At 42.1% G+C, this 1,128,709-nt stretch overlaps 9 protein-coding genes and 1 pseudogene across 15 annotated transcripts; 5 read left to right on the forward strand and 5 right to left on the reverse strand.

Annotated features, from left to right (window-relative positions):
• The first annotated feature begins 19,421 nt into the window (after window positions 1-19,421).
• On the forward strand, window positions 19,422-76,201 carry il16 (interleukin 16). 4 transcript variants are annotated; one of them, XM_049602913.1, is made up of 8 exons: window positions 19,422-19,516; window positions 19,876-21,035; window positions 22,180-22,331; window positions 22,620-22,785; window positions 28,333-28,434; window positions 62,695-62,926; window positions 63,175-63,303; window positions 74,059-76,201. In XM_049602913.1, exons 2-8 carry the CDS (start codon window positions 20,088-20,090, stop codon window positions 74,223-74,225), a joined length of 1,896 nt encoding a protein of 631 aa, XP_049458870.1. In that variant the 5' UTR covers window positions 19,422-19,516; window positions 19,876-20,087; the 3' UTR covers window positions 74,226-76,201. The 4 variants fall into 4 exon arrangements, with proteins under 4 accessions (XP_049458870.1, XP_049458852.1, XP_049458862.1 ...); XM_049602895.1 differs by having other exon boundaries at window positions 19,431-19,516; window positions 19,905-21,035; XM_049602923.1 differs by having other exon boundaries at window positions 19,433-19,516; window positions 19,840-21,035.
• A 2,411-nt stretch (window positions 76,202-78,612) lies between these two features.
• stard5 (StAR-related lipid transfer (START) domain containing 5) lies at window positions 78,613-157,969 on the reverse strand. Its single transcript, XM_049603515.1, has 6 exons — window positions 157,496-157,969; window positions 126,027-126,076; window positions 112,333-112,465; window positions 92,623-92,740; window positions 89,083-89,176; window positions 78,613-88,938 (listed from the first exon to the last, which is right to left on the reverse strand). The coding sequence occupies exons 1-6, from the start codon at window positions 157,583-157,585 to the stop codon at window positions 88,788-88,790; spliced, it is 636 nt and encodes a 211-aa protein (XP_049459472.1). The 5' UTR covers window positions 157,586-157,969; the 3' UTR covers window positions 78,613-88,787.
• A 10,980-nt stretch (window positions 157,970-168,949) lies between these two features.
• LOC125905423 (uncharacterized) lies at window positions 168,950-175,515 on the forward strand. The gene is made up of 5 exons (XM_049603376.1): window positions 168,950-169,049; window positions 171,341-171,388; window positions 171,591-171,680; window positions 173,014-173,238; window positions 173,486-175,515. The coding sequence occupies exon 5, from the start codon at window positions 173,955-173,957 to the stop codon at window positions 174,918-174,920; it is 966 nt and encodes a 321-aa protein (XP_049459333.1). The 5' UTR covers window positions 168,950-169,049; window positions 171,341-171,388; window positions 171,591-171,680; window positions 173,014-173,238; window positions 173,486-173,954; the 3' UTR covers window positions 174,921-175,515.
• A 33,975-nt stretch (window positions 175,516-209,490) lies between these two features.
• On the reverse strand, window positions 209,491-709,316 carry adamts17 (ADAM metallopeptidase with thrombospondin type 1 motif, 17). Its single transcript, XM_049602805.1, has 23 exons — window positions 709,107-709,316; window positions 708,367-708,725; window positions 644,030-644,201; window positions 608,044-608,216; window positions 600,333-600,416; window positions 597,286-597,440; window positions 561,166-561,209; window positions 556,599-556,704; window positions 470,216-470,356; window positions 468,035-468,185; window positions 456,500-456,601; window positions 441,686-441,831; window positions 399,771-399,940; window positions 399,009-399,136; window positions 368,177-368,297; window positions 322,899-322,979; window positions 322,212-322,369; window positions 298,494-298,653; window positions 292,957-293,092; window positions 284,110-284,314; window positions 270,113-270,265; window positions 255,187-255,364; window positions 209,491-213,318 (listed from the first exon to the last, which is right to left on the reverse strand). Exons 1-23 carry the CDS (start codon window positions 709,162-709,164, stop codon window positions 213,167-213,169), a joined length of 3,333 nt encoding a protein of 1,110 aa, XP_049458762.1. The 5' UTR covers window positions 709,165-709,316; the 3' UTR covers window positions 209,491-213,166.
• On the forward strand, window positions 664,920-667,179 carry LOC125905490 (uncharacterized). 3 transcript variants are annotated; one of them, XM_049603463.1, is made up of 7 exons: window positions 664,928-665,088; window positions 665,471-665,573; window positions 665,691-665,853; window positions 665,995-666,098; window positions 666,199-666,343; window positions 666,459-666,590; window positions 667,050-667,179. In XM_049603463.1, the coding sequence occupies exons 2-7, from the start codon at window positions 665,473-665,475 to the stop codon at window positions 667,092-667,094; spliced, it is 690 nt and encodes a 229-aa protein (XP_049459420.1). In that variant the 5' UTR covers window positions 664,928-665,088; window positions 665,471-665,472; the 3' UTR covers window positions 667,095-667,179. The 3 variants fall into 3 exon arrangements, with proteins under 3 accessions (XP_049459429.1, XP_049459420.1, XP_049459411.1); XM_049603454.1 differs by lacking the exon at window positions 664,928-665,088 and having other exon boundaries at window positions 665,336-665,573; XM_049603472.1 differs by lacking the exons at window positions 665,471-665,573; window positions 665,691-665,853 and having other exon boundaries at window positions 664,920-665,131.
• LOC125905239 (uncharacterized) lies at window positions 667,737-670,581 on the reverse strand. Its single transcript, XM_049603142.1, has 6 exons — window positions 669,786-670,581; window positions 669,660-669,705; window positions 669,110-669,201; window positions 668,886-668,996; window positions 668,486-668,756; window positions 667,737-667,967 (listed from the first exon to the last, which is right to left on the reverse strand). The coding sequence occupies exons 1-6, from the start codon at window positions 670,493-670,495 to the stop codon at window positions 667,737-667,739; spliced, it is 1,461 nt and encodes a 486-aa protein (XP_049459099.1). The 5' UTR covers window positions 670,496-670,581.
• Window positions 709,317-728,436: 19,120 nt separating the features above from the next.
• cers3a (ceramide synthase 3a) lies at window positions 728,437-854,898 on the reverse strand. The gene is given in 12 exon segments (XM_049603287.1): window positions 728,437-729,186; window positions 729,189-729,318; window positions 788,935-789,088; window positions 790,065-790,171; window positions 792,058-792,186; window positions 792,455-792,547; window positions 797,056-797,106; window positions 797,327-797,384; window positions 797,478-797,596; window positions 801,066-801,183; window positions 811,631-811,812; window positions 854,756-854,898. Coding segments are annotated over 11 exon segments (1,182 nt in total). The 5' UTR covers window positions 811,804-811,812; window positions 854,756-854,898; the 3' UTR covers window positions 728,437-729,136.
• LOC125905065 (uncharacterized) lies at window positions 764,575-772,629 on the reverse strand. The gene is made up of 5 exons (XM_049602883.1): window positions 768,807-772,629; window positions 767,314-768,064; window positions 766,655-766,722; window positions 765,035-765,201; window positions 764,575-764,848 (listed from the first exon to the last, which is right to left on the reverse strand). Exon 1 carries the CDS (start codon window positions 772,468-772,470, stop codon window positions 770,311-770,313), a length of 2,160 nt encoding a protein of 719 aa, XP_049458840.1. The 5' UTR covers window positions 772,471-772,629; the 3' UTR covers window positions 764,575-764,848; window positions 765,035-765,201; window positions 766,655-766,722; window positions 767,314-768,064; window positions 768,807-770,310.
• A 22,082-nt stretch (window positions 854,899-876,980) lies between the features above and the next one.
• On the forward strand, window positions 876,981-881,110 carry LOC125879049 (uncharacterized; annotated as a pseudogene).
• Window positions 881,111-900,400: 19,290 nt separating this feature from the next.
• On the forward strand, window positions 900,401-1,123,676 carry LOC125905023 (transmembrane channel-like protein 3). Of its 2 annotated transcripts, none has more exons than XM_049602785.1 (22): window positions 900,401-900,632; window positions 904,102-904,248; window positions 956,055-956,130; window positions 975,136-975,217; window positions 976,540-976,646; window positions 1,007,709-1,007,807; window positions 1,009,048-1,009,190; window positions 1,010,777-1,010,924; window positions 1,011,132-1,011,175; window positions 1,014,407-1,014,554; window positions 1,022,436-1,022,545; window positions 1,022,642-1,022,720; window positions 1,043,824-1,044,087; window positions 1,052,040-1,052,168; window positions 1,060,459-1,060,526; window positions 1,060,903-1,061,031; window positions 1,067,564-1,067,674; window positions 1,070,693-1,070,818; window positions 1,070,927-1,071,005; window positions 1,078,885-1,078,927; window positions 1,079,023-1,079,296; window positions 1,122,482-1,123,676. In XM_049602785.1, the coding sequence occupies exons 1-22, from the start codon at window positions 900,511-900,513 to the stop codon at window positions 1,123,473-1,123,475; spliced, it is 3,522 nt and encodes a 1,173-aa protein (XP_049458742.1). In that variant the 5' UTR covers window positions 900,401-900,510; the 3' UTR covers window positions 1,123,476-1,123,676. The 2 variants fall into 2 exon arrangements, with proteins under 2 accessions (XP_049458742.1, XP_049458748.1); XM_049602791.1 differs by having other exon boundaries at window positions 1,122,599-1,123,676.
• Window positions 1,123,677-1,128,709: the final 5,033 nt, after the last annotated feature.

Below are 1,128,709 nucleotides of genomic sequence, written 5' to 3' on the forward strand. Positions count from 1 at the left end.
TGATTCAGAGGACGAAGCAGAAGCCCTGCCAGCTGAAAATGATTCCTTTCAGGTGGTCACTGAATGGTAAGTTTCAAAATGTTTTGTGATTCATATTAATGTTACTTCGTAGAATAGTTAGCATAACTTTTACATGCAATGTTACGGCTGGGCTCCACCGGCTGCAAACGTACAGCGTAGCGTCGCGGCATATCGCGTACGGAAGCGACACGTAGAGAAGCCAGCGGGGTTGTTTACTGTTTGCTGAGCCGAGAGGCTGCACGTAGGCTACATGAAATGTTAAAGCATTTTGCACCTAAGTTATTACATATATTTGAGTTATCTACAAGTTTACTATACTGTTTGTCATCTACTCACTTTCAAATGTCCGCCACGGACATTTACGCAATGTCACGGATAAACATGGGTAAATGCATGAAAAAAATCATCGCATATCACCTCTGATAATGGTTTATTCATTTAAAAACGCATTGTGCTTGTTTAGCACACTATTTCATGTAGTTTTTATCTGCTGGAGGGTCGCCTAGGGGAGCGTAGCGCGACAAAAATAGAAGAGCAGCTTAAATAGAGAGTTGTCGCGCTGCTCCCATTGCCGGTGGAGCCGCTGTAATTGATTAACAGGTGGGCAAGCTGCTACGGGACTCGCGCTGCAGACGTGTCGCGGTGCCTGGTGGAGCCCCACCATTAGCTGAGATGAATGACAACAGAAGGCTAGCGTTTTGCCTTTCTTCACTGAGATACGTTTTCATTGAAAACATAAATCTGCTCCATTTTTCTGATAATAGCCTTTTTCATTCAAACACATCCAGTCTTAATAGATTAAATATGTCTTTACTCTGACACACACACCGACCCTCAAAGCGGGAGAGACCGGTGCCGGCCGGCCATCTCTCTGGCGTTGTGTAGAAGTATTTGCCCACCTCGAATAATGTTCCCCTCTGGCTAAAATTGTGTTGTTTCCCGCAGCATCACCTCCGCGATTGGGGATATGTTTATGCGTAGCAAAGCTAACTGCTTGGGGTTGGGGTTAGGGGTGAGGAAGGGTGCACATTACTGTGGTGTTATTGTATGTTGATTCATAGTATGGTTTATTGCTATGGGAGTTCTTGAGTCATGTTACCATGTGGGGGGCGCTGTGGCGTCAGACTGTATTGTATTGTCGGGGTGACTGCCGAGCAAGAAAAGAATAAACAGGTTGCGTACTGCACAGTGGCCAGACGAACTTATTACTTTTCTTAAATATTGCTTTAAGAACACGACATGGTGTCAGAAGTGCTGTGAAACTGTAACCCGAACGGGAAAAGGTCCATCTGGGAGGAAAAAGAGGAGTTTTGGTGAGCAAGACAAATGAGTGACAGAGAAGACGAGCACAGTGGGGAAGGAGCTAGCAGGATGGCTAACACACCCAGTGCTACATTTAGCATTCAGCCACCGGAGCCCTTCGACTTTTCCAAGCCGCACGAGTGGACAAAATGGATAAGAAGATTTGAAAGATTTCGTCAAGCAAGCAACTTATCAGCAAGCTCTGAAGAAAACCAGGTGAATACCTTGATTTACTGCATGGGAGACGAAGCGGATGATGTTTTGAGAGGCTTGAAGCTCAGTGATGCAGACCAGTGCCAGTACACTAAAGTAAGAGATGGCTTCCAGTCATTCTTCATAGTGAAAAAGAACATTGTGTATGAACGTGCACGCTTTAATATGCGCAAACAGGAGCCAAATGAGACTGTCGATGCATTCGTCACTGCTCTGTATACATTAGCAGAGCACTGCAATTATGGGATATTGCATGATGAGCTAATCAGGGACAGGATAGTTGTTGGACTGGCTGACACACGACTCTCAGAACGCATGCAGATGGAAAAAGACTTAGACTTGGAAAAAGCCATTAATATTGCAAGGCAATCGGAGGAAATCAAAAAGCAGCAAAACACACTGAGGAGCGAAGCCAGTGGCGTAAAACAGATGGATGTATGCTCTGTGGATAGAGTATTTAAAGGCAAACAGCAAAAGGAAAAGCCAAAATTCAACAAGTTCAAAAGTAACGGAGCAAAGCCACGCAGCAGTCAGAGCAAAAACCAAAAAGGCTCCCAGTGCTACAAATGTGGTGGCACACCTCACCCAAAACATGAGTGCCCTGCTAATGATGCCAAGTGCCATTCCTGTGGGAAAAAGGGTCACTACCAGCGTGTGTGCCGTGCTGGAAAAGCTGTGCATGGTATAGAGGAAGAGGAGGAAAGTTTCTTTCTGGGCTCTGTGACATCAGATGTCAGTACGTGGACTGCTGATATAGACATAATGGACAAAAATATCACCTTCAAACTCGACACTGGGGCAGATGTCACCGCTGTGTCACAGACAGAGTTTAACAACATCTTTTTCAACACACAGCAGCCGGTTCTCCGAAGGCCAGAAAAACCATTGTTTGGCCCAGGACGGATTCCTCTGGAGGTGTCGGGGTTCATCAGACTGGTGCTAAGGAAAGGGGCCAAGCAGACCATGGAGAAAGTCTATGTGGTCAAAAACCTGAGTATGCCTTTGCTTGGGTTGCCAGCCATTAAAGCTCTCGGCTTGCTCATCCGTGTCGATAGCATAGACATGGAGACCCTCAAGACAAGTTACCCTAAGCTGTGCAGCGGGCTAGGCATGCTACAGCAACCTTACACCATCAAGCTCAAGCCTGGTGCTGTGCCATATTCTGTCAAAACCCCCAGGAGGATTCCACTACCTCTGGTGGGCGAAGTAAAAAAAGAGCTCCAGCGCATGGAAGCTCTGGGCGTTATCAGCCGGGTGGAGGAGCCGACAGACTGGTGTGCCGGCATGGTGGTCGTGCCTAAAAAGGACAGGAAAAAGGTGCGGCTGTGTATGGATCTGACCGGCTTGAACGAGTATGTGTGCCGTGAAAAATACATTCTGCCGTCAGTGGATCAGAGCCTGGGAACGCTTACTGGAGCAAAAGTGTTCAGCAAGTTGGATGCCAACATGGGGTTCTGGCAGATTCCACTAACAGAGGAATCAGCCAAGTACACTACATTCATAACACCCTTCGGGCGGTTCCACTTTAACCGTCTTCCGTTTGGCATCGCCTCTGCGCGAACATTTTCAGTGCAGGATGGCGGAGATCACAGAGGGGCTCGAAGGTGTGGTCTGCCACATCGATGATCTGTTGGTGTGGGCGGGACCAGGAAGAGCATGACGCTCGACTTCATGCTGTGCTTCAAAGACTGGAGAAAGCAGGCATCACACTGAATGTGGACAAGTGTGAACTCTCCAGGAGTGAGGTAGCCTTCCTGGGCCATATCATCACAACTGCAGGCGTCCGCCCTGACCCAAGAAAGACAGAGGCTATCACAGACATGACAGAGCCCACAAATGTGAGTGAGTTAAGGAGTTTTCTCGGTATGGTCAACCAGCTGGGAAAGTTTATTCCCCAGCTAGCGGAAAAAGATAAACCGCTCCGTGACCTTCTCTCGAAGAAAAACTGCTGGGTCTGGGATGTGGACCAGGCAGCAGCGTTTGCAGCGCTAAAGAAAGCTCTATCCTCTCCTCCTGTGCTCGCCATGTACGACCCAGGCAGAGACACCAAAGTATCTGCTGATGCATCATCATATGGCTTGGGGGGCGTTCTTCTCCAGAGGTGGGAGGAAGAATGGAAGCCTGTGGCTTATGCTTCCCGGTCGCTCACCCCAACCGAACAACGATACGCACAGGTAGAGAAGGAGGCCCTGGGCCTCACATGGGCCTGCGAACGGTTCCGGGATTTTCTCATAGGAAAGCATTTTTGCCTGGAGACCGACCATAAACCCTTCTCAGCCTGCTTGGAGCTCAAGCATTGGATCTTTTGCCACCAAGAATACAGCGCTTCAGGATGAGGCTGATGCGCTACTCATACTCCATCGAGCATGTACCAGGAAAGTCACTGTGGACAGCGGACACACTGTCACGCTCACCTGTGAAATCATGCATGTCCACTGATGAGCAGGAGCTGATGGAGAGCACCAACATTTACGTGGACTGTGTCATTGAAAGTCTACCTGTCAGCTCATCATACATGGAAAATCTGAAAGAGCAGCTGAAAGCCGACAGTGTCTGCTCACGCATCATGACACTGTGCACAGAAGGATGGCCCGCGTATGCAAAACAGGAACCAGTGCTGAAAAACTACTGGCCAGAGCGAGCTACACTCACAGTGAAAGACGGCTTACTGCTGAAAGACACACGGCTCGTAATACCTTCAGCAATGCGGAATGACGTTCTCACTAAACTACACGAAGGACACCTTGGTGTAGTGAAGTGTAAAGCACGTGCACGTCAGTCTGTGTGGTGGCCGGGACTCAGCCAGCAAGTGAACGAAATGGTGCTCAATTGCAGGACATGCATACAGGAGCGACACAATCCCAAAGAGCCACTTATGCCATCAGAGCGCCCTGAAAGACCATGGCAAAAGTTGGGGACAGACCTGTTTGTCCTGGGGAGTAAAACATACTTGCTTGTTGTCGATTACTTCTCCAGGTATGTTGAGATTGCACACTTATCTCACACCAGGTCCACGGACATCATTGTTCATTTGAAGTCAATCTTCGCTCGCCATGGCATCCCGGAGGTCCTGATGTCGGATAATGGGCCACAGTTTTCTGGACAAGTCTTCACTTCCTTTGCAGCTACATATGGGTTCAGGCACATCACAAGCAGCCCGGGATTTCCGCAGAGTAATGGTGAAGCAGAACGGGCAGTCCAGACTGTAAAAAACCTCCTGAAAAAGGCAGCAGACCCCTACCTGGCTCTACTCTCCTATAGGGCCACACCTCTCCAGAGTGGATACAGTCCGGCTCAGCTCCTCATGGGCCGACGTCTTCGCACTACGGTGCCGACTCTTCCCTCTCAGCTGGACCCTGCACTGCCTGACAGTGTCACGTTCACCAGGAAAGAAAAGGAGAAGGAGTTGGCAGATGCTGGGAACTACAACAGGCGTCACCGTGCCCAAGCTCTCAGTGACTTGTCACCAGGACAGCAGGTATGGGAAACCAACGCGAAGGTATTTGGAACTGTACTCCAGCACCACACCACTCCGAGGTCATACTTGGTGGGTTTACCTCAGGGGGTGGTGAGACGAAACCGTCAGCATCTAATACCTCTACACACACCTGCACAAAACAGAGGTTCGCCACCACCGCAGCAGACGCCAGAGCCATCTCCAACACAGGCATCCTGGTCACCTGCTGTGGTACCCCAAGTCTCACCTGCAGAGACTCCAGCTCCCAGAACCAGGTCTGGGAGAGCCATCGTTAAACCTGTTAGGCTTAACTTATAAACTGACATGCACCAAAGAGGACAATATGAAACCTGAAATAAGGAAATATTGAGAAAAAGAATAGAAACCCCTGTTTTATTTTATGTATGGACATTTTATGTTATTGCTATTTGGGGTAGTTTTGAGCACTTTTAAGTTAAATACTTGAGAATTTAAGAAATGGTAATTGTTTGATTACATTAGACTGAATAACCACTAAAGAGTCTATGTTTACAGTGTTCTTCTGTTCAGGATTTAGATAGGAACAGACCTTTCTTCAAAGGAGGCAGAATAATCCTCTAAGGTCTGACGAGACAAAGGTAGTCTACCCTTTGTTCTCTAGAAAGGGGAGATGTGGTGTTATTGTATGTTGATTCATAGTATGGTTTATTGCTATGGGAGTTCTTGAGTCATGTTACCATGTGGGGGGCGCTGTGGCGTCAGACTGTATTGTATTGTCGGGGTGACTGCCGAGCAAGAAAAGAATAAACAGGTTGCGTACTGCACAGTGGCCAGACGAACTTATTACTTTTCTTAAATATTGCTTTAAGAACACGACAATTACATCCCCTCCCCACAAGCTGACCCGGGGGGCAAGCCTGGCCGCTCACAAGCCGCCTCTTCCTGCAGCTCCATGAGCTGCAAAGACTTGGATTGTCCGGGCTCTGGAGCCGGTCAACCTGATTCGAGTGCTGCTGGGAGCCTGCTGGAGGCAGAGCCTCCGCTGGGTCGCAGCCGAGCGGTTCAGCCAGTTTACGATCTGTATTTTCTAAACATCAGACTAGAAACACGAGTTGGCTCAGACTCAGAGGCAGATTTAGCTGGAGCAGAAAGGTTTTGTTGCGCTGCCACTTGGGGGCGGGATGAGACAACTGATGGATGATTTATGATTGGTTTGGAATTTATTGCGTAATAAATCTCAAAGATAACCACGGCCAAATCAAACCCAATTTCAAGAATGTACAAAAACTTAAAGGATGGATATTTCGAATTTGGATGGAAACTGATTTCTAACTGTTTTTACATGTTTAATATTATGTACATGAGACCCTAAATTACATAGTTAGAAGGCTATTGGACACTTTATGGACACCACAGCTGACTGCTGTTTTGCACATACAATCACTTGCAGTAGATGTGCTCCCTTTATCCACTGCTCATTTTCATTCACTGCTGCTCATTATTATCCACTTCCTATTATTTTTATTATTATTATGATTATTATTGTTATTGTTATTTATCGCCGTCTCTTGTATTTTTGTACTTATTTGCATGCCTAGTTATTTAAGTTTTTTAAGTACAAATTTGAAATCTTTAATCTGACTCTTTCTCCTTGACTGCTGTAACACTGGAATTTCTCAATTATAGGATCAATAAAGGTGTATCTTATCTTATCTTATCTTATTGTGGATTTGGGTTTCCAGAGGCTTTAACATCGTAACATTGAAGTGTGATTGGTCTCCAGTTCTTAAGATATACTGGGTCCTTATACTGGACATTGGGTTTTTGTTTAAGAAGAAGTGAAATAAGGCCCTCTTTTTGAGAAACAGATAGATATCCAACGTTATATGTGAAATTAAAACAAGAAACTAATGGTCTTTCAATAAAATCAAAGAATTTCTGATAAACTTCTTTAGGTATTCAATCTAACCCAGGAGTTCTGCCTGCTTTAAAGGACATTGTAGCAATCTGGAGTTCTTTTTCCTGTAATGAGGCCTTCACATAACTCTTTTTGAATATTGGTTAATTTTCTTGTATAACTTTAAGGGAAAAAAGTTTTGGCAACATTCATTATCTATCTGAATAGTTTGTGGATGGAGGGAGAAAATCTTAGTAAAATATTTTTCTTCCTCCTTTAAGATATCAGACTATCTATTTAGTTTTTCCCCATTATTTGAAACAAGGTTAGTAATGTTCTTTTTCGAAAAATTTCTTTGTTGAAGTCTCAAAAACAGTTTAGTGCATTTCTTGCCTTCTTCCATCCATTCTGCCCTATTTTGATAATAGCTCTTATATGATCTATCTTCAATTAGACCATCTAATTCCTTCTGTTTATATTCTAAGTCATTTACCAGGTCAGTGGAATTTTCTATATGGGGCATTCTATCGAATGTGTGCAAAGTTAGGCTGGAAATATTTTGAAATTTTGTATGTTTTATTTCCAAAACTTTGCCCCTTTATATATTGTACCATATGTAAAGGTCACGTATCTAGTAAAATGACTGTAAATTTTTATATTGTATTTTCATACTGTTTTGGAATGTTTTTCCTCTCCTAAAATTTGTCACTACCGAAACATATAGTATTATATTATACAAAAAAAAAATATATCAACCTGTTATGCTTGTTCCTTCCCTTGTCTAAAGATTTAAATTTTTACAAATTTTGACTGAAGGTTTTCAAAATTAATTCTATAAAAATGAATATTTTAACAAATTTTTAAGTTCAAATTAAAGGGCTCTAGTTTCGCAGACCGGCCACAGCGGAGGCCAACTGGGTGTGGCCAGACGGATTTTGTAAGTTTGACACCGTGCGCCCTGGCGCAGCTACTCCTCTTTCCCACCTCCATCCCTCCTACCGGCGCAAGTCGGAAAGAGGGAGGAGAGAAGGCGTGGAGTGGGTTTTACACAGCCCATTCACATCACACCAATCAAATGAGCCCCTCTCCTCATCCTTAAACGCGCCGCGCAAAGGCATAATGAGAGTTTACTCAATTCGCCATGGCGGAAGAGAGCAGCAGCGTCAGACGGCCAAACTTCTCCCAGGAGGAAACCGATGTTTTGGTCCGGGAGGTTTAATTTATAATATAGGCTGTTTTAATATACTTTCCCACTATCGCCAAACTAAGTAAATCACACGAGTGGTACTTCTCATTTCATTCCATTTATATACTGTTAATTTTGTGTTGTGTCATATAATCATCATTTGCTATTCATTTATTCAGTGTTACCTATTTAGTTAAATAAATCTTCATTTATCGCCAAGTCATTGTCTGTGTATATATCTTGTGGACCGGAGCTGAGATCACTGTCTAGAGAATTCATAACCTAGATATTGAGATTGATTCATTATTGATAAGCGTGCTGACGAATTAATAAGTGATTTACGGATTTGATTAGTCGCTTCCCTCGTTAGGAGGGTGGTGCCCCAAAATTTATTATTACGAGTGCAAATATTCTCAAAGAGGTATTTCCCCTACATCTACTATACTCTATACTCTACTTTACTCTAGTCTACTCTATAATCTACTCTATTCTTCTCTACTCTGCTCTACTCCATATTCTATTCTGCTCTACTCTGCTCTGTTCTACTCTGCTCTACTTCGTTCTACTCTGCACTGCTCTACTCTACTATACTCTGCTCTACTCCACTTTACGCTACTCTATTCTGCTCTGTTCTACTCTGCTCTACTCTACTATACTCTGCTTTACTCTGCTCTACTTTGCTCTACTCTACTATACTCTGCTCTACTATACTCTTCTACTCTGCTCTACTCTACTATGCTCTGCTCTACTCTATTCTGCTCTGCTCTACTATGCTCTGCTCTACTCTACTATACTGTGCTCTACTCTACTGTGTTGTGTTGTGCTCTACTCTATACTCTGTTCTACTCTACTCTTTAATCTACTCTTCTCTACCCTACTCTACTCTGCTCTACTCTATTCTCTGCTCTACTCTACTTTGCTCTTCTCTGCTCTACTCTACTTTGCTCTATTCTACTATACTCTTCTCCACTATACTATGCTCTACTCTACTCTACTCTGCTCTCTCAAAAATGAAATTGTTTTATTGAGCACAAAGCATTTGTCTTTGAATTTGTAATTCCCACCATAAGGCATACATTTGAGGAAATATGATGCAACCTTAAAAACAGAATAATGGTCACTACCGAAACAGTGCAGTCACTACCAAAACACTGGGTGTTTTGTAAAAAAATAAAGTCTACTGAGTTATCAACTAAAGTATTATGATGCTAATCGGTTACATTTATGTTCTGTTTCATCAATTATTATCTCTGAAATCAATCTGATCAGCATTATGCATTTTACAAAGAAAGTCTGCATTAAGATTTTGAAGAATTCTATGGGCTCTAGTTTCCCGGTGCAGCGCAGGGTGGCGAACCCCGCGCAGAGCTAGTTTCGAGCAGCGCAACCCAAGGCGCGCACAGTTTGGTAGTTTGGCAGACCAAGGTGCGCTGAGATGGGTGTGGCGGCGCAGCAGGGGGTGGTGTCGACAGATCCAGCTTGGTGTAGTGACAGTTTCGTGCCAAAAGGCTTCGCCGAAGGTGCGCTAAAAGCTCACCAACTGAAACCACGTCCACTGTCAGCGCAGGGGGAGCACAGCCGGTGTAAGCCGAAGTTTGGCTGACTGGCAGACAATGCGCACACATCACCAAAACCTCACAGGCAGGTTTCCAGAATGTCAGGATGCAATAAATAGCCACAAAACACTATTCAATGTAACTATCTGCAATCAGCATATAAATGTATCTCTATATCGACTGTCCCATCACATCTGATGTCAGATCAAAGGGGAATGGCACCATTTGGCACACGTAATGGAAACCCAACCAGAGATATTGGATGAAGGGAGATACCAAACTGTAGGCTTATCCAATGTTAAGAAAACGGTTACTCTTCCTGTCTCCTAAGTGGGCGTGGTTAGCTCTCCCTCCAATCAGAGCCTGTTCTCCCTCAACCCCGCCCCTCCCCACCACTGTGTTGAACAGAGGCTCTGTGGATGTCTGTGTACGCGGATCGAGAAGCAGGTGGAATGAAAATACATTCTTCCTATTACTGCAGCCTATTGCACAAAGGCGGTCCATGTGCTCAAGGACATGTTGGAACAACAGATTTACTGAATTACTGAAGAGACAAGAAGCCTTAGTGCCTTCACCCAGTTGATCCTGGATTCAACAAATAAAGAAACTGATTCTCTGCTGACTGAGATTCAAGAGCTTAAGATCAGTCTGAAATACTCTCAAAAGGATATTGATGAAATGAAAGAGGATCAGTCCAGATATTCTGCTGAGGCTAAGGATCTTGCAAAACAGGTCCTAGATATCAAATCAAAGCCATCGGATCCAAAGCACAGTGAGGAGAAGTTGGATTAAATGGAGAATCTAACTCAGAGGAACAATCTAGTGATTGAAGGCCTCAAGATTGACAAACCAGATGAGACCTGGGCTGAGACTGAGACCAAGGTCCGAGAGCTGTTCACCTCAAAACTCAAACTGGATGCTGACACCGAGATAGAACGTGTACATAGGAATGGACTTCTGTGTATATAAATGAAGATTTTTCGGATCAACTGTGCAAAAAGCCTGCTGAACTGCTGCCAGCGATGAGGGAGGCGAGAGCCAGGGGAGACTATGCAGTTATTAGTTATGATCGCCTCGTTGTAAAAGCTAGAGGGGATGGAGGTAGGACTGTGGCCTAGTGATATGTACAGTTGTTTGAATGTTGTGTTTTACAATTTACCAAAGGGACTATTGAGGAATGATTTACAATGCCTCTTAATTTACCAAAAAAGGGTTTAAAAATTGCATCTCAATATATGCAGTGGGCGGCACGGTGGTGTGGTTGTTAGCACTCTCGCTGCATAGCAAGAGGGTTGCCGGTTCGATCCCGGGCGTGGGAGCCCTTCTGTGCAGAGTTTGCATGTTCTCCCCCAGCGTGGGTTCTCTCCAGGCACTCCGGCTTCCTCCCACAGTCCAAAGACATGCAGATTGGGGACTAGGTTAATTGATAACTCTAAATTGTCTGTAGGTGTGAATGTGAGAATGGTTGTTTGTCTCTATGTGTCAGCCCTGCGATAGTCTGGCGACCTGTCCAGGGTGTACCCTGCCTCTCGCCCGATGTCAGCTGGGATAGGCTCCAGCCCCCCCGCGACCCTCAAGAGGATGAAACGGTTAGAAGAAGAAGATGAATATATGCAGTCTTAAAAATAAAGTTCATGAGGTGACTTCTTTACTTAAAAATGAAAATTTACACATACTTGCCATTTCAGAAACTCATGATGATGAGTGATCTTTGATCTTTTGACCTCAGCTATCGAGCCACTATGGATTCAAATACATTTACCTCACACCAAACCATTTCTCTTGGGTTGTTGTTATACACCTCCAAGTGCAAATATTGAGTACTTAGATTAAATATGCTTTATGTTACAGAAGGCTACAGACTGTGATAGAGAAATTTATTTTCTTGGGGATCTGAACATAGACTGGCTGTCAGCAACATGTTCAATGACTAGAAAACTGAGTGATATTGCAAAAGTGTGTAACTTATCTGAAGTGATGACTGTACCTACTCGGGTGTATACAAATTGTACAGGACAAAAATCAGCCACTTGTATTGACCACATTTTCACAAATGCTTAAGAACTGTGCTCAAAGTCTCTATCAATCCCACTTGGCTTTAGTGATCTGGCAATTGTTAGGAAAACCAAAGTTCCAAAAGCTGGACCTAAAGTTGTCTTCCAGAGATCTTTTAATTTTTTTGTAAAAATAATTTTGTATCAGACAGAAATAAGGTACAATGGGATAAAGTCTGTTTAATTAATAATGTGGACAAAGCACTGGAATTATTTACTGAGAAGTCCTTAGAGGTAGCTGATAAACATGCCCCCATTAGGAAATTTACAGTTAGAAAAAGGAAAGCACCTTGGATTGATGAAGATCTGAAAGCCATGATGACTCAAAGGGATAAAATGAAAATGTCTGCTAAGTCTGGCAATACAACTGACTGGAAAGCATACCGTTCTCATATAAACCAAGTGACGAAATCAAATAGGAAAAAAAAAAAAACAAGTATTATCAAAATAAACTAAATGAATTTAAACATGATGGAAAGAAACTGTGGAAAACACAAAATGATATAATGGGTAGAGCTGGACATAATTCACCCTCCTTTCTAGAGTCAGATTTTTCTAGAGGCACATTTATTACAAAACCTCAAGAAACGCGGAGAACCCTATTGAAATCGTGCTGTTTGTTATTAGGGTCCAAGCGACGACAAAGTCGTCCGGAGAACCCTATTGAAATCGCACTGTTTATTATTAGAGCCCGAGCAGGTCTCAACCTGCGAGGTCCCTATTGTTTTTCTCCCATATACTTTGTCGCACATTCAAAAACCTTATATCCATGCATTCAGTGAATTGTGCTGAATCTCGTGGTATAGGCCATGCCCATTTCCACCTACCATTTTTTTTTTGCAAATTCGCAAAATGTCGCAAACCTACTTTTTCGAACTCCTTCCAGGCAATTTCACTGATTGGCATGAAACTCACACAGCATCTGTGGACCCTCCCGACAAAAAGTTATTAAAAGAATTTCGATAGTCCAAACAATACTCAAGTTATTAAATAGCAACTTCCTGCAGATTTCTTTCTAAACAGGAAGTGCTGTATATCTCCACATTGGTGTATCCGAATGACATGAAACTCAGGTTACCCCTTCCCCATGAGCCCCTGAGGCTCTGTGCAAAATTTCGGGTGATGACCACAAGGTGGCGCTCTTTAAATTGAAGTATTTTATATCTCAACATCCGTTGGGCAGGTTAACACGAATCTTGGTATAATTATTGTCAGTGCCCTCCTGAGGATATCTGACGAAGGACTTACCGATCCACCACTAGGTGGTGCTCTGGTGGCCGTCTAATTTAATATTTGGCACTGTGCCAACACCATAACACTCATGGAAATAAAATTGATAGGGGTGGTATAGACTGGCCCATGTAACTCACACACCAAAAATGACCAGCAGGTGGCGCTATTTTCGATGCAAAAGCGTTTTTGGCTAATAACTCCCACATAATATGTCGCACATTGTTAAACCTTCTATTTACGTGTTCTCTGAATTCAGCTGAATTGTGTGATGTAAGGCACGCCCACTTTTGCATTAAATTTCAACAATGAAAAACCTACTTTTTCAAACTCCTCCTAGGCGATTTGACTGATTTGCACCAAACTTTGCATGAAGCATCTGTGGACCCTCCTGACAAAGAGTTATTAAAAGAATTTTGATAGTCCAAAAAATGCCCAAAATATAAAACAACAAATTCCTGCACATTGTTTTCAAAACAGACAGTCTTTCATATCTTGACCAAATACAGTCGGATTACCACAACACTTTCGCTAATTGTGTGTTCCATGGACCGATGAGAGTTTGTGCAAAATTCGGTGCAAATCGGCCAATAGGTGGGGCTCTGGTGGCAGTCTAATTAGTGTGAATGGAAGTAAATTGGAAAATCTTCAAATCCTCTTCAAAACTCAACTTTCAACCTCTTCTTGTCCCTCATACTTTGAGCTAGAGACACCATGTCAACTTTTAAAGAGTCAGAAGACCTTGAACGCGTTAACTGTACATAATTATCTATCTTTATCTTTATTTCGGCCATGACCAATATTCTTTTGTTTATGAACACTGGTAGATAACTATCTTGCCACCAGGTGGTCTTTGTCTGCTCCTGACCATCATAAAAACAAGAGACTGCACATGCACAGTTGCGCACTCTCAGCTGATTGTAAACAGATAAGATGGCAACAAGACGCAACTTCAGTGTTCATTTAAAGCCAGACGTTTTGAAATATTCCAAAGAAATGTCGGGGGAATACGCCACAGGGCATATGACGCCTGGTATACAGAGGACGGCAACAAGACCTTCACAAAAGGAGGGAACATGAGAGCAGCTGACAAACGCAAGATAACGGCTTACCGTCTCCAGGTCCAGTAATTTCCTCTTTGGTTGGTGTCATGAGTGCCCAGTACCTGGACAACCGAGCCGTGGCGGCACGCAGGTATGTGGCGTGTCAGAGGAGAAACGAGCCATTAACATTTCTCTTTGTGTTAGGTAACGTTAATGGCGTTAGGCTGTGTCCAAACATCCTCTTTTGCCCGGACATGTCCACTTTTCACGTCCCATTCAGTGCGTCAGGGGTTTTTTTTATAAACTGATAATGTTTTTCCGTGTGTTTGTGTGTTAGAGTGCGGCACGGCCGCATATTTCTGTTTGAACCCGAACCGAGCCCGACATTATTTATAACCAAAGCACTGAGTTTGTGCCACACAGTTGTTACGGCTGAATTATTAATAAATGGTTGTGTGTTGACGTTCACCACGCTATCCCGCTGTGCTTTAGGTAACTTATAATTTGTGGTTTATTAGCGTTATAAGCGTTCAGCCTCTAATGTGTGTATTGCGCATCTCACTCGGTTAGCACTCGGCTAACTCCCGAGAGCATTCTCGGTGGTCGATGTTAGCCGAGACATGCCGGAGGTTGAACACTCGCTGAGCTAATGTGGACTAATGTTTGACTCCGTGGTCTGTTGTAGAGACACATTTAGGTGTACAGGGGTTGCCGTGTGTTTGTATATCCGTTATTGTTCAATAAACATGCATTTTATCTCGGGATGTCTTGAAATTTTCTTCACCCCTTCTTCGTCCTGCAATGAATGAGTGCACCAGCTTTCTACTACACCACAGCACCACTTTAGTGGTTGGGAGGTGTATTGCACATTGGTAGTAAGTGTGAAATCTGTGACTATGCGGTTAGTACATTACATGTTTGATTTGAACGTTTATGGAGACGTGAATCGGTCGAGACCGGGAACCCCCAAATGAAAAACGGGGTTCGTTTTCAAGACGTTTATGCAATGAACGTATTAGTCCAAGGCTAGTGCAGTATGTAAACACAGGCCGTGTCTTCAGATGTCCGCGCTGCCATCTCGAGACTGCTTTGCGCATGCTCCCAGAGCGCTAGGCTTTCTGGGAGATGTAGTCAATGTGGTTGCTTTGGGTCTTCTGTGTTGTGTTTGACATTGTTAAATATGTAAATAATGTGTAGGTAGATTCATGTTATATGTATGGCAACAGTCTTGTTTAGAATGATAGCTGATGGAGAAAATATTAACCAGCTTAAAGACTTATGTTCTATTTATTGTGTGGCAAGTGGAAACAGCTTGCATATGACGCCTGCTTAGGGTGTGTAACAATATTTATCTATGGAAGCCCATTTTCGCCAGTAATAGAAAAAAATAAATTGCTATTCCTAATCAAAATTGTGAGATAAAAAGTCATTATTACGAATGTAGCCTAGTTTTCAAATTAATTTGTGGCATGTTGTCTTTTAAGGTGTGTGGCATCACGGTGGCTGCAGATGGGACAGAGGATGAGATGATTCGCTGCTTCAAGGCAGGACAACTAGTACACTGTGGTGTAGTCAATAGTAAATATTGGTGATTTACAAAAACACCAAAAACTATTTTTTACTGTTAATGTAAACATTGTTACTATAAATAATACAGTACTTTCTTTGTAATACTACATAGAAAATATTCATTTTTACTGTAAAGACAAGTTTACATAAATATTTCTGCTGTTTAAATTAAAAAAATATAGTATTTGTATTTTCACATTTGGCTGTGATTTAAAAAAAAAAACATTTTTATTGAAAGCCTCCTTCAAATAGTAGCCTGCCCCTATTTGTAGCCTGGTCCCAAACTATTATTTTGTTAATAGTGGCCCCGGCTACTATTTGAGGAAATCTGTATGTATGTAACATACAGTCACTGGCCACTTTGTGTTCACCTGTGTAATCTAATGCAATCCAGTAAAATGACTATACCATGATTTTTTCCCTGAAGCTTATAAATTTTCAGTTATTGTTGACATCATCTAGAAAGTGGTGACTCTACTTTGTTTATTATTGAGGTCATAGTGAATGGTGGTGGTGTACTGAGGTGGCCTCCTAATTTTGTCTAATTGAGGAGGACAAATATTAGGAACATTTTAAATATATTGCACTCCAGTACACCAACACCACCCACTACGACCTCAACAATAAAGCAGAATAATCACCTTTCTGACAAAAGCTGAAAAAGTAAAAGCTTTGTAAACGTAGAATGTGTGGCAGAGCTGTTGAATTGTATTAGACTGCACAAGTGTACCTAATAAAGTGGCCAGTAAGCCCCACATTTACACCACCAATCCATGCCTGCTCTGGTTCTCCCCGCAGCCCCTGGTTGCTCAACAGCCTCAGCCCCTGAGACCATGCTGATCAAAAGTTATTAAAAGCTTTTCTCTAAGTCAAGGGGTGTGGCTACTATGACGTTGCCCTCGCCACCAAATATGTTTGGCTTTTTGATGGCTTCAGCGACATCATATTCACATGAAATTGATACACAGGTCAAAAATGGTGAGCTCATACATCTGATAGGGGCGTCGCCCGGGGGGGTGACAAAATGCCTCTGTAGAGCCCCTTTAAAATTTTCAACATACCCTTCCCATAGGGGGTTTTTTGGAGTAGGAAGATGAAACGTCACACCACGTCAGGGTTAACTTACTCTGAGTTTTCACATAACAGTGATGCGTGCTGCTGGCCCCCTGCGTAGACGCGGGAGAGCGAGGGCCCGGTCACAGCTGCTTGCAGCTTTAATTATTATTATTAGGACCTGAGCAACAACGAAGTCGTCCGTGAGGACCCTATTGTAATTGCGCTGTTTATTATTATTATTTATTATTATTATTATTATTATTATTGCGAACATTAAATCCCCAATTTAGCCCCTTTCCCAAATTCAAAAACTCACCAAATTTGGCACACGCGTTTGGTCTGGCGAAAAATTTTATAATTTATTGTCGTCCTGACTTTCCACCACTAGGTGGCGCTATAATCAAGGAAAGTGCGTTTTGGGTCATAACTCCCATAAACTTTGTGGCACATTCAAAAACCTTATATCCACACGTTCAGTGAATTGTGCTGAATCTCGTGATATAGGCCACGCCCATTTCCGCCTACCGTTTTTTTACGCAAATTCACAAAATGTCGCAAACCTACTTTTTCGAACTCCTCCTAGGCAATTTCACCAATTTGCACAAAACTTTGCACATCTGTGGACTCTTCTGACAAGAAGTTATTAAAAGAATTTTGATATTCCAAAGAATACTCATTAAATAGCAGCTTCCTGCAGATTTGGTACAAAACAGGAAGTGTTGCATATCTCCATATTGGTGTGTCCAAATGACACGAAACTCAGTTTACTACTTCCAGAGACCATGCTGATCAAAAGTTGTGCTCTGCATGTCTGTAGGTCAAAGGGCGTGGCTGCTATGGTGCTGCCATTTTTGATCCATCACCATGCATATTCAAGCAGCTCTCCCTCCCACATAATTCATCCAAACTGCTTCAAAATTTCTGTACATGATAAGAGCCCCGCCCTCAATGCCTCCATATGCTCGCAGGCAATCTCGCTCATGGCGCCCCCTTGTGGAAACAGGAAATGCCATATTTTACACTGACAAACACCAACCTCAAGCTCCTGACCTGATCAGCTACATTTTGTGGCCACATGACGATCAAGTTGATGAATCTCCACAGTGACACATGTGTCCTGTCATGTTGCAGACTGCCGCGGCGGCGGTGGCGACTTTTCATCCTTCGCCACGGAACATCAACTTTCCTTCATGCATTGTCCGATTTGCTCGAAAATTCACACGTGTGATGAGGGCCCACCCCTGAATGCACCTACCCACATCTGGTTACGCTCTTAGCGCCACCTGGTGGGTGAACGAAACATCGTGTTTTTTTGCTCCTGCCAGGTTTTTTCTCCCCTCTCACTTTGCTCAACAGCCCCCGCGTGCCTCAGGCCCCCGCAGTTGCATGGAGGAACGAGGGCCTGATCACAGCTGCTTGCAGCTTTAATTATTATTATTATGAACATTTAATTGTCGATTTGGCCCCGTTCCTAATTTCAAAAATTCACCAAATTTGGCACGCGTTTAGTCTGGTGAAAAATTTGATATTTTGGCAGTGTTGTATGTGGATGGGGCCAAATGGCAACATAGCGCCCCCTAGAAAATTTCGTGCCTCAAGCCCCGCCTGTGAGTTTCACTTACATGCATGAAAATTGGTGTCCTAATAGAACATTCCAAGACACACAAAAAATCCTCTTGGACCCATGCCGTAAACCCAACAGGAAGTCGGACATTTTGATTTGAATTTTTTACATGTTTGAACGAACATTTCCTAGGGATTTCATCCAATCGACTTCAAATTTGGTACAGATCATCCTGAGAAAATGCTGATCAAAAGTTATTAAAAGAATGTCAGTAGGTCAAAGGGTGTGGCTGCTAGGGCATGATAAATTTTGGCGACTTTTCATTTTCTCACCATCAAATTTTGAATGGCTCTCACACCCACATACTTGATGCTAGCAGCTTCAAACTTGCTGGACATGATGATGGCTCCGCCCTGAAATGTTAATATTCCACCTTACTCATAACCCGGTGGTAACAGGAAGTGACCAGTTTTTACTTTAACATGTTGCCACAAACTTGACCCCATCAACTTCATTCCACTTCTAATGCGTGCAGAACAAGTTGGTGAAGCTACCTTATGAACGCTGTTAAGCTACATCTGATGGCGTCTGTGTCGCAGAGTGGCGACTATCGATCCCTCACCACCAAATACGTTTGGCTTTTTGATGGCTTCAGCGACCTCATCTCCTCAAGAAAATTGATACACAGGTCAAGAATGGCGACCTCTTACATCTGATAGGGGTGTCGCCCATGGGGGGGACAAAATGCCTCTGTAGCGCCCTGCTGAAATTTTCAAAAAACCCTCCCCATAGGGGTGTTTTTGGAGTAGGAAGATGAAAATTTGTACATCTGTGTAAGTTGCCCAGATGCACAAAAAGTCTCTGCCACCAATGGTCTACTCCAAACAGGAAGTTGCCCATTTTGATTTAAACTTTTTATTTTGGCAGCGATTTTGTTATTTCCACAATTTTGTATTTTAATGAACTCCTCCTACAGATTTTGTCCAATCAACTTGAGATTTGGTACAGATCATCCTGAGACCACGCTGATGAAAAAGTCATTAAAAGTTTTTCAGTAGGTCAAGGGTTGTGGCTGCTATGTTGCCGCCATATTTGATGCAGTGCCATGCATCAAATTCCCAAACCCCTCTGCGTGGACTCACACTTGTTGCTGATTAGGTTATGGCCCTGTTACTGACTGAATCAAATGGTGTGAAAGCAGTAGCAGGCAGTGGTGTGGATAAATGTCTGAGCGGAAGCAGCATCTCTCTGTGGTTGGTGATAAAGAAGCTGTGATGACACAATACTTCCTGTTTGTGTAGCAGGGAGGAGAACGAAGAGAACAGTCAGCTAAAGAAGATTTCACTCATGCAGACACTGCAGCCTGCACAAGCAACAGACTACACACAGGTAGGAAACAAGCACAAATTATGTGTAGTGCGACTTCAGAACCACCTGATTAATCCGGCAATTGATCCTACTGTGATGGCAACAGTGCTGTTGTTCAGTGGAAAATAACTGAGGTTCCATTTCCTGTTTGAAGCAGGGTTTTTATTTGTCAGTGAGTAGAATTCAATCAGGATGATGCAGCGATGATAATGATCATCAGCTGTAGCTAGACCAAGTTTGTTGGGGCTTAAACCTTTTTTCTGCTGTGTGCTGTGGTTCACAGTGTGAACACAAATTAATATCTTTACATGAGTTTGTGACATGAACATCTTTGAAACACACAGCCAACTCTCAGACTGCCCTCTGTGTTGTGTGGACAGATGATTTATCAGCTGTGCTCTGCTCACAGCCAAAGAGAGGAGCTTTGAGGCGACAGGCTTGTATTGACCAACATAACCAAGAAAACCTCAAGGATCCGTGGGTCCCCCTTTCCAACAGCTTCCCTGAAGAGCTGCCTGAGATCAACCACCATCACCGTCACCATACTGCAGACAAAACACAGCTTACCAACATCCACAACAAGGCTGCCACCATGAATGACGACAAGAACATATCCGAGCTCAATGGCATAGCTACAGATGTGACTTCAGATCCTCCGTCCAACATGATTTCTGAAAACACATGTGAAACTCCTCCAGGAGCAAAGATGGGGCCCCCGGTGGCACCCAAGCCTGTCTGGTTTCGCCAAAGTCTGACGAAAATTCAGGATGAGCAGGATCAGAAGAGGCAAGCTAAACCCGCAGAACAGAGGCCTAGTGTGGGCTTCAACAGAGGCTTTGGAGTCAGATGTGCATCTTCTGCAACCAACCTGTCAATCAAACAAAAGATCCACTCATTTGAGACTTATTCCAGGCCAGAGGAGACAGAGATGGGATGCATCAGGAGGCCTTTGGTTCCTTCCACCTCTCCTGTTCTAATGGAGAAGGAGTCCAGGATTCGATTTGCCTCACATGGAGATTATGGGAAGGGCAAAATCCCACAAAAGATCCAGGCAAACCAGTCTGCATCCCCTAGGGGCACAGACAACAAAAATGTCTCTGCTACAAGCTCTGCTATCACCTCCTCCACTTCTGAAGCTTCCAGTCAAACAGCCAAGACCTCTGAAGATAAGCCTCTCTACATCCAATCCCCAACAGATCTCCCACTTTCTGACACCATCAGCACTTATCTGAACTCAGAGATACACGATTGCGATTCAGCTCCAATCCGTGATGAGAGGAGTGTCTTTCCATGCAAACCTGGGCTGGAAAAAATGGATCTTACCATGTCCACAGAAGACAAAGTCCTACCGCCTGCAACAGCTTTGAGATCCAATCAAGCTGCAGGGGAAAGTCATCATGAAGGGATGGAGGAATATGGAGCACAGAGCCAAGAGAAGCTGCTGAGCACACCTCAGAATGCTGCTCTGCCCACAGACAGTAACCCCCTGAGAAGCCCGGATGGAGAGAGTTTAGAGAAAATCCTTGTCTTCAGTAACCAGGTAATCTTTCATGTGAGGGACTAGGCTAATGTTTGACTTTATTTGTCATGTAAACATTATTTAAAGTGCTATTCCAACTTTATTTGACTAATTTCAGTAGTTTTGACTATAATTTCTTTATTACTGTTATTACCAAACTAATACTTGAGATGTAAGAACATGGCAACACTGCTATAACAGATTTCACTGAGTTAGGAAACACAAGTAGTCGATCACAGCTGTAAAAAAATTGTGTAAACAAATTGTGAGGGATGTTTACAGCCAACAGTTGGGGTAATAATTTAACAGTTACCTTCATGTCAATTAACTTGCCAAGTGCAGTGTTAAACTATGGTTTTGTTTAACTTGGACCTTATTTTCTCATGTTTATGTGTCTATGTGACTAATGAAAACACCATTTTTTTTTTAAATTGATCCAGTATTGAGCGAGAGTGCTGCAGCAGAGATAGACCTTTTTGTTACAGAGCAAGATCCTTTTTGTTTAACCAGAATCTGCCTCAAAATCAGTATCGCTAAACCCACCAGACTCCAGTAGTTTTATTATCGTAAAACACACTTAATTCAAAGTCCACAGAAACAACATTAAACTCACAAAAGTCGTCTTGGTTCAATATTCCACAGTTCCAACAATTACTGATTCAGGTTTGGTTGAAATAAACCCCTAATTCACCCAGTTAGATCTAAAAATATATATTTAAATGGAGTCTGATGTGACTGGCAATGGCAAGTTTGGGCTATTTCTGGTTAAACAGGAAATTACTTTTCAACAAAAAGGTCTATCTCTGTAGGGATCCTTTCCATAATGTTGTCAGACACTTAGAATAATACTCTGAGCCAGTCGGTGGCAAAGACAAGCACTTTTAGTGGACATACATTGATGATGTGCAATTGCCCCAGGTGATTATATTAAAGCCTGTTTTGCTGCTGCAGTCCTTTCACTCAGTGCTGGACAAATTTCAAAAATTGTTGTTCCCATTGATCACTTAGAAATGAACATGTGGAAAATAGGGTCAAGGTGGAAAAATACAGAAGTTACTCTTTAATATTGCTGAAAAATAATAACCAAAACTACATAAATAAGACTCAAAGTTATGATTGTCTTTGCAGTATCTTATTCTATTTTAAAATGTTGCTTTTGTTTCAGGTTTCTCAAGCGCTTATGCGCGCTCTACCCATGCATCCCTGCCATGGTAACCCTCGTTCCTCAAATCTGCAGGACAACTCTGAAGTGGATATAACAAACCCTCAGGAGTCTGAGCATGACCTGGACAGCACTGACAGAGGATTCTCTGTTAGGTAGGACTTCCACAGAGAGGTTTGAGTAAACATGGCTTGTAGTGTTTCATTAACTGAACAGGGACTTACCCCCAGATGGCTTACTGTACCTGTCCTTTATTTATAAGGAAGTGGTTCAGATGAAAAAGAACACTTCCTGTTTTACCAGAGAAGCAGTGGCAAGTTTTTAACTGTCGATGCAGATGTTAAATCCAGCACAGTTACACACTGCTAGTGTGTACAGTGCTTGTAGATGTGTATCTGACATTGCATTCTCAACTCTGTTGTGTTTCCGTCACTTTAATACAGCTTGGCCACACTGAGGGACTGCACCATTGAGCAGGGGGAGGGGGGATCTCACAACCAGGCAGACATCACTTCTGCTTGTGCTCACTCCTTCATCTCAGCCATCTCCTCACAGGAAATACAGGGGATGATCCAGGAAGTCAAAGTTCTAAACGAAGAGACACTGAAGGTGAAACACCCACCAGACCTATATTTGGTATAACTGTAAAAACTCTAAAAATGTAAATGCATCACATTACAATGCAAACATTCATGGAAAAACTTTTAACATGCTCTTTTGAACATACAACATCAACATCAAGGACACAACAAATAACTTATATTTCACCAACCCCATTAAAGTTTGACCAACCACCAAAATATTCAGTTTTAATGCTGTCTTCACTGTGTTAGGTATAAAATGTTATTTGAGGGAATACGTAAACCTTTTTAAATCTCAGATTTAAATATATTAATCCTTAGTTCTGGACTCAAATCAGACTCGACATCAATTTGATGACTCAAGACTCAACAAATCCAAAAAGACTTGAAACTTTACTGGGACTTTAACTCCAATGACTCGAGCATTGAAAATACATGACACCTTCCCACAAACCCAAAGATAAAAAAGTATGATATTAAAAAGTGTCATGAATCAATTTATTTCCGTTTGATTTCTGAATCAACTAACATTTATTCCCAGTGAGCCAACACTTTAGTTTCCAAAACAACTTTGTTTGAACCGCTCCGACAGCATTTAGTCAAGTGGCGGGCGAGAACGATGAAGAAAAAATGCAGTTAGTGATACACAAGATAGTCTTGTAAGCATAACCTACAGAAATAATACACCTCTCAACAGATCATGATGAACAAAATATTTAAGTTAAAAATCTTTAACAGTCAGTGGAAACCTTTATCAACCTTCATCAATCATCCACCCTTTGAGGGCTGGATTCAAAATCACATTAAAAGTCAGGGTATAAAAATGAAATCATAGGCTGTGCCAACTTGCGCAAATTTTATCATGGCGACTCATAATGTGACACAATAGTGTGTGTGGCCAACGCGTGCCTGTATGCACTTCGGACAATGTCTGGGCATGCTCCTGATAGGTTAGCAGATGGTGTCCAGAGGGATTTCCTCCCAGACCTGGATCAGGGCATCAGTGAGCTCCTGGACAGTCTGTGGCAATACTTGGTGGCATTGGATGCACTCATACATAGCATCCCATGGGTGCTCAATTGGATTCCAGTCAGGGGAATGAAAAGGCCAGTCAGTGGCATCAATGCCTTTGTCATCCAGGAACTGCCTACACACTCTGGCCCCATGAGGCAATGTCCTGTACTAGGAGGAACCCAGGGCCCACTGCACCAGCGTATGGTCTGACAGATGCTCTGAGGATTTTAACAGCAGTCAGGGTACCGTTAACTAAGGCTATGGCTCTCCACTGACCCACTGCCAAACAAGTCATGCATGAATATGTTACAGGCAGCATAACATTCACCACAGCGTACACCAGTATGTGCAGCAGTAGCCTGGTGAAGGTCATTTTGTTGGGCTCTGGCAGTGATCCTCCTGTTCCTCCTCGCACAATGGAGCAGATACTGGTCCTGTTGCTGGGTTGATGCTGTAGGGAACATAAATTAGGGCGTCACATGGAGGCACCAATTATGTAGGGAACGTAAATTAGGCGTCACATGGAGGCACCAGTTATGTTGGGAACAACAAGCCTCACCAAGGGGACACCAATTAATGTTATAAATTGGTTATCGGAAATAATGTTAAATAATTTTAATTTAATTTTTTAAATTTTTTATATACTTTATTAATTTTTCACTCCGTTGTCAACACCACACAGATCTGAAACACACACATGCACAAACAGGACCCTCATTACATGCACTAAATGGAAAGATGTCAGAGTGAGGGGGCTGCCCATGACAGGTGTCCCGAGCGGTTGGGGGGTTCGGTGCCTTGCTCAAGGGCACCTTGGCAGTGCCCAGGAGCTGAACTGGCACCTCTCCAGCTACCAGTCCACACTCCATATTCGGTCTGGATGGGGATTTGAACAGGCAACGCTCCGGTTCCCAACCCAAGCAGCCTCTTTGGGTGTAGCTCTGTTAAAAGCAAATTTGTAAATGAGCCTATGTGAATGTGATATGTGTTGCAAAGGGTCTGGATTAAAGTAGAGGATGTTTAGTTGCATGCAACACTCTGTCTGTGAAAAGCATCAGCAAACTAAACACTTAGCTTTGGCAAAGCCAACTAACCAATAATCTAACTGCAACAATCACAACAATAACTCAATAAACAGCATTAAGCTGTACAGCTGTGATAAAGCTATGCCCAGTTGTTACATTACCAATCCTTGAATGGGTGGAAGAAGAGTCGCTTTATAGTGTGCTGCTATTGTTAGCCGGCAGAGGAGGGCTGGAAAGAGCTGTGGTTCCAGATGCAGTCTTTGTTGTGTCCTTGTTCCAAAGGTGCAGATCCAAGGAAGCCGGTCACTCGTCCTTGCAGAGTTCAACGCTGGAGTGCATTTATGATTGTTGTAAATGTAATATATTATTAGTGTTATGTAATATATTAGTGTTGTTAAAACAGCATTATTGTTTTGTTTACTTAGCTTTTGAACAAGGAGGACAGTTTAACAGTGACTTAAGAATGTTTAGAATGTGCAACAAAAGAGTCCACAGGTCCCAGCAATATCACTAGTGAATGGGCTGGTAGCAGACAGGCAGATAATAAATCCAGACTCTAAAGAAACTCACGACAGTGAAACTCACTCAGGGCGTGGCTGGAGCAGTTGTGGATATGAATTTGAGGCACAAAAAAATCCTCAATCCGCTTTTCAGTCTCTCCTTAAAGGGATAGTTCAACATTTTGGCAAATTTGCCTATTGCCGTAATCCCTATAGTCATATGAGTAGGTACATTACCTACTACCACTTACCACTTAATTGTCAGTGCGTGCTGTTCTGAGATCGGTGGGGCAGAGCTGCCAGCTGAAATGGAGGTGAACGGTACAGGTCCCTCTCTCCCTCAAAACTAATCAAATACACCATCAAATGACTCCAAAACGTTCTAGTGAACAACACATGGCTTGCGCATTCCCCATGCTATGAAATAATAATGTATAATTAAGTAACATTATGACACATGAAGCAAATACTCGGAACTGCTTTCTTGAGTAAACCATTGGGTGGAGTGACACAGTGCGCAGCTGAGACAGTGCCGTTGTTATTGCTTGCAGCCTTGCATTTGCGGTATCGTCAGCTGGACACACCAGAAAGTTTGAGGAAAGTTTACAAGCGTTTTTGGAAATCATGGTTTACACATGCATTGTAAAAGGTTGCTGTAACAAGCCGAAGACATGGAGCAAAGTGAAGTTTCACGTAGTTCCAACCAGTAATACGGACAGGATGAAACAATGGCTATTTGTGCTGGACATCGACCCCAACATGCCTGTGGAAATGGTCCGGAAAATGTTTGTGTGCTCCTGCCATTTTTTACTGGAGGACTACAGTGAAAGGATGGAGTGCAGAAGCTCTGGAATGGTTCAAACTCCTTTCTTGAAAGATACTGTCATACCATCTGTCGGCATCACAAAACGAGCAGACGTGGTAAGTGATCGTTGTGTATTTTGCTCACCAATCCCTCTGCTGTAACGTTACCTCCATGTTGAGTAACATTAGCCTACAACCCAAGCATGGTAAATAAGGCTAAAATGCAAATGTTGTTGAGGTTATGTTATGGATAAGTGCTTGCCCAGAGCATATAGTGAAGTGACTGGCATTACTTCTCATTGTTGGGAATAAACAGACTGCTAGGGAACATTTTATGTTGTTGTTCCTTCAAGAGTTTTGGTGATTTATGAGTGTGGAGTTAGCATGTTCTCCCCGTGTTCCAGTGATTATTTTGAGGCGTACTCTATATTTATATTGCACAGGTGTACCTAATAAAGTGACCAGTAAGCCCCACATTTACACCACCGGCTCTAGGTCTCCCCTCAGCCCCTGGTTGCTCGGCAGCCTCAACCTCTCTTCTTGCTCTCTCTTTTTCCAAAACCTGTAACTCTTCCTCTGTATATTCTGGCTTCTTCTCAACAAAATTGTTGTTTTGATGACGGGAGTAACTGCACTAAACATACGCTGTTTGAAATCACTCCGCCCAGCAAGTACTGTATGTCTGGAATGTAGTTCCGGCTCTGCATTTGGCTTCGAAACAACTCTGTCTCGTAATATTACATTATTATTTCATAGCATGGTGAATGTGTAAGCTACAAGTTGTCCACAAGAGCATTTTGGAGTCATTTGATGGTGTATTTGATTAGTTTTGAGGGAGAGAGGGACCTGTACCATTCACCTCCATTTCAGCGGGCAGCTCTGCCCCACTGATCTCAGAACAGCACGCACTGACAATTAAAGGTAATGTACCTACTCATATGACTACAAGGATTACGGCAATAGGCAAATTTGCCAAAATGTCGAACTATCCCTTTAAATTGACACCATCCTTCCATGGCTAGACTATGAGAAGCACTTGCATTGTGCTGTGCCAGTTTCTCTGCCCCTTTTCTCCAGTTTCTGAACCCGGCATGGGTGAAGCTCTTTTCTGTGTGACCTGGCCGACGGCCATGGTGGAAAAAATGTCTACAGGCATAGCAAAAAGCTGCATCAACTGACAGCAAGTATTACAGCCACGAGTATTGTTTGAACCACGAGTAGTTAGACTCCTTAATGTTAGCTGGGAATGGGATCCAAATGTCCGACGCGGGTATGACTGGAGTTGAGGCTGCCTCGGTCCCTCGGTCCCTCTGCTGGGTCTTGGCTTAAATCCACAGGGCCACCAGGATTTCTGCCACCCGTGACCGCAGCTACGGCGCTAGTTGAAGCTGTCCCTTCACTCTCCGCTCCGATCTCCACTCCGTTCTCATTTTCATGTATGTTAGCATTACCACTGGTCTCCGAGTCTGTTGTTGTTGAAAACAAATTCTCCGTGGATGCCGCGACCGACGCCGCCCCCGTCTTCATCCTCCCCTTCATTCTCATTCTCTATGTTTGGCATCATCACTCTATCCTCCATGTTAGCGCTGGAAGGTGTGTGTGAATCGCCGTCATCGTCCACTCTCACTCGTTTTTTTGGAATAACAAAAGGGTTAGGGTTAGGGTTACGGTGGACATGTCCTGTGGTTTTCAGCCTGATTATATGATTATATTTACCCTTTACGGCAGGCACATCCTGACAGCTGAGAATATTACTGTCAGGTATTGTCCCCCCTCTGTTAAATATGAAAGGAGGCTGAAAATGACAGGACATGTATGTTCTGATGATACAAGTCAGCGGTCCTGAAATGTGTGTTTCTCTTCTATAATACAAATTCTACATCTCAGAGGCGACGTCTTTCCGTGGAGCTGTGCGCCAGACAAAAAAACAAGCACGCCGCGCCAAATGCACACCGCTGCAGCGTCGCTTTGGGTCTACATTGAAAGTAATGGGTTTGTGCGCGCAAAAGGCACTACATCTGAATGCACACATCGCTTTAACCAAGGCGGTGGCCAAAATCACCCAGGCAGCCTGCCTTTGTCTTAGATAGGCAGGGAAAACCCTGAATACTGTTATGTGGACATGAACACTGCATGGTGGCTCACAGTCCCCTCATATGTGATAAAACTATTTAATTTGAGCTAATCACAGAAAAAAAACCTCCAGTTGTAACTCTACCTCTTTTTCTACAGCAATTGGTTGACATCCATGTTGTGATTCTTCATAAAGAGGAGGGAGCTGGGCTAGGATTCAGCATCGCTGGAGGGTCTGACCGGGAGAGCAAAGTTCCCACAGTAAGCAGCATTCACTACAGACTCATGCTGATCATAGTAGAACAAGGGTTTGACTGACAAGGCCACGACCAGCTGTCTAAGATATTTTACACTTATCACTATGTGGAAGACTTTTCCATGTTGAGGAGAACACTTTTCATTCATATTCGATTCTAACATTAATCTAACATTATACTGTAATAATATACACATTATACTATATATGTAGCTGTAACCGCTGATGGCCACTGGGTGGCACTACAATCCAATGCATGTCTGAGAAGCCTTACGGACTTCTCAAAGTGTTGGTTCAAAACAAGAGCAAAAAACATGTCTCCTCACCTAGTGGTATCTATCCATGCAGATAGCTCTGTGATTTTTGTCAAAATTTTGAGATATCTGCTGCTGAGATTTCTGTCTCCACCCCAAAACAATGAGGTATTATAAATTTGTTGTGCTCACAACATTAAACAGTGACCCTTAAAATATGAAAATATTACCATTTTCTATAGAAAATGCATGTAAGAGCTGGAAGCTCTTTGCTGCTGCTGCTTCCAGCTCTGGCTACTGCCAGCTCCAAGCTACTGATATAACAGCAATTAAAAAAATAAATAAATAAATAAAAAATGTATAACTGCCAATTTTATGTTATTATAGCGTCCCCTGTGGGTAGAACTGTGTGAAAATTCAAACAATGAATTTGTACAACATATCCCAAAGTTGGTTGCAATGTAGCATTGTTGTGGTCCGTAAAGTTCCATCAGGCCACACTTTCAAAGGTTTGGTAACCCATTACAGACTAATGGTAAGTGATATCCAAAACAAACTCATGAGTTTTGTTTGGGGGTCATCTAAATATGGTATGCACCAGGTTTGGTGAAGATAAGATAAAATATGTACCGGTTCCGGTGACGTCATCGCCCTCAATGGCAGCCTAAGGTAGCAGCTCCTCCGAAAAATACAGTTTTTGCCCTGCTAAACGATAAAATACAGATTTGCTCAATGATATCTGAATTGATAAAAACTGAATTTGAACTGAATTGAATTTGAATTGAGTCAGCAAGTTTAGCAAAAGTTTTGGAGGAGATACGGGACTTTCGCAAAGAGAGAGCAGCTAAATGATATAAAATCTGAGCTTACCAAAGTTGACCAAAGAATAGAGCAGGCCGAGATGCGAATTGAAAAGGTGGAAGACCGTGTCCAAAACATGTAAAAAGTGCTAACTACGATGCTAAAAGTGATTAGCCAACAAGAAGATAAAATACTCGACCAAGAAGGGAGATCCCGACGGGACAATTCAAGGATATAAAATGTTCCCGAAGGAGCAAAGGGGTCATCTATGGTGGAGTTTGTGGAGAAGCTGCTACGAGACACGCTGGAGATTCCCCCGACCACGGAGATTCTCGACATTGAGAGAGCACACCGCGCGCTCGCCCCGCGTGCCCCCAGGGATGGAGAACACAAGCCACGCTCAATAATAATCAGATTTTTACGCTACAAAACCAAAAAAGAGTTACTGCGCAAGGCATGGGGAAATAAGTCAGTGGCTTGGAATGGGAGACCAATATATTTTGACCAGGACAATCCCCCAGTAGTCCTACAGAAACGCAAGGAGTATTCTGAAGCGAAGCAAGTATTGAAGCAGTGTGTGTTTTATGGGGATGGGATGCGGCTGTATCAGACGGTGGAGGAGGCGACTACAGATATGAAGGACAGAGGTCTTCCCGTCAAAGTGATCACATCGAGGGAGTGCCTAGTGGAGCAGCTGTCCCTCCCACCTTGTCTTCCCGTGGGAGGACTGAGACAGCGGGGAATGGGAGAGGAGCGGGAGAAGAGCGGGACAATAGCATCAGAGGGGATTGAGAGCATTCAGACGACAGCCCTCATCCCGTTCAGAAGAGTTATAAATTCTGATGAACTCTAGTGTTGGTAAGCTAAACGAAATTTCAAGTAGGCGGTGCTTTTTTTATTCGGGGGAATACATATGTTAATATATTTTTTTATACACTTACTTCTTTTTACCAATTTAAATGGGAATATATATAGGTGAGGAATTCATAAGAACTGTTTTATATCTGGACAGAGATTTCTGTTTGTACCCCTCAGTGTGCCACAGTGAGGGCCCTCTACCCACGGGTAGGAGAGGCTTTCCCCCACAGCTAGATGTTCCTTCTAGCTCAACTCATACACCTTTATGTGATAAGCCACGCCCTCCGCAATATTCATTGCCTTATAGAAGCTCAGTTTTAGTAAGTTTTCCAACTTGCCAAGGGGGAACTTTAGATATTGGTCCCTAGATTATGTTCACTGAGTTTCATGCAGATTGGTCAAACTTCCTAGGAAGAGATTGATTTTAAGTGTTTTTCAAAAAATTCAAAATGGTGGAAAATCTATATCACCGGAAGTTATGGGTTCTGAGGCAAATTTGTTCCCCACAAGGAGAGGCATCTCTGTGCAAAGTTTCATGTCTCTACAACATACGGGGCATGAGATATGCCAATTCAAATTGCAATTTCAATGTCATCATTCTATTTTGTTCTTCATGAAGAGTGGGTAAATCCAGAGAATTCAGGTAGGTGTCAATTTGAGTTTTATTTGCTCCTGGAACTCTGGAATACAACGTTTTATAAAACATTTCAAAAACTTCCTAAATAGGGACCCCCTTTGGCCAACTGATGTAATATTGCTTCATTCGCATCTTCCCATGACCCTCTACCCCTGTGCCAAATTTCACATGGATTGATCAAGTCAGTCAGGAGAAAAACGTGGAACAGAGACACAGACAGACACACCCACAGACAGAGTTTTCATCATTATATAGTAAGATCATGGTAACAGAAACAGAAGGTCTTTGGTTGGTCTAATTGACATATGGAGAGACCTCTTTCCTAACAGAAGAGACTACACTCACTATTCTGCCCCCCACTCTCTTTATACGAGAATACATTATTTTGTCACATTTGGAAAAGATAAAGACAAAATACACACTTGTGGAACTGGGACCATAAATTTCATTGACCATGCACCTATATATCTATCTGTTGATCTTAATCTGCGACCAAAAAATAACACATGGAAACTAAACTCAAGTCTACTAAATGAACCTAGTTTTAAAGAACAAATTAAAAAAGAAATTAGCCTCAATTTAGAGTTTAATTATAATGGAGAAGTATCACCTCCCATTATGTGTGATACTGCTGGCTGTCCTGAGAGGGAAAATCATAGCAATATCTTCATATAAGAAATAAACTAGGAATAGAAAACTACAGGAATTACAAAACAAGCTGAAGGAACTAGAAACAAAACATAAATTGAGTTTAGCCCAGGATACACTAGAGGAAATTAAAAAACTAGGAATGAAATTAATGATTTGGCCACACAAGAAATTAAGAAAAATTTATGTGTCTGAAACACAGACATTACGAAAGTGGATCTAAATCTATGAAAATAGTAGCCTGGAAACTGAAAAAGAAGTTGGCAGAAAATACAATTCATAAAATGTGGGATAAACTAAGTGAAATTTAGGAAGTTTTTGAAATGTTTTATAAAACGTTGTATTCCAAAGTTCCAGGAGCAAATAAAACTCAAATTGACACCTACCTGAATTCTCTGGATTTACCCACTCTTCATGAAGAACAAAATAGAATGATGACTGCTGATGTAACTGAGGAGGAATTAAAAGCTGCAATTAGTAGGCTTAAATTAAGTAAGTCACCTGGATCAGATGGGTATATGGCAGAGTGGTATAAGGAATTTAAAAACAAGTTAATTCCTATTCTACTCCCCACTCTGAATTGGGCTCTAAAAGAGGCACAAATACCACCTAGCTGGAAGGAGGCGATAATTTCAGCTATATTAAAAGAAGGCAAGGATAAAACGCAATGTGGGTCATATAGACCAATATCCGTCCTCAGTATAGATTACAGGTTATACTTCCATCATGGTTAAACAATTTGAAAAGTTTCTACCTACACTGATACATAATGACCAGACAGGCTTTATACAACAACGCCAAACACAAGACAACATCCGAAGGACACCACACATCATGCATCATATACAAAAAAAAAATATCAAAGCAATAGTAATGAGTGTAGATGCTGAAAAAGCTCTTGACTTGGTCAGCTGGAGTTTTCTTTAGAGTTCTACACAGATTTGGGTTACAAGACACGATTATTAAAACTATACAAAGCTTATATGATAATCCCACTGCTAGGATTAAGGTTAATGGATATTTATCAAAAAGTTTTACCCTTGAGAGAAGTTCAAGACAGGGCTGTGCATGGTCACCATTACTCTTTGCATTGTATACGGAGCCATTAGCTCAATATATCATACAAAATAGAGAAAACAGGGGAATTAGTATTCAAGGGACAGAGCATAAATTGGCCTGTTATGCGGATGATATTTTAATCTATCTAGGACGACCAACGAATACCTTACCTAAATTGATGCAGTCACTTGAACAATACGGTCGACTATCAGGATACAAGATAAACATAGGCAAAACTCAATTACTTTCATATAACGATAGCCCACCAGAGACACAAGAAATTAGGAACAGGTATCCCTTATCATGGCAAACAGTCATTCAAATACCTAGGTATCAATGTACCAAAGGATACTAGTAAGCTATCAGAATGTAACTATCTACCTATACATAAATTATCAAGGAGACATAACAAGATGGAATCTAATTCCTTTCTTCAGTCTCAGCTCAAGGATTTAATCAATCAAAATGAATATACTGCCTAGACTGTTCTATTTCAGACCCTACCATTAGAGGTTAACCAGAACCAATTCAATGAATGGGACAACATTATATCAAGATATGGAGGTAAAAGACCAAGGGTCCGTCTCAAAACTTTACAGTTGGCTAAAGAAAAGGGGGGATGGGGCATACCATCTCTTAGGGATTATTATTTTGTGGCATTGTGATATCTTGGTGGAATCCATCATATAATGCTCAATGGAAGAGCACTGAAGAGAGGACACTTCCTATTCCCATACAAGCAGTTTTAGCTGATAACAATTTACAGAGCTATATCAATAATATTGATAATCCATGGTTGAAATGAAATGAAATGAAATGATTGAAGTGTCAGCGTGGGTTCTCTCCGGGTACTCCGGCTTCCTCCCACAGTCCAAAGACATGCAGATTGGGGACTAGGTTAATTGATAACTCTAAATTGTCCATAGGTGTGAATGTGAGTGTGAATGGTTGTTTGTCTCTATGTGTCAGCCCTGCGATAGTCTGGTGACCTGTCCAGGGTGTACCCTGCCTCTCGCCCGATGTAGCTGGGATAGGCTCCAGCCCCCCCGCGACCCTCAAGAGGATGAAGCGGTTAGAAGATGAATGAATGAATGAATGGTTGAAATGAACTCTTAACATATGGAAAACTGTTGTTAAAGGGGCAAAAAGCGCTGTTGTGCACTGCCTGTAGACCAAAACAAAGTGTGTCATGAGCCACACCTCCCTCTACCTCTGCTCTCTGCATCTGTGACAAACATCAATGTATGATACGTGTGTACTGTATCTGAGAACAATGTACGGAAATGTTTGTTACATGTTACCAATAAAAAATAAATTACCCAAAAAAAAAATAAATAAATAAATAAAATAAAATATGTACCAAAAGAAGAAAAAAATGTGTATCTGAGTCATTGTGTATAGTTGACACACTGGGGACATTTTTATTTGGAAGTAGTTTCAGCAAATGAAGAATTTCATGACTGATTAAAGTTTATCAACATTGGTAAATGGTAAATGGACTGCACTTGTATGATGACTTTTTAGTTTCTGACCACTCAAAGGGCTTTTACACTACATGTCACATTCACCTATTCACACACGTTCACACACTGGTGGCCGAGCAGTGCTTAATTTGTAAAATTAGAAGTAGGGGAAGACTGTGGGCCTCTGAGAGAGCACTGTGTTCCCCCACTCCCAAAAGTGGGGGAACACTTTTTTAAGCGGTACCCGAGCCGCCTCACTGCGCAACTCCGAATGGAATGGTTGTGACATCTAGTGTTGTCACAGTACCAAAATTGGGACCCACGGTACGATACCAGTGAAAGTATCACGGTTCTGAGTAGTATCATGATACCACAGCAAAAATGAGGCAGATGTGCCTTTTGTCATTTATAAAAAGATAAATCACTTTTCTATAATACATCAATGATATTTCAATGGAATAAATTACTTACTGACTTATTCATACTTCAAAAACAGCATCAATAAGTGATTAACATAGGGGGGATTGAAATAAAATAAATAAATAAAATAAAAATCAACCAGCCACCCTCCTCCCCTGACAAGTAAAGAACAGTCCCTTCATAAGTAAAGAACAGTCCCTAAAACGCGGTGAGGTTTGTGGACCGTTACCCGCCACAAAGAGAGAAATGTGAACAGCTTGTTTCTCCTCTGACACACCACATACCTGTGTGCCGCCACGGCTCGGTTGTCCAGGTACTACTGGGCAGTTATGACACCAACGAAAGAGGAAATTAGGCTACTGGACCGGACTTCTCTGTTGCCGGTGCCGCCGTAGGCTATTTGACCGCCGTATTCCTGTCTGTGACCCCCGTTCAATCCACAACCGGCAGGATTCGCCTTTCGTTTCTGCTGCTGGTTGAAATCTGTACTCGCACAGCGTGCTGAATGATTTATTTTGCTCGCACAAAACTATTTTTAGTCGCAAATGCGAGTAAAATGCTCGAACATAGAGCTCTGTGGAAAACAAATCACTACCGACAAGTATAAAGAAATAAATAATAACTTTCACTGCTCAAAGATACTCACGTCTGGGAAACTAACCACTACAGCAGCATATTGAGTGCCAGGTGGCCAGCGTGCGCCATTTGAAATGACGGTGCGATATGTTAACTTTACAAAGACAACAGAGCGGATAAAAAGTAAATATATAAACACACAGAGGGATTAATAAATAACGGACCGTCTATAATGTAGTTTGTTTCAAATGAAGCTGGGAGCCTCTGCAGTTGAGGTGAGTAAAAGCCCCGCCGCTATTGGTTAAAGAGTAACTAAACCCTAAAACCATTTTTTTCAGCTGATAATCATTGTTTCTGGTTGTATAGTAGTGTTACTGACTGATCCTGCTCAAAATCTTGACAGTTTAGTGCGAACTGTTGAAAATCTACATTTTATTTTAAAAATGTGGTATGGAATGCCCTCCACAGGTTGAAACCTGGTTACTAGATTTGAATTTACATTACATTACATTACACTGGAGGCGAATGACTCTTTTTCGGGCGAATGACGACACTAACCATCCACGCTAAAGCCTGCCCTCCTCCCTTTACTCTTCCCCTTACTATAAAACCATTCTGTCCGCAGTTATCAAACTGATAGCGAGTAGGTTGGATCAGGCATAGTGTATTTTAGTGTAGGTTTACAGTTAGTAGTGTGTGACACAGTTACGGGCGGTTTTCCAAGCCACCATCGGCACAATGGAAATAAGTCGAAGTGTGGAAGAGAGGGACCGGATAAAGAGGCCGACCTCCGGGGAAGCCCTCTCCTCTTTCCCTGCAGCGAGGGACAATATTCACTCCGCCCCCTTCCTAAGCCGCTTGCCTGTTCCCCCGGGCTCGCCTGTTGTCATACAGTTGTCTACGGCAGCAGATCGTTCTGTGTTTCTACTGGTCAAAGTGACAGCTGTGATGGGAGAATTGGATCTCAGTGAAGGGCAAGTGGTCCATAACTTTAATTTTGGAGACAAAAAAAATGTAGGCTTAGCGCCCTGTGGTCCATTGCCCAATAGGAAATGTAGAATACTCAAAAGTACTTTAAAAGTCCTTGAGTTACTTTTCTCAGGGAGTAATGCTGGAAGTACTTTTAAAGTAATTGAGTTACTTTACTCAGGGAGCAACGCAGTAAAGTAACTGGTTACTTTTTTAAAAAGTAACGCAGTAACGTACTGATTACTTTTAAAGTAACCCTTACCCAACACTGGTTGGGAGTGAGAATGTGTTCATCAAAACAGAGAATGCAGTGGTCATTTCATCAAGATTTTACCAACAGCAGGGACACAAAATTTGCAATTTATATACAAGTTAGGATCTGGAAATCATGTAGAGTGAAAATGACTTCTGAAACTTTCATTCAAGTTAAGTTGAATACATTGAATTACTGTAAATATAGGCTAGATATGTAGCCAGGAAACTTAATGCTATTTAAATCCTACATTACTGTAATAGAAAGTAAGGCTCGTGTTTGTACTCACTACATATTTACAACCCCTGTGACTTATATTGTGGAGAGGTGAAAACAATCAATTTTGAGATTTGTGCTATTTTGTTTCTGTAACATGTCTTTCAGACTGGTGGAAAGAAAACTTCCAAAATATACAAGGGTGTTTATTTTAATTCAGAATTTTGTTTTGGAAATAACATATTTGATTATATGATTCCCCATTTGCATATTAAAACATAACATTTCAGAAAACTTGTAATACAAAGAATAATTGTCTTAATGGGATTTATCAACTGGGGAAGTTTCATGGTGATATCTATTAGTCAAGGATTTTTTTTTTTACCTTATTTATCTGCAGTGTTTGTCTGCAGTTGTTGTATGGTATATTACAACACATATCTCTAAAGGGTGGCTATATTATTTTTTGCTTGTTTGCAGTTGTTATATCAGTCTATAGCCTCCAATGTACACCCATGTGGTTAGGCAATCCTACGGACAACACTTGTCTTTAGGCTCCAGATATGATGCATGCAGTTAGACATGCTCCGTGGTACAGTCCAAAGGGCTGAGGTGATGTAGTTTTAATAATAAATTAGAGCTGCAAGCCGTGGTGATTGGGCCCTCGCTCCCCCATGCAACCGTGGGGGGCCTGAGGCACGCGGGGGCTGTGGCGCAAAGCGAGAAGGGAGAAAAAACCTGGCAGGAGCAAAAAAACGCAATGTTTTGTTCATGCACCAGGTGGCGCTACGAGCATAACCAGATGTGGGCAGGTGCGTTCAGGGGTGGACCCTCATCACACATGTAAAATTTCGAGCAAATCAGACAGTGCATGAAGGATTTATACCAAGTTGATGTTCTGTGGCGAAGGATGAAAAGTCGCCACCGCCGCCGCAGCAGCCTGCAACATCAAAGGACACGTGTGTCACTGTGGAGATTCATCAACTTGATCGTCATGTGGCCACAAAATGTAGCTGATCAGGTCAGGAGCTTGAGGTTGGTGTTTGTCAGTGTAAAAGATGGCATTTCCTGTTTCCACAAGGGGGCGCCATGAGCGAGATTGCTTACGAGCATATGGAGGCATTGAGGGCGGGGCTCTTATCAAGTACAGAAATTTTGAGGCAGTTTAGATGAATTAAGTGGGAGAGAGAGCTGCCTGAATATGCATGGCGATGGATCAAAAATGGCAGCGCCGTAGCAGCCACGCCCTTTGACCTACAGACATGCAGAGCACAACTTTTGATCAGCATGGACTCTGGATGATCTGTAAAAACTTTGAAGTCGATTGGATGAAATCCCTAGGACTAGTTCGTTAAAATACAACATGTGGAAATCACGCCAAAATGACAAGTCAAAATCAAAATAGCCGACTTCCTGTTTGGAGTAGACCATTGGTGCCAGAGACGTTTATGTGCGTCTGGACAACATACACATGTGTACCAATTTTCATCTTCCTACTCCAAAAAAAACCCCTACGGGGAAGGTTTTTTGAAAGTTTCAAGGGGGTGCTATTGAGGCATTTTGTCCCCCCACATGGGCGTCGCCCCTATCAGATGCAAGAGCTTGCCATTCTTGACCTGTGCATCAATTTTCATGAGGAAATGAGGTTGCTGAAGCCATCAAAAAGCCAAACCTATTTGGTGGCGAGGGAGACGCCATAGCGGCCACGCTCCTTGACATAGAGAAAAGCTTTTAATAACTTTTGATCAGCATGGTCTCTGGATGATCTGTAAACAATTTGAAGTCGACTGCATGAAATCCCTAGGACTAGTTTGTTGAAATACAACATGTGGAAATCACGCCAAAATGACAAGTCAATATCAACATGGCTGACTTCCTGTTTGGAGTGGACCATTGGTGCCAGAGACTTTTATGTGCATCTGGACAACATACACATGTGTACCAATTTTCATGTTCCAACTCCAAAAAAACCCCTGTGGGGAGGGTTTTTTGAAAATTTCAAGGGGGTGCTACAGAGGCATTTTGTCCCCCCCATGGGCGACGCCCCTAGCAGATGTAAGAGCTCGCCATTCTTGACCTGTGTATCAATTTTCATGAGATGAGGTCACTGAAGCCGTCAAAAAGCCAAACGTATTTCGTGGCAAGGGATCGATAGTCGCCACGCCGCCACCTGGACACCATTAAAAGTAGCTTCACAGCGTTCATAAGGTAGCTTCATTTACTTGTTCTGCATGCATTAAAAGTGGAATGAAGTTGATGCGGTCAAGTTTGTGGCATTAGTACAATGCAAAGTAAAAACTGGTCACTTCCTGTTACCACCAGGGGGCGCTATGAATAAGGTGGGATGTTAACATATCGGGGCGTTCGGGGCAGAGCCATCATCATGTCCAGCAAGTTTGAAGCTGCTGAGATCAAGTATGTGGGCAGGAGAGCCGTTCGAAATTCGATGGCAAGAAAACGAAAAGTCGCCAAAATTTGTCACGTCCTAGAGGCCACGCTCCTTGACATAGAGAAAAGCTTTTAATAACTTTTGATCAGTATGTTCTCAGGATGATCTGTAGCCAATTTGAAGTCGATCGGACGAAATCCCCAGGAGGACTTCGTTCAAATTTAAGTTATGGAAATCGCAGTGACGTAAAAATTCAAAACAAAATGGCTGACTTCCTATTGGGATTTTACCATGACGTTAAGAGACATTTTTGTGCGAATGGGTATGATACATGTGCATACCAAATTTCGTTTGCCTACGACAAACTAACCCCAATGGGGAGGGGTTTTTGAAAATTTGTAGGGGGCGCTATTTCGGTATTTCGCGTCGACCATGTGCAACCACCCAAAAATATCGAATTTTGGATGCGGCCGGACGAATGTGGACAGTTAGAAGCATTTTGAAATTTGGGAAAGGCATAAAATTGGGGCATGAAATGTCGCAAGAATAATAATACTACTAATTAAAGCTGCCAGCAGCTGTGACCAGGCCCTTACTCTCCCGCGCTATCGCGGGGGGCCAGTAGCACGCATCACTAAAGCGGGTATGTGAAAACTCAGAGTAACTTAAGCCTGACATGGTGTAACGTTTCATCTTCGTACTCCAAGAAAATCCCTATGGGGAGGGTTTTTTGAAAATTTCAAGGGGGACTATAGAGGCATTTTGTCCCCCCCATGGGCAACGGCCCTATCACATGTAAGAGCTCGCCATTCTTGGCCTGTGTATCAATTTCGTGAGGATATGAGGTCGCTGAAGCTATCAAAAAGCCAACTGATTTGGTGGCAAGGGCAGCGTCATAGCCGCCACATCCCTTGACATAGAGAAAAGCTTTTAATAACTTTTGATCAGCATGGTCTCAGGGGCTGAGGCTGCCGAGCAACCAGGGGCTGTGGGGAGACCCAGAGCAGGCATGGATTGGTGGTGTAAATGTGGGGCTTACTGGCCACTTTATTAGGTACACTTGTGCAATCTAATACAATCCAATACAACAGCTCTGCCACACATTGTACGTTTACAAAGCTTTTACTTTTTCAGCTTTTGGCAGAAAAGTGATTATTCTACTTTATTATTGAGGTCGTAGTGGGTGGTGTTGGTGTACTGGAGTGCAATATATATTAAAGTGTTCCTAATATTTGTCCCCCTCAATTAGACAAAATTAGGAGGCCACCCAGTACACCACCAACATTCACTACGACCTCAATAATAAACAAAGTAGACTTTCTAGACGATGTCAACAATAACCGAAAATGTATAAGCTTCGGGGAAAAAAATCATGGTATAGTTGTTCTACTGGATTGCATTAGATTAGCCAGGTGTACACAGAGTGGCCAGTGACTGTATGTTACATACATACAGTATTTTCTCAAATAGTAGCCGGGGCTACTATAATAATAATTTGGGACCAGGCTACAAATAGGGGCAGGCTACTGTGTGAAGGAGGCTTTTAATAAAAGAAAAAAAAAATCACAGCCAAATTTGAAAATACAAATACTGTATTTTTTTTTTTTAAAGTAAAACAGCAGAAATATTTATGTAAACTTGTCTTTACAGTAATTTTTTTTTCTAGTATTACAAATAAAGTACTGTAATATTTACAGTAACAAACTTTAACAGTAAAAATAGTTTTTGGTGTTTTTGTAAATCACCACTATTTACTATTTACTACAGCACAGTGTACTAGTTGTCCTGCCTTGAAACAGTGAATCATCTCATCCTCTGTCCCATCTGCAGCCACCGTGATGCCACACACCTTACAAGACAACATGCCACACATTAATTTGAAAACTAGGCTACATTCATAATTATGACTTTTTATTTCACATTTTTGATTAGGATTGGCAATTTTTTTCCATTATTGGTGAAAAGGGGCTTCCATAGATAAAAAGATGGTTACGGTAAAAATATCAGTGCCAGAGGCGGTCCTGACTAGTTTTACGCTCTGGGTGAACCATCCCTCGGTGCCCCCCCCAACTCCCCAACCCCCCACCTCTCCCCACACCCCACGGTACAATACCAGTGACAGTATCACGGTTCTGAGTAGTATCACGATACCACAGTAAGAATGAGGCAGATGTGCCTTTTGTCATTTATAAAAAGATAAATCACTTTTCTATAATACATCACTGATATTTCAATGGAATAAATTACTTATTGACTTATTCATACTTCAAAAACAGCATCAATAAGTGATTAACCCTATGGGCCCTAGGAGTTTTTGGGGTATTTTAACTGCCTTTACTTTTAAGCTGATGTCACAGTCATTATAAAGGCTACATACACATGCTATATCTTGTTTTTTTTCCAGGACAATGTGGCCTATCCATTTGCCATCCTTTCATGTCCTTCTATGTGCCTGTATTTTATATTAATTTTTATATCAATGAAAAAACAAATTTGTGTTACTAAATTCTTACATTTTTACATGTATCTCAGCATAGCAAGTTGGAAAATGACATATTCTGCCATATCTGAAGAGGGGAGACTCTCTGGAATCTGGCAATATAAGAACCATGATGCTGGGACATTCTGTCACTTCACAGTTGTCCAAAACATGTGGTTTGTGCCAGGTGGACATGATTGCCAGTATTTTTTCATTATTGCAAGAAATTCCATTGACTCGTTCACAAGTCAAAAATGTGTTTTATCTTAAAGAAACATGCAATATTTACATCTAAGATCATAGAAGAATAGTCAGCCAAGTGCAATGATGTCCTCCAAGATAATATTTGCCACTTTGTTTGTAGTAAACAAAAATTTGGGCATTTGGGGGGGGGGGGGGGGGGCACATGTCCCCTCAATGTATATGGTGACTACGGCCCTGTCATGCATTAGGCTGCAGTTGTCTGGGTGCGCAAAGGTGAAGTGGCTGGTCTTGTCATACAAAGTTTGATGGAGTGTCAACTGGACAATATGGAGATATCTGCATCTTGAAAGCTCGACTACAAGTGTAGATAGACAGGGAGAAACACATGCAAGCCTAAGACGTGGTAAGATACGATATTCCTCACTATATGAAGTGACCGATAACAAGATCTGTATAATGGGCTGTAAAGAAAATCGTCAGGTTTTTATTTTGTAGACAATTAATCTGTACTTACAGCATGATGGGATGACAGTGTCATGTATTGGGTTACGTAGGTCACATGGTTAGAAGTTGGGAATCACGGCAGCCCGGAGGCGTGCAATGCGGACTTGTGATGTTACTGTCAGTTTGGACAATAAAGCAAATAAAAGAAGAAGCTTCATGTCATGATTAGATTCGAAATGCCCTAATTGAGTATTAAGACGGGCACACAACAGACAGCACAATGATGTGTGATATCATTGGAAAGCTCTGCTCCTGCGCTTTCATGTGATATGCGTGGTATTTCTGTGCGATGCTGCATTCGCGAGTAATCCATCCAACAGTAATGTGTGTGCAGAGCTCTATGAAAGCTCTGTTATACATAATTGTAGTATAATTTTACCATTTTTTTCGCTGTGAAAACATTGGACTACCGTCAAGTGCTTGGTCTTGTTTGAAAGCTATGATTCCACTGTTTCACGTGATATGCGTGGCTTCTCGCTATGACGAACGTCGCGGAGAAAATCCACAGAGCAGAACAGGTGTGAATTTGGACGGACTATGCGTCGTTCGGGCCCACAGGGTTAAAGAGCCTGTAACCGTAACAACTGTGTGGCACAAACTCAGTGCTTTGGTTATAAATAATGTCAACCTCAGTTCGGGTTCGAACAGAAATATGCGGCTGTGCCGCACTCGAACACACACACACACACACACACACACACACACACACACACACACACACGGAAAACCGGACATTATCAGTTTGTAAAAAAAAAAAAAAAAAACCCGGACACCCCGGACAGGACGTGAAAAGTGGACATGTCCGGGCAAAAGAGGATGTTTGGTCAGCCTAACGCCGTTAACGTTACCTAACACAAAGAGAAATGTTGACACGCCACATCTGTGTTCCGCCACTGCTCGGTTGTCCAGGTACTGGGCAGTCATGACACCAACCAACGAGGAAATTACTGGACCTGGAGATGGTAAGCCGTTATCTTGCGTTTGTCAGCTGCTCTCATGTTCCCTCCTTTTGTGAAGGTCTTGTTGCCGTCCTGTGCATACCAGGCGTCATATGCCCCGCGGCGTATTCCACCGACATTTGTTCGGAATATTTCAAATTGTCTAGCTTTAAATGAACACTGAAGTTGCGTCTTGTCGCCATCTTATCTGTTTACAATCAGCTGAGAGTGCGCAACTGCGCATGTGCGGTCTCTTGTTTTTATGACGGTAGCTCAGGAGCAGCCAAAGACCACTTGGTAGCAAGATAGTTATCTACCAGTGTAATACTGTATATAGGACTCAAGGAGGACACGGCTTGAATCAGACTGAACTCGTGCAGCTTCAACATATACAGCACAGCACTTGTATTCTTACAGCACCACCTAGTGGTAACTCCAGCACTACAACATAATACATAACCGCCATTTCTTTAGATTTTTTTTTTCAGTTCTTCTCAATAAAACAGGCTAGAACTTAACAGAACACAGTTTCAGCTATTACTCCCGATACCTAAAGGGAACTCTTATAGGTCTACCAAAACGTGAGGTTTTTGCATGATTATCAATGCTCACTGACTCTTTTATCACTGATGACTTTGGTGTTTGTGGTGGAGACCTTGCAGGCATGTGACTTTCTTGGTAGTCACTCTGTTCCGGTTCAGTTCCTGCTGGCTGCTGTCCGCTCTCCATCAGTGGCAAAGAATCGTGACCACTTTCAACAGTCTCGTGTTGTAGGGAACTTGCAGTTTCCTTGGTTTTCAGAATGTGTTTCCTGTTCCTTCTGTAGATTTGCCCATTGTCAGTCTGTACTATGTACGACCTTGGCTGATCATGTCTCTTCAGTATGACAGCAGGTTGCCATTGGTTCTGCTGTCTGACTCTTATTCTTTCTCCTTCTCCCACCACAGGGAGTTTCCTTGTGCCACGGTCAAAGTAGCGTTTCTGCTTCTTTTGTCTGTTCATCAGTCTGCTCCGTAATGTGTGTACACTCCTGGCTTTAACAGGTTCCTTGACACAGGTAGTTTTGTCTTCAGCCTCCTTCCCATAAGCAGCTGCGCGGGTGAGTAGCCTACTCCTTCCAAAGGCGTGTTTCTGTACTCCAAAAGAGCAAGTATGGGTCTTTGGGACTTTCCTGTGCTTTTTTCAGCAGATTCTTCACTGTTTGTATAGCTTTCTCGGCTTGCCCATTTGACTGTGCATTTCTGCACTTATCAGCTGTCTCCCATTGTCAGAAAACAGTTCATCAGGTACACCATGTCTGGCAAAAACAGACTTAAGTGCCATAATGATGTGCTTGCTTGTAGTACCACTTAATTTTGAAATCTCTGGGTACTTTGAGTAGTAGTCGACACACATGATGTACTCTGCATTATTGAAATGGAAGAGATCCATTCCAACTTTTGACCATGCTCTTAAAGGAACTGGATGAGGTGTCAAGGGCTCTCTGGGATTGTTGTTTTTGTGTTTGTTGCACACTGCACATTTCTGCACAACTTCTTCAGTTTGTTTTGCCATGCCTGGCCAAAACAGGATGTCTCTTGCACGTACCTTACACTTCACAATTCCCATATGTGCCTCATGAATTTTTTCTAGCATCTCCTCTCTCATCTTTGTAGGAACAACCAATTTGGACAGTAGTCCATCAGAATATGTCAGCTCCTCTCTGAAAGTCCAGTACTTTTGGATTGACGTTGGAACTTGGCTCCGTGACTCAGGCCATCCATCCTCTACTGCTTGTCGAACCAGTCTCAGTTCCTCATCCTCTATTTTTGCATCTTTAAACTGCTGACACTTTTCTTCTGAAACAGGTTGTTTCACTGTTGGACTACGTAGCTCACATCCAACTCATCCTCCTGTCTGCCATGTGTGTGGTGTTTCAGGCTGGCTCTGCTCAATGCATCTGCAATGTGCATTTCCTTACCAGGCTTGTATGTCACCTGCAGGCTGTATTTCTGTAGCCTCATTAACATTTTCTGCAGCCTTGCTGGAGCTTTATGGAGTGACATTTTAAAAATAGTCTCCAATGGTTTGTGATCTGATTCAACGTGAACATGTCTGCCATAAAGATATTGGTGAAATCTTTCACATCCATACACAATTGCGAGCAGCTCTTTTTCTATTTGAGCATATCTTTGTTCGCATTCTGTTAGTGTCCTTGAGCCGTACGCTACAGGTTGTTGTTCTTGCAGGATCACTGCTCCCAAACCACCAGAACTGGCGTCGACTGACAGTGTGACAGGCTTCTCCACATCATAATATTTTAACACTGGAGTGTTACTCACAAGCTCTTTCAGTCGTGTGAAGCTCTTTTGTTGCTCACTCTCCCAATGCCAGGTGGTTTCTCCTTCCAGCAGCTTCCTGAGTGGCGCAGATACTTCTGAGAGATTTGGAATAAACTTGGCCAAGTACTGCACCATGCCCATGAATCTCTGTAGCTCTGTTTTGTCTTTTGGCTCAGGCATTTCTTGTATGGCTCGCACTTTGTTCATGTCAGTTTTCAGTCCATCTTCGCTAAGCACATGCCCTAGCTGATTTCACTCAGTCTGATTTTGCATTTGTCTCTGTTTAGTTTCAAGTTTATGCTCCTCAGTCGATCGAACAGCTTCCTCAGTCTGTTGTCGTGTGACTCTCTGTCTTCACCCTACACAAGAATGTCATCCATCACATTGACGACTCCATCCAGTCCTTCTAGATGCTGTGACAGGCATCTCTGGAACACCTCTGGTGCTGAAGATATTCCAAAGGGAAGTCTCTTAAACTTGTACCTTCCTGAGGGTGAGTTTAAGGTACATAGTCTGGAGCTCTCTTCATCCAACTGGATTTGCCAGTAGCCTTAGTTTGCATCCACAACTGAGAAGACCTTTGCTTTTGGCATTTCAGCCACAACTTCCTCCACAGTTTTCAGAGGATAGTGTTCTTTTTGTATTGCTTTATTTAGGTCCTGTGGGTCAAGGCATATCCTTATCTTGTTTGGTTTCACAACAGTCACCATGCTGCTGACCCATTCTGTAGGCTCAGTTTGTTTTTCGATGACACCAAGGTTTTCCATCCTTTTTAATTCCTTTTCAATGTCTTTTTTCAGGGCTACTGGGACCTTTCTAGGAGGATCAATCACTGGTGTAACAGCTGGGTTTACCTGAATATGGTGAACTCCTGGGACACAGCCCAGTCCTGTGAATAAATCTTCATATTCACTCAATATGTCTGTCTGTGTTTTTTCTTCCACTCCATATATCCTCTTCACCATACCAAAAGCAACACTGGAATCCTTTCCCAATACTGCTTTTGTATCATGCTTTATGACTTGAAAGTCCACATTTAACTCTTTGTCTTTGTATTGGCATTTAATGGTCTTCTGCCCTAGTGGCTTCTCTTTTTGCCCAAAAAAGCCCACTAACTTACAGCAAGATTTGTCCGGGTTCTTTTCAGTCAATTTCAGAGCATCCAATTCTCTTTTGGACATGACATTGCAGTTAGCACCTGTATCTATCAGTACAGTGAGTGTCTGGTTGTTTATGTTCAGCGTTGCAGTCCAGTCATCTTTATCTGTTTGCTCATCCACATTGTCTAGCTTTTTAACATGGCTCACTTCTTTTTGTTCCAGTTCAATTGTCCCTATGAACATGTCATCATCACTTGCTGTGTCACGTTCAATACCTTGTATTTTCCGTTGGATTTCTTTCCGTCCACGGCTCTTGCACATTTTTGCATAGTGATTCTTCCGGTGACAAGAATTGCAGGTTTGGCCATATGCAGGGCACTTTATTGGCTCATGTTTATACCCGCATTTACCACAGTCTGCTTGTGGTTTTTCTGCCTTTGGTTGAACTTGTGGTTTGAGTTTGGCTCACCTCGCTAGCACGGCAAATGTCCACTGCTCTCTGTAGCATTAACTCCGGCTCTCTCAGCAGTCTGCCTCGCATCTGGTCATTTGTGATTCCACATACAACTCTGTCTCTTATTAATGACTCGGTTAAGTCTCCAAACTAGCAGTCTTTTGCTTTGTTTTTTAAGTCTGTGACGTACGCATCAATAGACTCTGTATTTCCTTGCGCCCTTGTGAAAAACAAATGTCTCTGGTACGTCAGGTTTTTTCGAGGTTCACAGTAGTTTTTAAACAGATCTTTCAATATGTCCAGATCATCAACATCGTCGTCAAACTGAAACGTGTTGAATACCTTGATGGCGTCATCCCCGGCAACATGGAGAAAACTGTCACATTTTATTTTCTCCGACTTCTCTGCTATTCCACTAGCGATGAGATATATGTTAAACTTTTGAATCCAGACTCTCCAGTTTTCAGCTAGATTCCCTTCTAAGCTCAACGTTCCTGGAGGTTTTTGCAGCTCCATCTTTCATATTCTGGGTTCTTTTTTATCTTTTTAATCCCGCGTATGACACCATGTAACATATAGGACTCAAGGAGGACACGGCTTGAATCAGACTGAACAGTGTTTACTCGTGCAGCTTCAACATATACAGCACAGCACTTGTATTCTTACAGCACCACCCAGTGGTAACTCCAGTACTACAACATAATACATAACAGCCAGTGTTCATAAACAAAAGAATATTGGTCATGGCCAAGATAAAGATAGATAAATATTATGTACAGTTAATGCGTTCAAAGTCTTCTGACTCTTTAAAAGTTGACATGGTGTCTCTAGCTCAAAGTATGAGGGACAAGAAGAGGTTGAAAGTCGATGAGTTTTGAAGAGGATTTGAAGATTTTCCAATTTACTTCCATTCACACTAATTAGACTGCCACCAGAGCGCCACCTATTGGCCGATTTGCACAAAATTTTGCACAAACTCTCATCGGGCCATGGAACACAATCAGCAAAAGTAATGTGGTAATCAGACTGTATTTGGTCAAGATATGAAAGACTGTCTGTTTTGAAAACAATGTGCAGGAATTTGTTGTTTCATATTTTGGGCGTTTTTTGGACTATCAAAATTCTTTTAATAACTTTTTGTCAGGAGGGTCCACAGATGCTTCATGCAAAGTTTGGTGCAAATCAGTCAAATCGCCTAGGAGGAGTTCGAAAAAGTAGGTTTTTTTTATTTGTGGCGATTTAGCGAATGGAAAGTTACCGCGAAAGTGGGCGTGGCTTACACCACACAATTCAGCTGAATTCAGAGAACACGTAAATAGAAGGTTTAACAATGTGCGACATATTATGTGGGAGTTATTAGCCAAAAACGCTTCTGCATTGAAAATAGCACCACCTGCTGGGCATTTTTGGTGTGTGAGTTACAGGGGCCAGTCTTTACCACCCCTATCAATTTTATTTCCATAAGTGTTATGGTGTTAGCACAGTGCCAAATATTAAATTAGACGGCCACCAGAGCGCCACCTAGTGGCAGATCGGTGAGTCCTTCATCAGATATCCTCAGGAGGGCATTGACAATAATATACCAAGTTTCGTGTTAATCCGCTCAACCGATGTTGAGATATAAAATACTTCAATTTAAAGAGAGCCACCTTATGGTCATCACCCGAAACTTTGCACAGAGCCTCAGGGGCTCATGAGGAAGTAGTAAACTGAGTTTCATGTCATTCGGATGCACCTCTGTGGAGATATGCAGCACTTCCTGTTTACAACGAAATCTGCAGGAAGTTGTTATTTAATAACTTGAGTATTCTTTGGAATATCAAAATTCTTTTAATAACTTTTTGTCGGGAGGGTCCACAGATGCTGTGTGCAAAGTTTCATGCCAATCGGTGAAATTGCCTGGGAAGAGTTCGACAAAGTAGGTTTGCGACATTTTGCGAATTTGCAAAAAAAAAAGGAGGCCGAAATGGGCGTGGCCTATACCACAAGATTCAGCACAATTCACTGAACACGTGGATATAAGGTTTTTGAATGTGCGACAAAGTATATGGGAGTTATGACACAAAACGCACTGTCCTTGATTATAGCACCACCTAGTGGTGTAAATTCAGGATGACAATAGATTATAAAATTTTTCGTGAGACCTAAAGCGTGTGCCATATTTGGTGAGTTTTTGAATTTGGGAAAGGGCTCAAATTGGGGATTATATGCACATAATAATAATAATAATAATAATAATAATAATAATAATTAAAGCTGCAAGCAGCTGTGATTGGGCCCTCGCTCCCCCATGTAACTGCGGGGGCCTGAGGCACGTGGGGTCTGTGGCGCGAAGCGAGAAGGGAGAAAAAACCTGGGAGGAGCGAAAAAACGCAATGTTTCGTTCATCCACCAGGTGGCGCTACGAGCGTAACCAGACGTGGGCAGGTGCGTTCAGGGGTGGACCGTCATCACACATGTGAAGTTTCGAGCAAATCTGACAATGTGAATGTATAATAGGGCATTTCCTGTTTCCACAAGGGGGCGGCATGAGTGTAACCAGATGTGGGCAGGTGCGTTCAGGGGTGGACCGTCATCACACGTGAAGTTTCGAGCAAATCTGACAATGTGAATGTATAATAGGGCATTTCCTGTTTCCACAAGGGGGCGGCATGAGCGTAACCAGATGTGGGCAGGTGCGTTCAGGGGTGGACCCTCATCACACGTGAAATTTCGAGCAAATCGGACAATACATGAAGGATTTATATCAAGTTGATGTTCCGTGGCGAAGGATGAAAAGTCGCCACTGCCGCGGCCTGCAACATGACAGGACACGTGTGTCACTGTGGAGATTCATCAACTTGATCGTCATGTGGCCACAAAATGGAGCTGATCAGGTCAGGAGTTTGAGGTTGGCGTTTCTCAGTGTAAAAGATGGCATTTCCTGTTTCCACAAGGGAGCACCATGAGCAAGATTGCCTTCAAGCACATGGAGGCGTTGAGGGTGGGGCTCTTATCATGTACAGAAATTTTGAAGCAGTTTGGATGAATTATGTGGGAGAGAGAGCTACTTGAATATGCATGGCGATGGATCAAAAATGGCAGCACCATAGCAACCACGCCCTTTGACCTACAGACATGCAGAGCACAACTTTTGATGAGCATGGTGTCTGGATGATCTGTAAAAAAAATTTGAAGTCGATTGGATGAAATCCCTCGAACTAGTTCGTTAAAATACAACATGTGGAAATCATGCCAAAATGACAAGTCAAAAAAATCAAAATGGCCGACTTCATGTTTGGAATAGACCATTGTTGCCAAGACGTCTGGACAACATACACGTGTACCAATTTTCATGTTCCAACTCCAAAAAACCCTATGGGGAGGGCTTTTTGAAAATTTCAAGGGGGCGCTATAGAGGCATTTTGTCCCCCCCATGGGTGATGCCCCTAGCAGATGTAAGAGCTCACCATTTTTGACCTGTGTATCAATTTTCATGAGGATATGAGGTCGTTGAAGCCATCAAAAAGCCAAACGTATTTAGTGGCGAGGGATCGATAGTCGCCACGCCGCCACATGGACACCATTAGTCGTAGCTTCACAGCGTTCATAAGGTAGCTTCACCAACTTGTTCTGCATGCATTAGAAGTGGAATGAAGTTGATGCGGTCAAGTTTGTGGCATTAGTACTGGTTAAAGTAAAAACTGGACACTTCCTGTTACCACTGGGGGGGCGCTATGAGTAAGGTGGGATATTAACATATCGGGGAGTTCGGGGCAGAGCCATCATCATGTCCAGCAAGTTTGAAGCTGCTGAGATGAAGTCTGTGGGCAGGAGAGCCGTTCGAAATTCGATGGCAAGAAAACGAAAAGTCGCCAAAATTTATCACGCCCTAGCGGCCACACCCCTTGACATAGAGAAAAGTTTTTAATAACTTTTGATCAGCATGTTCTCAGGATGATCTGTAGCCAATTTGAAGTCGATCGGACAAAATCCCTAGGAGGAGTTTGTTCAAATTTAAGTTGTGGAAATCGCCATAATGAAAAAATTCAAAACAAAATGGCCGACTTCCTGTTGTTATGACAAACTAACCCCAAGGGGAGGGGTTTTTGAAAATTTGTAGGGGGCGCTATTTCGGCATTTCGCGTCAACCATGTGCAAACGCCCAAAAATATCGAATTTCAGATCCGGCCAGACGAATGTGGAAAGTTAGAAGCATTTTGAAATTTGGGAAAGGGGCGAAGTTGGGACACAAAATGTCGGAATAATAATAATAATAATAATAATAATAACGAACAGCGCGATAACAATAGGGTCCTACGGACGATTTCGTCATCGCTCGGGCCCTAATAAACAGCACGATTTAAATAGGGTCCTCGGACAACTTCGTCGTCGCTTGGGCCCTAATAATAAACAGCGCGATTACAATAGGGTCCTCACAGACGACTTCGTCGTCGCTCGGGCCCTATTAAATAATAATAATACACAGCGCGATTACAATAGGGTCCTCACAGACGACTTTGTTGTCGTTCGGGCCCTAATAATAAACAGCGCGATTACAATAGGGTCCTCACGGATGACTTTGTTGAGCGCCACCTGGTGGTCATCGCCTGAAATTTTGCACAGAGCCTCAGGGGCTCATGGGGAAGGAGTAAACTGACTTTCATGTCATTCGGATACACCAATGTGCAACACTTCCTGTTTTGTACCAAATCTGCAGGAAGTTGTTATTTAATAACTTGAGTATTCTTTGGAATATCAAAATTCTTTTAATAACTTTTTGTCAGGAGGGTCCACAGATGCTTCATGCAAAGTTTGGTGCAAATCAGTCAAATCACCTAGGAGGAGTTCAAAATGGTAGGTTTTTCATTGTTTGCGATTGAGAATGGAAATTTAATGCAAAAGTGGGCATGCCTTACATCACACAATTCAGCTGAATTCAGGGAACACTGAGATATAAGGTTTCAAAACGTGCGACATGTTATGTGGGAGTTGTGGGCCAAAAATGCTTTTGCATTGAAAATAGTGCCACCTGATGGTCATTTTTAGTGTGTGAGTTACAAGGGCCAGTCTATACCACCCCTATCAATTTCATTTCCATAAGTGTTATGGTGTTGGCACAGTGCAAAATATTAAATTAGAAACTGCCACCACAGCGCCACCTAGTGGCAAATCGGGAACTCCTTTGTCAGATATCCTCAGGAGGGCAGTGACAATAATTGTTCTAAGTTTTGTGTTAATCCCAGCAACCGATGTGGAGATATAAAATACTTCAATTTAAAGAGCGCCACCTGGTGGTCATCGCCTGAAATTTTGCACAGAGCCTCAGGGGCTCATGGGGAAGGAGTAAACTGACTTTCATGTCATTCGGATACACCAATGTGCAACACTTCCTGTTTTGTACCAAATCTGCAGGAAGTTGTTATTTAATAACTTGAGTATTCTTTGGAATATCAAAATTCTTTTAATAACTTTTTGTCAGGAGAGTCCACAGATGCTGTGTGCAAAGTTTGGTGCAAATCGGTAAAATTGCCTAGGACGAGTTCGAAAAAGTAGGTTTGCGACATTTTGCGAAAAAAAAAAAAAACAGTAGGCGGAAATGGGCATGGCTTATATAACGAGATTCAGCACAAGTTGCTGAATGCGTGGATATAAGGTTTTTGAATGTGCCACAAAGTATATGGGAGTTATGAGTGTGACTTATATTCCAAGTTTGATGAGTTTTGGGGTATGTTCAGGCAGTGAAAAATGCGATCATTTGGGACAAAGAAAAAAAAAATCATTCGAAAAACAATAGGGACCTCGCAGGTCAAGACCTGCTCGGGCCATAATAATAAACAGCACGATTTCAATAGGGTCCTCCGCGGACGACTTCATCATCGCTCGGGCCCTAATAATAAACAACGCGATTTCAATAGGGTCCTCATGGACGACTTCGTCGTCGCTCAGGCCCTAATAAACATCGCGATTACAATAGGGTCCTCACGGACGAATTCGTTGTCGCTCGGGCCCTAATAAACATCACGATTACAATAGGGTCCTCACGGAGGACTTCGCCTTCAGTCGGTGCTCAGGCCCTAATAAACATTTAATTTGATAGCAAAGTATATTTTTCTCAACAAGCCCAATAGCTTACTATAACTAGGAACAAAACACAGGGTTCTGTAAAATAATCTGATAAACTAAAAATTAGGTGCAGTCAAAAACTGTGTGTAACTATGTTAGCACTCTCCCTGGGCCTACCTGCACTCTGATGACCTGCCCTGATATAGGAGTGCTGAAGGGGAAACATAATAAACCCACATATAATATATGTTGTCACCATACAGTATTCCAAAATTAGGAATTTGGCTCCTTCACTTGGCCCTGAATTGTTTCAATGGAGAAACAAACAATTACAGATTTCAAAATACAAGGAGTCACGGTCTGTATCTTCTTTTCTTAATTTTCACCCACAATGGCACTATAGACAAAGATGCAGTCTGGGTCCCCTGGCCCCTGTTGGGGTCTCACTGTTTATTATAACCAATGCACTGGGAACCGTCTGTTCCTTAGTTTCCCTTCCTTTGCAGGTGTCAGCCTTTTTATGAATGTAGAGTATGGTAGGATGCTTAAGTGAACAAACTCTACAAATAATTTTCCATGTGCATCCCTCACTCATGTGTCCAGGTAACAAACAGCCAAAGCAAACTCCATTGCACTTAAAGAAATCCAATTTTCCTTGTGTCGTTTCTTGTCCATTTTATTGCAAGAGTTTAAATTGTGCTCTCACTGACAGAAAAGACACAGCTTGAGGACAACATTTGAGAGCTATTAATTCATCTTTTTAACAGGTGAGACACTGGTTGTTAAACCACTCTTCTTTTCCCTTGGCATAGCTGGCTGATGTAGAATCCTGAAGCTTGTCTCCCTGAATAGGTGGGTGTTTCCTTTAGGTTCCCAAACAAAAGATGTAAATGATCCTAGCTTGGTGATCAATTAAAGTAACTAGATCCATAAATCTAGCTCTCCGTCCATTTTTCTCTTGCAGGTCACATGCCAAGCCTGCCATTTCTTAAGTCAGCTCGGGTCCAGCTCATAAATCATATGGCACACACTTATTCAGGTCAGGTTATTGTTCTGTTATTCAAGTGTTCTCTGACGACAGTCCATGGGGCAACTTGGTAATTTTCATTGTCTTTCAGGATTGAAGTTGCTTTCTCCATTGACAATAAGTCTAAGAAATCCCTCAACCAATTGTATTTACTATAGCAGAGAAGACTTGAATGGCAGAGAAGACTTGAATGGTTCAAAGAAAAAAAAATGGCTATGCCTAGGAACAGCGGAGGTCTTGCTGTACCTGTACAGCCAAACCTCCCCTGTTCCTAGGCATAGCCATTTATTTTCTTTGAACCATTGCTGTGGAAACTTTAATGGTATGGCTGATACAACAAAGGATAATCTGAGTAATATGTTCATCTTTATTACTTCCACTCTGCCCCAGAGTGATAAAGGCAGGACTGCCCATCTCTTTAAATCTTCTCTAATAGTTTTTAAAATGTTAGGGCCATTTAATTCAAATATCTTATTAATTGGTGATATAATATTTATGCTGAGATATTTCATGCCTTGAGGTTTCCAAACAAAGGGTGCAGAGCCCAGGTGTGTTGCAAAGGTGTGATGGTTAAGAGGGATGGCCTCACTTTTACTGCAATTAATTTTGTATCCTGAAAATTGACCAAATTTTCCTACAAGTTTAAGCAAATGTGGTATTGATTGAAGAGGGTGAGATAATGTTAATATATATCATCGGCATAAAGACTGGCTTTAAAATCATATCCGCTCAAATTAATACCGGTTATATTTTGGTCGGCTCGAATGGCACATGCCAGCGGTTCTAATGCTAAAATGAAAATGGATGGAGAGGCTGAACAGCCCTGCCGTGTGGATCTGAAAGGGATGAGATATCATACCATTTGTTTTAACACAAGCTGTCGACATGACATGAAAGTCTCCTCATATTATTTGAGGAAAGGTGGCCTCTAATGAAGCCAACCTGGTCTAAGTGTACTAATGATGGTATTACCTTCTCCAGACGCATAGCCAGGATCTTGGCAAACAATTTATAATCGTTATTTAAAAGGCTTAATGGTCTACTCATTTGCATATGGTCCTTACCCTGTTTTGGAATAAGAGAGATAATAGCAGATCACATAGTCATTGGCATTGACTGTTTGAAAATAATGTCATTGAAAAGCAAGGTGAGAAATGGAGCTAATATGTCCTGGAAACTTTTATAAAACTCTATGCTATCCATCACTACCTGGCGTTTTCCCATTTGAGAGAGCCTTAATGGCAGATTTGACTTCTGTTTCCAGGACACATGCCTCCAGTATCTGCTTTTCATTAGTCTTTAGGGTGAGTAGTGATCTTTAAAGAAATTGTCCATGTCCTCATTACTGGCATTATATTCAGATTTATACAAATTAGAATAAATGTCCAGAAAGGCTACATTAATTTGTTTTGGTTCACAGACTAAAGACCCCTTATAGTCATATATAGCTGGAATTGAATGTTGATTTTCCATTTGTTTTAGTCTGAGTGCTAACATTTTTCCAGCCTTTTCACCTGATTCAAAGTATTATTTACGTAATTGAAACAAAGCAAAAGATGTCCCTTCATGTAAAATTGCTTGCAAATCAGATCTTTTCAATAATAATGCATTCCTCAGTCTGGATTTTTTTGGGTCAAGCATGTGTTGTGTTTCTAAAGTCTTAAGTTCAGTCTCTAAGTTTTTTTTTCTGTCTAATATTTTCTTCTTTTTTGCCATAGAATAATTTATTGTCCACCCTCTGCACTTGGCTTTAAAAGCTTCCCATACCATTTGGACTGATGGGCCAGAATTTAAATTAATGGAAATATTTTTAGATATTTTTTCTCTAGTTGTTGAAGTAAATTCTTCATCTTTCAGAAGAGAATTGTTAAATCTCCATTGTTTAGTCTTGTGTGTATTAACTATAGGAGAGAGAATAACTGATATAGGTGCATGGTCAGATATGATGATACTATGAATCTGAGAATCTAACACATTCCCCATTAAAGTTTTTGATACAAGCAAATAATCTATTTGTGAATATGAATTGTGAACCATGGAGTAAAAAATATATTCACGGGTATTGGGATTAGATATGCGCCAAATGTCAGCCAATGCTAATGTATTTTTTAATTCAGTAAAAACTGCAGAGAGAGCACCATTTGACGGGAGGGGGTGACTTGAGCGGCACTAACCATATTAAAGTCTCCTCCCATCAGAATGGGATCTTCGGCAAACTTTGTTAAAAGTACATTCAGGGAAGATAAAAATACTGCTTGATTCGAGTTGGGTGCGTAAATATTAACAAGTGTACATTTCTGATTTTGTAAGAAACCTGAAATTATGATCTATCTTCTGTCCTTATCAACTATTTGTTCTATTAATTTAAACAACATTCTTTTTGCTATCAAGATGCTGACACCCCTAGCTGCTCCACTGCCTGTTGCAGAAAATGCCTGTCCTACTCATCTGTGTTTTAGTTTGGGCATTTCACTCTCTTTGAGGTGTAAGTCTTGAAGCATTGCTACATCACATGGAACGATTTCAAATGTGAGATGATCTTATATCGTTTAACTTTATTTGAGACCCCCTTTATATTCCAAGATATCAACTTAATAGTGTTAGGACCCATTTATATTCAAGCCGTTTTTAATTGATGTAGGAACCTTGCCTAAAAGCCTAATATTTATATTCCGTACCAAGGGGTGAAAATACAGGGTAACACAAGACAAACAAACAACATACAAGATGCCAAAAGGCAAATACACACATAACAAAAATGAGACTGTGCCATACAGTGCCAGTCTTCCATCTGTGAACCAAAAAAAAAAGCGAATGGGTGCTGGCATCCTCAATATTCAGACCCCTAAAAGAAAAATATAGGTGGATCATTCAGCTCCGGCCCCTTTCTAGGCCATGAGAGCAGCATCCCACAAAACCCATGTTTTAATTTCATAAAAATAATCATTCACTGGTCTATTATTCATCCCACGAGTGCTCTCAGACTCAAAATTGTTGAGTTTAGTATGAGTGGCATCTATTAGGATCAACTAGCTAACTAAGCTACGCTCATAGATGTATTATATGAACTACATACCAGAACCCAAGCTGTCACCTATTCAGTCCAGTGACAACTTCTCACCTAGAAAGACATTTCTAGCTCCTGGGTTATGTCAAGGTCATGCTGACCACTGAATACCTGCACAAGTGTTAATCCAATCATGCCTCAGTGGTCCAGCTGGGCTATGTATACAAGTGAACTGTGCTCTGGATGATGGATACAGTGCTGCCACTGTGTTATAGCCATTTAAACCATAAAATGAATTATGCAGTGTTGTAAACTAATGATAGGCTTGGTGAACTTCAGTCATCGATATCAAAGGATGAGACACTCCTGGCACACGCATCTTACTGTGAATGACTTACAAAATTGAAATACCCTGAAGAAAACTGTTCTGGGGGTAGTTATGAAAAATTACCTACACTGTCATATCAGTGAATCCAGTCGTTAAGCACCTAACTTATATCGATTAAAACAACAACCAAGTTCGATAACAAAGGTTAAGAAGTGACTAGTAAATGCGGCACAAAACCACAAAATCTAAATATCGTGATGTGTGAAACAGCAGACTCACTTTTGTGTCATTTATTTAGTTTTGCCTTTCATTTTTGCGCATCTTTACAGTGGTTGCTTTTATTTTGCAAGCATTCTCATTCCCGAGACACAACAAGAAACATGCATACTGCCGTGTTCTCACACAACAGCGACACAAGCCCCTGGCTGTGTTGGGGTTCTCCCCGGAGAGCGAGAGGGTTGCCTCGATGCAACTGCGGGTCGCTAAGAGAAGGTCTCTTACTGTTGTTTGTGCCTGCCCTTCTCCATTGTGGAGGCAGCTGCTAGGAGCTGTGGTCAGAAGATTGTTAGTGCCTGTCGTGGGGGCAACATAAGAACCCACTGGTGGACGGGGGCCGTAAGGCTGAAGCAGGAGGCCTTTTGGGTCCCGGTACCGGTTGCCTGGAAGGGCTGCAGCTGTTGCGGTCAGTGAAGCAAAAACCCAGGTGTGGGAGGAGTTCAGGGAGGCTATGGAGAAGGACTTTCAGTTAGCCTTAAGGAAGTTCTGGCTGACTGTTAGATGAACTCGGGACATAGTTAAGCGGTGGAAGGAGCACTTTGAGGAACTCCTGAACCCGGCTGTCACATCCACCATGGAGCAGGCAGTGCCTAAAGGCTCTGGTGGAACTCTCACACATATCCCTGGCAGAAGTTGCTGAGGTAGTCAAAAAGCTCTGCAGCGGCAAGGCACCAGGTGTGGATGAAATTCACCCGAGATGCTGAAGGCTCTGGACATTGTTGGGCTGTCTTGGTTGACATGCCTTTTCAGTGTTGCATGGGGTCAGGTACGGTGCCTGCGGAGTGGCAGACCGGGGTGGTGGTTCCCATTTTCAAAAAAGGGGACCAGAGGGTGTGCTCCAACTATCAGACTATCACACTGCTCAGCCTCCTGGATAAAGTTTACTCCAGGGTGCTGGATCGGATTCAGGACGAGCAATGCAGATTTCATCCTGGCCGTGGACCAGTGGACCAGCTCTTTACCGTTGCAAAGCTGCTAGAGGGGTTGTGGGAGTTTGCCCATCCAGTCCACATGTGCTTTGTAGACTTGAAGAAGCCTTATGACCACGTCCCTCAGGGGGTCTTGTGGGGGGGTTAGGTCAGCTCTTACAATAGTCAGTAGGCTATATTAATACTGACAGGGAACTCAAAGTTTCCACTTTACACATTTTCTTTCTGAGCATAGGCTCAGGCAGTAACACACACCACATACACTTTTTATTTTATTTTTGTTCCTTAGTCTTTAGGCTTATTCAGTTTGGTGTATTTGTGCTTTTATTATCTTTTTGAATAAATACTTTTGGAACATACATGCTGTTTATTTAATACTGTACAAAAGTGAATCGTGCCAACCACTCCTATGTCAAGAACTCCAAAATCCCTCAATCTCTAGTTTTGATGACAACTTTAGTTATTGTTATTATTATTATTGTCATTATTATTATTTTAATTATCAATCAGGGTTCCAAAGTCATAGTTTAGTATATCCCTTGTCAAAAAGTCCTATAGAATTTTCATCATCTGATCTTCCACATTTGACAGCAGCCTTTACCTTTGCTAGCAATGTCTTTAAGCTTAGCTTTTTTTGGTCCCAGAGTGATGCAGGGGTGATGTTTTTTTGTAGGCCAACCTGGAAGTTAACTTTGCCATGGTTCCCTTGACAACAGCATTTTTTCATCATATTTTTGATTACTTTAAAGAGGACCTATTATGCTTTTTGGGTGTTTCCCTTGTCTTTAGTGATTTAAATAGCATTTTTATGATTCTATAAGATCTGCTAAGTAAAAAAGGCCAAAGTCCAAGCTGAAGGGAGCTCTCTCCCCACAGACACAGCTCCTCAGCTGCCTGAAATGCGTCATTTGCATTCCTGCCTTTACTTCCAGAACTTGGTTACATCATTATGTAACATTATCTATGCATACAATACCTGCCTGTGGGCCACTGACCCATGCCCCCCAACAAACCGCAAATTACCCTTGTTTAGACTGCTAAAGGAAAAAGAGACGAAGAATAAGTGTTTGGAATTTATTTTTAACACTATTCCTTAACAATAGAACCTGGACATTTTATTGTGTTCCCTCCATTTTCCTGAGGACTGTGTCACAAACTGGCTATAAATACAGCTGGATTTTCACAGCGGTTACTCCTGAAAGACGGGGCAGTTCCCACTTTGTTGGGCAAATATGAAGATTCAGGATCACAACCTATAAGTATTCTTTATGAGTTGTGAAGTTGTGAAGGCTATAAGAGCTAATGTTAGGTTGTACACCCAGTGCTTAGCTGTAGGCCGCTTACAGCCACAGAAATGGTTTGTGGAGGGTCTGTCTTGCATCTTACATCATGGAATCTGGCTGTGGTGGAGAGGTGTTGGGTACCAGAACTCTGCTATGATGTACTCTAAAAGACAGAGGAAAATTAAGTAACTTAAACTGATATTGCAACAGTCAACATCTAAAATGCTTAACAGTGTTGTCCACTGTAAAATCAGCGGACCACACATCCCTATTCAAACACATGTAGAGAGAGAAATACACACAATGTTCTTTTACTACATAAATACCTCCCCAGCTGTATAACTTGGGACCAACTACACTGTTTAGTAACAATATTGTGAACAGCCACCATGTGACAGAGCTCCAAGTAAAAAACATGTTGTACATCTACTGTAAACGTATAGTAAAAGCAGATTCCCAATTAAACTCCAAGTGTGGCCACACATTTTGACAAATAAATGCAGGTCATTCAGCGCCAGGTCTGATTGCTGTTGTGTTGTCGGCTAATTAATTAAGCTAGCGTCAGTTAGCTGCTTAGATGGGGCAATACACATATAACTGTGAAAACTATTTTCTATATGGAGATGCTCCACATCGTAAGCTCTGCCAGATTCTCCACAATTTGATCCTTATATTGGACATAATAATACCATGCCATCTGTTTTTCATGCACACACACACACACACACACACACACACACACACACACACACACACACACCCCTACCTATATACATATCATTGTAACTTTATGTTGTTTTCTGTTCTGTTCTGTTTGTACTGTGTGTCCACTGTTTGTACTTTAAATCCACTTGGTGTAATGTATTTGTCCCCTATGTCACCTTGTCTGTTGTCACGTAATTTCACCAATAAAACATAAAAAAAAAGAAAAGGAAAGGAAAAAATGTAATAAGCATAACAGGTCCATTTGAAAGCCTATTTTCACTTAAACTCTTACTGGTGCTACACATTGAAACAAATAAATGCAGGTGTTGACTCAAACCCCAGGTCTGATTGCTGTCGTGTTGTTCAGCTAATTGCTTGAGCTAGCTAGCTATAGAAACATTTTGCAGTTCTTTGCAGCACACATTTACAACTGCAGTCAGTCAATGGACATACAGTTACCATGATGTAAGGTCAGATAAGTTACAGTTATTATGTTACAACTGAAATATAAGATGGCTACAAAATAAAAACTCAACACTGTGAATTGTCCTGCCCCAGACTTAATTGCAAAGGTAGTTTGGAGTCTGCGGCTTGTGTTTCTTCACTTGAATTGATGCAGGAGAAGAGGGCCTTATTAGCTTGTTTTTGTTTTTTTGGACACCGGAGCCAGAAAAACTTCAGTTTAAGAATTGATTTTCGCCACAGCTCCTGCACTGAATTCCCCGTGAACCACAGAACTCCCATGTTGCTTTACAAGCGTACTTGGCTGATGAGTAGAATTTAAGAAACAGGCTAAATGACATGATTTTGCACACTCTTGTACAGTGGGTGGTGGTGTGCATCTTTAAATTGTTTGCAATCCGCCAACTGGGAGAAGAAGAAAAAAAAATGCTTTGCAAACTGTCATTCCGATTGAGACTGGCCAATAGGGACATGTCTTACAGCTTTCAGTTTAGGCCCTGCCCATCAGGTTCAACTTTTTACTCGCAAAACTTTTTGAAAATTATTCACAAACAAAACTTTAGGATTTGCAAACAAAACTTTTGGATTTGCATTTTTTAATCAATCACTTTTTACTTGCAATAAAACATTTTTTGATTGCAATATTGATACTTTTGCTCTCAAATCTCATAATACTGCAAAAATTAGGCCTATCCTGTCCCAAAAAGATGCAGAAAAAGTGGTTGATGCTTTTGTTACCTCTAGGCTGGATTACTGTAATTCCCTATCAGGTAGCTCTAATAAGTCTTTAAAAACTCTCCAGCTAATCCAGAATGCGGAGGCACATGTACTGACAGGAAGTAAGAAACAAGATCACATTTCTCCTGTTTTAGCTTCTCTGCACTGGCTCCCTGTAAAATCCAAAATTCAATTTAAAACCCATCTCCTAACAACAACTCTGTCATATCTTAGAGAGCTCATAGTGCCCCATTTTCCCACCAGAACACTACATTCTGAAATGCAGGGTTACTTGTGGTTCCTGAAGTCTCTAAAAGTAGAACAGGAGCGAGAGCCTTCAGCTATCGGGCTCCCCTTCTGTGGAATCATCTTCCTGTTACAGTCCGGGAGGCAGACACTGTACCCACATTTAAGGCTAGACTTAAGACTTTCCTTTTTGATAAAGCTTATAGTTAGGGCAGGCTCAGGCTTGCCTTGGACCAGCCCCTAGTTAGACTGATATAGACCTAGTCAGCTGGGGGACCTCCTATAATACACAGAGCCCCTTCTCTCGTTCTCTCGCTCTCCTTAGTTTCTGAATAGTTGGTTAAAATTCATGTCCTGTTACTGCAGCTCGCTGACTCGGCTTCTTCTCTGGAGCCTTTGTGCTCCACTGTCTGGCAGGTTGACTCGTATCGCAGCTACACCTGGATGCTGTGCCATGGTTGGGCTGCTGCTGTGGCCCTGCCTAATGCCTCCTACTGCTGCTGTTATTATTAGTGATACTTCTACTGTTATTATACACATATGATTATTATTGTTAATTATTATTATCCCCTGTGAGGGTCCAAAGGACAGAGGGATGTCGTATGCTGTAAAGCCCTCTGAGGCAAATTGTAATTTGTGATATTGGGCTTTATAAATAAAATTGATTGAACTGACTGATTGATTGTGTTCTGTCCAGGTCCACAGAGTGTTTCCCAGTGGCCTAGCAGCTCAAGAGGGCACCATTCAGAAAGGGGATGAAGTGTTGTCTATAAATGGACAAACACTGCGGGGTGTCACACATGCTGATGCCACTGCTGCTGTACGTCAGGCCCGCAGTTTGAAGCTGGCTGTGGTGGTCATCTGCAAGAGAGCAGAAGAGAAAGGACGAGAGGGAGGAGGCTGCAGGAGCGAAGAGCCCAAACCTATAGGTGAGACATATAACTCACAAGGGTGTAATCCAGACACCTCCAGTGTTTGAGCCTCTCCAACTCTCTCCAATACCTCTGTAAAAGACAATAAGTGCTGTGGCTCATGTAGGTTTCACATTTTGTATTATGAGATAAATTACACCTTTTAACATTTTAACATGATTTTTTTTTTTTTTTTTTTTTCGCTGTACAATAAAGGTATGCAGGCTACGTTTTCCTTGTTTTGTATTTTGTGTTTTGTGTTGCAGTGGAGGAACAGGAATCACCGTTGAGTGTGGAGCTGGAGAAAGGAACTGGAGGAGTTGGGTTTACTTTGGAGGGAGGAAAAGGCTCAATCCATGGAGACAGACCTTTAGTCATCAACAGGATCTTTAAAGGTACACTCATGTTGTGGACATTGAATGATTTCATTATATTACAAATGAAATTATTTCCAGTAAATTCAAAAGTAGTCACTACTAATTAACCGTCAGGTTAAAAAAAAAAGTGTTTCTGTTTATTTATTGAAATGGACAGTCAATGATTTCTGAGAGCACTGTGAATGAATATTACCACAGAGAGAATAGGCAATTCAGATTTCCATGACAGAAGACAGACTGATTCATTTCTGGGATACAGTTATTTTCAAAACTTGAAATGGAGCTTGGAGTTGCAGCTACAGATATGAGTACTAGTACTCATGTCTGTAGCAGCTACTGCAGCTACTTTATGTAAAACTGTAAACTACTGAAAATTATGCTTGGTCAGTCCTTGTCTCTGGTTTAATTGGCTTTCTGTTACATAACAAGACTAAGTCAAAACCTAGTATATGGCTGGACTGTGTATGACACACTAGAGAGCTTTCAATTTGAAAAAAGGACTTTCAGTTTGAAACAGGACATGGCGGCACTCAGTCACAGACTTTAGCCGTTACAGCACTGGCCCATTGGTACAGTCCAGCCCAAAAAGAATCATGCAAATACAGTACATGTTAATATGAAGGACAATGCACCCAGACACAGTCACACAGCAGAAGGGATCTGCTCTCTCTGGAGCCATACCCACCGATCATTTAACACAACCATCCCCTCTACAGCTTTGGTGTTGATGGAAATCCCAGCGTGACTAGTGGTGGCTGCACAGTTGTCCGATCCAAGTTCCTCCGGTTATGATAGTTTATAAAAATCATCGCTAATTACCATAAGGAGAATTTTGTCATTGTGGCGGCATGTATTCTGACATTGTCACACACATAATATTCACCAATTTCAATCAGTGTCTTATTTCCACCTCCCTTTCATATTGGTGGTACAGCCTGTACTGACATTGTAAAAATGGTTAATGGATTGCACTTGTATAGCGCCTTTCTAGTCTTCTGACCACTCAAAGTGCTTTTTATACGACACATTTCATTGGTGGCCAAGGCTACCATACAAGGTGCCACCTGCCACTGATACTTTGACATAAGAACTGGAGGAGCCGGGGACTGAACCGCCAATCTTTAGATTAGTAGACAACCTGCTCTACCTCCTGAGCCGCAGCCACCATAATAACACATAATATTCAGTGGGCCTCATTCACCAATATCTTACTATATAATGACGAAAATCGTATTATATAATGACGAAATCTCTATCAATGGGTGTGTCTGTGTGTCTGTTCCACGTTTTTCTCCTCACTGACTTGGTCAATCCATGTGAAAGTGGTAGAGGGTCATGGGAGGATGCGAATGAAGCAATATTACATCAACTGGCCAAAGGGGGGCGCTATAGCAACTGACTGAAATTGCAAACTTTGAATGGGCATATCTCATGCCCCGTATGATGTAGAGACATGAAACTTTGCACATAGATGCCTCTCCTCACAAGAAACAAATTTGCCTCAAGAACCCATAACCTCCGGTTATATAGATTTTCTGCCATTTTGAATTTTTTGAAAAACAATTATAATTGATCTCTTCCTAGGAAGTTTGACCGATCTGCATGAAACTCGGTGAACATAATCTAGGGACCAATATCTTGGCAAAAGTTGGAAAACTTACTAAAACTGAGCTTCTATAAGGCAATGAATATTGTGGAGGGCGTGGCTCATCACATAAAGGTGTATAACATCTCAAGGGTTTCACCGATCACCACGCAACTTTGTAGGCATAATCACATAATAATCTGAGGGGACCCCTCCATTATCGACCCGATCAAACAAAATGGGGGCACTAGAAAGCTAATTTCTTATATAGGCCTAATCGCCATGTTGATTTTTACTAAACTTGGTAGATATGTAGAACAGGACGCCTCAAGGTGACTGGAGAAATTTAACTCTAATTGGCAACTGGGTGGCGCTATAACAACAGAAAAATGCTTAAAAATGGCTAAAATGCGATCAATCGCTGTGGCTCCTGCTGTGGCTCCTGCTGTGGCTCCCACTATGGCCGAATGTTGTTGTTTTTTTTTTCTAATTTTTGGTATGACTAAGTCATGGTATGGTATGCTGTACATAATCATGGAAACTGTCAGTGTGTCATTCTGTCAGTCAGTCATTCTGTCTGTCCCAAGTTTTTCTACTCACTGACGTGGTCAATCTATGTGAAACTGCACATAGGCATTGAGGATTGGCATAGGTAGAAGGTGACAAAGCTACCAATGGGTATGGACTAGTTTTTTAAGTTTTAAGTTTTGTTTTAAATAAGAAGGGTCCTATGAAAAGTGTGCTTCAGATTGATGATGTGTTCATGAATGGCTAAATTGTTCACACCTGTGTTCTTATGATGATTAATCCCATTGTCCTCGTAAGCTGAACACATGTGCTAGTTGATCCTAATTGGCATAGATAGATGCCCTGCAAATTCCCATAAAAGGGCATGAAACTGTAAGGCCATGTGCATACAGAAATTAAAGGGGAAGAATGAGAGAAAAATTTGAGAGAATAAAGTCAAGAATGCCAAACAACTCCAAACATACTGTAATAAAACAAAACAAAAAAACTTCAAAAATTCTAAAGTGGTGGTAGTTCTACAGAAAGTAAATGCCAAACGAGCTGTTATGGGCCTATTCAGTATTGTCTGGAGCGAATATAAAAAAATGAGAGTGGTTGGTGAATGAGGCCCAATAACACTAAAATCATAGACTGTATAAAAATAATGGACGTAGTCACCGTGACGTCACCCATCCGTTTCTGAAGAGTGGATTTGAAACCGCTCTGGACATCACTATCTTAGCAGTGCCTGACTCCGCCCAACTCCCGGACTATCAAAAATGGGCAAAGACGCGGGCCAAAGGAAGCCTGGTTGCCAAAACATGCCCATCTTGCTCGACGCTGCTATGTTAGCTAAGGCTAACAAGCTAGGCTAACAAGCTACTAGGCTAACAAGCTACGCTACTTTGGCAAGTCCTGTGGTGTTGGCTGCTCCCGCTTGGTGCCAGCTCCTTCACGAAACTTGAGGTAAGTTGAGTTTACCTGAAACTAACATTATACAACAAATCTTGAAACAATGATTCAGCTGTTTTTGAGATTACACAATCTTAAAAAATGTTTCAACATTTTTAAATATAGAACTCTAATTATGGTAACGTGACATTGATAAAAGTCGAAGGGGACTGAAATGTATCTGTAACGTTAACGTTACTGTTATCAACAGCGCATTGCGAGATTATCATCTAGAACATGATAAAGAAATGTAGAAATTGTGAAAGAAAGGCAGTGTTACACTTGTTACAAGATGTTAATTTTTTTGAATACATCACCGGCGTTGAGGTCATGGCCACTTGTTAACGTTATGTCTCCACCACGCCTGCTACACACAGCAGAAACTCTAAGTATTTGGCTACTTGACTTCAGACAGATAATATTACATTGTCTTCCAAGGACAAAAAGAAAGCATTTAAAAGACTGTCATCTATATTTTGAGGTGTTGCGACCTTGGGAAGCACCCTCAGCATGCCGGGCGTCCGTGTCTGCTGGTTTGGCTGGAGTGGACTGCAGTAGAGAGGCCTTTTCTCCTTCTTTTTCCACTCCCTGTAAGGAAGAGCAGCACCAGATGTCCTCATCATCCAGTGTGGCGGCAATGACATGGGGAAGGTCAGCAGTGTCAAGCTGGTCAGCATGATGGAGGAGGACCTGCACCAGCTTCACCTCCAGCATCTTGGCATTAAGATAATATTTCTTCATTGGCCCAAAGGTGCAGGTGGGAGGCTGGTGGCAATGCAGCACAAATTGATAAGGCCAGGAAATTTGTTAACAGTGTTATGGCTACATTTGTTCATAGTTTAAATGGTGCCATAATTGAGCACCCTCACATCAGACACATTCATCTCACACCTAGGAGAAATGATATGTTTTTAAGTAAATTAGTTAATCGTCTTAAAGACCACCTCCAAACGTAGTGAACTGCTTACAGTTGGCAGTGTCACTGCTTTTGAATTTGGCCTTTAGGACACATTTTGTTAGACCTGAACATAGCCCAGGCTTGTCATGGCTAATGTTGAGTTTTTGATATTCATCTATAACTTGTTTAAAATTTCAATAAATTCTATTTACATTTGCATTTCCTTTTGTCTTTGTTACTGACTGAATGTTGTATTTCACAATCAAATCTGACTGTCAATTGAAAGGGCAAACAAATCATAAACTACAGATAAAACATAAAGCATTAATGTTTAACATTGTCACTGACAAAAATTAAGCAGTCCATTTCTGTGTGGGCCTGATTATTTTAAATTTGTACTTGAAGATAAGCACCTTACACCCAGCAGCAGAGCCTGAGAAGATTTTGGAGAGTAACCTTTGTTTGCTGCTCTGTTAGAAGTCTAGTTTTTTGCTTTCAATAACTGCATCAAGCCTGTGATCCACTGATCACATCACCAAACTTTTGCATTCTTCTTTTGTGATGCTTTTCCAGGCTTTCACCGCAGCCTCTTTCAGTTGTTGTTTGTTTTGGGGGGTTACTCCCTTCAGTCTCCTCTTCAGCAGGTAAAATGCAGGCTCTATTGGGTTTAAGTCTGGAGACTGACTTGGCCAGTCTAAAACCTTCCACTTCTTGCCCCTGATGAACTCCTTTGTTGTTTTGGCAGTGTGTTTTGGGTCGTTATCTTGCTGCATGATGAAGAATCTCCCATTCAGTTTGGTTGCATCTTTCTTTAAATTAGCAGACAAAATGTTTCTGTAGACTTCTGAGTTCATTTTGCTGCTGCCATCATGTGTTACATCATCAATGAAGATGAAAGAGCCCGTCCCAGAAGAAGCCATGCAAGCCCAAGCCATGACATTACCTCCACCATGTTTCACAGATGAGCTTGTATGTTTGGGATCATGAGCAGATCCTTTCTTTCTCCAAACTTTCGCCTTTCTGTCACTTTGGAAAAAGTTAATCTTTGTCTCATCAGTCCATAAAACTTTTTCCCAGAATTTTTGCGGCTCATCTCTGTACCTTTTGGCCCATTCCAGCCTGGCCTTCCTATTCTTCTTGCTAATGAGTGGTTTGCATCTTCTGGTGTAGCCTCTGTACTTTTGTTCATGAAGTCTTCTGCGATCAGTAGATTGTGATACCTTCACTCCTGCCCTCTGGAGGTTGTTGCTGATGTCACTAACAGTTGTTTTAGGGTCTTTCTTTACAGGTCTCACAATGTTTCTCTCATCAACTGCTGATGTTTTCCTTGGTCTACCTGTTCGACGTCTGTTGCTTAGTACACCAGTGGTTTCTTTCTTCTTCAGGACATTCCAAATGGTTGTACTGGCTATGGCCAATGTTTGTGCAATGGCTCTGATTGATTGTCCATCTTCTCTCAGATTCACAATTGCTTCTTTTTCACCCATAGACAGCTCTGTGGTTTTCATGTTGGTTCCACCTCTAAATGCAGTCTGCACAGGCAAAATCTATCGTACTCAATCTGAAACTGAGCTCAGACATTCAGTGCTATTTATTGTTTGAATAATCAATGTAATTGGGAGACACCTGGGCAACAAAACACACCTGTCAGTGACATGTTCCAATACTTTTGCTCTCATGAAAAATGGGTGGGTTCAAACAAAAGGTGCTATCTTCTAAGTTGTGTATCAGATCCAGATGTAAATGCCTGGAAATAAAAGCTGAAATGTTGATCTCTTGTCCCATATTCATCTTTTGATGTCAAACTCAAATATTTTCAGTCTACAACAAAAATAAAGGAATTGGCCTCACTGTTCCAATACTTTTGGAGGGCACTGTAATCAGCCAACTGTGTGTTACGTTTTTTTAGCCTCACTATATAAGCCTCAATACCGAGCAATACCCACAGAATCTTCTCATATGTCACAACGTCACAAATAAATAATACCTCATACGGGACTTAAAACTATTCAGTGTGCAGATATTTCCTTGTTTTTCACAAAAGGAGAATAGTTTCTCAGTGAAATTTCTTCATTTGTCTTAACCCTTAAATGGGCAAGCACATATAAATTTTTTTTATTTTTTCTAGGCTAAAATAACACAATTTCATGATTTTTTTCAAAATATGACCTTTATTTTTCATTTTACAGTTTGTATCTCCCAGGATACATTGCCCGTTCAGGGTATAAATTTACCAATTTCAAATTTTTCAAATATTTCATTTGTAAACTTTTAAAACATATTATAAGCAATTAATTAGTTACTTTTTTCATGTCTTGTAAACAAAGTTTAAAAAAAGTGGGGGAAAAACTGAACACAAGTCATTGGAAACAAATCTAGCTTTGAATAAACAACGAGCTACTAACATTACACATAACGTCTTATTCCTGTTCTTATGCAAACATCTCCCCTGTGGAGCTCCTACACTAGAAATAGCCTACTGGCAGTGGAAGCTGTGGAAACAGTTGCAAGGGTTTTGGCCAGTGACAATGCAAAGCCTCACTTTGCACTTCTGACACACGATGGAGGTCTGTCCATCCTGGCACATCCTGCATCGGCCTTTCACTGACACGATAGGGAAATGGTCAATCCCGTCATATCTCATATCATCCACAGGCCTGGGATCTTTTGGCTGTTTGATTACTCTTGGTGGTGTGTTGTCTTCGTTTCCTTTGGAGGGGCGACCCCTTTTTTGCTTTTCAGGGTAGATGAGTCCTTTGGCAACATCCAGCCTAAAGTCCTTCAGGCAATGTTGTGAGTGTTGTACTCAGATACAATCTTCGGGCATGGCACACTTATCTTCTTCTTTTCCTGTTTGGAGTAGCGTCTCACTTGGCCAACAGGGTTGACAGAAGCACAGGAGCTCACCAAGGTGACAGTTTTGTTGTCTGCCCATTTGACCACAGCAAACTTTGCATCGTTGTCTACATGAAAGTCAAAGCTGCCTCTTCCTCTTCGTAGGAGGTCTCGATCTTCTTCCAATGTACAACCCATCAAGCAGTTCTTTCGAATGGTACCCAAACTTCTGAGGCCCAATTCATCTTCCTCATCTTCACTGGTTCCCTCATCTTCCTCTGAATCAGATTAACCATCAGGTGGCAACACAACAGATGCCACCTCTCTCTTTCTTGTACCATAGAAAGTAATGGTAGAAATTCCCTGAAAACATATGTACACCGGTGAATTAATCAGTAATACACATTTAAGAGTAAAATGAAGTGTAATCAACATTTAACACCTTTATATTATTGATTATCTGTAGAGTATAGGCTTCAAAACATAAGTATATCTGAGAGTGATTATGCTTATTTATATACCCCTATCTGGACAACGTATCCCCCAGGATACAGACATTCAATGCCTGTTTCTCAAAGTTGTGTAAATGTAATTCATTATTTTTCAACCAGAATACATAAAATTATCCATAAAGAACAATATTTTCAAAAACAAATCCCCTCAAAACACAATTAACAAGAAAAATAACAACACTTACCTCATGGCCAGTGTCTCTATCCACGTAGGAGTGTGACATAAATGTATCAATTTAGTTTTGAATGCTGCCATAAAGTCACATGACCTGGGTACTTGATCCATCCCCCCTTAAGACTTTCTCATGATATTTAGTGCAGATACTTAATGCCCCTCCCCCCTACAGCCTGCCAAATGTCTGTATCTCCCAGGATACAGAAACCATCTAAGGGTTAAAGAAATGTTCAAACAAAACCAGCACATAACATCAGCTTTTCTTTTTTTTTTTTTTTTTACATTCTGCTAAGATAAATGCAAACTTGGGTAAATGTTAAGACATAAATGAAAACATTAAGATACCATTAATAACTATTATATTTTGTTAATGAATTAAATCACCACTATATTTCCAATCATCACAGGAAACTGATGAATGACAGCTTTCAAAAAATTTGCTTTTACTCTAAAGTAAATTTTTTCTGATCCATTTTATATAGCAAAAGTTATAACCGTTACACAAACAGTTTAACAAAATTAAGTCAAAGCTTGCATTCATGAAAACATCCATATTAAAAGGTTACAAAAAGTACATATGAAATAAATGAAACGATTTATAACAGTAATTATAAAACCTATGAATTAGGACCCAGTGTCATAATTTGCAAAATCTTAATTTCTTGTGAAACAGCCTCTTTACTGTGGAATAAATATCACATTGGCTGAGGTGTTGTAACTTTCCTCAAGTGTCCTACATGAGAGAAAGATGACAGGTTAAAAACACAGGTAGAAAACATTGACTACAGCCTGTCTTGGTTAAAAGCCCACTCACCACCAAAATGATCTTAATGTTCTGTAGATATTTGACTTTATATTTGAATGTGATTTTAAATTTAACAGTGTACTACCAAGACAAATGGAGTATGAATGTACAGTATGCAATTCATCCACATTAAAATAATTGTTGCTATCAAAAGGAAACTGAACTGTTCTCAAAGCTCACTGCCACTGTGGAATCATGCTATGTTTGGCTGTCTCATTATGAGAATATTTTATTCCATTGGTTCTTCACAGACTGTGTGTGGGGACAAAGGTAGTAATTCTCACTTTGATAAAGGGTCTTTGCATAAAAGGCACTAAAATGTTAAAGTCGGTAAATACATGTCATGTTCCTTGATTGATAAAATCTTCATTTGGCCTTTTGCATCAGGTGCACTGGTGCACTGGTGTGTCAGTAATAGTACAGAGCAAGCTGTGCCCTAATCGAGTACTTAGTAATGTATGACAACTAGTAATTTATGTAATGCATTTAAATGTATTATGGACAATAATTCATCATTTTAAACTAATAAGTTTCTTGACTCTTTGTGAGGTACTGTATGAAAAAAGGTGTCTTTATCCTGGAGTCAGTGCTGAAGTGATGACTCTCAAGTGTTCACTGCACAGACGGGAAGTCTTGTTTGGAGTCCAGTTCTGTCTCCTCGTGTTGAGTGTCCACTGGTCCAGTCTGTCTGGGTCACCTAGAGGAAAACTTTACACAGACAAACAGATATTAAAAGTAATATATGTGTTAGCTACCTACTTCACAGACACCTTTACATGCAAACAATACGCCTTAAATTACTTCAGTGTTCAACAGATCATAATTTATTTTAGCAAAACAAAAAGGTGGTGGCCATCACAGTCCTCATATTCTGTCTGTGCATTATCTATTGTTGTGTAACTACAGGTCTATATCATACACTAGTCTTCTTAATATTTTATATGTGACAGTCAAATGTCACATTAGTTTTTTTATATGTTACACACCTTATTGTAATTTCACACAGTTCGCCACTTTTTAATTTACATACACAAGTATAGCCTTAATGTTACGTTAACATTACACTGCTCATATGACAACGTTAACATTGCATCATGTTAGCTAACTAACGTGGTGGACCTTTATTTTCAAACCTCACACAGCCTCAGCCTTTTGTTCAAAATATTCTCTCCCTAAATGCCTAACGCTTCTCTGTCAGGCTCTGACTTCGACGCATCCCCGGACTTGCTCGAAGGCTAACCGTGAGCTGGCTGGTTAGCTAGTTAACGAGCTAAGCTTGTGCTGTATTGTATTGTCTGTGGCTCTGTAACTTGATGTGGATGTTGGTGCTGTGATACAGGTCATACTTGAAAATGAGACCTCCGGTATCAGCGTGATTTTACATGTATTAAATAAAGGCTTAATAATATAATAATAAGCTGACAAGCTAGGTGGTGACCACAGACACCGATACACGCTGCTGACAAGCTAGGTGGTGACTGTGTGACCATAGACACCGATACCCACTAATTAGTGCTAAAATATAAACATAAATAAAATAATACTAGAATTTCCAATTTTCACTTACCGAAAAACCTGGAGCACAGCCATCTTGGACGGTCTGTTGGTATAATTAATCGAACAGCAAGCCATATTACTCCAATATTTGCCTGAAAAAATATCCAAAAGGCACAAACACGGCTGAGAGGACAGGTTCAATGCCTTGAACATGGGCACGAATTGGCTGAGACGACGCTAAGCAGACGGCTGAGTCTGAGCTCAGCTCCACACAGCAGAGCCAGCGGCTAGTTAGCATGCTAGTTAGCTACCTGTGATGGTGCCACCTGTCACTCAAAGTGACCACGCCCTTAATTATGCGCAATTTCAAACCTTAATAAACGGAAGAGTTAGAAAAAAATTCACCCCCCCCACAGTTGTCATGAAAGGGGAAATTAACTATAGAGACCAAAACCATTTTTTTTGTACCAGGCTGTAAAGATGTTTATTTCTGCTCTAAAGTTGGGCATTTTAACATGGGGGTCTATGGGAATTGACTCACTTCCGGAGCCAACCTCAAGTGGACAGTCAGTGAACTGCAGTTTTTGGCACTTCCGCATTGGCCTCATTCATCTCCACCAGAGGTTGGGGCTTGACTAAAATAAATTCAAAGCTTGTCTCATACAGACATGGCTGTTCCTCAAAACAAACTGATGAGGTGATCCTCTCTTTCCTCTGTCCAAGACTGCCGACCTTTTATAGGTCTATTCAGAAATCTCGGGAGTGGATATAAATGAGAGTGGTTGGTGAATGAGGGTTTCAAGAGCACCTTTGTGATTGCAGCCGGTGCTCAGGCCCTACAAAAAATAATTCCTTGCATTACAATAGGGTCCTTGTACTGTTCAGTGCTCAGGGCCCTAAAAGATTAGATCCCTGTCCATACTGAAACCCAGATTAGCAGTTGTTGTTAATATTACAAGAGATACCCAGCCCAAACAGTCTTGGCCTGTGTTTTTGTGTGTGTTTCAGGTGGAGCAGCAGAGCAGAGAGGTCTGCAGCATGGAGATGAACTGCTGCAGGTCCAGGGGATTAGTCTGCAGGACATGACTCGCTTTGAGGCCTGGAACATAATCAAGGCTTTACCTACAGGACCCATCACAGCAGTCATCAGGAGGAGGCAGAAGGTGGTAGAATGACAAACACAGCTGTTGGGAGCTGCTTGCGAGGAGGCCAAAGGAAACAAAGTAAGGCTCTTAAGGCACACAGATGTTAGCCTTTAATTAAAATCAGGTGTCAGCCAGTCAAGGTGTTCCACCTTTAACATGGTGGTTCACAGGACAACTTATGAATAAATTTCTATTATTTTTCTATCACATTACTGATCAGATATGAAAGTTATTATAGGGTCAGGTTAACCCAAACCCCCTGAAACCCATGCAAGGGTTTCAGGGGGTTTTAACTACCTAATTTTACAAATTAGTTACAAAGCTGACCTCACTATTAGTGTTTTACCTTAAAAAGAAAATAGTCTCACTAAGGTGCATTTGCATGGACATAAATAACCCGTTTATGATCAGGTTTTTGTAGTATTCACTTTATGTGTTATGTGAGTATGTAAACACCATATCCCGATTTCAGAAACCTGAATAAGCCCTCATCCAGTTATGAGAAACCTGAATATACTAGTTGAAGTACTCTGAAGGAAACTTGGACACTGTTGCATGTCAGGGTTGGGGGTAATGGAATACAAGTTGCAGTGTAACATATTTAAAATACAAAATATGGATAATTTTATTCCATTACAGTTTAAATTTGTGGTATTCTGAATACAGGTAAAGTCTGTCCAGTGCTGCCGTTTTGAGCTGAAATTTTGTTAGATGGCCTGTTTGTGTTTATTTCTGTTGCTCGCTTTGAAAACTTTGTAATGGAAAAAATAAAAAATAAAAGATAAAAATATCAAAAATAAATAAAAGCAACCCTCCCAACAGCATACATCCTATCCTGCTTATTAAGTGCTGCCGACTTCTTGCGCAGGCACAGCTTCAGGCAAGTGATGTAACAGACATACAAACAATGGCAGCAGCGAAAGCTTCTCACTCATGGAGCCATGAAGAAAGTGTGTTCTCTTTCAATAATAAAAGATGCTGTGTATCTTTGTCTACTGCTTCTCTGTTCAACACAGCAATAGTGACAGTGGTAAGCTGACAACTGATTTTAGCTAATGCTACAACAGTGCTTTACTAATCAGTCCTTAAGTCTATAAAATGGCTCAGTCTGATTTAGTTTTGACATTTGCACAAATCTGAAGGAGAAAGGAAGAACTACAGTAGATCAGGGAAAATAAGAGCTAAACCTTGTATGGAACAATACAACTGCCCACTAAAAAATCCGTGATGCTATCATACTGGTTTGATTAACACAGTGTCTTTGATTCACAGACGTTCATTAGGCATTGTTTTTAATGCTCCTGTAGGTTTAATCTAAAATGGTATGAAAAAAATGAATATGCAGACACGTTATAGGAGTGAAGAATATATCAGAGTTGAACCAAACTGAAATGTTATGAAGTTGTATGTGTTTCTGAGCATGCAATGGGACATCTTGAGCACCAAAAGTATTTTGTAAAAGTTTAATCTATTTGCATATTTATTAACAAACATGAACACTGATTGTGAGCAGGAAATTTGAGGTAAATGTGCCCTTTTAACACTTTTAAATTTCATTAAGCACAGGACAGATTTCTGTGCTTAAATTAAAACTGTCTGTCTATGATAATACTATGCCTACAAAACATAATTTACATATGTTAAATCTCAAAATATCCCACTGTGCACTCAGGATTAGGACACAAATATAATACCATAGAAAGCATTTGTATGCAACCACAAAACAATGTTTTTTTTTTTATTACAATATGTTAAAAAAGATATATCAATTTACAGAACAGATGCTTATAGAGTCATTTATATCTGCTGTGGAAATTTTAAATAACTTGCATAAAACTGCTGAAACCTGAGCCTGTGTGTGTGTGTGTGTGTTTAATTGTGTGAGAAACACAGAGAAACAACAAGGTGTTTGTATTAATAATTTTAATGCTGGTGAAATACAAAAATTAACTGGGTGCAGTTTCATGGGTTTAGTCTTGACAACTCATGTAAAATGGTTAAGATTAGCGCAGTTGCTGTCAGAAAGAGGAGTAAATAACCATAACCATCTTACATGTATTATTTTACATTTATTTTGTTATACCAGTCAATAAATCATGGAAGACGGCGTGATTTTGCCAAGTAGGGCATCTTCCTGGATCAACATCCCACTTTGCATTCCTGGACTAACATCGCAATCAACCAATCACAGCCCTCTGACATCATCAGTGTTTACTTCTTTCAAAATTCCTTTGTGCCTCTTCAGAGCTAGAAGAGGTAGGCTATGCTAACAAGTAAGTTTGCCAATAGGCTACAATAATAGCTAGTTTTCTGCTGAGTAGGTTCATCAACAAAGAGTATTGATAATATAATTTTTCCATGAAAATACCTGTGATTAGCACATTTCCTTCCCTTTTTAGAGCTTCTTAAAACCCTTACTATTTATCTATCTATTAATTTATCTTCAAGATTGCAGTGCTTATTCGGGACCATCATCACCACACTGATTATGGATAATTTGTGTATGTCAACATGAACACAAAGCCATGATGGTCCTGGATCAACATGGACAAACAATCCAGGGTCAACGTGATGATAATCCCATTTCACCTTGACTGTATATATTCTGTGTATTTTCATATATATATATGTATAAGTCAAATGCCCAGCAGCGGGTACTGCAAGATCAGAATGGGGTAGGGATGAATGTATTTTAATACGGAGAGGTCCTGGGAAAAATATATAGTTCAAATAAACAGGATTATTAACAAAATAAAGTATATATATATATATATATATATATATATATATATATATATATATATATATATATATATATATATATACAGTACAGGCCAAAAGTTTGGACACACCTTCTCATTCAATGCGTTTTCTTTATTTTCATGACTATTTACATTGTAGATTCTCACTGAAGGCATCAAAACTATGAATGAACACATGTGGAGTTATGTACTTAACAAAAAAAGGTGAAATAACTGAAAACATGTTTTATATTCTAGTTTCTTCAAAATAGCCACCCTTTGCTCTGATTACTGCTTTGCACACTCTTGGCATTCTCTCGATGAGCTTCAAGAGGTAGTCACCTGAAATGGTTTCCACTTCAGAAGTGTGCCTTATCAGGGTTAATTAGTGGAATTTCTTGCTTTATCAATGGGGTTGGGACCATCAGTTGTGTTGTGCAGAAGTCAGGTTAATACACAGCCGACAGCCCTATTGGACAACTGTTAAAATTCATATTATGGCAAGAACCAATAAGCTAACTAAAGAAAAACGAGTGGCCATCATTACTTTAAGAAATGAAGGTCAGTCAGTCCGGAAAATTGCAAAAACTTTAAATGTGTCCCCAAGTGGAGTCGCAAAAACCATCAAGCGCTACAACGAAACTGGCACACATAAGGACTGACCCAGGAAAGGAAGACCAAGAGTCACCTCTGCTTCTGAGGATAAGTTCATCCGAGTCACCAGCCTCAGAAATCGCAAGTTAACAGCAGCTCAGATCAGAGACCAGATGAATGCCACACAGAGTTCTAGCAGCAGACCCATCTCTAGAACAACTGTTAAGAGGAGACTGCGCGAATCAGGCCTTCATGGTCAAATAGCTGCTAGGAAACCACTGCTAAGGAGAGGCAACAAGCAGAAGAGATTTGTTTGGGCCAAGAAACACAAGGAATGGACATTAGACCAGTGGAAATCTGTGCTTTGGTCTGATGAGTCCAAATTTGAGATCTTTGGTTCAAACCGCCGTGTCTTTGTGAGACGCAGAAAAGGTGAACGGATGGATTCCACATGCCTGGTTCCCACTGTGAAGCATGGAGGAGGAGGTGTGATGGTGTGGGGGTGTTTTGCTGGTGACACTGTTGGGGATTTATTCAAAATTGAAGGCACACTGAACCAGCATGGCTAACACAGCATCCTGCAGCGACATGCCATCCCATCCGTTTTGCGTTTAGTTGGACGATCATTTATTTTTCAACAGGACAATGACCCCAAACACACCTCCAGGCTGTGTAAGGGCTATTTGACCAAGAAGGAGAGTGATGGAGTGCTGCGGCAGATGACCTGGCCTCCACAGTCACCGGACCTGAACCCAGTCGAGGTGGTTTGGGGTGAGCTGGACCGCAGAGTGAAGGCAAAGGGGCCAACAAGTGCTAAACACCTCTGGGAATTCCTTCAAGACTGTTGGAAAACCATTTCAGGTGACTACCTCTTGAAGCTCATCGAGAGAATGCCAAGAGTGTGCAAAGCAGTAATCAGAGCAAAGGGTGGCTATTTTGAAGAAACTAGAATATAAAACATGTTTTCAGTTATTTCACCTTTTTTTGTTAAGTACATAACTCCACATGTGTTCATTCATAGTTTTGATGCCTTCAGTGAGAATCTACAATGTAAATAGTCATGAAAATAAAGAAAACGCATTGAATGAGAAGGTGTGTCCAAACTTTTGGCCTGTACTGTATATATACACTTTATTTTTTGTTAATAATCCTGTTTATTTGAACTATATATTTGTAAATACTCTTGTTAAATTTCTTATATTTTCACTTATCTTTCCACTCTTGCAAGGAGCACCTGTAACACAAATAATTTCCCCTCGGGGATCAATAAAGTATTTCTGACTCTGATTCTAATTCTGATGATGATGGCCCTAGATCAACCTAAACAAAATACACAGAAGATGATGCTGATGGTCCTGGATCACACTAGCACTGCAATTTTGCAAAAGGAAAAAAAAAATAAAAAATTTGAAGGTGCTATGGAAAAAGAGGGAAAATATGTCCATTACAGGTCTCTGCAACTACTCTTAATGTAGTGAACAATATTCTAGTCTATTGGCAAGTTTAGTCATTTGCAAAGACTACCTGATTAGCAAGCAAACTCATTAAGCTTGCAGTAATGTTTTGTTTGGATTTTGTTCAACTGTTCAAATTTAAACATACTGATGATGTCCGAAGGCTGTGACTGGTTGATTGCAATGTTGGTCCAGGAATACAGTGTGGGATGTTGATCCAGCAGCATGTCCTTCTTGGCAAAATCATGTTGTGAGATGGTGTGCACTCAAGACAACTTGTGATAATTTACAACAGAGAAAAGAAATGTCTTAACAGAATGTTGGACTACCAGTTGCCAAAACAGTGCCCAGAAGGAGACTTTGGATCTGAATTTAAATCACAGAACACAAAACTGACTGGGTATTTGATCCCATTAGTGGTCAAATAGTCCATCACAGTTACAGTCTAAAGGCCCAGACACACCAAACTGACTTCAGAGAACTAGTGCCATTACAGTTACAGTCTAAAGGCCCAGACACACCAAACCGACTAGTGACAACAAAATGTTGAAAGAATAGATCATATTTACTGTGCGGCAGCGAACAATAACACAAACCACCAGGGAACCTTTCTGCTTAAAGAGCTCAGTGGCTTAAGAAAAAAATAATATGACCTTTTGGAACAAGTTTGTTTTGGTCTCACTCCCTCTGAACTTTAGCTCTTTGTTTACTTTCCTCACCGCTGTTTCTCTTCTCCTGCGCTGAACTGAACTGACAAACAGAGGGATTTCATTCACAGACAGGCTCCACTCTCGCTAACACTGATTAAACATACTGAATCACCCAAAAGAAAGCAGATGAGGGCCATGGGTGCTCACCAACGGACTGACACTGATCAATAGCTGACTGTCGGCTTGGTGTGTCAAGACTTTAATTCTTAAAGGGATTGCATGATCACTGGTTCTGCTGTAGTTTACATGCTCTTTGGCCAGATGAATCAATCCTGAATGACATGCTGTTGCACTGAATCTGAAGCATGTTTATTGTTCACGGTTTCCATTTTCACCTTTTACAAAGAAAAAATGATTTGACTCAGCCAATTTTCAATTAAAATATATTTTCCAAATGATAAAAAGTTGTGTTTCCTGTTGTCAGAGGACTTTCAGATAAAATAAAATTAAAAACAAGTAGAATGTGATGATAAGCTGCTGGTGAGTCACAAGTTTTTGGTGGCAGTTCAGAGAGAGTTGGTGTTCCTAAAGATTCCATTTTCATTTAGTATTAACTAATTTAGTATTATCATGTTATCTGTATCTGAATATCATATTCAGATGAGGGGGAAAAAAGTTGTTGCATACAAATGCATGGAAATTGCAATGCAAGCGGAAAGCAGTTGGGGCTGCCAGACCACATCTGGAAGTGTTTCAGCGATGTGTAAAAATGACATCTGCACAGTTCGGCCATATTGATAGGAATCATGCCCTAACTAAAGATGATTGTCAAAAAGGTACAGACAAGCCCTCTTTCTAACTACAGCAGCATCGCTTCAGGAGACTTAAGGGTCACGAAATTGACAAGGATAGTTGATGTAGCATTTGTGTTATCAGGCTTCCCTACTGGCTCAGATTACATTCTTAAGGCCCAGACACACCAAACCGACTATAGAGAACTAGTGGCGACAAAAGCACCTTCAACTGACAGCCAACGAGCACATTCATGCCTGTGCGAAGGGAAATAACTCTCAACACAAGCAGAAGGTGGTAGTCTGTAATCATCATTCAAAACGGGAAATCGGAAGACCGTCTTAATGCTAGTTAGCCAGTTAGCATATTGACAACACAATCCAGAACAGTTGAAAGAACAGAGCATTTTTACTGTGCACCAGTGAACAGTAACACAAACCATCAGGAAACCTTTCTACTAAAGAGCTCAAACAAGGTGTCTTGGTCTCACTCCCTCTTGACTTTAGCTTTTTGTTTCTCTCCTCAATTCCTTCTTCTCTTCTCTTGTGCTGAGCTGAACGGACAATCAGAGTGATTTCATTCACCGATGGGTTCTGCTTTCGCTGATGCTGATTCAACATGCATAATTGGCGGAAAAAAAGCTGACTAGCGCCAACAAGGGCCAGTGGTGCAGGACACACCATGGGCCATGGACACACACTGATGGCGGACTGATAGCTTGGTGTGTCAGGGCCTTTACAGTGTAAACAATTTTTGCCTAATTAGCTCAGTGACTGAAAAGTAGCCTGTAGATGTCTTCAGCTGTCTCAGTGTGTCCATTTGCACATTCTAACTGTCCCTTGAGAGAATCATTCATCCCTTTCCTCAAACCTGCAATAACATGTTTGAGCCACTGGGGGCAGCAGAAACAAGTTGTAAATATAATTACATATTAGCATCCCTTTGAGTTGGCATTCTGAATGTGTTAGATACCAGTTGCTTATATACACATCCTGCAGTTGTGTTTCTGGACACCTGGTGGATTTAATATTCATACTCTTTTAACTCTGTTTTAATCTCTACCAGCTCCTGAGGTAGAAAACTGTCCCTTTAGCTGCTAAATGCTCCAGTAAGTTCAACAGCTGGCTCTCAGCTGTGTCTGTCACATGGTGCTGAGCAGGTAGTGTAAGAGAGCCATAAAGCTCCATAAAACCAAAGAAAGCTGCAGGTTCCATTGATTAGTAGTTTAATCAGGGCGACCGGCCCCTTTTATGGTATTACACTGTTACTTTGTCATTTGATACATAATTGTAAAACTATCAATTGTAGCAACTCTAACCTGAGATATATTGTACTTTGTTTGTTGAGAAGTCTGCCAATTCCTCCAAAAGGAATACTGAGATCTGATCCCAGTGCAGGCAAAATGGATTAACAGTGGATGTAAATGCAGAGGTCAGTCATCAGTTGTCTTTATCTCAACATACTCAGATACAGATCACATGTTAATACCTGGTAGAGATTGAGTCTAGAACACAAAAATGTGATTTATGGTTGATTTACTGTGAATGCTGCACATATGTGCTTTCCTGGTTTCCACTGACTATGTATTCCTCCTGTAACCGTATGTTTCTTCTGCTGTAGCAGCTACCTGCATGTACACAGAGATGATTTTGCATAAAATACCCTGCTGGCTCCATTTCAACATACCTCACAAACACATGACTTAGATGTTGATGTAGTTTTCTCTGAAATGTTGAAATGTAATTAAGAGGTCTTTCATTCAGATTACTGGCTACATCATGAGGTACAAAATGTTACAGGTAAAGGGCCCGAACATGTTTAAAGGAATCTTGAGATTCCTAACAAAAGACTAGCTAAAACATGTCACCCTTTATGGCTTGTCTTACACATGAAGGCTCTGGATAAAGTGGGAACGCCACTAGTGATCCTCTGATTACCGGAAAACCTGCTCAACTGGACTTTGTCTCGTTCGTCTGGAGAACATTTTCAATAGTTTCAAACTGACAAAGCCTCTTGGATGTGTGACAGAATTCCAAGCAGCAACCTCTGGGGCTGAAAAAGTGAAGCCAGCAGAGAAGTGCCAAAAACTGCAGTTACTCTAATGCAGGGGTAGGCAACCTGTGGCTCTTTAGCCCCTGTCCAGTGGCTCCTTGAGCCGTTGAGAAAAGAATTCTATGGAAATTCATTCTATGAATCCAAATGTTGCTGAAGCTCGATAGCAGTGGCTGGTTAGCTATGGATGCCAAATCCAAAAAAGTAAATTGAATAAAATAGAGAATGTAGTAGTGCGTGGACAGATTTGTTTGCTCTCACTGCCAGCTCTGCAAAATTTAAGTACCAAATAATCATAAATAGTGCCCTGCACAGTGTCCATCTTGTGGTAAAACATATTAACAAATGCTTATTTAGACCATAAGTATATGCTAATTTAGACTTAATAGGCTATTTACCTTGATTATAAGGCTCAAACATGTTTTGCGGTTCCACACAGATTTTTTCAAATTATTCTTGGTCAAAAATGGCTCTTTTAATGGCAAAGGTTGCAGACCCCTGCTCTAATGGCTACTTGAGGCTGGCTCCAGAAACCAGTCAATCCTCAGAGACCTCCATGTTAAAATGTCCAGCTTTACAGCAGAAATAACCATGTTTACAGTCTGGTACAAAAAGCAGTACTGGTCTCTATAGCTAATTTCAATATTCATGACAACTGTACAGGAGGTGAAATTTTATATAACTCCCCTGTTCACATTTTTATAAAGGCTTAAAGTTACACATAATTAAGAGCGGGCTGCAATAAGTGACAGGCTGTCTGATGATAGTGAGCTCAGCTTCTCAGTCGAATCCAACCCTCATTCCTCCACAGCGCCAGCGCGTCGCCCAAATATGGTCACTTCTGCCTCCCAGAAACAAAAAAAAAACAAAACACGATGGTAATGGCAGAAATGCAGAACTCAACGCTTCAAAACTGGAATCCACGAACCAATGGATGATGTCACAGTAGCCACGTTAATTACATTTACAGTATGAAAAACTAAGCACTTTAAGATATCCAGTGGCCAGGACAAAAAGAGGAACCTTCACAGAGATGATGCTGAATTTAATTTGGATGATTCTTATCATGTGATATAATTGCTGTATACATAATTACTCCAGTTACTTTAAATGTTAGCCGATCCAGGCAATATGCCATATTTTATCACTGGCGACTAGTATGATAAACCACGTTTTTTTGTGTTGAGAAAAGTGAATAATATTAGGTAATAATAATACTTTTTCAGAAAGGCTATTGCATTTATCACTGGTATATAAACTGTATTTCTGTCAGAGAGGCTAATGCATTTATTGCCCTTAAGGAGTAGAACCCTACTGAATTTTGCGGGTTCGTGTGAAGTCTTGCTGCAGAGTTTTGGACTAACTGTAACAGTTAGTACAAATACAAATAAATAGCATTTGAGCAGTCCAGGCAGGTGGTTGTCATCTTTGTCACTGGTGGACACAAAAAACTTCTGGTTGGATAAAAAAGAACACAACAATTTTAGTGCTACACCAGATATCTAACCCATTTTTTAGCAAATCAGTCAGAATTGTGTGATCAATTGAGTCAAAGGCCGCACAAAGGTTTGTGGCCCTCAGCAGAGCTGTTTTTTTGTTAAAAGTCTGACTGGTATTCATCAAGTATGTCATTTTTTCATTAGCCCTTTTTAAATAGGAATTGTGCAAATCTGCAGGAAAGCCCAGTCAGTCTTCTTTCAGCATTGGCAGCATAAAAACAAAATCGGGGAGTGCAGCAAAATGCTGCCTGCCTACTTTTGGGTTAGGGTTAGAGGGATCAACTTGCCAATCTGACTCTGTGTGTCTAAACGCTCGCAGCTTGCTGGCAAAATGGCCCAACATTCGCCGAAAATCTGGCAGTGTAAAAGGGGCTATTAAGTTGCAGAAGTTGCTTGCATATTATTTTATCACAAATGTTTGCTGTAAAAGAAAGCTTAGAAATAGATGTACGGTTCGTTGGTGTGCAAGGATCAAGGTGCAGTTTCTTTAGAAGGGGCTGAACTGTGGCCACTTTGAAGGAATAATGGTTGTTTGGTTGGTTCACAACAGCAAGCATTGATGGTCCGATAACTTAAATGGCATCGTTTAGTAATCTGGGAGGGACAATTTCAGGTAGCACATGGAAAAATGAGTACAGTAAACAGTATCAAAGTTGGTCAATTGTTAAAGTGGTACAGGAGAGGTGTGGCTCACTATGAGGGCTGTGGGGGACACTACAGTCAGTCTTATACCACTGATTTTTTCAAGGAGGATTACCTTTACAATCATTCACCAAAGGTGAAGTCTTACTGGCTGAATTATTTAAAAGGTAGTCAGTGGTTTTAAAAGGAAACCTAAAATTGTGCTTGTTTGTATAGATGAGATATTCAAAAAAAAGCATTACATGCATCCTTAATTTTTTGATTCAATATGATCAAGAAGTCCTTCATTTGAGTGGACAGTAAATCACAATGCAACATATAGAATTAGTACAGTTGATAAGAAATATGAGAGCCTAAAAACTGGTAAATGTTTAATCAATAATAATAATGTTTTCCCAGTAAGGAATGTGTCAGCCGTTCCGACAGAACTATACTTGATATTATCAATTGTAAGTAATAAATGTGACATCTTTGAAAACTCTCCAGCTAATCCAGAACACGGAGGCACGTGTACTGACTGAGTAGGAACTAAGAAACAAGATTACATTTCTCCTGTTTTAGCTTCTCTGCACTGGCTCCCTGTAAAATCCAGATTCAATTTAAAATCCTTCTCCTAACTTACAAAGCTCTAAATGGTCAGGCTCCATCATATCTTAGGGAGCTCATAGTGCCATATTATCCCACCAGAACACTGCGCTCTGAGAATGCAGGGTTACTTGTGGTTCCTAAAGTCTCCAAAAGTAGGACAGGAGCCAGAGCCTTCGGCTATCAAGCACCTCTTCTGTGGAATCATCTTCCTGTTTCGGACCCGGGAGGCAGACACCGTCTCCACATTTAAGGCTAGACTTAAGACTTTCCTTTTTGATATAGCTTATAGTTAGGGCTGGCTCAGGCTTGTCTTGGACCAGCCCCTAGTTAGGCTGACATAGGCCTTGTCTGCCTCCCATAATACATCGAGCACCTTCTCTCTCTCTCTCTCTCCTTTGCTAACATTCATGTCCTGTTACTGCATCTCGCTAACTGGGCTCTACTGCATGTCACTAACTCGGCTTCTTCTCCACTGTCTGGCAGGTTAACTCATGTCGCAGCTGTGCCTGGATTGTGTGATGTGGTTGTGCTGCTGCCGTGGTCCTGCCTGATGCTGCCTACTGCTGCTGTTATTATTAGTCATACTTCAACTGTTATTATACACATATGATTATTATTGTCACATACATATATTATCATATATTAATATATACTTACAACATATTGTACCACAATAGCAGCAATTATTATTATAATATTATTACTTAAATTAATGTTGCTGTAAGCTACTGTCTACTAACAGTCTACTATCTGTCCTGCATCCCTCTCTGTCTCTCTTTATAGTCCCTTTTACACTGCCAGATTTTCCGCGAATGTTGGGCCGTTTTGCCAGCAACCTGAGCGTTCCTTGCAAACGAAGAGGCCATTAACCATCAGATGACAGGGATGGTGAAGAACGGGCTGACTTACGAGAGAATCGCCGAAGGACTGACCAGCCGCGGCTTCCCTCCCACATCACTGTTTACGTCACACACTGAGCTACACGTTTTGTGACTTGCTCAAGCCCCCCATTGCCCCGAAAAAGGCGCATTCTGTATAAACAAAAGTAGGTAGGCGTCATTTTGCCGCAGTCCGCGATTCTGTTTTTATACTGTCAATGCTGAAAAAAGACTGATTGGGTTTTCCTGCAAATTTGTACAATTCCTATTTAAAAAGGGCTTATGTCTCATTTTGACATAAGGAATACTGCAAATGTATTATGTTGATCTGTTCTATATGACATCTATTACACGTCTGTCCGTCCTGGAAGAGGGATCCCTTCTCAGTTGCTCTTCCTGAGGTTTCTACCATTTTTTCCCCCGTTAAAGGTTTTTTTTGGGGGGGAGTTTTTCCTTATCCGCTGTGAGGGTCCAAAGGTCAGAGGGATGTCGTATGCTGTAAAGCCCTCTGAGACAAATTGTGATTTGTGATACTGGGCTTTATAAATAAAATTGAATTGAAATTGAATAGTCTTTCTGACAGAAAAATACTTGATATTATCAACTGCCAGTGATAAATGTGTTAGCCTTTCTTACAGAAACATACCTGATATTATTAACTGCCCGTGATAAATGTGTTAGCCTTTCTGAAAGAAATAATGGTATTTTTAACTGCCAGTGATAATGTGTTAGCCTTTCTGACAGAAATATAGTTGTTGTTATTATTAACTAACAGTGATGAATATGGTAGCCTTTCTGACAGAAATACAATCTTTTATCTAGTTTATCTTTACCAGCTGGCTAGTAGGATAAACCATATTTCAATCTCAAGAACAGCATGAAAGCACTGATAAAAGCCATCTGGTGGTCAAAGTGAGAAACACGGTTTTGTAGACTGTTACCTACTGTAATGTGGTTTGCTGCTTGGACAAGCTAACATTTAAAGTAACTGGAATACTTTGTAGGGATCAGTCATTTCACATGCTTAGAATCATCTGAATTTTGTCAGACATTATCTAATAAAAATATCATCCAGACTAAACAAAGTCCAGTTAAAGACTCCACTCATAGCATGTACAACTAGAAGGGTTCCTATGCTTTGAGACAAGGAGAGTATTCTCTTTTTTTAAGTATTACACCATGCACTAACTTTTGCAACTTTTGCTTAGTTTAAAATGTAATAATGTAATAACTTAATACAATATGCACAAAACTCTGGTTACATCTTACGCTCATGGTTTTCTCACATTATGTGCTGATTATTACATTATAAGCTTTTATTACATTTAAATTATTACATTATGCACAGATATTACATTATGATTTGTAACAATTCCGGCAGCTGTGGAATAAGTTGTATAATTTATTAATAATTTAGTAATACAATATCTATGTAAGTAAAAAGCAACTTTTAAATTAAGTTACTTAATACATGATTTTCTTTTCTTTTTAAGTTTTTTTCTTCCAAGTGCTGTGAGCTTTGATTTTAGTGTGCAGGTACAGAGGAGTAAGGCTGTTCACTCTGTCTGTCTAACCTTAAAATTAGTCTTTACATTGTAAGAAAACAAGACAACATGATAAAAATAAAATCAATGGTCAGTGTGGATGGACTTCTGCCCAGGTATTACATGTGTCTTAAAGTGTTAAGTAAGATTTAAAGACTGCCTGAATCTGGATAACAGGAAATTCTCTGATTACATACAATTGCACTCCACATTTGACAAGTACATTTCTATTCCCGTATTTCTTTCTTGCACATTTTATTAGAAGCTCGTACTTCGAGTAGAACCTATTTCAGGAAGTGAGACTGGTGTTTACATAGGACACTTTGGACCTGAATCTGACTCACAAAGGCAGTGGTGGAGGAAGTATTCCAATCCTTTACTTAAGTAAATGTACTAATACACTACCAAATACACCATTACAAGCGAAAGCCCTGCATATCAAATGTTACTTAAGTAAAATAAGTATAAGTATTTTGAATGAGGGAAGAGAAATGATTCTAAAATACATCGCAACTGTCTCTTGAAAGATTATATTATATGAAATATATTCATGGTTTACAGGTAACACACACACACACACACACACACACACACACACACACACACACACACGTGGTATGAGTGTGTACTCAGGAACAACAACCAGATACCAGCATGGGGTAAATAAGGGTCCATGCAACATGCACTGTACAAACTGAAGTATGCGCTTACATGAATTTCATCATAGTGACAAAAAGTAACAATGTTGTGTACTTTTAGCACATGAACAAATATAGATTTGACATCTATTTTCATTCTTTAGGTTGGAGAAAAAATAATTTATCCCAGAGATGGATGTACAGAAACTGGAGTTTGAAATGCAGGTTTTGTCAACTGCAAGACGTCATTCTTATTTTGGGAATTCTTAATGTGTAAACTGCTGTTAAATAAGGGGTTGACTGCTAAAGATTTACTGGAGTCCTCTGACAGTAACACAGGAATACAAATGTACAGTACATTAAAGATAAACTGTGGATTGGATCTATTTAAAATACACAACAGTTTAATGATCTCAGTGTGCTGATGGCTGTTAAGTTTGGACTGCTAATGTGGAATGAACAATTAGCCTGACCAAATAGTAGGCCTTGGGTCTTGAGGTAGATTTCTTAACTCTGGGTGTCAAAGGGGCTTGAGGGATTTAACAGCGTTAGCAAGATTGCTGTAGAACTCAGCCATGCTTGAAGGGAAGAACGAGTCAACCACAGAGCGAGGGAGGAAGCCGCCCAGGTCTGTTTGGAAGAAGCTCAACACCTGGGTTTTGTTGGGCTCTCTGGAAGAAACACACAAGAGAAAATGCAATACAAAAAAGAAAGGCAAGCACTACAATGAAGATGGACTTGAACCCTGGCCAGAATATCCTCTACAAACACACACCGTACTTGTTTAATGTGTGTTTATGTCTTAGTATACTCACCCTGAGATGGGAACACAGATGCAACCACATGGATGGTTGAATCCTCTCACATAGCCAGACTGGGGAGGACAGCAAGGATGACTCACATTGGTGGCTGTTTGATATGACACAAAAAACGTGCACATTTGTCTACATTATATTGATCATTCGAAGGGCTATATTTCTGTCTGTACAACGTTTTTTTCCCCCGTTAAAGGGTTTTTTTTGGGGAGTTTTTCCTTATCCGCTGTGAGGGTCTTAAGGACAGAGGGATGTCGTATGCTGTAAAGCCCTGTGAGGCAAATTGTGATTTGTGATATTGGGCTTTATAAATAAAATTGATTGATTGAATTGAACGTTGGCTCTTAATCATGTGAGCACAGTCACTAAAATATAGAGTTGTACAGACACATCATGATTTGTATTAGTTCATGACAAGTTCCGCAAGGTTCTGTGCTCGGACCAATCCTGTTTACTCTATATATGCTTCCGTTAGGTAACATCATTAGAAATCACTCTATAAATTTCCATTGTTATGCGGATGATACTCAGTTGTATTTATCAGTGAAGCCAGAAGAAAGCAATCAATTAACTAAACTCCATAATTGCCTTAAAGACATAAAAACTTGGATGAGCACCAATTTCCTGATGTTAAATTCAGACAAAACTGAAGTTATTGTTCTTGGCCCCAAACAACTCAGAGACTCTTTATCTGATGACATAGTTTCTCTAGATGGCATTGCTCTGGCCCCTGCCACTACCGTAAGAAACCTCGGAGTAACATTTGATCAAGATTTGTCTTTTAATTCTCATTTAAAGCAAACCTCACGGACTGCATTTTTTCATCTGCGTAATATTGCGAAAATTAGGCCTATCCTGACCCGAAAAGATGCAGAAAAATTGGTCCACACTTTTGTTACCTCAAGGCTGGATTATTGTAACTCTCTATTATCAGGTAGCTCTAGAAAGTCCTTAAAAACTCTCCAGCTAATTCAGAATGCAGCAGCACGTGTACTAACAGGAACTAAGAAACGCGATCATATCTCTCCTGTTTTAGCTTCTCTGCACTGGCTCCCTGTAAAATCCAGAATTGAATTTAAAATCCTACTGTTAACTTATAAAGCTCTAAATGGTCAAGCTCCATCATATCTTAGAGAGCTCATAGTGCCATATTATCCCACCAGAACACTGCGCTCTGAGAACGCAGGGTTACTCGTGGTCCCTAAAGTCTCCAAAAGTAGATCAGGAGCCAGAGCCTTTAGCTATCAGGCTCCTCTCCTGTGGAATCATCTTCCTGTTACGGTCCGGGAGGCAGACACCGTCTCCACATTTAAGACTAGACTTAAGACTTTCCTCTTTGATAAAGCTTATAGTTAGGGCTGGCTCAGGCTTGTCCTGTACCAGCCCTTAGTTAGGCTGACTTAGGCCTAGTCTGCCGGAGGACCCCTCTATAATACACCGGGCCCCTTCTCTCCTTCTCTCTCTCTCTCTCTCTCTCGTATCCTATTACTGCATCTAGCTAACCCGGCCATTCTGGATGTCACTAACTCGGCTTCTTCTCCGGAGCCTTTGTGCTCCACTGTCTCTCAGATTAACTCATATCACAGCGGTGCCTGGACAGCGTGACGTGTGTGGTTGTGCTGCTGCCGTGGTCCCGCCAGATGCCTCCTGCTGCTGCTGCCATCATTAGTCATTAGTCATACTTCTTCTGTTATTATACACATATGATTATTGTCACACATGTATACTGCCAGGTATTAATACATACTTTCAACATATTGTACCGCAGTAACCAGAACTATAACTATAATATTATTACTTCCATTAATGTTGTTGTAAGATACTGTCATTACCTGCATATCTCTCTCTCGCTCTCTCTCTCTCTCTCTCTCTCTCTCTCTCTCCCTGTGTCATATGGATTACTGTTAATTTATCATGTTGATCTGTTCTGTACGACATCTATTGCACGTCTGTCCGTCCTGGAAGAGGGATCCCTCCTCAGTTGCTCTTCCTGAGGTTTCTACCGTTTTTTTTCCCCCGTTAAAGGGGTTTTTTTGGGGAGTTTTTCCTTATCCGCTGTGAGGGTCTTAAGGACAGAGGGATGTCGTATGCTGTAAAGCCCTGTGAGGCAAATTGTGATTTGTGATATTGGGCTTTATAAATAAAATTGATTGAAATTGATTGATTGACAACTTCAGTTGTGGCCTATTTCTTGCTTAGCCTGCCCTTGGTGATGTGTTTTTCATTGATGGTGGCCATAGTTTTTGACCGATCTTACCTATTGATAATAGAGATGTCTATTTCTCTCCCACAAGGCTGTATACCAAATTTGGTATTGACTGACTGACTTCTCATATGAAAAGACATACACTGATACAAATATATCTGACAGGCCCATGTCTATGGTAGCCAAGGTGGTTCAAATGAACTGCATATCCAAAAAGCAATGCAAATTTGAAAAATGCAAGTGCATTAAACACAAATGCAAAAGCAACAAAACATATGCAGAAGCCACAACAAATGCAGAAGTCACAATGAAAGTATATGTCAACAGATGCTGACAAGCCCCTTTTATACTGCATCTTCAGGGTGGGAATGTTGCATCGTTAGGCTGCCTTGCTGTTCTATATAAAAAGTACTATTGCGAAATCGTGGGAGAGGGTTTTCTTGCCTTTAATCTGGCAGCAGAGGTAGTGACAGCACCAAATCAGTGTTGATGTTTTGATGACAAGTTATGTGTGTAATTCACTGCGGGAGATTTAAAAAGCAGCTTGCAGCAGTTAGCTAACTCAAAGAAGAACAACAGCAGCTGAAAATGTCTGTAAATTGGAAAAGAATGAGGTCCAGCAGCTCCTTACCCTCCCAGGAGAGGACAAAATCAGTCGCCATATAAAAGGGATGGTAAATTATAGTTATTGACATGTTATGTCATTGTTATTGTTTATAAAGCAGTACCAGCACATATGTTGTACGTCACACTAGTGACATATTTCACAGCTATGTGACACATTTTATTCGTTTAATTTTCAGATACATTATCAACACAAATATAACCACAATCATAACCACAGAACATCAAACACGGGTTTAATGCCACAATTTGTCAAAAGAATCCATGGGACCCATTCAAATGGGACTCACTACATTGAAAACTCAATACATTAAAAACCTATAAACATCACTGTGTATCTTAGGGCTTGGATTTTCTGGGAGACTACAGTTTTAACCAGGTTCCTGCAGCGGAAATGCAGATTAAATTTCTGAGTTCCTATTAATCTCTTTGATCCAATTTTTTTCAGACTTATTTGACTGAAGTCAAATCTGCACTCATCTTTTGTTGTGGGGCAGCAAACCAATCAAGCATGGAAAAAAGGAAATCTGTCATTAATGTGTGACAATTAATCTATTTAGTCTGTTCACAGCTGCAGCATAGTTCAATCTTACATCCAAATCACTGAAAAGAGTACGAACAGTCCAGGCCCTACTGTGTCACAGTGAATCTTAGAAAGTACAAAAGAAAGAAGAACATGAAGTAGGAGACAAGAATGAGTTGTTACGCACCATTTGATGAGATGGTGCCATCTTCGTATTGCTTAACTAAAATAACATCTACAAAGTCTCGTGGAGCTATGATACCCATAGCTGCTGAGGGTGTGACTGTTCGGCAGATAGAGATGTCCTGTGCAAGAATGGAAGACAAGGTCATGTACTCAAGGACTACAAGAGTTAAACAAAGCAAAAGCAAAAATGAATATCACCTTGGGTATTACATGTATGCATTTAAAGCTGCACCAGGCAAGTTATTCATTTAAAATGTGTGTGTGGATTTGTCCTTATTGATCAAATTCAGGTTTAAGAATGGTGACTGGCAAAGCAAACACAAGAAGAAACAAGTGAGGCCTATATAGTTTTTTGACAGGGCTCTAAACGAACTTTTTACATAAGTTGCACTGGTGCGCCCAACTATTTCATTTAGGTGCAGCAACACATAATACAGGTGTACCTATTTTTTATTTATTTTTTACCAAACGTTCTGGTGCTACAATAATACATCGTAAGCGTTACCTTTGTTGTTAATTCCCATATGCATTGGTAATTTCTTAATAGTGGTGTAGGGTTCACAGACATGTAGGGATTTAAATTCGGGCTTCACACGGAGCACCAAATATGTATTGATCAACATATTAGGTCTCACACGGCAGCACCAATTGTGTTGTGAACATAAATTTTAGGCTTCACATGGAGGCACCAAATACAGTACAGGCCAAAAGTTTGGACACACCTTCTCATTCAATGCGTTTTCTTTATTTTCATGACTATTTACATTGTAGATTCTCACTGAAGGCATCAAAACTATGAATGAACACATGTGGAGTTATGTACTTAACAAAAAAAGGTGAAATAACTGAAAACATGTTTTATATTCTACTTTCTTCAAAATAGCCACCCTTTGCTCTGATTACTGCTTTGCACACTCTTGGCATTCTCTCCATGAGCTTCAAGAGATAGTCACCTGAAATGGTTTTCCAACAGTCTTGAAGGAGTTCCCAGAGGTGTTTAGCACTTGTTGGCCCCTTTGCCTTCACTCTGCGGTCCAGCTCACCCCAAACCACCTCGACTGGGTTCAGGTCCGGTGACTGTGGAGGCCAGGTCATCTGCCGCAGCACTCCATCACTCTCCTTCTTGGTCAAATAGCCCTTACACAGCCTGGAGGTGTGTTTGGGGTCATTGTCCTGTTGAAAAATAAATGATCGTCCAACTAAACGCAAACCGGATGGGATGGCATGTCGCTGCAGGATGCTGTGGTAGCCATGCTGGTTCAGTGTGCCTTCAGTTTTGAATAAATCCCCAACAGTGTCACCAGCAAAACACCCCCACACCATCACACCTCCTCCTCCATGCTTCACAGTGGGAACCAGGCATGTGGAATCCATCCGTTCACCTTTTCTGCGTCTCACAAAGACACGGCGGTTTGAACCAAAGATCTCAAATTTGGACTCATCAGACCAAAGCACAGATTTCCACTGGTCTAATGTCCATTCCTTGTGTTTCTTGGCCCAAACAAATCTCTTCTGCTTGTTGCCTCTCCTTAGCAGTGGTTTCCTAGCAGCTATTTGACCATGAAGGCCTGATTCGCGCAGTCTCCTCTTAACAGTTGTTCTAGAGATGGGTCTGCTGCTAGAACTCTGTGTGGCATTCATCTGGTCTCTGATCTGAGCTGCTGTTAACTTGCGATTTCTGAGACTGGTGACTCGGATGAACTTATCCTCAGAAGCAGAGGTGACTCTTGGTCTTCCTTTCCTGGGTCAGTCCTCATGTGTGCCAGTTTCGTTGTAGCGCTTGATGGTTTTTGCGACTCCACTTGGGGACACATTTAAAGTTTTTGCAATTTTCCGGACTGACTGACCTTCATTTCTTAAAGTAATGATGGCCACTCGTTTTTCTTTAGTTAACTGATTGGTTCTTGCCATAATATGAATTTTAACAGTTGTCCAATAGGGCTGTTGGCTATGTATTAACCTGACTTCTGCACAACACAACTGATGGTCCCAACCCCATTGATAAAGCAAGAAATTCCACTAATTAACCCTGATAAGGCACACCTGTGAAGTGGAAACCATTTCAGGTGACTACCTCTTGAAGCTCATTGAGAGAATGCCAAGAGTGTGCAAAGCAGTAATCAGAGCAAAGAGTGGCTATTTTGAAGAAAGTAGAATATAAAACATGTTTTCAGTTATTTCACCTTTTTTTGTTAAGTACATAACTCCACATGTGTTCATTCATAGTTTTGATGCCTTCAGTGAGAATCTACAATGTAAATAGTCATGAAAATAAAGAAAACGCATTGAATGAGAAGGTGTGTCCAAACTTTTGGCCTGTACTGTATGTTGGGGGTCAATTGGCTATCGGAAATAATTAATAATTATTAATAATAATTAATAATTATGTTACTTAATTAACATTAAATCACCTCGTGGGGCACCATTCCCGTAAAGGGAAAATGATAGCCAGTTAAAGATATCAGTCTCATAAAATATGCTAAACTATTTTTTTTTTTTTAAGGTATTTTTTGGGGCATTTTTGGCCTTTAATGGACAGGACAGACAAGCGTGAAAGGGGGAGAGAGAGGGGGAGTGACATGTTGCAAATGGCCACAAGCTGGAGTCGAACCCAGGCCGCTGCGGCAACAGCCTTGTACATGGGGCACCTGCTCTACCACTAAGCCACCTACGTCCCATATGCTAAACTATTAATTTGGAGTTTTGATTAATAATTAAATTAATGACAATAACCAAAATTAACAGTAAAGCCTGAAGGATTTCGGAGTTCTTGACGCAGCAGAGGTTGACTATTCATTCACTCTTGTGCAACATTAAACAGACAGCAGGTATGATTCCAAAGAATTATATTTATTCACAAACTACGCAAAGCAAAACCATAACACACAAATTCTAACTAACTATATACAAGCTTCGTGTGTGTGTGTGTGTGTGTGTGTGTGTGTGTGTGTGTGTGTGTGTGTGTGCGTGCGCATGAGAGAGAGAGAGAGAGAGAGAGAGAGAGAGAGAGAGAGAGAGAGAGAGAGAGAAAGGCGGTTGTGGTGATCAAAGAGCTCAGAGAAGTACAAGATGGCCGAATCAAAGCTAGCTTCAGAGTTGGGGAGGTGTTTGTCTGACCGTGTGGTCAGGACAAAGACAAAGGAAAAGAAGCAGGAACTCTGAGATGCCTGTTTGGGTGTAGCTTTGTTGAAAACCTATTTGTTAATGAGTCTATGTGAATGTGATTTGTGCTGCAAACAGTCTGGATTAGTGCAGAGATTGTTTAGTTGTGTGCAAGAATCTGTTTGTGAACAGTTTTAGCAAACTAAACACTTGACCTAATCAATGACCTAACTGCAAACAATCACGACAAATACTCAAATAGCATTAAATCACATACAACATGTTAAACAGTCTTGCTTAGCCTGTAAAGCTGTGATAAAGCTATGCCCAGTTGTTAGGTTACCAATCCTTGAGTGGATGGAAGAGTCACTTGGTGGTGTGCTGCTTTGTTTGCCGGTGGAAGAAGGACAGAAAGAGCTGTGGTTCCAGATGCAATCTTGGTTTGTCCTTTGTTCCAAAGGTGGAACTCTGAGGAAGCTGGTCGCTCAAGGTTGCAAGGTGCAAACCTTGTGCTTGCTAGCCTAACTTCTCTGGTTCAGGGTTGCCTCAGCCTTGAGTGTGGGCAAGTCGTGGTCCAGGAAAAAGAGAGTCTCTGAGCAATTGCCCCACCTTTGATGGTTCAGAGCAAGGAGCAAGGGTCTGAGCATCTGGGCTGGTCCAGGCCCAGCCGGAAAGAGGTGTGGGCTGCTCCGCAGTTCCCGAGTAAGAGAGGGGACTGTCTGAAGGGAGCAGACCTTCTACAATGCCTGTGACATCACAGAGTCACATGTCACTGCAAAAGACTTGTGTCTCACTGAGGTGTGAGGTGAGACATCCTGGAGATGGGTGTCAAATAGCTGTCCTTGTTTGGAGAACAAAGAGCATGCAGAGAAGGAAGCCTTTAAATGTCCAGTTTAGATTTTACCAAATGAAAAATCATCTGTGGTCCTGTGAATCCCAACAGACATAACGGATCGGTTTGGTGTGAGTTTGGTAGAGCTGGGGAAAAAAAGATACATTTATTTTCATTCATTTGAACAGACAGTAGTGCAAGTGTCAAAGACAGACGGAATCCTCTTGGAGCCTGAAATAGCTACACAGCTGTGTGTTTACAGGGAGTACAGAGGTGAGTCCGACCACTCTGACCACCTGGGGTCTTCCTGTCAGAAGGTCATGGATCCACATGTACAGTGAGGTGATGAATCCTAGCTCTATGCGCTTTGGGACCAGTGAAGGGAACTATGGTTTAAAACACTGACCATAAGCTGATAATAAACAGTTTAATAAATAATAAATAAATATATTAAGCAGATGTGGAGGCTGTATTCTATGGTGTTTTCTGTAGATCAGTTGGGACGGTATGTAAACTGTGATGGCTGGTAAGGAGCATCACTTTATCACTACAGAGGTGAGAGCCACTGGGCGGTCGTCATTCAGACAAGTTGGTTTTGTTTTCTAGGGCACAGGAATGATGGTGGACCTCTTGAAGCATGTGAGTATAGAAGACTGACCCAGTGACAGGTTTAATATCTCTGTGAACACCAGCCAGTTGGCCAGTGCATAGTTTGAGGACCACATTGATATCATCTGGTCTGGATGTTTTCTTAGTGTTCACACGCTTGAAAGTCCTGACATCAGGAAGGGAAACAGGTGTGAAGGGTGCACCCACCCATCCATTAACCTCTGCATTAGCTGCTTTTGCTCACTGACTACCAATGGTTTTAAAGCGAGCACAGAAGTTGTTAAGCTCACATGCTATAGTTGTATTAGTACTTGACAAGAGAGGGGAGTTGTGTTTGAGTGGAGTTTGCATTTGCATTTTCTCCCCATGTTAGCATGGGTTTTCTCTGGCTTCCTCCCACAGTCCAAAGAGACGCAGGCTATATTAACTGGTGACTCCAAATTGCCTGTAGGTGTGAATGTGAGCATGAATGGGTGTCTGTCTTTATAGCCCAGTTTCCACCAAGCAGTATGGTAGGTGCAGTTCAGTTCAGTACTCTTTTTTTCCGTTTCCACTGCTGAAAAGTTGTGGATAGTACCGATGGAACTGTTCCTAACCGTTACCATTTTTGGTACCCCTTCTGTTGGGGTACCTAGCACACAGATCTGGTACCAAATGGTGAAGCTGTGAACACTGCAGTCTGTTGACTGGTCAGTAGCAAATGGTCATTCTGCTCAGGGCTAAGCTGTGGCTGGTTATCAGGGAGAAGCCACTGTTCATATCGTGGAGAGTTCAATTAGTAAACTGTAAACATACAATGAAAGGATGTTTTGCTGCCTCTTGCAGCAGCCGGAGTGGGAAAAAAATAACTTCATTCACTGGACCGACTGCTGAGATTTTTAAGGTGGAGCATTAACTTGTAATGTTACTAATGCACGAGCTGACGACATGACTCAATCAACACACCTCAAATATTCTATATTATAACTTTGACCATCACTTATATGACATACACTTTTAGTAATGAGTGGATCTCCAGGCATATATATAGCTAATCCTCACTTGGAGAAAAGAAAAGGGTCGCGTAGCGTCAGGCCAACACGACACTAAACCCCGAGCTTGTCTGAGAGGGACTAAATGCACAAAGCTGTTATTTCTAAATATGTCATGGAGAGAGACTCTCACTGCAGCCTGTTCTGTTTTGTTCTGAAAATGTCAGCGTGCAGCCTCAATCTGTGGACGATAAACGGGGTGTAGACCCACATAAGCCCCACATAACGGGGCTTATATGTCAGCCCTGTGATAGTCTGGCGACCTGTCCAGGGTGTACCCCTCCTCTCGACCAATGTCAGCTGGGATAGACTCTAGCCCCCAGAGTGCACCAGTGATGCTTTAGGTTTTCCTTTCACTTGAGACTATGAACACAATACATACTTACTACATATTGTACCACAATAGCCCCTTTTCCACCAACATTTCCAGGAACTTTTATTACCAGGAAAAAAGGAAAAAAGTTTAAAAGTATTTTAAGATAAGTGTCAAACTAAGTTAGTCTCCATACAGACAGCTGTCATTTGAGCTTATTAGTAACAATTCGTTATCAGCTCAACTATCGTGCTGTCCTTGTATAAGACATAACGTTAGTGACGGTGGATGAGAGACTGTGGACGGAGCATACTGAATATCACTGTCTACATGTTTACATGTTCATGCTCTCTGAACAGATGTATTGATAAAGTATTGGCTTCTTACTCGCTAAGGTTTAATGTCACTTACAGTAACGAGTGTAGCTGTGGTCAACTCGAGTCATTTTTGAGTAATCTTCACTTTGTTTCCACCGTGTCACGTCGGCGTGTGTGAGTGTGGATGTGGGGGAGATCAGTGCTGTCACAGAGCACAGAGGAGAACCGATACCGTTAGCGCTTATCAATACTACGGTCTTTGACAATTTAGCCCTGGGGCTAACTTAGGTTTTGGTACCCATCCTTAATCAAAATGCAAATGAAGTGAAGCTTGTAGAAATGAAATAAAGTCTGCAGTGGCAGACACACTGACACTGAAGTGCGGAACGCAGCGTTCTTCAGCACACAGCCCCACCCCTCAAGAGCTCAGGGTAATCTGAAAAGTCCTAACCACCTACTAAATACTTTTTTCAGGGAAAGTTTGGGGTTGAGGGAAAGTTTTTTACCTGGGTAATTTTGGTGGAAATGCGCTGAGGTTTTTCAAAATCCTGGGTAAATGAGAAAAGTTCCTGCGGTGAAAAAGGGGCAAAATTACTTAAATTAATGTTATTGTAGCTATTATCATTACTGTCTGCCATGCATCCCTCTCCAACTCTGTCTCTCTTTACGTTTCATTTTGTCATATGGATTACTGCAAATTTATTATGTTGATCTGTTCTGTACGACATCTATTGCACGTCTGTCCGTCCTGGAAGAGTGATCCCTCCTCAATTGCTCTTCCTGAGGTTTCTACCATTTATTTTCCCCGTTAAAGGGTTTTTTGGGGGGAATTTTTCCTCATGTGCTGTGAGGGTCCTAAGGACAGAGGGATGTCGCATGCTGTAAAGCCCTCAAGGCAAATTGTGAAAATATTTTTTTTTAACATGGCACCTCCCCCAGACAGTAAAACATCACTGGGTCATCTTTGACATAAGTTTATCTGTACCGATCAGTAGCACAATCACATAATCACAATGTAGTATTATCAAGGGAAAAAAGTGTCCCCTGGATGGCAAAGCACCATCAACATTGACGAGTGATAACAGCATCTGCTGTCACAGTAGAGGATGATGTAAGATAACAGAAATGTCTTCTTTTATGAACCCACAATCTAACATTATTGTCTACCAGCGGTCCGCGGAGACCTCTGTGACACCTTTACCAAGAAACGGCAGCACACTGAGCTTCAGAATGCTGGGGATGATGACGGGCAGGCAGGTGTCAGATCTGTGCAAAGCACCAAACAAAAACATAGAAACATCACAGATCATATATTAATGACATATAAAACACATATTTCTCTTTCACCGGTCTCTGTTAAATGAGAACTACTTTCACAACTACTAAATTCACATAACCCTTGTGGTGGCGAAAAGGCCTAGGAATGTGGGACAGCTAAGGTCAGATTAGAAGCAGAATATGTGGTGACGAAAAGGCTTAGGAATATGAGACAGTTAAGGTCATGTTAGAAGCAAAATATGTACTTAGACTAAACTACCTTCAATGGGGCAGGATATTAACATCAGAATGTTCCAAAACAATTCACACACAGATGTAAAGTTAGGTATAATGTCTGTCTAAGGAGGGAAGGAGTATAAGTATGCTTAGTGAAATGTTCTGGGGGGCTGTCTCATTGTTTCCGTGTGTAAAGTTGTAAGCTGCGTCTACAATAAAATAGCCGTGAAAGGCTGTGAACTGACCTTATGTCATCAAGTTGTTTTTCAACACCCCACACAGATTTGATGTTCACAGTGTAGCATGGGAGAAAAAAAATGTAAAAAATGTGTTAAAAAAAAAAAAAAAGCATTCTGCTTTTGCATCTAAAGGCTGCTTGAAAGCAAGGGGTTCGGTTCAGATTTGTTTTTTCCTCATCCTGGTATTTGGCAAATCCAGGTGACGGCATTTTATGTGCTTTAGCATGTTTGATATGTTTACATTCACATCCCCTGCAACAGTGACGCAAAACAACACACCGTTCTCATCTTATACACAACTCTCTGTGTGTTGCTTTTCTAGCAGACTGGGAACCCTCAGACGTGTCTTCCAGCTAAAGAGGTTCAAAAACATCCATGGCTCAAGAGATAGAGCGGGTCGTCCACTGATCACAATACCAATGGTTGGATCCAGTCCTCCTTCTTTCTATCTTTGGACAAGATACTGAACCACATATTGCTCTAGATGGCTGTTCCCTGTGAGTGTATGTGAATGTCAACAGGGCATAGGCTGTATATTAAGATGGACAACTCATCTCCACTTACTTACAATGAACAAAGATGAAGCTAAAATATCCCGGGTACGGCCGCTGCCATCATGCTCTGCTCTGGTGATGTCATTTAGAGCCAGAGTCTGCATAGTAGTGATATCCACCAGTATCCAGTTGCTGCCTATACACCTGTCTGACCAATCACAAGCAGCTCCGCTGATTGTGAGCACACAAAGTGGCGCACACAGCTGTCAATCATGACGTAAAATCCCTTTTTTATAGCTTCAAATAACTAATTAAAAATAAACTTACCAGAAATACAAACACTTGAACAAACATCAACATGAAAACAACTACCTAAAATGACAGAAATCATCTTTGGGAAAAATGTATTTGATGTGTACTTTGAGATTTTAGTTTGGCTCAGGTAACATTCACTAACATGAAGGGAAAGGGGTTCATTGACCTATACTGCAGCCAGCCACCAGGGGGCAATCAAGATGTTTTGGCTTTCCTTTTTAAGGAGCTATCATGTTGTCCATCTTTATATGCAGTCTATGAAACTGAGTAGCAGGTGGCACCTTGTATGGTAGCCTTGGTCACCAGTGTATAGTGTGTGTGTAAATGGGTAAATAAGAAAAGCACTTCCGAGTGTTTAGTACAGTGTAAGGCTTTCTGGGTGTAACACACACTTGTAAACTTTGTTTCCACATTTCATGTATCAAAATAATAAATGTCAGGCATACCTACGGTGGCCGACAAGGACAAATGCGATGCATATATAGAAACGCCCTGCAAATACAGAAAAACACTTCAAATAGAGAAATACGCTGCATATAAGAAAACAAACGCAAAGGGAAAATGCTGCAAATAGAGAAACGCGCTGCATATGAGAAAACAAATGCAACGGGAAATCGCTGCATATACAGAAACGTGCTGCATATACTGAAACACGCTGCAAATAAGATAACAAATGCAAAAAGAAAACGCTGCATATTCACTCAAACAACGGAAGTGCTCCAGGCCTCTAGAGGCAGTGCTGAGCTTCCACCCGAGAGACAGACAATGGACATATCAACATATGGAGCAGACGAGTGAGCGAGAAGAAGAAAGTTATGTTTGGAGGAAAGTTGGAGCCAGGACAGGCAACACAGAAAGGTACGTATTCTTTTTTATTTTTCACATGTGGCCCTCATCTTTTACTGTATAATGAAAGTGAAGCTGATTTACACAGCTGATGTTACCGTGCTAGAGACTTTGAGTTCTACACGAGTAGTGTATCCGGAATAGTAATGTTAGCTAATGTTACTGTAACTAACGTTACTTTTCGGGACACCCCAGGGATTTGATTGCATTTAATGTTAGTTTATTTTTGACCTCGTCTCCACATATGATTGGATACTTTATTGATCAGTGACGGGCTTTTGAGTAAGAGGAAGGTGGAGAGAGGTGAAAGGGAGAGCAGAGAAGGTGTGTAAAAAGAAATGTAACAGGCAGAGGTGCAGAGGGCATAAAGAAGTTAAGCAGTGAGGAGATGACAACTCGATTGCAGGTAAATAACGGTGAGAGCACAGGGAGATGACGGTAATCAGATAATAATATAGTTTAAATATTTAGGAAAACTAACTATCCACTGTCTCTGACATAACCTCGCTGACCTTGCAAACTCTCCTTTTTTTCCCCCCACAGATGTACTGTCTGTTCTGTGGATCTACCGTGACAGCTTCCCCAGGTTTTTGTTGTGTGTGGCAAAAACATTAAGTTTCTAAAAGATGTAGCAAACAACCCACCAGAGGAGATGCCCACCACCAGTGCACATTCTAATGCACAGCCAAGCACTTGTGCAGGTACATAGATCTGTAGTTGTAGTGCAGAAAAAGTAAGCAGTTAGAAGACTTGGTTTAAGAGTTCAAATTGTGTTCTTGTACTCAAATGGATCTTGGTACTATCTTGCTTGCCTAATTCAGTTGCAAGCATGTTAAATGTGTTTCAAAATGACTTGCAAAGATCAATGATGAGACCTTTAGTGAGCTTAAAGGGGAACTGCTCATTTTCCAGTTTTATCCTCAGACTCCATTAGAGCATGAATCTTAGTCTTGAAAAAAAAACTTTTTGTCTTGTACTGTACCTTTATGCAGCCCCTCAGTTCAGCCTTTTTCTGAAACTGTTTAAGCCACAAACGCTATTTAGATCCCGATGAGCCCACTCTGTCCTGCTCCTTTGCTTCTGGAGCAACGGAAACAAACTATAGAAACCAAGTGCTTGTGAGCATATGAAATATGTCAACTCACGAGATGACATCAGCTGGCATTCAGAGCAGTCTGAGGCTTGTGCTTTCTACTCCATGCAATGCAATGCATGGTAAGTCCCCTTTAAAATAGTCAATAAAGGAGTAATGAATAAATAAAAGAGTAATTAATGTCTCATTCCTGTCTTTTCTTATTTTCATTGTAACAGCAAGGTCTGGTGTAGAGTCCTTTCTTAAATTTAGGGAAATAAAAGTGAGGGAGAGAAAGACATTATTTTCAAAGACACGTCTTAAGTCTAAGAAGGAACAGAAAACAGTGAAGGTATGCTCACACACCAGTGACCATGTAGACTCTAAAGACTGTAGACTATAAAATTAAATGACAGATTATATAGATGTGTTACATTTTATTGATTTCCATTTTATTCTCTTTCTTTAGATGGAAATACTTCAGAATCAGATCGTCTTCTGTGGGGCTGTCCGATGCTGACCCTGACAAACAAAGGGAGAAAAAGATAAAGAGACAACATTTTTCAGCAAGAACAGGCTGCAACACATTATCCAGTCTGCAGAGAAGACCTTCAGCTGCAATCTGCCATCTCTTGTGGACCTGTACACATTGGGCCTCATTCTGCAAACAAATTTAGAACTTCCTCAGACCATGCGTATGCACAAATTATGACAGCCTGGTGTTGGAATATAATGATTTTAATGTGTTTGCTATTTGAACTTTAGGTAATGGCTTGATGTTAAATACTGTGATGAATTCGGCTAAACAAAATGTGCTTGCTTTGCAGAAGTGGAGAAGTACAGGAGAGGAAGAGACACGGAGACAGATGAGTGCATATCGCAATGCTTAGATAATTAGCTCCGTATACAGTAAAAAGAACAGAACTGATGTACAGATAGTAGAGTACTGCAGGTGGAGGGAGGTGTTGTTGTTCTCTTGTCTCACAAAACAGGAACCACGCCCCACCCGTCATCAGGAAGGAGTCAGATTAACACGAGGCGGGGGCGTGGCGCAGCAGAGAAGTAAATGGAACAACCAATGAGAAGAGGACGACGCCTTGCGTGCACAATGACTCATGTTACGCTTAAACATGCTGGGTCAGGGAGAAATAGTCAGTCAGACTTAGTGAACTGACACACTTGTTGCTTGTCAGGGACTGACAGAAAGACCCAGAGCTCTGTAATTTTATTCCTTTATGGCTTAATAAAACTGCATTGACTGAGACCGAATATCTTCTCCTATTGCTTCATTTAAGAACACGCAGGACTGAGCTCACACATACATGAGAGGAAAGTAGGATGAGACTCTTAGTCCAACAATTTGGTGACCCCGACGTGATGAAGACGGAGAAGTGACGGAATAAAGACAACTATTCAGCGGAGGACGACAGTATCGTGACAACACTTGGCCGGCCTGAGAAAAAGGTAAGCAGATGCCTGTTTTATCGAAGTTCTGCAATTGGAAATGCTAAAAGATTGTGTTGTCATTTTACTACAGTCTCCTAGTCTAAAATGTAAAGGAATAAAATTAAAACAAAACACAAAAGTGAAATGCCCTGGGGCAGAGGGTGAAAGGCCCTGGAGCGAATCATAAATCTGACTCCTAAATACGAAACATAGTCAACACCTCGACAGGACAGGGTGCAAGGCCCTGGAGCAAATCATAAATTTGATTCCTAAACATGAAACATAGTCGGGTGTAAGGCCCTGGAGTAAATCATAAATTTGACTCCTAAATACGAAACATAGTCGGGTGAAAAGCCCTGAGACTAGGTTTTCCATCTAGTCTCTAAAAAAGAAAAAGACAAGTGTCCTGAGGTTGATAAGCTCGGGGGGGAACCCATAAGGTTGCTCCTTGGACAGCTGAGAATATAGTCTGAAGACAGGGGTTGTCTGAGGTTGAAAGACCTTTGTGTAGATTGCTACAACACAAAAAAGAGGTTACAGAGTTCTGCGGGCAGGGGAGCATTTTCCACGTGATCCCTAACACTGAATACTATTGCTCATGTTGAGACATCTATTCAATGGTCCGCAGAACCACCCTGATATTGGGAGTGTAAATAAATAAGTCTTTTAAGCGGATATTGTTTTGTGGGTGGCTTACCGACAACCAGCTATTTTTACGGGGCGGAAGAGTTGTGCAGAGTCTATTTGAGGTGACTCGAATTCCAACTCTTTTCGTGCCTGAGCGGTGGTCACGTTCTGTGTGGAAGAAAAAGAGGAAGTTGTGTAATTTCACCTTAAGATAGAAGCCATTTGCTGCCGAGCCATAGGCACCCCGCACCCTCCTAGGAGAGCGGTGTAGAAGCTTGGGTGTGTCGGCCTGCATTTGGTGGAACTTAAGCAGCGAAATCACAACGGTAGAAAGGGGAAAATAAGTCTGCGTGGACTGCGCTGCAGAGTGGTCACGTGGCGCTGAGTATTGTGTGTATTGTTGTGATTGTGTGAAGTTTTGTAACATCGTGACAAGTAGTACCCTCTGAGTAAAATAAGTAAGGACAGAGGAGGGACAGAGAGACATCATGGACGGTGAATTTGACAGGGACTGTCGTGAGCAGGGTGGGTGTCCTCCCATCCTAGTAAAAACACAGTATGGGGAGATTAGGAAACAGTTATTATCAGGAGTAATAGATAAGCAGAGACAGGCTGTAGGAAAGGAGTTTGATGATTTATGGAAGGCATTACAGGCCCAAAATGAGCTTCCTGGTGATGAGGAGGCAGTAAATGTTACAAAGAAATTGCTGGCTGCAGAGGTAAAGGTGAGAGATGATTTGGAAGAACATACAAAAAAGGAGAATAAACCAAAACTCATAAAAAGACAATGGAAAAACCAGAAGGAGGAGAAGGAACGCAAACGCGCCTTGCTCCATCAGATGGCAGTTACTGCCATGGCTTATTGGAAACACACTGATAAGACTCACAAAAAAACAAAACAGAGACAAACAAACTCTGCCAACTCCTGCGCCAGTTCCTGCGCCGGCACCACCAGAGCCCACCCATAATAGATTGTATCCCGAGCTACATCAGACACCCCCAGCCCCATCTCCACCACCATACTTGGGGAGCAACAGGCCTTAATCGCCTTTGCTGGTGATTAAGGAGGGAGTGATCAATGCAGACGTGGTGGATGAGGAGGAGTATGAGAAAGCTAAACAGGAAGTAACTAGGGAACTAAGACAGGGGTTAGCACATGTAAAGAGACTGAGACAGGAAGTAGCAAACGTTTTGTCTAATGCACAGAGTGTGCATCAGGACCCCCTGAGGTCTTTCAATGGGGGCAAGGAACAGGAAGAGGAGGTGTGCAGCATAGATAGCAGAGGCAGCGGCAGGAGCATAAAACAGGGCCCTCTCTCCACCAGTACACCTAAAGTGGAGGCTGGAGGGGAAGAGTCAAGAGCACTAGTAGAAACAGTGTTCCAAATAACGGGGAATAGAGAAGATTCAGGGAGGAATAGCAGCAGAAGGGAGAGTGAGAATAAGACGCATGAACCAGGTCAGTATGATGCAGAAGAGGAAGCAGACGACAAGGGAGATCAGATATGGTCAGACACAGACTCAGGGGAAGAATACCAGGAGAGAGCAGTGAAGCTTATTAGATTAATGAAGTCATATACAATGCCATCAGAGAAAGGCAGAGAAGGACAGTACAGAGTCAGCACAGGTCAGCTGTTAAAACTCCAATTGGAAGATGCACGTCGTAAAACCAACAATGCAAAAAAAGTAGAGAAAAAATCAACCAATCAGATGGTTCAGCAGCCTCCGCCCTCCCCCATACACACTCCAGATCTATTTCCGACCACAGAGTGGGTTGATCCTCGCCCTCCCCATTGGAGTGGCTCAAGAGGAGGTACAGGAGGATATCAATAACGGGGGCTTCTCGAACCAGAAACCATGGAGACGCCTGGCATTGGCACTCTCTATCGGTCTTGGCAGAAAGTGTCACAGAAAGTGTGACAGGAAAAGAATCATCTCAATTGGCTGAACTCCAAGCAATGATTGCAGCATTAGAATGGTCAGAAGGGAAAAGAGTGAACATCTACACAGACTATCCATGTGGCGATCCATGTGGAAATGACACAGTGGATCAGATCTGGCTTTTTAACAGCAGCAAAGACCCCCATTAAGCATGAGAAGGACATGAGGAGACTACAGGAGGCTCTGATGAAGCCGGCACAGGTAGCAGTGATTAAGTGCAAGGGTCATGACAAAACAGGGACAGTTGTCTCCAGAGGGAATGACGCAGCAGATGTGGCAGCCACAAAAAAGGCAGGATACAGTCAGCAGTATGTAATGCTACTGAGAGAACAGTGCATGACCTCCTGCCGCCCTGTGATGTAAATATGTTAATTGCAGAACTGCAGAAAGCCTCTCCAGAGGAGCTCACAGTATGGAGAGAAAGAGGAGCAGTAAAGACAGAGGGTATGTGTAGGTCTCCAGACGGGAGACCTACACTGTCCCCAGGGCTGAGGAGATCAGTCCTTCAAGAAGCTCATGGTGTGACTCACTGTGGGAAAACGCAAATGGCGCGATATCTCACTCATTGGTGGCACCTGTTTTTGCCAGCAATGATTGAGAATCACGTCCAAGAATGTAAGATATGTACAGAACACAATGAGATTACCCCTCCCCAAACTCCCAGGTCAAGAGGTCATTATTGACTATACAGACATGCTAGAGAGAGTGGGAGGATACAGGTATCTTCTGGTGGCAGTGGATGCATACACTGGTTGGCCAGAAGCCATACCTGTCAAATCAGAGGACACAAAGACAGTAATCAAATTTCTGATCAATCAATACATTCCCACGCATGGGTTTCCCAAAAGAATCAGATCTGACAACGGAACCCATTCCAAAAACAGAGATCTACAAGAAGTAGAGAGAGCACTGGGACTAAAACATACATTTGGCACAGTCTATCATCCTCAGTCACAGGGCAGAGTGGAAAGAATGAATCAGTCTATTAAGGGAATAATAGGCAAGATTTGTGCCCAGACTAAAATGACTTGGGTGGATGCGCTACCCCTAGCTCTATTATCCATCAGGAGCTCTGTTAACTCACTGACAGGTTTTACTCCATATGAGCTGAAAACAGGGCAACAGTTCCCGGGACCGGGAGCTGGGATTCAAACTACAGAAGAGGAAGAAAGTCCTCTAAAATATAAACCGTATTATGACCAACTAACAGCATTGGTGTCAGCTTTCTCCAAACAGGTGACAGCAGCTCGGGAGGGAGCAGAAGGAAAGGGGCACCCAACATCAGAGTGGGTCCTGCTCAAGGTGATTAAAAGAAAGTGGTCGGAGCATAAGTGGACTGGCCCCTACAAAGTCGTGGAACGGACGTCCCACGCTGTCAAACTCCAGGGAAAAGGTGACACATGGTATCACTGGAGTCAGTGTGCAGTGGCAGAGACACCTGCCTGAACACTGGAAGACATAAGAGACAATAAAGATGAAAAAAAACTCTTTACTTTACTCTTAGTTCAGCATAAGTGCGGTAAAGATATCCTGTGATCAATGTGAAGGTTAGAAGCTCCTCTGAAGCAACACTTTGCCCAGAGTATGATTGAATATAGCAGGCCAGGATATACTGAAAGTTTGCTTGCCACATTTTTATATTTACAGTCCATATTTACCTTTACTTTTTACATTTACATTCATTTATGCATTACAGAGGAAATGATGAGATTGTTGGGAGTGGAGCAACGCCACTGTAAGTGGTGTTGGCTGGGAGGCTTTGTATTAACCTGTGTTATTGTTTTACCTTTTTTATATTTTGAGTCTTCCCCCAGAGACAAAGCCACAGAGCAACCACGAAACCGAACCAAAAGAAGCGCAGGAACAGGCAGACCTACTGACAGCTGCGTAGATAAGTATGGTGGCATCACATTGAACTATACTAGGGGAACAGCCATGGGATTTAAATTTGACCTGTGTTCTGTGATAAACTGTGGAGATAAAACCCTCCATTTATCCCTGCCATCTACCTGGACCGGCACGTACGCACTGGTCCAACTGGCAGTGCCTCTGGTCCTCTTAGGGCTGAGGGACTCCCAGGACGGTTCTAGCAGAAAGAAAAGAGACACGTTTGACATTGGCTCTGACTCCACTATGTATATAGATGCCATAGGCGTTCCTCGTGGGGTTCCAGATCAATATAAACTGCGGGTTTTGAAAACCTGCCCATAATATCTGCTCTGTTCTCCATCACTCCTAACAAGAATGTTGACAGAATGAATTATGTTCATTACAATGTTCTCAGATTGGCTAACAGCACCAGAGATGCAGTTGGGGGACTCTCGGAGCAGTTGGCGGCCACCTCCCTAATGACAATCCAGAACCGAATTGCCTTAGATATGCTTTTGGCGGAGAAAGGGGGTGTCTGCTCTATGTTCCAGGGTCTCTGCTGCACTTTCATCCCAAATAACACAGCTCCAGATGGGTCAGTCACTAAAGCACTGGAAGGGCTACGTATACTGTCCAAAGAGATGCATGAGCATTCAGGTATCGATAATCCCATAGGCGGAGTGTTCAAACAATGGTTTGGTAAGTGGAAGAATCTAGTGGTATTGGTATTTTTGTCTCTGGTGGGAATGCTCGGGGTGTTAGCACTGTGTGGCTGTTGTTGCATCCCATGCATCAGGTCTCTCTGTGAAAGGATCATAGTGTCAGCAGTGGAGAGAAAACATCCACAACCCCCACCGTATCAGATGACTCAAATGGAGACGGCCACCTTACTGGGGGAACCGCCGACAAATTCAGATTCAGATTCAGAAGAAGACAAAGTATGAGTGGTCTCATGGGTATGAGACCAAAAGGGGGAGTTATAACTTTTTGTTTTTGAGAAAAACAAAAAGTTATGGTAATTAAAAGACCTGAAGAAGGGGGGGGGGGGGGCTGGGTGCATTGGTGCTTAAGGGTAATGGCCTCATCTATATGAGGCCAAAAGGGGGACTGTTTGAATATAATGATTTTAATGTGTTTGCTATTTGAACTTTGGGTAATGGCTTGATGTTAAATACTGTGATGAGTTCGGCTAATGTAGGATGAGACTCTTAGTCCAACACTGGCTTTTTTACAAAATATTGAAACTTTTAACTAAATGTAAAGCATATCAAAACCATATTCATTAGAAAAAAAAACTTTAATAGAAGTCTTGGAAGTGTCTTTATGGTGGATTTAATTGATTTGATTTTCCTTGTTTATAGGATTTTAATATAAATGTCATGATAATCTGTTTCCTATGTTAAGCTCTTTTGTTTCATTTTATGAATGTATTGTGTTAGATTATTTATCATTATCACTGCTATTATTTATTATTATAATCATAATCATCGTTGGGTGAAAATCCTTGCTGGATGTAATCACTTTCACCTTCATTTTTTTATCCCACTCGTGCATATTTCCTATAATTGCAGTGTGCCTCTGATCTTGGATTATTGCAGCCCATGGAGTTTTTATTATGAGTAGCAAAAGTGTCTTTTCTGTCCTCCTCTTCGGACTCGGGCAGTGCAGCGTTGTGTCCGCGGTACAGACTGAAAGGGAGGAGGCGGTGCTCAGCGCTGACAGACAGCAGGCAAATCAGAGAAAACATTATTTCATGATTGTTTCACAGCAGTTCAGCTCTAAACACCAGATAATATTTAATTTTATAATTCAAAAACTATATACTGTATTATACATTAAAAAATGTTCAGAAAAGTAGGCCTCTGAACTGAAACCTGGGGTATCCCGGAAAGTAACGTTAGTCACAGTAACATTAGCTAACATTACCACTACGGATACACTACTCGTGTAGAACTCAAAGTCTCTAGCACGCTAACGTCAGCTGTGTAAATCAGCTTCACTTTCATTATACAGTAAAAGATGAGGGCCACATGTGAAAAACAAGAAAGAAAGAAAAATTAAAAAGAATACGTACCTTTCTGTGTTACCTGTCTGGGCTCCAAATTTCCTCCAAACATAACTTTCTTCTTCTCGCTCACTCGTCTGTCTCTCAGGTGGAAGCTCAGCACTGCCCCTTGAGGCCTGGAGCACTTCCCTTGTATGAGTGAATATGCAGCGTTTTCTTTTTGCATTTGTTTTCTTATTTGCAGCGTGTTTCAGTATATGCAGCATTTTCCCTTTGTATTTGTTTTCTTATATGCAGTGCGTTTCTGTCTTTGCATCGCGTTTGTCTTTGTCGGCCACCGTACATACCAGTACAACCAATGAACATATTAAGTTGCACTTCACAGATTTTTGGTCACATGCGCAACCACAATAGTTGCACTTTGGAGCCCTGATTTACATGCCCTCACTAGATTTCTGGGTACTGCAGGGATTTGTTGCCATTTGAAATCACCAATATAATAATGATGTAGCAATTTTATTTCATTTAATAATTATAATTCTATTCCATTTTATTTTATTTTTTTTCTCTTTTATCTTATTCTATTTAATGTCTTTTTGTTTTGTCTTGTGCTGCTGTGATACTTGAATTTCCCCTCTGGGAATTATAATGTTATAATAATAATTAATTAATTAATTTTAATTTTTAATTTAATTTTATATACTTTATTAATCCCCGAGGGGAAATTCAATTTTTCACTCTGTTGTCAATTACACACAGGTCTGAACACACACACATGCACAAACAGGACCTATACATGCACTAAGTGGAGAGATGTCAGAGTGGAGCTGCCCATGACAGGTGCTCCGAGCGGTGGGGGGGGTTCGGTGCCTTGCTCAAGGGCACCTCGGCAGTGCCCAGGAGGTGAACTGGCACCTCTCCAGCTACCAGTCCATGCTCCATATTTTGGTCCAGACGGGGACTTGAACAGGCGACCCTCCGGTTCCCAACCCAAGTCCCTATGGACTGAGCTACTGCCGCCCGTATATCTCATTATCTTATTAAGACACCTAGTGCAGCTTTAAAATGAATCAATCTTTGATGGAAATCAAACGAAATGTGACTGCGGTATGGAGTGAAAACTGGTTAACAAATGATCATGACAAAACAAGTTACACACCTCTGTGATTTGCTCCAAAAGCTCAAACTTTTTCACATTATTATCCCACTTGACTCTGAGTCCATTGGTTACTGGTTTCAGACACTCCCACACTTTCTCTGGGCAGCCACTGACAATCCCCTCCCCCTTGTAACTGCAGAGGAAGTCAGAGGATGGAGCACAGTCAGGAGAACAGATTATTAAGGCATGACTCTGCTGTAAATTAGATTCACACATTACTGGACAGGCCAAAGCACACAGATAGAGTACATTTCTTGTACTCTGAACACCATATAAACACTGAACAGAAATTTAGACACACTTCTGTTTTTGCTTCCATTTTTCACAGGTGTAAGTTAAAGATCTAAGACATTTTTGTGCACTCAATAGATATATTTCTGTCAAATTTTGGTTGCAATTTCTTAAAACCCATGTTAGTGAGCACTTCTCTTTTTCCAAGATAATACATCCACCAAAGAGGCGTGACATATCAAGATGCTGATTAAACAGCATCATTACTACACGTTTGTGTTTTGGGTTGGTCACAATAAAAGCACACTCTAAAATGTGCAGTTTGATCACACAACACAATGCCACAGATGTTGTAAGTTTTAAGGAAGCGTGCCATTGGCATGCTGACTGCAGGAGTGTCCACCAGAGCTGTTGACTGTGAACTGAATGTTCATTTCACTCTCATAAGACGTCTCCAATGTCATTTAAGTTTATTTGGCAGTACATCCAACTGGGGCTGGGCGATATATCGAATATACACGATGTATCCCGTCTTGTTCTCTTGGCGATGTAGAAAATGACTATATCATGAATATTCAAGTATACATTGTCACACAGTTGCTTTTAGCTGTGGGCATTAAACTACAGGCTTTTCTCGCTCTTTCTCGTCTGTCCTTCTCATAGAGAGACAAAACAAGCGCACCTACATACATCCCATACTCTCACGTGAGTTACATCATACACCCTTGCTCAGCAGAATGGTAGCGGCATGTGCGAATGGAAACAGAAGATGGAGGAAGACAAATTAATTCCAAAGAAAAAGAGCACAGGATCCATCGTCTGGCAGTAGTTTGGGTTCAAGAAGGAAGACGATGAATACACAACAGTGTTGTGCAAAATATGCCGCAATAGCGTTGCCACAAAAGGTAGCAGTACGACAAATTTATATCATCATTTGAAAATCCACCCACTAGAAAACTAGTGCTTGAAACTCCGCATGTCAACATCTCCGGCTGGTTCCACAACAAATAAAATGCCAAAGTAACCAGCACTGACGCAATTGAGTTTGGCGTCTCCCCTTTCCAGATCAACACCATACGACAAAAACAGTCAAAAACGGAAGGAGATAACGTTCACAGTAACCCACCTCATAGCAAAAGACATGGCCCCAGTTAGTGTGGTTGAAAAGTCCAGATTTAGAAAGCTTATCAACACACTTGACCCAGTAGATCATCTGCCTGGTCACAAATATTTTGCAGAGAAAGCTCTACCTGAGTTGTACATTAAAGTGAGAGAAGAGCTGGCTAATCACCTTACAAATGTGACCACTTCTCTACAACTGCCGATATATGGAGCAGCCGATTGTGTGAGCCATACCTCACCCCCAATTTCCACATAATTCAGAAGTGGTGCACAGCGCACTGCGTAGCAAATACACTCCCTTTCTAGTGAATAGCTGCATTTCCACAGCAAGCGGCGTGCAGCGTCTCTGGAGCGTCCCAGAAGCTGCACGCTGCTCTGCTTTGTTGGAGATACGCGCCAGGTCTATTTTTCAGCGACTGCGCGCCCATTTCATGTCAAGCCACGTAGCTCAGATGGCACCAAACCGGAAATGGAACACACAGCATCCGGTAAATTTCAAAATACATCACAATGCACGGACTACGGATTGTAAACTCTCAGTTTTTTAAAAAGAATTACGTCACATCCTGACGCGCAAGTTCTCAGTCAGTGCGAGGGTCTATGGAAAGATGGACGAGGAGAAACTAATCGTTGAAGTGGAAAATCATATTATTTTGTATGACACCACGCATCCTTTCTACAAAGACATAAACCAAAAGGAGAAGACATGGTGTGAAATTGCTTAAGTTTTGGGAGTGAATGGTAAGTTCAACCTTCAAGTTAATTATCATGTCAGGTAGGCTACTTTCTAATGAGTGTAAATTGCATGGTCAAGGACTTGTAGAAGAGCCAGGTTATTTACTTCAACAACCATTTAGAAAAGTCGTCATTATCTGGCATTACACTGAACAATAGCTGGATTTTTTTTCTCCAGTATCAAATAACTGTGATAATAACACATAATTAAATTAGTAATAAAACTGTTATGATATATTTTTTTAGCCAGGCTGTCTAATCTTAGATATTCATTAAGGTATGATTAATCATTACTAATCTATGTTTGAGATAAAAGAAAACAATCTATAAATATATATTTATTATGGATGATATGTTTCACAGCTGTTGTGTTGATGTTCTTTAACTGATGTTGTTTAATTTATTTTTATTGTTGTGGCTGGTTTGTTGTCTGAGCAGCTAACCATTCTTCAGTTTCCTCTGGGATTAATAAAGTATACCTATCTGTGGAAAAGTACAAAACATTGTTAAACTGCCACACATTTATAACAGAGGAGCCAGTGGACTTTGGGGAGTCCGCTGGAAGTGAGGGAGTGCACACATTTGAGGCCTTTGATGCAAATGTGATGGCTGGCTGCCCCACAGTGAAGTGATATTGATGTGAAGAGCAAGGCGATCTCTAGTTAGGGTCCGGGCAGCTAAGCTGCCAGGACACTATTGTAATCCTAGGTATTCTTCTTCTTTCTTCTTCCAAGGAAATCATACTTCCCATGGGTGAAAACTCACCAAACTTTGCACAAAAGTCCAGTCTCATGCCAGATATCCTCAGCTGTAAACTCAAGCCAATAGGCCTGATGGTGGCGCTACAGCAAGCATCTAAAGTTCAAAACTTTGAAAATTCATAGCAAATCAACCATACATGCTATAACTTCACAGCTTTCATCAAACTTTAGTCCCAATATGAAGATACTTTTGTACAGTTTTACAGTTTTTGAAAAAAAACCCAATCTCCTCCCACAATTTTTGTCAATTGACACCAAACTTGCTACAGAGCATCTTCAGACTGTCCTACAAAAACTACGTTTCTCAGATTTTTGATTTATCAAAAATTGAGCAAAATGTTATCAAAATGTTTGACTGTAAACAGTACTGTAAACATATACATGCAAACTCTTGCTAAATAAATCTTCAATATTCATGAAAAAAATGACATGGCATAGAGTCATGGTAGATGATGTGTGGCAAATTTCAGAATTTTATCTCAAAAACTGAATTTTTGACAGCATTTTGAATTTTGCTCTAATGTGAACAATTGGAGTCAATGTAAAAATGGCAATTTTAAACATCAGTTTTTCACTTATGGAGCGTATCAATCATTGTTACAAACAAATTACCAACATCTCCATGCTGCCCAGATACAATATGTGTATTTTCAGATTTTTGTCTTAATAACTGAATTATTTACAGTGGTTTCAAATCTGCCCTTCCATGCACGGATGGCTGCTTTGTGAATCGCTTACTGTTGCCACTGTTGAGTTGCTACTTGCCAATTAGCTCAGAGCGGTAGATTACTGTCTTAAGGCCAATTTTCACCAGATGCATGTTGGTTGCGTCCGCGTTCTGGCACGGCAGCAGAGCCGATAGGATTCCATTCTAGTCAATGTGTGTGTTTCCACCGGCTGCGGCTGTGCTGCGTTGCGTTACGGCTCCGTCTCAGCTCCGGCACTCCGGAGCCCTCCGCAACAGATACGCAGGACTTCTATTTTTGCCGGACGCCGGAGCACAACGCAACAATTCAGCACAGAGCAGATCGTGCGGGGCAGGAAGTCGTGCACAGAAACACAATAAAACATCCGGTTAATTTTCAAAATAAAGTACATAGTGTTCACGGCGGATCATATTTCCCTGCACTACACCTTAAAAACTACATAATGGACAGAGGCAGGCCTGAAGTCAACAGGTCAGAGGTTTTCAGACGTCATTTCACCCCACTGACAGAGATATTAATCATGGCAGTGCACCGAGATGTCTTCCGGCGGAGCTGCACCGCACCGCACAGCAAATGCAGCCAGTGGGTATTGACAGACGGCGGAGCACGCAGCGGATAACCAGCGCTGCCGTACCGCAACGGACATGCATCCAGTGGAAATCCGGCGATAGGTTCCAGAGGTTGCGGGTTCGAGCCTCAACTGGTGCAGAATCCACATTGTAATGTAAACATCTTAATCATCTTCCTGTGCTCCAGTTTATTGCTTAGAATTGCCTGAGCCTGACTCATTGATGTTCAGCATCTACAAGTCTTCTTCCTGCTAGAAAATCTGCCTTCTCATGCTTGAAAATAAACCAAACTTTGCACAAAGATCCAGTGTCAATACTTCAGTGTGAAACCATCTGAGGCTTCTCACGTTGCACATAGCTCAACTAGTTAAACATCAGTTTTTCACTTATGAAGCAAATCAATCATTGTTAAAATAAATTACCAACATCACCATGCTGTCTAGATGCAATATGTGTATTTCCAGATTTTTGATTCGATAACTGAATTTTTTTACAGTGGTTTGAAATCTGCTTTTCCATGCATGGACGGCTGCTAAACCTGCACGTCTGGCTTAGTCAATTTGTGAAGCTACACATGAAGTGTCACTGACTAATTAGCTCAGTGAGATAGAAACTGATCCTTAGTCTCAGAGGTTGTGAGTTCAAGCCTCAGCTGATGCAAAAGGCAGATTGTGTTGCTAAATTCCTAAATGTCTTCCAATTCTTCTGCTTGTTGCTCAGAATTGCCTAAAAATGCCTGGACCCAACCCATCACTGCGCAGCAGCTATAATTAAACTTGTTTTCCCTCTTTCTCCTTCTGAATGAGCCACTGGTTTGGTCTGGTACACTTTATCAATTGCTTTTTATCGCGTGATCTTGCAGTTCCCACGTGAGTTTGCGGTTCCGCTACACACTGCACTCCAGAAACGCATCCAGTAGGCGAGGGTACAGGCCGTCGGTCGCTCCAGATCCACAGCGCAGCGCTGCATGAGTATGTGGAAATTGGCGGGCAGGTTAACGGTCCACTACATCGGCAATTGGGAGTTGAAAAACAAGTGCCTTCAGACCAGCTTTCTTCGACCACACAGGCGAGATCATCGCACAAGGCCTGCAAGATGCTCTCATGTCATGGAACTTAAATGAAGCTCGTCAGGTGTGCATCAACACCGATAAAAGCCCTAACATCATCAAAGCTCTGAGCCTGAACCAGTGGACACATCTACAGGGTTTTGGCCATCGCCTGCATCTTGCAATTGGTTAGTGTTTCCCCCTGTGACAAAATAGTAATCATCTTCATTATCAGCAATGTTATAACAGTTTTTTTTAACTTTATAATATTTTATCTATGCAAGTTAGGCCTGTCGCGATATGCGAGAAGTCGGTTAATTGCACTGTAAATTAAAAGAGAGACGGTAACTTTTCCGGCCGCGATTAAGTGTCATATTCATGTGTGGTTTTTTTTTCCTCGTCTCTCTCCACCAAAGAGACTGGACGAGAAGAACGTTCACTGCCGTGCATTGTCTGGTAGCCAGTTGAGTTGGTTCATTAGCGTAATGAACGAAGGGAAAGCTCTTGTCATCGAGTGTCTTTGTTCCTAAACCAAATGTCACGGCCCCTGAGTGGGAGTGTTTTGAATTTAAACCAAATGACAGAGGGGAGCCCAGTAATTTGGACAAGCCAATGTGCCGGGTTTGTTCTAAAACCATCTCAACAAAAAGAGCGAATATGACCAACTTCACACCTGAGAGTGAGAGACTGACGGATATTTAAATTTTCTTTTTTGCATTCCTAAATATTCTTGTTAAATAAATGTTTATTTCTCTTTAAAAGGGTGTACTTGCATCAATATGCCTTTATTATCATTTTATAAGTTTAAAAAATGGTCTAAAAACAGCAAAATTACAACAATAAAATGGTCTTTTTTGCATTAGTGTAGGTCAGTAGAGTAGACTGCTCTTCATAGTAGGGATGTCCCGATCCAGCTTTTTCACTTCCGCTCCGATACCGATATTACAGCCTTGAGTTTTGGCCAATACCAATCCCAATCCGATCCAAGCGTGTATTATACATATTCACTTATTTTGTTGTCAGTCATGTTAGAAAAGGTTTGATCAAGCGATATTACTCTAACAAGAACAACTACTTAATCAGGTTAGTTAGAATGATCCACAACAGCTGGTATGAGAAACTGACCTGTTTATTGTTAACAAGGTTAAATAAAAAAAAGTTTAAACTTGAACATTAACATTAAATAAAAAATATAGCTGGTTTGCTTTGGCTGCTTTGGCCCCCTAATAAATGAAAAATAGATTAAAACCACAAGACATTGTTGACATTTAACAAACAATGCAGCCTTTCCTTTTCAGTTATTTTAGTAGTGTCGGTGCCACCCTGGTGCTGCTGTTTCCTGTGTGTCTGCATTCTGGCCTGGTGGATTGATAGTAAGTACTGGAGCCGATCACTGGAATGGACTGCTTGAATTGCGGAGCGCTGGGCTGGCCGGAAAACCTGGATCGGACTCTATGAAAAACTGGATCAGAGCTCTGGATCGGCATTTTTCCATGCAGTCCGATCCGAAGCACATTTTTTGCTAATATCGGCGGCTGATACCGATCCGAATATCGGATTGGGACATCCCTACTTCATAGTGCAATTTTTTTATATTTTGAAAGTTATATATATATTTTTTTCAATTCAATACAACTTTAGGCAATTCAGTTTGACAGCAAACATAGTGCTGGGATGAGAATCAGCACCTCCAAGTCTGAGGCCGTGGTCCTCAGCCGGAAAAGGGTGGATTGCACACTCCAGGACGGGGGGGAGGTCCTGCCTCAAGTGGAGGAGTTTAAGTATCTCGGGATCTTGTTCACGAGTGAGGGGAGGATGGAGCGGGAGATTGACAGGCGGATTGGGGCGGCGTCAGCAGTGATGCGGACGCTTAATCGGTCCGTTGTGGTGAAAAGGGAGCTTTGCCAGAAAGCGAAGCTCTCGATTTACCAGTCGATCTACGTTCCAACCCTCACCTATGGTCACGAGCTTTGGGTAGTGACCAAAAGAACGAGATCGCGAGTACAAGCGGCCGAAATGAGTTTCCTCCGCAGGGTGGCTGGGCTCAGTCTTAGAGATAGGGTGAGGAGCTCGGACATCCGGGAGGGACTCGGAGTAGAGCCGCTGCTCCTCCACATCGAGAGGAGCCAGTTGAGGTGGTTTGGGCATCTGGTAAGGATGCCTCCCGGACGCCTCCCTTGGGAGGTATTTCGGGCATGTCCAACCAGGAGGAGACCTTGGGGCCGCCCCAGGACACGCTGGAGGGATTACATCGTCCGGCTGGCCTGGGAACGCCTCGGGGTTCCCTCGGAAGAGCTGACGGAGGTGGCTGGGGAGAGGACTGTCTGGGCTTCTTTGCTGAGGCTGCTGCCCCCGCGACCCGGACCCGGATAAGCAGAGGACGACGAGACAAGATGAGCAAACATAGTGCATACTTTCACATGGTTACAATCAACAATCAATAATGTCAGAGACAACACCCCCAGATGCTTATGAAAGCATCTCCAATTTTGCACACTGTATAAAAATAATGGTGTTAGGCTGAGTGGATTTCTTCACAATTACTATAACATTTTAAATTGACATAACATTTTAAATGTTTGTTTTCATTCTCAGAGAGAAAAATGAAGGACCCCCGCATTGACTGTGCTGTTGCTATGTCCAAGAAGGTGGTGAGCAGCTTCTCTTTCAGCTGGAAGAGGAGGTGAGACCTGGCCACAGAGGTGAATCTCCCTGCACACCAGCTGATCAGTGAGTCTCCTACCAGGTGGGGATCCTGAGAGAAGATGATTGATTGGGTGCTGGAGCAGGAGCGGGCTATTTCTCAAGACAAGAAAACCCGGCATCTCGTTCTCACCTGGCAAGACCTGGAAGTCCTTGAGTCAGTGCACAAGGCTCTCAAACCACTCCTGGAATTCGCTGACGCTCTGCCCGGCGAGAGCTATGTCACAGTGTCCTATGTCAAGCTTGTGCTTCATCTTTTCCAGTCCAACATCTTGGCACATCAGCAGGATGACTCCACTTACCGAGTCTATCAAAGCCTCCATCCTGGATTACCTGAGGGAGAAGTATTCTGATCCTTCCACTAACGACCTGCTGGACATGGCAGACTTAGGTGGAGGTGGAGGATATCAAGAGCAGAGCCATAACCGAGATAGAGGCAATGCTGTCTGAGTCTGACCAGGGCCCAGCTGAGTTGGCTGCTTCACAGCCTCAAGATGCAACAACATTATCACAGCCAGCAGAGCTACTAAGGAAGAAAACCCTTGGAAGCTTCTTTAAAATGGCAGCAACATCCTCTGCCATACTATCACAGAGTTGTCGATCTACTTGCAGTCTGTTAGTGTTGACAGATAAGCAAATCCCCTGCAGTGGTGGAACGACCATAGGCCCGTTTCCACTGAAGAAGTTCCTAGTACTATTTGGGGGCAGGAACTACTAGAGGAACGTCCTCTCGCTCGGCCCTCTCAACCGCCGTGTTTCCACTGAGAGAGCGGAGTACGAGGAAGGTTCCTGTAAAGTTACCAGGCTCTGGATGTGATGTAATCGTTGCGCGACCATTTACCGGGGCGACATAGGGAAGACGTTAGCTGTTAGCCCTTAGTGGTGTCTGTAATAACTCACTAAATGGCCCGTGAAAAAAAAAAATTTTTTTCCAGCGGATGTCTTAGTTACAACATGATTGAGCTAACTGGAGTAGTTTCATGTCGTATCCGACAACGGGAGGCTTTTAACAGATGACGTCCTGATGTTAGCTTTGTTGCTGCTGTTAGCTGTCCCTGTCAGCGGCAGCCATTGATACTTTTTAGACATCGTCATTTCCCAAAACTGAATAAATATCACACATATCAACACAAAACTGCTTTGCTAGCTCAATTATGTTGTAACGAAGATATCTGCTGGAAAAAATATTTTTTTCACGGCCATTTAGTGAGTTTTTTTTTTTTTTTTACATGGCAGCGGAAGCTATATGAACGAGCTAACCCTCGTCTGCTGAGTTTAAAAATGCCAGCTATTTTGTTGCTTTCTGTTGACATCATATCCCTCTTTGAGTATATCTAATCAGCACCAAGTAAATCCCAAGCCCCAGCCAGGAGTCTTTCGGGGCCGTTCTGAGTACCTACTCCGAGGCAGGGATTTCTTTAGCCCCCGTAAAAGTTCCAGAACTCTGTCCTTCGGGGGTGGTTCATGCGGTGGAGACACGGCCCCCGAATTACCCCGAAGTTCCTGCGGTGGAAACGGGCCTCATGAGGAAATGTTCCCAAACCTGAAAAATGTGGCAAAAAAGTATCTGTGTGTGCCCACCACCAGTTCCCCATCAGAAAGGGTATTTAGTACCAGTGGGAATATAGTTACATGCCACTGAGCATCTCTCAAACCAGACGCCGTTGATAGGCTTGTGTTTTTGGCACAAAACCTCTGAACAACCTGGTACTCACTAGTTGTTGTTACAAAGAAACAACACAGGGCTGCACGTGCGATGGAAAAAAATGTTTGTGCGATGAATTTATTTGCCTAGTAGCACACGTGCGACAGACTGCTTGCGAGCCGCTTGTGTGTGTGTGGTCTGTTTTTTCTCGTTTTTTCACTAGACGACAAGAGCGTTCACTGCCGTGCATCGTCTGGCAGCCAGGTGAGTTGGTTAATCAGCGTAATGAACAAAGTGCGAAATGAACATTCTATTCACGGGCAACAGCTCTGGTGGACATTCCTGCAGTCAGCATGCCATTTGCACGCTCCCTCAAAACTTGCGACATCTGTGGCATTGTGCTGTGTGATAAAACTGAACATTTTAGAGTGGCCTTTTATTGTGGCTAGCCTAAGGTATACCTGTGCAATAATCATGCTGTCTAAATCAGCATCTTGATATGCCACACCTGTGAGGTGGGATGGATTATCTCGGCAAAGGAGAAGTGCTCACTAACACAGATTTAGACAGATTTGTGAACAATATTTGAGGGAAACGGTCTTTTGTGTGTACAGAAAATGTTTTAGATCTTTGAGTTCAGCTCATGAAAAATGGGAGCAAAAACAAAAGTTTTGCGTTTACATTTTTGTTCAGTGTATATATCTGCACATACACATATATATGTATATATATATATATATATATATATATATATATATATGAGGACCGTAACGGTACATGTATTTGTGTCGAACCGTTCAGTACGCAACTTTTGGTTCGGCACGACCCTGTACCGAATTATTGGGCGCAGGATATTATTTTATTTTATTTTGTTTTATTTTAATTCTGTTTTTGCGAGCCGAACCATTTAAAATATGTAGTTCCCCGACGGACATAATTGAGTGATGGACCGAGTCACTCAATTATGTCTCCGCTTTCACTTTGTGCAGAGCATTCTCGCATTTTGACAACATGGCAAGTGAGCCTGACGAACCTGAAGACCCACCCGCAAACCTTAAGTCCTCCGTTTGGGAACACTGGTGGAAATAAACAAGTGGACAAGACAAAAGCAGTGTGCTGACACTGCAGAACAGCGGTCGGGTATGTACTTGGAAACACGTCTAACGTGCTAATGCATCTAAAGCGACACCACCTGAGTTTGAACGTGAAAGGGAAATTTCGGTTTATTTCAACCCATCTCCTGTCGTCCTAAATTTGTTTCAAGTCACTAGTGACATAGAAATAATAGTTAGCATGTTAGCCAGAATACACTGACGAAGAGCTACGTGAAATTGAAGAACGGAGGAGGAGAGAGAGAGAGGCAGGTAACGTTAGAGGACAACAGAGGAGGAATGGCTGCTGGAAGGATTTAGCTCTGGAGATCGGTGGTGTAACATTACCTGTGAATGCTGGTTGCAGCCTGAGCTAAATGGTAAACAACAAACATGGCACCACATCGGTAAGGTAAAACAACACGTTTACATGTCGTTTTCTATAACGTTATGTTCTCTGACATTTATCCTAACGATATGAGGCGGTCTTTGTGGAAAAAAAGCTTGTTAGTGGACTAACTTTGCACTTAAAAGGATGCCCATTCAATTAAGTTTTAACAGGTTTGACGCTACAGCTGTATCTAGGCTAACGGCTAACATGCTGACTATTATTTCTATGTCACTAGTCACTTGAAACAAATTTAGAACGATAGGAGACGGGTTGAAATAAACCAAAATTTCTCTTTAACCGGCACGACTAGAAAAAGCAGTGTGGTGCAAACTACGATATCGTCGTCGTTTAAAAAGAAAGAGCGTTTCCCTGACCATCGTGCTAAAGAAATAATCAATGCCACTGGAGTTGAGTAAAATTGTTTAAGCTGCACTTTAGATATAAGCATGTTTTGTTTACTGCACTTTAACAAAGTGGGAAAGCAAAGTAAGTTCCTAGTAAAACTGAATCTGAGCAGGCTTTAAAGCTGACCAGCTGCACTATACTTTTTATTTTAATTGAGTAAAACTGTTAAAGCAGAAATTTATATTTATAATTTTCATTCAAAAAATGTGTTAAAAAAACAGCAGGATTTTATTTTGCACTTTTATATTTCTATTTTCATTCAAACAATGTGAAAAAGCAGGATTTTATATATATTTGTTTTATTCAAAAATTGTGTAAAAAGAGTTAACTGCTGTGGTGGTATGTTTTAATAAGGTTACCAATAAGTAAAAGATATTTAATAGTTGTCTATTTTTATTTTTTCATTACTGTACCGAAAAAAATCGAACCGTGACTTGTGTACCGAGGTACATACCGAACCGAGATTTTTGTGTACCATTACACCCCTAATATATATATATATATACATACAGTACAGGCCAAAAGTTTGGACACACCTTCTCATTCAATGCGTTTTCTTTATTTTCATGACTATTTACATTGTAGATTCTCACTGAAGGCATCAAAACTATGAATGAACACATGTGGAGTTATGTACTTAACAAAAAAAGGTGAAATAACTGAAAACATGTTTTATATTCTACTTTCTTCAAAATAGCCACCCTTTGCTCTGATTACTGCTTTGCACACACTTGGCATTCTCTCGATGAGCTTCAAGAGGTAGTCACCTGAAATGGTTTTCCAACAGTCTTGAAGGAGTTCCCAGAGGTGTTTAGCACTTGTTGGCCCCTTTGCCTTCACTCTGCGGTCCAGCTCACCCCAAACCATCTTGATTGGGTTCAGGTCCGGTGACTGTGGAGGCCAGGTCATCTGCCGCAGCACTCCATCACTCTCCTTCTTGGTCAAATAGCCCTTACACAGCCTGGAGGTGTGTTTGGGGTCATTGTCCTGTTGAAAAATAAATGATCGTCCAACTAAACGCAAACCGGATGCGATGGCATGTCGCTGCAGGATGCTGTGGTAGCCATGCTGGTTCAGTGTGCCTTCAATTTTGAATAAATCCCCAACAGTGTCACCAGCAAAACACCCCCACACCATCACACCTCCTCCTCCATGCTTCACAGTGGGAACCAGGCATGTGGAATCCATCCGTTCACCTTTTCTGCATCTCACAAAGACACGGCGGTTGGAACCAAAGATCTCAAATTTGGACTCATCAGACCAAAGCATAGATTTCCACTGGTCTAATGTCCATTCCTTGTGTTTCTTGGCCCAAACAAATCTCTTCTGCTTGTTGCCTCTCCTTAGCAGTGGTTTCCTAGCAGCTATTTGACCATGAAGGCCTGATTCGCGCAGTCTCCTCTTAACAGTTGTTCTAGAGATGGGTCTGCTGCTAGAACTCTGTGTGACATTCATCTGGTCTCTGATCTGAGCTGCTGTTAACTTGCGATTTCTGAGGCTGGTGATTCGGATGAACTTATCCTCAGAAGCAGAGGTGACTCTTGGTCTTCCTTTCCTGGGTCGGTCCTCATGTGTGCCAGTTTCGTTGTAGCGCTTGATGGTTTTTGCGACTCCACTTGGGGACACATTTAAAGTTTTTGCAATTTTTCGGACTGACTGACCTTCATTTCTTAAAGTAATGATGGTCACTCATTTTTCTTTAGTTAGCTGATTGGTTCTTGCCATAATATGAATTTTAACAGTTGTCCAATAGGGCTGTCGGCTGTGTATTAACCTGACTTCTGCACAACTCAACTGATGGTCCCAACCCCATTGATAAAGCAAGAAATTCCACTAATTAACCCTGATAAGGCACACCTGTGAAGTGGAAACCATTTCAGGTGACTACCTCTTGAAGCTCATGGAGAGAATGCCAAGAGTGTGCAAAGCAGTAATCAGAGCAAAGGGTGGCTATTTTGAAGAAACTAGAATATAAAACATGTTTTCAGTTATTTCACCTTTTTCTGTTAAGTACATAACTCCACATGTGTTCATTCATAGTTTTGATGCCTTCAGTGAGAATCTACAATGTAAATAGTCATGAAAATAAAGAAAACGCATTAAATGAGAAGGTGTGTCCAAACTTTTGGCCTGTACTGTATATATACACATACATACATATATATACACATATATATATATATATATATATATATATATATATATATAGATAGATAGATATATAGATATATAGATATATGTGTGTGTGCTTAGTTTATATATTTAAGGAAAAGAAAAGTTTCTTACACATTCCCAGGGAACTCAGATGAGGGGCGCCAAGACACAACCACGTCATTCTGCCAAAGAAAACAGTCAATTAGGGGTGTGCAACATTTGCCTTTGTGTAATGAATGGTCCTGACAGATACTGTTCCCCCTGACACACAACATATTTCAAAACAACAAATAAATCATATGGTGTGTTTTCTTCTCCTCTTGTTTGAGGAGCAAGTGTGACAGAAGAGTCATTAAATACCAAGTTGACAGTCAGCCATCACTAACCTACACTGGCTGACTATTGTACATAAAGTTTGCAGTGTGTTCAGCATCGCTGGTAATAGTCAGTAAAGGTTTTAGGGATCACGAATTTCAAGGTTTGGTCTAATACACTACAAAACAGTGGCGTCACAGTTTGGTTTGTTTTTGATAAAGCAAAAAAGTTAGAGAAATTTCCTTGATTTTTAAGATTTTAAATGTATGAAAAACGTCATGACTTGGGCTTTTGTTATTTTGTATAAAGCAGGAATTCTGACTCATTTTTGACTTAAATGTGCTCGTTGAAGTCTGGGTAAAGCAAAATCAGTCTTTCTGTCTTAACTCATTATACATGTTAGAAAACAGGTGTTGAAAACGTGAAATGACTGGGAACTGTGTAGTACTGAACTGTAGAGTTAGGCTGATAAACTGTTTTCCATCATTTCTGTTTCCAGGAGTTTTTGGGTGGGTCTAAAAGACTGCTTGACAACATACATAGTCTGTGGGTGTGTCTGTTCCAAGTTTTTCTCCTCACTGACTTGGTCAATCCATGTGAAATTTGGCACAGTGGTAGAGGGTAATGGAAAGTTGGAAAAATTACTAAAACTGAGCTTCTATAAGGCAATGAGTATTGCAGAGGCCGTGGCTCATCACATAAAGGTGTATAACATCTCAAAGGTTTCACTGATCACCACGCAACTTTGTAGGCACATGACCACACATAATCTGAGGGGACCCCCTCTATTATTGATCCGATCGAAGAAAAATGGGGGTGCTAGAGAGCTAGTTTCTTATCTAGGCCTAACCGCCATATCGATTTTTTCTTAACTTGGTAGATATGTAGAACAGCACGCCTCAAGGTGACTGGAGAAATTTAACTCTAATTGGCAACTGGGTGGTGCTATAACAACAGAAAAATGCTTAAACATGGCTAAAATGCGACTGATCACTATGGCTCCCCCTGTGGCCGAATGTTGTTTTTTTTCCCCCCAGTTTTTGGTATGACTAAGTCATGGTATGGTATGCTGTACGTAATCACGGAAACTGTCAGTGTGTCACTCAGTCATTCTGTCTGTCCCACGCTTTTCTACTCACTGACGTGGTCAATCTATGTGAAACTGCACATAGGTATTGAGGATTGGCATAGGTAGAAGGTGACAAAGCTACTTTTTCCAAAAAATTACACTATTAGTATATTCTTTTCCCATGTGAACTACCAGTGCATCCCACTTTTAAGTCAATACAACATAGAAACACTTTAACTATCTGCCTTTCAACGTGCTACCTCAACTACTAATGTACAGTTTTAGCCCACTAACTATCCCACTATTGGCAATGGTACTACTGTACTTTCAATAAAGCAATCGTACTATCAAATTCTCAAAGACTGTACGTGGGCAACTGTGCAAAGAATTCTCAGTAGGCATTCCAGCCGGTGTGCTACAGAGTGACGTTCTTTTCCCAGAGGCATTTTATATCTAGCCATTTTTTGGAGACTATGGCGGGCCCCCATAGTCTTGTCAATGTTTGGGAAACACTGCACTGTTTATGGAAAACACAGGTGTTTTGTATAGACCTTATTTATTTAGTAATCTTAAGGTTGAATTAAATTTGTCGAAGAGAGATGAAAGTTTTTTTTTCTTCCTTCTCGCTAATCTTCCTTTTGTAGTTTTTATTGTCATTCGCTCCTCCCCCTCTCCCCTCTTTTGCTTCTTCCCTTCTTCCTCGTCCTTCCTTCCTTCTTTTCCTTCTTTAATCTTTCATTGTCCCCCTTACTTTGATTTCACCTTTACTTTTTTCTTTTCTCTACTGTTTTAACCCTTTTTTTCACTTCACAAAAGTTTCCAAATAGGATAAAATTGCTGATGAAATATAATGTGTTTTTGTTAAACTTTACAGACTGATATGTAATTTTATGGCCATTGGTTACACCATGGGGTGGAGCAGGAAAACTAGCTCAATGTGGCATGTCTAGAGAGGTTAAGATGTCAGGGGTCTATGTAAGTCCTTTCTGTATATTTGTGTTTTATAGTCTGTCTGTGTGTCTGTATTAGGGATCGACCAATAATCGGCACTGCCGATAATATCGGCCGATATTCAGCATTTTTATGATAATCAGCATTGGCCGTTTTTTCCACCAATAGCCGATAAAATATGTTTATTTTAATTGAAATAACTTTATTTTAATTAAAACACGCTCCTTTGGCTCTCATGCAGCTGTCTCTCTCTGCCTATCTGCCTGAAGTCTCCACTCTGTGCTGCGTAACAAATGTCCCGCCTACAGCCCCCACTGATTGGCTACACAGCACAAGTGAATGACAACCAATCAACGCTGTGAAGGTAGATGCAGCTGCAGCGGCACAGAGAGAGAGAGGAGGGAAGAGAGGACTGCTCCGTGAAGCAGCAGTGTGATGTTTGAAGGCAAGGCAACAGAAAATGTCAAAGTTGCAATAAGAAATCCTCCATGCTAAAGTTTTAAAGACACCACTGTTGATGCTTGATAAACACGCCATCTTCATACTGCATCTCAGTGTCTGTCCCCCCCCTCACGCGGTTGCTCGCGAGTCGCAATGGACAGCCATTAGAAACAATAATGTCGTCTAAAACTACTTCACATCGGCTGCTAAAGCTAACGGACATGTAGAAGTTTACTTCTGTGCATTTCAGCTGTGTATGGTCGGTATGGCGCTTGTTTGTGTGCGTGCGTGTGTGTGTATGTGTCGCGCTGAGAAGAAACTGTTGTCTGTGTGCAGCTATGTTGACATGGACTGTGTGTGTGTGTGTGTGTGTGTGTGTGTGTGTGTTTGCGTGTGTGTCTGTGTACATGCACACTAGCTTCAGCAACTGATCTGAAGTTGTTTTGTAGGCTTCATTAGTTCATTTAGACATGCATTTAAAAAGTACAGAAGAATATCAATTAAATTTACTTGGCATTAAAGTAAAAGTACTCATTTTGCTGAAAAAATTAAATGTGACTTCAATAAAAAAATAAGTCTGGTAACCACTGAAAGTTTAATCTTTATTTATAAACTAATTATGCCATTTGATGTAAAAAGGTTCCTGTTCCTGCCACCCTCTTTATTGGTTTGCACTTAATCAGGCTGGATCAGATGTACCTGAGAGAGAACATAAGACATCATTAATTAACTGTTATTTATTTCAGTGAACTTTTATAAATGCTGCTAGAAGATCCCTGAACGTTTTGTTTTTTAGATAATTTAACTTATTGCCGAGACTCAAATTTCAGTACTGTGCAGTTCAGTTTTAACTTTGATTTTATGAAAAAATCAGGGAGCCATTTCATTTTCAGTGAATTTTAAGAGGTCTCTGCACTTTTTGTTTTTTATACAATAAAACAACCAACCATTTCAACCAAGATTTGCGTCAGAGTTTGTGTTATTCTACAAAAGTTTAAGGTCTTTTTATCACGGATTTTCAGTGTACAAAAACAAACAGTATACTGTTGTATTCAGTCTAATCCCAGGTGTGTTACTCTAAATTTTTACACCAAAATTTTAATTTTTACTGCAAATGACTATCGATTCTAAATATCGGTTATCGGTTTCCTTGACTACTAATAATCGGTATTGGCCCTAAAAAACCCATATCGGTCGATCCCTAGTCTGTATATTGGGTTACGTTCTGTGTCATGGACCTGTTTTTTTGTGTGTGGTTTTTTTTTTTTCGTTAAAGGTTTTTTGGGGGGGAGTTTTTCCTTATCCGCTGTGATTGATTGATTGATTGATTGATTGATTTCTACTGGGCTTTTCCCTGAATTTAAAGCAACCATGTGTCCTGTAACACTTAATAGCATATGGAGTAATGGTATCAAATAACAGGACAGAAACTTTTTCAAATAAATTTACCATTTGTACCTGGAATATCAATGGGTTAAAAGAAGGTGTCAAAAACATAAAGTTCTTGGTCACTTAAAAAACTGTCTTCAGACATTGTCTTTCTTCAACAGCTTAATTTCATTGATTGGAGACATCATATACCAGACCTGCAAGGACAGGTTTGGAGAAGTTAACCCCAAACAGAGGACCACCCTAAGAGAGAAGGGAAGGAGGGAGAAGGAAATCATCCAACTAGTGCAAAGACGCCAACAGCTCTGCAAGAACTGGAGGAAGGCAACACAGGCAGAGAAAGAGGCTGAAAGCCCTGTGGGAGGAGGTCAGGCAAAGGCTATCCAGGCTTCGCAGAGCTGAGCGCATCCGTAAGCGCAGCAAAGGGAAGCAAAAAGAGCGAGCCAGTTTCTTCATGAAGAAGGCAAGGTCCTTGTCAGCACCAGGCCCCAATGGAGTCCCCTTCAAGCTCTATAAGAACTGTCCCAAGGTACTAAAGCTGTTATAGTACCTAATGAGAACTGCCTGGAAAAAACAACACATCCCATCAGAGTGGCAAAGAGCAGCGGCGTTCTTCATCCCAAAGGAAACAAACTCCAAAGACACTGGCCAATTCAGAAACATGGCCCTACTGAATGTAGAAGGAAAGATCTTCTTCTCAGTACTGGCCAGAAGGATGACCACCTACCTGCTAGAGAATGGCTACATCGATACTAACTGCCAGAAGGCGGGAGTCCAAGGCTTTCCAGGGTGTGTAGAGCACTCTGTGAATTTTTGTTAAGATCCAGAAGGCCAGACGGGACAAGACAGACCTGCACATCATCTGGCTCGACCTTGCCAACACGTATGGAGCAGTCCCACACCACCTGATCAACTACGCCATGGAGTTCTTCTACATGCCCTTCTGGATCAAGAACCTGGTAGCATCTTACTTCAGTGATCTGCAGATGTACTTTGCCCTCCAGGATTTCACCACCGGGTGGCAGCAGCTAGAAGTGTGAATCGCTATTGGGTGTGCCATCTCCCTAATCCTATTTGTGGCAGTCTTTGAGATAATCCTCATAGGAGCAAGACAGATGGTTGGAGGGATCAAACTACCTTCTGGTCAGAGGCTACCCCCACTGAGAAGCTATACGGATGATATCACCAGCCTCCTTCAGACAGCAGCATGTACATCAAGACTGCTGAAAAGGATGGATGAGTTGATGTTGTGGGCAACAATGAAGATCAGGCCCTCTAAATCCCGTAGCCTGTCTCTCAGAAGAGGAGTTAGAAACGACAGCTTCATCTTTGTCGTTGGGGGAGAGAAAAATCCCGCTCCTGTCTAAGCATCCCATTAAAGGCCTGGGGAGGCAGCATACCACAGCTACCGCAACTGTCCGACAAACAGATGGGGAGAACCGTCATGAAGCAGCTCTTGGACGACCTAGCAAGAATCGATCAAAGCCAACTCCCTGAGAAGTACAAGGTCTGGTGCTACCAGTTCACGCTCTACAGGAGGGTGACGTGGCCGCTGAGCATGAGTGAGATCCCGTCATCCACTACAAGTACGATGGATGGAAAAGTCAACTCATTCATCTGAAAGTGGCTGGGGCTGCCACGGTGTCTGAAATGGGCCTCTTCGGGAAGAACACTCTGCAGCTGCCACTGCAGTCCATCAGGTTGGGCTACATGCAAGAGAAGACCAGGCTGGTTCACAAATGCCAAGGTTCCTACTGGCCAGAAGTGGAACGCTCAAACTGAGGTCGACTGTGTTGACAGTAGGCTGCAACACCATGAGATCGTTGGCAGAGTCCAGGCAGGGAGAGCAGGGCAAGGATGGGGAGAGGCGTCACAGTCCTGGTCTAAGGCCAACCGTAAAGAGAGGAAGGAGATGGTGGTGGCAGAGGTGACGAGGACGGAGGATGAGCGCTATAAGATCAAGGCTGTGTTGGAGGGCCGACAAGGAAGCTGGACAACCTGGGAGGGAGTCGTCAACCGGAACATCAGCTGGTCAGACCCGTGGAAGATTCCACAGGCAAGGCTCAGCTTCCTCATTCACTCTATCTACGACATGCTTCCCTTTCCTCTGAACCTTCACCAGTGGTTCGGGAAAGAGGAATGCTGCTCACTCTGCAACGCTCCAAATGCAAGCCTCCAGCACATCCTGTCAGGCTGTAAGACGACGCTCTCTCAGGTGCACTACAGATGGCGCCATGACCAGGTCCTGAGAAAGCTAGCCGAGGTGCTGAAGGGGCGTCGACAGGGCAGCAGAGAATCACCACCAGCAGAGGACCACATCAGCTTTGTCACGGAAGGTGGGGGAAGAAGAAACACCAGGCCAAGAGAAACACCAAGGCCCTTTTCCCCCGACCAGGAGTGGAACATGAGGGTTGACCTCAACAGGCAGCTCCGGTTCCCCACTGAGATCACCACCACATCTCTCCACCCTGACGTAGTTGTGTGGTCCAAGAAGGCAAAATCTGTGCACCTCATCAAGCTCACGGTACCGCTGGAGGAAGGGATTGAGGCTGCCTTCGAGCGCAAGTGGGCCAAGTATGAAGAGCTGGCTGCTGCAGGGGGTGACAGGGAGACGTCACTGTCACTGCTCCGCCACCAGGAGATGTTCCAGGATTAAAGGAGCGAAACGTCGGTGAATGGTGGTTCCTGGCTGATGACCATGCAGCTGACCCATGGGCACTGGAGGAGGTGCAACAGGCAGCAATGCCCAGCAGGATATTCCATCCACCTGTACATTTACCAAGCCCGGTGAAATATAGTATCTTAAGAGACAGTGGGTGGCAGAGGCATTTGACTCTACCCTCACATCCAGCAGCAGAGGAAGTGGGAGTACTTCTATCAGTAAGAATATTTCTTTTAACCTAATTTCACAACATGCTGATCCAGAGAGTAGATTCTTGATAATAAAATGTGATATATTTGGAAATAGATAAATTATTCAATATGTCCTTATGTCCTCCTTCATCTAATGTGGTATTTCTTTTTTCTTTTTTTTAAAGATATGTTTTAGGGCATTTTTTGCCTTTAATTGATAGGATAGTTAAGTGTGAAAGGGGGAGAGAGAGAGGGAGAGACATGCAGCAAAGGGCCACAGGCTGGAGTCGAACCCGGGCCGCTGCGGCAACAGCCTTGCACATGGGGCGCCTGCTCTACCACTAAGCCACCGACGCCCCCTAATGTGGTATTTCTTAATAAAATCCAGAAAATACTTGGTGAGACTCCAACGGCAAATAATTATATTAGGGGGAGACCTGACTATATTAGCATATACGATAGTTCATGTAAGAACTGGAAAGTACAGCCACCAACAAGATTATCTGAATTTCTCACAATAAATGACTTACAGGATATATGGAGGACAATGAATCCCCAAAGTATTCACCTTATTTTTCACGGAAACACGGAGGCAAAACAGAACGCAGCCAGCTTCCGTTTTTTTGTGCGACACTTCCGGTCCAGCACTCTTGACCACTGTGTAAATGGGAATCGCCTTGTTGTTTACCTTGTTGAGTTTAGCTATATTACATATATATATACAGTACAGGCCAAAAGTTTGGACACACCTTCTCATTCAATGCGTTTTCTTTATTTTCATGACTATTTACATTGTAGATTCTCACTGAAGGCATCAAAACTATGAATGAACACATGTGGAGTTATGTACTTAACAAAAAAAGGTGAAATAACTGAAAACATGTTTTATATTCTAGTTTCTTCAAAATAGCCACCCCTTGCTCTGATTACTGCTTTGCACACTCTTGGCATTCTCTCGATGAGCTTCAAGAGCTTTTGGCCTGTACTGTATATATACATATATATATATATAAATATATATATATATATATATAGACATATATACATATATACATATACATATATATATACATATATATATATATATATATATATATATATATATATATATAGACATATAGACATATATATATATATATATATATATATATATATATATATACACATATATATATATACATATATATATACAGTACAGGCCAAAAGTTTGGACACACCTTCTCATTCAATGCGTTTTCTTTATTTTCATGACTATTTACATTGTAGATTCTCACTGAAGGCATCAAAACTATGAATGAACACATGTGGAGTTATGTACTTAACAAAAAAAGGTGAAATAACTGAAAACATGTTTTATATTCTACTTTCTTCAAAATAGCCACCCTTTGCTCTGATTACTGCTTTGCATACTCTTGGCATTCTCTCGATGAGCTTCAAGAGGTAGTCACCTGAAATGGTTTTCCAACAGTCTTGAAGGAGTTCCCAGAGGTGTTTAGCACTTGTTGGCCCCTTTGCCTTCACTCTGCGGTCCAGCTCACCCCAAACCATCTCGATTGGGTTCAGGTCCGGTGACTGTGGAGGCCAGGTCATCTGCCGCAGCACTCCATCACTCTCCTTCTTGGTCAAATAGCCCTTACACAGCCTGGAGGTGTGTTTGGGGTCATTGTCCTGTTGAAAAATAAATGATTGTCCAACTAAACGCAAACCGGATGGGATGGCATGTCGCTGCAGGATGCTGTGGTAGCCATGCTGGTTCAGTGTGCCTTCAATTTTGAATAAATCCCCAACAGTGTCACCAGCAAAACACCCCCACACCATCACACCTCCTCCTCCATGCTTCACAGTGGGAACCAGGCATGTAGAATCCATCCGTTCACCTTTTCTGCGTCTCACAAAGACACGGCGGTTGGAACCAAAGATCTCAAATTTGGACTCATCAGACCAAAGCACAGATTTCCACTGGTCTAATGTTCATTCCTTGTGTTTCTTGGCCCAAACAAATCTCTTCTGCTTGTTGCCTCTCCTTAGCAGTGGTTTCCTAGCAGCTATTTGACCATGAAGGCCTGATTCGCGCAGTCTCCTCTTAACAGTTGTTCTGCTGATAGGTCTGCTGCTAGAACTCTGTGTGACATTCATCTGGTCTCTGATCTGAGCTGCTGTTAACTTGCGATTTCTGAGGCTGGTGACTCGGATGAACTTATCCTCAGAAGCAGAGGTGACTCTTGGTCTTCCTTTCCTGGGTCGGTCCTCACGTGTGCCAGTTTCGTTGTAGCGCTTGATGGTTTTTGCGACTCCACTTGGGGACACATTTAAAGTTTTTGCAATTTTCCGGACTGACTGACCTTCATTTCTTAAAGTAATGATGGCCACTCGTTTTTCTTTAGTTAGCTGATTGGTTCTTGCCATAATATGAATTTTAACAGTTGTCCGATAGGGCTGTCGGCTGTGTATTAACCTGACTTCTGCACAACACAACTGATGGTCCCAACCCCATTGATAAAGCAAGAAATTCCACTAATTAACCCTGATAAGGCACACCTGTGAAGTGGAAACCATTTCAGGTGACTACCTCTTGAAGCTCATGGAGAGAATGCCAAGAGTGTGCAAAGCAGTAATCAGAGCAAAGGGTGGCTATTTTGAAGAAACTAGAATATAAAATATGTTTTCAGTTATTTCACCTTTTTTTGTTAAGTACATAACTCCACATGTGTTCATTCATAGTTTTGATGCCTTCAGTGAGAATCTACAATGTAAATAGTCATGAAAATAAAGAAAACGCATTGAATAAGAAGGTGTGTCCAAACTTTTGGCCTGTACTGTATATGTGTGTGTGTGTGTGTGTGTGTATGACATTTGTCACGTCACTATATCACCGTTTAGACTAATCTGATGTTTGTAAAGTCTATAAACACAATGATTGAACAAACGTTACTATTTCTGTGTGCATGTTTTGTAATTATCGTAGATTAGCTGGGCTAACCGTTAGCTGTTAGCCATTAGCAGTGTCTATAATAAATCAGTAACTCAAACGACGGTCTGTGAAAAAAAAAAAAATTCCAGCGGATGTCTTAGTTACAACATGATTGAGCTAACTGGAGTAGTTTCATGTCGTATCTGACAACGGGAGGCTTTTAACGGGTGACGTCCTGATGTAGCTTGGCTGCTAGTGTTAGCTGTCCCTGTCAGCTGCAGCCACTGATGCTTTCTAGACATCCTGATTTCCCAAAACTGAATAAATACCACACATAGCAACACAAAACTGCTTTGCTAGCTCAATCATGTTGTAACGGATGGTTGATGCGTACATGCTGATTCGGGTGCTATCACAGCCGGTCCGTGCATCACTATGGCTTAATAATCAACTCAGTCAATAAAAACAACCCGTCCTGTGTTAGGAGTGTATGTCGCTGACAGAAAGAAAGAAAGAAAAGGAAAAAAAAGATAGAAAAGCAGCGTACACCTCACATATTTATTTCTCACAGTTGCACACACGTTTGACTGGAATGCAGAAGCACCGTCTGTGTGTCGAGGGTGTGAGCCGCAGTTTCAGCTGCTCAGGTAGAGAGGCTGTGTAGCGCGGTGTGATTTTTCGCTGATTCGGTTCTGCAGGTTCTCTGCTGGTTAGGGTTGGGATCCGGATCCGGTTCTTTTTTGGAACCGGGTCCAAAGTTCCACTTCCGGAACTGGTTCCATCACATCACGAGTGTGGCACGGCCGCATATTTCTGTCCAAACCCTAATCACTAAAGCACTGAGTTTGTGTCACACAGTTGTCATGGTTACAGGCTATTTAACAGGCTGGGAGTGCACCATGGGTGCTCAGCGGAGAGAGACCTCCGTGTTTGAGATGGGAGCGGGCGACAGAAGCGGGCGGCGGGAGGTCCAACGCTTCCAGCGAGGGGAGAGGGAGAAATATAACAAAATAAGATAAAATAGGAGACACTTGTCTCCCTCTTTTATTTAATTTTCAGCGTTTAATCAAGGCAGAGGCAGGCGGCAGGAGGCTCCGAGACTTCCAGCGAGGGGAGAGGTAGAAACAAACAGCCAATGTGTGTCTAATGTGTAAAGTGTGTCATCTAATTGTACTGTGCAACAGTTAGAATAAAGTTTTTGTATTTGTATGATTGCATTTGTGTTTATTATATACTTGTTTAAGTATAGCAAGTATAATGAATATAATGTAGGAATCGGTAAGAGAAATCAGTAAGGAATTGGACCGTTAAGAAGGAATCGGTAAGGAATCGGAATCGTTAAAATCCTAATGAGTCCCAACCATACTGCTGGTACACTGGAGACAGGGATCAAGCAGTTTGTCTCACTCGGGATAGATTGTGCTTTTTTGGTTCATAGTTTTTGATTGACGTGCGATTTATTCGCGTTTAGAGGGAATTACTTTTACCGACAATCACCGGATAACGGAAACGTGGGCACAGTTATCTATATAAAATACACAGACTAACTAACTGACTAACTGATTGACTAACATATACAACTGAAAATTGAAAAAAATTAGCTTGCACCTTTAGCTCCGGTAAGGGAAAGCGGCTCACCGGAAGTCACGCACAAAAACACAGAAGTTGATAACTATTTACTTCCATGTTTGAAAATAAGGTGGATAGATTAGACATATTATTCACATGCTAAAAAAACATAGAGCAGAATAGACAACATCTTTATATCTGGTATTGGACTGGGTAATGTAATATCAACTAAAATTCATGATATCATTATTTCGGATCATGCTGCAGTTACACGCGTAGTGACGCCCTCAATAAATACATTTTCTCATAAAATCTGGAGAATGATTAGGAAACACATGGTTGATACAGAATGTCTTAACTATGTTAAAAATAATATTGAGATATTTATAAGTACAAATATTGACAATACAACTTTGGCTGATTGACTTCCAAAAGATATGGGACGCGTTTAAGGCATTCATAGGAAAAATAATGATATCATTCTCAGTTAAAAAGAAAAAGGGAGTGTTTGTGAATATGTAGATTCATTTTAATTCCATTTTGCTGTTCCTTTCCCCTCTCTCTCTCTCTCTCTCTCTCTCTCTCTCTCTCTCTCTCTCTCTCCTGAATGTAGACTTGAGAATGTAAAATGTAATTCTAAGAAACAAAAGATATAAGTGCACACAAACGTTCAAGTACAATGCCAGATATACAAAACACAGACCCTCCAGATCCTCCCCAGGATGTTTGTTCTTATGTTGTTTAGTTTATTGTTTTCTCCCCCTCCTTGTTGGGTGTGTCTCTTTTCATTTGTATGATTACCTTAAATGAAAACTCAATAAAAAGTAAATGACAAAAAAAAAGGAACTAGATCAGGAGATGGACAGAGTAGAAGGATTAATAAATCATCTTCAAAATACTCATAAGAAAACTAATGCCAAGGATGATTTAGAAAGACTGAAAAAAATAAAATTAGAAGATAATCTTATACTTAAAAAAGTTCAAGATATTAGGCACAATTCAAATAAAGTATCTTTTATAACAAAACAGGAAAACAATTGAGTTCACTGGTTAAAGGAGTAATTAAAAGACACACTGTAGTTTTGAAGGACAAGGTTTTCAACAGGGCAATAATGAACAATGAAATAATTAATCAAAAGTTTGCTGCATATTATGGTAATTTCTATAAATCTGTTATTATAACAGAGAATTATGACCTAATGCCATTTTTAAACTTAGTAGAGCTTAAATGTTTATCTGCAGAACAAAAAGAAGATCTAAAAAAGGAAATAACAATCTCAGAAATTTAAAGTGCGATTGATAGTGTTGGGATTCATAGGACCACAGATCATTTGTCATTTGTTAAAATCCAAAGACAGCTATTGGACACTCATCTCCACAGGGGATCACCTCACACCTCCCAGTGAGACCAGTTGTCAAACTTGATTAGATTGATGTCGCCAGGCATCTGTAGATGGTCTGCTCCTTTCAAACAATCTTCCTCTTTGCTCTAGAGCTGCCGAGCCGCCCACACCCTTCTTTTCTGCTGGGCCTAGAACAGCCCAGATGCTTTCTTGCTTGTCAGATGCCGAGCAGCTCCCACCACCTCTGACCAACTCAGAGGCCAATGCCCCAAACCGCTAAAGGGAGGGCAATTGATCACAGACTCTCTAAGCCTGAACCAGAGAAGTTAGATTTGCAAGCACAAGGTTTGCAACTAATTTCTAGCAACAAGGAGAACCAAGTGAGTTAGCACCCAGCGTCTAACTCTGCAAAGACCCTGAGTGACCAGTTTCCTTGAGTTTAACCTTTGGAAAAAAGGACACAACAAAGATTACATCTGGAACCACAGCTCTTTCCAGCCTTCTTCTGCCAGCTATGAAAAGCAACACACCACACAGTGACTCTTTTTTCCATCCATTCAAGGATCAGTAAAGTAACAACTGGGCATAGCTTTATCACAGCTGTACAGCCTAATCAAGACTGTTTATCCTGTTGTATGTGATTTAATGCTGTATACTAAGTAATTGTTGTGATTGTTTGCAGTTCAGTTCAGTTTAGTGTTCAGTGTTTACCTTGCTAATGCTGTTCACAAACAGATTCTTGCACACAACTAAACAATCTCTGCACTAATCCAAACTTTATGCACACTCCACAGTCATCCCCATCCCAAAGAAAAGCCCCATCAACACTCTGAACGACCTCAGGCCTGTGGCCCTCACATCCCTGGTGATGAAGGCCATGGAGAGGGTCGTAAAACAACACATCCTCACAATAACCGACACCCTGATGGACCCACTACAGTATGCTTACCGCGCAGGCAGAGGTGTGGACGATGCAAAAGCATTCATCATCAACACTGTACACAAACATCTGGAGCAGCCCCACACATCAGCCAGACTCCTGTTTGCAGACTTCTCCTCTGCATTCACATCCTGGCCAACAAACTCACCTCCTACTTCCATATGGATGACCAGCTCACCCTGTGGATACTGGACTTTCTAACCGTCAGGTCACAGAGAGTCCGGGTCAACAACACCTTCTCCGACCTCCAACACACCTCGACGGGCTCCCCTCAGGGCTGTGTGCTCTCACCTCTGCTCTTCATCCTCTACATTGATGACTGCAGATCCACACAGCCTCAGTGTCACCTGGTGAAGTATGCTGACGACACAGTCCTCCTGTCCCTGCTCTCAGGCCCTTCACAGCATCATGGATCAGCTCTCAAGGAGTTTGTGGAATGGTGCGACAGCTCATGCCTTGAGCTGAACGTGAGTAAGACCAAAGAGATAGTGGTGACTTTCTCCAACAGGCAGAGAGAGCTGGCTGCAGCATCCATCACCTCAATCCACAGGAAGTCGGTGGAACTGGTGGAGGAGTAGAAATACCTGGGCACCAACTTCAACAGCCTGCTGAAATTGTCCTCCAACACAGAGGAGATTCTCAGGAAATGTCACCAGGGCAGTATCTTCTTCTTCTTCCTTTGGAGTCAGCAAAAACATCCTTCTAACTTTTTATTACTCCTTCATTGAAAGCATCACCACATTCTCCATAACTTGCTGGTTCCACTCCATCAGCCTCCAGAACAGAAACCACCTGGAGAGCACGGCCAGAGTCTGCTCTAAGATCATTGGACTTCCAACAAGAACTCTTTCCTCCATCTTTGAGCAGCAAACACTCAGGTTAGCCAACAGGATTATACAAGACCCCTCACATGCACTACACCCCGCATTTGAATGGCTCCCCTCAGGGCGTCGACTTCGCCGCCCTGGCTGCAGGACACAGAGGAGAAAAGCAACCTTTATTCCCAAGGCTGTTCACCTCCTCAACTCCTCCTAACCCACCGCCCCAAAAAACCACACACACGGACTGGCAAAGCTGTGAGCTCTAATCTGCACTCTACCCCCCACCCCACACCCCCCACCCCCCTCAAAACTGTTTACAACGTAACTACCTCGCTTTCAGATGCACCTTATAATCTGTGTTGTATTATCATCATTATTTTCATGTAACTATCTTTTCTTGCTCCATGATAATTATTTACTTGACTGCACCTTATGTCTGACTCAGTACTGGCTCACTCACAAATAGCTCTGTTGACAAATTTATTCCCAGTGGTACACTTGACTTTTTTGCACTACCAACCATTGGTCCAGTATTAGTCCACTTCATTTAGCTCTGTCTGATATTTATTCACTGCTGTAACTTCTATCCTCCATCCTTTTGCACTACTACACTTTTTACTCTGTCCATCCCAGTCAGCTCTGTTTATTTATGTATTTATTTATTTATTTATTTATCGATTTATCTCCAGTGCATTTACTTTTTTGGTGCTTATCATACTACAACCACTTGTCCTTTCTGTTCATTCAGTATTGATCCACCTCATTTAGCCCTGTTTAGATATTTATTTATATATTCATTTCCCGTTGTAATCATTGTTCTCTTGCACTATAACCACTCTGTTATTAATTTCTTATTCTAATTATACAGTCCTGTTCACATAACTATTCACTGTCATTGGTGAATATATAAAAACTGCAAATCTGAATGTATATATAGACATACACACACCACAGATAACATTTTTTAAGAGACACTTTTTTAAGAGACACTTCTCATTCTTAAACATACACTGTACATATTTTATATTTTGTAGATTTGTACATACCTGTGTCTTGTGTATATTATTCTGTCAGCTATCACTTTGTTTTTATATCTAACCTTTGTCTTTTTGTAATGCTGCTGCTCTATGTGCCTTAAATTGCCCCCTGGGGACAAGTAAAGTTCTTTGAATTGAATTGAATTGAATTGAACTGAATTGAACTGAACACATACCACATTCATATAGACTCATTAACAACTAGGCTTTCAACAGAGCTACACCCAAAGAGCCATGTCAAAGTTCCCACTTCTTTTCCTTTGTCTTTGTCTTTGTCCTGACCACATGGTCAGACAGACCTGTCCCGATCTGAAGCCCGCTTTGATTTGGACATCTTGTATTTCTCTGTTGTCAGCCATTTTGTTTTGTAGGCCAAATGGCCCTTTGATCACCACACCCGTCTCTCACTCTCTCACTCACTCACACACTCTCTCATTCATTCACACACTTGCACGCGCGCGCGCACACACACACACACACACACACACACATTTGCTTTGCTACTTTAAGAAGAAATGTAATTTTGGAATCATACCTGCTGTCTGTTTAATGTTGCACAAGGGTGAATGTATAGTCAACCTCTGCTACGTCAAGAACTCAGAAATCCTTCAGGCTTTACTGTTAGTTTTGGTTATGGTTATTATTCAATTATTAATCAAAACTAGTCCATACCCACTGGTAGCTTTGTCACCTTCTACCTCTGCCAATCCTCAATGCCTATGTGCAGTTTCACATAGACTGACCACGTTAGTGAGTAGAAAAACATGGGACAGACAATGACTGACTGACAGAATGACACACTGACAGTTTCTGTGATTATGTACAGCATACCATTCCATGACTTAGTCATACCAAAAATTAGAAAAAAAAAAAAAAAAAAAAAAAAAATTCGGCCACAGGGGGAGCCACAGCGATCGGTCGCATTTGTAAGCATTTTTCTGTTATTATAGTGCCACCCAGTTGCCAATTAGAGTTAAATTTCTCCAGTCACTTTGAGGCGTCCTGTTCTACATATCTACCAAGTTAAGTAAAAATCGATATGGCGGTTAGGCCTAGATAAGAAATTAGCTCTCTAGCGCCTGGGTCAGTAACAAATAAGGGGTGGCAAGATGAGCAATTCGGAAATATCTTCAAAAATAATTTTAAAAGCATGCATCAGATTTCTTAAAGCCTCAGTGTGTAAAATGGTGAGTAACAGTGACATCAGCGGTCAAATTCTAGATTGCAGCGCTCACTCGCTCACCCCTCCCGTCGGGTAAGTGACGGTGGCCTCGTGGGACAAAAAGCCTTGCGCAGACAGCAGAGATGTTTTTCGAGTTTTTCAGGAGTATCTAGCGACGAGGTGAATATTTATTTAGGAATCTAAACCATGTTACGATATGTTATAACTTACCACTGAGATATAGGTTATCTGTGAGATATATGTTAGTGTGGAGTGTTTTATTTCTAATTGTTTTGGTAACACGCGCAAACATTAGCACAGTAATGCTAAAATAACACATTTTATGTGATAGTCACAGCACAGTGTGGCAAATATAGGTTGGTATGATTATAATATATGCGTTTTAAGAGTTTACTTCCACAGGACACAGGTAGAGGAGGAAGAGGGAGGGGGTAGAGGCGGTGCAGGAACAGCAAGGCGAGGAGGTAACGTTAGTGTCTCGGCTACCCAGAGGGAAGAGGAGGAGGAGAGGGTGGCAGCCTTCGCAGCAGCGCGAGAGGAATCAACAGATTAGGCTGTAGGCTAGGCTAACCATTTAGCTGTAGCTCTGGGATAACGTTAGCCAAGGCTAGGATAACGTTAGCACGTAAACGTAGCCGTCACTCGAACTTAGACGAGAGGGAAAAGTAGTTGCAAACATGAAGCCAAAATGATTTTAAAATATCAGATTGAATTACCTGTCTAGCAGAAAGCAGGCAACCTCTGCATCCCTTGTGAAATCCTTCTCCTTCAGGAGTTCTTTTCACCTGGAATAAGCAACGCCAATATTCACTCGCGTTTTGTCCCGTCCTCGCTTATCTGATCTTTTTCTTTTATTTGGTGGCGTGGTTTCCCTCTTACGCAGCAAAACATATGTGTGGTCCTCCATTTAAAGTGCGACAGAATCATAAAAGCACAAAGCAGGTTCAGGCAGAAGCGCCCCAGATTGATCTTCACCTTAACCGTCTCCAGTGACGGCAAGCTCTAGGTAAACGCGAAAGGCGAAGTGTGTATATCCCTTTCAGCCACTGTATTCAAATATGGCGATGCAAGAGGGCAGCCTCCATCAGACCGCGCCCTGCCTGTGTATATATAGAGAAGTCATTCTAAGCCTTTGAGAAAGCTTCCATTTGTATGTGAATTGCATTACACTTTAGTAAATATATATTTATGAAAGCGACTTTAAAATGTACATTATGTATTTTTGTTGGTTTTATGTCATTTGAAATGACAATTGCACCATTTCTTATCAAAAGTAAGACTGAATGCTCCTGAAAATGTCAGATGGACTAACTACGAAAGAATGATAAATATTAAATATTTTATCCACCTACAGTAGATTTAAGTGTACTTATAAAAAAAAATCTTTATTTTAAAAGCATTAAATTGAAATAAGATATTTCTGGCGTATTTCTATATTTAAATTTTAATGCATTTTGGCAATATTGAGCGGGATATATCCTAAAGGCACCCCATAATGCTTGACAAAATATATAAAATTTGTTTAAAAAACAGTGTTGCACTGCAAAAGTGGATTACATTTAATCCACATGTATTTTCCTGTACATAATCATTTTTTTAATGAAAAAAATACGTTACACCAAATGAAACTGGGTTGTGTCAATTGTAACCGGTTACACAATTTATAATAATAATAATTTTATATATAAAGCACTTTTCAAGCCATGCACAAAGTGCTTTCCAAAGTAAAACAAACAAGCAAGCAACACAAAAACAAGCAAACACAAAAGACAATAAAAACCATAAAACATAATATGTGATTAACTGTAGGCCATAGTGTAGAAGTGAGTTTTGAGAAGGCTTTTGAAAGTTGTGATGGAATCTGTTGATCTTATACAGAGGAGAAGACAGTTCCATAAGCGAGGGGCCATCACAGAGAAAGCACAGTCACCCTTTGTTTTTAATCTCGAGTGAGGAACCATTAATAAATTTTGCTCCTCTGATCTCAAAGGTCTGGCTGGTGAGTACCGCATTAGAAGTTCTTTTATATATTCTGAGGCCAGACCATGAATTGCCTAATGGGTGATTAATAGAATTTTGAATATAGGAAGACTAGCTCTTAAGGCACAGCTAATGGGGATCCTTATAAATAAAAACAAAAATAAACAAAAAACAATCGCAAAAAGACAGTAACAATAGTAATAGGGAGTACCACATCCCCTACCCTAAACCCACCCACCCACAGGACCCAAAGAAGAACCAGAGATGGCTACAATAATGATTTTAAAGTGGTGATGGCATCATCCCAACATAAAATGTTGTCGGGTTTGGCCAAATGCAAATTGGCTGCCCAACATTCCATGATGGCTATACTAAGACTCAAATAGGAATATGCCAAAATCAAGCAAACAAAGCTAATAAAAAGCTAAATAACAGAAAACTTCTATTCATTAGAAAAAGCCAATAAGCCATCAGCACCACAGGCAAACAATGAAAATGTTGAAATGTTTCATAAGGACGGCTTCCAGAGAGGGCATTGTGAGGAAGTTCTCAGATACCTCGTCATCATCCTCACAGACCAGTTTTTTAAAAGTGTCTCTGGTTTTACTGTTGTTCCAACGGTCTCGTGACATTGCAGAAAGCAGAGATTTTAAGCTTTCAAATGAGCCAAGTTTGGAAGAGTTTGCAAGAATAGAAAATGAGCAAGTTTGCTTCAAACAAATTGGAGGGAGAGGAGCTGAAGTACTAGCCTGCCATCTTACTCACATGAGATCGATTTGAAGTGTTTTTCAAAAAATTCACAATGACAGAAAATCTGTATAACCAGAAGTTATGGGTTCTTGAGGCAAATTTGTTCCTCATGAGGAGAGGCATCTCTGAGCAAAGTTTCATGTCTCTACGACATGCGGGGCATGGGATATGCCCATTCAAAGTTTGCAATTTCAATTGGTTGCTATAGCGCCCCCCCTTTGGCCAATTGATGTAATACTGCTTCATTCGTATCCTCCTATGACCCTCTACCACTGTGCCAAATTTCACATGGATTGACCAAGGCCCTGTTTAGACGACAACGGTTTCTCTAAAAACGGAAAAGTCTGTCCTTTGTGTTTTAAAAAACGTCTGCGTTTATATGACAACATTATTGAAACGATCCCCGTTCACACGGAGCCACAAATTCTACTGGAAATTAGGGGTGCACAATAACTATCAGGCTGATAATTATCGGGCCAATAACAGGAATTATTACGTCATTCCAATAAGTCTGATATCATGACGAATAGCCCCAATAACATATATAATTTTGTCAGCACGGCAGTGCCCTGCTCCCACTATGAGACCTGAAAGTCCTGCAGTGAATGACGTCGGCATAATCAGAAAAACTCTGTCTGACTGGGAAAATTCAAGAATACCCCCTCATGTCGGAAAACAACTCGTTAACTCGGTCATAATTTCACACAGACGCGCACACACACACACACACACAGATGCGCACACTCTCTCTCACACTTTGCACGGTATACTGGTACCAACGGTAGACCGCGGCACTAAAACTCCACGGTACATATCAGTGTTTCCGCTACATTCATTTAGCAGGCGCCGCTAAATTATTACCGCCGCTGCTGCTCCTTCAAAACATTTTTGCAAATGCACCACCACTCTGAGACATCTATGCACTTGCACAGCACAGCAGCCAGTATAGTGAGGAGAGCAGCGGTGAGGGGAGTGGGGGAAGGCTCCTATTTAGGGGTGCACCGAATATATTCGGCCGAATATTGCAAAAAAAACCACATTCGGTATTCGGTGAAATAAGTGAAAAGCAAGGCCGAATAATAGTGGAGTGTTTTGATAACGCAATCAAACAGCGTGCGGTGACGGACAGCGTAAAATGTCAGCAGTGTGGCGATAAACAGTAACGGCGAATCCCGCCGGTTGTGGGTTGAACGGGGGTCACAGACACGGACAGGAATACATATTCCTGTCAAATACGGCAGCGCATTATAACGACTTACCGGCTCCAGGTGAATAACTTGTTGTCATGACTGCCCAAAAGTACCTGAATAGCTGAGCCATGGCGGCATGTGGCGTATCAGAGGAGAAACTTTAGGGACTGTTCATTACTTATGAAGGGACTTGTCAGGGGAGGAGGGTGGCTGGTTGATTTTTATTTCATTTATTTATTTTATTTTGATCCCCCCATGTTAATCACTTATTGATGCTGTTTTTGAAGTATGAATAAGTCAATAAGTAATTTATTCCATTGAAATACCATTGATACATTATAGAAAAGTGCTTTATCTTTTTATAAAGGACAAAAGGCACATCTGCCTCATTTTTGCTGTGGTATAGTGATACTACTCAGAACTGTGATACTGTCACTGGTATCGTAACGTGGGTCCCAATTTTGGTACCGTGACAACACTATCTCAAAACACACACAGACTCTGTGTCTCTGTCTCTGTTTCTCTCTCCTAATATGAGATAAAAGAACAACTGAACCCCATTTACCTTAGTGAAAAGGTATTCATTTGAATGGAACCATAAGCCAAAATTCTTTAAACTTATTTTTTTGTTACTATGGAATGCACTTTTTCAGTTGTTTACATAGACAAGTCTAACTTGTTCAGTGCAATCATTTTCTATATATATTTATTTTTTTGAACTTCTGGAATGAACTTTTTCAGTTTATAATCCCGATGCATGTATTTGCATCAGTTCAAGGGGCCTTTATTTTTATATCAGTAAGTAATGCACCTTATTTAAATTGATATTCATTTGAGATATCAAATAGTTTTTTGTTTGATATCTTTTCGAAAAATGTTTGAGATGCTTGCCAATAGTTTTTCATTGGAAAAAATAAATATCTCTTCATTTAAAGAGTCAAAACTGTTTTGGTTTTGTTCATAGTATTGATGTCATGATCTTAGGTATATATATAAATACATATATATATATATATATATATATATATATATACACATATATATATATATACACATATATATATATATATATACACATATATATATATATATATATATATATATATATATATATATAAATGGTGTAACCGATTACACCATTTGACATATCATTTTAAAATCAAATTTGACAGGCATTACCATGGACACCTGTGTAAGCACATGGCCTTGGTCTCAATATTTCAAACATAATTCTTTAATGTAAATATTCATTTTTATGATTCATATGAATTATTAATGTGTTTCTAGGGTCATACCATTTGACATGTACACATACCAAACCTGACCAAAACCTAAAAATGTCAATTTATGAGTAATTTTTAAGAGATTCTAACCTTGTCATACAGCAGTTGTGATCATCAGGGGTCCTTCTCCGTAATACCATTTCCTGTGACATGGCATGTTCTTTACAATATTAGCAAAATGGCCTCTTAAATGGTGGTTACACAACTTGACACTTCATGTAGTTTACTTGACTTTCATGATTCCCCAAATTAAATTTCATATTTAGAACAATTGTATTCCATTAGCTTTATTTAATATAAAAAAGTAATAATATAAGACCATGCCAAACTAGTTGATAGGGTGTTTTATTGAGAATTTTAGTGTTTTAAGCAAGTTCAATTATTTGGTGCAAAGTTTTTAGGGTTACATCACTTAGACATTTTGCCATAATCCTCTAATATATTCTCTCAAATTGGATTAAAATTTTGTACTGGATCCACACAAAAAGAAAGTTTGTAAGTTAATCATACATTTATTTTCAAATTTTAACCCTTTTGAACTTGACTAAACCATATGGACACAAAAAAAATAGCGTCACGTCATTATCTCTCTTTGATTAATGATCTGAAAACCTGTATTGATAAATGGTCGGATTTACCTATGAATTTGATAGGAAGAATACATTTGTTTAAATGATATGGTTGCCAATATTTCTTTTTATTTTTCAAACTATTTCATTTACTCCTCAAAACTTTTTTTTTTTTTTTTTTTTTACACGGCTAAACGCTTTAACTTACCTCCTTTATTTGGGCTAATAAAGCACATAGGTTGAGTAAAACAATTTTGCAAAATGCAAGAACTGAAGGAGGTCTTAAGCTTTCAAATCTAGAGTGTACTACCATGCTTCTCAGATGTTCTATATAGATCGTATAATCAATAACACAGGGGAAGAGCCCTGGATAAATACTGAAAGCCAACAGTTAAAGCCTCACAACTTCTTTACTGCTCTGTTTACAAAACACAATATAAAAGTATCTAATTTTGTAATAAATAGCACATTAAAAACATGGAAGAGAATTGGAAATATATTAGGAGTACAACTTGGTATACCTAGGAACACAGGACTTTAGAAAAATCAGTCAATAAAATTTCAAAATGTGGAGCTTAACTGGGTCTCTTGGAGGGTAGGGAAATAAATATTTATCAAATATAATCATGCATAACAAGGAACAATCATTTACTGAACTTCAAAATAAATTTACATTGACAAACTAAGAATGTTTTAGACATTTACAGCTAAAAAAGGTGAAATTACTGAAAATTTTACTTTTCACTATGATCCGGTGCCCGGACCCCTTGATGTCCTTTTGTTTAAAGAAAGAAAAAAGGAAAAAATACTTTGCAAAGTATATAATATGCTACTGGTGGAACAATCTAAACAGTATTCAATGCAAAAACTATATAATGTATGGAACAAAGATCTCCATTTTATAGAAGCTGAAACAAGATGGACAGAGTGTTTACCTCACTAACAGTATCACCACAAATGAAAATCTACTGTTAATACAATAAAAATTAATAACAAGAATATATTACACAAGAGATAAAATTCATAAGTTTTATCCAAACTTATGAAGCACAGCTGTGTATTTTTCAATATGTTGGAAACATAAGATATCCTTGGGATGGCGGATTATGTTCTCCTCCCATCTCTATAAAAAAGTCATTTTAAAACACTGGAAAAAAGCAGAAGCTCCTACTTTGCAGATCTGGGAAGATTTAATGAGATATTTAAATAGAAAAGACCTTATTTTAGGATTACAATAAAATAAAGCAATTCTGTGAGGTTTGGGAACACGTATTTTGCTTTATAAGTTAAACCAAAATGATGGATGGCAGGAAAGAGAAGGACTCTGGTGGGGATCAAGGGCAGGTGTGTGTTGAAGGGTGTGGGACGGGGGGAATGGGAATGAGAAGCGTGTGATTAGTGTTTAGAATGTAGGAATGAATGTATTGTGTCTTGTATTTCATGTCTTGTGTGTATAAATGCATGGATGGAGTGATGTTTTATGTTGCTTGACACAATGCTAGGATAGGACATGTTATGGAATACATATTATGGGTTTAAAGGAATTATTAGTTTTGTTGTTGAAAGACTGTAAGTAAAACCCCATGGTGTACAACATGACATTAATAAAGATAATTAACGTTACACAAAAAAAAGAAAGAAACCATGTTAAAATGGTATGGGTGATCAACAGACAGATATAGAGTGCCAAAGTCACGTTCCTTCCGGTGAAGCTCATGGGACCTTAGATTGGAAAAAATATGAATGGCAGTAAATGAGGAGAGAAATGTTATCTTTTGGTCCCGTTTGAGTTGTGACATGAAATCCAAGTATGTCGTTCATGAATTTAAAACATAAATTTTAAGGTTAAGAAAGTCATACTTTGTGGTAAAACTGTTGAGATACTAGCTTTTGAAAAAACGTAATTAGAAGACTACACAGGAGGCGGTCGCGTTTGTGACGTCATAGCTTTCGCTCGCTTCCAGCAGCTTGGAGTGACTGCAACCTGTAACAAAACACACAGACATCTTCAATCATAAATCAATTAATCATAAAACAGTGGAATTTCAGCGGGGAGGCCAAGCTGCAGGAAGCAAGCGAAAGCTATGACTTCACATACGCGACCTCCTCCTGTGTACTCTTGAGTCTCTCTAATTAAAAAGCTTATATCTCAACAGTTTTACCACAAAGTATGACTTTCTTGACCTTAAAATGTATGTTTTAAATTCATTAACAACATATTTAGATTTCATGTCACAACTCAAATGGGAACAAAAGATAATATTGCTCTACCCATTCACTGCCATTCATATTTTTTCCGATCTAAGGTCCCATGAGCTCTACCAGAAGGAGCGTGACTTGGGCACTCTATAAGTTCAATAATGAAAAAAAATGGTTGATGTAGTACAAATAGGGTACGTCCCAAGTCTCTTATTTTATACTGCTAACTCCTAACTCCTTACTTGAACCGGAAGTTGTTCGAGCTCCGCCATCTTTAAGGTCGTCTCATGTCTCTTATTCCTGCCAGTAAGGAGTTAGCGTTAGGCTTTAGGAGGGATCTGTTAGGTGCGATGAGTAAGGTAACACGAGAGGTTCCTAACAGGATTTATTTTTTTTTTTTTTTTTTTTAATGCTTTATTGAACATAGTGCAAATACAAGTATACACAACAATGTGTGTGTATGACAAATGTTAGTGTACACAACTTGGACAACAGACAGTTCAGTGTTATAAATACGCCAGGGGGGATAATGAGATAGAAATAAAAGGAATATCTAAGTAAATATTTTGTAAAGCTTGAAAAAATTACAGGTTTTAATTGCTTTCTTGTTCGTACAGTCAGAAATTGAAGAAATGTACTGTTTGATATATGCAGACAACTCTAAAAAATTTGGCTTCTTGTTTGAGAATTTAGACCTGTGAATATAAAATTTAGTTATAATAATAAGCAAATTAATTACATAAAATTTAGAGATAAGATTCTTGTCAAATTCAATGTATCCAAACAGTACATTCTTCCAGCATAAAGTCAAGTGGTGATAGACATGGTCAATGATGTAACGTGACAGTTTTCTCCACAGCTGTTGAGAGTGCGGGCAAGACCAGAATAAATGAACAAGGGTTTCATTAGAAAATCCACAAAAGGCACAGCTCACATCAATGTCTTTTTTGAGTCTTTGCAGATAAAGATTAGTTGGGTAAAATCTGTGAAGCATTTTGAATGTTATTTCTCCAACAACTGTTTTAGTCACATCAGGTAGTGCAGGGCAAGTGTCATTTGTTTTAAAGTCTTTAAACAGTGACATAACACTTGAAGGCACAGCATCAAATACAACAGAAAAATCCTTAGGTGTAACAGGTATACCATAATGTTGAATGAATTCAGCATAATTGTAAAGTTGCCCATGTTGATTAAACAACTGACTCAATAAAAAAAAGTTATTATCAAACCACCGTTGGAGAAAAATTGACTTGTTTTTATAAAGAACATATTTATTGTTCCAAATTAAAAATTTGTGGGGTGTAAAATTGTGTTTGTAGATTAGACACCATGCTAGTAACATCTGCTTATGGAATGAACCCAGTTTGATAGGAATTTTGTCAATACTGTAAGAACAGAGCAACAAAAAATTAAGGCCACCTACTGAGGAGAAGACATAGTGGGGAATAAAATTCCATAAGGAGGTTGGACACATGAGGTAATGTTTGATCCAGTTCATTTTGAAAGTATAATTTAAAGTGGTGAAGTCTTAAAAAATTAAGACCACCCTTACTATATTCATTCATCAAAACAGATTTTTTTAAGTAATGGGTCCGATTTTTCCACACAAAGTCAAATAAAACTTTGTCTATTGTTTTACTGACATGACTGTCTACACCTAGTGACAGCGCAGCGTATGTTAATCTAGATATTCCCTCTGCCTTTGAAAGAAGAATCCTGCCTCTTAGAGATAAGTCACGTAAAAGCCACATATTAAATTTCTTTTTTGTCTTATCAATTATTGGGTTGAAGTTATTGGCACATCTTTGGGATTCATTTTTATCGATAATGACACCTAAATAAGTAACTGAATTTTTTTATTTGAATATTGGAAATCGAATTAGTATAACAATTTTTAATAGGTAATAATTCACATTTTTTAAGATTTAATCGAAGACCGGAAGCTTTAGTAAAGTGATCTATAAGACTAATCGCTAAAGGTACTTGAGAACTGTTCTTTAGGAACAAGGTCGTGTCATCTGCCAGCTGACTTATAATGATAGTTCTGTCAGCAATGGTGATACCTTTCAAATTACTGTGTTTAATATGTTCACATAAAAGTTGAGCAGCAAGTAAAAACAAATAAGGGGAAATTGGACATCCTTGCCGAATGCCTCGTTTCACATCAAATCTAGAAGATGCACCAAATTTGAGTTTAATCGAACAATTGGCATTATTGTAAAGAGTTTTGACTGCATTACAGAAGTAGCGTCCGAAGCCGAATTTCTGTAACGCATGAAAAAGAAAAGAATGTTCAACAGTATCAAAAGCTTTAAAAAAATCTAAGAAAAGCAAAAAACTGTCATCTGAGATCAGGTGTGAATAATCAAGCAGGTCTAAGACCAGCCTTATATTATTTGTGATGTGTCTATTCGGCATAAAGCCTGATTGAGCTTCATCAATTAGAGAATCAAGAACTTTTTTAATTCTTTTAGCAAGGCATAGGGCCAAGATTTTATAGTCATTATTTAACAGACAGATTGGGCGCCAATTGTCAATGTGAAGAGGGTCTTTCCGTGGTTTAGGGATTAATGTAATCAAACCTTGAGTCATACTAGTAGGCAAAGTGCTGGATGATAGACTTTCATTGAACACTTGAAGGAGAAAAGGCGCCATCTGCTGGCTGAAAATCTTGTAGAATTCTGACGACAACCCATCTGTTCCTGGTGATTTGTTATCTTTTAATAAAGCAATACTGTTACAAATTTCTGTTTGTGATAAAGGTAGATCACAAAGATCTCTTTCCGAATCATCAAGTTGAGGAGTATGTTGTAGAGAATTTAGGCGACAGAGTGTCAGTTTCAGAGTATTCAGAAGTGTATAATTTTCTATAAAATGTGGAACAGAAATCAGATAGGATTTTTGTCATCAGTTATATTTCCATTAATTATTAATTCATCAATAGTGTTGATTTTTGCGTGATGTTTTTCCATTTTGAAGAAATAGGCAGAGTTCTGTTCTCCTTCTTCCAGCCATTTTTTCCGGGATCTAATAAAGCTCCTTCTGCCCTCCTTTTGTAAATAATATCAAGTTTCTCTTGTAAATTATACATTTTAATTTTATCCTCTTCTGTTAAATTGTCTGGTGATGTTTGAGAGAATTGGGATATACCTGCAATAACATTTTGTTCCTCTAATTTCCTGGCTTTAGCAAGTCTGCTTCCATAGGTCCTAAGGTATTTTGCTGATTCATGCTTAAAAAATTCCCAGTTTAAGCAAAATGAATTATCTACTTTTGCCTTTTTGTAAAAAAATGATATTAAGTATGAAATTCTTGATTGGACTTCTTTAGACTGAAGAAGCGAGTTGTTTAATTTCCAAAACTTTGCTTTTCTGCCTTGATCAGAGGGAGACAGTTTAATAGAAATGTAAATAGCTTTGTGATCACTTAAAGGACAGGGAATAATGTCAACAGTCACATCTTGTTCCTTAAGGTGTTTGGATACTAACCAGAAATCTATACGGGAAAACCTTGTGTTATCTTTGTTACTCCAAGTGAATGTTACTATATCTGGGAATTTGAGTCTCCATATGTCCACTAAGTCATATCTTTCCATAAAGAGTTTAATAAAAGTATTCCTGTTATCATCACGAGCAGGTGGCCATCTGTCTATCAGCGGTTCAACGTAACATTAATATCTCCTCCAACTATGATGTAGGAATTTGGAAATTTGGTTAACCAATATTTAAGTCTGCCTTCTATGTCAGCAAATGATTGAATGTTTTCTAAACTAGAGTTGTACCCATAAACATTGACTAGAATCAAGATAATCTTATTATAAGTAATAACTTGACAGACAAAATGTCCATTTGGATCAGTGTTAGTATGTAAAATGTCACTGCTGTACCTGTTTTTCATGGTTAAAGCCCCAGCTGATCTTTCTGTGCAATGAGAAAACCATAAATCATTACCCCACTGGGTTCTCCAAAAATTCTCATCACTTGAAGTTGAATGGGATTCCTGGCAAAAACAAAAATCTGTATTAAGCTGCTTGGTAAATAAAAATAAAGCTTTACGTTTTGTGATATTTCTTAACCCCCTGGCGTTTAAGGAAACTATAGACAATGAAATACTGAAATAAAGAAACCTTAAGTAATACTACGAACTGGTGGGCAAATGCTGAAACACTAAGCAATAGCTGCACCTAAAACAGTCAACTTAGTCGGTGGCAATTTTAACTTTAAAGTCAACTAACACAAATACTTTGGGATACTTTCAGTTGAGTAGTTCTTGGTGATGGACAAATATAGTTCTTAGGATAAGATGTATATCCAAAAAATGGTCTTCTTGACACAAAAATAGTCTCAGAGGAATGTAACAGAAAGAAGAAAAATGTAAAGATGGAGTGAACTCAGAACCTTGCAACGCAGTGTCCATCAGTAAGCCAGATTTAGTGAGTCAGGAGATAAAAGTTTGAATGATTCATGACTTCAACAGGACAAGCTGAATTCCAAAGTCACAATTAACTTATGTGATCTCCTTTCCGTCGATGAAGGCCCGTGCACCAACATAATAAGCAGGTTTACCTTCACTGCGCGCCTTCTTTACCATGGGCCACGTCTTCAGCCTGGCCTCCCTGACGAGCTGAGACAGATCTTCAGCAAAGCGATGTTTGCTGTCACGTTGTTTTGTGATCGTTTCCCAAGACGATGTGCAACATCAACAGCAGCCATAAGCTTGTCTTTTTCCCCTGGAAGGATGTTCTGGCAGATCTGTATGGCTTTTTCTTTCACATTTTCGGATGAGTCTTCAGCAACACCATATAGCTTCAGGTTCCACCTCCTCGAGTATGACTCCAGCTCGCAGACACGCGTTTGGAGGCTGACAACTTTGCGCTCTTGCTCTTTGAGACGGGTGTCAACATTCATCACTTTCTTCTGTGTATCTTTTATCTCATTGCATGCAAAGTCTAGCGTTTTCTTTATGCCTTCTATCTTCATGGTGTTTTCATCAATTTTCTTGGAGTTTACACTCACAAGCCTTTCAATGTTGTCGGCTCGCTCATTTATGAGTTTAGAGAGAGTAGAGATGACGGCGTTGTCTTGAGAAAGTAACTCATGTTCTCCTTCATAAAGCACTTTTTTTGCAGCAGGAGATTTACAGGGAGTCACAGGTAGCGGAGGGAAAGGTTCTTCAGCCATAACTGCTACTGGAGGTGCAGTGCTAGCATAGTCATGGCACGAGGTTATCAGCACATTACCTGGGTAGGAGTCGTGCACGAGGTTTTTGCTTTTTTGCATCCTTTTTCTCTCCCGACTTGACATTAGATTGATCTCAGTCATCAAGGAAGTTAGTATACGTCATATGAAAGTTGGTTGAAGTGTTATTTCTTCGCTTTTCACCGGTTAAAACTTTTTTTGTGCAGGAGCTCAGTGAAAACGACCTCACTCGGCAGCCATCTTGGTCGCTCCCTCAGGTTCCTAACAGAAGTCTTTTTCAGCTTGAGGCCATGACGTATAAATACCCGCCCCCTTCGTCTGTCTTATTTGAACGAGATGGCGGAGAAATAGCGCAAGTGTACCCGTTGCATTCTTTGCAATGAAACGCTGTAATTCACATGCCTACGTGACTACAAAGAGTAACGTTAATGATATTTCGTGCAAGACTGTCATGTTGTAATTAAGTTTACTTCATTCACAACCGGTTGCGGTGTTCAGCGGACTGTCTGTGATGCGTGGCTGTTAAATGTGCAGCTGCTCGAGTGACATAACACCACGCACACAAACATACACAAACACATTTGCCCATCATTAATTGTCCTGCATGTCATGTGAGTGGAATAATGTTTAATAGGCTGTAGGTAATATTAATTATTTATTAATAATTGATATTATTAATGAATAATTCATATTAGTTATTAATATTAATTATTATTATTACTTTCATTAATGTTGTTGTAAGCTACTGTCATTACCGTCTGTCCTGCATCTCTCTCTGTCTCTCTTTCTGTCTCATACGGATTACTGTTAATTTATTATGTTGATCTGTTCTGTACGACAGAGTTTTTCCTTATCCGCTGTGAGGGTCCTAAGAACAGAGGGATGTTGTATACTGTAAAGCCCTGTGAAGCAAATTGTGATTTGTGATATTGGGCTTTATAAATAAAATTGAATTGACTGAGGTAGACTGACAGGTCTGATGTCTTATTCACTCAGCAGCTGACTTGTTGAATGATGGCGAGTGGATTTACTAATAGTGATAATAATGATGATAATAATAATGATAATGATGCTCATCACAGTGACAGTGGCAGGGCTACAGACCGTTCTTTAATTGCCACAAACTTCGGCAAATGACTCAATAACAATGATAATACATGCAAAACTGTGGCTTTGATCATCGAATATAATGTGACTTGGGATGTACGGCAAACGCTGGCTCCATTATGCAGCAGATCCAGCTGTGTTGCCCATAGGTGCCGCCGTCACCAGAATAGGACGTCGCTTTACGTGACGCTTCAGAGTAAGGCCGTCTCATGTCTCTTATCAGCAATCCTCGCTCCTCACTCCTTAAATGTTTTCCTAAGTGAGAGGGACTAAACAATTAGGTAAGGTGGCTAGGTAAGGTGGTTAGCAGTAATTTTAAGGGACTTGGGACATACCCATAGTCTCTGAGTAACGTCACCTCCGTCGCTGAGCAAAGCAACACGTTTACAAAAGACGCTTTCCGGTGGTTCAGTGTAACGTTACCAGAGATCAGCATGGCTCGGGGCCAAGAGGATCAATAGCGTACAATTTCATATCAGACAATTATAGCAGCATATATTTACCGATTTCTTGCAGACTCTCCATCCAGACTCATCCCTCTTGTAGCTCAGCAAGCACTCACCCACTGCCCTCGCTTTATGCTCATAATCCATAATAGTAACGTAAACGTTGACGTTACCCTGCTAACCTAGCAGTAATGACGTTACAGCGGGCTAACGCACGATACTGTTATCCCCCCACTCAACAAAGAAATCAAAGTCACACTGTAGCTGGACACTGTAACGCAAATGCAGTAGTGTCAAGTTAACGTTAGAACCGCCTCCACAGAGCTAGCGTTAGCCTGAATGAATGAAATATGCTATGCAATGGCCTCATCGTTTGTAAAGAGCAGCTAGCACGCTTATCTGAGGTCTGTGGCAACGCTGTCGGTCTCTGTTCCCTGGAAGGCCTTTATGTCAGCCAACACCTATCTCACCAAGAACGTGAAAATCCAAAAGTATCTGAGTGAAATAAAAAAAGACTATCGTTAGCAGAGGTGTCACACTATCCAGAAAAAAACGACATCCGGTTATAGATTTCAAAACAAAACCCTCATTCACAATTTTAATAGTTAATAAAAAATGTACTAGGTGCTATAATAAAACATTAAGTATACTTTCAATAATATTAAGTGATTTAATGAGGTGCTCTTGTGTTGGTTTGTACAGAACAAAACATTTAACTGAGCGAAAAACTACATGAATCTTATTTTGAATGACGAAGCGCTCGACTCTTCTTTGCAGTCTGGGACGCCGGACGCGTTCAACGTCCAAACGCAGTGCTCCGTTTCGCTACAGTTTCCACGTTGAACGATAGGCTCGTTAGAGATGAGCTAGGCCTGTGCAGCGTCAATCACCGGCGATCACCGCACAATGCATGTTGGTTAGTTTTGTGTCCGACTTCATCACGACGTACTTTGATGTATTACAGAGCATAGACACGTAGACATATATGGGGCATTCTACCGGATGTGTGCAAAGTTAGGCTGGAAATATTTGAAATTTTCTATGTTTTATTTCCAAAACTTTGTCCCTATATATATTGTACCATATGTAAAGGTCACATATCTAGTAAAATGACTGTAAATTTTTATATTGTATTTTCAGACTGTTTTGGAATGTTTTTCCTCTTCCAAAATTTGTCACTACCGAAACATATAGTATTATATTACACAAAAAAAATATATATCAACCTGTTATGCTTGTTTCTTCCCTTGTTTAAAGATTTAAATTTTTACAAATTTTGACTAAAGGTTTTCACAGTTAAATCTATTAAATAAAATAATATTTAAACAAATTTCGAAGTTCAAATTATAGAATTCTTCAAAATCTAAATGCAATCTTTCTTTGTAAAATGCATAACGCTGATCAGATTGATTTCAGAGTTAATAATTGATGAAACAGAACATAAATGTAACCGATTAGCATCATAATACTTTAGTTGATAACTCAATATACTTTATTTTTTACAAAACACCCAGTGTTTCAGTAGTGACTGCACTGTTTCGGTAGTGACCATTATACTGTTTTTAAGGTTGCATCGTATTTCCTCAAATGTATGCCTTATGGTGGGAATTACAAATTCAAAGACAAATGTTTTGTGGTCAATAAAACAATTTAATTTTTGAGATGGCAGAGCAGAGTAGAGTAGAGTAGAGCAGAATAGAGCAAAGTAGAGTAGAGCAGAGTATAGTAGAGCAGATTAGAGCAGAACATAGTAGAGTAGAGCAGAGTAGAGCAAAGTAGAGCAGAGTAGAACAGAGCAGAGCAGAATAGAGTAGAGAAGAGTAGAGTATAGAGTAGAGCAGAGTAGGATAGAGAAGAATAGATTACAGAGTAGACCAGAGTAGAGTAGAGCAGAGTATAGAGTAGAGCACAGCACAGTAGAGCAGAGCAGAATAGAGTAGAGCAGAGTATAGTACAGTAGAGCAAAGTAGAGCAGAATAAAGCAGAGCGGAGTATATCAGAGTAGAGCAAAGTAGAGCAGAGTAGGACAGAGCAGAGTAGAGAAGAGTAGAGTATAGAGTAAAGCAGAGTAGAGTAGACCAGGGTAGAGTAGAGCAGAGCAGAGCAAGACTTTGGACCACAAAATTATGGGGTTTAACTCCTGACCATTCCATTTTGTCACTACCGAAATGATCATGTCACTACCGAAACTTTACCATAGGTTTTGGTAGTGACTGTTTTGGTAGTGACATTCCTAGCTATTTTTCAGGATAACTAAAGAATGCTAGCAGTTGCATGGCTAACAAGCACATGTTTGAAGAGTTGTTCACACAGAAAAACATAATATTTTGCATAACCCCCCCAAATTTTTACATAATTGAAGAGAACATGTGTTCGGTAGTGACAACTTTAAAAGTTACACACTGATTTTCAGACTTTGGAAGACATTTATTTAAAAAATGATGGGAGTCAGCGACTTACCATGCAGCCATCTGGGACGGGGGTGCAGTACTATCCACCTTCTCAGAAATTCAGGGGTATGGCTAAAATCCAGACTCAACCAGAGCATTAAAACTCTTGTGTTTCGGTAGTGACATGAAAACAAGGGACACTATGTTTTTAGCGTAGTTTCTTCATTTAAAAATTAATCCCACAATACATCTAAATCTTTCAACTTCTGTTTAAAATTAATCACAAAGATGTTTTAAATTAGACTTTTGAAAAAAATATGAAAAATGTTTTAAGTGTTATTTACATGAATTGAATTTTAGAGGTCAGGGTTGGGGACAGCTACTTCCCAATACAAAGTACCCTATAAATGGTGATTTTGTATATATTTAGCTTATCACTTTCTCATTTAATGTCCTGGGTTTAAATAGGCCATAACATAATCTTTGTGAATATCTATGTATAATTACTCAATTTTATTATTTTTGTTATTTTTTTGGTAAGGGACAGCACTTTGCACAAAATCGGTAGAATACCCCATATACACATATATACACCCTTTGCGTCTGACGTCACGCTCTACGCGCGTCAATAGGCTCGTCCGAGATGAACTGCGCCCGACCAGAGCGATAGATAAGAACAGAGTGGCGACAGCCTTTGATGTTGCTGCCAGAGCGGTCACGTGTTTCATGTAAGCCTCAATAGTTCCAAACACAGCCTCCGCTGTCATGTTCTTCTATGGGACAGACAGCAGTGAGCTCGCTTTTGAACAGTAAATATTAAAATAAACCGTACACAGGTACATTTACAACTCTTACTGAATTACTGTGTATACATCAATGTCAGTTACGTGTATTGAGTGGCTGGATGACAACTAAAAGTGTAATTAGACAAGTTTTTCTGTGTGTGGTTTGTTTTGGAGGGAAAGCTTTGTGTTAGCTTCATGGACTGCAGATAAATTAGCAACTAAACTGTAATCTGGTGCAATGCATCTTATATAGCTACATGAGATTAATGTAGGCTATTTGTGAATACTCCCTGACATTGGACAATGATGATAAATGATGGTTTTTAGTTAAACATTTTATGTATTTAAACGATGAATGTGACAATAAGAGCAATTGTGTGTCTGTGAGAACAAGAAAAAATTATAAGAAAATGTATGAAGGCTCTTACATTACAGAAAATGATAAATCTGGCATTAAGGAAGAACAGTTTTATTTGCAAATAATAAATGAGCTGACAGAGAATCAAATAGAGGCGTATCTGGTGTAAAAGTAAGTTGGCTTTATTACAAGGAAATTGATTTGCAGTGGGGCACGTCATTCCACACTTAAAACAACATTAACATGAACACTCCATACAGTATCTCCATTTGCACATAATGTTATGGCCAGAATGGCTGGATCCTATTTCTTGTCCATATTTAAAAAAACTGATGACTTGTGAAATAATCCATTGCAGAATGAACCGGGCAATGTCATGGATAATCTACAGGCATCTTCATCTATTGCTAAAAAAAATAAACTTTATGTACATGTTGTTCGTCCAGGAATGTGGCAGATGATTTGTTTCACATAAAGATACAGTTTTGTTTAATTGGAGTGTAGTGTACCCTTAAACAGGAGATGAAAGTAGGTGCTAATGTAAAGGCAGCATAAATGCATATTAACTGCAACAACACCTTGTTATTATTACAGAGAATGAGGGAGAAATTGAGGCAGAATCTGAAAATGATAGGGAAGTACCAGGAGGCAGTATGCAGATAGAGGATGAAGGAGAGGTCAGCGGACTTCCAGGGGCCAGTCAGTCAGGGGCTGCCACTGAAGAAGCCACTTTGACAGGGGAAGGTGATCCAGTGCTAGGGGCCAGTCATGACAGGGCGAGTGTGGAGGACCTAAGGAAGCAACTTAGGGTGGAGACACTCCTAAGAAAGAGAGCAGAGAGGGCTCTTGCACAACAAAAGAGAATAAATTTGGGATTAAGAAAGAAGTACAATTTAAAAAAAGTGACTCAGCAAAGGGTGGTCACTTTGTTGAACATGCAAAAAAAAAATTGATATCTACATAATAAAGGACCTCCGATATAATAAACACACCTAATGACTTAAAATTGGTCGATACTTCATCACCTTACCTCAGGAGTTTCTCGTCATGCTGCCATTGAAATAAACGGGGTCCGACTCCACGGGAGGAACGTTTGGAACTATAGAGGGCTCCATAACCCGGAAGTTCTGTCCGCCATGTTTTACAACGGAGTCCAATGGGAGTGTCGCCACTCTGTTCTTATCTATCGCTCTGCGCCCGACTGCGCCTCGCCTGGAAAGTAGACGAGAGCAGGCGGTCGCAGCGGGGGACGGTGACGAAAAGCTGCGGTGAAGTCGGACAGTTCCTCCAAAGAGCATGGATACCAAGAGGCGGAGCTCCGTTGAATTTTTACCAACAGTCACTAGGGGTGCTGCGGTAACGCTGCCGCCATTTTGGACTGTTGAGCTTGGACTGTTGCTCCCAGACAACATGCAAGATGTCAAGGAGAGAGGAGGAAAAAAGTAAAAGAAAACTTTAGTGTTAATGCCTGGACTTGACCACATTTATGCCCTGCCCAGTTATTTTACCCTCACCCTAACCTTCCCCCACTGGACATATAAGTTAATGTGGCAAACGTTTTTTCCTTTTAACAGATGCATCCCATACGGAATGCAAGAGAATTGAATGAACCATTTATATCAGAACTGATTACTGTTTTGAAATATATCATATTAAAATAGCCTATGTATTATTATTATTATTATTATTATTATTATTACTGTCCCCTTACTGTACAAACTGTAAATAAATCTTTATTCCTGACTATGTGACGTCGCCATTAATGTTTTTTGGGTTTTTTTGGTAGATTGGCTTATGGGGTGATTTTGAAGGAGTAATTAAGTTAAGATTCTCATAAGTGGATGTAATATGTAGAAATGCCATCTAGGCCGCTTTTCTTCGTTTTGTTTTGTTTTTTTTAAAGTCTATATTTTGCTTTACAAAAACGTGAAAAAGCAGCTGTGACCAATCTCGAGGTGATAGCATTGTAAGCATAATTAATAGCGATATACTTAAGTTTGTCTGTGTGTTTTTGTATGCAAGCAGGTCTGCTGCGGTCTGCTGACAGTCCAAAATGGCGGTGGTAGGACAAAACCATGGGCGAATCTGTTGCTATGGGGCATTCTATTGAGCTTCGTCTCTTGGTATCCATGCTCTTTGGTTCTCCGACAGTTTCCCACAGCCTTCAGTCCGTACAGGAAGTCACAGACACACTTACATCCTGTCTGGAATGATGTCAATTCATTAAAAAAGTGATCAGACCCATCCGTTTGTTCTCAGTCTCCAGTTGTTTTAATTATGATAGATTAATTTATTAAAATGCTTTACAGGTGATCTGTAGTTTATGTTCATGGTTTAACCTCCATTTGACGTGAATTATCCTGTGAATCAGCATCATATCAGTTTGACCTGTCCCCTCAACTACACAGGCTAAATAAACAGTGCTTAACTATAAGGTTCATATTTTCAGAGGAAAAAAAAATACAAGACAACAGCTTTCATTAAGGCTCAGTTAAATCCAGTCAGGGCTTCACATCTGTACAGATGTTATTTTAAGAATCCTCACATCCCACTGACCACAAGTCTCTGTGTTGCTAAATACTTAAATAATTAAAGCAGCCCAGTGTTAATATATAGTAGACTCTATAGTTTATGATGAATGTATTTCTCTGATGACTAAACTTCACTATCAGTGGTTTCTGTTCACAGAATAAACCTTCAAATCAGACAAATACAATCTTAATCTCTAAAATTCTACAAAAATGAGTAGTTTATCTTAAACATTATCTTGTTGAGTCGACCTCTAAACCAATCAGCTGTTAGATCAGGTGAGAGCCAGGCGGTGCGCGAATATGTTTTTCGTAGGCGGAATCAGAGATATTGGATAAAGGAGATACCCCACCGTAGGCTTATCCAATGTTAAGAAAACGGTTACTCTTCCTGTCTCCTAAGTGGGCGTGGTTAGCTCTCCCTCCAATCAGAGCCTGTTCTCCCTCCGACTGTTTATCAAGATCACGAGATCTCGCGAGAACTTGTTTTCTAAGACGGACAGGGCTCAAACAAAGTTAATTTTCTCTTGATCTGTGCAGATGAAAAATGCAGCTTTAGTGTCAGAATGTTGGTAAGATGTGTGGCTTGTGGAATTTGAAACTAATATTTACTTTAGTGACTACAGGGCGAAAGAATTGACCATAAATTGTGATCACGTTCATCTTCCTCATTGACGACAATACATTCAGAGCTGTCGTAAGTCTCCTACGGGGGCGTGGCGCTGATGTCACTGAATCAGGAAGTGAGCTGAGTGGGATATCTCGCTTCATCCAATTTCTCTGGCGGAATCCGGAAGAAATTTGCAAAAGTCCCGCCCTCAAGTGCTAGGATTGGACAGGCAGCCTGTCAGTCAAATTCGCACCCCAGCCAGAGCTACATCACCATGCCTTCATTCATATCTTCTCTACAGCCAGTCTGACGCTGTTACTTAGAAATGAAAATGTATGTCAACTTCACCTTCACGCACCAAACAGCTGTAACGAAATTGTGAGGCTAGATTAGAAATGTTGATTAGTTTGCCTTTGTAATCTTGGATATTTCTATAAAAGAGAAATGTTGATTCATTTGTTTGCTCTTTTGTTTGATCATTAGGCTGTGTTAATAGGCCTACATTGTAAATAGTTCATCGTTCTTCTTAATTATGCCATTACTATAATTCCATTATGTAGAATATAATATAATATAATATAATATATTTATATATTGAATAATTACTTGCATTACTATAATTTAATTATGTAGAAATTATTTATATATTGAATAATTATCCTATTGTGCTTGGCTTAGACCTAGGCTTCATTCATTCATTCACTCATTCATTCTGTGTAAGCTGACCATGCTACGAATCGTTTCTGGTGTCGTGAAGATCACCTCACCTCGTGGTCTATCTGACACACCCTGCAGTTCGAATCTACTGTAGAGTGGAAACACACTTTCATTGACTTCTCAATTGATGTACCAATTCATATATTCATATATTCATATACTCACGTGGAAATACTTTATTTTAAATTAAGCAATAAAGCAGCAGCTGTATAATCTCTAAGATAAATTATCTATTTATGTTGTTGTAGCATTAAGGCGAATTAAAGCATACATATATGACAAACACTAGGCTGTAGGCTATGTGGTATGAAAGCCCATTAACTCCTGCAAAGCGTTTCAGAGTACAGAGGTGAAGTTAGTTTGACGTTGGATATTCGATGGCTATTCGATGGCTATTCGGATATTCATTTTGGGTTCAACAGTGATTTTCACCTCCCTCTCATAGGCAGAAAATAGTGAGCAACAAAGCGAAGGGCTAATACCCCCATACCCCCATTACTGGACCCAGACACCCCACACCAATAGGCCCGTTTCCACTGAAGAAGTTCCTGGTACTATTTGGGGGGCAGGAACTACTACAGAAACGTCCCCTCGCTCTGCCCTCTCAACCGCTGTGTCTCCACTGAGAGAGCGGAGTAGGAGAAAGGTTCCTGTAAAGTTACCGGGCTCTGGATGTGATGTAATCGTTGCATGATCATTTTAACCGGGGCGACGTAGTGGCGTAGGGACGCTGTTAGCCGATAGCGGTGTCTGTAATAACTCACTAAACTCACAAAGTGGCCCGTGAAAAAAATATTTTTTCCAGTGGATGTCTTAGTTACAACATGATTGAGCTAATTGGAGTAGTTTTATGTCGTTTCCGACAATGGGAGGCTTTTAACAGATGACATCCTGATGTTAGCTTTGCTGCTGCTGTTAGCTGTCCCTGTCAGCTGCAGCCATTGATGCTTTCTAGACATCGTGATTTCCCAAAACTGAATAAATACCACACGTAGCAACACAAAACTGCTTTGCTAGCTCAATCATGTTGTAACTAAGATATCCACTGGAAAAAATATGTTTTTCACAGACCGGTTATTGAGTTTGTTTACATGGCGGTGGAAGCTATGAACGAGCTAACCCTCGTCTGCTGAGTTTTAAAAATGTCGGCTATTTTGTTGCTTTCTGTTGACGTCACATTCCACCTTGAGTATATCCAATCAGCACCAAGTAACCCCCAAGCCCCAGCCAGGAGTTTCTTGGGGCCGTTCTGAGTACCTGCTCCGAGGCAGGGACTTGTTTAGCCCCTGTAAAAGTTCCGGAACTCTGTCCTTCGTGGGTGTTTCCTACGGTGGAGACACGCACCAACGTAAAAATTACCCCGAAGTTCCTGCGGTGGAAATGGGCCTAATGTAGAATGGTTTTGCCAAGTGGGCCTAATAAGGCACACCTCTTTATAATGCTCTATTTTATCTATTATCCAACGGCAAACTAACTTCACCCGGAGTCACATGCAGTGCACCCTTGGAATCATTTGGTCTTGTCATGATCTGAGAAAGTCCCTATTTGCGTAGAATATTAACTTGACTTTTGACACTTTGACTTAGTTCTGATGTCATGTTTCCCACCAGCACAATGCTGGAAACTACAAGCACAGCCACATTAATAAAAGGTGAACATTGAATGCAAGTTTAGTTACATGAATGACAGCCAGATGAGTACATCAAATCTACTTGTGCGTCATCTCAAGGAAATATGACCTTTTGGCCAAAGGAGTTAAGTTGGTCAGTGCCACAAATGTGGTTATGTTGCAGGATCTTACATATCTGTTTCTTCACTGTACATGTTTGGTATACCATATAGCCTACCATGTGTTTTTTTCTGAACCACCCTCAAATGTATTTATTGTTATTTCTAGGTTTACATAAAAGATGTGATTTTCAATGTTGCCTATGAAGGCTACAACATGACGTTATCTTGTGTTACGTTTATGAAGTAACTGGATTTATACAGCTGCTGCTTTATTGCTTAATTTAAAATAAAGTATTTCCACGTGAGTATATGAATATTGGCTTTATTGACCTGTAGCACAACAATAAACATTAGGTTTATGAATTAAGTGGGTTTAAACCATTGCTTTTTGTATTGGAATGCAGTGATATTGTAAAATGTTGCTCAGTGCATGGACAGTGTGGTCACAAGTTGATCTGGCCGCCTCCCAATTTGAAGACATAGCAGGCTGTATGTTGTCGGATTTTTATTGTATCTGTCTTGCTTAATTGTGGCGCACCACGTTAATTGAGCGCCTATGATTTATTTTAGGGTTTCACAGGGCTGAACAGTTCTTTAATATGGCACATGTTTATTTAGGCAGGCACCAGAGACGAAACTGTGTAGGCCTATTTAGAAAATTTATTCAAGAGGAGTTAGATTTACAGGAAAAGCAACTTGGCCTCTTCCTGTTTTCAACATTCCGTCATAACATAAGTGTGATTCAAACCGCAACTGAGTGTCGGTCCGTGACTGGGTTCCTCCAACAAGAGTCCAAAGACGGATCAGGTCGTCTATGTTTTGATATTGTTATGAAAAATTAAGTAAAGAGGCCTTCGCGAGGACAGCTACATGTTCTCTTCCTGGTTGAAAACAGCTGTTGTCACTTCGGCTGAAGGTCGCCAGTTAACATAGTCATGAGTAAATCCGAAACACCGGCAAATCTCAAACTAGACGTCGTAGTTCGTTATTTTTCCTTCTCTCATGGTAGTAAATATGGTGATTTCTTGCTGTGCGGTGGGCTGTGCAAACAGGCAAGGTTATAAAGCTAATTTAGCTTTTTATCGTATACCTCTTGGTGCCGAGAGAAGACAGCGATGGGTAGCTGCGATCAATCGAAAGGACTGGCAGCCCTCAAAATACTCCTGAATTTGCAGCGAGCATTTTTTACAACGTAAGATCCACGTATTTCCCAGTTATGTTTCCTATTTATATATTATATATAATGTCAGAGTAGGACTGTCAGTAGCCTTGGACCAAGACGTTCAATGCATGAACGTCTTGAAAACGAACCCCTTTTGCATGTGGGGGTTACGGGTCTAGAGAGATTTACGTCTCCATAAACGTTAAAATGAAACATGTAATGTACTCACCTCATAGCCACAGATGTTAGGAAACTTTCTGGGGGGTTGCCGGGTGTTTGTATATTCGTTCAATAAACATGCAGTTTATCCCAGATGTCGGAAATTTTCTCCTCAATTCCTATGGGTTTCTACTGTGCTACTAGCGGTTGGGAGGTGTATTGCACACTGAAACCCATATGAATTGAGGAGAAAATTTCAGACATCTGGGATAAAATGCATGTTTATTGAACAATAACGAATACAGAAACACCCGGAAAGTTTCCTAACATCTGTGGCTATGAGATGAGTACATTTCATGTTTGATTTGAACGTTTATGGAGACGTAAATCTCTTTAGACCCATAGGCCCAGCCGGAAAAAAGGGGTTCCTTTTCAAGACGTCCATGCAATGAACGTCTTGGTCCAAGGCTAGGATGCATGTACGCGTTCATAGGCCTTTAAAAACATACGTGTTATGAAATGTAGATAACATGATGACCGATGAAAGCTTACCTTTGCCATTATGAGGTACTTTCCCCCACCGTGAGCGTAGCACCGCGTACTGGTAACCCAACCAGCAACAAAAAACTGGTAAGCATCCAGACTTTTGCACGCTTTTAGATCTGCACCTGTGTATGGGGATATGCCGTTTACAACATAGTGGTACAGATTGTGCGGATTGAAGTCGGGCAGACTCGACGACTTGGTTAGATCCGTGAATACATGGGGAGGAAGAAGGTACGGGTCGGTATATAACTCTGCTAACGCTAGTTTCTCCAAATACCACTCTTGTGAGTACTTACAAGGTGACCCACCTCAACCGACAACTGCACAACATCTTTTTGACTTGTAGTAGCCATTTATAAGGTCAAAACGGTGTTAAATGTTACAAAAAAAAGCTAATTTCAATCGAAATCACTTCTCTCTTCTGAATTTTCCCACTCGTCTGTTACGGTCTGTTTACGTCCATCATTACTTCTGCTGTCCGTCATGGCGCCGTCATGTGATCATGTGACGTATGTGCAAAGGGTGAATACGTAGACGCCGCATCAAGTGGGTTTGCCCACTGCTGCGATACATCAACATTGCCGCCATATTGGATGTGGCAAGGCTGTGCTGTAAACTAATACAAGTAAATGGACTTAATTTCATAAAGCGCCTTTCTACAAAGAAATTTACATTAATGCCTCTCGTTTATTCATTCACACGCACTAATATATTTGGGAAACAGTTAGGCACCAAAAACAATGCGCAGTATATATAGGCTACACATATCTATCTATATATATCTATATGTCTATATATCTATATATCTACAGTACAGGCCAAAAGTTTGGACACACCTTCTCATTCAATGCGTTTTCTTTATTTTCATGACTATTTACATTGTAGATTCTCACTGAAGGCATCAAAACTATGAATGAACACATGTGGAGTTATGTACTTAACAAAAAAAGGTGAAATAACTGAAAACATGTTTTATATTCTACTTTCTTCAAAATAGCCACCCTTTGCTCTGATTACTGCTTTGCACACTCTTGGCATTCTCTCCATGAGCTTCAAGAGGTAGTCACCTGAAATGGTTTCCACTTCACAGGTGTGCCTTATCAGGGTTAATTAGTGGAATTTCTTGCTTTATCAGTGGGGTTGGGACCATCAGTTGTGTTGTGCAGAAGTCAGGTTAATACACAGCCGACAGCCCTATTGGACAACTGTTAAAATTCATATTATGGCAAGAACCAATCAGTTAACTAAAGAAAAACGAGTGGCCATCATTACTTTAAGAAATGAAGGTCAGTCAGTCCGGAAAATTGCAAAAACTTTAAATGTGTCCCCAAGTGGAGTCGCAAAAACCATCAAGCGCTACAACGAAACTGGCACACATGAGGACCGACCCAGGAAAGGAAGACCAAGAGTCACCTCTGCTTCTGAGGATAAGTTCATCCGAGTCACCAGCCTCAGAAATTGCAAGTTAACAGCAGCTCAGATCAAAGACCAGATGAATGCCACACAGAGTTCTAGCAGCAGACCCATCTCTAGAACAACTGTTAAGAGGAGACTGCGCGAATCAGGCCTTCATGGTCAAATAGCTGCTAGGAAACCACTGCTAAGGGGAGGCAACAAGCAGAAGAGATTTGTTTGGGCCAAGAAACACAAGGAATGGACATTAGACAAGTGGAAATCTGTGCTTTGGTCTGATGAGTCCAAATTTGAGATCTTTGGTTCCAACCGCCGTGTCTTTGTGAGACGCAGAAAAGGTGAACGGATGGATTCCACATGCCTGGTTCCCACTGTGAAGCATGGAGGAGGAGGTGTGATGGTGTGGGGGTGTTTTGCTGGTGACACTGTTGGGGATTTATTCAAAATTGAAGGCACACTGAACCAGCATGGCTACCACAGCATCCTGCAGCGACATGCCATCCCATCCGGTTTGCGTTTAGTTGGACGATCATTTATTTTTCAACAGGACAATGACCCCAAACACACCTCCAGGCTGTGCAAGGGCTATTTGACCAAGAAGGAGAGTGATGGAGTGCTGCGGCAGATGACCTGGCCTCCACAGTCACCGGACCTGAACCCAATCGAGATGGTTTGGGGTGAGCTGGACCGCAGAGTGAAGGCAAAGGGCCAACAAGTGCTAAACACCTCTGGGAACTCCTTCAAGACTGTTGGAAAACCATTTCAGGTGACTACCTCTTGAAGCTCATGGAGAGAATGCCAAGAGTGTGCAAAGCAGTAATCAGAGCAAAGGGTGGCTATTTTGAAGAAACTAGAATATAAAACATGTTTTCAGTTATTTCACCTTTTTTTTTGTTAAGTACATAACTCCACATGTGTTCATTCATAGTTTTGATGCCTTCAGTGAGAATCTACAATGTAAATAGTCATGAAAATAAAGAAAACGCATTGAATGAGAAGGTGTGTCCAAACTTTTGGCCTGTACTGTATATATATATATATATATATATATATATATACTGTAGCATCTGCCAGGATGTGTGGAAAGGATGACGCAGTTATTCGGCAAACCACCGTTTATTACTGAACAGTACAGGTTAACTTAGAACTTAGCTGTAACTCCAACTGTGCACTCCTGGGGCCTGTATCACGAAGCAGGATTTTGTCTTAGCAAGATAACTTCAGGGTTAACCCTGTGTTTTCTGTCTCACAACACCAGTTCAGTTCTACGGAAGAGTATTAGGGCCACTCATGAGAAAAAAAAAATACTAGGAGGTAGATTTTTTTTCATCATGCACTTCGAGAAAAAAGTCAAAATTTCGAGAATAAAGTCGAAATATAATTTCGAGAAAAAAGTCAAAATTTCGAGAAAAAAATCAAAATATAATTTCGAGAAAAAAAGTCAAAATTTCGAGAATAAAGTCGAAATGTCTCCTCTGGTCCATCCCTAATACTCTGCCATAGGAGAGCGACCGAGAGCTGCACGCTGCGGCATGGAGTGTAACGTTAAGAGTAAGTTTCTGAAGTTATGCAACTGCATACTTAATTGATATGTGTTTCAAATCTTAATTATTATTAACCTTGTTGTTACCAACCTAACATCAAGCAGTCAAATGACATCCAAATGTTACCTCAGAGCAGTGTTGTTTTGTTGTAACAATTTTGTTGCTAAATGATCAAAACGAGATGTAAAGCAGCCGTTTCATTCATTTAGGGTGCCGTCTATGTGCTGGGTGTAGCAGTGGCTGAGTTGCAACGCTCTGCGACATCAACGTTATTTTTGACATTATACAGCAAACATACAGTAAGTATTAAGAAGTTGCTGCAGTTTAGACTTGTGAAGCTAAAACTTTAATGTTATTCTAGCCTACCTTTCTGTAGAAACGCGTTATGATGTCATAGCTTTTATTGTTTGTTTAAAGTCAGAGTTTAATACTGTGCTGAATGTGTTTACAATATGGACTCACCTGCTTATGTCTTCTCAACTATCACCAAGTGTCTGCTTATGCTAAAACAGTGTGTAATTAAGAAATTTGATGCTTTCAAGGAACCATTAAGGCATACTATTGCTGAAAAGAAATGACACTTATTACTTCTTCCAGCTCTGTTCTAACATCTGTTTATCAGTATCACCTACTCCTTTTTCATTATATCTACATAACTGATGATTATTAATTCAAAAGCTTGATTTTAAATTTTTGTCAATATTTTATGAAAATTGAAAAAAAAAATATGAAATTGCCAATAATCATCCCTACAATATTGTTAAAATAAAGGTGTTAATTGACTAAATCAATTATGTAATATGTGACACTTTTAAAGGACTACAATCCAACAGAACAGCGGTTCCTTGGACCTGGCCAAAATGTCAATCACCGTGATAGATTTCCTACGAGATCGGGGGGTCCCAGAGGAAGAGAACATACCCTGCTTGTACCTGTGCCTGATAGCTTGCTGAATTTCTGCTTCCCCCACACAGACAGTGTTGCAGTTGCAGAAGAGTATTGAAGAGAAAAAAAAGAGTTGTAACGAGAAAACAGTATGAGTTTTCACCTTGTTCAAAGGGAGAGAGAGAGACAGAAAGACAGACAGACAGACAGACAGACAGCTCTAAACGGCTGGAGTGTGGCTTACATGCAAGTGACACACCTTCATTCAGATTCAGGCTCACGCATACGCATTAAAAATTTCCCTCTGGGAAATTAGGGAAATATTGTCTTTTCAACACCACAGGCAAGCAAGTCACAGCAATTCACCACATACAAGCAGCCAGTATGGCCTGAGCATGAAGTATTGTGCATATGGAAAGAATTATTGACAAAATGAAAATTATTACTTTATGAATATAATATTAAATAGGGAAACATAAACAAAAAGGGCTGCCGTTTTTAGCTGATGATTCTACATGCATGAAATTAAAATGATGGCAGTTGCACTTTAACAACAAAGTCATCGTGTCATTTTACTTTCAAATTAATAAGATAGAGCTAAAACACTAAACAGTGTTTCCCTGTCCGTCTACTTGTTGAGCTCACTGTCAATTTTAGTTTTGTATTCCTCGGCAACATATTACAATGTGTGAAAGTCGTACCCATCATATTTCTTTACCCTGATCATGTTTTTCCTTTGCTCTGTAGATTGACATTGATGTAATCCGGCTTATGGACGATTCAGCTTTGGCCAACTACATTCCCTCATATGGAGATAGAATTGCACTTTTCAATTTTTGCAGGAATCAACAGCCAGTCTCAAAGCGCAAACTGGGTCTTCTTGAAAGGCTCAGGGAGAAAATGAAGATAAGAAAGGAAAGCAAAGAAAGTGGAGAGGAGCCACAAACCTCTGAACCCCATTCCAGACGAAAGGTAACTACGCGGACTATTGAGATAGGTTGGATACACCAAGAAAATAATGAAACTAAACAGGTTAGAGCCAAACAAGGAGGGGGCACCAGAAAGGTTGTTATGGACATCAATGCTGGATTTAATGAGATCCTGAAAGAGGGGAAGAGTCTTTTTTTCCCAAAAGATGTTTCAAGTAAAGGCCATGAATCAGACTTTATATTTGATGTATGGGACTTTAAACAAAACTCTTTTTCTGATGATGTTTCAGTTGGCACCATATATGAGACTGTCAAACTACCAAGGCTGAGATTCTACATTGCCACTCAGCCAAAACCACTATCAGGTGAACATGCCTATAGCACTGAACTCCAAGACAATGATTTGAGCTTGCGGGCCAGGATGAAGTTATTGAAGTTTCTGACAGCCAGTCCCTATCTCTGTCACCCAGTTACTCAGATCAAGACGAAGACCAGGCAAGCAGCCTTTATCACCCTGTTGTCACAGATCTCTCTGCTGCAAATCTTCCAGTCATCACAGATCACCCAGCAGTCTCAGAGATCAACCTTATTTTAGAAGGAGACATCACGTATGATAATTCTGACCCTGAAATTACATTTGGCCCACACACAGAGGCTGAGTTTAATCAAGATGACACACTGATTTATCAGCCTGAAACACGTGACCATGCAACTTTACCAAAAATTATTACTATACATCATGCAAATTGCTTCAGTGACATGATTGAAGCATTTTCTGACCCTCAGATTCTGACCAGACCACTGGAAATGAGACGAATACTACCAGATAACTCTGAGGAAGCTGGTAGTGGGTCAGGGCTTCTCAGAGATGTCTTTAGTGCATTTTATCAGGATTTCTATGACAGCTGCACACTTGGGACAACATTGAAAGTACCCTTCATCAGACACGATTTCAAGGCTGACACCTGGAAAGCCATTGGCAGAATTTTCTTGAGAGGATACCAAGATTGCCACTATCTTCCTATTAAGCTTGCACCCCCTCTCATTGAGGAGATGTTATTTGGAGCAGTGCACAGTCACCTGACAGAAGTCTTTCTTCAGTTCACAAGCTGCCAAGAGAGAGAGGTCCTCATGCAAGCTTTACAAGACTTCTCTTCTGTTGACCCTGATGACCTTTTGGAAGTCCTCAACAACTACGAATGCAGAAGAAGAGTCTCAGCAGACACCCTTCCAGCAATTCTGGAAGAAATTTCCCACAAAGAACTTGTGCAAAAGCCAAACTTTGTAATTGATTGTTGGAGGGACATCACAAAACCACAGATGAATCTCAATTATGAAGAACTGACAAAGATGTATGCTGACCTTAAACCAACAACTAAGAAGGTGTCGAGGCTGCTGAAGTTCCAAGCAGATATGACAGCAAAGCAAAAAGAGGTCGAACATCATCTCAGACGGTATATTAGGGAACTGGATGAAGCAAAACTGGGGAAATTTCCAAGATTCTGCACAGGATCTGATTTGATTGTGTCAGACAGTATCATTATTGAGTTCATAGTAATGTCTGATTTCACAAGACGTCCAATTGGACGAACATGTGGAATGTTCCTGGAGCTACCTGAGTGCTATGAAAATTTCCCAGACTTTCGTGCTGAATTCAGTGAAATCCTTGACAGCAATCTGGGTGATGGACATTGTGTAACACAATATGTGGCCCTTCAACCATGATTGTGGCCATACTGCTTCCTAGCTAACAGTTGTAAAATGATGCTAAGGACTTGCTCACAAAAAACTCAAGCAATAATTTTGCTTACTCTCAAAGTGTTTTATAGGCACAGTTTGTTTTCAGATGCCCCACATTCATAAATTATCTAAGGGAATAATAAATTACAAATGTCAGATGTTCTGACTTTCTGCCAAGTTAAATCTTAAATGCTATAGCACATTTAGTCAGTTGTTAGGACAATCTTTTTGTTAGACCGATTTAATTACTTTTGAGTTTCTGCCAAAATCTTTCTCAGTTGACACAAAGTGCAATTATTCTTGTCTTCAGGTGTCCTGTATTCATGAAGTAAGTAAGGGCCCTATAAATTGTTCAAATGTTAGATGTTATGATGGTTTTAGATTGGTCAATAAATGTTTTAAAATGTACCTGTACATTTTAATGTGACAGTTTCCCTTGTAAATACCTGTCCAGCGCTATATCGTATATTTCTTCATATGTTCACAGTTGTGCAATTTGCAGTTACTGCAAAAATGCTAGTTTTGTGCCTTAAAATACCTTTTGTGGTTGCAGTTCTCACATGAACATAGCCCCCTTGCAGTCATGCCATACTTTTTTAACTACAGAAGAGATCCTTAAGCTCTTGTTTAAATGCTGTGATTTTTTTTTTTCAATTTCAATTTTTTTGTGATTTTACACCAATTTCTTTCTTTCTTTTTTAATTTATCTGCAATACAGGCATGTATTGCAGGTCAACTACGTTTGTTTGACTAGACTTCAGATATTCTATGAATAAGGTGATGTATTTGTTTGCATTTTGTACCACATTATGTACAAGATGTCCTACAAAAGGTGCTGGGAATAAAAACAAATACAAGTTTACTAATGTAGCCAAGAAAAAAAAATCTGTTGTTATGTGAGGGCTCTGGGGGTTCAGTTTTTATTACAAATGAACCAAGCCATCTTCAAAATTATTACTCTAATATCATGTGTATGGTCTTTTTGAACTATTCATTAAGTCAAAGGGCAAGATTCACTAAATTGTTGCAGGCCAACACCACAACATGTCTTTACAGTATTTCCAGTGAACAGTTTTTGTTTAATAGGTTAATACTCTGTACTAGTGATTATAGCACCCAATTTATTTGGTGGGAAAAAAAGTGCACAATGTGTCATCCGCAGTACAACCTTTAATGAGACAGCATGTTTAGTCAGTAATCAGTTCTGAAAATGATACTGTTACATAACGTTTGTCACAGCAACAAAGGTGACAGCTTTGACACAAATTCAGGTTGGTAATAATTCGGACTCTGTCTCACCTGACTACAACTAAGGATTTAATGTGGTCAAAAATATTCAGAGGGCAATAGAGAGTCAGGTTGAAGGCACTGAGGTATTGAAATAACCCAGAAGTGAAATTCTATAATTGTCAACTAGTTTTATTTACAGCAGTCCCCAGCTTTTGTATTCGCTGGTCTCCTTTTGTACAAAAACTGGTTTAGGTAGCCAGAGAAAACACAGGACATATTTTCATAATGAAGTAAAATTTCTGAAACTATTTCACATATGATGATAAGTGAGGATGACATGCCATTCAAACCAAATGCATAGGTTCATCTCACATGCTGCAAGGAGGCTAAATATATTGTACCCTTAAAAGTGCACGCCTGGCTGTGTAAAACTGGTCTTGCACATCACTGTACTTAAAGGCAAAATTCACTACTTGTCATGTGCATGTCCAGTCAATGTTAATGGATGTAGTCAAATGAAGCAATAAATTATTCAGTGTGTGCTATATTGAGAAAACTGAGCTCTCTTGGCAAAATCTGTTGTTCTTTTTACATCCAATGATTTCATTGGATATATGGAAGAACTATTTGAGTTGAACTTCTAGCTTCCTCTGATTATCCAGGTTATGTACTGGATGAGTATTTTACCACCTGACACTATGTTTTGTCCAAGAAATTAGTAGCTATAGGCTAGGGATGTTATAACACACCAACATGAGCATAGGAATCTCAAGCTCACCATGCATCCTGTTACATGTAAGCACATTTGCACTGTTCTGTGTGTAGGAACAGTTAGTTTCCTTGGTTTTACCAGCACCAAGGAATGCAGTGCTTCAGTTGGTACATTTACCATCAACACTGACTGGACTTTCTTGTGGAGAGTGCTGAACCTTCCTTTTAAGTTGAGGTCTGGATCAGATGATGTAGAGGTAACCATACTTTGATTGTGTGGCCTATGTGAGTCCCAAATAGAATTAAGCTTACACTAATGTTTCTCCTTTGTGCAGAGAGAATTGTCTACCCTCAGATACTTTGCAGTATTTCAGTTCTCAATAAGGTGTACAGTTCAGCAGCGGAAAATGCATCTGTAGGAGCATCCCATCCCTTTTCCTCCATCAGAAGACAGCAGAGATCAAATACAGTTTAATCACATGGATATTGGCTTTTGGGGGTGCATTCCTCCCCACAAAGGGCCAGTTCATCCATGTCTATGGTCTTGAGATTGTCTTCTGCGCTGTACATATCTGGAAGTGTGTACATCAAAATCGGGCGACCTCCCATCACACCATCGCCTGCCTTTGCTCTTGTCTTGTGTGAATTCCAGGTTCTCACAACTTCATCAAGTTCATCCTGCATAAAAACAAAACAGTAGACACAACCTGAGGTTTAATTCATCATACATACAACATGCTATGCATATAACAATTGCTTATACATACAAGTATATGTGAAATAAATGCTGTTGTTGGAGGAATGCCAGTGTCAGTTCATTTATAGGTTATTTAGTTTGCAAATTGTTGGATAGTCTTACTGAACCTCGCCATGAACACCAGTGCACTTAAAATGCAGTGTGTGTGTGTGTGTGTATTTTAAAAGCTGTAAAAGATATAATTCGCATTATAAAACAGAAAGGTGAAATCCGGCAATCTGATTGGCTGTTAACTGTGATATAATGAGCGTATCCACCTTATTTTTCACGGAAACACGGAGGCAAAACAGGACGCAGCCAGCTTCCGTTTTTTTGTGCGACACTTCCGGTCCAGCACTCTTACCACTGTGTAAATGGGAATCGCCTTGTTGTTTACCTTGCTGAGTTTAGCTATAGGCTACATATGTATATATCACATTTTTCACGTGACTATATCGCCGTTTAGACTAATCTGATGTTTGTAAAGTCTATAAACACAATGACTGAACAAACATTAGTATTTTCTCTGTATGTAATTAATAACATGGTTATCGTAGATTAGCTGGGCTAACCGTTAGCTGTTAGCCGTGTCTGTAATAACTCACTAAACTCACAAAGTGGCCCGTGAAAAAAATATTTTCTCCAGCAGATGTCTTAGTTACAACATGATTGAGCTAACTGGAGTAGTTTCATGTCATATCCGACAACGGGAGGCTTTTAATGGATGACGATCCCGATGTTAGCTTTGTTGCTAGTGTTAACGTTAGCTGTCCCTGTCAGCTGCAGCCACTGATGCTTTCTAGACATAGTGATTTCCCAAAACTGAATAAATACCACACATAGCAACACAAAACTGCTTTGCTAGCTCAATCATGTTGTAACGGCTGGATGGTTGATGCGTACATGCTGATTCGGGTGCTATCACAGCCGATCCGCCCATCACTATGGCTTAATGATCAACTCAGTCAATAAAAACAACCCGTCCTGTGTTAGGAGTGTATGCTGACAGAAAGAAAGAAAGAAAAGGGAAAAAAAAGATAGAAAAGCAGCGTACACCTCACATATTTATTTCTCACAGTTGCGCACACGTTTTGCTGGCATGCAGAAGCACCGTCTGTGTGTCGAGGGTGCGAGCCGCAGCTTCAGCTGCTCAGGTAGAGAGGCTTAGCCCGGTGTGTTTTTTCGCTGATTCGGTTCTGCAGGTTCTTTGCTGGTACACTGGAGACGGGGATCAAGCAGTTTGTCTCACTCGGGATAGATTGTGCTTTTTTGGTTCATAGTTTATGACTGACGTGCGATTTATTCGCGTTTAGAGGGAATAAATTTCCGTTATAACGGAAACGTGGTGGCACAGTTATCTAACGTTATACAAAATACACAGACTAACTAACTAACTAACTAACTAACTGATTGACTAACATAAACAACTGGAAATTGAAAAAAAAACATAGCTTGCACCGTTAGCTCCGGTAAGGGAAAGCATGAGGGAAAGCGGCTGACCGGAAGTCACGCACAAAAAAAAACGGAAGTTGATCACTATTTACTTCCGTGTTTGAAAATAAGGTGGATACTGTAAAGTTCTTGTCTATACATTAATAAACATCATTTAGAACTTTATGCTAGCTTCAGCTAGCTGTTTATTCCTCTGCTCCCGCTGGATAACTCCCACGTAACTTCAACACTTCCTGTTACAACATTTTACTTTATATGTGGCCTCCTGATGACATACTGCCACCTACTGGTGACACCTTTGTTAGCACTTATCATTACATCCCCCTTCCAAACAGGTGAGAATAACATCAATCATGACTCTTTAAGTACTGTACTGTTATTCTGTAAATCTCAACAGTCTTAACATTCACATGTCACAAATAGCGCAACAAACTACACTTCTCAGCACTAAGCTTTTCTCTGTAACCAAACATATGAACACAGTGCAAAATAAAATATATTCTTGCTTCTAGCTTTTCTATGTATTTCAAAATTACATAAATCTCCCTGGTCAGACCAAATGAGCCTCGAACACTGCAATACTAAATAGCTCTTCACACTTTACACACCTGCAGCAGTCAATAACACATCAATAACTCACAACATATCAAATTCAGCACAAGTATTAACTCAGTTGAACAATTCATCCTTGTTCTAGGAGCCTCTCAGGAGGCTTCCTCTGTCTGGTAGACCTTCTGAGTGTGACAGTCACTGGGGGAGGTGAAGGAGGCTCACTGTGGTGCATAGCTGGTGTAACACCCTCTTGTTCAGACCCTGTATCCTCTGTCTGACTCTCAATGTCCTGAGTCTTTAACAGACTCCTCCTGTTTCTTCTTAACATTTGTCCATTCTCCGTTCTAACAACAAATGACCTGGGTCCTACTTCACTGAGGACTGTTGCTTTTCTGTCCCACAACTCAGGGCCTTCAATCCTCACAGCATCCTTTTCCTGCAGAGGTTCCAGATCCCTTGCCGTTTTGTCGTAGTTCATCTTTTGTCTGTGCTTGAGTCTCATCCTTTTGTCAGTCAGCTCGTCATTGGTTTTGTTGTCATTGTTTGTTTGAATGCATGGAAGTGTGGTGCGCAGCTTACGACACATGAGCAGCTCAGCAGGGGATGCTCCACACTCCAAAGGTGTAGCCCGGTAGCTCAGTAAAGCCAAGTAAGGGTCAGCTTTACCCTCTCTTGCCTTTTTTAACAGTCTCTTTACAATCTGGACCCCCTTTTCCGCCTGTCCATTTGCCTGTGGATACAAGGGACTGGAGGTGACATGTTTAAATCCATATTGCTTTGCAAACTCATGAAATTCACTACAGTCATACTGTGGACCATTGTCACTGACTACACACTGTGGAATTCCATGTCTGGAGAAAAACCCTTTCATGTGTGTGATGACAGACTGTGCTGATGTACTGGAAAGCTGTGCAACTTCTGGGTAGTTAGAATAATAGTCAATCACCAGAAGATAGTCCTTGCCATGCAGATGAAATAAATCAGTGCCTACTTTTTGCCATGGTGCAGTGGGTAACTCTGCAACAAGCATTGGCTCCTTTGTTATTTTGTAGTGAAGCTTGAGGCATGTTTCACATTTCTGTATCATTTCCTCTATGTCTTTGTTGATGCCTGGCCAATAAACCGTTTCTTTTGCTCTCCTTTTACATTTCTCCACTCCCAGATGTCCCTCATGGATGCGCTGAAGCATGTCTTGGCGCATGGATTGTGGGATGACAATTCTGTTTTGTCTCAGCAGCAGTCCATTAGCTGTACACAAATCTGCGCGCACAGGGTAGAACCCTGGGCAGTCTCCTCTTGACCATCCATTTTGGATATGGTGGGTCACCTTTTGCAGCAGTAGATCTTTTGCCGTCTCCTGCACAATTTGCTGCAGCACGACATCTGATGTTGGGAGAGAAGCAGTCACCATGTTTACGTGTGTTTCAGCATCATCGGACACAGGGCTGACCAGCACGTCACTGCTTGGTGCTGGTGCTCGTGACAAAGTGTCTGCCAGTACAATGTGTTTTCCTGGTGTGTAAATGAGGTCAAAGTCATAACGCTGCAACGCCATCATCATGCGCTGGATTCTGGGTGACATGTCATTGAGGTTCTTTTTTCTGATTGAGATAAGCGGTTTGTGGTCAGTCTCTGCTGTAAAGGTTGGCAGTCCGTACACATAACTGTGAAACTTTCCACACCCAAACACTAAGCCCAACGTCTCTTTTTCAATTTGAGCATAGCGTTGCTCAGTCTCTGTCACTGATCGAGACGCATATGCCACAGGCTGCCATTTATCTTCATGCATCTGGAGCAGTACGGCTCCCAAGCCATCTTTCGAGGCATCAGCGGAGATTTTTGTTGATTTTGATGGATCAAAGAATGTGAGGACTGGCTCAGTGGTTACAGTTTCCTTTAATTTTTTCCACTCTTTCTCATGTCGTGCTGTCCACTCAAACACTGTGTTGTGCTGTAGCAACTCTCTGAGGCATGCTGTCTTGGCAGTAAGATTAGGGATGAACTTGCCCAGGAAGTTGATCATTCCCATGGCTCGCAAGACACCCTTTTTGTCAGTGGGGGCAGGCATGTCCAATATGGCTTGCACTTTTGACTGGTCAGGTTCCACCCCTTCACTTGTGACCTTGTCTCCCAAGAAGGTCATCTCTGTGACACTGAAGAGACACTTGTCCCTGTTTAGTTTTAGTCCACTTTTTTTTATTCTCTGTAAGAGTTTCTCCAGTCTCTCGTCATGTTGCTGTTGTGTTGTTCCCCAAACAACCAAGTCATCTATATAGACTCTGGTGCCTTCCAGACCCTCTATTATGGACTCCATTGCTCTGTGGAAGATCTCTGGTGCTGATTTGATGCCAAATGGGAGCCTCAGGAAACAGTAACGTCCAAATGGCGTGTTAAAGGTGGTGTATTTGCTGCTTTCTGGGTCCAGCCTCAGCTGCCAGAACCCATGTGAAGCATCTAATTTGCTAAAAAACTTAGCACCTGCCATTTCACTCATTATCTCTTCTCGTTTTGGGATCTGATAATGCTCTCTTTTAATGTTTTCATTTAGATCTTTGGGATCAAGGCAGACTCTTATGGCATCTGTAGTCTTCTTCTTGACACATGTGATGGAGTTCACCCAGTCTGTGGGTTCTTCCACTCTCTCAATGACACCCATTTGAGTCATCCTTTGCAGCTCTTTTTTCAAGCCAGCTCTGAGTGGTGCTGGCACTCTCCTTGGGGCATGCACTACAGGCTTGGCATCGTCCTTGAGCTGAATTTTGTACGTGTAAGGTAATGTCCCATGTCCTTTGAAAACAGAAGGAAACTTTTCCACGATGTCTGTGGTTCCCTGGCACTGTTGGTGTTCCAGTCTTTTGTCTTGTTTGACTATTTTCATGTTGTCTGTGTTTATCTGATAAATCCTCTTTACTAGACCTAGGTCCTCAGATGCTCTGTCTCCTAAGAGTGACTCATGTCCATTAGGCACAATGGTGAACAACAGGTTATGCTGTTTGCCTTTAGCTGTCACCTTCAGTCTGCATCCACCTTTTGTTTGTATTGGCTGATTATTATAAGCCTTCAGGGGTGTGACTTTTTCTGTAAATTTTCTAGGCTTCTGTGTCAGTGCCCTGAAATCTTCCTCACTGATCAAATTAGCTTTGGCCCCTGTGTCAATCTTAAATGTTACAATAGTCCCATTAACTAACAGTGGAGCAGTCCATTTATCTCCTGTTACTGAATTAACAGCCTGGCCTGTATCATCTGCTCTTGATGACGTTGTGTTAACATCTTCATCGTGTGACACCATCTTTATGAAAAATGTTTCACTCAAATCATCACTGTCATCTGTGTCTTCCTGCACTGTGTGCACACCCTGTCCCTTCTTCTTTGAGAGACACATTTTGGCATAATGATTTTGTCCCTTACATTTTGCACACATTTTTCCATAGGCACACTCTCAGAAAGGATGTGTTAAAAAATAACACAAAAAATGTGTCGTCACATACTTAATACATTTTGTGTTGATTTCAACACAAAATGTGTAAAGGAGCCTAAAAGCTTAACACATTTAGTGTACTGGACAATTTAACACAGCTGTGTGTTATTTTACATGGCGGGATTTCAAATTTTTGATTTAAGCTTTATTTATAAATTTAATTGTGATAATCTTCTTTTTCCAACCAAGACATATTTCAGACGAACACAATACAACAGTTTGTTATAGACAGACCGACATACATTACAATAACATCTAACAAAAGAACCAAGTGGGAGCAAATAGCAAATTTAGGCTTCTTTTTCTGAGGTCCCTCCCCTTGCGCTTCTGCCCAGGTTAACTTGTGCAAGGCAGGCTTGTGCAGGAAGGGGGCCTCACTTCTTCATTGTTCTCCTTTCGCGCCACACTCGACGAAGGATGTAAAATGGAGGCTGCATCACTCGGTGTGCACCACGACCCTCTGGTAAGTAACTATTAATATATTATCTTAATGTGCTTCACCAAACTGTAAAGTGTCAGGGTAAACCCGGAACGTAAATAATCCACCAACTCAATCGATTTTTTTCCAATTGTTCAGCAGGGCTACTTGTGAGCTAACGTTAGCTAGCTAAGTTAGCTGGCAAAAGGCAGACTTCTGTTTTGGTTTTGACATTTATACCTTTAACTTAACCATATTAACGTTACCGAACACGACGTAAAATTTAATTTGTAACTTTAAATAGTCGCGGCTCGTCTAAACTCGGCACGAAACGGGTGAAATTTAATATTAATGGCAGGTAACGGTAACGTTAATTAGCACTAGTTTAGCGGTTGATGGAGGTGCACCTCAGAGTTTAGTTTGAAAAAGGAGGTCGGTGTGTTCCTTCAGTATTTTTAATGTTAATTGCTTGCTTTGTATTGAGCATTCAGGGCTGTCTGTGTGTCTGTTTACTGTCGGCCGGCTTGTTGCTCTGGTAGAGGGGGTGTGTCTGGGAGTCTCCACTAGGCCACCCGTACTCCGTGGGAAGGATCAGGGAGCACAGAGGGGAGAGGTGTGTGTGGGCAGGATGCTTTTTTTCAGATTTTTCTCAACGTCTTAATCTCTCTCAACTGATTCTCAGATCGTATACTACAGCCTGTCGGGCTAGCGGTGCTTAGTTTTAATGGTGCTTTATCTCTGGTCGTGCGTTTTTTTAATTGCTGCTGGTTAACGTTAATGTACCCAGGTTGTGGTGAGTGTTTTAACGGTGCTTTTACTGTCGTTTACCCGGTTAGTACGGTAAGTTTAACGTAGTTTTGTATTGTTGCCTGTTATCTCTCGGTCTGGCGTCAGTCTTGGCTCTCCCCGCCGTGGGAGCGCTTTTACTGCTTTTCCTCGGGGTCGTTCGGTCTCGTTCGGTCTTGAATTGCTGCTGCTTGTCCCCGACACCGTGGTCGGAAAGTCGGGCTGGCGGTGTTTGCGACACTGAGGCGGAGAGAGTTGTAGCCAGCCCTCTCCTGACACCAGGTGAGCACTTGTCTGCTCCGGTCAACAAGGGCCTCTGCTCGTTTGGCTGTGTGTGTCTATGTGGGTCTGTGTGTAGACTTGGTGTGTTCATCCCTCTGTTTAGGTATATAAACACAAATAGACCACAAATGCACACACATGCCTATCATATTTTTCAGTCATGGTATGTTATTTTGAAAATGTGCTTCTCTTTTTAAAATTAACCGGATTCTCTTGTGTTTCTTTGGGTGAAACTGTCCCAGCTTGACAAGACTGCTCGTGCAAAAAAATAGAACAGACCCCGAAACAATCACTGAACTGCGCGAGATAGCTGCAGCTGGTCTGAACGACACAATCGGTTAACAGTGGCGCCAAAAATTTTGAATGGCTACTGGTTATCTCCCTGGCATAAGCCCTGGTTTTTGGGAGAGCTACATGGGGGTGGGGGTAGTGTTTTTTTAACAGTGTTTTATTGCTTTTCTGTAGATTATGTTGATAGTTCAAATTAGCTTATTGTAGCTTTCTTTTTTTTCCAGAACACACAAGACCACCTACCCACCACCAAAGTCCTCGTCACAACATTCAAAAATGAGCAAGAGGTTTCAAAGAAAATACTGCATGTAACCGGGGCAACTGATCTTGTAGATCAAAGCCTAGCCCAGCAAACAGGCTGTGTGCTGGACCGGTTGTTAAAATACAACACAGAGTTCAAGGAGTACATTGATGTTGACGAGGGGCCCCTGGAGCATCTGGACAGGTATCAGATCTTCCTGTCAGAGGCGAAACAAAATCAGGTACACTTTGCTACTCAATTTTCTATCCTTTTTTTGTGTGCTTTTAACAGTTGATTGTCAGAATAAGAGCATACATCATCCCCAAAAACTTCTAAAATCGGGCCAGGCCCGGGCAGGGAATCTGAACTCTGAATCTGAACTCTGACTGTTTGAGTTTTAGCTGAGTTTGAGTTTGTTTGAATGAAAAGTGAAGCTTCATATGTGTTACGTTACACCAAGGATTGTAATGTTACTTTCCTAGTAGTAAGGACATAAATTCCATTCAGTTTTTAAATTGTAATCATGTGGTTAAGATTTTGCTCCTGGTCAATTAGTATCATTATTTTCTCTCTTTAAGGATCAACCACACACTGAAGATGCAGGTGGTCTAAGTGGTCAGCAGCCACACACTGAAGATGCAGGTGGTCTAAGTGGTCAGCAAGAGGTAAGTGTCTGAGAGATGCATACCAGTACATATATCTTTATTGTTTTACCGCCCAGCCCTAGTCAAATGTGTATTTATCTGTTGTGTGTTCTATTATGTATGGGGGGGGGGGCATCTATAATGCATTATGTGCTTTGTTATCTGCTTTCACAGAAATGTCAAGGACAAATTGATAGTGTACACAGATATGATGCAGCCAGTCTGGTGGTGCTAATTAAGAACAAAGCCCCAAGTGTACTTGCCGAATACGAGAAATCTGGGACGCTCTCTCTGACATCCAGAAAACTCCTTGTGAGAACAGGTGTCAGTGATCTGGTTGAGCGACGGGGATTGTGAGTTGATTCTGAGTCATCTACATCATTCAAGTACATGTCGTCCAATTTTTTTTTTTCCAGTAATTTGAAACTTTTTTTAAAAAAAGACTTTATGCAACTTTATGCAATTCTGGAGAAAATATAAATTTCCTTAGTAATCATTATAATGATTATATACAATGAATCCTCAATTGATTATTTCAATAGGTAACCAAATTATTTAAATTTAGAACACGGCTCTCTTGAATATTCGATTCTGATTGGTCAGTCACCAAAATTTTGTGGCGTTTATTTCTCGATAGACCACCGCTGCTCCGTGGAGCGGACCGTTGCTAGGGACTCCATAGCAACGGTTATACTGCTAACACAAATCTGATGTATTCTTTATTACAAGCATTGCAGTTTACTTTTTTCTAGGCTCAAAATCCTCCATTTTGCTTACAGTTACCCCTCCAGTGCTGACAAACTGACGTTGGCTAAAAGCATTATTGAAGTCTTCCCATCTCTGCAGATCAAAATTCAAGAACAGAACGAAGGATTTGTAAGTGTTGACGGATTTCTTTCAGTTTTGCTGCAAGTTATCGCGAGATTTCGGAACAAGATTTCCGGCAAAACACCTTTGTTTAAATATGTTCCAGGAGCACTTCTATGATCCAGTGTCCCACTGTGGCTTCATTGAGATAAGACTGAGAAACCTGAGGAGAAGCCTGCATGATGATCGGAGACGCTATCGAAAGCGGGGGAGATCCAGTGAGCTTTCTAGAGTAGCTATAACACTGGAAGTGATTGAAGAAGGGGAAGATGAGTCTATAGGGGATTGGATCACAGCCACCAAAAGGATGAGACCCTCTCCTGAGAACCTCGCATCAATCAAGATGGGCATGAAAAAAACTTTCAGCAACCGAAGACTCTGGATCCAAAGCCAGTCACCAACAGTGGCAGAGATTTTCCAGCAGTACCCTCGCTTCGTTGACATGCCATATTTGGTAAGTTGTCTTGTCTCATAACAAAAAGAAATTCTGCTTTTGATCCAGACACTACACTGTTGGCTATATTTTGTATACATATTGTTATGATTCCCATCGACATACTTATTTCATATTTCAGTTTTTTTTTTTTTTTATTTTAAAGTAGAACTATCACAAATACAGCCGTAATAGCATATGGCTGTATTTGTGATAGTTCTACTTTAATGATGCATTCAGCAATATGTATTACCATAGCCTTGGAAAGTTTAATCAGTATTTGTGAACATGAGCTACTATGAATTGCTTCTCTTCAGTTTGATGCAGAGTTTGCGAGGATGTTTCCTGGAAAAGAAGACCTCTTCCTTCGAAAATGGGAAGGTCATATTGTTCCAAAACTCCTGAAAGTGGCTACACTTGAAAATGACCCTCATGTTCAGTCAGCTGGTGAAGAGAGCGATGGTAAGTTCAGTTATCCTCTAGATACAATATTTATTTATTTTATTCATCTGTTTATTTTGGCATCATCATATTGCCACTAGGGCTGAATAATTACAAAAAAATATTTTGACAGAGCCTGAATTCATTGTGTTTATAATAATACATTTTATTTATATGTGCCTTTCAATACACTGAAGGTCACTGTACATTGGATAAAAACAGAGCAACAGGTTAAAAACGGTGGTTTGGTGGAGAGCTTATGTCAAAGGTAGAGGTACTAATTGTATGTCTGCCAATTTGTTTTTATGCTCTTCACAGAGTCCCGCTGCTTCAGAGCCCTAAGGTTACTGACCTGTTATCTACCACCGACTGCCACTGGGAGAAACAAAGGGTGGTCCAAATGCAGTGTAAAATCAGCCCTGTCCTACATCTTGGAGGTGAAGCCGGTAGGTAAACTGCTGACAAACAACTCTCTGCTGTACGTTACAATATTCTTTGTCTTTTTCTGCACTCTCTGCACTCTGACCTTCTTTGTCATCTTCTTATTTTACACATAATAAAAGTCACACATGAATGCAGTGTAGTGCAGCTAGCAGGAGGAGCGCTAGGTCTGGTCTGCACCTATTTTTCTCAGATTTTTTTTCCTATGGTTGCACTCGAGGACCTAAAGCTTGTAGAACGTTACTTAGAAAATGACTGGAATTTATTTATTTAAAAAGGATCCCCATTAGCTGATGCCAATGGCAAAAGCTAGTCTTCCTGCAGTCCGAATGCTTGAATAGAGTAATTAATTGTCATTATACCTCTGTAGAATGAAATTTTGAATGGATGAATTCATAAATATATACGTATCTTAATAAATAAATTACGTGAACAAATTAGTTTAAGACATATCCAGTACTAATCTTTGATGGACGTGTTAGAATAAATAACTGTTTATAATGAAATTTTTAATGGATGAATTCATGAATATGTAAGTATCTCAATAAATAAATTACTATGTACAAATTAGTTTAAGACATACCCAGTACTAATCTTTGATGGATGTGTTAGAATAAATAACTTTAAACTTACTTTAAACATTTTTGAAATAACAATTGATATTTGTATGTTCTCAGACTGGAACGAGCATCCCCAGCCTACTCCAAGGGTCCTCAGAAGCAGCAGCTGGAGCCGTAGAAGCGGAGCCCACCAGCCGAAGCTTGTGTGTTTAGGCCATCCCACTTCAACAGCACAGTACATAATTGTGGCAAAGAATGACAAAGTCGCCATTCCTCTACAAGACGAAGGGTTGACATGCGCCCTGGACAAGTTGTTCAAAATGTTGTGGGTGTGTAATGTAGCCTATCCTGTCCAACTTGACTCAGTGTATTCTTTCATTGAGCATGTTTATGACATACCGACCTCAGGAGCAAAGAGATCAAAAGTTGTGGAGTTAATTGCCAAGCTCCAGGCAATAGTATAAGTTAGCATGTACACGTGTCCCAAGTGCAAAAAGTCCATTTCAAACAGAGTAAGGGCATTAATCAGACATCTTCGGCAAATTCATGCAGTTTCAGATGGACAGGAATATACAATTGTATGTAGTCAAAACCATTGTCAGAGAACATATCATAATTTAAATTCATATGCCAGACATCTCAACAGGGAACACAAACCAGTTGCAAACCCACAACAGCTTGAACAAGTTAATCTAAGTGATGTGTTGGAGGATGTTTCTGTGCCATCTTGCTCTCGTGCTATGGACACTTCTGAAAGTAATTTGGACGCTGATTTGGACACTCCTACAGAACTTCATTTTGCAGACCACGGTGAGTGTGCAGCATCATTTATTGCTAAAATGTACTCCTCATCAAATTCCACCTTAACTGATGTTCAGAAAAGCATTACATGCACCAAAGAGCTACTGGACAAGACTTTGGACTCTTTAAAAAAGAAAACCGCATCTGTGATTAACAGCTACTCTATATCAAATGATGATGAAGCTGTGCAGTCTTTAATGCAGGATTTTGAAAATGCACGAAATATGTTTTCAGAGGTGGATACTCCCTACAAAATGTGCAAATATTTTTCTGAAAGACACTCCCTTGTCAAACCCACAGAAATTTTCTTAGGATACAGAGGTGACACAGCAAGAAAGCAGGGAAAATTTTCTCAAGTACTGGCAGCAGACACTTTCCAGTACATCTCCATTATCGATACCATAAAGTTTCTCTTTGGAAGTGAAAAGATGCAGAAACTCTATAAGCAATCGACAAAAGTGGTGATTGTAAAATGCGTGATTATTGTGATGGCACACAGTTTGCAAATCATACATTATACAGCAGGTATCCCAATGCCCTACAAATCCAAATGTATTTTGATGACCTAGAAACGACCAATCCTTTGGGGTCAAAAACTAAAGTTCACAAAATGGGAGCTGTTTACTTTTGCTTGAGAAACTTACCTGTGGAATTCAACTCCTCCCTTGCAAACATCCACCTCTGTATACTCTTTAATTCTATTGACAGGGAGGTGTATGGCTTAGAAAAAATATTAAAGCCTTTTTTGGATGACATTCAAACTCTTGAAACGGTTGGGATAAAGGTTGAAATTGAGGGTCAGATTTCTCTGCTTCATGGTACTATCTGCCTTTTGACTGCTGATAATCTCGCTTGCCATTCACTTGGTGGGTTTTTAGAGAGCTTTTCAGCCAACAGATTTTGCCACTTTTGTCTAACTGACAAACAAACGGCCCAGTGTGTGTTTGATGATGATCACCAGGAGTTTCGTAACAAAGTAAACTATGAAGAACATGTTGTGCAAAACAATCCAAGTTTAACAGGAATCAAAGAGCCTTCCTGTTTAAACACACAAAATTACTTTCATGTTACCGAAAATATTTGTGTAGATGTTATGCACGACATTTTAGAGGGTGTCGCTGTAGTTGAAGTAAAGCTAATGTTAAAACATTTCATCTATACAGAAAAGTTTTTCACCCTGGAGCAGTTTAATGACAGATTAGTAAACTGTGATTACGGTGTTGCAAATGAAAAAAACAAACCAAGTGTAATTCTTAATTTAAGAACATCAGATAATCCCATAAAACAAACAGCTAGTCAGATGTGGTGTCTCTTGCTCTTTTTACCTTTTCTGATTGGAGATTTTGTAAGTGAACATGATCAACATTGGAAATTGTTCCTTCTCCTCAGAGAAATATGTAGCATAGTATTTGCTCCCGTTGTCAGCGTTGGGCTTTCTGTCTTTTTAAAGCAGTTGGTAATAGATCACCATAATTTGTTCAAGATTCTTTATCCAGACAGACCACTCACCCCAAAACATCATTTTATGACTCATTATTGGCGCATGATGATAAAGTTTGGCCTACTTTTAAAGTTGTGGTGTATACGATTTGAGAGTAAACATGGTCCCCTGAAAAGACATGCTCATGTTGTGTGTAATTTCATAAATATTTCTAAGACTTTGGCCTACAAGATTCAAGTTCAAAGTATGTATAACTGGAAATTTAGCGATCCACTGATGAAAAAAATGACTGTCCCAAATGCCTTTCCAGTCATGGTTGGATCATTGAAAAAAAGTGATTTGTTAATTGAAAATCTGAAAACACTTGGGTATGATGTTGGCACTTGTAACACAATTCATGTGGCTCACTCTGTCTGTTGGCTTGGTCAGACATATAAAACTGGTTGTGTTCTTGCTTTAAACAGTGATGCAAGAGGGGAGCGTCTATTTGGGGAGATTGTGCACATGGTTCCGAATTGTGAAAAGGAAGAGGTGCTGTGTTTTCTAAGAATTTTAACAGTGAAATATTTTGACGAGCATCTGTTTTCCTATGTGGTGCACCGGACTGATGAGTATGAAATGGTAAATGTAAAAGATGTAGCAGACATCAGACCATTAGACCTCCTTTCACCCTTTAGTGGAAATGAACTTTTTTTAAATCCCAGATACAAATTGATTGTTTAAAGTAATTGTAAACTGCTTTGCCTTTGACATGTGTACCTGAGCCAGTCTGATAGGACATGATGGTTAATGGTGCTGCCTGTATTTTGGTCATGCATTTAATGACGGTGTAACCTGATGTCCGTGCATCGATCATTTGCAGGTTAGCCCTGGTTTTCAAATTGTTTTCTGCAGTGACATATTTTAAATAAAGGTCACTTGACTTAAATACAGTTTTTGCATGTTGTATTTATTTTTTTTATTTATTTATTTTTTTTTAGAGTTTTAGTGGATTTTAAGTATATAATTTCTATTTTAGGAAAAAGGTATTAATAACACATCTTTGTGTTATTCTTAACACATCTTTGTGTTGAAACATTTAACACAATATGTGTTAAATGTGTTTACACACTGATTGTGTTAAAAATAACACAAAATGTGTTGTCCTTAACTAGACACACAGATGTGTAAAAAAATAACACATGATGTGTTATTTTTAACACATCTGTTTTGAGAGTGCAGGACATTGTCTCGGTCCGTGTTTCTCACCGCATCTCTTGCAGTTGAACATCTCTTTATCACTAGTTTTGTTCCGATTGTCGTTGTTTTTACTTTTTCTCCGTTGTGTTGCTTTCACCGACACGGTGTTCACTGCCTCGTTTTCTTGATATGCTGCTCCTTGCGCAGGCTCTCTGAAAGTCAGTACCTGTTGCCGTGCAAGCTCACTGGCGTGACATATTTTTATAGCACTGTCCAACGTGAGGTCTGTCTCCCTCAATAGTTTCTCCCGGAGCTTTTTCTCATTAGTCCCAAAAACTATTTGATCTCTAATCATAGAGTCTCTGAGATCGCCAAAATTACAGGACTGTGCTTTAATCTTAAGGTCGGTGAGAAAATTATCAAATGACTCACCCTGGTGCTGTAAGCGTGAGCGAAAGACGTACCTCTCGTACGTTTCATTTTTCTTTGACAAGCAGTGCTCATCAAATTTCTTCACGACCTCGTCAAACTTGCCTTTGTCGTCAGGTTGAGCAAACACAAACGTGTTGAAGACTTCTATTGCTTCTGGGTCGGCGACCGTGAGCAGCATGGCTATTTTTCTTTCCTCTGCTCGTTGATCCACTCCGACTGCCGCAATATACAGCTGGAAATGCTGTTTGAAAGTCCTCCAATTTGCATCCACGTTTCCAGTCAGTTTCAACGGACCTGGCGGTTTTACTGCATCCATCTTGTTGTGTTGCTTCTCTTTCTTTACCCGACTCCTGGTACCATGTAAAGTTCTTGTCTATACATTAATAAACATCATTTAGAACTTTATGCTAGCTTCAGCTAGCTGTTTATTCCTCTGCTCCCGCTGGATAACTCCCACGTAACTTCAACACTTCCTGTTACAACATTTTACTTTATATGTGGCCTCCTGATGACATACTGCCACCTACTGGTGACACCTTTGTTAGCACTTATCATTACAGATACCACAGCTACTATTCTAAAAAGCCTTATCACAGCATATCACTCCGCTTCAGGGAAGCAACAATGTTTCCATGACAACAACCAACTGTTATAGTACGCAGCAAAAAGTAGCCGGTTTTGATGTTTATTGACGTTATTTATTGACGTCCGGAGAGGTTGACCAACTGGAGAAGGAGAGAAGCGAATGAAATGAATGAATGAATGAATGAATGACAGAATGTTGTCATTATTGTCAGCTGGGCCGTATTATTATTAGATTAGATAATAAAATCCTGCACTGTGCGTCAAATGAGTAATTAGGAGTCAAATAGCTAGCGGACCACGGACAGCTCCCGTATAATGACAGTCACAGGAGCAGCACCTTGACAGCGACTATGACACTTAGGGCTCTATAGGGTGATCTGTCACTGTCTGATTGAACAGCCTCATGGAAATGATATTTTACAATTCTTCACATAACTAACGAAATTCGTTAAGGCAAGTAATTTGGTGCTTTTAAAGTCATGATATTCAGATGCCGCTGCTGCGTCTCCAGGTGCCTGCCGCGATGTCACATAGTCGGTGATCACTCAAAGCTAAAACTATTAAAAAAAAACTCTCATTCATTGAGGTGTTGGGTGGATTCTTCCGGAACACTCACTCATAGTTAACTGCGGGGGGGCTCGCATGTTTACGTTACGGGGCTGATTGTCAGAGAAGCAACAATGTATCCATGACAACACAGTAGGTAGCAAAAAGTTGCTGCGGTGTTTTGACAACGTTAATAAATAGACTAAATTAGTTGAATTCACATGTTTAAGGTTAACTTTCACCTCCAGATAGAGTTAACAATGGTAGAGTTGATTGAGCAGTGACTTTCTCCCGAAAAAAAAGGCGAGGATTAGACGACGTGCAGAGCTAACGGAGAGCTGGGACTATTTTTTTTTCACAGCGGGGCTATTTTATTAGATAATATGTATTTCTGTTTAATTAAAAAGTAGCCTACATGAAAATTATTGTGTATTCCTCTTTCATATTGCCATTATAAAAGCAATACATCACTCCAGTCCGTGATATACGCTCATTATACCACGCTAAGGGGATTTTCGAACGCCCCTTAGCATGGTATAATGAGCGTATATCACGGCCTGTCGTGATGTATTGCTTAAATGAATTAAGGGAATCACAATGGAGTGTGGGATGTGTAGTTCCCTCACTCTTAGAAAAAAATGTTTTTATCCTTATTACTGATATTATTTTCCTGATCCGAGTGTGCTTACAGGTTCAGCACCTTGGAGAGTGTTGCAGCCCTGTCTGTAATTACCCGATGTGAGAGGCTGTCTGATGTGAGTGAACATGCTCAATAGCATCTGGCTGCGAGTACAGTATACTGAGCAGCAGTAACGGTTATTCTGGTGACAGGCTGTTTGGAGTTAACTTTGACAGGTGGCCATACATGGTGCTCATTTCTATTTATTCAGATCTTATACTGCAGTTAAAATTGTTACACCACACTTCGGAAATTACCCTCCACAAGTAAAAATAAAGCAAAATGAAAAATCCTGTTGAATCTTTCCCTAATGTGCTCTGATAAAAAGTTTACTTGCATATAATTTTGTTTAAATCGGTCCAGGTGACTGAAGGAGAGGAGGACAGGGGTACCAACATAATGAGTTTCCAAGCCTACCTGAACAAGGTTTAGGAAGCAGAATTGGATCAGGTTCCTATCCAAGAAATCACCAGAGAAGTATCCGTCATCCTGGAGAGTCTGGAAAATGTTGATCCAAAACTGTGCACTTTGTTTCCTCAGGATGCCCCACCATGATTCAATCCGCTGGTTTGCGGTGCTGCGTCCATAGATGAAACTTCGGACCCCGGCAAAATGATCTGCATGGTTGCTGCGCAAAAAGACAAGCATGTTTTCTACGTGTCCATTTTCTGTGCCTCTGTCTGCACGCAATCGCTCCGGACACCCTCCCAAGCGCGCAATGGATGTGACGAAGTAGTTTGCCATCACTTTTGGGTCGTTGTTTGTTCTGTATGCCTCCATCCACACTACATAGCGACTAAAACCATCAACACAGCCATTGATAGCAATGCCGTATGGCTTCAGTTTATCATATGAGTCCATACAGCGCGTTGGGACCTTTGTTGCGGTAATGCCTGCATCTCAAACGACGCGCCCGCCTGAGCTCCACACCTTCAGGATCAAACAGCTTGATCAAATGTCTTATTGTATCTTGTGATACAACATATCTCCTCTGAACTGCGCGCAGATGCAGCCATCGATAGCCTTGCATTTGACCATTACCCGCTATTTCAGCTTGCACGAATGAGGCCACCTCTTCCAAGCTTGTGTGGTTTATCCTTCGGAATAGTCGCAGTTTTCGGCACAGTCTCTTCAAAGTCCTAATACTGATAACTACACCGTGTTTGTGAGCTAAAACAGAAATAATTTCTTTGTTACTAAAGCCGGTTCTGAAGTAGCCTATAGTTTAACCAGTTCATCTAACTGCCTGCAAGGCATTTTGTAGAAGCAGTCACAAGCGCTGCACTACGGAAGAGTATTAGGGATGGACCAGAGGAAACATTTCGACTTTATTCTTGAAATTTTGACTTTTTTCTCGAAATTATATTTCGACTTTATTCTCGAAATTTTGACTTTTTTTTGTCGAAATTGTATTTCGACTTTATTCTCGAAATTTCGACTTTTTTCTCGAAATTATATTTCGACTTTATTCTCGAAATTTTGACTTTTATCTCGAAGTGTATGATGAAAAAAAAAATCTACCTCCTAGTATTTTTTTTTTTCTCATGAGTGGCCCTAATACTCTTCCGTACAGTTCTTATCGGGGTAGATCACCATGGTAACTTACTCTGAACGGCTATCCTGCTCCGGAGCAGGGTAAGTTCAAGGTTGAATCTGATCCTATAAAAAGCACCACCCACTGGCCAATCAGCTGTTCGGAAAAAATGACTCCGCTGACAGAAATGCAGCCCAGTCATGACGGGAAGTTTAATTAATTTGATTGATTTTGATTTGAAAGTTTATTTTGAACATTAAAAAAGAAAAGAAAGCAACAACAACAGTCAATGAAAAGATTGTTCAAAAAGGAGTGGAAAGAAGTTGAAATTTCATCCCACCCCTTCATAAGAAAGAAACTGATAATTTGCGGACACTTAATAGCACCATTATTTAGTACCAACATTTTTTTTTTTTTGTTGGAGGAAATGATCCCTGTTAAAGATAATGGGCCTAATTGACAGCTTTGTTGCTGGAAATGTGGAAAGTAGCCTATCATGTCTACACTTCATGGTGTTTGAGGGATTTTCCTTTTTGTTTTTTAAAGAGGGAGACTAGGTATATTTTTGCGCAGCTGTTAATTTCTAACACAGCTCAATATCAGGATGATTTTATTCAGACTATCAATTTGGTGTTGATGTGATTTAATTGTGGTGTCAGCTTTAAGCTTTATTGTAGCATATACTGTATAACGTTATGACAAAGAAGACCAATTTATCAGACACAATGATGTTAGACGATAATTGTAATACACGCAATTTATCTGCGCAGCATTGATTTCATGGGATTCAAGGGTGTGATCAGTGTCAGATGTACAGGTACTGTAGCTACTTGAACTAGTGATGAGTAATTTAACCAACACATAATTTTATTTACCTTGTTTTGTCTTGATTTTTCCCTCTCTCCTCCTCTCTTTCTTCTTTCCTTACCCATTTTTTTCCTTCTCTATCATGTGATTTCATTGATGTTTTGACAGGGGAATTTCTTTGATAAGCTTTTAGTGGCTTCTAACTCTGGCACTTTTCTTTTTTTAATCTTGTAAATTTTATACTGTCTGTTTTTAAAATTATGTGCAAATAAACGAATCTAAACTAAAACTAAACATTATTCATCCTGTTATGCATTGCCACGCCTGTTTCCTCCTCCTGCAGCTGCCACGGTGTTGGCCTTTTCTGTAATGTTGCTTTTCTCCTCCTCATATTTTAGTAGAATTAATCTCTGATCCTCATGAGAAATACTGTTTTGTGAGGACGCTCAGTGACGCTCAGTGACGCATTTAGAGCTTTATCAGTTAATAGTAGGATTTTAAATTCAATTCTGGATTTTACAGGGAGCCAGTGCAGAGAAGCTAAAACAGGAGAGCTGGAGAGTTTTTAAAGACTTATTATACAACAGTTAGTTCCGACCGAGTAATTCGATTGGACGAGAGGCATTCCGTGAGTGCTGATATAGAGTATAACATCACTGGGACTTGTAACAGTAAAATCACTTCGCTCACAGGTGTTATAAATATAAAAACAACCGTTAATTAACCAACTGTCACACTCGCTACATTGACGCAAACGGGCACTATAGAACAAAAAGAACAGTTCCGCAGTCTGTTGCCAGGCAACGCAACACACACACCAGGGACTCACAAGCTAGCCTACTTTGTATTTACATTGATCCGCAGCTGTGTAACTTCGTCCAGTTAGGGTGATGAAACGTTGGCAAACCTGCATGTTGGCACGGCCGGATTCAGCTTCCACTCTCTCATCGCAGCCAAGAAGATGGATACACCAAGAAGATGGATATTTTCCCCAAAATTAGATTTGAATTATATTATGAGTGGTCGTCAGGAGAGGACGAGGAAAAGGAAAGCCAGGACTCTTCTGTGCAGACCTCCAGGTGTGTTTGTGTAACATCAGCCGACCTCGACAAACTGTAGAGGAGCAAAAATTAAGCGAACACGGTCAGGAATTATCAGTGATCATCTGATGAGGTACTGATGAGGATGAGAGAGTGGAAGCTGAATCCGGCCGTGCCAACATACAGGTTTGCCAACGTTTCATCACCCTAACTGGACGAAGTTACACAGCTGCGGATCAATGTAAGGGTCATTCTTCAACTACGGTAGAATTTGTGTCCTTTGCAGGAATAATAGATACAAAACACATTTCTTGATTTTTTTTATTTTTGGCACAGTTACTTGACACCAAGAGGAACATACAAAAATTAATTTAAAGGTCAAGTGTTATTTTTACTACATAAACCATGGTTTTATATGTATGGATTGTGCTATACTTCCTTTGTCCCTGGGTCAGATTTTTGGCATTCAATCCCTCTTACTATTGAATTACATTTTGATTTAAAAACTAACTTTACAGACAAATGGTACATAAATACCTATTTTAATGAAACATACCATGTGTTGTAAGATACAGTAGTATTAAATGTCTTTTTTTATAAAAAGAAAACCTGTCCCTTGGGATCACTGTCATTTCCATCACACACCACAAAATGTAACTTTAGGGAGCTTTTTTTTAAGGTCTGTACACTTGTAACCATGGTAACAGTCAGTCACAGGAGAGCACATGGCAGGAGAGCAGAGCTAGCTCCCTGGAAGAATATGAAAGCTGAAAAAAATCAAGGTAAATATTTCCCAAACAAACAATATGTTTATTGGTTGTCATTTCCAAACAGCTCATATTTTCTTTGAATTTACAAATAATGATTAAAATAACATTTTATATTGTGTATTTTGTGTATATTTAATGCTAGCTTTAAAACAGAGATTAGCATGCTAATACAACATGAAATTTTTGAAAAAATGTGACACATTGTCATTTCCACAACAGTCATTTCCATCACTTTGTTCATTGTGATGGAAATGACAATGATGGTGTTATGAATGCTTTTTATTTGGCTTATATCAAGTTAATATAATATTAACTTAAATAATCACACAAAACACTTGATCAACTAATGCATATTGTGTACATAAACTACAAGAATAGAATAGATACTTAAATGTGACACCTGTTCTTTTAGGATGGCACGAAAGACCACAGCAGAGAGATCGAAGGCATACAGAGAAAGACTTAAATCAGATCCAGTTAAATACCATGAGTTTCTAAAAAGAGACAGAGAAAGATACTTGAAAAAAAAGAGCAAGGGGTTGTCAAATCTGTGACAGAAATGACACACAGAGAGAAAAGAAAAGTTCGAAGACAATGGAGAACTTCTCAACCAAAGAGACGCAAGAAGTTGAAAAGACTAGCTGCAGTTGAGAATTTTATGGCTCGATCAACACCCCCACAGTCACCAGAAGACATGGTTGTTCACCCAGAATATGTCTCACCTACCAACTCCAGCTCCACTGACCCACCCGAAACACCTCACCTTCCTGCACATAATAACTGTGCACAGAGAAGAGGGAGGAAAAGGGTTGCAAAGACTAGGGCAAAGGTCTACAGAGACCTTTATGCAACTACTGTGAAGCTTGATGATGCTTTGCGGAAGGTGGAGAAATACAAGAAAAGATGTGACAGACTTAAGAAGAAAATGGAAATGGCCAACTCACCAAAGCTCAAAACCAAACAACAGATGAAGCAAAGAACAACAGATTTAAGAAGAACTCTTTTGTTTCAGAACACAATTATTTCACAGATAAAAAAGAAATATCAAAATATGCACACTGCTAAAGACCGGCAAGTGATCTCTAAAGTTGTGGCTGGTAAGCTCCTGAAGAAATACCGCCTGCTCGGCTTTGCCAGAAAGGAGTTTGGGTTCTCACCTAAGCTGATGAAAACAAACAAAACAAGGGCTACCAAACTCCAGTACACCCGAAGAATTCAATGCAACAAAATCAGCAAGGAAGTGGAGAAAAAAATAATATCTTTCCTGGAACGCGATGATAACAGTAGGATAACAACAGGAAAGAAGGAGACAGTTACAAAGAGCAAGAAAAAAATGCAAAAGCGCTTCCTAGTTGAGTCCATGAGAACACTTCACCAGAAGTTTAAAATGGAGCATCCTGAAGTTGCAGTCTCTTACAGCGACAAAGTAATAAAAAGTGCAAAACTCAGTGACCTAATGGAGTCTGTGGCATGCACAAATGCAACAAAGGAGTGCATGTACAGGGAGTGCCCTGACTGCAAGGATAAAGAACTGCTGACCTCTGTTTTTGATGCAGGAGAGCAAACCTGGTGGTTTGAATGGAGAAGCAAGGTTGAAGAGAGAGAGAAGACCAAAAAAGATGGAACAAAAGAAAAGTTTAAAGTTCACCTCACAGCCAAGGAAAAAGTCTATGGGACTGTACAGACATTGCTGGAAGATTTTTCAGAACAACTTAAAAAAAAGATGGGAAAACACATCTTCAACATCAGACATCAGTATTCTGCTCTGAGGGCCCTGAAAGAAAATATAAGAGGGGATGATATTGTCTTGCAAATTGATTTTGCAGAAAACTATCTGTGTAAATATGGAAATGAGATCCAAGCAGTCCATTTTGGTGATTCCCATCAACAAGCCACTCTCCATACAGGTGTGGCCCACACCAAAACTGGGGTGATATCTCTCTGTTCTATTAGTTCATCAATGCGCCACGACCCATCAGCCATCTGGGCTCATCTCAACACCGTACTCCCATACCTTAAAACACTGAACCCAGATGTAACCACACTGCATGTTATCAGTGATGGGCCTACCACCCAGTATAGGTCCAAGAAAAACTTCTTTTTTTTTGAGCAAAATCCCCTTTCAGATGGGATTTAAAAGGACCTCGTGGAACTTCCTGGAGGCAGGACATGGCAAAGGCCCAGCTCATGGGATTGGTGCAGCTGTTAAAAGGCAGGCTGACTCACTAGTGGCAAACGGCATTGATCTTCCAAATGGAAGGGTGCTGTATGAGCAACTTTCAAAACAGCCATCTACTGTGAAACTGATGTATGTCACTGAGAAGGAGATTGAGGAAATGGATAGTCTCCTTCCTGATGCCCTGCAGACTATCCAGGGCACAATGCAGATACATCAGGTAAACCCTTTTCATCACATCCACATCATTTTTTTTTAAGAAAAGGTGTTTTTTTAATGGGTGTAAATCATTCATGTTAATTCATGTCTTGTGGTGTAATTTCAATACCATGTGCTTCTCTAGATTGTCTCTGCAAGACCAGGAGAGATATCTTGGTGTATTCTAAGCTGCTTCTGCTCAGAACCCCATCTTTGCAAATGTTTTGGTCCTCAGACAGTATACACGGAGGCTGGCGCTGAGAATCCAGCATCCACAAGCACATCTGTCACAACAGCTCAGTCCATTGCAGACATTCATGAAGGACTGATTGGAAAATGGTGTGTGGTCACTTATGATGGGGATCCTTATCCAGGCATCATACAAGATGTTGGCTCTGACAGCTGTGCTCTGGTGAAAACCATGAGTCGTGTTGGCAGAAACAGGTTTTTCTGGCCAATGAGAGAGGATGTGATCTGGTATCAACCTAAAGATGTTGTCAGACTGGTACCAGAGCCTCAGCAAGTGACAAAGAGGCACGTGATGTTGGATCCCACAGTTTGGGCAGAAATATGTTCTGCTCTTGACTATGACGGATAAAGGCAAAGTTCCATATGCAAGTCTGACAGTTTGTGAGTTAATTGGCTATATACATATGCATAACAACTGCAAAATACGTATGTTGAAAAGTTTGATTTAGCGTAGTTAAACATTCATTTAATGTTGGTATTGGAGAGAGCATTAGTTTAAAAAATGCATATGATAAAAAGTGCAAGGCAGCTAGCACACAGGTTTTACAGCAATCACATGACATTTTATGACTATGAATTTTTCTATTGTGTGCTAGAACTGTAACAAGTTTTACAGGGATGATAGGAGCTGGTAAGGCTACCAGTTTGGCATGGCCCAGCATGGACCTGCGACAGCTCAAAATGAGAGGGGAGTAAGGTCCAACAATGTGAGGACATACTGTGTACTGTAAGAGTCAGGTTGTGTTAAATGATGTGTTTGGATTAGAAAGCCTTTGTCAGTTTCAAATCGTTACCGTTTCAACATTTTTAGGATGGAAAAACCTATGGTCTGAATTTGATTGCCATGAAATGAAGTATTGTAGTTTTGTGTGTAGGTTTTAGCACATAGAGAGCAGGGAAGGAGCAATTGTCTACCATCTAAATGTGCATTAATAAAATGTTACAATGTTAAGACTGATGTTACTTTGTTTTAATAATAAAAGTGAACTTTGTTCAGCAATGTTGGTTGTCACATGTCATTTCCAACACGTGCTGTCTTTTCCACCACGCAATGTCATTTCCATCACATCACACATTTGTAAATAAAATTTATAAAAATAACACAGTCACACTAATAATATTTTGTAGTTTTGAAAATTATGCAGCTATGGTTGCAATTCATATCTGAGATTGGAAAACTCATGTTTGTGTCATGAAAGAACTTCATTGAAAGAATTCAGTACAACAGTTTAAAGGTGTTTGTCATCTTAACAATGGAAAAATATTGTCCTTACACTCCTGAAAATAAATATATTTATATATTTGGGATCATTTATGTGTGAAATTTCATGAAATGTTTTGAAAACATGAGTTCTGTAAATAATTTTGTTTGTAAAACACATTGTTTGTGGTGTGATGGAAATGATGCTTTCCTCTGAATGTTCGACTAAAATGAGAAAAAATATATATTATCTAAATAATTTCATCACAATAGCTACCAGAATGTGTTTCTACACATAATGGATAAGCAAAACATATCAAAATATTACCTAAAATATGTGTTTGATTTTCTAAAATTTTTGAGACCACATTTGACCATAGTTGAAGAATGACCCGTAAATACAAAGTAGGCTAGCTTGTGAGTCCCTGGTGTGTGTGCTGCGTTGCCTGGCAACAGACTGCGGAACTGTTCTTTTTTTCGCGGAGCTACATAACATACTTAAATAATTTATTTCATCACCTTTTGTTAACATTTCCTTACTCAGCATTGCTGTTTAAACTGTTGTTGAGCTGTAATCACAGCCGTGACGATATACAGTACAACATCACTCCCTCTTGTGTGATATTGCTTAATTAAAGCTACCTGATAATAGGGAGTTACAGTAATTGAAGAGGCAAAAATCGGTGCCTGGAATTGGGCCTGGAGGCTCCCGACCTTGTCCTCAACGTTGCTTCTCAGTTGTCCTCTGATGTCGATCTGGTACCTTGGATTCAGCTAATTAATACTCAAAGAAACACTGGAGACAGGCAGAGTCTGATGCAATCGAGTTTAATGTGTTCACAAGCTTCAACACATACAACTCATGAGTCAAGCCCCGGAGCTGGACTGAAAACTCGCTCTCAGCATGTCTGCTTTTATGCTGGTGGAGACTGGGTAGAGTCTCCACCTCCGTCTGCTAATCCATCCCACTCCAATTCAAAGCTGTTGGTGGCAACCTTTTTCTTTTTGTCCAATCATGAACAGGCCCGTTTTTAATGGTGTATCACTTTTACTTTGAGCCTGGAGTTTCCCAAATCTTCCACCCTTAGCTTTAGATTTGCTTTCACTTTATTTTTAAAAAACATGTGAATCTTAGGGACTTTCTTTATGCAGCCCCTTGTGCTCTTATGCAATATGAACCTTTAAATGTGCATCAGGTAATACAAACATTTGAATGTGTGTGTGTGTGTTATCATTATACAGAACATGATAGGTTATACGTATGCTCCTTAGTGTGGATACAATGTCAGCTCATAACTCTGTATTGTGAGCACTTTGACCTGTATAACAGTGCTTTAACACATATAGATGCTTTTCAATCGGTTTTTATAAGCCCTTATATATAAAACTTAGTCATATGATGGTTATGTGGCTTTGTTTCTTAATCAACTTATGCAGTACAAGTAACACTTTTACTTGATTAGGGATTAACTCTTTACACTACATAATCCAGTCCAGAGGTAACAAAAGCGTGGACCAATTTTTCTGCATCTTTTCGGGCCAGGATAGGCCTAATTTTTGCAATATGTTTGTTTTAAAGTTTGTTTGTTTTAAATGAGAATTAAAAGACAAATCTTGATCGAATATTACTCCGAGGTTTCTTACGGTAGTGCTAAAGGCCAGAGCAATGCCATCTAGAGAAACTATATCATCAGATACAGAGTCTTTGAGTTGTTTGGGGCCAAGAACAATAACTTCAGTTTTGTCTGAATTTAACATAAGGAAATTGGTGTTCATCCAGGTTTTTATGTCTTTAAGGCAGTTATGAAATTTAGTTAATCGATTAGTTTCTTCTGGCTTCACTGATAAATACAACTGTGTATCATCCGCATAACAATGGAAATTTAGTGATTTCTAATGATGTTACCTAATGGAAGCATATATAGAGTAAATAGGATTGGTCCAAGCACAGAACCTTGTGGAACTCCAAAACAAACTTTAGTACGTAAGGATGATTCATCATGAACATGAACAAACTGAAAACGATCAGATAAATAAGATTTAAACCAGCTTAGTGCAGAACCTTTAAGGCCAATTAAGTGTTCCAGTCTCTGTAGCAGAATTTGATGGTCAATTGTGTCAAACGCTGCACTAAGATTTAATAAAACAAGTACAGAGACGAGTCCTTTGTCTGAAGCAATGAGAAGATCAGAAGTAATTTTAACTAGTGCTGTCTCAGTGCTATGATGCACTCTAAATCCTGACTAAAATTCCTCAAATAAAATATTATCATGGAGAAAATTACACAGCTGGTCTGCAACTACTTTCTCAAGGATCTTTGAAAGAAAAGGAAGATTAGATATTGGTCTATAGTTGGCTAACACCTCTGGATCCAGGGTGGGCTTTTTTTTAGGAGAGATTTAATTACAGCTACCTTAAAAGACTGCGGTACACAACCCTAACCCTATATATTGATCATATCTAACATATGAGTGTTAACTAAAGGTAAGACTTCCTTAAGTAGCCTAGTTGGGATGGGGTCTAAGAGACACATTGATGATTTAGATGAAGAAATCACTGCAGTCAATTCTTGAAGAGAAATCGGGGAGAAGCAATCTAAATATATATTAGGTCTTACAGCTGTGTTTGAGGGCAGATTAGTGTTGTCACAATACCAAAATCTTTGTTTCGGTACCAATACCAATATGAATTTCGATACTTTTCGATACCCTTCAGTACTTTTTCTTCCTTTTGGATACAAACCTTCAGAACAATGAATAGTAGGGGTGTAACGGTACCAAAAAAATCATGGTTTGGTAAGTACCTTGGTACGGGCGTCACGGTTTGGTAACTCAAATGTCCCACCAAGTTTGTGTTGTCTCGTGTTGTCTCCCTTTGTGAGGCAGGAAGTGTTGTCATACACACCACTTGTGCAATCTGTGCTCCAATAGGAACAAGAAAGGCGTTTGTATGCATAACTGAGTAAAATAAATTAACTAAATTAATGAACTGAATCAATTTCAAAGTACCGGTATTTTCCAAATGCAGTATAGTACCGTTTGGAATACTTGAGTACCGCAGTACTATTTTAGTACCGGTATACCGTAATACGAGGGCAGATAGGTACTATCTGAGGACAGGAGGTCATGAATTTTGCCTCTAATAGCCAACATGCCAAGAGGGAGAACACAGGAGACAGTAAGCAGCCCTATTGGACTCCTGTATCTACAGTGAAGCTGTCTGTGAGATGGCAGTTGTGTATGACTGCAGAATGATTATAGGTAAAAGTGTTGTATGATGGTTATGAACTTATTTGGAGTACCATAATGTGCCACAAGTTTCCACAAAACGTTTCTGTCTAGACTGTCAAATGCTTTATGGAAGTTGAAGAATGTGAGGTTTAAAGATGTGTTCGACTCCAGGCTGTGTTCTACAATAATGCGAATTGTGGCGATGTGGTCAGTGCATGATCGATCCTGGCGGAAACCTGCCTGCTGGTCTCTGAACTTCTTGTCTAGTTCTTTTGACGGTCTTTGCAGGATTATCCTGCATAGTATTTTCCCTGACACAGATGTAAGCATGATGCCTCTTATCTTGTCCTGATTTTTGTTGCTGTGTTTGTGATTTTTCATGAGTTTTAGGCCTAGTGTTCCTATTAGGAGTTGATGATCTGTTGCTGAATCGGCTCCTCTCTTCACCCTGACGTCCTGGAGAGATCTCCTGAATTTCTTGCTGATGCATATGTGTTCAATCTGATTTTTGGTTCTGTGGTCTGGGGAAGCCCATTTGACTTTGTGTACTCTTTTGTGTGGGATGACACTTCTTCCTATGACTAAGTTATGGAATGCGCAGAAATCGGTGAATTGTTCGGCATTGTCATTCATTTCTCCCAGACCATGTCTTCCCATTACTTGTTCTTCACCTGCGTTGTCTTGACCTATCTTGGCATTGAAATCTCCTGTTAGTAAGATGATGTCGTTTTTCCTGTTTATTGATGACTTGTTGTAATATGTCGTAGAAGTTGTCTTTTGTTTGCTGTCAGGGCCGAACTGGGACAAAAATTCAGGCCGGGAGTCATACATCCACCCAGGCCACCCAATCCACACATTACATGGATGTGCACAGTCCTGTACACATGGGCTAAGTATTCACCAAAGCTCATTATTCCAGACTGACAGTTGCACAACAACTCTATTAATCACAACTATAACAGCAACCCTACTCATAGTCCTCCAGTCCAGTGCTTTTCTCTTCCCTACCCTCACCATATGTGCCCCTCAATAAACCAGGACTCCTGTATGAATGGGTATTATGCTGAACTAAACAACATGATTGTATTATTTTGTCAGCAAATCATTTTGATGTCAGCTTATTATAATCAATATGGCAACACCCATATTCAATGCAACAGTAAAACAAGTAAAAAGATAAGTCAGCAGCAACTTCAACTTATCTGATCTTATTTCAGAAACATTAGATAGATATTGAAAACTTTTGAACTTAGACAGATAAGAGCCTATCCTTAAGAGGGGTCCCCAAACTGTTTCTGCCTGCGCTCCTCTGTACAAAATGGAACCAAATGGACCCTTATGGGTTAATTTGGCTCTTATAGCTTATCATCAATCATTTATCTGGCCTCGGGTCGGTCCCCATCCTCCCTGGACCTCATGTTGAGAATAACCAGTTTTCTTACTTTTCTATGTTAACTTAGGCTACTTAGGCTGCTGCTGGGGGCTGCAAAATAGAATGACTGTCGGGTTCGGACAGAAATATGCGGCCCGTGCCACACTCTAACACAGACACACACACACACACACACACACACACACACACACACACAAGGAAAACCGGACATTATCATCAATTTATAAACAATAGCCCTTACACAGCCTGGAGGTGTGTTTGGGGTCATTGTCCTGTTGAAAAATAAATAATCGTCCAACTAAACGCAAACCGGATGGGATGGCATGTCGCTGCAGGATGCTGTGGTAGCCATGCTGGTTCAGTGTGCCTTCAATTTTGAATAAATCCCCAACAGTGTCACCAGCAAAACACCCCCACACCATCACCCCTCCTCCTCCTCCATGCTTCACAGTGGGAACCAGGCATGTGGAATCCATCCGTTCACCTTTTCTGCGTCTCACAAAGACACGGCGGTTGGAACCAAAGATCTCAAATTTGGACTCATCAGACCAAAGCACAGATTTCCACTGGTCTAATGTCCATTCCTTGTGTTTCTTGGCCCAAACAAATCTCTTCTGCTTGTTGCCTCTCCTTAGCAGTGGTTTCCTAGCAGCTATTTGACCATGAAGGCCTGATTCGCCTCCTCTTAACAGTTGTTCTAGAGATGGGTCTGCTGCTAGAACTCTGTGTGGCATTCATCTGGTCTCTGATCTGAGCTGCTGTTAACTTGCGATTTCTGAGGCTGGTGACTCGGATGAACTTATCCTCAGAAGCAGAGGTGACTCTTGGTCTTCCTTTCCTGAGTCGGTCCTCATGTGTGCCAGTTTCGTTGTAGCGCTTGATGGTTTTGCGACTCCACTTGGGGACACATTTAAAGTTTTTGCAATTTTCCGGACTGACTGACCTTCATTTCTTAAAGTAATGATGGCCACTCGTTTTTCTTTAGTTAGCTGATTGGTTCTTGCCATAATATGAATTTTAACAGTTGTCCAATAGGGCTGTCGGCTGTGTATTAACCTGACTTCTGCACAACACAACTGATGGTCCCAACCCCATTGATAAAGCAAGAAATTCCACTAATTAACCCTGATAAGGCACACCTGTGAAGTGGAAACCATTTCAGGTGACTACCTCTTGAAGCTCATGGAGAGAATGCCAAGAGTGTGCAAAGCAGTAATCAGAGCAAAGGGTGGCTATTTTGAAGAAAGTAGAATATAAAACATGTTTTCAGTTATTTCACCTTTTTTTGTTAAGTACATAACTCCACATGTGTTCATTCATAGTTTTGATGCCTTCGGTGAGAATCTACAATGTAAATAGTCATGAAAATAAAGAAAACGCATTGAATGAGAAGGTGTGTCCAAACTTTTGGCCTGTACTGTATACATATATATATATATATATATATATATATATACACATACACACGCATCATATGAGGATATGTATATATATATATATATATATATGGAATGCAATAACCAGATAACTTATTACAATATTACATTATGCTCAATAAGTTATTACTTAATCAGTTCAAAACTTTTATTACCTTATTGGAAAGTTATTACATTCATTCATTCATTATCTATAACCGCTTATCTTGTTAGGGGTCGCAGGGGGCTGGAGCCTATACCAGCTGACATTGGGAGAGAGGCGGAGTACACCCTGGACAGATCGCCAGACTATCACAAGGCTGACACATAGAGACAGACAACCATTCACAATCACATTCACACCTATGAACAGTTTAGAGTCACCAATTAACCTGCATGTCTTTGGTCTGTGGTAAAGCCAGAGCACCTGCAGGAAACCCACACTGACACAGGGAGAATGCATAAGGGCTCTCCCACCACTGGTTTGAACCAAGTACCCTCTTGCTTTCAGGCCACAATGCTAACCACTGCACCACCATACTGCCAAGTCATTAAGTTATGAACTTTTACTACATTAAAACTGGAAAAATGATGATGTCATTAGCAATTATCACATCATTGGCTGCTACAGAACCCTAGATCAAAACATCATTGAACATGAATACTTTCCAACTTTAAACTCCTGGGTCATCAACATGGAGTCCAAGACCCCTAAGGGGTCCTCAGAGTCCCTGCAGAAGGGCCGCCATATTATTGTTTGAAATTTTTTATTTATTGTTTTCTTTTCAAAAATACAAAAAGAGGTCTGAAAATACACATGAACATGAATCCATCATATTTGACTTTTGAAACAACTAGCCTTTGTGAAAGTGAAGTTTCCTCCCTCACCTACCTAAAAAGCAAATACAGGTCAACTGAAGCCTGAGGCTGACACGACCTTCTGCCTGATAATCTCCATTTGCCAAGTTTAATATGCAAGTCAATTTTATGCTATAGCTACATATTGTCTATATTATAAAGTATCTGTAAACTATTATTACACATGGACAAATCATTCACAGGGTAGTTAAAAACTGTTTAAACTGTTATTTAAAACTAATTAAGAAGTGTTGAGCTTGATGGTTCATACGAATCAAGGTCCACTTACTAGATTTCTTCCTGATCTTTCAGCTTCTTAATAAATTTTTTTAGATTGAAAGAATTTACAGATGCCTTAAAAAAGATGTATGTATAATAATAATGAATGAATAATAATATGAATATCTAAAAATGTTATCTATTTACAAAAGTGATTTGTTAGGCATTTAATTGTTTGCAATACTACAGTCTATGGCAATGTGCTGTGAGGACAGGAGGAGAAGGAAGGCAGTCGGCACTCTGATTGAATTGCAAATCCACATCTTTGTTTTCCCATGTAAAATCTCATCATTTATTACATAACGACAGAATGAGAATCAGTTTACAGTAGACTTGAAATAGAATAGAAATGCAGCAGAATGGTGTGATGAATTTTGGTCACACAGTGGATGAGAGCACAGATATAGTGTGACTACACAGAGTAACAGATAAATGGTTTAATGGCTGTATGAACAGATGATTTACTCAGTTCCAAATCAGCACCATGAAATACAAGTAGTGGCAGTTCATGTACTACACATTCTGTATGTGCAACAAAAAAAGTACAGTACAGGAATAATTATGAAAAGTTGCACTACACTGGCAAAAAAAGACTCATCAATACAAGGCCATAATATTAAATAAACCTATAACACACAAAAACAGATAACTGTTAACAATGACTGAGCTGAATTTCACAATTGTGAAACAGGTCATAGTATAGCACCATTTAATCCTTTGGGTAAGGTTTTTATTGTTATTGCATGTAAGCTCCATGACTAACTGGAAAGGGTTGCAAGGGTGATGATATGTTTGAACAGCAGCTGCTAGTGACTGTCATCATGACATGTCAGCTTCATTAAAATCATAGCTGCAAATTAAAGCAACAATAGATGTAAAAACACACAGAGACGATATGTCTGTGAGCAGTTCCCTAATTGAGTTTTCACAATTTTTTTCAATCTTTTCCTCTTTTCTAATTTCTCGTTTTATTCAATGGAAGTGATCAATGTAAGTGCACTTGTCCTTTAAACTCAATAAAAAAAAACAACTAACAAAATAAAAGACGCCTGGTACATTCATTACAGGAGTATCAGTTTGTAGAACAGTTTTGAACAGTTTTGAACAGTTAGAACAAGGGGCTGCACTGCAATGTGCAAATCACTCCTTCTCGTGGCAGCCTGCGCTTTCCCTGTCCTCGCGGCTGCAACTTGCGCTTTCTTCATCTACTACTTCATCGCCACTACTGTACACAATTTAAAAACTACAACACCCATAGTTCATGTAGGAACTGCTGCAACCAATGTGCAGCCAGCGGGAACTGCAGGACGACTCAACCACCATGATCAGTTTTTAATGTTTTATCAAGCAATAACTACTCCAGACTCTGCTCTAGTGTCATTTTCGGGACAATTAGGGCAAGATTCGGGATTTGGGACAACTGCTTGGATTTCGGGACTGTCCTGAATTTTTTGGGACGTCTGGTCACCCTACCTGACACTGTATGTAATGACTATTCCATAGATTCATTCAAAGGATCACCATGTTGATAAGATTTAGTTATTATGAATTAGTTTATGAATAGTTGTTTGCTAGCTTAACTGTTACTGTTTGAACTAAAGTGCAGAAGTTCTTCTTTTTATTCTTGTTTTTATCAGTTACCAAACAGCTTAAGCTCAGGTCCATTACCACCACACTCTGGACTGTGATTTGAAAAAGGGGACAAAATTGTGTAAAAAGCAAAGAAAGAAATAGTTTAAATAATTTACTTTTCTTTAAATTTAATTTCTACATGAACATAATTTCATTTTATGTGTACTAGCTAACAGCTCATGTCTACAGAGCAACGGTCTGTGCTCTAAAGGAAGCTGGAATGCCTGACAGCCACGGTTGGCCTGCTACCAAACAGAATCACAACAGCCCTCCCTTGAGTCCACAGTGGGAAGTGACATGTTTATGACTTGAGGGATCACAGCAATTGACAGATTTAGGCAAGCTATACCATATCTACTGTCAGGATGACAAATACTGAAATAGCCAATGAGAGGTGTTAGTTCTCACTGCTCCTACTGTATGAATTTCTGCTTATACTAATCCCCACTTATAGGACTAACAACTAGAACTGCAGAAGAAGATTTTGCATAGTTTATCTAGGTGGTGAATTTTGATAAATCTTAGAATAGACAGTAATAACAATTGGACTGCATCTGATAGAAAACAACCATGTAGGCTTGGGCGGTATTACAGTATATCAGGGTATTTATAAATCCCAACTGTATGATTTACAATACTGTCAAAAATACAGAAGCTCAGCTTTCTATTAAACTCATATGGAGAGGCTGATTTAACGTATATAATGAACATCACACACACCCAGAGGTCAGTCTCTATTGATGCATGAGGCAGCTGAGCTGAGTGCCAGCATTAGGGATAATGTGACAGGACTGTAAATAACAGGCTAAGGCAGAGAGAGACCATGGGGAAAACAGCACATTTTCACATCTAAATCACTGAATTAAGGGTTTAATTTGACCAAACCAGGACTGGTGATTGTTGGAACAGTGTACCAACTAAATAACAGTGCACTAAACAGTTAACAGGTGAGATTATCTTGCTTCTGTCAAATTGGAATTAAGTGTGTTTTATGATGAGTTTACAAGGCATTTACGCTAGTCCTGATTCTGTGAAAGAGAGAAGTCATAGACTTTAAAAATGAATTGTACGGCGGTGTCACCCATTAGTTTGTGGAGGCTGGCACTGTAGCGGAATGAAGGGTGGATCTGACTGAGAAGTTGAGGACAGTATCAGTTGCCTGCCACTCGAAGCAGCCTGCCCTTAATTATGAGTAACTTTAAGCCTTAATATAAATTTTTCATTTTTTTTCTACCAGACTGTAAACTGTTGTAAAGACTTATTTCTGTTGTAAAGTTGGACATTTTAACATGGGGGTCTGTGCGGACTGACTGGTCTCTGGAGCCGGCTTCAAGCGGCACTTCTTGGCTTCATTTTCTTTCCCCTAAAGAGATGCTGCTTGATAGAAACATGAATTCAGAAGGTGTGTTTCCTGTTTAATAAGGATAACAGGTGAAATTTAGTAAGGTATGAAAAAATACATACTGCCCAAGCCTACAACCATGCACCCATGAGTGTATGTTCATGTTTGCACCATGCTCTGCTTCATCATCTATCCATGGCTCTCAAACAGACCTGTAGATCAGTGTGTTTCCTATCATTAGCTGGGTCAATGTAATCCTACAGCATTTTACCATGGCTCCCAATCAATACTTACACATAACAGTATAGTTAATTAATACTTAAGTATCATAAATATATACTGTATATATATATATTTATATATATATATATATATATATATATATGTGTGTGTGTGTGTGTATAAACCTATTTACTAGTTATTTGACATTGCAACAATTAGCTATAATAGAACACAACAGAGTATAAGACACAATGGAGAGAATATTTGAAAAAGATAGCAAAGGGAATCGCTCTGGTTTACTCATAATCCCATCTAATCTTAAAGACCGGTCAGAATAAGTCTGCTTCAAAGTCAAGCGTTTACTGTTGATGTTTCTTTGCGATTAAGCCATCTGGATTGGCATTATAATGGCCATTTATTTGTTTGGTGTGCAGCAAAAGAAATAAAGGAAATTTTCAAGTCTTAAACAAATCTAGAAGCTCAGGAGACTATTAAAAATGTATATGTATGTGTACTTGCCATTTTCTTTTCTAAATACAAAAAGTTTTATCAGTAATATAAGTTGTTTTCTCGCCATTATTTTATCTTAACATTCAACAACATTAAAAACATACACAAAAAGGAGTGTTATGTGGAGGAAAAGTAGGTGCATTTGATCATTAGGTCTTGTGCAGTATTCTCTTGGCATAAAAGTCCCTACAGGTTTCACAGCAGCGCTGGTACCACCTCATGTCCTGGCAGAGGTTCTTCTCTCGGATCACGCGACAGTACACTGTCCACTGGTCCCCCATGCATTTGTAGGTCAGAGAAGCTGGGGGGCAGAAGAGAGGCAGCAAGTCAAGTGCCTGGCATTACAGTGTCAAAGTCCTCCAACCTAAACAATAAAATACTATACCAATACTAGTGGTTTGCCACTGTAGGACAAAGTAAGTGAGAAGACATCATTCACACCTTTCAAAGCTCTAACCATGTTTGTTAATTGTTTAATTTTTTGTTGTTGTTGTTTAGGCTAGTGTACCATCTTCTCTACTGTATGTACCACTGAAAAAACACCCCATCTATCCTAGGTTTCTTTGTGTTATTTAGTTATTTGTTGCTTTAACCTTGAGTTACTGCACTCACTATGCTTTTATATTCTTGTGGACATCATCTATGATGTCATGGCATTAACCACAGATGGGGGGAAAATGGTGTTGAGTAAAATTTATCATGCGGAATGTAATTTGTTCAATTTGTACGGTTACACAGTTTGTATATAAAATAGGTGTTTTGAAGTGTTGATTTATTTATTAAGTATTTGTTCACCAATGCTTACCAATAGCATTTGGTGTAATATCATTACATTTACAATGTCACATTATGCAGTAACCACCTGAAAAATAAACTGTTATTGTTTTTATTTTTCATTAATCCACACCGCACCACTTCCATCAGTGCACCACCAGAACAATATCCCCCCAAGTTTTTTTGTCCCATCTTATGGAAGGGTGCCCGTGATCAGCACATGTACAAGATGCTGTACTGTGCATTAGCATGTTCAGTGTGTTTCCATTCATGTACCCAACAATGTCTTAGCGTATCTCATTTTGCTTTTGTGTATGAAGGCTGCTTGAAATCTGTGGGAATAAGGACACAGGCTCCAGTTTGTTTGCTTTTTGTCCCAGTGATTGGCACATGTGGATGATGCTGTCAAATATGCATTAGCATATTGTATGTTTTTCCATTCACATCCTCCACAATGCTGGAGCAACACCAACTGTCCCCCTCTTTAACACCTCCCTCTTTGGTGCTGTTGTACCTGGTCGGCACACCCGGCACCAGAAGATGGGTCTTCCAGCTCTGGTGTGTATTAGTTTGCGCTTGTCATTGTGACTGACTTGCACGCCAATCTGCTTAAGTTGAGCTAACCTCAGCATTTGTCCATCATGTTTCATTTGATAGACCTAAAAATATTTAGCCCTGTCTCGCAAGTTACAAGACTTTGATCCTTTGTCTGCCTGTCCCTGTGTCCCTGTGTTTGATTAAAAATGAGTAGGCTATTTGTGATATATCGCCCCACTGCTGTTGAAATAAGAGGGTGATTTCAATAAACAGTGGTAGTGGTTACCATGCATGTGAATGCATGAGTGGGCCAGACCATTGCTCTATAGGGGAGCCTTCATGAATTCAATTCAATTCAATTCAATTCAAACAACTTCATTTGTCCCAAAATAGCGCAATTCAGTTTACAGTCTCCAGCTGATTATCAGATTAGGCGAAACAATACTGTCCATCACTGGATAGCAGTGGCTGGTTAGCTATGGATAGCAAATCCAAAAAAGTAAATTGAATAAAATAGAGAATGTGGTAGTGCGTGGACAGATTTGTTTGCTCTCACTGCCAGCTCTGCAAAATTTAAGTACCAAATTATCATAAATAGTGCCCTGCACAGTGTCCACCTTGTGGTAAAACATATTAACAGATGCTTATTTAGACCATAAGTATACGCTAATTTAGACTTAATAGGCTATTTACCTTGATTATAAGGCTGAAACATGTTTTGCGGCTCCACACAGATTTTTTCAAATTATTCTTGGTCAAAAATGGCTCTTTTAATGGCAAAGGTTGCAGACCCCTGGCCTAGACTGTGTCTACGGTAGTAAATAAATGCTGTAGGGCTCACTTAGGCAGTTACTGTTTGTCAGCCAAGAGACACAGGTTAGTGTAGCTATGTGCACGTGACAATAAATGAAGTTGATATTAGTTGAGTTTTCCTTCAGTTAAGTGTTGTTTATTTCATTGATACAGTGAATACCTTTACATTTAAATCAAATGATATTTTGATTTATCCGAAATATCTATTTTAATTGATTTCTGTAACATGTTTAAATTCCCAAATCATTTAAACCATGTAAAGCACTTTGTGCTACATTTTTGTATGAAAAGTGCTTTATAAATAAAGATTGATTGATTGATTGATTGACTGATTGATTTCAATTCAGGCATTATGATTCTTACTCATACTCAGGCAACAGGCCTAAACCGGTTGTAAATTTTGCTTGTGCTTTAAAGAAAATCTTAAAATTGCATCAATTCTGCCAAATTAATGACTCAGTGAAAATTCCCAACAAATTACCTTTAAAACATCCTGATAGATACAGCAAAATGATCATTTCTTAGCTTTGTTAATGTAACAAGCTGCACATTATTTCAATTTGTGTTTGGTCAACGGCCTTCAGTTAGCCTCTGAGCTCTACTCTTACATAAACTATTGTAAAAATAATGGACGTTAACTACTGTGACGTCACCCATTGGTTTTCGGACTCCTGTTTTAAACTTTGAGGTCAATATTAAGGCTGTTGCCATCTTGTTTTATTGGAGCCAGAGGTGACCAGAGGATGGGGCTACAGAGGAGCAAAGGGTGGATCTGGCTGAGGAGCCGAGGACACTATCAGCAGACAGCTTGTCTTTCAAAGAGGCCTGCTCTTAAATATGCTTAACTGTAAGCCTTAATAAAATGTTATCAGCTGAGTTATATAAAAATTCACCACAGGTACAGCTGCTGGAATGTTGAAATTAGCTATAGCGACCAAAACTCTTGTTTGTACCAGGCTGTAAACGTTTATTTCTGCTGTAAAGTTGGACATTTTATTTTATTTTATTTTATTTATTTATTTATTTTTTTAATTTTAATTGTGCAATAGGACAATACAGTGACATGGACAGACAGACAAAGTGAGAACAACAAACAACGATGTTTGTGGTTTTATGCGCGTGTGTGTGTGTGCGTGTGTGTATGCGCATGTGTGTATCACTTGAGAGTACAACTAACAGTATTAACAGTTGCATTGTTACAAAGATAATTATGATAGTTATGACAATAGTGATAGTTATAAAGCATGATAATAATAACAGTGATAATAATAATACTAACAATAATATAATAAACACTACAGTTAACAGACAGGCAAAAGGAAAAAAACAATAACAATAATAGAAATGAATAAACAAACAATCAAACAAAAATAATAATAATAATAATAATAAAATAAATAAACAGAAATGCCAACTTACAGTTTTTGCGATAATAATAATAATAATAATAACAATAATGACAACAGTAATAGTAATGAATAACAATAATAACTAGAGAAGCAATTTCTGAAGAAATTGCGGGTGTGAATGCTGTGAGCTGAAGCCACGCTGCAATGCTGCCTTGAATACAATGAAGTTTGAATGATTTGAATGTTTGAAAGTTTGTTGAAAAGCTGACTCCACACTGAATAGCTGCCTTTGATAAAATAAAGTTTGAACGATTAGAATATTTGAATGTTTTACTGAGATTTATGAAATCCAATATGGCCGCCGCCTAGTGACGCCACAATATGCAAATTAGATGAGTTAATTTACTCCCATCAGATTCATCTTCCTTTATTTTGAGGATGAGATGACAAAAACAGCACAAAACAAAAGAAATCTGCTGTGCAAATAAAATGCTGTTTTACTGAGATTCATGAAATCCAATATGGCTGCCGCCTAGTGACGCCACAATATGCAAATTAGATGAGTTAATTTACTCCCATCAGATTCATCTTCCTTTATTTAGAGGATGAGACGACAAAAACAGCACAAAACAAAAGAAATCTGTTGTGCAAATAAAATGCTGTTTTACTGAGATTCATGAAATCCAATATGGCCGCCGCCTAGTGACGCCACGATATGCAAATTAGATGAGTTAATTTACTCCCATCACAAACTTTGGGTCATGATGAATGGTTTTCTCATTTACAGTATGCCTTTATCTCTCACCAATTTCAAGCGAAAGCCTTTTGAAATGTTGAAATGAATATTTTCCTCAAATAACTCTGGCAACTAAAGGGTTAAAATGGAGATTCTGCCCCTGTCATGTCTGCATGTAAGATGTAGACACGCACACACACACACACACACACACACATCATGTTTCTGTGAGTTTGTGTGGAACAGCGGTTGCCATGGTAATAAACTAGGTGCACTTGGCAGAAGAGCAGAGAGAGACAGACAGACAGAACACAGAGAAGAGAGCTCTTTTAGAGGAGATTTAACTTCTCGAACAAATTCTTCCCATACCCAAAGCGTTGGTCCCATCATGAAAATAAAGTGATGGTGAGAGACAGCCACTTGTCGTGAACGCACGTGTCGTGTTTTATATTTCTCAAGTCCAAAATGGGGTCACCAGAGCGAGTTACAAATGTGTTGCACCTCAGCTGTTTCCAGAAATTTCTCCTCTCAGATTACATGGGAGTGAATGAGAAAAAAAACGGCGCTCCTTCGCTTTGGAGCCGCTCAGCAAAAATGTGTACGTGTGACAGATTCCATGTCAACATTTCTGTGAGCAGGACAAATTTTCCTACGTTTTGTGGTATAAATTGTGTATGTACAGTGAAAATTGTGGCCGTATGAGCGAGTTGAAGAGAAAATTCAAGTATGAGTAGAGGGCTGTGTGTGCGTGTCTGTGTCTGCAGCCGTTGCCATGGTGATTCCTGACTTGCCTGCGCTTGAGGGGCACACAGACAGCTCATGAGAGAGAGGATCAGCAAAGGCTGTTTTTAATGGATTTTCACTGCTCGAACAAATTCTTCCCATACCCAAAGCGTTGGTCCCATCATGAAAATAAAGTGATGGTGAGAGACAGCCACTTCTCATGAACGCACGTGTCATGTTTTATATTTCTCAAGTCCAAAATGGGGTCACCAGAGCGAGTTACAAATGTGTTGCACCTCAGCTGTTTCCAGAAATTTCTCCTCTCAGATTACATGGGAGTGAATGAGAAAAAAAACGGCACTCCCTTCGCTTTGGAGCCGCTCAGCAAAAATGTGTACGTGTGACAGATTCCATGTCAACATTTCTGTGAGCAGGACAAATTTTCCTACGTTTTGTGGTATAAATTGTGTATGTGCAGTGAAAATTGTGGCCGTATAAGCGAGTTGAAGAGAAAATTCAAATATGAATAGAGGGCTGTGTGTGCGTGTCTGTGTGTGCAGCCGTTGCCATGGCGATTCCTGACTTGCCTGCGCTTGAGGGGCACACTGACAGCTCATGAGAGAGCAGAGGAGCAAAGGCTGTTTTTAATGGGTTTTCACTCCTTGAACAAATTCTTCCCATACCCAAAGCGTTGGTCCCATCATGAAAATAAAGTGATGGTGAGAGACAGCCACTTGTCGTGAACGCACGTGTCAAGTTTTATATTTCTCGAGTCCAAAATGGGGTCACAGGAGCGAGTTACAAATGTGTTGCACCTCAGCTGTTTCCAGAAATTTCTCCTCTCAGATTACATGGGAGTGAATGAGAAAAAAATCGGCGCTCCCTTCGCTTTGGAGCCGCTCAGCAAAAATGTGTACGTGTGACAGATTCCATGTCAACATTTATGTGAGCAGGACAAATTTTCCTACGTTTTGTGGTATGAATTGTGTATGTACAATGAAAATTGTGGCCGTATGAGCGAGTTGAAGAGAAAATTTCTTGATTAATTTTCAGCTGCTCTTCACTCTAGTGATGACATCACTCACTCTAGCTCACGCAATACACACCCATTATAAAGTCTAGATACTGAAAATTTGAATTAGTTCCTGAAAGTCGACAACAGCGTCAACATTTGAGAGTTGGAATGGAGTTTCTACGTCAATGTATGAATTTGTGATGTGTGGGTGAAGATGAGTGAGTTTGAAGGATTTTCTCATTGACTTCCATTATAACAAAGTTTTAGAAAACGCTGAATATTTTTGAAAGCTTAAATGGTATTGGAAAGTTGAATCATATGTAAAATGTCAGCAAAATGATGAATATTTTCCATTTTGAATGGAGTTTCTAGCTGAAAGTATGAATGGGTAGTCACAGTTTGAAAAAAGGTGAAATTTTTAGATTTTTGAGGATTCCGTAATGCATTCCCAATGGGAAAAGGATTTGGGAAAAATCGTAAATATCTCGGAAAGTATGAACGTTAGGAAAAAAGTGAATACATCCGTGAATGTCCTAATTCAGCTGAACGTTTTCATGTTTGAACGGTTTTAATCGGTTGAAGTTTGTGGAACTAGTAGCGGTCCAACCGTTTTGGCTCCATCCGCTTTAATAGAAGTGGGAATTTTAACGTTGAATTCCCGGGAAAATATGAACGTTATGGAAAAATTTGAAAGTTTCCGATAATGTCCTAATGAAGCCGAATCAGAAGAAGTTTGAATGGTTTAAATCGGTTGAAGTATGTTGAAGATAATTGATGTTGAAAAATGCGGCGGAAGAATAATAATAATAATTAAAGCTGCAAGCAGCGTTTGGCGGGACCTCGCACTTGTGCCCGTTTCCGCCCCCAACTTATGTCGTCACTGTGAATTATTTAGAAATATCAAACATATTGCCACAAACATCAGAAAATCCTTACAGAGCTGAACATTTTGATGTTTGAATGCTTTCTGTAGCTGTAGGTATGTACAAGTGATGTCACATTATGCAAATTAGATGGGCGAATTTCTTCCCATCAGATTCCTCTTCCTTCATTTTGAGGAAGACATGACAAAAACAACACAAAACTAAATAAATCTACTGTGTAAATGTGTTCAAAATGTTTTTTGACTGAGATTTATGAAATCCAATATGGCTGCCTGCTGGTGATGCCACAATATGCAAATTGGATGAGTTAATTTACTCCTATCACAAACTTTGGGTCATGATGAATAGTTTTCTCATTTACAGTATGCCTTTATCTGTCACCACTTTCAAGCCACAGCCTTTTGAAAAGTTGAAATGAAAATGGAATATTTTCCTCAATTAACTCTGGCACCTAAAGGGTTAAAATGGAGATGCTCCCTCTGTCATGTCTGAATGTAAGATCTAGAAACGCACAGACATCATGTTTCTGTGAGTTTGTGTGTGACAGCGGTTGCCATGGTAATTAAGTAAGCGCACCTTTGAGAGGCACAGATCAAAAACGGTAAAAGATATGAAAAAGATGAAAACATGAGTGAATAGATGAGACCTGTGGCAACATTTGAGAGTTGGAATGGAGTCTGTAGCACAAAGTATGGAGACGCTGTAAGTGCTAGAAAAAGCCCTAAGATTGGTCTCTTTCTCCCCCCTGCTGCCATTCATTTCCTATGGGACAGCTTTGGAAGATCGTCAGGACGTTTTTCTGACATCTCACCTTATGGAGGCCATAAAATCCAAACTAAGCGAGTAATGAAAAAGTTACGAATAACTTTTGATTAGAAGGAGTTGATCTGTCATCTGTGCTAGTTTGAAGCCGATTGGATAAGCAGTGTATGAGAAGAAGATTTTTTAGGAAAGGCAGTTTTAAGGCAAAATCTTACTTTGAAAGGGCAAATATTTCACTTCCTGTTGGATTTAGGTCAGGGGTGTCAGCGCGTGATTTTTAGGTCTTGATGAGACGAACACACCACTTTTGGTTTCATGTTTCTACGACGTTCCTACAGGCCGTGGCGGCCATTTTTATGTGCCTAGGTGGCGCTAGAGAGCCCATTTTGGCACTTTAGGGGTTAATGTCATCATTTTATAAAATTTTTCACCGGTTCTGATGTGCGTGCCAATTTTGGTGAGTTTTTGAGCATGTTTAGGGGGTCAAATTCCAGTTCAAAGAGGCGGCGGAAGAAAGAAATAATAATAATTAAAGCTGCAAGCAGCGTTTGGCGGGACCTCGCACTCGCGCCCATTTCCGCCCCCAGCTTATGTCGACATATTGCCACAAACATCAGAAAATCCTTACAGAGCTGAACGTTTTGATGTTTGAATGCTTTCTGTAGCTGTAGGTATGTACAAGTGATGTCACATTATGCAAATTAGATGAGCGAATTTCTTCCCATCAGATTCCTCTTCCTTTATTTTGAGGAAGAGACGACAAAAACAACACAAAACAAAATAAATCTACTGTGTAAATGTTGGTCCAAACTGTTGGTCCAATCATGAAAATAATGTGATGATGAGAGAGATAAAGTTATACAGAAGATCTGTTTAGTAGCAGTTGAGCTGGCATGTGTGCATCTTTAAAACTGATAAAATAAACGGTGTAGGAGGAGATGTGTTTTCTTGAAACCACGTTTGAGGCGAAATCTTACTTTGAAAGGTCAAATAGCTCACTTCCTGTTGGAATCAGGTCATGGGTGTCAATGCGTGATTTGTAAGTCAAACACACCAGTTTTGGTTTGATCTTGATACGACATTCCTATGGGCTGTAGTGGCCATTTTAGTGCGTCTAGGTGGCGCTAGAGAGCCCATTTTGGCACTGTAGGGGTTAATAATGTGTATTTGCTGTTTCAAATGAAGTTTCTGCTGCTGTAATCTGTCCTTTAAAGATTGTGAGACAGACAGAGAGAGCTGTGTGGCTGTGTGTGTGTGTGTGTGTGTGTGTGCAGCCGTTGTCGTGGCGATTAATGACTTGTCAGCACCTGTGGCACACACAGACAGCTAAGGAGAGCAGCTCACCAAAGGCTGTTTATAATGGGTTTTCACTCCTCAAACAAATCCTTCCCATACCCAAACCGTTGGTCCAATCAAGAAAATAAAGTGATTTTGAGAGACAGCCTATTCTCGTGAACGCACGTGCCGCGTTTTATATTTCTCGAGTCAAAAATGTGGTCAGGGGAGCGAGTTTAAAATGTGTTGCACCTAAGCTGTTTCCAGAAATTTCTCCTCTGAGTTTACATGGGAGTGAATGAGAAAAAAATCGGCGCTCCCTTCGCTTTGGAGCCACTCAGCAAAAATGTGTACGTGTGAGAGATTCCATGTCAACATATCTGTGAGCTGGACAAATTTTCCTACGTTTTGTGGTATAAATTGTGTCTGTACAGTGAAAATTGTGGCCATGGCAGCGAGTTAAAGACAAAAGTTTTAGACGATTTTTAGAGCCCTCTCCACTCTAGCTCACAGCATTCCGTGCAATACACACCCATTGTAAACTGAGAATTTCTCCACTTTTGCTCATGGTACTTTGAGAGGCACCGATCAAAAACGATAAAAGATATGAAAAAGATGAAAACATGAGTGAATAGATGAGACCTGTGGCAACATTTGAGAGTTGGAATGGAGTCTGTAGCACAAAGGATTGGTCTCTTTCTCCCCCCTGCTGCCATTCATTTCCTATGGGACAGCTTTCGAAGATCGTCAGGACGTTTTTCTGACATCTCACCTTATGGAGGCCACAAAATCCAAACGGCGAGTAATGAAAAGTTACGCACAACTTTTGATTAGAAGGAGTTGATCTGTAATCTGTGCAAGTTTGAAGTCGATAGGATAAACGCTGTATGAGAAGATGATTTTTTTAGGAAAGGCAGTTTTAAGGCAAAATCTTACTTTGAAAGGGCAAATACGTCACTTCCTGTTGGATTTAGGTCAGGGGTGTCAGCGCGTGATTTTTAGGTCTTGATGAGACAAACACGCCACTTTTGGTTTCATGTTTCTACGACGTTCCTACAGGCCGTGGCGGCCATTTTTGTGTGCCTAGGTGGCGCTAGAGAGCCCATTTTGACACTTTAGGGGTTAATTTCACCATTTTATAAAATTTTTCACCGGTTCTGATGTGCGTGCCAATTTTGGTGAGTTTTTGAGCATGTTTAGGGGGTCAAATTCCAGTTCAAAGAGGCGGCGGAAAAAAGAATAAAGAATAAAGAATAATAATAATAATAAACACAGCAAAAACAATAGTGTCCTCGCCTTCGGCGAGGACTGGTCAGTGAGAAAAAATGCGGCAAAAACTATAGGGAGGGTCCTCGCCTTTGGCGAGGACTTCTTTGTGAGTAGTCCACTACTGTTGGGCCCGGTCACTTATAAACGCACGCAGCAAAAACAAGAGGGTCCTCGCCTTCGGCGAGGACTGCTCCTTGAGCAGTCCTCTGCCTCTATGCTCGGTCCCTAATTAAAGCTGCAAGCAGCGTTGGGAGGGACCACGGCCCCCCCCCGTCGTCCCCCAGCTCAAGTTGCAGACGTAAGCCATGTGACCTAATGAAACTTTGACATGTGCGATGATCAAACAACACACACACACAAACACACATAGGCCTGTGTCTGTCAGAGTGAAGCCATTGTTATGCTAATTAATGACCACGTACTTAGGTGACAGCACAGGCACTTCAAGTTCAGTTTGACTAATGACTAATGATAACAGAATCAGCAGGACGCATTTGACACCACAGCAGCAACACAACCACACACACCACACTATCCAGGCACCGCTGTGATAGAAGTTAACCTGCAAGACAGTGGAACACAAAGGCTCTGGAGAAGAGGCCGAGTTACTGATATGCAGTACGGCAGTTAGTGACGAGCAGAGAGGGAGAGAAGGGAGAGAGAGGAGAGAGGGGGGAGAAAGAGAGACAGAGAGAGAGAGGGGGGAGAGGGAGTGGAGTGTTTGTGTGTGTGTGTGAGTGTTATTGTGTCGCCAAAATTTGCAAATTATGAGCTGCAGGTTGCTCTAAGGTTACATTATTTTTTTTCTCCATGTCTCTCTCTCTCTCTCTCTCTCTCCATATATATATATATATATGTAAATAAAATGGCAAATAAATTGTGAAAATCCTCAAAAGGAATGAATATTTAATATGCATAATCTGAGTACAAGTTGGTTCAAAGATTTAAGCAAAAAAATGTAGAGAAATATATTAATATTTCATATTTTTTAGTTGTTCACACCGTCCCGAAGGGGACAGGTGTGATGTTTTATAAGGGGGCCCGCAGGTTTAAAAATACAGGGTTCTTATGAAGGTGGTGTGAGCGTATATTTTGAAAGTTGAAGACATAAGCCATGTGACCTAATGAAACTTTGACAGTTTGTGATAGAAGTTAACCTGCAAGACAGTGGAGCACAAACGCTCTGAAGAAAAGGCCGAGTTACTGACATGCAGTAACAGGACACGAGAGAGAGAGCGAGAGAGAGAGAGGGAGAGAGATGGGGGGACAGGGAGGGAGAGAGAGAGAGAGTTTGCTGACATATTGACATATCTCACATGTTCACATGCTTCCTGTTTGTGACAGACAAACTTACAGATTGCACGAAGTATACATAATGTTATATGCATCAAAAACACAGCATTTAATTTTTCTGTCAATTACATCAAAATAAAGTGTTTGATGAGGCTACTGTGTTGTTGAATGTAACATTTCCTCAAAGATGTATATTCTTTCCTGATGTTTGTAACAAGGTTACTGACTTGTAATTGAAATGAGGTGATTTACTGCAACCCTCCAGGTCAATCACTTGAGTTCAGAGACATAAAATTGATAAAAGAAATGGAAATACTTTAAAGGTCATTTTTAAAGTAATTTAAAACCTCATGTGTGTGTGACCACACACATACACACTTCACTCTAACACACAGACTGTCAGAGTGAAGCCTTTGTTATGCTAATTAAGGAGAGCTGCAGCTGACACACAGAGCAGAATGGCTTGAAAATTTCTCAAACAAATCCTTCCAGATCCCAAACCGTGGGTCCCATCTTCAATCTGAAAGCATCACCAGATAGATAAATTTGTTCTGAACAAAATATAAAGCTTGTATGTCTATGGACTGAAAAATGTGACCTTAATCAGAGGTTTACAGTGTGTTGGCCCTCATCTTTTCTTCCAGAGATCATCATGAGGAGTTGTGCCCTGCACCTTCTAACGCTTCTAAAATCCAAACCGTTCAAGTTATGACAAAGTCCTTCACAAGTAATGTTCAGCAGGGTAGAGCTGTAATTTGTGCAAGTTTGAAGCAGTTATGATAAACGGTGTAGGAGCAAATAATTTTTGATCAACAGAATTTGTGAAAAACGCCATCTTACATTCAAAGACCGACAGCGCATTTCCTGTTGGAGTTAGGTCAGGGGTTGCAGTGCGACATTTGTAGGTCTTTATGAGATGAACGAGGCAGTTTTGGTTTGGTCTTTCTAAGTGGTTCCTACCCGTCGCACCGGGCATTTTCGTGTGTCTAGGTGGCACAACAAATCCTCAGGAGGTTTTGGCGCACATCACCTGAAACGCGTCATAACATCCAAACCAGTCGAGGATTGAAAAAGTTACGCACAATAATTGATAAGGACACGTTGAACAATAATCTGTGCGAGTTTGAAGCCGATATGATAAACGGTGTAGGAGGAGATGTTTTTTAAAGGAATTTCTTTTTTTTAGGAAAAATGTTACTTTGAAAGGAAATAGCTCACTTCCTGTTGGATTTAGGTCAAAGGTGCGAGTGCGTGATTTGTAGGTCTTGATGAGACAAACACGGCTGTTTTGGTTTGATCTTCCTACGACGTTCCTGCTGGCTGCAGCGGCCATTTTAGTGGTCTAGACTGATAGGTGGCGCTAGAGAGCCCATTTTGGCACTTTTCAGATTAATTTTTTCATGTTATAAAATTTTTCGCCAGTCCTGACATGCGTGCCAATTTTGGTGAGTTTTGGAGCATGTTCAGGGGGTCAAATTCCAGTTTAAAGTGGCGGCGGATGAAAGAAAGAATAATTAAAGCTGCAAGCAGCGTTGGGAGGGACCTCGGCCCCCCGCCGTCGTCCCCCCACACCGTCATCCCCCAGCTCAAGTTGTGTACATAAGCCATGTGACCTAATGAAACTTTGACGTGTGTGATGATCAAACAACACATCCATATTCAATTGAAATCATGTGACCTAGTGAAAGCTTGAGTGATATGTACCGGCTGTTGAGAGGGTCTAAGTGCAGCAAACAGAAACAAATATATACTAAGACCTACAAATGTTGAATTAATATCTGATTGTATACATATGTGACACTAATCATATGTGTATTATAACAGTAGAAGTATGACACACACAGACACCGACGGCCAAGTTAACGACATGCAGAGAGGGAGAGAAGGGAGAAAGAGGACAGAGGGGGGAGAAAGAGAGACAGGGGGGGGGGGGGACAGGGAGTGGAATTTGTGTGTGTGTGTGTGTAATTGTGTCGCTAAAAATTACAAATTATGAGCTGCAGGTTGCTTTAAGGTTACATTATTATTTTTCTCCATCTCTCTCTCTCTCTCTCTCTCTCTCTCTCTCTCTCTCTCTCTCTCTCTTTATCTCTCTCTCTCCCTGTCTTTCTCTCTCATACATACACCCACAATGAATATTTGGTATGTATACTCTGACTAGGAGTTAAAAATAAAAAAAAAAAATTAATATTTTTATGGTTGTTTTTCAACAAAGATAAAAAAAATGTCCTGGAGGGGAACAGTGTGTATTTTTATTGAAAAAATAGAAACTGCCCCCAAAAATGATAATGCATCAAAATTGGTGTTGTTATTTATCATTCACATATCACAGACTGTGATAAATAAAATAAAAAAATCCATCCAACATTTATTATATAGTTAATCTTAATTCATGTTTTTTTTTTCCATTAAAGTAACAGTGACTTCATGTAAATAAAATGGCAAATATATTGTGAAAATCCTCAAAAGGAATGAATATTTGATATGCATAATCTGAGAACAAGTTGCTTAAAAGATTTAAGCAAAAAAATGTAGAGAAATATGTTAAAATTTAATATTTTTCTGTTGTTCACACCGTTCCGAAGGGGACAGGTGTGATTTTTTATAAGGGGGCCCACAGGGTTAAAAATGCAAGGTTCTTATGAAGGTGGTGTGAGCTTATACTTTGAAACTTGTAGACACAGGCCATGTGACCTAATGACACTTTGACATGTGTGATGATCAAACAACACATCCATATTCATTTGAAATCATGTGACCTAGTGAAAGCTTGAGTGAGGTCTACTGGCTGCTTTGAGGATCTAAGTGCAGCAAACAGACACAAATATAAACTAAGACCTACAAATGTTGAATTAAAATCTGATTGTATACATATGTGACACTAATAATATGAGTATAATAACACTAGCAGTATGACACACACACACAGACAGACATAGACGGCCGAGTTCTCAACATGCAGAGAGGGAGAGACGAGAGAAAGAGGACAGAGGGGAGAGAGAGAGAGAGAGAGAGAGAGAGAGAGAGAGAGAGGGGGGGGATAGGGAGTGGAGTGTGTGTGTGTGTGTGTGTGTGTGTCTCTATGTGTCTGTGTGTGTCCGTGTCTGTCTGTGTGTGCCATACTTCTCCTGTTATTACACACATATGATTATTGTCACATATGTATACTATCAGATATTAATATATACTTCCCACATGTTGTACCACAATAGCCAGAATCATAAGTCAAACTCAATTTTAAAAACTGTAAAGGGTTCTTATGAAGGTGGTGTGAGCGTATATTTTGAAAGTTATAGACATAAGCCATGTGACCTCATGAAACTTTGACATGTGTGATGATCAAATCAAACCTCTGTCGTGTTATATTTATTTGTCTTAATAACACTGTGAAAAGGGATCAGACTGTCAGTCTGTCAAAGTAGCTCCAAAATGTTTATTGCACATAATGTAGCTTACAACAACATTAATAAAAGTAATAGTATGATAATTATAATTCTGGCAACTATAGTACAATATGTTGAATTAATATCTGATTGTATACATATGTGACACTAATCATATGTGTATAATAACAGCAGATGTATGAGAAACACAGACAGACAGACATAGACGGCCGAGTTCTCAACATGCAGAGAGGGAGAGAAGGGAGAAAGAGGACAGAGGGGGAGAGAGAGAGAGAGAGAGGGAGGGGGGATAGGGACTGGTGTGTGTGTGTGTGTGTGTGTGTGTGTGTGTGTGTGTGTGTGTCCGTTTCTGTCTGTGTGTGCCATACTTCTCCTGTTATTACACACATATGATTATTGTCACATATGTATACTATCAGATATTAATATATACTTCCCACATGTTGTACCACAATAGCCAGAATCATAAGTCAAACTCAATTTTAAAAACTGTAAAGGGTTCTTATGAAGGTGGTGTGAGCGTATATTTTGCAATTTGTAGACATAAGCCATGTGACCTAATGAAACTTTGACAGTTTGTGATAGAAGTTAACCTGCAAGACAGTGGAGCACAAAGGCTCTGAAGAAGAGGCCGAGTTACTGACATGCAGTAACAGGACACGAGAGAGAGAGAGAGAGAGAGAGAGAGATGGGGGGACAGGGAGGGAGAGAGAGAGAGTTTGCTGACATATTGACATATCTCACATGTTCACATACTTCCTGTTTGTGGCAGACAAAGTTACAGATTGCACTCAGTATACATAATGTTGTATGCATCAAAAACACAGCATTTAATTTTTCTGTCAATTACATCAAAAGAAAGGTGTTTGATGAGACTACTGTGTTGTTGAATGTAACATTTCCTCAAAGATGTATATTCTTTCCTGATGTTTGTAACACTGTTACTGACTTGTACTTGAAATGAGGTGATTTACTGCAACCCTCCAGGTCAGTCTCTTGGGTTCAGAGACATAAAATTGATAAAATACATGGAAATACTTTTAAGGTCATTTTTAAAGTAATTTAAAACCTCATGTGTGTGTGACCACACATACACACTTCACTCTGACACACAGACTGTCAGAGTGAAGCCTTTGTTATGCTAATTAAGGACTGCATGCAGCTCACACACAGAGCAGAATGGCTTGAAACTTTCTCAAACAAATCCTTCCAGATGCCAAACCGTGGGTCCCATCTTCAATCTGAAAACATCACCAGATAGATAAATTTGTTCTGAACGCAAACATATAAAGCTTGTATGTCTATGGACTGAAAAATGTGACCTTAATCACAGGTTTACAGTGTGTTGGCCCTCATCTTTTCTTCCAGAGATCATCATGAGGAGTTGTGTCCTGCACCTTCTAACGCTTCTAAAATCCAAACCGTTCAAGTTATGACAAAGTCCTTCACAAGTAATGTTCAGCAGGGGTAGAGCTGTAATTTGTGCAAGTTTGAAGCAGTTATGATAAACGGTGTAGGAGCAAATAATTTTTGATCGACAGTATTTTTTAAATTCGCCATCCTACATTCAAAGACCGACAGCTCACTTCCTGTTGGAGTTAGGTCAGGGGTTACAGCACGACATTTGTAGGTCTTGATGAGACGAACGAGACAGTTTTGGTTTGGTCTTTCTAAGTGGTTCCTACCCGTCACACCGGGCATTTTAGTGTGTCTAGGTGGCACAACAAATCCTCAGGAGGGTTGGGAGCACATCACCTGAAACGCGCCATAACATCCAAACCAGTCGAGGATTGAAAAAGTTACGCACAATAATTGATAAGGACACGTTGAACAATAATGTGTGCGAGTTTGAAGCCGATACGATAAACGGTGTAGGAGGAGATGTTTTTTAAAGGAATTTCTTTTTTTTTCGGAAAAATCTTACTTTGAAAGGAAATAGCTCACTTCCTGTTGGATTTAGGTCAAAGGTGTGAGTGCGTGATTTGTAGGTCTTGATGAGACGAACACGGCTGTTTTGGTTTGATCTTCCTACGACGTTCCTACTGGCTGCAGCGGCCATTTTAGTGGTCTAGACTGATAGGTGGCGCTAGAGAGCCCATTTTGGCACTTTTCAGATTAATTTTTTCATGTTATAAAATTTTTCGCCAGTCCTGACATGCGTGCCAATTTTGGTGAGTTTTGGAGCATGTTTAGGGGGTCAAATTCCAGTTGAAAGTCGCGTACGCTGAAAGAAAGAAAGAAACAATAATAATTAAAGCTGCAAGCAGCATTTGGCGGGACCTCGCACTCGCGCCCATTTCCGCCCCCAGCCCATTTCGTCACTGTGAATTATTTAGAAATATCAAACATATTGCCACAAACATCAGAAAATCCTTACAGAGCTGAACGTTTTGATGTTTGAATGCTTTCTGTAGCTGTAGGTATGTACAAGTGATGTCACATTATGCAAATTAGATGGGCGAATTTCTTCCCATCAGATTCCTCTTCCTTCATTTTGAGGAAGACATGACAAAAACAACACAAAACAAAATAAATCTACTGTGTAAATGTTGGTCCAAACTGTTGGTCCAATCATGAAAATAATGTGATGATGAGAGAGATAAAGTTATACAGAAGATCTGTTTAGTAGCAGTTGAGGTGGCATGTGTGCATCTTTAAAACTGATAAAATAAACAGTGTAGGAGGAGATGTGTTTTCTTGAGACCACGTTTGAGGCGAAATCTTACTTTGAAAGGTCAAACAGCTCACTTCCTGTTGGAATCAGGTCCTGGGTGTCAATGCGTGATTTGTAAGTCAAACACACCAGTTTTGGTTTGATCTTGATACGACATCCCCTACGGGCTGTAGTGGCCATTTTAGTGTGTCTAGGTGGCGCTAGAGAGCCCATTTTGGCACTGTAGGGGTTAATAATGTGTATTTGCTGTTTCAAATGAAGTTTCTGCTGCTGTAATCTGTCCTTTATAGATTGTGAGACACACAGACAGAGAGAGCCGTGTGGTTATGTGTGTGTGTGTGTGTGTGTGCAGCCGTTGTCATGGCGATTAATGACTTGTCAGCACCTGTGGCGCACACAGACAGCTAAGGAGAGCAGCTCACCAAAGGCTGTTTATAATGGGTTTGAACTCCTCGAACAAATGCTTCGCATGCCCAAACCGTTGGTCCAAGCAAGAAAATAAAGTGATTTTGAGAGACAGCGACTTCTCGTGAACGCACGTGTCGCGTTTTATATTTCTCGAGTCAAAAATGTGTTCAGGGGAGCGAGTTTAAAATGTGTTGCACCTAAGCTGTTTCCAGAAATTTCTCCTCTGAGTTTACATGGGAGTGAATGAGAGAAAAATCGGCGCTCCCTTCGCTGGAGCCACTCAGCAAAAATGTGTACGTGTGAGAGATTCCATGTCAACATATCTGCGAGCAGGACAAATTTTCCTACGTTTTGTGGTATAAATTGTGTCTGTACAGTGAAAATTGTGGCCATGGCAGCGAGTTAAAGACAAAAGTTTTAGACGATTTTTAGAGCCCTCTCCACTCGAGCTCACCGCATTCCATGCAATACACACCCATTGTAAAGTGAGAAGTTCTCCACTTTTGCTCATGGTACTTTGAGAGGCACAGATCAAAAACGGTAAAAGATATGAAAAAGACGAAAACATGAGTGAATAGATGAGACCTGTGGCAACATTTGAGAGTTGGAATGGAGTCTGTAGCACAAAGTATGGAGACGCTGTAAATGATAGAAAAAGCCCGAAGATTGGTCTCTTTCTCCCCCCCGCTGCCATTCATTTCCTATGGGACAGCTTTGGAAGATCGTCAGGACGTTTTTCTGACATCTCACCTTATGGAGGCCACAAAATCCAAACGCAGCGAGTAATGAAAAAGTTACGCACAACTTTTGATTAGAAGGAGTTGATCTGTAATCTGTGCAAGTTTGAAGTCGATAGGATAAACGCTGTATGAGAAGATGATTTTTTAGGAAAGGCAGTTTTAAGGCAAAATCTTACTTTGAAAGGGCAAATATCTCACTTCCTGTTGGATTTAGGTCAGGGGTGTCGGCGCGTGATTTTTAGGTCTTGATGAGATGAACACGCCACTTTTGGTTTCATGTTTCTACGACGTTCCTACAGGCCGTGGCGGCCATTTTTGTGTGCCTAGGTGGCGCTAGAGAGCCCATTTTGGCACTTTAGGGGTTAATGTCACCATTTTATAAAATTTTTCACCGGTTCTGATGTGCGTGCCAATTTTGGTGAGTTTTTGAGCATGTTTAGGGGATCAAATTCCAGTTCAAAGAGGCGGCGGAAGAAAGAATAAAGAATAAATAATAATAATAAACACAGCAAAAACAATAGGGTCCTCGCCTTCGGCGAGGACTGCTCTGTGAGCAGTCCTCTGCCTTAGGGCTCGGTCCCTAATTAAAGCTGCAAGCAGCGTTTGGTGGGACCTCGCACTCGCGCCCGTTTCCGCCCCCAGCTTATGTCGTCACTGTGAATTATTTAGAAATATCAAACATATTGCCACAAACATCAGAAAATCCTTACAGAGCTGAACGTTTTGATGTTTGAATGCTTTCTGTCGCTGTAGGTCTGTACAAGTGATGTCACATTATGCAAATTAGATGGGCGAATTTCTTCCCATCAGATTCCTCTTCCTTCATTTTGAGGAAGACATGACAAAAACAACACAAAACAAAATAAATCTACTGTGTAAATGTTGGTCCAAACTGTTGGTCCAATCATGAAAATAATGTGATGATGAGAGAGATAAAGTTATACAGAAGATCTGTTTAGTAGCAGTTGAGGTGGCATGTGTGCATCTTTAAAACTGATAAAATAAACAGTGTAGGAGGAGATGTGTTTTCTTGAGACCACGTTTGAGGCGAAATCTTACTTTGAAAGGTCAAACAGCTCACTTCCTGTTGGAATCAGGTCCTGGGTGTCAATGCGTGATTTGTAAGTCAAACACACCAGTTTTGGTTTGATCTTGATACGACATCCCCTACGGGCTGTAGTGGCCATTTTAGTGTGTCTAGGTGGCGCTAGAGAGCCCATTTTGGCACTGTAGGGGTTAATAATGTGTATTTGCTGTTTCAAATGAAGTTTCTGCTGCTGTAATCTGTCCTTTATAGATTGTGAGACACACAGACAGAGAGAGCCGTGTGGTTATGTGTGTGTGTGTGTGTGTGTGCAGCCGTTGTCATGGCGATTAATGACTTGTCAGCACCTGTGGCGCACACAGACAGCTAAGGAGAGCAGCTCACCAAAGGCTGTTTATAATGGGTTTGAACTCCTCGAACAAATGCTTCGCATGCCCAAACCGTTGGTCCAAGCAAGAAAATAAAGTGATTTTGAGAGACAGCGACTTCTCGTGAGCAGCGTGTCGCGTTTTATATTTCTCGAGTCAAAAATGTGGTCAGGAGCGAGTTTAAAATGTGTTGCACCTAAGCTGTTTCCAGAAATTTCTCCTCTGAGTTTACATGGGAGTGAATGAGAGAAAATCGGCGCTCCTTCGCTTTGGAGCCACTCAGCAAAAATGTGTACGTGAGAGATTCCATGTCAACATATCTAGCAGGACAAATTTTCCTACGTTTGTGGTATAAATTGTGTCTGTACAGTGAAAATTGTGGCCATGGCAGCGAGTTAAAGACAAAAGTTTTAGACGATTTTTAGAGCCCTCTCCACTCTAGCTCACAGCATTCCATGCAATACACACCCATTGTAAAGTGAGAATTTCTCCACTTTTGCTCATGGTACTTTGAGAGGCACAGATCAAAAACGGTAAAAGATATGAAGAAGACGAAAACATGAGTGAATAGATGAGACCTGTGGCAACATTTGAGAGTTGGAATGGAGTCTGTAGCACAAAGTATGGAGACGCTGTAAATGATAGAAAAGCCCGAAGATTGGTCTCTTTCTCCCGCTGCCATTCATTTCCTATGGGACAGCTTTGGAAGATCGTCAGGACGTTTTCTGACATCTCACCTTATGGAGGCCACAAAATCCAAACGCAGCGAGTAATGAAAAAGTTACGCACAACTTTTGATTAGAAGGAGTTGATCTGTAATCTGTGCAAGTTTGAAGTCGATAGGATAAACGCTGTATGAGAAGATGATTTTTTAGGAAAGGCAGTTTTAAGGCAAAATCTTACTTTGAAAGGGCAAATATCTCACTTCCTGTTGGATTTAGGTCAGTGTCAGCGTGATTTTAGGTCTTGATGAGGCAGAACACGCCACTTTTGGTTTCATGTTTCTACGACGTTCCTACAGGCCGTGGCGGCCATTTTTGTGTGCCTAGGTGGCGCTAGAGAGCCCATTTTGGCACTTTAGGGTAATGTCACCATTTTATAAAATTTTTCACCGGTTCTGATGTGCGTGCCAATTTTGGTGAGTTTTTGAGCATGTTTAGGGGATCAAATTCCAGTTCAAAGAGGCGGCGGAAGAAAGAATAAAGAATAAATAATAATAATAAACACAGCAAAAACAATAGGGTCCTCGCCTTTGGCGAGGACTGCTCTGTGAGCAGTCCTCTGCCTTAGGGCTCGGTCCCTAATTAAAGCTGCAAGCAGCGTTTGGTGGGACCTCGCACTCGCGCCCGTTTCCGCCCCCAGCTTATGTCGTCACTGTGAATTATTTAGAAATATCAAACATATTGCCACAAACATCAGAAAATCCTTACAGAGCTGAACGGTTTGATGTTCGAATGTTTTCTGTAGCTGTAGGTATGCAGAAGTGATGTCACATTATGCAAATTAGATGGGCGAATTTATTCCCATCAGATTCCTCTTCCTTCATTTTTAGGAAGACATGACAAAAACAACACAAAACAAAATAAATCTACTTTGTAAATGTGTTCAAAATGTTTTTTGACTGAGATTTATGAAATCCAATATGGCTGCCTGCTGGTGATGCCACAATATGCAAATTGGATGAGTTAATTTACTCCTATCACAAACTTTGGGTCACGATGAATAGTTTTCTCATTTACAGTATGCCTTTATCTGTCACCACTTTAAAGCCACAGCCTTTTGAAATGTTGAAATGAAAATGGAATATTTTCCTCAATTAACTCTGGCACCTAAAGGGTTAAAATGGAGATGCTCCCTCTGTCATGTCTGAATGTAAGATGTAGACACACGCACAGACATCATGTTTCTGTGAGTTTGTGTGTGACAGCGGTTGCCATGGTAATTAAGTAGGCGCACCTGGCAGAAGAGCAGAGAGAGACAGACACCTCTTTTAGTGGAGATTTAACTCCTCGAACAAGTTCTTCCCATTCCCAAACTGTTGGTCCAATCATGAAAATAATGTGATGATGAGAGAGATAAAGTTATACAGAAGATCTGTTTAGTAGCAGTTGAGCTGGCATGTGTGCATCTTTAAAACTGATAAAATAAACGGTGTAGGAGGAGATGTGTTTTCTTGAAACCACGTTTGAGGCGAAATCTTACTTTGAAAGGTCAAATAGCTCACTTCCTGTTGGAATCAGGTCCTGGGTGTCAATGCGTGATTTGTAAGTCAAACACACCAGTTTTGGTTTGATCTTGATACGACATTCCTACGGGCTGTAGTGGCCATTTTAGTGTGTCTAGGTGGCGCTAGAGAGCCCATTTTGGCACTGTAGGGGTTAATAATGTGTATTTGCTGTTTCAAATGAAGTTTCTGCTGCTGTAATCTGTCCTTTAAAGAATGTGAGACACACAGACAGAGAGAGCTGTGTGTCTGTGTGTGCAGCCGTTGTCATGGCGATTAATGACTTGTCAGCACCTGTGGCACACAGACAGCTAAGGAGAGCAGCTCACCAAAGGCTGTTTATAATGGGTTTTAACTCCTCGAACAAATGCTTCGCATGCCCAAACCGTTGGTCCAAGCAAGAAAATAAAGTGATTTTGAGAGACAGCCACTTCTCGTGAACGCACGTGCCGCGTTTTATATTTCTCAAGTCAAAAATGTGGTTTACATGGGAGTGAATGAGAAAAAAATCGGCGCTCCCTTCGCTTTGGAGCCACTCAGCAAAAATGTGTACGTGTGAGAGATTCCATGTCAACATATCTGCGAGCAGGACAAATTTTCCTACATTTGTGGTATAAATTCTGTCTGTACAGTGAAAATTGTGGCCATGGCAGCGAGTTAAAGACAAAAGTTTTAGACGATTTTTAGAGCCCTCTCCACTCTAGCTCACAGCATTCCATGCAATACACACCCATTGTAAAGTGAGAATTTCTCCACTTTTGCTCATGGTACTTTGAGAGGCACCGATCAAAAACGATAAAAGATATGAAAAAGATGAAAACATGAGTGAATAGATGAGACCTGTGGCAACATTTGAGAGTTGGAATGGAGTCTGTAGCACAAAGTATGGAGACGCTGTAAATGCTAGAAAAAGCCCGAAGATTGGTCTCTTTCTCCCCCCTGCTGCCATTCATTTCCTATGGGACAGCTTTGGAAGATCGTCAGGACGTTTTTCTGACATCTCACCTTATGGAGGCCACAAAATCCAAACAAAGCGAGTAATGAAAAAGTTACGTACAACTTTTGATTAGAAGGAGTTGATCTGTAATCTGTGCAAGTTTGAAGTCGATAGGATAAACGCTGTATGAGAAGATGATTTTTTTTAGGAAAGGCAGTTTTAAGGCAAAATCTTACTTTGAAAGGGCAAATATGTCACTTCCTGTTGGATTTAGGTCAGGGGTGTCAGCGCGTGATTTTTAGGTCTTGATGAAACGAACACGCCACTTTTGGTTTCATGTTTCTACGACGTTCCTACAGGCCGTGGCGGCCATTTTTGTGTGCCTAGGTGGCGCTAGAGAGCCCATTTTGGCACTTTAGGGGTTAATGTCACCATTTTATCAAATTTTTCACCGGTTCTGATGTGCGTGCCAATTTTGGTGAGTTTTTGAGCATGTTTAGGGGGTCAAATTCCAGTTCAAAGAGGCGGCGGAAGAAAGAATAAAGAATAAAGAATAAAGAATAATAATAAACACAGCAAAAACAATAGGGTCCTCGCCTTCGGCGAGGACTGCTCTGTGAGCAGTCCTCTGCCTTAGGGCTCGGTCCCTAATTAAAGCTGCAAGCAGCGTTGGGAGGGACCTCGGTCCCCTGCCGTCGTCCCCCAGCTCAAGTTGCAGACCTAAGCCATGTGACCTAATGAAACTTTGACATGTGTGATGATCAAACAACACACACACAAACACACACACACACACACACACACACACACACACACACACACAGACTTGTGTCTGTCAGAGTGAAGCCATTGTTATGCTAATTAATGACCATGTACTTAGGTGACAACACAGGCACTTCAAGCTCAGTTTGACTAATGACTAATGTTAACAGAATCAGCAGGAGTCATTTCACACTACAGCAGCAACACAACTTCACACGTCACACTATCCAGGCATTGCTGTGATAGAAGTTAACCTGCAAGACAGTGGAACACAAAGGCTCTGGAGAAGAGGCCGAGTTACTGACATGCAGTACGGCAGTTAGTGCCAAGCAGAGAGGGAGAGAAGGGAGAGAGAGGAGAGAGGGGGGAGAAAGAGAGACAGAGAGAGAGAGGGGGGAGAGGGAGTGGAGTGTTTGTGTGTGTGTGTGAGTGCTATTGTGTCGCTAAAATTTGCAAATTATGAGCTGCAGGTTGCTCTAAGGTTACATTATTTTTTTTCTCCATGTCTCTCTCTCTCTCTGTCTCTCTCTCTCTGTCTATCTCTCTCTCCCTGTCTTTCTCTCTCATACATACACCCACAATGAATATTTGGTATGTATACTCTGACTAGGAGTTAAAAATCAAAAAATTTTTTTTTATATTTTTATGGTTGTTTTTCAACAAAGACAAAAAAAGTCCTGAAGGGGAACAGTGTGTATTTTTATTGAAAAAATAGAAACTGCCCCCAAAAATGATAATGCATCAAAATTGGTGTTGTTATTTATCATTCACATATCACAGACTGTGATAAATAAAATAAAAAAATTCCATCCAACATTTATTATATAGTTAATCTTAATTCATGTTTTTTTCATTAAAGTAACAGTGACTTCATGTAAATAAAATGGCAAATATATTGTGAAAATCCTCAAAAGGAATGAATATTAGATATGCATAATCTGAGAACAAGTTGCTTAAAAGATTTAAGCAAAAAAATGTAGAGAAATATGTTAATATTTAATATTTTTCTGTTGTTCACACCGTTCCGAAGGGGACAGGTGTGATTTTTTATAAGGGGCCCGCAGGGTTAAAAATGCAAGGTTCTTATGAAGGTGGTGTGAGCTTATAATTTGAAACTTGTAGACACAAGCCATGTGACCTAATGAAACTTTGACATGTGTGATGATCAAACAACACATCCATATTCATTTGAAATCATGTGACCTAGTGAAAGCTTGAGTGATGTGTACCGGCTGCTCTGAGGATCTAAGTGCAGCAAACAGACACAAATATATACTAAGACCTACAAATGTTGAATTAAAATCTGATTGTATACATATGTGACACTAATAATATGTGTATAATAACACTAGAAGTATGACACACACAGACAGACAGACATAGACGACCGAGTTCTCAACATGCAGAGAGGGAGAGACGAGAGAAAGAGGACAGAGGGAGGAGAGAGAGAGAGAGAGAGACAGAGAGAGGGGATAGGGAGTGGAGTGTGTGTGTGTGTGTGTGTGTGTGTGTGTGTATGTGTGTCTCTGTGTGTCTGTGTGTGCCATACTTCTACTGCTATTATAGACATATGATTATTGTCATATGTATACCATCAGATATTAATATATACTTCTCACATGTTGTACCACAATAGCCAGAATCATAAGTAAAACTCAATTTTAAAAACTGTAAAGGGTTCTTATGAAGGTGGTGTGAGCGTATATTTTGAAAGTTGAAGACATAAGCCATGTGACCTAATGAAACTTTGACATGTGTGATGATCAAACAACACATACATATTCACTTGAATTCATGTGACCTAGTGAAAGTTTGAGTGATGTGAACTGGCTGCTTTGAGGATCTAGGTGCAGCAATCACACACAAATATATACTAGTTAATGTCAGTGGAGAAAGTGAGCAGGACTACATATATTCCCATTCTTCATGAGTTAAAAGACTTTCACCAGGACATCTTGTATTTACAGGTTTTTGGTGTCAGGCATTTCAGAGTTTTAGGAATGAGTTTGGTAAATGTTATACTGTCATGTCTGTGTGACCACACACACACACACACACACACACACACACACACACACACACACACACACACACACACACACACACACACACACACTTCACTCTGGTTTGCTATGTAAACATTATACTGCAAATATAACAATGCATAACTACAAACAAAATTTTAACACAATACCAGAACATTACCATGGAAAAATCATGAATTATAAAGGACAGTGAATAACAAAAGACAATGATTTTTACAAAGACTCATCAGTTATTAAACAAAATAGCTTGTAATTTTTCATATATCATTTCCTCAAAGAAATAGATTCTTTCCTATGATTGACTTGCACTTGAAATTATGTAATTTGCTCTAACCCTCCACGTCAATCACTTGAATTAAGAGAAATCAAATTAGTGCAAATGGAAATACATTTATGGTTATTTTTACAATAATTTAAAACCTCTTCATCTGTTAAAAGCTTGGGTATACAACTAATGTATGCAATCATTGTCAAGCTCAATGTCACATGTAAAGGGTGCTTTTGAAGGTATTGTGAGCTTATATTTCGAAAATTCCTCACACATCACACTATCCAGGCACCGCTGTGATAGAAGTCAACCTGCGAGACACTGGAGCACAAAGGCTCTGGAGAAGAGGCCGAGTTACTGACATGCAATATGGCCGAGTTAGTGACATGCAGTAACAGGACACGAGACAGAGAGATGGGGGGACAGGGAGGGAGAGAGAGAGTGTTTGCTGACATTTTGACATATCTCACATGTTTACATACTTCCTGTTTTTGGCAGACAAAGTTACAGATTGCACTCAGTATACATAATGTTGTATGCATCAAAAAGACTACATTTAATTTTTCTGTCAATTACATCAAAAGAAAGGTGTTTGATGAGACTACTGTGTTGTTGAATGTAACATTTCCTCAAAGATGTATATTCTTTCCTGATCTTTGTAACACTGTTACTGACTTGTACTTGAAATGAGGTGATTTACTGCAACCCTCCAGGTCAGTCTCTTGGTTTCAGAGACATAAAATTGATAAAATACATGGAAATACTTTTAAGGTCATTTTTAAAGTAATTTAAAACCTCATGTGTGTGTGACCACACATACACACTTCACTCTGACACACAGACTGTCAGAGTGAAGCCTTTGTTATGCTAATTAAGGACTGCATGCAGCTCACACACAGAGCAGAATGGCTTGAAACTTTCTCAAACAAATCCTTCCAGATGCCAAACCGTGGGTCCCATCTTCAATCTGAAAACATCACCAGATAGATAAATTTGTTCTGAACGCAAACATATAAAGCTTGTATGTCTATGGACTGAAAAATGTGACCTTAATCACAAGTTTACAGTGTGTTGGCCCTCATCTTTCTTTCCAGAGATCATCATGAGGAGTTGTGTCCTGCACCTTCTAACGCTTCTAAAATCCAAACCGTTCAAGTTATGACAAAGTCCTTCACAAGTAATGTTCAGCAGGGGTAGAGCTGTAATTTGTGCAAGTTTGAAGCAGTTATGATAAACGGTGTAGGAGCAAATAATTTTTGTTCGACAGAATTTGTCAAAAACGTCATCTTACATTCAAATAACAACAGCGCACTTCCTGTTGGAGTTAGGTCAGGGGTTGCAGCGCGACATTTGTAGGTCTTGATGAGACGAACGAGACAGTTTTGGTTTGGTCTTTCTAAGTGGTTCCTACCCGTCACAGCGGGCATTTTCGTGTCCAGGTGGCACAACAAATCCTCAGGAGGGTTGGGAGCACATCACCTGTAACACGCCATTATATCCAAACCATTTGAGGATTGAAAAGTTACGCACAATAATTGATAAGGACACGTTGAAGAATAATGTGTGCGAGTTTTTTGTTATACTAATTAAGGACTGCAAGCAGCTCACACACAGAGCAGAATGGCTTGAAACTTTCTCAAACAAATCCTTCCAGATCCCAAACCATGGGTCCCATCTTCAATCTGAAAGCATCACCAGATAGATAAATTTGTTCTGACCGCAAAAATATAAAGCTTGTATGTCTATGGACTGAAAAATGTCACCTTAATCACAGGTTTACAGTGTGTTGGGAGGGAGAGAAGGGAGAAAGAGGACGGGTGGGGGTGGGGGGGGGGTGGGGGTGGGGGACAGGGAGTGGAGTGTGTGTCTGTCTGTGTCTGTCTGTGTGTGCCATACTTCTACTGCTATTGTAGACATATGATTATTGTCATATGTATACCATCAGATATTAATATATACTTCCCACATGTTGTACCACAATAGCCAGAATCATAAGTCAAACTCAGTTTTAAAAACTGTAAAGGGTTCTTATGAAGGTGGTGTGAGCGTATATTTTGCAATTTGTAGACATAAGCCATGTGACCTAATGAAACTTTGACATGTGTGATGATCAAATCAAACCTCTGTCGTTTTTATATTTATTTGTCTTAATAACACTGTGCACAAGGACCAGACTGTCAGTCTGTCAGATCAGCTCTGAAATGTTTAATGCTCATAATATGTAGGTCTTATTGTTTACATTTTAAAAATCTTTATGACGCTTCAAAGACGTACTATCAATGACTAATAATCTCTATCAATGATGTTATTAGTCACACTGATGGAACATAATTCCTATAGCCTAATATTGCAAATTATTTGTTAATATTTCTGAGTGAGCAATGGTGCAACATTGCAGAGTCTTTAAATTTACTACATCTGTAACTGAAATACTGTCACTGAATGCTGTTGAGTCAAGAAACAAATATCGATCAATCAATCAATCAATATCACAAATCACAATTTGCCTCACAGGGCTTTACAGCATACAACATCCCTCTATCCTCAGGACCCCATGAGACAGAAGGGGAGACAGAGAGAGATGCAGGAGAGATGATCATGACAGTAGCTTACAACAACATTAATGAAAGCAATAATATTAAAATTATAATTCTAGCAATTGTGGTACAATATGTTGAATTAATATCTGATAGTATACATATGTGACAATAATCATATGTGTATAATAACAGTAGAAGTATAACACACAGACATAGACGACCGAGTTAGACATGCAGAAAGGGAGAAAAGGGAGAAAGAGGACAGAGGGGGGAGAGAGAGAGAGACAGAGAAAGAGAGAGAGGGGGGGTGCAGGGAGTGGAGTGTGTGTACAATATGTTGAATTAATATCTGATTGTATACATATGTGACACTAATCATATGTGTATAATAAAAGGGAGTGTGTGTGTGTGTGGGTGTCTGTCTGTCTGTGTGTCTCTGTGTGTCCGTGTCTGTCTGTGTGTGCCATAATTCTACTGTTATTATACACATATGATTATTGTCACATAAGTATGACAAAGTTTTAGGAATGAGTTTGGTAAATGTTATACTGTCATGTCTGTGTGACCACACACACTTCACTCTGACAGTGTGTCAGAGTGAAGCCTTTGTTATGCTAATTAAGGACTGCATGCAGCTCAGACACAGAGCAGAATGGCTTGAAACTTTCTCAAACAAATCCTTCCAGATACCAAACCGTGGGTCCCATCTTCAATCTGAAAACATCACCAGATAGATAAATTTGTTCTGAACACAAACATATAAAGCTTGTATGTCTATGGCCTGAAAAATGTGACCTTAATCACAAGTTTACAGTGTGTTGGCCCTCATCTTTTCTTCCAGAGATCATCATGAGGAGTTGTGTCCTGCACCTTCTAACGCTTCTAAAATCCAAACCGTTCAAGTTATGACAAAGTCCTTCACAAGTAATGTTCAGCAGGGGTAGAGCTGTAATTTGTGCAAGTTTGAAGCAGTTATGATAAACGGTGTAGGAGCAAATAATTTTTGATCGACAGAATTTGTCAAAAACGCCATCTTACATTCAAAGACCGACAGCTCACTTCCTGTTGGAGTTAGGTCAGGGATTGCAGCACGACATTTGTAGGTCTTTATGAGACGAACGAGACAGTTTTGGTTTGGTCTTTCTAAGCGGTTCCTACCCGCAACACCGGCCATTTTAGTGTGTCTAGGTGGCACAACAAATCATCAGGAGGTTTTGGGAGCATCACCTGAAACGCGTCATAACATCCAAACCAGTCGAGGATTGAAAAAGTTACGCACAATAATTGATAAGGACACGTTGAAGAATAATGTGTGCGAGTTTGAAGCTAATACGATAAAGGGTGTAGGAGGAGATGTTTTTTAAAGGAATTTCTTTTTTTGAGGAAAAATCTTACTTTGAAAGGAAATAGCTCACTTCCTGTTGGATTTAGGTCATGGGTGCGAGTGCGTGATTTGTAGGTCTTGATGAGACGAACACGGCTGTTTTGGTTTGATCTTCCTACGACGTTCCTACTGGCTGCAGCGGCCATTTTAGTGGTCTAGACTGATAGGTGGCGCTAGAGAGCCCATTTTGGCACTTTTCAGATTAATTTTTTCATTTTATAAAATTTTTCGCCAGTCCTGACATGCGTGCCAATTTTGGTGAGTTTTGGAGCATGTTCAGGGGGTCAAATTCCAGTTTAAAGTCGCGGCGGATGAAAGAAAGAAAGAATAATAATAAGAATAATAATAAACCTTACAAGAACAATAGGGTCCTCGCCCTTCAGCCGAGGTCCCTAATAATAAACGCACCAAAAACAATAGGGTCCTCGCCCTTCAGCCGAGGTCCCTAATTAAAGCTGCAAGCAGCGTTTGGCGGGACCTCGCACTCGCGCCCGTTTCCGCCCCCAGCTTATGTCGTTACTGTGAATTATTTAGAAATATCAAACATATTGCCACAAACATCAGAAAATCCTTACAGAGCTGAACGTTTTGATGTTTGAATGCTTTCTGTAGCTGTAGGTATGTACAAGTGATGTCACATTATGCAAATTAGATGAGCGAATTTCTTCCCATCAGATTCCTCTTCCTTTATTTTGAGGAAGAGACGACAAAAACAACACAAAACAAAATAAATCTACTGTGTAAATGTTGGTCCAAACTGTTGGTCCAATCATGAAAATAATGTGATGATGAGAGAGATAAAGTTATACAGAAGATCTGTTTAGTAGCAGTTGAGGTGGCATGTGTGCATCTTTAAAATTGATAAAATAAACGGTGTAGGAGGAGATGTGTTTTCTTGAGACCACGTTTGAGGCGAAATCTTACTTTGAAAGGTCAAATAGCTCACTTCCTGTTGGAATCAGGTCATTCAATGCGTGATTTGTAAGTCAAACACACCAGTTTTGGTTTGATCTTGATACGACATTCCTACGGGCTGTAGTGGCCATTTTAGTGTGTCTGGCGCTAGAGAGCCCATTTTGGCACTGTAGGTTAATAACGTGTATTTGCTGTTTCAAATGAAGTTTCTGCTGCTGTAATCTGTCCTTTAAAGATTGTGAGACACAGACAGAGAGAGCCCTGTGGCTGTGTGTGTGTGTGTGCAGCCGTTGTGTCATGGCGAATTAATGACTTGTCTGCACCTGTGGCACACACAGACAGCTAAGGAGAGCAGCTCACCAAAGGCTGTTTATAATGGTTTTAACTCCTCGAACAAATGCTTGCATGCCCAAACCGTTGGTCCAAGCAAGAAAACAAAGTGATTTTGAGAGCCAGCCACACTCTTGTGACAGTGTGTCAGAGTCGAAGCCTTTATATTTCTAATTAAGAGTCAAAATGTGGTCAGGACACAGAGCAGAAATGTGTTGCACCTAAGCTGTTTCCAGAAATTTCCAGACTTTAAATGGGAGTGAATGAGAAAATAATGGGCGCTCCTTCAATCTGAGCCACTCAGCAAAAATGGGTACGTGTGAGAGATTCCATGTCAACATATCTGTGAGCTGGACAAATTTTCCTACGTTTTGTGGTATAAATTGTGTCTGTACAGTGAAAATTGTGGCCATGGCATCATGAGGAGTTAAAGACAAAAGTTTTAGACGATTTTCTAAAATCCTCCACTCTAGCTCACAGCATTCACAATACACACCATTGTAAACTGAGAATTTCTCCACTTTTGCTCATGGTACTTTGAGAGGCACCGATCAAATAATAAAAGATATGAAAAGATGAAAACATGAGTGAATAGATGAGACCTGTGGCAACATTTGAGAGTTGGAATGGAGTCTGTAGCACAAAGTATTGAGACGCTTTGTAAATGATAGAAAAGCCGAAGATTGGTCTCTTTCTCCCCTGCTGCCATTCATTTCCTATGGGACAGCTTTGGAAGATCATCAGGACGGTTTTCTGACATCTCACCTTATGGAGGCCACAAAATCCAAACGAGCGAGTAATGAAAAAGTTACGCACAACTTTTGATTAGAAGGAGTTGATCTGTAATCTGTGCAAGTTTGAAGTCGATGGATAAAGGGTGTAGGAGGAAGATGATTTTTAGGAAAGGCAGTTTTTTTTGAAGGCAAAATCTTACTTTGAAAGGGCAAATATCTCACTTCCTGTTGGATTTAGGTCAGGGTGTCAGCGTGATTTGTAGGTCTTGATGAGACGAACACGCCACTTTTTGGTTTCATCTTCCTACGACGTTCCTACAGGCTGCAGCCATTTTTGTGGTCTAGACTGATAGGTGGCGCTAGAGAGCCCATTTTGGCACTTTTCAGATTAATTTTTCACCATTTTATAAAATTTTTCACCGGTTCTGATGTGCGTGCCAATTTTGGTGAGTTTTTGAGCATGTTTAGGGGGTCAAATTCCAGTTCAAAGAGGCGGCGGAAGAAAGAATAAAGAATAAAGAATAATAATAATAATAATAATAAACACAGCAAAAACAATAGTGTCCTCGGCGAGACTATCTCTGTGAGCAGTCCTCTGCCTTAGGGCTCGGTCCTAATTAAAGCTGCAAGCAGCGTTTGGCGGGACCTCGCACTCGCGCCCATTTCCGCCCCCAGCTTATGTCGACATATTGCCACAAACATCAGAAAATCCTTACAGAGCTGAACGTTTTGATGTTTGAATGCTTTCTGTAGCTGTAGGTATGTACAAGTGATGTCACATTATGCAAATTAGATGAGCGAATTTCTTCCCATCAGATTCCTCTTCCTTTATTTTGAGGAAGAGACGACAAAAACAACACAAAACAAAATAAATCTACTGTGTAAATGTTGGTCCAAACTGTTGGTCCAATCATGAAAATAATGTGATGATGAGAGAGATAAAGTTATACAGAAGATCTGTTTAGTAGCAGTTGAGGTGGCATGTGTGCATCTTTAAAACTGATAAAATAAACGGTGTAGGAGGAGATGTGTTTTCTTGAGACCACGTTTGAGGCGAAATCTTACTTTGAAAGGTCAAATAGCTCACTTCCTGTTGGAATCAGGTCATGGGTGTCAATGCGTGATTTGTAAGTCAAACACACCAGTTTTGGTTTGATCTTGATACGACATTCCTATGGGCTGCAGTGGCCATTTTAGTGTGTCTAGGTGGCGCTAGAGAGCCCATTTTGGCACTGTAGGGGTTAATAATGTGTATTTGCTGTTTCAAATGAAGTTTCTGCTGCTGTAATCTGTCCTTTAAAGATTGTGAGACACACAGACAGAGAGAGCCGTGTGGCTGTGTGTGTGTGTGTGTGTGCAGCCGTTGTCATGGCGATTAATGACTTGTCAGCACCTGTGGCACACACAGACAGCTAAGGAGAGCAGCTCACCAAAGGCTGTTTATAATGGGTTTTAACTCCTCGAACAAATGCTTCGCATGCCCAAACCGTTGGTCCAAGCAAGAAAACAAAGTGATTTTGAGAGCCAGCCACGTCTTGTGAACGCACGTGTCGCGTTTTATATTTCTCGAGTCAAAAATGTGGTCAGGGGAGCGAGTTTAAAATGTGTTGCACCTAAGCTGTTTCCAGAAATTTCTCGTCAGACTTTAAATGGGAGTGAATGAGAAAATAATGGGCGCTCCCTTCGCTTTGAGCCACTCAGCAAAAATGTGTACGTGTGAGAGATTCCATGTCAACATATCTGTGAGCTGGACAAATTTTCCTACGTTTTGTGGTATAAATTGTGTATGTACAGTGAAAATTGTGGCCGTATAAGCGAGTTGAAGAGAAAATTCAAGTATGAGTAGAGGGCTGTGTGTGCGTGTCTGTGTGTGCAGCCGTTGCCATGGCGATTCCTGACTTGCCTGCGCTTGAGGGGCACACAGACAGCTCATGAGAGAGAGGATCAGCAAAGGCTGTTTTTAATGGATTTTCACTGCTCGAACAAATTCTTCCCATACCCAAAGCGTTGGTCCCATCATGAAAATAAAGTGATGGTGAGAGACAGCCACTTGTCGTGAACGCACGTGTCAAGTTTTATATTTCTCGAGTCCAAAATGGGGTCACCAGAGCGAGTTACAAATGTGTTGCACCTCAGCTGTTTCCAGAAATTTCTCCTCTCAGATTACATGGGAGTGAATGAGAAAAAAATCGGCGCTCCTTTCACTTTGGAGCCGCTCAGCAAAAATGTGTACATGTGACAGATTCCATGTCAACATTTCTGTGAGCAGGACAAATTTTCCTACGTTTTGTGGTATAAATTGTGTATGTACAGTGAAAATTGTGGCTGTATGAGCGAGTTGAAGAGAAAATTCAAGTATGAGTAGAGGGCTGTGTGTGCGTGTCTGTGTGTGCAGCCGTTGCCATGGCGATTCCTGACTTGCCTGCGCTTGAGGGGCACACAGACAGCTCATGAGAGAGAGGATCAGCAAAGGCTGTTTTTAATGGATTTTCACTGCTCGAACAAATTCTTCCCATACCCAAACCGTTGGTCCCATCATGAAAATAAAGTGATGGTGAGAGACAGCCACTTGTCGTGAACGCACGTGTCAAGTTTTATATTTCTCGAGTCCAAAATGGGGTCACAGGAGCGAGTTACAAATGTGTTGCACCTCAGCTGTTTCCAGAAATTTCTCCTCTCAGATTACATGGGAGTGAATGAGAAAAAAATCGGCGCTCCCTTCGCTTTGGAGCTGCTCAGCAAAAATGTGTACGTGTGACAGATTCCATGTCAACATTTATGTGAGCAGGACAAATTTTCCTATGTTTTGTGGTATGAATTGTGTATGTACAGTGAAAATTGTGGCCGTATGAGCGAGTTGAAGAGAAAATTTCCATTATAACAAAGTTTTAGAAAACGCTGAATATTTTTGAAAGTTTAAATGGTATTGAAAAGTTGAATCATATGTAAAATGTCAGCAAAATGATGAATATTTTCGGTTTTGAATGGAGTTTCTAGCTGAAAGTATGAATGGGTAGTCACAGTTTGAAAAAAGGTGAAATTTTTAGATTTTTGAGGATTCCGTAATGCATTCCCAATGGGAAAAGGATTTGGGAAAAATCGTAAATATCTCGGAAAGTATGAACGTTAGGAAAAAAGTGAATACATCCGTGAATGTCCTAATTCAGCTGAACGTTTTCATGTTTGAACGGTTTTAATCGGTTGAAGTTTGTGGAACTAGTAGCGGTCCAACCGTTTTGGCTCCATCCGCTTTAATAGAAGTGGGAATTTTAACGTTGAATTCCCGGGAAAATATGAACGTTATGGAAAAATTTGAAAGTTTCCGATAATGTCCTAATGAAGCCGAATCAGAAGAAGTTTGAATGGTTTAAATCGGTTGAAGTATGTTGAAGATAACTGATGTTGAAAAACGCGGCGGAATAAGAAGAAGAAGAAGAAGAAGAAGAAGAAGAAGAAGAAAAATAAAGAATTTTGGTAGTAGAAGAACATAGGTTGTGAATGCTTGCAGCATTCACACCCAATAATAATAAGAAAAATAAAGAATTTTGGTAGTAGAAGAACATAGGTTGTGAATGCTTGCAGCATTCACACCCAATAAGAAGAAGAAGAAGAAAAATAAAGAATTTTGGTAGTAGAAGAACATAGGTTGTGAATGCTTGCAGCATTCACACCCAATAATAATAAGAAAAATAAAGAATTTTGGTAGTAGAAGAACATATGTTGTGAATGCTTGCAGCATTCACACCCAACAATATGGAGGGCGGATGGAGGTGGAGGGGGTCAGAGGTGCAAATCTCATATGAAATTAAGATTTTTTTTTAAATTATTATTATCATTATCATTATTTTTCCCTTTCCTCTCCCCTTCCTTTTTTTCTCTTTTTTTCCCCCCTTTTCCCTCTCTTCTTTTTTACGGGATGCCTCAGGCCCCTCCCGACCCACAGGGGACCATCCTGCAGCCCCGGGCCCCCCACCCCATCCCTCTGGTGCCCCAGAGTGCAGGTAGCGCAACATCTTACCCTACTTCTATATGTATATATAATTATTTTTTTTAAAATAATTTTTTTTAAAAGGTGTGTGTGTTTTCTAATACATGTAGTACATTAAAATCAGAGTGTATGTGATGCATTAAAAAAAAAACAAGGTGGGGGAGTGTCATGAGCTGTGATTTGATTGTTTGTTTTATGCTTCCCCCTTCCTTTTCCTAAACTGGTGAGTAGTGCATTAAAAAAAGGTGATGCACCACGTGGGAACAGTCCAGGGTAGAAAATCGGGGAAGGGTAGAGGCCAGGAGGACCAAGGAGACCACAGGCTGTGGTCCAACAAGCAGGGGCCCGAGGCAGAGCCTATGTCTAACGGAAAGTGGCAACAATAATAACAATAATAATAATAATACGCATCACAATAATAATAATGACGATAATAATAATAATAATAATAATTATGGTTTTATCCGTTATCCCTCCTCCTCCGAAAACAAAACAAAACAAAACAATCATCACATTAATAATGTCGTGTCATTAATAATAATAATAATAATAATAATAATAACAATAACAATAAGGTAGTACCTATTTGTATTAATAGTAATATTATGATCTATTGTTGTGAATGGTTCCCAGGCAAAAAGAATGTTGATGAGGTACATGACTGAATTTAATTAAGATTGTAAAAAGTTTGAGTGGTGACCAGATGGAGAGTGGTACTATTGCAAGGTGGTGGGTGGGAGCGGATAAGTTTTCCAAGGATATATGATCGATAAGTAAATTTTTCCAAATGTGTGATGTTTGTGTTGGTTTTGGATTTCCAGTTTATGAGGATAGTTTTCTTGGCGATGGTTAAGGCTGCAAGGAGTAGTTTGATTTGGTCTGGTGTGTTTAGGTTTGTGACTGATGTATCGCTGAGTAAACAGAGTGAGGGGGATGAAGGGATGTGGCAGCCCATGAGAGCAGAGAGTGAGTTTGTGACCTTCTTCCAAAACTGTTGTACAGGTGTGCAGTGCCATATTGCGTGGATGTAGGTGTCAGGGTTGTTTTGAGTACAGTTAGTGCAGATTTCTGATGTGGTTTGTGATGTGATTCCCATCTTAAACATCCTCTGCCCAGTGTAGTGAATTCTGTGGAGTATCTTGTATTGTATGAGTTATAGATTTGCATTTTTTGTCATGAGATATATATTGTGGGTGATTTGGTTCCAGAATTCGGCATCAGGTGCAAATGACAGGTCATTTTCCCATTTTGTAGTGGGTATGGCTAGCCGCCCTATGGCTTATCAGATATTAAAATTGTATTGTACATTTTAGAAAGGAGTCTTTTTGATGAGCAGATATTGATTAAGTCTGAGCTTGATGACGGGAGATCGAGATTGATGGTTGTGATGTTATATGCAGCTTGAATTGATGATTTGAGTTGTAGATATTCCAAAAAGTGGTTGCTCCTGATGCCGAATTCCCGGACCAGGTGGGTGAAAGAAACCAGTTTATTGTTTTGAAAAATGTGCTGTAAATGTGTGATTCCTTTATCTGACCATGTGCGGAAGAAAGGTGGTTTTTTATTGCTAATAAAGTCGGGGTTATTCCAGATAGGAGTGAATTTAGAAGGTGTCAGAGTGAGTTAGTAACTTTGTGAAATTTCCACCAGGCTGCCAGAGCTGTTGATATTGTGAGTGATTTGAAACATGAATGGTGTTTAATGGAATGACTGAGAAATGGTAAATCTGAAATTGAGATGTTATTACAAGCTGTCTGTTCTATATCTAACCATATGCTGTCTGATTGGTGAGGGTGAATTCATTTGAATATGTATTGTAGTTGATTTGCTAAGTAGTAGTGAAAAAAATTTGGTGCTGTGAGTCCTCCTTGTGTTTTGGGTTTTTGTAGAGTTGTTAATTTAATTCGTGGTGTTTTGTTTTTCCAGTAAAATTTTGTTATGATTGAGCCTAGTGATTTGAACCAGGAGTGGGTGGGTTCGGTAGTGAAAAGGTAATTAATTCTGGGGAGTATTGTCATTTTGACTGTTGCAATTCGGCCTATTATGGAGAGTGGTAGGTTCATCCAGCGAAGACGTTTATCGGTTATTGTGTTGAGTAGTGGGGTGTAATTAAGACTGAACAGCTCTGACAGCCTAGGGGAAATGTTAATGCCCAGATATGTGATGTAGTCCGTGCATATAGGAATGGGTGGAGTGCGGGCTGCCACATCCCATCTGTGTAATGGGAGGATTGAGGATTTTTGCCAGTTTATGGAGTAATTAGAAACACTTGAGAAGTTTTCTATGAGTTTAATTGTTTGTCGTAGTGATAAGTGGGGGGTTTCTAAAAAGAGTAATACGTCATCAGCATAAAGACTAATTTTATAATGTTGGTTTGGTGTTTGGATTCCTTGAATATGGGTGTTTTGGCGAATGGCTGCAGCTAGAGGTTCAATAAATATAGTAAAAAGAGATGGAGAGAGTGGGCATCCTTGCCTAGTCCCCCTATGCAGTGTGAAAGGTTGTGAGGTCAGTCCATTAGTGATAACTGTTGCTGAAGGTGCAGTGTAAAGAATTTTTACCCAGTTAATAAATGATTCCCCAAAGCCAATTTTTTGCATTGTGGAAATGAGAAATGACCAGTTAACTCTGTCGAAATCTTTTTCTGCATCTAATGTGATTATGATAGATTTTGCTTGTTGCTGAGATGAGTAGCCCATTATATTAAAAAGTCTGCGTGTGTTGCTGTATGAGTGTCTTCCTTTGATGAAGCTGGTCTGATCAGGATGGATTATGGATGGTATAATTTTTTCAATTCTGTGTGTTAGTGTCTTGGTGATAATTTTCAGATCTACACTGAGGAGTGAGATGGGGCGGTAGCTGGCTGGGTCTTTTGAGTCTTTGTTTGGTTTTAGGAGGAGTGAAATTGTAGCTGTGTTCATGTTAGCTGGTACCCTTGAATTGGTTTTTATTTCAGTTATTACTTTTTTAAAGAATGGAGCTAGAATGGGCCAGAAGTGTTTGTAGAACTCGGCAGGGAAGCCGTCGGGTCCGGGTGATTTATTGTTTGGCATGAGTTTGAGAGAGGCAGAGAGTTCTTCATCTGTTATTGATGAGTCAAGCTTAGTTATCTGGTCAGGGCTAAGTTGTGGAAGGTGAATATAGGCAATATTTCCCCCGCTGCTTGGCCAGGGAAAACATTGCTTGTGATGTGGATGAGGTGCTGTGTCCAGACCGAAACAGAAGAGAGGATGCAGCATAGTTTTGTTTTGTTTTTTTTACTGTAACTGTATACAGTAAATTCTTCTGTTGTTTTGTATGTAGACCACTGTATGCGCAACTTTGTGTTGGTTGGAATGTACACTGTGTACATTGTTTTTGTGGGAAAAATAAAATATATTTGTTACCGTGTATTTGTGTGTTCTGAGTATAAAAACAATATTCTAAAATATTTTACAGTAATAAACTTATGTATGTACTGTACAAAAAAAGGCCTAAGTCATTATGATGAATGGAGAAGAAGTGTTTTCCATTCATCATAGTGTTTTACATTGAGCACATCAGTGTTCAACTGGTTCTTATAAATGTCTATTTGTGAGAAAGCCCTACAGGTCAAGGTCCAACAGCACCATCTACTGGCGCAAAGAGAGCTGGCAGTGAACACGTCAGGACATGTCCAGTCACACTGACAAGCAGCAGACGAGTCAGTGAGCAGACCCTGTGAAGCTACATGGACTTTCTGTGTGTGTCTGTGTAGCAGCTTATTTAGAAATGTTTATTTGATGTAACTGCTGAAAAATATGCAGAGTATTTGTTGTAATACAGTTTATTGCCTTTCTTTATTTTCAGACCACATACACACACATACGTTGTACACCAATGTTAAAGTCCAACAACCTCATTAAAAGAAGATAAATCAGATCTCTCTCTCTCCAAGTGCCTTGATTCTCTAACCGGAATCATAGTCCATAATCTGCCGCCTCAACCAGCAACCCTTTTACTGAGGCTCGCCCTCAAACACTATTCATATGATGGTTTGTGTGTGTCATTTGAAAACAAAATAACATTTTGAGAAGAAATAACATTGTTTTGAATGTAAAGTTTCATTTTGCAGGAGAATTGAGGGTTTTTGCCCATTGTGTGTGTGTTTTTTTATTTGTGTGTCGAGTTCTGAGAGTATGAGGCATGCTTTCAGAAAATGTGTGTAAACAATCGAGAAAAACTGTAATGGAGATGGAGGAGAAAAAACTATGAAAAAAGGATGGGTCGTCAGTGTTTGGGCCGTAAACGTTACCTATTGTGATTGGGCTGTTGTTGATTGATATGTTAATAATAATGAATCTTCCTTCTGGGTCTATGATGGTGGAGTTGTGAATAAATGGAATATTATTTTTAATCAAAATAGATACCCCTCTTTGTCTGGAGTTATAAAAAGTGGAAAACGTATGACTGTATTGTGATGATTTTATTTTGATATGATCTGATTCGGAAAGATGTGTTTCTTGAAGTAAACATATGTCAACTTGTAATTTTGATTAAATATTTGAGTTTTGAGTATGAGAGAGAGAGAACGAGGGAGAGAGAGAGAGAGTGAGGGAGAGAGAAGGGGAGGGGAGAGGTAGTGTGTGTGTGTGTGTGTGTGTGTGGTGTGTGTGTGTGTGTGTTTGTCGGGGTGTGTGTGTGTGTGTGTTGTATCCAATGCAAAAGAGAGAGAAGATAGAGCAGAGGAGTTTAGAAGAGCCAGGGGGTTATGGTTTGGTCTTGGAATAGCTGTCCATCAATGTAAAGTTTGTCCACTAAGAGAACTGCTTTCTTTCCTTCTGTCATCATTTTTTTCGGATGGGGTGAAGTTGTTTATGGCGTTGCATTATTTCTTTGGGATATTGATTGTTGAGTCCATAGTCCGTTCCTTTCAGCTGCCTGCCTTGACGTTGGACCTGTTGTTTCTGCTTGTAGTGCTCGAATTTGGCGACAATTGGATGGGGGCGGTTGTTGGATGAACTTTTCTGTCCCATTCGGTGAACGCGGTGAAATGTGATGGTGTTGACACTGTCGATGGGGAGTTTTAGCTGTGTAATCATGAAGTCCTTGACTGTTTTTTTCGGGTCGTCTGTGGGGTGCTCAGGAATGCCGGTGAAAACAAGATTGTCTCTCATGCTGCGAGCTTGTAAGTCCAGAATGTTTTCTTTCATTGTTTTATTATCAGCGGTGACGGCAGTGAGTTGTGTAGTAAGTGTGTTGACGGATTGTTGCAATGATTTGTTTTCCTGTGTGAGTTTTTCGATTTGGACCTGGCTGAATTCCAGACTCTGGCGGAGAGTCTGGAATTCCCTGTGCAAAACTTATATGAGTGCGATTCTGTTGACAAGTCCGGAAAGTTTGTGTTCGATGGAAATAAGGATGTCGCTTAGCTCAGTGCAGCAGGGTGGTTTTGGAGGTGAGTCTGAACTGGAAAGAGGAGATGGACGGGACCTTTTTTTGTCATTTACCGGAGTTGAGGTGGATCTGTTGTTTTCTTTATTCATTGTGCAGAGTCTATCAAAGCACTCGTCGATGTAGTCCTCAAGCTGATCCAGATTGGTAGGTGTTATAGTCCGGTTAATGTTTAACAGTAGATGGATGGCAAAAAATGATGAAAAGAAATTAAAGGAGGAAAAAAAAAGTTTAAGTCTGAGGGAGAGAAAAAGTTTGGTGTGTAGTCTAGCAGCTGGGGGCCGCCATCTTGGCTCTCGCACTGTCTCGTGGGAATTGCGCTCACTGCAGCATCAGCCTGCCTCTCCTCTCCCCCATGTTAAAGTTGGACATTTTAACATGGGGGTCTATGGGAGTTAACCAGCTTCCAAAGCTAGCCTCAAGTGGCCATCAGAGGAACTGCAGTTTTTGCACTTCTGTGTTGACTTTATGCTTTAGCCATGGAGGTTGCCACTTGGTATGAACAAAACAACCTTAACCTTTCAGCCTCACTGTGGAACACAGTTGTTGCAAGTGACTCACCTAGCCTGGGGGAGGTGATGGTGTTCACATTGATTTTCTCATTGCAGGTACCATGGTGACAGGGTTGGTAGGTCGGAGGTCTCAGCGTCACTGGGCAGTCAGTACCATGACGACCAGTCACTTTGTGCATACACTGGACCACTCGTGATTGGAGGCCTTTACCACAGGATGACGAGCACTGAAACAACAAATGGAAGGTGTCAGATCTCACTACTCATAATGTGGATCCTCTAGAAGTTGGGCGTTGTAGTCAACAGACATTGGCATATACCTGTAAATCATGTAAGTCATTGTTGCAGTTTTTTTTGTACAGGTTTAACAATTAAGATACTGCTTGTTCATGAGTGATCTTAAAAGGTGTTAGTGGGTGTACTTTATAGACTTTGGACAGAACCAGGCTGGCTGTTTTACCCTGCTTTAAGTCTTTATGCTAAGTTAGGCTACAGATCTGTACTTTGCACACAAGCATGAGACTGACATCAACCTCCACATCTCTCTAAGAAAGACTGTCAATTACCATTTTTTTTCAAAAAATGCTGAACTATTCCTGTGGGCCAGGGATAGGCAACCTGTGTCTCAGGAGTGACAGGCAGCTGTTGGGATTCACAGGACCACAGATGATTTGTCATTTGTTAAAAACTAAACTGGACATGTGAAGGCTTTTCTTCTCTGCATGCTCTTTGTTCTTCAGACAAAGAGAGCTATTTTTCACCTCAGTGAGACCAGTCGACAAACTTAATTGAACAGGACTTTTACAGTGACATGAGACTCTGATGTCACCAGGCAACTGTAGAAGGTCTGCTCCCATTCAGACAGTCTTCCTCTTGCTCCTGAGCTGCCGAGCAGCTCACACCTCCTCGTCCTGAGCTGTGGACCAACCCAGAGGTGCCCAGACAAGCCTCCTCTTTCTCCTGGGCTGCCAACAAGCTCAGACCCTTGCTCCATGCCCCGAACGAGAAAAGGGGGGGCAGTTACTGACAGACTCTTTTTCCTGGACCACAACCTGCATGCCCACAGCAGGGTCAAATCTTGGAAACCAGAGGAATTAGTATGCAAGCACAAGGTTTACAACTAACTTTCCAGCAACAAGGAGAACCAAGTTGAGTTAGCACCCCAGCGTCTAACTCTGCAAGGACCCCAGGCGACCGGCTTCCTCGGATCTGCACCTTCGGAACAAGGACACAACAAAGACTGCATCTGGAACCACAGCTCTTTCCAGCCTTCTTTTGCCGGCTGACAAAAGCAGCACACCACAAAGCGAATCTTTCTTCCATCCATTCAAGGATCGGTAATGTAACAACTGGGCATAGCTTTATCACAGCTGTACAGGCTAAGCAAGACTGTTAAACTTGTTGAATGTGATTTAATGCTGTTTACCAAGTTATTGTTGATTGTTTGCAACTAGGTCATTGGTTAGTTGCCTTCACCAAAGATAAGTGATGTTAGTTTGCTAATGCTGTTCATAGACAATGTCTTGCATGCAACTAAACATCATCTGCAGTAATCCAAACTTTATGCAACACAAATCACATTCACATAGACCCATTTCCAAACAGTCTTTCAACAGAACTACACCCCAGATGCAAATCAAAGTTTCTGCTTCTTTTCCTTTGTCTTTGTCCGGACCACATGGTCAGACAAACCCTCCCCCAATCTGAAGCCAGCTTTGATTCTCTCTTTTTCTCTCTCTCACACACACACACACACACACACACACACACACACACACACACACACACACACACACACACACACACACAGTCGTACTTGGGGAGGTGTGGTCGGTTCTCAGGTTGACAGTAGCTATCATTGACCACTTTCACTACAGGAAACCACTGTCTTCCTCTCACCTGTGTACACACACACACACACACACACACACACACACACACACACACACACACACACTGACACACACTGACATCTTTAACTGGCTATCATTTTCCCTTTTCGGGAATGGTGCCCCACAAGATGATTTAATGTAAATTAAGTCACATTATTTAACATAATTAATTATTATTATTAATAATTATTAATTATTTCCGATAGCCGATTTAATACTTTAATTGGAGATCTATTACAAGGTCAGGCCCGTGTTTAGGCTTAAGTCCCAACAAATGGTGCCGCCGTGTAAAACATAACACTGGTGCCTAGATCACAACACATAGTATCCTGTCTTTTATAGTATCACCAGTATAATTTACAACATTAATGGTGTCCCCTGCTTTGAGGCCCAGAATTGTTCCCTATATTAATGGTGCCCCTTGGTGAGGCCTAACATTGTTGTTCCCAACACAGCTCTTTAGCTCCTCTCCAGCGGCTCAAAACAATTATATGGAAATGCATAACAGTTATTTTTTAAGATTTCAATTTTCCTTTACCGTTGTTGTAGCCATAAAGTGATTCTTACATTTTCAAACTGTATAAATGTGTAGCCTATCATCCCACCAGCTATGTGCGTCATATGTCTAAGTCCTGCGCCTTTTCCTGAAATTTGCTGAATCTCATAGCGGTGGCTAAGCTTGAGTCTCCTTAGTGAGGCTAGCTATGGGTTCCAAATCCGCAAAATTAAATGTCTTGGAGGAAGAGAGAATTTCATGGTGAGTAGACAGATTTATTTGCTTTCACCAGTAACACTGCAAAGTTTAAGTACTAAATAATCATAAATAGTCCACTGTAGAGAAGCTACTTTGTTGTACAACATATTAATGAATGCTCATTTAGACCTATTAGAAATGGTTATGGGCTAATTTAGATGAAACAGACCATGTTGCTGTCAGTGTAAGGCATAAATATGTATATTTAACTTTTTTCTTTGGCCAAAAATTGCTCTCGATAGTATAGGTTGCCAACCCCTGTTTCAGGCAGTTGACAAATACAGAATCCCTTGAAGCCAAAAAAAAAAAAAAAAAATACAGACAAAGTTTCTTATGATCTATATGCAGCATTCTAGGAGATTTGAGCAATATGTTGTTGCACACTGCTGGGTTGCTTACAGACCATACACAAGGAGTTAATTTAAGGAAACAATTTGCTATTGGGTTGTCTGTCCTTTGTTGTACAAACGTGTAGGTTCTCCCGACAGTGCTCTATAACAGGGATACTCAACTTGCTGTGTCCAGGGGCCACTTTTGCAAAATTATAGGGGGCACGTAATAAACAAACAAACATTAATAATATTTATAAGTATACATAATAATTGAATTGCTGCCCTCACTCATCTTTGCTAAGACTCAAATCCAGTTGAAGCAGCCCCATGCATTTCTAGGATTTGAGAAAATATTAAGTACAAAAAAATTCCCATTGTGAATCAGTTTGTTTTTATTGTGAATGCGAAAACGGTTGGTGGGCTACCCAGCATCCCAATGCGGGCATATTTGGCCAACTGGCCATTAACTGAGTGTCAGTGCTCTATATAGCCTACTGTATGCTGAACTACATTATACAGTGGTGGAAAAAAGTTTTCGGACACCCCATGCATTTGTGAAATATTGCATTAAGAATCACTCTTAGGTCTTCAAGTGCAATTTCTTTTAGTACAGTCACAGCCAAAATACTAAATAAATCCTAAAAAAGCCACTAAAAACTTAAATTTGATTGGTTCCATAAAAATACATAAGAAATTTTGAGTATTGGGTCATTTTGGTACCAGTGATGAAGGTTGTTGTTTTTATTAAAAGACACAATTTTTGTTGCCAAGCTTAGTGTCTACATAAAGCCAGCACATTTGAAAGTTCTTCAGACACAAAAATGGCTAAAACAAGGAACCTAACTCAGGAAACACACCTGAAGATAAAGATTCTCAGCCAGGAAGGGTACAGCTGCCGCCAGATAGGCAGGAAGTGCAGATGCAGTCCTTCAGCAGTTGGATACACTCTGCAGAAATACAGACGAACCAACAGCTTGGAAAACAAACCAAGATCTGGGCGTCCAAGGGTTTCTTCAGCAAGAAATGACCGCATCCTGATCCGCATGTGCAGGCAAAACCGCCGAATGACATCACAGGAGCTTCAGCAGCAGTGGTCAAACCAAACTGGTGTCCAGTGTTCCACCCGCACTGTACGTGGCCGACGTTTAGATCATGGCTTAAGGTCCTACAAGGCTATCAAGAAGCTCCTGATCAATGAGAGACAGAGGTTCGTTGAGGTCCGGCGTCGTTGGGCCCAGGCACACAAGAACTGGACAGCCAGGACTTGGAAGAAGATTTTGTGGTCAGATGAGTCCAGTTTCCAGCTTTATCTTCCTCCTACTAATGTGAGGGTACGCAGAAGGCCAGGTGAAGAATTATCTCCAGCATGTACAGTACCTACTGTCAAGCATGGTGGAGGCAGTATCATGGTTTGGGGATGCATGAGTGCTGCTGGTGCTGGTCATCTCACTGTCTGTGATGGCACATTGAACTCTACCAAGTATTGTACCATTCTCGAAACCCACATGCTCCCTTCTGCGCGTGCACTGTTCCGTTGAGGTAAAAACTGGATGTTTCAACAAGATAATGCCCCTTGCCACACATCCAAGGCCAGTAGGACTTGGCTGCAGGAGCACAGTATCCAGGTCTTAGAGTGGCCAGCTCAATCCCCGGACATGAGCCCCATTGAAAGTCTGTGGTGGATTATCAAAAGGTCTGTTTCAAAGCATAAACCAAAGAATTTAGAATAATTAAAACCAGTAATTCAAGAAGAATGGGACAAGATTACCCCTCAACAGTGTGAAAGGCTCGTGGGGAACATGCCAGCCAGGATTAGAGCTCTACTACGTGCCAATGGCAGGACTACTAAATATTAATTTGATGATGTGATGGTTTATTTATTTTTTGTTCAGTTTTGAACACATTCTCTGTTATTTGTTGACTTTGATACCGATAATGTTGAGAACTGACATATTGAAACTGTCAAGAATTTAGTTTTGTTAGTTTTCCTTGTAAACAATAAACAAAAAAATATAATTTGTATTTGTTTGTATCTGTCTAATGCAGCCACACCTTTTGAAACACAAAAAAGATTTTTCCACAAATATTTCATGATAATATTTGAGATTGTGTAAAATGTCCGAAAACTTTTTTCCACCACTGTATAATCCAAAAAAGAGCAAGAGTGCACACTTATATATACTGTATGTGACAAAGCAACGAAGTGAATAGTGACTTGTAGTTGCCACTTCAGACAGAGAGAGAGTAGTAATGGAGGAGCCAGACGATGTTTAAATGGAACCAGCTCTATGTCACTAAATACTAAATGGTACAGTGAGCTGAGGCTCAACCTACCTGCAAACACAGAAATACAATAACACAACCCTGCACTTACCTAACAACTGATTGTGCCTTGCAAATTATTCATCCTGAATAATGACTGAAACCTAAAAAATGGGTTGGTGTTTATGAAGTTAATCATGTGCAAATGCACAGCAGCCAAAATTCCTATGGTTGGCCAGACCTAATCCAGAGGTTGTATTGTAATAAGATTGGAACCAGGTAAAAATGAGATGCATGTCTAAGAAGATCAAAATCACCAAACTTAAAAGTTTCACCTACAATATCTCTGTTTCTTCCTGCTACCCTATCAATAATCAGTCCCTTAAACTTTGCCCTGAAGGTGCAGTCAGATCAGATTTCACCTCAATTCATTGCTATGTGACGATGAGACACATTCATATCCAGCCACAGTCTCTACTTCACACTCAATTCAGTTTGATTGAACTTTGTCATGCAAAATGTTGAGGCTCTCAATGTCCTGCCAGTATAAGTGAAGGGGTGGAACTGACCTCTAATTCAGGTAATATTAGCCCCTTTTACACTGACAGATTTTTGGCAAATGTTGGGCCGTTTTGCAGGTGTGGCAGGGTGAGCACTGCGACACCTCCGCCCTTAATTGGCATCAGCTGGGCCTAATTTCCAGCTGTCGGAGCCTAATTGCGCATTGGTGGCACCTGCATTAATTGGACTTCCCCTCACGGGCACACTCACTTCTACCTCCCATTTACCTGGAGAGGGCTGTGTGGCGTGCTCCGGTTGGCGTGCTTTGTGTGTGGCGTGTAAGGAGTTGGTAACTCAACTAGCCTTCAGCCATTTTGCAGATTCAAAGCTACCTGCTGCTGAACGCTTGCCTGGCTCCAAACTTGAGCTTGAACATGTAGCTCCCCTATCAATAAGCTGCTTCAGTGCATCCTCTGTAGGTGGTTACGTGTTACTCTCTGCATTATAGTTGTCAAAATGTGCCATCTTAGCTCTGGAATGTTTCTTATTGTGAATCCTTTTGAGTAATAGGAAGCACACACAAACCGAGTCAAGTGTTTCTGTTGTTCCGCTGTTACTCAAAAATGATCTGTAAGCCTCCTCAGAGCCTCAGTGATGTCATCCTCAGTGAGGATGACATCACTGAGCACTGAGGACTGAGGGGCTGCATAGACAGGCTAAAACTAATTGACGGGCATAGACAGGCTAAAACTAATTGACGGGCTTGCTACTGCAAAATGATACAATGAGCACATTTTACCACACAATGTAGTCTCATGTACCACATACGCAGAAACCTGAGATGACCTACTAATCTGTACTCTCATGTAGCAAGCAAAGCTTTGTCACAGGACGTTCAATGACACAGGACTTTGTCTGCAGACGCACTGAACGCACAAGTCCCTTTTTATCATGAAAAGCCTCCAAGACCCTTCCTAGTGGCCAGGAGCCTCATGGCACAGTAGCATCCATTATGATCACAATATCTCCAGGCTTAAAGTTTCTCCTTTTCTGGTTCCACTTTTGCCTCTCCTGCAGCAGTGGTAGGTATTCTTCTTGATAGGTACGGACCTATGGTTTCCAGAAAAGGTCCGAGATATACTGGACTTGTCTCCATCTTCTCTCTGCGTACAGATCATGTGGCTCAAACAATCCAGGTGGAAAGGATGGCCTTCTCTTTATGAGTAGGATATGATTAGGAGTGAGCGGCTCCAAATCATTTGGATCATCCGAGAGTTTGGTGATGGGCCGATGGCTTAAGATAGCTTCAGCTTCACACATTACTGTTTGAAGTCCATCGTCATCCAGTCTCTGCTGTTGAAGCACTGAACTCAGAATCCTTCTCACCATGCGGATTACACGCTCCCAGACTCCACCATGATGTGAACCTGCTGGAGGATTGAAACTCCACTTAACTCGCTTTTCCCGCAAAGCTCCTTGAATTTGTGCATGATTCAATGATGCAAGTGCCTCCCTTAGCTCTGTCTCTGCTCCGATGAAATTGGTTGCATTGTCGGACTGAATATGAGCAACTTGACCTCTCCTGCAGATGATACGGCGAAGAGCATTGATACATGCATCTGTATCCAAAGAGTTAGCCACGTCCAAATGGACCGCTCTGCTGGCTAGACAGGTGAAAACCCCACCATAGCGCTTAACTGTGCCTCGTCCTTTGCTCACAACAATTGGTCCAAAATAGTCAATCCCAACGTTGGTAAACGGTGGATAATCAAGAAGAATCCTTTCCTTTGGCAAATCTGCCATCTTTTGCTCCACCAATCTTCCATTATACCTCCTGCAGAAACCACATTCTGTTATGACCTTTCTCACAGCTGAGTTGACGCTTGTGACCCAGTACTTCCTTCTCAGTGTGGACAGCGTGTGATTGTGACCACTATGGCCAAGCTGCTTGTGAATGTGCTTCAGGATGAGAGTGGCAACATGTTGATCCTTGGAGAAGATAAGCGGATGTTTAGTTTCCTCTGGCAGTGAGCCCCTAGTCATCCGTCCTCCAACTCTCAGAAGCCCATTATCCAAATATGGGTCCAGCCTGTAGATAACACTGTGCCTGCTCACAGTAACTTTCCCAGATGACAGCGTAGCAATCTCTTCTCCAAATCTTTGTTGCTGGCAGTACTGAATGATAGCAAGCTCGGCCTCCAAAAGATCCGTTGCTGACAGAGCCTGCCCTTTTGGTGTGTCTGACCTCAGCTCCAAGCGAGGAATAGTAACACTCTTTAAAGGTGTCACTCTAGCCTTATCCATCAGGAACGTAACATGGATGTCATTTTTATGGTTCTGCATCCTAAGATAAGTGACGGCTCCATATCCTGCTTCACTAGCATCTGAAAAATGATGTAGCTGAGCATGTATGGGATGTCCAAAGCCCTTCAGTTTAACACAACTTTCAACCTTAAACTCAGACAGCATATCCAGGTCCTCCATCCATCTTGTCCACTGATGCAGGATGTCCTGGGGTATGGTCTCATCCCATCCAAAATTTCTTTGACAAAGCTCCTGCAGCATGATTTTAGCAGGTAACACAACTGGTGCAAGAATCCCCAGAGGATAATACACAGAACTAGAGACACACAACATTCCTCGTCTGGTGCAAGTCTTTTGTTGGACCTCCATCTTGAAAATAAATAAACCACTGCAACCCAAGAGTCTTTCGACAGGCAGTTTGTCTCTATCCAGATTAAGTTCACGCAGATCTTTAGCTCTGTGTTCCTCAGGAAGAGTTTGCAACATGGTGCGATTGTTGCTAATCCATTTGGTCTGAGTGAAACCTCCTTTTTGACAGAGAGCAGTGAGATTTTTGACCACGAGGATGGCTTCCTCTTCAGAGACCACGCTCTTCAGACAGTCATCAACATGAAAGTTCTCCTTGACTGTTTGCACCACTGCAGCTGGAAAGTCAGACTGATTGTCATCTGCTGTTTTCCTCAAAGTGAAGCTGGCACAACTGGGCGAGGACACGGCACCAAACAGATGGACAGTCATACGAAACTCAGCCAGCTCCTTGGTCAGATCTCCCTCTGGCCACCACAAAAAGCGCAAGAAGTCTCTGTCCTCATCCACAACCTTGACCTGATGGAACATTGCCTGGATGTCACCCATAATCCATTGCTCACTTTTTATCCACTGCTCATTATTACTATTATTATTATTTATTGCTGATTCTTATATTTTTTGTACTTTTTTCTGCATGCCTAGTTTTTTAAGTTTTTAAGGATGCGTTGCACTGCGTGAGGCAAATGGTGGTCACACCAGATACTGACTGGTTTTCTGACCCCCCCCCCCCCAATAAAGCAAAACTGCACATTTCAGAGTGACCTTTTATTGTAGCCAGCCTAAGGCACACCTGTGCAATATTCATGCTGTCTAATCAGCATCTTGATATGCCACACCTGTGAGGTGGGATGGATTATCTCGGCAAAGGAGAAGTGCTCACTAACACAGATTTAGACAGATTTGTGAACAATATTTGTGAGGAAATGGTCTTTAGTGTGGATAGAAAATGTTTTAGATCTTTGAGTTCAGCTCATGAAAAATGGGAGCAAAAACAAAAGTGGTGCGTTTATATTTTTGTTCAGTGTAGATCCTGGATACTTATAAAGCATTGGGACTTTAATTTGTGAAAGATACAGAGGACTACTGCCATATTTTCACCACTTTTTCACCACTTTAGTACTGTGTGAGCAGGGCTGAGGCACAGTGCAAGCCTTTTGCTGTGTCTGTGACTGGAAACCTGTGATTAGGACAAGGAAAAGATGGCAAAATCTGTGAGCTGCACAGAGTGTGAGCGAGTAACCGAGACGATAAGGCAGCTTCAAATGAGGAATGAAACGCTACAACAAATTTGTGAGAGTGAGCAATTCATTGACTCTGTGGCAGCTAACATACAAGGTGCTGATGGACAGACTGGTGTATATGGAAATACAACAAATGTGGAGCATAGCATCGCTGACTTGGCTGACACAATCCCATGGATATGTCCTAACACCACTGAATCAGCTGCAGAGGCTCCCAAACTGGCCTTCCCTAATGACCCTTCCTACTGGCACAGGACTGGTGCTCGACCAAAAGCATCAACTCCAGCCAGGACCTGGTCTGATGTCACTAGACGCAAAGGCAAATCCAGCAGGAAATCAGTCAAGTGAGCCCCAACGCTTACCCCTCCACTTGAACTCTCTCTACACAACAGGTATGATGCACTGGCTCCAAATGAAATATGTGACAATACCAACTACACTGAACCCAGGCAGGCCAAGGCTATCCAAAATGCAAGCAATAGCCCCAAAACCACTGCTAGACCCAGGGCCAGAAAAAACTATGCTAACTCCACACCTGAGAAGCCAAGGGCCAGGAGAAGTATCGCTAACACCACACCTGATCAGCCAGATACCATCCTGATCAGAGACTCAATAACCAAGCATGTAAGAATGGCAAAGACTGAAAATCTAACAGTGTCTGACACGTCTGTTAGGGAGCTAACCGAGCTGTTGCCAGTGATCCTCTCTACACACCCCAGTAACATGAGGATCATCATCCATGCTGGGTCTTTTGACATTCTACGAGGAAAAACTGGCTCTGAGATCCTGAAAAAAGACTTTTCCCCGCTCCTGGAGAAACTGAGTGACTGTCAGTCACAAAATGTGTTCATTTCTGGCCCCATTCCAACCCTGGGGAAAGGAATTGAGTCTTTTACCAGACTCCTTGCCCTGAATACATGGCTGACATCGGCATGCTTCACTCATGGGATAAAGTTCATTGACAATTTTAACATCTTTTGGAACTGTAAGGATCGCTTTCAGCGTGATGGGATTCATCCGAACATCACTGGATGCAGACTACTCGGGGCCAACCTACGTCATGCTCTTGGAAGGCCATACCAAAAAAAGAATGGACAGATAAGAGCCAAGGACAAGTACGTGGCACAGTGACAGACGGCCTGCATCTCTCCCCCTTCACCTGACCCTTTGCTCCACATCACCCAAGGCATTCAGAGGATGTCCCTGTCCCAGTCAGGGATCCAACAATCCCCTCCTGCCCTTCACCACAACCACCAAGGAGCCAACGTCGACCCCCCCCCCCCCCCCCCCAGCACCAGCGCAAACACTAAGGAGCCAACGTAAACCCCCCCCCCCCCACGCTCACCAATCAAGGAGTTAGTTAAAGCTGCCACACTAAAGCTTAGTCAAATTGATGAACTCTTAAATAGTAGCCCTAGACGTCATCAGTCAGGTGCCTGTCAGAGATGAGTCAGAACCCATGCCGCTTCCTTAAACATACCGGCAATCTTAAATAGCTGGTGGCATGGTCAAACACATCTTGTAATTGAAAAGCATCAGCTAGAGTCATCTCCAAGGTCTGTCATTCCTGTTTTGACTAGCATCAGGAAAAAACAATGTGTACTCGAAGCGCACAGCTACTCTATCTAATCTGACTCCAGTTATGCGTCAGCCACAGACTGTGTCAGACAATGTTAGTACACTAAATTTAGCTTTATTAAATATCAGATCTCTGGCTGGCAAGTCACTATTAATTAATGATTTTATTATCAAGAGAAACCTTGATTTTATGTTTTTAACTGAAACTTGGTTAAATGAAAACAACAATGCAGCAGTACTTATTGAATCAGCCCCCCCAAACTTCCATTTTATCAGCTCAGTTAGAGAACTCAGGAAAGGAGGTGGAGTAGCCACTTTATTTAAGGATGTTTACCAGTGCAAATAGTTGTCATATGGGAAGTTTGAGTCTTTTGAATATGTTGCACTGCAGTTGAGATCCTCCTGTCAAGCAGTATTAGTAACCATTTACAGGCCTCCAAAATATAGTGCACACTTTGTTGATGACTTTTCTAAACTATTGTCTGTTGTCTGTATTGATTTTGACTGTGTTGTTATAGTGGGTGATTTTAATATTCATATTGATAATCCCAAAGATGGCAGCGCGAAAGAACTTTTCTACGTCCTGGACAACTTTGAACTTTCCCAGCATGTAACAGAGCCAACACACAATAAGGGACATGTTTTAGATCTAATTATCTCCAAAGGGCTCAACATTTCTGAGGTTGTGGTGACTGATGTTGCCTTTTCTGATCATTACTGTGTTTTCTTTAAAATGGCCTTCTCCGCTGACACCAGTAAAAGTACAACAGGGGTAATCAGAAAACACTATATCAACGAAAACACCTGTACACTATTCACCCAGGATTTTATACCCACACCAGCTCTGCCCTCAGTCTCTGTCAATGATCTGGTTCATAGTTTCAGCTCTAAAGCTATGAATATTATGGACAATATTGCCCCCATGAAGGTCAACGTTGTCTCTGGTAAGAAAAAACCACCATGGAGGAACACCACACAGGTAAAAGCTCAAAAAAGAGAATGCAGAAAAGCAGAACGCAGGTGGCGAAAAACCAAACTCCAGGTTCATTATGACATCTATAAGGAAAGTCTGCACATCTATAACTTGGAGCTAAAAAGGGCGCGGCAGTCCTTTTTCTCTGAGATTATCAACAAAAATAACAACAATGCACGGACTTTATTTACTGTTGCTGACAGACTGACAAACCCATCAGGGTCAGTCCCTCCTGAACTGCTATCCACCAAGGCATGCAATGACTTTGCTTCTTTTTTCACAGACAAGATTTTAAAGATAAGACAGACAGTCTGTAACTCCAACACAGTGGCTATTTCACCTGTGCCTCATAAAACTACTCCAGTTAATTTGGCACTTTTTCACCCATTAAATTATGCTACTTTGACAGACATAGTTAGAAACCTTAGGTCCACTACCTACAATATCTTTGATGCCTTTCAGTCTGGATTTCGAGCACATCACAGCACTGAGACTGCACTTGTAAAAGTTTTAAATGACATTCATCTGAGCAATGATGCATCAAAGATTTCGGTTCTGGTATTACTGGACCTCAGTGCTGCATTCAACACAGTTGACCATAACATACTGCTCGACAGACTAGAAAAGTTTGTGGGACTTTCTGGCACTGTGCTAAATTGGTTTTAATCTTATTTACAAGACAGGGAATTCTTTGTGTCACTTGGCAATTATGAATCTGTGCGAACAAAGATTACATGTGGAGTTCCTCAAAGGTCCATTCTTGGGCCTCTTCTGTTCAACATCTATATGCTCCCTCTTGCTCAGATTATGGAATATAATAACATCTCCTACCATACTTATGCAGATGACACACAACTTTACATAGCAGTGTCACCAGATGACTACAGTCCCCTATATCTACTAAATAAGGGCATTGGCGAAATCAATACGTGGATGTGCCAGAATTTTCTACAACTAAACACAGAAAAAACTGAGATAGTTGTTTTTGGCCCCAAAGAACAAAGATCAATAGTCAGTGCTCACCTTGACACCATGACACTAAAACCTACAAATCAAGCCAGAAATCTTGGTGTAGTTCTGGACTCAGACCTAAATTTCAATAGTCACATTAAGACAATTACTAAATCAGCCTACTACCACCTTAAAAACATAGCAAGAATAAAAGAATTTCTGTCTAAACAAGATACAGAAAAACTTGTTCATGCTTTCATTTTCAGCAGGCTGGACTACTGTAACGGTGTCTTCACAGGCCTGAGTAAAAAATCAATCAGACAACTGCAGCTCGTCCAGAACGCTGCTGCCAGAGTCCTCACCAACACCAAGAGAGTGGAGCACATTACACCAGTGCTTAAATCACTGCACTGGCTTCCTGTGTATCAAAGGATAGACTTTAAAATCTTGTTACTTGTCTATAGAGCACTAAATGGTCTCAGGCCTAAATACATCTCTGATATACTTGCACGTTATGAAGCATCCAGACCCCTCAGATCATCTGGAACAGGTTTACTCAGTGCTCCCAGGATCAAAACCAAACAAGGTGAAGCAGCCTTTAGTTTCTATGCTCCCCGCCTGTGGAACAAACTTCCAGAATATCTGAGGTCGGCTGAAACTGTCAACTCATTTAAATCAGGGCTTAAAACATTACTATTTACTGCAGCTTACCAGTGAACTAGATATGTAACTTACTGTTAGGATAATCTGTAGCTATTGTTTTTATATTTGTCTGCTGTTGCTTTTGCTTTATGTTTGCTTTATAAATGCATTTTCTGAACTGTTTTTCTTGCTTTTAGCTTTTGTTTTTAGTCATCTATTGTTCCTTTAATGTTTTATCTTAACGTATTTCCCTTGTAAAGCACACTGAATTGCCTTGTGTATGAATCGTGCTATATAAATAAAATTGCCTTGCCTTGCCTTGCCTTGTGAGGCAAATTGTGATTTGTGATATTGGGCTTTATAAATAAAATTTAATTGAAAATGGCATTTTCAGACTGACGAGTCACCTGGCTGAATGACGCTGTCCATCTGTGCCTATGTCTTAGCTGTCAAGCGAGTTCTCAACTGATAACTGCTAAATAACCTATTGTGTTTTACATTAGCTAGGTATGTCAACTAGTGGTTAACACTAGCCACTCAGGTTATCTTTGCTGTTGTTTTTCTGAGGCCAGCTGCTAACACTACCTAGCTACTTGCCAGTGTAGTAATAAGAGATACATTAACGAGAGATACAGCAATTATTTACCTGATAAAAAAACACATTATAGGCAGGTGCAGCATCAGATTCTATTTTTAATGTATTGGAAATGGTCCCATTTGTTTCTTTGGCTTGAAAAAAATTGTAATTAACTCCTAAACTCAGAACCAGTTTAATTTATCATTAGGGACTCACCTAAAAACAGTTTATGGGTGGTTGCCATTTTGAAAGTCCAAGATGGCCGCCACAAAGACTTTGAAAGAAATGGATACATTGGTTTTGGAGTTTGTCACATTCTAAACTTTCCAAAAATGTATAGTTTAGCATAGCATAATGTTAGCATTACTGTTCAAGCTAAGCAAGACTATTTACCTTTTGTCATTGCATATGTCACATTGTTGATTTGGTTTAAATTTGTTGTTGTGATTGCTTTATGATCAGGCTACTGGGTAATGTTAGTGGCTTCACCACTGATAAGTTGGTATTATTACTAATTATAGGAAAATATTAAATCCTTAACAAAAACTGAAATTTCTTCCACATATCAAGTCTAAACAAATTAATCGAGATTGTGACTTTTTTCCTCTTTTGAGAGGGCACATAGGGAGTTGAACCATGGGGTGTGAAGATATCCATACCTTGGACCAGTCTCCAGTCTTCCATTCGTAACATCTGGAGTGGTCCTCACAGTGCTCCTCTTGAGCAGGCTGGGACAGAGGATCACAAAGACCCTGAGGGTTTGTACATGACACCATCCGTTTGCGAACACCTTGACCACAGTCTGATGAACACTGAAGGAATAGATGGAAAAAAAGAATTGGTATAGAAGAGTGGAAAAAAGCGTATTCTTTCTGTTCCTTTACAGTAGTTGCCTGATATAGTTCTCCCATAAAAGAGCCACACCTTGGCACTGGTTTGCATATCTGTGTGGATGCTGATCCAGCATTCAGACTGTTCTCCTATTCTTCTTCTTCATTATGCTTTTTGGTTGCTAACTACTTTTCCATACTTTCAGTGACCATCCAAATACCAAAATGCTCTTTGAGGACAGGTGTGCTTTCACTTTTATTTCTACCAGTCATACTCTTTAAAGGGATAGTGCACCCAAAAATAAAAATTCACCCATTATCATTTGAATTCTGTTTTTAGCCTCATTGTAGCCTGCAGCTCTGTTGAGCTACATTAGGGTCAAAAGTTTTGTACTTGAAAAAATAAAATTTGAAACTGAAAATTCATGTGTTGATCTTGAATTTTGAAAAATACAACAATGTATTCAAAATAAAAGTAAGTGTACGAAACGTTTTTTCAGGTTAAATATAATTTTGATTCACTTTGGTAATTATTTTGAATGAATAATTTATTTTCACTTTTCACTTCCATATATATTCTAACATTTGAGGTCTTATTTTTTTCAGTTGCATGTTTTATCTTTTCAGATTCAGATCTTATTTTTTACAGTTTCAAATCTTATTTTTTCACTTTCAAATCTTTTTTTCACTTTCAGATCTTTTTTTTTTCAGTTTTAAATCTGGTTTTTTGAGTTTCAGACTTTTGACCCTGATGTGGCGTGGGGGGCGTGGCATCAACTGAGAGGGGTGTGGAATCATGAGAGACAGTGCCTTCAGGGAACGTAGGAACTAAAAAAATTCTGACTCAACATTTATATACACCATATTCATGTGACTGGCCGTGTAAAAATTGATGCCAGTGACAAACTTCCATTTAGAAATCTGTTTTAGACAGTACTGAGCACCAATTGCAGTATAAGAGCGATGAATTATGCCAGATTTTGCAGTTCAACAGTCACATTTTAAGTGCTGATATGTCCGATTTCCACATAGCACTGTGAACGCAGCGTAGTGTCTGTTTTGCTTGCGATGATGGCATCTGGGGCCTGTATCACGAAGTGAGATCAACCTTTCCTGGGTTACCCAGACCTATCCTGGGTTGACTAACCCTAACAATGGCAATCAGGATAATCGGTATCACGACGCTGGATATCAACTCGGTAACTCAACCCAGGGTTGCTTTATCAAGAGCCGTGAACGCGCAGGCAGCGTGCCAATCACAATCATTAGAGAAGCGCAGCGTCACTTAGCGTCCTCACAGAGCGCCGTATGTGAGGGAAAAAAAAAGTATTTCTCGTGAGGATCAGAGATTAATTCTACTAAAATATGAGGAGGAGAAAAGCAACATTACAGAAAAGGCCAACACCGTGGCAGCTGCAGGAGGAGGACACATGCGTGGCAACGCATAACGGGATGAATAGCTAATGTTTAGTTTTAGTTTAGATTAGTTTATTTGCACATAATCTTAAAAACAGACAGTATAAAATTTACAAGATTAAAAAAAGAAAAGTGCCGGAGAGGTTAGAAGCCACTAAAAGCTTATCAAAGAAATTCCCCTGTCAAAACAGCAATGAAATCACATAATAGAGAAGAAAAAAAACGGGTCAGGAAAGAATAAATAGAGGAGGAGAGAGGGAAAAATCAAGACAAAACAAGGTAAAAAATAAAAAGATGTGTAGGTTAAATTACTCATCACTGGTTCAAGTAACTACAGTACCTGTACCTGTACATCTGACACTGATCATACCCTTGAATCCCATGAAATCAATGCTGCGCAGATGAATTGCGTGCATTACAATTATTGTCTAACATCATTGCGTCTGATAAATTGGTCTTCTTTGTCATAACGTTAGGCCTATATATGCTACAATAAAGCTTAAAGCTGACGCCACAATTAAATCATATCAACACCAAATTGATAGTCTGAATACAATCATCCTGATATTGAGCTGTGTTAGAAATTAACAGCTGCACAAAAATATACCTAGTCTCCCTCTTTAAAAAACAAAAAGGAAAATCCCTCAAACACCATGAAGTGTAGACATGATAGGCTACTTTCCACATTTCCAGCAGCAAAGCTGTCAATTAGGCCCATTATCTTTAACAGGGATCATTTCCTCCAACAAAACAAAATGTTGGCACTAATTAATGGTGCTATTAAGTGTCCGCAAATGATCAGTTTCTTTCTTATGAAGGACTTCTTTCCACTCCTTTTTGAACAATCTTTTCATTGTCTGTTGTTGTTGCTTTCTTTTCTTTTTAAATGTTCAAAATAAACTTTCAAATCAAAATCAATCACATTAATTGAACTTCCCGTCATGACTGGGCTGCATTTCTGTCAGCGGAGTCATTTTTTTCCGAACAGCTGATTGGCCAGTGGGTGGTGCTTTTTATAGGATCAGATTCAACCCTGAACTTACCCTGCTCCGGAGCAGGATAGCCATTCAGAGTAAGTTACCATGGTGATCTACCCCGATAAGAACTGAACCGGCTTTGTGAGACCGAAAACCCAGGGTTAACCCTGAAATTACCTCGCTAAGGCATTAATCCTGCTTCGTGATACAGGCCCCTGGTCAGTTGAGTCAATCTGCTGGAGCCCATACATCCAGCACACAGGTGAGAAATGTTAACTAAGTTTTGGGAAATCATAACAAATATTAAGGTGTCGTTTTTGTGACAACATACATTTTCACAGCTCCATCGTCATGGCCCTGTTGATACTTCTACATCCAGACGTGTCCCCTGGAAGAAACCTTTTAGGATTGTTTCCTTTTCCCCAAGCTCATAGGTTTCATCCAGGGGACACGTTTATTGGATGAGGAAGCATCAACGTGGCTGTGATGATGGAGTTGTGGACAATCACACTACGGACGAGCAGTATGGAGGTATTTTGTGGTTTCAATTATGTGTTTTTGGACGTTTGAATCTGGGGTGCCGTAAGCCTCCATGAGGTGGAGTTGTGTTGCTACCCCCTCTCCCCTTGGATCTCCGCAAGTGTTGTGAGGACTCTGAAACTTCACCTGAGCCTCCATCTGCATATGGGTGAGTAGATAATGGGTGAATTTTCATTTTTGGGTGCACTACCCCTTTCAGATAATAAGCTTTTTGTCTGTGTTTTAGTGCAAATCTAGTTTATTTTGGGTATCACTTACTGTTCATCTTGATTACTAAATCTTTGAAGATGTGGCATGATGCACTTAACGGGCCATATCTCTTCAATGCTAAGTTGGATTGCAATCAAATTTGGAAATGTTGTAGACTACAGTCATAGCACAAGTGTGGGGAATGCCACATACATATTGCAATTCTGTTGACTTAGATTAAACGAAATTTGGTAACCAAGTTCTCCATTAGCTTGTGCATGACATATTTGACCACAAGAACCCCACCTTGTGACCTTTAGTAAAACACTGCCATACTAACCGGTGCTTCCTCCTCAGACTCCACTTCACTCAGCTGCCCCACAGATCCGCTGCCTCTCCCACTTTAACCTCAATAACAATCCGGAGCTAGCTGGGAGCGGCTTGCGAGGCGTTAGCCGCAGCATGACCGGAGGTAAAGCACAGCCAGTTAGCCTCCGCTAGCTTCCCAACTAGCCCCGGCTCTCTGTTTGGATCCAACTGGAGCATCGAGCCCTGGTTTGTTATTCAGGTTAATGTGGGAAGAAGCAGCGGGTTTATCAGGCAGCTGAATGAAGCTGGGTGAAGTGGAGGCTGCGGAGGAAACACCAGGATGGGTTAATGTCTGGAGCTTGAGTTATTAGCGGCTCGGTCCCAGCAATGGGTCAGGCGTTACGGTTGTGTTAAGTGAGTAAGTTAGCCTGGCAGCCCAGCTAACATTTTCAATTAGCATTGTAAAATGTAGCCTCACGGGCAGCCTGGCAGGCTTGCGGGCAGTTAATATATTTGCTGAGATGGAGGCGAGGCTCAGTGACCAGAAGAGCTGATAGAAGCGCTCCATAGCTGTAAGTTACTCCAGTAGCCGGAGGCAGCCGACTCGGCTAGAGACATCGCCGGATCCCAGCTAGTGCTAACACCGGGAGCTAACGCTAACGTTCCTCCTCTTCTCCGTGAGTGAGAGCGATGTTTTAGCCTAGCGGGCAGCCCGCAAGCCTGGCGGGCAGCCTGGCAGGCTCTAGCCGACTCGGCGTTAGCGTTAACGCGTTAGCTCCCGGTGTTAGCACTAGCAGAGTAGGCTGCCACCGGCTGCTGGAGTAACTTAACAGCTATGAAGCGCTTCTACCAGCTCCTCTAGTCCCTAAGCCTCACCTCCATCTCAGCAAATATATTACATTTATTACAGGTACCATCATCATTGAAATAGGCAGGGGAATAGCTAAACACAGCAGAGACTGAGACATCGCTAACTGCTAGACGAGGCGACTGGGGGGTGGAGAGCAGAGGTAGAGGGAGGAGTGGCTCATGACACACTTTTGGTCTACAGGCAGTGCACAACAGCAAACCTAGTGGTGAAACAATTTCGCTTTTTGCCCCTTTAAGGAAGTAAGTGGTACTAACCATTTCTTTCAGATGATGTGTCCTGCTCATGTCCCTGCTGACATTCCTGTCTCTATCTGTGCGTTCACACTGGACGCGAATTCGCAAATTCGCGCGTCAAGATTACATACAAAGTCAATGCAAAGACGCGATTAGACGCGAATTCGCGCCGGGCGGCGCGATGGACGCGTCTAGCGCGACGCGATGGACGCGATAGACGCGATAGACGCGATGGACGCGGCGCGATAGACGCGAAATTCGCGTCCAACGCCTCATCGCTCGAGTTGAAAATATTGAACTTTTGAGGCGAATTCGCGTGACTCTGTACCGCGAAAGCCAATCAGCATTGAGATTCTCCCGACGTCACTGGCGTGTGTCAACAACAATAAACTGCTACTCAACGGAGACAGATGGACAGGCGCTCCGCAGCTGAAATGGAGCGGCTGTAATTGGTGTCCTGCCCGGAGATCCTGGCGCCAACCCTCGCCAACAGGTCCTCAAACTGGGCCCCAGTCAGCCTGAAGTACCGCTGAAAGCGGCTATCATCCAGACGGAGTTCCTGGAGGAGGTGGTGAAACTCGCCGAGCTGGATGCGCTTCTGCAGGATAGGGTGAACCCAAAAACGACGGCGTTTGGCCCTCCGACGCTTCTGGGACTTCCAGAGGAGGTAAACAACAAAGCAGCGATGGTGGTTATCTTGCCATGGTCGTCAGTGACGTCTTGACGCCCCGACGTCCCGTTGTTGATGCCGAGATGAAGGAGAAACTTATCATTGCGGTGTGCGGCTACCCGGAGCTATATGATATGCAATTCGCTTCACTCGCGTCCGGTGTGAACGCACAAGAGGCTGTAGGGGATTTTTAAAGCTGGAGTGATGATACTGTTTTAACTAGAAGATCTAAGAAATCCGGTGGTACTAACCAGTCATGCAAGCTTGTTGGCTAGGGGGCTAAATAACGCTCCAAAGTAAGGCTAAATTTTGAGAAGAGAAAAACGGTATGGCCATTTCAGGGGTCCCTTGACCTCTCACCTCAAGATACCTGACTGAAAATGGCTTCTATGGGTACCCATGAGTCCTTCCTTTACATACATACCTACTTTATGCTAGTCCCATGCAGTTTTTGGGATAAACCATGCAGTTTTTTACATGCAGTATAAATGTGTTAATTTTACCTGTATTGTATTTGAATATTTCTGCATAGAGACAGAGTGCAACACGTCATAATCTGAAAGGCACGCCCCCAAAGGGGACACTAGGCCTGCTTTCCCCTCACACTTTCCCCCTCCGTTTCCATCCTGTTGATTTTTCCTTAAGTCCAAATGCCGAAAAGTTGCTGTGTGGTGGGCTGCACGGCCAGTAAAAACCCAGAGCTTAGCTTTTATCAACCTTGTAAAAGACAAAAGTGGATACAGACAATAAAACGTGAGGCTTCATCAGGGAAGAAATTGTGGGATCCTGACACTCCCTATGCCTGTGTGCAGCAAACACTTTGTCAGACCCTCCAAATGTATTTTTTAGAGTAACAGCTAACTGTATTTATGTATGTTAAGCTAAAGCATTGACAGTATGAATGCAACTTTTGTTATAATTGTGCCCAGCGCTCCGCAATTCAAGCAGTCCATTCCAGCGGTCCGCTCTAGCACTTCTATCAATCTACCAGCATGTAGAGGCATGTCTCAAAACAACAATGTGTGCCGGTAGTAGGAGCAGGCTGACAGCTGAGCATGCTGAAATGCTCATCTTCTTAAAAAAGAATCTCCACATCATGTTTTTTCCAAGACGAGCAAGGTAAGGAGAAGGGATACTGAGGTAGACCGGCAATATTAAGCTTATCAATATACCATTGCCTCTCTGGTAGGCATAGCGTGCTAAAATAATCCTTTGCCATCTTATTATTAGCTAATTATTAGCTAGCTATAGCTAATAATTTAAGCTAGCTAGCTGGCAATTCAGTTGTGGAGACTTGAAGGCACAGCTGCGGAGGCAGAATGACAGCGAACATGCGAAGAAGCGGAGGGGAAAGCGGGCCTCGTTTCCCCTTTGGGGGCGTGGCTTTCAGATTATGACGCATTGCGTTCTTTCTCTATACTGGGGTCCTTACACATTCTTGGAATTGCATAAATTGGGTAGGACCTGAAAGCTAGGGCTCTTGTGAGTTCAATTAGCCCAGTTTTATGCATGTGTAATGAAGTTAGTCCCCATACCGGCCATTTCACTGTAGAGAGACCTTGTCTTTGAAACGGACACCAGTGTATAAAATGACCTGTTGTGACCACTAGGATAATCACAGCCTCACGAAACTACAGCCAAACTAGAGACCTCAGACAGTCACAGGATGGATGGTTTTCATAGTTATATTGACAATAAGCAGATCTCACAGCAGTTTTCAGTACGTGTCGGTAGAGGTTCTCAGTCATCCAGGTCATTGTAATCTCAGTTCTCAGAATTAGAGAAGCCTCTTGGATGAGGCAAAACATCTTCAAGAATCTCAAACAAGTCCAGTTGCCTACAATATAGCACTTAGGATCAGTTTCCGGTACAGAAGTGCTTGGTGTCTACTCGCCATAAAATGCTGTTCTTACAGGAATCTCCAAACGTCAAAGGTTTTTGATACCACATAATAACATGGATTTTTCTGTGGTAGTCCCCAAGGTTTTGGTGTCTTAATGTGGTATTTTGGAGGAATCGTTGACAGTTTTTAGTAATTCTCGAGTGGTAAAAATTGCTTGAATGACTAAATAACTTACACACAGTGCTGTGCTGCATCTCGCATTAATCTTCAGGGCCCGGTATTTCAAAACTTGTAATCTGGATCAGAATAACCTGTATAATGAAATCCTTTTCTCAGTCAGGGATCAAGGTGATCCTGCTGACTTTATCTGGGTATTTCAAAACATTGGCAGGGTGGATCACTTTGATCCCAGTCTGACTGGATACGGATTTCCAAATCTCACGACTCCGCCCCTGGATCTGAAACATGGCGGACTACTTTACGAAAGGAGCAGTTGGTAGCACAGCTTTCACATCAGAATGTAGGTTTACCGATATCTAATGTGTAGCGTTTTTAAGACCATACGAAGGCCACCCACCATCTCATGTGAGCCAGCTATTTGAATTGTCACATACTTAAAACTTGGGCGTACCGATCTCTAATAGCGCCAACGTCATGCTAACGGTAGCAAACACGGCTGCATTGACTTGCATGTTAAGTAGCTAGCAGGCTAGCGAGGTAGCTGGCTTTGTTGATGTATTTTGCGGTCTATGGTTTAATTTAAAAGGGAATTCATCTGAAGTACGTCATACATGAACTCTTTAAACACCAACCTGTTCAGAGTTTAACGTTATGTTATTGCCAACCCAGCGGACTTTAAAAAAAAAAAAAATTACATGTGTGCAGAGCAGACCGTATAGGAAAAATGTACAGTAGCCTACTAGTATGAATTATGCGGTTCATTCAGAAGTGTCAGAGGATTGAGTTTGGGTATGCTACAGTAATGCTGGTGATATGCTTTTCCGTACTTCAACAATTTCTGTGACTATTGTGGATTCCTGACAGAGAGGGCGGTGAGACAAATTGAATTGGCTGACGAGCAGCTCAAGCTGACGCTGCTTCAGCAGAGAGAGACAGAATTGAAGATAAAACTTATGGAAAAGAAGCTCACCTCAGACCTGTGAGCAGTCTTTAGGGACTGTGACACTATTTTGATTTACATTTTGGTCCTAATTGCTTTTTTAATACTTTGTTTGAATTGCCATGTGTTTATTATGTTAATCCCTGTGTTGTTTCTTGCACTCTCTGTCAGAGGCGGTCCTGGCTAGTTTTACACCCTGGGCGAACCATCCCTCGCCTTCTCAGTTGCTGGTAAGCCGTTATCTTGCACCGCAGAGCACTATGAGCCTCCGCTGTATTCCTGTCTGTGACCCCCGTTCAACCCACAACCGGCAGGATTCGAGCGGTAGTCTAGAAAACTAGCAAGTTTTTTTTTTGTTTTTTTTTTTGTTTTTTTGGAGGGCCCTCACATAGATTGCACCCTGGGCGGTCGCCCACATTGCCCATAGCAAAAACCGTCCCTGTTCTCTGTAAAGAAAATAATGTGCTATACAAATAGATTTGCTTTGCATTGCATTTTCTTTCCTTGCGTTTGTCTGACCACAAACATATGTTGAATGTTTTGGTACAAACAAGCTACAATGTACAAGGCTACAAGGTGAAACTAGACGTTGAGAAATAGGTCTGTTTTTGTTACTCTCATTTACAACAGTTTCAGGAAGTATGGCCAAACAATATTTTTCTATGCTTGAAATTACTTACAACTAAAACACTATTTTAGATTAAGTGTAATGAACATCTTGAATAACAATATCTAGGAGAAGTGGAGCTGAGGCTTTGTCAAATCCACCTCTGAGGTGGGATCCAAGTAATCCTGAAATGTGGTAACAAATTGATCCAGATCTCTGCCTTAACTTTGAAATACTCAGTTTTCAGATCAGATCAGGATTTAATCCAATCCGGCCAGGATAATCCTATCAGATCACTTTGAAATGCTGGGCCCAGGTGATGTACACCACTTCTATGTGGCATATAGTGGCTATTTAAACTTGCAATGGTTTTTAAAATGTGAATTCTTTCTCTGTCTCTCATCTTTAATCTATTCCACTTTGAATTTCTATGACTTCTTCATATTTTCAGATATAGATACCATTCAAATGTCAAACTATTAAGCTCTTTAAGGACATTTCTGCTATCACTCTGCTTCTTTCCACTTTTTAAATATATTGTGCTTTTTTAATCATTTCTTGTGATGGCAGAGCATACAAAGCATTATTTTCTTTCAGCCCTTTGATTTCCAGCTTTCACAGTATTACAATTTAGCTTCCAGCTTTCAAACAATGTTTTTAATCTCTTGGCATCTTGACAAAGTGTGCGGGGATGATGTTTTCTTCATAGGCAAACCAGGAAGTTAATATCACACTGGTTCCCTCCATAAAAAGCCACTAGTTTTGTTCCATTGTATTTTGGATTATTGCATAACCTAAGTATTTTAACCTTGTGTGTACAAACATGCTGACCCTTCTTCCATCTGGACACCCCTCTATAGAGACAGAGCACAATGCGTCATAATCTGAAAGCCACGCCCCCAAAGGGGAAACGAGGCCCGCTCTCCCCTCCGCTTCTTTGCTCGTTCGCTGTCATTCTGCCTCCGCAGCCGCGCCTTCAAGTCTCCACAACTGAATTGCTAGCTAGCTAGCTAAAATTATTAGCTATAGCTAGCTAATAATTAGCTAATAATAAGATGGCAAAGGATTATTTTAGCACACTATGGCTGTGTTCGGAACCGCATACTACATACTACATACTGCCATACTACATACTGCCATACTACATACTACATACTCAATCAACAGACAGTATGCAGACCGTTTACACTGTAGCATACTACATGATAACCCACAATGCATTCCGCTCCTGCCCGGACTGAAATCAGCCGGCCTTCAGCTGATTTCACTTAAGCTCTAAACTCTGTAAATATATAACTTTAGCAACATTTGAAACATTTTTAGGCGAGAAAGTAGCCGTTTAGATCCACAACGTGTTGAAAACATGACCAAATAACAGCTAATTACAATTCTGTTCGGACGATTTCGGAGATTTCGGCGCTACTCAAGCTAGCCGCAGTGAGCAACGCACTTCCGGTTATTTTCACAAAATAAAACACCCGTTGCCCTTTCTTATACAGAAAACCATAACGATAAAATTTGTGCTTTTACTTTGAAAACGGGAGGTGAACCTACCCTTGATGTAGCTAGCTTGAAACCGCCCGTTTTGACCGATCTCGTCCGTTAACGGAATTTGACCGTACAAAATGCCTCACTGGAGAGTCCTCTCAGCTCTGAGACGAAGATCGCCCGCCGTCTCGGTACAGAATGATGCTCGCAATCGACCTGGGATTGTTCGCAGATGTAAGTTTCTTTTTTAATCAACTATAAATCTAATCATAATATACAACGCAATATAACATACCTCACAGCCTGAAAATTGGAGGGAAAATGTACATCAGTGAACAACAAAGTCGTTGTGAATTGAATGATTTCATTAAGTTTAATAAGTTATAATATATACAGTAGTAATACATATGAATAAATAAAACCAACTTCTTGTTTGTCCTGTTCGCGGCAAGGAAGTGACGATCGATGATGTCACATTACGTTGCATCTTGGGTAATTTGAGTGTGAGTAGTATTGTCATGATGTATACTCAACATTTCTGGCGAATCTAGTATGCATCCGGGAACTTCTCGCATATTCAAAATCGCATACTGCGCAGTGTAAACACACTGCATACTCAAAGAGTTAGTATGAGTAGTAGGTAAGTATGCGGTTCCGAACACAGCCTATGCCTACCAGAGAGGCAACGGTATATTGATAAGCTTAATATTGCTGGTCTACCTCAGTGTCCCTTCTCCTTACCTTGCTCGTCTTGGAAAAAACATGAGCAGAAATCAGTCAGTTAACTAAATCGACCACTACTCCCCCATCTCCACATTCTCCCCTTACAGCAGTCCGAGCATGATGTGGAGATTCTTTTTTAAGAAGATGAGCATTTTGGCCCCTTGCTAAGGGCCATCCAGTCCCTGTACCGAAGGAGCATGAGTCTGGTTCGCGTGGCTGGCAGTAAGTCGGACCTGTTCCCGGTGAGGGTTGGACTCCGCCAGGGCTGCCCTTTGTCACTGGTTCTGTTCATAACTTTTATGGACAGAATTTCTAGGCGCAGCCGAGTGGTGGAGGGTGTCAGGTTCGGTGATGGGAGAATCTCGTCCCTGCTTTTTGTGGATGACGTGGTCCTCCTAGCTCCATCGAACAGTGACCTCCAGCTCTCACTGGGGCGGTTCGCAGCCGAGTGTGAAGTGGCTGGGATGAGAATCAGCACCTCCAAGTCCGAGGCCATGGTCCTCAGCTGGAAAAGGGTGGATTGCCCACTCCAGGTCAGGGGGGAGGTCCTTCCTCAGGTGGAGGAGTTTAAGTATCTCGGGATCTTGTTCATGAGTGAGGGTAGGATGGAGCGGGAGATTGACAGGCGGATTGGGGCAGCGTCAGCAGTGATGCGGGCGCTTAACCGGTCCGTTGTGGTGAAAAGGGAGCTTAGTCAGAAAGCGAAGCTCTCGATTTACCGGTCGATCTTCGTTCCAACCCTCACCTATGGTCACGAGCTCTGGGTAGTGACCGAAAGAATGAGATCGCGAATACAAGCGGCCGAAATGAGTTTCCTCCGCAGGGTGGCTGGGCTCAGCCTTAGGGATAGGGTGAGGAGCTCAGACATTCGGGAGGGACTCGGAGTAGAGCCGCTGCTCCTCCACATCGAGAGGAGCCAGTTGAGGTGGTTCGGGCATCTGGTAAGGATGCCTTCCGGACGCCTCCCTTGGGAGGTGTTTCGGGCTTGTCCAACCGGGAGGAGACCTCGGGGCCACCCCAGGACAAGCTGGAGGGACTACATCACCCGGCTGGCCTGGGAACGCCTCGGGGTTCCCGCGGAAGAGCTGATGGAAGTGGCTGGGGAGAGGACTGTCTGGGCTTCCTTGCTGAGGCTGCTGCCCCCGCGACCCGGACCCGGATAAGCGGAGGACGATGAGTACGAGTACGAGTACGAGCATTTTGGCATGCTCAGCCGTCAGCCTGCTCCTACTATTGGCACACGTTGTTGTTTTGAGACATGCCTCTACATGCTGGTAGATTGATAGAAGTGCTAGAGTGGACCGCTGGAATGGACTGCTTGAATTGAGGAGCTGGAGCGCTGGGCACAATTATAACAGAAGTTGCATTCATACTGTCAATGCTTTAGCTTAACATACATAAATATAGTTAACTGGCCCTAGACAAGGCTAGATTTTTTAAAAATCTAGCCAAAATAAAAGCTATCAAATGGTAACAGGGATTTGTTGGGAGGGCTTAGACAAGACTGAATTTCAAAATAAAAGGTCCAATATGGTAACATTAGTTTACCAGACCACGCAAACACAGCAACATTTTCAAAATAAAAGGTCTTTGATTGCATTATAAGCAAATTTAAAGCTTTTTTTTTTTTTTTTTTTTTTTAAATTCAATACTTGCATTGAATTGAAAAATATTAAGTCTTCAATCTACTCTTTAAAATCCAACTACATTTCATGCTTTTCTCCACAGACTTCATTTAAGCTTTAAAAAGGTAGCAAAGTAATTATTCTTCTACAGTACACATTTAAGTTTAATGCCTTTCCAACAGGTCACAGTGCAATTATGCTTCTTCCATACATTTTTCAATCAACTACTGCTTCTGCATACTGTCAAATACAGAAACTTAAAAACTTAAACTTAACTTAGAAACCATGCAAATGTTAAAATGTGATGCTCTTTAAAAAGCATAAAAGTAGCAAAACACTGAATATCTTAAATGACCTTAATTGCTAAGCATTTCTTCCCTTCACCTTTTCAGTTATTTAATTTTAACTTCCACCTTTGACAGTATTTCAGTTTAGTGTCAAGCTTTTCTAGTAAATTATTTCAGCTCTTAGCCTCTTTATGTAATTCAATTCAGCTTCAGATTCTGGAAGTTAAACAGTTCAACATGCTGGTTTTTCAGCAGGACGGTACAATGCATCTGCACTTTAAGATTTGTGTATTTTGCAATTTATTGTAGCTTTCACATAATTTCACACTCTGTAGGAAATGCACCTTTTAGTTTTACAATTAATTTTATTAATTTTGACATGAGCCATATTTATACTGAAATAATTCCACATTTGCATTTTCAATCTTTGGAGTGTAGCTCATTGTTGGGCAGACATCACTCAGTATGCCAATGCATCTATACTGCTTTGCTAATTTAAAGAAGTGAGACAAACATACAACTTTTTCTGAATCCATGGCGGCAAAGGAATATGTCAAGTTGAGGAATAACTTGGCAAGAAAAGGACAGGGGAAAAAAGTACTGCATATCCAAAAAGGAATGAATTTTCAGGTTTTACTAAATATTTTATACATTTAAATGGGTTAATATTGGACAAATTTGTAAAAATGAATGTGGCTAATTCCCAAATGCTGGTCAATAATAAAAAAAAAACAAAAATCTTGAAAACTGCAATCTTGTTTTTTCTTCAACAATCATAATCATTTAATGGAGGGGGCTCTCTTTCTCTCTCTGCAAGAATTTAAGAGCATTCATGGATACACTTCTAAGATTAATTGTTAATAGGAAGCAAGGCCCAGAGCCTGCAATGGTTTCACATGACATCAGGCACAGTGTGTGTATGAAGTACCTTGGACCACTCTGAAGCCTCCCACACAGTAAGGCAGAGGCGGCCCTCACAGCCCTGCAGAAGAGGAGGTTTTCCTCCTTGGCAATACAGGTCCCTGGTGTGGATGAGTGAGCCATTCTGTAGATGGTAAACACAAACCACCTCTCTCTGCTGAAGACCTTTACCACATGTGACGGAGCAGGGTCCCCACTCTCGTGTCACCCACCTGAGAAAAGCAAGTGTATATTTGCTTTGTGTCTGAATGGGAAGATGGTTGAGTCTAAGGGTGTTTTCACATATAGTAGTATATAACAGTATATGAACCGAACTCAGTCCTCTTAAAGTGCACCAAAAAGTGCACTTTCAAATTCTAATTTGTATAAGTCAGAACAGCCTGACAATGCTTCAGCCCTTATGCATATATTTTTCTCAGATCTAAGACTATCAAAGGCTACAGAAGCTCAAAAACCACAGTTCAATTCCCCAATCACAAAAGATGAAGCATTACTGGCTTTTAAATCTATGCCATCTGGAAAGGCCCCAGGGCCAGACGCATTTGGATATGAGTTTTATAAAGAGTTCAGCAATATTCTCTTAAACACTGTGCTGGCTCTGTTCAACCATTCATTTGAAAATGGGATCCTAAATCAATCACTGAGGGAAGCTAATATCTCTCTTATCCTCAAGAAGGGAAAATGCCCTGACAAGTGCACCTCTGACAGGCCAAGGACCCTTCTCAATGCTGACCAATAATTGCTCTCCAAAACACTAGCCATGTGTCTTGAAAAAGTACTACCTCACATTATTAAGGAGGACCAGAACAGCTTTATTATAGGCCAGAACTATTGTGATAGTATGACAAGGCTTCTTAATATTATTTAGCTTTGCCAGGACTTCAAAGACCCTGCCCTTGTGCTTTCTCTGGATGCTGAGAAGGCATTTGACCAGGTTGAGTGGTCTTACTTGTGTTATGCATGGAAAGGATTTGGGCCGGGAGACACATTTGTTAGCTGGGTCAGGGTTCTTTACAATAATCCAACAGCGGCAGCTCTGACAAATGGTCTGAAATCTAATAATTTTCCCCTTGATTGCAGGAATAGACAGGGTGACCCTCTCAGCCTATTGCTCATTGATATTGCTATTGAACCACTGGCACAAGCAATAATGCAAAATGCTCTTCTATCAGGTATACTTGTTGTTGTGAGAGGGAGCATAAAATTTCATTGTACCCGGATGACGTGTTAATATTCTTATCGAGACCACAAACCTCTATTCCCTGCTTGATCCAAGTCATTTCAACATTTGGCACTTTTTCAGGGTATAAATTTGCAAAGTCTGAAGCTATGCTGCTGGGGTTGCTTACATCCATCCCAAGCCTTTAAGAGCCCTTTCCTATCATTGCTCACCCGCCGGTTTTATCTACTTGGGTGTGTACATAACACCTACATATAGGGACACTGAGGAAGGAAGGTCAGATTAGTGTACAGCACAATGCACACCATAAAACAATATACAATGATCAATATACACAATCAGTGCAATAATAAATCTCCATTATGTAGCAAAGCATTTGCATACTCCCATCTCAGCCATTAAAAAGTCTGTGACTCGAGTTTTAAAATCATTAATTGAAATGAAGCTCTGAAGCTTCAGAGTTTTTTGAAGTCCATTCCAGGCTGAGGGAGCAGAGTACATGAATGCCCTCTTCCCAAACTCAGTGCGAGCTCTGGGAACTGAGGCTGATAGACAGTCCTGGGATCGCAAGCTGTAAGATGGATTGTGTGTGAAAGTGAGGTATGTACAGAGGTATGAATGTAGTAGGACAGCCAACCTACCTTAGCATACAGAGTACAGTGATGGGTGTGTGATTTACAGCAAGTAATAAATCACCAAGATAAGTAGCATCCAGCATGAGCAGTGACGTGGAACAGGCATTCATATACAATACATCACCATAGTCTAGCAACGGCAGAAAAGTTGCAGCAACAAACTTCTTTTTAGAGATAAAAGAATAACACAGTTTATTTCGAAAATAGAAGCCCAGCCTTACCTTTAGTTTCTTATTAAAATGAACATCCTGCCTAGACTACTCTACTCTCTTCAAATGATCCCTATTATTATTATTATCAAGGTGCTTAAAGGCTGACTGAGTTCATTTATCTGGAGCAAAAGGAAGCCCCAACTTAATATGTCAAAACTCCAAATGGTCAGCTCTGATAGGGACTTAGATGTATCTAATGTGAGACTTAATCAGTTGGCAGTACACCTTCGTGTTAGCAGATTGGCTCAAATATGACCCAGCCTCAATCTGGCTCGATATTGAATCCTCTCAGTCCAGATGCCCTTTGTGGAATCTGTTGTTTCTCAACAACTTTAAGTCTGTCAAGGACCTGTACTAACCCTATCACTTTTATGTACCTTGAAGGCCTGGAGATCCATCCATATAATAGAGGGTCGTGCTCAAGTAATATCTCCGCTTACCCCTATTCTCAACAACCCAGAGTTTGTGCTTGGCTGTCAAGACCAGGGCTTTAAAACGTGGTACATGCAGGGGGCTTACTAAATTTGGGGATTTATTCAGTAGCCAGATCTCATTATCTTTTCAGCAGTTACAGTAGTGATACAGGTTATTGAATTGTGAGGTTTTTTTTTTTTTTTAGATATTTACAACTCAGACACTTTATTGCTAAAGATGCCACATTAATAATCAGTCAAGACGTTGTCTTTACAGGTATCCAGTAAACACATTATTGTATTCCATAGAGCCCCAAACCCCAACTCAGCTTTAACCTCCCAAGCTAATAAGCATGCCTGAGAAAGAGACTTGGGCATCAATATTGATGACCTGGAATGGCAGGCAGTGTGGATCCGGTAACACTTTAGATTACAGCCCGCAATTTACACTGTAACTATCGGGTAGTTACGGTGTAATCTTTTGTACTAATGGTGTACCAGTGTAGTACGTAGCAATACATATATGTAGGTACAGGGGAACAAGATGTGAAGTTATGGAATAAGGGGCTAACGATTTGTGAATTTACAGAGAATTTATATGATAGGTTTTTTTAACTATTATAACAGGGTATGTGCGACCTGCTGATCAATAATATAGACGTTTGGGGGGAATTTAGAGAGAACAGGTTTCTTTCCTGTAGCTCATTTAAGTGTTTATTGGCCTCATCTACCAACACTTCTAATTCCATAGAGTCGAATTTCACTTTGCGCTTTCTCTCCAAACTCGCCATGCTGCAAACCATAAAACACGCAAAACCATCATTTAAATAGGGTGTCTCCAACACGTCATTGACACTTCATTCAGGCCTGCAACGAGTTTTTTTTTTTCTGCCGGCTTTTTGTTTACTTTTGTGAGTGGGCCCACACAAATAATATCTGAATTATTGTGTAGATTGTGGTTATTGTTATCTCTTGTAGTTTATTCTCGCCAAAGTGTTCAAAGGGTTTTATTAAGTAATGATGTGGAGTACCCTTGCCAGTTATAGTTAAAAGGTCAGTTCGTGGAGTTTTGAGGGCATGGTCATAAGCTTTGTGATTAAAAGGGGTAATACGTGAATCAATAAGGTTTAAAGGATACTGTCCGACAAGGGCAAAGAAGACTCATCTGTGATTTCATTTTCATTGCTGTGCTAAAAAAGGACTAGTGCCTATATTTTCTTTTTGTACAAAATAATTCATGCCATAAAAGAACACTGAAACAAGGGTGATTTATTTTAATTTTTTTTTGTTGTTTTAAAACTTTTTGTTAATAAATAAGAGCATTTCATATAAAGTCAGTTCATTCCCCTCATTGGTTGTGGTAACAAATAAGCAATAAATAGAAGGGATTAAAACACAAGGGTTTACAGTAATAAATCAAAGCCTTAAAGGTACCCATTTTCATTTGAATACTCTTAGTTAGCAGAAGTCTAATACCTATTTTAATACTAAAGGGTAACCAAAGTCAAAGTAACGTGTGATTAAGTTAAAGAACCCAGGGCGCTGTATCTCTAGCTAGGTGATACAAAGAAAGTGCTACACACACAAATTGGGATCTTAGTAGATCCGGCCCAAAGTGTTTTGTTTTGGGATTTTTTTCACCCCCTTCTCCCTCTTCTAAGGAAGAAGGAGGAAGAAGGATGTTTTTCTATTAATTCAGAATTATTACAACATTGTATAATTTAAATCTGTACTGCAAATTCTGTCATTATTTATTTATTTTAATTTATTGTATAACTTACTGTACGATGTATCACTGGGTGACACACCTACACACCTTATTGATGTATGTCAAAAATGTTTTGTCATCGTTACATAGGCTATATAACATGGGTTAAATGTATGAAATGCCATGATGACAATAAAATAAAGTGACACAGATTTGGTTAAGAAAAACGATAAAAAGCAATGCCAATAAGGCATAATATGTAATAATAATGGTAATAATAATAACAATAATAACAATAATAATGATAATAATAATAATAATAATAATAATAATGACAATAAGGCAAGAGTACTCATGGATGTAGTACTATGTTGTTGTTTTTTAATTAAACTTGTGACCTATAACCTTTAACATCAGCGTCATCAAAATTCAATGCGATTTGAATGGGTACGCTTCATTAATATCAAATGACAGCAGGGGGCGACAGTGTTGTCCATCCATCCATCCATCTTTATTTGCTTATCTGAGGCCGGGTCGCGGGGGCAGACAGCCCTCTCCCTGGCAACTCTTTCCAGCTCCTCCTGGGGGACCCCAGGGCGTTCCCAGGCCAGACGAAGACGAGATGCTGTGTATAACGAAAGAGAAGAAGCTCTCCGCTCGCCCGCACTTTGGCGTACGCTGGTGAGACGAGGCAACGTACCTAATCTGTTTCCTGCTAACCAGAGAGATGTAGATGGCATTGCTGTTAACCTACTTTACAGCAAACATACGGTGGGTAATAACTTGAATATATTTACTGGCACAAAACAGTCTGGTTTGTGGCTCATGTCAAGTGTAGCGTTAACTGAACAAATGAAAGGTGTTGTTGGAGTGTTAGCTCGCTAATCATTTACGAGCTACCGGACATTCACATCCAAGCTAACACTGTGCGTCCAGCTAAAAGAGCAGAGCGTTAACGTTAAGTTTATTTACTTTATTAATCCCCCTGAGGGGAAATTCAATGTTTTCACTCTTGCTTGTCAATTACGCACAGGTCTGAAAGACACACACATGCACAAAGAGGACCTATACATGCACAAAGTGGAGAGATATCAGCGTGAGGGGGATGCCCTTGATGAGGCGCCCTGAGCGGTTGGAGGTTCGGTGCCTTGCTCAAGGGCACCTCGGCAGTGCCCAGGAGGTGAACTGGCACCTCTCCAGCCACCAGTCCACGCTCCATATTTTATGATCCCTGCAGCTTTTACAACCTGACACTTATGATTGCTCTAATAGAATTTAAAGTGTCATTACATTCAATGCAATAGAATATAATGCATGTGGGTTTGTGTCTTACAGACGCAGAAACATGTTCAGGTGATTTTATTCACACAGGAACTTTCAGTAAGCTAATCTGCTAACGTTACTGTCCTGTCGTGCACTACAGCACTGAAGTTAGCTTGCGACTCGTCGCATCTGATTCAGGATGAGAGGAAAAGTTTAGGGGAACATAAATAATGATATTTAGTGGCAGATTCTCCATTTTTGCACCACTTATACTTGTTAAAGTGTTAGTGTTATACATCGTAGCAAAGGTCTTAATGCTGTTAAACACAGTTTAAGAATTCTGAAACCTTCATTTTGCTTATGAAAAAAGGGTGATTTCACTGATAATTATGAATCAAAACCACTAACGTTAGACTTGTCAAATCTAGACTAAATTACTAAGGACACTTACTAATACTCACTAAAACACAGTTTAAAATTTATTTGTGAAACCTTTATTCTTTTGGGGAAAACTGAAAAAAGGCAATTTCACTGCTTTTTTCCCACCCAGACCACATTAAACAGATTTGACAGTGTATTCTTAAGAGATATTGTGTGATCGTATTTCAAAAAGTAAAAATATGTCTAAGTATAATAAGTATAGTGTTTTGATCTGGACCTGGTCTAATGTGGTTGATGGAGAAATAAAAGTGAAATCGCCCTTTTTCTGTTTTCATAAGCAAAATAAAGGTTTCATGATTCCGAAACTGTGTTTTAAGGCTTTTGCTATGATGCATAACACTCTTTAATAAGTGTAAGTGGTGCAAAACAGGAGAATGAACCATTAATAACGTTTGCAAGAACTTTCACTTAACTGGGAATCGGAAGCTACAAATCAGAAGCTAACTTTAGTGTTGTTACTGCGCTGGCTAAACTTTCCTCCTTTGAACTTACATACACTTATTATTGCTTTGCTGTCAATTAGCAGCATATCAAACATGTCCTATGCTGCATTTAAGTTTTTGTCAGTAAAGTAAAATAAAATAAAAGGGAAAGTCACTCATGCTTCTGGTTTCATGGCTTATTGCTAGATGACTACTGTTGTTGCAAGCTTTTTCCACACGGTAATTGGAAATTAACTGCAACTTTTCCATTATTAATGTGCTACATATTTGTAATGGTCTGTTGACAAACTAGAAATTAGGCGCTGATTTTAGTTAGCTATACAGTATTTCTTGTATAGCCTTATGTAGACCATTAATATTGTATTTATTCACATCTAGAGTGCCAGCGATGATGGCTTTGCGGCTGTGTGGCCAACAGTTTGATGGCTTCTCACCAGCTGGGAGACATCATGGCTGTCAGAAATCCAGATATCTCAGACTATATATTATGGTTAAGAGACTGAAATTGACAGTTTTTCTCTATAGGTTCAACATATGCACAAGGTGCACCAGCTTCTTTCCCCTCATCTCAACCTCAACCTTGTCATCTTCATCAGGAGTGGAAAGGAAGATGAAAAAGAAGGACAAAATGAAGCAATGCAAGAAAAACTAAGAAATAAAGAATTAAATGCTATCAGTTTACTTATTTTGAAATAAGAAGTATGTTAAGTAAAGGCTCTAAGTTAAGGATGTAATATTTAGTTTTTTTGTATGATATACAATGTACAATTTACATTTAGTATTATCGTCCACATACCCTGTACTTACCCTGTAACTAAATGTAACTATGGGGAATTATTTTAGCGCTTTAGAATACAGCCCGCATACCCTGTACTTACCCTGTAACTAAATGTAATTATGGAGAACTTTTTTATTGCTTAAGAATACAGCCCGCATACCCTGTACTTACCCTGTAACTAAATGTAACTATGGGGAACTATTTTAGCGCTTTAGAATACAGCCCGCATACCCTGTACTTACCCTGTAACTAAATGTTACTACAGGGGAACGAGTAGCACTTTAAAATACAGCCCGCATACCCTGTACTTACCCTGTAACTAAATGTTACTACGGGGGAACTATTGGTGCTTTAGAATACAGCCCGCATACCCTGTACTTACCCTGTAACTAAATGTAACTATGGGGGAACTATTGGTGCTTTAGAATACAGCCTGCATACCCTGTACTTACCCTGTAACTAAATGTAACAAAAGGAAAACTACCACTGCATATATCACTTGTTCTGTAAATACAGAGAACAATGTGAGATGTTTGTTTTGATTTTACTTGCCTCAAAACATGGAAGAACAAACTGTAAATTAACTGCACAGTAAACTGTCAGTAAAACATATCAAGCATATACGTTGTGTTTTATCTTGCTATATTTGTATTTATTTCCTGGGATGAAAGGAGAGCGTGCACAGAGCTGGAAAAAGGTGAGCTTGCATGTTGAGGAGCCGCAATGCCGGACGAACACAATTGCCAGGGAGAAGACCTTCAACATTTTAATGACTTCAAAATTGTCAACGTGTTTACACCAAAACACAAGTGAGTCACATCTAGGGTGGGTGAATTCTGTCTGCCGACAGCAAACAGAGTCATGAAGTCATAAACGAACATCCAGTAATGTACAGCTGGTGAGGTGAGTGACAGCTGAGACGGTCTTCAGATGCCAACAGTATGCATGACAACATACTGTCACCTGGATCTTTGTTCCAAAGTAAACACATAGATGTACCCTGTAGTTGTATAGGCTACCTGCTGAAAATATGAAGGAACAATGTAGATTGTTTGTTTGTAATTAGGTCATTTTGAAATAAAATCACATCTGATTTATTTCTTGCTGCAGAAGTCTTCACTCCATCTTCCCTCCGATTCCTTTTCAGTTTTATTGTCATACTGTACCCTGTTATAATAGAATAAGTACCATGTACTTAAAAATACCTACGTATACATTCTCTCTAAATTCCCCCCAAACATCCATATTATTGATCAGCAGGTCGCACATACCCTGTTATAACAGAATAGATACCCAGTAGTTAAAAATACCTATTGTATAAGTTCTCTCTAAATTCCCCCCAAACGTCCATATTATTGATCAGCAGGTCGCACATACCCTGTTATAATAGAATAGGTACCCTGTACTTAAAATACCTACCGTATACGTTCTCTCTAAATTCCCCCCAAACGTCCATATTATTGATCAGTAGGTTGCACATATCCTGTTATAATAGGTACCCAGTAGTTAAAAATACCTATAATATAAATTCTCTGTAAATTCACGAATTGTTAGCCCCTTATTCCATAACTTGACATCTTGTTCCCCTGTACCTACATATATGTATTGGTACGTACTACACTGGTACACCGTTAGTCCAACAGATTACACCGTAACTACTCGATAGTTGCAGTGTAAATTGCGGACTGTAATCTAAAGCGTTACCGTGGATCCTTGCTATGGAAATATCTATCTGCAATCGAACCAAATCTACTCAGCGGGCCTGTGTGTGTTTGTCTCACCTATACTGGCAGGGGTGAGAGTTGCAGAGTCGTACTTGGGGGTGTGGTCGGTTCTCAGGTTGACAGTAGCTATCATTGACCACTTCCATGGTTTTATTGGCTATCCTCATACAGGAAACCACTGTCTTCCTCTCACCTGCACACACACACACACACACACACACACACACACACACAGGTCAGTGCCCCTTCTGTTCTGAGGAGCAAAAACATTCCACAACAACTGCTGTGAGGGGACTGGTATGAGGCTTTCAGGAGTCAAACTTTTCCAGCACAATGTTCAGAAAATGCTTTTATCATGGCTTTGTATTTCAATAAAATTTGATGCATCAAAGAAAACAAACCACTTCAGACTATTGAGATACAATTTACATCCTGATCTCTCCTTACAATCCACCGCAGATAAAGCTATATTTATGTGTGCGGCTTATATCCCACCATCAGAATCCCCTTATTATAATAAAAATAGCTTCTCAATTCTTGAAGATGAAATCAATCACTACCAGGCCCAAGCAAACATAGTGATCTGTGGGGACCTTAACGCCAGAACAGGCATAGTTCCAGATTCTATTAACCCAAAGGAAGACAAGCATATGCCTGGCCAAATTAGCATTCCCCTCCCTTCACATCCCCGCAGGAACAACTTTGACAAAACTGTCAACAAAAGTGGGAACCAACTGTTGCAGCTTTGTAGAAGAGTCAACTGACTCAAATATTTTCTGGAAAAAAAAGGGCACTCTTTCAGTAAACCACACGAGGAAGAATTGGCTATTCAAAATGGTGGAATATGGAAAGAACATTTTGAAAATCTTATAGTACTATTACACTAAATTTGGCCAAGAATGATCTCAACAAATTACAAATTCTCCAATCAGTTGTTAAAGACAATCAGAACTCTTTTGATTATCAAATTGCTGAGGAGGAGTGAGTCCAGCTACTCTTTCATGGTCTGCACAGCGCTGTCTTTCTTCTGAAGCTCCTCAAATAGTTGGTCTGGTTGAGATCCAGACCTGGCAACCAGGGAGAGCCAGTGGCCCTGTGCATATTTCAAATAAAATGCTGAAATTTAGCAACCACAAGTTCAACACTGCTATAATAAAATTATTCAACCTTGTTATGAACATTGGATATTTTCCTGACATCTGGAGCAAAGGAATTTTCACAACAATCTTTAAAAATGGAAATAAATTTGACCCGAACAGTTACTGAAACATATGTGTCAGCAGCAATCTGGGTTATTCTGCAAGTTATTCTGCAGCATCCTCAACAGCTGCTACAGACGATATCTGTACTCTCCATACTCTCACTAACAAACATGTACACCAAAAAACACAAAACAAAACAAAACATTCTCTTGTTTCATGGATTTCAAAAATGCATTTGACTCAATTTGGTATAACAGTCCTGAAATTAATTTAAAAAGGTGTGGGGGGAAAACTTATGATATAATTAAAAAAATTGGCAATATGGAAATAGATTTCTTCTAGCAAATTAGGGGGATGAAACAGGGCTGCAGTCTCAGCCCCACCTTGTTTAACATTTATATTGATGAATTAGCAAAATCATGAGGATAGTCAGATATCCCTGGTCTCAGCCTTTCTTCCAGAAACAACCCAGGTGTCAGGGAAAACATATCAGGTTCCTCCTAGGCTCGACTGACATAGAACACACACAGCTACACATGTTTGGGACTAAAATAACCTCAACAGGAAATTTCAGTCTGGCCTTTAATGATCTTAGAGACAAGGGAAGGAGAGCTTTCTATGCTATAAAAAGTCTTTGAACATAGATATACCTGTTAGAATCTGGCTCACAATTTTCCAATCTTTAATCAAAGTGACTTTACTGTATTAGTGATGTGTCGGTCGCGAATGAAATGGCTCATAGAGCTGGCTCTTTGAAGTGAATGACGCCGCTTTGGGTTTTTTGGGGGTTTTTTTCTGTTCAAGCCCCACGTGATTGGTCAGTATGTGTGGTGTCGTCTGTGTGTCCGCGGTGAGCAGAAGGGGGAGGGCACACAGCACAGTGAGCACATGAACAGGAGGGAGGGAGACAGAGAGAGAAAGAGAGCAGGCGCTAGAGAGAGAGACAACATGCTGGAAAGGTTAAAAAAAAAAAAAAAAAAAAAAAAAGTTGAGAAAATGAATACAGCAGGAAAAGCAGTAAAATTTGGAATAATTTCAATTACAGTGACAATACAAGGGCAGAGTGTAGAGTCTGAGAAAACTACATCAACTAATGGACATCTACCACAAAAACCCAAAACAAACTTCAAAGCTATTTGGCCTTAAACAAACAGTACACAATGCTAAACTATCTGACCACAGATCAGAAACTGAAAAAGACACTAACTATGTACAGCCTCAGTGATCACAGCCTGGCCATAAAGACTGGGCGACACAGACAGACCTGGCTACCTGGAAAAGACAGGCTGTGTCAGCTCTGTCCTCAGAGACAGGTGAAGACAGAGCAACATTTCCTGCGACAATGTAGCACATATAAAGACAGCAGAACAAAGTTCTTTACAAAGATTAAATGTAAACGCCAAGATTCTGGTTCATTCTCTGACCAGAGGATTAATCTCATCAGAGTTCACAGTCTGCCTTTTATGTACTCCTTCATAAAGTGGATAAATCCGTGTACCCTTCGTTCTTTCATTTTTCCGTTTCAAAACCAAATCAGAAAAACAATCTTGTTCTTCTCTTTTTCTGATTTAAAACCAGAACAGAAAAACAAGAAAACAGAACAACAGAAATCACACGTTTTGTAGTTATTTTTTTGTTTTAAAATGAAAACAGAAGAACGTGAAAATGAAGATTTTAATTTCTTTGATTTGTTATTGTGATATTTGCATAAATTCGGGGAATGCTGGGAGATCAGTGGAGGAACTTTTGAACCTCACAGGGGACCGCTCCATTCTCAACTAGCTTAGTCATGGCCGTGAGCACAACCTTTGGAGAAGTGTTGTTTCAGACACCGAATTGGAAACGGCTGTGGTTTCTGCAATAAACAGGGTATGTACTGTATGTATGTATGTATGTGTGTGTGTATATATATATATATATATATATATATATATATATATATGTATGTATGTATGTATGTATGTGTATGTATGAATGGTTATGGTTTCCATCCTTATAATACGGGATCCTTATAATACGGGATTATCCCTTAGCTACTAAATCAATACGGGATGCGATTGGTCCCGTAGTATTTTCGTGCACTCTCTTATCAGGTAAGGCATATTTCTCCTGTTTTAGCTTCTCTGCACTGGCTCCCTGTAAAATCCAGAACTGAATTTAAAATCCTACTGTTAACTTATAAAGCTCTAAGTGGTCAGGCTCCGTCATAGCTTAGAGAGCTCACAGTGCCATATTATCCCACCAGAACATTGCGCTCTGAGAATGCAGGGTTACTCGTGGTCCCTAAAGTCTCCAAAAGTAGATCAGGAGCCAGAGCCTTCATCTTCCTGTTGCGGTCCAGGAGGCAGACACTGTCTCCACATTTAAGACTAGACTTAAGACTTTCCTCTTTGATAAAGCTTATAGTTAGGGCCGGCTCAGGCTTGCCTTGTACCAGCCCCTAGTTAGGCTGACTTAGGCCTAGTCTGCTGGGGGCCTCCTATAATGCACCGGGCACCTTCTCTCCTTCTCTCACTCTCTCTCTCTCTCTCTCTCTCTCTCTCTCCTTTGCTAACACTCATGTCCTGTTACTGCATCTCGCTAACTCGACTATACTGAATGTCACTAACTTGGCATCTTCTTCGGAGCCTTTGTGCTCCACTGTCTCGCAGGTTAACTTATATTGCAGCGGTGCCTGGATAGTGTGACGTGTATGGTTGTGCTGCTGCCGTGGTCCTGCCAGATGCCTCCTGCTGCTGCTGTTATCATTAGTCATACTTCTACTGTTATTATACACATATGATTATTGTCACATATGTATACTATCATATATTAATATATACTTTCAACATATTGTACCACAATAGCCAGAATTATAATTGTAATATTATTACTTTCATTAATGTTGTTGTAAGCTATTACCGTTACGTCTGTCCTGCATCTCTCAATGTCTCTGTCTCTCTCTCTGTCTCATTGTGTCATACGGATTAATGTTAATTTATTATTTATTACATCTATTGCATGTGTGCCGTCCTGGAAGAGGGATCCCTCCTCAGTTGCTCTTCCTGAGGTTTTTACCATTTTTTTTCCCCCGTTAAAGGTTTGTTTTGGGGGAGTTTTTCCTTATCCGCTGCGAGGGTCCTAAGGACAGAGGGATGTCGTATGCTGTAAAGCCCTGTGAGGCAAATTGTGATTTGTGATATTGGGCTTTATAAATAAAATTAAATTGAATTGAATTGAATTGAATTGAATACATACATACATACATACATACATACCCTGTTTATTGCAGAAATCACAGCCATTTCCAATTAGGCGTCTGAAACAACACTTCTCCTCCGAAGGTTGAGCTCCATGCAGAATCTCCTGACGCTCATTATGGAACACAGTGTGGCCCCTTCATGCTGCAAAATGCCGCTCTCAAAAAGTTCACAGATCAGGTCTGGATAAGGCTGGAGTGCGGCCATAACTAGGCTAAGTAGTTGAGAATGGAGCGCTCCTCTGCGAAGTTCAAAAGTTCTTCCGCAGATCTCCCAGCATTCCCCGAATTTATCCAAATATCAAAATACCAAAACAAAGAAATTAAAAACTTCATTTTCACATTCTTACGTTTTGTAGTTATTTTTTTGTTTTAAAATTAAAACAGGTGATTTCTGTAAAAAAAAGAAAAAAAACAACAACAGAAGAACGAGATTGTTTTTCTGTTTTTCTGATTTGGTTTTGAAATGGAAAAACGAAAAAATGAAGGGTACACAGATTTGGATAGATTCATGATTATTTGTAGGCATTATTAAATCAACTTGATGCTTTGAAGACAGAAATTTCATTGCCAATGGATAAACCATGCCCATTCTGCTGGAATGAAGATGACAGAGATGGATCATTTTGTTTGTTGAACAGATACCAGTACAGATACAGATAATGACGTCTCAGTACACCTCTATGAGGAAGGAAGGATTTCAAATAGTGCTGTCCACTGTGCTATACAGAGCTTATGAAAAAAATAAAAATATAAATTGCATTTAACATTCTTTAGTCTTCGCTCTCAGTACTGTTGCATCATGTTTTGTCAGATCAGATCAGATTAGAGAAAGTTTTTAAAACCCAATATCGCATACAGTGTCTAATGGTTTCTGACCCCATATAATCTCTCTTAGAAAGCAGGGATAAACTTCCCAAGCATCAATACTAATAGCCAAAACACTGGCAGAGGCAATCAAAAGAGAAAAACATTAACAAAAACCTTTTCATAATCATAATCAAGATCATAATCATAATCAACCTTACACAATTTGACTGTTGAAACAACCTGATTTCCACACAGAGAAACATGATGATTTGTGTGCAACCATGTTTAATAGATTACAAGCCAATCTTAGTGTATATGAATGAATGTGTGTGTCTGTGTGTTACCTCCTCCACATTGGACAGTACAGTCCTGCCAACTGCTGTGCGTCCAGATGTAGAGGTACTCTGGTTCCTTCTGCTCCTCACTGCTCCTGTCCTGAGTTGTGTTAAGGGACACTGTGTACTCATAGTGGATCCCATAGCTCTGATCATGAAAGAGTAACACCTGGAAACACAACAGAGAGGGGTTTAAAGACTAGGGAAACTGTGCTCAAAGGGGGAAGTGCACTGAGAATTCATGCACCTCATCTGATGCACATTAACTGGTTTTCCAATGGCATCAGATTTGAAATGCCAACACCACAGACACAGCCCTATTTTAGGAAAAGGTCACTATTTAGGGAAAGGTTTTATATGTTATGAATACCCTTGTTTCAGTTTAGTATTTCATTAATTATCATCATTTCATTTTCAAAGGTGAGCAGTGGAAGAAAGTGAGCAAACATAGCCAGTTGTGCAGTATTTGCTTTGAATTAACAGTTTTTCCATGGGCCCAGGTCAATGTTTCCACGACAACTTCACAGCAGGGAAAATCTGTGCAGCTGTGGTCCTGCTTGGTAAGTTCTTATCTTAGTTCAGGCTGTTCTCATGCACTGTTCATATGTTTTGCTATGAAATGTAGTCCACCAAAATTCAAAAACAGTACAGGCCAAAAGTTTGGACACACCTTCTCATTCAATGCGTTTTCTTTATTTTCATGACTATTTACATTGTAGATTCTCACTGAAGGCATCAAAACTATGAATGAACACGTGGAGTTATGTACTTAACAAAAAAAGGTGAAATAACTGAAAACATGTTTTATATTCTACTTTCTTCAAAATAGCCACCCTTTGCTCTGATTACTGCTTTGCACACTCTTGGCATTCTCTCCATGAGCTTCAAGAGGTAGTCACCTGAAATGGTTTCCACTTCACAGGTGTGCCTTATCAGGGTTAATTAGTGGAATTTCTTGCTTTATCAATGGGGTTGGGACCATCAGTTGTGTTGTGCAGAAGTCAGGTTAATACACAGCCGACAGCCCTATTGGACAACTGTTAAAATTCATATTATGGCAAGAACCAATCAGCTAACTAAAGAAAAACGAGTGGCCATAATTACTTTAAGAAATGAAGGTCAGTCAGTCCGGAAAATTGCAAAAACTTTAAATGTGTCCCCAAGTGGAGTCGCAAAAACCATCAAGCGCTACAACGAAACTGGCACACATGAGGACCGACCCAGGAAAGGAAGACCAAGAGTCACCTCTGCTTCTGAGGATAAGTTCATCCGAGTCACCAGCCTCAGAAATCGCAAGTTAACAGCAGCTCAGATCAGAGACCAGATGAATGCCACACAGAGTTCTAGCAGCAGAGCCATCTCTAGAACAACTGTTAAGAGGAGACTGTGCGAATCAGGCCTTCATGGTCAAATAGCTGCTAGGAAACCACTGCTAAGGAGAGGCAACAAGCAGAAGAGATTTGTTTGGGCCAAGAAACATAAGGAATGGACATTAGACCAGTGGAAATCTGTGCTTTGGTCTGATGAGTCCAAATTTGAGATCTTTGGTTCCAACCGCCGTGTCTTTGTGAGACGCAGAAAAGGTGAACGGATGGATTCCACATGCCTGGTTCCCACTGTGAAGCATGGAGGAGGAGGTGTGATGGTGTGGGGGTGTTTTGCTGGTGACACCGTTGGGGATTTATTCAAAATTGAAGGCACACTGAACCAGCATGGCTACCACAGCATCCTGCAGCGACATGCCATCCCATCCGGTTTGCGTTTAGTTGGACGATTATTTATTTTTCAACAGGACAATGACCTCAAACACACCTCCAGGCTGTGTAAGGGCTATTTGACCAAGAAGGAGAGTGATGGAGTGCTGCGGCAGATGACCTGGCCTCCACAGTCACCGGACCTGAACCCAATCGAGATGGTTTGGGGTGAGCTGGACCGCAGAGTGAAGGCAAAGGGGCCAACAAGTGCTAAACACCTCTGGGAACTCCTTCAAGACTGTTGGAAAACCATTTCAGGTGACTACCTCTTGAAGCTCATGGAGAGAATGCCAAGAGTGTGCAAAGCAGTAATCAGAGCAAAGGGTGGCTATTTTGAAGAAAGTAGAATATAAAACATGTTTTCAGTTATTTCACCTTTTTTTGTTAAGTACATAACTCCACATGTGTTCATTCATAGTTTTGATGCCTTCAGTGAGAATCTACAATGTAAATAGTCATGAAAATAAAGAAAACGCATTGAATGAGAAGGTGTGTCCAAACTTTTGGCCTGTACTGTATATCCCACATAAAGATGAGCTGGTAATTCGTACATAACCCATGTGTTTTGGAAGGCTTTGATTACAAGACTTGACGGGAGTAAATGAGCATGTGGTCCCGGGTGCTCCTTAAGGAGGCAGGCTGGGGCAATGGATGGGTCAGAAAACACAGGATTTTTCCCAGGAGACCACTGTTCAGATCTGTGTGAACTTTGAGTCATTTTAAGGTACGTCCTCAACACGTTTCTTTTCCTAACCCTAACCACAGTAACTTTACTTGCCTAAACCTAACCTCAATTCGTGGGGCACTAATTTGTAGCATATCATATGAACTGTTGTGTTTGCATTTTGGTAGGATATCATACTAACTGTTGTATGAAGATAAGATATTGATCAAATAGGAATCAAACGAGAGTACAAACATGTTGTGTCGTGTCATTTAATGATCGCACACTGTTAAATGTTATAAAACAGGCAGCAGAGTTTGTGATAAAATAATGCTGAAAACACACTAAAAAGCAGTGAAGTGTGGCCAGCAACAATTAAATTTTTTCTGCGATCAGGGAAATTACTAGTTACTAGTTACAAATTACTCTCAAAATTTAATATATTATATATTACTGGTTACCTTCATTTGAATGTTCAGAATATTACTCTCTGTGTAGAGTAATAAGTCTTATTACACTACTTTTGACTTACTTTCACCAAAATAAGCTCATCATATAAAACATAATAAACAAATGTTGAGGTTAGCACTACAAACAGAATGGCGTGTGAGTCAGTCACTATGAAAAATGTAAATTAATACACCGGAGCTGGAGGACTCACCTGCCAGTTCCCAGTGTGCCTGTCAGCTACAGCAGCACCAGAGAGAGTTATGCATAAGAACGGGAATGTGTGCCAGTTCTGCTCTGCAGTTGTAGGTGTAGCATATGATTACGCTGGATGTGTAGAATTTATTGTAAACTAGCAACAATATGTGTGTGGACTGGTGCAACCAGAAGATAGCAGATTTGGTTAAGGAGGAGAAATTATAATGATGGCAATATCAAAGGAAGACTCCGACACTGAAATGTGCTTAATAGGTACCATGTATTGAAGTGAAAAAATGAATAAATAAATAAACAAATTAAATATAAAGAGTGGCCATACAAAATCAGATTCAATAGAAAATTGTAATAAATCAAAATATACGAAATGCCAATGTAAGTAACAATAAAGTTGTCACTTCAAAGCTAGCTTAACATTATTTAAGATCTGGTGCACCGAGCAATAAGTATATTATATTATAGTATGTTTGGATCCAAGCAGATAAATGCTGTGTTCTTTCCACTAATTCAACTGATCGTTAAACCAAAAGAAAAGAAAACAACCAAAATACCCCAACTCAAAACTGTTTGAAATAGTGGACCTCTTCGCACGCCATGAGTTTCCCGTGTCCAACGCAGTCCAAACGGGGGAAAAGTCAATTAGTCCAAAAATCATTTAGTCAGTCAAGGAGGGGTTAATGTGCTGTTGCAAGGGATACCTGAGTGTGTGTGTGTGTGTGTGTGTGTGTGTGTGTGTGTGTGTGTGAAGGGGGAAAAAAAAGATGAATGGGGCTGGGCTGCAGTGTGGCCTACTGCTTTGGCAGGTGAGATGCTGGTTGCAGTAGATCGAAGTTGTTCTTGGTCCAGTTTAGGTTCGAATTAGCTCGCCATCATGCGTTCTTCATGCTCAAGTTTCTCCATAGTCAAAAAGCCTGGCCTGTATTAAGCAAAAGGCCTTTGTTTAGCTTCATGTGCTTTCATTGAAATCCCACAAAATAAATTAAACAAAACAAAACACACAACAGCGGTACGTTTGTTTAACTTATAAGACAGTGTGTAAATGACTGCTGGTGATGAATGTTAAATATCTGACGTGTTAACATGTGACATGAGTTACAAACATGCATGTCGCTAACATGCATGTAGCTAACAATAACACGTCAACTCACCAATTCACTCGTCAAGAGCCTTCATGCAACCAGAGTTCCTCAGCAGGGTTTCACACAGGGTAGCTGTCTACAAGCCATAAAGTTCAACCATTACACCTCATGTTAACCGGTTGATGTTGAAACATGCGGGTGACACACATTTCACCACTGACCTGCAGCTGCTCCACTCTCTGCGTCTCCATTCATCTGACTAAGCAGCGTACCCACTTCCTGTTAGTAGCGCTGAGGCTACTCTATTGCGGCTCTGATTGGCTACTTAACTCACGTGACATTCATTCACACAGTTTCACATAGTTTCATATAGTTTAGTTTTATTTACCCACTAGAGACCTGGGTTACATCCTCCCCCCCTAAATCCATGCACGTCCCGTTTCATGCCAAGCAGTTACACAACATGAACTTGGGAATTACAGGAGGACTGTGACACCCCATGCCCATCCAAGGCTGCAGTACAGGCTAGGGACAGCCTTTGGAAAAGAGACTGCACTACATGGATCAAGGGATTGCCTAACTGGTGGTACTGAAACCTCCGAGGGGGTTCTCTGTGTCTATGTGAGTGTCTGAAGGAACTGCCCGCTTCTGCTGGATCACTGGCAGTGTCAACTGGTTCAGCAGGTATGTCAGCCACATCAGTCTCAGGTTCCCCAGATGGCTCAACTTCAGGTAAGTGTCCATCCAGTAGGACTTCAATAGGTTGATTTTCCTCCACAGATTCTGGTAAGTTGTTTTCCTCCACAGATCCAGGTAAGTTTTCCTCCACAGTACTGGGGTCATGCATAGGATTCTCGGCCCGAGGCAGGTGATCTGCGGCTAACTGTGATGGCAGAGGGACAGGGTTTACAGAGGGCTTGGTGGGTCTCCATCTCAGCTCCAGCCGTGAGATTGCTCCCCACAGTGAATTGAACTGTCAGCTGAACGTGGCCTCCCAAGTCCCAACAACCAGATTCTTCATCCTCATAATCAACAGTGTCAGTTTCATCACTGCCTGGGTGATGCCGTGTTCGTAGCCTATGAACAGGTGACGGCTGAGGGAGTTCTGCAGCCACCATGGGAAGAAACCCACAGGGAAGAAGAAGATCCCGGTGTAAGGTGCGGTTAGGCCCACCTTTGTTCTCCGGCTGTACAGTATAGACAGGGAGATCTCCTGCACGCTTGATCACCACATAGACATCAGCTTCCCACTTGCCCATGAGTTTGTGCTTGCCTTGAATACGCACATTTCTGACCAACACCCTGTCTCCCACTTCCAGGTCTTAAGTAGTTACTTTTTGGTCAAACCAAGCTTTATTTCTCTCTCCCACTTTCAGAGCATTTCAAGAAGCAAGTTTTGAACTGATCTGCTTTCACAGGCAAGCTGAAGGCTAGATGAACAGGTAGTCAGGGAGAAAAACAAACAAACATGAGTTCATAAGGGGTGTAACCCATTATGTCATTATGTGTGCAGTTGTAGGCATGAACCAAGGGCTTGACAAATTCTCGCCACTTTGACTTTTGCTTAGTTTCCAGGGTCCCCAGCATGTTGAGCAATGTGCGGTTAAATCTTTCAACCGGATTTCCCCAGGGATGATATGGAGTTGTCCAAACTTTCTGAGTTCCAGAAACTTCACAGAGTTCTTTGATCAGACAAGATTCAAAGTCGGGGCCTTGGTCAGTGTGCAATCTCTCTGGTATGCCATAATACACAATAAAGTTGTCCCACAAAGATTTTGCCACTGTCTTTGCTGTCTGACTGGGAGTAGGGACAGCTACTGCAAACTTGGTGAAGTGGTCAGTTAGCACAAGGATGTCTTTTGTGTTGCTAGTATCAGGTTCCAGAGTGAGGAAATCCATGCATACCAACTCCAGTGGCTCGAGTGGCTTTGACGTTCACCAAGGGAGCTGCTTTCTCACACAGAGCTTTCTGGTGTATGCAGCGATCGCATGTATTGATTTTTTGTTCCACGGCTGCTGCCATTTTGGGCCAATAAAACCTTGATCGTACAAGGTCAAGTGTTCTCTCAATGCCCATATGTCCCATATCATTGTGTAAGCTCTGCAAGACAAGTGCTCGTAGTTCTTCAGGTAAAACAAGCTGGTAATAAATCTGCTCACCCTCTTGCCTGCGTCTGTACAAGATCTCGTTCTGCAGCTCTAGTTTGTTCCATTCCCTCAACAAAAGTGGAAGTTCACGGAGCTCAGTACTCACAGTTGGAGGGATCTTTTCTCCAGATTCTATTTGGAATATGACCTCCCGGGTACAGGGGTCAACTCTCTGTTTGTCTTTGAGCTCAGAATGGGACAGCGCTGGAATGACAGGATGTTCTGACCAGGCAGCTCTGACAGATAGCACTAACAACATCTGGGGGAAGAACTTCTGTGGAGCTGGCATCAGCCAGATGCTGCTGCGTGAAGCGACTTATTTGATCCTGCTCTTTCTGAGATTGGCTGTCATCCAGGGAGATCTCATGTGGTCTTCAAGAGAGAGCATCGGTGTCAACATTTTGCTTACCAGCCCGGTACTGAAGCTTGAAGTTAAAGGTAGACAGGGCAGCCAACCATCGGTAGCTGGTGGCATCTAACTTGGCAGAGGTGAGGATGTAAGTGAGGGGATTACTGACCAACTGACCACCATACAAGTAGTCATGAAATTTCTCTGTCACACTCCACTTGAGGGCAAGAAACTCCAGTTTGTGGGCTGGATATCGAGACTCGCTGTGCGACAGCACAAAAGCAATACAGCTGGCAAAAGCAATAGGCCTCAACTTTCCTTCCTGCTCTTGATAAAGGGCAGCTCCCAGTCCAGTGGTGCTGGCATCCGTGTGCAAAATGTATGGTTGCTTTGGATCCGCAAAACCAAGGACTGGAGCAGTAGTGAGGTTTCCACTGATGGTATAAAAAGCATCTTGACACTCAGAGGTCCACCGACCTTGAAAAGGCTGCTTTGGATCATGGTACTGATCCCTTGTTCCCTTAGCTTTTGCAGCTTTGCAAAGTGATGGGTAACCACGAGTGAGTTCATTCAAAGGCTTAACTATGGCAGCATAGTTTTTAATGAACTGCCGATAGTAGCCGGAAAAGCCTAAAAAGGACCTTAACTCCTTTAGGTTTCGGGGAATTGGCCAGGACTTGAGGGCATTCACTTTCTTGGGGTCAGTTTTGACTCCCTTCACCAATACCACGTGTCCCAGGTAACCGACTGAGGATTGGCAAAACTTGCATTTTTCAGGAGACAGTTTCAGCCCATACTCTTTCAATCGTGCAAGCACTCTCATCAGTCTGGTTTCATGCTTCTCCAGAGTTTGGGAGAAAATGATCAGGTCATCTAGGAACACAAGGACTTTCTTCAGATGTAATTTACCCATGCATTTTTCCATCAATCGCTGGAATGTACTGGGGGCATTTGTGATTCCCTGGGGCATGCAACTGAACTCCCAGAATCCAAGTGGGGTAACAAAGACTGTTTTGGCCTTGTCCTTCTCATCCATCTGATCGATCTGATACTAACCAGATTTCAAATCCAGCACTGTAAACCACTTGGACCCGGTCAAGGCTGAAAAGGTCTCTTCAAGCTTAGGCAGTGCGTAGGCATCCTTCACCGTTTGCAGGTTAAGTTTCCTGTAGTCTATGCAAAGCCGCACATCTCCATTGCGTTTTCGGACTACCACGATAGGTGAGGAGAATGGTGACTCACTCTCTCTTATTACACCGACTTCAAGCAGATCCTGAAGATGTTTCCAGACTGCCTCGATATCTTGAGGATGAATAGGCCGGGCACGGTGCTTAAAGGGAGTCTCATGTAACTTGATATGATGCTTCACCTTTTTGGTACATCCAAAGTCAAGATCAGAATGAGAGAAGACTTCAGGCATAGCACCAAGCTTCTTGGTAAGGTGCTCCTTCCACTCCGGTGGCAAGGGAAAATCACCAAAGTTGAAGTTCAAGCCTGAACTGGGTTCTTCCTCAGCGACAGGAGAGCTTGTGACACTGTGCTCAGAGATGACACTGTAAAAGGCTCCAAGTTCAGCAATGACATTGAGAGGGGAAATGGTAATGGTCTGCTCTGTGTCACTGGCGACTACTACCGGTACCTTGTAAGGTGCAGTAGAGGGAAGAGTGGCAAGACAACTCTTGACGGATAGCCCTCCTGGCAAAGATAACTGAGTGGGATGTTCAATGATCGCCCATTGATCAATGGAAAGGTCGCAGTGTGACCTGCGGGAATGAGAACCGGGGCCTTGCTGAGCAGCCGGACCACTCCTACTCTGCCCTCTCTATTCTGCTGGTGTCAAAGTTCAAGGGTTTTCAGTACGGCCCTATAGCCATAGGAACTCGGTTGGTGCCCTGCAATCTCACTGTTGGAATACAGCTCGTTGAGTACATCAAGGGTATTGGTTCCTATAAGAACTTGTGATGGAGTGTCAGGACGCAAGTCAGGGACCACAAGTGCTAACGTTGGCACTTCAAAGTTGGCTCTCAAAAAGTCTTTGGAAAAGGCCACAGACATTTCTACATAGCCCAGATATGGGATTGACTGCCCAGCTGCACCTTCAACCTCTAACAATTTGTTAAGGGGTTTCACTTGTTGTTGTTGTCTGATCAACAAGTGAAACCCCTTAACAATTTGTTAAGGGGTTTCACTTGTTGATCAGACAGGTTCTGGTTGTAGAAAGACATGGGGATGGTGGTGACTTGAGAACCTGTGTCTAAGAGGCAGTTACACTCCATACCAGCTATGCTAACCACAGCGGTACATTTTGACCCAACTAGTCCGTTAGGTAGTTTGACAACTGGAGGGTGTACAGTTGACTGCTTGATGTCAGCACGTTGCTTGAGCTGATGATCAGGACATTTTTGATCAGCTTCAGTCACCATTCGCCCTGTAATAGGAACTGATATTAGTTTAAAGGGTCATGGGCAGCTGAAGGATGTTTCTTTTCCCAACTTTGGCACTTTCCGTTGAATCGTCTCCTTTTCTCTGCAACTAATGCAGGATTTGGCTCATTGTCACATTGGGGTTTTGTGTGTCCGTCCTCCCCACAACGAAAACAGTACCCTGGTTTGAGCCCTAGAAGGGTCTGGTTTCTGTGATGGCTGTCTCTCAGATCGTTGTTTATCGTGCTGCCTAATAGTAGAAGGTGACTTGAATGTAGGAGCAAACTTTGGCTTGTGCTAATTGGCTGTCAGAGTTGTTGGGTAAGTGTAGTTAATGCACACTTTTCTCTTCCTTAGTATAAGCAACCTGCTGATGAGCTGTCACCTGTTTTGTTGCGCTAAAATGCTGCTTCATGCGCATGCTTTTCGCAGCATCCCGATCCTCTTCTGTACGCAGAAGCAGCAGCAAATCTGCAAATGATGGGGAATTGTTTTTTTTCTGTTTCAGCTGCAGCTCCGAGATGCAGAATTGATTCAGGAGATGCTTGTTCACCTCTCCAGTTGGTACGCCACCCCTTTTTACTGTAAGAGTCAATGCAACTTGCAGACGCTGCAAGTAAGCTGATGGCTTTTCCCCCGCATCTTAAGAAGTGTCCATGAACGTAGCATACAGCTCATCGCCATCCCGCACACAGAAGATGCTGCAAGTAGACAGTGGGACAGTGGGTGTTTGACCATGTCAACGGCAGGGGACAAAAGACTTTTGAGGAGCTTCCTGGACCGCTGAAGGTCTGACAGAGCTGGATCTCCCATCAAGAGGTCAACACTTGAACGCCAAGTATCGTAATCTGCTTCGTGAGGTGGTCTTGGTGTTTTACCTGAAAAGGCTCGGAGATTCTGGGATGAGAGCATCTGTTGGGGGTTATCTTCTGTCTTTACGATGTGCTCCACGATGTAACGCTGGACTTCAGGAGGGCTGATATCACAAGCGGCAATAAAAGGATGAACTCTGATTGGCTACTTAACTCACGTGACATTCATTCACACTGTTTCACACAGTTTCACATAGTTTAGTTTTATTTACCCACTAGAGACCTGGGATACATAGGTATTGTGAATGGAAACATTTCTCGCATATACTAACATCACCCAGATGTGTTGATCACTGTGACAAGGAAAAAACAAGCCAGAGGCCAGCTCCTTATCCCTGCTGCTTTCAGGCGGCCTTAGGACACAAAAGCAGAACAGGATATGTTTCAGGTATATGAATGGAAACACACTGGACATGACAACACACAACAACCTTGGGTTGGTATATTACTTATTGTTAAAAAAGTAATATATTTATGTAATGTGTTACCCCCAGCATTGCATAGGTCAACATGTCACAGGAGTCACAGGACTCCATTTGCTGTTTGGCTGAGGGTATTCTCTGGCTGCAATTTGTCGCCAAAATTTAAACTATCCGCAACTTGGCTGCACTTTGCCGTTTAATCAAACAACCACATCCTAGTGTCAGCTTAGTGCATTTTCTGCATTATTAGGGACCTCGGCTGAAGGGCGAGGACCCTCTTGTTTTTGGTGCGTTTATTATTATTAGGGACCTCGGCTGAAGGGCGAGGATCCTATTGTTTTTGTAGCGTTTATTATTCTTTCTTTCTTTCTTTCTTTTTCTTTCTTTTTTCTTTCTTTCTCCCACCACCTCTTTGAGCTGGAATTTGACCCTCTAAACATGCTCAAAAACTCACCAAAATTGGCATGCATGTCAGGACTGGCGAAAAATTTTATGAACTGAAAAAATGAATTCAAGAAGTGCCAAAATGGCCTCTTTAGCGCCATCTAGCAGTTTAGGCACACTAAAATGGCCACTGTGGCTTGTAGGAATGATGTAGAAATATCAAACCAAAACTGGCTTGTTCGTCTCATCGAGACCTACAAATCACGCGCTGACACCTCTTACCTAAACCCAACAGAAAGTGAGCTATTTCCCTTTTAAAGTAAGATTTCGCCTCAAAAATGCTCTTTTTAAAAATTCTTTAAAAAATCAACTCTTCCTACACCGTTCATCGTATTGGCTTCAAATTCGCACACATGACAGATCAACTCGTCCTAATCAGATATTCTTTATAAGTTTGTCATTACTCGAATGGTTTGGATTTTATGGCGTCTTCCAGGTGATGTCTTACAAAAACCTCCTGACGATTTTTGTGCCACCTACACACACTAAAATGCCCACTGCGACCAATAGGGATCCCTTAGAAAAACCAAATCAAAACTAGCTTGTTTGTCTCATCAAGACCTACAAATCATGCACTGATACCACTGACCTAAATCCAACAGGAAGTACGCTATTGCCCTTTCAAAATAAGGTGTGTGTGTGTGTGTGTGTGTGTGGTCACACACACCTGACAGGATAACATTGACAGACCAGCTCATGTGTCTCATTCCTACAGTTTCCTAAATAAATGCCTGACAGCAAAAACATGTAAATACAAGACTTCCAGGTCAAACTTTTTTGCCTCATTAAGAACTGGAATCAAATCTGCAGCTACAACTGTGCTGCAGCACCACACGATCAAATACATGTAGTCCTGCTCAGTTTCCCCACTGACATTATACAGTGGTGGAAAAAAGTTTTTGGACACCCTTAAAATTTTACACAATCTCAAATATTATCATGAAATATTTGTGGAAAAATCTTTTTTGTGTTTCAAAAGGTGTGGCTGCATTAGACAGATACAAACAAATACAAATGATATTTTTTTTGTTTATTGTTTACAAGAAAAACTAACAAAACTAAATTCTGGACAGTTTAAATATGTCAGTTCTCAACATTGTCGGTATCAAAGTCAACAAATAACAGAGAATGTGTTCAAAACTGAACAAAAAATAAATAAACCATCACATCATCAAATTAATATTTAGTAGTCCTGTCATTGGCACGTAGTAGAGCTCTAATCCTGGCTGGCATGTTCCCCACGAGTCTTTCACACTGTTGATGGGTAATCTTGTCCCATTCTTCTTGAATTACTGCTTTTAATTCTTATAAATTTTTTGGTTTATGCTTTGAAACAGACCTTTTGATAATCCACCACAGATTTTCAATGGGGCTCATGTCCGGGGATTGAGCTGGCCACTCTAAGAACTGGATACTGTGCTCCACACAGCCAAGCTCTACTGGCCTTGGATGTGTGGCAAGGGGCATTATCTTGTTGAAACATCCAGTTTTTACCTCGACGGAACAGTGCACGCGCAGAAGGGAGCATGTGGGTTGATCAGGGGCTTCTTGATAGCCTTGTAGGACCTTAAGCCATGATCTAAAAGTCGGCCACGTGCAGTGCGGGTGGAACACTGGACACCAGTTTGGTTTGACCACTGCTGCTGAAGCTCCTGTGATGTCATTCGGCGGTTTTGCCTGCACATGCGGATCAGGATGTGGTCATTTCTTGCTGAAGAAACCCTTGGACGCCCAGATCTTGGTTTATCTTCCAAGCTGTTGGTTCGTCTGTATTTTTGCAGAGTGTATCCAACTGCTGAAGGACTGCATCTGCACTTCCTGCCTATCTGGCGGCAGCTGTACCCTTCCTGACTGAGAATCTTTATCTTCAGGCGTGTTTCCTGTGTTAGGTTCCTTGTTTTAGCCATTTTTGTGTCTGAAGAACTTTCAAATGCGCTGGCTTTATGTAGACACTAAGCTTGGCAACAAAAATTGTGTCTTTTAATAAATAGAACGACCTTCATCACTGGTACCAAAATGACCCAATACTCAAAATTTCTTATGTATTTTTATGGAACCAATCAATTTTAAGTTTTTAATGGCTTTTTTAGGATTTATTTAGTATTTTGGCTGTGACTGTACTAGAAGAAATTGCACTTGAAGACGTAAGAGTGATTTTTAATGCAAATTTCACAAATGTATGGGGTGTCCGAAAACTTTTTTCCACCACTGTATATTTGTGTCTGCCTGCTGTTACTTATTATCCTCACAACAGCCAGTACACATCAATCACGCTTCCACTCAGTCACATGATTTCAAATGAATATGGATGTGTTGTTTGATCATCACACATGTCAAAATTTCATTAGGTCACATGGCTTATGTCTACAAGTTTCAAAATATAAGCTCACACCACTTTGATGAGAAGCCTTTACTTTGCCCTGCGGGCCCCCTTATAAAAAAAAAAAATCACACCTGTCCCCTTCAAGATGTTTTTCATCCTTGTTGAAAAACAACCACAGAAATATTAAATATTAATATTTTTTTCTATTTTGTTTTGCTTAAATCTTTTAACCAACTCCTGCTCAGATTATACATACCAAATATTCATTGTGGGTATATGTATGAGAGGGAAAGAGAGAGAGACAGAGAGAGAGAGAGAGAGCATGAAGATGAACATGACCTCCTGAATATTTTTGCTTTCTTGGATGTTTTAAAGTGAGATAAACTACTATTCTTCTAAGAGCTGGAAGAAAACAGAAGAGAAAACCGTTGTTTTTAAAAAAAAAAATCTACCAAGAAGGAAAAAAAAACAGCAAAAACCTCAGAAAACAGTGATAGACTGGAAAACAACGGAACCAACTGCCAAACTGACAGTTAGCCTAACTGTCCAACCAGCAACAAAAAAAAGGTCAAGCAAAGAGGAGGAAAACAGCTGAAGACGCAAGTGAGTGAAACCATCAGAAAGAAAATATAACATTTAAAAAGAGGAAACAAAAAATTGCTGAACACTAAATAAACTTAAGCTAGCATAACACAGCTAGCTGTAAACAAGACCCTTAGCAACTGTTGCCAAGGAATTTAAATAGCAGCAGTTCAACAGCAGCAGAGCCTGATGGAGTCCACCAAAGGCTGTACAGAGGCTGTTCCTCTCCTCTATCCTCCTGATGTAACCAATGAGACTGCCAGGAAGGCATTTAAACAAAAACTGCTAAAGAAAGACCAGAAACCCTGTTTTCTGATCTTTACAAGACCGGGAGGTCAGCAACCTGATCCTCTTCACAGACCAGCCGCATAAAGCATGGCACTCTGCCATCAGTGCCCACTACCCTCTGTCAAAAAAGAGGGGATCTGTAATGGCTGGAAAATAAAAATAAAAGAAGCAGAGGATTCAGATACTTTCATGATGACAGTAAACTTATACAAGAATGGGACTATCATAGTGCAGGGGAACCTCAAACTGTTTGAGATGGACTTCCTCCTTATAAAGGAAAGAGCCCAGCAGGAGAGATCTAGCTCCACTCACAGTTCCCAGGTCCCAGCTCCCAGCTGCCTAACTACTGAGCAGCCCCCTGAAGAGAAGGAGCCCACCAGCCCAGAGCAGTCCCAGGACCCCCAGCTGAACCGCACCATCACCGAACTGAAGGTGAAATTCACAGAGCTGGAGAGAGAACTTGTACAACTGAGAGAGCTGATCAGCCAACAGCCATGCCAGCCCACCACAGCTCAGCCTGATCCCTGTACCATCAGCACAGAGCTGGGCATGCTGAGGCAGGACAGGGACAGCTGCAGGAGAGAGCTGAGCCTGCTCAGGACTGAGATCAGAGAGCTGCATCAGGACAGAGAGCAGCGTCTAGCAGCACTGACAGCTCTGACAGAGGAGGTGAAGGAGCTCAGAGGAGAGAGAGAGGAGCACAGGAGAGAACTTACCTCTCTCTCAACGGAGGGGGAGGAGCTCAGAGGAGAGAGGGGAGCACAGCAGAGCACTCACCACTCTGTCAGAACAGCCTCAGGAGAGAGGTGGAGCTACACAGGACCTGGATGAAAAACTAGACCACAACCAGGACCCTGTGAGCAGCCAGGACCCACCAATCCAAGAACCTACCTCCACCCCCAGCTCCACATCCAGCCCACAGACCAGCACCTCCCCTCATTCCACCAGACCAGCACAACAGAGAGAGAAGACAGACATTGTCCACAACAGAGAGAGAAGACAGACATTGTCCTCCTCATCGACTCCAATGGAAAATTCCTTAATGAAAAGAAACTTTTCCCCACCCACAAAGTGGCTAAAATCTGGTGTCCAAACACCCACCAAGCCATAGACCTGCTGTCAGAGGAGCGGCTTGGATCTCGAGTCACATCATCATCCACACTGGCACCAATGATCTGCGGAGCCAGCAGGAGAGGGTGTCAGAGTCACTCAAGAGAGTGACAGAGAAAGCCTCCACCACCTTCCCCAACAGCAGAGTGGTCATATCCACTCTGCTCCCAAGGAAAGACTTCCACCCTGACACCATCCACAGGATCAACAGCAGCCTGTCCAGAGACTGTGCACGGAGACCCAATGTCCACCTAGCCCACCACCCCACCCTGGACATCAGCTGTCTCTCGACCACGTCCATCTGTTTAAAAGCACAGTCCCCATCTTTGCCCAAACACTGAAAAGCGTCGCTCTCAACAGAGACCAATCCACGGCCCAGAAGGAGCACATCAGCCCACAACCCCACAGAACACCAAGACATCCTCAACCAACATCCAGACCAACACAATGGAGACAAGACCACCCTCAGCCCCACCACATCATGTCCAAATCAGACCCCACAAAGGCAACCATGATCCCCTCAAGCCAGACCACAGTCTCTCCTGTCCCTAGGGCCCCACCCCAACCACAGCGACAAGAGCCACACCCTGGCCCACTGAGTTATGCCCAGGTGGTCCGGAGCAGCAGAACCAACCTTAACCACCCCACACAATGAACTGGGGACATTCAGCAGATGCTCAGCCTGCTTTGCTCTCATCTGATTGGAAAGGTAACACAATAGACACTGTATGAATTATTATTAGAGTATTTATTGTTCTCATACAGATTAAAAAAAATGACATTTACACTGTACATAAGTATTGATTATTTAATATACCAGTTATTGATTTGTTACCTTTTATAATATGTCATGTAGATACTCTTAAATTATTTTCTTTGACTTAGTAGTTTATCTCATTTTGATCACCAAATGCAGCCTTTTGAGTTTTAAATGAAATCTAAATCTTTTGTCATCTCTTGTTTGAATGTTCAGGGTCTGAGATCTTCTGCTCTTGGCCTTAAGAGCAGGACCTCAGACTTTATTAGAGACTTAGAAAATGCAGATGTGTTTATATTGCAAGAGACTTGGTGTAGAGGAGATGTCTCCACTGGTTGTCCCTCAGGCTACATAGAGATAATGTCCCCGTCCACCAAGCTAAGGGAGTAACACAAGGAAGGGATTCAGGGGGAATGCTGATCTGGTACAAGGCAAACCTTGTACAATACATTGAATTAATCAAAAAAGGAGAATTTTCAATTTGGCTCAAAATCAAAAAAGACCTTATCACCACAGATAAAGATGTATTCCTGTGTGCAGCATATATCCCCCATCACAATCCCCTTATTTTAATGAAGACAGTTTCTCCATTCTCGAAGATGAGATTAGTTACTTCCAGGCCCAGGGACGTGTACTGATCTGTGGAGACCTGAATGCCAGGACTGGTACAGAACCAGACTTTATCAGCACACAGGGAGACAAACATATACCTGGTCAAGTCAGCATCCCCCTCCCTTCACAACCCCGCAGAAACAACTTTGACAAAACTGTCAATAAAAGTGGGCAGCAACTGTTACAGCTCTGCCGAACATTGGGTCTGTACATGGTTAACAGTCGGCTTCGAGGGGACTCATTCGGTCTTTACACTCATAGCTCTCCTCTTGGCAACAGCACAGTAGACTATGGCATCACCGACCTAGACCCCTTCTACCTGAGAGCATTTACAGTCAGCCCCTTAACCCCCTTATCAGACAATAGTAAAATCACACTCTACATTAAAACGACAGCAAACGACCCTCACACAGTAGAACCCTGCAATCTGACCTACAGAAAACAACCTTATAAATGGACAAACAAAAGCAAAGACGAATACCAGACAGCAATCAAAAATCCAATCTTTCAATCCCATTTAGACTGTTTTCTTTCCACCTCGTATCCCCTCAATCAGGACGGCCTCAGACAGGCTGTACAGGACATCTACAACATATTTGACCATGTGGCAGACTTATCCAGTCTGAAAAGCGCCAGCACCACAGACCAAAAGACCCGACCAATGACGAGTGGTTTGACACAGAATGCAGACAACTGAGAAAAACTCTCAGAAATGTGTCAAATCAAAAACACAGACAACCTGACAACCCTGAGCTCCGCCTCCAGTACTGGGAAACACTGAGAGTATACAGAAAAACACTCAGAACTAAAAAAGAACAGCATGTGAGGCATCAGTTACAAATAATTGAAGAGTCCATTGACTCCAATGACTTCTGGAAGAAATGGCACTCTTTCAGCAAACCACAAAAAGAAGAATTGGCTATTCAAAATGGTGACATCTGGAAAAATCACTTTGAAAGTCTGTATACTGCTGTTCCCTGAATTCGGCCCAAAACAATCTCCTCAACAAATTACAAATTTTAGAATCAGTCATTAAAGACAACCAGAACCCCCTAGACTACCAAATTACTGAAGCAGAGCTGCTGGCTAAAATCCAGGCACTGCAGCCAAAGAAAGCCAGCGGTCCTGATGGCATTTTAAATGAAATGCTAAAATTTGATGACCATAAATTTAACATTGCCATATTAAAATTATTTAACCTTATTCTGGGTGTCGGACATTTCCCTGACCTCTGGAGTGAAGGAATCATCACACCAATCTTTAAAAGTGGAAACAAATTCAACCCAAACAATTACCGAGGCATCTGTGTCAGCAGCAACCTGGGGAAGTTGTTCTGCAGCATCCTAAACAGCCGACTGCAAGACTTCCTCAGAGAACATGATGTCCTGAGCAAGAGCCAGATAGGATTCACACCCAAACATAGAACAACAGACCATATCTACACCCTTCACACCCTCATTAATAAAGGCGTCCAGCAAAACAAGAGGAAAATCTTCTCTTGTTTTGTAGACTTCAAAAAAGCATTCGACTCAATTTGGCATGATGGACTGTTCTTAAAATTAATTGAGAAGGGTGTAGGGGGGAAGGTCTATGACATCATCAAAACCATGTACAGTCATATGAAATGTGCTGTTAAAATTAACAACATGGAAACAGATTTCTTCCCCCAGAGTAGAGGAGTAAAACAGGGCTGCAGTCTCAGTCCCACCCTCTTCAACATCTATATCGATGAATTGGCCAAATCACTAGAACTATCTGACATCCCTGGTCTCACTCTGTCTGACACACAGGTTAAATGCCTACTGTTTGCAGATGATCTCATATTGCTGGCTCCATCACATGAAGCACTACAACAGCAACTGGATCATCTGCAAACCTTCTGTCAGACCTGGGCCCTGACAGTTAATCTGGACAAAACCAAAATTATGATATTCCAGAAACGTCCCAGGGGTCAGGGAGACCAAACCAGGTTTTTCCTGGGCTCTCATGAGGTGGAGCACACACATGACTACACATACTTAGGACTACACATCACGTCCACGGGAAACTTTAACCTGGCTGTTGATGATCTCAGAGAGAAGGGAAGAAGGGCTTTCTATGCTATAAAGAAATCTTCAAACATTAATATGCCCATTAGAATCTGGCTCAAAATATTCAAATCTATAATTGAACCAATTATTCTGTATGGTAGTGAGGTGTGGGGTCCTCTTGCAAATCAAGATTTTGATAAATGGGACAAACACCCCATCGAAATCCTGCATACAGAGATTTGCAAGAGCATCCTCAGAGTGCACAGGAACACCCCCAACAACGGGTGCCGAGCTGAGCTAGGCCAATTCCTTTTAATTAGAATTCAAAAAGAGCCATCAAATTTTATAAACACCTTAAAACAAGTGACCCCAACTCCTACCACTACAAAGCTCTGCAATGCCAAGAGGAGAACATGGAGAAGAGCCCCCTCAGCCAGCTAGTCCTGAGGCTCAGCTCCTCTAACAACACAAGACCTCAGCACAGCCCTCACACAATCTGGACCCACCAAATTATAGAGAAACAAAAAGAACATTACATTAACTATTGGACATCGACCACCAAAAGCAACGCAAACTTCAGTGTTATTTGGCTCTAAATAGACAGTACACGGTGGCAGAATATCTGAGCACCGTGACTGATGAGAAACTGAGGAAGACTTTGACCATGTACAGACTCAGTGACCACAGCTTGGCCATAGAGACGGGCAGACACAGGCAGACCTGGCTGCCCAGAGAGGACAGGTTGTGTGAGCTCTGTCCACACAGACAAGTGGAGACAGAGACACACTTCCTGTTGCACTGCAGCAAGTATGAACACATCAGAGCCGACTTCCTCTCAAAAATAAAACATAAAGTCACTGACTTTGATTCTCTGCCTGATCAAACTAAAATGCAACACATCCTTGGAGAGAACAGAGTCAGCAGCTTAGCAGCAGCAACATATGTCAGGTTATGCCACAGCCTGAGGGACAACCATCACAACACCTGACACACCTGTCTATATTTACAGTCCTTGTAACTCACAATCTACATTTTTCTTTATTCATTTTTTTTCTATATTATATATTGGTGTATTGTATTGTAGATTGGTGTATTTTGTATTATATATCATATATTTAATCTTTTTTTTTTATAGTTTTGTGACTTACTTGTATTATTGTACTTTATTTGTAAATGTTAATGTCTTTGGCAATATTGTTAATCTACAGTCATGCCAATAAAGCTTATTGAATTGAATTGAGAGAGAGAGAGGAGAGAGAGAGAGAGAAAGAGAGAGAGATGGAGAAAACAGTAATGTAACCTGCAGCAACTTGCATCTCATAATTTGCAATTTTTAGCTACACAATTACACACACAGGCAAGCACACACACACACACACACACACACACACACACACACACACAATATATATATTTTTAGTAGCTATACAGCCACAGCCCCCACACATCCATATCAACACTAACATAGCATTTATTTTATTTTCTTTGCAACAATGGCTTGCAAACCTCAATAATGGAAAAGTAGGAGAAAAATACAGGTAATTTTACTGCTTATTATTTAGTGTGTGTTTGCTCTACTGGGGAAGCAGGAGAAAATAGAAATATTTCTACTGTTCTACTGTTCTCTCTCTCTCTCTCTCTCTCTCCCTCTCTCTCTCACACACACACACACACACACACACACACACACACACACACGTGTCCTGTTACTGCATGTCACTAACTCGGCCTCTTCTCCAGAGCCTTTGTGCTCCACTGTCTCGCAGGTTAACTTCTATCACAGCGGTGCCTAGTGTGACGTGTGAGGTTGTGCTGCTGCTGTGTTGTCAAATGCCTTCTGCTGCTTCTGTTATCATTAGTCATTAGTCTAACTCATCTTGAAGTGCCTGGGCTGTCACCTAACCACATGGTCATTAATTAGCATAACAATGGCTTCACTCTGACATACACAAGCCTGTGTGTGTGTGTGTGTGTGTGTGTGTGTGTGTGTGTGTCTGTCTGTCTGTCTGTGGGTGTCATACTTCTACTGTTATTATACACATATGATTATTGTCACATATGTGTACTATCAGATATTAATATATACTTTCAACATATTGTACCACAATAGCCAGAATTATAATCATAATATTATTACTTTCATTAATGTTGTTGTAAGCTATTAAAATTACCGTCTGTCCTGCATCTCTCTCTGTCCTCGGAAACCAATGAGACAGAAGGGGAGGACAGAGAGAGATGCAGGACAGACGGTAATTTTAATGTTGTATGGATGTTGTATGCTGTAAAGCCCTGTGAGGCAAATTGTGATTTGTGATATTAATTGATTGATTGATGTCCTCGTCAGTAGTTTGGTTTTCAGAAGCCATCAAAGTTCTACTCCCAAGTCATGGGTTCATCACCAAAAATGACCTTGCATTCTATTGACATTGCTTGTTTTATCGACATTTCGACTCCTACAAATAGGCTAATTCACACCATCTATGTGAGGTGGAGGCCGACAGCAAGGGTCCGAAGTCCCGCCCAACGCTGCTTGCAGCTTTAATTTCATACTGAATCTGGCTGCATATTTTAGAATGAAATGATCATCTAATTATCTTAAGATAACAAAGCTTGTTCTCTTGAGATAATAAGACAATTATTTTGTTATCTTGAGAAGACAAAAGGTTGTTTTAGTTCATTATCTTGAGAAAAGGGGCTGTGCTATCTCAAGATAACAAGTTCATTATTTCATTATCTCAAAAAAGAGCTTTGTTGTCTCAGAATAGAGTTAATTATTTTTAACGGAACAATTCATCTGCGGATCAGCCCTCCCCCCACTATAGGACATCTCTGACACCCGGGTCACAAAAAGGGTACTCAACATCATTAAGGACCACATCCACCCACAGCACACACTGTTCACACTCCTGCCATCTGGCAAACGCTACACAAGTGTGAAAGCAAAGACAACAAGACTAAAAAAAAAGCTTCTAGCCATCAGACTACTAAACCGGTGATTACCCATCTCTCTGTATATATACATATTGGACAATGTGATAATATTTTAATACTATTTGCACAACAGTATTTGCACAACAAATCTGACTGTACGTAATGTTTGCTCTATTTTTATTATTCATTTTTATTCATCTATTTAGTCAGTGACTATTTAAGTGGTATCAGGGCAACTTGCAAAGTAAGAATTTCATTGCCTGTAACTGCCTTTACATTTGCTGTGTACATGATAATAAACCTCTTGAATTATTTTGTTATCTCAAGTAAACAAAAGGTTGTGTCATTTTGTTATCTTAAGAAAACAAAGATGCTTTGTAATCTCCAGATAATAAGAAAATGACAAAATGGTTGTTTCCTCTCATTAGACTAATTATTATCATTATAAATCAGGAGTGCCATACCAGCATGCATTGATTGCGTCTTGACAACTATGGTAACTGATTGAGTGGAGATCAGTGTCAGATCAAGAAGTACTTAATATTGATGTTATTGATGGCATCAGATGATCATAGCCAGGCTCCCTTGACACACCTGTGGCTCTCTTGGGCACGAGTCTCTTTATTCATAGGGCTTTCCCCAACATCATGACACACTAACAACTTGAGAATCTCATGGAGAGCCTATCCCAGCTGACATTGGGCGGGTACACCCTGGACAGGTCGCCAGAACATCGCAGGGCTAACACATAGACAGAGACAGACAACCATTCACACTCACATTCACATGAATGGCCAATTTAGAGTCACCAATTAACTTATCCCCAACCTGCATGTCTTTGGACTGTGGGAGGAAGCCGGAGTACCCAGAGAAAACCCACACTGACACAGGGAGAACATGCAAACTCCACACAGAAGGGCTCCCCCCTGGGTTCAAACCAGGAACCCTCTTGCTGTGAGTTGACATAAAGTCACCACCAGTCCACGCTCCATATTTAGTCCGGACAGGGACTTGAACAGGCGACCCTCCGGTTCCCAAGCCAAGTCCCTATGGACTGAGCTACTGCCGTAAAGGTGTAGGAGTTCTTGACATAGCAGAGTTTCACCAAAGTTAAACTCCACTCGATGCAAAGCAGAGTCCTGCACGGGTCCAGTTTTCAAGATCCGCCCGACCCTACCCGGCGACGTACAAACCCGCACCCGAACCGCAAACCCGTGCATCAGGCCAATTAGTACTGCAACCCGGTCCGACCCGTTGAAACACGACCCACAGCCCGACCCGTAACCCGGATTTAAAGTAATCATTTTGGGTCATATTGGCTGAATATTGAACAGCATATCGCCACAGTTAAGGTGCCAGTAAGTAAACAACGACCTGAATGAAGCAGCTCTCACAATAAAAACCTGACTTCAGCTCCATCATAAACCCTCTGTGTTCTTCTGCCATACGAGTGTAAAAGCACTCGTTTGTTACGTTTAATGCTTTTAAACTTTTAATCCATGTAAAGGAACTTTACATGTGTAATAACAGACTTACTTTCTGTCCAGAGCGACGTTCAGCAGTTACGAGCCGTCACTTGTTTTTAGAATCCATCGAGGAGAGAAGTAATCCATCAGGGAAACACTTCAGAAACATTATAAAGTGATAGTTGTACGTTTTATCCACTTATTTCTCAAATACCTAAATAATTATTTACTGTTTTGGAAGCGGCGCTTGTTAGACGGTGGCAGCCATGTTGATTCTGTCGTCCAATCACAAATTGTGTTATTAGATGGTGAAACGCGTGTAAACAGCTGAACCAATGACCGTTGCGAAATAGCGGAGGCGATCCTCAGAGAGTAAATAATGACCAAGATAGTTATCTGTAGTTTACTGAACTAATGACTGATGTGTTTATCTAAAACCCGTGATCCGACCCGCATGTTATTTTTTCTACCCAGATCCGAACCCGGGAAAAAATTTTTTTTTTAAAAAAAAAAAAAAAAAAAACCCACCCACAAATCAGCTGTTTTTGCAAATAATTACCCGCGGGTACCCGACAGGACTCTGATGCAAAGATACTAATTTGCTTTGCCAATGAAAGCAATTTTTTTATTTGCCCCTCTGCTCACATTGAATGGAAGTAAAGGAAGGCAAATATTCAGCAGTGTTAATTTCGCTCATGTGTGACTGTACCCTAACACAAGCATTAGCAAGATGTTTCCATCCTGCCACTGTATACAGGGTATGTTGTGATACTGTTTAACAACTCAGAACACAGTAACATATGTGTTTACCATCAAGTGTAAGGGGGTGTTAGTGGGTCCCTTAGCAGACATCTTCTCCCATAATCCTCTTCTAACATATCGCACTGTGGTCCCAGCCACCTCAAAATCTCCTGGAAGCTCAATTTTCCAGTCGCTGTTGATGGACCTCTTACTGGAGTCTTTCAGAGCTGTGGGGAAGATGCAGGGGGATAGAAGTAACACTTTTATGAATAAACCCTGTGTTTATATATACAAATAACAAACACACAAACATGCAGTATATGCATACGTACACAAACACATATATGTGTTAATACCATTTCAGCAGTTGTATTAAAGCAGTTGGCATAGTATTAGTGTTGCACTAACAATTAAGAAACCATTGTTTGATCTGTCTGCTACATTCTCCATTAACTGCACTGTCAACAAAATGTCACAGGACAGTGAAACATGGCCTGTGTCATTTACAGGAGACCATGGGCTCATATTAATGGTATTCTATCCAACCCAAAGTCCAAAAATCCAAAGCTATTTTATTATATCATTTATTACTTTTTTATGTTTATTATCATGTATGATATGAGAAACCCTAGCGCTCAAGAAGCATGAAACCAGTTACTAAAACAGTTATTCGATTTATCTCAATAGTTGCATGGTATTGTGTTTGTGAGTATGCCTCAGGTAATTTTTCTCAAGGATCAACACATGCATCATTACCCAGAAAGCTATGTGAGGGTTTGTCCTCGACAACTTTGATCCTCCTGGCTCCTGCAGGGATAACCACAGCTTCGATGTAGCCTGACAGAGAGACAGAAACATGGTAAAATGGTAGTTTGTTAATGATATCGTTTGTCAGTGAAGATTCTCAGTCATCCAGGTCATGGTACTCATAAGTGCTATATCGTAGGCAACTGGACTTGGTTGCATTTCTTGAAGACGTTTCGCCTCTCATCCGAGAAGCTTCTTCAGTTTTTCAGGTTTAAACCCTGTGTGGGTGTTAACCCTTGCAGTTGCCTACAATTTAGCACTTATGAGTTAATAATATCAGTCTCATAAAATACACTAAACTATTAATTAGGAACTCTGATTAATATTTAAATTAATAACTACAACCAAAGATGCCTCATTAATAGTAAAGGTTAAAGGTTTAGGAGTTCCTGACATAGCAGAAGATGACCATTCATTAATTCTTGTGCAATATTAAACAGACAGCAGGTATATTCCAAATGTATTTATTCATAATGAAAGCAAGGCAACAAACACACAAATTCTATATGCACACACACACAAACTAACTATATGCAAGCATCGGTGTGTGTGTGTGTGTCTGTGTGTGTGTGTGTGTGTGTGTGTGTGTGTGTGTGTGTGTGCGCGTCTGCGCGCGCGAGAGAAAGTGAGACAGGTCAAAGTCAAGGGAAAAGAAGCAAGAACGTTGAGTTGTCTCTTTGGGTGTAGCTACTGTATATTGAAATCCAATTTGTAAGTGAGTATATGTGTATGCCATATGTGTTGCAGGAGAGTTTGGGTTAGTACAGAGGATGTTTAGTTGCATGCAAGACTCTGTCTGTGGAACGCATTAGCAAACTAACATCACTTAGCTCCAGGAGAACGAGAGCAAGAGAGTCTTAGGAGCAAGAGTTGGTCAGCAGCTCAGGGGAGAAAGTGTCAAGAATCACAGAGCAAGTGCCCCCTTCAATGGTTCAGGGGCAGGAGCCAAGAGTCTGAGCTGGTCAGTGGCTCTCGAGAAAGAGCAGCAAGAGTCTGTAGAGCAAGTGCCCCCCTAAAGGTTTAGGGGCAAGAGAAAGAGCCTAGGAGCAAGTGCTGGTCAGAGAGAGTGAAGAGAGCAGAAGTTCTCCTAAAGTTTGCTTGGTGACATCACATGTCTAAATATACTAAACTCTCAGCTGGATGTCATTCAAGCTCACAGGACATGTGTAAATTGGTCGAATCTCTTCTGGTCTTGGACACTAAAGCCAACTACTTAGAAGGACAAAGCAGGCGGAATAACATAGTGGTGGATGGCATTCCAGAGTCTCCAAATGAGAAATGGAGTGACTCTGAGGAGAAAAGCAGACAGCTGTTTCAAGATGAAAACTTGATCATAGTAAAGTCACTTTGGAGAGAGTGCATAGAACAGGGAGACCTAAGAATGGGAATTCCATCAGGCCCAGATCCATTGTGGTCAAATTTCTTAGGTACAAGGACAAGGAAGCAGAGCTTGAGAGGGCAAAATACCTTGAAGGTACAAACATTTATCTAAATGAGGACTTTCCAGAGGCTGTGCCTCAAAGAAGGAAGGAACTCCTGCCTGCAATGAGAGCTGCCAGAGAAAGGGGAGAGAGAGCATTTCTTAGGCATGACAAATTAATCACATGCCCACCGTCACAACTAAAAAATGACTCTAATGTAAAACCAAACTAAGCAAATGGAATGTAGGGTGTATCACTTCCTTTAGCGCCTTTATGTTATTTTGTTTTCTTCGCTCATTTAGTTTGCTTTGTTATTTTATAAATAAATTATGTCAGTATGAACAAAATTGCCTAGGAAAGGACTGAAACTAGCTCACATTAATATTTGCAGTCTCAGGAAGAAAACTGAAGAAGTAGCAGATGTCTTGACTACAAATAATATCCATATTTTAGCAGTGACAGAACCCCATCTGGATCATACATTTTCAGATGAAGCAGTGAATATACAGGGTTATACTGACAGAAACTCGCACGGAGGAGGGGTTGCCATATACACTCAGAGACATAATCCAACAAAGATAAGATAAGACTTCATGCCTGCCAGCGTTGAGGCCTTGTGGTTACAGGTTCACTTACCATATGTCAAACCACTACTAGTTGGGTGCTGTTACAGACCACCATGTGTGGACAACTTGTATCTGAGTGAAGTGTGTGATATGACTGAACTGAACTGAACGTTCTAAATGTAACTAATGCATGTCAACTAACACAAGTCATTAATCAACCAACAAGAATCTATATCAATAGGGGTGGTAAGAAGACATCTACTTGCATAGACCACATTTTTACAAATGCAGTGGATATGTGCTCCAAGGGCATATCTGTTGCCATTGGGTTTAGTGATCACAATGTAATAGCTATAACTGGGAAAGCAAAAGTACCTGAAGGGAAACCAAAAGTAATTTACAAAAGATCATATAAAATATTTTCTCAGGAATGTTTTTGTCTTGATGTTAATAATTTATGTTGGTCAGATGTATATAAGGAAGATTATCCTGATAACGCCATTAAGGCTTTTGATAACATATTTTGCCCTGTAGTGGAAAAACATTCAACTATTAAAAAACTTACTGTGAGAAATGTCAGGGCATCATGGATTGATAATGAGCTCCGGAGCCTTATGGTTGATAGAGATGTGGCAAAGGGTACTGCAAAGAGGACGGGGAGTAAGTCTGACTGGGAAACCTATCGTAAACTGAGAAATCAAGTAACTAAAATCAGTAGGAAAAAGAAAAAGTTGTTTTCCAAAATCAAAATAAATCAGTGTAAGTATCACGGGAAAAAACTGTGGGGTACCCTTAATGGAATAATGGGAAGAAAAATGAGCCAAACCCCATCTTGTATTGATACAGGGGACTCATTTTTAACAAAACCACAAGAAATTGCAAATTATTTAAATTATTTTTTTTGTTAATAAGGTGGACAAATTGAGAAAAGAGATGCCAGCTATGAATCTCACCCCATCACATGACTGCAGAATTAAACAACTCATGAAGAACAATTCTTCTTTGAAATTTGAGTTAAATAAAGTAAATGTAAAACAAGTAGAACAACAGTTATCAGCTATAAACACTGGGATGGATAATCTGGATGGGAATCTCTTGAAATTGGTGGCCAGCTGTTTGGCTGGACCTGTTTGCTACATCTTAAACACCAGCATAGAAAACAATGTTTTACCTTCAGTATGAAAAGTGGCAAAGGTAATTTCTCTGCAAAAAAAAAAAGTATTTTACAATGGTAATTTTTCAAATGTGAGGGAGTTGCAGTGTGGTGTACCACAGGGAAGCTTGGGACCAGTACTGTTCTCTATCTTCACCAATGATCCTCCTCTTGTCCTACATCAAGCAAGAGCAGTTAGGTATGCTGATGGTACACACTGTACTTACCAGCAGCATCTATTAAGGAACTGCCTTGTGCATTAGACAGGGAATTACAATCTGTTGCAATGTGGGCATGGAGTAATAAGTTAGTTCTTAATTTATCAAAAACAAAAAGTATAGTATTTGGATCATCTTTTGGGCTTAAACTTAAACCACAGTTAAATCTGTCAGTACAGGGAGTGTCTGTGGAACAAGTAGAGGAAATTAACCCAAATTAACTTTTTTTCCCACGATTCCATTCACACCCACATCGAAATGGTTCCTGTCATTAGATTCTGCAATTATAAAATTTTACTCAAAGAACAAAACAGCAAAAATTAGCCTAAGCACCCTTCAGAAAAACAAACTGGAAGGGGGATTGGACGCTCCTAACTTTAAACATTACTATTTAGCTAACCAGCTACAATACCTATCCAAATGGTTACATCTTAACGAAGACTACAACTCCTGGCTCGAACTAGAACAGGCAGACTGCAACAATATAAAACTCTCTGACCTCCCGTTTATCACCACTACACTCAGACGTCATAACTGTTTTAAGAACCCAATGATTGCTTCCACCTTGTCAGCCTGGTGGAAAACACTAGAAATCACAAACTCTCAGATAGAACCTTGCTTGCTCTCTCCAATTTGGCACAACCCGGATTTTGAAATTAACAAAAGACCTCTCCATTTTAGCACATGGGAGATGAAGGGAGTAACTCATCTCCACCACCTTTTCCAAGACAATATACTTATGACATACACAAACTTATTTCAAACTTTTGAAATAAGAAATGGCAATTTTCTACAGTATTTACAATTGATAAAAACAATCAAGAGGAGCATTCCAGCGCCTCAGGACACTTTGCAGCCACCAGAATTTGCCAAACATATTACAAAGCTTTCTCCGAGAAATAAGAAGAACCTTTCTAAGATTTGTAAATTACTGTCAGAGACCAGTTCTATACATTTACCAGTTTCAAAATGGGAAAAGGAGCTGGGTGTATCACCGGACCCTGACTTCTGGACTCAGATATGCAAAAATACATTCAAGATGACAAGACACACTAATATACAACTTATCCAATTTAAAGTACTCCACAGAACACACATCACTCAACAAAAGATGAATAGAATGGGCTTTAGTCAATCTGACACATGCACTCAGTGTACTCAGAACACTGCAGACACCTACTTTCATGCACTCTGGTTATGTTCACCCGTCCAGCACTTTTGGTCAACAGTCACTCAAAAACTCTCCTCCATTTTGGACTGCAGGATCCCATTATCTCCCAACCTGTGCTTAATTGGTGACCTGATGACAACTGACCTCCCAAACAGCCACTGCAATTCTCTTCTTGTAGATCTCGCCATTGCCAAGAAAACAATCCTAGTCAACTGGAAAGATAAACAGACCCTCAACATCAACCACTGGCTGAATCTCCTTGCAGAACATATTTCGCTGGAGAAAATATCTGCTGGCCACAGAAACCAATTAACATACTTTACAGAAAAATGGTCACCATTTATCCACTCACTAAACCTGTCTGTATAGTGCCACTCAGCCTGTGAGCATATGCCACCTGTACATATAAATATTACAACTCAAGAAAGACTGTTGTGTAATATGTAACGTGTTTCTGTTAATGATATAACCCCTAATCCCTCTATCTCTCTCACCACAATATACCACAGCGGTTCATCAGAATTCAAGGTCTTAAGCATGTGTTAGGTGCACCTTCTCCCCCTTGAATCCGTGCCTGCTCCCTGGCTCTGTGGGGGATTGCGGGCCCGGGCGGTTTTCCCCTGGGGGGCGGGTGCGTCTGGACTGCTTGCAATGTGTGCCTGGGGGTGGCGGGGTCTCCTCGTGCTCCCTGGGCCTGGGGCGGCGTGGCCGGTCCCCCTTGGGGGGCTGTTTCCGCCCCTAGTGGTGCGGGGTGGGTGGGCTCTTCAACGCCATCCTTATCTGTCCTCCAATTTCCACACACACCTACATCTTGGGGGACAGATGTGAACAGGTTCCAGGTGCCTTAAGGCTGCACAGGCTGCAGGACAGCAGTGTGCTGTAGCCATCAGCCTTGCCCCCACCTGTCTCCTATGTCCCTCAATTTTAATGCACCACATCACATTTATGGGCACTCACATTCACACTCACGGTGTAGGGTTAATGTTTCTCCGTCAGGGATCGGAGAATCATAGTAAGGGGGGGGGTTTAAACACACACTGTAGATACGCGTGGCATGGCTCGTGGGGCCCGGCCCTCCTGGGCTGAGGGTTTGGAGCCAGGGAGCCCATTTACATCATGGTAGGTGTCGCTGGGTTCCCGGTGTCGGGGGGTCCCGTGGCTCTGTGGTGGTGGGCCGGGTGGCGCCCTGGGGGCTCTGTGGGTTCCTGCCGGAGTTCTGCCTCCTGACCGGCTGTGGTTTTTGGGCCCTCTGCTAGGGGGTCCCGATGGGGGATTGACTGCTCGTGGTGGGCTGCTCTCTCCTGTGTGTTGGCGGGGGCCCGTCCTGGGGGGTTCGGGCGGGGGGCCCTTCGCAGTCCCCTGGATCCCAGTGCACTGGGGGCGTATGCCTTGCGGCATCGCCGCCTCCTTGCCTGCCTCATCCGCCTGGGCCTGGGTGGACTCTCACTACCGTCCGGTCCGGCGCCCACCGGCGGCTGGCGCCTGGTGCGGGCCCATCTGTTGCGGTGCTGGTCCTCTCCCCGGGGGCGGTGCCGGGCCCCCGCGCCTGGCCCCTTGGGTCGGGGGCGGTCCCCAGGTGATGGTTTTCATAAACATATTTGGAGGGTTCAAGGGGGGGGGCGGACACCAGCGCCCAGGTCAGGGCCCCCTGCCCTCGACTGTGCTGTTAAAAAGTCTGATGGCTGTTGGGACAAATGACCTCCTGTTGCGCTCCGTCCGTGAATGCAGCGTGATGAGCCGCCCGCTGCGGCTGCTGCTCTGCTCCACTAAGGTGTGGTGGAGAGGGTGGTTGACATTGTTCATGATGTCCAGCAGCTTGGTCCGCATCCTCCTCTCCGCCACAGTCCCCAGTGGGTCCAGACACCTCCCCAGCACTGACCCAGCTTTGCGGATCAGCTTGTCCAGCCTTCTGGTGTCCCTCTCTGTCGCACTGCCTCCCCAGCAGACAGCAGCATAACAAATGGCGCTTGCCACCACTGACTGATAAAACATGAGCAACATCTTCTCACAGACGTCGAAGGACCTGAGCCTCCTCAAGAAAAAGAGCCTGCTCTGGCCCTTCCTGTAAAATGCATCTGTGTTGACTGACCAGTCCATCTTGCTCTCCAGGTGTACGCCCAGGTACCTGTAGGACTGTACCACCTCGATGTCCTCGCCCCTGATGTTGACTGGCTGCAGAGGTGGTTTAGACCTGCAGAAGTCGATGACCATCTCCTTGGTCTTCCTGTTCAGGAGAAGGCCGTTCCTCTCACACCAGCTGCTGAAGGCTCCCACAAGGTCCCTGTACTCTGCCTCCTGTCCCTTCCTCACACACGCCACAATAGCCGTATCATCCGAATACTTCTGGATGTGGCAAGACTCTGAGTTGTAATTGAAGTCTGATGTGTACAAGGTGAACAGGTATGGAGCCAGCACGGTCCCCTGCGGGAGCACCAGTGCTGCTCTCTACCGTCCTGGAAACGCAGCCCCCCAACCTGACGAACTGTGGTTGTCCCGTCAGGTAGTGTGTGATCCAGGATGAGAGGGCAGGTTCAACTCCCATTTGTCTGAGCTTCTCTCTAAGCAGCAGAGGCTGGATGGTATTAAAAGCGCTTGAAAAGTCAAAGAACATAATCCTCACTTGACTCCCCGGCTTGTCTAAGTAGGAGTGGGCCCGATGTAACAAGTAGAGGACAGCGTCATCTACTCCGCACGTTCAGTCTGTGGTCTCAGGTGACGGAGGAGCAGCCTCTCCAGGGTCTTCATGATGTGTGACATGAGGGCCACCGGTCTGTAGTTGTTGAGCTCGGGCGGGTGCCAAACTTTATGTACCAGCACAAGACATGATGTTTTCCACAGGACCGGACCTTCCCTGCCTGTAGGCTCAGGTTGAACAGCCGGTGGAGGGGTTCTGCCAGTTGGTCCGCACAGACCTTGAGCAGCGTCAGACAAACATCATCTGTGCCAGCCGCCTTTCCTGGTCGCAGCCTCCTTAGCTCCATCCTCACTTTATCTACAGAGAGGAAGGGTGGGGAGCCAGGAGGAAGAGGAGTTGCCGCTGCAGTGTTGGGGCTGCAGTAGTGAGGAGAAGGTAGTGTAGGGGAGGAGGCTGCCACTGGAGAGGTGGAGGGGGGTGGTGAGGCCGCTGTGTCGAACCTGTTGTAGAACTGCTTGAACTCATTGGCCTTGTCAACATCACCCACTGTGGCCTGGCAGTTCTTCTGTTTGTAGCCGGTGATGTTCGTCATTCCCCTCACACACACCTCTCTGGTGTCATTATGCTGCAGCTTCTCCACCTTCTTCTTATAAACCAGCTTGGCCTGCTTCAGGCTCCTCTTTAGCTCCTGTTGCACCTGCTTGCGCTTCTCCCTGTCATGCTCCCTGAAGGCAGCTTTCTTCTGGTTCAGGAGCTTCTTGATGTCAGAGGTGATCCAGGGCTTATTGTTGGGAAAGCAGCACACAGCCCTCACAGGTACAATCATGTCCCTGCAGAAAGATGTGTAGCCAGTGATGCAGTCAACCTTCCTGTCGATGTCCGTGTCCTCCCTGTTTCCCTCTGTGTCCTGTAGTGCATCCCAGTCTGTACACTCATAGCAGGCTCTCAGGGACTCTCTGGCCTCTGGAGTCCACTTCCTGAATGTCCTGGTGGTTATAGGCTGCCTCAGGACACAGGGTTTATAGCAGGGCCAAAGGAACACCAAGTTGTGGTCTGATCTGCCTAGAGCTGGAAGGGCTGAGGCAGTGTATGCCTCCTTGGCATTAGCAGATCAAGCGTCTTATTTTCCCTTGTAGGACAGTCGACATACTGTACAAAGCCAGTAAGGTGGGAGGAAAGGCTGACATGGTTGAAATCTCCTGAAATCAGGATGAATGCATCAGGATGCTGGGTCTGTAACCTAGCAACAGTCTCATGGATGACGTCACATGCTACCGTCAGTGCGGCGCGTGGTGGGATGTAAACAATCATGACTGTGTGAGAGTACTCTCTCGGGACATAGTAGGCTCTGAGTCTGACTGCCAGAAGTTCCTGACAGCAGATCTTCTTCTTCACTGTGATGTGACCTGGATTACACCAGCGACTGTTAACGTACAGGATCAGACCTCCACCTTTGCTCTTACCGCTCGCTCTGACGTCCCTGTCCACATGGACTGCAGTGAAGCCGGGTATGTCCACACAGGAATCGTCCATGCTCTCAGTCAGCCAGCTCTCCGAAAAACACATCAGGCTGCACTCCCAGTAAGTTTGTTGATTTTTCACCAGTGCCTCTAACTCGTCATGTTTGTTGGTTAGAGAGTTGACGTTACCCATGACAATCGAAGGTGTAGCTGGCTTGTAGATCCATCTCCTAGCCTTTAGCTTAGCCTTAAACTTAGCTCCAGCTCTGCACCTGCAGTAAGCCTTCCACTGCTCCACTGGGATAGAGTGTTTAATCCCATGTTTGGCAGAAGATTGCTGTGCAAGCAGGGCTCGCCTTGTATAAACATCTTTGTCTGAAGTTGTGGACGTAATCGATTGACAGAACAAACAATCAAAAGACACAACGGACGAAGAGCTATGGACATGCTGCCACTCGGTGCAGCGCTCACAGTTGCTGCAAACCAGCACTGTACGGGCTTAGCACTACCAGGTCATCAGCATACATTAGGTGGTTTTTTTTAGGAGTTTTTTTTTTTTTTACTTCCTGTTTCAAAAACGAATGCAATCCAACGTACTGTAGTATTCCGAGGTATGAAGTTATGGAACAGTTTGCCATCAGACATTACACATGCAATAAGAACAGCTGTTTTTAAAAAGAGGTTAAAGAGATACCTGATAGCATAGAACACCAGCGCCTCACACATAGGGTTTGTTACATAATGCCTGACTGTATGAACCTTAATGTGAAACTCTCCTGGTCTTTAATTCTCACAATAACTCTATATGCTATTTTTAGTAGTATTGCAATTACCTTTGAGTTGTAAAATCCTCATTATTATCATTATCATGATTGTTATTATTGTTCTTATAATAATTACTATTACTATTATTATTTTCTGACAGTTTCTGACTATTTTGTGGTTAATCTCTTGATTTTGTCTGTTTATTTTCATTTTGTTTTGTTTCTAATTTTTGTTTTGTAGTTTTCTTGCTTTTTGGTTGTATTTTGTTCCTTTTGCCTTAATATCATGGGAGCATTACTATTGTGGGGGCGGTGCTGCGCAATGGGAAAAACAAAAAACAAAAAAAAACAATAAAAAACCAAAACAACAACAACAACAAAACAAAAGCAGGATGCTGATAGGGATGAGCACCTCCTCCCCTGGGCCTGGCGGTTCGCTTATTATTATTGCAGTTTCCTTCCCTCAGTCCCAACAAAACTACCAGGTCACATAACACGACCAACATTTCCAATAAAAAACACAAGAGGACGGAGGCTGGTTATCAGGGTGGACAAACCCCCTCCTAAGGGTCTGGGCGTTGTCCACCACTGGAACCAGCCTCCACTTCACCATTGGCCCCTCTTGTCACATCTATTACAACTCACACCTGTTTGTCTATTGCAGCAGCGCTGCATCCTGTGGGTGACAGGCTCCTGTGCCAGCCTGTCACCCACGCAACCCAGCTGAAAAAATAGTTCCACAATCGAGATCAATAGTGAAAACATGGATGGAAACCACAGTTTGCTACAATTTTTATGTCAAAACATCAACGAACACCACTGACCACTCGGTGAGTTTAATGGCTTTGAAAATTAATGTTTAGGGCTCTAGTTTCCAGGCGCGGCGCAGGGTGGCGAACCCTGCGCAAAGCTAGTTTCGAGCAGAGCAGCCCGAGGCATGCTCAGTTTGGTAGTTTGGCAGACCGAGGTGCACTGAGATGGGTGTGGCGGCGCAGCAGGGGGAAGTGTCGACAGATCCAGCTTGGCACAGTGACAGTTTCGTGCCAAAAGGCTTTGCCGAAGGTGTGCTAAAAGCTCGCCATCTCAAACCAGGTCTACTGTCAGCGCAGGCGGAGTGCAGCTGGTGGAAGTGGAAGTTTGGCTGACCGGCAGACAGTGTGCACACGTCACCAAAACCTCACAGGCAGGTTTCCAGAATGTCAGGCACATTAACAATGCAATAAATAGCCACAAAACCACTATTCAATGCAACTATCTGCAATCAGCACATAAATGTATCTCTATATCGACTGTCCCGTCACATCTGAAAGGGGATTGGCACCGTTTGGCACGTTTGGCACGTGTAATGGAAACCCAACCTGATTTGATTAACACAGCTGCAAATTAAAGAGTTCACATCCCTCCCACTCAACCACAAACAGCCACAGCATCAGATAGGGAGTATATATTCAGCATCTGTCATCTTAGTAAAGTCAAAAGAAAAGAAACAGAGTGAGACTGCAAGAGAGAAAGAGAGAGCATGCACATGCGCACGAGAGAAACGCAACATTGATTTATGATTGTGGTGACCTCCTCCCAGGCTACGTTTGCATCATCAGACCGTGGAGGTTTGCTCGCAGTTCCGTATATTTGGACACTGCGAGCTTGGACCTCCCGGACCAAAACATCAGTTTCCTCCTGGGAAAAGTTTGGCTGTCTGAGCCTCTTTCACACAGAGCACGATTTTCGCGGCGCCCACCACGGGGTAGGGCACAGAGCAAGGGGAGAGCAAGGCGCCCAAGACAGGATTTGGGGGAGTACAGGCTTGTTCAGGAGCTACAGCTCCATGGTGACCACTTCCAGGTCTACTTCAGGCTCTTCTCTGCTATTGGATGCGCCAAGGTGTCACCACAGCGCGTTGCGGTGAAATTAAAACATTTTTAATTCGATCGCAGGCTGGCAGCGTGCAGGCTGGCTGCGCGCAGACGCCGCGACATGCGCCTTCTCGCTCGGGCAACTGCACCTCAGCCAGAATGTGGCTGCCTAGTGAAGAACTGCTGTCTACTGATTGCACTTTTATACAGTAGATTTTTTTTCCTAACCTGGATCTGAATAAATCTTGACTGTAAAAATACAGGAAGTAAGGGTAAGTTATTCCTCAAAGCAGCAAAAAGCACGCACATTCACGAACAAAATTGTGCAGGTGCTGAGCTCAAAAATATGGAAAGCTGAGCAGGTAAAGAAAGGCTCGCACACTGCAGGGCTCCTCTTCAGTGCAATTTATTCACTGAGTGAAATGACGACATTTCTTCATCAGGTCATACAGAACAATGGGAGACGCCATCTTTAAATGGGTAAGTGGTCACATGATCAAAAACAGCTGATGCCACTTCCACAGTAATTATACAAAGTGTAGAAAACAAAAATAATATAGCGATATACACACTCGACTATATACCAACACATACACCTAGTGAGTGTAGACATAAATACCACAAAGATGCAACGTGGTACACAGTTGTAAAAATATAAACACACTTGAAACAGTCTGAGTACAAAAACATCAGGCAGGACCATCATACAGCATCAAACATGCTAAAAGAGGCGCCTCTTACAATAAATGGAAAAAAATGCACATCAATGAGCAGCAAGGGCACAGCAGTATAAGTATTAGTGTAAGTATACAACAAAAACAGAAATACATGTAGACCAGCAGAGTTAGAACAGTTTAGAGAAAGGGTCTAATGCCACGTTCTAACTAAGGTAACGATAACTAAGGTATTTTTCAACCTGGGCCCTATTTCCCCATGTGTATGTGTGCCTATGATTCATAGGGACAGCTCGTTCTAAAATAGGTTCATTACTGAGGGAGGCGGATGCAACCGGCAGCTGCGAAACGAGCTACAATGGTAACGGGGGCAAATGCGTCCCATATAAGTTTGCGCATTAAAAGTGCTTTTTTTCGCCACTGACCAGTTCAGATCGCCAGTGCTATCTCTGTAAATAGCATACTAAGCGTTTCCCTGACCCTTCACCTCCTCCCGGCTGTGACGTCATCTCGCGAGAGCTTTGCTTGTTGCTGGAAGAAAACAGAGGAGCCATGCTGAGCGCTGCTCAGAGTGGCGCTGGTTGTCCCAGAGTACAATTGAGAGTTTTACTGCATCGACTGAAAACAATGGTTTGTGTTTGTGCTTGAATTGCAAGAACAGGATGTCGCGCAACACCCCGTACAGCTTTCATAGGCTGCCTTTGTTGGACGGCGAGATTGTTAAGTTGTGGCTAGTTGTGCTACAAATGGATGCTAACACTCCTGTCCAGACACTGCGCCTTGCAGACCATCAGGTCTGCAGTGCTCACTTCTCCCAAGATGACTACTGCCAGCCGAAGAAGAGAAGACATCCAATCCCAAAACACCTCTTCCTCAAGAAAACGGCTGTCCCACGAGTAGAGAGAGCTACAGACACAGTGGAGGTAATGTTATTTAAACAATGTTCGAAACGCTTAGTATGCTATTTACAGAGATAGCACTGGCGATCTGAACCGGTCAGTGGCGAAAAAAAGGACTTTTTAATGTGCAAACCTATATGGGACGCATTTGCCCCAGTATCTACCTCACGGCTGCCGGCTGCATTCGCCTCCCTCAATACTGAACCAATTTTAAAATAAGTTGTACCTATGAATCATACGCACACATACACATGGGGGAAATAGGGCCCAGGTTAAAAAATACCGAAGTTATCCTTTAAGGCCTTTGGGTGACAAAGTGTTCAGAGTGTATATCCAAAACAGTTCACGTTTCAGAAGCAGATTGTTAATGAAGAACCTTACCAGTGTGTGGGTGGTAAAAAGTCTTTGTTTTGAGGGTGAAGTTGCACTGCTGGCAGTTGCCACATTTGTAGTTACCAGGTTCAATTGGACTCAGGACAGAGATAGATGGAGGAGGAGAAGGGCAATCAGCCCTTACAAGCATGTTCCTGAGGTTAGGGGGTCATTTGAGCACAACACGAGGTGGCTCGTCCAGCTGTCTTTTCAGGGAGGGGTCTGTGGCTATCACAAAAAATGTTTTTTAACCAGGATGGAAATGTCATGAGATAGAGGTGAGTATGGAATGGCATAGGTGAGTATTTTGTCTGCTGTTTTGCTCCTGGTGTTGTTCAAACACTGGAAAAAAGGCCACTCCAAAAATAAGTAAAAAAAAAAGTGAAAACAAGATTTTTTGGCTTGAAATAAGCAAAAAAATTTGCCAATGGAACAAGCGAAAATTCGCTTGATAAGATTTCTTGAAATAAGACATTATATTTAAGCCTTACAAGATAAGAGAGATCTTAAAATTAGCCGAGAAAACTCATTCTTAGCTATGTTGTACTAGTAATGTGAAGTTTTGTGTCTTGTAATAAGCTTGTGATGCTCAAAAATAGTATTTTTCTCCTCAAAAGTAGCATCTTTAATCCTCTGTTTCAAGTGTATTTAACTCATTTTTAGTTCTATAATTGTGACACTGTTCTAGATTTAAGTCCACCACCAACTTGAAATAAGATTAGAAACCAGAATTGAGAAAAAATGTCTTGAAGTTAGCATTCCTGACTAGTATTACGCAGTGCTCTTTTGCCATAATAAGCTGTAATTCTCCATCCCGTCATCATCTCAAGTGTATTTACCTTATTGTAAGCTCTACAACAGTAATACCGTTCTAGATTCAAGATATTCACCTACTTCTTACAAGACAGAAAAACTTAAAACTAGACTTGCATTTAAGCAACATTTATTTAGACAGCAAAAAATAGTCCCATGCAGAGGAGACAGTTTCTTTTTTTCCCCAACATTTGGGCTCACAGTATTTATGAAACTGCAATATGAAAACATAGCAGAACATGCCAAATGTGTGACATCTGACCAATGTGCCTCTCAATACACATGCAAAATCTGTGCTTTGCACAAGCACACACAAAGCATAGCCAGATACACTACTAGGCACACTAAAACTGCTCAATCTGTAACATTCATTCTCAATACAAAGTGCTTAATATTTTAACATTCAAATTAAAGGTTCTGGGCTTACATGAACAACTAGTCCCTCAATACACCAGTAACCACTACATTACATTAAACATATTCATTAAGGATGCACAATGCTGGACTTTTTTGCCAAAATCCAATATGTTGATACTGATATGCCTTAACTAGTGACTGCTTCTGCTGAACAGATTGTTGTTGAAATTCAATATTAACTGAAAACTTAAAATTAACTTAAAACTAGGCAGAACCTGCACTGACTTTTGTGCAAACACACACAAAATATAAGCAGTCTCAATGAACATGGACTGTAGTAGCCTTGGAGGGAGAGAGGAAGTGCTACACCATATCTGACCACTGGTTTTATTGGCCAATAAAAGTTTTCCACTCAGCCATGCTCTTCTTGTAAGATGATGTGAGATCTCTCTCATGGATTTTGTCTAAGAGTACCTCCGTCTGTATGACTGAAAGGAGAGTGGCTACACACTTGGGATAGGTAAGGTGTAGGCTATAGTAGTAGGCCTTAAGGTATAAAGCACTCTCGGTAAGCTGGTCTTTTGGAAAGGTGGTTACTGGCACATCTCCTACCGCTAGGAGGCAGTTGGACGGACTAACAATCAGGGCTGGACAGGAGAGAAGGCGTTTCTTCAAGTAGGCATTCATCTCTTCTTTTTTCTGTAACACATAACAGACATCCTTCTGTCAGAATAATACATTTTGGTAAATTGTAACCTATGCCAGTGGGTAGAGGGTTTTTTACAAACACATAACTTTACAAAGCAAAATTCTGACAAGTTACAGTACTGAGAAAGCTACATCTAAAAGTGCTGTATTTAACTATCACCAAAACATTTACTGTTTACATATGTCTAGCCTTCCAAAAAAACCTAAAAACCAAGGCTAGATTAGTCTTGCTTGATTTTCATTAAGGTGATAAAACCTGCTACCAAGTAATTCATCCATTTTGTACATACTGTGACATTGAGAGGCACAGACATCTTAGAACATACAGTATGTGAACAGGAAATACATTGGGAGTAGTCGGAGGCAGCACCTTGAGTTACATTTTTTTCCAATAATGCAGTCTAAATGATCCTGCAACATTTAAACAGCTCACCTCCAGGACATCACTCGTATCTCGTACCCTCTTTGGAGGAGCAGATGAAGAGGGGAACAGTGAAGGCAGCACACGTTGGATCTCAAGAGCCTGTTCAGCTGTACAGAAAAGATTCATTACATAAACACTTGGATAAAGTGCACAAGGTCAAATCTGATCAAAAAGGTATACAACAGATACAATACTTAAAACATTCAGCAAATATTGGGACAACCATTATCAGGGTGGGAATTTCATCATTCAAATTTAGTTTCTCTTCTGTGTCACTGTCATTTGTACTTTCATGTATCTGCCTTATTTTAGTGTTTAATGTCCACCCTAATCTCTAATCACACCAAAACATCATTGCTTACCTTTGTCCATTCTTATTGGGGGTTTCAGCGCCTTTTTCCATACACCAAAAAACTGCACCTTCTGGCAAAAGTCATGCCATCTTCCTTTCAGTTCATTGATGAAGTTGGTATTATCCTTATCCAAAATGCGTTGAAGCTCCTCCATCACCTGTGAAATATCAAATATACCAATACAGACATTTGAATGAATCACTTAGGAGGAAACTGGTATATTAAACATTGTGTGTGATACAATGATTTTAATCATGCACAGTCAATAATGACTTACATGTCCAATGTCCTTGAAACAAGGATATGCATCTAAAACCTTCTTGAGTCTGTCCTCCTCGCGAACAGTATTTGAATCAATGAATGCTCTTCTGGTAGCGAATTCCAAATCCAAGAGATGAGAGACATCCTGGTGGTTTGGATTTTTTCTTTTATACAAAGTTTGTAGGGTCTTGTAGTGCTTGGCCAAGGTTGCTGGACTGTAGGTGTCTGGACAGTCAACATCTGCAGGCTTGTTAGCTTTAAGACACAAAAATACATAATTAATATGCCTCAGTTTAAAAAAGTTCATCTCTTGTTGCATGACAAACAAGTGTCAAAAAACTGCTATAAAAATCATACATTAATATTAGATTAAACTTTCATGGAGTTAAATATTTTAACAAATTTCAGCCCTGACCCTAACTACCAAGTACCTCTTCATTTTTGGAATTTTAACCATTTAAATTCCATTTACATAATGCTAAAAGAAACCATCCAAAAATCAAATAATTCTCTGTATACTAAATGCATGAGAACTACTTGCTCTAAGCTCATATGGTCATACATATCACATACAACTGCATGTAGGCACACAAGTACACCCCTACAAAGATGCACACAGCCCCACTACACACACAGCCATGAGGCAGTTGGACGAACTCACTATCAGGACTGGACAGGGCAGAGGGTGCTTCTTCAAGTAGGCTTTGGGGTCCTCTTTTTCCTTAAACACATAACACAGACATACTGTTAGGATAATGTACTTTAAGGATCATTTCGGTATTTTAACCTAAGCCAAAAATTAAATTAAATTAAAAAGAGCAAAAATGCCCCTAGTGAGACACGTGTTTTAAATACATAACATTTGATATGCTGGAGAGGTTACAGAAAGTAATATTGCCCAGTAGACAGATGCTGAAAAGTACTGCTGCACTCAGCTGTTCAAAATGATAAAATACCAGCTTTTTATTAATACCGATGGCTTAATGCCAGATTTCTGTTAAAAGTTCATTTCTACAATAATTGAACAGGACAGATGTAGTGTAAATACCTATCCTCTGATGATACTTTTGTCATGTCAGGACTGTCATCTTGACCCAATAATGTGAATTTATTAGTTTATCGAAAACATAATTACTCACAAGGGCAAATATGAAAATTCAAAGTTGAAACTCACCTTCTAACTCAATTTCTTTATTGGCCGAGCCTGGGCTGCCACTTCCTTCTGTGGACCGATCCAGAATGATTGTTGAGTCGCTTGAATCGATTTAATCTGTGTCTGTTGGCAGCTCAAGACGGCGCCTCTTTGTAGAGCTGCAAAGATTAGTCAGTTAATCAATTAGTTGTCAACTACTAAATCATTCAATCCATCTGACAATATATGTATAGCACTTTTTATACCAACAAAATGCAACACAGAGTGCTTCAGACAATAAAAACCAATACCCCCCACACACATACAAACAACACACACAAAGTCACCCCGTACATTGACACGATTGATCATTTTGAGTCATTTTTCTTTTTTTTTTAGTGTCCAAATATGATTTCAGCACCTCAAATGTGAATATTTTCTAGCTTCTTTAGTCGTCTGACAGTGAAATGAATACCTTTAGGTCATGGACCAAACAAGACTTTTGAGGACTTCACCTTGGACTTTTTATTAACCAAGCAACTGATCAACTCTCTTCGACAACTCAAAGTATTGTTGTCGGACTTGCTCAAGTTCTGTGTCGATGTGCAATACATATTCTGGAAAGGATAACTTCACAACCTTTTCAGGGGTTGTGTACTTTGCAGGACTTGTGTTCACAGGAGTGGATGTCTGCCGCATGGGTGACTCATTAAAGGAGGAACTGCCTGACAATTTTGAGTGCTCTTGGCCAGATTCCTGTAAGATAAAAGATAATAAGCTACCACAAAAAGCAACATTTCTTTTCTGTGATAACAAAAACTGCAATGTAGCACTGACAGTTCTGCACAAGTATAAATAAGCAATCTGTTCCATTTTAGAGGTTAAATCGCTTCATCAAATAACTGAACACCTATCAGTTAATCTAAACTTAACTGAACACCCATGTAGACTACCATGGCTGTTCCAGAAACACTGTGCTGTTAACTCAATGTGCTGCTACCAACTTAAATAGGTGGTTAGTTTAGGCCACATCACTAAGAAACTGACTGGATTCGCCTTTTGTTTCTGCTGCTGGTTGAAATCTGTATGCTGAATGATTTCTTTTGCTCGCACAAAACTATTTTTAGTCGCAAATGCCAGTAAAATGCTCCCACAGTAGAGCTCTGTGGCAAACAAATCACTGTACCATAAACAAATCTAGCCTACAAGTAAAAATAAATAAATAATAACTTTCACTGCTTAAAGATACTCAATAGCTCAGCTAATGCCTGAAATGTCACTGGAAAACAAACCACTGCAGCAGCATATTGAGTCACCCTCTTGCAATTGGACTTTGAACTTATCCCACAGTAGTGGTACTGTGAGGTACCATAGTACTATGGTACTCCAACATTATGGTATCATATGTACCATGGTGTTTTAATACCGTGGTCTACCATTGGTACCAGTATATAGTGCAACACCAGGGCTGCCAACTCTCACGCATTGGCCGTGAGACACACGCATTTGATTGGCTTCACACGCTCTCACTCCACACCCCCGATTTCTCACGCTCAAGTGTCCGTCTGAGCCCCCCCCCCCCCCAAAAAAAGTACCTGTCTTGCGCTAATACACCTCCCAACCGCTATATTGGATGTTTGTGGCGCTGTGGCCCAATTGACACCGGGATTGCACTCATTGGGATAACGAAGAAGTGAGCATACGGCCTGCCGGAATTCTATTTGAAGAAGAAGAAGAGGCAGCAGAGAGCCGTCAATTTCCCCCGTTCTTGTCAGGTATGTACAGTACAGGCCAAAAGTTTGGACACACCTTCTCATTCAATGCGTTTTCTTTATTTTCATGACTATTTACATTGTAGATTCTCACTGAAGGCATCAAAACTATGAATGAACACATGTGGAGTTATGTACTTAACAAAAAAAGGTGAAATAACTGAAAACATGTTTTATATTCTACTTTCTTCAAAATAGCCACCCTTTGCTCTGATTACTGCTTTGCACACTCTTGGCATTCTCTTGATGAGCTTCAAGAGGTAGTCACCTGAAATGGTTTTCCAACAGTCTTGAAGGAGTTCCCAGAGGTGTTTAGCGCTTGTTGGCCCCTTTGCCTTCACTCTGCGGTCCAGCTCACCCCAAACCATCTCGATTGGGTTCAGGTCCGGTGACTGTGGAGGCCAGGTCATCTGCCGCAGCACTCCATCACTCTCCTTCTTGGTCAAATAGCCCTTACACAGCCTGGAGGTGTGTTTGGGGTCATTGTCCTGTTGAAAAATAAATGATCGTCCAACTAAATGCATAAACCGGATGGGATGGCATGTCGCTGCAGGATGCTGTGGTAGCCATGCTGGTTCAGTGTGCCTTCAATTTTGAATAAATCCCCAACAGTGTCACCAGCAAAACACCCCCACACCATCACACCTCCTCCTCCATGCTTCACAGTGGGAACCAGGCATGTGGAATCCATCCGTTCACCTTTTCTGCGTCTCACAAAGACACGGCGGTTGGAACCAAAGATCTCAAATTTGGACTCATCAGACCAAAGCACAGATTTCCACTGGTCTAATGTCCATTCCTTGTGTTTCTTGGCCCAAACAAATCTCTTCTGCTTGTTGCCTCTCCTTAGCAGTGGTTTCCTAGCAGCTATTTGACCATGAAGGCCTGATTCACGCAGTCTCCTCTTAACAGTTGTTCTGGAGATGGCTCTGCTGCTAGAACTCTGTGTGGCATTCATCTGGTCTCTGATCTGAGCTGCTGTTAACTTGCGATTTCTGAGGCTGGTGACTCGGATGAACTTATCCTCAGAAGCAGAGGTGACTCTTGGTCTTCCTTTCCTGGGTCGGTCCTCATGTGTGCCAGTTTCGTTATAGCGCTTGATGGTTTTTGCGACTCCACTTGGGGACACATTTAAAGTTTTTGCAATTTTCCGGACTGACTGACCTTCATTTCTTAAAGTAATGATGGCCACTCGTTTTTCTTTAGTTAGCTGATTGGTTCTTGCCATAATATGAATTTTAACAGTTGTCCAATAGGGCTGTCGGCTGTGTATTAACCTGACTTCTGCACAACACAACTGATGGTCCCAACCCCATTGATAAAGCAAGAAATTCCACTAATTAACCCTGATAAGGCACACCTGTGAAGTGGAAACCATTTCAGGTGACTACCTCTTGAAGCTCATGGAGAGAATGCCAAGAGTGTGCAAAGCAGTAATCAGAGCAAAGGGTGGCTATTTTGAAGAAAGTAGAATATAAAACATGTTTTCAGTTATTTCACCTTTTTTTGTTAAGTACATAACTCCACGTGTTCATTCATAGTTTTGATGCCTTCAGTGAGAATCTACAATGTAAATAGTTATGAAAATAAAGAAAACGCATTGAATGAGAAGGTGTGTCCAAACTTTTGGCCTGTACTGTATGTTAAGTGTTTATGCTCTTAAACTTTAAGTAACGTTTGCATTTTTTTTGTGTGTGTTGTGAGATAATTTAAAGGCATTTCGAGAGCTTTGTAAATATTATTTTGAGGTTTCAATGCAGCTGTAAAAGTATACTGTAGGTTGATGCCTAATTAATTTTGTCCATTTTATCTATATATAGTACAAAACCATTCCTCTATGCTGCTTTATAATTGTATATTAATTACTGTATATATTGTAGTATATACAAATTAGAATAATTTGTAATGTATGTATAAAGCATCATATCCAGTAGGTGCATGCATTTTGTTTCAGACAAAATTAATTATCAACCTTTACTCATCTTTCAAAGGAATATAACAGATTTTTTTCCACTGTGTTCTTGGTTCATTCTTCATAGGTGACAGGGTTAAGTCTGTTCATGAGGCTTGCCACCATTGCAAAGCTGGTCCCGGTGTTACCCCACTCCAATGCAGATGCAGAAAGAGTGTTTTCTGTGGTGGGACTAAACAAGACTAAAACCAGGAACAGCCTGGCTGTGGATGGAACCCTGTCATCAATAATGACAATAAAGATGGCTCGCCTGGAACCCTGCTTCATGTGGGAGCCCTCCCCAGAAATCATCAAGGCCTCAAAAAAGGCCACAAGCAAGTACAACAAAAACAAATAAAAATAACATAGCTTTTGGGGGATTTCATTTTTATTTAAATGTTTCTTGCAACATGTTTCATATCTGTTTACTATTTGATTACTTTATTTTTATGCAGAATCCCAAAGTAAACATGAACAAAATGAGCCATGCTGTGTCTTGTGTCTTACTGTTGGGTCAATTGGTTCTATTTGTACACTCTGAGTTAGGCTAATACATTGAGAACTACTGATGTATGGTAAATGGTATATTTAAAAAAATGTTTTTGCTGTATGGTAATGAAGCTGAATGGGCCAAACAAAAAACTGCAGTGTATGCGGCAAAATTTCAGTTGGCCCCACCAAATCTCACTCCAAGGTTTTTTGAAAAGTTGGCAGCTCTGCAACACTACTTCAGTTATGTGTAAACTAATTCAATTTACATGCCTCTGCATTCATATGTTCATATAATATGTTAAAGAATAATATTTCCATATATTCCATAAATAAAATTGATTGATTACCTCTTAAAGTCGACACTGCGACATCATCCAATTCTTCCATAGTGTTAGCTGACTGACTTAGCTAACTTAGCTAGTTAGCCCCGCTTACGTTAGCTCGCCTCGTGCCGCACTTGCTGCCTCTGTTTGGTGGCAACTAAACACAAACATTGAAAACACATTGAAACATCGATAATATTCAAAGGGTGTGTGATGTGAACTACAAACTGAGCAGTGGGTACAGAGTTTTAACTTACTTGAAATGAAACACGGGTTCCAGTCGGTCTGTCCGAAACCAAGTTCAAATCCAAGTCGATGTCATAACGTTAGTGTACGCCCACATTCTCATTTGCGTCAGCTAGGTGGCGGGTGTAACCATAGCAATGAGTTGTTTTACGGCAGTCTGAACTACACCACCTTGGCTACCCACGTGTGACCGTCTGTTTCCAACATGATTTGGCGTTGTTTCTTATGCTACATATTTGTGGCACTGACTCTGAAACAACTTTTGAGTCACATTAACACCATGCACAGTAGCAGCCCAGACTTTCGCGTGATGTGTGGAATTGATGGCTCTCCGAGTGAGTACAGGGTGTATAACTCCTTCTGCTATCACGTAAAGCAGACACACGCGCATCATCTTCTCCAAGTTGAAGCGGCGGAGGCGGAAGGACCGACTCGACACAGTTTACCCGGAGCAGACGACCAAAGTAATGCAAGCCCTGTGCCTGAAGCGGAGGGCTCAAGCATCGCCATCCCAACGGTAAGTCGTACACAAGTCATGACACAAGCACAAAACGGGCTGTGTCTGATCTGAGCACGTCCACTAAACGTGTTTGTTTTTGTCAATGATAGACTCTGGTTGTAATTTCAAGCGAAAGTAATAGCAGTGTTGAAAGTAATGTGTGACTGTAATTCCACTACTAACGCGTAATCAAACCAGTTTCCTCCTTTATTAGCTCATTGGAATAAATACAAGTTCAGTTCAAAGGCCTAAAGTAATGTTAATTTATTGGCAAGAGAGCAAGTGAACGGTTACTATTTAGTATGTGTGTTAATCTTAACACTCATGAAGTACAGATTTTTTCTGATACTGTCAAAGTCATTGTTTTTTTTTACAGTTTTGTTTTTATTATTTGTTGTTTTTGTTATTTTACATACTCAAAATAAAGACATCAGTAAAAATATACCCATCTTATACCTTTTTATAGGAAGAAATCTAGCTAGCTAGATTACCTGGGTAGTTACTGTCAGATTGTCTGGTGGTGCTACCCACCAATGCCAATATTTTTCCTGTTTTAATAGATATGTTTGTGGTTAACCTGTTTCAGAGTGAATTTCAAGAAGATGGAGAAGGTCGCATGAATGTCGACCTACCTAAACATGCAACTGCCTTTCTTCTTCAAGCCAGAGAAACCCATCGACTGACACAGGTAATTTATTTTCCAATTAACTGTATTTCATAGGTGGTGTGGTGGTTAGCACTCTCGCCTCACAGCAAGAGGGTTGCCGGTTCGATCCCGGGTGTGGGAGCCCTTCTGTGTGGAGTTTGCATGTTCTCCCCGTGTCAGCGTGGGTTCTCTCCGGGCACTCCAGCTTCCTCCCACAGTCCAAAGACATGCAGATTGGGGACTAGGTTAATTGATAACTCTAAATTGTCCGTAGGTGTGAATGTGAGCGTGAATGGTTGTCTGTCTCTATGTGTCAGCCCTGCGATAGTCTGGCGACCTGTCCAGGGTGTACCCCGCCTCTCGCCCGATGTCAGCTGGGATAGGCTCCAGCCCCCCTGGGACCCTCAAGAGGATGAAGCGGTTAGAAGATGAATGAATGAATGTATTTCATTTTTAGTATCAAGCTTGAAAGCAATAAGCTTAAACTGCCCATCCACTATATTTACTGAGCATGAGCTAAGAATATTGACAACATAATACATACAACACACTTTTATTTTGCACTGTCCACTTGTGACAACTGTAGACAAGGTCTTAAAGCTGCAGAAGGCAGTATTACTTCATTGCCTCCGCCAAGGAGGTTATGTTTTCGCTGGCATTGATCTTTTTGTTTGTCTGCAAAATAACTCAAAAAGTTATGAACGGATTTTGATGAAATTTCCTATAAAGGTGGATAATGGGACAAGGAACAGATGATAAAATTTTGGTGGTGATCGGTTGAAGCAAAGTTGATAAAATACTAAATAAAGTCTATGGTCTGACAGCCTCAGCAGCAATTAAGACGGTGAAAATAGCGCCATCTGGTGGCCGGAAAGCATGTCTTGTTCTACTTGCTAAATATTGCTGTAATTCTAAAGTTGAAATTAATGTTCTGTGTTGGAAAAAAGAAAGTGAAAAATACAAAAAAAAAACCATATTATATTCTGTGTTGGTACAAAATAAAAATGAAATAAATAAATATACTAACTATTACTAAATAAATATCGCTAACTATGTAACTGAAGGGTAAAGTGTTTCTGTGAGTTTGCGAGTTGACTGCATTTTTATATGAATTTTATAATGTAGTAGTTTTTTTTATTATTATTTTTTTTCTCCCCAGAGAGCTGTTAACCAAATTGTGAGTGGAGTCCAGCAGTATCAGGCCGCATTATTGGAGCACCTAAAACAGCAAATGACCAACATGATTGAGAGACATTCTGGGGACCTGGATCAACTAAAGAGTGATGCAATGGGGATATTTGACCAGTTTGTTGACCCTGTCACTCAAATTGCTTCCACCCATTTGCAGGATAACACCATCAAAGAACTGTTAGAACCAGCTGAACCAGAGATTGTTGTCGCAAAACAAACAGTATGTTACGTGAAACATGGAGACTCCAGAGTTCTTATCATTAAGGATCATTGTTTTCATTATATACCACTGGTGAAAAGTTTGGAGCAGCTGTTATCACATTAAAGAATTATTGGAATGATTGACGAGAGGCCACAGCCATGCAGGGATGGATTTTTTCATGATTTCATTGATGGAGACATTTTTAAGTCACACCCACTGTTTATGAAAGTTCCCACAGCATTGCAGTTAATTTTATATACAGATGAAACTGAGCTATGCAATCCTCTTGGATCCCGGGCAAACAAAAAAAAATTGCTATTACACCTTAAGTAACATCAGCCCTAAATACAGATCAAGACTTGCTGCCATTCGTCTGCTTGCCATGGTAAAATCAAAAGATCTTTCCCATTGTGGTATTGATGAGATATTTGAGAGGATTAACCGTGACTGCATGGAGCTGTGTGATGGTGTCCAGGTTGTCACTGCAGATGGTGAGAGGACAATTTATGGGGCACTCATATCTGTGTACGGAGACACTCTAGCTCAGCATGAAGTGGCTGGTTTTAAGATAGGAGTGGGGTTTGCCGACAGTAAATGCAGGTACTGCGAATGCAACTTTGAAGACATGCAGAAGCAATTTCGTGAAGATTTGTTTGTTAAAAGAACAATGGCAAGTCATAACAGGCAATGTAATGACATTGAAAAGGCGAACACTGACTTTCTGAAAGACAATCTAAAAATGACATATGGTATAAACAGGCGAAGCAAATTAACAGAATTTCCTCACTTTGATATAATCAATCAAACCCCACAAGACATCATGCATGCCATTCTTGAAGGTGTTGCCCCATATGAAATCAAATGTGTTTTAAAGCATCTTGTGCTTTCGGGGCATATGGACCTAGACACATTCAATAGTGCAATTATTTGTTTCCCTTATTCTCCTGTGGATGCAAGAGATAAGCCTTGCCCCATATCTGTAACTACACTGTCATCAAATGACAATAAATTGAAGCAGTCAGCTGGGCAGATGCTGGTTTTGTTAAAGATCCTGCCATTTCTCATTGACAAAATTGGAGAAAATGATTACACAAAAATGATACTTAAGTTGTTAGAGATAGTCAAAATTCTGTTTTCACCTACTATTGCTCTCTCAACTCTTTCAAGGCTGAAGCTTTTAATAGAGCAACATTTAAAACATTTCAAACAACTGTTTCCAGATGCAAATATTATACCTAAACAGCATTACTTGCTGCATCTTGGTCCTTCAGTGAGACATATGTGTATGCGCTTTGAGTCAAAGCATTGCTTTTTTAAGCAGTGGGCTTTGAAAAGTAGTTTTAAAAATATCTGCAAGTCTGTTGTGAAGCATAACCAACTTTATGGATGCAGTCAGAATGTGCACAAGAAGCATCCAATTTGTTCAAGTGAAGTTGACATGGGCCTAGCCTCTGAGGTGAAAAATGTTCACTATGTGGAAGGAAAGATTAAAGACTTCTTAGGAATAGAGCGTGTTGAACATATAGTTTCGGTACAGTGGATTATGTAACATGGAAATAAGCGTACATGTGGAAAATCTTTGGTTATTTCTAATGTCATCAGTGATACTCCAGAGTTTGCACTTATATGAATAACGTCTATGTTTTAAATTCGTCAATGTATTGTTTTGAATGCCAACCTCTTTCTACAGTTGGGTGGAATGATTATTATTTAGCTTACAAGGTAGAAGTTCCCTCCCTAGCTCAAGCCAACATTTTCGTTGATGTTCAAAAGCTTGTTGATTATACACCATACTTCTATGTAAATTTCAATAATAGCAAGTACATTCCACTGAAGTATGAGCTCACAAACATCATCAAACATCATTCTTAAGTCTGTATTGAGTGTGAGTATTTTGGCTATTTGTACTTTTTTAAGCAGTAACAAACAATTAAGTATGTATTTTTACTTCTTATTTTTGGAATAATGTGTTGCAGTCTGTCCAGAGTGTAACAAAACAGAGACGGAAATTTAATTCCAGCTTTTGCTTCTGTCTTTTTTACATATCACATGAACATGGTTTGATGGATCTGTAAGAAAAATAGCAATTTTCAATAAAGCAGATTTGTTGTCTCAATTCAAGTTAAGTGTATTTCTTGAAACAAGACGATTCATCTTTTACAAATAATACAGCAGCTTAAAAACCTTATGACATGTCAAAAAAGCTTGTTTCATCTGAGATATGACTCAAAACAAGATGTTTTCAAGACTATTTCACTTAACAAGATATTCAAGATGCACCATCTAAAAACAAGCTCCTATATCTAACTTAAACGTTACTCTTTAGGTGATTATGTCTTGTATTAAGTGTGATAAGATATTTTGACTAGAAATTAGAAAATTATACTGAGCAAAATTTTGAGTTTTTGCAGTGAAGAGTTAGCTTGTGTGGACTCAGCAAAGCGGTTGGAGGCCTGTGTTACCCACTCCTTTTTGTAGCCTCTCATGAGGAACCTGTCTTTTAAGTCTGTAGCTTTTTCTTTAAAATCCTTGTCAGAGCAGCATATACGGCAGACACGGTGGAACTGGGCTATGGGGAGACTTTTAGAGTTTCTGTCAGTGGGCTTCCTGTATAGAGAAGTACTGAGCCCATTATGATTGTTAATGACCAGTATGTCTAAAAAGTTCATTTTGTGCTGGTCATGGGACATAGTGAAGTTCAAATGTGAGTTTTGTGTGTTCATAAAGTGATGAAACTCATTAAGTTTGTCTTGAACAACATAATCTTTGTGGATTCTGGGCAAAGTATAGAAAACTGGTGTGACCGGGGAGTTCACCAACATAAAGGTACATTCATCTTTGGTGATTTCTCCTTTTTTCAGAAGTTCATTAAGACAGTCATGCACTTTGGTTTTAAAGTCTGTGATCGGATTGCCTTGGAGTTTGCAATAAAATAAACTGTTGCTGAGCTGTCTCATAGCTTCTCGGTTGTAGGCAGATCGATCTAAAATCACCAGAGCCCCCCCTTTGTCTGCACTTTGAATGACAATGACCTTGTGTGTCAACTCTTCCCTCCTACACTAAAGACTCTATGGACTTTTTAATGACTTATCATTTGGTAAAATCTAAACTGCAGATTTTCCTCTGCATGCTCTTTGTTCTCCAAACAAAGACAGCTATGTGACACCCATCTCCACAGAAGGTCTCACCTCACACAACTTGATTGGATAGGACTTTTACAGTGACATGTGACTCTGTGATGACACAGCCAAGAGTGTGCAAAGCAGTAATCAGAGCAAAGGGTGGCTATTTTGAAGAAAGTAGAATATAAAACATGTTTTCAGTTATTTCACCTTTTTTTGTTAAGTACATAACTCCACATGTGTTCATTCAAAGTTTTGATGCCTTCAGTGAGAATCTACAATGTAAATAGTCATGAAAATAAAGAAAACGCATTGAATGAGAAGGTGTGTCCAAACTTTTGGCCTGTACTGTATGTGCCACAATATTTATACAACAGAAAGAATTCTGTTAACACAGAAAATCACAAATTAAATCGTGTTTTGAATTAAAGCTAGTTTCTCTCTTATGTAACAATGACCCCTTACATTATCCTGGAATGTATTTGAATACAAGCAATAAAACAGAACAACATGTTGTATCCAAATGTCTTTCTTTGAGCAACCCCATATTTAGAGCTTGACACTCAGACTGCACACTCTGCGTGTCATTCTCTTTGGTTCAATCTCCATGAATATTTTCTGCAGCGCATCGAAAGTGTGTTTGAGCTCACCTGGATAGCTCAAGTTTAGAGCATATATGAGGCCAAATAAAAGGGCACATCCATGTGCAACTGATGGCAGCTCATTAAGCACTTCCACACCTTCAATAATGATGCCTATGTCACATGTGGCTTTAACGGATCCTCTTCCTCCCTGATGACAAACACCGCCATTGTGCACTGCTGAAGCTCTCTTTCGGCGTCATCCTTCTCAGCAACCTGACAAAAGACAAGACATTTATTGTACTCCCGAGTGTCAAGTGAATCAAAAAAAAGTAAGTACCATTTCTGTTACACTTATATTGTGTTTACTGTGTCGCATCTCGTTAAATTCCATACTTGTATTTCTTCACTGATAGATAAGAGATATTTGTTATCGTTTTATGATTACGACTGAATTGCTTGTGTGTTTGGTAAGTATGAATAGTCAGTAACTCAGGTGTTAATGGCTCCATGGGAAGCAGACATGTGCGCTGTGACAGCCCTTGTTAAATGCTGTATTTGACATGGTGGTATTGGGCCATGTAACTCAGCTTTTTGATATAATATGTGTGGATATTGGGTTGTTAACTTGGTTACTATTGCTGTATTTACACATATGAGAATTGTGTATATTTTTCTGTTCTATGATTACGTTGTCAGGATTGTAGTGTTGAATAATGTGCTTATTATTGAACCTAGAATAGGGGTGTCAAACTCAATTTCATCTTGGGCCACATCAGCATTAGGTTTGCCCTCAAAGGGCTGGTTGTAAATGTAAGACAATACAATTGTATCTATATCACATAATTGCCTCTGCATTTGATTAATATTGATTTTATAACAATTCTAATAAGCTCTAATAGCAAAAATCTTGCAAGTAGACATTCAATTGTACAATTATGTATTAAAAAATGAAACAGATTAAGTAGTGTCTGTGAACAAACTTTAAAACTGTTTAAAATATTAGTATTTTTGCAGTAAGATGATCTGCTGCTCTGTTTCATATGAAGAGTTCTGTGGTTCTGATTAGTGTGGAGGAACAGTGATGCTCCGTGCTTTCTGCTCTCACAGTCACATGACGTCTCTGTGGGTCAGACTCGTGGCTCTGTACTCTGCTGTCAGACACGTTTTACATAAATGATTTGCAGCAGAGTTTCTCATCTTTCTTATAAAACACAAACTTATTCTACACTTGGTGGTGCGACGCGGTACAATGCCACCTCTGTCGCTATTTTCATTGCGGTCTGCTCTGATGAAATGATGAGGAGACACAGGAGAGGGAGGAGGGAGCGCTTGTTTTGTGTGAGTGCAGCAGCAGGTGTCCAGTAAGAGCGGTGCGGACACAGACAGGAGGAGAGAGAAAACAGAGGAAGGTTACAGTGGCAGCTTCTTGATGCCAAAAATGAAACATATTCGCGTCCTAATGAGATGTATCGATACGCTAGTGCTGCACTGATTTGTTTCCAATTCATGTTCAGCTTTTTACCGATACAGGCCATCTGAACTGATGCACTCATATCTTACACATTAAAGTCCGATGCATCAGATACACCCATAATGATGCATCTAGCTACTAAATGACTTCAGTATGTGTGTAAAAGGGATGCATTCTCGGACATGTAGTTATTGGACACCATACTTCTGTAATGCAGTTTAGGCATGTATGATGCAAATGATATTTTTTGCAACTTCTCGCGGGCCACATAAAATGAGATGGCGGGCCGGATTTGGCCCGCAGGCCTTGAGTTTGACACGTGATCTAGAACCTCAAACATTCAGCTTTATGGCAAGTAAAATATCGGTCCAAGTATTTAAAGCTATCCTCTAAAAAGTTCTAACATCTGCTGTGACATAAAAATATTAAATAGTACAGTAGCATACATACATACTTCAGTTAAGATTCACTATAATATTATTTAAAAATGTGTTTTCTTCTTGTTTCTAACATTACATGTTTGAGCTTCACTGTGTAGAATGATGTGTGTGCAAAGTTTGTTATAGTTATAGAGATCAGGGCAGACTCATATTCCTCCAGAGCTCCTCAGAGTCTGGAAGTGAGCAGCAGCTCCTGGTCTCTGCTCCATCTAGTCCTCATTGTGAGACTGCTCGCAGTATATCTGGAGAAGTGTTTATGCTCCATCTGCTAGAGTTTACTTGCTCACTGTATGTTATGTATTGTATGTTGTGTGTGTAGTGTAGACATTTTAAATGGCATCAGCAAATGTACATGAATTTATTATCATAAATCAGTCTGAGTAGTTTTATAGGACCTGAGATCATGTAAATGAGCTTTAAAGTTTAAATACCCAATGTCCTATCTTGTCTGAAGCTGAAGTGATTAACTGCAAAATATCTTACCAGAAACTCCTTGATCAGTTTTTGTACATCTTCCCCAAGGTACAAGATGAGGCACTTCAGCAGACACTCTCTCTTTAGGCTCACATCCAGGCTCTAGGTGAGAGTGCAAAACACAAACAATGCAAAATCATGCTGTCAAATCGTGCAACTTGACTGAAGATGCAAACACGAAAATGTGTAAATGAGAATTTAGACCTACAGTAATTGCTGTATAACAAATTGTTTGGGCAAAGCAGTGAATAGCCTGTCAAACTCAGAAGATAAACATTGTCCAACATGTGATCTAACTCCACAATCAAATGTGCTGACAATATGACACATGAACATGATTGCTTTTATTTACAATTTTACTATTTACAAGGCAAGTTTTGCAGTATTGAGCAAATACACACCTGATCAAGAACTTTCATCACACCCCGTGTCTTCTCTCTGACAGCTCCTCCCTTGTTCCTGATGATCTCAATCAGCTTGCTGTGGTGCTTGTCCAAAGAAGCCAGGAATCGCGGTTGAAGTGGAACAGTAGTAATCCTCATAAATTCAGCATTGATCTATAAAAAACAAAATATCACAAGCAAATGTTATTACATTGTATATTACATATTACATTAAAACTGTGTGTTGTGTGAGATCTTTTTTGTGACTTTTTTGTGACAGGACCTAAATATGCATTCTGAATTGCTTTGGCTTAATCAATATCATTTGATTTACAGGCCACCACTGACCTATTGCTACTGAAAAAGTTACTTACCTCATCCACTGTGAACAATGCAGGCCATCTCTCTTTCACCTCTTCCACTCCTGATTCCTTTGCCACAATTTCTTGTCTTCGCAGTGAAAAGGTCTTGTCCATTTTGTTCTTTATTACTGCATGATTGTTTCGCTTCCTCACTTCATTCAAAAGTGTCACTCTGTCATCTTCCAAATTATCTGGAGTCTCTCCAGTTGGAATGTCAGGAATGTGGTTGGCTTCTCCTCTCGTGGGTCTCTTTACTTTTTTTGCTGGCAATGCATCCTCCGGAGCTTTGGACTTCAGTGAATTTGCAAGTAATTCAGCACATCCGATGCCCTTTAGCTGAGTTCGGTAGTTGCCCATTTTTGTCTTCAGCCGGCCTTTCCATCCGTAGCAACCGTTGTACAAACCAGGTTCAGAGAGGCATGGGTGCTTCTTGATTAGTGCTGCGGCTACGTCACTGAAGTCAGCATCTGTTGGGTAGGGTTTGTACTTGTAAATCTCTTCAGCTACCTTTTTCAGAATATCTGATATTGTTTTAGGACTTGGTGTCAATGGTCTCTTGTTTGACCTATACACTGAATTTCCCTTTTCTAACTGCAGTTCAGTGTCATAGGAGAATGTTGGTATCGGAAACTCTCTTGGCCACATCTGGGTTCTTGGAGAGACAGAGCTGGAGGGTGAGGACAGGAGCTCTGTGTCATCTGTTTGAGTAGATTCTACCTCATCACAGACAGGGATGGCTGGGCTATCATCAGTTACTAGGATGACCTTGATAGTTGCCAAATTTTCAAGTTCAGTAGTAGATGTCAAGTTCACTAGTGCATCTCCAAAGTTTCTGTCTTGGTACTGCAGTCTAAAATTGCCATTTAATCCACACATCTTCCTGACTTGATTGATAAGCTCTTCCACTGTCTCTGGAATTCCACCAGGCAGAATTAGTTTCCTGGTGTCATCAGGATTTAAAATCACTCGCAACTTAGCTGGCCTTTTCTCTGCCATGTCAGCCCATCCAAAAGGATCTAGTAAAGACAAGAATAAAAATACAGTATTAGGTGTAGTACAAAATTAGCCATAACTTAGAGCCATAGTCATAGTCAAAATTCTGGTGAAAAAATTCTGGTGAAAAAATAAGACATTTCACAGTAAATATGAACTGAATATGTATGAATGAATGAATGAAATAATGAATGAATGAATGAATGAATGAATGAATGAATGAAAGAGAAAGGAAATTACCAATATTTGTGAAAATCAAACTGCTAAGGCCTAATGTTACCTTCAAAAAAAATATGCCTATTTCATTAAAATTAGGTCAGGAGCTATTAGAGGAAAAGGGGACATTCTTGGCAAACTGGGTGCATTTTTTTCTGACAATTAAATAGACTAATAAAACAAAAGGAAGTGAAAAAATGAGAAAATTAATTGAGAAAACCTACACCCATTCATATACAACCTTATACATGTATCTCTTCAGAGAGATGATGCGCCGTCCGCCAACCATGTAGTGAGCCAGAGGGTAGGGATCTGTCAGTTCTTGCACCCCAACAAGCTGTAGTTCTTTAGTAGCAGATACGACTAAGTCATAGGCTCGATAATGCTCCAGGTACCAGGCATTCAGTTTTTTGACAATAAAAAATAATGTCTCTTGTAGCACAATCATCAGTTTGTGAGGATGGCTGATGAGATCTTGACAAGTGGGTCAAAAGTGCCTTCCAAGTTTTGCAGATACACGGACAGTTTAAATGGACGCATGGATAGGAATGGCGGCGTCCATAATGTCTGTGTTCAAGCTTATAATGTTTAAGAAGCTCAGATCTTCGTGACACAGAGGCACCACAGTCTTTGCATCTCAACATTCATTGGAAGACTGGGAAAGAAAAAGAAGACCCACCTTACCCAGTTGCCACTTAATACAATTTACAAAATGCAGCATGGTAGATGTACATTTGCATTTAATCTAATGAAGCAGTTGTTATCAAGTTACTTCTTCATCAGGAAAGCAACACACTTAAAAGCTGGTAAATATTAATTTCTTCCTATATTAATTCAGAGTATTTAAAAGTTGTATTGAAATGTAAATCTTTTGAATTGATCAAACGATCCTGAAAATCTGCAGATACTCTGCAATAATTTAAAAGCTGGAGTAAGAGGTCATTTTGTATGAGACACAAAAATCAGTGATTTATTTTTTGGCACAATAACTGCAATCGCACTCTAACATTTTAAATCAATTTTTAACGTTATTTAAAACTCAATGAAATTATAAAATGTAAAAAACTAATGTCACTTAAACATACATGAAAATAATTTCCACAGTTGTTCATTCATTGTTCCAATTGTGACCTTTTCAGGAGCAAATCTGTAAACAGAAATGAAAGAATTCACATTTAGTTTTTGTTGGAACAGTTAGCATTATCCATAATTGTCACTACAGACAATACCAGGACATGCTAGGCATACTGCTATACTGATACTGTACTGACAGAAAAGAGAATGGAATACAAATGGTTCTTTTTTTTCTGTGGATCCTTTGGTACTGGGTTGCACAAAATGAATAAAACATTAATTGTCTATATTTTATTTACATTTACTCTGCATGGTATTTTATTTGGGAAAAACATGGCTTCAAATATGCTTTGGCTCCAAAACTGCTTATCATACCCCATGACAATCGAGCCTGCTAAAAGTGACACACAAACAACCAATCATCTAACACATTTGCTCCCTGCCTGGCTCATTGAAACAGCCTATCATATCCCTGAACGCTCCGAGTGACAGGCAAACAGCCAATCATTTAACAGTTGTGTAGTTCGGTTGCGGCATCGCCATGTGTGTTTGTTGACATCGGAACAGCATGTAGTGAGAGCATGAGCGCTGAGGGAGAGGGAATTACAAACAAAAAAGGAGGTGTGTCATTTAGGGTACAAAGTAAAGGTAACCGGTAGACTACTATTGTGCGTCTGCCCCAATTCTGAAGCAGCGGCGGCAATAATCAAGTAACGGTGAACATAGCGGAAACCCTGCATCATAACAGTAAACTCTCTCACATTATCACACACTTTCACTGTCTCCCCTTCTCTTTCGTGTCCGCTCCACACTCCCTGTGTTCACATACCTGCATTAGGAGATGAATTCATTGACCCTCGCAAATCACAATCACTCTCATTCACCTCGGACCCCACCCCACACACACCCAGCTCTGTTTTGAAATCGGTCAGTGGTGCAAAAAATATTAATTTAGCCGACGCGTTTAATTGCCGTCGGATCGAGGAAAAGGGGTGCATGATAAAATGGCTCAAGTTACATGCTTTAACCAAGCGAGATGCTTCTGTGAAAACAGCGGCGGGTGAGAGACAAGGAAGACGAGACGTTGCGCTTGTCACCCGGTTACATTATGAGATACGTATTAAATACAAGTTTTGATAAGTTGTCCGTTTTACCCCAAATGTTCAGGCCTCTTATCGCGGAGTTTCACCGTCTTTGCCTCACTCACCTCTGCTGCAGGGACAACTCGGTGTGTGTGTGTGTGTGTGTGTGTGTGTGCGTGAAGCGCGGGCCTGCCTGCAGCAAGCCGCTCCCGCTTCTAGTATACTGCATTCAAGCTATACAGTAAAAGGGGCCTTATCACACTAAATAATAAGCGTAAGCGCTTATTCTTTCATGACATGACTGAACAATAACATTATCAACGACATTAACTTTGCACTTGTCAAAAGGAAGCATCGCCCTCTGCATGTCAAATAAATGCAAACCTGGTTTAGCTAGCGTTAGCTAGCAAAACACAAAGGCAGTCTTTAAGATAATTTTAGTTGTCTATCCTGTAACTAATCATAACTATGCCTAGCAAGCCCACATTGCCCCTAAAACATCTCAATTTTGAATTCTTACCTTGTTTTAAAGAGTTTCCACGCACGACAGACGGTCCACACCTTCAATGCGAGGGGCCAGTAATGGTGGACAGCAAACTCAAGAAGAGTGATCTGACGTGACGTCACATGGTCACGTGACAAGGAAACCTCCGGTTTGAAGTGAAAATACCATTTAAGAAGAATTGTTTCATTTCATTTTGTCCAGCGGGAGTGTCGTTTGCTTTGAAGCAAACTGGAAAAATCAGATTTAACCCAGAAACCATGATTTCTCATTAGACCAATTTAAAAATGCACTTTAAAGGAATGACACAGTCGTTTCACTTTTTTCAGTGCACAAGACAATAGTCCTGATGTTGGCACTACAGCAAGCCTCTAAACTTCAAAACTTTGAAAATGCAGAACAAATCAACCATATGTGCTACAGCTTTGGAACTGTGGCTGCATCCCAAGTCTCTTAATTGTATACTGCTAACTCCTAACTCTTGACTTGAACTGGAAGTCGTTCAAGGTCCGCCATCTTTAAGGCCGTCTCATGTCTCTTATTCCTGCCAGTAAGGAGTCAGCGTTAGATTTAGGAGGGATCTTTTAGGTGCGATGACTAAGGAAACACGAGAGGTTCCGAACAGAAAGTCTTTTTCAGCTTGAGGCTCTGACGTATAAATACCCGCCCCCTACATCTGGCTCATTTGAACAAGATGGCGGAGAAACAGCGCAAGTGTACCTGTTACATGCATTCTTTGCAATGAAACACTGTAATTCACATGCCTACGTGACTACAAAGCAGGGGCGGCTGGCTAATAGAGGGCGATAGAGTGCCGCCCCTCCTCGAGCCACAAAAGAAAAGAAAGATGATAATAAATGTATGATTATCATCATCATTATTGTCATATATACACACAATATATTAATTATTCTGATCATTTTCACTTGAAACAGCTCGTCCTGCCTCTGAATATCCAATCAGATGCAGTGTGAAATCACGTTCCGGCCCTTTGGGGCGATATCAGCCTGGCTGGAAATTGCCCTGACTCACTCTCATAGACTTCCATGTAAAATGCTTTTTTTTTTTGTTCTAAATGCAGGCACTCCAGTGCAATCTCTATGGGTTCCGGGAGGGCTTGCCCCAACGTGTTTTCGTCATACATAAACCACCAAGTATCATTCATGTGCTCCTCGGATGGTCCGATTTCCCATGTCGGGAAGTCGTTTTTACTTCACTGTGTGTTCATGATCGTTTAGGTGGTAATGTGGAGACATCATGGACATTACAAAGACGATGTGTTGTATTTTATCACTGAAAATGTTTAAAAAACACGTCGTCAACCATTTCCACTGAAATATTGCTTTACGGTCGGAAACTCATTTTTCCGATTATTCCGACATCACATGAGGCAGCGCCACTGTGCAGCGGTCACATCCAAGATCAACATGGCTAATGTTTCCAGCTGATCCAAGAGGTTTTTTAACCATATATAAAAAGGAACGACACACAGTGCGCCCAAATTCACACCTGTTCGTTCCTCTCTATGGATTTTCTCCGCGACCCTTAGCGAGAAGCCACGCATATCACGTGAAACAGCGGAACTGCAGCTTTGTCGGACACTTGTCAGTAGTCCAATGTTTTCACAGCAAAAAAAAAAAGATAAAGTTACACTAAAATTATGTATAACAGAGCTTTCATACAGCTTTGCACACACATTACTCTTGGATGGATTACTCTCGAACGCAGGGTCGCACAGAAATGCCACGCATATCACATGAAAGCGCAGGAGGAGAGCTTTCATGTGATACCACACACATCATTGTGCTGTCATCCCATAACGCTATACATACAGATCAATTGTCTACAAAATGAAAACCTGGCGAATTTCTTTACAATCCATTATACAATTCTTGTAATCAGTTACTTCATATAGTGAGGAATATCGTATCTTACCACGTCTTAGGTTTGCGTGTGTTTCTCCCTGTCTATCCACATTTGTAGTATGGCTTTCAAGATGCAAATATCTCCATATTGTCCAGTTGACACTCCATCAAACTTTGTATGACAAGACCAGCCACTTCACCTTTGCGCACCCAGACAACTGAGGCCTAATTATGCATGCATAACAGGGCAGTAGTCACCATATACCTTGAGGGGGACATGTGTCCCCCCAACGCCCAAAATGTCCCCCCAATATATAACTGAAACTGAAAAACAACAACAAAAAATGTTCAGGTCAGGTCAAAGAGCAGTGATACTATGTGATGTGCATTGTATTACATTGTAGGGTATGCCTGCATAAGAAACGAGATCATATTTCTCCTGTTTTAGCTTCTCTGCACTGGCTCCCTGTAAAATCCAGAATTGAATTTAAAATCCTACTGTTAACTTATAAAGCTCTAAATGGTCAAGCTCCATCATATCTTAGAGAGCTCATAGTGCCTTATTATCCCACCAGAACACTGCGCTCTGAGAACGCAGGGTTACTCCTGGTCCCTAAAGTCTCCAAAAGTACATCAGGAGCCAGAGCCTTTAGCTATCAGGCTCCTCTCCTGTGGAATCATCTTCCTGTTACGGTCCGGGAGGCAGACACCGTCTTCACATTTAAGACTAGACTTAAGACTTTCCTCTTTGATAAAGCTTATAGTTAGGGCTGGCTCAGGCTTGCCCTGTACCAGCCCCTAGTTAGGCTGACTTAGGCCTAGTCTGCCGGAGGACCCCCCTATAATACACCGGGCACCTTCTCTTCTTCTTCTTCTTCTCTCTCTCTCTCTCTCTCTCTCTCTCTCTCTCTCTCTCTCGTATTCTATTACTGCATCTTGCTAACTCGGCCATTCTGGATGTCACTAACTCGGCTTCTTCTCCGGAGCCTTTGTGCTCCACTGTCTCTCAGATTAACTCATATCGCAGCGGTGCCTGGACAGCGTGACGTGTGTGGTTGTGCTGCTGCCGTGGTCCTGCCAGATGCCTCCTGCTGCTGCTGCTGCCATCATTAGTCATTAGTCATACTTCTACTGTTATTATACACGACTATTGTCACACATGTATACTGCCAGATATTAATACATACTTTCAACATATTGTACCACAGTAGCCAGAACTATAACTATAATATTATTACTTTCAATAATGTTGTTGTAAGCTACTGTCATTACCTGCATCTCTCTCTCTCTCTCTCTCTCTCTCTCTCTCTCTCTCTCTCTGTGTCTCATTGTGTCATGTGGATTATTGTTAATTTGTTATGCTGATCTGTTCTGTACGACATCTATTGCACGTCTGTCCGTCCTGGAAGAGGGATCCCTCCTCAGTTGCTCTTCCTGAGGTTTCTACCGTTTTTTTTCCCCGTTAAAGGGGTTTTTTTGGGGAGTTTTTCCTTATCCGCTGCGAGGGTCATAAGGACAGAGGGATGTTGTATGCTGTAAAGCCCTGTGAGGCAAATTGTGATTTGTGATATTGGGCTGTATAAATAAAATTGATTGATTGATTGATTGATTGATTGCATTTATTTCTTTAATCAGAGCACAAAATTAATTTCCACTTTTGTTTGTTGTTTTCTGATTAAGACTGACAGTGACTCAGTGAATACCTTACTCAATTTTATTTGATTAATGGTAAAACAGGTCTCTGTTTACATTCAAAGGTATTTGTGTGGGCAAACTGATGAAAATTAGTCTGTTGATGACCACAGTGGATTGTTCAGTCATTGCAGAGCCAAATTAATTCCAATTTACCCATTGAACGGGTCACCTCAGCCATCATCACAACAATTGCCCCCCCTGAGAAATTTGGCAGGAGCTGCCACTGCTACAAAGAGTAACGTTAATGATATTTCGTGCAAGACTGTCATGCTGTAATTAAGTTTATTTCATTTGCAATCCGTTGCGTTGTTCAGCGGACTGTCGGTGATGTGTGGCCGTTAAATGTGCAGCTGCTCATGTCCAGAACCACACGTGTTGATATAACACCAGGCACACACACACACACACACACACACACACACACATTTGCCCATCATTAATTGTCCTGCATGTCATGTGAGTGGAATGTTTAATAGCTTGTAGGTAATATTAATTAGCCTATTAATATTAATATTAATTAATATTATTACTTTCATTAATGTTGTTGTAAGCTACTGTCATTACCGTCTGTCCTGCATCTCTCTCTGCACGTCTCTATTGCACGTCTGTCTCCTGCCTGGAAGAGGGATCCCTCCTCAGTTGCTCTTCCTGAGGTTTCTACCATTTTTTCCCTGTTAAAAGGTCTTTTTTGCGGAGTTTTTCCTAATCAGCTGTGAGGGTCCTAAGGACAGAGGGATGTCATATGCTGTAAAGCCCTGTGAGGCAAACTGTGATTTGTGATATTGGGCTTTATAAATAAAATTGAATTGATTGAGGTAGACTGACAGGTCTGATGTCTTATTCACTCAGCAGCTGACTTGTTGAATGATGGCGAGTGGATTTAATGATGATGATGTGAGTGATAATAATGATGATGATAATAATAATGATAATGATGCTCATCACAGTGGCAGGGCTACAGACCGTTCTATAATTGCCACAAACTTTGGCAAATGACTCAGTAACAATGGTAATACATGCAAAACTGTGTGACCAAAGTCATGACGGGGGGCAGGGGCTTTGATCAGCGAATATAATGTGACTTGGGATGTATGCCAAACGCTGGCTCCGTTATGCAGCAGATCCAGCTGTGCCGCCCATAGGTCCCGTCGTCATCAGAAAGGGACGTCGCTTTACGTGACACTTCAGAGTAAGGCCGTCTCATGTCTCAAATCAGCAATCCTCACTCCTAATTCCTGACTCCTTAAATGTTTTCCTAAGTGGGAGGGACTAAACAGGTGGCTAGATAAGGTGGTTAGCAGTAATTTTAAGAGACATGGGATGCAGCCTTTCACTTCGAAATTTGCTTTTCCATGGTATGGATGGCTACTGTCTGGCACCTTGATGCTTGGCTTAGTCAATTTGTGAAGTCACACATGAACTGTCACTTGCCAATTAGCTCAGTGAGATAGAAGACAGACCTCAGTCTCAGAAGTTGTGAGTTCAAGCCTCAGTGAAGGCAGAATGGACATTCTAATGTGAAAGTCTTATGTTCAGACATCATTCTATGTGGATTAGAGACTAGTAAGGTTAAAATAATTATGATCCAGGCAGTTTTGCGGAGAGACAAATACTCTTTATCAACACTTTTCCCTGTTATCCCTTGTCTCTTTTCCCTGTTTATTTGGCTTAGCTATCAGTCAATATGCAGAGTCTATCCAATAGCTACTTCTACATTTTAAAAAATGTTTTCATCTTTGTCACCATGGATAATGTTTAGCTTTAAGCTAGATCAGGCCAGTTTGTTAATAATAATTGCTAATAATGGTACAAGTGCTTTTTTTCTGCTTCGCCTAATTTTATTTTATTTGTGCAGTTTTGCTGCTGAAAGGTAATGTTGATTTCCTTTTAAAATGAAGCTGTAATGGTGCACTTACAATTTTACAAATAGGCCTATCTCTGCTATGAATCATTTCATTATTATATATATATATACAGTACAGGCCAAAAGTTTGGACACACCTTCTCATTCAATGCGTTTTCTTTATTTTCATGACTATTTACATTGTAGATTCTCACTGAAGGCATCAAAACTATGAATGAACACATGTGGAGTTATGTACTTAACAAAAAAAGGTGAAATAACTGAAAACATGTTTTATATTCTACTTTCTTCAAAATAGCCACCCTTTGCTCTGATTACTGCTTTGCACACTCTTGGCATTCTCTCCATGAGCTTCAAGAGGTAGTCACCTGAAATGGTTTCCACTTCACAGGTGTGCCTTATCAGGGTTAATTAGTGGAATTTCTTGCTTTATCAATGGGGTTGGGACCATCAGTTGTGTTGTGCAGAAGTCAGGTTAATACACAGCCGACAGCCCTATTGGACAACTGTTAAAATTCATATTATGGCAAGAACCAATCAGCTAACTAAAGAAAAACGAGTGGCCATCATTACTTTAAGAAATGAAGGTCAGTCAGTCCGGAAAATTGCAAAAACTTTAAATGTGTCCCCAAGTGGAGTCGCAAAAACCATCAAGCGCAACAACGAAACTGGCACACATGAGGACCGACCCAGGAAAGGAAGACCAAGAGTCACCTCTGCTTCTGAGGATAAGTTCATCCGAGTCACCAGCCTCAGAAATCGCAAGTTAACAGCAGCTCAGATCAGAGACCAGATGAATGCCACACAGAGTTCTAGCAGCAGACCCATCTCTAGAACAACTGTTAAGAGGAGACTGCGCGAATCAGGCCTTCATGGTCAAATAGCTGCTAGGAAACCACTGCTAAGGAGAGGCAACAAGCAGAAGAGATTTGTTTGGGCCAAGAAACACAAGGAATGGACATTAGACCAGTGGAAATCTGTGCTTTGGTCTGATGAGTCCAAATTTGAGATCTTTGGTTCCAACCGCCGTGTCTTTGTGAGACGCAGAAAAGGTGAATGGATGGATTCCACATGCCTGGTTCCCACTGTGAAGCATGGAGGAGGAGGTGTGATGGTGTGGGGGTGTTTTGCTGGTGACACTGTTGGGGATTTATTCAAAATTGAAGGCACACTGAACCAGCATGGCTACCACAGCATCCTGCAGCGACATGCCATCCCATCCGGTTTGCGTTTAGTTGGACGATTATTTATTTTTCAACAGGACAATGACCCCAAACACACCTCCAGGCTGTGTTAGGGCTATTTGACCAAGAAGGAGAGTGATGGAGTGCTGCGGCAGATGACCTGGCCTCCACAGTCACCGGACCTGAACTCAATCGAGATGGTTTGGGGTGAGCTGGACCGCAGAGTGAAGGCAAAGGGGCCAACAAGTGCTAAACACCTCTGGGAACTCCTTCAAGACTGTTGGAAAACCATTTCAGGTGACTACCTCTTGAAGCTCATGGAGAGAATGCCAAGAGTGTGCAAAGCAGTAATCAGAGCAAAAGGTGGCTATTTTGAAGAAAGTAGAATATAAAACATGTTTTCAGTTATTTCACCTTTTTTTGTTAAGTACATAACTCCACATGTGTTCATTCATAGTTTTGATGCCTTCAGTGAGAATCTACAATGTAAATAGTCATGAAAATAAAGAAAACGCATTGAATGAGAAGGTGTGTCCAAACTTTTGGCCTGTACTGTATCTACCAATCAAGCCAAAGGAAACTGATCAGTTAACTGACCTTCAAACACGTCTCAAGAACATGACCTGGATGAGCTGCAATTTCCTTTTATTAAAATCAGACAGAAATGAAGTAATTGTTCTAGGCCCCCAACACCTCAGAAACTCTCTATCTAAAAAAAAATAGTTGCTCTAGATGGTATTGCTCTGGCCTCCAGCACCGTCTCAAGAAATGTCTGAGTAATCTTTGATCAACATGTGTCCTGTAACTCCCATATTAAACAAACTTCAAGAACTGTTTAATAAACTAGACATATCCTGTCAAAAAGATGCAGAAAAAAAAGTCCATGCATTTGTTTGTTTATTTCTTTGTGGATTATTGCAATTCCTTATTGTCAAGTTGCTCCAACAAGTCTCTGAAGACTCTGTAGCTGATTCAGAATGCTGCAGCATGCGTACCAACCAGAACTATAAAAGAGATCCTGTTTTAGTTTCTCTGCACTGGCTCCCTGTAAAATCCAGAATTGAATTGATTTTATTTTATTTTTTTACTTACAAAGCTCTAAATGGTCAGGCTCCATCAAATCTTAGAAAGCTCATACTGTTGTAACCTATTATCTTACCAGATCACTGTACTCTGAGAATGCAGGTTTGTGGTTCCTAAAGTTTTCAAAAGTAGAACAGGAGCTAGAGCTATTAGCTATCAGGCTGCTCTTCTGTTGGATATGCACATCTTCTGCAGGACGACTTCCTATGATGCACTGAACCCTTTCTCCCCCTCTCTCTCTCTCTCTCTCTCTCTCTCTCTCTCTCTCTCTCTCTCTATTTGCTAACACACAATGTGTTACTGCATTTTACTAACTCAGCTTCTCCAAAGCCTTTGTGCTCTACTGTATTGCAGGTTCCCTCAGATTTCGGATGTGCCCGCATCATGAGTCACGGATGCGCTGCTGCCGTGGTTTTGCGTGATGCCTACTATGACTGCTATTTTTATCAGTCATACTTCTACTATTATCATACACATAATTATTATTGTCACATGCATATACTATCATATATAAATATGTATACAACATATATACCATCATTATTTAGCTAGCAAGCTAACATCTTGCTTACATTAACTAACTTAAGGTGTGACTATATGTAATGTGTCTGTGAAGATTCTAACAGTCCCCCAGCCAAATATTTTAATGATCTTCAAAATTTGGTTTTCTTTTCAATAAAGACAAGGCTAGCGCAGAGCATATTTAAGTAGGCTTTAACAGGAAAGGGGAACGTTCCAAGGCTGCTCAAATGTTATTGGAGAACAAAGCGAAAAGGGGTGGGACTTAGGAAGGGTCAGTTAGACCACACCAGTCCCTGTGCACACTTTTAGAACCAATACACAAGACTGCAATTGTAATGATAATTGAAAGTCCCAGTGGGGCAGGTGGTTGGGGTGGTGTATGGGTTCAACAAACACCGACTTTCACCCCAGAGAGCAGTGTTCGCATCCCATAAGATTCTAGAGCCAAACCCTATTCTTTTTTCCTAAACCTAACCACGTGTCTTTGTTGCCTAAACCCAACCATGTGTGTTTGTTGTTGAAGGAAAAATAAAGTCAATTTATGGTGTTGTACCAACATAGTGTGTTTATTTTGAAAGAGACTGTATGTAAATGTAAAATTTCCTGTGAAAACTGAAGTGTATCTTGAAAGAAGAGAATTTGACACGGTGTCTCAGACTGTCAGCAACCAACGCACCCAGGGTACCTGCATGTTGAATGTGGACGTGGAAAGTCCATGACCACAAACATCATTATACAACAGTTAGTTCCGGCCCTGCAATCTGATTGGTCGAGAGACAATAAAACCATGATGATATTGGAGTACAACATCACGGTTATTTCCCTGTGTATGTATCACTCCGCCTCACAGCTGATTGCAATCAGCAATCAAATCAAAACTGACGGTTAGTGTCAGTTAGGTCAGCAGTTGCGTTGTAGGCTAATTAATTCATCCACTGTCAAACAGCCAAAAATATGGATTTATTTCCTAAAATAAGTTTTGAATTGAACTATGAATGGTCATCAGAGGAAGATGAGGGAGAGGAGAAGCTGAATCCATCTGAGCACACATCCAGGTTTGTCAGTGTTTCATCAGCGGAGCTCAATGACTTGGAGAAAAGCAACATACTGTCAGATCAGAAGGCAGAGTCGGCTGTGCCTGTGAAGCAACAGTCCACCATGCAGTCACCAGAGACTTATTTCATCGGCTGCACAATTAATGGAAACGTGCAGATAAATGTGTATAAAGAGTAACAGTGGAGTCCTGAGGGAACTATTTTTGTTGGCAGAATAAAATAAAATGCTTAAATTATCTATTTTGTCCTCATTTTTCAACATTTCTTAATCAGCCTTGCTTATTTAACTGTTGAACTGTTGTATAAAAGCAATATCACACTCGAGCTCGTGATGTTGTACTGTGATATCGTCACGGCTGTGATTGTCTTTGGCACTCGGCCTATGGCTTCGTGCCTACGACCGAATCAAAGCATGAATTTGACAATTCCATTATTAAAATATTAACAGTGTCAGGGTGGAAAGTGAATTTCGACCATGACACCTAATATTATCAAAATCAGTTGATGCTTATTGAAAACAAATACAGTAATGGAAATTGCTTCAACAAAATGAAAAAAAAAACAAAACAAAAAACAGATCATATCAGCTGTAGTGAATGCAAGAATCGGATATCTGAAGTTTTACAGGAAGCGGCATTCAGCTGCACACTTAGCACATACACAAAGCTGACGAGATGGATACTAAAACCCACACACTCACCCATTCCTTTGGTGTGGTTGAAGTCTCCCCTCACTATCTTACAGGAGCGTGCATCTCCATTGCAAACACCACAGCGGTCCTCTTTAGCTGAAGAGCCGATGATGCTGTCACAGCCAATTTTCTGAAGACAACAAAACAGTGACAAAACAACAGTAAAGCAAAAGTCAAATGAGTTTCATTTGTAACGCACATTGCACGTGTGTGTGTGTGTGTGTGTGTGTGTGTGTGTGTGTGTGTGTGTGTGTCTGTGTGTGTGTCTGTCGATATGAGTGTGTCTTTTGTGTAAATCCTAATTTCCTAACGTTTAGCTTGTCCTATAGTCACCTATCAGTAGGTGGTGTTAAAACTTTTCTACCTCAACAATTCTTGACTTCCTTCAGGAAGGACTGACTTGTTGATGGACTCAGTCTTTTACAATTCAGTTTTCCTGATAATACCAAGCTATAAATGAGCCATAAATGTATCAGTGAAGAGCTGCTGAAGAGATGTTTAACTGCATGTTACAATTTCTGGCCACTGAAGCCATGAATTTTCTCAGTGCCCTTGCAGTAATCCATACTGTAAGGGCACACAGGGCATATGCCCGCAGCCCTGGAGTCACTGAGTAGCGGTTCGACCTATTTTAAAGTCAGTCTGACAGAACCCCACAAAAGACACATGCATGTAAGAAGATGAATAAACACATGAACCCTAATAAACTAAATTAAATACACAAAACCCAGATCATGAGGCACAATCAGAAATAACTCAAAAACACAGGGCAGCTCATTTTCCAAATGTATTCACATAAATTAACACAAAAAAACCCCAGTTCAGTCCATTTTATGAGTCCATTACTTGAAGAGAAAAAAAATAGTCACACAAATCTGGGTAGTCTCGTTCAGCCAGGGCTCAAAACCACTCTGGGATTTCCCGACTCCCTGCATAATAACAAGGAAATACTGAGCTGCTTGCAATACACAGTTTAAGACAGCATTTTCCAAAATCACTACCCCACTGCACGCGTCATAGTCACGTCATCTCAGACGATTTGGGCTGGATGACACAGCGAATCACTCCCCAGCACGTCGCCACCACAGGCTGAAGAACAGAGATCGGCCAGCCGAACACACCAACACCTCCATCTGGTCCTTCCTAAAGACTGTCTCCGCCATACTCCTTCCCCGGCACATTTAAAGGACACGCCAGAGAAGAAGATTCACTGGAAGCGGGTGATTCATCACCAACCCATTGGTTGCCTGGGTGTGGGAGTGTTTCCCAATAATAACCAGCTGACAGCTTGGCAACCAACTGACAGCTGGTCTGACAGATGTTTATCCCAGTGTTTGTGCCAGGGCGATCACCACAACTGGACCTCAAGGATTTTACTTTTGAAGAAATTCATACAGACACTGCAGGAATCTACGAAAGGACACCCATTAACCCGCTTCCATCAATAATAAATAAAGCTTTCGTCCTCTGATTTGGGTGTCTCTGAGGTGAAATGATCCATGTCAGAACTTGGGTTATCAGATCGCGACAGAACACACCTTCAAGCACATCATCAGAGTGACTAAAAACACTACTGGATTTGGGATTTCAGTCAGAGAGTACCACGAGAGGATACTGTGGAAGAACAAATGAAATATGTTGACAGCAAATGTTTTGGAGTTTTGGCTGACAGATCCAGCTTGGAGCACTGACAGTTTCGTGCCAAAAGGCTTCGCCGAAGGTGCACTAAAAGCTCGCCAGCTCAAACCAGGTCTACTGTCAGCGCAGGGGGAGCGCAGCCGGTGTAAGTGGAAGTTTGGCTGACTGGCGGACAGTGCACACACGTCACCAAAACCTCACAGGCAGGTTTCCAGAATGTCAGGCACATTAACGATGCAATAAATACCCACAAAAACCACTATTCAATGCAACTATCTGCAATCAGCACATAAATGTATCTCTATATCGACTGTCCCGTCACATCTGATGTCAGATCAAAGGGGATTGGCATCGTTTGGCACGTTTGGCACGCATGATGGAAACCCAACCTGATTTGATTAACACAGCTGCAAACTACTGAATTCACATCCCTCTCAGCCAACCACAAACAGCCACAGCATCAGATAGGGAGTATATATTCAGCATCTGTCATCTTAGAAAAGTCAAAAGAAAAGAAACAGAGTGAGACTGCGAGAGAGAAAGAGAGAGCGTTCGCGCACGAGATCATCATCATCATGAGAGAGCGCAGGTGCGCTGCGCCTCCGTCTCGCCTGGTCTGCGAAACTAGAGGCCCTTGACACATCCAACAGTGACTGTCAGGCAGAGGAAAGCATAGCGGTTGGGGTCAGATGCTTTGAGTGGGGGAACCGCATGTCATACGGAAAACGGAGGCCCTAGCAGAGAATACTATAGGATTTGGTAATCGACCTTAAACTGACCCCATGGAGAGACAAATAAGGAGTGAAAAGGAACAGGAATTTCCTAGGACAACAGAGAGGTGTGATCACATAGAAAAGAAAAATAATTACTCTTACAGATAGGGGGCAGTAACTGCTGACAGGTTTTAGTACAAAGCTTGGTAGCTTGCTTGCATGGAACCCTGTCCAGCTCAGTCAGACCTTCAGATACCAACCAGACAGTCTATTTTCATAACTTCACTGAATATATTCCTTTCCCCTTTTCCTGTCTGCTTCCTCTCTTTATTTTCTCTCTCTCCTTGCCAGTGTTTTCATAGCATGCCTGAGTCTCGCATGCCAGGCTTAGAAAAACACCCATGCCTCCTCCTCCCTCTGTAACCTCAGTATCTGCCTAAGTCTCTTTGTCTGCAGCTCACATCCTCCAACTCTTCTGTTTCTTCTCCCTTGAAGGTGGAAGTCAGAACCAGTGTTCAGTGTGGAATGTTTTCGCAGAGTCAAACAGACTGGGTTGGTTTGTATAAGATAAGATAAGATAAGATAAGGTAAGATAAGATACACCTTTATTGATCCCATAATTGAGAAATTCCAGTGTTACAGCAGTTAAGGAGAAAGAGTCAGATTAAAGATTTCAAAATTAAACTTAAAAAAACTTAAATAACTAGGCATGCAAATAAGTACAAAAATACAAGAGACGGCGATAAATAACAATAATAATAATAATAATAATGATAATAATGAAAATAATAGGAAGTGGATAATAATGAGCAGCAGTGAATGAGGGAGCACATCTAGTGCAAGTGATTGTATGTGCAGAACAGCAGACAGCTGTGGTGTCCATAAAGTGTCCATAGTGTCAATAAAGTGTTAATAAAGTGTCCAGGGTGCAGTCTACTGTGAGCAGTGCTGGTTATGTAGTCTGACAGCAGCAGGCAGGAAGGACCTGCGATAGCGTTCCTTCACACACTTTGGGTGAATCAGTCTATTGCTGAAGGAGCTCTCCAGAGCCTTTATCTCCTCTTGCAGAGGATGGGAGTCATTAGTCCTCAGAGATGACAGCTTGGCTGTCATCCTCCTTTCTCCCACCACCTGCACAGAGTCCGGAGAGCATCCCAGGACAGAGCTGGCCTTCTTGATCAGCTTGTCCAGTCTCTTCCTATCTGCAGCCGAGACGCTGCTGCCCCAGCAGATTACTCTGTAAAAGATGGCTGATGCAACCACAGTGTCAAAAAAGATCTTCAGGAGCGCCCCCTGCACTTCAAAAGACCTGAGCCGCCTCAGCAGGTAGAGTCTGCTTTGGCCTTTCCTGTACAGTGCTGTTATGTGGTTAGTCCAGTCCAGTTTATTGTTAAGATGAACACCCAGGTACCTATAAGATGTCACCATCTCAATGTCCTTTCCCTGAATGTTCACCGGTGTTGGGGGGAAGGAGTCTGCGCCTGCGGAAATCCACCATCAGCTCTTTGGTTTTCCCCACATTGATCTGAAGGTGGTTCCTCAGGCACCAGTCCACAAAGTCCTGGTTCAGTTCTCTGTACTCCCTGTCGTCCCCATCTGTGATGAGGCAGACGATGGCAGAGTCGTCAGAGAACTTCTGCAGATGACAGGTGGGGGTGTGGTATGAAAAGTCTGCAGTGTAGAGGGTGAAGAGGAACGGTGCCAGCACCGTCCCCTGCGGGGCTCCTGTACTGCAGACAACCAAGTCCGTTACACAATCCTGGGTCCTGACATACTGCGGTTGGTCCGTGAGATAGTCCAGGATCCAGGACGTGAGGTGATTAGCCACACCTATGTGCTCCAGTTTGTCCCTCAGAAGAGCAGGCTGTATGGTGTTGAAAGGGCTGGAGAAATCAAAGAACATGATTCTCACAGAGCTTCCAGGCTTCTCCAGGTGGGAAAGAGCTCTATGCAGGAGGAAGATGAAGGTGTCATCCACCACAATGCCAGGCTGGTAGGCAAACTGCAGCGGGTCCATTGAAGGGCCTACTGCGGGGCGGAGACGAGACAGGACCAGGCGCTCCAGAGTCTTCATGAGGTGCGATGTTAATGCCACCAGTCTGAAGCTGCTGAGGTCCTTGGGGTGCGGAGTCTTTGGCACAGGTACCACGCAGGATGTCTTCCACAGCTGTGGTACTCTCCCCAGCCTCAGGCCCATGTTGAAGATGGTTTCAGCTATCCTGCACAGTTGGTCTGCGCAGGACTTCAGGAACCTGGAGCTGATGCCATCTGGACCCGCAGCCTTCCTCGTCTTTATCCTCCTCAGCTGATCTCTCACCTGACAGGTAGTGAAGGACAAGCTGGAGCAGGGGGGCTGTGTGCTTAGGGGTGGAGGTGATGAGGTCGGGGGAGGGGTAGGGGGTGGTGAGATGTCCGGGGGAGCGGGGGTGGGGGAGGTGTCAAAGCAGTGTGCCAGGAGTGTAGGTGGGGGGGAGGTGAAGGTGAGGATGAGGGGGGTTGCAGCCGTGATGTCTGGGCCAGGGGAGGGGCAGACTGATCAAATCTATTGAAGAACAGATTCAGATCATTCACCCACTTCTGGTCGCCTCTGGCCTGGGAGTCTGGTTGTTTGTGTCCTGAGATGGTTTTCAGACCTATCCAGACTCCGCTGACGTCACTCTCCTGCAGCTGTTCCTCCATCTTCTTTTTAAATCCTTCCTTTCCCCGCCTGATGTTTCTCCATAGCTCCTTCTGCACGGCCTTCAGCTCCTTGTTTTCAGAGTTAAAAGCTCTCCGCTTCTCCTTCAGGAGAGCTTTTAACTCTGGAGTAATCCAGGGTTTGGTGTTGGAGAAGCAGCGTACAGTCCTGGTGGATACGGTGTTTTCCACACAGAAGTTTATGTAGTCCGTAATGCATGATGTCATACTGTCAATGTCCTCTCCATGGGAATCACTGAGTACCTCCCACACAGTGGCCTTGAAGCAGTCTTTCAGGGCCTCCTCGGCCTCCTCAGACCATCTTTTCACAGTGCAGGTGGTTGCTGGTTCTCTCTGCACCAGAGGTTTGTAGACAGGCAGAAGATGAACCAAGTTGTGTTCAGCTCTTCCCGGGGGGGCAGGGGGGTTGAGTGGTATGCCTCCTTGGTGTTGGCATAAAATAAATCCAGTGTTTTATTGTCTCTGGTGTGGCAGGAAACATACTGGGTGAAGGTGGGCAGGGTGGTGGATGGGCAGGCGTGGTTGCAGTCCCCAGAGATCAGAAGGAGGGCCTGAGGGTGCTGTGTTTGCAGCCTACTTGTAACAGAGTGGAGAATGTCATAAGCAGCCTCAGCCTTTGCAGACGGGGGGGACATACACTGCTACCATAATGACATGAGAAAACTCCCTGAGTAGATAATATGGTCTCATGCCAACAGCCAGCAGCTCAATGTCCCTGCAGCAATGTTGTTCCTTGATAGTGATGTGCCCAGAGTTACACCATCTATCATTCACAAACATAGCCAGCCCTTCTCCTTTCCTCTTACTGCTGTCCGCTGTCCTCTCGTACCTGATGAGCTGGAATCCGTCCAGCGCGGTGATCGTGTCCGGTACTTCCATGTTCAGCCATGTCTCGGTAAACAACAGCACGCTGCTCTGCCGGTACTCCCTCTGATGGCGAGTCAGCGCCGACAGCTCGTCCATCTTGTTGGGGAGCGATCTTACGTTCCCCATGACAACGGACGGGAGGACGGGTTTGTACTGTCTCTTCCGTTGTGGGCACTGCACTCCAGCGCGACATCCCCGTTTCCTTCTCCGCAGCTCGCCGGGAATGTCGTGCCTCTCCTCGGGCCGTACCGCGGTGTGACGCAGCGCTAACAGCTGGTCCCGGGAGTAAACAATGGAGGCACGGCTGGGCGCCGGGTCCCCGCACACGATCGTGTCCATAGCAAAATGGGAGAAAGACCGCTATAAAGAGAGTGGTCTTCGTCTCCATAACAAAGCAGAACATAAGTGTTGGCTAGCTAACTGAAAGAAAACTCAAAACAAGAAAGTTAAATGAAAAGAAATTGAAAAAAGCTCAGTGGTGAGCAGGAGCTGCTGTAACAGGCGTCCGCACTGGGGGCGCCATCTTGTCTAGTATGCAGAGTATGCAGAGCACGACACAAATGTCATCCCATTTCACAAGATACTTTACTGTCATCCATCTATATAGAATAGAATAGAATAGAATAGAACAGAATAGAATATATACATTGTTATTGCATTTGGAATTAATGATTTTTTATAGATTGTGTTTCTGGCCAGCATGACTTTGTATCTCCTGCCTGATGGGAGGAGACTGAATGAATGATGGTGGGCATGAGAGGGTTCCTCTGTAATCAGGGTGGCCTTCCTGATAACAGAGCCCTCATACAGATGGGACAGTGGAGTTTGTGGTGAACCAATTATTTTGCTAGCTTGATCTGTGATGCGAGACAGTTTTGTTTTCTGTGCAATGTAATACACTACATAGAGGAACATGTGTTTCACTGGTCCCTGCATAAAACAGAGGAACTAACAAATAAACATAAGGTGCAAACAGCAAGATACAAAAACCGATACAGAAAAAACATACAAGACAATGTACAAGCTATAGAGCAATAACAGACATGTAGTGCTGGCTGCCTGGCTGGATGGCTGGCTGGCTGGCTGGCTGGCTCGATGGATGGATGGTAGGTATAGTTGCCCCTCCTGGAAAATGTCAGGTTGGGCTGGGTGCTACTCTTGTGCTGACTTTCAAGGACACCAAGGCAGGTTACAACTGACATTGCTGAGTGACCATAACCAGCTGTACTGTATCATGGCCTGCTAAAAAATAAATCATCCAGCACACGCGATCCGAACTACGTTTACTTTTTTTTTTGTTTTTACACAGAATTAAATCTAGAAATAAATTCAAGATAAAATACCACAGAATTACTTTTGTGGGTCACCCACTGTGGGTACCCATGGGTACTGAAACCGATGCAGGGCTCTGGCAGGGGGAGGGGCTGTGGCAGTAGGCTAGGCTACATTTGCAGCATAAGATGCCTTCACATGCCATGTTTTTTGTACACTCATTCATTGCTGTCGATGTAGATGCATGGAGGGCATGCTCAAAAGTAAGAGCAATGCCATTGCAGCAGACAAGCGCTCCCAAACGCTCCAGTCTGACTTCTTTTTACAGGGCACAACAGCTGCACCCTGAGATAAACAAAGTTTAACTTTTGGAATGCAGCAGCATGCACTGCATGTCATGTGACGAGGAACAACCAATCACAGCCAGCAGATGTCTTTCCTTTCTCCCGTAAATATCAGTCCATGGAAAATATGGAAGAGAAGTTAGCTGAGGCCAATTGCTCCCTTTCAGATATACTCTAACCAGTCTCACAATGCTGCCTAACACCAGAGTAAAGCAAATTATAAGACAATGCAAAGAAACCTATTTGGAATTTTGGAAAAAGAAAGTAAAATCCACAGTAGATTAGAATGTTATCTGGCCCTAGTAAGAGATTATAAATTGACAAATTATCTCTGATCCTGACCAAGTCCAGGCTCAGTGACCTCAAACTGGCAGTTGAAAAAGTGGGCACAAAAAAATCAAGGCAACCAACAAGCTCAAATCTGTAACTTCAGATGTGAAAGGGCTTATGAGCTCTCGAAATTAAAAATACTTCTAGGAGGAGACAGGACATATCTTGTTGCCCAATATGTATAAACATGCCTCGACCTGAGAGACCGTGAATAACCAAGATACACACTTTTTTTTGTCATGTCATTACTGAACTGTATTAACCTTGATGCTGTGCTGTGTTCACCTGACATTCATGCCAATTAAGCAGATTGAAATTTAAATTTAAAAGGAAAAAAAAAGTAAGTTGAGCTTTAAGATGTGTTTTGTGAGCATGTGCGTCAGAATAATTGCATCCACATTTGACATTCTACAACAGTCTCTCTCCCTTGCTCTCTCTCTTTATCTCTCAGCCTTGGCCAGAACAAGGGAGGGTTCCCCTCAAACGTACTGGCATCCAACACAAACAACAGAGAAGACTGAGTGTAGTCAGGACCCTCGACAGGGGAGTAGGCTGTGGATCCACTGTTCCCCTGCTACATAGTAATGAATGAGGTAATCTGTTCATTCCTGTAGGAATATTACTCCACCAATACTACAGTGTCAAAATACTTTGTTCGAAATAAAAGTTATTTGACATACATACTTAACACTTTGAACTCTGTAATAGAAATGGTCTGCCAGTACCTACACTGGTATTTTTGCTTACTGTGATGTCATTTCCCATCTGTACAAACTACACTGAAAGGTTATGCAAGTTAATGCACTGCATTAAACTGCAATCATTGATAAAAGTTTAAAAAAAACAAACAAATGAATCCAAATGATTTCTTAATATAGAAACATATATACAAACAAAATATTTTTTTTTAATAACACTTTATACGCCATTTGAACTATGTACATTATTGAGTTCTGAGACATGCTCATTTTTATGAACACAGTACAAAGGCACTGTGATAGATTCATTATTCATTTCTCTGGTGCCACCACACCACCATTGCATTGCACTTAACGTAATGCAGTGATGTCATTATGAGTCTCCTCTAAGCATTATGGGGCAATACTGGCATAATTACAGCAAAATACCACATTTGCACCACACATATGGTAAGGTAACGTAAGGTCATGATGTAATTATGGGGAAGACAGAAGCCTTAGCTTTCTGCTACAAAAAGCATATTCTGCTTATTTAGATTGCTTTAAACAGGATCATGCAAACAATGATCTCCTGTGGCTGTCCGCAGGATGTCCATTTTTAAAGGTTTAAGTAAAGGTACATAAGTACTTTGTCGTAATATTACAAGATTAAACTCCTAAATTTACAAGAAAAAAACTTCAAGAAAAATTTATGCCTGAACATCAGGTGACATAGTATGACGATCAATTAAGGGATAAGTGGTTGGAATTTCCTGGTGGCTGGGGTTCAAGTCTCAGGTTAAGCAATTTTGCTTTGCTGTTTTTTGACTGAGTTGGCTTATTATTTACAGTTGTCAGCATACATAGAGCTTCCAAATGCAGACTATGTACAAAAACTTTAGCAGAATAACTTAATAAGCTGTTCATTTTAACTTCATATTTTGACATTGCCAGGACAACCAAGAAGGACGTCCAGCTAACAGCCAGGTGATGGTGGGTAAAAGATATAAATAAAAAAATCGATTCATTCTGTTTCCTTTCAGTAGATGCTAAAATCTATCAAATGCAACTGGCATAATGGGCAGGTATCAACCTGGGCATACTACGCAGATGTCAACACTTGAAAGGGAAAATAGAGAGAAACTGACAGAAAAAAAAGAGATAGAAATAGAGGGTCTTTTCCTCTACTCAACCATGGGTAAGGCAGCTACAGTTCATTAGGCCTGCAGGTGTGAGGACAGCAGTGTGCCCTCAGTTGTCTTTAGGTTCTTTATGTGCACCTCACAACACTCAACACACATGTGCACTGATTCCACTGATACTCACACTCCACCCACGTTATGTTTAGTTATGCATTTTATTGAGTAGCTTTTGTTGAATTCACTTTTGTTTTGTCACTGAAATTATGTGTCTCTCATATTTGTCATAACTAAAAGAAATAAACTAAAATAGTATCTATAAGCACATTATTGTTGTGTTTTGCCTAATAGGTTGGTAGTCCAAATAGTATAGTTAATGTCAATGTCAATGTCAATGTCAGCTTTATTTATATAGCACCTTTTAAACAGCCAATGGCCAACCAAAGTGCTTTACAGTTAAAATAAGCAAAAAAAAAAAAAAAACAACAACACACAAAAAACATTTATACAGTGAAATATAACAAAGGTAAAAGACCCAGTAGAGGTGACTGTACTCAACCAAAGGCCAAGGTGAACAAGTGAGTCTTAAGCAGTGATTTAAAAGTGGAGAGGCTCTTCGCAGTCCGCACAGTCAATGGTAATGCGTTCCACAGAGTGGGAGCTGAGGAACATCCAAGACCATCTGATTCGCTGATCTAGTGGTGAAAGAATACTAATATGACACGGCAGAAATAATCTGTTACAAGTAAAAGTCCTGCATTAGATAGGTCCAGTGGGTCGGATTTAAGGGGATATATTGGCAGAAACAGAATATAATATTAGTAATACTGAAAATAAGAATCGTGTCTTCATTTCCTGAGTCCTTTATATCTACGTAGGGAGCAGATCCTTGTCTATGGAGATCGCCATGTTGCACCACCATGTTTCTACAGTAGCCCAGAACAGACAAACCAAACAGTGGCTCTACATAGGGACATTCATGTTTTTGTGCTCTTGTTTCAGTCAGTGTAGTTAGAAACCCATCTGTGACAAGAGTATCTGAAAATCAGCTTTATTTGTAGTTCTCTTTCTTATGAGAATATCTCTCCACTGCATATAGAATATTATAGAGGTATTTTTGTGTCTTTTTGTTGCAATTATATAAAACTGTTTTGAGAGCATATTTCTTGAACTGCAATCAAAAATCAAGTTTGTAAGTAAAAACGTATGATCATTTTGCTTATAAATCAGTCCTCTTTGCTTGCAAGTTAAATAGTTTTGCTTGCAGATCAGTCCTCTTTGCGAGTTTAAAACTTTTGCTTGCAGATCAGTCCTCTTTGCTTGCGAGTTAAAAAACTTCAACTGCACCTAATGGGCGGGGCCTACTCTGATGGATGAGAGAAGAGTTTCTATTGCTGGGTTTGACGTGGCTCCATACAGAGCGGGCTACACCCACGATTCCCTCTGTCCCACTGGAAACGCTCGACAGTCGGCATTACTGCTACACCCCAGAGCATCGATGGTACTGACCGTTACGCCGTCGAATAGTTCTGCCCTGGCTAAACAAAAGCAATCTACATGCAGCAGTTCAAATAAAACATTCTTGCTATTATTAGGCCTGATCCGGGCCCGTGTACTTCTGAAACTGTGTATTATTCTATGCGATTTGGCTGTTTGGCCACAAGCATCTGCACTTTTGGGCCCCCGAAACAGCGTTTCTTTGAAACCAGAGTCCAGGGTGAAGTTTTTGGATAATCGCAGTATTTTATTACCTGTTTCCATTGTTTGATGTCAGAGCAACGGTAAATAGCTCTTTTCTAAAATTTTACTAACTACTAAAATCCCACATCCTGTGTTAAATACAATGTATCTCAAAGGATATCTTAGGTATTTTTCAACCTGGGCCCTATTTCCCCATGTGTAGGTGTGCCTATGATTCATAGGTACAACTCGTTTTAAAATTGGTTCAGTATTGAGGGAGGCGGATGCAGCCGGCAGCCGCGAGGTAGATATGGGGGCAAATGCATCCCGTATAAGTTTGTGCATTAAAAGTGCTTTTTTTCGCCACTAACAGGTTCAGATCACCAGTGCTATCTCTGTAAATAGCATATTAAGTTTTTCCCTGACCCTTCACCTCCTCCCGGCTGTGTGTGACGTCATCTCGCGAGAGCTTTGCTTGTTGCTGGGATGGGGGGTATCTGTATGGTATCTGTAAAGATACAAAATCGATATCATATGCATAAAATAATGGTAGTGTAGTTGGTCATTCAGGCGCCTTTGCTGTTGAATTAGGTCGCGCTATTTTTGTGGATCGGGTTGTTTTTATTTTCCGCACTTTCGTTAGAAGTTACATCGCCACCTACTGCTTTGGCATGTGTATTACATTGGTAGCGGGTTTTGTGGTTTCGTGTGGATATCATTTTTTATCACACCATTCGTGTGGACAAATTTTTTTGCAAACCGGAGCCCGAAAAACAGCTTCCGCACTGAATTCCCCGTGAACTACAGAACTCCCATGTTGCTTTGCAAGCGTACTAGGCTGATGAGTAGAATTTAAGAAACAGGCTAAATGACATGATGTTGCACATGTGACGGCCATGGCTGTGTTTTGTTTTCCTGTCTGGCTGGCTGTTTGCTGTCTTTTACAGATGCTGGGCTTGGGCTGGATTCACTGCTGCTTTGCAAGGCCCTCTGCTGTCTGCTATGCTGATCTCCCGTTCATTTACCTTCCTGGTTGTTGGGAAGCTCTACCTCTGCTTGTTGGGAGGCTCCACCTCTATCTGAGATTGCTGGCTGGCTACACCTGTGACGAAGTCTATAAAAGCAGGCTTCCTCAGTTCATTCCCTCTCTTACCCGGACAGCCAAGATCCTGCCAGTTTTTGTTTGGTTTGGTTATTTTGATTTGTACCACACACACACACCCACACACATGGCTTTCATTGCATCCAACATTTCCGTCTCATACTGATTATTGACTTAACATTTCATATCTTTTTATTGTTCTTGTAATAATTTGTTATAATTTCAAGTAAAATCATTGTTTTTAAACTTAAGCTTTCTGTGTGGCCCTCCCTTCTTTGTTGTGGCCTAAACAAGTGGGTCATAACACACACTCTTGTACAGTGGGTGGCGGTATGCACCTTTAAATTGTTTGCAATCCGCCAACCGAGAGAAGAAGGAAAAAAATGCTTTGCAAGCTGTCATTCCAATTGAGACTGGCCAATAGAGACATGTCTTCCAGCTTTCAGTTTTGACTTGCAAACTTTTTGACTTGCAAATGAAAAAAATTACTCGCAAACAATACTTCAGGATTTGCAAACAAAACTTTAGGATTTTCATTTTTTACTTGCAATAAAACATTTTCTGATTGCACTATTGATACTTTACTATACTCTACATCCTGGCAGTTGATGTGAATAATCATTTAAGACACACTACGCCTATTGTGGCTTCCCCTGTGCCGTCTATAAATAGACCCAGCTGCGCAGAGTACTGCTGATTCTCTGATTTTCACTGGATCAGACGACGTGAGAGCAGACGAAGTCTGTGCAATTGTTTGAGAGAAAAAAAAAGAAGGAAGAGTGGGGAGTTTGAACAGTGGCTTTGTGTGTGATCCGCTTACCTGTGGGTAGACAGCTGGTCTATCGTTAGGCTCCTCTCAGAACTGAACTTTTCTTGCTCTCTGTTTTCTTTTGTGAAGGAAAAGTGAGCTGATGGTACCACGTGCGGTATAGTTGGTCTGAGGATGCGACATAGTCGCAGGTGCAGCCAGCGTCCTCTCTCATTATAGTCCTTTTTTCCTGTGTGTAACTAAAGTAATCCATCGGGAGGGGGTACCGTGTCAGTACAGCTGGTCCAGAGAAGCGAGAAGAGAAGAGTCACGGGCACGGCTAGCGTCCTCTTCCTGGGTTGACTTTCATGTTACATTAAGCATGTTAACAAACTCCGCGAAACACAGTGTTAGCTCTGCGCTGCAGTCATAACGAAAGTTTGCTGTCCGCTGTCTCTCCCCCTCCATTCATTCATCTTTTAAAAAGTAAAGGGCTAGCACTTGGTGAGGGAGCAAGGGGTGGCAGTTGGCAAGGCCTTGTCAGGGCTTTGGTAGGCACGTCGCCATCTGTGGTTATTGCAGTCCCAGTTGCAGCCTGAAGACAAGGCATGTCTGCTCAGGCTGCCTTGTCGAGTTTGGACCGGATGCAACGGCAATGATCCAGCAGGCGCAAGAGGCTCGCCATGCTGCTAGAGAAATGTCGAACACTTTGAGGCAGAACACTGGCTGGCAGGAAGGGCGTCGGCTGCAACAACCACAGCAGCAGCAGCAGCAGCAGCAGTAGCAACAGCAACAGCAGCAGTTCAGTCAGCCCCAGCCTGATCTGAGAGTTAGGTTGGATGCGGCATCATCTTCAGTTTCTGAGCACCCCTCCTGTGACTACGGTTCCTGCATTCTCCTTCGTTGCAGTTCACCTGCACAGAGAGGTCTTGCGCTCAGAAGTGTCCACTCTTCTGGCCAAGAAGGCCATCAGAGAGGTGGGGCAGGAAGACAGGCAAGTAGGGTTTTATTCCCGTTATTTTCTCATACTGAAACTCGACGGGACACTCCGGCCAATTCTGGACCTCAGGGGCCTGAACAGGTTCCTCCGGCCCCTGAAGTACAAGATGTTGACTGTGCCGCGAGTGAAACAGGCTGTCCTTGCGAACGACTGGTTTGCAACAGTCGACCTCAAGGACGCATATTTTCAAATCCCAATTTGGGAGGGCCAAAGGACATTTCTCAGGTTTGCCTTCGACGGCCAAATCTTCAAATCCTGTGTCCTCCCCTTTGGCATCTCACTGGCTCCCCGCACCTATGGATGCAGTCTTGGGGCCTCTGCGGCTGCAGGGTCTCAGGGTGATGAATTACCCGGACAACTGGCTCATATGCGCTCAGACAGAGCAGCAGTGTCGTCGTCATGTGCAAAGGTTGTTGGCGCACATCCAGGACCTGGGGTTATGCATCAACAACAAAAAGTGCAATCTGCAGCTGGCTCAGACCACCCAGTTCCTAGGTATGTGGCTGGATGCCAGGACTGGGTTGGTGAGGTTGACACAGGACAGACAGGACTCCCTCAGCAATTGCCTCGCGCATTTTCATCTGGGGGCCAGAGTCACTTCGGCAGAGCGGTGGCCGACCTGTTTGCCTCAAGAGACAATGCTCACTGCCCACTGTTCTACTCCATGGGGAGGGACTCGCCTCTTCTGGGCATCGACGCCATGGCACACCAGTGGCCTCATCAGCTGCTCTACGCTTTCCCCCGTTTGGCCTTCTGCACAACCTGCTGCAAAGGATCAGTCAGGAGGAGGTCCGTGTGATCCTGGTGGTACCAGACTGGACCCGCGTGACATGGTTCTTGTGGGTGACACCACTCCCTTCCCTCAGGGGCTCAATCGCTGGGCCTGGCCCCTGAGACTGCCGGTCTATTAGACATGGGGCTCACAAGCTCAGTGGTTCAGACCCTGCAGAGTGCTCAAGCCCCATTGTCAAGGGCAGCATACTCTTATCGCTGGGAGCTGTTTGTGTCATGGTGCAGCACTAACCAGATCAGCGCAATGACATGTTCAGCCACAGAGGTGCTTAGATACCTACAGGAGCTCCTGGAGGCTGGGAAGTCACCATCAACCCTGAGAGGTGTGGTGGCAGCCATCAAGGCCTCCCGTGTGGGTGAGGCTAGGCTGTCTGTGGATGACTTTATCATCCACAGACCTTATCACAGTTTCTGAAGGGTGCACAGAGGCTTGTGCCGCACAGCAGGAGGCCGTCCATCCCGACATGGGACCTCGGTCAGGTTCTGTCTGCTTTGGCGGAGGAGCCCTTTGAGCCCCTGGAATCAGTGAGCCTTCAGTGGATGTCGCTCAAAGTCGCATTCCTCTTGGCACTAACATCAGCCAAGAGGGTGGGGGAACTGCAGGCTCTCTCTGTACATAAGAGTTGCTGCCGGTTTCTGCCGGACGACACGGGGGTTGTCCTGCGTCCGAATCCGGCGTTCCTACCAAAAGTGCTCACTGACTTTCACCTGAATCAGTCAGTGGAGCTGCGCTCCCTTAGGCCCTCTCAGGAGGCAGGCGAGGGTCAGGAGGAGTCAGTACTAAGCCTGGTTAGGGCGCTGAAGACCTATATTCAACGTACAGCAGCATTCAGGAAGACAGATCAGCTGTTCGTCTGTTTCAGGCCCCAGTCCTTGGGTGAGCCAGTATCTAAGGCTAGGCTATCTCACTGGGTCATGGAGGCAATTCAACAGGCATACAGAGAAGCAGGCGAGCTGGTGCTGGTGGGGGTAAAAGCGCACTCCACACGGGGTGTATCAACCTCTTGAGCCTTGTGGCGGGGCGCCACCCTATCAGAGGTGTGTGTGGCCGCTACGTGGTCGACTTCGACCACATTTACTCGGTTTTATTGTTTGAATGTGGCAGCCAGCACCTCCTTCGGGGAACATGTACTGAGGGCCACTTCACGATAGACAACAGATTCACTGTGCCCCTGTGGTGGTGGGCCTTAGGTCCGGCCAGGGGGGCATCCCACATCCTTGTCAGTGGCCTAGCAGAGTGCTGGCCATCTGAGTGGCCTCTTCCTCACACCTAGCCCTTGCGTCTTGCGGGGCTGGTTTGCTCAGTTTGCAGTGGCATGCAACGTCACTGACCCCTTTCTGTGTGGGTTGTATATTTGTATACAGTTCTTGGGTGATTTTGTACACATGATATTTTTGTTTGTTTTTGCACCTGGTGGCGGTGACGTCTCATTCGAAAAATACCAGAGGGAGTTGCTGTAGGGGCAGTGTCTGCTCTGTCTCATTGGTACCCTCACGGTGTGTCTTACAGAGTCCCATAACATATATATTTCTATATGTAGTGGAGAGATATTCTCATAAACTCAGAGAACATTGGGTTACAATGTAACCCTGGTTCTCTGAGTATAGAGAATATCTCTCCACATCGAGGCCGCTCGGGAACAGTTCAAATCAGAGAGAATCAGTGGTACTCTGTGCAGCTGGGTCTATTTATAGACGGCGCAGGGGAAGCTACAATAGGCGTGGTGTGTCTTGAATGATTATTCACGTCAACTGCAAAGATGTCAGTAATCCCATAACATATATTCTATATGTAGTGGAGAGATATTTCTGTACTCAGAGAACCAGGGTTACATTGTAACCCAACATTCTTACTGTTTTAAATCACTAGGTCCATAGAGGAGACCTCTACAGAAAAAAAGCCCTCCTGAATGTCTAGACTACAAATAAAAGGAGCACACAGTAAGTTAAAAGAGAAAATAGATGAGCACACATTAGTAGATGAACCCCCTTTATTCTGTGTTTTAAATCACCAGGGTCCTCTGCAAATAATTTAGGTCCTGGTAAAATCCCCCTGAACACTAATGGAACCGGGAGAAGTTTGATTTGGACTTCCACAAGGTTCTGTGCTCAGACCAATTCTATTCACTTTATATATGCTTCCCTTAGGTAACATCATTAGAAATCACTCTGTAAACTTCCATTGTTATATAGATGATACACAGTCATATCTGTTGATAAAGCCAGAAGAAATGGATCAATTGATTGATTGACTAAACTTAAAAAATGCCTTGAAGACATAAAAAAACATAGATGAGCTCCAATTTCCTTATATTAAATTCAGATAAAACTGAAGTTATCTGGGCCCCAAACACCTCAGAAACTTTATCTGATGATATAGTTTCTCTGGGTGGCATTGCTTCGGCCTCTAGCACTACCGTAAGAAATCTGGGAGTAACATTTGATCAAGGTTTGTCTTTTAACTTCCATATAAAACAAACTTCACAGACTGCATTCTTTCATCTGTGTAATATTGCAAAAATTAGGCCTACTGTATCCTGTCCCAAAAAGATGCAGATATATTGGTCCACGCTTTTGTTACCTTTAGGCTCTAACCGATTGAAGGATGACACGCAATTAAACATCTCAGCACTGGTCAGATTTGGGAGGGGTCCAGAGAAAACTATGGAGTCCGACATGGTTTTTGCATATGCATTGGCTGTCCCATTGTTAATGGCTGTGGCCTGGATCAGAGCACCTTGGTGTCGCCTCACTTTTTTTGCTGGAGGATGATAACTGAGTGAACCTAAGAGTACATCTAAGTAGGTAGGGTTAGCAATGGCAAAGCCTGGCTGGCTGCAGCTTTGACCCTTTTGGTCAGGAGAGCAAGCAGGCCACCAGGCCAAATAATGTCTAATTCTATTTGGTGTACCATTCTATGACATATTTTGAGGAGTATTGTGTGTGTGTTTGTGTGTGTGTGTGTGTGTGTGTGTGTGTGTGTGTGTGTGTGTGTGTGTGTGTGTGTGTGAGCCTGTATTCCTATCATTATGGGGACATCTGTCTTTTTCACAGTCACAGCATTGGGACCTCTATTGAGACCACAAATTGAAGTCCCCATAAGGGGACACAGCCCCTACAGAGCAGACTAGGAAACCCCTCCAACTCACTAAGTAGCACGTTACTGTCCCTTCATTTAATTGCCTTGATATTGTGACTTCCCCTGGTAAGCTTTTAATGTGAAATAAAAGGGGAAGTGGACTATACATTTAACCTTCACTTAACAACCCTGCGCCACTGTTATCACCAAAGAAAGTGAAACCAGCGGCATGTTTGGTTAGTATTAAGTATTTCATTGAAATATAGCATAATGCCATGACAGTTTTATGCATCTTGTGGCCATTTATTTATTTGTTTATACAGTCAGCTTTCTTGTTTTAAGAGAGCTAGCCAAAAAAGCCAGTTGTAGCATTAATTAGCATCTGTGCCAAAGTTAACAATTAATTAAAATGATTATCAAAGTTTTCGACACCAGGATAGATTTACTGGGGTAAAATAAAGGTTGTTTGTCAGTTTGTCAGAGTACATTCAGATATCAGTTTTACACATGTAGAAAGGTATGAATATAGCAGCTATAGTGACCTACTCAATCACTGGTTGTTTTTACTTTTTTTTTTTTTTTTTTTTTTTTTGAGGTACTGGTGGTTTTAGGTAATGATAACAACTTGCTAGGACGCCATGCTTTTATGGGCTATGAAAATCTTATGACACCAGCTCTCAGTAGACTGTAGGCTTGTTTGAGATTAACTGTGCCTCAGCAGGACAAGAGCAGGCAGCAGCAGAGCAGACATAAAGCTACGGTCCAGTCAGACAGTTTTCCAGCAATCGTCAGTCTGTAGGCTACAGAAAGTCACACAAACGCTCACATCCTGTGAGATTTGAGTATGATTTATTAAAATGTCTGGAAAGATCTGTTGCTTTCAAACAACATAAATAAATTGAGAACATGAAAATTCAAACATGGAGCAAAGAAATAGAGACAGTAGCTTTCATTACTGATTTTTAAGACATTTACACACTGTCAGGTCTTCTCATCAGAATCATCGCGTTCCACTGACCACAAGTTTATGTGTTGTCAAATACGTTAACAGACATTCAATAAACTATTTATTGTGTGCATTTTATAAATGTAGGCTGATTAGTCTCCACATTGGGCACACAGCATGTAATCTGCTAACAGAATAGACCTAAACCTTCAAAATCAGACAATTAAGCTCAAAATCTCTCAAATTCAGCAAAAACAAAATGTTTATATAAGACACGTTATTGTTGTATCAACATGGAAACAAATCAGCTGTTAGATCAGGTGACAGCATTGCCTTTGCAGTTGATGGAGAGCAACTACAGCACCTGGCTCCAAAAACTGCAGCTACCTGGATCATTGTAACTTGTGTGTGCATGACATCAGAGCAAGTCAGGGTCAAGTTGGACAGAAATCTAAATGGCATGGATGATGCACAGCACTGGCTAAACCCGAACAGGCCATTAGTCCTGTCCAGTTGTCTAGTCTCTGTCAATACTTGTCGGTATGTGGATCAAACTGCACAACACAATCTGGATTTTAATCATCGCACTGTGGAGCACCCCTGGAAATAGCTTGGCGTTATTGCCAGAGACCCACGGAAATGGACTCACCTACACCCAGGAAGCTCTGCTCCAACTCCAATCTTCCATGGTGAGCAACATCAAGCCATCCAGTGTCCTGCCAGTAGAAATCCGACCAAGGAAGAGAGGAAAGCGTGGAGGAGTCCGTCCTAGGCTGAGAAGGCGACCCTTCAAACCTCCGCTACCCTCCACCATCATGGCAAATGTATGGTCTCTCTGGAACAAGGTGGACACACTCCATGCAAAATCCCGGGTAGAGAGAGCCTACAGGGAAGCCTGCATCATAGCCCTGACAGAGACCTGGCTGGACGAAGAAGTGTCGGATGCCGAGGTGGATCTTGACAACTTCACCATGTTGCGAGCGGACCGGGTGAAAAAGTCAGGCAAGGCGAAGGGAGGAGGGCTATGTGTTTATGTCAACAATCGGTGGTGTACAAACATCAAGATCCACAGTAAGATCTGCACTCCGAACGTGGAGATGCTGACACTATCCCTCTGTCCCTTCTATCTCCCCTGGGAATTCCCCACTGTCATTCTGAGTTGTGTATATATCCCATCAAGTGCAAATGTCAACAATGCTGCTGAGCTAGTGGCTAATACGATGAGCGAGATGCAGGGGAAATATCCCGAAGCCCCAGTGTTCGTCACTGGTGACTTCAACAGCTGCAGACTTGACAGGGTCTTGCCTTCATTTCACCAGTATGTGGACATTCCAACCAGAAGGGTCAACACTTTGGGCTTGTGTTATGGAAACATCAAGAACGCTTACATCCCCCGAGCTCAGCCGCCGCTTGGTCTCTCAGACCACAATTTTGTCTTCCTGTTGCTGCATTACAGAGCGGAACTGAAACGGCAAAAGCCCCGGACCTACAGCGCCCACCACTGGTCAGAGGACAACATAGCGCAACTGCAGGGCTCACTGGCCTGCACATACTGGGACACTCTCTCAGGTGGCACCCTGAATGATAAAGTCGAGGTCATCACAGACTACATAAAATTCTGTATCTCCACAACAATCCCAGTTAAACACATCAAGAAATATCCAAACTCTAAAACCTGGATAACACCACACATCATACACAGCCTAAGGGAAAAACTGAAAGCTTTTCATCAGAAAGACTAGGTCTCCCTCAAAATCAAAACAAGGGAAATCAAAACTGAAATCTTCAAAGCTAAACTCAGGTAACTCCATCTCCTTTGCTGAAAATCTGAAAACCTTTTATACCCGGTTCGATACCAAGGACTATTCAGAAGACTGCAAGGTGCTCCTGGATGCTGTACCCCTCCCTGACCCAACACATCATGCCCCCTTCTCTGTGGAGAATGTATGCCAGCAGATGAGCTGGTGTAAGACGGGGAAGGCCCAAGGGCCGGATGGCATCCAGGCACGGGTGCTGAAGGAGTGTGCCATCGAGCTCTCTCCCATTATGCATTCCCTCTTCTGGGAATCCTACAGGAAAACATCCACTATCATACCAGTACACAAGAAACCCCATCCATCAGAAGCAAACCACTACCATCCTATTGCACTCACATCAATTGTCATGAAATGCCTGGAAATACTGGTTCTTAACATCATACTTCCATTTGTCAAGCCACACCTAGACCCCAACCAGTTTGCCTACAAAGCCAGGAGAGGGACTGAAGATGCAGTGGCATGTCTCCTCCACTCCCTCCTTCAGCACCTCGAATCCCCAGGTAATTTCGCCAGACTCCTCCTCATAGACTTCAGTTCAGCTTTCAATACCATCCAGCACCACCAGATGATCAGGAAACTCCACCACCTCAACGTCCCACCACTCCTCATCCACTGGTTACACAGTTTCCTCAGCAACAGACCACAATCCACCAGAGTAGGCTGCACCATCTCTTCACCCTCCACCACGAACACAGGCGCCCCTCAAGGCTGTGTCCTGAGTCCCTTTTTATTCACCCTCTACACCAATGAATGCACCAGCCCCTCACACATCACTACATTCCTCAAGTACTCAGATGACACTGCAGTACTTGCTCTACTCAGTGACAATAACTCAGTTATGGCCTATCACAACTCCATCTCTCATCTCACACAGTGGTGCACAATCATCTGCAATTAAATATCTAAGACATAAGAACTGGTATTCAACTCCCTCAAATGGTCAACTTCCAAGCCCACACACAACCCTGTCAGCATCAATGGTGAAGCAGTCGAGATGGTGGAGAGTCACAGATATCTTGGTATCACCCTGGACAATAAACTGAGCTTTGAACAACACACCGCTGACATCCATAAACGCTGCCAACAGAGACTCCGCCATCCGAAAACTCAGATCACTCTCAGTTGCCCCCCACCTCCTGCTGCTACTCTACAAAAGCATTATCCAGCCCATCCTCCTCTACTGCTCACCCTGCTTCTTCTACATGCTGTCAGCCCCCAACAAGAACAGACTCACACAGATCACACACAAAGCTGCCAAGATCATCGGCCTCCCCCCTCCCAATCTCTCAGACCTTAACAGCATAGCCACTGCATGCAGAGCTCAGACCATTGCACAGGACCCCAGTCACCCCCTCAACCCACATTCCACACTGCTTCCTTCTGGACACCGGTACAGGACACTCCCCTGGAAAAAAAATCAGATTCAACAACAGCTTCTTCCCCAAGGCCATCACAGAACTACACAAAACTCTAAAACAGCAGCGATGTGTAAATGTGTAAATGTGTCTGTGTTATACTGTATGTGTTTCAGAATCCATGTGTGTGTGGCAAATATATATTGTATCTGTGGGGTATGTGTTTATGCCAGGTTGGCACTCAAGATGTATGGAAGCGTGAAGAAAATTTTCCTAATAGGACAAATAAACTAATCTAAGTAATCTAACAGAGCATGTGCTGTGTGGCCAATGGTGATATTTGTTAGTTTCAGAGACCAAAACAGCCTACATTCATACTATAAACTGGACACATAGAATCTATCAGTGGTGTTTTCTATATTAACAATGGACTGGTTTGAAGTATTTGGTACATGATCACAAATCCTCTATGTAGCATTTTAATTGCCTCAAGATTAATAAGAATTGTAGACTGCATACAAAACAACACACATCCACAGAAGACTCCACCGCCCCCCCAAGATCAGGCTCTGTGTCTGTCTGCTGCCAGCATGAAGAGGACACTCTCCACTATCAACACCCGCAAGGCAACAGGTCCAGACAACATCCCTGGTCGTGTGCTGAAGGACTGCGCAGAGGAGCTTAAGGACATCTTTAACACTTCTCTGAGACAGGCTGCTGTTCCATCATGTTTCAAGTCCACCATCATCATACCTGTGCCAAAGAAACCTGCTCCATCCTGCTTCAGTGACTACCGCCCCGTGGCACTGACCCCCATCATCATGAAGTGCTTTGAACAGCTAGTCATGTCACACATCAAATCCATCCTCCCCCTTACCCTGGACCCCTTCCAGTTTGCATACCGGGCCAAACAGTCCACAGAGGATGCAATCTGCTATGCTCTCCACCCAGCCCTCATCCACCTGGACACAAAAGACTCATATGTGAGAATGCTGTTCATAGACTTCAGTTCATCCTTCAACACCATAATCCCACAACAACTCATCTGTAAACTTGACCAGCTGGGGCTCAACACCTCCCTTTGCAACTGGCTGCTGGACTTCCTCAGTGAGAGGCCACAAGCAGTATGAGTTGGCAACAACACCTCGAGCAGCATCACACTCAGCACAGGGGCTCCCCAAGGCTGTGTGCTCAGTCCCCTGCTCTTCATCCTGTTGACTCATGACTGCACACCAACCTACAGCACCAATCACATGGTGAAGTTTGCGGATGACACAACTCTGGTGAGTCTCATCACCAAGGACAACGAGACCCACTACAGGAAGGAAGTCAACCTTCTAACCATGTGGTGCAGAGACAACAACCTCCTGCTGAACGTCAGCAAGACCAAGGAGATTGTTGCTGACTTCCAGAGAGGCCACACCCAACACCCTCCACTGACCATCAATGGTGCTGCTGTGCAGAGAGTGAGCAGCTCCAAATTCCTGGGGGTGCACATCAGTGAGGACTTCTCCTGGACCACCAACACTGCATCACTGGCAAAGAAAGCACAGCAGCACCTCTACTTCCTCCGCAAACTCAAGCGAGCAAGAGCTCCCCCACCCATCATGTGCACATTCTACCGAGGCACCATTGAGAGCACCCTGACCAGCTGTATCGCTGTGTGGGGCGGGAGCTGCACTGACTACAACAGGAAAACCCTGCAGCACATAGTGAACACAGCTGGAAAGATCATCGGTGCTCCACTCCCCTCCCTGCAAGACATATACAACACCCGCCTCACCCGCAAAGCAACCATGATTGTGCGCAATGCCAGCCACCGTGCACACAGTCTGTTCAGCCTCCTGCCCTCAGGGAGAAGGTATCGGAGCTTCTGTGCCCCCTCCACCAGACTTACAAACAACTTCATACACCAGGCTGTCAGGATGCTGAACTCTCTCCCTGCTCTCCCACTCCCTCCTCTCTGCTCCTCCCCCCAAAAACACTCTGGACTCTGAACCCTGACCTTCAGATTGACTGTCTTTTTGCACTATTACAGTACAATATATCATACTGCTATTACTGACACTACTTAACATATACAGAAACTTCTGCTGCTATTTTTTCCACATACCATTTCCACACAGTATACTATTATATATATTTAGATTTTAGATTTCATAGATTTTATATTTTATTTTATTGTTTTTACTTTTAGTATTAGTAAATGTCTTTATCTGTTGTGCACTTTATTGTTTACTTCAGTGTTAGGAAATGTCTTGTCTTTATCTGTTGTGCTTGTGCATTTTATTCTGTCACCATGGGACAGTGAGAAACGTCTTCTTGATTCCTCTGTATGTCTGGTACAGGGGCGATTCTAGGATCAGAGGTTTAGGGGTGCTGAGCACCCAGAGAGCTGCCCGGCCAGGCAAGATAAATTTTACTGTTTTGTACATTTTAACTCAATTTCATTCCCACATTTGTGAAAGAAAAGCACAACACTTTTTGGGAAAGTCTGTGACTAAACCATCAAATCTGATGAAGGTTACTTAAATGCTAATGCAAAAGAGGAATGGATTGGAATCTTAAACAAACATATCGTAACCCTAATTTCTGGGGGAAGACAACTCATTTTGATACAGCACACATAAACAGTATGTATGTTTCCGGAGTACTGGTCATGATAGTAATGTGCTGTATTTTTGTTGTTAAAATAATACGTTTCAACCAAGTACTGTATGGTTTTGACACTTTTCTAGCTTGTTAAAAAGGGACATACTGTAAAAAAAGATAAAAAATAAAAATCTCTCAAATGTTAGGGGTGCTGGGATTCAATTTAGGGGTGCTTCAGCACCCCCCAGAATGGGCTAGAAACGCCTATGGTCTGGTACATGTGGAGAAATTGACAATAAAGCTGACTTTGACTTTTTGACTTTGACTAATACATAGGTACCATAAATCTAAAAGGATGTGTGTTTCTGTGACTTCCTGTACAGACTGAAGCCAGGTGGAAAACTGTCTCACACTACCCCAGTTTTCTGCCTATGTTCCCTGCTGCTGCCACCTGTTCTCATCTTCTTTCCAGATGAAACACAGTTCATCTTGAAAGAGCCTTATGGTGGTTGGTTGCAGTTAATAAACACTATTGCGCTTTTGCCTGTAATACTGATTAAATTCATACTGGACATGTCACTTATTCATGCCAGTGAAAATGAGATTCCGAATGGTTTATTAAAATGATATATCATAGAACAAATGAAAAAGTGAGTTATATGTTAATTGAACGGTACAGAGATTTAAACTTGAGAAAACTGCAATCCAGTGTTTACAGTTTATAGTGGACAGGGTTCATTCTACAACCATCCCCATTTTAAGTGTGTCCTGATTTATTTCACAAATTGACACATTTTATACATTTTATATCTAAGTTTAGCAGAAACAGAAATTGAGATGGCGTAGCACAGTGTAAAATACAGCACATGTATTTTTACAAGAACTCAAGCCATCACTAAGTCACTGTATTAATTTCTCAACAGTTTAAAATGCCACCAAATATCAGTCCTCTTAAAGATGCCTGTCACTATGTTGGTTTAAAGATTGAAAAAAAAGGAAACTGGAGGTTAAGTACATCAGTGGAGTAAGATGTAAGATGATGTCTTATGTCTAGATGGACATAAAAATGTTTCTTTTCAGTAGTGATACTCCTTATCATTTTTATACCCAATTTAATTATTTATCATTTTAAAAGAATACATTTAGAACCAGATTAGAATGTATTTACTTTTTATTTCAAATAGAACTTTTTGTTGTTTGTAGAGCAACAACAGTAAAGCTTACTTCAGCAACATCATTATATAAACACTCATAGATCAGTGATAAAAAATCAAATTGTCAGTAAAATAAATGATATTCCTTACATCACAGTTCTGGGTAAAGTTTAATAATAATAATAACAATAATAATAAAACATTTTATTTGTAATGCACTTTACATAAAAACAAATCTCAAAGTGCTACAGAAGGCAGTGAAGATATGCTATGCTAAGAGTTAAAAACAGACAACATGATAAAATACATTAAAAGGCTTTAGTAAAAAAACAAAAAGAGAGAATAAGAGCTGCAGACATTGGTCAGTAACGGCCATCCTATTACTAACCTGTCCACTTCTCTGCTCAGGTGATGCTCTGCCTGTATGCACCTCAGCAGCAGCTGCATGGCTAAGTTGTGTATCCAGAAAGACACCAGCACAGCTGTGATGTTTCTGTTGCCAGACATGTCTCTCTACATGGAGTCTGCCTTTGATGATTACCAATAAGAAAGACGATGTATGTGAAGTTTATATGGAGGTGCTCAGCCCCTTCTCAGAGAGCAGGGACAAAGCTGCAGAGTGATAATTAATTACAAGAAAACAATAAAAAGTACAGATGAAATAATCTTTAACTTAGAAACGTATCATCTTAGTCTTAGACAATTTAGCCCCAGGGCTTTTAGTACATGGTATTGGTGCCCATCAAAAATAATTATTCTAAACTAAAGAAGGATGGATAACACTGCAAAACTAAATTACCATACCACTAGTTGGGAACTCATCTCAATTATGCTGCCATTGAGTCAAACACAATGCTGCTGTCACTCTTTATCTGGAATGGTTAAAGTGGAGAGGGAAAACATGGTGGTACGATTTTAAGTAACACCCTATCTGCAGCATATTCTTTTAATATACTGTACTTTTGTATTTGACATACAAGCTTGCACAATCAATCACAGCCATTTAATAATGTGAATGAAATAAGTTAAATCAAATGTTGAAATATATCAAACTTAAAACAATTTCTTGTATATGACCTAGGGGAGACTTTATTTTTGTGGAAAATTGTTTTTATTTTATTTTTCTCTTGTTTTTGTCCTTTTGAAGTATTGATGCCTCCAAAGAAGATGGTTCATTTGGCCGTCTAGTGAATATTGAACACATACATTCAAACTTTAGGATGAAAAAAGTTGATGTGGAAGGAAGGCCGCACTTTTTTCTCTAAAAGACATAAAGGAAGGCGAAGAAATTACATATAGGTACAGAGGAGAAGACTGTCCATGGCGAATGGCACTATGTATCACAAATGAACAGTGTTTAAATGTGTAGATTTTAATATTGTCTCAGAATAACATACTGTAGGAGTTGAAGGTACCTATATGAGAAACTAATAACATTGATTAAATTGTATTTTCAATTAGTGCTTCAGCATAATTAAGATATTTAGGACAGATCTGAACTTATATAGATATTTTCCTATGAACAAATTATCACGGTAATCTGGGACATTCACTACGTCTCAACAGTGCACCTTTATGTTACTGTTTGATGACAACTTTGTCTTAGGTATCTGATAACCTGGAGACACACGGTACCATAAAGGATGACAACATGGTATATGAAATGTCCCCACTAAGCTTCTTCTGTCCATGATCAAAATGAGAATCAGAAATACTTTATTGTCATTCTGCTCATGAGACATGAACAAACGAAACACAAGACTCAGGTCTCGGTGTAATAATAAATAAAACTCAATAAATACTAATTAAAACCACTGCTGATTAAAATCACTACTAAAATCACATCTAGAAAAACAACTAAAATACAACTAACTATCTACAGTACAATACGATAGCAGCAGTGGAGCAGTAGCAGCATTTCAAAACAGAGTGCAGCAGTTAGGAAGTGCAATTCTAGCAGGTTGTTAATGACATGGCTGTGTGGACCAGTTCAACAGTCTGACAGCATTGGGATAAAACTGTTATTTAGTTGGGTGGTCTTTGCCTGGATGCTGCAGAGTCTTTTTCCAGAGGGCAGGGCGTCAAACAGCCCATGTGCAGGGTGGGTGGAGTCTCTTATGATGCAGACTGCCCTGTCCATGCATCTGCTGGTGTAGATGTCTGAGATGGGTGGGAAGCTGCATCCGATGGACTGTTGTGCAGACTTCACCACCCGCTGCAGCGCCTCCTTTTCTGCCACTGCGCAGCTGCAGTACCACACAGTGAGGCAGTAAGTCAGGGTGCTCTCGACCACACCTGTAGAATGAGCTGAGGACGTTGGAGTTCAGCCCTGCTCTCTTCAGTTTCCTTAAGAAGTACAGGCGTCGACGAGCCTTTTTAATGACGGTCATGGTGTTGTTTCGCCAGGTGAAAGCATTGGTCAGGTGTACCCTGAGGTATTTGTAGCTGGTGACCATCTCCACAGGTGTAGTACCAATGTGCAGAGGAGAGTGGGTTTTGCCAGTCTTCCGGAAATCCACCACCATCTCTTTGGTTCTATTGATGTTAAGGACAAGGTTGTTCTCCCTACACCACCTTCCCAGTTCATCCACCTCCTGCCTATAAGCTGCCTTGTTGCCCTTGGTGATGAGCCCCACCACCACGGTGTTGTCTGCAAATTTCACAATGAGGTTGTTTTGATAGTGTGCCTTGCAGCTGTGTGTCAGGAGTGTGTAGTGCAGGGGGCTGAGGACGCAGCCTTGGAAGGAGCTGGTGTTAAGGATGATGGATGAGGATGTGGTGCTGTTGATTCTTACAGACTGTCATGTATTGCAAAATTGGTCGGTCAGCCAATCAGTGACTGGAGTGGGTCCTTATGAGGAGTTGGGCATGAGATAGTTGAGTCACAAGCACAATGGCAGATGGACAAAGTTTGGAGACAAGGGAAAAAAGAAAATGAGCTCCTCTGTCTAATGCCAGGGACACACTGCCAATGAAGTGCTGCGAAGTGCTGCATTTCTCCACGCCGGTCGACAAGCGCTTCTGCTCCCAACTGTTGTCTCCGTCACATTTGGGGCTGTTTTTCTGTCATTGGCATCTCTCTCTGTTTGCGTGTGTGCGCCCCCACTCTGTCTCTCTCTCTTTCTAATGGATCAGTAAGTAACATGGCTAAATGTTAGCTAGACGAGAGGGGACTGTACTGTAATGGTTGCTAGTTAATTCCTAGCTGGCCAGCATCGCAAATCGCTGCAACCAGGGACAGGGTAGCAAGCGTTGGTCGGCTGACATCCTCATTGCCATTCTACGGCAGCCCTCAGACAGTGATACCCCCCTCCCTTCCTTCTGTTCTCTTCTCACGGAGGCAGCTATCGACGGACATCGCCCAGCTAAGTTACACCCGGCTAAGTGAACACTGAACTTTGTTTAACCACTCAATTTGAGCTCCAACAGGCTGCATCGTTTCCATACGTTACCGTTTATTCTAGAATTGGGACTGTTTACATGTGCATATTGGTATAATTCCACTGTGTCTACTGTTGTTTGTACTGATACTGTACATATTGGTATAATTTACTGTGAGTTGTTTGTACTGGTACTGTGCATTCTGGTATAATTATTTGCATTACTATTTGTTTTTCTTTAGATAAATCTGATAATTGTTGCTCGGTCTCTTTACTCATTTATTTAGTAAAGTGTCCACACACCTTTTCATTCTACATATACAGAGCCGGTGGCTTTACAGCCTACATTTTATTTAATTTAGAGTCTAATAGAGTCATATTATCGATTATCTCTGATCCCCACGGTCAATTTGGTCGTTGCGACAGTGCGACACAACACCACTGATGCTAGGTGGCACCAAGCTAAAAAAAACCCGAATCCTATCTGTTGCTTCTTTAAAACTAACTTGAGATTAACCCAGTCCTAACTTACATAATATCCGATCCAGCATTTTAGGCAGTACTGTAGCACTCAAATTACTCCAGACAATTTGTTCAGACAATACCACAATAAGAAAAATCAGAACAATGCATCTTGTTTAAATGTTTATGTATTTACCCTGTTTACACCTTAAAAAATAGCTATAGAGGTTTTGGAATAGGTTACATATAAGTAATGCGATTGTGGCATGGATAGTATTTATGTTGCTTACTTTAAAATGTAAAATTGTGAAGTTTGTAACAATATCAACCCTTTAGGGAATCATGTCTAGTACCCCAAATCACTGGCACAGTGTTTCCTAATCACTGAAAATATAATGTCAGGCATTTTGCATGAATGTAGGTGCTGTCACAGTACAGGTTAAATTCAGCATTATCTGGTTTCACTCCATGTTTTTAATCCCATGGCTTGCTTACTTAATGATAAACTAAAAACATAACCTGACCAGACTTAACCAAACATTACTTATGTTATTAAAATGCCAGACACAATACTACCAGGTTCTATGTCTCATATCATTGATGACATTGTGTGTTTTGGTGATTCACTAAATCATGGCTTAAAAGGTGGATGAAAAGGTCGGAGGCCAAGAGGTACTCAAAATCTATGAACATATGAGGTTTCCAAAATTTGAATTGTATCAAATGCACTACTGAATCTTTTTCTGTTTGTTACTGACTCATGTCTTGCAGATGCAGTATGTTGGATAATTTACGTCATACAAAACTATGTTATTTGCTAGAAAAAGGGGTACCCAGTAGTCACATTAGAATTTGTGTGAACAATGCAAATTATGCATAAGTTCTGAAAATGATGTCCTCAGTAAACATTTTTACTGTTTTTTAAATGATGGGAAAATCAGTACATCATCATTTTGAAGGTTTGAAGGTGTGTGTGTGTGTGTGTGTGTGTGTGTGTGTGTGTGTGTGTGCGCGCACGCGTGCATGTGTGTGTGTGTGTGTGAATATGCATGGGTACCTGACACTTTCCATTAACACAGAGGTCAGCCTCGTATGGTCCACAGGGCGTCCCATCCATCACTCTGTCTGCCATCAGGACTGGGACATCTCGACCTACTGGGCTGCAGAACAACACACAAGGCTTCTCTGCTCATACACACACACACACACACACAGACACACACACACATATTGTACTTTCATCTTATTATTACGTTTTGTTCATGGATAAAGCAATACCTCTTTTCTTTGTTCTTCATACATTTCATTCATTCATCCATCTTCTAACCGCTTCATCCTCTTGAGGGTCGCAGGGGGGCTGGAGCCTATCCCAGCTACATCGGGCGAGAGGTGGGGTACACCCTGGACAGGTCGCCAGACTATCGCAGGGCTGACACTTAGAGACAGACAACCATTCACACTCACATTCACACCTACGGACAATTTAGAGTTATCAATTAACCTAGTCCCCAATCTGCATGTCTTTGGACTGTGGGAGGAAGCTGGAGTGCCCGGAGAGAACCCACGCTGACACGGGGAGAACATGCAAACTCCACACAGAAGGGCTCCCACGCCGCCCCCATACATTTCATAATTTTTTGAAAAACAAAGTTGTTTTCATTATGTGAACAGTTTGTTCACATTTAAGGCATAGATCCTATGCATTAGCTGACTTTTTCCAGTGTGTAACCAAACAACTTTTGCCAGGGTATCTCCTGGCTGGGATCCCATAAAATAAAAACAAAAATTAATATGGAACACAAAAGCTGTTCTCTCTCACCATCATTAATAATGGCAGTCAGCATGCTACCCTTCTTCTTGCTGGAATGTCGGTCATATGACAGACACTGCAGGTCTCTGAAGCTGGGTGCCCCTTTGGGACAGGGTGGATTGTCACAGGCCTTGTGTCCCACACTGGCCTTCTGACAGTTTCGCCCCCCAGGACCAGGCCTACACACACAAAAAAAAAAAAAAAAATCAAATGAGAGAAAGGCTATCATGTGTGTGTAAGCACTGGTATCCAACAAGACCAACAAAAGAATGTTTTTGAGCAGGTATGAGTGCGACAGTGCAAACAGGTCAGGGCTACTTTCATTTAATTATTTTGTACACACTGCACTGATTTGACACATAGATTCTACTACCAATGGACACTTAAGCCCAATTAATTAAAATGCTAAAATGCGATTTCCTACATGCTTCCTTTGACACTGATTTAAATATCACATTAGTGCAGTTCATTAGTTTTAGTTGGAGGGCTTTTTTAATGAGGTGCCTCTCTGCAGCATGGCCATCAGCTGGCACTTCTGTAAAAAGGAGGAATGTCAGAACGTCAGATAAGATAAGATAAAATAAGATAAGATACACCTTTATTGATCCCACAATTGATAAATTCCAGTGCACAGCAGTCAAGGAGAAAGAGTCAAATTAAAAATTTCAAAATTTAAACTTAAAAAACTTAAAACTTAAAAACTTGGCATGCAAAATAAAGTACAAAAATACAATAAACGGCGATAACTAATAATAATAATAATAATAATAATAATAACGAGAAGTGGGTAATAATGAGCAGTGGATTAAAGCGAGCACATCTACTGCAAGTAATTGTATGTGCAAAAAAACAGCAAACAGCTGTGGTGTTTATAAGGTGCCCATAGTGTCCATAAAGTGTCCATGGTGCAGTTTATTGTGAGCAGTGCTGGTTATGTAGTCTGACAGCAGCAGGCAGGAAGGACCTGCGATAGCGTTCCTTCACACACTTTGGGTGAATCAGTCTATTGCTGAAGGAGCTCTCCAGAGCTTTTATCTCCTCCTGCAGAGGATGGGAGTCATTAGTCCTCAGAGATGACAGCTTGGCGGTCATCCTCCTTTCTCCCACCACCTGCACAGAGTCCAGAGAGCATCCCAGGACAGAGCTGGCCTTCTTGATCAGCTTGTCCAGTCTCTTCCTATCTGCAGCCGAGACGCTGCTGCCCCAGCAGACCACTGTGTAAAAATGGCTGATGCCACAGTGTCAGAGAAGATCTTCAGGAGTGCCCCCTGCACTTCAAAAGACCTGAGCCGCCTCAGCAGGTAGAGTCTGCTTTGGCCTTTCCTGTACAGTGCTGTTATGTGGTTAGTCCAGTCCAGTTTATTGTTAAGATGAACACCCAGGTACTTATAAGATATCACCATCTCAATGTCCTTTCCCTGGATGTTCACCGGTGTTGGGGGGAGGAGTCTGCGCCTGCGGAAATCCACCATCAGCTCTTTGGTTTTCCCCACATTGATCTGAAGTTGGTTCCTCAGGCACCAGTCCACAAAGTCCTGGTTCAGTTCTCTGTACTCCCTGTCGTCCCCATCTGTGATGAGGCAGACGATGGCAGAGTCGTCAGAGAACTTCTGCAGATGACAGGTGGGGGTGTGGTATGAAAAGTCTGCAGTGTAGAGGGTGAAGAGGAACGGCGCCAGCACCATCCCCTGTTGGGCCCCCGTACTGCAGACAACCAAGTCCGTTACACAATCCTGGGTCCTGACATACTGCGGCCGGTTTGTGAGGTAGTCCAGGATCCAGGATGTGAGGTGATTAGCCACACCTATGTGCTCCAGTTTGTCCCTCAGAAGTGCAGGCTGTATGGTGTTGAAAGGGCTGGAGAAGTCAAAGAACATGATTCCCACAGAGCTTCCAGGCTTCTCCAGGTGGGAAAGAGCTCTATGCAGGAGGAAGATGAAGGCGTCATCCACCACAATGCCAGGCTGGTAGGCAAACTGCAGCGGGTCCATTGAAGGGCCTACTGCGGGGCGGAGACAAGACAGGACCAGCCGCTCCAGAGTCTTCATGAGGTGTGATGTTAATGCCACCGGTCTGAAGCTGCTGAGGTCCTTGGGGTGCAGAGTCTTTGGCACAGGTACCACGCAGGATGTCTTCCACAGCTGTGGTACTCTCCCCAGCCTCAGACTCAGGCTGAAGATGGTTTCAGCTATCCCGCACAGTTGGTCTTCAGGAGCCTGGAGCTGATGCCGTCTGGACCCGCAGCCTTCCTTGTCTTTATCCTCCTCAGCTGATCTCTCACCTGATAGGTAGTGAAGGACAAGCTGGAGCAGGGGGGCTGTGTGCTGGGAAGTGGAGGGTGGGGGCTGGTGTAGTGTAAAAATGTATTTTATCCGGCCTATATAGCATAAAAAAAACAAACAGTTGTATAACCATGTTTGTGTGTAGACTATTATAAAACTAATACTGCATTTAGGTGTGATATGCAATGTAACGGCGTGAACTCTTAGTGACACCTCAGGTGCGAACTTACATTGAACTTCCTCAAAACTATTGTGAACTTGTAGCAGACTTCCTTAAATGCTGTTGTGAACTTACAGTGAACTTCCTTAAACGCACCATATATTGTGTAGGGATATAATGCATTCTCATGATGTTGTAGACTTACAATGGCACTTATGTAAGCTTATGCAAGATACCATGTACTGTATAACGAAGAGAGCACACTCACTTGATTGTATTGCCTGCTGCACCAAAGGGTTTATATTACACGGGAAGGCACACACACACTCAAATGATTGTATTACCTAGTATATGTGTAATGGGTCATATCGCACGGAAGCATGAGGGACTGTAGCATGAGAGTCTCTCAGGATCACATGTTTTTAAAAAATAGAGTGAGAACAGCTCCGGAGATACTGGTGGCAGATTACAGTTGAGCCGGAACAAGAGTGGAAAGTCTGCCACCAGTAGAAACGGGTTGAAAGGAGAAGGACTATAGAAATGGGTGGAGATCTCTTCGACCTCCACCAGCATATAAGCCAGAGTGCTGAAAGCAATTTTGCAGTCATCCTCCGGAGGCTGACTCGTGAGTTTGTCTGTGTTATTGCCTGTAAACGCAATAAACTCAATTGCACCAGATCCTGCCTATCTCCAGTGTTTTTCTAAGTACCTGCCAGCTGAACCTAAGGCACTGAATAGATAACTGAAGACGATTTGGAAGAAACACGAAGGACAGGGTCGGGTGCCGTCTGGCCCAATTCCAGGCACCGATTTTTGTCACTTCACTGGTGAGATGTCCGGGGGAGTGGGGGTGGGGGAGGTGTTGAAGCAGTGTGCCAGGAGTGTAGGTGGGGGGTTGCAGCCATGATGTCTGGGCCAGGGGAGGGGCAGACTGATCAAATCTATTGACGAACAGAGTCAGATCATTCACCCACTTCTGGTCGCCTCTGGCCTGGGAGTCTGGTTGTTTGTGTCCTGAGATGGTTTTCAGACCTCTCCAGACTCCGCTGACATCGCTCTACTGCAGCTGTTCCTCCATCTTCTTTTTAAATCCTTCCTTTCCCCGCCTGATGTTTCTCCGTAGCTCCTTCTGCACGGCCTTCAGCTCCTCCTTGGTTCTAGAGTTAAAAACTCTCTGCTTCTCCTTCAGGAGAGCTTTTATATCTGGAGTAATCCAGAGTTTGGTGTTGGAGAAGCAGCGTACAGTCCTGGTGGGTACGGTGCTTTCCACACAGAAGTTCATGTAGTCAGCACCGGCAGCTCTTCCATCTTGTTGGTGACACCCTCGTCTCCATTCTCCGCAGCTCACAAGCAAATATCGTGCCTCTCCTCGGGCCGCACTGCGGTGTGACGCAGCACTAGCAGCTGGTCCCGGGTGTAAACTGGTTGCCGGGTCTCCACACATGGTCATGTCCGTGGAAAAATAGGACAAAGACCACTATAAAGAGAGCGGTCTTCGTCTCCATACCAAAACAAAACATAAGTGCTAGCTAGCTAACTGAAAAAAACTCCAAATAAGAAAGTTAAATGAAAAAGAAATTGAAAAAAGCTCAGGCGTGAGCAAGAGCTGCTGTAACAGGCGTCTGCACTGGGGGCACCATCTTGAGAGAAATACACAGAGATCCAATTTATCGCTGTGAATATGCCCAGTTTAATTCAAAAGTAATCACACATGATTGTAAAAAGCAGTGTGTGAAAGTGTATGGGTACACTCAGAGTGAAATGTGTCTGTATATCACACTATTAAAAGCAAAAGTATATTTTAAATTGCATGAGTCGACAGTGATTCAGACGGCAGGCAATCTGCCTCCAACGTTCCAAGCTTTTACAATATAACATCCATCATACACCTACTGCAACAATATGAAAAACTGCTATATTTTGTTTTTGCTTTACAGTAATAAAGGCTACTGTGCAGACAATGACTGTGGATTCTCTGTCTAATCTGAGATTCATCAGACACACACTCTATTCAAAATGCACTTTAAATTCAGATTTAGCAGCTTGTGCTTGTTGTTTTTCCCTCTGTGTGGAACAGCATGACAGCCCACAACATTTGAGAGTTATTTCCCACAAGATGTTCTTCAGATATTGCTTCCACAAGAATGGGATGGACAGACGGATATACAATCTGAAAATATTATGCCTCTCCACTGGCGTCGAGACTTAAAAAATTATACTAAATTGATCTCATATGACACACACCCATACCTCTTCATATGGGATTTAAGTGCTTTTCTTTTTCCTGTATAAATATTTTTGTGAAAAAAGTTTCTCAATAACTTTAAGTCATATTTAATATTCATTCAATAATTTAATTAATCATTTAAATAATTTGAATAAATATTCATATATACTTTTACTTTTTACAAAATTAATCTTGAAAGTGTCAACTAACATGACCAAATTAAACACATGTACAGAATGAGCCATGCTGTGTCTCTGCTGAAAATACTAAGGTTATGGTCATTGTAAGTGCTATATCGTAGGCAACTGGACTTGCTTGCATTTCTTTCTTTTTTTTTAAAGATATTTTTTGGGCCATTATGCCTTTAATGGACAGGATAGGTACATGTGAGGGGGGAGAGAGAGAGGGGGGATGACATGCAGCAAAGAGCTGGATTCGAATCCGGGCCGCTGCGGCAACAGCCTTGTACATGGGGCGCCTGCTCTACCACTAAGCCACCGACACCCCATCGCTTGTGTTTCTTGAAGACGTTTTGCCTCTCATCCAAGAAGCTTCTTCAGTTCTCAATGACTGGTACGAAGTTGCAGGCTATAAATCCTGGGAAACCTAGCAGGGTCGTAGGGGTCACGTGAGCTTTCAGTTTCAGAGTCGTTAACGTCACAAACTCACAGACTCTGAAACTGAGAGCTCACGTAAGATCTAATAAAACTAAAAATTCCTCAAATAAATTATTATCATGGAGAAAATCACACAGCTGGTCTGCGACTACTTTCTCAAGGATCTTTGAAAGAAAGGGAAGATTAGATATTGGTCTACAGTTGGCAAACAACTCTGGATCCAGTGTGGGCTAGAAGAGGTTTAATTACAGCTACCTTAAAGGACTAGTGGTACATAGCCTGTTAGTAAAGATAAATTGATCATGTCTTATATGTGAGTGTTAACTAAAGGTAAGACCTCCTTAAGTAGCCTAGTTGGGATGGGGTTTAAGAGACACGTTGATGTTTTAGATGTAGATGTACGTTTAGATGTTTTTCTTTAAGCAGTTTGTGGAGTGAGTGGAGTTGTCAGCTCTGACAGATTCAGGCTGAGGAGGATTAGAGGAATTCAGCGACTGTATTTGAGAGTTAGAGTTAGAGCCAGAGCACACCGTGGCAGGACTTACATTGATAGAATTTAATGTAATTGTCTGAACTGAGTCTTGCCGTGGTGCACTTCAGGATAAACATGCTATAAGTTGGATGAAATTAGTGGTCAACAGCCTTGTTCCCTTTCTGTTTGGATGCACACCATCAGCTCTGTACAGGCTTGAATTCATCCAAAAGTAGTCAGAGATAAAGTCTGCCTGCAGCAGAACAAACATTTTTTAACCAGGAATGTAGATGGTAAAGTCGACTAAACCGTTCTGAGCTAGATGAGATAGTTGGAATGGGGCCTGACATCAGAAGAAATCATTGCAGTCAATTGTTGAAGAGAAATCGGGGAGAAGCTGTCTAAATATATATTAGGTCCCACAGCTGTGTTTGAAGGCAGATTGGTTCCATTTGAGGGCAGGAGGTCATGAATTTTTCCTCTAATAGTTAGAATTTTGTCATTAAAAAAGCTCATAAAATCATTACTGCTAAGGGCTAAAGGTATACAAGGCTCAATAGAGCTGTTACTCTCAGTCAGCCTGGCTACAGTGCTGAAAAGAAACCTGTGTTTGTTCTTATTTTCTTCTATTAATGCTGAGTAATAGTTTGCTCTGGCATTGCCGAGGCCCCTCTTATTCGTTTTGAGACTAAGCGAGATTCTATCAGTTTGGTTAATTGCCAATTACTTTCAGATTTTTGCGATATTTGTTTTAATTTTTGGGTTCGAGAGTTGTACCAAAGAGCGAACTTTTTTGCTTTGTTAACTTCTTTTTAAGAGATGCTACAGAGTCGAGTGTTGTTCGCAGCAAGCCTGCAGCGCTATTGACAAGATTATTAATTTGGGAGAGTTTAAAGTCGGTACGGGAAACCTCTGTTACAGAAGGACAGGGTATTAAATTCAACGTCGATGGAATCTTTGCCTTAAGTTTTGCAATAGCACTATCTGATAAACATCTAGTATAGTAACTGTTGCTGATTGGCGTGTAATCGAGTAAAAAGAATTCAAAAGTTATTAAATGATGATCTGATAGATAGGGATTCTGTGGAAAGACTGTTAGGTTATCAATTTCAGTTCCATACGTCAGAACTAGATCGAGGGTATGGTTAAAACAGTGAGTGGGTTTCCACCCTGACTGAAGCCAATGGAGTCTAATAATGAGATACACCCAATAGCCAGGGAGTCATTATCAACATCAACATGAAAGTTAAAATCACCAACAATAATAACTTTATCTGATTTAAGAACAAAACTGGATAAAAACTCTGGGAATTCAGATACAAATTCAGGCTAAGGCTAAGAACAAGGCTTTCAAATGAATTATAAACTAGTTTAGATTTAGAGCTGATTAACAGACTAGAGTTAAAAATGGCTGCAACTCCTGCTCCTCGGCCACTGCCTCGAGGAATGTGGGTATTATTATGACTGGGAGGAGTATGATTCATTTCGACTGTTGTTTACTACCACTGCTTTAGATGATAGAGACCTGATATTTCACAGTCCACATTTTGGCTTTGGTTGATGAGAGCAGGGAGAGGGAGCATGAGAGCACGAGAAGCCAGTATTGCGAGACAACGGGTGAGATCAAACATGGCAGTGCCCTGTTGCTAGGATAACCAAACAAACTATCATACTACTTTCCAAACTCTTCTGAAATATTAATCAAACAACCCTGGACCTTCCTGGATTACACCACCACAAACTCTGGAAGACCTAGAAAACTTTGTCGACAACTACTTCTACAGACTGTGCACCATGAGTCCATCACAGAAGCAACTGAGGTGAAACTGGTCTACAGAAGCCAATGACGGAGTCACCAACATTGAGGTCAGTGTACTCATATCGATCAACAACAAACTGTCAATTTTGGAAATACTGCACGCTGACATAAAAGAGCTCAAGGCGAGTCTTGAATTCAGCCAGTCACAAATTGAAATCCTACAGTTAGAAAACAAGGAACTAAAACTCACATTCAATACACTCTCCGCTCAGGTCAGCACCATCTCCAAAGAAAACAAAAACCTAAAAGAAACTGTTCTTGACATCCAGTGTCGCAGCATGTGCGACAATCTAATCTTCACAGGAATAACCGAACAAATGCAAGAAAACCCAGAAAACGCAATAAAGGAATTCATGCACTCAGCCCTGAAATTACCAACAGACACCATAAACACCATCACTTTTCACCGAGTCCACTGCAACAATATAAGACAAACCACGACCCATCATCGCTAAATTTGAACATTACAAACAGAAGGAACTTGTAAAGAGCAAAGGAAAGGAATTAAAAGGAACTGCCTACGGCATGAACGATCAGTACCTGCGGGAGATTCAGGACCGAAGAAAGAAACTGTTACCAATCATGGAACAAAACCGTGAAAAGTGAAAGAGAGTTGCACTGTCTGTAGACAAACTGTATAATGAGCTGGTGAATATTGGGAAAATAACTCCCGACAATTCAGTTCAATTCAATTAAATTTTATTTATAAAGCCCAATATCACAAATCACAATTTGCCTCACAGGGCTTTACAGCATACGACATCCCTCTGTCCTTATGACCCTCGCAGCGGATAAAGAAAAACTCCCCCAAAAAAAACCTTTAGCGGGGAAAAAAAGTGGTAGAAACCTCAGGAAGAGCAACTGAGGAGGGATCCCTCTTCCAGGACGGACAGACGTGCAATAGATGTCGTACAGAACAGATCAGCATAACAAATTAACAGTAATCCACATAACACAATGAGACAGAGAAAGAGAGAGAGAGAGAGAGAGAGATGCAGGTAATGACAGTAGCTTACAACAACATTATTGAAAGTAATAATATTATAGTTATAGTTCTGGCTACTGTGGTACAATATGTTGAAAGTATGTATTAATATCTGGCAGTATACAAGTGTGACAATAGTCATATGTGTATAATAACAGTAGAAGTATGACTAATGACTAATGATGGCAGCAGCAGGAGGCATCTGGCAGGACCACGGCAGCAGCACAACCACACGTCATGCTGTCCAGGCACCGCTGCGATATGAGTTAATCCGAGAGACAGTGGAGCACAAAAGCTCCGGAGAAAAAGCCGAGTTAGTGACATCCAGAATGGCAGAGTTAGCAAGATGCAGTAATAGAATACGAGAGCGAGAGAGAGAGAGAGAAGGTGCCCGGTCTATTATAGGGGGTCCTCCGGCAGACTAGGCCTAAGTCAGCCTAACTAGGGGCTGGTACAGGGCAAGCCTGAGCCAGCCCTAACTATAAGCTTTATCAAAGAGGAAAGTCTTAAGTCTAGTCTTAAATGTGAAGACGGTGTCTGCCTCCCGGACCGTAACAGGAAGATGATTCCACAGGAGAGGAGCCTGATAGCTAAAGGCTTTGGCTCCTGATCTACTTTTGGAGACTTTAGGGACCACGAGTAACCCTGCGTTCTCAGAGCGCAGTGTTCTGGTGGGATAATATGGCACTATGAGCTCTCTAAGATATGACGGAGCTTGAACATTTAGAGCTTTATAAGTTAACAGTAGAATTTTAAATTCAATTCTGGATTTTACAGGGAGCCAGTGCAGAGAAGCTAAAACAGGAGAAATATGATCTCGTTTCTTAGTTCCTGTTAGTACACATGCTGCTGCATTCTGAATTAGCTGGAGAGTTTTTAAGGACTTACTAGAGCTACCTGATAATAGAGAGTTACAGTAATCCAGCCTTGAGGTAACAAAAGTGTGGACCAATTTTTCTGCATCTTTTCGGGTCAGGATAGGCCTAATTTTCGCAATATTATACAGATGAAAAAATGCAGTCCGTGAGGTTTGTTTTAAATGAGAATTAAAAGACAAATCTTGATCAAATATTACTCTGAGGTTTCTTACGGTAGTGCTAGAGGCCAGAGCAATGCCATCTAGAGAAACTATGTCATCAGATAAAGAGTCTCTGAGTTGTTTGGGGCCAAGAACAATAACTTCAGTTTTGTCTGAATTTAACATAAGGAAATTGGTGTTCATCCAAGTTTTTATGTTTTTAAGGCAGTTATGGAGTTTAGTTGATTACTTTCTTCTGGCCTCATCGATAAATACAACTGAGTATCATTCGCATAACAATGGAAATTTATAGAGTGATTTCTAATGACAGGGGAATAGAACCCTGACGCTGCGTGGAGTTGTTTTCCCAGTATTCACTGGCTCATCATACATTATCCCGCTTATTACACGGCTAATTATCAGTTAAATAAATAATTTGAGACTGAATATTAGATGAATTATACAATTTTTATTGATTTGTAAATTAAATTGGGAGGAGAGAAAAAAAAACTGCCGGCAATAGCTGAATCTGTGCTACAATAATAATAACTACTGTCAGGGCAGTGTCCCTACCAACGCTGAGCTACATAGCAACGGTCATTACACAGTAATATCAGACCTCTGAATGCCGTGACTGACCAATCAGAATACAGCATTTAATAGAGCCGTGTAATAACTGGTTATAATCATCTACACTGGACCCCACCTTCACATCCATGGATTAATTAATGATTGACACTTAAATAGTAGCCTGGAAATCCAGACCCAAATCTAGAAAGATTTAGGGTCTGGCTATGAGTAATGCAAATGGCCCATTTATTTATTTGAGCCAGAATACACTGATGAAGAGCTTCATGAAACTGAAGAACGGAGGAGGAGAGAGAGAGAGGCACAACAGGTAGAGGACGACAGAGGAGGAATGGCTGCTGGAAGGCTTTAGCACTGGAGACTGGTGGTGTAACGTTACCTGTGAATGCTGTACCCCAATGCCCACAGAAGAGGAATGCCTCTGTTGCAAGGAATGGGACCGGTTGCAGCCTTAGCTAAATGGTAAACAACAAACATGGCACCACACCGATAAGGTAAGACAACACGTTTACATGTTGTTTTCTATATGTTCTCTGACATTTATCCGAATGATATGAGGCAGTCTTAGTGGAGAAAAAAGCTTGTTTAGTGGACTAACTTTGCACTTGAAAGGATGCCCGTTCAATTACGTTTTAACAGGTCTGACGCTACGGCTGTATCTAGGCTAACGGCTAACATGCTAACTATTATTTCTATCATAGACATATATTCGTAGACGCTGCATCGAGTGGGTTTGCCCGCTGCTGCGATACATCAACGTCGCCGCCATATTGGATGTGGCAAGGCTGCGCTGTAAACTAATACAAGTGAATGGACTTAATTTCATAAAGTGCCTTTCTACAAAGAAATTTACGTGAATACGTGAAAGGACCCTATTGAAATCATGCTGTTTATTAGGGCCTGAGCGATGACAAAGTTGTCTGTAGGACCCTATTGTAATCGCGCTGTTTATTATTATTATTATTATTAGGGCCCAAGCGACGACTTCGTCGTCCGAGGACCCTATTGAAATCGCACTGTTTATTATTAGGGCCCGAGCGATGACAAAGTTGTGCGTGAGGACCCTATTGTTATTGCGCTGTTTATTATTATTAGGGCCCGAGCGATGACGAAGTCATCCGAGGACCTATTGAAATCACGCTGTTGGGCGTGACAAATTTTGTCGACGTTTCAGTTTCTCACCATCGAATTTCAAACGGCTCTCATGCCCACATGCTTGATCGTAGCAGCTTCAAACTTGCTGGACATGATGATGGTTACGCCCCGAACGCCCCGATATGTTAATATCCCACCTTTCTCATAGCGCCCCCCGGTGGTAACAGGAAGTGACCAGTTTTTTCTTTAACGTGTACTGATGCCACAAACTTGACCGCATCAACTTCATTCCACTTCTAATGCATGCAGAACAAGTTGGTGAAGCTACCTTATGAAAGCTGTGAAGCTACGTCTAATGGTGTCCATGTGGCGGTGTGACGACTATCGATCCCTTGCCATTAATACGTTTGGCATTTTGATGGCTTCAGTGACCTCATTTCCTCATGAAAATTGATACACAGGTCAAGAATGGTGAGCTCTTGCATCTGATAGAGGCGTCACCCATGGGCGGGACAAAATGACTCTATAGCGCCCCCTTGAAATTTTCAAAAACCCCTCCCCATAGGATTTTTTTGGAGCTGGAACATGAAAATTGGTACACATGTGTATGTTGTCCAGACGCACATAAAAGTCTCTGGCACCAATGGTCTACTCCAAACAGGAAGTCAGCCATTTTGATTTTGACTTGTCATTTTGGCGTGATTTCCACGTTGTATTTTAATGAGCTAGTCCCAGGGGTTTCATCCAATCGACTTCAAATCTTTTACATATCATCCAGAGACCATGCTGATCAAAAGTTATTAAAAGCTTTTCTCTATGTCAAGGGGCGTGGCCGCTATGGTGCCTCCTTTCGCCACCAAATACATTTGGCATTTTGATGGCTTCAGCGACCTCATATCGTCATGAAAATTGACACACAGGTCAAGAATGGTGAGGTCTTGCATCTGATAGGGGCATTGCCCATGGGGGGGACAAAATGCCTTTATAGCGCCCCCTTGAAATTTTCAAAAACACCTCCCCATAGGGGTTTTTTTGGAGTTGGAACATGAAAATTGGTACACATGTATATGTTGTCCAGACGCACATAAAAGTCTCTGGCACCAATGGTCTACTCCAAACAGTAAGTTGGCCATTTTGATTTTGACTTGTCATTTTGGCGTGATTTCCACATGTTGTATTTTGACAAACTAGTCATAGGGATTTCATCCAATCGACTTCAATTTTTTTACAGATCATCCAGAGACCATGCTGATCAAAAGTTGTGCTCTGCATGTCTGTAGGTCAAAGGGTGTGCCTGCTATGGCGCTGCCATTTTTGATCCATCGCCATGCATATTCAAGCAGCTCTCTCTCCCACATAATTTATCCAAACTGCTTCAAAGTTTCTGTACTTGATAAGAGCCCCACCCTCAATGCCTCCATATGCTAGTAGGCAATAGGCCCTTGTGGAAACAGGAAATGCCATCTTTTACACTGACAAACACCAACCTCAAGCTTCTGACCTGATCAGCTACATTATGTTGCCACATGACGATCAAGTTGATGAATCTCCACAGTGACACGTGCCTTGTCATGTTGCAGGCTGCTGCAGCAGCGACTTTTCATCCTTCGCCACAGAACATCAACTTGGTATAAATCCTTCATGCATTGTCCGATTTGCTTGAAATTTCACGTGTGATGAGGGTCCACCCCTGAACGCACCTGGCCACATCTGGTTATGCTCGTAGCACCACCTGGTGGATGAATGAAACATTGCGTTTTTTCGCTCCTGCCAGGTTTTTCTGCACGGTTGCATGGGGGAGCGAGGGCCTGATCACAGCTGCTTGCAGCTTTAATTATAATTATTATTATTCCAACATTTCGTGGCCCAATTTCGCCCCTTTCCCAAATTTCAAAATGCTTCAAACTTTCCACATTCGATCCCCGATGGCAACAGGAAGTGACCAGTTTTTACTTTAACATATACTAATGCCACAAACTTGTCCGCATCAGCTTCATTCCACTTCTAATGCATGCAGAACAAGTTGGTGAAGCTACCTTATGAACGCTGTGAAACACACCCAGTTCACCCCAGATTTAAGTGGAGCCCCACCCACAGGCCAGGGATGTTGGAAGTGCGGAGACCCAACCAATGGTGACCCTACCAAAACAAGACAGGATGAATGCTGGGGGTGTGGACAAAGAGGCCACATCAGAAGGGACTGTCCAACATGGAGACCACGGAAGAGCCAGGCCACAAATTAGCAAAAGGGGTGCCCAGAAAAGCCTAAGGAGTAAAATGATATCCCTCTCTCCTTCTTGCAAGAGACATTTTGTGCCCATTACAAGTCAACATTATGTGCACACAGGATGGTCTCTTCGTGGATTTCCCTGATGACCCACAAACAAAAGCAGGGATGATGTCTGTAACAAGAGAATACTGAGATTGTGCAACCACTGTTATACTGGCTGCAACTGATACCACAAGAAATGACACTGAACCACCAATGGAAGACATGGGAGCGATGGGTGCAAGCCCAGGTGGAAAGTCCAACGGACCACAGCTGCCGCTACACTGCACTCTTCACAAAAGGACACCAACAAAGATAACACTGACCCCAGAGCAAGAAGCCCTGTTAAGTCAGGTGCCAAAGAAGTTCGTCAAAACACAAAACTGATGTAGGGCTTGCCAAGTCGGCAAAGATAAAACAAGGTGCTAAACTGCCCTAAAAACAACATCTACTCAAGCAGCACGTCATTGATGGAATTAAGCCCACTATGATGGCCTGGTGGAAGCCGGGGTCTTGATGAAAACCAAGAGCCCCCGTTACACTCCAATCTTTCCAATTAAAAAAAGCCACACTCATGATTACTGATTGGTGCACGATCTGAGGGCTATCTACACTATAGTGGAGGCTGAGACACCGGTCGTCCCTGACCCACACTCACACACTACTCACTAACATCCCACCAGTAACACAATGGTATACAGTGATAGATCCATTCAGCTTGCTTTAGTATGCCGCTGCGTCTGGATATGCAACATCTTTTTACGTTCCAAGGCCACTAGTATCAGCACAAAAGGTTTGCCCAGGGCTTTGTACAAAGTCACTCTATATTCAACAGGGTGCTGGCCCAAGACTTGCAAAATTTGTAGGTACCCAGTACTGTAATCCAGTATTTGGACGATCTTCTAATCCGTAGTCCCACAAAAGAACAGTGTGAAAGAGAAACTGAGAGAAACTAAGTGTTAACAGCATTAGTAATAGGAGGACACAAAGTGAGTAAAGAGAAATTCCAATTCTGCCAACAGAAGGTCAAATACCTAGGCAGACAATTGCATGGGGACAAGAGACTAATTGTCCCATTGCAAGTAGAAGCCATGGTCAAGGCTCCAAAACCACAAAACAGCAGGGCTCATGCTGACTTTCTTTTTGATGGCAGGGTACAGTCGGCCATGGATCTGTGACTATGCCCTCAAAACGGCACCATTAAGAGCCCCGACTGAAGCAGCAGGACAAACAAACAGTGCTGCCCACTTGCACTGGACAGAGGAGGCAAAAGGGTCATTCCAGGCATTAAAGGAAGATATGCAGTCCGCACCAGCACTTAGCAACCCTGACGACTCAAAGCCATTTCATTTGTTTGTCACAGAATGCTCGGGCTATGCTAATGCTGTGCTAATGCAAGACACACCAATGGGAAAACAACCATTGGCCTACAACAGCACAAAACTGGACAACATTGAAGCAGGATTGCAACCCTGCTACCAGGGACTGGCAGCAGCAGTGTCTGGTTTGTTTTGATACAAACCAGACAAATGGACTATGAAGATGTACTTTTATACTCACCATACAACGTTGCAACACTGTTAACCGTGCAACCAGGATGAGGGTACCAACAGATGGCACACATGACTGTGTTCAGAACACAGATGCATTCATGATTCAGTGATCTACACAGTCAGATCAGAAGATCACGGCGGATTTCATGCTGTTCGTAGACAGTTCATGTTTCAAAGATGCAACAGGTAAGTATCCTGGTTTCAGTATTGTACAGTTAAAGAGGCAACAGATAGCATCTTTTCCCAAATATATCTTGATGAAAATAATGTGGGTTGCACAGGGTAGTGGCCACAGTAAAATCAGACTATCAGTATTTAAATAGGTTACTCAGTGGCTTTGCAATAAGCTTCTGCCACCAGTGCTGAAATTTCACGGAAAAAATCTGCTTTACGGCAGGAAACGTATTGCAAAATTGCAAAATTGGTCGGTCAGCCAATCAGGGACTGGAGCGGGTCCTTATGAGGGGTTGGGCATGAGATAGTTGAGTCACGGGGGCAAAGACAGACAGACAAAGTTTGTAGACAAGTGAAAAACGGCCTAGCAAAAGAAAACGAGCTAAGAGCAAAAAGGAGAGTGATAAAAGAAGAGGAAAAACAAGAGTAAACCTCAGTCAGGCATTCAAGAGATGGAGGGAGCTCCGTGACCAAAGAGGCTTCAAAACCGATGTCCAACTAGCTTTCTTTCTCATGGATCAGTAAGTAACATGGCTAAATGTTAGCTAGACGAGAGAGTACTGTACTGTAATGGCTGCTAGTTAATTCCTAGCTGGCCAGCATTGCAAATCGCGGCAACCAGGGACTGGGTAGCGAGTGTTGGTCGGCTGACATCCTCATTGCCATTCTACGGCAGCCCTCGGACAGTGATACCCCCCTCCCTTCCTTCTGTTCTCTTCTCACGGAGGCAGCTATCAACGGACATCGCCCAGCTAAGTTACGCCCAGCAAAGTGAACACTGAACTTTGTTTCCCATTCAATTTGAGCTCCAACCGGCCGCATCGTTTCCATACGGTACCGTTTATTCTAGAATTGGGACTGTTTACATGTGCCTATTGGTATAATTCCACTGTGTCTACTGTTGTTTATACTGATAATGTACATATTGGTATAATTTACTGTGAGTTGTTTGTACTGGCACTGTGCATTCTGGTATAATTATTTGTATTACTATTTGTTTTTTCTTCAGACTGCTCATTTATTTAGTAGAGTGTCCACACACCTTCTCATTCTACGTATACATAGAGGTATACTGGTGGCTTTACAGTCTACATTTTATTTAATTTAGAGGGTTTAATACAGTAATATTATTGATTATCTCTGACCCCCACGGTCAATTTGGTCATTGCGACAGTGTGACGCAACACCACTGACAGTAGGTGGTGCCAAGCTAAAATAAACAAATCCTATCTGTTGCCTCTTTAAATGAGAAAGATACTTTCACGACTATCCAAACAACACACATTGCTCAGCCATGCTCTGACCAGCTTGCAGAAATCAAAGCTTTGACAGCTGCATGCCAATTAGGGACAGCAACTTAATGTATACATGGGCTCAGCCTATGCATACAGTCATGTATACGGTAACACAGGCCTGGTTCTAGGCAGGCATATATGAGGGGGCAGTCATAAATGTGAAGGGGGCATCATGCTCCAGCACATTTTTTCCATAGGTAGAGCTGACAAATAAAGGTCACTCACTCACTCACTCACTCACTCACTCACTCACAGGATATGGGGACACTGTGTGAGTGCCCTATAGAGGGTGTCAAAGCACCGTGGTCTCAAATGTGCTCGCCGCTTGTTTTGTTGTTGTTGTTGATAACAGTGTTTCTACATGGAATTGGGTTGTTGTTAGCTGTGTGTCCAACCCCCAGCCTAAAGAAATGGATTGCACTTTGTCAGGTCTCTACCCTAAGACCTGTCCAACTTGGGTGTCCCACCTGAAGACGAAGCTCCTGCTGATATAGCAGCTGGAGCATGATGCCCCCTTCACATTTATGACTGCCCCCTCATATATGCCTGCCTAGAACCAGGCCTGTGGTCACTGAGGCACGCAAACCCCCTGACCACAATAAGGTGGCAATCCCTCAGGGAGGAAAACTGAAAAATAAAATTAACATAAAATAAAATAAAAAATTAAGAAAAAATAAAATAAAAATATCCTTCATCCAGGCACAACCAACATCTTAACATTTATCTTATTGGATGGCCATGAGGCATCTAGGCATATGAAATAAATTTGAACCTAATAATTACAATAACCTCACTGTGGCCAGTATTTACCAAAGCTAGTCTTATAAAAAAAACTTCTCAAACTAACAGAACTAACAAACACAACAGGTATAGGCTAGAGCAGAACATTTTATATTTTTTTTGTTTTTTATTGTCCTTCTTTTGTTGTTGTTTTTTTTTTTTTTTTTTAGCAACTCAACAGATTTGTCTTCACTCCATTCTCCTTTGAGCTGCTGAAAGCTGCAAGAGTTAAAAGTTAATAAAAGCTTTGTAAAAATCACTGTGATTATCAAAAAACAGCATGCAAAACTAGAAGCTGGGCGGGGCTTTACGTAGGGGTCTGGCACACACAGGGCATTTGTCCTCAGTATGTGACATGCAGCAGGTGCTCATCTCTCACTGTGCTTGTGTGATTGAAGAAACGTTCACACTGACAGGCTCACACTCTATGTTCACACTGCTATATTTACTTTTGTTTTTTGTTATCTATATTAAGTATCTCACAACATGAGATGCTACAATGAGTTTAATGGAGCTTTACTTTACTGCTGCATTCTGCCTCACTGAGACTAAGAAACCTGACGCTGTGCATCTTGGCTCATTTGCATAATAAACAGTGATCGGGTGTTTACTGGGGGGAGGGTCTCTGCCGACTGCAGACAGTGGATCACACATAGCCGGCACACAGCACAGAGTAGAGTGAAGATAGATGAGAGAACTTTTCTGTTTTGTGCCATTTTTGGCGGATTTGATTTGAGGAGGCAAGACATTTGTTTAAGGGGGCATTGCCTCCTCTTGCCCTTGCGTAGACCCGGCCTCGCAGTAACATATGGAAACAAAGAGGTTTTCGTATAGCTGATGGTATGCCCATCACCCTTGGAGAAGCCACTTCTCTGTTACTAGAAGCTATGCATCAACCTGCTGTTTTAGCCATTATCAAATGTCCCGTACACCAAGAGTCAAATACTTTCGTAGCCAAGGGTAACAACCTGGCTAACAAAGCTGCAAGACAAATAGCAGTAGGTACCATGATGGGACAAATTCTAACTGAGGAGAATATAATACCATTCATAAATGTATCCTCTTATTCAATCACAAGATAGGACCAGTCTCCAAGAAAAGACAATGTGGAGGAAAAGGGAGTCATTTCAAAACACAAAAAAGGGACAAAAAGGACTGTCATGGAGTTATCAAAGACATTTTATGTTACTATCGTCACTATTGCATTTGCTATGATAAACATGCATGTGCTGAAACACATTGTGCTACAGCAAACATTTTGCAGTGTTTTTACTAATTTCCGCCTACACGCAATGTGCTTCAGCACAGTGCGTGCAGGGGGAAATTAGTAAAAACACGCAATGTGCTGAAGCACAGTGCGTGTTGGGGGAAATTAGTAAAAACATTGCAAAATGTTTGTAAAAACAGAAAAAACTTTCAACTCAAACTGCACACATCCCAGTGCTAGGTGGTCCATTCAGACATTCAGTGATAGACTACATTGACATAATTAATCAAGAGGGGAGAATAAGCTACATCTTAATAGTGGTCTGTCATTTTAGTGGGTGAGTAGAGGCAGTGCCTACAGCAGGACCAGTTGTTGGATTAGTAGCAAAGTTTGTGTAGAGAAAAGTTTCCCAGGTTTGGTACTAAGTTCAGATAGCATACGTTAAGACAGTGGGCTGTATTTTGTAGCTCAATCATTTTAGGCAGCATTGAAGATGCTTGGGATCAAGTAGATGTTTGGGTGTGTCTATTCTCCTCAGTCGCAAAGATAGCTCCAAATTACTCAGACAGAGAGGTGTGCCATGATTCACAGTCAAAATCTTAGTGATCTCGACTGATGAAGCTGACAAAGCCTTCGCTAACTGAAAAGGCTTACATCTGCACTGCCAAAACCTGACCTAATTTTACTCAGTTTGTTGACCAAAAGGACAATTACATGACATCTGATTTTGACACGGGAGGCGGCAATCGTTGGTCCATAGGGACTTGGGTTGGGAACAGGAGGGTCGTCTGTTCAAGTCCCCGTCCGGACGAAATATGGAACGTGGACTGGTAGCTGGAGAGGTTCCAGTTCACCTCCTGGGCACTCCCGAGGTGCCCTTGAGCAAGGCACCGAACAACCCCTTGGGCCACCTATCCATGGGCAGCCCCCTCACTCTGACATCTCACCACTTATTGCATGTACAGATCCTGTTTGTGCATGTGTGTATTTCGGACCTGTTTATAATTGACAATGGATTGAAAAAATTGAATTTCCCCTCAGGGGATTAATAAAGTATAGAAATTTAAAAAAAAACACAAAGGGTAAACAAAGGGCTATTTTTCTCGAATTGATTCTATCCTGTTGCAGCTCGATTCTCTGTCTTCGAGCTGTAACTGCGGCAGGAAAGGCTATGTGTCGGGCCTATTAGATACATTTGCTCCCTGCCTCCACTTCTACAGTATAGTCATACGTGATGCTCACATAAACACATTTTACCCCATTTCTACAGGATATGCTGCTGTCAATGTGGCTTTTGGCTCCTACTGTTTCTGGTTCAAAAATCACTCCCGGTTGTCTGTTACTAAATACACCACTGAAATTGATCCGTACACTAATGTGTTTTCTGTTTTCCATTAACTCTTGGTTATTGGTTTTAAGAACAGAAGTTTAGGAATTCAGTATGTGCAAGTATATTTAGGGGGAAAGCTTGTTGTTCCCCAGTAAATAGTTTGACTAATCAGAGGCCTGACATAGTGTTGTGGTCCGTGAGTCAACGGATAGTTTATTTCATTGAGCTGACAGTTCCTTGGGAAGCCTCCGTGGAAGAAGCCTATGAAAGAAAAAAGCTTTGGTATGTAGACTTAGGAGCAGAAGCTGAGCAGCGAGGGTGGAAAACTAGGATTTGTCCAGTAGAAGTGGGGTGTAGGGGATGCGTAGCAATATCAGCTGTCTCACTCCTGGGGGAACTCAGAGTGCGGGGACAGAGTTTGAGGAAGACAGTGAAGGAAATGTCAGATGAAGCAGCTAGATGTAGTCAGTGGATTTGGATGAAGAGGAATAATGTCAGTTGGGGGCCAGCAGGGGGAACTACTAGGCAGGGTATATAACTCCTTGAGATCAGGTGGAGAGATCCACCAATCAGTTCTCTCAGGAGAAAATCCAGGAAGAAGAAGGTTATTTAAGTGTGGGAGTGGCCTATTTGAATCCCTTTTGTTTGAGACCATGCTGCAAGGTGAGTGTGTTTGCTGATCCTGTGAGTTAATCTTTTCTATCTCCTTTAACTTTAACTTATATTTGAGTAATGATATGTAGCTAGGAAAGGCAGTATCGGCACGGTCACTACCTGGAGCTTGCATCAATGGAGCCTGGTTTTGTTGAAGGTCGCAGTGCTGTTTGGGCTGAGAAAGTCTGTGGGTTTACTTTCTCTATCTCCCTTAACTTTAGCTCATATTGGAGTTATGATATGTAGCATGTGAAATAGGCCCAATCCCAATTCCTATCTTAACCCTCAATCTTAATTTTCAAGCTCAACCCTCAATCTCACTAGCCCTCAGAACCAAGTGTTAAGGGCTATCTTGTGACTTTAAAATGGGACACCCCTCAAAGGCAAATATGTCTTAAGACTGTCGGGGGCAGTAATATGCCAAAACTCCATCCAGTCTGTCAATTCAAAGAAGAAGAAATATATGTCATCAGTAGTTGTCGATAAAAAGACGTGACAAGTTTATTTTATTTTTTTTATTTACTTTATTTCAATACTTGTACAAAACAAGCAGTGACAGACATGAACAGAACAAATATGCCAGGGTTAAGAGAAAAGAAAAAGAAATAAAATAAACAAATAAATAAATAAATAAAAAAGTTCAGCAGCTCAAACATTTAAATTGTTTACATATTTTCAGAGTCTTTATAGCTTTGGAGTGCTGAATGGTTTCGAAGTATTGCTGCATTTCATTCATAAAAATTTTGTACAAGGGTTTTCTGTTACAAAATTTACTCTTATGAATGTGGAATTTCGCTAAGATAATAGATAGATTAATAATATAGAATTGTTTTTGTTTTGAAATGCTGACATCATAAAATCCAAACAGCACATCTTTGTACATTAGTGAAAATAGAACATAAATGTTGCAATGAATATACTCGACAAAATCTTTCCAAAAAGTGACAGTATAGGGGCAACAAAACAAATGTACAGTTACCAAACAATAATCTTAGACAATGCCGTCTGCAGCTGTGCTGATTTCATATTGCTTGATCACTAGGGGAACGGTTGCCGTTGTGACAGAGAATTATGTTATGAATATGAACAGTTCACAAGTTACAAATTACTCACTCCCATAGTTTTTTGGAGCCTGCTTGCTTTTTGTAAACTTGTCTTCATTGGTGGCCCTGAAACGTATCAGGGCTTGTGTTTTGTCTGGTGGCCCTGAAATGGAACAGAGATAACAGCATTACTTTCTTTTATTTTTATTTTTATTTTTTTGGGCTACCTGTCAGATATTCGTTAAGTTACTAGTTTAGTTTCATGCAGTACTGCAAGTATTATCACAATGAATACTGTAGTCAACATCCAGCAGAACTGGTGAGGCTGTTTACACAGTCACACAAGTGTTATCTGGTGACTTTCATCGGGTCCATGTCATTGGTTCGACAGCCCATTGGTTCGACATCCCATTAGTCCGACTGTCCGCGGTGCTGAACGGCTTGCGGCGGGTGTATGGTGCGCCGTGACCGGCTTGAGGTGGAGCAGGCACACGGCTTATGTGTTTGTCACTTTCTTTTTCATTTTAACCCACATCATGATCTTTTCCTGACCCTAACCAAGTGGTTTTTGTGCCTAAACCTAACCAGACCTTAACCACAGGGCATCATGATGATTTCAGAATGGACTTCGGAACAATGAGTTTAATATGGTCGGAACAATGGGATGTCGGACCAATGGGCTGTCGAACCAATGGGCAGTTCCCCTTTCATCCACGTTAACGTTTCACTCTTTGGGTTTTAAGTTGATATTCAACCAAATAGCCTGTACCACAACAACGAACGTAACGTATTCAGCGGAAAGTCACCAGATAATACGATCACTAACCTTAACCTGCAGCTGTAACGTTACCAGCTGCAGACTCTACGGCTACAGGAAATGACACCGTCTGGTCATCTTACAAAAATGTCGATGCAAACATTTCACGTATATTAAAACAACTTGACAACTACATTATCACTGAGAAAAATGACTTTTTGTAACTGCGACCGCGACCGCGGCCGCGACCAAAAATATGTGTGTTACGCTACAAAGAGGTCTATAGTCCATAAAATGACGTTAAACTAAGATAATGCAATGGTTATTATAATTTTAAAACAACTATTAACGAGGAAAATACTCACATTGATAACTCTGCTTCCTTACGCTTGTCGCCGCCATCTTGCATTGACTGAATCATCTGTACTTGGCCGGGCTTGGCTGAGCTCGGCGGATGATACGCAAAGGATTCTGGGATAGCACTTATTGCCAAGGGTGGTCCTGGAAAATCTTAAAAGTGAGGGCCATAAAGCCCTTATTCTTGACCCTCAACTCAACAGTCTGAGAATCGGGACAGCAGTAGCACTTCGCGGGAGCGCGGATTTTTGAGACTGAGGGTTAAGATTGAGGGTTAACATAGGAATTGGGATTGGGCCATAGGGTATGGTGAATGTGCTAGGAAAGGTAGTATCGGCATGGTCACTACCTGGAGCTCGCATCAACTGAGCCTGGGTTTGTTGAAGGTGGCAGTGCTGTTTGGGCTGAGAAAGCCATGTGTAATGTAAGTTAAAGGAGGTTGTTGGGTTGGTGCGGGGAGCAGTGAGAGCTGTCATTAGGAGAGTGTCTCTGGGATGCCAGAGATCACTGTCTAGCCTCCTGGAGGTGTCGTGGGACCAGCTAGACAAAACACTGGTGAAAGGAGGTTCCCACCTAATGACCCCAAAGACATGTTAGTTATCACTGCTCAGTGGTCTGGATAGTTAAGCCTTACCATAATAGCTTATCATAGGGCTTAGGAGGTTATTCACTGAGCGCTGATCCTTTATTTAGAGCTCAAATTTCTTGTGTTTATTTGAACTCCTCCACAGAGATGTATTTTGTGCCAACTTGTCTGCTAGGCTGTCAGCAGAGCTTCATTGCCTGAAGCTGGGCGATTGAGTTCTCATCACGGACCACAGGAGGCGTCACTGGAAGGAAAAGCAGTGTCATAGTCCATTCCAGGTGCTGCTATCTGCTGGAAAAGCTGTAAAAGTCACAGGGATGGCTACCTGGGTCCACACCAGCCATTGCAAACTTGTTCCAGAATCGTAAAACGACACCGAGCCCTCCACTCACCTGTAGAATAAGTTGGCTAACGCCCAGGGCAAATTAAAGTCACTGCAACTGTTTGAAGATTCTTTTGGGGTGTAGGCCCCTATGGCAACCAATACAACAGACTTGGAAGAGAAGTTGAGGGTGACTGTATTGGTATACTGTCTGAAGAAAAAGCTCAAATGAGGATTCTTATTTCTCCTTGCAAGGCCAGACGTTGGGGAGCAAGAAGTTAGTGAGGTTGTCAGCCCAGAGACTAGCGAGGAAAAATTAGCAAACAGGCCAGTCTGGGAAGCCCAGGATACATTGAGATCACAGACACAGAAGAGGGTCAGAACAGGCAAGCTATCAACCCAACACGCAGTTAGAGTAGTCCAGAGTTCACAAGCCCAAGCGACTAGAGTGAGGAAGCAGACAGTCCTAGTGAGGAAACGGAGCAGTGGTAGAGACAAAGCCAGACAGGGGAGAAGAGAGTCAATGATCAATGAAATGAGAGGGGTGAAGCTAACAGTCTTATTGGGAATGGTGCTGATGTCTCCAACTGTCACTCAGAGAGACATACAATTAAGAACACAGCTCAAATGTTGGTAAAGAGAGACACAGCCATAGACCAAAAGGAAGCATTTAGTTAACTGAGAATATCCCATTGGAAATCAAGTTTGTGTTCCTAATACAATGTAGAAATGAATTATGGCCTCCAAAAATTAGTGTCATGAAATTATGTTCCACCACCAACAAAGCTAAAATCAAATGCCACCAACTAGTGAGAAATGGGGATCACATAATCTGTAACAAAAACAGCACAGCAGTCGATGATCCAACTTATGGTGAAAAAAAAAGCAACGAGAGTGATGATAGGACAGTTCCCTGTTCGGGTGGAGGACGAAGTGGAAATAGACATGGACACAATAGGGTTGGATCTGATTGATGACTGGGAACCCTATGACAATCTCACTTACAATTAATCACCTGGGAGTCTTCATCCACCTAATAAACCTTAATTAACCTTAAATCACCTCGTGGGGCACCATTCCCGTAAAGGGAAAAATGATAGCCAGTTAAAGACATCAGTCTCATAAAATACACTAAATTATTAATTTGGAGTTTTAATTAATAATTAAATTAATGACAACAACCAAAATTAACAGTAACGCCTGAAGGATTTCCGAGTTCTTGACACAGTAGAGGTTGACTATTCATTCACTCTTGTGCAACATTAAACAGACAGCAGGCGTGATTCCAAAGAATTATTTATTCACAAACTAGCAAAGCAAACCAAAACACACAAATTCTAACTAACTATATACAAGCTTGGTGTGTATATGTGTGTGTGTGTGTGTGCGTGCGTGTGCGAGAGAGAAAAGAGAAAGACAAAGGCGGGTGTGGTGATCAAAGAGCCGTTTAGCCTACAAAACAGAATGGCTGACAACAGAGAACTACCAAAATGGCCGAATCAAAGCTTGCTTCAGATCGGGGGAGGTGTTGTCTGACCGTGTGGTCAGGACAAAGACAAAGGAAAAGAAGAGGGAACTTTGAAATGCCTGTTTGGGTGTAGCTCTGTTGAAAGCGTATTTGTTAATGAGTCTATGTCAATGTGACTTGTGTTGCAAACGGTCTGGATTAGTGCAGAGATTGTTTAGTTGTGTGCAAGAATCTGTTTGTGAACAGTATTAGTAAACTAAACACTAAACAGCCAACTAATCAATGACCTAACTGCAATTATCACAACAATAACTCAATGACAGCATTAAATCACATACAACAAGTTAAACAGTCTTGCTTAGCCTGTAAAGCTGTGATAAGCTATGCCCAGTTGTTACGTTACAGATCCTTGAATGGATGGGAGAAAGAGTCACTTGGTGGTGTGCTGCTTTGTTAGCTGGCAGAAGAAGGCTGGGAAGATGGTTCCAGGTGCAGTCTTTGTTGGGTCCTTTGTTCCAAAGGTGAAACTCCGAGGAAGCTGGTTGCTCAGGGTTTAGCAGAGTTAGACGCTGGGTGCTAACTCACTTAGTTCCTTGTTGCTGGAAAGCTAGTTGCAAACCTTGTGTTTGCAAGAGAGTCTGTGATCAATTGCCCTCCCTTTAGTGGTTTGGGGCAAGGAGCAAGGGTCTGGGATCTGTGGTAGGGAGCACAGATCTACAGATGCCTGTGACATCAGAGTCACATGTCACTGTAAAGGTCTTGTCCAATCAAGTTTTGGGACTTGAGTCTCACTGAGGTGTGAGGTGAGATCTCCTGTGGAGATGGATGTCACACAGCTCTTTTTGTTTGGAGAACAAAGAGCATGCAGAGGAAAAAGCCTTTCAATCAGTGATGATTTTACCAAATGATAAATCATCTGTGGTCCTGTGAATCCCAAAACTGTTCAATGTGACTATGTGAGTCACACAGGGGGGAAATGCTGAGGTTGTTTTAAACAATAATCAAAGCTGAAAGCGGCTACTTGATCATTATGTATATATGTATATATGTATACATATATATATGTATGTGTGCATATGTGTGTGTATATATATATATAGATATAGATATCTATCTATCTATCTATCTATCTATCTGTCTATCTATATATATATATATATAGATAGATATAGATATATATAGATATAGATATATAGATATATATGTTAGGGCTGTCAGAACAAACTTCGCTATTCGAAAACAATTCGAATTATTGTAAAAATAAGCATATTCAAAGTTGGAAACTAAGGTTCGAATATTTGAGTTCCGGTATGACACAAACCAACGTTGTGCGTCCTGACATTAGGTGCGAAGTGATGTATGTTGTTTACAAAATGGCGGAAGGCAGCGCAGAGATAGAGAATATCCAAACTCCGGAAAATCTCAGGAGCACCATATGGAAACTGTTTGGATTATCTTCAAAGAACGGGAAAATAACATCCAGGGAAACCGTGATGTGCAAACATTGCAAGGCATCATTGAAATATCACTCGACTACGAGCAACCTGAACACACACCTCCGTTCACTGCATTACAACGAGTACGAAGCTATGTTAGCAGAGGACACAGAGCCCCGGAGAAAGCAGTCAAGAATGACCTCGTGTTTACCTCCCTCCTCATGTCGAGCCCTGCCAGCTGCTTGACAGGACATGATAACACACAAGCTGACACAATTCATCTGCAAAGACATGAGGCCGATCAACATCACGCAGGGGGGAGGATTTAAGGAGCTCCTCCACAAAACTGAGCCAAGGTACACTATTCCCTCTCGTGCGACCATTACCAACAAAATAGTGAAGCTCTATGATACCACTAAAGACAACATCCGTCACATTATTAGTGGACAATCAATTACCTTGACCACAGATGGATGGACATCAGTGGCCACTGACTCATATGCGACAGTCACAGCGCATTTAATTAACAAGGACTGGGAAATGAAAGATATAGTTCTCCAAACGGTAGAAGTAAAAAAAGAGCCACACTGCCGAAAATGTTGCTGAGTGCATAGACAACATACTCTGAGAGCACAACATCAGTCATGAGTCAGTTCTCGCCATCACCACAGACAACGCTGGTAATTATGTTAACGCTGTGGAGAGGCACCTCTGTGTCGTTGAGGTCCCCTGCATGGCACACTCTATCAATCTGGCTGTGAGGAAGGGGCTTGCAGTGCGAGCTATTGAAACTCCGCTCAGCAGACTAAAGGCCACAGCTCTGCATTTTAACAAGTCACCTACCGATAGCTATCTCCTAGAAACTAAACAGAAGCTGCTTGGTGTTCAACCTGCTCGGCTTATCAACGACTGCACTACTTGGTGGAACAGTACCTATGATATGGTGTGTCGGGCAGCAGAGCAACAAGCTGCGGTTGAAGCAGTTATGGAGAAGAAACTGGGTCATCTGGAGTTGAGTACAAGTGAGTGGACCCTCATGAAGCAGGTGAAAGCGGTGCTAAAGCCATTCAAAGTGGCTACTGAGGCTTTATCAACAGACAGATTTCCAACCGCATCAGCCGTGCTCCCCCTGAAGTTTGTCCTTATGTCACAAATACAGCCATCCGCTGACGATTTAGCTGCAATCCGTGAAATGAAAACTAAAATTACGGACGACTTGGGAAAGCGTTATGGACAAGGCAAAGATGCATTCATGTTGCTTAACTCTGCGAGCTACCTCGACCCGCGCTTCCATCGGTTGATTCATTTAAAACCCGACCAACAGCAAGTGTTACGAGAGAAAGGAAAAGGTGAGCTGATGGCGATTGCAGAGGAGCAAGAAGAGCGGGAGGGGCGCAACAAGGCTGTGAGCTGCCAAGAGAAAATGGCTCTCGGTGCTATGGAGGACCTCTTTGGGAACATTTACAGTCAAAACACAAGCACAAGTGATGTGGCAATACGTGATGTTCTTCAACAAGAGATGCTCCTGTATGAGAGAGAGACCCCTCTGCTCACCTACAGCAACCCACTAGCATGGTGGAATACGAAAATGTTGATCGTCTTTTTGGCCAACAACTTGAACATTTAGGATGAACTGTTGCCAACGTTGTGTCCAAGTGCTGGTTTTGGACACTTTATGTTGCTGTGACAAAAACAGTGACAAGTAGTAGTTAGTTATTTGTTTGGGACTGTGTTATGGCCAACAGTTTAATATTTCAGTACTGTAAAAGTAGCCTACAGAAAAGATAACCACTGTTGAAACATTGCTGTTTTAAATGCTGCTACCATAAGCACTTTTATTTTCATTTTTATACGATTTAACTTGTTTACTTCATCCGTGTTTGGGTCTGTGTTATGGCCAACAGTTCATAAAAATATTGCACTACTGTAAAAGTACAGAAAATGTAGCCAGTGTTGTTTTACACTTGAATGTTTTAAATGCTGCTGCTTCTTTTATTCTTTTTGATACAATTTAATTTTATTAGGGACCTCGGCTGAAGGATGAAGGCCCTCTTGTTTTTGTTGTGTTTATTATTATTATTATTATTATTATTATTATTGTTATTATTATTCTTTATTCTTTCTTCCTCCGTTTGTAACTGGAATTTGACCCCCTAAACATGCTCAAAAATTCACCAAAATTGGCACGCATGTCAAGACTGGCAAAAAAAATTTAGGAAATGAAGTAATAAATCCTCAAAGTGCCAAAATGGGCTATCTAGCGCCACCTAGACACACTAAAATGGCCGCTGTTGCCTATAGGAATGTTGTAGAGAGATCAAACCAAAACTGGCTTGTTGATCTCTTTGAGACCTACAAATCACGCGACACACTAAAATGGCTGCTGTTGCCTGTAGGAATGTCGTAGAGAGATCAAACAAAAACTGGCTTGTTCATCTCATCAAGACCTACAAATCATGCACTGTAACCACTGACCTAAATCCAACAGGAAGTGAGCTATTTGCCCTTTCAAAGTAAGATGTCATTTTTCAAAAATTCTCTAACTAAAAAAAATTTCCTCCTACAGCGTTTATTGTATCGACTTCAAACACTCACACATGGTAGACCATGCCCTGCTAAACAATTCCTCTGAATAATTTTGTCATTACTCAAACGGTTTTGATTTTCTGCCCTGTTAAAGGTGACATGTCACAAAACCTCTTGACCATTTTTGTGTCACATAGACACAGTAAAATGGCTGCTGCGGCCCGTACAAATGCTGTAGAAAGATCAAATGAAAACTGGCTTCTTCATTTCCTTAAGACCTACAAATCACTCATTTACACCACTGACCTAAATCCAATAGGAAAGGAGTTGGTGCCTCTTAAAGATGACATGTCACAAAACCTCTTGACAATTTTTGCACCACCTAGACACACTAAAATGGCTCTGGCACCCTGGAGGAATGACGTAGAAAGATCAAACCAAAGCTGGCTTCTTCATTTCCTCGAGACCTACAAGTCACTCATTTACACCACTGACCTAAATCCAATAGGAAATGAGCTAGTGCCTCTGAAAGGTGGCATGTAACAAAACCTCTTGACAATTTTTGCACCACCTAGACACACCAAAATGGCTGCTGCGGCTCGTATGAATGGTGTAGACAGATCAAATCAAAACTGGCTTCTTTGTGCTCATCAAGACCTACAAATCACTCACTGACACCAATAACCTAACTCCAACAGGAAATGAGCTAGCGCCTCTGAAGTAACATGAGCAAATGTGTCAGCTGTGAGCTAGACATCATAAACGTGCGACCAAGATTGCAACTTTTATTTTACAAATATGAAGCCTATATCTATGCGTTTAGAACAAGTGTATCTCTCTTGTGGTATGTTCAGATTGATGATTGGACCTACGGTTTGGAAATGAAAGGGAGGAGTTGAAAGCCACCTCCATCTGCCTGCTCTTCAACTTGTCTCTCTCTGTCAGTGGTGGACTTAGGATGTTTGTAGGTCATGGGTGAAAAGGGAAAAAAGGGCACCTACTGCATGACGGGGGGGGCCATTGATGTGGAAAAAAACCAGTTTACCCCCTAAACCTGCTCAAAAACTCACCAAAATTGGCATGCATGTCAGGACTGGTGAAAAATTTTAGAAATTGAAGTAATTAATCCTCAAAGTTCCAAAATGGGCTGTCTAGCGCCACCTAGACACACTAAAATTGCCGCTGCGGCTTGTAGGAATGCCGTAGAAAGATCAAACCAAAACTGTCTTGTTCATCTCATCAAGACCTACAAATAACGTGCTCGCACCCCTGACCTAACCCAACAGGAAGTGAGCTATTTGCCCTTTCAAAGTAAGATTTCGCCTCAAAAATGCTCTTTCTTCAAAATCCTTAAAAAAACAAATCCTCCTACACCGTTTATCGTATTGACTTCAAACTCGCAACCCTGACAGATCAACCCCTGGGGAACAAATCTTCTGTAAAACTTTTTCATTACTCGAACAGTTTGGATTTTATGGCCTCTCAAAGGTGACATGTTACAAAACCTCATGACGATTTTTGTGCCACACAGACACACACTAAAATGCCCGCTGCGACCAGTAGGAATCCTGTAGAAAGACCAAACCAAAACTAGCTTGTTCGTCTCATCAAGACCTACAAATCACGCACTGACACCACTGACCTAAATCCAACAGGAAGTGCGTTATTGCCCTTTCAATGTAAGTTGACATTTTTCACAAATTCTCTCTCTCAAAAAATATTTGCTCCTACACCATTTTTCATAACTGCTTCAAACTTGCGCACGACAGCTCTACCCCTGGTGAACATTACTTGTGAAGGACTTTGTCATTACTCGAACGGTTTGGATTTTATTATTGTCAAAGGTGCAGGACACAAAGACTCATGACGATCTTCAGAAGAAAAGATGAGGGCCAACATATCTAAAACCTGCGACTAAGGTCGCATTTTTGACTCCACACACATAAAAGCTATATATCTCTGCGTTCAGAACAAATTTATCTCTATGGTGATATCTTCAGATTGACGATCAGACCCACGGTTTGGGAACTGGAAGCACTAGTTCGAGAAATTTTCAACCCATTTCAACCCCTCCACTGAAATTAACTAGTGTCTGCCTGCTGTTACATCAGGAAAGTATACACATCTTTGAGGAAATGTTACACTCCAAAATTACAAGCTCCTTTGTTTAATCACCACTTTAGTCTTTGTAAAAATCGTTTTCTTTTATGATTTACTCTCCTTTATAATTCATGTTTTGTCCATGTTAACATTTGTTATCCTAGTAAAATGTATTTATATATTCATGTACTTACATCACAATGTGTTACACAACAAAGCAGGAGTACTGTCACCACAGACCTTTGTTTTTTACAGTACATGGGGAACACTTCAATTCTTAACAGTATGACAGACACCATGTTGCTGTTAACATTATATAATTACTTAATCATGACAGTGTATTTCATTTCAATGTGGATGTTTTGGACAAGACATTTTGTTTCCATAGCTGACATATCACAGGTACATTTTCGTTAATACATCGGTTGAAAATTAAAGGGAAATTTCAGTTTATTTCAACCCATCTCCTGTCGTCCTAAATTTGTTTCAAGTGACTAGTGACATAGAAATAATAGTTAGCATGTTAGCCATTAGCCTAGATACAGCCGTAGCGTCAGACCTGTTAAAACGTAAGTGAACGGGCAGCCCTTCAAGTGCAAAGTTAGTCCAGTAAAACAAGCTTTTTTCCTACAAAGACCACCTCATATCGTTAGGATAAATGTCAGAGAACATATAGAAAACGACATGTAAACGTGTTGTCTTACCTTACTGGTGTGCTGCCATGTTTGTTTACAATGTAGCTCTGCTTTCCAAAGCGCGGCCGAAATATTGCGAGAACAAGCAGCGATCTCATAGCGTGCCTGAACAAGCAGCAACAGCTGGAAGGCAGAACCGGACAGTAGTCTGAACGGAGGAGGAGGAGAGAGAGAGGCGCAACAAGTAATGTTAGAGGACGAGAGGGGAGGAATGGCTGCTGCAGGGCTGTGTAGCCCTGGAGATTGGTGGTGTACCTATGAATGCTGTGTACCTATGAGTGCCCCAGTGCCCACAGAAGAGGAATGCCTCTGTTGCAAGGAATGGGACCGGTTGCAGCCTTATTTCCAAGGTTTGGATGTGACTGAGGACGAGACACCTCCATCTGGAGTAACATTAGTATCCAGCTGGGCTTTATCTAGAGCTGATGAGATATATTTCGGCTGCGCTTTGGAAAGCAGAGCTAGAGGGATAAACAAACATGGCAGCACATGGGTAACGTTTACATGTCGTTTTCTATATGTTCTCTGACATTTATCCTAACCATATGAGGCGGTCTTTGTGGGAAAAAAGCTCGTTTAGTAGACTAACTTTGCACTTGAAGGGGGAACTGCCCATTGGTTCGACAGCCCATTGGTCCGACATCCCATTGTTCCGACCATATTAAACTCATTGTTCCTAAGTCCGTTCCGAAATCATCAAGATGCCCTGTGGTTAAGGTCTGGTTAGGTTTAGGCACAAAAACCACTTGGTTAGGGTCAGGAAAAGATCATGGTGTGGGTTAAAATGAAAAAGAAAGTGGCAAACACATAAGCCGTGAGCCTGCTCCGCCTCAAGCCGGTCGCGGCGCACCATACGCCTGCCGCGAGCCGTTCAGCACCGCGGACAGTCGGACTAATGGGATGTTGAACCAATGGGCTGTCGAACCAATGACATGGACCCCTTGAAGGGATGCCCGTTCACTTATGTTTTAACAGGTCTGACGCTACGGCTGTATCTAGGCTAATGGCTAACATGCTAACTATTATTTCTATGTCACTAGTCACTTGAAACAAATTTAGGATGATAGGAGACGGGTTGAAATAAACCGAAATTTCCCTTTAAATACATATCGTAGTGTACTGTAATATAGTTTATAGTTTATAGTTTATTTTACTTTATTAATCCCCGAGGGGAAATTCAATGTTTTTACTCTTGCTTGTCAATTACACACAGGTCCAAAAGACACACACATGCACAAACAGGACCTATACATGCACAAAGTGGAGAGATGTCAGAGTCCCTCTATTGCCAAAAATGACCTTGCGTTCTCTTGACATTGCTTGTTTTATCGACATTTTGACTCTTACGAATAATTCGCACTGTCTATGTGAGCTGGAGGCCGACAGCGAGAGCCCCAGGTCCCGTTCATGGCTGCTTGCAGCTTTAATTTAATATGTGTTTGGGTCTGTGTTTATGACCAACAGTTTACAAAATATTACACTACTGTAAACGTACAGAATGCTGCTGTTTTAAATGCTGCTACTAACATATGCACTTTTATTTTCGTTTTGATATGATTTCTTTACTTAGTGTTTGTGTTATTAATAGCAGTGAGAGAAATGTATGCTTGTCTTTCTAGACAAAGAATTGTCTTTTTGAGACTTACAGTAGCAGGGTATGTATTTGTTTGAATGAACCAACATATTTGCTTCTCCATTAAACATCATTGCTTGAATATTTCTGGCCTTATATTGTATCTATCTATCTATATATCAATATATCTGGCCTTTCTATTTCCCTTCTTGAAGTTTTAAATTGAGTTGGTAAAACTAAAGTGTTTTGCAAATGTTACACAACAGATTTGATTGGAATGCCCTCTAGTGGACGCATGATGTAATTGGCATCCTGTAGAATTCCCAAATAAGCTGGTCTATATGTGTATATAATGGGCTAAAAAAAAAAACATTAAAAATTTGATGATTTTTGGGGAAGACTGACAACCCTAATATATATATATATATATATATATATATATACACACACACACACACACATATATGTGTATGTGAAAATCATATATCATATCAAACTGAGTGAAAATGTAATCAAGAGCACCAAAATCCAAGCATAATCACTGCGTTGAGTTGAATTATCATTGTATCATCAGTATATTATCATTGTGTGAATTAAAAAGAAAAAAGCCAAGCAAGATCCAAATCTAATAGTAGAATGAAGCCCTCATTGTAAAGTTGAGCTGTTGTGTGAAGAGAGGCTAATACACACCACAGTGCATGCGCGGCCTGGGAAAATACACAAATCTGAAGGCCGGTCCAAGCACCTGCACACATACCACGGCAACCTTGTCTTTTTCCTCCTGTAAATTGACATATAATGTGCTGTAATTCACGATTTTGTAAATGATTTATTGAATTAAAGAACTTTGATATTAAAAATCAAGATCACTGTAATTGTTTGCAGGCCTCAAGTAGGTCTACATCTATTTCACTCGAAATGTAACGTTACTGTAATACACAGATGAAGCCTAATCATCAAGTGTTTTATTTTCTGTGTACTTCAGATCATAATCAATAACCTTAGTGCATATGAACAACTTTCCTCTTTTCTAGGCACAATTACAGGGGGGAAACAGATTATTTCAGACTGTTTTTCTACCTGCCAGAATCTGTATCCCCTCCTATAATGCACAGATGAAACCTAATCATCAAGCGTCTTATTTTCTGTGTACTTCAGATCATAATCAATAACCTTAGTGCATATGAACAACTTTCCTCTTTTCTAGGCACAATTACAGGGGGGAAACAGATTATTTCAGACTGTTTTCTATACCTGCCAGAATCTGTATCCCCTCCTATAATGCACAGATGAAGCCTAATCATCAAGTGTTTTATTTTCTGTGTACTAAAATAAAACACTTGATGATTAGGCTTCATCTGTGCATTATAGGAGGGGAGTGTTTTATTTTCTGTGTACTAAAATAAAACACTTGATGATTAGGCTTCATCTGTGCATTATAGGAGGGGATACAGATTCTGGCAAGAAAAAAACAAGCAAAGAAACAAATAAAAATCATTTTATACACCGGGCATTTGAAGTGCTCTCTGAAACTACACCTGGCATGGCTTGTGTCAAAAAAATGAAAAAATAAAAATTTTGTCGTAGACCTAAACCAAATACATCACTGGAAAGGTGATAGGCTCTTGCCTTCAGCCATTCACCTTTGAACCTTGACCTCAGTGCATGTTTGAGGGCTTATAACTCAGCAACGAAAGAGGGTACAGACATGGGACCAACTGTTATAGAGAGCTCTTGACCTCAACTATCATGTGAGTGTAGTCAACAACTGGGGGTGCTGTCAGATATGGGTAAAATATGGATAAAATTAATTTTCACCCATTTAGAAATTAGATATTTAAAATCTGATTACACAAGTATGTTTACCACCCCCTTAAACTCCACAGTGTACTCTCAATTCAGTATTTACAACTTCCAAATCTAGGAAAAACACTTATCTTTTTTAAAAACTACAATTCCCTGGGACCACGCCATGCAGCTTGATACATATCAGAAACATAGTTGTAGTGCTTCTGATTTGCAAAGTAGGGTTCTAAATAGGGTTGTAAAAAGATATATCTACCCAATATATCTAATATCTGGTAAAGCCGAACTAATGATGACACTGCACCTAGATGAACTATGTTAAGAAAAAGTAAAGATGTCAGCTAATTTTTGATATTTTAGCTAATACGATAGAAATGGCATTTTTTTGGGACAGTAGGTTTATTGTGGCTTGTAAAATAGAGTGGTAAAATAGGGTCGTAAAAAGATAGATCTACTGAATATATCTAATATCTAGTAAAGCTGAACTAGTAATGACACTGCACCTAGATGAACTATGTTAAGAAAAAAAAGCAAGGATGTTGGCTAATTTCAGATATTTTAGATAGTACTCTAGAAACGGCATTTTTGGGATGGTAGGTTTTTTGCGGCTTGTAAAATAGAGTCGTAAAAAGATACATCTACTGAATATATCAAATGTCTAGTAAAGCCAAACTATATTGCACCTAGATGAAATATGTCAAGAAAAAGTAAGGATGATGGTTATTTTCAGATATTTTAGCAAGTTCTCTAGAAACGGTGTTTTTGTGATTAAATATTTGAATAGGCTATAACAAATATCTAGAACAGCCGAACTATCATGTTATTATTATTATTATTATTATTATTGGTGGGGAATTATAACAGAGGAATATATTTGCCATTTTAATATCAAGAACACTTTAGTGTTTTTGTTTGTATACAGGACGTTGTTGAATCAGGGTCATTCGTGTGTCCACCACGGGAAAGGATCCTACTTGACTTTACATTGGCATTGTTTCCATGGTACCGGTATGTCATTTCAACCCATTACGTGCTGCCACCACGGAATGCGGTGTTAAGAGGTCGTGGTCATTTCACGTATTTTTGTGAGATCAGGTTGGTATGATCATAGTAAAAGAAAACTCCTGAGGTCGGCACTTTTTGGTAAAAAACAACCTACTCAACCAATCAGATGAGGTAAAAAGTGATGTTGTGATGTAAGTGAATTGAAAAAAAAACAGTAGTTCTGCACATATGATTGGTTAAAAACGAAAGAAAGCGAGCGAGAGAAAGAGAGAAAGACTGGGTGTAAAGGTCCATGCCCAAGGCGTTTGGGTTTTTGGTCCGGACCACCAACTCAAATGGCTTTATTTGGATGTCATCTCTGAACATTTACACCACAACAAATGGAGAGCCAGCCAGGAGGACGGAAATCTAAGACCTGCATGGATCACCTCAAACAGTAAGCGAGAGAAAGAGAGAATTTTTACTAGATCAACACCACCATCTGTTTGTTTGGTTCGAGGGGAGCCACTTTACACCACAACAGAAGAAAGTGGAACTGCAATTCCAAGAAGGCTATCAGAGAAGCATGTCTCAAGGTCTAAGAAGTATGACAGATTACAAGCCCACAACCCCCTGCTTTCCCTGTATACAGTGTAGCCACCTCCAATATAATCATTAAAATGCTGACGACACAGCTATGGTGGGCCTAATCACAGATGACACTTAAAAGGCCTACCTGAAAGAAGCAGAGTCAGGAAAACCACCTACTCCTTCTGGGCGCTCCCTCACATGCTGAGGAATTTCTGCTCCTGCAAGTATAAGTCTATGAGAAATTATTAAGGATCCCAACCACCTGGACTTTTTTTCTCACTGTTGAAGTTAGGAAGAAGGTATTAGTTACACCAGGCCAGCACTGAGAGGCTCAAGAAGAGCGTCCACCCTCAGGCCACAAGGATCCTAAATATGGTCACTGCAACTGCTGAAGTGGAAAGTGGAACTTCCTCTATTTTGAAGTTTGGTTTCTGTGGTCAGACAGAAGTATTGTGAAAAGTGGACTGGGATGCTGATCAGTGTAACTTATCTAATCAGAGTCTTCAAATCAGAAGAGTCAGCACTTTAAAGGGATAGTGCACCCAAAAATGAAAATTCAGCCATTATCTACTCACCCATATGCCGACGGAGGCCCTGGTGAAGTTTTAGAGTGCTCTCATCCCTCGCGGAAATCGGCGGGTGGAGCGGCTAGCATACCTAATGGCAGACAGCGCCCCAGACTAACGTCCAAGAACACAAAATTGAATCCACAAAGTACCTCCATACTGTTCATCCGTAGTGATCCAAGTGTGCTGCAGCCGCGACATAAAAAGTTGTTTCGAAAAACGTCATATGAACTCTGTTTTTAGCCTCACTGTAGCCTGTAGCTCTGAGTGCTTCTCTGTGGTCCACGTTCACGTGTGTGCACGCTCAGGGTGATCAGTGATCTCTGAAGAGCAGCAGTTTCATCAGTACTGATGTCCAGATTCTCAAGTGCAGGCATCGCCAATTCCCAGTCTGAGCAGCAAAGACTTTCCTCATCCCTTGGTATTGCATTGCATTTGAAACAACTACACCACCAGGTTTCCAGTGCTCGACTCCGGTATTCTGCGGCTGGCTGAGGGTTAGGCTCATGAGCTGCGGTGGCTGCTTCGTCCAGTAGCCTGAGTTCCGTCCATATACTCGGACTCAAACAAATATGGCTCAACAAAGAAATGCTGTTCCTCCTCAATTTCAAAGTCTTCAGACATGTTAGGCTGTCCTTTGCTAAAAGACCATAGTGCAAATTATCTTTTAGCTCTGTGGTTACGTTGTCTCTCCCTGCAGTGCACGTGTCACGTGATGTAAACACGGGTGAGCAAAGCTCATGCTTTCGCTGGTCTCGCGCAGGTGCGCACACGTGAGCGCAGAGCACAGAGAAGTAGTCAGAGCTACAGGCTACAGTGAGGCTAAAAACAGAGTTCACGTGACGTTTTTCGAAACAACTTTTTATGTCGCGGCTGCAGCACACTTGGATCACTATGAATGAGCAGTATGGAGGTATTTTGTGGATTCAATTTTGTGTTCTTGGACGTTAGTCTGGGGCGCCGTCTGCCATTAGGTATGCTAGTCGCTCCACCCACCGATCTCCGCAAGGGATGTGAGGGAGATGGTTGGAAAATGGCATCCAATACTTCTCTGGGCCACTTCGAATATTTGGTGGTGCCCTTTGGCCTAACAAATGCCCCTGCAGTTTTTCAGGCCCTTGTGAATGATGTCCTCTGTGACATACTCAACAAGTTTGTGTTTGTATACCTGGATGACATCCTCATCTTTTCCAAGACCCCCTCTGGGCATGAGCAGCATGTGCATTTGGTCCTTCAGCATCTTTTGAAGAATAAGTTGTTTGTGAAGGCTGAGAAGAGCAAATTTAATGTTCCTAAAGTGTCTTTTCTGGGCTATATTATTGCAAAGGGAGAGGTGCAGATGGATCCTGCCAAGGTTTCAGCTGTAACTGTGTTGCCAACCCCCTCCAACCACAAAAAGCTGCAGCGCATTGTGGGCTTTGCAAACTATTACTGGCAATTCATCAAGAACTACAGCTGCATTGCTGCCCCCTCACAGCCCTCATCTCCACATTTGGCCCATTCCGTTGGTCCGCTGAGGCTGATGCAGCCTTCATAGACCTCAAGCACCACTTTTCCTCTGCTCCAATCCTCACACAACCAGACCCAGCCTGACTGTTCATTGTGGAGGTGGATGCTTCGGATACTGGGGTAGCTGCAGTCCTCTCTCAGTGTGCCTCTTCTGACAAAAAACTCCACCCCTGTGCCTTTTCTCCTCTGCAGAGAGAAATTATGATGTTAGCAACCGTGAACTCCTCGCAGTGAAACTGGAGTGGCGTCACTGAATGGAGGGAGCAGATCAGTCCTTTGTGGTGTGGACAGACCACAAGAACCTTGCCTACATCCAATCTGCTAAGCGGCTGAACCCCAGACAAGCCAGGTGGGCCCTGTTCTTTGGCAGATTTAACTTCACTTTAACCGCCCAGCCTCCTGCAACATAAAGCCTGATGCCCTGTCACGCCAGTTCACCACTGAAGGGACAAGTTCTGGTCCAGAACCCATCCTGCCTCCCACCTGTGTTGTCGCTGCAGTCACCTGGGAAATTGAATCGCTGATGAAACGGGCTCAAGAACAACAGGTGGACCCAGGTAACGGCCCCCTCAATCCTTTGTTCCTGATTCTGTCCCACAACCAGCCTTTCCTCTGGATACCATCCTCAGACTCGAAGTGAGAGAGCCAATCAGGAGATGGAGGCTGTGTTCTGCTGTGTCACCTCATCCAATCCATCCTCCTGGAGTGTCCGCTGTTTCAAGACATGGAAACAACCCAGGACCGCTTTGCGCCGCTCCTTTACCAGAAGCCAAGAGCAAGCTAACCGCAGCAGCTGCCCAGCTCCCAGCTATGCCCCTGGCCAGAAGGTATGGCTCAGTTCTAGGGATTCCACTGGAACAGGAAACTGTCACCTCATTGTGTCCTTTTGAGATTAAGTCCATCATTAACCCCTGTGCTGTTCGTCTCAAGCTCCCTGCCTCACTTTGTATCCACCCCACCTTTCATGTTTCCCAAATCAAGCCAGTATCCTCTAACCCTCTGTGCCCTCCCACACCTCCCCCTCCTCCTCCCAGGATGGTGGATAACCAGCCTGTTTTCACAGTCCGGCAGATACTGGCTGTGCGTCGGCGGGCCGTGGCTTACAGTACCTGGTGGATTGGGAGGGCTATGGCCCGGAAGAACGCTGCTGGATCCCACGCCACCAGCTCCTGGACCCCTTTCTCATCCGGGACTTCCATCGGCAACATCCCGATTGCCTCAGATGCCAGGTGTTGCCCATAGGGCTGCAGCCTCCTCTCCCTCCTAGCCTGGAGCTTCCCTCCTCCCCTCTCTCTCTCTCTCCCTCTCTCATTCTAAGTATAGATTAGTGTCAGGTGCGCAGGAGTTGCCGCAGCTGCTAGTCATCATCAATCAACTTGGCTTCATATACCAGGGTCCCACTTCAGCATGCTGCCAGATCACAGACTCTGCTACTAGTCAGTCACGTTCCAACCACTTTGTTTTGATACGCTTACTAATACCTGTTTCCCTGTGCCTGCAGCATAATCCTGGTCTGACTCCAGCCTACTGCTCCACTCCTCCGCATGCGATAACCAACTGCCATCACACCACACCTCTCCTCCTGCACGGACACTCCTTCGAAACTAGAAACTACCTGGACCCCATCTGCCCCTCTTCACCTCCCCCGGTCAGGAAACCTCTTGGCCAGCTTTCCCAGCACAGCTCCCCTGCTTCTCTCGCCTACCTCGGACTTTGCCTCCCAGCACTCCTCCACTCATTTTATTATCAATAAATCCCCTATTAGATCCTGCTCCCAGTCTGTGTTTTGTCTGCTTTTGGGTTCACTTGCTTTGTCACATAACACGGGGTGCGGTTACATGATGACTTCTCATTCGGAATGAAATAAATCTGAATGAAATCATTTGGAATTAAAGTTTTTCCAGGTAGTTTACATGGGAAATATTCATTCCGAATGAGGGTTTACACGGGAGACCTTTATTTGGGTCTGTGCAAGCTTTGGGGCAGGGTAGTTATTGATTGGATAGGGGGCGGGGCAGATGTTACGTGTTTATGTTTCTGGAAGAAAACACCGTAGTCCTCGTTCCGGATAACAAGATGCTTGACGACACCGTTCGTAGTGCCTTTTTCAGGCTTGTTTTGCTTATATTCTTGAAGCAGCAGTATGACAACAACCTTGTTCTGCTAATGCTTCGTCTGTTGAGGAGGAGAAGGGAGGTAGAAAGTCAAAGAAGGGAGACAGAAGACCGTGCTTTTGGTGAATGGAAACCAGTTAGTCCAACAAGTCGCACACACTATATACGCCATCGCGCCAGAAGGGCAAGGAAACGAGCATACGCAGAAAGACCGGAATGAACTTAAAAAGGAATGAGTGTATACAAGTGCAAGAAATACTTTCATTCGGAATTAGAAACGGAATATTCCAGCTCCTTACATCAGAATGAATTTTCAATCGTATTAGCCATTTTCACTCCGAATTAGATGTTTACAAGATTGCTTTTAATGGGAATGAACTTTCATTCCGAATGAAAAGGGGATTAAACTGTCCACGTAAACGCACTCACTGTTGAGGTCAGGAAGACGGTACTGGTTACAGAAGGCCCACACTGAGAGGCTTAGGAAAAGCTTCTACCCTCAGGTTACAAGGATTCTAAATGAAGAGCCTGCCTGAGATAGCCTCACCCCCCACTCCCATGCCAATAGATGTATATTTATTATTACACTGTTTTGAAAGCACAAATTGATGGAACTGACATTTGCACTGACCTTAAATTTTATGATTTCATATGACAAATAAATTGATTGACTGATTAATTTATTGATTGATTTCATTTTCCAGCTTATTACTCAACATAATGCTGGCCAATCACGTTCTGTCTCCTGTATGTCACATAACTGTTTTGGCCAATACTGGTGCCCTCTCACACCAACAGAGTGTGAGCACAAGCAACAGGATGCTGACTGCAGTTCACTTAACGTCCACCGGTGTCTTTAATAACAAGTATTTTCTGAAAGTTATATATAAATGTATCCAGGGAAAGCATTTTTTATCACAATGTGAGAAATTTGAACACACAAACACAGATAGACAGGTGACATACGGAGGGTTGTCACACTTCCTCTGTCTGAACTGGACTCCAGTACCGCAGGTCCTACTGCACATGCTCCACTGGCTCCATGGACTCCAGTCACCGTCCACATGCTCAGGGATGGGAGTCTTACTGACACACTCACCTGCCCTGCACCACTGACACACACACACACACACACACACACACACACACACACACACACACACACACAGTAAAATTATTTCAAAAACATACATTCATCATACATTCTTCTTCATTTAGGCAGGTCAAGATCTGAGTCAATGACTGTATATAAAGATGAACGGCATGATATCTTCCCAAAAGTTTAGCCAAAACATCTTGTTTGCCCCCTGGTGGCTGCTGTGCTCGTCATAAACGCTGCCCCTCAATGTTAACAGATGGGACACAGGCCTAACTAAAAAATTGTAATTTTACCCAAAAATGATTTCTGTCATTTTAGTAGCCTAGTAGGCTGTAAGGCGAAATAAGAAAAAGTGTCTAGAAAATGATTTGAATTCCACAACCTGCGCACTACTTTTTAAATATGTTTTTTGTATTGACAACATCCTTATTAAAGGGGAAGTTCCGTTTTTTACAACCTGGACCTTATTTCTGGCATTATATATGGTTGTTTACTCACCCAGATAAGTTTGGTGTCATTTGGAGTCATTCGGAAGATATTTAGATCCGTGAGAGCCACGTACATCCATATAGTGGGAATGACTGGGGCACTGACAATGAGGCTCTAAATAACACATTACACACACACTGCCGCGAAACTTGTTCATTTCACCAATATGTTTTTATGAATCGTTAGAGTTGCTTGTTATTATCATCATCCGGGTCATTTATACTGACCTACTAACCTCTGACCTGGATGATGTCATTGCGCTGCCGCACGTCCGCAACATGGCTGTGTTTACGGCTGGAATTTGCTACTGTTAGTAGGTTTCGCGGCAGATAGTGTGTTATTTAGAGCCTCATTGTCGGTGCCCCGATCATTCCCACTGTATGGATGTACGCGGCTCTCGCGGATCTAAATATCTTCCGAATGACTCCAAATGACACCAGACTTATCTGGGTGAGTAAACAACCGTATTTAATGCCAGAAATAAGGTCCAGGTTGTAAAAAACGGAACTTCCCCTTTAACTTTGTGTTAAAAGTTTTTTGCAAAATAATCTTGCTATTTTTTTTGTCACGATCCATAAATGTAAATAAATGTGTACCTTAACACATGAAGATCTTATGCTGATGGTTTTGCTTATAACTTCATTTATATTCATCTCAGCAACAATCTCTCCCAAACTGACATTAATACATGCACCTAAACACTGGAAATTAGTATTGGGGCAGTAGTATTCTCTTGTGTGAATTTAGACCATCAAATATGGAAAATTTGTGGAAAATAAACTTCAACCCCCCCAGGGTGGGGGGTAGCCCTTCTGTGCAGAGTCTGCATGTTTTCCCTGTGTCAGGATGGGTTCTCTCTGGGTACCACTGTCCAAAGACAAGCAGGTTAGGTTAACTGGTGGCTCTAAATTGTCCGTACATGTGAATGTGAGTGTGAATGGTTATCTGTCTCTATGTGTCAGCCCTGCGATAGTCTGACAACCTGTCCAGGGTGTATCCCGCCTCTCACCCTGTAGTCAGCTGGGATAAGCTCCAGCCCCCCTACGTACCCCAAGAGGATAAGCATTTACGGAAAATGAATGAATGAATATGTTGGATTTTACAGCAGCCACGGTGTAATCACAAGTAGGAAAAAAGCACACTTTGGCCCAGTAGGGGTTGTAGCCAATTCAGTGGTCTGGCAAGGACCAGTGGTGACTACCACTAGGGGTGCTAAAGATACTGGTCGCGGTCGCGACCAGCTCTTCAGTGGACGGGACCAGCTGCTCCCTGGCACGGACCAGTGAATGCTGGTCACGACCAGCTCCTCAGTGATCTGTCCTGAGTTCCTTGTGGTCTGTGTATTGTCTGGATCAGTTAATGAGTGGTCAGTGGGGTGATTTGGGGTGATGTCAGAGACCATAATTTTTTGTCTATCAAATATACTTATTAGGCTATTATATTATTATTGTTATTATTATCATTATTATAGTTATAATTAGTAGTAGCTATTTTATTTAACTATTTAACTGTCTATAACTATGAACCAGTGGTTCAGACTGAACCAGCTGCTCAGATTAGGACCACAGTGTCGTGTTGTCCCAACCGTATACTTCCTCTGTCTTACGTATCCTTCTCCCTTCTCTCTCCTTTGGGTTTAACACTTTTGTTAGCTATTAATGCATTTTTTTTTATTAGATTAGATTTAGCCTATTCATTTACTTCCAACATGTGAAAATAACAAAAATAAGATGTTTGGGCAACAAAACAAGAAAATATAAATAACAGCAAATTTTCTGTAATCATTCAGTGTTCGAAAAGGGTGTAGGATGAAGTAAATGATGAGTAAAATGAGACTCTGCGTTGCGTTAATGTTGTTGTTGGGGTGCGAGGTGAGGGATGAGTCAGACACACGGTTAGTCAAGATCGTGGCTGAGACCGCACGGTTTAATGAGTGTTGATGCTGGCGGCGCCACCTTACAAACCATAAACAAACACTGAGTCCGTTAAGATACGACATATAAAATTGTACAGTATTCAAAATAAAGCACTATACCTTCACAGCTACAAAACCCCTGAAAACAAGGTTTCAGCTCAAAACACAGAGCACAAGATAAAACCCACAGGTAGATAAATAGCAGACAGTACCCGCGGAGCTAGCTCACATACAACTAAAAAGCTAGCCGTAATCACGGCCGACATACTCATATAAAACCAAGTTACAAACTCCTAAAACTTCATCAGATGGTAAACAAACATCTCAATAAACACATCATTTAAACAAAACAGCGAATTAACCGTTTATGGTTGAGACATTGGACTATGATGAGGAAGACTATCTATAGTGCTTACCTTACAAACCATAAACAAACTCTGAGCCAAAATGGAGGCCACGCAGAGCGAATAACTGAAAACACGGTGTCTGGTAAAGGACAAACATGCATGTGTGGGCTTGGTCATGCCAGTACACTTACACAGCTCCTTCACAACAGCACTTTCAAAATTGTGCCCCTGGTCTGCATACAATTTCGCAGGGAACCACACCGGCAGAAGAAGTTTCTCCACAGCACTCTGGCCTTTTGGTCTTTAGTGGGGTATGCCTGTGCATAGCGTGAGAAGTGTTCGGTGACGATGAGGACATTTTCTATTCTGCCCTTCGACTTCTCCAGAGTCAGAAAGTCCATACATACGAGCTCCATGGGAGCACTGCTGTGAATGCTGACCAGGGGAATCCTGACACCTGCAGTTGGGGTCTTTCTTAGGCAGCACCTCTCACACTGCTCATACCAAGCCTTTATCTCCTGGAACATCCGTGGCCAGTGAAATCTCTCCCTTATCATCTGCACAGTCCTCTCAAAACCTAAGTGCCCTGAGTCAGCATGAAGAGCCGTCTTGACCAATTCATGCAGCTTCTCTGGCAGTACTAGCTGCTCCACTACTCCCCTTTGGCAGTCTTGGATGCGGCGATACATGATATTATCTCTAATTATCAATCAATCAATCAATTTTATTTATAAAGCCCAATATCACAAATCACAATTTGCCTCACAGGGCTTTACAGCATACGACATCCCTCTCTCCTTATGACCCTCGCAGCGGATAAGGAAAAACTCCCCAAAAAACCCCTTTAACGGGGGGAAGAAAAATGGTAGAAACCTCAGGAAGAGCAACTGAGGAGGGATCCCTCTTCCAGGACGGACAGACGTGCAATAGATGTCATACAGAACAGATCAGCATAATAAATTAATAGTAATCCGTATGATACAATGAGACAGAGAGAGAGAGAGAGAGAGAGAGAGAGAGAGAGCGAGAGAGAGATATGCAGGTAATGACAGTAGCTTACAACAACATTATTGAAAGTAATAATATTATAGTTATAGTTCTGGCTACTGTGGTACAATATGTTGAAAGTATGTATTAATATCTGGCAGTATACATGTGTGACAATAGTCACATGTGTATAATAACAGTAGAAGTATGATGAATGACTAATGATGGCAGCAGCAGCAGGAGGCATCTGGCAGGACCATGGCAGCAGCACAACCACACACGTCACGCTGTCCAGGCACCGCTGCGATATGAGTTAATCTGAGAGACAGTGGAGCACAAAGGCTCCGAAGAAGAAGCCAAGTTAGTGACATCCAGAATGGCCGAGTTAGCAAGATGCAGTAATAGAATACGAGAGAGAGAGAGAGAGAAAGAGAGAGAGAGAAGGAGAGAAGGTGCCCGGTGTATTATAGGGGGGTCCTCCGGCAGACTAGGCCTAAGTCAGCCTAACTAGGGGCTGGTACAGGGCAAGCCTGAGCCAGCCCTAACTATAAGCTTTATCAAAGAGGAAAGTCTTAAGTCTAGTCTTAAATGTGGAGACGGTGTCTGCCTCCCGGACCGTAACAGGAAGATGATTCCACAGGAGAGGAGCCTGATAGCTAAAGGCTCTGGCTCCTGATCTACTTTTGGAGACTTTAGGGACCACGTGTAACCCTGCATTCTCAGAGCGCAGTGTTCTGGTGGGATAATATGGCACTATGAGCTCTCTAAGATATGATGGAGCTTGACCATTTAGAGCTTTATAAGTTAACCGTAGGATTTTAAATTCAATTCTGGATTTTACAGGGAGCCAGTGCAGCGAAGCTAAAACAGGAGAAATATGATCTCATTTCTTAGTTCCTGTTAGTACATATGCTGCTGCATTCTGAATTAGCTGGAGAGTTTTTAAGGACTTACTAGAGCTACCTGATAATAGAGAGTTACAGTAATCCAGCCTTGAGGTAACAAAAGCGTGGACCAATTTTTCTGCATCTTTTCGGGTCAGGATAGGCCTAATTTTCACAATATTACTCAGACGAAAAAATGTAGTCCGTGAGGTTTGTTTTAAATGAGAATTAAAAGACAAATCTTGATCAACTATTATTTCGAGGTTTCTTACGGTAGTGCTAGAGGCCAGAGCAATGCCATCTAGAGAAGCTATGTCATCAGATAAAGAGTCTCTGAGTTGTTTGGGGTCAAGAACAATAACTTCAGTTTTGTCTGAATTTAACATCAGGAAATTGGTGCTCATCCAAGTTTTTATGTCTTTAAGGCAGTTATGGAGTTTAGTGATTAGTTTCTTCTGGCTTCATCGATAAATACAACTGAGTATCATCCGCATAACAATGGAAATTTATAGAGTGATTTCTAATGATGTTACCTAAAGGAAGCATATATAGAGTAAATAGGATTGGTCCGAGCACAGAACCTTGCGCAACTCCAAAACAAACTTTGGTACGTAAGGACGATTCATTATGAATGTCAACAAACTGAAAACGATCAGATAAATAAGATTTAAACCAGCTCAGTGCAGAACCTTTTAGGCCAAGTAAGTGATCCAGTCTCTGCAGTAGAATCTGATGGTCAATTGTGTCAAACACCGCACTAAGATCTAATAAAACAAGTACAGAGACAAGTCCTTTGTCTGAAGCAATCAGAAGGTCATTTGTAATTTTAACTAGTGCTGTCTCAGTGCTATGATGCACTCTAAATCCTGACTGAAATTCCTCAAATAAATTATTATCATGGAGAAAATCACACAGCTGGTCTGCGACTACTTTCTCAAGGATCTTTGACATAAAGGGAAGATTAGATATTGGTCTATAGTTGGCTAACACCTCTGGATCCAGTGGGCTTTTTTAGTAGAGGTTTAATTACAGCTACCTTAAAAGACTGTGGTACATAGCCTGTTAATAAGGATATATTGATCATATCTAATATATGAGTGTTAACTAAAGGAAAGACCTCCTTAAGTAGCCTAGTTGGGATGGGGTCTAAGAGACACGTTGATGATTTAGATGAAAAAAGGATGGGGTGGTTACGCCAGTATTTGTGCGTAATACTGGTTATCTGAGAGCCAGAGTCAATGAGCGCCCTGAACTTCATTCCATTGACTTCCACCTCCTCCTCATTCCTGGGGCCCACTAAAGGGGTGCCCTCTCCTCCATTGCTGGTCCAAACCACCTGCAGTGGGGGGTCTTGCTGCTGGTCCATAGTCGCCCCGGTTACCATGGGCTCTAGCCGTTTAAAGGCTGAGCTGAGTGAGGTGTGTTCCCCTCTGCAGGAGTCATAGGCTGAGGTTTGTGAGCCCATGTCAGATTGGGATCTGGGAACACTGCTCTGCAAACCTGGGCTATATGTCCTTGCTTCCCACATTGGTAGCATGTGACGACTGAGGTCTGGGTTGCAGGCCCAGGGGGTGGCCGGACACTCGGTGGGGGGACAGAGGACGGAGAAGCAATTCTTGCTTCAAGGTGAGTCAACTTGGCCATCTGCTCGTCTTGGCAAAGAGCTAACAGAGCTTTCTTGACCAGCTCTGTTAGCTCTGACCACACTAATATATGTTTAGCCTTCTCTGTCTTCACGTTTGAGCTACACTCTGATGTAACCTGGACTTCTTGGACTTGGTTAGTGACTGGAACTTTTTTGTTTCTTTTGTCAGATCCCTGAGCTTGGCTTGCAGCTCCCAGAAGCTCAGAAGCCGGGGTTTCATTGGAGCAATCCTCATGTATACCTCCTCATCATTAAGTCCTCTTAAGAACTGCCGGGTGAGTTTGCAGTCACGGTTGGGGAAAGGCTTACCACCTCTTTGGCTTTCTTCTACAGCTCGCAATGTTGCCTCCAGTGCTATAGCATAAGAGCAGGCAGACTCCCCTGACCTCTGGCCACGCTCAAAGAAATCAGCCAGTGGGTCCAGGGAGCCCTGTGTGTCACCGTACTCTGCCCTCAGTTCCTCAAATGCCTTTTCAGGGGCTTAGTCTTGGGGAGGTAGATTCAGAACCAGCTTTCTGGCCTCACCACTCAGGTGACGCACAACAGTGGAAAAGCAGAGGTGAAGGGGGAGCTCTATTGCCTCCAGGAGATATTGTATGTCACTCAGGCTCGGGATGGCTGTGGCTCTGACTGGGGAATTTATTGGTGCATGCATGTGCTGGGTGAAGTGTGGAGGCAGGAGGGTGGGTTGGGGGACTGAATCAGGATACATGTTGACTTGGGGGGCTGAAGCAGGGGGCTGTAGATGTACTGGGGCACGGGCGTGGGGAGAAGCTGTGTAGTAAAAAGCTGCATGAGTCATATTCAGAGGACTGGGTAAAGCTGCAGTGGGGCCCCATGCACTGTTGGTAGATGAGTGCAGGGGAATCTGAGAGTGGTGGACAGCAGATTGTGACACATGCAGCTGGGGGATTTGTCCATACTCTGTGCCTTGAGGGATCTGCTCAGCTGCAGAGGGGTTATTCATAATGTTCATTGGTTGTGGTGTTTGGAAACTTGACATGGGGGCTTGGGGTGCAGGTGAGAGATCAGCAAAGCTGGTGGGGACCTTGGGGCTAGGCTGATAAACCTGCGTTGGATAAGGGAAGACAGTTGGATGGTTCATGGCGGGCTGCTGTATGATTTGTTTCTCTGGGAAGTTGGGACGTGGGAGACTTTGAGGTGGCAGGGTGGCTGTGGGCCTGTGCATGATGGTCTGGAGCAGGAGGGTAGAGGCCATGGGGGTCTGCACAGTCGGTCAGAACACTGGAGGAGTTGCACTCGGGGTTACAGAGGCTGGTAATGTGGATACTTGAGCTGGAGCAGCATGGGGAGTATAAGGTGACAGCGTTGGGGGTGATGGGGTGAGCTGTGCTCCCAGTCCTGAGTCTATGGGCTGCTGAACTGAAGTGTGGTACTGCAGCTGCTGGCTAGGGGACGTGGGGAACTGGGTGGTAAGCTTTGACCTCACAGCTGGCTGTTGGTTGCTGGTGCCAGCCGTTGCTCCTTCACTGGAGAGGTGAGTAGGTGTCCTCCTCGGCGAGTCATAGCTGTGGCTTGTTACAGGCCCAGGAGTAGGTGGGGGGCCTGATGTTGCTGCAGAGGGACCCTGCTTCAGTGGAGAGTCTGCATAGTCACTCATCGTCTCCAATGTTCTCTATCTCAGATTTAAGCAGCAGAATAAAATGTGTGTGTGTGTGTGTGTGTGTGTGTGTGAATTACTTGTTATATGCTTAGCTGTGAGTGAGTATAACTATGTTTGAATGTAATAACCAAAATAAAATGCATGGCACGATTATCACTTATTAACTCAAAAACTTACTTTTAACTTCAAGTAAAATCTAAAATCAAAACATCATTACACAAATCTATGTTTAGCACAGAGAACATAAATGAGATTATCCAGCCACACCGGAAATGTTTCACATCAATTATACTCATTTACCATTCAAGTAGCTTTAAGATCTGTCTCTCTCTCTCTCTCTTTTTTTTTTAGAGAAATAAAAAAACACAATAAAATGAGATACACTTCAACTTTAAAAGGATATGTTGGAGAGGATGAATATCCTAGCAACGCATCTTCACACTAATAACTCAGTTCGTCACATGATACACTTGGATAATAACAGTTCAATACAGCAGCGTAGTTCACTTCCTCTTCGGTCTCGAATCGCCACGATCCGGGTCACGGCACCAAAGATGTAACCAAGCCCGTGAGAGATTACGTCTCTCCACACCCGAAGACTCTGCGTTGTGTTAATGTTAATGTTGTTGTTGTTGTTGTTGGGGTGCGATGTGAGGGACGAGTCGGACACACGGTTAGTCAAGATCGTGACTGAGATCGCACGGTTGTCGATACTGGCGGCGCCACCTTACACAGCATAAACAAACACTGAGTCCGTTAAGATACGACATATAAAAGTAATTGTACAGTATTCAGAATAAAGCGCTGTACCTTCACAGCTACTGAACCCCTTAAAACAAGGTTTCAGCTCAAAACACAGAGCATAAGAGAAAACCCACAGGTAAATAAATAGCAGACAGTACCCATGGAGCTAGCACACATACAACTAAAAAGCTAGCCGTAATCACGGCTGACATATGCATATAAAACCAAGTTACAAACTCCTAAAACTTCATCAGATGGTAAACGTCTCAATAAACACATCATTTAAACAAAACAGCGTATTAACCGTTTATGGTCGAGATATCGGACTATGATGAGGAGGACTATCTATAGTGCTTACCTTACAAACCATAAACAAACACTGAGCCAAAATGGGGGCCACGCAGAGCGAATAACTGAAAACATGGTGTCCGGTAAAGGACAAACAGCAACAATCGCGTAACACCCAAGGGCATAAACAACACAACAGGGCCACCTTCTGACCTATTTAGGCAACTGCTTACATAAAGAAGCAGCCTAAGGGACGAAAATAAACACAAATAAAAGTATTATATTTCGTTTATGAATTATATTCGGTTGTCTGTGGCCTAGATTGTAATTAAAATATACTGTATTTTGAAATTAGAAGACAGACAGATTGTCTATGTGCAGTCCCCGTGGTCGCTATACTATGGAGCCCCCTAGGTTAGAAAAATAATCTGTGGGCACAGTTTATTCATTTTTCTCCCACCTGACCCTAAGGGGCCTCCATAATATACAGACCACAGGTGGCAATAACTATAGGGGGTACTGAAGCTTGTGGCCTTTGCGCTCCGATTACTTTGTATTACTTTGTATTTTTAGTCTCCATTGATATCCAAATTCTACTATTCTAACAGTATTTATGTTATATTGTTTACTTAATCACCCATAAATACAAATACATCTGTTCATTAATAGTAATATAGCTGTCAGTGTGTCATCATTCTTGTAATGGATCTATTTTTTTTTCCTAAATTGTCCTCAACTAAAATGTGTTCTTTTATGTAGGCCACAATAGACATCCTGGTGCGGTTCGAGGGCTTTCCGAGGTTCCATGCCGAAAAAGCCTTGGAAAAATTATTGATGAATGAAATTAATTCAGGTGGATGTGTTTGTTTGAATCCAATTTCTGTATTCCATTTTTCTGTTATATTCTGTAAATATTACATGTGTACATTTTTATTGTAAATTGCAAACTTTTTTCGGTTATGGTGGTTTTATTTTCCTCAACTCTGGAAGCACAATTCAAGTGCTGGAATTTGTTATTTACGTGACAACGCCTGGACGCAGCACAGGATCCGCTCCGAGGCGCCCCTGAAAATAATGGTAGGGGAAACACTGCAGTTAAATAAAATAGCCACTCATACTGTGCATAGAGAAAGAGAGGGGGAATGAGAGACTAGTTGTAACCACACAAATTGCAATATTACGGTGCAACAATAAGAACATAGGCATAATCAATAGTATATTTGATAGACAAACACATCAGCAGAAGGGAGAAGGTGTATTAAAATTATACATCACTCCACCAACCACTCATTAACTGATCCAGACAACAGACAGACCACAAGGAGCACAGGACAGATCACTGAGGAGCTGGTCGCGACCACCGGTCCGTGCCAGGGAGTAGCTGGTCCCGACCACTGAGCAGCTGGTCCAGACCACTGACCACTGGTCCATGTTAGGGACTTGACGGTCCCGACCACTGAGCAGTCACGACTAGTATCTTGGACCACTGGTTCATAGTTATAAATGGTTAAATAAAATAAAGACTCATACTGTGCAGAGAAAGAGAGGGAGAGACACGAACTGCAATATTACAGTGCAACAATAAAGAATATGCATAATATAGTATATTTGATAGACAAAAGATTGTGATTTTTTTTATTTTATGGGACAATACGTACAACATTGCCATAAAAAATGGGAAAATGGCATGCATATAAGACATCTAGTTTCAGCTAATATGCAGCTAACTCTGCCAACACCATGAGAAGGGAGAAGGTGTATTAAAAATACAAAAATCACCCCACAGACCATTCATTAACTGATCCAGACAATAGACAGACCACAAGGAACACAGGACAGATCACTGAGGAGCTGGTCACGACAACCGAGGAGCTGGTCAGGACCAGTATCTTTAGCGCTAATTTGCAGTCTTTGTCCCTGGTCAGGCTTTAAACTCTGATCTCTGACATTTATTCAGCTAACAGTGCTGCCAACACGACATTTATAGATTTGTAGATTTATTTATTTAAGAAACAAAAAGAGGGACAGTGCATATTGATCATAACGTTTACATGTAAATATGCAAGATTATAGCCAGTGGCTAATTTCCATCTTTAGTCCCTGGGGGCAGGTTGATGTTAAGATAATAAAAGTACAGTAGTCAGACAGAAAAACAATAAGCATTAAACCGTCTACTCTTGACAGAACCAGAATTTGGGGAGCCATAAAGTGCTTGAGTGCTAAAGTGTTTAGGTGCTAAAGCGCTTGAGTGCTAAAGTGCTAGGTGCTGTAGTGTCAAAACCTGCTGGTGTTATTGCATATTTTGACATATTTCTTACACACAGATAAGTGTGCAGATATTATTGCACCTGTTAAATGTACACAGATGTATTTGTGTACGCACTATTCACAGTGTTCACCTACATAATTATATGTATGTATACAAGGTCTCGAGGATTGGTTTGACACCAGCAACATCCCCAAAATTACAGCCCAACAAATAATCCCACACATTACAGCAAACACATACATACAGCACATTCAGAGGATTAAGATAGGATATGAGTACAGTATTGATTATCTGGGAACCATGTTTTTAAGTGTTTAGTGAATGAGGTAGGGGTTGGTATATCTCGTATGTCACTCGGTACTGTGTTCCATGTATGTGACGCTCGATATGAGAACGCTGACTGCCCAAAAACAGTTTTCCTAAATGGGACCAGACAGTCACCTCTGGACCCTGCTCTGGTTGACCTATTTCTGTTTTTCTTTATAAATTCACTTAACAGAGGTGGAGCCAGTCCGTGGAGGATTTTATAGACCAGGATACAATCTGAATTTTTTATTATGTTTTCCCAACTCAGGAGTTCATATTTCTTCAAGATGGCACAATGATGGTATGTGTTGGGCTTTTTATCTAGAATTTTCAGAGATTGTTTGTATGCAATTTCAACAGGCTTTAGCGTGGACTTACATGCCAGTGCCCAGGTTGTTATACAGTAGGTAATACGTGGCACTATCATCGCATTAAAGGGCCAGTGTGTAATATTTGGCATGGTTTATTGTCAAATCTGAATCTGAATCTGAATATTCTACCCATTAATATGTTTATACAAGTGTATAATCGCTATAAAATAAAATTCGTTTGGTTTTCATAGCCTTATAATTATGCTTCAGTATATATATATATATATATATAGCAAGAGCCTTGCTTTCGAGAGGTCGCCATCTTACACTGCCATGTATGTGCGGCAGCCCGAGCGGACAATCCAGGCGGCCAGAGAACGCGTTTCGCGTGTGTAAATAAACCAACGAAGAAGACAGCAGAAGTAAGGAAGAAGGAGGAGGAAACAGCAGAGAGTGTCAGTAGTTTGTCGATAGAGAGTAGTGAAAAGTTTTTTAAGTTATAAAGTTTGCGAATGGACCACACTTACCACGCAACAGGAGAGAATGAACCCGAACCGTGATATGTGAGGAAAAGAAGACGCAAAGAGGGCCAAAGAAAACGGGACAAGTGGCGGCAGAGAATTAACATTGGTGACATTTTTCAGCGACGGAAGGGGTTCATGAAGGACAAAGTGCTTCAATCCGATGCTGAAGTGGCATGTTTTCTGCTGGACAGGTAAACTACTAAAATAAATGCTACTATTTGTCAGCACGTAGTATAATAGCGTTACGTGTCAGACTTGACAAGTAGGGAGTGAGGAGGAGAGTTTGTAACGTTACATCATCTCCAGGTAGAGCAATTACTGTAAAACACTTGCGAAAATTTTAGTCTTATGTCAAAGGCATAACAGGCATAACATCCTCCCCTCCTCCTCTTCCCTCTCCGTGGCTGAGGCACGTCACCTGGCCCTGCCTGCACCTCTTCCTCGCCCTCGTCTTCCTCCTCTCCCTCTTCCTCGTCTTCCTCCTCTCCCTCTCTCTCTCCCTCCTCTCCCTGTCTCCTGTGGAAAATCACTCTGCAAACGCATATTATAATATGTAATGTTAATGGTTATCCTACCAACCTAAGGATTATTGCATGCTGTGCAATTTAGTATTACTGCGCTAATGTTTGCTCGTGTTACCAAAACAATTAGGAATAAAATACTCCTAACCTCTCACTGATAACCTATAACATATCGTAATATGGTTTAGATCTTCACCTCATTGCTTGTTGCTTCGGATATGTTACCGGCAGAGACGCTGCTCTCTGTCGCGGACGACGCCATTTTTCCAAAGTGTTTTGGTCCTCGGAGGCCACCGTAACTTTGCCGATGGGAGGGGCGAGCACAGACGAGCAAGTGAGCGCTGCAATCTAGAATCTAAACGCTACATGTCACTGTTTTCAACCCATTTTACAAACTGGCCCTTTAAGATACAGTTTGGCTGAATCGACAGTTAAGTTACTTCTAATGTATTTGTTAGAGAGATTAAATTTTATTTGATTCACAGTTCTTTTTACTTGTTGTTTGAAGCGTAGCTGTGAGTCTGTCATGATTCTCAGATATTTAAACTCCTGTACCACCTCAAGCTTTGTTCCTTGTACAAATACATCAGGAATTATATCAGCACTTGCCTTATTTGAAAAAAACATACAAATAAGGCAATTCCTGAGAAGGGAGAAGGTGTATTAAAAATACAAAAATCAATCCACGGACCACTCATTAACTGATCCAGACAGACCACAAGGAACACAGGACAGATCACTGAGGAGCTGGTCGCGACCAGTGACCACTGGTCTGTGCCAGGGAGCAGCTGGTCCAGACCACTGAGGACCTGGTCGCAACCAGTATCTTTAGCGCCCCTAGTGGTAGTGACCACTGGTCCGTGGTAGTGACCACTGGTCTGTGCCAGACCACTGAATCGGCTACAACCCCCTCTCCTTTGGCCTAAGATGGCTAAAATTAATCAAAATGCCAGCCAGCCCCTCTTCATTTTGAACAATGCCAAAAATGGACAAGTCTACAAAAGATGCATTACAGATCAAATTTAGCCCAAAATATAATATGTAATAGTGTGTTCATGTCACAGCATGTCTCACCATTGCATTCATGACAATGGTGAGACATGCTATGTCTCACCATTGTCATGAATGCAATGGTGAGACATGCTGTGACATGAACACCACTACATTGTCATGAATGCAATGGTGTTCATGTCACAGCATGTCTCACCATTGTATTCATGACAATGTAGCACCTTTAGATGAGTTGGTAGAGCATGGCACCCTTGGCATGGGTGATATGGAGAACATCAAATACCAAATATGTCAATATCGATATCATGACAATATTTTTCGGGTTGACTATTGGTGTTTTCACAACATATTTACATAATGACAATTTTGATTAACAATCATCAGTAATGTGGACATAATTGCTAAGTGGGTTAAGGCAAATCATAGAATAGCTACTGTTAATTTGCAGCATCCAAATGATTTTTGTCCATGAAATGTGGAAGTGGAGTGAAACCCAGCATCTTCAATCATGTTCAGTTGAATTCAGCTTTATTTATAAAGCTCAATATCACAAATCGCAATTTGCCTCAGAGGGCTTTACAGCATACGACCCCCCAAAAAAGACTTTAACGGGGAAATACTGCCGAACTTGAATTCTATACAATGTTTGTTTGTATTTGCAATTCTTTGACCATCACCCTGCAAGCCAAGTCACTGTTTGAGGCTATTTTTCTTTCTTTATGCACACGAGATGCATATAGCATTGTTTATAAGAGATTTTTACAAACTTTTGAAAGAGGTCTGGAAGCACAGTGTGCGTGAGTGAGACGGTCCTACCTTATCTGCTCCACACTCTGTTCCATCCAGAGGAGGATCCAGTTTGGTCTTGCAGGATGTATCACCTTCTACCAAGCACCATAGGCCAGCGCACATCAGGTGCTGAAACACACACACACACACACACACACACACACACACACACACACACACACACACACACACACACAGAGAATTCTCACATAAATGCTGGTAAAACAAATTCAGCATCAGATGAATGTATTATCAAAATCCATCAGTGCCAATGAACCATGTCATACTCACCACTGTGCTGCTCTCAGTTTTCCTTTTTAAGAAATTCATTCCGACTGCATTGTCTTTGTCACCTTTTCAATCATTAAACTCAACATTACCTGTTGATGTGTAACATATTTAAGGGGAACACCATCTAAATGAGGAATTACAAAATGTTATCTAGAAAAGTTCAATCAATATCTATGAACTTGAGCTACTCTCTCTCAAAGCCAGAGCAGTAAGTCTCAAACTTGCGATGTCATCGGGGATACAGTCTGAAACTGCTCCATAGACACTGAATGAGAGACTGATTTTGTTTGTTGTTTTTATACCCTAATGAGCTTCATTCTTTTTGAGTTTTCTCAGTTCTGAAACAGAAAATGCACCCACATACTGAGAACAGTCCCCTGGCTGCTCTCAGTGTCATCACGAACATCTTTCACCATTTCTTATCAGCTCCAAACTTTATACCCCATGACATCACAGATTTGAGTTTTAGCACTCTAGCTTTTGGATTTGGGAGAGTTTTTCATGTTAACTGATATTTTTTTTAAATAGGCATTCCCCGTTAAGTGCTGACTCTTTTTGACTTTAAGACTCTGATTAGATAAATGACACTGATCAGCCCCCTGGTCCACTTTTTTCAATGCTTCTGTCTAAACGCAGAAACAGAACTTCAAGACAGAGGAAGTTCCAGCAGTTGAAATGACCATATTTAGGATCCTTGTGGGTAGAAGCTCCTCCTGGGCCACTCAGTGCCGGCCTGGTGTAACCGGTACCCTCTTCCCAACCTCAACAGTGAGAAATGGCCATTCTCCAGTTGGTTGGAATCATTAAAGATTCTCGTAGCCAGGAGTAGAAGTTCCTCAGTATTTGAGGGAATTCCCAGAATCAGGCCCTCGGTGATGTGGACACCAAGGTACTTGTCACTGTCCACCCTTTCCACCGAGGACCTGGTGATATTAAGGGGGGATGTAGTTCCTTCCCTGTTGGCGCTCAGGATAAGTTTGCATATGTGTGTACATATGTATGTAAGTACTCCCCCTGTAAAACCAGACAGAGCAGATGACAATGAGCTGTGATCTTCTCCTTGCTCTCACTTTGAAGAAAACCTCTGCTGACAAAATAATTGCTGTCTGGAATTGCTGCAAGTAGTGGATTCTTATAAATATGAATTATATTCGCACAGAGCTTTCATTTAGAGCTGAAGTTCCATGAACTTTGTCTTATGACTTAATGCTGTGTACTAGTTGCAAACTGCCTTTACAGCACGACCTTACAAAGACCACACAGTTCAAAATGGTCGAGAGACAGACGTGGATGGTACATCCACTTGAATATATTAAGTTATCATTGTTCTGTTTGTGACTGCAAGCACTACAGGACGGCCACCTACCCGACCAGTTTGTTTACCTGAACTCTCATTACCACTTACAATATCAAAGATCAGTGGTGAGGAGCCTTCTAACAGTGCACAAAATCTTTTCAGTGAGGAGGATAGAGAGGGAGGCACAGCAGGTCCAGGGGGTACTCACGTCCAGGGGTACTCAGGACCAATGGATACAAGTAGAGGATGTTGAAATTCCCACCATTACTTCAGATCAGAGTGGACTCTGTTTAATCAAGGAGGACCACCAGAAGCATTTCAGTGGGACTCCCTTACATGGCACAACTATCAGAACATCTAACCAGAGTCAAGTCACAAGCAGTCAGCGCTTACAACAAAGGCAGGGCTCCCCCCAGCCCCACTCCCCCTCTCTCCTACCCCCACCCCAGAGGGAGAATGAAGTGGTGTATGACATCACCATGATATCACATGTAACACCTGTGGCGTACACTACATCAGTGAATTGTCATTGACCCTGAGCAAGAGACTGAATGAATAGCGGACTCGGACCAAAATTGCTCACACCATCAACTTGGAGAAAGTCAAAAGTGATTGACTAGGAATCAGACCCTCATTCTTATGAACTTGGCATATGTGATTAGATTCTTTTTAATTTTTTGGGATGTTTTTAGGATTCCTTCTCCTGTTTTGTCAGTATATGGATACATACTTCAGGATGTTCTATCTCGCATTGGCTCCACCCTCTACTGGACTCTCTGGGTTATAATCCTCCAATTATGAGAAAGCATTTGCCAACTGAGGTTTGCATAAATGTAGCCAGCCAATCAGGATATGCCTACCCAAAAACACGTGGATCCCTCAATATATAAGGAGACACACTGAAGCTGTCCGATTTCTCTTCAGGGATGGTGATTTGCCAACTGAACAGCGTCTTCCATGGATGAAGTTGCTGCTTCAAAAACCTCATCAGTGCCTCTGCACAGAGCGAGACTGCAGAGAGCAGTATTCAGCAGCCACCAGCCTTTGAGGCCTGCCTGGTGCTGACCTAGTTTAGACGCCAGCAGTGCTGGGATCACTTCAGATACTTTGACGTGAAGCTTTGCTGCTTTAAAAGTGAGCAGGAGCTTGAGGTTGATTGTGTTGAGACCCTGCTCCAACTGCCACACTTCGCCGCTGCCTCCAGTCAACCCTGCTTAGACAACATATTCATTTGTAGATGATGAAAATATCTTATCGGTTTCCTGCATATCAGCATTCTGCAGGAGTCCAGCACTGACCGTCTGCAGTCACCAGCATGGCCCCCCTCAATGGCCTGGTAGGCCACCTGCTTCCACAGTCAGTTAATTTGTCAAAGAGCAGGGAGTCCCTATTGCACCTGCTGCTGCATGACAGAGAGATGCTAGAGTACTTAGCTAGATATTTTGGCTGGGAGTACAACTAGCTGGGGCTGCTAGTGATGTGTTGGACATTTGCTGGTGTCCTCTCAGCGAAATGCCCTCTCCCTCACCATCTCGGAATGACATTTGGACCACACCATGAACATATTCATGTTCTCATTCAAGGTGTTGCTGCAGAAAGCTGTGTGATGTCTTGCCCTGTTAGGCTCCAGTCATGTGTGGCTGAGATTCACTCCCCCTATAAGGACTATGGTAATCTCGGTGAGTCACTGCTGTCATTAAAAGGCTTTTAAGAAAGAAGATGAGAAGAAGCATGGTAACTGGCAGAGAGTAGAAGAGAGAGCTCTAGCCACCCCCATTTCCCTTGCTGCCTCTTTGGAGACACTCCAACAATGCCCCCCTGGTTGCTGAGATGCAGGGCGGCAATGCTGTTATATGTCAGTGTTAATGTCCATGTCGGTGCTGCTTTATGCCTTCCCGCCCTCCATCTCATTCCTCCCCTACTGGAGAGAGTGAGTCAGGGGCAGTTGTTGGTCTTTATGGTGGCCACAGATTGCAGCCCAGCCTGAGACCATCCCCCAATTCTGGGAGGTACTATGTCAGAAGTAGGGTGCGATAGGTGCGTTGCCTGCTCTGGGCCAACCTCTCAAAGCTTGGCTCCAGAAAAGGACAACCCAGAGAGACCTATACCTCGGCCTAGAGCCAGACAAAGAGCAGCACCCCCAGATCCACAAGGGGAGGGCGAAGCCGCCCCAAGGAAAGTAGTGGGTCATCCAGAGGGGGAAGACAATGCTTCCCCGCAGGAACAGGGGACCAGAAGGTCAGCACGCTTGGCGCTCAGACGGGACCAGGGCAGAGTTCGGAGTGACAGCAGTGGGTCGCTGCCAGAGAGGGTGTCATCAGAGAGCACCACGGGGGCAGGCACCCCGTCCACAGTGGCTGGCGATGAACCTCATGAGTCATCATCTGGTGGCCGCGGGGACGGTGATGAGGGCCCAAGCACAGAAAGAACAGAGAGAGCAGAGGGAGCAGAGGCAGAGGGAGGAGAAAGAGAAGAAGGCAGCAGCTCAGAAAGTAGCAGCCCAGAAAGCAGCAGCTCAGGAACAGGCGAAGCTAGAGACACAGAGGGGTCAGACGCAGACACAGGCAACGCAGACAGAGAAGACACAGATGGAGGAGAGGGACCAGCCCCTCGGTAGACCAGGCCAGGGAAGACCTGAAGGCTCAGATAATACGGGGGGAGGAGTTAGATTAGGTATAATAGCAATAGTATTACTAACCCTATTGCACATCCTGGCAGGAGTGAAACAAAGTGAAGGAGCAGAGCAAGGTGGACAAAGCCAGGAGCAAGTGGGCGAGTGTGCAGTGGCACTAGGGACCCTAGCCGCAAAGCAGGGCAAGATACCATACAGAGAGATAGTACCTTTAATCTACTATAAATCGCATGCTTACAATGACATATTGGTGGAGGGTCCAGGAAGCATTAGGTTGCATGGCCGGTCCATAGGACCACGCTGTAGTGCAGAGGGAAAGGTGACAGCAAGAGTTATGTGTGACATAAGAGGTTGCACCAACACAGATACAAGGCGCAGCATACCTATAAAGGTAGCCCGCCAGTGGCTTCAGTTGGATCCAGTGCCCCAGAGAAAATCAAGGGATGTGAGGGCACGGAGAGAGGAGGTAATAAGAACAACCACCTGGAAGTCCAATAAGTTCTATCAATGGCTAGAATACTCCGCTAAACAAGTCACCAATAGCTCATGTATAGCATGCCACAGGAAGAGGGGCTTACCCAGAGTCAGACCTCTCCCAGATATAGAGGAATGTGTAGCAAAAGCTTTTTGTTTTGCTCAGTGCACCATGTGGATGGCAGCAGGTAGGGGGAGACACACTAATAGCACAGCAATTTGTCCTGTGACTCTTAAAGGTGCCCCTGACCCAATCAAACAGGAGTATCAAGTACCTCCAGTAGTGCATTTGGCACAAGATATCGTATTCCCGTCTTGCGTAGCACGCGGATCTAATATAGAGTACTGGATAGACAACTCCACCTCTCTCAACACTTCCCAAGAGGCGGAGGAGCTGATCCAGTGTAGGTATGTAAATGTCACAGTTAATGCGAACCAGAGGCAAGACAAGACATGTAACACTACTGAAGAGGCTAGAATTCAGTGCGAACAGGTGATCAGCGGTGCCTCAAGGAATTCATCTATTATGTCACGTAACTACACACAGAATGACCGGGTATGGATTGGTGACCTTAGTAACGGCACAGAGCTATTAGCCGACATATTTTGGATGTGTGAGAGCGATCGCCACGTACAAGCTGTACTACCAGCGAATTGGACAGCAATCTGTGCCCCAGTAATGTTAACAGGACAAATTGTGATAATAAGTCTAAGTAACAGTCTAAGTAACAGTACTTCAAATAGGTCTCGTAGATCGGCTGAGACTGAAACATATTCCTGGGAGAAGGATGCTAATATATACATTACATACGAGCAGGTACCGTACGGGATACCCGAGGGGTAACAGGCTATATCAGAGGACTGGATATCGTGGGCCAGAGGATGGGGTTCCGCGCCCTTTGGGTACATAACGAACGCCAAGTACGTAGAGAGTAATAGCTGCTGGGTAAATTATCTGTGGTATAATCAGCAGAGATTTGTAAACTGGACCATAGACGCTTTGCAAGAAGTAAGTGAGCAACGGCATGCCACATCTTTGATGACGGTGCAAAACAGGCTCATTATCGAGACAATGCTTGCTCAAGACCAAGGGGTCTGTAATGTGATAGGAGAAGACTGTTGTACTGTCATCCCCATGCACACAGGGGAGGATGGCAACTTAACCCGAGCCTTACAGAACATACGTACATTAAGAGACCAACATGTGCAGCACTCCAATTGGAACACTAGGATTTCCTCATTTTGGGATTGGCTAAGCAGACTATCCCCTGGGAAGATTTTACGAATGATTGCACTGTTGGGACTTATTGTGTTGACCCTTCTTATAGTAGCTTGTTGTGTTATTCCCTTAATGTGGTTAGTGTTCAGAAAGGCTATGGAAACCCACATGGAACAGTTTGTCATAATAGACCAAGGTCCACGGCCCACTGAAGGTACAGAGCCCTATGAAGACATGAGTGGCTTTCAGGGAAAGGTTCCTAAGGATCAAGACCAGATCATAGGGCAATATGTCAGAAACAAATATGAGATAATGCCACAAGGCATGGCAGTAGAAGCTGTCCAATATAAGCAGAAATATAACCAGTGGAGGGATAATATGAGGAGATTATGTGGAACGGAGGATGCCACGAGCCACCAGCCCCTAATACCCTTGCTGTCACCTGACCGGTACTAACACTTAACCACTAACAATTAATCCTGCTTGCATGGCTTATGTACAGAATAAGTGTTGAAGAGAGAGGTAGAAGAACCAAAAGGTGAAGTGTATTAAAGATGTCCTTTACAACCTTAAGATAGGTGCAGAACATGGCTGAGAACTGGAGAACCCCATATCCATACCAGCAGAGCCCGGGGGGCCAACCTGGGTTCCAGTGCCACCAGCAGGGGCCAAGTGTGCCGAACCAGCCTCCTCCGCCGTATCCACCCTCTCCACCTCCACCATTCCACCCAGGGTTACCCTGCCCGATGGCCAACCGCTCTGCACCAGCCTGTACCCCCAGTGGAGGCGCTCCCCAGATGATGCTGTCACAGCTCTACGTTCAACACGCTCAACCCCAGCCATCAATTCAGCTACCAACCCGACCTGCCACCAATTCCCTGCTCTGCTACATACTGCAAGAGATCCCGGACCCGGTCGAAGCCCCCAGTCAGAGTGGGACCCACCAAGAGGCGCCCAACCCAATCCCCAGTAACACTAATTCGGATGGCAGAGTCCAGGCAGGTCCCAGCCGAGAAGGAAGCCGGGGGAATATGAATCCAGACCTGCAGTGTTCCCAATACCTGATGCAGGCTGCATTAAAGGTTCAGACAACCACCGCAGCACAGGCACCATCTAAGAGGAGAAACCTTGAGGACAGTGCCCGCACTAGGTTGCTGCCATGGCACTCCCCTAACCCATCATCATTGTCAGAGGATGATATTGGACCACTGTCATCCTATTCGCCTACCAGCCCACCGCTTATAGTGCAACTCTCAGAGGAGGCCCTGGAATCCCGCAATGAGGGTCACCTGTCAGTACAGGCCCTATCACAGGAAACACGTGAGATCTTGGAGCAGGAGTATGGAGTGTGCCCAGAACAGGTGGAAAGTTTCCTCTGGAGACTACCTGATGGAGTGCCAACTACGAAAAAGCATGAAGACTTGGGAAAGGAGCTACGCACCCTGCTCCATCCTGTTCCCGCAGGCCCTTTCCGCCAACTTGTGCGCAGTTACCCCATAATACCGCGGAAAAGACTCCGCAGAGTTCGCTTTGGCTCCTACATAATCAGAAAGGCTGAGAACAAACGGCTGCAGAGGGAACAGCAACAAGAGACACTCAACCTGCGTAACCAAGTCCTGGAGCTGACCCAGGCTTGAGATGCCTTACAACAACAACTGGTCGGATATCAAGCTTTACAACAGGAGGTTGGAATGCTGAGGGACCAGGTGGCGTCCTATCGGCGACTGCGGATGGTGGGCATATCCGCCTATGTGTCTGATGGACAACAACCGGACAGTAATACTGGCTAAAGAGTGATATGTATTTTGCTAATTGTGACCTATGTATGAGGCCACTATAAATAATCATGCATGCAATGGAACGTCTAGCTTAGCTTTTGTGCTCAAAACATTATTGCATAATGTTCACACAGTATGATTACTTAGCAGAAGGCTCACTGAAGTTGGTTTATGTGTGACATTTACTGATCCTAGTTAAGTAGTATGGGACTATGAAGTCCCAAAGGGGGAATATATATATTTTTCTCTCTTTGATTCAAGCATTAGATGGGTCTATGTAGCCCCAAAGGGGGGAATGTAGTGTAAGATTTAATTTTTAATCAGGTAGAGGTGTTAAACTGCATAAGTTGATCAAGAGTGAAGTTCATATAACCATGTTTTATGTTATAAGTTCCTATAAAACTGTTTGTTATGCATCTATGTTTGATAAAACAATGTTATACAAGTTTATGTATTCATAACACAAGGTTATGTATTCATATTGAAGAGCACACATATACCACACTATGCATTGTTTAATAATAACACACACACACTCTCTAATGTTTGTATTGCATGACACACACTCAAAAGCTCCCATTGCATGAAAGCACAGGAGACTGTATAGAGAAAGTCCCCAGGTTTCATATATTTTTAAAAAATAAAGTGAAACCAGGCTCGAATCTAAAGGTGGGAGAATCTGGGGATTTCCAGGCCCAGAGGTCATGTTTGGACAAGGTCTGCCACCAGTAGATTTGGGCTTAGGTGGGAAGGATTAAAGGAAAAGGGTGGAGATTCTCTCGAATCTTCACCAGCATAAAAGGGAGAATGCAGAGAGCGAAACTTCAGTCTTGCTCCGGAGCCTGACTCAATGAGTTGTATGTGTTGAAGCCTGTGAACACATTAAACTCGATTGCACCAGATTCTATTTGACTCCTGTGTTTCTCTAAGTGTTAGCCAACTGAACCTAAGATACTAAATCAACTCAGAGGATGACCTGCAAGAGAAGTAGAAGACGAGGTCGGGAGCCATCTGGCCCAATTCAAGGCACCGATTTTCGCTTCTACAGCCTCCCCGGCCAAACTGAACATTACTTACAATCTCTGCATGCCTAAGAACTGCCTCTGCCTCCTGAACTGCCAATCTTGTGTTCCATTTCCTCCCCTTGGTTGGATTTGGAACCACACTCCACTACCACATCCTTACTCCCAGATAACAAGACCTCTGTCCTGACCTTGGTACATTTAAATTTCTCTGTTAAACTAGATACTGGCTGCTGAAGTATCCCCTTTCCATACAATGCAACACTACTTAGGCACCTAGGAGCGCCCAACCACTTCCTAATATAGGAGCTAACCGGGATTTCGATTCTCTCCACAACGAATATTGGAATTTCATAAATTGACAATGGCCACATTAACTTACGATATAGCCCAAATTGCAAACACCACAACTTCAACTTTCCTGGAAGTTCTGATTTATCTATTCTTATCCAATCCTTCAGCCACATCTTTTCTAAATTTCACCATCTGTTCCTATCATTTAACTCCACATTGTACCACCTACCTAAGCTCTTTACTGACTTCTCCCTAATTGTTGGGATTTCCTCATCATCTATGACAAACTTCCTATCGCTTAACTTCCCTCTATGTATCGAGATGCTTCTAGATTTACTAGACTTGATCTTCATGCTGGCCCACTTGAAGTTCTTATTTACCTTCTCTAGTAGCCTCTTTTGTACATGGCATTGTTGTGGTCACGAGTGTCATGTCATCCATGTAAGCCCTAACTGGTGCAACCCGTTCTGCCGTCTCTCCCCACCTACCACCCACTTAGAAGCCCTGATGATTACTTCCATCGCCATAGTAAATGCTAATGGAGAAATTGTACACCCTGCCATGATGCCTATTTCTTGCCTCTGCCAACCTGTTGTGAAACCTGCCATACTTAGACATAACCTAATATCCTGAAAATATGCTTTCACTTTGTTAACAACTACCTGTGGCACTTTGAAGTAGTCAAACGCACTCCAAATGAGGCTATGCGGTACTGAACCAAACTCATTTGCAAGATCTAAAAATATTACATGCAGGTCCCTTTTTTTTAATCTTCGCTGCCTGAATCTGGTGCCAGATCATGCTAGTATGCTCTAAATACTCTGCAAAACCTGGTATTCCTGCCTTCTGCACTATAGTATCTATTATGCTACTCCTTTCTAAGTAGCTAGCTAATCTCTGAGAAATCATCCGGAATTGGCTAAGGTCCACAAACTCCTTCTCCTTAGGAATGAGGACACCCCCTGCCCTACGCCATGCTCTTGGGATAATTTGTTTCTCCCAAATTATTCTTAGCTGTTTCCACAAAAAATTTAAGGATATCAGGTGCACTTTTATAAACCCGGTAGGGGACTCCATTAGGCCCTGGGGCCGAAGAAGCCTTTGCACGCCTGACCACCTCCTGAACTTCCTTCCACCTAGGTGGCCTGACATCCATCTCATGCTCTATTCCTCCTAATGGAGGGATATCCAGCGGGAAACCTACTATCCTATTCTTCTCTAAATCTGAATATGTATTTTCCTGGCTGAACAATCCTTTAACAAACTTAAAAGGGTCCCTGAAAAAACCTGTCCTTACATGTTCCTTCTTCCTCCTCTTTTTCAGATGCTCTGCCCTCTAAGAACTGCTAGCCTGTTTCTCAACTCCTCTTGCAACATTAATTCCCTCCCTTTCTTCTTCTGTAGCCTTTTTCCACTGCTTTCTTAACTGTCTCCTTTCCTTAACTAACTTCTCTATTTCTCCTTGCTGCCTAGACTTACCTGACTGTACCCTCTCACTCCTCTTTCTCTCATGCACCCCAAACCTCTCTGCACCATATGAGTAAATTATATCTCCCATCTTTTCTAACTTTTCTATTGCATTTCCTCTAAGCCCGCTTAAGATTACTGACAAATCTCTACTGACCTCAGTGTCACCTGCATCCTCTCTTACTACCCCCTCCTCCTCCTCCTCAGTGGCAGTGTTACTGATATCCTGCAAACTGTGGTTTTCTACCTGCCACTGGACTTCATCCGACTGACTTCTTAGCAATCTAACAGCACTATAAATTATATTTATATAGCCATAATAATGGTATCATGTATATATATATATATATATGTATATATATATATATATACATATATATATATATATATATACATATATAGTGATAATCATAAATATGCTCTGTATGGGAAGCTCTCTCAGTAATAAGAGGCGCAGTAAACTGCTTCAGCTTCCACACTCACTGCTCCTCTTGGTGGATAGACAGACCATTGCAACTGGTTTCTACAAATTAAACTTAGGGGCGTTACCAGTCGGCCCCGTATTCTCTACGTCATTGCGGGGGATCTCATTAAAGCTATGAGCCTGGCCAGGTGACGACAGGGACCTGTCACGGATCGGTCATGGCTCCACCATGGACCAAACGGAAATTTGAAGTGGCTGCATCTGTAAGTGTTTTCTTTATTTTTTTGAGCAGAGTATTTTGTGGTATCCGCACGTATTCGGGTAGGCATATCCTGATTGTCTGGCTACGTTGATGCAAATCTCAGTTGGCCAATGTGTGCTTGTGATAAGAGGAGTATAACCCAAAGAGTTCAGCAGAGGGCCCTGTCTGTGCTAGAACCAAAAACTTTGTTCCGTTTTTTGTGTTACACATAAGAAACAAACAAACACTGTATCTTCCATGCCAGGTAATATCTCTCTGTCCTTTGTTCAAATAACTCTGCTCTTACACATTGTAAACATCAGTGGATCGCCTGTCCTGGTTGGGTTAGTTATACAATAAACATGTAATGAAAAATTAATGTTGTGACATTTAATATACTAGGACAAATGAAGTATGTTGTACCTCCATGTCATTACAGAAAGAGGCATTGGTTCCAAACAGGATCTGGCACTGTTCATCCACACTGTAGTGCATGCCTGGCAGCTTGGGAGGGAGTCGGACCTGGTAACGGCTCCGGGGGTCTGTGTGCAGCAGACAGGCACTGGCTTTGGACCTGTTTGAATGACATACAAAATAACGTTTCATAACATTCTTAACAGTGAATTGTTTTCTCCTTTCATTGCCAAAACTGGATCCAAAAGAAACTTACACTAGGGAAGATTTGAACAATGGTAGTTATTTTAAAAACAGTTGCAGATGAGCATCATTGGTGTCTGTAAAAGATATACAGTATGAGTCAAAGCAAAGACTGTGTGTGAAGTGTGTTTTCTATCTGCTATTTGTGTTGTGGTGAAAAAAGTGTTAAAAACCAAATGTGGCTATGCAACCAAAGTCCTACCTAAAATGTGCTTAAAGAACTCACTGTGAAGAATAGCCCGTTCTGATGTGTTATCTATACAATAAGTGGATTATTGATGCTGCTACACCCTACCCCCTCTTTGTGTCACCTTAGCTCCCAGCAGGAGCTACAAACAAAGCTCTCTGACATGAATATGGCCTGCTCAAACAGCCACACTGAAGATACAAAGTCTGCAAGCTAACTTTTCAAGCACTAAGGAGAACAAAGTTGAGTTAGCACCAAGACTCTAACTCTGCAAGGATAATGAGTGATGGGTTTCCTTGAATCACTACCATTAAAACACTCCACAGCAGAGACTACACTAGGACTCCCTTGTCTAAGTCAGTCACATCCATAACTATTATACCACAGCATCTCCTTTTCCCCTCCATCCATGGACTGGTAAAGTAACAATTGGGTATAGCATTATTATAACAGTACAATCCAAGCAAGCATTTTCCATTTGTCAATTGTGACTTAAATGAAAATTCACCCATTATCTACTCACCCTCATGCCGATAGAGGATCAGGTGAAGTTTTAGAGTCCTCACAACACTTGTGGAGATCCAAGGGGAGAGGAGGTAGCAACAAAACTCCACCTAATTGAGGCATTTGAATCTGGAGGCGCCCCAGATTCAAATGTCCAAAAACACAGCTGGTGCAGCTTATTGTTTTCTTCTACTCAAAGCACCCAAAAAAAATTTGCATTTGCAAACATTTGCAATGAAAAAACAGCAATGTCTCCATCTAAAAATCACAATTTACTTTTCTTAAGACAATCTGTCTACCGAACTACTCCTGCCAACTGCATCATTGCGCAGCAAGAAGTGTGCATCGACTGCTAGCTCACCTAGCACCACTAAGCTACCTAATGTTACAGTTTAGCTGAAAAGGACACCATTAATGTTGCTGCTGCCATGAGCATGAGCCTCTCATCCATGAATAGATGCTCTCTTCCCACTGCGTAGTAATATGATTCATGGATGTAGTTGGTAGAAAGAAAATAGTTCCTACATGAAACTAACACTAACTTACATGAAGTAATTGGGTCATGATTTCTGGAAAGAAACATTGCTGTTGATTTTTTCAAACATTATTTTTGTTTACTGTGCTTTGAGCACCACAAGTCGAGTGCCATCTAGTTCCATTCAACAGAGGGCAGCCATTTCTACAGCAGATATCTCCAACCCTTTAGGAGAGGCGGGAATATATGACTGCCTTGATGGTGAGAGTGCAGTGACTACTGACAACACCACTGTTATAAAAACTGACATTATGAAATAAAATGCATCAATATTAAAAGGGTTAGGGTAAAATTCTGAATGTGACATGAAATTAAGGAGAGGGATTTGTCTGCAGTGAAATAAAAAAATATATTTAACAGAACTATGATAATTGAAAATAAATGATGAAATAACATTTCATAATATGGAGTTTTAATATTTTTTTTCAGGCATTTCCTAAATTGCTGGTTGAATTATTTTTTACACAATTTAGTGATATGAATATCTATTTTATGATGTCTTTATTTTATATTGAACCTTTTCAAGTTTCAAAGGAAGAACACGTTTGAATGCATGATTTGACATTATACAAGATCATTTGCACATCTGTAAACAATTCAAAAAATCTCAGAACACAAATCTTCAGCCACACAATGTCCTGATTTCACTTCCATAATAGGGACAGAAAGGTGACCAATGGTGGTTCATGTTACAACAGGGGAGCAACTAGCTGTATCTCACCTGAGAAAGTTCTCAAGGTCATCACGACTGCAGGAGGACCAGGACAGGTCACTGGGGTTTCTTCCTTTCACCCATTCACCAGACATGATGTGGGAGTATCCAGTGCAGGTGTCATGGTCATCATCATGACTCATTCCCATGCTGAGGACAAGACGTGGATACACAAACATTGCGTCAAAGAGCAGTCATGTTAATGGGTTTACAATGTAGTGAGTCCCTGTGATCCACAGATGGTCATCTCAGTGGATCCCATTTAAATTGAGACAAAAAGCTCAACCACCAGCTCAGTGGCCTAGTGGTAGAGTGTCCGCCCTGAGACTGGGAGGTCGTGGGTTCGATCCCCGGCCGGGTCATGCCAAAGACTGTAAAAATGGGACCCACTGCCTCCCTGCTTGGCACTCAGCATCAGGGGTTGGAATTGGGGGGTTAGATCACCACATGATTCCCGAGCGCGGCACCGTTGCTGCTCACCGCTCCCTCAGGGGATGGGTCAAATGCGGAGAACAAATTTCACACACTCAGGTGTGTGACAATCAGTGGAACTTTACCTAACTTTACCTAAAATTTGAGTTTTAAACTCATGTTTGCTGTTGGTTATAATTATGGTTAGATTCATATATGTTGACAATGCATCTGAAAATTAAATGAATAAAATCCCAAATCTGAAACTTTATTTACCAAACATTATGCAAATGTCCCACCTTTTTCGACATATTTTTGTGTTCATGCAGTACACTTACAAATTCATATGCCTCTCATTCAAAGTGTAGGAACAAACAGTGTCCCTTCAAAGAAGTAATGAAAAATAAATCTGAGAAAAGGAGGCCCCTATGTGACTATGGATTCATCACCTTCCTTAAATCATACCATCTCTATGGGGGCTAATCGCCAAAGACATTTTCACTGGCATTGGTCTGTTTGTCTGTTTGTCTGCAAAATAACTTGAAAAAGTAACAGATGATAAAATTTTGGTGGTGATTGGTTTAAGTGAAGTGGATAAAATAATAAAATGGTGGGAAATCTGAGCTGCTTGGCGGAGGTCTGCCCTCTCCGAATACTCTAGCTTTATTTTATTCATATGTTCACATGTTAACAAATATTCCTTTGCCATAAAAACAAGTCTCTCTTGATTGCTTTGTCAGTGATGTCAACGTCAGACACAGACACCAAAAGGCCCCTTTCGTACCAGTATGATAGGCTGCTGGGAAGCATCAGCGGCTAACGTGGCTGGACGGAACCCACTGTTATGATACCCTGCCGGTCAGCCGGGTGCCACCTATCGTTGCAGTATGATATGCAGCTGGATGACATCAGTTTGAAATGCTGCAGGTAACAGCATAAGGAGCTGAGAAGTCCTGAGAGGTGGGGTGTGCGGGGGTGGTGGATGGGTCCAACAAACTCTGGACTTTCAACTGGGACCCCATTATTACCTACCTGTATGAACACAGATCCAAGCCATGATGTTTTTCTAATCCTAACCATGTATTTTTGTTGACATCCCGGCATTGACTGTGGTGTCCCAGAATGTCAACAGCAGATGCAGGAGGATACCTAGCACGTAATATTCAATTTTTTCAGCCAAGGCAACGTAATTTCGTTCACATGCACTGCCTCTATGTGTATGCGTGAATGATAATAATGTTTTATCTTATCTTATGTAGACATAAAATTCTACTGACAAAGCGGTGATACATGACAACTTGGGAAGAGCACATGTTGCAAATACATTGTCATTGATGGTGACACAATTAGCATGTTGTCAGACACATAGTCTTGGGATGCTGCTTGGCTGTTAACTCAAAGCTTCATGCTGATACTCTGGACTGTTTATTGTTTGTTCTTTTGTCTACGGATTCTGTTGTTTTTTTGACTAAGTGACTAAGCCTCTAAACCTGTAGGCGATGGATATAAGGATAAGGATATAAAAATAATTATAATAATAATGCATCAGATTTATATAGCACTTTTCAGGACACTCAAAGAGGCTTTACAGGGCTGAAAAATAGCAATGATAAAATAAAAATGGAAAATGAAAAATGACTGTTGGAAACTAGGGAAATGCCAGTTTGAACAGATGGGTTTTTAACAGTGATTTGAAAGTCTGTAGGGAGTCTGATCTGTTCTGTTCTGTTCTGTTCTGTTCTGTTCTGTATTTGTTGGGGTTTTTGAAGGCTGGTAGAGGGAAGACCATAGAGAATGCTATTACAGTAGTCAAGTCTGGAGGTTGTAAAGGCGTGGATGAGTATTTCTGCAGTGGAGTGGGTGAGGGAGGTGCGGAGACGGGCAATGTTGCGGAGATGGAAGAATGATGTCCTGGTGATGTTGTTGATTTGGGGTTTGAAGGAGAGAGTGGGGTCAATTATGATATCAAGGTTTCGTACTGAGAGGGAGGAAGTAATATTGTGACTGTCAATGTGGAAGGAGAAGTGGGTAGGAGAGCTTCAGGTCTAGTAATGATGAGTTCTGTTTTATTGCTGTTTAGTTTCAGGAAGTCGTTGTCCATGCAGGATTTGATGTCAGTCAGGCAGTTTGTGATGGTGGAAAGAATGACTGGAGTGATGGATTTGGTGGAGATGTATAGCTGGGTGTTGTCGGCATAACAGTGGAAGTGTAGTCCATGGTGGCGTATGATATTTCCAAGGGTTAACATGTAGAGGATGAAGAGGAGGGGGCCAAGCACTGAGCCTTGAGGGACACAGTGGGTGACTGGGGTGATGTGGGACTTGCAGTTGCTGACGGATATGTAGTGTTGACGATCGTAAAAGTAGGAGGTGAACCAGGTGAGTGCCAAGCTGGTGATACCAAGAGATGACTGTAGATGGTTGATTAGGATTGAATGATCGATGGTATCGAAAGTGACACTGAGGTCGAGGAGGAGGATGTCACTGGTGACTTTCAATAAGGCTGTGTCACTGCTGTGGTGAGAGCGGAAACCAGATTGGAATGTTTCGAAGAACTGGCAGGAGTGGAGATATTGGTGGAGTTGGGTGTAGATGGAGCATTCCAGTATTTTGGAGAGCAGTGGGAGATTGGAGATGGGTCTGAAGTTGTCCAGGTTTTCTGGGGTCAGGCCAGGTTTTTTCAGGATGGGAGTGATTGTAGCAAGCTTGAGTGAGGGTGGGACAGAGCCAGTGGTGAAGGAAGAGATAATGATGTTGGTAATGAGTGACATGAGAGAGGGAAGACAGGCCTTGATGAGGGGGATGGGATGGGGTCAAGATGGCAGGTGGTGAGTTTCATAGTGGAGATGAGTTTGGAGACCTTAGGTGGAGATAGGGGAGAGAACGATGACAAACTGTAACTGGGTAGTGATTTGAGATCTGGTTCAGGAGAGGAGTGAGTAGGCAAAGAGGAGACGAGTTGTTGTTGTGTTGTTTCGATTTTTGAGAGACAGAAGGACAGGAAGTTATTGCATTTGTCAGTAGTAAAATTGGCAGTAATGTTGTCCTGAACGTAGTTGTTGAACGTAGAGAACAAGGTGCGAGGGTTTGAGGAGTTGGAGTGGATCATTTCAGAGTAAAATCTAGAGCGGGCGTTGTTAAGTTCAGTTTTGTACAGTGTGACACGGTCTTTGAGGGCTTGGTCGTGGACAGTGAGACCGGTTTTCTTGTAGAGACGTTCTAGTTGTCATCATTGCTTTCAGAGATTATATAGTTCTGGGGTGAACCATGGGGAGGAATGAGTGAAGGAGGCAGTTATTGTCTTGAGGGGGGCGAGTTTGTTGGGGCAGGTGGAGAGAGTCTGATTGTAGAAGTCAACAAGGTCAGAAGGGGCTGGATTTGTGAAGGAAGGAGGAGCTAGTGATGGGGCCAGATATGGAGGATGAGAGGGAGGTGGGACAGAGAGATTTGAGGTAAAGGGAGGTTATTGTGTGAATTTGTTTGAGGTTGGGGACGGGAACACTGACAACCATAGTGACAGCCAGGTGGTCAGAGATTGTGAGGTCGGTTAGGGAGAGATCTTGAATGGTGAGGGGGTTGAGCAAACCAGGTCTAGAGGGTGGCCACGGCTGTGGGTGGGAGAATTCACATGCTGGGTGAGGTTGAAGCAGTTTAAAATGTCCAGAAAGTCAGTTTTGAATTTGGATTTCGAGGAGTCGATATGGATGTTGAAGTCGCCGAGGAGGAGAATGGATGGTGAGATGAGACAGCTGAGTGAGGAAGTCAGTGAAGTAAGTGAGGAAGCATAAGTTGTTTTTTTTCGGGGATGGCAGCAGTGAGTGATTGTGAACCAGATAGTCTGAAAGCCAGGTGTTTGAAGAATGAAGCAGCAGGGATGGAGAGTGGGCGGAGGGTGAGGCCATCCAGTACAGCAGTGCCCTCACCCCAACCATCTGGGCAGGGATTGTCCAGGTAGGAGTAACCGGTTGGTGTGGTCTGGCTCAGAGCGTTGTAATCCATTAGTTTGTGCCATGTTTCAGTGAGACAGAGCAGGACCAGTTTGTTGTCTGTTATCAATTCGTTTAAAATTAGGCTTTTATTGCTAAGGGACGTTGTGTTGAATAACGCAGCCTTGAGAGGCTTTTGTTTTGAAGTCCATGAGGTGGAAATTTGCAGTGGCAGGATGTTAACTTGGATCATGTGACGAGTGCTCGGATGATGTATAATAATGTGGCGCAGCGTGGATGAGCATGAGCTTCGGTCAGACCAGAGTGAGGGAATACTGTTTTCACCTGTGAAGTTGTGGAAAAACCTGCGTCGAGGACCTCTGTGGATGTAGGGGTGATGCTGGCGAAGGCAGAACTGTCGAAGGATTGTGGTGATGTCCATTGAGGGAAGTGTATGGTGGTTGATGCGGAGGAGCTGTGAGGATATGTACCGTAGAGCCGTGGTTGGTTGGAAGGTAGCAGTGGAGGAGGCTATGTGATGTTGCAGCAGGAAAACCACGCTGCAACAGTCAGTGACCAGAATAGGGTACAGTCCAGAACTGAGGCAGCACCAGGAACCACCAGAAGCAAGTAAGGAAAAACTAGCAAACCAATAGTTTCCAGCAGTTTTTTGTCGGAGGGAGAAGCGGCAGTCAAACGTGCCACCGTCTTCTCCCAAACCGGAAGGCCTTCATATCAGTAATAATAATGACAGTATGGATTATCCTATGTGCCCTACTTTCCCTGTTTTCCATCAACTTTGGTTATTCAGAGAAGATCTGCTGTCTCTACAAAGACATGAAGGGAGGCATCTTAGATTTTCTACACTTGGCTGCTCTAAAATTGCATACAGGCCTAACTCTACATCAAAAAAGCCGAAGGTAAAGAAACAAGGCTCTAGAGGGAGCATTCATGCCAGGCTACAGAGGCAGGGCTCACAGTTCCCTCTCCCTCTGCAAACATTATCAAATGAACAACCCCTTAATAATAATATGGAGTAACTAATGGCCAGACTACAACATCTCCCTGAGCCAAGCCATCATACCAACATGCTTCAAGGCCACTACTGTCATACCACTACCTAAGAATCTTGGATGGACTGACAATTCGGGCCAACTGGATTCTCTTCACCATCTGCTGTCATTGACTGTGCACTGTCTACTTAAAGAAAGCTCCTCTACTTCAAGTTACTGTGGACACTGTGAAGAATTAAAATGCCTAGAAAGGTGAAGATTTTGTCACTCTATCTATGGTTCATGAGCTGCTGGAACAGCAAAAGGCTTTTTACAAGGAAGTACTTGAACAACAAGAGAAGAGCTACAAATCATGTCTACAAGTGACTGTTGACTCTGTGTTTGTCGGCATGGACAATCTTGCTAAAGATGTATTATACATGTCCAAAAACACTCAAGACCTTAAAGCCAGCTTCCAATATTCACAAGCAGACTTGGATGACCTGCAAGCCACCAAAGCATGCAGCACTGAAAAAATCCAAGTAATTGCTTACAGCCTTGTTGATTACCAAACTTCCATAGACAATATGTTTGAAAAAAATGATTATTTGGAAAATCAGTCAGGAAGAAACAACCTGCTGATAGATGGAGTGCCTGACTCAAAATCTGAATCTTGGAGTGAGACAGAGATCAAGGCAAAGAAAGTATTTTCTGATCACCTTAAAATAGACTCCAAGCTTATAGAAATTGAAAGATCTCATCAGACTGGGAAATATGGCCATGCTGGGTGCCCCAGATCCATTGTGGTGAAACTGCTTCAATACAAAGACAAAGAAGACATTTTGAAAAGAGGCAAATCCCTTAAAGGCACTAACATCTTCATCAACAAGGATTTTTCTGAGAATGGGCGCATGAAATGCAAGGAACTGCTGCCGCAACTCAGAGAGGAAGAAGGGGAACATTGTCCATCTGGGATATGATCAACTAGTTGTGCATCCTCCCAGATCCAGTTAATCTCCCCTAGCTATCACTCAGTAACTAATTTCACAGATTTTTAGAAATTATGCTATTATAGGTATTGTTGTCAAGCTGTCATGTGTGCTGTAAATGAGTCAAATTCATTTTCATTCTATTTCTATGCCATTGATCCACATTTTACTGATTTAACTGACAAGAATATGATGTACAATGAATGCTTTGATCCAGATAACTTCCTCACCTTAAGAAGGCACAAAGGGCCATGCAATTATTATAATGAAGACGAGTTTAATATGTTTACCAATAGTTTATTAGATCAAGGGCATAAAAATATTTTTTCAACTCTTCATTTAAACATACGCAGTTTACCAAAGAATTATAACCACTTACTTCAATATCTGTCAAGTTTAAATCATACATTTTCAGTACTTGCTCTATCAGAAACATGGCTCAATGATGATATTGTATCTGCCTATTCAGTATCACATTATAATGATGTGCACTCCTGCAGACAAAACAAAAGGGGTGGAGGAGTTTCAGTCTTTGTTGATAGCAATCTTCAGTTTATTGACAGACAAGAGCTTAGTAATAACTTTGATAAAATTGAAGTAGAATCCCTTTTCATAGAAATACAAACTTCCAGTAGTTTTAGTGGGAAAAATGTTTTAATTGGTTACATTTATCGTCCACCCGATACTGATGTTAGTATCCATAATGATGTTTTATCTTCTACTGTAGAGTTTATAAGTAACAAAGGAAAGGTGTGCATTCTTCTTGGAGACTTTAACATTGATATACTGAAAAGTGAGTCTAATTTATCAACTGAATTCCTAAATATTTTTTATACATCTTATTTTCATCCTCTCATCTACAAACCAACCAGGATAACAAATAAATCTGCAACTTTGATTGATAATATATTTACAAATTACTTTGATTGTACAATCAGCTCTGGATTATTGTTAAGTGAAATTTCTGATTTTCCAATATTTCGGGTTTTTTTTAACCAAAACCAATCCACAAGACAAATCTGATGTGAGAATGAAATGTCGAAAGTTCACTAAAAAGAATGAAGACTCATTTATAGCTCTGATGGAGGAAGCCTCATGGGAGGAGGTTTTCAATAATCAGGATCCTGAATTGGCTTCCTTTACTATAATATTATATATTTAAATCCATATTTGATAAATGTTTTCCACTTGCTCGAATAAACAGGAAATGTAAGCCAATTCTAAGCCCTGGATCACACCAGGTCTACAAAGATCTTCAATTAAAAACAATAAATTATATTAAAAAAATGTGTTGCTAGCCCCACCCCATTTAATATTGATGTTTATAAAAAAAAATATATAAAAATTATTTCACAACGTTACTGCAAACTGCAAAAACAAACAAACAAACAAAAAAGTACTATTCAGAAAAATTTGAACAATCACATAATGATATAAAAAACATATGGAACCTCATTAATGAATTACTGAATAAGAAAAAAGCCTCCACTACTAGCCCATCTCATCTGAATTATTCTGCTGCAGGACATAATGAAATAAAAAGAAGGTACTTTTGTCTATTGTTGATTCCCTCACCCATGTTTTAAGTTTATCCTTAAAAACAGGTGTTGTACCAGGTGAACTTAAATTAGCTAAAGTCATTCCACTATTTATTGCATATATGCATATTTAATTATTGTCCCATATCTGTCTTACCTACTTTTCCTAAAGTTTTAGAGAAACTAGTATATTCAAGAATTTAAAAAAAACATTTAGATGAGAGCAACATACTGTACAGCCATCAGTATGGTTTTTGGGGAAAAAAAATGTCAACAGAAATGGCCCTTTTGCAGCGCATTCATAAAGTCTCTACAGCTTTAGACAATAAATAAAAAAATATCTTGTATATTCTTGGACTTGTCAAAAGCCTTTGACACCGTTGATCATAATGTCCTTATTACTAAACTTCAAAAATATGGTTTTCATGATGTTGCTCTTAAATGGTTGACTGATTATTTAAAGGACAGGGAACAATATGTATCTCTAAATATGCAAAATTCAAATAGAGCTAAGCTTCTTTGTGGGGTACGTCAGGGTTCCATCCTCGGACCTCTCTTGTTTTTGATATATAAGTATGATTCACCCAGGTTCTGCAATAATGTACCGCCTCTTTTATTTGCTGATGACACGTGTCTCATTGCTTCACATGAAAATTTCAGCACACTTATTCGAGAAGCAAATAAAGAGCTATCATCAGTCTAGTTTCAGATGAACAAACTCTCTCTCAGTATAAATAAATCTAATTTTATAATATTTTGTAACAAAAATTAAATCAAATCAAAATCAAATCAACTTTATTTATATAGCACTTTTCATACGACAGTAACACAAAGTGCCTCACAGAGGTTAAAAACAACAAAGAACCAAAACAGAAAACAAAAAAGAAAAGAGAAAACCCAACCCTCCCACCCTGCATAGAGATACATAAGTATACACATATGCACATACACACACACACACACACACACACACACACACACACTAGCTATCACTAAAGAGACATGACCGAGTCAAGATGGCGGTGCTCATGGACGCAGCAGCTCTTAGCGCTTCATTTCGGTGTATAGTTTTTGTAATGGTATGGATGTTTTTGTGTGTACGAGTGTGTCTGAGTGAGATAAAACACACCTACACCCCAGCCATGCTGAGGAAGGTGGGATTCTGGTGTTGTGTTGACATTACGACGGATTACTGGCGGCTTCACAACATCCCGCTGGACATAGCGAGACCGCCGGGCACACCCTGGATTGTTGTTGGGCCGGAGAGACGCCGAAGGCGGCGCAGAGAGCGGAGGCAAAAGCGGGGCTGCAGGGGCGGCCTACTAGTACGGCTAAGGAAACAGCCCTACAAACCCCCGCTACCAAGCATCTTCCTCACAAATGCCTGACAAAACTGACAAACTGGAGTTGCTGATGGCTAACAACCGAAACATCCGTGACTGCAGTGTGCTGATCATCACGGAAACCTGGCTACATCCGCTCATCCCGGGGGGAGCTCTGTATTCATGTTCATATGGACTGGTGTACACAGGGCTGCCCCTCCCTAAACGCAGAACACGCGCTGTGCGTAGAGCCTCATCTTCCATGGGGGGGCCACATTTGCGCACACATGCGCAAGGGGACGCATTTGCGCATATGCGCAATGGATGCGCACATGCGCTACCGTGAGGCGCGCATAGAATCAGCTCGAGGAAGGAGAGAAGAGACCTGACCGCCCATGCGTCGCTGCAATGATTGACAGCACTCCACATCTGAACAACAAGAGGGGTGCGCTGGCAGGCACTTGCAGAGCTGCAGCAGGTGAAGAGTTGTCGACATGTCGTCCAACAGAGCCTCAGGAGTATGTGCGGGGCCGGGAGGCCGGGCGGGCTCCACAGAGGGGGAGACCCGAGCCTCAGGGGTATGTGCAGGGCCGGGAGGTCGGATGCTCCCAGAGAGGGGAGAGGAAGAAATATAGCTAAATAAGATGAAAATAGAAAAGAATGTCTCTGTATTTTATTTCTGTTTTCAGTGTTTAATTAAGGTGGGAGAGGCAGAGGGCTGAGGGAGATCGCACGCCTCCAGAGAGGGGATAGAGAGAAATATAACAAAATAAGATTAAATAGGAAAAACCTGTCTCCCTCTTTTATTTTATTTTCAGTGTTTAATCAAGGGTGGGGGATTGAGGTGGTGGAAGTTACTTTCTTTTGATGAGTAATTGATGGCTATTTGTGACTCAGATTTGTTTGTTTATTTATTTCAGTTTGAAGTTATTTTTATTTAATATTTATTTATTTATTTATTTCAGGTTGAATTTTTTATTTTATTTGACTCATACAACCAAACTACTGTATCTACAGTACATTTGTTATTGCAAATAAAGGTTGTCAAGTTAAATGGCAAGTTGTTGTACGGTCATTTTGTACCTATGATACATTTGGGATGGGGGCCTCCAAATAAAATTTCGCTTCGGGCCCCAATTTGGTCAGGGGCAGCCCTGGGGTGTACAAACAGCAGGGTCATACACACACGCTGCTCCCCTGACCTGGAAGTATTTACTGTACAGTGTAGACCCTTTTACATGCCCAGAGAGCTCACAACAGTGATCATAGCTGCTATGTACATCCCACCAGATGCTAATGTTAGCATAGCGCTCTCTCAGCTATAAACCAACAAATGCAGGCCCATCCAGAGGGAGCTTTTATTATTGCTGGGGACTTCAACCAAGCTTACCTTAAGACTGTGCTCCCTAACTTTGTACAATACGTACAGTGCTCCCACCAGAGGGAAGAACACATTAGACCATGTATATTCTAATCTGAAGCAAGCCTACAGAGCTGTACCCCTCCCACACCTGGGCATGTCAGACCATCTCTCACTGCTTCTGGTCCCTGCATACACCCCCCTCAGAAATAAATCCAAACCTGCCACAAAGAACATTAAAACCTGGCCCGAAGGAGCACTCTCCCAGCTTCAAGACTGCTTTGAGAGTACTGAATGGAGTATATTTGAACATCCAGATCTTCAGGAGTACACAGAGACTGTTCTGTTCCACATAAAGACCTGCACTGACAGTGTTATGGAGGACAAGCGCATTCGGATCTACCTCAATCAGAAACCATGGATGACCTTGGATGTCCGGACACTCCTGAGAACCCGGAACTCAGCCTTCAAGTCAGGTGACAGAGAACAGTACAGCGTGGCGAGTGCAGAAATGCAGAGAGGCATCAAAGCTGCTAAAGTGGCTCATAAAAGGAAAGTGGAGGACCATCTCGCAAACAACAACCCGTGGCTGGTGTGGCAGGGACTACAGAGCATCACCAACTACAAAGGCTCCACGCCCATCACTACCATCGCTGACACCTCGCTGGCAGAAGAATTGAATAATTTATTTTCCCGCTTTGAGGCAAAGTCTCCGCACACAGCAGCATGGCCACCACAGACCTCCAGTCACAGCACACTCACACTCCAGGAACACCAAGTGAGGCAGGTGCTGAGGACTGTGAACACCAGGAAAGCCACCGGACCGGATGGAGTACTCGAAAAAGTACTTCACGCCTGTGCCGACCAGCTAGTGGGAGTCCTGACCAGATTGTTCAACCTCTCACTGTCACAGGCTACCATTCCTCCGTGCCTAAAGTCAGCTACCATCATCCCTGTCCCAAAGACTGCCCCGCAGTGTCTCAATGACTACAGACCTATTGCGTTAACATCTGTAGTCATGAAATGCTTTGAGCGGCTCATCCTGAACCACATCAAGGCCTGCTTCCCCTCAAACCTGGACCCACATCAGTTTGCCTACAGAGCAAACAGATCGACGGAGGACGCCATCGCTACAGCTCTCCACACAGCACTCAGCCACCTTGAGCAGTCAGGAAGCTACGTCAGGATGCTGTTCATAGACTACAGCTCGGCATTCAACACCATCATTCCTGACATCCTGGTGGACAAGCTGGCTGACATAGCAACCCTCCACCTGTGCCTTGATCAAGGACTTCCTGACTGACCGTCCACAAACAGTTAAGGTAGGCACCACATGCTCCTCCGCCCTGACCCTCAGCACAGGCTCTCCTCAGGGCTGTGTCCTGAGCCCTCTCCTGTACTCCCTGTACACTCATGACTGCACACCCTACCACCCCTCCAATACCATCATTAAGTTTACGGATGACACCACGGTCATTGGCCTCATCAGTGGAGGGGATGAGACTGCGTACAGAGATGAGGTCAACAAGCTGGCAGGTTGGTGTTCTGCACACAACCTACTGCTCAACACCAGCAAAACAAATGAGATGGTGATAGACTTCAGGGGGGAACCAGCCCCACTGAACATCAACGGGGACTGTGTTCAGCGGGTGTCCTCCTTTAAATTCTTGGGGACACATATAGCTGAGGACCTCTCCTGGTCTGCAAACACATCTGCGGTGGTAAAAAAGGCCCGACAGCGACTCCACTTTTTAAAGATACTCAGAAGGAACCATCTGGAGTAGAAACTGTTAGTGGCCTTTTACCACAGCACCATCGAGAGCATCCTGACATACTGCATTATGGCATGGTATGCCAATTGCTCTGTGGCTCACAGGAAGAACCTGCAGAGGGTCATTAAAACCGCACAACACATCAGTGGCAACTCCCTACTCTCGCTAGAAGATATCGCCAGCATGCGGTGTCTTAGGAGAGCGAGGGCAATCACTGCTGACCCCTCACACCCAGCACAGCACCTGTTCAACCTCATGCCCTCTGGCAGAAGGTACAGGTGCCTCAAAAGCAGGACTAACAGACTAAGGAATAGTTTCTTTCCCAGAATAGATAAATTGGTTAAAATCCTGATGAAAGGATTCAAATAGATAAATAAAGAGATCCGTTAAAAGCCTGATTAAAAAGATGACTCTTGAGCCTCTTTTTAAATACATCAACAGTCTCTGCAGCCCTGATCTTTTCCGGCAGGCTGTTCCACAATCGGGGGCCATAATAACTAAATGCCGCCTCCCTGTGTGTTTTAGTCCTATCTTGTGGTATGGTTAAAAGTCCTGTGCCGGAAGACCTCAGGGTCCGCGAGGGTTGATATGGTAAAAGCAGGTCAGATAAATAAGAAGGCCCAAGACAGTTAAGACATTTAAAAACTAATAAAAGAACCTTAAAATCGATCCTGAAGTGCACGGGGAGCCAATGCAGCAATTTTAAAACTGGTGTAATGTGCTCCTGCCCTGCCGCAAAAAGTATACTAAGGAGGAAGCCAAATTATTCGTAGACAATATTAGAATTACTCAGGTTTCTCATATTAAATTTCTAGGAGCCATAGTAGACGAAAAATAATATGGAAATGCTATATTGAATTTGTCTGTAAAAAGACTATTAAGTCAGTTGGAATATTGAGTAGACTTTGTTCATTGATAAATCATTCTGTGTGGGGTGCCACATGTCCCACTTTTCTTAATACAATTTTATTGATTCAAAGGAAATTTTTGAGAATGATGAGCTTTGCTAAAAAAAAACTGATTCATCTGTAAAATACAAACTGCTATCAATTTTTAATATGAACATATACCAGACTTGTGTGTTCATGTCCAAATATGTGAACCTATCTCATCTATTGCTGAGCACTTTTTAGAATTTTTTAAAGTTTTCTTCTGACATTCATATTATTATTGTTTTTTGGACCTCACTGTAATGCATCACACCTTGTATTCATTCATTTCTGTATATCAGTTTTATATTCTGAGCCTTGTCACCTTGAAGGTTGTTCATTTTTATGTAGGGGAGGTATTCTTTATAAGCCTAAGAGGAGTGGCCAGCCCAAATGATTCTGATACGTCTTTTGGCCCGCCAGCTGATAAATGAGGCAACATGTCGGATGACACTTCTGAGGAAGACTGGAGTCACAGTTGAAACTGTCAAGCAGGTAAACGAAACATCTCCTACACTTTTTGTCTGAAGATAAGAAAATATTAAACGACTTTCAATAAAGCAATTTAATATGCCCTACAGAGACATGGCTCAAAATTACGACTGAATTTGCACTTCCTGGATAGAGCTAGACATGAAAAACACAAGTATAGTAAGTCTAGATTTGTGGGCGGATTTGTATTTTTGTTAACAAAAACAAGTGGGCAAGTAAATTACACATTCATGAGAAAGTATGGTTACCTATGAACTGCTCTTTGTTCAATTCAGGCTGTTTTATCTGCTGAGGGAATTCGGCCAGATACCCTTCATTCTGACGTTTATACCATCTGGGGCCAAACGACAAGGAAGCAACGAGCCGAATAAGTGTGAGTTTTAGTAATGCACTCTAATGTTGTGTGGACCAGCCTCTCTTCATACTTGGGAATTTTTTCTCTTGAGATCCTTCTGGTCACCTGCCAACTCTAAAATATTAAATAGACTGTCCCACATGGCACTCTTGCACTCTAAAACAGTGTTCTGAAAATGTGCCCAATGCATTCAAGGCATTGACCTTATCCTCCTTGGACGTTTCGACCAAAATGTAATTAAACTGCTGTTGAAATATAAGGCAAAGATCAAAAAGGAGCAGCCTGATGTCAGAGAAGTAGCACAATGGTCTGATGCCTGAAGGAGAGACTGAGAGACTGCTTTGAGGATACAAACTGTGGCATTTTCTTTAAAAAACTGTGCAAATCCAAATTAACTGACAGTGACAATAACTTTTATGAAAATAATGCTGTGACCAGAAAAAACATTCAAGCGTACCCCAATAACAAAGTATGGGTCTTATATGAAATGAAGAAATATCTCAGTGAGAAAGGGGTTGCCTTTGTCTGGACAAACATGGCATTATTATTTGAAGGGATCCAAAAAGATCCAGACAACATTATAAACACAACATGACGAAACAATGCATTCAGCAGTGGCAATGGCAACTGGCAATGCAAGGAAAACATGAAGCAGGCTCAATACAGTGATGGGCAGAGAGGCTACAAAACAACATTGCCTTCCCACAGTCTCCTTTGCCAATGAGCTAAACCAGGTTTACAGTAGGTTTGACAAAGACACTCATGGGGACATACTTGATAACCTTGTTTGGCATCCTATCACACTTAATGAAGAGGAGATGGCAGAAAGCCTTGCTGAGATAAGGCCACACACAGTGTACAGCCCAGATGGTCTTAGAGGAAGAGCCATTGTTGGGAGAAGATCCACATTATTCCTTCAGATCAATTAATATTACCAGTTTTTATCTAAGTAAATGGTGAATGGACCTGCACTTGTATATCGCCTTTCTAGTGAACCGGCCAGTCAAAGGGCTTTTTACACATTCACCCACTCACACAGGCTACCATACAAGGTGTCAACTGCTGTTCATTTTTAATTTTTTTTCTTTAAACACATTCACACCGATGGAACAGCCCTCGGGAGCAAATTGCTCAAGGATACATGTGGGCTGGGCGACTACTGCACATGGTGACTAAACACATCCAGCATCCCAAGGTTTATGCCAAAATTTTATATATTGATTTTAGTTCAGCTTTCAACACAATCAAGACTGACATTGTTCTGTCAGAGAGCAAGATAACTGCAGTAGTTGCAGTACAGAGCACTGTCTCTTTAAGAGACTTTGGTTGTTAATTTTGCAAAGTCCCGCAAGATCTCGCCATAGTTCAGTTCCTGGAGAACATGGCAGATCATCCCTTCATGCTGTCAGCATCCATTGTCATCTGCTGCATTTCAGCCTTTTTGGGAAGATGGTCGGTAGGTTATGTCAATGTTTGCATTTATGTCTAATGTCATTTATTGTCATTTTGGGTTTTGGCAACATTTTTTATATTTTTGGTTGTATTTTATATTGCTAATATTGAATGATGTGACTTAGCTTAACTTGATTTCATGGTTGAATGTAGGGCTGGGCGGTATGACAAAATTTTCATATCACGGTTTTAAGAAAAAATCGGTTTCATGGTATTTCACAGTATTTTGCTCAGGTTCGGCCAACTTGACATGCTGCTGTGTTGTGCTATGGGCTATTCAAGTGCCGGAATTTGTTATTTACCTGACAACGCCTGAACACAACACACGCTCCGCTCCATTCATTTGGGCTCCACTGACTGCGTACGGAAGCGACACGTAAAGAAGCCAGCGGGGTTGTTTACCGTTTACCAGAAAGTAAAAATAGTTTTGATGTGAGCCATGAAGTCCTCAGGATGGTTTACACCACACCAGTGGAAAGTGTAATTGCCTTAAACATCACATGCTAGCATGGAAATTTAGGGACTAGGAGCAAAAGCATGCTAAAAAAAACCCAAAAAAACCCCAGAAAGAACACTGCCAGCAAGATTATAGTGAACCCCAAGAGAGCTGGGGGAGCTGTACACCACACAAACCAGGAGGAAAGCAACAGGAGTAGTAGGACCCATCACAGCCTCTGTTTAATGAATTCAAAAAGCTCTCTTCAAGAGGATGATACAGGGCACCCACAGCAGCGTGAAATATCTTTAAGGTGTCTCTGTTCTCCGTCTTCTTATTAAATAAATTAATTTATTAGATTATAGTGACGACTGCATTTTTTTAAAAAACGTCTTTATAAGACATGCATTCATTGTCAGCATTTTCATCCTAACCCTATGGCCCACTTTCTTGTTCATTATTTATTATTTATTTATTGTTTCTATCTCATGTTTTCTAACCAGGGGCAGAGGACTTATTTTTAGTGTATGAATGTCTGTGAAGTTGTCAAGTGTATGCGAAGCAAAGAAAAATTTCCATGTGAGTGGGCAGTAAGGATGTCTATTCTATATTCTTGATGAACAAGTATGTAACACAGTTAATTATAATTAATTGATTATAATTACAGCAGTGTAACCCAGTTTTAAATACCTCAATGCATCACTGGGTGAACTGATAATACTTACTCATACTGCACATGTGAATTTTGTGTTAAAGCCACAAGATGGTCATGTATTCTGTTGTACTGAGAGAAAATGGAGAATAGATGAGGACTTTAAAAGTAACTGAATGACGAATATGAATCAACATAGTGTAAGGACACAGCTACAGTGGACACACTTACAACACCATGAAACACCTGTACAGTGCAGAGAAGTCCCCTCAACCGGCAGCAAATATTGTAGCAACACGCTTGTGACATATTGATGGAGCAGAGTCAGAGCCCCAGACAAGTTTTTTTTATTTTTTTATTTTTTTACCCAAAGAGCATCTCTGCATGTGTGTATGTCTGTGTGAGAAATGTTAATAGAAAGCATCAGTGGAGGGATTGTGTTTTGAAACAGGGAGGGCTACACTTGGGCATAGTTACTATGCATGGGCGTGTGTGTGTGTGTGTGTGTGTGTGTGTGTGTGTGTGTGTGTTTGTGTTTCCACCCAAAGCAATGACCTACATTTGCAAATTAAAAACAACAAACTAGTCTGCACTCCAGGCACAGACTCAGAAAAGAAAAAAAATACAAGTGCAGAATCTTTCCCCTTGTTGAAATGAAAGCAATATGCAAGCAGCGATGAACAAGCCTTCGCACCTTTGCACATAATTATACACCATGTTGCTGTGTATTATATGTAGACCATACTATGTAAATTATATATAAATCAGATGATCTTTTTCAGATAAGGCTGAGTTCCTGTTGGTGGTGCTGTGACTATGACTCAATGTGGGCCTGTAGATGTCTACAGGCCTGGACTCCAGCATCCAGTATCCAGCATATGAACTCTGAAGCAGACTGGACTGTCAAATCAAGTTACATCAGCTTCCTGTGTCATTTCAAAACATCACACATTGCTGTGCTCTCTGGCAATGCTGATCAGATCTTTACAATAAAGCATGATCTACGGCTTTAGGTGTGATGGACATCAAAGTATAAAGTATGTTAGTTCCTGTTGCCAGTAGATGGTGCTATGACTATGATTCAAAATTGGCATGCAGATGTCTTCAGGCTGGGACTTTCATCAAATGTATGAAATTTGAAAAAGATCTGACCATGTGGATTGAAGTTGTTTTGGTTTTTTTTCATGTTGACACATCAAAATATGTCCCACCACCATGGCAACACCATTTGACAAAATGTCACAATCTTTACAATATGGCTTCGTCGAGGTCTCAAGGCTTTTGTGCCTAAATTTGAGTAGGATCTGCTCGACTTGCAAGGAGAAGTACATCAAACTGTAAAACGAGTTATTTCCTGTTGCCATTAGGCAGATGATGTTCAACCATGATCACACTTCTTACTTCTGCGTAAACTGAGTAGCGATCCCCATTAAGATGACACCACCAGCGAGACCAAGTCTCTCAGAGAGTCAGTGCATAGTAAACCCATCTATACCAACTGACAATTAAGCTGTGCATATTGTAAGTACTGTGTTGCTTTGTTAGTGTCCTTGATAAACCAAACGTATCAGCACAGAACCCAAGCAATGTACCTGCATGGATGAGGACCACTTACCTACCTTAAAAACAAACAACAAAAAAGACTATCACTTTAAGTGTATATATTTGGGATACATATTCCTCTTAAGCTAACACACTAATCAATCAAAGCAGCAGTAAACCAGCAATTCATGTGTTCCTCAAGGTAAAATTATTGTTTTTATCAATTAAATCTGATGGCTTTGAGATATCAGCTTTAGTTCCCTATCAGAAAGAGGTGTGTGACAGAAAGGTAAAGCAGTGAAAATATTAAAATTACAGTGTACACTTCAACAAGATTTTTTTTTTAAGTAGGCCATATTTTAAGGTGGCTAAAGCTTATCCAACTGAGTGTTAGCTTAGCACATTTTTATATACATGTGACATGTGGGTTTTCTACCTGGAAGTTATTGAAAAAAAGATACAGTGATTGGGTCTTTTACCAGCATTTATGGTATACAAGGTGAAGTTGCAGTCCAGAGTAAGACTGTAGCAACGTGGCTGTCTTGACGTCATTTTCATTCACAAATTCAGCCGTTGACGCCCATATCCATTCATCCAATGCCAACAACCCCGCGAAGATATACAAAAACCACTCATAACGCTATAATAGCATACTGAGGAGAATCACAGACCGACACTGTCAGCCAGACAGCTCTTACCTGCCATAGAAATGTGTGTTAAATCCACCTGTAAATTGCCTCACGGTAAGAGCAAGCAACTTTAGCGTTCACAAGCTTTCAATTGCCTGTTACCCTGCGTTAAACATCTGACTTGGTAAATCCAGAGTAACGAGCTCCAAGACTGCCTTGTCACCCCAGACTGACCCAGACTCTACTGATGGGAGGTACAGCGTCTCAATAATAATTTCTTAATGTATTTCTCCATATGTTGTACACATTAGACTGTACTACTGTCTTCCTGGTTGTCTGTAGGGTGGGATCCATGGTAAAACCCGGAATGGTTTTTATTTCAGTGATGGTGGCGACGTGCATGGAATGGAATGGATGAACAGAATGCACTGGATTAGATGGAATGGACTTAATGAACTGTGAAATATATGAAATAGTCCAATCATTATATGAGAATAAGGGGGTCAACCTTACACAAATTGCAACAGAAAATCTGACATCAAAGAAAAATCACTCAATAGCAAAATTAATTATTTAGTAATGCATATAAATGTGATTATTGATTTTTATTAACAAATTTAAAACAAATGAATTCGAATGTCAATTTTCAAATTCAAAAGTCAAACTGAACAGTTTACAGCTCTCAGCTGTGGACCCTCCATTCCTCTCTGGAGGCTGAAGTCTGAGGTCCATGTGCCAAGAGGAGTGAAGACCATAACCCTGGTTAACTTTCTGTGGAGGCTGGCTGGGTCAAACTGACTCCATCTGTTTTGACTGTTCCTTCTTCCTTCCCTCCTTCTCTCTTTCCTCCCTCTTTCCTTCCTCCCCCTTTCTTCCCTCCTTCCTTCCTTCCTGCCTTCCCTCCTTCTTTCCTTCCTCCCTCCCTTCTTCCCCTCCACCCCTCTTTCCTCCTTCCTTTGTCCCTCCCTCCTCTCTTTTCTTCCTTCCTCATTTCATTCTGGCTTTCTTTCTTTCCTTCCTCCCTCCATCCTTCCTTCCTCTTTTCTTTTCTTTCTCCCTCCCTCCTTCCTTCCTCCCTTCTTTCCTCTGTCCTTTCCTTTCTTCCTCCCTCCTTCTTTCCTTCCTCCATCTTCCCTCCTTCCTCCCTCCCTTCTTCCCTTCCACCCCCTTTCCTCCTTCCTTCCTCTCTCCATCCTCTCTTTCCTTCCTTCCTTCTTTCATTCTGCTTTCTTTCTTTCCCTCCTCCCTCCAACCTTATTTCCTCTTTTCCTTTCTTTCTCCCTCCCTCCCTCCTTCCTCCCTTCCTCCTTCCTTTCCTTTCTTCATCCCTCCTTCCTTCCTTACTCCCTTCTTCCCTTCCACCCCTCTTTCCTCCTTCCTTTCTTCCCCCCTCCTTCATTCCTTCCTTCCTTCCTCCCTTCTTCCCCTCCATCCCTCTTTCCTCCTTCCTCCCTTCTTTCTTTCCTTCTTCCTTCCTCTTTTCCTTTCTCCCTCCTTCTTTCCTTCCTCCCTCCTTCCTTCCCCTTTTCCTTTCTCTCCCCTCCTTCCTTCCGCCTTTCCTTCCTTCCTCCCTTCTCCCTCCTTCCTTCCCCCTTTCCTTCCTTCTTCCTTCCTCTTTTCCTTTCTTCCTCCTTCTTTCCTTCCTTCCTCCTTCCCCTTATCCTTTCTCCCTCCCTCCTTCCTTCTCTCCCCTTATCCTTCCTCCCTCCCTCCTTCCTCCCTTCCTTCTTTCCTCTGTCTTTCTTTTATTCCTTCCTCCCTCCTTTCTTCCTTCCTTTCTTCCCACCTCATTCATTCCTTCCATTTTTCCTTTCTCTCTTAGTCCTTTCCTTCTTTCCTCCTTCCTTCCTCCCTCCTCTTTCTTTCTTTCTTTCTTTCCTTCTTTCTTTCTTTCCTTCTTTCTTTCTTTCTTTCTGTCTTTTCTTCTTCCTTCCCCTTTTCCTTCCTCCCTCCTTCTTTCCTGCCTCCCTCCTTCCTTCTTTCCCCTTTACTTTTCTCCCTCCCTCCTCCCCTCCTCCCTTCTTTCCTCTGTCTTTCTTTCCTCCCTCCTTCCTCCTTTCCTTACCCTTTTCCTCCCTCCCTCCTTCCTCCTTTCTTGACTCCCTTTCTTCCTTACTCCTTTCCTTCCTTTCCTCTTCCCCTCCATCCCTCTTCCCTCCTTCCTTCCTTTCTTTCCCCCTCATTCCTTCCTTCCTTCCTTACTCCCTTCTTGCCCTCCATCCCTCTTTCCTCCTTCCTTTCTTTCCTTCTCCCTCCTTCTTTCCTTCCTTCCCCTTTTTCCTTTCTCCCCTCCTCCCTACCGCTTTTCCTTCCTCCCTCCCTCCTTCCTTCCCTCTTTCTCCTTTCCTTCCTTCCTTACTCCCTTCTTCCCTTCCATCCCTCTTTCCTCCTTCCTCCCTCCTTTCTTTCCTTCCTCCTTCCTTCCTTCCTTCCCCTTTCTCCCCCTCCTCCCTTCCGCTTTTTGTTTCTCTCCCTCCCTCTTTCCCCCTTTCTCCTTTCCTTCCTTCCTTACTCCCTTCTTCCCTTCCATCTCTCTTTCCTCCGTCCTCCCTCCTTTCTTTCTTTCCTTCCTTCCTCCTTCACCTTTTCCTTTCTCCCTCCCTCCTTCCTTCTTTCCCTTATCCTTCCTCCCTCCCTCCTTCGTTCCTCCCTTCTTTCTTTCCTCTGTCTTTCTTTTCCTTCCTTCCTTCCTTCCTCCCTTTTTCCTGTCTTTCTTTCCTTCCTCCCTTCCTTCTTTCCTTTCTTTCTTTCTTTCTTTCTTTCTTTCCTTTCTCCCTCCTTCCTTCCTTCCTTCCTCCCTTCCTTGATTCCTCTGTCCTCCTTTCCTTTCTTCCTCCCTCCCTTCTTCTCTCTGTCCTTTCTTCCTCCCTCCCTCCTTCTTTCCTTTATTCCTTCTCTTTCCTTCCTTCCTTTCTTTCCTCCCTCCTCCATTCCTTCCCTCTTTTCCTTTCTCCCTCCCTCCCTACTTCCTTCCTTCCTTCTTTCCTCTGTCCTTCTTTCCTTTTTTGTAATGTCAGATTTTGTCTTGCAATTTGTATGAGATTCACCCCCTTTTTCCTGTCACAAATGCCCATAATATTGAGGAATAATAATGATGAGAATATTAATTAATCAAAAAAGTAATATGCACTATGTATATACACTGTGCTGCATCCCATAGAATTTCTGGTTGATTGTGGACAGTACTGAACCTTTTATGTGGAAATCAGACAAGAAAACATGCATAAATCAAATTTTTAATATAGGCGAAAAAGAGAGATTGTGGCAACACCTGTCTTAGCATTTTTCAATACTTTCCACCACTGGGATTTCTTAGGACTTTTGATATGTTATAACTAACATAATTATGAGTCTAAAACAGTCAAAAGAGTTTCTGTTGCAATTTGTGGGAGGTCATGTCATACAACGATTGGACTAAAAGAAAACTGAAACTTGTGCTGTGAATGTTTAATTGTGGGATATGTTTTGAGTTGCTCATTCAAACAAAAGTGTTTTGTGTGGGTCTCTATTTGCATTTCAGTTAAGAAAATGTTTATTAGACTGGCACCCCTCTAATTCCAGCCCGTTACAAAAATGGCACCCCAGATTTGAAAAATAAAGAGCTCTACAACCTTGGTGGTTAAAAAAACCCCAAAAAGCTCCTTCCATTATTTCAAACACAAGCTTGCCCCCGAATGGCCCGGAGGCTCAGCTGCAAGCTTCAACTTCAGTAACAGCACACAGACCACTGGGGGTCCCCCTGGTGGAGCAACGTGGTACTGGGACACACAGAAAATATGATGGAATAAGTCAGTCATTGCAGGACATTTGTGTGCTGATTCAGAAAATGACCTGGACGTGGGATGGCCTCCGGATCAGGATCAAACTGAGACACGAAGTGGTATTGCAATCAGTAATATGGAGGACAAAATTCAAACACTTATGAATGCTCAAACACATCACAAGGAGGAACTATTGAGTGCCTTAAAGACTTTATTGAAGGATATCAATGATTGAATAGATCAACACTTTCGAAAAATGGAGGACACCATGGTGAAACACACTGTTTACACGAGGAATCAGATGGCTTCAAACTTAAACTCATCATCATACGGAGCTGTTGGGAAACATTAGAGAATTTATGACCCCTGTGGAGACGACTGTAGATAACCTTGAAAATAAATTGGGTGCCTTGACACAGAATATGGACTCGATATCTCAGGAAATCACAACAATATGACAAACCTTGAGAATGTCTGCGCTTGGCACTGCCCCTGTCCAGGCAGCTCCAGCTCCAACCCCTGCTACTGGACAGTGGTGGGAGGCCTAGAGGGGCCGCCTCCAATCCACGGCATTGCCTGAGGCGAGGAACGGCCAGTTGGAATCTCCTGACAGTTTTCCTGTTTGCCCAGAGGTCAAGGGACCTGTAAAAATGCAATTTCCCACCTTTGGAAAGACTGGAGATGAGACAGATCCACTGATATATCTGGAAAAATGCGATGACTTTCTAGCTTCAAATGTGGCTCGTTTAAACATCCATACCTGGTCGGACTTTCAGGAGAAGTTTCGTGCAGCTTTTCTCTCTGAGGACTATGACGATGAACTGGAAGAGCGAGTGAGAACAAGGGTGCAGCTTGAGGGAGAAGGCATCCGTGACTTTGCTTACATGTATCGGTCCTTTTGCCAGCGGTGGAAACCAGATATTCAGGGGGATACGGTACTCAAAATGATATTCAGGAATCTCAATCCTCAGATGGCAAGCCAGCTCCGAGGCAGAGTCACCACTGTTGACAAACTGGTGCGGTTGGGTCAACAACTAGAAAAGGACAAGGTCAGTCAGCTGCAATATGAACGGAAAAAACAAAATTGGAAATCACTCGGAAAGAGAAAGCGGATTCGCCCCCTGCCAACCCCTCTGCGGATTCTCTGCCACAGACAAGCAACACCCTTACAGTGATTTACTGTTGGAGATGCAAGGGCAGTCATGTGCCTCGTTCTTGTCCTAATTATAATCAGTACAGTAATAGTGGGGCAGATAAGCTCATATATGGAAGGTATTGTGCATTTTATGACTAAAGCATGAAACTTTCTACAGTGTTTCTATATACCATGGAGTTTGTTTTTAGATGTGGACCCACTTTTGAATTGACCTCTGGAACTTGTCAGAGGCTGTACATTTCGGGCTGTCAAAAACATGTTTTTTTTCCACTTTTTTTACAGGCACAAAGGCAGTATATCAAAAAGAAGAGTTGTGGAAGTCACTAGTCATCCTAAAATTGCTTGAATAGGTGAAATCAGACTTATATTCTGTCAGCTGTATAGGATAAATGAATTGAGTTTTGTTTTTTTATTACAAACCCACCCCACACAAACACAAAGACAAAAAAAAGGACTTTCAACAATTCGTGTTAAATTTAATTGAACAGTCATCTTGACATTTCTTAATCTACCCTAGTAGTAGTTAAGTATTACATGGCATTATTAGTGAGGTTTAACAGTCTCCTGAGCAGGAGCAAAGGGCAGTACACCTGAGGGCAGCCTTTTTGCACTTGCAGTGAGTTGTACACCCTTTCTTGCAGCCACAATGGATTAGTTCATAGCAGCACTGTGAGGCTTCTGGAAGGGTGGTCCACAATGGCTGCCACCCCACTCCTTCTTTCACCCATCCCCAATCAGAAGGGCTTGGCAGCTGAAGGCCAGGTTCCAAGGCTTTGCACCAAACATTGGCCTGATAGGAATGAATGAATTCAAATTTGTTTATTTTTGGTCATCAATAGTAAACACATAAAAAAACTTGAAAAAAAAAACACCTCATAGGTGGCCCGCTTAATGTGTTGCTCTAGTGCAGCCTTCGTTGGTGGCATGCTCTCCAGAGCTCTGGATTTCTGAGTGAAGAGCTGTTTTCTAGCTTCATTCACCTCTGTGATTTCACTTGTCCTGTCATACATTAGTACAACAAAGCACTCCAACCGTGACTTGGACAGCTCACTCACATCACCCTGCATCTGCAGGAGCTCATTGAAAGCCTCAGTCACTTCAGGGAAAGCCTTCCAAGACTCCCATGCTTTTTTCTTTCCTCGTCCAGCAAATGCTGAGACTGTGTCACACCCCGTGAGTGCGTGAAACAATGGGAGAGCAGCACAGGTACTTGGATCCAGCTTCTTGGCTACTTCATGAACACCAATATATCTGAGGCTGGTTCCACTACCAAGAGCAATCCACATTTCCTCTGGCTTGATCTTCCTAAATATGGCTATAACCAAGACAACATCGGTATCTACGAATAGTCACCTTCTTGCAACCCTTCTGAACAGCATCTGACATATGCAGAAGTAAGCGTGTGTCTGCTTCCTCGTGAGAACATGGGGTGAGATTTGTCACGTCACACTGGGCAGGAGAGCAGAGCACCATTTTGCCATGAGTTGTGTAAACTTCTTTTCTCTCATCTACTGGGATGCAATTGACTTGCTGAGAGAGGAATCCAAACAATTCTGTTTTGTTCTCATCAACACGCAGGAAGTCTTTCCATTGCTTTGGCAGAGCAGTAGTAGGCATCACCCGTCTCCTGATTCCCTTCCCCCTCTTCTGTCGGGTGGTTCCTTTCAGACTGTCTGGTATATAGACATCCCAGATAATATCAAGACATCTTGTTGTCTCAAGCTGGGATTTTGCATATGGCACAAAGACACTGTCTGCATAGTCTTGGAAGGTCTTTGTTGTACCAGGATTCAGCATCTGGACCACAGCTGCACCATCAAGGAACACAGCATCAATCACAGGAGCACGTTTTGAGTCAGTGTAATCTGTTATCATGCAGTGCAAGAGGTCTGCTTTTGTACCAAGCCGGATCTTCCCTCCTTGAGACAAAGATGGTGGTGCTTCCTGGTTTTCATGGCTGAAGAACTGATCCAGATTGCCATCCCATGTTTGGCAAGACACATACAGCCGTGAGAAGAGATTGCAATCACACTTCAGTGCTTCAAGTTGTATCTTGTGCTCTGACTGTGTTTTCACTGCTGAGTGGCTGAAGAGAGGCATTTTGTTCTTGGGCAGGGTATCTGTGACTGGCTTTGTTTGCTACTCCAGGCGCTCTTCCACAAAGGTCTTGTACTGTTGTGCACCAAGGGACTCCACTTTCCTTACTGTGTCTGCAACTGCTGAACTCATTTTTTTTTTTTTTTTTAACCTTTATTTTACCAGGAAATAGTCCCACTGAGATTCAGAATCTCTTTTGCAAGGGAGTCCTGGCCAAGACAGCAGAATAATAGTTGCACTAAAAAACACAATAGGTTAAAACAGACAACATGAAACAAACAGTTACAAAACAGTTGGCAATTCACTTCAAGACAGTAATCACCAGCAGCGCTCAGTAACAGGACATGTGCATTCAGTACTCAAATAGTCCTTAATCCTACTTTTAAAATGGTCCATACTTGGCAGGTAATCCATTTTAAAATGTCTCTGTAACTCACACCAGGATGAGGGTGCGAATACTTTAAAGGCACTTTCACCAAAGACAGTTCGTGTTCGAGGAACGACATACATAATTTGTCCATCTGAAGATTACAGCTCCTGGCGACTTTAGGAATCAAAAGAGAACATAAATAAGAAGGCAAATCATGCAATATGGCCTTACAAAGAAAAATGTACCAATGTTCTAATCTACGATTGTGCAAAGAAGAATCTACGAATGCTGCATGATAAACTGAATCCAGCATTTTCAGAGAAGATAAGTTTGCATGCATATATAAAATGTCACCGTAGTCAAGTATTGATAGAAATGTTGCTTGTATAAGTCTTTTTCTCGCACTAAAGGAGAAATAACATTTGTTTCTGAAATAGAAACCCAACTTAACCCTGAGTTTTTTCGTAAGACACTCAATGTGATGTTTAAAAGACAAATTTTCTTCTAAGAAAAATCCCAGATATTTGTAGACTGATACTCGTTCAATCACTTTGTCATATAGTGTAACAATCTGACAAACATCATCATCTGTATTCTTTGACTTCGAAAAGCAATAATTTTAGTTTTGTCAGAATTGAGTACGAGTCTCAATTTATAAAGATTTTTCTGAACGATATTAAAGGCAGATTGCAGATGTTCTATGGCACTTGCTAATGATGAAGCAGAACTATACAAAATGGTGTCATCCGCATAAAAATGAAACTTTGCGTCTGTTACATTTTGACACAAGATATTTATATAAATAGTAAATAAAATGGGACCCAATATGGACCCCTGGGAGATGCCATTTTGAATAATCAAGGAGTTGGAGGATACACCATCAACCTGAACATTTTGTGTTCTCCCACTCAAATAGTTTCCAAACCATTTGACAGATTTTGAAGACATTCCAATATCCACCAATCTCTGAGACAGGACAGAGTGGTCAACTGTGTCAAAAGCCTTTGACAGATCTAAAACCAATGCAGCACAATATTCTTTAGAATCAATAGCACTTATGAAGTCATGTAACACTTTCATAGTGGCAGTGACAGTGCTGTGTTTTTTTTACGAAAACCAGACTGAAATTAATTTAAAATGTTTTTTGTTGTTAAAAAATCTTTAAACTTGTCACTTATGAGCCCTTCTAACACCTTGGCTAAAACAGATAGTTTAGATATTGTCCTATAATTATTGGGATTTGATGGGTCACCACCTTTTAATAAAGGAGTGACATATGCTGTCTTCCATACATTAGGTATTATTCCAGTTTCTATAGTCAGGTTGAAAATATGTGTCAAAGGTTCTGCAATATGTTCAGCCGCAATTTTTAAAAAGTAAGGATCCAACCCATCAGGGCCAGAGGATTTCTTGGCGTTTAACCTTATAAGAGCAGCATAAACCTCCTCTATAGTAGTAGGAACAAGATCAAAATCAAAAGGTACATTTTCCTTGGGCAAAGAGTAATCCTCTTGACACATCTCTTGTTGTGTTTCACGCTCCAACAACAAACCAGAAGATATAAAGTGCTGATTCAAGGAATCTAACATACTTTTTTTGTCTGTAATAATTTCATCATTCAGCTTTAATGCATTTGGCAGCACAGTGTCCCTGGAGCCTGAAGATAATGATTTAATAACTTTCCAGAATTTAGAAGGGTTGTTTGTACTGTCACACATTTCTTTAACATAAAAATCTGATTTAGCTTTACGTATTTGAGAGACATATTTGTTCCTCAGGTGCCTAAAATGTTGCCAGTCTAAATTATTTTTAGATTTTCTTGCAGTTGCCCAAGCAAGATCTCGCTCATGAATTATATCAGACAGTTGCTCTGAGAACCACGGATTATCACGTCCTTTAATCTTATATTTTCTAAGAGGAGCGTGCTTGTTTATAATGTCCAAAAATAATGATTTAAAATATTGCAATGCCATCTCGGGCTCTGGGATCAAATTTACCTTGGTCCAATCACAAAGATAAAGGTCATTTATCACAGAACAACTTAAAATTTCTCTTAATTATGATACGTGGTTTACATTTTGATAACCTTGCAAATGATATCTTGGAGTCAAGCACCAGGAGATCCTGACTCTCTTCAAGAAATGGGTTCCCCATCTCTTCGATCACTGCTGTGAGAGACCTAACATGCTTCATGAAGGCTTCTTGCACTGCTGGCTGTTGCTTGTGGTGACGGTTTTCATTTTGTGGGGAGCTTTTGTTCTCGAAATCTGTAGTCATTCTGGCAATTTCTGGACCTGCCACCATCCAGCGATGGATTCCCAGGATTCTCTGTCCGGCCAACTGCTCCACCAGATCCTTTGATGAGCATGTTGTTCTGTTCATGGCAGTAGTCAATTGCAATAGCAGAGAACTTGTGACTTGTTTTATGCACAACAAACTTTACGGCACGGAATTCCTCCAGGATGGCTGGATGTTTATCAGAGAGGACCATCATGTCACGGACATGTACTGAGAGCCACCTGGAGTAGTGAGTGTGGTCCAGAGCAAACATCCAGGGTAGTAGCTGTGTGAGGGTTTCCACATAGAGCTGAAAGCTGCCCTCCCGCAATGATATGACATAACATGAGCATGAGGACTTCAAGTGATAGGGTTTTCAACCAGTAGTTGAAATGGACACTTTCACTGACTCGCTGTAGGCACCATTCTTCAAATGTTGGAGGGACTGCTTCAGGTGTGCAGTGCTGATTGTAGGCCTGGTGAAGTAGCTTGTACAGGCTAGCAGCAGTAACTTGGTGGGCATGGCGGGTCTTGGTAATGTGCCTGGCATGGATGAAAGATTCTGCAGTGCCAGGGGTGGCAATCTCAGCCTGTATCAGAGCATTCGTCCATCCACTCTCTTCAAGCCAGTCCCCTAGGAGCTGCAAGCACACACAGATCGAATTTTGTTCATATTACAATAATACGGATCTTTCCTTTTCATGTATGATACTTCTAAGATAGTAAACATAATATATATTTACATCTGACAATGACAGATTAACTTAACAGTAAACTGAAATACCTTCAAGACAGCCATTTCGATGTGAAGCCCACCGAACATGATCACAAAGTGGTCCTCTCCATGGCTGTCTGGCCAGGTCCACTGGATCTCCTTGGCTAAGGCCTAGAGAGGCTGGTCTGCAGCAAGCACAGGCACCTGCCCAGGATTCAGGTGATGAACTGCTGCTCTGACAATGTCCAATGAAGGTCTTATCATGGCAGCAGAGTGTGCGTTGTCCAGAAATAAAGGTAACAACGCATTGATGGTTGCAGGGGGGATTACTGTCTGCTGGATATCTGCATGGTAGGCAGACCATGACACCCAGGTTGGCTTGTTTTATCTGCATCATCCAGGGCTGCGTTCACTGTTCTCACCCACCTGTCTTCTTCCTCTCTTGTTTTTGCTGTCATCTGGAAATCAAAGGGTCTCACAGTGCCTTTTACTGGAGGGGCTATAAATTGCTTTGTCATTCGAGCAACTGGTGGCATATTGGTGTATGCTTGTGGCAGAGGCATGATTGACCTAGTAGATGGAGTAGACTGGTTCATGACAAGCACACCACGGTCAGAGCCTGCACATTCATGTATAGGGTGCTGTATCAAAGAGATACCAGTGCCATGAAAGGAGTCCTTTGCTGTTCCTGAGCTTGGATTGTGGTCAATATTGTCCACCGCAGCTGTTGTGAATAGACCATTGCGCATTTTTGGTGGGCATACAACATCTTCCAGCTTGAAGTGTTGGCAGACTCCATTGGCAATGTCGGCTGACACCTGCAGCAGGCGATCATATGACACACAGATACCCAGACTGAAGAGAGTGTCAATTATCCCTCTCTCGTGTGTGACAGCATGGACTTTCAGTGCCACGTACAATGGTGTGGAGTTTCCCAATCACAGCTGTGACGCACTGTACCTGATGACTTTGCTTCCCGTGTATGTTTGACACTGTTGAAAACCAACAGCTGTGAGATTGTAAGAGCGGCAGTTGTAGTTCCTGCTTCCAAAAGCTGAGTCTGGTGTTTGATGTTTGCTTCATCCAGGATCATGTTCACCAAGGCCAAAAGAGATGTAGGTGCGGACTCCTTCTGACAGTTAGGATGGAATGAGCCATCAAAGTTGAACTTGGTAACAAACATCTCTCTCCTTACCACTTGTGCTGCTTTCACTAAATGCATGGCATCACTGTCATCATCACAGGCCTTCTTGAGAGCGTCTCCAATATCGTCCTGAAATGTCAGAAGTGTGTCTCTTCCTTGTGTATATGCCGTTAAATCAGGGAACTGAAATAGAAGCCTGTTCTTCAGTCTGGTTGTGTGGACCCGATTCCCCACTGTGGCACCTAGCTGTTCAAGTCGGACTTGGTACAGGTTACCCAGGTCTGCCAGTTTGAATACTGGGGCACAGACATCACTACTTCTTCTTTCCTCCATAAAGGCCACTAACTCTGAGAAAGCAATACCGTGCAGGTGAGACTCTTCCTCATGCCCATCTTTTGATCCAGCCTGTCTCGCTTTGTTATTAAGCATCCGGAGGCAGTTTCGATGATATTTTGCCTCGAGGGCCATCATGTCCCCAGGTGCAAGTTTCACAAGCAAGTCACTGTCTTCTGTTTCCAAAGCAGCTTTTCTTACATTGGAATCTAACTGTTTTGTTGATGCCTCATGAAGCACATCAGAGCCAGCTGGCTTGTTGCAGAAGAAGCACACAGGTTCTTTAGTGCAGACATGGCTGTGAGCAGACCGTGTGTGAATCTTAGTTACATCACACTGTTCTACCTCTTCTAATGACTTCCGCCGTCGTTACAGTTTCATTTGACTATATTTTAGTCGACAGGACCTGTGCCACTGTGCCCTGTTGGTCATCAGTGTGGCTTCTATGTAATTCCCATCATCAAGCCTGTTCAGGTCCAGCTCAGCTGGTATCTGTTCAATTTCTTAAAATGCAAGGAGATCCCTGGCCAATGACACATAACCACTGTCTACTGGTGGCTTGCTTGAGCGGGCAGGGCATTGCAAAGCTTCTCTGGTTTCAACTTGGCAGAGAGCACAGAGTTCCCAGTTAGTGGGGCAATGCAGTTTAGACTGCTTAGATGTAGTTGGCTGGGCTGGATCAATTAGAACATGGCGTTTTGACATGATGCAGGGACAGTGTCAGTGTTCTGAAGAGTGCAGTATATATAGCTCGCTGACACGTACAAGAATCCTGTAGTGCATAAGAACATACCATATTAGGTGTAAGTGTATATTCATATTATTTTACACATTGTTATTAAGTTTTTGTATGTTTGGTGTGAGAAATTTTATTAACATCCTCTGTGGAGGAATTAATGTTGAAGAGGTTGGAGGTGGATTTGCTAACATTACACAATAGCTAGCTAGCTAGCTAGCTAGCTAGCTGTATTTCATTTCATCCATCATCAACATTTTATTTCATTCATCATCAACAGCTAGCTATAGTCTTTGCTAACATTACACAATAGCTGGCTAGCTAACTAGCTGTATTTCATTTCATCCATCATCAACATTTTATTTCATTCATCATCAACAGCTAGCTATAGCCTTTGATCAGAAGGAACATGATTAAAATACTCACTTTTCCATACATCAAAATGTCACTCTTCTCTCTCTCGCAGGTGAAGTAGCCAACAGTAAACTGACAAACTGACACATATAGACATGGCTGAGGAAATAACAAGCATATATAATGGCCAATAATGGGCGAAAAGTGGAAAAATGCAATGCTGAGGTCAATGACTCCTCAAGGTCACCAGAGGTCAGATAGAAAGTGGGTCCACGTCTGAAATTAAACCTTGGGGTATGTAGATTATATGCTGAAAGTTTCATGTTTTAGTCATAAAATACACAATTGTTTTGCTTTTCTGCCCCACTATAAGCTAAAATCCGCTAACTACCCCAACTAACTGCAACCCAACCACTCTCAACCCACCAATCACATCAGTTCTACAACCCTCTGCAGCCCCGCCCACAACCCACCCAGTCTACTGGAAGTGAGAATAAAGCTTCAGTAGGCCTAGCCCATACAGCAAAATCTGCACAGAAGGTTACATCTCCTTCCTTTGTGCAGGACCTGGGCTGCAGTCAAAAAGTCTTTTTTGCTTAGGAAGGTTCCTAGCTGAGTGAAATGACCCGGAAGTATTTTAGTGGCCGCCATGATAAGAGCTGTTCGAATTCTCTAAACACTAAGGAAAGGAGGTTCAATGCTTCCTTTCAGATCTCCTTTAGCATAGGATACATCGGACCTCCGTAAGCGATAGGAAAGGAGATAATTTAATCCCACAATGCTTTGTGGGAGCAATATTTAAAGCGACCGACCGTTCATGGAGACAAACAAATAAACCCGAAGAAGTAGGAGAAGAGGAAGAACGAAAGAAGCGACGAAAGGTAAAGAAAAAGAACAACTGGCTCTCAACATGACTGAAAAGTCACGGAGATCACCATGTAAGTCACCGTTACATGAAGCTTTGCCCGTCTCATGCCATAACTTGATAATATGCGTAACGTTATATGTTCCAAACTCTCAACAATATGTTAAATCCATGCAAACTATAAACATCACGCTACTGTTGTAACATTACCCAATTCAAGTTAATATTGTGGTGTAAGATATGTTCAGTGTGCATTAATCATGTCACTATTTGAGCGTTGTTGAATCGCCAGCTTTTAGCAATATCATTAATTCATTTTTCTTCAGTCACAGATGCTGACATCTCTGCACTCATATGGGCACGTGTGCGGCTGGAGCACCTCTTCAGCAGGAGGCAGCCCTTTTTAGACTATTACGCAAATGAATTTCACCCAAACACTTTAGAATAAAGTCTCCTACATCTCTACCCTGCCCCCCCTTTCCCTTTCTGCTCTCTCTGTGAATTGAATAGTTTACTCATTTCTTGCATACGAACATCAGCAAACACAGAAAACCTGTCCATTTAGGCAGAAGATATACTGTTAATTGCACAAGTGCACCTTCATCCCTATGTATGCTCTTGTTATTTGTTCTTTTCTTTTTTCTGTGTTGTTATTGTCACTAATATGATGGAAAATCCAATAAACACAATTAAAAAATAAAAAATAAAAAAATAACTTCAAGGCACAATCATGTCAACATTTCAAGGTGTTTACTGAGTTTTGTGGTCATTTTTAAACTATTGTAAGCAAATGACAGATGATGATTGATTGGCATATTAACACAGAAGTTTGCATTTCAGTTTTGTGACTGCCTATCTTTTTAATTCAATTCAGACGTTGGTAATTAAGTCATATTTTTCACTGTGCTGTCCACATTTATGTAGCCTGTATGAAGCAACATGGTAAGTAGGCACAGGGCGGAGTATCTGAGATGCGCTTTTTGTAGTCCATCTAAACTAAACTAAACTGTAGTTTCACCACGGTCAACCTACGTCACTGACGTCCGCCGTTGCATGATGACGTAGCCCAGCGTAAGTGCGGTCGGATTTTCTCAGCTCCGCGGTTCTCTTTTCCTAAGTCCTTATGAATTCTCCTACTCATCTTTCCTTGACCTTGTGACATTTCCCACCGAGGTCAAGGAATAGTGATTAGGAATAGACGATAGGAGGGACTTTCCGACCGCAGCACTCGATTCTGCAGGGTTTCCTGGACTGAGCTGTGGCTCCACTATACCCAGGTTGCTGAAAGTACCACTGACTGTGAAAACCTAGAGAGGGGATGTGGTGTTGGATACTGGTTCACTGTACACTCTGCTCAGTGAGCAGGTGTGGGAAGCGACTAAAGCACCTGAGGACAAACTTATGCCTTGGTTTGGAGCTCCACTGTATCTTGCTGTTGGACAGCCTAAGTTTCCCCTTGGATGGGGGGAAGTGGGGATGTGCCTGCAGGGAAGGACATGGCTGTTACTTGTGGTGGTGTTGGATGCCAAATCCCTTGCCTTTCCCACGCTGTTGGGGTTGGACTCTGCCTATTTCACTGATATGGTCTGGGATGATGAGACAAGAAAGTATCCCCTCAATGTGGAGTCCTCTCCTCTGGCGGAGGGCGAGGCTGGCAATTCTCTCACCTTTTTCTCAGTGGAAGCTCCAGTGGCCACAACCTTATTACCTTCCTTGGACCCACTGGAGGACACAGACTTAGCCCTGAAGGCAATTCAGGATTCCCATCTGGAAGACCATCTGAAACCCTGGTTGAGGAGTTTGCTTTTCAATAATTTGGATGTGTGTACAAACAAGGTAGGCCGTACTGATGTACTGAAACACGAGATCTACCTCACCAATCCACATCCTATTCATCAGAAATCCTATTGAGTCTCACCTACTAAACTGCAAGTAATGAAAGAGGTCATCGATGACATGCTGAAGGACAGCATCATTGAACCCCCAGGTTCTGTGTTGACTTCACCTGTAATCATGATCCCCAAAAAGAGTGGTGGCAAACCCAGATTCTGTGTTGATTTCCGGGATGTCAAATGAGAACACCGTCACAGATGCCTATCCTATCCCCACCATACAGGAGATAATGGACAACCTTGCAGGTGCTGCTGTTTTCTCGTCTCTGGACTTAAGCGGGTATTGGCAGGTTGAAATGGACCCTGAGGTGCGAGAAATCACTGCCTTCGTCTGCCCTTTTGGTCTGTTTCAATTCCGTGTCATGCCCTTTGGGCTCAAAAATGCTCCTGCCACCTTCCAGAGGCTTATGGAGAGAGCACTGGGAGAACTGAAAGGGGTTGTTTGCTTTATGTATCTGGATGACATCATCATTTTCTCACGCTTGTGGGAGCAGCACTTTTATGATGTTCAGGCTGTCATAGACAAGCTCCATCTTGCTGGACTTTCTCTTAACATGAAAAAGAGCAAGTTGTTCAGGACCTCTCTGAAGTGCTTGGGTCATGTTGTGTCTGCAGGAGTCCATGTGGACCTGGATAAGATGGAGGCAGTTCACAATTTCCCAGTCCCCACCAACTTGAAGGCCTTGCAGAGGTTTCTGGGCATGGCAGGGTGGTACCATCACTTCGTTGCTGATTTCTCCTCAATTGCTGAACCACTTATTGCCTTGAAGCGAAATGGGGCAAAGTTTATATGGACTCCTGCATGCCAAATTGTTTTTGAAAAATTAAAAGAATGTCTGGTCAGTCCACCTGTTATTGGACACCCAAATTTCGACATTTCCTTTGTGGTCTACACTGATGCCAGCGGGATCGGGCTCGTTGCAGTTTTTGTCCAGAAGTCCAGCACTGGAACCGAGGAAGTCCTTGCCTTTGCCAGTCGTAGCCTGAATCCAGCAGAGAGGAACTATTCTGCTACTGAAATGGAATGTCTGACCGTGGTGTGGGCTTTGGAGAAATGGAGGCACTATCTGGAAGGCAACCTTTTCTCTGTGGTAACAGATCATGCTGCCCTTTTGTGGGTTTTCAAGACCACCAACTGACTACAGGAATTCGCTTTTACAGTGGAATACAGGAAAGGAACGTACAATACTGTGCCGGATGCTCTCTCCCGAGCTTCACATGATCAACCCTCCTTACCTGCATGTGCGGCCTTGATGTCTGCTTTGTCAGAGCCATCAATGGAGCTTCCCATCACTATAGAAGCCGTATGGCAGGCGCAGCAGAAGGACCTGGAGTGTCAGGCCTTGTACCAAAAGGTGGGGGAAACAGGAAAGATAACCATCAATTCCAATACCTACATTGGCATCATGGAGGACCTCATTTATCGTGTAGTCACACTTCCATACAAGATTCTGTACCAACTGTATATCCCTGCCAGCTTTAGGAAACACCTTTTGGAGTAATTCCATCAGGACCCCTTTTTTGGTCACCTGGGGAGGCACAAGACCTACAGAAGACTACAACATCTGGTCTACTGGCCAAAGCTGAGCTGGGATGTCAGGGTACATTGTAAGAATTTTCATGTGTGTCAGGCATACAAACCTGAGAACAGGAAGCTGGCGGGCAAACTCCAGCAGACTGTCGTCCATCGTCCCTGGGAGATGCTTGGCATTGATCTAATGGAGCCATTTCCCAGGAGCTCGTACCAAAATGTCTCCCTGCTAGTCTTTGTGGATTACTACTCAAAGTGGGTGCGTTATTTCCTCTAAGGACAGCAACTTCAGAAATCATCTCTCGTGTCCTGGTGAAAGACATCTTGACTCGATGGGGCATACCAGATTACCAACTCTCAGATCGTGGGTCACAGTTTGTCTCGACTGTTTTCCAGGCCATGTGCCGGACCTGGAATGTAGGACACAAAATGACATCCGCATATCATCCCCAGACAAACCTCACTGAGAGAGTCAACCGCACCTTGAAGACCATGGTTGCCTCGTATGTCGGGAATCAGCGTAAGCAGTGGGATAAATACCTGCGTAAATACCAGAGTTCCGGTTCGCCATCAACTCAGCAGTTCAGGAGTCCACTTGCATTTCCCCAGATGAGCTCATTCTTGGATGTCCTCTCAGGGGTCCATTGGATGTCGTGCTGCAAACTTGAGAGCTTCAACCAGACTCCCCTGCCTACAGTAAAGTTGCTCAGCTGAAGGAGCTAAGCTCACTGGTTTCCAAAAACTTGGTCACAGCAAGTCATTGTCAGAAACGTAACTATGACAAGAACAGGAGAGAAATGGAGTTCTCTGAGCATGACAGAGTCTGGATGAGAGCCTATCCTCTCTCCAAAACATCCAAGTCCTTCACGACCAAACTAGCTCCTAAATGGCAAGGGCCATAGCGTGTGGTGCAGCAGGTTGGCCCGGACAACTACCAGGTTGTCATAACCCTATGGGCCCGAACGACGCATAGTGCATCCAAATTCACACCTGTTCTTGGATTTTCTCCGCAACCGTTCGTTATAGCGAGAGGCCAGGGTTATCACGTGAAACAGCGGAATCGTAGCTTTCCGAGAAGACCAAGCAGTTGTCGGTGGTCCAATGTTTTCACAGTGAAAAAAAATGATAAAGTTACACTAAAATTATGTATAACAGAGCTTTCATACAGCTTTGCAAACACATTACTCTTGGATGGATTACTTGCGAATGCAGGGTCGCACAGAAATGCCACACATATCACATGAAAGCGCAGGAGCAGAGCTTTCCAGTGATACCACACACATCATTGTGCTGTCATCCCATCACGCTATAAATACAGATCAATTGTCCACAAAACAAAAACCTGACGAATTTCTTTACAATCCATTATACAGATCTTGTTATCAGTCACTTCATATAGTGAGGAATATCGTATCTTACCACGTCTTAGGCTTGCGTGTGTTTCTCCCTGTCTATCCACATTTGTAGTCCGGCTTTCAAGATGCAAATATCTCCATATTGTCCAGTTGACACTCCATCAAACAACAAACCAGCTCACTTCACCTTTGCGCACCCAGACAACTGAGGCCTAATTATGCATGCCTGACAGGGCAGTAGTCACCATATACATTGAGGGGGACATGCCCAATGCCCAAAATGTCCCCCCAATATATAACTGAAACTGAAAAACAAATATTGTCTTGGAGGACATCATTGCACTTGGTTGACTATTTTTCTATGATCTTAGATGTAAATATTGCATGTTTCTTTCAGATAAAACACATTTTTTGACTTGTGAATGAGTAAATGGACTTTCTTGCAATAATGAAAAAATACTGGCAATCATGTCCGCCTGGCACAAACCACGTTTTGGACAACTGTGAAGTGACAGAATGTCCCACCATCATGGTTCTTATATTGCCAGATTCCAGAGAGTCTCCCCTCTTCAGATATGGCAGAATATGTCATTTCCCAACTTGCTATGGTGAGATACATGTCAAAATGTAAGAATTTAGTCATACAGATTTGTTTTTTGCATTGATGTAAAAATTAATATAAAATACAGGCACATAGGAGGACATGTAATGATGGCAAATCTGGTTTGCCCAGATTGTCCTGAAAAAAACAAAACAAAACAAGATATAGCATGTGTATGTAGCTTTAATAATGACTGTGATATGAGCTTAAAAGTAACGGCAGTAAAAATACCCCAAAAAGGCCTAGGGCCCATAGGGTTAAGTACTATTCGGGCGGGATTAGTTTTACACGGGCACGTGGGATAATGTCACTTTACCACAGGACGTCGGTAATATTAATGGCCAATTCACACGGGATAAGAAATATCAGTAAAACTACCACAAGTGGGAGGGGTAAATCCATTCACACACTGCCGTCCCTTCCTGTCATCATGTGCGTATGATAGGACTGTCAAAAGCACCATGAAATTGAGTTCGAATATTTTCAAATTAATTTAATAGAGTTCGAATAATATTCAAATTTATTATATGATATGAACAATATATATATGAACGTGACACCCGGATGAAAACACCCATTCTGACCTCACTGAAGTGCCAGGTATGACCAACTTCTGCCTTACTATCTGAGCAATGTTCAGATACTTCGCATAGTTTTCCACAACAGTAGATCCTGGTTGGCTCGTAGTGGTGTCTGATTCTGGTAACATTTCATCTCTTCTTCAAAAAGGGTAGGCAGGGAGGCAGCAGGTGCAACACTCTCCCTGTATGTCTCCCCGAACAGCTCACACATCCCGGACAGCGCAGTGGGTGGTGTTGGCGCAGCAGGCTCCTCCGTCGGCGCCTCTCCCTCCATCTCTGCGTCGCTCTCTGGCCCGGCTTGTGCGCGAGCCATCTCCACCCAAACGGGATTCACCGTGATATACAACATTATTGATAGTATTAATTAATTATTAATGACATTCGAATTATCAAATTTAGGTTCAAACTTATAAAAAAAAAATATATATTCGAATATATATTATTAATAAATATATATATATATATATATATATATATATATTACTTTACTATTTTATTTTATTTTAATGTCTACTTTACTATTTTATTTTATTTATTTCATTGTCTATTTTAGTATTTTATTTATATCTTCATCTTTATCTCTTGTTTCCATTCATGCTGTATTTCTATTTCTATTTCCACTCTGCATGGAGCATTGGAACAAAAACAATTCCCCCCCGAGGATTAATAAAGTATTCTGAATCTGAATCTGAATCTGAATATTTCGAACTTCATTTTTTTTTTGACAGCTGTCTTGACACCATTTTCATTCACAAATCCAGTCATTCACACCCATATCCATTCATCCAATAACAGTATGCCAACAACCCCATGAAGATATGCAAAAACCATCCATAATGCTATTACAACATACTGAGGAGACTCTAGACTCTAACTTAACTTAATGAACTGTGAAATATGCCCATTGTGTTCAGGTACCGCAACCTTAAAGCATATTTTGTCAGGCTTTGTCAGCAACCCAGCTGTCTTGACACCATTTTCATTCACAAATCCAGTCATTCACACCCATATTCATTCATCCAATAACAGTATGCCAACAACCCCATGAAGATATGCAAAAATCATCCATAATGCTATTACAACATACTGAGGAGACTCTAACTTAACTTAATCAACTGTGAAATATGCCCATTGTGTTCAGGTACCGCAACCTTAAAGCATATTTTGTCAGGCTGTAAAGTTACCTTGTCACAAGGCCAGTATACATGGCGACATAACCAGGTGTTGAAAAGTTTAGCTGCAGGCATCGAAGTGAAACGAAGACAGGCAAATTCAGAAGGTTTTAAGAATAGGAGTTCAGCAATTCAGTTGGTCCGTTAGGGGGAGAAATACAGAAGGGATAAGTTAGGAAGGAGGCAAGGGTATGGCCGCCTAGAAGGTGCTTGTGATTGGGAAAGCAAGTAGATTTAGGGGGAAAGCTTGTTCTTCCCCAGGAAATAGTTTGTACCAAGCAGAGGCCTGACATAGTGATGTGGTCAGTGAGTCAATGGGTAGTTTATTTCATTGAGCTGACAGTTCCTTGGGAAGCCTCCGTGGAAGAAGCCTACGAAAGAAAAAAGCTTAGGTATGCAGACTTAGGAGGAGAAGCTGAGCAGGGAGGGTGGAAAACTAGGATTTGTCCAGTGGAAGTGGGGTGTAGGGAATTCATAGCAAGATCAGCTGTCTTGCTCCTGGGGGAACTGGGAGTGTGGGGACAGAGTTTTAGGAAGACAGTGAAGGAAATGTCAGATGACGCAGCTAGATCTAGTCAGTGGATTTGGATGAGGAATACTGTCAGTTGGGGGACAGCAGTAGGACCTACTAGGCAGGGTACATAACCAGTGTTGTGCTAGTTACTGAAAAATAGTAACTAGTTACCATTACTAGTTACTTCATTATAAAGTAACTCAGTTAGTAACTCAGTTACTTAAACGAAAAGTTAGTGCATTACTGAGAAAAGTAACTTTTAGTTACTCCCCCCTCTTTACCTAGGACTCTCGTCTTGGCTGGCCATCACGCCATGACCTTGGCGCATGCGCACTAGTGTCATCTATACTCTGAGTACGTCCTGGCTGTAGATGACTGAGTGGGGACGCAAGAGGATGCTAGGTGCTTTTCTGTTCTTGCAGTGTAGTTTTTCTAAGCCACAAAGACGACAACGTTGCTTAGAAGGATCACGTTTTGGGAAACTCAGCCCTGCAGCCCAAAACTTTCCCTAACTGTATTGGCTCGTAGCTACGTCGCCTAAGCGACAGCGGATGGAGTTTATCCAAGGACTGTTAGACTACAACTTGACAACACAACTGAACAGTATAGGAAACATGCAACCGTCTTCTACAGTGGAGTCACTCGCTGTCAGGCAGCTAAACATTTTACAACTACGATACTTGGATACAAATATGGAAAATGAGCTAAAAGCTTCCTCGGGATAACAATGGATATCACGTCACTGGATATAACGTTACTGGGACTAAAAATCTACAGAAGCGCTACCGCTTAATGTAACTTTACAGCACTGTGGTGAGGCCAGCAGGTCGACAGTGACTTCAGAGATGGTGAGAGATGTGTTTCATTAAGATGCTCTGGTAAGAATTGTTCATATAGCTCTATATGACTTGACTATCTTTTATAGTTCAGGGCTAAAATGTTTTAGTGAAAGGGAACATCAGTTTGTGAAGGAATACTGTATGTTGCGCGCCGTTTTAAAACCTGGCCAAAAATAATGGAGTAATGCACCGTTTGGTAACGGCAACCGAGTTACTAAATTTAAAAACTAACACGTTAGGGTATTAGTTACTGCCAAAACTAACGGCGTTACTGTAACACGTAACTAATACTACATTACTGCCCATCACTGTACATAACTCCTTGAGATCAGGTGGAGAGATCCACCAATCAGTCCTCTCAGGAGAAAATCCAGGAAGAAGAAGTTTAATCCCTTTTGTTTGAGACCATGCTGCAAGGTGAGTGTGTTTGCTGATTCTGTGAAGTTAATCTTTTCTATGTCCCTTAACTTTAGCTTATATTGGCGTTATGATACGTAGCGTGTGAAATAGGGTATGGTGAATACAGATGCAGCCACTTCAAATTTCTCATGCCATCCGAAAGCCTTCCGGATGCCTGCCAACTTCCAGCCTACTAGTACTTTTGTACAATAATATAAATTTGTTGCTAGGTTATATTATTACAGGTTACAATAAGCCACCCAGCGGTATTTAAGTTAATAAAATCACCACCTTTATCTGTTGCAGCATCAATGTTATAAACACATTAGTTATTATGGAAAACCTAAAATGTTGTTACAATTGGCCCAGGTCTCCCCTATCTGAAAATAAACATAAACATTAGTCTTTCTAATGAGAAACATTCTGAAAATAACTTTGTGCCTGAAAATAATTACTTAAATCATTTTGGAAAAAAGTTGCTCATTAAGAGACTTAAATTTTAAAATAACATTAACATTAATTAAGAGACAAAATCATTTTTTTTTAGTTTATAATGTGACGAATTGTAAAATGTCCCTTTTATGAGGTAGTTCAGACACTGACATCGACAGTGACGATGTGTTGTTGAATGTTTGCATCAAAAGTTCATATAGAGCACTTGTCACAGTGTGATGATCTGAGTGACTGGGAAACCTATTCAGATGGAAACACTCACCCATTCAGAGGGAATGAAAAGGTTCATGGTAATGCTAATTATGCATTTGAGCTCTCTCACCTTCCAAGATAAACAGGACCACATTATGTCGCGTTAGTGAAAGTACTCCACTCCTTTTCAGTTCTTTCAGTTTCAGTAACGAAATTCGTTAGTTTAGTGACATTTTACAATTCTTCATATTGAAGACGAAATTCATTTCTGCACATGGTTACAATTCTCCTCTGCTCTCTGTATCGCGCATGGCGGAGTTGTGTTGGCAACCGTGCGCCGCTCCACACCGACGCGCCTCTGCCACCGTACAGTCACAGATGTGTTGCAGCATAACACGATCCATATGACACATGAACGCGCTCAAATGGTAATCAATATTACGGCGTGCATGTGCATTTGGGCCAGCTACTTCAGTCAAGATGTTCCGAGGCTGTGCTCTCTCTCCCAGTGCGTAATCCCAGCTGTATACGCTTATACACAGTCTAATCTTTTCCAGTTGCATGGCCCTCACAGAGATCTGGTTGATCCAGCTAGAAACTACTGAACGACATTATATATATGTATATATATATATATATATATATACACACACACATATATATATATATATATATACACATATATGTGTAAGGTAAAGGAGGTTGTTGGGTCGGTGCAGGGAGCAGTGAAAGCTGGCATTAGGGGAGTGTCTCTGTGATGCCAGAGATCACTGTCTAGCCTCTTGGAGGTGTTGTGGGACCAACTAGATGAAACACTGGTGAAAGGAGGTTCCCACCTCATGACCCCAAAGACGTGTTATTTACCACTGCTCATTGATCTGTATAGTTAAGCCTTGCCATAATAGCTTAGGAAGTTATTCACTGAGTGCTGATCCTTTCTCTAGAGCACAAAGAGAGAAGAAGAACTGGATGAGTGAGAGACCGATGATCCGTCCTTTTCACCTAGCGAGGAGGAGTCATCTGAAGATGAGCCGGAGCCGGCATTCAGAAAAAGGCCCTGGCCCCCGCTTCACTCTCACAATCACAGCAGCCCTCTGATTTTGTGACACGCAAGCCCCCACTCTCACAAAACACGTTTTATATATATATACATACAGTACAGGCCAAAAGTTTGGACACACCTTCTCATTCAATGCGTTTTCTTTATTTTCATGACTATTTACATTGTAGATTCTCACTGAAGGCATCAAAACTATGAATGAACACATGGAGTTATGTACTTAACAAAAAAAGGTGAAATAACTGAAAACATGTTTTATATTCTACTTTCTTCAAAATAGCCACCCTTTACTCTGATTACTGCTTTGCACACTCTTGGCATTCTCTCGATGAGCTTCAAGAGGTAGTCACCTGAAATGGTTTCCACTTCACAGGTGTGCCTTATCAGGGTTAATTAGTGGAATTTCTTGCTTTATCAATGGGGTTGGGACCATCAGTTGTGTTGGGCAGAAGTCAGGTTAATACACAGCCGACAGCCCTATTGGACAACTGTTAAAATTCATATTATGGCAAGAACCAATCAGCTAACTAAAGAAAAACGAGTGGCCATCATTACTTTAAGAAATGAAGGTCAGTCAGTCCGGAAAATTGCAAAAACTTTAAATGTGTCCCCAAGTGGAGTCGCAAAAACCATCAAGCACTACAACGAAACTGGCACACATGAGGACCGACCCAGGAAAGGAAGACCAAGAGTCACCTCTGCTTCTGAGGACAAGTTCATCCGAGTCACCAGCCTCAGAAATCGCAAGTTAACAGCAGCTCAGATCAGAGACCAGATGAATGCCACACAGAGTTCTAGCAGCAGACCCATCTCTAGAACAACTGTTAAGAGGAGACTGTGCGAATCAGGCCTTCATGGTCAAATAGCTGCTAGGAAACCACTGCTAAGGAGAGGCAACAAGCAGAAGAGATTTGTTTGGGCCAAGAAACACAAGGAATGGACATTAGACCAGTGGAAATCTGTGCTTTGGTCTGATGAGTCCAAATTTGAGATCTTTGGTTCCAACCGCTGTGTCTTTGTGAGACGCAGAAAAGGTGAACGGATGGATTCCACATGCCTGGTTCCCACTGTGAAGCATGGAGGAGGAGGAGGTGTGATGGTGTGGGGGTGTTTTGCTGGTGACACTGTTGGGGATTTATTCAAAATTGAAGGCACACTGAACCAGCATGGCTACCACAGCATCCTGCAGCGACATGCCATCCCATCCGGTTTGCGTTTAGTTGGACGATCATTTATTTTTCAACAGGACAATGACCCCAAACACACCTCCAGGCTGTGTAAGGGCTATTTGACCAAGAAGGAGAATGATGGAGTGCTGCGGCAGATGACCTGGCCTCCACAGTCACCGGACCTGAACCCAATCGAGATGGTTTGGGGTGAGCTGGACCGCAGAGTGAAGGCAAAGGGGCCAACAAGTGCTAAACACCTCTGGGAACTCCTTCAAGACTGTTGGAAAACCATTTCAGGTGACAACCTCTTGAAGCTCATCGAGAGAATGCCAAGAGTGTGCAAAGCAGTAATCAGAGCAAAGGGTGGCTATTTTGAAGAAAGTAGAATATAAAACATGTTTTCAGTTATTTCACCTTTTTTTGTTAAGTACATAACTCCACGTGTTCATTCATAGTTTTGATGCCTTCAGTGAGAATCTAGAATGTAAATAGTCATGAAAATAAAGAAAACGCATTGAATGAGAAGGTGTGTCCAAACTTTAGGCCTGTACTGTATATATATATATGTACAGTACAGGCCAAAAGTTTGGACACACCTTCTCATTCAATGCGTTTTCTTGTATATATATATGTACAGTACAGGCCAAAAGTTTGGACACACCTTCTCACTGAAGGCATCAAAACTATGAATGAACACATGTGGAGTTATGTACTTAACAAAAAAAGGTGAAATAACCCTGATAAGGCACACCTGTGAAGTGGAAACCATTTCAGGTGACTACCTCTTGAGGCTCATCGAGAGAATGCCAAGAGTGTGCAAAGCAGTAATCAGAGCAAAGGGTGGCTATTTTGAAGAAAGTAGAATATAAAACATGTTTTCAGTTATTTCACCTTTTTTTGTTAAGTACATAACTCCACGTGTTCATTCATAGTTTTGATGCCTTCAGTGAGAATCTACAATGTAAATAGTCATGAAAATAAAGAAAACGCATTGAATGAGAAGGTGTGTCCAAACTTTTGGCCTGTACTGTATATATACATAATTAGTAAACGTGTTTTGTGGCATGGGGGGCTTGCTTCCTCACTTCAGATGACTCCTCCTCGCTAGGTGAAAAGGACGGATCATCAGTCTCTCCCTCATCCAGTTCTTCTCTAATTTCCACCGTTGTGTCTCCCCCATCCGTCTCCCCCTCAATCACCTCTCCCCCATCTGATTCTCTGTCACATTATGTCCTGAAGCATCGCTAGAGCTTGTTTGACATTCATCCATTTTCTCCAGTTCATAATTAGGCTACACAATCCAAATCCCTCAAATTACAAGCATTTGAAAATGGCAGGGGGGTAAAAATTACCTCTTGGCAGTTTCTAGTGTTAATAAATAGTAATAGAGATTTTATCACAGATTCCACTTGCATCAGATCTTGTGAAATATTGCTTCCATGAATCTGTTTAGACAGACAGCAACATATCAATTTGGTAAAGCCGTGTTGTGTGTGGCAGGCAGAGTGTGTGCAGAGCGTTGTACAGTCTGAACCTCAAAATGATAATTAAAAAAGAAAAGATCTACGTTATCATTTCCAATATTCACAAGCTGTTTTTATCTAAGGAAATATTCTACTTCAGTCCATATTTGTTGGCATGTAGTCTGAAAAACAACATTTTTGCTGAGGTTAAGAAATCCTCGTCTTTCGCGCACTATAAATTACATTTATATAGCCATAATAATTGTATTATATACATGTCTGTATACATATGAAGCTCATCGAGAGAATGCCAAGAGTGTGCAAAGCAGTAATCAGAGCAAAGGGTGGCTATTTTGAAGAAAGTAGAATATAAAACATGTTTTCAGTTATTTCACCTTTTTTTGTTAAGTACATAACTCCACATGTGTTCATTCATAGTTTTGATGCCTTCAGTGAGAATCTACAATGTAAATAGTCATGAAAATAAAGAAAAATTGAATGAGAAGGTGTGTCCAAACTTTTGGCCTGTACTGTAAATATATATATATATATATATATATATATGTATATATACATATAAATGTGTGTGTGTGTGTGTGTGTGTGTGTGTAGTGATAATCATTAAATATACTCTGTGTGGTAAGCGCTCTCAGTAATCAGAGACGCAGTAAACCGCTTCAGCTTCCACACTCACTGCTCCTGCTGGTGGGTAGACAGACCATTGCAACTGGTTTCTTTAATTTAAACTTAGAGGCGTTACCAGTCGGCCCCGTATTCTCTACATCATCGCAGGGGATCTCATTAAAGCTACAAGCCTGGCCAGGTGACGACCACGGAAATTTGAAATGGCTGCATCTGTGTGCTAGGAAAGGTAGTATTGGCACAGTCACTACCTGGAGCTCGCATAAATGGAGCCTGGGTTTGTTGAAGGTGGCAGTGCTGTTTGGGCTGAGAAAGCCATGTATAACGTAAGGTAAAGGAGGTTGTTGGGTCGGTGTGGGGAGCAGTGAGAGCTGGCATTAAGGGAGTGTCTCTGGGTTGCCAGAGATCACTGTCTAGCCTCCTGGAGGTGTCGTAGGACCACCTAGATAAAACACTGGTGAAAGGAGGTTCCCACCTGATGACCCCAAAGATGTGTTAGTTATTACTGCTCATTGGTCTGTATAGTTAAGCCTTGCCATAACAGCCTATCATAGGGCTTAGGAAGTTATTCACTGAGTGCCGATCCTTTCTCTAGAGCACACATTTCTTGTGTTTATTTGAATTCAGGTTAACTTGTGACTCTAAATTGTCTGAAGGTGTGAATGTGAGTGTGAATGTTTGCCTGTTTCTATGTGTCAGCCCTGTGATAGTCTTGGCAACCAGTCCAGGGTGTACCCCACCTCTCACCCAGTGGCAGCTGGGAAAGGCTCCAGCAAACCTGCAACACCTAACAAGAGAAGCAGTTACGGAAAATGAAATGAATGAATGAAATGAATACAGTGCCCTCCAAAAGTATTGGAACAGTGAGTCCAATTCGTTTACTTTTGTTGTAGACTGAAAACATTTGGGTTTGACATCAAAAGATGAATATGAGACAAGAGATCAACATTTCAGCTTTTATTTCCAGGTATTTACATGTGGATCTGATACACAACTTAGAAGATAGCATTATTTGTAATGGAACACAAAATTTTTAGGTGAGCAAAAGTATTGGAACATATAAACTTAAAATAGATTAAAGTGAATGAGACTTAATATTTAGTTGCAAATCCTTTGCTTTCAATAACTGCATCAAGCCTGTGACCCACTGACATCACCAAATTTTTGCATTCTTCTTTTGTGATGCTTTTCCAGGCTTTCACCGCAGCCTCTTTCAGTTGTTGTTTGTTTTGGGGGGGTTACTCCCTTCAGTCTCCTCTTCAGCAGGTAAAATGCATGCTCTATTGGGTTTAAGTCTGGAGACTGACTTGGCCAGTCTAAAACCTTCCACTTCTTGCCCCTGATGAACTCCTTTGTTGTTTTGGCAGTGTGTTTTGGGTCGTTATCTTGCTGCACGATGAAGGATCTCCCAATCAGTTTGGTTGCATCTTTCTTTAAATTAGCAGACAAAATGTTTCTGTAGACTTCTGAGTTCATTTTGCTGCTGCCATCATGTGTTACATCACCAGTGAAGATGAAAGAGCCCGTCCCAGAAGAAGCCATGCAAGCCCAAGCCATGACATTACCTCCACCGTGTTTCACAGATGAGCTTGTATGTTTGGGATCATGAGCAGATCCTTTCTTTCTCCAAACTTTCACCTTTCCGTCACTTTGGAAAAAGTTAATCTTTGTCTCATCAGTCCATAAAACTTTTTCCCAGAATTTTTTAGGCTCATCTCTGTACCTTTTGGCAAATTCCAGCCTGGCCTTCCTATTCTTCTTGCTAATGAGTGGTTTGCATCTTCTGGTGTAGCCTCTGTACTTTTGTTCATGAAGTCTTCTGCGAACAGTAGATTGTGATACCTTCACTCCTGCCCTCTGGAGGTTGTTGCTGATGTCACTAACAGTTGTTTTAGGGTTTTTCTTTACAGCTCTCACAATTTTTCTGTCATCAACTGCTGATGTTTTCCTTGGTCTACCTGTTCGACGTCTGTTGCTTAGTACACCAGTGGTTTCTTTCTTCTTCAGGACATTCCAAATGGTTGTACTGGCTATGGCCAATGTTTGTGCAATGGCTCGATTGATTGTCCATCTTCTCTCAGATTCACAATTGCTTCTTTTTCACCCACAGACAGCTCTCTGGTTTTCATGTTGGTTCCACCTCTAAATGCAGTCTGCACAGGCAAAATCTATCGTACCCAATCTGAAACTGAGCTCAGACATTCAGTGCTATTTATTGTTTGAATAATCAATGTAACTGGGAGACACCTGGGCAACAAAACACACCTGTCAGTGACATGTTCCAATACTTTTGCTCTCATGAAAAATGGGTGGGTTCAAACAAAAGGTGCTATCTTCTAAGTTGTGTATCAGATCCAGATGTAAATACCTGGAAATAAAAGCTGAAATGTTGATCTCTTGTCCTATATTCATCTTTTGATGTCAAACCCAAATATTTTCAGTCTACAACAAAAATAAAGGAATTGGCCTCACTGTTCCAATACTTTTGGAGGGCACTGTAAATACATTCATCAAGAAATAAAAGTTTTTTCCCCACCACAGGAATCACTGATCAATATTGTCAATTTTCTCATCAATGTGAACAGGATGGAAATTGGCCCAGCTGCAGAAAATGTTCATTGTTTGACTATAATAATATATGCATTTTAACATCAGTTTGGACCACTCTAGCTAGTAGCTACTTTATAGAAGGCTGTACATAATCCTATACAGTGAGGTGATAGTTTTTCTATGGCAGGCTACTTTATACGAGTAGGTTTAGTACAACAGTAATGGTCTTTTGAGAGAGAGAGAGAAGGGAAAGAGATTTTCTATTGTTAGGACTCTAGAAACTGAGACATACTGAGGTGAGAGGTAAAGAGACCCCTTTAACCAGTTTGAGCAAAATCCATAGAAAAATGACACCTACAAACACAAGTACACTACCCAAGCTCGACACTACACACAAAGCCATCATCTATAATAAAAAGAAAAACATAAAAAACATACATACTCATTGTCACATTGCTTAGGTTTTTTTTAACAAATGAATCTAATGTATTCTGGAGAAAATGTTTTCTTTTTGACATCTTTCTTTCCCTGTTCTGACAGTCTAACTAGCCATTGAAATAAATGGTCGACTGGAAACCGGGTTAAAATACGAGAACTTTTACTTAGCAGAATCATTAGCATCACATCTCAACGATAATCTCGACTCACGTTGTGTTGCAAAACATTCTGGGATAGAACTCGCAGTGCATCTTGGGTGTAGTTGCATTAGTGAACTCATGAACTTACTGTTTATCAGATTACAGTATCAATCACAAATCATGTGTAATAAACTAATAATAATGCAAATGTCAATGCATTTATGCAAATCACTTCCTTTAGACTTCAATCAAATATGCAGAATGCAAATAATGAACTTAAAGTCCTTTTAAATGTCCAACTGTACACTTAATACATACATTAATATAGAGGAAGAAGAGCCATACCCAAATAATGAAATACAGTATGAATTACACAAAGAATAATTAAACATGCATAAATAAAGGGTTATAACAAGCAATTTAAGGGGATAGAAAAGAAAGGGGGAAAAAAGCCCTACTGTAACTATTGTAATAGGACATCTCACCTTGTCCTTTACTCCCACCTCACTCTTTATCAAGGGGTTCGTGTAGAGAGTCAGAAAAGTTCAAGAAGGGTCTCCATATCTTAGTAAAGGTCTGGGAAGACCCTTTAAGTGTGTATTTTATTTTTTCCAAGTTTTAAGAAATACATAACGTCTTTGATCCAATGGGAAAAGGATAGGGGAGCATGTTGTTTCCATCTTAAAAGGATCAAATGTCTCGCAAAGAGTGTAGTGAAGGCTATGACCACATAGGCTTTATTTGTGCATTAGGTCTGCAGGCTGGCCTTTGCATCGAGGGCATAATGATTCAATGTTTGGATAAATCTTTGCCAATCTAGCATTAGTAAGATGGACCCTGTGTACCACTTTCAGTTGTATTAGGCCACGATGATGTGTGTATCAAGTCTAAGACTGAGTCCCATTGGTTGTCAGTTAGAGCTACACCAAGGTCAGAGTCCCAAGCTGCTTTTAAGTTTTCAATGGGGTGAGGGTTAATGTTGTCAATGAGCCCATAGATCTGAGATATCAATCAACCACTCTCCAAATTCATTCCAAGTATATGGTCAATTGTGATTTAATGGGCTTATTTGGAAATGAATTAAATGTCTTCTGTACAAAGCTCCTGACCTGTAAATAACGAAAAAAAGTGGTTCTTAAGTGGTAAGTCATAGGTTCGAGATAATTGAGAAAAAGATGCAAATATGTCTTCCACGTATAAATTATTAATTGTCCTAATCCCCTTATTAAACCACAAAGTGAAAGCAGGGTCTGTACAAGAGGGAATGAACATGTGATTAGACTTAATGGGGGAGAGCATAGAAGGTCCTTGCAGCCCAAAATGTCTTCTAAATTGAGCCCATATTCTTATTGATTGATTAACTATTACGTTTGAACTTAGATTATTACCAAGAAGGGGCAGGGCTGTGCAAACCACTGAGCCCAAATGGTGTTGGCACGAAGAGAACTCTAATTGCACCCAATCGGCCTTTCCTGCAACTGGTGTGTCTTCGAACCAGTGAATTAACTTCTGGATGTTGCACGCCCAGTAATAGAAGAGGAAATTGGACAGAGCTAAACCACCTGAGCGCTTTGATCTTTGGAGGTGGGTCTTGCTAATTTGTCTAGGTTTCTTCTCCCATATAAAAGTAATACTTTAGTAATAGTAATACTTTCATCAAGTGATTTAAAGTCTTTTTAATTAGAATTGGGATACTTTGGAAGAGATATAAGAACTTTGGTAGTACTATCATTTTAATTAAATTATAATATATGGTAAAGAAGCCCAGCGATTCATATCCTGTTTACATTTATTAAAAAGAGTAGTGAAGTTTTTGGTAAATGTAGAATGAAAGGTGTGAGTTATCTCAATTCCCAAGTACTTAAAACCGTCTTGGAGCCTTTTAAAGGGGAAGAGACTAGGAGGGAGCACATCTGCTTCAGGATTTAAAGGGAGCAGTTCACTTTTTTGTAAATTTAGCTTATATACCAAGATTTTTCCTTACTGACTCAGAATATCTAGGATGGAGGGGAGTGATGAGGTGGGGTCGGCAACATACAGGAGCAGATCATCTGCATAGAGAGAGACTTTAAACTCTAGCTCACCTTGATGTATACCTTTAAGAGTCCTTACAGAGTCGGAGCACTACCACTAGAAGCTCGATGGCTAGTGCGAACAGTAACGGAGAAAGGGGGCACCCCTGTCTTGTCCCCCTTTCAAGGGGGAAGTAATGTGATTGAGCATTGTTAGAAATTACTGCAGCAAGGGGAGAGGAATATTACAATTTGATCCAGGCAATAAATTTGTCTTTAAACCGAATTTTTGCAGAGTAAAAAATAAATATTTCCACTCGACCTGGTCAAAAGCTTTCTCAGCATCAAGTGAAATCACTACCTCAGGGGTTTTTGACCGGGTCGAGTAAACAATATTGAATAGTTTTCTTAGATTCGAATATGAGTGCCGACCCTGAATAAACCCTGTGTGATCGGGCGAAACAATATTAGGAATCACACCCTCCAAGCGTTTAGCTAACTTTTTAATTTTTAATTTAATTTTTTTAAATTTTATATACTTTATTAATCCCCGAGGGGAAATTCAATTTTTCACTCTGTTGTCAATTACACACAGGTCCGAACACACACATGCACAAACTGGACCTATACATGCACTAAGTGGAGAGATGTCAGAGTGGGCTGCCCATGACAGGCGCTCCGAGCGGTTGGGGGGTTCGGTGTCTTGCTCAGGGGCACCTCGGCAGTGCCCAGGAGGTGAACTGGCACCTCTCCAGCTACCAGTCCACGCTCCATATTTTGGTCCGGACGGGGACTTGGACAGGCGACCCTCCGGTTCCCAACCCAAGTCCCTATGGACTGAGCTACTGCCGCCCCAAACACCTTAGATAACACTTTAAAATCTACATTAAGCAAAGATATAGGGCGTCATGATGTACATAGCAACGGATCTTTATTTTTTATTTTTTTGCCAGTAGAGAGATAGAAGCCTGTCTCAAAGTGGCAGGAAGAGTGCCTGAAGACAATGCGTCCCTGTACATTGCTTAAGGCATAGGTGCCAATTGAAGAGAGAATTTCTTATAAAATTCAGTTGTAAATCCATCAGGGCCAGGGGACTTGTTATTTTGCACAGAGCTAATGGCTGCAATAATTTCAGTAATCGAAATGTCTGCATTCAAATTAGAGTTTAGCTCCTCTGACACGGTGGGAAGGTTCAAATTTTCAAAAAAGCGATTGAGGGCCCTGAATCATTACAACATTCTGATGTGTAGAGGTTAGAATAGAATTGTAAAAAAGCTTTGTTTATGTCATCAGGATCTATCAGCATCTCTCCTGTATGTGACCAAATCTTTGGAATTGAGCGGTGGCAGCTGTTTGGCAGCCTGAAGGGCCAATAATTTACTCGATTTATCTCCAAATTCATAGACATTGTGCCTTGATTTCAATATAAGACGTGTTGCCTCATCAGTAGATAAAAGATTGTATTCAGTTTGTAGCCTTAGACGTTCCTTATAAACATCTGGGGCTTGAGACGGAGCATATTTTGAGTCAATATCCAGAATTTGTTGAGAAATATCATGTAATTTTGAATACTTTTATAATTGTAGAAGAATAAGCAATAATTTGCCCGCTGAGGTATACTTTAAAGGGATAGTGCTCCCAAAAATGAAAATTCAGCCATTATCTACTCACCCATATGCCGACGGAGGCCCTGGTGAAGTTTTAGAGTCCTCACATGCCTTGCGGCGATCGGCGGGGGGAGCGGCTAGCACGCCTAATGGCTGACGGCGCCCCAGACTAATGTCCAAGAACATAAAATTGAAACCACAAAATATCTCCAACATGCCCATCCGTAGTGATCCAAGTGTCCTGAAACCCTGACATAAAAAGTTGTTTCGAAAAACGTCATTTTAACTCTGTTTTTAGCCTCACTGTAACCTGTAGCTCTGACTGCTTCTCTGTGCTCTGCGCTCACGTGTGCACGCTTGCGCGAGACCAGCGAAAGCATAAGCTTTGCTTACCCATGTTTACATCACGTGACACGTGCACTGCAGGGGGACACAACAGTAACCACAGTATCAATCAATCAATTTCAATCAATCAATTTTATTTATAAAGCCCAATATCACAAATCACAATTTGCCTCACAGGGCTTTACAGCATACGACATCCCTCTGTCCTTAAGACCCTCACAGCGGATAAGGAAAAACTCCCCAAAAAAAACCCTTTAACGGGGAAAAAAAAAACAGTAGAAACCTCAGGAAGAGCAACTGAGGAGGGATCCCTCTTCCAGGACGGACAGACGTGCAATAGATGTCGTACAGAACAGATCAACATGATAAATTAACAGTAATCCATATGACACAGAGAGAGAGAGAGAGAGAGAGAGAGAGATGCAGGTAATGACAGTATCTTACAACAACATTAATGAAAGTAATAATATTATAGTTATAGTTCTGGTTACTGCGGTACAATATGTTGAAAGTATGTATTAATACCTGGCAGTATACATGTGTGACAATAATCATATGTGTATAATCAAATGTGTAGCTAAAGGATAATTTGCACTACGGTCTTTTAGCAAAGGACAGCCCAACATGTGTGAAGACTTTGAAATTGAGGAGGAACAGCATTTCTTTGTTGAGCTGTATTTGTTTCAGCCCGAGTATACAGACGCGGAACTCAGGCTACTGGACAAAGCAGCCGCCGCAGCTCATGAGCCTCAGCCAGCCGCAGAATACCGGAGCCGAGCACTGGAAACCTGGTGGTGTAGTTGTTTCAAATGCAAAGCAATGCCAAGGGATGAGGAAAGTCTTTGCTGCTCAGACTGGGAATTGGCAATGCCTGCACTTGAGAATCTGGACATCAGTACTGACGAGACTGCTGCTCTTCAGAGACCATGCATCACCGATCACCCTGAGCGCACACACGTGAGCGCGGAGCAGAGAGAAGCAGTCAGAGCTACAGGCTACAGTGAGGCTAAAAACAGAGTTCAAATGACGTTTTTCAAAACATCTTTTTACGTTGGGGCTTCAGCACACTTGGATCACTATGAATGAGCATGTTGGAGATATTTTGTAGTTTCAATGTTGTGTTCTTGGATGTTAGTCTGGGGTGCCGTCAGCCATTAGGTGTGCTAGCCGCTCCCCCAGCCGATCTCCGCAAGGGATATGAGGACTCTAAAACTTCACCAGGGCCTCCGTAGGCATATGGGTGAGTAGATAATGGCTCAATTTTAATTTTTGGGTGCACTATCCCTTGAAGAGTCTCCCATAATGTAGCTTGTGAGATCTCTGGGGAAACATTTGTCTCAAGGAAAAATTTTATCTGGGCCGAAATGAACTCTGTAAATTTGTTGTCCAATAGTAGAAGAGGGTTGAGTCTCCAAATTCTGTTTGGGGGAGGGCGATTTGGAAGGTCTAGATCAATTAAGATAGAACTATGGTCGGAAATAACAATACTATTACATGTACAGGTCTTAAAGTTAGGGAGCAGTCTGTTGTCAAGAAGGAAATTATCTATACGGGTGTAGGTGTGATGCACGTTGGAGAAAAAAGAGTAAGCGCTGGTGTGGGGCAACTTAAATCTCCAAATATCTGAAAGACCACATTGACTCATGTCCTTCACAACTTCACCTGACCTAGAGAGGTTCTGAAGAGTGTTTGATGACCTGTCCAGGGTAACATCTAGTCCAAGGTTGAAGTCTCCTCCTATTACAAGAAATCCATTGTATAGTCAAAAAGAGTTTCTCAAAAAAATTACTGTCATCATAGTTAGGGGCGTACAAATTCACTAAAATTACAGGATTGGCAAAGAGTTGTCCAACAACAATAACATTTCACCCATTAGGGTCACTGATCTCCGTAGATTCAAAAGAAATGTTTTTGTTTATTAATATGGCCATCGCTCTAGCTTTTGCATTAAATCTGGTGGTATACCTGGCCAACCCAGTTTTGTTTAAGACTAGCAACACTGGCATTACAGAGATGCATTTCTTGTAAGAACGCTATGTCTACTTTAAACTGTTGCAAATGAGACATAACTTGTTGTCTTTTAATTGAGTTATTGATCCCTTTTACATTCCAGGATAGGAACCTAGTGGGATTATCGATCACTTTACTAAACTGCCCTACCATATTAATTTAAGGGGGAGAAATGAGGGGTAAAAATCGGTAGTCAAGAGGCGATGTTCATTCTGAGAAGTATACAGCAGCAAAGAGCAGCCAGAAGAACAGAAAAAACAAACAAAAAAAAAACAAAAATAAAATAAAATAAGGGTATCCAATGTACATAGACCTACAAATCCTTTCCCTTTTTCCATAAGCCGTTGTTTGTTTAGTGCTTAGTTCTACTCTGCACTACAAGCTCTGTCTTAATGAAAAAAAATAAAATAAATACAAAAAGTTAATTAAAAAAAAACTATGTTAATGAAGGGTTTAATCTCCACTCTTTATGATACAGCTCTATCTCTCTGCTCTCCATCTGACCAAACACTTTCAACTCTCTGGTCCCAAGATCTGAATGTAGATCTGGCAGACTCATGGGAGTCCTACGTCTACACTCATCCTCTGTATGTGCCAGACATGGGGTCATTCAATGCAAGTTTCTACATCGTGTATATTGGACAAAGTCCCGACTGTCTCATATTTATTCCAACATCGACCCATTGTGTAACAAACGTCGACAGGATCGTGGCAGACTTGTTCATATGTTTTGGACATGTCCATCCCTAACTACATACTGGGTCTCTATATTCTCTACTCTTTCAGATATATCACAAAAAACAGTGGAGCCATGTCCACTCATAGCTCTATTTGGTGTATTATCAGACTCCATTACATTATCAAAACCCAAATCTGATTTTGGTGTTTTTCTCTGTTTGATCGCTAGACATCTAATTTTGAGACACTGAAAATCACAACATAAAGGATGTATTAATGTTTTCAAAATTGGAAAAGATTCATTATTTAATGAGAGGTTCCATATCTAAATTTAATGAAATATGGCAGCCCTTCCTTCTATATGAGCAAAGCCTTGACTTACAACTTTCAGCCACTCTGTAATGATTACTGTATATCACTTTGTGGCTTATGAATGTAAATACCCTTATCTAACTGCTCTGGAACCTTATCTGCTGCCTTGACTTAATTATGTGAGAACATAATGTGTGTTATACTTGGAGCCTTTTTAGTAACAGGCAAAACAGTTGGATTTAACAAACACTCAACCCTCAGTGAACTAGGGTAGTAAACAGAGAGTGGTCCTTTAAAACTGTAGGCCAAAATTGGTTCTGTGTAAATCAAGATACTGAGCCCTTAAAATGTCTTCAGTACCACTAGTTTCTTACAAGAGCCCAGAACAATAAAGTTGCTGCGGGGGGAGTCACAAGAAATAAATTAACAAAATTAAATTAAAATAATAAGATTAAAAACAAATAAATAAAAAAAAGTCCCACAATGCTCAGTGTGTGTCGCAACGTCCATTTCAATCATGTCAGTAACTTAACAAAACAAATGACGTGTTTAATTCAACATTTTCAACGTTAAATGCAGTTAGGCTCCATTAATAACATCCAATATTAAATAAAAGCAGAAAAATCAATAGGGCCCCATCCCTGCGGCGTCAGCCAAAATATAGTGTTAATAAGCTGACTTTAGCAGACCAAAGCTACAGTAAAGATAGCACAGCGCCAGCATATCAGTGTCTCGTAATGTTTATGATGAAGGCTAAGGAGCAGCACTGGTCGGTGTTGCTAATGTTATAACACCAGCAGAAAGAGGGGAGGTGAATTGTTTTCACCGCTCATGCTATACCAAGGTCAAATTAAAACAAAGACATCCCAGTCGACCGACCACCCCCATATGAAACCATGGCAATCCGCCCCGTGCCCCACAGTCCATTCACAGATGTTATGATATCCAGGGCACACAGAACACACAGGTGGTCAAACCGTATACATCGGCTGAAAGTTTAACAATCAAAGAGACTGCTATGGTGAACGTCATTTGGTTAACAGACAGACAAAATCGGTGGGGCATAACGACCCCTTTCCCATGTTCTTGTATGGAATTAGCAACAGCAAGTGGGAAATGTTATTCAGTCTTTAAGTCCCAAGTAAGCTTGGGCTAAGGAAAAAAAAATTAAGTCTCAGAGTTTTTCATATTGTGGTTGATGAGGGGTCTTACCCATTAGGTTGACTGTTTTCCAAAAAGGTAGCAGCTTCAGCCGGAGTGTTGAACTTGTGCCTGGTTCCATCAACAATCACCCGAAGCTTGGCAGGGAAAAGTAGACTGAAGCGGTACCCAGCGATTCTCAGTTGGGCTTTGACAGTGGTGAAGATGGCTCTTTTTCTGGCCACCTCAGCGCTGTAGTCTGCGTAGATGTGGATCTCTGAGCCCCTGTAAGACAGGGCAAATTTCTCTTGTGCAAGCTGCATTATTCGCTGTTTTATCTGGAAGTGGTGGATATGGGCTATGAAGGGACAAGGGGCCCCGTTTTGTCGCTAATGAATGGCCACCCTGTGTGCCCTGTCCACGGTAAGCGGGCGGGGTAAGGCGTCGGTGCCGAATAGTTCTCCTAAGCAGGACTCGATGAAAGAAGTAGGCTGGGTGCCCTCAGCTTTCTCTGGTATGCCCGTTATTCGAATATTGCACCTCCTGGACCTGTTCTCGAGGTCGTCAACTTTTAGCTTGAGTTGTTCTTTCTCCTTTACAGAGTTACCCATTGTGGACTCCAGTGTTGTAATTCTCCCCTGGAAGTCTTTCATTGACGTTTCAATGGCTTGAATCGTCTGCTCATGTCTGACAATAGTAGCGTGATTGGATGAAATTTGTGCTGTCAGATTTGCAATAATCCGCTCCTCCATGCCAGCAAGTAACTGCTGTATATCAGCCAGGGATACCGCTGGGTCCTTGCTGTCACATGCATGGGGCCGCTGCTAGCTAGGATGTTAGATGCTAGGCCGCCATCTTGTCCACCGCCACTCTCATTTTCGCCTTTCTTGCCTTTAGTCATGGTCGATTGGTGCATGCTGGACTGAGTACATTACACACCCAGTCAGAAGTAAATTTAGAAACAAGTTCACCAAGTTTAGACGGATAAATAGCACAGCGAATGTCAAAAATGTGTCGAATGATGACAGAGCTCCTCCAACTTGCTGCCTACTCTGCCATTCGCCAAACTGGAAGTCCCCCAACTGTAAACTTATAGTTAACCCCCTCCTCCGATGAACCATAGTTCAGCACTCAGTCTCTAAAGGATATAACAGTTGAACTGGTCTTCTTAGCTGTGTGGACTGCACAGGACCTCACTTTCCCGTCACGGCCTGGAAACAGTTCATGGACTCTTCCTCTTCAAACAAGCCATCAGTTACTTCCGTTACTTTTAGAATGCTGGTCCTTCAGCTCTGAAACAGCATGACTGTCTTTTGGTTCTAATAACAGAGATAATGTTAAACCTATCAGTACGAAAGAAGTCATGAAGCTTGTGGCACACTACGTGGTAGAAGAAATGCTGCCGTTGTCTACGGTCTAAAACATTCCACAGGATCGTTAGTAAAATCCCCACAACTCAATAGATGGAGGAGGACTCGCTGACAGACAGGTCAGACTCAGGACTTGCATTATGCCTGGTACACAATAGTACTACACGACTTTTCTGCCCGTTCTGAAAGTCACTATGTCACATCACATGATCGTGGAGTCATAAAATCATGCCGTGACTTGGCCGACAGACATGACACACTACACGATGGTACTCACCAATTATTATATTAATGTGATGTCATCGGGTTATTCTTGTCCTATTTTTATTACTTTTACTATTATTTGAGTCACTGTGTCTGTTCATGTGCCAGCCGAAATGTTGTTGTAGTCACCTAAAAGCGTCAGCAGATGGCAGGAGCTACATTTGAAGCGCCGTACGTAAACATTAAAGCTCTTCCATAACCAAGTTCCTGCTAATATTTCACAATAAAAGCCTATTTAGAAAATGGAGGGATTATCTCAGCCGAGGTTATAAGGGGCTTTTAATTTGAAACAAGTTCAGGAAGTGTTAAGTTTGAAATGACGGCATGATGTATTAACTTAGATAAAGACAACAGGAGTGGATAAAAAGTAAATATAAATACAGAGGGAATGATAAATAATGGACCGTCTATAATGTAGTCTGTTTCAAATGAAGCTGGTAGCCTCTGCAGTTGTGGTGAGTAAAAGCCCCGCCACTATTTGTTAATGTTATTATTTATGTCCGTCTCCATTATGAAGAAATAACATTGTTTGCTAGCTTGATGCTAATGACCGTAACTCACCGGGTTGACAATGTGCCTCTGCTGTTTCACACTATCATTTTCCCCTTTTGCTCTGTGTGGTAACATCCCTAGAGGAAATATTAAACATGCTGGGGTGTTGTTGTCTACGGCAGCAGATCGTTCTGTGTTTCTACTGGTCAAAGTGACGGCTGTGATGGGAGAATTGGATCTCAGTGAAGGGCAAGTGATCCATAACTTTAATTTTGGAGACAAAAAATGTAGGCTTAGTGTCTTGTGGTCCATTGCCCAATAGGAAACATAGAATACTCAAAGGTACTTTAAAAGTACTTGAGTTACTTTTCTCAGGGAGTAACGTTGGAAGTGGGCGGCACAGTGCTGTGGTGGTTAGCACTCTCGCCTCACAACAAGAGGGTTGCCGGTTCGATCCCGGGTGTGGGAGCCCTTCTGTGCGGAGTTTGCATGTTCTCCCCGTGTCAGCGTGGGTTCTCTCCGGGCACTCCGGCTTCCTCTCACAGTCCAAAGACATGCAGATTGGGGACTAGGTTAATTGATAACTCTAAATTCACATAACTCTAAATTGTCCGTAGGTGTGAATGTGAGCGTGAATGGTTGTTTGTCTCTATGTGTCAGCCCTGCGATAGTCTGGCGACATGTCCAGGGTGTACCCCGCCTCTCGCCCGATGTCAGCTGGGATAGGCTCCAGCCCCCCCGCGACCCTCAAGAGGATGAAGCGGTTAGAAGATGAATGAATGAGTGACGTTGGAAGTACTTTAAAAAGTACTTGAGTTACTTTAATCATGGAGTAACGCAGTAAAGTAACTGGTTACTTTTCAAAAAAAGTAACGCAGTAAAGTAATTTGATTACTTTTAAAGTAACCCTTACCCAACTCTGGTCACCCACCTTCAGTAAGGTAGGCTGCAGGGTGTTGCAGCAATGAGCTGACTTGAGGTCCAATAAATAGTCCTTTCACCAGCTGCTCCAGAAACTTGACATGAGCCGTTGCCAATAGCGCCATCTCCTGGCCATCTCATCTCTGTTCAGTGTTGTATTCCTGCTGGCAGCGGAAAGCTGCTTTGGTGCCAGAGAGATGAGTCTTTTACCCACAAGAAAGTGAGCAGGTGTCAGCGGCTGCAGTTCATCCAGGTCACTGTTCACAAAGGTAAGTGGCCTGGAGTTCAAAGTGGCCTCCACCTCTGTGATGGTACTGGTCACTTCTTGAAAGCTGAGGGAGGCTTGTCCGAGCACCTTTCTCAGGCAGGTTTTCACTGACCGGACGAGTCTTTCCCAGAAGCCACCCCACCAGGCTGCTCGTTCAGCAATAAATCGCTAGCTTACACCCCTCTCTGATGAGTATTCTAGGAGCTCTGAGTCTTCCAGGCTTTCCCACAAGTCTTTCAGGTCTTGGTCAGCTCGCTTGAATGTCATCGTATTATCTGAATAGATCACTTTGCACAGTCCCCTTCTAGCTGTGAATCTTTTTAGAGCCAAAAGGAAATGCTCTGTTGACTGACTGGAGACAAGCTCCAGATGGACTGCTCTGGTTACAGCACAGGTGAATAATGCGATGTAGGCCTTACTAAGTGCACCACACCTGTGACTTTGAATGGAGGGGATTCAGTGATTCTGTCACGGGGTAACGGAGCAGTGACCTGCTGCACAGGCTTCGCCCTTGAATCTTATGCACACATTACACCTGGATAGAACACACTTCACAAGCTGTCTTCCTCTCATTATCCAGTATCTTTCTCTTAATTGCACTAGTGTGTCTCGCACACCTGCATGCATCAGGGTTTCGTGGTTCTGTTGAACGAACAACTCACAGTATCTGTTCTTCGCAGGCAAGATCCATGGCTGCTGTTGTCTGAAGCTGAAGTCTGATTGCTGAAGCCTGCCTTCAACGCACATCACTCCATCTTCATCTAGGAAAGGCCACAATTCTCTGATCTTTAAACCTTTGTTTAATGCTTTCCCAGCTTGTAGGAGAGTGATATCTTGACTGAAGCTCTGGTGTTGCATTACCTTGATTCAGTAATTCTCTGCTTAAAACAACTCCTCTGCTGTCAACTCTCCACTTCCCTTTGAAGTGTGTGTTGTCTATGAATCTCTTTATCCAGGCTGTTATTCTCAATACTGTCTTCAGCTTACTGTAACTATGAAGATCCAGCACTGGCTCACTTGCCTCACTGTCCTCAGTGCTGAGTTGTACTGTTACACGTTCACTTACTTCCAGTTCTCCTTCAGCTGCGTCGTCCTCCGCTGACTGGTCACCGGAGTCTTCCTCATGGTCAGATGAGGTCAGGAACGCAGGCCCATTCCACCACAGGTGACTCTGACTCAGGCTCACGACTGTTTGGCCATGAGTGGGTAGATCAGCAGGATTTTCTTTTCCCTTACAGTGAGTCCATGATGCTGGATCAGTGAGGGACTGGATTTCTGTCACCCTGTTGGCAACAAACTGCTTCCTGCGTTGCGCTGAGCTGTGAATCCAGTGTAGCACGATCATCAAATTGGTCCACATATGAAGTTGATGGGTTTCCATTTTCAGCAGATCTATCATGTTTCTTCCTAGTCTTGCTCCTATTAATGCTCCCATCAGCTCTAGACGTGGCTGTTTTTTTAGTGGCGCCACTCTGGACTCAGAGTGCCAGCTGTTCCATTGTTGACTCAGATCAGGCGGCAGCTCCCCGTCCCAACTCAGCCCTCGTTCCCACATCTCTTGCAGCAGGCATTTCACCTTTACGGTGAAAGGTGTTAGGAAGCTGAGGGGGTCAAAGATGCTGGCAGAGTATTTCAAAACACTTCTCTTTGTGCTGTTCTTCGTCAATTTCTCCAGCGGAGGTCTCAAGTCAAAGACAAAGTCATCAGTCTATGTTCTCCACACTAAACCAAGTACCTTCAGCACTGTCCCGTGGGCCTCTGGCTCTTCAGTGGGCCCTGTGTCTGTTTCTTCCCACCTTTCTTTCAGTGCTGTAGAGTTTGTCATCCACTTGCACAGGTGCATGCCAGCAGCTGCCATGATTTCCTTTGCTCCGGTTGTCACCGACATGGCCTCTCCTACATCACGGACACTGGCCACAAAATCATCCACATACAGTGACTCTTTGATTAGCTGTACTGTGTGAGACTATTCTTCATACTGCTGAAGATGCTTTCTCACCGTAGCTGCCAACAGGAATGGGCTTGGGGACATGCCAAACACCACTCTTGTCATCCTCAGTGTGCGCAGCTTCTCACCCGCTTCTTCCTTTGGTGGAGCAGCGAGCCAAAGAAATCTCACTGCATCTCTGTCTTTCTCTGCGAGAGAAATATGCAAAAATGCCTTCTTGATATGTGCCATGAATGCAATTTCATGCAGTCTGAATCTGATTAATATGCCGAGCATATCACGATTGAGGTTCGGACCGGTCAGCAGACAGTTGTTCAGGGATGGACAGCCATAATCATGTGATGAGGCATCAAACACCACTCTCAGCTTCGCTGTCAACTCACGGACACCATGCTGTGCTCCTGAGGTAAGTAGCATTTGACATTAGGTGTTGTGCACTCACCCTTGGTCACATCTTCTGCAATGCCTTGTTGCAGATAATCCTCTATCACTTCACTGTATCTCTGGAAGAAGACTAAATCTGCTCGCAGTCTCTGTTTAAGACCCTCAAATCTTTTCTTGGCGATTCTGTAGTTGTCTGGGAGTTATGGATTTGCGTGCCGCCATGGCAACTCCACTTCATATCGCCCATTCTTGAATTGAGTTGTCTTGTCAAACTGCTGAAGCACCTCATTTTCATCTGGATCACTCAGTTCTTGCTTTGTGATTCCGAGAGACTCTATTTCTCAGAAAACTTTCAGCTGGCTTGAAATCAATGCTTCTTCTTCAATGTGTATGTGCATGCACGCTGCTTCAGTGACACATTGTCACTGGACCCACTCTCGAGTGCTACAAGTGTGTCTGTGAGTCTTTCAACATGGCCTGACACCGTGCTCCAGTAGAAGTCTGCTCCTATCAGCACTGAATGAATGAATGAATGAATGTTTATTTTGGACTGACAATTCTGTGTCATCAGCGCCATCTTCTGTCACATCTACAAACTGCAGACCTCTTTGTTCCAGTTCATGCTGGATCGGCTCGCCTGGAACCTTCATCACAGCAGTGCATGCTTATGGTGTTTCAATTGCTTCAATCTCTATTTTCTGTCCATTATTCCAAAGGTTGTCCAGAACCAGCTTTACAGTGTTGCGTTTGGCTGTCACAGGAGCAGCAGAGCCGAATGTCTGAAGGGAGAAAGTTTTTTGCCTGATGACTGGTAGCTTCTGGGCCCTTGACTGTTTTTCACACACAAAGCTCCTCTGACTTCCACCATCTAACAAGCAGCGCATGACTGTTTGCCCACCTGGACCCACTGCATGTGCTTTGGTAGTCTGTAGCAGCACTGTACTCTGTCCCTTTGGTCTCACCTTCATAGAATGGGTAGCGAATGAGGAGACCACATCTTCTACCTTGTCGCTGGTGACTGTTGCAGACTTTTCACCATTTTCACATACAGCACTGTGTTGTCTTTTTCCACATTGGTCACAGGACAGGTCTTTAATCCTGCAGTTTCTGGCTATGTGCCGTGGTCCTTGCATCTTCCCATCATTTTCAGAATATCTTGCCTCTCAGTTACATTGTATGAGGGACAATGTTCAGGTTTGTACTGTTCTCTGGCTGGCAGTGTGCAAAGCAGCGGCTGAGGGCAAGCTCTGTTTTTTCTGTTTCAGCTCACAAGTTGTGCTATCCTTTTCTTTATTTCCTCTGGTCAGTTGCATGGTTCTTTCTCTGCTGATGATTTCTGTAGTTTCCTAGTTAATGAAGCCTAAGCTTGACGCTCTCATATCCCTCTCGTAATCCACAAAAATGATACATAAAACTCCACAGGATCCTCTTGATTCAGTTCAACTGTTTACTTAAAAAAATAATAAAAAACACGGTACAAAAGTTATCCACATGAAAATAAAAAAGACAATAACATAATAACAAGAATAATGAGGTCAAAAAACTGTGTGGCTCCACTCCACTTGCCTGATGCGGTAACCACACCCACCACGATACTTAAGTTTCAACAGGCAATTAAATATGCAAACTTACAAGAGAGTCTCAGTATACTCACTTATATCACAAAACCTTACAAATGAGAATTTTTAACCTTTTACCATACACATATTTTAAATGTAAGGAATTAAACCATGAACTTATTCATTCATTCATTCATTCATCTTCTAACCGCTTCATCCTCTTGAGGGTCGCGGGGGGGCTGGAGCCTATCCCAGCTACATCGGGCGAGAGGCAGGGTACACCCTGGACAGGTCGCCAGACTATCGCAGGGCTGACACACAGAGACAAACAACCATTCACGCTCACATTCACACCTACGGACAATTTAGAGTCTCCAATTAACCTAGTCCCCAATCTGCATGTCTTTGGACTGTGGGAGGAAGCCGGAGTGCCCGGAGAGAACCCACGCTGACACGGGGAGAACATGCAAACTCCGCACAGAAGGGGACGATCCCACGCCCGGGATCGAACCAGCAACCCTCTTCCTGTGAGGCGAGAGTGCTAACCACCACACCACCGTGCCGCACCATGAACTTATATGAGCTGTAAATATTTTAACCTGTAAATAGTCATTTTTATCAGAATGTTACTCAAAAGGTGTAAACCTAAATGAGAGGAACCTGATAATATTACTTTTCCTGAGTAAAAGAAGTCCATTGTTCTTTGCCTCGTTCAAATGAGGCCTTGATCTTAGAACGGTCCATCAGTTATCTCCTCATTCCTGAAGAAGACATAGCTTTGTTATAGGGCGACAAAGCTCGTTGGTCCTGGTCTTTACCTTCACCTGACAAACACGGCCATTTCTGTCAGGAAAGGTCTCCACAATTCTTCCGAGTGGCCATGAATTCCTGGGAGAAGTGTCATCCACAATCAGAACCACATCACCAACACAGAAGTTTCTTCTAGGTTTTGACCATAGCTGACGTTCTTGAAGCTCTGTGAGGTATTCCTTGCACCAGCATTTCCAGAAGACATCTGCGAGGTATTGCACCTGTCTCCAACGACACCTGGCGTAATGATCATCCTTCTGAAATACTCCTGGTGGCAATTCAGGTTTGACCTTGAGCAACAACAGATGGTTGGGTGTTAGGGCCTCCAAATCGCTGAGGTCTGATGAAGCCTTTGTGATGGGCCTGCTGTTTATAACTGCCTCGGCTTCAAAAAGTAAGGTGTAGAGACCTTCTTCATCCAAAAGCTGCTCTTTGACTGTTAAGTTCGAGATTTTCCTCACCGAACGGATTAGCCGCTCCCAGCTTCCTCCATGGTGAGAACCTGCTGGCGGATTGAAGTGCCACTGAACACCACTCTGTTGCAAGTGCTTCTCAATCTTGGTCGTGTTCCATTCTTGGATTGCTTTTTTCATCTCGCTGTCAGCCGACCTGAAGTTGGTTCCATTATCTGAATATATCTCTCTGACTTGCGTTGAGACATGCATTAGTGTCGAGTGAAGAGGCAACTTCTAGATGCACGGCCCTTATGGCAAGACGTGAAGATAACGCTGTATCTATTTACTTGCCCTATTCCCCTTTTCACTAGGAATAGGCCAAAGTAATCAACGCCCACTCTTGTGAATGGAGGATCGTCCGGCAGGACTCTGCATGTCGGTAGATCTGCCATGAGTCGATTGCCAGCAGCTCCGTGTAGTCTTTTACAGATGACGCACTTGGAGAGGAACCTTCTGATGGCTCTACTGGCTCCAGGGATCCAGAATTGACGTAGCTGAGCCAACATGTGATTCCTTCCCGCGTGAGCTGTAATGTCATGAATGTGTCTCAGCACAAGCTTTGTGATGTGTGAGTCCTTAGGCAAGATGGCTTGCTGCTTGAAGTCGTCAGGCATTGCTGCGCAACTTAACCTTCCACTGACCCTCATAACTCCATCTTCAAGCACTGGATTTAGCTTAAATAGTGAGCTACTTTTCTTTACCCTTTGATGTTCCTTCAGCATAGCCAAATCTTCTTTGAAGTTTTGCCTTTGACAGTACTTCACGATTTCTGGTTCTTTCCTTTGAAAGCTTTCTTGAACTCAGCCATCTTGCTTTCTCCTCCTGATGCCTTTAGCTCCTTTCTCTTTTCTTTAAACTCTTTCAGCAACTCCTTAAGTTGCAGGAACCAGGCTATAGCGCGTTTCAACGCTGTCCAAGAACAGTAGTGGTTCATCCACTGATCCATGAGGTCCTTTGGCTCTTGTGCCTGAATGATGTGCACTTGAGTTACTCTTTTGACTTCTGGGTCATTGATATCCAGCATTCCAGGATCTGGATTTTTGGGCCACCGGTCTTGTGAGCTGAGCAAGTAACTTGGTCCTGAAAGCCAGCTCTCGTTTTTCAAAAATGCTTCCACAGTCTGTCCTCCTGAGACATGATCAGCGGGGTTCAGAGCGGTGTTGATGTATCTCCATTGCGATGTCTGAGAGTGCTTCAGGATTGCTGAGACCCTATTTGCGACAGACGTCTTGAATCTGGTACTTTCACTGTTGAGGTACTTTAGCACAGACTTGAAATCCATTTTTTCCAGATCTTAACAACACTGTCTGGCAGATCTTCGTACCAGCTACACTTCTGCCAACACAAATCCTGTAGGATCCTTTTTGCGGGAAGTACTACTGGAGCGAGAAACCCCAACAGGTCAAAGATGGAGCTGACCAAGGAAAGCAGACCTCTCCTAGAGTGCGGTCGATCCTTTATGTTGATCTTGAACCTGAACTCAGGGCGTAAAATTAACTTTTTACCTCATCTGCCATTGGCTTGTGACCTCCAAAAATTTACCGGCCAAACATATTTTTCACCAGTCAAATAAAAAAATCATGCCTTGTTTGACTAAAAATAATTACCTTACGTTTTTAGTATGAAAATTCAACATTAGGAAAATCCAACCCTGTCCTCTGTGTTTCTTTGGCGTGCTTGTGGCAAAGGCTCATCGTGTTGGTGTGGGGGTCGTAGGTCAGCCATGACTGCGGCTGGCCAGCCTTGTCTAGTTTCCATTTTTCAATAAAATGCCGTGCGACATTTGTACTCCGTTTAACTGTCTGTTCTTCTTGTCCAAGTCCAACATGTTCATCTTCGTTTTTCCTCTTTTCTGGCGGTGGCTTCACGCCAGGAATGTGTTGCCACATCTTGCTCAGAAGTTACCATAGAATGCCCAGGGTTCCCATAGCTGACGTCATGCGTTCCCGGCACACATACAATAAACCGCGAGGGTCAAAATAGTCTGACACAGCTGGCAGAAATGGTCGAAGCACATAAAAAACCCACATGCAATTCAAAATTTTTCATCGGCCACTGGCGGGTGTGTGTTTTTGTTTTACACGCCAAACTCATTTTTTACCCGCCATTGGCGCTTGGCGGGTGTTAATTTTACGCCCTGCCTGAACTGATCTGATTCAGCGCACCACTGGATGCCCAATGCTCTCTCCATTGGCATATTGTCCTCATCCAACTCCAGATCTTGAAAACCCTGTGCTCTCTCCTCTGGGATTGAGTTGAGCAGTTTCCTGCTGTTGCTTGACCACTTTGTCAGTCGAAATCCACCCTTTGCCAACATGCTCCTCAACTCAGCACACAGCGTGATGGCTGTACCTTCATCAGAAGCTGACTTAAGACAGTCATCTACGTAAAAATTGTTCTTGACTGTTTCAGCCGTCTCCTGATGCTGACAATGTTGCACCGAAGATATGCACCAACATCTTGTGTTCAGCGAGGTCCAGGTCATAGTTCCCCTCAGGCCACCAGAAAAACCTGAGGAGATCTCCCTTTTGTGCCTCGACGCACACTGGAATGATCGAAAGAACACAATCTTCCTTACCGGCCCCAGTGACACCAAAGGTTTCAGCTGTTTGTACAAGAGCACTTGATACAGATTGCTGTTCACAACTTTCCTCTGTTGAGTCTTCCTTTGAGTCTTTGTTTGTAATATGCAAAAGTGTGGGATGTGTTCTAGAGCATTCTTGACACTGAAGCTTCTGTTTGCAGCTGCTACTCATATGACCATGCTTCAAACATGCAAAACACAAACCTTTGGTCCTCAAGAAATCAATCTTGTCTTTATGTAGCTTGCTCTTGAATTTCTTTTGCAGACTGTGAGGCTGTGTTGTTCTCCACTACAGTAAACACAAGGTTTGCTGCTAGCATCCACTGATACAGGTTGTGTTTTTGATGTTGTGTGTTTGTCGTTTTCCGCCTTGAGGGGCACAATAGCCGTTGTGAACACCTTCTTTGGTTTAAGTGTCTCCGTGCATTGTTGTTTTTGTTTTTGTTTTACAGGATCTTTCGTGCTTATGGTGGTGTCCTTTATGTTTCCATAGAGTGGGTGCAAGAGATACTTAACTTGCTGGTTCACAAAGTCAACAAAGCCCTTAAACTTAACTCTTTTCTTTGTCCTTTCTTGCAGGTCACATGCAGACTTTCTCCAAGACTCTTTGAGCTTGTATAGAAGTTTGTTTCCCAGCGCCTTTATATTAGCTGTGTTGTCCAAGTCTTCCATGTAGCTAATATCAGTCATATTGCTAGAGCAGCCCATGAGGAACAATGCAAAAGACTGAAGAGCAAAACCGTCTTCTGGCTTGATCATCGGCCAATCCAGAGCCTCCTTAATGTAGGCCTCTGCGATCCTGAAGTCATCACCGAAGAACTCCTTTAACATCTGTTTTGCTTTAGTATATCCTGCTGAAGGTTCCATGTGAATGCAGCTCTTAACCAGTTCATGTGGCTGTCCACTTGTATACTGTTGCAAAAATTGAAGGTGATCACGATTGTTATCAGAGCAGATTTCAATTCTATGTTCAATGGCTCCAATCAAAGATTTGTATTCCAATGGGTCTCCTTTGAATATTGGTACAATGAGATCTGGAAGTAAAGATGCTTTGTGATTCTTCACTAGATACTGTGTAACGTTGGCTTGCTGAGAGATAGCTTGGCAAAGCCCTTCAAGCACTGGCCCTTGCTGGTCTTTGATTTCAGTCTTTGGTGCAGATGTGGCTGTTTGAACTGTTGCTGGTGGAGCATTGTATTTAAAGCTGGATGCTTTAAAGGTATCCTGTGATGGTAGCTGCAAGGTAGGTTTTGTATCTGCCTTACTGTCCTTCTGATCAGCGTGATCTGAGTGATGCTATTGTCCTCTTGTGTGCTTTCATATTTCTGCAAAACTTCCATCTTGGCATAAGACTCAGCAAGCACTGCATTTCCTTTCTAGCCTTTATTGCAGCTTCTATCCTCTTTTGCTGGGCTTCAAACTCTGCTTCTCGTTGTTTTTCTTCAGCCTACAGTTGGACCTCCATGTATTTTTTCTCTGCATGCCACCCTGCTTCTTCCTTTTCTATTGCCAACTTTTCCTTTAAAGCTGCTGCCTTTGCCTTTAATGAGGCCCGCTCCATTTCTGCCTTTAATCTGACTGAAGAAGATGAGACTAAGCTTCTACATTGTGATGAAGAACTACTATGATGTCTAATGCTCACCTTTGATGACATAGACCTACTGTCTGCAGGTGCTACCTGTCCCTCACACTCTCCAGCCTGCTCAGTGCGTTTCAAAACATCTTTCATCCATCCTTCACATCCCCAAAAGAAGTCATCCATTAGGTCATTTTTTGGACAAAACCAACTCTTTTGATCTTCCGCATATTCCTCCTCATCCAAGAATTTCTGCAGACCAGAATTAAGCTCTTGAAATTCTTCCTGTAAGCCACTAAAGTCAACACGAAGCTTGTTTTTTACAGTGTTAACATTTGCGTCGTCTTCCATTAATTGCTCAATTTGCCTCTTCAAGCTAGTTAACTGCGATAGCTTGGACCTGCGTGCCTGGATTTGTTTAGCCTTACATGCTTCAGCAGCTTTCTCAGTCATTTTTACTGTCCGTTTTCCACTCTCTTGTTCATCCATAACAGACTAAAGTTTCACTTTTAATCAATAATAAGGTCAACAGCACCGTAGTGTTCCACTGTAATTCGACAGAGAAACGATCCTTTTTTCCTTTTCGTTACTCACGTACATCGGCGTCAGCCGTCCTCCGTAGACCCGCATCAATTAACGATCCGTCGCCGAGCAGAAACGTGTCGGTTGTTATCCTTATTTGCCAAAAGCCTCTGTGTTGCTTCCTTATCCTGTGATCCGTTTTCAGTCAGATCCATTCCTGTCAAGTTTTGGATTTGAAAATAAGGGAAATTTTCTGGCGCTCGCCGCGAGCCGTCCCACCATCCCAACCAAGCTCCAGTATACCTTACATTTTAAGACAGGTGTACAGGAAATCTAAAATAACCACTTGTCAACCACTTACTAACTACAATTAGGTGATCAGAATCTGATAGGCCTACCTTTGTTGACACTGAAATGCTGTGAACATTCCTACGTTATAATGCAGCCTAAATGAAAAGACAAAAGGGTATATGAAGCACATTTATTTATTTTACATATTTTCAGTTTATATACAAGTCAACACATTGCATATTTACTGTTTATTTCACATTGCTTGTCTTTAAGTTAAACATTTATATTTTATTTTCATTACACATTTTCTTTTAATTTCTCATGTTCACTCATGTGGCCCTCTGGCATGCACTAATGACTTATTATACAGATTTGTTGCAGACTTTGCATCCTTTAACACTTTTTTGGAAGGAGTGTATTTTGTGGGCTGGGCCAGAGTGGTTGATCTTACATCCATCTCTCTCTCTTGTTTGTTGTTCCGGGTTTGTTCCCACTGTCGACACTAACCTCGCGACAACTGCCGCCCAGGCTACTGCAGGTGGCAGTTCCCGCGAGGCTATTGACAGAGTTCAGTTTGGAGAGGCAGAGGAAGGTTTTTTTTTTTTAAAATTATATTATAATGCGGGAGATTTACGGGAAAATACTAATACGGCAGGACGGTGGGAAAGAGGGATAAAATACGGTAGTTTCCCGGCCAACACAGGAGACTTGACAGCTATGGTCAGGCCGTTCCAGGTTGTGTCACTCTGTGAAGAGCAAGTTTTTTGACCAATGTAGTTTCCTAGTTAATGAAGCCTAAGCTTGACGCTCTCATAACCCTCTCGTAATCCACAAAAATGATACAAAAAACTCCACAGGATCCTCTTGATTCAGTTCAACAAAAAAAAATAAAAACCATGGTACAAAAGTTATCCACACAAAAATAAAAAAGACAATAAGATAATGACAAGAATAATGAGGTAAAAAAACTGGCTCCACTCCACTTCCCTGACTCCTGTCTGATGCGGTAACCACACCCACCACGATACTTAAGTTTTAACAGGCAATTAAATATGCAAACTTACGAGAGAGTCTAAGTATACTCACTAATATCACAAAACCTTACAAATGAGAATTTTTGACCTTTTACCATACATATATTTTAAATGTAAGGAACCATGAACTTATTACTCTGTATATGAGTTGTAAATATTTTAACCTGTACATAGTCATTTTTATTAGAATAAACATAATTATCACCAGACAATATGAACTTAAATTACCATCCACATATGAATGAAATCAGAATGAATTTAGGCTTCTACAATTTCATTTTGCAGAAATTCCATCACTTCAGATACTCGCCATTCGTCACTCGCTCCTCTTTGCCTACTGTACTGAAGAGCGATCTGTTCTGGTATCAACTGCAGCAGGACTGGACAGAGCAGACTGCCATAAGTCTCTGACACAACGCCTAGTGACTCTAAACTGCATATTTGGATCTCACAGTCATCATAGAGCTGTCTCAATGCAACCACGTCTGACACTTTCTTCACAGGATTAAGATTCAGCAATTTTGTCATGTGCGCATTCACTACAATGTCCTTTCTTCCATATCTATCACGTAGTATTTCCAGCGCATGGTCGTAGTTGCTGTCTGTTAACATCAGTCCTGCTACTGTCTTGGCCACAGCGCCAGAGAGATACGATTTCAAATAGTTAAACTTCTCAGTTTTGCTCAAAGTCTCATTCTTGTTAATAGCCGTCTCAAACTGGTTCCAAAAGTCACTCCATAAGCTTATATCTAACTAACAGTCTAACTAACTCTAAATTTCTGTATTGTTAGCTTCGGTAATTTAACAGAGTTCTAGATTGGAGTTCTCTCTCCTACATCCCTCCTTGGGCTATTCATGCTATCACGAGCCTGAATCACGCACTGTGCACACGTCCTCATTGTGATCACTCGTTCTATGTAGTCCTCCGTATTCATGATTTCTGCTTCCAAATCATCCGTAGCAATTCCCTCTTCAATTCCACGGTCCAAGTCCAGTAATGTCTTTTCTTTAGCAGACAAGTTCGCCAATAACTCACACAAACGTCCAATATCTGCATTTTCCTGGCTTAGCTCCGTGTCCATAGTTTGCAGGAGTCTCGTTGTGGCGCCCTGAACTGCTCCACGTTTCCTTATCAATCTGTCCAGTTGTTCTCCCATTTTCTTTTGTTGTTTCGCTGACTAGATATCCTGGATTTCGGCAGCAAACAATGTTCTGACAATCTAACTAGCCAGTGAAATAAATGGTCGACTGGAAACCGGGTTAAAACACGGGAGCTTTTACTTAGCAGAATCACTCGTATCTTGTACAGACTAGCATCACATCTCAACAATGATCTCAACTCACATTGTGTTGCAAAGCATTCTGGGATAGAACTCGCAGTGCATCTTGGGTAATGTAGTTGCATTAGTGAACTCATGAACTTACTGTTTATCAGATTACAGTAGAAATTACAAATCGTGTAATAAACTAATAATGCAAATTTTAATGCATTTATTCAAATCACTTCCTTTAGACTTCAATGAAATATGCAGAATGCAAATAATGCACTTAAAATCCTAGGACTTAAAGTCCTTTAAATGTCCAAGTGTAAACTCATAGTTACAACATTACCTCTTCTGTCACTTTCTGACAGAGGAGGTTGATTAGACCTTATTGATTATATTACATTATAATGCTTGAAGATAATTTGGAATGAAGGGTTTGAATTATTGCATGTGATTATTATCAAATTCTAGGCTAGCAAGAGTAATGCAACAACAACAAATGAATAGTAGATGACACAAACGTGAGGAGGGCGGCACGGTGGTGTGGTGGTTAGCACTGTCGCCTCACAGCAAGTTCCCGGTTCAATCCCGGGTATGGGAGCCCTTCTGTGCGGAGTTTGCATGTTCTCTCCATGTCGGCGTGGGTTCCCTCCGGGCACTCCGGCTTCCTCCCACAGTCCAAAGACATGCAGATTTGGGATTAGGTTAATTGATAACTCTAAATTGTCCGTAGGTGTGAATGTGAGTGTGTATGGTTGTCTGTCTCTATGTGTTAGCCCTGCGATAGTCTGGCGAGCTGTCCAGGATGTACCCTGCCTCTCACCCAATGTCAGCTGGGATAGGCTCCAGCCCCCCCGCGACCCTCAAGAGGATGAAGCGGTTAGAAGATGGACGGATGGATGGACAAACATGTGAGATCATGTACTCTTCAAATAAGTGAATAAAGCGCTGCATAATGTAACAAAATTATATATATATATATATATATATATATATATATATATATACAGTACAGGCCAAAAGTTTGGACACACCTTCTCATTCAATGCGTTTTCTTTATTTTCATAACTATTTACATTGTAGATTCTCACTGAAGGCATCAAAACTATGAATGAACACATGTGGAGTTATGTACTTAACAAAAAAAGGTGAAATAACTGAAAACATGTTTTATATTCTACTTTCTTCAAAATAGCCACCCTTTGCTCTGATTACTGCTTTGCACACTCTTGGCATTCTCTCGATGAGCTTCAAGAGGTAGTCACCTGAAATGGTTTCCACTTCACAGGTGTGCCTTATCAGGGTTAATTAGTGGAATTTCTTGCTTTATCAATGGGGTTGGGACCATCAGTTGTGTTGTGCAGAAGTCAGGTTAATACACAGCCGACAGCCCTATTGGACAACTGTTAAAATTCATATGATGGCAAGAACCAATCAGCTAACTAAAGAAAAACGAGTGGCCATCATTACTTTAAGAAATGAAGGTCAGTCAGTCCGGAAAATTGCAAAAACTTTAAATGTGTCCCCAAGTGGAGTCGCAAAAACCATCAAGCGCTACAACGAAACTGGCACACATGAGGACCGACCCAGGAAAGGAAGACCAAGAGTCACCTCTGCTTCTGAGGATAAGTTCATCTGAGTCACCAGCCTCAGAAATCGCAAGTTAACAGCAGCTCAGATCAGAGACCAGATGAATGCCACACAGAGTTCTAGCAGCAGACCCATCTCTAGAACAACTGTTAAGAGGAGACTGCGCGAATCAGGCCTTCATGGTCAAATAGCTGCTAGGAAGCCACTGCTAAGGAGAGGCAACAAGCAGAAGAGATTTGTTTGGGCCAAGAAACTCAAGGAATGGACATTAGACCAGTGGAAATCTGTGCTTTGGTCTGATGAGTCCAAATTTGAGATCTTTGGTTCCAACCGCCGTGTCTTTGTGAGACGCAGAAAAGGTGAACGGATGGATTCCACATGCCTGGTTCCCACTGTGAAGCATGGAGGAGGAGGAGGTGTGATGGTGTGGGGGTGTTTTGCTGGTGACACTGTTGGGGATTTATTCAAAATTGAAGGCACACTGAACCAGCATGGCTACCACAGCATCCTGCAGTGACATGCCATCCCATCTGGTTTGCGTTTAGTTGGACGATCATTTATTTTTCAACAGGACAATGACCCCAAACACACCTCCAGGCTGTGTAAGGGCTATATGACCAAGAAGGAGAGTGATGGAGTGCTGCAGCAGATGACCTGGCCTCCACAGTCACCGGACCTGAACCCAATCGAGATGGTTTGGGGTGAGCTGGACCGCAGAGTGAAGGCAAAGGGGCCAACAAGTGCTAAACACCTCTGGGAACTCCTTCAAGACTGTTGGAAAACCATTTCAGGTGACTACCTCTTGAAGCTCATCGAGAGAATGCCAAGAGTGTGCAAAGCAGTAATCAGAGCAAAGGGTGGCTATTTTGAAGAAAGTAGAATATAAAACATGTTTTCAGTTATTTCACCTTTTTTTGTTAAGTACATAACTCCACATGTGTTCATTCATAGTTTTGATGCCTTCAGTGAGAATCTACAATGTAAATAGTCATGAAAATAAAGAAAACGCATTGAATGAGAAGGTGTGTCCAAACTTTTGGCCTGTACTGTACATTCACCCATTCACACACACACATTCATACGCTGTTGGCCGAGGCAACCACACAAGGTGCTCTACTTCTGAGCTACAGCCCCCCAGCTGAGTTTAAGTTTAAGCTTTTTTGATTTTGAGAGGGGCAACAGAGTCCAAAATGTCTAAACAGGTTGAGTTAAACCAAAAGATTCATGCATTTGTGCTAAGGCTGGACAAATGGGCCTCAAAGTAGCCAAACAGGGAAGATGCTAAATAAGCATCAGAGAATCTACGAGCTGTATATGGTATTATTGTATGGGAGTATGAAGCAGGTAACTGAGGTTTAGGAGCCATATGAAGCATGGTGGAAAACCTGATGCACATGATCTGACATGAGACGAAATGGTCAGACTAAACATAAAAAACAAATCTAGTGTGTGGCCACAATTATGGGTTGTGCCAAAAACAAGCTGCACAAAGTTAAAAGAGTCCATAATACCAAGAAATTTAGTGGCTCTGACATTAGTTGACTCCCATGAGCGGGCTGTGTTCACCAGGTTCCAGACAGGTTTCTGTCAAAAATAGGAAATCAAGGTGGATAGATGAGATAAAACAATGTAAAATAGAAGACTTATTCGACAGAGACCTAACATTTAGGAAAGCCAGATTACACAGGGTTGCAGGTAATGAGAAAGCTGGGAGACTACGTCTTATGTTAAGATAGATAGTTTTTGCTTATAGCTTTGAAACTGCCATGTGGACAGGGTAACCTGTCTGTCACAACGATCTCAATTGCAGGACCAGTAGCTGAGGGGGTTAGTGATAGGTGATGCTGGTAGGGCAAGTTCTCACTGTGAACAGCATTGTGGGGGGACACCACAGAAGAAGAGAGAGTTGCCAGGCTGTGTTTGTGGAGAGTAAACAGTCAGTCACACGGGTAGGATTGCACAGTGTGTTGCAAATTAGCTGCTATGTACATAGTACAGCTCTCTCTTTATCAGCAGAAAATGCTCATTAACAGTAAAGGACCATGGCTCTTCTAAATGAGATAAGTACCCCTAAAACCACAAATCAAAGTAGAATCATGGCTTAATTGTATTATAAAAAAAAAAACAAAAACAAAAGATGTGTGTATGCATGTATATATATTGGGGCTGCACTATTTTGAAAAAAAAAATCTAATTGTGATTACTTTGATTGATATTGCGATAGTGATATGAGCTGTAATATTAAGGCGAATGGCAACTTTTACATCATTATTTTCATTATCTTTGAAAAACATATCGAAATGACTAAGGTGCGACTATTGCGGGGATCTGTACAAAACAGAGACGTCTTCTTAAGTCTGCAGAATATAATATATAACCCACAACATCTCTGCAGCATGACAATATTTAATCTAATATTTAATTCAAAATGGTATTTTGACACATTTCTCCTGCAACAAATAATTAAGCATTCCTGCGATTGCAATGCGATTAATTGTGCGGCCCTGGTATATATGTATGTATGTGTATATGTAGATGTATATGTATGTACATGTGGATATATGGATATATATGCATATATAATGAACACAACACTGAACTAGTGAAAAGGAAAAAGGAAAAAAAAAAATCTCACAAGGTGTGAATGTATACTTCACATACACATCCAGAATTCTCCCCTTTCTCCTCCTCTCTCTTTTTTCCCTCCTCCATGATTCCCTCCCTCCTCCTCTCCCTTTCTCTCTCACTCAATCCCCCTCCATCACCTCACACACACATACACTCCATATAACCCCTTTGTTTTTCAGGTTTGTGAATACTTCAAGGCTCAGGTGCTTCTGGTTGTTTAACATGCTTGTATATATTCTAATGCTCTGCTCCATAACTCTGCAGTGCTTCACCATGCCACATCGGTCGACTGTAATACATACACTTAACAATTACATCTACTCATGCAAAATCCATGCAGATAGAAACTCACATAGAAACACACACAGATTATTCTCCATATCCACACACAGTATGATAGAACCCCCACTTTGTTAATGTCACAATTAAACTTGATATCCTGGAATGTACATGGCATTCACTCACAGGCAAAAAAAAATTAAAGTGATGGACTTTGTCACAAAATTGAAAACAGATATTTTTCTCCCACAAGAAACCCACTTACTAAAGTCAGAAAAAAAATCTCTTAAAGATCCAAATTTTTCTGACTAAACTCAGAAAAAAAATCTCTTAAAGATTAAAATTTTTTCATCCTGCTATAACAGCAGACAAAGAGGTGTCTCTATCATGGTCCACAAGAGACAACCATTTACATTAAACAGGTACGGTAACAGACCCAGAAGGCTGCTACATCATTATTCAGGCAACAATCTTTAACAAATTATATACAATCGTGAATCTGTATGCCCCAAATAATGATGATCCAGCCTTCTTTCACACAGTCTTCTCTCTGCTATCTATCAGACAGCTCGACAACTATAATTGGAGGAGACTTTAACACAGTCCTAAATTCATCATTAGACCGATCTAGTAACTCAGTACACACAAAGCAATCACAATCGGCTAAGGTAATACAGGAATATATGGATAATTTTGGGCTTAGCGATGGCTGGAGATTCAAATACCCATTAAAGAGGGAATATACTTTCTTCTCTCCTGTGCATCGCTCATTTTCAAGAATTGACTTTTTTTCTCTTAAATAACTCCATCTCACAAAAAATTACCACAGAAATACACCCGATCATTATCAGCGACCATGCACCAATATCACTCAATCTGCAAATAGAAACCATCCATAAACGGTCCCCAACATGGCACTTTAATATCTCTTTACTTAAAGACCAAGACTTTGACAAAATGTTGAGATGGGAGTGGGCAAACTTTCTTGAAGATAATGACTCCAAATTTATCTCCATCTTTAATATGGGAAGCTGGGAAGGCAGTAATCAGAGGAAAAATTATATCATACTCCTCGTACAAGAAGAAACGGGAATTGCAAGCAGAAAAAAAAACATTGAGGAAAAAATTAAACAACTAACACAGGAATATGCAAACAATCCAAATGATCAAGTATGGAGCCAATTACAGTGTACAAAATCGCAACTGGACAATATTCTATCAAAGAAAACTGAATTTATCACACAGCAGCTAAGATATAGTAACACAATAAAGAAAAATCTCTGATACCAAGAATCCAGGGGCCGTCCGGCAATTACACACAATCTCCTCAGGAGATTAATCAGATTTTCTATACTTTCTACCATAACTTATATTCAACAGTAAACAATCCAAACCCAGAAGATATTCAGGCTTTTCTCAATAAAGTAAATTTACCTCAATTATACACTGAACACAGAAACATCTTAGACACTCCCCTGACTATTAATGATCTAGAGAGCGCATTAGACAAAATGCCAACAGGTAAGGCTCCAGGACCAGATGGCTTTCACCAGATAATACAATCACTAATGTTAACCTGCGGCTGTAACGTTACCAGCTGCATAAGTTACTCTACGGCTACAGGAGATGACACCGTCCGGTCATCTTACAAAAATGTCGATGCAAACATTTCACGTATATTAAAACAACTTAACAACTACATTATCACTGAGAAAAGACTTTTGTAACTGAATGACAGCATACTCAGTTATCAGAGAACCGGGGTTACGTGTGGCGGGGCAGGCAAGCCATCGCCTGCGACCAAAAATATGTGTGCTACACTACAAAGAGGTCTAAAATGACGTTAAACTAAGATAATGCAATGGTTATCATAATTTTAAAACACCTATTAACGAGGAAAATACTCACATTGATAACTCTGCTTCCTCACGCTTGTCGCCGCCATCTTGCATTGACTGAATCGTCTGTACTCGGCTGGGTTTGGCTGAGCTCGGCAGATCATGCGCAAAGGATTCTGGGATAGCACTTACTGCCAAGGGTGGTCCTGGAAAATCTTAAAAGTGAGGGCCATACAGCCCTTATTCTTGACCCTCAACTCAACACTCTGAGAATCGGGACAGCACTAGCACTTCGTGGGAGCGCGGATTTTTGAGACTGAGGGTTAAGATTGAGGGTTAAGATAGGAATTGGGATTGGGCCTAACTTCTGGACTCAAATATGTAAAAATACATTTAAGATGACAAGAAACACTAATATACAACTTACCCAATTTAAAGTACTTCACAAAACACACATCACCCAACAAAAGATGAACAGAATGGGCTTCAGTCAATCTGACATATGAACTCAGTGTTGTCAGAACACTGCAGACACCTACTTTCATGCACTCTGGTTATGTTCACCCGTCCAGCACTTTTCGTCAACAGTCACTCAAAAACTCTCCTCCATTTTGGACTGCAGGATCCCATTATCTCCCAACCTGTGCTTAATTGGTGACCTGATGACAATTGACCTCCCAAACAGCCACTGCAATTCTCTTCTTGTAGCTCTCGCCATCGCCAAGAAAACAATCCTAGTCAACTGGAAAGATAAACAGACCCTCAACATCAACCACTGGCTGAATCTCCTTGCAGAACCTATTTCGCTGGAGAAAATATCTGCTGGCCACAGAAACCAATTAACATACTTTACAAAAAAAATTTGCGTGGCTGGCAGTAAGTCGGACCTGTTCCCGGTGAGGGTTGGACTCCACCAGGGCTGCCCTTTGTCACCGGTTCTGTTCATAACTTTTATGGACAGAATTTCTAGGTGCAGCCGAGTGGTGAAGGGTGTCAGGTTCGGTGATGGGAGGATCTTGTCCCTGCTTTTTGTGGATGACGTGGTCCTCCTAGCTCCATCGAACAGTGACCTCCAGCTCTCGCTGGGATGGTTCGCAGCCGAGTGTGAAGCGGCTGGGATGAGAATCAGCACCTCCAAGTCTGAGGCCATGGTCCTCAGCTGGAAAAGGGTGGATTGCCCACTCCAGGTCGGAGGGGAGGTCCTTCTTCAGGTGGAGGAGTTTAAGTATCTCGGGATCTTGTTCACAAGTGAGGGTAGGATGGAGTGGGAGATTGACAGGTGGATTGGGGCGGTGTCAGCAGTGATGCAGGCGCTTAACCGGTCCATTGTGGTGAAGAGGGAGCTTAGCCAGAAAGCGAAGCTCTCGATTTACCGGTCGATCTACATTCCAACCCTCACCTATGGTCATGAGCTCTGGGTAGTGACCGAAAGAATGAGTACAAGCGGCCGAAATGAGTTTCCTCCGCAGGGTGGCTGAGCTCAGCCTTAGGGATAGGGTGAGGAGCTCAGACATCCGGGAGGGACTCGGAGTAGAGCCGCTGCTCCTCCACATCGAGAGGAGCCAGTTGAGGTGGTTCGGGCATCTGGTAAGGATGCCTTCTGGACGCCTCCCTTGGGAGGTGTTTCGGGCATGTCCAACCGGGATGAGACCTCGGGGCCGCCCCAGAACACGCTGGAGGGACTACATCACCCGGCTGGCCTGGGAACGCCTCGGGGTTCCCGCGGAAGAGCTGATGGAAGTGGCTGGGGAGAGGACTGTCTGGGCTTCTTTGCTGAGGCTGCTGCCCCCGCGACCTGGACCCGGATAAGCGGAGGATGACGAGTACGAGTACGACTCAGAGTACGAGTACGAGTACAGAAAAATGGTCACCATTTATCCACTCACTAAATGTGTCTGTATAGTGCCACTCAGCCTGTGAGCATATGCCACCTGTACATATAAATATTACAACTCAAGAAAAACTATTGTGTAATATGTAATGTGTTTCTGTAAATGATGTAACCCTTAATCCCTCTATCTCTCTCACCACAATATACCACAGCGGTTCATCAGAATTCAAGGCCTTAAGCATGTGTTAGGTCCACCCTCTCTCCCTTGAATCCGGGCCTGCTCTCTGGCTCTGTGGGGGATCATGGGGCTGGGCAGTTTCCCCTGGGGGGCGGGTGTGTCTGGACTGCACGCGCTGTGTGCCTGGGGGTGGCAGGGTCTCCTTGTGTTCCCTGGGCTTGGGGCGGCGTGGCTGGTCCCCCCTGGGGGGTTGTTTCCGCCCCTGGTGGGGCGTTTCCTCCACCACCAGGACTCTCACATTTCTGGTGTTCAGTATAGACTTTTTTTTTTCTTTTCTTTTCTTTATAATACATTTATTTGTTTATTTTCGGTAATCTGTATGGAGCACAACAACCTCAAGGCCACAATACATCAGCTACACTGCCTGTTTCTCCTCTTTTTTTTTTTTTTCCTCCTTCTTCTCCGCATGCACTGTCGCTATATAACTCAGGACTTAAGCACCTGTCCCTCAATCCCCCCTGCTTGTCCCTTACTCTCCCCTTGACACACTATGGTGTATCACGGCCTCTCTGGCTCATATTAGGAAGTTTTTCCAATAAAGGCTGGTCACAATCACGCACAGTATGGGTATAAAATACTTGACTGCAAGACTAACAGTGCATCAATCTTCATAAAAAGCTTACACCCTTTTGTGGCGCTAAGCTATGAAGACTAATGCAGACAAGTATAAAAAAATAAATAAATAAAAAGTAAAATAAAATACAATAAAACCCTTACTATCTAGCTATAAATCACAAACTAAAAGTCCAGTATGACACTCACACATTAGCACGGACTATTTTCATAAAAAGTGACAATTGGCATTTGGCATAAAAAGTGACCATGTGCAGTGCTGTGCATTTTGTATAAGGTGCATGACACGGAGAGTCCAGTATAACTGTTTAGCATCCTAACAGCTTGGGAGGTAGCTGTTAAGCAGTCTACTGGTCCTAGACTTGACACTGTGGTAGTATTTGCCTAAAGGCAGCAGTTCAAAGTTCCTGTGGAGAGGGTGTGAATGATCCCTGATAATGCTCAGAGCCCTGTCCCTGCATTGGCTCTGAAAAAGTTCCTGTACTGGGGGAAGTGGCACTTCAATGATCCTCTCTGCTGTCCTCACTATCCTCTGCAGGGCTTTTTTGTCTACCTCACTGCAGCTGGCATACCAGGTTGAAATATGTCATGACGCTCTCAACCACACTTCTGTAGAATGTGGTGAGGATGTTGGTGGGGAGGGATGCTCGTTTTAATTTTCTGGGGAAATGCAGTCTCTGCTTGGCACGCTTTGTGACCCTGATGGTATGCTGGGACCAGGAGAGATCCTCAGAGATCTGCACTCACAGGACCCTGATGTTGTCCACTCTCTCCGCTGATGCAGAGAGGTGTGTGCTCAGGCTGTGACCTCCTGATGTCAACGATCATCTCCTTCATTTTCTCCACATTGAGGTTGCTGTCTCTGCACCAGCCCTTCAGATGTTTGACCACATCCCTACACGTCTTTATTGTGGACAATGGATGTGCCCTACAACTGTAGTGTCATCTGCAAACTTGAAAATCAGGTTCCCCTGGTGTCTCGTTACACAGTCATGTGTAAGCAGCGTAAACAGCAAAGGGCACACAAAGTACACAGCCTTGAGGGGATCCTGTGCTCAGCGTGATTGTGCTGGAAGTCATGTTGCCAACTCGGACTGATTGAGGTCTCTCAGTAGAGCGTAGATATTCTTCCTTTCAACTCTACAATCTTAACAGCCATGCTGGCACAGCTGACACAACTGGATGGGGAGGTGAGTGAAGCCATGGATAGTAGATGCGGTGGATGCGTGGGCTCCAACCCGGAGTCGACAGCGTTGATAAGGTATTAGAGGCAAATTAGATGATCCACAGACAGGACATCCAGCATCAAACAGCAAATCCTACCTATAAGGGTCCAAAAAGTGTACCTGGTGCTGAGATTAGGCTTTAGTTTGCAGATTGTCACGGTCTTGTTCCAGTATCTGCACTCCCTGTCGGTTAGCTCCTAAGCTAAAAACAAGCCAGTTGTGCTAGCCTCGGCAGGCTGTCGGAACATGAAACTTAAAATCTGAGCACATGATGGCTAAGATCTTTCACTTTGTCAGAGCATGTAGATAAAATGAACCAGGGTCTAAACATATAGGATAGGGTGTAGCTTTAAATCTGTATAAAAACTGGACAAAATGTTAAATCTTTGGCACATACATTTATATCTTCTCTAATTATTCATGGTATTTTACAAATTTAACAAATCTGTTATCTATAGGATAGTTTCATTGGTATGCTGTGTTGAATGTTGTCCTGTCTGCCCTGCACTATGAGCTTACTGAGGCAAGTTTGTGCCAACTCTTGCTTTAATAACAATGCCATTAACTTAACCTATCTCTTAGTCCATGTCAGCAAATGGAACTGGCTCAAAGTGATGGCCTGAGTGTGGAGTGCTGATCACATGACAAGAAATAATTGTATATGTGTCCTACAACATCACAGTTTTCTCATATCCGACATAATCATCTTTTTTTTTTTAAACCAAGACAGGGTTTACAATCTCCTTCACACAGAGTACGATTACTTGTCATGAACGGAGCAACATTTGACACAGGCCACATGATGAGTGGACCATGAGTTGACATTATTTTGTCACACAGTACATGCTCTAGATTTCCTGCAGCTGCACAGGGCAAACTCTGCAAAAGTAGACAGAAGTGGCATAAATGCAAACAAAATGATATGAATGGAGATGAGCAGAAGCAAATTTACTTTGGAGAAAGAAAGAAACTGGAGTTCCCGGTAGGTTTCGAAATCAATATGTCTGATGTGTCATGCTGAGACTCAGTGCTTGTTATCACAATAAACATGAGTCAGGAAACTCTTTCACGGTTTGTGGACAAAAGACAGAAAACCTTTACAACAGTCAAAACACTCCAGAGTGTATCCAAATACAGCTAGCAAGACTCTCCAACTTTGAAAAAAAGCAACTTCAACGTGTTCAACCTTTACTGGTCACATAGCCAGGTTTTTAGAGAGCTGGGTCTGTCTGAACTGTGGATGTGGTGGAGGTGGAGGCGGGACTGAAATGAACTCCGCAACAGACATAGTGGACTCTAAAATGATGATCCCTGTTAGTGTCTGTTATATACAAACAGATTTTAATTTGGTTGATAGATACGATGTGAGCCAGGGAACTAATGATTTCATTTGGTTGATGATTCAGACTGGGGACTTCCACTGTTCATCTATAACTGAAAAGCAAATGCAAAGATGTGCCTCCAAATCGAAATAGTATTTCACGACATGAAAGACAAGAAACTAAAGAAAAATTACATTTACAATAAATGTTTAAAGCCACAGTGTGTCGGAATTTCTCCCATCTAACGTTGAAATCATATGTTGCATTCAAACGGATAGCGCACTCTAGCACCTCACTGTTTCAAACGCGTATTGCAACAGCGGTAGCCGCTGTGTACCAAAAAGCTGTGATAACATTGCTGAAACCATGTCATCCAATACTTCATGCAGTATTCATTTAGACTCCTACAAAGACACACGCGATGTGAGCTGACAAACCCCCTCCTCACCATGCTGGTTGTGTTTACAACGTAGGACTGTTGGGGCGGGTGTAAATCGAAACAAACCAATCACGTCTTGTCTTTTGACAACTGACTAGTGGCTGAACCTCACACACCTCATCCCTCTCCTTGCATCCCGTTAGCGGCTAGCATCGGGGTAGCCTTTCCCAGGTGGAGAGAGCTGCTGAAGGAGAAAGATAATGCAATCACTGCTAACAGCGGCGCTAACAGGGGCGCTAACAGCGACTAACAGCTGTTGGCAGCCAGCACCGCTGTTAGCTGTTAGCTGTGATTGCATTATCTTTCTCCTTCAGCAGCTCTCTCCACCTGGGAAAGGCTACCCCGATGTTGACCCTCATTTTTTTAATTCACCGGTCATGTTGCCTTTTTGATTTCCTTTTGCGCTTTCTTGTCGACGAGGATTCTGTCTCCCGTGATGCTGCATATGCATGATCTTGCATTATGCTCAAAGAGTGGGACTTCGTTATGCTGCAGTAGTGCTGGGGTAGTAGTGAAGCACCTCATGGTCCTCTCCTTCGCCTTCTCAGTCATGCAGCGCTGGCCTGGCTCTCAGCGAAAATGCTGAAGGCGGTGCTGTATGTCCCTTGCTGGCGGATGTATTCTCAAGATGGCGAAACGTTATGGAACTCCCCAGACGGCTTGCCCGCACAATGTACAAACAAATCCAAAATTCTCCTTTTACGAGAATAAGTCAGATTATTGGTGGAGGTAATAATACACCAATGATGACATATTTATAAATGCAGACATTGATTTTTGTCAATAAACAACTGAAAAAGTTACACAACATCCCTTTAACTTAAAGGAGCTTTCTTTTTTCCCTGAGAATAATGTTTTGCCTTATCAGGAGAAATTTGAACTTCAGTACTCTGCACCTCCCTCACACTTCTTACAACAGCAACATGGAGAAGAGTAGCAGTATAACAATATGCAATATAGTGAAACTTAAGCACAACGAAACCTACTTGTGTCCCAGCTCATGAGCAATGGTGAAGGCCAAATTTAATCCATTGTCCTCTGCTAATACACACTTCCTCTTGGCGCTGCAGACACCCCCCAGGTAAGCAATACCTACAACACATGACATGACAACAGTGAGTTTAATAAATAACAGTTTTGTTGTAATGTTTGACACTAACCGATAATTTAAAGGAACATGCTGTAATACTCAAGGGTAACAACTGTATGTTGCAGAAACATGCAGTGGAACGCAAAATTTTGGGCACCCCTGGTCAAACTTTCTTACTGTGAATAGTGAAGTGAGCAGAAGATGAAATGATCTTCAAAAGCATGATGTTGAAGATGGAACATGTTTTTCAATATTTTATGCCAGATTAGTGTATTAATTTTTGTTTTGTACAATTAGGACTATGGCCAGAGGCGGTCCTGCCTAGTTTTACGCCCTGGGCGAACCATCCCTTCTGTCCAGCTGTCTGATCGCCGGCTGAGACACTCCCCCTCCCTCCTCCAGCAGCCGGAAACTCAACCACACCCTGCTGCCACACTTTACAAATACTCTGAAACCTTGTCCCAACAATCAGCTGCCTAGCACTCTGAAAACTAAATTAATTGATGCCCACAATAGCAAATTGTTTTCAGGTAGCTGTTTCCTTAGTTCATGATATAATTAAGATATGACAGTTAAAAGGAACTGCAGAGGTCAAGTGAGGTCTAGACGACAAAGAAAACTTTATGAGAGAGCTGCTCGTAGGATTGTTAGAAAGGCAAATCAAAACCCTTGTTTGACTGCAAAAGACCTGCGGGAAGATTTATTGGACTCTGGAGTGGTGGTGCACTGTTCTACTGTGCAGCCACACCTGTACAAATATGACCTTCATGAAAAAGTAATCAGAAGAAAACCTTTTGCTGTGTCCTCACCACAAAATTCCGCATCAGAAGTTTGCAAAGGAATGTCTAAACAAGCCCTGTGCTTTTTGGAAACAAGTCTGGTGGACTGACGAATTTAAAATAGAACTTTTTGGACGCAATGAGCAAAGGGATGTTTGGAAAAAAAAGGGTGCAGATTTTCACGAAAAGAACATCTGTCTAACTGTTAAACATAGGGGTGGATGGATGATGCTTTGGGCTTGTGTTGCAGCCAGTGGCATGGGGAATATTTCACAGGTGGACAGACGAATGGATTCAGTTCAATTCTACCAAATTCTGGAAGCAAACATCACACCATTTGTAAAAAAGCTGAAGATGAAGAGACGATAGCTTCTACAACAGGACAGTGATCCTTTTCTGTCAAAAAGCCTTTTCTGAAATACATATTTTCATTTGAACCCAAACCATCATCTTCAAGACTATCTGGCTTAAAGCCCTGAATACAGACATCTCCCAACAACCATAAAACATGGATTAACATCAACATTATTTAACAAAAGTACCAAATTCAGCTCTGCACTGATGGAGAAACAGTATTTTGTTTTTTTCTGTGTCTAGTATCCACTGAAAATGACAATAAAGCGAAACTTGGAATCTTGGATCTTGGAGTAATAACTGTCAAGGTTCATTGACAAAACAGTTGTTTTTTGCTAGTGACCCTTAGCCAGTGCATGTTTACATTTCATAAATTAGCCTAGTGGCTAGCAGACTTTTTTTCCTCTACTAATAGCTTAACAAATTACACATAACAATATTATTTTTCTTACCCACTTCCGGTTTAAGTCACTGCATCTCTCGACAGAAAAGCACAGTTCAATTTCAGCCTGCCCTTCATGCATGTTTTTTCAGCTGAACATTGTTGAAACATGTTTTTTTTTTTTCTATTCTTATTTGTCTATTCGTTTGTCCGCATGGTGAGCAGAGTGAGATGCCTGTCCAGGTATCCTCATTGTCCTTCTCTCGGCTGCTTGCCGTCTGCCTTCCGCTGTTTGACAGTGACACAGACTTTCAAAATAAAAATGTATCCTAAAGATGATGATAGGCAACAATGTTTTCACTTTGCATCGATGATATTGGATTGTTGATCACTGAAACAATATATCAATCCAGATCAATGGATTGTTAAACCCCTAATTTACAATAAACATTGACGAGGGTGCCCAAACTTTTGCACTGGACTGTAAGTTACAGAGAGACAACAAAAATACAAAATCAAAATATGCAACTGAAAAACAAATATTATAAAACACACACACACACACACGCACACACACAAACTAAAAATTATGTTAACAAATACTACAAGAAAACTGTTAAACAAAAGACCAGGTGAAATACAGACACTGACACACAGAGTATGTACAAGTAGAGAGCGAGTAGGGAGGAAAAAAAGCATTTAATTCCGGGGGAAGCAAGGCCTGAAATAGGAAGTGCCATGGGGCAGCACATCTAGGGGCGCTGACTTTGATGGTGCAATTATTGAATTGCCGCATGCACTGTATGGATGACATAATGACACAAGTGTGTGATTGGTCTTCACTCCATTAGACAAAATCAAAGTAACCTAAGTGATTTTGCATAGCTTCATGAGGCCCAAATGAAAGTACAAATGAAAGTGACTAGAGGAGCAATGGAGAGGCAAAAGCAACACAAACCCTATAAAGGGAATGCACGCTGGTTCTGGGAGGTCTACTTCTGCTCCATGAAGGCTATTTGCTTGATCGCATCTACCCATATGCTGCACAAACTTACAGGCAGTGGAACAATCCCCCGGTGGTGAAGTGGACCAGTGTGAACAGCCCTCTGTTCTTGCCACTTAGCCCACCCAGTTCTACTGTCCTTGTCAATAATGGTAGAATGAGCTGGTACCTGCAGCCCAATTAGGTTGCACAGGTAGTCCAGCTCCTCCAGGATGGCACATCGATATGTGTGGTCACAAGAAGGCTGTCTGCTTTTCTTAGCAGTCTCAAAAGCATGGACTAGATACCAGGAGACTGGCCGCTACACAAGGAGTGCCGGACAAAGCCATAGAAAGGCATCAGCCCAGCAGCAGGACCGGTATCTGCTCTTTTGCGCGAGGAGGAACAGGAGGAGCACTGCCAGAGGACATTATCCGCCGACTCATCAGGAGCATGCCCAGATGTTGTCGGGTGTGCATACAGGCACGTGGGGGCCATACACACTTCTGAGTCACATTATGAGTTACCATGACAAAATTCACACAAGTTAGATCAGCCTGTGATTTATTTTTTTTTACTTTAGTTTTTGTTGTGAATCCAACCCACAGTGGGTAGATGATTTTGGTTTCCATTGACAACTGTTAGATAATTTTGTTCTCAACAAATTCTACAATATACATCAGTAAAGCTTTTCAACTTGAATAATTCATTCATCAAAATTTGGTGTGTCATTTAAGTGTTCCCTACATTTTTTGTACAATATAGTGAGGGCTAGCTCAAGTTCCCTTGGACCAGTTAGGCTGATGTAGGCCTAGTTTATCGGGGACCTCCTATGATACACTGAGGTCCTCTCTCCTTCTCTCTCTCTCTCCCTCCATTTGTATTCATGTCCCATTAATGCATGTTACTAACTTGGCTTACTCCCCGGAGCCTCCACACTTCCTTGTCTTATAGGTTTGTCCAGATCGTGGCTATGCCTTGATTGTGGGTTGTGGTTGCGTTGCTGCCGTGGTCCTGCCTGATACCTACTACTTTTGCAACTGTTATTGCTACTATTATTATTCACATATGAACATATGATTATTACTCTCAAATACATATGCTATCACATTTTAATATATGCATACATTGTATCATGTACTATTATCATTATTATTATTGTTGTTGTTGTTGTTGTTCTAGTTGTTACTGATCCTGATCCTGAGCAAATATTATTACTCTATACATACAGAAGAGCTATTCACAGAAACATATATACACAAATAAACACACTGATTAGGTCAGCCTAGATACTCTTTAGCCATTAAACAATCCAGCCCATTCTCATTTCCAAGTCATCAAATACCACCACTTTGGCAGTGATTTCTATGTCATGCACCAACGCCAAAAGCAACCTTTTCTGGCACTTTGATATGTCACTAGGTGGCATCAGTTTGTAATGCAGGCAGACTTAACCTTTTGGGGCGTTATGATGTGCCACCAGTCGGCCAGATGGCACCTGTCACAGCAGTATGATACATTGCTGGAAAATTGCCCAGAAAATTAAGGAAGGAGGATACCTAGCTCATAATATGTTGACATGAAAGTCTACTGACAAAGTCAATCAGTCAATCAATTTCAATCAATCAATTTTATTTATAAGCCCAATATCACAAATCACAATTTGCCTCACAGGGCTTTACAGCATACAAAGTGCCAAAATGTGAACCCTTGGAATGACACTGTGCTGAACAATCTCTGACAAACACACACACAAGCAAGCACAGACACAGTAAAGTCAAGTGTAAACATACACATGCAAAGCACATGAATTGTTTTGTAGCCTTTTCTTGTTCTTTTCTTTGATTTATTTTAGTTTACTTGATGAATTGCATATTGTTATTTCTGACATTTGTCACAATAAAGCATAATGAAGATGAAAATATAAAAAACAGAGAGAGACAGACAGAGAGAAAGTGGTACTCACCCACAGTATCACAGGGTTCGTCTTTATGAACGCAGAAATCTGTCCTGAAAGAGAAACAATACCAAATTAACTTAAAGTATCTTCTATAACTGCACTGAAACCAGCACTGACTTTAATGAAATTAGGCAATCGTTCATGTAGACTGCCCACATTAGACATCAGGGTTTGAAATACGGAAGAGGTAAGTGGAGCCTGGCTCCCCTGAATGAGACACAAGCTCTCCAAAAAGCCTCTTTTGAGAAATGCAGGGAGAGCTCTAAAATGTCATTTTTGGTGCCACATCATTATTTTTCTGTACAATTTTTGAATTTATTCTACATAAACAGGCTAATAGTAAAGTACTTGTCAATGTGCAAGTTCATTCGTGCACAACAATTTCCAATAATTAGTGTCTAATAAGCACAATGCTGTCTCTTTCTGCTGTGGATGTCCATGCATGGGGGCGCACTCAACACATTACCTGCTGAATGATGGTGTATATACATTGCAACATTACCTTCCACATTACATTCTTATCCCAAGTCATCACATACCGCCGCTACATATTATAGGCATCCTCCTGCATTTGCTGTTGACATTCTGGGATGCCGCCACCAACGCCGGGATGTCAACAAAAGCGCATGGTTAAGTTAAGGCAACAAAAGCATGTGGTTAGGTTTAGAAAAAAACATCATGGTTTGGCTTTACATTCATACAGCTTAGTGAAAGTTCAGGGTTTGTTGGCCCCTCCGCCACCCCTCCCGCCCACCCTATAGGGACTTTCCAGCTCCTTATATTATGTCGTTCCCAGCAGTGATGCTCTCTAGCCGCGTTATGAATTGTATAGAGGTTTTTTCTTTTCTCAGACAAAGAGATTAGGAGATGTTGCTTTACCTTGACATGTTTTGACTGTCAACTTAAGTCTTCTTCAGAAGTGTCATCTGACGTGCGTCATGACGTGTCTTTATCAGCTGGTGTTTCCTTGAAGGCATGACCGGCCTGGCAATCTGACAGGTCTGACAGGCTGGTCACGCCCCCCGCCACCAGATGGTCTCTTGAGGAGAGAGTCCCAGGTGTGCGACAGCATGAAAGCCCCCTCATCCCGGTTGATGGTCTCCCTGGCCCACTTCCTGATCTCTATGGCCTCCTTGAACCAACGTTTGAATTTGTTGCTTTCTGACTAGATGACCTTCGCGTTGTCCCAGTCCATGATGTGATTGTTTCTCTTGCAGTGATCTGATATGGCTGATTTTAAGTTTTCCTGTTCTGCCTTTTCTTTTTGAGATCTTGTGAGTCGCCTTGCCGTTTCCTTTTCACATTCTTTTTTATGTTCATTTTTTTTTGTGTGTGTTAGAGCTTCTCCCTGTCTCACCTATGTGTTTTTTTCACGTCTTCAAAGGTATTTCTGTCAAAGTCCTGTGTCTTCTCCCTGTGTTTCCCCTTGTTCCCTTCCCTTTTGTGGGTGTGTCTGTGTCTGTCTGGAGCTGGGGCGGAGTCAGGAGGTCTACTGGGATCAGGCTGACACCTGCTGTAATCACTCACCTGTTCCACATCTCACAATCAAGCCACCTACACTGCTGCAGGATAAAACACCACTTCATTTTTCCACTCCTCGCCAGATCGTCCATTACCCTCCTGTGGTAAACATCAGGCTACTTTGTGACTAGTTTTGTATTTTTGATCCTGGAACTGACCTGTTTCTCTCCTGTGACTAGTTCCTGTGCCCTCTCCTCCGGCTCTCTTCCTGACTTCTACTAGCTCTGCTCCAGCGATTCATCTGCCCTCCTGGAAACCCCACACCCTGGCTCCACGTTGGCCCTCAGCCCCCCCTCACTGGCTTTCTTCAGCACAATAAACTGTGATTCACATTCAAGTCTGTGTACTGAGTCTGGATCCTGTGGTCCCACATTCAGTGTTCCCAACAATTTCATAGATTACACTGCATTTTTTGTCCGTGTCTAATTCTGTCTTTTGGATGAACTAGAAGTTGTCAAAAAAAATGGCGCCAAGACTGTGAGACCTGGTACCAGCCGAACCGACATGTTGCAAAACTAAACTGAATTATCACCAACTTCACCAACCCAAACTGGAATCATTCGTGAAAGAATCCATTGAAGATATGGAACTTTATATCGACACGATCTACGACAATATGTCTAGTCGGCGCGATAGCAAGCGTGGAAGAACGCAACCGAGCTCGAGTGAACAAGATGACTTGAGCATTTCAGAAGATCTGCTTCGCATAAGAGAGTCAATGAAAACCATGGAAAAACAACTTAAGATCTAGATCTGCTAAAAAAGTTGTCAGACGACGTCAAGGATCTAAAACAAGCCATAGACTTTAACAACTCTTTGATCGAAGTCCTCAAGCAAGATAACGCCTCACTCAGAGTCGAAGTAAACAATCTTAAATAACTGATAACTGAACTCCAACAAAAGAATGACAAAATGTCAAATGATATTCTTGAAATGCAGTGCAGGAGCATGAGAGACAACATAATAATCCACGGGCTGCCTGAGACAAATAAAGAAACTTACCAGTCCACGGAGCAACTGGTGAAATCTTTCATGAAAGAAAACCTCAAGATGGACGAGCGTGAGGTCGAAGCCATCCATTTCTCCAGAGCGCACTGGATTGGGCATGCTGACGCATCCAGGCAGAAAAGTCGTCCCATTGTGGCAAGATAAAAATGTCCATCATGAGAAGCGGAAAGGAACTGCGCGATACCATCTTCTCCATCAGTGACCAGTATCCACCGGAGATCCTGAGGAGATGCAGGCTGCTTCACCCCACCATGACAGAGGCGCAGAAAAATGACAAAAAGCCCATCTTGTCATTGACAAACTTTACATCAACGGGAAGCTCTACAGTAACTCCGAAATTACTTACTGGCTTGGCGGAGGAGATGTAAACACAAGCCAGTAAAATTTCAACTTGTTGCTGTTTGCTCATGTAAACAGCCGCATACATCAAATGTCATAAGAGCGACGGGTTACCATGGATACTTGTCAACAAATCCGGGCTATGTTATGATAAGACACTGCAGATTTGTCACAGTGATGTAGTCCACGGTTTTTCTTTTCTTCAATTGTTCTTCTTTTTTCTTTTCCTTTTTTTTCCTTTTTGCTTTTCCTTCTCATTGTAAGTGACTTCAAATTATGCAGCTAGGGAATGGCTGATACATATCTTTTTTTTTCTTGCTTACTTTCTTCCTTAATTTTTTTCTTTTCTTTTTTTGTTTTGTTCTGTCTGTTTGTTTGTTCGTCTTCTTGTTTTTTGTTTTTTTGTTTGTTTTTTTGTTTTCTCTCTCGTCGGATAATGTTGAATTCCCTTATCCTGTTTTTTGTCTTATGCACTGATTGCTTTGTTTTGTGTTTTTTGTTTTTCCCTGCAGGAGGGCTGGGAACATGGGGGAGGGGTTGGGACGGGTCAAGGGGAAATGTTGAATGTTATGAATGGGAAGGAATCAACACACACACAGGCACACACAGACAAACACATAAATCAAATTAAATCACTTTTCATTACTTTTTCTCAAAACACAGCAAGAAAGGTAAAAAAAGAAACCAAAAGAAAGCACACATATTTCTGTTTATTGAATCATGTCCACAATTAAATTTGTAAGCTGGAACATATGTGGAATTGGGAGTCAGGCAAAACAACTAAAAGTCATTAATCATCTGCTCAAAATACAAGCTGACATTTGTCTATTGCAAGAAACTCATTTCACTGATATTAGAAACACAGCTCTGAAATCTACACATTTTCCTCATATCTTTACTTGAAATTACAATTCAAGACAAAGAGGGGTTGCAATTATGATTAATAACAAAGTTAAATTCAATCACAATAACACAATTTCAGATCCGGAAGGACGATATATTATTATTAACATATCCATTGATAGCAACCCTCTCACAACAGTTAATCTTCATGGCCCTAATAATGATGACCCCTCTTTCTTTCACAATCTTTTCTCTATCCTTAAAAACCTACCCAGCTCAGACTTAATCATAGGTGGAGATTTCAATACAATACTTGATCCAACAATAGATAAATCAAACACAACAGGAAATATCAGAACACTTAAATCTACTATAGTTTTAAAACAGTATATGGAAGATTGTGGTCTTGGTGATAGCTGGAGGCTAAATCATCCTAATGACAGAGAATATACCCATTTTTCAAAAGTACACCATACAAACTCTAGAATTGACTTTTTTCTCACTAGCAACTCATTACATTCTGATATATTTGAAACACAAATCCATCCAAACACAATCAGTGATCATGCACTAGTCTCGGTTAAACTGCACACAAAGACAACTTTCAGTACTTATTCCAGATGGAGGTTCAACACATCACTACTAGAGGATCAAGAATTTGACAGTTATTTTAAGAGAGAGTGGACATTCTTTATGGAAATGAATGACTCTCCGAATACCTCGCCAACTCTACTCTGGCAAACCGGGAAAGCTGTTTTAAGAGGCAAAATAATTTCCTACGCATCATACAAAAAACGAAAAGACACAAAGTCACAAAGTCACAACTTGAAATGGAAAAGAAAATTAAAGAACTTGAAAACACTCATGCAACCAGTCCTACTGATAACATTTTTTGCGAACTACAGAAATACAAAATGGAACTCAACAATCTATTAAATAAAAAAAAAACAAGTTTCTTATTGAAAGACTCAGACTTAATACATCTCAAAACAGTAATAAATTAACCACATATCTGGCAAATATGGTTAAACAAAATAAAGATAGAACAACTATAACAGTAATTAAAGACTCAGCATGGAAGCCATACCATAATCCGAAAGATATCAACACTGTATTTAAGAATTATTATCAAGATTTATACACATCCTCTCACAACCCAAATGCTTCTGACATACATCAATTCCTCAATAATATTAATTTACCCCATTTAACAACAGAACAAACTAATTTACTTGAACAACCATTAACCCCAGCTGAATTTCATAACACACTCAATAAAATGGAAAATAACAGAGCACCCGGTCCTGATGGCTTCCCTGCTGAGTTCTATAAACATTTCTGGTCCACCATCTCACCCCTTTTTCTCAGAATGATTGATGAATTCCTCATAACCAACAGTATACCTCCAACGATAAATACAGCCATAATTACCCTGTTTTTAAAACCTGACAAAGATCCTACTTACCTATCTAGTTACTGACCTCTCTCACTAATTAACACAGACATTAAAATCATAAGCAAGGCACTGTCAAATAGAATTGAAAAAGTCATTCCCTTCATAATACATCCAGACCAAACCGGATTTATCAAAGGAAGGCAGTTATCTTATAACACCCAGAAATTATTTAACCTAATGCAGCTCTCAAACAATAAGAAAACGGAAACCATAATCCTCTCATTAGACGCACAAAAAGCATTTCATAGAGTCAACTGGTCCTTCCTATTCACAACATTACAAAAATTTGGATTCAGAGAGTCATTCATTAACTGGATTAAGGCACTATACACCTCACCGACAGCCACTATCACAACCAATGGGTTAACTTCACAACAATTCACGCTTCACAATGGCACTAGACAAGGATGTCCACTCTCTCCGTCACTTCTTGCAATTTTCTTGGAGCCACTTGTAGCTAGCATACGACAAAACAATAACATCAAAGGTATCAGATCAATATCCACGGAACAAAACAATCCTCTATGCAGACGATGTGTTGATCCTCCTCCAGGAACCCTACTCATCACTACAAGAATGTCTGTCAGTCATTAAATCATTCTTATCTCTATCCAACTACTCCATCAACTTATCAAAATCCACCATTCTACCCCTCCGCATGGACCAAAGGGATGTGGCAGCCCTCACCTCACAGTTTCACCTTCCCATAGGAAATATTAAATATTTAGGAATCCACATATCCCCAAGCTGTCAGAGCTGTTCAATCTAAATTACACACCATTACTCGAAATACAAAATGACCTCAGTTGCTGGACAAATCCATCAATCTCACTGTCAGAAAGAATCTCAACAATGAAAATGTCAGTCCTCCCTAAAATTAATTACCTATTCACCATGATCCCTTCACTTCCAAATTTACCCTGGCTTAATTCCCTCAATACAGCAATATCTCAATTCTATTGGAAAAATAAAACACCTCGTATAAAACTATCAACACTACAAAAACCCAAGTTTCAAGGAACTAGATGCACCCAACTTTGAATTATATCACCTGTCAAGTCAGTTAAAATACTTAAAACAATGGCTCACCTCTTCACATCGTGATTCTCATTGGTTAGAAACCGAACAGGCACTATGCAAGAATATAAACCTTTCAGATCTCCCATTCATCAGCCAAACAATTAAAAATGACACTTGTTTTCAGAATATTTCCATAGCCTCAGCTAAGGATGCACCGAATATTCGGTAACCGAATATATTCGGCTGAATATTGCAAAAAAACCACACATTCGGTATTCGGTGGAATAAGTTAAAAGCAAGGCCGAATAATAGCGGCGCAGTTTTGATAACGCAATCAAACAGCGTGCCGTGGCGGGCAGAATAAAATGTCAGCAGTGTGGCGATCCGCCCGTCACCGCACTCGCATTTCCGACTAAAAATAGTTTTGAGCGAGCAAAATAAATCATTCAGCACGCTGTGCAAGTACAGATTTCAACCACCAGCAGAAATGAAAGGCGAATCCCACCGAATGTGGGTTGAACGGGGGTCACAGACACAGACAGGAATACGTATTCCTGTCAAATACGGCGGCCATTGTCTTACCAGCGAGGAGAAGTCGGCTCCAATTATATCCTCTTCTTGGCGTGTGGACTGCCCAGAAGTACCTGAACAGCTAAGCCAGCTGAACACAGACCGTACGTGATGTGTCAGAGGAGAAACAAGCCGTTCATGGCCTACAAACCTCACCGCACTTTAGGGTCTGTTCTTTACTTATGAAGGGACTTGTCAGGGGAGGAGGGTGGCTGGTTGATACTTATTTTATTTATTTATTTTGATCCCCCTTATGTTAATCACTCATTGATGCTGTTTTTGAAGTATGAATAAGTCAGTAAGTAATTTATTCTATTGAAATATCAGTGATGTATTATAGAAAAGTGATTTATCTTTTTATAAATGACAAAAGGCACATCTGCCTCATTTTCGCTGAGATATTGTGATACTACTCAGAACCATGATATTTTCATTGGTATCGTACAGTGGGATCCAATTTTGGTACCGTGACAACACTAATCTGGAGGGGGTTCATCTGCAAAAACTAATGAAAAACTAAACAACGATATTCGGTATTCGGTACTCGGTATTCGGCCAAGCGTTTAATATTATTTGGCTTCGGCTTCGGCCACAAATTTTCATTTCGGTGCATCCCTAGCCTCAGCTCTGACAGCTTGGTGGAAAATATTTCGTATCAAAGGCTCCACGGTTGCACCATCCACTCGCTTACCAATTTGAAACAACCCAGATTTTACAATAAACAGGAAACCATTAAACTTCACGTCATGGAAACACAAAGGTATCACACATCTCCACCATATTGTACAGGATTCCAAAATCATCAGTTTTCAAGACTTAATCCAGAAGTTCGACATTTGTAACAGTCAATATCTCCAATACTTACAGCTTAAGTCCACCATTCTCCCCAAAATCAACAGTACATTTAACACGCAAGATCAAACAATTATTATAGATGACTTTTCAAAGATTTCCAGCTCTGTTAAATTTCTCTCAAGGATATATACATTTCTAAACACTACTGACACTTTAATTTTTCTCCCAACCTCAATGTGGGAACAGGATCTTTCCATCACTCCAAATGCAGATTTCTGGTCTCAAATATGCAAAAATAACTTCACTCACTGCAAAATCCCAAATTTACAACTCATTCAATTTAAGGTTAACCACAGAATACACTACACAGGTGAGAGATTACATAAAATGGGTTTCACTATATCAGATCAATGCACTTATTGCACACAGCACACCACAGACATTTACATGCATTCTCTCTGGCACTGTACACCAATTACACAATTTTGGATACAAGTCACAGATCACCTATCACATATACTAGGCTGCCACATCCCCCTATCCCTTCAACTCTGCATCTTAGGAGACATATCATCTGTACAATTACATAATCACATTAAAACTACACTGTTCACAGCCCTAGCTGTCACCAAGAAAACAATCCTCCTAAACTGGAAAACAAGAAATCAACTGAACATCACACACTGGAAGAATCTGTTAATAGATCAAATCACAATAGAAAAAATGTCTGCAGCAATTAATCACAGCATACCCCGTTTGAACAAAACTTGGTCCACATTTATTCAAAAATCCACCTCTACAAATGCCTGATCTGAATTCCACAGAATCTTGCAACACACCTCGTTTTTTTTTCTTCTTTTTTTCTCTTATTTATTCTATCATTATTATTATTATTTAAATATTTTTTTTCTTTGCTGCTATTGTTATTAATATCATCATTATCACTAAAATATCCACACATATATACAAGCACTTATAAATACAGATTACACACATACTTACACACACACACTCACATACACATGTGCAGCATATACACAAAGATCAATGTTAACAACACCTGGTGTATTACTATGTAAATATTTACTTTCTGTTTGATTATTTACCTTACTTTTTCCTTATGTTGTTTGACTTTTTTCTAGTTCTGTAAATAAAAATAAAGTTGTCCTCCAAAAGTGGGGGTGGTGGTGGCAGGCCAAAAAAAAAAAAAAGAAGTTGTCAGAGTTTTGTGTGTGGTTTGACGGCTGTGTTTATTCTGTGTTTTTTCATTGTCCTTTGTATGCGTTCAGTCATCCTCGGATGTGTGGTATAGTTAGGGAATTTTAGCAAATTGCATAGACCATCTGTGAAAAAATTGCTTACCACTAGCTTTCTTCACTAATATGTTCACCTAGGTGCCTACTAACACCTACCAATTTATGCAAACCTAAATCCTTGTGGAAAATTCTGGGGAGCCAATCAAAATCAGGGTGCTCAGAGGACCTGGGCAAAAAAATGGGACAATAAACTTTTGCCAATAATAGCTTGTGAGATGTCTATCTAGGGTTTTTTTGGGGTGCTGAATTGATTTTAGCCATTATTTATCAGAAACCTCACTGACTTGCTCAATCCATGAGAAATTTTGCACAGTGGTAGAGGGTCATGGGAGGATGCGAATGAAGCATTATTACATCAATTGGCTAAAGGGGGCGCTATAGCAACCGACTGAAATTGCAAACTTTGAATGGGCATATGTCATGCCCCGTATGTCGTAGAGACATGAAACTTTGCACAGAGGTGCCTCTCCTCATGGGGAACAAATGTGCCTCAAGGATCCATAACTTCCAGTCAAATAGATTTTTCTGCCATTTTGAATTTTTTGAAAAACACTTAAAATCGATCTCTTCCTAGGAAATTTGACCGATCTGCATGAAAGTAAGTGAACATAATCTAGGGACCAATATCTAAAGTTCCCTCTTGGCAAAAATTGGAAAACTTACTAAAACTGAGCTTCTATAAAGCAATGAATATTGTAGAGCGCGTGGCTCATCACATAAGCATGCAGCAAAGAATGAAGGCCAGATTGCAACCCCCACCACTGTAACAAGGGCTAGCTGCACCTTTCCCATGAGAACTACCAGTGCGCTCCACTTTTAAGTCAATACAACATATAAACACTTTAACTATCTGCCTTTCAACGTGTTACCTCAACTACTAATGTACAGTTTTAGCCCACTAACTATCCCACTATTGGCAATGGTACTACTGTACTTTCAATAAAGCAATCGTAATCAAATTCACAAAAACTCTGACTGAATACATTGCTCTTCTTAATGGGCTCAGTTGACTATGTAATCTGCAATTTCCTATGACCTGTATCCCAGACACACACTGTGCTTGGGCAACTGTGTTCTCAATGGGTATGGACTAGTTCTGTCAAACTCCCCAGCATCTCCCTCACTCATCTTGTCATCTGGCTGGTTAATATTCTGGCAAGAGTTGCCATGACAGTTGCCACAAGCTGAGATACACCTGACTCCTTGCTTTTTACAGCAGCACCTGAGCGTGCTACAGTCACCTGCACACTTGCAGCTGACAAACGCAAGGAGGTAGTCTGGTGCAGTGGGGTCTGTTGAAGGAACCAGTGCATATCCTTGTTCAGTGAGTTGCCATCCATAGTCCAGGGCATCCAACGATAGACTTTGCAGCATGAGCCAGTCCCTAGTCTGGAGGTAAGCCCGGAAAGAGTGTTGTCCTGCAGCTCCTGTTGTCAGGGGGAGTTTTTCAGGTTTGATGCTCCCAGCAGCAGCTCGCTTACTAAAGATGTCAAATCGCGAGTCTTCCAAGTCTTTAGGTGGTTTGCCATGGAACATGAGCATTAAGAGCTGTGTCTTCAACTGTAAGGTTTGTGCATTTCTTGAATGTCCTGTCATTCCTGAGGTGTTCCTGTACGATGTGTAGTCTGACATCAACAGGGGTTTTTGTGAATAGTGATACGACATCATGTGAAATGAATATCTCGTCCATCTCTATTTTCATATTGTTGAGTTCTTGTGCCAGTTGTTTTCAGTTTTTGTAGTGTTATTCTGTGAGTCCAAGAATGGGTTTGATGATTTTGACCAGTGCTTTTGACAAGTTGTATGTGATGGAGCCAATGCTGTCTACTATGGGGCGTAGTGGAGTGTCCTTTTAATGTATTTTGGGTGTACCATAAATCCAGGGGATGATGCTTACTGTCGGTATTAGGTGATGTACGTGTCCTGTGTTATTTTCTTAGACTCTAACAGAGGTTTTAGTAGGGCTTTCAAGTGTTTTCTTTTCTTCTGTGGGGTCTTTCTTGAGGGTTTCATATGTGTTGCTGTCTCCTAACATTGTTTCCATCCACTTATGCAAGTTTCTGTGTCCATGACCACTGTTGTCCTGCCTTTGTCTGCCGGTAGTATGGTGATTGTCTTGTCTGTTTTAAGAGCATGTATTGCTTTCTCTTCTTCTTTTTTGATATTAGTTTGGGGTAGTTTTGCTGTTTTTAATATCTCTGCGACAGCATTCCATAATTCTGCTTTCTGTCCTTAATCCTGGATCTTTTGGCAAGCTAGTTCTGTTGCTAGAATGAAATTCAATTCAATTTTTTCAATTTTATTTATAAAGCCCAATATCACAAATCACAATTTGCCTCACAGGGCTTTACAGCATACAACATCCCTCTGTCCTTATGACCCTCACAGCGGATAAGGAAAAAAATCCCCAAAAAAACCCCTTTAACGGGGAAAAAAAACGGTAGAAACCTCAGGAAGAGCAACTGAGGAGGGATCCCTCTTCCAGGACGGACAGACGTGCAATAGATGTCGTACAGAACAGATCAGCATAACAAATTAACAGTAATCCACATGACACAATGAGACAGAGAAAGAGAGAGAGAGAGAGAGATGCAGGTAATGACAGTAGCTTACAACAACATTATTGAAAGTAATAATATTATAGTTATAGTTCTGGCTACTGCGGTACAATATGTTGAAAGTATGTATTAATATCTGGCAGTATACAAGTGTGACAATAGTCATATGTGTATAATAACAGTAGAAGTATGACTAATGACTAATGATGGCAGCAGCAGCAGGAGGCATCTGGCAGGACCACGACAGCAGCACAACCACACACGTCACGCTGTCCAGGCACCGCTGCGATATGAGTTAATCTGAGAGACAGTGGAGCACAAAGGCTCCAGAGAAGAAGCCGAGTTAGTGACATCCAGAATGGCCGAGTTAGCAAGATGCAGTAATAGAATACAAGAGAGAGAGAGAGAGAGAGAGAGAGAGAGAGAGAGAGAGAGAAGGAGAGAAGGTGCCCAGTGTATTATAGGGGGGTCCTCCGGCAGACTAGGCCTAAGTCAGCCAAACTAGGGGCTGGTACAGGGCAAGCCTGAGCCAGCCCTAACTATAAGCTTTATCAAAGAGGAAAGTCTTAAGTCTAGTCTTAAATGTGAAGACGGTGTCTGCCTCCCGGACCATAACAGGAAGATGATTCTACAGGAGAGGAGCCTGATAGCTGAAGGCTCTGGCTCCTGATCTACTTTTGGAGACTTTAGGGACCACGAGTAACCCTGAGTTCTCAGAGCGCAGAGTTCTGGTGGGATAATAAGGCACTATGAGCTCTCTAAGATATGACGGAGCTTGACCATTTAGAGCTTTATAAGTTAACAGTAGGATTTTAAATTCAATTCTGGATTTTACAGGGAGCCAGTGCAGAGAAGCTAAAACAGGAGAAATATGATCTCATTTCTTAGTTCCTGTTAGTACACGTGCTGCTGCATTCTGAATTAGCTGGAGAGTTTTTAAGGACTTACTAGAGCTACCTGATAATAGAGAGTTACAGTAATCCAGCCTTGAGGTAACAAAAGCGTGGACCAATTTTTCTGCATCTTTTCGGGTCAGGATAGGCCTAATTTTCGCAATATTACGCAGATGAAAAAATGCAGTCCGTGAGGTTTGTTTTAAATGAGAATTAAAAGACAAATCTTGATCAACTATTATTTTGAGGTTTCTTACGGTAGTGCTAGAGGCCAGAGCAACGCCATCTAGAGAAACTATGTCATCAGATAAAGAGTCTCTGAGTTGTTTGGGGCCAAGAACAATAACTTCAGTTTTGTCTGAATTTAACATCAGGAAATTGGTGCTCATCCAGGTTTTTATGTCTTTAAGGCAGTTATGGAGTTTAGTTAATTGATTACTTTCTTCTGACTTCATCGATAAATACAACTGTGTATCATCCGCATAACAATGGAAATTTATAGAGTGATTTCTAATGATGTTACCTAAAGGAAGCATATATAGAGTAAATAGGATTGGTCCGAGCACAGAACTCATGGAACTCCAAAACAAACTTTGGTATGTAAGGACGATTCATTATGAACGTGAACAAACTGAAAACGATCAGATAAATAAGATTTAAACCAGCTCAGTGCAGAACCTTTTAGGCCAATTAAGTGATCCAGTCTCTGCAGTAGAATTTGATGGTCAATTGTGTCAAACGCCGCACTAAGATCTAATAAAACAAGTACAGAGACAAGTCCTTTGTCTGAAGCAATCAGAAGGTCATTTGTAATTTTGACTAGTGCTGTCTCAGTGCTATGATGCACTCTAAATCCTGACTGAAATTCCTCAAATAGATTATTATCATGGAGAAAATCACACAGCTGATCTGCGACTACTTTCTCAAGGATCTTTGACATAAAGGGAAGATTAGATATTGGTCTATAGTTGGTTAACACCTCTGGATCCAGGGTGGGCTTTTTTAGGAGAGGTTTAATTACAGCTACCTTAAAAGACTGTGGTACATAGCCTGTTAATAAGGATATATTGATCATATCTAATATATGAGTGTTAACTAAAGGAAAGACCTCCTTAAGTAGCCTAGTTGGGATGGGGTCTAAGAGACACGTTGATGATTTAGATGAAGAAATCAATGCGGTCAATTCTTGAAGAGAAATTGGGGAGAAGCAATCTAAATATATATTAGGTTTTACAGCTGTGTTTGAGGTTAGATAGGTACTATCTGAGGACAGGAGGTCATGAATTTTGCCTCTAATAGTTAGAATTTTGTCATTAAAAAAGCTCCTAAAATCATTACTGCTAAGGGCTAAAGGAATACAAGGCTCAATAGAGCTTTGACTCTCAGTCAGCCTGGCTACAGTGCTGAAAAGAAACCTGGGGTTGTTCTTATTGTCTTCTATTAATGCTGAGTAATAGTTTGCTCTGGCATTGCGGAGGCCCCTCTTATAAGTTTTGAGACTGTCTGTCCAGATTAAACAAGATTCTTCCAGTTTGGTTAATCGCCAATTCCTTTCAAAGTCTTCATGTTGGATTTTTTTCGGAATGCCGGCAAAGTTTAACGCTCGAGCTATTACTCTTTTTTTTATGTTTCTCTGAGTGTGCGTTTTGATAAGTTACATTCCCACTTCTCATTCATTTCCCTCTGAATCTGTTTGTAATTTTTTCTTTCAGTAAGTTTTTCTAGTTTTTTGATTTGTCGATTTTTTGTTCTGGTAAATTCCTGCTCATATGCGTGTTTCAGGTGTGCATTTATTTCAGTGTTTCTTGTTTTTCATTTCCTCTTCCAGTTCCCTATTGATATTTTTCAATCTTGTTGACTGTCCCTCTTATCCTCTCCCTCATAAGGTCCTTTCTTGCTTTGTTGAATATTTTTTCTGCGTTCTTGGTTTGGATCTGGTTTTTTATGTTGAGGCTTGCTGGTGTAATATCCTCGTCTCTGCAATGGAGGTTGAATCTGAGGTGGTAACCCTCTCAAAAAGAAAAAGCAGAACAGGGAAACTTAAAATCTAAGACCTCTCACCCTCAAGAAAACACCAGCTGATAAGGACACATCACGACACACGTCAAATGACGCTTCTGAAGAAGACCAAAGAGTCGACTGACAGTCGAAACATGTCAAGGTAAAGCAACATCTCCTAATCTCTTTGTCTGAGAAAAGAAAAACCATTATACTATTTAACTGAGTAGAAAAAATGAACCTAATCGAGTTTTTACGCATTATGAATGGATGCTGCCTGTCAGCGTTTCATACAGCCACCACAGGTGTCTTCTGGCTGACTGGCCGCATATCTTAACACTGCGAAAGGTGGTTTTGGCGTCGGTGCTTGACACTGACTGACAAATCATTGACAAAATGGCGGGATTTGACGAGCTGGGAATGAGAACAGGCTGTACCTCCATCCTGTTTTGCTTTGATGTAAGTATTGGGTGTTGGGTTTATAGTTGCTGTTGGAAGGTATCTTGCTGTGATTTCCACAGACCAACATTGGAGGCTACGGGTTCATAAATCAATAAATGGGGTCATGGGATGCAGCCTTGGTCTGGTCTCTTTTACACAGTATCACAAACCATTGCCTGTCCACTGTGCATTGGATTTTGTAGTTTCTTGATGGAAAGCAATTTTTTTAAAAACACTGCAATAATGAAAAATTTCTCTTTGCTGTCCAATATTCTCTCTATTATTTTTTTTAATTATTATTTTGCTCACAGACGAGTACATTCGTGTGTGTGTGTGTGTTTGTACAGTACCCCCTTCCCCAAAAGCAGCAGTGTAATTTTAATACTGACTCAAGATGTTTCTGCTGAACAGTTACGCTGGAAAAGCACAGGTCATAAACAAACACACTTCAGCCTACAAATTAGGGATGCAGTCTTGACACATGGACAATTATAAAGCAGCAGCCTACAATGTAAGAACGGCGATTAAAGAAGCAAAAAGGGACTGCAGGAGAAAGTGGAACTACAATTTCAGAGGGGCAATCCCAGAAGCATGTGGCAAGGTCTAAGAATCAGGTCAGATTACAAGCCCGTCCCTCCACCAGCACCTGATCCCTATAGCAAGTGAGATAAATAACTGTTAAAGCCATCTGCAGCCAACAAACAGAAAAAGCTAAAGCAGAGGTTAATGGATGGGTGGGTACACCTGTCTCCATTTCTGAGCATTTCAAGTGTGTGAACACCAAGAAAGCAGCAGGACTAGGTGGTTTAACCCTATGGGCCCTAAGCGTTTTGGGGGTATTTTTACTGCCTTTACTTTTAAGCTCATATCACAGTCATTATAAAGGCTACATACACATGCTATATCTTGTTTTGTTTTTTTCAGGACAATCTGGGCTATCCAGATTTGCCATCATTCCATGTCCTTCTATGTGCCTGTATTTTATATTGATTTTTATATCAATGAAAAAAACAAATCTGTGTGACTAAATTCTTACATTTGTTGGAAGAAGACATATTCTGCCATATGTGAAGAGGGGAGACTCTCTGGAATCTGGCAATATAAGAACCATGATGCTGGGACATTCTGTCACTTCACAGTTGTCCAAAACATGTGGTTTCTGCCAGGCGGACATGATTGCCATTATTGCAAGAAATTCCATTGACTCATTCACAAGTCAAAAATGTGTTTTATCTGAAAGAAACATGCAATATTTACATCTAAGATCATAGAAAAATAGTTAACCAAGTGCAATGATGTCCTCCAAGATAATATTTGTTTTTACAGTTTCAGTTACATACTGGGGGAACATTTTGGGCATGTATATGGTGACTACGGCCCTGTCATGCATGCATAATTAGGCTGCAGTTGTCTGGGTGCGCAAAGGTGAAGTGTGCTGGTCTTGTCATACAAAGTTTGATGGAGTGTCAATTGGACAATATGGAGATATTTGCATCTTAAAAGCCGGACTACAAATGTGGATAGACAGGGAGAAACACACGCAAGCCTAAGACGTGGTAAGATACGATATTCCTCACTATATGAAGTGACTGATAACAAGATCTGTATAATGGATTGTAAAGAAATTCGTCAGGATTTTATTTGGTAGACAGTTAATCTGGATTTATAGCGTGATGGGATGACAGCACAATGATGTGTGTGGTACCATTGGAAAGCTCTGCTCCTGTGCTTTCATGTGATGTGCGTGGCATTTCTGTGCGTTTGCAAGTAATCCATCCAAGAGTAATGTGTGTGCAAAGCTGTATGAAAGCTCTGTCATACATCATTTTAGTGTAACTTTATCATTTTTTTTCGCTGTGAAAACATTGGACTACCGACAAGTGCTTGGCCTTCCCGGAAAGCTACAGTTCCACTGTTTCACGTGATATGCCTACTTCTCGCTATGACGCACGGTCACGGAGAAAATCCACAGAGAAGAACGGGCGTGAATTTGGACGCACTATGCGTCGTTCGGGCCCATAGGGTTAAGTGGGTGTGTCCTCAAACTATGTGCTGACCAACTAGCGCTAGTATTCAAAACAATATTCAACCAGTCATTGGCTCAGTCAGCCATACCCACGTGCTTCAAAAAGTCCACCATCATTCCTGTGCCCAAGAAAACAAAACCAGCCTGCCTGAATGACTGCCGCCCAGTGGCTCTCACCTCTGTAGTGATGAAGTCCGTTGAATGGCTGGTTAAGGATGACATCTGCTCCTTACTAACCAGCACACTGGACCCACTACAGTTTCCCTATCGATTGATCTACAGAAGATGCCAACGCACACATTCTCCACACCACCCTTTCTCATCTGGAAAAAAAGGGCGCCGTGTTAGATTTCTGTTCATTGACCACAGTTCAGTGTTAAACACCATAGTTTGCTCCAGGTAGGTCACAAAGCTCAAGGAACTGGGATTAAACACCTCACTGTGCATGTGGATCCTTGACGTCCTGCCAGGAAGACTCTAGGTGGTGGGAGTAGGCGCCCTCATCTCTTCCACCCTCATCCTCAACACAAGGGCACCACATTCTGAGCCCCCTGCTATACTCCCTGTAATCACACCACTGTGTAGCCCCTTCAGACTCCAGCACCATCATCACAGCTGTGGTGATCTGATCACATTGTTACGCCCTATGGGGCGAACAAAACTCCAAACACTGACCCAATAATAATCACATAAACACCTTTAAAATACTCAAATCCATGGGAGTTATTAGAATTAAAAAAGGCAAACAAGACAACAAAAACCCCATGGTGAGAGGCACCAGGACCAGCAGTCCCCACACCAGAGCCTCTCTCCTCTGCTGCTGGCACAGGAGCTCTTAAGCACCTCCTCCATGCCAGGTGTGCACCTCGTTAAGTAATGCAGCACACCTGGGCAGATCTACAAAGAGGGAAAAGGGACAGCTGCAAGGAACACATACACAGCCGTAACAACAAATAACAATGACAAGGCCTACCTGAAAGAGGTAGAGGGCCTGACCCGCTGGTCTCAGGACAACAACCTACTCTTGAACGTCAAAACAACTAAGGAGATGACAGTAGATTTTAGAAAGGAGCAGCAAAGGAACTGCACTCCCCTTAATGTCAACAGGTCCTCAGTGAAGAGGGTGAATAGCTTCAATTACTTTGGTGTCCACATCACTGAGGGCCTGACCTGGGCACTGCATACTGACTCAGTAGTAAGAAAGGCAAAGCAGAGATTGTATCACCTCAGACGCCTGTGGAAATTCCGGGTAGTCCTCCAAATACGAACAAATTTTTACCCTTGCACTGCTGAAAATGTCCTGACTGGGAACATCACTGCCTTTTACACCAAGCACTGCAAGAACAAGGCCAGGAAAATCATTTTAAGATCTCAACCACCCTGATAGCGGCCTTTCCTCCCTGCGGAGCTTGGGAAGAAGGTACTGGTTGCACCAGACCAGCAGAGGGACGTTTAGGAGGAGCTTCTGCGCTCAGACCACTAGGATCCTAAATGAGTGGGGAGGAGTTGGCATCAGCAAACCTAAGAGTGTGGGAGGGAGTGTGCCAGTGGAGGAGCTCAGACAGGTAGGGGGGAGCCAGGCTGTGGAAAACTTTGTAAGTGATGGTGAGGAGTTTGAAGTGGATACACTGGGGGATGGGGAACCAGTGGAGGTTATGAAGAATGGGGGTGATATGGTCAGGGGCGCAGGAGTGTGTGAGAAGACGAGCAGCTGAGTTCTGGATATACTGTAGTCTCTTGAGTGTTTTGGCTGACAAACCGTAGAGGAGACTGTTGCAATAGTCCAGTCTGGAAGTAATGAATGCATGAATGAGAATCTCTGCAGCTGAAGAGGAGAGTGATGGACGGAGGTGGGCAATGTTTCTGAGATGGAAGAAGGCAGTTTTGGTGATGTGTTTAATGTGTTGGTCAGAGGAGAGAGTCTGATCAAGGATGACACCAAGGTTACGGAAATGAGGGAAGGTGAGCACATTGGAGCAATTGATGGAGAGGGAGAAGTTATGGGTGGATTTAATAAGAGATTTGGGACTGATGTAGCCTGGTTCCAGACCATAGACCCCGCCCACTCAACCGAGTAGGCTTGCATCTCTGGTCTGGCATACTGCAATGAATTTGCGATTTACCTCGTCCAAATGATGGACGGACCAATGAACGCCAGGAGTGGGGGCGGGTCTAGCGATTAGCCAATCAGCGCCACGCTGATGTCAAGCTGTATGTGGGTAACTGGTGAGGATAGCAACAATGGCGACCGCTACAGATCCTACAGACCATATTAACGATTCTATCGAGGTATTTTGCCACTACTCGCGTTAATGGAGGACCAAATTAAGGAAGCTGCTAAACTGGATTTAACGGCGATGCAGCTGGGCGTACACAACGACATTTTAAACAGGCAATGCTCGCTTGTTATCGGCACCCCTGAGGCATGGATACAAATGACGTCAGATTCTGGGTGAGTCGTTTATCTCGACTGATTGGTTAGGGAAAAATCAAATTCCCTCCCCCTTGTAAATCGCCTTCAACGGAGGCGATGTCAGACTGAAGGTTCTGAGAGCTTCAGTCTGACACTCAGGCTAGGACTGATGATAATGACTTCTGATTTGTCACAGTTGAGTTTGAGGAAGTTGGCTTGCAGCCAGGATTTTATTTCAGTGATGCAGTTGGTAGAGTGCAGATGTGGTGGCTTTGGTGGAGATGTGAAGCTGAATGTCATCGGCAAAGAAGTGAAACTGATGTCGATGACGGCAGATTATTTGACCGAGGGGGAGAATGCACAGGATGAAGAGGGGGGGGCCAAGAACCGAACCTTGGGGAACACCTTGGGAGAGGAGAGCAGTGGAGGATTTGCAGTTGTTTATGCTGATGAACTGATATCTGTCAAAGAGGTAGGATTTGAGCCAGGAGAGTGCAGTGCCGGTGATGCTGAGAGTGGTTTCAAGGTGGGAGAGAAGGATGCTTTGTAATACTCACGGATATACAATTCTAGAAACTGGTCAGAGCAGCAACTATTTCTAACTTTTCTTTTGTAGGTACACTTTAAAAATGCAGAGTTCGCTTCACAATAAAATCAAGCAGTAATGTGCACATGCACATATTAAATCAGTCAGTGCCACATCTTGTCAGATGGCATTGTGCTGCATTGCAGCAAAAGTTGTGAAGGACTCAACCTGTTTGCCAAACAATCCTGCTATGTTTTTGTTGAAACCTCCACTGAGTGGACACATTAGCTCCACTAAATGATAATAGGGCTTCAATTTTTTTACATAGGGCTCAAGTCGATCTGGATGCAGCCTGACATGCAGTACAACATACATTACCGTTCAAAAGTCATGTGACTGAGAGGAATATTCTACATTTAGGGCCCGAGCAGGTCACAGACCTGTGAGGTCCCTATTGTTTTTCTCCCAATTATTAGGACCCAAGCAGGAGACCTGCGAGGTCCCTATTGTTTTTCGAATGATTATTATTATTAGGGCCTGAGCGACGACAAAGAAATTTTCAAAAAACCCTCCCCATTGGGGTTAGTTTGTCGTAGGCAAACAAAATTTGGTACACACATGTATCATACCAAGACGCACAAAAAAGTCTCTTAACGTCATGGTGAAATCCCAACAGGAAGTCGGCCATTTTGTTTTAAATTTTTTCATTATTACTTACATTTGAACGAACTTGTTCTAGGGATTTTGTCCGATTGACTTCAAAGTTGGTACAGATCATCCTGAGAACATGCTGATCAAAAGTTATTAAAAGCTTTTCTCTATGTCAAGGGATGTGGCCGCTAGGGCGTGATAAATTTTGGCAACTTTTCGTTTTCTTGCCATCAAATTTCGAACAGCTCTCCCGCCCACATGCTTGATATCAGTAGCGTCAAACTTGCTGAACATGATGATGGCTCCGCCCCGAAATGTTAATATCCCACCTTACTCATAGCACCCCCCGGTGGTAACAGGAAGTGACCAGTTTTTACTTTAACATGTACTAATGCCACAAACTTGAGCGTATCAACTTCATTCCACTTCTAATGCATGCAGAACAAGTTGGTGAAGCTACCTTATGAACACTGTGAAGCTACGTCTAATGGTGTCCATGTGGCAGCGTGGCGAATATCGATCGCTCGCCACTAAATACGTTTGGCAATTTGATGGCTTCAACAAACTCATCTCCTCATGAAAATTGATACACAGGTCAAGAATAGCGAGCTCTTACATCTGATAGGGGCGTCGCCCATGGGGGGGACAAAATGCCTCTATAGCGACCCCTTGAAATTTTCAAAAACCCCTTCCCACAGAGGTTTTTTTTGGAATTGGAACACGAAAATTGGTACACATGTGTATGTTGTCCAGACGCACATAAAAGTCTCTGGCACCAATGGTCTACTCCAAACAGGAAGTCGGCCATTTTGATTTTGACTTGTCATTTTGGCATGATTTCCACATGTTGTATTTTAACGAACGAGAGATTTCATCCAATCGACTTCAAATTTTTTACAGATCATCCAGACACCATGCTGATCAAAAGTTGTGCTCTGCATGTCTGTAAGTCAAAGGACGTGGCTACTATGGTGCTGCCATTTTTTATCCATCGCCCTGCATATTCAAGCAGCTCTCTCTCCCACATAATTCATCCAAACTGCTTCAAAATTTCTGTACATGATAAGAGCCCCGCCCTTAACGCCTTACTCGAAGGCAATCTTGCTCATGGAGCCCCCCTGTAGAAACAGGAAATGCCATCTTTTACACTGACAAACGCCAACCTCAAGCTCCTGATCTGGTCAACTCCATTTTGTGGCCACATGGGGATCAAGTGACACATGTGTCCTGTCATTTTGCAGGCCGCGGCAGTGGCGACTTTTCCCTATTGAAATGCAAGGAATTTTTATCATTATTATTAGGGCCTGAGCACCTAGCGGTGCGAGGACCCTATTGAAATGCAAGGATTTTTTATTATTAGGGCCTGAGCACTGAGCGGTGCGAGGACCCTAATGAAATGCAAGGATTTTTTATTATTAGGGCCCGAGCACCGAAACGGTGCGAGGACCCTATTGTATTCCTTAGGATTATTATTATTTTTTTTTTTTTTCCGCATCTTTGATTGCATTTTTGGGGGCTTTGCCATATTCAAAAACTCACCAAATTTGACATGCACATTCGTCTTGGCGAAAATTTAGGTGTACGCAAAATCTCAACGATGCCAGTCGCAAAATGGCGAAATGGCGCCCCCTAGAAAATTTCAATCGGCTCCCACTGGCAGCCCGTTTTACCAAATCCCCCGAAATTCGGAGGGGTCGTGTATCATCCCAAGACACACGAAAATGCGCAGTTGGACTTTTTTCAAAAACCAACAGGAAGTCAGCCATTTTGATTTGAATATTCTGATTTTGGCGATTTGTAAGTGTTCTCTCTGAGCTGTCTCCTCCTACATGGTTCATTGGATCGGCTTCAAATTTGGCCTGCTGCAACTAGACCACTTGATGATTAAAAGTTATTAAAAGATTGCGTGTATCTCGTAAGGCGTTACCATGGCGGTGCGGCGAAGTTTGATGTCTCGCCATGAAAAACAAAAGTGCTATAACTTGGGCGTGGTCGAATCTTCCTGACACTTCACATGGTTGTAACTGGCCCTGCCTTGATCATATGATATGAGTTTCGTAAGGGGGCGTGGCCTAACGGTTTGGCCACGCCCTTTAAACAGCAGCCCCCGCGGCCCGTTTCACCGACATGAACAAAATTCGGTACACACATGTATCACACCCAGACGCACAAAAAAGTCTCTTGGACCCATAGGCTAAACCCAACAGGAAGTCAGCCATTTTGAATTGAATATTCTGATTTTGGCGATTTGCAAGTGTTCTCTCTGAGCTATCTCCTCCTACATGGTTCATTGGATCGGCTTCAAATTTGGCATGCTGCAACTAGACCATTTGATGATTAAAAGTTATTAAAAGATAGCGCGTATCTCGTAAGGTGTTACCATGGCGGCGCGGCGAAGTTTGATGCCTCGCCATGAAAAACGAAAGTGCTGTAACTTGGGCGTGATAGGTCCGATCGGCACCAAACTTGCTGGGTATGATCGTAGTCCCGCCTTCAACACGGCAACATTAAAAAATTCCCTCTTTCTCAAAACGCCCCCTGCTGGTGACAGGAAATGACAAGTTTTAGACTTTGAAGTGCTACTTCCCACATACTTTGTCCAATCAGCTTCAAATTTCACAGGATTACTCTGTGACATGTCTGGATAACATCTACATGCAAATCAGCCCGGCCATTGAGACACAGAGAATTTCGATTATTTGCCATTACACAGGAAGTTGTTGTAACTTACACATGCTTACTCCAATAGACCTAAGATTTCAAATGACCACTTGGCTACGTGTCTAGAGGACAACTAGGTGTTAATCAAGTTAACACCTAGTTGTCCTGCCAGCCCCCCCGAGTTGCGTGAAGGTGCGAGGGCCCGTTCATCGCTTGCAGCTTTAATTTTTATTATTATTATTATTCCTCCAAATGAATTGCCTTTTTGGGAGGCTTAACATACCCGAAAACTCATGAAACTTTGCACACATCTCAGAACTGGTGAAAAATTTGATATTTTAAGGGTCTTGTGTGCGGGTTCCAAAAAATGGCTCAGTAGCGCCCCCTACAAAAGTTTGAGGAAGCAGCCCCTGAAGCTAGTTTAACCTACATGTATGAAACTCGGCAGGCTTATGTAACGCCCGGAGACGTACAAAAAAAGCCTCTTGGAGGCATGCTCTAAACCCAACAGGAAGTCAGACATTTTGAATTTACTGTGCTATTTCCAGGGGTCATAAATGAACGAACTAGTCCTAGAGATTTCATCCGATCGACTTCAAACCATGGTCTGTCCCATCCCAAGACCTTGAAGATGAAAAGTTATCAAAAGCTTGAGTTTTCGTCAATGCATGTGACCGTGGGATGGCGTCAAAGTTAGCGGTCTCGCCACTAAACAGGAAGTAGTTTATAACTCCAGCATAGATGGTCCAATTTTGGCCAAACTTCACAGGATTGATGACAGTCCTGCCCTGAACATATCTACATGTCAATAATTAGAGATAAACATAGCACCCCCTACTGGCAATGGGAAATGTCATATTTTAGACTTTAATGTACATCTCCTACAGACTTGACTACATCCACTTCAGACTTGGTGAGAAACAGTCATAAGACGTTGATGATGCTTTATTGTGGAAACTGTGAGTTTTCGTCGAAGGGCGTGGCCACGGCCTGGCGGCGAACTTTGATGGATGGAATTTTGAATCACCGCCATAGCGCCACCTTCTGGCAACAGAAAGCTACTTTATACATTCTTTGATGTCCTGCTTCTAGCAGGTTAATCAGACTAACCTCAAACTTGCTGGTCTAAGTCCTTAGACCTTGATGATGCTTAAAAATGAAGCTTTTTAGTTTTCATCAAATGCTGTCACCGTGGCACCGCCTTGTTCGCCATCAAACACGATGTTGTTTTGAAGGGACAAGGGATGCTTGAAAACTCACCAAATGTGGCATACACATCACAGGTCACAAGTCCTGTTGTCTGATGTGATTTTTGTGCTTTGATGCACCAAGATGGCTCAACAGCGCCCCCTAGAATATTTCAATTAAGCAGCCCCCACAGCTGGATTGACCTGCATGTATGAAACTTCGTAGGCACCTGTAACACTCTATTACGTACAAAAAAGTCTCTTGGAGCCATGCTCCAAACCCAACAGGAAGTCCGGCATTTTGAATTTACTTGTGCCACTTTTGTGCGTTTTTGTCCATTTCCAGGGCTTGTAAATTAACAAACTTGTCCTACAGATTTAATCAGATTGGCTCCAAACTTGGTGTATGTAAGCGTGACTACGTTGTGACCAAAAGTTATCACAGGATTTGCCCAATTTTGAATGGTGCGCCTGCTGCCAAGCGTTGAATCTTGAGGTCTCGCCATGAAAAACGAAATTGCTGTAGCTCTGGCATAAATGGTCCAATCTCCACCAAACTTCACATGATTCATATTAGTCCCGCCCTGAACACATTTTCATTACCATATTGCCTGATAATCATAGCGCCACCTAGTGTCGAAAGGAAGTACTTCTTATCAGACACTTATCTTTGGATTAACCTGACATTTCAATGCTGTGGTCTATATTTGATGTTCACAAACATGACATATCATTAGTGTCTACATGTGCTGCAGAGGGTTTAATTTTGATGTCTCGCCATGAGACAGGAAATTGCTATAAATTTGGAGTAAATGGTCCGTTGTCCACCAAACTTGACATGATTCATATTTGTCCCACCCTGAACACATTTATATGACAATATTCCGTGATAGTCATGGCGCCACCTAGTGGTGAAAGGAAGTACTTCTTACCAGACACTTATCTTTGGATTCACCTGAAATTTCAGTGCTGTGGTGTGTATTTGATGTACACAAACATGACATGTCATTCGTGTCAATACGTGCTGCAGAGGGTTTAATTTTGATGTCTCACCATGAAACAGGAAATTGCTATATTGTTGCCATAAATGTTCTGATCTCCATCAAACTTCAGATGATTCATATTAGTTCTGCCCTGAAAACATTTATATGACCATATTTCCTGATACTCATAGTGTTAGCTAGTGGTGACAGGAAGTAGGTCTCAAACACTTATCTTTTGATTTATCTTAAAGTTAAATGCTGTGGTGTATATTTGATGTACAAAAACATGATGTATAATTAGTGCGCTCTCCAACTCCCTCTAGTGGAAAGAGGAAGTGATACAAAATGTGAAATATGTCATTCCAGCATTGTATCAAAGATATGCAAAGTCACTCCTGCATGTGATGTCTAACTTTGACAGAAATGAACTGACACGTCAGAAGACGTCCTGCCAGCCCCCCCGAGTTGCGTGAAGGTGCGAGGGCCCGTTCATCGTTGCTTGCAGCTTTAATTATTATTATTATTATTATTATTATTATTATTATTATTATTATTACGACATTTTGTGTCCCAATTTCGCCCCTTTCCCAAATTTCAAAATGCTTCTAACTTTCCACATTCGTCCGGCCGGATCCGAAATTCGATATTTTTGGGCGGTTGCACATGGTCACCACTAGGTGGCACTATAATCATGGAAAGTGCCTTTGGGTCATAACTCCCATATACTTTGTGGCACATTCAAAACCTTAAATCGACGCGTTCAGTCAATTGTGCTGAATCTTGTGGTATAGGCCACGGCCATTTCCGCCTACCGATTTTTTTCACAAATTCGCAAAATGTCGCAAACCTACTTTTTCGAACTCCTCCTAGGCAATTTCACTGATTTGCATGAAACTTTGCACACAGCATCTATGGACTCTCCTGACAAAAAGTTATTAAAAGATTTTTGATATTCCAAAGAATACTGAAGTTATTAAATAGCAGCTTCCTGCAGATTTGGTACAAAACAGGAAGTGTTGCATATCTCCACATTGGTGTGTCTGAATGACATGAAACTCAGTTTACTACTTCCCCATGAGCCCCTGAGGCTCTGTGCAAAATGCCAGGCGATTACCACCAGGTGGCGCTCTTTAAATTGAAGTATTTTATGTCTCCACATCGGTTGGGCGGATTAACACGAAACTTAGAACAATTATTGTCAATGCCCTCCTGAAGATATCTGACAAAGGAGTTACCGATCTGCCACTAGGTGGCGCTGTGGTGGCCGTCTAATTTAATATTTGGCACTGTGCCAACACCATAACACTTGTGGAAATGAAATTGATAGGGGTGGTAAAGACTGGCCCCTGTAAGTCACACACCAAAAATGACCAGCAGGTGGCACTATTTTCAATGCAAAAGCATTTTTGGCCCACAACTCCCACATAACATGTCGCACATTTTGAAACCTTATATCTCAGTGTTCCCTGAATTCAGCTGAATTGTGTGATGTAAGGCACGCCCACTTTTGCATTAAATTTCCATTTGCAAAATTGCGAACAATGAAAAACCTACTATTTCAAACTCCTCCTCTGCGATTTGACTGATTTGCACCAAACTTTGCATGAAGCATCTGTGGACCCTCATGACAAAAAGTTATTAAAAGAATTTTGATTGTCCATAAAACACCCAAAATATAAAACAACAAATTCCTGCACATTGTTTTCAAAACAGACAGTCTTTCATATCTTCACCAAATACAGTCGTATTACCACAACACTCTTGCTAATTGTGTTCCATGGCCTGATGAGGGTTTGTGTAAAATTCGGTGCAAATCGGCCAATAGGTGGCGCTCTGGTGGCAGTCTAATTAGTGTGAATGGAAGTAAATTGGAAAATCTTCAAATCCTCTTCAAAACTGATTGACTTTCAACCTCTTCTTGTCCCTCATACTTTGAGCTAGAGACACCATGTCAGCTTTTAAAGAGTCAGAAGACCTTGAACTATTGGGCATGTATTCGGCTTATACTTTTTGGAAAAATACATACTTGGGTTGGGTGCCTACCTGTATACTGGAAATGTAAGTAAGAGATAACGTTTATTTTTTTATTTATTACAGCTGACAAGACTTCTAGGTGCACGCCCCCCAACAGCAGCATGCCCCGACGCGCATGGACTGCGAGGGCCCGTTCATCACTGCTTGCAGCTTTAATTTTTAAATGGTCTTTGATGTTTTAGGATATAATAAAGTCTTATTTACAAATAGACGTTATTTTGTATGAAGGGCTTGTTTTGTACACAGAGAACAAAAAACTGACAACTGAAAGAAACAAAGATCTCTCTGAGCAACAGTTAAATAAGGTCAAATAAACTGGAAGCTCAGCATCCACGTGTGAAGATTTAAATAAGGTTCCTGTAGGTTCCTGTATCACTGTCAACTGCACAATAATGCTTCTAGCAAGCTGGATCTAGCATAGCACTTCTTCAAACTTCACAATAGAAATAGAAGGTTTGTCAAAAGATATCACTATTGGAGCTGAATCAGGAAATGAACATACTGTGGACTGACAAATCACAATCACTGGAAACCAATTCTATCTAACCACTGCTAGACTGCAGAGGGCCCAAAGAAAAACTCAATATTTAGAACCAAAGTGCACCTTTGTGGGTCTTTAATGATCAAGGGTTACTGATGCTTTTGTACTGGACAACAAATTGAAAATCCATGTTTCAACAGTATTCTCCCCTGTCATGATCCCATACTGTGGGATCAGGAATCATTTAATTCTTCTTCTTGTTTCCAAGGTCATAGCATCAATACCATTCAACTTCACTTCTTGTCTAATGACTATGCTGATGCATCACTGTCAAGTAAACCATAAAGGCAAATAGATTTAACCATTTCGACTTGTCAGATGTGATCTGGAAAGGCCAGGTATGGAGGGAAATGTTTGGTTTCCTAAACATTTAAAGCAGGTTTTTACCACTCTGGGCTGCTGGCATTACAACAGCAGAGTGGGGAAGGTTCCCACCAACATGTGAAGGTGCTCAGCTAAGTGTAAAGAGCTGCGTCTGGAAAACAGCCCTCAACAACAGCTGCTTGTCAACATCTGGGGGTTTGATGAAATGTTATACTGTGCAATTTGAACATTTGTGTTTATTGATATAGGATCAGAGCATGGCTTTGACCTAACCATGATGGCCAAAAAGGACAATGAGAGGTAGTCCTCACATTTAATTTTGAAAGTTCCCAAAATGATGAAATGTTTTGACTAGACCAATGTATTGGTATGGGCCTACCACAGATATTATTATCAGCATATATGTTTTGGAATCAACGCTATTTTTAAGAACATATAATGCAGAAAATTATGCTTGAGGTGATTTACAAATGGTGTAATTACATTTGCTTTCAGCATTGCACAACTGCAGACTGTATCACAGCCAATCGGTGTGACGCAGAGTCAAGCTGTGTCTTCATGTTCAGTTGCTCAGTAGTTTGTGAGAACAGTGATTCCATCATTTTCCCTTTTCAATATCACTAATTTAACGTTATCCCTGCCCCTGTCTTCACCATATTATTCATGCTTATCAGTTATCACATCTGTTTGCTGTTAGCGAGGTAGCTAGCAAGCTATAGTTTCTCAGTAGTCATTTAACAGATTGAAAGGTTAGCATAAAGGAGCATCTTTTTGCAACTCAGCAGCTGTTGTTGCAGTGGTAGTTTCGGTATGTTGAGTGTTGACTTCATGCTATGTTGTTACCTAGCTGGTGATGCGCAATGGTAGAAAGTAAGTACTGATGTCCCCATCTTTTACTCTACATAAACTAGCTAGCAAACCACTATTGTACTTTGTTAGCTGATTGAAAGCTACCAACAGGTACCCTGGTCGGACACCAGCGGGGACCCAATGGGTAACCCGCAAAAAGCTCTGTAATGGGTAAAAAATAGTTTTATGGTGGTGGAAGGAGCATGCTAAAATGTTTCTGAACCTGGCAGTGATTATGCGTAAAGTTTTCGCCATCCCGATATGGAGTGCAGACAGTAAAACAGACTTTCTCCGCTGGATTTGTAATTCAAGAATGGAGAAGCCAACTTTATGTGAGTGACTGTAGCCTATGTGTTTGATTGCAGGTTGGGTCGCGGGCCTTTTATTAACAAATGCAAATTAGTGGTATATGATACAAATTGGCATGTAAATGGTTAATATTTGATCTAAAAATAGTTTAAATGAATTAAAACCTTTTAATAAAAATAATGAAATGAAAAACTCTGGAGGAATTGATTAAAAATTTTAGAAAGTGTGACGGTCCTTTGACAATTTTGTGGTCATAATGATTAAGTAGGAAGTTTTTTTTCTTAGCAGCGCTCAAAGGTTAGCAGGTGTGGCCAGGTGTGGCTTTGACTTGCACATAATGACAGGTAATGGGTCTGTTCTGGTACTGAGCTCTACGAGTATGGGCAGGTTTGTGTTGTCAGAAATGGACTCATGCAGGACTCTGGTTTGATGTAACACCACTGCCATTGTTCATCTCTTCACTACGCAGCAGCAAACCATGAGTTACTGTTTGTGATCATGTTATACATTTACAGTGAAATATTGCTAAAGATGACATGTTTCCATATACAAGAAAACTCTGAGTAGAGTTTAATCCATTGAAATAGTGGTTGAAAAAAAGAACAAAGCTGCAACATCAATCTTATAACTAGCTTGATAGAGTAGAGAATATGTCTTTAAGTAGAAAACAGTGGTGGAAAGTACAGATGCAGCCACTTCAAATTTCCGTTTGGCCCATGGTAGAGCCCTGACTGATCCGTGACAGGTCCCTGTCGTCACCTGGCCGGACTCTGATTATCAGGCTACCATATCATAGGTCATAAATATTATGCTTCAGCGTTATGTTATTCAAAGGAATTGCATGAAAATGAAAGTGATATAGCTGGGAACTGAGCGATAGTACAGCAAGGACAAAACTGTGTTTGAATCATCAGTCTTAGCGGCTGAGTTTATCTGCAGTGGTAATGATGATGATGTCATATAGTAATGAATATAGTAATAGTAGTAATAGTGTACATACATACATACATACATATATATATATATATATATATATATATATATATATATACACACACACACAAGTCAACAAATTTGGACTGAAGCAGAATCTTTCGTTAGATAAGAACAGCTTGAGAATATTGGCAATGATCTTTCTTTTTTAATTATTATTTTGACGTTCAGACTGTACCACGTTCTGCACATGCTCTGCCTGTGCACGCAGCACGGCCTCACCTCATTGATCAATCAATCAATCAATCAATCAATCAACCAATTTTATTTATAAAACCCAATATCACAAATCACAATTTCCCTCAGAGGGCTTTACAGCATACGACATCCCTCTGTCCTTAGGACCCTCACGTGGATAAGGAAAAACTCCCCCCAAAAAATCCTTTAACGGGGGAAAAAAAAAAAAAAAGTGTAAATGACTCCTCAGCTCTTCTATTTATCACATGATTAGCATTACGATGAACCTTTTGTTCCTACTGAATGGGGCAGTGAATAGGTTTCCCAGTCACTCAGATCATCACACTGAGTGGGCTGTACGAACTTTTGATGCAAACATTCAACAACACATCGTCACTGTTGATTTCTGAACTACCTCATAAAAGTGACATTTTACAATTCTTCACATTATAACCCAAAAAAAAAATAATTTCGTCTCTTCATTAAAGCCTCAGTGTGTAAAAATGGTGAGTAACAGTGACATCAGCAATTCTAGATTGCAGGGCTGACTCACACTCACTCGCTCACCCCTCCTGTCGGGTAAGTGACGGTGGCCTTGTAGGACAGAAGCCTTGCGGAGACAGAGATGGCATCATCCACGAGTTTTTCAAGTTTTTCAGGAGTAGGCCTATCTGGCGATGAGGTGAATATTTATTTAGGAATCTAAATCATGTTACGATATTGTAGCGACCCTGCAGTAAATAATGTTATAATGTCCATGTTCTGTGAGTTAATGGCATGTTTGGGATTGAATGAGTATAGGTAGGGGGGCGGGGTGCGAGTGTGACGGGGATGAGAGCTGTGTGAGTGCACGTGCTGGTGTGTGTATGAGCAAGCTGGAGGAGAGAGCAGGAGTGCACAGTTGGAGTTACAGCTAAGTTCTTGTTTGTTGGTTGTTTTGGTGTAGTTACGGCCAACAGTAACCTGTACTTTTCAGTAATAAACGGTGGTTTGCTGAATAACTGCGTCATCCTTTCCACACATCCTGGCGGATGCTACAATATGTTATAGCTTACCAGTGAGATATAAGTTATCTGTGAGATATAACGTTATGTTAGGAGAGTTTTATCTCTAATTGTTTTGGTAACACGAGCAAACATTAGCACAGTAATGCTAAAATAACATGTTTTATGTGATAGTCACGGCACAGTGCGGCAAATATAGGTTGGTACGATTATAATATATGCGTCTCCAGAGTGTTCTTCCACAACGCCGATATTCACTCGTGTTTTGTCCCGTCCTCGCTTATCTGATCTTTTTCTTTTATTTGGTGGCCTGGTTTCCCTCTTACGGGGAAAAACATGTGAGTGGTCCTCCATTTAAAGTGCGACAGAATCATAAAAGTACAAAGCAGGTTCACGCAGAAGCACCCAGGATTAAGCTTCACCTTCTCTGTCTCCAGTGACGGCAAGTTCTAGATAAATGCGAAAGGCGAAGCACGTGTATCTCTTTCGGCCACTGTATTCAAATATGGCGACGCAAGAAGGCAGCCTCCAGCATACCGCGCCCTGCCTGTGTATATATAGAGAAATCATTCTAAGCCTATGAGAAAGCTTCCATTTGTATGTGAATTGCATTACACTTCAGTAAATATATATTTATGAAAGCAATAGTTGATATTTGCTAATAAACAACCACGTAAATTACACATTGTAACTTTAATGTTAATGTTATTTTAAAATTTAAGTCTGTTAATGAGCAACCTTTTCAAAATGATTCAAGTAATTATTTTCAGAATGTTTCTCATTATTCTGAGAGACTAACTCAATATTTTCAGATAGCGGAGACCTGGGCCAATTGTAACAAAATTTTCCTTAATAATAATATGTTTATGACACCGATGCTGCAGCAGATAGAGGTGGTCATTTTAATAACTTAAATACTGCTGGGTGGCTTATTGTAACCTGTAATAATATAACCTAACAACAGATTTATTTTATTGTACAAAAGTACTGTAACTAATAGGCCAAACTAAATCTTTAAAATAAAAGTAGTGCAATAAACGTGTAATATTTGCATCTGAGACAGTGGAGTAGATTAATAATGTAGCATAGAATGGAAATACTACTAGGTAAAGTACAAGCACCTCTAAATCTTTGTTAGTTTTTGTGTTTCTGTGAGGGAAGCGCCATCTCATGGTGACACCTTGTAATTGAATAAATGGGCGTGTTACAGTGGAATCTAGGCACACCCCCACAAAGGTGGAGGGAATGGTATTTGGCTGGAAATTGGGAGGACATTAGCAGGCTTCTGGAAGGCTTTCGGAAGGCCTGGGAAATCTGAAGTGGCTGCAACTGTACCTAAATACATTTAAGTACATTTAAGTGCTGTATTTTAGTACAATTTAAGCGTACTTGTACTTTACTTGAGTGCTTCCATTTTCTGCTTCAACATACTTCTACTCCACTATATTTCAGAAAAATATATTGTACTTTTTACTCCACTACATTTATTTATCAGCTAATTTATAGTTACTGGTTACATTTCAGTTAAATTTTATACAGTACATCAATTACATGAACAGTTAGAATTGCTATCTTTACATTTTAGAAATGCCCAGCTCAAATAAAATGTCCAGATGGCTGGAAAGCCACCGTAAATGGGCAGTATGAAACTACTTCTTCAGAGATAGTGATTTAGTTGTCTGCAAATACCTGCAAAGATAAGCCAGGGATCATTTGTTCATTTCTAGACTTGTTAGACAGTGTATAGTCATGTTAAATATTTAACAAAGTTATTTAACTTTGTAACTGTTTTTTTTTTTTCTTACCCTTGAGCAGACATATTAGTGTAAAATTGGTGAACAATCCAACTCAAAAATTCACTACATATCAGTTATCGGTTATTTTTTCACCTCTAAAATTGTTATTGTTCTCAAAAATCCCGTATTGGATGGGCACTAGTTTCGAGAAACAAAGGTCTTTGACTTAGCCACAAGATGAAGAAGGGCAATTTTCTTTCTGTCTTTCCCAGTACTGATTTATTTCTTGTCAATTTTGTGAGTTCATGTCAAGAAGTCAACAGAGGCAGTGAATGTAACTACTGTTTAAATTGAGTTGGCCATTTCAAGAAAGAAGAAGAAACTGCCTTAAGTTGTGAATATACCACTGACAAACATGACCATAGAGTGTCCCAGGAATGAGTCCTGAAACCTAGGAATTAGTTCTCCTTTTAGTACTCTCGGTTTCCTTATCTCGAAGCAAATGTGTTCTTTAAATGTGTTTTTGGTTTGATGCCTGAAATAAGTTCTGTGGTTAACACAAGCTCAAGAGACTTTCACATTGTGCTCTACGTCATAGAATACATCAGCAAATACCCCACTCATGAATCTCATCTTAAAAAAAGGCTTGCTAAAAAGTGGCTAAATGAGACTACAGAACATCATCATGCTGAACACAGCTTTACAGCCACGCTGTGGGGTCACTGTTCAGTCATGTGACCAGGGCGTAGTTCGTTTATAGCCTAATGTTAGCTTTTTACTTCTGGCCATTGCATTTAGGCTTCATAAGTCATAAAGTAGTGGTCATTTGTGAATATTATCTTGGTTAATAAAGCGTGCAACTATAATAAACTTTTGTTTGCCACAGAACTTATTTTTTGCAATGATCGAGCAACAGATGCAGAGACCAAGTCACACTCCAGTATGAACTTTTGGTACTACTTGAATAAACATTTCCCCACCCACTGGCCAGCCAGTTACCCACAGAAACTAGCTGGAAATGACTTCAAATCCCACTCAACTTTGATTTCTACAAAAATGTGGTTTTGATGTTGTCTTACTAATAGTGTATTATTATGTGTATGTGTGTATAACATTATGTTTTTGACTTGGTTAGACTTTTGTTCCACTACCTTTAAGCTAGGAGGTGTACCAATAACATAATTCCACCATCTTCACTTTCACTCTCAAAACCCTAACTACTATCAAAAATACACAATTCATGCAACTGTCAAATCGGAATATTTTTCATTAAAAGAGTAACAGCATCCAGGCGTTGAACCTGCCCATCAATGGACAGGAGGTGACTGACTCTGCCCCCCAAAACAGACCAAAACCAAAAATCATCTCTTATCTGAGTAACCATGCTTGTTTGCTTTTCTCTCATGGTTCTTTCTTTTTGCCCTCTTCTTGCTTTCATCTCTGTCTTCCTGCCCTTGTTGCCATGCTGGGTGGAAGGTTGCTCTTTGCTAGTCTGAAGATGTAATTTGGAACAAAAGAGGTGCCTCAGGTGGTGTATCTCAGGATCTTGTTCACGAGTGGGGGTAGGATGGAGCGGGAGGGGAAACGCTGCTGAGCTTTCACTTTGAAAGGGGCCAGTTGAGATGGTTCTGGCATCTGATCAGGATGCCTCCTGGGTGCCTCCAGTTAGAGGTTTTCCAGGCTCGTACAACTGGTAGGTCTCGGGCAGACCCAGAGCACACTGGAGGGATTATATATCCCATCTGGTTTGGGAATGCCTCAGGATCCCCCAGAAAGAAGCTGGAAAGTGTTGCTGAGAACAATGTCTGTACTTTGCTCAGCTTGCTGCCCCTGTGACCCAGACCCAGATAGGAAGATAAAAAATGGATGGATGGACGGACGGACGGGTGGATGGATGAATAAATAGATGGATGGATGGATGGATGGATGGATGGATGGATGGAAAATGTTAACCAGGCTTCTAATAAACTTTTTCATTCATTCATTTTCTAACCGCTTCATCCTCTTGAGGGTCGCGGGGGGGCTGGAGCCTATCCCAGCTGACATCGGGCGAGAGGCAGGGTACACCCTGGACAGGTCGCCAGACTATCGCAGGGCTGACACATAGAGACAAACAACCATTCACGCTCACATTCACACCTATGGACAATTTAGAGTTACCAATTAACCTAGTCCCCAATCTGCATGTCTTTGGACTGTGGGAGGAAGCCGGAGTGCCCAGAGAGAACCCACGCTGACACGGGGAGAACATGCAAACTCCGCACAGAAGGGCTCCCACGCCCAGGATCGAACTGGCAACCCTCTTGCTGTGAGGCGAGAGTGCTAACCACCACACCACCGTGCTGCCCCTAATAAACTTTTTACAAGAGGTAATTACAATAGTCAATTTTTATGCAGTGGAAACTGCCTCATTTATACTCCTCAATGTTACTTTGTGTTAGTTTCACTTGTGTTATTTTTAACAGTTATTTTATAACAGGACATTTCTTTAGGACTGAACTAAAATTCAGATACATTTGCACTGGAAGAAAGGCTGTGGTCTTTCTTTCCCCTCTCTGCCAAGTCAGTCTGATCCAGCACAGATATACCAAAAAACAGAAGGAGAAAAAAAAAGGTAGATGGTAGGGGAAGAAATCTGATTACTGATGTGCTGCATGCACTTTACTACAGTGCATGAAAACACATTCTCCAATTACATGCATTACCTGGGTTATTTCAGTAACACCACACTTTAGTCAAAGTTCAAACTACTAGTGGAAAAAACCTTTGAAAATGCAAAATAGGGAAAAGGAGCTAGCTATATAAGATATCTAACCATGACACCAAGTGCAATCAGAATTAATGTGCAGAGGCATTTTGGATTCAATGGGATGGAAAAAACATGGATAAAGGTTACGTATCTGCAGTTTTACTTACTGTAAGACTGCCTTTCCAAGAGAGTGCTGGCTACATACCTGGTGACAAGCACGGCAGTGTCCACTGGCGGAATGTCATCTCTTCCACCAGGAATGTGGTTGGTACCAAGGTACCGTGCCCCAAACTCTTGATACTGCCAATGACAGAAGCTCTCCAGAGATCTTTCTCCATGATGGCCCACCTTTAGCTTTTCCTGAAGAGCAAATACAGAGCAGATCACCTCTCTTAGTACTATGTCTCCTTTTGCTTTAACCCTCCTTTTAATGATCCATGCTGTTTGAACACATTCTCAAATAGGTTGAACAGTTCAAATTGATATCATTTTATCATGGCTTGTCAAAAAAATTCAGAAAGAAGAAATATAACACACACTACATTTAACAATTCTTTGATACACATTACATGTTGACAATTGTTTCTTTAATTATATGAACATAATACAGGAACTTTTAACTTTCAGTAAATAGTCTTATATCTTGGTGTATTTTATAAGAGTAAATATTAGATGAGCAACAAGCTACCTGAGCAGTTGACCCACCTCCTGTCAGTAAACAGGTTCCAAACAGCATGTTAGCAGCTCTCTGAGGCTGTACTTAGACACAGCTTTGTTCTCAGCTAAATGCTGTTGGGATTCACTGGACCATAGATGATTTGTCATTTGTTAAAATCTGAGCTGGACATGTGAAGGTTTCTCCTCTTGATTTAATGCTGTTTACTGAGTTATTGTTGTGATTTTTTGCAGTTAAGTTATTGGTTAGTTGGCTTTGGCAATGCTAAGTGAGGTTGGTTTGTTAATGCTGTTCTCAGACAGACTTGCACGCAACTAAACATCCTCTGCACAAATCCAGGCCATTTGAAACACATTATCACATTCACATAGACTCAGTTTCAAATTTGCTTTCAACAGAACTACACCCAAAAAGGCAACTCAATGTCCCGCTTCTTTTTCTTTGTCTTTGTCCTGACCACACGGTCAGATAGACAGCTCCCCCGATCTGAAGCCAGCTTTGATTCTGCCATTGTGTAGTTCTCTGTTTCGGTTGTTAGCCATTTTGTTTTGTAGGCCAAACGGCCCTTTGATTACCACACCCACCTTTGTTTCTCTCTCTCTCTCTCTCTCTCTCGCACACACATACACACCAAGCTTGTATATGCCTATAGTTAGCTAGTTAGAATTTGTGTGTTTTGGTTTTGCTTTGCTTCCTTTATGAATAAATCTTTTGGAAATTTTTGGAATCATACCCGCTGTCTGTTTAATGTTGCACAAAAGTGAATGAATAGTCAACCTCTGCTGTGTCAAGAACTCCGAAATCCTTCAGTCTTTGCTATTAAATTTGGTTACTGTTATTAATTTAAGTATTAATCAAAAATTTGGTTATAGTTTAGGGAACTTCATGAGACTGATATCTTTAACTGGCTATCATTTTTCCCTTTTCAGAAATGGTGCCCCACAAGGTGATTTAATGTAAATTAAGTCACATTATTAATTTAATTATTAATTATTTCAGATAGCCAATTTGATACTTTAATTGGAGATCTATTACGAGGTCAGGTCCATGTTAAGGCTTAAGTCCCAACAAATGGTGCCGCCATGTAAAACATAGCAATGGTGCCTAGATCACAACAAATAGTATCCCCTCTTCTACAGTATCACCAGTAGATTCCCTACATTTTTGGTGCCTCTGTATGACGGCAAGTATTGTTTCCAACATTTATGGTGTTCCCCGTGAGGCCTAATATTATAATTTACAACATTAATGGCCGCCATGTGAGGCCCAGAATTTGTCCAACAATGCTAACATGCTAATGCTAAACAGCCACAGTGTTTTAACGTGCATATATTTAGCAATAACAAATTTAACAAATAGCACTTAACACAAAGTGCAGCTGAGGCTGACGAGAATGCCGTTAGTTTTGTGGGTTTTTGGTCATAAACCAAAGTACTGACAAAAAATGAAATTTTGATCAGATGATGGCTCAAAGGAAAGTTAAGGAACCACTGAAGATCTTACAGTTCATCCTGAGGGGGACAAAAATGTCTGAATCAAATACAGTATCAAGTAAATCCATCTATTAGTTTTCAAGATGTTTAATTCAAAGCCAAAAATGTCAACCTCATGGTGCTAGATGGAAAGTCAGGGAATCATCTGAGTTGTTGCAATGCATTCTCTGTGTGCATCCTCAATTTCACCTACTAAGTCGCATCAGCAGAGTTCTCCAACGGTACCAGAGCAGCTGTCATGCCCAGCTTTGGCTATTTGTAGGGTCCGCATCACTAATTCATCACATTCCTCAGTAAAATCTCAATCATCACCATTATTAAACATCAGAAATATGATCAATTCATAGTGCTCATGTTGAAACACGCCTTATATCACTTACAGCTGTCTCAACAAAAACTGTGTGTATGCCTGGTCTGAGATTTGTGTGAGGTGTGAACATTCTCACCGCACACTTTCTTTCTAAACACCAGGTTTTGTGTGGGAATGGGCATACACACGGTTTTGTGCACACCCATTTTAGTTTATTAATCTGGTCCGAGGTATGTTTGTAACCAAAATTTTTAACAATTTAAATGTGGAAATTAGTCAAATTAACATGTTACATAATAGGAGGAATAAATTCATACTGTTTGCATGGGAAACATAAGGATCAAGGCTTATAAGAGAATAAAAGGTGATAAGATAGATGCCACAACCATCTATGTTCCCTATGTCACTGCATTGCAAAAGTGACTGCAATAGAAAAAAAAAGGATTTGTACAGTTCACTAACCTTTTAGAAACTTTTGCATCCCTGGGGACCAAAATTTTTGCACTATTTCAAATGTAACATTAAAAATAAAATTAGGAATCAAATGTTGGTAAGTGTTAATTGCAGATTATATTATAAAAACAGGAAGACGGGAATCTGTTTTCCGAGGGGCATAACTTCCTCACACACAAACAAGGAAGCATGGAGACACACACAGACACACACAGACACACACACACAGGGTGCGGCTAGCATTTCGCAGCTGACAGTCAGGTTGTTAGGGTCGACACATAGCTAAAGAGGGGCCAAAAAAGGTGAAAAGTCAGACTTACTGGCCGGCTGTGAAGCAACACCAGCTTGGTGACACGAATGTTGATCCTGACTCCCAGACTCTGGTGGTGGAACATGTTGTAGACCTGCAAGAGACAAAGCGACACCAGCAGAAAACAAAATGTGTGAAGGACAGAAAAATGAGCAGAGTTGTATCAAGTGATTTCTTATGGTTCTGTTTTATGTTGATATTCAATATGAGACACAAGCCACAGACACTATGTAATTTTGGTTTTCTGTTTTACCAGTAAGCCGTTACTTCAGAGCGCTTGTTCGACACAAATGCCTCCCTCTGGCTATAGGCCTCAGTGTCAGGGAGGCTGGTTATCGTGTGTGGTTATGCCATCAAGTCTGAAACAGCTGAAGCAGAGTGAGCCAAGAAAGGAAAGAAGGCAGCAACATGCACACCCTTTCTTACACATACAGTATACACTGCATGCAGTGACACATAACCACCCAAGCCATGTAAGCTCAGATGGGCATCTACGAAACTGCCTTCAAAAGAAGAACAGAAACTGTATTTGACTGACTGAAAAAAGACAAAGTAAATTATATTGCTGCCTGCAAAGCTACTCCCAAGATGCCATGTTACAATCATACTGGTCTCATACTGGAAGACTACTAAAATGATTAGTACAATATCAATAATTCTACGAATGCATATTGTGTTCCTTTTCAGGTTTATACTTTTATTTCTGGTTTCCACTATTACATGTTTACATGCTTTGACCCATCTGGCACTGGACATCAACATGACATTAGAAAGACGTCGGACTCTTACACTGGACTTTAAATTTTGATTGGAATGAAAACTGGGTTGACTATATTTTAATAGTCTAATAATATTAGAATTTCATGTTGTGTGGATGTCAATATTCTGATATTTTGCAGACTTACGGTTTTGTTCTCCATATCTTACAACCTCCAACAAAATGTCATTATTCTACGTCAAGATGATGTTGCCATGAGACACGTGAAAGACTTGGTGACTTAGCAGAACAACTTAAAACAACAAAACATCAACGTCATCTGTCGTAACTATTCTAACCTACTTTTAGCCAAATATCAATGTCTAACAAAGTTGGCAGCCAGCTGGGAATGTTCAAAAGACACAATATATTCTCAAAAACTGCATACTGATGCAACACCTGTATTCACCATCTTTCTGAAACACTCCGTTTAAGTTCATGGCCTCTAGTTTCGCAGACCGGGCGAGGCGGAGGCGCAGCGCACCTGCGCTTGGCCAACTGGGTGTGGCCAGGCTGATTTTGCAAGTTTGGCACACCGTGCGCACTGACGCAGCTACTCCTCTTTCCCACCTCCGTCCCTCCTACCTGTGCATCATATGTGCCTCTCTCTTCGCCCTTAAATGCGCCGCGCGGAGGCATAATGAGAGTTTACTCAATTCACCATGGCAAAAGAGAGCAGCAGCGTCAGACGACCAAACTTCTCCCAGGAGGAAACTGATGTTTTGGTCCGGGAGGTCCAAGCTCGCAATGTCCAAATATACAGAACTGCGAGCAGACCTCCACGGGCTGATGATGCAAAGGTAGCCTGGGAGGAGGTCACCACAATTGTAAATCAATGTTGCGTTTCTCTCATGTGCTCTCTCTTTCTCTCTCGCAGTCTCACTCTGTTTCTTTTCTTTTGACTTTTCTAAGATGACAGATGCTGAATATATACTCCCTATCTGATGCTGTGGCTGTTTGTGGTTGGCTGAGAGGGATGTGAACTCATTAGTTTGCAGCTGTGTTAATCAAATCAGGCTGGGTTTCCATTACATGTGCCAAACGTGCCAAATGGTGCCAATTCCCTTTGATCTGACATCAGATGTGATGGAACAGTCAATATAGAGATACATTTATGTGCTGATTGCAGATAGTTGCATTGAATAGTGGTTTTTGTGGGTATTTATTGAATCGTTAATGTGCCTGATATTCTGGAGACCTGTCTGTGAGGTTTTGGTGACGTGCGAACTGTCCGCGGTCAGCCAAACTTCGGCTTACACCGGCTGTGCTCCGCCTGCGCTGACAGTATACCTGGTTTCAGCTGGTGAGCTTTTAGCGCACCTTCGGCGAAGCCTTTTGGCACGAAACTGTCACTGCGTCAAGCTGGATCTGTCGACACCTCCCCCTGCTGCGCCGCCACACCCATCTCTCCGCACCTCGGTCTGCCAAACTACCAAACTGAGCACACCTCGGGTTGCGCTGCTCAAAACTAGCTCTGCACGGGGTTTGCCACCCTGCGCCACCCTGCGCCGCGTCGGGAAACTAGAGGCTCTTGTCTCTCCAAGGCCCTCCTCCCAAAAAGCCCAGTCCGCTCTGACTGATTGTTCTTTCCAGTCTTCCAGAAGCATGCAAGGAGGAGGCATCTCAAAGCAAGGCAGAGAAGAACCTCAATGACAGACAGGAAATGATGCAAGAGATGTTGACGTTGGCAAAATAAATCCGACAGGAAATGTTACAAGGGCGAAGCAGCAGGCCAAAGGCGAGTTTCAGGCTAATGGCCTCTGATTACATCCATGGCTCAAACTTAACAGTAAAATAAGCTGGTGATGTTACAATATGAAAACTTTAAGTTGCAACTCATGTTTATTATACAGCAGGAAGAGGGAAAGAATAGAGCATGGAGACAAGGGAGAAGAGAGAAAAACCAAGCGAGAGACTACAGACCAGCAGTGGAAGACATATTAAGATCTTTTACTTAAAGAGGCAACAGATAGGATTCAGGGTATTTTTTAGCTTGGTGCCACCTAGCAACCAAGCCCAGTTCTAGACAGGCACATATGAGGGGGCAGTCACAAATGTGAAGGGGGCATCATGCTCCAGCACATTTTTGCCATAGGTAGAGCTGACAAATAAAGGCCACTCAGTCACTCAGTCACTCACTCAGTCACTCACTCACTCACTCGCAGGATGTGGGGACGCTGTGTGAGTGCCCTATAGAGGGTGTCAAAGCACCATGGTCTCAAATGTGCTCACCGCTTGTTTTGTTGTTGATAACAGTGTTTTCTACATGGAATTGGGTTGTTGTTAGCTGTGTGTCCAACCCCCAACCTAAAGAAATGGAATGCACTATGTCAGGCCTCTACCCTAGAACCTGTCCAACTTGGGTGTCCCACCTGAAGACTAAGCTCCTGCTGGTATAGCTCTTAGGGTCATTGAGGCACGCAAACCCCCTGACCACAATAAGGTGGCAATCCCGCAGGGAGGAAAACTGAAAAATAAAATAAACAAAAAATTAAATAAAAATTAAGAAAAAATAAAATAAAAATATCCTTCATCCAGGCACAACCAACATCTTAACATGTATCTTTCTGGATGGCCATTAGGCATCTAGACATATGAAATAAATTTGAACCTAATAATTACAATAATCTCACTATAGCCAGTATTTTAACGGAACTAACAAACACAACACATATAGGCTAGAGCAGAACATTTTATATTTTTTTGTTTTGTTTTGTTTTGTTTTTTGTCATTTTGTTTGTTTTTTGTTTTTTTTTGTTAGCAATTTAACAGATTTCTCTTCACTCTCCTTTGAGCTGCTGAAAGCTGCAGGAGTGAAAAGTTAACAAAAGCTTTGTAAAAATCGCTGTGATTATCAAAAAACAGCATGCAGAACTAGAGACTGGGCAGGGCTTTATGTAGGGGTTTGGCACACACAGGGCATTTGTCCTCAGTATGTGACATGCAGCAGGCACTCATCTCTCGCTGTGGTTGTGTGATTGAAGAAACATTCGCACTGACAGGCTCACTCTCTATGCTCACACTTTGTTGTTAACTATATATTAAGTATCTCACGACACGAGACGCTACAACGAGTTTAACGGAGCTTCACTTCACTGCTGCATTCTGCCTCACAGAGACTGAGAAACCTGATGCCGATGCATCTTGGCTCATTTGCATACTAAATAGTGATTGGGTGTTTACTGGGGGGAGGGTCTCTGCCGACTGCAGACAGTAACGTTAGATCACACACAGCCGGCACACAGCATGGAGTGGAGTGGAGACAGATGAGAAAACTTTTCAGTTTTGTGCCTTTTTCGGCAGATTTGATTTGAGGGGGCAAGACATTTGTTTAAGGGGGCATTGCCCCCTCTTGCCCCTGCGTAGAACCGGCCTCGCTAGCGACAGCAGTATTGCTTGCACTGTCACATTGACCAAATTGACCGTGGGGATCAGAGATAATCAATAAAATGTAGGCTGTAAAGCCACCAGTATACCTCTATGTGTATGCAGAATGAAAAGGTGTGTGGACACTCTGCAAAATAAATGAGTAAAGAGACGAGCAACAATTATCAGATGTATCTGAAGAAATAACAAATAGTAATGCTGGCTAAACACTGTATTAAACACTGGCTCACTATACAGATACATTATCCCGCTTAGAACATGGCTGCGGAGGCTGCCCTCAAATTTATGGCCAGTGACTGATATGATCTCCCTGCTCTCCAGGCCAGCTTGGGAGAGCTGTGTGGACTAACGTTAACTGATTTTGATGCTCCTCAGTCTAAGGCCGTTGTTATGGCATCCCTAGCAACAGAGCAGCAGAGCAGCAGTGATATCTCAAGAAATAAACACTGCAGAATTTTGTTGATTGACCAATCAGAATCAAGTATTTAAGAGTACCATGTTCTAGTGGAATTATACCAATATGCACATGTAGGCAGTCCCTATTCTAGAATAGACGGTACCGTACGATGCGGCCGGTTGGAGCTCAAACTGAATGGGAAACAAAGTCCAGTGTTCACTTAGCTGGGCGTAACTTAGCTGGGCGATGTCCATTGATAGCTGCCTCCATGATAAGAGAACATAAGGAAGGGAGGGGGGGTATCACTGTCCGAAGCCTGCCGTAGAATAGCAATGAGGATGTCAGCCGACCAACACTCGATACCCTGTCTCTGGTTGCGGCAATTTGCGATGCTGGCCAGCTAGGAAATAACTAGCAGCCAGTACAGTACAGTCCTCTTTTGTCTAGCTAACATTTAGCCATGTTACTTATTGATCCATTAAAAAGAGAACTAGCTGGACATCGGTTTTGAAGCCTCTTTGGTCACGGAGCTCCCTCCATCTCTTGAACGCCTGACTGAGGTTTACTCTTGTTTTTCCTCTTCTTTTATCACTCTCCTTTTTGATCTTCTTTGCCTCCTCAGACAGATGAGCTAGTTTTCTTTTGCTAGGTCGTTTTTCACTTGTTTCCAAACTTTTGTCCATCTGCCATTGTACTCATGACTCAACTATCTCATGCCCAACCCCTCATAAGGACCAGCTCTAGTCCCTGATTGGCTGACCAACCAGTTTTGCAATACATGACGTGTTTCCTGTCACAAAGCAGATTTTTTTCCACTTAATTTTGGCACCAGTGCCAGAAGCTTATTATAAAGATTGCAAAGCCACTAAGTAACCTATGTAAACGCTAGTCTGATTTTACTGTGGCCACTATCCTGTGCAACCCACATTATTTTCATAATGATATATTTAGGAAAAGATGCTATCTGTTGCCTCTTTAAGTAAAAGTAGTAATACAACAGTATAGAAACACTTTGTTACAAGTAAAAGTCCTCAAAATCTAAAACTACAAAATATTAGCACCAAAATATATTTAAAGAACAAACAGACAGCTCCTGTGTTCGCCATTGTGAAAATACGGAACAGGGAATAAAGTGGCCTTTTTGAGCATTAAAGACAGTTTTTATTGGTTAATTCAAGTCATGTAAGTCATGTAAGACTGATCATTTGTCAGCCTGTTTTGTAATTTATTACAGGTGAGTCAAAACTGATTCTTTTTTTCTTCTTAACACATCTGAATTGCTAAAAGGATGCAATCTTTTATTTTGTACACTCTTTCATCCTGTTGCTTTTAAAAGCTGTTACTGTTTAGTCTTTTTCTGGAATAAACACTGCTCACTTTTATTTCAGGAGATACTGTACATAAACATATAAATAAACAAATTAATTGTGTTACATTCAGACCCCCCATGCCACACACAAGCCTGCCTCGGAATATGAGTGAGGGCAATATGACAAAAGCCATACCGGCTCGAACGTCGCCCAGATTAACAAGGTCTGCGTCAGCTGTTGAGGGGCTAGGGCATGTTCATGAGAAGTTGGCTACTGGAACAAGACAAACATGGACACGAGATGAGTATACAGAATTGATGGAATGCTACTACAACAGCAGGCCCAAGGAGAGAGGCTACATGCAACCCATGTGGGACCAATGGGTGAGTGGGAGACAAAACTCCACACTGACCAAGAAGTAGTTGGTGGCCCAATGCTCTAACATCAAGAGGAAGAAAGTACTATGATAGCTGGAACTAGAGAGGCAGAAGGGGGACACTCCTGAACACCATGGAGATACTGAGCTAACCCCAGTAGAGGAGAGTAGTGCTAAACAACCTCATGATACCCCACCACCAGTCATGACACCTGCATCCACCAAGTTGAAGATGAAGATTGTGGACAGTCAATCCCCAGATAGGACTACCCTGGCTCACTAACAAAGTCCCACCAGAGGAGATGCTTGCAGATGTCAACACAGCTCTTCTCACTATCCCCACTGTCACAATCACAAAAAACCAATGACCTAGTGTATGCCATAGCAACAGTAATCCTGGACAACATGCAGAGAGTGCCCCCAGTGCAGGAGAAGGCTGGAAGCCAAGATCAAGGAAGTCTGGGGGGGACATTAGTCGGCTAACAGAAGTGCAGACTGGGGTCATTATAGAATAAGAAGTACAACAAGAATAAGTGAATACATCAAGCAGCGGAAACCAGATAATGCAGAAGAGGAGGATGAACCATCATGAAAAGACAAGCCCCTGCACAAAATGTACCACTGACAGACTGAAGAAGTGGCCAACATCAAGAAATCCTACCAGTTTCTGGAAAAGGCTGGACTTAGAGTTAGCACAGAAGCACTAATCATCACAGCACAAGAACAGCTACTTAGTACAAGATAAATTGAAGCAGGGGTTTACTTCACCAGACAGGACCCCAGGTGCAGGCTGTGCAAAGATTCCTGAGACAGTTCAGCATATAAAGTTTATAAGTTTATAGTTTTTAAGTTTAAGTTTATTTACTTTATTAATACCCCTGAGGGGAAATTCAATGTTTTCACTCTTGCTTGTCAATTACACACAGGTCCGAAAGACACACACATGCACAAACAGGACCTATACACGCACAAAGTGGAGAGATGTCAGAGTGAGGGGGCTGCCCTTGGTGAGGCGCCCCGAGCGGCTGGGGGGTTTGGTGCCTTGCTCAAGGGCACCTCGGCAGTGCCCAGGAGGTGAACTGGCACCTCTCCAGCCAGCAGTCCACGCTCCACATTTTGGTCCGGACGGGGACTCGAACAGGCGACCCTCCGGTTCCCAACCCATGTCCCTATGGACTGAACTGGGCTGGAAGTCTCAAGGTCAGAATGGAAGACACCCTCTAAGGTGGTTGAGAATGACCGAGCTAAAATCTTGTGGGACTTCCAAATCCAGACTGACAAACTATTGATGGCTAACCAACCGGACATCATGTTGATTGACAGAAGAAGGCAGTGACGATTGTAATGATTCCAAGTGACAGCAACATTAGGAAGAAAACACAAGAAGCTTGAAAAATACCAAGGGCTGAAAGAGGAGCGAGAAAAGATGTGGGGAATTAAGGCACCAACGTTATTTCTAGAGGGCTGAGATGACAATGTTTCTAGGATTCTTACCATGTTCATGACTGTCAGTAGGAACCTCTGTGCCGCCTCGGCACCATGGTACTGCACCATGTCAGAGTCTGCCACCACCACTGTTTCCACAGTGTATGCTTCGTGCAGGCGAATGGAGTTTCTTTTCCCACGACCCTCCTCACCAACTTTTGACATCTTCTCCTTCTTCTTTCCTACCACAAAAAGGCAGACAGACAGACAGACATGAAGAATAATGTTATAAACACCACACTGGAGGTAAACGTTACACAGGTACTCATATTCTGACCTTTTAGAACCACATTCAAAGCAATATTTTGAGCTGAGTGAACCAGTGTGTTAACACAATAGAGGTCCTGATGTGTTTTGGCAAAACAATTTTAACAACGCTCATCTTTTGCCACACCACAATGCGACACTATCTAGCAGTGAGACTGTCAACACAACTTGTAAACTCCTCTTTAATTAGACATTAATACAACTTCAAAGTCATGGATGTACCAGCCTCCTTGCATCATATTTCATTTCATTACCAATATCAGTCACATTATCACCTTTATTTATTCAGGGAGGGCCAATTGAGAGCGAGCTCTCATTTCCAATGGCACCCTGATTACAGTACAATAAAATACAATTCAATACACATTACAATACGTATCAATAACAATAATATACACACAACAGAAGCATATAATGAAATCAACAAGTACATGTACATTCAGAAAGCATGAGGTCAATAAGAATGCGTTTAAAATGATTAAAAGGAATCAATGTATCTAACTGAAGCTGAGACAGCAGATTATTCCATTTAAGAGGAGCGAAGTAACCAAAAGCAATTTTTCCTACCTACATTCTAACAGTTGGGATATTAAGAGCCAGTGAGTTTTGTGCGCAAGTGGGGTAGTTAAAAGATCGAAAACTCAGTAAGCTCAATAAATAGAGAGGAAGTTTTTTTTAAGCAATGCCTTATAGATAAACAATATACAGTGTTGCTCCCTTCTCAGAGCCAGGGAAGTCCAGCCTACATTCTGATAGAGTTGGCAGTGATGGGTCATGAACCCATCGCCAATAATAAATCTAATAGCAGAATGATAAATTGTGTCAAGTGGTTTAAGAATAGAGGGAGAAGCATGCATATAAATAATATCACCATAATCTAAAACCGATAAAAAGGTAGCAAGTACTAATTGCTTTCTACAGTGCTGAGGTAGACAGGATTTATTTCTATAAAAGAATGCCAATAAAGGCTTCAGCTTCTTTAAAAGTTCTGCAACATGTAAATTAAAAGACAATTTGTCATCGATCCAGATACCCAAGTACTTATAACAGGAGACCCGTTCCAAGGGAGTCCCATCAGCAGTAGCAAGGCTGATCTTATTTAAGTCAGCAGTGCGTTTTTTTGGTAAAATCATGTACTTTGATTTTCCTGGATTTAAAACCAGTTTAAGATCAGTCGGAGTGCTTTGGATACAACAGAAGTCATCTTGTAAATTACTCAGAGCTATTTCAACAGAGGGAGCAAAAGAATATATGATTGAATCATCAGCGTCAAGATGAATTGAGCTATTTTTGATACCACAATTAAAATCATTGATATAAATAGAAAATAACAGAGGTCCTAAAACAGAACCCTGCGGAACCCCTTTGTATATATTCAAGAATTCCGATGTGAAACCATCACTAATCACAGCTTGTGATTTACCAGATAAATAATTCTCAACCCATTTACATGACTTGTAATCAAGCCCAATATTATGCAGACGCTCAAGAAGGATAGTATGGTCAACCGAGTCAAAGGCCTTAGAAAGGTCAATAAAAAGGGCAACACAATCAAGTTTACTGTCTAGTGCTTGAGCGATATCGTTCATAACCTTAGCAATTGCTGACACAGTGCTATGCCCAGGTCTAAAACCAGACTGACAGATGTGTAAAACGTCATGTTCAGATAAAAAAGATCTAATTTGGTTGCTTATCAGACTTTCTAATAGTTTCGCCAAGCAGGATAGTTTTGAAATTGGGTGGTAATTATACAGTTCATTTGAGGGGCCACCTTTGTGCAGAGGAGTTACAAATGCTGTTTTCCATATATTAGGAATACAATCAGTTAAAAGAGTCAGATTAAAAATGTGCAACAAGACATCAACAATAAAAGGTGCAGCTAGTGTCAGAAGTCGAGGGTTCAAATTATCAGCCCCTGTAGACTGCCTAGGATCAAGACTATAAAGAGCACTGAGCACTTCAAATCTAGTAAAGGGCCTAAAAGAAAACCTATGAAGACTAGTATTTACAGGAGTAGGGTTTGTGTTACTGACCAGGCTAGCGGTATTAAAGCTATGACCCGCAGCAATAAAGTGTCTGTTAAAAATGTCACATTGTTCATTTTTATCAAAAATGGGTATAGAGTCCAGGGAAATGTGAGTGGGTAAGGATGAGGAGGGGCTATTTGAGAGGGTCTTGATTGTTCTCCAGAACTTAGATGGGTTACCAGAACAGTCAGATAAAGACGTAACATAATAGGAAGATTTAGCATTACGTATAGCTACAAGGCATTTGTTTTGAAGATGACGAAAATATTGCCAGTCACTAAATGAACCAGAGGCGCAAGCCTTATTCCAAGCAGTGTCCCTAACCCTTAGATGCACAAGTGACTGGACCCTACACTCTTCCATAAGTGGGTCAAAAATGACCCGTGTTAGAATCAATGTGTTTTTATGTCACTTTTGTCATTTTGGTTGGGAATAATAATTTGTATTATATTTTGTATGATGTTGTGGTCCACACAAGAATAATTTCTTGTTTGAAATATTTTTATTTTTCACTTTTTCAACATTATGAACATTTTTAAAACATTTTGAAAATTGAGAAAGAATACTGCACAACACCAATAGAACAATGTCAACATCCATTTTGTGTGAGTGTGTGTGAGAGAGGGAGAGAGAGAGAGAGAGAGAGAAAGACAAAGTATGCATGTGTGTAACTGTCCAGACAGTTCCTCTCTCTTTTCTTGCCTTCTTGTCTCCTCACTATATGCAGCTGTGACTTAGCCAGCTTGGTGAGCTAACTTGTTTCGCAAATTTGATGATAGATGATAAGAAACAGATACTCTTTCACACAATAGTCATGGATCACACACACACACACACACACACACACACACACACACACACACACACAGTACATACAGTACTGTTAGCTAGCTTAGTTAGCTAGCTAGTTTCGCAAAGTATAAAATAGGCAAATTTGATGATAGATGATGAGAAACACATACTCTTTCACATAATAGTCATAATTGGCAGACACACACACACACACACACACACACACTACATACAGTAATGTTAGTTAGCTTAGTTAGCTAGCTAGTGTTAATTTCTTGATACATGACAAGACATAACGTTACTCTTTCACACAGTAGTCATGATGATGAAAATGAAGATAATACTTACATGTATCAGATCTTGCTGTGTAAAACAATCTTCTTAAGGTGTGACACTTATGGTATAGTTTGTGTGGTCCACAAAATATATGTTCCTGACAGTCACAGTTGATAAGAATCAAAGGTTCCCATGAAATTCCATAGGAAATGAATGCGGGTCATTTTTGACCCACTTATGGAAGCTCGGGGTAGTAATACAAAAACTTAAATTTCTTAAAATGTATAAAATGTAAGTTAAAAATTTAAATGGCATGATATCAATAACTTGTTTTTTGAGGAATAGCTGGAATATGAAATGATGACAAGTTTTCATTATATCGATATTGCAAGAAAACAACCTCACCGGGCCATTTTTGACCCACTTATGCATCTAAGGGCTAATGCGCAACAATTCAGCAACTTCCTGTGAGAACCAGGGGTTGCTTCTGTTTTTTGTTCTCAATTTCTTAAAAGGGGCATGTCTATCAGCCACAGAATTAAAAGCTTTAATAAAATAATTCAAAGCTAAGGTAGGATCAGAAATATCAGTTATGGAAGATATATCAAAAGAAGAAAAATCATTTAGAAAATCCTGCTCCACAAACTTTTTAAAATTTCAATGAAACGAGGCTTTGATTTTACTTGTTTAACATCTCTGATACAAGCAATTGGACAGTGGTCACTAAAATCAAGTGGGAGAACCCCAGAGGATTTAAAATTATGTGGCCTGTTTGTTAGGATAAGATCCAATAATGTAGAATTCCCAAGATTAGATGGATCAGGTCTTGTAGGAGCAGAGATTAGTTGTGAGAGATTTAGGTCAGTACACAGATCTTTTAGACCATCAGATGCACTACTAAGCCAATCAAGATTTAGGTCGCCCATTAATATGACTTCAGAAGAAAGGCAAGAGGAGATCAGATGAGCTAAATCAGAGATGGCAGTTGACAGAGCAGACGGGGGACGATAAACACCCAGGACAATTAATTTTCCACTGTTAGCACTGTTACTCAAGGAGACACTTAGGGCCAAGTATTCAAAGCACTTTGGGATGGCCACAGAGCGAACGACAGTTACAGAAAAACTTTTCTTAACAAAAATGGCCACACCACCACCTCTTGTAGGCTTGCATCTATCAGTTCTGAAGACATTATAACCATCAAGAGCAATATCATTATCGCTCACTTGATCAGTTAGCCAGGTTTCAGAAAATACAAATATATCTGCCTTTGTTTGTAGAGCTCAGATGTTAATGTAGTCCATCTTAAAAATCAGACTACGTACATTGATATGAATAAAACTCAGTCCTTTTTGCAACCTAATATCTGCCTGGGATTTAAGGACTGAATGAGAGAGTACCTGCTGTGACTCATAACACTGCCTAGCTATTGTTTTAATCTTAATTAAATTAGTAGGGTTTCTGGACGGGGTCTGATTCATTTGATTGCCAAACCACTTTGTGTTCGAAGCTGGAGTATCATTAATAGACAGAGGGGCAAAAACAGGCTCAAGCCTTTCAGAGATCCTAACAGGAATAAAGGAATCAGAAATAGACATGGGGACAGCACCACCATTTGTAGCAGCAGAGACCCGCACTGTCAGGGACAGGGCTGTGAGGTAAGCAGTATGTGGACTGGGCAGGGTCTTGCTGGAGAGAGTATCATTGTAAACTAAAAGCAATGAAGTTTATAAAGTTGTGAGTCAACTTTTCAGCCCCCATCCTGTTCAGATGTAATCCATCAGATATGAACAAGTCACGCTCAGTCCAGAAACAGTCAAAATTGCTTATAAAGCCAAGCCCAGTGGCAGTGGCAAAGTTATGCATCCAGTGATGTAAACTAAAAAGACGGCTGAAACGTTCTGAACTTTTTAACAATGTGGGTATTGGGCCAGACAAAAGACAAGTCTTCCCAAGACTTTCAACTGTGTTGACTAGTGACTCCAGCTCATAATGAAGTTTAACAGACTGTCTGGACATAATATCATATCAATATCAATATCATAATATCGTTCCCGTGTGTAACATGACAGTGTGAACAGAGGGATGGAGATCAATAATGGTAGGAATGAGCTCTATAAAGTCAGTGGTTTTCCCACCAGAAAGACAGTAAGTGATGGAGCCTGGGAGATGCACATTTCTAATGATGGAGTCACCAATTACAAGAATTTCAGGAGGTTGATTTTTACAGCCCTTATCATAAACAGATAATCTAGGCAAAAGGGATAGATGGGTGATGACAGCGACACCCGGAGTAGTAGAAGAAGAATTAGAGTCACCTGCACAGATGACGTCATCACTCACCCTCGCAGTGACCGGCTCCACGTTTGGCTGGGGGAGCGAGGATTGCGGGGCAGGGAGAGAAGGCTAGGATTCAGCGTCGGATAATGTTGGAGAGGGTGAACATTTAGGACGTTTACTTTGGGACAACAGTGGACTGGTTGGTGGAGTACGACGCTTTCTGTTATGGGATTGGGGCAGGGCTGGATGCTCCAGCGAGGTGTGTGAGCATGTAGCCGGTAGCTGAGCTAGCTTCTCTAGTGGGGTGGAGAAATTGGACAGCGGGATGGGACCATCGTCATCATCTTCTGTATCTGGAGTAAACAAGGGGAGAGAAGCCCGTTTCCCCATCCTAACAACAGACGTCCAGGAGGAAGAGTGAGTGTCCGATGTGCCGGGAACAACAGGGTTGGCAGATGCAGCCGGGACATCCACGGACTCAAGACATGACAGCCGGGAGTATAGCACCGACTGCCGCTGGAGGAGATCTTCAATGAGCCGCTCAATGGACCTGAGCTCAGTTTTCAGTTCAACAACCTCAGCTGACGGGGCAATCAGAAAAGCTGTAAATAATAAAACCACAGCCAGCAAAACGCCAGGACAGACAAATAGAGAATGTGCGTAACTGTTGGCTGCAGTAAGGACTTCAGAGGGGCGGTGAAGAAAACTTACTCGCTCGGGCTCTGATGGGAGCCCACAGCGGTGAAGTGGCAGATCTCCAGCCCAGAAAGTAGTGGAGAAACTTACCATCGAGGGCCCGAAAACCGGGCCCTCTGCGATGTAACAGCTTAGGTAAGTTTCAGTGATTTTTCCAGTCCACTTCTCTTTTCTTCCCAGATTCGCAGTTGTAAATCCCAGTGTGGGAAAACTGACCGACTTCAACTAACAAAAGGTCATAATGCACACACCAATACAGCCTGAACACCATCTAACTGTTAAATCCAGAGGTGGAGGAAGAATTTTCCCTATGTAAATGCAATACTCGGGAGTGCTGGCAGGAAACCAGCTGATGTGGCTGTCCCTTTCTGTGAAAGTTAGACCCTGCACGCAGGAGTGAGATGGCATATCCTTAATAGAGTGTGGGCATTGAAATTGCTTTTTTCACATTCTGTACCACTTTCTATGTCCACTATGTGGTGCTGGAGAACACACTGATTATATGCCATGTTGCTGTGAATGGTGCAACCCCACCATGCAAATTTCAGATAAATCAAAAGATAACTGTCCGACAAGTCTTAAGTCCTGTTGCCAGTAAGTGGCGCAATCACCATGACACCCAGTGTGCATGAAGTTGGCTTCAGGCCTGGAACCTTATAAAACATGTAAAGTTTGGGGCAGACAGGACCATGTATGCTGGAGTCACAAACCACTTCCTGTTTGGTGGCAAAACATTTACATTTGACACCTCAATACGGTCACACAGTTTGACAAATACTCAAGCTTTAAGCAACTTTTGATGTCCAAGGTCTTTAGATAGAACAGACAAAATTTGAAGTCAATCAGATCAAATCTGTAGGAGGAGTTTGTTAAAATACGACCCTGGGAAAAGGCCAAAAATTGTACAAAAGTTGCAGAGTAAATTCAAAATGGCTGACTTCAAAAGACTTTTTGGTAACACTTTATATTAAGGTACTGTAATAAGCATTAATTAATGCTTAATAAGCACCAATTAACAGTTAATGAGCACTTATAAAACAGAATAAGATGTTTATTACCATTAATAAGACTATATAAGTATTAATTATAGCATAATTAACACAGTTATACAGTATTAGGCCCACACTGAAGATGAAAAAATTTGGAGATTTTGAGAATAAAGTCATAATATTTCGAGAAAAAACTCGTAATATTCCAAGAATAAAGTCGTAACTGAGAAAAAGTCATAATATTATGAGAATAAAGTCGTAATTTAATGAGATAAAAGTCATAATATTATGAGAATAAAGTCGTAGTTTTTAAGGAAATAACCAACAACAAACAGAATGAGTTAGAGGATGAACCTGCTTGTGGCAGCTGCTCTTTGTCTCAGGTGTGTTGCCTCGACACACACATTTGGAGGCAGGTCCGGAGTGGGACTCATTTTCAGCCCTGGAATTTCATGCCTCAGACCGGCCCACTTTAGATCACGACCTATTATAGCCTTACATGTTAAGTCTACAATAGTGCACTGTTCTCGAAAGCCTTGTAATTCAGTGTATTTTTCTAAAATATTTCCAATTCAGTTGCTTCACAATGTAGATTTATTTCAACATGAGTGCACATCTCCAACATTATTCTTTACAACAAAACATCACATCACAATTTTTTTTTCTTCAATATGGCCCTAATACTCCGTCGTATATAAGACACTAGAAGACCCTATCAGATTAAATTAATAAGGTGTAATTAATGGTTAATAGTTAATAATGATCCTTTGCAGCTACTGGATCTAAAGTGGGAACAGTGTCGTAAATGTTAATAAATTATTAATATGCTCTCAGGGCTTGAAACTAACAGTGTCCCGACGTCCCAGGGACTATAAAAATTGCTACTGGGACACAAAGATGATGTGTCTGGGACAATTCTGGGACAGCAAAAGCGGGCAACATAGAACCCGGGAAACATAGAACCTTTTTTGTGTAAGCAGGGAACATAGAACTCGGGAAACACAGAACCCTGGAAACATAGATACGCTCCCTTCCACACAGCCACAGGGTCTTGTATGGAGTCGGTCTGTATCTTGTTTCTCCTAGTTAAGTAGACTGCTAGCTTTGCTTCTGCTAGTAAATAGTTAGCTAGTTGACATTTTGACTTTTCTAATTTGTTTTGCTTGACTCCACAGATAAAACAGGGCCAGAGAACGCAATGTTAAAAAGGTGGCTTTTGCGGCTGCTAAACTAGTAAAAATGGAGCAAACAGGTACCGTCTAATTCACAAAGCACGCGCAGAGGGTGAAATGCTCCACTAACTGCACTGCCAAGCAGATTGCGTCTCGGTGCTCCGGTGTTATTTGCACGTATTTAAATCAGGTAATATGCATATATTTGCCGCAAAAATTGCCCTTTCTGTGCAAATGAGCCTCATTGATAAACAACATCTAATTCACTTACACCAGCGCTAATAGCCACATGCAGTTTGAGTGAAGTAAATAATGTCCTTAGAAAGCTGGTGCAAACTGGGCGCTCCTCTGTGGAAGCCTCTCGCCCAGACTTTCCAGTGATTGTGGCAGCAGTGATCGTCTGTTAAATCAGTCTGTAAATAATATTTTGACATTATCATTATAATCATTATTACTTTAATGGCATCCGAAGATACTGATGCGTTGAACAGGTGACAGTCTGCGGTCGTTCTCAAAACCCACTTCTGTCACGCACTTAAAAAGCAACTTTCAAAAATTCATTTTACGAAACGGGGGAAACAAACGTGAACAAAAACGGTTCCATAATTCATACTAAATTCAAAAGATAACGAAAAAACAACTACAAGTGAGAGGGAATAGTGATAAAGTGGTCAAACTTGGTCAAATCCACAGCCTCAACCCATCCGACAGAGACTGACTCACCAGCAGACATCACTACATGAGGGTATACAGTATTCAGTACTTTGCCAAACAAAGTCTGCCATTGTTCTGCCACGGTGTTCTTGGCGCAAAGCCAGAATTTATACTTTGCCATGTGGCTAATTGCAATCAGGGGCAAATCAGGGGCAAAATGCACTCAGCTGCCAAACTTTGTGGGCGTGTTTGCGCTGGTATATCATTAGCGCAATATCGTTTGTGTATAGGACGTTAAGACGGAGCAAACTGCGGGTGCAAGTGAAGTGCAATTCACGGTGCTATCAGCGGCTGCAGTTCATTCTTTGTGAATTCGGCCCTCTGATTAAAAGCGGAGATAAAACTGTTTGTGGCGATGGCTCCATGCAGGATCCTACACTGGAGATCTCCAGTCCACTTCCTTACTGGAGGTTTGTAAAGAGATGTGCACTGTGGGCGCTGTCTCTTCAGCCTCTACTTCCACACAGTGGGCTCTCGGTTACAGAGGTTTTTCCTGTGGATGATTTTCACACAGTCCATGTCAACTTTTTTCCGTTCCGTTGTTGAGGCTGACCTTTTTCCTGTGACAGTCTATCAGGAGGGGGCCTCTCAACTCTGTGAGGTCAGGGGTCAGGTAGATCTCGGGGAAGTCGTCCATGGGGTCGGGCTCAGCTCCACCTTCGCCGTACTGCAGAAGGAAGTTCTTCTCTTTAGCTGAGAGCTTCTGCCTCCACAGCTCCAGGCTCCTCTTCACCAGCCAGACGGAGTGCACACCCAGCGCTGACGCCGTGGACCGGGCATCGGTGAGCGCTGGCCCTGCTGAAAACATCAACTGTTTCAGCGTTATCAGGTTTTCCCAGCACAGCGCCCCCCCCTCAGCCCAGGCATGCTGGTGCCACACGCATCCAGTCTGGCTCCATTTATTAGCGGTTCTTCTAATAACCAGTGCATAGAGTTACACTTTTGGGATCTTTCCCAGCTAAAAAGCAAACAGGATTTAAAAACACCCTGATAACATTTTAGTAACCCATTTAACTTTAAAAATCTAAGATCAGAGCAGCATCCAGTCCCAGGCTGTTAACATGTCTGAAACAGCTGGCCACGTCCCTCCACACTAAGTCAGGTGGTCCTGTTAAAAACCTCTTAATGAACTGTAATCTAAAGGTGGCTGTTCTGCTGGCCAGGTGGATGAGGCCCTGTCCCCCCTACTCTCTGGATAAAAACAACACTGACTGTGGCACCCAATTCAGCTGATCCCAGAAAAAAAATCACCATCTTAGCTTGAATTTGTGCCAGCAGGCCTGATGGTGGATCCAGGCAAGCCAGTCAGTGCCACAGCAGGGAAGCGACTAAGTTGTTTGAAATCAAGACTCTCCCTCTGTACGACATTTGGGGATGGAGCCACTTCCAATTTAGCAATTTAGAGTCTATTTTTTCCATTATGCTTTGCCAGTTTTTCGTGATAATTTTTCCGTTACCTACATAAATGCCGAGGTATTTGAGACAATCTCTCTTCCAAATTAGGTTTTGAGGGAGAACTGGGAGGCCTTTGCACCATTTCCCAACTGCGAGGCCCTGTTCACCTTTGCAGCCGACACAACAGAGAACTTTTGCATGATGGTCTCTAATGTGTTCACGTCTCTTTGATTTTTTTTTCAAGACCACAACATCATCAACGTAGGCAGATAAAACCATATTCTTTGTAAAACCAGGTAACAACCGACCTTCAACGTTTTGTCTTATTTTTTGGAGGAGGGGTTCTAGGGAGAGCACATAGAGCATCCCCGACAGAGCGCAGCCTGTTCTCCACACGCTCCTCCCTGTTCCAATCAATCGATCAATCATCCCTCCATCCATCCATCAATTATTTATTTGTCACATGGAAATATACAAAGTACAACTCCAGTTAAATGTGATCCCATCAGCTCCTGTAACTTGTGCACTGTAATTTAGTCCTTTTTTGACTCTTCTTGTTGGCTGCTGCTTCATAATTAGGGAGGTTATATTTTTGCCGGCGTTGATCTGTTTGTGTGTTTGTTTGTCTGCAAAATAACTCAAAAAGTTCTGAACAGATTTTGATGAAATTTTCAGGAAAGGTTGGTAATAGAACAAGGAACAGATAATACAATTTAGGTGGTGATCGGTTGAAGCAAAGGTCTGCGCTCTCTGAGTGCTTTTCTAGTTGTCAGTGTTTTCAGATGGTTCCGGTAATCCACGGTTCCTGGTTGATGAATAATTAAACTGCTTAACTGTCTACACACCGCGACCCAACAAGATGACTGTATGGTTGCTCTTCCCAAACACGGGCAGCAGTGATCCACAGCAGGACCAGGACAGCAGCTCACATTCCCACGGACACAGCAGTCCTTATTCACAGTAAAGCACTCGCTTCCTCTCCTCCCTCTCTCACCAGAGTCCTCTGCTCTGTCAGATCAGCATAGAGAAATAGCCTCCTGGTTGGATGGTACTGTCCAGGATTTTGCCAAGGTTTCAGTGTATCAAAGGATAGTATCCTGATATCCTGCTGGAAAGTGATGCAGCACCAAGGTCACCAAATTCATTTCCAAAGCCCATACAATGGCAAGTTTAACTGGTGCCCATACTTTTCCAACTTTCCTCTGTGTTAACTGACGCTTACATATGAAAACCTCGACCTGGCTAGCAGATGTTGGCAGGAGGAGAGTTTACAGACTGGTGAGTTGATTTCCCCTTCCTTATGAGTGACTCAGGAGTGAGTACAAAAGACAGGGCAGTCCAGGCGAGCACAGACCATACAAACTGCCTATTGATCCACATTGTTGCTAGTGATGAACCAGAGGAGTGGGAGCCCTGGCATGCAACAGGTAGGCTACAGCCAGACCAAACACACATACACTGGAAAATTTGTTCGCTTGTCAGTATAACCAGATCAGATTATAATAGCGTGCAAGTCAGTGTAGGCATAGAGTCCATCTGGAGATAAAAATTAATACAAACTGATTTCAGGAGTCAGTGAAGATCAATTAAAAAACAGAGAGCAACGCCGCAGAGACCGAGGAGTAGTGGCAGCTAATCACACCAGCTAACCAATCTAACCAAGCTAGCCAATCTACTAACCGGAAGCTCCAAACAAGCTCCCAACAGCCAACAACATTTCCACATTTACCACATTTCCATGTTTTTAGAGGGAATAAATGGTCACAATCTAGAAAACACTGTTCAACATTTTCAAGTCACAGTCTGTCTTCCTTTAAAGTGCATGTGTTAAGAGTAGGCATTCATATACAGAAAAATACTTATACAGACAGGCCAATATGTTACTACACAGTCTTACTGACAAAATAGATGGAGAGCTGATAGTGACAAACAATATTTCTGGACTGAAGCTGAGACAAAACATATAATCTGTTTGCATTGTTTTTCCTGGTAAGTAAGAATATTATCTGACATAGCATGTAAACCACAGCACACTTTTAATTAAACTATTTAAATTAAAGAAAAATGAAAAGATAGAAACTAGTGGTTCACAACTAGTTGTGTAGGGACCTACATAGGTCCTTGTGGGAGTTTCAGGGGGGTCCCCAGAAAAATGGGAAATTGTTTATGTTCACTATTCAATTCGAGTCCAATGTGATAAGACTCATAAGATTATCCTGATCATAGGTAATAATAATAATAATAGATTTTATTTATAACGCACTTTACATTTGAATACAAATCTCAAAGTGCACAGTACAAAGGCAACAATAACAATAAAAGCAACAATAACAGTAAAATCGAGCAACAGAACAAAACAATAAAAACAGTCAGCAGATAAAATAGGTTTCAAGTTTGCTTTCAAAAGGCCGAAACCCATTAACCCATAACTAACCGGTTAATGTTAAAGAAAGAAGAAAGATGTGAAATACAAAAGGCCTTTCCTTTTAGTCCAGTGCTCCATTGCCTCTGAGCATTTCAAAATGTTATCTAATTAGAGGTGGTGAGCCCATTGAGGCAGGCATGTGGGAGGCTAGAGCTCTTTTTAGGGCCCAAGTGACGACGAAGTCGTCCGTGAGGACCGTATTGTAATCGCACTGTTTATTATTATTAGGGCCCGAGCAGGAGACCTGCGAGGTCCCTATTGTTTTTCTCCCAATTATTTATTTATTTATTTATTTACACTGAACAAAAATATAAACGCAACACTTTTGTTTTTGCTCCCATTTTTCATGAGCTGAATTCAAAGATCTAAAACATTTTCTATACACACAAAAGACCATTTCTCACAAATATTGTTCACAAATCTGTCTAAATCTGTGTTAGTGAGTACTTCTCCTTTGCCGAGATAATCCATCCCACCTCACAGGTGTGGCATATCTAGATGCTGATTAGACAGCATGAATATTGCACAGGTGTGCCTTAGGCTGGCCACAATAAAAGGCCACTCTGAAATGTGCAGTTTTCCTTTACTGGAGGGATCTGGGGGGTTCAGAAAACCAGTCAGTATCTGGTGTGACCACCATTTGCCTCACGCAGTGCAACACATCTCCTTCGCATAGAGTTGATCAGGTTGTTGATTGTGGCCTGTGGAATGTTGGTCCACTCCTCTTCAATGGCTGTGCGAAGTTGCTGGATATTGACAGGAACTGGAACATGCTGTCGTATACACCGATCCAGAGCATCCCAAACATGCTCAGTGGGTGACATGTCCGGTGAGTATGCTGGCCATGCAAGAACTGGGATGTTTTCAGCTTCCAGGAATTGTGTACAGATCCTTGCAACACGGGGCTGTGCATTATCATGCTGCAACATGAGGTGATGGTTGTGGATGAATGGCACAACAATGGGCCTCAGGATCTCGTCACGGTATCTCTGTGCATTCAAAATGTCATCAATAAAATGCACCTGTGTTCGTTGTCCGTAACATACGTCTGCCCATACCATAACCCCACCACCACCATATGCCTCTCAATCCACAACGTTGACATCAGCAAACCGCTCACCCACACGACGGCACACACACTGTCTGCCATCTGCCCTGAACAGTGAAAACCGGGATTCATCCGTGTAGAGAACACCTCTCCAACGTGCCAGACGCCATCACATGTGAGCATTTGCCCACTCAAGTCGGTTACAGCGATGAACTGCAGTCAGGTCGAGACCCCGATGAGGACGACGAGCATGCAGATGAGCTTCCCTGAGACGGTTTCTGACAGTTTGTGCATAAATTCTTTGGTTATGTAAACCGATTGTTGCAGCAGCTGTCCAGGTGGCTGGTCTCAGACGATCTTGGAGGTGAACATGCTGGATGTGGAGGTCCTGGGCTGGTGTGGTTACACGTGGTCTGCGGTTGTGAGGCCGGTTGGATGTACTGCCAAATTGTCTGAAACGCCTTTGGAGATGGCTTATGGTAGAGAAATGAACATTCAATTCACGGGCAACAGCTCTGGTGGACATTCCTGCAGTCAGCATGCCAATTGCACGCTCCCTCAAAACTTGCAACATCTGTAGCATTGTGCTGTGTGATAAAACTGAACATTTTAGAGTGGCCTTTTATTGTGGCCAGCCTAAGGCACACCTGTGCAATATTCATGCTGTCTAATCAGCATCTTGATATGGCACACCTGTGAGGTGGGATGGATTATCTTGGCAAAGGAGAAGTGCTCACTAACACAGATTTAGACAGATTTGTGAACAATATTTGTGGGAAATGGTTTTTTGTGAAAATGTTTTAGATCTTTGAGTTCAGCTCATGAAAAATGGGAGCAAAAACAAAAGTGTTGCGTTTATATTTTTGTTCAGTATATTTATTTATTTTTTTTCTTCCGCCCATATGATCGCATTTTTCACTGCCTGAACATGCCCCAAAACCACCAAACTTGGAATATAAGTCACACCTGGCGAAAAATTTTATAATCTATTGTCGTCCTGAATTACCACCACTAGGTGGCGCTATTATTAAGGAAAGTGCGTTTTGGCTCATAACTCCCATATACTTTGTCGCACATTCAAAAACCTTATATCCATGCATTCAGTGAATTGTGCTGAATCTTGTAGTATAGGCCATGCCCATTTCCGCCCACTGTTTTTTTCCGCAAAATGTCGCAAACCTACTTTTTCGAACTCCTCCCAGGCAATTTCACCGATTCACATGAAACTTTGCACACAGCATCTGTGGACCCTCCCGACAAAAAGTTATTAAAAGAATTTTGATATTCCAAAGAAGTTATTAAATAACAACTTCCTGCAGATTTTGTTGTAAACAGGAAGTGCTGCATGTCTCCACATTGGTGTATCCGAATGACATGAAACTCAATTTACTACTTCCCCATGAGCCCCTGAGGCTCTGTGCAAAATGTCAGGCGATGACCACCAGGTGGCACTCTTTAAATTTAAGTATTTTATATCTCAACATCAGTTGGGCGGATTAACACGAAACTTGGTATAATTATTGTCAATGCCCTCCTGAGGATATCTGACGAAGGACTAACCAATCCGCCACTAGGTGGCGCTGTGGTGGCCGTCTAATTTAATATTTGGCACTGTGCCAACACCATAACACTCATGGAAATAAAATTGATAGGGGTGGTATGGACTGGCCCCTGTAACTCACACACCAAAAATGACCTGCAGGTGGCGCTATTTTCAATGCAAAAGTGTTTTTGGCTAATAACTCCCACATAATATGTCGCACATTGTTAAACCTTCTATTTACGTGTTCTCTGAATTCAGCTGAATTGTGTGGTATAAGCCATGCCCACTTTCGTGGTAACTTTCCATTCGCTAAATCGCGACAAATGAAAAACGTACTTTTTCGAACTCCTCCTAGGCGATTTGACTGATTTGCACCAAACTTTGCATGAAGCATCTGTGGACCCTTCTGACAAAAAGTTATTAAAAGAATTTTGATAGTCCAATAAACGCCCAAAATATAAAACAACAAATTCCTGCACACTGTTTTCAAAACAGACAGTTTTTCATATCTTGACCAAATACAGTCCGATTACCACAATACTTTTGCTGATTGTGTTCCATGGCCCAATGAGAGTTTGTGCAAAATTTGGTGCAAATCGGCCAATAGGTGGCGCTCTGGTGGCAGTCTAATTAGTGTGAATGGAAGTAAATTGGAAAATCTTCAAATCCTCTTCAAAACTCATCGACTTTCAACCTCTTCTTGTCCCTCATACTTTGAGCTACAGACACCATGTCAACTTTCAAAGAGTCAGAAGACCTTGAATGTATTAACTGTACATAATTATCTATCTTTATCTTTATCTTTATCTCGGCCATGACCAATATTCTTTTGTTTATAAACACTGGTAGATAACTATCTTGCCACCAGGTGGTCTTTGGCTGCTCCTGACGCTGCCGTCATAAAAACAAGAGACCGCACATGCGCAGTTGTGCACTCTCAGCTGATTGTAAACAGATAAGATGGCGACAAGACGCAACTTCAGTGTTCATTTAAAGCTAGACGTTTTGAAATATTCCGAACAAATGCTGGGGGAATACGCCGCGGGGCATATGACGCCTGGTATGCAGAGGACGGCAACAAGACCTTCACAAAAGGAGGGAACATGAGAGCAGCTGACAAACGCAAGATAACGGCTTACTGTCTCCAGGTCCAGTAATTTCCTCTTTGGTTGGTGTCATGACTGCCCAGTACCTGGACAACCGAGCCGTGGTGGAACACAGGTATGTGGCGTGTCAGAGGAGAAACGAGCCGTTAACATTTCTCTTTGTGTTAGGTAACGTTAACAGCGTTGACAGCTGACCAAACGTCCTCTTTTGCCCGGACATGTCCACTTTTCACGTCCCGTCCGGTGCGTCCAGGGTTTTTTTATAAACTGATAATGTTTTTCCGTGTGTTTGTGTGTGTGTTAGAGTGCAGCACGGCCGCATATTTCTGTTCGAACCCGAACCGAGCCCGACATTATTTAGAAAGAAATTGCTATACCTATCAAAATTGTGAGATAAAAAGTCATTATTACGAATGTAGCCTAGTTTAAAAATTAATTTGTGGCATGTTGTCTTGTAAGGTGTGTGGCATCACGGTGGCTGTAGATGGGACAGAGGATGAGATGATTCGCTGTTTCAAGGCAGGACAACTACTACACTGTGGTGTAGTCAATAGTAAATACTGGTGATTTACAAAAACACCAAAAACTATTTTTACTGTTAATGTAAACGTTGTTACTATAAATAATATATATATATATATATATATATATATATATACAGTACTTTCTTTGTAATACTATTTAGAAAATATTCATTTTTACTGTAAAGACAGGTTTACATAAATATTTCTGCTGTTTAAATTAAAAAAATACAGTATTTGTATTTTCAAATTTGGCTGTCATTTTTTTTTTTAAATTTTTTTAACTGAAAGCCTCCTTCAAACAGTAGCCTGCCCCTATTTGTAGCCTGGTCCCAAACTATTATTTTGTTAATAGTAGCCCCGGCTACTATTTGAGGAAATCTGTATGTATGTAACATACAGTCACTGGCCACTTTTTGTACACCTGCGTACTCTAATGCAATCCAGTAAAACGACTATACCATGATTTTTTCCGTGCAGCTTATGCATTTTCGGTTATTGTTGACATCGTCTAGAAAGTGGTGACTCTGCTTTGTTTATTATTGAGGTCAAAGTGGATGGTGGTGGTGTACTGAGGTGGCCTCCTAATTTTGTCTAATTGAAGAGGACAAAATATTAGGAACACTTTTAAATATACTGCACTCCAGTACACCAACACCACCCACTACAACCTCAGTAATAAAGAATAATCACCTTTCTGACAAAAGCTTAAAAAGTAAAAGCTTTGTAAACGTACAATGTGTGACAGAGCTGTTGTATTGACTTGTATTAGATTGCACAAGTGTACTTAATAAAGTGGCCAGTAAGCTCCACATTTACACCACCAATTCATGCCTGCTCTGGGTCTCCCCGCAGCCTCTGGTTGCTCAACAGCTTCAGCCCCTGAGACCATGCTGATCAAAAGTTATTCTCTATGTCAAGGGGTGTGGCTACTATGACGTTGCCCTCGCCACCAAATATGTTTGGCTTTTTGATGGCTTCAGCGACATCATATTCACATGAAATTGATACACAGGTCAAAAATGGCGAGCTCATACATCTGATAGGGGCGTCGCCCATGGGGGGTGACAAAATGCCTCTATAGCACCCCCTTGAAATTTTCAACATACCCTTCCCATAGGGTTTTTTTTGGAGTAGAAGATGAAACGTCACACCACATCAGGGTTAACTTACTCTGAGTTTTCACAGTGCTGCTGGCCCCCCGCATAGACGTGGGAGAGCGAGGGCCCGGTCACAGCTGCTTGTAGCTTTAATTCTTAATTGTAACCGCTCTTCAGTCACTTATTTACATTTCCCATTTGAGTAAGACTATCTGAAATAATTTTAGGAACCACACATCTAACATGCCTGATACACGGAAAAAAACACAGGATGCTAGCATAGCAGCCACCGAAAATGAGCTTGTAGAGAGCAGCGAAGGGGCAATTCTCCACGAGATAAGAAGATTGAAAACAGTGCTACTTCTGAAAATTGATGAGAAAGCCCAAGCCAACGAAATCAGAAAACAAGGATAACAGCTGAGGGAAGAAAAACGCAATGGAACAAGTAGGTAGCAGAGTTGCGGCTTTGGAGGCTCATGTGGCCTCCTTGGAAGAGGCAGAGAGCAGCAACGCTGATGTCATCACCACCCTGCAGCAAGAGGTAAGCCAGCTGAAACAGGCTGCTACTAATTTGGAAGAGAAGTACGAGGATTTTGAGAAACTGTGCATACTTGGTGTTAAGGAGAGATGGGAGGAAGGGAAAAATATCACAGAGTATATGGCGCAGCTACTGAAAGAGTTGCTGGGACTGGAGAAAACACCTGTGCTGGACTGGGTGCACCGTACTCTGAGGGAGAGACCAGGAGACAACCAGCCAGCCAGAGCATTTGTCGTGAAATGCAATTACTTTGAAGGACATGAGATTCACCCAGAGGGTTGCCCGACAGCGGGCTGCGTTCAACAAAGTACAAGAAATGCTGAGGCGCTGGGACTCGATACGATATGACTTGTTATACCCGGCGGAGTTGAGGATTATTAAGAAAGATGGACTAATACAGACTTTCAAGGACTTTAAGCAAGCAAAGACATTTGTGGAGAACCGGACGCCACAAACATAATAAAAATATAATTCCTGAACTGACCCAGTTTTTGGGACACTAAAGACAGTCACTTACACAGAAGAAGGCAGACAATATGTGCATTATAACAGACTTTTTATACTTTAATTGTCAGCGGGATTGTCACTTACAAGTTTCATTCAACATTCATTCAACATTATTCATTTCATTTTAACATTAAAAGATTAAATCATCTGTAACAACATTAAGGTAGGCTTATGTCCACACTCCTCTCCATGGTTTTAGTGGTCTCTTTCTGTTTATAAGATAAAGATGCTGGGCACATTTTTCAATTCTTATTACAATTATTGTATATTTTTCTTCTTTTCTTTTTTTATAATTTAAATGTTAGAGACCATGACTGGAGGCACTAGCAGCCCCTATAGATTAGAGGACAGCCTCATTGTTTTGTGTGAATATTTGTTGTGTATTTATGTTTTTTTTGCCAGACACTCACGGAGGCCTGGTAATTTCCTACAATGCCAACAGAAATAAAATCTTAACAGAAAGGGTTGTAAATCACTCAAATAAATGCTATCTATCAGGAACATTCACTGACCCCCTCGACTGACCCCTACAGGAAACGTGTAGCTCTGCAAACAGAATTGGACACTTAAAGTACAGAAACAGAAGAGGAATGTTTTTTTAAATCGAGGCAAAGGGAATATTTATATGGCGAGAGAGCTCATAAACTACTTTGCCATCATCTAAAACAATCTGCAGAAGCTGCTTATATAGCTGAGATACAAACAACTCAAGGTATAACCACAGATCAGGTAGATATTAATAATGAATTTAAGAAATTCTATGAAGAGTTCTACACATTGGAGTTCAAAGAAAAAACTGTAAGAAACAATTTCCTTGACAAATTGGAATTTCCAGTCATCTGTGAACAAGAAAAAGAAAATCTTGATCGACATACATAAAGAAATGGAACAAGCAATCACACAAATGAGAAGTGGCAATCAAATAGAGTATAATTATCTGTTCACAGCTTTAACTAAATTTGGCTTTGGCCTGGCATTTTGCTCCTGGATTGAGATCCTCTATGCCTTTTCAAGGGCCTGTATTAGAACTAATAAAAATGTGTCCCCCTGTCTCCACTTCTTTTCGATATAGCTATTGAGCTATTGAGTCGAACGGGGTCAGCGGGGGCAGACCCACAAATTATCCTTGTATGCTGATGATTTAATTTTGTTTCTTTCCCAAGCTGACATTTCAATCCCTAGAGACCCAGACATAATTACTTGTTTTGGCAAAATTTCAGGTTACAAAATCAACCTGTCCAAGAGCACTGTATTCCCAGTTAATGCTCAGGCACACTGCATGAACTTCGACAAATTTCCATTTAAACTAGCTCATGACACCTTTACCTACCTGGGGATCTTAGTAACAGGCAAATTTAAAGATATATTCAAACACAATCTGATATCAGCACTGGAGAAGGCCAAACATGATCTTAATCGATGGTCATCACTCCCTGTTTCTTTAGCTGGTAGAATAAATTCTGTCAAGATCTTGCCACAGTTTTTTGTTTTTCTTTCAAACACCTATTCTCATCACAAAGTCTTTTTTTCAAAGAACTGAAAAAAATGTATTTCATGTTTTGTCTTGAACAAATCCATCCCAAGGATTAGGAAATTATATCTCAAGTGGAAGAAGGCAGATAATAATAATAAAAAAAAAAAAAAATACAAAAATTAACACTGATTAATCGTGTTCCAAGGTGCCCTTTGACCTGGTGCGTCATTGAAGGCCATAGTGGTTTCGCCACATGATGGAGGCAGACGAGATGATGCCGCTTTGCCCCATGAATGGAACATTTACATTTAAAAAATGCTTAGATGGAACCATCGATAGAATTACCGCTCTCCTAAAATATCACCTCAACACAAAGCATTTAGCAGCAAACTCGGAGGTCTGAGCTAGCACAGCCTCTGATGCTAGCGCTAGCAGCCAGCCTCATCATACTCATCATAATCAATCAGTTGTTCAGACGCAAACTACTGACTCCCTTGCAAAATGGAGTGGAAGAGGACAGGGGGACAACTGTGTCCAAAATCCAGCAGCTTTACTATGACACATCGGCCAAAATTCATTCAAATAGAATTTTTTAAAATACTTTCACAGTAATTTAGATTAATCACAGGGCATGTAATTAATTAATTTTACTGAATACTTAACAGCCCTAGTTTTGCCTTTTATTTTATTTTTTGTTGGCTTTGCTGATCAACAGCCAGCCAGTCAGCCATGTTAACATGTGAAACATGCCCACTGCCTACCCTCCAGTTTCCACGTGCTTACGCTGCTAATGGTGGTAACATAGTCACCAATGCTGAGGTGGGTTTTACGGCTCAAAACTGAATTGCTTACTCACTGGGGGGAGCTGTGGAAAGACCAGAGGGTGGACATAATGTTTCCACAGCAACAGTGTTGGGTCAGGATGGTGTTATTCATGGTAATGGCCGAATGAGAAGTGAATGGGGAACTGAAAAGCAGCAAAATTAACCTATAGACTGACCTGTCTGAGTGGTCAAAAATATTTGCTGTGGTTATCCAATTAATGGTTAATTGGTGACATCTATTTATTCAACAACCAAAGCCTTTTCAGATATAGGTCGCTGAAGCAAAGTCTAGTCAAATGAGGGTTTGTGACCTAATATGTATAAGTTTAGTGGTCCTTGACATGAAAAGGTTGAGAACCTCTGATATAAATATACATCGAGTTATACACTGTGACAGTGTAAGAGAATATCTGGTAACCAGGATACATAGAGCTCTGTCTGATAGCAAACCTCTGCAGGGTGATCAGTCGAGATAAGTCATGAAAGCTTGGAGCAGTCCCTGAACATAAGTTTACACTACATGTCTATTTCCATCTTTTCTAGTTTGGTTCATGTCTACTTTTACATCAAACATACCAGCTTTTGGGGGACCCTTGCCCCTTTTTCTCCACTAACACATTCCTTCCTGATCATTCTAAAATTATACTACTCTGTAAGGACCAAGAGCTAAGACTCAGAAGGGGATGTAACCATTTTTTAATGCCACTACTGGACTGAGTAATGTTGTTGGAGCACTGCAGGGCCTGGCTCTGGGTTTTCTAATTGCTTGAGGCTCCCACAGATCCCAAATGTTTTGCATTTTAACAAAAACCACATATTGCTTAAGGATTAAAAGAGCCATGACAACAAGAATCAGGACTGCAATCAGGTAATTGTATAGCTTCAGTGGTCATCAAAAACAGATGATTGCTTGACAATAAAATACAACACTGCTAAAAAAGAACTCGGCGCTGTTTGGGGCAGGGAGTGGAACCTCAGGACAATCTCAGCACCAACCAAACTGTGTCCGTAATGCCAGGAATAAAAATAAGTTAGGTACAGGAAACCACCCTTGTGGAGTGTGTATCATGAATTTACCCCACAACAGCATGAGCAACCCCAGCCCATGAGAGGAGAAAGAAAGAGAACAGTCAAACAGAGTGAATAAAAACTTCACACAGTGATTAGTGAGGTGTGAAAGTAGGCAGGGTCTGAACTTATCTCTCTCAAGCTGTCTTTTTCCATTCTTCAAACAACTACCTTTGACAATTCTGCAAACCCAATGCCAGCCATTAAAAAAAATATATCTTCCCACATTTCGTGTGCATGGCAACTGCAGTACGGTTAAGCTTAGGAAAATTGTGTTGATGGCAAATAAAATATGGTTAAGGTATGGTTGGGTTTAGGGAACTAAAACACTTAGTTAAGATTAGGAAAATATTGTGGACCCAATTGAAAAAAACAGATGACATGGTTGTAGCAGTATGTGAGCTTGGTCTTCATGAGCAGTTTGACTTTGTTAATTTGTATTATGAAAACTCAATTAAAACATAATAAAGCATGATAAAAGTCAGATTCATTTCACGCCCATCGACCAACCGGATTTCCACAGTGTTGCTCTACACACTACATGCTGGTCTGCAATGCACAAATCAGGTCCAAGTTCAGTGTCAGAGTTTGCCCAATTTGAACATAATTTCTGATTCATTCATTCATTCATTCATTCATTACTGTTTATTTCAGACATGCAAAAAAAGCAGAACAAAATATACATATACTTTTTTTTATCCACTGCTCATTATTATAATTGTTATTTATTGCTGTTTCTTGTGTCTTTTGTACTTTTTTCTGCATGCCTAGTTTTTTAAGTTTTTAAATATTGAAATCTTTAATTTGACTCTTTCCCCTTGACTGCTGTAACACAGGAATTTCTCAATTGTGGGATCAATAAAGGTATCTCTTATCTTATATACACAGAATATAAGTGTGACCATGCCTGAAAGGAAGTAGGAGGAAGCCAATGCTTATATAATCCTACCTCTGCTTCCCTGTCAGCAGACTAATAATGCAAAATTTCAGAGTAGTTTATAAATACATAAATAAATACAACAATAAACTCGCACTCGTACTTGTACTCGTTGTCCTCCGCTTATCTGAGTCTGGGTTGCAGGGGCAGCAGCCTCAGCAAAGAAGCCCAGACAGTCCTCTCCCCAGCCACTTACGTCAACTCTTCCGAGGGAACCCCAAGGCATTCCCAGACCAGCCGGGCGATGTAATACCTCCAGTGTGTCCTGGGGCGGCCCTGAGGTCTCCTCCCGGTTGAACATGCCCGAAACACCTCCTAAGGGAGGCGTCCGGAAGGCATCCTTACCAGATGCCCGAACAACCTCAACTGACTCCTCTTGATGTGGAGGAGCAGCGGCTCTACTCCCAGTCCCTCCCAGATGTCCGAGCTCCTCACCCTATCTCTAAGGCTGAGCCCAGCCACCCTGCGGAGGAAACTCATATCGGCCGCTTGTACTCACGATTTTGTTCTTTTGGTCATTACCCAGATCTCGTGACCATAGGTGAAGGTTGGAACGTAGATTGACCGGTAAATCTGGCTAAGCTCCCTTTTCACCACAACGGACTGGTTAAGCGCCTGCATCACTGCTGACGCCGCCCCATCCTACCCTCACTCGTGATCAAGATCCAGAGTTACTTAAACTCCTCCACCTGAGTCAGGACCTCCCTCCCGACCTGAAGTGGGCAACCCACCCTTTTCTGGCTGAGGACCATGGCCTCAGATTTGGAGGCGCTGATTCTCATCCCAGCCGCTTCACACTTGGCTATGAACCGTCCCAGCAAGAGCTGGAGGTCACTGTTTGATGGGGCTAGGAGGACCACGTCATCCACAAAAAGCAGGGATGAGATCCTCCCGTCACCGAACCTGACACCCTCCACCACTCGGCTGCGCCTAGAAATTCTGTCCATGAAAGTTATGAACAGAACCGGTGACACAGGGCAGCCCTGGCGGAGTCCAACTCTCACCGGGAACAGGTCCGACTTACTGCCGGCCACGCGAACCAGACTCGCGCTCCTTCGGTACTGGGACTGGATGGCCCTTAGCAAGGGGCCACCAACCCCATACTCCCGGAGCACCCCCAACAGGATGCCCCTGGGGACACGGTCGTAAGCCTTCTCCAAATCCACAAAACACATGTGGACTGGTTGGGTGAACTCCCATGTCCCCTCCAGTACCCTGGCGAGGGTAAAGAGCTGGTCCACGGTTCCACGTCTGGGACGAAAACCACATTGCTCCTCCTCAATCTGAGGTTCAACTATTGACCGGAGCCTCTTCTCCAGCACCCTGGAGTAGACCTTACCGGGTAGGCTGAGGAGTGTGATCCCCCTGTAGTTGGAAAACACCCTCTGGTCCCCTGTCTTGAAGATGGGGACCACCACCCCGGTCTGCCACTCCAGAGGCACTGCCCCTGATGTCCATGCAATGTTGCAGAGGCGTGTCAGCCAGGACAGCCCTACAACATCCAGAGCCTTGAGATATCCAGGGTGAATCTCATCCACCCTCGGGGCTCCGCCGCTGCGGAGTTGCTTCACTACCTCGGCTCCCCTCACCTCTGGTGTCCACCAGCGGGTTCGGGGATTACCGCCACAACTGGCCCCAGCGGCCTTGCGGCCACAGCCCGCAACCGCCACCTCAACAATGGCAGAGTGGAACAAGGCCCATTCGGACTCAATGTCCCCCTCTGCCCTCGGGACGTGGTCGAAGCTCTCCCGGAGGTGGGAGTTGAAGCTCATCTTGACAGGTTCTTCCGCCAGGCATTCCCAGCAGACCCTCACTGCTCGTTTGGGCCTGCCAGGTCTGCGCGGTGTCCTCCCCTGCCATCTGATACAACTCACAGCCAGGTGGTGATCAGTTGACAGCTGTCAACTGATCACAACAATAAACATACATATTTAAATAAACATACATGTGCATACATTCTCACATGCCCATTAGGACTGGGCGATATGGCCTAAAAAAAATAAATAAATAAATAAAATTCACAACAGATCCGATTCATGATTTAAATTGATTTTCCCCCTCTACTTAAAATCAATTTTCAGACAAATAGTTGCAGCCTGGTAGCACGTACTTGGGCTCAAAACTTTCAGCATGTGAATAAACCCTGGCTTTCCACGGTATATATGGGCACCATATCTCTTGCAAGATACATCGCGACTGCATCCGTGATCGCTACCCTGTCCTTTTATTAAACTAACTAAGAGTTTTATGTTATTTATCTTGTTTACACAACGGCATGTCAGTTCTGTCTCTACACAGTGCACATTTACAATCCTCCTCTGCTCTGTGTTCGGCCCCAATGCGCACACGCACAGACACGTGCACACACACACAGACGCAGACACGTGCACGCACACACACACAGACACAGGGGAGCACACTAGAGCGCGGCTCGGGACGCATTTTCCCGAGTCCAAGACAATTATAACCGAGCCTGGTCCGAACCTGCAGCACAGCACCGAACACACAGTCTATGGAGAGGAGCCTGTGTTGCATTCAGGCGTCACGTAAATAACAAATTCAAGCACTTGAATAGGGATATTTTCGTAGGGAGCAACACCTCTCCCACTCGGCAGCATACCTCTGTTTGAGGTGCTGCAGTAAATTGGTAGTACTGCTACCTTGAGTAGCAACAGCCTTCAAACACACTTTGCAGCGGGGTGCTGTTTATTCTCTGTCTGACGCCACAAAACCAAACTCGTTCTTCCCCGCTCGCTGCCATGGTGTTTCAATTCAATCAATCAATTTTATTTATAAAGCCCAATATCACAAATCACAATTTGCCTCACAGGGCTTTACAGCATACGACATCCCGCTGTCCTTAAGACCCTCACAGCGGATAAGGAAAAACTCCCCCAAAAAAAACCTTTAACGGGGGAAAAAAAACGGTAGAAACCTCAGGAAGAGCAACTGAGGAGGGATCCCTCTTCCAGGACGGACAGACGTGCAATAGATGTCGTACAGAACAGATCAACATGATAAATTAACAGTAATCCATATGACACAGAGAGAGAGAGAGAGAGAGAGAGAGAGAGAGAGAGAGATGCAGGTAATGACAGTATCTTACAACAACATTAATGAAAGTAATGTGTATCAAGCGCACAGGGGGGAGGGGTGAGCACAGTCTGAACTACAGGAGCCCAGCGGGAGTGTCGGTGGCAGATGTTAAAGAGAAACTCGCATCTTATGATGTGTTGTCTGACCACATCAGAAATCAAATGTGTTTATCATTCTGAACAGCTTCAAAGTGGAGTGAATGTAAAAATAATTAGGCAACTAAGATAGGCATTGTGTGATCCATGTACTGTATTTTATTTATTTATTTTTTTACTGTAACTGAAACACAACATGGGAGCGGGATGGGACAGGAGTCATTCTTGTGGGATTGGGACGGGAAGGGATTTTTTTTTTCTGTTTCATGGGATTGGGACGGGATGGGATTATTTTTGTGGGAGTGGGATGGGACAGGACTGAAAATCCACTCCTGTGTCACCCTCTAGTTTGCGTCAACACGACGCTGAGCGTGAGGGTGGGCGAGTCCAACTTTCTGTCAACAACGGGGGTGTTTTGAAAACACCCCCATTTTCACAGCTAACTTAGCCTGTCCCCCCGCCACAGGAAATAATGGATTAATCCTGGAAAGCTGTCTATGTAGTACTTTTCTCCTTATGAAAGTAACATGGCGATTATTCGACCAATGAGAATTTGGTCGGACGGGAGCATAGCGACCAAATAATCGACTAGTCGACCAGGAGACTACAGCCCTAAGTGAAACATCACAGACAGTCTGTCATTCAAGTAGCCCTGCCCTCAATTATGCATAACCGTGAGCCATAATAAAATGTAGAGTTGGCTTGGACATTTTAACATTGGTTGAGGCCATTCAAAGAATGAAGACAGTTATTGGCATTTCTGTGTTGGTTTCATTTTTCAGCCCTGGAGGTTCTCTCTCTGTCTGTCTGTCTGTCTCTCTCTCTCTCTCTCTCTCTCTCTCTCTTTCTCTCTCCCACTCTCCCTCTCCCTCCCTCTCCCTCACTGTCTTTGGTGTTCCCCCATTCATTCCCATTCATTCCCAATGAAGTGCTGGAGAGAGCTGCAACGCTTCGGAGGCTGACAAGGGGCTTGCCGTCTGTTGGCCTGTTTAGAGGGGAGATGTTGGGCACAAGCGGAGCGCTTGTTCACACAGGCCGGAGGAGGGTTGGGTCAGCTGACGAGTCTGTGAGTGCCGCAGCTCCCAGTGGGGGTGGCGCCCCCCCGTCGACTGAGCCCAAGGCAGGAGAGTTCCACAGCAAGCAGGCAGACAGTCAGGCTGGGTTAGGGTGACAGACAGATGACTGATGACAGCCAGGCTGTCAGAGCACAAGAAGAGGTGAGTGAAAAGGGTGGAGAAAGCAGCATTAAAGGCTAGGTATCAGAGCAGAGTCAGGCTGCTGCTGCAGAGCACAGACAGCTGTGTGGAGTGGAGAGGATAGCAGGTAAGGAGATGACGGAGTATGACACTGACTCGAACTGTGTTTCTGTGGCAGACTCTCAGTCATACAATGGAGAGCTGCTTACACCGGAGTAGATAAATGAGTTCCTCGATTAGACTTTTGGCAAATCAGTGAAAGTGTTGGAGTATTCTCCTGATGCAGAGTTCATTAAAAGTGTGGTGACTTTGCAGAAGGTGGTTGGTGTGGATTTGCTGGATAAGAAAAAACATTTCCATCTAAAAAACATTTAACAAGTCTGAGAAAGATGCTAAAGGGTAGCAAAGGAAAAAAAAAACGCAGGTCAAGACTTACGGAAGTGATGATGTTGATGTTGTTGCACTGTGTAATAAAGATTCTTATTCTCTTTTATTTTCTCATTCCTTTCCTCACTCACGTCATTCACCTTTACCTCACTTCCTTTCCTCTCCTTTCCTCATTTCTGATTGGCTTTTGTTTTCACCTTTTGTCACTCCTCATATAGCTGATTGAGTTTACCTGATCACTCCTTATTTAAAGCCTGCACTCCCTCTCACCACCCTTTTCTTCCCACCCTTTTCTTCCTCACAATTGCATGTGTAGCGGTTGTGTACTCTCTCTTTCTTGCGTTGTGTATAATCATGAGAAAAATCAGCTCACTGTTGACACTCGCTGTTTATTCCGGCATCTGGCAGAGGAATATTTGTACAGTCAGTCTTGGCCTCATTTACACACATGTGCTCTCACACAGAGAGACAGCGCAGCCAAACTGTCGCTTTAGTTTTAAAATGAACATAAAATACACAAAAAGCGTACCTGGCAGAGGAATATTTGTAAAGTCAGTCTTGGCCTCATTTACACACGTGCTCTCACACTGGGAATATAAAATAAAAAAGGAGTGCAAGTTAGCTAAACCCTGTGTTATACTAACCACGTTACACACAAATAATTAAAAACACCGTCAACTTTTACGAAAGGACGTGCTCAACCGATTGGGCGTTCCAGTCTTAAAAAAGGTAACATACACAACCCCTTAGATATAAAATTAAGATAAACAATAAAAAAATAATTACAGAGCTGATAACATATGCACCTACCAGGGAGACAGCGCAGCCAAACTGTTGCTATCTTCCGGAGTACACAACCCTAGTCTGCAGGGGTGTTGCGTTCACTGACCATAAAATAAATCAGTTTTAGCAAAAGTGATCAATAAAATAAAGCAGTGTGTCAAGTGGAATCATACATGCTGTATATTAACTCTGTTACACATGGGGCGGCAGTGCTGGTAAGAGTTTAAGTTAATTGCTGCCACACCCACAATTTTCACTCTACATACATCATTTTTGGTCAAAATGGAGTAATACTTGTCCTCTTTCTATCAGTGTTATTCTGGAAGCAATCAGACTCACACATTTGGCAAAGTGAGCCTGAAAGGGAGAGAAACTCTACCAACTGAGGCACAGAACTCTATTTTATTTATGTTAAGTGAGACCAGAAAGGACAGCCGATCGTACCAATTTTCTACCCTGCGATCATGCTCACATTTTTGACACTACAGACAGAAATTTCACACTGCTGATTGCTCAAGTTGTCCTCTCTCTCAGGTATACAAATTATGTTGATATGAGTTAGTTTTTGAGAAAAGGCCAGCAGTTTGAAATGAGTGTTTCAACTTAATCTCTGTGAGACTAACTGCTTCAGCGAGGAGTCACTAGGCAGTTAACATTACTATGGTAACTACTCGGACACACAAACACAGACATGTAGGTGTGTGCTTATCTCTGAATCTCAAATGCAGAGATGACAGCAGCAGAATCTCCATTTTAAACGGTATGTAAATATATCAGTGTTTTCCATCTTTCATATACTACTGCAGCCTTTATTAGTAATACTACTGTTGCTTCTTTGGGATTATAAATATTAAATACATATAATGGACAGACATGCATAATACATATTAAATACGTATTGTAATATTATCCACAGACAGTGCTCAGTACATGTAGTATGCAGCACGAATTCATACAAATTAAACCCCTTGCCACCTTTCCATCTACTCCAACTACTTCACCTTCTCACGCAAGTCAGCATTGCAGTGTAGCGTCAGCTTTTCAACAAACCTTCAAATATTCAACAATATGAGTGACATTCAACTTTTCAATACTTATTAGACACCTTTCAACTTTTTCAACCATTCCTATCACTTTACCTTATCTTACACATTAAAGTCAGCATTGCAATGTAGCGTAAGCTTTTCAAAAAACCTTTTAATATTCCACCTCCTTTATGCATTAAAGTTATTATTCAACATTTAAAGCCAGCATCGCAGTGTAGCATCAGCTTTTCAAGAACCTTGAAATATTCCACATTATGAGTATCATACAACTTTTCAATTACATTCATACTAATTAAACCTATTTACACTCTTCCAACTATTCACACTACTTCACCTTCTTCTTATACAATTAAGGCCAAAACACACCGGCGCCGTATGACGCGCGTTAAAACAGCCGCCCCTATTATTTTCTATTTACAAACCCACACCGGCGGCGGCTCAACGCGTGTCGACGTGCCGTGCCGCGGCACTTTACGCTATTGTCCTATTTTTCCAGCGTCGCCACCCTTGAAAAAGCGTTATTTTCTACTTCCCAGCTTCCCGGACTGGAGTGTGCACTAGAAATCCGGTTGACAACCCGCAGCGCGACGCTTTTTGTGTGTGTTGGGGGCAGCACTTGACTCGCGTCAAATGACGCCGCTGTCATATGACGCCGCCGTCATATGACGCCGCCGGTGTGTTTCAGCCGTTAGGCCAGCATTGCAGTGTAGCGTCAGCTTTTCAAACAACCTTAAAATATTCCACATCATTCACACATTAATGGTATTATTCAACATTTCAAGCCACTATTGCAGTGTAGCGTCAGCTATTCAGAATGTACATTCACACTCGCAATGTCTTCAGAAATTTCATTCTCTAGTTATTATTGTTGTTGCTGTGCGTCTGTCTCTCTCTCTCCCTCTCTCTGATTCATTTTATCATATGGTCATATGTTGCATGTCTGTCCATTCGCGAAGAGGTATCCCTCCTCAGTTGCCCTTCCTGGGTTTTTGTTATTTTTTATTTATGAAAGTTTTTTTGTATTTGTTTTATTTTTGTCAGTTTTTTTAAGATTATTTTTTCGGGCGTTTTTGCCTTTAATGGATAGGACAGTTGAGTGTGTGAAGGGGGAGAGACAGAGGGAGACACATTGAGACTCCTAGAATTGAGCCCGGGCCGCTGCAGCAAGGATGGTGTTCTGTACATCGGGCGCCTGCCCCAGGTAGAGCGGGTCGTTCACCAATCAGAAGATCAGCTGTTCGATCCCCGGCTCCTCCTGTCTGTATGCTGAAGTGTCCTTGAGCAAGCTACTGAACCCCAAATTGCTCCCGATGATGCTTCCATCGGTGTGTTAACAAAAGAACTGAGTAGCAGGTGGCCACCAGTGTATTAATGTGTATGAGAATGGGTCAATGTGACTCATAGTGTAAAAAGTGCTTTCAGTGGTTGGATGACTAGAAAGGCGCTATACAAATGCAGGTCCATTACCATTACTAAGCCACCAATGCCCCATGAATTATTTTTTGGGGGAGTTTTCATTATCTGCTGTGCTATCAACTGGTGTTAAGCTACGTTGTGTCTTTCTTCAAGTGTTCATATTTTCCTTCAAGCTTGTGCAAGTAGGCAGGGTGAAAGATAAAGTTAGAATTACCCAAGTTGTAAGTTGTGCCCAGGCTTTATAACGGTCGTGTAAACCCTGTTGATGCTGTTTATTACTGCATCATTTTGGCAAAAAAGCTGGTGACATTCTTATGTAAACAAACTTGCATGTAAACACAACAGGCAATAGTTGCCCATATTCATCCCTGAACATTGCATTGTTTGTTTGTTTTTTCTGAAGAACGTGGTGACACGATTAAATTGACACCGGACTGATGTCCAATCACAATGTCATGGCAATGTGTTTTGCTGCATTTACACTTACATTAACTGGGCTGTCAGCGTTAATGCATTCATCGTGATGCAACTATGGTCCGAACATAAAGCTTTTTTATTTTTTTAATTACGTTAATTGCATGCTGCTTTTAATTTTGTATGTATTGTATTTTGTATCTTTGATGCACCCTTACTTGTAGTTAAGACGTGGCTTCCTGCTGCCACATTGATGGAATATAATGACACCACTAAGCTTCTGAATGCCTCCTTTCACTTAGAAAAAGTCCCATAAGGCTCAGTTGACAAGTCAAAAGTAATATGCTGTTAGTGTGAAATGGAATTTTATCACCAAAGTACTTCGTTTGAGCTCCCACCGACAAGCTAAGCACACGGATACAGCTAATCAGACTGATGTAAGTGTGAAACTGTATCATTAAAGCCAGTAAAGCACTATTTTGAAGTATGCTAATTACCACAGACCTGTGGATAATACTAAATCTAAGAAGTTAACTATAGCTTAACTACAGCCGGTAATTGGGTGGCAACTGACTGCAAGCCTGCATTTTAGGTCCTGTGTGTGATGTGTAGAGGAAAACTCTGCTTGCTGCTAGGCTATTTTATACAATAAAAAGGCAAAGGCTTGTGCTGATAACATTAGCATGATGTATTTGTGGGGAAAATGTGTCCTGCAAAAGACGTGTGTTTTGTCTGTGAATCCTGCGAGTTATAATGAAGTGTGTGTACTTGTGTTTGGAATTGTCTATTAAACCAAAAAACAAAAGCTGTGTGCATACAGGACCTGTATGAATCAGAGAAAGTAACTAAACTGGAACTCAGTCACTTACTCAAAGTGCAAATGCTATTTCATTTACCAGAGATCACTGGATGTCAGTGAGTAATCAATATTATATCAGAGAAACTGCAAAGTGCAAAAAAACCCAACAAAAACACGTATTTGACAGAATAAGCACTGTTAAGAAGTCTCCTACCTCTAAGTCTTTTCCCAAGACCACACTGTTGTAGCAGTGCAGTAAAATTTTAAATCAGGTTTCTGGTTGTGTGATGTGGTTTTCTGGCTTGCTTTATTGATTCTGCCTCCAGAACAGCGCTCTACTCAGAGACGTGCTTGGGTAATTATAACTCCAATCTGCGACTATTTAAAGTTTTCTATGACTTCCCGAGCCGGTCATTGCTTTTGAGTGGATTCTGTGTTCAAGTGTGTCCCACATTATAAAAACAGTCAGTTCAGAAAAAAGGGGAGATTAGCTTTGCTCTGCTTTAACCCTTTGGGCCCTAGGCATTTTTGGGGGTATTTTTACTGCCTTTACTTTTAAGCTCATATCACAGTCATTATAAAGGCTACATACACATGCTATATCTTGTTTTTTTCAGGACAATCTGGGCTAACCAGATTTGCCATCATTCCATGTCCTTCTATGTGCCTGTATTTTATATTGATTTTTATATCAATGAAAAAAACAAATGCGTGTGACTAAATTCTTACATTTTTACATGTATCTCACCATAGCAAGTTGGAAGAAGACATATTCTGCCATATATGAAGAGGGGAGACTCTCTGGAATCTGGCAATATAAGAACAATGATGGTGGGACATTCTGTCACTTCACAGTTGTCCAAAACATGTGGTTTGTGCCAGGCAGACATGATTGCCAGTATTTTTTCATTATTGCAAGAAATTCCATTGACTCATTCACAAGTCAAAAATGTGTTTTATCTGAAAGAAACATGCAATATTTACATCTAAGATCACAGAAAAATAGTCAACCAAGTGCAATGATGTCCTCCAAGATAATATTTGTTTTTCAGTTTCAGTTATATATTGGGGGAACATTTTGGGCATTGGTGGGGGGGCACATGTCCCCCTCAATGTATATGGTGACTACGGCCCTGTCAGGCATGCATAATTAGGCTGCAGTTGTTTGGGTGCGCAAAGGTGAAGTGGCTGGTCTTGCCATACAAAGTTTGATGGAGTGTCAACTGGACAATATGGAGATATTTGCATCTTGAAAGCCGGACTACAAATGTGGGTAGACAGGGAGAAACACAAGCAAGCCTAAGACGTGGTAAGATACGATATTCCTCACTATATGAAGTGACTGATAACAAGATCTGTATAATGGATTGTAAAGAAATTCGTCAGGTTTTTATTTTGTAGACAATCAATCTGTATTTACAGTGTGATGGGATGACAGTACAATGATGTGTGTGGTATCACTGGAAAACTCTGCTCCTGCGCTTTCATGTGATATGCGTGGCATGTCTGTGTGAGCCTGCGTTCACAAGTAATCCATCCAACAGTAATGTGTGTGCAAAGCTGTATGAAAGCACATCATTTTAGTGTAACTTCATCATTTTTTTTCGCTGTGAAAACACTGGACTACCAACAAGTGCTTGGCCTTCTCAGAAAGCTACAGTTCCGCTGTTTCACGTGATATGTGTGGCTTCTTGCTATGACGCACGGTCGCAGAGAAAATCCACAGAGAAGAACGGGTGTGAATTTGGACGCACTATGCGTCGTTCGGGCCCATAGGGTTAAAAAACAAGTCCTCACTGTGAATTCAACAAAAACACTATTATCTTGGCAACAAAACCACAAGGGTTATGAAAATAATACTTGCCAAAAACTCTGGTACATTTGGAGAAAGTTGAACTAGCAGAAAGTGGGTCTGTAAACAGTGATGGATGTTCACAACACACAGTTAAGGTCACACTTCTACCATTCACATTCCTTTTCTTTTTCAGATAAGTCCATCCAACCTGGAGGTTTCCGACCTGTCTGATCATCTGACTGCTTGTTTCTTGACCCATCATACCTCTTTTTAGCACCTCTTTTTCCCTCTGCGCTCCAAAAAGAGTTGACCAAGTTTGGAAAACGAAAAGAAAAAAAAAGAATACCAAATTTTGAAGATGGTTAAAAGCTGTTGTTGAGGGACTGTCACAGTCTTCACTGACACAAATATATGATATATAGTCACATCTTAAGTTAGCTAATGTAAGCAAAATGTTAGCTAACTAGCTAAATAAAACTACATCAAGAGGAGTTAAGCTGAAAACACATCAGTGCCACCGCATTGCACCAGTTGAAGTGCGCCAAGCGCCGCTCTCAGCACACCGGACGTGAGGCGCTACAGCTCGTCAATGGACGACCACATAATGTATTATTACTGAGAGGTCTGTACCTCTTCCACCTCTGCATTAGCTTAAAATCATGTGTGGACAGCCACTGATTAAAGGTGATTCCTCACCTGAAGAGCCAGTCTCTGGAGCTTTGACTCAACAGGCAATATCTTTTTGGCCATTGTCTTTATTATGATGGATTGTGATCCGTTAATCTTGAGCTATTTCCCGTCCTCAACAACAAGTCTCTCCTCATCCAGTCTTCATCACACATGAGACACACTAACAGATACAGATCTTTATACATCCATGGTGAGGAGTCAAGCTGCCATAGGAGCAGAGAAAAAGAGCAACTACAGGAGCTGGTATGTACAAGCAGAGAGCGAGTGGGGAAAAATGCATTTGATTTAGGGAGGGTGAAAATAGGACAGTGGCGGCAAGTGCTGCAGGGCAGTGCAACCAGGAGCACCAATACACGTATAGCTACTGCACATCTAGCAGTCACTGGTGTGGGATTGTACACTGATAATAATAATAGGAGTGCATTTTTTGACACACCCTATTTATACCTTAAAAATAGCACTGTTCATCACATCTATCGTAATGTGGGTGGTTGGTGTCCGTTTTGCAATGGTACCAGCAAACTTGTCAGACACTGTGACCATCCTGTTCCATCCAGTCTGGCTCTCTGTGTCACTCACCTTGTACAGTCCCACAGTAGTGAGGCTGGTCAGCATCTTGAGTAGAGCTGGTCTTTGCATGGCGTCGGTGTCGCAGCAGCCGGTGTTTAAGTCCTGAGAAGGACTGTGAGGGGACATTTTCGTCAATCGGCTGAATGAATAGGCTGTCTTCCGCAATCTGGATGAGTCCAGTCTGTGCATAAAACAGAGATATGTAAGAGATGACAGTGTGACTATTCCCATAAGGACACTGGTTTTTAGAGTACAAAAAAGTAAAACATTAATACTTTGTTTCCTACAAAATTAGTCGGATCATACGTGATAATCCACAGCCTTATCTCTTGTAGTGTGTCATAGGAGACGACAACTGACGCCACGTCTAGCATATTTGATTTTCTTTTTTCCTTCACAACTTCTCCAGTCACTTTGACCAATAGGAACACAGTGCAATCTGCTGCCATAGACAACTGTGTGACAACAACACCCCAGCCTTTTTTGATATTTCCTGTAAGGATGTTACCACACACAGTAAAAAGGAAAAATTATGGCGTGAAACCGTAGAGGCACTTTAGCGACCCACCGAAGTAATAAGGGGCTTTTAATTTTATTCAGATGTATAAAATTAAAAGCCACTTATTACTTAAGTTGAGAGAATATCTTCATTTTCTAAAAAGGCTTTTATTATGAAACATTTGCAGGAACTTCTTGTGGAGGATTCAGTGACTTGTTTGCATGCAGTACTTCAAATGTAGCTCCTGCCATCTGGTGGCATCTTTTGCGTTACTACAACAACATTTTGGCTGGCACATGAACAGACACAGTGACTGAAATAATAGTAATAACAATATGCTATGCTATGCAGTTTATCTGTCTTTAAAAATACCTACTATAGATCCCGTTTTAAGACAGAGGTGCCTCTTATTATTATTAACACTTTATTAGACAGGGACAGTGCACAAAAAAAACATTAATCTCAGATGAGAAAATATGCTTTGTGTCAGATTTAGCTGTCAGCTACTTTCCATCTGTAGTCCCTAGGTAGGTACGCACAAAATCATATAATCATCATAAAATTATAGTTCATAGTTTATGATGGCTCTGTAGCTTGATCCTGTCTTACTCTACTATAGGAGGTCCAGATGTTGTAAATTTGTAAAATATGCTATGTAATTTCAATTGTGTCCACATATTGTCTGCATGTGGATTTATATTACTTTGATATTTAGGTACCTTCTATGTATTTCACAATGTACCTTGCAATATTTTTCAAATGTATTTGTATAATATTTTTCTATATGTTTTTCTAAATATTTTTCCAAACTGATTGATACCAATTGACAGCAGGGCCTCTAGTTTCCCAGTGCGGCGCAGGGTGGCGAACCCCACGCAGAGCTAGTTTCGAGCGGCGCAACCCGAGGCGCGCTCAGTTTGGTAGTTTGGCAGACCGAGGTGCGCTGAGATGGGTGTGGTGGCACAGCAGGGGGAGGTGTAGACAGATCCAGCTTGGCGCAGTGACAGTTTCGTGCCAAAAGGCTTCGCCGAAGGTGCGCTAAAAGTTCGCCAGCTGAAACCAGGTCTACTGTCAACGCAGGCAGAGCACAGATGGTGTAAGTGGAAGTTTGGCTGACCAGTGGACAGTGCGCACATGTCACCAAAACCTCAGGTTTCCAGAATGTCAGGCACATTAACGATGCAATAAATACACACAAAAAACACTATTCAATGCAAGTATTTGCAATAAGCACATAAATATATCTCTATATCGACTGTCCCATCACATCTGATGTCAGATCAAAGGGGATTGGCATCGTTTGGCATGTTTGACACGCGTAATGGAGACCCAACCTGATTTGATTAACACAGCTGCAAACTAATAAGTTACATCCCTCTCAACCAACCACAAACAGCCACAGCATCAGATAGGGAGTATATATTCAGCATCTGTCATCTTAGAAAAGTCAAAAGAAAAGAAACAGAGTGAGACTGCGAGAGAGAAAGAGAGAGTGCGCGAGCACGAGAGAAAAGCAACATTGATTTACAAATGTGGTAACCTCCTCCCAGGCTACCTTTGCATCATCAGCCCGCGGAGGTCTGCTCGCAGTTCCGTATATTCGGACACTGCGAGCTTGGACCTCCCGGACCAAAACATCAGTTTCCTCCTGGGAGAAGTTTGGCGGTCTGACGCTGCTGCTCTCTTCTGCCATGGCGAATTGAGTAAATTCTCATTACGCCTTTGCTTGGCGCATTTAAGGGCGAGGAGAGGGGCTCATTTGATTGGTGTGATGTGAACTGGCTGTGTAAAATCCACTCCACGCCTTCTCTCCTCCCTCTTTCAAAAATCTTGCAAAATCCACCTGGCCACACCCAGTTGGCGAAGCGCAGGTGTCCTGCGCCTCTGCCTCGCCTGGTCTGCGAAACTAGAGGCCCAGGTATGTTAAATCACATGTCGTGTATGGGTGGGTATCTTCTTAAGCTGCCAACTCTCTGTCTATCCATGTAACAGGAGTTTGAGAAAGAGCTTTGTGCTCGAAACGTCACAGCGCAAATAAAAAAAGCCTTCAATGGGAGCTGAGACTTGGTGTGCGGTACATTTTCTCCGTTTATCATGTCTGTCGACCAAGTCATGGTACGATATTCTGACATAGTGACTGTTGGAACAGACAAAAATGTTGTGTAGTGTGAACCAGGCATTAGTTGATGCATTGTCACAGGTTATCTTGTCAAATTTCGATAAATGAATGTTTAAATCCCTGGTCAGCTACGTTGTCATAATCCTAGCTACACTTGTCCATGGTAGCATACACATTTACAGCTATGTGGAAAAAATGAAGTCCATGACACGGATTAGAAAATCATTCACACTGACTTATATATCAAGAATTTTTTTTTCCCCATGTGAGGGACTAATACATAGGCGCGGCTACTAATTAATGGAAGACTTGTCTGCTGTGTTCATGTATAATTGCAAAATATTAAATCGCATGTAGCCTAATTAACTAGGTACTGCTGCTAAAACTTTCATTGGTCCACATTTATTTGTTCACACTATAAAACTTCAATTCAGTTCCTTCTATCTTCCTACTCTTGTAAGGAGCACCTGTAATGCCAACAATTTCCCCCTGGGGATCAATAAAGTATCTCTGATTCTGATTCTGATTCTGAAAAGCCTAGTCCCAGTTGAACACCCAGGCCCTTTTACTAGCCTGGTGTGTCTACACATTTTGACAAACAAAGGCCTGTCTCTATTAGACACCTGGGCCCAATATTTCAAAACTTGTAATCTGGATCAGAATAATGAAATCCTCCATTTCTCAATTAGGGATCGAGGTGATCCTGCTGACTTTATCTGGGTATTTCAAAACATTGGCAGGGTGGATCACTTTGATCCCAATCTGACTGGATACGGATTTCCAAATCTCACGACCCCATCCCCGGATCTGAAACGTTTCCCCCTTGGCAGCGTGGCTTACAGATTATCGACGCGTTGCGCTCTGTCTCTATGGCGGACAACTTCACGAAAGGAGCAGTTGGTAGCACAGCTTTCACAACAAAATGTAAATTTACCGTTACCTAATGTGTAGCTTTTTTAAGACCATACGAAAGCCACCCATCATCTGATGTGAGCCAGCTATTTGAATTGTCACCTACTTAAAACGTGGGCGTACCGATCTCTAATTGAGCCGAGGTCATGCTAACAGTAGCTAACGTGGCTCCATTTACTTGCATGTTAAGAAGCTAGCAGGCTAATGAGGTAGCTGGCTTTGTTGGTGTATTTTGCGGTCTATGGCTTAATTTAAAAGGGAATTAATCTGAAGTACATCATACATGAACTCTTTAAACACCTACCTGTTCAGAGTTTAACGTTATGTTATTGCCGACACAGCGGACTTTAAAAAAAAAAAAATTTACATGTGTGCAGAGCAGACTGCTGCAGTATTGGAAAAATACACAGTACTAGTATGAATTATGCGGTTCATTCAGAAGTGTCAGAGGACTGAGTTGTTGTCCATGTGCTTATTATGTTAATCACTGTGTTGTTTCTTGCACTCTATGTAAAGAAAATAATGTGCTATACAAATAAATTTGCTTTGCATTACATTTCCTTGCCTTTGTCTGACCACAAACATATGTTGGATGTTTTGGTACAAACAAGTTACAATGTTGAAAGTGAAACTAGATGTTGAGAAACAGGTCTGTATTTGTTACTCTTGTTTACAGCAGCTTCCTTTACAGCAGCTTCAGGAAGTATGGCCAAACAATATTTTTCTATGCTTGAAATTACTTACAACTAAAACACTAATTTAGATTAAGTGTAATGAACATCTTGAGTAACAATATCTAGGAGAAGTGGAGCTGAGGCTTTGTCAAATCCGCCTCTGAGGTGGGATCTAAATAATCCTGAAATTTGGTATCAAATTGATCCAGAATTGATCTGCCTTAACTTTTGAAATACCCAAATGCAGCCTTTATCTGGATTAAAGGGAGCATTGGATTACCAGATCTGAATCCTGATCCTCAGGATCAGGATCCTCTTAATCTGTGTTGAAATACCCAGTTTTAGGATCAGATCAGGATTTAATCCAATCCGGCCAGGATCCTATCAGATCACGTTGAAATACTGGGCCCTGGTCTTGTTGCCAAGCAGTTCCTTAATAAAGAAGCTCTTTGGATGTATAAACCGGGTTATTGGCTACCCACTTGAGCTAACATTAGTTAGTTGTGTATGCATACAAATATATGTTTAAACTTTTGTCAGTATGGTGATGCTACATATTGTTAGCTCAGTCAGACTGTCTATATCATTCAGTTGATCAGTTCATTTCAGTGAAAGCACAGGCACCAAGGAATAATGCACCCACATTTGCCAGTATGGTAAAACAGAGAGACAAATAAAGGTAGTGACTCCCCACTTCTGAAATGGTCGTAAAATCAAATTATGTGTCCATTTCTCAATAATCCTGTAAGTTAATCATATTTCTTTAGTCCGTATGGGTCCTCAGATAAAAAGAAAAAAAATGGTTTTTCATAAAAATTAATCTAAGTTGTGAATTTTTCTTTAATAGGGTAAAGTTGTGTTGTATTCAGTCTGCTGGGTGCCGTAATCCTCGGGTACTATAAAAAGAGTGATTACTCTCTCTCTGATGCACTGTCCCCCGGAGCTAGATCAAATGAATGATTCATGATTAATTTGTTATCTGAAGCCTAATTTTTCTACAAATAATATTCATACTGGTTTAAATGAACAATTTGATTGTATTTCCCTATCTTTGCTGAGCTACAATTTTGTGTGAAAGCAACTGAAGGCCTGTCCCAACATATAAGCCTGTTTGAGATCAGTGATTTAGCAAGTTTTATGGTGTACTCATTTATTAATTTATTTATCTTCTAATATTACATGCTTACATCCATTTGATCCTCTGGGCTTTTATCTTGATACATTTCACTCCTGGGTTATCTATTGTCTTTTTTTTTTCTTTGCTTTTTTAGACACAGTTACAAAGCAGATAGGACCACCCAATTTGACACAACCCTCCCGACCTTAGCTCCGGTTGTGGATGTACATTAACACATGACCGGTAGAGGCTTCACAGCCACGTTCTGCCGATAACAGTATATTGGTAAATGTCACTATTGACGCCAATTACCAAAAGGAGAATTTTGTCATTGTGGCGGCACCCGTTTTAACACTGTAACAGGTAATATTCACTTCAATTCGATGTTGCCAACTGAGTGACTTTGTCACTACATATAACAGTCAGTAATAAATCTATGGCTTGTGTCATACAGATAGAGATGTTCCTCAAAAAAACTGACGAGGTGATCCTCTCTTTCTTCTTTCAAAAAAATGCCATTGCAACTACAGCTGTCTGGTTAGCTACCTAGCTTGCTAATTAGGGGTTAAAGCCCGAAGGGCTGAAACCCTTTTGTTTTTGTGCTGTTTTATTATTATTATTATTATTATTATTATTATTATTAGGGCCTGAGCACCTAGCGGTGCGAGGACCATATTGAAATGCAAGGATTTATTAGGGCCCGAGCAGCGACCGAAGGAAGGGCAAAGGCCCTATTGAAACTGAAGGAATTATTATTATAAGGGCCCGAGCACGGACCGAAGGCCGGGCAAAGGCCCTATTGAAACTGCTCCGTTTATTAGGGTCCGAGCGACGACGAAGTCGTCCGTAGGACCCTATTGTAATCGCTCTGTTTATTATTATTATTTATTATTAGGGACCTTGGCCCAAGGACGAAGGCCCTCTTGTTTTTGCTGCGTTTATTAGGGCCCGAGTGACGACGAAGTCGTCGGTGAGGACCCTATTGTAATCGTGCCATTTATTATTAGGGCCCGAGTAACGACGAAGTCGTCCGTGAGGACCCTATTGTAATCACGCTGTTTATTAGGGCCTGAGCGACGACGAAGTCGTCCAAGGACCCTATTGAAATCGCGCTGTTTATTATTATTAGGGCTCGAGCAGGTCACAGACCTGCGAGGTCCCTATTGTTGTTCTCCTGATTATTCTTTTTTTTTTTTTCTTCCGCCAAAATGATCGCATTTTTCACTGCCTGAACATACCCCAAAACTCACCAAACTTGGAATATAAGTCACACCTGGTGAAAAATTTTATAATCTATTGTCATCCTGAATTTCCACCACTAGGTGGCGCTATTATTAAGGAAAGTGCGTTTTGGCTCACAACTCCCATATACTTTGTCGCACATTCAAAAACCTTATATCCACGCATTCAGTGAATTGGGCTGAATCTTGTGGTATAGGCCACGCCCATTTCCGCCTACTGTTTTTTCGCAAATTCGCAAAATGTCGCAAACCTACTTTTTCAAACTCAACTCAACTTTGCACAAAACTTTGCACACAGCATCTGTGGACCCTCCCGACAAAAAGTTATTACAAGAATTTCGATAGTCCAAACAATACTCAAGTTATTAAATAACAACTTCCTGCAGATTTCGTTCTAAACAGGAAGTGCTGCATATCTCCACATTGGTGTATCCGAATGACAGGAAACTCAGGTTTCCACTTCCCCATGAGCCCCTGAGGCTCAGTACAAAATTTCAGGTGATGACCGCAAGGTGGCGCTCTTTAAATTGAAGTATTTTATATCTCAACATCAGTAGGGCGGATTAACACGAAACTTGGTATAATTATTGTCAATGCCCTCCTGAGGATATCTGACGAAGGACTTACTGATCCACCACTAGGTGGCGCTCTGGTGGCCGTCTAAATATTTGGCACTGTGGCAACACCATAACACTCATGGAAATAAGATTGATAGGAGTGATATAGACTGGCCCCTGTAACTCACACACCAAAAATGACCAGCAGGTGACGCTATTTTCAATGCAAAAGCGTTTTTGGCTAATAACTCCCACATAATATGTCGCACATTGTTAAACCTTCTATTTACATATTCTCTGAATTCAGCTGAATTGTGTGGTGTAAGCCAAGCCCACTTTCACGGTAACTTTCCATTCGCTAAATCGCGACAAATGAAAAACCTACTTTTTCGAACTCCTCCTAGGCAATTTCACCGATTTGCACGGAACTTTGCACACAGCATCCAGCCGTCTAATTTAATATTTGGCACTGTGCCAACACCATAACACTTGTGGAAATGAAATTGATAGGCGTGGTGTAGACTGGCCCCTGTAACTAGCACACCAAAAATGACCAGCAGGTGGCACTATTTTCAATACAAAAGCGTTTTTGGCCCACAACTCCCATGTAACATGTTGAACGTTTTGAAACTTTATATCTCAGTGTTCCCTGAATTCAGCTGAATTGTGTGATGTAAGGCACGCCCACTTTTGCATTAAATTTCCATTTGCAACATCGTGAACAATGAAAAACTTACTATTTCGAACTCCTCCTAGGTGATTTCACTGATTTGCACCAAAATTGGCATGAAGCATCTGTGGACCCTTCTGACAAAAAGTTATTCAAAGAATTTTGATCATCCAAAAAACGCCCAAAATATCAAACAACAAATTCCTGCACACTGTTTTCAAAACAGACAGTTTTTCATATCTTGACCAAATACAGTCTGATTACCACAACCCTTGCACTAATTGTGTTCCATGGCCCAATGAGGGGTTGTGCAAAATCCGGTGCAAATCGGCCAACAGGTGGTGCTCTGGTGGCAGTCTAATTAGTGCGAACGGAAGTAAATTGGAAAATCTTGAAATCCTCTTCAAAACTCATCGACTTTCAACCTCTTCTTGTTCCTCATACTTTGAGCCAGAGACACCATGTCAACTTTTAAAGAGTCAGAAGACCTAAAACTATTGGGCATGTATTAAGCTTCTACTTTTTGGAAAAATACATATGTGAGGACCCTATTGTAATCGTGACGTTTATTATTATTATTATCATCATTATTATTATTATTATTATTATTCCGACATTTTGTGTCCCAATTTTGCCCCTTTCCCAAATTTAAAAATGCTTCTAACTTTCCACATTCGTCTGGCCGGATCCGAAATTCGATATTTTTGGGTGGTTGCACATGGTCACCACTTGCAGCTTTAATTATTGTTATTATTCTTGCGACATTTCATGCCCCAATTTCGCGCCTTCCAGTCCATGTTGATCAAAAGTTGTGCTCTGCATGTCTGTAGGTCAAAGGGCGTGGCTGCTATGGCGCTGCCATTTTTGATCCATCGCCATGCATATTCAAGCAGCTCTCTCTCCCACATAATTCATCCAAACTGCTTCAAAGTTTCTGTACATAATAAGAGCCCCGCCCTCAACGCCTCCATATGCTCGTAGGCAATCTTGCTCATGGCGCCCCCTTGTGGAAACAGGAAATGCCATCTTTTACACTGACAAACACCAACCTCAAGCTCCTGACCTGATCAACTACATTTTGTGGCCACATGACGATCAAGTATAGTGACACACGTGTCCTGTCCTGTTGCAGGCTGCCGCGGCGGCGACATTTCATCCTTCGCCACAGAATATCAACTTGGTATAACTCCTTAATGCATTATCCAATTTGCTCGAAATTTCACGTGTGATGAGGGTCCACCCCTAAACGCACCTGGCCACATCTGGTTACGCTCGTAGCGCCACCTGGTGGATGAACAAAACATTGTGTTTTTTCGCTCCCGCCAGGTTTTTTCTCCGTTCTCGCTTCGCGCCACAGCCCCCACGTGCCTCAGGCCCCCACAGTTGCATGGGGGAGCGAGGGCCCCATCACAGCTGCTTGCAGCTTTAATTATTATTATTCCTTACCTGTCTTCGTGCCCCAATTTCGCCCCTTTCCCAAATTTGAAAATGCTTCTAACTTTCCATATTTGTCCGACCGCATCCGAAATTCGATATTTTTGGGCAGTTGTACATGGTCGATGCGAAATGCCGAAATAGTGCCCCCTACAAATTTTCAAAAACCCCTCCCCATTGGGGTTAGTTTGTTGTAGGTAAACGAAATTTGGTGCGCACATGTATCATACCCAGATGCACAAAAAAGTCTCATAACGTCATGGTAAAATTCCAACAGGAAGTTGGCCATTTTGTTTTGAATTTTTCAATTATGGAGATTTCCACAACTTAAATCTGAACAAACTCCTCCTAGGGATTTCGTTAGATCGACTTCAAAGTTGGTACAGATCATCCTGAGAACATGCTGATCAAAAGTTATTAAAAGCTTTTCTCTATGTCAAGGGGTGTGGCCGCTAGGGCGTGACAAATTTTCCTGACTCTTCGTGTTCTTGCCATCAAATTTCGAACAGTTCTCCCACCCACATACTTGATCTCAGCAGCTTCAGACTTACTGGACATGATGATGGCTCCCCCCGAACGCCCCAATATGTTAATATGCATTCAACGACCTCATCTCCTCATGAAAATTGATACACAGGTCAAGAATGGCGAGCTCTTTCATCTGATAGGGGCATCGCCCATGGGGGGGACAAAATGCCTCTATAGCATCCCCTTGTAATTTTCAAAAAACCCTCCCCATAGGGGTTTTTTTGGAGAAGGAAGATGAAAATTGGTACATATGTGTATGTTGCCCAGACGCACAAAAAAGTCTCTACCACCAATGGTCTACTCCAAACAGGAAGTTGCCCATTTTGATTTAACCTTTTCATTTTGGTGGCAATTTTGTGATTTCCACAACTTTGTATTTTAACGAACTCCTACAGATTTTGTCCAATCAATTTCAGATTTGGTACAGATCATCCAGAGATCATGCTGATCAAAAGTTATTAAAAGCTTTTCTCTATGTCAAGGGGCGTGGCCGCTATGGCACCTCCCTCGCCACCAAATACGTTTGGCTTCTTGATGGCTTCAGCGACCTCATATCCTCATATCATATCAAATTGATACACAGGTCAAGAATGGCGAGCTCTTACATCTGATAGGGGCGTCGCCTATGGGGGGGGGGGCAAAATGCCTCTATAGCGCCCCCTTGAAATTTTCAAAAACCCCTCTCCATAGGGTTTTTTTTGGAGTAGGAATATGAAACGTCACACCACGTCAGGGTTAACTTACTCTGAGTTTTCACATAACCGCTTCAGTGATGTGTGCTGCTGACCCCCCTGTGGTGGCATGGGAGAGCGAGGGCCCGATCATGGCTGCTTGCAGCTTTAATCATTATTATTACTATTCCTCAGATATGTTTTTGTAAACTACATCATACCATGAAAATTTCACTAATGATTGGAAGTTGTGTGCAATTGCTGCTCAAGATATACATTTTCCAATAAGCCAGATGGGGGCGCTATAATGAAGGTCAAGGGAAATCTGGATTTGAAAGGCCACCACCCTCGCATCGTGTGTCAGATTGACATGAAACTCGAAATGCTTGGTCAGGTGAAAGGGTTGTACGAAAGCATGACAAAAATGCTCAGGGTCCCCCTACTAGATTGTCCGCCATAATGTATTTTTTTGAAAAACACCATTTTTACATCTCCTCCTAATGCCTGGTACACACTCCACGATATCAGCCCAATTCTAGCCTTACGCGGCAACGTAAGGTGTCGGCATGCATTGTAAACGACAATGAGTGTCATACACAATAATCCATCGTTTCATCTTGTGTAATGTGTCATAGTTAATGACAACCGCCACGTCTGGGACGCCTCACAACATTCCAACAGATAGTCTGGCATGTTTGATTTTCTTTTTGTCATTTACGACTGCTCCCGTCGCAGCCATCACTTTGACCAAAAGAAACACAGAGTGATCTGCTGCCGTAGACAACTGTACGTCAACAGCAGCCCAGCCTTTTTAATGTTTTTTTTTTTTTTTCCTTGGGACGTTACCACACAGAGTAAAAAGGGAAAAATGATGGAGTGAAACAGCCGAGGCACTTTAGCATCCTGCTGAGTACTGTCATTAGCATCAAACTAGCAAACAATGCTATTTCTTCATAATGGAGGACATAAGGAAAATCAATAAATAGTGGCAGGGCTTTTACTTACCACAACAGCAGAGGCTACCAGCTTCATGTGAAACAGACTCCATAATAAACAGTTGGTTATTTATTATTCCCTCTGCATTTTTATATTTTTACTTTTTATCCACTCCCGTTTGTGTTGATGAAGTGAATGCATCACGCCATCATTTCAAACTCAACACTTCCTGTATCTTTTTCAAATTAAAAGCCCCTTATAACTTCAGCTGAGAGAATCCCTTCATTTTCTAAATAGGGTTTTACTGTGAAACATTTACAGGAACTTCTTGTGGAGGATTCAGTGACTTGTATGTTTGCGTACACAACATCTGCTGGCGCTTTTTTACTTTACTCCAACAACATTTCAGCTGGCACATGAACAGACACAATGACTGAAATAATAGTAAAATTAATAAAAATAGGACAAAAATAACCCAGTGACATCACACACGTCATGAAAGATGACCAGGGTTGATTGGAGTGGACCATCGTGTAGTGTGTCATGTCTGTCGGCCAAGTCACAGCACGATTTTATGACTCCACAATCTTGTAATGTGGCATAGTGACTTTCAGAACGGGCAGAAAAGTTGTGTAGTGTGTACCAGGCATAAGGAGTGGGTCCAATTTGCATTAAACGTTCTGTGAATCATTATGGGATGAAGTTTTGTTAAGTTATCACAGAAAGTTTAAATTAACTTCGATCGTGAGCAAGAAAGAGTTACATGGGAACCAAGTGTAAGAGCATAACGGGGTCTGGCATAAAGAGTATAAGTAGAAGGAGGGACAGCAAAAGAAAGAAGAAGTAAAAAGAAAAAAACAAAGTAAAAAAAGAAGAAAGAGAGTAAGAGACGTGACAGAAAAGAGTGAAGAGATGTGCAGAGCTCACTTGTTTTATCCCACCCTTGAGGGGACATGTCCGGAGCAGGGTGGGCCTCTTAGTCTAGACATTACTTTATTTCAGGGAATTAAGGTGTTGCAAGAGGAGTTGAGAAGCAGGCCAGCAGTTCTTAGAAGGGCAGAGCATCTCAGGAAAAAGAGGAGGAAGAAGGAACATGCTAGGACAGGTTTTTTCAGGGACCCTTTTAAGTTTGTTAAAGGATTGTTCAGCCAGGAAAAGGGAGGGCAGCTCAGAGCAGAAAGGCTAGTGGTTGAAGAATATTTGAGAAATACATATTCAGATTTAGAGAAGAATAGGATTGTAGGTTTCCCACCTGGTATCCCTCCATTTGGAGAGATAGAGCATGAGATGGATGTCAGGCCACCTAGGTGGAAGGAAGTTCAGGAGGTGGTCAGGCATGCAAAGCCTTCTTCGGCCCCAGGGACTAATGGAGTCTCCTACCGGGTTTATAAAAGTGCGCCTGATATCCTTAAATTTTTGTGGAAACAGCTAAGAATAGTTTGGGAGAAACAAATTATAACAAGAGCATGGCGTAGGGCAGGGGGTGTCCTCATTCCTAAGGAGAAGGAGTCTGTGGATCTTAGCCAGTTCCGGATGATTTCTCTCTTGAATGTGGAGGGGAAGATTTTCTTTAGTGTAGTTGTGCAGAGATTAGCTAGCTACTTAAAAAGGAATATCTTAATAGATACCATGGTGCAGAAGGCAGGAATACCAGGTTTTTCAGGGTGTTTAGAGCATACTAGCATGATCTGGCACCAGATTCAGGCAGCGAAGATTAACAGAAGGGACCTGCATGTAATATTTTTAGATCTTGCAAATGCGTTTGGGTCAGTACCGCATAGCCTCATTTGGAGTGCTTTTGACTATTTCAGAGTGCCACAGGTAGTTGTTAACTTAGTGCAAGCATACTTTCAGGATATTAGGTTGTGTCTAAGTACGGCAGGTTTCACAACAGGTTGGCAGAGGCAAGAAATAGGCATCATGGCAGGGTGTACAATTTCTCCATTAGCATTTACTATGGCGATGGAAGTAATCATCAGGGCTTCTAAGTGGGTGGTAGGTGGGGAGAGACGGCAGAATGGCTTGCATCTTTCACCACTTAGGGCTTACATGGATGACATGACACTGGTGACCACAACAATGCCATGTAAAAAGAGGCTACTAGAGAAGGTAAATAAGAACCTCAAGTGGGCCAGCATGAAGATCAAGTCTAGTAAATCTAGAAGCATCTCGATACATAGAGGGAAGTTAAGCGATAGGAAGTTTGTCATAGATGATGAAGAAATCCCAACAATTAGGGAAAAGTCAGTAAAGAGCTTAGGTAGATGGTACAATGTGGAGTTGAATGATGAGGAACAGGTAGGGAAATTTAGAAAAGATGTGGCTGAAGGATTGGATAGAATAGCTAAATCAGAACTTTCAGGAAAGTTGAAGTGGTGTTTGCAATTTGGGCTATATCCTAGGTTAATGTGGCCATTGTCAATTTATGAAATTCCAATATCCGTTGTGGAGAGAACTGAAAGGTCGGTTAGCTCCTATATTAGGAAGTGGTTGGGCACTCCTAGGTGCCTAAGTAGTGTTGCATTGTATGGAAAAGGGATACTTCAGCTGCCAGTATCTAGTTTAACAGAGGAATTTAAATGTACCAAGGTCAGGACAGAGCTCTTGTTATCTGGGAGTAAGGACGTGGTAGTTAGGAGTGTAGTTCCAAATCCAACCAAGGGGAGGAAGTGGAACCCAAGATTGGCAGTTCAGGAGGCAGAGGCAGCTCTTAGGCATGCAGAGATTGTAGGTAATGTTCAGTTTGGCCGGGGAGGCCTGGGGCTTGGCTCAGGCAAACCGGTATGGAATAAAGCAGGTCTCAAAGATAAAAGAAAGCTGGTCGTGGAACAGATACGTAGACAGGAGGAGATATTAAGGGGTGCAAAGGTAGTGGCCCAGGCTAAACAGGGACAGTGGTTGAATTGGGAAAGTGTAGAGAAGAGGAAGCTTAGTTGGAGGGACCTGTGGAGTATGGAGGGGAATCGTATTAGATTCCTGGTAGGGGCTACATACAATGTGTTACCAACCCCCTAGAACCTAAAACTGTGGGTAAATGAGGACCCATCGTGCCCATTGTGTTCAGGTACCGCACCCTTAAAGCATATTTTGTCAGGCTGTAAAGTTAGCTTGTCACAAGGCCGATATACATGGCGACATAACCAGGTGTTGAAATGTTTAGCTGCAGGCATCGAAGGGAAATGAAGACAGGTGAATTCAGAAGGTGTTAAGGACAGGAGTTTAGTAACTCAGTTTGTCTGTGAGGGAGAGAAATTCAGAAGGGATAAGTTGGTAAGGAGGCAAGGGTGTGGCCGCCCAGAAGGTACTTGTGATTGGGAAATGCAAGTAGATTTAGGGGGAAAGCTTGTTCTTCCCCAGGAAATAGTTTGTACCAAGCAGGGGCCTGACATAGTGTTGTGGTCAGTGAGTCAACGGATAATTTATTTCATTGAGCTGACAGTTCCTTGGGAAGACTCAGTGGAAGAAGCCTATGAAAGAAAAAAGCTTAGATATGCAGACTTAGGAGCAGAAGCTGAGCAGCGAGGATGGAAAACTAGGATTTGTCCAGTGGAAGTGGGGGGTAGGGGATTCATAGCAAGATCAGCTGTCTCACTCCTGGGGGAACTCGGAGTGCGGGGACAGAGTTTGAGGAAGACAGTGAAGTAAATGTCAGATGAAGCAGTTAGATGTAGCCAATGGATCTGGAAGCGAAGAAATAATGTCAGTTGGGGGCCAGCAGGGGGAACTACTAAGCAGGGTACATAACTCCTTGAGATCAGGTGGAGAGATCCACTTCCTCTGAGGAGGAAATCCAGGAAGAGGAAGGTTATTTAAGTGTGGGAGTGGCCTATTTGAATCCCTTTTGTTTGAGATCATGCTGCAAGGTGAGTGTGTTTGCTGATCCTCTAAGTTTATTTATCTCCTTTAACTGTAGCTTATATTGTAATTATGCTATGTAGCGTGTGAAATAGAGTATGGTGAATGTGCTAGGAAAGGTAGTATCAGCGTTGTTTCTACCTGGAGCTCGCATGTACGGAGCCTGGGTTTGGTTGAAGGTGGCAGTGCTGTTTGGGCTGAGAAAGCCATGTGTAAGTAAGGTAAAGGAGGTTATTGGGTTGGTGTGGAGAGCAGTGAGACCTGGCATTAGGGGAGTGTCTCTGGGACGCCAGAGATCACTGTCTAGCCTCCTGGAGGTGTTGCGGGACCAACTAGATGAAACACTGGTGAAAGGAGGTTCCCACCCGATGACCCCAAAGACATGATAGTTATCACTGCTCACTGGTCTGTATAGTAAAGCCTTGCCATAATAGCTTATCATATATGGATTAAGACAACTTCCAAAAAGATGTATCCATGATTCTAACCATTCGTATTCGTAATGTTAAACATTTGTATGTCAATAAAAAAGTTGTACACAAAATTCTGCTGTCATACGCATGAGTCTGAGAAATTGTTTGAGTTAGGATTGTTTTTTATGTGAGTATGAATCTAAAAGATGTGAGTGCAAAGTCTTGTGAATACAACTCTAATTTCTACGACTACAAAGTCTTCACTCTGAATACGAATTCAAGTTTGTGGGTACGAGTAGAAAAGTGTTCAAATGACGTCACATAGGTCACAGGCAGGTCACAGGGGAAACTAATCAAACCCCGATTGCTCCAAAAGCGCATGCGCAGAAGCCAAAGATGGCTGCAAGCGGTGCACCCAGGGATGCTCGTGGGGATGCAAGTGAAGCATCACAGGTAAAGTCAATAACACATCCAACATTTATTTATTTATTTATTTCATAAAATTGTACTGTTTTAAATAATATACAGTTTATGGACGTACAGACATACTGCTTAGCTTGCAAGCTAACGACGTGCCGGTGACCCACAGTTAGGCCTAGTGCTTGCATTAGCCACTAGCATTAACGTTAGAAGTCGGCTTACCTGCAAAATATGAAAAAACTAAACTAAACTAATTTTAGATATAATGTTGACCAAAATACGGCTTTCATCGATTTATAAACTGTGTCAATTGTCGTATATTTCTGCCCATCGTTTGCCTTACTGTAAGTTAAGTCCGGTTTCAGTTCTTCTTTGCTAACTCTGTTCTCGGTCTCGTGCATTTGTTTACAACGAAGCCAGCGGGGAGTCAATCAGTGGATCGATGGATTATCATACACACATTATGACGTGTATATATTTGTAGTCTTATCTGTCATAAATAAGAGATTAGGGGTTATGGGGCGTGTTTGTGTCGCTGTGTCGCGGTGCCGCAGAGACAAGAGCTGGGACACCAGGTTATATTCTCCATGTAAAGAGTTACAAGTCGTTTATTATTATTAAACCAGCACTATTACTCTGAAGCCGTTTAATCAAGGTAAAAAAAATGAACCATAAGGCAAATGTCCTGCATAGCCTCTTGGATCAGAGCGGCGTCCTGAGCAATGGTCTGTTATACAGAAATAACAGACCAACATCGACAACACGCAATAGAGCCCTATAATAATGATTATTATATGCAGTCATTTGCCCGAGATCAGGTGCACAGGTTTGGTTTGCATGGGTCCAGACTGGCTTGTTGTTTGGTGTGGATGCTGACTCAAGCTCAAAAGAAGTTAGTTTGCAGGCATTCTGTGAAATTGTGAGAAGTACCCATGTCTGTAGCATTTGCTATTGAATTTTGTCTTTTTTCTCACTCAGGTCCAATTAAGAGACATCATCAACACAGCACAAAATCTGGTGTTGATGTTAAGTAACAGTGTACCCGCCGCAAATGTCAGGCCAGGCAGACATGGAACTTCAGGAGAAGCTGATGTTGGACAGGGAGTGCAGTCAACAGTGAGGCAACCTCAGCAGGCAGTGCAACAACTTACAAGATCTCAAAACAATGGACTGTCAGTGAAACAAGAAATGGTGCGGTGGGGTACATGGGTCATTTATTGCATTCCCAGTTCAGGCACATAACAGGTCCCTGATTCTGATTCAGTCAGAAGGCAGTGAAACAGCTGCAGATTTTTTAATTTTATAATTTATTTTCTGCAGCTTCAGACCATCGCCATGTAAACTATTGCATAAAACAAATTAAACAAATTTACATAACCTAACATAATCATTTAGTTTTCTGAGTTAGCTTGTTTGTTTTTTTGTTGATGGAATATAAAAGATGAGAATATTAGTATGCTATCTTTTTTAGGTCTTTTCTAGGATTTTTTCAAAAGGAGGCAAGGGGCAAAGGGCGTTTTGCACCATTCAGGAAAAAAGAATCTGGGAGGAGCTTTTTGGTGAACTTTTTTCTTCTTGACAAACAATATGAAAAAACACCAAAAGGCGAAGAGGAACTGCCACTCATGTTGGCTGGCCTTGGAAAACGTTCACTATCTATATCTGAAAACATGACACATTCAGAGGTACGTTATTATTAATTTACTGCCTTGTGTCAAGTCATGTCTCAAGAGAAAAATGCCCATCTTAGAGTTCATCTTGACACATGATTTAATTAATATTTGCATGATGAAATAAACAGTAGCTCATAAATATAAGTCATTGCAATAAAGCTTTAACTATTGTTTTGTCTTTATCTGATGACATAGTTTCTCTAGATGGCATTGCTCTGGCCTCTAGCACTACCGTAAGAAACCTCGGAGTAATATTTGATCAAGATTTGTCTTTTAATTCTCATTTAAAACAAACCTCACGGACTGCATTTTTTCATCTGCGTAATATTGCGAAAATTAGGCCTATCCTGACCCGAAAAGATGCAGAAAAATTGGTCCACGCTTTTGTTACCTCAAGGCTGGATTACTGTAACTCTCTATTATCAGGTAGCTCTAGTAAGTCCTTAAAAACTCTCCAGCTAATTCAGAATGGAGCAGCACATGTACTAACAGGAACTAAGAAACGAGATCATATTTCTCCTGTTTTAGCTTCTCTGCACTGGCTCCCTGTAAAATCCAGAATTGAATTTAAAATCCTACTGTTAACTTATAAAGCTCTAAATGGTCAAGCTCCGTCATATCTTAGAGAGCTCATAGTGCCTTATTATCCCACCAGAACTCTGCGCTCTGAGAATGCAGGGTTACTCGTGGTCCCTAAAGTCTCCAAAAGTAGATCAGGAGCCAGAGCCTTCAGCTATCAGGCTCCTCTCCTGTGGAATCATCTTCCTGTTACGGTCCGGGAGGCAGACACCGTCTTCACATTTAAGACTAGACTTAAGACTTTCCTCTTTGATAAAGCTTATAGTTAGGGCTGGCTCAGGCTTGCCCTGTACCAGCCCCTAGTTAGGCTGACTTAGGCCTAGTCTGCCGGAGGACCCCCCTATAATACACCGGGCACCTTCTCTCTCTCTCTCTCTCTCTCTCTCTCTCTCTCTCGTATTCTATTACTGCATCTTGCTAACTCGGCCATTCTGGATGTCACTAACTCGGCTTCTTCTCCGGAGCCTTTGTGCTCCACTGTCTCTCAGATTAACTCATATCGCAGCGGTGCCTGGACAGCGTGACGTGTGTGGGTGTGCTGCTGTCGTGGTCCTGCCAGATGCCTCCTGCTGCTGCTGCCATCATTAGTCATTAGTCATACTTCTACTGTTATTATACACATATGACTATTGTCACACTTGTATACTGCCAGATATTAATACATATTTTCAACATATTGTACCGCAGTAGCCAGAACTATAACTATAATATTATTACTTTCAATAATGTTGTTGTAAGCTACTGTCATTACCTGCGTCTCTCTCTCTCTCTCTCTCTCTCTCTCTCTCTCTCTCTCTCTTTCTCTGTCTCATTGTGTCATGTGGATTACTGTTAATTTGTTATGCTGATCTGTTCTGTACGACATCTATTGCACGTCTGTCCGTCCTGGAAGAGGGATCCCTCCTCAGTTGCTCTTCCTGAGGTTTCTACCGTTTTTTTCCCCTGTTAAAGTTTTTTTTTTGTGGAGTTTTTCCTTATCCGCTGTGAGGGTCATAAGGACAGAGGGATGTCGTATGCTGTAAAGCCCTGTGAGGCAAATTGTGATTTGTGATATTGGGCTTTATAAATAAAATTGAATTGAATTGAATTGAAAAGTCTCTTAAGTTTTCAGATTTGCTTTTGAGTGCATATCCAAGACTGGCAAATATCTGTGGTGGCTGGATGCTGAACAAGTCCACAAGTATGTAGGCGTATATACATTGGATTCATGTTGTTTCAAAATACTCTACATATGAGTAGTTGCTCTATATTCAGGTTTGTTTAGTATCCATAAAATTTCAATTTTAGGTGGGGGTGGGCGGCGGAGCTTGGTCGTCATCCCTCCAGATCTACATGGATACACTGGCCAGCAGCTAAAAGCAGTGAGCGGGAATGGAAAATACACATTGTACATTTATCCTTTACAAGAAGAACTTGATACAATTCCATTACCACCTGAAGCAAAGGAGTTTGAGAACATGCCCAAAGCCCAGTGTACAACCTGCAAGAAAATGGTTCCTCTTCAGATTCTTCCATTACATATCAAGGAATGCAAGACAGAATTTGTAGATTTGTCCTCTTCTGCGGAAGAGGTATGTCAAAGTTGAGTCTTTTAGACTTTATTTCACAGCTGTTTATATTGGAAAATGAGATGTTATTCTGAATCATGCCCTAAACACTTACGTATTACTATTGTTTTTCTCCCCCAGGAAAGCTGCAACAAAGAACGTGAAGATGAATTACCAGATTCCATTAGCAGCCAGGAAGGCAAGGTGAAATTGTTTGTGCCTTCCTAGTAAATTAAGATATTAATGTTAGGGATAATGTGAGGGTTATTCACATGCCTGGTGAATTCTGTTTTAAGTCAGCAGAATGTCCTGTGTGCAACAATGCATTCCAAGCTGACGTAATTGAGATCCATGCAGCCACATGCGGATTACGGTAATATTAATGATTTTAGTGTATCTTTTTTCATGTATGTCTACGTTCATTTAACAAATTACATCTAAGAGGATTGCCTTGCAATTTTTCATATGTATGCAAGTGTTTATGTCAAGATAATTTAGGACAAGCTGTTTTCTTTATGTGTGCACTGCAGACCTACAGAAAATGACGGCCATGAGTCAAGTGGATCAGTGCCAGTCAGTCAAATCAGTACCTTTCAAAGGTAATATTGTACATTAGGTAATTATGGTCACAAATGATGTCATCTGGATAATATACACTTTTAAGAGATACTGCAGTATCAATCTTGACATCTTTTTTCCTGTTGGAAAGCTTTTTAATATGTGTGGACTGTGATCACCGAGAAATGTGGTAATCCAAAAACATGGTATGTTTGTGACATATTTTGTTCTTGTCTTGACTTACATGAGGCCTGCTTTCATCCCTTACAATTTCACCAGTATAGGAGGTGAGGCAATCATTGTACCATACCACACCCCAACACCTGGAATAATTGTAGCAAACAGCTAGGACATTATACAGACAGTATAACCATGTCTAATTTTGTTTGTTATTCAAATGCTCAGTGTTGAACAAGAAATAAATAAGTAAATAAAGCATTCAGAAAAGACATGTTGGTGTCTATTTTAATGTTTAATTTTTGTCTTTTGTTTTTAATTCCAGTGCTGAGGAAATCTTGGATTGGATCGCTTTACAAGTTAATGAAACAGACACATATTCCATCTGTGTGTCGAGAACTGACTTCTTCAGCAGAGGCATGCAACAATGGCAGCGGCAGAAGAAGACATCACCCAAATGTAGACTTAAGGTCACATTCTTTAGCGAGGTACGCATCGACACTGGGGCCCTTAGCAGAGAATTCCTCACAGGTAGAAATGTTTGTCTAAATTTCCTTTCACAATAAGATAAAATTTGTGCACATCAAATTCTTACAAGGTGAGGTATAGGATAAAAGATAATCAAGAACAAAAAGGAAAGGAATTATCCACACACTCTGGTTATAGTTCCAAGAGTTTTTATTAGACTGATGTGAGGATAATTTCTTCTTCTTCTTATTTGTCCATATTCGTCAAATCAGACACACTTGACACACTGTCAGCATCAGCAGGGGGTCTGTCATGGTGTAGTGGGCTTGAATGCTAATTAAACTTAGGAAAAGGAGAGACAGATGAGACCTTTTGAATTTCCTGTATTTTGCTGTTTTGCAGAAATGCTAGCAGAGATTGAAAACAGACTCTTTGTTGGAGGGCCAGATAAGATAGAGAAGAATCCTGTGTATTGTCTCAACAGTTTGGACTCTAACTACTTCAGGTGTGCAGTGAAATTCATTGTGTGTTTTCTTCAGCATATTAATTGCAATATCATTTAAGTATATCACTGTAAATATATTCAGGCAGTTTATATGCTGTGTTGTTTTGTTTTGGTTAGGAGTGCAGGAGAGGTCATGGCAGCTAGCCTAGCACAAGGCGGACCTTGTCCTAACTTCATGCGCGAGTGGTGCTTCAAATATCTCTGCTCCGGTGACTCCGACAGCATTCTAGTGTCTGCCAGTGATGTAACAGATTTAGAACTGTCACTGCTTATTGAGAGGGTAAATACAATTTTATCAAATTTAGTAATTGCATTAACCTCATTATGATATGGCTTGCATAATTACTTTTTTGGTTTGTTGCTTTTACAGAACAATGATAAAATAAAAATGAATTTCACTTGACACCTACTCTGTTTTCAGATAAACAGCGCCACTAATGATAACATCAGTGACCTGGTCGATGATATTGTGACCTGCGGATACACTGGACTCGTGTCCATTGAAAAAAGAGACAGCATGATTAGGTATGTTTGGTGACATTTTTGTTATTCATTAAGGCATCCAATAGGTTTACCAGGTTTACTACTAAAGTATATTCTTCTGATGAAACATTTTGTCCATTAGAACTGTCATACTTCACTCCACCATGAGAGTCCTCCCCATGCTTGACCAGCTCAGAAAAGGCCTGCAGCTGTATGATCTCCCAAAAGTCATGAAGAGTCATCAAGATCTCTGCCAAAAACTGTTCATTCCAGGGGAAGATGATGAGGTATATTATTACATTTTTGACTGCTTTTAATTTAGCATGAATATCTTTATCTTTATTGATTATGATTATATTATATTGTTTATGCAGACTGAAATGCCCTTCTTTCTTCTTAAAGGCGGATGCAGCCTTCCTTCTGGAGAGCAGCTGTCCTGTCTACAGTGAAATTGGTTCTGCCAAGCACCAAAAGGAATTAAACATCATGAGCCTTCTCCAGGACTTCCTCCAGGAATGTTTTAGCCAAGATAGGGTAATAAAGAGATTAACTTTTTCTGTTATCCTGCAGTACATTTTCTATAGTGCAGTGTAAATGGTTAATCGATTCAAACTATACAACCCATTAAATCTTAAGCATTTGTGGAAACTTCATGTCACTATTTAAATGAATGTAACTGTGAAATGTAATATTGTGAGCTCTAGGATAACACTGTTTCATTAAACTAGACATGGATGACTAACATATGGATGACTTGTACAGTTATATTGACAATAACAGGGTGTCTGAACAATTGCCACAACATTGCCTGTCATCCAGTCAACAAATACAGCTTTTGTTAAAATCTCTATGTAATTTCATCTTTGATTTATCAAATGTTCTGATACTCAAAAAAAGTCAATGAGTTTTGTATATGTAAGGGATTTTAGCAATTTAAAAACTAAATGTATTGTTTTCAGTTCAGACTAAGATTGTGTTCATCTCTTCTCTAAGAACATGAGGGCCCCAGCAACAGCAGCGTTACTCCAGAAGGCTTGACTGTAGGACGCATCGTGCAGTGGATGACTGGACAACGACACAAGCCTGTTCTGCCAAGTGAGAAGAAGGACTTTGTCATAAATATGAAATTCCACCATGACTGTGACACAGAACACACAGTTTGTTTTCCAACTGTAAGCGCCTGCAGTCGTACAGTCACATTCCCTTCAGCTCACCTGAAAACATACAGTGAATTCAAAAACATTATGACACTAGCCGTATGCCACGGGCAAACTTTTGACAGGGTGTAGCCACTCAGATTAAAGGAAAACAACTAGAACTGCAACATTTCGTTCTTTCATCATTTTATTTGACAACTTCCTGTTTCAGTCATCTTTTTTTGTTTTCACTGTTACAAAACCATTGCTTTTCTATTAATGATTGTTTACTCCAAAGTTAGTTTTTACCTCCATGTTACTCTTCAGAATACCCACAGTCATTTTTTGTTTTTGAGTCAAGTTGGAAAAGTCACAAATATAATTCTTATGACTCTTGTGGAAATTTCATGGAAAAGTTTTCAATAAATGTTGGGACTCCTGTCTCATGTTAAACTGAACAGATGTCAGGCATGCATTTTTTTGAAACAAGTAGACTGTCTGCAAATGTTCACTTTTAGACCACTGCATCTTTTTCAAGGTCATGTTACATGTCAGGCATTTCTTGTGTTGCCATTAGACTTTCAATACACTGAACCATTGTTATGTAAATGTCTCTACCAAATGACTCTGATGAGGCCAAGGGATTTATCATGGACTGTACAATTTCCATAATATCAGGAGTCAGAGGGCACTCAATTTCCTGGACTTGAACTCCATATGGTTCCTCATGCACAGCATCAAACATCTCCCAGTCAGTTCCATATAGCTCCATGTTCTGGGGAAAAAAAACAAACAACTTTTTAATGTCATTTTATATGAACCAGCATTTGTTAGCCCAATAGAATAACTGTCTGAGTCATAATACATGGTGAATCTGCAGTGTTAGGGGAACTAGGTAGATATCACAATTTAGCCAAAATATGAGTTAGACAATTAAGTTATGAGGCTAATGATTGAGAAACATTTTAACAACATTTAACCAGAGAATAAAATGTGTATATTGTTCAAGCAATCAGAACATTGAGTACATCTATTATAAATTTTGCTTTGCTGACTTGCTCTATTTGTGTGATCACTTCAATGAAATATTACACACTTACTTGTATATCATTTTTTTCAACAAATTGCTCCTGAATTTTAACCTTCTACTCCTTCCCCATTGTTGTGTTGAAGATACTGACCCCATTCAAATATTAAAAATTCAATTGTATATATATTAACCTACTTCTCCACATAATCAGGTTCAAAACTTGTCAACTGCACTTTGCCTTTGTAAACACCACCTCAACAAACCTGCAAATCTTCATTCAGGTCACAAGGTTTCCTCGTGTGGCCCAAAACCCAGAGCTGGTTTGGGGAGAGTCCACCGTCAGACCGTAAAGGATGGTTGTCCCAGCCTTCTGTGAAGGTGTGAAGGGCCTCTGCCAGGCGTGGAAGGAAGACATAGTGGGCACAAAACAGATGAACAACATCTTCCAAATGCAACTGGCCATCTTCCTCGAGACTGTGAAGAACTTCATAGTAAAGGTGTGTCACGCTGGTCCAGACATCGAGGCGTTCTATTCTAGATCAGAAAGAGGAATTATTCAGCTGAAAATTTTAATTATCTGACTGAAAATACTTTATAACAATACTTTTTCCATTTTACATCTTATATGATATACTGTAAATTATGTGAATTATTTATTATAACCTTTGATTATGCACACTGCGCCCAGCTATGAAGCTCCCTCTTCCAGTGCCTTTCACAGTGAACATGGTTTCAGCAATTGAGACATTTTCAACGCCTTCATCACCCCTGACCCTTGAAAATACATGGAAGAAATGTATTCATCACAACAAAATATTCCATCAACTATTACTGAAATGAGTAATTAGGACAATGAAACAATAGACCAAGTTCATGTCATTGTTTACCTGGAAGGCCAGCCATAGTTTTCCACTGCCTTCAGAAAAAATGAATGAGCAGTGTTTGAGCGGTTATTTGTTGCAGGTTCCAGATAGAAAATCTGTATAGAAAGACAGTGTTTGAATCTGCAGAGGCAAAATATTAAGGCCTACAACACAAAAGTAAGTATATATAAGTATAAGTTATCTTTATTTAAAATGTTTATTCCCTGCTCTTCTCCTCCTGTACCTCTGCCTTTGTCTCATCCCACCTGCTTTCTTCATCCTCCTGCTACTCTTGACCTCTCTTTAAACTCCTCCCTTTCTTCTCATTATTTTCTCCTCCCCTCCCTCCTCCCACCATTTTTTTCCCCATATGATTGACCAGTCAGTATTGCTCCCTAAAATTGCAATCTGGGTCTATCTACTTAAGGTGACAGAATAATATAAGATAAAATTCATTGTTAATAATGTGTGTGAACCATGTAGGTAACACATATGCAGTTTGTGATAGAACAGTGAATACATGAATACAAACACATTCAGAGATAATAAAGCACTGCAATAAAAGGTGACAAACCTTTCTCGAGTACCCATCTATAGCGCCAAATATGACGATGTTGTACCTAGAAAACAAAATATGAATTGACAATGAGCAGTGCCCCCAAATAAGTAAATATGTGAATAAGTCTAATATAAGTCTTACCGTATGAGCTTATGATTGGTGTCTATATGGACTAACGACAAAGGCCCTTGCACAAAATATTTCCTCCTCACTAAGCAGCCCAGCCGTGTCATTCTCTCCAAAACTCCTGGAGCATCAACTCTCTGCATGGACTCTTTAATACGATCCCACTGAACCTGATGTCCATCGGCTTGCAGACAGCCTTTTACCATGTGATATCCTGCAGTTGGGATCCGGCATTTGATGGACTGGACTGCATTATCCAATTCACTGTCAGTTTGGGTGCTGTATGTGGACGGCGTGGACAAGCCAAGTTCACGCATGCGCCTGAAAATTGTGCTCTGGCTGACACCCAACACACTGGCGATGCAAGACACTGGTAAGGGGACGTCAATGAGCCGAGACAGAAGCTCCTCAGAAAAAATTAACTTTGGTCGGCCTCTTTCTCCAGCTCTAATAAAAGCACAGGAACTCTCTTGGGAAACAGCTGCGTGGATCTTACTTTGCAGGGATAAAAGACAAGACACAATTTCAGCTGGGATGTTTAAAGTACTGGAGGCAGCTGTCAGAATGAATGCTTCTTGATTTACAATGTATTGTAAATAGTCCAAGTTCAAGTGTGGTTGATTCAACACATCTGTAATCCTTGATTTCAGACGTTCCAATAACCGAGTGGCCACTGGTCCCTGTAAACAACAAATGCCACTGTTAACATAGTCGTTTACCAACATACAGTGTTTTATAAATTCCACATAGGCTTGACAGACATTCAAAATAATTTTGTATTTTTAGCAAAATAATATACCAATCATCAGCATTCGAGTTAATACAATAAATGTCAATTATTATTACTCTGATCCAAGAGGCTATGCAGGACTTTTGCCTTATGGTTCATTTTTTTTACCTTGATTAAACGGCTTCAGAGTAATAGTGCTGGTTTAATAATAATAAACGACTTGTAACTCTTTACATGGAGAATATAACCTGGTGTCCCAGCTCTTGTCTCTGCGGCACCGCGACACAGCGACACAAACACGCCCCATAACCCCTAATCTCTTATTTATGACAGATGAGACTACAAATATATACACGTCATAATGTGTGTATGATAATCCATCGATCCACTGATTGACTCCCCGCTGGCTTCGTTGTAAACAAATGCACGAGACCGAGAACAGAGTTAGCAAAGAAGAACTGAAACCGGACTTAACTTACAGTAAGGCAAACGATGGGCAGAAATATATGACAATTGACACAATTTATAAATCAATGAAAGCCGTATTTTGGTCAACATTATATCTAAAATGAGTTTAGTTTAGTTTTTCATATTTTGCAGGTAAGCCGACTTCTAACGTTAATGCTAGTGGCTAATGCAAGCACTAGGCCTAACTGTGGGTCACCGGCACGTCGTTAGCTTGCAAGCTAAGCAGTACGTCTGTACGTCCATAAACTGTATATTATTTAAAACAGTACAATTTTATGAAATAAGTAAATAAATAAATATTGGATGTGTTATTGACTTTACCTGTGATGCTTCACTTGCATCCCCACGAGCATCCCTGGGTGCACCGCGTGCAGCCATCTTTGGCTTCTGCGCATGCGCTTTCGGAGCAATCGGGGTTCAATTAGTTTCCCCTGTGACCTGCCTGTGACCTATGTGACGTCATTTGAACACTTTTCTACTCGTACCCACAAACTTGAATTCGTATTCAGAGTGAAGACTTTGTAGTCGTAGAAATTAGAGTTGTATTCACAAGACTTTGCACTCACATCTTTTAGATTCATACTCACATAAAAACAATCCTAACTCAAACAATTTCTCAGACTCATGCGTATGACAGCAGAATTTTGTGTACAACTTTTTTATTGACATACAAATGTTTAACATTACGAATACAAATGGTTAGAATCATGGATACATCTTTTTGGAAGTTGTCTTACTCCATAATCATAGGGCTTAGGAGGTGATTCACTGAGTGCTGATCCTTTCTCTAGAGCACAAACTGCTTGTCTTTATTTGAATTCGGAGGAAACTTAATGAACTTTTAATAAAACTTTAATTTGTGAGATTATACTTACACATACTCTTCCCATTATGGTCAAAATCAGCTCAACATCAAATTAAATTTAATATAATTATTATACCGCATATATCAGCGGAACACAACTATGTTTCGTATACACACACTCTAGACTAAACTACAGTTGCAATAAAACAAAATGAGAAGGCAGATATCCATGAAAACAAGTTGATTAATCAATCCAACTATATTGTAACGCTAAATACAGTGGTGGAAAAAAGTTTTCGGACACCCCATGCATTTGTGAAATATTGCATTAAGAATCACTCTTAAGTCTTCAAGTGCAATTTCTTTTAGTACAGTCACAGCCAAAATACTAAATGAATCCTAAAAAAAACCATTAAAAACTTAAAATTGTTTGGTTCCATAAGAACATAAGAAATTTTGAGTATTGGGTCATTTTGGTACCAGTAATGAAGGTCATTCTTTTTATTAAAAGACACAATTTTTGTTGCCAAGCTTCGTGTCTGCATAAAGCCAGCACATTTGAAAGTTCTTCAGACACAAAAATGGCTAAAACAAGGAACCTAACGCAGGAAACACACCTGAAGATAAAGATTCTCAGCAAGGAAGGGTACAGCTGCCGCCAGATAGCCGGAAGTGCAGATGCAGTCCTTCAACAGTTGGATACACTCTGCAGAAATACAGACGAACCAACAGTTTGGAAGACAAACCAAGATCTGGGCGTCCAAGGGTTTCTTCAGCAAGAAATGACCGCATCCTGCTCCGCATGTGCAGGCAAAACCACCGAATGACATCACAGGACCTTCAGCAGCAGTGGTCAAACCAAACTGGTGTCCAGTGTTCCACCCGCACTGTACGTGGCCGACTTTTAGATCATGGCTTAAGGTCCTACAAGGCTATCAAGAAGCCCTTGATCAATGAGAGACAGAGGTTAGCCCGGCATCGTTGGGCCCAGGCACACAAGAACTGGACAGCCAGGAATTGGAAAAAGATTTTGTGGTCAGATGAGTCCAGTTTCCAGCTTTATCTTCCTCCTACTAATGTGAGGGTACGCAGAAGGCCAGGCGAAGCATTATCTCCAGCATGTACAGTACCTACTGTCAAGCATGGTGGAGGCAGTATCATGGTTTGGGGATGCATGAGTGCTGCTGGTGTTGGTCACCTCACTGTCTGTGATGGCACATTGAACTCTACCAAGTATTGTACCATTCTCGAAACCCACATGCTCCCTTCTGCGCGCGCACTGTTCCGTCCAGGTAAAAACTGGATGTTTCAACAAGATAATGCCCCTTGCCACACATCCAAGGCCAGCAGACCTTGGCTGCAGGAGCACAGTATCCAGGTCTTAGAGTGGCCAGCTCAATCCCCGGACATGAGTCCCATTGAAAATCTGTGGTGGATTATCGAAAGTTCTGTTTCAAAGCATAAACCAAAGAATTTAGAAGAATTAAAAGCAGTATTTCAAGAAGAATGGGACAAGATTACCCCTCAACAGTGTGAAAGGCTCGTGGGGAACATGCCAGCCAGGATTAGAGCTCTACTACATGCCAATGGCAGGACTACTAAATATTAATTTGATGATGTGATGGTTTATTTATTTTTTGTTCAGTTTTGAACACATTCTCTGTTATTTGTTGACTTTGATACCGACAATGTTGAGAACTGACATATTGAAACTGTCAAGAATTTAGTTTTGTTAGTTTTTCTTGTAAACAAGAAACAAAAAAATATAATTTGTATTTGTTTGTATCTGTCTAATGCAGCCACACCTTTTGAAACACAAAAAAGATTTTTCCACAAATATTTTATGATAATATTTGAGATTGTGTAAAATTTTAAGGGTGTCCGAAAACTTTTTTCCACCACTGTATAATATGGGATTCCTTAAGGGAACCCTCCTTAACTGTCATCACAAAATGGCAGTATGGCTCCATGTTAAATGAGAGATTAAAAACATGAACTCACAATTTACTGATATTTTGACCCACAAGATTAAGAAAAATATCATTCAGCTAACAAACAAGGATTATGCACATTTACAATGTTAGAACATGGATATTTAAAGTTGGTTACAAGAGACTTGGTAAGAGAGGGAGGATGTGATGAATTTAGGATCAGGGTTCAACTCCTGGTCTGGCTCTATGTCTAATCTATGTCAATTTGTGTCACCCCAAGCTGAATTCTTTTAAGATGTTAATCGACATCCGGGATATGGAGGGGTCTCAAGTGACCTTTTTACCCCTCTTCAACCAGGATGGCTGAAAGGAGCGTTTATCAAGACGGGAGTGAGACCAGGGGCAGAGTCCTAAACATCTGACCCTCCGGTGGTCTCTGGTTTGTCTGTTCACCTATAATCCCGGTTCAGGAGGAGTTCAGAAGGGGTGTTCCTCCTACACTAATATAAGCACAGATAGCACTGTTCAGTTCAATGTTTATGATAAAGGGGATGTATAAGTAATGTAATATGAAGTGGGATTAAATAATTTCTACAATCTGGCTTCAGTACACCACCTTCCTGTCTGGTCCCTAATTTCTCCTGTCTCCAAAATGTTTGTACACACAGGTCAGAGTTCCTGTACAAGTGTGCACATTCTCCCATCAAGTTCTTTATAGATCACAACTTTTATGCAGAAAGTGGTGCAACTTCTCTCAGGTCTGGTCTGGACAGACTGTAATAGGCTGCAGGTTCAACTGCTGCAGCTGCAAGTGGATTTTTTCTTTTTTTAATGTAAACCCACCATATGTCTCACAGTGTCTTGAACACAGCTGGACAATGATCTGCTCATTTATTGTAGGTCAGCTGAATGCTGAAACTCTCACTGAGGATATCAAAAGGGAATAAAGGACTACTTCAGGAGCTGGCTTCAAGTCTGTTTCTGCTGCAGAGTCCAGGACTGAACCTGAACCCCTACCTGGACACGAACTTTGTATATGAACATTATCTAAATGCCTTGGACAATGTGGAACTGTGGAACTTCCTCACAGTAGGGAAATTCATACATTCCTTACCACCCTCCACAAGGAGGTCAGAGGTCAGGGTCTGCTACAGAACAGCAGACCTAGTGATGGTGACAGTCTTGTATGAAGTATAATCTTTTGTATGAGATAGATATTTGAGTAGCTTTTGCTGTCAATTACTTGGTTTGACCTAAGGCTGCAAAAGCAATTGAATACTAATCACGATCACGATTTTGGCATCCCACATTAAATTAACATGATCGTCTACAACACTGAAGTTTAAAATGAGTGCTCCGCATTTTAACAGCCAGCCTCTACTGTTGATGAGCTGGTGAACTGCTACTAGACAGCTTGTGAAAAATTTTCCTGGATGCTGTAACTGCAGACAGGCAAAAAGAAAATCATCTGTCATCGACCTTCATCATCTTGTTTGGACAAAGGAGAGAAAAAATCATATGTAAAGAGTGCATGAGACACGTCTGCACCGCAAAGCAACACAATTAACATGTCAAACCATCTGAAAAACAATACAATGTGCAATTTGATGAATGCATAAAGCCCAAGAAGAGTAACATTATGAACATTACCATACAGTTACTCTTAACCTATATGCATTGACTCTGACTTTCATAACAGCAACGCTGCAGTGCATCATGGTATCGTGACTGCTGTAAAAATAAATATATGCGGCGGATACAAATCCTCGGAAGATCCACTGAATTCAGGTAGAGAACCTTGCTTTGATGCGAAGTTTTCTACATTAGTGGTTCATTCATATTGAAACATTCGGTATGAGGCTTTCAAATCAGTATGCATTACAAACTGAATGATACGGTGAACTTATAATCTTATTACATTTGGAAAATAAAATGACGGTATGTGACAATAATCATATGTGTATAATAACAGTAGAAGTGAGGCATCTAGCAGGACCACGGCAGCTCTTATAGACTGAAATTAAGACGATCACATTAACCAGTGCGCAATCATCATACTTGACAATTATCACGGGAAAACAATCTTTGTTATATCGAGATAACAAGATAATTAATTCGTTATCACGAGATAACAATCTTTGTTATATCGAGATAATGAAATAATAAGTCGTTATCACAAGATAACAGTGCACAAAAAAATAATACATGGCCGTTCTCGTCTTCTGTAATTGAAATATTTTTTTCATTTTTTTTTTTTTTTTTAATTTTTTTTTTTGATTGAAGTGAAAAAAGTTTTGGAGTCGTCTTTTTTTTTTTTTTTATTGAATCATTTTGACACAAATATCCCGCAGTGGACGGATGCTTCCCCATTGGTCAGACATGTTTGAGTGACAAGTGTCTACACCAGTGATGTTTGAAATAGGAATCTCTCTCTGGAACAAGCAAGTTGCCATTTGCAAGGTACAGCACTGGCACACCTGAGCTGATAGGCTTTTCAATGATTCCCCCACGTTATTATTTCACTTAATTCTGTCATTTAAATTTTGTAATAAATTTGCACTATTGATCATTCCACACGTTTGTGTCATTGTGGCTCATTGTGGCTATTTGGGACTTGTGTCTGGGCAAAATGGATGGATTTGTATTACCTACAGCGAGAGAGGAGAGTGTCTGGGGTGAGCAGAAAACGGATGCAGCTTTACTTTGGTGCCACCCTTGTAAAAAAAAAAAAAGTCTCCCGCACCATGTGTTTGAAAGTCTGTGAAAGATCTGCAGCCCAACATCTGCTGCTAAAGCTGAAGTGCCCCATTCACTTTAACAGCAGATTATCCGTAATCCATGTATCATTCGCTCATTCATTTTTCAAAATAAAACCAAATATGAAAAAACAAAATAATGACTTGTTTTTTCAATATTTGTTTCCAGAACCAAAATGAAAAAACAGACAACGATTCGTTTTCAGATTTCTGGTTTAAATTGAAAATGGAAAAAAAAAGGATAACGGGCCGGATTCAGGCCTTTCATACACTTTCAACATTTTCATCTCTCCGGAAGCCAAGTTGTTTTCTTTTGCAAGCACTGGTTCTTGTCGGACTGGTCGGAGTGACAACTACATCCGGTTTATGGAAGCTAACGCTTTGGCTAACAACCGCTGCATGTGGAGGCTGCAAATTTGGAGAAATTGTTCAATATGAGGTAAGTCGTGTTAAAGTAACAATACGTGCCAGCTTATTGTTTGCTTCTACAGATGACATGTAAGGGATAATGTACAGCTAGTGAGCCGGTGACTGTTGAAAAATAACTCCCGACAGGGGAATGGAACCCAACACGCAGTGGAGTTATTTTTCAACAGTCACCGGCTCACTATACATTATCCTGCTTAGAACATGGCTTACAACTAAAACATTCAAATGTTACAACTGGCATCAATATTATTAAATTTCTGGTAGGGTGTATTCACAGAGGAGAGGCGTTCACCAGACAAACGGGAGCGGAGGAGAGGATTTTACTCCACTTCTCCTGGTCGGAGATGCTGGGTGCCCAGTAGCTGCGAAGGCTGCCCTCACATTTATGGCCAGTGACCGACATAATCTCCCTGCTCTCCAGGCCAGCTTGGGAGAGCTGTGTGGATTTAAAGTTAACTGATTTTGATGCTCCTCAGTCTAAGGCCGTTACTATGGCATCCCTAGCAACAGAGCAGCAGAACAGCGGTGATACCTCAAGAAATAAACACTGCAAAGTTTTGTTGACTGACCAATCAGAATCAAGTATTTAAGAGTGCCATGTTCTAAATTGGAATAGACTTCATGTGGCGAGTAATTTTTACGTTATTTGAAGATTTATGTTTGTCGCGATTCACGCATTTGCCACATTCGGCCATAAGAGAGAGGAGAAATTCCGCGAGCGCACAGAAGCAGTTTGAGCGCGAGGAAAAAAGCCGAAGCTCGAGCAGGAAATCTGTGCGAGCAACATGGCATCTTAGTGCGAGCACACAGTTTGAGCAGAAATAGAGTAGATCTAAGCGCAAGCAGAGGCTATTTGAGTGTGAGGGCAGGGTTTGAGGGATAATATTACAAAATCTGAACGTGAAATCAATAAATAATGCTCTCAAACTGATTTACCACTCTCTTAAATAAAGATGGGGATAAAGCCATAAATAGGCCATAAGCAGTTGAGAATGGAGCACTCCTACGCGAAGTTCAAAAGTTCCTCCGCAGATCTCTTTATACAAGTACCTCAAGCCTCCTTTATTTATTCATTTTTTGCCTTTATTCACTGATGTAATGTTTTTGTCCTTATATTTTGTATTGTATGTTTCTTCAATAATAATAAAAATAAATAAATAAATAAAAAAAAAAAAAACTTGGCTTCCGGGTCATGCAATGTGCGAGAGATGAAAATATTGAAAGTGTATGAAAGGCCCGAATCCCGACCCGTTACCGGTTTTTTTCCATTTTCCATTTAAACAGAAAATCGGAAATCGGAAAACCAGTCGTTATCCGTTTTTTCATTTTGGTTCTGGAAACAAATATTGAAAAAAACAAGTCATTATTTTGTTTTTTCATATTTGATTTTATTTTGAAAAACGAATGAACGAATGATACACGGATTATCCGTGAATCCCAGTTTTCTTTGATGAAAGTTTGTAAAACTATCTGGTAAGTGTAACTCGCCATTTATCAGCAGAGAATTTTTTTTTAAATAATTTAACAACATTTAAGTACATTTTTACTGCAATAAGTCCACATTTACCTACAAAATAGGTGCTAAATTAAACAGTGGCTCCTATTGTTATTTTATTTAAAACCTATTATTCATGCTGCTTGTCTTACACCTACAAACAAAGCATGTTTTAAATAGTGTATTTTTATAAGGGAGTTCAGCATGGGGCAGTAGTAGTAGACCAAGGTACCTTTTAACCGTTTGTTTTCTGGGAATAACTGACACAATCAGAAACCACCAAAAAACGGTTTGTTTTTTCATTATTCGTTTAATAATCAAATTCAAAAATAAAAACAACGGTTTGTTTTTCTTATTTTTGATTTTATGCCCACATCAAAAATAGCAAATCGAAAAATGGGCCACGATTAAAATTTGATTTTGATTTTTCATTTGATCCAACCTGCCTGACCCCGAACTATTTTCTACGGAAGCGCATTGCATTCACTGGATAAAAAAATACACCTACAACCTAACGTTACAGCAGCCTACAAGCATGCTGTGTCAATACATCAGCTCAGACACTGTTAGAAATGTAGTATTTAGCCTAATAACATCATGCTACTTTTTGGATTGAATATCGAACAGGTCTGCGGACATTCAGCCAATTCGTTTTTGCGTTTGAAACCAAAGACGGAAATCACGTGTTTTTTTTCCTTTTTTCATTTTAAACCAAAAATGAAAAACGAAATCACATGATCTATTCCTTTTTTGTTTCCAAACGAAAAACCAGAAAACCAAAAATTTCGCAAATTCCTTTTTTCATTTCTCATTCGGGACAGACAGTAGCACAGTGGGCAGACAGGAAGCAGAAGTGAAGTGTAAAAATGTCAAAATAAAATCCAAGAGAGTAGAATCATATATATATATATATATATATATATATATACACACACACATATGATATTTATGGGTAGAATGGCCATTCTATTAAAAATGTAACACCCAACATTATGCAAGCACAGAATCTAATAAAATAAATAAATAGGCCTACATATGCTATGCATATGAAATATATTTTATTCGAAAAATCTGTGATATATTATTTAGTTGCGTAGTGTGAATTAATGGCCTAATTAATTACATATGTGGAAATAGCCTGTGTCGTCCTTTGTTAACCATTTCACATACAGATGTTACTCATTTCACTGCCGCAGCCACAGTGAAGGGGGTGAAATAATTCCCAGGAGTAGCTGCAGTGTGCAACAACAACCAGCAGGTGGCACATGTGAGCAGTTGAGATGCAGTCCAACTGAAACTGTTTGAGAATTAGCAGTAGGCTACGGTTATATTTTCTGCCGGACCTGTACAGTACACTAACTCGTTACACAGTCTTAATTTCATAAAGGACATTTATAATATGATATTTAAACCAACCATCCATATTAAGAAACATGAAATTAAACTTTTAGCTTCTGAAGTATTTATTTAGACAGCTCTTAGAGCTCAGGATTTTCAGGAGGACGCTGCTTTACTCCAAACAATTTCACTGTATGAACCTGAACTGTGTGTGACCTTTTGGATGTGTAGAAGAACACAGAACATTAATTAACATTAGATCCTGATACATTAGATCCAGATAGGCTAATTAATGAAGTTAGGCTGCTGCGTCTTGTACGTAAATGCACACAGTGGGGAGATGCACATATCATTTCTACTGCGTTTGCATCTCTGCAGGTATTTAATAAACTCAAACATTTTTTTGGGGAGGTGGTGTTTAATAGTCAGCACTCCCGCACCTCCAACTGAAATCATGTTCTCGCAGCTATGGGTTCACCCGCTAATTTATGCGCCATTTATGAACCACATTCACAACCAAATGTATTTCCCTGCACAACCAAGAATGAAAAATTAACCATCACAGCAGTACACTTTTCTTGATAGAACAATGTAAGGAAGCAGTTTTCTGTAAAATGCGAAGATTTGTGTTTTCGTGAGCTGATCGGTACTGAACTAACACTGACTGTAGATTATAATAAGCCTCCCGCCCCATGTGTGTATATATACAGTACAGGCCAAAAGTTTGGACACACCTTCTCATTCAATGCGTTTTCTTTATTTTCATGACTATTTACATTGTAGATTCTCACTGAAGGCATCAAAACTATGAATGAACACATGTGGAGTTATGTACTGAACAAAAAAAGGTGAAATAACTGAAAACGTGTTTTATATTCTACTTTCTTCAAAATAGCCACCCTTTGCTCTGATTACTGCTTTGCACACTCTTGGCATTCTCTCCATGAGCTTCAAGAGGTAGTCACCTGAAATGGTTTTCCAACAGTCTTGAAGGAGTTCCCAGAGGTGTTTAGCACTTGTTGGCCCCTTTGCCTTCACTCTGCGGTCCAGCTCACCCCAAACCATCTCGATTGGGTTCAGGTCCGGTGACTGTGGAGGCCAGGTCATCTGCCGCAGCACTCCATCACTCTCCTTCTTGGTTAAATAGCCCTTACACAGCCTGGAGGTGTGTTTGGGGTCATTGTCCTGTTGAAAAATAAATGATCGTCCAACTAAACGCAAACCGGATGGGATGGCGTGTCGCTGCAGGATGCTGTGGTAGCCATGCTGGTTCAGTGTGCCTTCAATTTTGAATAAATCCCCAACAGTGTCACCAGCAAAACACCCCCACACCATCACACCTCCTCCTCCTCCATGCTTCACAGTGGGAACCAGGCATGTGGAATCCATCCGCTTCACCTTTCAAGGCGCCTCACAAAGACACAGCGTTGGAACCAAAGATCTCAAATTTGGACTCATCAGACCAAAGCACAGATTTCCACTGGTCTAATGTCCATTCCTTGTGTTTCTTGGCCCAAACAAATCTCTTCTGCTTGTTGCCTCTCCTTAGCAGTGGTTTCCTAGCAGCTATTTGACCATGAAGGCCTGATTCGCGCAGTCTCCTCTTAACAGTTGTTCTAGAGATGGGTCTGCTGCTAGAACTCTGTGTGGCATTCATCTGGTCTCTGATCTGAGCTGCTGTCAACTTGCGATTTCTGAGGCTGGTGACTCGGATGAACTTATCCTCAGAAGCAGAGGTGACTCTTGGTCTTCCTTTCCTGGGTCGGTCCTCATGTGTGCCAGTTTCATTGTAGCGCTTGATGGTTTTTGCGACTCCACTTGGGGACACATTTAAAGTTTTTGCAATTTTCCGGACTGACTGACCTTCATTTCTTAAAGTAATGATGGCCACTCGTTTTTCTTTAGTTAGCTGATTGGTTCTTGCCATAATATGAATTTTAACAGTTGTCCAATAGGGCTGTCGGCTGTGTATTAACCTGACTTCTGCATAACACAACTGATGGTCCCAACCCCATTGATAAAGCAAGAAATTCCACTAATTAACCCTGATAAGGCACACCTGTGAAGTGGAAACCATTTCAGGTGACTACCTCTTGAAGCTCATCGCGAGAATGCCAAGAGTGTGCAAAGCAGTAATCAGAGCAAAGGGTGGCTATTTTGAAGAAACTAGAATATAAAACATGTTTTCAGTTATTTCACCTTTTTTTGTTAAGTACATAACTCCACGTGTTCATTCATAGTTTTGATGCCTTCAGTGAGAATCTACAATGTAAATAGTCATTGAATGAGAAGGTGTGTCCAAACTTTTGGCCTGTACTGTTTATATATATATATATATATATATATATATATATATATATATACAGTGCCCTCCAAAAGTATTGGAACAGTGAGTCCAATTCGTTTACTTTTGTTGTAGACTGAAAACATTTGGGTTTGACATCAAAAGATGACTATGAGACAAGAGATCAACATTTCAGCTTTTATTTCCAGGTATTTACATCTGGATCTGATACACAACTTAGAAGATAGCATTATTTGTAATGGAACACAAAATTTGTAGGTGAGCAAAAGTATTGGAACATATAAACTTAAAATAGATTAAAGTGAATGAGACTTAATATTTAGTTGCAAATCCTTTACTTTCAATAACTGCATCAAGCCTGTGACCCACTGACATCACCAAACTTTTGCATTCTTCTTTTGTGATGCTTTTCCAGGCTTTTACCGCAGCCTCTTTCAGTTGTTGTTTGTTTTGGGGGGTTACTCCCTTCAGTCTCCTCTTCAGCAGGTAAAATGCATGCTCTATTGGGTTTAAGTCTGGAGACTTGGCCAGTCTAAAACCTTCCACTTCTTGCCCCTGATGAACTCCTTTGTTGTTTTGGCAGTGTGTTTTGGGTCGTTATCTTGCTGCACGATGAAGGATCTCCCAATCAGTTTGGTTGCATCTTTCTTTAAATTAGCAGACAAAATGTTTCTGTAGACTTCTGAGTTCATTTTGCTGCTGCCATCATGTGTTATATCATCAATGAAGATGAAAGACCCGTCCCAGAAGAAGCCATGCAAGCCCAAGCCATGACATTACCTCCACCGTGTTTCACAGATGAGCTTGTATGTTTGGGATCATGAGCAGATCCTTTCTTTCTCCAAACTTTCGCCTTTCTGTCACTTTGGAAAAAGTTAATCTTTGTCTCTGTACCTTTTGGCAAATTCCAGCCTGGCCTTCCTATTCTTCTTGCTAATGAGTGGTTTGCATCTTCTGGTGTAGCCCCTGTACTTTTGTTCATGAAGTCTTCTGCGAACAGTAGATTGTGATACCTTCACTCCTGCCCTCTGGAGATTGTTGCTGATGTCACTAACAGTTGTTTTAGGATCATTCTTTACAGCTCTCACAATGTTTCTGTCATCACCTGCTGATGTTTTCCTTGGTCTACCTGTTCAACGTCTGTTGCTTAGTACACCAGTGGTTTCTTTCTTCTTCAGGACATTCCAAATGGTTGTACTGGCTATGGCCAATGTTTGTGCAATGGCTCTAATTGATTGTCCATCTTCTCTCAGATTCACAATTGCTTCTTTTTCACCCATAAACAGCTCTGTGGTTTTCATGTTGGTTCCACCTCTAAATGCAGTCTGCACAGGCAAAATCTATCGTACCCAATCTGAAACTGAGCTCAGACATTCAGTGCTATTTATTGTTTGAATAATCAATGTAATTGGGAGACACCCGGGCAACAAAACACACCTGTCAGTGACATGTTCCAATACTTTTGCTCTCATGAAAAATGGGTGGGTTCAAACAAAAGGTGCTATCTTCTAAGTTGTGTATCAGATCCAGATGTAAATACCTGGAAATAAAAGCTGAAATGTTGATCTCTTGTCCCATATTCATCTTTTGATGTCAAACCCAAATATTTTCAGTCTACAACAAAAATAAAGGAATTGGCCTCACTGTTCCAATACTTTTGGAGGGCACTGTATATATGTATGATTCTACCCTCTTGGATTTTATTTTGACGTTTTTACACTTCACTTCCGCTTCCTGTCTGCCCACCGCGCTACTGTCTGTCCCAAATGAAAAATGAAAAAATTTGCAAAAAACAAAATTGGTTTTCTGGTTTTTCCTTTGGAGACAAAAAAGGAATAGATCATGTGATTTCGTTTTTGGTTTAAAATGAAAAAAGGAAAAAAACACATGACTTCCGTTTTTGGTTTCAAACGCAGAAACGAATTGGCTGAATGTCCGCAGACCTGTTCAATATTCAATCCAAAAAGGAATAATGGTAAAACGCCAGAAACGGGCCGGGTTTGATTGGTTTTTCGTTATTTGATTCTGACACCAAAAATGTTTTTCATGGGTACTCGTTTTTTTGTTTTGAATCAAATAACAGATTTACCGTTTTTGGTTTCTGAATTACAATGAATTACGAATTTTCCGATGACACCCAGACCATCGTGGCCCATTTTTCAATTTGCTATTTTTGATGTGAGCATAAAATCAAATATAAGAAAAACAAACAGTTTTTTGTAGTTTTGAATTTGATTATTAAACGAAAAATGAAAAACAAACCGTTTTTTCGTTTTTTGATTTTAAATTGAAAATGGAATCAACAAATGATACACGGACCTTTCTGGTTTCTGATTGTGTCAGTTATTTCCAGAAAACAAACGGTTAAAAAGTACCTTGGTCTACTACTACTGCCTCATGCTGAACTCTCTTATAAAAATACACTATTTAAAACATGCTTTGTTTGTAGGTGTAAGACAAGCAGCATGAATAATAGATTTTAAATAAAATAACATTAGGAGCCACTGTTTAATTCAGCACCTATTTTGTAGGTAAATGTGGCTTGTTGCAGTAAAAATGTACTGAAATGTTGTCATATTAATTTAAAAAAAAAACATTCCCCGTGTTATAAATACAGTCCCTGCAGCGGTTCTGCAGCATGTGTCCCCGGGTCGTTCAATTCTCTGCTGATTAATGCCAAGTTACACTTACCAGGTAGTTTTACAAACTTTCATCGACGAAAACTGGGATTCACAGATACACTGCTGTTAAAGTGAATGGGGCGCTTCAGCTTTAGCAGCAGATGTTGGGCTGCAGATCTTTCGCAGACTTTCAAACACACGGCGCGAGAGACTTTGTTTTTACAAGTGTGACGCCAAAGTAAAGCTGCATCCGTTTTCTGCTCACCCCAGACACTCTTCTCTCTCACTGTAGGTAATACAAATCCATCCATTTTGCCCCAGACATATGTTATGCCCAGTCTAGGGATGTCTGAGACACAACATGAAAGGCCCCATCTTCCCCAAGTGCCAAATAGCCACAATGACACAAACGTGTGTAACGATCGATAGTGCGAATTTATTACAATATTTAAATGACAGAATTAAGTGAAATAATAACGTCAAGGTGGACTAAGGCCAAAATAACAAACAAAACAATCCTGTCCATGGAGTAAGTAAATAACCTAATAAAAATAAGAAACAAATGACAAAAAGCTTACCTCCCTAACTGAATAACCAGGAGAAAAGTGTGAGGAACAAAACTGGCAGTCCACCCCTACGAACCCGAACGCCCTCAGCTGCAGCCAATCACGAACGAGGACCTGATCAATCCGCCAATCACCGCCGGGCTGTGGCACACACCTATTTACATACACAAAAACAAACCAGGCAGAGGGAACACATGTAGGAAAACACAAACTTACAGAAATTCTGACAACAGTCATAACACATATCTGAAATTAGCTAGCCAGATGCAAACAGTTGCATTTTCTGGTTTATTTTTTCCTCGCACTACACCTCTCCTGAAGTCCTCTGTCTCCCCCCAGAGAAGGCTCATCTCACACCTTGAAACACTGAGTTTTTTTCTCAAGCCCTGCTCGCTTTCTGTGATATTAGTTAAAAAGCGGGACCTGTTTTACCTGCTTTCAGATGGAGGCTTGGTGTGGTGACAGTGGGGGAATCATTGAAAAGTCCATCTGCTCAGGTGTGCCAGTGCTCTACCTTGCAAATGGCAACTTCCTTGTTCCAGAAAGAGATTTCTATTTCAAACGTCATTGGTGTAGACACTTGTCATTCAAACATGTCTGACCAATGGGAAAGCGTCCACCCACTGCGGGATTTTTGTGTCAAAATGATTCAATCGGAAAAAAAATCACTCCAAAACTTTATTCACTTCAATCAAAAAAAAAAAAAAAAAAAATCAATGAAAAAATAATATTTTCAATCAAAGAAAAAACGTGTTCAAAAGACTTTTGGGGGCTCTCAATTTTATTTTTGCATTCAAACACTTTTTTTCTTTTATTGAAAATATATTTTTTCATTGAAGTGAATGTTTTTTTGGTTGAGAATATTTCTTTTGATTGAAGTGATATTTTTTGGGATTGAATAAGATACAAATGTCCTACCCATAATATGGCCGAAACACAAAAAAGATGACTTCAATCAAAGAAAAATATTTTCAATCAAATAATAACTCACTTCAATCAAAAAAAAACTTTTCAAATGCATTTTTTGGGCCTCAGATATTTTTTTGCATTCAAACACTATTTTTCTTTGTTTAAAAATGTTTTTTTTTATTGAAGTAAAGTTTTTTTTTATTTAAAATATATTTTTTGACACATATTTCCTAATGTGTAATGTGTTAAAGGAGACATATTATGCTTTTTGGGGTTTTCCCTCTTCTTTAGTGTGTTATATAGCATTTTTCTGCCTCTCTAAGGTCTGTAAAAGTAAAAATAAAAATAAAAAAATCCAGTCTAAAGAGAGTTCTGTCTCCCCACAGGCGCACAGATCCTGACCTGCCTGAAACAGCTCATTTTCAATTTCCACCTTTACTTCCGTGATTAGTTTAATAATAGCACGCATGGCACACAGTGCCCGCCTGAGCCACACCCCCCACTGTTGCCAACTCCTCAGTAAGAAAAGTAGCTATTGGCTGTCCTAAAAGTCGCTTGAAGTCGCTAAATGATGTCATCGCCTAATTTGCATAATTGACCATATGTATGTAATTGTAATGGACGCTGTAGGAGAGAGGAATAACGTTGTGGGAGAGACAAAAACTGAGTAGAAAACACCCTGAATATGTTTAGACCTACAAATGAACCTTCTTTATGTGATTTATATTAGACAAAGAAAATTTTACATTTTTTTTTTAATTTTATATACTTTATTAATCCCCAAGGGGAAATTCAATTTTTCACGCTGTTAATTGCTGTCAATTACACACAGGTCCAAACACACACATGCACAAACTGGACCTATACATGCACTAAGTGGAGAGATGTCAGAGTGGGCTGCCCATGACAGGCACTCCGAGCAGTTGGGGGGGTTTGGTGCCTTGCTCAGGGGCACCTCGGCAGTGCCCAGGAGGTGAACTGGCACCTCTCCAGTTACCAGTTCACGCTCCATATTTTGGTCCGGACGGGGACTTGAACAGGCAACCCCCCGGTTCCCAACCCAAGTCTCTATGAACTGAGCTACTGCCGCATCCCGCCCTGACTGTAAGCCAGGTCGGGATCAGCCAGTGGCGGTTCTACGCATGCGCGATTCACTTGCAGTCTGGACGCGGAGGGGTTAACATCTCCTGCTCTGACTGCAGCTGGGTGGGAGGACTGGGCCGCCTGTGAGTGCTTTGGGGCAAAGGAGGAGCCCAAGGCAGAGAAGAAGGAGTTGTTGAGAAGAATACGAACGATATGTGCTTTCATGTCAGTCTCCAATAACATCAGAAAAAGTAGCTAGATTTGTCGCTAGTCACTTTTTTAAAAAAGAATCGCTAGAGGGGTCTGAAAAGTCGCTAAATATAGCGCCAAAGTCGCTAAGTTGGCAACTCTGGCACCCCCAACCGCACCTGCTCCAAGCAGAGGCAGAGGAGAGAGGCTGCAGAGTTTGAACCCCTGAGGAGCAGTTGAGGAGACGCCAAAAACTATCCTTGTTTGGACCAGGGTTGCCAACTTTGGTCAGAGGGCTGGAGTGAGATTTTAGCTTGTGACGTAATATCTGCTTGTGTGTGTGCGGTCACGAACATACATAGACACAGCGGCACTTTTTTTTTTTCCTTACCTTTAAAGAGTTAATATGTACATGTGGCAAACAGAAGAAATGAGTGTAGGTTTACATATTCATATCTATAGGCCTAAGCCCCACAAACGTCCATAGACGTTTATTTGTTTTACAACGCAGATCAAGGTCAATTTCATCAATCTATGGTATTATAGTCATCTGCTTAAAAAAATCCAGTAATATGGGGCTGGACTGGGACAAAAAAATGCCAAAATTTATGTATCTTATTTGTACTTGCATACATTTTATTAAAAATTGAAATGATAAATCTTGTAGAGTTTCTTTGGCAAGTGCTTTCACCAAAGGCATTGTGTACTCCATGGCCATCTACTACCACCAGGATGTATAAGAGAAGTGAATGAGCACATTGATTTTCTAGCTTAGGTACTCTCTTCCAGAGCAAATAGGGTACTACTGAGATTTATTTTAATTTTGGTAACAGCGTAGTGTGTGCGTATGGCATTTCGCCAATCATAGTGGGCTGCCATGGCCAAAAATGCCAGGGCCGTTTTTTTGACCCAGTCCAACCCTGCTTTATACCTCCAAGGTTTCCGCAAATTATTGCGTGACATGATGATCTCGCGATCCGACAATTCCAGCCGCTAGCATGCACACCGCTAAAGTTCCAGTGGACAATGACGCACCGGACGGAGCAAGTCTGTGCCGTGGCCAAATCAGGCACGCGACAGATCCAGTGGACATCCAGTACGCGGTCCGGGCGCTACTGAAGACATCAAAATACCAGTGAGCCAACTTACCTTTCTTCAAGTTCAGTCAGTCAAGCGTCTCTCAGTTCACTTGAAAAGTCAAGTCCTCCCCGGCGCGTGAAACGGCCCGTAGTTGGCTGACTGTGAGACTAGAGCTGCCCAATCAAAGCGCAAATATGGATTGCACACCAATCAGAGAGTAGTTATCCACAGAAACATTTGGCTGCACTCCATTTCACTCAACCGGTATGCCCCTCTCTGAAGTCTGGCTGCAAACTTCAACTCTGCCCACCCGGCGTGTCGGCTGTTTGAAATTAATTGAAAATACTCAGCTGCCAGCCTTTTTTCCAGCATTCGTCGCTGGCATGAGAATTGGTTGGGCAGAGTGAGACCGTGAGATGGAAAGAGAATGCGTGTGTCACACGCCAGATGCGTGAGAGTTGGCAACCCTGGTTTGGACTGCCAAAGGATGAAGGAACAAAGAAGAAGTGGTTGGAATTTATTTTTGATACAATTCCTCCAAAAAACAGAGCAGCCGTGCACATCCAATTTAAATAGGTGCTGGACCAAAAAACACATACGTACAGTCAAGAAGGATAGTCCACACACTTGATGCTCCCAGTTCACATGCATTTATTTATTCATTCCAAAAAAAACCCACTGTGTGTTACGTTTCGAGCCAAACGCTCTTCTTCAGACATGAGATACACATCTAGGACGCCATTTTTAAAGGGACTTCAGTGGGGTCACATGATGGGTCACATGATCCAAGAAAACTGAAAAACAGTGAAAAATATTCACAGTGACAATGCATGATACATATACAAAAATACATATATAAAAATATATGCAACAATCTCTATACCAGACCAAGAAATGAACACCATCAGGCCATGCTCGATAGAGGCGCCTCTATATAAAGTTTAGCAAGATGGCTAATTTAAATCTTAATAGATAGGACCACTCCTTTCAATATTAAACAGCAAAAAACATCCAGACGCATTCAAATATTCAACATTCAAAGATCCAAAAACATTCATATAATTCAATATTTTTTCAATTTTTCATGTTTAGTTGACATGGCTACACATTAATGGCAACACAGAAAATGTCAAGAAGCATTATAGGCAAGCACAACAAGAAACAACATGCAAACTAGTCCATGAGGCATGGGGCAAGAGATCAAAGAAAGGGTTTTATGTTCTCATTTAGACCCTTTGGTGCTAGGGTGTCGAGTATGTATATCTAGTATAACTCTCTCCTCAAAAGTAGAGAGTCCACATCCCCTCCCCTGCGAGGGACTTTTATAGATTCAATTCCAATGTATTTCAAAGAGGATACACCATGGCGAGCTTGTGTAAAGTGGACTGCAACAGGACTGGATGGGTCATTGTTTCGGATTTCACATCTGTGTTCAGTGATCTTGGTTGTTAAAGGTCTTGTTGTTTTGCCAATGTAGGCTAGGCCACAGGGGCACTGTAACATATAAATGACATTTTTCTTTTGCAGGAGATGATGCTGTTGATGTTAAATCTCTTTCCAAAGTGAGGGTGGTTGAAAGTATGTGTTTTGTATGTGGAATTACATTTTTGACAGTTTTCACATCTATAATTCCCTGGTCTGATTTGAGACAGAAAGTGTGAGGCGACAGGAGGAGGTCGGTCTGCTCTCACCAGCATGTTACGGAGGTTGGGGGGTCTTCTATAGATCACTCGTGGGACATTGTTGAAACATTCTTTTAAAAAGGAGTCAGAATTGAGGATGTGCCAGTGGTGTTTGATGATTCCTTCGATTTCCCTTCCCACCGGTGGGTATTGAATGCAGCATAATATTTTTGTTTCAGGTGTTTTGTTTTTACGTGTGTTAAGGCATTCATTTTGGGAGGTCATGTGAAATCTTGTAGCCGCATTGGTGATCCATTCTTTCTTGTATCCCCTCTGTCTGAAGCGGTCCTGTAAGATAACTGATTGTTCCTGGAAATCCTGCTCATCACTACAGATTCGTCTGATGTGATTAAATTGTGAAATAGGAAGGTTCTTCTTTAGAGAGGTGGGGTGGTAGGATTCACCATGCAGGAATTTTTATCTGCGCTTTTACGATATAGGTTAGTTTTCAACACATCCCCTTCCCTCTCCACTAAAATGTCCAAGAAGTTCATTTTTTTAGGATCCATTTCCATTGAGAATTTCAAATATTTGTTCTTATTGTTCATAAACACATGAAAATCCCTCAGTTGTGTCTCTGTGCCAGTCCAAATGAAAAAGATGTCATCCAGGTATCGTCGCCAGTTGGATATGTGGTGTAAGAAGGGATTCAGTTCAGAGTTAAAAATCACCTCGTTTTCAAAATGTCCCACGTACAGAGAGGCGAAACTCTGTGACATTTTTGATCCCATCGCCACTCCGGACACCTGCAGGAAGAAGTCAGCACCAAACAAAAAATAGTTATAACTGAGTACACATTCTATTAAATCCAAAATACTCTGTGTACTAGGACTGGGTGTAGTTCTTTTTTCCAGGAAAAACTCTGCCACTTGGAGTCCCCCTTCGAAAGGTACGTTTGTGTACAATGATTCAATGTCCATAGTTACCAGATATTGTTGCTGATTTTGCATTTGAATTGATTAACTGTCTTTAAAAAAATCCACAGAGTCCCTTGTGTAGGATGGAAGAGATGTCACTAGATGTTGCAGTGAGTGAGCAACAAAAGCTGAGATTTTTTCTGTCAGAGGTCCTATGGCTGCTACTATGGGTCTCCCTGGAGGTGTATGTACAAAAGCCTTATGGATCTTAGGTAAGGTGTAGAACACTGGGGTGATGGGAAAATCCACCTTCATAAATGCATGTTCTGATTATGTCCCCATTTTCCAAAAGATGATCCAGCAGGTCATGTACTCTCTTTTTAAAGGGTACTATAGGATTTTGTTCCAGTTTTTGTAGAATTTTGAATTCCTGAGTTGATTGTGGATCTCCTCGTCATATGCTTCCCGGTCAAGAATCACAATGGCTCCTCCCTTATCTGCTGCTTGTGTAACCAAAGATTCGTCTTTTTTTAATGTTTTTTAGTTCTTCCCACTGTTGTTTTGAAAGGTTATTTTTTACTTTGTATTGTTTGCTTTTATTTAGTAAAACTCATTCCTTTCCACCAATCTACAGTACGTATCCAGAGATGGATTTCTATATTCTGGGGGGGTGAAATATGATTTACCTCTGAAGCGGGTCTGAGGTGGTTCCATGTGTGATACAGCCTGTGGTTCCGAGTCGTTTTTGTCTGTAAGGCTTGTGTCCCCCATGGTCTGGGGAGGCGGAGGGACCTCCTGAGAATGGGTGACAGAGGGAAAATTGGTGTCCCTCCCCAGACCATTGCGTTATACGTTATGAAAATATGGACTTACCCATGTTTAAAATGACCTGTTGAAGTGAAAAAACGAGTACTGACAGGAACAGACGAGTGGAGTCGATGTTTAACCTGCGCGGAGAGCACAGGAGAAATGCGCTGCCTGTGTGGACAGTCAAGCACCTGCGAGTACACTCGATAAAGCTCATAGTTAGGGCTGGCTCAGGCCTGCCTTGTGCCAGCCCCTAGTTAGGCTGACTTAGGCCTAGTCTGCCGAAGGACCCCCTATTATACACCGGGCACCTTCTCTCCTTCTCTCTCTCTCTCTCTCTCTCTCTCTCTCTCTCTCTCTCTCGTGTCCTATTACTGCATCTTGCTTACTCAGCCATTCTGGATGTCACTAACTCGGCTTCTTCTCCGGAGCCTTTGTGCTCCACTGTCTCTCAGGTTAACTCATATTGCAGCGGTGCCTGGATAGTGTGACGTGTGTGGTTGTGCTGCTGCCAGATGCCCCCTGCTGCTGTTATCATTAGTCATACTTCTACTGTTATTATACACATATGATTATTGTCACATATGTATACTATCAGATATTAATATATACTTTCAACATATTGTACCACAGTAACCAGAACTACAATTATAATATTATTACTTTCATTAATGTTGTTGTAAGCTACTGTCATTACCGTCTGTCCCCCATCTCTCTCTGTCTCTGTCTCTCTCTCTTTCTGTCTCATTGTGTCATACGGATTACTGTTAATTTATTATGCTGATCTGTTCTGTACGACATCTATTGCACGTCTGTCCGTCCTGGAAGAGGGATCCTCTACCGTTTCGATTTCTACAGTTTTTTTTCCCCCGTCAAAGGGTTTTTTTTGGAGAGTTTTTCCTTATCTGCTATGAGGGTCCTAAGGACAGAGGGATGCTGTATGCTGTAAAGCCCTGTGAGGCAAATTGTTATTTGTGATATTGGGCTTTATAAATAAAATTGAATTGAATTGAAACTGATTCTTCCTGCAGGTGTCCGGAGTGGCGATGGGATCAAAAATGTCACAGAGTTTCGCCTCTCTGTACGTGGGACATTTCGAAAACGAGGTGATTTTTAACTCTGAACTGAATCCCTTCTTACACCACATATCCAACTGGCGACGATACCTGGATGACATCTTTTTCATTTGGACTGGCACAGAGACACAACTGAGGGATTTTCATGTGTTTATGAACAATAAGAACAAATATTTGAAATTCTCAATGGAGATAGATCCTAAAAAAATGAACTTCTTGGACATTTTGGTGGAGAGGGAAGGGGATGTGTTGAAAACTAACCTATATCGTAAAGTGCAGATAAAAATTCTTTCCTGCATGGTGAATCCTACCACCCTATCTCTCTAAAGAAGAACCTTCCTATTTCACAGTTTAATCACATCAGACGAATCTGTAGTGATGAGCAGGATTTCCAGGAACAATCAGTTATCATACAGGACCGCTTCAGACAGAGGGGATACAAGAAAGAATGGATCACCAATGCGGCTACAAGATTTCACATGACCTCCCAAAATGAATGCCTTAACACACGTAAAAACAAAACACCTGAAACAAAAATATTATGCTGCATTCAATACCCACCGGTGGGAAGGGAAATCGAAGGAATCATCAAACACCACTGGCACATCCTCAATTCTGACTCCTTTTTAAAAGAATGTTTCAACAATGTCCCACGAGTGATCTGTAAAAGACCCCCCAACCTCAGCAACATGCTGGTGAGAGCAGACCAACCTCCTCCTGTCGCCTCACACTTTCTGTCTCAAATCAGACCGGAGAATTATAGATGTGGAAACTGTCAACAATGTAACTTTACATACAAAACATACTTTCAACCACCCTCACTCTGGAAAGTGATTTCACATCAACAGCATCATCTCCTGCAAAACAAAAAATGTCATTTACATGTTACAGTGGCCCTGTGGCCTAGCCTACATTGGCAAAACAACAAGACCTTTAAAAACCAGGATCACTGAACACAGATGTGCAATCAGAAACAATGACCCATCCAGTCCTGTTGCTGTCCACTTTGCACAAGCTCGCCACAGTGTATCCTCCTTGAAATACAGTGGAATTGACTCTGTAAAAATCCCTCGCAGGGGAGGGGATGTGGACTCTTTACTTTTGAGGAGAGAGTTATACTGGATTTACACACTTGACACCCTAGCACCAAAGGGTCTAAATGAGGACTTCAACATAAAACCCTTTCTTTGAACTCTTGCCTCATACCTAATGGACTTGTTTGCATGTTTGTTTCTTGTCGTGCTTACCTATAATGCTTCTTGACATTTACTGTGTTGCCATTAATGTGTAGCCATGTCAACTAAACATGAAAACACGAAAAATTGAAGAAATATTGAACTATTTGAATGTTTTTTGGATCTTTGAATGTTGAATATGTGACTGTTTTTGGATGTTTTGTGCTGTTTAATATTGAAAGGAGTGGTCATATCTATTAAGATTTAAATCAGCCATCCTACTAAATTTTATATAGAGGCACCTCTATCTAGCTGATTGAAAATATGACGGCCAGATGTCCTGATGGTGTTCATTTCTTGGCCTGGTATAGAGATTGATATATATATTTGTATATATGTATCTTTGTATATATATTATTCATTTGTCACTGTGAATATTTTTCACTGTCTTTCAGTTATCTTTGATCATGCGACCCATCATGCGACCCCACTGAAGTTGCAAGACCAGTAATAAAGTCGGAAGTTTGGCAGTCCCATCCCCCCCAACGGTTTTGGTCTTTGTAAAAAGGTTTTTTTAATTCTTGGTGTCTTTTTATTCCAGATAAAGGACGTAATTAAAGAATCTATTTTTGTAAAAAACTTCTTATTAATTACAATTGGAATGCATTGGAATAAAAATAAATATTTTGGTAGAACGTTCATTCTAATAATATTTATTCGACCAGCGAGAGAGATGGGAAGGCCAGACCACCTTTCAACCTGTTGTACCGTTTGTTGATATAGGGTCATAAAGTTTTTACTAAAGAGGCCAGAGATTTCTTGCGTTATATTTATCCCAAGATACTTAAAGTTGTTTGAGATAGTGAAGGGGAATGGTGTCCACGTATTTACCTTGTCCTTTGCTATGGAACTGATTGGGAACAGTATCCTTTTCGACAGATTAATTTTGTATCCCGATACTCTGCCAAAGTCAGATGGTATGGCCATGACCTTTGGAAGGGATGTGGGTGGGTCTGAAATGTATAGTAACAGATCATCTGCGTACAAAGATACTTTATGCTCAATACCTTCTCTTGTAATCCCTTTATAGTCTACTGTGGAGCGGAGCAGAATAGCAAGGGGCTCTATGGCCAGAGCAAATAATAGGGAGACAAGGGGCATCCTTGTCGTGTTGAACGATGGAGAGGAAAAGAGCTTGAGATCAAATTATTTGTTTGTACAGATGCCTTAGGTTGAAAATAAAGCAATTTTATGAGAGAGATATAGTAATGGCCAAATCCAAACTTCAAGAGGGCCGAGAAGAGAAAATCCCACTTGACCCTGTCGAAGGCCTTCTTGGCATCTAATGAGAGTAGTATTTCCAACTCTCGTTTGCTTGAGTTTTTGGTATAAATAATATTGAACAGTCTTCTTATGTTGAAAAACAACTGCCTATCTTTTATAAAGCCAGTTTGATCTGTAGACACAACAGTTGGAAGGACTGATTCTAAACGCATAGCCAGTATTTTTGCCAATATTTTGTTGTCTACATTTAGTAGGCTTATAGGCCTATATGAGCCTGGGTTTAATGGGTCTTTACCTGTTTTATAAATTAGAGAAATACAAGCATCATATAGTGTTGGGGCAGTGAGCCTGTTAATAGTGCTTCGTTATAAACATTTAGTAAAAGAGGGGAAACCTGTTCAATAAAAGCCTTATAAAATTCTGCACTGTACCCGTCAGGCCCAGGGCATTTAGAGTTTTGCATATTCTGTATAGCTTGCTTAATTTCATCTTTCGATATAGGTTGATCTAATAGGTTTTTGTTTTCCAGGCTTATAGTGGGTATTTGAAGCTTATCAAAAAATTTTCCTATTGAATTTGAATCATTTTTGGACTCTGATGAATAGAGTTTAGAATAAAAAATTTTAAATGTATCATTTATTAATTTAGGGTCTGTTGTTATCTGGCCAGTGTCTGTTCGTATTTCCGTAATTAGTCTTGATGCTGCTTCTGCTTTTATTTGTTGGGCTAATAGTTTACCTGTTTTCTCTCCATATTCATAATGTTTGTGCCTAAGTTGTGTCAGCCATTTGGTAGTTTCTGCTGTGTATAGTAGATTAAGTTCCGTCTGTAATGATTGTCTTTCTTTATACAAGTCTGGTGCGGGGGAGATAGCATATTTTCTATCAATTTCTGTCAGTTCTTCGGTAATTTTTGACTCCTTTTCCCGTTGTTGTTTATTTTTCATATTATTCAAGGAAATAATCTGGCCTCTTAAGTATACCTTAAATGTTTCCCATAAAGTGGATCTAGTGATATCTGGATCATCATTTGTCTGGAGAAAAAATTCAATTTGTTTTTTCAGTTCTTCTACTATATTGGGGTCTGATAAGAGAGAGTTGTTAAACCTCCATTTCCTGGTTGTTGGAATGTGTCCTATCTTTATATGGAGCGATACTGGACAATGGTCAGACAGGACAATCGCTTCGTAATGGCAATGCTTGATATTTGTTAAGTATGCATAATCTATTAAAAAGAAGTCAATTCTTGAAAAAGAATGGTGAACTGGAGAGAAATATGAGTACTTTTTTGTGTTAGGTGACAAAGATCTGAAAGGATCAAACAATTTATAAGTATTCATGAATCTATGAATGGCTTTAGCGGATTTAGGTATGTTACATGGTTTCTGTGATGATCTATCGATTTTGGGATCTAACACCAGGTTGAAATCCCCTCCAATAATCAATTGGTGGGAGTCCATATTGGGTAATGCTGCAAAAAATGACGTAATGAATGTCTCATCATCAATATTGGGGGCATAAATACTTGCTAAAGTAACTAATTTATTATATAATTTACCGGTAACAATAACATATCGTCCACGAGGATCAGCTATTACTTTTGATGCCGAGAAAGGAATAGATTTTTTAGTAATTATCGCTGCACCTGTTTTTAACCGGAAAGTTAGAGTGGTACACCTGTCCAATCCATTTAGTTTTCAGTCTTTTATGGTCTTGGTCTTTCAAGTGAGTCTCTTGTAAAAACCCGATATCCATCTCTAATTTTTTTAAATGAGATAATATATTCCCTCGTTTTATAGCTCCATTGAGACCTTTACAGTTCCATGAAATTATTTTTACAACACTTTGATATCCAGGAAAATCCAAATTATTGTTTTTAGTCATCGCTGTATAGTTGAGTAAATAAATTATCTGACTTTGTTTTTGTGGACCGTCTCCAAGAAAAGTAAAAGTTACATCTTCTAGTAGTGCAGGTGAAAACACAGAACAAAGCAAAAACTCTAAAAACAACAAACCCTGTCCCAACCCAACATTCCCCTGAGCCAACAGCTCTGTTAGAACCTGTACAAAGCATGTACAAATAAGAAAAAGAGTTTGCAAACTCAAGGAGGTGTGAAAACATTAGACTTACCACTAAGCTCCTAAAATAATTTCTTTCTTCCAGACCGTTTTCCCTATATTTGACCTGTATACATATTTATTATAAACAAATCAAATTTCTCTAATACTGAAACATAGATATGAAAATAAATAAGTAATATAACAGAAATAAAGTAAAATAGGTAATAATTATGTAAAAATGTATTAGTTACCCGTCAGGCAAATATATCAAATCACCTAAATAAAATACAGGTAAATATGTGCTAACGCATTTGTGCGCAAAAACATACAGCTATAACATAAAACAAAGAATAGAAAATTAAATGGGAAGAGTTCTGGGTACCTTGTTAGTTCTTTACTCAGTTTGTGTTGACCATAATGTTACCGTCAAGATCTGCTTTGTGTGGTCACTGCTTATTCGTCCTCCGGCGGGGGTGTTGGTGCAGTGGACTCGATGAATTTCTCCACTGCCTGCGGGTCGCTGAAAGTCTTCCTGGTGCCGTCCACTGTAATCTCAAGCGTCGCAGGGAAAAGCATCCTGTACGGGGTTCCAGCATTGCGGAGTTTAGCTTTCACCTGGTTGAAAGCTGCACGCTGACGTCCTATTTCTGGGCTCATATCAGGGAAGATGTGAATCAGTGATCCCTCGTGGAACAGCTTGCCTTTGGTTCGGGACAGCGACATGATCTTTTCTTTATCCGAGTAGTAATGAAGACGTGCAATTATGGGTCGGGGTCGTTCGCCATTGCGTGGTTTTGGGGCTAGGCTCCTGTGTGCCCGATCAACAGTAATGGGACCGTCAAAATTTTCTTCGCCAAGCACTTTAGGGAGAAACTTGGCCACAAAATCGGTTGGTTTGTTGAGCTCCGCTCCTTCAGGGATATTCAATATTTTAATATTTTGGCGACGGCTTCTGTTTTCTAAATCGATGCATTTTTCTTGTAGTTTCTTTTGGTCAGCGGTGAGTTTCTGGCACGTATTCTCCAGTGCCGTGAGCCTGTCAGAGGTGTCATTGAGAGACTGCTCTATACCCATCTGTGTGTCGGCAGCCTCTGCTTGCAATGAAAATAATCTCTCAACTTTCTCCGTAAGCTCTTCTCGGATGGTTTTAATGTCCGCTTTTGTGGTTTCCCGCAAGGCTGAGATCTCGTCACGTATTCCTTTGCTGAAGCTCTCCATCTCTGTCTTGATGACAAGTTGCATGGTATCACTGTATGACTTGAACTCCGTTCTTAGCTCCGCACGAAGAGTTCCCAGCGAGACCAGACTTTCTTCCACTAGCTCTGTGGTGCTAGCTTTAGCCGCTTCACTTTTCTCTCCGGAAGCATGCGGTTCAACATCTAGAGTCGTCTGCGTGTAATGCTTGTTTTTCCTGGTACTCATCTCGGTAACGAGTGTGCCACGTCTCGGTTTGTTCAAAGATGCAGGTCTGGAAGATTAAATCTTTTGATTTTTGCGTGGAGCTGGTCTTCTGCGCTGCCTACTCCATGCGACCGGAAGCGGAAGTCCCAATTCTGACCCCTCTTTAAAAGAATGTTTCAACAATGTCCCACGAGTGATCTATAAAAGACCCCCCAACCTCCCCAACATGCTGGTGAGAGCAGACCAACCTCCTCCTGTCGCCTCACACTTTCTGTCTCAAATCAGACCGGAGAATTATAGATGTGGAAACTGTCAACAATGTAACTTTACATACAAAACACATACTTTCAACCACTCTGAAAAGTGATTTCACATCAACAGCATCATCTCCTGCAAAACAAAAAATGTCATTTACATGTTACAGTGCCCCTATGGCCTAGCCTACATTGGCAAAACAACAAGACCTTTAAAAACTAGGATCACTGAACACAGATGTGCAATCAGAAACAATGACCCATCCAGTCCTGTTGCTGTCCACTTTGCACAAGCTCGCCACAGTGTATCCTCCTTGAAATACAGTGGAATTGACTCTGTAAAAATCCCTCGCAGGGTGTGGACTCTCTACTTTTGAGAAGAGAGTTATACTGGATTTACACACTTGACACCCTAGCACCGAAGGGTCTAAATGAGGACTTCAACATAAAACCCTTTCTTTGAACTCTTGCGTCATGCCTAATGGACTTGTTTGCACGTTTGTTTCTTGTCGTGCTTACCTATAATGCTTCTTGACATTTACTGTGTTGCCATTAATGTGTAGTCATGTCAACTAAACATGAAAACACGAAAAACTGAAGAAATATTGAACTATTTGAATGTTTTTTGGATCTTTGAATGTTGAATATGTGACTGTTTTTGGATGTTTTGTGCTGTTTAATATTGAAAGGAGTATCTATTACAATTTAAATCAGCCATCCTACTAAATTTTATATAGAGGCACCTCTATCTAGCTGATTGAAAATATGACGGCCAGATGTCCTGATGGTGTTCATTTCTTGGCCAGGTATAGAGATTGATATATATTTGTATATATGTATCTTTGTATATATATTATTCATTTGTCACTGTGAATATTTTTCACTGTCTTTCAGTTATCTTTGATCATGTGACCCATCATGTGACCCCACTGACATCCCTTTAAAAATGGTGTCCTAGATGTGTATCTCATGTCTGAAGTAGTGATGGGCAAATGAAGCTTCATGAAGCATTGAAGCTTTTCATCAAATTGGTTCACTCAAGGGCAAAGCTTCTTGATGCTTCATTTGCTCTACTAAGCCATCTACTGGACAAAAAAGCTATTGCAATTAGTGGTTTGTATATATACTTTTAAACTGAATTGAATAAATCTACTCTCCATCATAGTAACAGTAAAGATATGATGCACCTCTATTAATATAGTGTGTATTTTTTAAGATAAATTTTTTGGGGGCATTTTGCCTTTAATGGACAGGACAGGGAAGCGTGAGGGGGGGAGAGAGAGAAGGGGGGATGACATGCAGCAAGGGGCCACAGGCTGGATTCGAACCTGGGCCGCTGCGGCAACAGCCTTGTACATGGGGTGCCTGCTCTACCACTAAGCCACCGACGCCCCAATATAGTGTGTATTTTTACACACTATATTATTTTTGTATTATTGTATTTTGTAGATTTAAACCTTAACTTTTTGAAATTACAATGGTCACACTCTCCAAACTATCCAAACTATCCAAACTCTCAACTGTCAAAAACTCTCCTCTATCACAACCACACATTTTGAATGAAACCTATGGGGTTTATATAGCTGTCAAATACTCGCGCCAAGGTCTGAACAACTTCCCGAACCAGTCACGTGGTACAGCCGGCCAGCGAGGCTTCGGACGTCACCAATGACGTCACTCGTCTGAAACGACACAAGCCTCAATACGCGCATCGCGGAAACACTTCTGGATTACTCCACGCTTCGAAGCCTCGGCACGGCAAGTCACATCACTAGTCTGAAGAAGAGCGCTTGGCTCGAAACGTAACACACAGTGTTTTTCGAGGGATGCGCTAAATAAATGCACGTGAACTGAGAGCATCAAGTGTGCAGACTATCCTTCTTGACTTTATGATACAATTCCTCCACAATACAACCCGGACATTTTATTGTTTTCCCTCGGTTTTCCTGAGGACTGCTTCACAAACTGGCAACAGATTACTGCTGGATTTTCAAAGCGATTACTGCTGAAAGACGAGGCAGTTCCCTTTGTTGGACAAATCTGGAGATTTGGGATCACAGTCTGTAAGTATGCTTTATGAGTTGTGAATTTGCTGTGTAAAAACAAACTACGAAGCTGCTACCGAGTGTTGAAGTGTGGCGTAGATGGCTGTAGGAGCTAACGTCAGGCTGTACACCCAGTGCTTAGCTTAGGCTAACCAAAGCTATTGTTTAAAATGCCATTGCTACTCGGCATACAGTAAGTTAAACTGCTAGCTGGGTTGTCTCAGTAAGATGAATTTAATGACTGAATTGTGGAGAATCTATCAGAGCTAAGACATGCAGCATGTCTGGATTGACAAAAGTTAACACATTTTTATGTGTGATGCCTCAGTTAATCAGCTACTGCCACTAGCTCGAGTGATTAGCCAGCAGGCAAAAGTCAGATCTGGGGTGGAAGTAGGAGCTGCATTTATTTGTCAAAATGTGTGACTGCCCTTGGAGTTCCACTGTGAATCGGCTTTTGAGGAGGACCTGTTATGCTTTCTCCCTTTTCCTTGTGTTTTACACAGCATTATAGCTGTAGGCCTCGGCTAACTGGCTAACCAAAGCCATTGTTTTGAAATGCTTTTGCTACGCGGCATCCAATACGTTACACTGCTAGTCTCAGTAAGACGAATTTATCAATTAAATTGTGGAGAGTATAACAGAGCTAACATTGTGCAGCATGTCCATATTGACAAAAGTTTTAACATGTCTATCTGTGATGCCCGATATGAGCAGCTAACTGCTGCTAGCTCGAAAGATTAGCCAACAGGCAGCAATCAGACTTGCATTTATTAGACAAAATGTGTGGCTGTACTCGGAGTTTGATTGTGAACCGGCTTTTACCATGCGTTTTACGGAAAATGTACAATGTATTTTTATTACTTGGAGCTCTGTTCAGTGTTGCACGGTATACTGATACCAAGGGTAGACTGCGGTACTTAAACTCCACGGTACATATGATACCATAATACCCTATACCGTAGTACTACAGTACCTCATGGTACTACTACTGTGGGATAAGGTAAAATTCCAATCACAAGAGGGTGAGTGTCCATGCGCCGTCCAATAATGGCGCGCGCTGGCCACCTGGCACTCCATATGCTGCTGCAGTGGTTTGGTTTCCAGTTACATTTCAGGTAGGCTATTAACTGAGCTATTGAGTATCTTTAAGCAGTGAAAGTTATTATTTATTTATTTTTACGTGTAGGCTAGATTTGTTTATATGCTACAGTGATTTGTTTTCCATAGAGCTCTACGGTGCGAGCATTTTACTCGCATTTGCAACAAAAATTATTTGTGTGAGCAAAAGAAAACATTCAGAAGCACGCTGTGCGAGTATAGATTTCAACCAGCAGCAGAAACGAAAGGCAAATCCTGCCGGTTGTGGGTTGAACGGGTGTCACAGATACAGCTGCCATAGTACTCTGCGGCGCAAGATAAGGGCTTACCGGCTCCAGGTCCAATAATTTACTTGGCGTCATAACTGCCCAGAAATACCTGAACAATCGAGCCGTGGCGGCACACAGGTATGTGACGTTTCAGAGGAGAAACAAGCCGTTCACATTTCTCTCTTTGTGGCAGGTAACAGTCCACAAACCTCACCGCACTTAAGGGACTGTTCTTAACTTGTCAGGGGAGCAGGGTGGCTGGTTGATTTTTATTTTATTTATTTATTTTATTTTGATCCACCCTATGTTAATCACTTATTGATGCTGTTCTTGAAGTATGAATAAGCCAATAAGTAATTTATTCCATTGAAATATAATTGATGTATTATAGACATTTTATAAATGACAAAAGGCACACCTGCCTCATTTTTGCAGTGGTATTGTGATACTACTTAGAACCGTGAAACTTTCACTGGTATCGTACTGTGGATCCCAATTTTGGTACCAAGACAACACTAGCTCTGTTACATGAAGGCCATTCACTATATCATGAAGAGGTATCTCTCTGTGTGTGTGTGTGTGTGTGTGTGTGTGTGTGTGTGTGTGTGTGTGTGTGTGTATGTCTTTCTACATCTGTTTGAATATGTATGTTTGGTCTGCTAATTTTACAGGGAGGGGACAACACTGTTAGGCCTAAGTGTTTTAGATGTTGACTATGGATGGGTTTGGTTATGTCTTACACGCTGATTTAGACAGCAGGCTAGTTCAGCTAATAGCGAATTGTTACTAATAACCTAAAATGACAGCTGTCTGTATGTAGACTGACTTAGTTTGAAACCTATCGTAAAATTGGGCAAATACTTTTAAACTTAGCTTCTGGCTGAGACATACAGCCCCTCCTCTCTCTACCAGCCCTAATGTTACAGGACAGAGGACAGGAGGAGAGGAGGACTGACTAACAGTGACTGATAAAAACTGAACTTCACTCAGCATTGTGATATCAGGAATATTATTTATATAGTGACATTGCTGTTGTAAAAAAAATACTGTTGCTGCTCTGGAAACATTTAGTTATATCCAAAATATTCAGTTATCGTGTTCTGAATATATTATTTTTAAATTAATATATTTTCTAAAAAGCAATTAGCCTATTTAGAATTGAAAAAGAACCGATAAGGAGTAGAAGTAGAAGTAGATTCGATAAAATCTTAATGATACCCATCCCTAATGTTGACTGTTTTCATTTGGTGCAATATCAGTTTAAGATACTTAATTTTCCTTTCTCTTCTAGAGTATATCCAACACCTCTCCACGAACCCTCTAACGACTCCTCCACAAACCGTCTCAGTGGGCACACAGTCTGTGGCATCTAAAAGATGGTGGTGATCAGCACACACCTGTACAGCAGCCCGAGAAGCAAAGGTATGTAACACAGAAATTATGTGTTTTTGTGTTTAAGATATAGCATCTGGAAATATTTTTCAGTACTGAAATGATGTTTCCCAAAAGCTTCAGAATATATATTTCTGCATCACATTATCACATGCCTTTGACTTTGTTATGATGTTAGAGCAGGAAAAAAATACACACACACACACACACACATATATATATATATATATATATATATATATATATATATATATGTATATATATATACATATATATACATATATATATATATATATATATATATATAGATAGATAGATAGATAGATAGATATAGTATATGAATATATGGAATGAATGTCTGAATGTATGGAATTTACCTTGAATATATTGAACTAAAGTCAAAATATATGGCATGAAATCTGACGTCATCAAAGCACTAGCACCATCTTGTGTTTCCTCTGTATGCTTGTATTGGATGCTGCAGCAAGAACACAGTGAATATGAATGCGTCAGCAAGAGACATAGTGGCAGCAATTTTAAGCAATGAAGACATAGTAATTTCAACGTTTCGATTTAACATTTAACATTTAGATTTAGATTTGGATTTAACATTTAACATTTAGGTTTAGATTTATCATTTAGGTTTAACATTTAATATTTAGATTTAACTGACATTATATTTATATATTATATATATATTTTATATTTATTTAATTATATATTTCAAATATTGCTGTAGATGTGGTAAAAAGTGACTTTAAAAAATTCACACTACTTTTTAAAACATTGTTTGAAGCTAAATGTGGCAAAACGTCGCTGTTAATTTCAGTTAATGGCACCTCATACCGTACTGCGGTATTGGGTATGGTTAACATTACCATGTGCATTAGCCAATGTGGAAAGTACTATGTCTTAATTGCTTAAAATTGTCGCCACTATGTCTCTCGCCAACTCACTCATATTTACTGTGTTCTTGCTGTAGCATCCAATACAAGCAAACACAGGAAACACGGCGCTAGTGCCTTGATGACGTCAGATTTCATATATATATTTTTTCAATATATTCAAGGTTCATTCCATATATTCAGACATTCATTCCATATATTCAAAGTTCATTCCATATATTCAGACATTCATTCAATATATTCAGACTTTCATTCAATATATTCAAGGTTCATTCCATATATTCAAGTTCCGTTCAATATATCCAAGGTTCATTCCATATATTCGTACTTCCATTCAATATTGGGCGGCAGTGGCTCCGAGGGAGAGTAGGTTGTCCACCAATTGGAAGATCAGCGGTTTAATCCCGGCTCCTCCTGTCTGCATGCCGAAGTATCCTTGAGCAAGATACTGAACCCCAAATTGCTCCCGATGGCTGTTCCATCAGTGTGAGTGACATAAAAAAAACAACAACTGAGTAGCAGGTGGCACCTTGTATGGTAGTCTCGGCCACCAGTGTATGAATGTGTGTGTGAATGGGTGAATGTGACTCCTAGTGTAAAAAGCACTTTGAGTAGTCAGATGACTAGAAAAGCGCTATACAAATGCAGGTCCATCCATCCATCCATATATTCAAGGTTCATTCATTCAATATATTCAAACTTCATATTTATATAATAATTCCGGAACAGCATGCCATATATATATATATATATATATATATATACACTAATATAAATACACACACACACACACACACGTGTGTGTGTGTATATATATGTATAGAGAGATAGACACACACATACATACACATATTTTCTTTCAGTTGTCATCAACACCTTTAAAAGGGCAAAGGTTTCAAACAAAGTACAAGACCTTGTGTTGCGTTGGAGGAGAAACTTAAACAGAGCTAGTCGTACCTCATGACTCAACATATTACCCTGGCAACTCTGTTATTACAAAGGAATCTGAGCAAAAATGTATTCTTTTAGTTTAGTTTTAGTTTACCCTCAGCAAAGGCTGTAAAAAGTAAAAACAGACCCTATATGCTATGCAGTAATCTGTAGATCTTTTTTTTTATTATTGCCAACATAATAACATCAGATTAAAGATAATGAAATAGTTGTGGTAACACTTGAAATATATACAAGAAAGGTGGATTCAGGGAAACACTTAATTTATAAACACAAGGAACTCAATATTTACATTCAATATTTTACAAGACTGTAGACGACCTGATGAGGCTTGTCTTCCCACAAATCCCCATCCCAAAGGACCTGGCATCCCAGTATGAGAGACCCTCAAAGGAGGAAGTGGTTGCCTTACATGTCTCTCACTTCAGCCGAGGGGCAGCATGAGGGCCAACGCAGTGACCAGCCGGAGCAGGAAACTCGTGGCGTATCTGTGGTACAACACAGGACAGGATGGACGCCTGAATGGAAAGAATTGGACACTATTAGTGTTGCAGATAAAATGCTACTGTGTTGACATTTATATATCTATCTACTGTATATTATTTAGTAAGTTTTTTGTAGTTTTTGTTTTTTAACATTTGCTAAAAATAAAGCTCTTTTGACAAAAGACTTATTTGTCTTTTCTCTATAAGTGGGTTTTTTGGTATAATGAAATCTGATCATAGATAAGCCTGCTTAGACAAAAAAGGGAATTATGCTTTACACCACGTCATATAACAGATGAGTTCTGCTGTTGGTGTTTACATGTTATGTAACCACATCATATAACAGCTGAGTGCTGCCAATGGTGTTTCCACGTTATGTAGTAATTGACTTTATTGTTAGAAACCTTTTGTACTCTGCAGCAGACGTTTCCAACTTCATTCAGTCAGAGAACAGACATACAGTTGTTACCATAACGTCAGATAACTTACAGTTATCATGTTACAGCTGAAATATAAGACGCCTACAAAAAAAAACTTACCACTGAGGAGAAACGTCTGGCTCCAGTGTTCGTCGCACAGCCGCTTCAGAGTCTATTGGCTTGTGTTTCTTCACTCAAATTGATGAGGGTGAACAGCCGACATTGTTAGCTCAGCCTCTGTTGTTGTTTTGCGCCATCCTTCGGAGGTGAAGTCTGATAAGGTAAGGGGCGTGACGTTTCCAACACATGCTCTAAAGTGCAACACACACCGCCGCCGGCGCGGCGCTGTGGCCGTCAAGTGCCGCCCCCCAACACACACTGGCAGCGGCGCGCAGCAGCACCGTCAACATGTATTTCCCACCCCAGCCTGCTAGGCGGCTGTACCTACTCTAGTTGCCAACGGTTGCCAACTGCTAGTAACAGAAGAAGAAGTGGAAAAACTTTGAGGCAACAACAACTTGAATTTCACGGGTGAGTTTCTTATCAAAGTTGTCTTATTAAAAATTTGAAACAACCGGAGTTGATCCTACGAGACGAGACGTACATAAAAGGCTTTTCTCGCAGCGCCGCCATGAGCGCCGGCCACGCTGGAAATAGAGCAGTGGGCTGAAGCAGAGAGGTGCAGCGCGTCGGCGGGTGCCAGTGTGGGTTGGTTCATAGAATATAATGGAGGCAGGCGTTTTGACGCACGGCGTACGGCAGCGGTGTGTGTTGCACTTTAGTGTTGCACCAATCACAACAGACTGATCGAGCTGACCAATCAGAGCAGACTGGGCTGCTGGGGAGGCAGGACATAAGCCCAAATACAGCTCAGACACAGGTGCTGCAGCAGTAAACAGTACGAGACGTATAATGTGTGTTTTGAACATTAAAGCACATAAATCTATTCCAATCGAGCCCAATATTACATATTTATATCAATTTGACCCTGAAAAAAGCATAATAGGTCTCCTTTAAGAAAGAATCACTGATATTGCTTTACCCAGACTTTAAGAACCCCATTTTAGTAAAAAACCGCAATTCCTGCTTTACAACGAAAAACAGCACAAATTTTTTAAAAATCAAGGGAATTTCTCTGGCAATTCTGATTTTTTGCTGTTATCAACAATGTATCAAACTGTGATACCACTGTATCATATTGAACAAAACCATGAATTTTATGAACCGAAAGCTTGTCAGTGGAACTTGAAATAAGTGTTTTATTCACAGCCTTGACATTATTTCTCTTTGGTTTCCCTTAGCTTTAAGCTAAGCGTTTCATCAAAAAATGTAAATACTGTACATGTCTTCTGTGTCATTTTAGACACTTTTCCCCAAATTTCAGCCAGACAGGTTTATCTTGGAAACTTGGATGACAAGCAAAAAACTAAAGTTATGTGGCTTTGAGCAGCGTTTGGCTGCACAGTGAGACTTTGAGCTGACTGACCTACTGACAGGTCAATAAGTGTAAGAGATTACCCACAGTGACTGATGAGGCAGGAGCTAAACATAATGCTTAGCGGCACTTCTGCAGAGTGGCTGCTGTTAACATGGAGAGTCTCTACCAGGCCACACTGCTGTAATTCAATCTGCCTCTCAGTTCATTACATTGAATAGTCTGGAGCTCAACAGTTTGGATTGAAAAACATGAAACCTATCAATAAGTCCAAAAAATATAGATAGATTTACCAGGCCGCCACACGTGCTCATCGATGCCAGAGAATCAGTCTGGTTGATGATGGAGCCGAAGTAAAAGCAGAGAGGGTTCATAGACAAGCGGCTCACAGCTGCGCTCTGGTCCCCGCGTCTCTCCTCCACCACGAAGTCCCCCGAGAGAAAGGTACTGCCCCTTGTCAGATTTAAATAGAGGTTCCTTCCGAAAGCCGGCAGTGACAGAATAATGTTATCAGGGTCAGAGTGTCCTCCCCCCGGGGCGACCAGGGAGCGCTGACCGCGGTGCCGCAGTATGTGGACACTGGAGGACAGGTGCGCCTCCTGCCCGGACAGCAGCTTGGGAACCACTTCATCTGTCTCCAGCTCATATTGGTCTGTGGGAAAGGACAGTTTCCATCAAAAAGTGGCCACGGTTGGCATTACTAGCCTTCTGTCCTGACTCGGTGAACTGACTGAACTGCTTTCATGCTCCATGGCTCCCGAAGCCACGTTCAACTTCACAGCTCAACTAGTAATTTACAAAAATCTGCAGTGATTCCTCATTGTAGTCGCGGTCAGTGGTAGCTAATCTTACAACAATTTATACAGGAGGAAACGTTAGTGTACTTCCTCAAATAGATCTTTGGTAGCCTCACACATTCAGGTGTAAAACTGAGGAGACCGATTGCTGTAGTTGACCTATATTTAAGACACAGGCGTATACAGGAAAGAGCGTAGGCTATACATAAAGAGTTCGAAGTCGGTAGCATACTTACCACCCAATCCGATGCAGAGCAGAAACAGGAGCATATGAGTCCTACAGCTGTTGTGCATGTTAAAGCGAAGCAGGGTAGAATATATGGAAGAAGTGGGTGGTTTGATTGGAAGTGGACTGAAACGCTTCGCAAAGCACTATACGGACGACGCAGTTTTTCCGAAGCTTTGAGAAGTTGTTGATTTTCTGCAAAAAGCTGCCGTCTCTCCGGCGCAGGGCACGCCTACAAATCTCGGGCCGGCCTCTACTGATGTCAGATGGGTACCATTAAACCCTGACAGAAATCCCGACATTCTCATTGGTCAGTAAAGCTGTCTGTCACTGTTGGAGGTTGAAACCCTACACGTGGTTTCAAGTAGAGAAAGTGCAGAGAATTTTGTGTGTGTGTGTGTGTGTGTGTGTGTGTGTGTGTGTGTGTGTGTGTGTGTGTGTGTGTGTGTGTGTGTGTGTGTGTGTTGGCAATTATAACCTCACTTTTCTGGCAACAATCACAAGAATTTCTTAGCTGTGACATCTAAACACAGTCAGTTTTGTAGAAGTTCCAGTGGTGTAGTGGAATGGTTACTATGGGTATACTGTAAACAGTCAATAAAAGAGATGGGTATACCTGCGTACACCCTCCACTACATTCTCTCTCAGGCCACCTCCACTGTCAGGACAGGAAATGCATGGGATACATTTCAAAATAAAATGGCGAATGCACTTAGGGTCGAATCCTTCTCCTCACAAATGCATTAATTAGTAAACAATATGATGTAAAATCTATCAATTCCTTGTCTATAGTATATATAGTTTATATAGTAAACTTTTGTTTTTGTTTTGTTTGTTGTTTTTGTTCTGTGTTTTCCTTTTATGCTGTGCATGAGCCCCAACGTGGGCATTTTGATTTATTCTTTACAAATCCAGGACAAAAAGCCATCCATAACCTGTATTAATTAAAAGAAAAAAATAAAGCTTTTGATTTGGACAATTAAAGCATTAGCCTTTGTCTTTTGCAAAACACTTCTCATTAATGATTGTATGTAGACTAATATACACTGCACTGTATAATTTTACAACTTAGTCATTACGAAAAACAAACGGTGGGTGATATGACTCCGGGCTCAATTGTCTATTTGTAGCCTACTATAAAGCTGAGGATCTTGAAAAGAGAAGGTCAAATAGTTGATCAATGAAAACAATGGAGGGCAGGAATAACTGGTCAGTGCACAAATTTTCTTTAAGTAATTACTCATATTCATAAGCCAACATCTCATCTCAAGATGTCATAGGTCTATACATTATTTTATTGTGTACTATACGGTATACAGTACTTTGCTGCCACTTCATTATCATTAACTGACTTTATTGCACTGCTCTTTTTCTATATATTTTTTTTCAAGTTGTTTTTCTGTTGTATTATTCTGTATTTTTATTCTTAACCACCATAAATTTCATGTTTGGTTCTATGTCTACTAATTATGTTCTTGTGCTGCTGGAACACCTACGTACCACTAAATACTACCCCAACTCTTGATATCTACAGTATAATCCAAGTGAATTATTAAGTGATCAATGAGAAAAATATAAAAAACACACCAAGTCACAACATGATCAAATGTTCTGTAGCCCTTTATTCTCAAACAAAATAAACTCACTCATCTGTGTGACATTCACAATAGGCCAAATAATTTCTTTGGTCCATTATTTCTTCGCATTTCTACATGTCCTCAGTGTTGTAAAATGTGAACTTGAATGGCTCCAGGATTGCTTCCTTTTCATGCTCATCCACTTCTTCTTTCCACACCCTCCCATATTGCAGAGCAGCCTCAGCCTGTTCCTCCTACCCCACTCACAGAACATCAGGCAGGTCCACTTTGGCAGAGAACAGTCCCTTGTTGGCCTCAACCCACTCTGCTGCATGTCTGCAATCATGAAGAATGCGATCTTCAACTGAGTCCTATGGAAAAGACAGAAAGAAAGATGTCTGTACCATAGCTGCTGCACCAACAGTATCTGACCAATAGATACTGTGAAAAAGCTTACCCCTTCCACTGGTGTGTCCACATCGACAGGTCTGACTGAGACCTCAGCCTGCTGCTCTTCTTCCTGAAAATATATAGATAAGCAAAATGATCAGTTGTAATATTCAAAACACAAGCTCCAAAAAGAAAAAAAAGAGAAGATCCCATCAGTGCCCTCCTCTAATATGTCCACCTAGACATATTAGAGAGCTCAACAAATGTTAAATTTCCAATCCAATCATGCATCATGCAAAAGACAGTTGCATTAAAGATAAATAATAGTCATTAAAATTATCAATATGGGCTCTTTTCATGAACATGCGTCACTGGTTCCAATTTGGGACAGACCATTCATGCATCCCTTTCCATGCAGTCACACTCCACACATCATTTCAACAGGCTTTTTATGGTGCCAGTTTTTTGACTCAATTTTATGAAATATGTTAATGTTGGTAGGTCATCATGTTAAATCTGTAAAAGTAATATAAAATTTATACACAAACTACAATTATACTTATGTTGCACCATAAAAAGGCTGTCACACAGATCTGAACATGATTAAAAAACAAAAAACGGAACTCTTTAGAACAGCTTTGGAACATGAACTCCAAAAAGCACACACAAAAAAAGTTTTTGTTAGTGACCTCAGCAGTCCCCTCATCTCTTTATCACCAAATCCTAGGAGTCAAGAAAGACTATTTCTCTCGGTGTTGGTTTCAAAACCTGTAATTGTAGTTAGTGACATTTGAACTCAACATTGTGTGGGAACAACACAACAACAGTACTGTAATAGAAAATGAAGATACTTTTGTTAACATTTAATACAAATTTTCCGTGACGTGCAAACCACCTGTTACAGGAAGCATCACTACTTACAGAGAGCAGGAAATGCCCAGGTTTCCAAACAGGAATGACAATGGCATCTCTGACTGAAGCATCATTCTAATACAAAGGAAAAGTTCAAAAGCAAACTGGTAAAATACACAAGAAATACACACATGCCACACGCCCCCCCCCCGCTCTTCCTCTACGCCCCCTCACCGCAATGAAGACCTCACTACCGCCCCCAACAGGCCACTGCATACACTGCACACTACCTCCTCTTCTTCTATGTCCTCTCACTCTAATATTCTTGCATACCTGTCACTATTCATGATGCCATTCATGTTAGAATTACCACCAGGGTAAATAAGGTTTCTAATAAGAATCACTAGGACCACAGTCCACAGTCATATTAGACACTATTGCACCTGTTAAAACCAAGTTAATGTCTGGTAAAGAAAGAGCTCCGTGGAGAAACACTGCCTCTGTCTCAGCGCTAAAAAGAGTGCCGCAAAGCTGAACGTCAATGGCGAAAATCCAGACTCCATGTTCTTCTTGAGTTGTACAAAGAAAGATTACAATCTTACAATGTTGAGTTAAAAATGGCCAGAAAACTCTCTTTCTCAGAAACAATCAATAGGAATGCTCATGATGCATGCTCTCTTTTTGCCACTGTTGCTAAATTAACCAAACCAGTGTCTCAATTAGATCCTGAATTTTTCTCCGCTGAAAAATGCAATGAATTTGCGCTCTTTTTTAGTGACAAAAAAAATAAAATCAGACATTCTATAATAGCAACTAACAGTGCTCCTTTAGTAGTGGTAGAACCCAGCAGTAGCACCAACATAATGTCGAAGTTTGAAACCATTAGTCTTAAGGGTCTTGAAGAAACAGTGTCCAAACTTAAATCCTCTACCTCCTGCTTAGATTCACTTTCCACAAAATTTTTTAAATCTGTTTTTAGTTCTGTTGCCTCAGATGTACTGCTAATAGAAAATAGTTCCCTTCAAACAGGCACCTTCCCAAAAGCCCTAAAAACAGCTGTGGTTGCACTCAGGGCAGGAATTTCACGAGGGCCACAAGGGCCATGGCTCTCATGCCCTCCTCATTTGGCCCTGTGCCCCTGAAAAAAATATCTGCCCTAAGGCCACAGTGGCCTTGATGCCCCGCCCGCACTGCCCCAGGTGATTTTGTGGTTTTCTCCTCTGCCTCTTTCCTGTCAACACGGCTTTGACACCTGCATCTATTGAGAAAAAAATGTGATGACATTCTGGAGTCTTATTGAGCAACATCAAATGAGACGATGCGTACATCACCAGCGGGGGATTTGATTTGAGCCTGGCATGAACCGCTCGGACTGGCTGTAACGACAGTTTGACACCAATCTATCACCAGCCAATCAGGAGACTTAATCAAATGCCCGGGCAGGGTAGGCTATCATCATTGTGCAGCAGTGGGGCCACGGTGCAGATAAAGGGAATATAACTTCAAGATGACTCTAGTAAACGACACCTACGCTTGTTACTGTGAGTAAGTGCGATAAAACCTCTGCCAGCCAAGCCAATACTTTATCAATACATGTGATCAGCATGTGGAATATTTCAATCCGCTCTGTCCACAGTCTCTCATTCACCGCTATTATGATTTATGACTGCAGTCGACACAAGCACATCACGCTCGCGGTGCTAACAGCAAAGTGTTAAAGACAAACTAAAATGAAAGCTGTCTGTATGTAGGCTAACACTTTATCTGAACATGTACCTGAGTCAGCCGATCTGCAGACAGTGAGTATCCTCAGTAGAGGAGGGACAGAGAGCAGGATGAATGACTGATACTGATGTTTGTTTTCATGCTGAGATAACATGACTTTCTTCACTCAGTATTGTGATGTCAGGAGGAATATTTATATTCCAGTGAGATATTATTGGGTTTTAAATAGCGACTTTGTTGTTGTAAACATGACTGTTGCTGCCATGGACTGTATAAAACTATATCCTGTGTAACTGACCTGTAAGGAAAGCATCAGGAGGTGAGGTGTGTGCATGTGTATGTGTGGAGGAGAGGAGAGAGGGAGATGCTGGTAGAGAGATAGTGTGTGTTGTTAGATACTGTTAATGTCACTTATTATGCTTCTGTGCATTGATAGCGCTTTTTTAGTCTGTTTCTGCATCATGTTGAGGAGGGCCATGCCTGTGTATATATAAATATATATATGTATGCAAAAAAAAAAAAAATTGGATCGGTTGCTCGCTGTTAAAAATGTGGCCCGTCGACATTATCTGGTTTTGAAATGAGGCCCAGTTGAAATAGTAGTCTAACTGAATAGCCCTGCTGTAGTTTGTTTGTTTGTCAGCTATCTAATAACACATCAAAAATAGGCTAATTGTAAGCCAGTCTTGTTCAGTGAATCAGTTTATCATGTACACTCAAAAAATATTTAGGCTAGATTGTTTGCTTATAAATACATGAACCTGGTTGTTCTACATTTAAAACACATTGGGTTTATTAGTGCTATTAAATAAATCACATTATTACTTATTATACTCATTATAATTACTTGAGCTTGTTTTATTTATTAATTTCACAGATAGTCATACATCCTTAGTCCTTAAATTCATTATGAACGTGGACTTAAAATCATTGTTTTATTTTATGGCCTTCCTGCCCTGGCTTTTGGCCTTTGTGTCCTCAAAAAATTGACCACACGGAAGGCCAAGTGGCCTTGCCCCTAAAATGACGAAATTCCAGGCCTGGTTGCACCACTACTGAAGAAGAATGGTCTTGACTCCACCACACTGAACAACTACTGCCCTAAATCTGCCGTTTATAGGTAAAATAATAGAGAAAATAAGCTATAAACAACTCAGTGATTTCCTGACCAAAGGTAACCTGCTCGACCATATGCAGTCTGGATTTCAACCAAATCATAGCACAGAAACCGCTCTCATTAAAGTCCTAAATGACATTCACATCAACACAGACGCAGGCAAAGTTTCAGTCCTTGTCCTACTGGACCTTTGACACCATCGACCATGACATACTCCTGGACAGACTTCAAAACTGGGTAGGCCTATCAGACGCAGTATTACAGTGGTTCAAATCCTATTTACAAAATAGGGACTATTTTGTTTCCCTCGGCAGCTTTACATCAGAACGAATAAGCATGAAGTGTGGTGTCCCTCATGGGTCAATTTTGGGCCCAGTCTTATTTAATTTATACATGCTCCCATTAGGCAAAATTCTTCAAAAAAACAACATCGCCTATCACACCTATGCGGACGGCACACAAATATACATCTCTCTCTTCCACGATGACATTGCACCAATTAACTCCCTACTGGAGTGCATGGAACAAATTAATAACTGGATGTGCCAAAACTTCTTGCAATTAAACAAAGACAAAACTGAGACCATTATTTTTGGAGCTAAGGAAAAAAGGACTAGTGTTAGTGTCCAGCTCAAAGCGCACTCGCTACACTGTAAAGACCAGGTCAGAAACCTCTGCGTCATTCTGGACTCAGACCTAAGTTTTAATGCACACATTAAGTTAATTACCAAAGCAGCCTACTTTCATCTCCAAAACATTTCTAGAATTAAAGGCTACATGTCCAAGCATGATCTGGAGATTCTTATCCATGCTTTTATATCCAGTAGTCTAGATTACTGTAACGGCCTGTTCTCTGGACTCTCCAAACAGGCACTCAGACAACTCATTCAAAATTCTGCTGCTAGGGTCCTGACAAACACCAGGAAATCTGCTCATATCATTCCCATTCTTAAATCACTACACTGGCTACCTGTTTCACATAGAATCGATTTTAAGATCCTGCTCCTAGTATACAAGACTCTTAATGGCATGGGACCAAAATATATTTCAGACATGCTAATACCTTACAAGCCCACTAGAGCTCTACGGTCATTGGAGAGTGGCCTTTTAACTGTTCCCAGAGTCAAAAGTCGCCGTGGCGAAGCTGCCTTTAGTTTTTATGCCTCCCAGAGCTGGAACAAGCTTCCCTACAATCTCAGACATGCTCCCACCACTATGTGTTTTAAATCACAGATAAAAACATTTCTCTTTTCATGCACCTTTGATTAGATGTCACTCTGTACCACACCATTTGAACCATCCTGGAGCTATTTTATTGATTCCATATTCATGTATGTGTGAGTGTGTGTGTATGTATGCATGCATGCATATCTGTCTAGACATGTATGTTTGTGTATATTGATGTATGTGTGTATAAACATGCATGTATATTTGTACGTGTGCGTATGCGTACATTTGTTTTTTTTTACCTCTTATATTTTTTGTATCTTGTACCACTGTTTTAAAGGGTGTAGCACTTTAACCTGCTCTTTTGCACTTCGAACTGCATTCGCCTGACCAAAACTGTGAACCTGTAAAGCACTTTGAGTTACATTTACTTGTATGAGAAGTTGCTATATAAATAAATGTGATCTGATTTGATTTGAAATATAATTTGAATAAAAATCAGTAGGACAAGTTACACTTACAGGTAAGCTTGCAAGTGGATCACTCGATGTTGGTTTTCGCAAGGTTGGTACAATATAGAGGTCAGCCACAAAAATGGTTTTCCCCCGTGGAATACATTTCAAATGTGAGCAAATACACACATAATATAAAAAGGAAAGAGTATATTCTGAAAACAATATTTATGTTTTATACCTGTGATTGAGCAATTTTCTCAATATCTTCAAAGCACGCATTTCCTATCTGCAAACCAAACAAAAAACAAAAACTTGGCAATGATGTACAAACATAATTAGCTCACAATTAAATGGGTTCAAATGTTAACTCAAGGTTGATTCCATTTCCTTGTTCAATCCAAGCCCCCAGAAGTCAGCTCGGGTCAGGCAACTTTTTCCTGTTTTTACAATGAGCTCACCCGCTGGGTTGTCGGTGTCCAATACGTATTTAAGCTGATGATTGTTGAAGAAAAAAAAAAACAAAATCATAATACTTAAAATTATAATAAAGGAACATGGGTGGTAGGGCTTCAAGATGAGAAGCACATATCTGTCCAATATATCACACAGCTCTTTCTTTCCTTTAAGAATACATACCAACTGCTCTTAGGCAGGATGAAGCTTGAATGTCCATGATGCTCAGCATGGTCTCACATTCTCACATTTTGTGATTATTCCACAATGTGGTCCACAGCCATTAGTGTCTATTAAAGGGAATTAAAATATAAAATCTTGCCAATACTATTTTATGTTGATTTTTTTAAATCTACTACCCACCTGGGTCGGTGGGGAGCCCATGTAGCTGCTGAGGTGTTCCAGCTACTGCAGGATGATGCTGTGTAGGCATATCAGGTGCTGGGGGTCCTGAGGTTTAAGAAATCATTATCAGGCAACATAAGCATTATATTTCAAATTACCACTACGAAACAAAACATATCTCTAAATTAGTTTTTACTGCTTGTCAAAATTTGTCTAGTGTGATGTCTTGCAAATGATGTGACTCACGTCCTCTCTGTAGTTGCTTGTCTAAAAGCTGAGCATTTGTTTCGTTGTTTCTGTGATGTAATAGGTTTCTCATAAAAAAATTTAAAAAATGTGTGTTGAGGGTGCCATGTTATTGAGGAAGTAGTTGTTTTTGCGCATACATGAAAAAAGTTGTTCGGCCACCTGGCTATTCAATGAACCCTGAAGGTCCGGAACCAGGTTGATCCTCCTCAGCACTTCCTGTGGGTCTTTGGTATAGACCTAATGGAATTTGTCATATAAGACATAGTGGTCTGGGGAACCAGTGCATGGATGCCCATCTTTATCAGGATTCTGCAACATTTCAGTCAGCCATTGTAGGGAGATCTTGAGTTTGTTCTGCTGAGCTGCTGTGATGTTCTGTGGTGTCGATGCAGCCAATCTCCCTTCATGTGGCTTGAAAGGTATCACAGTTAGGTTGACATGAGTTGCCAGACCCCGAGCAAAGTCATAAATGGTGACATTTGGCAGTGGAAGTGGAAGTTTAATAGTAAACGTGCAAGTAGCTAATCTTAGGTAGTTATCATGCAGTTAAATGTGACCCTTGCCAGATGCTCCCCAGATTTTCTGGAATAATTACAGGCCTTGCACAGCTTATGCACAGTTGAAACCTTTTGAAATACAGACAAGAAATAGTAAGTAGTAACATGTTACTGCACAATGCAAATCAAACAAACATACATGTATATTCAATTCAATTCAATTCAATTCAAAAACACTTTATTCGTCCCCGGGGGGCAATTTAAAAGGAGCATGAAGGTAGTTTTACAGGCAGCACATGTCACAGACATTCATTCAGACACAGATAAAACACAAAATTAAAAAAAACAAAACAACACACAAGTAAAGTGCTTAGTGTAATACGATTGTAAAGTGCATAAGTGCTTCAGGGTTCAGAGTTGAGGAGCTGGACAGCCCTGGGGACAAAGGTGGCTTTCCTCCGCTGTGTCCTGCAACCAGGACAGCGGAATCTGCGTCCGGAGGGGAGCCACTGAAACTCAGAGGATAAAATGTGGGTGGGGTCTTGTAGAATCCGGTGAGCTGATTTCAGTGTCAGTTGATCACACAAGGTTGTGAGACTTCAAATAGGCTGCTCAATGATCTTTGAGCAGACTTTGACTGTATTCAACAGGCAATTTCTGTTTTGCAGAGTGATGGAATGAAACCAGCAAATAAATGAAAAGGTTATGACATTTTCGATGAAGGTGTAATAGAATGTGGTGAGAATGTCCTTGTTGACCCCAAAGGATTTTAATTTCCTGAGGAGATACTGTCTTTGATGGCACTTTCTGAGGATTTCCTCTGTGTTAAAGGAAAACTTTAGCAGGTTGTCAAACACTGTTCCCAGGTATCTGTACTCACTGACAACCTCCACTGGCTTCCCCTCTATGATGGTAGTGACTGCCTCAGCCATCTGTCTTTGCTTGGGAGAAAAAGTCACTATCATGTCCTTGGTTTTGTTTATGTTGAGCTCTAGACAGGATCTTCCACACCACTCCACAAAGTCCTGTAGGGCTGTGCTGTGATGCTGTGTATGACCAGAGAGCAGGGACAGGAGAACAGTGTCATCTGCGAATTTGACAAAATGACAGTTCGGCTGGATGGATCTGCAGTCATTTGTGTAGAGTATGAAGAGCAGAGGTGAAAGGACGCAGCCCTGTGGGGAGCCCGTGGAGGTGAAGAGGATGTTGGAAAAAGAGTTGTTCACCTTCACTCTCTGTGACCTGTTGGTGAGAAAGTCTGTAATCCATAGAATGAGTCGATGATCAATGTGGAAGCGGGTGGTCAGTCTCTCAGCTAGGATATATGGCTGCATGGTGTTGAATGCTGATGAGAAGTCTGCGTACAGGAGTCTGGCAGTGGTGTTAGGGGTTTCCAGATGTTTGTAGATAGAGTTCAAGATGAAGATCTCAGCGTCATCTACACCTCTGCCAGCCCGGTAGGCAAATCGCAGTGGGTCCATCAGGGGGTCAGTTACTCCAGTGAGATGGTTCTTTATGATCCTCTCCATGGCCTTCATAACCAGAGAGGTGAGAGCTACAGGTCGCAGATTATGCAGGGCCTTGGTGGTGCCCTTCTTGAGGATGGGGATCACTGTGGAGTGTTTCCATATTGCAGGGACTGTGCTGCTGGTCAAAGAGCCCTGGAACACCCCCCCCCCCCCCCAAGTTGCTCAGCACAGTGCCTTAGTGTGCGTCCACAGATATTGTCTGGACCTGGAGCTGTGTTGATTTTAGTCATTTTGAGGGCTCTCACCACCTCTGCTGAAATGATGGTTAGGACAGGGTCGGCAGGTCTGAGTGCGGAAGTGATTGATTGTAGCTGGGTACTGTTGTCTGTCTCGAAACCTGGTAAAGAAGGCATTGAGGTCGTCGGGGAGTGAAGTGATGCTACTGCCTTCAATCTGGATGGGCTTACGGCTGGCAGAAACACAGTTCACTGCTGCCATATTCTTTATGCCCTGCCACGCTGTGCGGAGGTTCCATCAGCGAAGGGCCGCTCCACTTTGTTTTTATATTTCAGCTTGGCAGCTTCTATTGCTCGTTTGACCTCTCTATTGACCTCCTTCTTTTCAGTTTCAGAGCCAGTGAAAAGTTCTCTTTTTCTTATCCAGAATTTCCTCCTTCTTTAGTCACCCATGGTTTGTTGTTTGGAAATATTGTGACCATTTTGGTGGAGATAATATTTTCCACACAGAAAGAAATGTATGCAGAGACTGTCTCCACCTGCTCACAGAGGAAGAGTAGGTGAGTAGGCAGGAGCAAGCCAGATACTGTTGTGGTCAACGTTGCTGAGAGGGGGGGAGGGAGGCCGCTCTGTAGGCGTTATGAACTGAACCATAGCATCTGTCCAGAGTTTTCCTCAGCCAGGTGGTACAGTTGACATACTGGTAAAAACCTTTACACAACAACTGTACCTTCTGCTTCATGAGCTCATCCACCAGCCGGTCCTCTGACACCATGTTGACTTCAGCTTCAGTGGAGGACTGAGCAGAGGATGCTTTTTCAAATTCTGTGTTTAACGCCATCTCAGATTGACGTTTATTCTTTCCAATCCATGGGCCCCAGTACTCAAAACTAGGTCTTACACTGAAGCTGCTCTTTGCATGACTTGTGAAAAGTACACGTGACATTCTTAATACGCTAAAGTGCAATGCATCATTAAGTGAGGGTAATTACTATTTTATGGAAAAATGAATATGTACATACTTTGGACAAAGCCACGAGAAATCATCTCCAGCTGAACAGAGTCCCAGAACTCTTCAATGTTAACTTCACTGGTGAAGTTCTCTGGGGCATCTTTCAAGGGATAGGGCACCCAAAAATGAAAATTCAGCCATTATCTACTCACCCATATACAAAGTCGTCCGTGAGGACCCTATTGTAATCGTGCTGTTTATTATTAGGGCCCGAGCACCTAGCTGTGCGATCGCGCTGTTTATTATTAGGGCCCGAGCACCGACCGAAGGCCGGCGAAGGTCCTATTGAAACTGCTCTGTTTATTATAATTATTATTATTATTATTATTATTATTATTATTATTATTATTATCATTATTGTTATTAGGGCCCGAGCGACGACGAAGTTGTCTGCGGAGGACCCTATTGAAATTGTGCTGTTTATTATTATTATTAATATTATTATTATTAGGGCCCGAGCGACAACGAAGTCGTCTGAGGACCCAATTGAAATCACACTGTTGATTAGGGCCCAGGCGATGAGGAAGTCGTCTGCGGAGGACCCTATTGAAATCTCGTTGTTTATTGTTATTATTATTAGGGCCCGAGCGATGACGAAGTCTTCATTTCGTGCCCCAATTTCGGCCCTTTCGCAAATTTCAAAATGCTTCTAACTTTCCACATTCGTCCGGCCGGATCTGAAATTCGATATTTTTGGGCGGTTGCACATGGTCGACACGAAATGCAGAAATAGCGCCCCCTACAAATTTTCAAAAACCCCTCCCCTTTGGGGTTAGTTTGTCGTAGGCAAACGAAATTTGGTACGCACATGTATCATACCACAAAAAAGTCTCTTATGTCATGGTAAAATCCCAACAGGAAGTCGGCCATTTTGTTTTGAATTTTTTCGTTACAACGATTTCCACAGCTTAAATTTGAACTCCTCCTCCTAGGGATTTCGTCTGATCGACTTTTCTCTATGTCAAGGGACGTGGCCGCTAGGACGTGACAAATTTTAGCGACTTTTCGTTTTCTTGCCATCAAATTTCGAACGGCTCTCCTGCCCACATATTTGATCTCAGCAGCTTCAAACTTGCTGGACATGATGATGGCTCCGCCCCAAAATGTTAATATCCCACCTTACTCATAGCGCCCCCCGGTGGGAACAGGAAGTGACCAGTTTTTACTTTAACATGTACTGATGCCACAAACTTGACCGCATCAACTTCATTCCACTTCTAATGCATGCAGACCAAGTTGTTAAAGCTATCTTATGAACACTGTGAAGCTACGTCTAATGATGTCCGTGTGGCAGCGTGGTGACTATCGATCCCTCGCCACTAAATACATTTGGCTTCATCGACCTCATCTCCTCATGAAGAGTGATGCACAGGTCAGAAAGGCGAGCTCTTACATCTGATAGGGGTGTCGCCCATGGGGGGACAAAATGCCTCTATAGTGCCCCCTTGAAAGTAGGAAGATGAAAATTTGTACATATGTGTATGTTGCCCAGAAGCACAAAAAAGTCTCTGCCACCAATGGTCTACTCCAAACAGGAAGTCACACATTTTGATTTAAACTTTTCATTTCGGTGGTGATTTTGTGATTTCCACAACTTTGTATTTTAATGAACTCCTCCTACAGATTTTGTCCAGTCAACTTCAGATTTGGTCAAATCAAATTTGGAACGGCTCTCATGCGCACATACTTGATGCTAGCAGCTTCAAACTTGCTGGACATGATGATGATTGCTCCACCCTGAATGCCACGCTATGTTAATATCCCACCTTACTCATAGCGCCCCCCGGTGGTAACAGGAAGAGACCAGTTTTTACTTTAACATGTATTGATGCCACAAACTTGACCCCATCAACTCCTCCTACAGATTTGTCCAATCAACTTCAGATTTGGTACAGATCATCCTCAGACCATGCTGATCAAAAGTTATTAAAGGCTTTTCTCTATGTCAAGGGGCGTGGCCATTATGGTGCTGCCATATTTGATGCATCATCACGTATATTTGAGCAACTCTCTCTCCCACATACTTCATCCTCACTGCTTCAAAATTTCTGTACATGACAAGAGCCCCGCCCTGCACGCCTCCTATTGTCATACTCACTCTAACTCATAGCGCTCCCTTGTGGAAGCAGGAAATGCCATATTTTTATATTGATAGTGCCAAAATGGGCTCTGTAGCGCCACCTAGACACACTAAAATGGCCACTGCGGCCCGTAGGAATTCTGTAAAAAAACAAAACTGGCTTGTTCAGCTCATCAAGACCTACAAATCACGCTGAGAACCCTGACCTAAATCCATCAGGAAGTGAGCTATTTGCCCTTTCAAAGTAAGATTTAGCCTCAAAAACGCTCTTTCTTCAAAAAATATATCCTCCTAGACTGTTTATCGTATTGGCTTCAAACACGCACACATTACAGGCCAACCCCTGCTAATCAGATATTCTGTATAACTTGAGGTGCTACAAAACCTCCTGATGATCTTCGCGCCACCTAGACCCACTAAAATGGGTGCTGCGATCCATAGGAAGGAAGTGAGCTAGTGCCTCATGTTACTTTCAGAGAAAAGGAAAAGGAAAAAAAGGGCACCTACTGCATGACATGGGACCCCATTGGTGTGCAGCAAGCTCAAGAGGGTAGCCAAAAGGGCACAGCCGCTTGCCAAAACTGAACAAAATTATTTCAGTGGTCATTAAAGGCTTGGCATGTTTGTGTGCTCATTGATGTCTGTTTTAATTTCAGTGTGCCTGTCAGAGGGGAACACAGTGCTTAGGGGGAATCTTTGATGGCCCTCTATGGAGGCAGGGGGCAGTGATTTTCCAAGCTGACAGAGCACGGCCATGTTCTGCTTTGAGCTTTATAATCACCAGTCTGCCAGGCTGGTCAGCTCACCTTGTGGATATAGGTCGCACATTGTGTCTGTGAACTCAGTTTTACATATTTTAGCTTTTTTGACATCAAACTGTATATCCATTTAACACAGTGAAATAAATATACCTTCAGTTTTTGCCTCAATTCAAAGCTCATTCAAAATGAGTTTGATCTTCAGAGAACTAAAGACCTTTAGCAGCTGTGCCCTCGTGTCAGCCAACAGCAGCAGCAGCAGCAGCTGATACCTTACAGGGACTCCCTGTGTAACATGCACATTCCTCAGAGAGAGATCAAAGTTCCTCCGTTGTTATTCCATGCATTGAAACTGATATCTTTTTGCAGCATATTTAGTTTACAAAAAAGCTGGAATGCTAAAACATAAATAAAAGAGAATGCAATGATTTGCAAATCTGTTTCAACCTTCTTTTCTGTTCAATGCAATACAAAGACAAGGTATTTAATGTACAAACTGATAAACTTTATTGTTTTTTGTAAACATACACTTATTCTAAATTTGATGCTTGCAACACATTTCACAAAAGCTGGTGCAGGGACAAGAAAATACTGGAAAGGCTCAAAAAACATTCCACAGGTAAACGGGTAACAGATGATAGTATCATAAGTGGGTATGAAAGGGGCATCCTTGAAAGGCTCAGCTGTTCACAAGCAAGGATTGTCACATTGTGAAAAACTGTGTGGGCAAATAGTCCATTAGTATAAGAACATTTCTCAAAGAACAGTTGCAACATATTTAAGATTTCACCATCTGCAATCTGTAATATTATCAAAAGGTTCAGAGAAATCTATGCATGTATGTGGCAAAGCTGAAAACCAGTACTGAATGGCCATGACCTTTGACCCCCCAGGTGGCATTCCATTGAAAACCAACATGACTGTACAAAGGAGATTACTACATGGGCTCAGGAACGCTGTGGAAAACCTTTGTCAGTAAACACAGTTCATCGCTGCATCTATAAATGTTCAGACTCTAGCATGCAAAGTGGAAGCCATATATCAACATCTGGAAATAAATTCTGAGAGCCTGAGCTCATCTGAGATGGACTGACACAAAGAGTGCTGTGGTCTGACGAGTCCACATTTCAAACTGTCCTTGGAAATCATGGATGTTGTGTCCTCCGGGCGAAGTTCCAGTAAGACAATAAAACACATTCTGCACATGTTCCAACAGCATATGGCATTGTAGTAAAAGAGTGCAGGTACCAGACTGACCTGTCTGCAATCCAGACCTGTCTCCTATTGGAAATGTATTGAGTGTTATGAACAAATTTCGAATGAGAGTATATATTCACTGTTAGGAAGTAACTTGTTACATGTAACAGAGTTTTGTAATTAAATTACAAAATGAATGTAATTCTAATAAGTTAAACTTAGAAAGAAAAAGTTACTAATCAGAATGTTGGTGGTGACAAACAGGCTACATCCAAAAATATTCTTTTTGATAAAAAGTTCATATGCAGATTATAGCATTTATTTTGGTGCTTCTTTGTGTCATGCAGGAATGCCTTTTTTTGGGCATAATTCTGCATAACACAGATCAGCAAAAGTTTGAGAGCAACATTTATGCAGTAATAATTTTAGGACTTTTCAGCATTATTGCCTAGTTTAAAACATTTGTTAGAAAAGCTATCAAAAAGTAATCAATTGTAATAACATATATTACTTTGATGAAGTAAGTAATTAATAGTTAAATTACTTATTATATTTTTAAGAGGGTAGCTACTAGTCTGTCAGCTATTACATTTCAAAAGTTATCTTTCCAACACTGCACATTTATTAAAAAAAAATAAATAAATAATAAAGTTTATTAGTTTGAACATTAAATATCTTGTCTCTGTACTGTCTTCAGTTGAATATAGGTCAGAGGGGATTTACAAATCATTGAACTCTGTTTTTATTTATGTTTTACACAGCCTCCCAACTTTTTGGGAACTAAGGGGTTGTAAAAAGCAAAACACTTTTAGTGAGTGTATACTATATTGTGCTTATTAACACAAGCAATGCCTTCAGTTCTCTGCTCAGAGGAAGGCCATGTTAATGTTCTGTGTACTCAAAACTTAATACAGAGTTTAACTCTTAAACTGCTTCATGTCACATCTCACCTTCCCTTTCAAGTGTAAGGCCCGGCCACTTAAATATACCCTAAATTAATCTGTTAAATGCAAACAGATCACACATGAAGATCAGTTTATTTGCCATGATTAGTGCTATTCAGCCATCCTATGACAGCAGTTCAACAATGTCCTCTGCGGTTCTGGAGGAGCTTGGGCTTATTTATAACAGGAAACCTGCGTTAGAAACTTCAGATGTCGAGTTTGCCAGATGAGGATCTTCACCAATCAGGAAGGCTCTAACAAAAGGCACTAATGTACTAGTAAGTATATCTCAGCCTCTAATGTTGAGTTTCTACCTCTGGTTTGTTAAAGATCAGTTCACTTGTTTTTATGGTCCATTAATTTCACTCACTGCAAAATCACATGTTCAGTTTACCTTAATTATAATAATCATATTAATGCCTTGGGAGATTATAATATGTGAAACTGAAGGGGTGGTTTCTCCATTGGTTTACATCTGCCTGCTGATGCGGGCTTGACTGTGTCATTTGGTAATTGTTACACTTACATAAAGCACTATTCTAACATTTTCAAAGATGTATTTGTAATCACACTCACTCAGTCTTGAAGAGGACATTAACATCCAAGCCAGTCAGATATTGTTTCCTTTTTCTGTTGTACATGTGATAAGCTGCCTGATTATGATTCATAAGACAGAACACAGCAGGGTGATGACCACCACCCTGTGGGAATCAGTGGAATTACAACACAAGAGGACAGAAATCCCATGAGAACAATGAGTAGTCAAAATTGTGACAATTCAGTCAACATGCTGGATCTGACAGGACCAAATTTGCTATGGTTTAAAACAAACATTTGAATGAAAAAGCAAGAATGAATGCATTTCCCGTAACACAACAACTTTTTTTTTTTTTTTTTTAAATTTAACGTAACTTTAAATGTTAATGTTAATGTGCACATGACTCCTAAGTGACTTAACCAACAACACTATCAGTCAACACACATAATTCTATGCACAATTTCCAATATGTCTATGGCCATTTTTCCTTCCTGTTCTCCAGAAAAGTATGCAAAGCAATAACAAGTACTTCATTTAAGTCTTTGGCACAGTATTAGTGATTTTAGGCAAGAATAAAGAGTATGCTGATATACAGTATGTGCTGTAAAACATCAAACATTTGTTATTTGAACCTCCTGAGACCCGAACCTTTGATATGCTTTTTTGATCTCTCCTAGCTATTTCGAATCAGTAGGAGTCAATAAGTATAAAAACTAAACATTGTCAATGATAATTAAGTCCCATTGTCCCCAAACAAGACAACAAAGTCCCAATGTCCTTAAGCTAGATAACAATAAAGTCCCAATGTCCTCAAACAAGACAATAATAAAGTCCCAATGTCTTCCTAATCCAAGTGTTTTAGCTTCCAAGTGTTTTAGCTTGTTACTGTTGCTAAAATTGGTCAAATTTGTTTCTACATCAAACTGGAGTCATTATTAATCATAACTAAACAAGTTTCAACAATAAAATGTGATCAGGTTTGGACCTTGTACACTTTGTGTCGGGATCAACTGTAAACTGACTTGGTAGAGTTGACTGCCATCTTGTTTTTACATGGATTAGTGTATTGTGCTCTTACTATGACTAGATGGCACAAAAAAGTGTCCATAAATAAGGATAACAGGTCCAAGTTAAGTAAAATGAAGTATAAGGGCAAGTACACCCAAAATGGCATGCCCTCATATGAAGACACAGGGTCTTAGGAGGATATGTCTGTGATGTTCAGCCAGCACAGAAGTCGTCCAACAAGTATGCCAAATGAAACAACAAAATATATAGTTTGCAGATGCTCTCAAGAACAACACATTAAAGTGCATTCTGATCTGACCCCACCATCAGCAAGCATTTCTTGGCACCTTCAAAAACCATTACAATTGACTGCTGAACAATATATCTGCTGTTGGTAAGGTTTGATTTAAGGAAAGATTATAATTTTGGTTAAATTGACTTTCTTTCTTATGTTTTTTTGATGAAACCATTAACCCCGACCTCCTCCCTGAGTCGATTTGGCAAAGAAGGGGTACCCTAACACTTAAGTCAGTAGAACAGACAGCGAATGAAGTTCCGTTTATACTACCCCTAGCATCTGTATACTCCCACATGTTCCACACATTAGCAGTTGATGCATACAGTCCAAGTGGTCATACATTTTGGGCAGTGAGGCCTTTGCAGAAATGAAGAGATGACAAAATCTACACCCATCAGCCAAAACATTAAAACCACTGACAGGTAAAGTGAATAACATTGATCATCTTGTTACAATGCAATGTTTTGCTGGGAAACCTTGGGTCCTGGCATTCATGTGGGTGCCACCTGACAAACTCTATCCACCACTGTTGCAGACCAAGTACACCCCCTCATTGCAAAAGCACTCCCCAGAGGCAGCGGCCCTCCAGCAGGACAACTTGCTATGCCACACCAGAAAAACTGTTTAGATATGGCCCGAGGAGCATGACAAAGAGCTCAAGGTGTCGATCTGGCCTTGAAATTCCTCTGATACCAATCTGATTAAGCATCCATGGAACGTCTTGGTACCCCACATTACAACCCACAAGACTAAAAGGATCCACTGTTAATGCCCCTGTGCCCCTGTCCCATCCATCCCTTCACCCGCCAGTGGTTTAATGTTTTGGCTGATCAGTATATATCACACTGACCCTTACAGCTACACTGCTATGAAATTACAGTAGAGTTCATCTCTGTGCTGGACACAAAGACATGAAAATATATTAATTTTCTCCCCTGACTACAATGAATTGATCCCAAATGAATGCTTTAGGTGGATGAAAATGTTTAATCAAACTCAGTGTTTTAATAGATCAAAGTATCACATTTTGCCTATTTGTCCACTTATTCATGGGAATAATTAGAAGACACCATACAAATGTGTGCATTGTGATGTTACAATGTTTCTCCATTTTGTTTCTTTGAAATAGTGAGGTGTGATATTTTTTCAATAAAGGTTGGTCAGTGTAGTTTTAAACACAGACCATTATACACCATACTGTGCAAAGAGTTCCAGTTGTGCATGAAGGTGAGGTGTGACCATCAATAAGCCAACAGAGGTTTTAAATAAAAAAGCCAGCAGGACTTGATGGATGAAACAGTGAGGTGAAGCAGCTAAAGGAATGTTCTCTAGCATACCAGCTCTGCACTACACAAACAGTAAAGAACAAATTAAATGGTGAGCACACAGTCAGGATTGTGATTAGTTTGCTTATCTGGTTTGCTGGTCTCTTTTGACTTGCAGAGCAATGAAGCACTGCTACTGACAACACTGTTGGGAGGAGCAGGGAAAGAGCCAGAAACATCTCAAAGTCCCTGTCACTGTACATGTGTGTAGTTCAAAGCGATGACTGTGTTCCAGCATCTGAAGAAATAAATCACATTTAGCTCATTTTTCTGTCAAATAAGATTTCATGTATTTACCATTGTCCTATTTCTCACATCTTCGGCTCCACTGATCATACTGAGCATGAGTCAGCACACACTCTTTGATTGGCAGATGTTCTCTGGTGGAGATAAGCAGCAAAGCTGCTGTTCTTGTCCTCCTCACCAACTGCCAAACCATTGCCAAGCTTGTGCTCTTCCTCACTTTCGTCCTCTGCTAGGCTGCTCTCTTCCTCTTCTTCTTCATTGTCACTTCTCTCATCTCTGGTGAGCTGTGACATCAGACAAATACATTAGAGAAAGAAAGCAGATATGAGGGGGAGGGGTTGAAAGAAGGAAAAAATGTGGTAGAGGAACTGGATGTTCCACAAGCACAGCAAGCAGCAGGTAGAGCTCGGAGCAAAAAGAACAAAACATCTACCTTGAAGCCTGGAAGCAGATTTGGAACCTAAGCTGCAGCAGAGGACAGTGAGCTGGAGTTTGGGGTTCTTGTAAGTGGAAACATCGATTCTCTATATATACTACTTTCTGTGTACTGCCGTCACAGTTGCAGGTGTTCTATCAGTCAGAAATAATTAGTCTGAATTGTCTCATAGTGTGTTGTCAGTAAGGGGGTATGTGTGCAACAGTCATGCTGCTGTTAAATATTAGTTATATGCTCCAGGAAGCTGAGCAAGCTGTTTCTAACAGAGCAGCTCACAGAGCAGAGACAAACTGTGACCAGATGAACACAATGAGGTGAGAGCACTGTAAAAGTCATCTTAATGTCTACTGATAATACAGCTGGCAGGTTATGTACTATAACAGCTGGTCACAGCAACATTGATTTCTACACGAGTCTGAAATGAAACACAGTTTTTCATAGTGTAGATAACAGATATTTACAAAGCTTCAAACAAGTAATTTGATTTAAATGATATTTTTCGTTTTTACAACTCAGATCTTATTTTTGTAGAGTTAGTTCTGATGACACTGCAATCACCAAGGTAATGGCTGAAATCTGGGAACATGGTGACATCACTAAAACAAAGTCAATATGCATTCTGTCACTTCCTTCCAAAATGACCTGTATTGGCTTTTTTTTTCTTAAAGTATAATTGTTCACCAGTATGGTTAAAGCTAATTGAGGAACAAAAAATACTTAGTTAAGGGAAAGGAAAGATAATGGCGCAGATGCTTCCAGTTGCCTCTCTGTCTGCTCTGGTAAATTTATGCTGAATTAAGACTCTTGTGTCTATTTTACAAGTGTTAGTGTTGCTTTTTGGGATTGGCTTTGCACAGTGGTGGCTTATGGCTGCAGGTCACTCATCATCTAACAAGCTAGCTGGTAGCTAGCTATGTCGAGGTTTTCAAATGTATACCTCAGTAAACATCTACAAAAGATGGACAACAATGAGCACCTGCTAGCCATTGTACAGGCATTAGAGAATAAACTCTGTGCCACATCAGTTTCCGACGGAATATTAAGAACTGTAAGATCCTTTGATTCACTGAAACTTGACAAAATCCTGGACAGTGCCATTCAAACAGGTGACTCTTTTTCTATATGTTGATCTGACAGAACAGAGGACTCTGGTGAGAGAAGGAGGGGAGGCATGTGCTTTATAGTGGATAAAGACTGGTGAGTCTGCAGGATTGTGAAGCACTCCTTGATCATTGCTGCCATTGTTTGGGAAAAGCAACCATACGGTTGCCTTGTTGAGGTTGGGATGTGTGGACAACCATCCGTAAACACGAACAATAATAAAGCAGCAGCCAACAATGAAAGAGGGTGCAGAAAAGGACTGAATTAAGTGCACAGGTTGAAGGAGCTGATGGAATCACATTTCACCAGAGTTGTACTTGGTGTAATTCCATGTGATTTTTATTTTTTTTAATTGACCTGAATTGAATTGAGTTGGGGCGGCACAGTGGTGTGGTGGTTAGCACTGTCACCTCACAGCAAGAGGGTTGCCGGTTCGATCCCGGGTGTGGGAGCCCTTCTGTGTGGAGTTTGCATGTTCTCCCCGTGTCAGCGTGGGTTCTCTCCGGGCACTCCGGCTTCCTCCCACAGTCCAAAGACATGCAGATTGGGTACTAGTTTAACTGATAACTCTAAATTGTCCATAGGTGTGAATGTGAGCGTGAATGGTTGTTTGTCTCTCTATGTGTCAGCCCTGCAATAGTCTGGCGACCTGTCCAGGGTGTACCCTGCCTCTCGCCCGATGTCAGCTGGGATAGGCTCCAGCCCCCCTGCGACCCTCAAGAGGATGAAGCGGTTAGAAGATGAATGAATGAATGAATAAATTGAGTCGAACTGAAGTGGTAAAAGTAAACATAGGTTGCTTTAGACATATGAGGACAATACTGATTCTGTTGTCTTCCTCCTGTTGGCAGTCTCAAAACCAAAAGCGAGTGCACTTCAAATGTTGGGAAGTATAGTAGGTCAAAGTTGAAGCAGGAAGTTTGGAGAATGAATTTACTTTTCCCCCTCATTTTTCTCTTCAGATAGTGACTGCCCAACACAAACATCAGCATCAGTCATTTTAGCAAATCTCCCAAAATGACATTTATTGACATTCAAGTAAAAAAAAACTCTTTGGCACCAATAGGACTTCTGACTGTCTACTGAAAGTAAAGGAGAACGTATTGTCATGTTTTTTTGGCGTGATAATGTTGACACGGGGAAGAGGTAAGGGTGGATGGATGGGCATTTATGGGGAAACTACATGAAACTGTAGTTCACCATTGGTGTTAATTTCATTGAGGAAAACTGACAAAAATTTTTTATCAACAACCTTTTTCTCATGATGAAACAAGATGATCATGAGCTATAAATAGATCTTGATAATGAAAACTTAGACAAAATCTAAGTTTCAATTTTACTGATCAGACAAGACGTGGCGAAAATGTTATTGGTGGACTATCCAACACTGAAAGCCAAGAACAGCCATGCCTATAATTATCTTCAAATACCACATGAATGACAGGCAGGAAAACTCCAGCACATAGTCAGATCATAGTGCCAGGATGTTTCGCTTGCCGCTGAATGACAGTGAAGCAAGCAGCCACCGGCCATCAGACTTCACAGCTGAACGTCCACAGGACTCCACTCAGTCCAGATTGGAGAAGGTTTATGGGTTGATGTGGTTTGACAGGCAGGTAGGAGGCTCAGCTATCTGTAAATGTATGAGTGTAGCTGTGTTGCAAGTAAACAGTCTGAACTCAGCAGAGTTTTTTCTGACTGAGCTGAAAGTTTAGTTTTAATTACTAACTCTGTGAGAGGAAACAAATTTTAACCTCCAGACTAACATGTTGCAGATTAACAAAGAACTCAGGCTTTAATGAAGTTATTTTCCTGCTTCATAACAGTGAGATCAATAACTCAGAGTTTACAATGAACCTGGGCACAAATCCTTGTTGTCTCAGATTAGCTATTTGTGTTGGCAAAGTTTTTGAGAGAATAAACAGAGAGATATTGAGCTTTTCGAATGATGATCACTAAGTGTGCACTCATAAATTAGCCCTTAAACCTGTCAGAAACTGCTGAAGAAATTACAGTTTGTAAGTGCGTAGCAGTGGCGGCTGGTGGTCTTTCAAACAGGGGAAACTCACTTCAAGTTTGCATCATAAAATTTGTCATATTGTAGTGAGGCAGTAACTTAGGAAAGGAACATTTAATTGAAGCTGTTTTTCAACCACACTCATGCCATAGAACCACAGCAAAACACACCTCAAAGATTTTCAGATGGGTTCAAACACCTGAACTTTACTGTACAAATGGTGAAAATGAGCTTATGGAAATAAGGAACTCCGGACGGCACTCTCTCAGAAGACTCCACTTGCAAATATCTGCATGGGACTGAGCTCGAAATGTGAAGTGCTGTCAATTACAAAGGGGTTCATCATGCATACACCGAGCGTCTTCTCCCGCCTACCGCTCCATTAGGTCCCAGGGAAGCTGAGTCTCCGTGGAAGTGACAATTTTGTCGCATTTATCCAATGACCGTCTCGCTTTGCTGCATGAAAAAAACCTGCTCAGCACTGTCTCACAGGAATGCTTGGAGGCTCTGCGTCCACCCTGCTGACACGAGAATGTATGAGAGGGAGGTCGCGTTTGAAAACTGGTGATAAACAGCTGACCTTTGAACATCATAGTCATGATGTTAAACGGTTACACCCCGCCTTTCCGAAACCCTGCCTTTCCGAAAATAGACCTCCATTCTTCATATTGGTGGGGTTTCCCATTTTTTCTAAAGGCCCTGCTATTCTGAATATTGGGGACAACGCCCGCAGTTCGTCAACAGGTGCCTCCAATCAGCCACATACTCAATCACAGATGCGCTCCGACCAACCTCCCCTTGCAACTACAGCTCCAGTCGGCTTATTGTTGTCATGGATAGGCCCACATCATTGTTTCTAGCTGGTGATATGCTGTGATAAGGCTTTAAAATTGTAGCCGTGGGTATATGCTCATTATATCAGTTAAGAAACAATCAGATTGACTGATTTCACCTTTCTGTTTTATAAATGCATTTAATATATTTACTCTGACCAGAAGCCAGATTATCACTAGTCTGTCTGACTAGAGAGAGTGCGGCCGGAAGTGCCACGGACAGCGCGCGTAAAAAGACTGGACACGCGTCTCCTTTATGTGTTTGCTGCTAGCGAAATTATAAATAAATGAAGACAGTGACATATTTTCAATAAAAAAACAACGATTTGAACGTTCACTTCAAGCTTTTGTAGTACAACGAATTTCAGAATTGTGCAAATGCAGCCGGAGAGCGGACGGCAGTGTTTGATGCAGGAAACTCAATATGGACTTGAAAATCAGTTTCGGAGTGGGGGTGGTTGGGAACGGCAGTGTGTCGGAACAGCAGTGTTTCGGAATGGAGGGCTGTCCCCATGTTAAACGCATCCTAGTGTACGTTTAATGCAATGTAAATTCTTATTTTGATGTAAATTCAATAGTGCATATTTGACCATTTCTTCTATGAAATTTTAAGGGAAGTTCAGCCTCCCTTGTTGTCTCAGAGCAATCGCCCCTGGTGCGTAGAAATTATTTGTAGTTGCAGAAAAAAATTGTCCAAATGAAATTTTTATATAGCCTGTCACCTTGATTCTAATTTCTGATACATGAATTAGCCTAACTGGATTAGTTTAAAGATAAAAAAAAACCAACAACATAGAAACATAATGAAACATAATGACTAAAAGTCAACTAAAATGTCAGGAATTTTTGTCGACTAAAATGTTTTGAGCTAAAAGTAGACTAAAACTAAACTAAAACTATGAAGGATAAAATTGACTAAAACGTGACTAAAACTAAGCCTTTTTAAGGACTACGACTAAATCTAAAATGGCTGCCAAAATTAACACTGTTAACCAAGCTAGCTACTCCATACATCCTACATCTTAACGTCTCTAGCAAATGTTTACCTTGTCAAAGTAAAACGATTTTCAAAAAGTAGTGCAACTACATTCAAACTACATCATGGGGAATGATCACAATCTGAGTGTGGAATTTTGTATTGTTACACGGAGGTACAATTGAACTGACAGAGAAAAGTGTTTGATTTAGGGACTAGACCAGGCCATTACCTAGGCAGCCTGAGGGTGTGTTTTAAGGAGAGGATAAGAGCAATTGCTGGGCTGGAATAAGAACAATACTAAGTGTCAAGGGAAACCATAGAAATAAAGTTTGATTTGATTTGATTTAATTTGATAAGCAAGTTTAGACAAAGAGCAGGTAATTGCATGGCAAAAAACATCATGACAATATTCTTAATATGTAGTTTGTACTACATAAAATACATGACCCACAGCATTAAATTACAGAGAAAGCTACTGAGATTTGAATGTAATTAAACTGCCACCCAGCTACTGCAAATTGTAGTTAAACTAGTATCTCAACTGCATGTAGTTACTCCCAGTGGTGTAGTGGTAGTTGATGAGGTGGATGTACTACTAGGCACTACTCCCAAATTGTCAGAGTATTCCTTTAAGGGTAGGGTTAAGCTGGATTTACACTTATGTGTTGAGGGGTTAAGTCATAGGCTATGCTGTTGCTGATGTGCTCCTCCTCAAAAATGTAGTTACAGTTTAGAGATACCAGAGACAACAAAAACTGGGGTTGGTAAGCTTGAGCTGCTCATGTTTTCTCCTGAAGGTTTCTAATTGTATGGAGACTATGATAGTGAAGACAACATGAGGAAGGGTGAAGAAAGACTGTTAAATTCCCCCTTTCAGGGGCACACATCTATACAGGAATAACACTGAATGAATAAACAGTATCGTAATGTACTGTGATAAGACAGGGTAAAATAACGTTATAAGTTATGTGGATGTAATTGCAGTTCTAAAAGTCTGTGTGCTGCCCACCATCAGTCTGTGTCAGACAGTAAACTTAGTGAGTGAGAGGAATATAATCAGAGCATGATACTGGCCAATCACGTACAATGCATGACTTGCAACAGGTGACATCTGACTCTTAACTAAAAACCACAACCTACACCATAGGTATCAATGGCAGGGCTGCCAGTAACACCTTTCATCACTAAATCTACATTTAAGAACAAACGTTAGAATACTGTAACCCTAGTTCTGTTAGCACAGATGGAAGCCTCTACTGGAATTTGCATGAATGTAGCTGGCCAATCAAAAAGTGCCTAAGCAAAAATGTGTACCTCACAGTATGTAAGGCAGTGCATGACGCTTTACACCATCCTACGCTCTCCTCAGCGAGCAGTGTGGGAGCAACCGGCTCCAAAATAAAGGCTTCCCCCTGTACTAACAGAACTTGAGTTGCAATATCATAACCTCCATTCTATCTCACACAGGCTATACTGGACTCTGTGGGTTCAGTGAATGGAGTCTGATGAATGAAAGTCCTGTTGCGAGAAAACATCGACCCAGCCACACTGATTTTGACCAGCTAAAGGTTAGTCACTGCAGCCTGCCTATTTCTTTATAACCTTAGCTGCCGCAGCAGTGCAGTAGACAGCCCCAGCCAGGGTATATGTAACAATGGTAACAATGAACACCCTGCACACCACATTTGCCGGGACATCAAGGAACACAGAACATGTTGTTGTATCATGTCCAGAGGGAAGTCAGATGCAACACAGCTGATACACACCCAACCAGACAGATGTGCTGACGTACTGCGGTAAGCGTGTTGTGTCATTTCCGGTGTTTCTGTGATAGCGTCTCTGTCCTGCTCTAGCGAACTTCTACCAGCTTGTTTTTTTGTTTTTCCTCACTCCTCACAGTTGCTTAACATCTACGTCACGTCTTAAGAGTAACAAATGCAGCAATCTCTCGCTCCCTCTCCGACAATGGAACCTGCCAGCCTGTTCATGTAGCCTTTCAGCAGATCGAACTTGCTGACAAATTTAGCTGACCCCACCTAAGAAAACAACCCTGTGGGTGTAACAAATGCAGCAATCTCTCACGCCCTCTCCGACAATGGAACCTGCCAGCCTGTTCAAGTAGCCTTTCAGCAGATCGAACTTGTTGACAAATTTAGCTGACCCCACCTGGTCAATGCAGTCTTCCATCCTAGGAAGAGGAAAACAGTCTGGTTTTGTGACATTATTAACTTTACGAAAGTCAGTACAAAATCTGGGTGTGTTGTCTGACTTTGGCACAAGCAAGCAAGGTGAAGCCCAACTAGAACCTGATGGCTCTGCAATATCATTCTCCAACATGTATTTAACCTCAGCATCAAGGAACCTACGTTTCTCTGGGTAGACACGATAAAACCTCTGCTTGATAGGCTTAGAATCTCCAATGTTTATGTCATGCTCAATTAAATGTGTGCGAGTAGGTGTATCACCAAACAAACATGGAAAACCTTTAATCAAACCAGCTAGTTGGTTGCGTTTGGAAACGTCCAAATGGCTGAGCAAACCATCCAAGTTCCTCAGAGACTCCGAATTTTTCAACCGACCATAAAGTATGGCCTCGTCAGGGCCCGACACCTCATCCCCCCCCTTGCTCTGCCACAACAACAGGGGACGCAGACACTGACAAACAGGCAGGGTGGACATCTAATACCTGCTCCTGAGCAGCTAACTGGCCCGTACGGGCATGATACGGTTTCAACAAGTTAACATGACAGAGGTGAGTAGAGGACCTACGGTTAGGAGTAGCAATCACATAGTTCTGATCTGAAACCTTCTTCACCACAGTATATGGACCAGAAAACTTTGCCTGAAATGAAGATGTCACAATAGGCAACAGAGCAAGCACCTGGGGCCTCATGTACAAAGGGTGCGTACGCACAAAAACGTGGCGTACGTCCTTTTCCACGGCAAAGTTCAGATGTATCAAGAGTGAAATGACCGTGGAAATGTGCGGTGCCTCACGCCAACTTCATGGCTGGCGTACGCACGTTTCTACAGCTGTTGATCCTTTGGCGACACTTAGAGGTGATGCTGGGAAACTGTTATAATAAATAAATGTGAAAACAATTAGTCCTCAGAGTGATGGGCACATCAGAGACACATCAGCAATTAACACTGATGAACAATTAACACACCCACGTGTCTGCAATTAGATGAGTGGATATAAAAGCTTGCGCAAAGTGGTGACAAAAGTACCGTTAACAATAACGGCTGTTTTAGCAGTATTTGCCGCATTGGTTCCCGAGGGCAATCCTCCTGGAACTGTGCGCAGAGCTGCGGCCGACCTTGGAGCGCGACACGGCGAGGAGCCATGCGCTGCCTGTATCCATACAGGTGCTGACCACACCGGGACTCCTAGCAACACGGGCATTCCAGAGGGAGCTGGCCGACGATCGGGACTGTGCCAGTCGACCCTGAGCCGAGCCATGCCAGCTGTGTGGGACGGAATTATGCGCATGTCAGCCAGATATATCAAATTCCCATATGCAGCTGAACGGGCCAACATTAAAGCGCAATTTGCAGCGAGAGCCGGTTTTCCTAATGTTACCGGAGCTATCGACTGCACACACATTATAAAAGCGCCATCGCAGGATGAATTTGTTTTTGTTTCGATCAATGTACAGATCATATGTGATGCGGAAATGCAATTAACCAACATTGTGGCGAGGTGGCTTGGTTCAACGCACGATTCACACATTCTGAGTAACAGCATGGTTGGGAACAAGCTACAGGCTGGCACTGTGCATGATGGGTGGCTTCTTGGTGAGTAAATAATCTCATGTCAATAAACCCGTGCGTAAAGTGCAACATTTCTTAATCAGCCACACCGTTTCCCCGGCGCACTTGCATTCATTTACAACAATAGTATGTGATCCCTGTAAGTGGTGTATAAAATTAACAAATGAAAACTGTAAATCCAGTTCACATAATTATTTGTCTGCTTTCAATTGACCCCAGACGACTCTCTGTTCAAACGGGGTGAGCTCCTCCTCTCCTGTCCCCCAGCCTGTTTTGGCCACACTTTGGCGGTGGGCAGCCGTCCTCTGCTTCACTTTCACCTTAATGTCGGACCACTTCTTTTTTAATTCTGCGTGTGTACGCTTTTCTGTCCCCACAGCATTGATAGCCTCACACACACTCTCTCACTCACTCCTCTTGTGTTTTGTATTGATGCCGGAGGACAGTGTGCCAAAAAGTACATCTTTGCGCGCCTCCACTTAAGTGAGTAGCGTTTCCAATTCGCATTCTGTGAAGATTTTCTTTTTTTCCCGTCTTACTCATTCTTTTGTTTTAATTTTCTGATCGTGCAGAGAGGGGAATCTCAGGTGCAGGGTTCATTTAAATATGATTTGCATATTTAAATAGGGGCGTGGACAGGGAGGGGTCGGGTACTCCAACATGTGCACTCAATTCCACGTTGATTGGGATGTACAAAAAAAATATACTTGGATTCATGCGTACGCACTGATTCAAATTTCAAAAAATCCAAAAAATGCCTGGCCTTTTCTTCAACTTAGATGAGCCCTCATTTTGTTACGACCGGCTCTCAAGCCGCAACAAAAAAAGGGAGATGCGCACACACTGATCAAAATTTAACAAAAGTCTTTATTAAATAAAGACTGAAGAAGGAATGGGGTGTGAGTATCAGTATCAGTAGTGTGTGTAAGTGTGTGAGTGCTGTGAACAATGTATGGTGTGTGTTGTATGTGCGACAACAAAAGCTAACAAAAGCAAAAAGAGGAACAAAGGTCTGCTGTGGTGGAAAGTCAAAAAGAGAGAGTGGCACCCGGGTAGGTGGGTCCATTTATCCTGCAGGTGCACCAGCCAGGTGCACCTGCTTGGCAATCAGGCACCAATTAGTCCTGTAACAGAGAGCACAACCAGTACACAGGAAACAGGGCCACAAGGCCACAAGGCCGTAACACAACCTAATAAAAATTCAAACCTCTTCTGTGACAGAAAGACAAAACAGGAGAATTAAATGTGAACTGTTAAATATCAGGTCTCTATCATCTAAAGCACTGTTAGTAAATGAATTAATATCAAATAATCATATTGTTTACTCAGCCTCACTGAAACATGGCTCTGTCAAGATGAATATGTCAGTCAAAATGAATCCACTCCTCCCAGTCATAATAATACATTCATCAAGGCAGCGGCCAAGGAGGGGGAGTTGCAGCCATTTTTGTCTCTCCTCTAAAAGCCTTGTCCTTAGTCTTTTACATCTGACCTAGAAAACCTCACAGCTGATAGTTTTTTTTTTTTATAGTTTACCATGCTTCTGGTCCGTATTCTGAATTCTTATCTGAATTCTCAGAGTTTTTATCCAGGTTAGTTCTTAAATCAGATAAAGTTATTATTGTAGGTGATTTTAACATTCATGTTGACGTTGATAGTGACTCCCTGGCTACTGCATCTCATTATTAGACTCCATTTGCTTCAGTCAGGGTGTACATAAACCCACTCACTGTTTTAACCATACTCTCAATCTAGTTCTGACGTATGGAATTGAAATTGATAACCTAACAGTCTTTCCACAGAATCCCTATCTATCAGATAATTATTTAATAACTTTTGATTTCCCTCTACTCCATTACACACTACTCAGCAACAGTTACTATACTAGATGTTTATCAGATAGTGCTGTCGCAAAATTGAAGGCAAAGATTCCATCAACGTTAAATTTAATACCATGTCCTTCTGTAACAGAGGTTTCTCGTACCCACTTTAAACTCTCCCGAATTGATCATCTTGTTGATAGTGCTGCAGGCTTGCTGCAAACAACACTCCACTCTGTAGCACTTCTTAAAAAGAAGTTAACAAAGCAAAGAAAGTTTGCTCTTTGGTACAACTCTCAAACCTGAAACTTAAAACAAATATTGCGAAAACTTGAAAGGAATTAGCGATTAACCAAACTGGAAGAATGTCTTTTTTAGTTTAACTTTTGGGGGAATAAACTCACTGGGCAGTCAACACCATTATTTAAGCCTGCATGAGTACAGCCCCAGCTCCCACCTCACTAATATCCACATACAGCAAGAAGGGCTTGTCCATCCGTGGAGCTGCTAGCACAGGGGCAGAACACAACAAAGACTTGACAGACTCAAATGCTTCTTGACAGAGGAGAGACCATTCAAACCTAACCTTTGGGCTAATAAGAGAAATGACAGGAGCAACTACTGTGGAAAAGTGTTTACAAAACCCATGATTGTAATCCACCATACCAATGAAAAAGACAGTTCCTTCTTGGTTCCCTAAATACTTGTACATTGTAACCATTTCAATTCCAATCCCTCGGGTAGTTAAGATCTTTGGAAGATCAGACAATAAGCCATTTGAAAATAGAATGACTTTGGATTTTTCTGCATTTAACACCAGCTTAAGTTGAATGCAATGGGTCTGAACAACATCAAATGCAGACTGCAGGTATTCCAGAGCCTTTACTACTGAAGGGGATGAACAATAGATGACGGTATCGTCTGTGTAGAAAGTGGTTTCTGGCACAACTTCACCGATTCACAAGGTGCATGGAGAGTGAGGAAACACTGAAGAACGTCAAAAAAGCTCCAGCAACACTTGTGGTATAGAAGGAAACTTTATTGACCAACGTGTTTCGGCTTGTGGCCTTCATCAGGGTCATCAAGAAACATATTTCACACATCATTTAAATAGGTTCATTTGAAATTGAAAAAGTAGAAAAAAATAAAAAATACATGCATGTGACCAATCCTATGCATCCACATATATATATATCTCAGCCAATCAATCACTAATAAAGGTGAGTGTGTTGGAAGCACATGAGACCTTTGGACCAACCAGAACTGCCAGAGAAGTAAGGGGAGTATGTGCTGTACACAGAAAAAATGAACAAAAATTTTTGTTCATTTTTTCTGTGTACAGCACTTCAAATCTCCTCATGTTACTGCTCTCTAGTTCACGACCAAACATGGTGTTTTCTACACCTCTGCTAGACACTCCCCTTACTTCTCTGGCAGTTCTGGTTGGTCCCAAGGTATCGTCTGTGTAGAAATGATGGGCAGCATTTGATAAATTGTCAGAGATTATTTATATATATAGAAAAAAACAGTGGCCCCAGCATAGAACCCTGAGGAACACCTTTTAACACTGGGAGGAAGGCAAAGGAAGACCCAGCAAACTGAATGTACTGTGTTCTACCCAACAGATAATTAGCAAACCAACATACAGCATGCTCAGATAGGCCAATTTTACAGAGTCTATCTGCCAGGGTAACATGGTCTACTGTGTCAAAGGCCTTTGACAAATTGATGAAAAGAGCTGCACAATATTTTTTGCAGCCCAGTGCCTCGATAATGTCATTGACCACCTTAATAGCAGCTGTTGTTGTGCTGTGTTGTTATCTAAAACCAGACTGATGTGGTGATGAAATGCTATGTATTTCTAAAAATTATTTAAGTTGTTCGCTAAAAAAGTTCTCAACGACTTTAGCCAGGACACATAATTTAGAGATTGGCCTGTAAGTATTAACAACTAAGGGGTCTCCTCCTTTCAGCAATGGGAGCACATAGGCAGATTTCCAAATTCCAAATTAGGAATGATATTATTAGAAAGTGTAAGATTAAAAATATATGTCAGAGGTTCTGCTATACATTCTGCTGCAAGCTTGAGAAAGTAGGGATCCAGCAAGTCAGGACCAGCAGATTTACTGGGATCCAGATGCTTTAAAGCTCTATTAACGTCAATCACATCAAGAGGAGTGAGACCAGGGCGTAAAATTAACTTTTTACCTCATCTGCCATTAGCTAGTGACCTCCAAAAATTTACTGGCCAAACATATTTTTCCCCAGCCAAATAAAAAAATCATGCCTTGTTTGACTAAAAATAATTACCTTACCTTTTTAGTATGAAAATCCAACTTTAGCATCACTTAAAGAAGACACAATTGCAACATATTACTTGGAGTGAGCCAGTATGAAGCTTTAATCAGAGGTGTACAGACTGTTTGGATGAATTTGGGGTGCTGGGATAAAGGCTTTATTGTCAAACATAATGAGGCAAATCCTGAAATACATTTTCAAATGCAAAATGCAACCAAAGCAGAATTTTGAATCTTATTTTTTTCTTTGTCAGATGACCTATCTAAATATCTTTTTATTGAAATCTCCTAATAGTATGGTTTCATATTTACAAGAAATGGAACTGATGATAGAAGCAATGCAATTGAAGGACTCAGCAGGGGAAGAGTGTGGTCTATATGTGCTCCCAATGGTAATACATTTAATTGTATGAAAAAAATATTATTATTATTATAATTATCATTATCTTAAGAAATTACATTTGAAACGTGGAGGAGCAACTGTGGGTATAATTAACTCGGATGCAAGATAAGAAGAAACATTCCCACCACCCCTGGAGCATCAATGAGATCTATATAGTACATAGTTTATGAAATTCATTTCATTATCTGAGATGTTATTATTGAGCCATGTTTCAGAAAGAGTGATGATGTTAGGCTTATGTAGTATGTACCCATACACGAAGTAAGTCAATTTTAGGTACAAGACTCCTTATATTTAAGTGAATGATTTTTAATTCTTTAGTTTCATCCATTTATGGAGTAAAAACTAGCAATGGTACCGTTACTAATTGAAAACAGTTTTGAAAATAGTTGTATCCTGAAATGCAGAGGAGGGTTGTAAAGATTACAAGATTCATGGACACACATAGGCTACACACACACACACACACACACACACACACACACAAGAAAAACAAAACAAAACACATAACAAATACACCCCTCCAGAATGGCCCAGCAACCCCAGACACCATATCCCAAAGTATTTCCATGAGTAAACCAGACTTTATATATACCATCTATTAAGCTCAAAAGCCCAGGCTACATTAATTAGGAAAATAAAAAGAAAGCGTAGCTCACAACAGAAATAACTGACAGGCAGCGAGTAACATTAACAGCTAGGGGCAGAAGTGCTACACTAGATAGCTTTAACATGCCAAAGAAGAAGAAGAAGAAGAAGAAGAAGAAGAAGAAGAAGAAGAAGTAGCCAATCAACAGTCAGTCATAACTGAGGTAGATTAATAACTGTTGCATCAAACAACAACAACTAAAGCAAATAAGGAAAAAACAGTCACACCTCAAGCATCAATATCAGGGCAGCTCGAGGAAAATAAGAAAGAACCAGTTTGATGGACTGATGGCTGAAGGCTAACTTTGTACTAAGTTTAGCTGCAGTATCAGACAACACCTCACCTCAGCAGGTAATCATAATCTAGGAGAAGATGTGGGGGACATGAAGGCTGCTTCAGCATCTTTATTTATTTATTTTCTATTTTATTGTTTTATTTGATAGGGACAATTCATATTTATGAACATCAGTGTGGGAAATACACCTTGTAAATATGCCAGAATGAGCACAATGGCTACTTTTCATCTGTAGTCCCTAGGCAGGTAACATAGAGACAAAAAACTTGCACTCATACAGCACCTTAATACTCATTTACAATTGTAAGGATCTGCTAAAGGCAAGTTGCTTACTGATTATTAATTACTAATTGTAATTGATTAAGAAATTAAATTTTTAATATTTCTTAATAATTCCGGGGCAGCACTCTGGATACAGGGATCAATGACCAACCGGTATTAAGACAAAAAGGGAAAAATCCTCGTCTCAGTTTGCCAATATAGGTGAATATTACCAATCAAATAATTTATAGGGTGTGAACCCGAGCACTGACCATCACAACCAGCGACTGATACAAAAACAATACACAAATCTGTAGTCCCAATAAACTGGAAGGTGAGCAGGTGAGCAGATCTTCAAATCTGGAAGCAAATCTGAAATCAGCAACTGTAGCCTAATCAGTATTCTCCCTGTCATCTCCAAAATAATAGAAAAATGGGTGGCTAAACAGTTAGAAGAACATCTCAATAACGGTTATACAGCATTACATCCGATGCAGTTTGGCTTCCGGGTTCACCATTCCACAGAGTCGGCCATAAGTATGTTTACTGAAAAAACCAAGTGTCTCCTGGATAGGAACAGCTGTGTGTGAGCTGTTTTCTTGGATCTCAAAAGGGCCTTTGACATTGTTGACCACCGAGTACTGTTAGCTAAGCTTTCGAAATTTAATTTTTCTGCACAGGCCCTCAATTGGTTTAGATGTTATCTTGCTAATAGAAAGCAGTGTGTGGTGGTCAGCGGTGTCAAATCCCCTTACCAGGACTGTCCAGTAGGGGTCCCTCAGGGATCCATTCTTGGACCTATTTTGTTTTCTTTGTACATTAATGATTTCTTTGATGTCTGTAAGGGTGTCAGTGCACAGTTGTATGCGGATGACGCGGTCATTTTCACCCCTGCGAAAAACACGACAGAGGCTGCTCAAATACTCAAAACAGCATTGGCTCATGTTCAGGCCTGGCTCACTGATTCATGTCTGTCACTAAATGTCCAAAAAAAGTGTCTGTATGATTTTTGCGAAAAAAGCCAACATCAGCCAAGATTGACCATTCTGGTGTGTTTCTGGGAGGGGAGGAGCTCGCTTTGGTGAATGAGTCCAGGTACCTGGGGGTCATCCTGGACTCGACACTCTCATTCAAGAAACACATCAAAAAAGTGTCTAACTCTGTCAAATACAACCTGGCTAATTTCAGACAGATCAGGAATTCTCTATCTACCAGTGCATCTTTGATGTTTTTACATTGTATGATCCTCTCACATATAGACTACTGCTTAACGAGCTGGTCTCTGGCATGTACAACAGCACTTAAACCAATAGAATCTCTCTACAAGATAGGCCTAAAGTCTCTGGATAAAAAACCCTTCTCCTTCCATATCTGCAAGACCCTCAAAAAAACATAATTTTTTAAGTTTCCATAATTTTAAAACCTTTAGATCTGCCTGCTTTGTGTATAAAAGTCTCCATGGTATCGCTCCACTGCTGCTGAACAAATTTATTAGGAAACGTTAGGCACGTTACCAAAGACCTAAAATGGTACTGATAAGAGTAAGGCGGGAAATTTAAAAGAAGTACAAGACGGGATAGTAGAGCAAGACAGTGGGTCATAAAACAGCTGGCCACATGTGCACCTTTAAAGTCCGCACAAGATGGCGTCCAGCGGGATCAAACACACTGTATGCTCTGACAAAATAGCTGTGCAAACATGTGTAGGTGTGTAGACTGTGATAATGGCAAACTGCTCTTTAGGAGTTGCTCACAGGGCAATGTGTGATTTTACCACAGGTAGGCCTATAAGGTATACATGTGTGTGCATGCGTGTGTGCGTGTAGGTTAGTTAAAACAGAGAGAGAAAGAGAGAGAGAGAGAGAGAGAGAGAGAGAGAGAGAGAGAGAGAAGTTAGAAGAGGATGAGCTCCTGAAATATCTTCAACTTTTGGATGAAAAAACAAAACAGAGGAAACTGATATCCTGTAAATAGCAACATAAGGATGCAAAGATTGAAAAGGAAAACAAATAACAACAAAATACTGTCAAAACAAGAAGATCTCCAGCACATCTAAGCTGAAAGACAGCAAGCAGCAAACCAACCCTGCTAGCCTGACACAAAACCTGGAGATGAGGTGAGAAAAGAGGCTGAAAACAGAGGAAAAGAAGCAGAAGACAAAGACACTTCATTTACAACACTGAAAGAGGTGAAATAAATCTGCTTTCAAAAGACATATTAGCTTAAAATCACAAAATTAGCTAGTTTTGTGATTTTGGCAGTTGGCAGTTGGCATAAAGTGTTGTCAGTGTGTTACCATGGGGATGGAAGCGGAGCTACAGTAGAGAGGTAGAATACCCTGCTAACTGTACTAACTCGATGCCTTTGAGGAACTCTTTCCCATGATGAAGGCAGAAGCTCTGAGAGACCGACCCAGTACGAGCAGCAACACTATAGGAGACACATCACCGGAACAGAAAGAGGAGGATGACACAATGGTCCCAGAGGTCACACAGTCAGACCTGAAGCTAACAATCAGTCCAACTGGCCCCACACCACCAACACCCCCCAAGCCCTTCAAACAACTGAGAGAGAGCCTGACCCTCCTGGAGCTGGACTTCACTGAGTTCCGGGGAGCTCACTTTGGTCCAAGCTAGCTGAGTCTGATTCTACCCAACAGCTGAGACACGAGCTTCAACAGCTGAGGCAAAACAGCCAAGAGGCCATAGCTGAGCTGAGAGAGGAGAACCAGGAAACCAGATCAGAGCTGATGGAGACTCAGAGGAGACTCCAACAGCTGACATAGGCCATGCGTGAGCTGGAGGAGGAGAACACCACCCTACGAGCCCAGGCACTGAAAGTAAAAGAGGATGCTGCAAACAGAGACATCAGCTTCAGCAGAGAGCTACAGGAGATGAGGGAGCAACTTCAGGAAAAGAGATGCCATGTTTCATCGCCCAGTGACACACATTCAGCTGTCCCAACACTGACCCTCTCCCCTGCTGCCGACCCACCAGCTCCCACCGACACTGGCAGCCTCCCCCTCTCACAGCCTTTACCCACCTCTCCAACCCTGACACCCAGAGATTCCACTCCTGACCTCCCTGCCGCCCAGCCCCTGTTACACACAGAGCCCAAATCTGACAGACCAGCCAGGCCAGAAGCCCAGGCAGTCCTACTCATGGTCTCAAATGGAAAATATTTGAATGCCAAACGCCTCTTCCCTGGCCTCAACACCACAGCCAAACGCTGCAGAAACACGGGCCATGCCATGGAGCTGCTTAGGCAGGACACACTGGGGAGCCCTCAGTACATCGTGATGTATACAGGAACCAATGACCTCCACACCCTCCATCGGGGCACTGCTGAGGCCATGACCAAGGTGGCTGAGAGGGCCTCCAAGGAGTTCCCAGACAGCAGGGTGATTATTTCTACCCTTCTCCCCAGGACAGACACCCCTCCACATGTCATCCATGACATCAACATGGAAGTCTCAAGGAGCTGTGCAGCCCTCCCAAACATCCACCTCGCCCACCACACCAACATTGGGACATGGGATCTCTACGACGAACTACACCTGAACAAGGCTGGGATAAGAACATTCGCCAAAACCCTGAAGGAGGTTACCCTTGGTCGCAACCCCGACAATCTCGTCCACACAGCTGCTGCACCCAGGATCTACAGACCATTCACAGCCGCTGCACCCAGGATCTACAGACCATCCAGTTACCAACAGGGAAATCAAAGGAACTCTACCTCCCACCTTCCTGCGGTGCCACACTTCCCAGCAGCACTCCATCCCCCTACAGCCATTCATCCCCATCCTATATCCCACCATCTTACTCCAACCAGCCACAGAAGACCCCCCCACCATCACCAACAGGCAACATATGCATCTGTAACTGGCAATCCTACCCTTCCACCCACTACCCCAATGTCTGAACTAGGAGCAATCAAAGAGATGCTCCACACTCTGTTTAACAGGCTACTTACTTAAACTTTTTTTTGTATAGTACAATAAGATGGCCCAAGACCGTTAAGACATTTAAAAACTAATAAAAGAACCTTAAAATCGATCCTGAAACACACGGGGATAATGTGTGTAATGTGCGCCCACCCTCTGGTCCTCGTCAGCACCCGTGCGGCTGAGTTTTGAAGTAACTGCAGGTTAGAGATACTCTTTTTGGGAAGACCAGAGAGCAGGGCATTACAGTAGGCTAAACGATAAGATATAAGATACGATAAGAGATAAAAGCATGCATCAGCACCTCCGTGTTAGCCTGAGAGAGAAACGGGCGGACTCTGGCTATATTCTTCAGATGATAAAAACCTATCTTTGTTACATTTTTTATGTGTGGAATAAAACTAAGCTCAGAGTCAAAAATGACGCCCAGGTTCTTCACACAATGTGAAGGTTTAAAATCTTGTAGTTTTGGTAAAAGTTTCTTTCTCTTGCCTTCAGGACCAATAATTAAAACCTCTGTTTTGTCCTGGTTGAGCTGTAGGAAATTCACTGCCATCCATGACTTGATAAAATACAGTTTAAAAGGGTATCAATCGGCCCTGTGTCATCAGGAGACACGGCAATGTACAACTGTGTGTCATATGCGTAACTGTGGAAGCTGATGCCATTCCTCCTGATGATGTCCCCAAGGGGAAGCATATATAGATTAAAAAGAAGTGGACCTAAAATTGACCCTTGGGGCACCCCACACCTGATTTCATGCATTCTGGAGGAACATGTATCCATACTTACAAAGAAACAACAATCTGTGAGATAAGAGCTGAACCAGTTAAAAACAGTACCAGAGAGGCCCACCAGGTTTCTGAGTCTGTTTAATAAAATGTGGTGATCTACTATATCAAAGGCAGCACTTAGATCCAGTAGTACCAAGACTGTGAGTTTTTGTGAATCTGCATTAAACCTGATATCATTTAAAATCTTTAAAAGGGCTGTCTCGGTACTGTGGTTCATCCTAAAACCAGACTGATATTTCTCTAAAACATTGTTTCCTTTTAAAAAATAATTTACTTGGTTAAAAACCAGTTTTTCTAAAATCTTACTTAAAAATGGTAAGTTGGATACAGGTCGGTAATTATTAAAAGTGTTGGGATCCGAATTACTCTTCTTCAGAAGGGGCTTCACCACTGCCATTTTGAAGGCAGCGGGGAAGACACCCATCTGAAGAGATTAATTTACTATATTTAAAATCTGTTCCTCAAAGAATCCATAAAATGTTTTTAAAAGTGATGTGGGAATCGGATCTAAAAGGCAGGTTGTTGGGTTTACCTGGGAGAAAACTCGACCAAGTGTCCTTGCGTCAACCAGGGCAAAACTCTCCAGTGTTTCCGCAGATAAAAGCAATGATCCAGGTGTGTTAAAAATTACATTCTGTTGCTATAAAAGACTGGATCTGATGTCATCGATTTTACTTCTGAAGTGGTCTTCAAAGTCCTCGCAGAGGGCATCTGCTGAAATCTTGGCTGTATTTTTAAAATTGGTGCTAGTTAAAAGATCGAAGGTGGAGAAAAGGAATTTGGGGTTGTTTTTATTATCTGTAATGAGTTTTGAAAAGTGGGATATTCTTGCCTGTTTGACTGTATTATTGTAGGTTTTGAGTTGTTCACGTAGTATTTCATAATGAATAATCAGTTTTGTTTTTCTCCACCTCCTCTCTGCACTCCTGCATTTTCTTTTCAACTTTTTGATACTGTCATTTCACCACGGGGGTGTAGGTTTTGTTTTTATTGTTTTTGTTAAAAGTGGAGCCACTGAGTCAAGTGTTGACTTTAATTTACTGTTAAAATTGTCTACAATAAAATCACAGGGTGCAGGTAAAATTTCAGCAGGAGTGCTCTGTAAAATCTGGATAAAATTTGTAGCCACTTCAGAAGTAAGGCAGCGTTTCCTCACCGTTCTCACTGGGGCCTCCTGATGGCTAAAACTGGTGATGTTAAAATACATACAGTAGTGATCAGACACAGCCAGGTCAACAACAGAGGACACACCAGTGGACAGGCCATAGGTTATGACCAAGTCCAGGGTGTGTCCTCTGTTGTGAGTTGGCTGTGTGACGTGCTGTTTAAAATCCATGCAGGTTAAAAGGTTTAAAAATTCTCTGGACATTGTATCCGAGGTATTATCAACATGTAAATTAAAATCACCAGTTATTAAAATCCTGTTGTAAGAGGTGTGCATGATTGATAATAACTCTGAGAATTCACTGATAAAAGAGGTAGAATGGTGGGGTGGTCTGTAAACTGTGATACAGAGAATAGGAGGACTGCTAAAAACAAGCAGGCCTCGGTGAGAACAACTGGTGCTTCAGTGCCAAGCCATGTTTCTGTTAAAAGAATACTGTCAATATTATTGTCTAAAATCAGGTCATTTATAATAAAAGTTTTATTTAAAAGAGAGCGCACGTTCAGCACAACCAAGTTAATGTTCGTGCCGAACGTGCGCTCATCACCTGAGCGATGTATAGAAGTGGGGTGCAGGATGTTATAATCACGAGGTTTGCTGTGTGGACGGGGTGCTCTGTACCTTATGATGGTCTCTATCGGGAATGTTTCTGGTGAGAGTGTTAGTGACAAATGAGACCAGTAGGGCTGGGGAACAGTACTCGGTGCCACTACTGGTGCAGGTGGAGGTAGAGTTTCCGTGGAGGGGGCGTGTGATGTCAACAGTCAGTCACGTGGAGCAGACAGAACAGCGTGCTGAAGGTTTGCGGATAGCATGTGGCTACCCAACCAGTTGGGGTGAAGTCCGTCGGTCCTGAAGAAGGAAGACCGGTTCCAAAACAGATTAAAATTGTCAATAAAACCAAGGCCATATGCACTGCAGGCTGACAGAAGCCAGGTATGGAGAGAGAGTCCGAGAGAAGCGGCACGCTCCTCGCCCAAGTGTGGGGATCGGGCCGGAGATAAAAACAGACTTTCCACAGCTGCTTAAAAAGTTAAAAAGGGCACTGAAATCCTTTTTGGTCAGCTCAGACTGCTGGTGAGCTAAATCATTCGTCTCAACAAGTATAACCACTCGGTTAATGGAGGACGATAGTGTGCGCAGCAGCCCCAGGAGCTTATCCAGGAGGACCGGGACTGTGGCTCCAGGGAAACAGCGAGTGGCAGTGTTAAAGAAACGGATGTTTCTCACTATAGAGTACCCCACTATCAGAGTGTTTGGGGGGAAGAAGGGACGAGGAGAGGATGGCTGCGGTTCACGGGGGGAAGGCGGCGGGCGGTCGGTGTCTGGACCGTGTGCTGGGGTCACCGGGATAGGAGTCTGAGCAGACGAGTGTTGCGGCGAGGCAGCGGCATGAGTCCCGTGAGGAGGATTATCTCCCGGTTTAGGGCAGTGCGGACCTCCGGAGCGTCTCAGCACAGCCTCCTTCAGGATCTTACACCGAGATGCGGAGGTCATTGCCCGGGAAGACAGCTGCCGATGTGGCCCCTCGGCGGAGTGGAGAGCTACCAGCCGAACATCGGCTGCTGCGCTCGGAGAGGGGTCCAGGTCGCGACGAGACGGAGCCGGATCATCCCCAGACAGAACTGCAAAGCGGTTGGAGAGGCTCAGGCGAGGAGGCGAAGCGGTCCCTTCCACTGGTGTCTTACGACCCCGAACCGCCACCTTGGCCCAGGACGACTGATGGTGAGGTGTCGAGCAGGAGGAAGGCCAGGGACAGTTGGAGGGGTCCCACGGAGCTGCGTCCTGGAGGGCTGCGGTGAGGGAGACAATCTGTAGTGACTGCTCGTGCACCACATCCAAGCAGCTAGCCAGAAGTGACTCCTTGTTTTTCAATTCATCCGAGAGCCGGCGGATGTCCTCTTTAAGGTCAGCGATTGTTTTGTTTGCTTTCCTCAGCAGTAGATCTTCTTCACTGGGCATGACGTAAGCTGTTTCAGCTAGCTTAGCCATCAGGCTAGCTAAGGCTAAGCTAGGTGTTTGTGTTGTGACCACAAACTAATAGCCAAACAATGACCTTGGGTTATCCAGGTATAAATTATCTAATAAACATATATCATACCATAAATCAATCTCACAGTCCAATACATGTTTATTGCTCCCTTCATCTTGTCGCACGCATTAACTGTACACACAAGCCGCGCGCGGCGATGACGTCAGCGACCTTGGTTAGGTTTCTACTAACTACTTGGTTTCTAGGTTTGCTACTGCAAACATGAGGTATACAGAGATATCTTAGATAAAGAACACACAAACACACACACACACACACACACACACACACACACACACACACAGATACAAACTATTAGTTTAAATAGGCTGACCACACATCCTCTTTTGCTCAGACATGTCCACTTTTCACGTCCTGTCCGGGGCGTCCGGGGGGTGTTTATAGATTGATGATAATGTCCGGGTTTTCTTGTGTGTGTGTGTGTGTGTGTGTGTGTGTGTGTGTGTGGGTGTGTGTGTTTGTGCTAGCGGGCTTGGCCTGCAGGGTATAGTGATGCATCTAGTGCAGCATGCTAGTGATCCGTTGCATGTAGAGATGCATGTGACTTCCTTCAAGGAAGCAAAGTGCATAAGTCTTCTGAGGTCAGTACATAGCCTCTCCTTTACCAAGACCCCTCACCTTGCCTCCCTGCGGCAGAACACGGTAACTGGAGTGCTGCAACTCCAGGCTAAAAGGTAGGTGATCGAAGGGCAGCAGTGAGCCTTCCACCAGTCACTGCCCCGCTGCCTTGTGGGCGAGTCTATAAAGACAAAGGCTAGGGGAGCACACCCTGAGAGAAAAGCACCGTGATAGAGGCACATGTAGGCGGGCCACGACAGACTGAGGTCTCCAGCAGCCTCCTGCAGCTCTGAAGAGGTGCTGGTTGTCCCGGTTCCCCCCTCGCCACCAGGTCCCATCTCTTCATGGCAAACATAGTGCGGCTGGGAGCTGTGCAACCCCAGCGGCACTTTAACAACATCACTGCACCGGTCCCTACTTCTGACCATTGGTGGATCCAGAACAGCCATGGATTCAAAACTCAGAAAGTCTGGCGGTGATAGGAAATCTGGTAACGGGGGCAGGTGTGAATGAACTGGGAGCCTCTAGCCAGATCCCTGCACGCGAGCGATACAGGGCTATAATGGTCGCAATCAGCTGGATTGGATGTGGCAGCTGATCTCGGCAGACCCCTGTATGACTGAGCAGTCCTATTTAGGAGCTGCACTACTCACCCCAAATCTGGGGAAAGGCCTACAAAAGGTGGCCTAAACATTGTCCACTCCGCACATCCCTGGGTAGGATACCACACCTACCGGGGCATTCCACTACAGCGGTCGAAAAACAAGAAATAATAAAGTTCCCCCGAAATTGGCTACATGGAACATCGGAACTCTCCTGGACAGCAACCCTGGCAGGCTGCAAAGAAGAAGTGCGCTGGTTGCTGCTGAGCTCAGACGTTATGACGTTGACATCGCTGCCTTGAGTGAGACCAGACTTCTGGACAAGGGTTGCCTTAAGGAAGAAGGCCAGGGTTATACCTTTTTCTGGAAGGGGTACCCCACAGGAGGACCACACCACCATGGTGTTGGTTTGGCCATAAAAAACAGCCTGCTGCCCAGTTTCACTGACACACCCACCGGCATAGGTGAAAGACTTATGTCCGTCCGTATCCCCCTGGCAAAACAATGCTATGCAACTCTTCTCAGCGCCTATGCGCCAACTTCCATCTGAGAATGAGGCAAAGGACCAATTCTAACAGGAACTAGATGAGGCCCTACAGCGCATCCCTAGTAGTGATAAAATTCTCTTGCTTGGTGATTTTAATGCCAGGGTGAGAAAAAACCACTTTGTATGGAATGGAGTGATAGGGAAGCATGGCATTGGGAAAGTTAATGCCAATGGCATGAGACTACTCAGTCTCTGTGCAGAGCATGACTTAACAATCACCCATACAACCTTTCAACAGAAAAACAAATACAAGGCCTCCTGGATGCACCCACGATCGAAGCAATGGCATCTGCTAGATTATGCCATCACGAGATGCAAAGACATCAGGGACGTGCATATCACACGTGCAATGAGAGGTGCTGATTGCTGGACTGACCACAGCATGATCATCTCCAAACTGCAAGTGACAATATGACCTCCTGCCCGTCTCAGAAAAGCTGGCAAATAGCGGTTGGACTGTGCCCAGCTTGAGGAAGCAGAGGCCCGGAACAACCTACAACGCTCCATTGCTGGAAAGCTGCAGGAAATTGACTCCATCCTGACACCATGTACAGGACACACAACGCAGTCGTGAACAACCCCACATCTTGGAGACTAAAGCAGTACTGGAGAACAGCAAGGAAAGAGGTGCAGTCTGTTTTGCGAAAACTGAAGAATGACTGGTGGACTGGCAAGGCCAGAGAAATCGAGAATATTGCAGTGAAAAATGACATGCACAACTTTTATAATACTGTGAAGACTGTCCATGGCCCAAAGAACTCTTCCCTCTCACCCGTGAAGTCCGCTGATGGCTCAACCCTCATAAAGAACCAGAAGCAGGTGAAGGTGGACACATGGGCTGAACACTTCCAGGCTCTTTTGAACCAACCCGCCACTCCTGATTTGGCAGTCCTGGAAGAGCTTCCCTACTACCCAACCATTGAAGACCTGGATCTTCCACCAATCTTCTCTGAGGTCCTGGCTGCAGTCAGGTCACTTAAGAACAACAAGACCCCTGGCCCTGATGGCATCCCTGCAGAGATCCTCAAGAACGGAGGCTATTTCTGCACAAGAGCAGTCGTCAACCTTATAACTAATGTATGGAAGCATGAAGCAGTCCCCCAGCAATGGCGGGACGCAAATGTCGTCACCATATATAAAGGGAAGGGGGAGAAGTCTGTCTGCGGGAATAGTAGGGGAATATCCCTTCTCTCTGTTGCTGGCAAGGTTCTTGCCAAAGTGATGCTGTCCAGACTCATACGGAGCATAACAGAACATCTACTACCCAAGTCTCAATGTGGCTTCAGGAAGAATCGCAGCACTGTGGACATGATTTTTACAACTCGCCAGCTACAAGATAAGTGTAGAGAGCAACATCAAGATCTGTACATGGCTTTCGTGGACCTATCAAAGGCCTTTGATACGGTCAACGGAGACTTGCTCTGGGCTGTCCTTCTTAGAGTTGGCTGCCCGCAGAAGTTTGTTAACATCCTGCAGAATTTCAACGAGGGGATGATGGCTCAGGTGACAACAGGAGGACAGGAGTCCAGGCCCTTCAAAGTATGCACAGGTGTCAGGCAGGGTTGTGTACTTGCACCTGTACTCTTTAACATTTTTCTCATGAGTGTCACCTGGCTACTGCATAAAGATGTTGAAGGAAGCAGTGGTATTTCTGTGGATTGCAGGTTGGATGGGAATCTGTTTAACATCAGGAGGCTCCAAGCTGCTATTAAGGTTAAAACTGTAAACCTTGTGGAGTTACAGTATGCAGATGACTGTGCCTTTGTAGCAATTACACCACAGGCCCTGCAACCAACATTAACAGCTGCTGTGAAGGCCTATAGCAGACTGGGTCTCACTGTGAACACTGTGAAGACGGAGGTAGTCTACCAGTGGAACTCCCCTCCCCCAACTCAACCACCATCACCTGTCTTCAGCATTAACAACACACCTCTAGCAGTGGTCCCAGACTTCAAATATCTTGGGAGCATCATCTCCAAAACCTGCAGCATGGACAATGATGTCCAAAACCAGATAAAGGCTGCTTCAGCTTCCTTTGGTAGGCTGCGCAAGAGAGTTTTCCTGAATAAGGACCTCAGCATACAGACCAAGGTTGCAGTCTACCAAGCTATCTGTGTCTCCACCCTACTCTATGGCTGTGAAGCGTGGACTCTGTATCGCCGTCACATCCATCAGCTGGAGAACGTCCACATCAAATGTCTCCAGCGCATCCTTGGACTAACTTGGCGTGACCGTGTACCACACACGGAAGTCCTGAAGAGAACTGGTACTAAGAGCATGGAGGCCACTTTTCTTCAATAACAACTGTGGTGGCCACACCATCAGGATGACAGAGGACAGACTTCCACGGCAACTGCTGTATGGTCAGTTACGCCATGGTCAGAGATCGGCAGGAGGTCAAAAGCGGAGATACAAGGACCAGCTCAAAACAACGCTCAAGAAGTGTGGGATACAGTACACGCAGCTGGAAAGAATTGCCACGGATCATCCTCTCTGGAGTAGACTTTGCCAAGCTGGCATTCAGCACCTGGAAGAGGAGAGGAGTGAGGCGAGGGAAAGAAAGCGCCAGAGGAGGAAGATGGTCACTGCAGCCAAGGCGACAACAATTACTGACTTCATATGCCCTCACTGTAATAGACCTTGTGGCTCATGCATTGGACTTCATAGTCACCTCAGAACTCACCAAAAGAAGAAGTAGAATGTCATCATCGGATACGATGGACTACCATAAGCAAGTAAGTGTGTGTGTGTGTGTGTGTGTGTGTGTGTGTGTGTGTGTGTGTGTGTGTGTGTGTGTTAGAGTGCGGCACGGGCTGCAAATTTCTGTCCAAACCCGACAGTCATTCTGTTTTGTTATGTCCGAAACCCAACTGAGCCCAACATTATTTAATTACTAAAGCACTGATTTTGTCTCACACAGCTGTTATGGTTACAAGCTATTTAACAGGCCAGACATGCGCCGTGGGTGCTCCGCGGAGAGGGAGACCTCCGTGTTTTCTCTCTTTTATTTTATTTTCAGCATTTAATCAAGGCGGAGGCAGGTGGCGGAAGGTCCGAGGCTTCCAGCGAGGGGAGAGGTAGAAATTATTATTATTATTATTTTTACACTACATTTTCACTGAAAGCTGACCGAATCCGACCCAAGCCCGAATACAATTTATACCTTTTTGACTGAACCTGGCCCAACCCATCGGGTAGGCCTACCGTCGGGACCCATTGGGCTCGGATCGGGTAGCCACACTCTAGTGTGTGTATGGACTCTAGTTTCCCGGGGCAGCGCAGGGTGGCAAACCCCATGCAGAGGTAGTTTGGAGCGGCGCAACCCGAAGCGCGCTCAGTTTGGTAGTTTGGCAGACCGAGGTGCGCTGAGATGGGTGTGGCAGCGCTGCAGGGGGAGGTGTCCACAGATGCAGCTTGGCACAGTGACAGTTTCATGCCAAAAGGCTTCGTTGAAGGTACGCTAAAAGCTCGCCAGCTGAAATCCGGTCTAGTGTCAGCGCAGGCGGAGCGCAGCCGGTGTAAGCCGAAGTTCGGCTGACCGGCGGACAGTGCGCACACGTCACCAAAACCTCACAGGCAGGTTTCCAGAATATCAGGCACATTAACAATGCAATAAATAGCCACAAAACCAATATTCAATGCAACTATCTGCAATCAGCATATAAATGTATGTCTATATCGACTGTCCCGTCACATCTGATGTCAGATCAAAGGGGATTGGCACCGTTTGACACCGTTTGGCACGTTTGGCAGGCGTAATGGAAACCCAACCTGATTTGATTAACACAGCTGTAAAATAATGAGTTCACATCCCTCTCAGCCAACCACAAACAGCCACAGCATCAGATTGGGAGCATATATTCTGCATCTGTCATCTTAGAAAAGTCAAAAGAAAAGAAACAGAGTGAAACTGCGAGAGAGAAAGAAAGAGCGCGCGCGCACGAGAGAAACGCAACATTGATTTACAATTGTGGTGACCTCCTCCCAGGCTACCTTTGCATCATCAGCCCATGGAGGTCTGCTCGCAGTTCCGTATATTCGGACACTGCGAGCTTGGACCTCCCGGACCAAAACATCAGTTTCCTCCTGGGAGAAGTTTGGCCGCCTGACGCTGCTGCTCTCTTCTGCCATGGCAAATTGAGTAAACTCTCATTACGCCTTCGCGCGGTGCATATAAGGGCGAGGAGAGGGGCTCATTTGATTGGTGTGATGTGTGTAAAGCCCACTCCACGCCTTCTCTCCTCCCTCTTTCCGACTTGCGCAGGTAGGAGGGACAGAGGTGGGAAAGCGGAGTAGCTGCGCCAGGCGCACGGTGTGCCAAACTTGCAAAATCCGCCTGGCCACACCCAGTTGGCGAAGCGCAGGTGCGCTGCACCCCCGCCTCACCCGGTCTGCGAAACTAGAGCCCTATGTGCCCCCTATGTATAGGGGCCTATCTGAATTTTCTATCCATACATATAAACTTTAAATATATTAAAATTATAAGGCATCTTTGAGTAAACTGCGAGTATCATTTAAGTAGGCTATCTCGTGGCCGGGCCAAGCGTCCTCTTTTTTGGAAATCAAAATATGGTCATCCTAGTTTAAATGTATTAGTAATTAGTTGCTCCAGATGGGTTTTCCATCTGTTTCGTTTTGTTAATGTTTTAGTTGAATTTATCTCTTTTCTTTCTTTGTCTAACTAATGAAATCTTTCACAATAAGTTTTTGGAATATTCAGGGTTTGTACTCTAATACTTTTGGTCTTAAGACCACAGACCTGGATTTCTTAAATAACATAAAAGATATTGATATTTTGATTTGAATAGAAACATGGTGTCAATCTGATGCAGTTACCAGATGTCCCACAGGATACAATGAGATCACAGTGCCTTCAGTTAAGCTGAGCACAGTGCACCGTGGTAGAGACTCAGGAGGAATGGTGATCAGCTCAAAGCTGATATCACCAAACACATTAGGGCTGTCAAAAGCACCATGAAATTGAGTTAGAGTATCTTCGAATTAATTTAGTAGAGTTCGAATAATATTTGAATTTATTATTTTTTTTATTATTAGTATTTTTTATTATTTAAAAAACAAAACAAAACAAAACAAAAAAACACAAATATAAATAAAGTGCTTATTGCTGGTGCAATATGAATGTGACACTCGGATGAAAACATCTGTTCTGACCGCAATGTTTGGATACTTCAGTGCGCCTGTAGTTTTCCACCACAAGAGTGGATCCTGTTCGGCTTGTAGTGGTGTCTCATTCTGGTAACGTTTCATCTCTTCTTCAAAAAGGGTAGGCAGGGAGCCAGCAGGTGCACCACTCTCCCTGTATGTCTCCCCGAACAGGTCACACATCATGGACAGCGCAGTGGGTGCACTGTAAATAATTTTCATGTAAAATAACAGTAAAGAGCTGGCAGCAGGGACGCCAGCAATATGCTGTAATTTTTACGGTATTCATATGTAAAATTACTTTACAGTAGTAGACTGTAAACCAGAAATACAGTATATTTCTGTATTTCTATAATTTACAGTGAAGAGCTGGCAGCAAAGACGCCAGCAATATACCGTAAATTTTATGGTATTCATATGTAAAATTACTTTACAGTAGTAGTCTGTAAACCAGAAATACAGTATATTTCTGTATTCACACTATTAAATGATTTCACAGTCTAATACAGTAAAAATATAAATGCAGCATATTTCTGTGATTATTTGGAAATTACAATAATATTCTGTTTAGGTTGTTCCTTTAACTTCTCACAGTTTACTGTAGACAGGCACAGTAGATAATTCAACTTAGCAGTTTCCTAAAATATCAATGTTCAATGCAATCAATATTAGAATTTCTTTATTCTCAGGGCAATAGATACGGAAGCGCATTGCATTCACTGGATAGAAAAAAAATTAGACATCTTATTAGATAAGGATCTCATAATTATGAGATGAGGAAATGTGCCACATTAGCCACTGCTTCGCTCAGAACCACTTACTGCACATTCACGAAGGGGGTTGGAACTACTGTAACCAGCTGCCACTCGGGTGGTGCCATCTTGACTATATCCCATATCTTTATTATAATGTGTATATATTGGAAATTACGACGGAGTATATAGGCCTACATTGAAGAAAAAAAAATTCAGAGATTTTGAGAATAAAGTCGGAACTGAGAAAAAGTCATAATATTAGGCTCCAAGAATAAAGACGAATTATGAGATTAAAGTCGTTGTTTAATGAGATTGAAGTCATAATATTACGAGAATAAAGTCGTAGTTTTTTTAAAGAAAATAACCAAAAACAATCAGAATGTCAGATTGTCTTTCATGCCGTTTTAAGTAGCCTACTTAATTAGGCTTGGGAACCGGCACCGTGCCGGTGTTCTGACGATTTGGTTCTGTGTCAGTCGAAATGCTCTGTCTGTGACTCCGGGCCCAGCCCTGCCACTGATTGGCCAGTCTGACATCCTTCATAATACATAAAGAACGTTAGTGAAACAGCCTTACAGAAGCCTTACAGAAACATGCGTTTGTGTGGGGACAAGTTAGTGGTCACGTTACTGGTTCCACAGGCTAAGGACCCCGGACACATACAGTAAATACACCGGTTGTAAGTAACTTTTAACATAGCCTACGTGAGTCTTTGTGACTCTTGACTCTTGTCCCCTAACTAACGCTTGTTTCTGTTTCACTAACGACGCATGAAAAGTAATTTTCACATGCATGAAACTTTTTTGTATGCATGCAAAGCACAGCCTGCTGGGATGTTTCTGTGTATCTACTGGTAGGCTACCAGAAGGGCTCTTTAGGACTAAGTAGCCTACATACAATATTGTGTGCACAGTATGAGCAGGTGAAATGTCTGTCTAGCTTACATATGAGGTGTCTCAAGATTTAGGAACATACAATTGTACTGAATATAATAAAGGTCACTTGACATGCTGCTGTTTTGTGCTATGACCTATTTAAGTGCTGGAAGTTGTTATTTACGTGACAACGCCTGAACACAACACAAGCTCAGCATGAGTGCCATGCTACGTGTTTGTCTGTGCGTAACAGCAGTCTGTTGATGGTTATTTACACACTGTCCATAACAATATGGACAATAATGTTGTTGTAAGCTACTGTCATTACCTGCATCTCTCTCTCTCTCTCTTTCTCTGTCTCATTGTGTCATGTGGATTACTGTTAATTTGTTATGCTGATCTGTTCTGTACATCTATTGCACGTCTGGCTGTCCTGGAAGAGGGATCCCTCCTCAGTTGCTCTTCCTGAGGTTTCTACTGTTTTTTTTTCCCCATTAAAGGGTTTTTTTGGGGGAGTTTTTCCTTATCTGCTGCGAGGGTCATAAGGACAGAGGGATGTCGTATGCTGTAAAGCCCTGTGAGGCAAATTGTGATTTGTGATATTGGGCTTTATAAATAAAATTGAATTGAATTGAACAATAACTTTGTCAGCTGACAAACTGCACCAGGCTCAGGGTCAGGTTTGGTCAGGAAAATGCGGCCCGAGCCACACTCTTGTGTGCTCACCTGTGTGTGTGGTGGAACTCCGCCGTGCGCGATACAGAGAGCAGAGGAGAACTGTTAACGCGTGACCATGTAGAGACAGAAATGACACGATGACATAACACTATAATTATATGAAGCATCCATTGCGAAAAATAATAACTATCAATGGGGACTGTGGGCAGGACATTGTTACACAGCGTGTGCCTGTGACTTCAGGCAGAGAGACCGCTGCATCAGAGCCAAAGGAGCACGTTTTAAAATACATTTATTTTATCAAATAGTTATTAACTTTTACTATTTTTAGCAACTTGCCCAATCGGGCAGCAATCGTTATTCTTGAGCCCTGAATCTGAAAGCTATTTCTCAAGACAAGTTCTGTAATTGGCCTACTTTGTCCGCTTTCATTCTGTTTATATCTTAACAGGAGCTGGCCACTACCGCGGTGCTGAAACTAAATCAATCGATGTCAGGCACATCTATCACCCACCACTTCATCAGCGCATAAGTCACACACAGCCTACTTATTTTTCGTCTTATTATTATTTTTCTTCCGCCAGATTTCGGTGCGTAACTTGTGCCACAGCTCTGAGCGCACACATGGTCTTCATAAAACATAGATTCAAGATTCAATATGCACAGTAAGGACACGCGTTTCCCTGCAGAATGAAATTCATTCTTTTCTGTCACCAATTAACGCCAAACAACATAAATCTGAAGTATGAAGTGGATCAAAATATATACGGCGCGCACTGTTGTTCTTGCTACTCTTGATACTCCGTTGTAATTTCCAATATATACACATTATAAGATATGGGATATAGTCAAGATGGCACCGCCCGAGTGGCAGCTGGTTACAGTAGTTCTGACCCCCCTTCATGGATATGCAATATGTGGTTCTGAGCGAAGCAGTGGCTAATGTGGCACCTTTCCTGATCTCATAATTGCGAGATCCTTATCTCGTAATTATGAGATCTTTTCTCATAATTACGAGAAAAGCTCTCATAATTACAAGATCAGGATCTCGCAATTATGAGAGCTTATGAGCTTATGAGAGAGAAAAGCTCTCGTAATTACGAGATCAGGATCTCGTAATTATGAGAGCTTTTCTCGTAATTATGAGAAAAGATCTCATAATTACGAGATAAGGTGTCTAATTTTTTTTCATCCAGTGAATGCAATGCGCTTCCGTAAATAGACAATTGCTTAAGTTATGCATTATTGTTGTGCAAAATAAGCAATAAAAACTTAGAGATTATCAGAATCAAATATATTTATTTCAAAGTGCAATGTCAACATGAAAACTGCTACTTTCAGAAAATGGGAAAAAAAGAAATTAAACCCTGAGAAGAGATTTCGAGTAGCAAACAGAAACAGCCTAGTAGTGTCTGCTTTAGACTATGGCAATAAACTTAAATTCTTAAATTGCTCGTCAGAGACTGCCCCTAACCGTTGTCAAACATGAAGGGCATAACCTATAGTTGACTTTTTTTCTAGGAAAAAGACCAAGGCAACAAATACAGAGGACATAAGAGTTTAACCTATCCTTTGAGATATGCTTATGTTCTTGCAAAAAGCCATTTAAAATACAATCTCAAAATTTACTGCAATAAACAATCTGCTGCCGGCAAAAATATACATCAGTAAGAGAATTCTGAAACACGTCATTAGCAATTTTCAGAAAACTACACTATTAAGACTATTTTCAAAGAAGGCACATTAAGACCTTTTTGATTACATGAGTAAGAACATTCAGCAAACAAGCATCATTGGCACATTTTGTTAAGAAAAAAAAAAAAAAAAAAGCCCACTTCTTAAAAGAGTCCTGTGTGTTCGATTAAAATTTCCTCAAAAGTCAACTTAAAAGATTTATGTTATATAATGTGCAATGTATTATCTGCTGTCTGTGAAAATATACTTATACAGTACAGGCCAAAAGTTTGGACACACCTTCTCATTCAATGCGTTTTCTTTATTTTCATGACTGTTTACATTGTAGATTCTCACTGAAGGCATCAAAACTATGAATGAACACATGTGGAGTTATGTACTTTTATTCTAGTTTCTTCAAAACAACCACCCTTTGCTCTGATTACTGCTTTGCACACTCTTGGCATTCTCTCCATGAGCTTCAAGAGGTAGTCACCTGAAATGGTTTCCACTTCACAGGTGTGCCTTATCAGGGTTAATTAGTGGAATTTCTTGCTTTATCAATGGGGTTGGGACCATCAGTTGTGTTGTGCAGAAGTCAGGTTAATACACAGCCGACAGCCCTATTGGACAACTGTTAAAATTCATATTATGGCAAGAACCAATCAGCTAACTAAAGAAAAACGAGTGGCCATCATTACTTTAAGAAATGAAGGTCAGTCAGTCCGGAAAATTGCAAAAACTTTAAATGTGTCCCCAAGTGGAGTCGTAAAAACCATCAAGCGCTACAACGAAACTGGCACACATGAGGACCGACCCAGGAAAGGAAGACCAAGAGTCACCTCTGCTTCTGAGGATAAGTTCATCCGAGTCACCAGCCTCAGAAATCGCAAGTTAACAGCAGCTCAGATCAGAGACCAGATGAATGCCACACAGAGTTCTAGCAGCAGACCCATCTCTAGAACAACTGTTAAGAGGAGACTGGGAATCAGGCCTTCATGGTCAAATAGCTGCTAGGAAACCACTGCTAAGGAGAGGCAACAAGCAGAAGAGATTTGTTTGGGCCAAGAAACACAAGGAATGGACATTAGACCAGTGGAAATCTGTGCTTTGGTCTGATGAGTCCAAATTTGAGATCTTTGGTTCCAACCGCCGTGTCTTTGTGAGGCGAGAAAAGGTGAGCGGATGGATTCCACATGCCTGGTTCCCACTGTGAAGCATGGAGGAGGAGGTGTGATGGTGTGGGGGTGTTTTGCTGGTGACACTGTTGGGATTTATTCAAAATTGAAGGCACACTGAACCAGCATGGCTACCACAGCATCCTGCAGCGACATGCCATCCCATCCGGTTTGCGTTTAGTTGGATGATCATTTATTTTTCAACAGGACAATGACCCCAAACACACCTCCAGGCTGTGTAAGGGCTATTTGACCAAGAAGGAGAGTGATGGAGTGCTGCGGCAGATGACCTGGCCTCCACAGTCACCGGACCTGAACCCAATGGAGATGGTTTGGGGTGAGCTGGACCGCAGAGTGAAGGCAAAGGGGCCAACAAGTGCTTAACACCTCTGGGAACTCCTCCAAGACTGTTGGAAAACCATTTCAGGTGACTACCTCTTGAAGCTCATGGAGAGAATGCCAAGAGTGTGCAAAGCAGTAATCAGAGCAAAGGGTGGCTATTTTGAAGAAACTAGAATATAAAACATGTTTTCAGTTATTTCACCTTTTTTTGTTAAGTACATAACTCCACATGTGTTCATTCATAGTTTTGATGCCTTCAGTGAGAATCTACAATGTAAATAGTCATGAAAATAAAGAAAACGCATTGAATGAGAAGGTGTGTCCAAACTTTTGGCCTGTACTGTACTTACTACTCATAATAACATTTTGAACATGCGCAGAATTGGCAACATTTGGAAAACAAACTTAAGAACATTTTGAAAATGTGCATTAAGGAGATTCTTAAACTATTACAGTACAGTTAGAACATTTTGACAATATGCATCAATAATATGCATCAATAACAACATTTAGGGAAGAAACTGTAAGGTAGGCACCAGCGCCACTGCGAGCTAGACTTGTAGTTTACCATGACTGACCATCACTTTGCCGCTGTTCCTCTCAGTATTATTCCAGTATTGCCACTGTCAAACAAAAACAAACAAATAATCATAATAATAAATAAACTATACAATCAGGAATGTACAATATACACTCCAAGTTAATGCTTATAAAGCTCATAATACCAGTTCTCTTGTGGCTTAATTTGACAATGCCAAACTGTCAAAACAACACATGGACAGAGAGTGAGATTAAACTAATTAACTCACTGATCTATTTGAAGTTCCATTCAAAGTCAAGGAGTTTCTTCAGTAGCATGGAGACGTGTGTATTGACTGCAGAAGACTTCTTCTGGACGATCACACCTTTCTTCTTGGAGACAACCTTGCCCCTTTTGGCCTTTGTCCCTCTCTCTGGATTTATACCAATGAAGCGCCTGAAATCAAAATAGTCTAAGATCAGAGTGAGGTTGCAACGACATACTGTTTTGTGTACATTCAATTAAATTCAATCCATTGTTTTTTGTCTTTGTGTGTGTGTGTGTATGTGTTGTGGCTTCAAATGTACTAATACCATTATATGCTAAAAAATACAAACACATTAATTTAGATGTATACCGTATATTTCCAAATAGTCGCCCGGTAGGGTTGGGTCGGTTCTCGGTAATACCAATTTGGTCTGGTACTCCGTCTTGGACCGGGTTTTATTTTTTGAGACCGACCGGACCGCATACTCGGGCAGAACATACACAGAGCGGACGCTGCGGAGGTCCACCTGGTAAAAGTGGATGTCCGCAAGCCCTGTGCGCGCAAAGCACGACCGCGCGGACATCGCTCCGTGCACCAGTGTCACACAAAAGACTGTTCGGCATGTATTTTTCACATCGCGGGGATTTTTACACGTAGTCCGCTCAGCCGAGTCTGTGAGCACTTGTGTCTGCCTCTTCACCAAGCACACAGCAAGCAGGAGAGAGAGGGGGGTGGGGCGGGGACTAAGCTAGGAGGTGCGAGTGCGCATGTGCCTCTACTGTAGCCTGGAGTTTGTTTAATAGTGACGGGGAGTCGATAATGGTGGACAATTTAGTCTCGACGAAATCAAGGAATGTGCCACTATGGCAACACTTTGGCTTTGAGCCAGACGAAGGAGGCAACCCTTGTTTGTACTGATTGAGTAAGCTGCAAAATTTATTTGTAAGGAATAAAAGAAACAACTTGTTAATGTCACTCTGTTGTCCTAAGGTCGTTTTTTATTTTAAATGAGTCAACTGCGCCCCCAAGTGGTGAAAATCCGGTATTACCGACTTGATGCGTTTTTTTTTTACAAAAACTGGACCTTTTTTTTTTTTTTTTTCTCATACCAACCCAACCCTATCGCCTGGTGGCTAATAGCTGCCAGGCACCTAATAGGGGTTTGACCCCATTTTGCGTATTAAATGCTGGCCCGATTAAACGCCCAGGCGATTATTTCCTCATTCATTGCCTCATGGCTGTCCCTCCTTGAGGGACTGTTTGTGCTTTTACGCACGGGTCGGTGGTGAAGTGGTGCACATGACTCGTGTGACGGACGGTCGGACAGACAGACAGACAGCCAGCCATGTATCTAAAACAGGTAATACATCTGGCTACATCTTTCCCACATCAAATATCTGTGATTGACTTGACCCGCGTGCATAAAAGTGCACACAATTCCATGTCCTCTGCTGATGCTGTGATTTGATGGCCTGGTACTCAATGTAGCCCACTCTTATAAGACCCAATAATAGTAATAATGATAATAATTATAATAATAATAATAATAATAAGTTACTGTGAACCTATATGCCATGCCTTTAAATAAAATTACCAGAAGAGTTTGCTGAAAAACAGGTAATGTCAGCCTGAATTACTCACGTGCGTCCCCAGTGAATATCGCTGACACGCATGGGGTATACAGCGAATGAGGTAGGCTTCTGAAGTACCTACAGTCAAACCGCAAAATAGATTTGGCATTCAAAATTTAAAGGGTAACCATTTTACACATTAAAGTGTGTTAACAGGTCTTTGGGAGTTCTACTGCAAATGTCTAAAAAGTAGTGTGAAGCCTTCTGTGGCTCCAGAGGAAACTGAACCTAATCTGATAAATTGCATACAGTGATGCCACTCAGTGGTCAGGTTGCATTGTGGATAATGTAGGCACCAGGTTTTGAAAAGGAAGAAGAATGTGTGGAATAAAAAAAGATAATATTTCTGTTTCTGCTGTATTGATTTGATCATTTACTTTTAAAAAGTTCCAACAGTGTTATAGTAGGGCAATGTAGACAAGTGAAATACTTTTTAAAACCTTGCACCTTCATCACCCATAATGCAATTTAACAACTGTGTGACAATATGGAGGCAATTTATCAGTTTACATGCAGCTTCCTATGGAGCCACAAAAGACTTTATACTACTGTTTTCACATATGCAGTAGTACTCCCCAAAACTAGTACACACAATTAAGTGTCTGGACACTTAAGACTGGTGGAGTCACTCTTTAAAACACAGGGTTTGAAAGAAATAATAAAACTTACATCTGCAAGAAGGATCAGCCCAGTTGGGTCCTCTCCAAGTGTGCCATTAGATTTTTAACTTCGGCTCTTTCTGCTCCACCTACACCCTCCTGTCTGTAAATCTCTTCTAGTCTCTGGTGGTGCTGATCCAAAGTCTCATCAGTTTTTTCTGGGGGGAGCTGTGGCTGAAATCTTGTACATCCATATGTGTCAGTTGGACCCCTCTTTTGTGTAGAGGATCAGTGGCGTAAGAAGCTTACGCCACGGTTCACATTCTCAATGCGGTTTTTCACTTGAATCAACAGTGATGTATAACCTCCACCCAGAAGTGACCCATCTGGTGTCATATCAGCAAAACTGTTTGGGTACTGCCTGATGATATTTCGAACCACAGTTAGGCACTATGTGCGAGTGGGGTTAGCTTCATACCTTCTCATTTCATCCACGAGCACTCATACCATCTGGCGTCGCTCCACTGGTTTAGGTCTCTTGCCATCTGCAATTGCAGAACGTATTTCCTGTGGCATTTGTTCCCAAGGGACCTGGAATGTTTCTGGCCATGTTTTCAGTATCTGAGATGTGGAAGGTCTGTTGCTTGGCTCACTGTTTCTCATCTGGCTTGAACATGATGCAATGGCCGATAGCTGTGATGAGCTAGAATGAGGCGGAGTGCATAATCATCATGGTAATGAAGACTCAGACACCGACAAATCACTACTCAGTGGTGACGAAGTTGGAATGCCTTGAAAATCCAATGTAACTGTCTCAGTTTCTAAAAAATAGACAAAAAACAAACAAAGAAAAAAAAGAATTAGGGCACATAACTATTAAGCTATATCAGAGTCACTGCAGACATGTGGCCAAAAGTCTACTTAACTTCTTCTTATGTTAGGTATATTTGAGAAGTTTAAAGGTGCATTATATAGCTTTAGAAAAAAAAAAATCCACAACTGAATAAACAAGACAATAAGTTCTCCAGAACACTGTTTGAAGCTAGAAAGTTGGCAGGGTCAGCCGAATATAAACCATATAAAACAGTGGGAAATTGAGTTGTCCACTGTCAGTTTGTTTGTTCAGTTTATTCAGTCAATAAAATGAATTCAATTTGTTTTTTTAATTTGTTTATGCATGAAAATTAATCATTAAAGATTTTTCTCTTCTCATTAAAATTTCTTGCCCAAAACGACATAGTGCACCTTTAACCTATAAATAGATAATGCATCAGTGAATCATTTGGGGAAATGCTTGTTTCTAGACCACTAAAGATCACCTCAGTGCTGGAGACAGAGAGTGAGAAGAAGCACTGAAGCATTCTGAGTGACAGTTCAGTGTAAAAGAAATTGCCCAATACAAAGCGTTGATTTGATTTGAATATAATAAAATATGAGGTGAAAGCCATTTTAAAATGTTTATGAAAATGAACTACATAAACCCAGTATGGTTTCTGTTATGTTCTGTTTTTAAGTACTAGTGCATCCCCACTTGAATGCCACACTAAATTAGCCATACATTACCTAATTTGAATGCATCCAGGAGTTTTCGGTGCTGGATAACACGTAACAGATCAGCCATGTCTTCCTGTTGGACATATTTTAAGTCTTCTTTTGACTCCAAGCCAGAGCTCTGAGGTTTCAATATTATTTGCCACTGTCTCTTCTAGAGCTTAGATTCTCTGCCCGAGCCCGAGCCCGAGCCCGGCCCGACCCGGTCCGCGGGCCCAAGCCGGGTCGGGCCGGGAGCCCCCCTCCCTCTGATGGGCCCAGGCCGGCCGGTCAGATGTGACTTTTTTTTTTTTAAAAAGCTATGATTTGATAATGTTATAGGCTATGTATTGTAGCGACCCTGCAGTAACTGTTCTGTGAGTTAATGGCATGTTTGGGATTGAATGAGGTATGGGATGCGAGTGTGACAGGGATGAGGAGGGCTGTGTGAGTGCGCGTGCTGGTGTGTGTATGAACGAGCTGGAGGAGAGAGCAGGAGTGCACAGATGGAGTTACAGCTAAGTTGTTGTTTGTTGGTTGTTTTGGCGTGGTTACGGCCAACAGTAACCTGTACTGTTCAGTAATAAACGATGGTTTAATTGCTGAATAACTGCGTCATCCTTTCCACACGTCCAGTGTTACAACATTGTGCACGCACAGCCCTTCACCACCTGGATCCTAAAATAAACACCTGTTTTATTACATAATCATGCTTCCGTGTTGTGCCATTCATTAAGATCCTATATTTCTGTCATTCAAATAACAAGAATTGTGGTTTAATACTCTTAATTATAACAGCCAACTTACTGTCGGGTTTAAATCGGGCTTGGGCCCATAATTAAGTTTATTTACTTTATTAATCCCCCTGAGGAGAAATTCAATGTTTTCACTCTTGCTTGTCAATTACACACAGGTCTGAAAGACACACACATGCACAAACAGGACCTATACATGCACAAAGTGGAGAGATGTCAGAGTGAGGGGGCTACCCTTTGGTCAGGCGTCCCAAGCGGTTGGGGGGTTCGGTGCCTTGCTCAAGGGCACCTCGGCAGTGCCCAGGAGGTGAACTGGCACCTCTCCCAGTTAATTACAGTTAATTGGACGGGCCAGGCCAGTCCCGGACATAACGTGCATGGGCTTGGGCCGGGTCGGGCTGGATTTTTTGGGCCAGATCTAAGCTCTAGTCTCTTCAGACAGATTTGCAAGGTCTTGCAGATGATCTCTTTGATTTCTTCACTCAAGTTTGCCATCATTCTGGAATAGAGGGAAGGAATGGTGAAGAATTATCAGTGGTGTGCCATGGACAGTGTACTCAGGCAAGGGACAGTAATCTAGCAGATTCTCCTGATCAATACAACAGTAGCTTCTCTGCATCAGTGTGAGGCTGTAAACACCCATGTCAGGAATACGCAGGGCATGATACTTTTCAACAATAAAATATACTGCTGAATCCTTATGAACGAGAACCACTTTGATTTTTCCAGTAACAAGTCTGTCATCATCAATATCAATAAATATCATCACAATGAGCATGTTCTCATTGTGTGCCCCTCTCCACTGAAACAGCTGGAGGGAAGAAGGTACCAGCACTCAGAAAGGCCTGCAGAGGCTGATGTCTCTCTGCAAGAGTAGAACATGGATTCTTAAAGTTGCGCAATTTCCTCAAACACTGCTTAAAATATGTGTGTTTGCACTCGAATCTTAAAGTCCATACGCGAATGAGTGGCCCAAACTGGATAATGAGCTCAGGATAATGACTGACATAATGATGTTTGGGCTTCAGTGGGTTGTCAGGAAAGGTTTGCATTCGGCAATGCAAATATTCACCGATCAGAACTCTTAGGTAGGCTATCTGGCCATTTGAAATGGCAGGTGCACAAATGAGGTCCACAACTTCTCTAAGTTGCAAAACCAACTGCCATACTTCGTTGTCACCTGGATTTTTTACTTTGTCTCCAATCAAAACAGGCAACATTCTTAGTAAACACCAATTCTGTACAGCATGTCCCCCAAATTTTCCACCCTCTGGATTAACCGCACATGGTTTGTCATTAGCATCCCTACCAAGATACTTGAAATGATTTATTCGCCAATTCAACCCAAGATAGTTAAACATTTCATCCACCTTAACAAGATGGTTAATGTACAGTGCCAGATCAGAGGATACAATACCTTCAAAAAGATTGTGGCCAAGACATGGAGGCAACCCTGGCTGACATACATGGAAGTATTTGAGCGTATTAAACACAGAGTCAAATTTAACACCTCCACTAGATGTAGACTGTCCTTCACTGCTCTGAACATGATCACTGTATGACTGCACTGTACGTTTTGTGCCCTGGATGAGAGGATCTGCATGGAATGCTTCTCTGCTGATATCACAATATCTGCAGAAGTGTGAACTCCTGCTGAAGTTCTCCACAAAGCCTCCTATGTTATATGAGCCCAGGTTGTCACCTGCTATGGCACACAAAGTTCCCTTGTAGACCTTTCCGTCAGACAGGGTAACACCATTGAGCTCAAGATCTTTAAGGTCATTGACAAGGGTGCCCATAATCAAGTCTTGACCAAAATACTTAAAATCATGTCCTTTACAGAGAAGAACGAGTTGCGTTTGATCGGTGGATCTGTTGTGTGGCATTAAATCTGCAAGAGTTAGATACACTGCAAGTATCTTATGTTTTTTCTTTCCAGATCCCAGTGGGTTTACCACTTCAAATGCATCCTGATACAGGATCAAGCTCAGTGATGAGCTCTCAGTCTGGTAGAGCACATTCTCAGCCATATTTTTGCCATCCCACACATCCTTAAGAATATCCTTAGGACCAATACTGGAGTGTACTTGCTTATATTGTTCCTGCACTGATTGGCAATGAAATAGAGAATTAATTGTCTGTTTAATAGGAACATACTGGACAAAACACTCCTTGCCTGCCTCATTCTGACCTAGACAGATCTGAACTGGCTCAACATAGTTGAAGCTGTTCTTGAAAACAGTTTTTCTTTTCTGATTAGTTTTCAGTGGCTGAGTGTTGCAGGTCCTAAAGAGATCCTCAGTTTTCATGACTTCACTCACATTGTTTGTGTCAGTTTCTGAAATCCCAAGTGTAATCAACTTCTCTTTTAGTTTGAAAAGCAAATGTAACTGGCTTATGTCATGTATTTCCTGAAAATCTTCAATAATTGTCTGGATGACAGAGGATGGAAGCAAACACTTTGCTTGCAATTTCAAATAAAATAGGGCTAAATTTTTAAAGAACTGTGATTCATCAGCAATTTCTGGGTAAATCTCTTGTTCATCACCTGCATCACTGGGAGGATCGATCTGCATATCAGACTGATCTTGTTCACTCTCATGGGAAACACCAGGATTCACAACAGACTCAACCAAATTTTCCTCAGCCCCATTTTTATCTTTCCGACTCATGAGTGATATAAATATTGATAAAACAGTGAAGCTCTTGCTACAGTGTTTATAAGGACAAGCAACTGTTTTCCCCTCTCTAATGTGTGTTTTCAAATGAGAGTAAAAAGCTGTCAAAGTCTCATACTTTGCACTGCAGAAATCAACATGACATGTTAGTTCAACAACACCAGACAAAGTAGGCCTTACTACACGTTTGTTAGTGTGACACTTAAACATTGAAAAGTTTTGGAAAACTTGCCTGATGGTAAGTTCCTTTTCATCAACAAACATGCATTAATTACGTTCGGTTATATTAACGTTACCAAGATTAATCAACAAAAAACACCTAAAAGTAATATTGCTTTGGCTATTCAAATCTAAACTTCACTGATAAATGAGACAAACTCATGTGCATCGGTTTGATATCAAACATTCTTGGCAATATAAATAAGATACCTACTGGCAAAGAAAATAAGATTTTAATTACCGTTTAATTTGTAGATGCAAGACCCGATGGATGCTGATGAAGAACACTCGATGATGTGTAGCACATGTCCTCAAAATTGTGCATCCTCTTCTGGAAAATCTCCTATCCAAACGATGGTTCCTGAAGTCCTTTCAGGGGTCGATTGCAAATTATTTCTGTATTTTTTAAAGAAAATTTACCGAAAAACAAAAAGAAGTAGCCTCATTTCTAGAATTAAAAGGCCAAAGTTGTATCAAATGTCTGACCTTGCTCCAAATTCCCCAGGCAACACCCAGTTTCCAAAAAAATACTGTCATGTCCTGTAATTTAAAACATCAGCATACTGTTTAGGGCATCTGTCCTATTGCTCTAAGCTAAGCAGCCCACAATGCATTGCTAACTACAGTACTAAACTGTTTAACATGACAACAGTATTTTAGTGTTGAAAATTGGCTGTAAATTAACAGCAATTGTTTACAGTGTGGTGTTGGCACAGCGGGCTCCTCTGTCGGCGCCTCTCCCTCCGTCTCTCGCCGGAATTCCACTGGATGCGGGTCCGTTGCGGAACGGCTGCGCTAATTATCTGCTGCGTGCACAGACGCAACCAACATGCATCTGGTGGAATTTGGGGGTCTGCATCCCTCTCTGGCCCGGCTTGTGCGCAAGCCATTTCTGCCCAAACGGGATTTGCCGTGATATACGACGTTATTAATAGTATTAATGAATTATTAATGATATTCGAATTATCAAATTTAGGTTCGAACTTATAAAAAATATATATATATATATATTCGAATATATTTCGAACTTTCGATTTTTTTTTGACAGCCCTAAAACACATCACAACAGTACAACAAGGCAAAAACCACATTTGGCTCAAAATTAATAAAGAGATAGGCATTTGGGAGCTAGATTTATATTTGTGTGCAATATACAACCCTCCATCAGAGTCACCATACCATGAAAAAGTTCTACAACTCTCTCTACACAGAGATATGTCATTTTCAAGCCCAAGGCAGAATACTTCTGTGTTAATGCACGGACAGGTTCAGAACCTGACCATATAGACCACACAGGAGATAAATATATATTCAGACAGTCACTTTTGACCCCCTTACCCACAGTCATGAGAAACAACCCTGACAAGACAATAAACAAACATTTTAAAGAGTTAGTGCATCTGTGCAGAGCCACAGGCCTGCATATTTTAAATGGAAGGATCAGAGGGGACAGTTTGGGGCGCTTCACCCACTGCTCAGCTCTTGGGAGTGCTGAACAATTCCTAAAAAAATTCCTAAAAAAATTGAATTGAATTCAAATGAAATAAAAGATGCAATCAACACATTCAACAATTCCAATTACCAAAATAACTCGGAAGGTGTTAATAAAGCAACAAAAGATATTAACCATATCTTCCAAGGGAACTGCCTATTGGTCCGACAGCCCATTGGTCCGACAGCCCATTGGTCCGACATCCCATTGTTCCAACCATATTAAACCCATTGTTCCGAAGTCCAGTTGTTCCGAAGAGCCGGTCGCAGCGCACCATCAAGGCAGAAATACGCCCGCTGGGAGCCGTTCAGCACCGCGGAGTGCTCCCCGCACAACCCTGAGCCCAGAGTTAATAACAGGAGGTTATGGTGTTTCACTCTCTTCTCTCTATGGCACTTGTATCTCAACCAGTAGCCTACTTTAGTTGCATTTGCTGATCCTCTATGGTACACAAATACAGCATAGCCTAGTATAATTACATATCAGAACAATGGGACGTCGGACTAATGGGATGTCAGATCAATGGGCTGTCGGACCAATGACGTGGACCCATCTTCCAAAAAGCTGCATTAATGCAAAGCTTGGGAAAACAAAGAAACCCCACCGTCGAAATGGTAAACAAAACCCCCCGGGAAAAAAGTGGTTTGACAGTGAATGTAAAGAAATCAGAAAACACTTGAGACAATTATCAAACCAGAAACACAGACACCAACATGACCCAACACTACAACATGAATACTTTGAAACTCTAAAACAGTACAAACAGACCACCAGGAAAAAGAAATTGCACTACACCAACGAAACACTTCAGGAGATTGAAAATGCAGTAGGTCAAGGTCAGTTCTGGGACATGTTGAACAGTTTGGAAACTGTAAAGCCACAACAATTAGCAATACAAGATGGAGACATCTGGAAAAACTATTTTAATGACCTCTCTAAAAATATCTCACCTGAAGATCTCAATCTAAATAAAATGGAAATTAAAACAAAGTTAGGCAACCTTGAATCAGCTATCAAGAATAACCAAAATCCATTAGATTACCCAATTACACAAAACAGACAAACTGAAAACTCTTAAATAAAAAAAAAGCTTGTGGCATGGATTGCATCAAAAATGAAATGTTGAAGAACAGTACCCCTGAATTGCAAACTCCAGTTGTTAAACTGTTCAACATGGTTTTGACCACTGGCTGCTTTCCTGATGTCTGGAACCAGGGGCTGATCACCCCAATCTATAAAAATGGAAATAAATTAGACCCTAATAACTACAGAGGGATCTGTGTGAGCAGCAACCTTGGGAAAATATTTTATAGTATCCTGAATTCCAGGATACTAGCCTTTATTCATGACAAAGACATACTTAGTAAATGTCAATTGGCCAAATTACCGAACATCTGATCATATATATACCTTACACACCTTAATTAATAAACATGTCCACCAAAAAAAGGGAGGGAAAATATTTGCTTGTTTCATCGATTTCAAAAAGCTTTTGATTCCATTTGGCATGAAGGACTTTTCTACAAAATCCTTCAAAGTGGACTAGGTGGTAAAACATATGATGTCATTAAATGCATGTACAAACACAACAAATGTGCTGTGAAAATTCACAATCAAAGAACAGAATATTTTACTCAAGGATGCGGCGTAAAACAAGGATGCTATTTAAGTCCCACATTATTCAACCTGTATATAAATGAACTTGTAGACCAGTTGAACTGCTCAACAGCTCCAGGTTTCGCACTCTTTGACACAGAGATTAGATATTTGCTCTATGCAGATGACCTGATTCTGTTGTCCCCAACCAGTGATGGTCTTCAACATAACCTGACCATCCTGGAACAATACTGCCATAACTGGGCCTTGGATGTAAATTTTAAGAAAACCCAAGTTATGATCTTTCAAAAAAGATGTTTTGATGTTTTGAAAACAAATACCATTTTACTTTAAACAATACGATAATTGAACACACAAAAAATTATACTTACCTTGGTCTGACGCATCAGGAAGTTTCAACATGGCAGTAAATGCACTCAAAGAAAAAGCTTGCAGGGCAATGTATGCATTAAAAAACAAATTATTCAACATTGACATTCCAGTTAGAATATGGTCAAAAATATTTGATTATGTAATTTTGCCAATAGCCTTGTATGGAAGTGAGGTCTGGGGTCTACTCAGTGGATTGGAGTATGGCTCATGGGATAAACACCCAATAGAGGCCGTCCACACTGAATTCTGTCAAAGAATTCTAAATGTGCAGAAGGAAAACCCCAAATAATGCCTGCCGAGCAGAACTGGGACGCTTCCCATTACTGCTTAATATTCAGAAACAGGCAATAACATTTTGGACACATCTAAATACAAGTCAAAAAGACACACTTCCATTCAAAACACTAAAAACCCAAGAACTGAACCCTGAAAACAGCCCCCTCACTCAGCTGATGGTGAAGCTAACTAACCAGACTCCCATCAGCACAGCTCCAAAACAACATAACAAAATAAAACTAATTATGAATCAATCAAAAGATCTACATTTACAACACTGGAAAAATGAAACAAAAACTCAAAATAGACTAAATTGTTATTTGACTCTGAACAGAGAATAAAAATTGGCCGCATATCTCCACTCTGTCAGAGATACGAAGTAGAGATGGATCCTGACCAAATACAGGGTCAGTGACCACCAACTAGCTGTAGAGACAGGAAGACACAGGCAGACATGGCTGCCCAGAGACGAGTGTGTATGTGGTCACTGCTCCACAGCAGAGATAGAGACAGAGATGCACATCCTCCTCTACTGCGACAAGTTTTCTTCAATAAGAAACTTGCACTTTGGGGAAATAGTTAAGAAAATAACAGACTTTCATATGTTAACACCAGAGGAGAAACTGTCAGTTCTGCTGGGTGAAGGGACAGCAGCTCCTCTGGCAGCTAAATATGTATCTGCCTGCCACAACCTGAGGGACTCACTCACTATAACATCCTAAAATGCATGGATTTATATCGAATTGTATAAATTATTTTGTTTTGTATTGAATTGTAATATTGTAAGTTTGTATGTAAATATTCTGTAAAATGCTTTGGCAACAACATATTTCTGTTCATGCCAATAAAGCTGTTTGAATTGAATTGAATTGAATTGAATTGAATTGAGAGAGAGAGAGAGAGAGAGAGAGAGAGAGAGAGAGAGAGAGAGAGTGAGAGAAGAGGCGAGCGGGCGCTTGTAACCAGTGCGAGGTAAAAGCAGCCGTGGAAGAACACAATGGTCACTTTCCTATCCCTCACAGGCTGGTAAACTAACTGGGTCAGCCTACCATCCACTGGTCCTTGTTACAGATAGGAATGCAGCGTATTGTGAGCGCGCAGCCGGCACAACAAATGGCAGGTTATCCACCGAATTGCACTCAATGATCAGATTATCAAAGAAAGGGGCACGGCAGTGGGGCAGCATGGTGGTGTGGTGGTTAGCACTGTTGCCTCACAGCAAGAGGGTTCCCGGTTTGATCCCGGGTGTGGGGGCCCTTCAGTTTGCATGTTCTCCCCGTGTCAGTGTGGGTTCTCTCCAGGTACTCCAGCTTCCTCCCACAGTCCAAAGACATGCAGATTGGGGATTAGGTTAATTGATAGCTCTAAATTATCCGTAGGTGTGAATGTGAGCGTGAATGGTTGTCTGTCTCTATGTGTCAGCCCTGTGATAGTCTGGCGACCTGTCCAGGGTGTACCCTGCCTCTCGCCCAATGTCAGCTGGGATAGGCTCCAGCTCCCCCGACAGTCCTCAAAGTTTACAATCACAGTTAAAAGTCACACTTAAATCACACACTAAATATAAAGTCTCTGCCCAGACTGTAGCTCTCTTACTTGAGTCGTACGGTGTGACGATATGTGTCCCATCTGTTGCTCTGGGATGAGTGCGTGGGGCCACTGTAGCGTCCTACATCTGGATGAAAGATGCTGGCCTCCTTCCAGCAACTCGTCACTTGGGGATTGCAAGGGGCGTAAGTGTGCAGCGGCAATTAATGTCTCAGTGACGTCAGAGGGGGTTCCGTCTGACTCCACTTGAACCTGGCTGCTGTCGCCCAATAGGGAGCAAGGGTTTGAAATTCAAAAGTGATTTACACTTTTATAGTTACCGGACCAATGGAAGCTTGGTGCGTTTCCTTTGTTCTTAGACTGGCTGGTGTTGTTTAGGCCTGTCTATTGTTTAAAACATGTGGCTGAGGGCCCAACACAATCATGATACAAATCTAACAAGACAAAAGAGAAGAATATAAAAAACACACATAATGGTGACAAAGACAACAGACAAGAGAGAAAAATAATAATAAGGGGAAAAAATACACAGGATGATGACAAGGACATCATTCATCCACATTTATCTTAGTTCAATGTACAATGTAATGTATGGCAGTTGAAACATTGCTGTTTGCCATTGACCGTAACACACAGTGTGCAGGGATAGAGGAGAGAGTACTTCAAATTAAGATCACAAAGTTTTGCGTTTCACAGGGTCAAAGCTCCGGCGCTTCCTTGTCAGATCAGGACTGAAGTCCGGGTAGATGTGGATGCGAGACCTGTTGTATTCCAGCTTCTTTTTCTCCCTTTCAAGGCAAAGTATTTTCACTATATCTTGGAAATACAGAAGTTTGATTATGATAGGCCTGGGACTGGCTCTGCCACTTTGTCAGACAGTCAGAGAGCGGTGGGCCCTCTCAATGATTGGAGGAGCGGTGAAGTTGTTATGTCCCAGAAGCTGTGGAATTAGCCGAGACATGAAGCCGATGATAAACGTACCCTCAGCAGACTCATGAATCCCAAGGAAGCGGAGATTACACTGTCAGCTTCAGTTTTCCAAGTCCATTAGGTAGGAGTTGTCTTTTTCCAGGTGTTGAAGCTCATGTATGTTGTCCTCATTCGCTCCCACGTGCTGCTCTAATAGATGAACTTGCTCTCCCAAAGTAGATAAAGAGATTTGAATGTTATTCAAAGTGCTTTGTATAGGATCCACTTTTGTATCAAGGCGCATGAGCATGTCAGTCTTAATTTGTTGAATGCCGTCCCACAGAGTCTGAAGTGAGATATGGTGGTCATCCATTGTGGCAAGGATGCCAAAAGCAGTCAGATACACCAATATTGTAGTTGCTTAAACTGACTTTACTTGCTCACTTTACAAGTATAGATGCAGATCAATTAAAAAAAATTGTGGATCAAGCTGAAGGAGAATGTGTAAAGCTACCAAAATAGCAGTAATCAAACTGGTGATTGAGATGCGTTCACTCACACTGCGGCCATTTTAGACATGTGATAGGCCTTTATCCATCAAACACTGCAAAAAAGAAAGAACTGAACCAATTGCTAACAACAGGGGTTGCAGTCTTTGTTCCTTGCACCAGCATTGGAACCCCAGCTACTTTGCCATGTATCAGGCAGTGGTGGATCTCCCTCTCAGTGCCTAGTGGTCTGCACAGCCTACACAGACAGTCCAGCCCTCCTCAGCCTGTCACTCTCAGAAGCTAAGCCTGGAGAGGTTGACAGTAGCCAAAGCTCCTATTGTACCCGCCTCCTGAAACAGAGTCCCCAGAAGTGGGAGATGGTCCAGGGCTGGGCTGCCACCATTTGAGTCATTTATGCATAACATTGCAACCTAGGGCAGTGAGAATGAATGACAACTGCTGCTCCCTCATTCTTTTAATAGGGGACAGAAGAGACTAAGTGGTGGAAAGGTTTAAAGTAGCTTTCTTGGCCATGGGGCATGTGCAATCATGTCCACCCCATGTGGTGGATTGTCTTGCAGTACCAGGAAGAACCATAGTGGGATCTTCTTTCAAAGATCCTTGAGAAAGTAGTCTCAGACCAGCTGTGTGATTTTCTCCATGTAATTATTTTTCAGTCAGGATTTAGAGTGCATCATAGCACTGAGACAGCACTAGTTAAAATTACAAATGATCTTCTGATTGCTTCAGACAAAGGACTCGTCTCTGTACTGTTTTTTTTTTTTTTAGATCTTAGTGCGGCGTTTGACACAATTGACCATCAAATTCTGCTGCAGAGTTTGGAACATTTAATTGGCCTAAAAGGTTCTGCACTAAGCTGGTTTAAATCTAATTTTCTTATCATTTTCAGTTTGTTCATGTTCATGATGAATCATCCCTACGTACTAAAGTTTGTTTTGGAGTTCGGCAAGGTTCTGTGCTCGGACCAACCCTATTTACTCTATATATGCTTCCTTTAGGTAACATCATTAGAAATCACTCTGTAAATTTCCATTGTTATGCGGATGATACACAGTTGTATTTATCAATGAAGCCAGAAGAAAGTAATCAATTAACTAAACTTCATAATTGCCTTAAAGACATAAAAACCTGGATGAGCACCAATTTCCTTATGTTAAATTCAGACAAAACTGAAGTTATTGTTCTTGGCCCCAAACAACTCTTTATCTGATGACATAGTTTCTCTAGATGGCATTGCTCTGGCCTCTAGCACTACCGTAAGAAACCTTGGAGTAACATTTGATCAAGATTTGTCTTTTAATTCTCATTTAAAACAAACCTCAAGGACTGCATTTTTCATCTGCGTAATATTGCGAAAATTAGGCCTATCCTGACCCGAAAAGATGCAGAAAAATTGGTCCACGCTTTTGTTACCTCAAGGCTGGATTACTGTAACTCCCTATTATCAGGTAGCTCTAGTAAATCTTTAAAAACTCTCCAGCTAATTCAGAATGCTGCGGCACGTGTACTAACAGGAACTAAGAAACAGAATCATATTTCTCCTGTTTTAGCTTCTCTGCACTGGCTCCCTGTAAAATCCAGAATTGAATTTAAAATCCTACTGTTAACTTATAAAGCTCTAAATGGTCAGGCTCCGTCATTTCTTAAAGAGCTCATAGTCCATATTATCTCACCAGAACACTGCGCTCTGAGAATGCAGGGTTACTCCTGGTACCTAAAGTCTCCAAAAGTAGATCAGGAGCCAGAGCCTTCAGCTATCAGGCTCCTCTCCTGTCGAATCATCTTTCTGTTGCGGTCCGGGAGGCAGACACCGTCTCCACAATTAAGACTAGACTTAAGACTATCCTCTTTGATAATACTTATAGTTAGGGCCAGCTCAGGCTTGCCTTGTACCAGCCCCTAGTTAGGCTGACTTAGGCCTAGTCTGCTGGGGGACCTCCTATAATACACTGGGCACCTTCTCTCCTTCTCTCTCTCTCTCTCTCTCTCATGTCCTGTTACTGCGACTAGCTTACTGCATGTACTGCATGTACTGCATGTCACTAACTTGGCTTCTTCTCCGGAGCCTTTGTGCTCCACTGTCTCGCAGGTTAACTCATATCGCAGCGGTGCCTGGATAGTGTGACGTGTGGAGTTGTGCTGCTGCCGTGGTCCTGCCAGATGCCTCCTGCTGCTGCTGTTATCATTAGTCATACCTCTACTGTTATTATACACATATGATTATTGTCACATATGTATACTATCAGATATTAATATATACGTTCAACATATTGTACTACAATAGCCAGAATTATAATTATAATATTATTACTTTCATTAATGTTGTTGTAGGCTACTGTCATGATCATCTGTCCTGCATCTCTCTCTCTCTGTCTCTGTCTCTGTCTCTGTCTCTCTCCGTCTCTTTTTGTCTCATTGTGTCATACAGATTACTGTTAATTTATTATGTTGATCTGTTCTGTATGACATCTATTGCACGTTTGTCCGTCCTGAAAGAGGGATCCCTCCTCAGTTGCTCTTCCTGAGGTTTCTATCGTTTTTTTCCCCCGTTAAAGGGTTTTTTTTGGGGAGTTTTTCCCTGAGTTTGGCACCCCTGTTCTCCAGTCCTGGAATGCAGAGAGTCTTCAGAGACCATAGATGCTCTGAGGCCCACAACCAGAGGCTCTCTACTATCCTCAAAAGCAGACCGAACTCCACCCTGCCTGTTGAAGTAGGTCAACACATACCTCCCCTCTGTCAGGTGCGTGAAGTGTTGGGGAACCAAAAACGCTGCCTGTAACTCGAGGAGGGAGATATGTTAGGGTACGCACTACCTACCACTCTCCCAAGGCAGGTTGCTCCCAAACCCATCAGGGACACATCCATTAACCCCGTGATGTAGGAGGTCACTTGTCCCAGCAGTGTTTCCTTTATCAGATGTTGTAAAGACCCCAAGCATCACAGGTTGTCCTGTACTGAGGGGGGTACTGTAACCAAGAATCACTTGTGCTTGCCAAGTGTACTGAACACTGATGACATGTTGTCATAATACACAAATAAAGTCTTAGAAGAACTGCCATACTGTGAGGTCTGCACCTATTTGAGTAGGCAAGTCCTGGTTGGCTTCCTATATTTATGCAGATTTCAGTGGTTGAATGCATGCTTGTGATTAGAAGAGTGTATTACCCAGTAGGGGGCCTTTGTAAGATAAAACAGATATCATTTTGTCTAGATTAAAGGTCAACAGCAAAGACCAACCCAGCAAATGGAGAGTTTATCCAGTCCCGTGTGGGAGGCTTTATGTTTATGATCTGCCATGCCTAAAATAAAAAGTTTAATTAAAAATATAGCCGCGAGCGGCAATCTGCAGGTTCTAACCTGTTCCGCCCCAAACCAGCCACCATGACCCTCACCACCCACCGTGACCCTCATCTGCCGTAGTGCAAGACGTTCCCCACTCTGTCCCTGAAAGCTCCAAGCAATACATACTCTTGCCAAGTCACACATTTCTTGAAATCGGGTTTTCAGCTCGCCTACATGCTAATAACATTTGTGGTATACTTTCACATAGAGACTCCATTTGAACATCAAAACATTAATTGAAATTTTACCTATTGATGCGTATTTCAAAGTTTCAACAGGTATTTTAGTGTTTAAGCAATCACAGTTCCATGATCATGATAATTTTGGGAGAAATCTGGAGATAATTATAGCGCTCCCACAAGGCCGATTGGGACCAAATTTTTTGAGCAGTATTTGGATGTCATTTATAGTCCATGTACCACGTTTCATGTCCCTAGGTCCTTCCAGCTGGTCATAAATTAATAAAATGCAAATTATGACAGTTAATGACGAATAGGCCACGACCACTTTCACCTATCAACATGGCACTCAAGATATTAGTTAATAGCCACCCCTAGAGCATGCATACCAAACTTGGTGAAATTCCATCCAATGGTCTTTGAGATACAGATGTTTGGCATTTATAGCGCCCCCTATAGGCTGAGCTCAAAATGCTTTGGTAAGCAGCTTCGAAGTCTCATTATGGACCTACCCACCAAGTTTGGTGATGATAAGTCAAAGGGTGTGGGAGTTATGGCCAATCAATTCTAAGCTCCACCCACAGCGAAGATTCATTGGTCCGTGACGGCCATGTTTTTTTGACCAATCTGGCTCATTTGTAACAGATATGTGTCTTGTCATCCCCCAAAGCTGTGTTCCAACTTTGGTGTTGATGGAGTCAAAATTGTAAAAGTTTATGTCATTTTACTGTTTTTCAAATTATGCAAATTAGCAAAAATTCTGTTAGGGCGGCATTCATGGTGCAAGAGGCTTTATTGTAGAGGACTATCAGGAGGATGTGTGTGTAAAATTTCAAGTCAATAGCACTTATGGTGCGGCGGGCAGAGCCTTTCAAGCTTTACACTCTATGTTATAGCGCCCCCATAAGGCCGATTGGGACCAAATTTTTTGAGCAGTATTTGGATGTCCTTTATAGTCCATGTACCACGTTTCATGTCCCTAGGTCCTTCCAGCTGGTCATAAATTAATAAAACGCAAATTATGACGGTTAATGACGAATAGGCCACGCCCAATTTCACCTGTCAACATGGCAATCAAGATATTAGTTAATAGCCACCACTAGACCATGCATACCAAATTTGGTGAAATTCCATCCAATGGTCTTTGAGATACAGATGTGTGGCATTTATAGCGCCCCCTATAGGCTGAGCTCAAAATGCTTTGGTAGGCAGCTTCCAAGTCTCATTGTGGACCTACCCACCAAGTTTGGTGATGATAGGTCAAAGGGTGTGGAGTTATGGCCAATCAATTCTAAGCTCCCACAGCCAAGATTCATTGGTCCGTGGCGGCCATGTTTTTTGACCAATCTGGCTCATTTGTAATAGAAATGTGTCTTTCATCCCCCAAAGCCGTGTACCAACTTTGGTGTTGATGGAGTCAAAATTGTAAAAGTTTATGTCATTTTACTGTTTTTCAAATTATGCAAATTAGCAAAAATTCTGTAAGTGCGGCATTCATGGTGCAAGAGGCTTTTTTGTAGAGGACTATCAGGAGGATTTGTGTGTAAAATTTCAAGTCAATAGCCCTTGTGGTGCGGCGGGCAGAGCCTTTCAAGCTTTACACTCTATGTTATAGCGCCCCCATGAGGCCGATTGGGACCAAATTTTTTGAGCAGTATTTGGATGTCATTTATAGTCCATGTACCACGTTTAATGTCCCTAGGTCCTTCCAGCTGGTCATAAATTAATAAAACGCAAATTATGACGGTTAATGACGAATAGGCCCCGCCCACTTCCACCTATCAACATAGCACTCAAGATATTAGTTAATAGCCACCCCTAGAGCATGCATACCAAATTTGGTGAAATTCCATCCAATGGTCTTTGAGATACAGATGTGTGGCATTTATAGCGCCCCCTATAGGCTGAGCTCAAAATGCTTTGGTAGGCAGCTTCCAAGTCTCATTGTGGACCTACCCACCAAGTTTGGTGATGATAGGTCAAAGGGTGTGGGAGTTATGGCCAATCAATTCTAAGCTTTGCCCACAGCAAAGATTCATTGGTCCGTGGCGGCCACGTTTTTTGACCAATCTGGCTCATTTGTAATAGAAATGTGTCTTGTCATCCCCCAAAGCCGTGTACCAAATTTGGTGTTGATGGAGTAAAAATTGTAAAAGTTTATGTCATTTTACTGTTTTTCAAATTATGCAAATTAGCAAAAAATCTAGTCAGGCGGAGCTTAATGGTCCCAGAGGCTTTTTTGTAGAGCACATTGAGCTGGACCTGTGTGTCAAATTTCAAGTCAATCAGACTTATGGTGTGAGGGTGTGGCCTCCCAAAAAGTCATTTTAAGCCTTAATTACAGCGCCACCATGTGGCCGACTTCATATTTTAATGAAAGTTGATGCACATCATTTCCAATCATTGGGCCAAGTTTCAGGTTTCTGGCTCATTCCAGCTCACGGGAATTTGAGCTCAAGCGGCAGACAACAAAAAATAATAACAATAATAAATATAGCCGCGAGCGGCAATCTGCAGGTTCTAACCTGTTCCGCCCCAAACCAGCCACCGTGACCCTCACCACCCACCGTGACCCTCATCTGCCGTAGTGCAAGACGTTCCCCACTCTGTCCCTGAAAGCTCCAAGCAATACATACTCTTTCCAAGTCACACATTTCTTGAAATCGGGTTTTCAGCTAGCCTACATGCTAATAACATTTGTGGTATACTTTCACATAGAGACTCCATTTGAACATCAAAACAGAAATTGAAATTTTACCTGTTGATCGTATTTCAAAGTTTCAATAGGTATTTTAATGTTTAAGCAATCACAGTTCCATGATCATGATCATTTTGGGAGAAATCTGGAGATAATTATAGCGCCCCCATAAGGCCGATTGGGACCAAATTTTTTGAGCAGTATTTGGATGTCCTCTATAGTCCATGTACCATGTTTCATGTCCCTAGGTCCTTCCAGCTGGTCATAAATTAATAAAACGCAAATTATGATGGTTCATGACGAATAGACCACGCCCACTTTCACCTATCAACATGGCACTCAAGATAGTAATTAATAGCTACCCCTAGAGCATGCATACCAAATTTGGTGAAATTCCATCCAATGGTCTTTGAGATACAGATGTGTGGCATTTATAGCGTCCCCTATAGGCTGAGCTCAAAATGCTTTGGTAGGCAGCTTCCAAGTTTCATTGTGGACCCACGCACCAAGTTTGGTGATGATAGGTCAAAGGGTGTGGGAGTTATGGCCAATCAATTCTAAGCTCCGCCCACAGCCAAGATTCATTGGTCCGTGGCGGCCATGTTTTTTGACCAATCTGGCTCATTTGTAATAGAAATGTGTCTTGTCATCCCCCAAAGCCGTGTACCAAATTTGGTGTTGATGGAGTAAAAATTGTAAAAGTTTATGTCATGTTACTGTTTTTCAAATTATGCAAATTAGCAAAAAATCTAGTCAGGCGGAGCTTAATGGTCCCAGAGGCTTTTTTGTAGAGCACATTGAGCTGGACCTGTGTGTCAAATTTCAAGTCAATCAGACTTATGGTGTGAGGGGCGTGGCCTCCAAAAAAAGTCATTTTTAAGCCTTAATTACAGCGTCACCATGTGGCCGACTGGGCTCATATTTTAATAAAAGTTGATGCACATCATTTCCAATCATTGGGCCAAGTTTCAGGTTTCTGGCTCATTCCAGCTCACGGGAATTTGAGCTCAAGCGGCAGACAACAAAAAATAATAATAACAATAATAAATATAGCCGCGAGCGGCAATCTGCGGGTTCTAACCTGTTCCGCCCCAAACCAGCCACCGTGACCCTCACCACCCACCGTGACCCTCATCTGCCGTAGCGCAAGACGTTCCCCACTCTGTCCCTGAAAGCTCCAAGCAATACATACTCTTTCCAAGTCACACATTTCTTGAAATCGGGTTTTCAGCTAGCCTACATGCTAATAACATTTGTGGTATACTTTCACATAGAGACTCCATTTGAACATCAAAACAGAAATTGAAATTTTACCTGTTGATGCGTATTTCAAAGTTTCAATAGGTATTTTAGTGTTTAAGCAATCACAGTTCCATGATCATGATCATTTTGGGAGAAATCTGGAGATAATTATAGCGCCCCCATAAGGCCGATTGGGACCAAATTTTTTGAGCAGTATTTGGATGTCCTCTATAGTCCATGTACCACGTTTCATGTCCCTAGGTCCTTCCAGCTGGTCATAAATTAATAAAACGCAAATTATGATGGTTCATGACGAATAGACCACGCCCACTTTCACCTATCAACATGGCACTCAAGATAGTAATTAATAGCTACCCCTAGAGCATGCATACCAAATTTGGTGAAATTCCATCCAATGGTCTTTGAGATACAGATGTGTGGCATTTATAGCGTCCCCTATAGGCTGAGCTCAAAATGCTTTGGTAGGCAGCTTCCAAGTCTCATTGTGGACCCACCCACCAAGTTTGGTGATGATAGGTCAAAGGGTGTGGGAGTTATGGCCAATCAATTCTAAGCTCCGCCCACAGCCAAGATTCATTGGTCCGTGGCGGCCATGTTTTTTGACCAATCTGGCTCATTTGTAATAGAAATGTGTCTTGTCATCCCCCAAAGCCGTGTACCAACTTTGGTGTTGATAGCACAATTATTTCAAAAGCTTATTCATTTTACTGTTTTTCAAATTATGCAAATTAGCAAAAAATCTGTAAGGGCGGCATTCATGGTGCAAGAGGCTTTTTTGTAGAGGACTATCAGGAGGATGTGTGTGTAAAATTTCAAGTCAATAGCACTTGTGGTGCGGCGGACAGAGCCTTTCAAGGTTTACACTCTATGTTATAGCGCCCCCATAAGGCCGATTGGGACCGAATTTTTTGAGCAGTATTTGGATGTCCTTTATAGTCCATGTACCACGTTTCATGTCCCTAGGTCCTTCCAGCTGGTCATAAATTAATAAAATGCAAATTATGACGGTTAATGACGAATAGGCCACGCCCACTTTCACCTATCAACATAGCACTCAAGATATTAGTTAATAGCCACCCCTAGAGCATGCATACCAAATTTGGTGAAATTCCATCCAATGGTCTTTGAGATACAGGTGTGTGGCATTTGTAGCACCCCCTATAGGCTGAGCTCAAAATGCTTTGGTAGGCACCTTCGAAGTCTCATTGTGGACCTACCCACCAAGTTTGGTGATGATAGGTCAAAGGGTGTGGGAGTTATGGCCAATCAATTCTAAGCTCCGCCCACAGCAAAGATTCATTGGTCCGTGGCGGCCATGTTTTTTGACCAATCTGGCTCATTTGTAATAGAAATGTGTCTTGTCATCCCCCAAAGCCGTGTACCAAGTTTGGTGTTGATTGAATTAAAATTGTAAAAGTTTATGTCATGTTACTGTTTTTCAAATTATGCAAATTAGCAAAAAATCTAGTCAGGCGGAGCTTAATGGTCCTTGAGGCTTTTTTGTAGAGCACATTGAGCTGGACCTGTGTGTCAAGTTTCAAGTCATTCGACTTATGGTGGGTGGGGCGTGGCCTCCCAAAAAAGTCATTTTTAAGCCTTAATTACAGCGCCACCATGTGGCCGACTGGGCTCATATTTTAATAAAAGTTGATGCACATCATTTCCAATCATTGGGCCAAGTTTCAGGTTTCTGGCTCATTCCAGCTCACGGGAATTTGAGCTCAAGCGGCAGACAACAAAAAATAATAATAATAATAAACCGGTACAATCTTAGAAGGGTTCTACCCCTTCGGGGTTAGAACCCTAATAATAATAATAATAATAAACCGGTACAATCTTAGAAGGGTTCTACCCCTTCGGGGTTAGAACCCTAATAATAATAAACCGGTACAATCTTAGAAGGGTTCTACCCCTTCGGGGTTAGAACCCTAATTGCAGCGCCACCATGTGGCCGACTGGGCTCATATTTTAATAAAAGTTGATGCACATCATTTCCAATCATTGGGCCAAGTTTCAGGTTTTTTGGCTCATTCCAGCTCACGGGAATTTGAGCTCAAGCGGCAGACAACAAAAAATAATAATAATAATAATAATAATAATAATAATAATAATAATAAACCGGTACAATTTTAGAAGGGTTCTACCCCTTCGGGGTTAGAACCCTAATAAGCCTTCTGATGTCTGGCTTTACCAGGCCACATTGAATGAGTGTTGTATATTGTTGCCAAGCAAGGATTTTATACCCATGAAAAAAGATTTGGAAATAATGATGGATGACAGATGGTTCTTACTGAGCAGACTTACGGTGCCAAACATGAATTTTCTGATCATGCAGAGAATGAGATAGGCCCAGAATATGTGCAGACAGAGAAGAATCACCAGCATCACATTGAAGAAGTAGTAGCCAAAGAAGGCAGGGTAGTGGTGAATGGGGTAGACCCAGGTACAGTGGATCAGCCTGAAACACAACAGAGAAGAAACAATAAGTCAAAATTTCTAATATCCAGGATTCTGACCTGTGTCCTGTGTAACTAGATTATATTATGATACAAATGAAATTCTATAGAACATTTATGTGAGCAGATGGGGCTGGGATGGGTTAGGTGTTGACCCGAAAGGAGGTTCTGGATATAAGACAAATCAAACTCAGACCTATAGTCTTAGTTTTATCATTTTTTAGGCTGAGAGCTCCTTCAGCGAATACGATCACCTCTCATATACACTCTGTTCAGTCCACTTATCTGAAATCAATGCATTTGAAACAGTTTAGACAGGTATTTACTGGGGATAAAACAGTTACTGGTTTCATAATAAACCAAGGTAAATTCCAGTTAGTATTACCATTTCAAATTTTGATTGTGTGAATTCTGATTCAGCACTAACATTTTTAAAGTCCAAATCTTTATTATCTCCTTCTGTACTTTCTTGTAAAAAAGCAACAAGGGATACCTTCCCTGATCCACTAGCTGTAATGTTATTCTACCTCATCAAGGTTTGAGCAAAAACACATATGTAGACCTTTACAATTGTGATTTGTCAGTCATTTTTAATTTTATCCACACAAGTGGCATGTCTACATCTTGAGCACAGTCTTAGGATGCTTGAAGTAAATAATTTTCAGTAATCCAAATTTGAGTTTTTGAATTTGATTGTCTTTTTCAAGCAGCACTTGAATGTGTTATGTCCGCTTATACCTAACAATGACTCATCACTTTCAGACAGAAACACAGGTGACTCTGATTACCTGATCAGACCTCCATCAGTTCCTGCCTGTTTCTCATTGGTACATCACGTTTAAGCTCTTTTCGGTACCTCTATTTTAACTGTGTCAACAGATTCAAACCTCCCGATGTGTCAGTTTTCAAACTACCTTTGACTAACACACACACACACACACACACACACACACACACACACTTCATGTATGAACTTACCAGAATGGAAAGATGATCAGTCGTGTTATCATAAACACCATGGCAAACAGAACAAAAAGACTTTTGCATGTTTTCTCCCACTTGGCGTAGTTGAATAATTTAGCAGACTAAAAGAAAAGCAAATTATATTGTTAATAAACCATAATTCAAAACAAAAAGCAAGTTGAAACTGAATTACTGTCCATTTTCTATCATGTCCATCAAATGATGGACAGATGATTTCTCATCTTGGTCACCTGACTTACACATCTTCCTGTCTATTCATATAGCTCTTTTCCCAGCCACTTGCCAGATTGCCAGACTGCTGTAAAGTTGGACATTTTAACGTGGGGGTTTATGGGGACTGACTGGCTTCTGGAGTCAGCCTCAAGTGGCCGTTAAAAAGGGCAACTGCGATTTTTGACACTTCCATGTTGGCTTGATTTTTCACCCCTGGAGGTTGCCATTTGGCTAGCTCACAACCTGACCTCAACTACGTTGCTCTCCTGATTGCCCTCCTGGCCGCCCTCAAGAGCAACTCTGCCAGTGCCACCAGCCCTTTGGCCATGGTTTAACAAGATTAATTTTATTTTTTCCTCTTTCACCAATCTATCTACGTGTTTAAGATGCCCAAACTTAGTTTATTTGCCATTACATAATATAACTGTAACTACAGTTTTCATGCACATATTGGGTCTCATTAATGAATTGGAGCAGAACAAATTTGTGTGTTATCTGTTCGCAGAAGGAAATTTATGTGTGTTTTGGCATTCATCAGTTTGTTAGTAGCTCCTATTTTTTCATCGGTACTAACAAAATCTACACCTGCTTCTGACTGCTTGTAGTGCTTTTGTAAATAAGGAATGCACCAAAATATTTCTTGTCATTATCAGAAATTAAAATTTTAATTTGTATTGTGCTCTGTTATGTTCACAATATGCAGGCGCCTTTCAAACATGTAAGTTAAATATAACAAAAGATAAGAAATAAAACACATTTAGCTAAATTAGTTGGCAATTAGCAGATTTAAGCATCAGATTGGGTTTCTTAGAAATGTGAATGGGTTATTTAAATTGACTGTATACATGTGTTGTCTACATTACTGGCATCTAGTTCCCACTTGATTCAATCAGTATAGAGAACTCCACAAATAATCTTCTGTTTGATTGGTGGGACTATGAGACCCATGTTACTGACCAAACACTAAGCTATCAGTGATGGCTGTCAGACTGTATAGTGATTTAACACTTGATACAACATCTACATCACCTTACCTTCTGAGTTTGCTGTTGACTGCTCCAGAGGAGGCATGTTACTGTCTCTGTCAGGAATAATCCCTAACAGAGAGGTCTCTCGGGTGATGCAAGTAATGCGCTCGTCTGCAACAGGGAGCTGTGTCTAGAAAGAGCCTCCTGTAGCTGTTTTGTTAATTGCATGTACTTGTGCATTTTTTGCATACATATCGAACCATTTTTGTTTAACTTCTTGGATAGTTCTTCCAACAGAGGACACAGAGTTAACGGCATCTGTTACCTTCCAGGCCTTCAATTTACCTGCCCCTGTCACACCACTACTAACAGAAGAAAACAAAATGTTTTTCTCAACCCCACTTCACCTAAAATAACTTCAATTTCAGTGTTGCAAAAGTTTTTCTTTCTCTCTCTTTCTTTCTTTGCTCCATGTCTGCAGGTCGACAGGATGCACCTATCCATAGTAATTATTACCTCCTTATATGGTGATCACTGGCTATTCATGTGCAGGTTTATATGCTAATTTCTAACTAGCTGTCAATTTATGATTGATTGAAATTCATGAACATACACACGTGGCTAAGATCAAATCCAAGTTACTCGCAAAGTTAATGAATCTGGTGTAGGTTTTAGTATCAAGATTTTTATATGCAAATCTACTCACAGATTTACTAACAAGTCATGAATGAGACCCATTGTGTGCATATTGTCATCCAGTATCAACAGGTGATAGGGCTGTTTAAACTTGTGTGGCTGTAACTAACCTCCAGTAAAACATCAGAGGCATCATGGACAATCATGACCAGTGTTCCTATACGAATGTAGTTGACACACCACGAAAATGATAAGAGGACCAGTGTAGCCAAGTGGTGGATGATTTGCTCCTTGAAGTCCTAAAAGCGGAAACAAATAAAATCAGCCAATTATCATGGAGAACACACATAGTCTTTACCCGCTTACTAAGCTAGAGTCCCCCTAGCACTATCTTGAGGTCAAAATGTTTTTTATATTCCCCAGTATGAAATTAATGGCATATATATTGAATACTACTTGGAGTATATTAAGTGACACATATGTGAACATACTTTCAAAACTGAGAACATCAAGGGTGCAGGAGAATCAACCAAGTTGACATTTTGGCATTCAACAATGACTGCTCACCTTTCTCTTGACATCAAAGGCAACGCTTAAGAGCAGAGAGCCATAAAAGCTCATCTCCAAGATATAATACCAGTACTGTGATGTCAGCATGGACTGCAGATAAAGTAGAGACACAAACAGAGACAGCTACAGTGAATCAGGAAAGTCAACTGATAGTGGATCTTTAAAGGCTAATAACACAAAGGTAAATTAGAACAGGAAAGAGCAAACACCCCATTATTTGACCAATTTATTTTGAAATGAGGGCTTTTAATTTGAAACAGAAAGTGGTGGTGTTCACTCAGTCATGGATTTTTGCTCTAGCGCTAATAACACTAGACCTGCTGTCGCAGTCTAGCCAAAAATGTATGTAAATATACATGGTAAAATGAAGAACAATACATTAAGCCACTCACACAGCAGAAGGGACCTGCTTTCTCCAGAGCTGTACCCACTGATCAGCTCCTTTGTGCTCTCCTCAACACAACCTTCCCTGGTGATGTACGTCCCTGCGTGACTGGTAGAGGCTATGCAGCTATAACCAAAAATTGGTTGAGCTCTGGATCATTTAATCCCATAACAGTGTTTTAATATGAATTATGTCATAGTATTTGTAAAGAAGGGGCCTTTCACGTGGAACTGCAGCCAGTATTTAAGCCAGATTTATATTCTTCCCACTTACAAACGTCATCGCCAGCACCATGTGTTCCATGTGGGAAATCGTGACCAACTCATGCATGCACTTTCAGTGCAAAGGCCCAAGAGTCCCTGAAACTAAAAATGCAAGAAACCTGTTGAGACAGACAGGGGCAAGGTCCCTATTTAAATTGCTACTGTATGTTTATTGGGTCCCAAGCACCAGCCGGTGAAAAGACCCCATTGAAACTGAAGCAATTATCATTGGGACCCAGTACGAGGACTCTATTTAAATGCAAGGAATTAGGGCCCAAGTTCTGTGCATCTATCGATCTTTAACTTTTTTTTTTATTCCTCAAAACAAATTGCATTTTTAAGAGCTAAAGATAATCTGCAGTAACTTTGCGCATGCTTTAGATGTGGTGAAAACTTTGATATTTTGTGAATCTCATGCTCAGGTATGACAAAAAGGCTACCTAGATGTAAGAAAATCGGAAGGCACATGTAACATACCAAGACTATACCTAGACATTCTGAATTAACTATGCATTGTTTATTTCTTGTTGGTAAGAGGGCTCATACATTGATGAACTCCTCCTAGAGATTTAATCTGATAATCTTAAAATTTTGTCTGTTCCATCTAAAGACCTTCAAGATTAAAAGTAATTTGGGCATCAGATGTCCATGTTTCGCCATGTTGTATGTGATTTAATGCTGTCATTGAGTTATTGATGTGATTGTTTGCAGTCAGGTCATTGGTTATTTGGCTTCACCAAAGCTAAGTGTTTAGTTTGCTAATACTGTTCACAAACAGATTCTTGCACACAACTAAACAATCTCTGCACGAATCCTGACCATTTGCAACACAAATCACATCTACACAGACTCATCAACAAATAGGCTTTCAGCAGAAGGCCCGTTTCCACCGCAGTGCGTGTCTCCACCGCAGAAACCACCCCCGAAGGACAGAGTTCCGGAACTTTTACTGGGGCTAAATAAGTCCCTGCCTTGGGGTAGGTACTCAAAACGGCCCCAAAAGACTCCCGGTTGGGGCTTGGGGATTACTTGGTGCTGATTGGATATACTCAAGGAGGGATGTGATGTCAACAGAAAGCAACAAAATAGCCGGCATTTTTAAAACTCAGCAGACGAGGGTTAGCTCGTTCATATAGCTTCCTCCGCCATGTAAAAAAAACTCACTAAATGGCCTGTGAAAAAAATATTCTTTCCAGTGGATATCTTAATTACAACATGATTGAGCATGATTGAGTTTTGTGTTGCTATGTGTGGTATTTATTCAGTTTTGGGAAATCACGATGTCTAGAAAGCATCAGTAGTAGCTGCAGCTGACAGGGACAGCTAACAGCAGCAGCAAAGCTGCCATCTGTTAAAAGCCTCCCGTTGTCGGATACGACATGAAACTACTCCAGATAGCTCAATCATGTTGTAACTAAGACATCTGCTGGATTTTTTTTTTTCATTTAGTGAGTTATTACAGACATCGCTAAGGGCTATCAGCTAACGGCGTACCTACGTCGCCCCGGTAAATGGTCGCGCAACGATTACGTCACATCCAGAGGAACCTTCCTCCTACTCCGCTCTCTCAGTGGAGACAAGGCGGTTGAGAGGGCCGAGCGAGAGAACGTTCCTGTAGTAGTTCCTGCCCCCCAAATAGTACCAGGAACTTCTTCAGTGGAAACGGGCCTAGAGCTACACCCAAAGAGGCATCTCAAAACTCCCGCTTCTGTTCCTTTGCAACACCTCCCCTGATCTGAAGCCAGCTTTGATTTGGCCATCTTGTAGTTCTCTGCTGTCAGCCATTTTGTTTTGTAGGCCAAAAGGCTCTTTGATCACCACACCCGCCTTTGTCTCTCTCTCTCTCTCTATCTCTGTCTCTCGCGCGCACACACACACACACACACACACACACACACACACACACACACACCAAGCTTGTATATAGTTAGTTAGAATTTGTGTGTTTTGGTTTTGTTTTGCTTACTTTGTGAATAAATATAATTCTTTGGAATCATACCTGCTGTCTGTTTAATGTTGCACAAGGATGAATGTATAGTCAACCTCTGCTGCATCAAGAACTCCGAAATCCTTCAGGCTTTACTCTTAAGTTTGGTTATTGACATTAATTTCATTATTAATCAAAACTCTAAACATTATTTTATGAGACTGATATCTTTAACTGGCTATCATTTTCCCTTTGCGGGAATGGTGTCCCACAAGGTAGTCTGAGTGGGCAGAAGTTCGCTGCATAGATCAGCCTCTCATTGAGCGGAACGAGCCACCCGCTGAAGTCCCGCCCTACCACCTCTGGTTGCAGTTTTCAACACGTCCTTTACTAACTTTTGCTGTGTTTGATCTTGCGGGGATGTAGCCATTTTTCTGCCATGGTTCGTGTCCTGTTGGCGATATTTTTGTGGGCCTTTTTATTCAAAACCTGTGTCCCCCCCGGCAATATTTTTGCAAGCGCACCACTGCTGTGGCACCGCCCAGAACGATTGTGATTGGTTGAAAGAAATACAAGCAGCCGGGGCGTTTTTTTCGCCAATCTTAAAGTGAGAGTCGGCCCAGCCAGACCTTTCTTTTCTTGAGAAAGGTCTGATGAGCGAGACTACCCACGAGGTGATTTAATGTTAATTAAGTCACATTATTCAACATAATTATTAATTATTATTAATAATTATTAATTATTTCCAATTTACAACATTAATGGTGTCCCCTTGGTGAGGCCTAATATTGTTGTTCCCAACATAATTGGTGCTGCCGTGTGACACCTTGAAAATGTTGACCCCAACAGACATGACATGGAAAGTGGTTTGTAATGCCATCTTACATGGTGGTCCGTGTACTTTGTTGCCATTCGTTATTCGTTTTGAAGTAGGTAAACAAAAAACGGGAAACAATCCTATTTTTCTTTTTCGTTTTAATGTAGGCCTAGGTAAACAAAAAACGGGAAACGAGTCGTCTCCCGTTTCTCGTCTGGAAATTGGAAATCGAAAAACAAGTCTTTATCTGATTTTCTATCATGTGTTCATTAACCACAAGTCAGGAAATAAAATACAACCGTAATTCTTTTAATCAAATTTGCTTTGCCTTAACCCGGAAACCATTCTTATTCTTATTCTTCTCCTTCTTTGTTTGCAATGGCAGACTAGACTACGGCGCATTGCTGCCCCCTGTTGATATTACTAGTTTGATTAAAAGAATTACGGTCGTATTTTATTTCCCGACTTGTGGTTAATAAATGCATAACAGAAAATCAGATAATGACTCGTTTTTCGATTTCCAATTTCCAAACGAGAAATGGGAGACGACTCGTTTCCCGTTTTTTGTTTACCTACATCAAAACGAAAAAGGAAAATAGGATTGTTTCCCGTTTTTTGTTTACCTACTTCAAAACGAATAATGAATGGCTGCAAAGTACATGGACATTTCACATGTTAGGTAATAGTCTCAGCCTGAAGACATCTACATGCCAATATTTAGATTGAAATCCAAAAGCATGGATAACTGTTTTTAATTGCTGGAAGGACAACAGCTGGATAATGCTGGAAGGACATATTTACTGAAAAAACATCTTATAGGTTTATCAAATTACAGCTGATAGTCAAAAGTAATACCTAGGTTTTCAGCAAAAAAAAATTCTATTTGTGGCCAGTGGCACATGGTGCACATGTTATTTCATGTCCACACATACATGCTGGGCCATGATCTTCTCTGACATTAGATTTACGCTGTAAAGTTTAAGTAAGGACAACTAAGGCTCATCAAGTTTGTTCCGTTATTCCTCAAAATGATGACTGATCAGAAGCACGCTTTATCCTCATAGGTGCCCAAATTATTCAGTAAATTAACCTATTCAAAAGATTTCACTGAAGCAGTTGGAAAACCTGATTTATATTAATGTATTAATGTTATGTATATATGATTATGTTAATATGATGATTATGGTGCCTTACAAGTATACAAACCTGCTTTGGAAAACCTGTCCATACTTTCTGAGTGTCATAAAACCATTCTTTCTGCAAAAACATGGGGATAAAATGTTATTACATTGTACAGTTTATTTGAAATGTAAATGAGTATAATTTTAATTAAAGATACAGAGCTACATGCACAATACTGCTACTAACTTTAACATTTAACCATGGCTATCTTAAGTTGACTTGCACAGTAAAATCTTTTGTTTCTGGCTGAGATGGACTCATGTTCCAATCATACTACATACTACTGGCTACTTACATCGTACAGTGCTACTATTCCTCCAATGAATGCAGACAGGTAGAAGAAAAACCTCCAACTGTAGGAAGCAGAGGGGAGACATTTATCAACTATGGCTACTGGAGGTGCTACATTATTATCAACATCACACAAACACACACAGAGTAGTGACCTGGCCTCTTTGAACTTTTTCAGGACTCCGGGAAGGTCCTGACAACGTCTTCTTCTGAACCAGCGTTCAACCTGTCTCACTGACAAACTGCTTTTCTTAGACAGCCCATCAATGTCTGCCTGGAAAGGAATGAACACACACACATGCACATGCACACTGGTTGCACTTTGTATAAAAAATTGCACTAAGTCAGTGTATGCAGTCTAGAGAGACATTTGTAATTTAATTTAAGTAACAAGGACATTGATTTTTTTCTTTTTTTAAAAAAAAGTGCTGTCATGTGGCTGTTGAGTTACAGGTACAAGTAAATAACCGGAGAGAGACTGCATAGAGCATAATGGCTGCTAAAAAACACAATATACAAATACAATTCATTCATTCATCTTCTGACCGTTTCATCCTCTTGAGGGTCGCGGGGGGGCTGGAGCCTATCCCAGCTGACATCGGGCGAGAGGCAGGGTACACCCTGTCTCTCGCCTGATGAGAGAGAGGCAGGGTACACCCTGGACAGGTCGCCAGACTATCGCAGGGCTGACACACAGAGACAAACAACCATTCACATTCACATTCACACCTGTGGACAATTTAGAGTTACCAATTAACCTAGTCCCCAATCTGCATGTCTTGTCTAACCCACGCTGACATGGGGAGAACATGCAAACTCCGCATAATGTAACCGTTTAACGTAATTTTATGCATTAACAAGTCACATTGTTGATGAATGCACTTCACAGCACACCTCTCTGTCATCTGAAAGAACTAGTGCATCACAGTGGTCTGACTGTTCACTTGCATTTCAATTGGCTGTTCACTCAGTCAGTCAATGGGCGCTTTTGCTGTATGTCCATTGCATGGTATGGCCCAGCTCCCCCCAACTTGACTCTTTTTTGGTTTTCCATGCGCAAAAATTGTGGATGGTATCTGGAACCTGGGATTTTTATTTTGGTACCACTTAAGTCAAGGTTTCAAGTAAGCTGAGCTGAGTAGAAAGTGGAGTTAAAACACTACAGACCACTGATTGGTCAGAGAGAATCATCACTGGACATTCCAACACAGAACATCCTGCACAAACCCACCATTTTTAAAAAGTTTAACTATTGTCAATAGCAACAGCAACTTCTAAAATTTAAGATAAAAAAAAAAATGGTAGCACATAAAACTACACTGAACACTATGTGATACATTACACTGTACGTTACGTCGCACAATACACCATACAATTAATGTAGTACAGACATTGTTACAGATGATGTCATGATACATTCATGTGACATTACTACCCAGATAGCACACATACATCTGGCCGACATTGGCCTGAGGACGACACATCGGCCCTGAAGTTATAACGTCTAACAAGCGTTGGCCGCATGGGCGGATATCTTTAAATTTAGTACTCTTTTGTCCCAGCTCATCAAACGTCTCTGTTACGTCGGCTTTGGCTCGGCCCAGTGCCATAGAATATACCTGCCCACATACGGAAGTCGCCACAGAAGGCGGAATTTCATCTCTGCGGTCTTTGGAACTAAGCTCGCAGGACACAGCATCTCATCGCAGTTGGTTTCAGGTAAGCTAATTGGAATAAATTGGCAGAAAATAGCTATGTTGTTTATTCTGTGACCGTTAAAAGTGGTTCCTAGTGAGTGGCGAGGCACAACTGGATGTATAGCACATGTCCCCACCAGCTAACGTTATCTTTCGTTAGCTGATAGCTAACGTTAGTTTAGCTCATGTTAGCTAACAGGCTACAACTGTGGTGTTTTCATTTTATTTTCCCTAGTTGACGTTATCTGCTCATCTGGTTCGTGAGCACTCGTTTTGGGTTAAAGTGGAAGTGCCTGGAGCTGCCACCTGTGGTCCTGGGCAGGGCTCAAGACTATTTTTTTTTTTCCTTTTTATTCAAGTATCATCACCTTACAAACATTTAAGGCACAATTAGTGATATTACAACTGAAGATGTTGAATCAGCTTCTATAAAGAAAAATCTGTACAATAAAACAAAACAAAAACAAATAAACAACAATGTGAGGGGTAAATAAGTCCATTAAAGAAAAGGGGGCTCGAGACTTGGGATCCATTCACCTATGGTCCCACCTGACCTGACCTCCGCGGCCCTGGACGGATGCTCAAGTGTGGGTGAGAGAAATGCAGAGGAGTGTGGAGGTCAGGCCGGGCAGGCCGACACTATATCCCAGAACTGGTGCTCAAGTGTGGGTGAGAGGAGTGGAGAGGAGCGCGGGGGCTACAGGTAATAGCGCAGTTTTGAAACCACGGTTTTTCCGAGATGAAGGACCGATTGTTGAGCTGCTGTTAACAGTTAATGGAGTTAACGCCGGATCCTGTTATTTAACGGTTTCAACACTAAATTAAGCAGAGTGATGGACCCAAAGGCGTCAATCTGGCTAAAAGACAGCTGAAATGCTTAAAAAAATACAGTGGTGAAGTTGGGATTTATTTCTTAAAGTTATGTGCTCATCGTCTTTTCTGTCTCTTGCAGGCTGCCAGGAGAAGCGGACTGGCCATCAGATAGGCTATTGTTTGTGGAAATTTGAAAATAAAGTTTGTCAAATTAGGAATAGGGTAACAGTCAGCTGTTTTTGAATGTTAGCATTGATTTCTCACATTGGATGGTGAAATAGCTAATTGTAGTTTGAAAGGTCCGACCTAAATGAATAAAGGTCATAGTTAACGAAGCATATGAATATTAATGAAGGAGCGCCCACTGAGCGCAGCTTCTTTTATTGATCGTTTGAACATCACGTGGTGGTCTTTTTCAATTAAAGGCCGACGTCTCAGCGACGTATTGGCAATGAGCAAACGCTCTCCCTGCTACGTCTTAACGATCTAAACTTGATACATCGGGCCGACATTGGCCAGATGTATCTGTGCTATCTGGGTATGGTGATGGCTGCCTACACTTTGTGGGTACTATCCACAGTGAAAAATGAAACAGAGAAAGGACCTGATACCAAATGTGACTCCAGTCCAGGGGAGCTGAACCATCCAGTGGAAATGAGTCATTTGACTCAAAGAAACCACCCAGCATATATCCCTGAATCAGCAGTCTGCCACCCCCTGAGTTATCCTGACTGGCCACTTTAAATCTGTGATTTGGGAAATTAGAAACGCTCATCTTTTCTAACTAGGGAGTTTAGTGTCATACCGATATTGAGGCAATGCCCAAAATCTGATAATATCAGTCTGCATAGAATGTATTTGTGTATTTTCGAATTACAAATTACTTGTATTTTAAATAAACACATTTGCTCTTACCATTATTTTTATTTTGATACATTTGATTAGCAAGTACTTGTAAGTTGTAATAAGATACTTTCTGATGCATTTGTGCCAATTTCTTTCCTCTGGAAACAGTTTCCATTGTCATGTGATGCTACTTGCTGTGCATTTCTGTATTTGGTTGTTTTTTCCATGTGCAGTGTTTTTTCTGCCTGCTGCGCATGTTGTCAAAGTAGCGAAGATTTTTTCTTGATTTGCTTGTCTTTTGTCTGTTTGCATGTGTTTTCTTAAGTCTCAGCGTGCTGCTCTCAGGGACACAATACAGGGCTAATATTTAAGTGGGACTTTGTTTACCTGAGAAGGATTCCTACACTGAGTAATGTAGTAAAGCTCCAGAAGAGGGTTGTCCTCTGCTTTCAGATGAACTCTGTGCTTAATCCCAGCAGAGACTGCAACTGGTGTTGCTATCCACCTGGAACACAGTTAACAAACACAGGGTCCAATTCTAACAATGTCACTGTCAGCAGAGAACACTCAGCCACGCGGCAGTAGCTCAGTCCATAGGGACATGGTTGGGAACCAGGGGGTTTCTGGTTCAAGTCCCAGTCTAGATCAAATGTGGAGTGTGGACATGTAGCTGGAGAGTTGCCAGTTCACCTTCTGGGCACTTCCGAAGTTTCCTAATGCAAGGCCTGTTCACGAGCAGCCCCCTCTCTCTGACATCTCTCCATTTAATGCATGTATAGTAGTTCCTGTTTGTGCATGTGTGTGTATTTCGGTTCTGTGTATATATGTACATGACAACAGAGTGGAAAAAATTAATTTCCCCTTGGGGATTTATAAGTATTTAAAATTGAATTAAAATAGAAAAAAAAATGTGAGGACAACCTAGACCACCAAAATGTGGCCATCGTGCCAATTTGGAGGGACCATGTCTCATAGTGATTTTTTTCAAGGTCTGGGCGCCTAGTCTTGAAAAATTCATATAGCATTGCAGCAATGGTAACTTTTGGTGCACTATCAGTCCATTTTTCATCCCTCCATCATTACAACTTTTTCATATATTCTTGCCATCTAACACATGGAGCCAGTATAGAAGAGGGTAACCCTCACAAAATGTAATGAAGCCATATGTAATAGCCTGAGTGCCAGACTGAAGCTCCCAGAACCTTCAGTCTGACATCGCCTCCATTGAAGGCGATTTACAAGGGGGAGGGAATTTGATTTTTCCCTAACCAATCAGTAGAGATCAACAACTCACCCTGAATCTGACGTCATTAGTATTCATGCCTCGGGGGTGCCGAAAACAAATGTTGCTGATGAGGCCACTATTCAGAGGCAATCTGACATATTGCATTTACTAGAAGAGTGTGGCTTTGAAGGAAGTTACTTTCAAAAAGCAAATGTGAAGGTAGGATGCGTTCATTCATTCATTCAGCAGTGGGTTATGGCTGTTGATGCATTTACCAAAGTATCTAGAGGTGCAGTTGTTTACAGTAGTGTCACTATGTCAGGTTTTTGTCGCCATAGAAATGACGCTGAACATTTCAATAACCAATCATCAGTTAAAAATCATCACGCCCTGGGGTGTCGGTGACTTAGTGGCAGAGCAGGCGCCCCATGTACAAGGCTGTTGCCGCAGCAGCCCGGGTTCGACTCCAGCCTGTGGCCCTTTGCTGCATGTTACTCCCTCTCTCTCTCCCCCTTTCACACTTGTTTGTCCTATCAAAATAAAGGCCAAAAATATCTTTAAAAAAAAAAGAAGCCCTAAGCAGCCTTTTTTTCAAGCTTGTTCCAGCAGCTTCCTGCTCACCATTGAGCTTTTTCTCTTTTAGTTTTTGAAATTTGTTTTTAGAACTTTTCATGTAAATACTTTCTTTTGAGTTATCTTTGCACTATGGTCACTAAAGTCATTCATTTTCTGTTCTCCAATTTTCTGTTTTTTGCAAGCTTATGTCCGCATCCAGGGACTTCAGGTACAGTCACGGCCCGATTTTTTACACCAGGGATCAGCTGTTAGTATTCCATAACACAGTGGTGATAAGGAGAAGAGACCTGAGGTTCCCTCCAAGCTCAGGAGGAAAAGGCAGGCATGCCAGGCCAGAGCTGAGCGCCGTGCCAGGAGGAGATGCTACAGACCAGTCCTCCCTGTTAATCATCATGGAGAACGTGAGATCTCCCCCCAACAAAATTGACCAGTTAGTGGCACTGACCTGACACAAAAGGGAATACCGGGAGTGTAGCATTGTGCTGTTTACGTAGACTTGGCTAACAGTGCCACACCAGAAACTAACACTGCGTGAGACAGTTTCCACACCATATGGAAAAGAGAGTGGTAAGAGGAAGGGAGGAGGACAAACAGTATTTTTTAATGATAGATAGTGTAACTCTGGTCACATCACCACTAACAAACAAATCTGCAATAAAGACATTGAACTGTTTACGCATTAGCATGAGTCCTTTCGATCTCCTGAGGGAATGTTGGCATGTTATTGCAATAGCTGCACATATTCCCCCCTCTGCTAATGCTGACGTGGCATGTGATTTTATCCACTCAGCTGCAAGCAGGCTGTAGACACAACACCCGAATGCTGTCCTCCTTATTTCTGGTGACTTTAATCATGCCTCTCTGTCCTCCACCCTGTCCACATTCACCCAGTATGTTACATGTCACACCAGAGACAATAATACACTGGGTTTGTTTTATGGGAACACTAAGGAGGCATTTAACTCATCACCTCTCCCTCCCCTGGGAAGATATGATCACAGACTAGTTCATCCCCCGAGTCTGGCAGGTCCTCAAATCCATCTCTGTCTCAAGTGCTCAAACTCCCAGCTTGTGGGGGACCAGAAGTGGGTGAATGATCAGAACTTATTCTTTAATAGATTTGATCAGTCATCTGCCCCTCTCCCTGTCCAGTCCTCCCTGCTGCAACCCCCACTGTCTACACCCCTGTGTCCTGCCCCTCCCCCACCTTCCTGCTCAGCCATCTACCATCTACAAAAGTTCTCTGATGATTCTACAGTAGTCAGCCTCATCACAGAAGGGGATGACAGGAAATACAGAGAACTGATGCAGGGTTCTGTCTGCAGTGGAACCACCTCCAGATCAATGCAGGAAGAACTAAAAAGCTGGTGGTCTGCAGGTGGTCTGCAGGTGCAAACACTCTACCCACATACAGGTGAACATCCAGGGAAAGGACATTGAGATGGTGGAAGTTTACAAGCACCTGAATAATAATCCAGATTGGATGGACAACAGTAATGCATTATACAAGAGAGGACAGAGCATACTCTATCTCTAAAGGAGACTCAGGTCCTTTGGAGTACAGGGGGCACTCCTGAGGACTTTCCTTGACTCTGTAGTGGCATCAGCCATCTTCTATGGAGTAGTTTGCTGGGGCAGCAGCAGGAAGACACTCAGCAGACTGATTAAGATGGCCAACTCTGTCCTGGGATGCTCCCCCGACCCAGTGGAGGCGGTAGGCAAAATGACAATGATAGCCAAGCTATCATCCCTTATAAACAATATGTCCCACCCCATGCAGGACACTCTGACAGCACTGGGCAGCTCCTTCAGTGACAAGATGCTTCACCAGCGTTTTTTTTAAATCTCTTCTTAAAACCCATTTTTATAGACTTGCCTTTATGTGATGTCGTCTTTTTGTCTTTTTATTTATTCTTTTTGTTTACTCTTTTTATTTATTTTATTCTATTCCTTTTAATTGTTTATTCTTTGTTATGCTATTGTCATTATGCAGTGTTGTCTTTTTATCCTTCTATTCGTTTGTTTCTAGTATTTAGAAATAATAGTTTTATTGCCTTTATTGTTCTTATCTCTTTTAACACTCTGTCATATCATTCTGTCTGTGTTTTGCTTAAGTATACCTCAATTTGAGCTTAATTTTGTCCTGCTTTTGCTTGCCCTCATTGTTTTGACTCTCTTGCTATAGATATTCCTGCTTTTGCTTTGTTTGTCAAAGCACTTTGTAAACTTTTGTTTTTAAAGGAGCTATATAAATAAAGTTATTATTGTTATTATTATTATTATTATTATTATAGTCTGTCTCTTTATTATATTTTGGCTCATTTTATACTGCTTTGTGTTTTTATGTACTGTTTGCTTATTAAATAGCTCTTTGTTTTGTACAGTTTACCTTTTACACTGTTTTTCTTTTTATTGATACATACTTACATATTGCTTTGTGTTTTTTTTTGTGCTGATGCTTTCTGTTTGCACCGTCCCTCTGCTGCTGTAATGTTGCAAATTTCCCTGCTGTGGGACGAATAAAGGATTATCTTGTCTTGTCTTATCTTATATTTTGAAAACTACAAGTTCACTTTCATTTGATCCAAGTCATGTCATCTATCAAAGTCATTTAGTTTATCTAGTAAGTATTTCCAGCAGCAAGATGGTGAATGAGTCAAGATAAATCACAGTGTATATTTTTGGTAATGAAGCAACATGTTACCCAGAATCAGAATAAGAATCAGAACTGGATTTATTGCCAAGTAGGTTTTAACATGCAAGGAATTTGGCTTGGTGTATTGGTGCATAACAAACAATATAAAATATATATAAAAAAAAATATAGAGTAATTAGAAGCAGAAGTATAAAAAGGAAATACTATAAACAATTAAATATAAAATCTGAATGCAAATAACAATAACAATAATAATAATAATATAAAAAATATAAAAAAAATATCTACACTGTAAACATGAATTGTTTACAGTGCTCAACAAGGTTGTGTGCAAATAACAGTTGTGCAAAGTGAAGCAGTTGCTGTGAATTATTGTTTTTGTGTAAACAGTGCTGTGGATTTATATTGTTTTTTGCATGGACTTAAGAAAAGCCAATGTGGACATTATGGACAATAGCGCACGGTTCCGCCCCCCTTGTTTTCTCCTTCTGTCTGTTTCACAATGATTGGCCTGCAATCAGTATCCGCCAATATAAAACAGGTGGAATCCACTGGCTCAGGTCTCTTTCCTAGGCGTGTCAACCCTTACCTGCTTCTCCAGGCGTGCATCAGCTGTTCTGCGGTGTGGAAGACGAGTCAGTGAGCTGCAACGATACTATTGATGGGCCAGAGATCACGATTTTTAAAGGACAGAAAATCAGACTGAGATGGTTGTGTGAGTGGGCTGCTGGCTGCAGACGTGCCCACTAGTAATTAGGACTGTTTGGTTTGTTTCCAGCGGCTTCGGATTGACAAGACGAGGAGCGTCAAGAGCAGCTGATACCACGCCAACGCCAACACCGAGCCACGGCACACAGGACAGACCCCTGCTTTTGGACTGAGTATAAAACTCCCATAGAGACAGGTGGACAGGGGCGTAGGGAAGACTTTTGAGGACTGGGTTATTTTCCCATTTTAAATTCACCACTTTATTTTATTACTTTATTCTTCTGTTTTTAATCTGTTGAGTACTGGCCAGTATTTGTATTGGGTTTTTATTAGTATTTTAAACATTCTATTCTTGTACTTAAATAATTTTTTTCCTGGTGCAATAAAATAATTTGTTGTACCTAAACTCTGCCCTCTTGCGTCTGTGTTGGTGTGGCCCAGGGATTTATATATCTGGAACAACTTTGTGACATGTACTCATCCAGACTATTGGTGGTGGTCCTGAAAACATCCCAGTCAGTAGTGTCCAAACACGCCTGAAGATCCTCCACTGCATCACTGCTCCACTTCTTAGATGACCTCATAACAGGTTTACAGAGCTTTAACTTCTGCCTGTATGAGGGAATGAGGTGGACGGTGGCGTGGTCAGAGTGGCCCAGTGCAGCACGGGGATGGCGTGATAGGCGTTGTTGACGGTTGACTCACGGGGGGGAATAAAAAGGTTTGCAGTTGATGAAGAACTACAAGATAAACAGGCCATGCTGACCTCCTGCTTGTACCTGGCTCACGAACAGTCCTTGCACATTGTCTCCCTCAAAGCGGCCCTCCAGAACACCATCCCATGGGATACCTCCACCTGTCCGCGGCCTTCCTCCTCCTCTATCTCCGCCCGGTGCCAGGCCCCGCCGCTAGCTCTCTGCAGATGGCTGCTGGTAGTTGTGCAATGCCCGGCTCTGGAAAGACCGCTGTCCCCTCTCTGCCTGCGGCTACTGGTGCTTCACCCTCGGGCTCAGGTGGCTCCACGTCTGGGGTAGCTGGTCCTACACCTGCGGCTGATGGCGTCCCCGCAGCTTCCCGCTCCGACGGCCCCGCGGTCCCCGGTGCCTCGGCGGCTGCTGGTGCGCCATCTCCCCGCTCCAGCTGCCCTGCGTCTGGGATCATCGCGGCTGGCTCCACATGGGCAGCTGCCGGTGTCCCCGCGACTCGCTGCCCCTGTGGCCCAGTGCCCATGGGTGAAGTGGAGCCCTCCTCCCCGTCAGCACCCGCCGGTGCCCAGAGTGGCTCTGCCGCGGTCCTGGATCGCCAGCTCTCCTCCAGGACAACTACCTCTGCTTCACGTCACAAATTCCTGAAGGTAGCTGACCTCAGATGCTCTGGAGGCCTCCTCCACCCCATGCCGCTGGCAGACTCTCCTCCTCCTGGGGCCGAGCTGATCCACTGCAACACCTGTCTGGCCGTGCACGGTCACTGATCCCGTGGCCAGCGCACAGCCCGGATGCTGGTTCGCCACCATCAAACCTGGCAAAAACCCTTCCTCACCCGCTCTTCCCTCCAACCACCCTGATCATCGGAGACTCCATCACAAGGAATATCCACTTCTTCAATGCCACCACCTGTTGTTTCCCCGGAGCCACAGTCCCAGAAATCCTGGGAAAACTCCCTGGGCTGCTGCAGTCACTCCCAACCTCCATTACCCACATTGTGGTGCACATAGGGACCAACAACCTGGCTCGGGGTGCCTCTGAGCTGACCAAAAGTGCTTTCACCTCCCTCCTGGACCTCCTACACACTTGTGGAAAGTCTGTTTTTATCTCCGGTCCCATTCCCACACTTGGTCGCAGGGACGCGCGCTTCTCCAGACTGCTCCTGCTGAATACCTGGCTCATGCCTGCCTGCTATGCTCGAGGCTTCAACTTCGTGGACAATTTTAATCTTTTCTGGAACCGTCCCTCTTTCATCAAACACGATGGCATTCACCCTACCAGCCTGGGAAGCCGCACACTGGCAGCCAATATTCAGCATGCTGTACATCACGCACCACGTGCATGACTATTTACATCACACGCCCCCTCCACTGACACTCTTCCTGTCCCCGTGCAAATAGCAGCACAGATCACAGCCCAGCTCACCAGCACCCCCGCCCGACCATATCTATCATTAACCCTCCCACCTGAGACATTCCCCATACAGTCCATCATAAAGCACAGACCACCCCGCCCTTACCGTACTAAGACTGTGAAAAACAAAAACTTATGCCCCATCTTCTGCATTCCTGCCACCCCCCGTGCTACTCAAACCCAAAATCACCTGAAACTGGCTCTACTCAACACCCGCTTACTGACCAACAAAAGTGCCATCCTACATGAATTCATCACTGACAATAAACTGGACTTCCTCTGCCTCATCCGCCGTATCCCCCTCAATTCTCCTGCTTGGGGACTTCAATATCCACATTGATGATCCCAACTGCAAAAGTGCAATAGACCTCCTGGAACTGCTCCACTGCCTTCACTTCACCCAGCATGTCAACTTCCCCACCCATTGTTGCGGCCACATCCTGGATCTAGTATGCTCCGCCGGTCTCACCCTCCACCAACTCTCCAGTACCAACCTCCACATCTCAGATCACCTGACCATCACTGCGGACTTCAAGACCCTACTCCCTCCCCCAAAACTCACACGCAACATATCCTTCAGAAATATCAAGCCCATCACTCCCTCAGCTTTCTCTGACTCACTGGCAAACACGCTGTCTGCATCCACCACCCCGCTGACCCCAAACGCCTCTGACCTGGTCACCCACTACAACAACATACTGTCCCTCTGCCTTGAAAAACTGGCTCCCTTAAAAACCAAAACTGTCTCATTCACTCATTCATCTCCCTGGTACACTCCGGAACTCCGCCACATGAAAACCCTTGCGCCAGCTTAAAAGACTTTACAAAAAAAAAAACAGTCTCATAGTCCATCTCCATGCCTATACGGACCACATTTCAAACTACAAAGACGCCCTCGCTGCCGCCCGGTCCAACTACTACTCACAACTCATTCACTCTGGCTTCAATAACCCCAGACTCTCTTTTCCACCATCAATAAACTCCTCAAACCCTGCGACAACACCCTCTCCTCCATCATAACTGACAAATGCAACTCCTTTCTGGCATTTTTTCAATCAAAGATCGAAACCATTTACACTCAACTCCCCCCTGGAACTCCTCCCCATCATCTCCAAGATGAAGAGCTCCACCTCCGTCCTGGACCCCATACCATCCTCCATTATCAAAGTCTGCCTCCCAACAATCTCCCCACTCATCACTACCATCATTAACTCCTCCCTAACCTCTTGCTCTGTCCCTCTATCCCTGAAACTGGCCGCTGTCACCCACATCCTCAAAAAACCCAGCCTGGACCCTGACGTCATCTCAAATTTCCGTCCCATCTCGAACCTTCCCTTTCTGTCAAAAATTCTGGAACATGTTGTCACCTTCCAAATCAAGACCCACCTCTGCTCTCATGAACTATATGAACCATTTCAATTCAGATTCCGCCCTCAACACAGTGCCGAAACCGCTCTCCTCAAAATCACTAATGACCTCCTCCTCTCTGCCGACTCTGTCCACCTCAGCATACTCATCCTCCTTGACCTCACTGCTGCCTTTGACACCATCAACCACACCACTCTGCTATCCCGCCTACAAACTTCCCTCAACATCACTGGCTCTGCTCTCTCCCGGCTCAAATCATACCTCACTGACAGACATCAGTTCATCCATGTCAACAGCTGCATCTCCTCCACCATCCCTCTGCTTCAAGGTGTCCCTCAGGGCTTGGTGCTTGGTCCTCTCCTCTTCATCATTTACTTACTCCCCCCTGGTTCTATCATTTGTCGTCAGGGTCTCCATTTCCACTGCTACACTGACGACATCCAAATCTACATCTCCATAAAATCCATCACCCCGGCCACCCGCTCTACCCTCACCAACTGTCTGACTGAACTCCAATCATGGCTGCAAACCAACTTCCTCAAACTGAACTGTGACAAATCTGAAATAATACTCGGCCCAAAATCCCTCTTTACATCAACACAAAACTTCACCCTCAGCATCGACAACACCACCCTCTCTCCCCCTCCCATTCATCCGCAACCTTGGTATCATCTTCGACAATAACCTCTCATTTGAACATCACATCAGCCGCCTCGCCCAAACTGCCTTCTTTCACCTCAGAAATATTGCCCGTCTCCGTCCATTACTCTCCTTCTCTGCCGCTGAAACTCTCATTCATGCTTTCATCACCTCAAGGCTCGACTACTGCAACAGCGTCCGCTATGGCTCATCATCCAAAGTCCTCAACAAACTCCAGTACATCCAGAACTCTGCTGCCTGCCTCCTCACCCACACCTGCTCCCGTGAACTGTCCTGCAAAACCTACACTGGCTCCCTGTCCTGTACAGAATCAACTTCAAGATCCTCCTCCTCACCCACAAAGCCCTCCATAGCCAGGCTCCCTCCTACCTCACAGACATGCTCCACCACCACACTCCCTCCCACGACCTTCGATCATCCGACAAAAACTTCCTCTCGCCTCCACACAGGATCAAGCACCGAACCTGGGGCAACAGAGCCTTCTTCATAGCCACCCACTCCCTCTGGAACACCCTCCCTATACACATCTGCGACTGTCCAAAACCATCCACCTTCATATCACTCCTTAAAACCCACCTTTTCAAATCTGCTTTTAACCTTTAAACATTAGCTTTTCGTTCTGTTTCTCATGTACTCCCCCCTTTTTTTCTTTTTTCTATGTTTTGCTCTGTTTTTGCACCTTGTTGTTGTTTATCGTCCTTGTCTTCTGTTTATCTCTTCACACTTATATGTATGTACTTCTTTTCTTTGTTTAAATGTAAAGCATCTTTGAGAGCTGTAAAAGCGCTATATAAATAAAATGTATTATTATTATTAAAAAAGATTCCCTATCAGGAGAGCAGTGCTGTTGGATCACTGTCACATCATTACACCAGCCACTGTTAGTGTTAAAACAGATACCTCCACCTTTAGTTTTACCGGAAAGTTCCGTGTCACAATCCGCTCTGAAGAGTGGGAAGCCTGCCAGCTGCAGCGCAGAGTCCAGTATCGATCTACACTGCCACGTACACAGCACAAAACTGCAGATGTAGAAAAGTCTGTTTTTCACCATCAGTAGCTGAAGTTCATCCAGGTTGTTGGCCAGAGAACGCACGCTGGAGAGAAATATACCTGGCAGCGGTGTACCATGTCTGCGTTGGCAGAGACGCACAAGCGCAGTGGCACGTTTCCCCCTACTCCGGCATTTCACTGCACGAGCAAAGGTATGGGCATCTTTGGCCAAAAAGCCCAGTAAATCCACCAAAGGCTCAAGAAAAGTGGGAAAAAATTTTTTAAAAAATCAGCTGGAGTAGTTCCACTGATGTTCATAAGCTCATCTCTGGTGAAAGAGATTCGGGAACTGACGCAAAAAAACAGGGTAGACAAACAAAACAAGGCAAAACAATGCGCACCAAAAAACAGAGGCAGCCTTCCGTGGCGCCATTTTGATGTCATGAAGATGCAGCAATGTGGCTAATTGATGTGTTTTTAATAGTTTTTGGACAACAATGGACACTGAGGAATAAGATATTCTTGGCTTTGATACACACACAATACTTGATAGTTTCAATATCACTGGACTGTCTAATGCTTCAAAAGAGAGTCATGTGCTGTTGGTACAGTATAACTAAATGGGAGATCAGGAGCATAATGTGGATCTTACCTTTCAAACAGGTATCGGATAAGTAGGAAGACAATTGCGTAGGGGACAGTGACATAGAGATGTGAGGCTTTGGCATAGACCCGGCCCTCCCTGTCTTCAAGGTCCGCCCACGTCAGGTTCACAGGCAGCCATATTCTGTCCCACCAAAACCACTCATGCAGCGCGTCAAACATCCCTCCACCCTAACAGGGTCATTAAGTCACACAAACACAAGAAGTTAGGATATATAGTAATATCAATATATGGTACATGCTTTACTGTGTCACTAATAGGTGGTGAATGGATCTAAAGATTCCAAGGAATCAGCCGTTCAGCAAGGTCAATTTCCATTTGGAAGATCCTTTCAATATTGCCATGGAGCCTGGTCTCATAGGAAATATGAACTTATTTGCACCACAAATAAGCGCAGTTTGTTGGGGCGTCAGTGGCTTAGTGGTAGAGCAGGTGCCCCATGTGCAAGGCTGTTGCCGCAGCGGCCCGGGCTCAACTCCGGCCTGTGGCCCTTTGCTGCATGTCACTCCCTCTCTCTCTCCCCCTTTCACACTTGTCTGTCCTATACATTAAAGGCTAAAAATGCCCAAAAAATATCTTTAAAAAAAAAACAAGTGCAGTTCATTAGTGTGATAGCTGTCAACAGCTCTCACACTATTGTTTTCTTTGTTCTCTATTAGTGTGAATGCTGACACAGCATTCACTAACATAGCACTCACATTATTATCAGTGTGAATGTTGACACAACATGTACACTATTGTTAATAGTGTGAATGCTGACAAGGCATTCACAGTATAATTATTATATTAAAAAAAAAAATAAATAAAAGGCGGCACGGTGGTGTGGTGGTTAGCACTCTCGCCTCACAGCAAGAGGGTTGCCGGTTCGATCCCGGGCGTGGGAGCCCTTCTGTGCGGAGTTTGCATGTTCTCCTCGTGTCAGCGTGGGTTCTCTCCGGGCACTCCAGCTTCCTCCCACAGTCCAAAGACATGCAGATTTGGGGACTAGGTTAATTGATAACTGAATGTGAGCGTGAATGGTTGTTTGTCTCTATGTGTCAGCCCTGCGATAGTCTGGCAACCTGTCCAGGGTGTACCCTGCCTCTCGCCCGATGTCAGCTGGGATAGGCTCCAGCCCCCCCGCGACCCTCAAGAGGATGAAGCGGTTAGAAGATGAATGAATGAATGAAAAAAAATAAAACTAGAAACCAGAAACTGCCTTTCCTGCAGAAAATACAGTGTTAATGCTGACAGCTGAAATGTGTTTCAAATCACTGCTAGAAATGCAGAAATATGAAATGAACTGCTTGAAAAATCCTGAAGCCCAAATACACAGCACTGCAACAATCTGGAGTTGAAGCATTGACCTTGCAAGGTTTGTGGACACTGAGCAGCACAGTGTAAGATACATTTTTCATTTTGTTATGCAATAACAGCTGCTGCTTTTGTACAACTTTTGTCTTCCTTGGTGAATTGTCAGGATCTGGTAGAAAAGTAAACTTGCTCAATTAGGGAATTGATCCTGAATCTCCCATCTGTCAGGCAGAGTTACTGGCCACTCTGTCATTTAGTGTACTTGTGTAATTTAAATGCACTGCAATATATTTAGCAAATAATAGTAAATGCTGTATTAACAAAATACCTGCCCTCAAATGCTATGATTGAGAGCCATGATTGTTGCGGGTTGTGCTGGACTACATCAGCCCCAACCTTTCAGGAGCCTCTTAAAACCTAAGGCTGCTGGACACGGTTCTGTTAGCACCAGGCTAACCTGTTAAACTAAAACCAAAGATGGAATATAAGGAATGAATAGGGTGGAGAGAAAAATCTATGGGAAATGTAATCAAATTGAGCACAGTGTTAGTTCAGGCAGGACACAATATTAACCTCAGCTCAAATCCCAGCTTGATCAGTTGATCTCAAGCACCCCACTTAACTGATGGATCAGCTGATTGACTGAAGGGAGTCATCAGATAGATCACATCATTCCTTTTTATGCAACCAATAGGCAAATCTCATTCTCAACTTTGTTTGACAAAAGTGGTCCTAACTGAATTACTACACAACCAGGTGTTTAAGACTTCTCTGTAGACCTTTGGTTAAAATAGCAGGGATTTCTCTTAATTTTACTTTATATCAAGATAAGTTAAAAAACAATTTTATATGGTCCAGATTAGGATGATGTCATCAGTAATTTCCACAGAAATTGCTGCGTCACCAGGCATAGCAAGTGAAATGCTGTAAGCTCACCAGACTGGAGGGGAAGCATATCTTTATTAGAGAAACAGTCACAAACAGCCAAGTTCCATGATGTGACTACAATTAGAGATCTCTTTGGACATATGATCATTGCTTTGCAGTGAAATCAGCATCAGCAGTTGAAGATAAGAGAGAACACTTTGCATGCATCATTGATGAAATGAGCTTTATTCAGAAACTGAAAGGGGATAAGACTTTTGGAGAGATTGCTGGTTTTGTGCTTAACCTAGAAAACAGTCAGCAGATAAAGGTGTTTGATGCGCACTGGGAAACATCCATCAAGAATGCAAAAAGATGCCGTTGTGGTTCAGCATGACATCTGATGACAAAGGTATGCTTATAATAAATACAATAAATAAATGTTCATCATCTTGCTCTAATAAAATAGTTTAAATTTCTTGACAATTTGGCTCCTCACTGAAATCGATGAGAAATATCTTTCACTTATTCTACAGGTATGCTGATGCAAGGACCCCCAGCACCAGTGGCCCTTCTGGAAATGATGACCTGCAAGCTTCCAGACTTGCAGCTCCAGGTATCTGATAAAGATGCCCTCTTGGCTGGTTAGAGGTGTTCTAGGCACATCCAACTGGTATGAGGCCAGGGCAGAGTCAGAACATGCTGGAGGGAATATATATCTTGTCTGGTCTGGTAGCACTAGGAAATCCCCCACGAGGAGCTGGGCAGCAATTGCTGAGTGCTTTGCTCAGCCTGTTGCCCCCACAACCCAGGATAACCCACTGAAAATGGATGGATGGATGGATGGATGGCTGGATGGATGGATGGACGGATGCTTCCAGACTGCTAAACATTACCAGCAAACCAAAGTGCATAAAAATGTAGAAGCTACAAACCTTATCAACCTTACCTTACCATTATGGTCTATTCAAATAAAGTGACCAATATTTTTTCATTCTTTGGATCAATGGTTGATGTAATTGAAGGTTGACTACTACTACTACTACATAGTTACCATTTGGGAAGGGCTGTCATGGTGAAATATCATCTAGAGACAGGTTTTTTTCAAAATTCCAAACTAGAATTTGCCACCTTGGGTGGTCCCAGTTAAGGCAAATTCTGCAGGATGTTCTACAGGCAGATCCTCTTGTATTTTACTGTCTCTCTCTTCTTTCCTTTTTCATCTTATTTTATTCACTTTATCACATATCATCATTAAATGCAACTATGGCATTCTTTAATAAGTCTGAATACTGACAGAATTTACACTACTATCCAGATCTTTATTACTATTCTTTCACAGATTGTTGTCTATCCTCTCCTCCTCAACCTTCATGCGCCCATCCCAGACTAGTGTAAAAGGACAGCCTCCTCCCTCACGTTAATCCCCTTCTTCAAACCCATTCATCCTTCTTTAACATCTTGGTCTTCCACATCTTATTAAACCTTTAATATGCGTGGTCATGATTCGGTCCTTACTAGGGAAGTTAAGTTAACTAGTTGGCTTAGGTTTGGGAGCAAGATGACGCCTCCAATAGCCTGTCAAGCCTAATTATACCTGGTCTTTCCTCCCTGTCACTGTTTTCTTCATTTTCTCAATCCAACCCCATCCGTCCCTTTGCATCACCTTTACCACTCCCCCAAGCCTCACCTCAGTCCAAGCCTCCCTGTCTGCTGAGAAAAGCCATCAGATATCCTTGGGGCAATTTCATATTGGGCATAATTTATTTGTAATGTGCCCAAGTACGATTGCCCCCCCATGCCTTGACAGTAGTAATGTTATTCCCTTAATCATCTACATGACATTTCTGTCATGCTACAGTGCAAGAAAGGGTACTGCAGATGGAAATTGCTGTCCCAGTGAAGCTCTGCTCCTGGCCAGAGAAGGAGCTGCTGCTGTGGTCTGTGAAGCTCTCTGCCCCCCGCCCCCAATCGGTGCGCTGACCGCGTGTTGAAGGTGGCAGCAAAGCCAGATCAGGGTCTGTCCACAGTGAGCCACACCACTGTCCAAGATAGAGGCATCAGCACCAGCCTCCAACCTTCTTCTGACTCCTGTCCCTCTGTTTTTAGCCACCATTTTTAGATGAAGTTAATTTGTTAACTTACGATCGGGAGCATGGCCACGCCTTAACCACACCCCTGATTACCTGTCAAGCCTACTTATACCTGGTTAACCCATCCTGCTCCGTTTGTCTCAAATCTCTCGAGCACAGACCGTGCTTCACGTCTGAATGCATTATCAAACTTCGACAACCCTAAAACTTGAATTACCTGAATTACAAATCAACCCACCTGAACCAGAAGACGATTTGTATGATGATCTGTTCAAAACGGATTATACTCCAGCCATGACAGAACAAGCAGACCACAGCCAAGCCTCTCAGCGGTGCTACCCACGCTCAGTGATAACCATGCCGAGGTCAAGCCGGCGTCTCCAGCAAGTGTCGTCAAACAAGATCTCTCCAACTCCCGATCGATCTCCGGGCTCCTCTCCTCCTTCCACGAGGGCTGAACATCGTGACCCACAGAGTCGAAGGAGCCGGCACCGACACCAGCAACACCAGCAGTCGTTCTCCAGTACAGCCCCCGGCTATCCATCACAGCGCACTCACGGCACGCGCTCCTCCTCAATGCAGCCGTCTCCACGTCCACAAACAGAGCCCGGCATCAGAGAACGGACTGTTGCCCGCCATCAATGATTCCTGAGGGGAAACGGCATTCCCTTCCGCTGCAATGACAACAAAGCAACTATGCTCAATCTATACACAGCTTCCATCAGAACTCTGGCAGCAACAATCTCCAAGCTTCCGACACTTCCGGCCGTGGCACCAGAGCCAATAACCGCCAGCGTCCTCTCCAATGACGTCACCAGGCTTCTGCCGCCTCCAGGGCCACAACCTGCATCATCAGCCCCCCCCCAGTGGGGGCCATGTCACATTACCCCCCATGCCTGCTCCCTCTGTGTCTGACTTTTCCAAATAATCTGAGTTTTCCTCTCATCCCTGCGTTTGCAGGCTTCACAAAATCCCTGTGCCTTTCATCCCATTATCCCTTCCTCTACCCTTTCTTCAGCAGCATACAAGAACACAGCTCCTGCTCCTTCCTTTTCTATGATAGCCAACACAGCAGCACAAGAGCCCCATCCAGTAACTCAAGGGGCCCCACCACTAGTTCAGTTACCCAGCCATAGTTTTCATAGTTTTATACAAACGGTGTCTGTCCCCCGACCACCTAAATTATTTAAATCTAAAATTAAACAAAGAGGAGTTGTGCATAACAACCTCATAAAAATTAAAACCTCTTCTGTGACAGAAAGACAAAACAGGAGAATTAAATGCGGACTGTTAAATATCAGGTCTCTATTGTCTAAAGCAGTGTTAGTAAACGAATTAATATCAGATAATCATATTGATTTACTCAGTCTCACTGAAACCTGGCTGTGTCCAGATGAATATGTCAGTCTAAATGAGTCCACTCCTCCCAGTCATAATAATACCCACATTCCTCGAGGCAGCGGCCGAGGAGGGGGAGTTGCAGCCATTTTTAACTCTAGTCTGTTAATCAGCCCTAAACCTAAACTAGATTATAATTCATTTGAAAGCCTCGTTCTTAGTCTTTTACATCCGACCTGGAAAACCTCGCAGCCACTTTTATTTGTTATAGTGTACCGTGCTCCTGGCCCGTATTCTGAATTTGTATCTGAATTCTCAGAGTTTTTATCCAGTTTAGTTCTTAAATCAGATAAAGTTATTATTGTAGCCGATTTTAACATTCATGTCGACATTGATAATGACTCCCTGGCTACCGCGTTTATCTCATTATTAGACTCCATTGGCTTCAGTCAGGGAGTACATGAACCCACTCACTGTTTTAACCATACCCTCGATCTAGTTCTGACGTATGGAATTGAAATTGAGAACCTAAAAGTCTTTCCACAGAATCCCTCGCTATCGGATCATTATCTGATTACTTTTGATTTCTTTTTACTCGATCACACGGCCCCACCACAGGCTAATCAAGTTGGCAATTCTCAGCCACCTTCTCCATTTCCAAATGATCTATCCTTTCCACCCCAACCCCACCCCCTCCCACAGCATACACAGCCAGTGTTCCACCACCACGCTCATGTTCTGACTGACGTGCTGACGTGCTGATGTATTGCGGTAAGCGAGTTGTGTCATTTCTGGTGTTTCTGTGACAGCGTCTCTGTACTGCTCTGGTGGATTCTACTAGCCTGCTTTCTCACTTCAGTTGCTTTAACGTCTACTTCAAGTCTTAACCCACACTGGTTCTGTTTAAGCACTTATAGCTCTCCTCCTTTCTACGACTTTCTCGCTAATCTCTTAGCTGTTGTTTGCACGTTACCAGCCTTGGTAGCTACATTAGCTTTACAGTTAGCGATGGCTTCTCCCTCTGCTCTCTGTTGCTCGGTGTGCCAAATGTTCAGTTATGCCTCTGCTTCCTTTAGCGACAGTGGTAGTTGTAATAAGTGTAGCTTATTTGCTGCGTTGGAGGCGAGGCTTAGTGAATTAGAAGCGCGGCTCCGCACCATGGAAAACCATTCAGTAGCTGCGGTAGTTAGCCAGCCCCCTGTAGCCGGTGCGGAGCCACATAGCATAGCCTTAGCCTCTGCTAACTGTCCTCCGGTAACTCCCGTTCAGCCGGGAGGTTGGGTTACGGTTCGCCAGAAGCACAGCTCCAAGCCGAAGCCCACGGCTCACCACCAGCCTGTTCACGTTTCCAACCGCTTTTCCCCACTCAGCGACACACCCGCTGAGGATAAAACTCTGGTTATTGGCAGCTCTATTCTGAGAAACGTGAAGTTAGCAACACCAGCGACCATAGTCAAATGTATCCCTGGGGCCAGAGCGGGCGACATAGAATCAAATTTAAAACTGCTGGCTAAAGCTAAACGTAGATTCAGTAAGATTGTTATTCACGTCGGCGGCAATGACACCCGGTTACGCCAATCGGAGGTCACTAAAATTAATATTGCCTCGGTGTGTGAATATGCAAAAACGATGTGGGATTCCGTAGTTTTCTCTGGACCCCTCCCAAATCTGACCAGTGATGACATGTTTAGCCATCATCATCATCATGTCATCATTTAATCGCTGGCTGTCCAGGTGGTGTCCAGCAAACGATGTGGGTTTCGTTAATAATTGGCAAACTTTCTGGGGAAAACCTGGTCTTATGAGGAGAGACGGCATTCATCCCACTTTGGATGGAGCTGCTCTCATTTCTAGAAACCTGGCAAACTTTATTAGTAATTTAAATCCCTGACAACCCAGAGCTGAGACCAGGACTCAGAGTCGCAGTCCTATACGCCTCTCTGAGCTTCTAGTTCAGTTACCCAGCCATAGTTTTCATAGTTTTATACAAACGGTGTCTGTCCCCCGACCACCTAAATTATTTAAATCTAAAATTAAACAAAGAGGAGTTGTGCATAACAACCTCATAAAAATTAAAACCTCTTCTGTGACAGAAAGACAAAACAGGAGAATTAAATGCGGACTGTTAAATATCAGGTCTCTATTGTCTAAAGCAGTGTTAGTAAACGAATTAATATCAGATAATCATATTGATTTACTCAGTCTCACTGAAACCTGGCTGTGTCCAGATGAATATGTCAGTCTAAATGAGTCCACTCCTCCCAGTCATAATAATACCCACATTCCTCGAGGCAGCGGCCGAGAGAGAGTTGCAGCCATTTTTAACTCTAGTCTGTTAATCAGCCCTAAACCTAAACTAGATTATAATTCATTTGAAAGCCTCATTCTTAGTCTTTTACATCCGACCTGGAAAACCTCGCAGCCACTTTTATTTGTTATAGTGTACCGTGCTCCTGGCCCGTATTCTGAATTTGTATCTGAATTCTCAGAGTTTTTATCCAGTTTAGTTCTTAAATCAGATAAAGTTATTATTGTAGCCGATTTTAACATTCATGTCGACATTGATAATGACTCCCTGGCTACCGCGTTTATCTCATTATTAGACTCCATTGGCTTCAGTCAGGGAGTACATGAACCCACTCACTGTTTTAACCATACCCTCGATCTAGTTCTGACGTATGGAATTGAAATTGAGAACCTAAAAGTCTTTCCACAGAATCCCTCGCTATCGGATCATTATCTGATTACTTTTGATTTCTTTTTACTCGATCACACGCCACTCAGCAACAGTTACTATACTAGATGTTTATCAGATAGTGCTGTCACAAAATTTAAGGAAACGACATTCATTAAATTCAATACCAAGTCCTCAGTAACAGAGGTTTCCCGTACCGACTTTGATCATTTTGTCGATAGCGCGTGAGGCTCGCTCATGAACAACACTTGACTCTGTAGCTCCTCTTAAAAAGAAGTTAAAAAAGCAAAGAAAATTCGCTCCTTGGTATAACTCTCAAACCCATAAGTTAAAACAAATATCGCGAAGGTTTGAAAGGAATTGGCGATTAACCAAACTGGAAGAATCTCGTTTAATCTGGACAGACAGTCTCAAAACTTATAAGAGGGGCCTCCGCAATGCCAGAGCAAACTATTACTCAGCATTAATAGAAGACAATAAGAACAACCCCAGGTTTCTTTTCAGCACTGTAGCCAGGCTGACTGAGAGTCAAAGCTCTATTGAGCCTTGTATTCCTTTAGCGCTTAGCAGTAATGATTTTATGAGCTTTTTTAATGACAAAATTCTAACTATTAGAGGCAAAATTCATGACCTCCTGTCCTCAGATAGTACCTATCTAACCTCAAACACAGCTGTAAAACCTAATATATATTTAGATTGCTTCTCCCCAATTTCTCTTCAAGAATTGACTGTAGTGATTTCTTCATCCAAATCATCAACGTGTCTCTTAGACCCCATCCCAACTAGGCTACTTAAGGAGGTCTTTCCTTTAGTTAACACTCATATATTAGATATGATCAATATATCCTTATTAACAGGCTATGTACCACAGTCTTTTAAGGTAGCTGTAATTAAACCTCTACTAAAAAAGCCCACCCTGGATCCAGAGGTGTTAGCCAACTATAGACCAATATCTAATCTTCCCTTTATGTCAAAGATCCTTGAGAAAGTAGTCGCAGACCAGCTGTGTGATTTTCTCCATGATAATAATTTATTTGAGGAATTTCAGTCAGGATTTAGAGTGCATCATAGCACTGAGACAGCACTCGTTAAAATTACAAATGACCTTGTGATTGCTTCGGACAAAGGACTTGTCTCTGTACTTGTTTTATTAGATCTTAGTGCAGCGTTTGACACAATTGACCATCAAATTCTACTGCAGAGACTGGATCACTTAATTGGCCTAAAAGGTTCAGCACTAAGCTGGTTTAAATCTTATTTATCTGATCGTTTTCAGTTTGTTCACGTTCATAATGAATCGTCATTACGTACCAAAGTTTGTTTTGGAGTTCCGCGAGGTTCTGTGCTCGGACCAATCCTATTTACTCTATATATGCTTTCTTTAGGTAACATCATTAGAAATCACTCTATAAATTTCCATTGTTATGCGGATGATACTCAGTTGTATTTATCGATGAAGCCAGAAGAAAGTAATCAATTAACTAAACTCCATAATTGCCTTAAGGACATAAAAACTTGGATGAGCACCAATTTCCTGATGTTAAATTCAGACAAAACTGAAGTTATTGTTCTTGGCCCCAAACAACTCAGAGACTCTTTATCTGATGACATAGTTTCTCTTGATGGCATTGCTCTGGCCTCTAGCACTACCGTAAGAAACCTCGGAGTAATATTTGATCAAGATTTGTCTTTTAATTCTCATTTAAAACAAACCTCACGGACTGCATTTTTTCATCTGCGTAATATTGCGAAAATTAGGCCTATCCTGACCTGAAAAGATGCAGAAAAATTGGTCCACGCTTTTGTTACCTCTAGGCTGGATTACTGTAACTCTCAGGTAGCTCTAGTAAGTCCTTAAAAACTCTCCAGCTAATTCAGAATGCAGCAGCACGTGTACTAACAGGAACTAAGAAACGAGATCATATTTCTCCTGTTTTAGCTTCTCTGCACTGGCTCCCTGTAAAATCCAGAATTGAATTTAAAATCCTACTGTTAACTTATAAAGCTCTAAATGGTCAAGCTCCGTCATATCTTAGAGAGCTCATAGTGCCTTATTATCCCACCAGAACACTTGCGCTCTGAGAACGCAGGGTTACTCGTGGTCCCTAAAGTCTCCAAAAGTAAATCAGGAGCCAGAGCCTTTAGCTATCAGGCTCCTTTCCTGTGGAATCATCTTCCTGTTACGGACCGGGAGGCAGACACCGTCTCCACATTTAAGACTAGACTTAAGACTTTCCTCTTTGATAAAGCTTATAGTTAGGGCTGGCTCAGGCTTGCCCTGTACCAGCCCCTAGTTAGGCTGACTTAGGCCTAGTCTGCCGGAGGACCCCCCTATAATACACCGGGCACCTTCTCTCCTTCTCTCTCTCTCTCTCTCTCTCTCTCCTATTCTATTACTGCATCTTGCTAACTCGGCCATTCTGGATGTCACTAACTCGGCTTCTTCTCCGGAGCCTTTGTGCTCCACTGTCTCTCAGATTAACTCATATCGCAGCGGTGCCTGGACAGCGTGACGTGTGTGGTTGTGCTGCTGCCGTGGTCCTGCCAGATGCCTCCTGCTGCTGCTGCTGCCATCATTAGTCATTAGTCATACTTCTACTGTTATTATATGACTATTGTCACACATGTATACTGCCAGATATTAATACATACTTTCAACATATTGTACCACAGTAGCCAGAACTATAATATTATTACTTTCAATAATGTTGTTGTAAGCTACTGTCATTACCTGCATCTCTCTCTCTCTCTCTCTCTCTCTGTCTCATTGTGTCATGTGAATTACTGTTAATTTGTTATGCTGATCTGTTCTGTACGACATCTATTGCACGTCTGTCCGTCCTGGAAGAGGGATCCCTCCTCAGTTGCTCTTCCTGAGGTTTCTACCGTTTTTTTTTTCCCCGTTAAAGGGTTTTTTTGGGGAGTTTTTCCTTATCCGCTGCGAGGGTCATAAGGACAGAGGGATGTCGTATGCTGTAAAGCCCTGTGAGGCAAATTGTGATTTGTGATATTGGGCTATATAAATAAAATTGATTGATTGATTGATTGATTGATGTCCCTCTTCCACACATGACGCCTCATCAATGTCCTCATCCATTCGACCCTCGACCCTCATCCCTTCATTCCTCAACCATATCTCTCTTGGAAGGTATGTGGAGCCCCCTCCCACCCCGCCACAGCATGCACAGTCAGTGTTCCACCACCACACTCACGTTCCTCTTCCACACACAACGCTTCAACAACATCCTCATCCATTCGACCCTTGACCCTCATCCCTTCATCCCTTAACCCTTTATCCCTTCATCCCTCATCCATTCAACCCTCAACCGTTCATCCCTTAACCCTTCATCCCTCAACCATGTCTCTCTTGTGAACTATGTGGAGGCCCCTCCCACCCTACCACAGCATGCACAGTCATTGTTCCACCACCATGCTCACCTCCCTCTTCCACACACAGCGGCTCAGTCTTTTTGAATCACTTTCAAAAGCCCTGTGCCAGATCCTGACCAACAATTACAGACTCCCTTACATCCTAATGAGGACATTAGGAAATTTCCTCATTTTCACTCCACTATCCTAACCTTCTCACCATGGGCTCACTACTCTTGCACAAGCTTTCTCAGAACTTGGTGTCCCTCTCTCTGAAGAGAAAACCTCAGGGCCTAGCACTTCCATCCATTTCCTAGGCATCAACCTGGACTCCATTTCCTTTCCGGCATCTTTGCCCACAGAGAATTCTGCTTCTGTCAAACTATATTCTGGTAGACAGATGCACAAAATACCAGCTACTGGCCCTTCTCGGCCACCTCAATTATGTCATTCGTATAATTCCATAAGCCAAATCTTTCCTGTCCAATCATTTAACTAAAGCCACAGCCATCCACAGAGATCAAAGCCCCTGACTTAGAGTCCCACTATCCCTCATCTGCACTTCATGATCTATATCCCATCATCATAGCAAAGGTCTCTGTAAATCTCATCCTCATCCTATGCCAAACATTTGCCCCATACTCACTACTGCTTTTTGCCAAATCTTATTCAGACCTGGAACATCTCAAGAGCGATACTCAGGGTAGTCCTCTTGCAGCAGAGCTGCCTTGACAGCTTATAGGCAGGAAATCCTAGACCACACCCTTGAAATTCTTAGCCGCTGGTCTTCTACAGCATATCTCACAAACCAAACGCAGTTTTGGGGGGGACTCTGAATCAGAGGAGAAGGCTCCCCCACTGACTGTCCCATCTCTGCCAGTAACCTCCCATGTTCCTGCCTTCAACTGACACCATCCATAATTGCACTTTTCCATCCATCTGTCCATGACCCAAAATTCTCACCTCATTCCTTCATTCCTCAGCCTTCTTCCTCTCATCCTTCACCTTCTATCCCCTTCATCCCATCATCTTTTAATTCCCTCATCCTTTCATAAATCCCCCTTTATCCCCTCATCCCCTTATCCTTCCCCCAGACTCTTAATATATTATATGAAATAAAATATTAAAAATATCTATTTATCTACAGATAAATCTATCTACCTTTATTGGTGTAGTCTCTTTTCGTGAAATGTTATTTTATAACTAGGTTTGGGAACAAAGACCACGCCTCAAACACATCCCATTTCTGCCCCAAGGTTTTAAAGCACACTTGATACATTTCCTTACCTTTTGATTCATTTCTCACAGCCACGTGTATATGAAGTGATGGCTCCCCCCTCAGAGTCTCAACTCCTCCAGCTCCCTCTCATGTTCCCACTTTAATTAACACTGTCCATCATCGTACCTGTCCACCCATCCATTGGATTTTTTGCCTCATCCCTTCATCTCTCAGCCTTATTTCACTCATCCATTCATCCCTCTAATCTCAACCATTCATCCCTCACCCTTCATTTCCTCATCTCTTCATCCCTCCACCCTTACCCATTCATCCTTCACCCCTCATCTGTTTATCCCTCAGCCTTCATCCCCCACGTTCATCCCCTCATTACTTGATCCTCATCTTTTCTTTCCTCACCCTTCATTCCCTAATCCGTTTATCCCTCCACCCTCATCCATTCATCCCTCATCCCTTCATCTCTCTACCCTCATCCATTCATCCCTTATCCTTTATCCCTCCACCTTCATCCATTCAGCCCTCATCCTTCATCCCTCGACCCTCATCCATTTAGCCTTCACCCTTCATCCTGCCATGCCTTCATTGCTTCATCCCTTAATTCCTCAACCCCCATCCATTCATCCCTCACCCTTCATCCCCACATCCCTTCATCATAAGCCATCATCCCTTCATCCCCTCATCTCCTTATCCTCCCCTCCAGACCACTTATGTCATCATATGAAATTGTGTATTCTACATCTGTTTTTATTGGTGTGGTCTTTGTAAGTGAAATTTTAAAATATTAATTTCTTAACAAATTTTACAATGTAAAGTCATTGAGTATGTTACGGAACCAAAGGTCACAGATTTGCTACCTGTATGCAGCTACTGTGATGAGTGTATGTAGGACCCAAATGCAGCACTCTGGAAGTCAGAGAAGTTGGTAATGACCTTTATTTTAATACAGGCAAAACAACAATTCGGGCAGATGAAGAGACACAAGTAACAGTTTGTTCTTCAGGCTGGAAGCCCACTCACAGTCTCTGCGGTTCAGGCTCGAGGATCGAACTGGGTTCAACACAGAAACGGGGCCGTGAGCCCATGGACCAACACAGTTCAGTCTGTTGGGGGGTGACTGTACCTGAGAGGGGCAGGCAGGGGATGTGGTTGACGAGGCAGAGGGTTCAGAGCCAGACAAGCAGGTAGATGAAACTGAGGGACCAACGAGGAACGAGCAGGAGGCAAGTGAGACCAGGTGAGGGGTCCAGGAACCGACAGGTTGGTGAACAGAGAATGCACACACATGGACAATAGTCTCTGAGCTGCAGCTGAGAGCAGGTAAGGAGATGGGAGCACTAACACTGTGGCAGTGACGAAAAGCAACACAACGCAGCCACAGAAAAACAGAAACCAGAGATGCTGAGGCAGGACTCGTGGTAGGGGACAGAAGGCTGGTGTGTTTACCTGGAGTCAGATGAGGAGATTGGTCTGAATTATCACTGTTTCCAAGTAATTTTTCATGTTTCACCTGTTTCCATAGTTTTGATCTCTCTCATCAACATGATCACTCTGTACTGTAGTGGTTACAGCACAAGCTGGTTGTCTGCTTTTGTGGGACTGGTGATTAGAGATTCAAACTGCAGACTAATCATTCATTTTCTAGTATTATTAAATATTTAGATTGATGTGCATTTAGATTGATGTGCATCATAAAAATCATCACCTTTTGTTGTCTGGTATCAGTATATCAAAATACTCCACTGGTTTAAGATCTTGGTACTATTGTGCCCCCTTTAGATCCAAAGGATGTGAGTTTGAATCCTGCAAAGGGCATGGTTACCAAATTCAAAGAATGGGAGCAATCTGTAGCACTTGTTAAGATCTCACCTACAGATGAAACTAAAAGATTTTAAAAATAGCTGCTGGAGCAGCAACAGCTAACAGCTAGTAGCTTTCACACTTAATTTTCTGCTGGAAATGCACATTCTAGTTGGTGTTAATGTTGACACAGCATTTCCACTATTGTTATGCAAATGTTTTTCATTATTGTTTGAGTGCCTTAAAAACTGGAGGTTAACTGTTCGGTACCCATCTGGGTCTACTACTTATACTGCTGCTTCAAAAACTACTACTACTGTTGCTACCAAAACTACTACTACTACTACTATGACTTCTACTACCACTGTATTCATTCTTATGTGTGAATTATCACTGTTTCAGTGTCACATATCATCTGTCTCTGTGGTTTGCATCTCTCTCTCTCTCTCTCTCTCTCTCTCTCTCTCTCTCTCTTCTAATTATCAGACCTGTAGTGTCATTGTTACAGCACATGCCAGTTGTCTGTACTTCAAACTGTGGCTGGTGCAACTGTAAAAAAAAAAAAAAGAATTAGTAACTGTTATAAACCGTAAGCCTCTCTGGGTGATGGCAGGCTGGAACTCAAAGTGCCAATCCTATTGGTCATACCAGGCCTTATGACTTTTCTGGGCATCACACAAGTTGACCTCTACCTTCTCCTGGTAACTTGTTCACCAATTCCTCTTATCAAGCACAAACTGCAGCACCCTTCTGTCACTTGGAAGTTGGAAGGAGCCTCCCAGCCTTTGATTCCATGGCCCTTGTACATCCCAGCCCATAGCAGCTCAAATGTGGGAAAAACCTGTTGAGCCATGTGGAACTTCTCTGCAGGCAAAGAGCAAATATGGCAGCCAGCAGTTCCAGTCCTTGCCAGTGTTAGATTTCAGGAGCATCTTCTTTAGCATTTGGTTGAATCTTTCAACAAGATCATCAGTCTGTGAGTGGTAAAGTGTGGCCTTGATTGTTGAGATACCCATTTGAGGACCCAGCTGCATCAACCTGTAAGTGAAGGTGGATACCTGGTCTGTCAGGATCTTGTCTCGTATCCCCACTCCGGACAATGTGACTATGTGTGACTTAACCCCCCTACTATTCTGTGAGCTTTGGTACAACGCTCACAGAATAGTAGGGGGGTTAAGTCACACATAGTCACACATAACTAAGATTAGATAAAATTAGATAGAACTAGAAATTGCTGCAATACAATACAAACGAGTTGCAATACAAATTTAGAGCCGTGCAGATACGAAGTGTGCAATATACAAGGACAAAAATAATATAGCTGAAAAAGCTATATGGAAAATATAAAAACAATATAAGGGAAATATAATACTAAACATAAAACTTATTTATTTATTTTTTATTTTATATACTTTATTAAAATATAATATATATATATATGTATATATATATATATATATATATATATATATATATATATATATATATATAACAGTAAGATGCAAAACACAAATACTAGCTAATAATAAGGTACAAATAATGTGGAATAAAAGATGATGAGACAATGACACTTGGAGGTTACCAGTATGGATGATGTATTGGTGACCACCACTGCTTCTCACCAGCAGGCCCACAATATCCATGCCAGTGCTGTGGAATGGAGTGGAGATGACAGGGCGTGGCTTCAGAAAAGCTTGGTCAAACTTGGGGGTATTGCATGTTTCGTGACATGTGGGGCATGTTGTGCAATATTTTTAAATGTCTGTGTACATGAAGGGCCAACAAAACTTTGGACTGATGCGAAGAAATGTTTTGTGTCAGCCAAGGTGTCAAGCCCTAGGGATTGTGTGTGCAAAGTGCATGACAAGTGATCTACAACTAGCAAGGTGTATGTGGTCATCATTAACTACATAAAACACATTCTTATCGACAATGAACCTTTCCTTCCCCACACACCTTTCAAATGTTTCCTCTGCCACCTGAGTAAACAAAGATCTTAAAGTTTCATCTTCCTTCTGCAGCACAGGTACCTTCCACATTTTATTGGACAGCAAACACTTTTTTTCCAGGTTTTGTTGGCCTTAGCTGCTTGGGTTGGTGATGGGATTTCATGGCCCCTTAGTGCCACCCTTACACAGAATAATAAATGGACTGCATTTGTATAGTGCCTTTCTAGTCTTCCACTCAACGTACTTTTACACTACGTACACACATTAACACATTCACACACGTGTGGCCGAAGCTGCTATGCAAGGTGCCACCTGCTACTTAGTAACCATTCACACACACAGCCACTGGGAGCATCTTGCCCAAGGATACTTTGACATGGTGACTGGAGAAACCAGGGATTGCATTGTCGATCTTCTGACTAGTGGACAACCTGCTCTACCCCTGAGCCACACCAGCTGTTGTCTGGGTGAAAGTGACGTGGACAAGAGACATTTACACTATAAATAAATGTCTTGTTTGAGAATATTCTAAACCAGGGGCCGTATTCACTAAGCTTCCTAGCACAAGAGTTGCTCTAGTGACGAAATTCTAAGAAAATTCTTGAACTGTGATGTTTTCTTAGAATTTAAAAAATGATCACAACACTAACATATTTGGAAAACTGGAAAAATATAACAGTGCAACAGTGATGACTTTTGAATGTCTCAACTTTCCATCAGAAGAGTGATCATACACACAACGACAACACTTTTAGTCTCATATTGTGATGTAGTTCATTTCATTTCCACTGGGTGTCCACACACCTTGCAGGGTCATAGGAGGGCATGTCTGTGACAACCAATTACATCTGTTGAAAGTATGTGTCATACCTAGCAACGGGGTCAACCACACCTCTCACTAACATAAAAGTTTCTGTCCCTTGTTTGCTCACAGTTGCTCTGAGAACTTTCCTAAATCACTCCTAAGCTAGGACTCCTTACTAAAAAAAAATTAAGGCTAAGTTAGGAGCTCTCTGAGAGTATTCTCAGACGTTTGTGAATACGGCCCCAGATGAATAGGAGGTAAAAATGTGTTTTGAATGAGTTTTGTCTAATTACTTTGTCATAAGAAAGACCCCTGAGATGTAACCTCCTCAACATTACTTGTGATCAAGAAACTAAATTAAATAACATTTTCATTTTTCTTCATCCTATACATTTATCCTATAGACCCTTCTGGGGCCGATGTCACAATATATCAGTTTGTTTGCTGGAGGCAAAACATGACAGGTCTGTAGGCTACATACGAGTCTTAAAATGTTGTCTTGTTGTGTTATTAGGAGCCAGAATTAAAGGAGTCGTGGCTCAAAACTTAAAATTTGTTGCATACCAACCGCCTATGCCCATCAACAAAAACAAAGTCAATTATGGTTAAATGCAATAAGACGTAAGGATTGGGTGGAGGTGATCATCAAAAATGCTCCCATGTGCAGCACACACTTCATATCAGGTCAGGGGAAAAGTATTTACTGTTGTAGGGATGAATAATGTTACGTATATTAAGAGTTATCATGTCCACTTAATCAGAACTTGGGGAGGTATTAACAGGAATATTGGATCTCTCTGTAACACTAATTTTTTTGTGCATATTAACATCGATAGGAGGAAACTGTTTCAGGGTCATCCTCCTTTGTAAGATTGGCATAGTAATCAACCACAAAGCTGGCCATCCCACCTTCAACAATGCTGTCAAGTTATCCATCCACTGAGTGAGAGTGTACAGGTCAACCAGTCAGGTCCCGTTAGTCAGTGTTTACTTTTTCAAGTAACACTCGCGGTCCCACCGAGTGGCCCGACATGGTGCGTTCATAAAATCAGTCTGACGCTCTACACTAAAATGAGAGCCCTGTTGATCGAAGCGACAGAGCTTTATATTTCTATATGAATTAATGAGTGGTTAAGTTAATCACACATTCACTCCACTTGGCGCTCTACTGCTCCATCTCCCCAGACAGTGGCAAGAGAGCACTCTGCCACTCTGAGAGTTTGGTGCTCTTGATAATCGATCGGTACATTCCAGCAGCGCTCCAAATTTATGAACAGTCCAGTTTGTGCGAGAGTGTGCTCCTGACAAGCCAAGAGAACGCGCTAGCTAATACTAGTTAATGTCTGTGGAGGATTGTTTTGCCTCCAGCTAAGCCCCAACCACCAAAAAATGTCATACTTTTATTAACAGTAAAAGGGTATATGTGATGCTCATGTGGTCCAGCACAACAATCATGGCTCTCAGTCACAGCTTTTGGAGGTGTAGATTTTGTGAAATTACTGCCACTGCAGCATTTACTATTTCAGTAGTGCAGTGGATTTAAATTCTGCATGGATGCAGAGAGGTAGACTGGAAGATTGATCCCATGACCAGGGCCTCAATTTCCCAACTGGGAGTTTTCTACCGCATCCTGATAAATCACCAAGAAAGACAAAAGTTATACAGAAGCAGCAATTGTTACTGCAGTGTTGAACTCATCTTATAATAGTTTGCTGCTCAGTATCAACACACCTTGCAAAGTCAATGTTTCTCCTCCAGATTTCTGCTACAGATTGCAGTGCATTTGAGCTTGAGGATTTTTTAAGTATTTAATTTCATATTTTTGCAATTCCAGCATTTTTTGCAGGCATTGCAATTTCTAGTTCTTTATTATTATTTCACCATTTTTTGGGCATCTATCTACTCCGTACTTTTAATCTCAGAATTTCCATTACAAATTTTATATATTTTTTAAGAGATTTGTGCTATTACTTTGTCTTTATTCTAACATATTTTGGTAACTTTATATAATTTTTTTCAAGTGTGAAAATTTATAATGGTAGTCTATGGGAATGATGGTCAAATGTTTTCCTTCCAGCTTCATTCCAATACATTAATTGTTTTTTAAATTAAGTCTAAAATTTTGAAAATTCATAGGAAATCAGTCTTATGTGCTACAACTTTGTGACTTAGACCAAAATGTAGCCCAGGTTAAGGAGAATCTCCCTATGGTTTGAGCTGCAGGAATTATGATGTCGGTCACCTTGTTTTCCTCAAAAACTTTAAAATTAATTAAACCCCCTAAGTCTCCTCCCACATCTTTCCTTTAATTGTCACCAAACTTGCTACACAGCATCTTCAGACTGTCCCTCACAAACCATCCAGATGGATTTTTGAAATACTAAAAACTGAGTCCACAGTGCATCACATGTAAACAATACTGTGAACAGCTACTGCAAATTAAATAAATAATTCTCCTACATTCTTAAAAAAAAGAATAGACCAAATGTTGATTGGCATGGGTAAAATCAGTGTGGTGAATTTCAAAACTATATCTCAAAAATACATTTTTGAGAATATCCTCATGCACACTAATACAGTCAATGGAAACAAGATCATCTTCAAACATCAGTTTGGCAATTATGGAGCAATCAATCTTTGTAAATATAACAAAGCATACATTCTCTATGATGTCTAGATGATGTGCAAAAATTCTAAGAATTTTGTCTTGTAAACTAAATTTTTGACATTAGTTTAAAATCTGTCTTTACTGCAACCCTAGTGATTGCCTCAGTCATAGTGTAAAGCAAATCTGTGGCTTCTCACTTGGCAGGTAGCTTAACAAAATCAAAACTTGCCTTTGGTGTCTAAGATTGTGAGTTTGAGACTCATGTGATACAACACCAGTGTTTTATATCTACTCGGGTGCTGTGCTGTGTGGGTTAGTGATGCAGGATTTCTGAGCTATTTTTAATTTAAGAATTAAATTTAAATAGTTATGGTGTGGGCAGTTCTGTGAACAGCCCCTCCTGTATTTCTCATTTGTCTTCTCCCTCCTGCTTTTTGCATCTTTCTCCACTCACTTCTTTTTCTTCTTGGTCCTCAAAATACGCGTCCTGCACAGCAGCTATGGTTAGTACCAGAGCTTTGGCCCTGCACTTGTATAGAGCCTTTCTAGACTTTTAACCACACAAAGCACTTTTAACACTACAATAAAATGTGAATTTGCGCTCTGCTTTTCAGGGACTTTCCAGCTGGTGCTGTGTTTAAGCCTTGGTAATGGTCAGCTTTTCCTGTTAGATAGCAAGGTGGTGTGCTTGTTTACAGCTCACAGCAGTCCGCCATATTAAGGTGTGTGAGATCAGGTGTGGTGTATCATGTACCAATGTCCATCCAATCCAATGTGACTCTCGTACTGTATAATCATAAATCATTTAGTATTTATATTGATATGTAGTTTTAAAAAAACAGTCATCTTTTCATGGTAATGGTAAGTTAGTGGTGTATCAGAATAGTCAGCTGGTTTTAGATCTTTCCATTTCTGTGCCCCTTTTCCATCCAAAGGTTATGAGTTCAAATCCTGCTGAGGGCATAGTAACTAAATACAGCAAAGCTGTTTAGATGGAGATCCTGAATACATCTGTAGCAGTTAATAAAATTTCGCCTGTAGGTGGTGCCAAAAGATTTTTAAAAATTGCAGCAGCACTACATTTTCTTAAGGAAATGCACACTCTAGTTCTAAACAAGAAAACAAAGAAAAAGACAAGCATCAACAAGGACAGAGGGTGAACTCACACCAGTACAGAAGTAAGTAAGATTTGGAACACAAAGACAATAAACATATCTGGCTGTCCAAATTGACTGAGCTTATTAAACCCACAATGTTGCAGATATACAGCATAGTACTGCTTCAGAGTGGGAAGCAGAGAAAACCTGGTGTATGTTCTGGATGAGCAGCTTTCAGTGAAGTATAAATGCTGCCATGTCTGGACCATATCATACACCCATATACCCATATCACCCATATCATACTTAGCCCTGTGTGTTCCTCTCTGTGAGGCAGTGTAATCTGCACATTAACACCCTTCAAAGATTCTTTTTAGTTCAGTAAGGCCCAGGCTGCTCTGCCGCAGGTCCCTTGTTATTGTCAAATGTATTATTTTAATTTTTTTTTTTTTTTTTTTTATTGCTACCATGAAATGTGCCATTCCTTGGATAGAAATAAACAAGTCTTTGCACATAGGTCCAGTCCTATGTGACACTTTCTCAACTAAAATTCTGGGCTAATATCCTGATGGTGGCAGTTCAGCAACTTTCTAGTTTAAATCTTTGAAAATGCATAACAAAACAGTCGTACAAGCTATGACCTGCAGCTTCCATCACATAGCTGCCAACTCTCACGCATTCACTGTGAGAATCACGCAATTTGTTGATTTCACAAGGTCTCAAGCCACCTTACTTTGGTGCTTTCTGAACCACCCTGTGTTTCTGCCAGCTTTGATCAGATGGATGGATGTGTCATTAACGGAGTGTGTTGCACAAAGCACAACACAAGTAAACAAATAAATGGCAAGATGGCTGATCACATTAATTACCTGCAAACTTTTATTCTATTATTACAGGTATTTGCTTTTATCCAAAAACAAGAAAGGCTACAACATAACAACCTACAATGATGAATGACGCCCTCCTGCTAGAAAGAAGAGGAAGAAGAAATAATTAAAGTCTTGTATTTCTCACCTCCAGGTATGATGGCATGTGTGTTGTGAAGTAGTCAGTCCATAGCTTTTAAATTTTACACTTAAGGTTGTTGGTAGTGTAGTGGGTAGTGCTGGCAGCCCATATGTAAAGGTTGCCTTGCTGCAGCTGTCAAGGGTTCGACTCTGGTTTGCAACAAATTTATTGCATGTCATTCCCTCACTCTCTTTCTCCACATTTCACTCTGTCCTATCCATCAAAGGCAAAAAAGCCCCAAAAAATAATCTTTAAAAAAAACCCAAAACTTCACATTTAGTTTCTTGTACGTGTTGTGAGAGCATGTAAAGGCATTTGGAGAGCTTTGTACATGCAAAAATGCTAAATTAGCAGCAAAGAATACTTTATGTTAGCAGCTAAATTAAAATAGTAGCCTATTGCTGCAGCAGCCATCCTTTCAAGCAGCTGGGCAGAGCAAGCAGTAGATAGGCGAAAAATTCCGCTGTCATAAATTTTGGGCGCTAACTGAGCATATGCTCATTGATAGACATATTTAGCAGAACTGAACCATTATTTGTTTATGTGATTGAAATTATGTGATTGGAATTGCACTTATGAGTTCATTTGGTAGTCACCACACTAAAATGATGTAAAACAAGGCAAATTAGAAACATGATTCATGACAAATGAGACAAATTCATATTAACATCGACACAGCATTTATTTTTTAATATAAATTTATGTCTGTGTAATAGGCCACATTATGTTAAATGAAGGTTTTGTGGTTACCTGTTGTATTTGGTAAAGAAAAGAAAATGAAGTATTAAAACATAATTGTCTACGATATTAATAGGTAATAATTAATAGGTATAAATGTGTAGGCCTAAATGACAAAATTGTGGTCGGCCCCACTGAAGAAGACAACAATAGAGACCTGGGTCAAATGACTCTGCAGTAATCACAGGTATTTTATTGACTCCAGCTCTGATCAGCAGTCATGAAAACACAACAACTGGGTGCATACACTAATTTTACCACCTTATTGGTAAGACACAATGATGTGCCTCACAAAATATAATCTGTCTCTGCTGCAGAAGCACTCAAACATCGATCCAAATTAGTCTGCAGTTCGAAAGCGAGATTGAATAAGTAAGAGATATATAGCAACAAGTAACCATGATTAAGTTTTTACTGGCCTCCATGCTACTTTCTACTGTTTACTGACGTGTTTTCCATCCTATCTGTGGTGCTAAAGGTGCCACTGCAGAGCCATGTACACAGTTCTGCCCAACTGGCTATGGGAAAGGAGTCTATAGCCTATTTTTAGCAATTTACCCATGTTAAAAACAAATATTTTGGTGGAAAAGGGACAGTGAGAAGTGAGAAATCAAAAAAATGGTACAATAGTCTCATTAATGGTTGTTCCATGCTTGTTTTTGGATAAAAGCAAATACCTGTAATAATAGAATAAAAGTTTGCAGGTAATTAATGTGATCAGCCATATTGGCATTTATTTGTTTACTTGTGTTGTGCTTTGTGCAACACACTCCGTTAATGACACATCCATCCATCTGATCAAAGCTGGCAGAAACACAGGGTGGTTCAGAAAGCACCAAAGTTCCAAGTGTCCTGATCTGATCTGATCTAGTTCAAGGTCCAGAGCTACTCTGGTAGGTAAGTTGTAGATGTGAAGCCAACATGTGGTTTCTGACTTAGCAGGGAGCCTAACAGGGTAATGATGTGCTCCTGGTGTATAAGGTTGTGAGATGGAGCCCTGTTAATGCCTTCTGAGAGATTGTGTTCTTTGAATTACAGACACTTGATTTCTAAGATATTTTTAATTTTATAAGTTTTAAGTAGTTATTGTCCACGAAGATCTGCAGACTGACCCTCCTGTGTTTCTCATTTGTCTTCCCCCTCTTCCTTTTCGCATCTTGTTCCTCTTCCTGTTAAAAATGCCTGGCCCTAGCTCAGCAGCTACAGTAAGAAATTATTACATCATACTGAGATGTAATAATTTAAGTGCAAACGTTTAACTATGAATTATTTTTAACAGAGATGGAGGTAAATTAATATTCCAGAAAGCAGATAGCAGTCAGAGATGCTACAGTTACTGTAGTGTACATAAAAGTCTATTTCCTGAACAAATATTGACCCAGTGATCCCCACCCTCATTCATTACCCTGCCTATTTTAACAGCTGCTCTCACACACAGACTGAGAGAAAGAGAGAGAGAGAGAGCGAGAGAGAGAGGGACATACTCTGCAAACCAACAAAGAAAGCCTAGGTTACAGCCTCACAACTAATCACAGTAGAAGCAGTTAATATTTGAGACAATGTGCATTCTGCTGGGAGGAACCCTCTCATGTGGGTAGTAAATGGGCTGAAAAATGGCCCCTGTATGGGATTGTTCACAGGTTCAATATTGGCCCCATGCCAACATGGTTTTACCCAAGTGGTCTCCAGTAAAGATATCCAATTTTTCAGCCTATTTATTACACACATGGGCCCCACATACAAACTTTCACTGGGTCTTACTGATGGCCATTGGACTGTGCTGCCCAGAGAAAGACACACAACCCTAGTGCACATACAGTTGTGACGTCCCTTCTTGTGGGGGCTCTGTTCCAAAAGCTTCTGTGACTTAATACAATTGCTCAGCGTTTTTTTGTTTTGATTCCAATAACTGTAGCTAATTCTCCTGGGTTCTATAGATAAAGTATAAACACACAGTAAATAAAAGTCAACACCGCTTACAGGCAACTCACAATCACCAGACAGCATGGAACAGTTACTTCAATACTGACATTAACTTGTAAAAATTAAAATAATATAACTAAGAAAGCATTGCAGACAACATTAGATACAACACAGAAGGCAGACACAAACAAGCTCAGTGCAAATAAGTAAAATTGTAAATCAGTACAATCATAATTAGGACAATTATCCTCATATAAGGTGAACCATGACTGTTGGATAAGGTTAAAGGGAAATTTCGGTTTATTTCAACCTGTCTCCTATCGTCCGAAATTTGTTTCAAGTGACATAAAAATAATAGTTAGAATGTTAGCCGTTAGCCTAGATACAGCCGGGGCGCATAGTAGCGTCAGACCTGTTAAAACGTAAGTGAACGGGAAACCTTCAAGTGCAAAGTTAGTCCACTAAACAAGTTTTTTTTTCCACAAAGACCGCCTCATATCGTTAGGATAAATGTCAGAGAAAGTGTGGCTGAAATATATCTCGCGAGCTCTAGATAAAGCCCAGCTGGATACTAGAGGTGTCTCGTCCTTAGTCACATCCAGACCTTGCAAATAAGGCCACGCTTTGGAAAGCAGAGCTAAATGGTAAACAAACATGGCACCACACCGGTAAGGTAAGACAACATGTTTACATGTCGTTTTCTATATGTTCTCTGACATTTATCCTAACGATATGAGGCGGTCTTTGTGGAAAAAAAGCTTGTTTAGTGGACTAACTTGAAGGTTGCCCATTCAGTTACATTTTAACAAGTCTGACACTACTATGCGCCCCGGCTGCATCTCGGCTAACGGCTAACATTCTAACTATTATTTTTAGTCACTTGAAACAAATTTAGGACAATAGGAGACAGGTTGAAATAAACCGAAATTTTCCTTTAAGTTGCAAGGCTGGAATTTCACTTGTTGGTTTTACCTCAAATGTAAATGTAATTTTTGTATAAATATTGAATTACTGGGTTTTTTTTTCTTCTGGTAAGTAAGTGAGTAAGTAGTATCTTGCATTCCCATTTAGCAAATATAAAAATCTTGTCTTGGCTCATAATCCTGCATATGCAGTCACATTTGGAGTACTATAACTCACATACCCCTTTTCCACCAAAATTAGGATGTACACTTGAGTTTCTTAAATACGCCAAAACTCGCTAAAAACAGTCAGCAAACTCTTTTTCCGTTTCCAGTAGACTAGAGCTGTGTACACGGCTCTGCAGCAGACAACCACGCCTTTCTGTTTGGTTTTGTTTTTTACTGGTGTGTCACGTTAGACATCACAGCTGACCAGAAAACAGGTTAGTAAACAGCAGAAAACAGTATAGAGACAAGTGAAAATGTTACAGTGGTTACTTCTTTTTTATATCTCTTACTTATTCGGTGTGTCTTTCAAACTGGGTGCATATGCTGGACTAATTTGGAACGATGTTTGAGTGCTGCTTGGGCAGAGTCAGACGGTATTTTGTGGTGGCATGTCATTGCATCGTGTTGTTAAAAGGGCTAAACCTAACATGTTTACCTGGGTTTTGTATTTCCACCACTGCTGTTCAGAACCGCACATTCAAAAGCGAGATGTTGGTGGGTGTTAGGAGGTTTTGTGGGCAGTGGGGCTACAGATACCACTTACTGACCTAGGACTTGTTGAAAACTGACCAAGCCCCTTTTCCACTGCACTATACACCACAAACAAAACAAAACAGCTAACACCCACTAACATCTCACTTTTTAATGTAATAGTAATCTGCATTCACACCCGGGTCAAATGACTCTGCAGTAGTCATGGGTATTTATTGGCTCTGATCGGCACAGATGATGAACATGCCACCACAAAATACTTTCCTTCACTACCCAAGCAGCACTCAAACATTGTTCCAAATTAGACTACAGTGAATTTGAAGGAGAGACTGAACAAGTAAGATGTTTAAAGAGAAGTAACCACTGTAAAGTTTTCATAGGCCTCCATGGTGCTTTCTGTTGATAACTAACCTCTTCCCAGTCAGTCCATGATGCTGAACGTAAAACATCAAATAATAATACTACTACTACTAATAATAATAATAATACATTGGAGTTATATAGCACTTTTCTGGAAAACAAAACAAAAGAAAACAAAACAAACAAAAAACAAAACAAAAATGAAATTATCCATAAAAAGGGAAACAATGCAGAGAGGGAGAAGAACAGTTTTTTAGAGGTTATGCAGTTTTGAAGAGGTGTGTTTTGAAGGATTTCTTGAGGGTGGAGAGTGAGGGGGTGTCTTTGATATCTTTAGGGAGAAAGTTCCAGAGGGTGGGAGCAGCAATGGAGAAAGCCTTGACCCCCCAGGTGCGGTGTTTAGTCCTGGTGGTTGGAGACAGGAAGGCGGCATCAGCAGACCTGAGAGTGTGGGAGGGAGTGTGCAGGCTGAGGAGCTCAGACAGGTAGGGGAAGCCAGGTTGTGAAGGACTTTTTAGGTAATGGTGAGAAGTTTGAATTGGATACGCTGGGGGATAGGGAGCCAGTGGAGGTTATGAAGGATGGGGGTAATGAGGTCATGGGTACAGGAGTGTGTCAGAAGATAAGCAGCTGAATTCTAGAAATACTGTAGTTTCTTGAGTGTTTTGGATGATGAATCATACAGGAGACGATTGCAGTAGTCCAGTCTGGAAGTGATGAATGCGTTAATGAGAGTCTCTGCAGCTGAAAAGGAGAGGTATAAACAAAGGCGGGAAATGTTTCTGAGATGAAGGAATGCTGCTTTAGTGATGTGGTTGATATGTTGGCCAAAGGAGAGAATTAAAAAAGTATCCATAAACAATGGATGGCTACTGGTGTGCTGCAGAGCTGTGTACACAGTTCTACTCTACTGGCAATGTAAAAGGAGTCTAAAGCCTATTTTTAATGGGTTCACCTGTGTTTAAACACTTATTTTGGTAGAAAAGGGGTGGTGAGGAGCTTGTACCCTTATTTTTCTAGAGTCATGGGCTCGCTTGGCTTGGCTTGGCTTGTTTGGTTTGGGCCAACAGCACAGTGCAGCAGGGATTTGCATTTCCATTACAACAGGGCTCCCTACTTGAAGGAGTGTTTTAAACTGATTATGGCTTGTTTTGAGTGATGACTTAACAACCACTGGGCTGATCCAGAGGTGAGTAGTGTCTTGCAACACACAGGCTTGTTTGCGGGGGAGAAGCAAGGTCATCGGGGGTTGGCTGCGGTCCGGCGTTTGGACCTACTCAGGAGGAGGCCCACCTCTGGCACAACTTGGTGTGGCACGGCGCATCTAAACTGATAATGAAAATGCGAATCGGAGCAGCATAGCTTGACTCAATGCAGCCAAAACAGTCAGTGGAAAAGTGTTCTAAGGCCACATTAAAAAACCTACAATACTAATTATGAGAAAACATCACATAAATGTGACTTTGATTGTGACCAGTGGTTATATTTTGTTTTTATGATGCAACATGAGCGTGTTATGGGCCATGATCTGTCCTCTCAGGGAACATGTTGATGTCAAAGACTGTCCCTGCAGTGTCATTGCTTAAATGTTTCCCATCACCGCATTAACATGAATGTGCCGCACGGAGTGAAGATTGTGCTTCTGGATTTTTGCACTTTTTGAACTACTCAAATAAAGTACCAGCAAAGAACAATGAAACCTCTGAATGACCTCAAAGAAAACCTCACTATAAAATACAATTGCACAATGAAAAGTGTTTTTGACTTGTCTATTGGCAGATGCTTGTTTAGTGCTTCAAATGACATTAAAGCTGTAGTTGGTTACTTTTGTGAAAGATTAAAAGTAAAAATAACTTTTTCATATTTGCTGAAACTGACACTATATTCACAAGCACTTCAAACAGACACAGATAATCTGCCTACTCATAATCTGTCTACTAATAGAGACAGTACATTTAAGTCCCACCCCCACCGGAGGGGACTCCGGCGAAAGGACAGAGGCTGACGTAAAGAGCAAGTTCAATTAAAGCTGCAAGCAGCGTTTGGCGGGACCTCGCACTCGCGCCCGTTTCCGCCCCCAGCTTATGTCGTGGCCAGTTTAGTGCGCCTAGGTGGCAGTGGCCAGTTTAGTGCGCCTAGGTGGCCCTGGAGAGAACATTTTGGCACTTTAGGGTTGAATTTTTTTGATTGTCTAAAATGTTTCGCCAGTCCTGACATACGTGCCAATTTTGGTGAGTTTTTGAGCATGTTTAGGGGCTCAAATTCCAGTTCAAAGAGGCGGCGGAAGAAAGAATAAAGAATAATAATAAACACAGCAAAAACAAGAGGGTCCTCGCCTTTGGCGAGGACTGCTCCTTGAGCAGTCCTCTGCCTCTAGGCTCGGTCCCTAATAATAAACACAACAAAAACAATAGGGTCCTCACCTCCGGCGAGGACTGGCTCAGTCCCTAATTAAAGCTGCAAGCAGCGTTTGGCGGGACCTCGCACTCGCGCCCGTTTCCGCCCCCAGCTTATGTCGTCACTGTGAATTATTTAGAAATATCAAACATATTGCCACAAACATCAGAAAATCCTTACAGAGCTGAACGTTTTGATGTTTGAATGCTTTCTGTAGCTGTAGGTATGTACAAGTGATGTCACATTATGCAAATTAGATGAGCGAATTTCTTCCCATCAGATTCCTCTTCCTTTATTTTGAGGAAGAGACGACAAAAACAACACAAAACAAAATAAATCTACTGTGTAAATATTGGTCCAAACTGTTGGTCCAATCATGAAAATAATGTGATGATGAGAGAGATAAAGTTATACAGAAGATCTGTTTAGTAGCAGTTGAGGTGGCATGTGTGCATCTTTAAAACTGATAAAATAAACGGTGTAGGAGGAGATGTGTTTTCTTGAGACCACGTTTGAGGCGAAATCTTACTTTGAAAGGTCAAATAGCTCACTTCCTGTTGGAATCAGGTCATGGGTGTCAATGCGTGATTTGTAAGTCAAACACACCAGTTTTGGTTTGATCTTGATACGACATCCCTACGGGCTGTAGTGGCCATTTTAGTGTGTCTAGGTGGCGCTAGAGAGCCCATTTTGGCACTGTAGGGGTTAAAAATGTGTATTTGCTGTTTCAAATGAAGTTTCTGCTGCTGTAATCTGTCCTTTATAGATTGTGAGACACACAGAGAGAGAGCCGTGTGGCTGTGTGTGTGTGTGTGTGTGTGTGTGCAGCCGTTGTCATGGCGATTAATGACTTGTCAGCACCTGTGGCACACACAGACAGCTAAGGAGAGCAGCTCACCAAAGGCTGTTTATAATGGGTTTTAACTCCTCGAACAAATGCTTCGCATGCCCAAACCGTTGGTCCAAGCAAGAAAATAAAGTGATTGTGAGAGACAGCCACGTCTCGTGAACACACGTGTCGCGTTTTATATTTCTCGAGTCAAAAATGTGGTCAGGGGAGCGAGTTTAAAATGTGTTGCACCTAAGCTGTTTCCAGAAATTTCTCGTCAGACTTTACATGGGAGTGAATGAGAAAATAATGGGCGCTCCCTTCGCTTTGGAGCCACTCAGCAAAAATGTGTAAATGTGAGAGATTCCATGTCAACATATCTGCGAGCAGGACAAATTTTCCTACGTTTTGTGGTATAAATTGTGTCTGTACAGTGAAAATTGTGGCCATGGCAGCGAGTTAAAGACAAAAGTTTTAGACGATTTTTAGAGCCCTCTCCACTCTAGCTCACAGCATTCCGTGCAATACACACCCATTGTAAACTGAGAAATTTCTCCACTTTTGCTCATGGTACTTTGAGAGGCACCGATCAAAAACGATAAAAGATATGAAAAAGATGAAAACATGAGTGAATAGATGAGACCTGTGGCAACATTTGAGAGTTGGAATGGAGTCTGTAGCACAAAGTATGGAGACGCTGTAAATGCTAGAAAAAGCCCGAAGATTGGTCTCTTTCTCCCCCCTGCTGCCATTCATTTCCTATGGGACAGCTTTGGAAGATCGTCAGGACGTTTTTCTGACATCTCACCTTATGGAGGCCAGAAAATCCAAACGAAGCGAGTAATGAAAAAGTTACGCACAACTTTTGATTAGAAGGAGTTGATCTGTAATCTGTGCAAGTTTGAAGTTGATAGGATAAACGCTGTATGAGAAGATGATTTTTTTAGGAAAGGCAGTTTTAAGGCAAAATCTTACTTTGAAAGGGCAAATACGTCACTTCCTGTTGGATTTAGGTCAGGGGTGTCAGCGCGTGATTTTTAGGTCTTGATGAGACGAACACGCCACTTTTGGTTTCATGTTTCTACGACGTTCCTACAGGCCATGGCAGCCATTTTTGTGTGCCTAGGTGGCGCTAGAGAGCCCATTTTGGCACTTTAGGGGTTAATGTCATCATTTTATAAAATTTTTCACCGGTTCTGATGTGCGTGCCAATTTTGGTGAGTTTTTGAGCATGTTTAGGGGGTCAAATTCCAGTTCAAAGAGGCGGCGGAAGAAAGAAATAATAATAATAATAATAATTAAAGCTGCAAGCAGCATTTGGCGGGACCTCGCACTCGCGCCCATTTCCGCCCCCAGCCCATTTCATCACTGTGAATTATTTAGAAATATCAAACATATTGCCACAAACATCAGAAAATCCTTACAGAGCTGAACGTTTTGATGTTTGAATGCTTTCTGTAGCTGTAGGTATGTACAAGTGATGTCACATTATGCAAATTAGATGAGCGAATTTCTTCCCATCAGATTCCTCTTCCTTTATTTTGAGGAAGAGACGACAAAACAACACAAAACAAAATAAATCTACTGTGTAAATGTTGGTCCAAACTGTTGGTCCAATCATGAAAATAATGTGATGATGAGAGAGATAAAGTTATACAGAAGATCTGTTTAGTAGCAGTTGAGGTGGCATGTGTGCATCTTTAAAACTGATAAAATAAACAGTGTAGGAGGAGATGTGTTTTCTTGAGACCACGTTTGAGGCGAAATCTTACTTTGAAAGGTCAAACAGCTCACTTCCTGTTGGAATCAGGTCCTGGGTGTCAATGCGTGATTTGTAAGTCAAACACACCAGTTTTGGTTTGATCTTGATACGACATCCCTACGGGCTGTAGTGGCCATTTTAGTGTGTCTAGGTGGCGCTAGAGCCCATTTTGGCACTGTAGGGGTTAATAATGTGTATTTGCTGTTTCAAATGAAGTTTCTGCTGCTGTAATCTGTCCTTTATAGATTGTGAGACACACAGACAGAGAGAGCCGTGTGGTTATGTGTGTGTGTGTGTGCAGCCGTTGTCATGGCGATTAATGACTTGTCAGCACCTGTGGCACACACAGACAGCTAAGGAGAGCAGCTCACCAAAGGCTGTTTATAATGGGTTTTAACTCCTTGAACAAATGCTTTGCATGCCCAAACCGTTGGTCCAAGCAAGAAAATAAAGTGATTTTGAGAGACAGCCACTTCGTGAACGCACGTGTCGCGTTTTATATTTCTCGAGTCAAAAATGTGGTCAGGGAGCGAGTTTAAAATGTGTTGCACCTAAGCTGTTTCCAGAAATTTCTCCTCTGAGTTTACATGGGAGTGAATGAGAGAAAATCGGCGCTCCTTCGCTTTGGAGCCACTCAGCAAAAATGTGTACGTGTGAGAGATTCCATGTCAACATATCTGCGAGCAGGACAAATTTTCCTACGTTTTGTGGCATAAATTGTGTCTGTACAGTGAAAATTGTGGCCATGGCAGCGAGTTAAAGACAAAAGTTTTAGACGATTTTTAGAGCCCTCTCCACTCTAGCTCACAGCATTCCATGCAATACACACCCATTGTAAACTGAGAATTTCTCCACTTTTGCTCATGGTACTTTAAGAGGCACAGATCAAAAACGGTAAAAGATATGAAAAAGATGAAAACATGAGTGAATAGATGAGACCTGTGGCAACATTTGAGAGTTGGAATGGAGTCTGTAGCACAAAGTATGGAGACGCTGTAAATGCTAGAAAAAGCCCGAAGATTGGTCTCTTTCTCCCCCCCGCTGCCATTCATTTCCTATGGGACAGCTTTCGAAGATCGTCAGGACGTTTTTCTGACATCTCACCTTATGGAGGCCACAAAATCCAAATGCAGCGAGTAATGAAAACGTTACGCACAACTTTTGATTAGAAGGAGTTGATCTGTAATCTGTGCAAGTTTGAAGTCGATAGGATAAACGCTGTATGAGAAGATGATTTTTTTAGGAAAGGCAGTTTTAAGGCAAAATCTTACTTTGAAAGGGCAAATATGTCACTTCCTGTTGGATTTAGGTCAGGGTGTCAGCGTGATTTTTAGGTCTTGATGAAACGAACACGCCACTTTTGGTTTTATGTTTCACGACGTTCCTACAGGCCGTGGCGGCCATTTTTGTGTGCCTAGGTGGCGCTAGAGAGCCCATTTTGGCACTTTAGGGGTTAATGTCACCATTTTATAAAATTTTTCACCGGTTCTGATGTGCGTGCCAATTTTGGTGAGTTTTTGAGCATGTTTAGGGGGTCAAATTCCAGTTCAAAGCGGCGGAAGAAAGAATAAAGAATAAAGAATAATAATAAACACAGCAAAAACAATAGGGTCCTCGCCTTGGCGAGACTGCTCTGTGAGCAGTCCTCTGCCTTAGGGCTCGGTCCTAATTAAAGCTGCAGCAGCTTTGGCGGACCGACTGCGCCCATTTCCGCCCCCAGCTTATGTCGACATATTGCCACAAACATCAGAAAATCCTTACAGAGCTGAACGTTTTGATGTTTGAATGCTTTCTGCAGCTCTAGGTATGTACAAGTGATGTCACATTATGCAAATTAGATGAGCGAATTTCTTCCCATCAGATTCCTCTTCCTTTATTTTGAGGAAGAGACGACAAAAACAACACAAAACAAAATAAATCTACTGTGTAAATGTTGGTCCAAACTGTTGGTCCAATCATGAAAATAATGTGATGATGAGAGAGATAAAGTTATACAGAAGATCTGTTTAGTAGCAGTTGAGCTGGCATGTGTGCATCTTTAAAACTGATAAAATAAACGGTGTAGGAGGAGATGTGTTTTCTTGAGACCACGTTTGAGGCGAAATCTTACTTTGAAAGGACAAATAGCTCACTTCCTGTTGGAATCAGGTCATGGGTGTCAGTGCGTGATTTGTAAGTCAAACACACCAGTTTTGGTTTGATCTTGATACGACATTCCTATGGGCTGCAGTGGCCATTTTAGTGTGTCTAGGTGGCGCTAGAGAGCCCATTTTGGCACTGTAGGGGTTAATAATGTGTATTTGCTGTTTCAAATGAAGTTTCTGCTGCTGTAATCTGTCCTTTAAAGACTGTGAGACACACAGACAGAGAGCCCTGTGGCTGTGGCTGTGTGTGCAGCCGTTGTCATGGCGATTAATGACTTGTCAGCACCTGTGGCAAACACAGACAGCTAAGGAGAGCAGCTCACCAAAGGCTGTTTATAATGGGTTTTAACTCCTCGAACAAATGCTTCGCATGCCCAAACCGTTGGTCCAAGCAAGAAAATAAAGTGATTTTGAGAGACAGCCACGTCTCGTGAACGCACATGCCGCGTTTTATATTTCTCAAGTCAAAAATGTGGTCAGGGGAGCGAGTTTAAAATGTGTTGCACCTAAGCTGTTTCCAGAAATTTCTCGTCAGACTTTACATGGGAGTGAATGAGAAAATAATGGGCGCTCCCTTCGCTTTGGAGCCACTCAGCAAAAATGTGTACGTGTGAGAGATTCCATGTCAACATATCTGTGAGCTGGACAAATTTTCCTACGTTTTGTGGTATAAATTGTGTCTGTACAGTGAAAATTGTGGCCATGGCAGCGAGTTAAAGACAAAAGTTTTAGACGATTTTTAGAGCCCTCTCCACTCTAGCTCACAGCATTCCATGCAATACACACCCATTGTAAACTGAGAATTTCTCCACTTTTGCTCATGGTACTTTGAGAGGCACCGATCAAAAATGATAAAAGATATGAAAAAGATGAAACATGAGTGAATAGATGAGACCTGTGGCAACATTTGAGAGTTGGAATGGAGTCTGTAGCACAAAGTATGGAGATGCTGTAAATGCTAGAAAAAGCCCGAAGATTGGTCTCTTTCTCCCCCCTGCTGCCATTCATTTCCTATGGGACAGCTTTGGAAGATCGTCAGGACGTTTTTCTGACATCTCACCTTATGGAGGCCACAAAATCCAAACGCAGCGAGTAATGAAAAAGTTACGCACAACTTTTGATTAGAAGGAGTTGATCTGTCATCTGCGCAAGTTTGAAGTCGATAGGATAAACGCTGTATGAGAAGATGATTTTTTTAGGAAAGGCAGTTTTAAGGCAAAATCTTACTTTGAAAGGGCAAATACGTCACTTCCTGTTGGATTTAGGTCAGGGGTGTCAGAGCGTGATTTTTAGGTCTTGATGAGACGAACACGCCACTTTTGGTTTCATGTTTCTACGACGTTCCTACAGGCCGTGGCGGCCATTTTTGTGTGCCTAGGTGGCGCTAGAGAGCCCATTTTGGCACTTTAGGGGTTAATGTCACCATTTTATAAAATTTTTCACCGGTTCTGATGTGCGTGCCAATTTTGGTGAGTTTTTGAGCATGTTTAGGGGGTCAAATTCCAGTTCAAAGTGGCGGCGGGAGAAAGAATAATAATAAACGCAGCAAAAACAATAGGGTCCTCGCCTTTGGCGAGGACTGCTCTGTGAGCAGTCCTCTGCCTTAGGGCTCGGTCCCTAATAATAATAATAATAATAATAAACACAGCACAGCAGTCCTCTGCCTCTAGGCTCGGTCCCTAATAAACACAGCAAAAACAATAGTGTCCTCGCCTTTGGCGAGGACTGGTCAGTGAGAAAAAATGTGGCAAAAACTATAGGGAGGGTCCTCGCCGAAGGCGAGGACTTCATTGTGAGTAGTCCACTACTGTTGGGCCCGGTCACTTATAAACGCACGCAGCAAAAACAAGAGGGTCCTCGCCTTTGGCGAGGACTGCTCTGTGAGCAGTCCTCTGTCTTAGGGCTCGGTCCCTAATTAAAGCTGCAAGCAGCAATGAACGGGCCCTCGCACCTTCATGCAACTCGGGGGGGCTGGCAGGACGCCTTCTGATGCATCAGTTCATTTCTGTCAAAGTCAGATATCGCATGCAGGAGTGACTCTGTATATCCTTGATATAGTACTGGAATGACACATTTCACATTTTGTATCACTTCCTCTTTCCACTTGAGGGAGGTGGAGAGCGCACTAATTATATATCATGTTTGTGAACATCAAATATACACCACAGCATGTAACTTTAAGATAAATCGAAAGATAAGTGGTTGATGAGACCTACTTGTCACCACTAGGTGGATCTATGAGTATCAGGCAATGTGGTAATGAAAATGTGTTCAGGGCGGGACTAATATGAATCATGTGAAGTTTGGTGGAGACAGGACCATTTATGCAAAAGCTACAGCAATTTCGTTTCTCATGGCGAGACCTCAAGATTCAACGCTTGGCAGCAGGCGCGCCATTCAACATTGGGCAAATCCTGTAATAACTTTTGGTCACAACATAGTCATGCTTACATACACCAAGTTTGGAGCCAATCTGATTAAATCTGTAGGACAAGTTCGTTAATTTACAAGCCCTGGAAATGGGCAAAATGCACAAAAGTGGCACAAGTAAATTGAAAATGGCGGACTTCCTGTTGGGTTTGAGCATGCCTGCAAAGAGGCTTTTGTACGTCTCTGGGCGTTATATAAGCCTGCCGAGTTTCATATATGTAGGTTAAACTAGCTTCAGGGGCTGTTTCCTCAAACTTTTGTAGGGGGCGCTACTGAGCCATTTTTTGGAACCCACACACGAGACCCTTAAAATATCAAATTTTTCACCAGTTCTGAGGTGTGTGCAAAGTTTCATGAGGTTTTGGGTATGTTATGCCTCCCAAAAAGGCAATTCATTTGGAGGAATAATACTACTACTACTACTACTACTAATAATAATAATAATAATAACAAGAGGTTGGGGAGGATTTCCTGATCAGTCCAGAATGAGGTGTTTAGGGTTTGTTGAGTATTTCATGGGCATGGTTTTGTTTTTTGTTTTTTTTTTGGAGTGTTGCCTTTACTGTCATGGTGATGAAGATATAATAGGATACGATATTGAGGGACAGTATGGATTCAATCTGTGATTTATGGTAAATTTAAAATTTCCCTTACTGCTGCAAAAGGCTGAGTTTCCTCAGCAGGTGAAGGCACAGTGAAGCTTTTGTAATGTTACAACAATGTGTTGTGTGAAGGACAGACAAAGATCATAATCATCATCGTCATGTATTTGATCTCCTAGGAGGAATGAAATCTATGCAGCTGACAAACAAAACTCAGAGGCATGTTTTGGTGTTGGTTGGTTGTTTAATATTTATATTATATGTGTTTCATTCTAACTCAAGGCTGTACTGTTAAATAATCAAAATTCGCTGCGACAAAACAGATCCCCCATTCGCCAGTAGGTAGCGCAGTGAGTGTGAATCTTGATTAACACCTAGTTGTCCTCTAGACACGTAGCCAAGTGGTCATTTGAAATCTTAGGTCTATTGGAGTAAGCATGTAAGTTACAACAACTTCCTGTGTAATGGCAAATAATCGAAATTCTCTGTGTCTCAATGGCCGGGCTGATTTGCATGTAGATGTTATCCAGACATGTCACAGAGTAATCCTGTGAAATTTGAAGCTGATTGGACAAAGTATGTGGGAAGTAGCACTTCAAAGTCTAAAACTTGTCATTTCCTGTCACCAGCAGGGGGCGTTTTGAGAAAGAGGGAATTTTTTAATGTTGCCGTGTTGAAGGCGGGACTACAATCATACCCAGCAAGTTTGGTGCCGATCGGACCTATCACGCCCAAGTTATAGCACTTTCGTTTTTCATGGTGAGGCATCAAACTTCGCCACGCCGCCATGGTAACGCCTTACAAGATACGCACAATCTTTTAATCACTTTTAATCATCAAATGGTCTAGTTGCAGCATGCCAAATTTGAAGCCGATCCAATGAACCATGTAGGAGGAGATAGCTCAGAGAGAACACTTGCAAATCGCCAAAATCAGAATATTCAATTCAAAATGGCTGACTTCCTGTTGGGTTTAGCCTATGGGTCCAAGAGACTTTTTTGTGCGTCTGGGTATGATACATGTGTGTACCGAATTTTGTTCATTTCGGTGAAACGGGCCGCGGGGGCTGCTGTTTAAAGGGCGTGGCCAAACCGTTAGGCCACGCCCCCTTACGAAACTCATATCATATGATCAAGGCAGGGCCAGTTACAACCATGTGAAGTTTCAGGAAGATTCGACCAAGTACGCCCAAGTTATAGCACTTTCGTTTTTCATGGCGAGACATCAAACTTCGCCGCACCGCCATGGTAACGCCTTACGAGATACACGCAATCTTTTAATAACTTTTAATCATCAAGTGGTCTAGTTGCAGCAGGCCAAATTTGAAGCCGATCCAATTAACCATGTAGGAGGAGATAGCTCAGAGAGAACACTTGCAAATCGCCAAAATCAGAATATTCAAATCAAAATGGCTGACTTCCTGTTGGTTTTTGAAAAAAGTCCAACTGCGCATTTTCGTGTGTCTTGGGATGATACACGACCCCTCCGAATTTCGGGGGATTTGGTAAAACGGGCTGCCGGTGGGAGCCGATTGAAATTTTCTAGGGGGCGCCATTTCGCCATTTTGCGACTGGCATCGTTGAGATTTTGCGTACACCTAAATTTTCGCCAAGACGAATGTGCATGTCAAATTTGTTGAGTTTTTGAATATGGCAAAGCCCCCAAAAATGCAATCAAAGATGCAGAAAAAAAAAAAATAAATAATAATAATCCTAAGGAATACAATAGGGTCCTCGCACCGTTCCTTCGGCGAGGACTGGTCAGTGAGAATAAACGCGGCAAAAAGTATAGGGGGGCGAGGACTGCTTTGTGAGTAGTCCACTGGTGTTGGGCCCGGTCACTTATAAATGCACGCAGCAAAAACAAGAGGGTCCTCGCCTTTGGCGAGGACTGCTCTGTGAGCAGTCCTCTGCCTTAGGGCTCGGTCCCTAATAATAATAATAAAGAATAAACGGAGCAAAAACAATAGTGTCCTCGCCTTCAGCGAGGACTGGTCAGTGAGAATAAACGCGGCAAAAAGTATAGGGGGGGTCCTCGCCTTTGGCGAGGACTGCTTTGTGAGTAGTCCACTGGTGTTGGGCCCGGTCACTTATAAACGCACGCAGCAAAAACAAGAGGGTCCTCGCCTTTGGCGAGGACTGCTCCTTGAGCAGTCCTCTGCCTCTAGGCTCGGTCCCTAATAAACTCAGCAAAAACAATCGTGTCCTCGCCTTTGGCGAAGACTGGTCTGTGAGAATAAATGCAGCAAGAACTATAGGGAGGGTCCTCGCCTTCGGCGAGGACTGCTTTGTGAGTAGTCCACTGCTGTTGGGCCCAGTCACTAATAAACGCACGCAGCAAAAACAAGAGGGTGCTCTTCTTGAGCAGTCCTCTGCCTCTAGGCTCGGTCCCTAATAATAAACGCAGCAAAAACAATAGGGTCCTCGCCTTTGGTGAGGACTGCTCTGTGAGCAGTCCTCTGCCTCAGGGCTCGGTCCCTAATAATAAACGCAGCAAAAACAACAGGGTCCTTGCCTTTGGTGAGGACTGCGCTGTGAGCAGTCCTCTGCCTTAGGGCTCGGTCCCTAATAAAGTGCATTTAAGAAATAAACCGTTTGTGTGAGATCACATTTGAGCAAATTAATATTATAATCACCAAGTAAAAAACATAATTTACTTTCTTTGGTTATTATTTCGAGAGTGGAATGAAGTGCGTCAATAAATGTGTTGATGTCTGAATCTGGTGGTCTATAAATGCAACAATCAGAATGCTATTTCCATTAAATTGCTGACATGATGGCATTTCAATAAATATAGACTCAGTGATAGTGGTGTCAAATTCAGCACTAAGTTCATCTCTAGAAACAGCATTCAAGGTGTTCAAAACATATAATGAGACACCCCCTCCTCTTCTGTTCTTTCTACAAGAATGAAATGCTGTATAATTAGGCAGGGGGAATAAATTAAATACATCATCAGTCAGCCAAGTCTCTAAAAGGGCCAGGGCTGAAAAAGGAAAACTTAAAGTAGACAAGAAAGTTTTAAATTCGTCATAATTTTTGGCCATACTACGAATAATTAAGTGGAAAGTAGAGAAAAGATTTTTATAGAGGTTCAGGGTTTGATACAGTGTATTCACTTGTACTTCAGAGTAATAATTGCAAGACAATTTTAATGAGTTTAAATTAGATTGATTGATGTCAGGATTAAAGAAGGTATCATAGATGTCATAACTGCCCATGTTCTGCTCGGGTTGAAAACTAAAGAGTTAATGCCAGTGGTGGGTAAGTTAACAGAAGCCATAGAGATATTTAAGAAGCTTGTTAGTAGATCGACACAGACTCACGTGTTGGAAACTGTCAGTCCGCTGGTTGAGTAAGCCACCCATTTCAAGTTGGCCTACGTCCTACGTTAACTGGATATTCTGTTTGCCCCAGACAGTTACAAAATCATAGTCCATAATCAAACGCCACAAAAAAATAAATAAAGAAAAAAAGAAAGTAATAGGTCCACATATCCGCAGCTCATATCGTGGCTCTGTTGTGATCATCATTTGTACAAGTCCAGTTCATTAATTTCTTTCACCGTCACTGCTCTTTCCTCCTCCGGTGTCGCTCCGTTTGTTCGGATAAAAACTTTACAGTTCCAAGTCCAGGTCGCTTTGATCTTTTTAGCCTTTTTCAGTTGCCGCGCTGCATAAGCAATGATCCCATTCTTCCTTGTTAGATGCTCATTCACAAACACGCCCGTGCCCTTTAGCTTGTACCCCTGCTGCAGCAAGCCGACCTTGTCCTTTCTATTGACAAAGCGGACTATGATTGCTGGTGGAGTGTTTCTGTTGCTCCGGGGGAGTGTATGACAGGCCGAGATCTGTTTGCTGTGAATGGGAATATCCATGCTACCAAAGAACTGGATAATCTGGGATTCCAAGGTCTCCGTCTCGGCAGGTAATGTGTCATCAGCATTGTTTCCAGCAGCGACCTTAGAATAGGCACGGTGGCGTGTTTTCAATCCAGAGATAATCACATCATCGATACGGGAGTATTGCTCTACGTCATCCAGTCTCTTTTCCAATTCTTTGATCTGTTCATCTTTCTTCTTTAGTTTAACTTCATAGACGTTCACCTGAGCTTGGAGCATATTCACCTGTTGCGTGAGCTTCAGGATCTCCGTTTGTTGCGTTGCGATTTTGCCGACCTCTATTTGGATTGTGGCCAGAGTTTTTTTAATATCTTCCATTTTAACAATGTGTGTAAACTTTCTCATTGTTGTAGTGCCCGGCGGGCACTTTAATCACTTTTATTTTAGGAGAATTAAGTCAGGGCGAGCGAGCGAGCGAGCGAGCGAGCGAATGCCAGCACTTGCACGTCAGCCATCTTTCTTATCAAGGTCACTAAAAAAAAAAAAAAAATCTTTTGATTCAGTATGCACTGATCATCACAAAGAAAATCTTTCTTAAGGTGTGAAAGACTGAGCTATCCCCATGTTTTGACAACCCAGTCTCACTCCAAGGTCGTCAAAAACCGTCACTTGTTCAGTGACTTCCAGCATCAGACACTGATGAAAAAAGCTGTCCGACAGGAAAACAATGAAAGTTAAAGGAGCAGGAGTCCAGTGTTTGCTTCCTGTAAGATTGTATAGTCAAACCCTGTCCTTTTTTCTGAAACCCAACAACATGCTTTTTTCACCCAACCATGTGTGAGTATTGACAAAATGTAATAATGTGCGTTTATTGTTGAAGGAAAAAAAAAAGTCAATTTGTGGTGCTGTACTGACTGTGCGCAAACTGTACATTTCCTGTGAAAACAGAAGTGTATTTTGTAATCAGACAGTGCATGTGACAGGCAGAAAGTGACAAGTCATCCCAGAGTGTCAACAACACACCCAGGGTACCTTGCACGTCATTTGTCATCATGGAAAGCCCACAACCAAATGTCGATATGTGATGAGGTCGGAGTAACAATTTGTTGGTTTTGAAACCTGCCTCACAGAGTTCTTCTAGTACTTTATATATGAAGAAAATACAATATGAGATGTCAGGGAAAGCAAGTAGGTTTAAACAGACATGGCAACCCCTCCTTGTCTGTACTCCAGCACTGACAGGACCCATTATACTTCAATAACTTATTTTCAGTTGAACATTTGTCTTCATATAATTTTCACAAAATTTAATTCTGTTAACGGGTGACCAAAGAAACATACGAAGAAGAGTACACTGATTGTTTTTTTGTTTTTATTTTGTTTTGTCTTTTTCTTCACTTCTCTCCATTATATTTGTAGGGAGAGATGGGATGAGGCAAGTAATGGCCTTTTTATTTAACCGCTTAGATCTTTGTGTCTTTTCCATCTGAAAAGATCTGAAATAAAAGATTTTTTAAAAAGCTCTCATTTTAAAGCCAAACAGTACACGAAAATATGTTTATGAAAACATTTGAGTTGAGAAATAGGCACAGCTGTAACAGATTCTTGATTTATATTTGATAAGCAGTTTGACAGTTTCACTGCAGGTCATGGAGTCATTGACAGCTGTGTCAGTCCTCAGCTGTGATTGGTTGTTTCTACCGCACCACGGTCTGACTCTAATGAACACCATTAAAGGCAATAGAAAGAGGATCTGTCACAGATCTGTCTAGTGTACTTCTTTTAGAGGATTGCGACAGTTTCAACAAATGTGAAAAGGTATTTTTATTAAGTTTTATTAAGTTTATTAAGTTTATTAAAGTATTAAAGTTACCAACTGTAGCTGTAGGACATTTGTATTTGTCATTCCACCTTACATAGCTGCTGGCCCTACAAAGGTTACCCAGCAGTGTAGGTCCATAAAACTGTCAAAGTGAGATAGAAAATAGTTCTCAATCTTAAACCCCCACAATTAATCCTAACCCAAACCTTCTGATTTCAAATGAGCAGACCACACAACTATCAGGGAACAGACTTTATTCATCCCAAGTCAGCCCAAAGCTCACAAAGCTTAAAAGAAAACGTCACAAACTGTAGGCTGGATTCCCCTATCTCTGTAGCTACAGGTAACCTTGAACCTCAAACAAACCTCTACTACATTTACACCTGAGTTGAAAGCAAAACACTTAGAACTTTCAGTCACATTCTGAAAGGTAAAAACAAACATGGTGCTCACCACTCACACTCAAAGGTCACAGGAAAACACAGACTTACCAGGCGCTGTCAATGCGTCCAAAAAGAGCAGGTACAGGCTGTTGTTTCCACACTGGCTCACTGCTGTGTTTCCTGTGGGGAATGAACATGAAAGAAAAATCCTCTATTCCCTTACTATGACAAGCAGTGAGCCACTCTCTTTGTTTGACATTCTCTAGAGTCACACCCAGCCCAGTCACAATTACCTGGGAAGGTTTTTTTTCCCTCCCCTCCAGGAAGTAAAGGTAGGGTAGCGGATTGTCAAAACAAGCACACACAAGCTTTTCTTTTTTTTTCTTTTTTTCTTCCTGCCCTCAGGGGATCTAATAACCTTGTTTGTACTGTGTGTCAGATAAAGAGCAAAAGCAGGTTCTCCCATTAAACAAACCTTTAAGGGACAGAGGAGGTTACTGGAAAATGATCATGACTTTTACAAACATTATGTTTTATATATAATCAGTTGTGTAACAAAGTTATATTACTTAAGTACTTTTGTAATAATCTGTAAATTAGTTTTTATATTTTTTTTAGCTTTCACTTTTTCACTTTTAACTTTTCCTTCCTTCTTCTTTCCTACATAAAACGCATACTTCTATTCCAATACATTTCCCCTAAGCATCTTGGTTACTTAGGCTACTACAAAATAGGGAAGGAAGGGAAGAAAGAAGGAAGGAAAAACTGGATTTTGTTCCTTAAATACTCTCAGTTGTCAAAAAGTTTTTTCATGTGGTGGTTAGCACTCTCGCCTCACAGCAAGAGGGTTGCCGGTTCGATCCCGGGCGTGGGAGCCCTTCTGTGTGGAGTTTGCATGTTCTCCCCGTGTCAGCGTGGGTTCTCTCTGGGCACTCCGGCTTCCTCCCACAGTCCAAAGACATGCAGATTGGGGACTAGGTTAATTGGTGACTCTAAATTGTCCGTAGGTGTGAATGTGAGTGTGAATGGTTGTTTGTCTCTATGTGTCAGCCCTGCGATAGTCTGGCGACCTGTCCAGGGTGTACCCTGCCTCTCGCCCGATGTAGCTGGGATAGGCTCCAGCCCCCCCGCGACCCTCAAGAGGATGAAGCGGTTAGAAGATGAATGAATGAAGACCGCGTGATGTTTTTATTACCAGCATTTAGGCCTATCTGTACTTTTACTTTCAATACTTAAGTACATTTAATATCATATAAGTACCTAAATATCAGACACTTTACTCAAGTAATGTTCTAATGGGAAACTTTAAACTCATTTTCTGGTAAGATGATGTACTTCATCCACCACTGTTTCTAATCAATTACACTCCTCTAAATTTCATGTTTTCTGCACTTGCACACCAACTGAGCCTTCAGATCCTGAAACAAGCTCAAGTGACAGTTCAACTGCTTTAAGTATCTACACATCATCTGACTCAAAATGTGACCCTATATAAATTGTTAAACTGACTAACTTTTTTCAGCTCTTACACTCCATTTGACATTTCAAACTCCTCCTGGCACTTACTCACCATGTGAGGGATGTCGTATGCTGTAAAGCCCTGTGAGGCAAATTGTGATTTGTGATATTGGGCTTTATGAATAAAATTGATTGATTGATTGATCTACAGCTATTCTACAGCAGTGACATCAGAATGTCATTCGGTTTAGGTAAGTGTAGTTGAACAGTGTCCAAGAGAGGGAAGACGATCAGAACCAAGGGGGTTGAACTACCGGAGGGCAGTATTGCAGATGTTCAGGACAGCTACAAATACCTTGGGGTCCCGCAGGCAAATGGGAACCATGAGGAGGCAAGAAAGTCAGCCACAGCCAAATGCCTACAAAGAGTAAGGCAGGTCCTGAGAAGGCAGCTGAATGGAAAGAACAAGGTCCAAGCCATCAACACATACACCCTCCAGCAGAGACTGTGCACTAAGCGGAATGGGGGGGGGGGGGGGGACTGTTGAGTGCCAGAGCCACTGATGAAACAACCAACACATCCAGGAATACATCGTGAAGATGGTCCCCAAAGATGAGCTGCTAAGTGAATACCTCAAGCATCAGAAACTTGATAATGCAGAAGAATAGGACGAACTATCATGGAAGGACAAGCCCCTGCATGGCATGTACCACCAACATACTGAAGAAGTGGCCGACATTAATAAATTCTGGCAGCACAGGGACAGGCACTTAGTAGAAGATCTATAGAAGCAGGGGTCTACCACAGCAGACAGGACCCCATGCGCACATATTATGTATGGATAAAGTACATATGTAAATACATATGTGCTTCATCAAATATATAAAATACAGTCAATTTTCATGTGCAAATGCATTTGTCACATTTTCTTTCAGTCACACAACAGGTGACAAAAAGAGTAGCAGCAGATAATAATTTCATATCTGGTCAATATGATGCAGCCATTCTATTCTCGAAATTTAGAGTGGACTAACAGCCTCAGACAGCACTAGGAGCAAAGCTCTCATCATATCACTTTCATAAGGAAAATGCACTTTGAAATGATTGTTCTCTCCTCTGGGACTGAGGACAGGTTGTGTGCATGATTTACAGTAAAGGTGGTTAGTAATCCATTTTTAACAGTGATGACTGATGATATCTACACAGATGGATCCACATTTATATGCAGAAAACAAATATCAGTGATTAGGAATGCATCCAATTACTGTGTCATATAAATCAAAGTAAATAGTGTGGTGTTTGTACAGTAACCAAAGTTAATACTATTTAAAGCTGATAGGACTCTTAAGTGTGATTGGTTGGACAACTTCTACTTCTCAGCAAGGTCAGAGATGCCATTACCTCCATGTTGCTTGTCAGAGCTCTGAGAGTGATGTGGTCATCTGAACTGCGACGCTTATTTTACATGTGAGGTCCAGGACTATAACTGTGAGACACAATCAAGCAAAGCAAAACTGAGTCATAAAGCAGGGAGAAACAAAGCAGCAGCACCTGAATGATACTGTCTTCTCTGGGATTTACACAGTTTATGTATTGTTGTTTACAGGACATTGAGGACATGACATAACGAGGAAAATTGTTTGATGAAAGACTAAATAGCTGTGTGATATTTATCTTTTCTGGTCCACAGACAGTTCTCTAACTGGAACTAGACTGCTCTGAGCCCCTAAAATAAGTTCCTTTAATCATCATCATTTAAGTGTTTATACTCTTAGACTTTTGTTCATATTAAAGCTCTGGAACTATATTAATGGTTGCCACTGAAATCCTTGCTGTAAAATACACAGACAAAGTGAGGGCCTGCAGTGTCAGAACCAACTTCAGGACAACATGCTGTGCTTGATAAGCTGCATTCTGTGACCCTACTGAGTCCATAGATGTTTTCATGTACACAAGGTACAAGAGTTGGATCAAATACAACTAGCATTCAGGTAAATAACATACCTAATAGATGAACTAGTCTTGTGATACTGTCATGACATGTTCTAGCTATGTTAACTTTCACAGCTGTGTACTAATGTTGATATGACTACTGCGTGTTAATGCTGGACTTCACCGCAGTTATAGTGGTGGAAAAAAGTTTTCGGACACCCAATGCATTTGTGAAATATTGCATTAAGAATCACTCTTAGGTCTTCAAGTGCAATTTCTTTTAGTACAGTCACAGCCAAAATACTAAATAAATCCTAAAAAAGCCATTAAAAACTTAAAATTGATTGGTTCCATAAAAATACAAAAGAAATTTTGAGTATTGGGTCATTTTGGTACCAGTGATGAAGGTCGTTCTTTTTATTAAAAGACACAATTTTTGTTGCCAAGCCTTGTGTCTACATAAAGCCAGCACATTTGAAAGTTCTTCAGACACAAAAATGGCTAAAACAAGGAACCTAACACAGGAAACACGCCTGAAGATAAAGATTCTCAGCCAGGAAGGGTACAGCTGCCGACAGATAGCCAGGAAGTGCAGATGCAGTCCTTCAGCAGTTGGATACACTCTGCAGAAATACAGATGAACCAACAGCTTGGAAGACAAACCAAGATCTGGGCGTCCAAGGGTTTCTTCAGCAAGAAATGACCGCATCCTGATCCGCATGTGCAGGCAAAACTGCCGAATGACATCATAGGAGCTTCAGCAGCAGTGGTCAAACCAAACTGGTGTCCAGTGTTCCACCCGCACCGTACGTGGCCGACTTTTAGATCATGGCTTAAGGTCCTACAAGGCTATCAAGAAGCCCCTGATCAATGAGAGACAGAGGTTAGTCCGGCATCGTTGGGCCCAGGCACACAAGAACTGGACAGCCAGGAATTGGAAGAAGATTTTGTGGTCAGATGAGTCCAGTTTCCAGCTTTATCTTCCTCCTACTAATGTGAGGGTACGCAGAAGGCCAGGCGAAGCATTATCTCCAGCATGTACAGTACCTACTGTCAAGCATGGTGGAGGCAGTATCATGGTTTGGGGATGCATGAGTGCTGCTGGTGTTGGTCGTCTCACTGTCTGTAATGACACATTGAACTCTGCCAAGTATTGTACCATTCTCGAAACCCACATGCTCCCTTCTGCGCGTGCACTGTTCTGTCCAGGTAAAAACTGGATGTTTCAACAAGATAATGCCCCTTGCCACACATCCAAGGCCAGTAGAACTTGGCTGCAGGAGCACAGTATCCAGGTCTTAGAGTGGCCACCTCAATCCCCAGACATGAGCCCCATTGAAAATCTGTGGTGGATTATCAAAAGGTTTGTTTCAAAGCATAAACCAAAGAATTTAGAAGAATTAAAAGCAGTAATTCAAGAAGAATGGGACAAGATTACCCCTCAACAGTGTGAAAGGCTCGTGGGGAACATGCCAGCCAGGATTAGAGCTCTACTACGTGCCAATGGCAGGACTACTAAATATTAATTTGATGATGTGATGGTTTATTTATTTTTTGTTCAGTTTTGAACACATTCTCTGTTATTTGTTGACTTTGATACCGACAATGTTGAGAACTGACATATTGAAACTGTCAAGAATTTAGTTTTGTTAGTTTTTCTTGTAAACAATGAACAAAAAAATATAATTTGTATTTGTTTGTATCTGTCTAATACAGCCACGCCTTTTGAAACACAAAAAAGATTTTTCGACAAATATTTCATCATAATATATATATATATTTTTTTTAAAGATATCTGAGAGGGGTTGATATAATAATACAAACAAAAGACAGAGGCGGGTGACTGGAACCAGTTGGAAAGTCTGAGGGCATCCAGTGGATGAATGGATTGGGAAGCTTCTCCTACACCCTTGCATTAGAATGCAGTCTTCCCAGTCATTGCAATAATATGCAAGTGAGAATGGTGTAAGGCTGGAAGACTTAATGTGTCCTCATGATAAATTTGTAGGTGGGGTTTCACATTTATTTATCAATTTCAATGTTATACACTTGTTGTCTGTTCTCACATATTTTTTCATATCTTTGTCATAGCCTTTATATTTTACATTTTTCATTTTCTGCCACTTCATGTGCAGGTTTGTCACAATAATAACAGTTCTTACTTTATTTTACTGTTGTTTCCTTTCTTTTTATTGGCATGTAACCTTTTCCTTGTTACTAAATATGTGAATTATTTCCATCATTTCCATTTGCAATTTCTTTTAATGTGGTTTTTGTCTTGCTATATCATGTGACCTGTTTCACATGACCTTTACATGAGTTCTTACATTGTACACCTGTTTCCAATGCATTTTACACCTGATGAAGACTGTCTAATCAAAAAGTGTTTTTCTATATATATTATATATTATTATATACTTTTACACTGAGTGACCCGGCCAGTCTTTTTTTTTTTTTTGCCACATTCTTGCAGAGCACCTGATTTTTTACAACTAACTACATAATGCCTTAACCTAGTGCAGCACTCCCTATTTTTTCTCATGTTCTCATACCAAGTCATCACATATCACCTCTTTGTCAGTGCACTTTCACACCTACATATCACGCCATAGGTATCCTCCTACATCTACTTTTGACATTCCAGCATGCCACTGCCAACGCCGGGACCTCAGCAAAAGCACGTTTAGGTTTAGGCAACAAAAGCACGTGTTCAGGTTTAGAAAAAAACATCATGGTTTGGCTCTACATTCACAGACATGGAACACCAGGCCCCTGGGTGAAAGTCCAGGGCTTGTTGGACCCAATCACCTCCCCTCCCACCAGCCAGATACCGCCGGGCAGCATCAGTTTGTAACATGGCTAGATGGCACCAGTTGCTGCAGTATGATATGTCACTGGACGGCGTCATTTTGAAATGCTGCCGTTTCCCATATGAACATAAAGCCAAACCATAACGTTTTTTCCTAAACGTAACCATGTACTTTTGTTGACATCCTGGCATTTGTTGTTTGCCAACAACAGATGTAGAAAATCCACTGACAAAGCGGCAAAATGCGATGACTTGGGATGAGAATGTGTTGGAGTGGCACATGGGAGAAGTTTAGGACTGTCCACAGAAATAGAATGAATGACTTGCAGCAAGTTACGAACTCACTGAGGTGAGGTTCTGCGTTAATGACTTAACGTGCAGTGGAGAAGTACTTTTCAAATAAGCCATCCATTACTTAAAATTATTTCTGTAACTGTTATTTCCTGATTTCTTTTGTTGCCATCAGTTGCATATCTGTTGAAGCGTACAGAAAACTGTGGCTGCTTGTATGAGGGAGAATTGCTGCTCACTGGACAGCTAAGAGGCAGAGACCGTGAGGATAAACAGCGTACAGATCAACCTGTTTTCAAATCTATCATCTATTGATCTAAGTCCAAGTTTCTATTCATCAATTCCAGTTTAACATGCTACAAACCCTGTATGCTTCCACACTTAACACAGTCAAAAAACAGTTTGCTTACCATGGCACACACCTGCTGCTCATCACCTGCACCTTTCCTATATTACCTGTGTATTCTTGTTCTAGTGTGCCACCCGTGTACAAACAGCAAAACTGCATCTATTTACATGTAGTCACCATTATTTAAACATGAATCAAAACAATTACAAAGTATGTTATTGTGGCTCCAACATCCTTAAAATACAGTTATGTGATTAATGTTAAGTTGCAGAGACTAGGTTTAGGCTAGTACAATTACTGTGGTTAGGTTTAGGAAAGGAAACATGGCAAGGACGTGTTGTAAAATGACTACGAATTCAAAGTTCACATGGTTCCGGACATGCATCTCCTGGGGAACATCAGCGTTTGTGACCCATCCACCACCCAAACCTGCCTCCTTACAAGACCACTTGGGACTGCTTCTTGCTTACTCCCATCAGTGGTCACATGATCACAGCCTTTCAAAAATAAGTGGGATATGTATGAATTTGGGTGCATTACTTTTCATTGAGAAAAAAAAAAGAACGGCTTTGGTGGTCATCCATTTTTGACGACTATGTCAATTATTCATCTCTGCAAATATTAAAGGTGGTCAGAAATTGAGGAGATAAAATTTTCAGAGCCAAAAATCCTAACAATTATGTAAAGACTTCACTGGCACTAGAAGGCAGGACTCCACATCAATCCTTACTTTTAATTCTACAGGCTTTGAGCTTCAGTACACTTTTTGCCTAAACTTACTGCTGAATCCTTTTCTTGAAGGGGTCCGTCTGACTTATACATCTAGGTTTTCCATCTGAAGTTATGGCTTGTGACTAGTGCCTATGGACAAAGACACATTGTTCAGAAGTACTCCTCTGAGGAGAATCCAACAGCCACCAGTTAAACAAGAGACATCTGTCAGGCCTCTAAGGTCTCATACGACTCTACAATACATCTGTTCCTTAGCTTCACTGACAGTTGAATAGCGTCAGGAGCCAGGTGAACATAAGGCACATCATATTTTTACTCGAGCAAAAAAAGCCTAATGCACTTGGTTGAACATTGTGACTATAAAGCAAGGAATCAGCAGCTTCAAAACACAGCATGAAAGCGAGACTGGAGATTGTAGCAAACTCAAACATTTTAAAACCTGTTAAGACCGAGAGAGTGACTTTGCAAACAGAGTGTGAAACAATGCACTGATCACAAACAATATAATGACACATCAAATTAAACAGCAGAACCTGGGCTACAAGGCTGTAAAACCCATTTTACATACCCCAAACACAGCTCAAACAACAACTAAATAAACAACAACAAATCCAACTCCATACAGCATATGTATATGCATAGACATATTGGCTCTAACGAATCAAAGGAGGTGTCAATCACTCAAATCGGCCAAGCCGTTACGGAGATACGGGCCTCCAAAGCTCAGAATAGAAACTCACTTTCAAATGTAGTAGGTGTGTATTGGTCAGTTTGGAGTGGGAAATGGAGGAAAAAAACAAAACGGACAGTTGTATGTGTATATCCTAAACATCATCAGGGATTTACAGAAACAAAAAATGAAAGATATAGGATTGTACATGACAAAAATCACAAGCAAACATGGTGCAATTTTGGAGAGAGTTAATGTTCACATATTGTAATGATTTGATAGAGGTTTAGAGCTGCAGCTGTATCATTCCAAAGGGATACTCACCCTGAAAATGCCTTTTTTTTTGGCGAACCTCGTTTCATTTGTGCTGTGTGCCATCTTCATTTACTCTTCACATATAACACACATACTGATATTTACACATCTTAACAAATCTCACAAGTGTTCCCTTTACCATGACACCAAAACTATTCAAACAGACCTTGTGGTTGCAGAGATATATTCATTTCATTATGGGTATGCAATTTTCGAGCAGAGGCCTAGTATGTAGTATTATTTTTTGTGCAGTGTTAAATACTCACACTCTTACTGCTCAGTGCAAAAAATGCACTTTTCATAAGGTAGCTATTAAAAATATTATACATTAATATCATATTCTACTTACATTGAGCTCATTTTGTTCACCTACATCTGACCTAATTCTTGATATAAAATATTCATGATTTTTTAAAGATTTTAACCCTTTAAATGCCAGGTTTTTGTCATGATGCCACCATGTTTTAAGATGAGAAAAAAAAAACACAAAATATGAATTATTTAGAATTTTTTTCAATATTCTACATGCAAAGTAGATTTTTTTGGTTTGGATTATTACAGCATGGGATATGTCAATGATTAGCAGCAACACTGACTTTTATGCATTTTTATTTTTTTGTGCAGTGTCAAATACTCACACTCGTACTGCTAAGTGCAAAAAATGCACTTTTTTTAAATTTTTATTTATTTATTTATTTTATTTTATATACTTTTATTAATCCCCCCTGAGGGGAAATTCAATCTTTTCTCACTCTTTTTACCATGAACACACAGGTCTGAAAGACACGCATGCACAAACAGGACCTGTACATGCACAAGTGGAGAGATGTCAGGGTGAGGGGGCTGCCTTGGTCAGGCACCCCAAGCGGCTGGGGGGTTCGGTGCCTTGCTCAAGGGCGCCTTGGCAGTGCCCAGGAGGTGAACTGGCACCTCTCCAGCCACCAGTCCACGCCCCATATTTGGTCCGGCGGGGACTCGAACAGGCGACCCTCCGGTTCCCAACCCAAGTTCCTGTGGACTGCGCTACTGCCGCCCCCATAGGGTCCTACGGACGACTTCGTCATTGCTCGGGCACTAATAAATAAATAAATAATCAGGAGAAAAACAGTAGGGACCTAATTAAAGCTGTAAGCAGCGATGAACGGGCCCTCGCAGTCCACGCGCGTCGGGGCATGCTGCCTTCGGGGAGCGTGCGCCTAGATGTCTTGTCAGCTGTAATAAATTAAAAAATAAACGTTATCTCTTACTTACATTTCCAGGATACAGGTAGGCACCCAACCCACATATGTATTTTTCCAAAAAGTAGAAGCTTAATACATGCCCAATAGTTCAAGGTCTTCTGACTCTTTAAAAGTTGACATGGTGTCTCTAGCTCAAAGTATGAGGGACAAGAAGAGGCTGAAAGTCGATGAGTTTTGAAGAGGATTTGAAGATTTTCCAATTTACTTCCGTTCACACTAATTAGACTGCCACCAGAGCGCCACCTATTGGCCGGTTTGCACCGAATTTTGCACAAACCCTCATTAGGCCATGGAACACAATTAGCAAAAGTGTTGTGGTAATCGGACTGTATTTGGTCAAGATATGAAAGATTGTCTGTTTTGAAAACAATGTGCAGGAATTTGTTGTTTCATATTTTGGCCGTTTTTTGGACGATCAAAGTTCTTTTAATAACTTTTTGTCAGGAGGGTTGACAGCTGCTACATGCAAAGTTTGGTGCAAATCAGTCAAATCGCCTAAGAGGAGTTCGAAAAAGTACGTTTTTAATTTGTGGTTATTTAGCAAATGGAAAGTTACTGCGAATGTGGGCTTGGCTTACACCACACAATTCAGCTGAATTGAGAGAACATGTAAATAGAAGGTTTAACAATGTGCGATATGTTATGTGGGACTTGTGGGTCAAAAACGCTTTTGCATTGAAAATAGCGCCACCTGCTGGTCATTTTTGGTGTGTGAGTTACAGGGGCCAGTCTATACCACCCCGATCAATTTTATTTTCATGAGTGTTATGGTGTTGGCGCAGTGCCAAATATTATATTAGACGGTCACCAGAGCACCACCTAGTTGCGGATCCTTAAGTCCTTCGTCAGATATCCTCAGGAGGGCATTGACAATAATTATACCAAGTTTCGTGTTAATCCGCCCAACCGATGTTGAGATATAAAATACTTCAATTTAAAGAGCGCCACCTTGTGGTCATCACCCGAAATTTTGCACAGAGCCTCAGGGCCTCACGGGGAAGTGTTAACCTGAGTTTCATGTCATTCGGATACACCAATGTGGAGATATGCAGCACTACCTGTTTAGAACGAAATCTGCATGAAGTTGCTATTTAATAACTTGAGTATTGTTTGGACTATCGAAATTCTTTTAATAACTTTATGTCAGGAGGGTCCACAGATGCTGTGTGCAAAGTTTCATGCCAATCAGTGAGATTGCCTGGGAGGACTTCAAAAAAGTAGGTTTGCGACATTTTGTGAATTTGCGGGAAAAAAAACGTAAGCCGAAATGGGTGTGGCCTATACCACAAGATTCAGCACAATTCACTGAATGTGTGGATATAAGGTTTTTGAGTGTTGAAGTGTCAAAGATTCGGTGCCTGGAAGTGGGCCTGTAGGCTCCCGACCTTGAACTTCTTGTCTCTTGCTAGTTGTCTTCAAATGTCGATTTGATCTCTTAGGCTCAGCTGCAAACACTTAAAGAATCACTGGAAACAAGCAAAGTCCGATGCAATCAAGTTTAATGTGTCAACAGGCTTTAACACATACAACTTCGTGAGTCAAACCCCGGAGCGTGACTAAAAATCTGTTTTCGGAGCCCTAGCTTATATGCTGGTGGAGATTCAAATGAGTCTCCACCTCTTTTTGCTAATCCTTCCTACTCAGAACCAATTCTATTGGTGGAGAACTTTTCTTTGTGTCCAATTCTGATTGGGCCCATTTTTAATGGTGTAATGCAGCCTGGAATTTCCCAAATTTCCTTCCCTTAGATCTGGTTCCATTTTCACTCTATTTTTAAAAAATATGTGAATTCTGGGGACTTTCTACACAGTCCACAGTGCTCCTAATTTTTGTGCAAGATAAAACCTTAAGAGTACAATATGTGAGTGTGTGTGAGTTACAGCAGTTGAGTATGTGTTTCATCATTAAACAAGACATGGTGTGTTCTTTCAGTATGCATACAACATTACATAGTCTGGTATTATGTGTACCTTGACAATATCTAATGCAGGTTTAAAGCTTTTATAATGCCTTATACATGATTATATAGCCCTTTTGTTCCCCAATCAACTCAGGTATCTTAACCTTGTTACTTGATTCATTGAGCACAAACTTTTACACTACAATGTGCGACAAAGTATGTGCGACAAAGTATATGGGAGTTATGAGCCAAAATGCACTTTCCTTGATTATAGCACCACCTAGTGGTGGAAATTCAGGAGTACAATAGATCATAAAATTTTTTGCCAGGTGTGACTTATATTTCAAATTTGGTGAGCTTTGGGGTATGTTCAGGCAGTGAAAAATGCGATCATTTTGGTGGAAGAAAAAAAAAATAATCAGGAGAAAAACAATAGGGACCTCGCAGGTCACAGACCTGCGAGGTCCCTATTGTTTTTCTCCTAATTAAAGCTGCAAGCAGCGATAAACGGGCCCTCGCACCTTCACGCAACTCGAAGGGGCTGGCAGGACGTCTTCTGATGTGTCAATTCATTTCTGTCAAAGTTAAACATCACATGCAGGAGTGACTTGGCATATCCCTGATACAGTGCTGGAATGACATATTTCACATTTTGTATCACTTCCTCTTTCCACTAGAGGGAGTTGGAGAGTGCACTAATTATACATCATGTTTTTATACATCAAATATACACCACAGCATTTAACTTTCAGATAAATCCAAAGATAAGTGTTTGAGACCTACTTCCTGTTACCACTAGCTAACACTATGAGTATCAGGAAATATGGTCATATAAATGTTTTCAGGGAAGGACTAATATGAATCATCTGAAGTTTGATGGAGATCAAAACTTTTATGGCAAAAATATAGCAATTTCCTCTTTCATGGCGAGACTCGTACTCGTACTCGTACTCGTCGTCCTCCGCTTATCCGGGTCCGGGTCGCGGGGGCAGCAGCCTCAGCAAGGAAGCCCAGACAGTCCTCTCCCCAGCCACTTCCATCAGCTCTTCCGCGGGAACCCCAAGGCGTTCCCAGGCCAGCCGGGTGATGTAGTCCCTCCAGCGTGTCCTGGGGCGGCCCCGAGGTCTCCTCCCGGTTGGACATGCCCGAAACACCTCCCAAGGAAGGCGTCCGGAAGGCATCCTTACCAGATGCCCGAACCACCTCAACTGGCTCCTCTCGATGTGGAGGAGCAGCGGCTCTATTCCGAGTCCCTCCCGAATGTCTGAGCTCCTCACCCTATCCCTAAGGCTGAGCCCAGCCACCCTGCGGAGGAAACTCATTTCGGCCGCTTGTATTCGCGATCTCATTCTTTCAGTCACTACCCAGAGCTCGTGACCATAGGTGAGGGTTGGAACGAAGATCGACCGGTAAATCGAGAGCTTTGCTTTCTGGCTAAGCTCCCTTTTCACCACAACGGACCGGTTAAGCGCCCGCATCACTGCTGACGCTGCCCCAATCCGCCTGTCAATCTCCCGCTCCATCCTACCCTCACTCGTGACCAAGATCCCGAGATACTTAAACTCCTCCACCTGAGGAAGGACCTCCCCCCTGACCTGGAGTGGGCAATCCACCCTTTTCCGGCTGAGGACCATGGCCTCGGACTTGGAGGTGCTGATTCTCATCCCAGCCGCTTCACACTCGGCTGCGAACCGCCCCAGTGAGAGCTGGAGGTCACTGTTCGATGGAGCTAGGAGGACCACATCATCCGCAAAAAGCAGGGACGAGATTCTCCCATCACCGAACCTGACACCCTCCACCACTCGGCTGCGCCTGTCCATAAAAGTTATGAACAGAACCGGTGACAAAGGGCAGCCCTGGCGGAGTCCAACCCTCACCGGGAACAGGTCCGACTTACTGCCAGCCACGCGAACCAGACTCATGCTCCTTCTGTACAGGGACTGGATGGCCCTTAGCAAGGGGCCACCAACCCCCTACTCCCGGAGCACCCCCCACAGGATGCCCCTGGGTACATGATCGTAAGCCTTCTCCAAATCCACAAAACACATGTGGACTGTTTGGGCGAACTCCCATGCCCCTCCAGCACCCGAGGGTAAAGAGCTGGTCCACGGTTCCGCGTCCGGGACGAAAACCACATTGCTCCTCCTCGATCCGAGGTTCAACTATCGACCGGACCCTCTTCTCCAGCACCCTGGAGTAGACCTTACCGGGTAGGCTGAGAGTGTGATCCCCCTGTAGTTGGAACACACCCTCTGGTCCCCTTTCTTGAAAATGGGGACCACCACCCCAGTCTGCCACTCCAGAGGCACTGCCCCCGATGTCCACGCAATGCTGCAGAGGCGTGTCAGCCAAGACAGCCCTACAACATCCAGAGCCTTGAGATATCCGGGACGAATCTCATCCACCCCCAGGACTCCACCGCCTCGGAGTTGTTTCACCACCTCGGCGACTTCTGCCCCAGAAATTGGACGACCCGCCCCCGAGACCCCCGTCTCTGTTTCCTCACTGGAATACGTGTTGGTGGGATTGAGGAGCTCCTCAAAGTATTCCTTCCACTGCCCCAGTTGACGTCAGCAGCTCCCCGCCCCCACTGTAAACAGTGTGAGCAAGTTGTCGCCTTCCCCCCCTGAGGCGCCGGACGGTTTGCCAGAACCTCTTTGGAGCCGATCGATAGTCTTCCTCCATGGCCTCACCGAACTCCTCCCACGCCCGAGTTTTTGCCTCCACGACTGCCGCCGCCGCGCTCCGCTTGGCCCGCCGGTACCCGTCAGCTGCTTCCGGAGACCCACAGACCAACCATGCCCTGTAGGCCTCCTTCTTCAGCCTGACGGCTGAAGAATTACCACCGGCTTACCGCGGATTACCACCGCGACTGGCACCAGCGGCCTTGCGGCCGCAGCTCGCAACCGCCGCCTCAACAATGGCAGAGCAGAACAAGGCCCATTCGGACTCAATGTCCCCCTCCGCCCTCGGGACGCGGTCGAAGCTCTCCCAGAGGTGGGAGTTGAAGATCATCTGGACAGGTTCTTCCACCAGGCATTCCCAGCAGACCCTCACTGTTCATTTGGGCCTGCCAGGTCTGCGCGGCGACTTCCCCCACCATCTGATCCAACTACCACCAGGTGGTGATCAGTTGACAGCTCTGCTCTTCTCTTCACCCGAGTGTCCAAAACATATGGCCGCAGGTCAAATGATAGGACTACAAAGTCGATCATTGACCTGCGACCTAGGCTGTCGTGGTGCCACGTGTACCGATGGACATCCTTATGTTTGAACATGGTGTTAGTTATGGCCAAACTGCGACCCACACAAAAGTCCAATAACTGAACACCACTCGGGTTCAGATCGGGCAGGCCGTTCCTCCCAATCACGCCCCTCCAGGTCCCGCTGTCATTGCCCACGTGAGCGTTGAAGTCCCCCATCAGAACAATGGAGTCCCCGGTTGGGGCACTGTCCAGCACCCGTCCAGGGACTCCAAAAAGGGTGGGTACTCTGAACTGTTGTTCGGTGCATAAGCACAGACAACAGTCAGGACCCGTTCCCCGACCCGAAGGCGCAGGGAAGCAACCCTTTCGTCTACTGGGGTAAACCCCAACGTACAGGCAGAGAGTCTGGGGGCTATCAGAAAGCCCACCCCGGCCCTCCGCCTCTCACCCGGAGCAACTCCAGCGAAGGAGAGAGTCCAACCCCTCTCAAGGACTAGGGTTCCAGAGCCGGAACTATGTGTCGAAGTGAGGCCGACTATATCTAGCTGGTAATGCTCAGCCTCTTCCACAAGCTCCGGCTCCTTCCCCGCCAGAGAGGTGACATTCCATGTCCCAAGAGCCAACTTCTGTAACCGAGGATCAGACCGCCAAGGCCCCCGCCTTGGTCTGCTGCCCAATCCACATTGCACCGAACCCTTCTGGATCCCTCTACAGGTGGTGGGCCTGCAGGGGGACGAACCCATGTAGCCGGTTCGGGCTGGGCCCGGCCGGACCCCATGGGCGAAGGCCCGACCACCAGGTGCTCGCCCACGGACCCCAACCCCAGGCCTGGCTCCAGGGCGGGGCCCCGGTAACCCTCCGGGCCGGGTACACATATCCTTGATCATAACCATCATGAAGGGTCTTTTGAACCGTTCTTCGTCTGACCCTTCGCCCAGAACCAATCTGCCATGGGAAACCCTACCAGGGGCAAAATGCCCCCGACAGCATAGCTCCCAGGGTCATTAGGGCACTCAAACTCCTACACCACGATAAGGTGACGGTTCTCGGAGGAGTTTCATGGCGAGACATCAAAATTAAACCCTCTGCAGCACACATAGACACTAATGATATGTCATGTTTGTGAACATCAAATATAGACCACAGCACTGAAATTTCAGGTTAATCCAAAATAAGTGTCTGATAAGAAGTACATGCTTTCGACACTAGGTGGCGCTATGATTATCAGGAAATATGGTAATGAAAATGTGTTCAGGGCAGGACTAAGTGAAGTGAAGTTTGGTGGAGATTGGACCATTTATGCCAGAGCTACAGCAATTTCGTTGCTCATGGCGAGACTTTAAGATTCAACACTCTGCAGCGGGCACGCCATTCAACATTGGGCAGATCCCGTAACTTTTGGTCTCAACGTAGTAAGACTCACATAAACAAAGTTTGGCGCAAATCTGATTAAATCTGCAGGACAAGGTCGTTAATTTTGATGTCTTGCCATGAAACCGGAAATTGCTATAACTTTGGAGTAAATGGTCCGATCTCCATCAAACTTCAGATGATTCATATTAGCCCTTCCCTGAAAACATTTATATGACCGTATTTCCTGATACTCATATACCACCTTGTGGTAACAGGAAGTAGGCCTCATTAAACACTTATCTTTCGATTTATCTGAAAGTTACATGCTGTAGTGTATATTTGATGTACAAAAACATGATGTATATTTAGTGCGCTCTCCAACTCCCTCTGGTGGAAAGAGGAAGTGATACAAAATGTGAAACATGTCATTCCAGCACTGTATCAAGGATATGCAGAGGCACTCCTACATGCGATATCTAACTTTGACAGAAATGAACTGACACATCAGAAGGCGTCCTGCCAGCCCCCCCGAGTTGCGTGTAGGTGCGAGGGCCCGTTCATCGCTGCTTGCAGCTTTAGTTTGGGCCCGAGCACCGACCGAAGGCCGACGAAGGCCCTATTGTTTGTGCTGCGTTTGTTATTATTATTAGGGACCTCAGCTGAAGGGCGAGGACCCTATTTTTTTTGTATCGTTTATTAGGGACTGAGCCTAGAGGCAGAGGACTGCTCACCCTATTGTTTTTGATGCGTTTATTATTGGGTGTGAATGCTGCAAGCATTCACAACCTATGTTCTTCTACTACCAAAATTCTTTATTGGGTGTGAATGCTGCAAGCATTCACAACCTATGTTCTTCTATTACCAAAATTCTTTATTTTTCTTCTTCTTATTATTATTCTTCCGCCGCGTTTTTCAACATCAATTATCTTCAACATACTTCAACCGATTCAAACCATTCAAACTTCTTCAGATTCAGCTTCATTAGGACATTATCGGAAACTTTCAAATTTTTCCATAACCTTCATATTTTCCCGGGAATTCAACGTTAAAATTCCGACTTATATTAAAGCGGATGGAGCAAAAACGGTTGGACCGCTACTAGTTCCACAAACTTCAACCGATTAAAACCGTTCAAACATGAAAACGTTCAGCTGAATTAGGACATTCACGGATGTATTCAGTTTTTTCCTAACGTTCATACTTTCCGAGATATTTCCGATTTTTCCCAAATCCTTTTCCCATTGGGAATGCATTACGGAATCCTCAAAAATCAAAATCAAAAAATCTTTTTTCAAACTGTGACTACCGATGCATACTTTCAGCTAGAAACTCCATTCAAAATGGAAAATATTCATCATTTTGCTGACATTTTACATATGATTCAACTTTTCAATACCATTCAAACTTTCAAAAATATTCAGCGTTTTCTAAAACTTTGTTATAATGGAAGTCAATGAGAAAATCCTTCAAACTCACTCATCTTCACCCACACATCACGAATTCATACATTGACTTAGAAACTCCATTCCAACTCTCAAATGTTGACGCTGTTGTCGACTTTCAGGAACTAATTCAAATTTTCAATATCTCTTTTAGTTTTTCTACAAAATCAGTTTAAAATACATGAAGTTTTCAGCCCTTCTCAGACTTTATAATGGGTGTGTGTTGCGTGAGCTAGAGTGAGTGATGTCATCACTCGAGTGAAGAGCAGCTGAAAATTAATTAAGAAATTTTCTCTTCAACTCGCTCATATGGCCACAATTTTCACTGTACATACACAATTTATACCACAAAACGTAGGAAAATTTGTCCTGCTCACAGAAATGTTGACATGGAATCTGTCACATGTACACATTTTTGCTGAGCGGCTCCAAAGCGAAGGGAGCGCCGATTTTTTTCTCATTCACTCCCATGTAATCTGAGAGGAGAAATTTCTGGAAACAGCTGAGGTGCAACACATTTGTAACTCGCTCTGGTGACCCCATTTTGGACTCGAGAAATATAAAACATGACACGTACGTTCACGAGAAGTGGCTGTCTCTCACCATCACTTTATTTCATGATGGGACCAACGCTTTGGGTATGCGAAGAATTTGTTCGAGGAGTTAAATCTCCTCTAAAAGAGCTCTCTTATCTGTGTTCTGTCTGTCTCTCTCTGCTCTTCTGCCAGGTGCAACTAGTTTATTACCATGGCAACTGCTGTGCCACACAAACTCACAGAAACATGATGTGTGTGTGTGTCTACATCTTACATGCAGACATGACAGGGGCAGAATCTCCATTTTAACCCTTTAGTTGCCAGAGTTATTTGAGGAAAATATTCATTTCAACATTTCAAAAGGCTTTCGCATGAAAGTGGTGAGAGATAAAGGCATACTGTAAATGAGAAAACTATTCATTATGACCCAAAGTTTGTGACGGGAGTAAATTAACTCATCTAATTTGCATATCGTGGCGTCACTAGGCAGCAGCCATGTTGGATTTCATGAATCTCAGTAAAACAGCATTTTTAACATGTTTACACAGTACATTTCTTTTGTTTTGTGCTGTTTTTGTCGTCTCATCCTCAAAATAAAGGAAGAGGAATCTGATGGGAGTAAAGTAACTCATCTAAGGGAACGGACAGGAGGTCAGACTTCGTGAACTGACACACCTTTGTTGTTCGTCAGGGACGTGAAGTTGAGACCCAGAGCTCTGTAATTTTATTCCTTTACTGCTTAATAAACTACATTAACTGAGACCGAATATCTTCTCCTATTGCTTCATTAAAGAACACGCAGGACTGAGCTCACACATAGCACATTGGAGAGTAGGATGAGCCCATCAAGTCCATCAATTGGTGACCCCGACGTGATTGAAGCCGGAGGAGTGACGGGATAAAAGACATTCAACAGTGGAGGACAGCAGTATCGTGACAACACTTGCCGCGGCCTAAAAAGAAGGTAAGCAGACGCCTGTTTTATAGAAGTTCTGCAGTTGGAAACACTAAAACTTGTGTTGTCATTGTACTAAAGTCTCCTAGTCTAAAATGTAAAGGAATAAAATTAAAACAAAACAAAAGTGAAATGCCCCGGGACAGGGTGAAAGGCCCTGGAGCAAATCATAAATTTGACTCCTAAATACGAAACATAGTCAACACCTCAACAGGACAGGGTGAAAGGCCCTGGAGCAAATCATAAATTTGACTCCTAAATATGAAACATAGTCGGGTGTAAGGCCCTGGAGCAAATCATAAATTTGACTCCTAAATATGAAACATAGTCGGGTGAAAAGCCCTGAGATTAGGTTTTCCATCTAATCTCTAAAAAAGAAAAAGACGAGTGTCCTGAGGTTGATAAGCTCGGGGGGGAACCCATAAGGTTGCCCCTTGGACAGCTGAGAATATAGTCTGAAGACACGGGTTGTCTGAGGTTGAAAGACCTTTGTGTAGATTGTTACAACACAAAAAAGAGGTTACAGAGTTCTGCGGGCAGGGGAGCGTTTTCCATGTGATCCCTAACACTGAATACTATCGCTCATGTTGAGACATCTATTCAATGGTCCGCAGAACCACCCTTATATTGGGAGTGTAAATAAATAAGTCTTTTAAGGGGATATTGTTTTGTGGGTGGCTTACCGACAACCAGCTATTTTTACGGGGCGGAAGAGTTGTGTAGAGTCTATTAGAGGTGACTCAAATTCCAACTCTTTTTGTGCCTGAGCAGTGGTCGCGTTCTGTGGGGAAGAAAAAGAGGAAGTTGTGTAATTTCGCCTTAAGATAGAAGCCATTTGCCGCCGAGCCATAGGCACCCCGCACACTCCTAGGAGAGTGGTGTAGAAGCTTGGGTGTGTCGGCCTGCATTTGGTGGAACTTAAGCAGCGAAATCACAACGGTAGAAACGGGAAAATAAGTCCCATGACTGCGCTGCAGAGCGGTCACGTGGCGCTGAGTATTGTGTGTATTGTTGTAATTGTGTGAAGTTTTGTAACATCGTGACGAGTAGTACCCTCTGAGTGAAATAAATAACAACAGAGGAGGAACAGAGAGACATCATGGACGGTGAATTTGACAGGGACTGTCGTGAGCAGGGTGGGTGTCCTCCCATCCTAGTAAAAACACAGTACGGGGAGATTAGGAAACAGTTATTGTCAGGAGTAATAGATAAGCAGAGACAGGCTGTAGGAAAGGAGTTTGATGATTTATGGAAGGCACTACAGGCCCAAAATGAGCTTCCTGGGGATGAGGAGGTAGTAAATGTTACAAAGAAATTGCTGGCTGCAGAAGTAAAAGCACGAAATGATTTGGAAGAACACGCCAAAAAGGAGAATGAACCTAAATTTATAAAGAGAAAATGGAAAAATCAGAAAGAAATGAAGGAGCGCAAACGAGCTCTGCTCCATCAGATGGCAGTTACAGCCATGGCCTATTGGAAAAACACAGACAAAAGTCACAAAAAACAAAACAAAAATAAGCAACCTCTGTCTGCTCCTGCAAAGGATCCAGCCTCACCCCCACCAGAGCCCACCTCTAATAGGTTGTATCCTGAGCTACCCCAAACACCCAGAGCTCCAATTACCCCACCATATTCAGGGAAGAATATGCAAATGCCAATGTTGATGATTAAAGACGGTGTGCTTAATACAGATGCGATAGGGGAAGAAGAGTATGTGAAGGCCAAAGAGGAAGTGATGAAGGAAATAAGACAGGGAATCGTACAGGTGGAGGCATTGAAACAGGACGTGATGAGTATTGTGGCGGGCACGCAGAATGTGCATCAGGAGACTCTGAGATCCATAGACAGGAGTAGGGACATGCAGGATGATTTGCGCAGCATAGAGAGCAGAGACAGTAAGAGAAGCATGAAACAGGGCCCTCTTTCCTCCAGCACCTCTAAAGTGGTAGCAACGGAGGAGGAGCCGAGGCCACTAGCAGAGGCAGTGTTTCAGTTGAGGGCACAAAGAGAGAGGTCAGATAGAAGCAACAGAGAAAGGAGAAACAAGGAAAGGATAGAAGAACCAGAGGAGTGTTCTGAGATAGAGGAAATGGAGGATGAGGAAAGTCAAGGATGGTCAGGGTCAGACTCTGAGGGCGACCATGATACGAGGGCTGTAAGACTAACAGGAATAATGAAGTCAATCAAAATGCCACACAGTGCTGCGAGCTCACGTTCAGGTCGTCCACGTTCTCCTTATAATCTCCGACAAAATAAGAACAAGCCAAAAACATTCGCCATGCCACTCCTGGAAAAGACCCCAGGAGGAGGAGAGGTATACCAACCCTTCTCCTTTACAGATATGCACTGCATCCTGGATAAGATGCCCCCGCCATTAGAGGAGGAGGCCCTGGATGGAGCGTTTCTGTAAATAGACCATGGGTCACAAATTAGCATTAGGGGACTGGAGAGCGCTATTGGGACAACAGCTCTCCAGCTGGGATTTAACTGCACTTGAGACGTTGGCAAAAACAGTTAATTTAGCGGATAAAGAGCCATTCGCCCACCATGCCACTGCTATCGGTCGGGCCATGCGACAACAGTTTCCCATTCCGTCTGGCGCCATGCACACACTCACGTTTCACATCGAACCTGACGAAAACATCGCAACATTCCTTAGCAGATGTAAGAACACATGGGTAGATGTGGCTGGAGTACACCCAGGGTCTTGTGACCTACAAACCACCCTGTTCAGAAAGGCCGTGTTAGAGGGACTGCCTACGAAGGTAAAAGAATCATTAGAGAACAATCCTGACCTTCCTGGCTGTTCCACTGAACAGTGGGAGAAACACCTCACACACCACATGAAAAAACACAGAGCTAAACAGGCGGAAGAGAAGGAAAGCACAGACTCAGCACAGGTTCAGCTGCTCAAACTTCAATTGGAGGATGCACGTCGCAAAACGAACGATGTGAAAAAAGACAAAAAATCGAACAATCAAATGATTCAGTAGCCTCAGCCATCACCCACAGTTACCCCAGATCTTTTTCCAACCCCTGAGGGGGTAGACCCTCGCCCTCCCCATTGGAGCGGCTCCCGAGGTGGTACAGGAAGATTCAGAGGCAGGGGGGGAAATCGTGGCGGCCCAAGAGGGGGTCAGGGCGATGGGGGGTGCTTCCTTTGTGGAGACCCATCGTATCGCTGTCCACACCAGACCCACTCATGTAACGCTGACCCCGAGTGGTTGGAGGACAGGATGCATGATGGATGAATCAAGAACTGCCTTTCATGTTAGACACGGGGGCACGGTATTCCACATTAAACCTCACTGTGTCTGCTACTCACATGTCATCATCAGCGGTTGAATTAACTGGGTTCTCGGGTCAATCAGAAAATCTGCCGCTCACAAAACCACTCACCACTACCATACTCCAAGCAGATCAGACATTTCCACACACATTTGTTTCCTCAATGGCATGTCCTGTTAACCTTTTGGGCAGAGATGTGTTATTAAAGTGTGGAGCCTCCATCCTGTGCAGCCCGGACAGACTGATAGTGACATTCCCAAACGGGTACACTGTGAACTGCTCATTGTCAACTGTACATTCATCTTCACAAATGTTATCTGCAGACACATCCCCCACAGCTGAAGGACAGTGGGCAGATATCTACTGGGGCCTCCTCGAGCCAAACACCACAGCAACTCCTGGGATTTGCGCTCTCTATCAGTCATGGCGCCCTTGGGTTCAGTCATTAAATCCCTACACACCTCCTCCTGATCCCTTCCATGTAACACTTTATTATGATAGAAAAGGGGATGAGATGTATCAGCAGGCATTTTATAACGAAATTGAAGGTCACAGGTGGGATATACAGTCGTCCTGTATACTGGTGGGTAATGAGGAGTGGCTGCAGCTGTTGACCTCGCTTCAGAACAGCAACAGTGGTATGAGGGGGAGGAAGAAGCCTCCCCTCACATATCTCTGGCAATCCATGCAAAACATCAGGCCAAAGACTTGGGCCCTATGTGTAAGAGGTTAATGCAACTCACTGATTGGATCCGCACTCAAATTCCTCAGGTGGATTTCTCACCCTCTGAGAAAGCATATCGCATCAGGCAGGGAGCTACAGACAAGGCGATCCTGGAACACCGACAGATAGAGAGGTTTCATGGTAGGGAAAAGACTGACCATCCAGACGCAGAACACATGTTACACACACTTCCTGACTCTCTCTGGTCTTCTGGACCCACCGATGTGGGCTACTGTGCACAGGTCACCCCCATTACATTTGAGTTAAATGATTGGACACCGATTTGGCAGAATCAATATCGCCACAAGCCAGCGGCTGAGGCTGGTATTGCAGATACTATAGAGGGTCTGTTACAGGCTGGAGTGTTGGAGGCCTCAAACTCCAGTTGGAACACACCCATTCTTCCTGTAGAGAAACAGAATACAGGCAAATATCGCATGGCGCATGATCTCAGACACATTAATGCAGTAATCTCCACGCCCACAGTACCAGTGCCAAACCCATACACCGCCATGTCTAGCCTGTCGCCAAAACATAAGTGGTTTTCCTGTATAGATCTTGCGAACGCCTTTTTCTGCCTACCTCTCGCGCCGCCCCTTCGCGACATTTTCTCATTCACTCATCGTGGTAGACAGCTACGTTACACCCGCGTTCCACAGGGTTTCATCCTGTCACCTGGTCTTTTCAATCAGGTTCTCAAACAGCAGCTGGCCGAATTGTCACTACCAGAAGGGGTTGTGGTAATCCAGTACGTTGATGATATCCTCTTGGCCGCACCCGATCCCTCCACCTGCCTGGAGGCCACACGCTCTGTCTTACTACGCCTACACCACACAGAGTTCAAAGTCTCTAAAACCAAGCTACAATGCTGTAGGCAGCAGGTCTCGTTCCTGGGTCGCATAGTGTCGGCTAAGGGCACGGCTGTGTCCCCGTCACACAGAGAATCGATTCTGCATCACCCAAAACCACACACCGTGAAAGACATGTTGTCATTTTTGGGCCTCACAGGGTACAGCAAGCATTATGTGGCCTCTTATGCCGAACTAACCCATCCTTTGCGTGCCATGGTTAACGCACAGGGCATGCGCAATCTTACTGCTCCCCTGGTATGGACCACTGACGCTGAAACCTCATTTAGCTCCCTCAAACAGGCACTCTCTACTGCTACAGATCTAGCCATCCCCGACTACAAGCTACCGTTTTTTCTTGATGTTTCTGAAAAGACACACACCACCTCTGGTGTGCTTTTTCAGAAAAAAGGGGGAGGCAGACAGGTGCTGATGTATGTAAGCATATCCTTAGACCCAACCGAGGATAGACACCCACCGTGCACTCGACATGCAGCAGGAGTGGCAAAAATTTTGCAGAAAATAGCACACATAGTGATGGGACACACACTGACTGTACTAACAACGCACAGCATAGTGGCATATGTAAACTCAGCGGCATTTACTATGACATCACTCAGACAGACGAGGTTGGAAAAGATCTTAAATGCACCACATAACATTCACACATGAAGGTGTAAACATGGCAGATAACATGGGAGAGGGTGAGCCACACAGATGTGAGGAAAAGGTGCAGAAAGACACCAGGGTGAGAGAAAATTTGCAGGCGAAGCCCCTGACTAACGCAGAGGAAACACTGTTCACAGACAGATGCTGTTTCAGGCATCCAACTGAGGGACTGAAAGCAGCATATGCAGTGGTGAGACAGACAGAAACAGGGTTTGAGGAAGTCCTCACGGAAAGGGTGACAGGGAAAGAGTCCTCGCAGTTGGCTGAGCTCCAGGCAATGACTGCAGCTCTAGAATGGTCAGAAGGGAAGAGAGTGAACATCTACACAGACTCTGCATATGTTGTAGGAGCAATCCATGTGGAAATGACACAGTGGATCAGATCTGGTTTTTTAACAGCAGCAAAAAACCCCATTAAACACGAAAAAGATATGAAGAGGCTACAGGAGGCTCTGATGAAGCCAGCACAGATAGCAGTCATTAAGTGTAAGGGCCATGATAAAGCAGGGACAGCTATCGCTAGGGGAAATGAGGCTGCAGACATGGCAGCCAAGAGAAAGGCAGGATATAGTCCACAGTATATCATGCTACAAACAGAGAAAACAGTACATGACCTCCTGCCACCTTGTGATGTAAATATGTTAATAGCAGAGCAGCAGAAAGCTTCTCCACAGGATCTTACAATCTGGAAAGAGAGAGGAGCAGTAAGAACAGAGGGTGTGTGGAGGTCTCCGGACGGAAGACCAGTGTTACCCCCAGGGCTGATGAGATCAGTCCTCCAGGAGGCTCACAGGGTGACTCATTGTGGAAAGGTGCAAATGGTGCGAGGTCTCACGCATTGGTGGCACCCTTTTCTGCCAGCCATGATTGAGAATCACATCAGAGAATGTAAAATATGTACAGAATATAATGTCAGACCCACAGTGAAACCACACCAAGGGAAATTTCCTCTCCCTAAACTCCCAGGTCAAGAGGTCATTATTGACTACACAGATATGATAGAAAGAGTGGGAGGGCACAGGTACCTTCTGGTGGCGGTGGATGCATACACCGGCTGGCCAGAAGCCATACCTGCCAAATCAGAGGATGCAAAAACAGTAATCAAATTTCTGATAAATCAATATATCCCCAGGCACGGGTTCCCCAAACGAATCAGATCTGATAACGGAACTCACTTTAAAAACAAAGACCTACAGCAGGTAGAGAAGGCATTGGGGCTAAAACACACATTTGGCACAGTCTATCATCCTCAGTCACAGGGCAAGGTGGAAAGGATGAACCAGTCTATTAAGGGAAAAATAAGCAAAATCTGTGCTCAAACTAAAATGAGCTGGGTAGATGCTCTACCCCTAGCTCTAATGTCAATCAGGAGCTCAGTGAACGCATTGACAGGGTTCACGCCATATGAACTAAAAACAGGACACCAGTTCCCGGGACCGGGAGCTGGGATCCAAACTACAGAAGAAATCGAAAGCCCTATGCAATACAAACCATATTATGACCAACTAACAGCATTGGTGTCAGCTTTCTCCAAACAGGTGACCACAGCTCGGGAGGAGCAGAAGGAAAGACCCCCCAACATCAGAGTGGGTCCTGCTCAAGGTGATCAAACGAAAGTGGTCAGAGCCAAGGTGGACTGGTCCCTACGAAGTCGTGGAACGGACGTCCCACGCCGTCAAACTACAGGGAAAAGGTGACACGTGGTATCACTGGAGTCAGTGTGCAGTGGCAGAGACACCTGCCTGAACACTGGAGGACATAAGAGACACTAAAGATAAAAAAAAACCAAAAAAAAAAACACAGCTTACTCACACAGACATTTATTCATTTAGCTTAGCATAAGTGCGGAAGAGATATCCTGTAATCAATGTGAAGGTTTAAAGCTCCTTTGAAGCAACACTTTGCCCAGAGTACGTTTGAGTAATATAAAGCCAGGATACAAGAAAGACTCGCTTGCAGAACATTTACACTTCATATTTACTCTTATATTTTACACGTTTATATTTACCTTTTTGCAATACAAAAAAAAAAAAAAAATGAAATTGTTATTAGAATTATTAGGATTAGAACCATGCCACCATAAGTGGTGTGTGTTGGGAGTTGTTGTGTTAACCTGTGTTATTGTTTTACCTCTGTTGTATTATGAGTCTTCCCTCAGAGACAAAGCCGTAGAACCACCCCGAAACCAAACCAGGAGAAACACACCAGGGAGTGGAACGTCAGACTCCTGCATAGCTAAGTATGGTGGAGTAGAACTGACATACATCATAGGGCAAAGTACAGGGTTCCAGTTTGACTTGTGCTCTGTAATAAACTGTAAAGGAAAGGATCCAAATTGGAGGGGGTATGACGTGTACATATGCGGATTCTCATGGGGAGGGCCCACACACAATCCGTGGTGTGGAAGATGGAGAGATGTGATGACGTATTCTGGGCTTTGGGACCCACCACCATATAGGGTAGGAGGACAGGACATTGGGAAAAAGATAAAGATACAGAGGCAGCAGCTTCAGCCTCTCCCAGGCTCCCATAAGCAGAATCCGGTATTGCTAAGCGTGTATAATCTCACAACAAACCCATGGTCAAACTCAATCAGGCACCGCACCAAATGCGGAGATCGCACCAACAACACAATGTATTTGGTGTTGGGAGTAGACCACAGTGGCACCGATACCATGGGACTAATTAAACTAACCTTATTGAATCCTACCCCTACTAAAACCACCGTATCTCCAAGTAATGTAACCAAGGCGCCTGAACTCCAACAGAACACAGGCGTGATAAACTACTACTACTACTACGACTACTCTAAATTGACCCGCAGTGACGTAGTCAGATTGGCCACAGGTTATGGAGACAGAAACTTATGGTTAGACTGGGTGGCGGCGACAGCAGAATCCATGAACATGTCAAATTGCATTGTATGCTCATCTGCTAGACCTACGCTGTTCATCACACCAGCCCCTTTGTATCCTGACACAGACCCTATTGGTTTCAACTGCATGATAAATATGACCATGTATCCTGATCCTGCTAATTGTACCACTCTGAGTTCTCTGTTTCCACACATAAACAATCACACCATCCCACCAACTTTTAGTCCCAGAATTGCTAATTACACTTGTTTCCATAGGAACCTCTCCACCGGGGTAGTAACTGATATGGGACAGATGCAAGCTGACTGGTGCCAGAGAACCCTTAATGTGAGTACGTGGCAGAATGCCAGCAGCATGGTTCAGGCTAGAGGGGACCTGTTCTGGTACTGTGTCCCTGCCATCCTCCTGGGTTGGTACGTGTGCACTGGTCCGACTGGCTGTACCCCTGGTCCTGTTAGGGATGAGGGATACCCAGACCAACTCAGGTAGACAGAAAAGAAATGCATTTGATATGAGCCAGAGACCAACCACGTATATGGACGCCATAGGTGTTCCTCGTGGGGTCCCAGACCAGTACAAATTGGCTGACCAAGTGGCTGCTGGTTTTGAAAACATACCCATATTAGCTGCACTGTTTCCCATCACCCCTAACAAAAATATGGACAGAATTAATTATGTGCATTACAATGTTCTTAGACTGGCCAACAGCACTAGGGACGCAGTTGGAGGACTCTCTGAACAACTGGCAGCTACCTCCCTGATGACAGTACAGAACCGAATTGCGTTAGACATGCTTTTGGCGGAGAAAGGGGGTGTCTGCTCTATGTTCCAGGGCCTCTGCTGCACCTCCATCCCAAACAACACAGCTCCAGATGGGTCAGTAACTAAGGCGCTAGAAGGGCTGCGCACGCTCTCTGAGGAAATGCATGAACACTCAGGCATTGATAAACCCCTGGGTGGTATCTTCGAGAAGTGGTTCGGTAAGTGGAAAGATTTAGTGGTATCGGTATTCTTGTCTCTGGTGGGAATGCTCGCGGTGTTAGTTAGTTGTTGTATCCCATGTATCCGGTCACTCTGTGAAAGAATCATAGTGACAGCTGTGGAGAGAAAACATCCACAGCCCCTACCATATCAGATGACTCAAATGGAGACGGCCACCCTGTTAGGAGGGCCGCCTACTGATTCAGATTCAGACTCAGACTCAGGAGAAGACAAGGTGTGAGTGGTCTTATGTGTATGAGACCAAAAGGGGGAGTCATAACTTTTTGTTTCAAAAGAAACAAAAAGTGCAGTAATCACAAGACATAAAAAGGGGGACCTGGATACATTGGGACTAAAAAAGTGGCCTCAGTCCTATGAGGCCAAAAGGGGGAATGTTGGGAATAGAATGATTTTATGTGTTTTACTATCAGTTGTGTTTCACTATATAAGTTTTAGATGTGTGAACAATGAGAATACTGAGTTGATTTCAGCTGATCTGAATGTGTTTGCTTTGCAGAAGTGGAGAAGTACAGGAGAGGAAGAGACATGAAGTCTGAGGAGCACATACCACAATGCTTAGATAATTAGTTTCATATATGGTAAAAAGAATAGAAAGTGATGTACAGATAGTAAGGTACAGCACGTGTAGGGAGTTGTGTTGTTCTCTTGTCTTTCAAAACAGGAACCACGCCCCCACTGTCAGCGGGAAGGAGTCAGATTAACACGAGGCAGGGGCGTGGTGTGGTGAAGGAGGAAGTGGAACTGCCAATGAGAAGGGGACAACGCCTTGTGTGCACAATGACACTCTGTTACGCTCAAAATATACTGGGTCAGGGAAAGGACAGGAGGTCAGACTTCGTGAACTGACACACCTTTGTTGTTCGTCAGGGACGTGAAGTTGAGACCCAGAGCTCTGTAATTAGGGACCGAGTCCTAAGGCAGAGGACTGCTCACAGAGCAGTCCTCGCCAAAGGCGAGGACCCTCTTGTTTTTGCTGCGTGCGTTTATGAGTGACCGGGCCCAACAGTAGTGGACTACTCACAAAGAAGTCCTCGCCAAAGGCGAGGACCCTCCCTATAGTTTTTGCCGCATTTTTTCTCAATGACCAGTCCTCGCCGAAAGCGAGGACACTATTGTTTTTGCTCTGTTTATTATTATTAGGGACCGAGCCCTAAGGCAGAGGACTGCTCACAGAGCAGTCCTCGCCAAAGGCGAGGACCCTATTGTTTTTGGTGCGTTTATTAGGGACCGAGCCTAGAGGCAGAGGACTGCTCAAGGAGCAGTCCTCGCCAAAGGCGAGGACCCTCTTGTTTTTGCTGCGTTTATTATTATTATTATTATTATTATTAGGGACCGAGCCCTAAGGCAGAGGACTGCTCAAGGAGCAGTCCTTGCCAAAGGCGAGGACCCTCTTGTTTTTGCTGCGTGCGTTTATAAGTGACCGGGCCCAACAGTAGGAGGGGAGGCGAAGGCGAGGACCCTCCCTATAGTTTTTGCCGAATTTTTTCTCACTGACCAGTCCTCGCCAAAGGCGAGGACCCTATTGTTTTTGCTGCGTTTATTATTATTATTATTATTATTAGGGACCGAGCCTAGAGGCAGAGGACCCTCTTGTTTTTGCTGCGTGCGTTTATAAGTGACCGGGCCCAACAGTAGTGGACTACTCACAAAGAAGTCCTCGCCGAAGGTGAGGACAGTATTGTTTTTGCTGTGTTTATTATTAGGGACCGAGCCCTAAGGCAGAGGACTGCTCACAGAGCAGTCCTCGCCGAAGGCGAGGACCCTATTGTTTTTGCTGTGTTTATTATTATTCTTTATTCTTTATTCTTTCTTCCGCCGCCTCTTTGAACTGGAATTTGACCCCCTAAACATGCTCAAAAACTCACCAAAATTGGCACGCACATCAGAACCGGTGAAAAATTTTATAAAATGGTGACATTAACCCCTAAAGTGCCAAAATGGGCTCTCTAGCGCCACCTAGGCACACAAAAATGGCCGCCACGGCCTGTAGGAACGTTGTAGAAACATGAAACCAAAAGTGGCGTGTTCGTTTCATCAAGACCTAAAAATCACGCGCTGACACCCCGACCTAAATCCAACAGGAAGTGACATATTTGCCCTTTCAAAGTAAGATTTTGCCTTAAAACTGCCTTTCCTAAAAAAATCATCTTCTCATACAGCGTTTATCCTATCGACTTCAAACTTGCACAGATGACCGATCAACTCCTTCTAATCAAAAGTTATTCGTAACTTTTTCATTACTCGCTTAGTTTGGATTTTATGGCCTCCATAAGGTGAGATGTCAGAAAAACGTCCTGACAATCTTCCAAAGCTGTCCCATAGGAAATGAATGGCAGCAGGGGGGAGAAAGAGACCAATCTTAGGGCTTTTTCTAGCATTTACAGCGTCTCCATACTTTGTGCTACAGACTCCATTCCAACTCTCAAATGTTGCCACAGGTCTCATCTATTCACTCATGTTTTCATCTTTTTCATATCTTTTACCGTTTTTGATCAGTCCCTCTCAAAGTACCATGAGCAAAAGTGGAGAAATTCTCAGTTTACAATGGGTGTGTATTGCACGGAATGCTGTGAGCTAGAGTGGAGAGGGCTCTAAAAATCGTCTAAAACTTTTGTCTTTAACTCGCTGCCATGGCCACAATTTTCACTGTACAGACACAATTTATACCACAAAACGTAGGAAAATTTGTCCTGCTCGCAGATATGTTGACATGGAATCTCTCACACGTACACATTTTTGCTGAGTGGCTCCAAAGCGAAGGGAGCGCCCATTTTTTTCTCATTCACTCCCATGTAAACTCAGAGGAGAAATTTCTGGAAACAGCTTAGGTGCAACACATTTTAAACTCGCTCCCCTGACCACATTTTTGACTCGAGAAATATAAAACGCGGCACGTGCGTTCACGAGAAGTGGCTGTCTCTCAAAATCACTTTATTTTCTTGATTGGACCAACGGTTTGGGTATGGGAAGGACTTGTTTGAGGAGTTAAAACCCATATTAAACAGCCTTTGGTGAGCTGCTCTCCTGAGCTGTCTGTGTGTGCCACAGGTGCTGACAAGTCATTAATCGCCATGACAACGGCTGCACACACACACACACACACACACACACACACACACACAGCCACACAGCTCTCTCTGTCTGTCTCACAATCTTTAAAGGACAGATTACAGCAGCAGAAACTTCATTTGAAACAGCAAATACACATTATTAACCCCTACAGTGCCAAAATGGGCTCTCTAGCGCCACCTAGACGCACTAAAATGGCCACTGCAGCCCGTAGGAATGTCGTATCAAGATCAAACCAAAACTGGTGTGTTTGACTTACAAATCACGCATTGACACCCATGACCTGATTCCAGCAGGAAGTGAGCTATTTGACCTTTCAAAGTAAGATTTCGCCTCAAACGTGGTCTCAAGAAAACACATCTCCTCCTACACCGTTTATTTAATCTGTTTTAAAGATGCACAGATGCCACCTCAACTGCTACTAAACAGATCTTGTGTATAACTTTATCTCTCTCATCATCACATTATTTTCATGATTGGACCAACGGTTTGGGAATGGGAAGAACTTGTTCGAGGAGTTAAATCTCCACTAAAAGAGGTGTCTGTCTCTCTCTGCTCTTCTGCCAGGTGCGCCTACTTAATTACCATGGCAACCGCTGTCACACACAAACTCACAGAAACATGATCTCTGTGCGTGTGTCTACATCTTACATTCAGACATGACAGTGGCAGCATCTCCATTTTAACCCTTTAGGTGCCAGAGTTAATTGAGGAAAATATTCCATTTTCATTTCAACATTTCAAAAGGCTGTGGCTTTAAAGTGGTGACAGATAAAGGCATACTGTAAATGAGAAAACTATTCATCATGACCCAAAGTTTGTGATAGGAGTAAATTAACTCATCTAATTTGCATATTGTGGCATCACCAGCAGGCAGCCATATTGGATTTCATAAATCTCAGTCAAAAAACATTTTGAACAGATTTACACAGCAGATTTATTTTGTTTTGTGTTGTTTTTGTCATGTCTTCCCCAAAATGAAGGAAGAGGAATCTGATGGGAATAAATTCGCCCATCTAATTTGCATAATGTGACATCACTTCTGCATACCTACAGCTACAGAAAACATTCAAACATCAAACTGTTCAGCTCTGTAAGGATTTTCTGATGTTTGTGGCAATATGTTTGATGTTTCTAAATAATTCACAGTGACGACATATGCTGGGGGCCGAAACAGGCGTGAGTGCGAGGTCCCGCCAAACGCTGCTTGCAGCTTTAATTTAATCTAACTTGTGCAATAACCCCATTCACCCTGACTGTATATATTTTGTTTGTGTAAATAATCTTGTTCAGTTCACAATATATATATATGTATATATATATATATATATATATATATATATATTTAAGTTTATGTTTGTTAATAATTCCTGTTCATTTAACTCTATATTTGTTAATACTATTGTTTAAATTTCTCATATTTTCACGTATCTTTCCTCTCTTGCAAGGAGCACCTGTGACATAAACAATTTCCCCTCGGGGATCAATAAAGTACTTCTGATTCTGATTCTGATTCTGATGAAGTCACTGTTACTTTAATGAAAAAAAAAGAATTAACATTACCTATATAAAAAATGTTGGATGGATTTTTTATTTTATTTATCACAGTCTGTGATATGTGAATGATAAATAACAGCACCAATTTTGATGTATTATCATTTTTTGGGGCAGTTTCAATTTTTCAATAAAAACAGACACTGTTCCCCTTCAGGACTTTTTTTGTCTTTGTTGAAAAACAACCATAAAAATATTAATATTTTTGCCTATTTTTAACTCCTACTCAGAGTATACATACAGAATATTCATTGTGGGTGTATGTATGAGAGAGAAAGACAGGGAGAGAGAGAGTGAGAGAGAGAAAGAGAGAGAGAGAGAGAGACATGGAGAAAAAAATAATGTAAAGCAACCTGCAGCTCATAATTTGCAATTTTTAGCAACACAATTACACACACACACACACACACACACACACACACATTCCACTCCCTGTCCCCCCCCCCCCGCATGTCACTAACTCGGCCGTACTGCATGTCAGTAACTCGGCCTCTTCTCCAGAGCCTTTGTGCTCCACTGTCTTGCAGGTTAATTTCTATCACAGCGGTGCCTGGATAGTGTGACGTGTGAGGTTGTGCTGCTGCTGTGGTGTCAAATGCCTCCTGCTGATTCTGTTATCATTAGTCATTAGTCAACTCATCTTGTAGTGCCTGTGCTGTCACCTAAGTACATGCAGTCTGTCTGACTGTGTGTGTGTGTGTGTGTGTGTGTGTGTGTACTTCTACTGTTATTATACACATATGATTATTGTCACATATGTATACTATCAGATATTAATTCAACATACTGTACCACAATAGCCAGAATCATAATAATAATATTATTACTTTCATTAATGTTGTTGTAAGCTACTGTCATTACCATCTGTCCTGCATCTCTCGCTGTCTCCCCTTCTGTCTCAATGGGTCCTGAGGACAGAGGGATGTTGTATGCTGTAAAGCCCTGTGAGGCAAATTGTGATTGATTGATTGATTGATTGATTGATTGATGTCCTCATTAGTAGTTTGGTTTTCAGAAGCCATCAAAATTCTACTCCCAAGTCATGGGTTTATTGCCAAAAATGACCTTGCGTTATATTGACATTGCTTGTTTTATCGACATTTCGACTCCTATGAATAGGCTAACTCACACCGTCTACGTGAGCTGCAGGATGACAGCGAGGGTCCGAGGTCCCGCCCATCGCTGCTCGCAACTTTAATTAGGGACCCTACTGTTTTTGCTGCGTTTATTATTATTAGGGAACGAGCCCGAAGGCAGAGAGCAGTCCTCGCCCTATTGTTTTGTTATCACAGGATTTGCCCAATGTTGAATAGTGCGCCCGTTGCCAAGCGTTGAATCTTGAGGTCTTGCCATGAAAAACGAAATTGCTGTAGCTTTGGTATAAATGGTCCAATCTCCACCAAACTTCTAATGATTCATATCTGTCCTGCCCTGAACACATTAACATAACCATATTTCCTGATACTCATAGTGCCACCTAGTGGTGACAGGAAATAGGTCTCATCAAACACTTATGTTTTGATTTATCTGAATGTTACATGCTGTGGTGTGTATTTGATGTGTAAAAACATGATGTATAATTAGTGCACACTCCAACTCCCCCTAGTGGAAAGAGGAAGTGATGCAAAATGTGAAAAATGTCATGCTCCTGCATGCGATGTCTAACTTTGACAAAAATGAACTGACGTGTCAGAAGGCGTCCTGCCAGCCCCCCCGAGTTGTGTGAAGGTGCGAGGGCCTGTTCATCGCCGCTTGCAGCTTTAATGAGGGCCCGAGCACCTGGCGGTGCGAGGACCCTATTGAAATGCAAGGATTTTTAGGGCCCGAGCACCTAGCGGTGCAAGGACCCTATTGAAATGCAAGGATTTTTTTATCAGGGCCCGAGCACCTAGTGGTGCGAGGACCCTATTGAAATGCAAGGATTTTTTATCATTAGGGCCCGAGCACCTAGCGGTGCCTTTTTGGGAGGCTTAACATACCCGAAAACTCATGAAATTTTGCACACATCTCAGAACTGGTGAAAAATTTGATATTTTAAGGGTCTCGTGCGCGGGTTCCAAAAAATGGCTCAATAGGGCCCCCTACAAAAGTTTGAGGAAACAGTCCCTGAAGCTAGTTTAACCTAAATGTATGAAACTCGGCAGGCTTATGTTACGCTCAGAGACATAAAAAAAAGCCTCTTGGAGGCATGCTCTAAACCCAACAGGAAGTTGGCCATTTTGAATTTACTGTGCAAATTTGATGCATTTTTGGCCATTTGCAGGGGTCATAAATGAACGAACTAGTCCTAGAGATTTCATCCAATTGACTTCAAACCTTGGTCTGTCCCATCCCAAGACCTTGAAGATGAAAAGTTATCAAAAGCTTGAGTTTTCGTCAATGTGTGTGACCGTGGGATGGTGTCAAAGTTAGGGGTCTCGCCACTAAACAGGAAGTAGTTTATAACTCTGGCATACATGGTCCAATCTTGCCCAAACTTCACAGAATTGATGAGAGTTTTTTCAAACTTGGTGAAAAAAGTCACAAGACTTTGATGATGCTTTATTGTGGAAACTGTGAGTTTTCGTCGAAGGCCATGGCCACGGCCTGGCGGCAAACTTTGATGTTTCGCTGTGATGATAAACGTTGTTGTAAATTGACTCCACGTGGGAATATCTTGCCAAAACTTCACACATATGATGACAGTCCAGCCCTGAACATATTTACAGAGGAATTTTGAATCACTGCCATAGCGCCACCTACTGGCAACAGAACGCTACTTTATACATTCTTTGATGTCCCGCTTCTAGCAGGTTAATCAGACCCACGTCAAACTTGCTGATCCAAGTCCTTACACATTGATGATACTTAAAACTGAAGCTTTTGAGTTTTCATCAAATGCTGTCACCGTGGCGCCGCCTTGTTCGCCATCAAACACGATGTTGTTTTGAAGGGATCAGGGATGCTTGAAAACTCATCAAACATGGTATACATATCACAGGTTGCAAGTCCTGTTGTCTGATGTGGTTTTTGTGCTTTGATGCACCAAGATGGCTCAACAGCGCCCCCTAGAATATTTCCATTAAGCAGCCCCCAAAGCTGGTTTGACCTGCATGTATGAAACTTGGTAGGCACCTGTAACAGTCTACCAAGTCTCTTGGAGCCATGCTCCAAACCCAACAGGAAGTCCGCCATTTTGAATTTACTTGTGCCACTTTTGTGCATTTTTGCCCCTTTTAAGGACTTGTAAATTAAGGAACTTGTCCTACAGATTTAATCAGATTGGCTCCAAACTTGGTGTATGTAACCGTGACTACGTTGTGACCAAAAGTTATCACAGGATTTGCCCAATGTTAAAAATATTTTTCAATACTCATCTGTGTGAAGAAGTGAACATCCAACGTCAGAGTTAATTACTAACGAGCAGAACCACACGGCCGGGCTCCACCAGCTGCAAACCTACGTCACGTCAGCGTAGCGTCGCGGCGTATTCATTTGGGCTCCACTGACTGCGTACGGAAGTGACACGTAGAGACGCCAGCGGGGTTGTTTACTGTTTGCCGAGCCGAGAGGCTGCATGTAGGCTGCATGAAATGTTAAAGCATTATCCACCTAAATTATTACATATATTTGAGTTATCTACAAGTTTACTGTACTGTTTGTCATCTACTCGCTTTCAAATGTCCGCCACGGACATTTACACAATGTCACGGATAAACATGGGTAAATGCATGGAAAAAATCATCACATATCACCTCTGATAATGGTTTATTCATTTAAAAACACACTGAGCTTGTTTAGCACACTATTTCATATAGTTTTTATCTGCTGGAGGGTCGGGTAGGGGAGCATAGCGCGACAAAAATAGAAGAGCCGCGTAAAATAGAGAGTTGTCGTGCGACAGGTGGTGGTTGTCATGCCACTCCCGTTGCCAGTGGAGCCGCTGTAATTGATTAACAGGGGGGCGAGCTGCTACGGGACTCGCGCTGCAGTTAACATTACTAACAGTGTGAGTTAATGTCTCTGCACGTTGAGCTTCCACCTATATTAATACAGACACAGGCTAATAAAACAGCTAATATAACATGATGAGTTAGAGTTGTTCGGACTACTTTTGGACTTGTTTGCCCACATATTTGTACCGAGAGGTCTTGGATCCGTTCTGCTACTACGTCTGCTTCTTCTTCTTCTGGTGGACCAGGTGCGTTAAGTGCGTCTTTACGATGCATACCGCCACCTATTGCACCGGAATTGTAACGACAAGCTACATTCACAGACACTGAGTCCCATTATAATGTGTTTATGAGCAAGGTCGAACAGGTAGCGCCAAAAGCAGAAAAATCTATATGTGGCGGAGATAATTTATTCGTGGCGCACCGCCACAGATAAATGAATGTATGGGAAACACTGGTTAAATGCTGTGGTGTATATTTGATGTCTATCTTTGACAGAAATGATCCGATGCATCAGAAGGTGTCCTGCCAGCCCCCCCGAGTTGCGTGAAGGTGCAAGGGCCCGTTTATTGCTGCTTGCAGCTTTAATTAGGGCCCGAGCAGGTCACAGACCTGCGAGGTCCCTATTGTTTTTCTCCTGATTATTTATATATATTTTTTTCTACTTCCGCCAAAATGATCGCATTTTTCACTGCCTGAACATACCCCAAAACTCACCAAACTTGAAATATAAGTCACACCTGGTGAAAAATGTTATAATCTACTGTCCTCCTGAATTTCCACCACTAGGTGGCGCTATTATTAAGGAAAGTGTGTTTTGGCTCATAACTCCCATATACTTTGTCGCACATTCAAAAACCTTATATCCACACGTTCAGGGAATTGTGTTGAATCTCGTGGTATAGACCACGCCCATTTCCGCCTCCGTTGTTTTTCACAAATTCGCAAAATGTCGCAAACCTACTTTTTCGAAAGTCCTCCCAGGCAATTTCACCGATTGGCATGAAACTTTGCACACAGCATCTGTGGACCCTCCCGACAAAAAGTTATTAACAGAATTTCGATAGTCCAAACAATACACAAGTTATTAAATAGCAACTTCCTGCAGATTTCGTTCTAAACAGGAAGTGCTGCATATCTCGCTTAACACTTCCCCATGAGTCCCTGAGGCTCTGTGCAAAATTTCGGGTGATGACCACAAGGTGGCACTCTTTAAATTGAAGTATTTTATATCGCAACATCGGTTGGGCAGATTAACACAAAACTTGGTATAATTATTGTCAATGCCCTCCTGAGGATATCTGATGAAGGACTTACCGATCCGCCACTAGGTGGTGCTCTGGTGGCCATCTAATTTAATATTTGGCACTGTGCCAACACCATAACACTCATGGAAATAAAATTGATAGGGGTGGTATAGACTGGCCCCTGTAACTCACACACCAAAAATGACCAGCAGGTGGCACTATGTTCAATGCAAAAGCGTTTTTTGGCTAATAACTCTCACATAATATGTCACACATTGTTAAACCTTCTATTTACGTGTTCTCCGAATTCAGCTGAATTGTGTGGTGTAAGCCACACCCACTTTCGTGGTAACTTTCCATTCGCTAAATCGCGACAAATGAAAAACGTACTTTTTCGAACTCCTCCTCGGCGATTTGACCAATTTGCACCAAACTTTGCATGTAGCATCTGTCAACCATCCTGACAAAAAGTTATTAACCCTTCATGACCTACCATAGAACAAGTCCCCCAGAGCATATCTTTACAATTTTACCTGCTGTAGGGCCATTTTTTGGAGTATTTTAATATGCTATACATCAACACAACCCTTAAATCCCAAATTTTAATAATATGTGTGGACATATGTCCATACTAACGAAAGAAATTGCTAAAAAAGTGCAATAAACCACTGAAAAAATGAAAATCATTTTTGTTTTTACACATATTTTTCTAAATACAGAAATATGGCTGTATCCCTCAAAATTGTAATTGTAAAAAAGTTGCACAAAATCCTTTCAAATCACAGAAAATTTATTTTGAGTGTTTTCATAACTTAATTTTTGAGATACATGAGAGTAATACAATAATGGTGCGTATTTAGTGCAAAATGCTTTCAGTTGTGTTACATGTATATTTTCTTCACTTTACTCTAACTCATAAACAAACAATATTTCATGAATATATACATACATGTCATAGGATGGATCTCTCCCTTGGATGAGGTCGGCGTCATCTCCACTGTCGGCAGAATCCAGACCAGATGAATGGAGTGAATCTTCATCCGACGCCGTAATTAGCTTGAAAGCTTCGCGCCGGGAGAAAAGGCTTTTCGTGCGTCCGGGTTGTTGCGGTTCCATAAATATATGTGTGCGAGTGTGTGGTGAGTGTCTGGTGTGTGTGTGTGTGTCTAAGCGTTGTTGTTGTGAAAGAGTAAAATACAAAACGAGAGCGAGAGCGAGTGTGTGACTGCAAGCTTAGAGAAATATTTACCACGGAAGAAAGAGAGGAATTTCCCGGGAAATGACGTCACTCCTTGTTGCCGCGGGTAGTGTTACGAGAATGACACGCAAGAAAATAACGTGACAGTTCATGCTCACAACGTGGTGACGTTTAGTCCAACATAGGAAGTGCTGTGAATACCCGCGATCAGGATTATAATGTTTTTGTTCTTAGCGCTTTTTACTGTTTTTCTACAAACCTGTCAGTGCAAGGAAACAGCACTCTGGGACATGATGAATGCATGGTAAGTTAGAGTAACTCCTTCGGTTTTAAATGCAAAAAGAATTATTGCTCTGTCTTATTTGGTTGCAGTTCTACCGGCATTTAAAAGTCAATATGCAAATGGAATTGCGGGTGCTCCTGCCGGTTTTAAAGGGTTTAAAGAATTTTGATCGTCCAAAAAACAGCCAAATATAAAACAACAAATTCCTGCACATTGTTTTCAAAACAGACAGTCTTTCATATCTTGACCAAATACAGTCCGATTACCACAAAACTTTTGCTAATTGTGTTCCATGGCCCGATGAGGGTTTGTGCAAAATTCCGTGCAAATTGGCCAATAGATGGCGCTCTGGTGGCAGTCTAATTAGTGTGAATGGAAGTAAATTGGAAAATCTTCAAATCCTCTTCAAAACTCATTGACTTTCAACCTCTTTTTGTCCCTCATACTTTGAGCTAGAGACACCATGTCAACTTTTAAAGAGTCAGAAGACCTGGAACTATTGGGTATGTATTCAGTTTCTACTTTTTGGAAAAATACATACGTGGGTTGGGTGCCTACCTGTATATTGGAAATGTAAGTAGGAGATAACGTTTATTTTTTTTTATTTATTACAGCTGACAAGACTTCTAGGTCCCCCCGACGGTAGCATGCCCTGACGCGCGTGGACTGCGAGGGCCCATTCATCGCTGCTTGCAGCTTTAATCATTATTATTATTGTTATCATTATTATTATTATTATTCATAATATCATTATGATTATGATTATTAAGAGTGTTATGGGTGTTAATCCAGCACCACCCTCAAAATCTCATAAGGTTAATTATGCAACATGCAGCTGGGAATTGTTTCGCGGCAACTGTGCACATGTATTGTCATGTAACCTTAAATTCAGGAAGCACCCATCATTGTGATGGAGAAAAGCACATCAGTATAGTATAAGCTCATATTTACACATAAAAATTGTTTTGTTTGTCAAAGTTATTTTTCAGCTGATCAGGTAAAATGATCAGGTCTAAAAATGTAAATTATACATGTTGATGGTTTGCCATGTGAATAATTTAACTAAACATTAGCTTGAATTGCTAACCCAAGCATTATGGGGTAAATTTAGCCAGTGCTCCAATTCACCCTACCAAAAGGCACTGAAATTAAATACAGTCTCTGAAGTATAAATGGTATTTCAATGTTATATTACATGGGTTATCACATGTTAACACTGTAGTAAAGCTGTCATGCCAAGAACCAACCCAGAGAGGAGCCAAGTGGGGCTCAACAGCCCCTGTAAAGACTGAGAGCAGCCATTGATGTCAAGGGTGGAAAATCATATCAGTGAGAAAAGCCAAAAATATTGACAGGTCACCCTGCGGAGGTATATTTGAATAAAGGATGGTAAAGGAAGTAAAACAGTCAGGAACAGTGGAACAGTGGAAGAGGATCTACACAGCGGAAGCACTGTAGAGAAGGAGCTTGCAGTCCACATCGAAAAGGCTGGCTTGTTTTTCTGCCTGTTAAGAAATGCTATGAACTGTCATTAGAAATGTCAAAAAGAAACAACATTGTTGCTCCCATCAACTAGTAAGAGAGATTTTATCAGGTAGGGTGTGCAGGATATTATAGGAGTTAGTAGTTTTGCAAGGGCTAACTTATCTCATGTGGTTAAACACTGTAGAATGAATTGTATTCTTTTAGGTTGAGATTGGTTCAGGAATTTTACGGAATGTTATTGCACACTACCAGCTCTCCTTATTTTTTTCTGCTTAAAACGGCTTTCACACAGAAACCGCGAGGTAGGGTGCAGAGCAAGCGGAGAGCAAGGCGAGCAAGCGCACATCACACACATACACTGAACAAAAATATAAACACTATTTGTATTTTTTTTTTTTTTAATATGCACTGTCGCTCTTCACAGACAAAGTTCCTAATAGAAAAATAAAGTTCTTGGTATTGAATTGAATTGAACTGAAAAGGGCGCCAGACCAGAACCGGAATACTTTTTGGTCGCTTAGCAACTTGTGCCAAATACACTGAACAAAAATATAAACGCAACACTTTTGTTTTTGTTCCCATTTTTCATGAGCTGAACTCAAAGATCTAAAACATTTTCTATACACACAGAAGACCATTTCTCACAAATATTGTTCACAAATCTGTCTAAATCCGTGTTAGTGAGCACTTCTCCTTTGCCGAGATAATCCATCCCACCTCACAGGTGTGGCATATCAAGATGCTGATTAGACAGCATGATTATTGCACAGGCGTGCCTTAGGCTGGCCACAATAAAAGGCAACTCTGAAATGTGCAGTTTTGCTTTATTGGGGGGTCTGGGGGTGTCAGAAAACCAGTCAGTATCTGGAGTGACCACCATTTGCCTCACGCAGTGCAACACATCTCCTTTGCATAGAATTGATCAGGTTGTTGATTGTTGCCTGTGGAATGTTGGTCCACTCCTCTTCAATGGCTGTGCGAAGTTGCTGGATATTGGCAGGAACTGAAACACGTTGTCATATACGCCGATCCAGAGCATCCCAAACATGCTCAATGGGTGACATGTCTGGTGAGTATGCATGTTTTCAGCTTCCAGGAATTGTGTACAGATCCTTGCAACATGGGGCCGTGCATTATCATGCTGCAACATGAAGTGATGGTCGTGGATGAATGGCACAACAATGGGCCTCAGCATCTTGTCACGGTATCTCTGTGCATTCAAAATGTCATCAATAAAATGCACCTGTGTTCGTTGTCCATAACATATGCCTGCCCATACCATAACCACACCACCACCATGGGCCACTCGATCCACAACATTGACATCAGCAAACCGCTCACCCACACGACGCCACACACGCTGTCTGCCATCTGCCCTGAACAGTGAAAACCGGTATTCATCCGTGAAGAGAATACCTCTCCGATGTGCCAGACGCCATTGAATGTGAGCATTTGCCCACTCAAGTCAGTTACGACGTCGAACTGCAGTCAGGTTGAGACCCTGATGAGGACGACGAACATGCAGATGAACTTCCCTGGGACGGTTTCTGACAGTTTGTGCAGAAATTCTTTGGTTATGCAAACCGATTGTTGCAGCAGCTTCTGGGTGGCTGGTCTCAGACGATCTTGGAGGTGAACATGCTGGATATGGAGGTCCTGGGCTGGTGTGGTTACACGTGGTCTGCAGTTGTGAGGCCAGTTGGATGTACTGCCAAACTGTCTGAAACGCCTTTGGAGATGGCTTATGGTAGAGAAATGAACATTCAATTCACAGGCAACAGTTTTGGTGGACATTCCCGCAGTCAGCATGCCAATTGCATGCTCCCTCAAAACTTGTGACAGCTGTGGCATTATGCTGTGTGATAAAACTGAACATTTCAGAGTGGCCTTTCATTGTGGCCAGCCTAAGGCACACCTGTGCAATAATCATGCTGTCTAATCAGCATCTTGATATGCCACATCTGTGAGGTGGGATGGATTATCTTGACAAAGGAGAAGTGCTCACTAACACAGATTTAGACAGATTTGTGAACAATATTTGAGGGAAATGGTCTTTTGTGTGTATAGAAAATGTTTTAAATCTTTGAGTTCAGCTCATGAAAAATGGGAGCAAAAACAAAAGTGTTGCATTTATATTTTTGTTCAGTGTATTTGGCACAAGTTGCTAAGCGACCAAAAAGTATTCCGGTTCCGGTCTGGCGCCCTTTTCAATTCAATTCAATTCAATACCAAGAACTTTATTTTTCCATTAGGAACTTTGTCTGTGAAGAGCGACAGTGCATATTAAACAAAATAAATACAAATAGATAAATACAAATGTTAAAAATTTAAAAATACAAATACAAATGTCAAAAGGAGAGAAGAACAAACACACACACCCACAAGCATACATATCAGATCAAATCAGCTGTTATTCATTAGTCTGATGGATGAGGGTACAAAGCTGGACATGGCTCTCTTTGTTTTGAAAGCAAGAGATCTGTACCTTAGACCTGAGGGGAGGGGTTTGTAATGTCTGTGCAGTGTGTGTGTGGTGTCTGAAGCTATCTGAAAACCCTTTTCCGGTCTGACACCCCAGATTTCATCATGTATCTGTCCCTGCTTCAACAAAAAGCCCTGGCTTTAGTTTTTCTTCTTCTTCTTCTTCTTCTTCTTCTTCTGAGGAGGAGGAGGAGGAGGAGGCGAGCAGCAGCAGCAAGAAGGGTATGGGTCCATGAAATCCTCATGGCAAGACAGGATTTGGGGGAGTACAGGCTCGTTCAGGAGTTACAGCTCCATGATGACCGCTTCCAGGTCTACTTCAGGAACAGAGGGACACAGCCATAATTATTTTCTCCTCCATCTTGCTGTTCCATAATTATTTTCTCCTCCATCTTGCTGTTGATCTGAATTTTTCTGCCAATTTTTTTTTCACACTCCACCACATTTTCTGCTACTGGACGTGCTGAGGTGTCGTCACAGCGCTTTGCGGACAAATTAAAAAATGTTCAATTCAAGCGCAGGCGGCAGGTGACCTCTTGCGTGCCGCTCAGCTCGGCGGCAGAGCGCTTTGCCTGCTCTGTGTGAAACAGCCTTAACACTTACTTGTTTTATTATATGGAACATGATTCCATGAACAGTTTTGTGAGGATTATTATTTTTTGCTTCTCAAAACTATGCTGGCTGTCCTTTAAATTTACACTTATTTATTTATTTTATTTTTATTTATTCTTTATTTAGCCCAGGTAAACCCCATTTAACAGATTTTTTTTTTTTTTTTTTTTTTTTTTTTTTTTTTTACAATTGTTTCACCAAAAGCAAACATTAAAATATGTGGAACATTAAACTATTTGGTTGGTTTTATGGTGTTTCAGTTAGCATTGAGGAAAAAAAATGAGATTATTTGTAAAAGGAAAATTCATTCATTCATTCATTCATTCATTCATCTTCTAACCGCTTCATCCTCTTGAGGGTCATGGGGGGGCTGGAGCCTATCCCAGCTACATCGGGCGAGAGGCAGGGTACACCCTGGACAGGTCGCCAGACTATCGCAGGGCTGACACATAGAGACAAACAACCATTCACGCTCACATTCACACCTACGAACAATTTAGAGTCTCCAATTAACCTAGTCCCCAATCTGCATGTCTTTGGACTGTGGGAGGAAGCCGGAGTGCCCGGAGAGAACCCACGCTGACACGGGGAGAACATGCAAACTCCACACAAAAGGGCTCCCACGCCCGGGATCGAACCGGCAACCCTCTTGCTGTGAGGCGAGAGTGCTAACCACCACACCACCGTGCTGCCCATAAAAGGAAAATGTATTATGAAATAACATTTTTAAAAAGGTAATATATTTTTTTGAGTTATGCTTAAAAAGGCAGATGGCTCATCTTACCCACTGACTCAGATCCACTTACCGCTAACGTGGGGCCACAGTAACACTTTTTTTTCTGAAGTCATATTTTCATGGCCCTTCGTCATAGATGCATCTTTATAATTTCAATTTCATCTTTAAATAAGGGTAAATGTTTTCATTGTTCTTCTGTCTTACACTTACTTTCCGAGAGGACAACATGAGTAAAACCTGGCTCATATTACCCCGCTTTCCCCTATTATTATTATTATTATTATTATTATTATTATTATTATTTGTTCATTTTCACATTAGAATTTTATCTATTTTTGTTTCTCATGAAATCATACTTTAATATTTTTTTCTCCCTGTAATACACAACAGTACACTTGGTGAGTTTGAGTAAATAAGTAGTAGTTAAACAAGTTGTCTGGCCTGTGTGGTGCTGTCCCTTTAAGCAGTCTGTATGGCTGTGATTGGACAGATGAGTGGGTGCGTTTCAGTCTGTCCTGCTGTAATGTGTGTGTGATGCTCCACTGAGGGTCCAGAGCAGCAGGTAGCTTCACTACAAATAAACCAGTCCAGTCAGGAGTGGCATGTAGTGTGTGCTCACACACTGATCTGCACACACTAATTTTTGCGTACACACTGTGAGCAGAGACAGCATGAGTGCAGTGTCTGAACCGTTGGTTGGCAGTAGCAGGACTCCATCTGCAGCCAAAAGACACAGAAGTATCAGGAAGAACTCTAGAAGGATTTATTCAGCCTACCAAAACCACCAGCAGGGGTGAGTCTGCTCACTTTATTTCATCTCATCACTCTTACTTTTATCAGAATTTCCTGGAAGCCTTTCTGCTTTTCTCTCTGTCTTTCACCTCTCTTAGCCTAAATGACATCCTTTAGGTTATACAATTAGTCATTTACTAAATCTAATCATCAGGGAAAACTACAGAGTTTCCTGTATGCTGTGTTACCACTGACTGCCACAATAATAGGTTTTATATACCGCTTTCCTTGGTACTCAAAGATGCTTTACAAAAGAATACGCACAGAAACAGGCACTTAAACAAAATACTCAAACAAAGGACACTCAAACAAAACACTCAAACAAAAGGCAGGTAAATAACACTATAACAAAGGGACAACATAATGGCCTGTTGGTCTGCTTTGTAAATTTAGTCTGAGCTCATGAATTGAAAAATTAGACTCTTTGAATAAACATGGTAGATATATTGATGAGTTATCTGTTATGGTAATTGTCATTTTAAAGATGAGTGGTTATTTACAACTATCTATTGCAATTATTAATTAAGGATTGACACTGCTGTGCCTGGGGCATGTGCTTTTTAATGTGATATATTGATCAGTTTGGAATTCAGTGTTTGCTATAAAGATGTACATATAGGAATGTACTGTATTTGCATGAATATAGTTAAAAACTGAGCACAATCATCACTCCACGTATAACATAGCCATTTGCTTAAATTTTTAAAATAGTTTTGTGATAAAGGAGCTCATTTGCTGTCATTCATTATTGTGCATGCACAAGGGTATAAATTATTCCTCAAATTTGTTTGTTAGACATTACTAGATAGGACAGTTGGAATTCCCATTATGAAATGTATACACCGGCATGCATATTGTATATTGATCAGTGCTACTAGCAGTTAGGAAAGGCATTACCTTTTACCAAAGCTCATTGAGTTTGCCAGCAGTTGGAGCATGCCCTTACCATCGTTAATCATCTATTTCTCTGAATTTTTTTGACCTATTAAAAATTAGCCACTGTGAGAGACTGTAATGACTAACAAATAAATGAAACCAAATTTGATAAATGTAATAGTGAGGAGACAAAATGCAAAACTGTGCAAAAAGTGGGGGTGGGAGATTCTGACTGTTCCTTTCACAGTGATCCGAATCTTCCTTTTAATTGAAATGCTGTCCACATTTGAACATATGAATTTATTCTCCATTTATGACTCACCTTTTTTCTCTTGCATATAAAGCACGCAGCTTTATTTAAATGTTTAAATGTTGAGGTCTGAGCCATCAGACAAAGGAGAAGGTTATAATTTATTTCAGCCTTGAAAATCATCATTAAAATTGCTTTTGTGTGCATACGAGCTATGGAGGTGCATTTTGCTCTGATGCAAACGATAACCAATCTTTACTTTTCTCGTCAAAATCCATTAGCATTAAAATCCATTAGCTGTTGTAAAGATTCCTTCTGGCATGTTGTAAGACATACAAATAATGCCCCTCATTTATTATCTAATATACAAACCAGTACAGATCCGAGCACAGACATCTAAGGACAGGGTTTACATGTGATTCATATGAAACATTCTTATCTCACCAGTCACAGCATAGGAATGATTGGGCATTGATAAATGCAGCCACTTAAAACAATCATCATTTGAATATCCCATCAAAATACATTCTTGGTTTAAGGGAGTTGTCCCTAGAGTTTACAGCATGGAGAAGAGAAACTTCTCTCAGCTGGAAATGGAAATGCTGATGTCCCAGGTCCATTTTAACCCAATGGTTCTATTTGGCAACCTGAAAAGTGGCATCAAAGGAAATGGAAAGAAATCACTGCTGCAGTCCACAGTGTTGCAGTGGACAGTCAAACTCAAGCTGAAGTTGAAAATTTTTACATGTAGATATGTACTGACCTTAAGCCTACGTATATTAATAATATTCATCAATATATCATGCAATATGATTGTTATTATTGTATTCATTTAAAGCTTATAATGAACCCAGACCGAGGAGCGTTAGGCTCCGCTCCGCTCCGCTTCCATTTCTGGCATAACAGGTGGTGGAGGAGACGCACCACCTGCTTCTGAGCTGGACATCAGTAAAAATGGAATCGCCTAGGCCACTAGTGTTTAAATAATGACACTGTTAAATGGTTTAATCATTTCTTTTTCAGAATGTTTTAATGATAAATGATATAAACATTACTTGGCTTGTCAATGTTTTTTTTTAATTTTATTTTTTTTTAAATTTCAGATGAATTACAATTGGGTGCCATTGTTGTCCACAGAGCCAGCCCCACAAAGCCATCCCCACTGAGCCAGCCACACAGAGCCAGTCCCACAGCCAGTCCCATAGAGTTAGCCCACAGAGCCAGCCCCACAGAGCCAGTCCATTTTAAGTAATTAATATGTGCTTCCAAATACTAAAAACAATTCTCTGACTCAGCCAGATTTACTATGCTGCACTACCAGTCCACCCTGACTACAACTTGAATTGTACAACTTGTACATGAATAGTCCTGACATCATATCTGATTGTCGCCTCTGCTCATGTCCACATTGATAAATGTGTGGAGATGACTGTACACCCACTTATCTTTCATGTTTTTGTCTTATAAATAAGGCCCAGTCAGTGCACACTGAATTCAACATTTTACAGACAGGAATTATGTGGGTTTTTTTTTAATTATCACTATTTATAATTGCACTGCTTGGGGCAGCTGTCCCAGGGAAACAGTTTCCTCTGAGTATCTTACACAGCTGATATTTTCACTCAGGTATCATATTATAGGTTTGATCGTCAGCAAACCCATAGTCAACTGATCTCATATATTCCACGCCACAACATCTGATCTAATTCAGACGTACTTTTACAAGACATTCACATTACCAACTAGTCAAATACCAAGGCTTGGTCAGTCCCCCTGCATGTCAAACTATGACACTCTACCTAGCCCTTAAGCATCAGTTTGGACACTGAGGATGGCATGTAAATTTCTGATAGTAGGATACATAGTGTCATTTTTACAGTGTCTGCTCATTACATGCATACAGTCTCCTTTCAAAATAAACCTAAACCAAAGTAGGTTTACTTTGTTTTTGAATTTAGGCAACAAAAGTATTTGGTTAAATTTAGAAAAAAGATCACAGTTTGAGTCAAAACAGGTGTGTGTTACTAATATAAAGTAACGTCATATATTTCACCTGACATAGGTTGAATACATCAAGTTACGTAGATAAAATAACTCAAACAACAAAGTTTTCCTCTGAGGTAATATGACATGACTAATTGATTTACAGACATTTTGCAGGTAAAGTATTCCTTTAATATAATGTTTTATTTAGTCTAATTTAGTGAACCATAAGGGTCAGCCCCCCCTCCAAGCCCAAAACATTTTCATACCATTCCAAAAATGACATTCTTAACTTTTATTTTTGTCATGATGCTAAGAGACAGAGACCTTTTTCATTCTGCCCCTGTGTCTACTCCTGCAGCTCCTCAGATGATGAAGATAAAGAGGATGAGCACGTGGACAGCAATGACCCAGAGGAGATGTTCCAGAACATTCAGTACCAGAAGGAGATCATAGCCAATATTCGGACCAGACCCTGGCCAATGAGACGCAAGCTCAAAGTCCTAAAGTAAAGTACCCCAAAGAGTGATTAGTCTCTCTGGATATGTGGAGTGATAGTTTACTCTTAGTCCATCATCTGCTCTTATACACACCCATAAACACACACTCTCTATACTTGCTACTTTTCTTAAGAGCTTGAAAACAAATATGTCATTGAATTGAAAATGAGTGTGCCAAAACCTCAAGAGGTATACATGATGACTGGGTGTCCTGCTGTGTTACTAAAATATTTATTAATGCATTGATCCATGATAAGATAAGATTAGATCCATTGATCAACAAAGCGCTCTGAACACTTGAATAAGCAGCCTGTTCTCATTACAAAGTCGTCAAATAACACCGCTTTGTCAGTGATTTTGCTGTCAGATACTAATGCCAATAGCCACTTTCACAGCTGTATCATCTGCCACCGGGTGGCGTCATTTTGTAACGTAGCCAAAGTGGCAATATGTGACAACATGGAATGAAAACATATTGGACTAAGATTTAAAGAAACAAACTGCTACTGATCTAACTAATCTCTGTTCTTATTGTACCTCCTACCTCCATATTTTGCCAAATGTATCTGTAAAAAAGCAATAGCTGTCTTTTAATATGTTCACCGACAGCAGTTTTTTTCCAGTAAACAAAAGTGCTGTTGGTGAACAAAAACTGGACTCTAAGACCAGGGTTTGCATCCACATGAGTCCTGCATTAGGTTCAGTTTAGGCGACAAATGCACTTTGGTTATGGAAACATGGTCATTTTGGTTCAAAACATCCTGCCTCTTGCCTCCCCTGACAAAAGTCACTGTTGACTTTTTCAATACATATCTCCTCCCAACGTAACAGGTGCTTTGGGCCTAAGCATAACTATATGAATGTTCATCATGCTTTAGTCTCCATGCTTTAGTCTCCACATGTGGATATTGTGGAAAAGCAAATTATGCTGTCGGTTAATGTTTCACAGATACATTCCTTAAGAAAAATGTCCTCATCATGTTAATAGAAAACATAATCTGAGCTGTATTACGTCTCTCTCAAAATGTATTTGCTTTTGCAGATTAGTAGTAAATCAATGTAATTTTGAGGTTGGTTGTAGAGCCTCTGCAGCTGCATCCCAACTCTGTTAGAAACTAGGAGGTTCACCCAAGAATTATTTGTGTCCATATTGGCTTATTCATTGATTTGTTCCTCCTATTTAACTTCTTACACCTACGTGCAGTCACAGGGCTTGATCAGAGATTAGGGCAGAAAACGTAGAAATATATAAGTCTGTGGTCATTTGTATGAAACATTTGTCTGGAATGTTTTTGTGAATGTTACACGGCAGGATTTGAACTGTTTTCTTTTTTTTTTTTTTAAATATACTTTTTCGGTACGACATGACCATTTTTACAGACACCTCTGTGTAATGGTTCATGTGAAATGTAAACTTAAAGCTACTAACATTATGCCCTGTTTCCAAATGCCTCATGTACCCTGTGGGGGTCCCCATTTGTAAAGAAGCTCATCCCCTGTTGTCATCAAACACAAAACCCATGAGGTCTGTGCTCTAACACGGGACTTAATGTAATCAGACCAGCAGATATACACCTAGGCTGTGTCAGTAGATAGAGAGCTTCAAAGATGTGCTGAGTGTGTGCCATGATAACAGGTTTTATATGGGCACTGTGTTATTACTGCAGAGGTTTTATTACCATCATCAGGGATGGGATGCAAGTCGGCGTTTTAACACCCTCTTAAATCTGAGGCTGAATGTTTGTGATTACTCCCACTGCAATAACAGCTCATATTTCACGTCACAAATCAGCAATTTTTACCCGGATTATCTGACAAATTTTCCCCTAGAGTTACTCCGAATTATGACTCTGATGGCTTGCATCACCCCAGCAAATCATTATAAAATAAAATAAAGCCATAGGTATTACACAATTGTAAAAAATGACTGTTGCTGTCTATTGGTGAGTGTGTAAAGTGCATGTTGAGTGCCCATTGATTTATTCATGGGTTATAGCCCTCTAATATTGTCCCCAGTGCTGTGACAGGATAAACTGGTTAGACTATGGACTGTAGAACTACAGTATCACAGTAGACCATTTCTTTCATGAGGCCAGTCTGCTATGACTGGTTTTAAAAGAGCATGGGTTTTAGTACTGGATTGCACTATGATGTAACTATGTTAAAGCCATAGTATTCAGTACACAGTATAATGCATTCAAGAGTAAAGTCTGCATGTTGATGTATCCTTAGGCTAGATACTGAACCTCACATTGTCATGCTGGTGTGTGACTGTGTGTGACTGTGTGTGTGTGTGTGTGTGTGTGTGTGTTGAACTGTTGAGTAGGTGGCACTTTGTACGGTAATCTCGACCACCAGCGTATGAATGGGTTTGTATGTGAATAGGTGAATGTGGGTCAGGGTACCTTCAGGCAGTTCGTTTTTTCTTGTTACACCAAAAACAGAAAAACGGAAATACCATGGTTTTCCCGTTTTTTCCTTTTTGGTTTAAAACTAAAAAATGAAAAAATGGAAAACGACAAAACCAAATTCAAATAATAGATGCTGCGCAGCAATGGTTTTTGGTGAAAATTAGGCAATTCTGAGCAACAGAATCAACATTTCACTTGTCTGTAAATATGTAATTCTTAAAGTTTTAACAATCAGCTCAATATATCATAATCTGTAATTATGTAATTCTTACAGTTTTAACAATCAGCTCAATATATCATAATCTGTAAATATGTAGTTCTTACAGTTTTAACAATCAGCTCAATATATCATAATCTGTAAATATGTAATTCTTACAGTTTTGATAATCAGTTTTATTTTATTTTCAAATTAATAATCAATTCAACTGTTCAACACATGAATATTCATTAAATAAGTGACTGCACTGTCAGCCTGGTCAAGTCATTTGTTGAAACTTTTTCTGTTCATGGCTCCTTAAGCTCTGAGTTGTTATTTGAAATGAAAAATAACAAGATGAAGGTATTAAAAACATTTATTCATCATTTAAAAACAAAAATTTGATTTGCATACTACTACTAGAACTACTACTACTACTACCACCGCTGCTGCTGCTGCTACTACAACTACTACTACTACTACTACTACTACTACTACTATTACTTGGTAGACTTGTTTGTGGTTGGAGGAGGATAGATGGGTGGGAGGTCCTCAGATGATTCCATTCTGCCATGGCACCTGTCCTGTCGATGTGAAATATCTTGAAAACGTTTCCCTGACAGCAATGGCCTCTCGGTGGCATTGTTGCTTCCAACCTTTCGGATGTCCTGGGCACCATGGAGAGGCTCTTCTGATGGTGTAGTCACTGACACAGATCCGCCATTTTCCCACCTCATGAAATTGTGCAGCATACATGTTGCTTTCACAACGCTCTCAGCAACCTCTGGAGACACACAAAGAGCACTCCGATACAGCCTCCACTGAGCAGCCATGATGCCAAAGGGGCACTCTACCATTCTCCTGGCATGGGAAAGCCGGAAGTTGAATACACGCTTCTCTCCCTCTGTTCGCCCAGCATAGGGCCTCATCATGTCTCTTCTCAAAGGGAAGGCCTCATCTGCCACAAAGACACGGGGGACAGGGCCCAGTTCCTCTGCGCCAGGGAGAGGGGTGTCCTCAGGCAGGTCTAATGTACCTTGGCGTAGGGCCCTGCCAAATGCAGAGGCATGCAGCGTTCCTCCATCACTGTTTCTCCCATATGCTCTAACATCAACCACTCTGAAACGGTAGTGGACATCCACCACGGCAAGGAGAACAATTGAGAAAGTCACCTTATAGTTGAAAAAAGGGAACCACTGCAAGGTGGGGCTTGGATAATGACATGTTTCCCATCAATAGCACCTAAGCAATTTGGAAATGCCCACAGGGTACTGAAATCTGCCGCAATTCTCTGCCAGGCATGTAGGTCTCCAGAAGGCAGCTCCATATCGCCTCACACACATCTTTCACTATCTGTGCCACTGTGCAGTGCCCCACGCGATAGCTGAATGCTGTCGTTCTATAAGAGTCCCTTGTTGCAAGGAACCTATAATGTGAGACAAATGTTGTAATTATTTTGTCAGTTTAAGCACATAGCATCTTTTTTTAAGAACTCTAATCAGAATTAATTCTCACTGCCAGGATTTGACTCAATTCAATGAATGCATAATTCTAACAGAAATTGTATTTTGTTTTATCATATGGGAAAAATCATTTTCATTTAATCTGGATAATGCAACCATTGCATGCCAAAATATTTTCAGGATTGATGGCAGCTGATTAGAACCGTCCTCAACACAAGAGATTCAGCTGCTAAAGCAAGTAGCTTAGTTAAATTAATTATTTTTCCAGCAATATATAAATTGTGAGATTTTACAGCAACACACATGTAATCAATTCTAACCCATACAGTGGTGGCAAAGTTACTAAGTACATTAACACAAATCCTACTAATAAAACATGATGATGACTTCATCAGCTATAGCATTAAAAGATTAACACAGTATATGTATCACTATAAACCAGTTATGTAATACATAAAACATGAGTCTGAACATGATTCTGATATTGGCCATTCTGCAATAATACTTTTACTTTTGGTAATGTATATTTTAATGCTAATACTTTTGCACTTTTACTTGGAACAGAGTGTTTTAAACTTTGGTATTACTACCTGTAGGTGGTGGTATTGGTCAGAGTTCAAAGTCCCTACCCCACAGCTGAGTAGGAGGTGGACTCACCGTAGGCAGATGCACAGACTCTCTGCAGGACTGATGCTCTCCCTGAAAGTTGTGTGCGCTCTGGAGATGGTGCTTCCAATCTTCTGGAGGAGTAGCTCAAATTGCTCCTTGGTTAACCTAAAATAGGCCTGGAACCGGTCTCCATCTAACCGCAGCTCTTGGAAGAGGCGATGGTATTCACCGTATTGATGCCTCCGACGGTTAGTGTCATGCACCCACATCCTCCTTGCTCTACATGTACGTCTGTCAGATTGAGCAGTGACAGCAGGGACATCACTATTAAGCTCATCCAAACATAATATGAGCGCAAGCATCTTCCAGTTGGTGCTCATTGTGAAAGAAATGTCAAACTATAGATAAAAAACAAAGAGCTGCAAGATGCTGCAAAACTGCGCGGCTGCAGGAATTGTCAAGATATTGTTGTCATAGAAACAAAAACCCTCATGAGCGTTTTTTTTTTTTTGGGGCGCACAGACGCTTCATCCCAGCGCTCTGCAGCGCCCTTCTAGTGCCTTTCTGCCAGAAAAAGGTGCTATGTGGACACAGGGCCATTCCTGCCAATTTGAAAAGAGCGAAAGGGTTGCAGGTATATGGACAAAGTGGACCTGTACTGGGATAACATAGTCTTGCAACAGTGAGCCTCAACAAATATCCACTTCATGAAAATTGGGATTAAAAAGTACAACTATGTTATCATTTATGACCTGGATGTGATTGCAAGTCCATAAAACCAAGCAACTGTATTGATGTCTGTGTTGTATTTGTTTAAATAGTCCTATAGAATGATGCTAGCAGTATTGTCACCCTTACGTACCAAAGTTTGTTTGTACTTTGAATATAATCCAAACTGAATAATATTGAAGTGGCACAGTGATGACAGATTCAAAATGTAGTGTGTACCAGTTAAAGTTACTAGCATTAAGGCCAGGCTTGTGTTGATGTTATGGCTGCGGCCGTATATTGTGGCATTTATTGCATGTATGTTGTTTTTTTTTAAATGTGAGAGTAAGACCTCTTCTCTTTCTGAGGATCTGTGCCAGGTGCCGCTCCCATCTCCTTCCCTGAGTGGTGGGTTCTGGCTGGTCGTGGCTGCTGCTGATTGGATGTCGCGAGGGCTTGGCTCTGGTCGTGGCTGCTGCTGATTGGCTGTCGCGGGGGCTTGGCCTTTTTAAACCCCGGCCATCTATCAAGCTCGAGGGTCGTCTTGACAGCAGCGTTATTCCGCGTCCCGACACCAAACCTGCCTGTGCCTTTGCGAGCTGTTGTGTGTGTTTTTTGACTGGAGAGCGGTGGGCCTTATTTTTGAACTGTGAGCGTGTTGTTTGTGTTCTGCCGCTACGAGCGGGGAACAGTTTGTCTGCTGCCGACCTGTTGCAGCGCTAAGCAGCAGTTTTATTGTCACTTGCACGTCACTTGTAAATATTTGCACATAGCACTAAGCAGTAGGGGTGAGCTGCCATTTATGTTGACCTGTTTTCTCCTGTTTTTGTTTAGTTTAGGGAGTTAGGTTTAGTAATTGTATTTTTGTTTCTTTTCTTTCACATAGGGTTTAGTTAGTACTTTGGGGAAAGATAGGTTGTTTTGTTTATTGTTTTGGCCTGGGCTCACCCTGAAGACAAGCTTCTTTATTTATAAAAATTATTTCTTTTTTTTGTGTGATGGTGAATAAACTCACCCGTTTTGATTGTGCATTTTCTTGTGTCGGCTCATTTTTATGTTACACTTCCCGGCCCCTAGACGGGTGCGTAACATAAATTGGGGGCTCGTCCGGGCGTCTCTCCAGGTCGCTTGTGTGCCAGGCAGGCTGGTGGTTGTGGCTGTTGTGTTGTGAGATCTTGGTTGGCGTGTTTTTTCTTTGTGTGTGGAGTTGTAGGATGTCCCAGTCCTTTGATGTGGATGCGTTTACGCAGGGTCCAGCTCTTGAAAAACTGGATCGGTGCACAAAGGCGGATTTGTTGTTAATAGCAAATGTCTTTAACGTTTCTGTCCCTTTGCATGCCCGCAAAGCTGAAATAAAGTCTTGCTTGTCAGAGCGGTTGGTGGAGAGGGGCGTTGTTCCCAAGCCTAAGCCAGAGAAGGTCGATGTTGTTCCTGAGGGGTTAGGCGTGGTAGTGGGAGAGGAGTCTGCCAGTGCCACGGCGGCGAGAGCCCTCGGTGGTGGGGTGGGGGCAGGGGCGGAGGCTCCTGCTTCCGTTCACCTCAGCATAGACCCGATGGCGCTTATCCAGGCTGGTGTTGATACGGCGGATCTTAAGCTGGCCCTCCGCCTGCGTGAGGTGGAGCTCCAAACTAAGAGCTGTGAGGTTGAGCTTATGCATCTCCGCATAAGGGCCATGGAGCTTGATAGAACGCCACACTCAGCTACTTCCACTCCGGTGGCTGTGCAGCCCCCAGTCATCATGCCCTCTGATCAGTTTGACGTGAGCAGACATATTGCCCTGGTACCAACCTTTAGGGAAAGTGAAGTAGATTCCTACTTTAACGCCTTTGAGCGCATCGCTTCCACTTTGAGATGGCCAAAAACTGTGTGGAGTCTGTTGCTGCAATGTAAATTGATTGGTAAAGCACAAGTGTGCGCAAGCCTGTCCATTGAAGAGAGTCTGGACTATGACACTGTGAAGGCCACTGTTTTGAGGGCTTATGAATTAGTTCCTGAGGCATATCGCCAAAAATTTAGAGCATGTGAAAAATCTGCCAACCAAACTTACGTTGAGTTTGCCCGTGAAAAGACTGCTCTGATGGATAAGTGGTGTGCGGCGAGCAAAGTGGAAACTTTGACTCAGCTCCGTGAGTTGTTTCTGCTGGAGGAGTTCAAATCCTGTCTCCCAGAAAACAGGCCGCCGCGAACATGTTCCCAATGCCGGTACTGTTAAAACTCCAAAAGCCCAGTCCAAAAGCACCCCACGTCCTAACACTGCTTCCCCCGGCACTCGTGAGTGTTTCTATTGTCATGAGGCGGGACATTTGATTGCTGCTTGCCCTGTTCTCCAGCGAAAAGAGCATAACCAAAGTCCCAAGAAGCCAAAAAGTGTTGGTTTTGTTCAGTCTGTCGCTGCTCCTGACCCGGCTGACGTTGACGCGGACGCAGATGAGGTGCCTGTGCGTTATAAGCCGTTCATTACTAAGGGCACAGTCTCTCTCCCGGGAGATGAAAAAGTTCAGGTGCCGGTCACCATCCTGCATGACACAGGAGCCGATCAGTCCCTGTTGCTGCACAGTGTTTTGCCTTCTTCCAGTAGTTCTTTCTGTGGGTCGGATGTATTGATGTGGGGGGTGGGGATGATTCCGTTGCAAGCACCGATGCATGCTGTGTTCCTGAGCTCGCCCCTTGTCACGGGTCCCGTAGTAATTGCCACACGCACCTGTTTGCCCGTGCGCGGTGTGCACCTTCTCCTTGGCAACGATTTGGCAGGAAAGAAAGTTTTTCCGACGCCCGAAGTAGTTGATGATCCTGTGTGTGATTGTGGCCCGTCTGTGTCTCCTACTGCTGACAGGTCGACCTCTGTGTTCCCTGCCTGTGTTGTGACGCGCGCACAGGCTCGAAAATTCGATGATGTGTGTAATTTGTCTGATTCATTCCTGTGTCCGGATGATAAGCCTGGGGGCGCAGACTCACTTGCAGAAAAACCTGAAAAGAGTTTATCAGTGCCAGATAACCTGCTGCCGAGGCGGAGCTAACTTTTGATGTGGACCGAAGCACGTTCATTCAAGCACAGCACACTGACCCGAGTTTGGTCACATGTTTGGCGGCTGCAGCTGCGCCAGCCTCTGACATTCCCTGTGTGTACACTGTTGTGGATGGCGTTTTGATGCGCAATTGGCATCCTCCTGCTGTTGGTAATTTGGGGTGGAACTTATTTCAGCAGGTAGTTGTACCCCAGTGTTTCCGCTCTCAGGTGCTTAGCCTTGCCCATGACAATGTTGCTGGCCACTTAGGAATAAAAAAAACATACCACCGCATTCTGCGATATTTCTTTTGGCCAGGCCTGAAGCGAGATGTTACAATGTTTTGCTGCTCTTGTCATGTGTGCCAGCTTAGTGGAAAACCCAACCAGGTCATTCCTCCTGCTCCTCTACAGCCCATCCCTGTGCTCGGAGAGCCTTTTGAGCATATCATAATTGATTGTGTGGGTCCACTCCCCAAAACCAAGTCTGGCCATCAGTATTTGTTAACTTTAATGTGTGTCGCCACTCGCTACCCAGAAGCCATCCCGCTGCGCACACTGAAAGCCAAGGCTGTCATCAAAGCAGTGACTGGTTTTTTCTCCACTTTTGGTTTGCCAAAATACATTCAGTCTGATCAGGGAACCAATTTCATGTCCAAGCTGTTTGCCCAAGTGTTAGCCTCACTGTCCATCAAGCACAAAAAGTCTAGCGCATATCATCCACAATCCCAGGGAGCAGTTGAACGTTTCCATCAAACGCTGAAGGCCATGATGAGGAAATACTGCCTTGAAACTGGGAAGGACTGGGATGAGGGGTTGCCGTTTCTCCTTTTAGCTGCCCGAGAGAGTGTGCAGGAGTCTACTGGGTTTAGCCCTGCAGAGCTGGTGTTCGGCCACACGGTGCGCGGCCCACTTCGTTTGCTGAGGGAGAGGTATTTGTCTGAAACCCCTAGCCCCACTTCTAATGTGCTCGACTATGTGAGCAAGTTCAGAGAAAGGCTACATAAGGCATGTGAGGTTGCACGCAGTGCGTTAACTGCATCTCAGGGGGAGATGAAGAAGAACTTTGACAAAAAGTCTGTGAAAAGAGATTTCCAGGTTGGCGATAAGGTGCTGGCCCTTCTACCAATCCCCAGTTCTGCCCTCCAGGCCAAGTTTTGTGGCCCATATGTGGTTGAAAAAAAATTGAGTGAAACTGATTATGTTCTGAGTACTCCAGATCGTCGGAGAAAAACTAGAGTTTGTCATGTGAATATGCTAAAAGCATACTTTTCTCGTGGTGACGCTGCTGCCTCCTTCCCTGCCACGCCTGCTGCTGTGACCTCCTCCGTTGTCATGCCCTCTGTTGTAGCCTCTGTCACAGCTGTGTCACCCTCTCTGTACACTCCTGAAAGTGATGGCTTGCATGAGCACACATCTCCCTGTGCACGACTGCAAAATTCTGAGGTGCTGAAAGATTTGCCAGCCCAGTTGCAACATTTAAATCCTCCGGCCCGAGCAGATATTGTGTGTCTGATTAACAGTTTTCCCACCTTGTTTGCAGACACTCCATCCCGCACCACTGTCCTTTCACATGACATTGACGTTGGCAGCCACCCACCCATCAAGCAACATGCTTACAGGGTTAACCCGACAAAACGTTCACTCATGAAAAAAGAAGTTGAATATCTGTTGGAGAATGATCTGGCAGTTCCCAGCTCCAGTGCGTGGAGTTCCCCTTGCCTGCTCGTGCCCAAACCTGACAAAACACCTCGTTTTTGCAGTGATTTTCGAAAGGTAAACAGTGTAACAAAAGCAGACTCATATCCCCTGCCCAGAATGGAAGACTGTGTGGACAGGGTTGGTGCAGCAACTTTTGTTACAAAACTTGATTTGTTAAAAGGTTATTGGCAAGTCCCGCTAACCTCCCGTGCTTCAGAAATCTCTGCTTTTGTCACCCCCGACAGTTTTTGCCAATATACTGTGATGCCCTTCGGACTCCGCAATGCACCTGCCACCTTCCAGCGGCTGATGCACCTCGTCCTAGCTGACGTGAGTAATTGTGAAGTGTATCTTGATGATGTTGTGGCCTATTCAGACACGTGGTCTGAACACCTCCGGACGCTGGAGGAGATTTTCCAGAGGTTAAAGGAGGCTACCCTTACTCTGAATTTAGCCAAATGTGAGTTTGGTAGAGCCACGGTCACCTACCTTGGAAAGCAGGTGGGACAAGGTCAGGTGCGCCCTGTTGGTGCCAAAATTCAGTCCATCCTGGAGTATCCAGTGCCCCAAACCCGGCGTGAGCTCCGCCGCTTCCTGGGGATGGCTGGATATTACCGCAGTTTCTGTCGTAACTTTTCTGATGTTGTTGCCCCTCTCACCAGTTTGACCAGTGTCAAGAAACCCTTTGTCTGGTCCGCTGCTTGTCAACATGCTTTTGAGTCCTGTAAAGCCCTTCTCTGCAGCACCCCTGTTCTGGTGGCTCCTAATTTCTCCCGCCTTCAAGCTGGAGGTGGATGCGAGTGCCAGTGGAGCCGGTGCTGTGCTCATACAGGAGGACCATCAAGGTATTGATCACCCTGTGTGCTATTTCTCGAAGAAATTCAATGTCTGTCAGGTGAATTACAGCACCATCGAGAAAGAGGCCCTTTCGCTGCTGCTGGCCCTGCAACACTTTGAGGTGTACGTCGGTTCCAGTCCACTCCCTGTTGCTGTATACACCGACCACAGCCCGCTTGTGTTTCTGCAGCAAATGCGGAACTCCAACCAAAGGCTGATGCGCTGGTCACTGCTGATACAGGTCTTCAACCTGGAAATCAGGCATAAAAGAGGTGCTGAAAATGTTATGGCTGATGCTCTCTCCCGTGTTTCTGCCCAGCCTTGAAGTAAACATTTTTTGGGGTTAAATGTTTCCTTTAGGATGGGGGGTGTTATGGCTGCGGCCGTATATTGTGGCATTTATTGCATGTATGTTGTTTTTTTTAATGTGAGAGTAAGACCTCTTCTCTTTCTGAGGATCTGTGCCAGGTGCCGCTCCCGTCTCCTTCCCTGAGTGGTGGGTTCTGGCTGGTCGTGGCTGCTGCTGATTGGATGTCGCGAGGGCTTGGCTCTGGTCGTGGCTGCTGCTGATTGGCTGTCGCGGGGGCTTGGCCTTTTTAAACCCCGGCCATCTATCAAGCTCGAGGGTCATCTTGACAGCAGCGTTATTCCGCGTCCCGACACCAAACCTGCCTGTGCCTTTGCGAGCTGTTGTGTGTTTTTTTTGACTGGAGAGCGGTGGGCCTTATTTTTGAACTGTGAGCATGTTGTTTGTGTTCTGCCGCTACGAGCGGGGAACAGTTTGTCTGCTGCCGACCTGTTGCAGCGCTAAGCAGCAGTTTTATTGTCACTTGCACGTCACTTGTAAATATTTGCACGTAGCACTAAGCAGTAGGGGTGAGCTGCCATTTATGTTGACCTGTTTTCTCCTGTTTTTGTTTAGTTTAGGGAGTTAGGTTTAGTAATTGTATTTTTGTTTCTTTTCTTTCACATAGGGTTTAGTTAGTACTTTGGGGAAAGATAGGTTGTTTTGTTTATTGTTTTGGCCTGGGCTCACCCTGAAGACAAGCTTCTTTATTTATAAAAATTATTTCTTTTTTTTTTTTGTGATGGTGAATAAACTCACCCGTTTTGATTGTGCATTTTCTTGTGTCGGCTCATTTTTATGTTACACTTCCCGGCCCCTAGACGGGTGCGTAACAGTTGACCACAACATGCGTAAAGTGGGGACCACAAGCAGTTTGATAACAAATCTTTAACAAATCTTTACTTTTCAATGAGCACAAGAAAAAAAAAAACCTCCTGTTTTGTGCGGGCTGGAATTAAAAATTAAACGGTCAGGAGACTCTCGCTGTGCTCAGTGTTGCCGGGGACGTGTCCGACGGGAGGTCTGGACCGGTAATTCTCAGGAGCAGCACATACTGCGCGGAGGCCCCTTCTTCATCCTGCATGAGCCATGATGACTAGGAATGTGAATCTTTGGGTACCTCACGATTCCTTTCGATTTCGATTCTTGGGGTCACGATTCGATTCAAAATCGATTCTTGATTCAAAACGATTCCCGGTGTAAAAAATTATTCTTGATTCAGTACATAGGGGTGTTTAATTTCTACTCCAGTCTGCTGTGCACGAAGAGAGACAGTGTGGACAATTATGGCATGAAAGCAGAGTAAAGTACGTACAAAGTTATGTCATTTTTATATTTGAAAAAGTCAACTCAACTCATTACAATAATCAAACATACAAAGGCAAACTTAAGACAAAAGGTAACATTTATTAATGCTTAACTTGCACAAATGAAAACTGAATTCTCAGTGATTTCAAGAATAATAGACTCAAGTTATCAAAAAATAAATTAGAAGTGCTGCTTAGGGTTGGGCATCGAGAATCGAATTGAACCCGTTCTAGCACTTCAATTTCATCAGAATCATGAAGAAGTTTTAATTTCGATTCCCCTTAACAAGATTTTAAAAATTGTACAGTGTATGCTGGGCTTTACACTGTAAGATTTTTAAAATCTTGTTGTTAATACCAGCTCACACTGTACGAGTGAATCGTCCGCGATGTGCGGCCAAAGCTCATGATTTATGTGCTCACACTGTATGTTCCGATCATCAAGCACGATCAGAGAGCTCACACTGTACGGGTGAAAATGGCTCGTCGGCCCCTGCTGACTGTCCTGCCCGTTGACAGCTGTCAATAAAGATACATTTGAAAGCTCTTTCAAAGGCTTTGTTCTGGAAGTGCCGTTGTTGTCAACGAAGCAGGACAAGTGGTTTGCTTTGATGATTTGCACTATACTGTATGCCGAAACGTCCAAAAAGAAGAGGCGTCGGCGCATATGGACTCGCAGATGGCTTAAGAGACGTGGACAGTGTGGTTTGTCCATTTTACAACGAGAGTTGGAGGTAAGCCGGCTACAGCTGGGTGCACCCTCTGTGTGTGTGTGTGTGTGTGTGGGTGTTGTACCTCGTCTAGTGCGCTAGCTTGTATGTTTGTTGCGCTTGCTTGAAAATGAGAGCAGAAAAAACTTACCAGGGCGGCATGGTGGTGTGGTGGTTAGCACTCTCGCCTCACAGCAAGAGGGTTGCCGGTTCGATCCCGGGTGTGGGAGCCCTTTTGTGCGGAGTTTGCATGTTCTCCCCGTGTCAGTGTGAGTTCTCTCCGGGCACTCTGGCTTCCTCCCACAGTCCAAAGACATGCAGACTGGGGACTAGGTTAACTGATAACTCTAAATTGTCCGTAGGTGTGAATGTGAGCGTGAATGGTTGTTTGTCTCTATGTGTCAGCCCTGCGATAGTCTGGCGACCTGTCCAGGGTGTACCCTGCCTCTCGCCCGATGTCAGCTGGGATAGGCTCCAGCCCCCGCGACCCTCAAGAGGATGAAGTGGTTAGAAGATGAATGAATGAATGAAAAAACTTACCAGGCAGCTGAAGAATATTGGCTATCTCCTGCCAGCGTTTCTCTCGTTGATAGCGGTCATGGTAGGTGGAAGAAGAAACGTTGAACAGGCACTCATACTGTTGCCACAGCTCAACCAACCTGGTCTCCATATTTACAGTCCACCATGGTGCGTCGCCATGGTGATCTATGTCTTTGCGCAGGCGCAGTGAGGGATAAATGCACAGACGGTGGCGAATCGGCTTGTGGCTCTGCTTCAACTGTGCAAATGTCTGTGCCGTCCGACCAAAATTTCTGACATGTCAGAAATTCATCTGACTGTCCGACCGTGGTTCTGGAACAGATGATTGGCCCTCACCCCCCCTGTACACTGCACGGCAAAAGACGCACGACGAAGCGGAAATCGGCAGGTCATGCGTCTCCAAAAATCAAAAAACGTACAGTGTATGCTGGGTTAAACGGTTTGTAAACAATTTTCATTCGTGCTTTGTCTTTGGTTTGCAGTCCGTCAACCGCCAGTAAAACAAGGAAGAAGCAGCCACTGAAAAACAACGAAGAAGCCGCCGAAAAACAACTCACCTCATTTAGACAATGCAGACTTCTTTCAACCCACCTCATAAAAGAATCAGAAAAGGAATCATTAAAATTCAAACGATGACCGATTCGTAATGCTTTTTTTTTTAAAAACAAAAAAAAATTGATCCTTTGATTAATGAATCGATTCGGAATTGTCGAAGAAAAGAACTGTGCCACTTCAATATTATTCAGTTTGGATCATTAGATTAGTTATATTCAAAGTATAAATAAACTTTGGAATGTAAGGGTGGCAATGTTGCTAGCATCATTCTATAGGACTATTTAAACAAATACAACACAGACATCAATACAGTTGCTTGGTTTTATGGACTTGCAGTCACATCCAGGTCATAAATGATAACACAGTTGTACTTTTTAATCCCAATTTTCATGAAGTGGATATTTGTCGTGGCTCACTGTTGCAAGACTGTTATCCCAGTACAGGTCCACTTTGTCCATATACCTGCAACCCTTTCGCTCTTTTCAAATTGGCAGGAATGTAAGGATTCTTTACGGGCCCTTGACGTGGCCCCTCTTAATGTCAAGGTGTAATTTAATCTCCAGTGATCCAAGTCAAGTCAAGTTTACTTGTATAGCACATTTCATGCGACAAGCACAGACTCAATGTGCTTAAAAACAGAAACAAGGGTACATTGTACATGACAAAACATAAACATTATGGCACCAGAGCCGCAAGGCCCACACAATGCGCAAGGCCAGGCACAGGCACAGGCCCAGCAGTAAGGAGGACCATGGACCATGGACGGAGTGTAGGGTACACTCCATCCATGGCGGTCCAGTCTGGAGGGCCTCAATGCACAGGGCAGCGATGAGGAAACTGCACCTCATTAGGAGGTTGACATAAAAAAGTTTAAATTAAAATAGGAAAGGTTATTAGAACGTAACATAGCAGCTCCTTCACTTGCCTTCATATGAACATTAAAGGTTCCTCATCACATTCAAATGTTCAATAGTAGCTAAAGTGTTTGTATTCATGTATTTATTAGTTTATTTGTGATGGACATTGCAAGAAGCACTAACAGGTTAAAATAACATGAATCAAATGTGTTGCATACAGTTAGGGCTGCCACTAACTTATATATATATATATAAGTGGCAGCCCTAACTGTATATATATAATATACCATATATAATATATATATATATATATATATATTTTTTTTTTTTTTTTTTTTTTTTAAATAATCGATTAATCATTGATTATTTTATTCGATTAATCAGATTTTGAAAAAAGGCACAGGATGTATTTTTGTATGACATTTCTACTGTCATAGTAGGTGATAAAACATTTTAAATACAGGTAATTAAAATGCTGCCCATCTCTGCCAACAATGCATAGGCCTATAATAAATATATGCTGCATATAATTAGAATTGTCCATATCAATAACCTGAAGAATTGCAGGTCTGTATAATCCAACAGAAACTAAGAGAAAACCAGGCATTCAATGACAGCAAATAAATCCATAGACCTACTGCCATCTGCTGGTAAAAAGGACAAATATCAGCTTGACACTTCACTGACGCAACGATGCGTTATGGAGAAAACCAGTGTTAATAATGCAGCACGCACAATAATTTATTATATCCTCGATTACTTTATTGCAAACAATTCAGCAAATGAAAATTAAAACACAACCTTTGAGGGAATCCCTATACGTCCTTCATGGGAACAATATGCATGACAATTTCCCTTATTAGTCTCTGAACAGCAATGTTATGGTTGAACAACAAGTTTTACTGTAGCCATAAAATTTGCTATCATAACATTTTATTTCTATTTTTATGAATAAAAAGTTCCTCACAACAATGGCAGGCTGCTTTTCAAAATGCACAAAACATCAGGTGTAAATGGAAAAAAACGCCTCTGCCTCTGATGTCATTGCCGTTCTGCTTTTTGTCCAAAACAATAAATGAAAAAATGAATCTGCAAAAAAATAAAATCGGGCCGTTATTTGAATTTGGTTTTGTTGTTTTTCGTTTTTTGATTCTGATAACAAAAAAGTAAAAAATCGTTTTTTTGTTTTAAACCAAAAAGGAAAAAACGGGAAAACCATGGTATTTCCGTTTTTCTGTTTTTCTGTTTTTCTGTTTTTTGGTTTAACAAGAAAAAACGATTTTTTGAACTGCCTGAAGGGTCCGTAGTCCGTGTACTTTGCGGCCATTCATTATTTGTTTTGAAGTAGGTAAACAAAAAAATGGTAAATGATCCTATTTTCCTATTTCGTTTTGAAGTAGGTAAACAAAAACAGGAAATGAGTCGTCTCCCGTTTCTCGTTTGGAAATTGGAAATTGAAAAACGAGTCTTTTTCTGATTTTCTATTATACATTTATTAACCACAAGTCGAGAAATAAAATACGACCGTAATTCTATTAATCAAACTTGCTTTGCCTTAACCCGGAAACCATTATTCTTATTCTTCTCCTTCTTTGTTTGTGATGGCAGACTAGACTACGGCGCATTGCTGCCCCCTGCTGATACTACTGGTTTGCTGCGCTTGTGCCGTGCCCTGTTACAGCAGCCTACAAGCATGTTGTGTCAATAAATCAGCTCAGACACTGTTAGAAATGTAGTATTTAGCCTAATAGCATCATGCTACAGCAGTAATAACGTCAGCTTTAGTCAAATGGCTCTAGCTCTCCCGGTAAATGTCATAAACTCTGGACACATTTTCCCTGTATGTTGACATGATAATGGCCGCGTTTCCCAGATCGCTCTTAGCTTAAGCAAGCAAGCTCCCTCCCCAGATGAAAATAATAAATGAATAAACAAGATTATTAATTCATTGATAAATCAGAAAGACACAATTTCATAGCTCATAGCTACAAAGATACATATGGCAGGTTATTAGGTATATACTTGTAAAGAGAGAGAAAACAACAGTGCATAAAACTATGTGATGTGAGCATGGCTGGCTATTTTTTCCTCCTTGTTTATGGAACAGTGGGCAGTTGGACTCTCTCTTTGATATAGTTAAAAATGGAAATTCATACTTTATAGAAATTCTTTGTTGAGCCCCTCAGTGAGTACTTTTTTTCCCCTCTAATTGCAGAAAGTGCAATAAATCTCTTGTCCAGTGAGTAAAGGAAGGTGGATATGCATCATTCCATTTAAGTAAAAATAGGCGTCTGGCAAGTAGGGTAGCAAAAGCGACACAGTCGGCCTCAGATTTGGACAGTCTATGGGGGTCTGTAGGGGTGCCAAAAATGGCTATGAATGGACAAGAGTCAATAGTTTTGTTCAGGGATTCTGTGATAGTTTTAAAGATGAGAGACCAAAATTCTTGAAGCTTAGCACATGACCAGAACATATGGGCATGAGTAGTGGGAGATAAGTTGCAACGGTTACATGAGGGATTAACATCTGGGAAGTACTGAGACAATTTCTGTTTTGTCCAATGAGCACGATTCAGGATTTTGCACTGTATTACCCCATGCCTGGCACATATAGAGGATGTATGAACTCGTTCCAGGATAGACTGCCATAGTTCCTCTGTAATATCTTCGCCCAAATCCAGTTCCCAGTCTGCCTTAATGTGGGAGAGATGTGACTGATGTGCCTGTGTGATCCTGTTGTAGAGGATAGAAATTATACCTCTAAACAATGGAGGCTGCTGCAAAAGTGCATCACCAGGGCTGCATGGAAGTAGGGCAAGAAACTGGGACAGGGTTTTATGAACAAAATCATGAGCTCATAAGATAACGAAAGAAGTTGCTTCTGAGGTTCCTTGAGGAAGGATTTACTGGGCCATATACCAGGGCTGGCGGAGAAGAGGGTACGCATGATGAGGATTCAAGGGTATATCATGATGGTGTGTCTGCACCAGGGTCTTCATAAGGCCAGTGCACAATGGGACGGATGTTAGCTGCCTGGTAGTATGCTAAGAAGTCTGGTGCTGTGTGAGCTGAGAGTGAGCTCTGTCTAACCTGTAAGAGGGAGAAAGTTAAGAAAATTTGTCTGTAATACAAACACCAAGATATGTAAACTTGTTTGTTATCTTAAATGGAAGGGATGAGAATGAATACTGATTAGCAGCATCATTTATGGGGAACGATTCACTTTTCTGTAAATTTAGCTTGTAGCCTGAGAGGTTATAGAATTGGTCTAAAATATGAAAAATATGCGTGAGGGAATTTGCAGGACCAGAGATGTATAGCAACAAATCATCTGTGTACAAAGAAAGTTTTTGTTCATGGTCTTCTCTAATAATACCTGCTATTTGTGTATTTTGTCTGAGTTAAAGTGCAAGGGGTTCAATAGCAGAAGACCCTTCATGATGGAAGATAACAAGAGTTGGTGTACTCAGCCCGGAGGATTACCTGGGCCCCGCCCTGGAGCCAGGCCTGGGGCTGGGGCCCATGGGTGAGCGCCTGGTGGTCGGGCCTTCGCCCATGGGGTCCGGCTGGGCCCAGCCCAAACCGGCTACATGGGCTCGTCCCCCTGCAGGCCCACCAACCGCAGAGGGATCCAGAAGGGTTCGGTGCAGTGTGGATCGGGCAGCAGACCAAGACGGGGGCCTTGGCGGTCCGATCCTCGGCTACGGAAGTTGGCTCTATGGGACATGGAATGTCACCTCTCTGGTGGGGAAGGAGCCGGAGCTTGTGGAAGAGGTTGAGCGCTACTGGCTAGATATAGTCGGACTCACCTCAACACATAGTTCCGGCTCTGGAACCCAAGTCCTTGAGAGGGGTTGGACTCTCTCCTTTGCTGGAGTTGCTCCGATGAGAGGCAGAGGGCCGGGGTGGGCTTTCTGATAGCCCCCAGACTCTCTGCCTGTACGCTGGGGTTCACCCCACTGGACGAAAGGGTTGCGTCCCTGCGCCTTCGGGTCAGGGAATGGGTCCTGACTGTTGTCTGCGCTTATGCGCTGAACAGCAGTTCAGAGTACCCGCCCTGGGACGGGTCCTGGACAGTGCCCCGACTGGGGACTCCATTGTTCTGCTGGGGAACTTCAACGCTCACGTGGGCAATGACAGCAGGACCTGGAGGGGCGTGACTGGGAGGAACGGCCTGCCCGATCTGAACCCGAGTGGTGTGCAGTCATTGGACTTCTGTGCGGGTCGCAGTTTGACCATAACTAACACCACGTTCGAGCATAAGGATGTCCATCGGTGCACGTGGCACCAGGACAGCCTAGGTCGCAGGTCAGTGATTGACTTTGTAGTCGTGTCATTTGACCTGCGACCATATGTTCTGGACACTCGGGTGAAGAGAGGAACAGAGCTGTCAACTGATCACCACCTGGTGGTGAGTTGGATCAGGTGGCAGGGGAGGACGCCGCGCAGACCAGGCAGGCCCAAAAGAGCAGTGAGGGTCTGCTGGGAACGCCTGGCAGAAAAACCTGTCAAGATGATCTTCAACTCCCACCTCAGGGAGAGCTTCGACCGCGTCCCGAGGGCGGAGGGGGACATTGAGTCCGAATGGGCCTTGTTCCGCTCTGCCATTGTTGAGGCGGCTGTTGCGAGCTGTGGCTGCAAGGCCGCGGGGGCCAGTCGCCCCGAACCTGCTGGTGGACACCAGAGGTGAGGGGAGCTGTCAGGCTGAAGAAGGAGGTCTACAGGGCATGGTTGGTCTGTGGGTCTCCAGAAGCAGCTGACAGGTACCAGCGGGCCAAGCAGAGCACAGCAGCGGCAGTCGCGGAGGCAAAAACTCGGGCGTGGGAGAAGTTCAGTGAGGCCATAGAGAAAGACTGTCAATCGGCTCCAAAGAGGTTCTGGCAAACCGTCTGGCGCCTCGGGGGGGCCGCACAGTTTACAGTGGGGGTGGGGAGCTGCTGACGTCAACTGGGGACATTGTCGGGTGGTGGAAGGAATACTTTGAGGAGCTCCTCAATCCCACCAACACGTATTCCAGTGAGGAAACAGCCGGGTCGCGGGGGCAGATCGTCCAATTTCGGGGGCAGAAGTTGCCAAGGTAGTGAAGGAACTACGTGGCAGCGGGGCCCCGGGGGTGGACGAGATTCGCCCTGGATATCTCAAGGCTCTGGATGTTGTAGGGCTGTCTTGGCTGACATGCCTTTGCAACATTGCGTGGACATCAGGGGCAGTGCCTCTGGAGTGGCAGACCGGGGTGGTGGTCCCCATCTTCAAGAAAGGGGACCAGAAGGTGTGTTCCAACTACAGGGGGATCACACTCCTCAGCCTACCCGGTAAGGTCTACGCCAGGGTGCTGGAGAAGAGGGTCCGGTCGATAGTTGAACCTCAGATTGAGGAGGAGCAATGTGGTTTCGTCCCGGACGTGGAACCGTGGACCAGCTCTTTACCCTCGCCAGGGTGTTGGAGGGGTCATTGGAGTTCACCCAACCAGTCCACATGTGTTTTGTGGATTTGGAGAAGGCTTACGACCATGTCCCCAGGGGCATCCTGTGGGGTGTGCTCCAGGAGTATGGGGTTGGTGGCCCTCTGCTAAGGGCCATCTAGTCCCTGTACCAAAGGAGCACGAGTCTAGTTCGCGTGGCTGGCAGTAAGTCGGACCTGTTCCCGGTGAGGGTTTGACTCCGCCAGGGCTGCCCTTTGTCACCGGTTCTGTTCATAACTTTCATTGACAGAATTTCTAGGCGCAGCCGAGGGGTGGAGGGTGTCAGGTTCGGTGACGGGAGGATCTCATCCCTGCTATTTGCGGATGACGTGGTCCTCCTAGCTCCATTGAACAGTGACTTCCAGCTCTCACTGGGAGGGTTCGCAGCCGAGTGTGAAGCGGCTGGGATGAGAATCAGCACCTCCAAGTCCGAGGCCATGGCCCTCAGCTGGAAAAGGGTGGATTGCCCACTCCAGGTCGGGGGGGAGGTCCTTCCTCAGGTGGAGGAGTTTAAGTATCTCGGGATCTTGTTCACGAGTGAGGGTAGGATGGAGCGGGAGATTGACAGGCGGATGGGGCGGCGTCAGCAGTGATGTGGATGCTTAACCGGTCCGTTGTGGTGAAAAGGGAGCTTAGCCAGAAAGCGAAGCTCTCGATTTACCGGTCGATCTACATTCCAACCCTGACCTCTGGTCACAAGCTTTGGGTAGTGACCGAAAGAACGAGATTGTGAGTACAAGCAGCCGAAATGAGTTTCCTCCGCAGGGTGGCTGGGCTCAGCCTTAGAGATAGGATGAGGAGCTTGGACATTTGGGAGGGACTCGGAGTAGAGCCGCTGCTCCTCCACATCGAGAGTAGCCAGTTGAGGTGGTTCGGGCATCTGGTAAGGATTCCTCCCAGAAGCCTCCATTGGGAGGTATTTCAGGCATGTCCAACTGGGAGGAGACCTCGGGGCTGCCCCAGGACACGCTGGAGGGATTACATCGCCCTGCTGGCCTGGGAACACCTCGGGGTTCCCTCGGAAGAGCTGACGGAGGTGGCTGGGGAGAGGACTGTCTGGGCTTCTTTGCTGAGGCTGCTGCCTCCGCGACCCGGACCCAGATAAGCGGAGGACGACAAGACGAGACGAGACGAGAGGGGTTCAATAGCAATGTTAAAAAGTAGAGTTGAGAGAGGACAGCCTTGTCTCGTACTGCAACCTACCTGGAAGTATCTAGAAGAGGTATGATTAGTGTGTATTGAGGAGACTTCAGATGTGTATCGTAGTTTGACCAGATATAAACCAGATATAAACTTCTCACCAAAGCCAAAGGTTTCCAGGGTATGGAATAGATATCTCCACTCAACCCTATCAAAATCCTTTTCGGCATCTAGAGAGACTACTACTTCAGGAACAGGTAATTCCGATGGATGATATATAACATTAAACAGTCGTCTCACATTGAAGAATGAAAATCTATTTTTAATGAAGCCATTCTGATCGGACGATATAATACCCGGTAAAACTTTCTCTAGGTGGCGAGCAAGAGCCTTCGCAATAATTTTAGCATCAACATTTATTAGTGAAATTGGGTGGTAGGAGCCACAACAATGAGGGTCTTTATCTTTCTTTAGGAGAAGAGAAATTTGGGCCTGACATGAAGTTTTTGGCAGAACTCCTAATTCAAATGATTCAGTATACATGTTTAGAAGGAGTGGTGCGAGCGTCCCAGACAATCTTTTATAAAACTCCACTGGGTAACCATTGGGGCCTGGACTCTTGCTACTTTGTAAGGCTGCAATTGCCTCAGTCACCTCCTCTGGAGTTATAGGGCTATCAAGAATTTGAGCTATATCCGTGGCCACTTTAGGCATAGAGAGGCTCTCAAAAAACTGTGCAGATTGTCTACACTGGGCTTTTGTTCTGAGATATAGAGAGAAGCATAGAAATTTTGAAATTGATGGACTGGGGCTCATCCTACTTTCCAATATGCTATGTGTGAGCTCAGTCCTGCGTGTTCTTTATTGAAGCAATAGGAGAAGATATTCGGTCTCAGTTAATGTAGTTTATTAAGCAGTAAAGGAATAAAATTACAGAGCTCTGGGTCTCAACTTCATGTCCCTGACGAACAACAAAGGTGTGTCAGTTCACGAAGTCTGACCTCCTGTCCTTTCCCTGACCCAGTATATTTGAGCGTAACAGAGTGTCATTGTGCACGCAAGGCGTTGTCCTCTTCTCATTGGCAGTTCCACTTCCTCCTTCACCACACCACGCCCCTGCCTCGTGTTAATCTGACTCCTTCCCGCTGACAGTGGGGGTGTGGTTCCTGTTTTGAAAGACAAGAGAACAACACAACTCCCTACACGTGCTGTACCTTACTATCTGTACATCACTTTCTATTCTTTTTACCATATATGAAACTAATTATCTAAGCATTGCGGTATGTGCTCCTCAGACTTCATGTCTCTTCCTCTCCTGTACTTCTCCACTTCTGCAAAGCAAACACATTCAGATCAGCTGAAATCATCTCAGTATTCTCATTGTTCACACATCTAAAACTTATATAGTGAAACACAACTGATAGTAAAACACATAAAATCATTCTATTCCCAACAGTCCTCTTTTGGCCTCATAGGACTGAGGCCATTTTTTTAGTCCCAATGTATCCAGGTCCCCCTTTTTATGTCTTGTGATTACTGCACTTTTTGTTTCTTTTGAAACAAAAAGTTATAACTCCCCCTTTTGGTCTCATACACATGAGACCACTCACACCTTGTCTTCTCCTGAGTCTGAGTCTGAATCTGAATCAGTAGGCGGCCCTCCTAACAGGGTGGCCGTCTCCATTTGAGTCATCTGATATGGTGGGGGCTGTGGATGTTTTCTCTCCACAGCTGTCACTATGATTCTTTCACAGAGTGACCGGATACATGGGATACAACAACATCCACATAATGCTAACACCGCGAGCATTCCCACCAGAGACAAGAATACCGATACCACTAAATCTTTCCACTTACCGAACCACTTCTCGAAGATACCACCCAGGGGTTTATCAATGCCTGAGTGTTCATGCATTTCCTCAGAGAGCGCAGCCCTTCTAGCGCCTTAGTTACTGACCCATCTGGAGCTGTGTTGTTTGGGATGAAGGTGCAGCAGAGGCCCTGGAACATAGAGCAGACACCCCCTTTCTCCGCCAAAAGCATGTCTAACTCAATTCGGTTCTGTACTGTCATCAGGGAGGTAGCTGCCAGTTGTTCAGAGAGTCCTCCAACTGCGTCCCTAGTGCTGTTGGCCAGTCTAAGAACATTGTAATGCACATAATTAATTCTGTCCACATTTTTGTTAGGGGTGATGGGAAACAGTGCAGCTAATATGGGTATGTTTTCAAAACCAGCAGCCACTTGGTCAGCCAATTTGTACTGGTCTGGGACCCCACGAGGAACACCTATGGCGTCCATATACGTGGTTGTTCCCTGGCTCATATCAAATGCATTTCTTTTCTGTCTACCTGAGTTGGTCTGGGCATCCCTCATCCCGAACAGGACCAGGGGTACAGCCAGTCGGACCAGTGCACACGTACCAACCCAGGAGGATGGCAGGGACAAGTGGAGGGTCTTATCTCCACAGTACCAGAACAGGTCCCCTCTAGCCTGAACCATGCTGCTGGCGTTCTGCCACGTATTCACATTCAGTGTTCTCTGGCACCAGTCAGCTTGCATCTGTCCCATATCAGTTACTACCCCGGTGGAGAGGTTCCTATGGAAACAAGTGTAATTAGCGATTCTGGGACTAAAAGTTGGTGGGATGGTGTGATTGTTTATGTGTGGAAACAGAGAACTCAGTGGTACAATTAGCAGGATCAGGATACATGGTCATATTTATCATGCAGTTGAAACCAATAGGGTCTGTGTCAGGATACAAAGGGGCTGGTGTGGTGAACAGCGTAGGTCTAGCAGATGAGCATACAATGCAATTTGACATGTTCATGGATTCTGCTGTCGCCGCCACCCAGTCTAACCATAAGTTTCTGTCTCCATAGCCTGTGGCCAATCTGACTATGTCACTGCGGGTCAATTTAGAGTAGTCAATGTTTATCATGCCTGTGTTCTGTTGGGGTTCAGGCGCCTTGGTTACATTACTTGGAGATACGGTGGTTTTAGTAGGGGTAGGATTCAATAAGGTTAGTTTAATTAGTCCCATGGTATCGGTGCCACTGTGGTCTACTCCCAACACCAAATACATTGTGTTGTTGGTGCGATCTCCGCATTTGGTGCGGTGCCTGATTGAGTTTGACCATGGGTTTGTTGTGAGATTATACACGCTTAGCAATGCAGTTCTGCTTATGGGAGCCTGGGAGAGGCTGAAGCTGCTGCCTCTGTATCTTTATCTTTTTCCCAGTGTCCTGTCCTCCTACCCTATATGGTGGTGGGTCCCAAAGCCCAGAATACGTCATCACATCTCTCCATCTTCCACACCACGGATTGTGCGTGGGCCCTCCCCATGAGAATCCGCATATGTACACGTCATACCCCCTCCAATTTGGATCCTTTCCTTTACAGTTTATTACGGAGCACAAGTCAAACTGGAACCCTGTACTTTGCCCTATGATGTATGTCAATTCTACTCCACCATACTTAGCTATGCAGGAGTCTGACGTTCCACTCCCTGGTGTGTTTCTCCTGGTTCGGTTTCGTGGTGGTTCTACGGCTTTGTCTACGAGGGAAGACTCATAATACAACAGAGGTAAAACAATAACACAGGTTAACACAACAACTCCCAACACACACCACTTATGGTGGCGTGGTTCTAATCCTAATAATTCTAATAACAATTTCATTTTTTTTTTAATTTTTTTTTTTGTATTGCAAAAAGGTAAATATAAACGTGTAAAATATAAGAGTAAATATGGAGTGTAAATGTTCTGCAAGCGAGTCTTTCTTGTATCCTGGCTTTATATTACTCAAACGTACTCTGGGCAAAGTGTTGCTTCAAAGGAGCTTCAAACCTTCACATTGATCACAGGATATCTCTTCCGCACTTATGCTAAGCTAAATGAATAAATGTCTGTGTGAGTAAGCTGTGTGTTTGTTTTTTTTGTTTTTTTTTAATCTTTAGTGTCTCTTATGTCCTCCAGTGTTCGGGCAGGTGTCTCTGCCACTGCACACTGACTCCAGTGATACCATGTGTCACCTTTTCCCTGTAGTTTGACGGCGTGGGACGTCCGTTCCACGACTTCGTAGGGACCAGTCCACCTTGGCTCTGACCACTTTCGTTTGATCACCTTGAGCAGGACCCACTCTGATGTTGGGGGGTCTTTCCCTTCTGCTCCCTCCCGAGCTGTGGTCACCTGTTTGGAGAAAGCTGACACCAATGCTGTTAGTTGGTCATAATATGGTTTGTATTGCATAGGGCTTTCGATTTCTTCTGTAGTTTGGATCCCAGCTCCCGGTCCCGGGAACTGGTGTCCTGTTTTTAGTTCATATGGCGTGAACCCTGTCAATGCGTTCACTGAGCTCCTGACTGACATTAGAGCTAGGGGTAGAGTATCTACCCAGCTCATTTTAGTTTGAGCACAGATTTTGCTTATTTTTCCCTTAATAGACTGGTTCATCCTTTCCACCTTGCCCTGTGACTGAGGATGATAGACTGTGCCAAATGTGTGTTTTAGCCCCAGTGCCTTCTCTACCTGCTGTAGGTCTTTGTTTTTAAAGTGAGTTCCGTTATCAGATCTGATTTGGGGAACCCGTGCCTGGGGATATATTGATTTATCAGAAATTTGATTACTGTTTTTGCATCCTCTGATTTGGCAGGTATGGCTTCTGGCCAGCCGGTGTATGCATCCACCGCCACCAGAAGGTACCTGTGCCCTCCCACTCTTTCTATCATATCTGTGTAGTCAATAATGACCTCTTGACCTGGGAGTTTAGGGAGAGGAAATTTCCCTTGGTGTGGTTTCACTGTGGGTCTGACATTATATTCTGTACATATTTTACATTCTCTGATGTGATTCTCAATCATGGCTGGCAGAAAAGGGTGCCACCAATGCGTGAGACCTCGCACCATTTGCACCTTTCCACAATGAGTCACCCCGTGAGCCTCCTGGAGGACTGATCTCATCAGCCCTGGGGGTAACACTGGTCTTCCGTCCGGAGACCTCCACACACCCTCTGTTCTTACTGCTCCTCTCTCTTTCCAGATTGTAAGCTCCTGGAGAAGCTTTCTGCTGCTCTGCTATTAACATATTTACATCACAAGGTGGCAGGAGGTCATGTACTGTTTTCTCTGTTTGTAGCATGATATACTGTGAACTATATCCTGCCTTTCTCTTGGCTGCCATGTCTGCAGCCTCATTTCCCTAGCGATAGCTGTCCCTGCTTTATCATGGCCCTTACACTTAATGACTGCTATCTGTGCTGGCTTCATCAGAGCCTCCTGTAGCCTCTTCATATCTTTTTTTCGTGTTTAATGGGGTTTTTTGCTGCTGTTAAAAAACCAGATCTGATCCACTGTGTCATTTCCACATGGATTGCTCCTACAACATATGCAGAGTCTGTGTAGATGTTCACTCTCTTCCCTTCTGACCATTCTAGAGCTGCAGTCATTGCCTGGAGCTCAGCCAACTGCGAGGACTCTTTCCCTGTCACCCTTTCCGTGAGGACTTCCTCAAACCCTGTTTCTGTCTGTCTCACCACTGCATATGCTGCTTTCAGTCCCTCAGTTGGATGCCTGAAACAGCGTCCGTCTGTGAACAGTGTTTCCTCTGCGTTAGTCAGGGGCTTCGCCTGCAAATTTTCTCTCACCCTGGTGTCTTTCTGCACCTTTTCCTCACATCTGTGTGGCTCACCCTCTCCCATGTTATCTGCCATGTTTACACCTTCATGTGTGAATGTTATGTGTGGTGCATTTAAGATCTTTTCCAGCCTCGTCTGTCTGAGTGATGTCATAGTAAATGCCGCTGAGTTTACATATGCCACTATGCTGTGCGTTGTTAGTACAGTCAGTGTGTGTCCCATCACTATGTGTGCTATTTTCTGTAAAATTTTTGCCACTCCTGCTGCATGTCGAGTGCACGGTGGATGTCTATCCTCGGTTGGGTCTAAGGATATGCTTACATACATCAGCACCTGTCTGCCTCCCCCTTTTTTCTGAAAAAGCACACCAGAGGTGGTGTGTGTCTTTTCAGAAACATCAAGAAAAAACGGTAGCTTGTAGTCGGGGATGGCTAGATCCGTAGCAGTAGAGAGTGCCTGTTTGAGGGAGCTAAATGAGGTTTCAGCGTCAGTGGTCCATACCAGGGGAGCAGTAAGATTGCGCATGCCCTGTGCGTTAACCATGGCATGCAAAGGATGGGTTAGTTCGCCATAAGAGGCCACATAGTGCTTTCTGTACCCTGTGAGACCCAAAAATGACAACATGTCTTTCACGGTGTGTGGTTTTGGGTGATGCAGAATCGATTCTCTGTGTGACAGGGACACAGCTGTGCCCTTAGCCGACACTATGCGACCCAGGAACGAGACCTGCTGCCTACAGCATTGTAGCTTGGTTTTAGAGACTTTGAACCCTGTGTGGTGTAGGAGTAGTAAGACAGAGCGTGTGGCCTCCAGGCAGGTGGAGGGATCGGGTGCGGCCAAGAGGATATCATCAACGTACTGGATTACCACAACCCCTTCTGGTAGTGACAATTCGGCCAGCTGCTGTTTGAGAACCTGATTGAAAAGACCAGGTGACAGGATGAAACCCTGTGGAACGCGGGTGTAACGTAGCTGTCTACCACGATGAGTGAATGAGAAAATGTCGCGAAGGGGCGGCGCGAGAGGTAGGCAGAAAAAGGCGTTTGCAAGGTCTATACAGGAAAACCACTTATGTTCTGGCGACAGGCTAGACATGGCGGTATATGGGTTTGGCACTGGTACTGTGGGCGTGGAGATTACTGCATTAATGCGTCTGAGATCATGCGCCATGCGATATTTGCCTGTATTCTGTTTCTCTACAGGAAGAATGGGTGTGTTCCAGCTGGAGTTTGAGGCCTCCAACACTCCAGCCTGTAACAGACCCTCTGTAGTATCTGCAATACCAGCCTCAGCCGCTGGCTTGTGGCGATATTGATTCTGCCAAATCGGTGTCCAATCATTTAACTCAAATGTAATGGGGGTGACCTGTGCACAGTAGCCCACATCGGTGGGTCCAGAAGAGCAGAGAGAGTCAGGAAGTGTGTGTAACATGTGTTCTGCGTCTGGATGGTCAGTCTTTTCCCTACCATGAAACCTCTCTATCTGTCGGTGTTCCAGGATCGCCTTGTCTGTAGCTCCCTGCCTGATGCGATATGCTTTCTCAGAGGGTGAGAAATCCACCTGAGGAATTTGAGTGCGGATCCAATCAGTGAGTTGCATTAACCTCTTACACATAGGGCCCAAGTCTTTGGCCTGATGTTTTGCATGGATTGCCAGAGATATGTGAAGGGAGGCTTCTTCCTCCCCCTCATACCACTGTTGCTGTTCTGAAGCGAGGTCAACAGCTGCAGCCACTCCCTCATTACCAACCAGTATACAGGACGACTGTATATCCCACCTGTGACCTTCAATTTCGTTATAAAATGCCTGCTGATACATCTCATCACCTAATCTATCATAATAGAGTGTTACATGGAAGGGATCGGGAGGAGGGGTGTAGGGATTTAATGACTGAACCCAAAGGCGCCATGACTGATAGAGAGCGCAAATCCCAGGAGTTGCTGTGGTGTTTGGCTCGAGGAGGCCCCAGTAGATATCTGCCCACTGTCCTTCAGCTGTGGGGGATGTGTCTGCAGATAACATTTGTGAAGATGAATGTACAGTTGACAATGAGCAGTTCACAGTGTACCCGTTTGGGAATGTCACTATCAGTCTGTCCGGGCTGCACAGGATGGAGGCTCCACACTTTAATAACACATCTCTGCCCAAAAGGTTAACAGGACATGCCATTGAGGAAACAAATGTGTGTGGAAATGTCTGATCTGCTTGGAGTATGGTAGTGGTGAGTGGTTTTGTGAGCGGCAGATTTTCTGATTGACCCGAGAACCCAGTTAATTCAACCGCTGATGATGACATGTGAGTAGCAGACACAGTGAGGTTTAATGTGGAATACCGTGCCCCCGTGTCTAACATGAAAGGCAGTTCTTGATTCAGTACTTTCAGTCGCAAGTAGGGGTCTGCCAGCCCCTCCCGCGTAGGGGTTCTTGGGCCCCGTCAATATCCTTGGGAATCTTCCCAGGTCATCAGAGGATATTGACCCTGCGGAGCGACAGTGGCATTGGGTGCTTGATGCACATAATCTTGATAATCTCCCCTGTGCGGTCCCTGATATCCGCCTCTGGGGGGTCTATTTCCGCCACCCCTGGGAGGTCTGAACTGCCTGCCTAGCATCCGGTGCATCCTGTCCTCCAACCACTCGGGGTCAGCGTCACATGAGTGGGTCTGGTGTGGACAGCGTTCCCGCCAATGCGATGGGTCTCCACAAAGGAAGCACTCCCCATCACCCTGACCCCCTCTTGGGCCACCACGATTTCCCCCCCTGCCTCTGAATCTTCCTGTACCACCTCGGGAGCCGCTCCAATGGGGAGGGCGAGGGTCTACCTCCTCAGGGGTTGGAAAAAGATCTGGGGTAACTGTGGGTGATGGCTGAGGCTGCTGAATCATTTGATTGTTTGATTTTTTGTCTTTTTTCACATCGTTCGTTTTGCGACGTGCATCCTCCAATTGATGTTTGAGCAGCTGAACCTGTGCTGAGTCTGTGCTTTCCTTCTCTTCCGCCTGTTTAGCTCTGTGTTTTTTCATGTGGTGTGTGAGGTGTTTCTCCCACTGTTCAGTGGAACAGCCAGGAAGGTCAGGATTGTTCTCTAATGATTCTTTTACCGTAGGCAGTCCCTCTAACACGGCCTTTCTGAACAGGGTGGTTTGTAGGTCACAAGACCCTGGGTGTACTCCAGCCACATCTACCCATGTGTTCTTACATCTGCTAAGGAATGTTGCGACGTTTTCGTCAGGTTCGATGTGAAACGTGAGCGTGTGCATGGCGCCAGATGGAATGGGAAACTGTTGTCGCATGGCCCGACCGATAGCAGTGGCATGTTGGGCGAATGGCTCTTTATCCGCTAAATTAACTGTTTTTGCCAACGTCTCAAGTGCAGTTAAATCCCAGCTGGAGAGCTGTTGTCCCAATAGCGCTCTCCAGTCCCCTAATGCTAATTTGTGACCCATGGTCTGTTTACAGAGACGCTCCATCCAGGGCCTCCTCCTCTAATGGCGGGGCATCTTATCCAGGATGCAGTGCATATCTGTAAAGGAGAAGGGTTGGTATACCTCTCCTCCTCCTGGGGTCTTTTCCAGGAGTGGCATGGCGAATGTTTTTGGCTTGTTCTTATTTTGTCGGAGATTATAAGGAGAATGGGGACGACCTGAACGTGAGCTCGCAGCACTGTGTGGCATTTTGATTGACTTCATTATTCCTGTTAGTCTTACAGCCCTCGTATCATGGTCGCCCTCAGAGTCTGACCCTGACCATCCTTGACTTTCTTCTATCCTTTCCTTGTTTCTCCTTTCTCTGTTGCTTCTATCTGACCTCTCTCTTTGTGCCCTCAACTGAAACACTGCCTCTGCTAGTGGCCTCGGCTCCTCCTCCGTTGCTTCCACATTAGAGGTGCTGGAGGAAAGAGGGCCCTGTTTCATGCTTCTCTTACTGTCTCTGCTCTCTATGCTGCGCACATCATCCTGCATGTCCCTACTCCTGTCTATGGATCTCAGAGTCTCCTGATGCACATTCTGCGTGCCCGCCACAATACTCATCACGTCCTGTTTCAATGCCTCCACCTGTACGATTCCCTGTCTTATTTCCTTCATTACTTCCTCTTTGGCCTTCACATACTCTTCTTCCCCTATCGCATCTGTATTAAGCACACCGTCTTTAATCATCAACATTGGCATTTGCATATTCTTCCCTGAATATGGTGGGGGAATTGGAGCTGTGGGTGTTTGGGGTAGCTCAGGATACAACCTATTAGAGGTGGGCTCTGGTGGGGGTGAGGCTGGATCCTTTGCAGGAGCAGACAGAGGTTGCTTATCTTTGTTTTGTTTTTTGTGACTTTTGTCTGTGTTTTTCCAGTAGGCCATGGCTGTAACTGCCATCTGATGGAGCAGAGCTCGTTTGCGCTCCTTCATTTCTTTCTGATTTTTCCATGTTCTCTTTATAAATTTAGGTTCATTCTCCTTTTTGGCGTGTTCTTCCAAATCATTTCGTGCTTTTACTTCTGCAGCCAGCAATTTCTTTGTAACATTTACTGCCTCCTCATCCCCAGGAAGCTCATTTTGGGCCTGTAATGCCTTCCATAAATCATCAAACTCCTTTCCTACAGCCTGTCTCTGCTTATCTATTACTCCTGACAATAACTGTTTCCTAATCTCCCCATACTGTGTTTTTACTAGGACGGGAGGACACCCACCCTGCTCACGACAGTCTCTGTCAAATTCACCGTCCATGATGTCTCTCTGTCCCTCCTCTGTTCTTACTTAATTCACTCAGAGGGTACTACTCGTCATGATGTTACAAAACTTCACACAATTACAACAATACACACAATACTCAGCGCCACGTGACCGCTCTGCAGCGCAGTCCGCGCGGACTTATTTTCCCCTTTCTACCGTTGTGATTTCGCTGCTTAAGTTCCACCAAATGCAGGCCGACACACCCAAGCTTCTACACCACTCTCCTAGGAGTGTGCGGGGTGCCTATGGCTCGGCGGCAAATGGCTTCTATCTTAAGGTGAAATTACACAACTTCCTCTTTTTCTTCCCCACAGAACGCGACCACTGCTCAGGCACAAAAAGAGTTGGAATTCGAGTCACCTCTAATAGACTCTACACAACTCTTCCGCCCCGTAAAAATAGCTGGTTGTCGGTAAGCCACCCACAAAACAATATCCCCTTAAAAGACTTATTTATTTACACTCCCAATATAAGGGTGGTTCTGCGGACCATTGAATAGATGTCTCAACATGAGTGATAGTATTCAGTGTTAGGGATCACATGGAAAACGCTCCCCTGCCCGCAGAACTCTGTAACCTCTTTTTTGTGTTGTAACAATCTACACAAAGGTCTTTCAACCTCAGACAACCCGTGTCTTCAGACTATATTCTCAGCTGTCCAAGGGGCAACCTTATGGGGTCCCCCCCGAGCTTATCCACCTCAGGACACTCGTCTTTTTCTTTTTTAGAGATTAGATGGAAAACCTAATCTCAGGGCTTTTCACCCGACTATGTTTCATATTTAGGAGTCAAATTTATGATTTGCTCCAGGGCCTTACACCCGACTATGTTTCATATTTAGGAGTCAAATTTATGATTTGCTCCAGGGCCTTTCACCCTGTCCTGTCGAGGTGTTGACTATGTTTCGTATTTAGGAGTCAAATTTATGATTTGCTCCAGGGCCTTTCACCCTGCCCCGGGGCATTTCACTTTTGTTTTGTTTTAATTTTATTCCTTTACATTTTAGACTAGGAGACTTTAGTACAATGACAACACAAGTTTTAGTGTTTCCAATTGCAGAACTTCGATAAAACAGGCGTCTGCTTACCTTCTTTTTAGGCCGCGGCAAGTGTTGTCACGATACTGCTGTCCTCCGCTGTTGAATGTATTTTATCCCGTCACTCCTCCGGCTTCAATCACGTCGGGGTCACCAATTGATGGACTGGGGCTCATCCTACTTTCCAATATGCTATGTGTGAGCTCAGTCCTGCGTGTTCTTTATTGAAGCAATAGGAGAAGATATTCGGTCTCAGTTAATGTAGTTTATTAAGCAGTAAAGGAATAAAATTACAGAGCTCTGGGTCTCAACTTCACGTCCCTGACGAACAACAAAGGTGTGTCAGTTCACGAAGTCTGACCTCCTGTCCTTTCCCTGACCCAGTATATTTGAGCGTAACAGAGTGTCATTGTGCACGCAAGGCGTTGTCCTCTTCTCATTGGCAGTTCCACTTCCTCCTTCACCACACTACGCCCCTGCCTCGTGTTAATCTGACTCCTTCCCGCTGACAGTGGGGGCGTGGTTCCTGTTTTGAAAGACAAGAGAACAACACAACTCCCTACACGTGCTGTACCTTACTATCTGTACATCACTTTCTATTCTTTTTACCATATATGAAACTAATTATCTAAGCATTGCGGTATGTGCTCCTCAGACTTCATGTCTCTTCCTCTCCTGTACTTCTCCACTTCTGCAAAGCAAACACATTCAGATCAGCTGAAATCATCTCAGTATTCTCATTGTTCACACATCTAAAACGTATATAGTGAAACACAACTGATAGTAAAACACATAAAATCATTCTATTCCCAACAAAATGCATCATTAATCTTCTGTGGGTCACAAGTAAGGCCATTGCTGGTATTGATCTCTGAAATAAACCGAGATGCAGAAGACTGTCTGAGTTGGTGTGCCAAAAGTTTCCTTGTTTTGTCACTATATTTGCAGTATGCATGTCTGGACTTGATAATCATTTCTTCAGCCTTGTAAGTGGATAGATTGTCAAATTCGGTTTTAAGGAGAAATATTTCTTTATATAGATCCGCAGAAGGAGATGTTGTGTATTCATTCTCTAACTGTAGAATGCAATTGGTAAGATTAGAAAGAGTAGAAGAACGCTGATGTTTTCATGTGATACATAGGAAATTAACCAACCTCGCATGTACACTTTAAATGTTTCCCAATTGTGTTTTCCCAACACTGTGATTGGGTTGTCTCTGTTGTGTTTGTCTCAATGAAAAAATCTATTTGTTTGGAAACAAATTCCACAAAAGTGACATCAGATAGTAAACATGTGTTCAATCTCCAGGGTGGGCGGGAGGTAGACTTGCTTGTAAACTTCATGTCCAATACAAGGGGTGATTGGTCAGAAATTATGCTCGCCTGATAGCTGTAGCTTAAAATGAATGGTAGTAACTCATTGTCGGCAAGAAAGTAATCTATCAATCAATCAACTTTATTTGTAGAGCGCTTTTCCTGCACGGACATGCAACACAAAGTGCTTTACAGAATTAAAAGCAATTAACACAATTAAAGAAAGAACAACAATTACAAAGGAAGAAAGCCCCTCCCTCCCACCCTTAATACTAGACACACACACACATACACACACATACACACACACACACACACACACACACACACACACACAATGGCACTGAGGATCAAGGAAACGCCACGTTTGGGGCCGTCCACACTGGGAGGAGCCGCAGGCCGTGCCATTGGGGGGGACCAGCACCCAGGCCCCCCCGACTCCGACAGACAGGTGGACCCCCACATCGAAGGGAGGAGCCCCCAGCCGGCCGGGCCGAAGGGACCCAAGGACAGCACTCCCAATAGCAGACCCGACACAGCTCCCAGTGTGGAGGACCCCCCCTGAGGAAACACTGGAGTTAAAAGCTAAAGACTAAAAGCATAAAATAGGACTAAAAGAACAAATAAAATAAAAGAAATACAGTACCAAAAATAAAATACATAAGATTATCAATAAAATAAAATAGATACAGTACCAGTGATAAATAAAAACAAAAAATTAAGATTAATATCATCTTAAAAAGCAAGATAAAAGCAGCAACATAAAGTAGGATAGAACCAGATAAGAACATAAGAAGAGTTTAAAATATTAGTTAAAAGCCTGATTAAAAAGGTGTGTCTTTAATCTTCTTTTAAAAATATCAACAGTCTCTGCAGTCCTGAGGCTCTCCGGCAGGCTGTTCCACAGGTGGGGGCCATAGTGGCTAAATGCTGCCTCACCATGGGTTTTTGTTCTGGGTTTTGGTATGGTTAAAAGGCCAGTGCCGGAGGACCTCAGGGTCCGTGAGGGTTGATATGGTAAAAGCAGATCAGATAAATAAGAGGGCGCAAGGCCATTAAGACATTTAAAAACGAGTAAAAGAATCTTAAAATCGATCCTGGATCAGATGGGGAGCCAATGCAGCGACTCTAAAACTGGTGTAATGTGCTCCCACCCTCTGGTCCTCGTCAGCACGTGTGCGGCTGAGTTTTGTAATAATTGGAGATTTAAAATACTCTTTCTGGGAAGACCAGAGAGCAGGGCATTACAGTAATCTAAGCGACAGGAAATAAAAGCATGCATTAGCACCTCCGTACTGGCCTGAGAGAGAAACGGGCGGACTCTGGCTATGTTCTTAAGGTGATAAAAACCTATTTTCGTTATATTTTTGATATGTGGGATAAAATTCAGCTCAGAGTCAAAAGTCACGCCCAAATTTTTTACTGATTGGGTTGGTTTAAGATCCTGTAGTTTGGGTAAAAGTTTCTCTCTCTGGCCTTCAGGACCTATAACTAAAACCTCAGTTTTGTCCTGGTTGAGCTGTAGGAAATGCTCTGCCATCCATGACTTGATGTCTACAATGCAGTTAAAAAGGGCATCAATTGGCCCTGTGTCATCAGGAGACACGGCATCAGCTTCCATAGTTATGCCGATGATACACAGCTATACATCGCCGTGTCTCCTGATGATGTCCCCAAGAGGAAGCATGTAAAGATTAAAGAGAAGTGGACCTAAAATTGAGCCTTGGGGAACCCCACATCCAATTTCATGGGTTCCTGAGGAACATGTATCCATACTTACATAAAAGCATCGGTCTGTGAGATAAGAACAAAACCAGTTAAGAACAGTACCGGAGAGGCTGACCAGGTGTCTGAGTCTTTTTAATAAAATGTGATGGTCTACCGTATCAAAAGCGGCGCTTAGATCCAGTAGAACCAACAATGTGAGCTTTTTGTTATCTAAAGAAGGGCTGTCTCGGTACTGTGGTTCCTCCTAAAACCAGAGTGATACCGCTCTAAAATGCTATTTCTATTTAAAAAGTCATTAACTTGGTTAAAAACCAGTTTTTCTAAAATTTTACTTAAAAACGGTAAGCTGGATACAGGTTGGTAATTATTAAGAACGTTGGGGTCTAAGTTGCTCTTCTTCAGAAGGGGCTTCACCACCGCCGTTTTAAAGGCGGTGGGGAAGACACCAGTCTGAAGAGAGCAATTCATGATGTTTAAAAACTGCTCCTCAAAGAAACCATAAAATGTCTTTAAAAATGATGTGGGAATTGGATCTAAAAGGCAAGTTGTTGGGTTTACTTGGGAGAAAACTCGACCAAGTGTCCTTGCATCAACCAGGGCAAAACTCTCCAGTGTTTCCTCAGGCAAGGACAACAGTCCAGGTGTGTTAACAGACAAAACTTTCTTGGATAACAGGCTTGATCTGATGTCCTTGATTTTAGTTCTGAAGTAGTCTGCAAAGTCTTCATAAAGATTATCTGTTGGTGTCTTAAGAACTTTATTAAAATCAGTGCCTGTTAAAATATTAAAAGTGGAGAAGAGGAACCGGGGGTTGTTTTTATGGTTGGTGATTAGTTGTGAGAAATGTGAAATTCGTGCCTTTTTGACTGCGTTATTGTAGGTTTTGAGTTGTTGACGTAAAATCTCATAATGAACGGTCAGTTTACTCTTTCTCCATCTTCTCTCAGCACTCCTGAATTCTCTTTTCAGTTTATTGATTTCATCGTTTTTTCTCCACGGGGGTGTAGGTTTTCTTTTTATTGTTTTAGTTACAGTTGGAGCTACTAAGTCCACAGTTGACTTCAGTTTACTGTTAAAATTATCAACGATAAAATCACAAGGTGCAAGTAAAATTTCAGCAGGAGTGCTCTGTAAAATCCCAATAAAATTTGCAGCCACTTCAGAAGTTAGATAGCGCCTCCTCACTGCTCTCACCGGGGCCTCCTCCTGGTTAAAACTGGTGATGTTAAAAAATACAAAGTAGTGGTCGGACACAGCCAGGTCGACAACAGAGGACACACCGATGGACAGGCCATGGGTTATGACCAGGTCCAGGGTGTGTTCTCTGTTGTGAGTTGGCTGTATAATGTGCTGCTTAAAATCAAGACAATTTAAAAGCTTCAAAAACTGGATATTGGATCCGAGGTATCATCAACGTTTAGATTCAAATCACCAGTTATTAAAATCCTGCTATAAGAGGTGTGAATGATTGATAAAAGTTCAGAGAATTCACTGATAAAAGAACTAGAGTGATGGGGTGGTCTGTAAACAGTGATGCAAAGAATCAGAGGGCTGCTAAAAGTAAAGGCATGGTACTCAAATGACTTGTAACTGCTAAAAGACACTCCATTTGAGGTCAGTGTGTCATTTGTAATGGATGCCGTCCCGCCTCCTCTTCTACCCTCTCTAGTAGAAAACAAAAAATTAAAATTTGGTGGGCAGGCCTCGGTGAGTACAACAGGTGCGTCAGTGCCAAGCCATGTCTCAGTTAAAAGAAGACAGTCTAATTTATTATCTAAAATCACGTCATTCATTAAAAAGGTTCTATTTAAAAGAGAGCGAACATTAAAAAGTTCCACATTGATGGTGACAGGAGGCTTGTTGATCATGGAGGTGGGTTGTGGGTGTTTTGTGAGTGGTCGAAGGTTATGAAGGTTCACGGAGTGAGTATGGCGGTGTCTGATGTGTTGATGTAGTGTAATGCTTACCGGAATGGATAAGGTGTTGGTGTGAATATGAGGTCCAAGTCCGGTACTGTGTGTATGGTGGTCAGAGGTGGAACTGAGTGGATAGGAGCATGGACCTGGGGGACATCAATCGGTGTCGGACAGAGCAGCTGGTACGGGTTTGGGGAAAATTGCATGCTGAACACCGTATGCCAGGTTGGCTGAGAGCATGCGGGCACCTGCCCTGTTAAGATGGAGCCCATCTGGCCCAAAGAGGTGTTGTCTCTCCCAGAAAACATCAAAATTGTTGATGAAGCCGACGTGGTACGAGTTGCAGGCAGAGGAGAGCCAGGTGTTGAGGCTAAGCAGACAGCTGAAGCTGCCAATCCCTCTGCCGCAGGTGGGGGTGGGGCCGGAGATAAAAACAGTCACCTGGGACTGTGAGATGGAGTTAAAAAGGTGTCTAAAATCCTGCTTTAAAAGTTCGGACTGTTGCCTGGCGATGTCGTTCGTACCTGCGTGGATAATAATCCTTTTCGCCTGCGGATGGGAGCTCAGGATGTCCGGTATTTTCCCGGCTGGGATGAGGAGCGGGTCGGCGCCGGCGGACGGCTCCCTGTTGGACACCCATCTGCTGGAGGGCAGCTACCAGTGAGTGGAGGGAAGGCTATGGTGTCTGTGGCCGCAGGAACAGGTGCCGTCTCTTGGTGTGGGTCCCGGGTCGCCGGTTTCTCGCTCACGGACAGAGCCGCGTACTTGTTGGAGAGCGGTATCGGGGGAGAAGGAGCTCCGCTGTGAGCCCCGCTCGGAGCCCTCTTCCGCCCGTGGATGACCACTTCGTACGGGAGAATGTGCGGTGAACAGGGGAGAAAAAAGAATATCCATGTGTATTGGGGTTCAAACAGCGCCACACATCTGTAACAGCATAGGCTCTGAGAAATGTATTAATCACTTTTGCAGATCTAGAATTAGCAGTTGCTCTGTTAGAGGATGTGTCCAAATTTTGAAGACAACAGTTCAGGTCTCCCGCAATAATGAGGCGGTGTGAGTCAATATTTGGTAACAAGGAGAGGAGCTGTACAAAAAACTGCTCATCGTCATAGCTAAGGGCATATACACTTAGTAGAATTAGGGGAGTGTTATATAGTTTCCCTGTCACGATAACATAGCGCCCATTGCGGTCTGCTATTACATTTGAGGAGATAAATGGAATGGAGCGATGAATGAGAATAGCAGCTCCTCGTGCCTTACTGTTAAAAAGCAAGTGGTAGGATTGAGAGACTCATTGCCTGCAGATTCTAGTGTGGCCAGCCACATTCATATGTGTTTCTTGGAGGAACATGATCTGCACACTTAAGCTATTGAGGTGATGAAGTACTTTGTTGAGCTTTGTGAGCTTACCAAGATGCCTAACATTCCAGCTAACTAATCTAACTGACATGCCCACTGTTCTAGGAGTCAGGCTGTGATTAGCTGAAGCCATAGACATAAGAGAGTATAAGTAGCATGGACAACATCAGCACCAGATGTAGAACGTTCAGTTACGTTGTAACCTTGGTTCTCTGAGTGAAGAGACTATCTCTCCACACAGTTACATATTCCATATGTATGGGGACTGATCCCACTGGGACAGTTGACGTGGATATTTCTTTAAGACACACCACTACGTGGCCCATGTGCGGGCTTAAAAGCCCCAGGTGCGCATGTAATCACTGATTAACCTTGATTGGAACGGTTTCCGAGCGGCCTTGCCCTGGAGAGATAGTCTCTTCACTCAGAGAACCAAGGTTACAACGTAACCGAACGTTCTCTATCGTATCGAGACTATCTCTCCACACAGTTACATATTCCATATGTATGGGAACCCTGTAAGACACACCGCGAGGAGACTGAGGAGACAGAGCAGATGCACCCCCTTAAGTTCACCCCAGGATCCCTGACCCTGGTAATCGAATGAGACGTCACTGCCACCAGAGTGCTCCAAAACAGTGCGTGTGAATACAAAACACCCAGTAAATGCTATATACAAATATACACAATACACATACACAGGCTCCGCCAGACGCTGCGTGTCCCTTCCCCCTGCTGAGGCGCCAGACGCAGCCACAAGCATGACCATCCCCGCCAGATGCAAGATGCAAGGTGTACATGTATAGAGGCCGCTCAGATGGCCTGCCTTCTGCTAGGCCAACTGACAAGGTAATAATATAATAATAAGACATCTCCCTGGCTCACCGGCACAGGGGCATAATGAAAAAGGTCAGTTCAGTGTGAACCGGCACCCAGCACCAGTTCCCCAAAGGAAGTGCCAGCAGCCACATTCAGGTTATAGAATCTCGCAAAGGTAGATGGACTCGCCCACGTAGCAGCCGCACAAACTTCAGAGGGCGTGGCTCCCCGCCACAAGGCCCAGGAGGTTGCCATGCCCCATGTGGAGTAAGCCCTCACTCCCCCAGGAGCCGGAGCACCAGAGTCTGTGTAAGCCCATTGGATCGTTTCCATAATCCAATGAGACAGCCTGGATTTAGACACCGGCAGACCCAGGCACCGGGGCTGAAAGCAAACGAACAGCTGGTCCATCTTTCTGAATGCGCCTGTTCGCTCAATGTATATCTTCAGGGCTCTGACTGGGCATAGCCAAGGCCCGTCTCGAGCCCCCCCATCCCTTTCCTGGGAGGGGCGAAGGGACTTCAACTCCACTGGTTGATTCAGGTGAAAGTCTGAAAGCACTTTTGGCAGGAACGCAGGGTTCGGGCGCAAGAGAACACCTGCGTCATCGGGCAAGAATCTACAGCAGTTCTTGTGCGTCGACAGGGCCTGTAGCTCCCCCACTCTCCTAGCTGATGCCACCGCTATGAGGAACACAGCCTTAAGTGACAACCACTTTATGTCCGCTGACTCCAGGGGCTCGAAGGGTTCCCGTCACAAGGCAGTCAGCACCAGGTCTAGGTCCCATGTTGGGACAGCCAACCTTCTGCTGCATGGAGCAAGCCTCACAGCACCTTTCAGAAACTGCGAGATGAGGCTGCAATCACCATTGGCTAACCTGTTACCCCCAACACGAGCGGCCTCGATTGCTGCCACCATACCCCTAAGGGTAGATGGTGATTTCCCTGCCTCAAGCAACTCCTGCAGATATCGGAGCACCTCAGGAGCTGGACAGGTCAGTGCGTCCACATGGTTCGCCCTGCACCATGACGCAAAGAGGTCCCAGCGATACGAATACGCCGCCCTTGTTGATGGCGCTTGAGCACCCTGAATGGTCTGAACCACCGACTGTGCTAGCCCCATGCCCAACAGACTGGCCCTCTCAGGGGCCAGGCCCAGAGCTTGAGCCCCTGTGGAAAGGGGTGGAACAGGGCCCCCTGTGCCTGACTCAGAAGGTCCCGGCGAACTGGGAGTTCCCATGGCCTCCCGTCTAGGAGAGGTGCCACCCCTCAGAACCACATCATGTGAGGCCAGTTCGGAGCCACCAAGATCAGCCTCACCTCCTCCACCTGGACCCTCAGCAGCAGGGTTGGAAGGAGACTGAATGGGGGAAAGGCATACAGCAGCCCCGGAGGCCATTGGTGTGCCATGGCATCGACGCCCAGCGTGGGGGCGTCTCTCCCCATGGAAAAGAACAGCGGGCAGTGCGCGTTGTTCCTGGATGCAAACAGATCGGCAACTTCCCTGTCGAAACAACACCAGATTTCCTCGACCACCTCCGGGTGCAGTCGCCATTCCCCTGGGGTCGGGCCACCCCTGGAGAGCAGGTCCGCCCCCAGGTTCACCTGCCCAGGCACATGCATGGCTCTGAGCGACAGGAATCATGTGCCTGCCCATGTCCACAGCCTGTGTGCCACCCTGCAAAGACGTGGGGAGCCCAAGCCCCCCTGCCCGTTGACATAAGCCGCCGCCGCCGTGCTGTCCATTCTCACAAGCACGTGATGGCCCTGCAGGCTCGGTGCAAATTGCCGAAGTGCCAAGTAAATGGCCCTCAGCTCCAGGACATTGATGTGTTGGTCCATCCAGGCACCACTCCAGCTCCCGCTGGTGCCCTCGCCCTAGTGGACCACGCCCCATCCTGCCAGGGATGTGTCCGTAGAGATCACCTGGGGCGCAGCACTGGACCCCCCTGGAGATGTTGGCTGGGGTCTCCCACCATTTGAGGGCCACACGCAGCCTTCTGGTGACCCACACTGTGGCTTGTAAGTGCCTCTGTGGGCATAGCCCCCAGAAAAAGTGACACCTCTGTACTGGCTGCATGTGCAGAAGAGCCAGTGGCACCACCTGTACTGTTGCTGCCATAAGGCCCAAGAGGCGAAGACAAAGCCTTCAGGTAACCTTGGCTCCCAGTGAAAAATGAGAGAGGCAGATCCTGAGGGATTCCTGCCTTTCCTGTGTCAGTGTCACCAACCCAGTCCTGGCATCCAGCCACATGCCCAGGAACTGGGTGGTCTGTGCAGGCTGTAATCTGCACTTTTTTTCGTTGATACGCAGCCCCAGACTCCTGATGTGTGCCAACAACACTGATACATGGTGGCAACACTGCTTCTCCATCTGAGCACATAACAACCAATCGTCGAGGTAGTTCATTATCCTGAGACCCTGACACCGCAGAGGCCCCAAGACCGCGTCCAAACATCTGGTGAAGGTGCGAGGGGCCAGAGAGATGCCGAAAGGGAGGACACAGAACTCGAAGGTTCTGCCTTCGAAGGCGAACCTGAGAAACCGTCTGTGCCCTTCCCAGATCGGTACTTGAAAATAGGCATCCTTGAGGTCGACGGTTGCAAACCAGTCGCCTACCAGGATAGCCTGCTTCACCCTCAGTATAGTTAACATCTTGCACTTCAGAGGCCAGAGGAACTTGTTCAGTCCCCTGAGGTCTAATACAGGCCAGAGAGTACCGTCCCATTTCGGGACAAGGAAATAACGGGAATAAAACCCCGCCCGCTGGTTCTCCCTCCTCACCTCCCTGATGGCCCTCTTCTCGAGGAGAGTGCTGCAGGTCTGCAATGATTGAAAATGCAGCCAACCGAGTCACAGGAGGGGTGCGTATAAACTGTAAGCGGTACCCCTGGGTCATTGTAGAAACAACCCAGAGCTTCCCATGCCGCATGAACCCTCTGAGGACAGGGTCCGGCTTGGGATGACATCGTGTCAGGACTGAGGCGAGGGCTGGGGCGGTCCCTGGCCACCACTGCCTCGTCTCCCTCTCTTAGGCTTGCCCCGCCTGGATGCATCCAGCCGGCCCCTCAGATCCCCCTGACTCCAGTTAGACCAGGGGTCGGCAACCTTCAGCATACAAAGAGCCATTTGAGCCCATTTCCCACCAAATAAAACCCACCTAGAGCCGCAAACTCTGTTTGATCCCTAAAATGACGATAACACCACTTATAGTTTCATTACACTTATGCTATAGCATTTATGAAATCAAAAACTAGACAGAAAACGACTCACATTTTATTTCTGGGTGTAACGGAGCAAAACACCAAATTCTTTTGAACTCTAAAAAAAAAATACACTGGTCCTTCCCTTATTAATGAATTTAAAAAAAAAATCAACTCGCTCCAATATTCTGAAGGCATACAGATGCGGCATATTCGCTTTAACTAAAAAAGGGAAAACAAACAAATGCCAGTTTAAATGTTATTATGACGTAAGTCTATTTCAGTGTGCCGTGATCCTTTTATTTCTTCTCATGTACAGCAGTCAACCGTGGACCTGAATATAAAAACACAATCAGTTCAGGAACCAATATAAAAATATACATTTGCAAAATAATAGCTCATTAAATAATTTATTTCACCTGGTTAATGTGATTTCTGCTCTTGAACTTCGCTGCACAGCTTATCCATATCGGGGGTGTAAGACGTCACTTTGATCTTCACACAGGACTGCAAGCTGTCATCTGTGAGGCGAGACCGATATTTGCTTTTTATGAAGTTCATGCTGGAGAAGATCTGCTCGCATAAGTATGTGGATCCAAAGATCGACAGGACTCCAAACGCATACTTCTTCATGTTTATGTAAGTGTCGGGAATGGCACTCCATGTTTCGAACACAAGTTTGTCCGGTTTGGGCAGGTTTTCAATATCACTCCATTTGCGCCCCTGAGCAAGACTGGCCCTCTGACGAGCAACATCTTCAAGGTCAGCTGTCAAGCTTTTGAACTTAGACACCCATATGTCTTTGTCAGCTATGTCGGCCAGTTCGATCTCAAGATCGGGTTGACTCACACCTGTAAATGCAGTCATATTCAACAGAGCCGGGTCGATGCTCAGGGGAGTGATGGGGAAGGATAGTGTGTTTTTTTCCTTTCTGAACTCGCTGAATCTTCCCCCAAACGCAGTCTGCATTGTGATGATTGCACGGTGTAAATGCTCATAATTTATCTGAGCGTTGTGTGCTTCTTTGAACTCTCTTAACGAGGGGAAGTGAGACAGCGTACCTCTCTGTACATCTCTGGCAAACACGGTCATCTTGCGCTCAAACGCCAAGATTTCCTCCAGCATCTGCAGGGCTGTGCCTCCTTTCCCCTGAAGACTTTTGTTGAGTGTGTTAAGGTGCGCTGTCATATCCACCATGAAGTGCAGCTTTTCCAGCCACTCTGGCTGTTCTAGCTCAGGAAATGTGAGCCCTTTGCTTTCCAGGAAAGTTTTTACGTGCTGCAGACACACAGCAAACCGTTTCAGCACCTCCCCTCTGGACAGCCACCGGACTCTGTTGTGCAGCAGGAGATCGGAATATGTGCTTTCAACTTCTTCCAATAATGAACGGAACTGTCGGTGGTTTAATCCTTTTGCCATTATTTTGTTCACTATCTGAATGACAAGATTCATCACCTCTGTGCAGTCCGCAGGGAATGTTTGAGCACACAATGCCTCTTGATGCAGGATGCAGTGAAACGTCAGCAGCTTTCTATCCAGCGACTTCTGGAGTAAACTCACACACCCCTTCTGTGCTCCTGTCATACTCGGTGCTCCATCAGTAGCCACTGAAACCAGGTGGTTGGTGTTTATTTCTTTGGTTTTTAAACAATCCAACACAGCCTCACAGATGTCCTCCCCCCCGTGTTTGGCCTTTAAGTGGTATCAACTCAATTATTTCCTCCTGTGGCCCAGCAGAGTTCACATATCTGCATAGAAGCGCAACTTGCTCAATATCGCTGACATCTTTTGACTCATCACAGGCAATTGAGTACGCTGGAGCCGAATTAATATCCTTAACTTGTTGACTGGTGATGTTTGCTGCCATTTTTGTGGTCCTGTCCTTAACAGTCTTTGCAGAGAGAGGCATATCTTTAATTTTCTGAACAATTTCACTCTTGTTTTTGAAGTCCACGAATAGATGTTCTGATATCTTGATGAACGATTCTTTTAAATATTCTCCATCTGTGAACGGCTTTCCGTGCCTGGCGATCTCCTGAGCTGCTACAAAACTAGCTGAAGTACTTGAATTTGTAGACTTCATCCACCTCTTGAAAGTATTTTTGCTCTGATCAGCTTTCCGCAGCAGTTCCGAAACTGCTCTTTTTCGGTCATCTCCAGCTGGGTATTTTTCCGCGAATGCTGTGTGTTTGTTCTGGAAATGTCTTTCAACATTTGATTTTTTGTTGTTTGCTATTTTCTCCCCACATATTAAGCACACAGGTGAACCAACCTCGTCAACAGTGAAAGCAAATGAATATGTCCATGAAGCATTAAATGTTCTATTTTCATCAGAAATTTTTCTCTTTTTTGATCTGTCCATTGCTAGCTTACCGGGGGTTGACCGCTAAAAACAATACAATTGCTTGGCAGCAAGAGATGATGCATAGGGGGTGTGACGTATATTTCGATCGACAAAATATTAAAATACGTTTTATTTTTATATTACAAGATCACCTAACTCTCCAAAATAACAACTATTACATTAAAATAAACTAACTAAATAAAATAAAATAAATTAAAATTAAATAGCCATTATTTATTGACATTTTGTTTCAAAGCCAAAGGGAGCCACGGCAGAGGCATGAAAGAGCCGCATGCGGCTCCAGAGCCGCGGGTTGCCGACCCCTGAGTTAGACTGAGGAGGCTTAGGCTGCTGTGGCTGAGGCCGGCGCCAGTCCTGGCTCCGCCTTAAAGCACCAGACACCTCTCGAGCACAGCGACGAGCTTCCTGCACCTGCTGAAGCATCTTAGACGCATCCGGCCCAAACATTGCTGATGGCTCTACGGGCAGCTTGAGTAGACAAGCTCTATCCTCCGGCTGCAGCATAGACTGCGACAACCATAGGTGGCGTCTAACTGTCCAGAGTCCCGACATGGCTTTTCCAGCCGCCTCTGCCTGCTCCCTCATTAGCTTAGAGAGAAGTGAGGAGACCTGCTGCAGCTCCATTAGCAGGTCATCACTGCAACCCTCCTTCAGCTGCTGAGTCAGATGGCGTTGGTACAGGGATAATATGGCCCCTGTATTGGCCAGCTGGGTCTGGACCACCATAGCACCATGCATTTTGGTGAGCAAGGTGCCCATTATTTTGTAGTTTTTACTGGGGCAGCCACCTTTCCCAAGAACTGACTTAGATGGAGACACTAAGGCTGCCAAAGCCTGGTCCACCGGAGGTAACGGCCCACAGCCTATCTTCTCCCAATCGTGAACCGCCGCTAGGCGTCTACAGAGCCCAGACCAGCGACATGATGGTGTCTGAAACTGCTTCCGGAGCACATCCTCAAAGTCCGAGAGGAGGGGCACCAGGAAGCGTGTGGACTGCCCCCGCCTCATCATCAAAATGGGAGCGGGCAGGCCCCTGATTAGATGGCAACTCAATATTCAACGCAGCAGCTGCCCTGCTCACAATCTCCTGAAGGAGAGGGGGCTGCTGCTCATGTTCTTCCATGACTGTGTCCCTCCCTTCCTCTAAGGGGAACACATAGTCTGAGGGCTCCAGGCTCATAATATCAATCTCGCTATCTGACTCTGAGTCAGATTGGCAGCCCCTATCAGCCCCAACTGATATCATGGTGGAGGGTCCAGGGGCGGGAGGCTTGCTAGTTGTCGCCTGCGGCCCATGTGACACAGACCGCTCATGTCCGACTGATTTAATCACAATATTGGAGGGTGAAGGGGAACCTATGCCAGCTGGACTCTGCACTGCTGGAGCCACAGTCCTAGGGTGCTTGGCGGACTACAGTCCATGAGCAGGCGTGGGTGGCTGTGTTCTAAACACATGGCAGTGGGCCTCCCTTAATCTCGCTGACAAACAAAAACAGCTCATGTATGAGGATGGGTCATCCCTTGCCATGAGTGCATGATCACTACCTAAACAAATCACACAATAATCATGGCCATCCTCTGCAGGCATTTTCGCATTGCAGCCCCTGCAGGGAGGTCCCTCCCGACTTGCCATACTGACGTACCGGGCAAACCAGGAAGTGCCCTTGCACGCTGTGCCTTATGTTTGTAGCAACAGCAGCTAGCTGTTGCTACGGTGGTTTGTGGACACAGCAGCTAGCCTCCACGCTATTCCCACTGACTCGGTCGGTTTCGACAGCGGATAATGTGTTTCAGTGTTTGTTGTACACACACAGGATGACATGCAGGTGCGTTAGCCGGACACCCAGCGATACACCTTGTGCCACTCCCGAACATCACTGGGCAGAGAGGGATGCCACACCACGCCCGCCGACCAAATCAGCTTCGGTGGTGGACTATACCTGGGCGCGTTAGCAGAGCGGATCGTGCAATACGCCTTACAGTACCCCTTTCCAAGTTACTTTTCCAAACTAAGGATAAGAGAATAAAGAATAAAGACAGACCAGTAATCCCAAGAGGGGCCCGGAGACTGACTCTCTGCTCACACAATCGGCAAGTGGATCTACGCTAATCTCCTTTCTCAACAACACGTATGCTCTCACGTCTCCTACTGCCAGAGTGGAAATCAATGAATCAGTGATTACATGTGTACCTGGGGCTTTTAAGCTCACGCATGGGCCACGTAGTGGTGTGTCTTAAAGAAATATCCACGTCAACTGTCCCAGTGGGGTCAGTCCCCATTCATATGGAATATGTAACTGTGTGGAGAGATAGTCTCGATACGATAGAGAACAGCACTGCCATATAAAGCTTTAAGCCTGCATAGAAATCAAAGTAGAGACACAAAACATAATAAAAATACACATATACAATTCCCTCTTACCTGTACACCTCCCTGAACTTGGTGTAATCATATTCCCCATTTAACCGGTCTGTAGATTAACCTATCACTGTCCCAGTTACCTATACAAAACTATCAACTCTAACACAAGATCAGGTAATTATTATGATAGACATAGAAAATGTGCAGTAAACAGACATGCACGGAGAAATTAAGAGGAAAGAAAAACTCGTCAATTTAAAATTAACTAGCCTGCCATAGCTGAAGAATATAATAGAAAAGCAGCAAACAATTGTCAAAAAGCAGTGCCTGAATAGTGTGATGTGTGTGGTTGTGCTGCTGCCGTGGTCCTGCCTGATGCCTCCTGCTGCTGCTGTTATCATTAGTCATACTTCTACTGTTGTTATACACATATGATTATTGTCACATATGTATACTATATATGAATATATACTTTCAACATATTGTACCACAATAGCTGTAATTATTATTATAATAGTATTACTTTAATTAATGTTGTTGTAAGCTATTATCATTACCGTCTGTCCTGCATCTCTCTCTCTCTCTCTGTCTCTCTTTCTGTCTCATTGTGTCATACAGATTACTGTTAATTTATCATGTTGATCTGTTCTGTACGACATCTATTGCACGTCTGTCTGTCCTGGAAGAGGAATCCCTCCTCAGTTGCCTTGATTTGTGATATTGGGTTTTATCAATGAAATTGATTGATTGATCGATCGATTGAAATAGGCAAGAGTGGTTGCTATAGCAACAGGTCAGGACGTAAACAAAATAGTGGCTTAATTTGTCAACAACAGACATTATATGTCACTGGCGCCCTTAAGTTGAATAAACGATAGACATTACAGGATCGATCATGTTGCCTTCCAAGTCGAGTTACAGTTATTAATCTGTAACCCTACACAGTCTCTGGGTCATGCGTCTCTGACAGCAGCAGCTCCACCACCTGTGTCCATTGCAAGTTGAGGGTCGGTGAATGAGTGCTCCTCTTCACTGGACAAAGTAATGCAGAACCTTGCTGCTGGATGGCAGAAGCCAAATCGGGTGCCTCGGATGTCACGGAGCAGTTTCCTCACGTATCCAAAGGCGGCTCGCTTTTTGGCCAGACTGGTAGACAGGTCGGGGAAGATGTATATGGCCCGTCCGTTGTAAGACAGAGAGCCGATCTGGCGTGTCTGGCGAAGGATGAGTTCATGGATGTGGAAGTAGTGGACCCTGATGACTCTGAAGCAAAGAGCTCACATGTGACCCCAACAACACCCACACAGAGTTTAAAGCCTGCATCTCCGTACCAATCATTTAGAACTGAAGAAGCTTCTTGGATGAGAGGCAAAACGTCTTCAAAAAACGCAAGCAAATCCAGTTGCCTACAATATAGCACTTATGATCACAGCAGAGGAACAGACTGCAGTGTATCATTCACTCCGTTGAGAAGGTCAGTGGCTGCATTCTGCCATCCCTCCAGAACCCTGAAGTGGGCAGGAAAGATTATGGCCGACGCCTCCCACCCTGAACACAAACTCTTTGTGACACTCCCCACTGGTGGGAGGCTGCGGTCCATTAGGACCAAAATAGTGGCGGCTGCTGGTCTTTCAAGGAGGGGAAGCTCATTGTCGGCCTACATCATAAAATGTGTCCGTTTATTTATACATAAATTCTACCCTCTGGGGCTGCTGCGCGAGGCTAGTGTGACCACCTGTGAGTGCTTTGGGACAGTGGAGGGGCTCACAGCAGCACCCGCTGCTCGTTGGGGACAGTAACTGCAGAGCGACAGAAGTCAGAGTCTCCAAACATGAGTACAGTCTCCAATAACACCAGAAAAAGATGCTAGATTTGTTGCTAGTCGTTTTTAACAAAGAAAAAGTCACTAAGAGGATTGCAAAAGTCTCCAGATCAACTCGGAACGATGGAATGAAACTTGAAAAATGCTCCGGTGGTGGTTTATATTTCAAGATCGCTGATTCGCTCATTTCGTTGTCAATCAAAAAGGGATTCAGCCTCAGACAGATCATCCAATCATCATGCAGAAGCCCAGCGTCCAGGCCAGCCGAGGCCAGCCCACTGCCCCATAGACCCACCAGGGGCGCTGAGCCTCCGATGGGCGGGACAAAACCGAACATTTATCCAATGACTGTCTAGTTTTGCTGCAGTGGAACAACCCACTCTATGCTTCCCCATTGAAGTCTTTGGACGCTGAGCTTCGACACTGTTTAATGCACTTTGACGCTACGGGAATGAATGAAGAAAGTTGCGTCAGTGACCTGTGATAAGTAGCTGATTCTGAACAAAAGTTGAACGCGTTCCAGCGCATATTTAGTCAATGAAATGTAAACACAACAGTACATATTTGACCACTTTTTGACCACTGACATGGACTCTCATACCCCCTGCCCTCCCATTAAACACTGTCTATATGCATTACATTAATGCACATCTGGGAATATTACTTATGCACGTTGCACACATTTGCACCGCTTGGAATTTTTGCACATCACCTGCTTAATATTTTTGCACCTCCTGCACAGAACTGTACAGTTTTTTTCTGAAACATCTATATTGTACATATTTGTATGGTATAGTGCTTTCTAAAAGTTTCTTTGCCATACTTCATTGTGTTTTTTTCTATTCACATGTATGTTCTTGAGTGTTGCAGTGCCTTGCCTTACTTAAATTCTTTTTACAGGTTCACTGTATGTTAATATGTATGCTCTAAAAAACCAAAGCAAATTCCTTCCGTAAGTGAAAACCTACTTGACAATGAATACTTTTTTGATTCTGATTCTAGTCACCAATTTGCTCTTAACCACAGAACACACACACTGATTCTAACATTAAAAAGCCTCATAGAAATACTGTAACTGGAATGAGTGTCCTCATTTCTTTATATCCTCAAATATAACATCTATCATTTTTATCTACAAATGCTGAACAATATAACAGAATCAGAATCAGAGATACTTTATTGATCCCTGGGGGGAAATTGTTGGCGTTACAGGTGCTCCTTAAAAGAGTAGAAAGATACATTGTATAGTGTAAAAATATATATAATAACATTTACACATGTAGCCACGTGTACCATATAATACTGTTCATTGCCTTCAATAGTACGACAGTCCAAATAATGACTGAATAACAAGAACAATAAACACATTCAATTCACATTGGAGTTGACCTCTGGCTCAGTTATTATCTATAATCTATAATTATTATTATCTATACCTCTCCATACACCTCACAATGTGCAGTCATACTCTGGCTACCACTCATTATTCATTTTTTAAAATTGTTTATAACAATCAATAATCACAGATGAATGAAGTGAAGCAAAAAATTAAATACTTGCCTCAAACATGTAGTGGAGTACTATCAGAAGTGTACAGGTACACAAAATCTAGATATATGAGGAAAGAACAAATCCGGTGTGTGAGTAAATGTACTAAGTGAATTTCCACCTGCATGTCTTTGTTTCCCAGGCAGGCCAGAGAGATTGTTCTGAAGTACGAGGGCCAACTGACCAGAACCAGAGGTTACCAGACTGCGGGAGCTGATGTATGTACGCACCCACCAGTCACTTACACCCAACATGTAGTAACACTGATCCCAGATTTAAATGCAACTTTATAGACAAACAGTGTGTAATCCATTATTAGAACTTTCATTGTAATGCTGCCTATATTTACCTTCAAGAGTTCCTTATTTACATAGAAACTAAACAACCAAAATGACTTTAAGTGCACTGATTGGTTAAAATAAGAATATTAGCAAATCAGAGGATGACTCCAAAATGCTTCCTACCATCTTCCTGGTTTAGAACATGGCTAGTATCCTCAAAGGTCCTTTTTGTAGAGCCATAGAGTATGGTGGTTATGCTTCATCAAGGGGTGGCCAAGACACAACATGAAAAGAACCCATCTTCTTCAAATCTCAAGCAGCCACAAAGACAGATTATGGAATATAAAGACGTATGTCTTTATTTTCAGCTTTACAAAGGTGGATCAGGAAGAACCTGATCTCACAGAAATACATGAAATGACCACGACCTCGTAACACAGCATTCCATGGTGGCAGCACGTAATGGGTTGAAATTACGTGCCGTTACCACGGAAACAATGCCAATGTAAAGTCAATTAGGATCCTTTTTCATGGTGTACACATGGATTCCCTGATTCAACAACGTCACGTCAACCTCGTTGTCCTCAATGATATCTTTAACATTCCTGTATACACACAAAAACACGGAAGTGTCCTTGATAACTCAACAATATGACAGGTTAATGTCAAGGCCATAAAATAAAATAAATGTATTTTGCCAGCTTTTGATAGCGTAGGCTTTAAGAGCATTGTGCTGTGGGCGGATGGGGCGTGTTCCACTACTGTTTTGTAGCTACTGTCTGCCGTGTGTTGGCTTCATTCCATTTCAGATTACCGTCCGTCTGCCATAACCGAATCCAAACGCCACTAACAAATAAATAAATAAATGAAGAAGAAGAAAAAAATAAGGCTGAGCACGGAAGAACCAGAGAGGAAACACCATCACATGGAGGGAGGCAGCCGCCGCTGCAACCTGGCCACCCTCCACTCCACCAGGGGAGAGCGGCGCACACACTCCCACTGAGGAAACACTGGAGTTAAGAACTAAACTGTGATAAATGACATAAAATATTAAGATGTAGGTCTAACATAAAATAAATTCATTATCAAATAAATTAAAACATATAGCCTACAGTAGATAAAAGTAGAGCATGCTAAAAGTAAATACAATAATAGGCTAAATAGTATCTAAACAATAATAAAGTATCTAAACAATAATAAATTGAATCTAAGTTATCTATTAGGCTACCATTCCACTCTGTAAATAGATTTTAAAATTTCAATATCATTTTAATACTATGTTTGCTTATTTCATTATTCTTATTATTGGTTTTAAGGTTTAGTAGTATTTAATTTTCTGAGGATGACTCATTTTAGTAACTATCTACAGTAAAAAAGAAAAAAACAAGCAAATAAACAAATAAAAATCATTATATACACTGGGCCTTCAAAGTGCTCTCTGAAACTTCACCTGGCATGGCTTGTGTCCAAAAATAAAAAAAATCAAAACTTTGTTGTAGAGCTAAACCAAATACATCATTGGAAAGGTCTCAACCTGGAGATTAACATATATCAGTATGAAGATTCTATATGGCTCCTGCTTTGAGCCATTCACCTTTGAACCTTGACCTCAGTGCATGTTTGAGGGCTTATAACTCAGCAACAAAAGGGGGTACAGACATGGGACCAACTGTTATAGAGAGCTCTTGACCTCAACTATCATGTGAGTGTAGTCAACAACTGGGGGTGCTGTCAGATATGGGTAAAATATGGATAAAATTAATTTTCACCCATTTAGAAATTAGATATTTAAAATCTGATTACACAAGTGTGTTTACCATCCCCTTAAAGTCCACACTGTACTCTCAATTCAGTGTTTACAACTTCCAAATCTAGGAAAAACACTTCCCTGGGACCGCGCCATGCAGTTGGTTACATATCAGCAACATAGTTGTAGTTCTTCTGATTTGCAAAGTAGGGTTCTAAATAGGGTTGTAAAAAGATATTTCTACCCAATATATCTAATATCTAGTAAAGCCGAACTAGTTATTACACTGCACCTAGATGGACTATATTAAGAAAAAGTAAAGTTGTCGGCTAATTTTTGATATTTTAGCTAATATGCTAGAAACTGTGTTTTTAGGACGGTAGGTTTGTTTGCGGCTTGTAAAATAGAGTTGTAAAATAGGGTCGTAAAAAGATCGATCTACTGAATATATCTAATATCTAGTAAAGCTGAACTAGTAATGATACTGCACCTAGATGAACTATGTTAAGAAAAAGTAAGGATGATGGTTAATTTCAGATAATTTAGATAGTACTCTAAAAACGGCGTTTTTGGGACGATCGGTTTTTTGCAGCTTGTTGTAAAATAGAGCTGTAAAAAGATACCTCTACTGAATATATCAAATGTCTAGTAAAGCCCTAACCCCACCCTCCTCCATGGTTGGTCATTGATCCTGAAAGGCTCAGATCATTCCCACTTGTTGGTGCCCAAAGAGCCTGTCCACATTGGACCTTATGGGGGACCCATTGCCATCCATACTGCCCTGGGTTGGGCTGTTCAGGGCCCAGCCAATGCCTTACCTCGACCTCCGACTTCTGGTGCACAAACCTTATTTACACTCTGCGACACTATATCCTGCCCTGCTACTGCCGAGTTGATGGAGAATGTGGAGAGACTGTGGAGTCTAGATTCCTTCCCACACCATAAGGAGAAGGAAGTAACCCGGTCTAAGCAAGATCATTATTGCCTGGAGCTGCTTGAGACGAAAACTGTAGTCAAAGAAGCAAGTGGAGTCTCTTGGTATGCTACCCCATTGCTCAGAGCACCCAACAGTCTGCAGTTAACCTCTTCAACCCATAACTTGTTACCATGGCTGCGAGGAACTGAACACAGGTTGAAGAAGGACCCTGAGGTAATTGAGATCTGCAACCAGGAGATCCTGAAACTGGTTGAGGTGGAGTATGTGAAGGAGGTGGATCCCAAAGATGATCAGCCAGGTTCAGAATCTTGGTATGTTCCACATCACATCATCAAACAAGCAAGTGGGAAACCTCGACTGGTGTTCAACTGCTCTTTCCAGCTTGATGGTCTGAACCTGAATCGCAGCTTTCTTCCCGGTCCAACTCTGGGTCCCTCTGTCCTTGGCATGCTCCTCCGTTTCCGTGAGCATAGCGTGGCCATCAGTAGTGACATCAAATCTATGTTCCACCAAGTTCACCTACTCCCTGCTGACAGACCACTGCTCAGATTCCTCTGGCGAGCTATGGCTCAAGCTACACACCCAAAGACCTATGAGTGGCAGGTGTTACCTTTTGGTACGACTTGTAGCCCTTGTTGTGCCATTTACGCCCTGCAGCGTCATGCAAAAGAGCACCCAGAGAGTGACAATGAAGTGTTGAACTCCGTGTTGAGGGCGTTCTATGTCGACAATTGCCTGCAGAGCTTCCCTTCCTCAGCCACAGCCAAAGCACTTTTGGACAAACTTCATGCCACACTATCCCAAGGGGGATTTGAAATTCGCCAGTGGGCGAGTAATGACTCCAGTGTTGTCGAACACCTCCCTCCAGAGGCAAGATCTGTTAGCACGGACTTGTGGCTCTCTCAAGCTGGCATTGACCCCCAGGAATCCACCTTGGGCTTGCGCTGGAGCTGCCTTCCTGATAGCATGGGATACAAACATTGTGTGACACCCATCAAGATGCCCACGCTCCGCCTAATCTATCGCATTCTTGCCAGTCAATATGATCCCTTAGGGTATATCTTACCTTATACCACCAGGGCCAAAGTGTTGGTTCAGGACTTGTGGAAGACCAAGCAAGGCTGGGATGACCCCATAACTCCATCTGAACTGGTTGATCGATGGCTGAAGTGGGAACAGGAACTGGCTGACCTCTCAAGCATCAGACTGCCTCTCTACTATCTGCCCTCTTGTGCTGACCAGTCAGGTGTATACAGAGAGCTGCATGTCTTCTGTGATGCCTTGGAAAGGGCCTATGGCACCGTGGTCTACTTACACGTCCATGACAGCCAAAATCAGGTTCATGTGGCATTCATCATGGCCCACTCTAGAGTGTCACCGAAGAGACAGCTGTCAGTGCCACGACTTGAACTGAGTGCTGCCTTGTTAGGGACGCAGTTAGCCACCACCTTGAAGTCTGAACTTATTTTGCCACTGGCCCGAACCATCCTTTGGAGTGACTCCACAACAGTATTGACCTGGTTGAAGTCTGAGTCGTGCCCCTACAAGGTCTTTGTTGGCACTCGTATTGCAGAGATCCAAGAACTCACAGACTCAGATGACTGGAGATATGTGGACAGTCCAAACAACCCAGCTGATGCCCTGACCCGAGGCAAGACACTGCGTGACCTGGCTTAACCTAACTGCTGGACAGATGGACAGACCTTCCTTCCTTCAAAACCCTGAGACTTGCTGGCCTGTTGCTCCGGATGTCTCCCACACATCACTCACAGACAGCATGAATTAAGGAAAGCTGCTATGTGCCTGAATGTTTCTGCTGCCACTGGTGCATTGCTGAATGCCCCTCAGCATCAAAGCTGGAGTGACCTCATCACTGCCACTGAGCAGACATTGACCCAATCCGATAAAGTGGCCAAAGGTGCAGCAGCCGAAACCTTCATTTTGCAACAAGCCTGGGAGTCATGTTTCCCTGAAGAACTTGATGCTCTTCGTAAAGGAAAGCCACTCTCTAGGCAAAGTCGTCTACTCTCACTCTCTCCTGAACTGGATCCAGATGTTGGGCTGATGAGAGTAGGAGGAAGACTACGTAGATCCCAGGACCTGGACCCAGACATCATCCACCCAATCATTCTGGACCCAAAGCATCCTGCCACACAGCTCATCATTAAGCAATATGACGAGTCCCTGCTGCATCCGGGCCCAGAGAGGGTCTTTGGAGAGTTGAGACGCAAGTATTGGATCTTGGGAGGAAGACCAGCCATCCGTAAACATCAGCACAGTTGCAGGGAGTGTCAGAGGTGGAAATCCTCTTCTGAAGTGCCCAAGATGGCTGATCTGCCCCCGGCAAGGCTGCGTCTCTTCAAACCACCATTCTGGTCCACCGGTGTAGACTGTTTCAGACCCTTCTCATTCACCATGGCCGTAAAACAGAGAAGCGATAGGGAATTATCTTCAAATGCTTAACCACTCGTTGCTTACATCTAGATTTGCTTGGAAGCCTAGATGTTGATGCCTTTCTCCTAGCTCTCCGTCATTCCATCTCCCGTCCTTTGAGATCTGGGCAGACAGGGGAACAAACTTCCGAGCTGGGGACAGGGAGTTGAATCAATGTTTCCAGGCCATGGAACCCAAGCTTCAGGAACACTTGGCCAATCAGCAGATTTCATTCAACGTCAATCTGCCAGGTGCTCCACACTTTGGAGGAGTCTGGGAGCGCGAAATCAGATCCGTCCTACGAGTGACTCTTGGGAATCAGACCACTTCTGAAGCTGTCCTTCACACCGTCCTGATTGAGGTAGAGGGCATTATGAATTCAAAGCCTCTAGGCTATCTTTCATCTAATGCCAGTGATCCTGATCCTGTCACTCCCAATTTGCTCTTGATGGGGCGGCGGGACGCCTCCCTGCCACAAGCCATCTTTGCCAACAGCAAGCTCCTTGGGCGAAGAAAGTGGCATCATAGCCAGATGTTGGCCGACCATTTCTGGACATTCGTGACTATTTGCCTAACCTACAACCCAGAGGAAAGTGGCTGAGGGAAGTCAAGAATCTTGAAGTAGGGAAGACTGTTCTGATCCTTGACCCGCAACTGCCTCAGGCCTCTTGGCCAACAGGAGTTACAGCTGTCACGGCCGGTAGAGATGGATGCGTTCGGTCTGTTGACATCCAAGTCAGCCATCAAACTTACACCAGACCCGTGTCTTGTCTGAGGGTGCTTCCTGAGTTGGCAGAAGAGTGAGTCTTCCTTCCAGGAGGAATTGATCCCAATTCCAGGGCGGCTGTGAAAAGACGACCTGGACTAGGTGCTTTCTCAGTTCAGTTTCTTTCCAAATAAATACAAATAAATATGGTGAATCTGCCAAAGTGAACCCAGCAGATACCTGCCACCTGGCCACGCCCACCTTACCTGCCGGGTAAGGGGCAGAGACCATAAATTGTTTGTTCACCCCTCAGTTCATCCTTTGCACTCCCTGCCAGCACTCCAGTATATCCATGTATCCTGATTTGTGTGCGTCTTCAAGTTAACGTGAGTGGTCAATTCATCATTTTGATTGTTTCATTTGTATGCCTTTTGTGGGGGCTTTGCTGACATGTGCTCTGCTACCCTAATCCCAGACATGTGCCAGGAGCCATGTAAGATTGTTTGTTGCTTGACCATTTTACTGTTTAATTCAAAGGTCAAAGGTCAAAGGTCAAATTTATTTATATAGCACATTTAAAACAACTGAGATTTGCCAAAGTGCTGTACAATATTGAAAGCACTAAAGTATTAAAATACAACTATGGAAATAGAAAAATACAGTAGTAGAGCACACAAGAGTAACAATAGAAAACAAAATAAAGTGCACAATAGGCACAAAAAGTTGTGGTAGTTGTGTATTGTATATTCACACATACTTATTTGTTGTTTATTGTTTGATTGACCACTCTGTTGTTTCATTGTAATTATATTGTCTCTTTGTTTATCTCTTTTCTGATGCAGCACACGAAAATAAGCCATGACAAAGACAGATAAAGATCAAATCAAAGATAAATAAAAGCTACTGGTGTTGCATCGAAACCTGCCTTCTCCCTTGCCTAATTCCATCACTCCACTCCTTGCCATTGACGTCTTCTGACCGAGACTTTGTCCACCGAACACTCACTCTCCCCAAACCACATCACCCCTACAGTTCCTTCAGTGAATGTGAACAAACTGAAATTGATAGGATAAATAGGATTTAAACCAGCTTAGTGCAAAACCTTTTAGGCCAATTAAATGTTGCAGTCGCTGTAGCAGAATTTGATCGTCAATTGTGTCAAATGTGGCACTAAGATCTACTAAAACAAGTACAGAGACGAGTCCTTTGTCAGAAGCAATCAGAAGATCCTTTGTAATTTTACTAGTGCTGTCTCTGTGCTATGATGCACTCTAAATCCTGACTGAAATTCCTCAAATAAATTAGCGTGGAGAAAGTCACACAGCTGGTTTGCGACTACTTTCTCAAGGATCTTTGAAAGAAAGGGAAGATTAGATGTAGGCCTATAGTTGGCTAACACCTCTGGATCCAGGGTGGGCTTTTTTAGAAGAGGTTTAATTACAGTTACCTTAAATGACTGTAGTACATAGCCTGTTAATAAAGATAAATTGATCATGTCTGTTATAGAAGTGTTAACTAAAGGTAAGACTTTGTTAAGTAGCCTAGTTGGGATGGGGTCTAAGATACATGTTGATGATTTAGATGAAGAAATCATTGAAGTCAGTTGTTGAAGGGTAATCGGGGAGAAGCAATCTAAATATATATCAGGTCTTACAGCTGTGTTTAAGTTCCCTGTGATTGAAGGCAGATTTGTACTGTGTGAGGACAAGAGGTCTCTAATAGTTAGAATTTTGTCATTAAAAAAGCTCATAAAACCATTACTGCTGAGGACTAAAGGAATACAAGGCTCAATAGAGCTGTGACTCTCTGTCAGCCTGGCTACAATGCTAAAAAGAAACCTGGGGTTTCTTTATTTTCTTCTACATATGTCCGTCGCCACACAGCTCTTCTGTCTCTTCTGGCCTCCTCTGTAGGAGAATGGACTCGTGGTGAGGCAGAGTTCCTCACTCCGCCACTGCCACACTGTCACATCATAACGCTCTGGGCTTTCTTGACTCTGCTTTCGGCTCCCCGTACTCTGCTGGCGTCTGGACAGTAGCACTCTTGGCGCTGCTTGTTGGCTCGTCTGCTGTCCTTGTGCTCCTCACCTGTCCACTGCTCCTCTCTGGTCTCTCTACTGCGCTCATGTTTCCTGTGTGGAGTCCTAAGTCCCTCCTCCTGATAGCCGATTGGTCGCCGGCCACTCCGTTCTCCAGCGCCATTGGTCAGTCTATCAGAAGGTAAAAGCGCTTCACAGATGCAGGTTATAGACATAAGCCCCTTTTACACTGCCAGATTTTTGGCGAATGTTGGGCTGTTTTGCTGACAAGCTGCGAGCGTTTAGAGACACAGATTGGCGAGTTGATCCCTCCTATTTAAAAAGGGCTTTAATGACAAATGCCCCGGCAGGAAGTAAAATAATACAATTAAAACTCAAACCATTTCAACCTAAAACCAAACAATAAAAGACATTAAAATCAGGCAATAAAACCCATCAAACACAATAAAACATGCACATAAAAACACAACACTAAAGTAAAGTCATGCACAATAAATACAACACAATATGAACGCACAAAAAATAAAACCTATACTTCCGCCGTGCAACATAAAAACCTAGTATAGTAACTTTTGCAGAGTGGCGTGTAATCAAGTAGTAAGAAATCAAAAGTTACTAAGCAATGGTCTGAAGAGGGATTCTGTGGAAAGATTATTACGTTTTCAGTCTCAGTTCTATATGTCAGAGCAAGATCGAGGGTGTGGTTAAAACAGTGAGTGGGTTTATGTACACTCTGACTGAAGCCAGTGGAGTCCAATAATGAGATAAATGCAACATTGATCATGTTTCCGGTTCCAGTTCAAGACACGTGTTACATGTGGAGCTGTGTGTCTAGAATTTTTCCTTTTTTTTTGATAAAAAACACCTGATAGAGAACTTACATCGACATCTATTAGTTCTCAGAAGGACTGTTTATTTAGCACGACTCATCTGTCGAAGAAGTTGCAACTAAAACGCAACAATGACAGAGTAGTGGGAAGACTCTGCGGAGCAATGCTGACAAAAACGTGGAGCCAAATGAGAATCAGGTGATCACTCAAGAATTAAGAAAACTAAACGAGCACATCGCTGGATTGAATGACAGCCTGGAGAGGATGCTTGACGAAAAGATAATAAGTTTACACGCATCCTTGGACAAGAACTTTAATAGTAAAATTGACAATTTCCGTGAAAAGATGTTAAAATTAACAAAAGAAAACCAAGATGCTCTTAAAATGGAAATCGAAAAGGTGATGCAGAACAGTCTGGATATTGAAATCGGAATATTGATGGCCCGTATTGACCAGGTGGAACGAAATATTAAGAAGACTGCTATGGCAGACTTCAAACCAGAAACCGGCATAATGATTTTTTGCTTGCCTTTTGAGGAAGGTGAACAGGTAGAGAGGTCGGTGTCCAAACTGCTATTGGAGGGGCTGAGGTGCGACGCTGTGCCCAGCCTGGTTGCAGTGGAGAGGCTGAAGCCAAGAGGTCGCGGACCCGGCCCAGTTAAGATCCAGCTGGCCTCAGTCCAGGATAAAATTGCGATATTGAGAAGGAAGCAGAAACTAAGGGATGATGACCGATACAACAAGGTGTTTATTCGCTCGGCAAAATTACATGTGGAGAGACTATTGGATTTGAATTTCCGCACCATATTAAAGGAGATCCCGATGGGGAAAGACTTTGTGGTGACGGGGAATGGACGCACTGTGAAACGAGATGAAGATCACCCACGCTGTGTTTCAGATCACAGAAGATGAAGTGTTTCTTTGGCCCATCATGATCACTCTGTCACTCTAGCACACTGGAATGTGAATGGATGGACTGTAGGAAACTGTAAGTTAAGATCTGTTATTTTGCATACTTTGAAACCGGACATAATTTCGTTGAATGAGAGGCATCTGTATGATGATAAAGTAATTGACCTGGACGGTTATAAGTGGTTTGGTTATAATAAAGTGAATCATGTTAATGCTCCCAAGGGTTCAGGGGGCAGAATGATCTTTTGGAACTTTATAGAATAGATGTCATAGACAAACAGTTTTGAAATTCCTACATTTGAAATCAGGATATACGTTTGTAGTTTTCACCTGTTATTTATCACCTGAAACTTCAGTATGGGGAAGGGACGCCTCGCTTTTGTTTAATCATCTTTTGAGTCAAATTTATTTGTGTTCAGAAGTTGAGGCAATTTTTGTCTGTGGAGATTTCAACAGTAGGATTGGTGCATTTGATGATTATGTAAAGGAAGGATATGCCCCCTGAATGATAATTATACATCTGTATCTGTTAAGGGTAAAGCTGTAGTTGACTATATATTTGTACCATATGATTGCTTACAAATCTGTGACTCATTTGAAGTATTAGCTCCAAATCAACTAATTAAAACCTGTTGGTACCTGACCCTATTTCATAGGCCTCTGCTCGAAAATTGCATATCCATAATGAAATGAATATATCTCTGCAACCACAAGGTCTATTTGAATACTTTTGGTGTCATGGTAAAGGGAACACTTTAAACACAGATTTGTTAAGATGTGTAAATATCAGTATATGTGTTATATGTGAAGAGTAAATGAAGATGGCACACAGCACAAATGAAATACTTTGAGGTTCGCCTAAAAAAAAAAAAAAAGCATTTTTAGGATGAGTATAGCAGAACAATATTAGAGAGGTTTTAGTACAGAAAGTTCAGGCAAGCTCTCTAAAATTGCATCATGTTTGCATATGATTTTTGTCATGTACAATCCTGTATCTTTCATTTTTGTTTCCGTAAATCCCTACTGATATTTAGGGTATACACACAGAACTGTCTGTTTTGTTTTTTAACTCTATTTCCCACTCCAAACTGACCAATATGCAACTACTACATTTGAACCTGTTTCTATTCTGAGATTTGGAGGCCCATATCTCCGCGATGGCTTGGCCGATTTGAATGATTGACACCTCGTTTGATTCGTTAGAGCCAATAGAATGACACTTTACCCACCAAAACGAGATTGACAGCACTGTAAGCCAATCAGAGTCAGTAGAACGCGCTGTGGTGAGATGTCGGCTGCTGTGAGTGGTCATTGTTTTTGTTCCCCTGGGACCTTTTTTTGTTGGAGTTAGTTGTTGTTGTTGTTGTTTATTTAGTTGATGTTAAAACTGAGTTTGGGGCATGTAAAAAGTTTTTTTACAGCCTTGTAGCTGAGGTTCTGCTGTTAAATTTGATGGGCAACATCACTATATTCTTCTGATCAGTGTATTGATACACACCAGGGGCCTCATTTATAAAGCTTGCTTACGCACAAAACCGGGCTTGGAAGTGCGTACGCAACTTCTTACGCAGGAATTGGGATTTATAAAAAAAAGACTAGCGTAGGAATGTGCGTAACTTTAAGCAAACTACAGACCTTGCTTAAGCACATTTTGGAGACAATTGTGACAAGGTGAGAACGATTGGTTAATGGAAAGAGCGCATATAAATAGCCATTCAGTGGCAGCCGTGCGCAATAAGGCACAATGGATGCACTTGCACTTCTCGAAGACCATGCCAATGGACGGACCCGACTGGAGAGGGTATTCTGAGATCGGGAAGATTTCCTGGCTCATGATGATGACTGGCTAATAAGCCGTTTCAGACTACCTAGAGCCTTGCTCTTGGATCTGATTGCTGAATTGAGTCCAATTTTAGAGCGACCAACCCACCGGAACCGCGCCATACCGGCACACATTAAAGTGCTGACAGCGGTGGGTTTCCTAGCAATGGGCTCGTTCCAGAGGGAATTATCCGACAGGTATGCCTATTTCTTTTATTGTCTATTGATATAAATTCAATTTATAGATTTCTGTTCTATTCAGGAAATAGAAATTAATAATAAATCCTGTGCAAATAGGTCTGGGATATCACAGCCATCCCTCAGTGCTTCAGAACTTTCACCACATGTGCATGTTTCATGTGTTTTCTGGACCCACCTGCAGCCGCCACGCTCCGGCGGTGCAAAGCCACTTTTTTTTTTTGCCTCCACCTTTAAATCCGACCACTTCTTTCTTATTTCGGCGACACTGCGCTCTGTGCCAGCCGCGCTTACTGCCGTGGCCACAGCGTGCCATTCAGTGGCTTTTCGTTTGTTGGTAATGCCACTTGAATGGCCGCCGAATAAAGTTTCCCGTCTCGCTGACACCTCATCCACAAGCACCTCGATCTCTGTCTCAGAAAAGTTCCTCTTTCTTCTGGTTGCTGCCATGATTCAGCGTGAAATGCCGTGGATCCATCATGCCTATTTATATGCAAAACACATTCATGAGGTAGTTTGCATGACCATACATGGTGAATTGTGGGTGTGGAGAGGGAGGGACATGAATCAAATCCTGCTGCGCAACTTTCCGGTTGGACTGTGATTTATAAAGGGAAAGTGCTTGCAGGTGTGCGTAGGCATGGTTTTATAAATCCGACTTTTTTTTTGCTTACGCACTTTTCAGCTTTTCAGCGTAGGTAAACTTTTAGTATGGATCCTACGCCAGGTTTTATAAATGAGGCCCCAGGCCTTTAATAGCAGCTCTATTAGGGCTCAACAGGTTTTAAACTTGCAAATTGCATGGATTTAATTGGAGAAAGATGTAGAGTCCCAGATCATTCTCTATTGTTGTTAAAATTCTGAGACTGAGGCTTATGAGCATACAGTTCTTCAAGAGAGTCACCTACGTTCCTCTACAAAAAAGGAACTTAGAAGGCCTTAGAAGTATTTCTATGTGTGAATCAGTACAAAACAGTGCTATAAGATATTTCCTGGGTGTGCACAAATATGTACCAAAGTTGGCTATAGTGGGGGACATGGGATGGGAATCATGTGAGGTTCGTTGTAAGATATGTATTGTTCAGTTATGGAATCGGTTACTTAATATGGAAGAAAGTAGGCTGACAAGGCAAATTTTCAATTGGGATAAACAAATTAATGGTTCCTGGTCCAAAGATGTACGTACATTATTTTGTAGTTCTGGGTTTGGTAATGCCTTTTTTAATAATGAAAAACTTAATATTAATTTGTTTAGAGAATCTGTGTTCACTGAGGAAAAAGTACAGTGGGCAGAGGATATATGGACTAAACCAAAACTGCATACTTTTACAAGGATAAAAACTGAATGTGGTACAGAGAATTATGTTGTATATAATTTGTCCAAAAAGCAGAGATCTTTATGTGCCCAGCTGAGATTTGGTATTTTACCTCTGGCTGTGGAAACTGGACGGTATGTTAATTTAGAAGAAAGACGGATTTGTCCAATATGTTCTTTAAATGACATAGAAAATGAGTTTCATTTTGTTTTCTATTGTCCTTTATATTGTGAACTGCATGAAGTTTTGTTTAGTAAGACAAGAATGGATGTTGATTTTGTAAATATGGATGACGCACAAAGACTGAGTTGGCTGTTTACACATGAAACATAAATTAGCCAGGTATCTGGAGAAAGCTTGGGAGAGGAGGAAAAAGCTCTTGATAATTCATAGATATATAACAGTTCTTTTATATTTATTTATATTGTTTGTGTTTTTTTTTCTTTTTCCACGTTTTGTATATGTAAGACTGGAAGATGTATATTTTGTAAATAATGTGTCCTGTAATCCCATGTGGGATGGGCCAAATACATGGCATGACACGGAAATAAAATATAATGAATGAATGAATGAATGAATGAATGAATGCATAAATTTCATTATCAATATGAACATTAAAATAACCCACAATGATAACTTTATATGATTTAAAAACTAAACTGGATAAAAACAGGAGCACAGTACACTATAACAAATAGAAGTGGCTATGAGGTTTTCCAGGTCAGATGTACAAGACTAAGGACAAGGCTTTCAAAGGAATTATAATTTAGTTCTGGTTTAGGGCTGATTAATAAAGTCAAAAATGGCTGCAACTCCCCCTCCTTGGCCGCTACCTTGCAGAATGTGGGTATTATTATGATTTGGAGGAGTGGATTCATTTAGACTAACATATTCATTGTGACACAACCAGGTTTCAGTGAGACAGAGTAAATCAATATGATTATCTGATATTAATTTGTTCACTAAAACTGCTTTAGATGATAGAGACCTGATATTGCTCCTGTTTAGTCTTTTTGTCACAGATTTTTAATTTTTATTGGGTTTGTATGTACAACTCCTCTTTAAGATTTAAATAATTTAGGAGGTCAGGGGACAGACCTCGTTTGTATTGCACTATGGTTGGGTAACTGCACTAGAAGTTTAGAGGAGCATTCAAGACTGCGACTGTGATTCCTGGTCTCAACTCTGGGTTTTCAGGGTTTTGAATCAGTAATAAACTTGGCAAGGTTCCTCGAGATGAGAGCAGCTCCATCCAAAGTGGAATGAATGCCGTCTCTCCTAATCAGACCAGGTTTTCCCCAGAAAGTTTGCCAATTATCTACGAAGTCCACATTGTTTGCTGGACACCACCTGGACGGTCAGTGATTGAATGATGACATGTTTTTACCGCCGACGTGAATAACAATCTTACCAAATCTATGTTTAGCCTTAGCCAGCAGTTTTTAAATTTGACTCATTGTCACCTGGCCCCAGGGATACATTTGACTATGTTCACTGGTGCTGCTAACTTGAAGTTTCTCAGAATAGAGCTGCCAATGACCAGAGTTTTCTGCTCATCGGGTGGGTCACTGAGTGTAGAAAACGGTTAGAAATGTGAAGAGGCTGGTGGTGAATCGCAGGCTTCGGCTCAGTATTACGCTTTTCTTGGATTGTCACCCAGCCTCCTGGTTGCACAGAGGTTGCTGGAGGACAGCTAGCAGAGGCTATGCTATGTGGCTCTGCACCAGCTACAGGGGGCTGGCTTACTACCGCAGCTACCGAGTCATTTTCCATTTTCCATCCAGTGGAAATATGTCCATATGTCAGTAATTAACAACAACTTTGATCCAGGTGCATTTTTATTTTTTTTGTGCATTGTCAGATTTTAAAGTGAATCCCTTTGTGCTACTTTATGCACATATTTGTGTATCACATATGAATATAAATATAATATAAATATATCATTTCTTTTTTGTTTTTCCTTTTTTCCAACCTCAGTCTTTATCATAAAAACAATTTCCATCATCATTTTTCGTGCCGTTTGTTTACACCATTGTTGTGTTAGTAAAGAATCTCACATGTAGTTCATGTAAAATGGCCATTATTTTTTATTACTCCTATTACCCTTCAAAGTTTTTACCTTCTAGTAGCTTATTACCTTATTTTGCTCTAGAAGATAAAGAAAACATACAAGTTTACCTTGAACAAGAACAATATTTATTCATCAGCAACAAAACAACATTCTTACAACAAAGCAGAACAGAAATACTGTATGTGTGTGTGTGTGTGTGTGCCGTGCATGCGTGTGTGTGTGTCTGTGAGTGAGTGTGTGTGTGTGTGTGTGTGTGTGTGTGTGTGTGTGTGTGTGAGAGTGACTGACTGACTGAGTGACTGAATGAGTAGGGCATGCATGCCCCACAAATGATTGTGGTGTGGTCTTTGCAAGCAATTTTGCTGTCGCTAAGGATCTTGAGAGCCACCTTGGGTCGGAGGTGAGTGGGCAGATAGACTGCCCTCATGTCTGAGCAACCCTCTGAGCCAGTCGCCCCCTCGTCTAAGACTGGGACTGGATATCTGGCATGCTAGAAAACTGGAGCGGTGTGACATAGCTGACAAAGAGCATCAGCCAATGAGAGGCGGGATACATCCCATGTCAGCACACAGGAGGACGGAATAAATGTAAGGAGGACAAGCTGGCAAGCAACAACAACAATAGCGGTGTCCACAGGAGCATGTAGTGTGCGTTGTGTTCGGACCCAGGCTCTGGAGGCAGATCTAATTCATTTATTTTTACTTCCACGCAATTTAAATAACCCACCTGTAGCCAGATAGCACAGGGTCAAGGACAGACGTTCTCTAGGGTGTATGGCAAGCCTAAATCTGGTGTCTTTCTTTCTGGTGTGAATATTAAGAGGAGAAACAAGCTGCAGAGAATGGTCAACATGACTTCCAAAATCATAGGGAAGCCACAAAGGCAGCTCAGTGGCAAACGAGTTCTCACTTCAACGTCGTCACATACATCATTTAGTCATGGACTTTAAGGTAGCCTGGGTGTGTTGATGTCCTGGGACACTGTGTCAACTTAAGCCTGTACATGCATTGTCTGTTTTCAAAATACACTTCACTTTTTAACAGGAAATGTACAGTTTAGAGTTCACAGTTTCTTTCAAAATAAACTGCATCTAGCCAATAAATGCACAAGGTTGGGTTTAGGGAAAAAGATCAGGGTTTGGCTTCACAAACTTAGGGGAAGTGAACACCAACATCCCAGATGAAAGTCAGTGGTTGTTGGACTCATCCACCACCCCTCCCATCCACCCTACTCAAACTTTTGCCCCTTAACCTACATTGTTGCACAGCTGCTTTCCCCCTGACGCTGCCAGGTGCTATTACTGAATTATGATGAATGGCCTCATATCATGCCTACGTGAAAGGATGCGCTTTTTTTTTTTTTTTTTTGTCTGTCTGATGCCGGAAGTCACTGACCAAGCACCAGTATTTGACAACTTTGGAGAGAGACTGGGTTGCAGTGGTATGTGTGAAGAACTCGTGAGGAGTAAGGTCGTGATCACAAAGACAGTTTTGACAGCAGCTGGAGGCGCCTTTTTGTAGTTGTTTTTAATGAGAATGAAGCTTTTTGCCTTAGGTTTTTGTGTTGCAATGTATGACGCATTTCTGCGCTCTCAATGCTTGGCGATTTTTGCCTCTGAAGCGCTCTGAACTCCTCAAGTTGAAAAAACTTCAACTCAAAGTGGAAAAACGCCCCACGTCATCTCCTTTTTCATCATCTTTTTTTCCATTGTCAATCAGATGATTTAAGAGGTGGCGGGCCTTCTGTGGTAGTCACAACAATAAGTTTACAGTCGGTAAACAATGGAGGAGAAACTGGTGGTAGCGGTTGCTGGATACCCAGAGCAATACGGACCGACGATAAATAGCAGGTTGTCAAACTGCCCTGGAGTCATCCTAAAATATGCCTGGAAACAGCCGTGATCCAGGCGAAGCTCCTGGACCATTTGGTGGTACTTACTGTGATCCACCCTCTTTTTTAGTCTCGTGCAGCCACACAGATCGCTGTTTTCCTTTGCCCGACAAACTATTAACCGACAGCCTCTAATCCTCAACCGGTGCTAGAGCAAGGACTCTGCCTGAACATTTTCAGAACTAGACACTGATTACTATCAAATAAATAAGATAAACAACAAGTAGATTAATACACAGGAAGGTTAGGAGGTGAGAGGGTGGTTGCCTGGCATCAATAAAAGGTGCAGCAAGCTTTTTTTTTTTCACTAGTGGCATTTAATCAAAAACAAAAGGCAGTGCACCTTGTGTTTTGCAACCTGTAAAATGCGTTTTGTGTGATCGGGGCCAAATCAAACATAATTATTAATAATGACCCTTCTCAATGCTGCACAGTGGATTTGAACCCTCAGGGAGGTATTATGGATTACTGATGGCTAGTAGAATTATCTACAAAAAGTTCTTTGTGCCAAGTGCTGTCATGAGGTCATAAATGAAAGTAGGATCCATACGAATAACTATGACACAGGATGATGCTCCTGATACTTTGCTAGGGGTCTTTGCACAATATCTCCTTTTCATGTTTTATGACTGTGTATAGCCAAGAGCATTTTGTATTTCCACTTTTATGTAGCCTATATGTTGTCTTATGTATGTTGTTTATGGGATGTGCTATGGTGAATGCACATTTTTATGTGTGTCTTTGGCATATGTTATGGTGAAACCAAAGGAAGATTTCCACATCATGGACAATAACGTTTTTTTTTGTTTGTTTGTTTGTTTGTTTTTTATTAGTATTCGTAAATCTGAATATTTTTTGGTGCATGAAAATTTCGGCTTTTGTCCATATGTACACTTTTAGTGTGGATTCTGCATACTGCTTTAATAATGAGACCTTAGATGTAGTCTACAACACATGCAAAATGCAATCATAGTCAAACAAGGTGCTGCAAGGTTTGCTCGGATATGGCTTTCCTCCAGTTTGTCACTTTGCGCAGCTTCAGTGAAATAAGTGCTCAACACTGTACAGCCACAGCTCCATTTATTCTGCCTGACTGTAAGCTGAGAGGACCTTCTTTGTGTTATTACACTGCACTGCAGTAACTTGATGGTCAGAGCCAGAGTAATAAAACACTTTGGATCTCCTTTGTGCAAGCAGCTGAGTTCTGATTTTAACAAAGCTTTTCTCCTCCGGTGAGCAGAATATGCACATGCTAACCTTATCTACTTTCATCAGTCTCTTTGTATTTCATACACCACAGAGAGGAAGACAGACAGAGAGAAAGCTATGCAGCTGTAGCACAGCAGCATGAGTGAATTTATAGCCTGTTGTTATAGCTCAGTTTAATTAAAATGTTCAGGATGCTCAGGCCCCATTAGAATAAATTGACATTTAGTGAGCAGTCTGATGATGAGTTATTAATTCTACAGTTTGGTTCCCAGTTAATTGAAAGTCAGACTTATTGGTCCAGCTGACCATATCTTGATTAATGATTGTCATGCACACAGAAAATTCAACCCAGGAGGTTTTGAACATATTGCTTTCTGTTGATCGACATTCAGGATACACTTCATAATGATGACATATACAATACAAAATGCAAATGCAGTGTGTTTTAAAGCATGACTTTATTCAATGATATGAGTCAGCCTTTTTTGAAAAAATAAAGAATTGTTGTTTTTTTTAAAAAGGCCTCTTAAGAGAAAATATTGTCATTTTCACATGTGGTTTCTCGTGTTTATTTTGAATATAAATTCAGCATTACAATATGTTTTTTGTGTTTGGAACATGATTGAGTTCTGAATGGATGTGACATCACAGATTTCTGTAGATATTAGACCAATTCTCAGAGGTGGAGTTTATCTTAAATGAGTGCTAGACAGTCAGATATATTCACAGTCAACACATTATGGTTACCGCCCACTGTGGGGTGTCTTTCAGTCAAAGGTTACAGATGTCACATGTTTTTCAGTGCTCTTTAAAGCCTGGTTTCTCCTCCTGCAGCTGCTGAAGAAGTTGTCCCGTGTGCTTTACAACATTGTGGTTCTGTTCATTCCCTGGGAAGTGAGGATCAAAAAAATTGAAAGTGAGTCGTATGTTTGCTCTATAGAACTAATTCTGTTACTGTATAATGTCCAAAATGCTATAATTTCTTTATGTCAATATCCGTAAGGTACTGTCATATCCATGGATTTAGTGGCAGTTGACACACCATTTTAGAACTGGACCTAAACCCAAATTCGGTTTGTTCAGAACAGCTATCCATCAGTATGGTCGTACTATATGGTGTAAGTCATATAAGAATAGACAGGGCAAAGAAAGATGAATAAGTGCTTTTTTGAAAGTACAACTGATATGTTACTATTGGTTTTGTACCTTGACATCACTGTTTGTGTGTTAAAGGACAACTTCGGTATTTTTCAACCTGGGCTCTATTTCCCCATGTGTATGTGTGCGTATGATTCATGGGTACCACTCGTTCTAAAATTGGTTCAGTATTGAGCCGCGAAACGAGCTAAAATGGTAATGGGGGCAAATGCGTCCCGTATAAAAGTGCTTTTTTTCGCCACTGACCGGTTCAGATCGCCAGTGCTATCTCTGTAGATAGCATATTGTAGCGGCCCTGGGGCAGTAGTGAGTGTGAATGAGTGGAGTCAGCTGTCAGTCAGTGTTGGAGCAGAGAGGGGGAGGGCATCCCCGCTTGGTACAGTAAATGAGTATGTGTGTGTGAAGTGTGTGTTATGCTAGAAGAGTCAGAGGACAGAGTCTTTTATGTGCTACCCCCTGGAGTGTCACCAGAGTTTTTGGAGTGCTCAAATAAAGGGGCCTTTTTCCCGAACACAAGAACAGCATGTCGCGCAACACCCCGTACAGCTTTCGTAGGCTGCCTTGGTCAGACGGCGAGATGCTGAAGTTGTGGCTAGTTGTGCTACAAATGGATGCTAACACTCCTCTCCAGACACTGCGCCTTGCAGACCATTGGGTCTGCAGTGCTCACTTCTCCCAAGATGACTACTGCCAGCCGAAGAAGAGAAGACATCCAATCCCGAAAAACCTCTTCCTCAAGAAAACGGCTGTCCCACGAGTAGAGAGAGCTACAGACATAATGGAGCAAAGCTCGTGACATCACACAGCCCAGAAGTGAGAGAAAGGCTAAGTTAGTATGCTATTTACAGAGATAGCACTGGCGATCTGAATCGGTCAGTGCCAAAAAAAAAAGCACTTTTATACAGGATGCATTTGCCCCCCCCCCCCCCAATACTGAACTAATTTTAGAACAAGTGGTACCCATGAATCATACGCACACGTGCACATGGGGAAATAGAGCCCAGGTTGAAAAATACTGAAGTTGTCTGAAGTGTATGCAACATGTGAAGCAGTCTAAAATGTTTCCTCTTTCTTGCTGAGGTCACTTTGGATCGGGCGTGGCTTCATACTTTATCTTTCTCCGCTGGTTGTTTGGGATCAACATCGTCCTCACCATCATGACTGGAGCCTTCATCGTTCTGCCTGAGGTCAGCAGGTCTCTGACAATGTATATACAAGTGATCATATAGAATACTACATCTCATATATGAATTCTAGGCTTAACAGTGATTTATGATGTAGTGCAAAAAAATTCACTTTTGAAAAAGGTGGCCCCTGAGTTTTCCTTTGGATCCTCGACTTGACTCCATCGCCCTCCACCCAACACCAGTTTGTCATTGTTGAGTTGGTACAACTTCATTTACAATTAATAACACAAGTGACGGAAGTGTGGACATTTTTCAGTCAGTTTTGCTAAAGTTTCTGTCAGTTTTCTGCTCTTGTGTTTATTTTGTATGTGTTGGTGGTGCTTTAAGGTTGGCTTGAAACTTGGTGTCATGTGGCTGTGAGTCACTTTTTGTTATGAGGAAATCAACTCAACAGTCTGTAAACTCTCATCCTGCCAACATCTACCAGCTAGCCAGGTTGATGTTTTCAAATGTAACATTTGTTAACATCGAGAAAAGATGGAGATAATTATTATTATTATTATTGTTAGATATTTAGGGCCCGAGCGACGACGAAGTAGTCTGAGGACCCTACTGAAATCATGCTGTTTATTAGGGCCTGAGCGACGACGAAGTCGTCCGTAGGACCCTATTGTAATCGCGCTGTTTATTAGGCCCCGAGCGACGACGAAGTCGTCCGTGAGGACCCTATTGTAATCACGCGGTTTATTAGGCCATGAGCGACGACGAAGTCGTCTGTGAGGACCCTATTGTAATCGCGCTGTTTATTATTATTAGGGCCCGAGCGACGACCAAGTCGTCCGTAGGACCCTATTGTAATCGCGTTGTTTATTAGGGCCTGAGCGACAACGAAGTCATCCGTGAGGACCCTATTGTAATCGCGCTGTTTGTGATTAGGGCCCGAGCGACGACGAAGTCGTCCGTGAGGACCCTATTGTAATCGCGCTCTTTATGAGGGCCCGAGCGACGACGAAGTCGTCCGTGAGGACCCTATTGTAATCGTGCAGTTTATTAGGGCCCAAGCGACGACAAAATCGTCCGTGAGGACGCTATTGTAATCGCGCTGTTTATTATTATTAGGGCCTGAGCGATGACGAAGTCGTCCGTGAGGACCCTATTGTAATCGCACTGTTTATTAGGGCCCGAGCAGGTAGCAGTGCAAGGACCCTATTGAAATGGAAGGATTTTTTCTTCTTCTTCTTCTTCTTCCTCCAAATGAATTGCCTTTTTGGGAGGCTTAACATACCCGAAAACTCATGAAACTTTGCACACATCTCAGAACTGGTGAAAAATTTGATATTTTAATGGTCTCGTGTGCGGGTTCCAAAAAATGGTTCAGTAGCGCCCCCTACAAAAGTTTGAGGAAACAGCCCCTGAAGCTAGTTTAACCTACATGTATGAAACTCGGCAGGCTTATGTAACGCCTAGAGACATACAAAAAAGCCTCTTGGAGGCATGCTCTAAACCCAACAGGAAATCGGCCATTTTGAATTTACTGTGCGATTTTGGTGCATTTTTGGCCATTTCCAGGGGTCATAAATGAACGAACTAGTCCTAGAGATTTCCTCCGATCGACTTCAAACCTTGGTCTGTCCCATCCCAAGACCTTGAAGATGAAAAGTTACCAAAAGCTTGAGTTTTCGTCAATGTGTGTGACCGTGGGATGGCGTCAAAGTTAGGGGTCTCGCCACTAAACAGGAAGTAGTTTATAACTCCAACATACATGGTCCAATTTTGGCCAAACTTCACAGGATTGATGACAGTCCTGCCCTGAACACATCTACATGTCAATAATTAGAGATGAACATAGCACCCCCTACTGGCAATGGGAAATGTCATGTTTTGGACATCAATGTACATCTCCTACAGACTTGACCAGATCCACTTCAAACTTGGTGAAAAAAGTCATAAGACGTTGATGATGCTTTATTGTGGAAACTGTAAGTTTTTGTCGAAGGGCGTGGCCACGGCCTGGCGGCGAACTTTGATGTTTCGTCATGATGATAAATGTTGCTGTAACTTGACTCCACGTGGGAATATCTTGCCAAAACTTCACACATATGATGACAGTCCAGCCCTGAACACATCTACAGAGGAATTTTGAATCACCGCCATAGCGCCACCTACTGGCAACAGAAACCTACTTTATACATTCTTGGATGTCCCTCTTCTAGCAGGTTAATCAGACCCACCTCAAACTCGCTGGTCTAACTCCTTAGACCTTGATGATACTTAAAAATGAAGCTTTTGAGTTTTGGCGCCGCCTTGTTCGCCATCAAACACGATGTTGTTTTGAAGGGACAAGGGATGCTTGAAAACTCACCAAACGTGGCATACACATCACAGGTTGCAAGTCCTGTTGTCTGATGTGATTTCTGTGCTTTGATGCACCAAGATGGCTCAACAGCGCCCCCCAGAATATTTCAATTAAGCAGCCCCCAAAGCTGGTTTGACCTGCATGTATGAAACTTGGTAGGCACCTGAAACACTCAAAAAAGTCTCTTGGAGCCATGCTCCAAACCCAACAGGAAGTCCGCCATTTTGAATTTACTTGTGCCACTTTTGTGCATTTTTGCCCATTTCCAGGCCTTGTAAATTAACGAACTTGTCCTACAGATTTAATCAGATTGGCTCCAAACTTGGTGTATGTAAGCGTGACTACATTGCGACCAAAAGTTATCACAGGATTTGCCCAATGTTGAATGGCACGCCCGCTGCTGAGCGTTGAATCTTGAGGTCTAGCCATGAAAAACAAAATTGTTGTGGCTTTGGCAAAAATAGTCCTGCCTCCACCAAACTTCACATTATTCATATTGGTCCTGCCCTGAACACATTTTGTCCGGCCACATCCAAAATTTGATATTTTTGGGTGGTTGCACATGGTCGACACGAAATCAGAAATAGTGCCCCCTACAAATTTTCAAAATACCCTCCCCATTGGGGTTAGTTTGTCATAGGCAAACAAAATTTGGTACACACATGTATCATACTGAAACGCACAAAAAAGTCTCTTAATGTCATGGTAAAATTCCAACAGGAAGTCGGCCATTTTGTTTTGAATTTTTTTGTTATGGCCATTTCCACAACTTACATTTGAATGAACTTGTCCTGGGGATTTCGTCCTATTGACTTCAAAGTTGGTACAGATCATCCTGAGAACATGCTGATCAAAAGTTATTAAAAGCTTTTCTCTATGTCAAGGGGCGTGGCCGCTAGGATGTGACAAATTTTGGCAACTTTTCGTTTTCTTGCCATCGAATTTCGAACGGCTCTCCCACCCTCATACTTGATCTCAGCAGCTTCAAACTTGTTGGACATGATGATGGCTCCGCCGCGAACGCCCCGATATGTTAATATTCCACCTTACTCATAGCGCCCCCCCCGGTGGAAACAGGAAGTGACCAGTTTTTACTTTAATATGTACTGATGCCACAAACTTGAGTGCATCAACTTCATTCCACTTCTAATGCATGCAGAACAAGTTGGTGAAGCTACCTTATGAACGCTGTGAAGCTACGTCTAATGGTGTCCATGTGGTGGCGTGGCGACTATCGATCCCTCGCCACTAAATACGTTTGGCAATTTCATGGCTTCAATGAACTCATCTCCTCATGAAAATTGATGCACAGGTCAAGAATAGCGAGCTCTTGCATCTGATAAGGGCATCGCCCATGGGGGGGACAAAATGCTTCTATAGCACGCCCTTGAAATTTTCAAAAATCCCTTCCCATAGGGTTTTTTTTTTGGAATTGGAACATGAAAATTGGTACACATGTGTATGTTGTCCAGACGCACATAAAAGTCTCTGGCACCAATGGTCTACTCCAAACAGGAAGTTGGCCATTTTGATTTTGACTTGTCATTTTGGCGTGATTTCCACATGTTGTATTTTAACGAACTAGTCCCAGGGATTTCATCCAATTGACTTCAGATTTTTTACAGATCATCCAGACACCATGCTGATCAAAAGTTGTGCTTTGCATGTCTGTAAGTCAAAGGACGTGGCTGCTATGGTGCTGCCATTTTTGATCCATCGCCATGCATATTGAAGCAGCTCTCTCTCCCACATAATTCATCCAAACTGCTTCAAAATTTCTGTACATGATAAGAGCCCCGCCCTCAACGCCTCCACATGCTCGATGGCAATCTTGCTCATGGCGCCCCCTTGTAGAAACAGGAAATGACATCTTTTACACTGACAAACGCCAACCTCAAGCTCCTGATCTTATCAACTCCATTTTGTGGCCACATGACGATCGAGTTGATGAATCTCCACAGTGACACACGTGTCCTGTCATGTTGCAGGCCGCGGCAGTGGTGACTTTTCATCCTTCGCCACGGAACATCAACTTGATATAAATCCTTCATGTATTGTCCGATTTGCTCGAAATTTCACGTGTGATGAGAGTCCACCCCTGAACGCACCTGCCCACATCTGGTTATGCTCATGCCGCCCCCTTGTGGACACAGGAAATGCCCTATTATACATTGACATTGTCCGATTTGCTCGAAACTTCACATGTGTGATGACGGTCCACCCCTGACCGCATCTGCCCACATCTGGTTGCGCTCATGCCGTCCCCTTGTGGAAACAGGAAATGCCCTATTATACACTGACATTGTCAGATTTGCTCGAAATTTCACATGCGTGCTGACGGTCCACCCCTGAACGCACCTGGCCACATCTGGTTACGCTCGTAGCGCCACCTGGTGGATGAACGAAACAATGCATTTTTTCGCTCCTGCCAGGTTTTTTTTCCCGTCTCGCTTCGCGCCACAGCCCCCACATGCCTCAGGCCCCCGCGGTTACATGGGGGAGCGAGGGCCCAATCACAGCTGCTTGCAGCTTTAATTATTATTATTAGGGCCCGAGCACCTAGCCGTGCGAGGACCCTATTGAAATGCAAGGATTTATAATTATTATTATTATTATTATTATTATGATTATTATCAGGGCCCGAGCACCTAGCGGTGAAATGTTCTTCACCGGGCGGCTCTTATGAATGAACTGAGAGGGTGAGGGGGGAAGTCTCAGTTTTGCTGACCGCTTTGATCGCTTTGATGTTTTTGATCGCTCAACACTAGCAAAAGGAATTGTTTTTAGACTTTGGGAAGTTGTTTCACATTTGTTTTATCAGCAATAAATATGTAAAACGCAACATCTTTGGAGCGAAGATTTATTGACATGCCAGCATGTCCGGCAAGTAAAGTTTTTCCCCTACTTAGCCTCTTGGCGACTATATTTTTGCTTCTGGATAGTCGCTCTACATTGTCAGCAAAAACAAGACAAATTGAGTTGAATTGGAGCTGCGAGGGACTCATCAAGCCACGCTTTGGACGTGGAGCAAATGGATGGAAATTGAATGATTGATTCCAGCCAGGAAGCCTCACACATCGCATCAGCCGGGCAACATCGTATGGTGATCAGAGCGGTATGTAACCTGTTTTAGTTCTGCTGTTATGTTGGTCTGTTGGAAACAGTTTGAACTGGTTGCTGCCGAATTGAAATTTGCGTGTTGTCTCGGTGTGTTGATTGTCGCGATGAGAGGTTGATGCAGTGTTTGGACTGTGGCAAGTCAGTGGTTTGCTGCGCAGCGCTGGATTTCATGAAGTTATGAGCGACTTCTGTGGCTGTTGATATTGCTGGTTTTGCATCGGATTCTCTTCATGATCATTTTTCTGTGTATGCAAAATGAGTGCTACAAATGCTGGTTCAATTGTTGGCAAACCTGAGGAGAAAAGAAAAATAATTCTCACGGAAAAGGCCATGATGAATAAAATTGAATCAATTCAAAAGGAGCGTAAAAGGAAAGTGGATGAAATAAAACGTCTGATTTTGTCTCTCAAAGAGCTCATGAGGGATGAAAAAAATGTTTCACTGCTCAAATCTCAGCTTGATGTCTTGATGCAATTATCTGATGATGCTACTGCTTTACATGAATCTCTGATACTGTTAATTCCCGCTGATGAACAACAAAAACAAAATGAATGGTTTTCAAAGGTCAATAAACATAAGGAAGGATGCATTAAGGATGTTGAAGCATGGTTTAAAATAACCAACATACCTCCAAATAAACCCTTGTCAGAAACTCACATGTCTGGAAGGTCACAGCAGCAGGAGGCCTCAGCAGTGGAAAAGGAAGCACAGGAGGATGTGAAAAATGGAAAAGAGCTTCAGTTTTACCAAAATCCTCAAAATGATGATCAGGATGAAATAACGCCATTTGACAGCATTTCAAATAAAGGCAGTGTGAAACATGGCACAAGGTCTAATGTGTCATCTACTGCATCTGCACGCCTCAGAGCTGAGGCTGAAATGGCTGCTTTACTGGCTCGGCAAAGGTTGCTCAAGGAAAAACATGCTCTTGAAGAGCAGGAAGAGCAAATAAGGAAACGAAAAGAACAGCTTCAACTTGAAGCAGAAATAGCTGCATCCATGGCAAAAGTAAATGTTTTGAGAACTGCTGGATCGAGCAGGATGAGTGCTTCTTCTAAGAAACTGGATGGCATGGAGTCTTATTTTGAGAAGGGACTTAATATCCATGCAGAGCCTTTTGTACCATGTGAAGATGAAATGGATGGAAGAGGACCATGCATATTTGGAGGTGCAAAGGCAAAACAATTTGAAGAAGCTGTCAGGACCCAGCAGGGGTCCTCAATGCCAATAAAACCACAGATCACAGCTCCAAATTATGCAGCGCCCCCAGTGTCTCATCTGAAAAACAAGAATGCACCCCTTTCTAGGAACAGTAGTGAACATAACATGATGTCTATTATGGAAAAACAAAATGAAATAACATCAGTGCTGGTGCATCAACAAAGTCTAGCGTCATTGCCAAAAAGGGACATTCAGATCTTTGACGGCAATCCACTGCAATATCATGCTTTCATGCAGTCATTTGAACAAACAATAGAACTGAAGACCAACAATGGGAGTGACTGCCTTCACTACCTAGAGCAATACACCAGGGGGCAGCCACAACAGTTAGTCAGAAGCTGTCAACATATGACTGATGGAAATGGATATGCCACAGCAAAGGCTTTGCTTCATGAGCATTTTGGAAATGATCATGTAATAGCATCGGCTTACATGAATAAAATATTTTCATGGTCATCAATTAAATCGGAGGATGCAAAGGCTTTACAAGCATACAGTTTGTTCTTACGTGGATGTTGTAATGCCATGAAGGATGTATATAACCTGTGTGATTTGAATACATCAGCAAATATGCTCACTGTGATCAAGAAGCTACCATACAAGCTAAGGGACAAGTGGCGTACTACAGCTTGTGACATACAGGAAAGGGGTCGGCGCAGAGCCATGTTTGTTGATATTGTAAACTTCATTGAGCGTCAAGTGAAGATTGCTATGGACCCTGTATTTGGAGACATACAGGATGCTCCAACACTGGCGGCAGTCAAGGAAGGCGGCAGAACAAAATCCATGCCTCGTTAAAAGGTTAGGGGGAGCAGTTTTGGCATGACTGTTACAACAGTTAAAAAAAGGGCTCCACCAGATAACAAAGGGGATGGATCTGAGAAGGCTTGCCTCTACTGTAAATGCTGTGGACACACATTGGAGTCGTGCACTCTACTGGAAAGGAAAGCTCACAGTGAAAAGATGAATTTCCTGAAAACTAATGGAGTTTGCTTTGGGTGTTTGTGCACTGGGCACATCAGCAAAGAGTGCAGGAAGCGTCTTTCATGCCAAATATGTGGCTCACGACACCCCAGCCTTTTGCACATCCATCAAAAGTAAAATGAAGTGGAGGCAGAGAAGGAAAATAGCATCTCAGCAAAGGCAGCGGACAGTGGTATGGTTGAAATACGAACTAACGGTCTCACTGGGGCCGGTGACCAGGACTGTAAACTTGCCATTGTACCAGTCAGAGTCAAGTCAAGTAAGGGACAAAGGGCAGTTGAAACATATGCCTTTTTGGACCCAGGAAGCACTGCATCTTTCTGCACCGTGAGTCTGATGGACAAGCTGGGTCTCCCTGGGAGGAAAACAAGGATTCTTTTGCGCACCATGGGCCAAGAGAAAGTTGTTGACAGTGGTATTGCATCTTATTTGGAAATTGCTGGATTGGACAGTGATGTGTATTGTGAAATACCAAAGCTCTTCATACAACATGAGATGCCTGTCGACAGAAGTAACATCCCACGACAGCGGGGCTTGGGAAAATGGCCTCATTTGAAACATCTCTGCTTGCCAGAAATAGATGCAGATGTGGAGATTCTGATAGGCACAAATGTCCCCAGTGCTTTGGAGCCCCTGGAGGTTATTAGGAGTGTGGATGGAGGGCCATATGCTGTCAAGACGATGCTGGGTTGGACAGTAAATGGACCACTTGGTGGATGCACTGATAGTCCCAGGTGCCAGTCCACAGTTACCATCAATAGAATTTCAGCCATCACACTTGACGAGCTCTGGAATAAACAGTTTAAGACAGACTTCCCTGAGAACAACCAAGATGAACTGTTGGGGATGTCAAGGGAGGATTGCAGGTTCTTGGAAATGGCTGACAGGTCTGTGAAACTGGTTGATGGCCATTACAGCATTGCTTTGCTTCTTAAAGACAGAAATTTCAGCATGCCTAACAACCGCATAGTTGCCGAGCAACGTATTCTTAATTTGAAGAGGAGGTTTGTTAGGGAGCCATCATTCCACAGGGACTACATTGCATTCACAAACGACCTCATAGCAAGTGGATTTGCAGAAAGAGTTCCAGACACAGATCTGAAGCGCAGTGATGGCAAGGTTTGGTATATCCCTCATCATGGGGTATACCATCCTCAAAAAAGGAAGATGCGTGTTGTTTTTGATTGTGGAGCATCATTCAAAGGGGCCTCACTCAATGCACATCTCCTGCAAGGACCAGACCTCACAAGCATGTGGATTGGCATCTTAACTAGGTTCAGGAAAGAACCTATTGTTCTCATGTCCGACATCGAGGCCATGTTTCACCAGGTTCGAGTGCCAAAGGAAGATGCAGACTTGTTACGATTTTTATGGTGGCCCAATGGAGACTTTAGCCAATGTATGGTGGAGTACAGGATGGTTGTCCATCTGTTTGGGGCTACATCTTCCCCAAGCTGTGCTAATTTTGCTCTCCGGAGGTGCGCCGAAGATAACAAAGAGCTCTTCAGCCAGCAGGTGTTTGAAACCATCATGCACAGTTTTTATGTTGATGACCTCCTCGCTTCTGTGGCCTCAGAACAGGAAGCTATATGCCTGTATGAGGACCAAAGGAGGATATGTGCCAAGGGAGGCTTCAATTTAACCAAGTGGATCAGTAACAGCCGCTGTGTGCTGGCAGCAATACCAGAGGAGGAAAGGACAAAGGAGGTCAAGGACCTAGATCTGGACCAGGATATCCTACCAGTGGAGAGAGCACTGGGAGTGCGATGGTGCGCGCAGTCTGACACCTTTGGATTCTGTGTAACCTTTCCAGATAGGCCATTGACACGTAGAGGAATCCTTTTAACCGTCAGTTCATTCTATGATCCTCTGGGAATTTTGTCTCCTGTGATTTTCACAGCTAAAAGGATCCTTCAAGACCTATGCCGCAAAGGGCTGGGATGAGATAACACTATACCAGCATCTGCTGCCCAGGAGTGGACGGGCTGGGTGAAAGAGCTACAAACGTTGAATGGCTTCAGCACCAGCAGATGTTTGAAACCTCCTAACTTTGGAGAAATAACTGCTGCACAGTTACATCATTTTGCGGATGCAAGCGAAGAGGGATATGGGACCATCACCTACCTAATGTTGCACAATCACCAAGGTTTGGCACACAGTGCCTTCATAATGGGAAAGTCCAGGGTGGCACCTTTAAAGCCTGTGACAATCCCACGTATGGAACTGACAGCAGCTGTGGTGGTGGCTCGTATGGATAAGCTGTGGAGAAGGGAGTTGAGGATGAAGCTACAAGACTCTGTTTTCTGGTCAGGCAGTACCTCTGCTCTGAAATATATCAAAAATGAGACTTCGAGGTTTCGTGTCTTTGTAGCCAACAGAGTCACAGAGATTCTCAAGATGTCTAATCCATCTCAATGGAGGTATGTGCCTACAATGCACAATCCGGCAGATCTTGCCTCCAGAGGTGTGAGAGTGGAATTTTTTCTAAAGAATGAAATGTGGATGTGTGGTCCCCCATTTCTCCCGCAACCAAAGGAAGCTTGGCCTGTTGATCCAGATGACTTGGGAGAGCCACTGTCTGGAGACCCGGAAGTCAAGGTTTCTGCTATTGTTTCTGTGGAACAAGAGAAAGACAATGCTGTGACATGTTTGATAAACCGCAGCTCATCCTGGACACGTCTCTCAAGAGTGATGGCCTGGATACTAAGGCTTAAGGCTCTGCTATTGAATATCAGGAAAAGAAAGGAAGTTGATGTCCATTTTTCTCAGTCTGCATCAAATGCAAAGCAGCACAAGGATGTTGAGGTGTGTCGTGGTCCCCTCTCATTGGAAGAAATCAAAACCAGTGAACTAGAAATAATCAAGTTCTGTCAGAGACAAAAGTACGCGGAAGAGTTTTCTTGCCTCCAGAGGAGAGAGAGTGTGAAAGGAAACAGTCACATATACAGGCTCAATCCGATACTGGAGGATGGTGTTTTGAGAGTTGGAGGTCGGCTTAGTAAGGTGGCTATGCCTGAAGAGTCTAAACACCCAGCTATCATAGCTAAAGAGCTTCACATCTCAGACCTCATCATATGCCACATTCATCAAGAGGTCGGCCATGGTGGCAGGAACCATGTGCTGTCGAGGCTACGTCAACGCTATTGGATTCCTGCTGCGGGTGTTGCCATAAGAAGGATTTTATCCAAATGTGTTGTCTGTCGCAGGCTACATGGAGCCACTGGTCAACAGCAAATGGCAGACTTGCCTGTCGACAGGGTTTCACCAGATGAACCTCCCTTCAGTTACTGGGTAGACTATTTTGGACCTTTTGACATCAAGCGTGGAAGGAGTCTTGTCAAACGATATGGAGTCATCTTCACCTGTTTGGTGATAAGAGCAGTGCACATTGAAATTGCTTCATCTTTAGACACAGATTCTTTCATTAATGCCTTGCGACGCTTCATCGCAAGAAGAGGACAGGTTAAGGAGCTCCGCTCAGACAATGGCACTAATTTCATTGGTGCAGAGCGTGAGTTGAAACGAGCCATTGACGGATGGAACCTGGAACAGATCAACGACACACTCTCATTGAAAGGAATCAAGTGGACCTTTAATCCTCCTACCGGCTCACACCATGGTGGAGCATGGGAGAGGCTGATTCGTTCCATTAGAGGGGTTCTTAATGGCACTTTGAGAGCACAAAGTTTGGATGAGGAGGGACTCCAGACAGTCCTCTGTGAGGTTGAGTCTATTCTCAATAGCAGACCCCTTACCAAGGAATCCACTGACCTAAACGATTTGGAAGCACTGACACCCAACCATCTTCTACTTCTCAAAACCAAGCCCTGTTTACCACCTGGTCTGTTTCACAAGGAGGACAGTTATGCACGTCGCAGATGGAAGCAGGTCCAATATATTTCTGATTTGTTTTGGAAAAGGTGGACTAAGGAGTATTTGCCACAACTACAGGAACGCCAGAAGTGGACAAAGGTCAAGAGGAACTTCATTCTCGGGGATATCGTGCTAATAGTGGACGATTCTGCTCCTCGGAATTCCTGGGTCATTGGAAGAGTCACTGAGGCGGCGCCAGACAGAAGAGGATTAGTGCGGCAGGTCAAAATTAAGACCCAGACCAGCGTTCTTAGTAGACCTGTGACCAAGATCTGTCTTCTTCAGGAGTCAGAACAGTGTTGAAGGCTGTTTTGACTTGTTTGACTTAGACTTGACATGAGTGATGACTCACTTAGGACATGTGCTGGTAGCCTCTGTCCTAGACATGACTTGACATGACATGGCTCAAGAAGATTGGATCAAGATCTACCATGAACTTTATACATACAATGGACTATGGACACCTTGCAAAAAATATACACAAAAAAGGATAAATGTAAAGGGCCCGATAAATTGTATTGTTTGCTTATGTGGGTTATGTATTTGTAATTATTACTGGGGCAACTGTAATAATTATGGGGCCGGAATGTAGGTGCCAGTTATTGTTATTGTAGTATTTTGTATTAAGTTTCTTTGCATGCCATATTTGGTCACTTACGAGGATGTGTCACGTGGTGTTGGTGGTACATCAGCAGCGATAGTAGTAAAATCAGCCGTTCTTCACCGGGCGGCTCTTATGAATGAACTGAGAGGGTGAGGGGGGAAGTCTCACTTTTGCTGACCGCTTTGATCGCTTTGATGTTTTTGATCGCACAACACTAGCAAAAGGAATTGTTTTTAGACTTTGGGAAGTTGTTTCACATTTGTTTTATCAGCAATAAATATGTAAAACGCAACATCTTTGGAGCGAAGATTTATTGACATGCCAGCGCGTCTGGCAAGTAAAGTTTTTCCCCTACTTAGCCTCTTGGCGACTATATTTTTGCTTTTGGATAGTTGCTCTACATTATTATTATTATTATTATTATTATTATTATTATTATTATTATCATCAGGGCCCGAGCACCTAGCGGTACGAGGACCCTACTGATTTTTTAGGGGGCCAAGCCCGCGGGGCCTGGGAACTGCGAATGCAAGCATACGCGGTTCCCAGGACCAGCGGTGCTGGGAACCCTATTGTTTTTATTCGGGTTTTTATTATTATTAGGGGGCCAAGCCCGCGGGGCCTGGGAACCGCGAATGCAAGCATACGTGGTTCCCAGGACCAGCGAATGCAAGCATACGTGGTTCCCAGGACCAGCGGTGCTGGGAACCCTATTGTTTTTGTTCGGGTTTTTATTGTTATTATTATAGTTTTTCTCTATTTTTATTTTTCCGTTGGTAAAAGTGATGCTGCAGGCTAAACCGTGCAAGGGAGGGTGGTGCCATTTGGAGGGTTGGTCCAGACCTCTGCATGTACCTCAGACACAAAAAAAGGCATAGGTCCGTCAGCAGGGGGCGCTATAACCAAGGTCAACGCGTTTTGGGCTATAACTCCCACACTGTATGTCACACATTCAACAGCCTCATATCCCCAGATTCCCTGAATCGTGCTGAATCACCCGGGCTGGCCCACGCCCATTTCCGCCTTAATTTTTTTTCACAAAATCATGAAAACTGGAAAACCTGCTTTTTTAAACTCCTCCTTGGGATTTTGTCCGATCGGCGTGAAACTTAGCACAGACAGTTGTCAGCTGGACCTGACCTAAAGTTATCAAAAGAATTTTGTTCGGTACAAATATGCACAAATTATTAACAAATACATTTTGCTAGCTACCTATAAAAACGCAAACTGTTGCATATCTCAGTCAAAATAAATGCTAACAACACTAAATCTGAGATCCTTGCTTGGCATGTGACTCTGAGGGTATGAGCCAAGTTTGACTAATGTTGGCCACTAGGGGGCGCTGCAAATATGGGAAATTTATATCTCTCAAATGGCAGCACCGATTTGTATGACATTTGGTGAGTATGATGCTGGGTCACTCCTGAGGCCATAACTTGAAGTTTATCACGACTGGTCAAAGTGGCTTATTACAAGATCAACAACAAACATTTATTTTTATACTGAGGGCTTTGAAATTCACAGGGTATATATAGAATAGCACACAGATCACCCATACTAAAAATTGTGTGTCTACTCCTCTAGGTGGCGCTATAACGGAGGCAAACGCGTTTTGGCCTGTAACTTCCACATTTTAAAACACATCTTCATAAACTTTATATCCACGTGTTCCCTAAATAGAGTTGCATCTTTTGACATAGGCCACGCCCACTCCCACTGCATATGTCTCTTAGTAAGTCACTACACATCAAAAACCTAATTTTTCAAACTCCTCCTAGCGTTTAAGCTCCATCTGCATGAAACTTTACACATATAATCTCGAGACTGGCCTGTTATCAAAAGAATTTTGCTACTCCAAAAAATTCGGTACTTATAAATAAACATTTTTTTTCTGCTAGCTAAAAAACACATACCATTGCATATTTTTGTCAAAGTAAAAGCTATCAACATCAAACTCAATTCACTTGTTTCAGAGGTGAACCAGAGGCTCTGTGCCAAATTTGGCGCAAATTGACCAATAGGGGGCGCTATAAACAGAGAAACATCAAGTGACATGAGAGTTGATCAGATTCGCACGAAATTTGGTGAGCGTGATGCAGAGTCGCTCCTGAGGCCAGCCATAAAGCTTAATGATGTTTGGTTGGGTCGACTTCCAAGGGCTCCGCGACACCTGGGGACCGAGTTGCACAGGGAGGCTTGGCCCCCGTTCATAACTGCTTGCAGTTCTAGTTATTATTAGGGACCGAGCCCTAAGGCAGAGGACTGCTCACAGAGCAGTCCTCACCGAAGGCGACCCTATTGTTTTTTATTATTATTCTTCCAAATGAATTGCCTTTTTGGGAGGCTTAACATACCCGAAAACTCATGAAACTTTGCACACGTCTCAGAAGTGGTGAAAAATTTGATATTTTAAGGGTCTCGTGTACAGGTTCCAAAAAATGGCTCAGTAGCGCCCCCTACAAAAGTTTGAGGAAACAGCCCCTGAAGCTAGTTTAACCTACATGTATGAAACTCGGCAGGCTTATGTAATGCCTGGAGACGTACAAAAAAGCCTCTTGGAAGCATGCTCTAAACCCAACAGGAAGTCAGCCATTTTGAATTTACTGTGCAATTTTGGTGCATTTTGTCCATTTCCAGGGGTCATAAATGAACGAACTAGTCCTAGAGATTTCATTCGATTGACTTCAAACCTTGGTCTGTCCCATCCCAACACCTTGAAGATGAAGTGTGAAGTTATCAAAAGCTTGAATTTTCGTCAATGCGTGTGACCGTGGGATGGCGTCAAAGTTAGCGGTCTCGCCACTAAACAGGAAATAGTTTATAACTCCAACATACGTGGTCCAATTTTGGACGCCAAATATTATTAAACGCTTGGCTGAATACCGAATATCATTGTTTAGTTTTTCATTAGTTTTTGCAGATGAACCCCCTCCAGATTAGTGTTGTCACGGTACCAAAATTGGGACCCACTGTGTGATACCAATGAAAATACCATGGTTCTGAGTAGTATCACGATACCACAACGAAAATGAGGCAGATGTGCCTTTTGTCATTTATGAAAAGATAAATCACTTTTCTGTAATACATCAATGATATTTCAATGGAATAAATTACTTACTGACTTATTCATACTTCAAAAACAGCATCAATAAGTGATTAACATAGGGGGAATCAAAATAAAATAAATAAAATAGAAATCAACCAGCCACCCTCCTCCCCTGACAGTCCCTTCATAAGTAATGAACAGTCCCTAAAGTGTGGTGAGGTTTGTGGGCCGTTACTGCCAGAAAGAGAGAAATGTGAAAGGCTCGTTTCTCCTCTGACACATCACATACGTGTACGGCTGGCTCGGCTGTTCAGGTACTTCTGGACAGTCATGAGACCAAGAAGAGGATATTAATGGAACCGACTTCTCCGTCGCCCGGTAAGCCGATGGCCGCCGTATTTGACAGGAATACATTAACATTACTGTCTGTGACCCCCATTCAACCCACAATCAGTGGGATTCGCCTTTCATTTCTGCTGCTAGTTGAAATATGTAGGCTGCTCGCATAGCTGCTGAATGATTTAAGCCTATTTTGCTCGCTCAAAACTATTTTTAGTCACAAATGCAAGTGCCGTGACGGACGGTTCGCCACACTACCGATATTTTATTCCACCCGTCACGGCACGCCGTTTGATTGCGTTATCAAAACGGAGCTATTATTCGGCCGTGCTTTTAACTTATTCCACTAAATACCGAATGTGTGTTGTTTTTTTTGTTTTTTTTTTGCAATATTCGGCCGAATATATTCAGTTACCGAATATTCGGTGCATCCCTAGTTTGTGCAAAATTTGGTGCAAATCGGCCAATAGGTGGCGCTCTGGTGGCAGTCTAATTAGTGTGAATGGAAGTAAATTGGAAAATCTTCAAATCCTCTTCAAAACACACACACATTCATCCTCATCCACGCACATACGCAGTTGCGCATTCTCAGCTGATAAACAGATAAGATGGCGACAAGACGCAACTTCAGTGTTCATTTAAAGCTAGAAGTTTTGAAATATTCCGAACAAATGTCGGGGGAATACGCCGCGGGGCATATGATGCCTGGTATGCAGAGGACGGCAACAAGACCTTTACAAAAGGAGGGAACATGAGAGCAGCTGACAAATGCAAGATAATGGCTTACCGTCTCCAGGTCCAGTAATTTCCTCTTTCATTGGTTTCATGACTGCCCAGTAGTACCTGGACAACCGAGCCGTGGCGGCACACAGGTATGTGGCGTGTCAGAGGAGAAACGAGCCATTAACATTTCTCTTTGTGCTAGGTAATGTTAAATTAGGCTGAACAAACGTCCTCTTTTGCCCGGACATGTCCACTTTTCACGTCCCGTCCGGGGCGTCCTGGTTATTTTTATAAACTGATAATGTTTTTCCGTGTGCTTGTGTGTATGTGTTAGAGTGCGGCATGGCTACATATTTCTGTTCAAACCCGAACCGAGCCCGACATTATTTATAACCAAAGCACTGAGTTTGTGCCACACAGTTGTTACGGTTACAGGCTCTTTAACCCTATGGGCCCGAACGACGGATAGTCCATCCAAATTCACACCTGTTCTTCTCTGTGGATTTTCTCCACGACCGTGCGTCGTAGTGAGAAGTCGTCGTAGCGAGACATGTGTCCCCCCCCAATGCCCAAAATGCCCCCCCAATATATAACTGAAACTGAAAAACAACAACAAGCTTTGTTTACTGCAAACAAAGTGACAAATATTATCTTGGACGACATCATTGCACTTGGTTGACTATTTTTCTATTATCTTAAATGTAAATATTGCATGTTTCTTTCAGATAAAACACATTTTTGACTTGTGAATGAGTCAATGGAATTTCTTGCATATGAAAAAATACTGGCAATCATTTTCCACCTGGCACAAACCACATGTTTTGGACAGCTGTGAAGTGACAGAATGTCCCACCATCGTGGTTCTTATATTGCCAAATTCCAGAGAGTCTCCCCTCTTCATATATGGCAGAATATGTCATTTTCCAACTTGCCATGGTGAGATACATGTAAAAATGTAAGAATTTAGTCACACATATTTTTTTTTCATTGATATAAAAATTAATATAAAATACAGGCACATAGAAGGACATAAAATGATGGCATGTATGTAGCCTTTATAATGACTATGATATGAGCTTAAAAGTAAAGGCAGTAAAAATACCCCAAAAACGCCTAGGGCCCATATTAACAGGCTGGGCATGCGCCGTGGGTTCTCATCGGAGAGTGAGACCTCTGTGTTTGAGACGGGAGCGGGAGGCGGGAGCGGGAGGCGGGAGGTCCGACGCTTCCAGCGAGAGGAGAGGGAGACATAAAACAAAATAAGATAAAATAGGAAAAACCTGTCTCACTCTTTTATTTTATTTTCAGCGTTTAATCAAGGCGGAGGCGGGCGGCTGGAGGTCCGAGACTTCTAGCGTGGGGAGAGGTAGAAATAAACAGCAAATGTGTGTCTGTGTGTGTTATGTTCAGGTGTTGTTATGTAAATAACAGTGCCCAAGCAATAAACAGGACAGACAATAGGATTTTATTTATTTTTACACTACATTTTTACTGAAAGCTAACCGAATCCGACCCGAGCCCGAATACAATTTATATAGCTATAATGGGTCGGGCCGGGTTTGGTCAAAAATGTAGCTCTACATTTTTGACCAAACCCGGCCCGACCCATCGGGTACCATTGGGCTTGGATCGCCACACTCTAGTGTGTGTATGTGTCCCCTATAGAGGCCTATCTGAATTTCTGTCTTTGAGAGATATTATTTTGTAATATAATTGAATTTTCTATCCATACATATCACTTAAAATTTGAATAAACTGCGAGTATCATTTAAGTAGGCTATGTCGTGGCCGGCTGAGTGTCCTCTTTTTTGGAAATCAAAATATGGTCACCCTAGGTAACAGCCCACAAACCTCACCGCACTTTAGGGACTGTTCTTTACTTATGGAGGGACTGTTCTTTACTTGTCAGGGGAGGAGGGTGGCTGGTTGACTTTTATTTTATTTTTTTATTTTATTTTGATCCCCTCTATGTTAATCACTTATTGATGCTGTTTTTGAAGTATGAATAAGTCAATAAGTAATTTATTCCTTCGAAATATCAGTGATGTATGATAGAAAAGTGATTTATCTTTCTATAAATGACAAAAGGCACATCTGCCTCATTCTTGCCGTGGTATCATGATACTATTCGGAACACCTTGAACTGTGTGACCAGTGTGGAGGGAACTATGGTGTTAAACACTGAACTGTCATCAGTGAACAGCAATCTCACATAGCTCCCTTTTTTCCAGATGAAAGAAGGTGGTGAGGAGGATGTGTGCTATGCAGGTACTGTAGCTGCTTTTGAAATGCACTTAACAATGGTCCAGTGTCCATATTCACCTTGTGGCTCAGTCAATATGTTGATGGAAGTCAGGTACAACATTCTTAAGGTTCGCCTGATTGAAGTCTCCGGCAGCAATGAGCGCAGCGTCAGGATTACCAATCTGTGAGCAGTTCAGGTCTATGCAGAGATCCAGGAGAGCAGCCTCTTAATTTGCTTGTGGTGGAATGTAGACCGCTGTGATAATGACTGATATGAATTCCCTTAGAAAGTGAGGTCTGCAATTGATTCACAGTAACTCAGGTGAGCAGGAATGGGATAGTATTTTAATATTCCACCATCACACCAGTTCTTATTCACCATAAAGCATCCTTTTCTGTCCTCTGTTCTGTCATATAGATATGCAGTGACATGTAAAAGTTTGGGCACCCCTGGCCAAAATTTAATTTACTATGAGTAGTTGATTCAGTAGAACATGAACTGATTTCCAAAAGGCATGAAGTTATCTTAAGCAAGATTACTTTTTAATTGCAGTCTTTTACAGTTTCAAAATAACTACAATAATAAAAAAGGAAAAGAGCCTGAAGCAAAAGTTTGGGCACCCTGCATCGTCAGTGCTCAATAGTGCCCCCTTTGGCAAATATCACAGTTTCTAAACACTTTTTATAACCAACTAAGAGTATTTCACTTCTTGTTTGGGGAATTTTACCCATTCCTCATTGTAAAAAGCCTCTAGCTCTGGGAAATTTTTCTGTCCACAGATTTTGATGATGTTAAGGTTGGGGTACTGTAAGGGCCATGGCAAAACCTTCAGCTTGTGCATCTTGAGGCAGTCCATTGTGGATTTCATGTTGTCTTTGGGTTCATTGTCCTGTTCTAGAACCATACTCTCTTCATCTTCAGTTTGTTTTACAGATGGTGTGATGTTTGTTTACAGAATTTGCTGGAATTTAACTGAATCCATTCTTCCCTCTACCTGTGAAATGTCCCCTGTGCCACTGGCTGTGATCGATCCACCTCCATGTTTAACAGTCAGACAGGTGTCCTTTTATGAAATTCTGCAGCTTTTTTTTCCAAACATACCTTTGGTCATTGTGTCCAAAAAGTTCTATTTTAACTTCAGTCTACAGTACTTGTTTCCAAAAAGCATAAGGTTTGTTTAGATGTTCCTTTGCAAACTTCTGACACTGAATTTTGTGGTGAGGAGGACATAGGAAGGGTTTTCTTCTGATGACTTTTCCATGAAGGTCATATTTGTATGGGTGTCACTGCACAGTAGAATAGGGCACCAAAACTCTGATACATCTTCCTACAGGTAATTTTTGTAGTCAAACAGGGGTTTTGATTTGCCTTTCCAGCAATCCTATGAGCAACTCTCTCAGAAAGTCTTCTTGGTCTTTAAGACCTCAACTTCACCTCCACAGTTCCTGTTAACTGCCATTTCTTAATTAATTTACAAACTGAGGAAACAGCGACCTGAAAACACTTTGCTATCTTCTTATAACTTTCTCTTGCTTTGTTGGCATCAATTATTTTAGTTTCAGAGTGCTCGGCAGCTGTTAAGAGCAGTCTTGAGTAGAGTTGGGTACTGAAAGTCGGTGCTTATATGGACAATCTTCAGATTGTATATCATATCCCTAACAAGCTAACTGAGGTCTGAGACCCTGGTTAAAGTTGTGTGAGAGCTCAAATGTCTTGGGATGCCCAAACTTTTGCATGGTGCTCCTTTCTTTTTTTCACTCTAAAATTGTACAGAGGTGCCCAAACTTTTTCATGCCACTATATGGAATAAGAGTCACCTGGTTGAATGGCACTGTCTGCTATATCAGGATTTAGTCAAGTCTTAGTGTTAAAAAAAGCACATTACAGTTTCTCATATCTTGTTGGAAACTGATACGGGTGCCGAGACCATCCATTTTATTATCCAGCATCTGTACCTCAGCTAGCAGGATGCTCGACAGAGAACATTATATGGCCGGGAACTAAGCTGATGTTTGATCACTCCATGTTTGCCTCGGTGCCTTTTTAGATGCTAAGACGGACACAAAAAATGTAGCCAGGATTGTAGCTGGAGCTCATCTTTCCACTTTTCCCTTGATGTTTCCTCTGATGTTTGCATTTGAAAACCTCCACTGGCCAGTTAGCAGAGTCAGCAGGGAGAGAGTTCATAGAGCAGTAAGCTGATTTCCTTATCCTGATGAGTGTCTCGAAGTTGTATCTCATCATTGTCCAATAATAATTACAAAAAGTATAGCTGATATTTGTAAATAACTGAAATAGTATAGGTTAGCATGGATTTTGTGAAGCTGACAGAGAGGCATCTGGAGAGGTCAGCATCTAGCAATCAAATTAGTTACTCCATCCGCGATTCTGACTAATAGTGAATAAATATTAATTCATTTGGAGGATACTCTATAACGTAAGTTACAATCCAAGTGATGTTGCTAGGTACGCGTCTTGCGTCCCTGACATATTAAAATCTGAAAGGATGACGTAAACTCACTATTGTGGAGGTGCGGTGAATAACGGGCCACCCGAGATGAACGCCTGGGCTGCCTCAACTGACGTAGTAGAGGACAGGGGGAAAACCCCCGGCCACCTGATGGTCCTGCCCACCATGGTGAGGATGTAGGTGAACCCACGGAAGGGGGGAAGGGGGCCCACCAGGTCCACATTTACATGACTGAAACGCTTCTCCGGCACCACAAACGGTGCCAAGGGGGCTTTGGTATGGCGTGTCACCTTGGCGTGCTGGCACGCAACGCAGGAGCGAACCCAAGCCCTGACGTCCCTCCTGAGGCCGGGCCAGATGAACTTGGCCCCCACCAGCTAGGTTGAGGCCGGTGAGCTAGGCTATGGATGGTGTCAAAAACCCAGCGCCTCCAGCCAGCACCATGGGTCGTGGTTGTCCAGTGGAGATGTTGCAGAAAAGTGTAGTGTTAGCAGCGTCAAACACCACATCGGCCCAGGTGGACAGACCCTGCAACTGCCCGGGAGAGGCAGTCGGCGATGAAGTTGTCCTTGCCCGCTACGTGCTGGATGTCAGTGGTGTATTTGAAGATGGCCGAGAGCTGCCATTGCTGCCGACCAGACCACGGCTCTGAGGTTTTGGCCATGGCAAACATCAGCGACTTGTGGTCGCCGTGACCGTGAATCTGCGGCCCTCCAGCAGGAACCTGAAGTGACAGGTGGCGAGGAGAAGACCAAGAAGTTCTCTGTCGAAGGTGCTGTATTCCCTCTCTTTGTCACGGAGCTTCCAACTGAAAAAGGCCAGCAGCTGCCAGGTGCTGCCTACCCACTGCTCGCATACTACCCCCACAGCATAGTCCGAGGCATCTGTTGTGAGTGCGGCTGGGGCAGTGGGAGACAGGTGTGCAAGCAGAGTGGCGTTGGCCAGCGCAGCCTTGGCGGCTTTGAAGGCGTCATTCATCCCCGGGGACCAGTCAACCTCGTCCTTGGGCCCCTTGCCCCGCAGGGTTTCGTACAAGGGCCGCATGAGGTGGGCTGCATGAGGCAGGAAGGTTGTAAAAGTTCACCATGCCTAAGAACTCTTGCAGCGACTTCACGGTGCAGGGGCATGGGAAACTGGCAACAGTGTCCACCTTGGCCGAAAGGAGGACGGTACCTGCGGGGTGACATTGTGCCCAAGGAACGTAAAGGATGACCGGCCAAACTCACTCTTGGCTGGGTTGATGATGAGGCCGTGCTCTCTAAGCCGCTCAAACAGCTGTTGTAGGTGTGCCAGGTGCTCTCCTGTGGACACACTGGCCACGAGAATGTCGTCCAAGGAAACAAACAAGAACGGCAGCAAGAACAGCAGACGTCGGCCGGACAACGTGTAGGTGATAAACAACAGCTTGCAGTCTCGTCCAGTGCCCATAGCTGCTAACGAGCACTGACCCTGGCATATCCGTGGGTCTCAAAACTGCATGGTCTGTGACACTGTTTGGCCTTGGCCCCAAACCTGGCATGATAATAACACATCCCCTCCTCACGTTGGCGGCGGGGGCAGGGTCGAGGTGGTCTGGGAGGGAAACAGTGCAGAGGAACGAGAGATCAGCAGAGCCCAGCACCGCCAGCATCCGCTCCATTAACTCAGACGGTTTGCTGTCGCTGAGGCCGTTCAGGGACAGCGGGCGGTCCGCCTTTTCCAGGTCTGACAGTTCAAAGAGTTTCAACAGGAAAGTTTTGAGTGCGATGTACTTGCCATCAGCCGGAGGAGTCTCCAGCAGTACCATCACCCTGGCCGTTGTTGCGGCATCCAACGCCGCCACTACGTGGAAGTACTTTGTAACGTCCTGTATTATTCATCTCAGCTGGAGCTGGACCTCGATGTGCTGAAACCACGGCCGTGGGTTGTGCTGCCAAAAGTCGGGCAACTTGATGGTAGCAGCGTAGATGTTAGCACCGGCATTAGCGCTGCAATGTTGTCACCGTTGCCTTCGTTGTTTGACATATTCTTCTCACGGGGTCACCAATGTGGAGGTGTGGTGAATAACAGAACAGGAGACGGAGATGAGTCAAGTCTGCTTTACTCTCCACATAAAATAATGTACACTGTACAGTGAGGCAACAACATGCTAACTGCCGGAACCGGAAATTCCAGGCACACCGTTGTCTACATCACCTTTTCTCTTGAAGGTACAGTCCTTTGGTGAATGTCTCTCGAAGTTTCTCTGTATGGGTCACCACACTATCATTAATTTCTTTGATAATGCTACATTATGAACAACAGATGATGCTTTGAGCAGTGGCATCACATGACTTTCCATGTGTTAAGTATTGCTATTGCTACAGAAACTATTGAGAGTAAAATTTATGTGTTGAGTGTTATTCCCAAACTGTCTGTGTTTTTGTTCTGATGCTCTGCATAGATCTGACACTTGGACTCTTTTCCTAAGCATAACCAAGTGGTTTCTGTGCCTAAACCTAACCAAATGTCAACCACAGTGTTTTTGAACCATTAAGTTTCAATGTATACATAATAACTGTGAATGTAACATATCTGTGGTTTGCAGAAATGTTAGATACCAACATTTTTTTCTGGCAATTATTCATTGCCGATTATTGGTATCCACTTATACAATATGCGCATGTCTCGTACAAGATAACAAGATCCCATTTTGTTATCGTCTCAATGAGCGAAAAGAAAATAGCAAAACTCCTCTCAGAAATTAAGATCATTTATTTGTCAAAATGTTAAACTATTAAATTTATATAGTAGTTTTATTTAAATGTAATGGATTGTCACATAATATCACAATCTTATCATATTTGATTCAGAATCAAATTCTTTGTGTGTGCACCCATACTTGGCCAGTAAAGCTGATTCTGACTCTGCTTTACTTGATACTGGAAGAGTTTGGAGCTCTCAAAAATCAAAACAAAATGTGACCTTTGTATGTGTTGTACATTGACTGAATCTAAAGATACATGTAGCCTACACTGTGGTTTTGTAAATATTTATTTTTAGATTTAGGATTTCATTTGTTTAAAGGATAACTTCAGTATTTTTCAACCTGGGCTCTATTTCCCCATGTGTATGTGTGCGTATGATTCATGGGTACCACTCGTTCTAAAATTGGTTCAGTATTGAGGTGCGAAACGAGCTAAAACGGTAATGGGGGCAAATGCGTCCCGTATAAAAGTGCTTTTTTTCGCCACTGACCGGTTCAGATCATCAGTGCTATCTCTGTAGATAGCATATTGTAGCTGCCCTGGGGCAGTGGTGAGTGGAGTCAGCTGTCAGTCAGTGTTGGAGCAGAGAGGGGGAGGGCTGCCCTGCTGGATACTGTAAGTGAGTATGTGTGTATAAAGTGTGTGTTTTTTTGCCACTGACCAGTTCAGATCGCCAGTGCTATCTCTGTAAATAGCATACTAGCCTTTCCCTTACCTCTGGGCTGTGTGATGTCACGAGCTTTGCTCCACTGTGTCTGTAGCTCTCTCTACTCGTGGGACAGCCGTTTTCTTGAGGAAGAGGTGTTTCGGGATTGGACGTCTTCTCTTCTTTGGCTGGCAGTAGTCATCCTGGGAGAAGTGAGCACTGCAGACCCGATGGTCTGCAAGGCGCAGTGTCTGGAGAGGAGTGTTAGCATCCATTTGTAGCACAACTAGCCACAACTTCAGCATCTCGCCGTCCGACAAAGGCAGCCTGTGAAAGCTGTACGGGGTGTTGCGCGACATCCTGTTCTTGTGTTCGGGAAAAAGGCCCGTTTATTTGAGCACTCCAAAAGCTCCGGTAACACTCCAGGGGGTAGCACGTAAAAGACTCCGTCCTCTGACTCTTCTAGCGTAACACACATTTTATACACACTTACTCACTTACAGTACCAAGCGGGGCCGCCCTCCCCCTCTCTGCTCCAACACTGACTGACAGCTGACTCCACTCATTCACACTCACCACTGCCCCAGGGCCACTACAATACCCTATCTACAGAGATAGCACTGGTGAAATAGAGCCCAGGTTGAAAAATACCGAAGTTGTCCTTTAATGTCCAGATGAATTTTTCAACATATTTGAATATAACCATAATTATAACCATATAACATCAAACATGATTTTAACACAAAACACAAGTTTTATTTTGGACCCACTCAAATAACCACCTGTGGGTACCAGGGACTCACTACATTGAAAACATAGCAACATTACTGCAATCTAGAATATTGCATGGCCAGGTGCGTTAATGATTCCTCCAGACAGCCTTACCCTTCACTGCTCTCTAAAAAATGTCCATTAACATGCCCTACTGATACTATCTTTAATTCAAATTTATTGTATTTAACAAAAAAAAAAAAACCTCTACATATGTCCAATAAAAATTGCTTGAAGTCATTCTTCTAGTTTTTGGTCACTTCGGGATTTACTGAAAAACCACACTCCAGGCTGATCACATCGATTTGTCCTATTTGTAGGATTTTATACTAAACACGTCATTATTCATGGTGTATTGTATATGAAATTGTTAGAATTTTTATGGACTTCTCCACCTCTGTAAATGTTTTGTTTATATATATTCATAGGTACACATCAGAGGATTCTTTATGGTAGTGTTTGTAGCCTGGTGATTCTTCAGCAGCTTCAGCTCAACGATACTGTACTGTATAAGAGAACAAACGATAGGGAAGAAAAGGGGCTGGATCTATGTTTGTCACTGACATGCAGACACAAGTAATGTCCCTATACATTGCTCAACCTATCATTCACAATGCTTAATCTTATTCCCCCATTTATTTCTTCTCCATCTCCTTGTTTGGTCTAACCTACCACTGTCTCCTCTCACATATCCCGCTTTTATCTGACCTCTGTTTGGTGAGACAGACCATCCAACATTAAATATCATGGATGTTCTGTCAGATTTGATGTCTGTGCTTGTTTCGTGCTGTAAATTATGTGAACAAGGATGGAAGGGAGGGTCACCTCAGTTATTACTCACTTTTTTTATTTCTTGGGTTTGCTTCCCTTTTAGTGTAACTCTATAACTACACTATGCTCCTTATATATGTGTGTGTGAGGCATAAGCTATTGAGCACTGTTTTATCTTAACCTGCATTAACAGCTTTTGCACTGAAAAAGTAGTTGATTTAGTTCAAATTTGTTTATTAGGATAAAGCCCCTTGAAATGTGCGATCTCGTTTTCAAGGGGGTCCCATTCGGAATTACTATAATTAGTTATTTTTGAGGTTCATTTTGCAGTAACTTTGATAAATGAATTCATACCATTGACCACGGGCTGGGTCCCAGTACTTGATACCTTTAAAGGGCCACTGTGTAAAATGGTTTGAAACCCACTGAAAACAGTGACATCAGTGGTCAAATTCTAGATTGCAGGGCTCACTCGCTCACCCCTCCCGTCGGGTAAATGACGGTGGCCTCGTAGGGACAAAAAGCCTTGCGCAGACAAGAGTTTTTCAGGAGTAGGTCTATCTAGCTACGAGGTGAATGTTTATTTAGAAATCTAAACCATGTTACAATATTGTAATGAATCCCTCACGAGCAGGAGACCAGAGTAGCGTTCAGGAAAAAGGCCCGTTTATTTGAGCACTCCAAAAACTCCGGTAACACTCCAGGGGGTAAAAGATTCCGTCCCAAACTCTGACTCTTCTAGCGCAACACACACACTCCATACACACATACTCGTTTATAATACCTAGCGGGCACCCCCTCCCCTCTCTGCTCCACCAATCTCCAGCCCGCACACTGACTGACAGTGTAGCCTGTAAACAGAGCTCAGCTGTTTATTTAGCCTAGCAATATCTCCGGACTATAGTAGCTGCAATGGACGACTTTGAACGCGATTTTGAAGAGTTTCTTGTAGCGGACACAGACCCAGAGCCATACCTGTTTGAGCCAGAGCATACAGATGAGGAACTTAGATGCTGAGCGGGCGAGAAGAGAGGCTGAATCCTCCGCTCCCATTTTGCTGCACAGAAGGGGATTCGGTGCTACCATCGTTGGGGAGATATATCATCAGGAGGAAAAGCGCCGCAGAGAGTGCATCACAAGGAGTGAAGTTGCGTCTTCTTTTCCTTGCAGATGATGGTTCGGGTTCATTCTCTCCTGTTGTGTGGTAAGTGTGGTCCATTCGCAAACTTTATAACTAAAAAAACTTTTCACTACTCTCCATCGACGAACTATTAACACTCTCTGCTGTTTCCTCCTCCTCCTTCCTTCCTTCCGTTGTCTTCGTTGGTTTATTTATTCATGCGAAATGCGTTCTCTGGCTGGCTGGATTGTCCGCTCAGTCTGCCGTACATACATGGCGGCGCAAGATGGCGACCTCTCTAAAGCAAGGCCCTTGCTATATATATATATATGAAAGCATAATTATAAGGCTACGAAAACCAATCGAATTTTATTTTATAGTGATTATACACTTATACAAACATATTAATGAGTAGAATATTCAGATTCAGATTCAGATTTGATCATAAACCAGGCCAAATATTACACACTGGCCCTTTAAATTTTCCACCAAAATAACATATCAACAGTGCAACTGGGGCCCAGATCCTGTGAGGGCCAATGTTGGAAGGCATTTTTTGGCCACTTTACTATTGTAGCTACACCAACCCTCTCGCACCTTGACTATTACAACAACACTGAAATTATTACTAATTTTGATATTTGTATATGCAACCTTCCCACCTTGTGTATAGCACTTATGATTTTGAGTTATAGCCTGTTTCATGTATTTTTATTTGTCCTTATTGTATGCTTCAGAGCTGCATGTTCTATTAAAAATAAACATTATTTCTACCCATTGCTTATTTATTTTGTTGTTTTCTAACAAATTACAAAGAAATACATTTTTTAAAAAATAAATTTTATTGAACAAATTGCATGTATCACTCATTTTCAGAATCAATAACCATAGTGCAACAAACAAGCCAGGGGGTTTAGTTGAATAAATAATAAAAAAAAAAAAGGTGGAAAAAATGAGAAAAAAAGGAAACTAAAGGCACATTGATGTGGAACAGTATAGGCTATTTAAGAATCATGGCCCATATACAGTCACCACACAACTCATAGATAAAAAAACAAGTGTCTCTTAAAGCCCACAAATTATTCCAAGTGAACAAAGTAAGAAGGCTTGCTGGAAAGAGACTCCCCCAACAGAAAGGGGACTATATAATGGTACTGTAACCACTGATGTCAAGATCAAGAGCCATATTACTGCAACCATTACACGCTGTCATTACAATGTCATTACATTAAGATATGCTCAAAATGTCCCTTCCAATTCATCCATTTATACATATATGTATATTATATTATATAAAATAAAATAAAAAAAGAAATAATATGTTTTATACACTGTTGGAAAGAGGAAATTCTTAGCTTCCATATCATCAGTACTTTTTTTTGTACTCCAAATATTAGGCAAAATATATCACATTACGTGGCTTGGTACACAAGATTTGCAACTAGCTTTCCAGCAACAAGGAACTAAGAGAGTTAGCACCCAGCGTCTAACTCTGCTAAACCCTGAGCGACCAGCTTCCTCAGAGTTTCACCTTTGGAACAAAGGACCCAACAAAGACTGCACCTGGAGCCATCTTCCCAGCCTTCTTCTGCCGGCTAACAAAGCAGCACACCACCAAGTGACTCTTTCTCCCATCCATTCAAGGATCGGTAACGTAACAACTGGGCATAGCTTATCACAGCTTTACAGGCTAAGCAAGACCGTTTAACTTATTGTATGTGATTTAATGCTGTCATTTAGTTATTGTTGTGAGAGTCTGCAGTTAGCTTTGGTGAAGCCAACTAATCAGTGACCTAATTGTTTAGTTTGCTAATACTGTTCACAAACAGATTCTTGCACCCAACTAAACAATCTCTGCACTAATCCAGACTGTTTGCAACACATTCACATAGCCTCATAACAAATAGGCTTTCAACAGAGCTACACCCAAACAGGCATCTCAAAGTTCCCACTTCTTCTCCTTTGTCTTTGTCCTGACCACACGGTCAGACAAACACCTCCCCCAACCTGAAGCAAGCCTTGATTCGGCCATTTTGGTAGTTCTCTGTTGTCAGCCATTTTGTTTTGTAGGCCAAACGGCTCCTTGATCACCACACCCGCCTTTGTCTTTCTCTTTTCACTCGCACACACACACACATACACACACACACACTCACACACACCGCTTCTGGTGGCGCGGGGTGGCTGTGACACGGACACGAGAGACGGCGTCCTGTTGTATTTTGTTTTCTTAGTCTGTTCAGTTTGTTTGTCAAGTTTGTTTAAGTTTGTCAGGGTGTGCTGAATGTGTCACGATGGGAAAGACAAAGGCTATTGCACTTCTACTATTGCTGGTGCTGATTATATCCAGCGTCTACACACAGCACGACACCAACACCATGCTCCCTGGGAGATACGACCAGGTGCTGCAGGTGAGCAGTAGGGAATGGCTGCTGTCCCTACAGAGAGAAGCTGCACCAGCGCTGCGCCTGCTGGACGGCGTGCTGGAGGAGGTCCCTGAGGAACAAAATAGAGGAGCTACGCCTGAACACAAAAGTCTGCAATGAATACCGTGAGTCTTGCCTCATGATTTACACAGAAACCTGGCTTCAAGGAGACTTTTCCGACCCCCTGGTCCAGCTACAGGGATTCTCTATTTGAGCAGACAGTCATGAAGCAAGGCCTAAAAATTACTACAGATCCAAATCATAGCCTCCATAAGGAGTATGAATTGATGCCTTCAGGCAGAAGGTACAGGTTACCCAACTATAAGTTGAACAGGTACAAATGTTCATTTATCCCACTGTCAATCAAGCTACTTAATAGCAGGAAATGAAGGTCAACTTTTTAAACTTAGGGGCAATGTGCAATACTTGGGGATGTTGGGGCGTGGGTTATATATTTGTCTTTTTAATTATATGTTGTCTGTATATGTGGTGGCTGTGTGACGGTGGACTGTCTCTCGCAGGTCCAAAACAAATTTCTCCTAAGGAAGACAATAAAGATCTTATCTTATCTTATCTTATCTTACACACATATACACACCAAGCTTGTATATAGTTAATTAGAATTTGTGTGTTCTGGTTTGCTTTGCTAGTTTGTCAATAAACATAATTCTTTGGAATCATGCCTGCTGTCTGTTTAATGTTGCACAAGAGTGAATGAATAGTCAACCTCTGCTGCGTCAAGAACTCCGAAATCCTTCAGGCGTTACTGTTAATTTTGGTTATTGTCATTAATTTAATTATTAATCAAAACTCCAAATTAATAGTTTAGCCTATTTTATGAGATGATATCTTCAACTGGCTATCATTTTTCCCTTTACGGGAATGGTGCCCCACGAGGTGATTTCATGTTAATTAAGTCACATTATTTAACATGATTATTAATTATTGATAATAATTATTAAATATTTCCGATAGCCAATTAAATCCCAACATTTTGGTGCCTCCATGTGAAGCCCGAATTTATGTTCCCAACATTCTCTGTGCCGCCGTGTGAGGTAAATATAGGTTGATCCCAACACTGTTTACCATTCGCTAAATCTGAATGAACGTAAGTATATTTGGTGCTCATGGTTTCTGAATATTGAACTTAGTAAGTAATTAAATCAGACCCCCAGCAGAAGCCCCTGCTAGACTGCTGTGGAACAGTCAATGTCAACCAATTCAGTTTCAATTCAATTTTATTTATAAAGCCCAATATCACAAATCACAATTTGCCTCAGCAGACTTTACTGCATACGGCATTCCTCTGTCCTTTGGACCCTCACAGTGGATAAGGAAAAACTCCCAAAAAAATACCTTTTAACAGGGAAAAAATGGCAGAAACCTCAGAAAGAGCAACTAAGGAGGGATCCCTCTTCCAGGACAGACAGACGTGCAACAGAGGGTGTCATTTGAAAAAGCCCCCCAACCCCCACCCCCCACTGTTGCATAGGTAATAACAGCCTTGATGTATACAGCATATAAACCTGACCTCCTGACCTTAATGGTGGGGGGGGGGCTCCACTGCTCGAGAGACTCCCGACATGTGCTCGTAGTTTTTATGTTTATGATTCTGATATAAAAGGTGTCTAAAGTAATATTATCCTCATTCATTGACTTGGTCAGTGTTTGTTTGTACTAGCTGCTGGCTGGAGCTCCATTTGGAACAACAAGGAGTAAAACTATCCCCAAGGAGCATCTGGCTTCAGCCCAAGACCTGGACACCATCTGGTCACTCGGGGTAAGTCTCTCTTTCCTTTTACTGTTCTGTCAATATTACATTTCCTTAAAATACAATGGACCATTTTTTAAAACAACACTTTATGGCCTCCCTGAGCTCTATTCCAATGCCACCCCCAATAGTATACTTGGTTAAAGACACATTATAATTTATTAAATATTTACATATAGATTTCTTTTAAGGGGCATAATGACCCAAAGTTTCCTGTGTAGGGGGCAGCTGTGATTTTAAAAAAAAAATCTATTTCATTTTAAGTGTTGCCAACCTTAAAAAAAAAAAAAAAAAATTGCTGGCAATTCTCCATGGTGGCCTCATGTCCGAATAACCACCTATACACTTTTATGTTAACGTCAAGGCAGCACTGTTATGAGGTCAGACCCAATCAAGTATCAGCAGAAATTCCTCAACAGCAATCACTGATGTAGCCTTTGAGAGACCAGACATTACATTTCTTCCGTTAAACTTTTTAACTCTGCTGTTCTTCAGCAGTGACACTGAGTACTCTCACTCACCAAATATCACATTAGCACTGTACCTTTTTCAGTAACTGTCCGGAGAGAGGTGTGAGCTGCTACAGCAGCTGGAGCAAGAGAGAGAAAAGGCTTGGAGGGAGCAGATCTTTGCTTAGAGTTTGGTGACATCACAGAGGGGCATGTCACTATAACAGTACTGTCCAATCAAGCTGTGAGACTTGCGTCTCACTGAGGTGTGAGGTGAGACCTCCTGGAGATGGGTGTCAAATAGCTGTCTTTGTTTGGAAAACAAAGAGCATGCAGAGGAAAAAGCCTTTAAATCTCCTGTCATGTCAATGTTTTCCACAAAATATAAGATCAAGCTTACAGCATTTAATCAGTGATTTTCATAGGTTTTAATGGCAATCTGCCCCTTTTATATTCATATTTTACATGACAGTGGTGCTGGAGTAAAGTACAGGGAGTCACCAGAACCATTTGAATTCATCCTCTGCACACCATGAATATCAGTTAATGGCATTTGCTGTCCACACAAGCACACAACCTTGCTCTGGACCAAGTATGTATCTGATAAGATCCAATAAACAGTCTTAGCCTTCATGCTGATCTCTAATGATTTTGTCTTTACCTGTTTATGTTTAAGATACATTAGACTGTATCCTCTTTATACTCTTTAGTTGTAGTTGATTTCCTTGTCATGTAATTATGTACTGTACCCCCTTGTATTTGTTGTGAACCTGTTGTATGTGTGTGTTTGATCTCCACAGGGCTACCTGCAATACTCTGTGTTATTCTATGGTTACTATGGCAGGGTGAGGAAAATTGGCAGTGCAGGTTACCGGTTGCCCCTCGCCTACTTCCTGGTTGGGATGGCTGTCTTTGCCTACAGTTTCATCATTCTGTTAAGAAAGTAATTATTGCACTCTTTACAACTCATACTAATTTGATAATGACTTGATGATATAATAATGTGATGTAATGCCTGAGGATGACTTAATCAGGTTTTCAAATCAGGTCTGTAGAAGATAATGATTAGATTGTGTCGTGTGTCAAGTCACCAAAAGCACAAAAAGAAAAAGTATAAAGCCTGGAATGAAAAGTTTGGTTTTGTTGGTTTTAGTGCCCTATTTGAATTAACACTGGCTGAATAACTCGGTTCTAAGTACACTTATGAACCACCCTATGCTCAAACATGGTGTTTGTTATGGCCAGTCCATGACTAGCACAGGCCGTAACAACCACCCTATGCTCAAACATGGTGTTTGTTATTGGCAGTTCATCATGGCTAGCACAGAAGTTCAATAACATGACACCATGCAGGTTTAGATCAGGCAGGCCATACCTCCCAATCACCCATCTCCAAGTTTCTTCGTCATTGTCCACATAAATGTCAAAGTCCCCAGCACCATTATACAGTCCCCGGTCAGTAATATGTCTTGGTCACTTAGGTGAAAAGAGGAGCAGAGTGACATTGGGGGAGAACTGGTAAACCCAAACATGTAGTGAGGGAAAACTGGGAATGGCTGGCTGAGGCCCCTGTCCACAAAGTCTTTAACTCCTTTAACCCTCCACAAACTCCACATATGTCATGCATGACAGGGGAGGCTGGGGAAATGAAATCCAAGTGGGCAATGTTCAAAGCATCCATTGTGGAGGTCAATCAATCAATCAATCAATTTTATTTATAAAGCCCAATATCACAAATCACAATTTGCCTCACAGGGCTTTACAGCATACGACATCCCTCTGTCCTTAAGACCCTCACAGCGGATAAGGAAAAACTCCCCAAAAAAAACCCTTTAACGGGGGAAAAAAACGGTAGAAACCTCAGGAAGAGCAACTGAGGAGGGATCCCTCTTCCAGGACGGACAGACGTGCAATAGATGTCGTACAGAACAGATCAACATGATAAATTAACAGTAATCCATATGACACAGGGAGAGAGAGAGAGAGAGAGAGAGAGAGAGAGAGAGAGGGAGAGAGAGAGAGAGAGCGAGAGAGAGATATGCAGGTAATGACAGTATCTTACAACAACATTAATGGAAGTAATAATATTATAGTTATAGTTCTGGTTACTGCGGTACAATATGTTGAAAGTATGTATTAATACCTGGCAGTATACATGTGTGACAATAATCATATGTGTATAATAACAGAAGAAGTATGACTAATGACTAATGATGGCAGCAGCAGCAGGAGGCATCTGGCGGGACCACGGCAGCAGCACAACCAGGCTGGAGGTGGCTGCTTAAAGTTGTGGTTGGTAGCTCATCAGTGCCTGTCATGGTAGCACCCTAAGACACCAGCAGTGAAGGAGGCTGTCAGGCAGAGGAAGGGTTAAGAGGTCACAAAACCATCTTTTCTCTAAAAAATAGAAATTTCCACTAATTCCTTGAAAACCTGGCCAGTTTTCACATAACTAGCATCACTATCCTAACAACACTGCTGTGATAATATATCGTGTGGTTTATGCTCTGAATAATAATACTCCTGCAGAATGGCTAAGAACTCTCGTCTGAGCCTGGCCAGTGCCTCTGATGAGAACTTCACGTTCTGCTGGAGAGTTTTCTGTGCTTGGGATTACCTGATAGGAAACCCAGAGGCTGCAGAGAGCAAAGGAGCTGCCATCATCAACAACATCAGGGTCAGAGACACACATATCCAGATAAGCTTTATTGATGGTCCAAGCACAGACATCCCTTTTCTCCATTTCCCATTCTATGCATAGAACACTATGAATCAAAAATTGGGACTGACTGCATTTACTTTCAAGCTACTAACAGCAATTCTAACCAATGCTAATGACAGTACGGTATCATAACAACATAATGCTAAATGTTTTTCTGCACAGGAAGCCATTGTTGAGGAGCAGGAAAAGAAGAAGGATACCAGTCTGTAGGTGTCTTTGCTACTTGTTAATTTGTTTTTGCATACTGTCTGTATGTCTGTCTGCCCTCCCCCCCCCCTCCCCCCTTTAATCATTTTCAAACTCAGCTGATATATAGCATCCAGCATGTGAAATCTCTGTAGTTAGACTCAGAGCTGGTGTATGCTGTGCAGGCTTTAGAAAAGGCGAGAAAGACTTTTGTAAAGGGTGTATTGGATTGTGTTTTGCAGTGAGAAGAGTATGCCATATGATTGTAGTGGCCAGCAACAGCTAGCCTCACATTGCCAGACCACATCGCAAATGTAAATTACTTTGGAAACTCTCTATTTTTAGGTCCTGACAGTGGAAACTGACAATCACAGCACAGTGGTACCAGCTAGTCATATTGTGGTGGGAAAAAAAACTCCCTGAGTCACAGTAAATTGTAAACAGACTTTCAGAGATAAGCTTGTATATTATGATTTGATATATTAAACTAATGGTAAATCCTGTCAGAAGTTCATCAAAGACATCTTTCTTCTCAAGATAAGCTTTAAGTGCAGTTGATTATTCTTTTAGCAAAATATACTGCCCAGTTCCTTCAATACTGATGCAATAGTAGCTTCAACACAAAGTTCCTATATTAGATAAATGGTTGTGATTGGCCTTGCATGTCTCAGGCTTCTAGAAATGTGGAAGGGTACCAGATGGCTCTACCAGAGCAAACAAAACATTAGCTTGCAGGCCTGTGGATATTCTCGTTTATCCAGGTCATAGTTATCTCAAGGCAAATGAATCGAATGCAACTAGACTTCGTTTTTTCTTAGAAGACATTTCACCTCTTATCCAAGAGGCTTCATCAGTTCATGCTTGTCAGACTAGGCTGGAACTAGTCTGACAAACTGGTGACAGAGACAGAGACAGAAGATCTTGGCACTTGTAGGGACCGTTCAGGACAGCCGTCTTTTTCAGTCCCGGTTGCTCCATGGGAGTGGGGAAGGGAAAGGAGAGTAAAGGGGTTAATCAGTCACCATGACACCATCACAATCTGTACACTCTGCTCACCATGCAATATAAAAATAATTTTCATCTTTTTTTTCTTTTCTTTTTTCTCTTTTTTTTCTTTTTCCCCATTTTTTCCCTCTTCCTTCCCCTTTTCCTTTAACCCTGACTAGTTAAAAAAAAAAAACAAAAAAAAAACAACAACTATATTAAGACTGCAGAATATCAATAACAATAGGACACATCTGTAAAAAACTATAAAACAAAGTCTAGGAACTTTTCAGTTGCCCCATCTTAAAATCAATAATTAAAATAATCAAATAGAACTATAAAGAGATAAAACAATAAAGAAAAGTAAGAGCAAAATCCTTTAAATATCTAAAATGTGTTGTGGTTGTGTTGGGTTTCTATATTGTGTTTCAGTAGAACAGACAGGGGAGTGGTGCAAATGAATCTGGGTGGGTTTGTTCTTTCTTCCTCAATGATTGGTTGGAGTGATGGATTTGTTTCAGCCCTGTGAAGATACTTTTTTCCCAGATAGACCACCCAGAAGGTGGGTGTATTTGTTGCTTGTGTATTTGGGGATTCTGTAGCACATTTTTATTGCAATGTTTTGTATGGTCTGGAGTTTCTTTCATTGTGCTGCCCCCACATTACACCAGGCAGGCTCTGCATATTCGAACAGAGGTCGAATATAAGACTGGTACACCCTTGAAGCCGTTTCTGGATTTGCTCCTCCTTCTTTTCTGCAGAGCACTTTCAGATGGTTCAACCTTCATCTGGCCTCGTTTTCCATGTCAGCAATATGTGCTGTCCACTGCATGTTTTGTTGGAAGGTAACTCCTAGAAATTTTGCTGTTGGTGTGACCTGAAGAGTTCTTCCATACAGCTTGAGGTTTATTTGGTGGTTTTTGCGTGGGTGTCTGGTGAATATTACACAGTGTGTTTTTGTAGGATTCAGTTTCACTCTCCACATGTTTGCCTAGCCTTCCATCTCTGTGATGCACACCTGGAGCATTTTCTTTGACAAACTGGTGTGGAAACACCCAGGTATTTAACCTCTGAGGAGGTCTTCACAGGCCAATGATGTCACTGATTCGTTAGTGCTCCAATGGTGTGTCAACGACGGTCGTTGAAACTCCTGCTGCACCGGTGGTCGTTGGAGTCATTAGAGTCACGTGAGGCCATTTGTGAATGACCATTGTTTTTAGAGGTTAAGCTGTTAAGTCTCCTGGGCAAGGATGAATGGGCAGCATTATAGGTAGGGGATAGGTGGCGTTGCAGACCTCCTCCTCTACTGAGAGATGGTTTTTCCAATTTCACATAGATGGCTTCTTTTACACCTCTTTCAAACCATCTGTCTTCCCTGTCCAAGATGTGCACACTGCTGTCTTCAAAGGAGCGTACTTTCTCCTTGAGGTGTAAATAGACAGCTGAGTCTTGCCCTGACGAGTTAGCCCTTCTGTGTTGGGCCATGTGTTTGTTTAGTGGTTGTTTTGTTTCACCAATGTACAAGTCTGGACATCCCTCACTGCACTGGACAGCGTACACCAGGTTGCTCTTCCGAGTGTGTGGTGTGCGGTCTTTTGGATGTACCAGTCTTTGTCTGAGTGTGTTGAAGATCCTCCTGAGTTTTTCAGATACCCCAGACACATAAGGGATGACAATGTTACATTATTCAACATTGTAACATTGTCATTCCCTATGTGTCTGGGGTATCTGAAAAACTCAGGAGGATCTTCAACAAACACCGCATCCCTGTGTATTTCAAACCCAGTAACACACTAACCTCTAAAAACAATGGTTGTTCACAAATGACTCTAATGACTCCAACGACCACCGGTGCAGCAGGAGTTTCAACAACTGTTGTTGACACACCATTGGAGCACGAACAAATCAGTGACATCATTGGCCTGTGAAGACCTCCCCAGAGGTTAAATACCTGGGTGTTTCCACACCAGTTTGTCAGACTAGTTCCAGTCTAGTCTGACAAGCATGAACTGATGAAGCCTCTTGGATAAGAGGTGAAACATCTCCTAAGACAAAACAAAGTCCAGATGCATTCGATTCAATTGCCTTGAGATTAGCTTGCAGATTTCTCTGGTTCCTAGTAAAGACTACAGCTGCCCTTATATAACCTCTAAGCTATAAATACATACATAAAACATTTCGAAGAACTTCTGTGAACTTTCAGATTTTTAAGATGAAATTTGTGCTCCCTCACTGATTTATTTCTGTGTATTTGTGTGTTTTTTCAGGGCAGTTCTGATTAGTCTACGAATCTTAGCCAACATTCTGGTGCTACTATCTCTGGCTGGCAGCATCTACATCATCTACTTTGTGGTGGACCGCTCTCAGAAACTAGAGCAGGAGAAGCCGGAGCTGACGCTGTGGGAAAAGAATGAGGTAGCAGAACAGACTGGGCATCATCCTCATCATCATTAGCTTGATTAGATTATCCAACATATAATACAGTTTCAAGGAATCAATGAAAACGGAGACCTAAGACTGCTCCAGTGGAAGATGACTAGTGTCAGTGACAGCTCATCATTTTATTCACTTAAAAGAGGCTGCTGTTCTATCAGGATCCCATAATCTGATAAGTGTTCAGCTCCTGATGAAAATACAGTTTGTAAGTCATGTATTGTACCCATGATGATGGTGATGAAAATAATCTACTTTTGATAGGTCTAATTTAATCTTAAAAGTTAAAATGTGTTGTTTTGAATTTAATATACTTTATATGGTAATATAAATTAATATTTGAAAAGGAGCTGCAACTAATGAATATTGTAATTTCTGAATTATCCATTATTTATATGCGAGTTATTAATCATTTAGTCTTAAGTTTGTGATGAAGCAGAATTTGGGGCCTGGAGCTGGGCCTGATGGCTCCTGACCTCGCCCTCAACTTCCCGATTTAAACTAACTTTGTTGTCTATTACGCAACTCAAACTCAAATACTCAGAGGTCAAAAAAATCACTGGAGACACATAGAATCAGGTGCTACTGAGTTTAATGTGCTTGCAGGCAACAACACATAAAACTCAATGAGTCGAGCTCCGGAGCAGGACTGACATTTCTCTTTCTGTGAATCCCCACTTATGCTGGTGAAGATTCTGTTGAGTCTCCACCTTTTTTCTTTTAATCCTACCCACTTGAGCCCGAACATAATGGTGTCACGGTTTTTCCCTTTTTCGCCGAAGCCAGGTTTAACTGTGTAATGCTTTTCCAGGCAATCTGGGCCCAACTCACATTTCCAGGCCATATTAGGCCAAGCTGGAATCCCCCTAACTTTCCACCAATATGTTTGAGCTCATCCTCATGCTATTTTTTAAAAAAAATGATGCACATTGAATCCTAGGTACTTTCCACCATAGTTCTTAAATGCTCAATGAGGGTGTGTGTCATGAAAATACATGAAATAATAAACCAGTGAGTGACTGTAAGTGTACAGAGTACATTGCTTTAACAGGTATCTTTTAAAAGTCAACTTGAAGGCAGAGAAAAAACACTAAATTGCATGAGTACATTACACTACATTTGCTTATTAAAGAGGCAACAGATGGGATTCGCTTTTTTTTTTTAGCTTGGCGCCAACTAGCAGCAGTGGTGTTGCGTTTGCATCGCACTGTTGCAACGACCAAACTGACAGCGGGGATCAGAGATAATCAATAATATGACTCTATTAGACTCTAAGTTAAATAAAAATGTATGCTGTAAAGCCACCGGTATACCTCTATGTATATGTAGAATGAGAAGGTGTGTGGACACCCTACTAAATAAATGAATAAAGCCAACACCGAGCAACAATTATCAGATTTATCTGAAGAAAAAACAAATAGTAATGCAAATAATTATACCAGAATGCACAGTACCAGTACAAACAGCTCACAGTAAATTATACCAATATGTAAAGTATCAGTTCAAACAACAGTAGACACAGTGGAATTATACCAATATGCACATGTAAACAGTCCCGATTCTAGAATAAACGGTACTGTATGGAAATGATGCGGCTGGTTGGAGCTCAAATTAAATGGGAAACAAAGTTCAGTGTTCACTTAGCTGGGCGTAACTTAGCTGGGCGATGTCCATGGATAGCTGCCTTTGTGAGAAGAGAACAGAAGGAAGGGAGGCGGGGTATCACTGTCCGAGGGCGGCAGTAAAACACAGATCACTGCAGTTTCACTAGCATGAAAGTATTTTTCTCCCTCTGCTCCGGCAAGACTCGTGGCAAGAGGCATTATGCTTTCGGATTGTCCATCTAATTCTCATTAACGCAATATCTCAAAAACTCTTTAATAAAGTTGCTTTAAATTTGGCACAAACATCCACTTTGACTTAAGGATAAAATTATTTGATTGTGATGGTCAAAGGTCAAGGTTAAAGTCACTATAGCATTTCGCCCATCTCATTCTTGTGAATGGGATATTTCAACAAGCACTTGAGGGAATTTCCTCAAATTTGCCACAAACATGCATTTAGACTCAGCAATGAACTGATTAGAATTTGGTGGTCAGAGGTCAAGGTCACTTTGGCCTTATGTCTATCTTAGTCTTATAAACGAACTATCTCAAGAAGGCCTTTCAGGAATTTCCTCACATTTCCTCGCGCTTGGATAACAATGAGCTGATTAAATTTGGGTGGTCGAAAGTCAAGATCACTACGACCTTGTGTCCATCTCATTATTGTGAATGCATTATCTCAGTCCCTCAAATTTGGCACAAATGTCCACTTAGATTCAAGGATGAACTGATTAGAATTCTATGGTCAAAGGTCACTGTGACCCCACAAAATATGTTTTTGACCATAACTCAAAAATTCCTACACTAATTATGACAAATGTCTAATAGGATGTGAAGAGGCAAAAATCGGTGCCTGGAATTGGGCCTGTAGGCTCCCGACCTTGTCCTCAACGTTGCTTCTCAGTTGTCCTCTGATGTCGATCTGGTACCTTGGATTCAGCTAATTAATACTCAAAGAAACACTGGAGACAGGCAGAGTCCGATGCAATCGAGTTTAATGTGTTCACAAGCTTCAACACATACAACTCTCGAGTCAAGCCCCGGAGCAGGACTGAAAATTCACTCTCAGCGCGTCTGCTTTTATGCTGGTGGAGACTGGATAGAGTCTCCACCTCCTTCTGCTAATCCATCCCACTTCAGTCCAAAGCTATTGGTGGCAACCTTTTTCTTTTTGTCCAATCATGAGCAGGCCAGATTTTAATGGTGTATCACTTTCAGTTTGAGCCTGGAATTTCCCAAATCTTCCACCCTTAGCTCTAGATTTGCTTTCACTTTATTTTTAAAAAACGTGAATCTTAGGGACTTTCTTTATGCAGCCCCTTGTGCTCTTATGCAATATGAACCTTTAAATGTGCATCAGGTAATACAAACATTTGAATGTGTGTGTGTGCTATCATTACACAGAACATGATAGGTTATATATGTGCTCTGTAGTGTGAATACAATGTCAACTCATAACTCTGATTTGTGAACACTTTAACATGTACAACAGTGCTTTAACACATAAATGCATTTCAATCAATTTTATAAGATCTTATATATAAAACTTAGTCATATGATGGTTATGTGGCTTTGTTTCTTAATCAACTTATGCAGTATAACACTTTTACTTGATTAGGGATTAACTCTTTACACTACAGATGACATGTTGAACTGATAGTTGTATAATACATCTACGATGCTAACATACACCCATTTCTAATGGGTGAAGCCTTGGCCTGGAGGAGAGGTCATCAGGCGTTCCCCAACCTTCTCTGGGTGTTTCGACCCTTAACCACAACACCCTCCAGTTGGCGGGTCAGCAGAGATTGGCCAGGTCACTGCCCCTCTCCTCCCGGCTTCCAGCTTGTGTCCTCTCTCTTGTGCCAGAGCCAACAGGAGGCTCTCTCTGAGACTTCTCCCAGCCTACAAACGGCTGCTTTCTTCAAGTGGCCTCTCAGTCCAACCTTGGTCACTAGATTCCACACAGATTGAGCTGGGAATCCTCGACATCCAACTTCCACCGTTATCAGCCATGTTGTCCATCCCTTATCCCGGCAGTCTTGGACAAGTTGCTGGTATTTGGCGTTTTTCCTCTCTGCAGCTTCCTCACAGCCCTCCTCCCACGGCACCGTCAACTCCACCAGGATGATCTTCTTTCCCTCTGGAGACCAAATGATGATGTCGGGTCTTTGAGTGGTGAACAGCACTGCCTCTGGGAAGTGGAGTTTACTCCCGAGGTCAACCTCCATTTCCCATCCCTGGGCTGACTGCAGGAGATTCTGCCTGGCTTGGCTGTGGGCGACAGGTCTTTGACCCTCTTTCACAAAAGGCCACTGCTGAGATGGTGCTCAGCAGTGGCCTTGCTTTGGCTGGTTGTTTCTTCCTCCTCTCCTGCTCCAGGATGTCTGCGAGCACTGCCAACACCTTGTCATGGCGTCACCTGTATCTCCCCTGTGTCAATGCAGTCTTGCACCCTGACAGAATGTGCGCCATTGTTCCTTTCCCACCACACAACCTGCACATTGGGTCCTCCCTCATCCCCCACCTGTGCAAATTGACTGGGGTTGGTAAGGTGTCGTACACTGCTCGAAGTAGAAAGGATATATGGAAGGGCTCCAGCCGCCACAGTTCACTCCATGTGATGGTTCTCTTGGGGAGGTTCCACCTCATCCAGGCGCCTTGAGTTGTGAGCTCGATGGATTTTGCTCTTCTCCCTTCTTCCTCAAGGTTTCGGACTTCATCCTGGATCATGGCTCTCTTCTCCCTAGGGGTGGACCTTGACCACTGCTGGAAATGTGCTGTACCTAGACCTTGTCTTCCAGTGCAAGGGTTTCCGATAATGTCTTTGGTCCTTAGAGAACATTCAGCCTGGTTAACTGCCGTGCTGGCGGCCCACTTACGGCCAGATCTTGTTCTGACTTCTGCTTCCCTGGTGAGTTGGTCTTGAGAGTCCCTATATGTCAGGGACAGTCTGCACTTGGCGACTTTAAACTCCTCCACCACTGATGACAGGGGAAGCTGGAGCTGGCGTGACCTTATGTAGAGCCCCAAGGATGTGAAGCTCGGGGGTATTCCCAACCATCTTCGAAGGTGCTTGTTGAACTTCCTCTCCATCTCTTCAACAGTTGATAGGGGCACCTCATAGACAGTGAGAAGCCACATGAGTCTCGGGAGCAGGCCATGTTGGTAGATCCAGCACTTGTATATCCCAGGCAGGCCGGACTTGTCAGTCCTCTTCAACCACTCTTTGATTTGTTTTCCGGTGTTGGAGATGCTGTTCTTGTCTGACAGGGAATCATCATACCACTTTCCAAGGCATCTAATTGGGTTCCCCTAGATGTTCGGGATCTCTTCCCCTTGAACAAGTAGCTTGAACCTTCCAGTTCTTCCCTTTTGGATCACCAGGCTCCTTGACTTCTTGGGCTTGAAGACCATCTTTGCCCAAGTGGCCATGCGATCCAGTTATGCCAGGACCCATCTTGCCTGCACCTGAATTGGTGTTAAGGTAAGGTCATCCATGAATGCCCTGATTGCTGGCTGTTGACATCCTGCAGCGGTCTTCGGCCCTCTTGACTTTGTACTCGCTGCAGAGATGATCAGGTTCATTCCCATGATGAACAAGATGGGAGAGATTGTGCATCCTGTCACTATCCCCTTCTCCACTGGCTGCCACTTTGTTGTAAACTTGGCGGACTGGAATCGTAGCTTGATGTCTCTCAGGTAACTGGTGATCATGCCCTGGATGTTATGTGGGATGTGGTAGTAGTCCAAGGCAACTTGGATCAAGTTATGGGGAATAGACCCACATGCATTTGCAAAGTCAAGCCAGACGACTGTTGGCTTGACTGACGGCTGCCTTTCTTCTCCTTTGCTTCTTGGATGAGTTGGCTGAGGACCCCTGTATGCTCCAAGCACCCGGAGAACCCTTCGACACCGCCCTTCTGGACAGAGGTGTTAATATATCCATTCTGGGTCATGAACGCGCTAATTCTCTTGGCAAGCACAGAAAAGAAAATCTTTCCCTCCACACTAAGTAGGGAGATAGTTCGAAACTGGCTGATCTGTGTGGATCCCTGTTTTTTGGGCACAAAGCACCCTTCCGCTCTTCTCCAGCTTGTTGGAATGGTTCCCTTGGACCAAATTACCCGCATAAGCTTCCACAGCCTTCGGAGGAGCACATTTTATGTCGAAAATGTCAATTTCACAGTTACATCATAATGGTCTGCAAAAACACTTCCCTGGCCATTACTCGGCTTCATATCTCAGGAACAGAAGGGGGGACATTTGGCCAGATAATGAATTGGTGACACTAATCTTTGGTGTCCACCTTCAAACTGAGCTTGTATAGACCTTCTTTGTTGCCAGGGGTAAGATGTGTGTGAAGCATCCACATTTTAGAATTTGTAGCTTCTCCATATTTGAAGCATTGTCAGCTGTCTGGCTACATATAAGTCTGGACAGACATGGTTGTAAACTGCAAGTGCAGTTTGGCTGGTTTGCAGAGGCATACCACTGTCAGGTGGCAATTGTAGTTAGTAACTAAAACAAAGCCACAAATCTTTGATTCATATAGTTCAAAACTGGACTTTAAATGGTATTAAGTTTGTTTCAGTGTCTATAGACTACAGCTCAACAAAGTAGCAAATAACAACAATAAACATAAATAAAATAATAATAAAAGAAACTACTTAATGACATAGTCTCCTTCCTCACTTAGGGTAGAAGTAGAAATATCAGGGAAAATGACCAAATCAACAAAATCTGCAAGACTACAAAACAGTTTTATCAACAATTGAGAGTCACTGCAAACACAAGAGGTCCTAAAAATATGAGGTTGGTTGGTCCACTGAAATTAGCTGCAGATAGACAGATACACACACTCAAGCACAGACATGCACACACATGCCCAAATGCATCATCCCCTCACGCCCGGCGGAGATGATGATGTTGTAGCACATTGCATGGCTGGCTAGCTAGCTGAGTGATGAGGACATGGTGGCTGAAGTTCACTGGAGAACCAGGTTTTATTACCCTCAAATTCAGGCTCATAAAAGAGTTACAAGAGTGCCCAAAACAACAAAAAAACGGTAGTAAACCTAGCTAGTTGACTTATAACTTGGTATCTCTCTCCAAGCTTTTTTTCCCCTTCTCTCCCACCTTCCTTTTTTCCACTCGCCCTTCCCCTCTCTACCCCCTTCTGAACCTGACCTATCCAGCTGCACTAGGGACAGTTACATTTAAGTCAGCTAGTCTACTCATGTAATGACAATTGGTGAAGATCAAACGTAATATATAATGATAGGTTTAACCATGAAAGATGAACCATAGACACTACTGCTGAAAAAAGACAATGAAAAAGAACTAAATATTTGAATTTAAAAATGTAAGTTAATTTAAAGTCCTGTGTCTGCACTTGGGCGCTGTTTGCATTCAGCTCTATCTGTAGACATGATTTCAAAGAACTCCGGCATCTCAGTAAACCTCTTAAAAACTTGAATTTGCATTAAATCCTGATACATTTAGTTGAGAAAAAGAGAGATTATCATATATTCTGTGTCTGCTTTGAGTCAGCACATTGAAGTTATATGTTAATTGTTGATGGCACTGTTAAGTTGCAATTTAGTTTAAGTGCTGAGATTAAACATTTGTCAGTGAGGACTAGGGCTGTCAACGAATATTTTAAATTCGAATTTAAATTCAAATTTGAAAAAAAAAATGGACCTTCAAATGTGAAAATTGATATTCGATTGTGGAGGAAAAAAAACACCACCGCAGTTGTCCTCTTTGCGAGTGGGAGGTGGGGGCGGCCACGGAGCTGCGCGGCGCAGCCGGTGTGGATGACACAATCGTTTAACATGGGTGCCGAAAGGAAACTGGCTTCGCTTCTCGGCACTTTGAGGCTATTCGCAGCACTTCCACGGGCAGTGTGGCCTGATGGGTCAGAGGGGGGGTGAGCGAGAGGTCCACGGTCGTTTATAACGTAATGTTATAGATAATTGTTTTATGTGTTTTAATGTGTAGGTATGTAAATGTTTTCAAAGACGTTTATGTTGAAATAAAAATACCTACAAGTAGTTATGTTTCCTTGTATTAATACATACAGAAGTATATTTCCTTGTATTAGTTTGCCCTCTTGTGGACATAATGCGAAAAAATTTTTTTTTGAATGATTCGAACCTATGAGTTATTTTTAGAACGAATATTCGAACATCATTTTTGAGCAATTTTGACAGCCCTAGTGAGGACTAAGACTGATAAACGCATTTCCTTTCTCCAGGTGAGTGTGGTGGTTTCTCTCATTACCATGATTGCTCCTTCTGCCTTTGAGCTGGTGGCTCAGCTCGAGATGTACCACCCACGAACCTCGCTGAGATTCCAGCTGGCCAGGTACTCCATCACTCCAACATCTGCTGCAGAACACCTTATATAAAACATCACAGGCCTTACTGCACACTAACATTGATCATATGTTGATGTGTACAGAGTGCTTGTTTTATACCTGGGGAATCTCTACAGCCTCATCATTGCCCTCCTTGATAAGGTCAACAGTATGAGCTCTGCTGTGAGTATAGAAACTAAAGAAAAATCATTATCTGGCTTTTTGTTAACAACATGGGTCTTATTTTCATGGTCATCATTCCTTTAAGTTCAGATAAAATCAACTGAATTCCTGATATCTGGAGATGTGGCTGCATCATAGAGTCAGGTACAGCAGGGCAGCAACATGAGTGATCACAGGTTAGAACAATCTCAGTTGTATGAGTTGGTTCAACTAATTACAATCAAAACCCCACATTTTCTCCTCACTTAACCTCAAATGGTGTTTGGCCACTCAAACCATTTTAGTTTTATGTACCAAGGTTTTGAGATTTTCAACTTGAGCCAGCGCCGCAAAAACATTTCTGCTCTTCAAAAACATACACTGGAAAAGCCTCACTCAGCAACACATGCCTTCAAATATAATGCCTCCATTACTTTGGATAATCATCAGACCTCGCTGTAATCTTCAGACCTCACTGTGTTTGACATTCTGTAAAAGTTTTTAGAGGGAGTGTTGCTTTGGTAGTAAGTACAAAAACTTTCTGCATCAAACATCATCAGCAGTTTCAAGTGGAAATATGTGTGTAACAAGAATAAACAGTTCCCAAAAGAAACATAAAAGAGACCCCAATAACATTTTTCCAGTTGTTTCGTGAGTATAGAGGTGGGCTGATGTTGCCAATACTTTGACATTAATATGTTAACATTTAGTCCATTTGTTTAAATTAATGTACATTGACTACATAATCTTTCTTGTATTTACAGATAAGTGAATATATTTCACAAACCACGGCTACTTTTTTTTTTTTTTTTTTCTTTTCCTACTTGTCTGCATTGGTCTTCATAGCTTAGCGCCACAAAAGGGTGTAAGCTTCTTGTGAAGATTGATGCACTGTTAATCTTGCAGTCAAGTATTTTATACCCATAATGCGTGGTTGTGACCGTCATCCACCCTCCCTGGAGACTAGCCTAACAGCCTTTATTGGAAAAACTTCCTAATATGAGCCAGAGAGGGCCATGATACACCAAAGTGTGTCAAGGGGAAAGTAAGGAAACAAGCAAGGGGGAGGGGGCAGGTGCTTAAGTCCTGAGTTGTATAGTGACAGTGCATGTGGAGAAGAAGGAGGAAAAACAAACAAACAAATAAACAAACAAACAAAAAAAACAGGGGAGAAACAGGCAGTGTAGCTGATGTATTGTGGCCTTGAGGTGGTTGTGCTCCATGCAGATTATCAAAAATAAACATATACATGTCTACTATACTGTACTGAAAAAACAAAAACAAAAGAGAAGTCTGCCAGCGCAGTGTGGTAGGTTTGAGAAGCAAGTGGGCCCCTTTGGAGTGATCCCATCGGTTCTTTGCGATGCGTCACGGAGCTGAAGTATCAAACATGCATGCGTGTATTTGAACCCTCCCAATGTGTTTATGAAAACCATCACCAGGGTCCAGGGCCAGCCCTGCGGGGGAAGGGGGGCGGTATGGCACCCCAAGACCGTAGGAGCGCCCATAGCCCAACACCCACCCCGCACCACCCCGCACCACCAGGGGCGGAAACAGCCCCCCAGGGGGGCCGGCCACGCCGCCCCAGGCCCAGGGAGCACGAGGAGACCCCGCCCCCCCCCCCCCCCCAGGCACACAACCGCCCGGCCCCGCGATCCCCCGGAGAGCCAGGGAGCAGGCCCGGATTCAAGGGGGAGAAGGTGCACCTAACACATGCTTAAGACCTTATAAATCTTAGAAAGGTTCTTCTTATTACTCGGAGAAAGCTTTGTAATATGTTTGGCAAATTCTGGTGGCTGCAAAGTGTCCTGAGGTGCTGGAATTCTCCTCTTGATTGTTTTTATCAATTGTAAATATTGTAGAAAATTTCCATTTCTTATTTCAAAAGTTTGAAATAAGTTTGTGTATGTCATAAGTATATTGTCTTGGAAAAGGTGATGGAGATGAGTTACTCCTTCATCTCCCATGTGCTAAAATGGAGAGGTCTTTTGTTAATTTCAAAATCTGCCAAATTGGAGAGAGCAAGCAAGGTTCTATCGGAGAGTTTGTGATTTCTAGTGTTTTCCACCAGGCTGATAAGGTGGAAGCAATCATTGGGTTCTTAAAACAGTTATGATGTCTGAGTGTAGTGGTGATAAACGGGAGGTCAGAGAGTTTTATATTATTGCAGTCCGCCTGTTCTAGTTCAAGCCAGGAGTTGTAGTCTTCGTTAGGATATAACCATTTCAATAGGTATTGTAGCTGGTTCGCTAAATAGTAATGTTTAAAGTTAGGAGCGTCCAATCGCCCTTCCAATTTGTTTTTCTAAAGGGTGCTTAGGCTAATTTTTGCTGTTTTGTTCTTTGGGTAGAATTTTATAATTGCAGAATCTTATGACAGGAACCATTTCGATGTGGTTGTGAATGGAATCATGGAAAAAAATAGTTAATTTGGGGTAGAAGTTTCATTTTAACTGTGGCTATTCGTCCCAGGAGGGAGATGGGAAGATTATTCCAGCACTTCAGGTCACCACAGATCTTATCTAGCAGCGGGCTAAAGTTCAGGTGGACCAGGTCTGATAGTTTGGGTGAAATATTTATGCCAAGATATCTTATGTTGCCCACAGGGAGAGAAAATTTTTGGTCTGCAGGATTCCAAGAGTTCTCCGTTATTGGCAGTATTGTCGATTTGGACCAGTTGATGGAGTAGTCCGAAAGTTTAGAAAAATTTGTTATGAGATTAAATACTTCATGTAAAGACGATTTCGGTTCTTGTAGATAAAGTAAAATGTCGTCGGCACATAGATTAATTTTATGCTCTGAACTGGCGGAATGGATACCTATGATCTTGCTGTTCTGACGGACTGCCATAGCCAATGGTTCGATGAATATTGCAAACAGTAGAGGTGAGAGTGGGCACCCTTGTCTGGTTCCTCTCTGCAAAATGAAGCTTTTAGATGTGATCCCGTTGGTGGTGACTGTGGCCTTAGGGGAATTATATAAGGCTGATACCCACTGGATAAATGACTCTCCAAAGCCAAATCCACTCAGGGTGGCAAATAGGAAGGACCAGTTGACCTTGTCGAAGGCTTCTCTTTCTGCATCAAGTGACAGAATAATTGCTTTTGTATTAACGCGTTGTACTTTACTTATCAGATTAAGAACTCTTCTGACATTATTACTTGAGTGTCTGCCATTAATGAAGCCCGTTTGATCATTATGAATTATTGATGCGATTATTTTCTCCAGTCTAGAATTTTTTGATATCACTGTTGATTAGTGATAGAGGACGGTAGCTAGAAGGAAGTGTGGGGTCTTTGTCTGGCTTTAGTAATAATTTGATTGCTGCTGTATTCCTGTGAGGTCTTATACCTCCGGTTTTTTTTATCTCTGTCACTGTCCTGATGAAAAGTGGTGCTAATATTGTCCAGAAATGTTTTATAAATTCGGCAGGAAAGCCATCTGGACCTGGAGCCTTACCTGTTGGCATTTTGTCTAATGTGCTCTGCAGGTCATTAATAGTCAGGGGGGCGTCTAACATATTTCTGTGTTCCGTGGATAACTGAGGTAAATTAGGTTATTGAGAAAAGCCTGAATATCTTCTGGCTTTGGATTGTTTACTGTTGAATATAAGTTATGGTAGAAAGAATAGAAAATCTGATTGATCTCCTGAGGAGATTGTGTGTAATTTCCGGATGGCCCCTGGATTGTTGGTATCAGAGATTTTTCTTTATTGCGTTGGAGCTGATTGGCCAAAAATTTTCCTGATTTGTTACTGTGTTCAAAATTATTATATCTTAGTTGCTGTATGATAAATTCAGTTTTCTTTGATAGAATATTGTCCAGTTGCGATTTTGTACACTGTAATTGGGTCCATACTTGATCACTTGGATTGTTTGCATATTCCTGTGTTAGTTGTTTAATTTTTTCCTCAATGTTTTTTTCTTCTTGCAATTCCTGTTTCTTCTTGTAGGAGAAGTATGATATAATTTTTCCTCTGATTACTGCCTTCCCAGTTTCCCATATTAAAGATGGAGATAAATTTGGAGAGTCATTGTCTTCAAGAAAGTTTGCCCACTCCCGTCTCACCATTTTGTCAAAGTCTAGGTCTTTAAGTAAAGAGATATTAAAGCGCCATGTTGGGGGCCGTTTATGGGTGGTTTCTATTTGCAGATTGAGTGATATTGGTGCATGGTCGCTGATAATGATCGGGTGTATTTTTGTGGTAATTTTTTGTGAGATGGAGTTATTTAAGAGAAAAACGTCAATTCTTGAAAATGAGCGATGCACAGGAGAGAAGAAAGTATATTCCCTCTTCGATGGGTATTTGAGTCTCCAGCCATCGCCAAGCCCAAAATCATCCATATATTCCTGTATTACCTTAGCCGATTGTGATTGCTTTGTGTGTACTGAGTTACTAGATCGGTCTAATGAAGCATTTAAGACTGTGTTAAAGTCTCCTCCAATTATAGTTGTCGAGCTGTCTGACAGGTTAGATAGTAGAGAGAAGATTGTGTGAAAGAAAGCTGGATCATCACTATTCGGGGCACACAGATTAACGATTGTATATAATTTGTTAAAGATTGTTGCCTGAATAATGATGTAGCGGCCTTCTGGGTCTGTTACCGTGCTGTTTAAAGTAAATGGTAGTCTCTTGTGAACCATGATAGAGACACCTCTTTGTCTGTTGTTATAGCAGGATGAAAAAATTTGATTAAAATTTGGATCTTTAAGAGATTTTTCTTCGGACTTTAGCAAGTGGGTTTCTTGTAGGAGAAAAATATCTGTTTTCAATTTTGTGACAAAGTCCATCACTTTAATTTTTTTTAATTTTTTTTTTCGCCTGTGAGCGGATGCCATGTATGTTCCAGGACACCATGGGGGCATGAAGGAGGGTAAAAAAATAGAGAAGGAAAGGGAGAATACTGGGTGGAGTATGTGAAGTGTACATTCACACCCTGTGAGATTTTTTTTTTTGCTTTTTTTCCTTTTCACTAAGTCAGTGTTGTGTTCATTATATATACATATATATCCACATGTACATACATATACATCTGCATATAGACATACATACATACATATATACCGGGGCCGCACGATTAATTGCATTGCAATCGCAGGAATGCTTAATTATCTGTTGCAGGAGAAATGTGTCAGAGTATCATTTTGAATAAAATATACATACATATATTTATTTATTTATTTATTTATTTATTTATTTCAAGAATAGTGCAGCCCCAATATATATATATATATATATATATATATATATACATGCATACACACATCTCTTGGTCCCTCTCATCCACTCAATAGGGAGTTTGAACTTCTCCCCTCTGGTAGACGTTACAAAGTGCCAAGGGCTAATCGTAATATTTTTAAAAATTCCTTTATTCCTAACGCAATTGGGGCATTGAACACCATGTCCCGTTGATGTGTTGTAATGTAACTGCCACTGCTGTCCTGCTTTTTGCCCTGAAGATGTCTGTGTGTAAGTGTTGCTGTTTGTTGCTGTTGTTGCTGTTGTTGTTGTTGTTGTTGTTGTGTTGTCCTGCTTGTTGTTTGTTATGAGACCAAAGACAAATCTCCACATTGTGGACAATAAATGAATTAACTAACTAACTAACTAACTAACTAACTAACTAACTTTTTTTTTTTATTCCTTTTATAATACAATTAAGCTATGGTTCTACTTTGTTTTGTGGTTTTAGGGGCACTTGTCTCACTTAGAAGAGCCATGGGGTGGTGGTACAGTGGCGGAACAGCTGCCCATCTATGTATAATTTGTCGACCACAAGAGAGGTCCTATTTCCCTTCTGCCTGTGCTCTTTTAGAATGGGATATAACACTTTCCGCCTCTCGTTGATTTCCCTGGGGAACTGATCATTCATACCGAACGAAGTGCCTTTTAGCTCTCGTCCTTTACTCTTAACGAGCATTTTCTGCTGATAATGTTCGAATTTGGCGATGATCGGACGAGGACGCTGACCTCCTCGGGGTCCGAGCCTGTGGACGCGGTGAAAGGTGATGTTGTTGACAGTCTCCGTCGGGATCTTGAGGGCCGTCACCATGAACTTTTTTACCTGGACTTCTGGGTTGTCCGGTGTGCTCTCCGGGATGCCAGAAATGATTAAATTGTCTCTCATGCTTCTGGACTGCACGTCGAGGACAGTTTCCGTCAGGAGTTTATTTTCCTTTTTGAGGAGATCTACATCTGAAGTGACCGCCGCTAAGGTGGAGCGGAGTTCAGCGTTGTTTTGCTGCAGGTCGCTAATCTGCTGGTAAGTGAACTCCAAGCTTACCTTCAGGTCTTTTATCTCCTGGTGAAGCATACCGAGCGCTTCTAGCTTCTTGTTGATGGATTCCAAGACGCTAAATTCGGAGGATAATAAGTCTTGTGTATCGGTGGCTGAGTTGGTCTTCTTCCTCTTATTGGGGTTGTCGGCAGGACCCTCCATGATGCACTCGTAGTAGTAGTGATCAATAAACTCTTCTAGGTCCTCCACTCTGGCTGATGGTGCAGGCTGGAGTTGTCACCCGTTAGGTAATTATATTTGTTTGGCTAGTTTGTTGATATCTAATCTAGCAGCTAGGTGCCGCCATGTTGAATCTCAAAATCTCACAGTGGTCTCGCGGTCTCACACTGCCATCCGGTCTTCCTCACGCTGCTCACAAACCACAGCTACTATGTAATCAGTGATAGTAAGAGCTATCTTTATAAACAGGATCACCATGTTACACTGTATGGTTTCATGTGTTGAAAATATATGTTATTACATTTTATTATTAGTCATTAAATGAATTGCATCATTCAAGAAAAAATCAGGTCGTCAAATCAGGTTGTGTTAGCTTAGCATAAAGGCTAGAAACACAGTAAAAGTTCTGTCATTTACACAGTTTTGTGTGAACTAGAAAATTGCACTCAGTAGAGTGCAAGGGCCTTTCCAAAACTGGACCCTACCCATTCTCCCTCTGTCATGGGATGTTACTCAGGGATACACACAACGGCAAGCTTTGGGACAAACTTTCCTCTCTGTGTGGAAGGAGGAACTGTCGTAACTTTCTGTAACCATGGAGAAAAATAAAGTGTAACCCAGTTTTATGGTCTACATAATGGTGAAAAGTAAACTTTATCAAATTTTATGCTCTTCATATGCATTTGTTGCACTTAAAGGAGCTATATGTAAGAAATCTAAAGCAAATTGTTGTAAAATCATCCTAATATGTTACAGAGACTATGGAATAATGTTCATATAACATACTGATCTCACCGACAACAATAGTACAGCCAGAATATTTGCATTTAAAAAACATTTTTACAGTCCGCAAATCATGTTTATGTTTTGAATTTGTGTTTTGGCCTGTTGCGCCACCCACCGCCGTCTACCAGTCACGCAGTCTCAGCATCAGTTACAGTTATGACTGAGCTACAGCAGCACAGCAAGCAGCATTAGCAGTGTCCCGGTACATAGCAATAGCAGCCGGTTTCTCCTCAGCTGTATCCCGGCAGCAGCGTCAGCAGTGTCCCGGTACATAGCATTAGCAGCCGGCTTCTCCTCAGCTGTATCCTGGCAGCAGCATAAGCAGCAGAGAAGCCGGACTTGTTCGAACGGTCCGCTGGAAAACCGAAGATCAAGGACACGGCAACACGGCCCTGCCACGGCAGCCACCTGTGGGCAAACAAATCAGTCTCCAGCGTGCCGCTGTCCAGCAACCTCGAATCTGTAGGGGAGGGGGGGCGGACAAGACTTGCGGCAGTATTTTGAATTTGAGTGTAGTAACCATTTTGGCCACATTCTTACATACAGTGCCTTAAATTTAATCTGTACATGCTGCTATTGTTTACCTTAGTTTTTTTTTTTATATATATAGTTTATGTTTTTATCAAAAGGAATACGTTGATTAACTGATATATATGAAAAATAAATAAACTGAATAGAAATAAAGCGTACTCCTCAACTTCTTTGGTAGCATTTCTTTTCTTTTTATTTTTGTTTTGTAAACATCTTTTGGGTTTTCACTCTTATGTTTAGAAGCTGCTTGGCTACTGTTTTCTCGAGACTAGAGAAGCATATATTTTATTCTTTATAATATGTTATTGTCTGTATGACAATAGGCCTATAAATGCTATAAATCTTAGTTTTAGCAGATTATTTTTGTGAGGATAGTTGCAGAACTGTATTTGTACAGAGTGTCTTCCATGACTGGCATTGCACATGGTCAGCAAATCGGCACTGATGCAGGCTTGCTTTCAGAGGGTATTATAACTCAGTTACACTCCTCACTAGTTGGTTTTGGACGGTACTAAATGTGACGAACCCTCCACATGAACACAAACAGATTGAAACTGGCTCGGGAGAGGGTGTTGGGGGTGGTTTGGAATGGTGCGAAATCTCTGGCAGGAAGTTGCACAGCCGCTTGGGCTCATTGCATCCACCCTAGACAATTCTTGTTAGTCCAGCATACATGCCACAACATGTTTCAAAAGTGTTCCAGAACCTAAGAGATACACTTATATTTATAAGCAGAGTCCCAAGGTGTGTTAGTTTTTTTTTTTGCACTAGCAATATTCCCCAGTGCCTACATTGGTATTTTTCAGTATTTCATGTCCTTTATATTCGTACAGCTTAAAAACTAAAAGGTTATGTAAGTCAATAAACCATAGACAGAAGACCAGGGGCTGTATTCACAAAGCTTCCTAGCACTAAGAGTTGCTCCTAGTGATGTAATTCTAAGAAAATTCTTAGAGATGTGACGTTTTCTTAGAATTTCCCCTTAAAGTTAATACTAGATCCTTGTAAAGATAAAAGTTATTCACAGAGCATCTTAGACCTTCCAAGAGCTCCTAGAGTGAAAAACTGTTAGGAGCAGGGAGGAGAACTTTTAAGACGTTCAAGTGTTTCTTAAGCAGAGGAGAAAATGGCGGAAATACAAAGAAGATGAAGACATCCACTCAAAACGCTGGATGACGATGAGTTAATGAAACGCTGCAGATTAATTCTGCTTTACAGCATACGACATCCCTCTGTCCTTATGACCCTCGCAGCAGATAAGGAAAAAGTCCCCCAAAAAAACCCTTTAACGGGGAAAAAAAACGGTAGAAACCTCAGGAAGAGCAACTGAGGAGGGATCCCTCTTCCAGGACGGACAGACATGCAATAGATGTCGTACAGAACAGATCAGCATAACAAATTAACAGTAATCCACATGACACAATGAGACAGAGAGAGAGAGACAGAGAGAGAGAGAGAGAGATGCAGGTAATGACAGTAACTTACAACAACATTATTGAAAGTAATAATATTATAGTTATAGTTCTGGCTACTGTGGTACAATATGTTGAAAGTATGTATTAATATCTGGCAGTATACATGTGTGACAATAGTCGTGTATAATAACAGTAGAAGTATGACTAATGACTAATGATGGCAGCAGCAGCAGCAGGAGGCATCTGGCAGGACCACGGCAGCAGCACAACCACACACGTCACGCTGTCCAGGCACCGCTGCGATATGAGTTAATCTGAGAGACAGTGGAGCACAAAGGCTCCGGAGAAGAAGCCGAGTTAGTGACATCCAGAATGGCCGAGTTAGCAAGATGCAGTAATAGAATACCAGAGAGAGAGAGAGAGAGAGAGAGAGAGAGAGAGAGAGAGAGAGAGAAGAAGAAGAAGAGAAGGTGCCCGGTGTATTATAGGGGGGTCCTCCGGCAGACTAGGCCTAAGTCAGCCTAACTAGGGGCTGGTACAGGGCAAGCCTGAGCCAGCCCTAACTATAAGCTTTATCAAAGAGGAAAGTCTTAAGTCTAGTCTTAAATGTGGAGACGGTGTCTGCCTCCCGGACCGTAACAGGAAGATGATTCCACAGGAGAGGAGCCTGATAGCTAAAGGCTCTGGCTCCTGATCTGCTTTTGGAGATTTTAGGGACCACGAGTAACCCTGCGTTCTCAGAGCGCAGTGTTCTGGTGGGATAATAAGGCACTATGAGCTCTCTAAGATATGATGGAGCTTGACCATTTAGAGCTTTATAAGTTAACAGTAGGATTTTAAATTCAATTCTGGATTTTACAAGGAGCCAGTGCAGAGAAGCTAAAACAGGAGAAATATGATCTTGTTTCTTAGTTCCTGTTAGTACACGTGCTGCTGCATTCTGAATTAGCTGGAGAGTTTTTAAGGACTTACTAGAGCTACCTGATAACAGAGAGTTACAGTAATCCAGCCTAGAGGTAACAAAAGCGTGGACCAATTTTTCTGAATCTTTCGGTCAGGATAGGCCTAATTTTATAATATTACGCAGATGAAAAAATGCAGTCTGTGAGGTTTGTTTTAAATGAGAATTAAAAGACAAATCTTGATCAAATATTACTCCGAGGTTTCTTACGGTAGTGCTAGAGGCCAGAGCAATGCCATCAAGAGAAACTATGTCATCAGATAAAGAGTCTCTGAGTTGTTTGGGGCCAAGAACAATAACTTCAGTTTTGTCTGAATTTAACATCAGGAAATTGGTGCTCATCCAAGTTTTTATGTCCTTAAGGCAATTATGGAGTTTAGTTAATTGATTACTTTCTTCTGGCTTCATCGATAAATACAATTGTGTATCATCCGCATAACAATGGAAATTTATAGAGTGATTTCTAATGATGTTACCTAAAGGAAGCATATATAGAGTAAATAGGATTGGTCCGAGCACAGAACCTTGCGGAACTCCAAAACAAACTTTGGTACGTAAGGACGATTCATTATGAACGTGAACAAACTGAAAACGATCAGATAAATAAGATTTAAGCCAGCTTAGTGCAGAACCTTTTAGGCCAATTAAGTGATCCAGTCTCTGCAGTAGAATTTGATGGTCAAATGATTAGATCGTGCAGGTATAATGTTTGTGGTCAGTCTTGTTAGAGATGCGCTCACATCCCCCACAGAGCATACTAACACTATAGCGGCAGAAATGAAAGTGACCACAACACTAAGATATTTAGCAACAGGAAAAATGCAACAGTGCAGCAGTGATGACTTGGGTCTTTCCCAGCCTTCTATCAGCAGAGTGATCACAGAAACAATTACAGCACTTTTGCAGCCTCATATTGTGACACAGTTCATTTCTTTTCCACTGGATGTCCACACCTTGCAGACTCACAAAAGTGCATTTACGGACATAGCAGGGTTTCCTGGTGTTGTAGGTGTCATTGATGGGATGCACATCCGCATCAATGCACTAGCTCAAAATGAAGATGTTTTTGTAAACATAAAGTGCTACCACAGAGTCAATGTTCAAATTTTCTTTGGTGCTGACTACATGATTTTGGACATTGTAGCAAAATGGCCAGGCTCCACCCACGATGCCAGAATACTGTCCGAGAGTGGCCTGAGACAGCTGTTCGAGGGACATTATATACCAGCCTGTTGCCACTTGTTAGGGGACAGTGGCTATCCATGCAGGCCATGGCTCCTTACACCCTACTTCCGTCCTGACCCAGGACCGCAGCTAAATTACAACAGGTAACTGAACAATGGCCTTTAATGAGTATATGTGAAAACAACATGTAAAGAGTAAACACATATAGAGTATCATGGTAGTTTAAATATTTCCTACAAAAAGCCTACACTGTCATGTATTGAACATTATCTGCATTATTTTAAGTTGTTTTAAATTAAATTCTGACCATTTATTTGTATCAACTGTTAGGGCCCAAAAGAAAACAAGCACAGTGGTTGAATGGTGTATTGAACAACTGGAGAGGCATTTCAATGTTTTACATGGAGAGGTGCGGCTGTCACCAGAAAAAGTCTGCAAGGTCATAACAGCCTGTGCAGTGCTTCATAATATCTGCAAACCAGATAAATCCCAGAACCTCACAAGGGCTGTCATGTTGATGACCGTGATGAATATGAGGATGAAAAGCTACACCCTCCACAGGGAAGGAACATGCCCCAGAGTGGGCTTCCTAGCCACTGTCCCACCAGAGGATCACTGTTACTCCACCATCAAGGGAGTGTACAGATCTATTCCACGGCCCCACTTTGGGAAATCAGACCACTCATCTGTACTTTTGCTACCTGTTTATAAGCAGGAGGTTAAGCGTACAAAACCTATCGTGAGGACGGTTCAGCACTGGTCGGAGGATAACGAGCTCAGACTCCAGGGCTGTTTGAAGCAACTGACTGGGCAGTTTTCAGAGACCCCCTGAATCTGGACGACGATACTGATGTTGTTACTAGCTATGTGAAATTCTGTGTGGATACCTGTATACCCACCTGGACAATCTGCTCAAATCCGAATCAGAAACCATGGATGAATGGCACTGTTCGCCAGAGGCTGAAAGAAAGATCTGCAGCTTTTAAAGCGGGGGACGCTGAGCGTTACAAGGAGGCCAGGTATGCGCTGAGAAGCGCCATCAAATCAGTCAAAGATCAACACCGGCATAAATTGGAGCAGCATTACAGTAACAGCGATGCAAGGCGCTTTCAGGACTTCACAGGCTACAAAAACAAGCCGAGCGGACTGACAAACTCCACCACTTCCTTCGTGGAAATGCTTAGCAGGTTTTATGCTCGCTTTGAGCAGAATATGGAGCCTGAGTTGGATCACATCCTCACAAGTAATCAGCACAGCAAGACCTCTTATCAGGTGATAGAGGCTGACGTGAGTAGAGTGTTTAAATCTGTTAAAACAGGCAAGGCCGCTGGGTCAGATGGTATCTTACTTCGAGTCCTAAAGTCTTGCTCGAGTCAGCTATCATGTATTTTTACGGACTTTTTTAACCTGTAACTGTCACAATGTTAAGTACCAACATGCTTATCATCGTCATTAGCCCCTTTTCCACCGCAGGAACTTTTCTCATTTACCCAGGATTTTGAAAAACCTCTGTGCGTTACCACCAAAATCACCTGCGTAAAAAACTTTCCCTCTACCCCAGATTTGCCCTGGAAAACGTAAGTAAGTAAGTAAATTTTATTTCTATAGCACTTTTCACAGATAAAATCACAGTGCTTTACAGCAAGAATAAAAAGCAATAAAATACAGAGACAACACAGAAAACACACAACAGCACAGAAAACAGATAAAGTCACAGAGGCCCAAAAACATCAACTTCAGTAAAAAGCCTGTCTAAAAAGATAGGTTTTTAGTTCTCTCTTAAAACCTTCAGTGGACTCTATGCTACGCAGAGTCAGAGGTAGTGCATTCCAAAGGCGTGGAGCACTGGCCTGGAAAGAACAATCTCTTCGTGTTTTGAAATGGGTGCGGGGGACCATCAGGAGTTTCTGATCAGATGATCTTAGTGAAAGTATCTAGTAGGGGGGTAGGACTTTTCAGATTACCCGGAATTTTTGAGAGGCAGTGTGCTGAAGAACGCTTATTGGTGGAGCACACACGCAGCATTCCACACTTCCTGGTATGGGTAGCCGCTGCAAACTTTATTTCATTTCTACAGGCTCCACTTCGTTTTAATTAAAGATGGGTACTTAAACCCGGTACTGAATTAGCCCTGGGGCTAAATTATCAAAGACTGTAGTATTGATAAGCGCTCATGGTATTGGTTCTTTTGTGCTGGCGCTGAACTCCTCCACACTCACACATACATTGACGTAAGATGAAATGACAGCTGTCTGTATGTAGACTATCTTAGTTTGACACTTAAAATACTTTTCAACTTCGCTGCTGGCTGAGACAGACAGTCCCAACTCTACCAGCACGTAACCGGCCAAGCTGGCGGAGCTAAATACAGGACACACACGGAATCATCTACTTCATCATGCTAATTTGAATAAATTTACCAGAACTTTGAGGTGCAGTGGAAACGCAAACCACACAGATTACCAGGAATTATTTTACCCAGGTAATTATTAATTAAATTCCTGGTAATAAAAGTTTCTGTAAATGTTGGCAGAAAAGGGGCTATTGTGCCTCTTCCCAAGAAAAACCCTGCATCTTGTCTTGGTGATTATAGACCTGTTGACTTAGCACCTGTGATTATGAAATGTTTTGAGAAGCTGGGGCCTATTGCACAAAACTAGGATAAGGGATTAAGCCGGGATACCTTGGTTATCCTGGCTCAACTTATCCCTGATCCGGTTGCACAGAAGCAGAATAGTGGAAAGCGGGATATGTTATGACATAAGTTACCATGGAGATTTATTCTGTGGAGCGAGCCTGCTCCAGACCAGGCTAAGTTCCAGGATCTATTTAATCTCATCCCTTATCTCAGTCAGCTGTCACCACAAACAGAAACCAATAGTTATTCCACTGCCCACTGCACATTGTTATCACATTCAACCAGACCCACTGTCATTATTTAAACATTTGTGATCATTAATTGCAATCATTTTAGATAAATGATGATTTTAGATGATTTTGCAATCATTAGATAATTTATAGTTTTACATAGACTATATATAAAATACACATCCCATATAAATATAAATACACATCAAAGAGTAACATGAAGTTCGTTTATTGAATAAGGATAAATCAAAGCAAGTCAGCATCAGCTCAGGCACAGTGACTCTACAAGATAGAAAGCACGGAATCAAAGCATATTATACAACACAAGAATAAATACACATTCAAAGGTCTGTATATGATACACCCCGCATGCCTGCACACTGAAATAAATGCAGGACAAATCCATACACAACAAATGAACAGACAAATGAATGGATGCAGTAGCCTCCCTGCAAGCTTGTATACACACACAGTATATAGCACAAACAACATAAGAGGCCAAATCAATTTAAACTGAATAAAAAAACCACAAATTCCTCTGCTAATGCAGGCCATATTTAACTGAAATTTAAAGCATGCATGTTGACTAAAATAATTTAACACATATTGGTCCCTGACCAGCTGACCACTGTCGTCATCAGGGAAGATGGCAGGATTGTCCCAGTCCATGTGTGATGGCACTCTGGGAGCCCTCTCCTTCCTCAGGCAGGCCACATTGTGGAGGACAACACAGGCCACAGTGATGTCACATGCCCTCAAAGATCATGTGACATCACATGCCACATGCCCTCAAAGGGCTGACCCTTAAGTGGTGAAGAGTGAAAGCGTGCCTTCAGGAGGCCAAAGGTCATTTCGATCCTGGCCGTTGTCCTGGCATGGGCATGATTATAGGCCTGCTGTGCTTCCTGAGGGTCTGTGTATGGTGTGAGGAGAAAAGGCTGGCAGGCATACCCCCTGTCCCCCAGCAACACCCCAGAGAATTCACCTGTCAATACAAAATCTCATCATCACAACCTCATAAGAGTGACATTCTTGACACAGCCATGATGTAAAAAGTGGTTATTAATAGAGGTTGTGTGGCTCACCTTGTGATAGGTGCTGATAGATTCCAGAGGTCCGAAAGACTTGGGAGTCATGGACTGAGCCAGGCCACTTTGCCACAGCATTGCTGATCAGATAGTCAGCATTGCAGACCATCTGAAATTATAAGATGAAGACTAATAAACCAATCAATGCACATCACATGCAATGCACAGTGTTCATTAATCGACAATATCAAAAAGTCATGTATACATATATATAAACATATATATATGTATATGTATATATATATATATATATATATATATATATATATATATATATATATATATACACACGCACGCACACACATAAACACACACACACACACACTTGCATACATATGAAACAGCAGAGGAGCATGGAGCATGAAGAGCAAACATAAGATAAGATAAGAGGAACTTTATTTATCTCAAAGGGAAATGCAATTAAGTCAGTGAGCTCATCTATTTAGCAAAGAGTTATACAGTCTGATGGAGTTACATTTCCACAATTTCACTCACATATGGAGTCAATTTCACTTACAATTTCAACTGATTCATAATCAGAGTAGGCCTACGTTTTCGGAGATGTTAATTAACTATTGGATTGTAATTGTGATGGTTTCAGCGGAGCAGTGAGTGTGTATTTGTGCACTACTTACGCATTCAGGTGGTCTGCAATACTTTGACACACTTTCTCTCGTTGTTTTATAACTGTGGCGGTGTTGCCTTTCTTTTTGATTTGATCCTTTACCTCTTCGTAAGCCTCCATGAGGATTTCTGCCTCCGACGGAGAAAAGTACGCCGCTCTTGTTGCCATGATGGTGAATCTGTAATTGATGGCGGGGTCTATGTGAGGAAGCCACGTGCGCGCACTGATCCAGGATTGGTTTCACCTCGCTTGATGAATCCGTGTCTGCTCATCCTGGCTTGGTCTTTGTGCAACCAATTAAGCCTGGACGCTCTTGTTCTGGATTTGTTGAACCCAGCTCAGTCATTTATCCTGGATGTCTGAATCCTACTTTTGTGCAACGGGCCCCTGGTGAAGACATACATAAACAACAATATTCCTGTTAATCTCGACCCTCTAGAGTTTGCTTATCGACCTAACATATCTGTTGAGGATGCTGTATCACTGTATATTCATACTGTGCTTGAACATCTGGAGTGCAAAAATGCTAATATGTCAGATTGCTGTTTATCGATTCCATCTGCAGGTGGATTTACAACTTTCTGACAGGCAGACCTCAGACAGTACGAGTTAAAGCCAACTACTCATCCACAGTTGTTCTTAACACCGGTGCGCCTCAAGGCTGTTGCCTTAGTCACCAGAAACACCTCAACAACATAATTGTGAAATTCACAGACGATACCATAGTTATTGGACTTATTAGTAACAATGACGAGGCTGCTTATAGGGACGAGGTAGCAAATCTGTCTGTTTGGTGCAACAACAATAACCTTTCTCTGAATGTTGCAAAAACAAAAGAACTAATCATTGATTTCAGGAAATCCAATTCCACACACCTTCCTGTTTGTGTTAATAATGCTGCTGTTGAGATTGTGAACTCCTTTAAGTTTTTGGGCATTTGAATCACTGACTCCCTCTGCTGGTCTTTGAACACCAGTATGTTGGTCAAAAAGGCATAACAGAGACTATTCTTTCTGAGGTGTCTCAAGAAGAATGGTTTGTACACAAGTTCTCTCATCAATTTCTACAGATCAACTATTGAAAGCATTCTCACAGGAGGCATCCTAGTTTGGTTTGTCAGTATTACAGCTCAGGATCATAAGCTCATTAAAAAACAGTAAAAACCCCTTCAAAAATCATTGGATCACCACTGCCACAGGTAACGAACATCTACACCACCCGCTGCAAGAACAAGGCTCTACACATCCTAAAGGACTCTTACCACCCAGCACAAAGCCTGTTCTCCTACCTCTCTTCAGGCAAACATCTGCAGAGCATTAAGGCACGCACCAGTCACCTCAAGGACAGTTTTTATCCACAGGCCATCAGACTGCTAAACAGTAGCACTTAGTGCTATGTGTGCACATGATTATTCCTCTGGATGTTTATTGAATGTTGTTTATACTATTTTATGGACTTTTTATTGACTTATTATTTATTTTTTATTGTTTTTTTTATTGTGATATGAGGGTTGAGGAGGGGTCTAGCAAAATGCATTTCATTGCATTGACTGTACACTGTACTTTTAATGTATATGACAACAATAAACTAAACTAAACTTAACTTACAGAGTGCAGTTTACACATTTGCGTTTTAGGCAAGTCACAGTCGATGTAATATAAAAACTTGTAGCTGTATTGAACCAAGAAATTGTAGTTTTACTAGGCATACATTATAAAGCATGTTGTAATAAAGACACATGAATGCATTATTTACTTGTCATGTAATTCATTTTCTAGAAGCTCGATTTTTAGTTTGTAGTACTCCTCCTGTAAACAAAGGACTCTCTTGTGCTGTTGGAGGACATCCATTTCAATTTCCAATTTTCTGTCCTGCAGGGGTGGTGTTGAGGCAGCAGCAGCATCAGACAGGCTTTGAACAGGCTGAGGGTCGCACACCTTCGAAGTTGAAGGCCCTGATTCCTCAGATCGCAAACACTGTTAATTCAAGACAGTTTAGTTTTTGTTTTTTATTAATATCATAAAAAATATAAAATGTATATGCGTCATGACTTATACTTTAAATTAAATTTGTTTGACATTCTGTTTACTTGCCTATTGGTACATAAAAAACAACTTGTTCTACCTTTGCTGCATTTCCATCGACTGAATCATTGAACTGTCCGTTCCTGTCTGTGCCAGAGGACATTTAAACACTGTCTCTGCCACTTGAGACAAATGTTTAGTGGGTGGCCTGCCCCCTATAAACAAAACATAATATGAGCACATATATTTCTGTATGTAACTTAACTTTGCCAGGAGTTGTAAGATGTATAGCACTCACCTGTGAGTGAGGATTCCCATTTGTGTGCTGCAATCTCCGCTCTTGCTTTGGACTGCAACACATACCACCTCTTTTCACACACACAACTAGAGGGAATGCAGTGTTTATCTGTTGCGCTATGTCCTCCCATGCCTGCCTCTTGGCGTGCACTGTGACACCTGGGCCAAATTGAACCTCTTAAAATAGTTTTCCGCTTGTCAACTAATTGGGCCAACAGAAGACATTGCTCCTCTGCCCAGTTGGGTTTTCGGGTTCATTTGTTTGTTTCCATTGTCATTTGGTCACTGGTTTATGGTAGGTTTATGCCAAACCTGCCACTTAAATAGATTGGCCAGCAATCACAGATATTGATCAAATCTGATTACCACTGGCACCACTGTTGCCTTTACTCCCCACATCTTTTCTAGCTCCAATTTCAGCCCTTGGTATTTTTCAAGCTTCTCGTGTTCCTTCTTCCTGATGTTGCTGTCACTTGAATTGCTACATCTGTCACCACTGCTTTCTTCTCTTGTTTGTGTATCAACACGATGTCTGTGTGGTTAGCCATCACCAGTTTGTCAGTCTGGTTCTGGAAGTCCCACACAATCTTAGCTCGTAGGAGATGTCTTCCATTGTGACCTTGGCACTTCCAGCCCATACTCAGTGCAGATGTTCCTGTACACTATGCCAGCTACCTGGTTATGGTGTTCCATGTGGATCTTCCTGCCTGCATCTTACACCCTGCTATTATGTGCTGAACTGTCTTCGGAGCATCTTTGCATAGCCTGCACCTAGGGTCCTGTCTGGTGTGGTTGACCCCTGTTGCTATTGATCTTGTACTAAATGCCTGTTCCTGTGCTGCCAATATTAGTGCTTCCATGCTGTCTTTCAGTCCAGCCTTTTCCAGTCACTGGTAAGATTTTCTGATGCGGGCCACTTCTTCAGTCTGTCGATGGTACATGCTGTGCAGGGGCTTATCCTTCCATGATGGTTCATCCTCTTCTGCATTCTTGGGTTTCTGCTGCCCGAAGTATTGACTTAGCAGCTCATCTTCGGGGGCCATCTTCCTGATGTATTCCTGGATCTTGGTTGTTTTGTCCTGGACAGTGGCTCTGATGCTCACCAGTCCTTGACCCCACCTCAGATCCGTAGCCACTCTTTATGATGAGTTGGCTGAGGGGGTTTAGGCCTATGCAGAACAGTAGTGGGGACAGTGCATCTCCTTGGTATATGCTGCACTTGATGGTAACTTGTGCAGTTGTCTTTGAGTTGGCCTCCAGAGTCATTTTCCACACCTCCATTGAGTTCTTGATGAAGGCTCTTAGTGTCCTGTTGTGGTGTACATTTCCAAGCATTGTGGTTATGTAGTGGCACTGAGTCATGGGCTTTCTTGTAGTCAATCCAGGTGGTGTATAGGTTGGTTTGCCTGGTCTTGCAGTCTTGGGGGACTGCTCTATCGACCAGTAGCTGGTGCTTGGCTCCCTTGGAATTACTACTACTTCCTTTCTGGGCCTTGCTCATGGCCATGTGCCTATTCATCTTAGCCGCTATGACGCCTGACAGGAGCTTCACTGTTGTACAGAGGTAGGTTATTGGCGGGTAGATGGATGGAACCGTGCCCTTCTGGGGATCCTTCATGATCAGGACCATCCTTCGGTCATCCACTCTGGATGGGTCTCATCCATCAGCAGCTGACTCATTTGTGCTACCAGGGGTTCATGGAATGCACTTAATTTCTTAAGCCAGTAGGTGTGGATCATGTCAGGGCACGGTGTTGTCCAGCTCTTCATACCTGATACTCTGTCTTGGATGTCTGCTGATGTAACGGTAACTGGCTCTTGTTCTGGGAGATTGCTGCGGTCTGCTCTTAGCCACTAGCCACTTAGCATCGGTGTTGTGTGATGCCTCCTTCTTCCTATGCTCTTCCAGTATTTTTTCAGTTTCAACCCTGGGTGGATCTATTCTTGGGGCTTGGTACCCAATCTCGGAGTGTGGGGATCCCCACTTTGACCTGTCATGCTGGCTCCTCCTTGCCGTAGCATGTTTGTTGAACCTCATCAATCTCTAGTTGTGATAGCTGTTGTCATTTGTGGACGTTGGAACACTGGGCCAGGAGTTATTTTTTTGTCAGTGTTGATGTTGGGTTTCGAAGCATCCATATGTCCCACATTCTCTGCATGTAACCACTCTTGCTGGGGTTACTTGTATAGTAGCATTCCAACAGTCCTCTATCTTCTGCTCTAGTCCATCTATGCTTTGTTCCAGTTCCCAATTTCTCATCAGGGTTCCCTGGTTCCCCAACACCTGAAGCGAACCTTATTGACCGGGCGACGTTCAAGCCAGTATGACTCCTGTTTTTGCGGTTCCACTCATCCTGAGGTAGAGGGTTAATATTTACTTGACTTGGATACTGTGTAACATAGCGTCAAATACATAATATAAAATAACATAAAAAATATGACAATAACACAAATATGCACACTTTACAACTATCAAACACGGTGAAATTACATGTAAATTGCAAGGTTTTGCTCTTAGCCATCATTAAAAGTGCAAATTAGGCATGCTACATCTGTTGTGTCTGTGCCCTGATGTTGTTTGCCATGACATAATTTGAGCATGTTACTAAAAACACAATGTTTACACATTTCTGTTTGTGTTGAGGTTAAATGAGATTGGAGTGAGCCAGCCAGGCCAGCTGTTTCCCGTGTCCAGTCTTCATGCTTAACGTTGGCCTGTTTGAGGCGCTGCATTGAACACACAGACACGATACTGATATGTGTATCTTCTCAACTCAAGCCATTTCCCAATATGTTGAACTATTCCTTTCACAGCTGTGACATTATTAGTTGCCCATAAGAGTATCATAGCATGTAGCTGGTGATGGACCCTACTGTATTTGTCTTCCAGGTCCCATTGAATCCAGGTAACTGGTCTGACCCCAGGTCCTTCCTGGCCACCATCTCTCAGCCTGAGGTAGACAGCCCATCCACTCTGGTTTCTGAGATCTCTGTCTTTGAGCCACGCAACAGCACCATAGCGACCATTGCCATGGTTCTCGATGTTACAAACACCAGCACGAGCAGGTCAGGGATCATCTCCAACCAGACAGCTCTGTTTGAGAAGAACACCCGCTCTCAGCAGGACCAATGCTGGGAGACCTATGTTGGACAGGTTCTCTCTTTTGATTGCTATACAATATACTTCTTCACATGGCATGTTTTGTGCCTTTCTTCAACAGGAAGTTGGTCCACTGAAAATAAAGTCACACAAATTCTAATGAGTGTCTAAAGCCAGACTGGGGTCACTTTTACTGAATGCGTTCCCTTATGATTAAAATGCTGTTTCAGTGGCTTTGAAATATTGAATATAAAAGATTTAGGGTAAAATTGATAAGAATTAGGGGTGATTGACATATCAATCAATCAATCAATCAATTTTATTTATAAAGCCCAATATCACAAATCACAATTTGCCTCACAGGGCTTTACAGCATACAACATCCCTCTGTCCTTAAGACCCTCACAGCGGATAAGGAAAAACTCCCCAAAAAAACCCCTTTAACGGGGAAAAAAAAACGGTAGAAACCTCAGGAAGAGCAACGGAAGAGGGATCCCTCTTCCAGGACGGACAGACGTGCAATAGATGTCGTACAGAACAGATCAACATGATAAATTAACAGTAATCCATATGACACAGAGAGAGAGAGAGAGAGAGAGAGAGAGAGAGAGAGAGAGAGAGATGCAGGTAATGACAGTATCTTACAACAACATTAATGAAAGTAATAATATTATAGTTATAGTTCTGGTTACTGCGGTACAATATGTTGAAAGTATGTATTAATACCTGGCAGTATACATGTGTGACAATAATCATATGTGTATAATAACAGAAGAAGTATGACTAATGACTAATGATGGCAGCAGCAGCAGGAGGCATCTGGCGGGACCACGGCAGCAGCACAACCACACACGTCACGCTGTCCAGGCACCGCTGTGATATGAGTTAATCTGAGAGACAGTGGAGCACAAAGGCTCCGGAGAAGAAGCCGAGTTAGTGACATCCAGAATGGCCGGGTTAGCAAGATGCAGTAATAGTATACGAGAGAGAGAGAGAGAGAGAGAGAGAGAAGGAGAGAAGGGGCCCGGTGTATTACAGAGGGGTCCTCCGGCAGACTAGGCCTAAGTCAGCCTAACTAAGGGCTGGTACAGGGCAAGCCTGAGCCAGCCCTAACTATAAGCTTTATCAAAGAGGAAAGTCTTAAGTCTAGTCTTAAATGTGGAGACGGTGTCTGCCTCCCGGACCGTAACAGGAAGATGATTCCACAGGAGAGGAGCCTGATAGCTAAAGGCTCTGGCTCCTGATCTACTTTTGGAGACTTTAGGGACCACGAGTAACCCTGCGTTCTCAGAGCGCAGTGTTCTGGTGGGATAATATGGCACTATGAGCTCTCTAAGATATGACGGAGCTTGACCATTTAGAGCTTTATAAGTTAACAGTAGGATTTTAAATTCAATTCTGGATTTTACAGGGAGCCAGTGCAGAGAAACTAAAACAGGAGAGATATGATCGCGTTTCTTAGTTCCTGTTAGTACACGTGCTGCTGCATTCTGAATTAGCTGGAGAGTTTTTAAGGACTTACTAGACTTACATACATATCGAATATACTGTAATGTATCACGGCTTGTTCTTTGTGCGATGTACAATATGACTATTGCAAATTTCTAGTATAAATGGCCACGTAATTTTTTAAGTCAACGACATGAAACTCGCTTTGGCATTTCAGTTTTCTCCCGTTGCTCTCTCACTCTCCCACACACACGCACGCATGAGCACACACACACACACACTCAAAGAAATACTCACAATCATGCTACTTCACACACACTCCTCCGTCCATTCTGATAAATATATATATATATATATATATATACATATATATATATATATATGGAGCGTTAAGTGTCCACCGCCTTCCTCCCCCCACTATTCACATAATAAGGACGTGACAGTTTTACAACACAATAGAATGTCCTGCAGGCCAAAGTATCACTCACCTGTTATGAGGTAAACATATTTTGGAGGATTATTTGGCGGGGTCAGCCGTTTCAGAGCAGTGCAGCTCATCAGATCCACAATTTGAATTACTGAAGCTGAATGTGTGGTTATACACATGTAAAATCTGGAACACTTTGGAATCACAGTGTGACTCTATGTGAGAGTATGTGTATCGAACTAAGAAATACATTCTCCCTAAAAGCCATTTGACTCTGAAGTTACTGCTTACATTTGTTCAAATTGTACAACAACATTAGAGAGTGCCAAAATCAGTCATTTGAAACCCCCTCAGTCCCCAGAGGGTTAATGATGCACACCTGGGGGCACTTGCTAGCAGCCTGTTTCAATGTGTGTTCACCGAATGCTAGGTAGGACTCTTGCCTTGCCTCTGTAGGATCCTTCCTTTGAGGGACCTGTCCTACCAAGAAATGACCCTTTACTTTAAGATTCAAGTTAACAGCAAAAGCCTGAGATCAAAATAAAAGCACCAGTGGTTTCACTTTGATTATTATATCAATACTTTATTTAACTTTATTCTAACAGTACTTTATTTAACTTATGACAGTACAGATACTTTATTATGACTGTAGCTATTTTATTTAACTTCACTTTAACTGTAATATTGCAATATTTATTTTTAAGCCATATCACCCAGCCCTAATTTGAATAATTTGAGTGCCACTATAGTACTGTGGATGTCAATCAGAATACAAAAATTAAAAAAAACAATAATAATGATGAATAAAAATAAGAAAACATTTGCAGGGGCTGATGGGAATGTTAAATGAATTGATATATAGCCCTGTATAGACCAGTCTTGGTAAACATTCACTCACCTGACAACAAAAGCACCATTCACCCATTATTCACGCCCTCAGGAATAAATCTGTATGAATGAGATCATCAGATACATGTTCACACACACAGTTTGGGGTTTAGTATTTTTTTGATTCAGTATCTTGCTCAAGGATACTTGGGCTGCTTCACCTTTTGAGCCATAGTTGTAATACAGTTGTCATTATTTATTCATTCATTTTCCGTAACTGCTTATCCTGTTGGGGGTCACAGGGGGGCTGGAGCATATCCCAGCTGACATTAGGCGAGCAGCAGATTACACCCTGGACAGGTTGCCAGACTATCACAGGGATAACACATAGAGACAGATAACCATTCAGTCTCCCACTCACAAATGCAAATTCCACACAGAAGGGCCTCCCTGCCCTCGGTTTGAACCCTCCACCCTCGGTTCGAACTAAGAACCCTCTTGCTGATGCTAACCACCCAACAAATGTCATTAGTGTTAGCTTATAAAATAAAGTATTGGACAAAGTGACTGGCACTATAAGAAATGTGAGGGGAACCACTAAAGTTATTAAAATTTGTCCAGAGGGGGCATTACAGTGTCCGACGAGGACAAACGCGATGCAAATACAGAAACGCACTGCATATAAGAAAACAAATGCAAAGGGAAAATGCTGCAAATACAGAAACATGCTGCAAATACAGAAACGCGCTGCAAATACAGAAACGTGCTGCATATGAGAAAACAAATGCAACGGGAAAACGCTGCATATACAGAAACGTGCTGCATATACTGAAACATGCTGCAAATAAGAAAATGCTTCATATACACTCATACAATGGAAGTGCTCCAGGTCTCTAGGGGCAGTGCTGAGGTTCCACCCGAGAGACAGATGAGTGAGCGAGAAGAAGAAAGTTATGTTTGGAGGAAAGTTGGAGCCAGGACAGGCAACACAGAAAGGTACTATTCTTTTTTATTTTTATTTTTTTCTTGTTTTTCACATGTGGCCCTCATCTTTTACTGTATAATGAAAGTGAAGCTGATTTACACAGCTGACGTTAGCGTGCTACAGACTTTGAGTTCTACATGAGTAGTAATTTTAGCTAACGTTACTGTAATTAATGTCACTTTCCGGGACACCCCAGGGATTTGATTGCAGTTAATGTTAGTTTATTTTCGACCTTGTCTCCACATATGGTTGGATACTTTATTGATCAGTGACAGGCTTTTGAATAAGAGGAAGGTGGAGAGAGGCAAAAGGGAGAGCAGAGAAGGTGTGTAAAAAGAAATGCAACGGGCAGAGGTGCAGAGGGCAAAAAGAAGTTAAGCCGTGAAGAGATGACAACTGTTTAAGCCACAAAAGCTATTTAGATCCCAATGAGCCCACTCTGTCCTGCTCCTTTGCTTCTGGAGCAAAGGAAACAATCTATAGAAACCATGTGCTTGTGAGCATATGAAATATGGAATATGTCAACTTGCGAGATGACATCAGCTGGCATTCAGAGCAGTCTGAGGCTTGTGCTTTCTACTCACAGGGATTACTTCTACGTATTCTACCCCATTATTTGAAATTTTGGCCATGTATAATATGAGCAACCGATATTTTAACATTATATACATACATGTACATATATGTGATGGGGAAAAATGCATGCATGCAATGCAATGCAATGCATAAGTCCCCTTTAAAAAGAGTTAATAAAGGAGTAATGAATAAAGCAAGGTCTGGTCTAGAGTCCTTTCTTAAATTTAGGGAAATAAAAGTGAGGGAGAGAAAGACATTATTTTCAAAGACACGTCTTAAGTCTAAGAAGGAACAGAAAACAGTGAAGGTACAGTACAGGCCAAAAGTTTGGACACACCTTCTCATTCAATGCGTTTTCTTTATTTTCATGACTATTTACATTGTAGATTCTCACTGAAGGCATCAAAACTATGAATGAACACATGTGGAGTTATGTACTTAACAAAAAAAGGTGAAATAACTGAAAACATGTTTTATATTCTAGTTTCTTCAAAATAGCCACCCTTTGCTCTGATTACTGCTTTGCACACTCTTGGCATTCTCTCCATGAGCTTCAAGAGGTAGTCACCTGAAATGGTTTTCCAACAGTCTTGAAGGAGTTCCCAGAGGTGTTTAGCACTTGTTGGCCCCTTTGCCTTCACTCTGCGGTCCAGCTCACCCCAAACCATCTCGATTGGGTTCAGGTCCAGTGACTGTGGAGGCCAGGTCATCTGCCGCAGCACTCCATCACTCTCCTTCTTGGTCAAATAGCCCTTACACACCTGGAGGTGTGTTTGGGGTCATTGTCCTGTTGAAAAATAAATGATCGTCCAACTAAACGCAAACCGGATGGGATGGCATGTCGCTGCAGGATGCTGTGGTAGCCATGCTGGTTCAGTGTGCCTTCAATTTTGAATAAATCCCCAACAGTGTCACCAGCAAAACACCCCCACACCATCACACCTCCTCCTCCATGCTTCACAGTGGGAACCAGGCATGTGGAATCCATCCGTTCACCTTTTCTGCGTCTCACAAAGACACGGCGGTTGGAACCAAAGATCTCAAATTTGGACTCATCAGACCAAAGCACAGATTTCCACTGGTCTAATGTCCATTCCTTGTGTTTCTTGGCCCAAACAAATCTCTTCTGCTTGTTGCCTCTCCTTAGCAGTGGTTTCCTAGCAGCTATTTGACCATGAAGGCCTGATTCGCGCAGTCTCCTCTTAACAGTTGTTCTAGAGATGGGTCTGCTGCTAGAATTCTGTGTGGCATTCATCTGGTCTCTGATCGAGCTGCTGTTAACTTGCGATTTCTGAGGCTGGTGACTCGGATGAACTTATCCTCAGAAGCAGAGGTGACTCTTGGTCTTCCTTTCCTGGGTCGGTCCTCATGTGTGCCAGTTTCGTTGTAGCGCTTGATGGTTTGCGACTCCACTTGGGGACACATTTAAAGTTTTTGCAATTTTCCGGACTGACTGACCTTCATTTCTTAAAGTAATGATGGCCACTCGTTTTTCTTTAGTTAGCTGATTGGTTCTTGCCATAATATGAATTTTAACAGTTGTCCAATAGGGCTGTCGGCTGTGTATTAACCTGACTTCTGCACAACACAACTGATGGTCCCAACCCCATTGATAAAGCAAGAAATTCCACTAATTAACCCTGATAAGGCACACCTGTGAAGTGGAAACCATTTCAGGTGACTACCTCTTGAAGCTCATGGAGAGAATGCCAAGAGTGTGCAAAGCAGTAATCAGAGCAAAGGGTGGCTATTTTGAAGAAACTAGAATATAAAACATGTTTTCAGTTATTTCACCTTTTTTGTTAAGTACATAACTCCACATGTGTTCATTCATAGTTTTGATGCCTTCAGTGAGAATCTACAATGTAAATAGTCATGAAAATAAAGAAAACGCATTGAATGAGAAGGTGTGTCCAAACTTTTGGCCTGTACTGTATGCTCACACACCAGTGACCATGTAGACTCATAAAATCAAATGACAGATTATATAGATGTGTTACATTGTATAGATTTCCATTTTCTTCTCTTTCTTTAGATGGAAATACTTCCTAATCAGATCCTCTTCTGTGGGGCTGTCCGATGCTGACCCTGACAAACAAAGGGAGAAAAAGATAAAGAGACAACATTTTTCAGCAAGAACAGGCTGCAGCACATTATCCAGTCTGCAGAGAAGACCTTCAGCTGCAATCTGCCATCTCTTGTGGACCTGTACACATTCGGCCTCATTCTGCAAACAAATTTAGAACTTCCTCAGACCATGCGTATGCACAAATTATGACAGTCTGGCTGTCTTACAAAATATTGAAACTTGCCTTTTAACTAAATGTAAAGCATATCAAAACCACATTCATTAAAAAAAAACTTTAATAGAAGTCTTGGAAGTTTTTATGGTGGATTTATTTGATTTGATTTTCCTTGTTTTTAGGATTTAATATAAATGTCATGATAATCTGTTTCCTATGTTAGGCTCTTTTGTTTCATTTTCATGAATGTATTGGGTTAGATTATTTATCATTATCATTGCTATTATTTATTATTATCATCATAATCAAAGTTGGGTGAAAGTCCTTGCTGGATGCAATCACTTTCACCTTCATGTTTTTATCCCACTGGTGCATATTTCCTATAATTGCGGTGAGCCTCTGATCTTGGATTATTGCAGCCCATGGAGTTTTCATTATGAGTAGCAAAAGTGTCTTTTCTGTCCTCCTCCTCGGTCTCGGGCAGTGCAGCGTTGTGTCCGCGGTACAGACTGAATGGGAGGAGGTGGCACTCAGTGCTGATAGACAGCAGGCAAATCAGAGACAACATTATTTTATGATTGTTTCACAGCGGTTCAGCTCTAAACACAAATAGATAATATTTAATTTTATAACCCAAAAACTAATGTCAAATTATTTATGATATGATCTGTTATAAGGCAATAATGAATAAGTCTATAATGTAATCATGACCTCTGTATTATACATTAAAAAAATGTTCAGAAAAGTAGGCCTCCGAACTGAAACCTGCGGTGTCCAGGAAAATAACGTTAGCTAACATTACTACTACGGATACACTACTTGTGTAGAACTCAAAGTCTGTAGCATGCTAATGTCAAATAAACACCAGCACGAGCTTCACTTTAATTATACAGTAAAAGATGAGGGCCACATGTGAAAAACAAGAAAGAAAGAAAAAGAAAAAAGAATACGTATCTTTCTGTGTTGCCTGTCTTGGCTCCAACTTTCCTCCAAACATAACTTTCTTCTTCTTGCTCACTCGTCTGTCTCTCGGGTGGAAGCTCAGCACTGCCCCTAGAGGTCTGGAGCACTTTCGTTGTATGAGTGTATATGTAGCATTTTCTTTTTGCATTTGTTTTCTTATTTGCAGCACGTTTCAGTATATGCAGCACCTTTCTGTATATGCAGCGTTTTCCCGTTGCATTTGTTTTCTCATATGCAGCGCGTTTCTCTATTTGCAGTGTGTTTCTGTATTTGCAGCACATTTCTGTATTTGCAGCATTTTCCCTTTGCATTTGTTTTCTTATATGCAGTGCGTTTCTCTATTTGCATCGCGTTTGTCCTTGTCGGCCACCGACAGCAGACAGCAGCTGAGTGCTGAAACACACAGCTGCAGACACTACTAATGTAATGAGCAGGTTTTGAGTAGCCTGCTTTGAGTGGTGAATAATTAAAGAAACTGCATAAGTTTGTATATTTACATGATGTTCTCACGACAATGTGTATGGTGTGTCTCCAGGAGATGTTGAAGCTGTCCATCATTGACATGATCTTCACAGTGGCCAGCATCCTGCTCATTGACTTCATCAGAGGTTTGGTCGTTCGCTACCTAAGTGACTGCTGTTGCTGGGATTTAGAGAGCAAGTTTGTAAGTTGTACACGCGTTGAGTTTTTGTGTTTTAAAACTTTTAAAAAAAAGTATAACTGCTGTAAAACAGTGAATATCCATTTTTAATTTTTTTTGTATAGATTAAGTTAACAAGATATATATTAGTGAGATCTAGAGGCCCACAAAGCATTTTCCCCACAGACCAGTAAAATAACCGTTGACCGGACACCTCCAACTGCCACCAAGGTTAATTTGAAATCTTTTCATTATGAATTTTTGATCCATTGAGGTTGCATATATGTAAAACTTTCCTTGAGCCAAGATAAGCAATAAAAAAATCTGTGATGTGATCAGAATGTATTGGTCGGGTAAGAAGGCGGGGTTTCTATGCACTCTATACATTTTAAAGTGTTAATCTATGGCTGCAAATACTTAGATGTCAGTCAGAATTGGGTCAATAGCAATTCTCCACCTCAGCCAGATTTACTATGCTGCACCGTAGGTTCACGCTGACTCAAACTTATGTACAGGAGTCGAGACCTGACATGAGATTTAATCGTAGCTTCCACTCACGTCCTCATTGACAAATACAGAGCTGTGCTTGGAAATGACTATACACCCAGTTTTCTGTCATAAGTTTGTTTTATTAAATGAGGGCCAGTGTCAGGGCCAGGTTCCTTCCTTGTCTTCTTTTTGTAAAAGAATGGACACACATCCCCTTCACAGATCCTGAGTGCCGGTGAAGGATTAGTATGAAGGTATAGTAGTAAGGTATAGTAAAAAGGTTTGAGCACCTGTAACAGTAGAATTTGTAGTTGTGTACAGTGATTTGTATGTGTGTAAGTATGAGTTGTGTACTTGTACAGTGATTTGTATGTGTGTCAGCATGAGTTGTGTACTTGTAGATTTGTTTTTTCTCTCCACAAATACAACACAACATTACACATTCACAAAGTCTTAATTACAGGTGCACAAATCCTATTTTACAAATCACAGATTAAAAAACTGACACGCTCACATTTTTGCTCCTATTGCTGCAGTGTATTTGGTGCAAAACATATTTGTGCACCTGTATCAAACAATGTGAAGTTGTGGACAAAATTTGAATATGTGCAAACCTGAATGTGAACTTGTGCAAAAAATGTTCAATGTATGTAAAATAATTTCTCAGGAAATTATTTGTGTTCCTTTAAAACACAAATACAAATCTATAATTACAACTACTCGAATCTTCCCCACGAGTCATAGATCCTGTTTCCTTCCCCACGAGTCACAGATTCTGTTTCCTTCCCCACAAGTCATAGATTCTGTTTCCTTCCCCACGAGTCACAGATTCTGTTTCCCTCAACTACAAATCACAAATCGTGCCTCCACTGAGATATTTGGTGAAAAACTATCTGTGCGTTCAGTCTATGGAGAAAAAGGCGGGTGCTGATCTGAGATCGACTGATTCCACAACCAATCAGAGGAGAGGGGCTTTTGTCCCACAGCCAATCAGAGGAGAGGGGCTTTTGTCCCACAGCCAATCAAAGGAGAGTGACTTTTGTCTGCATGGCAGAGTGAGAATGAGAGAAGGCCTGCCAGTGCTGGATTGTTTTCAAACTAACAGCAGCAGAGATAGCGATTTTGGCAACATTCAAGGTAGGTTGTATTTTTAACCACATTAATAAATAAACTGCGACGCGAAGCTGAGAAATTTAGCGTCCTGTCACTTTTCCTCTGTTTTACTAACCCTCCTCCCTGCCGTGTGCATTTGTTTTCAATGAAGTCATTGAGAAATCAATCCGTGGAGCGGTTGATTATCATACACATGTTACGATGTGTGTATTGTTGTAGTCTTATCTGCCATAAACTGTAACAAGAGATTACGGGGCGCGTGTGTGGCACGGTCGTGGTGCCACTGAGAGGAGAGCTGTGACCCCGGGTGAGATCGGCTCATGCAGGGTTAGTTTTCAGACAAGACACGCAGAAGGGAAAGCGTCAGATTCATATGCTGTTTTACAAGATAATCCTTTGTAGATTGAAAACATGGATCTATAAAAATACTAGTTAATATCTATGCTTGAGAGATGGTAACGTAGTAAACTGACAATTACTCCTATTGTCCTCTCTCTGTGTGTTGCTCTGAGGTTTGAGGTGGAGCTGCAGGGTTGGGCAGAGGTATGTCGGGAAGTTTGTGCTGTTGAACGTAACCGTTGTGAAACAATCAGAAAATTAAAGCTGCAAGCAGCGATGAACGGGCCCTTGCACCTTCACGCAACTCGGGGGGGCTGGCAGGACGCCTTCTGACGCGTCAGTTCATTTCTGTCAAAGTTAGATATCGCATGCAGGAGTGACTCTGCATATCCTTGATACAGTGCTGGAATGACATATTTCACATTTTGTATCACTTCCTCTTTCCACTAGAGGGAGCTGGAGAGCGCACTAATTATACATCATGTTTTTGTACATCAAATATACACCACAGCATGTAACTTTGAGATAAATTGAAAAATAAGCGTTTGATGAGACCTACTTCCTGTCGCCACGAGGTGGGTCTATGAGTATCAGGCAATATGGTAATGAAAATGTGTTCAGGGCGGGACAAATATGAATCATGTGAAGTTTGGTGGAGACAGGACTATTTATGCCAAAGCTTACATACACCAAGTTTGGAGCCAAACTGATTAAATCTGTAGGACAAGTTTGTTAATTTACAAGCCCTGGAAATGGGCAAAAATGCACAAAAGAGGCACAAGTAAATTCAAAATGGCAGACTTCCTGTTGGGTTTGGAGCATGGCTCCAAGAGGCTTTTTTGTACGTGATAGACTGTTACAGGTGCCTACCAAGTTTCATACATGCAGGTCAAACCAGCTTTGGGGGCTGCTTAATTGAAATATCTTAGGGGGTGCTGTTGAGCCATCTTGGTGCATCAAAGCACAAAAACCACATCAGACAACAGGACTTGTGATCTGTGATATGTATACCACGTTTGGTGAGTTTTCAAGCACCCCTTGTCCCTTCAAAACAACATCGTGTTTGATGGCGAACAAGGTGGCGCCACAGTGACAGCGTTTGATGAAAACTCAAAAGCTTCATTTCTAAGTATCATCAAGGTCTAAGGACTTAGACCAGCAAGTTTGAGGTGCTTCTGATTAACCTGCTAGAAGAGGGACATCAAAGAATGTGTAAAGTAACTTTCTGTTGCCAGTAGGTGGCGCTATGGCAGTGATTCAATATTCCTCTGTAGATGTGTTCAGGGCTGGACTGTCATCATATGTGTGAAGTTTTGGCAAGATATACCCACGTGGAGTCAAGTTACAGCAACGTTTATCATCATAACGAAACATCAAAGTTCTCCGCCAGGCCGTGGCCACGCCCTTCGACGAAAACTCACAGTTTCCACAATAAAGCATCATCAACGTCTTATGACTTTTTCACCAAGTTTGAGGTGGATCTGGTCAATTCAGTAGGAGATGTACATTAAAGTCTAAAACATGACATTTCCCGTTGCCAGTAGGGGGCGCTATGTTTATTTCTAATTATTGACATGTAGATGTGTTCAGGGCGAGACTGTCATCAATCCTGTGAAATTTGGGCAAGATTGGACCATGTATGCTGGAGTTATAAACTACTTCCTGTTTAGTGGCGAGACCCCTAACTGTGACGCCATCCCACGGTCACACGCATTGACGAAAACTCAAGCTTTTGATAACTTTTCATCTTCAAGGTCTTGGGATGTGACAGAACAAGGTTTGAAGTCGATCGGATGAAATCTCTAGGACTAGTTTGTTCATTTATGACCCCTGGAAATGGCCAAAAATGCACCAAAATTGCACAGTAAATTCAAAATGGCTGACTTCCTGTTGGGTTTAGAGCATGCCTCCAAGAGGCTTTTATGTACGTCTCTGAGCGTTACATAAGTCTGCCGAGTTTCACACATGTAGGTTAAACTGGCTTCAGGGGCTGTTTCCTCAAAGTTTTGTAGGGGGCGCTACTGAGCCATTTTTTGGAACTCGCGCACAAGACCCTTAAAATATCAAATTTTTCACCAGTTCTGAGATGTGTGCAAAGTTTCATGAGTTTTCAGGTATGTTAAGCCTCCCAAAAAGGCAATTCATTTGGAGGAAGGAGAAGAATAATAAAAAATTCTTGCATTTCAATAGGGTCCTCGCACCGCTAGGTGCTCGGGCCCTAATAATAATAATAATAAATGGAGCAGTTTCAATAGGGCCTTCGCCGGCCTTCGGTCGGTGCTTGGGCCCTAATAATAATCATTCGAAAAACAACAGGGACCTCCCAGGTCTCCTGCTCGGGCCCTAATTAAAGCTACAAGCAGCTGTGATCGGGCCCTCGCTTCCCCATGCAACTGCGGGGGCCTGAGGCACACGGGGGCTGTGACGCGAAGCGAGAAGGGAGAACCTGGAAAAGCTGGCAGGAGCGGAAAAAATGCAATGTTTCGTTCATCCACCAGGTGGCGCTACGAGCGTAACCAGATGTGGCCAGGTGCTTTCAGGGGTGGACCCTCATCACACATGTGAAATTTCGAGCAAATCGGACAATGCATGAAGGATTTATACCAAGTTGATGTTCCGTGGGGATGGATGAAAAGTCGCCACTGCCGCCGCCACAGCCTGCAACATGACAGGACACGTGTGTCACTGTGGAGATTCATCAACTTGATCGTCATGTGGCCACAAAATGTAGTTGATCAGGTCAGGAGCTTGAGGTTGGTGTTTCTCAGTGTAAAAGATGGCATTGCCTGTTTCCACAAGGGGGCGCCATGAGCAAAATTGCCTTCGAGCATATGGAGGCATTGAGGGCAGCAGTTTGGATGAATTGTGTGGGAGAGAAAGCTGCTTGAATATGCATGGTGATGGATCAAAAATGGCAGTGGCATAGCAGCCACGCCCTTTGACCTACAGACATGCAGAGCACAACTTTTGATCAGCATGGTCTCTGGATGATCTGTAAAAAAATTTGTCGATTGGATGAAATTCCTAGGAGTAGTTCGTGAAAATACAACACGTGGAAATCATGCCAAAATGACAAGTCAAAATCAAAATGGCCGACTTCCTGTTTGGAGTAGACCATTGCTGCCAGAGACTTTTATGTGTGTCTGGACAATATACACATGTATACCCATTTTCATGTTCAAACTCAAAAAGAAACCCTATGGGGAGGGTTTTTTTGAAAATTTCAAGGGGGCGCTATAGAGGCATTTTGTCCCCCCCCCCCCCCCCATGGGCAATGCCCCTATCAGTTGTAAGAGTTTGCCATTCTTGACCTGTGTATCCATTTTCATGAGGAGATGAGGTCGTTGAAGCCATCAAAAAGCCAAACGTATTTGGTGGCGAGGGATCGATAGTCACCACGCCACCACATTGACACCATTAGACATAGCTTCACAGCGTTCATAAGGTAGCTTCACCAACTTGTTCTGCATGCATTAGAAGTGGAATGAAGTTGATGCGGTCAAGTTTGTGGCATCAGCACATGTTAAAGTAAAAACTGGTCACTTCCTGTTACCACCGGGGGGCACAATGAGTAAGATGGGATATTAACATATCGGGGCGTTCGGGGCGGAGCCATCATCATGTCCAGCATGTTTGAAGCTGCTGAGATCAAGTATGTCGGCGTGAGGTCCGTTCAAAATTCGATGGTAAGAAAACGAAAAGTCGCCAAAATGTGTCACGCCCTAGCGGCCACACTCCTTCACATAGAGAAAAGCTTTTAATAACTTTTGATCAGCATGTTCTCAGGATGATCTGTACCAACTTTGAAGTTGATCGGACGAAATCCCTAGGAGGAGTTCGTTAAAATTTAAGTTGTGGAAATTGCCGTAATGAGAAAATTCAAAACAAAATGGCCGACTTCCTGTTGGGATTTTACCATGACGTTAAGAGACTTTTTTGTGCGTCTGGGTATGATACATGTGCGTACCAAATTTCGTTTGTCTACAACAAACTAACCCCAATGGGGAGGGTTTTTTGAAAATTTGTAGAGGGCGCTATTTCGGCATTTCGCGTCGACCATGTGCAACCGCCCATAAATATCGAATTTCGGATGCGGCCAGACGAATGTGGAAAGTTAGAAGCATTTTGAAATTTGGGAAAGGGCTGAAATTGGGGCATGAAATGTCGCAACAATAATAATAATAATAATAATAATAATAAACAGCATGATTTCAATAGGGTCCTCGGACGACTTCGTCGTCGCTCGGGCCCTAATAAACTGCACGATTTCAATAGGGTCCTCGGAAGACTTCGTCGTTGCTCAGGGCCTAATAACGTGTTGTTGATCTGATTCAGCGGCTTTCTTAATGTCATCGCTCCCTCTCTTTATTCACTCTCTCCTCTCTACCAGCGTCAGTGGATTCGGTGTTTCGGTTTAAGTGGTGACCGTGTTAACTAGTGACTTTCTCACATTACAAGATACGTTACAAGAGGTGAATGAGTCTTCTGAACACAATTTAACTTTAGCATAACTTAGATATTAAACACAGACGTGTATGTATTTAAAATTATTAAACTACTAAAGGCTTATGAGAACACCTATGTGACCATATAACACGGTCACCACTTAAACCGAAACACCAACTCTGTTCCCTGTTCAGTGTCTGGACTTTTTATATAAATAAATAAAGTCGCAACCGGAGTGAAATGACAGTAAGCTGCAACAGAGGCTAATAATAATGATGTAATGTTAGCCTCTGTCTCAGAGGGCGGAACTGAGTCTCCATGTTCATCAGAGACAGAGACCCAGGAGGATTACATAGAATGTGGGCCACCACAGTCTATATGAGTAATGGGAAACATTGAAAATTCATTTATTTTTAGGGGTGCTTAGATCAATTTTAGGGGTGCTGGAGCAAGAGTGACAGGACGCTAAATTTCTCAGCTTCGTGTCAGAGTTTATTTGTTAATGTGGTTAAAAACACAACCTACCTTGAATGAATGAATGAATGAATTGAAAATCTCTGTTTCTGCTGCTGTTTGTTTAAATCCAATCCACCACCGGCGGGAACTCTTCTCCTTCTCACTCCGCAATGTAGACAAAACCCCCCCTCATTTGATTGGCTGTGGGACAAAAGCCCCTCTCCTCTGATTGGCTGTGGAATTAGTCGATTTCAGATCAGCACCCGCCTTTTTCTCCATAGACTGAATGCACAGACAGTTTTTCACCAAATATCTCAGTGGAGGCGCGATTTGTGATTTGTAGTTGAAGGAAACAGAATCTGTGACTCATGGGAAAGATTCGAGCAGTTGTAGTTATTGATTTGTATTTGTGTTTTCAAAGAATACAAATAATTTCCTGAGAAAGTATTTTACATACATTGAACATTTTTTGCACAAGTTCACATTCACATTTACACATACTCAAATTTTGTCCACAACTTCACATTGTTTGATACAGGTGCACAAATATGTTTTGCACCAAATATACTGCAACAATACAAGCAAAAATGTGAGCGTGTCAGTTTTTTAATCTGTGACTTATAAAATAGGATTTGTGCACCTGTAATTAAGACTTTGTGAATGTGTAAGTGTTGTGTTGTATTTGTGGAGAGAAAAAAAATCTACAAGTACACAACTCATACTGACACACATACAAATCACTGTACAAGTACACAACTCATTCTTACAGATCAGAAATACTTTATTGATCCCAGAGGGGAAATTATTATTACACGCATACAAATCACTGTACACAACTACAAATTCTACTGTTACAGGTGCTTTAACCTTTTTCACCAATAATACCTTCATAAATTAGTAGGGGCCGGGGAGGGGTAGCAGGGATGGGCGAGTACAACACATTTGGGTCATCAGTCAGTTGATGGGTCTCCATGGAACCATCCATCAGTTGATGGTGAGGAGATGACCTCCTTTATGTGGTGTTGTCGGCAGTCTCCTCCACACTGATGCAGAGTAATTTTTCAGAGTAGCTCCTCTTTGATACTTTGATCTCCAAGTTGCATATTGTATTGCAATTGTCTTCCAAATACATTGAGATGTCACAAAACCAAATTCTGCTGGTACATTCAACTGAGATTTCAGGTGAGTACAAAGCAGATAATTGTAAAAACAGCTTTCTTGTGTTAAACTCTGCATATATAAGAAAAAAGGTTTTGAGTGGAAGGGGAGTTTCAATGCAATAATATGTGGCACAAATTACTGACACCAAATATGGTTACAGTATAAAAAAAAACCTTATAAACAAAAAACAGCCTGCTGAACCATTATTTGATAGAATGCATCATTTGGAGAACCTATGATTTAAAACTTAAAGAGGAAAAAAAATCCACAACACCACATTAATGCATGCTTTATTTTGGTCTTTTCTCAGCCTGAATATGGAGAATTCAAAATAGCAGAGAATGTTTTGCATCTGATATATAACCAAGGAATGATCTGGTAAGTAAGAAAATTTGTCTAAAATATTTGACAGAAGATTTAATATGAAGGGTATCGATCTTTTTGTTCCTACTGTATCACCTTGGCCTTGGCACTGTGTGTATAATAGAAAGTGTAACTCAGAGTTAATAGTGGGGCCAGTGCTGACCAGTCTCCATGACCCTGTTTAAAGTACTGTGACCCTCTATAATCTCTCCATCACACATCAGTGGCTGGCTCCACTGTATTTCCTCAACTCATTTCAGAAATGTCACCTTGCAGCAATGAACATAATGAATTGAAACCGTGAGCCACTGGATGTAATGTCTTTTATATGGGGCTAGGCTCCAGTGGCTGTATGTATATGTGTTCTGACTTTTCTCTTTATTTTCTCCAGGATGGGAGCGTTTTTCTCTCCCTGTCTTCCTGCCTTCAATGTGTTGAAGCTGATTGGTCTGATGTATCTGAGGAGCTGGGCTGTCCTCACCTGTAATGTTCCCCATCAGCAGGTGTTCCGAGCCTCCAGGTCTGACATGCAAGGACACAAACACATTTGTGGTTGAATGTGTGTTATTAATATATTTTTGTATAGTCTTATTAGTGGTATACACTGCTATATATATGCATTTATTCATTCATTAACTTTTTGTGTCATGCCAATCATTTAGCCCATCTCTCATGGGATTACAAGACACCATTATTTTACAAAATTGGTTGTCTTTAGGGAAAAGTCCAGGTTTTTGTGACCCATCCACTATCTCAACCCACCTCCTTACAATATTGCTTGGGACCGCTTCCTTGTTTACTACCATTAGTGCATTAGTCATGTGATCGCAGCCTTTCAAAATATGTGGGATATGTCTGAGTCTGGGTGCATTGCTTTTCGTAGGACAATGTATGAACCTTTTTTGAGAACAGCCTATAATTATCTAGCTCTGATATTTGTTATTGGATGCTTTATTAAGTTTGCTACATGCATTTAATTGGCTAAAATTTCAACCAAATTTTATCTGATGAATAGTGATATTACATACTAGGCTATCTTTTTATTTTATTTTTTTTTTAGGACACACTTCACACTTTATGCTTTGGTGTATTATTATTGCAATTATGGCTATCTTTAACATGGCTGTGTTCTGCATCCTTAATGGCATTATTTTTTGATGAGTTTATGGTATTAATTCAAAAAGTAAACTCATTCCTTGGGCAGCAGTGTTCTTTGAGGTGATACGTATGTACAATTTTTTTTTTAAATATTTTATATCACAAGTTTATTCTCGAACTCTTTTACTGTAGCTGTAATTCTCTGTTGTACATAATTATAATAGCTTCAAAGATAAAGATCACAATATGCACTTTGATTCTTTAACATAACACTGACAAGTGAGCATCAGATGTTTGAGAGATGCAGGGGAGATACTGTTCAAGAAATATTAAAAACACTGACAAGCTTCTCCGCATCGAGGCTCTGATAATTATTGGAATTAAAAAATATGTGTGAGGAAGTAAAGCCTCGACAGAAACGAGGAACAGAGAGTGAATTTAGGGGGCAGGAGAGAGTCAGTGTGGGAGGGTTCAGGGTCAGGAGAGAGGAGTAGGGCCTTGAGCAGGGGGGGCTGGAGTACAGCCAATAGCTTTGTTGTATATCACTGCAAGGCTGCCCCCTCACAATGTTAGTCTTGGCTGCTGGAGAAATGCATATTCTGGGGGTGAAAACTGAATGAGAAGGGCATGTTCATCAGGATTTATCCAATACTTTGTGATTATGAAAAGATTAATCTGTGATGATAAAATCCTGGCAGATAAAAAGATTTGTTATCACGGGATTTTACATTTGGCAAACAGTAAGAGCTAAGTTGACAGTGGGGACTGAAGAGGTGTTTTTTACTGTGATGAGATTGTTTCTGTGTTGCCTGTAGGAATATTTTGGTCTTGCATGCTTTTCAGTAACCCGTACAGGTATGTATAAGCAGGGGAAGGAAACAAAACCAAAACAAACACCAGCACCAGCAGCACCTGCACTGTTTAAGATAGGGCTATGCAGTACAGAACCAGGATGCTGGACAGGGCCTTGCTGGAGAAACCATCAGTTAAGGCTAAAAGCAATCAAAATTAATAGAAATTTAAGACTCCAACTGCGGAAGTGACAAACAGGGATGTTTGCACTTTGGAAGGTCCAACAAAGGGGATAGTGAACCAGTGGATTAGGTGAAGGTGCTGGAGGCAGACTGCAGATGGCCGGCTCCACATGCAGGAGGCGGAATTGATATTTTCAGTAAGCCTCGCCCCTTTGTGATGGTCCAACGAGCTGTCAGAGTAAGCATGGAGACCACATTATATCAGACTGCCCTCCCTGATGAAATATTGTCATATTTTTGGAAAAACAAAATAGTGATTCAGAGAGAAGCAGAGAGAGGGGTCTACACAATGCGCTTGAAGGATATATCCATGGTGTCGTACTCACTCAGCAGCAAAAGCAGTTTAAATAGACAAAGATAGTTAGAAGCTTAAGCCTGACTAGACTACAGATCACAGTGTAAAAGTAAACCCCCACACCGCTGGTGATCACAACAGAAGACAATGAATATAAAGGGAAACTTCTCCGATATGGAACCAGTTGTGTGGCCACTGCCAGCACCCAGACCTCTGCAGATGGATGGGCAAGGATCTCCTGGGGAAGTCAAACAACATTCATCTGCGCACAATGTGATGACACACAGCCAGTTGAATACCAGCAAAGTTTCCTTGCTACCCTTCATGGGTTCCTGTACAGCAGGGTAGGTATTTTATTGTTATAATTATTAAAAAGCAAAAGCAGCATGTGTATACATTCAGTAGACTATATCTTAAGTAACTAGCTCGCTAACCCTACACTTTTCAGGGTTTGATTTTGGTTTTGGAACAGGGAAGAAACATATGTCTTTTTCCAACCTCTCCAGGTAATGAGCTATCATTAATAAACGTGCCCCAGACACAACATTTAGCTCAAAACCAAACCAGCCTGAGAATGAAGGAAATGTAAAATGACTGCATTAGGGTCAAAGTCAAGCACAGCTTTGCTGTTGTCGGATCCTGGTCTGAGCTGGTCTGATGCTACATTATAATTGGCCAGCCTGCATCTGGGGGCGAGACTTAGAGAAGGGTCAATTCAGGAGAGGACAGGCTCTGAGGGGAGTTTGGATTGGGGGATTTCATTACCATTGATACTGAAGAGGTTATAGACAGCAGCAACGAGCCTGGATTACGCCCAGGATGGACTGGGAGGACAGGGTGAAATTAAAGACAGGGACATCAGCAGGGGTAGCCACTACAGCAGAAGCCACTCTATCCAGGACCAAGAGCCGCCGGCTGCCCGCAGGTTTAAGACACGTTAGCCGGAAACACAGTTCCGTCTACTGCTCAAAGCGCATTGTGCGCCGATCGCCGGTGATCGAATCTGCGCAGGACTGGCTCATCTCGAACGAACCTATTTTCTTGCATGTCTTTCTCGCGACACTACCCGCGGCAACAAGGAGTGGCGTCATTTCCCGGGAAATTCCTCTCTTTCTTCCGCGGTAAATATTTCTCTCAGCTTGCAGTCACGCACTCGCTCTCGCTCCTGTTTTGTATTTTACTCTTTCACAACAACACTTAGACACACACACACACACACACCAGACACTCACCACACACTCGCACACATATATTTATGGAACCGCAGCAACCTGGACGCGCGAAACGGCTTTTCTCCCGGCGCGAAGCTTTCAAGCTAATTACAGCGTCGGATGAAGATTCAGTCCACTCATCTGGTCCGGATTCTGCCGACAGTGGAGATGACGCCGACCTCATCTTCCTAAGACATGTATGTATATATTCATGAAATATTGTTTGTTTTTGAGTAAAGTGAAGAAAATATATATGTAACACAACTGAAAGCATTTTGCACTAAATACGCACCATTATTGTATTACTCTCATGTTGAACACATCTAACACACTGTGTAACATCTGTGTGCAGAGTTGACGATGATGAGGAGGAGCAAGTGGGGGGGGTCGCCTCGCCCTGCACCCCAGAGGGAGGCAGAGGGGGAGGAAGGAGTCGGTCTCCAGCAAACAGAGGCTCCAGGTCAGAGACACTCCCTGGTGATGCAGCTGGCTGGAGAACCGAAAAGGAGCCTGACATCTTGCCACATCCCCTACCACGTTTTCTGCCCAAAAGGAGGCCAGGTGTGCAGCCACCTCTATCACAGTATGTGGACAATCCCTCTCCATCTGAGCTGTTCAGGATGTACTTTCACCGGGCTGCCATCAAAACACTGTGTGCCAACACCAATAAAAATGCAGCAAAAATATTGCTCATCGTGGACAGGAACTGTCACAAGACCTATCACAGCTAGTGCTACTGAAAAGTAATGTTTGACTTTGAACTTTGAACTTTGGCTGTTCTATTGTAAATAGTTTATTTTAATGTACATGTTGTATTTTTGCTAATTGTGCACAATGTGCATTTAACTTTCGTTTTTGTCACATTTTATAAAAATGAGTGTATCTCAAAAATTAAGTTATGAAAACACTCAAAATAAATTTTCTGTGGTTTGAAAGGATTTTGTACAGCTTTTTTACATTTACAATTTTGAGGGATACAGCCATAATATTTCTATATTTAGAAAAATATGTGTAAAAACAAAAACAATTTTCATTTTTTTAGTGGTTTATTGCACTTTTTAGCAATTTCTTTCATTAGTATGGACATATGTCCACACATATTAAAATTTGGGATTTAAGGGTTGTAGGGTTGATGTATAGCATATTAAAATACTCCAAAAAATGGCCCTACAGCAGGTAAAATTGTAAAGATATGCTCTGGCGGACTTGTTCTATGGTAGGTCTCTCCTGAAGTAAAAGTCAACTCCAGTTCAAAGTCAGGTAATGATAAGTTTTTGTTTGTTTGTTTGTTTAAAGATATTTTTAGGGCATTTTGCTTTTATTGGACAGGACAGGTAAGCATGAAAGGGGGAGAGAGAGAGGGGGGATGACATGCAGCAAAGGGCCACAGGCTGGATTCGAACCCGGGCTGCTGCGGCGACAGCCTTGTACATGGGCACCTGCTCAACCAGTAAGCCACCAACGCCCCAGGTAAAGATAAGTTTAGAACTAGACTCCAGACCATCAGATTTATAAAGAAGGCATTAAAAACTCAAAAGTAAAAGCAATTAAAGGGAGCATTAAAAACTGCAGGGATCAGGCAACAGCAAGTCACACAGTGTCCTATGGTGATGGCATGATGTATATTTCAATTCAGCATTGCTATGGCTCTACCTCCCGTGGCTCAAGAGGTAGAGCGGGTCGTCCACTAATCGTAAGATTGGCAGTTTGATCCCTGGCTCCTCCAGCCCTCCTCCAGTATCCTTGGGCAAGACACTGAACCCCAAATTGCTCCTGATGGCTGTTCCATCGATGTGTGAGTAAGTGTGAATGGTTAACTGAGTAGTAGAGGGCACCATGTATAGTAGTCTTGGCCACCAGTGTGTGAATGTGTGTGTGAATGAGTGAATGTGACTCACAGTGAAAAGGTGCTTTGAGTGGTTGGAATACTAGAAAGGGGCTATAAAAGTCTAGTCCATTTACCATTGAAGTAGTCTAGTGTTCCTGGCAAACATGTGTTTCCTAAAAAATGTGTGTGTTAAACACAGAGCTGGAATCACAACATAGTTACCCTAGCTTAGCATAAAGATTGGAGGTAGAGGGAAAAAGCTAGCCTGACCAAAGTTTAAAAAAAATAAGTGATAATTCTGTATGGGTTCACCACCACCACCACCAGTCATCTCTTTCACATTGCACAAAACAGGCATTTGATTCATTGTTGGACTCATTGTTTGATTCATTTAGATCAAATATGTATCAGTGCAATCTTATGTCTTATCCATGAGACTGTCCCTGAGTTTTACTAAGATATCATGCCATGATATAAAATCTTGATTTTGATATCAGAATTTTTTTTAAAGAGTATTTCAATCTAAGTTCAGTGATGAAATGCCAGTGCACTGTGGAGTCCCCTTTCTTGCTTCAGTTGCTGTACTCATGGCAGTCACTACGTTTACATGCACAAAATATTCCAGTTTTTGCCCTTAGTACAGAGAAGACAATATTCCTACTGAACTTCTTCCTTGGCTAATGAAAATGATTATTTCTTTGTTTACACTCTCTTTGATGTGCCCTAACATGTTGATTATAATGCCGAAATACAGAGGAGTGGAATGGCTGGAGCAACTTGTCATTTTGTTTCTTTGCCCAATTTTCTTTAAGTTTTCATACCATTGGTGGATTGGGTGTGTGTGAACAAAGCCTTCCTATTTCATTCCTTCAACCACCTTCTTGAAAAGGACAGCCTTCTTGTGATATTTGTACATATCTACAAAGCTGTTGATATCCACATCTTTCAAAATGTTTAATAGTAGGTTTGTTTCCCTTTCAGACCAGAAATGTGGGCTTTTCTTTTGGGCATGCATATCTACACCAGCCGTGCAAACTGTTGGCAAGTGGGTTTGTGTACAATGTGTCCATCAGACAAGATAAAAACCCCAGTTAAGATGCATATTTTGAATTGGCAGTATACATGTCCAAAGTATACTATTAAAACCCAAATTATACCGGCATATCCCACGTGGCTTAATCGGAAACTGCTAAATGCGGAAAAATGGCTAAATGAGAAAATCCAAATGGAATATGTTGTTTACATGACACATATTAAATTCAGAATATTGTCTTATTTAGAATCATGGGCAAATATTTGTGTGCATGTAAACATGCCCAGTGTAGTCAGGAGATGTTGTCATCACACTCACTCACTGTCAAAAGAAGCACTAGAAGAGTAATTGGGTTTCGACCCAATGAATGGATTGCAGTAACCAAGGCTAGTTTACCCACATTCACTTAAATATCTGCTGCGTTTTGCTGAATTGATCAACTGTTTGCGCTAAAAGCACCAGTAGAGCAAATGTTTGAAACTACATGAATGTGAACATGTCAATGTTAATTTTAAAACATCCATGTTCTTTTTGTTTTGCCTTTTTTTTTTAGATCAAACAATTTCTACCTGGCAATGCTGCTTTTCATGCTGTTTCTGTGTATGCTGCCCACCATCTTTGCCATAGTCAGATACAGACCATCACAGCACTGTGGACCATTCAGGTAAAAGCAGAACAGTTCAAAATTTGACAACATAAACATTCTAAATAGGTCCCTTTGTATTTCCTATTAAAATGTTTGCTGATTTCGTAGTTGTCAAGGAACCTACAAAAGAAAGAGTAATTATGTCAATAACAGCATCTGAATTTTGCAACTTCTATAAAAGTGAATAGGGTGGGCATGACAAGTCCCACTATAATCCATCATATCTGTGTTGTTTCACCTGTGACTGAAACATGACATGACATGATGTTGACTGTTGTTTTTATATAAATGTGCACATGGGTTTTCCTTGTTATTGGTCTCCAAAGAAATCATGGCTCGGTCCAGCAGCTGATCAACTCAATTAAAGCCCATATTGGGTCCAAGAATGCAAACGCTACTCACTATTTGCAGATAGTATTGCAGGCTAAATGTATAACATTATCAATAACTAACCAAACTTCATACTGTTAATGATATTTAATAATATTCAGGAGAATGACATTAGATAATGTTTACTATTATTTTAAGGAGGTGGCACTGATCGCCAAATTATTATACAGTTGGACCTTCATCACTTACCGGTACTTGTTACTTTGTTCATGAAGTTAGCAAGTTAGCATTTGCACTTTGATTAGCCAACGTTTAGCTAGTACAGAATTGTATTGCTGTCATGCCAGAAAAAATATAAGAAACTTTTCCTGTAAGGAAAAAAAAAAAGGGAACTTTTCTCGTCAGAACAATATACTATTTATCTTGTGAAATGTTTAATGTTAATACAAAAAGTTGGGACAGGGACAGCAAGTTGGTGAATGCTCAAAAACATCTGTTTGGAACATCCTACAGATAAACAGGTTAATTGGTAACGAATGATAGTATCATTAATAGCTATGAAAGGGGCATCCTTGAAAGGCTTAGTTGTTCAAAAGCAAGGTTTACGTCGTGAAAAACTGTGGGCAAACAGGCCAAAGGTTTGAGAACAACATTTCTCAACACACAGTTTGAAGAATTTTAGGGATTTTACCATCTATAATCCATTACATTATCAAAAGATTCAGAGAACCCGTAGAAATCTCTGCATGTAAGGGGTAAGGCTGAATAACAGCACAAAATTGTGGTCCTTGATCCCTCAGACTGCATTAAAAACCAACATGACTGTATAGAGGATATTACCACATGGGCTCAAAAACACTTTGGTAAACACGGTTCATCTCTGCATCTGTATATGCAAGTTCAGACTTTAGCATGCAAGGTGAAAGCCATCAAAAACACCCAGAGACAGCGTCCACTTCTCTGAACCCAAGCTCATCTGAGATGGATTTACACAAAGTGGAAAAGTGTGCCATAGTCTGACGAACCCACGTTTTACATTGTTTTTTGAACAACATATGCTGCGATCCAGAATCCATCTTTTTCAGGGAAGTCTTTGCTAATTCCAAGACAATGAGACACATTCTGCACATGTTACAAAAGCGTGGTTTAATAGTAAAAGATTGCAGGTACTAGACAGACCAGTCTGCAATCCAGACCTGTCTCTCATTAATAATGTGTGGGACATTATGAATTGCAAAAAAGGAAAACCGAGACCCTTGACTGGTGAGACACTGAAGAATGTGAAAGAATTTCCCTTTGAAAACTTAAACAATGAGTGTCCTCAGTTCCAAATTGCTTACTGCATTAAATATTAAATAAAATAATATTAAATATACAAATACACATTACTTTCTCATTAAAACAATATTTTATCACATCATGTAATAAAATAAATAGTATATTGGTATAGTAAGAGATGTTTCTTTACTTTTCTTTTTTTTCACAAGAAAAATTTCCACTATAACCTGAAAATATCATGTAATAAAAAGCTAAGAACTGACTTTTTTCCTTTTCTTTTTTTTATTATTCTTTCATGGAGCAAGATGCTTCTGCAGTGCTAACTAATATTGTAGGCTAACATTTGATTTAATGAATAACTTTTTGGAGACTAGTAACAAGGAAAACCAATATGCATATTTAGATTTTTAAAAAAGTCAAAGGTGAAACAACACAGCTCCTTTAACTTGTGCACTGTAATTTACTACTTTTTTGTCCCTTCTTACATTTTTGGCTGCTGTTCTACAATTGTCCATGTTTTTTGATGGTTCTAGTAATCCATAGTTTTGGTTGTAGAATGATTCAACTGTCCACACATCCTGACGTCAACAGCCATAGCAGTAGCAGTCATAGCAGCCATAGCCGTGATCAACAGTCAGATCATCATATGGAAAAATAGGATAACACTTATAACTTAGCTTATATCCCTTTGGAAACCGATGCAGTATGGAGGTTGTTCAGTTTATTATCCAAAGCCTGTACAATGGCTAGCACAATGCTAGTTCAGCTGGTGCCCATCCTCTACATCTATTCTTAATGTTTACTGATGCTTACATTTGGAAACCTCAATCTGGCAAGCTAGCAGCTAGCTATCTAGAAGTTGGCAGGAGGAGAATTTACAGATTGGTGAGTTTATTTTCTCATACCAATGAGTGACTCACAGCCACATGCCACAACCATCTAAAGCCATCCACAAAAAGCCCCACCAACACTTGCAAAATAGACATAATAGCATAAATTTAGCACAAATTTAGCGAAGCCTACAGATAGGTGACTGGATGTGTATGTGCCTACATCATAGTTATTGTGGAACTGCCCCATTGCCCCATTAATATAAAAAGAAGTGGCACCAAAGTCTTGCACCAATGCAAAACTGGAATGCTGTCACTGATGTAATAAACCCCTCCCTCTTTTGTAGATTCCTTTGTGGCTGTTAAGGAAACTATAAAAGAACGCAAAGTTCAGCGACAGCATTTGAATTTTGGTTGTTTTATATTTCAACCAAGAAACCCCTGTTTCATGTTGCCATGCCAGATCAGAATCAGTCAACTTGAACTAAGTGGAGTGGGTGGACTCAAAGGTCTGGACACAGGCAAGCAATAACTGGCAGCCCCCTTCACTGTGTGTGTTAATATTGAGTTTAAATGTTGCTTAAAATGTGTGTTTCAGTGGTCAAGAGAAAATATATGACATAATTTCCGAGACCGTGGCCAGTGACTTCCCCCTGTGGTTCAGTAAAGTGATGAGTTATGTCACTAGCCCTGTTGTAGTGCTGCCAGCATTGCTGCTTCTGTTGTAAGACTGCACACTCTCTCTCTCTCTCACACACACACACACACACACACACACTTACATACACTTCTATATCAAGAAGCCATCTTGACTTTTGTCCCTGTTTTTTAGCATGCTGATATACTATCTCCAGGCCATTGCCAGATCCCTCAAATTCACCAACAATCAGCTGAGGATGCAGCTCCAGACTGTGAGTTTCTGATGAATCGTTTTCAGAGCGGATCAGGCAATGATCATTTTCAACATGTATACTCTGTAGCACTGAACTAAAATATGTCTACATCCCTCTCAGCACATAGAGTGCCTAGTAGCCAATAGTGTTGCAGAAATTAGTCCCTAAAACCCAAAATTAGTAATTTTGCCCTTCCGGTCCCCTTTCTTGAAGTTTTATATATCTATGTTTTTAATGGGTCCTTGGTAAAATGCCAAAAAAATAAGTCCGTGGTTGAAACAAGTTTAAGAGGTTTTCATGTACTGTTCTTCAAAATAAAAAAGAAATCAGTAAATCCCCAACTCCTGAATTTTTAAGCTTTTACATGTCTTTAAATGGTGCCTGCTAACAAGTTGCTAAATGAGACTAGCACCATCAAACAAAAGATGTCTCTACAGCCGTGTTTTGGTAGTGACATTGATGTCATGCGACTGTGGTGTAGTTTGTTTATATCAAACATTAGCTTTTTTTTTCTGGTGATTACATTTCCATCCATCCATCCATCCATCCATCCATCCATTTTCAACCGCTTAACCGAAGCCAGGTCGCAGGGGCAGCAGGCCAAGCAAAACATTCCAGATGTCCCTCTCCCCGGCAATGCTTTCCAGCTCCTCCTGGGGGACTCCGAGGCGTACCCAGGCCAGACAAGATATGTAATCCCTCCAGTGTATTCTGGGTCTGCCCCGGGGCCTCCTACTTAGTGGGACATGCCCGGAACACTTCCAACGAGAGGCGCCTAGAAGGCATCCTGATCAGATGCCCCTGTCACCTTAACTGACCCCTTTCAACGCAAAGGAGCAGTTGCTCTACCCCAAGATTCCTCTGGATGTCCGCGCTCTCTACCCAATCTCTAAGGTTGAGTCCAGCCACCCTTTTGACAAAACTCGTTTTGGCCGCTTGTATCTGTGACCTCATTCTTTCATTCATTGCCCATAGCTCACGACCATAGGTGAGGGCTGGGATGTAGACGGACCAGTAAATCGAAAGCTTTTCCTTTTGTCTCAGCTCTCTCTTCACCACGACGGTCTGGGCCACAGCCTACAGTGATGTGGGCAAACTGCCAGTCCATCTCATACTTCTACCCTAACTTGTGAACAAGCCTCCGAGATGCTTGAACTCGTTCGCCTGGGGCAGCAACTGACTCCCAACCCGGAGGGGGCAAATCATCATTTTTCGGCAAAGAACCATGGACTCAGACTTGGAGCTGCCGACTCTCATCCCAACTACTTCACACTCGGCTGCAAACCGCCTCAGTGCATGCTGTAAGTCATGGTGTGATGAAGCCAGCAGAACCACATCATCTGCAAAAAGCAGAGATGCAATTCTGAAGTCACCAAACTGGACCCCTTCCTCCTCTCGGCAGCACCTTGAGATCCTGTCCATGAATATTATGAACAGAATCTGAGACAAGGGACAGCCTTGGCAGAGGCCAACACCCACTGAGAACATGTTTGACTTTGTACTAAGTATGCGGACGTAGCTCTCACTTTGGTTGCACGAGGACTGGATGGCTCATAGCAGTGACCCTGGTACCTGGTATTCCCGCAATACCCCTATAGCCGTCTTGCTCAATCGTGAGCTCCCCAGCATAGACACACAGATCCCCCAATAGGTTTGCAGTGTTTTATTCAGGCTGTCTGCTCCGAACAACAATCATTAAATTAAATAATAAATCGCATTTGCTTACAGCTGCCTGGCTCCTGCGGTACATGCTCTTCAGAAGGCTACGTTTTAAAATGAACAAACACACAGGCAGAGGTTTCCTTCCTGTGGAAACAGATGTCTCTCCAGGACCAGCACACTACTGCATAAAAAGGGGAGAAAGAGCAGTCAGATTAATCAGCAGCAGCTGTCAATCAATCAATCAATCAATCAATCAATCAGTCAATCAATTTAATTTATAAAGCCCAATATCACAAATAACAATTTGCCTCACAGGGCTTTACAGCATACCACATCCCTCTGTCCTTTGGACCCTCACAGCGGATAAGGAAAAACTCCCCCCAAAAAAACCTTTAATGGGGAAAAAAAATGGTAGAAACCTCAGGAAGAGCAACTGAGGAGGGATCCCTCTTCCGGGACGGACAGACGAGCAATAGATGTTGTACAGAACAGATCAACATGATAAATTAACAGTAAATCCGTATGACAAAAAAAACCTTTAACGGGGAAAGAAATGGTCGTTGTCCCAATCAGCTCACCTACCACTAGTCTCCTGAGCCATCCCCCCCCCACACCTCTGTTTTTCTCCTGCAGCCGACTGCTAACCACGTCCCCCTCCACATACCCCCACCGCTGGACTTAGGCCGGGGAGCCGTAAAGGCGTTGTGTGTGGAGATTTGCTCTAAGGTCCAGGATGTATTGAACCCCACGTGGTTTTCTGCCAAACAGCAGCTCAAAGGGAGAAAATTCCGTGGAGGCCTGGAGTACCTCCCACACTGCAAACAACAGAGGATCTAACCGCCTATCCCAATTGCAGGCATCTTCATAAACAAAATTACGGACCATGGACTTCAAGGTTTTGTTCAGACGCTCGACAAGGCCGTCAGTCTGAGGGTGGTACTCACTAGTCCGAATTGACTTGATACCTAATATCCCGTACAGTTCCCTTAGTGTGTGTGACATAAATGAGGTGCCCTGGTCAGTTAGGATCTTCATTGGGATCCCAACTCGGGAGATGACCTGAAACAGCGCCTGTGCAACACTCTTTGCAGAGATAGTCTGCAGGGGCACTGCTTCTGCATATTGCGTTGGATAATCCACCAGAACACAAAGCAATATCCACGTGCACTCCGGTGAAATGGCCCGATGAGGTCCATCCCAATACACTCAAATGGAACCTCAATGAGTGGTAATTGGTGCAATTCAGGGCAACGGTGCACATCTCCCCGAATGCCGGGCCAATAGAATTGGGCCATTATCTGGTCTAGTGTTTTGTCAAACCCCATGTGCCCAGCCATCGGGAAAACCATTTCCTGGCGGCTTTTCAGCACCAACAACTGGGAAATTTCTTCTCCTGTCTGAGTGTCATGAATCTCTCTGTATAATCTGTGCCTAACCAATGAGAAGTGTGGATAGGTTTGCACTGCATCAGGGTGTGCCAAATGACCATCAATTTTTATCACTTGGTCCCTGGGGCGCTGAAAAGGGGGGAAAAAGGAGAAGGATTCTAGGGGCCCATGATTAAGAGGGGCCCAGAGAGGCCCCTAATAAAATTATAATACTAACAAAAAATAATATGGCACTAAGTTATTAACTAACTTAAAATCACAAATACATTTTATTTACAATGTACTGGTAACATTAATTGGAAACATTAATGCCCCCCCTCTCTATTTACATAAAATGGTTCAGTCCGACTGGAACAGCTGCAGTGTGCCGGTGATTTGTCACAGACAGCGTGTAAGGAGGTGGAGATGACAATATGCCTAAAAAATGAGGTAGCCAAAAACGGAAAGAAAGGAAGCCAAGAGAGGAGAAAGAAGCAAAGGGTCGACAGTATGTCACCCAGTATTTCAAAAACCAAGGTGGGTTTGTTAGTGGTTCATGTGGTGGAAAGTTATGGAATATTAACTTTGTCCTTGGTCTATAAGCTAGCTCACTTTTCTCCCCATGTTAGCTCATATTTCTGAAGAAAACTCTGGATTTTTACATTTCACTGTTGTTTTAGTTAAATAATCAATACAGTCAAACGTTTAGCAAGCTGCTCATATTCAATCAGTTGACCTCCCCTCTGTCAAAATGATGCCTCGTTCTGAAAAGATACATCAAGTGCAGCAGCAGCAGCTGTCTGTCAGCCTCCAACTCCACCTGCCCCTGAACCAGTACCCCCATATGAGGAAGGAGGTGAACAGCCATGTGTTGAATTAATAATAATGATAAATTTTATTACAGACTCAAATGACAGATAACAACAAAAAACAATACATACAAAAGATATAAAAGATGAATCTATTATTATGGAAAAGATTAATTAGAATAAATGAAATAAAAATCGTTCTGAACAATTTTAATGGTTTCAAAAGCATATATATATATATATATATATATATATATATATATATATATATATATAACTTTTTTGTTTTGTTAAAATTCAGCTATCTCTGAAATAGAAGAATTGCAGTAGGAACAGAGAAGAAATTTTGTCATGTGTGCAGCAGACTGGGTGACTGCTCTCAATCCAATCAGAGAAATGTTTACATATTCTGGAGATCAGAGGATTAAATAGATTAACGACCATATAGCCTAATATATGTATTTTTTCCACCCCAAATCCAGTGCCACCACCTGTGAGTTTTGGAGATAAATTAGACCTACAAGAGGGAGACAATGAGCAGTGGGGGATTGTTAGTGAAAATCGCATTTTCTTTTGTTATTTTTGGTTAAATCACTGAAGCACCTTTAAGTAAAACTAAATGGTGGGAGGGCACCTGAAAAGGTGACTATGATGCTATTACAATAGTTAGGCTACATTATAGGAAATACTATATAATTTATGTATGTCACGTACATACTCTACAGAGCCAGGTCCAGGATCCTCTTCAAGTTTGTCAGGGAGGTGGAGGAAGAGATTGTTCTTTTTTCACAAATATGGGAATGATAGTCAAAAATACCATCAAAATGCATAGTTTTATTGTAAAATAGCATCAAAAATTTTTGCCGGCCTCCCGGCCAGCTGTATAAAGACCCCAATAAAAATTCTTTTCATGGGGCCCAAAATCCCTGGCAGCGCCCCTGGTCCAAAGCAAAACGCAGAGTATCATCACGAGAGTGTTCGAATGGAAAATCTTCCATGGAGTGTAGAACAGGGACCTGCAGAGCCTCCTGCAAAGGCACCGCCGGTTCCCCCTCCCTACCTCACATCACCACTGAGCACCACACACATATCCCATGTCCCTATCGATCGTGAACGCACCCCCACACATTGCCCCACTAACCTATTGAACCCAGGCCAATCAGTGCCCAGCATCAAGGGGTGTGTCAGGCAGGAGCTAACCGCAGCCTTAACACTATGCTTTTTGCCCTAATGTCAAATTTCCACTACAGGGTATCTGTGGATATCCCCACGTACACACCTAATGTCCACCCATGATGCCTCCACCAAAGTCCCTGGACGAACCAGGTACTGATGGATTATAGATTGCATACAGCCCGAATCCACCATCGCCTGGTGTACACCCCCTTGAATCCTCACTGGAACACTGCATGTCCCTCCTGGACCAGGGGAGGGTGTTGGTAGGCCTGCAACCCACATCACTTGGCTGACCTCCATGAGCGGGCACTCACTGCAGAAGTGACCAGGCTGCCCACACCGCCAACACACCTGCCATGATGCCTGAGGAACCCTCTGTGAGTTGAGAGTACCGGCTGTAGTGGCTGGAACCTGAGGAGGGGAGAAAACAAAGGGAGAATAAGTGCCAGGAGGAGGAGGGGAGGGTGACACCGCACCCACTCTGAGGTCCCCATCGGAAACCCCTCCCTGAACTGCTCCAGCATGACCTGCTCCAGCATCTGCCTCTGCAAGCGACCCCCCTGGCTGCAGCCACCTGGTCGCCACATCCTCAGCTGCTGAGCGTAAACCAAGGGGCAGCCTGCAGGTCCCAGCTTAGCGGACCTGAAGCGACGCTGGTGATCCTCACACGTGTAGCCCATCCAGTCAAGGATTGTTTTCTTCACATCCTGGAACCTTCCTTGCAAGCAGGCAGGCAGGCCGAGCACCACAGTCTGTGCCTTCCCTGACAGCAAGGGGAGCAAGCGTACAGCCCATGGCTGGCCAGCCACACGCCACTGCCGTCGCCTCAAACAAGTCCAGGAAGTCCTGGAGGTCGTCCGCCATCGCCATCTTGTGCAGAGTGACACCAGAGAGTGAGGGAGAAGGAGGGGAAGGCGACGCAGCTGACCGGGAAAGCAGCCCCTCCAGCAGTTGTGTCTGCCTCTCTGTCTGGGCATGGAGTGCCTCCAATTGCCGTACATTCATTGCTGCTTGTTCCTGGTGCATTGCAGCAATTTCCCCCAGCATTTGTGCCAGAGCTGTCACCGGCTGAAGCTGCTGTGGATCTGTCATCGTATGTGCTGGGACATGTTGGGTGGCAGTGTATTCCTCTTGCTATGTTTGTGAGCTCCCCAGCATAGACATGCAGATCCCCCTATAGGTTTTACAGTCTTTATTCAGGCTGTCTGCTCCGAACAACAATCATTAAATTAAATAATAAATAACATGTGCCTGCAGCTGCCCAGCTCCTGTGGCACATGCTCTTCAGAAGGTTACGTTTTAAACTGAACCAACACACAGACAGAGGTTTCCTTCCTGTGGAAACAGACGTCTCTCCAGGACCAGCACACTACTGCATAAAAAGGGGAGAAAGAACAGTCAGATTAATCAGCAGCAGTCCCAATCAACGTACCTGCCACTACTCTCCTGAGCCATCCCCCCACATCTCTCTCTCCTGCAGCCGACTTCTAACCATACCCCCCCTTCACAACCCCCCACAAGACTCCCCTTAGAATGCGGTCGTAAGCCTTCTCTAAGTCCACAAAGCATAAGTAGACTGGATTTGCAAACTCCCACAACCCCTCCAGCAGCCCTGCAAGGGTAAAGAGCTGGTCCACTGTCCCACAACCAGGACAGAATATGCATTGCTCTTTCTGAATCCAAGACTCAACAATCAGTTGGAGCCCCTTTTCCAGCACCCTAGAATAAACTTTCCCAGGGAGGCTGAGCAGTGATTGCATTTATGCTTTAAAAATCCTTAAATTGACTGTGAAGATTTGAAATTGTGAGATTATCTGAAAAAAAAAAAAAAGAATAGGTATCATATACAGCTTCTGCAATAATGCAAAATCCAGTGGAAAAATCCCATTGACTTTTTTGTTGAGGGAACCAGGGTGACACTAACTTCTAGTAAACTACAAAAAAAATGATGAATAAAGATGAATACAGTATGGAAAGTTTGACTAGTTAAATATATTTATTCACTGGAGCTTTGCAAATTATTTTGAGCATAAAAAGGTCTTTGTGGATACAATACACTAGGGCAGAACAATACCGTACTTTGAATGCCAAAACAGAAGGGTTTCCCACACATTCATTTATTTGTGGTGGCCCGCCTTGATTATAACAACTGCCGTCACAAATAATAATATTTGGAGCTGTACAATTCATCAGGGGTGTTGTTGGAATATACTATATATACCATTTGGTTATTTACAATATGGGACAGAGAGCGCACTTGGGCAGAGATGTAGCAGCACTGACAGTGAAATTTAACCATTCATTCAGCTGGGTCAAAAAGTTTGCATTCAGTTGCAGCTGCTGCTCCTTTCATCCATCGATCTGATCAGCTGTGAACAGATCAAGAGGTCAACTTTCCACCCTGTGAGTCACAAACTACTGCTGAGGAAATAATAAAGAACTCAGGGAGTACTCTGCCTGTGTTGTGTTCAGAGACTCGCAAAAACCTTTGAATTTAGAGAGGGAACACATACAATCGTATTCTATAGGAAAGACTTAACAGATATTAATATTTTAGAATCACAGCTTATTTTGTTGTTGTTCTTTGTTTGTTTGTTTCATTTTTAATTATTTTTTACAACAAATATTTTTGTGATAGATACCTTGAGTTTGGTCCTGAACTTATGCCAAATTTGGACTGAGCAGATATTAAAAAATCTAGTGCCCTCCTTTGATAGACACACTATCTAATGGCTACAAAATTGACAAAATTGTTTTTGTTTTTATTGACAGAGCATTAATTTACAACAATTTTGTTAACAAAATAATCATTTATGTATTCTTTTTTTTTCCAGCAAAAATGGAGATTATAATTTACATGGAATTTTTTTTTAATCTATTTAGGAGCGGACCGAGGACAAGAAGAAAGTCTTCCACATGGCTGCAGGTATCCATGCTGTTTTTTTCAGCTCTCCTGTGTGTGTTCCATTATTTCTTGTAGTTTCGTGACCCATCACCCTGTAACATTTAACCCAACCTTAGCAAGACTTCAGGCTCCAGAGGCTGCAGCAGACAAAAAACCAGATCAGCAAGAGAGTGACATCACAAGCCAGGATGCCTCGGCTCACACTCCATCTCCCCAGCGGAACAGCAGCGTCACAAACTTCAATTCTCCTGTTCCTCGTGGAAACAGCATCCGCACCATCACCCAATCAGCATGTAGAGCGGACCTGAACAGAGGAAGTGCGGCTGGATCCGTCAGAAGTCCAGCAGTGACCATACTGCCCAAACACAGGCTGGAGCACATACCTAACAGGTCTGACACACATTGATATATTGGTTCAGCTAATCAGGTTGACTTAAGACAAAAGGTGACCTCTTACGTGACGGATATACATTTTTTTGAATGGGAAATAATTGTAGAATTGATCAGTCGTGGAAAATAAAGCCAATGAGGATGTCCTAAACTACACTTTTAGACTAGAGCCCTGTTTACTGAAAATGACTGATCTTAGACGGTAAGTTTCCAATGCAACAAAAAAAGCAGGTGCACATGCGTACTGTATAAGATTCTTAATATTGGTTATCTGTGATGCTGGAGATGATGCTGAATAGTATTGAAAATTACACAAAGACATTTTATATGGAATTGCTCGGCATTAAAAGAAAATTCAAAGCTGGGGTAGACAGTTCAATTTTGGCGTCATTGTGCAAAAATGTGATAATAAACTTTGAGCATATTATATTAACATACATATATATATATATATATATTAATATTATATATGTGTGTGTATATATATATATATATATATATATATATATATATACAGTACAGGCCAAAAGTTTGGACACACCTTCTCATTCAATGCGTTTTCTTTATTTTCATGACTATTTACATTGTAGATTCTCACTGAAGGCATCAAAACTATGAATGAACACATGTGGAGTTATGTACTTAACAAAAAAAGGTGAAATAACTGAAAACATGTTTTATATTCTAGTTTCTTCAAAATAGCCACCCTTTGCTCTGATTACTGCTTTGCACACTCTTGGCATTCTCTCGATGAGCTTCAAGAGGTAGTCACCTGAAATGGTTTCCACTTCACAGGTGTGCCTTATCAGGGTTAATTAGTGGAATTTCTTGCTTTATCAATGGGGTTGGGACCATCAGTTGTGTTGTGCAGAAGTCAGGTTAATACACAGCCGACAGCCCTATTGGACAACTGTTAAAATTCATATTATGGCCAGAACCAATCAGCTAACTAACGAAAAATGAGTGGCCATCATTACTTTAAGAAATGAAGGTCAGTCAGTCGAGCAAAAACTTTAAATGTGTCCCCAAGTGGAGTCACTTAAAAACCATCAAGCGCTACAACGAAACTGGCACACATGAGGACCGACCCAGGAAAGGAAGACCAAGAGTCACCTCTGCTTCTGAGGATAAGTTCATCCGAGTCACCAGCCTCAGAAATCGCAAGTTAACAGCAGCTCGATCAGAGACCAGATGAATGCCACACAGAATTCTAGCAGCAGACCCATCTCTAGAACAACTGTTAAGAGGAGACTGCGCGAATCAGGCCTTCATGGTCAAATAGCTGCTAGGAAACCACTGCTAAGGAGAGGCAACAAGCAGAAGAGATTTGTTTGGGCCAAGAAACACAAGGAATGGATATTAGACCAATGGAAATCTGTGCTTTGGTCTGACGAGTCCAAATTTGAGATCTTTGGTTCCAACCGCCGTGTCTTTGTGAGACGCAGAAAAGGTGAACGGATGGATTCCACATGCCTGGTTCCCACTGTGAAGCATGGAGGAGGAGGTGTGATGGTGTGGGGGTGTTTTGCTGGTGACACTGTTGGGGATTTATTCAAAATTGAAGGCACACTGAACCAGCATGGCTACCACAGCATCCTGCAGCGACATGCCATCCCATCCGGTTTGTGTTTAGTTGGACGATCATTTATTTTTCAACAGGACAATGACCCCAAACACACCTCCAGGCTGTGTAAGGGCTATTTGACCAAGAAGGAGAGTGATGGAGTGCTGCGGCAGATGACCTGGCCTCCACAGTCACCGGACCTGAACCCAATCGAGATGGTTTGGGGTGAGCTGGACCGCAGAGTGAAGGCAAAGGGGCCAACAAGTGCTAAACACCTCTGGGAACTCCTTCAAAACTGTTGGAAAACCATTTCAGGTGACTACCTCTTGAAGCTCATTGAGAGAATGCCAAGAGTGTGCAAAGCAGTAATCAGAGCAAAGGGTGGCTATTTTGAAGAAACTAGAATATAAAACATGTTTTCAGTTATTTCACCTTTTTTTTGTTAAGTACATAACTCCACATGTGTTCATTCATAGTTTTGATGCCTTCAGTGAGAATCTACAATGTAAATAGTCATGAAAATAAAGAAAACGCATTGAATGAGAAGGTGTGTCCAAACTTTTGGCCTGTACTGTACATATATATATATATATATATATATATATATATATATGATATGATATTTGAAAAGATAAAGAAACATTTTTCTGGCAATTGAACCATGATGCTAGCAGCTAGCCCCATGGGTGTGGTATGTATATATACAAATATATATGTGGTATCTGTATCATCCTCAAGCTCGGGTCCTCTGGCCTGGGAGTTTGACGGTTCTGTGCAGTATCTTAGCTGTGCCTAGGACTGCACACTTCTGGGCTAAGGCTTCAGATGTTGTTCCTGGAATCTGCCGAAGCCAATCTCCCAGTTTGGGGGCCAGTGCTCCGAGTGCTCCTACTGACACATAACCGACCACACTTGTCTATTCCGAATGACATCCTTATGTTCTTGCTGTAGATCCTGGTGGTGTGTATCAGTGAGTCGATTTCTCGCTCATTCTTGGCACACAGCTTGATGTCATCCATGTAGAGCAGATGGCTGATTGTTACCCCACTTCAGAGGTGGTATCTTTAGCCAGTCTTCTTGATGATGTGACAGAGGGGATTCAGGCCTATACAGAACAACTGTGATGACAGTGCATCCCCTTAGTATATGTCGCAATTGACTTGGGCAATTGGCTTTGAGTTGGCCTTTAGGGTCATCCTCCACATTCCCCTGGAGTTCTTTATGAAGTCCGTTAGAGTCCTGTTGATCTTGTATAGTTACAGACATTCCAGTATCCAGATGTGTGGCATTGAGTCGTAGGCTTTCTTGTCAATCCAAGCAGTACGCAGGTTGGTCTCCCTGCTCTTGCAGTCTCGGGTGATTGCTCTGTCGACGAGTAGCTGGTGCTTGTATCCTCTGATGTTACAGCCAATTCCTTTCTGTGCCTTGCTCATGTATTGGACCACATGCCTAGTTATCTTAGCCGCTATGATGCCTGACAGGAGCTTCCATGTTGTGCAGAGACAGGTTATCAGTCCATAGTTGGATGGGATGGTTCCCTTCTGGGGGTCTTTCATGATCAGGACTGTCCTGCCCTGTGTCAACCATTCTGGGTGGGCCATGTGTTCTGCTCGGCATTCATGGAGTGCAGTTAGCTTCTTTAGCCAGTATGTATGGATCATATCAGGGCCCGGTGTTGTCCAGCTCTTCATCTTTGACACTCTTTCCTGGATGTCTGCCATTGAGATGGTTACTGGTTCTTGTTCAGGAAGGTTGCTGTGGCCAGCTTTAAAGTCCACTAGCCACTGGGCATCAGTGTTGTGTGATGCTTCTCTTTCCCGTATGCCCTTTCAGTATGTTTCCATCTCTGGTCTTGGTGGGTCTGACCTGCTGTTATTTCCCTGCCGCTGAGAGAACACCTTGGTGGAGAACATTCTGTTTATTATCCTGGCTTCTACTTCTTTGGTGTATCTCTTCAGCCGGATGGCCAGTCTTTGGTCAGCAGTTTTTGATTGTGGGATTTGATGTATCCATAGGTCCCACATTGTCTACATATATCCCTCTTTTTGGGATTGCTTGTATAGTAGCATTCCACCACTTCAGTGTTCTCCGCCCTTGTTCATGTATGTCTTGTTCCAGTAGCCCATGTCTCATCAGATTGCCCTGGTTTCCTAGCAACTGATGGAGACCTTGTTGACCCAGTGATGTCCGAGCTAGTATGACTCTACCAGGATTGTATTTGCTCATGCCTGAGGTAGGCAGGTATAGCATGTGTATGTGTATTTCCATATATAAATATGTATGTATATATATTGTCATGAACCGGGCCGCACGGCCATGACAAAGAGGGAGACGCATACACAAGGAAAGCCAATTAAAGGATTTTATTTACTAAAGAATAAAAAAAAAGAAAAAGAACCTAACTAAACATGGCGTTTGCAATCAGTAAAGTCAGTGGTGTAGGTGAGGGCATGAGTGACAAAACCAAACCCAAAACCAAATGCTGCCTCAGGAAGGAGAAGAGAAAGAGCAGTGAGCAGCCAGAGCTTTTAAAGGCTCACTGAGCTCAGGTGCTGCCACTTCCCTGATTACCCACCCCCCCCCCCATAAGACGGGGGTCGCACAGGATCTCCGTTCCAACAACAAAATAATGTTTACATATTAGAAAGCTAATGAAAAAAGTACACCATAACCTAACTGTCACAACTTACCCCCCACAGCCTGCAAATCCACAGGTCCACAACTTATCACGCTCAGAGTCAAGGGGCTCTGGAGCGTTTCCATCAAACTCTCAAGTCTCTTTTGCAGGCATATTGTGTTGAGCTGGTTGGGAACTGGGAGGAGGGGCTACCCTGGTTGCTTTTGGCTGCACGGGAGGTAGTGCAAGAAAGTACAGGGTTTAGCCCAAATGATTTAGCGTTTGGCCACAGTGTTTGTCTCTGTTTAAGGATGGGTGGAAGGGGTCAGACCTACCCACCAACCTTATTGATTATGTAAATGGCTTTAAGCACCAGCTGTATTCTGCAGGGGAGTTGGCAAAACAAATGTTCGCCGCTTCACAAGTTAAAATGAAAAAGAAGTATGATCATTGGGCTGAGGTTCGTGAGTTTAGTACTGGTGATCCTGTTTTGGTTTGTCTGCTGGTTAGCTCTCCCTTCCTTTCAGCTGACATCCACTGAGCATCATTAGTTTTGGTTTGCACCTTGATCACCTCTGCAGCATGCCTGACACTCAACAACTTTTTATGTCCCGGCTTCAGGACACTTGGATCACTATGGATGAGCACGTTGGAGATATTTTGTGGTTTCAATTTTGTGTTCTTGGACGTTAGTCTGGGGCACCGTCAGCCATTAGATGTGCTAGCCGCTCCCCCCACCAATCTCCGCAAGGGATGTGAGGACTCTAAAACTTCACCAGGGCCTCTGTCGGCATATGGATGAGTAGATAACGGCTGAATTTTCATTTTTGGGTGCACTATCCCTTTAATTCTTTGTGGCATAGATTCAACAAGGTGGTGGAAACAGTCCTCAGAGATTTTGGGCATATTGACATGATAGTGTCACAGAGTTGCTCCTGATTTGTTGGCTGCACATCCATGATACAAATCTTTGTTCCAGAACATCGCAAAGGTGCTCTATTGAATTGAGATCTAGTGACTATGGAGGCCATTGGAGTACAGTGAACTCATTGTCATGTGCAAGAAACCAGTTTGAGATGATTTGAGCTTTGTGATATGACTATCCTGTTGGAAGTAGCCACCAAAAGTAAACTGTGGTTATAAAGGGATGCACCAACATTCAGGTAGGCTGTGGTGTTAAAACAATGCTCAATTGGTACCAAGGGGCCGAAAGTGTGCCAAAAAATATCCCCCACACCACTACACCACCACCAGCCTAAACCATAGATACAAGGCAGGATGGATTTATGCTTTCATGTTGTTTATGCCAAAGTCTGACCCTACCATGTGAATGTTGCAGTAGGGACTGAGACTCATCAGACCAGACAACATTTGTCCAATCTTCTATTGTCCATTTTTGGTAAGCCTGTGTGACTTGTAGCCTCAGTTTCCTATTTTTGGCTGACAGGAGTGGCACCCGGTGTGGTCTTCTGCTGTGTATCTGCTTCAACACCAGTCACTCCAGCCACTGGTGTACTGTGATAACAGGTCAAACACAAGGTCTCCCTATATACAGATGACCTGCTTGTTTATGTTTCGGACCAGGTGAGATCATTACCACATATCCTTAAGACCTTGGACATTTTTGGAACATTTTCTGGGTATAAACTAAACATCAATTAAAGTGTATACTTTTCCATCAACCATTTAGCTGAGAACAAGTTGTAGTATACCTTTACATTCAATTTCTCCCCTACAGAATTTAAATATTTGGGTTTCAATATTGCCCATACAGTCAGTGAACTGCATTAAAAAAAAAAAAAAAAACTTTAGCGTTAACATCCAAAGTAAAAGACAACCTTAAAGGGTGGAGTAGCTTACCTCTTACTTTAGCAGAAAGGATATAATGCATCAAAATTAACATTTTCCCAAGGTACCTTTACCTCTTCCAATGCCTTCCTCTGTTCCTTCCTAAATCCTTCCTCCACAAGATTGACCTCCGTGACGAAACAAATCCCTGCTACAATTACCTAAATCAGAAGGTGGAATGGGATTACCAAATCTACAGAGATATTACTGGGCAGCCAATATGCAAAAGGTTGCATTTTGGGCCTTCAATCTGGACACTCATTGATGTCAGCTTGAGTCACATTTCTGCCACTCCAACTCCCTAAAGGCTCTGGTGTGTCGTGGCACACTATTTAAACCGAAACAGAACAGTTCCAATCTAGTAGTCATATCCACACTATGAATTTGGCAGCAAATTAAGAACCACCTCAACTGGGACACACTCCCCCTGGCTACTCCAATTTGTAAAAATGAAGAACAAAAATGAACAAACAAGGTCTGAGCACATTAGGTGACTTCTACCACAAAGGCAAATTTGCCAGTTTTGCCTTTCTGTCCCCTAAGTTTAAGGTTTTCTCCAACAGTCATTCCCAAAAACCTCGCCTGACACTGGAATTGATCACCTTACACCACTGACGAGTGTGACAAAGCATCATATCTCCTCTATTTACAATCTTATAACCCCAGACACACCATCAGCCCTCACTAAAATAAAGACAGAATGGGAAACAGAGTTAGGGGTGTCCCTTACAGAAATGATGTGGGAAAAGGCACTGAAAGTAATAAACCATTGTTCATCCTGTGCAAAGCTCCAGCTTATTCAGTTCAAGGTGCTCTTATCACCCTGTAATCTAACACACATGTTCTGGTCATGCCCAAAACTGGCTGAATATTGGAATAGCTACTTCAAGGTCATAACAGAGATATTAGAGATGACAATCAAGCCATGCCCAGTGATCGCTATTTTTGGTATTTCTGAAGAAAAATAACCATGTTCCGGTGAAACAAGCCAATATAATTTCACTCACCTGCCTAATCCACCTTATTTTTCACGGAAACATGGAGGCAAAACAGAACGCAGCCAGCTTCCGTTTTTTTGTGCGACACTTCCAGTCCAGCACTCTCACCACTGTGTAAATGGGAATCGCCTTGTTGTTTACCTTGCTGAGTTTAGCTATAAATATGTATATGTCACATTTTTCACATCACTGTATCACCGTTTACACTAATCTGATGTTTGTAAAGTCTATAAGCACAATGATTGAACAAACATTACTATTTCTGTGTGCACATTTAGTAATTAACATGGTTATCGTAGATTGGCTGGGCTAATCGTTAGCTGTTAGCTGTTAGCCGTTAGCCATTAGCGTTGTCTGTAATAACTCAATAAGCGGTCCATGAAAAAAAATATTTTTTCCAGCGGATGTCTTAGTTACAACATGATTGAGCTAACTGGAGTAGTTTCATGTCGTATCCGACAACAGGAGGCTTTTAACGGATGACGTCCTGATGTTAGCTTTGCTTCTAGTGTTAGCTGTCCCTGCCAGCTGCAGCCACTGATGCTTTCTAGACATCATGATTTCCCAAAACTGAATAAATACCACACACAGCAACACAAAACTGCTTTGCTAGCTCAGTCATGTTGTAACGGCTGGATGGTTGATGCATACATGCTGTTTCGGGTGCTATCAGAGCCGATCCGCGCATCACTATGGCTTAATGATCAACTCAGTCAATTAAAACAACCCGTCCTGTGTTAGGAGTGTATGTCGCTGACAGAAAGAAAAGGAAAAAAAAGATAGAAAAGCAGCGTATACCTCACATATTTATTTCTCACAGTTGCGCACACGTTTGGCTGGCATGCAGAAGCACAGTCTGTGTGTCTGTGTGTCGAGGGTGCGAGCCGCAGCTTCAGCTGCTCAGGTAGAGAGGCTGTGTAGCCCTGTGTGTTTTTTCGCTGATTCGGTTCTGCAGGTTCTCTGCTGGTACACTGGAGACAGGGATCAAGCAGTTTGTCTCACTCAGGATAGATTGTGCTTTTTTGGTTCATAGTTGATGATTGATGTGCGATTTATTTGCGTTTAGAGGGAATAAATTTCCATTATAACGGAAACGTGGGCACAGTTATCTATATAAAATACACAGACTAACTAACTAACTAACTAACTGATTGACTAACATAAACAACTGAAAATTGAAACAATTTAGCTTGCACCATTAGCTCCGGTAAAGGAAAGCATGAGGGAAAGCGGCTGACCAGAAGTCACACACAAAAAAACGGAAGTTGATCACTATTTACTTCCGTGTTTGAAAAATAAGGTGGATAGCCCGTAGGAGAATTCTTTTCCTATGCAAACAGCGGACTCCACCTTCTAGTGCCTCTTGGTTGTGAGATACTATGTCTTGCCTAAACGTGGAGAAGATTTCACTGCCGGGTTCAACTGCAAAGTTCTTCAGTCACTGGCAGCCCCTTTTTTCCTACTTAGAAAGTCTTTCGTGTCTTTCCTCTGACTATCTGGGTGATACCATCAAGCCCAATAATCGCTTAAGGGGTGAATACACTTAAATCATGTGATTCTAGATTCTTTATTCTAGCTCTTATTTCTTTTATGCAGGGACGGATTTAGTCATTTTGGGGCCCAAGGCGAAGACAGGAATGGGGCCCTCCACATCCTGTTATTGATCCTTTTATTGTTGTGGTGCTGAAAAGAGAAGATAACACACAAAACAACAACAGGTTAATTATACAGATACATACATTTTAACAGAATATACACATATTCTTTTTAGCAAGGCTTTAGATTACTGCCCGCAATTTACACCGTAACTATTGGGTAGTTAGGGTGTAATCTGTTGTACTAACGGTGTACCAGTGTAGTACGTACCAATACATATATGTAGGTACAGGGGAACAAGATGTTAAGTTATGGAATAAGGGGCTAACAATTCGTGAATTTACAGAGAATTTATATTATAGGGTGTTTTTAACTACTGGGTACCTATTCTATTATAACAGGGTATGTGCGACCTACTGATCAATAATATGGAAGTTTGGGAAGAATTTACAGAAAATGTATATTATAGCTTTTTTTAACTACTGGGTACCTATTCTATTATAACAGGGTATGTGCAACCAACTGATCAAGAATATGGAAGTTTGGGGGGAATTTACAGAGAACTTATACAGTAGGTATTTTTTACTACAGGGTACTTATTCTATTATTTCAGGGTACAATATGACAATAAAACAGAAAAATCAGAGGGAAGATGGAGTGATGACTTCTGCAGCAAGTAATAAATCAGATGTGATTTTATTTTAAAATGACCTAATTACAAATGGTCTACATTGCGCCTTTATATTTTTAGGGGGTAGCAGGGTACATCTGTGCGTTTACTTCGGAACATAGGTCTGAAGACCGTCTCAGCTGTCGCTCACCTCACCAGCATTACATTACTTGACGCTCGTTTATGGCTTCATTCCCAGAAGAATTCACCCACCCTAGATGTGACTCACTTGTGTTTTGGTGTAAACACGCTGACAATTTTGAAGTCATTGAAATGTTGAAGGTCTTCTCCTTGGCAATTGTGTTCATCCGGCATTACTGCTCCTCAAGATGCAAGCTCACCTTTTTCCAGCTCTGTGCACGCTCTCCTTTCATCCCAGGAAATAAATACAAATATAACAAGATAAAACACAACGCACACAGCACAAAATATGGTTAATATGCTTTACTGACAGCTTACTGTGCAGTTAATTTATCAATCAATCAATCAATCAATCAATCAATTTTATTTATAAAGCCCAATATCACAAATCACAATTTGCCTCACAGGGCTTTACAGCATACATCCATACGACATCCCTCTGTCCTTTGAACAGAGGGATGTCATATGCTGTAAAGCCCTCTGTCCTTTGGACCCTCATAGCGTATAAGGAAAAACTCCCCAAAAAAAACCCTTTAATGGGGAAAAAAAATGGTAGAAACCTCAGGAAGAGCAACTGAGGAGGGATCCCTCTTCCAGGACGGACAGACGAGCAATAGATGTCGTACAGAACAGATCAACATAATAAATTAACAGTAAACCGTATGACACAATGAGACAGAGAGAGAGAGAGAGAGAGAGAGAGAGAGAGAGAGAGAGAGAGAGAGAGAGAGACAGAGACAGAGACAGAGAGAGATGCAGGGTAGATGGTAATGGCAGTAGCTTACAACAACATTAATTAAAGTAATAATATTATAATTAATAATAATATATTAATATCTGATAGTATACATGCGTGACAATAATCGTATGTGTATAATAACAGTAGAAGTATGACTAATGATAACAGCAGCAGAAGGAGGCATCTGGCAGGACCACGGCAGCAGCACAACCACACGTGTCACACTTTCCAGGCACTGCTGCAATATGAGTTAACCTGAGAGACAGTGGAGCACAAAGGCTCCGGAGAAGAAGCCGAGTTAGTGACATCCAGAATGGCCGAGTTAGCAAGATGCAGTAATAGGACACGAGAGAGAGAGAGAAGGAGAGAAGGTGACCGGTGTTTTATAGGGGGTCCTCCGTCAGACTAGGCCTAAGTCAGCCTAACTAGGGGCTGGTACAAGGCAAGCCTCAGCCAGCCCCAACTATAAGCTTTATCAAAGAGGAAAGTCTTAAGTCTAGTCTTAAATGTGGAGACGGTGTCTGCCTCCCGGACCGCAACAGGACGATGATTGCACAGGAGAGGAGCCTGATAGCTGAAGGCTCTGGCTCCTGATCTACTTTTGGTGGGATAATATGGCACTATGAGCTCTCTAAGATATGGTGGAGCTTGACCATTTAGAGCTTTATAACAGTAGGATTTTAAATTCAATTCTGGATTTTACAGGGAGCCAGTGCAGAGAAGCTAAAACAGGAGAAATATGATCACGTTTCTTAGTTCCTGTTAGTACACGTGCTGCTGCATTCTGAATTAGCTGGAGAGTTTTTAAGGACTTACTAGAGCTACCAGATAATAGAGAGTTACAGTAATACAGCTTTGAGGTAACAAAAGCATGGACCAATTTTTCTGCATCTTTTCGGGTCAGGATAGGCCTAATTTTCGCAATATTACGCAGATGAAAAAATGCAGTCCATGAGGTTTGTTTTAAATGAGAATTAAAAGACAAATCTTGATCAAATGTTACTCCGAGGTTTCTTACGGTAGTGCTAGAGGCCAGAGCAATGCCATCAAGAGAAACTATGTCATCAGATAAAGAGTCTCTGAGTTCTTTGGGGCCAAGAACAATAACTTCAGTTTTGTCTGAATTTAACATCAGGAAATTGGTGCTCATCCAGGTTTTTATGTCTTTAAGGCAATTATGAAGTTTAGTTAATTGATTACTTTCTTCTGGCTTCATAGATAAATACAACTGTGTATCATCCGCATAACAATGGAAATTTACAGAGTGATTTCTAATGATGTTACCTAAAGGAAGCATATATAGAGTAAATAGGAGTAAATAGTTTGTTCTTCCATGTCTTCCATACTTTAATAATGTAGGCCTACTCATAAATTATAACGTGGGAACATAATGCCAACGGGAGATAAAATACATACATACACTTAATATGAAAACAAATACCGATGATCAAACAGTATTAATATTATTATATATTATATAATATATTATTACAACATTGTATAATTTAAATCTGTACTGCAAATATTGTCATTATTTATTTATTTATTCATTTAATTTAATTTATTGTATAATTTATTATATGATGTATCACTGGGTGACACACCTACACGTTATTTTTGTATGCCAAAAATACTTGTCAAATCTAGATTAAATTACTAAGGACACTTCCGAGACTCACTAAAACACAGTTTCAGATTCGTGAAACTTTTATTCTCACTGTTTATGTCTCACTGTCACTATTTTGATTCTCACTGAAGGCATCAAAACTATGAATGAACACATGTGGAGTTATGTACTTAACAAAAAAAGGTGAAATAACTGAAAACATGTTTTATATTCTAGTTTCTTCAAAATAGCCACCCTTTGCTCTGATTACTGCTTTGCACACTCTTGGCATTCTCTCCATGAGCTTCAAGAGGTAGTCACCTGAAATGGTTTTCCAACAGTCTTGAAGGAGTTCCCAGAGGTGTTTAGCACTTGTTGGCCCCTTTGCCTTCATTCTGCGGTCCAGCTCACCCCAAACCATCTTGATTGGGTTCAGGTCCGGTGACTGTGGAGGCCAGGTCATCTGCCGCAGCACTCCATCACTCTCCTTCTTGGTCAAATAGCCCTTACACAGCCTGGAGGTGTGTTTGGGGTCATTGTCCTGTTGAAAAATAAATGATTGTCCAACTAAACACAAACCTGATGGGATGGCATGTCGCTGCAGGATGCTGTGGTAGCCATGCTGGTTCAGTGTGCCTTCAATTTTGAATAAATCCCCAACAGTGTCACCAGCAAAACACCCCCACACCATCACACCTCCTCCTCCATGCTTCACAGTGGGAACCAGGCATGTGGAATCCATCCGTTCACCTTTTCTGCGTCTCACAAAGACACGGCGGTTGGAACCAAAGATCTCAAATTTGGACTCGTCAGACCAAAGCACAGATTTCCACTGGTCTAATGTCCATTCCTTGTGTTTCTTGGCCCAAACAAATCTCTTCTGCTTGTTGCCTCTCCTTAGCAGTGGTTTCCTAGCAGCTATTTGACCATGAAGGCCTGATTCGCGCAGTCTCCTCTTAACAGTTGTTCTAGAGATGGGTCTGCTGCTAGAATTCTGTGTGGCATTCATCTGGTCTCTGATCTGAGCTGCTGTCAACTTGCGATTTCTGAGGCTGGTGACTCGGATGAACTTATCCTCAGAAGCAGAGGTGACTCTTGGTCTTCCTTTCCTGGGTCGGTCCTCATGTGTGCCAGTTTCGTTGTAGCGCTTGATGGTTTTTGCGACTCCACTTGGGGACACATTTAAAGTTTTTGCAATTTTCCGGACTGACTGACCTTCATTTCTTAAAGTAATGATGGCCACTCGTTTTTCTTTAGTTAGCTGATTGGTTCTTGGCATAATATGAATTTTAACAGTTGTCTAATAGGGCTGTCGGCTGTGTATTAACCTGACTTCTGCACAACACAACTGATGGTCCCAACCCCATTGATAAAGCAAGAAATTCCACTAATTAACCCTGATAAGGCACACCTGTGAAGTGGAAACCATTTCAGGTGACTACCTCTTGAAGCTCATCGAGAGAATGCCAAGAGTGTGCAAAGCAGTAATCAGAGCAAAGGGTGGCTATTTTGAAGAAACTAGAATATAAAACATGTTTTCAGTTATTTCACCTTTTTTTGTTAAGTACATAACTCCACACGTGTTCATTCATAGTTTTGATGCCTTCAGTGAGAATCTACAATGTAAATAGTCATGAAAATAAAGAAAACGCATTGAATGAGAAGGTGTGTCCAAACTTTTGGCCTGTACTGTACTTCTAAACCACATTAGACCAAGTCCAGATTAGAAACCACTAACATTATTCTTACACTTGTCAAATCGGGTGTAGACTAACGAGGAGACTCCAGAAACTCATTAAAACACAGTTTAACATTTGTGAAACCTTTCTTCTTTTTTGGGAAACTGAAAAAAAGGTGATTTCACTTCTTTTTTCCCACCCAGACCACATTAAACAGATTTGAAAATGTATTCTAAAGAGATATTGTGTGATCGTATTTCAAAAGGTAAAAATAAGTCTTAGTATAGTGTTATTTGATAAAGGCCTGGTCTAATGTGTTTGGCGGAGAAATATCAGTGAAATCAACCTTTTTCTGTTTTCATAAGCAAAATAAAGGTTTCACATTTTTTGCTATGATGTGTAACACTCTTTAATAAGTGTAAGTGGTGCAAAAATGGAGAATGAACCATTAATAATGTTTCCCATAACTTTCACTTAACTGGGAATCAGAAGCTACAAATCAGAAGCTAACTTTAGTGTCGTTACTGCACTGGCTAAACTTTCAACGCATCCTCCTTTGAACTTATATAAACTTATAATTGCTTTGCTGCCGATTCGCAGCATATCAAACATGTCTTATGCTTCATTTAGGTTTTGTCAGTAAAATAAAATAAAAGGGAAAGTCACTCATGCTACTGGTTTCATGCCCACTGTTGTTGCAAGCTTGTTCCACACGATAATTAGAAATTAACTGCAACTTTTCCATTGTTATTGTGCTACATATTTGTAATGGTTTGTTGACAAACTAGAAACTAGACGCTGATTTTAGTTAGCTATAAAGTATTTCCTTTTAGACCTTTGTACCTGAGTAAACGCACAGATGTACCCTGTAGTTGTATAGGCTACCCCCTAAAAATATAAAGGCACGATGTAGATTGCCTGTTTGTTTGTAATTAGGTCATTTTGAAATAAAATCACATCTGATTTATTACTTGCTGCAGAAGTCATCACTCCATCTTCCCTCCAGTTTTATTGTCATACTGTACCCTGTAATAATGGAATAAGTACCCAGTAGTTAAAAATACCTACTGTACAAGTTCTCTCTAAATTCCCCCCAAACTTCCATATTATTGATCAGTAGGTCGCACATACCCTGTTATAACAGAATAGGTACCCAGAAGTTAAAAATACCTACTGTATAAGTTCTCTGTAAATTCCTCCCAATCTTCCATATTATTGATCAGTAGGTCGCACATACCCTGTTATAACAGAATAGGTACCCAGTAGTTAAAAAAACCCCTATAATATAAATTCTCTGTAAATTCACGAATTGTTTGCCCCTTATTTCATAACTTAACATCTTGTTCCCCTGTACCTACATATATGTATTGGTACATACTACACTGGTACACCGTTAGTACAACAGATTACACCGTAACTATGCAGGCTGTAATCTAAAGCGTTACCTTATTTTTTACCTGCAGGTTCTCTCTCTATTTAGGATGGGTCAAATACAAAGAATTGATTTCACTAGATAAGTTGTACTTTCATGATTGTATATGTGACAGAGATGACTTACCTTTACACAGCTCAATATGGGCAGCAGCAGCAAGCAGGTTCAGCCAGTACATGCTGTCCTCTATATTGTGGTGCTGAAATGAGAAGATAACACACAAAACAACAACAGGTCACTTGTACAGATACATACATTTTAACAGAATACACATGTATTATTTTTTACCTTTTGTCCCTCTCTTTTCCTGCCCCTTTTTCTCGTTGACTTTCTCTCCCTTTTTACTTCTCTCCCTTTTTCTCATAGTCTTCCTCTCCCTTTTTTCTTTTTCTCTTCCTGTCCCTTTTTGTCATTGTCTTTCTTCCTTTTTTCATACTTCTGTCATTTTACTCATTGTCTTCCTCTTCCTTTTTTCTTTCTTCTTTTGTCCTTTTACTCATTGTCTTCCTCTCCATTTTTCCTTTTACTCTTCCTGTCCCTTTTTGTCATTGTCTTTCTCCCTTTTTTCATACTTCTGTCCTTTTACTCATTGTCTTCCTCTCCCTTTTTTCTTTTTTCTTTTGTCCTTTTACAAAACCCAAAACCAGTGAAGTTGGCATGTTATGTAAATCGTAGATAAAAACAGAATACAATGATTTGCAAATCCTTTTCAACTTATATTCAATTGAATACACTGCAAAGTCAAGATGTTTAATGTTCAAACTGAGAAACTTTTTTTTTTTTTGCAAATAATCATTAACTTAGAATTTAAAGGCAGCAACACATTGCAAAAAAGTTGGCACAGGGGCCTTTTTACCACTGTGTTACATCGCCTTTCCTTTTAACGACACTCAGTAAACGTTTGGGAACTGAGGAGACCAATTTTTGAAGCTTTTCAGGTGGAACTCTTTCCCATTCTTGCTTGATGTACAGCTTAAGTTGTTCAACAGTCCGGGGTCTCCGTTGTCGTATTTTACGCTTCATAATGCGCCACACATTTTCAATGGGAGACAGGTCTGGACTACAGGCAGGCCAGTCTAGTACCCGCACTCTTTTGTGCGGGTACTAGACTGACACTAACAACTCAAAGTACACGTCAAATAAAATTTCTCCAAACACGTTTCTTGTTATTTTAGGTAGTTATTATCACGCTAATGTATGTTCAAGTGTCCATTTCCCCCGATAAGTTGGTTTTAATTCGTTATTTGATTCTATAAACAGTCTGACCATCTCGAGCTTTTATTTTGGTACTTCCGGTGATCGGCAGTGTGAATTTGCATATTAGCTAAATTTAGATTTAACATTTAGATTTAGATTTAGATTTAATATTTAGATTTAACATTTATATTTATATTTATATTTAGCATTTAGATTTAACATTTAGATTTAGATTTAGATTTAACATTTAGATTTAGATTTAGATTTAACATTTAGATTTAATATTTAGATTTAACATTTAGATTTAGATTTAATATTTAGATTTAACATTTAACATTTAGGTGCCACATTTAATATTTAGATTTAACTATTTAATATATTTCTAAGTTAACAAATATTGCTGTAAATGTGGTAAAAGGTGACGTTAAAAAAATCACAATACTTTTTTAAACATTGTTTGAAGCTAAATGTGGCAAAATGTTGATGTTATTTTCAGCGTGAGACACTTTACAAACGGCACCCCATACCACCCTGGATACAAGGATCAGTGACCAACCGGTTTTTAGACAAAAAGGGAATAATCCTTGTCTCAGTTTGCTAATATAGGTGAATATTAACAATCAAATAATTAGAAGGCGTGAACCCGAGCACTGACCATCACAACCAGCTACTGACACAAAAACAATGCACAAATCACCACAAAGGACTGCTGTAGTAAAGTCACAAATGTTTATTAAACAATTATGATTCAACAATCACAAGTTGTTCACTTGAATGAACACTACACTAAATTGACTAACTAGAAGCAACAAATCAAAGCATGCAAGTGGGTCTCTGCATGCGTGTTTGTGTGTGTGTGTGTGTGTGTGTGTGTGTGTGTGAGTGTGTGTGTGAAGGGAGGGAGAAAGAGAGAAAGAGAATAGCGGGCGTGGCCTCCTGGGGAACACGCCATGTCACGGCAGGTACTGATAAGAGTAACTGTGCGTTCACACCAAACGCAATGGACGAGGATGAGGCGATGGACGTGTCATCGCTTCATTGCATCGCTCTTATCGCCTGAAACACGTCGCCCAAAGCGATATCACCTGTCATCGCGTCATTTACATTGATTTTGAATGGAAACTTGTGGCGTACATCGCGTTCATCGCGTTCATCGCGTCCATCGCATTTGGTGTGAACGCACAGTAAAGCGTGAAATTTGAGGGAGAAGTACTGAGGTGGGATACTAGAGCAAGACAATGGGTCATAAAACAACGGGCCACATGTGCACCTTTAAAGTACGCACAAGATGGCATCCAGCGGGATCAAACACACTGTATGCTCTAACAGAATAGCTGTGCCAACACGTGTAGGTGTATAGAGTGTGATAATGGCGAACTGCCCTTAAGGAGTTGCTCACAAGGCAACGTGTGATTTTACCACAGGTATACGATGTGTGTGTGTGTGTGTGTGCGTGCAAGTGTGCGTGTAGGTTTGTTAACAAGAGAGGGGGAGAGAGAGAGAAGAAAGGCGAGCGCTCGTAATCAGTGCGAGGTAAAAGCAGCCGTGGAGGAACACAATGGTCACTTTCCGATCCCTCAGATGCCGGTAGACTAACTGGGTCAGCCTACCATCCACTGTTCCTTGTTACAGATAGGAATGCGGCGTATTGTGAGCGCGCGGCCGGCACAACTAACGGCACAATTAATTTGCTCTGGCGAGCACAATAACAAGCAGCAATCAATGATTAGATTATCAAAGAAAGGGACACGGCGGTCCTCAAATTCACAAACTCACAGTTAAAAGTCACTCTTAAGTCACACACTATATATAAAGTCTCTGCCCAGATGGAAGCTCTCTTACTTGAGTTGCCAGTGCGACGACGTGTGTCCCATCTGTTGCTGTGGGATGAGTGCGCGGGGCCGCTGTAGTGTCCTACAGCGGAATGAAAGATGCTGCCCTCGGTGTGGCAGAAGAGGGATCAGCTGAGTCGACTCGGTTGAATGGGGCCTCGGTGACTCCGTCTTCCTTGGGAGAAAAAGGGGGTTTCTTCAAAATCTGCAGATGCTGAGGAACGGCGGGGTTGCGCGGTGTTCCTCGGGTGCTCCGTGGAGTGTTAAAAACAAAAGAAAAAGTGTCTTTCCTCGTCCAGCGAGTCAAGAAACAAAAGGGCGGCCTAGGTCTGTTAAATTCAAACGTTTGAGGTGCTCCCTAGTGGTAACTTGCGCACAGAAAGCTTTGGCTTCCTTCCAGCAACTCGTCACTCGGGGATTGCGAGGGGTGTCAATGCGCAGCGGTAATTAAAGTCTCAGTGACGTCATAGGGGGTTCCTTCTGACTCCACCTGAACCTGTCTGCTGTCGCCCAATAGGGAGCAAGAGTTTGAATTTCAAAAGTGATTTACACTTTTACAGCTACCGGACGGATGGAAGTTTGGTGCGTTTCCTTTGTTCTTAGACCGGCTGGTTTTGTCAAGGCCTCTCTATTGTTTAAAACATGTGGCTGAGGTCCTAACATCCCCCCTTTGGTCTGAAGGGTGGGGTGCTGAGCACAACCTTTTGAGCAACCAAAGGGTCAAATAGTCAATGAGTCCATAAATGCATGAGAGGTGTCAACAGGTGTCCTTCAAGTGTTCCTTCAAGAACACGGGTCGAGTAATCCACCTGTCTCTGGCAAAGGAAAATCCATAATTGTCCAAACGGTTCATAACAGTTCATCTTCAGAGGCTAGTCTGGGCAGGACATAGAGGTTAGTCTGGGCAGGATATAGAGGCTAGTCTGGGCAGGACATAGATTTCTAAGCCATTGTTACATCACAGATAACAACAAAAAAGGGTACACTGTTCTTATTACAAACCACCAATACTTCCAAATAATCATCGGAAGTACAAGAAGAAGAAAGAGGGAAGAGAAGAAATGGTGGTTAGAACAAGGTTAGTAGGCTCTCCCTTCTCCTCTTGGAGGATTAGGGTTAACCATGTGTACGGCTACAGGCTGGTGTGTAAACGTGGTGAGACCAGGAGGAGGGAATCCAGTCTGGCTTGCAGTTTCTGGATGTATTTGTACATGGCGTGTGCAACTATTGCCGTGATGATCCAACCACTAAGCACGAGTCCCAGGGTGGCCATGCTAACTGGGTGGTCTACATACGATGACTTCGCTACATGGCCAGAAAATGTGGTGCCAGTTGGTTTTAGACTGAACTTAACCAATTTAGTACCTTCAGCTCGGAGTTTGTTTTGAATGGTGTCATCAATTGTGAGATTGTGACCAACAAAGGCGTCCATAATCTCAGTCTCCACATCATGCCTGTCTGGATTGAGATAATGGAGGACAAAATCATCAATATGCACCGTGGCTCCTTTCGGAGCTGTTAAGAATACTGTCTAGGTCAGCTTAGTGGCTGTATCATGGCGGTCGTATGGTCGTACTTCATTAGCAGGTGTGCTAATGAGCCACCAGCTACCAGCTCACTCTACCCTTGTCTCTGCATGTTCATCCTTGAGGGACAGACTACCTTGACACTTATGCTCTGGAGCTTCTGTCCTCAAGCCGCAAAGGTAGTCGGTCACCTCTCAGATAAAGGGGGTGCTTGGACAAACCCAGTGGATGTCTTTTGTCTTAGTGCACATGCTAAGATTGGGGATGAGGTAGAGTGAGGGGTTGTCTTCATGGTAGGCGAGTGTTGGTGGTGTTCTGAGGTGTACGTGTGTGTTACCCTTCCAAAACCCAATGTTCAACACTGACTTCAAACAATAGACATTTGGCATCTCAATAATTGGCAGGTTAAGGATAAATCCTAACTCTAGAGTCTGTGGGTTTACAGAAATCGGAATGGCGCTGCCAAGATTGTAAGCCAGATGTACCTGTGAAGGCTGCACTACCGTGGTAGTAGTGGATTTGAGAGTCTGCTCCACAAGGGCTAGGGGTACCAGGTAGGATGGGATCCTACCAGGGCTAAGGCTGTTTACTGAGGAGCTGATTTCTCTGATGAGATCCTGCATGAGATCTCTGACTACACGGACTTAAGTTATGTCCTCCTTAACAACATCTGGTCATGTCTCTAGGGCATGCACGGTGTTGTTGAGCAAAGCCGAATGAAGGTTCACAGTAACTACAGTACCCTGAAGTGTTTTACCCAAGTTCTGCAATTGTCCCTGTTGCTAAAGGAGTGTTGGATTTCTGGCATCTCTTTATCGAGTTCAGCCACGTGCCTTTGGAGTGCTCCAATGCTGACAGAGTTGGCGACTGAGAGGCCAATGGAGAACAAGGAACCAACGCCGGTGGCTGCAGCTAGCAGGACACCAAGGAACCTCTTAGGTCACTTCTTGTCACTGAGGTCTTTCTCTGTGACCAAGAATTTTTCCAGTTGTTCTAGAATGTGGACCGTTGCCTGCTTGGCATGTTCAATGGTGTTTTGCGTTTGGATTCCCCTTAACCATCCTTCTGTCAGCTTTGGGGGCAGGCGGATGTGGTTGCGGTACGCATCCCAGGGATCTAGGCGTACATAAATTCTCTGGGTGTAGAGGCCGCAGTGGGTGGTAAGAAGTCCCGGTGTCCCTTGCAGGACAATACCACTTGGAAGACCAGGTTCAACCACCTCGCTTGGTAAGGCGACTCGTAGGATGAAGAGGATACCAAAAAGCCAAGGGAGATTCATCCTGGAACAGACCAAAAGTTGGTTACAATGGGGAAGGGAGATGGTGTTGAGGTTAGTGCATGCTGGCATAGGTGAGTTGAGCATGCACCTACTCTAGCCATGTTAGTGGCATGCTTCTCCTTCCCCTTGGAGTGTAGACTGCCCCCCTTCTTCAGGTGCAGGGCCCGTCTCTCGCTCCGATAGTGTAAAAGGCCTGTACAGTTTAATCTGGTTTGCATGGACCCATTTATACGATGGTGCCTGTTTTGGCTTGGAGATTCTGATCTGGTAAGCTACCGGTGAGAGTTTACCCACGATTTCAAATGGGCCCGACCAGCTGGGCAGGAACTTCTTGGAAATCCCTGCTGGTTTTGCAAACCTGAAATAGAAGACTTTGTCACCTATTTGATATTCACGATGGGACGCACACCTATCATAATAGGCTTTTGCTCCTTTCACACTGGCTTCCAGGTTCTTCTGGGCTCATGCAAACGTGGCCCGAAGGTGTTCCCGCAAGTCAGTTACATACTGGTGTGCCGTATAGGCAGTAGCAACACTGACATCCTCAGGGTGGTACAAGAGGTGCAGTGGTAACGTCATTTCTCTCCCAGTCATCATTTCAAACAGGGTGACCCCCATGGAGCGGTGCGGTGTGGACCTGATGGCCGTTAGCACCAAGGGAAGCTTCACGTCCCAATTCTTACCACTGCTGCTGACATACTTCTTAAGCATGAGGGTGATGGTACGGTTGGCACGCTTGACTTAGCCTGATGACTGGGGATGCTATGACAGGTAGAATTTGACTTCCACACCCAAGATGTCATACAGGGCGGTCATGACGCTAGAGGTGAAATGGGTTCCCCGGTCTGAGCTGACCGAGAGCGGGAGGCCCCAACAGCTGAACACATGGTTCAGAAGCAGGACTGCGGTTGTGACCGCAGTGTCGTTGGGTGCTGGGAGACACTCCACCCACTTGGTGAATGAACAGGTCACTGTGAGGAGGTATTTGTTACCTTGGGAGGACTTGGGGACAGGTCCAATCCAGTCGACCTGAAGGTGGGACCACGGGAATGCAACCCCCCTTTCCTGAAGCGGGCACAATTCAGTAGTTGGAAAGGCTGGAACTGGCAGCAGACCAAACATCCTTGGATGTACAGCTTGGTATCACGGGCCATTGTTGGCCAGTATACCACTTGCTGGAGGGTTTTGAGGGTGGCTCTGTAACCCCGATGGCCACCAACAGGAGAGTCAAGAGCATGGGTTAGCACCACCCCCCTATGGTCAGTTGGGACAACCCAGCGGGTCGATCCCTGGCCGTTGTGGGTGTAAACCAACAACCCTTCTTCCAGCTTCAAGTGTGGCAGAGCACGGTGAAGAGCTTGCAGCTCTGGGGATCCCTCCGGTTGAGGCTGCAGGGCTGCATCTGGAGGATTTGCCACTAGCTTTCTGATGGTGTGAAGAGCAGGGTCCTGCTCTTGCATGGTGACCAGGTATTCACGACACGTCTGGAGAGCGGGGAGTCAATCATTCTGGAACTCCCAGGGCGTACCTTGATCCGCCCCGAGTTTGGCTAGGTGGTCAGCCTCGTCGTTGCCATCCTTGTCAGTACATGGTCATGCCCCAATCTGTCACGAGCCGATCGCATGCCAAAAAGAGTTCCGAATGCGTGACTTGTTTGTTTCGGGCATTCTTCATATCATTCTGCTTCCACATGGGGAAGTGGGAGATGAAGCTGTGACGAGCATAATTTGAGTCAGAGCAGATCACTAGTTGCGTCATAGTCAGTTTGACGGCCTGTTGGAGTGCGATGAGCACTGCTGCGACCTCAGAATACTGACTCGTTTTTGTGCCTAGCTGGTAGTGGTTCGGCACATCATGGTTTTGGCCGACTCCAGCCCTGAGTTGACTCTCATTGTGAAATGAGTAGCCATCTACATAGACCTTTGGCAGGCCTTGGCAGACATTCTCATCATAATAGTGATGATTAGAAGGAAGAGCTGGAGTGGTGACGAGGAGAAGTGGGGAACCTGGCTGGCCCTTGCAGTCGCAATGCTGGCATTAAGCTAGGCCCTGGCCCAAGGCCATTTTGTGGTTCTGGGCATACTTAACCTCAATGTTGTAGCATTGTAGCGCCATCATCCAGGAGGCAATGCGGCTGTTTGAGACATGGAATGTGACAGGTTGGTGGCATGTCTCAATGATCACCTTCTGAACACCAGTGTAGCTGCAGAAGTGCTCCAAAGCCCAGACTGTGGCGAGAAGGGCCTTTTCACAATCAGAGAACTTCACCTCCACACTGCTCAGTAGTCGGCTTGCGTATGCAACCACTTGCTTGTCAGTGTCATACCTCTGTGCCAGGGAGGCACTAAGACAGTGAGGTGAAAAGCTTGCCTCAATTCAATCAATCAATTTTATTTATAAAGCCCAATATCACAAATCACAATTTGCCTCACAGGGCTTTACAGCATACAATATCCCTCTGTCCTTTGGACCCTCACAGCGGATAAAGAAAAACTCCCCCAAACAAACCCCTTTAACGGGAAAAAAAAATGGTAGAAACCTCAGGAAGAGCAACTGAGGAGGGATCCCTCTTCCAGGACGGACAGATGTGCAATAGATGTCGTACAGAACAGATCAGCATAATAAATTAACAGTAATCTCTATGACACAATGAGACAGAAAGAGAGACAGACAGAGAGAGACAGAGAGATATGCAGGACAGATGGTAATGACAGTAGCTTACAACAACATTAATGAAAGTAATAATATTATCCTTATAGTTCTGGCTACTGTGGTACAATATGTTGAAAGTATATATTAGTATCTGGCAGTATACATGTGATAATAATCATATGTGTATAATAACAGTAGAAGTATGACTAATGACTAATGATGGCAGCAGCAGCAGGAGGCATCTGGCAGGACCACGGCAGCAGCACAACCACACACGTTACGCTGTCCAGGCACCGCTGTGATATGAGTTAATCTGAGAGACAGTGGAGCACAAAGGCTCCGGAGAAGAAGCCGAGTTAGTGACATCCAGAATGGCCGAGTTAGCAAGATGCAGTAATAGGATACGAGAGAGAGAGAGAGAGAGAGAGAGAGAGAGAGAGAGAAGAAGAAGAAGAAGAGAAGGTGCCCGGTGTATTATAGGACAGACGGTAATGATAATAGCTTACAACAACATTAATTAAAGTAATAATATTATAATAATATCAATCAATTTCAATCAGTTTTATTTATAAAGCCCAATATCACAAATCACAATTTGCCACAGGGCTTTACAGCATACAATTACGGCTAATGTGGTACAATATGTTGAAAGTATATATTAATATCTGATAGTGTACATATGTGACAATAATCATATGTGTATAATAACAGTAGAAGCATGACTAATGATAACAGCAGCAGGAGGCATCAGGCAGGACCACAGCAGCAGCACAACCACACACGTCACACTATCCAGGCACTGCTGTGATATAAGTTAACCTGCGAGGCAGTGGAGCACAAGGCTCCGGAGAAGATGCCGAGTTTGTGACATTCAGTACAGCCAAGTTAGCGAGATGCAGTAACAGGACACGAGTGTTAGCAAAGGAGAGAGAGAGAGAGAGAGAGAGAGAGAGAGAGAGAAGGAGCCCGGTGTATTATAGGGGGGTCCTCTGGCAGACTAGGCCTAAGTCAGCCTAACTAGGGGCTGGTACAGGGCAAGCCTGAGCTGGCCCTAACTATAAGCTTTATCAAAGAGGAAAGTCTTAAGTACACGTGCTGTTGCATTCTGAATTAGCTGGAGAGTTTTTAAGGACTTACTAGAGCTACCTGATAATAGAGAGTTACAGTAATCCAGCCTTGAGGTAACAAAAGCGTGGACCAATTTTTCTGCATCTTTTCGGGTCAGGATAGGCCTAATTTTCGCAATATTACGCAGATGAAAAAATGCAGTCCGTGAGGTTTGTTTTAAATGAGAATTAAAAGACAAGTCTTGATCAAATGTTACTCCGAGGTTTCTTATGGTAGTGGTAGAGGCCGGAGCAATGCCATCTAGAGAAACTATGTCATCAGATAAAGAGTCTCTGAGTTGTTTGGGCCCAAGAACAAAAATTTCAGTTTTGTCTGAATTTAACATCAGGAAATTGGTGCTCATCCAGGTTTTTATGTCTTTAAGGCAGTTATGGAGTTTAGTTAATTGATTACTTTCTTCTGGCTTCATCAATAAATACAACTGTGTATAACAATGGAAATCCATAGAGTGATTTCTAATGATGTTGCCTAAAGGAAGTGTATATAGAATAAATAGGACTGGTCCAAGCACAGAACCTTGCGGAACTCCAAAACAAACTTTAGTATGTAAGGATGATTCATTATGAACATCAACAAACTGAAAATGATCAGGTAAATAAGATTTAAACCAGCTTAGTGCAGAACCTTTTAGGCCATGTTATGCCCAGTCTAGGGGTGTCTGGGACACAACATGAAAGGCCCCCATCTTCCCCAAGTCCCAAGTAGCCACAATGAAAAAGACATGTGGAACGATCAATAGTGCGAGTTTATTTACAACATTTAAATAACAGAATTAACTGAAATAGTAACTTCAGGGTGGACTAAGGCCAAAGTAACAGACAAAAACAATCCTGCCCAGGGAGTAAGTAAATAACCTAACCAAACAATAAAAAAACAAATGACAAAAAGCTTACCTCCCTAACTAAATAAACAGGAGAAAAAGGGTAAGTAACAAAACTGGCCGTCCACCCCTACGATTTAACAGTCTTTAACACAATAATGATTTACTGCAACAACAATATGTGTGGCCGGTTGGGAGAGGAGGAAGGTGACGTCTGCCTGCTAGCTCAAAGCAACTGCCATCTTTGTCCTTTAAAAACCTGAACGCCCTTGGCGGCAGCCAATCAGGAACGAGCACCGATCAAATTCACCAATCCTCGCCGTGCTATGGCACACACCTATTTGCATACAGAAAACACAGAGAACACGCACAGAGAACACATGCAGCAAAACACACACAAACAAAATAAATTACGACAACAGTCGTAACAGCCAATTAAGTGTTCCAGTCTCTGTAGCAGAATTTGATGGGCAGTTGTGTCAAACGCCACACTAAGATCTAATAAAACAAGTACAGAGACAAGTCCTTTGTCTGAAGCAATCAGAAGGTCATTTGTAATTTTAACTAGTGCTGTCTCAGTGCTATGATGCACTCTAAATCCTGACTGAAATTTCTCAAATAAATTATTATCATGGAGAAAATCACACAGCTGGTCTGCGACTACTTTCTCAAGGATCTTTGACATAAAGGGAAGATTAGATATTGGTCTATAGTTGGCTAACACTTCTGGATCCAGGGTGGGCTTTTTAGTAGAGGTTTAATTACAGCTACCTTAAAAGACTGTGGTACATAGCCTGTTAATAAGGATATATTGATCATATCTAATATATGAGTGTTAACTAAAGGTAAGACCTCCTTAAGTAGCCTAGTTGGGATGGGGTCTAAGAGACACGTTGATGATTTAGATGAAGAAATCACTGCGGTCAATTCTTGAAGAGAAATTGGGGAGAAGCAATCTAAATATATATTTGGTCTTACAGCTGTGTTTGAGGTTAGATAGGTAGGCCTACTATCTGACGACAGGAGGTCATGAATTTTGCCTCTAATAGTTAGAATTTTGTCATTAAAAAAGCTCATAAAATCATTACTGCTAAGGGCTAAAGGAATACAAGGCTCAATAGAGCTTTGACTCTCAGTCAGCCTGGCTACAGTGCTGAAAACAAACCTGGGGTTATTCTTGTTTTGTTCTATTAAAGCTGAGTAATAGTTTGCTCTGGCATTGCGGAGGCCCCTCTTATAAGTTTTGAGACTGTCTGCCCAGATTAAACGAGATTCTTCCAGTTTGGTTCATTCAATTCCTTTCAAACTTTTGCAATATTTGTTTTAATTTACGGGTTTGAGAGTTATACCAAGGAGCGAACTTTCTTTGCTTTGTTAACTTCTTTTTAAGAGGAGCTACAGAGTCGAGTGTTGTTCGCAGCGAGCCTACGGCGCTATCAACAAAATGATCAATTCAGGAGAGGTTAAAGTCGGTATGGGAAACCCCTGTTATTGAAGGACTTGGTATTGAATTTAACGACGGAGTAATCATTTCCATAAATTTTGCGACAGCACTATCTGATAAACACCTAGTATAGTAACTGTTGCTGAGTGGCGTGTAATTGAGTAAAAAGAAATCAAAAGTAATCAAATAATGATCCGATAGTGAGGGATTCTGTGGAAAGACTGTTAGGTTATCAATTTCAATTCCATATGTCAGAACTAGATCGAGGGTATGGTTAAAACAGTGAGTGGGTTCATGTACACCCTGACTGAAGCCAGTGGAGTCTAATAATGAGATAAACACGGTAGCCAGAGAGTCATTATCAATGTCAACATGAATGTTAAAATCGCCTACAATAATAACTTTATCTGATTTAAGAACTAGACTGGATAAAAACTCTGAGAATTCAGATACAAATCCAGAATACGGGCCAGGAGCATGGTACACCATAACAAATAAAAGTGGCTGTGAAGTTTTCCAGGTCGGATGTAAAAGACTAAGAACGAGGCTGTCAAATGAATTATAATCTAGTTTAGGTTTAGGGCTGATTAACAGACTAGAGTTAAATATGGCTGCAACTCCCCCTCCTCGGCCGCTGCCTCGAGTTATGTGGGTATTATTATGACTGGGAGGAGTGGACTCATTTAGGCTTGACACAGCCAGGTTTCAGTGAGACTGAGTAAATCAATATGATTATCTGATATTAATTCATTGACTAACACTGCTTTAGACGATAGAGACCTGATATTTAACAGTCCGCATTTAATTCTCCTGTTTTGTCTTTCAGTCACAGAAGAGGTTTTAATTTTTATGAGGTTGTTATGCACAACTCCTCTTTGTTTAATTTTAGATTTAAATAATTTAGGTGGTCGGGCGACAGACACCGTTTGTATAAAACTATGAAAACTATGGCTGGGTAACTGAACTAGAAGCTCAGAGAGGCGTATAGGACTGCGACTCTCTGTCCTGGTCTCAACTCTGGGTTGTCAGGGATTTAAATTACTAATAAAATTTTCCAGGTTCCTAGAAATGAGAGCAGCTCCATCCAAAGTGGGATGAATGCCGTCTCTCCTAATAAGACCAGGTTTTCCCCAGAAAGTTTGCCAATTATTAACGCAACCCACATCGTTTGCTGGACACCACCTGGACAGCCAGCGATTAAATGATGACATGCGGCTAAACATGTCATCACTGGTCAGATTTGGGAGGGGTCCAGAGAAAACTACGGAGTCCGACATCGTTTTTGCATATTCACACACCGAGGCAATATTAATTTTAGTGACCTCCGATTGGCATAACCGGGTGTCATTGCCACCGACGTGAATAACAATCTTACTGAGTCTATGTTTAGCTTTAGCCAGCAGTTTTAAATTTGATTCAATGTCGCCCGCTCTGGCCCCAGAGATACATTTGACTATGGCCGCTGGTGTTGCTAACTTCACGTTTCTCAGAATAGAGCTGCCAATAACCAGAGTTTTATCCTCAGCGGGTGTGTCGCTGAGTGGGGAAAAGCGTTTGGAAACGTGAACAGGCTGGTGGTGAGCCGTGGGCTTCGGCCTGGAGCTGTGCCTCTGGCGAATCGTAACCTAACCTCCCAGCTGAACGGGAGTTACCGGAGGACAGCTAGCAGAGGCTAAGGCTATGCTATGTGGCTCCGCACCGGCTACAGGGGGCTGGCTAACTACCGCAGCTACTGAATGGTTTTCCATGGTGCCTCGCCTCCAACACAGCAAATAAGCTACACTTGTTACAATTACCACTGTCACTAAAGGAGGCAGAGGTATAACTGAACATTTGGCACACCGAGCAAGAAAGAGCAGAGGGAGAAGCCATCGCTAGCTGTAAAGCTAATGTAGTTACCAAGGCTAGTATCATGCAAACAACAGCTAAGAGATTAGCGAGAAAGTCGTAGAAAGGAGGAGAGCTAAAAGTGCTTAAACAGAACTAGTGTGGGTTAAGATTTGGAGTAGACATTAAAGCAACTCAAGTGAGAAAGCAGAAAGCAGGTTAGTAGAATTCACCAGAGCAGTACAGAGATGCTGTCACAGAAACACCGGAAATGACGCAACTCGCTTACCGCAATACGTCAGCACGTCAGCACGAGGGTCCAGGCCTCCAGTTGAAACTCTCTGTCCTTGTCTGGGTAGGCCAGGCAGGGTGCTGTACAGAGTTTCTCCTTCATGAGGCGGAAGGACTGTTCTTAGGGTTCTCCCCATGTGTAGTGCTTGTCTTTCCAGAGGAGCTCGGTGAGAGGTCTTGCTATCTCTGTGTAGTCCTCAATGAACTGGCGAGAGTAGTTACAAACACCGAGAAAGCTCCTGAGCTCTGACACATTGGTGGGGGCCTTGATGTCCTGGATGGCGCTGGTCCTACCAGCCTGTGGCTCAGTACCATCTGCGCCAACTGCCAGGCCGACGTACTCAACCTTGGTGCGGCACCACTGGCCCTTAGCGAGAGCCAGTTTGGCACCTGCTGCGGAGAGCTGGTTGAGCACGTGGCGGATCTCTGTCAGGTGATCCTCAAAGGTTTGACTCCTCGTGAGGATGTCGTCCACATAGATGAGGTTACCGCGAGCAGCAGCGTCACTCATTGCCTTGTGGAGAAAGATGTTGAATTCTGCAGGGGAATTTGAGGAGCCGAATGGGCAGCGGTTCCAGGTGTACTGGCGGTTGCCAAAGGAAAATGCTAACTTGTACTGGTCAGCAGGGTCCACCTTCATGGTCCAGAAACCATTTGCTACGTCCACAGTTGAGAAGAAATGAGCCCCTTTTACTTTAGCCAGTTCTTGGTCCAAGTGAATCATGGGCCAACAGGAAAGTGGGACTTGTTTGTTCAGTGGGTGGTAGTCAATGGTAATGCGCCACTTACCAGTCGGCTTCAAGACTGGCCAAATTGGGGAGTTGTATGTTGAGTTGCACTCACGGATGATTTGCTTCTCCAGCAATTCGTCCAAGATCTCCTGGATAGACTCATAAGCAGCCAAAGGAATTTTGTACTGGCGTACAAAGGTTGGCGGAGCCTTTGGGTCCACTGGGATATGCACCGTGTGGAGGTTGGTGACCCCACAGTCATGCGAGTCCCTTGAAGAGATAGATTGGAAATCAAGGAACAAGTTCTGGAGTGCATCTCTCTGCTCTTGTGTTGTAAGAGCATGAGCTTTTGCAAGCTGTTGGACAATTTCAGACTCAAAGCCAGGGTTTGTTTCCTGTGGTGAAGGATGGGTTTCACCACTGTTGGAGTCTAGGTCTCCTTCACGAGGGTGTACACGACCATGTCACCTTTGGTGCCCAGAGTTGCGCCACAGATCGCCTCGTGCTCAAGAGTCACGTGGCGGGCGATGGTGATCATTTTGGTCGGGAAAGTGAAAAGGACTTTGCTAAGGTCATGACCTCTAGCTAGGGATGACGGTAACTCACCAACGACAGGTATTGACAACTCAAAGTCATGAAATGAGCTGTCAACCAGCATCCCTAACAGTTGCCATGTGGTTACTTGAATCGGAACGTGGGTCAGATTCTGAATCAGCAGGTAGGTTGAGCGATTGTTCAACTCCAGCAGGGGCGTGCTGCAGACTGTCAGGTTTAGTTCTTGAAAGTGAGGCAAGGGTTGGAAAAACGCTTGTAAGCCAGGCATTTTCTGTCCCTTCAGGAGTGCAAGGCGGATGGGGAACCCCACTGTCCTTGCAGGAACCGTGATGCCTATTTCGCTGGCAACCTGACATGCCTGGGGAATGACCTGGCCTGATGCCATGTTCTCTGGGTCAGTTGTCTGAGGTTGACTGTCGGTGCCTGCAAGAGACCACAAGACTTGGTTGACTGTGTCTAGCTGGGCACCGAGCCTGACCAGTAGGTCTGCCCCGATGGTGAAAGGAGGCTGAAGATGAGGGACTACACTGATGTAGTGCATGACCTGTTTCTTGCCGATTCGTACAGTAAGGGAGCACACCCAAGTTTCCTTCAGAAGGGTCTGTGGTGACCCTGCGGAGAGAACGCGAAGGCTCCGCTGTATGTAAGCCAAGGAGGGGCTGTGCTGGCACAAGGTCTTGAACAGGTCTTGGTCAATGGCGGACTACTCGGACCAGAGTGTTAGAATCGCTTCAGGGACCAAGGTGCCATTAAGATGTACACCTCCAATGATATAGGGGCTGTACAATGATGAGCTCACATTTTTCAGGGAGCAAAGGAAAGACCTGTGTTCTTGAAAAGAAGTTGGGCTTTCAGACAGCGGCAGCTGAGGGCACGCCGGTGGTGTGGAGGGGCCAGAGCTAAATCTGGTATCCACAAGAGGCATGAGCATCGGCAGGGGCGTTCTGGACTCAATGACAGCAACGTTGCTGTCAGAGGCTAGCACACTAGCTGCGAGGTTGAGCGGTTTAGGTGTGTCAACCTGAGCCCAAATGTGGCCATGGTGGCAGTCAATGAGTGGTGCCAATCTGTCCAGTAGGTCCTGTCCAATAAGCAATGGTTCTGTGTCTAGGACGCAGACGTAGATGGGATGAACGAGTGTCATCTCTTGGAAGGTTACGTCGACCCAGGCACGTCTTGTGATGGGTGACGTGTCCTGCGTGTAGCTGGTGATGCTAACATTGCAGGTCTCAATCTGGAGGGGTTTGCTGAGGGAGAGCATTGCTCTAGCAACCTCTTTAAACATGTCAGAACTCATCAAGCTTATCTCAGATCCGGAATCAAGCAGGGCGAGGGTGCTGACGCACCCCCCTATCACCACAGAGGTATATATGCGTTGGGCGTTGCCCTTGCGGACAAGGTCACCCAAGAAAGCCAAGAAAGGGGTGTCGGTGAAACAGGGAGTGTCCACTTTAAAGACTCCCTTGACCTCCCCTGGTCCTCTTCCCCAACCGACAAAGTGAACTTTGGCTGTGGAGGGGGAAGGTGCCTGGTCTAGTCACGCTGATTGGGGCTTGGTGACTGACCCCTCTGGGGGGTCGTGACGTGAGATAGAACGGCTAGGCAGGTCCAGTTGTCTAACTGCTTCTGCCAGGCAAACTTGAATCAGCTCCTTCATTTTTGACCTCATGCCACCCCCGTTAGGGTGGTTTTGGGCCTTCTGGTCATACTTACCCCCTTGCTTTGGGTTCCGGTCAGCTTTCTGCTTTGGCCGGGAATGGTTCTGTTGTTTCTGCTTCCCCTGCTTCTCACCCCTTTGTTTCTGCCCTCCACCCTGTTGGTTTGGTGCTTGGCATTTCTGGGATCCTGCCTGGGTAGCAGTCTTGGCACGAGGCATCTCGTTGCCTTCAAGTGCCAGGTCTGCATCTTCCGCTGCTTGGATCCCCAGGACTCTGGCGTTGCTCTCAGGTTTCTTAGTCGGGCGCACGCGAATCTCCCATACCATCTGTGCATACCTCCGGATCTCCTGCATAGGGAGATGCCTGGTTCTGCAATACACCGCGACGTCATATCGCACAGTCTCATGGAGGTTGTGCAAAAACAGGGACTTGAAGCCATGTTCCTCCTCTAGTCCTGGTGCATTGCGGCCTTGAAAGTATGCGACTCTTAGGCGCCAGTAGTACTCCTTTGGAGACTCTTGCTTCCTTTGAGTGATGGCAAAGGTGCCAAGGGTGGCAGAGGCGGGGTCTGTGAATAAAGAATACTCATCCCTCAGAGCTTGACAGAGAGCTGAGTAGCGGTCTCTGGTCCCCAGTGGGAGTGACTCCATGAACACATGGACACTTCTGGTAGTGGTTTTCCACAGAAGTTTGAGCTTCTCACGGGATGAGGGATGAGGGATGAGGCAGGTCAAGGAGACAGCGCTCAACCTCTGGGAGATAGTCATCAACATTTGTGTCTCTGTTGCTCGGATCGAACCGTTCTATGTCCCTAGCGAGGGACTCAAGTTGACGAGTTCGCAGGCCGAGGCCCCGTGGTGGGAATGGGCCATCCGAGTCATCCGAGGAAATGTCTCTGGTGCTTCTGTGGCCCTGAGGACGTGGCGCACGTGAGGGTTGAAGGTCCCCTGTGAATGCCTGTCCATTGTTACCTGCACCGCATGGAGCTTGAGGAGAGATCTCAGGACTCGGACTGAGGTGCACTCTCTACAACCAGGAACCTTGGGTTCACTAAGTGAGAGGCATGGGGTGCGGAATAGCTGTCCACTATGGTGAAATCAGCTGCTGCACTTGTAGGAGTTGTTCTGCTCCTAGACGTGGCTGCTGGTTGGTCAGCTGTGTCATGCCTAACTGACTGGGCAGCTTCAAGACGGTGTTGATCCCTGACTGTGGTCACTGGGGGGCTCGGTAAGGACGGCCCAACTGACTGGGCAGCTTCAAGTCTGCGAAGAAGTTCAGCTTCTCATTTGCAAGAAGCTTCGAGTTGTGATCGCAGCCGGCTGGTCTCCATGTCATCAACAGGAGGTTCTGACTCGTACTCAGAAGCACCATCTGATGACTCTTGCCGGGCTGCCTGGATAAGCGAGTGCAAAGACTCTTTATCCTGTTGTGGTTGCACACCTTCCTCTTGGGAGTCAGAGGCTGCGTCTGCCCTGGCCTGGACCTTCTGTCACAGGCGGGAATTATCATGTCGCAGCTGAGCGAGCTGTTCTTGAGCCTCTGCAGCCTGCAACTCGGCCTTACGCTGGTAGAGCAGCGAAATCTGGCCCAAAACGTCTGGAATGGTGCGCTGAGGCTTTCCAGTCAGATCGTTCACATAGCTTATAAGCTCCCTGAGTTTGTCTTCACAGGTTTTGATTTTATAGCTATTAAGGTTGTTTCTGTCATCTATAGACAGACGGATAAGTCCGGCGACCGCATCCTGCAGGGCTGGGACTCCTGAGGAGCTTCAGCTCCTGTCGCACGGGGGCTCTGGCTACTCATTTCTATGAAGTAGATTTGCACACCGTGGGTTCAATAAGCTTACTGTGTTGTGAGGATAATGCTAAATTTGTTACATTACTCTGTACTGCAACCGATCTTATTCAGATGTTACTGAGGTGGGTTTAGCACCTCTCAAGAGCAATAGCTATGTTAAAGCACTAGTTACCTCAAAGCCAAAAAAACAACCAAATACTTGAAACAAGCACAATGGTAGTAAACACTAACCACTAAAACACACTGCAGCAGTTCACAAAGCACGACTGGCTATGCTTGGCAGCTACACAGAAATGCAATCTTTGAAACAAAATTGAATTTCCAAAGAAAATGTGAATTTTCTTTAAAACTTCAATATTAATAATTGTGGATTATTGTACACAATTATTGTATCAAAGCTGGTTTAAGATAGCCTAACACAGGCGCTCCAAAAATGTAGGGATTTGCTAAAGGCAAGTTGGTTATTGATTATTAATTACCAATGGTAATTAGTTAAGAAAGTAAGTTATTAATGTGTATTAATAATTCCAGGGCACCACCTTGGATACACGGATCAATGACCAACCGGTTTTTAGACAAAAAGGGAAAAATCCTCGTCTCAGTTTGCTAATATAGGTGAATATTAACAATCAAATAATTAGAAGGCGTGAACCCGAGCACTGACCATCACAACCAGCTATTGACACAAAAACAATGCACATATCACCACAAAGGACTGCTATAGTAAAGTCACAAATGTTTATTAAACAATTATGATTCAACAATCACAAGCTGTTGACTTAATAAACACTGCACTAAATTGATGCATGTGTATGTGTGTATGTGTGTGTGTGTGTGTGTGTGTGTGTGTGTGTGTGTGAAGGGAGGGAGAAAGAGAGAAAGAGAATGGCGGGCGTGGCCTCCTGGGGAACACGCCACGTCATGCCAGGTAGTGATAAGAGTAAGGCGGGAAATTTGAGGGAGAAGTACTGAGGCGGGATACTAGAGCAAGACAATGGGTCATAAAACAGCTGGCCACATGTGCACTTTTAACGTAGATGTAGACGTAGATGGCGTCCAGCGGGATCAAACACACTGTATCAATCAATCAATTTTATTTATAAAGCTCAATATCACAAATCACAATTTGCCTCACAGGGCTTTACAGCTGCTCTATGCCCTAACAGAATAGCTGTGCCAACACGTGTAGGTGTGTAGAGTGTGATAATGGCGAACTGCCCTTAAGGAGTTGCTCACAAGGCAACGTGTGATTTTATCACAGGTATACGGTGTGTGTGTGCATGAGAGTGTGCATGTAGGTTTGTTAACAAGAGAGGCGGAGAGAGAGAGAGAAGAAAGGTGAGCGGGCGCTCGTAATCAGCGCGAGGTAAAAGCAGCCGTGGAGGAACACAATGGTCACTTTCCTATCGCTCAGAGGCCGGTAGACTAACTGGGTCAGCTTACCGTCCACTGTTCCTTGTTACAGATAGGAATGCGGCGTATTGTGATCGTGTGGCCGGCACAACTAATGGCACAATCAATTTGCTCTGGCGAGCACAACAACAAGCAGAAATCAATGATTAGATTATCAAAGAAAGGGACACGGCGGTCCTCAAATTCACAAAATCACAGTTAAAAGTCACTCTTAAGTCACACTCTACATATAAAGTCTCTGCCCAGACTGAAGCTCTCTTACTTGAGTCGCTGGCGCGACGACGTGTGTCCCATCTGTTGCTGTGGGAGGAGTGTGTGGGGCCGCTGTAGCGTTCTACAACGGAATGAAAGTTGCTGTCCTCGGTGTGGCAGAAGAGGGATCAGCTGAGTCGACTCGGTTGAAGAAACGGGGCCTCGGTGACTCCATCTTCCTTGGGAGAAAAAGGGGGTTTCTCCAAAATCTGCAGATGCTGAGGAACAGCGGGGTTGCGCGGTGTTCCTCGGGTGCTCTGTGGAGTGTTAAAAACAAAAGAAAAAGTGTCTTTCCACGTCCAGCGAGTCAGGAAACAAAAGGGCGGCCTAGGTCGGTTAAATTCAAACGTTTGAGGTACTCCCTAGCAGTAACTTGCGCACAGAAAGCTTTGGCTTCTTTCCAGCAACTCGTCACTCGGGGATTGCAAGGGGCGTCAGCGTGCAGCGGCGATTAACCCTATGGGCCCTAGGCGTTTCTGGGGTATTTTTACTGTCTTTACTTTTAAGCTCATATCACAGTCATTATAAAGGCTACATACACACGCGTTTGCTTGTTTTTTCAGGACAATCTGGGATAACCAGATTTGCCATCATTTCATGTCCTACTATGTGCCTGTATTTTATATTAATTTTTCTATCAATGAAAAAAACAAATCCGTGTGACTAAATTCTTACATTTTTACACGTATCTCACCATAGCAAGTTAGAAAAAGACATATTCTGCCACATATGAAGAGGGGAGACTCTCTGGAATCTGGCAATATAAGAACCATGATGGTGGGACATTCTGTCACTTCACAGCTGTCCAAAACATGTGGTTTGTGCCAGGCGGACATGATTGCCAGTATTTCTTCATTATTGCAAGAAATTCCATTGACTCATTCACAAGTCAAAAATTTGTTGCATGCAATATTTACATCTAAGATCATAGAAAAATAGTCAACCCAGTGCAATGATGTCCTCCAAGATAATATTTGCCACTTTGTTTGCAGTAAACAAAGTTTGTTGTTGTTTTTCAGTTTCAGTTATATATTGGGGGGTGGGGGCATTTTGGGCATTGGGGGGGACCCCTCAATGCATATGGTGACGACAGCCCTGTCAGGCATGCATAATTAGGCTACAGTTGTCTGGGTGCGCAAAGGTGAAGTGGCTGGTCTTGTCATACAAAGTTTGATGGAGTGTCAGCTGGACAATATGGAGATATTTGCATCTTGAAAGCCGGACTACAAACGTGGATAGACAGGGAGAAACACACGCAAGCCTAAGACGTGGTAAGATACGATATTCCTCACTATATGAAGTGACTGATAACAAGATCTGTATAATGGATTGTAAAGAAATTTGTCAGGTTTTTATTTTGTAGACAATCTGGATTTATAGCATGATAGCATGACAGCACAATGATGTGTGTGGTATCATTGGAAAGCTCTGCTCCTGCGCTTTCATGTGATATGCGTGGCATTTCTGTGCGACCCTGCATTCGCAAGTAATCCATCCAAGAGTAATGTGTGTGCAGAGCTGTATGAAAGCTCTGTTATACATAATTTTAATGTAACTTTATCATTTTTTTTCCGCTGTGAAAACACTGGACTACCGACAAGTGCTTGCTATGATTCCACTGTTACACCTGATATGTGTGGCTTCTCACTATGATGCACGGTCGCGGAGAAAATCCACAGAGAAGAACAGGTGTGAATTTGGACGCACTATGCGTCGTTCGGGCCCATAGGGTTAAAGTCTCAGTGACGTCATAGGGGGTTCCTTCTGACTCCACCTGAACCTGGCTGCTGTCGCCCAATAGGGAGCAAGAGCTTGAATTTCAAAAGTGATTTACACTTTTGTAGCTACTGGACCGATGGAAGCTTGGAGCGTTTCCTTTGTTCTTAGACCGGCTGGGGAATTCCACAGGGAATTCAGTGTGGGAGCTGTGGCGAAAATCAATTCTGAAACCGAAGTTCTTCAGGCTCTGGTTTCCAAAAAAAATTCGTCCACACGAGTGGTGTGATAAAAACATATGATATCCACACGAAACCGCAAAATCCGCTACCAAGTGATGTAATACACATGCCAAAGCAGTAGATGGCGATGTAACTTCTAACAGAAAGGCTATTTTAACCAATCAGATGTCACAGTCAATACCAGAATACGGAAGTGCGGAAAATAAAAACAACCCGATCCACCAAAATAGTGCAACCTAATTCAACAGCAGAGGCGCCTGAATGACCAACTACACTACCACGAAAGCAGCGACGGGCCTGCCAATGAAGGTCCGACCCGGCCGGATCCAGAACCTCCGTTGGTAGGCCTATCACTGCTTTCATGGTAGTGTAGTTGGGGTAGCTAACAACAAGAGCAGCCTCCTTCGTTGGTTGTTAGGTCAAACAGCTGGATATGCCATCCAAAGACAGCAGATAGCACGGTCACAAATAAAGTTAGTGTGACATATAGGGTATTTACGTGTATCTGGCCACTCAATTGTGACATTATTTTATGCATATGATATCGATTTTGTATCTTTACAGACACCATACAGATAAACCCCATTCAATTAAAAGCATAACTGATTTGAGTAAAGGCATGAGAGCAAATCTGGGTATGTATGTGCTGCGTTCTGCAGTTGGCAGTTTCACCTAGAGTAAAGCTACTGAAGACCAGCAAAATCACCGTTTTCATTTATTCTTTCAGGTGGGTAAATGTCACCTAAGCACCTTCAGATGTTATCAGTAGTGTACCCTTAATAAATAATTTGTTTATTGTTGGGAATCAACATATATTTACCTCACTCTGCGGCACCATAAATGTCAGGGTCAACACACCAGGCTTCACACGGAGGCACCAAATATGTTGGGATTTAATTGGCTATCAGAAATAATTAATAATTATTGTTAATAATTAATAATTATGTTAAATAATGTGACTTAATTAACATTAAATCACCTTGTGGGGCACCATTCCCGCAAAGGGAAAAATGATAGCCAGTTAAAGATATCAGTCTCATAAAATACGCTAAACTATTAATTTGGAGTTTGATTAATAATTAAATTAATGACAACAATCAATCCGCTGGTGGACGCCGGAGGTGAGGGGAGCCGTCAGGCTGAAGAAGGAGGCCTACAGGGCATGGTTGGTCTGTGGGTCTCCGGAAGCAGCTGACGGGTACCGGTGGGCCAAGCGGAGCGCGGCGGCGGCAGTCGTGGAGGCAAAAACCTCGGGCGTGGGAGGAGTTCGGTGAGGCCATGGAGAAAGACTATCGATCGGCTCCAAAGAGGTTCTGGCAAACCGTCCGGCGCCTCAGGGGGGGAAGGCGGCAACTTGCTCACACTGTTTACAGTGGGGGCGGGGAGCTGCTGACGTCAACTGGGGACATTGTCGGGCAGTGGAAGGAATACTTTGAGGAGCTCCTCAATCCCACCAACACGTATTCCAGTGAGGAAACAGAGACGGGGGTCTCAGGGGCGGGTCGTCCAATTTCTGGGGCAGAAGTCGGCGGAGCCCCGGGGGTGGATGAAATTCGTCCCGGATATCTCAAGGCTCTGGATGTTGTAGGGCTGTCTTGGCTGACACGCCTCTGCAGCATTGCGTGGACATCGGGGGCAGTGCCTCTGGAGTGGCAGACCGGGGTGGTGGTCCCCATTTTCAAGAAAGGGGACCAGAGGGTGTGTTCCAACTACAGGGGGATCACACTCCTCAGCCTACCCGGTAAGGTCTACTCCAGGGTGCTGGAGAAGAGGGTCTGGTCGATAGTTGAACCTCGGATCGAGGAGGAGCAATGTGGTTTTCGTCCCGGACGCAGAACCGTGGACCAGCTCTTTACCCTTGCCAGGGTGCTGGAGGGGGCATGGGAGTTCGCCCAACCAGTCCACATGTGTTTTGTGGATTTGGAGAAGGCTTACGACCGTGTCCCCAGGGGCATCCTGTGGGGGGTCCTCCGGGAGTATGGGGTGGGTGGCCCCTTGCTAAGGGCCATCCAGTCCCTGTACCGAAGGAGCATGAGTCTGGTTCGCGTGGCTGGCAGTAAGTCGGACCTGTTCCCGGTGAGGGTTGGACTCCGCCAGGGCTGCCCTTTGTCACTGGTTCTGTTCATAACTTTTATGGACAGAATTTCTAGGCGCAGTGGTGGAGGGTGTCAGGTTCGGTGATGGGAGAATCTCGTCCCTGCTTTTGCGGATGACGTGGTCCTCCTAGCTCCATCGAACAGTGACCTCCAGCTCTCACTGGGGCGGTTCGCAGCCGAGTGTGAAGCGGCTGGGATGAGAATCAGCACCTCCAAGTCCGAGGCCATGGTCCTCAGCCGGAAAAGGTGGATTGCCCACTCCAGGTCAGGGGGGAGGTCCTTCCTCAGGTGGAGGAGTTTAAGTATCTCGGGATCTTGTTCACGAGTGAGGGTAGGATGGAGCGGGAGATTGACAGGCGGATTGGGGCAGCGTCAGCAGTGATGCGGGCGCTTAACCGGTCCGTTGTGGTGAAAAGGGAGCTTAGCCGGAAAGCGAAGCTCTTGATTTACCGGTCGATCTTTGTTCCAACCCTCACCTATGGTCACGAGCTCTGGATAGTGACCGAAAGGATGAGATCGCGAATACAAGCGGCCGAAAAGAGTTTCCTCCGCAGGGTGACTGGGCTCAGCCTTAGGGATAGGGTGAGGAGCTCAGACATTCGGGAGGGACTCGGAGTAGAGCCGCTGCTCCTCCACATCGAGAGGAGCCAGTTGAGGTGGTTCGGGCATCTGGTAAGGATGCCTTCCGGACACCTCCCTTGGGAGGTGGTTCGGGCATCTGGTAAGGATGCCTTCCGGACGCCTCCCTTGGGAGGTGTTTCGGGCATGTCCAACCGGAAGGAGACCTCGGGGCCGCCCCAGGACACGCTGGAGGGACTACATTACCCGGCTGGCCTGGGAATGCCTCGGGGTTCCCGCGGAAGAGCTGATGGAAGTGGCTGGGGAGAGGACTGTCTGGGCTTCCTTGCTGTGGCTGCTGCCCCCGCGACCCGGACCCGGATAAGCGGAGGACGACGACGACGACGAAGACGATGATGACAACAATCAAAATTAACAGTAACGCCTGAAGGATTTCGGAGTTCTTGACGCAGCAGAGGTTGACTATTCATTCACTCTTGTGCAACATTAAACAGACAGCAGGCATGATTCCAAAGAATTATATTTATTCACAAACTAGCAAAGCAAACCAAAGCACACAAATTCTAACTAATTATATACAAGCTTGGTGTGTATGTGTGTGTGTGTGTGAGAGAGAGAGAGAGAGAGAGAGAGAGAGAGAGAGAAAGAAGAAAAAGACAAAGGCGGGTGTGGTGATCACAGCTGTTTGGCCTACAAAACAAAATGGCTGACAACAGAGAACTACCAAAATGGCCGAATCAAGGCTGCTTCAGTTTCGGGGGAGGTGTTTGTCTGACCGTATGGTCAGGACAAAGACAAAGGAAAAGAAGCGGGAACTTAAAGATGCCTGGTTGGGGTAGCGCTGTTGAAAGCCTGTGTGTTGATGAGTCTATGTCAGTGTGGCGTGTGTTGCAAACGGTCTGGATTAGTGCAGAGATTGTTTAGTTGCATGCAAGAATCTGTTTGTGAACACTATTAGCAAACTAAACACTTTGCTGTGGCGAAGCCAACTAATCAATTACCTAACTGCAATCTATCACAACAATAACTCAGTAAACAGCATCAAATTACGTACAACAAGTTAAACAGTCTTGCTTATCCTGTAAAGCTGTGATAAGCTATGGTCCCAGGTGCAGTCTTGGTTGAGTTCTTTGTTCCAAAGGTTCTGATCCGAGGAAGCTGGTCGCTCGGGGTCCTTGCAGAGTTGGACACTGGGTGCTAACTCACTTAGTTCCTTGTTGCTGGAAAGCTAGTTGCAAAACCTTGTGTTTGCCAGAGTCTGTGATCAGTTGCTCTCCCTTTTGTGGTTTGGGCCTCTGGAGCAGGGGTTTGGGCCTCTGCTGTTCCAGACCCAGCCGGAAAAAGGTGGGAGCTGCTGAAGCTCCAGGGCAAAAAGAGGAAGAAGGCTTGGAAGGAGCAGACCTTGTACAGATGCCTGTGACATCACAGAGTCACATGTCCCTGTAAAGGTCTTGTCCAGTCGAGTTGTGAGACTTGTGTCTCACTGAGGTGTGAGGTGAGACCTCCTGTGGAGATGGGTGTCACCTAGCTTTCTTTGTTTGAAGACAAAGAGCATGCAGAGGAAAAAGCCTTTAAATTGTCCAGTGATGATTTTACCAAATGATAAATCATCTGTGGTCCTGTGAATCCCAACATTATATAGTTTGTATTGTCCTTTGTTTAATTGTTTGAGGGAACTGTAACGTAAGGTAACTGCATACGAGTGGATGCAACCGTCACTAATGCTAGCGTAGTTCCTCAGGGATTTAAGCTGTTATTACTTTAATTTTGACAATTTAACTTGTGACAACACATTAACTAAGGTTGTAAGGACTGTAACTGTTGGTAGCTGTTGTTGATTTTGTTTAAATATGTTGAATTATAATTTTATGAGTTATTGTTTGTCGGACGATTGAGCTAAGTTAATTAATGCTAAGCTGTCACTTGTTGCCATAGCAACAGTAAACATTCACATACGTGCTACGAGCAGAGTGCAGAATCAAGCTTCATTGTAAATATAGTTAAGATACATTGTATATAACACAGGATGTGGGACTTTAGTAGTTAGTAAACTTTTAGAAAAGAGCTATTTACCGTCGCTCTGACGTCAAACAATGGAGACGGGTAATAAAATACCACAGTTATCAACCCCAAAAGTGCGGTTGCGTGTGGCCAAACAGCCAAATCGCATAGAACACGGTTTCAGAAGTACACGGGTCCGTGGGAACTAGGCCTAATTAATAGCAAGAATGTTTTATTTGAACTGGTGCATGTAGATTGCTTTTGTTTAGCCAGGGCAGAACTATTCGATGGTGTAATGGTCAGTACCGTCGGTGCCCCGGGGTGTAGCAGCAATACCGACTGTCAAGCATTTCCAGTGGGAGAGAGGGAATCGTGGGTGTAGCCCGCTCTGTATGGAGCCACGTCAAACCCACCAATAGAAACTCTTCTCTCATCCATCAGCGTAGGCCCCGCCCATTAAGTGCAGTTGAACTTGCAAGCAAAACTTTGACTCGCAAGTAGGGCTGCCACGATTAGTCGACTAATCGATGACTAATCGACTATTAAAATAATCGGTGACTATTTTAGTAGTCGACTAATCGGTTTGAGTCATTTTTCATAGAAAAGCACTATAAAAGTACCCCAAAATACTCTTACTGCAGCTTCTTACATTCAGATATTGGCAGCTTTACACACTCTCCCCTGACAGTGAACTAAAACCCTTTGGCGTGAGTATGAAACAAGACATTAGATGACGTAATTTTGGGGTTTGTTAGAGACAGACCGACATTTTTCAACATTTCAACACATTTTTCGATGAAATGATTAGTCGACTAATCGAAGAAATAATCGACAGATTAGATGAATGAAAATGACAATGAAAATAATCGTTAGTGGCAGCCCTACTCGCAAGCAAGGAGGACTGATGTGCAAGCAAAAGTTTTTAACTTGCAAGCAAAGAGGACTGATTTATAAGTAAAATGATCATACGTTTTTACTTACAAACTTGATTTTTGATTGCAGTTCAGGAAATATGCTCTCGAAACAGTTTTATATGATTGCAACAAAAAGACACAAAAATCTCTCCGTATTTAACAGTCTTTAAACCCTGCTCAATTATCCATCACATCACTCCTTTAGTTTTGTCAAAATGATGAGACTGTTATGTGGCAACGCACTGCATGTATTTCAAGTTCATGCCTTTTATAGCATAATGCTATGATAACATACCAACAACAATATGAAATAATAATAGTAATAATTGTCCTTTCTTATAACAGGCCCCTATCCTTTCTTGGTAGCCCCGGTGGTAACTGCGGGTCCAAGTCCTATCACCACATACCATATAATCCCCCAGCTCTCTATTCTGACAGCATCCACTCTGACCCCCTGTACAGGAAGACCATACGTTCCATACATCCAGTGGAGGCTGCTGGAATCATCACTGCACAGAGTTATGGAGGACGGCGCGGTCACACCACACGTTATGTGATTGTCAGTGAGCATGAGCCCAGGAAGAAGCTGCGTCGCTCAGCCACACGGATCCCACGCCATTATCTCATGGAGGAGCCTGCAGAGATCCTGGAGCTGTACCCACGCAACATTAAACATTACGCACCCCGCAACGCTCAACACCAACCAAATCCTCACCGGTCCCACCAATCAACGCAGCATCTAAGTGAAGATGAAGAGGAGGAGGAAGATGGAAAAGGTCAAGGAAGGATGTTTTTGGGAACGGCTCATCGGCCCCGTTCCCTCTCTGACCTCCACCAACCAGCACACTTCTATATCGGTGACCATGTAGAGAGCCACATTTCCATGACTAAAGACGGCCACACTGCTCGAAGAAGATATGGAGCGCAAGAAGAGGATGATGGTGAAGGAGAAACAGATTGGGGAGGTTTAGAGTCACACTCCCGGCCCTTAGCCAATGTCAGAGGTGCAGACTCTCTTCTTGTGCGAACCAGGCGTCACATCCCTTCCCCAGGAAGACACTGTCAGTCCCCAGTCAGAACCAGGCACATGGAGTCTTATGTGAAACCCAAGGCTAGGCAGAAGCTTGAGACACCCCTGACTGAGTCAGATTCAGCCTCCCTGGCCTCCAGCAGTGACCAGCAGAACAGCAGCACTGACCAGTACATTCAGGTCATCCACAACAAGGAGCACTATCTCAAGTCTGATGCCAGACAAGGAAAGCTGGCCAAAAAGAAGTCTAAAGCCAACATTGATCTAAATGCCACTGAGTCAAATGACCTTGTCTGCTCTAATGTTTGACTCATTTGTTAAATGAGTAGGTGGTAGCTGGAGAGGTGCCAGTTCACCTACTGGGCACTGCCGAGGTGCCCTTGAGCAAGGCACCAAACCCCCCACCACTCGGAGCACCTGTCATGGGCAGCCCCACTCTGACATCTCTCCACTTAGTGCATGCATAGGTCCTGTTTGTGCATGTGTGTATGTTTGGACCTGTGTGTAATTGACAACAGAGTGAAAAATTGAATTTCCCCTTGGGAATTAATAAAGTATGTAAAATTAAATTAAAAAATTAAAAAAAAAAAAAATTAAAACTAGGTATTCTGTTCAGTGTTTCTGAAAATATCATTGACAAATATAGGTCTACATTACTAGCAGTTGCATACGTTGCATTAAAAGCACAGAAAGTATATTATGTGATTTCCTTCTATGTGTGTGCTCTTGTATCATTTTGAAATGGCTATGTCAGCTAATTAAATGTGTTACTATAGCAGTGTGTGAAACAAACCATACTACAGAGTATGAAATCCAATACAGCTTACGTAATTACACTTGCTTCGTATACAACAATAATAGAATAGCTCATCATCACAAACTGATCTGTCCTGTACACTGACGTTAGCATTTTAGATGGAGTGAAACGACCATGACATTCCCAGCTGGCTTGCTGCAACAATAAAGGACTCCAGCTGCAGCTGGGTGATGGCACAGCTGTTTAAAAAGAATCACATCAAGGGAAGTTAAAATGCTTGATGGTCACATAATTCACGTAGACAGAGAGTTCCAGGAAGTTAATAGCGGGCCATTTTAATACATAATAGACAGGTTTCTGTGCAACATCATCACAGAGATGTGCACGCAACTAGGGAGCAGAAATTGCTCATTTTCACACCATTTTTAGCAGAGCAAAGCACCAAAGCAGAGATGACAAGGATTTGTGCAGTATACTGCACCGACCGCAAAAAAGATGGATGGAAAATGTTTAATATTCAAAGGGGAATCCCACCTCTGTCCTAAGAACAGCAAGAGATTATGGATCCAGGTCATTGAAAGGGTGGACTGGGGTCCCGATGGTTACGATGGTCTTGGCACACTGCCTATGCTTCCACTGTAATCACTGCCAGACATTTCCATATTGTCCTAGACATTGCTAGCTAGCTGTCACGTGTCTAATGTCTTGTACAGTATGTTTACAACAGCTGATAAAAGTGAAGTCAAGTAGCCTTGTCACTAACATTGTTACTTGACGTAGTTATCTCAGTGACACTAATGTTACAATCATGCTCCTGATAATGAGTACGTTTACATGCATAACTTATTCTGGATTTTGCTCGCAGTCTGAAAAACACAATATTCCTACTAAGTTGTTTGCATGGCTAATAAGAATGAATATTCCACTGAGGATCCTCTTCACATGCAGCCATGCATACTCTGATTAACGCACCCTAACATGCACATGTATCACGTCAAAATATTGAACAGTGGAACAGCCAGAGCCGTTTGTCATTTTGCTTCTTTGCATCAAAGTAGGATTTTTTTTTAAAGTTTCCTACTGTTGGCAGACTTGTTGGAACATGTGAACATGGTCAAAAAGCTGTTGATATCCAAGTCTGTTGTAATGTTTAAAAGTAGGTGCGTTTCTCCTCCCGATCAGAAATGTGGGTTTTTCTTTTGGGCATATATCTCTATCCCACAGCCTTCAAAGTGGTGGTTGGTTGGTTTGTGTACAGCATATCCATGACACGCACAGAGCAAACTGTAAACAGGCAAGAGGCCACTATGGTAGAACCCCAACTGAAACAAATATTCTGAATGTGCTGTCTACATGTCCAAAGAATGCTTCTAAAAGCTGAATAATACTAAGGCTGTAGTCAGCCAAAGTAAATCTTGGTCGACTGAAGTGGTACAGAATCTTCAACTAATCGATTAGTCGTGGGGGAAAAAAACCTGAACGTTATTTTTACTACTGCAGTGGTGTGTCTGTGTCACTCAGCAGTTACACCTCCAAAACGCCAGTCAGCGGTGGAGGACTCTGTTAAGTGCTGTAAAGTGTAGTTGACTCGAAACACACATTAAACACACATTAAATATGGCTTAATAGAGACAATTTCAAACACGAGTACGCAAATTGGCTTCACTATAAATTGCAGCATTGACAGACAAACACTCGCTTTATCTGGACACGTTTCCCCCACCAATACAACATGCTAACGTTATTAACACAAGTCTATGGCATTTTACATTATGTAAATTAGCCTAGCTACGATCTTTCCCTCTTCTCATATAAAACCAGGGACAACAGCAACATTTAACAAAGGTAACGGCACATAAATTGGCTCCATTACATCTCACAAGATACACCAACAGCTGTCACACTAAACACGTTTTCCAAACAAATACAACATGCTAACGGCATTTTACATTGTATAAATTAGCCTAGCGACAAGTGTCGCTAGGCTAATTTATCTGTTCATATGAAGTGTTTTCCCTAAAGGCTATGTCACACAGAAGACTTAAAATGCTATTTTAGTGGAGGCTTTACTGTCTTCACAATTTATTGTTTCTTATCTGTGAAATACAAGTACAAGCTTTGTTTCCACTGAGGAAAATGGTGTCAGTATACAGAAACAGACAGGAGGTCTGCGTGGGGTGAGTTCAACATTGTGTAAACAGAGGGATGTTTTGAAAACACCCCCGCCGCAGGAAATAATGGATTAATCCTAGAAAGCTATTGATGTAGCACTTTTCTCCTTATGAAAGTCACACGGTGATTATTCAACCAATGAGAATTTGGTCGGATGAGAGCATGTCGACCAAATAATCGACCAGGAGACAACAGCCCTAAATAATACCAGCATATCCCACATCTTAATCAACCTAATTATGAATATCCAAACAGAGTATGTTATTTACATGACCAACATTAGATTCAGAATATTATCATATTTGGAACAATAGTGGAATAGTAGTGAGCATGTAATGTAAATGTTGCCATTGTCAAATAAGGAGAGGATGGACAGGCTCAACAACCAATGCCAGGTAAGTTGAGCAAAATTAATTGCACATATCAGCCATAGTTAAGTTTTTGTGATTCTGCTAGCTCCTTTTAGCTCAACATTTATTTGAATAACATATCAAATTTCACTGAGAGACCTGATAACTATGGGCTACTAATATTCAGCTATTGTTAGCTAACAATTTCCATAATGATGTATTAATATGCAAATTAAAGACAACAGATCCAACTTTGAAAAGGCACTTCGTTATCGAGTCAACAAGAATTTATAAAGATTGTAAAATCTACGGAATACAATGGTTGACTATAATTATGTGATCTGGAACCAAAGCAGTTTATCCCATTAGATGTGTATGCTAGGCTTGTGCCGATTTCTGGTTTAACCGGTTCGGTCCGGTTTAAGAGCTCCACCTGGTTTAATTCACGTCAACCGGATAAACCGGAGGAGCAAAAAAAAATAAAAAAGCTTTTCACATCGGCGGCGTGTCAAGGGACTATATTCAACTTATCTTGCATTGTAACATGCATTATGACAACTTCATAAGGTTTAGGCTATGTTTGTTTATAAATGAAGTGGAGGAGCCTACAAGTGTTTTGTTTAGTTTGTCTCAGAGGCCTCAGAGGGACTCCGCAACTCCACTCCACTTAGCTGTCTGCTGTGAGAGATCAAATTTCATTGGGGGTGGGGAAAAGTGCTAAGGAGTCAGCAGTCATTTAGTTTGTTGCCCTAGTAACCCGTTTCCACTGAAGAAGTTCCTGGTATTATTTGGGGGGCTGGATCTACTACAGGAACGTCCTCTCGCTCGGCCCTCTCAACCACCGTGTCTCCACTGAGAGCGGAGTCGGAGGAAGATTCCTTGATGTCCTTCTGCGTCTTCTTCTTCTTGTGTAACCTTGTGTGTATTGGCGGTTAATACCGCATTACCGCCACCTAGTGGATTGGAAGCGCATTACACCTATAATGGGCTTTTAATGGGAAACATAGCTCAAATGCGACCCCTAGTGGTAAAATGAGATATATAATTCAATATATCAGTTCGGTTAGATATTTGGCTTTAAATCAAGCCGGTTGGAAAATTTTCAAACTGGCACAAGCCTAGTGTATGCACCCAATTATTATTGCATATAAGAAACCCATCTATACAGAGAGATATAACTCAGATTTTTTGTAATTAATAGTCTAGAAATACATTGATTTACTATATTTATGTAGGACACCTTATGTAGTTACACCAATATGTTTTTTTTTAAAAAAAGTAAAATTGTCTAATATTTGAGGATTAGTGTGAACAGCAAGGGTTATCTGCCTGGTTGATATATTTTAGGCTAATGCTACCTTAGTTAAAGAGTGTCTTGCTGTTGTTGATTGCATTAAATTCATTTTTAAATTATGTCCTTAACTTATGTGGTAGTCAAGAGCAATCCCATCCTGATATTTACTGATAATGTAATGACTGTAATGATTTAATGACTAATGTAATCTTTAGGACTTTCAAATAAAACAGAAGGAACCCAACAGTTGACTTTGAAAGATGGTCAACTGACAGCAGCACAATGAAACAGCAGACTAGCAGCAACGGTTTCTACACATATGAACTACTGGTGTAATGGTTCACAAATTTCACGGTTTGGTTCAATATGATACAGCAAAAAATTAGAAATGCCAAAATTCAAGGAAATGCCAGAAACGTCCTTGAATCTTAAAAATTTAAATGTATGATAACTATATATTTTGGGCTTTTTTGTACAAAGCAGGAATTACTGGCTGAAATGTGTTTAAGTCTGGGTAAAGTCAAATCACTGACTTCTTTCTAAACACATTATACATGTTAGAAAATACTTGTTGAAAACGTGTAAAGACTGTGAACTGTGCTGTACTGAATGGTGAAGTTAGACTGTCCAACTATTTTTCACCAGAGCTCACAGTTCAAGTGTTGTTTTTTTCACCCACTGTGTGTTGATTGCAAGTTGTCTACATCCCAAGGGCTCTCTGAGCTCTTTCAGTCTAATATATACATGAGTATACATACATACATCTCTGTTAAATGTCACAATCATATAAACACAAGCTAAATTGCATATCTTTCAGTCTTTACGGATGAATTGGCTACCAGGCCCACGCACTGTTGTGGTTCTGTGCAGAGGCCCTCGTTCCCTGGTTTGGGGTGTATGTGTTCTGCAACCATGTGTGTGGTGCTGGCTTAGCAGCTAACAAGAGTCTGTCGCTGTGCAGCATCCTGTT

Source organism: Epinephelus fuscoguttatus, linkage group LG2, assembly GCF_011397635.1.
Source record: "Epinephelus fuscoguttatus linkage group LG2, E.fuscoguttatus.final_Chr_v1".
Taxonomy (NCBI): Eukaryota; Metazoa; Chordata; class Actinopteri; order Perciformes; family Serranidae; genus Epinephelus; species Epinephelus fuscoguttatus.

What these genes read in the sequence shown, in the direction of transcription:
- LOC125905423 (XM_049603376.1), top strand. Translation starts at nt 173,955, where the DNA reads ATGATTGAAGCATTTTCTGACCCTCAGATTCTGACCAGACCACTGGAA.
- adamts17 (XM_049602805.1), bottom strand. Translation starts at nt 709,164, where the DNA reads ATGCACAACAGCTGTAGGACTCATATGCTCCTGTTTCTGCTCTGCATC. An exon ending in TGTTGCTTCACAGCCGGCCA is followed by an intron (nt 597,441 to 600,332) that starts GTAAGTCTGACT and finishes TTTGCTCTTCAG; the next exon opens with GAAAAGCTAAAGGTGGGCCA. An exon ending in CTTTCTGTAATGACATGGAG is followed by an intron (nt 456,602 to 468,034) that starts GTACAACATACT and finishes TGTGTGTTTCAG; the next exon opens with CACCTGATGTGCGCTGGCCT.
- LOC125905239 (XM_049603142.1), bottom strand. Translation starts at nt 670,495, where the DNA reads ATGTTGGTAAACGACTATGTTAACAGTGGCATTTGTTGTTTACAGGGA. An exon ending in ACCAATCATAAGCTCATACG is followed by an intron (nt 669,706 to 669,785) that starts GTAAGACTTATA and finishes TTTGTTTTCTAG; the next exon opens with GTACAACATCGTCATATTTG. An exon ending in CGCAGTGTGCATAATCAAAG is followed by an intron (nt 668,757 to 668,885) that starts GTTATAATAAAT and finishes TTTCTGATCTAG; the next exon opens with AATAGAACGCCTCGATGTCT.
- LOC125905065 (XM_049602883.1), bottom strand. Translation starts at nt 772,470, where the DNA reads ATGTTTGTTGATGAAAAGGAACTTACCATCAGGCAAGTTTTCCAAAAC.
- LOC125905023 (XM_049602785.1), top strand. Translation starts at nt 900,511, where the DNA reads ATGAGTGCAGTGTCTGAACCGTTGGTTGGCAGTAGCAGGACTCCATCT. An exon ending in ACCAGACTGCGGGAGCTGAT is followed by an intron (nt 956,131 to 975,135) that starts GTATGTACGCAC and finishes CTCCTCCTGCAG; the next exon opens with CTGCTGAAGAAGTTGTCCCG. An exon ending in AGTCTTCCACATGGCTGCAG is followed by an intron (nt 1,078,928 to 1,079,022) that starts GTATCCATGCTG and finishes ACCCAACCTTAG; the next exon opens with CAAGACTTCAGGCTCCAGAG.
- stard5 (XM_049603515.1), bottom strand. Translation starts at nt 157,585, where the DNA reads ATGGATTATGAGCATAAAGCGAGGGCAGTGGGTGAGTGCTTGCTGAGC. An exon ending in GGAGAGTCTGCAAGAAATCG is followed by an intron (nt 126,077 to 157,495) that starts GTAAATATATGC and finishes TTTCTTTGGCAG; the next exon opens with AATGACGTGGTTGTGTCTTG. An exon ending in TGGCACCATCTCATCAAATG is followed by an intron (nt 89,177 to 92,622) that starts GTGCGTAACAAC and finishes CATATCAAACAG; the next exon opens with CCACCAATGTGAGTCATCCT.
- il16 (XM_049602895.1), top strand. Translation starts at nt 19,475, where the DNA reads ATGCAGACACTGCAGCCTGCACAAGCAACAGACTACACACAG. An exon ending in AAGCAACAGACTACACACAG is followed by an intron (nt 19,517 to 19,904) that starts GTAGGAAACAAG and finishes CTCTGCTCACAG; the next exon opens with CCAAAGAGAGGAGCTTTGAG. An exon ending in CGAAGAGCCCAAACCTATAG is followed by an intron (nt 62,927 to 63,174) that starts GTGAGACATATA and finishes TTTGTGTTGCAG; the next exon opens with TGGAGGAACAGGAATCACCG.
- LOC125905490 (XM_049603454.1), top strand. Translation starts at nt 665,431, where the DNA reads ATGAGACCTTTTGAATTTCCTGTATTTTGCTGTTTTGCAGAAATGCTA. An exon ending in TTGGACTCTAACTACTTCAG is followed by an intron (nt 665,574 to 665,690) that starts GTGTGCAGTGAA and finishes TGTTTTGGTTAG; the next exon opens with GAGTGCAGGAGAGGTCATGG. An exon ending in AATGTTTTAGCCAAGATAGG is followed by an intron (nt 666,591 to 667,049) that starts GTAATAAAGAGA and finishes CTCTTCTCTAAG; the next exon opens with AACATGAGGGCCCCAGCAAC.